At 43.4% G+C, this 1,069,448-nt stretch overlaps 3 protein-coding genes, 1 long non-coding RNA gene, 1 other non-coding gene and 1 pseudogene across 13 annotated transcripts; 5 read left to right on the forward strand and 1 right to left on the reverse strand.

The window, feature by feature from the left end:
• The first annotated feature begins 1,375 nt into the window (after positions 1-1,375).
• Positions 1,376-411,781, forward strand: BTBD9 (BTB domain containing 9). 4 transcript variants are annotated; one of them, XM_070361346.1, is made up of 13 exons: positions 1,376-1,528; positions 38,054-38,265; positions 42,698-43,061; positions 44,988-45,252; positions 52,099-52,318; positions 58,145-58,264; positions 99,161-99,294; positions 103,480-103,582; positions 263,931-264,040; positions 309,454-309,643; positions 338,807-338,914; positions 392,041-392,119; positions 410,885-411,781. In XM_070361346.1, exons 2-13 carry the CDS (start codon positions 38,081-38,083, stop codon positions 411,077-411,079), a joined length of 2,073 nt encoding a protein of 690 aa, XP_070217447.1. In that variant the 5' UTR covers positions 1,376-1,528; positions 38,054-38,080; the 3' UTR covers positions 411,080-411,781. The 4 variants fall into 4 exon arrangements, with proteins under 4 accessions (XP_070217447.1, XP_070217450.1, XP_070217448.1 ...); XM_070361347.1 differs by lacking the exon at positions 1,376-1,528 and adding an exon at positions 1,716-1,871; XM_070361348.1 differs by lacking the exon at positions 1,376-1,528 and adding an exon at positions 1,878-1,896.
• Positions 52,809-54,109, forward strand: LOC102284460 (SIN3-HDAC complex-associated factor pseudogene; annotated as a pseudogene).
• A 5,394-nt stretch (positions 411,782-417,175) lies between the features above and the next one.
• ZFAND3 (zinc finger AN1-type containing 3) lies at positions 417,176-745,321 on the reverse strand. 2 transcript variants are annotated; one of them, XM_070361350.1, is made up of 6 exons: positions 745,116-745,321; positions 639,237-639,277; positions 500,110-500,292; positions 470,293-470,358; positions 444,707-444,874; positions 417,176-419,363 (listed from the first exon to the last, which is right to left on the reverse strand). In XM_070361350.1, exons 1-6 carry the CDS (start codon positions 745,184-745,186, stop codon positions 419,209-419,211), a joined length of 684 nt encoding a protein of 227 aa, XP_070217451.1. In that variant the 5' UTR covers positions 745,187-745,321; the 3' UTR covers positions 417,176-419,208. The 2 variants fall into 2 exon arrangements, with proteins under 2 accessions (XP_070217451.1, XP_070217452.1); XM_070361351.1 differs by lacking the exon at positions 470,293-470,358.
• TRNAL-CAA (transfer RNA leucine (anticodon CAA)) lies at positions 714,110-714,191 on the forward strand. Its single transcript has one exon. It is a non-coding gene; the product is annotated as a tRNA-Leu (tRNA).
• Positions 745,322-745,665: 344 nt separating the features above from the next.
• Positions 745,666-749,486, forward strand: LOC138985082 (uncharacterized). Of its 4 annotated transcripts, none has more exons than XR_011462345.1 (4): positions 745,666-746,234; positions 746,324-747,235; positions 748,340-748,470; positions 748,551-749,486. It is a non-coding gene; the product is annotated as an uncharacterized lncRNA (long non-coding RNA). The 4 variants fall into 4 exon arrangements; XR_011462343.1 differs by having other exon boundaries at positions 745,666-746,079; positions 748,551-749,485; XR_011462344.1 differs by having other exon boundaries at positions 745,666-747,235; positions 748,335-748,470; positions 748,551-749,480.
• Positions 749,487-863,862: 114,376 nt separating this feature from the next.
• Positions 863,863-929,437, forward strand: MDGA1 (MAM domain containing glycosylphosphatidylinositol anchor 1). Of its 2 annotated transcripts, XM_005906778.2 has the most exons (17): positions 863,863-864,994; positions 898,424-898,563; positions 903,341-903,515; positions 904,885-905,081; positions 905,834-905,966; positions 906,173-906,442; positions 908,429-908,758; positions 911,707-912,003; positions 913,034-913,318; positions 914,899-915,050; positions 916,070-916,247; positions 916,500-916,523; positions 917,522-917,674; positions 921,231-921,365; positions 927,317-927,447; positions 927,618-927,726; positions 928,599-929,436. In XM_005906778.2, exons 1-17 carry the CDS (start codon positions 864,928-864,930, stop codon positions 928,688-928,690), a joined length of 2,868 nt encoding a protein of 955 aa, XP_005906840.2. In that variant the 5' UTR covers positions 863,863-864,927; the 3' UTR covers positions 928,691-929,436. The 2 variants fall into 2 exon arrangements, with proteins under 2 accessions (XP_005906840.2, XP_070217569.1); XM_070361468.1 differs by lacking the exon at positions 916,500-916,523 and having other exon boundaries at positions 928,599-929,437.
• The last annotated feature ends 140,011 nt before the right edge of the window (positions 929,438-1,069,448 follow it).

Raw genomic sequence — 1,069,448 nt, forward strand, 5'->3', positions numbered from 1 at the left:
CACTGCTCCAGCGAGGAGTGAGCTAAGGCAGGTGCAGTGACATCTGTTAATAAAATATGTAATATGTGTATGAGTGTAGAATGTTTCCCCAACAAACATGCTCATTTTTTAATACCATCATTGTGCGTGCGTGCATGCTAAGTCACTTCAGTCGTGTCGGACTCTTTGTGACCCTATACACTATAGCCTGCTAGGCTCCTGGAGAATCCCACAAAATACATCATCATATCCCACAAATCTGATCTTCCTACTGGCGGTGTCATCAGCATTATATGATTTCCTGGATTACAAACTGGTGGATGACCCAGACTCAGTTTTCTTCGCTTCCTGTTAAATGTTTCCACTACCTACCTCAGACATTCTAGAAACTTGGCCTAGTCATTTATCCCTCAGTCAGTGCTGTCAATGCTACCACCTTAACAGTGCTCACATCTGTCCCTTCCTTTACATTCCCTCTGCCAAAGCTTTGGTTAAGGCTCTGATCACTTCTTATCTGGGGTACAGCAATGGCCTCATAACTGATCTCCCTGCCTCAAGTCTACTTTCACTTCTATACCTTTACTCAGGAAGCTTCCTTTGGCTGGAATTATGTCCTTTCTAGTCACTCTCTCCAAAGCCCCACACCCCGGACCTCCAGTAAGCCCAAGGGTTAAGCAGAACTGACAGTCCAACATTCCTGATCAGACTTGACACTACGTTTCCCTGACTCCACAGTCTATGCTCTTAACTGCTCTTGCTTGACTGCCTTCCTTATAACAAAGATACTTTAAAGTCTAGTGACCTTTATACTTTAAAACGCACTTTTGCATACATTATTTTGTTTTAGCTGCACAATTCTACAACGTAGGTAAGACAGGTATTGTTATCCTCACTTATAAAACGAAGAAACAAGAGTCGGAGGAATTCAAGGCCGGGTCCATCGGACGTTGCTGTGGAGTTAACGAGTGTCACTAGGCATTCTTTCACATTAACCTGCACTCAGCCCCAAAGGTCCCGGTTCCTGGAAAAGCCTTCCTGCACTTCGCAGAAGGAGCCGATGGGATCCGCTCCAGACGGGACAGCAGTCTGGAGACCCTGCCGTCTCCCCTACAGGCGCCCGGGCGATCACGACTGGGACCTCCCCGTTTGTAGTGACGCGATCGGTGACGCCATACAGTGACGTAAAGTGACGTAACTCACCGGGAGCCAGGTGCCGGCAGGGCAGCCACACCCTGGAGCCCTTTGATCCGGAGGGCAGCGTGTCGGGCGGCTGCGAGAAAACCGCAAAAGCCGCGGGACGCGACCTCCCGGCCCTGAACCGGTGTAACCTGCCGGCCCGCCGCCGATCGGTTGCTACGTGACGCAAGCGCGCAGAGGCGCGTGCGCGGCCACGGCGGTGTGCGTGAAAGCGGACGCGCGCCGCGGTGGCGGCGGCGGCGAGGACGGCGGCGACGGCAGCGGCCGAGGGGGCGGTGGTTACGAGGAGGGTGCGGAGCGGGCGGAAGAGGCGCCCGTGCGGGCCGTGAGGTCGCAGAGGAGCATCGTGGGGGTGAGTAGCCGGGGCCTCGCGGGGGAGGTGGGGCCCGGCCGCACCTGCTGCGCGGGCCCGGGGCGCGGGGACGCGCGCCCCTCCGCGCTCCTCAGCCGCCTACTCCGGGGGGCGGGGAGGGAGCGCCGACGGGGGCTGACGAGGGTCAGTTCCTGGGCGCGGGCGCTCCGGAAACCGGCCGCCTGCGGCCGGCGGAGACTTCAGTTCTGGAAGCGTCTGGGGCGTCTGGAGTTCCTCAGGGCGGCCCTGCCAGGCTCCCGGGCCGAGGAATGTGAAGCCCGAGAAGTCCGGCTCCCTGAGCAGCCTCACATCCTGCCTGAGACGAGGCTGCGCGAAACCGAAGGCGAGGAGGAACCGGGAACGCAGTGGTTGGGGTTCGGATAAGTTGGGCCCTGCTGGGGCCCCTCAACGCCCCTGCCCTGGCCGGGCTCCGAGGAGGAGCCGGTTGTTATGGAGAGTGTTGTGTGAATCAGTGCCCGCGCGCCGCGTCAGACACACCCACGACCGGGGGCAGGAGATCTGTCACTGTGGAGAGGGGGCGGGCAACTTGTTGCCTGGTGTTTCCAACTTCAGGAGTTGTGTGCACGTGTTTGATGCACGCTGAAAGCCTTGTCGGCGCTTAGCATTTTATCACGCTGTTGCTACAGATTTTGAGGCCAAGGGGTGGATAGACATCCTTAGTTCTTCCTCCAAATACTCAAATCAGCTGTTTTATTTCCCTAACCCATGTTGTACTTCTGTCATTATTAGGGCCAAGTAACTGTGGAGGCGCTGCCTTTTATTTTCTTTAAAAGAAGTACAGGCTTGGTATTTACTAGGCAGAAAACACAGATTCTGTTCAGCGTGTGGGCTGGAAATGTTGATGGTCGGATAAGCCTGATAGGGTACAGCTTAACATAAGCCCAGTGTTTTCTTAGTGCCTTGGACTCTCTCGCCTAGTGACCATGCTCAGGAGAAAGTATTGGAGGTAGGAAGTCAGTCAGTCTTTTCTGATCGTTGATGAAGGCAGTGCCTAGAAACGGTGGAAAGGTAGGCTGTACTGAAATTTAATCATGATTTGTGCAAGAAAATTGACAATAACTTGTAACTTCTCATTCAGTTCGAAAAGTCTATGATTCAGTTTCACAACTGAGGATCTGTAATGTTTGTTACTTGAGGTTCTTATATCTTGGAGCCAGGGATAGATAACCTTGCTCTGTAGCACTTCAAGTACTGAGACTTCAATATTTCTTGTGCTCTGGACAGTAATAGCTTTTAGGACAGAATCACATTTGTTTCCTTCAGGGCCGTGTCTCCAGCACCTGCAAAAGTGCTTGCCACAGAGTAGACACAGTAGATACTTATTATATGTGACACTGTGGATAAGTCGTTTATCAGTGCTTAGCAAGCGTTTAGCTCAGTCCTTCAAGTAGTTAATACATATGCTGCCTGTGCCCAGTATTATGCTATATGTGGGAGGAGGATTGTGGGATTAACAAATGACATTGAAAGACCTGGCTTTTTCCCCTTAAGAGTGAAAACAGTATTGCTGGGAAAATAAAGCACATAGAAAATAATTATGAAACTAGATGAGGCAGTCTGTAAACAGGTGCTCTGTGAGGTACTATACTTTAAGTACAGTACAAACTTAGAAAAGATTGATTTCATCTTTGGAAAAAGTGGAAACTTTCTTTTAGAGATAAGTCATATGTTTGAGAAAATAGTGTGAATTTGGTCACTGGGGGAATATATTGCAGCGACTTACATGTCCCTTGATAGGGGATAATTGGAGAGAGAAGGTTTAGCAGGTTCAGGAGGGAAAGTGTTAAGACTCAGGCAGGCTTATCAGCATCCCACTGATAAACAGAGCCTGCTTCCTGGGAGGGATGGGAGTTGTGTTACTCAGAGTAGACTCTTAGACAAGAATAAGTGTTATCCTTATTTAAAATGCAAAGATATTATAGTTGAACCAAAAGCAGGTATACCTCTGATTTCAGTACTAATCTGAATAAATGCCTCACTACTGTGCGCTTATCTTATGTATTTAGTCAGCAGTGCATGCCCTCATTTCTAAAATCTGCCTGATGTGCTGGGGCCGTTGTATTGGAAATGTACTGAAATGATGTACCCAAAGCAATTATCCAGCTACTCTCCGTGATACAGTTTTCCTTGGGATTATCTCTTATAGCAGTCTGTGATGTTTGTAGTCCTGCTGATCCTGTAAAATATACAAATCATGTTAGCTGGGAAAGGAGTCTATTTGAAGGATACTCAAAAATATTGACAAAAAGATTTTGAGAAAATTGCAGATGCTGCTGCTAAATATTGAACCTTCACTCTTTATCTTTTGTTGTAATGTGAGCTTTCTTTTGAGTGTTGCATAAACCTGAACTTGAATTGCTAACCTGTGTAATGTTGCAACACCAAATGTTGCATTATTTAACAACTCAGCCAATATTTATTGGGTACTGGCTATGGCTGGGCACTGTGTTGGGTGCAGGGACAGTGAAAAAAGCACAGAATACCTGAGATATCAAGTGTTCATCAGAGGAGACAGACACTAACCATGACATGTTACGATAAGAGCTCACTATTTTTGGAATAAATAAAATGCTGAAGGAATAGATTACTTTGGCTGGGGAAATAAATCAATAGAGTCAGGGAAAACTTTAAAAATGATGGAACTTAGCCCCGAAGGTTAATTAGTATTTTGCCACACGGAAAAGGAAAAACAATCATTCCAGGCAGAGGGGAAAGTATAAGCAAAATTGCCAAAGATTAAAATTAAGTGGGAAAACTTTGAGTTCTTTTTTGTAGGCTTCTTGTATGGCAGAAGTGATGAGACAGGAAAGTTATGGTTGGAGCCAAATCATGAGGAAGTCTTTTATTCTAAAAAGCCTAGACCTGCCAGCACTACTCCTGTGTTGGCGATAAGAGAATGGTGGAAGGTAGAATAATCAGATCAGAAAGTTAAGTGGCAGTTCGTGTGCGGAGTTGCTTTAGAGTGGAGAGGCAGGGAAACCAATTAGGATGTAGGTGAGAGGTGCCCATATCTTGAAGAGGGACAGTGGGAATGGACAGCTTGTAAAGATATTTTAGATGTTAAAATCTCTGAATGTTATGGACAGCTAGAAGTGAGAGAGAGTGAGAAGTCAAAAGTGGCACTGATGATTATGAGGGCATTAGATTAGAAAACATAGGAGGAGGAACAGATTTACAATGGAGGGAAGAAATGATGGCATGTTAATTTTAAGGCCCCTGTGTGGAGTTTAGAGAGGTCCATTAGCTAACTGGAAGTTCTACTCCAGAGTTTATCAGACTTTAGAAGTAATTGTCATGTAACGGACTCCAAGGCTACTATGTAGTAGCATTCTAGGACTTAATATAGTTAGTCTTTGGAGTTAGGAAAACCCAAAGTCAAATCTCTTATGCCTCTGTTGGTTAGATTGAGTAACCTTAGACAATTTATTTAGCATCTCTAAACCTATGGGGTTTTTTTTCCCCTGAAAAGTGGGGTTAATAATACTTAAAAGAATTGTTGTGGCAATTAAGATAATATGTACACAACAGGACAGTGCTTGGACGATAAATGCTTAATAAATGACAGCTGTTGCTGTTAGTTGTTGTAATAGTTACAGCTGCAGAGATAGTGGAAGAAGATAATCCTACCCAGAAAAGTTGAGAATGAGAACTGGAAAGAACATGGAGTGGAACTTCTGGATGGTTTCTCAAACTTGAGCATTCATCAGAAATACCTGGAGGCTTTGGTAAAATACAGATTTCTTAGTGTCCCACCTCCACAGTTTCTGATTCAGTAAGTCTGGCAGGGGCTCTTGAATTTGCATTTTGAATAAGTTCTCATGTGTTGCTAATGTTGTTATTCCCAGGACTGCACTTTGAGAACCACTGACTCAGAGGATTGGTGAAGGACAAGAGGCCAGCTGAGAGGCTAACGAATAGATTGAGGTTGATGGAGAATTCAGAGAAAGTTTAGAGCAAAATAAGGAAGTAAGAGCCTGGAGAACCACCATTCTGCTTTCCAGTTCCATGAACTTCAACTCATTCTTATTTCTGTTTCATCCAGAATTTGGTATAATGCTTGGCACATAACATTGTTTGAACGAACCTTTGAAGCTTCTTAACAATGTCCTTATGGGTGATTGCAAGTACTAACGTTCCTTCATCCTCTTATATCTCTGCATGGTCACTGAGAAGATACTGTTTCTAATTTTATAGACACACATAAACACAATAACTGCAGAAAATTTCTTTCAGATAGCTGAGGCATAACTAGGTGCTTTTGACTCTGAATTAGATGCCCCCGCCCTCTTTTAAATGTCAGAGAGCCCAGTTAGCAAAATAATTGTCAATAACAAGTGCCAAGACTCTGCTCAATGTTACATGGCATCCTGGAGGGGAGGGGAGTTTGGGGGAGAATGGATACAAGATATGTACGGCTGAGCTCCCATCGCTGTTCACCTGAAACTGTCACAACATTGTTAATCAGCTATACCCCAATACAAAATAAAAATTTTATTTTAAAAAGTCTGAACATTCTGTCTTAAAAAAATGCCAAGATTACAATCTGTATCTTTTATTAGGTACTTTGAAGGTTTATAGAGTAAGAAAGTAATATACTTTGTGTACCTGGGATGTTTACAAGAGGATGGGAAAAATGGGCAAAACTCAAAGGAAAGAAACAGAATGAGATAAAATCACAGAAATGTGGATGGAGGGGAGCAGGAACATAAGGACTTCTTTCTTCTCTGCTGATGTACTTTGGGTCTTACATGTCTCATATACTCATATAGCACAAATGTTAGTGCTAATATCGTAGATGTTAGTCCTACATCTATGATAGGAAGTTATAAGGGAGTTCGTCTGTATTTGTTGTTGTCGTTCAGTTGCTCACTTGTGTCCAATTCTTTGGGACCCCATGAGCTATACTGTGCCAGGCTTCCCTGTCCTCCATCTCCCGGAGTTTGCTCAAACTCATGTCCATTGAGTTGGTGATGGTGTCTAGCCATCTCATCCTCTGTTGTCCCCTTCTCCTTCTGCCTGCAGTCTTTTCCAGCATCATGGTCTTTTCTAGTGACTCGGCTCTTCGCATCAGGTGGCCAAAGTATTGGAGCTTTAGCAGCAGTACTTCCAGTATTCAGGGTAGATTTCCTTTGATTGACTGGTTTGATCTCCTTGCTGTCCAAGGGACTCTCAAGAGTCTCCTCCAACACCACAATTCGAAAGCATCAATTCTTCAGTGCTTAGCCTTCTTTATGGTCCAACTCTCACATCCATACATGACTACTGGAAAAAATATAGCTTTGGCTATATGGAACTTTGTTGGCAAAATGATGTCTCTGCTTTTGAATATGTTGTCTAGGTTTGTTACAGCTTTTCTTCCAGGGTACAAGTGTCTTTTAATTTCATGGCTGCAGTCACCATTCATAGTGATTTTGGAGCCCAAGAAAATATAGTCTGTCACTGTTTCCACTGTTTCCCCATCTATTTGCCATGAAGTGATGGGACCGGATACCATGATCTTCATTTTTTTAATATTGAGTTCCAAGCCAGCTTTTTCACTCTCCTCTTTCACCTTCATCAAGAGGCTCTTTAGTTCCTCTTCACTTTCTGCCATTAGCATGGTGTCATCTGCATATCTGAGGTTATTGATATTTCTCCCGGCAATCTTGATTCCAGCTTGTGCTTCATCCAGCTTGGCATTTCGCATGATGTACTCTGCATATAAGTTAAATAAGCAGGGTGACAATATACAGCCTTGATGTACTCCTTTCCCAATTTTGAACCAGTTCATTGTCCCACGTCTGGTTCTAAATGTTGCTTGACCTGCATACAGGTTTCTCAGGAGGCAGGTAAGGTGGTCTGGTATTCCCATCTGCATTCCAAGATACGCAGATGATACCACCCTAATGGCAGAAAGTGAAGAAGAACTAGAGCCTCTTGATGAGATGGTTGAATGGCATCACCGACTCAATGGACATGAATTTGAGCAAACTCTGAGAGGTAGTGAAGGATAGGGAAGCCTGGCGTGCTGCAGTCCATGGGGTCACAAAGAGTCGGACATGACTGAGCGACTAAACAACAACAAATCTGCATGTCTGAAGTTGTTGATATTTCTCCTGACAATCTTGATTCCAACTTGTGATTCATCCAGCCCAGCATTTCGCCTGGTGTACTCTGCACAGAAGTTAAATATACAGGGTGACAGTATACAGCCTTGCTATACTACTTTCTTAATTTCGAACCAGTCACTTGTTCCATGTGTGGTTCTAACTGTTGCTTCTTGATCTGCATACAGGTTTCTCAGGAAGCAGGTAAGGCGGTCTGGTATTTCCATCTCTTTAATAATTTTCTAAAGTTTACTGTGATCCACACAGTCAAAGGCTTTAACATAGTCAATGAAGCAGAAGTAGATGTTTTTCTGGAATGCTCTTGATTCTTCTATGATCCAACAGATGTTGGCAATTTGATCTCTGGTTCCTCTATGTTTTCTAAATCTATCTATACATCTGGAAGTTCTCAGTTCACATACTATTGAACTCTAGCTTGAAGGATTTTGAGCATTACCTTGCTAGCATGTGAAATGAGTGCAATTGTATGGTAGTTTGAACGTTCTTTGACATTGCCCTTCTTTGGGATTGGAATGAAAACTGCTATATAAGGAAATCAGACAATAGTTGTGCAAAGATATAAACACATTGAAAAGAGATTTCAGGAGTTAAATTGTAGCTAGACCTGTTAGCTACTCAGCATGCTTCATTTGGCTCTTGTTCACTCAGTTTATTCTTTCTACTAACATTTGTTCATTAAGTATATACTATGTGCCAGAAACTGTGCAGAGTGCTGCTACTGCTGCTGCTAAGTCGCTTCGGTCGTGTCCGACTCTGTGCGACCCCATAGACAACAGCCCACCAGGCTCCCCCGTCCCTGGGATTCTCCAGGCAAGAACACTGGAGTGGGTTGCCACCTCCCTCTCCAATGCATGAAAGTGAAAAGTGAAAGTGAACTCCCTCAGTCATGTCTGACTCTTAGCAACCCCATGGACTGCAGTCCACCAGGCTCCTCCATCCATGAGATTTTCCAGGCAAGAGTACTGGAGTGGGGTGCCATTGCCTTCTACACATAGAGAAATGCTCATTGCTCTGGTTATCCAACACTGGCTTTAGTTAGGGATCTGGTGGCTCAACGGTAAAGAATCTGCCTGCAATGTGGGAGACTTGGGTTTGATCCCTTAGTTGGGAAGAACCCCTGGAGGAGGAAATGGCAACCCACTCCAGTATGCTTGCCTGGAGAATCCCATGGACAGAGGAGCCTGGCAGGCTACAGTCCACAGAGTCACAAAAAGTCCGACATGACTGAAGTGACTTGTCAGGGCATGATATACACCTTGTGAGAGGAAGATCTGATGCCTGAATTTTACAATCTTAAGACTATATTGTTATGAGTAGACATCAAGAATATTCATTGGAAGGACTGATGCTGAAGCAGAAACTCCAATACTTTTGCTGCTGCTGCTGCTAAGTCGCTTCAGTCGTGTCCGACTCTGTGCGACCCCATAGATGGCAGCCCACCAGGCTCCCCCGTCCCTGGGATTCTCCAGGCAAGAACACTAAGATTGAGGGCAAGAGGAGAAGGGGCTGACAGAGGATGAGATGGTTGGATGGCATCACTGGGTCAATGGACATGAGTCTGAGCAAACTCCAGGAGATAGTGAAGGACAGGGAAGCCTGGCGAGCTGCAGTCCATGGGATTGCAAAGAGTTGGACGTGACTGAGTGACTGAACAACAGCAAATATTAATATGAGTAGACATTGAGGACTTGAAGATAAATTTTTTCAGCCCTATGTATGTATACTAGAGCCATGAGAGAGTATAGAGATATACAGAACATTTTTTAAAATTTGATTTATTTTTACTTTGGCTGCACTGGGTTTCACTGCTTTGTGCGGGCTTTCTGTAGTTGCAGTGAATGGGGCTACTGCTGTAGTGTGCCGGCTTTTCTGCGGTGGCCTCTCCCGTTGTGGAGCATGGGCTCTGTGCACGGGCTTCAGTAGTTCCAGCACACGGGCTTAGTAGTTGCAGCGTGCAGGCTCTAGGGCATGCAGACGTCAGTGGTTTTGGCGCAAGGTCTCATTAGTTGTGGCTCTTGGGCTCTTGAGTGCTGGCTCAGTAGTGTGGTGCTCGGGATTGGTTGCTCTGCGCCATGTGGAATTTTCCCAGAGCAGGGATTGAACGTGCGTTCCCTGCCTTGGCAGGCAGATTCTTATCCACTGTGCCACCCAGGAAGTCCAGAAATTTTTTTTAAGCAATCAAAGAATATATAATTTGGTAGAGGAGAAAAACATATTTCTCTCGGTTCATGAACTGAGAACTTCCAGATGTTCAAGCTAGATTTAGAAAAGGCAGAAGAACCAGAGATCAAATTGCTAACGTCTGTTGGATCATTGAAAATGCAAGAGAATACCAGAAAAACATCTGCTTCATTGACTATGTTAAAGCCTTTGACTGTGTGGATTATAACAAACTGAAAAATTTGTAGAGATAGGACTACCAGACCACCGTACCTGCCTCCTGAGAAACCTGTATGCAGGTCAAGAAGGAACAGTTAGAACCAGACATGGAACAACAGACTGGTTCAAAATTGGGTAAGGAGTACGTCAAGGCTGTATATTGTCACCCTGCTTATTTAACTTATATGCAGAGTACATCATGCGAAATGCCAGGCTGGATGAAGCACAAGCTGGAATCAAGATTGCTGGGAGAAATATCAATAACCTCAGATATGCAGATGACACCATGCTAATGGCAGAAAGTGAAGAGGAACTAAAGAGATTCTTAATGAAAGTGAAAGAGGAGAGTGAAAAAGCTGGCTTGAAACTCAACATTCAAAAAATGACTAGTGGCATTCGGTCCCATCAAGTGAGTGAAAGTTGCTCAGTCGTGTCTGACTCTTTGCGACCACATGGACTATACAATCCATACAATTCTCTAGGTCAGAAAACTGGAGTGGGTAGCCTTTCCTTTCTCCAGGGGATCTTCCCAACCCAGGGATCGAACTCAGGTCTCCCACATTGCGAGCGGATTCTTTACCAGTTGAGCCACAAGGGAAGTTGTCGGTCCTATCACTTCATGGCAAATAGATGGGGAAACAGTGGAAACAGTGACAGACTTTATTTTCTTGGACTCCAAAATCACTGTAGATGGTGACTGTGGCCATGAAATTAAAAGGCATTCATTGGAAGAAAAACAATGACAAACCTAGACAGCATATTCAAAAGCAGAGACATTACTTTGTCAACAAAGGTCTGTCTAGTTTTTTCAGTTTTTCCAGTAGTCATGTATGGATGTGAGAGTTGGACCATAAAGAAGGCTGAGTGCCAAAGAATTGATGCTTTTGAACTGTGGTGTTGGAGAAGACTCTTAAGAGTCCCTTAGACTGCAAGGAGATCCAACCAGTCCACCCTAAAGAAGATCAGTCCTGGGTGTTCATTGGTAGGACTGATGTTGAAGCTGAAACTCCAATACTTTGTCCACCTGATGGGAAGAACTGACTCATTGGAAAAGACCCTGATGTTGGGCAAGCTTGAAGACAGGAGGAGAAGGGGACGACAGAGCACGAGATGGTTGGATGGCATCACAGACTCAATAGACATGAGTTTAAGCAAGCTCCCTGTACCTCCCTGGTGGCTCAGATGGTAAAGTGTCTGCCTACAATGTGGGAGACCTGGGTTCAATCCCTGGGTCGGGAAGATCTGGAGAAGGAAATGGTAATCCACTCCAGTATTCTTGCCTGGAAAATCCCATGGATGGAAGAGCCTGGTAGGCTACAGTCCATGGGGTTGCAAAGAGTCGGACACGACTAAGCGACTGAACAACAAAATAGAATATGATATGTTAAATAAATATCGGTCACAGTCTAGGTTCTCTAATATTTGAACACCTGAGTGTTCAGTTTCGATTTCAGCTTGTAAGCTTTTATAATATTCCAGAAATTATAGCGTGTCATAAATCCTCATTAATCTCCTGGGCTGCCTTTTGGGTCTTTATGTGATACAGGAAATATTCTGGCAGTCTGTGTCCTTGTTTTCTTGGTTTGGAAATATAGTTGCTGCTGCTGCTAAGTCACTTCAGTTGTGTCCGACTCTGTGCGACCCCATAGACAGCAGCCCACCAGGCTCCCCCGTTCCTGGGGTTCTCCAGGCAAGAACACTGGAGTGGGTTGCCATTTCCTTCTCCAATGCATGAAACTGAAAAGTGAAAGTGAAGTTGCTCAGTCGTGTCTGACTCTTAGTGACCCCATGGACTGCAGCCCACCAGGCTCCTCTGTCCATGGGATTTTCCAGGCAAGAGTACTGGAGTGGGGTGCCATTGCCTTCTCCGTTGGAAATATAATGCGTATAAGCAAAAGCAGTTAGCCACTGTTTATCAAGTGGCTGCATTATGCTAGGCCTTTTCTACTCATAATAAAACCTTGTAAATTGGATATTATCCTCATTTTATTAATTAGGCAGCTGAGTTTCAGAATGGGGAGAACAGTTTGCCTGTGTTTGTGACCAGTGAGGTGCGACAAGTCTGCTGCCCCATGCTTGGTCTCCACAGCCGTGCTCTTCAGCACCATCAGCGTGGGGCCCTAGCATGGAAATATCTAGATGAAGAAATCCAATCTTGTGTCTGCTGATTTGGGAGAAGTTGTTTGAGAAGTAAGACTTTTAATAACTGCCTGAATGATTGAAGCAATTTGATAATATTGTTAAAAATGGAGAAGAAAAGGAGGTAGACAATTAAAGACCCCCATGCAGATTTTCCTGTGAAGACATGCTATATTTGACCCAAAAGTTTTTGGTTGACTGACAGGTTATTTTACATAAACATTCAGATTTCCCATTCTCTATGCATAGGTTCAGTCTTCTGGAGGAAGAGTTGTACTTTTCCAAGCTAATGACATTTAAAGTAAATTCAGAACTCCTTTTTTATCACTTAGTGAAAAATGTCTTGGTGCTTCACCCCAAATTGAAATTTCTCAGCTAATCCTCTTTCTTTCCACACCACTTATTCCTTTCACCCACTCAAGTGTTTGTTTTTTAAATCTATTTACAAGTTAGATACTTGTGTATATATTCTACTTCTGGTTTGATGTTCTTACTCTGATACCTTTTGAGTCCAATTTTATACATTCCTGGGAATCGTGACTATAATTATCTTTGTAAAGCATAGTTGATTTCCACTAATTTCATAATAAACTTTTAAATAAAATTAAAATTATAAAAATGGACAAATATTAAACCCTGTATTTGTTATCTATTGTTATGTGACAAATTGGGGCTTCCCTGGTGGCTAAGCTGTAAAGAATCTGCCTGCAGTACAGGAGATGCAGGTTTGATCCCTGGGTCTGGAAGGCCCCGAGGAGGAGGAAATGGCAACACACGCCAGTATTTGTGCCTGAAAAATCCCAAGTATTCATGCCTGAAAAATTCCACGGAGAGAGGAGCCTGGGGTTGCAGAGTTGGACAGGACTGAAGCGACTAAACGTGGCATGACCTGTAACAAATTACCTCTAAATTTAGCAGCTTAAAAGGGCAAATATTTCTTATCTAACAGTACCTTTGGGTGAGAAATTTAGCTGGGTGGATTCTGACTCAATTGTAGACATTCTGTGACAGGTCATCTAAAGACCTGAATGGGGCTGGAGGATCTACCTCCATGATGGCTGCAGCCTCAGGTCTTTGTAGGGCTGCTTGATTATCCTCACAGCATGTCAGCTGACTTTACCCAGAGCAAGATGATACAAGAGGAAAGACATGCCTTATATACCCTATCTTGACGACACACTGCCACAAAATTCTCTTGAAGTGGGTCACTGAGTCCAACCCACATTCAAAGAAAGCCTTTTAGGCTCCACTGTTTTGGGGAGGATGTCAAAAAGTTTGTAGACATGTTTTGAAACAACCATGAATCTGTCATATGAAGTTTTCTCAGCTGAAATTGATTACCTTTGTTGAAGCACATGCTATAGTCTTTCTGACTTGTGTATTCACAGTATTTTCTGGAAGGATGCTTTGGAGAAAAGGTAGTAGTTTTTGAAATGTGAAGCAAGGTTTTATAAATTAAGTTTCGTTGGTGATTTTTCTTGTTTTTTTCCTCAGTTTCTTTTTTTTTAAGTTAATTTATTTATTTGACTGTGCTGCATCTTAGTTGTGGGCATGTGGAATCTAATTCCCTGACCAGGGGTTGAACCCAGGCCCCCTGCATTGGGAGCGTGGAGCCTTAGCACTGGACCACCAAGGAAGTCCCTACAGTAGCCATTTGACTTTCAGAAGCCCTTCCTGGCCTTTCAGCTTAGGAATTGCCCCACGTGAAGCTGGGGGCTGCTGCTTGGGCAGACCCAGGCCTCATGGGCATAAGGAGTAGGCAGCAAGGTGACCCATCTGTATCATCCAGAACTGAGCTGGCACCATTGTGCCCCAGACCAGGACACTGTCCCCTGCCCACTGTTGGATATTTTTAAAAATTTTGCATCTTATTAGCTTTATTTCTAACATAGCTGGAATCTCTTCCAATTAAGAGGTTATTAATGGCTTTGATAAGAATGGTTTTAGTGGAGCAGTGGGCTGCTAATGAGACTTCAGTGGATTCAGGAGTGAAATTCAGGTTAGGAAGAGGTGACCACGGGTAAAGATAATCTTATGAAAAGTTTGAGTAAATACTGGAAAAGGAATTAGAAACTATGTGTAAAGTACTGTATTGAAAAACTGACGTAAGATTTCCCTGGTGGTGCCGCAGATGGGAATCCACCTGGCGGTGCAGTAGACGTGGGTTTGATCCCTGGTCTGGGGAGATTCCACATGCTGCGGGCAGCTAAAACCTGTGCACCACCACTACTGAAGCCCAGTACCCAGAGCCTGTGCTCCGCCCCAAGAGAGTGAGCAGTCTGTGCACCATGACTAGAGAGCAGCCTCTGCTCACCGCAACTAGAGAAAGCCCGCGTGCAGCGACAAAGACCCAGCGCAACCAAAAAAACAAACAGTTTTCAAAAAACTGGCCTATATGCTGTCCACCTTGGCTAAGCTGATACGGGCTCAGTCCAACAAGTTGAAAGTATTTTAAACTGTTGAGGGGTATAGGCTTAACACCTGAGGCTTGGAGTCAGCTGCTTCCTGTAGCCTCCTAGTGAGTACTTCTGTTCCTGAATGAAATAGTTTGCTCTAATTTGTATATCAATGCAGTATACCTGTCAGAAGATCATCACCAAATGTATATCATCCTAAATGATGTTTTGGTTAAAAAAAATAAAAAATGTGATAGGGGAAATTGGTGGAGGAAACCCAGGGCAAGAAAATGATAGTCATGGTATCACGTGTCAAGCATATACTGTGTCCTTCATGTATTTTATTATTTCACTGCATTTTCGTAACCACCCTATCAGGGCTGTGGTTATCCCCATTTTCTGACTGAGGAGATTTAGAACCCATAGCCTTATCTCCCCTTACCTTATCCTAGTTTCTGCCACTGATCGCTGTAAGCTTGGACAGGTTTCTCCGTTTCCTCATTTGTAAAAAACCATGGTTATGATCCTTAAGTCCTTTCTAGCTCTAGGTTCCTGGGATTCTGTAAATAGTTACTAAATAGTGTTGCTATTGTGTATGAAAAAAGGCTATTCAGGGTATTTCCCCCCTCAGTGAATTAATAACTTAGTGGTAACACTGTCCGGTTGTCCAGACTAAATAATTTATTTTCCCATCACACAGTGTGTACCCATTATGTATGTGGCCTTAGAAGGCTACTGTAAAATAAATCAAGTAAATGGGCTCGGTGACAGGTTCTCCATCAGTTGTTACTAGCCCTGGGCACAGAGGCACAGAGCTACCTGCGAGACTGTGTGATGATTTTAAAGTGTGTTGTAGGTTAAGTACTAAGTATTTTTATTAATTTAGAAAGTACTTTGGCATGTGGCCTTTAAAAATTACATTATTATGTTATCATAAATCTTGATTAAGGCAACAAAATGTATTTACTATGGCCAGCTTCACAGCTGGGGTGAAATATTTTATAGTGTGTATAATGAGCCTCTAGATGATGGTGATTATCTGTTCACATGTAAAAAACGAGAGTTGGGAAATTAATTAGAAGCTTTAAAAGTCTATTTAAGTGTGAAAATTAATTTCGAGTAACAGTATCACGTGCCCAGTGAGTACTAAATAATTGAGGAGGAGGAGGGATAAAAGGAAATTATGAGGCTTTCAAACCTTCTTAAGTTCATTTTGGGAAAAGGTTAGAACAACGATATTATGCTATTGTGATTTTCAAAGACATCCTTTACAACATGATGTGTAAAGAAACAAAATTAGCAAGCAATAAGCATTTTAAGATTAAATATTCTAATTTTGAATCAATGTGTTCTAGATACAGTGTCCTGGCAAGCAGAGGCTACGGTTATGGACTCTCTTCTCAGAAGGCATTATGAAAATTTATAGGGACAGTTTGGTTTTCTAATTTGGTTGAAATGCATATTATTTTATTATAGATTATTTAAAAATCTCTCCCTTATAGCTAATGTATTTTTTATAAGTAGTAGGTTCTCAATCTATGAATTTTATTACAGAACAGTAGGCAATATAGCAAAATTTTTGTTATAAAAATTGGGTGTGGAGTCTGATAGGGTTGATGGCCACTGCATTCGTTTTCTGTTGATGTGCCACACACTTACAGCTTGAAACTGCAGCCCCTCATGATAATTTCTGTAGGTCAGAAGTCCAGGCATGGGATAGCTATGTTCTCTGCTCTGGGTCTTACCAGGCTGAATTTGAGGGGACTGCAGGGGCTGTGGTCTCATCTGAGATTTGGGGTCCTCCACCAGGCTCTTTGGTTGTTAGCAGAATGACTGAGGTCCTCATTTTCTTACTGGGGGTCCCTCTCAGCTCCTAGAGGCCACTTTCAGGTCTAACTTCAGGGCCCTCTCACAACCTGACAACTTCTTCAAAGCCAGCAGGAGAACTCTCCAGTTGACTGAGTGTCTCATATAAGGTTGCCTGATTACAGGATTGGCTATAACTATGCCAAAGCCCTCTGGCCTGAGGGAGCTTATCATGTGCCAAGGAACATTAGGGAAATGACTGTGGAGTCAGAAGGGAGCCAGACTCCACAAGCCTCGAAGGCCTAGTTAAGTGTTTTTCCTTCTCTTATGTTAAGAGACTTGGGAAGCCACTGAAGGTATTTAAGTGGGGATGAGAGTCATGGAGGGGTTGAGGTAAAGAGTTCATAATCAGTTTTAGAATGTGACATTCAGTCTGGTTGCTGTATGGGGACAGTTTGGAGTAAAAACAGAGAGATGGGTTAGAAAGATAGTCTGAGTGAGAGACAGGGGTGGTGTGGACTAGAATGAAAGTTGCCAAGAAGTAAATGAGTTTGAGAGCTCATTTAGGAGGTAAAATTAAAAGGCTTGCTGATAAATTAGGTATGGGAGGTAAGGTTGAAGTAGATATTCTGGTTTCCATAATTGGGTTCACAGAGCTGGGGAACATTGTAGGGCAGGTTTTTTAGTGGCAGAAAGATGTAGGGAGGACAAAGTGAATTTTGAAGTACTTTTGAGGTAACCAAGTAGAGAAACTAGGCAATGGGATGTTGAGATCTGGAATTCAGGGGAGAGAGCTGTTAATATCTATATGGCCTTTTTTGGTTAATTTTGAGGGCTTAAACATGCTAGAAACTGTATTAGCTACTGGGAATATAAAGAGGACTAAGACATTAATTCAGTATTTTTTGCATGAATTCACGTTATTACTCTCTGGAAGTTTGCTTACCAATAAGACAAATCACTAACAAGATCACTGTTAACAAGATGCTGTTGATTGGGCAGTGATGGAGGAAAACAAGCTGATTTCAAAGCACATAAAAGAGACACCTGACGAAGATGGGCAGTATCAGTGGAGGCTGTTGCTGAAGGGTGTGAGGTCTGTTTCTGAACCTCGAAAGAGCAGGCGAATTTAGCCAGATGAGGAGAATATAAGAATTTCCAGTAGTAAAAGCTTGGTTGTATGAGAGAAGACAATGAAATCTCAGGAGATCCCTGGTTTTCACTATAGGCTGGACAAGTGGTGGTAAGGCAGTGTCTGTGCTTAAGTTCTAAAGGAGATCAGCCCTGGGTGTTCTTTGGAAGGAATGATGCCAAAACTGAAACTCCAGTACTTTGGCCACCTCATGCGAAGAGTTGACTCATTGGAAAAGACTCTGATGCTGGGAGGGATTGGGGGCAGGAGGAGAAGGGGACGATAGAGGATGAGATGGCTGGATGGCATCACTGACTCGATGGACGTGAGTCTCAGTGAACTCCGGGAGTTGGTGATGGACAGGGAGGCCTGGCGTGCTGCGATTCATGGGGTTACAAAGAGTCGGACACAACTGAGTGACTAAACTGGACTTCTGATGTAGCTGGTTTTGCTTTGCAACCATTTTGAAAAGAGAGAAGAGTGTTCAATAGTTGAAACAGACTTCAGAGAACTTTAATCCTTTCTTCTCATTTACGAGTGAGGTTACCAACTTTGCTGATACCTTGTTAGCAGATCTGTCTCCCGGTGTCCAAGCTAAGCTTCTTCAAACTGCTGCAGTAGTGGCCATGCCCTCTTAACTGTGTGTTTCCATGTCCTCTGACATATTCATGTGGAAGAAAGCGTACTGGAAATACTCAGATGCTGCCTCTGAGTAGTGTGGGTCTCCATGGGTGCTGTGTCTTTGGAAGAGAAACGCGAAATTCTCTCTGGACTGTCTGTGTTTGTGCCCTCTTTCCATTTTTTTATCCACTTGTCTCTCCTTTTCCCCCTCATGTATTAGTGAATAATAATAATAGTATAGTGGAGTGATAATAGTGGTTAATACTGAACATTTATTATGTGTCAGGCACCATAGTAATTGTTTTACCTTACTTAATTCTACCAGCAGTCCTGTAAGATACAGTACTTTGGTACCACCACGTTTTATAGAAGAAAACATGGAGGCTTAGAAAAACAAGGCTTAGAAACCCACTGTGTCAAGGGTTATACAGTAATAAGTGGTGGTGCCAAGATTTGAATTCAGGCAGTGTGACTCTGGTTAGTTTTTACTGCCTTTTCTAATACAATTTATAAGGAGTTCTGCCAGGAGAAACATGATGGGAGCTACAGATGCAAGCTATGTTTGTAATTGAAACTTTTTAGTAGCCATGATGAAGGAAAGAAAAACAGGTCAAATTAATTTAGAGATATTTTTATTAAGCCCAGTATATCTAAAATATTGTCATTTCAACATCTCAGTGTGAAAAAATAAGGAAGATGTTTTCATAAGTCTTTGAAATACAGTGTTTATTTTATAGCATGTCTCAACTTGGACTCCATGAATTCAAGGAAGGGTTCAGTGATTAGCTACCATTTTGGCAAGTGTAACTCCAAGGGGGCAGGAGAGTGCATGAAAATTCTGTCATGCTGAGTGGAGCCAGAGAGAGAGAGAGCCTGCTGAAAAATCTGCAGATGAAACCAGTGAAGAAGGCAGAGTGGTAATTCCTGGGTCTTATCCAGCAAGCAGGGTCGAGTGGAGAAGAATTTTCTCTCCTATCGCCCTGAAGCTAAATGAGGTATCTTTTTTTTCTTCCCACATTGAGACTCAGCATTTTTGTATAGTGTTATGGGTAGTTTCCATAGTGGTCTGATCCTTAAGCACTTTTGGGAATAAAGATGCATTTGTGACTGGCCACAAGATATTGGAATGTTGTTTCTATGGGAAAGGTTTAAGAATTCTAAAACTTTTACATTACTTGTTTTTGGAATGTCATCTTCTGTTAATTGTGAAAGGGGTAAGATTGGAGAACAAACTGTGGTGATCACTGCTGTGTGATCGCTTTAAGTTACAGGTGTTACAGCACAGGAGAAAAGTAATTAGCTCTTCAAGTTTGTATTTATGGGTAATGCTCATCACCTGTTATTTTCTCGCCCATAGCTAGGCTATGACCAATTGCTTGTTGAGTTGAATATTAGCTGAGAAGCAAATATATCTGGAACTGAGCTATGTGAATCATTTCCTTTGTGAACTTTTCATTCTTAAACACTTGCTTTCCCTCAGTCCTTCCCCTTAGATCTAAATCAACACAGGCTTATCCCAACAAGCTAAATAATATTGGCATGTAGAAAGAACAGCCCTATCCTTCCTCTGGAGAAGGCAGTGGCAACCCACTCCAGTACTCTTGCCTGGAAAATCCCATGGGCGGAGGAGCCTGGTAGGCTGCAGTCCATGGGGTCGAGAAGAGTCGGACACGACTGAGCGACTTCACTTTCACTTTTCACTTTCGTGCATTGGAGAAGGAAATGGCAACCCACTCCAGTGTTCTTGCCTGGAGAATCCCAGGGATGGGGGAGCCTGGTGGGCTGCTGTCTACGGGATCGCACAAAGTCGGACACGACTGAAGCGACTTAGCAGCAGCAGCAGCATCCTTCCTCTGTTCTGAGAATGCAGACCTGTGCACTAAAAAGCACGTCAGCCAGTGTTTTATGTTTTTGTGGATGGAAAAATAAAATAGTGATATAGCAAAGATTTTTTACCAGAATGTTAACTCTCAAGACTATACTGTTTGTTAATGCTTGTTTACATTCTTGAAGTATCTATAGAGTTCACAACTGAAAAACCATAAATCACAAGACACTTAGGAAGAGAACACCAAAAAAGGTGCTGCATAATAATTGTTTTAAGTTTTAAAATACTTGAAAAATATGAGAAACATCATGCAAAGTGTGATACAGGAATATAGCCTTGATTAGCAAAGTGGAAATTTGTAAACCAAATACCTGCTAAATATTAGAGGGAGGCAGAACGTCTTAATGAAAAGATTTGGTTGTAAACTGTTGAGAGAGATTTTTAAGATGAGCACATGTATTTTTATAATCAGTTCCTGAGAGCGACATGGAGTCCCAAGTCTGTGTCTCCAACCTGTGCTTGGATCATTTCATTCCAGTGTGATATTTGTTTGTTGAATACTGTCCTTGTGGGATGCGACAAAGACCTAGTCACTGCCCTCCAGGATTTCGTTTTGGCTTATTTTAGCTATTAAAAATCTCTTATTTACTAAAAATCTGTTCCATCAATGTTTGCTCTTTTCTTCTCAAATTACCTCTTAGAAAAGTACAGCAGGTCAGAGATAATCTATATCAGTGTTTTCATCCTTTTGTTTGGTGGTGGAGGGTGGGGGGGAGGCTTCCTTTAGATAAACAGATATTTCATCACTTTTTAAAGGTTCCACTTCTTAAAACTTTTTGAAATATTTAAATAAAAGATAAATCGATTCTTATTTTAAAAGAAGGAAATACCACAACAATGTAAAGCTGTTGTACTCCAATAATAAAAAAAAGGCTACTCTCCAGAAGTGCATTGAGTTTAAACATAAACCTTCCCATTTATTCCCTTCCATCCCGTAACTCCTACCCCCTCCCGCGAGGTTACTTACTGCTGTTAATAGTTGGTGTGTGGCCTTGCAGTTCTTTTTTCCATGTGTATTTAATTCATTCAGTAGATATTTCAGTGCCTTCTTAAATGTATACATACACTTACATATGTTTATGTAGTTGAATCCTATTGAACTAAAGCCTGTCCTCTTTACTTACTGTGTTTTGGAGCTCTGGTCAGAGCTTTTGATCTCTTCCCTTCTTATTAATGGCTGTATTGTATGAATGCATTGCAATTTATCACCCTTCCCCTCACCTGTATGCTATTGCAAGCAATGCTGAATTAAATATTCTAGAAGCACAGTTGCTGGATTATAGGAAATACATATTTAAAAATTTGACAGATTGTGCTAAGCTAACCTCTAAAAAGCTGAACCAGTTTATACTTCCAACAGTCACATGAGGTCACTGATCCTCCATATATGATTTAGTTATATAGAGATTTAGAACTTGAAGGGACAACAGAACGTGGCCTAACTCCAGCCACGCCTTTTCTAAGATAGAAGATGAATCTCAGAGACTTGAAATGATTTGCCCAGATCTTACCCCGCAGAACCGTGTCCCAGTCTCCGATCTGTGTTCCCCTGAAGGCCTCCTAGTTTAGATAGATTTCATAGTGCGAGATCTACCGTACTGTTTGTGTGTTTCTGTTTCTTTTCTGTTGGTACTCAAAGCACACTTCATTTTCAGTGTCACATTTTCTGATAACACCCCGAGATTCTTGCCTTTGCCATCTTGTCTACATGGAACATCTTGTGTTTAATATCCTTAAAAAGCTGCCTTCTTCCATTATTTAAATCCCTCCTCCTCCACAGGGTGTATGGGTTACTTTAGATTTACCCATAGGCATAGCACAGCGCAGGAAGTATTTTACAAACGTTCCTTATCAGCAGCTGACGCCACCCTGTTAGCCAAGTAAAACATAAGCTTCTTTTATAAACTTGGAGGAGGAAATAGATTGCAGGCATTTGTGTACTGCAGGATTTCTGCTACATTTGATCATTTTATGTTTGTCAGATAATATGATGGCATTAAACTAAATGAACTGCATCTTAACATAAGTTTTATTAATTACTGTTTATTTTTTCTTTTAGAAATACCAATAAGAAAGTAGTCTATTTATATAAAGTATAACTGGCATCTCTTCCTCTTGTGTTAATATAGTTAGTTCTAATTACATTCCTAAACATGTCTGCATTGGAGGCTTGCTCTCTTGCAAAGGCATGGCCCTGGTAGCTTTTCTTGATGGGCTATGAAAATTTGTGTCAGTGACATCCCAAGTTGGTACTGTGGTTGAGCTGGTCACATACCAAGATTATGACTTTAGGTAAAGAATCAACTGATGGAATTCTAAGAAACAGAGAACAGCCTTGATGCATATTTTGATGACGATAAAAGAGGTAGAATTCAGTATTAAATGTGAATTAAATTTGGCCTGTGAATATTGTTCAGAACTGAGAATAGCAGTCTAATCATAAGCTCATCAATTATTCAGTAGCACCTTGGGGGTATTAGTGCACAGAATACAGAAAACCTATCCACTACCCTTTAGAGTTTTTGTTCTAAGACAGAAAGGGAGAAGCATGCGTTCTTTTTTAATGCACTTTATTCTTCCACAGTGCGGGTGAAGCTTATATGTGCACATACAGGCAGGCCCCATGGTTGTATATTCACGGGGGTTTGTGGAAGATCTGGGGTGGGATTAAGTTTGGATCATGAAAAGATGACAGTTTTACAGGAAAAGTCCATTTTTTCTCTAATTGTAAGAGATGTGGATTTCTTGAACTCTTTGCCTAAAATTTTTGTTCCTAAAATGAGTCATTTTCTTGATACATGCTATTCATCCCCTTATTCTGTGTATACACTATAAATTTGGCTTTGGCTGTAGAAGGGCTTCCCTGGTGGCCCAGCTGGTAAAGAATCCGCCTGCAATGTGGGAGACCTGGGTTCAATCCCTGGGTTGGGAAGGTCTGCTGGAGAAGGGAATGGCTACCTACTCCAGTATTCTGGCCAGGAGAATTCCATGGACTGTATGGTCCATGGGGTCACAAAGAGTTGGACAGGACTGAGTGACTTTCACTTTCACTTGGCCTAAGCCATAGATTTGGGTCAGTGGGTCTTATTTTGGACAGTAACTACTAGACTACATGAGGATATTTATCTCTGAGTTTTATTCTTTCTTTTCATTGCAGTAGAGAATGGTATGTTGGAGGAACAAAGACAATGCTCATAAAACCAAAGGGAAGGGATTATATGTAGTGGTGGGGGGGGGGCGGCAAAAGGAAGACTAGTATAATTTGTGAACATGTCCTTTAGATTATGTGCTAGAATGGCAACAAATAAATTTGTAAATCAAGATTTTTAGTGGACTAATTTCTCAGTTGATTTTTTTTTATTTCAGTTTTCTCAGAAGATAGCCAAGATAGCAGGGTTTAACAAACTGCATCAAAGTATGCACAGAAGAACATTTTTATAACATCTACAAATGAAAAGCCAATTTCCTTTACCCAGACAATAATCCAAATGTTCACAGTAGCTTCACTACAAGGAAATTAAATTGTTGCAATTGATGATTCCACTGCTTTAATGGGAGTTCATGCTATAATAACCTTTATTAATTAGGAAAATATCATATAATTTAAATCTGGGCCAGTATATTACAGACCCATAAGATGCCACTGAAGAAATTAAAGAGAAATGGCTGTCCTATATTTTCAAATATTATTACAACTAATAACCTCTGTACTCATCATGACTTTTTCATTGTTTTTTTTGGGCTCTTGGTGCATATATTTTTCTGTTCCTAGTGTACAGTTCATATAATTTTCAATAGACTTGAGATCAGTAAGGCTGATAACCCCCAAAAGGATAATTATATAAACTCTGAGATCTATAAATGATAGCCAGTTGCAGTCTGTGACTTGTCATTTCTATCTTACAGAGGGTTGTCTTACAGGGTGTTACACAGTGGCACAGACAAGAGCTGAGAGACTGAGGGTTAGGTTGGTGACTGAATAATGTAGGTCTTTGGGTAGTAGGTTAATGAAATCTGGTGGTGAGTTTCTGTACCTTTAATCCCTTTCTGAAGCATAAACTCAAGAAGGTACTCCGTAGGGAAGAAAGAAGAAACAAGCTTCAATATTTGGGGAAATATAATAATATTAATGGAATGAAACTCACTTGGGTCACTTGTTGTTTTGTTTTAGGATACCTGATATGAATGCTTTTGTTTGAAGGTATTTGGGAAAGATTGTTTTAATTAGAGACTGGATTTAGAGAACGGAAGTACTAAGTAGAAAATAAAAATAATACTGCAAATTACTGTGTATATTGGGCCATATTTGCTTTGGGAGTCTCAGATATTTTGTGATTGAATAAAAGAGTAGCTTCTCGCAGCCACCCCAGAATTAGATGTCATTGCCAAACTGAGCCAGGAGCATTGCCCAGTCAAGGAAAATGCTTCTTAAAATATGGCCCAAGGTTACTGGTAGGCCTTGATGAGAAAATACTGGCAAATGTCAGGAGATCTCATAGTCTTTCATGTATATATCCTTTGGCGCCTTGTTAGTGACCATACAAGGGAAGCATTAAGAATATGCACAATGTGGCATTCATAAATCCATGTTAGCATAATACAGGAGTTCATAAAAGATTCTGATTTGGTGTTCTACTAAGAAGTCTAACTTAAGCAGTCTGTAGCAGCATTATTCGGAGAAGGCAATGGCACCCCACTCCAGCACTCTTGCCTGGAAAATCCCATGGACAGAGGAGCCTGGTAGGCTGCAGTCCATGGGGTCGCGAAGAGTTGGACATGACTGAGCGACTTCCCTTTCACTTTTCACTTTCATGCATTGGAGAAGGAAATGGCAACCCACTCCAGTGTTCTTGCCTGGAGAATCCCAGGGGCGGCGGAGCCTGGTGGGCTGCCGTCTCTGGGGTTGCACAGAGTCGGACACGACTGAAGTGACTTAGCAGCAGCAGCAGCAGCATTATAGAACTCCTATTCCACATGTGAACATGCATAAGTTGGAATTATTTTATATTTTTGTAAACATACATATCACTGTTATGTTGAGTTGGTTGTGTTTTTCAAGTTGTTTCTGTTCTTCCTTTATAAATTACTGTTTAATCTTGTCATTATCAATTTAATTTGTTAAAAGTTGTTTAGCTAGTTACCTACAGTGTATATTGATGCATATTTGTGTTAATAATATTCTTGATCTGTAATTTTTCAGTAGAGTTTTAAAACATTGTAGGTAAAAAAGTTGGATTGAAAAATGACACTGCCTTTTTTTTTTTTTTTTAAACACCATGGCATATTTTACCTGGTCTGAATAGAGTGTATTTAAAAAAAAAAAATTCGAGAACTGCTGGTCTGAGGAGCTAATTAGCAGGTCTAGTAGTCAGTAGTCTGATTTCTTCAGTATTACTACAGCATAGCTCTAATAAGTTCAGAACTTTGACAGACTTTGGTTTAAAAATGCGATTTATTGTCTGTGTCCTTGGACTTGTTGTCTAATCTTGTTTGTCCTTCAATTTTTCCTGTCTGTTAAATAAAAGAACAGTATGTGCTTAATCCAGTTGTTTGAATACTGGGTAGGATGGTGTGTGTAAAATGCTAAGGACTCTGCCTAGCGTATACATAAGTCCTCAATAATAGTAACCATTATTATTTGTTATTGTGCTTGTTGTTCAGTCCTGTCCTACTTTTTTGTGACCACATTGACTGTAACCAGCCAGGCTCCTCTGTCCTTGGGATTTCCCCAGCAAGAATACTGGAGAGGTTGCCATTTCCTTTTCTAAGGGATCTTCCCCACCCAGGGATGGAACCTATATCTCCTGCATTGCAGGTAGATGTTTTTCTTTTTAACCACTGAGCTACCTGGTATAGATAACCATTATTATTAGGTAAGAAGTACTTTCTGTGTCCCTTGGAAGAAAAGTTATGACCAACCTAGATAGCATATTGAAAAGCAGAGACATTAGTTTGCCAACAGAGGTCCGTCTAGTCAAGGCTGTGGTTTTTCTAGTGGTCATGTATTGATGTGAGAGTTGGACTATGAAGAAAGCTGAGCGCCGAAGAATTGATGCTTTTGAACTGTGGTATTGGAGAAGACTCTTGAGAGTTCCTTGGACTGCAGGGAGATCCAACCAGTCCATTCTAAAGGAGATCAGCCCTGGGTGTTCTTTGGAAGGAATGATGCTAAAGCTGAAACTCCAGTACTTTGGCCACCTCATGCGAAGAGTTGACTCATTGGAAAAGACTCTGATGCTGGGAGGGATTGGGGGCAGGAGGAAAAGAGGACGACAGAGAATGAGATGGCTGGATGGCATCACCGACTCCATGGATGTGAGTTTGAGTGAACTCCAGGAGATGGTGATGGACAGGGAGGCCTGGCGTGCTGCGGTTCATGGGGTCGAAAAGAGTCGGACACGGCTGAGCGACTGAACTGAGCTGAGTGACTGAACTGAACTGAACTGATCTTGCTGTGTCCCTACTGCAAAATTGTTAATTTGTTACTATTTAATAGATTGTTACTTTGTTTTAAGTTTCTGCCTTTATAATATATACATATATCAGAGTATACTTGATTTACTATATGTTGTGTTAGTTTCAGGTGTACGCAAAGTGATTTAGCTGTATATTTACATATATTTATTATTTTTCAGATTCTTTACCCTATAGGTTATTACAGAATATGGAGTAGGGTTCCCTGTGCTATGCAATAGGTCCTTGTCGGTTATCTATTTTATGTATAGTAGTGTGTATATGTTAATCTCAAGTTCCTAATTTATCTCTTCTCCCTCACATTTCTGCTTTGATAACCATAAGTTTGTTTTCAAAATCTGTGAGTCTTTTTGTAAATAGGTTCATTTGTATCATTTTTAAAAATTGAATTCCACATGAGTGATATCAGATGATATTTGTCTTTCTCTGACTTACTTCACTTAGTATGATAATCTCTAGGTCCACCCATGTTGCTGCAAATGGCATTATTTTGTTCTTTTTTATGGCTGAATAATACTCCCTTGTATATATATGTACCACATCTTCTTTATACATTCCTCTGTCAGTGGACATTTGGTTGCTTCCAGGTCTTGACTATTGAAAATAGTGCTTCAGTGAACTTTGGGATGCATGTATCTTTTTGAAGTATGGTTTTCTCCAGATATATGCCCAGTAGTGGGATTGCTGGATCATTTGGTAGTTCTGTTTTTAGTTTTTCCTTTATTTTTAAGGAACCTCTGTACTGTTCTCCCAGGTGGTTGTACCAATTTGCATTGCCACCAACAGTGTAGGAGGGTTCTCTTTTCTCTACCCACTCTCTAGCATTTATTGTTTGTAGACTTTTTGATGATGGTCATTCTGACTGATGTGAGGTTATGCCTCACTGTAGTTTTCATTTGCATTTCTCTAAAAATTAATGATGTTGAACATCTGTTCATATACTTGGGCCATCTGTATGTCTTTGGAGAAATGCCTATTTAGATCTTCTGTCCTTTTTTTTAGATTGAGTTGTTTTTTGACAAAGAGCTGCATGAGCTGCTTATATAGTTTGGAGGTTAATCCCTTGTTGGTTGCTTCGTTTACAGATATGTTCTCCTAGTCTGTTGTCTTTTTTTTGTTTATGATTTCCTTTGCTCTGCAAAAGCTATAAAGTTTAATTAGGTCCCATTTGTTTATTTCTGTTTTCACTTTCATTACTCTGAAAGGTAAATCAAAAAAGATATTGCTACCATTTATGTCAAAGAGTGTTCTGCCTGTGTTTTCCTCTAAGAGTTGTGTAGTGTCCAGCCTTAACATTTAGGTCTTTGATCAATTTTGAGTATTTGATCAAATTTGAGTACTCAAAAATTGAGTATCAATTTTTGTGTATGATGTTAGAGAATTTGCTAATTTCATTCTTTTACGTGTAACTGTCCAGTTTTTCAAGCACTGCTTATCTTATTGAAGAGACCACCTTTTCTCCATTGTATATTCTTGCCTCTTTTGTCATAAATTAATTGACCTTAGGTGCATGGGTTTATTTCTGGGCTTTCTATGCTGTTTCATTGATCTATATTTCTGTTTTTACTCCAGTACTGTACTGTTTTGGTTACTGTAGCTTTGTAGTATAGTCTGAAGTCATTTTAATGCCTTTATTATGAAAATTTGTTGTTAATAATAGAATATATTGCAAATGATCTTGCCAATTTCAAAATTGAGGGTTACTTTTATTGAAATATATTTGACATCTAACTGTAAATTCAAGATGTACATGGTGATTTGCTACATTTATTTATTATAATATGATTGCCATGATACAATAATCAGGACCTCTATCATGTTACGTAATTATTTCTTTTTAGTGGTTAGAATAATTAAGCTTTCGTTTCTTAGCAAGTTTGACTATAATACAACGTTGCTGTCTATGTTCACTATGCTGTGTATTAGCTCTCTGGGACTTACTGGGGGACGAGTCACCTTATAAAATCTGATTACTAGGAGTAGAGTTGTCCTAATGGCTGTTTTCTTGTTGTCTGCTTGTGTTGGCAATGTTATATTATCTTCAGCCAGTGGTTTCCTTGTAGGAACCTTTTAAAATTCACTTGTCATTTTGTAAGCAATAACTTAAACTATATAATTTTTGGTAAATTCAAGTAGCAGGCCCAGGCAAACCTGGTATTTCCCTTGAACAAAGGAGGACAATTCCTTTTAGCTCATTTTTCTAGGTTAAAAATATATATCGTTAAAAGTGTTAAGAGGGGCTTCCCAGGTACCTTAGTGGATAAAGAATCCACCTGTAATGCAGGAGATGCAGGCAGATGTGAGTTCAGTCCCTGGGTCAGGAAGATCCCCTAGAAGAGGGTATGACACCCACTCTAGTATTCCTCCCTGGAGAATCCCGTGGACAGAGGAGCCTGGTGGACTACAGTCCATAGGGTTGCAAAGAGTGGGACATGACTCAAGTGACTGAGCACTCATGCAAGTGTTAAAATTTTTTCCCCCAAATTTCTATGATTTGTATTCTACTCTCCTAGGATGTGAATACCCCATTTTGAAAACAATTAGCTAATTATTTGAATATTAACTCTTATTCTGATACAAGAGTATAACAATTTTTTGTATATGTTTTGGTACAGTATCTATGGAAGACAACTGTCTTTGACTTTCTACAAATCATAAACTCATGGCTAGTTCTAGTGTTGACTTGACTTCTCATCTAGTCCTACTTTCCTCAGTGGACAGTGAGTTCTTCAAAGGTGCAACTTTCTTTTATTAATCTTTGTGTTTGTATCACCTAGGACTTGTAGCAGAGAAGGCAGTGGCACCCACTCCAGTACTCTTGCCTGAAAAGTCCCATGGACGGAGGAGCCTGGTGGGCTGCAGTCCATGGGGTCGCTAGAGTCGGACACAACTGAGCAACTTCACTTTCACTTTTCACTTTCCTGCATTGGAGAAGGAAATGGCAACCCACTCCAGTGTTCTTGCCTGGAGAATCCCAGGGACGGGGGAGCCTGGTGGGCTGATGTCTATGGGGTCGCACAGAGTCGGACACGACTGAAGCGACTTAGCAGCAGCAGCACTTGTAGTGAGAGATCAATAAATCTCTTGTGGAATGAATTATATATAGCTCCGGAAACTAGTTTGTCCTTTGACAAACAAGTGGTAAATACATGTGGTAATTGGTAAATGGAATTACATACACTCTCCATAAAATGATCTCATCAAATATTTTATGATACAGTTCCTTAGTGTTCCAAGCTGAGAATATCTATAAATATTTATTTACACGTATATAAAATCATAGAGTGACAAGAATTTGGAGCTGGACTGGATATTAAAAATCATTTAATTTTTCCCAAAGAAAGACATTTCAGGAATCCCAAGACAAGAAAATGCCCATGAACTCCAGTCATATTTCTCACTGTAGCACTTTACTGCCTGATGATGCTGCTCTTCTGCAAGGTTTTAAAATGGATCTGCAGAATATCAGAATCAAGGTTACACCTACCGTATTGTCAGTCTACACCTGTTTATTCAAACTGTTGTATGACAAGGGTAGAGTATATATCAAAAGAAGTGGGGCATCCTTCCCATGAGAAAGTAGAATGTGATTTTTTGTGAGTGTTTTAAGATGCAGCAGGACATCATTTATCTCCCCAAGCGATATTAATTTAAAGTTTAAGGATTACTACTTCAAATTATACACCACATGGGTACTAAGTGCAGAAAGAAATTGCTAAACCATATGCTTGTAAATACCATCTCTTTCCTCAAGAGAAAAATCATTTATATTTTGCAATTAAAGAACAGGTCTCTTTTCTCATAAAGTTCTTTCAGTCAAGAAATACATGGGGCACAGAGGGCTTCCCAGGGGAGATTTATACAGCGGTTCAAGGACTCTGGTGTCTCCACCTGGAACTTTGGTCTTTGTCTATTTCCTGATTAGACTCTGGAGAGTAAACTTCAAGTTCAAAAATTATAGTAAACCCTTGTGAAAGAAAAGTTTGTAAACAGTTCTGTTGTAAGTGACTTTAAGTAACGAAGTTGATATTTAGGTCAGTTTGGTTTTTTCACAATTATAACATTACAGCATTGTGAACTACATATGGTGCTCTTGCTTTATTGATGGATGTTGTTTCCTGTTTCAGTGAGAACAAATGCATGTGGGTTTTTTATTGCATAATAAATAGTCAATAACCCTGAGAATTTTAATGCTGCAGCTTTAGCAGTTTTTTAAAAAAATTCTGATGTGTTTGAATCCAGGAAAGTTTAACCAACCACACACACAAAATTGGATAGTTTCTATACCACCACCCCTGGTAAATGAATTCATATGAAGTCTCAGAACTCTCAACTAGTAACTGATTATGATATCACGAATGGTACCATTTCCTCTCTTAGAGTAAGTCTCTGTTCCCCTTGCCTGCCTACTCGTCTCTTTCCTCTTACCTTGAAGGAACAGCTTGAATGAATAGATTACCCTTGCTCTATTCCTGTGAACGTCAGCAAGTTTAGACTCTGGGACTGTCAACTGGAGCAAATTTCAGACCACTTTGTTTACATCCAAGAAAATATGCTGTAAATTGAGAAAAGTCATACTGAAAATCTCTTAAGGTGAAGATGTTTATAGTAGGCTATGCTACCCAGGTATCTGATATTCATTACTTTTTGCCTGTCTTAGTGTAAATGAACTTTTTGTCCTTGACTTCAAATTGTTAATTATTTTTTACTTGTAGTGTAATATATAATCCCTCTGTTTACCATTCTGTCTTAATCACTAAGTCAGGTACTACTGGATGTGGCAAATTAAAGCACTTGCTGTCTTATACAAAAACCAGTTTAATTTGTGATTTTAGTGGCCAAAGTTATTGAAATATTTGTGTATAGTTTTATTACAATAGAACATGCTTGTTATAAAAATTTTAAACATTACAGAAATAGATATTATGCTGTGTAAATTTTTTCCCATAGCCCAGTGGTTAATCCATTGGGTTAACCCTTGTTAACAATTTGGTGTGTGCTTTTTATGTGTTTAACAAAATAAGGTTATATTATTGTTTTGCAGCTTGCCTTTTTGCATGTAAACATATATTTAAGATTTTTCAATGTCAATAAGGTATTTAACTTTATTTTTTAAAATCATTGTACAATATTCCATTGTATAGGCTTATCATTGTTTATCCAGTTCCCATTAAATGGGCATTTAAGGTTTTTTTTTTTTTACTGTTACAGAAAGTGCTGAAGTTAACATTCTTATGTAATTAGTTTTGTGCTCTTGTGTGAATATCCAGCTTATTTTTTCAAAATGGCTAGCCAACATTTTTTATTGAAAAAATTTATATTTTCTCCCACTGAATTGAGTTACTGCATTTACACACACACACACGCACTCACGCACGCACGCACGCACACTATACTGTGTCTGTTGTTGTTACCGTTCACTTGCTAAGCGGTGTCTGACTCTGCAACCCCGCAGACTGTAGCGTGTCAGGCTCCTCTGTCTTCTGCTGTCTCCCTGAGTTTGCTCAAATTCATGGCCATTGAGTCGGTGATCCTGTCTAACCATCTCATCCTCTGCTTCCCCCTTCTCCTTTTGCCTTCAGTCTTTCCCAGCATACGGAATACCTGTGTATATTTGGGTTTATTTCTGGACTAATGTTTTAATGTTTAATTTTATGTTTAAATTTAATGTTTAATGTTTTAATGACGTTGCTTAATTGTTCTAATGAATGATTTGCTTTCTCATCCAGTACCCTGGCCTCCTTTCGTTGCTCTTCTTTTTTAGAGTATATGTGAAATCACATATTTATTCTTTCAGATAAACTTCTTTACCCAAATTTACTTTAAAAACTTAGTTGTGGTTCTGATCATTATTACTTTTAATTCCTGTATTAATTAGAACATTCTCTCAGCTTTAAAAATCTCTTGATAAATATAAAATTCTCATTTTTCCTTCTCAGTTTACTAATACGTATGCCCATTTGTCAAATTATTTTTAACTGTATCCCTACCAAGAACATTTTGGTGAATTTTGTTTTCTGCTGCTAAAGCTTTGTTTTTGTTAACAATATGAGGGACAATAAAATATCAAATATTCTTTTCTATAGGGTGATTTAGAGATGATTGGTATCTTTACAACATCTCCAAACACTGTATGTCTTTTCACTTATTTTTCTTAAATCCCTCAGAAGAGTTTTATAACTTCTTTACATGTTCTATGAGTTTATTCCTAGATATTGCAGTTATAGATTGCAGAGCTTTCCCTTCATATTTTCTATCTGGTTGTTTTGGACATGAAAGGGTACTGTATATTTTCATATACAGTCAACTACTGAACAATACAATGGTTGGGGTGCCTACCCTCCGCACAGTTGAAAATTCAAATGTAATTAGCCTTCCATGTGTGAGGTTCCTCTGTATCCTCTGCTCCTATCCATCTGAGGATCCACAGTTGTGGCTCATGTAGTACTGTGGCATTTGCTATTGAAAAAATCCAAGTATAGATGGACTCATGCAGTTTAAACCCATGTTTAGGGGTCAACTATAATAATTTATGTGATCACCTTAGTGAACCTTGCTTATTTTCTCATTTTTTTTTTCAGCTAATTCTCATGGATTTTTTTCATGTAGGCAATGAGATTATCAGCAAATAATGATTACTTTGCTTGTTTGTTTCCTAATTCATTTACCTTTAACTTTCTTAATTGCATTGTCTTTTGCCTCTGAAAAATGTTAATAATGGTGAATAGATATCCTTGTCTTATTTCCAAACTTTCTAGGGATGTTTTTAGTGTTTTTATTATTAATAGTTTCTTATATCTATTATCCCTGGAGAAGGCAATGGCTACCCACTCCAGTATTCTAACCTGGAGAGTCCCATGGACAGAGGAGCCTGGCGGGCTACAGTCCATGGGGTCACAAAGAGTCAGACATGACTGAATGACTAAACACACATATCTATTATAGTTAGGATGTGTGTGTATAAAGTTAAGAAAGTATTCATTTATCCCTATTCAATGAAAACTTTAAAAAATAAACTTCTTAATGATTGTTTAAAAAGGGATTTTAGCTTTTATTGAGCTAATACATGATTTTTTCCCCTTTAATCTTTTGATGACAGTTATTTTTGCTAATATTCGTATCTTTCTTGGAATTGGCCAACTTTGTCCTGGCTCCTTTTGCTTAATTCTGTTTTCCAATATTATACATAGGAATTTTTCATTTTTACTAATTTCTGAGTGTGTGATGTGATCACGTCTTCATGTCAGGGTTAAATTGGCTTCATAAGAAGAAGTAGAAAACTCATGTGCACAGGAATAGTTTAAATAACACTGTAATCATCTGATCCTTAAAGTTTTGAAGAAACCTGTCCATGAAACGGTTTGGATCTAGCGTATGGAGGTCAGGGCTTAGGGATTCATTTAGGCAGATGGGGTAGGTTATTTACTTAGTATCCCTCTCTCCTATCCAAATCTAAGGTTAAATCAGTATATCAGATAGGTTTTTAGGCTCCTTATTTTCAGTGCTTATCTATATCAACATCTCTCATTTAGCGCCCTGAGTACTGAGTCTCTAGGAAGCTTCTCGGTGGGCAATGTGCTGTCACAACTTCCTGGGGGAATTTAGCACATTCAGTATAACTCCATTGGGAGAGGGGCCTTGAAAGTTTGCGTCTAGTTTCTCCCAGACTTTGCCATATGTACTTTTTCAAAACCTTTGCTGATTTTGCTTTTTTTTTTTTGCTGTAATAAATCACAATCATGAGTCCATCCATATGCTGAGTCATGAGAGTCATTTCATATGACAGGACAAAACAGTGGTATTAAAATGTGGTGGCAGAGTTCTAAAATACAACTTTAAAAAAATGTACTATAACTTTGTCTTTACAGGTATGGAAATAATCTCATAGAAGTTAGAACACTTGTCAAAGACCACATATGTTGTTAGTAGCAGAATAAGTATTAGCATTAAAGTATAAGAAATATTTCAGTAAATAGTTTTACTCCATGAGCTTTAATTTTTTTTCTTTATTTATCAAATTTAAATTGATGTTTTAAAAATGCTAACTTTATTGATATGTGGCTTTTAAAACATGTTTTTTTTTAATGGTAAGTGGGTGGCCCCAAGCTGTCACTTCATGGATAAGCTAGGGCATTGGGTGAAAATATTTTCTGCATACAAGCTATAGCACTGGTAACTGGGTTAGCATCATTTGCTTCTTTGCAGTAAGATTAAAAATGGAATCATTTCCTAAATAAATTTTCTTAGCAGAAAATTTGTTTGCAATTTATGTACCTGAGAAGGGATGTTAACCTAGAACAGTAGAGTCTAAATAAATGACTTTTCTAGGCTGAGCATTAGAATCACTTCAGAATAGTGGCCAACTGCATCAGAATTTCTAGTGGGTGGAGCCCAAGCATCTTTGTGTTTTAAGCTCCTCAGTGATTCCTGTTGTGGCAAGCTTCATTGAGAATCACTGGTCTAATTAAAATTATTTCTGTATGCCAATGAAAATTATTATTTTGTTAAAATTTCTTTACTAAGTCTATTTCATATACACGACAATCTTTGCTTCATGCCTCCAGTTGGAACAGCATAATTAGAATGTAAATTTAGTAAAAGGAAATTTTGCGTATTAAGTACAAATCTGGAGAACTTACTAAAATAGATATTTATATATGTAGTATTAAAGTTTATTATGTATCAGTTGAGGAATTATAAATTGACCTTTGAGCTAGTTAACCAAGAATCTATCATTGTCCATCAGGAGTCATTAGTTAATCATTTGAGTCTCACGGATAACCTAGATAAAATTTTAAGATCATATACCAGAGAACATATTCATTGGGTATGTACATGGCATCCTTTCTGGTAGGGAAAACATCTATTTTGTTTGGAGTCATGTTAACTATGCCAACATGTTGACTGTTGGATCACAATAAACTGTGGAAAATTCTGAAAGAGATGGGAATACCAGACCACCTGATCTGCCTCTTGAGAAATGTATATGCAGGTCAGGAAGCAACAGTTAGAACTGGACATGGAACAACAGACTGGTTCCAAATAGGAAAAAGAGTTCGTCAAGGCTGTATATTGTCATCCAGTACTTTGGCCACCTGATGCGAAGAGTTGACTCATTGGAAGAGACTCATGCTGGGAGGGATTGGGGGCAGGAGGAGAAGGGGACGACAGAGGATGAGATGGCTGGATGGCATCACTGACTCGATGGACGTGAGTCTGAGTGAACTCCAGGAGTTGGTGATGGACAGGGAGGCCTGGTGTGCTGCGATTCATGGGGTCGCAAAGAGTCAGACACGACTGAGCAACTGATCTGATCTGATCATCATTGAACTATTGGATAGTGTTGTGACAGTTCTTGTTGAGGAGAATGGAATTTTGAAATCAGGTACCAGTGAGTTTTAGAATGTCATGACTGACATAGGAAATACTCGTGCTATTTATTTTGAACATTGTTTGGATAACCAAGCCAGAAATCAAAGCAAAGAACAAAAAGAATATGATCCTTTATGTAGAATATAGTCAGTCCTTGATCATTTCTTAGAGCAGGGATGGCAAACTATAATCTGAGGGTTAAATCCAGCCCTTCTCTGTAAATAATTTTATTGGAGCAAAGCCATGTTCATTCATTTACTTGCTGTCTATGGCTACTCATGATAGGGTTGAATGGTTGTGATAGAGGCTATATGGCGGGCAAAGCCTAAAGTACTCTCTGACCCTTTGCAAAAAGTTTGCCAACTTCTATGTTAGACTGTTGTATCACATATTAAGGGATTGAATTTCACATGTTCTGGGGACACTCCTAAATGGATCCTTTTAAGCCAAATTTGGTCCTAAAAACAGAGGTGACTGGAGATGATCCACTCTCTAGGGCTTTCAAATGCAGGTTGAGGTTGAGGGAGAGGGATTTGCCCTGAGAATGAGTATGCTGCTAGCCCTCTGATAGTTCTACCAGGGGCCAGGAGCTTCTTTTACTTCTCTGAAGGTGTTTCCTTGCCTAACTCAGCCTCCGTATTCCTCTACATCACATTCCTTGTTGCTGTCCCCTCGGTTGGGGGTGGGCATGGAGTAGCAGGTAACTGGGGAAACTGGACTGTGAGGGTATTCCACTACAGTCTCTGGAGATAAAGACAATTTTTTCACATAGCTTGTTTTATCTTTTAGTTTTAAAAATATTTTTATGTATTTTTGGCCGTGCTGGGTCTTCGATGCTGTGTGGGCTTTTTTCTAGCTGCAGTGAGTGGGGCTACTCTCCAGTTGTGCTCGGGCTTCTCATTGTAGTGGCTTCTCTTGGTGCAGGGCACAGGCTCTAGGGCACGTGTGCTTCAGGAGTTGTGGTGCTTGGGCTCTAGAGCACAGGCTCAGTAGTCGTGGGCACGGGCTCAAGTTGCCCTGTGGCAAGTGGGATCTTCCAGGACCAGGGATCGAATAAGCGTCTCCCACATTGGCAGGTGGATTCTTTACCTCTAAGCCACCAGGAAAGCATCACATACCGTGTTGACAATGAACCTCCATGTGGACGTGTGAAGGTTAGGAGTGGCTTAACCTTTAATCCTGGTGCAAGCAGAGAATTCAAGAAGGTGTGGAGAGGGTCTAGTGGAGACAGAATATCTGACTCAATTCTAGTTTCAGGTACAACACCTCTGAGCTGTCAACCACATCGTCACCTCAGACACCTGCACGCTAGTGAGGGCTTTCATCCACTTGCTGGGTTACTTACATCTGGGAAGTACTACCTGCAAGTACAGTAGATATTTAAGAATATAACCATTTTTAGCTTTCGAAGATAATTACTCCCCTTTCTAATATGTAAAGCTGTTAATCAAGTTTTAAGCTTTTGATTTTCAGTTGCATTTGTAGGAAAGAAAAGCAAGGAAGTGAGATTAAATGTAATGATGTTGTGATAAACACAGGCTACCTGCTTATCAGGGATAAAAGTTTGAACTGAAGTTACAGTCTTCAGAAAAGTACTGGAGTTTTTCTTTCTTAGAGGGAGATTAGGTGCTTACTACAAGCTTCCATTAATAGTTGTGACTTCAGAAGATTACAATCTTTTAATAAAATACTTAAGATGGTTTCAGATCAAAACTTCTGTAATTAATTGAAATTGGATTTAGTTTATTCTTTTTGTGATTTAGGTCTAGATCTATGCCTGAATGAGTTTTCCACTGGGTCTAGCTAGTTATACCACCTTAGTAAATAAAGCTATGCTAAAAGAGGAACTCTTCTGGTTGTTGATTTTCTTTTTCCTGAGATACTGAGAAATAAGGGACCTAAACACAGTTTGAACACAGTTTTCTAGATTGTGATGGATCCAAGTGCTGTTAATGTTTGAAGATCCTGAGTTCTAGTGTGATAAGGTGATGAGGATAGTGGAGTTAATGGAAATAGGCTGAACTACTTCCCAGAATAGATGGGTTAATAGAGATACCAATGATGATGATAAAATTGCTCTGTTTTGTGATTTTTTAGGAAATACATTTTTACCTGTCTGTGTTTATAGTATGTGGTTTTGAAGTATACTCCCCGCCTCTCACTAACTCTCATCCCTTCTTTATATAATAGATCAACGACTATCACCTATTCTACAAGATGAGTAACAGCCACCCTCTTCGCCCCTTTACTGCAGTGGGGGAGATTGACCATGTGCACATTTTGTCTGAACATATTGGTGCCTTGTTGATTGGGGAAGAATATGGCGACGTCACATTCGTTGTGGAAAAGAAACGTTTTCCTGCCCACAGGGTAATTTTAGCAGCAAGGTGCCAATATTTTCGGTAAGTGTATATTACTTTTTGAAGATACAAGTCACTTGTAGAAAACACTGGTATTTTCCACTCTATGAAAAATATGTAACAAAACATAACAAATTCTGGCAGTCATTCAGTTGAACATCTATAAGCGTTTCATCTTTGTTGACTTTTTGTTATATTTTTGAAAATACCTTTTCCTTTCAGGAGTCATCATCATAGGGTTGAAAGGCTTCTCAGGCTGCACTGTACCCCATCAACCATTTTCCAGGTTCTCAACAATATTTCTCAGGCTGAGTCTTTTTTTCCCTTACCCTCTCCTCACAGTTTATGACTAATGGAACTTAAACTGATTTATTGGCCAACAGGCCTCTTGTTGTATAGGCAGAATGACCTTTGGACTTGCCAATGAACATGTATACCTCTTAGTTTAAGATGACTGAGGTCCAGGACCTGTATGTAACCAAACAGATCTATCTCTGAGACATGTAATTTGACAACCGCCAAGTAAAGGAAACTTAAATATTTACTCAGACCAAGTTTCATAGTTATATTAGCGCTAAAACTGAACAAAATGTTAATTTATGTAGAAAGCATACTTGTACTTATATGTAGCTATTGTATGTTACTTAGACCCCTAATTTCCAGGGTTATAAATATTAAACAGGTCTAATTACTCTCTGTGTTACCTACTGTTAGTTAATAGGGAATCATTACTGAATTATTGACTAATAATATATCCTTGAAAAAATCTGTAGAGTCCATATCCGTGAAATCATGGATTTGCCTGTGAAACTTGATATCTAAAAATTGAGATGTGGAAGGCATGAAGAAAATTTCACTTACCTTCTAGTGAAAACTACAGTCTGATATTATTATGATTATAATTAATTGAGAAGCAAAACCTACACCTGGAGTCACACACATTGTAGTAGACTATGTTTCTTGGGAATATTTACTATTTAGATAGAACTCTTACTATAGTGCTTTATAAACATGTTTAGAACAGTCTATCTTGTACATATAAAATGCCAACATAGAGGCAGCCAGGAGCTTAGAGACAAGAGGAATTTGTTAAGAGTTCTACCTAACATCTCCTATTGAGGTGAGGCAGCTCGCCTTGGTCTGGTCATTATTTTTACCAGTCTGTCCTCTGTATACTTTTGTTTTCCCTTTTCTTTCTTCCATTTGTTACTGTTAAAGTGTCTTATGAGAGTCCAGTCTTTATTAAGTTAGAACTTTTCAGCCTTAGGTTTAGTATTTATTACTATTATATATCTTTCCTCTTTCAAAAGAATTTGAGACAACTGTATCTGGGTATCTTTTAGGTGATCAGTATATTCTTAAAAGAAATTCAAGTGTCCTTAGACATTTGAAGAGCATATTGAATGAATGGAATATACTCCCCTCACTTACTGACCTTGTTCTTGCTGTCTCTTTGTGGGTATTGGACCTTTATAATATCTGGTGGCTCACTAGGCTAAACTCAGTCATTACCAATGCCAGCTTAGACTGATTCTCATTGCTGATACTGTTCTTGTGCAAAGGAAGGTTAACTGTTAGCCGTCTGGAGAGGCCTTATGAGTGTGGTCATCAGATCAGATCAGATCAGTCGCTCAGTCGTGTCTGACTCTGCGACCCCATGAATCTCAGCATGCCAGGCCTCCCTGTCCATCACCAGCTCCCGGAGTTCACTCAGACTCACGTCCATCGAGTCAGTGATGCCATCTAGCCATCTCATCCTCTGTCGTCCCCTTCTCCTCTTGCCCCCAGTCCCTCCCAGCATCAGAGTCTTTTCTAATGAGTCAACTCTTCGCATCAGGTGGCCAGAGTACTGGAGTTTCAGCTTCAGCATCATGCCTTCCAAAGAAATCCCAGAGCTGATCTCCTTCAGAATGGACTGGTTGGATCTCCTTGCAGTCCAAGGGACTCTCAAGAGTCTTCTCCAACACCACAGTTCAAAAGCATCAATTCTTCGGCGCTCAGCTTTCTTCACAGTCCAACTCTACATCCATACATGACCACAGGAAAAACCATAGCCTTGACTAGCCGGACCTTTGTTGGCAAAGTAATGTCTCTGCTTTTGAATATGCTATCTAGGTTGGTCATAACTTTCCTTCCAAGGAGTAAGCATCTTTTAATTTCATGGCTGCAGTCACCATCTGCAGTGATTTTGGAGCCCAGAAAAATAAAGTCTGACATTGTTTCCACTGTTTCCCCATCTATTTGCCATGAAGTGATGGGACCGGATGCCATGATCTTAGTTTTCTGAATGTTGAGCTTTAAGCCAACTTTTTCACTCTCCACTTTCACTTTCATCAAGAGGCTTTTGAGTTCCTCTTCACTTTCTGCCATAAGGGTGGTGTCATCTGCATATCTGAGGTTATTGATATTTCTCCCGGCAATCTTGATTCCAGCTTGTGCTTCTTCCAGTCCAGTGTTTCTCATGATGGTACTCTGCATATAAGTTAAATATACAGGGTGACAATATACAGCCTTGACGTACTCCTTTTCCTATTTGGAACCAGTCTGTTGTTCCATGTCCAGTTCTAACTGTTGCTTCCTGACCTGCATACAAATTTCTCAAGAGGCAGATCATAGAGCCTATCAATTTCCAGATAAGGACAAGCTAACTGTACCAGAGGGAACCTTCCACAATTTGGGGGTTCATATTTAAGACTTCCCAGGAGTCCTTGTCAAAACCACTTTTAAAGCATTGAGAATTCAAGTAAGTACCATGGATCGATCACACTGGAGTGAGAATAGGTCTTGGCAAGATCTCCCCAGGAAGGTGTTCTTCATTCTGGTAATAGTAACTTTAAGGTCATTGATTGGATGTACTCTGGATTAATGGAAACCTTCACAAGTGTTTTTAGGCAGAGTATAACCCAGTGAAGAAGTATGCTCAAAATGTTCATGAATCTTTTGGTGGGTAGTTTCAGCTGTTTCTTTGAGGCAAACAAGAATGTCCTGTCCTGCTTGTCCGGGGGAGGGTGGGAGGAGTTCTAGGCAAGTGTGAGGGGACACTTTGAAATGCTAATCCTGCCCTGAGAATCACAGGAGTTGAGGGGGTCTCTCTTTGCTCCTTATTCTCTTGCTCTCTCTTTTTCACATTTTCTTTCTCACCCATTTCATTACTCTTCCTTTTCTGCACTCTTTCTTTGTTCTTTGCTGATGGACTGGAAGCTTTAATTGGTTCATATTATTTCCCCTAGAGTAATAGAGGTAGAAGTTCAAATTTATTACCTGACTGGATTGTCTGCTTTTTTATTATTTAGATGAACAGATAAACAATAATGTGGGGATTTTGTTTTAATCTGAAAAATACTGAAAGACAAAATAGAAAAGTCAGATCATCTATAATCCCATCATGAATTTCATTTTTAATTTATAAACTGACAAATGAAGACCCTTTCCTCCCAGACATCTTTTTCCATTCCCTAGAGACAATCACTGTTAACAGTTTAATATGTATTTCTTCTCAATATAAATAGATGTATCTATATATACCTTTGTGCATACAAATCTAAGTATGTGGTATACACTTTTTTCCTATGCTACACATAAGGATTGCAACCTGACTTACCGACTATATCTTTCCAAGACAGTATATATTATTCTCCCTTGATCTTTCTAATGGCTGCATAGAATGTATATATCATAGTTTTTTCCAACCATGTTCCACTTAATGGACATTTAAGATTTTTTCCATTGTTTCAAGATATCTTGTTATACATTTATCTTTATCTTGCTGTGTTATTGAATCCTAAAAGTGAGATTACTCAGCTAAAGGGTATGCACATTTTAGATTTGAATAGATATTACTTAAATTCTTTTCCAAAAAGGGGTGTTCATTTATACTCTTAAAATAGTGCACGAGAAAACCTCTTTCCCCCCTAGAGTAATAAAGGTAGAAATTCAAACTTATTACCTGACTGGATTGTCTGTTTTTTTTTATTATTTAGATGAACAGATAAGCAATAATGTGGGGATTTTGTTTTAATCTTAAAAATACTGAAAGTATTAACAGGTTTCTAATTTCTGCCAGTCTGACGGGAAGAATAGCGCCTGATTATATTTAATTGTTTTCATCTGATTATATCTTTTCCTATGGAGCTTTACTTTTTTAAACTACCTTCTTGACCTTTAATAGGTTTATATTGATTTCACTGTTCCTCTCAAAAGAGCACTTTCATTTTTCTAATTAATAAATGTTTATTTTATTTCTTGAGCTCTTAAGATTATTCATTAGTTGTGTATAGAATTAATTCAAAATAGTTTTAAAATTATTTCTCTTGCTTTAGAGCTCTATTTTAAGTGATTACTATGTATTTCTTCACCTGAATGTTTGTCACTAAACACATTTATGTTTTTTTATTATGTTGATAACCTTTATTTCATAATTTTGTAGCAAATCCTACTTGAAGTTTTCCTTATGCGTTTCTCCTCTGATGTGCAGAGCATTACTGTATGGTGGAATGCGAGAATCTCAGCCTGAAGCCGAAATCCCTCTTGAAGACACCACTGCAGAAGCATTCACAATGCTGCTTAAATACATCTACACTGGGCGGGCGACGCTGACAGATGAGAAGGAGGAGGTGCTGCTGGACTTTTTGAGCCTGGCTCATAAATACGGATTTCCGGAGCTGGAGGATTCCACCTCTGAGTACCTCTGCACCATACTTAACATTCAGAACGTCTGTATGACTTTTGATGTTGCCAGTCTCTACTCACTTCCCAAGTTAACTTGCATGTGCTGCATGTTTATGGACAGAAATGCTCAGGAGGTACTCTCAAGCGAAGGCTTCCTCTCCCTTTCTAAGGTGTGTCATTGTCTCCAAGTAATTTACAGGCAATATGCATTGTTTTATTTATATCTATAGAGAAGAAATATAGCAGTGAACTAAGAATAAAAAGAAAAGCTATTAGTGTGGAAGAGGTGGTGTGTCTAGCCATCTGCTTCTGACTGCTGAGACTCTAGATCACATAAGAGGGAGGCAGATCGCTGCTGCTTTCTTTTAAGGTTCTTCTGGTAAGTTCTGTGTGCAAGAGACTGCCGCTGGGTGGTGGTTCTCAGTGTAATGATGTCAAATTGACTATCTTTTGGTGTTGCATACTGTTTTTTGGTTTTGTATCAGTATTTCTCTGACAGAGAGTGCAACTGATGATTCCTTATTTATGAGGGGGGAAGTTCATAAAGGAGATAATGATGTATTGTTGTTCAGTTGCTGAGTCATGTCTGACTCTTTGTGACCCCATGGACTGCAGCATGCCAGGCTTACCTGTCCTTCACTGTCTCCTGCAATTTGCACAGACTCATGTCCATTGGGAGAAGGCAATGGCACCCCATTCCAGTACTCTTGCCTGGAAAATCCCATGGACGGAGGAGCCTGGTAGGCTGCAGTCCATGGGATCGCTAAGAGTCGGACACGACTGAGTGACTTCCCTTTCACTTTTCACTTTCGTGCATTGGAGAAGGAAATGGCAACCCACTCCAGTGTTCTTGCCTGGAGAATCCCAGGGATGGGGGAGGCTGGTGGGCTGCCGTCTATGGGGTCGCACGCAACCCACTCCAGTGTTCTTGCCTGGAGAATCCCAGGGATGGGGGAGGCTGGTGGGCTGCCGTCTATGGGGTCGCACAGAGTCGCACACGACTGAAGTGACTTAGCAGCATGTCCATTGACATGAGTGATGCCATCCAACCATATTGTTTCCTTTTCCTCCTTCCCTTAATCTTTCTCAGTATCAGGGTCTTTTCTAATGAGTTGGCTCTTGGCATCACGTGGCCGAAGTATTGGAGGTTCAGCATCAGGCCTTCCAATGAATATTCAGGGTTGGTTTCCTTTAGGATTGACTGGTTTGATCTTGCAGTCCAAGGGACTCTCAAGAATCTTCTCTAGCACCACAGTTCAAAAGCATCAATTCTTTAGTGCTCAGCCTTCTTATGGTCTTTAAGTCACTGTTTTTTGTTTGTTTGTTTGTTTTCCTCTTTTGGCCCAGAATTCACTATTGTGCAATGTTTTATTTATTTATTTTTTTAATTTTATTTTATTTTTAAACTTTACATAATTGTATTAGTTTTGCCAAATATCAAAATGAATCCGCCACAGGTATATATGTGCAATGTTTTATACCATATAATAGCTAGAGTAAAACTTTTTCCCCAGTCTTCCTTTGAACCCTGGTGGTTGTCTTTCCTTTCCCTTTCTGTGTCGCTCCTAGAACCTGAATATTTTGAATGGGAAAACCTATTTGGAAAGCTACGCGTCTTGTTCTGCATGTAACTATGATTTTTACTTAGTTTTTAGAGGCAAGGATCTTACAGAGTTACACCAGTGTTGCTGGAAGTCATTTTAGCAATATGAGAACCGAAAGTATGGTAGAGCAGTAATACTGTGGAACAAAAGATTTTGATTTAAATAGTTAGATGTATCTTACTGACTTAGAGAAGTAAATTCTGCTAAAGAACGTGTACAGAGCAACAGCTTCTCACATTGCCAATTTTCTTGTTATTTTATTAAAGATAGGTGCACATGTGTTGAGAAGACTAGGTACAAGATGCCTATAGCTGTTCACACAGCCATAATGGGCAAGAGTATATGGCACAAAGAATAAGGAAAGAAGATGGCCAAGAAGAGTTAATTGCTTAAATATAAGTGATACTTGCAGTTCAGTAAAGTTTTACTTATTGATCATACACATGGTTGAGCTCCATAATAACTGGAATTTTTCCTTTTTATCCTTTTCAGACAGCACTTTTAAACATCGTATTAAGAGATTCATTTGCAGCTCCTGAAAAAGATATTTTCCTAGCCTTGTTAAATTGGTGTAAGCATAATTCAAATGAGAATCATGCTGAAATCATGCAGGCTGTGCGTTTGCCTCTGATGAGCCTCACTGAACTTCTGAATGTCGTGAGGCCTTCGGGACTGTTGTCTCCTGATGCCATCCTGGATGCTATTAAAGTTCGATCAGAGAGCCGGGACATGGACCTCAATTATAGAGGCATGCTCAGTAAGTACCTGTTTATGCCAATCTCACCAAAAAGTTTTGTTTGTATCCTATGACAGTCTCAGCGACAAAACTCTAGCTACCAAATCGTAGTTCAGGTGTACATGTGTCAGTCTAAGAACATAGCGCTCTGCTTCCTGTGGATTGCCTTTCCTGTCCTTCTCCTGCTAACTCCTCCTAATACTGCTTAGCCTTTGTAGACCACAAAATATGTATTTCTTGCCGTTTCTGGACAAACTTCTCTAGCGCTCCCTAGAATGTCAAAAATTTTATACTTTTTGTGAGAAGTTTCTTCTCATGTTAAGATCTTTCCTTCTTTCCTCCATCAAATCAGTACCGAATACATGCTATATACTTATTATTTCAGGTACCACAAACATGGAGATTCTAAATATTAATAACAGTAATAATGGCTAACATTTATATAGCATTTCCAATACTTACATGGTGTTTTTCTTAAAAATAATAGCAGTGAACACAACATTTAAAACAAACATTTCTCAACATTCAACACACTTGAGTAGTCTGTAGCAGATGCTTGATAAATTAATGCAAGAAGAACTAACTAGAAGCAGTGGAAACATATTACTGCTGTATGGAAAGCAGTCAAAGCTGGTGATAAAAGAATTGAAACTTGGGCTAGAGTATAGAGAAAGAAGTGAAAATCTAAAGTCTGAGACTTGGAGAAGACCTTTGGCCAGGGGTCCAAAGGTAGAGAAGGAAGAATTAAAGGTAGGAAGAAAACTGGGGTAGAGTTACAGAACAGAGAGCGTTTCTAGGGAGAAGGATGGTCAGTGGTATCTGGTGGTGCTGGGAGGACAAGAATTGAAAGAAAATTTTTGGATATCAATTGTGTGGATATAAATTGGTAGTAGTCTGGACAGAAGCTTAACTGTACAGAGAATTTACTATATTGAAAATATAGTAAATACCATGTATGACGACCCGGTGTGTGTGTTGGAGTAAAGGGAGTAGAGAAATAGTGTGGTAGCTAGAGGGAACAGGCCAGGAAAGATCGCGTAAGAAATTAGAGGTGCTGGAGAATGGCACTGGTTAAGGGTCAGCCTTTGATAAAGGGTGGGAGGAGGGAGAGGGGAGAAGTAACAAGTGGAGTAATATAGTTTTAGCCTTTGTAAATCTTCATCGTTGGATCCTTTCTTACATAAGCTCCTTTTTCCCCCTTCTTGTCCTAGTTTTGACTGAGGTGTTGATAGGACCCCAGGCCCAGTTTCATTATTGCCACAGGTAGACTTGGGACATGGCTGCAGAAGTGAGGAGATGCTTTGGGCGTTTCATGTAGTTTCTGGAAGCCTGGAATTGACCAGCTGGTCAATATAGGTGTCAGACCTGGGTTACAACAGGCCCATGAAATTACCAAGAAAGGGGGTGATCAACCAGTTGAGGAGCGTTCAGTTTCAAAATGATATACTGCTTATAAATGTTAAATTCTTCATTTTGGAATAATTCAGTGGGAGCTCAAGGAGGAGATTATACAAAGGCTTAGGAATCTTCTAACTTATAAACTTGAAAAATGACTAAGTAGCAGACTCTTTTTCTGACTTTTTCATTATATGAATAGTAAAATTAATAATAGAAATACTGAGCATTTCACTTTCCTCTCAGACCCTAAAATATAGGATAGTTATTTTCTAAGTAAATATTATTCAAACATTCATATTATTTTTTAAAAATCCAGTTTCTTCACTGTTTGGTGAAAAGAGGTCTAAAAATTCAGATTTGTTCCTGAGCTGATGGTCTAGAAAGACAGTTCTGCTTGTTTTGAAATCATTGTTGAGATTTGTTTGTTTTTTTGTTCTTCCCTGGGTATAGGTTTGGAGTCTTCGGGGACTTCCCATGAAACATTGAGAGGTTCTATCCTGGGACTAGGGAATTAGTATCTACGGGCACAAATACTAACTCCTTTTTAGTTCATTAATATTGGTTACTGCATGGTTTAATGCTTACAGTTACATATCAAATTAAAGCAATTTCCACCCACCCCTTAAAAAAAAAGAGGATCCAAAGGATTTTTTTTTAACTTACCAGGGGTCTGTCTTTTTGAGAATGTGCTATAGATGTAGTTGTGTACATATATAATGATGAGCATCAGTCTATATATCTGCAGAAAGGAAATTAACTTTCTAATTAATTTTTTTCCTTAGAATATTTAAACTACTTGTGCTCAGACCATTCCTTAAGTTTTGTCCTAGCTGTGGAACTGTTTCTTCCTCGAAAGTTAGTGCTTTTTCTCTTCCGACTGAGTTATACTTTGTGTATCTCAGGTTTTAGGCTTTGGGAAACAGAACAGTAATTTCTTGTTTCTTCATGCTTATAACAGATAGCACATCACAACTTCTGTCCTTAAGATGTTTTTTATTGGCTAAAAGTCGATGTGCTTTCTTGGCCTGCTAATTTATAGTATAGGTTTATGTTTGGGTGTGTGTGTGTTTAAATCTGTGCTGTAGGTACGTGGTACCACACACCTATTCCCATAGTTTTGAATAACTAGACTGAGGGGGCTTGCCACTGTGAAACTATAATTGCTGCTTTTCTTACCTACATTCTTACTCAGAGTGAGCTTCTTGAGGACTGTAATTATATTTTTCCTCCTGTCTTTTCCCAGCACCTAGCACAGTGTCTGAATCTAGACTTTTCCAAATTAATGAATGACTGAATCCATCAGTTGTTTCTAAACTAGAATTTAAAATTTGTCTCATCTATCACATAAAGACAGTAATAACAATGAACCGTTAATATTTTGAAAATTCTTTGACTCTGTTAGTATTGCCTTCCCAATTGTAGTTTTCAGTATCTTCGTCTGTAAACTAGGGGTTCACGAGTCATCTACTGAGGTTCCTCCACAGATGCATTTCATGTCTGATATGCAGTCTTGTCTCCAATAGATGGTGTGCTGCTGGAGGGCTGTGGGGCTGAGTCCAGCACAGTGAATAGCACACAGAAAGCAGCTTAGAAATTTATTTTTCCTTTAAATTAATTGGACTATGATTCCTTTCAGTTCTTGAGTGTTTTCATTCTGTGATCTTTGTAAGTAACTTGCCTAGAGTTAGAGGGAAATCATGCCTGAGCTAGAACCAAAGTGCTCATCTGACTCATGAGGCCAGTACTCGTTGACAGGCTCCTGCCTGGGTTATTTTCTGTTTCTGTTTTGTGGTGTGTTTGAATACAAGTACTGTTAGATGTGGAGACAGGCCTGCAGGAAGTGCAGATAATGAGGAAGGTTAAGGTAAGGAATGATCAGGAAAGTCATCTGTAATGCTTCGCTTGCTGGCAGGGAGGGTCTATACATTCTTCCAGGAAGTCAAGTTGGGGAGTAGAGTATGATTTAGGGGACAGAACTGGGTAAAGAGATTGCAGGGGGAAGAGAAGTAAATGTGGATCCAAATGATCCATCAAGGGTTAACAGCCATCTCAGCCTAGATGCAACAGAGAGTTCAATAAAGGATAGTTAAGAACATGAAGCAGTTAAAGAAAAACACACAAGATAATTAACCCAGCACCATTCAGATTTTGGCACTGTGTAGCTAGGGGCTGGTCCTGCTCCATTTCTTCATAGTTTTTCTTTCTAATAATTGGCTTTTTTTCTGCCTAACTGTGGAACTTTAGAGTTTCATTTTCTTTCCTTAGTATTTGTAAAATGCATCAAAAATCAGAAATGTAAAGGTAACAATTATTGTTGTCTACTGTCTTATTTAATCTCTACCACCCTATTTTTTTGAGAGCTCTTTTATCTACTGATAGACAGATAATAGACAGTAAGAGTATTTGTGGCTTGAATTATTTTGTTATGACTTCAACTTTTTTTGGTGATCATTTTCCCTTTTAAATTCATCATTTAACCATGGATTCTGGGGAAAAAAATAATTGGAGTTGTATTTTTAATCCTGTGAGATACTTGGATTATAGTTACCATGAGAGAATTTCCATTTTTGTAAATGTTCCCAATTTTGAAGGGGAAGATACTCACAGGGAATCTATATCAAGAAAGTTAGATAAGTTCTCAAGTCCTCTTGAAATAAACTTCAAAAGAGAACTTAGAATTGTGGTCGAAATTTTATTTCCATTTTAGACATTCAGCTACGGTCACTCAAAACTCTTGTGCCTCATATGTTATTCTTTGCTTGATAAATTTTAGAAGTGAAAAAGCTTATGTTTAGAGAAAATCGAAGGATAGCAGCAGGCTCTACATCTGAAAGCTTGAGTGACCCTTCTTTGTCTTGGTCTTGACTAGTGGTGTCAGAGCTGGAGGATATGCTTCCAGTGGTCAGCCGCAGCAGACTTTGAACACCCACATTCTGTACCCAGCAGTAAGGGAACAAAAGTTTGTTTTTACCAAGTAATGACACATCACTGATAACCTGAAAATCACAAATTTGAAGCCTTTTTTTGCTTGCTTTATAAAATGCTTTGTCTCAAGATTGGAGGCCTCAACTTCTCTCTGTTTGGTTCACTGAGGGACCCCCAGTGCCTCAATGGTACAGAATGGGTCCTTAGTAAATGTTTTTTGACTAATTAAATGCTTATATTTATGTAGTACCTTAGTATATATTTGCAGTATAATTTTTAGCTCTGTGGGTGGGTTGGGTAAAATTACTATTGGTTTTAGATGAGAAAACAGATTCAGAGAGACTAAGAGACCTCATCAAGGATAATAAGTGGTAGAGCCTGAGTCTCAAACTTAGATTTTCTCATTTTAAGTCCAACTTAAAAACAACAACAACAACAAAGTTTTATCAGACTGTTCTTTCTTTTGGGACTTAAGTAACCTTAGAAGGAGGAGCTAGTAAGGGGGGAAAATATGGTCTTCCCATGAGAAACCCTTTACGATGGTAGTAGCAGGGCAGGGGCCCTGGTAACAGACCACCTGTGTTCTAATAACACCTCTGCTCCTTGCTAACTGTATAGCCTTGGGCAACAAAGTCCACCTAACCCTTCTCTGTCTCCACTTCCCCATCTGCGAAATGAATGTAATAGGAGTCCTACACTCAAAGGATTACTATGAGAACTAGGTCAAAGGAATTGATAACATTTGTTAGATAACAGAAAATAAATGTGAACACTATGTGTGATTTCCATGAGCTAATAGAACGTTTTTGTTGTTCAGTCATTAAGTTGTGTCCAACTCTTTGTGACCCCATGGATTGCAGCATACCAGGCTCCTCTGTCCTCCACTAATAGAATTTAGTAAGTTATAAACTGAAACTGTCTCTTGGACAGGGAGATCAAACCAGTCAATACTAAGGGAGCTCAACCCTGAATATTCACTGGAAAGACTGATGCTGAAGCTCCGGTATTTTGGTCATCTGATGCAAACAGATGACTCCTTGGAACAGTCCCTGATGCTGGGAAAGATTGAGGACAGAAGGAGAAGAGGGCATTAGAGGATGAGATGGTTGGATGGCAGCACCGATGCAATGAACATGAACTTGGGCAAACTCATGGTGAGGGACAGGGAGGCCTGGCATGCTGCAGTCCATGGGGTCACAGAGAGTCAGACACGACTGGGCGACTGAACAACAACAAACTGAAACTGAGCACATAAGCCTCTGGTGGTAAGAAGTTGATCATGACTAGGTTTTATTTTCATTTGGTTTGGTTTCTGAGTTGCCTTAGTCTTTTGCAGGTTAACTAAATTTAACCCAAACCCTATTTTTCAGCTGCATTTTTTATCAGCTGGAGCCACTCTCTTTACCTGTCTTCATTTGAAAAAAAAAGTTTTTAAATCTGCATTTTCCTAGAAATCTGCAATGATAAATTGCTCCTTTTCCCTGAGAGCCTAATTATAGCTCATACTTTTACCTAGTCAGATATGTATATTCTGTGAGAATTCAGCATTTATTTATACCATCTGTAAACTTGGCCAGTGCTCTTATTGTGTGCTTTTTTACACATGTTTTGTAAAAATAATGGCAGTTTTGTAAAAATATTGGCAGATTTTTAGAGTTTAGTCTGTGCTTTGCAAAGCTCTTTTCATTTAATTCTTAAACCAGAACACCTGTGGAATAGATGATGCCCTATTGAGAAACCGAAGTTCAGAGAATGTAACTTCCCCAAAGTGACACATGTGGTTAAAGGTGGCAGCATTATTTAAACCCTGACTTCAAAGCTCAAGATCTTAACATCTATTTTATGTTGCCTATTATGACTCCATGGAGAGAGTGTCAGTATTAGAATGTTAGTACCTGGAAGACAAGTTTCCAGATCTGTGAAGCAAAATTCGCATAGAGAACTTCAGAGTCTTAGGAACAATTGACTCTTAGTACATCTAGTGTTGGAGAGGGGAAGAGGAGGGTTAGTTATAATCATAATATTAATTTTGATGACAGACTGAATTTTTATTTTTACAAGTGTATCTTCTTTTAAACATATTCTTGTTTTTTAAATAATTGATTCAGCACGTCCTTGTATGACCAACAGCTCTGCTGTATTGGAAATTTTCTCTGTTTTGTCAGAAATTGGACCTATCTGCTTTTATATTTTGTGCTCAGCCCAGGTGGCAGGTATAGGTCATTTCACATGCTATTTTTGTCAAGTAGATATTAAAGCTTCTAATAGAATGAATTCAGCAGAGCTGATTTGTTTGTCCTAGAACATAATTTTTCCTAGTATTTACCACTTTTTCTTAGTCATAACTAGTCCCAGGCACTTAGTGGCTACAGTGGTGTCATTAAATTTCAACTGTGATGGTATCTTACACCTCACAGACATTCCATATCTCCTCTCTCTCATTAAATGCATATACTCGAATCATCTAGAATTTTAATCTTTCCCCCCCAAAAAGGAAAATTTAATAAGTAACTGTTAACCTTGCTTTTTCTATTTTTCACTTAGTACCAGAAGAAAACATTGCAACTATGAAGTATGGAGCCCAGGTTGTGAAAGGGGAGCTGAAGTCTGCCTTATTAGATGGTGACACTCAGAATTATGATTTGGATCATGGATTTTCTAGGCACCCAATTGATGATGACTGTCGTTCTGGCATTGAGATTAAGCTAGGTCAGCCGTCCATTATCAATCATATACGGATCCTCCTGTGGGACCGAGATAGCCGGTGAGTCATTAGCATGACTTGGAGAGATACTGACATGTTTGACTGAGATGGCCTAATTTTGTGGTCATCAGCTTTGGTTTTACAAATTTGATGTTTTATATCCTTGTCATCATTTTACTGTTTCTCTTGAAGTTTAGTTTTAGGGAAAGAATTAAGTACATTTCTTTAAAACAACATTTTTTGTTTCTTTTCTGCATATGAAAGTAATGAACACGTGTTTATTGTGGAAAACATAGAAAATACAGAAAAGCACAAAGAAGAAAATAAAAATTACTAGCAATCTCACTGCCTATTATTAATCTTTGTACTAGTCTAACTAGCATTTTTTTTATGCATAGTGATATAAACACACATAAGCACAGACAAAACAGAAACCTGTAAAACCACACATAGTTTTATAAAATAAAGATCAGATATACAAAAATTAACTTTGCTTTTTAATAAAAACATTGTGAATATTCTATGCTTTTAAAATGTTACTTAGATCTTTCTAGACAAGGCAGTTGAGGAGGAGGGAGCGATTGAAGGGAGGATTCACTTGGCGTGCACTGTGCCCCTCGGGAACGTTATTGCGCGTGGAACGGCTGCTTTTGTAAGGCTGTTGCCCAGAAGAAAAGATGTTTGGTCTTCACAAGCCAAAGATGTACCGAAGTATAGAGGGCTGCTGTATTTGCAGAGCTAAATCCTCCAGTTCTCGATTCACTGATAGTAAACACTATGAAAAGGATTTCCAGAGCTGTTTTGGGTTACATGAGACTCGTTCAGGAGATATCTGTAATGCCTGTGTCCTGCTTGTGAAAAGATGGAAGAAATTGCCAGCAGGATCAAAAAAAAACTGGAATCATGTGGTAGATGCAAGGGCAGGACCCAGTCTAAAGACTACACTGAAACCAAAGAAAGTGAAAACTCTATCTGGAAACAGGATAAAAAGTAACCAGATCAGTAAACTGCAGAAGGAATTTAAGCGCCACAATTCTGATGCTCACAGTACAACCTCAAGTGCCTCTCCAGCTCAGTCTCCCTGTTACAGTAACCAGTCAGATGATGGCTCAGATACAGAGATGGCTTCTGGCTCCAACAGAACGCCAGTGTTTTCCTTTCTAGATCTCACATACTGGAAAAGACAGAAAATATGCTGTGGCATTATCTATAAAGGCCGCTTTGGGGAAGTCCTCATCGACACACATCTATTCAAGCCTTGCTGCAGCAATAAGAAAGCAGCTGCTGAGAAGCCGGAGGAGCAGGGGCCAGAGCCTCTGCCTATCTCCACTCAGGAGTGGTGACTAAGCTTTATGTAGAAGGGGAGCAAAAATGATTTAAATTTTGGAAAACAAAGCAACAAAATGACCCTCCTATTTTTAATTTGGATACCTGCTATTCTGCCAAAAGATGGATTTGTAGAATAGTTTCGAATGGGTTATTTTTCCTCCAGTTCCACAAACTCTGAAGCCAGTGAAGCTTACTACGAGATAAAAAAGAAGTGTACATAATATTTAAGATGCTGAGTATTTCATAGGAAAGCTGAATGCTGCTGTAAAGTGCTCTTTAAGTCTTTTTTAAAAATCCCCTTCTAATGAATGAAATTAGGGGAATTTTCAGGGGACAGAGATGGGATTTGTTGTATGATAAACGTATGTAGTTTTAGTCTTTCTATTTTGAGAAGCAGTGGTTGGGGCATTTTTTAAGATGGCTGGCTACACTTGTTTTCCTTCATTATAATAAATTTGTCATAACTCAGTAAACATGGACTTGCCCCTAGAGGTGGTGGTTAATAACTGAAATATTAAGGTCTTGCCAAAGTTCTGGTGATTCAAACCTGTACTACTGAATATTAAGCAGGACAGACAGCTCTCTGGTGCGAGTATCTTGAAGGAGTAATTTCTAATATGCAGAGGTAACTTGACTGTGTATGTTGCATCCTGTGTCACCTCCCTCCATATTGGTATTTGATACAGATTTTAATTTATATGAAACTTAAAAAGCAGAATCAAAACTTAAAGCAGAATCAAAGTTCCTCTTGGGGAAATGTCAAGTCTTTAGGATAAGCAATCCTACATGAATAGTACCAAAGCATTACCACTTGGTAGAGAACATTCTCTACTAAAAATGTTATATTATCTGAAAAATAACAATGTGCAAGTCTTTGGATGGCACACGAGAAAAACAAAGGTTAATGCTTCTTGGGGCACGTTTCTTAGAGGGCTTGCAAGCGTGTAAATAATTTGTTTATGTTACGTGACTGGTGACTTCACTGAAAATCTGCACAATTCAGTTTTAGCTCTGGATTACTTCAGTTGACCTTTGTGAAGGTTTTATCTGTGTAGAATGGTTGTTTGACTTGTTTTAACCTGTTAGGGTTTTGGGATTTTGGGGTTTTTTTTTTCATTCTATATTAAAGTAAAATTCTACTAAAAGAAAAGAGGTGTGTGTGAATGCTGAGTGGGTTGGTTTTGGTTTGGCTTCTTTTAGTCAGGCTTTCTGAACATTGAGGTGTTAGATGATACATCCTAAATGTGGAGCTCTTCCATTCTGAAACCTTCATTAAAAGCCTTTTACTTGAACCCAAACCAAAGTACTATCTATTGCCTCTTTTCTAAAAGTACAGGAAAAATATATCACCTGTTTTCATAACGAGGAAGCATCGTTTGCCTCCCTGGTAAAACATGACTCAGTACTTATTTTTAAAACTGGATTTTAAAGATTGGATAGTATACATAACAAGAGAGTGAGCCACTTTTTATGGGCACCCTATAGTTTCATAGTTCTTAATCAAAACTTAAAGTTTTCTATTTCTTCCTTTGGGAAAAAACTACAAGCCACCATATGCACAGACTACACAGTGAGTTGGCTCAGTGCTCCCGCAGACTTTGAGGTATATTACAAGAACCCCAGCCATTATCATCTTCCTCCTGAGTTATTTTGAAATTTTGTTTTGTACATTTTGGCTGCAGTATTGGTGGTAGAATATACTATAATATGGATCATCTCTACTTCTGTATTTATTTATTTATTACTAGACCTCAACCACAGTCTTCTTTCCCCCTTCCACCTCTCTTTGCCTGTAGGATGTACTGTATGTAGTCATGCACTTTGTATTAATATATTAGAAATCTACAAATCTGTTTTGTACTTTTTATACTGTTGGATACTTATAATCAAAACTTTTACTAGGGTATTGAATAAATTTAGTCTTATTAGAAAAAAAAAAAATGTTACTTAAAAAAATTTTTTTTTAGGGACTTCCCTGGTTTTCCAGTGGCTAGGACTCTGAGCTCCCAATGCAGGGGACCTGGGTTCAATCTCTGGTCAGGGAACTAGATCCCACATGTTGCCACTATGAGTTGACATGCCACACTGAAGATCCTACATGCTGCAACAGAGATTGAAGACCCTGTTTGCTGCAGCTAAGATCCAGCGCAGCCAAAATAAATACAAAATTTTATTGAAGTATAGTTTATTTACAATATTGTTTTTAATTTCTGCTGTACAGCACAGTGATTCAGTTTTTTATATATATATATATATACACACACACACACACACACATGTTTTTTTATATTCTTTTCCATTATGGTTTATCATAGGATATTGAATATAATTCCCTGTGCTATACAGTAGGTCCTTGTTTATCCATGTAAAATGTTACTTTTAATGATTGTTTGGTATTTTCTACCATTTGGGTTACCACTATTTATTTACTTGATTGATTACTTTTAGATATTATAAAAACTTTAAAAATCTATTTTATACTATGGATAAAAAAAAATTGTCTTTTAGTGTGTATAAATATCATTATCAAAACAAAACTGTGAAAAAGATTTGGTGGGGTCCAGCCTAGAAACCCACCAGTTTCAAAAGTTGACCTTTCTTTCTAGCCACTCTAATTTTCACCCACTGTGGTGTCTGGGTTCAGCCATGATGGCAGAAATACCAGAGCAGTAGGGTGACTAAGAACTGAATGGTCTCCCTCATTACTGCTTACCTTTAACCTACACCCTACATACCTGGATACTGGTGTGCAGTCTCTGAGGCCCTGCTTGTGTTTTTTACGTCTAGGCAAGAAGGGCTTAATAGTAAGGATGATGAAACCCTGCAGATCTTGCTGGTTAATTCATTTTTCTTGTTAGCACCACTGACCACCACACTGGGCTTTCAGGCCATTTGAACCAAGTGTGAGGGAAGCTTTATGAAGGGAGAGCCAGCATTTCCCATGTGTGTGGATGTTGGAGGTTATCTCTTGGTTGTCTGTTCCCTTTATATTAAGAATATATTTCCTGATATGTATCTTATTGGATATAATATGTTTGTTTGGCAAAATGGAACACATTCATGTATTATTTCCATGAGTCTCTGATTAATAATAGTAGTAGGCAGTGTTCTAGAAGTTTTACATATATTCATTCATTTAACTAATGATGAAATTAGTATAAAAATAATAAAAGAAAAAGGTTAGCACATTTGAAAGTAGTTACCATCATTTCCAAGATGTTAAATATTTATAGGCGACTTTGTTTTACTATGTGCGTTACATTCACAGGGGACTTAACTTTACCATGTACCAGTTGTTATCTTACAGAAGTTGTTATCATTCTAAGCAAAGGTGAAAAATTCAGAATCTTAAGCCAAAAAGATTCTGACATGTGTTGTAAAATTATATCCTACATTGCTGATAACCCAGAGAGGTTCAATAAAAGGTTATAACCAGTTTGAGACTGAGCGATAAAATGAATGGGAGTGAGGGGACAGCAGAAAATGAGGGGATGACACAAAATAAGCTGACCTTTTCTGGTCACAACTGTTGGTTGCAGGCTGACATTTATGGTCACCTAAATCTTCTGAGATTGTTCCTGTTGATATTACAGTACAAGTAATAACTGCATCTCAAATTTAAATTTGGCTTATGACAGGGGAATATAGATTTGTTCAGGATGGGACCAGCATGTAATGGTCCAGGGTAGCTGACCAGGGGAGGATGATAGGCTGATTTCATTACTGGCAGATTATTAGCTGCCAAATTTTAAGTTGTATGGAAAAGAAACACGTAATATCTCTTCACCCATGTCATTTATTGTTCTTCAGGCTGCGTTTGTGTGTGGGAGGGATCAGGAGATAAGCTGGCCTCCGTGAGGAAATATTCAGAGTTGCCTTTCCTCCTGAGAGAGTAGGGCTGAGCACCCAGGCCGATGAAGGCAGAAGGAGAAAACACCCTTCTCTATTTTCTGTCCTCTCTCTGTCATGGCTTTAATAATCTGCTAATATGGTGTGTGCAGGGCATCCTGGTCCTGTTATGTCTTCTATACCTGATAACATGCCAAGCTCCATGCTAGACCCTGAATATATGCAGATAAATATGGCATGGTACATGTTCTTAAGCAACTTGAGACTTTCCCTGGTGGCTCAGCGATAGAGAATCTCCCTGCGATGCAGGAGACTCAGGTTCAGTCCCTTTGTCAGGAAGATCCTCTGAAGAGGAAAATGGCAACCCACTCCAGTATTCTTGCCTGGGAAATCCTATGGACAGAGGAGCCTGGTGAGCTACAGTCCATGAGTCACAAAAGAGTTGGGCATGACTTAGTGACTAAGCAACATGTTCTTAAGCAGCTTGAGACCTAATAAGGCAGACAGACATGCAAAGAGATAACTTCAATACATATTGTAAATGCTGTATTAGGGGGATCTATACAAATTTCATCATCAGGATTTGGTCGTCGTTCAGAAAACCTAATTCATGAGTAGTGTATTTTTTGTACCTTTTAACATTTTATTAAAATACCACTTGTTATTTTAATATCCTTTTTTTTCTGCCTTTTTCCTTTTGATTCATAGGTCTTATTCATACTTCATTGAAGTGTCAATGGATGAACTTGACTGGATCAGAGTGATTGATCATTCGCAGTATTTGTGTCGTTCCTGGCAAAAGTTATATTTTCCAGCCCGCGTCTGCAGGTAGTTCTCATGGCTTATAAATGATATTGACGTTTGTCTAAAGAGATACGAATGTTGAGAAACAGATTTCGTTTTCTGTCTCACAGAAGAAAAGTTTTTCAGGGTATCAGCTACCAAATGCATTCCAACTAAAACACTTAGGGAAACTGGAAAATTAAACATCTTAATATTTATAGTGTACTGTGAAACTGTTTTGTACCATGTTTATGTAGTAGACCTGTAAATGGATAAGAAGGGACACTGAGATGTGGAAATGCTTTTTAAATTCCGTTCTATACCTTGAAAGCAGAGCTATTGTTAGTGGGTGCATTCTTTCCACAAAAGCCAGGAGGGATATTTTTGGAGGCTTCCCTAGCAGTCCTCAGGGCCAGGAGATTTTTGGACACCATTGAGTATGTTCTGAATATCTTTGTTCTTTTTCTAGGTCAGTGAATATCAGTGGGATTTGACAGAGCAGGTGTTTCTAAGTGGGGTTGTGTTTGGGGCAAAGGAAGCTGAGCTGGTGGGGCTCTAGACTCACACCCTTCCTTCAACCAGAGCACCTTAAGTATTATTGTTGTTACATATTTTAGCTCCATGTAAGTTTGTTTTTTAAAAAGTATTGATAAACTATTCTAATGTTTCATATTCTTACTTTAGGTATAAGCCATCTTTAAAGCTTTCTTTCTGAAATTCTGTAAAACCAGGATGAATGATGAATTGAGGAGTTGGGAAAAGCGGTTAAAGACCCCTGAAATTCTGTTGTTGTTTTTTTCTGTTGTGCTTTTCCCCTTGGAAATCGCCCTTCATATATCACCCTAACTCAAGAGATCAAAGGCAGAAAGTGATTGGTTTGTTTGGTTAGGTGTGACAAGAGAAGGGAAAGGATATGGTGGGTATAAGCCAGGGAGCATGTGGAGCACGCCTCCTTACCCCCAACCCTAACTCCCCTCCACACCCTTACTCATGTTCCTGACTGACATCCAGTGTGGCTGAGTTGGGGCAGATGGGGCTGGCCCCACAGCATTTACTGTCTTGGTCAGAAGATACCCTTATACTTATTTAACGCATGATCTAACAGTATCAGGCTGAATTCTTATTCCCACCACAGGAACACCACCTTTCAGCCTCTGTTACTGTAACAAATGTTGCCTACATTTTTTTTGGGTATGACCAGACACATTATTGTTACCCAGGAATCCTCTTGTGTGGAAATGAAGAAAATCAATTTCATTTCCCCAAAGAGGAAGTAAAGTGTCTCAGGTCTGGCAGTTGCTCTTTTATCAGAGGGGTTTTGAATGTATTAAAATGAGAAGGACAAGAAATTGAGTGAAGATTCTGTGTCTCAGAACTGCCTAGGGATACTTTGAGAGTGACGGAGGTGCCCCGAAGTGGAGAACGGGATTGAGTCTGCATCAACTCACATTATTATGGTTGTATCAGGTTAAAAAATAAGCAGTGTAACAACCAGAATGTCTGATATGGTCCAAAGACTGTGTTTGTATTTAATTTGAAACCCTAGAAACATGACTTCCAGGACGAATTGTTGTGCCTGTGATACCAGCTATGACAAAGGCCACGTGCTTTACTCACCTGAAAACTCCTGCCTTGTGGAGGGAGACATGTGCCCTCAGTCATGATCTGCGGCTTTTAGAGAATGTAATTCTCTTGTTCACTAGTGGACATTATTTATACTCCCTTTTCCTTATTTTGTCTCTTCTGTGTGGCCTTGCCTTTGTTGTTGGTTTTGTGTGCTATAGAGCCTGGCCATATTCGTGATGCTAATTTTTGTCCTGTTACAGCCAGCTCCCAATGCTGATAGAGAAAACCTGAGCAAAGGTGGTGTTAGAGATAGTGATAACAAGAAAAGGAGGGAGTCCTGTATGCATTTTAGTGAGAAAAATATTTTAATATTTATAACCACTTTAACTTATCATATATTTTAAAATATTTATTTATTTATTCATTTGGCTGTGCCGAGTCTTGGTTGCGGCATGTGGGATCTTCAGTTGCAGCATGTGGGATCCAAGTCCCTGAGCAGGGATCAAACCTGGGCCCCCTGCATTGGGAATGCAGCGTCTTAGCCGGTGAGCTACCAGGGAAGTCCTCTTACTTATCATATTACTAGATTCGGTCATAAGCTCTGCCTTTTGTGATAGTTTGGAATTTTGGTAGTATTTTAAAATGAACTTAGTGAGCCCCTATTGATTATCCAAAGATGCCTTGTGCTTGGTGTTTCTTATCTTCACAATCATTTATTGACTACCTAAGCAATGTTCTAAATACACTTCTTGCAGAGACTTTACTGGGCACATATACATTCTTTATTTCTTTAGCAGGTAAGGGTTCAGTTTGCATTATGTTAGTTAATTTGCACATTTGTATGTCACCTTTGTTCTTCAGCGTCCTTTACATGTTTGTCTTATTTCTGATACCAAATTATAAGCTCTTGGGAGTAAGGAGTATGGATTCTAATCTTTTAGTATTCTTGTATGGTATTCAGGCTATGTAGATATGCAGTAGGTACTCTTGTATGCTGTAGGTACTCTGTAAATGCTAGCACGAGTTTAGGGTCAAGGCACTGACCAGGTAACGACAAGAGATTAATTCAGTATTAATATGTATATATTTTCATTGGTGTTTTTTACCCATGTCTTTGTTAAAGTGTATATCTGTGCTGGAAAACTATGGATTGATAAACGCTGTGACAGCAGTGTAAGAAAGTGGTCTGCTCTTTCTTTCTGGTCCCTTTTCAGGAATGCATGGTTGGGTTAAGTGGACTGCTCAATGTAGCCAAAAGCTTAGACTAAGCACAGCCCCCCTAGCCCCCAGCTGGAGATGAAGAAAAGTGACTTGTCAGTTCTCGTACAGTTTTCCATATAGTTCAGTTCAGTTCAGTCACTGAGTTGTGTCTGCCTCTTTGTGACCCCATGGACTGCAGCACTCCAGACCTCCCTGTCTGTCACCAACCCTCAGAGCTTGCTCAAACTCACGTCCATCGAGTCGGTGATGCCATCCAACCATCTCATCCTCTGTCATCCCCTTCTCCTTCTGCCTTTCAATCTTGCCCAGCATCAGGGTCTTTTCAAATGATTCAGGTCTTTGCATCAGGTGGCCAAAGTATTGGAATTTCAGCTTCAACATCAGTCCTTCCAATGAACACTCAGGACTGGTCTCCTTTAGGATGAACAGGTTGGATCTTCTTGCAGTCCAAGGGACTCTCAAGAGTCTTCTCCAACACCACAGTTCAAAAGCATTAATTCTTTGGCACTCAGCCTTCTTTATAGTCCAACTCTCACATCCATACATGACTACTGGAAAAACCATAGCCTTGACTAGACAGACCTTTGTTGGCAAAGTAATGTCTCTGGTTTTTAATATGCTGTCTAGGTTTGTCATAGCTTTTCTTCCTAGGAGCAAGTATATTTTAATTTCATGGCTGCAGTCACCATCTGCATTGATTTTGGAGCCCCAAAAAAGTCAGTCACTGTTTCCATTGTTTCCCCATCTATTTCCCATGAAGTGATGGGGCCAGATGCCATGATCTTAGTTTTCTGAATGTTGAATTTTAAGCCAACTTTTTCACTCTCCTCTTTCATTTTCATCAAGAGGCTCTTTAGTTCCTCTTCACTTTCTGCCATAAGGGTGGTGGTATCATCTGCCTGTCTGAGGTTATTGATAGTTTTCCCGGCAATCTTGATTCTATCTTGTGCTTCATCCAGCCCAGCATTTTGCATGATGTACTCTGCATATAAGTTAAAAAAGCAGGGTGACAATATACAGCCTTGACGTACTCCTTTACCAATTTGGAACCAGTCCATTGTTCCCTGTCCGGTTCTAACTGTTGCTTCTTCACCTGCATACAGATTTCTCAGGAGGCAGGTAAGGTGGTCTGATATTCCCATCTCTTTAAGAATTTTCCACAGTTTGTTGTGATCCACACGGTCAAAAGCTTTGGCATAGTCAATAAAGCAGAAGTAGATGTTTTTCTGGAATTCTCTTGCTTTTTCTATGATCCAGCAGATGTTGCCAATTTGGTGTCTGGCTCCTCTGCCTTTTCTAAATCCAGCTTGAACATCTGGAAGTTCTCGGTTCACGTACTATCATTACTTTGCTAGCATGTGAGATGAGTGCAATTGTGCGGTAGTTTGAGCATTCGTTGGCTCTGCCGTTCTTTGGGATTGAAATGAAAACTGACCTTTTGCAGTCCTGTGGCCACTGCTGAGTTTTCCAAATTTGCTGGCATATTGAGTGCAGCACTGTAACAGCATCATCTTTTAGGATTTGAACCAGCTCAGCTGGAATTCCATCACCTCCACTAGCTTTGTTCACAGTGATGCTTCCTAAGGCCCACTTGACCGCTCACTCCAGGATGTCTGGTTCTAGGTGAGTGATCACACCATCGTGGTTATCTGGGTCAGGAAGGTCTTTTTTATACAGTTCTTCTGTGTACTTTTGCCACCTCTTCTTAATATTTTCTGCTTCTGTTAGGTCCATACCGTTTCTGTCTTTTATTGTGCCCACCTTTGCATGCAATTTTACCTGATATCTCTAATTTTCTTGAAGAGATCTCTAGTCTTTTCCATTCTATTGTTTTCCTCTGTTTCTTTGCACTGATCGCTGAGGAAGGCTTTCTTATCTCTCCTTGCTATTCACTGGAACTCTCCATTCAGATGGATATATCTTTCTTTTTCTCCTTTGCCTTTTGCTTCTCTTCTTTTCTCAGCTATTTGTAAGGCCTCCTCAGACAACCATTTTGCCTTTTTGCATTTTTTTTTTCTTGGAGATGGTTATGATCACACCCTCCTGTACCGTGTTATGAACCTCCGTCCATAGTTCTTCAGGCACTGTGTCTTATCTGTTTTATATGGTACTCAGAACCATCTTCTATCTTATCAGCTTTGTCTTTTTCAGGAAAAGACAATTTCTGCCATACCCATAAATTTCCCTGCCTTCACATTGTCTTCTTGGCTTTCTAGGAAACTCTTCAAGCCCTTGCTTAGAGTTTTTAAATGGTGGAGCCTGGAACCGAACAAAAAACACTAGTAAAAAGTGGAAATACTGAGTGCCCTGGAGATGCTTTAAAATTTTTTTTCTGGCTATTTCTCAACATGGTGCTAGTATGTTGGCAGCTGTGTAATGTTGCTGAAATATGAGAAGACTTGAAAACATGGATGTGAATGTGTGTAGCGGTAGCCTGCATATGGCTGGTAGCTAGAATTACTAGAGCCATCTTGGTGTAAAACCTGAGAGTTGAAGGAGAAGAATAGTTGGCTTGAAAGCCAAGTTCTTAACAATTTACCTGTTGAGAGAGGACAGGAAAGAATGGGTGGCAGATAGGTTTCCTGCTGGAGCTGATAAGAGAAGTGAAAGGAGAATGCAGAGGAGCCAGAAAGGGTATCGAACAGGGTGCAACCTGACAGTTCAGAACATGACACAGGAGGGTTGAACTCAGTTAACACTAAACTGGGCTTCTTTCTTCCTTTCCTTTTGTTTTTAATTATCAAAATGGAAATGTCATTTTATGACATTTTAATTATTAAATTGTAATATAGTGTTAGTTGCTCAGTTGTGTCTGATTCTTTGCAACCCCATTGACTGTAGCCCACCAGGCTCCTCGACCATGGAATTCTTCAGGCAAGAATACTGGAGTGGGTAGCCGTTCCCTTCTCTTTGACCTTCCCGACCCAGGGATCGAACCTGCATCTCTTGCAGGTGGATTCTTTACTGTCTGAGCCACTGGAGAAGCCCAAATTATAGTATAGTATACATTTCAAATACTGATAAAGCCTGCCCTCTGGTAAGGCTGTACTCAGTTTCTACCAATAGCACATAGAAATGCCCCTTCTCTGAACCCTCACCAATGCAGGCATTGTCAACATTTGCCAATGTGATTTAAGATTTGTAAAAAAATTGCCTTATTTTAATTTGGATTACCTTTCTTATCAGTAAAGTAGGATATCTTATAGTACTTGACATTGATTATTTCTCATTTATAAGAAGCCTGTTTTTGTCTTCTGTATATTTTTCTTCCAGTGTGATTATCTTTTTGTTTTTGGCTTGTGAGAACTTTATGTTGATATATGCATCTTGATATATATGTATAATATAATGTATATGTGTGGTATATATATTTATACTTATTTGTATATGTATGTTTTATATGATTATACTTTGGCTATCATGTATGGCACCCCACTCCAGTACTCTTGCCTGGAGAGTCCCATGGATGGAGGAGCCTGGTGGGCTGCAGTCCATGGGGTCGCTAGAGTCGAACACGACTGAGCGACTTCGCTTTCACTTTTCACTTTCATGCATTGGAGAAGGAAATGGCAACCCACTCCAGTGTTCTTGCCTGGAGAATCTCAGGGATGGGGGAGCCTGGTGGCTGCCGTCTATGGGGTCACACAGAGTCGGACACGACTGAAGTGACTTAGCATAGCATCATGTATTGTATATTTTATTATTTTTTACTATTTTATTAGTACTTTTTATCACATGGAATTTTATGTTTAAAAAAAGTAATCAAATCTGTCCCATCTTTTTTATGGTTTCTGGTAATCTGATATTATGTTTAGAAGGGTGTTCCTCACTCCGGCATTAGAATGTTATATTTTTAGAAGTTTTTCTACTTGTTATTTTTATCCTTATATCTAAATATTTAGTCCAGCCAGAATATTTTTCATGTGTATTTTCAGATAGGGAAAGTCAGCTGACTAAGACCATTTATTCAATAATTGTTCTTACCTCACTGGTATGAACATCCATATTTGTCATGCGCTAAATTCTAACATATACTCTACTCTGTTCATTGATTTCTTTGACTGCTAATGAAAGTGTTTTAATCATTGTGGTTTTCCCTTCCTTCCTTTTTCTTCTTCTCTTAGAACTAGAGATAATAATGTGCCAAATGTGTCATGGAAAAAAGGGTGTTGCAGAGCATCTGCTGGCCTTGTCTCTTAGTCTCACTGGTCACAGTAGAGGTCACAAATGATGAAAAACATCTCACTAGAGTGGTTCTGCTTTCACATACAAGAAGACATTTAGGTGTGTTTCACCAGCTAAAAAAATAGATTTTTCTTTATTTATTCTTCTGTATATTCAACCATTACTTACTCATTTCACAAATAACCTCCTACTTTGGGCTATGCATTGTATTAGGAACTGAGGCCATAACACTGAAGAAGACTGCCAAGGTTTCTACTCTCATACAATTTGGGAGGAACAGATATATACTGTAAGAAAACATCTGGTAATTTTAAGTGTTGTTAAAATGGTACTGTGATGGTGACCAGGGTCGAGGAAGTGAGTGGTTATTTAAAATAGGAGATCGTTGAAAGCCCGAGAGGGGAGCTGGGTGTTTCAAGCAGAGATTTAAGAGGATGATATTCTCTGGTCTTTGTTGTAGATATTTGGGCTTTCTTTGGTGTACACTGAATGTTATTCAGGAGTAACCGGTCTACTGTAGGAGGCCTCATTAGATGAATACTAAAACTGTGCTGCTTCTTGGTTTAGGGCACTTTAATCTCTTTTATTGCTACCATACATTCCGAGTCCCCTCTCATCCCTGCCATCATTAGATGCAGCGTAATTTTTTCTACCCATTTTCATTAGATTATAGTACCTAACAGTGCTATAGATCTACAAGACATAAAACAAATTAGAAAATAAACATTGCTATTTATGGAAGCATCCTTTCCCTACCATACTAGCATTGTACAAAAGCATGTGCGTCTTCCATTTTTTCTCTTTTGTTCTCCCCCAACCTCATACCTGGCCACTGATGTATTTATTTACTTTTAAAGGCAGACACATTTACATTAATCAGTGGTTCTCATCAGGATGCTTTATAATCATACCTAGAATTATGCTGAGCCTTTATTTATATGATTCATGTCTTCAGAATTCAAGAAATGCCTTATCCAGATGTAAAGGAAGAAGGAACAGTTTTAGTTTTTACAAGTAATCGTTTTAGTTCATACTTTAATAATACTTTAGTTTGAATTGTACCTCCACCTACAACTTTGATATCATAGTTGGACTAACACAGAGTGACCTGTAAGCAGAGGAATGTTCTAAGAGCGCAAAGCAGAATGTAGCCACATGGTGTCACTAAATCATAACAGTTTTACTTGGGGCTGAAGAGAGATTAAAATTGCTTTTTAAAAAAACCATATTTAAATATAAATTGTTCTGAAGTCTGTGATTTGTGAAATAACATGTGAAGCTATTTGTACTGTTTAAGTCTTTCTACTCATGTGGAGCATTAATTATGCCTGAAGTCCGCAGAGGTACGTTCAGGTGCTAGCCAGCCCTTGACTTGTCATCTGCCAAGTATAGCAGATATGTGGGCTTCTGTAGTACAGCTATTCAGTTTCATACAAATAAGTTCTTTTTTTATCTTCCTTTCAAATTTTGAAATAAATAGAAGAATAACTCAAAGGAAATAGATCCATTAAATATTTATAAGGAATCAGGGAGCACAAGAAAGGAGGAGTGAAGAAAAGAGAGAGAGGGTTACAGGACCTCAGAGGAGAGACAGGAGGAGAACAGTCTAACATTTATTGTGTGTCTGTTGTGGGCCAGACACATACTGCTCCTTTATATGATTCTCGTGATAGCTCGAGGAGAGGAACACCACTAACTACCTTAATTATACAAATTTGGAAACTGAGCCTCAAAAGAAGGTGCAGGTCTGTTGGATTACTGTTAGCATCACAGTCCAACATTACCTCTGAACTGAGGTGAAGAAGTGGCCCTGCTTAAGGGTAGGGGGAGACATGGAGCCCTGGACAAGCTCCTGCTGCCTCTTTGGCAGGAGCAGTGTCCGGGAGTGCTGGAATAGAGGGCCTGGGGTGGCCACACTCTGCTCATGCCGGCCATAGTCCCCGTCGTGACAAGGGTACTGAGGAGGAGGAGGAGGCAGAACAATTTCCTCTTTTAAAATGCCCCAAAGGGAGTGTGGCAATCCTTTATGTGTGTTTTGTCAGTTTTTCAATAGACCTTTGAATTTTCCTGCCCCTTGGTTCTCCATGAGATGATTTTAGGCTTTATTATTATGGAGTGCAGCTGACGTTCTTAACTCTTGATTTGTTTTGCTTCAGCTGTGTTTAGAAACAAGTTTTGTATATTACAGAATTTCTCTTCACAAGATCTTTTTACATCTTGAATTGCTTCTTTTTTAGTTGATGAATTTTATGTTATTTTCACTTAGGATCCTCTTATTAGGCCAAAAATATTTTCCACTGTGTTTTGTATTCAGTAAGACCTTTGAGACATGGCTATTTGTGCTTAAGTTTTTCAATTGAATCTAGGCTTTTTGTTTTTGTTTTATTTAGTTTAAAGGATAATAACATGTTGAGCTGCTTTTGTGTATAGTGGAGGAGTTGAAACATGAGAAAATAGAACAGGAAAATACAAAATTTTCCTTTGAATTTTATCTTATAATTTTAGAGTATATATTAGCATCTTTTGATAAGTGTGAGATGATGTTAATAACACCAATGACCTGTCATTACTGCCGCAAACAGCCATTGTCTGTTTTTTATTCTGGAAGGGCAAGAACTATATTTGGTAGTAGTACAGTTGCTTCCCAAGCAATTTCAGGATTAAGTTCAGATAGTACCTCCCTAGTTGATCATTAAACATCTTTTTTTCCCCTTGTTTTCCCTCTGCTTGTTGTACTGTGCTTAGTCGCTCAGTTGTGTCTGACTCTCTGCGACCCCATGGACTATAACAGCCCGCCAGGCTCCTCTGTCCATGGGGATTCTCCAGGCAAGAGTACTCGAGTGGGTTGCCATGCCCTCTTCCAGGGGATCATCCCAACCCAGGGATTGAACTCAGGTCTTCCACATTGCAGGTGGATTCTTTACCATGTGAGCCATTCTCAAGGGAAGTCATTCTCTTTCCTTAATTATACTCTGTTACTTATAGGACTTACTCATCAGACATTCATCCAAGGAACAGATATTTATTGAATGCCTGTTGTATTGCAGGCACTTAGTTTAGGTTCCAGCATAAAAGGATGAACAGGACACAGTTGCTGCTCTCACAAACTTCATGATATAATAAGAATGACAACTTTCTAACGATGGATAAAGTAAAATGTCATTGGTACAATAATAGGTGTGTGTGTGTGTGTATATATATATGTTATTCTAGGACATAGTCATGGGAGGTCCTACAGAAGAGAGAATATGGACAAAGGGATCAAGAGATTGAGCAGGAAAAAGTATGGGAGAAAGGATGCTCTTTGTTCTTTTGCCAAAGGCAGAGTCTGCAGTGGACTTGGTCAAATCTAAACTCTTCACCCATAGCTCTGCATCACAGGGCCCTTCTGCTTCTCTTGCTGCTTTTTGGTTCTTAGTATAAATTCCGATTTTGGTCTCACCAGTCAAAATCATCTATTTAATGGGAGTTCCTTGGCAGTCCAGTGGTTTGGACTCTGAACTTTCACTGTTGAGGGCCTGGGCTCAGTCCTTGGTTGGGGAACTAAGATCCCACAAGTCATGCAGTAAGGCCAAAAAAAAAAATTATGAATGTGCCATCTCCTTATGTGAATGTGCCATCTGCTTCTGCCTTCTACCTGTGTCCCTAAGCTCAGAGACCATACATGACTGACACTTCTCTTCTCATGTGACCCTGTATAACTGTTTCAGGTATCTGGGACTTTCATTTAGTTTTGTTTTGTTTTTAATTTCTTTCAACAATACTAGAAGATTCCCTATGAAGAACCATAAACTAGATTAATTTTCACAAAGAATATTCAGAGAATAGTAAAAATTCCCAAGAAGTAAAGGAAAAAGAATCCTCTTTTGGAGCCAGGATTTGAGTCAGTGTGTCTTTTGCTTAGAAAAATAAGGCACTTTTGTAGGTACTTTGTGTTGGGTATATGCTGTCTATAAGGAAATTGACCGAGTATACCAGTTCTCCAATTCGAGATCTCCTTTTGGAATATACTGGCTTTGGCCAGAAAGTTCGTTTGTTTGTAAAAACCTGAACAAACCTTTTGGCCAGCCCAGTATTTTGGCACTGTACTTTCCCCGCACTTATTTATGGGACTTAGGAAATCCTGAATCAGGAACGCAGGTATTGAACTGTTGCGCATGGGACTGGGGTTCTGTCAAGGAGAAAACAAGGAAGGAATAGAAGACAAAGTCATCTGGGACTTTAAGTCTCCTTTATATGAGCCAGGTGCCTCCTGCATAGGAAACAGAGGCAAAGGGGAGCTATAGAAATGAGAGCTGCTGCTGCTGCTAAGTCGCTTCAGTCGTGTCCGACTCTGTGCAACCCCAGAGACGGCAGCCCACCAGGCTCCCCCATCCCTGGGATTCTCCAGGCAAGAACACTGGAGTGGGTTGCCATTTCCTTCTCCAATGCATGAAAGTGAAAAGTCAAAGTGAAGTCGCTCAGTCGTGTCCGACTCTTAGCGACCCCATGGACTGCAGCCTACCAGGCTTCTCTGTCGGGATTTTCCAGGCAAGAGTACTGGAGTGGGGTGCCATTGCCTTCTCCGAGAAATGAGAGCAGAACCCCAGTAATTAATGGAAATGGTGGGGAAAGTGGTTCTAGGACCTCCATCCCAGTGTCTGGAGTGAATGAGGAAATAATGAACTTTCACTCACCTTTCTTTTTGAAGTTCAAGAAGAAGGAAGGACTGCTAGGCCTTAGAGGTTAAAAACAAACAAACATGGACATGGGCTTATTTGTGAGTTACATAGTCGTTTTCCAATCCTATTTACTTTGGAAATGTTAATCTAAAGAAGATACTGGTTAAGTAGTTAATAATTCTCTCAGTGGAGAATTAGCCCTATATATATTTAAATTTTACTCCACATTGCCTAGCATTGATTGCTCTGACCTTTCATAACATTTATAGCTTGAGTCACCCAATTTTGCCATTAATTACATAGTAGATCTTATATGCCCCTCTAATTTTTTTTTTTATGGTTCCTGGACCTCACTGTATATTCCTTTGGTAGTGTTTCCTTATCAGATATCTTGTTGAATCTCTTTAGCCCTCTAACATCCCTGAATTTAGGTGGGTGGAAAATAGTCATTTTTTTTCTGGAGAAATCCTTTTAACATTTTTTCCCCAGTATTAGAAGGAGATACTAGGAAATGAAAATATTTTATTCTTTTTGCAGAAAATATGCTTAAAGAGAACTGTATGTACATGTCCCATGGTTAATAAAATCATCAGAGCTTTTTCAGTCGTCATCATAAATGGTACAGGTTCTCTGGATCAGGGTGCTTTCTGTGGATACAAGGTTAGCTCAAGGGACACTGGACCAGAAGTGAAACCAGATTGCTTGTCGGCTGCCAGAAATTCTGGGCAGAGTGCCAGACTTGGTTCACCTTTAAAAATTCATCTCCCAGTATGAAAATAGAGGGCTTGATCCCTGCAAGGAATAGTGGTAGCATGAATACTTGGACTTCCTTTGGCCCAAAGTACTTTCATTGATGCTAGGAAAGGTGGGGGGACTGATTGGTGTGGACCAGCAGCTTTGACCTCATTTAAGAGCTGCAATATTTTCTCTAGCAGCCTTACTTCATTATGTTTCAAATTATAATTTCATAAGTTAATAATTGTACTTCCAAATAATGTGGGTCATATATACACATTGAATGTGTTCTGCCTGATAGGAAGCTGTAGGTTTAACTTCTAATAGTCATAGAAATTCTATGCACATTATGAAGCTATTAGGATGTAACAGCTGTTTTAGTTCATTTCACCCTGCAAAAGAAATGTGATGCAGGCTAAAATGATCAGTAATTATGTATTTTGAAAGCTAAACCTCCAGTTACAGAAAGAGCTAATTTACACATTAGATACTGATAAAACTACAGTAAGCTATGAGTTTCAAAGTTAGTGTTATCTCCTGCCTAGGACTATGAAAGAGAATCTGTACCCAAAGACAGTTTTTTCCTCTTTGAAATGCTCTTTTACATTGCCTATTGTAATTTTGAAGTTGCAAATCAACTGTAATGAAGAACTGCTTGATATCTTTCTAAAGAAAAAAATTAGAGGAATGTTAGAGGGAGTAGGATTTAGAAGGATTTCATTTTATTTCTGTTGATCAGGGCCTACCATCTGCCTTCCATTTAATGTTGTAGAAGCATGCATGCGTTTCCCAGTTCTGAACAGATGATGTGCATGATTTGTTGAGATATATGTGTATTCTGGATGTGTGTGTGTATATATACCTACAGTGCTTAAAATCACACTTGAAGTGTAAAACAGATAATGAGTCTCCATTTTGGGCTAATTTGCATATTCATCTCTTATACACAAAACAAAAGTCTACAGTGATACTGATTTTCTTTTCTACTTTAGAATCAGCACTAACCAGCTGTCAACAAATATTTTGATTAAACAGTCTTCTTTATTGGGGAATTTTGGGGCACATTCTTTATATAAACACATTGTTTTCTTTGATATCAAGGGACTTATTTTCAGTATGATTCATAGATGCATCACACTGGTAAGCTGTCATGCACAAAAATATATTTTTCTCTGTAAACTTCCTTTTTACCATTGATTTCTCTAGGGCAAAAATATGGCTCAGAACAGAATATTCTACCTCAGGATATTTGCCTGTAATAAAGGTGGTAAATAAATGTATAGGCCTGCTTTAAGTAAACTGAAAAATTTAAAGTAAAAGCTTCACAAACTGGACTTTTCCAGGAGATTCCTAAAGATAACTTAATAGTTCCTGTTATACATCTAAGATGTGATTGGACTACAGAAATTTTGTTTGTATTTTGACATGTATTCTAGTCTTTCTTCTGTGTGTAACCATACATAAATGTTATTTATAAAAATGGTATCATGTAGCACATATTATTTTGAAACCTTGCACATATGTATATTCATTGTGGCTATTGTTCCATGTCCAGAGAAGGCAGTGGCACCCACTGCAGTATTCTTGCCTGGAAAATCCCATGGACGGAGGAGCCTGGTAGGCTGCAGTCCATGGGGTCGCTAAGAGTTGGACACGACTGAGCGACTTCACTTTGACTTTTCACTTCCATGCATTGGAGAAGGAAATGGCAACCCACTCCAGTGTTCTTGCCTGGAGAATCCCAAGGACGGGGGAGCCTGGTGGGCTGCCGTCTCTGGGGTCGTACAGAGTCGGACACGACTGAAGTGACTTAGCATAGCATAGTATTGTCCCATGTCAGGACATAAATATCTGCTTTATTCTTTTTAACAATAGCACAGTATTCTAAAAATACTATTGTTTACCTAAGTAGTACACTATTGAGGGACTGTAAAAATTTTTTTGGTTTTACTATTATAGAATAATATAGTCTCTGCATGCATATTTGATTATGTCTTCACATAAGCAGAGTCAGAAGATATTACCATCTTAAAATATGACACATACTGTTAAATGCCATACAAAGCATTATACAAGTTTATTTTGACCGGTAGTTTGATAATACCTATTTCCCTACATCTTTGTCAACAACGAGTATTATTATTTTAAAGTTTTTTTAATCAAACTGACAAGTAAATGATAGTCTCACATTTATTTTATGGTGCAGATTTTTGATGATTTATAAAATTAAACAACTGTGCATCTGTTTGACAAGTATACATATTTTCATAGAAAAGATGAGATTTGAGTTGATCTGAAAGTGAAGTCGCTCAGTCGTGTCTGACTCTTTGCGACTCCATGGACTGTCACCTACCAGGCTCCTCAGGCAACAGTCCCTGGAGTTTTTCAGGCATGAGTACTGGAATGGGTTGCCATTTTGTTCTCCAGGGGATCTTCCCGACCCAGGGATTGAACCTGGGTCTCCCGCATTGCAGGCAGACGCTTTACCATCTGAGCCACAGGGAAGCCTGAAAGGATGAGTTTTATTAATTTTTTTCCTCTGGCTGCAGTGAGCAGGGTCTACTGTTTTTTGTGATGCACGGGCTTCTCATTGTGGTGGCGTCTCTTGTTGCCGAGCACAGGCTCCAGGCATGCAGGCTCAGTAGTTGTGGAGCATGGGCTTACTTGCTCTGAGGCATGTGGAATCTTCCTGGACCAGGGATTGAGTCTATGTCCCTGCATTGGCAGGTGGATTCTTAAACACTCTGCCACCAAGAAAGTCCCATGAGTTGAGTTTTGATTGGGTACTTTTAGAGGATTTTTCTCATGACATCATCTGGGAAAGTGATTCTCAGTCAGGGGTGATTTTTGTTCCTCAGAGGAACAAAAATTTGGTGATGTCTGGAGACATTTTTCTGGAAGAAAAATGGAAATAGTGACAGAAACAGTTCTTGGGCTCCACAATCACTGCAGATGGTGAGGACAGTCATGAAATTAAAAAGACACTTGCTCCTTGGAAGAAAAGCTATGACCAACCTAGACAGCATATTAAATAAAAAGCAGAGACATCACTTTGCCAACAAAGATCTGTCTAGTCAAAGCTATGGTTTTTCCAGTGGTCATGTATGGTTGTGAGAGTTGGACCGTAAAGAAAGCTGAGCACTGAAGAACTGATGCTTTTGAACTGTGGTGTTGCAGAAGACTCTTGAGAGTCCCTTGGACTGCAAGGAGATCCATCCAGTCCATCTTAAAGAAAATCAGTCCTGAGTATTCATTGGTAGGACTGATGCTGAAGCTGAAGCTCCAATACTTTGGCCACCTGATGCAAAGAACTGACTCATTGGAAAAGACCCTGATGCTGGGCAAGATTGAAGGCAGGAGGAGAAGGGGACAACAGAGGATGAGATGGTTGGATGACGTCACTGACTCAATGGACATGAGTTGGGGCAAGCTCTGAGGGTTCATGATGGACAGGGAAGCCTGGCGGGCTACATGCAGTCCATGGGCTCACAAAGAGTTGGACACAACTGAGCGACTGAGCTGACTGACTGTCCAGTATTCTTGCCTGGAAAATCCTGTGGACAGAGGAACCTGGCAGACTCCAGTTCATAGGGTCTCAAAGAATTGGACGTTACTGAGCTGCTGCTGGCATTGATAGCCTGTCAGGGTCCTCTGTCCATGGTATTCTTCAGGCAAGAATACTGGAGTGTGTTGTCATTCCCCTCCCCAAGGGATCTTCCCAACCCAGGGATCAAACCTGGGTTTCCTGCATTGCAGGCAGATTCTTTACCATCTGAACCACCAGAGAAGCCCAGGATAAAGTCAAGGATGCTGCTAAACATCAGCCTCCTACAGCAAAGAGTTATCCAGCTGAAAATGTCAGTAGTGCCAAGGGTGAGAAACCCTGATTTAAGAGAAGGATGTAGTAATTTTATATGTGAAGAGGGCTTGAATTAGGTTGTTTTTGGTTAAAATGGAGAAAAAGAATCCCTGTGAAAGACACTTAAAAGGAAAAACAGTCAAATTGATGCCTGATTGGATACAGAGAGGGAAAATAAGAAATTGAGTCACAAAGTTTAGAAGCTAGATGGCTGGGATGTGGGATGGCATTAGTGGAGAGAAGTTGTGAGAGAGCCAGTTTGAACTAGTTACAGAATTGTTACTTAAGAAGTAAATGGTGACACTCTGCTATTTCATCTACTTTGCTTTCATATAGTGAGATTTTTATTTTACACTTGGTGCCAGGATTGTTTTGGATTTTTGAATTAAAAAATCACTAACTAGTACCAAACATTTCGTTGCAAACAATTTCTTCTTTCTGGAATGTGCTTCTTTCATCTGTCCTACTATTTTGTCCTTTTCTAAAGTGCTATTTCCTCCAGGAAATCTTCTTTGATCTCTCCAAATGAAATAAAAATACTTTTTCTTTATTTATTCAAAAAATACTTACCAAGTGCCTTCTATGTGCTAGGTAGGCAATGTGCTAGGTACTGGAACTGCAGTGGAAAGCTTTAAGCACATGTCCTCTTCCCTTATGGAGTTTAAAGCATAATAGGAGAGTCAGATATTAAAATAATTACAAGTAAAGGAAGAACCATAGGTTATAATATTAAAAAATGCAAAGAAGGAAAAATACAAGTGAGCATTAGTGCCAAAGCATAATAATACAGTTTCAACTGGATAGCCAGGGAAGATCTTTTAGGGAGGTGATGTTTAAGTAAAGACCAGAGCGATGACTAGGAATTAATCAGATAAAGGCTAGAGGGGGATGAGAGAAAAGTAATTGGAGCAGAGACAAATAGAAAACCATTGAGGAGAGAAATACCTTGGTCTGAATAAGGATATGAAAAGAAGTTCGTATGGCTGAAGAGCAGTGGTGAGATAGAGGGGAAGGTGGGTAATGACCAGATTGTTTAGGCCTGGAGGACCTTATTAAAGAGGTTGATCTCTGGGTTAAGGTGGATGGTACTAAAGGCAGGGAGATGAGTAGGAGGACTTTGTTATAGTTCAGGAGGTAAGGTGGTTACTTGTATAAGGATGGTGCCAGGAGAATTAGAGGAGTGGATGAATTTAAGATATGTTCTTCAGCTTGTGAGACTTCCAAGGAGTGATGTATAGATGCAGGCTTGGAACTAAAAAGGAGGTCTGGATTGGAAATAGAGACATGAGAGTTGTTTTAGAGGATGGTATTTGAAGTTGCGGGTGGAGTTGCTTACATTCAAATGAGATAGAATGTAGTTGTATGAAGAAGAAGAAAAGAGGACCTCGAACTGAGTTCAAGGTGCTCTTGAATTTGATCAAGTAGAAGTCAACAAAGTAAATGGGGAAGGAGCAGCCAGAAAGAGAAGGACAAGCAGGAAAGTGTGGCTTCAAGAAGGAGGGGACAGGTCAGTAATGCCAGATGTTGCTGCAAGACCAAGTGGATGAGGAATGGAAAGTATTGATTGGCCTTGGCAGCATGGAGTGCACTGTTTACCTTAGAGATAGCAGTTTTACTGACATAGTATGATGCAGTAGGGGCAGAAACCAGATTAGAATTGTAATTTATAGTAAAATTGAAAATGCATATATGCGTTCTAGCAGCAATCATCTTTTTGGTAAAATTTATTCAGAGGAAGGGTGTACATAAGGACACTTAGTGCAGAGTTGTCTGTAAATTTTAAAAGTTGTAAACTACTAAAATGTCCATCAAAAGGGGAGTTCAGTAAAATTAGAAATTAAAATCCTTCTATGAATTATCCTAGAAGGATTTCCATAAAAATTGTTAGATGAAAACGTGATTCAGATAATGCTTTTTTTTTTGTCAGTAAACTACCGTATATACATAGATATGTAAATATATAAATGTTTATATGAATTTGTATGAGTATAAAGAATGGTATGGAAGGATGCACATCAAACTTTAATATTGATTATTCAGGAAAATGAAGTTGGAGTAAGGAAAGTAGAAAGATACTATTCAATTTTTATTTATTTTTTGTTATACTTGCTGTAACGCCATTTTTTTAAAATTAAAAAGAGGATTGAGGATTGAACTTTAAAGAAGAACTCCAGGACATGAGGAAATGGAGAAAGAATATTGAGTAACTTAAGAAACTTTGCTGGGAAGGTATATAAAGATACAGGATGGTGTGTTTTTAAGAATGAGAGGTGCTAAAGCTTGTTTAAATGTTGAGTAAAAGGATCCAGGAGAGAGAAATTGAAGAGGCAGAGAAGAAGATGGTCTATGAAATGGGACACCTTAATTACGTGTGATGGGAGGAAAGAAAAAAGACTAATCTGGTTTCATACTGTGAGTGCTAGTGCGGTGGCTTCTGTTTTCTTTAGGATGAATGGAACAGAGTCTGAGAGTGAGAGGGAAGTTGGGAGTCTGAATAGAGTGGAGAAAAGTGGGAACTAGGTGTTTCAGCAGTGGTAGAGTAAGCTTTATAGGGAAATAGTGTGTCATGCGAGGTCTGCTTGACTGCTTATTTGAGATTGGGCAGCATGATTCCATCTGCCTTGTTGTGTGGTTTTCTCTGGTCCAGTTCAGTTTCTTAGGTTCAGAGAAGTAAGTAGTCGAGAAGTAGGTGGGAGTTTGGCTAGTCCAGTGCATTGGAAGATGGGAGGGGCGGCAGGAAAGTGGAGAGGATTTGCAAAGACCTAAAAGAATAGTCTACAGGTAATTACCCCTGGGACACTAGTTATAATTGCCCACATCCAGGTACCGTTTTCTGTTTTTGTCTTATGTTGACTGCACTGCCTTGACCACCACTGCCTGGTGGGCTGTAGTTTGTAGGGTCGAAGAGAGCCGGATGTGACTGAACATGTGAGTGGGCACATACCCATGCACGTGCATGCACGCGCGCACACACACTACCCCTCTTTTGCCGTGACGTTAACTGTGAACAAGATGTAGCTATTTTCTAGTTTTCTTATGTCTCTTGAAAACAGATCCTGGGGCTTATCTTTAAATATAAAACTTATGTAAACCTGTGTGTGTGCCCAGAATCTGGAAAGAAAGCAAACTAAGAAAAAGCAGTAGGTTTAATTGAAGCTGAGAATGTGACCCAGATGGTTCCTGTTGCCAATGCCCACATCATACCTAGAAAGATGGTGTGTTTTTTTTGCAAACTTTTCTATAGATTGGTCAATTGAGAGATTATTTTGAACCTTGTCATTGGACAGTACTCTTTATTTGACTGTTATCTCATTGGTTTTTATCAGTTTGTTATTTATGTTGTCATTTTAGAGAAGACATGATCAGTAGATGTGACATCTTAGGAACAGATCTCAGGAATGTGTTTTATGGCTATCATAACAAAAGAATCCCCTGCAGAATCTGAGTCTGAAGGACTCTGACTTACATATTGATCTTTGGAGGTTTGTAGTTTTTTTTTTCAAATACAAATTGTAGATGTCTTCTTTTTAAAATTACCTCATCTGAGAAGTGTTGGCGATCAGATGGCTGCCTTCTGAGTACTGAGTGCTTTTACATAAAATTTTTTATGTCCTTAAACAACTTAAAGAAAAAATTAAATTCTTAAAACATCTCTTGGAGATAGGTTTGATTATTCTCATTTTACAGAGCCTCAGAAAGGTTAAAACGTGCTTTTCCAAAGATCTCAAAACCAGAAAGGCCTAGAATTCTAGCTAGATATGTCTAGCTTTAAAAAGTTATATCATATCATATAATGTCACTGAGAAAGAACTCATTCATGTATCTAAATAACGTCTTCCCTCTTACTTTGTAAGGCTTAGCAAATATGTGCTTGGGGCTGGAACCTCACTGTTTCTGAGAAGCCTTATTTATCATACTGCCTTTATCAAGTGTTTCTGACAAAGTCCACATGATGATACCCTAACCTTGTCTTTGTAGACAGCTAGAGCCTCGTCAGAGACTTTTTGGAGGCTATATACTGTCATGCTGTCAAATGCCTGGAAAAAGAAGGGAAGTTATTGTTTATTAGCTTAGATATGGTTTACAGCACAGATAATACCCACAGTTTTCCACACACTTTTAAATATTTCATTTGGTCTTATTTGGAAGCTAAGCATTTATTGCCCAGCTATTGTATTTCACAAATGAGGAAAGTGAGACTTGGATAGCGTAATGAACTTATAATTACACAACATCTGGGATTGAAGTCCAAGTCTGTTTGACTCTAAAGTTTTGTGCTTTTTTTAAAACACACAGTGCTGTATTTTCCATCTCTGCTTATCATCTTGTGGCATTATCTTTATTTTTTTGTGAGGTTTCAAAGATATTTAAAAATTGTTTTATTCTGGACTTCAGGATTCTGAAGTAATAGCTCTTACTGAAGGGTGATAAAAATACATACACATACACTTTATAGGATAAGGAAAATATTCATATGTTACATATTTTTTAATCTTATAAAAACACTTAGTACCCTCAGTACATCTAGATTCTGGCAGCTGCCAGATATACATTTGGATGCTTAAATTGATAAGTCAAGATTTTAATTTTGCTGCTATGGTTAGTGAATGGTGTCAGATTAAACATATTTCCAGAGAGTGAGATGCATCCTGGTATCATTTTATACAGTCTGTTTATGCTGTGAATACAGGGTATGCAGACAGGCAATATTAAAATGTTAGGATGTGCTTCTAGTCCCCTGAGAAACGTTTCTAGTTCCTAAAGACATTTCTGTGATGGCCGTGGCCCTTCATATATGGGATGCCCTTGTTATCTGAATATTTTTTATTTCATGCTGTGTAGTCACAAAGATTGCATAGGGAAACAGAAGTTACCATAATGTAAAAATATTTGCTGATTAATTGTCCACATGTAAATTTAGTTCCCACTCAAACACTCATCCTGGATAAATACTATCCCTTGCCCATCCTGTTAGTTATAATGTGTCACCGATTGTTGAAAAGATGTAAAATTATTGTATTCAACTGCAAAGTCAATGGCAGATTTTGCAAAAATTCTGGAGATAAAAATTTAATGAAACCAAGAAAAGTGATGTCAAAGAACTATTGCCAAACTTGCAGGCAGAGCCGGTGGCAATGCAGTTCTGACAGCATTAGCCAGTGAACAACTGAGGTAGAGAAAATCCACCAGAATAATGACTTGTTATTTCAAAAGAAGGATCTGATTATTAAAATTAGAGGAAATTTGATGATGTCCAGGTATTTTTGGAAGAATATCTCTCACTGTAATTGTGCTAGTGCTAATTAGATAAATAGTGTATCTGGTGTCAGATCAGTATTACTCATCTGCTACTGCTGCTGCTTTAGTATTACAATAGTTGCATTTATTATTCAAATGTTATTAAATTGAAGATAAAATACACTAATATTTGATATTTCAATTTTTTACCTTAATGGAAACATTTTTCCCCCCACATTCACTATGAGACTTTGTTCGCTATTGTAAGTGAATAGATTAACAGTCCTTTTCAGATAATTGTTATCCTCACATAATGAGACCCTTCTGTGATGGTTATATACTTTATGTATTTGTATGTTGTTCCTTTTAGTTATGCTGTTAGTGAGCAGCAGTTACAAAAGCTGTTGTGGTGAGTTAGCTGTGGGATTGACTCATCCTGAGTAATATTGTCTTTTAACCAGTAATTCAAAGAAACAGAACTCAGGTGAGCAGTTGTCTCTTCTAGCAGAATGGCCAACAAGCAGGTTACATTTCTATCTTGGAGAAAGGATTTCAGGTCACTCATTGAATCGAAAAGCATTACATAAATAAAAACTTCCAGTTGGGAGTGGTTTAGGGGAATGCAGTAGTATTGTTTTTGAAGTCTTTTTTTTTTTTTCTGTTTAGTAACATTGCCCATAGCTTTAATGTTCCTCAGATTTGAAGATGAATACATTTTGCAGCTTCCTAATCCATTTGAAAAGGAAAATGTGCTTGTAATAACTTTACCAGCCTTAATTTGGCCCACTGGTAAACTTGGCAGGCTCAGCTGCAACAGCCAGAATGGAATCTAATGTCCTCTCTGGCTGCTTTCACCACAGCCAAGGTTCTAGATGCCCATTATTTCTGGAGATGATGTTCCTTTTAATCTTGGAGTCTGTGGAATACCCCAAGGTAGTGTCAGTGTCAGAGAATTAAGTATTTTCTGGGTTCTGAAACATGTAAACAACATGTATTAGTTTAAATTATAATGCATAGTTGGTTTTCTGGTAACCTCTAACAACATGCACACCCTTTTCTAAGCAGAATCAGGTTGGTTTTTTTTTTTTTTTTTTTTTTTTGAGACCTATAATGATACCTTACAGCCATTCTTCAAATAGAGCTCATTCATTATGACCCCCATTTACATTCCTGCTTCCCTTGAACTTAGGCCAGAATATTTATCTGTGCAATTTAAGTAGCAACATGTTAGTTAAGTGTTTGATTTAAAGTAGCTGGCATTTCAATTTATTTTTCCTTTATTGGGAAATTTCTTCCCTTTGAAGAGGGGTTGAATTAGTCTTTGTGTGGTTTAGATAAGTTACTTGATCTGGGGACAAAACGTTGCAGGATTTGTGGAGTTGTCTATGGTACCTGTGTGAGAGACACGTCATGAATCTCTTAATAGTTGTGAAATTGCTTTTCGTGAAATGTCTGACGTGTGACTGGCTCCTTCTCCTCCTTTTTATGGCAAATCATGTAGCTCATATATCATGCCACCCATAAATCTCAATTCATATTTGTCCAAGGATTTTACTCTGAGATTCACCTTCTTAGAGCTGAAAAGGTTCAATACCATATGGTTTCTTTTTATTAGTATGATTAAGAATGTATTTTCATCAAACTATACCATCTGTTACAAAGAGAAAACAGGTAGATACATTGATACATTCTCCTCATTTTTTTTCTTCTTAACCTCCATCCAATTAGCTTATAAGTATAAATCTCTTAGATCGAGTTATTTAGAAAATAAAAAAATTTATGTATTGAAAGGCTGGCTCCTTCAGAGCAGAATTTAGCCTTCTTTTCGTCCCACATATAGTTCGTATTCTATCACATATATAGTAATGTTTCAGAAAATGTGTTGAAGTTATCTGTAACTACAATGTTACATGTAATATAAAATTACAGAAATATATTATCTGGTTGAAATTACATTTAGCAGACTGAATAATTGATGGTTTCTCATTCAGGGTCCAGTGCCTGGCCCAGAGTTGGCATTCAGTGACTGTTTGTTGACTTAGCTCATTAATTAATTGATTGATTCTTGGGGTAATTTAGTCTGATGACTAAATGAGATTTATGAACAGTCATGTAACCTTTATTATGATAATGTATTTTAATAATCCTGCAAGAACAGAATTTGAAGCACGTTTCTTTTGTAGTAAGTTTACAGTATTTATAAGGGTATGAAATATTTTTAAACACAATTTAAAAAACTACTATTTGTTTATTCTTAAGTATTTATTTACTTATTTGGCTGCACTGGGTCTTAGTTGCAGCATGTGAACTTTTAGTTGTGGCATGTGGGAAGTATTCCCTGACCAGGGATCAAACCCAGGTGCTCTGCATTGGGAGCACAGAGTCTTAGCCACTGGACCATCAGGAAAGCCCCTAAAATTTGCTATTTAAACTTCTATTGAGTTTTGCTTTTTTTTTTTTTTCGTTCTTTCCAGTGAAGCTCATGGGTGATATTCTTCCTGCCTAGATCTCTTTGTTTTTAAGTGACCCTTCAAGTTTACGTATGTATAATCCAGGAGGTCTTTTGAAGTTCCTTCCGGTTCTTGCAGTTTAGGAAAGAGTGCTCAACCTGCACCACACCCCTACCCTCCCCGCCCCAGTTCTATGGTCTTGAAGAGTCCAAAACTTCTGTGCTATTTGGGAAATCTGAGTCCCAGGACTTAATTCTTTATAGCTCCTGTGCCTCTCATTTCTTTTCTTCTTATGTGCTAATTTTGTATTATATCATGGTGTTCCAGATATAAAACTCAAGACAGCTTCCAGTTCCTCCAGAAGAGTCCTTTCCAACAGGAGCTTTAGAGACTAATGTGGACTTCTGGGAGAGAGAACAAAGGGCTTAACATTATCCATCCCATTATCAATGCCTTAAAAAATCTGTATTGGACATTATTTTTCATTTATTCACTGACACATATGTAACAAGCCAGGCACTGGGTAGTCAGAGGTGAGTGAAAAATAGACAGGTTCTTGTTTTCATGGGCTGAAGATCCCCCAGAGAAGGAAGCGGCAACCCACTTGCCTGGAAAATTCCATGGACAGAGGAGCCTGGCAGGCTATAGTTCATGGGGTTGCAAAGAGTCGGACACAGCTGAGCAACAGAGTGCACGCATAGATCAGTAGGGGTGCCAGGTAATCAAGCAGGCATACAAATTGATGTAGAATTCTAACTGTGATAAGTGCTATGTAAAAGAGGTACACAGTCCTGGAGAACATTTAATGGAGAGCTTTGACCTCTGGGGGGATGGGGGTGGGTGAAGATTAGAAGGAATCATGTAGCCAAGTAGGGTGTAGGAGTGAGGAGTGAGAGGCACAGGTGAGTTTCTAGAGTCTCTTCTCCACAGGGCTGCCATCTATATTTCCTCTTGGTCACTTCTGTCTCTAGGAGCCCAGTCTGGTTGGCTGTCTTCTCCTCCAGGATTTTCCCTTAGAACTTCCAAGTTCTTCTCCCTCTCTTAGGCAGAGAACTTCTGTTAATCTTCAGATCCTATTAAAAACTGGAATAATTTTTATACATTAACACTCCATGTTCCTGCCAAGATTTCGCCTCTATCTAGATCAAGGGAACTATTCTTTTTTAAAAAATTTATTTTTTTTTAATTGAAGGATAATTGCTTTACAGAATTTTGTTGGTTTCTGCTAACCATCAACATGAATCAACCAATCAACATATGCAACCAATACATACATACTGTCCCTCTTGAACCTCCCTCCCATCTCCCTCCTCATCCCACCCCTCTAGGTTGTTATAGAGCCCCAGTTTGAGTTTAGATCGAGGGAACTGTTCTTAAACTATATGCTGGCAGCTTCATTATTCATTCATTTTTTCATTCATTCAGCAAATATTTACTGGACACCTGTCCTCTGAAAGCAAGAGAACTTTACCCCGCCTGACTGATGCTGGAGGATTGCCCTTCCCTTTGAAACTTTTCCAGACTAGTTTGAACAACCTGAGCATTGTAAGCATTGAGGATTCAGCAAAGTGCAGATTGCACAAAAATGTCTATCTTAATGGAGATTATGTTCTAATGGGGAGAGACAGACAATAAAATAAATAAAGCAGGGAAGAGGGACTAGGATATTTATGGGGTGGGATTTGCAAATTCAAACAGGCGAGGCCTCATTATACAGGTGACAGCTAAGTAATGACCTGAAGAAGATTAGGGAACGAACCAGTGTGGTTGGAGTGCTCCTGGCTGAAGGAATGATAACTGACCCCGACATGGGGACATGCCTGGTGTGCTCCACAGATGGGAAAGAGGCCCCTCGAACTGTAGCAGAATGGAAAGTAGTCTGTGGGATCTGATCCCACAGACTACTTGGAGTGAGCTTGGAGTGAGGTGGGGGAGCCATTGGAGGGTGGTGAGCTGAGCAGTCCTGTGATCTGATTGATCTAACTGCTGGGTGGAGTGTAGGCTGAAGAGGCATGAGCATAGAAAACAGAATGGAGGCAAAAGGTGGTGGCAGTCTCTTGGGTGAGAGTGGAAGTGGTGAAGTGAGGGGAAATGCTGGAGGTTCTGATATATTTGAAGGGAGAGCTAATGGCATTGGCTGGAAGATATGCATGGGATAAGAAAGGAGTCACAGGTGGCACCAAGGTTTTTGGCCTGAAGAACTAAAAGGATGGAATTGCAGTGACTGAGATAGGAGGACTGTGCAAGATAGGTTTTAGAGTAGCTCTAAAACATTTTAGATATGAGATGCCTATTAGATGTCTTGAGTGGAAATGCTGAAGAGGCAGTTGAATATGTGTCTGAAGTCTAAGGTAGAAATCCTGGCCAGATATATAAAATTAGGAGTTACCAGCATGAGATGTGTCTCAAAGCTGTGAGACTGGATGAAAGCCCAGTGTTGAGGTTAGGAGAAGGGTCTGGTACCCCAGACCAAGGAGGAGCTGCCAGTGATGGGGGAGCAAAGTCAGGGGAAGGTGGTGACTCGGAAGCCAAGGAATAGAGTGACCCATTGTGTGGTGCTGCCAAGGGTTCATGTTTGATCAGGCCTGATAATTGACAGTTTAGCAACATGGAGATCGTGAATGCCCTTGTGGAGCAGTTTTAGATGAGTGGTGGGGTGGAAACCTGATTGGATTAGGTCAAGAGAGAAGGAAGAATTGGAAACAGGATATATCAACATTTTTGAGAAGCTTAGCTGTGAAAGAAAGAAGTAGGGCAATGGTTGCCTACTTTCTGGAGGCTTCCCTACACAGTCACTTCTGGTATCTGTCTGGGGAAGTTACTTTTGCAGAAACCTACTTATTACCATTAAGGTTTTTTCCCTCCTGACAGCTGTCATTTTGAGTTGCTTTCCTTCTTTGCTCTGACAGTGCCTAAGTTAGGACGTACTAAAATCTTGCTTTCTTTCTGATCCTCAAATATGATGCAAAAATATTGAGCCAGCCTCTGTTTGAGAACACAGATACTGTCCTCCACAGCAGGTTAACAGGAGGGTGAGTTTGGAGACACAACATTTCCTAAGACTTGAGGCAGGCAATGCTGTGTGCACAAAGAAGGATAGCTCATATTTATTGAGTGCTTCCTCTGTGGCAGCACAGTCTGCGTGTTTTACATCATTATCCATTTAACTGTAATAGCTACTTGGGGTGATAGAGCTTCATAAAGAAAATCTTACAGGTAAATAACTGGGATTTGTGACAACCCTCTTAGTATTGTGTTTTATCTTACCACCTTTGATAGCTCATTGGAATATCCATGGATGTTTTATGAATGACTATGAACTGCCAGGCACATTTATGGAACCAGGCATTAAAAGGAGTCACATTGTAGGTTGCTTTTAAAAAAAATTATGAACTTCCGGTTGAGAAGATAGCTTTTTTTTTTTTTTTTCCTTAACTGAAAGGCTAGATTTTGGGAAAAACAGCCCAATCCAATGAAAATCCTCCAAAAGATCTTAAATCCTTAGAATTTACACATCCCTTTTACACATGGGTTCTGTTGTCCTTTTCTGCAGTTATTGATTTTTCCTGGTGCCTTTTCTATAACATCTGCCTGGCCATATCCATTCCTTATGGATTTATTGCTCATCTTTTTACCCTGCTCTCTTTAGAGGAATACTATGTCAAACTTTTATCCCTTCCATCAGATTACAACAATTTAAAGGTAGATTGTGCTCCTGGCCTAAACATGTTGACAATGACCCTTAACAGTATTTGAATTATGGTTTGGTTTTCAGGTAAGCATTTTAGTTGACTGTTTTCCTTTTATGTGTGGACCTTGCTTCTTTTCTCATCTACATATCTCTAGGGAAAGATAAATGCCTGAATTGGGCAAAAAAGAAATTTTGCTTTGAAATTGCTCTTTTTTAAGATGTCATCTAGGAATGCACTATTTAAAAAATTTTGAACTTTATAGGCACATTTTCAAAGAAGAAGGAAAATACTTTAAAAAAATGTGTTGGCAAAACCTGAAAAGAAAGCTGTTAAAAAAGGACTCCAGCCTGACAAGAGGAAAGGAAGAAATGATTACTGATGATTTCAATTTCCAGTAAATTACAAAGCATACATAATGGGCTTCGAAGAGAGATGATTCCTGTGGCATACTTCATGATGCCTTTACAGATAAGTGTGTAAATGAAAGGGAAATTAATTGTTTCAGCCTGGCAAATCTATACCATTTTGGTGGAGTGAAAATGAATGAAATTACTTCTGTCACTCTTTACTAAAAATAACACATGTTTTGATGTGTTTCTAAAGCAGTGTACTTATAGATTTGCTACAAGGAAACTTAATACTGAATCAGAGGTAACTAAATAATTATCAGAAAGTAAGAGGGATAATAGTATTTCATATAATTTATACTACAAAATTTGGAAATTACCTGTGGCTAGGAATGATTTTTTAAACTCCTTAGAACTCCCCCCCCATAATATTATTAATAAAACAAAAAGTCCTTGTCATTAGGAGCTTATATTCTGGAGAAGGAGATTGATAATAAACAGTTACATAGATAATTGTATCATTTAAGTTGTCACATGGTAAGGGCAGTGAAGGAAAAGATATCTTACCTGAGGAAATAATGTTTAATTTGACCCTTGAGGAATGACGGGGGGTCTTGCCTGGAAAATCACATGGATGAAGGAGCCTGGTGGGCTGCAGTCCATGGGGTCGCTAAGAGTCGGACACGACTGAGCGACTGCACTTTCACTCTTCACTTTCATGCACTGGAGAAGGAAATGGCAACCCACTCCAGTGTTCTTGCCTGGAGAATCCCAGGGACAGGAGAGCCTTGTGGGCTGCCGTCTATGGGGTCGCACAGAGTCAGACATGACTGAAGCGACTTAGCAGCAGCAGCAAGCCAAGTATAGGGGAAGGGAGAAGCTTTCACAGAACTGAGAGAAGCAGAGAGTTGGGTGGTGTGGATGGAGCAAGTGAACAGGAGTATAGAAGACAAAGTGAGGCTGGGTAGTGAGCTGAGGACAGGTCTCACAGGGCCTTGTAGGTCATGTTGTGGATTTTGAACTTCATTCGGAGAACAGGGAGACACCATTAAAGAATTTTTAGCAGGTTTGCATTTTCAGATCATCACCCTGGACAAAGGACTCGAATAGACGTCTTTCCAGACGTTATGTACAAATGGTCAGTAAGAGATGCTCAGCGTCGTTAGTCATTAGGGGAATCTGAGTGAAAATCACAGTGAGTTAACACTTCACATCCAAAAGGATGGCTGTTATAAAAAACAAATGAATGAAAAAGGAAAACAGCAATTCTTGACAAGAACATGGAGAGATTGGAACCCTTGTGCGTTGCTGGTGGGAATGTAAAATGGTGCAACTGCCACAGAAAACAGTCTGGCTGTTCCTCAAAAAGTGAAACATACTTAAACATATAAAGCTTTTTATTTGAAAAATTTGGTTTAAAAATATATATAAAAGTTAAACATAAAACCCCAAAAGTTAAACCATATGATCCTGCAGTTCTGCTGGATCGGTTCATTTGCTGGTGGACAGATAAACAAACTATGGTCTGTACATACAGTGGACTACTATTAAGCCTTAAAAAGGGATAAAATTCTGATACATGTTACAACATGGATGAACTTTAAAAACAATATGTTAAGTGAAATAAGCCAGATACAACAGGAAAATGTTATATTATTTCACTTATATGAATACCTGGAATAGGCAAATTCTTAGAGATAAAAGCAGCATAGAGGTTTGAAGGTCTCAGTTGGTGGAGTATGAGGAGTTATTGTTTAATGGTTCACTATGTTAAGAATGGGTTACTATTAGTTAAGAATGCGTTTTAGTGCAAATCATAGGAAACCCTGTGAACTACAGCTTAAATAATTGGGGTGCTTATTCTCCTTAAATAGTGAATATTGAGGTTGCCAGTCCTGTGTACAGTTCAGTAATGTCTTCTGGAGCCAGGCTGTTTCTTCCTTTCCATTCTGATATCCTTAGAATGTTGGCATCATCCTCATGCTCATCTCTGCCGGACACCAAGGCCCTTGTCTATATTCTAGGCAGGAAGGAGGAGGAGGATGAGCAGGAAGGAGTAGCATCTATATTACCTGTATTAGGAAAGTGCACTGGCTAGAGCCTTTGTGTCACCCTGCACTTCTTTTTCTTATATGCCACATCTAATCCATCACCAAATCCTTTTGGTCCTACCCTTAAAATGTATCCAGAATTGGAACCACTTTTTGCCATATCTGCTGCATGTACCATGATCCAGGCTATCACCAGCTCCTACATTGTTATACTGGTCAAATACCTCATCTCCCTGCCTCTGCTCTTGTAGTTCTATAATCTGTTCTCAGTCCCTGGAATGCCTTTTTTTTTTTAATGCATAATTCACATACCCCTAAATTTATCCTTTTACAGTATACAATTCAGTGATTTTTTAGTCCACAGCGTCATGTAAGCCCAAAGAAATATTTACTTTTGAAATATAAGTCAAAATCTTATGAAAACCTTCTAATAAATGATCATCTCGTTCAGGATAAAAGTCAAAAGTTCTTGAGCAGTCTACAAGGCCCTGCATGATCTGGGTCCCTGTGCTTATCAGATCTAATCCCCTACAGCTCACTCCCCTCGTCATTCTGCCTCACCCACATGGGCCTTCTTGCTCTTCCACACCAGACAAGCTCCTGCTTTGAGATGTGTGCGCTTGCTGTTCTCTCTGCCCGGAATGCTTCCTTTCTCACCTCTTTCTGCTCTTTCCTCAAATGTTACCCTTTCAGCAGGCCCTTTCCTGACTATTTTGTATAACATTGCAGCTCACCTCTCTGTACACACACAGACACACTCACATACTTATTGACACACGTTCACCACATTCCTTATGTCCCTTTCCCACTATTTTTCTTTAGTCTTCATCGCCTTCTAATATAATGTATAATTTACTGACATATTTGTTTATTTTCTGTCTTTCCCTACTTAATTATAAACTCCTTGAGGGCAGGATTTTTTCCACTGTTTGATCTCAGCACCTTGAATAATTATAGTATATGTTTGTTGAATGACTGAACCATGATATATGGCACCCCAAGCTACAAAAGAAGCTAGCCTTTAGATTAGTAGAGGGTTGGGGATGGGTGTTGACTGAGCCCATTTGAAGTTGCAAGAGCTGTTATAGTATTATTTATTTGACGTATATTTACTACTAATGCTAAGCAGTGTGGTTACAGTGGCAAATAAGACATTTGTGGTTCCTGTTGTGATGGCATTTACATTCTAGAAGGGTGATATATATATATATATTGATATATATATATAAGGTAAATGAACAAGATAATATTAGAAAAAGCAGTGGTTGCTGTGAAGGAAATAAGACTGCCTTATAGAAAATGAAGGTGTGTTATGGGGAGACACTGCTTTATATTCTGTCATCAGAGAAGACTTTTTTAGAAGGTGACATTGAGCTGAAACCTGAATGACAAGGAGGAGGCAGCCAGGTAGATATCTGTGAGAAGCCTCTTCCAAGCTTGGGAATAGGAAAGTGAAAGAGTGTACTATTGTACAGATGAAACCTGGTGAGTGAGGGGAGTGGCAGGAGATGAAATTGGACAGGTTAGACCATACAGGGCCTTTTAGGTAATGGTAAGCTTTTAGGTTTTTAAGTCAGTTGGAAGTCATTAGAAAGTTTAACCAGGCAAGAGATATGATCTGATTCACATTTTGAAAGGAAACATACTGGAATGGGTTCACATACTCATTTGCCTTCAGTGGGGTGGTATAAAAGTATATAGCAGACCCATATAAGCAATAATATTAAAGCTATGTTGATAAATGTCAATTTTCCTTTGGCCTCAGTGTTGGGAGACCGTGAAGAGGGGACCAGCAAAGAAACCAGGAGGCAGAGTTGTTTCTTTCCTGAGCCCACCTAATATAGACCAAGTGGAATTATGTACCTACCCAGTGTTGTTGCCAGATTTTTTAGTTTTCCAAGAGAAGCTAGGAATCCAAATTGTTTTGTTAAATATTTAAATTTATAAATGTTAACAGCTGATCCACATAGCTTATGAAAATACAGCAAGCCAAACAGAGCAGTCTTGCAGGTAGGGTAGGATTCTGTAGAGGACAGTTGGCAGTCTCTAGATTAGAATGATGACAGTGGAGATGCTGAAGAGCAGGAGAGATTGAGATGTTTCGAAGGTAGTATCATTAAACATGATGATAGAGCGGGTGTGGAAGATGCAGGAAAGAGGGAGGCCTCATGTTAGCACTGTATTTCTACATGAATAGCTGGGTGAGTGGTGGTCCATTTACCAAGGTAGGGAAATCTGAGGAAAGGCAGATTGTGCATGCAGTTAAGACCAAACATTCAGTATTGAGTCTTTTCAGGTTTGAGATGCCTGTGAGTCATGCAAATGGAGATTTCCAGAAAAAGCTGGATGCAGAGGACTGGCACATGGAACTCAGATTTGGATTGGAGATAAATTGGTAATTACTGACACATAGAAGCTATGGGAGCCAACGAGCTCTGCTAGGGTGAAGGACTGAGAGCAGAGCAGAGGGCATGTGTCCAGCCTTAGAACCATAACTATTCTCTTGTTAACCATCGCTGTGCTCCCTTTCTGTATACGCTATATATAAACTTATGGGTTAAACATGTAGTTAAATTTATATGTTTCCCACTTGAGAAAATAAATTCTGCTTTTATCTTTTTTAGTGACAGTGATCCTAGGAACCTCAGGAATTCTAATTTACAAGGAGGAATTACTCATATACAACTAGAAGAAATGTCTGGTTTTATATTAAACTTGCTAGAAACAGAAAGAAAGCAGAGCTTTGGCTAGTTTCAAGTAGAGGTTTCAGGGTTGGGGTCAATCCCAGATGAAAATTTTACAGTTGGCCTTTCTGTCTATGCTCCACTTACAAAATTCTCCTTCTTGAGTTCTTCTTTCCTGTTCTTCCTCCCATCTTCCTCAGATATTTGAGCACCTACTATATGCAAAGCATTGTACAAGCATAGGTAATATAATAGTAAAAGCAAACCAAAAAACTGTGAAACTATCTAATGTATGTTCAAGCATTCTATTATTCTGACATCCATTTTGTGACTTTTCCTGCTTTTTATATGGGAGGGGTAGTCTGGGAAGTCTGAAAATAAAAATCAGAATAAATATGAATAATTCACCACAGGCTACCAGAAACATTGTCATTAAGTTTCTCTTCACCATTTCACCTTTGCCCAACATTAAGACAGCTATTGTATCTTCTTGACTTGCCATCCTTCCGATCCAGCCGTGAATGTACGTGAAAGAGAAGGGCCTGCTCAGTAAAGACCAGGTGAGGGCGATGCTGTGTGCAGAGTGTTGCCGCTCCAGCATTCAGCATCATCGATCACAGCAGGAGACACGTCACAGCTTTGCTTTGGAGTTAAATTCAGAGTAGTGAGTTTTATTTTTTAAAAATTTGTGCTTTAATCCTTTAGGTATCTTAAAACTTGCTTCCAGTGAGGCACCACCAAAGATCTCTTGCTAGTTGGCCCAAGTCTTTGGTGTCCAGAGAGAGCAGTGTTTTCTTGAGATAGACTTTTTTATTTTATAAATCTTTATAAAGTTGGCCCTTTGGGTTGACCTTCAGGTATTAGACATATGGCTTTTGTTTAGTGCTTTAAAAAAGAACAAAAGCATATCTGAACAGAGCCTGGCTTTTCTTCTTCTTAGAATTTTGTATCTGCTTTTATATCATATGAACGCCTGGAGGCATCTTAAGATGGACATGGTTTTATAAATCTTAAATAAAAAATAAATGCTTTATAGGTTTGGGATTTGAAAGTGTGCAACACGCTGTAAGTCAGTGAATCTGTTGTAATACAATAAGGTTTATTGTAATACAAATCTATTTTTCAAAAATATGGCCCCTGGATTACTAGCATAATCCATAAAGTGGGCCCCACTGTGGAGCATTTCATGTTAATTTATTATGCCTCCACTGTGTGTCTTATTACTTAGCACTTATTAAATGCTAGAAATTTCTTAGGCATTGAACAAAATCAGAAGATGGAATTTGACCCAAGTCAAAAGGTTTCTAGACACACAGGCCCAGGAGAGAAGCAGTGGAGGGAAAAGTCCTTCTTTTCCGTGCACCTCCTGTTTTGGTGCTGACGCCCCTGCTATACTAGTGACTTCTGAGGGATTTCAGATCCATTTTGAAATTTGGAGCATGTCTAGCAATGCACATGGTCCATGTGTCCTGGTCATTGTAGGTATTAATAACTTTTAAGAGTAAAGCACTTGTTGGCATGTCTCGTTGCTGGTGATGTTAATTTGATCTCTTGTATTGTACGCTGTCTGCCATGTTTCTTGCATTGTAAAGTTATTATTTTTCCTTACTAATTGATAAATATCGTGTACTGAAATACTTAAAAAAATAGAGCAAAGCACTAATAGTATTAACATCCCTGTCCTTTAGTGTGTGAGAAACCTTTAAGACTGGTAGTCCAACCACCAAGGGGTTTCTAGAAATATTTATTTCCCTGAGCTTGTGAACTCTAATATAGCACAGATTTTCTCTTTAGCTCTATCTCTATAAGTCTAATTCCATACAGAGCCTAATACAGAATCGTGTTTTAAAATATCTTATTTTTAATATCTGTAGTCAAGTCTCATTTATCTCTTATAATTGGTCTGCTTTCCATTTTATTTGTGGTGCGTTTTTATACCCACATTGAATTGGTCCAACCACCCGTTATGCTCCTGTCATTTGGCTCATACCCAGGGAATGTAAGTCATTTTTCGTATTATCCTGAGAAAAAGATAATCAAATAAATCTCTTAAAAAAAATTAATAGATATTTCAAAGCCAACTAGAAGTGATTTGCAGAATGTTTTTGATCATCTGTGCTTCTGCCTTCAGTTAACATAAATAATCAGAGTTGGCTGTGGCACAATATAATTTTTGAATGGAACAGTCATGTGGTTGTAAATTCTTTGAAGACCAGCCATCTGTCCTAAAGGAATTTAGGCACCAGAGTCTCAGATTCTTTACTTAACTTCTACCCATCTTGGAAATTAGTGTTAACCCTGAGTTCATTTGGCTAGAGGAATAAATATATTTAAATAAGGATGATGTTGGTAATATTCAGTTAAGATACGAACAGTTAGAAGTACATTAGTTGTTGACATTAATAGTTGATATCTGTTAAATGTGATACAAGTGATTAGAGAGTTGGTAAACAAAAGGCCCTGAAGTTAGTAAATTTAGATTAAAAAGCGATGTAGCTAGTAATTATAGATATTAAAATTACTCCTGCTTATATATAAGAAATGTTAAAAAGAATGATGTAGATAATACTTGTCACTCCTAAAATGTACTTGGATTTCAGAGTTAAAATCAGAATGAATACTTTTATCATCTCTCCCACTCCTCCCACTCCCATTTGCTTTTTATATTAGCGTTGACAATACATGTGCTCCTCAGAAACCCCTTAATTTCCCCAAAGTATTTATAATTTTCTTGTCTTTTGAGTTTAATACTATGGACTCAATCATTGCTTTTTTTAATCTTAAGAAACCAATGAATTCCTCGGCATCAAATATGTAGGAATAGATACATACTGGGTGACATTCTCTGCTAAAGGTGTACCTAAGTGCTATGAATTTACATAGAGTGGTTATATGGTCTAATATGCAGTTCTGATGTTTAATTTTATCCATATCTCTATCAATAAGAATACAGATTAAGCTGTTTTGTCAGAGAGACCCAATGACTTTGATAAAATTTGTTTTGTCACTTAACAGTCCAGGCCTGATAGGCACTCTTCCTTATGACCTCGTGGGATGCAAGCTGGCAAAGTGGCTCTGCCAGCCTTTGCATGTGACTTCTGTGATTCCTCTGGTGAACTCCACGGTAGCAGAGGAGTGTACACCCAGTGCATAAAGACCAAAGCTTTGAAGTATAATTCATTGCTTTCATTCACATTCTGTTGGTGAGAACTTAGCTACTGATCATACCTACCGGCAAGGGAAGCTGGAAAATGTAGTCTCAGTTAGGTTGCTGTGTATCAGCTAAAATTTGCTGAAGGATGAAGAACAAGTTTTGAAGGTCTACTGCTTTATTTTTTAAATTTATTTAAAAATTATATTTATTGACTGATTTCTGGCTGTTCTGGGTATTCATTGCTGCACAGGCTTTTCTCTAGTTGTAGTGAGTTGGGGCTATTCTCTAGTTGAGATGCACGGCTTCTCATTGTGGTAGCTTCTCATTGTGGAGCACAGGCTCTAGGTGCACCCAGGCTCAGTAGTTGGGGTACATGGGCTTAATTGCTCTGCAGCATGTGGGTTCTTTCCTGGCTAGGGATCAAACCCATGTCTCCTGAATTGGCAGGTGGATTCCTAACTACTGGGCCAACAGGAAAGTCCTGCCACTTCATTTTATATCTAATGTTTTCTTTGTTTATAACATAAAATTCAGTGTCAGTTCAAAGTGAAGCACTTTCCCCTGTCTCTCCCCAATTCCAACCTCTCAAAAAGAATAAAGAGATCTGCTTGCCCTTTTGTTGAAATGGAAGATTAACTTGATACATTAGATCTGCAAAATCAGAAGATATTGATAGAATCACTTTTTGCCTTGCAGAAGTCTTTGATAATATTTATATATTTTTAAAAATATGTCTATCAGAAGGCCTGTTGACCACTTGTGGAAGGATAATAAAAAGAAATTTACTGAGGTGAGCATATCTAAGCCCTTTTAGGTGAGTGGTTGTTTCTAGTGCCGGTAGTAAGACTGGTACAGTTTGATGCTATTGTTCATTTGAATCCTGCCTCTCTGTTTTGGAGCACAGACTCATTAAACACCTTTTTGATTTCCAGGCAGTTCTCCATACATAGAGAAAATGCACCAGTCATGCAGTCCGTAGATATTTCTGATTGCTATAAAAATGATTTCTCATGATTAAAAAAAGTAGTTGGAAATCATAGTGATATATTCCCTCCTTCTTTAGGAAATTAGTTTCTGATTATGATTTTGACTTATATTGAAGTGGCTTATCTACAGGGATGGGATGTGCTTATTGTGCCAGCATATGTTATTTCACCCGTGTGACAAAATACTTTTATTGTAAATGAGTAAATCATTCTGGGCTTCCCTGGTGGCTCAGGCAGCCTACAATGCAGGAGATCCAGGTTCAGTTCCTGGGTTGGGAAGGTCCCCTGGAGAAGGGAATAGCAAGCCACTCCAGGGTTCTGGCCTGGAGAATCCCATGGACAGAGCGACTCAGAAAGAGTCGCTCAGAAAGGACTGAGCGACTAACACACAAAAATCATTCTGGTGACTACTTCAGTCTTAATTTCACTAAGGATGAGTTGATTTCTAAGGACTTGATTTCCCGGACAGTGACAAGATGCCAGATTTAGCTGGCTTGCTCTTGTTTGATACCTACTGCCACTCCATATAGAGACAGAAAAGGAGGGATGAAGAAGAGAATTAATTGTTCTGATCTCTGTTGATTCATGTCTTATTATGAGTCTTGAAAATTTTAGCTAGAGGGCAGAAACTACCTCTTTGTGGTTTATTTTATCGTATATCAAGCAAAAGTGGCTTTAAGAAATAGCTAAAAAATTTGCCCAAATACTATCAAAATGAATATCAGCTTTGCCAAAACTAAAACTAGTTTCCAAATGGGTGGAACTTCTGAAAATGTGTACATTTTTCAGAAGACTCATGACGTTGGACTTACTGGAATGTAGCTCTGCATAAAAATTATGTTCTGTAGAAGACAACTTAGATAATTTTGTGATCAAGGTAGCTCATGCATTTATTAAATAAACATTGATTTAAGCATTGTTATGTGCTCACTATTCTAATAAGAATCCGTTTCTCTACTTTCAGGCAAGACTATATAATTTTTCCTAGGCATTTTTTATTCTTGGAAATCCTAAAGATGAGAAGTTCTTCATCCTGTCTTATAGCATTTCATGATGTATAATCATTTAGAAGTTTTTTCCTGACATTCTATCTTTATGGTTTTGTTTTACCATAGGAAAATGAAAAAACCCCCAATAGCCAGTTTTAAAAAAAATAAACCTTCTATTCTTGGAAACAGTTTAAAGTTACTTCTCAGAATTTTAACATCTCGGCTAGATACTCTTATTTCTGTCCATTCTTGTATTTTTATTTAACAAATCTATAAGCTAATATTTATTGATAGTGATTAGTAACTGGAGAAACCTCGGTAGTGAAGGTTTACCTAAGTGATTAATCTAGCTGAAGGGAAAAGACTTAAATATGTCTTATCATTCTCCTCATAATTGAATAGATGTCTCAAAGTAGCTTATTAATAAATGAGCAGTACAGACAAAACTGCTAAAGAATTCCAGATAGGCAGCAGAACACAGACTTTGAAACCACGCAGCCTGGATGTAATTTGTGGGCCTGCCACTCACAAGCTGTAAGTCTAGACAATTGCCTAGTCTTCCTGTGCCCCGGTTTCCCCATATGTTAAATACAGATAATAATGGTATCCATCTTACAGCATTATTGTAAGATTTGGATTAATTAGTATATATAAAGTGTTTAGAACAGTGCCTGGTACATAGAAAGCATGATGTAATAATAATAGTGAAAAACACTGTATACCTAAATGCTGTTGGAAGATTGTGTGGTGGATTAAGCTAAGATTTGAGGCAGAGATGGAATTTGGATAATTTATAGGAGTGGAGGGGCTTGTGCAGGCAAGGTGGGAAAGTATGAGATGTGTAGCAGACACTGACCAGAATGGTTGTGAGCTCAGAGTCGTCTGAAACATAAGGATTTCAGTGCTGGGAAGAGAGGCAGTCTTAGGCCCGGCTCTCAGAGACTTTCAATGTTATTGTCAGGAATTTGGATTTAATCTTTGTAGGTGGTAGGTACATGAGTGGTAATAGGCATTTTTAAAATCTTTTTATGAAGTAGTTTGTTGGATTGGTGGAGGCAGATGGTGAGAGTGGTGGCAGGTGACACTGCAGCCAGTGCACAGGCCTGAAATGGGGTGGAAAAAGAAAAATGGTGAGAAAGAGATGTTTGTAAGAGACATCATTGTGGAAAATTGAAAGGTTTTGCCTGCCTTTATTTCTTGAGAAGTTTTCTCTTACCTAGGATGTATTCTCCCTTCATTTGTTATCTTTAACTACAGAGGGAAAATCAGATTAGGGAGTAGTGTATGGGTGAAATATCACATTTTCCGGGTGGCATGCTTAGATTGAAAGTCCAATTGGAAATGCATAACAGGCAGTTGAAAATGGACTGAAACTCAGGGGAGAAGTCAAAACTGGAGTTAGAAATACAACAGTCATCTCATTAGAGCTAGTGATTGAGCAATGGGGAGAGTCAAGATCTTTGAGACAGAGAATAGGAAGAGCTGGATCTCCTGCTTGAGGAACATCTGCTTTAAGGGAATTTGATGGAACCGCCAAAGAACTGTGAGAAAACCACGATGGTGTTAACAACTTGCATTAAAGAAGAGAAGAGAGTTTGCAAGCTGACTGCATAGTCAGCAGTGTTAGAAGTAGCAGAACAAACAGAAGGAGGCCTAAAACAGTTATTGCATATGGCAGTAAGAAGGCCATTAGGAATCTTGGTAAGTAAAGTTTCAGTGGAGTTTAAGAAATCAGATTTTAGGACTTTTCTTTGAGAACTATGGATGTTAAAGGAAGAAGAAATATATGGTGACTCTACCCAGTGGCTCAGCTGGTAAAGAATAAAGAACCTGCCTGCCAGTCCAGGAGACACAAGAGACGGGAATTCAGTCCCCAGGTTGGGAAGATCCCCTGGAGAAGGAAATGGCAACCCACTCCAATATTCTTGCCTGGAAAATTCCATGGACAGAATAGCCCATGGGGTTGCAAAGAGTCAGACCTGACTGAACGTGCACCACTACCACGAGTAGGTACTAATGAAGATTTTCAGGCAGAGCAAGAAACCAGTGGAGAGGTAAAGATTAAAGATTTGGGGGAAGAAGATGGAGTGAACTGGTGGGGAGGTCGAATGAGCTGGCGAGGAGCTGGAGCCAGTGGGAGAGATCAGGTGGAGCCTGTGGCTTAACTTCAGAAAAGAGGAGGCCCACATTCTTGGGCAGTGGTATCTTGTGCCTGGGGCAGTGCTGGACACTTAGAAGGTATTTGGAAATATATATAAAGGTATGACTGAAAGGAAGAAGGCAGGCTAGGTGTAAAAACACAGAGGCAGTGAAAACGGGTGAGTCTATAGTGCCTGATGAGTAAAATTCTGTTATTAAGGTAGGAAACAAGATCATCAGACAAGGTGTTGATGAGGATGATAACGATGGTTAACGTCTACCTGTGGTTCAAGCTCCATTTTAAGTGTTTTGCATGTGTTATCTCATTTATTTTCCAGATAAACCTGTATGTACTATTTCCCCACTTAGTAGATGGAGAAATTAAGACAAGAAAGATTAACTTGTCCAAAAACATACATTTTGTAAGGGCATTTGGGGATTAAACCAAGATCGCCTGACTTCATAGGTCATGATCTTAACTATTGGGCTCCTGCTTCCCAAGCCTTGAGGAATGAATAGAAGATTTCAGACATTCATGAGATTCAGAACATTTATGGTAGAAATGGTGCCTGGGAAGCAAGCCATAAGATATAGTTTAAAAAATCTTTTTTAATAGCAGTGAATTTTTAAAAAATTACTTCTTTGTTGATTGTTCTAAAAGTAACATATGCTAATTAAAACTTGGAAAATAAAGTATAATTTTGACATTAATAGTCCCAAACCCAGAGATAACCATTGTTGACGATTTTTAGTATTTTCTTGTAGCTTTTTTCTAAGATTATATTATGTATGTATGTATGTATTATATATGTATATTACTCTAACATATATATATAATTTTGTGGGATTTTCATTTAAAATTTTTATTGAGTGTTATTTCATATTATCAAATATACCATAACTTTCACCATTTCTCTTTTGTTGATGATCAAGTCATTTCTGTATTTTGTTCTGGTTCTTCCTGCATGTTTGTTTTCTGAACAGTTTTCCTCCATGCCCTGGGAGATATGACCACAGATACCTCCTGAGGTATAGCTCACAGCATTGCCAGCACTGGGACTTTGGTTTTTCTCCCCCAGAAAAATTTTCAAAGTTTTTCAAACAAAAGGCTTTGCTATGTAAGTATGTTATTACATTTGCTTTATCACATATCTGTTTGTTTATCAATCCTGCTATGCAGCTTTTAAAAATCCATTTCAAAGTAAATTGCAGACATTAGTAGACTTCCCCCTAAATGCTTCAGCATGCTTATTATTAACTAAGAATTCACCGTTTTAAAAAACATGTTTCCTTTTGATATAAAATCTACATTCAAAGAAATATACAAATCTTTAAGTTTACATTTGCTGACTTTTGATAAATCCATACACCTGGAATGCTCAACCTTTTATCACTTTTTATGATCTTAAGATTTAAAGAAATCCCAGGAAATTGCTCTGACTAGCCCACCTTGGGTTTGACACTCTGACCTCACAAAATGAGGGGAGCAACATTTTGAACATGTAAGAGAGTGCTGGGCAGATAGAACTAAAGACGCCTACTGGAGAGAGCTCCCTGGAAGCCGCAGTACACTAACGGAGCTTAGACAGCGTGCCTTTATCTGGGCAAAAAGCGTGCAGGTTGGTTTTGTTCCCTTTAGAATGTTGGCTCTAATGTCCCACAGTGATGATTTTTTGTTCTATGTACTTGTGCTTCATCATTTTTTTCTTTAATTGATGTATCACATGTTTTGCATGTCTTAAAAAAAACAGATCGTAAACTCTTGAGGGCAAAGACCACTTTTTTTTTTTCAAATCTCACTTCATTCCTTATATAGTGGCATTGATGGTAAATACTCAAATTCTCCAACCAGCTATGTTCTCTGTGCACCAGTGAAGGTGCTTTTAGCTGCAAGTAATAGTAACCTTCACTCAAAGAGGCTAAATAATCAGGAAGTATACTTTTGTATGTAAAACTAGATATTGGTCAGCTTCAGGGTTGGTTAATTTGTGGCTTAATGACATTGTCAAGAACCTAGAATTTTTCTGTCTGGGCTCTGCATCATTTCTGTGTCAGTTTTGTCTTTAGACTATATTCTTTCACAATCCTAGGGTGACTGTTACATGTCCATGTCCAGGCATTAAATCTAAATGCAATAATAATATTTCTTCCCTTCTGTCCCTCAAGAGTCAAGAAACCTTTCCCAAAAGCCGTCTAGTTGACCTCTGTATTTTACTGGCTAGAACTCATTGATGTTAACAAACTCAAATCAGTTACTTGTGAAGATAATGGAATCATGGTGACTTCTGATCAAAATTTACCCATTTATAGGTCATCTCTCCCCTTTCCACATGGGAGAGGAGTGGACACTGATGCAATCAGGACTCTTAGAAAGAAAGAAGGAAGGAAAAGAAAGAAGGTAGATTGATTGTGTAGGCAACAGGTAGCACCTATTACACAGCATTATTCAGTTCAGTTCAGTCGCTCAGTCGTGTCCGACTCTTTGTGACCCCATGAATCGCAGCATGCCAGGCCTCCCTGTCTGTCACCAACTCCCAGAGTTCACTCAGACTCACGTCCATCGAGTCAGTGGTGCCATCCAGCCATCTCATCCTCTGTCGTCCCCTTCTCCTCCTGCCCCCAATCCCTCCCAGCATCAGAGGCTTTTCCAATGAGTCAACTCTTCGCATGAGGTGGCCGAAGTACTGGAGTTTCAGCTTTAGCATCATTCCCTCCAAAGAAATCTCAGAGCTGATCTCCTTCAGAATGGACTGGTTGGATCTCCTTGCAGTCCAAGGGACTCTCAAGAGTCTTCTCCAACACCACAGTTCAAAAGCAGCAATTCTTTGGCACTCAGCCTTCTTCACAGTCCAGCTGTCACATCCATACATGACCACAGGAAACACAGCATTATTACTTAATGAAAATGCCTGATCTTGTCCTCTGAAGTTGGTGGTCATTGGACACATTGAAAAAAATACCTGTATTTGATTCTCGTTGCTGTCTAAATGCTTTCTCTGTTGGTGACATTTTATACTATTTATTGACCCCAGTCTTTTACATTTTAGGCACTTGAATTTTTTTTCCACTTCTTCCTGGGATTTATCTGTCTTTGTCTCTTACTGTATTTTGAAAACGTGCGTTTTAACTGTTGCATCTTAATTTCATCTGACATTAGTTTTTGTAAGACTAATATCTAAGCCTGGGTTCTTTGACATACAGACCCTGAGACAAGGATTAAAGTGCAGATCAAATCTGAAAGCTGCAGGTCAGATCTTTTGCAGGGCAAAAGGAAAAGAAACAAGGAATGATGCAAAGAAATTGATTTGATACAGAACTAGCTCTTGCTTCACAACAAGCTGTGAAAAGAAATAGCAGGTCTTTCAGCAGGTGTGTTCACTTGCCTACAGGATTTCTCTGAAAGGAAATGAAAATGGTTGCAGTGAGGAATTACATTTGAGTAGTCCTTGGCTTCCCTGGTGGCTCAGACAGTAAAGTGTCTGCCTGCAATGCAGGAGACCTGGGTTCGATTCCTGGGTCAGGAAGATCCCCTGGAGAAGGAAATGGTAATCCACTCCAGCACTCTTGCCTGGAAAATCGTGTGGACAGAGGAGCCTGATAGGCTACAGTCCATGGGGTTGCAAAGAGTCGGACATGACTGAGCGACTTCACTCACTCACTCACTCAGTCCTTGGAAAAGAGAAAGAAAAGGGTGGGGCAGGGGGGAGATTTATCTGCCTGGTTTCCTCCTGTCTCCTGTCCTAGCCGATCGAGATTTATCCCATGGGGAGCTAACTCCTCTGTACTCCCAAGCATCATCCAGACCCTTTGCAGCCACTCAGGATGCTAGATCCATGCCCTCAGTGTGTATTTCATCTAAGTCCAAAGTGACTTGGATGAGATACCAACAGAGAAAGAAAAAGACAGACACACATAGAGGTGGTTGCAGGTATCTGAGAAAGTATACAAGTTTGTGTCCCATTATACCTAAGACGGTTGAAATTTTTGTCATAACATTACTTTGGTGTTTAGTTATTTGGAAACATTAGTTTCAGAAAATAAGCCAGAGACTGCTTTTACTATTCAAGGGGCTATAAAGCTTAAGATCATCACCTTATGAAATGTTTTACTTTTCTCTGGTCTTGGAATCTCTTATAGGAAGTGTTGGCAATGTTTCAAAGCCAACCATTTGGCTTCGAACACATGGTATTGGTTGTTGTGGATCTAGGTCAACATTGACTTCTCTGTAGTCATCTCAAAATATGATATGGCTGAGTGGAATGGCTCTGGGCACTCTTGGATTGTCCAGTCTTTCCAAGTTTATAGAGACTGATGGGTTCTTTGGATCTCCAGACACTTGGACATCCTCCGAGTATTGGCTTTGAGTTCTAGGTGTTCTTACCAGGCCAGCTTCTTTTCAAAGAGAGCAATTTTTGCTTTTTGTTCAGAGTGCAGAGAAAAAAAATCCTGTTGAATTGGTGGTGGAAGAGGCACAATCTGATGGGATGAAGGAAAGAGTATCTTTCCTGTATCTTTGCTTTGGTCTTTGCATTCTTCGTGTGTTTCTTTTGTTTTCTTGGGTTAAGATCTCTTTGCTTTTTCCCATTAATATGCTTTACTTAAATCACTATGATTGCTTAATAGAGTAATGGTAGCTGTTTTGGTGTGGGAGCTTACAGGATGAGTTTGTCAGAGATGAATGTTAATTGGATGCATCTAATAAGCCTGAGGATAGTTCTGCTTCTGTGTCGTCATAGGAACTGAGGCAAGCATTTGGCCATTCCCGCCATGTGAATGGCGCTGAGTGCTGTTGACCCATTCTGAATTGCCTAAAGTGAGTGGCACTGGCATGAAACTGTGGCACAGCAGAGCCCATTGAACTGCACTGAAAGCATGAGGATGTTTCACCAGTCTTTGGTTTGTGCTGAGGGCTTCCCAGGTGGCACTAGTGGTAAAGAGCCTGCCTGCCAATGCAGGAGATGTAGTAGATGTGGGTTCAGTCCCTGGGTTGGGAAGACACCCTGGAGGAGGGCATGGCAATCCACTCCCGTATTCTTGCCTGGAGAACCCCATGGACAGAGGAGCCTGGCAGGTTCCACAGGATTGAAAAGAGTTGGACACGACTGAGCAACTAACACTTTCATTCAGCTTTTTTAAAGTGTTCTGAAAGGATCTGTGTTCTCTCATCAGACTTTAGTGTCTTGACTTAACCTAGGGACATAAGGTGACCTTAAAACACACAGCTCTACATATATCTAGTTAGTTGACCCTCTTCTTCCTGTTTTAAAAAATTAATGAAATGACTACCATGTGCTTTATTTAAGATAACCTGAAAATAAAAGCTCCGCACCCCTGCTCACCACCATTTTCTAGTCCAGAGAAGATGATGGTCTCTCTTCCATTCACCTCGGATACTTCTTACTTGCTGTGAGTTGTGAGGCTACTTGTAAGGCTGATGTAAGGTGGGATATTTTCTCCTTTTTGATGCTCTGCTTATGAGCTAGAGTCATAAAAATTCAAGAATTGTGCCAAATGTTCTTTTGTTGATGACTGTGATTTAGTCTGTTATGTAACTGTAATGTATAATTTACACATCCTGAAGATCATCAGTCTCTGTGCAGAACGACTATATTTAACCCTCACTTCTTTGGAAAAAGAGAACATTACCAATTATCTTTGAAACTATATTTGTGAGACAATGCACATTGATCCACCCTCTGTCTCCATTTTTAATTTTTGGTGTGTTAAGTAGTACTTTATGGTTTATTCTGTGCTTTAATGTATAAAGGCTCAGAGGAGAAAGAGAGAACTTAGTGCTAGTGACTGTATCTTGAGACTTCCATGGCTTCTATTGTCTAAGACAACAGACAATAATATCCCTGTCATCTCTATTAATATGCAGGTCCAGAAAGGACAAAAGGGTACATTTCTTTCCACTATTATCTCTTTGTTGTAGAAGGGGAGTGGAAAGAGAGTATTTTGAAATATTTAATAGTGAATAGTTAGTAGTAAGAAAATAACACTTCCTTTTCCAATAATGTGATGCTAGTAGTGCTTGTATCATTTGAAGAGTTTTTGAGGAAGAAAATGGTTAATTTTGGTTTTCTTTTATCTTAACCTTTGTAAGTTAAGTCCAGTTTTAAGCTCAAATCCCGTAACAGTGTCTTTTAAATAAATTCGCGTATTTACCACCGAACATTTTGCCTCATTGCCCTGCCTCAGGCTCTGTTTATATGAAGTTGTCGATGTGAAAGGAAATGTTGACTGTGTTCACACAGGACTGTGTTCCCTTAAGAAAGAAAGCCTTGAATGAGAAAATGATGTTCTCATTAAATCAGCTCTTTAAGAGTAGGTGGGAGGAATTGCTATCGATCTAATGGATTTAATAGTTCATATACAAAGTCTGTGGAATAGAAGTAATATTCTGCAGCTGAGTAACTGTAGATTAATCCATCTTTAGACAGAATTCTGGAAGCATCTGTAAAACTGGAGAATTACATTTCTCTTCCCTTTTTCAGGCACAACTGGACTAAATGTATTTCCCAAATACTTTAGAATCAAATTATATCCACATAAGTAGGTCTACAGAAAATTATATGAAAAATTGAAATAAAATCATAAGATATAAATGTTAGATTCTTCTTGGCTACATTTATTTTGGTGCCAGTTTGTTTGGAAGGGCTGCAGTGTTGAAGGGTAACCAGAGGTCACTTGTAGAAATTCTTTCTTCCTTGGGTGATTCTCTAATAACTGGTGGTGGTCTATTTTAGTTCAGTTGGATGAAGTAGCCCTTTTAAGAGGGGTGGTGAAGTCAGACATTTAAGCTTCTCTTCCCGCTCTCCCTTTGACCCTTTTAAAACCCCTTTCTTTTATTCTACTCACTGAAAACACATCACTGAGCCCTCCTCCTTTGTCAGAAAAGGCCAGTCCATCCTTTCCCCCTTCCTGCCCTAACCTTTAATGAGTAGTTTGTTCTGTGAAGATATGTGGGCTCCCAAGACATGTGAGAATTTTGATAGATATAAGTGACGTTCTATGGATGGAAATGAGGAAGACTTTGTTCATGTTTCATTCTCATATGAACTACATATTCCTTTTATGTTTTACACCTACAAGATATTCAGTTTAGGTAGCATATACTGTTTGAAGGTTCTCGAGGAAATAAAAAGTAAATTAATAACAATAATCATAATAGTAACAACTACATCTCTGCTTATTAGCAGTGAAACAAATGCAGAAGGAATTGGAACTTTTAGTAAATTTACAAGTAAAAGAAGAAGAGACTCATTATTAAGCATAACAGTAGTACCATGTGTTTCCGTAGAACATTGCCATTTACTCTTGACCTGAGTTTAGTATGACCTTATATGATAGCAGAGGAGTGGATTGCTTGGACTGCCATTGTTTCTTTAGCTTTAAGATCTCTGGGTCTAAGTCTTCACACCAGCAATTTTAATTAGCATTGTTGCTGTGCTGTATTATCAAACTGCTTGAGTAGTCAGATAGTCTATTAGTGGCAGCTGTTCTTCATGTTTAATCTTTTCCCTCTTCTGCTTCTTTCATCACTGTCAACTTTCCAGCTTGCAGACTAGAGCATATGTAGCCATCTTTATTTACTTTTGTTCCGTGCTAGCATTTGCCTTGCACTGAATGAGGTTGTCCTTTATGAGACAGCTGGTAATTTATTTCTACAGTCAAGGCTCATATACTGCATTTCAGAACTTGGGATATGTTAGTAAGGCTTCAAAAATGAAAATATCATCTGAATGAACATTGTACTGATGGTGAGCTACAGACAACACTCCCCCACCCCCGCTAAAAAAAAGCTAGTATCTGAATGTCTAGTACTTGTGTTTGTCTGTCCCATTAATAGTAGACTGTGAGAATGGCTATAAATAGGTGTATATGTGTGTGTCTTCATATTAATCTCTTTCTCCAAAGCAGAATCATTCCTTAGGGTCATTTTTATGAGCAGTACTCCTAATTTGATTTTACATCAGTCCAAGGAGCATTTTTTCTCTTCCATTTACATCAGAGTTGTTGAAAGCATCATTGAACTTTTAAACCAAGTTAGGAGCACTGCTTAAAACATGCTTTTATTAAATCAACCTGATAAGAGAAATTCTATAAGCCAGACAAACTCTAAGGTTCCCAGGGCTCTAATGGGGTCCACAGTTAGCTATTAGGTTAAGGGTGGGGTAGTATGACTTCCTCAGAATTTATACTTGGACTGTACAATTCAACCTAGTCAGAAACCACTGCAGTTAATAATGTAGCTTTTTGACTGGCTCTTTGTTATATTTTTGTAATTTGGGGGTTTTAGACTATGCACACTTTAAAATCTTATCTTTATATGTATTATAATGCTAAACTTCAGCATTAGGGTACATGGAAATACTTAAAGTCTCAACCACAAAATTCTATCAGTATAGTAGTTAATTAAATGTATTTGTATAAAGAATAGTTTACAATGTGGGTTCATTGTTAAAATCCACCCCTTCAGAATTAAAAATTTACTTCTTAAAGGTAATGAAGATGTTTCCTAACATTTATTGAATGGTGGATGATTGCCTCTAAAAGGGTTATGTTTGTTTCTGGCAAAGGGTCAGGTAACTCTCAACAGCACCTCTGATAGAGAATCTGGTGAAGATTTTGCAGAGCATATTACATGAAGCTGTTAAAGAAGGATTAATTTCAGTGTAGTAAGCAGACCTCCAGCTTTCGCTTTGCTCTGGAGGCAGTGGACAGGGAGCCTGCATCCCTCTTCTTCAACGGGCCACAGTGCTCTGGAAGAGTGAACTCCGTCTGCCCATCTCATTTGATGGCAGCTAACTGAGAGTCGCCATGTGGTGTTTGGTATGCACACATTCCGCAGACACTGCAATGAAAAGGGTGATGGGGTCCACATCATCCCTTGCCTTCTGTAAAACTTAGTGGTAGTTTTCCATTGCCCTGTGGATCAAGTGCCAAACGTCCACTCTGAGCTTTGAAAAGGACCTTAGACCATTTCCTTTACCTTTCCTCTTCATGCCCACGTTTAGGTTAATTTTTTTCCAGAATTGCACCTTATGCCCTTCCTGTTATCTATTCAGGTAAATCTTTACTCTTTACTCTTCCATGTGAAAATGTTCCAGATGTGAAAAGTGAATGGTTTCCCTTCATACTTTGAATTGTGCATAGTGAATATGTAATTAATCATCATCATTGAAATGGGATTCAAATACACTAAATGTATTTACAGAATAATATGGAAGAAGAACACAGGGAAGGAAATCCTTAATTCTGGGAAATTCACAGAATATTTTACAAAGAAGATAATGTGTATCTAGGTCTTCATGGATGAGTAGGAATTTTCCAGGTGTGTTTTGGACAGAGGGAGGAGAATACATGAAAAGTTATGACATCTTACATTTGCAGCAACACGGATGGACCCAGAGATGATCATACTAAGCAAAGTAAGAACGAAAAAGGTAACACCATATGGTACCACTTACATGTGACATCTAAAATACAACAGCAATGAACGTATTTATGAAACAGAAGCAGACTCACGGGCATGGAGAACAGCCTACGGTTGCCACAGGGTTGAGGAGGGAAGGATTGAGAGTTGGGGACTAGCCAACTGTCACACACATGGTGGATAAACAACAAGGTCCTAAGGTCCTACTCCATAGCAGAGGCAACCACATTCCATATCCTGTGATAAACCATAATGCAAAAGAATATGAAAAAGTCTATATGTATAACTGAGTCACTTTGCTGTACAGCAGAAATTAACATAACATTGTAAATCAACTACACTAAAATTTTTAAAAAAGAAAAAAAATTTATGGCCTCGTAAAGCAACATGGCATGTTTAGGACACATTGCTGGCCTCTACTGTATGCATGCTTGTTAGGTGCTGGTGCTGGGAGGCTGTATCTCTAATAGGATTTGTATGACAGGCTTTGAGCTGCAGAGGCCAAGCCCATATGGTTCTTTTAGAATGTGCTATACTAGCACATTACAAGCTGGTTTAGGCACTTGGTAAATATTTTTTCTAATGAAACATGAGGCTCAGAGTAGCTGGCTTTCTTTGATCAGGGGAAGAAGAAAATGTGAGTAATTCCTTTAAGGGCCATATTCATTCATCATTCATCAGGCATTCATTCAACAAATATATATTGAGGCTGCTCCACTCAGAGCAACAAGGGAGATATAAAGATGTTTCTACCCTGTTTGTGCAGTGCTTCTTCTCCAAATTCAGGATTTTATTAGATTTTTCTTTTAAGAAGTGTTAATTCTATGCCATTTTATTATGTTTTATGCATACTTGCTACTAAAGCACTGTGTAGTTATTGCTTTCTCTGGAAGGTTCAGCATTATTTTAACCTGCTCCACTGCTATATTTCAGGAGTTCTCACTCTGCATTTTGAGGAAAGTGCAGGTGCTCAAATGGCTGGCATTTGTCTACATTTTTGTGCCTTTCTAGCCAATATTTATAAGGTCAAGAAGGCAGATCATGTGGTGTTACAGATGTGAAAGCTGATTTGTACAGAACTTTTTAGGTCTAATGTATCTTAGCTGCCATTCTTTACAGTTGATGCAAAGAGGACATAGTTTAACTGTAGCGAAGTAAAACAGAATAAACCTGAAAGCAGAGTAGGAGCTTTACTCTTTCTTTTTCTTGGGCTGTATGGTTTGTGGGATCAAAGTTCCCTGACCAGATGTTAAACCTGGCCTACGGCAGTAAAAAGCACCAAGTCTTAACCACTAGACTGCAGGGAATTCCTGAGACTTTGTTTTTAAAGATTACACTCTTGGTTATGTCATGTTTACTAGTGTGGGGAAGGTTCTTGAGGATTATTTTAAATTCATTCAGTCCTTCTCTTCCTTCCACCCACTGCCCTGTTCCTTTCTCTGCTTCATCGCATATTTGAGTAATTTCTATGTGTCAGCAGTGTGCCGGGAATTACACACTAGTTTACAGCAGTATCCTGGGTACTGGTTTACAACAGTACACATTGTGTTCTGTTTCCTCAAGGAGAGCTATTGACAGCAGTCCTTCTCAACGCTGGCTGTACTTTAGCCGTACACGGAAGCCTTGAAGTATAGATGCTGGGGTCCCTGCCTTGGAGATTCTGATTCAGTGGTTCTCAATGAGTAGGTAGGATTGCAGACAGGTTAATACATACATATACATGCACACATACATACATATATGTATAGCATGTGTGCTCAGTCGTGTCCGACTCTATGACCCTATGTTCTAGAGCCTGCCAGGCTCCTCTGTCCATAGGATTCTCCAGGCAAGAATACTGGAGTGGGTTGCCATTTCCTCATCCATGGGATCTTCCTGACCCAGGAATCAAACCCATGTCTCCCATGTCTCCTGCATTGGAAAGTGAATTCTTTACTACTGAGCCACCTGAGAAGCCCCAGACAGATCAATAGAAAATTTCAATTCTCTGAAGTGGGGCTGTAGGATAGTTAGTACTAGGGAGCATCACCTAGTCTAGTCTAAGAAGATGAGGGTTGGTGGAGGAGTGAGGAGGTTGTGGATGCAGAGTGGAGGGTGAAAGCCTGTCTTAGGGTTTGGGGAATAACATGTATGAACTGCTGGAAGAGAAAGCATGGGAAATTGGTAGTTTACTGTGGTCCGAGCATAGAAGAGGAGGCATAGAGTATCCAGAAATGAGACTAGAGAGGCAAGCAGGGTCCAGATCATTCAGGGCTTTGTCAGCCAGGTTAAGAAATTTGAATTTTATCCTCAAGACAGTTGAAGCCATTGATATATTTTAAATAGTGGATATCATATTGAGTTTATTTTATACAGGCACTCCTGCTGCTCTCTGGAGAATGCCTTTGAGGGAGTTAAGAACAGAATTTGAAGACTTTTACAGCAGTCTGTGCAAGAAATGGCACGGCTTGAATCAAGGCTGTGGCAATGGAGATGCAGAGAAGTGGGCAATTTAAAGAAATGTTCAGTTGTTAGAATATTCTGAGCTTAGTTTAAAGTAGATGTGTTGAGGGAGTGAGGTGAGAGACATCAATGTGTAAAGACTCTGTTCTTGGCTTGAAGTCGTGGATACCATTCACTAAGATGGGAATTCAGGAGAATGGGCAGATAGAGCAGGGAAAGATCATCAGTTTAGTTTAAATATGCTGAGTTTGAGGTGCCAGTTGATATCTACTTGGGTATATCTAGGCATTTAGGCATAAATGGTCTGAAGCATGGGAGTAGGATCTGGGCTAAAGATACAGATTTGGAAGCCATTTGCATTTGTAAGAAGGTAACAAATCATATGAGTGCATGAGATGATTCAGTGTTTGTAGAGAGGGTGGGGTGTCTGGGTTAGAACTCTTATGGACAGCAACATTTTAGGAAAGGGGGGGAAAGGGACGCCTTAGAAGGATATTGAAAATGCATATATATGGTATCTAGAAAGACGGTAACGATAACCCTGTGTGCGAGACAGCAAAAAAGACACATGTATAGAACAGTCTTTTGGACTCTGTGGGAGAGGGCGAGGGTGGGATGATTGGGGAGAATGGCATTGAAACATGTATATTATCATATGTGAAATGAATTGCCAATCCAGGTTCGATGCATGATATGGGATGCTCAGGGCTAGTGCACTGGAACGACCCAGAGGGATGGGATGGGGAGGGAGGTGGGGGGTTAAGGATGGGGAACACATGTACACCCGTGGTGGATTCATGTCGATGCATGGCAAAACCAATACAATATTGTAAAGTAATTAGCCTCCAATTAAAATAAATAAATTTATATTTAAAAAGAAGAAGGATATTGAAAAGGAGTGGTAAAGGTAGAAGGAATAGCAAGAGGGTGAATTGTCATACAAGCCAAGAGAACTTTTTAAGAAGGAACGAGTGATCAACAAGGTTTAATGTCATAAGATCAATAAGAAATTTTTATTTGCTTTAACAGGATGTTCTGTCAGAAGGAAGAGCAGTCTCATGGCATGGAGAAAAGTGGGTTGAAGGGTGTGAGGTCAAAGAATCACGGGGAAAATAAAACCATGCTGCACACCTTAAACTAATACAGTGTTGTATGTCAGTTGTATCTCAATGAAACTAAAAAAAAAAAAAAAAATCATGAGTTGACAGCTGTTTTCAGAAGTTTGAGACAATAGAGATAGCGTGGACTGGTGGTAACCAGGGGCACAGGGGTTGAAGGAGAATTGTTGAGACAGGAGAAATTTAATTATCCTGTTGATTCCCTCCTAGAGTGATCATTTATTAAAGACCCTCTGTGAGCCGAACTCTGCTCTATGCTGAGAATAGCTCTTAATTCTAGCGGAATAGCTACTTAATAATTGAATAACAAATAATAATGGGAAGCACTATGAAGGAAATAAGCAGGATAGTGTGGCTGAAAGTAACAGTGAGACCTATTTAAGATAGTGTGGTCAGGAAAGGCCTCTTTGAGGAGGTGTCATTTTAAATTTAAATCTTGGGCCTTAGAGACAAGATGATGGAGAAGGACTTGAGCTCACCCCCTCATGAAATCACACAACTAGAATCACACAACTAACTGCTAAACAGCCATGGACAAAAAATTGAGATCTGAAGAATGAGGAGACTAGGGGTAAAGAGCCTAGGAAACAGTCTTTCATTCAGAGAGAGCATTATGTGTGTAGGTCCTAAGGTAGAAGCACCTTGGTGTGCTCTAGAAACCATCAGGGACAGAAGACTTGTGGCCACAGTGAGGTGAGCTGCAACAGTAGCATGAGTGTGTCCATGTATACGTGGTTCTAGTTTGTGTTTTATTCAAGAACAGTGGGTAGCCACTGGAAGATTTTAAGCAAAATAACACAATCTGATTTAAATTCTAAAAACTTCACAATGGTTGTTTTGTAGCTAATGGGTTACTAATGAGGGTGGGACAAGAACCGAAGCAGGGAAGTAACTTAGTGGCTACTTGGCTCAGGAGGGAGAGAGAACCCGGTAGCTAGTGAAATATAGTGTGAAGATAGAATCAACATGTTGTGGCTAATGATTGCTGAAAAGGTCGAGGGATGGTGAAGAGGGGCTACTTTGGTATCTGATTAATATCTGCATAAATGTAACACAGTTGACTCAGGTGGGAAAATGGAAAGGTCCCCAGATTTTCAGTGTGGGATGGAGCTGGGAGGACATGCAGAATCAACACCTCCTATTTTATAAGTGCTTAAATTTGTTTGTTTGCATAAGAGATTTTAACTGAGCAACTGAATTAGATTATGTGGAGGTTAGAGGAGAGGTTTGGTCTAACATTTAAAATTATTTGGTGTTTAGGTGTGTTTCAAGCCACGAGAGTGGACATATTCACCTGAGAGAGGATGTAGAGCCAAACTCTGAGCAATGACAGTATTTAGAAGTCAAAAAGAGGAAACAGAGCTTGCAAAGAGAATTGAGACAACAGCCAGTGAAGTAGGAACTTGGGAGAAGGTGGTATCATGGAGGCTAGGAAGGGTGTTTCAAGGAATGAAGGGAGTAAGCAACTCTGTTGAGTGGTTTGAATAAGGTCAGAAAAAGGGCTATGGCTTTGGCACCATCTAGATTAATGGTTATCACTGCAGGATCATGTTCAGTATTGTGGTAGGGTTAGAAGGTGAGTGAAAGCAAGTGAGGAAGTAGAACTATACTGATTGCACTGAATCTATTAGAATTTCTCTAATTCATTCTTTTAAGGGCTCTGTGATGGTCCATGGTATGTTCTATCATGATTTATTCAAGCTTTCACTATTGATGAGTATTTGCTTTGTTTTCTCTTTTGCCTTTGAAAATAGGCTATAATGAACATTCTATACTTCCCCAACCTACATGGTGTGTGTGTGTGTGTGTCCATCTTTTGTTGTTTAGTAGCTAAGTTGTATCTGACTCTTTGCCAACCCCATAGATGGTAGCCTACTGCCAGGCTCCTCTGTCCATGAGATTTCCCAGGCAAGAATATTGGAGTGGGTTGTCATTTCCTTTTCCTGGGAATCTTCCCCACTCAGGGATAGAACTCATGTCTCCTACACTGGCAGGCGAATTCTTTACCACTGAGCCACCAGGGAAGCCGTATCCATCTTTATACGTTGGTATTTTATGTAATTTTTGCTGGTATTGCTAATTTCTCAAAAGACTGTAAAAATTCACATTTCACCTGTTCTTTCTGAGAGACTCATAATGCAGGGAAAGGGAAGATGCACAGTCCTTGACTAGGGAGGAGGTGGTGGGGTCTAAAGTACACGTAGAAGGACTGGGCTTTGATAAGGAAAGGAATACTGTTTCCACTGTAACAGGGAGGAAGGAGAAGATTACTTAGTTGTCCATAATTTTGTAGTTTTGGTGGTAATAACATGAGATATTCTATAGTCTCAGTGAAATAGGATATAAAATCATCAGTTGAAAGGAGGAACTTGGAAAGCTCAAAGTGTGAAATCAATCCTAGAAAGTCAAAAAGGGTGTAGGATTGCTGGGCCATGTTGAATTTAAAATACAGTCACAATGTGTGGTTTTTCTCTAGCTGTATACTGTGATGTTGGTTTGTACTCAGATAAAGTTGATACTTTGCATCACTAGGGCTAGAGTTTGCTAATAAGCAAGAGTGACTGGGCAGAGGGCAAAGGAAGTAAGAGAACTCTGCAAGGGAATGATTGTATTATACATAGACTGCAAATAAAGCTGAACAAAGAGGGACAGAAAGAGGCTATAGGATTGTGACAGAATCAGTAGGTTAGAAGGTTCAGTGAGGAGGAAGAATTTTAGCAACAGAGATACTAAAACTAATGAACGGGAAGGATGGGGTGGGGTGTTGGAATGTGGGATGTGTGAATTTAGAATTTTGGCATGGGTAAGAGTTTCTGTTGACCAATTCAAGGAGCTGCCCATGGATTTGGATCACTGAGATACAGTGGAGAAGGGCTCATGAAAGAAGTTATCAAGGATCTGGGAGGCCAAGTTATGTTTGCATAGTGTACATTTTTGTTGACATATGATGACAGGAGTGGGAGTGGAAGGGAAGAGTCGGGAGTGCAGGTTTTCATTCGGGTGGAATGAGGGTGGAGACGATAGATGATGGTACAGCCAACAAGCAGGTGGGGCTTGAAAGCGGTCTGCAAGAACATGGAGATTTGGAGACGTGGGCAGAGTGCAAGAGGCCTGCTGGGAGGGTACTGGGGAGCAGACATAACTGCCTCCACTACTCCTGGCCTTGGAATTTGTGGGACAGGGGAATTGAGAGAAAAATAGTCACTTCTGGAGAGGGCTGCTGGGGAAGCATGTTTATATGCTGGTGTTAAGGGAGTGAGGGAGAGGTTGGGAAGGGAAAGACTGGCTAGCAGACCTTCCTGACAGGGGAGACGCGATCGGCTGTAGAGTCTTAGTGGAGGGTTACCCTTGGCTGCCTCGTAAAGGGAAGAAGGATGGCAGCCCAGCTAGAATTGGGTGGCCAGTCCTTCTCTCTCTCCTCTGCAGAAGGCAGCAAGAACAGCTGCTGAGGAGATGTAAGAGGAATGGAGAAGATTTCAAATAACAGCTGTGGAGAGAAGAAGTGACACAGAGAAGGGTCGTCAAGAGATGTTTGAGGGCTCAACTGGAGATGGAGATCGTTAGGCATAAACTTCTCCTTTCCTGCCTCTTCCATTGCATATGCAATATCTATTTTCTTTTATTCCCACCAGCCTGAATTCATTACTTTGTCATCTATGTTTCAGTAGTATTAAACACCTACTTTGATATCTCTTAATCACAGTGTGTTACATTGCTTTACTTGTTTTACCTTTTAGAGCGTAAGTTCGTAGACTGTATCCTAGGTTAAGTCTCATTTATCTCTTCTTCATGTCACGTGGAGTAGTCACTGGAATATAATAGGTGCTCAGTTAATGTCGTTGAATTGAATCAAATTACATAAGTATGGTTATTTTATTTTCTAAAAGTTCTTTTTCATTGATATGACACTGAATATTCTAAACAACTGGCTGGTTTTTGTGGGTACAGTGTGCTCACTAAGGGTAAACCGTCCTGTTTCCATTTCATGCAAGAGCAATACTTGTGCAGAAGATTATTGTATCCCACTCATCTCTACAGATTTGGCATGAACTTATTTGCCTTTGGAATTTCTGTCAGCAGAATCTTTGTTTGCCTCATTATTGACCTGACCACTTGGCTGGTAGGGTGTTCTTTGAGAATGTAGTGAATGGCCATATTCTTCTGAGTCAGTGGTGCTGTGCTAACATTCTTTCCCTTCGGAGTGAATGGTACTATGTTGTGTTACTTAAAAGCTGTGGCTTGACGTGGAGGAGAGAGCTTTTGTTATAAAAAGAACCCAATGAGCAAAATAAAAATGTCACCTTACTTTCAAAATATTGGAAATACTGTACTGACATGAAGACTATACAACCATAGAAGAAGTGAAGAAGTGAAGTCGCTCAGTTTTGTCCGACTCTTGGTGACCCCATGGACTGTAGCCTACAAAGCTCCTCTGTCCATGGAATTTTCCAGGTAAGAGTACTGGAGTGGGTTGCCATTTCCTTCTCCAGGGGATCTTCCCCACCCAGTGATCAAACCCGGGTCTCCTGCATTGCAGGCAGACCCTTTACTGTCTGAGCCACCAGGAAAAATATTAATTTGCCCATTAATGTGCTCATATTGTTTTGTGGGTAGGAAAATGAAGGTACATAAAGTATTATTCATATTCCATGTCAGTAGTCACATTTATGGAAGGAGGCTTCCTTAGGTTCCCTCTAAGATAGAATTATAGAATCTCATATTAGACGGTAACATGGAGAGCAGATGGTCCAGACACCCTGAACATTTGAATCCTCCTTCAATATCCTCAATGGTTAGATGTTGAGTGTCTGCTTGTATACCTGTAGGGATCAGCAGTTTTCCTGAGAGCAGAAACTAGGTTCTGCATTGACACCACAGCATTGCTATCTCTGTAACAGTAGTTCTCAAACTTTTCTTTCCAAGAGCCCTTTATACTCTTAAAAAGTATTAAGGATCTCAAAGAGCTTTTGCATGTGCATAGTATACATATCAGTGATTATTTACTATTTAAAACTTTAATATTGAATGCCTTACATGTCAATGTAAATGCCATTTTTATTGAAAAATAACTCTTTTCCAAAACAAAACAAATTTGATGAGGAAAGCGGCCTTGCAAATGTTCCTAATAGCTGCTACAGTAAATAAAAGACGGCTGGGGTTCTCATATATATCGTTCATTCAATCTGTTGTAATCTCACAGGTCATGTAGCCTCTGTACATACATGGGAGGCAAAAACTGCTTAGAATTAACAAGTTTTGACCTCACGGACCTCCTAAAAGGGCCTCAGGGACCACTACGAGTCTCCAGACCATACTTTGAGAACCAGTGCTGTCTCGTCCACCAAGAGATGGGACAGATCGATGAACTAAACTGCTAGAGACTGGAATGAAAGAAAAAAATACATACAAATGGGGCTAAGAAAATACCATCAAATGTTGAGTGCCTACCATGTGCCTGATTGTAAAACACTGAAAACTCTAACACTTCGATCAGTTGTTCCCTTTTCAATGTGAAGATACTCTTTGACTTTAAAAAATATTTCAGGATTGTAAATTAGCCATTTTACTTATAGAATCCATCCTTTGAGAAAATGACAAAAAGCTACTTTGAATTTAGTTACCATTTGTAAGTAAGAAATTCCTGTTTTCATCATCATGCCAGTGTCTGGACATTTGAAAGCCAGTACTGTGTCTGTGTTTCTATACAGTTGATCCTCAGGTCCATGAGGATTTAAAAAGCCCTTGCAGGTAACTCTGTGCGTGGCCTGTGTAGCTGCGCCCGCCACATATGATCCATGGGCTGGGAACCATGGTTCTGTGTGGTATTTTTCCCCCTGAGAAATCATTCATTAGTTCTTGTCACCAGTCTTAAAGACGTTGACTGATAGTTGTGTTGAAGCCACTAAGACTTGGTACTTCAGTTAAGATGACTGGGTGTCATTAAAAAAAACAAAAACAAAAAGCCAAGAGAAACAGATGTGTGTGCTTCTGGGGCCTGCGGTTCTCTTCACCTGTACTTCTCTTGCCAAGAGCAATAGATGGGCAGTGGCAGTCTGAGTCCATCTCCCCTGCCCTGTAAGATGGTGCTGGGAGCTAGTGGAAGAGAATTGTGTTGAGAGGGTTAATACTGAGTTAGAGAGAAGTGGAAGAGTGGTAATGGTGCAATGGGAGGAGTGAGAAATTAAATGGTATCTTTTTAGAAGTCTGCCTTATTGCAGTCTGCATTGCTCCTTGGGGATTTTTCTACTGAGTACAAGAAAATCAGCAAGCACTTCCTGAAAAACCCAGATGAAATTACTGCCATAAATTTTTTTTTTTGGCATAAAACCCTTAATTTAGATGGGGAGGGTTTATTGCCAGTGTTTTCTTGGCATGGCTAAGTTCAATTAATTTCAGATGACAAGCTTACCCCCACCCTTTGCCTTTTTTCTGCACCCCGCCCCCCTTCATATGTGGAAAGTACAATTTGTTATTGGTTTGCCTTTGGCTCTGGAGACCTCATTAAGGGCCCGAGAAAGGGATTTTATCTCTCTCTCTTTGACACCTTTCTGTTTTCTGCAGGATTCAGACTATTTGCATTGTCACATGGAAAGTATGTATGGTGTATGTGTGAAGGGGAGGTTAGCGGATAAAACTGGCAGTGTTTATACCTTTTAAATATTGCAAGTTACAAAATTTGTTACCACAGTGTTCAACTAAGATAGGGACCTCAGCCTTAGATGAGGTCTCTGAAAGGAATGTGGGCACATTTAGACAGGAAAACTTCCTTAGCTGTCCTGACAGTTCATATGTAACATACCTGGCTGTTTGAAAGCAGGAACAAGATGTCAACAGAATACTGTATTTACTCACACTGCCTGCTGCACCTTCTTGTTCCTATCAGAATACTGTGAGCATATCTTGCAAACAAGGGAAATAATCTATGGTGTTCTGTTTTGCTTTTCTCTGCATGGTAATATAGAATCTATTGTAGTGTGAATAAAAGGAGTCACAGGAGATTCATTACTGTTTGTGAAGTGTACTGTCTGTGTCTTTTGGTGTGTGATTCTTTATTTTACTTACAAAGCAGATATAAAAATTAGAATTGAGGTGATAGAGAATATATCCTGCATAAATAATCAATTCAAACAAAAGTTTTACCATTATAACATAAATACCCTGCTTCAGAGGTTGGAGATTAGAATCCTGTTACATTAAATGCTCGACAATTAATTAGCTATTGTCTATAAAGTTCCCAGGATGACAAGTTACTTAAATACTATTATTAGGGAGTAGCTGGATTAGTAATAATAATGTTCAAGTGCCATTGGTAACAATGAGGAGAATTTAAAAATAAAGATAAATGCGTGTGATCATAGTCAAAGTGATCTGTGTGCTGAATGCAGAGTAGGCAGTCCCTGTGCGCAGTGTTTTCTGAGACTGCAGCGTGGAATGTGCAACACTTGGCACAGTGTTCTGAGGAGGGTGAGACAAAAGTGCTTAATTTGTTAATATTTTTTCTCTGCTTTTTGTGTATTGCTTAACCCCTTGTCAAAATAGTGTTCACTTAGGAAAATGAAAGAGAAGAAAGCTGACAGAAAAGAGGCTCGGCAGAAGGCCAAGTGTAAAAGATGAACCCCGAGTCGTTGCTGACAGGCATTGTTTAGATTCCAGATATGCTGGGTTATTCATTAGTGTGTGTGTGTGTGTTTCAAAATATGGTGCGTAATTGGTATGAGAAAAACGTGTGGGGACTTCACTTGCTTGTACAGGTTTTTGTTCTGTGGAGCTTATATCCTTAGGGTCCCATCCGTTTTGGATGTAATTTTGTGAGAAAATCAACATGGAACCAAGAACTGGCCCAAGCTAGTAATGGGAGAAAATTACCAAAGGTAGTAGCGATAGGCACGAATCCTTATTATGGAGAGTGAAGCTTACAAGAAGGAAAGGTGTGGGGCCTCTTGAATTTTGGAATCAAAGATTTAGAAAATCAGGTGGCGTGCAGGAGCAGTGGTGCTCGTCGGCTGTTTCCTGTGTCCCCTCCTGGTACTGGCCTCTGCTGCTGGCTCTGAGCAGAAGGGATGCGTGGCCCTTCCTGGCCAGTGCACTTGGTCCAACCTTTTGTGGGCTGCTTCCTTCTTGCTCTGTTGTTGTTTTTTGGTGCTTGGGGGGCAGGTGCTAGATAACAGAGCAAAATAGAAAGCATTTAAAAATATATGTGTACTTCTAAATAGTGACGGAAATTCAGCTTATGTTCCACAGACCTGTTGAGCACGATCTGCTATTTAGAAGCATGTGTTGTATCCTCTTCTGCATGAATATGGAGTATGGATGACTGACTAGTTCTAGTGTTCTGACCAGTCCTTAATACCTCATATGAGTCCTGGGAAAACTTCACTGTGGGAGAAACTGGGATAGGTTGAATTTGGTTTTAGATATTATAGACAGGTGCCTTTGGCAGCCAGATTCATACAGATGACCAGATTTTGCTCTCTCATATTTAATACTTTGTTACTCCATTGTTGATCTTACTGAAGATTTTTATTAATTTGAAAGTAACTTTATAGTCGGTGTTTCTGTAAAGCCAACAAAATTTTGAGAAAAACAGTGTTAAGACTAAGGGACACCTCAGCCTTAAATCTGTTTGTTATCAGCATATCTGATGTGTGTTGTCCTCGCTGGCTGCCTCTTCCTGTAAACCTGGCTGTTGCCACCTCGCTTGGTTGCTTACAGTTTGACTCTAGTCAAGCTTGTTTAATTAAGACTTGAAAAAACACCTCCTGTCCTGCTCAGACTTGGAAGAATAGCCAAGTCTGAAGCTTTTTTTTGCTGTCATGGTTGCTCAGCTAGTTGGTTGGAGCAACAAGGTTTGGAGATCCTCTAGTACATGATGATTTTCATTGTAATAGGTCTGATTGTAAGCAGTAGTCATAGTATTGACGATAGTTCTGTCCTACTGAATATCTCATTGTTTCCACTCTCCCCTCCTCTCCCCATCCCTCTTTTTCTCTCCCTCCTCTTTTCTGAGAAACTTGAAGAAAGGAACCCCATGCTGTTGCCATGTGTGGCGCCCAGGAATCTGAATCATTTTGAAGAGCTAGCTAGTTCTAACACTATCCTTAGGAATTATCTTGCTGAATATAGCATCTTTTGTGATGGGTGAAATAATAAAAGAGGGAATGTAACTTGGGAAAAAAAAACATTTTGGGGGCCTCCATTAGAGAATATAAATCTCAAACCACTATAAAGTTCAGATAATATTTCATCCAGAAATTGTGACAGCAATGGAAGGTGGGAAAAGTTCCCTCCTTGTGTCCGTTTTGAGAAAAACAGTGTTTTTAATTTGGTACAGTTGCATATTCATTTCTAACAGACTGCATCTTAAAAGAATTGGACTTTTATAGATTCTATGAATATTCAGAGAGTCACCAAAACCAATTCTGTCCTTTACCTTCAGCATCCAGACCCATCTGTCATTTGCTTGTTAGAGAGTCCTAGCTCTGCATTGTGAGATTTCCCATTTGAGAAAAAGATATTTCCCACGTGAATGGGAAGAACACACTGGTACCTTTACTGCCGTGATTGAAAGTTTCCACCCACAGGGTAATTGTTGGAGTGTGTGTGTATCTGTATTGCCAGGCCCTGCCCACTCTGGGATCTGGCATCAACTCTCCTAAGCTTTTAGAAAGCATTGTTTAGGACATTGATGCGAAAGTGGAAGGCGTAATAGATGTTGCCACTAGTAAGTCATCAGGGTATTTGGCAAGCTGGCAAAAGCTAGAAGCCTTATCCATTTGCATTTTAATTGGCGTGACCAGTAGCCTAAAGCCTGAATTTAAAAAGTTGTCCCTTGGGCCCTTTCTCCCTTTCACCCTCTCATTTTCCTGAAGCTGATTTGCATCTTTAAAAAGAAAATCTCACCATTTAAAAACTCATGCCCTTTTTGATAAACTCAGAGCTCTTACACCTCTGTTACTGGTATTTTAAATATCCATTAAAAGGTAAGGATTTTAACAAAAGATCCAGGACAATGGCAGTCTTAGAAGGATGCCCCCCGCCTTTTTTTTTTACTGCAGTCATGTGAGATCAGTGTGAAAGTGGGGTCTGCTTGCTTGCCACAAGCATTTTTCCTATTCTTGCTAGTGACAGAGCACAGCACAGATCACTTTCACATCAGGCTTGTTCAACTGCTTTGTTTTCATGATCACAAAGGGCAAGAGAGCCTTCTTTGCAAATATAGTCTATTTTATTATAATTCTTTTTTTAATTATTATAATTGTGAAAGTGCATGATCAGACTACACATGGGCCCATCTTCCCTGGAAAAGATTTGGAATCACTCTCATACCATCTCCCACCACCTTACTGCTTTAAGTACTTAACTCTGAAGAGAGAAACAGATGAAAGTAATTAAGATGGGATAAGTAAGATATTCTTATTCATGAGCACATCCCCGTCTCTCAGCTACCAGCCCCGTGGGGGCTCTGTTATCGCTCCTCCTCTTTGCTGCCCTAACCACGCCCAGATCTGCCTGCATGGTCATCAGTGTGACTCCGCGTCTCCTAACCCTGGTTCTAGTCCTCCTGGACCTAAGGAAACGACCTAGGGAGAAAGGTCTTCCGTGTTCTTTCCGGGGTAGGAAGGGCATTCCTTGAGGATCTCTTAGAGTACTGGCACTGGGCTGACTATTCTACTTGCATCATGACACTGAATCCTCAGAAGGTCCCTGTGAGATGGAAACAACTATCCCCATTAGCAGATGAAGAAACTAAGGCACAGGGATGTTTGCCTGCACTGCTGCATGATGACGGAGTGAAAAATCCAGAACCCAAGGTCGGTTCTGTTTACATTGTACAGAGTTGCTTTCTTGGTTCCAATGAAATGAATGATCCTTTCAAAAAGATGTTCGAACTTTTCTGTTCTTTGGGTAGGCAGAAGAAGAAAAAAATTTAATTAGATAATCATTATAATTTTTTAAAATAACTGCCTTATTCCACCTAGTAACTATTAATATTTGCTATAGGATCTAAGGCAATGCTGTTGATAGAGGAGAAAACCAAGAAAATTATGATCATTTAACTCATATTTTCAGTTGTTATAAATATAATTAACCCATTTCATATGAGAGATCAATGTTTTCAAGAATAGAAGTATTATAGATTGGCCTAAGGAAGCCTTTTTTGATAACCCTTAGGTTATCTTTCCCCACTTTTTCAGAATAGTATTTGGAGCCCTTAATTTTGGATTCTAATAGGAGTTGTAGTGATTTAAAAAAATTAATTTATATATAGAGAATCTTTTATGCTGTTATTAAAAACAAAAGTGTTTACATGTAGAAAAAAAGAAATGTTAAAAGGCATTTCAAAATCGGCGAGTTCAAAGTTAAAATTTCCATATGTACTCATTGTATTGTGTAACAGGCAGAAAGAGAGTTCTATAATGTTTATAATGTCACTCCAGAGCTTAGATTATAACATAAAAATTAATACTACTCTAGTGCTGACATTTCTGCCATTATTCTAGACTTACAGGAAACCATTTCGTTCATCACTGCAGCCATTTCTGTCATGTAAGGTTTTGCTTTGTTTTCCTTTATTTATTTTTTTTTAACTCTACAGAATGTTTCGTAGGAACAAATTAGATTAAAAAAACACTTTAAATTAGGTGAGGAGAATTGTCAGTGGATAAATGGCTTGGTGTTGAAAATATGTTTAGATAAACAGTTGCGTTTAAAAGAAGAAGAAAGAACAAAGGTTATATTATCATTGTTCAAAATGAAAAGATTTGGTACTGAACTTTGGCCTTTGGAAATGGTATTTTGAACCCTTGACCACTAGAGGGCGCTGTGCAACTGCAAACCACTTAATTTAAACCCAAAGTCATCAAATCTCTTCATTTGTTCCTCTCACTAAAAAGATAAAGGATTTATATTCTTGTAATGCCAAGTCAGTTCATACTTAACATTCAGCCTTTAGCTGTAGAAACTTGTTTGAATGACAGTAATGGCTTCATTTCAAGTTATTTAAATGTTTAATGCTGTGTAATTTACTCAAATGTGTATAATCCTTTATTTAACTAGATGAAAATAATATACTGTTAACATTGTTTTAGCATTAATTAATGTGACTAATTGAAGTTAAAAACACTGAAACCGAGTTCCCTGTTTTGTTGCATGATCAGACTGTAGAGAGGCTTCCCTCTGGCCCAGGCTGATCTGGGTTCAGTGTTCTTCTCCCCTCAGCCCAACTCCTGGCCGCCCGCGTACTTCACCGTCTCCCTGCTGTTTCTGTAGTTCATCTGATGTTAGTATACTGACTGCTACAGTTGGTATAAAACTGATAGCAAAACTGATGAACTGTAGATTAGTTTCCCTCCAAAAACTTGTCATGCATTTTGATAGGAGCATTGTTTCCTTGTTCCAAAATGAATATAATAATGATTAAAATCACCAAATTTCTTAAAAGAAGGGGGAAAATGAAAGTACGTATTGTTAACATCACTAATCCTGGCATTAAGTGGGAAGTCATTTTTATCAGGAAATGGTGGAACCGCAGAATTCCTGCCTGAAGACCCCATCAGCATAGCTATTGTTGCCACTGACTCTCAATAATAACGAAAAACAAAACCAAGAGCCCCTGCTGTTTTCAAAGCTTTAGTCTGGTCTCTGAAATCAGATGAGTATGAGTCAAAACCAGGTAACACCTTTCTGGCAGCTTGCTTCTACTGCTGTGATGTGTTATATTAAAGCAGCCCATTACAGCTCTCTGTTTGTAGGCATAAATAATTCTTTCTCGTTAAACATTGCTCCTCCAGGGTGCCTGAGAAAGGAACAATTTCATCCATTGTAATTGTTGATACATGTCCTTTATTCAAAGTAATTGTTAGGTCACAGAATGCTTTGTTGTTATTTCTATACTCTGAAAGTTTTGTCTATAACCTGGGCAGTTTTTTAAGGGTTAAAAATGCAGAAGTATTTCATTCTTTTTAGATTAAATTTTAGATGAGAATTGTTGCCTTGGGGGGAAAAATGTCTTGGTTTTAAAAACACGTCTATAAAAGAATTGTCAGCTCCTTCTCATAGTATTTATATCATCATGTAATGCTTCATATGCAGTGGCACTATTTTATTTTGTATATAAAATCTTAAATTGAAAGCTTAAATTTAATTTCATGAACAAAATGCAGTCATATTTAATTTTATGAGCAAAGTGCACATTGGCTCTGGTTTATTTGTTTACTAACAATTTTTAAAAGAATTTATATGTTTCTGAGATACCATAATTTCCCTTATCATAGTTACATGTATGTAAATATCAATATATGTCTATATGTGTTTTAAGTATTGTGTGTGTGTTTGTATACACATGCATGATAGTTATCTTAGTTGGGCTAAACAAAATAATTGAAACAAAAATTATTCTTAAATATATGTTATATAGCAATTTTAGGAGATAAGCTTATGAAATCAATGAATAACAGTAATGTAAGTTTTTGAATTATTATTTTATTTGCATCAGTCTTTCCTTAAATCCATGAGTGACTAGAACGTTCGGTACCTTATAAAGAACTCTTTACTTGATCCTTACAAACATTGTATTAGGGAGTGGAGGTAAATATCAGCCCCACTTTACATTGAAGGAAGTGGAGCCATTGGAACATTAAAGTTCCTTTCCCAAGATCACTGCAGTGGCATGGCCTAAAGTTCGGGCCGAGCTCAGTTTCTTGCTCTTTCCCTCCTCTACCCTTCATCTGAAGGTCACTATGAACCCTGAACAAAGAGACCTGTGCAGGAAGGCTGGCCTTGTTTCCCTGAGTGTTCTAGACTGGCTTAAGGCTGTTTTTGTGTGTCTATTTTCTCATCTCCAAAATGGGATCTAATTAGTCTTTTTTCAGTCTTGTTCAAGACAGGTTAAAGACTAATGGAGTTTTAATTTACTGAGAATTTTGAACCTGGGGGTAAAATGCTATTTACAGTGTAGTTTTTACCTTTCTGTGTTTTTAGAAGGGCGAAATGGCCCTTTTCCTTTACGGGAAAGACAACAGACAAGCTTGAAGAGCAAAAGGAAACAGATGGTGAGGCATCCCCCATCATTGAAACACAAGGAAGTATCTCTTAAATTATTCCTTTTTAATTTCTTATTTACCGCCAAAAGCATCTATCCTGAGTGTTAACTTTTTTTATTTTTGGAGGCCTTGTTTGTTTGTTTTAAAGTGGTTTTAAGTTTACAACAAAATTGACAAGGAGGTACAGAAATTCTCCTTCCCTCACATGCACAGCTCTTGTCAAGAGTGTGCACCTTTTTTTTTTTTTTTTTTTAAACCAAGGATGAACTGCATGACATACCATAACCACCAAGGTCCCCGGTTCATCTTAGGGTTCACTTGAATGAAGTGAGTAGTGTTGCATGTTTGGTGGGTTTGGACAAAAGTATAATGACATGTATCTATAATTATAATGTCATTCAAAGTATCTTCACTGCTCATACAAACTTCTGTACTCTGTGTATTCATCTCCCCACAAACTCCTGGAAGTCGTTGATCTTTTTATTGTCTCCATAATTTTGCCTTTTCCAGAATGGTATATAGTTCGAATCTATTTTTATTTTTTTTCTTTCTCCTTTAAAAGAGAGGTTCAAAGCCTTTATAATACCACTCATAGCCCACCCACGTATGGACCGGACAGGCTCTAGGTTGCACGCCCCACCCCACAAATAAATACTGTAGCTTTTCTTAATTATTCCTGATAAACCTTGTTGGGCTGGGTTCAGGACTTGGAATTTGTTTTTCTTCTTCATTGCCTCCTAGCTTTGCCATTTCTTCTCTTCCCACTTGAGGATGAGACTCTTCTTTTTTTTTTTTTAATGTACTTACTGGTATATGATAATAGATAGGCTCATTTCTTTAAGAGATGCACTGTTATCAGTGTTTGACTGCTAAGATTAAATTAAACCATAAATTAGGACATAGCATTTCCTAAAAACATTTTATGTTTTAATCAGTACTAAGATGAGAAAGATAAATAACTACCAAAGTAGCAATAAAGTAAAGAAGATGAACCAGTGTTATTACTTAATATTATGCAAGAAAAAAATAATTATCTGTTAGGTACATGTAAGTAAATACTAGTTACCAAAAGAAGGTAAGGACTTCATTGTGTCTTGTATGACGGACTCAGGACTTAGTTGGCGGCATCCACAATACTTCTCCTGTTATTTAACCAATCCTCTTCCTTTCCTGCCAGCATCACAACATTTCAGGGCATGTATTGTTTTTCACAGTATTGCATTTGCAGGAACTTCACAGAAACAGGAGACAATACGTTGATATCCACTATAGCCCTGCCCATGGGCTTCCCAGGTGGCTCGGTGGTAAAGAATCTGTCTGTAGTGCAAGAGATGCAGGTTCGATCCCTGGATCGGGAAGAATCCCTGAGGTAGGAAGTGGCAGCCCACTCCAGTACTCTTGCCTGGGAAATCCCATGGACGGAGCAGCCTTGTGGGCTACAGTCCATGGGGTCACCAAGAGTTGAAGATGACTTAGCAACTAAACAACAACAGCCCTGCTCTCATTGCTTGAGTTTCACACTCTTGTTCCTTCTCCTTTCTGTGATCCCATTCATGCCTGGCCTTGAAGAGCTCTCCCAGCATGACCTTTGTAACACCTTCTCCTTCACCTCAAACTTTCACCACCACTTTTTCTCATCCAAGTCCCTTTTAGGGTTTTGTCTTCTGGCTTTTCTGCTCACACCCAACATTTACAGTCCCCAGCTACCTCAGAGGAAGCGACAGTGAGGTCACTTGGTGCCTCCTCTGGGAAAGATCTGTGCACTAGTGGTCAGCCCTGAATTTTCAGCTTTGGTTCCCTCTACCTTTGACCCTGCAGATCATGCTGAATTCCTGAAAGAATTTCTGTAACCGACAGGACATGCCAACTATTAATATCTTTCACTTTTTCACTCTCCTCATGGACAGGTCTCTCTGGGCTGTGGCTCCTAACTAGCCCTCTGCACTAATGTCATGTGTCAAATAAGCATGAACCTTAGAGCTGGTCTTCTGAAATTGTAGTGTCCTTTCATTTTGCGGGAGAGGTGTATGCTGCTCAGAGAGACTGTTTTGTCTAAGGACACAGCAGGTGTGGAGCAAACTCAGGCCTAGCATCCTGGCCTCCTGATTCTCAGTCCATCCTATAGTGTTTCCACTACATGTCCCTGCCTTTTGGCCGCCAAAAGGCAGAACCTCTGCTGGCTTACACTGGCTGCTTTTCAGAGACTAATGGATCACTAGCCAGCTCCAGGAGATCATCTCTTATATGACCCGGCTTTGGACTATCACTGATCTTTTTCAAAATCACAAGAAAAGCTGGGGGGTTTGTTAGATAGAAATGTTATATTTCTGAAATTAAAATGACAAAATTAAAAGGTAAATGGAAAAATTGAAAAAATACAAAATTTATATCAGGGAAAACGTTTAGAATCTTTGCTATTTGATTCTTAAAAGAATCAGATGAGCACCCCAGAAGAAAAGTGGGAATAGGATATATGACAGTGGGAATAGATGATTCACAAAAACTGGCAAAAAAAAAAAAAAAAATCCTGGTGGAAAAAAGGTCAATCTCATTGTGAAGCAAAGAGAAACTACTTGTGCTTATCAAATGGGAAGGTATTTTGAATCATGCTCATGGTCATGTTGATGAGGGTGAGGTTAAATATTCTCTCATACATGTTGGTTCTGAAAGGATTAATTAGTTACAGCAATACATACATACATATGTATAGTGGAATTGTACAATAATTAAAACTGTTTTAGGAGAATTTTATATGACACAAAAATGCTCACAAGTTGACTTGTAACAAGTTAAGTGGAAAAAAGGTACTCACTTCAGTTCAGTCGCTCAGTCATGTCCGACTCTTTGCGACCCCATGAATCGCAACACACCAGACCTCCCTGTCCATCGCCAACTCCCGGAGCTCACTCAGACTCACGTCCATCGAGTCGGTGATGCCATCCAGCCATCTCACCCTCTGTCGTCCCCTTCTCCTCCTGCCCCCAATCCCTCCCAGCATCAGAGTCCTTTCCAATGAGTCCACTCTTCGCATGAGGTGGCCAAAGTACTGGAGTTTCAGCTTTAGCATCATTCCTTCCAAAGAAATCCCAGGGCTGATCTCCTTCAGAATGGACTGGTTGGATCTCCTTGCAGTCCAAGGGACCCTCAAGAGTCTTCTCCAACACCACAGTTCAAAAGCATCAGTTCTTCGGCACTTAGCTTTCTTCACAGTCCAACTCTCACATCCATACATGACCACTGGAAAAACCATAGCCTTGACTAGACGGACCTTTGTTGGCAGAGTAATGTCTCTGCTTTTGAATATGCTATCTAGGTTGGTCATAACTTTTCTTCCAAGGAGTAAGCGTCTTTTAATTTCATGGCTGTAGTCACCATCTGCAGTGATTTTGGAGCCCCCAAAAATACTAAAATAAACTGTATTCTAATTTTTAAGTGACATATATGTATATGCATTTTTTAAAAAGCTGTAAGAAAATACACCAAATGTTAAAAGTATTTATCATCAAATGGTTGGATTATGAATGATTATTCTTCAAGTTTTTTGCATGTTCTGTAATTGTACTATTTTTGAAATTAAAAATTTTTTTAATTAAAAAGAAATTAAAAATTTTTTTAATTAAAAAGAAATTTAAAAAAAGAAACATTTTTTGTAAGAGGAATGGGGACCTCACCTTCAGATCACACATTCTTTGCAGATCTCCTGGTTCTCATCTGACCTTTTAAAAAGCTGTCTCCAGCTCCTTGCGTTGCAAAGAATGTGTCTAGAGTGAAGTAAAGGCCACGTGGCATGGAAAGAATAGACCCAGCCTCGGAACCAGGACAAACCACTGTGTTGTGTATGCACCGCAGGGCCTGAGGAAGCCACTGCCCCATCTCTTCCCCTGGGGGCTTCTTCTTTTACAGGGTGAAGATATTGGCTCCTGGTATCTGTAAGACCCCATGCTGCTGTAAAATGGGATCATTCTTTAGCACTCTCCTTTCCTTCTTGTTATTGTTGTTTGGTCACTAAGTCATGTCCAACTCTTTGCGACCCCATGGACTGTAGCCTGCCAGACTCTTCTGTCCATGGGGTTTCCCAGGCAAGAATACTGGAATGGGTTGCTGTCTCCTTCTGCAGTGGATCTTCCTTCTTAGTCCTCTTGTATCATTACATTGATCCTAGGCTGAGATGCCAGACCCACTTTATGATCTGACTCTGGGAAGTTTTATTATCTCTGGTAAAACAAACAAACAAGCAAACCCTCCAAAGATACTTTCTAAAACCTTTAGGTAGTTGGTTTTTCTTAGCAGATATTTTATTGTCTGTTACAGCTATTTCACACTTGTGCATCCATTTTTAGGCTCTGGACCAGTGGTCAGCAAGCATTTTGCTAAACGACCAGAGTACATATTTTAGGCTTTGTGGGCCACATAGTCTTTGTGACATGTTCTTCTTCTCCTTTTTTTTTCTTTTAAACAACCTTTTAAAAGATGTAAAATTCATTCTTTGCTTGCAGGCCATAATCTGCTGACCTCTGTTCATAATTGTAGAGGAACAAAAAATTATTTTGTCATACTTTTCATACAAACATACTTGTAAACTTATTTTTCTCTTTTGATATTTCTAAGACAGTTCCTCAGACTATAAATAAAGTAATCCTTCAGGATGACAAAAGTGAATTTATGTGATGGGTAACCAAAAGCACATTATTTTGTCTAGTTCATCAAATGTTGATGTAACCAAAAGCTCTAAGATGGAATCTGCATTATAGGGCTGTTTTAAATTGTTCTTTATATTATTCCTGAAAATATCTTCGCAATCCTCGATTTGGGTGAAGATTTTAAGAAAACCAATCCTCATGCTTTTAGCAGAGCTGCATCCAGTACTTTAAACTCTCCCTTCTTAACATGGTGGTCAGTAGCACAGATTTTATAATCAAACCTGTGTTTGTTTCCAAATTGGTCCTTTATCAACTCTGTGGCCTTTTCAAGTTAGTTAACTGTGCTCAGTCTCAGTGTGCTAATGGCTAGGAGGGCCGTAGTAGCCTGTTCCTCCTCACGGGTCTGCTCCAGTGTCAAAGGAGAGCACACTTACAGCAGAGTCTGCACACAGCTCTTGGCACACGGGAGGTACTCAACCAATACAAGATGATTATTACCCCTTTTTGTTTTAAAAGAATATTCAGTGTTCTTTGGGGGAACTCATTATAATCTTACATAGTAGTCAGTGTCAGGAAGTGTTTCCATAACCCATGTCTCATCTACTCTAGAACAGAAACCCAGTCTATGAACCTAAAGTTCATTTCTTTTATTTAATCTTCATCCTTTGGGTCGCAAAGAGTCGGACATGACTGAGCGACTAACACACACACACAGGCATTGGGAAAAGAAAATTTTCATTCTCCCTGGAGGATGAAAATAGAATGTTTCCTCATTAATTCTAGTTCTGTTAACCTTTTGCCATAAGTCTGATTTCCCTGTGCACTAGTAATTTTTATGTTTCAACTTTCCCCTTGCTGTGATTTTCTGTAGTTGAAGAGCTGGACACCATATCCTAACCAAGGACTGCCTCATCGTTTCACTCCTTCATTCAATAAATGTTTACAGAGTACCTGTCATGTGCTAAACACTGTGCCTGGAGCTAGACATGCAGCTTGAGGAAGACCAGGTCCTTGTCCTTGTCAAGCATAAGTTCTAGCAGGAGAGGTAAATAAATGAGATGTAAAGAAATAAATATGACACTTGCTGGTAGTATTTGAAGAAATTGGTAAGGAGTGGTGAGCTAGCAGGTGACTGAGTTGGTGAAGGGACATTTGGGTAGGAGGATCAGGGAAGGTCTCTCTGAGAAGGTCAGTTGAGCTGAGACTTGATGTAACAGAAATTGACCATGTGGAGAGCTACGAGAAGAGTCCGCTAGGCTAATGAACACCAATAGTAAATTCTATGAAGTGGGAGCTAGCTTGGCTGTTTGAGGAACAGAGGAAAAGGCAATATAAGTTTGAAATCTGGTGATGGGTAGTCTGAGAGTATTGGGAGAAGGTATGGCTATCCATGAGGGCAGAGAGGTAGATAGGAGCCAGAACCACAGACCCGGGTGATACAGAACTTATTCTAAGAATGATGGAAAGCCATTGAAGGGTTTAAGTCAGGGGGTGAAATAACCTGGATATATATATGTTCTGTGAGAATGGGCTATAGGGGGACAGGGATGAGGCAGGCAAGGAGAAGCAAACAAAGAAAACTGTGAAGGAGCTGCCAGTATAGCAGGAAGAAAACAAGGAGAGAGTTTCCATGGAAGCCTGAAGAAGACAGCCTCTCAGTACGGGCAGAGGGGAGATGAGATTGGGCAGTAGATGCTACGCAAGACAGATAAGAGCAGAAAAGTGACCAGTAGATCTGGCAAGATGGAGCTTACTGGTGACCTTACTGGGAGCCAGTTTGGTGGAGTAGTGGGAGGAGAGTATGGAGGGTGAGTTCATAGGGATGGCAGTAAATGTACAAGATGAGAAGTGTGTCACTGGGAAGGGAGGCAGAGAAATGGCAAAAAAGGCTAGAGGGGACTCAAGGTCAAGGGAGGATGATATTAAGGTATGTTTGCATGCACACTGGAATGACTCCACAGGAAAGGAGGATTTGATAATGCAGGAGAGTGGATCGTTACAGGACTGTGTTCCTGATGTGAGAGAGGGGCTGGGCCCGGGGCTCAAGTGGAAGGTTAGCTTTAAGTAGGAACGAGGTTACTTCTCTTCTTGCTGCAGAGTATGTAGACTGACTGAGACAAAATGGAAATATTACCTTCATGTTCACAGTCCTTGCATTTCATTTGATCTTTGTGGTATATTATGGCCCTCTAGTTCTTTTTGTGTTATTGTGCTGATTTATTTGTACAATATATTTTCTCTCTCTCTCCGGGCCATGTTTCTCACATACAGATCTGTTTACATGTCTGTCTCTTCCACTAAACTGGCATCTCTTCAACAAGGGTGGTTATCTTTGTATCTCCAGACACAGCTCAGTGTTTGGCAAGAACTGAGCTGAAGGAATGACAGCTACATCAGTACAAAGGACTTGTGTAACAGCTACACAAACATGCAGTAGAAAGGAAGGTAATTTGAGAGCATGAATAAAATTAGATGTTTGCATTACTTAGAAGAATTAAGATGGGTTCTCTTATTTAAGTTGAATAGTTACTGATTACCAGAACTAAGGAGTAGCTAAGGGTAAAAAAAAGACCACCTCACTACCACATGGAAGAAGGTAGGAATTTTAAAAAATTCTTTTTGGAATGTTTTTTAAAATTTTAAGTATAGTTGATTTACAATGTTGTGTTAATTTCTGCTGTACTGCAAAGTGAATCAGTTGTACATATGTATATGTATATACACACACACACACATTCTCTTTTGTATTTGTTTCCATTATGGTTTATTATGAGCTGTTGAGTTATAGTTCCCTGCGCTATAGTGTAGGACCTTTTGTTTATCCGTCCTATATATAATTGTTTGCATCTGCTAACCCCAGACTCCCAGCCCCTCCTCCCTCTACCCTTCCTCCCCCTGGCGACCCATTCTCTATGTCTGTCCTTCTGCTTCATACGTAAGTTCATTTGTGTCATACTTTAGATTCTCTATATAAATGGTTTCATATGATATTTGTCTTTCTGACTTCACTTAGTATGATAATCTCTGGGTCCATCCATGTTGCTGCAAATGGCATTATTTCATTCTTTTCTGTGGCTCAGTAGTGTTTCATTCCATTGTACTGCATCAGGAAGGTGGTGTTTTAACAGCCCCTTTGAGCAGGGATGATGTAGTATCTGGCATGCTGTGGTAGAAAGCACAGTTCTAGCTTCAAGAGAAAGTGATATTCAGTATCATTTATGTGAGAAAGGCAAATTCCAGAATGGTCAGCGTTCTTGTGGGATGCCAGTAGCAGGGGATGTTTTATGTTTAGAACAAGAGTAAATGTGCAAGAGGTGTGACCTAAGCAGATTTATGCTCAAATGAGTGGGAACAACCTTACAGAAAATTTCAGTTTAGCATGTGTACCTCTTTCCCAAATGCTTTCTACTTGGATTGGGGAAAAAGACACAACAAAACAAAATAGTTAACTTTCCCCTTCAGCATTATACAGCACATCCTAAATGAAACATGACTTTCTGAGTTACAAGCTGCCCCTGGCAAAGAGGCTGGTTGTAAGAGCATAATCTCAATGTGTGCCCTGAAATTAATGTTGTGTGGGCGCTCCAGATTTCTGTGACGTACTGTAAGTTATATCCAACCCAACTGTTCTTCTCACTGCCTGCATTAAGTATTAGCCTGAAAGGAACCATCTGAATAAAGAAGCTTTTATGCCTTCGTAACTCCTTACTGCGTGACCCCAGGTCCCCGCTGTTGGTATTAGGAGCTTTCTCTTCCACTTTTCACTCTCTTGTCTTTAATGGATGGACAGAATCCACATCAGGTGCTCTTGCTCACTCAGCTTCCAGGTGCTGCCATTTCCATTGTGCAGGGAGGAGGCAGGCACTGGCTTCTCCGTCATGTCTCTTCTCTTCCCAGGGTGTCAACTGGAGAAAGGTCACAGTCAGAGCTGCCCACCTCACAGAGTTCATTTTCTCCAGATTCATTAAAATGCTGCCTTCATCTTTCACCTGGATTTTTACTTTTCAAAATGCTTTTTGTGGCGCAGCCTCATTTTATTTTATGTTGAGCTGACAACCTAACATCTCGACAAGTATCAGCTGGGAATACAGTTCTGCCCTCACTGTGCTGTGCCATCTTGCCAAGTTCTGTCTTTGTTACTCAGCTTTCATTCAGAAAGGAATTCATTTGAATGATACGACACTATAGTTGTCTCCTTAAAGAAAGCTAGATTCTTGCACACCTTGGAAAAGTATTTATCTGTGAATGGTGCCATTCCTATTCTGTCTTCTTTCCCTTTCACATGTCATCATGGGGTCATCTCATGTTTAATTAAATTTTCCCAGTTTTGCCTCTCCCTACTCAATAGGATTTTACCCAAGGGGCCCTTGGCTTCTGTCTTTATTTCTTCTTACCTGAAAGAAGCTGATAGTTTTGAGTCTAAACATAAGGCTACTGATGTAAGAGAAGAGAATTTTTACACTGCAGAAGATGCTTAGATGCTGGTTTACTTCTCCAGCGGGATTTTGAACAAGCGTGGATTCGGAAATGAAAGTTCTTTTCTGGGCTGTGTTGATGGAGCAGTCATGGTGGCATCAGTGGCCCCACTACACCCATGTGGTTCAGAAAAGGTGTTTCCTTTTATAGCAGTGATTCAAGTCTCAACTTGATTTTTTAAATGGTGGAAAGCTGAAGAAATGGGATTTTTTTCTCTCAAAGATTTTAATAGCTTTGCCACTGGACTTTCAGCTTAATCATTGCCTCACATTTGTCACATAAACAATTTAAGTTTTTACAAATATGAAGGACAGTATTTGTTTTATGTTTTCTGCTTTCTGTCCTTTTGATTTTTTTCCCATTATGTTGTGAATTATCAGATAAGCTTAAATAGGAAAGTCAATGCTAGGCTAACCATAGTTTGAGTAACCCTGAGTGTGTGGCGGGCTGGGGGTGGGGTGAGGTAGGACTGAATGGGTTGTGTGTCTGAAATGTGATTTTGTTGATGTGTTGCACACTGGCCCCCTGTCAGCCTCTGCTTACTTTTCATTGCACATTTGGAAACTGTCTTATAGCCAGAACAAAGCCCAAGGAAATCTCCACTCCTACAGTTTTGGTCATGTTCTTGTAGTTTCCATCTGATAACATGGTTTAGAGAGAACTTTTTGAGCTTCTTGAGAACTCCTGAGACTCTTGTTTTGTCTTCCCCTGCAGCCAAGATACTTGAAGCATTGTCAGTCTATTTCAGGGGCACAACTTCAGGTGGAATGTGATACTATTTGGGATGTTCAGATAGACCAAAGGGAACACAACTTGTAACTCTTCTTGCAGTGATAATTCTAGTTCTGTGTATGATGAAAAAATGAAATGGAATTTCAGCCCATGAGACATATACCAAGGCAACTTAGTTGTCAACAGTAGCAGCATCTCATAATTTCCAAAGTTTTCTCTGATTTTTAGTGTGTTGATTGTTCATTCCCTTCTTCAGGGAAATCAGGAAATCAGCCTTTCCCTGCAGTGGCCAAATAGATTCACACAGAGTTTGAAGGTGAATAAGGTAGATCTGAGCCCATCCAGAAGATAAGAACCCACATTTCTTCCCTCCTTTATTCTTCTGCTTTGTCTGCTTGTCCACATTTCTTCTCTGAAGAGACACCAGAGGTGGTCCTCTATGCAGAGTTTGGGAATAAAGAGAGTCAGATTCAGTGATGCAGAAAGGGGAGAAAGTGGTTGTAAATCAAAGATGAGACTTGGCGCCATCCTCACTGCCAGCCATGTAATTTTCTTAAAAAAATGGGAGACAGGATAGAGAGCGTCAGATCATACTAATAGACTACTTATCAAGCATCCACATGCCCAGAGATGCCTAAAAGACCAGTAAATGGAGGTGTCAGATGATATATGTGGGTAAATTAATATGATATTCAAATCAATAAAGTAAACAGAAAATATTTTAGAGTGGTCAGCCTCACGAAAGCATAGCACTTACAGATACATAACCTTCCTCTGCACACAGCCCCTCTCTCACACATACACAGGCACAAGCAGAGGCTGGGCGTAAGTAAACTTTTTGAACTTCTGAGCTCTACTTAGCATTTGAGGGAACAGAGAGGAAACAGTATATTGAACACGTGGTACTTCCTGTTAGGCACTTGCATGCGCTTCTCATTTAATCCTCTGTAGTGTTCCTGTGCAACAAGGGTATTCTCGTTTTTAAAGATGAAGAAACTGAAGCTCAGAAAGATCACACCATTAAAAAAAAAAAAAAAAATTGTGGGACGAGGTTTCCAAACCAGGTCTGTGTGACTCCGAAGACCTTGAGTGAATGGATTCTCTTTCCGCTAAACCAGGCTGCCTCACTGGAAAATTACTGATGTCTTTACTCCATGCATTTATATCGTCTTTGCTGGGTTTGAGTCAGGTTAGTGATCCTGAAATGACTCTGGGATGAGGACCTCCTGTCGAGGCTTTACAAAAAACCAAATATCCCCAGTTAGTATTGCTTTCATCCTCACTTTCTTAACTATAATCAGCATTGATTCTTTCTTATTCCCTGATAGTATTAAGTTATGATAACATTAAGGGGACAGAAAATAAAATCAGCAAATACAGATACTGCTTAGTAGATCAGTAAAATGTGACAGTTGGCAACAGTTAAAGAAGGTCTTATCTAAAAAGTATGGACATAAATACAAAGCACAAAGGATTAAAGGCATTTCAGATAAAGACAACTTTGTTTGCTAAACAAGCTTTTTTAGGTGTAAGTGAAAATACAGTCTTGCTTCTGAGCATCTTATAAGCATGATTCTGCCCTTGGCATGACTATCCAATTTTATTTAGACCTTACATCTAGCACCTAGTTGGTACTAGGTAAAGGTTATGTTTTGGACTGAATGTTGTGTCTTCGTAAAATTCATATGTTGAAGCCATGCCCCCTAATGTGCTGGTATTTGGAAATGGGACCTTTGGAGGTGATTAGGTTTAGATGAGGTCCTGAGGGTGGAATCAGTGTCCTTAAAGAAAAAGAGAAGAGATCAGCACCCCCTGACTCCTTACCCTGCAACTTGAGGACACCGTGAGCCAGGAAGAGGGCTCCAGCCAGGAACCAAATTGAGTAGCACCTTGATCTTGGACTTCCCAGCCTCCAGAACTGTGAGAAATACATACTTGTTCAAGCCACCCAGTCTATAAATTGTTATGGCAGCTGAGCTAAGACAGGCTAGATGAAATGAGTCCGTCTCTGTCTCTAATAAAGAGACCTTTTGACGACTTCATTTTGCTTCTGTTCCTTTTTACCTCTGATTTGCTGTACTCTCCTCTAATTTTGACTGTCAACCCCAGTGATTAGAGGACAAAAGCACAGATGAAGATCTCTCTTTTTTCCCTTCCTCCAACTTCTGCCTCAGTGGAACTCATGCCATTTCGGGAACTCTTCCACTTTAGGAAAGACGTGTGTCTTTGTGTCTGTCCCTGGTCCTCAGCCCTTACTGCTCTGCTGAATCCCACCCGTCCCAGGGGTCCTCTCACCTAAGCCTGGAGGACGTTGGCAGCACCCTTCATAGTGGAATTCCTGCCCTTCCCTCCCTGGGCATATTTTAAAAACCAGTTAACAAAAGTTTCCATTTAAAAGCTCCAAGGGAAAATTAGGTAGAGTAATAACATTTTCATATGATTATTTGCCATATTGGCATTGAGGTAGAGAAATCTGTTAGAAAAACTGCTTGCTCTTTTCCCATGTGTCCATATTGAATAATATAGAGCTAGATATGCTCTCTCTATTCTGAAGCTGTCATGAGCTGTAATAACTGGTTTGACACTTATTATCTTTTTTAATGCAAAGAGGAAATTGTCAGAGTTTGCAACAGTAAAATAGATCCTTTGTTATTTGTATTATTTTCACTTGAAAGTATTTTTTACTCTGTCTTGATAAAACTGAAGTTTATGTGGTAAAAGACGCTGGTATGACATGAAACGCCAGAATTTGGACAGTATCAGAGCAGAGCAGGAGTCAAATGAATCACTAATTGGTATTTTTTAGAACCAGTGTTTATAAGCAAAGCTGTCAGCTTAAATCACAGCCTAACCTCATAGGATCTTAGTGCTTCATCAGAATAATTATTCATCAGTGCCTTTAATATTTCTTTCTGGAATGGTTAAAAGCATCCTCTCCATGCTGGTTCATGAGCACATATCACACAGCCTGGTTTCATTTAGGCCTGTGTTCATTCATTGTAGGAGGAAAGATGTACACTGAATTATGCTTTTAATTTTATATCCCTAGGAGGAATTAATGATCAGATTATTCTGGTCTTTGTGCTATGCTGCCTTGAAAACAATTCTGAAGTGCCTAATGGTTAAGCTTAAAAGCTACCTTCATTTCCTTTCAATGAACCTTTGATATTTAACAGTTATATTAAACAGAGTGAAAAACACAATGGCAGTCCCAAATTCATTTTCTCTAGCCAGTCAAATGAACATTCAGGAACTCAGATGGACATTTCCAAACTTGTTTGCCAGTTTACATTCTTTGAAGAGTTAAAGGGCTCTTGATGGTCACTGCCCTAGGATGGTCTGGGGAGATGGCCACTGAACGTGAGCCATTGTATTGCCAGGCCTGACTCTGCCACTGCCCCTGCCTCTCCCACAGACCTGCAGATAGTCTCTTGGTACTTTTAGAAGTCATTTTTATCTTTTATTAACTTTGGTGGTTGAGTTAGAGCTTACTGTAGGTCTCTTCTCTGCCCTAGACATCTGTGATTTACAGGAGAAAGTATGGTGGCAGCTTTTGGCCAAGAAGCAGCAGGGACTCAGGAGAACACGGCCATACTGGTCTTCTGAGAGCCAAGTAATGAGCCAAGTAATGTATAGAATAACTTCATTCTGAGCAATCAGCAAATATTAAATGCCTCTGTTGATGATGCTGCACTTGGTGCTGGGGGAAGGACAAGGAAATGAAATCATAGTCAATTTGACAGGTAAGTGAGAGCTAAAGGCACAGAAAATAAATTGATGAGTCAAGGCAGCATACGTCATGTCAGTTGAGTGCCTTGTGTGGTAAGTGTGGAGAGCAGGAGTGGAAGTAGTCAGGGAGGTGCTCACAGCCTCAGCTGCAGAGCATAAGTGTGCTGTGGGTAGACCGCACGTGAGGACTGGATGGCAGCAGGGAGCTAGGCTGAAGTGTCTTCCTTTAAGTGTAGCCATTACTAGGAGATTTTTCTGAGAATAAAAGTAGTATTATGGGCTGGTGCACTGGGACGACCCAGAGGGATGGTATGGGGAGGGAGGAGGGTTCAGGATGGGGAACACATGTATACCTGTGGCAGATTCATTTTGATATATGGCAAAACCAATACAATATTGTAAAGTTAAATAAAATTTTAAAAAAAATTACAAAAGTTTGGTAATCTTAAAAAAAAAAGTATTATTATTGTAGAGAATTTGGAAACTAGAAAAACATATTAAGATTACCCATAACCTCCCAATCCATAGATCACTACTTTGATCTTTGATCTATTTCTTTCCAGTCATGTGTGTTATTTCTTTTAAAAAATAAACTTCAGGTCATATTACACATGTTTTATATCCTGCTTTCTTTTCATGTTGTATTGCTTTCCCCCACATTATTAAGTATTCCTTGAAAACATTTTCAAGGCTGCATGTTATTTCATTACACAGATGTTCCATCATCCGAGGCACATGAGAATGTTTTGTTTTAATATTGTAAATAGTACTTTGATGAATACTTTTATATAAATTTTTGCTTGATCTTATGTATAAATTATCTGATTATTTGAGATTTCAAAAAGTTATATTTCAACTTTCATAGAATTTTCTGTGGCACTTGAGGAGTTTGAACTTTAGATAGTATCCAATTTTTTTTTTTATCATGATGTTGACTGAAAAATCTGACTCTAGAAAAGAAATGTAATTATATCCTAGAAAAAGACTGGAGGATGCCTCTGTCCTGGGACAGGTAGAAATACCATACAAGAAGACTATAAGAACTGGTGCTTATATCTGTTGATTGATTGATTCATTCATGTATACGAACAAGGAGCTTTGCCAGACTCCGGGAATGCGGACGGCTTGGACTAGTTTGAGTCACTGTTGGCTCTCTCTGGAACCACTGCGGTAGTTGCCTAACTAGTTTCCCCATTTACATTTTTGTTCCTCTTTATTTCCCCACCCAGAAGCTACAGGGTTCTTTGCAAGACCATAAATCAGGTTATGTACATAACCCTGTACAGCTCCGATTATACCCAAGATAAAGTCCAACATCTTAATATGGCAGTTGTACTGCCCATTTATTACCTCCAGCCTTACCGGCATTTTTTGCATTTTCTAAAATGTGCTGAGCTGTGTCCTATCCGAGGGTTTTGTCTTCCCTTGCCTACCTCAGACTTACATTTTAGTCTCACCTCAATTTTCACTGACTGAGACAACCACTCACCCTTATCTTAACTAAGTCATCCACAGAACCCAGGTCTTTTTCTTTAAAGCACTTGTCACAATTTGTAATGAGACCTTTATTTGTGTATTTATTTCATGTATGACTTCACTGAACTGTAAGCTCCATAAGGGCAGGGAGCACGACTTTCTTGCTCACTTTTCCCCAGTACCTGTCACTGTCCTCGTCTTGTGGTAGAGGTGAAAGAATGAAAAGACAGACAGACATAGAGCTTATAATCTTTCTAAGCTTCTGTATTAGCTCTGCAGCTAAGAGAAGAGGAGGACGCAGAAGTGATGCATGAGGACTTTGAATGGTCGGTAGGATAAAGATGTGATTAACAGAAATGGCTAGGCTAAGTCAAATTAGGAGAGAAATGATGAAGCCAGCATTGCTGCTGCTGCTGCTAAGTCACTTCAGTCATGTCCGACTCTGTGCGACCCCATAGATGGCAGCCCACCCGGCTCCGCCATCCCTGGGATTCTCCAGGCAAGAACACTGGAGTGGGTTGCCATTTCCTTCTCCAATGCATGAAAGTAAAAAGTGAAAAGTGAAAGTGAAGTCGCTTGGTCGTGTCCAACTCTTCATGACCCCATGGACTGCAGCCTACCAGGCTCCTCCGTCAATGGTATTTTCCAGGCAAGAGTACTGGAGTGGGTGGCCATTGCTTTCTCCGAAGCCAGTGTTAGGGATGTGTAATTTAAGGATGAAAGTGGAATGTGTGAGGTAATCCACTGGAAAAATCCAGCAGGTCAGCACCAGTCTCGTGTCTTAATAAAGTAACGCCCTATTCCATACCCACTGTTTATTTTTTATTTTGAGATATTATTTGTGAATCAGCTAACTCTTTTCTTTTTATAATTTATGCCTTTAAAAAAAATTCTTCTAAATTGCAGAGGAAGAAATAGGTTAAAGCCATAATTTTGTCTTATTTGTGCCATCCCTGTTACTGAAGCCCTGACACTTCACCTGTTCTGTTTAGAGGAGAAAAAGAAGTTGGAACTTTACTCTTTGTTCCTTACACCAGCCATTACTATCAACTTCCACCTCAGTTATTTTGGAAAAAAGAAATCTAAATTATAAATTTGGGGAGCTTCAATATTGTTCACGTACTTACTGGGATCCAGCCATAGTATCAGGCTTGTAATGTTAGGTTTTGAATATAGTGTTTAAAGTCTTGGTATTTTGCAGAATTGCAAGATAAATTTAAGTTGGAAGCTGCTTTTTCTTAAGAAATAATAGACATATTCTTAGCCCTGTGAAATGTGAGTAATGCAAGAATGGGTTTGATTATGACTTGAGCAGGATTATAGATCTTGGAAAGCCAAACCTAGATGTAATCTCATTTGTTCACATTACAGATCTAGCATATTTTTAGAAAATAAAAACACAAACCAGACCCCATCTCGTATAGGTGCCTTTTGGTCTTGTGTCTATAGAGGTTGTAAAACTTGTTCTTGGGCTTGATGGTTATTTTTTGTTTTCAAGGTTGAGGCTACCCTTGAGATAATAGTCAGGTACAATCTTGAGGTCATACATAATTTTTTAAAAGTTGTTTAAAAGACCATGCACTGTCTTGCTGCTTGGGTGCCTCTCTATGACGGTGCCCAGCTCTCCTTTTCAGTAACCGACTCAGTCTGACACAGTTGTACTGGCTGCTTAACGCTCTGTAAAATGTTATTTAAATATTTCTAACTTATTGTTTCATGCTGGGTTTTATGGAACATAAATTTCTATTTAGGCCACTAATTTACAGTAGAAGTTTGTTACTAATATCACTGCAGGCTCCATCCATCTAAAAATATTGCTCATAACCTACGCTAAAAATATGTTATATATTTGCACTGTATGTAAACAGTGTTGTGTTTTTATTAGTGTGCAGAGCTTTGTCTGTGGAAATGTTGATATTGCAGCATATATTTAGAAGGGATAGGAACTCAAGTGCAGTAGAAAGAGTATAGAAAAGTGAAATCCCTGCAGGATGGGATTTATGGAATTTTCAGGGCGCTTTGCAGAATATCTGCATACACTACCTATGTTTTGTTTTGTTTTTTATAAGGCACCACCATCCTATATAATTGACTTTTTTATTAAGATTATAAATTTAAACAAGTAATCTGAATGGTTTTACCTGGTGATATACAGTTCAGTCTGTACAAAAATACAGGGAACTGAGGGAGAAGGGCCCAGAAAGGAAGGGTTGGCAACTTGTTTTGGAGTCTCAGTGGTGCTGAAGGCAGAGAACTAGAGGGGTTGCAGAAAAGTGCCACCTTTTTAAAGTAAAAGCCTTTAAATTAAACAAAATCTATTGAGCTAAATGCACAGGACGGGGTTCTCAGAGGCTCAAACAATGCTAGTTTCATGAAGAATAACCAAAGGCTGAACCAGGACAGTGCAACTTAGAAGCACACACACAGACGCCACATCTGACCAGGAACTTCATGAAACATCTCCAGCCACGAGATCTACCTTTTCTACAAAGATAAAGTGAAATCTTGCAGAATGTTCTGGGAAGCTCTGTTTGTTTCATGTGTTCTCCATATTGCTAAGTGGTTTATAGAGGGTTGAAACTGCAAGTATATTCAGTTCCAGAGAGGCTTTAATGACCATGTTTTTACCTTCAAAAATATTTATTAAATGGATCAGAAATAATATAAGTTGGATCCTCTTTCTGGTAGTGGAGAAATGTAATTCCAAAGAATGACATTTTTGTTTTCTTAAGTGTCCTTGAGCTGGAGGAGATAATTTGGGGGATAAGTTCGGAAGAGTTCATTTGGATCATTTTGAGGAACCTTTAGTTCATACAAGTCCTGTAGAGTGGTTACCTGAAAGAATTCAGCCTGAGCTCTAATCCAGTTCTTCCCTAGAAATATTGAGGGAGAGAAGGTAGGTTCATTATGACTGAATCCCAGTTAAACAAGTTAGTTTCGTTCCTGATATCCTGATGGGTCTGATTCTCCTGGTGAGACAGCCTGTGCGCCGTCTTCATTCATCTTCCTCCTTTTGATAGCAGCAGAGCAACTGGGCATCATCTGGGGAACCCAGAGTTGGCACGTGGTGTCCAGTTGAAAAGATGGTTGTGTCTCAAAACTAGACTGATGTAAGTGCCCACTAAGCCACTAGAGCTGAAGTTTTTTTTAATCGTCTTTCAAGGGTATGTGAGATTTGATAACCAGGTTAATTATTGGGAAATATTACAACTTATTTAAAGTACATTTGCAGAAAACTAAGTCCATTGGTTTTGCCTCTAAAATAGTGTGGTGAGAAGTTTAGCATCGTGTACTTACATGGCTCCCCAGAGTGCCAAAAGCCATCATCTGTGATGGAGAATTTTTACAAACAACTCCCAAAGAGTTTTAATGTAGCAAATGAATCTTGGAAAACTGCTGTTTCTAATTTACTACCTTGTTCAGTGCATGTTAAAGAAGAAGCAGTGAATCATATAATTATATATGATTTTTAAGGCCTCTGAGGTGGCACTTACTAATTGATACTCACTGGCATTTTGCTTGGCCTGTTGGACTGAGGCAGGAGGTCTTCAAAAGCTCATCTCTTGTCTCTTATTAAGCAGAGGTGCTGTGTGAGCAGCCGGCTGCTCGCCATGCTTTCAGATGGCTCGGGTTGCCTTGCTGTCACCACTTGTCTCTACATGGACGCAGACTCCACCCATTCCCCTCCTGTTGATTGTGTTTTATTTAGAAACTTCAAAAATGTTCACATTAAAATGACAAAGCTTTTTTCAAAAGCTGACCACTAGGTTATTAAGAAAAAATGAGATAGAATCTGAGTAATAAAAGTTTTTCAGAAAGGACCCTTTTCCTGAGTTCACAATAAAATGAACACTCCCTAACCAACATTTATATCCATAGACAAGGCATTGCCTGCAACTCCCTGAGCTATAATGCACCCCATCTTCAACCTGTGCTTTCATTTTCAAGACCAAGACATCCTTGGGTACATGGATTCTGTGGCCAGGACCATGGCTGCCCTCCCATCTAAGCTTAGGCCTGCGCTCGGCAGGTTGATAAATGTGAAAATTGAACTGCATTTCATGGCCAGGTTCTTCACTTTGTCATTTTCTTTCCGCCCCTGGTTATTTCTTCTGTTCTTATAGAAAGGAAAGCAAAGCCCATTTAACAACTGTAAAGCACACAGTCCATAGAGACCTTAAAGATTACTGGCAACAAAACATATTTATGTCTTTAATAAGGAATTGAAATTTACCACTGACTAGATAAATTTTCCCTCTCTGTTCTTTCTCTCGAAATCATTGGTATTGGGTGAAACAGTTTGGTTTCAGGCTATTACATTAATGTTTTTTGATTTCTGAGGTAATACTGCAGTGTTTCCTGCCAATAATAAAATTTGAGGTAATTCTAAGTTCTGGTGTACATGGACAGTTTTGAGTTAAATATTAAATTATTTTGTATGATTTCCAAGTGTCTGAAGACTAAAAGACGATGTGACATATGTATTGAATGTAACTGGGTATGAGAGTTTATTGAAAGGGCAAAGATGTGGCTGTAGCGAACAGGTGATATAGTTGAAGGTAAAAACTGAGTGATTATTTGTCGATTCTAAATTAAAATCACTGATGAAATGATCATGTTGCCTGGGTGATGGTCTTCTGGCAAAGTCTTTCTTAAAAGATGAGGTAGTTGTGATGCCACAAATCAGACAGGATATTTAGAGTGGGCTTTGTGATACCTCCTGATCACCCTTTTCCATAATCCTCAGGATACATGGTCAAGCAGGTCTCAGACCCTTTATTTGGAGATGAGAGATCATGAAGCACTGTTGAAAGTTAGTGGCGCATGATGAGCTGCGCCATCCACTCCTTTGCCTTATACTTCCTGGCTACTCATCAAGCATTTCTGAATAAGCTTTTTTTTTTTTTTTTTTAATGCAACTTTGGTTTTCTAAAAGTATACAAGCAAGAATAGTAGTAAAAAATGATACTTTATTTTATCAAAAAGAATGATATTTTATTTCCTTATTAAGGGATGGGTTTTTTGGTTTTGTTTTGTTTTTTTGCTTTGATAATCTTCTGAGTCTCAAAATCATCCTTGGGATTTCTCCTGCAGAGTAAGACATAGTTAAATCTTTTGGATGGTTATAAGCTAGGAGATGAAGAATCTGCCTGAAATGCAGGAGACCTGGGTTCAGTCCCTGGGTCAGGAAGATCCCCTGGACAAGGGAATGGCAACCCACTCCAATATTCTTGCCTGGAGAGTTCCATGGATAGAGGAACCTGGTGGAATATAGTCCATAGGGTCACAAAGCACTGGACACTTTCACTTACTTACTCAAAGCAAGGAGAAGTTTTGCTTCTGAGAGACAGTCAAATAATCTTTGAAGAAGAATATAGAAACTACCTATAAACTCTTCTTACAAATGCTCTTTTATTAAAATTTTACATACAAAGGTGCTACTCATTCATTGGTCATTCTCCAAATGTTTGAGTACTTCTCTGGGTGTACAGTGGTATACTGCCTGTGGTACAGTATTCAATCTCTTTAAGACAAATTTAAAATACTATCCTAGGAAAACTGAGTTACAGAGGAGAATGAAACATGATTCCTGCCTTTAAGGGGCTTACAATTTGATAGGTACAAAATAACTCTAATAAAGGTAGTATGTGTTAAGTGAGAAACAAATATAGAATACTGTAGGAACCCAGTATTTGTAGGGATAATCAGAGAAGGCTTCCTAAAATATATTTATACTAGGTCTCTCTGTCTGAAAAGTCCTGGGTATCTTTAAAGGCCTAATATAAATATTAGGAAGCCTTCCCTTATTATCCCTGCACTTGCCCTTTTCTACCCATGTGAAACTCTCTAAATGGAAGATCATGGAGAGTGGATATATAGGAGTCAAAAATGATCAAGTTAAGCTTGGGAAATTTAGGAAAATTGTGAAGCCACACCAGAGAAGTCAAGAGAAGAGAGAATAAGGCTTTTCTGATGAGTTGCTGAATCTCTTGGATGTGCTGACGCTGAAGTACAAGCTATCAAAGTGGCTTTGTCCAGCAGGCAAGTGAGAGTGTGGAGTAGAATTTCATAGGGTAGATTAGGTTTTCAGTTGACCCTGCACAAGCTGTGGATGTGGATGGAAAAGATTGCCTGTCAAATTCCTCTGACCTTACAGTGTGTAAGTTAAACTGTCCCAAACATTCTTGACTAATGTCTGAGTTGGTGTTATGGCCTGATATTCTGTTGATAGGGTGGAGGTAATTTCTGTGATTTCTACCTTGGGTTTATAACTGGGGAGTTTGTATACAGAGATGCTAATTGGAGCTACATAAATTCAGAAACAGATAAATAGTTTTATGTTTGTTCTTGTGAAAAAGACAGGCATTTTCTTCCCTAGGTCTAGGGGGAGAAACTTTGAGATGTAAGAAGGGCCTGATGGTTTCTGGAAACCAAAGCTAAAACGGACAAAAATAAAATGAGATCCTTGTTTTCTGTAGCTTTCTTTCTTTGTGTGGTTTTGGGAAACTGTCTTAATAACTTTTTCTGACTCTGTAATCTTTCTTTTTTTCTTAATTCAAGACCACAAATAGGAAAACTGTTATTTGCATTTTGATTTAATTAGCCCTCTCATCAGCACATTCTAATGTAAGTGTTCCCTGATTTATTGACTGAAATTTACTGGATTCTGTATGTATGTTTGATTATGCATAGATTTGTTGCTGTTCTTGAATTTTGGTGTTTTTATTTATCAATAATACAGCTCATCTAGGTATTACGAGTGTTACAGATTTCAAGGATATTTTCATTTCTTTAAAATATGATTGACAGGAATTTCTTCCTATCTCTGTTCATTCAGTGTGACCTTTCTTTTCGGTCTTAGTACTACCCTACCACACACCTTTGCCTTTGGCTTTTGGAGAGTGATTTTTGTGGTTTTAAAATACTAAGCCATTTATGAAGGAAGTATATACCCTCAATTAAAATACTTTATCCATTTTCATAATTGAATTATATCTATAGAAAAATATTTTGAAGTTATAATTCAGGATCATAAGCAACAAAAAGTAAAAAACTACTTAGCCTTATTCAAGAATGAAAAGCAAGTGTGGACTCAGAGTTTTAATCAACTTGAAAGAGGTTGACATTGCTATAGATTCCACAGATGTTAGAAGAATAAAAGCAGGGTATTATTTACAGTTTTGTGCTAAAAATTAGGCAATTTAGTTGAAATGGACAAATTTGTTGAAAGACAGAATCTACCTATATCTCTCAGGAAGAAATAAATAATCAGAATAGCCATTATCTATTAAAATTTACAGCTAAAAATCCTTCTCACAAAGAAATGCTAGGCCCAAATGGCTTTACTGGTGAATTCTACCACATTTTTTAAGGAAGAAATGATACAGATTCTACATAAACTTTTCTAAAAAAACTGGAACAAAAAGGAATATTTCCCAATTCATTCTGTGAGGCCCAGTACCAAAATGGATGAAGATACTGCATAAACATAAGAAGAAAACTACAAACCAATATCTAGTTTTCCCATATAGAACACAGATAAAAAGTTCTTAACATTTTAGCAAATTCAGTCCAGCAATCCATTAGAAGAATAATATAACATAATCAAGTAAGGAATGCAAGCCTAGCGTAATATTCAAAAATCGATTAAATATAATTCACCATATTAACAAACTAAAATTGAAAAATCATCTGATCATTTCCATAGAGGCAGAAAAGATTTTGCAAAGTCTTAACATCCATTCCTAATACTACTGGGAATAGAAGAAAACTTTTTCAAACTGATAAAGGACTTCTATGGAAAGTCAAGAGCTAACATGATACTTAACGGTGAAAGATTGAATGCTTTCTCCTGACATCAGGAATAAGTCAGCGATATCCATTCTCATGATTCCCATTTAGCATTGTACTGGAAGTTCTACCTAGTACAATAAGGCAAAAAGAGAAACAAAAGGCATTCAGAATGGAAAGGAAGAAGTAAAACCATTTTTATTCTCAGACATCATCATCATCTATGTTGGCATCATCTGGTACCACCAACTCAATGGACATGAGTTTGAGCAAACTCCAGGAGATAGTGAGGGACAAGGAAGCCTGACTTGCTGCATTCCATGGAGTTGCAAAGAGTCAGACAAGACTTAGCGACTGAACAACAACATGTGGGAAAATCCAATGAAATCTACAAAAGAAGTCACTAAAACTGATAAATGAGTTTAGCAAGGGTATAAGATACAATATCATTGTACAAAAGTCAACTGTATTTCTATATAATATCTACAAATAGAAAACTCTGTTTCTATATAATATCTATTTCTATAATTGGCAATGACAAATTTAAAACAATACCATTTACAATAGCATCAAAAATTTCAAATACTTAGGGGGGAAATGACAAAAGATGTATAAGATACTGAAAACTACAAAATATTGCTGAGAGAAATTAAAGACCTAAATAAATGGAGAGATATACTGTGTTTACAGGTCAGAAGATTCAATATTGTTAGGATGTCAGTTTTCAAATTGATCAGTAGACTCAAACACAATCCCAGTTAAAACCCCAGCAGGACTTTTGAAGAAATTCTAAAATTCACATGGAAATGTGAAGCTATATTAATCAAAACAGCTTTGAAAAAGTGCAAAATTGGAGACCTAACACTACCTGATTTGAAGACTTACTGTAAATTGAGAGAGTGTGATATTGGTGTAAGAACTGACAGACTAAGTCTGTCAAAAGAGAAAGTCTGGAAGTAGACCCATGTAGTTATGGATAGCTTATTTTCAACAGAGCTGCAAAAGCAATTCAGTGGAGAAGGGAAGGTCCTTTCAACAAATGATGTTGAAACAAATGGATATCCATATGCAAAAAAAAAGCCCCAACACTTCATTTCATACCTTGTATAACAGATAAAAATTGACTCAAAGGATCATTGATCTAACTAGAAAACTTCTAGAAGAAATCATAACCATTGTGATCTTGGCTCAGGCAAAGGTTTTTATTAATGAATTAGACTTTATTAAATGTAAAAACTTTGGCTCCTCTAAAGACACTATTTAGACAATGAAAAGATGAGCCATAAACTCAAAGTTGCAAATCATATATCTGATTTGCATTCAGAGTATATAAAAAATGCTTGTAACTCAATAACTTGAGACAAACAAAAAACCTTAGAGGAAAAAGACAAAAGATTTCAATAGGTAGTTCACCAAGCAGGATTTGTGAATGGCAGATAAGCCCATGGAAAAAATGCTTACTATCATTAATCATTAGGAAAGTGCAAATTAAAACCAAAATGAGATTGAAAAGATTGATCATAATGAGTGCTGGTGAAAATGTGAAGGAACTGTAACTCTTACACTGTCCTACTCTGCTGGTAAGAGTATAAGTTGGTATAACTATAATGGAAAAGTTTGGCAATTCCTAAAGTGGCAGCTTTTAAAAGTGTTAACCATGCACCAACCATATGATTCAAACATTCCACAAATAGATATTTACCCAAGAAAAGTGAAAGCATATGTCCACACAAAGACTTACAAGCGAATTTTCATAGCGGCTTCATTTGTAATATCAAAGCCTGGAAACTACCCTAATGTTTATCAACAGATAAATGGAGAAATAAATTATAATGCATCTGTGCAGTGGGGTACTACTCAGTGATAAAAAAGAATGAACTGTTGTTACATGCAACAACATGGATGGACCTAAGAATAATTATGTTGCGTGTGTTAAAAGATAAACTGAGGTACATTAAAATTTGAAAAGTTATTTAAGCAAACATAGGGTGCAGTTGAGCAGTGTCAAACTGAAAGTGGTTAGGATTGCTCCACCAACAGGAGCTGGGCAAGGTTTTTCTAGAGGATTCATGGAAGCAAAGCAAGGAAATTATTTGATTGGCTCTAGCTTAAGTGGCTACATTGGAGAAGGAAATGGCAACCCATTCCAGTGTTCTTACCTGGAGAATCCCAGGAACGGGGGAGCCTGGTGGGCTGCTGTCTATGGGGTCGCACAGAGTTGGACACGACTGAAGCGACTTAGCAGCAGCAGCTCAAGTGTCTATATTTTCTGGGAAAGCCTAGTATGCTCTTTGTAATTGGTTGTTGTTCTTTGGGACATTAACAAGCAAAATAAGCCAAATAAAAGTACATATCGTATGATTCCACTTATATAAAATTTAGAAAATTCAAAATAATCGATGGTATCAAAAAGAAACATAGTTTGGGAACAGAACTATGAGGGGAGAAATGAACAGTAGGATTACAAAGGGGTCCAAGAAAACTTTGTGGGACAGTGTTCATTATCTTGATTATAGTGATGGTTTCATATGTCAAATTATCAATTTTACACTGCAGAAGTATGCAATTTGTTTCCATTAAACTTCAATCAAGCTGTTAAAAGTAAAACTATTTTCCTTTAAAAGGGGAATGGAATTATGAAGCTCAGAGTTTTTAACCAACCTGGAAGAGATTTTTAGGACTTGAGTGCGACTTCAGCTTGCCTGAGGTATTCCCAATGGAAACAATGAGATATGTGGCTATAAAACTTCCTGTGTTATTTCCTTCACTCCAGAAGGAGAACAGAGAGAGAGTGAAAGACCCAGTCAGGGTTAGGGAAGTGATTTCCGAAAGCACCAGATTTAATTACTTTTATAGTTAGGTGACAGAAATGAAAGGTTTCATTCATTACTGATATCCAGCTTTAAAAAAAAAAAAAAGCCCCAACTATGAAATAATTAGTAACTAATTCCAAGGATTGGCTCAGTGTCTATATGAGGAAGCAGTTCTTCTTGTTTATTATAAATTCACTAGCTATTAGTTTAAAGTGCCCCATTGTTTTTATATTACACTAGTAAATTCTTTTTCTTTTCTCTTGGAAGGAGAAATAAACACACAACTGCAGTGTGCATAATGATATTCAGACTAATGTTGTTACCAACCAAAAAACAAATAGCAATGTGTTGTCAGCTTCCAGGGTAGAAATGACATAAGGGGCAGACAGGTTTTATCATTTCTCAGATCCAACTGTTTGATGATTGCTGCGAGATTACTAAGTTGGAAAGGAAGAAAACACAAAACTTAAATATATGGGGTAATGCCTGTAGAAATAAGATCATTTTCATTTTCTTGCTGTATAAAATTTAGATGCAGACCCTTGGAAGTTGAGTGTTTTAATGAAGTCTCTTAACTATGTTTTAAAAGTGTAAGCAAACAGATCATCTCTCTGAAGATTATCTCTCTGACTATCTCTCTGAATCACGTTAGTATTCACTGTATTAAATAGGCTGTTTCAGTAGTTAGGACTTTTAGCCGATACCTATTATCATAAGCTAGCTTGAAATGATCTCCTAAAGATGATGAAACAAATGAGACCATGCAAAGCTATAACTCTGTCCATGGAGTGCTTCAAGCTGCAATATGCAAAGCAACTCAGGAGGAAACAATAGCAAATAAAGTGGCTCTTTTAAGTTCAAAGACAACATGCGAACCTCTACTTTTAAAGAATTCATCTTTGCAAGTAACTATACTTTCAAATTAAATATACATCTGAACAATGTGAAATGGATTCTGTGACCAAAATTAGCCACTGAACTTACCTCCTCCAGATTATCTATAATTTTAAATGTGATTTTCAACCATGAAGATATATTAATAAGGGTAGGCTAAGCTATGTGATAACAATAAAATCAGTCTCAGTAACAGTACATATGGGGAAGCCTGGCATGCTGCAGTCCAGACCTTTTTTCAGGTCACAAAGATTTGGACACGACTGAGGAACTGAACTGAACTGTGCATCACAAATATCTGGTTTTTGTTGATGTTACACATCCACCATAGGTCAGATATTCTGTCTCACATAGTGTCTCCCTTGGTGGCTCAGATGGTCAAGAACCTGCCCACAATGTGGGTGACGTGGGTTCAATCCCTGGATTGGGAAGATCCCCTGAAGAAGGGAACGGCTACCTGCTCCGGTATTCTAGCCTGAAAAATTCCATGGACAGAGGAGCTTGGCGGGCTACAGTCCATGGGGTCGCAAAGAGTCAGACATGACTGAGCGACTTTTCCCTTTCACTTTAGTGTCTCCAGTATTGAGACTGATGGAAGCCCCACTGTACCAGCTGGAACACGTGGCCTCCTTGGTCATTGCAGAGGGAAGGGAGAGCTGGAGAGCCACACACGCTGGCCTTTTTTCAGCATAAAAGTGACATGCTCTTTCACTCACAGTACATTGACCAGAGCAGGGGTATGGCTCCATTTAACTGCACAGTAGTTGGAGAATTGGTGGGGAGTCCATGGATATTCAGTCAAATGTCCTTGCCTCAGAAGGATGATCAAATTTTTACATAACATGAGTTCCACTTGGCCTGGCACCTTTGAAATAATACCCTAATAGAACATTTAATGTTAAATAATTAAAGTATCCATCTGATAAAGATGCTTATAAGAAGACCTTTTTATGTCACATAAATTTTTAATAGATTCTCATTTGTTAATAAGGAAGGGGGAGAGAGAATCAATACATTCTTTCGTTTACCATTATTCATATAAATAGTAAATTGCCAGTTTCCACTTTCTGAATAATCAAAATGACCTTACTTCGGACCATAAAGTGAGATTGGGAATATATGGCTACAGTAAAAACTTGGAATGTATTTTGAAAACAGACGACAGAGGATGAGATGTGAGTCTGGGTGAACTCCAGGAGTTGGTGATGGACAGGGAGGCCTGGTGTGCTGCGATTCATGGGGTCGCAAAGAGTCAGACACGACTGAGTGACTGAAATGAACTGAACTGAACTGAGAGTGATTTCAGGTATCTTTAGTTAGGAGTTTCTCCTGCTAGGGATCTCTCAGTCCCAGTTTTTGCTGAGTTGTAATGTGCCTTTGACTGTGTGGATCACAATAAACTGTGGAAAATTCTAAAAGAGATGGGAATACCAGACCACCTGACCTGCCTCTTGAGAAACCTGTATGCAGGTCAGGAAGCAACAGTTAGAACTGGACATGGAACAACAGACTGGTTCCAAGTAGGAAAAGGAGTACGTCAAGGCTGTGTATTGTCACCCTGCTTATTTAACTTATATGGAGAGTACATCATGAGAAATGCTGGGCTGGAAGAAGCACAAGCTGGAATCAAGATTGCCGGGAGAAATATCAATAACCTCAGATACGCAGATGACACCACCCTTATGGCAGAAAGTGAAGAGGAACTAAAGAGCCTCTTGATGAAAGTGAAAGAGGAGAGTGAAAAAGTTGGCTTAAAGCTCAACATTCAGAAAATGAAGATCATGGCATCTGGTCCCATCACTTCATGGGAAATAGATGGAGAAACAGTGGAAACAGTGTCAGACTATTTTTCTGGGTTCCAAAATCACTGCAGATGGTGACTGCAGCCATGAAATTAAAAGACGCTTACTCCTTGGAAGGAAAGTTATGACCAACCTAGACAGCATATTCAAAAGCAGAGACATTACTTTGTCAACAAAGGTCCATCTAGTCAAGGCTATGGTTTTTCCAGTGGTCATGTATGGATGTGAGAGTTGGACTGTGAAGAAAGCTGAGCACTGAAGAATTGATGCTTTTGAACTGTGGTATTGGACAAGACTCTTGAGAGTCCCTTGGACTGCAAGGAGATCCAACCAGTCCATTCTGAAGGAGATCAGCCCTGGGATTTCTTTGGAAGGACTGATGCTAAAGCTGAAACTCCAGTACTTTGGCCACCTCATGCGAAGAGTTGACTCATTGGAAAAGACTCTGATGCTGGGAGGGATTGAGGGCAGGAGGAGAAGGGGACAACAGAGGATGAGATGGCTGGATGGCATCACTGACTCGATGGACGTGAGTCTGAGTGAACTCCGGGAGTTGGTGATGGACAGGGAGGCCTGGCGTGCTGCGATTCATGGGTGCTACGATTCATGCAAAGAGTCGGACACGACTGAGCAACTGAACTGAACTGAATGTGCCTTTTACCTCCAATAAAGTTAAACCATTGAGGAAGATAATCTTTATCTTGATTAGAATTATCTTGAGCTTTTATTTGGGCTGTTCCCTGAGTCTTTTAAGGGGACAAATCAAATATGGGAGGAATCTAGGGTAGCAGCAACAGGTACTATTAGAGTCTCTTTGCATTCTTAGGAATGCCAAGAAGATTATTTATATTCAGGCCATCAAATCCAAAGATACTTAGTATCAGCCCAGTCATCTGACCTATTAACTTGTTAACTCAGAGGGAAAGAGCTCATTATTATTTTGCAGATAGAAAACCAAAAAAACAGTAGAAAAGAGAATCCTCACAAAAACTCCTATTAAAAATCAATATCTTTTACTTGAAAACAAGTATTTTAATCTGCTGTTCTGAAGAGCCTCTTTTTGCTTGAGATGCTGGTTGTCCATCATGTACACTGCAAAACCTGGTACTGGCAGCTTCCACTCTGGGACCACAGTCTTCTTGCTGCTTAGCTTCTTCAGTCATGTCTTTCCCTGTGTGACCCTCAGGACTGCAGCCGGCCAGGCTCTTCTGTCCATGGGATTCTCTAGGTAAGAGTACTAGAGTGGGTTGCCATGCCCTCCTCCAGGAGATCTTCCCAACCCAGGGATTAAACCCTGGTCTCCCACATTTGCAGGAGCCACGGGGGAATCTTCCACAATCTCCTTAGAGTTGCTCCTCTTGCCTACCCCAGTATACCTTAGACATCCTGATGTCATCTTCCCTCATATATTATGAGTTTCACAAACACTTGGTAAGCACTTGGTAAGTTTCAGGCAGCAGGATTTATTAAATATAGTTTTGAAGAAGACATGGCCTATGTACTTGAGGAACTTACAGACCAGTTAGGGGAGAGAGACAGGTAAACTGATATTTCAGTATGATGTGGGAGTACTTAAGGGCTTTATTCCAAATGTCCCTCTTTACCTACACTTTCCTTTCTCATATAAGTACATGCTCCTAACAAATTTATCACTGTGGTCTCTTTATTGTGCACCAGCTGTTGACTTGAAGTCTCTACATACATATCTTTTAGACATCTCAACTTGGTATGTCCCACATAGAACTTCTGATTTTCACTCCTGTAATCAGTGCATCTCTCCCAGTAAATGGCACTATTATCCATCTATCATCTTATCTTGGATCTTAAGCCTTGGAGTCATCTTTGATTTGTCCCCTATTCTTATTCTTCATATCTCAGCCCATTGGAGAATCCTGTTGGTTTCAACTCTGAAATACATCTTGAATCTTATCTACTGTGGTCATTCTGCACTGCCACCACCCTAGTTGATGCCAACATCATTTCTTACCTGGACTGTAGTGACCTCTAACTGGTTTCCTCGTTATCCCTCCAATTAATTCTTCATGCAGTAGCCAGACAAATCTTAAAATGGAGGAAGATTGAATTACCTTCTTTGCTTAAAACCTTTCAGTGGTATCTCACCATAAAACTTGTCTGAGGCCTGTAAGACTTCATATGGTTTGGTCCCTGCCTCTGCTTCTTCATCTTCGTCTTATGCTCCATTCTGCCTCCCTCAATGGGTTTTTAGCCATGATGGTCTACCTTCTTTTCCTTGAACTTGCCAAGCTCTTTCTCACCAAAGGATGTTGGCCTTGGTTTTCTCTCTGCCTGTCTGTTCTTTGCTTTGGCTTCTTATTTGGATCTCAGGTCAAATGTCACACATTCTCAGAAAGCCTTTCCTGATAACCCAGCTCTTTATCATATCACTTTATTTCCTTCAAAGTGATTATTATAATACCATGTCAGATAATTTAATGAAAGATTATGACAAACTGAATGAGGGGAATGATAAATTAAAAATCTGATATTGTTTTACACATCTGAGAAGATGTGTGGAAAAAAAACTGTACAGAGGGGAGAAAAAAATCTACAAGTCATGTATGTGGCACAGGACCTGTATCCAGAATATATAAAGAATTCTAAAAGCTCAACAATAAGAAAACAGACAACCCAATTAAAAAAAAAACACTAAAATTTAAATAAGCACTTCATCAGAGAAAATATCCTGATGACAAGCACATGAAAAGATGCTCAGCATCATTAGTCATTAAGAAAATGCAATTTAACAAAAACCAAAATAAGATACCACTACACACCTATTAAAATGATTTTTTTTAAAGCAACAAATGAAAAAACTGGACACTAGGAAGCCCTGGAAAGGATGGGGAGCATCTGGAATTCTCATTCATTACTAGTTGGAAAGCAAAATGGCATGATCATTTTGGGAAAAGAGTTTGGCAGTTCCTTATAAAGTTAAATATACACTTACATATGACCCTGCCATTCCACACAAAAATCTGAATAAGAATTTTTATGCCAACTTTATTTTAATTTACAAAGCCTGTATATAACCCACATATCCCTTCAGTTGGTGAATGAATAGGTAAATCAGGCTGCATCCATGTTACGGTCTACTATTTGGCAGTGAAAAAGGAACAGGTTAAAATAGACACAGCAGCCTGGATAAATCTCAGATGCATTTTGCTAAGTGAAAGAAACAAGATTCAGAAGGCTACTTACTGTGCGGTTGCATTCACATGTCATTCTATAGGCAGCAAAGCTAAACGGCAATGGAAAACAGATCAGTGGTTGCCAGGGTTAGAGGTTGGGGAAGGGTTTCACTGCAGAGAGTCAGCACAAGGGCATGTGTTGGGGGTGAGAGAACTATTCTGTGATTGCTGTGGTGGCAGTTATTTTATTTTTATCTCAATTTTATTTACTTATTTTACTTTACAATATTGTATTGGTTTTGCCATACATTGACATGAATCTGCCATGGGTGTGCATGTGTTTCCCCATCCTGAACCCCCGTCCCACCTCCCTCCCCATCCCATCCCTCTGGGTCATCCCAGTGCACCAGCCCCAGCACCCTGTATCATGCATCGAACCTGGACTGGCGATTCATTTCACATATGATAATTTACATGTTTCAATGCCATTCTCCCATATCATCCCACTCTCGCCCTCTCCCACAGAGTCCAAAAGACTGTTCTATACATCTGTGTCTCTTTTGCTGTCTCGCATACAGGGTTATCGTTACCATCTTTCTAAATTCCATATATATGCGTTGGTATACTGTATCGGTGTTTTTCTTTCTGGCTTACTTCACTAAATTCATAGAACAGCACACCAAAACCACTGAATTTTATTGTCTGTGAACTTCAAAATAAACTTAGAAAAGATCATGGACTTTACTCTGTAAGTACCGGGTAAACCCTGATTTTGGTTTTTTGTTTCATCATGCTGGTTCTTGTACTACCAGACCAACAATATTCAGTTTTATCTTTTTTTCCAGAAAAGAGGTATCTGGTTCCAGGAAGTGTTGGTTTCCCTCAGGCAGCCTGTTTGACAGTGACATTCTTTGAGCTGGTGGTGCTGTATTGATTTTTCTCATTTTCAGTTAGTTTTTGTTAAATGAATGCGGTTTTTATTTTCTTACCATGAATTTGCATTATTTCCAGGATTTAATTTTTAATTTTATAGAAATGATGCTTTTTAAAACTACTTGTGGAAAGATATTGTTTACACTTATATTTTTCTAAGAGTGGCATGGTTTTCAGTGCTTTATGGTAAACCCAGCATTCTGCATGTGAACTGTAAACTCTTTAACCTCAAAAATAGATTAAGAAGGTACATAATATAGTGTTTTCCCCAATTTTTAACACTCTGTGCTCATCTCTAATAAAACAGCTGTGTCCACCAGCGTATAAGAGCATTGAGTTAACGTTTATCAGACCGTGTTTTGTACGCTAACTTCATTATATTTTGTCACAATCCATTGTGTAAATGTTAGGTTAATTACTTGAAACCCAGACCTACTTGCTTGAAGAATTTCCATTTTGAAGTACATTGGAGTCATTAGTCACTGCACCTTTTGATCTCCTTTGAAAACTTCCCAGCATTTATTTTTCTATTATCTCCCTCAACAAAGGGAAACCACTTTTTGTCCTGCTGATGTGTGACGTAGTGTGTATAGCCCTGTTTCATGAGTCTGTAGAATACAGGGTTGAATTTGGAATGCATCCCCAACATTCCTGCACCATTTGAAACTTATTCCATTTTCTGATGTCTTCTCTTTTCCAAAAAGCAACTTGATTTATTTATGTAACAGTTACTGCAGTTGTAGCATTTTAATATCCTATCATCTTCTCTCTCCATTTGGGATGATATGCAATATGCAGGGGGACATTTGATGTTCCAGTGGATATCATAAGAGAATGTTGAAGAGCTAAGTAGTGAACATTCTTCATGTAGAACCTATTCATCTGACTGCCCTCAATCACAGGGTGGTACCGTAGCTACATCCTCATCTACATCATAGCATTTCTTTTAAAACTCGTCATTTAAAACCCATAAAACCAAATATTTAAAAGCACTCTGGATGTTTACTTTGCTGAGCCTTACTGTTGATTTTGTTGTTTTATGGAATGCTATAGAGGAGTCCATTGTTAATCACGTCCTAACCCTATAAAATATGTAACAAGCTGCTGAACAGAATGATGACAGCAGACAGAGAAGAGAGTTTCATTTTAATTCATGCAAATGTAGAGGTTTCCCAGAAAGCCATTTTTAAAGTATGAGCCACATTTTTAAAATAAAACAAAGAATAACGCCTTGGAGTAGAAATCTGTAATGAAACCCATAATAGCTGAAAGGGTACAATAAATTCTGCAGGGAGAGCCTTCCATTTTCTGTTCCTTTTCAAATTCTAATACTAAACTCTATTAGCAGTCAGTATAAAATAATGAGACATGAAGCCCTGCTAGTGTAAAACTATTACTAATCTGTTACTTTGCATAAATTTTCCCTCAAATGATTGTCTGTGGTCGTCTTATGAAGGACCTGCTATAGGCTTTCCAGCTAAACAGATGAGACCTATTAACCATCTCCTTTGAATGAATGGTGTAGGAATTTGCAGGGATTGCACTTTTTACAAGTTGGGAAAAGAAAGGGATTACAAGCAAGGAACACAAGGGTATTTACTCCAATCAGAGATCAGTGTTCTTATGTGAATATGTTAATTGAAGTCCTTTTCATTAGTTTTAGTGCCACATTAAGGAAAAGCAGAAAGACCTTTTTACTCTTATTTTAAAGATCTGTATATTGTAAAGTGTTCACCTTCCTCTATCTCAGTCACATCATTGTTTACTTCTAATAATTATGAAAAGAAATTTATCATTTCCTCTCCCACAAACTCTGATCTTTCTCTGGTTTTTCCTGTTTCAGTTCATGTTGTTTCTTGGTCGGACAGACTTACAATTTAAATGAGCTTTGATTCTTTTTCTCTTACTTCACATGTTTAAACAGAGGCCAAGTTCTTTTGATTCATCTTTCATAATTTCTCTCATATCTGTCTCTCTTTCATTCCCACTGCTGGCATCCTAGTGCAGGCCATTATGGACTCATGACTAAATTATTACATCTTTAATTGGTTTCCCAACCTCTAGTTAATTCCCTTCCAATTCATCCTGCATGTTACCAGTAGATTTATCTTACTGGAATGTGGCTTTTCTTACTCTTATTAATTTGGAAGTTTAGAAGTGATTGTAAAAATAATTGAAATAGTGTTATGAAGAGATGGCATAGTATAGGTATGCTGGCTTTGGAACCAAACAAACTTGGGTTGGAATCTCAAATTAATTCCTTAGCAGTGTATGACCTTAGAGATTTTTTTGGGTCTCAAGGTCTTCAACTAAAAATAGCGAAAATAGTATCATGGTTATTGATGTTATATGTGAAGTGCCTAGATTAGTGGGCTCACTTAGTGATAGTTATTCTTAGTAGTAGTATTGTTGTTATCTTTAGGACAAAATGGAGAAAGGGAACAGGGTTTGTAAGATGTGATGCTCCCGATTAGAAGGCATAAAGGGACAGGAGCCCTTTTACATTGGCAGATGCTTCTGAAAGTAAGAAAAATTAAAAATCTTTTATTTCTTAAAATGTTTACATTCTTAGATGTATTTAGATCTCCACTCCTTAAATAGACTACAGAATGTAAATTTTCAGATACATGAACTAAGACTTTACAAACCCAAGGATTGAAGGCCGTTGGTTTTCATGATTAAAAGCTTAATGCTCTCTTTCCAGATGGCAGCTTCATAGAGAGCAATCAGTGCCAAATGGGAACAAAAAAGAGAGATAGATGTGAGGAAAATTATCAAAGATGAATCAAGAGAACTTTACAGCCAATGTCAGGAGTAAACTGTGACAGAAAAATGGAGACAGAGGGTAGTAGACCTTTTATCTAGTAAGTTTAGGCTGAGAGGAAGGAATGAAATAGGACTCTGGCTGTAGTGTCCCTGGCAACAGGGATAAGGGACGGCTTTTCCACCACAAGCTGGTGACATGAAGTGTTAAGAAGATAGAAGGGTCAATCCCATTCTCCATTGCAACAAAAAGAATTAAATATCTAGGAATAAACTTACCTAAGGAGACAAAAGAACTGTACACAGAAAAGTATAAGACATTAATGAAAGAAATCAAAGATGACATAAACAGATGGAGAGATATTCCATGTTCCTGGGTGGGAAGAATTAGTGAAAATGACTATACTGCCAAACGCAGTCTACAGATTAAATGTGATCCCTATCAAATTACCAATGACATTTTTCACAGAATTAGAACAAAAAATTTCACAATTCATGTGGAAACACAAAAGACCCCAAATAGCACAAGCAGTCTTGAGAAAGAAGAATGGAGCTGGAGGAATCAAGCTTCCTGACTTCAGATTATACTACAAAGCTACAGTCATCAAGACAGTATGGTACTGGCACAAAAACAGAAATATAAACCAATGGAATGAACCAATAGACCCAGAAATAAACCCATGCACCTATGGGTACCTTACTTTTGACAGAGGAGACAAGAGTGTACAGTGGGGCAAAGACAGCCTCTTCAGTAAACAGTGCTGGGAAAACTGGACAGCAACATGGAAAAGTATGCAATTAGAACACTTCCTAATACCATACACAAAGATAAACTCAAAATGGATTAAAGACCTAAATGTAAGACCAGAAACTATAAAACTCTTAGAGGAAAATATAGGCAATACACTCAGTGACATAAATCAAAGCAAGATCCTCTATGACCCACCTCCTAGAGTAACAGAAATAAAAACAAAAGTAAACAAGTGGGACCTGATTAAGCTTAAAAGCTTTTGAACAGCAAAGGAAACTATAACCAAGGTGAAAAGACAACCCTCAGAATGGGAGAAAATAATAGCAAATGAAACAACTGACAAAGGATGAATTTTCAAAATATACAAGCAGCTCATACAACTCACTACTAGAAAAACAACCCAATCAAAAAGTGGAGAAAAGACCTGAACAGACAGTTCTTCAAAGACAACATACAGATGGCTAACAAACACATGAAAAGATGCTCAACATTGCTGACTATTAAAGAAATGCAGATCAAAACTACAATGAGATATCACCTCACACCAGTCAGAATGGCCATCATTAAAAAGTCTACAAACAGTAAATGCTGGAGAGGGTGTGGGGAAAAAGAACGCTCTTGCACTGTTGGTGGGAATGTAAATTGATACAGCCACTCTGGAAGATAGTAGGGACATTCCTTAAAAAACTAGGAATAAAACCACCATATGACCCTGCAATCCCACTCCTAGGCATATACCCTGAGGAAATCAACATTGGAAAAGACACATGTATCCCAGTGTTCATTGCAGCACTATTTACAAGAGCTACAATATGGAAGCAACCTAGATGTCCATCGACAGATGAATGGATAAAGAAGTTGTGGTACATATATACAATGGAATATCACTCAACCATAGAAAGGAATGCATTTGAGTCAGTTCTAATGAGGTGGATGAATCTAGAACCTATTATACAGAGTGAAGTAAGTCAGAAGAGAAAGATAAATATTGTGTCCTAAGGCGTGTATATGGAATCTAGAAAAATGGTACTGAAGAATTTATCTACAGGGCAGCAGTGGAGAAACAGACATGGAGAATAGACTTATGGACATAGGGAGAGGAGGGGAGGAGAGGAGAGGGTGAGATGTATCGAAGGAGTAACATGGAAACTTATATTACCATATGTAATGTATCAACCTAGAGGGATAGGATGGGGAGGGAGGTTCAGAAGGGACGGGATATATATATAGCTATGGCTGATTCATGTTGAGGTTTGATAGAAAACAACAAAATTCTGTAAAGCAATGATCCTTCAATAAAAAAGTAAATAAAAATAATGTCTCTATATATTCACCAAAAAAAAAAGAAGGGAACCAGTGTGGAGGATAAGTGTGGAAAAAGGACCTTCATGAGTTGGAAAGATTAATGAATACGTTGTTTTCTTGCATGACACTTGTGCTGCGTGGGGGCACTTCATGTGTGGTCATCACCCTTGTATCATGCAAATGGAGCTAGCTTCTTCCTTTGCCTCTCTTCTGCATCTCTTTATTGTTGTCATCTTTGAGGAATCTCACAGTGCTTGCCACTTTCAAACATTTGGGAAAACACATTTTAAGGCCAGTAGGAGTTAAAAGAAATGGTAGCAGTTGCTAAATGAGACAATTTTTTTGTAATAATCCCTTGTTACTTAAACAGAAAGAAAATGGCTGAGACTCATCAATTAGTTTACTTCAAGGTTTACCAGACCTTCTGGTCTGGTTAAGCACTGGGCTAGGAAGGACCATGATCTCCAGGAACGTGTGTCTGCCTTCACAGAGCTTACACTTAAGTAAACACAATATACCCACAATACAAGACATTCTATCAGCAGATGTTTGTTAAATTTATGGTTATAACACTGTGTGCCAACTTCTGTGCTAGGTAATGAGGATAAAAGAGGGAATGAGACAGAGGCTGTGTTTATAGTGTTTCAGTTCAGTTCAGTCACTCAGTCGTGTCCAGCTCTTTGCGACCCCATGAATTGCAGCATGCCAGGCCTCCCTGTCCATCACCAGCTCTTGGAGTTCACTGAGACTCACGTCCATCAAGTCAGTGATGCCATCCAGCCATCTCATCCTCTGTCGTCCCCTTCTCCTCCTGCCCTCAAACCCTCCCAGCATCAGAGTCTTTTCCAATGAGTTAACTCTTCGCATGAGGTGGCCGAAGTACTGGAGCTTCAGCTTTAGCATCATTCCTTCCAAAGAAATCCCAGGGCTGATCTATAGATCTATATTAACTCCAGTTTATAACAGGTTCCTTTGGTATAGTACAAAGCAGCCATATAGTTTAGAGTTATCAGGGATCACACGTGTGATTGGAAAATCAGAAAAGAAATAATTTATCATTTATTCAAGCTGGATCTTGAAAAGGTGGGTAGGCTTTTCAATAAAGTAAAAGAAGGAGTGAAACTTGAGTGAGATATTAACAAAAATAAATGATCAAAACAGGGAAACCATTTGCAGGCCCAAGTGTTATTAGAGAATAAGTGATGGATGAAGCTTCAGCAGTCACCTAGTTTAGTTCTCAGTCTTGAGTGCACCTCACAGTCATCTGGAGAACTTGGTAAAATGCAGATTCCCAGGCACTTTCCCCCTCTGAGTCATGAAACCAAAACAGTGGTCCTAGAGCATGCATTGTTTCCTGAAATCCTATTATTTTCTGGTTAATAATTATCTCAGGTGGTTCTAATTCTGTTTATACTTGAAATACACTCAGAGAAACACTGACTTGGTCCTGAACATTCAATCACTGCTTAAACTCCTCTCTAAGCATCTAAGTGTTATCTACTCTTTGCATGAATTGGGACTCTGTCTTCTCACACTGCCTGCTCTGTCTTTGAATAGCCCAGCTAAGAAAGCTCTTGCCTTTTTTTTTTTTTTAACCTTTTGATATTATTGAGCTGAAATTTCTTCATATGTTCTGTTGCTTTTAGCCCCTTCTGCATAAGGCCACAGAAAACAGTCATAGGCCTTTTACTAAATGAGAGCCCTTCAACCATTGGAAGACTCTCTTCTGTAGGCTGAACACATCCAGGTCCTCATTGGTTTGGTTTTGAGTCCTTTGTCTGTCCTGGATGCTTGCCTCTGAATGCATTCCAATTTCTCTGTGACCTTTGTAAAGTGTTGTGCCCAGAACTAAACATTATTACTGCATGGTCTCTGAGTTGTGAGTGAATAGTACCCAAATGAGCCATGTGGTTTTATCAATTATTTCCTCATATGGTCCTCATAAATATTGTAATGGAAACATGGAGACAAAGGGTTGATTGGAATAACCTTTATGAAGAGCTTATGTACCGCTGAGAAAAGGAAGGGACTGGAACTGCTGTGTGCTTGGTAGTTGATAGCTTCTAAATTAGAGGGCATAATAGAGTGAGGGAGAATACTGTTCTTGACCCTTTTATACTCCCGTGCTTAGTTTTACCCTCCACCTTGGCTTATAAAAATATGCATCTCTTATCTTCTTCTCTCTTATGTTTTTCTCTCTCCCCTTCTCTTTCCTTTTTTTTTTTCCTTTCCTTTCCTTGTGTGTTAAAAATTTTGCATATGTCAGGTTAGAGAGTTTATCTGAGCATTTATTCCCTCCGGGTTTTTTTGGGTAGGGCAAATGCAATACAGTCCTGGAGAATCTGGGCAGCAGAGGAGGGACTTTGGCTGAGGGGCAGAGTAAAGTCAGCCGTTTCCACCCCTTGTCTTCCTCTTGTGGGGCCCTTGACACTCCTCTGGTTGCTACAGAACATTCTTAGGCTTGGACTCTGGGGTTAAGTTAACCAGAGCTGAAGCTGAACAAGCTGAATTTAAATCATAAATCACCTTTTAGAGGGTTGTGTAAATGTAGGTCTCTGGGTCTCTCCTAAAGCTATTCAACAGGACTGAAGAGTGTTCATGTATCTTCCTGTGGGTTTCATTCTCCAGTGACTGCAGTTTTAACTTGATTTTTTTGAAAATCCACCAACTTCTTTGAGTTTACCCCCAGAAAAACTTAACTGTAATTTTTTTCAAGATAAGGCGTATTCCTAATATGACAAAGTATATCATATAGCCTTCTAATAAGGGGCTGGTGGGTGGGGCAAAGGGGAGGCGGAGATAGTGTTTTTGTCTTTTTCTGTAGGAAGTCTTGTAACAATTTTTCTTGTTTTGTAATCTTACTTATTCAGAAAAGACGTCTAGTCATTAGTTCCTTTGGGTCAAAGTTCAGTGTGTGACTGGGCAAGATCCATACATTGATGTCCTTAAACTTTTCCACTTTCTTGCCGTTTAACAACATGTGGAATTGTTGATGACCATTAGAGCACTTGTTTCTTCTCCTGCTGGTATTTTTCTTCTAGAATAAGGATGCCAGTGGGCTTTACATGAACCCATCCCACTTTCCAAATACTACGAGCGTTTTAGTTTCTTTTTGACTTTGCTGAATAATTTGCAACATCTTTTGTTTGTTGCTTGTTATACCAGATGATTGAAAAGTCCCCTGAGTCTCCTGTTTTTCTGATCCCAAAATTGACAGCTGAATCGTGACAAATGGCTATGTACACTGACCCAAATTCCTTGTCTCTAACTGATGGGTCATATATACTTCCACTAACAAAGCAGCAGGCCTTTTCGGAGTCTTTACTGCAGCATTTCCTCTTAGTGCTAATCGACTTTTATAGAGCTTGATATATTTTCATTTACTTAAAAAAAAAAAAAAAAAAACTGCAGTTCTCTTGGCAAAAATTCGAGCAATGACAGTTCTTTTAATGAGTTGTAAAATTGCCATTAATAAAGAAGAAAAATATGAATTACATGGGGAAGAGTTATTGTTTTCTTTTTTTAACAAGGATTTTTTTTTTTAAGGATAATTCAGGCTTTCTAATTGGCCTGGTGCTCAGGAATTTTTGCCGTCCCTATTTTAATTTGCGTAGATCGGTATGCAGGATTTGATCTACGACTTGTCAGAATGTGTTGGGGAGATTGATTCTACCCTGCCTAGCTATTTAGTATAGTGAACATTTGCTATGGCATCAAACAGATCTGGGTTCATATTCAGCTGTGTGACTTTGAGTACTACTCTGAGCCTCAGTTTCCTTGTCTAAAACAAAATGGCTAATACTAGGCCTGCCTCATAGAGTCCAGGATTAACTGAATTCATACATGGAAAGATGTGCTCTTTGCATGTATACAAGTGTACACTTGGCACTCAGTGAATGCAGGTGTCAGAGGTGAGCAAGAGTGGCCCATGAACAGAGTCCACTTCACCACTTGCTGAGAAGACAGCACATTCTTATAAGAGCAGTCATGAACTGCTGATTCCCTAAGCAGTGTGGGTGAAGAGTGGGGTGCATTTTTAAGGAGGATGTGTTTCTGTGGTCAGTCTCTGGTACAAGTTCACTGTGACTGAGCATGTTGTGTCTTCTGCTGGACAGACGATGCCCAGGTGCCTGATTCATGTGGGTGAGGGCCTCACCATTCAGGTGGCTTGCTTTTGTTTTGCTCTAATGTTTTACCCTTGGCTTCAGTGAGAACTTTGCTGGGAGGACCACTAAGTCCTCTGTCAGGTGGGAGAGGAATTTTATTACTGACATTTAAATATACTTTTTCAACTACTACCTAGATGTGTGCTTCTAGAAAAGTTTTATAATTTTTTTTCCTCTTCAGCAATACACATATATAAATGTGTGTGTATGTGTATATATATATATATATGTATACATATATATATGTATATATATACACATACATACTCAATAAATTTTATTAGCTGAAAGGCAGTGCATGGTCTTTTGTCCCTCCTGATATATCCATCTCACCAGATTATATAGTAACTATTTCAATACAAATGTCTTCTGGAATTATAAATTCCATGCGTTCATTTCAGGATCTGCTGATGATAGAATTTATTTCAATATGTAGTCATTCAGTGTGCTTTTTCTGTTCAAATGTGTATATTTAAAGAAAAAAAAAAAACATTGATGTGGATAACCCCAAAAGAAGATTTTTTTAAAATATCTATTTTAAGAAAGTTTTTTTTAATAGATAGACACATTCTCGCTCCTTCCACATAGATGCAAGACGAGCCTAGACTCAGCTAAAGTGTTTTATGTATTTGCTTTTCGGTTCATAGACGATATTTGTCTGTAATGTCAGGGTTTCAGTCTCTGTTGGTATTCCTCATGGAGACTTGAATCTATTTTTCTCTGATTAAGTCAGTATAGAAGTGTTGTCCAGTCTTGTTTGGGAAATTGTTTATGTCGCCCTCTGTGTCACAAGGTCCTATCACCACAATCCATTTGCCTGCTAAGTAAATATTTGCTTGACATACAAAGCAGAAATCAAGATGATTCTGTCTGGCTTGAGCTCCTTACAATGTTTTTTTTTTTTTTTTGAAAGCCTTGCTGCTTCTGTTTCCACATCTCAGGTGAGACTGTTCTGTTACTCACTCCACCTTTCCTTCCTCGTGGGAAAGGTGCGTCTGTTGCTGAGCAGAGCAGATAAGGTGAAAATTCTGACAGCATCATATTAGCATGGGTATCTTTTCTCTAGGAACTCAGTACTTTTGTTTTTCTTTTATACATACAGCAAGACTCTTACTGTATGAGTTCAGGTCTATTACAGACTAAATCCTGCCCCAACAGAAAAATAGAGTCTAAAAAAAAAGCCTGCTCTCCAACTGGCATTATCAAAGGGCCATGGTTTTGTAATAAGTATATCTGTACATTCTAATACAGAGAAGCCATTCTTTCTTGCCATGATTTCGCCTGGGCCCTTAAAATAGGAACTTTGGCCTTCTCTGAGGAATTTTGTAGATGAAGCTTCATGCTTAAGGGAGTGTCTGGTTTACCTCTTAGCTATAATTTTGGGCTGTGTGATTGTATGTCTTATTTTAGTTCATGCCCTATGTAAAATTGGACTGTTGATAACATCTACTTCCTAGGTTGTTGTCAGGAATAACAAGACACTACATGGAAATCACTCTGAATAGTATCTGGCATATAGTAAAAACTCAGTAAATGTTACCTATTGTTTTCTTCCCTGTATCCCCGAGGATGGACATGATAGGTTTTCCTCTCTGTAACTCTGTATAACATCTAAGATAGGATTCTCTGTTCAGAAGCCTCTTGGAACCACCTTTTCCCCTAAAAAAAATTGTGAGAATTGGTAAAGAAATGGGGAGAAGCTAGATACATCCAAAGGAACCATTAGCATCCAAGAAAAATGGAAACCAACCTCTAACCTGACTCCTTTAGAGCTGTGGGCGGTGCCACAGCACTTTGGGCCTAGGGTTGGATCACCAAGAGTAATGCTCCCCAAGAGGTTTCTCTCTTACTGTAGTGTTAGTTCTAAGTTCTGTAGAATAGTGGTTTTTAAGCCTCAGGGTTATAATTCTCTTTATTGCCTTCATAGGCAGTCACTAAGCTTCTCCACTTCTCCACAGGGTGTTTCTGGGGATCATACGATAAAAAGGATTATAGTTTTCTATAGGAAAAATATACGTGTAAATTACTTTGCTAACTTAGACCAGCATCAAAAAAATTCTAGATTTGGTCAAAGCTATTGATAAATTAAAAAAGCAAAGCACATCAAATAAAACATTTTTAGGCTCTTGAAATTGCTTAAAGTCATGATTTTGAGGTTGTAGAAGGACTTATAAATGATCTAGTCTAACCCACTCATTTTATATTTAATAAAGAAGTCCAGAGATACTCATGGTTTTCAGAATTTATACAGCTAGTTAAGGGAAGAACCAGGAGTGAAACCCAGATCTCCTGGCTCCCTGATCAGTGTTCTATTATATCACATTATCCTTTAAAAGTTTATAAAATATGCATAAATGTTTGATTAGTATGTGTGGTATGGAGACCCTGATGTACTATAAAGTAGACATTCTACACATTAAACATGTGTCTACTATGCCATAAATTTGACATAACCTAACAGTGATATGTTAGCTATAGTATTCAATAAACATATCATTAACACTAATGGTGCTTGTCTTTTTATAATTTAGAAGGGACTTGATGGGAGGAATTTAGATAGCTTGTTCAACAAAGTTTGTCACTTTACAGAAATATTAAGAAAGTTGTCCAGAAGTTTTCCTAGTCTCTTTTAAACTTCTTCCTCCTGTCATACTGCACCCCCAACCTGCCCTTGTCAAGATCACCGATTATGTCTACAGTGCCGAGCCCAGCGGTCTGTTCTGAGTCCTTGTCCGTGTCACCAGTTCCTCCTGTCTCCTTGACCTCTAAAATTGAAGTGCCCTGGACTCTGTCCATGACCCTCTGTTCTTCTCTGTTTTTCATACTCACACTCATCCATGCTTCAGGGCTGTAAACCATTTCTAGGCTCCTAAATTTATATATTGAGCCCAGACTTCTCTGTTGAACTCCAGACTCATAAATTCAACTGCTCACCTGACACCTTTACTTGACTGTCTAATAGACATCTGAAATGTAACATAAAGTCACACTCCTGGGCTGGCTGCTAGAATCCCCCTTCCGCAGTCTTTCGTGTTTCAGTAGACAGCAAGTCCATCCTTTGGCTCAGGCCAAAAACCTTGACATCATCTAGTCCATTAGTGAGTCCTGTTAGTTCTACATTCAGAGTAATTCCTGAACTGATCTTTGCTCACTATTTAAACAGCCCTCACTCTGTAAAGTAGCCTCCAAGGCCCCACAGATATGGTGCTCATTACCTCTTGGGCTTTGTTTTTGGTTTTTTTTTTTTGGGTGGGGTGCTTTGTTTTTTCCTACTCTTTTCCTTATTTTCTCTACTCCAGCCACACTGACCTCTCCTCTGTCCTTAAACACACAGGTGCTCTTTCCTCAGGACTTTTGAATTTGTTCTTCCCTCTGCTAGAAGCTTTTTCCTCCAGATATCTGCATGGCTCATTTCTTTACCCCAAGTCTTCACTCATATGCCATTTTTTCGGTTAGACCTTCTCTGACTACCCTATTTTGAAAATTGCCAAATGCCTATGTACTTTACTGTTTTGTTTTTTTCCATAGCGTTCATCCACATACTGTGTATATTTACTAGTTTATTTTGTCTTTTTCAAATTTGTTATGTTTCCCACTAAAATGAAGCTTCCCAAGGTCTAAAACTATACATGACACAGAGTAGGTGCTCAGTAAACACATTTGGACTATTCCTTTGTAGGTTTCAGAGGAAAGAATCTGTTTATCTAATTGAGGCTTAAATGACCCAAAGGCTTATTTCCTAGTAGTATTTCTACTTGAAAATATTGTCTTATTGGTGGTTTGTGGGAGATGTTTTGAGTAGTGCTTTTCACTTGCTCTGCTCTGAACTCGTGGTCTGTCATTCTCATAGCCCTGCTGAAGAATTGGAGTTATATACTTGCCCTCTTAGTTCTGAAAGGTTGTTAGCTGCCAGTGTGTACCTTACAGTGAGATGGTGGCCATCATCTCCCTACTTCAACCTTTTCTCTCTGAACACAGGTTTTATATGTACTAACTTGCTGTAGAGTGATGAGACAGTAGCACTCGTGTGTGTGTGGCCACGCTTGCAGAATCTTAGATCCCCCACCAGAGACTGAACCTAGGCCCTGGTGGTGAAAGCACCGAGTCCTTACACCGGACCTCCAGGGAATTCCCAGTGGTAGCATTCTTAAAGTCATGTCTTTCTACAGTTTTAGAACGTCGGAATCAATGCTGTGGACCTAGGTGAAAATATCCTCCCTTCTCTGTCCCCAGAGACCACTGGGCTTTGGAGCTGGTGGGTTTTGTTTATATTAGAATTCCAGCTCTAACACTCATCCAGCTGTGTGGCTTTGAAAAGATTTCTTAAAATCTGAGACTGGGTCTGACATATCACCCTTTAACATGGGTTGCTTCCCTTTGCCTTTTCTGCTTCCCTCTTTTCTTTGTATCCCTCTCCAGAGAAGAGACTTGATGGCTTGATTTTTCAAATCTTATATATAGAGATCCCTATTTGAAAACTGTCCCATGCTTTAAATTTGTATTCAGGGTTAATCTTGTACATTTCAGTATGATCTTTCTCCCTTAATTGTTATTAATGAAACCATCTTCTATATGTGAACTATGTACTGAACAAAAGCCTAGAATCTTCAGTTTACGAGCATTGCAAAGTAAGACAGATATGTCTTGGATATAAGATTAAAGATGACTGCATCAGAAAACATGTGGAAAGAGTAATACAGCTTTCATAGTCCTTCTCAGAATGTCTTTCTTTTTCAAAGAAATAACAGTAAACCCAGAAAAAGACAGATATTATTTTCACACTTCTTTTCAGTGACTAGTAGTAAAAATTAATAATAATGGGAAAAGAACATGAATCCAAATAAGATATTTGCATCTTTCTATATTTCTTCTTCCTCAAGCTGTTGGGAGCTGACAAATACTACAGTTGATTAACCTCAGAGTCTCGAAACCAGGGGCAAGATAACTGATTAGAACCCCCTTCCCTCTTGTAAGGAGTGACCAGTTGCTGTTACCCTCCCATGGCTACTCTAGGGCAGTGGGGCACATCCAGGGGCACCTTGTCATTAATGTCCTTGTTCTCCCTTTATCTTTGTGTCACCATGACCTTTCAGTCTTAAAACATACACAGCTTGTCATTATAGACTCTGCATTTATATACTCCTACTCCTTAGACCTCGGATTTATTGTAATTTGTTTTAACTGATACATTACTGTGGTATACATTATCAGCTGTATGATGTATTATCGTTTTTTAACATTTTAATTTATTTTGGGCTGTGCTGTGTCTTCGTTGCTGCTTGTACTTTTCTCTGTGGTGAGCATGGCTTACTCTTTGTTGAAGTGTGTAGGCTTCTCATTGTGGTGGCTTCTCTCGTTGCAGAGCACGGGCTCCAGGACACGTGGGTTTCAGAAGCTGCGGCACGTGGGCTCAGTAGTTGCAACTCCCCGGCTCTAGGGCACAGGCTTGATAGTTGTGGCACATGGACTTAGTTGCTTCATGGCATGTGGGAGCAAATCACTGATTAGGGATCGAACCCATGTCTCCCACATCAGCAGGTGAACTGTTTACCACTGAGCCACTAGGGCAGCTCGCATCAGCTGCTTTTGATACCATGTTTGATTCTGCATCTTTAGGAGGATAGAAGAAACTGCCATGCTTTAGGTATCATAGGAAGTTAAGAGAAAAGCTGAATGCTTGAGGAGGGTGCCACATGTGTATTCCTATGACTGCAGCTATCGTTGTAGACGTGTAATTCATAGCACTTCCTGTTTACAGATACAGCAAGGGGTTCACTCTGTGACCTGAATAATGCCAACAGCTGACTCTCACAGAGTCACAGAGAGGTTCTAGTTCTTGCTGAGGGAAGAGTACAGGGCTAGGGAGCAAGGCATACTAAACTGTCTTGCTCGCTTTTCTTAAGTGAAAACTCCATGAATGAAAATGTTGATGTTAAAATATATACAAATTAGAATTTGGATGGCTATTGCCTCATTAGTTTCATTTATAAGATTCTGTAGCCTTTCCTTGAAGTGTTGGACAGTAAAATATTAGGGGGGTGGGGGATGAGTGGGAGATTTGGATTTAAGGTGGAAAATTGGAGTTTGTCTTTTTGAATGTTCCTCACTCTGCTACTTCTGTTAGCTATAGCAGGAATCCTTAACTCTTAGCTTCATTTTTTTTAACCTTTTAATAAAATTGTGTCTCTTATTTATCTACTTTTTAATCTTATTTGTCAGTACTAGGGAGAGATTCTGTATAATTTTCAGGTTTAAGATATCTAAAAGATATATGGCATTAAATGATTTTGTTCCAAATTGTTAACTTTATAATTGGAATGTTAATATTGAAAGTTCTCTTAGATTTGTATTTTTAACAGAATACTCTTATGCCTCACTATATTATTAGAAAGATAGAGATCTATGGGGTGCTTCTGTTCTAAAGGTCAGTTGTTTTTGTTTGTTAGAGTGTTCAAGATCTTTTTCTTTCTGTAAGATAAAATTTAGCAATCTTCTGTGTCTCATTCCTGTTAAAGGCTTAGAGGAAAACTGTGAACAACCTGAGTGTTTGTCTGGGCTCATAGGGAGCCAAAGGAACATATCTCTTGGGTTGTGACAAAACAAGTCAGACCTGTGTTAAGCATTATATGTATTCCTAGAACCTATGGGACACAGAATTAAAGCATATTTCCTATTCTCTGAGAGTTTTCTATGTAGATGTATAGATATTGTTTCTATGTGTTAGTCGCTCAGTCATGTCCAACTCGTATGACGCCATGGACTGTAGCCCACCAGGCTCCTCTGTGGGATTCTCCAGACAAGAATACTGGAGTCGGTTGCCATTGCCTTCTCCAGAGGATCTTCTGACTCAATTATTGAACCCAGGTCTCCCACATTGCCTCTATATCCTTATCTTTTATCTATATATCTATCTGTATATACACACATATGCATATATACATCCATGAAACAACTGAAATGAAATTTGATGTGTAATCACACACTGACTCCATACAGACTATTACTAGAGAGAGTTCTTTGAATTTGGATGCACTCATTGAGCTTGAGTGCCAAGTACTCTCTATTCCAGTCACTGAGGATACACAGCAGTGAACCAACAGAGATGGTCCCCATTGTTGTGGAGCATATATTTTCTGGTGGAGGAAAGACAGACAATAGAAAAACAAGTAAATATGACAGTTTCATATATGAACACTGCAAAAAAATATTGGTAAAACATGGTAGAGAAGTGGGAAACTTTGAATTGGGTAGTCAGAGAAGATAAAATTTGAGCTGAGGCTTGAGTGACAGGAAGGAATCAATAAGTAAAAATCTCAGGGTGAGGCATTTCAGGCAGGAGTACCCTTGAAAAGTCACAGTGTTAGGATGAGCTTGGTGTGTTCAGAACCAGAAGGAAGGCCATGTGGCAAGAGGGAGGGTGGTAGTAGGTGAAGTTGGAGATATGGCAAGGTGCCCGCCCGATCATGAGGGTCCCGAGTGAGATGGGTTGCTATTAGAATATTTTAAAGACCCCTCCCCACCAAAGTTTTTTCTTTTGTTGTAGTGGACATAGAGACAGACAGGAGTAGAAGCAGAGAGACCATGGCCTGGAGGAGAAGTGATGGCAGTAGGGCCATGGGTGCCAGTCATGGAACTAGAATGCTATGACTGTCTGGTTCAGGATGTATTCAGAATCCGTTAATAGAGTAGATACAGAGAAGGGAGGAGAGAAGTTTTTGGTTTGAGCTTCTCTTTGGAGGAGAGAAGTTTGGTTTCATGTGGATGAATGATGGTGAGGAGGAGCAGGTTTGAAGAATGGAAATCAGGAGGTTTTGTTTTAGCCAAGTTAATTTTGAAATACGTGTTTCTGACACTTTCTAGTTGTGATGGCTATTGAACAAATGGTTTCAGTGTCCTCATCTGTAAAATGGTGATGGTAACCAAACCTATGCCATATGACTGATGTAAAATTTTAATTAATTAATATCCCTGAGGCACTTAAAATAGGATTCAGTTCAGTTCGGTCACTCAGTCATGTCTGACTCTTTCTGACCCCATGAACCACAGCACGCCAGTCCTCCCTGTCCATCACCAACTCCCAGAGTCCACTCAAACCCATGTCCATTGTGTCAGTGATGCCACCCAACCATCTCATCCTCTATCGTCCCCTTCTCCTCCTGCCCTCAATCCCTCCCAGCATCAGGGTCTTTTCAAATGAGTCAGCTCTTCGCATCAGGTGGCCAAAGTATTGGAGCTTCAGCTTCAACATCAGTCCCTCCAATGAACACCCAGGACTGATCTCCTTTAGGATGGAGTGGTTGGATCTCTTGCAGTCCAAGGGACTCTCAAGAGTCTTCTCCAACACCGCAGTTCAAAAGCATCAATTCTTCAGCACTCAGCTTTCTTTATAGTCCAAATCTCAAATCCATACATGACCTCTGGAAAAATCTTAGCCTTGATTAGACGGATCTTTGTTAACAAAGTAATGTTTCTGCTTTTGAATATGCTGTCTAGGTTGGTCATAGCTTGCCTTCCAAGGAGTAAGCGTCTTTTAATTTCATGGCTGCAGTCACCATCTGCAGTGATTTTGGAGCCCAGAAAAATAAAGTCTGACACTGTTTCCCCATCTATTTGCCATGAAGTGATGGGACCGGATGCCATGATCTTCATTTTCTGAATGTTGAGCTTTAAGCCAACTTTTTCACTCTCCACTTTCACTTTCATCAAGAGGCTCTTTAGTTCCTCTTCACTTTCTGCCATAAGGGTGGTGTTATCTGCCTATCTGAGGTTATTGATATTTCTCCCATCAATCTTGATTCCAGCTAGTGTTTCCTCCAGCCCAGCGTTTCTCATGATGTACTCTGCATAGAAGTTAAATAAGCAGGGTGACAATATACAGCCTTGACGTACTCCTTTTCCTACTTGGAACCAGTCTGTTGTTCCATGTCCAGTTCTAACTGTTGCTTCCTGACCTGCATACAGGTTTCTCAAGAGGCAGGTCAGGTGGTCTGGTATTCCCATCACTTTCAGGATTGGATACACATCAATTTCTCAGTCAATGTTAGTTAGCTATTGCTACTATTGCTGCTGCTGCTTAGTCACTTCAGCCATGTCCAACTCTGTGTGACCCCATGGACTGTAGGCCACCACGCTCCTCTGTCCATGGGATTCTCCAGCCAAGAATACTAGAATGGCCATTCCCTTCTCCAGGGATCTTCCCAACCGAGAAATCGAACCAGGATCTTGCAGGCAGATTCTTTACCACTGAGCCATCAGGGAAGCTGCTGTTAATATTATTATCAGTAATATTAGTAATAGTATATATCCAAGTGAGATGTTGAATAGGCAATGGGATATATAAGTCTGCAGCTTAGGATAGAAGCAAGGATTAGATATTAACTTTGGTAGTTACCAGCATATTGGTGGATATTTAAAACCATTGGACTAGATGGGGCTACTGATAGAGAGAGGGGAAAAGAAGGGTAGGAACTGAGGAATGGGCCCTCTGGTATTTAGAGGTCAAAAAGAGGCTGAGTCTGCAGAGAACAAAGAAGGAGCTGTTGAGACTGGAGAGAAACCTGAAGAGTGTGGCATCTTGGAAGCAAAGTATAGAAAACATTAAAAGAGAAACAGTTGACTATACCAAATGATGCTGAAAGTAAAATAGGAGTGAAAAGGAGGACAAACCTGACCATTGGATTGGATAAAGGTAAATTGATGGTAACCTTGACAAGCCATTTCAGTGGAAAGGTGGGAATGAAGTCCCAGTTGGAGTGGTTAGAAAGAATGGGGAGGGAAGAAATGGGGCAGTAACCAGAGAGGGACAGGGGGTGGGGGATGTCTTGGGAAGGTTATTTTAATATGGGAGTATTAAGACACATTTGTATGCTAATTGGAATGATTCAGTAGAGAGGGAGAATTTTATGATATAAGAGAGAAAGGGAATAATTATAAGAACAAAGTCCTTGAATATTCAAAAAAGGGTATGATCCAACAGAGACACTGAAAGAGAGCAGAGATACTTCTTCCTTTGTAAGTGGACGCAAGTCAGAGTATGGACACAAAAGTCAGATGGCAGATTTTGGGATGGGGTGATGGTAATTTTTAATTTGTATACTTTGTAAAACAAAGAATAAGGTGAAGTCATTAGAGAATAAGATATGCAGGAGGACTTGATGTATTTATTCATAGTGAGTTGAAAAGTGCAAGTGAAAGTAGCTCAGTCTTTGCGACCCCATGAAATATACAGTTCATGGACTTCTCCAGGCCAGAATACTGGAGTGGGTAGCTGTTCCCTTCTCCAGGGGATCTTCCCAACCCAGGGATCAAACCTAGGTGAGAGGATCTAAACAAATGCTATAGGCAACACAAATCGGTTTTAAAAAAATTCAGAACCACATTCTGAACCATAAGGAAGAGATAAGAGATAGTCAAAGAAGGTGTGACATAGCAGAGAAGGTATGACACTATTTGCTACTAGTGATAAAACAGAATTGTTAAACTTTTATCTTTAGTTTTATTTTAAACTCCTTCTTTGGTAAGGAGTTTGGCCTTTAAACAGGAAAGGGAAAAAAAACAAACATTTTTGAGAAGAAATTGAAGCTCAGGGTGGGTAAGAGAGTCAAAGGAAAAGCAAGGATGTATCTACTGCTTTAAAATAGTTGTACAGTCGGGCTCTTGCTAAACTACATCCCTGGGAACTCGGAGGACTTTCAGATCTGATTTTGGAATTTTCACTCACCACGATTGCTAGCTTGATGCCTAATACTACAGGTGATTTTTCTTTTTCCTCCCCAAAGGAGCAACTATATACAAATAGCAATAGGCCTGATTTTTATCCCTGGCAAAACTCTAGAACTAGCAATTAACCTGATGGTTTATGAGCATTTAGGGAAAAATGCATAGTTCAAATAACCAGTTTGAGTTGTCTAAAAATAAGTCATTACCAACTAAATGGATTTTCTTTTAGAGTTTTGTAAGAAAATCAGGGTAGGTTATAAAAAACAGTGTATCTGGAGTTCGGCAAAATTTTGGTGGTGTTTTTATGACATTTTTTAGATAAAACAAAGGATGAGCTAACATTTAAGACCGTATTTGTGCAAGGCACTTGATAAAAGGGTGCAATTACATTCAGAGTGCTGGCTCCTGACTCAGTGACCCCCCCACTGGTTTCTGGTGACAGAAATACCACAGGATTCTGCTCTAAGCTCTATCCTTAATAAAGGTCTTCAGAATCCTAGATGGAAACACAGTGGACTTGTGGAGAGAATTCATGCAGTAGATGATAGAGTCAAAGGACTCTATCATCTATGACTAGATATGTTTAGTCACTAAGTCATGTCCAACTCTTTGTGTCCCCATGGACTATAGCCCGCCAGGCTCCCCTGTCCATGGGGTTCTCCAGGCAAGAGTGCGTTGCCATTTCCTTCTCCAGGGGATCTTCCCAACCCAAGGGTCAAACCCAGGTCTCCTGCATTGCAGGCAGATTCTTTCCTGACTGAGCTACAAGGGATTTGTGTTATTTAAGTCATATAGTAAGCATTCGTAAATTCATTCATTTATTGGTAATTATTGAGATCTTTGTGTCAAATATTTCTCTTGGTGGTAGAAATACATAGGAAAGCAAAGAGAAATGAGTCATAGCTTTCAAAGAGCTTCAGTTCAGTTCAGTTGCTCAGTTCAGTGACTTGACTCTGCGACCCCATGGAATGTGCTTTAAATGTGTTAATAAAGCAGGTTTTAACACAGTGGAGCATACCGAGGTTTGGGGCCTAAGGGAGTGTCAATTCAACAAGGGGCTGTTCCAGGCTCTGTAGAAGAGCTGTCACTTCAAGTTCCTCCACCCCTTTTTAAAAGTCCTCTACAGAAGTACCTCTCGATAGTTAAATATCAGGAATATACCTCAGCAATTTTTGCAGCCCCATCTTTCCTTTTCTGCCCATCCTCACCCCCACTACCCTCAACAAAGCAACCCTTCCTAGAACCTCTAACCTTGAGAGTAACTGTGCTTTGTTCCTCATACCTTTGAAGGGACCTAGTTACCTCTTCTAATGTAAATATGGAAAAGTACCTTCACTTATGCAAATATTGAACATTAGCACTTCCTAGTGCCTAGAAGCAGCGTTCCCTCAAAGTTACATTCACTCTTCTGGAGTAACAAGCTATGAAGGTTAAGCGAACAGGAACAGTTTAATCTTGTAATAAAATAAAACTTACTCTAGTTAATGCAAAACACGCATTAGTCATAATAATAACATACCTTATCATTACTGTGTTGCATTGTAATTAGTCAAATAGAGAGTGGTTGACCTAAGAGAATGCAATTAGCATTTCTTTTATACATAAAAGTAGATCTTTGTGGGGTTTCTCTTCTTTTTGTTAGTCTTCTATTACCTACAATTATCTTTACTGTTGACAGTTTTTCTTGAGACCAATATAGTGTAATCTTTTTGTACACTCATAAACACGCACACAAATACTTTGACACAGAGGTTAGAAAAACAAAGTTTTGGTGCTGCTAGCAGTCTAGAATCCCTCTGCTCACTTCCAGAGAGTGTCCTTCTCTGCTTGGACAATCCGTGCATGTATGACTGTTCTTGCTTTCCTAGTGTGCACTTTTCCCAACTCTGACTGTACACTGGAATAATTTAGGGAGCTTTTACAAAATTCTGATGTCTAGGTCTTACCGCCTCCCACCTCACTGAGAGTCTGACTAAATTGGCAGGGTGGGGGGGGGCACCATCAGTATTTTTTTTTCACAGTTCGTCAGGTAATTTTAATATGCAGCTCGAGCTGAGCATCAGCTGTGCATAATGGTACAGTGTTCCAGGAGCGTCACTGTGAACTTCATGGGGCTCCTGTAGAGAGGTCATGCTAGCCTGGAGGGTGTAGGAGGCAAAGAGGAGAGAGACTTCACCGGGCAATCTGAGGACACCAGGAACTGTGACATTAAGGGACTGCTGCCTCGTTCAGGCATTGTACCACATCTGACCTTTTTCATTATTTACTGCTACACCTGGGAATAGGCTTGTAGCAGCTTCAGAAAACTCCTTCCAGAGGTCCATCCTGACCCTGCTTTTATAAAGGCACCATGAATAATAGTAGATACAGCTTCTGGTTTGGACTTGCCATTAAATACAATGTGACTGCAAGGAGCAGTCTGGAATTCCCTCTCCCATTCGCCAGCTTGGATGTACCTTTCAAGTAGAATCTCAGAGCTTATAAGAAGCTTGAAGGGATGATAAGTCATCCTCATTTTTAGATGAAAGAGTGAAACCTCTAGAAATTTAGTGTACTGCCTAGTGTCATACTAATGCTGCGTTAGAATGAAAATGAAAACCCACTTCTCTTGGCTCCAAGTTCATTGCTTTTTCTATACATCATGCTGTCTTCTAGTATATTCCTTTGAATATTTCCAGTAGAAATATCTCTATATCTTCAAGATGGATTAACCTTTTGTAACTCATTCTGATTCAAGCCCAGTAGGATGGGAAACCTATCTAATACTTGTGGTGCATAATTGACAGAAAATTTACAATAAGCTGGAACTTTGTCATTGAACCAATTGTTGGGCAATATTACATTTTTTTCCTGTATTGCAGAGAATTTCTCAACTGCTTCAGAGTTTCTTGCTTATAAACTGAACAGTATGACCTTGTGGGATAAATTTTGAATGGACTATGCCATCTGCTTGCTGATGCCTGAAGTTCCTTTAAAGGAGACAAAGATTTTCATTCCACAATTAGAAATAAAAGCCTTAAAATGCAAATGCCTTTGAGACATAATCCATTGAAATTCATTCACTCATTCACAAGTCAATCAGTGAGTATAAAAATAATACTAATGGCCCTCACTTATTTAGTTCCTCATAAGTGTCTAGCTCCTAGATGCTTTGCATACTCATCGTCAGTAATTTATACAAAAAGTTGTGTCAGTTTTCTTCTATAAGGAAACCAAGCTTCTGAAAGATCAAGTAACTTGTCCAAGGTCATGCAGCCAGTAAATGAAAGTGCTGAACATGGCATAGACTCTGTCATGAACAATTTAAAAATATAATCATTTACTCACCTTAGATGTATAAGCCAACAGGTCTGGATTAAATTTTTAAGATTCCAAAAACATTCTTTTAACCCCTTTATTATCAGATTTATTATTTCTTATTATATGATTAAATACAGAATCCAAATACTAATTTTTATCCTTTGATTTCATGTATTCCAAGTCTTGTTAACCAGGTTGGCTTTAATTGCCAAAATAAACATGGGGAGTTAGTGTATGATGACTTGTTTGGCATTAGTGTGTGTGTCCTTTGGTTGTCTTCTGATAATTGACAAAAGAAATTATGGATTTTGATAAAATTACTTAAACCCCTAAAGGATATCGAGGCATATTTATGCCTAGAAAACCCTGTGTAAAATAATTAGGTGGGCAAGTCATGATGTCTTAGAAAGGTTTGCATATGAGTATGATCATCTTAAATGTATTTTTTTTTTAACCGAAGCTCTAGTCCTAGAATATTGAATCCCTGTTCAACAAGGGAGAGTAGTGCCACATTCTTACTTCATATAGAACATTTGTTCTTAGCACTAAGAGGCACATTCACTTTTTGGAAGAAATATTTTGTAATGGCCCTTACCATCTTGAAATAAAATTTTTAGAAAACATAACCTACCCACATAAAAAAATTTTAACCCATATTAGTATAAACCCAACTGTTTTTTTAGTGGAACTTCATAGGTTGATTCTAAAGTTTATAAAGAAGTATGAAGGGTCAAAAATAATCAAGTCACCTATGAAGGAGATCAGGGTGGAAAAAGTTGCTTTACTAACAGTCATATCACGAAGGGGCATATGAGTGGTTTCTGGGATGCTGGATAGGGGTTGTTTTACAGCTGTCTTCTGGAAGATAAAAGTACTCCCGCCAGTTTCTAGAATGCCTCCTAGAGTGGTACCAACCCCTGCTGAAAACCTCTGATTTAGAAAATTAACTTGATGGGAGGTTTTACAGCTGTCTTTTATAGCACTGGTGTTTTCTTCAACCAATTGAGTTGTTTCTTAATTAGTTATCCTAAGTCCCTCAGACCGCATTCTGAGACCATTGCCGCCGATCCCTAATAGAAACTGAGAGCAACTGATCATTATTTTCAGAGGCAAACATGCATATTTTGGGCCAACCTTTTCTGTATCTTAATATTTGTACTTTATTTCTTCTGCTTTATGGACATAATGTGTACCTGCTATAATGAACTTAATCATTTATTCCATTGGGAATTTAGCTTTAGTCAGACCTTCTAGCATCTAGCTAGTGCCATACTGTTTGGTGTCATCTCTGAATTCAGTGGAGTCTACTTGTCATCTATTTACCCGGTCATGGGTGCACATGTTGAACATGTGAAGTTTTATAACTGACCATATTACTATGAACCACTTGAATCCTTTGCCTCCATCCTGAGGCCAACATACAGAAGCAGACATCTTTGAGATGGACTGTCCTATCTATAATGCTGCCTAGGTGATACATATATATATATATATATATATATATATATATGTCTGTCTGTCTGTGTGTGTGTGTGTATTGTTAAAGAGATAACAATAAAGTTTAAAAACAAGATATATGTTCAAAACTGAGTGAATAAAATAATCTTGCAATCTAAATAATCCTGCCTTCTGAAACTGTAAATGTTTTGTAAAACATTATTATTAAATATACTTTATGACATAATAAAAGGAAATAAGAATCTTAAAACTTTCATTTGATCTTATCACTGCTTTACCATATTCAACAGTTATAAGATCTTTTTAAAATTTTGTGCTTTTCTTGTGTAACATTTCCTTAAACCTTTTCCTGTAGTGGTCGCTGGTACCAGTTCTAATGGTTGCATGATACTCCATCTTTTTGATAAAACCCTACTGTTGACCTCTTGGTAATTTTGGATTTAACAAGTCAGAAGCATTCACAAAGGTCTGTGATCCAGGAATCTTTCTGAGACTGAGTTTGGGTCACCACTAGTGTTGCTTCACAGGTGACCAGGGAGCTTCCTAGCTGGTGAGTGAGCAGAGTCCTCTGCCCAGCATTGCATTGGAGTGCCACCCGTCGTTTTCTTCTGATCCTCTTGTGCAGGGTTGCTCTTATAAAGTGATTAAAGAAAAAAGCCCTCAGAGAGTCATATAAGTTTCTGGATATTGTCAGCGTAGTAATGGTGTGGAATCATGTTCATCTTAGTGGCAAAACTGGTTGTATTAGTCTTAAAATAGTTATCTTCTACTTGTAGAATAATTAAAAACTTAGAAAGATTAAATGTTTTTCCACATTTTGCCGGGGAAATGAGATGTTGTCAGTGGTTTTTCAGAATGTGTAAACTTATGAATATCTTGGGATGAAGCAGTTTTTACTATTTTGGTTCTAGTGTGATTTATTTATATTCCCTTATTGTTGGGTATTTAGTTTGTAGAGAAGGAAGATTGCTTTGAGCATCTTGAAAAGTATTAAAATGTTTTATCTTAATATTTTTTAAGCCAGTTTTTTGGAGTCTTCCAAAATGAGCATTTTCTCTTCTTTGCTGGACTAGATCATTCTCTTTATTATTTTAATCACCATTAATTTGAAATTTCAGACCAAGTAAAAGGGACTAATGGGGGGGGGCGCCTCATAAATGTGAAGCATTTCCCAATTATAAGCACTTCCGTTTTTGGTAACAGTTTTATTGAGATGTAATTCACATACCATACAACTCACCCATTTAAAGTGTACAATTCATTGATTTAAATAAATTCACAGAGTTGTGCAACCATCACCACAGTTAATTTTAGAACATTTTCATTGTCCCCCAAAGAACCATGTGCTCTTTAGCTGTCGTCTTCCCCATTTCTGCATCCCTTCCGGCTTTAGGCACCACTAATTTTTCTGTCTCTAAAGCTTTGCCTATCCTGAATGTTGTATGTAAATGGAATCATAAAATACGTGGTATTTTGCGATTGACTTCTTTCACTTAGCATAACGTTTTCAAGGTTCATCCATATTGTACATGATACATGTACGAATAGTACTTCATTCCTTTTTATGGTCAAAGAATATTCCATTATATAGTTAAATATATAGCCACATTTTGTCTACATATTCATCATTTGAAAGTGGAATTCTTCAAGAACTTGAAATCCCTAGAATTGACCAGTAATTACTTGGTAATAAGAATGGATATGGGAAGCTTTGTCCATAACAAGCCTCCAACAAGAGTAATCAATAAATGGAAAGGGTGTCCTGACCATTTTCTATAGCCCTTCTTGGAATAGAGATTGCAGGTAAAAATTAAATCTACTCAGAACCCCCACCAAACAGAATCCCTCTTGGTCTATCAGGATGGTGGGAGGGGGTGGAGAGAACATGGGGCTTTATCACGTTGGAACTCAACCAGGTATAATCTCAGTAGATCTTAAATAAAAGGCAGGGTCACCACCTAAAAATATTATGAAATACATATATTAAAAGGTAACGGTATTTTGTTGTTTAGTCACTATTTTGTGTCTGACTCTTTTGCAACCCTGTGGACTGTCTCGCCAGGCTCTTCTGTCCATGGGATTTTCCAGGCAAGAATACTGGAGTGGGTTGCCATTTCTTTCTCCAGGGGATCTTCCCGACCCGTGAATAGAACCCACGTGTCCTGCTTGGCAGGTGGATTCTTCTTTACCACTGAGCCACCAGGGAAGTCCTAACAGTGTTTTTAAATACATAAATGTCTATCTTCTTCCTCACTCCTTTCCCTACTCCTCTTTAGGGGTGGCAGTGGGAGGTGTTGGGAGTGATGGAGATGGAGAAAAGAAAAGGACCAAAATACACTTGGGAAGATAAGTCCAGACTGTCTGATTTATAAGTGGATAGTCTTATATACGATTAGGCCAATTTCTGCATCTGGGCCTTAACACATTTACATGGTAGTTGTGCAACCCTGAACATATTTCTCCCTATACTTAGAGTCAGAAAGAGTGATTTTGTGTAATTTATTTCCCTTGGAAGGCTCATCTCATACCAACACTTTTGTTTCATCAAGATCCTTTATATTTTTCCCTTAAATTTTCAGTGCAGTTAAATCTGACTCTTTATGGGCCATAAGCAAAGACATAAATGATAATAGAAAAAAACATCCTTCAATTATAGCAGGCAAGAGTTCTAGGGTACATTGTTCGGCTGCTTTCTCTTCCCATGGTAGAAAGCTGATAAATGACTTAAAAGGTTTTCCATTTTTTTCATCTTCCCCTGTGGGGGAAAACGTAAGCTGTGATGATCAGTTACCCAAAACAAATGTTACTCATATTGTGGGAAAATGAAAAAGTCAACTAAAACTAATATTTGCATACTTATTTATTCAACAGATGTTTGAATACCAGTTATTTGTCAATACCCTTCAGATGCTCAGGGACAAAGACAAAGTTTTACCCTCAAAGAGGTTCCATTCTCTGCAGAGGGTATAGATTAAAAACCAGTCTTTACATTTCAATGAGATACATGCAACAAGAGTGTCCCCGGCAGTGTGAGAGACCAGAGGGGATGCCTGACTCAGGGCGGTGAGGCTGACTCAGACACTGCCTTCGAGGAGCTGCCCTTATGTAGAGATGAGGTGCTTGATCAAAGGGCAGAACCTAGGTGTTACAGAGTGTCATAGCTTCTAAGTCTTGGGCAGACCAGTTATTTGATACCGTTTCTAGAAATAAATTGTTTAATGGTACTTTAGAAATGCTGAGGGGTATGGAGGAAAAGGGCTTAGCTCTCTAGTGACTAGGTCCCAGGTTGCAGAGCCCCACTCTCCGCCCTGCACCGCCCCCACTGCCCAGCAACGTACTAAGTCCTGTAGTTAAAGGCACAGACCTTTCTTAAATGGCAGTTCAACACCTACCCATGCCACCTGGGAATCTTGACTATTATTTCTCCCCAGTCTCCCCACATCCCAGGGTTTTCCTTCCAACCTCATGTATTACTTGGTACTTTGGAATTCTGTTCAGCGTAGTTTCCTCCGTCTCTTTACATTCCTAGCAATGTTTTGTTGTGGTTCAGTTGTAAGTCGTGCCCAACTCTTTGTGACCCCATGAACTCCAGCACACCACACTTTCCTGTCCTTCGCTATCTGCCGGAGTTTGCTCAAACTCTTGTCCATTGAGTCAGTGATGCCATCCAACCATTTTATCCTCTGTCACCCCTTCACCTCTTGCCTTCCATCTTTGTAGCAATGTTTAGCTTTCAGCAATGTTTCATATAGTCAATCTTGGGGCTTCCCAGGTGGCACAGTGGTAAAAAATCCACCTGCCGATGCAGGAGATGCAAGAGATGTGGGTTTGATCCCTGGATTGGGAAGATCCCCTAGAGGAGGAAATGGCAACCCACTCCAGTATTCTTGCCTGGAAAATTCCATGGACAGAGGAGCCTTGGGGGCTACAGTCCATGGGGTCTCAAAGACTTGGACACGTTTGAGCGATAGAACACAGCACACACACAGTCAATCTCTGTTCTGATAGTGTTTTAGAGGCTTTGCTAGGGGTGTTTGAACTTGTTCCTGAAGTCATTGAGGAGAAATTTGAAGAATATGATCAGGAGAGGTATGCTTTTTTTATTTTTATTTTTTGAGAACTCCACTGGTAGATAGCAAGTATCAATGGATAGGTATGAAGTTGATGAAGGTACCAAACTAAAAGCAGAAAAACCAGTGGACACTGTGATCATAGTCTAGATGAAATGGGATGAGTTTGTGGTAATGGGGATGAAAAAGATGAACGGAAAGTTGTTTAGGTGATAAATGCAGTAATACTTAGAGAATGATGGACTAAAAGTGGAGTGTAATTCTCCACCTCCTGCCATGGGTGCTGGATCAATTTCCTGTTGCTGCTATAGCAAGTTATCACAAATTTAGTGGCTCAAAAGCAGCACAGATTTATTGTCTTACAGTTTCAGAAGTTGGAAATCTGAAGTGGGTCTCACTGAGCTAAGTCACCACTACTGCATTCCTTCCTGGAGGCTCTACGGGAGAAAACCTTTGGGTTTTTTTTTTTTTATCTTTTTCCAGATTCTAGACTGCCCACATTCCTTGACTCATGGTCTCCTTCAAGTTCAATGCCAGCAATGGCTGGTGGATTCTTTCTTATATTATTAATCTATTCCTCTGACTCCAGATCTCTGCTTTCCTCTTCCACACTGTGATTACTCTCATATATAAAGTAGGTAATCAACAGACCTACTGTATAGAGCAAGGAACTCTATTAAATACTTTGTAATAACCTGTGTGGGAAAAGAATCCGAAAAAGAATAGATATATGTATAACTAAATCACTTTGCTGTACACCTGAAACTAACACATTGTAAATCAGTTATAACCCAATATAAAAAATGAAAAAAAAAAAAGTCTTGTAATTACATTGGTCCCACCCAGATAATCCAGAGTCATCGCCTCACCTCAAGGTCAGTGTTTTTTAGCACCCTTAATTCCCCTTTGCCAGCGACGTTGTCTGTTTTCGGGTTCTGGGGATTAGGACAGGGACATCTTTGGGGCGGGGGGCTCTGCTCTCCTTACCATAGAGTCTATGAAGATAGTGGTGCCATTGCCATGTTGAAAAAAGGAAAAATTTGGAATGGGAGCATTGAATTGATCATTTCTATCTTGGATGTTTGGATTTTAAAGTACCTATGGAACCTTCCAGGAGATATATCCGGTGGGCAGTTGGAAGTGTGGGTCTGAAACTTAGTAGTTACTTATTTCAATGTTGTTCATTTAAGGAAGCTAACTGAAGTAATGATTACAGATAAGATTGCCTGGGATAAGTACACAGAGTAAAAGCAAGAGAAGGCCAGGTGGGACTCTTTAGTAACACCTGTGTTTAAGGGACAAGATAAAGGAAAAGGATCATACAGAGAATGGAAAGGTACTTACAACAAAGTGGAGGAAGAAACAAGAAGAATAAAAGGAAAGCATGGTGTCACAGAAGAATGCACAGCAGTCAGCAGGACTAAAAAAAATATCTGAACAGATCTAGTGGCGTGGTGAGGGCAGCAGGCCATGGCAGCACACTGAGGAATAAATGGGGAGACGGGAAGTGGAGATTGATGTGAAGGGAAGGAAAGAGAAAGGGCAGTAGCCAGACAGAGGTTATACGCTTGAGAAAAGGTTTTTTTTAAAAAATAATAATAATAAATGGTTGGGGGAAAATGATGAGTTCAGATCAGCAGGGCCCTGTGACTTGTATCCTTTGTTATTCAAAGAATTAGTAAAATATATTGATAGCGCAACTATTACTTACTATTTTTGAGATGCCATGAAGCACAAAAGACAGCTGTAGGAAACTAGAGAATAGCTTCTGGATGACCCTGGTAATTACAGATGTCTTCCTATTCCAGATAGCAAGGAAGATATTACAACATATCATCAAACAATCCACTTAAAATGAGCAGCTAGACAAACACTAGGCCCTGAATAGCAATGACTCTGTTTTTTGCAAATGGTAAATTTTGTCAGTTGTTAAGTCTCCTTTAGTGATAGACAGGCCATGAATAAAAAGAGGAGATAATAAATGTAACAGCTAAAGCTTGATGAAACTTTGGGGGTATTCTTAGCAGCTACATTGACAATATTAGTTTCTTTGTCTGGTAAGTTTGTCTATGAGACAGGCATTGTGCAGAACACTAGGGATATCAGATTGTTCAATCTTCACAACAGCCCCATCAAGTAAATACTGAATCATTATTCCCATTTTATGAATGAGGAACTTCTAAAAGGTCACATAGTAAGTCAGTGGGACAGAAAGACTGAATCAGCCATCAAAGGAGCTGGCTTTTAATCTGAATTCTAATAAAAAATTCCAGTTCGAGAGCAAGTTCCAGAATAAGATGGTGTACTACTCTTTTTCTTTACTTTTTTTAAAAAAAGAATGAGACTCCAGAATGCTTATACAGGAAAATGACATGTAAAACTAAGATATCACACTATGCACCAATCACCATCACATTCTCAGAAAATTATGTCCCTTTGGATTGCTGTATTTTGACAAATGATGATCTAGAGAAGAACAAACCAGACCATTAGTTAGTTAAAAAAATAACCCCCACGGGGACTTCACTGGTGGTCCAGTGGTTCAAGGATCTGCCTTGTAGTGCTGGGGACACAGGGTTCGATCCCTGGTTGGGGAACAAAGTGCCGCAGAGCAACGAAGCTGTCACACTGTAACGAGAATCTGTGCAGTGCAATGAAAGATCCCTTACAATGCAGCAAAGATCCTGTGTGCTGCAACTAAGACCCAACGCAGCCAAATAAATATTTTTTTTCTCTTTTAAAAAGCAACCCTCCTGAAAAATCCAGAATAGTGCTTACAAACTACAGGTCGAAACAGTGGAATTTTTGCTTGCCTGTACAGTAGAAAGAAATCTTAATTGGATTTCAGCTCTCAGAAATTGGAGAATTTCACATAAAAGTACAAATCATCAGCTACTCTTGAGAAACAGGAAGCCTTATTGACACCAGCTCCACATTTGCCCTTGGTTTAGTGGGTATAAGCGCACGGTCTCCAGTATGCCTTTGTCCTCCACACATGCAACCCACGTGGAAATCTCAGTTTGCCATTCCTGCTTTAAGCCATGTGGCTGGAGAGGAGTCTATCTTTGAGGGGGAAAAAATGCTTTCTAAAAGAGGGATAATGATGTCCTCCTGGTGAGTTTAGTTAAAAAAAAAAGTAAGGGGAAGGTGAAGGGAAGGAGAGAGAGAGGATTGAGGAAGGAAGGAAGAAACTTAATTCAAATCAAAATAAGAGTTTGGTAGGAAGATATCATTTTGTTAGGGCTAGGATTAGCAGCAGGGCTATACATCAAACAGCTCTGATTTGTATAGCCCATGGGAAAGTTGCCGCTTGGGGTTGTACACACCCATCATATACAACTATATGCAGTGGGCTGGATTGGTGATTTCTAAGGCAACTCACAGAATTCCCAACTGAGAAATTTTTTATATAGCTGGTTTATATATATATGTATTTTTATATGACTCCTGAATCCATGATATACTGTCACATAGTAGGAAGTCCTCATGACTGCTGAATCCATGATATACTGTCACATAGTAGGAAGTCCTCATCCCCGCCATCAAATGACCCTTCAAATGCAGTACTTAACTGCAACACATGAGAGCCTGTTTCCCCACAACTGTGCCAGTTGAGTATGTTTTTCAAACTTTTGGAAATTTAGCTGATGAGAGATCTTTATTTTTCTTATTGTGGTGGAGGGGAAATTGAACATATTTTTCATGTTCTGGGGAGGCTTGGCAATTGTTTTTTTTTTTTGCAGACTCTGCTTAATTCTGTCTCCCAGTTTTCTACATGAGTTTTAGTCTTTATTTTTAGAACTTCTTTGAATATTAGGAATATTAACATCTGTGTGTAATAGGAGCTGTAGATATTTTTTCTCAGTTTGTTATTTGAACTTTTGGTTTGCTTATGGAATTTTTTTATTATGTAGAATTTTGTTTGCTTTTTATATAGTCAAATTTGCCAGTATTTTTCCTTTATACTTCTGGATTGTAGTTATATTTCTTCTCACCCAAATGTAGAGGCATTTATCTGTTTTTTCCCCCTGGTTCTTCCTATCTTTTCATTTTTTTTATATTTAAATCTGATTCATTAGGATTTGTACTTGCATATGTTGTGAAGAATGTTAACTCAATGCCACTTACTAAAAAGTGAGTCTTTTCCAATTCCTGATCTGTTAACTATACTGTATAATATACATATACTTTCATATACAAAATTTATTTTACATTTTGGATTTTCTACTCTGTTCCATTGAGCTATTTATTCATGTGCCCATATCATATTATTTTAGAGAGGCTTTATAATACATTTGAATATCTGCTCTTCTACTTTAAGATTTTCCTGGCTGTATTTTCTTGATTACCCTTCTAAATTCACCTAATAATCAACTTGTCTAACTTGAGGGGTGGGAAGAAGGTGAGAAGGGTTGAGATGTTGTTAAGAATTAGGAGTTTGCTTAGTTGCTCGGTTGTGTCAGACTTTTTACTACCCTCTGGACAGTAGCCCACCAGGCTCCTCTGTCCATGGGATTTTTCAGGCAAGAATACCGAATGGGTTGCCATTTCCTTCTCCAGGGGATCTTCTCCACCCAGGGGTTAAACCAGCATCTCTCCTGTGTCCCCTGCATTGCAGGTGGATTCCTTACCTGCTGAGCCATCGGGGAAGCCCAAGAATTCGGAGTAGTGATATCCTATAATTTTGAGTCTTCATCTCCAAAAATATAGTATGTCTTAACATTTGTTCAGGGGTTCCCAAGTGGCACTAGTGGTGAAGAACCTGCCTGCCATTGCAGGAGACAGGAGACGCTGGTTGAATCCCTGGGTGGGGAATATCCCCTGGAGAAGGAAATGGCAACCCATTCCAGTATTCTTGCCTGGAAAATTACATGGACAGAGGAGTATGGCAGGCTACAGTCCATAGGGTTGCAAAAGAGAGTCAGACACGACTAAAGCAACTTAGCACACGCACATTTGTCTACATTAAAGTCTACTTTAATTCCACGTTCTTTCTCACACATGTTGTTCCTCCATTTGGGCCAGGCTGAATTTGAAGAGCTTAGCTGGCCAACAGTTAGGATGTAGGCAGAGAGAGGTTAACTGAAGAGCTCTGCTGGGAACCATATTCATTAATCATATATGATTTCATGAAATGACCTTTTCATCATTGATTACTATTGGATCTTTAAGTTAGTCAATCAAAGACATTTTCTGAAGAACTTCCACTTTGCAAACATTTAATTCATAGTAGATATATGACCAGGTAACATTTTAATGTTTTCTTAGCAATGAAAAAATATTTTAGGACTATCTGTTTTTAAATCCTTTCTAGCACAACTTTTCATTTTCATGGAATACAGTGGTTCATTTTTGAGACTGTTTCACTGATTAAATTTTTATTTTTAATTCTAAGATAAGAATATAGTTGCTTTGGACTTTATCAAGAATACAAAAATATTAAAATAAAACCATTGTTTTTTTTTAACTCATCAGTTTCATAGAGCAAAGAAAGTAACAGTGTTTGTTAATAAAAACTCACTAATGTGCTATAGCCCAGAAAATATAATAGTTTAGCCTAAGAACTTAATAATTATGAAACTGGACTCGCTATAAGGAGATAAATAGATGAATTAACATGCTATGTCTTGCTTTGAGTTTTATTCTCAGGAAATCATGCATACATGTAACCACCTGTAATGTCATGTATTCTAGATATAGACTTTTCATGACATTCTTAATCAAAAAAAGTAAGCAGGATTTATGAGCATCTTTTTCTAAATTTAAGGGATGTTTTTTATATATATATTTAAAAAGCCTGCATACTGTCTTATGCATTGTCTTTTTTTCAAAATTAGTTAATTCATATAAAACCTTTATGGACAGTCTCAGGAAAGTGATGCCATAGTGTTCCACATTAAGCTTGCTTAAGGAATTAAGGTAATTCACTTTACACTATTTAGGCCACCAGCTCTTCTTCTATTGTATGGTTGTCTAGATATCTATTTTTCTTTAGTACCAGTACCTATAGTATTGAGAGTACCAGAAGGAATAGAATTTCATATCATTTTCCCTTTTTATACTGCTTTGGGCTCTGTGTGTGCTGAGAGTGAACTGCAGATAGTGGGTGGTGGTTCAGTGAGAGAGCGACAAAGACAAGTAATTTGGAAGTCCTATTGTCAGCAACACTTAGGAAATAAACCTGTTGCTTCGTTTCCACATATGTCTCTCTTTATGGATTCTACACAGAAGCTGTTTTCTTTGGAGTTTTTATAGCTTGTATGTTAAATGGTTTTTCAGAAATTTTTCTTGTTAACCCAATAGGAAGACATAATGGTCCTCCATGACTGTGTCTCTTAATACAGGGCAAAAATGTGAGTGCAGTTGTCTTAGAATTATTTCATCCAAGTGGAAGGAAAAAAAAAAAAAACTTTGGTGGGCTCATCTCCCTGTCTGTATTACAAAGCTTTGGATTCTTTAACCTTAAATGCCTTGAACCTTTGAGCATTAGAATAAGTGGGCAAAAGTAATAAGAGGATGTGAGAACATTAAAAAAAAGAAGTTTGAAAATGTATAGGATGTTGCATTGTCACTCAGATGACATCACTACCTTGACTAAACAGAATGCGTTAGAAGGAACAGCCTTCAGAGAGAGATGTTCCCTATTGGCAACAACATAGTTGACTCCTGTCTATGGGCTACCACAGGGAAGCACGTTCACTCACTATTGAGATGTCAGAATTTTAGATCATGGCCTTCAAGTGTGAATAAGTAAAAAAGGCTGACTTTTAGGTTATATATTAGCTTTTTTATTGGGACTCCTTTCCTGGGAGGGGAAAAATCTGTTGTCTCCAAAAAGAAAACAGAAAGCAGCTTTTCTTTGATTGTGTATCTGAGTGAGCCCATTCAGGTGTTTGAATGCAAGGATTCTTGAATCAATACAGATGAATAGGTAAGTATCATGGAATTTGTTAGTCTTATAATTGAATCTAGTTTTGATAATTATTTGCATCGTTTTTTTTAATTTATTTTTTATTGAAAGATAATTGCTTTACAGAATTTTGTTGTTTTCTCTCAAACCTCAACATGAATCAGCCATCAGTTCAGTTCAGTTCAGTCACTCAGTCGTGTCCGACTCTTTGCGACCCCATGAATCGCAGCACGCCAGGCCTCCCTGTCCATCACCAACTCCCGGAGTTCACTCAATCTAGTCGGTGATGCCAACCAGCCATCTCATCCTCTGTCCCCTTCTCCTCCTGCCCTGAATCCCTCCCAGCATCAGAGTCTTTTCCAGTGAGTCAACTCTTTGCATGAGATGGCCAAAGTACTGGAGTTTCAGCTTTAGCATCATTCCTTCCAAAGAACACCCAGAGCTGATCTCCTTTAGAATGGACTGGTTGGATCTCCTTGCAGTCCAAGGGACTCTCAAGAGTCTTCTCCAACACCACAGTTGAAAAGCATCAGTGCTTTGGCGATCAGCTTTCTTCACAGTCCAACTCTCACATCCATACATGAATCAGCCATAGGTATACATACATCCCCTCCCTTTTGAACCTCCCTCCCATCCCCCTCCCCATCCTACCCCTCTAGGTTGATACAGAGTACCTGTTTGAGTTTCCTGAGCCATAGATATGGCAAATTCTTGTTGGCTATCTGTTTTACATACGGTAATGTAAGTTTCCATGTTACTCTTGCCATACATCTCACCCTCTCCTCCCCTCCCCATGTCCGTAAGTCTATTCTCCATGTCTCTTTCTCCATTGCTGCCCTGTAAATAAATTCTTCAGTACCATTTTTCTAGATTCTGTATATATGCCTTAGAACACAATATTTATCTTTCTCTTCTGACTTACTTCACTCTGTATAATAGGTTCTAGGTTCATCCACCTCATCAGAACTGACTTAAATGCATTCCTTTTATGACTGAATAATATTCCATTGTGTATATGTACCACAATTTCTTTATCCATTCATCTGTTGATGTACATCTAGGTTGCTTCCATATTCTAGCTCGTATAAATAATGCTGCAGTGAACATTGGGATACATATGTCTTTTTTAATGTTGGTGGGATTGCTGGGTCATAGGGTGGTTTTATTCCTAGTTTTTTAGGGAATCTCCATACTATCTTCTATAGTGGCTGTATCAATTTACATTCCTATCAACAGTGCAAGAGCATTCCCTTTTCTCCACACTTTCTCCAGCATTTATTATTTGTAGACTTTTTGATGTGGCCATTCTGACTGGTGTGAAGTGATATCTCATTGCAGTTTTGATTTGCATTTCTCTAATACTGAACGATGTTGAACATTTTTCATGTGTTTGTTAGCCATTGGTATGTCTTCTTTGGAGAAATGTCTGTTTAGGTCTTTTCCCCATTTTTTGATTGGGTTGTTTGTTTTTCTGGCATTGAGTTGTATGAGCTGCTTGTATATTTTGGAAATTAATCCTTTGTCGATTGTTTCATTTGCTGTTATTTTCTCCCATTCTGAGGGTTGTCTTTTGACCTTGCTTATAGTTTCCTTTGCTGTACAAAAGCTTTTAAGCTTAATCAGGTCCCACTTGTTTACTTTTGTTTTTATTTCCATTACTCCAGGAGGTGGGTCATAGAGGATCTTGCTTTGATTTATGTCGTCAAGTGTTCTGCCTATATTTTCCTCTAAGAATTTTATAGTTTCTGGTCTTACATTTAGGCCTTTAATCCATTTTGAGTTTATCTTTGTGTGTGGTGTTAGGAAGTGTTCTAATTTCATACTTTTTCATACTTTTACATTCTTTCTTCCTTTTGGTTTCTGCCCTCCTAAGGTTGGTCCAATGGGTTGTGTAAGCTTCATATATGGTGAGATTTGTGCTGAGCTTTTGTTTGTTTGTTTGTTTTTCCTCTGATGGGCAAGGCTGAGTGAGGTGGTAATCCTGTCTGCTGATGATTGGGTTTGTAATTTTGGTTTGTTTGTTTGTTGTTTAGGCATCCTGTACAGGGTGCTCCTGGTGGTTGGTTGATGCTGGGTCTTGTATTCAAGTGGTTTCGTTTGTGTGAGTTCTCACTATTTGATACTCTCTAGCGTTAGTTCTCTGGTAGTCTAGGGTCTTGGGGTCAGTGCTCCCACTCCAAAGGCTCAGGGATTGATCTCTGGTCAGGAACAAAGGTTCCACAAGTGGTTTGTTGTGGCACTAAGTGAGATTAAAACAAATATCCAAAAAGGAGAAATTCAAAGATGAACTCCAGACAAATGGCAGTTACAAAATCAAGCAAAATAATAATTAAAATAATGGAATATACAGATATACATATACATCCATGAGCAAAGTCAAAACAGTGCATCAAAAGTAAAGTACAGTAGATTGACCCGATGAACAAAGGAAATGAAAAATTATCTTTACCAGTTAAGAACAAAACTAAAGCACAGGCTGGAAAACAAAACTAAAGCAAGGTGCCAACTGGGGACTAAAGCAATGAAAATAAAACTAACAAATATGTTGAGAGGAAATGAGAGAAAGAAAAGAAAGAAAGAATAGCTATGCAAAGTTAAATACAGGAAGATAAAGAAGATTATGCTAAAGATTAACTGCAAGGGGAAAAGAACAGTAGGAAAAGCAAACAAAAGAATAAATGTAGAAAAAATAATAATAGATTTAAAAAATAAAATTTAAAAAGAGAAAAAAAAAAAAAAAGGAAAACTCCACAGAACTGCAAAGGCCCAGCGCAGAGGCTGAGGTTTATAACAATAATAAAAAATGTGACTGAGGGGGAAAAAGAAAAGCTCAAAAGCTTAATTGGATTTCATAGTGCCAATAAAATCAACAATTACAACATAGGGGAAAAAAAGGAAAAAAAAATCCAGATGATTCTACAGAACAAATCAAAAAATAAGAATAATAAATGTTTTTCTTGAGTCATTGCTGTCAGAGTCCTTTCCCTTGATGGGAGTCACAGTCCACCTCACCTCCCTAGGATGCCCTCCAACACTGCTAATCTCTGGACCGGCTGTAGGGGCAGCTCAGATTCTAATCTGGTCCTACTCCTGTGTGTTCTTGCCTCCAGTGTCCACAGCTATCAAAACTGGTGCATTTTCTTTTGTGGGAACTCTCCATGACCTTTTATAAATTACATAGACAGAGTTCGTCTAGTTGATCGTGTGGATTTAATCTGCAGCTTGTACAGCTGGTGGGAGGTTTTGGGTCTTCTTCCTTAGCCACACTGCCCCTGGGTTTCAATTGTGGTTTTATTACCACCTCTGCGTGTGGGTCGTCCACTGGGGTTTACTCCTGAGGCTGCCCTGGAGGACTTGGGTTTGCCCCTGTGAGGGCCAGGTGTGGAGGTGGTGCAGCTGCTTGGGTCACAGGGGTTCTGGCGGCACCAGGTACTCAGGGGAGTTGGCGGCTAGGGCAGCAGGAAATATAGTGCTCTAGAAGGGTGTGGCAACCAGCATTGGCCAGTACGCTCCAGTGTTCTTGCCTGGAGAACCCCGCTCCCTGCCAGAGAAGCCTGGCAGGCCACAGTCTACAGGGTAACAAAGAGTCAGACAGGACTGAAGGGACCCTGTGCGCATAGATGCAGGACTTTTTTTGCCTGTGGCAGCTCTGCCCCAGTGAGAGTCGAGTGTGAAGGTGGCACAGTTCCTTGGCTTATGGGGACCCTGGTGGTGCCAAGTATGTAGGGCCATGGACTGCCTCCGCCTCAGGAGTTATGGCCCTATCAGAGTCTTTTCGAGCCTCTCGTAGCTGGTGATCAGAAGGCCTCTTTGGCCAGTCTTTCTCCATAGCTCTGCCTGTTCAGGCGCTTAGAGGGTTCCCTTGCCTGGGGTCCTTCACTGTTCTATTTACATAGTTTTTTTAAGGTTTCCTATTAATTATCTTTGTAACCATGAATATAGGAAAGCCTGTTTGTGCAGATATCCTGGGAAAATAAAACATTATTTTGCTTTTTGTTGAAAATACTCCTTTTACTGATTTCATCCTGCATATTTCCCCACACTTAGCCACCCAGCCAACCTCCCTATGTTTAAATTAGAACTGAAGTTGAGCACATTGAGAAAATGACTTTAAGTTCATGGCCAGAATTGTTCAAAACCTCCACCAGGTGACTCAAGGGACAGTGCAGATTGCACACAGAAAGAACTGAGGCTTGTCTGCTCCTTGTCCTGATTCATGCAGAGCCAGGCTGGTGCACTAGCATCAGAAAGGGTAAACATACCAGATAATTAATTGATCTTGAACACAAAATTTTGAAGAACTAGAATTCAGAATTGATCCCCCACCAAAAGGGCTTCCTCTCTTACTGCTCAGAAATTTTTTGGGCTCATTCTGAAAGCTGCCATTTGAATTGGACTGGGAACAAATGTGGAAATGTACTGAAAACAACTCATTGCCTAATCTCTAGCAATTTCATTTTATTATGTGATCAACAGATATGTTGCAAGTTAGATTCAAAATGAAAATAAAAGTTTAAACAGTTAAAGTGTGGTCAGTAAATTATTTTCCAGACCTGTAGGAAAATAAAGTTAAAATCTGAGAAATATTCAGGTGCAACGTAAATTTTTTTCACTTTATTCCAATCAAATGGGTTTTATTTTTAAATTAATTTTTATTGGAGTATAGTTGCTTTACAATGTTGTATTTTCTGCTGTACAGAAAAGTGGATCAGTGATATGTATATTTATATATATATGTATGTATATATATTTATCTCCTTTTTTAGTTTTTTTCCCATTTAGGTCACCACAGAGCACTGAGTAGAGTCCCTGTGCTATATAGTAGTTCTCATTATTAATAGTTATCTATTTTTTATACTAGTGCATATATGTCAATTCGAATATCTCAATTCATCCCAACCCTTTGTTCCCTCCTTGGTAACCATAAGTTTGTTCTCCACATCTGTTTCTCTGTTTCTGTTTTGCAAATAAGTTAATCTGTTTCATTTTTCTAAATTCCACATATAAGTGATATTATGCAATATTCGTTTTTCCTCTTTCTGGCTTACTTCGTTCTGTATGACAGTCTCTAGGTCTATCCACATCTCTGCAAGTGACAGCATTTTGTTCTGTTTATGGCCAAGTAATATTCCATTGTATGTATATGTGTGTGTATATATAGAGAGAGCACATCGTCTTTATCCCTTCCTCTGTTGATGGACATTTAGGTTGTTTCCATGTCCTGACTATTGTCAGTAGTGCTGCAGGGAACATTGGGGTGGATGTGTCTTTCTGAATTATGGTTTTATCTGGGCAATATAGGTTTTTATTCTGTTCTTTGTTCACTCTCATCTCTGTCCCCTCGGTTATCTTCTCATGGTTATTTACAAAAGTAGTCAGATAGCAGGAATAATACAGAGAATTTGGACTCTGAAGACTTCATTTCTGGATCTGGCTCTGCCACTTAACTAGTTGTGTGAATCTTTCTTAGATTGGTCCTTCAGCTTCCTTGGGCAAGGTGATAAAAGTACCTGTCCTGCCTCCCTGGCCAGGGCGATTATTATCTTCAGATGATACAATACATTTAGAAACTTTAACTTCCACCAGTGTCATTTCGTTTAATGAGATCACACATCCAGCATCAGCCCTTTAACCTTCTGACACTGTTTCTGAGGGTGAGTATATCAGAAAATTGTTTTCCCAGTCCTTCTTCTACCACTAAATTCTCTGGAATGGGTGTGCCAAGTCCTTACTGTAAGAAAACTTAATTCCCTGATCTAAGCAGCCTTTCCAAGTGCCAATTCTGACAAGAAATGGAATGGAATGGTAATGTATATATATTCCTGTACAGTGTGATGTAGGACTTGGTTACACTTGTTCGTAGCCAGTAGAGTTTGGAGATTATTTTAAAAATCAATTCTCAGACTGCAGATCAAAATTACAACTTGGCAAAGAATTTGCCTTTAGGCTGTGCCGATGCTCTTTACAGTTACTCTTTTCTGGGGCTCTAAAATGGTAGAGCTGTGTTGAAGCCAGTGATTTGTAAGAGGGTGCTACATCCCCCACCCACAGAGCTGCAAAGAATTTCTTTCCCTACCTTCCCAGCCCTTAACCTAAGGACCTGTGAACACACCCGATGCATGTAATTTCAGATTCTGGGTTAAGAAGCCTAAAATTTGGCCCACTTGACAGGTAGTTTACTAGTATTTCTGTGTGCTGGACCCATAACCCTGTGGCATTCTTGCCACTATTATTGAACTATGAAACACCCACACTGCATCCCACTCCCCAAAACCTTTGCCAAGCTCTTAACTCCCCACAAGAGGCTTTAAAATTTTTTAATTTATAACTGTTGCACATATGTGGCATGTAAAATTAGTCTAAATGTTGAATTGCTTAGCAGGTTAAAAATCACTAAAATATTTATGATTAAAATGGAAACACAAGTAGGCTTTATGGCTACTTTTCCTGATATTATTGGCTTCTATTTATATGAAGATATTCAGCTTTTAGAAATTATAGACAAATCTTGATAAAATAATTGAAGTTGTCAAAACAATGTCTCATTCACACTGGAAATACAACCTATCTGTGTTTTCTTTCTTTTTTTAACAACAGAATCAGTAACATAATTGATGTGTTTTTATAGTTTACTTCTCATTATAGCTTCAATATTGGATCAGAGGTTAAGCTTCTGGATTTGAATCTGGTTTTTCAGACTTCTGGCTTCTGGAAAGTTTTTATGTGCTGATGCAGGTTTGCTGTTTTTAGGTCATGGTGATTTGGCTTTTCTAGAAGCTATTCTTTTTCTAAGTGACTGACAGGAATCATTACTCTCTATGGCAAGAAACCAGAAGTTGGCAGGAGCCCTACACCGACTGTCCAATTGGATTTATTTTTTTAACTATTGTGCCAATTTCCAAATTATCTTCAGTTATAGGGCATCTGTTTTCTTAAAAAGGTTCAAAGTGGGTGATACACATCTAGTGACAGCCCTGCCCAGGTCAGTTGAGAGGGGCTAAGCCCTTCTTCTGACAAAGACCTTCTTCTCTTTAGCACTCTGGACAAAAGCCAGAGATCACAGTACATTCCTAGAACTGCACAAGCCAAAGCCTCAACTATCAGGCAGTTTTGTATTTGTTCCTGAAACTCTCACATTATGACTTTGATTCCTCTTGATTGTTTAGAGGTATGAATCTGACAAGGATCACTTGGTAACGATGGACAGTAAGCACTCAAAGCCTCAGTGGTTATAGCCATGTTTCCTGCCTGAGCTGCTTCCCAGTATGAATTTTAAAATACTGAAAAGAAAAGGGTCAGGGCTTTAATCTGAAGGGATTTCTGAATTTGCCTCTTTTCTGAGAGAATTGATTGAGGTAGAAAGTGTCTCAAGTGAGGGCCACTCTGAAGCTGAGCTCTACCTTTTCACCTCTGTGGGGGACTTTAAAACCATCCCCCATCTCTCCCCTGCTTTGCTGACCAGGGCCAATTTGATAATAGCTAGCCCAGAATGAAACACATCTGTTTATTTTCCCATATTGGCTGGTAACAACCAGAAATGCTTTTGCTTGTTTGAGCTTTGCCCTCCCCAGAATCTTGGTATTTGTTTTGAATTTGATTTTTGGTAGAATGAGATCCCATGCATGCCAGGCAGGCTCAGGAATGTGTGTTTAGTAGTGTAGGATTTTTTTTTTTGACTTGCTTTGGGCTAAAGCTTTCTGTTTTTAAATATCTGACTCTTCTTCCATTGTCCTAGCTGTGCTGTAAGTAATGAATGCATCCTCTGCTTTGGAACTCTGCCGGAGAAGATGCAAATATGTCTATCCCGTTTCTTTATCTAGTGAGTTTACCCAACTGGGCCTACTGCTGCTTTGAAATATTCAGTTCAGTTTAGTCACTCAGTCGTGTCCGACTCTTTGCGACCCCATGAATCGTAGCACGCCAGGCCTCCCTGTCCATCACCAGCTCCCAGAGTTCACCCAAACTCGTGTGCATCGAGTCGGTGATGCCATCCAGCCATCTCATCCCCTGTTGTCCCCCTTCTCCTCCTGCCCCCAATCCCTCCCAGCATCAAGGTCTTTTCCAGTGAGTCAACTCTGCATGAGATGGCCAAAGTACTGGAGTTTCAACTTCAGCATCAGTCCTTCCAATGAACACCCAGGACTGATCTCCTTTAGGATGGACTGTTTGGATCGTTTTACAGGCCAAGGGACTCTCAAGAGTCTTCTCCAACACCACAGTTCAAAGGCATCAATTCTTCGGCTCTCAGCTTTCTTCACAGTCCAACTGTCACATCCATACATGACCACTGGAAAAACCATAGCCTTGACTAGATGGACCTTTGTTGGCAAAGTAATGTCTCTGCTTTTAAATATGCTATCTAGGTTGGTCTTAACTTTCCTTCCAAGGAGTACGGAGAAGGCAATGGCACCCCACTCCAGTACTCTTGCCTGGAAAACCCCATGGATGAAGGACCCTGGTAGGCTGCAGTCCATGGGATCACTGAGGGTCGGACACAACTGAGCAACTTCACTTTCACTTTCATGCATTGGAGAAGGAAATGGCAACCCACTCCAGTGTTCTTGCCTGGAGAATCCCAGGGACGGGGGAGCCTGGTGGGCTGCCATCTATGGGGTCGCACAGAGTTGGACACGACTGAAGTGACTTAGTAGCCAAGGAGTAAGTGTCTTTTAATTTCATGGCTGCAGTCACCATCTGCAGCGATTTTGGTGCCCAAAATGGTCACAGAGTTAGCAAATATTAGAGCCAGGATTTACATCCAGGCAGCTTAGCCCTTAGAGTCTGTGCTTTGTGAGACTGTGCTACTTCTCACAAGGTGTAATACAAGGTAGCTTATGGCAAGAACCTCATTGATGAAAAGACCATGTAATTGCCTAAAGGATCCATACTTGGCTACAAACAACCCTGTCTAGAATTGGTTTCCTGTTGGAAGGATTTGGCTTGCTTGATGTTAGGGGGAGTCCATATTTGATGTTTATCAATGAAATGAAAATGAATCTTGTTGATGTTCATTTGGGCTTTGGCAAACTAACTTATTATTTCATTTAAGTGGGGTTCACTTTAGAAAATAAGCTGAATTCATCCTAAAGTCTTTAAAAAATAAAACACTTTGACTATTTCTTTTCACTCTTTCATTTAGTTAATTTCAGACAGGAAGCAAAGGTTTCTCAAGAGGCAAGTCAGGTGGTCTGGTATTCCCATCTTTTTCAGAATTTTCCACAGTTTATTGTGATCCACACAGTCAAAGGCTTTGGCATAGTCAATAAAGCAGAAATAGATGTTTTTCTGGAACTCTCTTGCTTTTTTGATGATCCAGTGGATGTTGTCAATTTGATCTCTGGTTCCTCTGCCTTTTCTAAAACCAGCTTGAACATTAGCTACCTTTTAAAAAAATATTTTGTTGTTGAGATATGATTCATGTACCATAAAGCTCATCATTTTCATAAGGTTGTGCAACCTTTACTACTGTCTAATGTGATGTTTTCATCACTCCCAAGACAAACCCCCCACCCATAAGCAGTCACTCCCTTTTACCCCTCCACCCAATCCCTGGCAACAACTAGACCACTTTAAATCTCTATGTATTTGTTTTTTCTAGACATTTCATACAAATGCAGTCATGTAATATATGGCTTTTGTGTCTGATTTCTTTGATTTAACGTAATGTGTTTGGGGTTTATCTGTGTTATATTATGTTTCAGTACTTTGTTCTTTTTTACATCTGAATAATGTTCCAATGTAAAGATATACAGTATTTTATTTGTCCATTCATCAATTTTTGGATATCTGGGTTCTTTTCATCATTTAACTATTATAAATAATGCTGCTATCAGTATTTATGTACAACTTTTTGTGTGGACATATGAATTGCACAGTCATATGCTGACTCTGTGTTTAACTTTTTCAGGACCTTCCAGACTATTTTTCACCGCTGTACCATTTTGCATTTCTACCTTTGGTGTGTATTGGTTCTGATTTCTCAGCATTCATGGTTTTAGAATTTTTGATTTTAGATATCCTTGTAGGTGTGAAGTGGTATATTGTAGTTTGATTTGCAGTTATGATGTTGAACATCTTTTCATATGCTTCTTGGGTACTTGTATATCTTCTTTGGAGAAGTATCTTATTTAGATCCTTTGCCAATTTTTTAATTGAGTTATTTGTTGTTTATCTGTCCATTGTTTAATTGGGTTATTTGTCTTTTATTATTTAATAAATAATTAAATGAGAGCTGTTTACATATTCTAGATACTAGGCCCTAATCTGAGAGATGATGTAGAAATATTTTCTTCCATTCTGTAGGTTGTCCCTTTTTTGATAATCTCCTTTGAAATACTAAAGTATATTTTGCTAAAGTCCAAATTATCAATTTTTTTTTTGGTTGCTTGTGCTTCAGATTTCATATATAAGAAACTATTGCCTAATCCAAGGCCACGAATATACATACCTTGGTTTTTTTCCAAGACTTTTATAGTTATAGCTCTTATGTTTAGGCTTTTGATCTACTTTGAGTTAATTTTTTTACGTGGTGTGAGGTAGGAATCTAAATTCATTTTCCTGCATGTGGATATTAGTTGTCCCAGCATCATGTGTTGAAAAGATTATTCTTTCCTCCACTGAATTGTCTTGGCGCCCATGTCAAAAATCAATTGACTGTAGATGGGTTTATTTTTGGATTGCATTCTACTACATTGGTATATCTGTCTATCCTTATGCCATAACCACACTATCTTGAGTACTGTGGTTTTATAGTAAGTTTTAAAATCAGGAAGTTGGAGTCCTCTACTCCACCCACCCCCTAAGATTCTTTTGGCTATTTTGGATCCTTTCCATATGAATTTTAGAATGAGATTGTTAGTTTCTACAAAGAAGCCAGCTAGGATTTTTTTTTTTTTTTTTTTATTGGTTTTGCCATACAGCTAGGATTTTGAAAGTTTTGCACTGAATCTGTAAATCTCTTTAGAGAATATTGTCATCAAAACAATATCAAATCATCTATTTCATGAACACAGGATATTTTTCCATTTATTTAGATCATCTTTAATTTCTTTAGATAATATCTTGTGGTTTTCAGTGTATAAATCTTAAGATCAGTTTCAGTGGAGCAAGGGAGGAAAAGGGTAGATTAGAGAAGCTAAGTCTGAAATGAAGTGGAAAGAGTGTGTATGAACTGTGAATTCAAGAAAAATAAGGAGAGAGGGGATGATTGCTTACAAAGTGAATAGGGTAACAAGAGATGTGTGGTTTCAGGATCTGATCTGAGAGGAAGTGGTTTGTGGAGAGAGAGCTGTTAAAGATTGCTGTTGTTGTTGTGCAGTCACTTGTGTCGGGCTCTTTGCAACCCCGTGGACTGCAGCACACGAGGCTTCTCTTTCCTTCACCATTTCCTGGAGCTTGCTCAAACTCACATCTGTTGAGTCGGTGATGCCATCTAACCATCTCATCCTCTATCTTCCCCTTCTTCTCCTGCCTTCAATCTTTCCAGCATCAGGGTCTTTACCAGTGGGTTGGCACTTTGCATAAGGTGACCAACATATTGAAGCTTCAGCATCAGTCCTTTCAATGAATATTCAAGATTAATTTCCTTTAGGATTGACTGGTTTTATCTCCTTGCAATCCAAGGGACTCTCGAGAGTCTTCTCCAACACCACATTCAAAAGCATCAATTCTTTGACACACAGCATTCTTTATGGTCCAACTTTCACATCCATACATGACTACTGGAAAAGCCATAGCTTTGATTAGACGGACTTTTGTTGTCTAAGTAATGTCTTTGCTTTTTAATACGCTGTCTAGGTTTATCATAGCTTTTCTTGCAAAGGAGCAAGTGTCTTTTAATTTCATGGCTACAGTCACCATCTTCAGTGATTTTGGAGCCCAGGAAAATAAAGTCTGTCACTGTTTCCATTGTTTCCCCATCTATTTGCCATGAAGTGATGGGACCATATGCCATGATCTAAAGATTCTAGAGAGAAGTAGTATCTGATAGGGCAGATGGAGAAAAGAATTGGTGAAGGAAGCAGGACAGTGTGGGAACAGGAACAGAAGTGGAAAGGTAGTCATTGAAAAGGAAAAGTGACAGGAATGGGGAAATACAGTGCAAAGGAGGAGAATTAGAAGACACACTGTCTGATGGCCCCCATGTTCCTCATAAAGTAGGAGGTAGAGTCACGTCTGAGAGTGAATCAGGCAAGGGTTGGGTAGAGTGCTTTAGGAGAGGGTTAAAGGGTTAGAGTGGTCCCTATAATGGAGAAAAACCTAGAGGGAAGAGGAACTGCTGAGTAACTCTAATGGCCTCAGTATAACTAAGAGGTATGGTAATATATTTTTTCTCACTTATATGCAATTAATCCACATGTGATATACTTTATAATTTATAGTGCTTTTACATATGCTGATTTATTCTGTCTTCCAGTAACTCTGTGAAACAGACAGATGCCTTAATGCATTGATTATCACACCTTCCTTTGTCTTTTCTTCTTTCTCCTTTTTCTTGCAGAGAAAGTTGTCAATCATTGTATGGGTATTTATTATCCACCATATGCCAGGCACTGTGGATTCAACAGTAGATGACACAGATGCAATGCTGCCCTCACCAAAATTAAAGTCTAGTTGGGGAAGCAGACAAGTAAAAAGCAATTACTGTACAAGTATGATAAGTATTAAAATGAGGGAAATGTAGGGTTTTATGAGATCGCATGGGAAGGGTACTGTATCAGCTAGAACTCAGTTGCATATAACAAAAAACCAAAAATGTTATGGGCTTAAGCACACCAGAGTCATGTCTGACTCTTGCGACCCCATGGACTGTAGCCCACCAGTCTTCTCTGTCCATGAGATCTTATAGGCACAAATGCTAGAATGGGTTACCATTTCCTTCTCCAGGGGATCTTCTCGATCCGGAGGATTGAACCTGTATCTCCTTTATTGGCGCATGAATTCTTTACCACTGAGCCACCAGGGAAGCCCACACAAGAGTAATATCCTCATGTAAAAACAGGTTGAATATAGGACTGGGACTATATCATAGTCCCTGGGACTGCTCTGGTAATTCCACGAAAATGTGAAAATTGGTTCCTTTTTTCTGTTCTGCCATCATTAATACTAGCTTCTGTTTTCAAGATTGCCTCCTTATCCAGGATGGCTGATGGGACTCCCAACTATCATGACAGAATTCCAGATAGCAGGAAGAAAGAAGGGAATGAGTGCAAAAGAGTGTATTTCTTAGCTGAATCAGCAACTTTTAAGAAACCTTCTTGGGTGTCTTGCACAATCCTCCTTCCTTACGTCTCTTTGGTCAGAACATATTCAAATGGCTACTTCTTGCTACCTGCAAGAGAGTTTGGAAATTGTGTTTGTTTCTTTGTTTTTTTCCCAGGTAGGCAGCTATGTGCAAAGCTTAAAAAGTAAAATGAAGGTTATTTTACTAAGAAAAGAAAAATAGACTCTGGGGTGGGCAATTCAGTTTTTGCTGTAGATAATCAAACCCATCCAGAGTGGTTGGTGAGCATATAATAGGGAATTAAAGTTATTTACTAGCTCACTGGTAACCTAACTTTACTAACAGGGGAACTGACACTCAGGAAGGTTAAGTATTAAGTTGGTGCAAAAGTAATTGCAGTTTCAGGTTTTGAATTTTAAAGCATTATAACTAGGCTCAAACGCATTTTTATCGATCAAAATAAGAACCATTACAATCAACACATTTTTGCCAACAAAAAATAAGTTTGTTTATTCCTGTAGCTTAAAAATCCATGCTTTGGGATTTGATGAACTCTTGGAAAGCATTTTCTGCATCGTGAGGGTTGTGGAGGTGTGTTCCTTGCAAATAGTTGTCGATGCTTGAAGAAGTGGTAGTCATTTGGCGAGAGGCCAGGTGAGCATGGCAGATGAGGCAAAACTTCGTAGCCAGACTCGTTTAACTTCTGAAACATTGATTGTGCGACGTGTAGTCCGGCGTTGTCATGGAGAAGAATAGGGCCTTTCTGTTATCCAGTGCCAGCTGCAGGCATTGCAGTTTTTGGTACATCCCATCTATTTGTTGAGTATACCTCTCAGATTTAATGGTTTTGCCAAGATTCAGAAAGCTGTAGTGCATCAGATGGGCAACCAGACCACCAAAAAGTGACCATGAGCTTTTTTTGGTGCAAATTAGGCTTTGGGAAGTGCTTTGGAGCTTCTTCTTGGTCCAGCCACTCAGCTGGTCATCGCTTATTGTTGTATAAAATACACTTTTCTTTGCATATCACAGTCCAACTGAGAAATAGTTTCTTGTTGTTTCATAGAATAAGAGAAAACAAAATTTGAAAATGATGTCTGTTTTTTTTTTTTGTTTTCGGTCAGCTCATGAGACACACACTTATGAAGCTTTTTCACCTTTCCAATTTGCTTCAAATGCTGAACAACTACAAAATGGTTAATGATGAGTTCTTGGGCAACTTCTTGTGTAGTTGTAAGATGATCAGCTTCTATGATTGTTCGCAGTTGGTTCTTGTCAACTTCTGATGGCCAGCCACTATTATGCTCTTCATCTTCAAGGCTCTCGTTTTCATTGCAAAACTTTTTGAACCACTGCTGCACTCTGTATTCATTAGCAGTTCCTGGGCCAAATGTGTTGTTGATGTTGTGAGTTGTCTCCATGTTTTAGGACCCATTTTGAACTCAAATAAGGAAATCACTTGAATTTGCTTTTTGTCTTACATCATTTCCACAGTCCAAAATACATATAAAATAAACAAGTAGTAAGTCATTAGCAAGAATACATAAAGCAAGAAATGTGTGTTAAAATGATGTATAACATGACCACATTTATTAAGAATGTATTCCAAAAAAAAAAAAAAAGAATGTATTCCAAAATCAAATGGCATATTTCAACAATACAAAAACTGCAATTACGTTTGCACCAACCTAATTGTACAGTCCACACAATGAGTTGGTAGCATAGCAAAACTAAAGTCTTCATAGTCTCATATCCAGCATTCTTTCTGTTGCACCACTGCTTTTCATTTTAATATATGCATATAGTATTTATAGTTCAACTAATAGGCGATTTTAAGATTTAGAGCTTTACTTCCAGATATTCTAAATATTCTGTATTTGGGTAGTATTACATTAAGTCCAGAAAGATTTAAGAAGTCAGTGGGATTTAGATATGGTCCATTGAAAAGTTTTTTATAATGGGTTTAATTTAGTTTTTATTCAGAAACTCATTTGGCTTTTGAAACATAGTCATTTCTCAGTGTTGCGCAAATGTTTACAAGTTTTTCCCACCTTAGGGCCTGCTATTGTATTATAAGGAACACTGGTGAAGGCTGTTGTTAGATACCGTTTATTTGAAAAGCAAACCTTTCCCTAGTGAAAACAAATGTTCTTCCATCTTAGCATTGTGAAATGTATTTCATCTTAGAAGATCTCAGTGGAATGAAAGTAATATGAGAACTAGGACTCTGAACTCAGAGGAGCAGGGAGTGTGTGACTCTGGGCAAGTCACTGTCCTAGCTGTAAAATAAAATACTTTTTAAAAAGTGGGTATGAGAATAAATTAGGAAAAAATGATAATTTCTTAGACTTGTATAGTTGAAATAAGCAGATTATTAAGCTGCCTTTCAACCATTAGATTGATTTTCTTCTCCTTCATTATCACAGCTAACTTGTTTTGTGGTTTCCTCCTTTTCCTGACATGTTTACCTATGAGGGAAGGATAGATGGGCAATGGAGTCATTAAGGGTTGAAGAGCAGTGCATGGAGGATGGTGAAAGGACCTGGAGGAGGCCTTTGCTGGATAATCAGCCTGTGACTTTCATTATCTCTTTTTAGTTTGAGTTGTTCAATGACAACAAGAGAGTATTCTTTTTCCTGGCATTTTGTCTGAATATGTGATATGCTGCTGCAAAATGAACAGTAATCGTTCCTTGGTATAGCCTCATATCCCTGGCATTCAGTCTTACCATGCTTATTATTTTCTGAGAGTGAGTGAATGAGAAAGGAGGATGGGGGAAGGAGAGGGAGGAGAAGACTTGTAAAACTGGCTCAACAACTTTAAACTTTTCTTACCTAATCTTTTACTATAGACTGTAGATCTTAAAGCCTAGAGAAGTCATCGAGTTCAGGGGTTTTCAGATTGTGCTCCATGGAACCCAGTGAAAATGTCAGGGCCAAGTGAATGAGGGCTCCTTTCAGTTAAGAGCATGTACCTTAAAGAATATTATAAAAATCAAATGTCATTCCCCTACCTAAGAATTTTCAGGACTCCTCTTTGCCCATGGAATAAAGTCCAAGGTCCTTAGCGTAAAACACAAAACTCTTCATGATCTGCCCACTCTATGCTCACGTGGTTGCTCCCATTCCGTTCCTCATCGTCTGTGTTCCAGGCTCCTGCTGTTTCCCTGAACTTGTCTGGCTGTTTCACAACTCGCTGCATTTGTACTTGGTATTTCTTCTCCACAGGATATACTTTCTCCGTCCTGCATTCTTCTTTGCTCCCATCTCAGTTACCCCCAGGCTTGAATAGTCCCCCAACCCTATCCCATCACTCACTGTCCTTTGATCCTGCTCTGTTATTGGTATAACACCAATCACAAGCTAGAACAATATTTTTAATGTATTTATTTGTGCTCTCTGTTTTTCTCACTCTGTGTACTCTCCCCTGGCAATCTCATGGGCTCAAGCGGCATCATTCGATAAAAGACTTCATCTCCTGCTTAGATCTTTCTCATGCACATCCCACAAGCACACTGGCCACTGCATAGCTTCCTCAGAGTAATATGTAGCAGCCCAGCTCACAACAAAATAAGTAAAGCTGATTAACTTTACATTCCACCATGGCGGTCTTCCTGCATTCCCATCTTAGGAAAAGACTTATCAGTTGCCCTATCCCAAAAGCTGGGCATCACCTTTCATTCCTCCCTCTTCCCCATCCAGCTGTTTCAATTATGGCAACTCTTCTTCATGAAATTCTTTTCTAAATCCATCCTCTTTTCTACATATCCATTGCAATAACTCACTGCTCTTTTCTTGACTAGATTATGTATTGTATTATTCTCGGTTCTCTAGAACAGTGCTATCCAATAGAAATATATTATTTTAAATTTTCTAGTAGCTACATTAAAAAAGGCAAAAAGAAACAAGTAAAATTAATTTTAGAAGTGTATTTTAGTTAAGCCATTATATTCAAAATATAATCAACTCAACATGTAATCAATATTTGAAACCATTTATTATATTTTAACACACATACAAAAACTCTACACATTTAATGTATACAACTTGATGAGTTTGGAAATAAATTTATATATGCCCATGAAGCCAAAAATCTATGCTATGAACCTATCCATCATTACAAAAGTTTTCTCCTGTACTCTTTATTTATTATTATTGTTGTTTTTAACTGTTATGATGGTGATAATGATCAGAACACTTAACATAACTCTCTCTAGCAAATATTTATGTATAGCAATACAGTATTGTTAACTGTAGGCACCGTACTATGAGTAGATCTCTAGGTTTTATTTATCTTGTATAAACTTTGTACCCCTTGACTAATACTGCCTCATTTCCCCTCCCCTGGCAACTACTGTTTTACCCTCTCTGTCTTTGTGAGTTTGACTGTTTTAGATTCTTCATATAATTGATATGATGTAGTATTTGTCCCGGAGAAGGCAATGGCACCCCACTCCAGTACTCTTGCCTGGAAAATCCCATGGATGGAGGAGCCTGGTAGGCTGCAGTCCATGGGGTCACTAAGAGTCGGGCACGACTGAGCGACTTCACTTTCACTTTTCACTTTCATGCATTGGAGAAGGAAATGGCAACCCACTCCAGTATTCTTGCCTGGAGAATTCCAGGGACAGAGGAGCCTAGTGGGCTGCCATCTATGGGGTCACACAGAGTTGGACACGACTGAAGCGACTCAGCAGCAGCAGCATTTGTCCTTCTTAGCATAGTGTCCTCTATGTTCATCTATGTTGTCACAAATAACAATATCAATTATTATCAAATAACAAGTTCAGAGATCAGTGTGAATTTTATACTTGCAGCATATCTCAATTTGGACTAGTCACATTTCTACCAGCTATGGCTACTGGCTACTATATTCAGCATCATAACTATAAAATACAGAATCTGAAGCAAGGATTAGAGTCCTGATATTGTCTTTGGTCGGTTCCAGCCCAGAATGGTGAGGGCAAAGGCCAGATAAGGGAAAATGATGATGTAGTGTATCATGCTGGCTGCTGTGTGCTGTGTGTGCTCAGTTGCTCAGTGGTGTCCGTCTTTTTGACTCCGTAGACTGTAGCCCACCAGATTTCTTTGTCCATGGGGATTCTCCAGGCAGGAATACTGGAGTGGGTTGTCATGCCCTCCTCCAGGGATCTTCCCTACCCAGGGATCGAACCTGAGGTTCCTGCATTGCAGGTGGATTCTTTACCATCAGAGCCACCAGAGAAGCCCAAGAATACTGGAGTGGGTAGCCTTATCTCTTCTTCAGGGGATCTTCCCAACCTAGGAATTGAACTGGGGTCTCCTTCATTGCAGGCAGATTCTTTACCAGCTGAGCTACCAGGGATGCCCACCATGCTGGCTCCCTCACCACCACTGTAGAGACACACGGCAGACTGTCCAGCAAACAGTTTCCTTCCCTCTTCTGTTCCCCATTAATCTGAGTTCACCCCATGGGGAGCTAGTTTCTCTGTGCTTCCTGTACCCCCTTGACAACTGTTCAGAAAGCAATATGATGTTTTATCCAAATCCCATGCGCAATGCAGCATGGGTTAATGAGAAAGTTGAAGGACGTTGAGAGAATCCTAGAATCAATTCAATAAAAAATAAATTAATTTGTAAAAACAGAATTGTAGTAAAACGATGACAAAAAATAAATAAATTTGCATCAACATATGACTGAGCATTTTGACTCTGGTTTTATCTTCTCTTCAGTCCATTTTCCATTCTATAGCCATGTGTTTTTGTGAAATGCAAACCTGTCATTTTCCTATTTCAAAACCTCCAGTGACTCCTCATTGTTTCCAAGAGAAAGTCCAACACCCATCTTGTTGAAAGTTTTCCTTGATCTGGCCCTGCCTACCTGTCTAGCTTCTGGTCTCAAGGTCCTCCCTCCTGTCTTAAATACTGTGTGTGTTACTTACCTGCTGGATAACAAATTACCCAAACGTTGTGACTTAACAATAAACATTTATCACCTTACAGTTTTAATGGGTTAGGAATTTGAGAGTAACTTAGCTGGATGATTCAAGCTTGAGTTCTGTTACAGGATTGTAGTCAAGATGTCAGCCATGGCTGTAGTCATCCAAAGGCTTAACTAGGCTTCAGTGATTCACTTTTAAAAGCGGCCATTTACATGGTCGGCATGTTGACACTGAGTCTTAGAGGTCTGAGTTTCTCTCCGTATTGGCTTCTCTAGAGGACTGCTGCAGTGGCCTCGTAGCATGGTGGCCGTCTTCCCCCACAGAAAGTGATCCAAGAGGGAGCAAAGCAGAAGCCACCATGTTTTCTTTTTTTTAACCTAGTCTCAGAAATATATATCATTGTTTTCATGATTCCTTATTGAAATGGGAGGGATCTACACAAAAACATGAATAGCAGAAGACAGCCATCAGAGGCCATGCTGGAGGCTGGGTACACACATATGTAGCATTTCCCTAAGTCATTCTAGCATGCCCTACTGCATCTGGGCATTCCTACGTATTATTCTGTATTACCCCAAAGAGTTCCCTCTTCTGTTTCTCTTTTCCTTGTTTGCCTTTATAACTCTGCTGTCACTTACTGTGAGAAGTCCTTTTTTTTTTAACTCATAGTATTCCGACCCTACCTGCCACCCATGGCTCCCTGCTATCAGACCACCTTGTCCTCCCACGAGCTGCGCATTTTCATCATAGTTGCCTGTTTCCTGGCTTGTTTCCTGCATTAGACTCTGAGTTCATGAGGACAGAGACCATGTCTTTCTGGTCCACTGATGTCCAGTGCCCAGCACAAGGCTTGGCAACACACTGTAGGTTCTCAGTAAATAGTTGTTGGTTGGGAAGATAAAGGAAGGGATGGGTGGATGATGGATGGACGATACAACAGACATCTTGTCTCTTCTACTAGACTCTGAACTCTTGCAGAGGAGTGCCCTGGTCTTTTCTTTTCTGAATCCCCAGGGCATGACAGAGCGCCCAGCAGATAATAGGCCCCTAATAAATGTCCTTTTCTCCTTCCTTCCTTTTTTCTCCTATTCTTTTTGATGGAATAAAGATTTTGAGAGGTTCAGCATCTCTACAGGTCTATTATTAGTGATAAATCTGATTATTTACAAAAATTTACCTCTTGATTACTTCCTATTTCAAATAGTGCCAATATTCCTCTTTATGTCAACAATGCAGCAGCATTTCAGATAATTGATTTTTGTGTTTAGTAACTATAATAGTGTTTATTAAGGCTGAGTGGGTGCCTTGAACATGGAAGGTGTTTTGTAAATGTTAAATAAATTCAATATATTGATAAGTGCTTTTTTACTGAGTAACTACGGTAAAGCTTCAGATTATATGAAAAGTGAATAGTTTTACTTAGATCTTGATTCTGTTAACAAAAGGAATTACTAACATGTAAGTGTAAGTAATGTGAGAGTTGGACTGTGAAGAAAGCTGAGCACCAAAGAATTGATGCTTTTGAACTGTGATGTTGGAGAAGACTCTTGAGAGTCCCTTGGACTGCAAGGAGATCCAACCAGTCCATCCTAAAGGAGATCAGCCCTGGGTGTTCTTTGGAAGGAATGATGCTAAAGCTGAAGCTCCAATACTTTGGCCACCTCATGCGAAGAGTTGACTCACTGGAAAAGACTCTGATGCTGGGAGGGATTGAGGGCAGGAGGAGAAGGGGATGACAGAGGATGAGATGGCTGGATGGCATCACCGACTCGATGTACGTGAGTCTGAGTGAACTCCAGGAGTTGGTGATGGACAGGGAGGCCTGGTGTGCTGCGATTCATGGGGTCGCAAAGAGTCGGACACGACTGAGCAACTGAACTGAAGTGTAAGTAAATTGATTCTGGGTTTGAAATTTAGGAGAAAATTGACCTTGATTGTGTTTAAGGCCTGTTCTCTTCAGCTACCCTGTTAGCTATATTGAAAGGCAGCAAATGAGAGGAAGCTTGCCAACAATGCTGACTCTGCTTCCTCCCCAAAGAATGTGAAGAACGGAGATTAGTTACCAAGAACCCACTGGGAGGAAGTACACAAACATGTGGTTACTTGTTCCTTTCACTCTTTTCATTTTCTTTAAAAAATATCGTATGTTTTTCTTTATTTTTATAATTTATAAGTTAATTCTGTTTTATAATTTTTATTTATTTTGGCTGTGCTGGCTCTTTCTCGCTGTGTGGGCTTTTCCTCTAGTTGTGGCAGACAGGGGCTACTCTCTCGTTGTGGTGCGCAGGCTTGTTGCCGTTGCTTCTCTTGGAGCACAGGCTCTAGGATACGCAGATGTCGGTAGGTAAGCTCCCAGGCTCTGGAGCAGAGGCTCAGTAGCTGTGGTGCACGTGCTAGGTTGTTCTGTGGCTGTGGGATCTTCCTGGACCAGGGATCGAATCCACGTGTCCCACATTGACAGGTGGATTCTTTACCACTGAGCCAACAGGGAAGCCCCATAAGTTAATTCTGTATTTACTTCTTTCATTTTCAAATTCCTTACTGGAGGTTCATTAAAAGGGCATGTACTTTGTGATTGAACAGAACTACATTCAGATTCTGACTGCCACTTATTACTGGCTGTGTGTCGTTGGACAAGTTACTTTATATTTCTGATTTTTTCTTTTTATTAGTGTGTGAAATGAGGATAGAAATGACTTTTTATAAGATTAGCATCCGGTTCAGTAAGATATCTTATGTAAAGTGCCAAGTGTGGAATTTGGCCTTCATGCTCAAATTCAAGTAATACCTCCCTCCCCTAGGCTGTTTTTCATAGATTGAAGCAGTGCTTAGCAGTATGTTATGTAATCTGTCACATGACCCCAGAAATAAGAGACTCATTGATTCTGGCAGAAAAGTAGTTTCCTAGACCATCTGACAAAACTGCCTACTTTCTTCCTTAAGTTTGCTTCCCAACCAACTGAAGTGGTACAGTATTAATGTATTGTGCTTTTCCTGTGTATGTTTTTTCCTCTTGTTTTTTTTCATTACCTTTCCCACCTTGTTTTCTTCTCCTTCCCTTTGGTGACAGTTGTTATTTTTAGATCCCTGCCTACTTCCACACTTACTGGTATCACTAAGACTAGTTCCTTCCCGTCTGCCTTTACCATGCTGTAGACTCTAGAGCCTCCCCCTGGGAGCCCTTTGCTCCTAAAACTCGTTGGTGGGATTAGTCACTCAAGGTTTTACTTGGTGCCCTGCCAGGTGGTGGGAGTTTGGATGATGTGCCCTTCTTTTTCTCCATGTGATCTCCAGAGAGGTCTGTATGGGGGTAGTGTGTCCACACAAACAAACAGTCTGGGGTGTCCAAATCTTGAGTTGAGTGGCCTGTTAAAACAGGTCTGTGTCAGGAGTGATAAATAGTTTTTGTGGATTTTGAGCAAGTTGCCGATCGATCAGCTACCGTTTAATGAGAGAGAGACACTATAAGAGGAGCAGAAGCCCAGCTGCCTGTTCGAGAGCCACCTGCCTTTTCTCTTTACTTCATTTTCTTGCTAATGAAGGAACCAATTGGTTTAGAGCGATCAATGCTGACCTATTTGGATCAGACATTGTTTTGGCATTGCCAAGGCAATTAAATTCAGCAGGGTGAGGATTAGAGCGAGAAAGGCTATAAAAAAGAAAAAAGAGAGAAACAAGAGACTTTTTATTCAGCAACAACCACTCTGGTGTTAGAGGTATAAAAAGGATTAGTTTAAAAAGAATTAATTATTAGAGCATTTTCTTTATTGGTAAAATAATCAGAAGGTTTGTTGACATTAGTTCTTAGATTTAGGAAGATAGGAAGCTCTGCTTTGCTGATCTCACTTAAGGTACAAACCTTTGTTATTGACCTCTTTCCTATTTAAAGCTGCGACTCATCCAGCAAGCCTTCTCTTAGAGACTGTCTACTGTAGTAGGTACTGTGACCTATATGTGGTAGATTTTCCAAAGCAGCTCTGATTTTAAATTGTCTGGCCCCTCACCATTCCATTTAGGTGATGTGATTCAGAAATTGTTCATCAGTCTGAACACTTGAAGACTTGATGGAGAGCATAATATATAAAACCCTTGAGAGTAGGGTACATGAGCTAATCATCTTGGCACACACACCTCTCATTCTTTCAGCCAAGCATGGTGCCTTCCACTCAGATGCTCAATAAATATTTGAGTAAACTGACAGAGTGACTAACTCACTGCATAGGAAGTAGAGTCTTAAAAAATACATAGGATCTGAAAACTTGGTGTTCTAGGGTTAGGGACACAGTAGGAATAAGCATATAAATGCAGCAATGAATAGAGTGAGTTAGGGAGTGGAAGGCATAAACTAAAGTGAGAATTTCCAGACTTTGGGTTTCACCCAACTTGTGCAATTTCCAAAAGTAATTTTGCTAAGTAAAATGTCGACTGTCACCTTTGTCCCATAATACCAAAATATAGAGTGGATATACTTTTGGCCAAAAAAGGGCAATTCTTTAAATTACTTATTTTTGCTGTATTTTTAAAATTCTATGTCATTCTTTTTGTTCTGTACTAGGGAAAGCCGTTTATACAGACACAGGCCATGGCCTCTAATGCTAATATGGTGCTCTCTCAGAGTTGTCACAAAGGTTGCCATTCATAGATAGCTGATGGTGTGCCAGGAAATGACTATAGCTTTGCTGCTACCACCTGTTCGTCAGGACATCAGCTTAAGCAGTGGCATCACTGGAGGTGATTCTCCATATGTTTCTCAGAGTTATATAACTACCTTGATTTGGAGGAGACATCTAAGTGTCGTCCACATCTGGTTGATCTTTGATTCCCCTACTGGTTTCTCATGCTTTTGGACTTGGTTTATATGTCATCCACAGGGAGCTAAATGTCTTGAATAAGAGCTCATGTTTTTACTTCAGAATGTGGTCTGGGGCTTTCATTAGATAACTGCCTCTGAAATTGCCAGGGGACTTTATACCCCTTGCCTTGCAACTTCTTGCTGATGCACACCGTTAGTTAAAAAACAAAAAAATTGCACATCAAAAAATGATCAATATCATTAGTCATCAAGGTAATGCTATTAATAAAACTACAGTGAGATACCACTTTATGCCCAATAGGATAGCTAGGATCAAAAAGTCTGATAACAACAAGTGTTGGCAAGGATTTAGAGAAATTAGAACCCTCATCAACTGATGGTGGCAGTGTAAAAATGGTACGGCCACTTTGGAAAAGAGTCTGACAGTTCCTCAAAAACTTAAATGTGGAGTTACGTTATACTCAGCAATTCCACTTTTAGGTGTGTACCCAAGAGGAATGAAAACATGTGCATGTGAAAAATTGAACATAAATATTCAGAGCATTATTCACAGTAGCCAAAAGGTTAAAAAAACCCAGATGTCCATCAGCTGATGAATGGCTAAACAAAATATGGTATAGCTATGCAATGGAATGTTATTCAGCCATTAAAAGGAATCAAATGCTGATGCATGTTACAACATAGATGAACCTTGAAAACATCATGCTAAGTGAAAGAAGCTAGTCACAAAAGATCACACATTATATGATTCCATTTATATGAAATGTCCAGAATAGGCAAAACTGTAAAGACAGAAAATAGTGACTGCTTAGGACTGAAGAGATGGGGAAGTAGGGAGTTTGATAGCTAAAATATATAAGCCTGCTCTCTCAGGTGATGAAAATGTTCTTATACTTTTTGTGATGATGATTGTACACCTCTGTGAATATACTATAAACCGTGGAATTGTATACCTTAAATGGGCAAATCATATCTTGCTAAAAAAGGATTTTTAAGTGGGCACTCTTGATATATGTATTTATAAATTTTATACATGTACTCCTCTAGTATTCTGTACACTGTGTGTGTGCGTGCTCAGTCACGTCAGTTATGTCCAACTCTTTGCTGTGTTGTGGACTGCCACCCACCAGACTCCTCCTCCAGACAAGAATATTGGAGTGGATTGCCATGCCCTCCTTCAGGGGATCTTCCCAACCCAGAGACTGAACCTGCATCTCTTACGTCTCCTGTGTTGGTAGGTGGGTTCTTCACTACTTGCACCACCTGGACAATTCAAAGTGAAAGTCTCTCAGTCTTTACGACCCCATGGACTGTAGAATCCTTGGAGTTCTCCAGGCCAGAATACTGGAGTGGGTAGCCTTTCTCTTCTCCAGGGGATCTTCCCAACCCAGGGATTGAAGCCAGGTCTCCTACATTGCAGGCAGATTTTTTACCAACTGAGCCACAGGGGAAGCCCAAATTGAGTATACAGTAAAGGTATTAGTAATTTAAGTTCTAGTTATTTTCTTTTCTAACTAGTGAATCACCATCTTACAAGCCCCTGGAATGAATGTAGCTCACTTTGAAAACCACTCTTTTTGACCACATAATAGAGATTAACATTCGTGAGGTAAGCCTGTGTAGGAAGGACGGATTTCTCAAATCCCGAGAGCCTGACACGATTGGACTGTGAAGGTATCTGGAGGTCTCTGCCTTTCAGGGAGAATGAAAGCCTTCTGTGTGCTTTTATCCCAGAATACTCAAATATGTGATGGCACCAGCAGAAAGGTATTTCTGATCAATTCACTGTCCCATCAGAAAGAACTTTGAGTGGCATGTGATGACAATCAGTAGTGGCCCTGTAACCTCATATTTTGTAATTACTCCTAAAATATATTCAATATGTATGTGGGACCCTACAGAGAGAGAATGGAAAATATTATATTCCCAACTGAGTGACATAAAGCTGTATTTTTATTAAGAGCTTTGACTGACATTATAAATCATAAATCACTAACGTGAAGCTTGAAGCACCAGAAGCCAGAGAGAAAATAGAACCTGTAAAATGTGCCATTCTTGTAGAGTTTAATATTCATAGTGGCAAGGGTTTTAAAGCTATCATATATACTAAATTAAGGCATCTAATTTTTTTATTTCAGTTTTCTTTTTTCAGGTGAGCTAGTCTTGACCTTTTGTGCCATTTCTTTATATATTAGCTGATAACAATCAATTTGGGTGTTTCTGTATTTGAGTGATTGGTTCTTGGGAAAGGTGGTGAATAATTACTGCATATTTTCATAAATCTTTGTATACTGTAAAGCATAGGCTGTTGTGAATGAATGTGGACACCCAACAACATCCAACATGGGGCTGTAAGTTTAGTGCAGGTGTTTAATACTTGTTTATTGGTGGTGATGTTAGAGAGTTGAAAAAGAGTATTTTGAAATTTCCTAGCTCTGTTTGAAGTGTACAGAGAACATGGTATTGCATTTGCTTGTTTTTTGGCACAGTAATGTATCATTAACAATTTATTGTGGTGTATCAAGCCATGGAACAGACCACGTCTTAAGCATATTTCTCTGGCAGGCAGAGGTGCAGATTTTATGTATTGAGCTAAAGGAAATGAAATTTTCTCAGCGAGGATAAGCAGAAAGAAATTTGGTTAGATATATGTCTTTAAATGTGGAGAAAATAAGTTTAAAAGATTATTAAACCCTCACCTCTATTAGTTAATCTCTATACTATAAATTATCACAGATTTCCTGCCAGTTAAAGACAGTGAAAAGACCAAATAGAGAATTTGGTACATTACATACTCCTAAAAAATTATTATTACACTGTTGTCTTTTCCCCCTTTGTTTAAAAATCTTTTTAGCTAGTATACAAACCTGCGGTCTAACATAGCTCAGATTCCCTTTTTGAGAAATGATAAGACAATGCATCATAAAACACAATTTATGTAACCCTTTTAAAAATGTAGCTTTTATGATGACATTTTAATATTTTAGAAGTCATGAAGGTTTAACGTTAAGTTTCAGTTTAAATGATTCTCAGGTTTTAGATATTAGTATTTATTAGAAACAGAGTCATTTCAAGGGTAAAGATTAGAAACAGAATAAGTGTTTTCATACATATACAAAAAACTACTGGCCAAAGGATTGATGGGGACTGCCGTTTTCAACACACTTCATTTGAAAAGGACCCTATCCAATCTCTAAACACACTAAATTCTGTTAGTATGTTACTTTTCAGTCAGTGTGAACTCTAGTAGTACTGTGAAGAGACAGGAAAAAGCTAATATATCATGTGCAGAAAATACACAAAACTCACTATTCCAAAGCTCTTTGTTCCCTTTTTCTTGATGACAAACATAAAGCTGTAAAAGACATCATTAAAAAGTATAAGTAGACTGCAGTCCTAACAGCTAATATAGGTTCTAAGTTATGCCATCTTCCTTTTTTCTTTTCTTAAGATGCAAAACAAAACAACCCCTAATGTTGGAGAGGTGATACTGCTATTGTACAAGTTGAATAGAAGAGAGGCCCTAGTTACCAACAACATGATTGGGCTCCAGCCAATTAAGCTGTGAAACTCAAAGCTGTTCTCCTAAAGAAGACTTGTTGTCAGGGCATTTTTATTGGAAGCATTTTCTTGGCACAAAGTGCACATCTGAACATTTAAATCCAAATATGCTAACAGATGTCTCTTGAGCAAGAACATCATAAAACCAGATTTCACTTGAGTGAGGAAAATACTTTTTCCATCATTTCATGTTTTTCGCTTGGAGGTTGCATTTCACTTTAGACGATGGCCCTGTGGACTCTGATTAGAAGGTAGAATTGGTACATCCTATCAGTGTGAGGTGAGCACGTGCATTTCAAATCAAAGTGGTGCTACCTAGTTCTGAGAGCATAGAATACTAATGAAACGAACCACTATTTTTCTCTCTTGGTTTTCAGGCCTCTTTACCACAAATGTCTGACACTCTGTGAATTCACTCTCTCTTTTATGGTTCTGCATAAATGTATTTGGCATCTAGGCAAGTCCTTTTCCCAAGTATTTAGTGGAGTAGCTTATCTATTTGGATTTCTCTTCTGGGCACAGATAAAACAAAATGAATGATATATTTTTAGGAGTTTTCTCCCAAATCCATATGTTGTATCTTGTGGCCTTAAATGTAATCAGTCACACTGACCAGATATCCACTACTGAATAATGTATGTTAGATATGTGATCCCATTATAAGCTTTTGTTTTATAATTCTAAGTTCAATAAAATCTCTCCCTACTACAAACAAATATGTAAAGATTTTCACCCCGAAACACTACAGTAGTTGAAAAAAAATGTGATTTGATTATTTAGTGTGAAGTTCCTAGTAAAGTGCATTCCAAGAGTAAATTCCTGAATGCCTCATTGTTCATTCCATTCTTTCTTATTACATGATATAGAATGTCACTTCAGAGGCACATCGGATATATAGTTTGACCAAATGGAAACTCAAGACCAAAATGATCAGCAACATAGTGTAGACTTTTAGCAAATGAGAATAACTCAGAAAATATATCCCAAATATATAATATTATACTTTTATTACATTTTAGTAGTCAGAATATTAAAATTTGACCTAATAATGTCAGAACCAGAATTCTCAGCAATGTCCCCTGTGAACACTGTATCTATCACATGATATAGTGCATAGCAGCACAAAAATGCTACTAGGAACACTTTCAACTCCAGTCTGAGTTGCAACAGCTCATTTTTCTCTAATTCTATATTCTTCCTTCCTTTGATATTTATTCCATTTAAATGGAAGATAATTTATCACAGATGTCATCATATGTTATTTTGGAGTCTTTCCTCTTATGAAATTTTGAGGTGGCAAAGTTGACATCTACCTTAAATTTGTCCTTACATGACATGAAAATTTCTCAAATAGAATTGTTTCTTGAAACTCATATGTGGAACAGAACTAAAATAGATGGTTTTTGCTTAAGGTTATGAATGATAGCTTATCAAATAATATTATAAAGGTTAGAATTATGATATTATTTAATCTCTTAATAGTTGGCCTGCTATTTAAAAAAATTTTATGGGATATTTAGATTGAAAGCTTATAATGTTTTTCCTAAAGATATCTAGAAAATCTGTTCCTTTAAAATGTTTACACAATTTTTAAAGCTTAATTTCTATTTATAGTTATTACAAAATGTTGGTTATATTCCCAGTGTCTTACAATATCTCTTTAAGCCTGTGTCACACCCAGCAGTTTCTGCCTCCCACTCCCTATTCTGTAGCGCCTGTCCCCCGCTCCCATAGCCACTAGTCTGTTCTCTGTATCTGTGAGTCTGCAGCTTACGTGTTATTGTCACTAGTTTATTGTATTTGTTTAAATTCCACATGTAAGTCATAGCATACAGAATTTCTCTTTCTCTTTCTGACTTATTTCACTTAGCATGATGCCCTTCAACTCCATCCATGTTGCTGTAAATAGCAAATTTTTGTTCTTTTCTTATGGCTGTTGTATTCTGTTGTGTGTGTATATATATACTGCAGTTTCTTCATCCGTCCATCTGTTGATGGACACTTAAGCTGTTTCCATGTCTTGGCAATTAATGCTGCTGTGAACATTGGGGTTGCATGAAAGTAAAGTTGCTCAGTCGTGTCCAACTCTTTGCGACCCCATGGACTGTAGCCTGTCAGGCTCCTCCATCCATGGGATTTTCCAGGCAAGAGTGCTGGAGTGGATTGCCATTTCCTTCTCCAGGGGATCTTCCTGACCCAGGACTCGAACCCGGGTCTCCCACATTGCAGGCAGACGTTTTACCCTCTGAGCAACCAGGGAAGCGTGTATCTTTTCAAATTATTGTTTTTGTTTTATCAGATGTATACCTAGGAGTAGAATTGCTGGGTCATATGATAGTTCTATTTTCAGGTTGTTGAGAAACTTCTATACTATTTCCCACAATAGCTGCACCAGTCTACATTCCCACCAAGAGTGTACGAGGGTTCCCTTTTCTCCATGTCCTCACCAGCATTTGTTATTTGTAAGACTTTTTGATGGCAGCCATTCTGACAGCTGTGTGGTGATCTCTCACTGTGGCTTTGGTTTGCCTTCCCTGATGTTAATGATGTTGAGCACATTTTCATGTGCTTGTTGGCCATCTGCATTTCCTCGTCGGAAAAATGTCTATTCAGTTCTTCTGCCTATTTTTTAATCAGGTTGCTTGTCTTTTTGATGTTGAGTTGAATGAGCTGTTTATGTATGTTAGATATTAATCCCTTTTTGGTAATGTAATTTGCAAATATTTTCTTCCATGAAAAGGTTGTCTTTTCATTTTGTTGATGGTTTCCTTTGCTGTACAAAAGCTTTTAAGTTTAATTAGGTCTCATTTATTTATATTTGCTTTTGTTTCCTTACTTTAGGAGAGGGATCCAAAAAACACCGTTTCTTAATATTTGCAGTATTAATCTACTTCCCATTTATTTGACCATTCTGGTTTTTAGTAATTCATTTTGTATATGAAATCAATAATAAAATAATCATTATTATTGTAGTTTTTTACTCTTAAGATTTCAATATCAAAACTATAGAAGGAACTTTTCAAACCAAATTATATCCATCCAGCATGCTTACCTCTATTTGAGAGCAAACAGTCAGATATGAGCTGTAAGTCCAAACGGCCTATCTTGTTCATATTACTTTGGTTGTTAGATTTTATAGGAATCTACATGACGTGTGATACTGATTGTGAATACATTCAGATGCCAAAAATGACACTGAAGCAGACCTTAGGCTTTTAACACCCTTCAAGCCTAAGGTTGAAGCCAAATAGCAGATAACTGAAGCCCTGAAGCTTCTAGGTTTTATATGGAACAAGTATATTTTTGTCAGTGTGTTTCATATAAGACCAAATTCCCCATGAAGCCTGGAAGCCTTCCTAGGAAGCCCTGGGAAACATCCTAGCATTGTTTTTCTATTGAATTGGCCACCACATTCAAGCATTATCTTCCTGTGACATTTGAAATCATTCAGGAGCTATTAAATGTACACAGTCAAACTGTTTCCCTGTCTTCTGGGGCTTGAAAACACTGATTTTCCTTATCACTTTATGTGACTCTTAGGAAATACTGGTTGCGAAGACCTGCTAATATGTATCTTTTGGAGATGGTTATTCCAGTTTGTAAATGCTAACTGGTCTAACTTCTGTGTGAGCTAAGCAGGCCTTTGCTGGTGAGATGCTTTTTGCAAATCCAAAAGAATATTTGCCAAAGACCTAGGCTCAGAGGAAAGATAAAAAGGAATTTATATCTGACAGCAATCTTTGTGTCTTTTAATACCATTTTATTGAATTCTTCATAAGGTGAAAACTACTCAGTGAGCCTAAAGATATACAAATTAGACCTGGAAAATCAAGCACATTTGATGTTATAGCACAGAAGCAGTAAAACTTTATATAATGCAATGTGCTTTATTTTTATATCACCTAATTCACAGTATCACAAGACACTTTACAGAAAGAGTCAATTGCAAGCTTAGAAGAAAAAGGAAAATTTTAAGGTGAGATTTAAGGACAGAATATACTCTAATTTTGCAACTGAGTCAGAGTCACTGTGACTTTTGTGCTGCCATTAAAATTATACTTGAGGTTTTTCCAGTGGGATATTATATGACCAAGGAGGGTGCTGGTCCCTGTGCTGCTCACCAGTCGTCCAGTACAAAAACATCGACTCTGCTACAGCTTAATCATTTACTCAAATTCCACGCTCCTATTTATCCTCCCAGTTATCAAGCCAGGCCTTCCACCAGACACCTGTTTATTTGTTTTTGCCTCTGTCTTCTGCTTTAGAGATTTTTATCATGTGATCTTCTAAGTAACCCTTGATTTTCTTCTTGCTATTAACAGTAAAAAACTAAAATCTGATTGAAGCTTTGAATATGTGTTTGAGTTTCACTGTAGGGCAGTGGTTCTTAACCATGGCTGAATGTAAGAATCTCCTAGGGAGCTTTTAAAAATCCCAGGGCACTCCTGGGTGCCCCTCCCTAAGGCGTTAAGTCAGACACTCTCAGTAGTGGAACACAGGCATCACTATTTTTTAAAGCTTCCAAGGTGATACCAATGAGCAGTCAATTTTGAGAACCATTGGTGAGTCATGTGTTATGGAATCCCAGATGCTAGTATTTTTAGATGTTTTTCCTCCCCTTAGTCTAGTCAGATTCTTTGGAAAAGAAATACTTGCCTAGAGAATAAAGGTCTAGCTGCCATTGTTCTAGTTGATGAACAGCAAAAGAGGATTGGGTACCTCAGTATTCCTTAGTAAATATGGTCCATTAATCCCTTGATTTCAGTAATATACCTATGTATTCAACTGCCTAGGTCAACTTCTAGTCCAAAGACTCTTTTGTCTTCTCTGAAAGGTAAACCAAGTTTTCTGTTGGGGTAGGAGATGGGATCCGGAGAAGGCAATGGCACCCCACTCCAGTACTCTTGCCTGGAAAATCCCATGGACAGAGGAGCCTGGTAGGCTGCAGTCCATGGGGTCACTAAGAGTCAGACATGACTGAGCGACTTCACTTTCACTTTTCACTTTCATGCATTTGAGGAGGAAATGGCAACCCACTCCAGTGTTTTTGCCTGGAGAATCCCAGGGATGGAGGAGCCTAGTGGGCTGCCATCTATGGGGTCACACAGAGTCAGACACGACTGAAGCGACTTAGCAGCAGCAGCAGCAGCAGCAGGAGATGGGATCATCCATTGGATTGAGTGATAAGAAAGGAGTCTAGATACTTAACTGGTTAACATTATTAGCTTTCACCCCATCCACACCTATCTTTCAGTTCTAGTTACAGAGGCATCAAGTCTCAGAGGTTTCTGAGACTTTTCAGGACTCTACAGCCTAACAGATTTATTCTTATCCTCCCCACTGCTAATCAGGAATCAGCTGAGAACTGATCTGTTAAGACAGTTTCCAGCCTTCAAATTTTTATTTATCTTTTCTTCCTGTCCTTTGGCTTTGACTTTTTTTTTTTTTTTAATCTTTTTATTGAGGTTTTAAGTGATTTCAGTGGGACTGAACTTTTGGTCAATTCTTATTTTCCACAAAGCTGTTATTCCACTATCTTCCATTGTTACTGTCTGAAGTCAGCTGTCAGTGTTGTGATCTAGCAAGCCTGTGCATGCAATATGTCTGTTTTTTCTCTGGCTACTTTCCAGATCTACGTTTTGATTTTGATGTTCTTCTGTTTCACTGCAATGTATTTAGGTATGGATTTCTCTTTGCCCTGTTTGGGAGTTCATTGGGATTTATCTGAAGATTAGTGTCTTTCAGTAGTTTGGAAAATGGTTATCTTATACCTAAGTGAATATTGCCCCTCTCTCTTTCTTTATATTTCTTCTTTCTAGAGTCTTGATTAGATGTGTTTGGCTTCTTCACTCTGATCTTCATATTTCCTAATCTTCTTTTCTTTTTGTCTCTATACAACTTTCTGTGTAATTTCTTTAGCTCTATCTTCCTTTTTTAAAATTAATTTTCTCCAACTGTCTTTGATCTTCTGGTTAACTTAAATTCTTTGGATTTTTTTTTTTTTTTTTACAGATTACATTTTTTTAAGTTTTTCTAAGAATTGTGAGTTTTCTTAAATATACTTTGTCAACTTTGATAGTCTTGTGTTTCCTTATCACATTTGCAGTCTCCTCTTTATTTAAACGTATTAAGCATGTTCATTTATATTGTCCACAGTATTAGGTTAGTAACATCAGACTGTTGTTTCTGCTGACTCTGACTCACTGATGCTTTTTCCTCATGTATTTAGTGATTCTTTTTATTAAGAGCTTGTATTCCTTGGAATTTTTTGTGGGAATTATTTCAGAACCGCATGTATGTTTCTCCATGGATGAGTTGGTTAGCTTTTCTCTGGTACTGAAGGACAGTCTACCAACCAAACATCATTTATTTATTTATTTTTATTTTTTTAATTTTATTTTATTTTTAAACTTTACAATGTTGTATTAGTTTTGCAAATATTGAAATGAATCCACCACAGGTATACCTGTGTTCCCCATCCTGAACCCTCCTCCTCCTCCTCCTCCCCATACCCTCCCTCTGGGTCGTCCCAGTGCACCAGCCCCAAGCATCCAGTATCGTGCATCGAACCTGGACTGGCGACTTGTTTCATACATGATATTATACATGTTTCCATGCCATTCTCCCAAATCTCCCCACCCTCTCCCTCTCCCACAGAGTCCATAAGACTGATCTATACATCAGTGTCTCTTTTGCTGTCTCGTACACAGGGTTATTGTTACCATCTTTCTAAATTCCATATATATGCGTTAGTATACTGCATTGGTGTTTTTCTTTCTGGCTTACTTCACTCTGTATAATAGGTTTCAGTTTCATCCATCTCATTAGAACTGATTCAAATGTATTCTTTTTAATGGCTGAGTAATACTCCATTGTGTATATGTACCACAGCTTTCTTATCCATTCATCTGCTGATGGGCATCTAGGTTGCTTCCATGTCCTGGCTATTATAAACAGTGCTGCGATGAACACTGGGGTACACGTGTCTTTCCCTTCTGGTTTCCTCAGTGTGTATGCCCAGCAGTGGGATTGCTGGATCATAAGGCAGTTCTATTTCCAGTTTTTTAAGGAATCTCCACACTGTTCTCCATAGTGGCTGTACTAGCCAAACATCATTTAAAAGTTAACTTTTATTTTCAGATTTTTCAGATTACCTTGATGGTATGAATTCTGGCCTGAAACCTGGATGAGAGTATACTTGTGCTTATGAATTTTTAAAGGCATTTTTTTCCTTTTTTATTTTCTTTTAATATGTATGTAAAGAAAAAGAGGAAAGAATAGTTTTTCTGTTCTACTAAGAATCAAGTTCCAATCAAGTTCCAGGTAAAAAAGACTTTCTCCTGTTGCAAGACAGTTCTTACTTCCTTTTTTCATTCTTTCTCTCTGTTCTTTCTTTTTTTTTTCCCTTTCCTCCCTTCCCTCCCTTTTCTTTTCTTTATTTTTTTAAGTTAACCACTGAAAGTGTCACCCTTTGTGAGCTTGGGCTTTTGTTCAGGAGTCCCTGACTCAACAGCTCACCCCATTCAGACCCTAGGCTTTGTCTTCTTTCCCCATGTACGTGTGTGGCCTGCTAAAATCCAAATTGCTCCCAGCGATCAGCAAGTAACCCCAGGGTAGGGTGATCATGTATCCAGGATACCTGGAAAAGTATGAGTTTGTTATAGCTTAATTATTTCTACTTGAAAAATGTCCTGGTTTGGGTAATAAATTATATGGTCACCATACCACAGGGCAAGTATCTGCACAACAACTTGCTCATCCCTGGAAAGGATTCTTTTTTAAAGATTCTTGCCTCCAGTTATTTTCTGTACTTTACTGCCAGCTTAACCATACTTCTGAAAGAATTAAAAATATGTTTTATTCATAATTTTAGATATTCATCATGAGGAGGGATTTCTCCACACATACAGTCAGCTGTGTTGCTGGAAAGAGAAGTCGTGCCTCTATCTTTTAAAAGATCTTCTCTAAGACAGAATCTGAAGATTTCTTTTTTAATAAGAACTTACTGCATACTTTCCTTTTATCACCCTATTGATTATATAACATTCATAGATTAGAAAAATTAGTAATTCTGTTAAAATGAAAAATGTACTGTGTAGTAAATTAATGTTTTAGATAATATGATTATGAGAAAAGAGAGGAATATCTTAACAACCTTCTCAAATATTGTAACTAGAAATTCCCAGGAGGGTCTAGAATTATTAAAGGGAGTGAGAGATAGTTCTGGGTAAATCTAATGAAAGTGTGTATGTATGTACATGTGCATGTTCTTAATTTGTATGAATCCAAAAATGAAATACAAAGTAAACTGAGAAACAAAAAACCAAAGTGGAGGTTAAATTTGTTCCTCATCTACAGATAATAGGTTGCTTTGGCCTCATCTATAACAGTGGCATACTATCACTGGTTTCTGATATTCTGAAGAGGTGCCATAACAAATAATGTCTGTCCCTTCATCCCTAAATAGACAGGATATTTTCATTCTGTTACGAATAATTGTTTCCAATGGGAACACTAGTACTAACCCCAGAGTAGCTTCCTTGCTGTGTCTGGCATGGTTTCTTCTGAAAAGAATGTATTAGGCAGCAGTATATAGTTACATACTAAAATGGGTCTTCCATAAAGGAATAAGAAATTGTTATGTAAAGTGTTTACATTACATTTATTTACATCAAAACAGAGTTGCACACGTTCAACCAAAAATGTATATACTTTCTAAACAGAATAAGGTGGTTATAAAAAAATATATATAGTAGAGTCAATAACTGAACCTGATGAAATATTAGAGACCTCATACATCAACCCAAGAAATTGGTTTAGATAAACCTAACTTCCCTCAAGAAACTTGTCCTCTGCCTTGGAGAGTGGCCTTTAGTAAGAGGCAGGGTTGGGGAGTGGGTGTCAATGAGGCAGGGTTGGGGAGTGGGTGTCAATGAGCAGAATAATGCACTTAAAATTATGACACACAGTATATTCAGATGGCAGTCATTGTAATTCTAATTATCCAGTGCATTCAGGGTACTGGATAGCTTTTTATGATTATAACCATTCCAGGAAGGACAAATATAAGGTAATAAGCATACAGAGCTATCAAGTACCCAGAGTGCATAGTCTGGATAAAATGAATGGTATCAGAATACATCAGCTTGTCTCCAGTTTTCTTTGTACACAATTGCAGTAAAATTTGATTTGCATTGAAGGGTGTTAGGTTTCTTAGTGGTTAATGACTTACATAATGATTTTCTTTTTATCAGAGAGTTAACACAGTTCTTGTTTCTGGATTTACAATGATTTTGTTACAGCCTTCTTTTCATTTAACTTAAATGTCTATCTGCATATATCCCTTTATCATTTAGATGTGTACATTTAAAAAATTAACCTCTGAATATAGTAGTTGTATTATTTAAACTGTGGGAAGATTCTGGCATTGAGTATAAAATTTCCTCCTCTCAGTTTAATTCGTATTTCTCAATTTCTTGTTTCCTACCATACTAACAGATATTGCCAAAGAAAAAGATTCTTCATCCTAGGAATACCCTTTAATATTAATTTGTAGAGAACAGATACCTATTTAGTCAGCCCCTGGCTAACTGCACGTGCTTAACTCTTGCAGTCTTTCTGCTTGAACTGTCCCTCTGAGCTTTTCTTCACATGCGTCATTGTTGTTTAGTTGCTCAGTCCTGTCTGACTCCTTTGTGACCCCATGGACTGTAGCTTGACAGGCTGCTCTGTCCCTGTGGTTTCCCAGGTAAAGAGTACTGGAGTGGGTTGCCATTTCCTTCTCCAGGGGATCTTTCCCACCCAGGGATCAAACCCACGTCTCCTGCATTGGCAGGTGAATTCTTGACCACTTAGCCATCAGTGTGTGTGCTCAGTCTTGTCCGACTCTTTTGCAACCCCACGGACTGTAGCCCACGAGGTTCCTCTGTCTATGGAATTTTCCAGGCAAGAATACTGCAGTGGGTTGCCACTTCCTTCTCCAGGGGATCTTCCCCACCCAGGGATTGAACCTGGGTCTCCAGTATTGCAGCAGATTCTTTACCACCTGAGTCACCAGGGACTCTACCTGCAGTGCAGGAGACTGCAGTTTGATCCCTGGGTTGGGGAGATCCCCTGGAGAAGGGAATGACTACCCACTCCAGTATTCTTGCCTGGAGATTCCATAGACAGAGAAGCCTGGAGGGCTGCAGTCCATGGGATCACAAGAGTTGGACATGACCGAGTGACTAACACTTCTTTACTTACTTCAGCCACCAGAGAAACCCATAAATTTTCTTCACTTAACATCTTACCTTTGTTTTTCAAAAAAAGGACTACTGCTTTGTGGATTCCCATGCTTGTTAAGCAGCAGAGGATAATTGGAGTTTGCCTTTTGCCCCCACATCCTGAGTCTGCTTTCTAGTTGTATTGAGCAAGACATATACGATTGCAGACTTGGTTTTAGTTTCCTTGCAGACTTTAGTTTTCTGTCATAGTTATTCCTACACAGTTTTTTGTTTGTTTGTTTTTTATTGGCTCAAGGTTAACTGTTTTGGGAAAGTAAGTCCACATTTACATTTTTAGTTGAGTAATAAACTGATGTTCAAAACAAAACTTACTACTTCTTTTTTAAAGGAACTGGAATTGCTCAGTGTGTGTGTGTGTGTCCATCCCTAGCAACTCAGGCATGCCTGAAATTTTCAGTTTGCCCTTTCCTACAGACCTTGTCTTCCTTGAAGAAGTCTGTTCGATAATTCAAATGGTTAAATTCCTCTGAGTAAGAAAAGGTCTGATATTGTGGCCAGAGTTCGATATCTGGTAACCCTTCATGTTATGGTTAGCAGTCTTAGACAACACTCTGGAAGACGTTGTTCTCAGCCTCAGCTCTCTGACTTAGGTGCTTGCCGACTTTCCATCCTCTGTTAACTTGATACAGTGATTAGCATGTGTTACTATTTGAGCTTGCCTAGAAGATTGTAAGCACTTTCAGGGCACACACTTTCTAACTTACACTGCTGCTGCTGCTGCTAAGTCGCTTCAGTCGTGTCTGACTCTGTGCGACCCCATAGACGGCAGTCCACCAGGCTTCCCCATCCCTGGGATTCTCCAGGCGAGAACACTGGAGTGGGTTGCCATTTCCTTCTCCAATGCATGAAAGTGAAAAGTGAAAGTGAAGTCGCTCAGTCGTGTCCGACTCTAGTGACTCTATAGACTGCAGCCTACCAGGCTCCTCCGTCCATGGGATCCTCCAGGCAAAAGTACTGGAGTGAGGTGCCATTGCCCTAAGACTTCTTAATGCCAGTCCTAGCACGATAGCATGCATCTTACATTTGCTCAGTAAATACTTGATGCTAATAAAAAGCAGGCTACAAGCAATTTAGTTGTCCAGATAAGCCTTTTCACAGTTCTGTTGAACATGATTTTAACCAAATTTATGTTTCATTATTATATCATCAGTGCTTTGCATTCTGAGAAAGAGCTCATGTGGACAACTCAACAGCATTTCTTCCATTGACTCTCCTGCTACTTATCTAGTCCTGGCACATCTCACCTCCTGACTACTCCTACAGTCCTGCTTTTGCCAAGAGACTTAGAATCCCATAGATAGAAAGAATATTGAGATGTGATTCAGTCCACAGCCTTATCTTAAAGACAAGAACATATAAAAGACAACTGTAAGCCTCTTTTCCCCCCTCAAATCTCCAGAGTGATGACTATCACATCTCAGCCACTCCTGGAGACGGCCTTGTGTTTTTTGCACATTGTGTTCCAAAGATCACTAAAATGTCACTGCTAACTCTGAATTCCTTTTCTTGTCACTATAGTCAGGGGAGAAAAGCCAATGACTCTTGTCTAAGACTCAGTAGGTATATCCATAGGTCTATCAGTGCTTTCAGGGCCACATAAAAGGTATTGATTTCATGCTGATTTCTGTGAAGGGTTCTTTTTGTAGGTTTGTGTGAATGTACATGTGTGTGTGTGTGTGTGTGTGTATTGGTGGTATTTGTGTGCATGCATGTATAATTAAAAAATAATTTGTTTAAAATTGAAACATTTCACTAATTACTTTATTCATTCTGGTGATTATACTAAAACGAGAAGCCTCAGTAAGACAGTTCTCTTAATAGGGTACAGTAAATTTAAATAATTTATTAGATTTTCAAATGCTATTTATAATATTCTATACGAGGCCTAGTGTGCTGCGATTCATGGGGTCGCAAAGAGTCGGACACGACTGAGCGACTGAACTGAACTGAACTGAATGCACTTCTGAATATCAATAAATCTAGCTCTGAAGTTTACAGAACTTAACTTTTCTGTGCTTTCTTCTCTTGTCCTTGTGTAGCTTGAATGTTGATAAAAAGCTTATTTTTCAGAAAGATGCTAAGCACCGAAGCATAGAAGACACAACTTCTACTTACTTTGATGTCTCTATATTTCTTTTCTAGTTTTGATTTTTAATATCAACTTTTTGGCCTGATTGTTAAACCAGTATTTAAAAGTTTGCTTGTACTGCTCAACACTAAATATAGTAGAATTCTTTCCTGGAGTGCATATTTTATGGTCTCATTAAAACAGAAACAATCACAATAAGTTTCCTTCAGCACAAATTGTGTTTTTAAGTAATGTACTAATAATGTGGCAAACACAATGATGACTTAATCGTGATTGCTCTATTAGGTGAACTTAAAACCTATTAATGTCCAAAGTTTAATCACACATTTTACTCTTAATCCCTTGTGGCTATTTAGCTTCTTGAGAAGAGTAGCCAGCAATGACCAAAGGACCATGGTCCTTGTCAAATGGTCTCCACACAGATAGCCAATGACCCTAAGGCTCCGAAGGCTTATTGAAGGACCTAATTCTACCCCTCCCCAAAGATAAAGAAATGCACACACATACACATGCATTGCAAACCGTACAGAGAAACTAGAGGAGGTGGTGGAGAAACAAGGAAACACAGGTAGAGAAGGAAGCCCAGCTTAGGGTTTTCATAGAATCTGACAGACCTTTGCTGTTGTTGTTTTATGATAGAGTAAGATGCTTTTGACTAGAGAACAAGGTGTTTGGATGTATCACAGATAGAAAGTGGTAGAAACCATGATAGGGTTGGGAAGATTATGGGAAGGAAGACTGGAAAGAGGCTCCTGTGGCCTGAGTGGAGGGTATGGAGAGAAAACCTGGGGTGGGGGGAGGGGAGTCTAAACAGCCCTTCTAGGACTTTCTGGCACCAGATGGTTATCCGTGGTCTCAACTCTGAGAGTGCCAAGAATGTATTCTCTTAAAAAAAAGGAAATAAACACAGAAAATGATAAATTTGTTTTTCTTGATAAAAAGGGGTTTTATCCTGTTCTGCTTCATACTTTAAAGTGTTTTTTCTTTCCTTGAAGGATCTGTAGATTAGTGGTGCGGGCTTTTCATCTAGTTGGTGTTGCCTATTTTGATTTGTAGAAAACGGGTTGTGTCAGTCCACACCAGTCCACTAAAACCCCAACTCTCCACTGCAGAAATAGCCTGAGGAAGTGACACATTATTGTAACTCATCATACAGTGATTAGGCTTAGTGTCTTTTAATAATGAGTGTGACTCACGTGGGAAGAGAATAGACTGGCAGTTTATACAAAGATATAATTTCCTAGGGATTTTGGTGATATTTAAATTTTAATCACTTTAGATTTGGGGCTGTGAGTGAGCTGAAGATATATGGCTAAAGATTCTGTCACTCAAGGCTCAGAGATGCTTGTCTCTTTGTTGACACAAGTGACTGGGTGGCCCAGGAGATGCTGAATTGTGTACATTGCATTTTCCTGTGGGATTCTCAGGGGAGAACATCTAATTGAACTTATTTCTTCCACACTGAGGTGTCGTGATTTGTTGTTGTTGTTGTTAAGTCTGTGGATAAAACTGTCTTCTTTTTTTTTCAGGTCGTCCAAAACAATATACAAATCTCCCCTTCAGTTTCATAAAAATTAAAAATAGACATTGAAGCCATCGAAGGCACAAGGATTTTTAAATTTTATTAATTTTCCCAATTGTAATCACAGGTTAGATACTGATAATGACAGTTTGGAGACATGAAAGAAGATAAGCCCACATCGTGTTTATTGGAGTCACTGTGGGTGCATGCCTTATTTTGTGAGCTAACCTCGTTTACATTACTTTCAATGTGCTGGCGTGTAGATTACAGAAAGATTGGGAAGCCGAGAGATTTATTATTTACAGAAGGTGGACAGTAGAGTCTATTGCTTTAGGAAAACACACAGCTCAGAGCAGCAGCCGGTCTGACATTAATGAATCATGGCAATGGCAGTGACCTTGAGAAGTCATCCATCTCATTCACCCTGTGTTTTTGCACAGGTCTGCATCTCTCAAACATCCCTGGGCAGAACTAACGTCTGCCACATGTTGGTCGAGATCCCTGGAAGGAGGATCTTCTCTGGTCCTCCTGGCCAGTGAAGATCTGGTGATCCTGCATGGTCTCAGCATCCCTCACAATCACACTGGGCTGGTTTTATTCATTGCTGACTGATGGAACACCCTTCAGAGCTTAAATTTTTCTGTCTTTTGGAGCGTAAGCCAAAGTTAAACTTTAGAAAATAAAAGATCTCATCTGTGCACAGTACACGAAATGGTAAATTGTCCCAGGCGGACTGGATCGCCTTTCAGTAAACTAATACTGCTGAGATCCATTAAAGCAGTAGGGGGCTGCCAAGTACTCACATCCTAGACTCATCAACTTGTTTTTCTGCTGACCAGTCAGTCAGTCAGCAAGAGCAATGTGATAAGTCCTAGATGATAAACATGGTTCTTTTTCAGAGACAGAATGGATCACAGCAGAGAAGAAAAAATGTTTCAGATGAAAAAAATAAATGCCAGAAGCAAGGTCCTTTTAGATGAGAGCAGGTCCTTTCAGATCCACGAGAGTCTCATATTCCATGTAGAAATTTGGGTGTGAGGGGATTTAAAAAACGCCCCACAGCAGGCCCTTAGTCTCAGACACCTGCATGTCTGCAGAACATCTCAGGAAAAACCCTTAACTCTGTGGCATGTTAAGGGCAAATTTCAGTACTTGTTTAATAGAGTAGAGACATTTGTTGCAATGAAATGTAGATCTGCTGTTAGTATGGATTTATTGTGCTGCTCTAGCATCTTTATTATTTCCTATAAAATACAATCTGATTTAAAAATAACTGGTCCTGTGACACTTACAAGGTTGAATCTGATGGAATGTCCATTGCAGATGAATAGCCCTGTAAATAATTTATGTCTTTTGTCTCTTATATGTGGATTCTCTTAGACCTACAGTAATTAGCAATAAGTTCTGGAGTAAACTAGTGAGTGAAAGTATCAGAAAGTCATGTAGGTTAGTGAGTTCTATTGATTCTTTAAAATAATTTTATAGTAATGACTATGGGAAAGAAGCCAGTGTTTTTCCAAGTCTGATTAATAGCTGATTTAATTCACAAGACTTAAAGCCCAAAGCAAAGATTCGTTTGTTTTCAATTCTGTTTTATGTTTTTTGGAGCATTGAAGCTTGCATAGTTTATTTAAATGAGGTATATTTATGATTTTTAATATGAGTGTCCTCCCATTTACACAGAAAGCAGTATATTATATTCAAAAAGGCAGGATGAGTGAGTAGTCCTGGCTTTGAAACAAACAAAGGCAACCTGGATTCCATACTGGATGTCAGTTCTCTCCTAACACTGACATAATCAAGTCCCTTAGATTGCAAATAATAGAAATCTACTCAGACTGGCTAAAACAGACTGGGAATTTGCAATCAGGATACAGGGGTAGCTGATGGAACAAAGGAAAGAAATGTGGTCAGGCCTCACTAGAGACCAAAACAGGGACTCGAAAGCGGTTGTGAGCTGGTGTTATTTTTGTTGTCCTTCCAGGGATGTACAGTCCCCTGTCTCCCCACTACTTCTGTCTAGAGACTTTCTCTTCTTCCATGACAATATACCACCAATCATGGTTGCCTTCATTTCAGATTTATATTATTTCTGATTTCAAGAAATACCAACCACCTAGCTGGAGCAGTAATTCCTAATTCCAAATTCCCAGAAACAGACTCAGTTTAGCTCACCTTCTCAGGTGGCCAAAGAGCTGTGGCCAAGGGGACAAGGTAGTTCAGCACTGAAAGGGCACTAGGGAGAAAGTTCCAATTTTGCCTAAGATATTTCTTGTCATCCCACTTCCCTTACCTGTCTCTCTACTTCTGTGAGTATTACAATACTCACATTTTTTAGAGCAGTTACTTCCAGAGTTGCAGAAGAGAAGATACTAAAGATGTTTCAGGCACAGGAAGCTGCAGGAAGGAGAAGCTGCACAGTGAGTTGAGGGAAATGCATCCAGTCGATCCTCATCGAGTATCAAGGAAATGGCACAGAGGAAACTTGAGGAGCCAGTGATTTGGAGACTCTGCTGGGACTCTAGGACTTTATCTTGATGGCCATCTGTGTGTTTTGTTTGTCTTTTATCCTTCCAGAGAGTTAGTTGGTCATCAAAAAGTTTAATCAGAAACTGACAGATTTTGTATTTTCATAAGCTTACTTGGGCTGAAGTTTGAAGAATGGATTGGATAGGGAAGGGCAAGAATAGAGTCAGAGACATCATTTGAGTGTCTCAGGTGAGAGATGAGAGTCTGAACTCAGGCAGAGTGGTGAAAGGGAAGGGGACATATTTGAGAAATCTTGAGGAGGTACAGTGGGCAAGACATGTTGTTGAATGGCTGTGAAGGGAGAAGAAAGGAATCAAAAATAGTGAATCTAGAAGCAGGCTTGAGTAGAAGATAGTGAATTCACAATTGGACAATTGAGTGTGAAGTGTCTGTGGGACATCTAAATAGATATTTCTAGCATCTGAGTCTGAAGTTTAATCAGGGCTCAAGGGATTAATTGGGATTCACAAATACTCAGATGTAGTTAGGAGGATGAGAATATATACAGTCATCCCAAGAGAGCATGCAGAGAAGGGGTGTTTAGGCAAGGACCCATTAACAGGCTGCAAAGGTTCTAATGAATGCTCTGATTGTGTATAAACTTTTATACAAATGTATTGGGAATGGGGATGAGGAAAGCGTCCACAGCTTTCGTCAGATTCTCGAAGAGGTCCATGAGTCATAAAGTGGTTAAGGAGCTTAACATGCATTCTGGAAGGGAGCAATACTTTCTCCCAAGGGAGTGAAAGCTGGTTTTTAGGGGCCAAAAAATCTTACTCTCTTTATGTATAAAATGTAGATATACATACACAACACAAGCATACACAGTATGCCTAGGTTATTAAAAATCATAGGGGCAATAAGAAAGAAAATGTCTTAAAAGACTCCTTAGGGAGGTGATAAAAAGGTGGGGATGAAAGGATGCCTAACAGTGGTGTGGCCTGAGAGGAGCAGTGGGTGTGGCCTGAGGGGAGCAGTGGGTGTGGCCTGAGAGGAGCTGTAGGTTTAAAGCCGAAGACAAAAAGAATCTGTAGTTTTTATCTCTGTACCACCTCTTCCTCCTTTCTAGTATCACATCACCATGACCACGCATATACCCAGTACATACTTTATGAAAAATTATATTACACTGAGCTACGTTTACTCGGAGAAGGAAACAGCAACCCACTCCAGTACTCTTGCTTGGAAAATCCCATGGACGGAGGAGCCTGGTAGGCTGCAGTCCACGAGGTTGCAAAGAGTTGCAAAGAGTCAGACACTGAGCGACTTCACTTTCACTTTCATGTTTACTAAGTGTACAGGGAATAAAGAGAAAACATGACATTTTTCAGAAAGAGGTCTTTTTTTTTTGCCATATCTGCTGCAACATTTCTTCAAGACAATGTACATAATAACTGTTATGAATATCTAGAATTAAAGGCACATTTTAAAAACCAGTCTTTTACATTAATAGATGTACCTACTTACTCTGTTGGCTGACTGAGAAAGAAAGTACCATCTGTGGTCTGAGGCTGCTAGAAGCTTCCAAGAATTATTCTCCCTTGGGCCTTTTCTCCACCTCTTCTATAGCTGATAACTTCCTCCCCTGAAGGTATCTGTTGAGCCCTCACTGTGTATATGACACCAGATCTAAGTGTTGAGTAGCTTTGCAGAATTCAAAGAGTATCCAGTACCCTCTTTGAGTAGCTTGTCTCCCTCCCCCCGCCGCCCCCCACGAAGGAAAAGCAGCAGTTCCTTTCAAAGGCAAGCCACTGCTGCAGTATAATGCCAGGAATCACTTTCTAAGTTCCTTTTCAAGGAAAGCTAGGTCGCTATAAAGTATCAAGAGACTGCCACTTTACTATGTAATGTATTATGTACATTTCTAGTCTTAATTCTTTTATGAATTGCTTATAAAAAAAGATGGTCAAATTAACCAGTTTTCACTAATCTTCCCATTCTTTTAATGTAAATTATTGGCCACCCTTGGGGCCAGAGCTGAGAGCAGCAACTTTTGGAAGGGGAAAGCAAGATCAGCAGGTTTCTGGCCACTGTGGTTCAAGTCAGAAATCGTTTATCTGCATTAACTCTTGTTCTAAAGTGTTCACATTTTAAAACACCTGTGGGTGAAGGTATTCATAGAGTAAATGTCTGCTTTGTACACCTCAAGAAAAACAACTTGACCCTGTGAACCTGTGTTCATCTGGAAGCCTTATTGCTGAAAATGGAGCTGTCATCAGGCCTCTACACTCAGGACATTGCAAGCATGCCACGTGTGCTTACCTAACCAAGGACCAAATGCAGCCAAGTTGCAATAGCAACAGCACAGGAATACTAGAAGAAACAGCATATATCACTGCAGGGAAAGATCATCCTTCTTTCCATTCCTGGTGAATGGTTTTAAAGCCGAAAGTCTGTTTTTTTTCCTTCTATTCTTTCAAAAAGGCCCATAAAATAGATCACCATTACATTTATCATCCTTTTCTACTTTTTAAAATTTTTTTTCATAAAATCAATCACAGATGTGTGCTTAAACTATTTAGGAACATTTTGATGTTTCAGATCAGATCAAATCAGATCAGTTGCTCAATCGTGTCTGACTCTTTGCGACCCCATGAATCACAGCACACCAGGCCTCCCTGTCCATCACAAACTCCCAGAGTTCACTCAGACTAACGTCCATCGAGTCAGTGATGCCATCCAGCCGTCTCATCCTCTGTCGTCCCCTTCTCCTCTTGCCCCCAATCCCTCCCAGCATCAGAGACTTTTCCAATGAGTCAACTCTTCGCATGAGGTAGCCAAAGTACTGGAGTTTCAGCATTAGCATCATTCCTTCCAAAGAAATCCCAGGGCTGATCTCCTTCAGAATGGACTGGTTGGATCTCCTTGCAGTCCAAGGGACTCTCAAGAGTCTTCTCCAACACCACAGTTCAAAAGCATCAATTCTTTGGCGCTCAACCTTCTTCACAGTCCAACTCTTACATCCATACATGACCACTGGAAAAACCATAGCCTTGACTAGACGAACCTTTGTTGGCAAAGTAATGTCTCTGCTTTTGAATATGCTATCTAGGTTGGTCATAACTTTCCTTCCAAGGAGTAAGCGTCTTTTAATTTCATGGCTGTAGTCACTATCTGCAGTGATTTTGGAACCCAGAAAAATAAAGTCTGACACTGTTTCCACTGTTTCCCCATCTATTTCTCATGAAGTGATGGGACCGGATGCCATGATCTTCGTTTTCTGAATGTTGAGCTTTAAGCCAACTTTTTCACTCTCCACTTTCACTTTCATCAAGAGGCTTCTTAGTTCCTCTTCACTTTCTGCCATAAGGGTGGTGTCATCTGCCTATCTGAGGTTATTGATATTTCTCCCAGCAATCTTGATTCCAGCTTGTGTTTCTTCCAGTCCAGCGTTTCTCATGATGTACTCTGCATATAAGTTAAATAAACAGGGTGACAATATACAGCCTTGACGAACTCCTTTTCCTATTTGGAACCAGTCTGTTGTTCCATGTCCAGTTCTAACTATTGCTTCCTGACCTGCATACAGATTTCTCAAGAGACAGGTCAGGTGGTCTGGTATTCCCATCTCTTTCAGAATTTTCCATAGTTTATTGTGATCCACACAGTCAAAGGCTTTGGCATAGTCAATAAAGCAGAAATAGATGTTTTTCTGGAACTCTCTTGCTTTTTCCATGATCCAGCGGATGTTGGCAATTTGACCTCTGGTTCCTCTGCCTTTTCTAAAACCAGTTTGAACATCAGGAAGTTCACGGTTCACATATTGCTGAAGCTTGGCTTGGAGAATTTTGAGCATTACTTTACTAGCGTGTGAGATGAGTGCAATTGTGCGGTAGTTTGAGCATTCTTTGGCATTGCCTTTGGGATTGGAATGAAAACGGACCTTTTCCAGTCCTGTGGCCACTGCTGAGTTTTCCAAATTTGCTGGCATATTGAGTGCAGCACCTTCACAGCATCATCTTTCAGGATTTGGAATAGCTCAACTGGAATTCCATCACCTCCACTAGCTTTGTTCATAGTGATGCTTTCTAAGGCCCACTTGACTTCACATTCCAGGATGTCTGGCTCTAGGTCCGTGATCACACCATCGTGATTATCTGGGTCCTGAAGATCTTTTTTGTACAGTTCTTCTGTGTATTCTTGCCATCTCTTCTTAACATCTTCTGCTTCTGTTAGGTCCATACCATTTCTGTCCTTTATCGAGCCCATCTTTGCATGAAATGTTCCTTTGGTATCTCTGATTTTCTTGAAGAGATCCCTAGTCTTTCCCATTCTGTTGTTTTCCTCTATTTCTTTGCATTGATTGCTGAAGAAGGCTTTCTTATCTCTTCTTGCTATTCTTTGGAACTCTAATACTCGATTTTAAATACGTATTTTGTTTTCAGTTCATAAACCAATAATTCAGAGGCCAGGCCTCTGCTTTACATATACTCTTCAGTTCTGCCATGTAATGAAGTGTACAGTATATACATGCTTTGTGTGATATGCTTCGGGGACAGCTTTTCTATTCAGACCTTGCTTTTTGTGTCAGCTGACTGGCACCCGCAGTGCTAGGGAAATGAAGTGGTTCCTTGGTGACTCCCAATAACTGTCAAAATTAATCTGTAGACAGGAAAACATTTTCCTTGAAAATAAGCTGGAGGAAACTGCCAAGCAATGGCTGCACATCATTCTAAGGAGACACTTATTGCCATGATGGAGGCAAGGAATGGGGACACTTATTTTGCAAATTTAAATTGTAAGCCTCTTCTCAACAAGTGAAAAATCAAATTGAGTGGGTTTTTAAAAAATATTTCACTTGCAGATTTTTTTACATTTTGGTAAGTCAAGTCTATCCACTTATGAAGCAGGTCCTACTCTTTCAGTTCTGAAGAACTGAAGCTGGCATTTTTCTCCACTAGAGACCCAGATGCCTTACAGCAGCAAAGATGAGACCCAGGGTTCCCCCTAACCGCTTTCTTTTGAGTGAGAGATATCCAGTTGACATTGAGATGAAAATCTCTCTTTCCTGTTGTTTCTTCTGAACCTTGTTTCTGGAAACTAGCAGTTTTCTAATTTATAAGCAGTCTTTTCTTCCATTTTTTTAAAGCAGAAAATTAAAAAAATACTCTATCTACAAATCGTTCATTAAGGAGCATTCAAAAATTTTACATATGGGTTGAATTGGCCTTCAGGGATTGGTTCTTCAGTTGTGTGTATGCGCGCTCAATCATGTCCGACTCTTTGTATCCCTGTGGACTGTAGCCCACTAGGCTCCTGTGTCTACGGAAGTTTCCAAACAAGAATACTGGAGTGAGTTGCCATTTCCCACTCCAGAAGAGCTTCCTTCCCCAGGCATGTCTCTTGCGTCTTTTGCACTGGCAGGCAGATTCTTTACCACTGGTACCACCTGGGGAGCCCTGTAATAGTAATGCCATGATTATAAATGAGTCAGATATTTGCTACTTGTTTTCCTTCAGTTCTCATAGCTATGCAGATTAGCCCCCAGGTCTATGGCCTGACTTATGGACAAATGCAAGTTTAAGTTAAAAAAAAAAAAGGAGGTGAGGGTAACCTGTGGTTCAACAAGCCATCCCTGTCCCAGGTTGGGCAAGCCAGTTATATGATATACCGAAACATAGCCTTCGTGACATACCTCTTTATTTCCCAGTTTGTGAGCTTGAGCAAGTTAGTTAAACACTATGAGTGTTCCTCAGTTTACTCATCTCTAAAATGGGGATAGTGGTAGTGCTTTACTTTATAAGTCATGAGGATTTGGTGAGTTAAAATGGGTTAAATGCTTAATACAGCGCCTGGCATATACTCAGTGTTCAATAAATGTTAACTACTTCCTTTTTTTCCTTGCTGTAATTATTATGTTAGTATCATTCAACATTAGCCTTGATGTTGTAAGTGTTAGACACAGTCCTGAAAACACCTTTGGAGTCTGGAAACTGCTCAGTCTTTCAATTTCTATTGTCAGAAGATTTCATTTTCTTAGGTCTTGATTCATTTACACCAAGCTGGTACCTTACTGAATGATTTTGAGGAATCTCTGGGAGAAGTCATAGAGCAGAGAGAATTCATCACCTCTCAAGATTCCCAGGGCCTTATCTTATTCATTAACCTATTTGGCTTACTTTTTCTCCAGTCTGTGGTACATCAGTATTTTCATTTTATCCTGTTAGGAGAACCGGGAAAAAAAATAAGGTTAAAGGATTTGGTCTAGGTTACCTGGGTTTGGTAACAGAACTAGTCACAAAAACCATTCTGACTGTTCTTCATGGATGTGGTTTATTACATAAAGTCCTTCCACAGCTAAGGTACCATATGTGCCATATCACATTAGCTACCAAGGTCAGCCAAGGAATATTGCAGTGTTTTTTATTTTTAATCTCATGAGTTGAATTCCTTAAATGTTAAATCTAAGTATTTTATCATAAATATTTAAAGCAAATAACCAATTTCCACTTAATAATAAAGCACAACTCTTGTTAGTCTGAAAGCATTTGCATGGAAAATTACACATCACGTTAATGTATTTTCTGTCTGCTTTTGTGTCCATATGAAAATAACAAGCCACAGATGCACAATGACATCATCATCACTGAACCAAAGAAGGAAGAAAAGGAAGTTACTTTGTGAGCTGCAGATGTAAACTGTTCCCTGTCAGGCTGTCAGTGCTTTGCTTAGTGTTTTTAGGAGGGAGTCCCTGTGTAGAGTCAGCCGCAAGATCAGGGACAGTTGACACTCACTCCTCCCGCAAAGTGAGTCCAGAATTTAAACACAGTGTCCTCCAAACGTCCCTTGGCATGAATGAATGTGATTTTTTTCCTTAATGCTACATTAAGTTCTCTAGTTCGTCCCACTCAGCTCCACTGCTTCTTCTCTAATGCTGTGTCCAATTTTAAATGATTTGAATGATGGGCCTTCCATCTTTTACCTGGCCAGTGTAACCCCAGAGTGCCTAAGATTCACATGGCCTTGTTACTCCCTGCGACAGTCATGCTGCAGCAGACCTGAGAAAGAAGTGGCAGAGCTCACATGATTTTAATTGCTGCCTAATAGGCTATAGCAACCTGAGCATTTTATTAAGAGGGCATTTAAAATTAGCATTATTATTCTAGAAGATGCTTTCACACCGCAGTAAAAATCATGCTGAGAGAATGTCTGATGTGCAACCCAATTTTGCCATTTTCTTAATTTCTTCCCATTACTCCTAGTAATGTACCTCTCGAGCCATTTTATCCTCTTTGTACTTCTCTGATTACATAAATAATTTTATCTTCTCCCTTTCTGTTTTTCCCGGAGTATTCAGGATAAGCGTAATCATAATAATAGAATTGGGGATTATTACATGTAGACTTTTCAGAGTTAGAGTAACTTTTAAAAAACTAGATGTTGATGAATCCCATAGAAGTAAGCAATATGCACCTTCTCATAGCAATAAACAGGAGAGTTGTGTGTGTGTGTGTGTATGTGTGTTTTTTAACCTTTATCTTCTCTTAAATCAATCAGTTCTGTCATTTCCGGGCCACTCTCTCCTGTTACTGACACTCCCATGAGTGAAAGCCAGATTTCAATATCATCATCTTTCTAGAGAGGAATTTTTATCTCTCCTCTGTGATGATATTTGAGCAACTGTGCCGTCATACCATGGTTATTTAATTCTATTGTATTTATAAGCAATTCTCCAACCTGCTGACAGTTGTCACTTAGAAACCTTACTAGTGTTTTTCCTTTCTTCTCTATACTCATCAAATCCTGCCACTGGACACTGTCTGTGCACTGTCCCACCAGCATTTGGCTACCTTATAAACAGAAGTTAGAAAATAATATGCACTGTTTAATTGAGGTTTTTATATACCAAGACATAAGCATCTAGTTTCATACTCTGTAAAACACCCATGAAATATTCTTAGTCCTTTGCTATTTGGGAGTAACTTATACTCCTCTAAGAAGTAATTGCACATAAATATTATTTGCTTTGATGAACTTTAATAGTTTTTAAATTCTTGTATTCTTAAGTACAGTTCTTACAATGATTACCATTTGTTTATCCACGTTGATTCATTCATTTAGCTAACATTTGAGGACACTGTTGCATTCTACTGGGCACTATGCTGGGTGGTTTGAAAAAGAAAATAAGCAAGAAAAGGTCTCTGTTTTCAGGAATATCAGAGTTCAATAGGGGAAGCCAAAAAGCAAACACTTAACTAGTGTTTACTTAAACACTTAATGTGTGTGTGTGTGCTCATCTGTGTCTGACATTTTGTGAACCTCATGGACTGTAGCCTGCCAGGCAAGAATACTGAAGTGGGTTGCCATTTCCTACTTCCAACCAGGGATCAAACCTGCATCTTTTGCATCTTCTGCGTTGGCAGGCAAATTCTTTACCAGTGCATCCCCTGGGAATCATACAATGTGAGACATGCTCTAATAGAAGTTAGGTGAACAATGGTGAGGGAGGAATTACTGCTTCTTAAGATAAGTCAGTACTAATGGGAGACTGCATGAAGCATGTGCCCTTTGAGTTGGGCTTTCCAGGAGAAGTTAAGAGAATAAGGGGAGAAAGGTATGCCCAGGAGCAGAAACCACACTAGCAGGGCATAGAGACCTGATGTACATTGAGAAATAAACCCTGAGTCCAACATAGGGCATCTGGTTGAAGTAGCTAGTGATGGAACCAGAAAAATGAGTGGCAGTACACTGAAGTGGAATGCAGTAATCTGCAGCAGTGTTAACCCCAAGGTAATTAACCCTTGCTCTTGAAACATGTGTTTTTATTTATGTATGACTATAGGTGTTTGTTATGATTTAGACTAATGGTTCCCACCCTTAGGTGTGTGTTAAAATCTCTGCCTCATTCTGATTAGACTCTTTAAGGGTGGCATCCATATATTTTTAAGTTCCCTGGGTGATTCTGATGGGCAGCCAGGGTTGAGAACCATCAATTCAAACCCCCTCAGTGTTTAAACAGGTACCAAGAAGACCTTGTCTCACTGAAACTGGTAAGTGATACCCTTAAGTCAGAAACCATTCAACCCGTAGGTTGGTAGGAAGAGCAGCCTTTACCCCTCTCCACAGAGTTCTTCCCCTGCTGCTGCTACTGCTGCTAAGTCGCTTCAGTTGTGTCCGACTTTATGCGACCCCATAGATGGCAGCCCACCAGGTTCCCCCGTACCTGGGATTCTCCAGGCAAAAACACTGGAGTGGGTTGCCATTTCCTTCTCCAGTGCATGAAAGTGAAAGTGAAGTCGCTCAGTCGTGTCCGACCCTCAGCGACCCCACGGACTGCAGCCCACCAGGCTCCTCCGTCCATGGGATTTTCCAGGCAAGAGTACCAGAGTGGGGTGCCACCCTACAACTTGTCTTTAAACATGCTCAGATACCTTCCACCTACTAATGGGTAAAACAGATCCTTGTAGCATCATCTTGTTTATTCTTCATAGCTAAGTCCCGTGCTTCCATTTTTAATTTCTGTTCTAGCCAAGTGCAGTCTAGACTCAGTTCCACTGCTTAGCCCACAGTCCTCCCAGACTTCCTGGGTGTTGCATTCCTGCATTTGCGCATGCTACTCTTCTCCCTGGATTTTTCTTCCATGCACATTTTTTCCTTGACATCCCCCACTCATATTTCAGCACTGAGCATCACATCTGAGGTCTCCTGCATTACAGGTGATTCTTTACTGACTGAGCCACCAGGGAAGCCCTCATGCCCAAGAAGCTTTCTTTGATCTTCCCAGTCTGGATTAGGTGGCCTTCCTTTGTGCTATTATGCTATTTTGTGTAGTACTTGTAAAATAGCATTTATTAATATATATTGTAATAACTTATCTGCATTAAAACAGTGGGCCTTTTAGGAATTGATTTATTCATATTTATTTCCATATCTAGTGGTTCACAGTATTCAGCATATAATAGTTCCTCAATTTAAAACATTGCTAAATTAGTGATGTCAGATATAGTCATAAAAGCGAGTAACTGCTATTCGCTAGCTTTTATGCCAATTACTGAGCACTTAGTATGTGCCTTGTCACGTACTGACCAAGCGCTTAATACATGTATCATTTAACTCCCAAAAGTTAGGTCATGTTACTTTGCCTTTTACGGATGAGGAAACTGAGGCTTTGAGAAGTTAACTTTGAAAACTGAATTGCTCTTTTTGGTGTCTTTCTCAAATTGGAATTTCACGTTTAACCTGAACTGAAGGACTTCTTTAATGTAGCCTGTAAAGTTTCTAAAATGTAATACATAATCATCCAATTATATTCATTTTGTAAATTGGCAGTATTACCAGTTGTCTCTGGTGTTTATCAAAGGACTTTTTTTTAAAGATGGGATCCTAAGTGGCTTAACTAGTATTTTTTTTTTCTTTTTGTCTAACGTTTATACTTTTGCTAGCTTTTTCAGTGAAAATAGAGGAGCAACCATTTGTTCTGTTTGGAAATTAAAAGAGACCAAATGATTAAAATCAATAGACTGTGCCACAGCCTCCAATTCCCCATCCTCTCTTCCTACCAAAGAATCTCTGGAGCCAATAGTTTGAACACCCTCCCTCAGAAACCTGCTCATAAATAGAAAAATCAGCTAGTTTGACTTTCCCCCTCTGCTCCTTTCTCCTCCTCCCTGCTAATGAGCAGTGAAATGGCCTAATGACTGGGACCAGAGGGAGGGGAGGGCAGAGAAGAAAGCCTGAGTAATCTGCACACTGAATTATCAGCCTCTGTGTAATTGAGTTTTCTTTGGCTTCCTTCATTTTGGAGTTTAGCATTTTAAAGACACTGAGGGATGCACTGTTTCTCCAGGCACTGAGATGAGCCGTGTTTTCAGTTTCTGCCATGATCATTTTGATCTACCTCTGTGGCTAGAAGACTTGTGCTTCTGATGGAGACTCCAGAAAGGAGGACTCTGAATGAATGACAAGGTTCTCTTTTCCACTGAGAGTCAAACACACAATGGCCTTTTCATGTCCTTGTCTGTTTGACTGTGTGTGATAGAGGCTGGAGAACATGTATGTGGCAGAAGCGGCCCTGGAAGATAAGGAGAATGCTGAGCAGAAAATGAATGCAGCCCAGGTTCACACAAGTCCTGGAAGGGGAAATAGCTGTTGGTGGTGGAGGGTGAACATCTGTCCTGGTTTGCCTGAGACTGAGCTGCTTCTTGGACTGTGAGACTTTCAGTAGTAAATCCAGCACAGTCCTGGCAAACAGGGATGGTTGGGCATCCTGTGTGCTTAACTTTCCTTATCTTCACAAAAGGTTCACAGTCAGTTGGAAATTATTTCCTATTACCTTTAAATCCTAACTCACTGAATGAAAACAAACCAAACTTGAGAATTTTCTTGAACTCCCTGGAATAAGCAGTAAATTGAATGGCGCCTTGTTGAAAGCTCTCCGCCTGTCACACCTGCGTCTTGTGCTCCAGTTGTCTGGTTTAGAACTCTTGGCTGCCCCACTCCCCACGCCTGTGAGGTATTGCTTTGTTCTTCCGCCCCTTCTTCTTTTGCTTCTGCTGCAATAACTGCAAGGATTAAAGAGGATATACAGTATGTACTTTCTCTTACTTTGGCACTTGCGTCCCACAGCTCTGCTTCGATTCAGCTGGCTGGGCTGGGACTTTAGGGAGCCTCCCGGCGACCCACAGCTGAATCTATCAGGTCCCCTGCAGCAGCTGTTATCTGAACCAACTGGATCCTGTGACAGCAGCAGAGGAAGGGTGCAGCACGAATGTGCAGGAAGAGCACCAGACAAGCCTGTCTCTGCTCCAGAGAGTCTTAATCACCCCATCTGCATGTGGAGCATGGTGATTGTTCTGGAGAGAGTGGGAAGGGAGGAGATGGTGTTTTTCCACAGTTATTAAGATAAACAGAGCAGCCAATACTGTCTGTGCAGCTGTTTCAGCGTGAGGATGAACGGAATTATTTTATTTTTACTCAGTGGGAATTAACACCCCCCTCTTTCTTTTTGAGAGAGGGAGACTATGGCTAACACAATAACTCACTGATTTGAATCTTTCTGCAGAATGGTGATAATTTATGTGACTGTCTGAACATATCCCTGTTTGGACATTTAATTAGTGAAAAACCAGTTCAGAAGATAAAATAGCTAAATAATCTGAGGCAACCATTTGAAGATGTGGTAGAAGGAATAGGACAAGGAAGGGGAGGGGATGGAGGAGCAGCTACAAGGTGACAATGTTATTTCAAGACAAGAAAGAATAAGAATAAAGAGTTGTAGCCCTCAGGCTGAAGACAGGGAAGGAGATGAGGAAGAATGGTTATTATCTCTTGTGTTATTGTCCTAAGTACCAGACCTATTTAAAGGTTTACCCTTGTGGCCATAGCAGGTTGGAAGACCCAAGGTCTCAGACTCAGTGAGTAAGTCCAGCAAAGATCCGTGATTGAAACCTCTATCCTTATAGGAATAATTACAGGCATGGACACACTTTGGTGAAAAATATTATACTTAAGCTTTCAGATAATGATGGCAGAATGAACACACATTGATTCTCACATCCTTCAGAACAAGATTCCACTAGAATGAGAGTAAAGAAAATTTTTAAAGTATTAATCTACAAGGATAAAAAAAATGGGACGAGGAGATTAAAAACATGGAAGAAGCTGTAAAGCAGATAAATGATTGGTTAATGATTTAACAGGCTCAAGAAAACTGAGTCCAGGGCTTCCCTGGTGGCTCAGTAAAGAGTCTGCCTACCGTGTAGGAGTCAGGGATTTTGATCTCCAGACTGGGAAGAGTCCATGTGCCGTGGAGCAGCTAAGCCTATGAGCCACAACTATTGAGCCTGTGCTCTGGAGCCAAGGAGCCACAACTGCTGAAGCCTCAGCATCCGGAGCCCATGGTCTGCAACAAGAGAAGCCACTGAAACGAGAAGCCCGTGCACCGCAACTGGCGAGTAGCCCCCACTCACCACAACTGGAGAAAACCCCGCACAGCCATAAATAAATAATGTAAATTAAAAAAGAAAACTGAATCCTAAACTACTAAAGCCTCAGAGGCTTAGAAATTAGGGGCACCAGGCACCTTTGAAGCTATGATGAAGGAGGTAGGTAGGAAGGGGCTAAAATGTGGAGAATTCGTTAACTGTGTGCTTATGGGACAATTAAGAGCTCTGGCTTCTCTTCCCCACTTCATTCAACTTTGACTGCTTCTCTCCCACTCTGATAGAAAACTGGAAGATTTATTTCTTCTCTTTTTTCCAATTCTGTTAAGATAAAACTGACATATAACATTGTGTAGGCTAAACGTGATGATACATAACATGCTGATTTAAAAAAAACTTTTTATTTTACATTGTAGTATAGGGCTACATTAGGGCTTCCCTGGTGATTTAGTGGTAAAGAATCCGCCTGCCAAACAAGAGACGCAGGTTCAATCCCTGGGTTGGAAAGATCCCCTTGAGAAGGAAATGGGCCACCCACTCCAGTATTCTTGCCCGGGGAATCCCATGGACAGGGGAGCCTGATGGGGCTACAGTCCATGGGGTTGCAAAGAGTTGGACATGACTTAGCGGCTAAACAACAACAACATAGTTGGCTAACAATGTTGTGTTTGTTTCAGGTACACAGCAAAGTGATTCAGTTATACACATACATGGAATCTATTCTTCTTCAAGTTCTTTTCCCATTTAGGTCATAACATGGTGATTTGACATAGATATGTTGTGAAAGGATTACCATATGTTTATTTAACATTTCCATCACCTCAGAGAAGTATCTTTTTTTTTTTTTTTTTAATGGTGAGAACACTTAAGATCTAGTCTATTAGCAACTTTCAAGTATATAATACAGTTGTTAGCTGTAGTCTCCATGCTGTATATTAGATCCCCAGAACTTATAACTGGAAATTTGTACCAGTTGACCAACATCTCCCCTTTTCTCTCATTTCCCACCCCCTGGCAACTATCATTCTAATCTATTTTTAAATAAGTTGAGATCATGTAGTATTGTCTTTCTCTTTCTGACTTTGGACATTTTTTCTCTGATGAAGATAAACAGAAGGTCTCTAAACTGGGAAACCGTACACAAGTGAGAAGGATCATACTGTCGGAGGCTGAGGTGCTCTGAGGCTTAGACTCCACCTCTCAGTGATACCTCCCCCGCCACACACACAGACAAGTATGTTTTCCTTTTTCATCACTCTGAAACTCTGGTAGTCAAGCCCATATCTTCCATGCATACGATTAGAAACATCTTTCTAGAATAACGATCAGTCCAAGAGAGAAGAACTAAAGAATCTGACAGTGAAAGTGAGGTTTTACTGACTGTTGACCCATTCAGGCAACTAACTATATCTTCAGAATTTCCTTTTATATGTCTGGGTTCCTTTCTGACAACCTCCTTGACAACCAGACATTCGAGGAAACTAATAAGAAACATGAAGACTAAAACAAATAGGAAAAGCACTATACAGGGAGATGAAAACGTTTAAAAAATTATTGCTATCTTCAGAGAGATTAGAGTAAATCTATCAATCTTAGACCAAGAAGAAGCCATAAAAAAGAAGCATTTGAAAAATATGAAATACATTTGGAAATTTAAAATATTAAAGCAGAAATGGAAAGCTTGGTAGAGTGCACAAATGATAAAGCTGAGGAACTCTCCCATAAAGTAGAACAAAATTACAAAAAAAAAAAAAATGATAAAGACAGCCACCATGTCCTGCTCACTTTCTGCCACACACAGCAGGGTGTTGCTCCAGGACCTTGCTTCAGACACCTCCTGCCCTACTTTAAATGATTTAAAACCCTCCTGTGGTCACCTCCTCATGCTTCACAGAGAGCAGAGCTAGTGCACGTGGTCAGTTCTAAGAAAGGCTGCATTCAACAAGAGCACCAAGGGAACCAGTTCTTAGTGACTCCACGTCTACTAAACTCAATGACTGCAGAACTCAGACTGTATAGAGAGCACCTGGGATACTGCTTGGCCTCCGATCCACCTGGAGACAATGACAATACAAATGACTCTAGGAGGATTTTTCAGAAAGGATGGGCGAAGAAGCCTCTTTGGGCAGGAAGATCTTTGGTTCCCCACCCATCATAGCACGTTGATAACTGCTGACCCCATCACTACCAGTGTTAACTGTGCCTGTTCTGAAATATTGACTGACTTCTTGATACAACCTGATTCTTACTATGTGAATTGCTATTCCTTTAATTTGACCTGGGGTGGCTCAGATGGTAAAGTGTCTGCCTGCAATATGGGAGACCTGGGTTCAATCCCTGGGTCAGGAAGATCCCCTGGAGAAGGAAATGGCAACCCACTCCAGTACTCTTGCCTGGAAAATTCCATGGACGGAGGAGCCTGGTAGGCTACAGTCATAGGGTCTCAAAGAATTGGACACGACTGAGCAATTTCCCTTTCACGTTTTACTAATTTGACCTGAATGTTTTTCAGACCAGTAAAAGCACCCTTTTTCAATACATTGCACTCCTTCCCCTGATTCCTGGGTTTTGGCACCAATAAGAAACCATAAACTAATATGTTACTTGGTGGGATAAGCAACTCAGTTGATTAATGCACTAAAGTCCTCTAAATTTCAGTTTTAACCATAAAATGGAGGTATTAATTCCTGCCCTCCAAGTTAGGAATTTATATATAGTTTGTGTATGAAGGGGAGTTATTGATATAGAATATGTTTTGAGTGTCCAAAAATTGATTCACAATTTTTAAAAGTTATATTCCAACTATAGTTATTATAAAACACTGGCTATATTCCCTGTGTTGTACAATATATCCTTGTAGCTTATTTATTTTATACATAGTTTGTACCACTTAATTCCCTACCTCTATCTTGCCCCTCACTCCCTCTCTCTTCCCGCTGGTAACTACTAGTTTGTTCTTGATACTGTGAGTCTCTTTCTGTTTCTTTAGATTGACTAGTTTATTGTTGCTTTTTAGATTCTACATGTAAGTGATATCATACAGTATTTGTCTTCCTCTGACTTCACTCAGCATAGTACCCTCCAACTCCATCCATGTTGTCACAAATAGGAAATTTACATTCTTTTTTGTGACTAAGTAGTATTCCATTTTATGATGTGTCTGTATATGTATCATGTTTTCGTTATTCACTCATCTGTTGATGGACACTTAGGTTGCTTCTGTGTCTTGGCAATTGTAAGTGATGGTTCTGTGAACATTGGGGTGCATGTATCTTTTCAAATTAGTGTTTTCACTTTTTTCAAATATATACCCAGGAATGAAAAGTTTACATTAGAACAAAAGGTAGACTTATATGGAGATTAAAAAATAATAAAAAAAAAGATAAACAGAGGAAGTATAAAAGTACAGGTAAAGATAAGGAGGTCCAATATTCAAAACTAGGAGTTTCATAAAGAGAGATTTTAAAAAATTCAGGGGAAAAAGTCAATAATTTAAGAATATTTACCGAAACTGAAGTACATGGATTTCCAGATTGTGAAGGCCTTCTGAGTACCCGACCCAGTTGAAGATGATAGACCCATACTAAGGCATCATGAAATTTCATCATGTTTAGGGAAGCAGAGAATATCTACAATTTTTTTATTTTGGCTGAACTATTTCAATCCTAAAAGATGATGCTGTGAAAGTGCTGCACTCAGTATGCCAGCAAATTTGGAAAACTCAGCAGTGGCCACAGGACTGGAAAAGGTCAGTTTTCATTCCAATCCCAAAGAAAGGCAATGCCAAAGAATGTTCAAACTACTGCACAATCGCACACATCTCACATGCTAGCAAAGTAATGCTCAAAATTCTCCAAGCCAGGCTTCAACAGTGTGTGAACTGTGAACTTCCAGATGTACAAGCTGAATTTAGAAAAGGCAGAGGAACCAGAGATCAACTTGGCAACATCCTCTGGATCTTTGAAAAAGCACGAGAGTTCCAGAAAAACATCTACTTCTGCTTTATTAGACTACACCAAAGCCTTTGACTGTGTGGATCACAACTAACTATGGAAAATTCTTAAAGGGATGGGAATACCAGGCCACCTGACCTGCCTCTTGAGAAATCTGTATGCAGGTCAGAAAACAACAGAACTGAACATGGAACAACAGACTGGTTCCAAATTGGGAAAGGAGTATGTCAAGGCTGTATAATGTTACCCTGCTTATTTAGCTTATATGCAGAATACATCATGAGAAACACTGGGCTGGAAGAAGCACAAGCTGGAATCAAGATTGCCAGGAGAAATATCAATAACCTCAGATATGCAGATGACACCATCCTTATGGCAGAAAGCAAAGAAGCACTAAAGAGCCTCTTGATGAAAGTGAAAGAGGAGAGTGAAAAAGTTGGCTTGAAGCTCAACATTCAGAAAACTAAGATCATGGCATCTGGTCCCATCACTTCATGCTTTATTCTGGGGGGGCTCCAAAATCACTGCAGATGGTGACTGCAGCCATGAAATTAAAAGACATTTGCTCTTTGGAAGAAAAGCTCTGACCAACCTAGACAGCATATTAAAAAGCAGAGACATTACTCTGCCAACAAAGGTCTGTCTAGTCAAAGCTATGGTTTTTCCAGTAGTCATGTATGGATGTGAGAGTTGGACTATAAAGAAAGCTGAGCGCAGAATTGATCCTTTTGAACTGTGGTGTTGGAGAAGACTCTTGGTGTTGGAGAAGTCCCTTGGACTGTAAGGAGATCCAACCCGTCCATCCTAAAGGAAATCAGTCCTGAATATTCATTGGAAGGACTGAAGCTGAAACTGCAATACTTTGGCCACCTGATGCGAAGAACTGAATCATTTGAAAAGACCCTGATGCTGGGAACGGTTGAAGGCAGGAGAAGAAGGAAACGACAGAGGATGAGATGGTTGGATGACATCACCAACTCAATGGACATGAGTTTGAGTAAGCTCTGGGAGTTGGTGATTGACAGGGAAGCTGGGCATGCTGTAGTCCATGGGATCGCAGAGTTGGACACAACTGAGTGACTGAACTGAACTGATGGGTAAAAATTTCTTTTAAAAATTGAAAAGAAACAGTTAAGCCAGTTTTGTTTTATTTTAATGAGAATTCCAAACACCACAGCAGTAGCAGTGACTTTAGTCATATAATAGAATCCTCTTGTCTGTTAAAAAATAAATCCTTTCTTACAAAGTGCACTTTTACCTTACGTGCATTTCACTCGTAAGTTTTTCTTTCCTTGAACTTCTGAGCCAAGTGTAAAGATTGACATTTTCTTTCTGATCATGGACTTAACACTAATGCTGTACCAGTAAATTCTAGGTCATGAATGGTTGAACTCTTAAGAAGCTTTGGGGAGGGAGAAAAAAAAATCCTTGCCAAACTACTCCGCTTCCCAACCTGCTTGCTAATCCAGTAGAAGTATGGTTTGGGACAGGCTTCAAAACTTCATCAGTGGATAGGACTCCTAACACAAAAGGCATGATGAGTACAGGAAAATGTCTTTTAAAATGACTGGGCAAATCATTAGCTTTGAAGGTGTCCCATGTCTGCCAGCCCATATGACAAGCTGCAGGCTCTGCAGTTCACCAGTAGCACCACTTGGAGCATCTTGCTCTTTTGTTTTCTGTTCTGCTTGCGTTAAAGTTCTAACACGTTGCAGATTTTAACAACAAAAATCTCTTAGTGCTGCCATTAGTATTCTTTCATGCTATTTGGAAGCTGGAGTGTACAGGCTGCTACAGTGTAATCAACCATACACTTCTGGCTTTAACAAACCCTGAGACAACATACCACACCAGTTTTGGTGCCCAGGACAAGGGTGCTTCTCTGTCTCCTATTATTCGCTTTTCCTGTGCTGTTGGTGTGAGTGGTCTTTTCAAGTTTTCTGTCATATTATTTTTGTTTACTTTGACTGCTCTGCTTCTGATTGTTAGCTTTGTATGTAGTTGTACTGATACCTGGATTATGTAAATCTGTGGATCTTTTTTTTTTTTCCTTTCCCTGATTGATTCTCTAGGTAAAGGTCCAGAATTTCCCAAAGGGCAAAGGAGGGTCCCTGAAATTTTCTGTGAGCATCGAAGCAGTGTGGGAATAGTAGGTGGCAAGTGTGTGGCTTTTCTGGGTTGAGCTTGTTTTCTCCAAATACATTTCAGTTAGTTCTCTGTTAATACCTGTTATTGCCTGAAACACAGGTTTCTTTGCATAGCTCATAAAGAATACAGAGGCTTTGATGCATGTGTGTTCTGTTGAGCTTTGAAACCTCCAGCCTGACTGTGTAAGTGTGTAGGGTATGAGTTTTCCGTGAATGGAAATAATGCATGCAAGGCCTAGCATATGGGATGAGTTCTGAAGCTGGCAACTTTTGCTCTAATTCCAGTGCTGGTTTCTCAGGGGTCTGGAGTGAAGATCTGTGCCTTCCTTACTCCCTGTGCTCTCTTTAATTATTCTCTTGACCTGGGGCTCAGTTTTTACTTCCATCATTCTGACCGTCTTAGGCAATTCCTGTCTTATTTCTTAGTATGTCAGATGTTTACATTCTTAGAAGGATTCTTAGATTTTTCCTCTGGGAAAAGTAAATTCTTTCTCTTTCTGTTTGCCTCTCGTCCTTCTGTATTTAATCTTCTACTCTAAAAGGAAAAAAAGGCTCCTCCAGCCCTTCAAATTATAAGTTACAGTAAGTGGCATATCCCCACCGTAGTCTTAGGTTTAAAAAAGAGAAACTTCCCTTACCCATCATGATCCTAAAGCAGGCTTGCTACAGGTCATAGCCACCAAATGAGTTCTTGCACATTCATAGGGAAACTAACAAATTTAATTTTCTTCTACTTTTTCTCTAGTGCACAATCCCATTAGACTCATTTGTCTACATTCATGGAAATGCACAGCCTACTGGATAAACTGAAAAAGATAATGCAGCCATTTTAAAGATAAAACTGGTGAAATTCTCTCTCCTGCTCCCAGCATCTTGGTCTAAGGGAAAAGTTAATGAAAAAATGCAAATATTGAACTTTTGGTAATTCGGTTCTATTTCTTAAAATATGCTTTGTATTGGTTTCAAATGTTTCATTGAGTAGTAAAATTGGTTAGCAGTATTCCCATATGAGAATTTGTTCACAGTGGCACATAGCAGAGACAGAGAAGGGGTTGGTTTATGCATATTCACGATCTTTCTCTCCCCTTGCCCTCCCTCCGCTTGCTCCTCCCTTCACCCTTCTTTTCTCTTTCTCCCTTCTTCTTCCCTCCATACCTCTCTCTCTCATCCACTTTTTGTTTTATATCTTTCACTTGCCATCTTGTCTTTCTGTAATCCCTTGAAAATTTGCAGATCTAATTCTCTGGGGGGAAAAAAAGCAATAAAAAGAAAACTAAGCCATGAAATAAGTAAGGCATTTCTTCCCATGGAATTCAAATCAGTTCCTCTTTCTAGTTCCTAAGAAATCTACTTAATTAGATGTTTGCCTATATCCTGCTAAATATGTACAATACACTCATTTACAGTATATCCATGTTCTCAGGCAGAGCTAGTCACACCTTCCCTTTTGACTCTTCTTTTATTCCTGGAGGGAAAGGTTTTTGTTAATATAACTGTTTATCCTTCCAGTTTAGCAAGTTTGTCTATGAAGTTGTATGCTCAATATCAATAGATCACTTACCAACCAGTGGCTAATTATTTGATTTTTTAAATTTGTTGTCTGTCTCCTGACCTGAAATGTAAATTCCATGGGGAATAGATTTTACCTGTAGTATCCAATCCCATATCCCAGCACCCAGCAGGAGTAGCTGACGCATGCTCGGTTAATATTGATATTTGTTGGCTAAGACAGTGGTTGTGTGTGTGGGTTGCGGGGAAGGGATTATTTCTCTTTTAGCTATGTTTGTTTTGTTTGCAGGGAGGACTTTTAGAGTTCATGCTGCTAAATTAGCTATTTTAAGATTAGGCTACCATGTGTGAATAGGTCAGCAGCTCTTATGTCTTTCTACTTACCATTGCTACCAATATGGAGCCTGAGACTGGGAGAAATTAAGGAACTTGCCTCCAATTTTCTTTCTAATGCATTGTGAAGCTAGTGACCTACTAGCAAGTAGGTCATTCTTTCGGCTTAATCCTGTCAAAAATCATACAGTTTGATGGGTCTTAGTCTTACCTTCTAAACTGCACTATGAACTTCTCCCGATGAAGGTTTATGTCCTGTCTTTCTGGTCCATTTCAAACAGTGTTTAGCAGAATTTCTTGTATCTAGTAAGTGTTTGTTAAATCTTGATCAATAGCAGATTTATCCAGTATACCTACAGGGGCTATTAACTGGTAAATGTGCAAGTAGAAACAAATTAAGCAAATTTACATATTATATCATTTTCATATGATTTATGTAAATAAATATTATAGTTCTTTTGTGATATTAATTTCAAGTATGTTTTCATAGATTGAAGGCATTATGGCAGGTTTTAGGTTCTACATATGCAGAGATGGGGAAAAAGCCTACTGTTCAAAGTGCACATTTCCCCCAAATGAAAAACAATGCTTAAATATTTATCTCTGATGTTGAAATGACTTTCTGTTTTGGGTTACACTGGGTTATGATGTGTTAGTAGTTATTTACCAGTCTTATCCGCTCTGCATGCTAGATTCTATAAAGCATCAATTTTCTCTGGAAACAAAATGACTTCTTGTTTTGTTTGCCCTTCAGGTTGAGTAGTGGAGTTGCTAGAACATAACTGCTCCCTCTGCAGGGCTAATGGTCAGACAGTTTCAGGGCTGTTCTCCAAGACAGTAGCCTCTGCTTAGGCTAACTCTGCAGAGTGCTTAACCTTTCAATAAGTCTTCCTCTCTCATATAAGCAAATGCTGCTGGGACCCTTTGCTGAAGTCAGTGGAGGAGAATCTATAGCTCCACAGATCAGCCATAGGGCAGGTTTTCTAACAGTAGCAAATCTGTTCTGTTGCAACATGCTTTTCCTAGAAGCTTTTTGTCATTCTGGCAGTAAACTGTTTTCCACTTGCTGCCTTAGCAACAAGACCTGAAGTCACTTTCCCCTCCAGTCTGGGTTTGATTAGAAGAGCGTTAACACTGTACCTAGAACTAGAAGAAAATATCATCCTGGGGAAACCCACAGATGTTACCAGCTTCTTGGGCTGGAGAATTATTTATATACATTCTTCATATCTCCTTGCAAGGAAAGGTCAAATGGGAAATTGTGGAAATGGTGAATTCCAAACCCACATGGTCCTGAGTCCCTAGAAAATGCTGTAGTTAAAGTTCTTGTCGTCTTTCTGGCCACAGCAAAGGACAGTCTTCTGCAGAATTCTCCATGGGGATCTCAGAGGAAGAGCCAAAATGTTAGGGGTTCCTTCTTGTGTTGTTAGGGATCCCAGCCTTAGGCTACCTCTAGTTTTCTCCAGAGTCTTTGTTTAACCCAAGAATATAAAGTTCAATTTGAGAAGAAAGTTTTGTTTACAAGAGAATAAAATTCTGATGGATTTTGGCTTTAGTTTATCCCTTGAGAGCTCATTTAAATATTTTTTGCTGAATTCAATCTTATCTTGTAGTAGAATCTGCTCAGTTCAGAAGTTAGGTGATCTTGTAACTAGAGGCAAAGGTTAAGGATTAACTGTAACCACAAGTAGGCTAAAGACTAAAGAAACAAAGACTCGAGGATTCCAATGGGTTTAAAGTGAGGGGTGCAAGTTGCTGCTTTGTGTATTCAGTTTGTTAAAGATGTGTTGTTTGTGGCTTAGAAATGAAATATTGTAGCGTCCTGACAAGAAATGATGGAAAGAAGATTCAGAATAGGAGTTTGTAGTACCTCCCCAGAACAGGCAGGGAATACAATGAAATCTCAAGGGAAAAATTTTCTAGGTCACAGTATTATGGTGTCTCTTTGTAAGAAGTGCTAGTTTTCTTGGTAAATTAAAACCCCAAACTTCCAGAGTTTGCACAAAAAAAGAAACTCTTCTGTAGGCACAGGTAGCTGGACCAAATATGGGCAAAAGATTCTTCCCTTGTTTCTTTATGCAGAGCTTACTTAGGTCAAGAACGTTTAAAAGAGACTTTTCTAAAGACTAGGGGCTTAAAGCAGGAAGTGACATAGAGGCAGGTAATCTGCATTTGGAATGCAGATTCTCGCCTTGGACCATAACACCTATACTGTGGGGCCCTAAAGGGACGACTAGTCCTGGCCTGTGCTCTTGAGGTCCATCTTTGGGCCTGGATGCACCACTTTAACACCTGTAGTTAGGAATGCACTCCCAGACACCCAACAGTCTCTAAGTCCAAAAGAAATTCTGCTTCCAAGGATCTACTCTTTGCATTTCTGTTTAATGATACTGTACTCTGCCACACCCTGCACTAGATACTTTAACTACTTATCTCATTTAAATATCATATAAGATTTGTTTATTGATCCATTTTATAGAGAAGGAAACTGTGATTCAAAAGGTTTAAAGCTTTTTTTCCCATAGCGACACAGCTAATTAAGTGATGGAGCTGGGCGACAAACCTGGTTCTGTTAGACAGTAAAGCTAGTACTTTAAAACTCTAGTGCTTCTCAGTTTTAGAGTGCTATCCATGGGGGGTTTAGGTTTAATTTTATCAAAGAAGAATCTCTTTTCACCCACAATATTATAGCTCCTAGAAACTTCTGCACTGAAACATCCTGTTTGGAACTGTTGAGGCCCCAGGCGTTGTGAGCAGGACTAGAAGACAGCTAACAGAGGGAAGAGAGGAGACCATTGGAAACAGACTGTTGCACCAGAGCTCGTGTGGACGGCATTCATCTCCATCAGAAAGGGCCAATCTGTTGCATATCTGCCTTCCTCGTCCCTGTTTAAGTTTTAATTATCTTCCAACTGTCTGAGCTGCTGTTGAGGACCTCAGAGAGAACAAAGGATAGCTGTCATATTTTTCAGCAGCTCTCCTTTCTGCACACTGATGAAGTCACTAGCTGCCACTGCCCTTATCATCAGGTTAGATCAGAGTCTGAGTATGCATTGGAGAGATGATGTTGAAAGAAGAAAATTAAGCTTAAGTTTTACCTTTTACTCAAAATCTTTTGTGACAAAGAAAATATAGGATCTACTTCTTCTTGTTAGGTGTCATGACCCAGAAGCAAGTTTTGTTTTTCCAAAAAAAAAAAGGTAGAGAGGACTCTATCTCTCCCATCCCCAGCCCTTGGGTTTTCAATAGCTTGGATAGTGGTTACTGCTGCCTGCAGGATGTTCCATTGTGAGCCTCTCTAAGAAAATCTGCTTGTGATCGAGGATGGTACCTTGATGGTACTTCCTCCTTCTCCCTCTGGACATTGCTCCTGGATCAGGGCACGCTTTCCCCTGAGCTGGACAGGGCCCCTGAGTTCTTAATGGAGAGCTCCAGGATGCCCTACCAGTCACTGAAGTTGGGGGATTAGTTAAGCCTGTTTTCTATTTCTAGTCGAGATCTTCAGTGAAGGACAGAGTCCTTGGCTAAACGATTCTTTGCTGGAGAAAAGGAGCATGGCTTCTTTGCTGTGACTTTGTTACCATTTTTTTAATGTGTATTTGAGTAAGGACTTTATGCCACTTTTGTAAATTAGGCTATAATTTTATGGAGACTTAGAGAGTATTGTAGAACTAGAATAATTAAACTTGTTAGGAGCATTATATATAACAGGCTAATCAAGAAGTGTGATGTACAGTGGTGAATTGCTAATTTGACCTCAGGATTATGCAGCAGAGATAACATTATCTTCATTTATACAGAACTTTTTTTTATCTGGAGGCATCTCTCAATGCTTTTGCAATCATATATATTATCTTATTAGTTATCACAAACACTATCATTAAGGCTGTAAAATATATTCCAGTACAGTTTTTTATTTTCAGTTTCCTATAATCAGGGGATGAGAGAGGGGAAAGTTCTTTAATTTCTCCCATTCCTGATATTTACACCAGGGTAAAATTTGGGAAATGACTGTTACCTAAACTTGGAGGCTGATTCCATATAATGTTTTAAAAAGAAAGAGAGGGAGGGAACATTAGTGCATCCCCTTAGGTCAGCCTGAACTGTTAACCTTAAGAACTGCCACTGGGGGAAGGCCCTATTAGTCCCTCCCTTGCTCCTCTATCTCCTCAGTATTAGGAAAGCTATCTCTCCTTTGAAAGATTTGACCTAGAGAACAGGAAAATGATCTGATCAAATTCCACCAAACCACATTCCCTCCAAGGTTGCAAAAAGCAGCACTCACTGTCACGACCATGTGCGGTTGAAAATGCTATGCTTGTTGAGTTCCTGTGGGTTTAAGGAAATGGATAAAATTAGATTCAGGCCAAGGTGCCAGGCTTAACACACCCCTTCCATTCCAGAAAGCCCAGAGAGATTGTTACTGCCAGCAGTAAAGAACAACACAATCTGTTCTACTCAGACCATTTAGGACTTATTTTAAGTGAACCCCATCCACCTACCCAAACCCAGTAAAGTCAAACACCTTCTGTCTGCCCTGAAGGCTGGAGAGAACAGATCATAGCCAACCTCCTGCTTACCCAGAGGGCGATGGTGAGCACAGCAGTTGCCCTGACTCTCCACACAGGAAGAATGGTGTCTCCCTGCAGCGGGGATGGGAACACAGAGCAGCCAGTCCAGGAGAGGGCATTACTATTGGTTATGAAGATGAGCGATCAGCTCATGTCAAGGAGCAGATGGCTAAATGAGGTGCACAGGGATTGCGGTGAGATTCAGGCTTGAAGAAACAGGAGAGAAAATAGCTCATGATACAGAATCCCCAAATATAGCCTCTATAATGTGAATTTTTTTTAAATTGCCATTTACATTATACAGTTAACTTGGAGGGATGAGAAATGTAAGGAAATTACCAAATTAGTGAACAGCGATTAACTCAGAAGTAAAATTACATCATCTAAATGGAAGGTTGTTTTACACAGCGGAGGGAAGATATTACTAAAACCTTGCCCAGTCTGTCATCTGCTAATTGAAATCTGTTCGTTTAATACGCTTAATACACTGCATCCTTCAGAGCACATAGTTCATAATTTGGGAGAGCGTTATCAGTTCATCTGTTATTTTTTGCCTTGCTCTTCTTTAGAATTCCAGGATGTGTGTAGCACAATACGTTCCCCGTGGAATTGAGTGACACTCAGAAGAGTCCGTTTGTCTGTTCATTAACCTGTGAACTGTCAGGTCCCTTTGGAGAATGAAAGGGGCAAGTTGCTCCAAGATTAATGCTTGTTTGTCAGAGGTGAAGCCTCCAGGGAGATCCAGAGGGTGAATAGGCTGAGATGCTCGAGATCTGCCCCATGAAACTCTGCACTGTGTGCAGATGCCAGCTCCCTGCGGCCAGGAGGGAGGCTGCAGAGCAGGCTGGCTCACCTCCGCACATCACTTCCTCTGGCCAGGAGAAGGCATCCTAGCAGTCAAGTTGGGGACTGGCGTAAGAATATAGGGTTCACATCCTAATGAGAATTTAGGAGCAACATTAAAATACAAGAAACTGTGAGTGGTTTTCAGTAGTGTCTATGGATTTTTTTTTTTTTTTTACTTTAAATGAGAAAGCAGTATTGATTTCATGCATTTCATCCAATGGGTGAAACCTTTCATTGAGTTGGAAAGTATTTGATTTTGTGTGTGTTTGTGCACCTGTGCACAGGCACGTTCCTAACCACGAGGTAAGGATAGAAGCTGTTATTCTCCAGTGTCAGTGTCTCATGGATGTATAATTGTGCTGACATTTGGGAGTTGAGCTGAACAGCCCCTGGTTTGATTTTCTAGGTAAACCATGTCTAAGTTCTACTTCATTCTCTGGAAAGTGGTACCTCCCTAATTCTGCTGTAATTTTTCTAGACTCAGTTGGAGCTAACCCCAAGGAGCAGGTGCAGGGTCTGAAGCCTGTTCAGAGTCTCTCTCAGTCCGTGCTCTGGTAGACTGTATGTTTACGTAGTATATCTTTTTCTCTTATCCTTGGATTTGTTATGATGGAAGCTCATTTTCTTCAACAGATTTTCTCCTCTTTTTACCCCCAGGTATATTCGAATAGTTGGGACTCACAACACAGTGAATAAGATTTTTCACATTGTGGCTTTTGAATGTATGTTTACAAACAAAACCTTCACTCTGGAGAAGGGGCTGATAGGTAAGTGTTACAATTACATTTTTATGTATCACATAGCTATGTTATCTTCAAATATTTTGTTATTCCATTAACTCATCTTAATTCACCTGTTAATCAGCTTTGACTAAGAGCTCTGGTTAACTTAAATGCCTTCTGGCTGAGTGACATAGAAAGGGCTTATATTTTTAGAAGTAGTCAAAATAATAATTCTAGTAAACTTAAAAGAGTGTAAATATTATACTAGTAGTTCAGAATTGGAAATGTTCTAGTGATTCATTCAGATTTGCTCCGTGGGGAATGGTTGTGATAGTCGGGCACAGCCTCCTGTACCAAGAGGCTTTTCTATATTTAATGGTGGGTAAGATCAGGGAGGAAGTCAGTATAATATTGATCCAGTGCTCCTACTTTCCAAGGCTGTGCAGGTATTTTGGCCTTTGATTTGATATGAACAGTGTGCTCAGCTATGAGAATATCTCCTTTTCATAGACACAGCAGTCCCTATTTGCCCTTCTTTGTCAAGTTCACCTCAAGAAAATGACTGCATGTAATTAAAATAAGACCAAAGTAACTAAATTACCGTAATGAAGATTATCTTGTGACCAGTTCAGCCTGGCTAATCTTTGGAAAGGACATTTTAAATTTCATTTAGTTGTTTGGTTGTTTTCTGTTGTGCTTTGTTTTTGCTTTTGTTTTAGGTCATGTTTAGTCTGGCTGTCTCAGCCCTTAACATTATGATACCATGAGTGGCTTTTTCTGTGTAGGCTGATTATTCTTCTTTAATCCATGCCTACAGGTTTTTGCTCATTTCCTACCAAGATCATGTTTTGTAACTAACTAGATCCTTGAATCTGCACCTTCACTGCAGCTTTCTTGGAAAAGGAGCTCTCTTATGTTCAAGTGAAGGGATAAGATACCCATGCCTTGGTATACCTAAAGTAGTTCTTTACCTTTACAAAGGGACTCATTTCTCATCTCCTACCCAAGTCCTGTTCATGCTGGGACACAGAACATATTGACAATGTCCTAAAAACATGGTGAAAACTAGAACGAGAAAGATGAGGGTAGCTTAGAAATGTTTACTAATTCTATGAATGGTCAAAAGTCTAAATTTTCATAACACTTTTTGTTTCCTAAACATAATCCTTTAGGGAAATTTGAGAGAGTAATACTAATAAAGTAGCAAGAGTAGAAATTATTCCAACGTATAGAAAAGTTTTAGAGCTCAACTAAAACAGTTTGGTTTTGACTTTGCAATGGGTGTAGTTTTTAGTATTAAATATAAATGTTGATAAGCCTTGTGACTTTTTTTTGGAATTTTTAAAAATTTTAATTGGAGGCTAATTACTTTACAATATTGTGGTGGTTTTTGCCATACATTCACATGAATCAGCCATGGGTATACATGTGTTCCCCATCCTGCCTCTTTGTGACTTTGAAACCATTTGAAAGTTAACAGTGGGCATTACCTGATATTATCAAGGCTTTTAATTCTGTGAGGGGGCATAGAATTGTGATGATGGAGTGTTTTGGAAAGGCTGTTCCTTTTTACTTGCTGCCCATGTTGTTTTCTAGACCAGACCTGACTGTGCATGTGATTGTATAGTTAAGAGCATCCTTACTGAGAAGGATCTTATTAGGAACCAAATCACCTTTGCAACCATAGGAGGTGTAGAGCATCTGGCTACTCATTTCAGCCTGGTAGACTGCATTTTGAGCATGTTGTATAGAAGGCCCCTTTCCCTTCTTAGTGGATGAAGGACAGGTTTGTAGGCACTGTAATTATCGAAGAAACAAATCTATCTGGCATGAAAGGCCACTGCAGGAATGAAACTCAGAATCAGTTGTAGTGAGGGATGCTGCTGTTGGTCTCTCTGTTTTGTCCAAACTGAGTTAGTCAGCATTATCAGAAGCCATAATAGTCTCAGACATGTCAAGGGATGAAAGAAGACTGTAGAGAGGCTACAAGTATTTCTGGTGTCTGGTCAGACACTTTTTTCAAGCCCTCTTCTAAGATGCTCACATTGACTGCCAAGAGCACTGCAGTCACTTGCCTGTCGTCCCTCCTCCAAGGGACGCTCCTCCAGGAGCAGCGGTGCAGGCAGGCAGGTTGGTGTGTGTGCTTGTCGGCAGATGGCCTGCAGTGGGGTCCCCGCTGGCTCTGCTTTTACTGTCTTCATGGCTCTAAGTTGCCCCCATGCTGGGCAGACAGGGAGCTGGTTTAAGTCATGAGAGCATGTAGGGTGATTTCATTATCCTTTTTCTGGCATGGCAGCTGTGCCAAATTTACAGGGGCATTTGAAACAGCAATGGCCAGCTTTCCATGTTGGTGATCAGGTGCGTTTTAGCTGCACACAGGCCTCAGCCACAGCCATTCTACAGGGACCTCCAAGAAAGAAGTGGTCCTTTAGTGAGGCCACAGTGTATGTAAGAATCACCTGGAATTATTTTTAAATTGTAGTTGCTTACTGCTCCTTCTATCCTATGAGATATGCTGTTCTCTCTTGAGAACCACTGATCCAATGCCAGGTTTTCATAGGGGAAAATATAAAACTACAATAATGTCATCATGAATAACTAGTGGTATCTAGGAGAAGGCAATGGCACCCCACTCTGGTACTCTTACCTGGAAAATCCCATGGACAAAGGAGCCTGGTGGGCTGCAGTCCATGGGGTTGCTAAGAGTGGGACATGACTGAGCGACTTCACTTTACTTTTCACTTTCATGCATTGGAGAAGGAAATGGCAACCCACTTCAGTGTTCTTGCCTGGAGAATCCCAGGGACGGGGGAGCCTGGTGGGCTGTTGTCTATGGGGTCGCACAGAGTCAGACACGACTGAAGTGACTTAGCAGTAGCAGCTGTACCCTTACATTTCGAGATTCAGAATTTCTATCGTATTTCCTGACCTTTGTTTCATAGCTCAGGCTACTCTCATTAGAGTGGTATTCTCCTGCTGCTGAGTGTGCTCAGTCGTGTCTGACTGTTTGTGACACCATGGACTGTAGCCCACCAGGCTCCTCTGTCCATGGACTTTTCCAGTAAAGAATACTGGAGTGGGTTGCCACTTCCTTCTCAAGGGGATTTTCCTGACCCAGGGATAGAACCCATGTCTCTTGTGTCTCCTGCACTGGCAGTCAGATTTCTTTACCAACTAGCACTACCTGGGAAGTCCAATATTCTCCTAAATTACTTTAAAAAATACTTGTGTCAGAGACATTGCTTTGTCAACAAAGGTCCGTCTAGTCAAGGCTATAGTTTTTCCAGTAGTCATGTATGGATGTGAGAGTTGGACCATAACGAAAGCTGAGCGCAGAAGAATTGATGCTTTTGAACTGTGGTGTTGGAGAAGACTCTTGAGAGTCCCTTGGACTGCAAGGAGATCCAACCAGTCCATTTAGGAGATCAGTCCTGGGCGTTCATTGGAAGGACTGATGTTGAAGCTGAAACTCCAACACTTTGGCCACCTTATGCAAAGAGCTGACTCATTTGAAAAGACCCTGATGCTGGGAAAGATTGAGGGCAGGAGGAGAAGGGGATGACAGAGGATGAGATGTTTGGATGGCATCACTGACTCAATGCACATGGGTTTAGGTGGACTCCAGGAGTTGGTGATGGACAGGGAGGCCTGGTGTATTGCGGTTCATGGGGTCGCAGAGTCGGACATGACTAAGCGACTGAACTGAACTGTGTCTTTTAAAATTAGATTTAATGTTATTATTTAAAATGTATAATGATGTTAGGAGAAACATGAATAAAAATAACCATACCAGCTTTGTAAGATTTTAGTCTTCCTTTTCTACCAAAGGGTTTTTTTTCACGTTTTTGTTGATAGCATGTCACTCTTCATACTGCTTCATTTGCACAGACTCTTGGGGAGGCTTTGGAGCCCTGTGGGTTCATGCATCCATGGGAATGGGCCCACCTTAAGTGCACCGACCAGACCTGGGCATCAGACTCACAGCTCTTCTCCCACCTTATCTGCTGCTGCCACCACAGCCCTTTCTTATTTGGTGGCTGCTTCTGGGTAGTGCTGGGATGTATTCTTGCCTGGGAGAGTCTTGCCTCTTTGTTAGGAGGCATTTGTAGGAAACTTAACCTCTTACTGCTGGTGCATAGAGGAAAGTTAGAATAGATATGACTGCTATAAATAGATATGAGTGCTATTTAAACATTAAACCTCCCAAAGAATGTATTTGCTTGCCTTGGCACTCCACTTTGTGATATGTCTGTGGCATATGCCAAATCCCTCTAGTTTTTCATAATACTTGCCAAAACTTCCTTTTCGTTTAATCTTGTATTTAAATTCACTTCTTTGAATACCGTCTTAGTTGTTCAAGTAGAGGGAATGATACACACCACTAAGGTTAAAGAATTACTGACGCATAGACAACCTGGTCTTATCTGTATGCTGCCTACTTCCTCCCCAGAAGATTATTTTGAAGCCAATTCCAGACACTCTATCATCTTATCCATAAATACTTCAGTATACATCTCTAAAAGTAAAGCCTTCCTTTTTGTGGCCATAATCACAATATCATTATAACACCCCGAAATTGAATCATTATTACTTCTGAGTATTAAATACCCAGTCAGTGTTCAGATGATCATAATTGAATCAAAGTCTGGAGTGAGATTATGTGTTTTTATAGGTTGTTTAAATCAGAATTCAATTAAGGTCCATACTGTCAACAGGTAGCTCTTTTGACTCATAAATCTCTTAAAATCTGTAGCTTTCCTTACACATGTCTATCCCTGTCTTTTTCTTTTAGTTTTCCTCTCTTTCTAATTATAATGTGTTTGTTGAAGAAACTAACTTTTTGTCCTGCAGAGTTTTAAACAGCCTGGATTTTGATGATTAGATCCCCATAGTAATAGATCCTCTGTTGTATTTCTTGTGTTTAATAGTTTGATAGAGGCTAAATCTGATTCAGGATTTTTTTTTGTTTTGTTTTCTGTTTGTTTGTTTATAAAATGCTCTATAGATGGTGGTATATGTCTATCAAGAAGCAGAGAGAAATCTTTGGTTGCCTCTCTCTCTTGGATAGTCACATCCACTCATGGTTATTAATATTTCCTAGATTCATTCTTTCATAATTTGGATGTATAAAATGATTCTATTCTAATCCTATCATTCCTCCTCTAGAAGAACTTTCCTGAACACTCATTTGATAATCCTAAAACGCAGTTTGCCCAGGAAAAGTAGGATAAATGTCATATTCTTTCTTCTTTTTTACCACTTTTCAAATTAAAAAGGTAGTTACCTAGTATCCTCCAAAGGTAACCAGTAAGATTTGTTTCTGGGGGTTTTGAGGGGGAGGAGGGAGGAAGGAGAATATCATTTTGAATTTATGAGATTAAACAAATTGGACATCTTTTAATCCCTTGGGTTATTTTTTATTGATATTCAGATTGTCCGTATCTTTAACTTCTTCATATTGGCTGTTGAGTCTTTCTAACATGATCTCAGTAGTCGGCAGTAGTTCCTTGATTTCTGTCATGACACAATGTACCAGCTTCATCTTGTACATTTATTGTCTCTGATCTGGAATCAGCCATTTCTGCAGGAAGCCCTGGTTCTGTGAAATGGGAAATGACATTTGGAAACCTCAGCCTAATCAATTCCTATTGGGTTGGTCACTATTCCTAGGCTTTCTCAGTAAACAGAAGTAGGAGATGAATACACATATGTTTATTTATTTATCATATATTCAACAGGTAAATAGTATTAAGAGTGCATGCTGATATTTCTAATTAAAATTCTATACACAAAGCAAGCTCTGGGAGTTGGTGATAAGCAGGGAAGCCTGGCATGCTGCAGTCCATGGGTCACAAAGAGTCGGACACAACTGAGCAACTGAACTGAACTTAACTGACACAAAGTTTTGTTTAACCTTTTGATCTTTCATCTCCTTTTTTCCATACTGATAATCTTGGCCACTAGTATAAAGCACAATATAATTTATTTGCTTTGTCTTCAGTACATACAAAATAATTGCAGAATTACATTATAATACTACCTTAAACCACATGATTTCTGAAAATAGTTCAAGATTTTTGCAGTAACCTTTTGGGCCCTTAAGGTATATCCCATGAGAGATGTACAGTAAAATTATTGTGTTTTAAAGACACTTAGGATAATTCGTTGGATGGTCATATAGCTATTTCAGTGTACATATAGATTCATTTGTTCCGTTTTGCTTTCAGTATTCAGTGATTGCCTTGAAATTTTTTTGTTTTATAATTGTGTGAAATACATGCATAGTTCTAAAATCAAATATACAAAGCTGTTGTGTGTATTTTAGAGAAATTCAGTTTCTATTTCTGTCCCCTCTACTCCTGTAGGTAATCTCCTTTTCCCCTTTTTCTGGGGTTATCCTTTTTGGGGAAAAAAAAGGAAAATAAGTAAATATATATGTAACTTGTATTTTGTATCCTCCCCCGCATTCTTAAATAATTGATAGCATACTATATTCTATATATACTTTATTTTTTTACCTTGCCTTTTTTGTACTTAATGCTTTTCTAGAGCTAGCTGTATAGAAAGATACTATTTATTTCTTTTTAATAGCAGCATGGTCAAAGGGTAAATGCATGTATTTCTTTGTTAGATATTGCCAAATTCACCTCCATAGGGTGTATAACATTTTAAAATTCTCATTGGCAATATATGATAATGTCTTTCCCTCACAGCCTGCCAGTGGAGCATATTGTCAGACTTCTGGACTTTTGCCAGTTCGATAGGTGAGAAATGGTATCCCAGTACAGTTTTAACTACATTTCTCTTGCAAGAGAAATTGAGCATCTTTTTATATTTTTAGGGCCATTTGCGTATTTTTCTTTTTAAATAGCTCTTCTCTTCTTATAAGTCTTACAGATGAATGGAGAATATGCTTTTTAGTAAAACTTGAGAGAATAGTAAGTACTTAACACTGATACTAGAGTGTGGTGTTTAGCAGTGCATGAGTCTGGTTTCCCTTCTTAAGGTCTCCTGGTTCTCCTGGAAAGCATAAGCTCTCTAAGTCCCTTTCCTTCGCGCTACCTGTGCTTAAGAGATGGCAACCAGAACATAGAGCTGTAGGCTCAAAATTCAAGTCTTTTTTTTTTTTTAACCCTTTCAGGGAGTAAGAAAAAGCTTCCGTTACCAACTTTAGGCCATTAAGTGGTATCTTTGTGTCTACCAGCATGGGTTCAAAAGACTGGTGGCTTTTTTATTCGACTTCTTGTTAGTAATTGAGGTGGGGCAACCAAACCAGGCAGCACAAGCGCAGGGTGTCTGTGTTGCTGGAGCTCTGGGAACGCTCACTGCTGCTGCCACCAGGAACTGTGCGGTCTGAACAGGAGCGCTGGAGCCCGTGTCCATCAGCCTCTGTGCTACCTACAGTACTACCAGGAGCATCCTCCCATCTTCCATTCTCACCAGCTGCTTCTACTGGTAGAGCTTCAGCAGAAACAAAGCTACAGGGAGAAACCCACACCAGGCTGGCAAGTTTGGGGAATGTAGTTTATGGAACTTCAGCCTCTGAGATACAGTGTAAAGCAAGGGAGCGAATGGAGCTGAAAGCAGATAGAGAGATGATGAGTGCAAAGGCAGAAAGTGTGAAAGGGGCTTCAGTCATCAGGAAACTTCCCATCTGACTCACAGTAGCTGGATAAGCCCACTGGCAGGGCATAGAGACGTGGAGCGGAGAATGCCAGACAAAGACACAAGCAGAGTATGGAGAAAGGTTCAAGGTTTAGGAGGCGTGTGAAGGAACCCAACATATTTTCTTGCCTAGTAAGATAAGGTTTTATGAAGAATAGTATTTTGAGCTGGGCCTGGAGGAATTTAGTAAATAAAGCAGAGCAATACATATGTGCTGATTTACACAGCAACAAAATGGCTGCTGCTTGTTCCCTGCTGGAGGCAGGAAATAGAAAGTAGGTGGTTTGTACTTGCTACTGTCATCTCAAAATACTCTGAAGCAGTGTGTTTAGAATTCTCTGAGGTCCTGGGAAAGTAAACACTTGGAAGTCTGCTGTAACTGGCTTTTGCATCCACTGAATTGGGGATCTGACTTCCGCCCTTAAAATGTGTCCTCTGGAGCAGAAACAGAGATTTGGGAGTGAGGGAGTTCACCAGGGGGTGGAGGTGTTAGAATGTGGCAAAGAAGCAAACTTGTTGGAATAGCAGAGGGGTCCTTAATTCAGAGAGTTTTCTAAAAATGGCGCTATATAGCGTCTGGATTAGTCTACACCAAGAGGCTTTGCTTTTCCCAGCCTGTTTCTCTAATCAGATACTAAGGCTGGTTCTAATTGTCAGTGAAGCTTAACTTCTTTATCTACTGTAAATTACTTGGCATTAAGCAGACATTTATTAAGAGGCTGCCAAGTGTATCTGAGGCACTGGGGAGGGAAAGATGCGCAGGTGCAGTTTCTGCCTTGGAGGAGCGTTTGAGCTAATGAAGGAGAAAGACACTTAGACGGTGACCACACAGTAAAATAAGTCATCTCTGGGAAGGATTCAGCAGATGCTATAGGAACACTGGAACAGGAGTACCTAACCTGAGTTTGGAGATGGTATCAAGACCTACCTATAGAGGTGATGAAGCTCCTTAAATCTTCTTAAGGAAGAAGACAGAGTCGGGGGAGAGTCACATAAAATGACCCCTGTGTACAAAGGCCTATTTATGTCTGACCCACTTCAAAGCCAGTGCCCTTTCCAGTGGACCACTGTGCATCTGGTAGTGGAATAAGAAGTAAGAGTTATTTGTAGTCTCTCACCCTTTCTGTGGAGAAGATAAGCATTATTTTCTCACAAAGTCTTAGAGTTTTAGAAGAATTCAAATAAAATAAACACCTCACAATAATGCATGAAGAATGTAATACAGTTTGTTTGCCTCCCACCCAGAGAGCCCGGGTTCTCAAACAAGAATGGGCTACCATTTTTTATCTGGGGGAAAGAGTCAGGGACGATTAGAAAATGACCCTCTCACAGTCACTTAGGATTCTCAATTTGGTATGTGGTCCTTCGTGTACAATTAAGTTTCATTGTCTTTTAATACCTGTTGTTTTGTTGGTTTTTTGTTTGTTTGAGAATAAAGATTGCCTGAAAAAGTCTTTATTGCTCTTACTTTATAGAATTTACATGTACCTTTTATAGGATTAAATTTTTTGGGTCCTACTTGTTATAGAAGGAATATAGTAGTGTGTGTGTGTGCGCAGGGAAATGTAAATATGCACAACTTGTGTTTAAATGGGACATCATGGAGCTTGTATCCAATATTATGCAGCAGTATCACTTTCTCACAAACCACAGTTCTGCCTCACTGGCATTTTGAATAGCCAGGTTGTAAATAGGCAGATCATTCTCTGTTACTGACTGTGAAAGCTGTTCAAGCAGCTAAGGGGATGTAAAATCTAATTTTGTTGGTCTAGTTGCTTCCCTGGTAGCTCAGACGGTAAAGCGTCTGCCTACAATGCTGGAGACCTGGGTTCAGATCCCCTGGAGAAGGAAATGGCAACCCACTCCAGTATTCATGACTGGAAAATCCCATGGACCAAGGAGCCTGGTGGGCAACAGTCCATGGGGTCGCAAAGAGTCGGACACGACTGAGCGACTTCACTACAGTTGCTACCTTAGTACCCTAGTCCTCCACCCCAGAACCAGCTAGGTAATTTTTTAACTTAACATTTTAAGTAGGTAATACAAATATGTATTCTTATTTCCCAGTTTTGTTAAAAACATAGCACATATTCATATATGTATTTTTTAAATTAGCAATGTTTTTGGAGATCTTTCCTTACCAATACAAAAAAACTTTCTCATGCTTTATATTTTTTACATTTGTGCAGCATTGGCTAGAGGTGCTATAATTTAATTTATTTAACCTGTCCCCTTTGATAGATATGTAGGTGTTTCCAGTCTTTTATTATCAAAAACAATTCTGTAATGACCCATTTTATAAATAGTGAGGTTTAATCAGAGATGGTTCCAATAAAGCCTAAAACAGACCAAAAAAATCCATCATTACTCCCAGGGCCAGCTATTTAATCTGCAGGGCACTATGCAGAATGAAAATATGGAGCCCGTTGCTCCAAGTGCAGGAAACAAGTGCATTTAAAAGTATTTTAACAAAAAAAAAATACTTTCCCTTTCTTTTGCAATCTTCTGACCTGGCATATTGTTTTTATTTGCTGATTAATGTTCTAAGAAAAATAACTTTTAAATTGTCAGGATGAATTTTATCTTTCATCTTTATATTGTGTAATGGTGGTTTTAAATGCAAATCTAAGGGCATTATCTGCTATGCCAAATGACCAAAGTTACACAATTCATGTTTGATAGCTCATACATGTGTATGTATTACTTCTTACCCAGTACAATGGAAATTCTGCATAAAACTATATTGTTTTTGTTTCACTTCTTAATTCACACACATTTTACCAAAACTTTCTATCTTTCACTTACTCAGTAAGCTTCCTTAATAAGGAAGAATGGAAACTAATACAATATTGTAAATCAACTATACTTCAATTAAAAAATAAAAGAAGAAAGTACTAAAGGGCGAAGAATATACGAGTTGCCCTATTTTTCAGCATGTCATAATCTTTAACATAAGCATCTGGCTAGTATAGGGAAATAACAAGAGTGAAAAAAGGATATGATAGAGTTCTTTGGTTGGTAGTGCTTATTAAAAAGTTGACTTTTTTCCTGCATTGAGGCAAGTTCTGATTGGAAGAGAAAGTGGCTTCTCTGGACCACTTTACTCAGGCACAGTAAATTTACTCAGGCCCAGGTTACTCAGGCACAGTCATGGCACCTTGACCTTGGCTTTGCTTTGAGTCTCGCTCAACCTCCACATGTTGTGAGTCCACTGGAATTACGTACTTCTGGGGCTTGATAAACCTATTCACAAATTGGGCAGTGGCAAACTGTGGACACATGTATGTTGCGTATCTCTTCTGTTCACAGGCTTGCTCCATTGTCCCCTTAGACTTTATTTTAAAAGTTCAAAGATAAGATTATGAGGGGGCCATGGAACATTAAACTAAATTTAGGTCCCTTCTGAGTGCAGGGCCTTTCTGAAAGAAAACGCTGCATGCCCATGAAGCTGCCCCTCATTACTATTTCTATTTAACATTGCTCTGTACTTTTGGGGGTGGGGAGAGGGGATAGAGGAGTAGGAGAAGAACAAGAAATATGTATGATAGACATTGGAGGAAAGGGACCAAATATCATTATTTATGATGTGATGTGATAACATACCCAAGGGAATGAACTGAAAAATTACTAAAACATAAGAACTCTAAGGAATGTAGTCAGATATAATAGTATATACAAAAATCAAGTTTTCTCAAATATCCACAGTAACCAATTAGTTTAATGGAAAATTTTTACTCATGATAGCCATAAAAACAATAAACACAGTAACAATTCAGGAGCCGTACTTTTCCTTTATACCTAGTCCATCCTTAGCCATGTTAACAGGGATCGTCCGTCCCTGAACCACCTGATGCCATTAGAGATGGGGTAAGGGTCAAGAACAAAGATGAGAGGCAGAAGATGATGTGAGCTCAGAAATGGGATGGGTGTGAGCTGAGCACGTTGGGGAAATCTGCTGGAAGTTGTTAACTTTTTTTCCCACAAACAATATATACCTAGCTAGGAATAAGTTCTCATGTAAAGAAACTATAAATCTTTAAGAAACACTGAATAATGGAAAGCTATATTCCAGGATGGGAAACTTTAATATAGTGAACACATTGGTTCTTCCCATCTTAATCTACTAATTTAAGGCAAGATTATTTAGAATCTGTTAGGCTTTAAAAAACAACAACTTTGATTATGCTCTTTAAAATTTTCCCAAGAGAATAAATAAATGGAATTCCCTTTCCCCCCAAAAAATGAAGGGATAAAGATGAAAAGAGAAGCCTACTACCACTAGATATTAAAATTTGTACTGTGTACTGAGGTAGTATGGTGTTAATGCAAGAATACACTGGTAGATTAAGCAATCATCCAAACTCTGGATTTGATCTCCGTATACATATGAATGTAGTGCAAGATTAAAGGTGACATTTCACATCCATGGAGAATGGAAAGGTAATGTGCAGATGGTGCTGAGACAGTTGACAATTGAAAACACATGAGATTTTCTTCATACTGTATACGAAACTAGTTTCCTGTTAAGATTCAGATTTTACATTACTCCAAGAGAACTGTTGAGAACTAATAGTAAGTATTTATCTGGTCTCAAGGTAAAGAACTACTTCTTCAGCATAAAAGCAAAGGCAGAAACTGTAAACAGAATTCAAAGGCGTTTGACAAACTAGAAAAAATAATTGCAACTTATATGACAATGAGTAATTGTCTTTAGTATATATGAAGAATTTCCCAACTAAGTAAGAAAAAATGTGAATCCCCAATAGGAAATGTGTAACAAACAGTAATTTATTTAAAAGAAAGAAAAACCTAATAGTCAATAAACCGGAGAAAGTTTGGCTTCATAATAATCAAAGAAATGGCAAACTGAATTATGATACCATTTTTGGATTTTTATTGGCAAATATTTCTAATTAAAATTTTTTTATTTACATGAATAGTACAACTAAAATATTTCTATGTTTTAAATTGCATTAAAGTTTTTACTAAATGGGTATCTTTATGTTTCTTGGCTATTTGGTGTTTTTTTTTTAAATTAATTAACGTCTTCATACTCTTTGTCACCATTTTTGTTGCTTTGTTGCTTATTATTAATTTGCAGATTATGTATATTCATGTTTGTCTTTTATATATATTTTGAAAATATCTTCTCCCAGACTGTTAGTTACTTTTAAACTTGTTTATGGTGTCTGTGTTGTACAAAAGCTTTTTAATTTTGATTTGGCCTTATCTGTCAGTCATTTCTTATCTATCATCTGGATTTTGTGACTTGCTTAGAATCTTCGTCCTCAGTCCAAATTATAAAAATATGCTCCCCTGTAGCTGTGGTTGGTCATCATTTTCTTATATTGTTGTGTGTGGGTTTTTAGCATTTAGCTCTTTAATTAATGTAAATTTTTATTCTGTGTATGGTCTGAGGTAGGAGTTTACCCGTAACAATATGTAAACAGTTGTTTTGAATTGAAATCCTTTATTGATTATTTCATTCTTTTCATCATTGTTTAATTTATGTATTTTAATTGGAGGATAATTACTTCACAGTCTTGTGATGGTTTTTGCCGTACGTCAACATGAATTTGCCACAGGTATACATGTGTCCCCCCCATGCTGAACCCCCCTCTCACCTCCCTCCTCACCCTGTCCCTCTGGGTTGTCCCAGGGCACCTACTTCGGGTATCCTGCTTCATGCATTGAACTTGCACTGGTCATCTATTTGATATATGGTGGTGGGTGCTTAGTCACTCTGTGTCCAACTCTTTTGACCCCATGGACTGTAGCCCACCAGGGTCCTCTGTCCAGGGAGATTCTCCAGGCTAGAATACTGGAGTGGGTTGCCATGCCCTTCTCTAGGGGATCTTCCCAACCCAGGGATTGAACTCAGATCTCCTGCATTGCAGATGGATTCTTTACCCTCTGAGCCACCAGGAAGCCCTTACATATGGTATTGTACATGTTTCTATGCTATTTTCTCAAATCACCCCACCCTTGCCTTCTCCCACTGAGTTCAAAAGTCTGTTCTTTACATCTGTTTCTCCTTTGCTGCCCTGCATATAGGGTTGTTGTTACCGTCTTTTTAAATTACACATATATGTGTTAATATACAGTATTTGTCTTTCTCTTTCTGAGTTACTTCACTCTGTATAATAGGCTCCAGGTTCATCCACCTCATTAGAACTGATTCAGATGCGTTCCTGTTTATAGCTGAGTAATATTTCATTTCATGTATGTACCACAACTTCCTTATCCATTCATCTGCTGGTGGACATCTAGGTTGCTTCCATGTCCTAGCTATTGTAAATAGTGCTTCAGTGAACATTGAGGTACATGTGTCCATGTGTCTCTTTCAATTCTGGTTTCCTCAGGGTGTATGGCCAGCAGTGGGATTGCTAGGTCGTATGGCAGTTCTGTTCCCAGTTTTTTAAGAAATCTCCACACTCTTCTCCACAGTGACTATACCAGTTTGCATTCCCACCAACAGTATAAGAGGGTTTCCTTGTCTCGACACCCTCTCCAATGTTTATTGTTTGTAGACTTTTTGATGATGGTCATTCTGACCAGTGTGAGATGATACCTCCTTGTGGTTTTGATTTACTTTTCTCTAAGAATGAATGATGTTGAGCATCTTTTCATGTGTTTGTTAGTCATCTGTATGTCTTCTTTGGAGAAATGTCTGTTTAGGTCTTCTGCACACTTTGGGAAAAATAGCATGTAGCATGGATCTGTAAATCTCTTCTAGATTGTGTGTCACATCATTTAAAATACTACTGTAAATTCACACTCATAGCTATTCTTTTTCTCAATTTTCTGGGCTATTTTTTCAAATTTTCTTTTCCAGTGAACTTGAAAATCAGCTTGTCAAGTTTCATTTTAAAATCCTGTTGGCAAGGATGTTTTAAAAGAGAATACTTAGTATGAGTGAGGTTATCACAAAATGGACAGTGTCATATACTGCTGAGATTTGTTGTATAAGTTTTCTAGAAGGCAATTTGATGATATGTATTAAGTGTCTTTGGAGAAGGCAATGGCACCCCACTCCAGTACTCTTGCCTGGAGATCCCATGGATGGAGGAGCCTGGTAGGCTGCAGTCCGTGAGGTCACTAAGAGTCGGACACGACTGAGCGACTTCACTTTCACTTTTCACTTTCATGCATTGGAGAAGGAAATGGCAACCCACTCCAGTGTTCTTGCCTGGAGAATCCCAGGGACAGAGGAGCCTGGTAGGAGGCCGTCTCAGGTCGCACGGAGTCGGACACGACTGAAGCGACTTAGCAGCAGTAGCAGCAGCATTAAGTGTCTTAAAAATATCCCTTGATCTACTACTTCCACCTTTAGTTTATCATAAGAAAAGCTTCAGGAAGAGCATTTTTTTTTTACATTAATGTTCAGCATGGTGTTACTTATGATAAGCAAAAAATGGGAAAGACTACAAATGTCCAACAATAGGAGCATGATTAAATAAATTCTAGCACATTAACATATCAAAATTCCTGTATAAGCATTCATAAAAAAGGAAATAGCCATAATATAAGGTAAAATAGAAATAGGATACCATGTTTATGGCCAGATAGATGCTAGTATTTTAAAATTAAAGATAATATCTGTATTTTTATATGTGCATATATTAATTTGCTAGGGCTGCCTTTAAAAAAAATGCTGCATACTGCGTCACTTAAACAACAGAAATTTATTTTGTCACAGTTCTACAACTTGGAAGTCTGAGATCAAAGTGTCAGCAAGTTTGGTTTCTCCTCAGACCTCTCTCCTCGGCTTGCAGATGGCCGTCTTCTCACTGAGCCCCACAGGGCTTTTTCTCCATGCACTCTCGTCCCTGATGTCTCTTCGTCTTGTAGTGACACCTGTCTTATTGGATCAGAGCCCCATCCTTATGACTTCCTTTAATTTTAATTACCTCTTTAAAGGCCCTGCCTCCAAATACAGTCGAATTCTAAGGTACTGGGGGTTAACATTTCAAAATATGAATTTGGGAGGGATATACTTCTGTCTATAACAATGCATTAAAAAAAGAACATAAGGAAGACTATCAAAATGTTAATAGAGGTTTTCTGGATGGTGGGATTCCAGGTAATTTTCATGTTTTTAATCGTATTTTTCTGTATTTACATGTTTTCATCAGTGAATGTGTGTTACTTTTGTAGTCAGAAGAAAATGTTTCTATTTCAAAGGAGACTATTTCCACACTGCATATGAAGAGACAAGGCGGAGTGGGTGGAGCCAGTACCTAAGCCTTCCACGCGCCCCAGGACTCACTTGCTCCCACTCGTAGCCACTAACTTCAGCAAAGTCCTGTTCCTGGGGTAGGTAGGGAGTGTAGTGATTCACCTGATGCTTCTATTGAGTAAACCAAGAGTCCTGGAGAATCTAGAGAAAAGATGCCAAACCAAAAAGTATATGTATATATATTATATAGTCCCACTTATAAACAATTCTACATCTCAAAAACTTGTGTATAATGACAGGAAGCAGATCCACAGTTCTCTGGGGCTGGGGAGGAATTACAGAGTGGCATGAGGAGACTTCTGGGATTGAGGGAAAGGTTTGTTCTCTTGACTGTGTTAACAGTTTCATGAATGTGTACAGACGTCTAACACATATTGTATATCTCAAATATTGCAGTTTATTGTGTGTCAATTATATCCCAAGAAAGATGTTTAAAAATGGAAAGAAAGATTTCAGTAGCCTTTTGGACATTATGGTATTACTTATTTGTTAAACTAGTGATGTGAAGGCTGTGGTTTTGTGAATCAAAGGAAATCTTTGATGTTTGGAGGCTGTTGAAGCAAACTACTGTATAAAATGTTTTGAGAGGGGGCCTCTAAACCCAATGGCCTATTCCTACCCCATAATTCAGTGTAACAGGGTATGGGTGTGTCACTAATTTGAGTAAAATTAAGAGATTGTATGATGTCAGGTGCCTGGTAGGTGAACCAGTCTGGTGCACAGTGATCTTCTTGAATTTATTGGTTCATTAATATTGTGAAGATATGGATATGTTTCTTTTATAGCTGCATTCGATACTTATCTTTTTAAGGACAGGAATCGGTTCAGTGCTACAAGAGAGAAATGTGCTTAAAAATCACAACATTACCTGTGGTAAAATTATCATAAAAACTCCCTGGTACTCCAGCAGGGGATTGCTTCAATTCTGCCCTCATAATGACAGGAAATGGTTGTGGGTAAAGTTGTTTTCCATGAAGCTGTGATGAAATCAACTAAAAGGGTAATAAAGTGGAGTGTAAAAGTGAGGGTCTCAAGTGAGATGTAAAAGTGCAGAAGGTGTTAGAATGTTCAAATTAGGATCTTCAGGAAATGATTCTGTGAAATATTAAATATGAATTGATTGAGTTCTCAGCTCTGAACTGTCAGCAGTCAGGCAGCTGGCTATGGGAGTGGCTATGGGAGTGGACTTGCCTGCGTACCGCACCCCACCCGCATCCTGGCTGGGTGGCTTCCATTTCACTAAGGACCAGAGAAGCCGGATAACAGAGAAACGGTCTTTGGTGGTGAATGGTAATTTAACAAAGGGTTTGGAGCCCCATTTTCCTTCCTTCTTGCTCAAAACCAAGGAACTTGTCACCCCAGGAGCATTATCGTATTTTTTCCAATGATCCTTTGATGAATTAATGTTCAGTAGGTGCCTGTTACAGACAATTGGAAGCACACTTCCGTAAAACCTCAGCGAGCTGTGGAAGCTCACTAAAATGTATATCATCAGAGATATTTTTTATATTATAGACATAACTTTATACTGAGACTATATTCCAAATGTCCCATCTGTTCCCTTCTTGCCACCACTGCTGCCACCACTCTCATGCACACCACCCCCCTCTCCTGCACTGCTGTCTGTCGCGCCTGCCTGCTTTGCAGCGTCCCTGCGTCTTCTCTAGTCCTTTCCGTTGCTCTCCACACGCCTCTCGGAACACTCCTTTGCTCACAGTCACTCACGGCCTCTCCGTTGCTCTTAGGATCTCCACCATGGCCCTCAAGGCCCTGTATAATCCGGTGCCTGTGTGTGCCTGTCATCTATGCCAGTCCCCCCTAGCCTTTTGTATTCACCATTCTCTCTGGAATGTCTCTTACCTTGTCCTCATTCTTACTCCCATCACACCCCACCCGCTCTGTCTCCTTAACCTCCTATTGATCCTTTAAATTTGTTTAAATGTCAGTTCTTAAGAAAAGTTTTGCCTGACCCTATACCCCAGTTTGGGTTAAAGTTCTTTGTATAATGCTAATAAATCAGGGTTTTTTTCTTCAGAGTTCTTAGCTTCATTTGTAATTCTTCACTTGTTCACATGGTTCCATAATAGAAGGGTCTGTTGTTCGCTGCTATATTCCCAGCATGTGAGATCTCAATATTCAATAAATATTTACTGAATAGATAGATAGACAGTCCGATGGAAGGAAGAAATGATGTGTTGCCTTCTGAAGACTAAACCAATGCAGATTCTGGTTCTCACTCTGCTGCTGATTCACTGTGCAATAAAGAAGTCACAGTCTCTCTGAACTTCCAATTTCTCACCTATAAAATGAAAAACTAACCTAATGATACGTTCTTTTGTTTTTAAAAAGGTATCCTTTTTGTGTAGATAACCATGTTATTATATAATTTAGGTCATAATACATCATCCTTAGTGATCCAAGCAAGGCCTTCTCTTTTATTTATGTTTCCTCACCTTTGTTGAATCCCACTCCTGCTCCCCTCTCCTTATGACCATGTCTAATATGTTTCATTATGTCCTTAATGTGTATGTATATTTGGAAAAATCTGTAATGTTGGGGGAGGGAGGAGTATATATGTGTTTTAATCATCAATAATGTTTCATGCCATAAGTCTTATTCTTTTTCATACTTTTCTCACCTAGTATTGTGAGTACTATGTATTCTATAGTATACTATAGTATTATGAGTACTATGTGTAAGTACTATGTATCACCTAGTATTATGAGTACTATGAGCTGTACATCATTGTTTCTTAATGTTACTTAGTATTTCATCATAATAACTATATATATTAGTAGTGAATTTATAAAGTTCTTACTGTTTGCCAGACACTGTTCTAAGCTCTTTACATATCATCGTCTAGCCTTCATGGCAGTCTTGTAAAGTAGGTGCTGTTACTATCTCACCCGTTCCGTTCATTGCCCTGGTGGTGGAGACCTAGGTCACCTTCAGCTTCTTGCTCTCAAAAACAGTGCTGCAGGGAGTTCCCTTGTGTCTGTCTCCTTTGAACCTTTTTTCTGAGGCCTGTATTCTGTGTATGATCCCTGAGTACTCAAGCACGCACATCTTCAGCTTTGATCCATCCTGCCATGCTGCCTTCCTGCAAGGCAGATGCCAGTTTACACTCCCACCACCAGGAGTGCACGTCACAGAGCCTTTTCCTCCCCAAGTCCACACCCACACTTAATACATGTGTTCTACTCTTTGCCTTTATGATGGCCACAAAGTAGTATCTTGCTGTTATTTTAATTTGCATTTCTCTAATTCCTAGTGATTTGGGGGGCCATTGCTGCTGCTACCACCCTGGTGCAAGGCACCACCCTCCTCCTCACCACTGTGCTAGTCTTTCTACTCATGGGTCTCCCCACATCCTCTCTTGTCTTCTATGCTCCAGCCAGAGTAATATTTTTAGAAATAATTTTATTTATTTATTTACGGCTGTTCTGGGTCTTCACTCCTGCAAGGGCTTCTCTCTCGCCAGTAGTGAACGGGGGCTCCTCTTCATTAAGCGCGTGGTCTTCTCTTATTTTGGAGCTCGGGGTCGAGGGCACGCAGCTTTCAGCAGTTTCAGTCCCCAGGTTCTAGGGCACAGGCTCAGTAGTTGCAGTCCCCAGGCTTAGCTACTTGGCAGCATGTGGGATCTTCCCAGACTAGGGATTGAATTTGTGTCTCCTGCATAGGCAGGCAGATTCTTTACCACTGAGCCACCAGGGAAGCCTCAGCCAGAGCTATTTACTGGACCACTCCTTTGCTCACAATCTCTCTTTAACCCACTGAAATGACAGATGTTCTGATGATGACCCATACTTGTATTTCTAGGATAATTGCTTCTTAGACATGATGTATTTTCTAAATAATTATTGGATTTGTTGGCTAATATTTATTTTAGGGGTTTTACACCTATTTTCATAGATAAAATGAGCCTATAAATTTCTTATCTTGTCTCTCAGTCATTTTATAACCAAAGTTATATTAAAATGACTTGAGAAGCTTTCTCTCTTTTTCTGTTTTCTGGATCAATATGTAATAAGATATAAATTACCTATGCTTTGAACTAAGTGGTCCTCAAGGTTCTTTGCTAACTATAAATTCGATGACTTGATGAGCTGTTGTAGCTGTGAGTTTTTACCAGTGCTTCACTGGTTGTATGGATTAGTCAAGTCAATTCATGCCTATTCAAGACCTCAGTGATGTCAGAAGGGCTTAACCTACTATGGGCGCAGAATGGTATGTTTTCCATCATGTGCCCACGGAAATGAGCTGAAACAGGAGTTCCATAGTCAGCCTGTATCTATTTTTATTCATTTGTTTTATGAAACTTTAGCCCTAAATATTTGGGTATATAAATTCTATCATGGATTTCAAGGAACTCTCCTGGCCTCCCTCCCACCCCAGCTGATTTTCTAGCCTTTCCTTTCCTTCCTCATAGAAACATCCTGCTTTATTCCACTTCTCCTTTCTTTCCAGCTGTACTCTTCTCCTTCCTGTCTGATTTTTATGACTCTAGAGGAGAATTGGATTCTTTGAGCCTAAAGACCAAGAGATTGCCAGAAAGGTTGGTTTTGGTAAGATGGGAATACTGGGTTGCAGAGAGAAAGGGGATTTGATCTCTGCAAATTCGGCAGGTGATGGAAAAGAAACTCCCATGCTAGTGTGTAGTTTCATGGCGGAGAGGTTCTGGGTAGACACAGGCTCCAGGTGTCAGCACCCAGCGGCTTCAGAGAGCTTGGATGATGCGGCTTCGTCAGTTTAAACTGCTTTGATAAGCTTTACGTCATGATTCTCTGAATCTTGTTCTCAGAGTTAGGATGAAATCAGAATACGTGACATGGCTGTGCAGACGTCTCCCATTCTTCTTAGTACATATTACTTGAAACTATAATAGTAATTGTCATATCATTTTATTTTTCTTTCTCATTTGGCTGAGGATGCAGCGCATGCAGAGACTGTCAGACAGCGACTACCTGGCATCCACAGTCTATATAATGGCAGTTAAGCTGAGACCCCGAGACTGACAAACAAGCTATTAAATCTAAAAGGCAGGGTTTCTTATGGTAGATCAGTTATAATAATTTTATATCTCAGTATTTTACATATGTGACATTTTGTATAGTAAACAATTAATTGCCTGCTTTTAACATTTGAAAGTTAATGTGAAGGGAGTTATAGAACAGACACTGTGAACATCACCTCCCAAAGTGGAGTGGTAAATGGCTATCGGCCTCTGGGAGGATACAACCTAATTATTCCTCACAGTGCACTCTGTACCTTTTTACCACCAGTTTGGGTTTCATTGTCTTTGATAAACAAGATAATTGATATAAATGAATGTGATCCTGTAAAATTGTTCCCCAATTGCAGGTTTTCATGCCGGAGGTATAATTTTCCTTATGGCACATTACTGTTAATCTTTAAATGGGTAGGTTGGTAATCTACCTTTCAGAAGCAGACACTAGATGAGTCTTTCCTTAACAGAGCTGATAAAAACATTGGGTGTATCAGGTCACAGGAAAAAATGACTAATGGTCACATTAATGAGCAAGGGCACATGGAATTTTGAGCGGGAGGTTTAGAGTTGGGAAAGTAAGGGAACTATCTTGGAGGTAAAAGGAGATGCGGTCCTCCTCAGGAAGAGGACAGAGGCAGTGAAACATGCGCTGGAAAGGAAGGTCTGAAAAGGAAGGTCCACGCTTGGTGTTCCCCTTCTTCCCCAGCCCCGGCTCTGATCATGTCAAATGCTGACTTGGCCACCCTGGCTGACCTACAGGCTGAAGATCTCAAAGAAGCCCCAATGTGCTTTTCCCTCTTACTTAGAGGAAAAGCACTGGGGCTTTGCTAAACCGCCATTTTGTTCCTTAAATGAATACTCTGCCTTCTCAATTCTCTGTTGGAAGTCTGTCTGTAGGAAATGTCAAGGGCCGATCAGGCAACAGAAGCATGCATGTATGCACTCAGCAGGGAAGTCTGGGGCAAGCTCATTGGCAGTCTGCTTTGAGGAACCCATTTCTCTTTCTGTATAAAGTACAGCAAGGAAGAGTGAATGAAGAAAGTTAGCAGACGCATAGGAGAGAGTATAAAATGGCATGGCCGTAACTAATTTTGGGGGAATGTACAACTTAGCACGCAGAGTCTTGGTGGTTTAAAAAAAGTTATAATTAATAATTATTGATTTGTCTAGGGCACCGAATATTTAGTTTTAAAAATGAATTTAAACTCACAGCAAGGGAAACCATGGTGAAATGAGTTTCTCCCCAGATAGTTCTCTTTGGCAGTATTATCACAGCTTTTCAAACATCCAGGCTTGCTAAGGGTAGCTTGCTGTCCAGTTCAATGTCGTCTCTTCTGAACTGGTGCACTGCCTCCCTCCCCCTCTCTCACTCTTGAAAGGTTAGCCTTTCTTCAGAATACTACAGGTTTTTCCAGCAACATTTGTCAACTTGGCAACGAGCACACCCTAAGGAAATTTTGGACATTTGAAGACCATCTAAATACTGTAGGGAACCTCTCTCTCCTCTCCCCCCGCTCCCCTCCTGCTTTCACCCAAGAAGAAGAGGGCACTCACAAGGCTTTTATCACTGTCCATATCACTGATAAACTATACACCTATTTGTGTCTGTCATTTTTTTTAATGCACTTTGATTTGTTCACTCAATTGTGATAACTCATCAAACCTCAAATTAGTGACTATCCTAGAAGGCAGGTTGTGGGCAGACCCTTTTGTTTAATGGAAAGAGACACCTAACCACTGTACTGTTAGCGCAAAGATCCTTCTTTGCTCTAATAGCTCCCATGATCTTGATCTGATTCAGGAGGTCAGAAATTGCTGTCCCCAGCAAATATCGACCAGAAGGAACTGCTTTCTTGGTTATTCTGAAACTGCCAGCTGCATATTACACTAGCAGGTGCTAATAGGTTTTTACTGGTCAGTAGAATTGTTACTGGTTCTCCCCTCCCCTGCCTCCTTTCCTTTTATGATTACAAGGTAGCTCATGAGAATGAAAGTCTCCCTTCTGTGAAATACCCAGATTTCTGAAATGCTTGTCCCACCTACCTGTACCATTTTGGGAAGAGCCTGACTCTTCATGACTAGTGAAGTACCAAGCCTGGATATTGTGATTCTTTGAAAATCTTGAGATGCTTTTATGAATATGATCTAATATATTTTTTCACTATTCATAAGAAGGCAGAGAGAAGATAGGATTCTTTTCTCTATGGGTAAAGAAATCAAATTACAGGGTGGTTAAACAGCCTCCTTGAGATTGCCTGGGAGACGGTTTACAGAACTGAGGTGAGCACTTCAGGTACCTGCTTTCCACTGGAGGTTCAAGCTGAAGGCAGGCAGGGTAGCACACATTTGCCCTCTCAGAATTAAAGTATGTAGGCATGATGCAAAGAGAGCTAGAATTCAGAAACAAGATACTTCCTAACTACCAGGTCCCAGAATATTCATAATAAAATTCCATTTAAAAATGCTCATACCCATTTTTCATTTTTGAAGCACCAAGTGTAAACCATTAAAAGAATAATTAATTGAGAGTAATAGCAGGAGGTGCTTTTTAAGCTTTCTTTTAGTGTATTTTCCCTTTTAATGTTATCTTCCCTGGTGGCTCAGACGGTAAAAGCATCTGCCTACAATGCAAGAGACTTGGGTTCGATCCCTGGGTTGGGAAGATCCCCTGGAGAAGGAAATGGCAACCCACTCCAGTGTCCTTGTCTGGAAAATCCCATGGACAGAGAAGCCCGGTAGGCTACAGTCCATGGGGTCACAAAGAGTCGGACATGACTGAGCAACTTCACTTTCTTTCTTTCTTTCTTAGTGTATTTTCATCAGACACTGTGAGCTTCCTGGAAAACACCGCATGATTCTTCAATCTAGATTAACTTTGGTCTCCTGAGGTAGTATAAATTGTCCTTTTTCCTGAGGTTTTTTTTTTTTTTCTTCCTCATAACTGCTTTATTTAGGAGTATGGGTAAAGTCATTCCAGGTCACTGGCAAGACTTTGATTGTCAGTCTTTGAAGCAAGGTAGACAGATTTCCCCAGGGACCCCCGGTTCACCTGTTGGGAAGCACAGCCTCAGTCTGACCCAGGGGATTGCTCAGCCCTGTGCTGGCCCCTCGGGCTAAGAGTAGGGGAGCCCAGGGAGCAAGTCTCCCTCAGGCATCCTGTAGGGTTTGATTACAGTCTCAGTTCTGAAAGCTCAGTATTCACAAGTTAAGATTCACCTTTACCCATATGTCTCTTCTAAATTCCAGTCTCGCTCCCTTGAGATTCTCAGAGATTCTTTCTTCTCACACAGCTCAATTCAGAATGGTTTATGGGAACTAAAACATGAGAATTTGGTATGGTCTCCCACATTTTTCTCTCTGCCTTCAAAATCTGTGGCGGGAAGTTTCTGCCAATGTGGAATTGTACTTGCCACAGATCTGATTGGGACATTTTCTGTAAAATGTACAGAGTTCCCCATAATGTTTAAATGCCTCACCGCTGATAACTATTGTTAGTAAAAATGCAAATTTTAATAGTTATTGATACATTTTAAAAGACCATCATTCAAGATGTTAAGACTAGTTATCCATTATTTTAGAATCATTCTGACTTAAAGTTTGAACCAGATACATCCTCCAGCTTAGAATAGAAAGACGTTAACTACTACTTTGTTAAAATGATAGTTGAAAAAAACAAACATTTTCTTGCAAATCACAACTTCTTTTGAGGACCTTAAAAAAAAAAATTTGCACATCCTATTTTCTGTGCTTAACATGAATGAGAAATATTCCTCCCAAACTGTGGTGACATCTCTGATCTTGAGTCACAAAACTGTTGTGGCATGATAAAACCTCAGCCAGTAGTGTGGAACAAAAATAACTGTTAATTTCAACATCTTTCAGGACATAAGAAAAAATAAATCCATGTAAAACTCTTATGATACTAGTCATAGAAAAAGATGCCCTTCACATTATAACTTTTAAATTGTTTTGAGAAAGAGTTTCCAAAACTTGCAAGACCAATTCCAATGACTCTTTGCATGTTAGGTATTTTTCCCCATGTCAGCATGAATAACTTGTCCTGATGTAGGGGACAGATGTAGAATCTTATTTCTCTGACAGATTATTTCCAGAGAAAAGGAAAAAATCACCCCATTGAGATATTGCCTATTAGTTCAAACACAGAGTTTGATGTTTGAAATCTATTTTTTCTGGCATCTGGAAATTCCTTTGTCCTAAATTTAAAGGCGTTGCCTACAGAATGAATCCCTCTCTGATATACTGCAGTGGTTACCTCTATTAAACATCCAATGCTTGATTCTTTTTTTTTAATTAAATAATTTATTTTAATTGGAGGATAATTACTTTACGATACTGTGGTGGCTTTTGCCATGCATCAACATGAATCAGCCACGGGTACACATGTGTTCCCCCATCCTGAACCCCTCCTCCTACTTCCCTCCCCACCCTATCGCTCTGAGTTGTCACAGAGCACCAGCTTTGAGTGCCCTGCTTCATGCGATGCTTGATCCTTTAAGGTCTTTTTGAATTGAAGATTTTCACAGCTAAAACCTCCAGCACGAATGCTGGAGTTTGAAAACTACACATAAGAGGGTAAACCTCTTAAGCAGTTAGATCCGGAACATGCTTTCCCTCAAAGGCTTCAGTGTAAGAAGTCACTGGTCCTGGTGAGCCTGCACACTTGGGAACCACTAGCCCACTGCATCTCACCTTTGCCCCTGGGAACAGCCACCTCTGATTTCTCACCTCCGTTTTCTGGAAAACTGCCATGTTCTCAGAAATGTTCAGAGCTATAGCTTTCTAAAGTTAGAAAATTTGCATATTTGGGGAGGAAGGAGAGCCTTAAGGTTTGGAAGAGTGTTAACCTTTTCCTATCACTGGCTAAATAGGACCCAGCATGATTGTCAGAGTCTTTATAATCTCAAGATACGGTGTTATTTGGGCAACTTTTGGTGATGTCACAATTGGAACTGTAACAGGAATGATGAGAACACTGAGATTATACTAACTGAAACAGACAAAAATGAACAAAGAAAAAAAGAAAAGAGGTTGTGAGTAATGGGGTCTCCAGCATTCAAAAGGCATGGTCTGTTTTCTTCCCATGCTCTCCCCCTGTAGACGTGACTGAATCCTTTGGAACTGTGTTAGGAAGCAACCTTCCCACAGAGCTGGGAACGTGGAGATAATTTGGGAAAAGAAAAGTTTAAAGGCTTTTCTTCAGCAATGTGATACAATATACTATGTGATTGAAAAATGATTTTTTGATTAAAATATAATTGATTTACTTCAAGCTGGTTTTAGAAAAGGCAGAGGAACCAGAGATCAAATTGCCAACATCTACTGGATCATTGAAAAAGCAAGAGAGTTCTAGGAAAACATCTATTTCTGCTTTATTAACTATGTCAAAGCCTTTGACTATGTGGATCACAATAAACTGGAAAATTATGAAAGAAACGGTAATACCAGACCACCTGACCTGCCTCTTGAGAAATCTGTATGCAGGTCAGGAAGCAACAGTTAGAACTGGGCATGAAACAACAGACAGGTTCCAAATAGGAAAAGGAGTACGTCACAGCTGTATATTGTCACCCTGCTTATTTAACTTATATGCTGAGTACATCATGAGAAACGCTGGGCTGGAAGAAGCATAAGCTGGAATCAAGATTGCTGGGAGAAATATCAATAACTTCAGATATGCAGATAACACCACTCTTATGGCAGAAAATGAAGAGGAACTAAAAAGCCTCTTGATGAAAGTGAAAGAGGAGAGTGCAAAAGTTGGCTTAAAGCTCAACATTCAGAAAACGAAGATCATGGCATCCAGTCCCATCACTTCATGGCAAATAGTCAGGGAAACAGTGGAAACAGTGTCAGACTTTATTTTTTGGGGCTCCAAAATCACTGCAGATGGTGATTGCAGCCATGAAATTAAAAGACGCTTACTCCTTGGAAGGCAAGCTATGACCAACCTAGATAGCATATTAAAAGCAGAGACATTACTTTGCCAACAAAGATCCGTCTAGTTGAGGCTATGATTTTTCCAGTAGTCGTGTATGGATGTGAGAGTTGGACTATAAAGAAAGTTGAGTGCCGAAGAATTGATGCTTTTGAACTGTAGTATTGGAGAAGACTCTTGAGAGTCCCTTGGACTGCAAGGAGATCCAACCAGTCCATCCTAAAGGAGATCAGTCCTGGGTGTTCATTGGAAGGACTGATGTTGAAGCTGAAACTGCAGTATTTTGGCCACCTATGCAAAGAGCTGACTCATTTGAAAAGACCGTGATGCTGGGAAAGATTGAGGGCAGGAGGAGAAGGGTACAACAGAGGATAAGATGGTTGGATGGCATCACTGACTCACTGGACATGGGTTTGGGTAGACTCCAGGAGTTAGTGATAGACAGGGAGGCCTGGCATGCTGCAGTTCATGGGGTTGCAAAGAGTCAGACACAACTGAGCGACTGAACTGAATTTCTGCTGTATAGCAAAATGATTTAGTTATACATACATACACACACACACACACACACACACACACACACACACACACACTTTAAAATATTCTTTTCCATTATGGTTATCACAAGATACTGAATATATTTCCCTGTGCTATATATTCAGTAGGACCTTGTTGTTTATCCATCTATATATAATAGCATACATATGCTAATGCAAACGCCTACTCCCTCCATCTCCCACCCTCCCGCCCACCTGGCAGCCACAAGTCTATTCTCTGTGTCTATGACTCTGTTTCTGTTGGATTCTACGTATAAGTGATATCATATGGTATTTGTCTTTCTCGTTCTGACTTACTTTACTTAGTATGATAATCTCTTGTTCCATCCGTGTTGCTGCATATATGGCATTATTTCCTTTCTTTTTATAATGAAGTAGTATTCCATTGTGTGTATGGTGCCACATCTTTATCTGTTCATCTGTTGGTGGATGTTTAGGTTGTTTCCATTCTTGGCTGTTGTGAATGGTGCTGCTGTGAACATAGGGTGCATGTATCTTTTTAAATTATATTTTTGTCCAGATATATGCCCAGGAATGGGACTGCTGGATCATATGACAGCTTTGTTTTTAGTTTTTTGAGAAACCTCCATACTGTTTTCCATAGTCAACTGCACTAAGAAAAGTGATTTTTTTTTCACCTTGATAGATAAAACCAGGAATGAATGTAACTTAGTACCAGTGGTGAATACATTTTGGTAGCTTTTTGATAGTTTCTAAGAAAGATGGGCTTGTGCTCTAATTAGCTATTGTTCTTTTACAGCTGTTCAGACATAACAGCTGTGAATATTTTTTCCTTTAAAGTAAGTTGACAGAAGGTTGGGGAAAAAAAAAAAAAGAAGGTTGGATTGCAGTTTGCTTGAAAGCTTGCTTGGTCAGCAACAGTTCCTATGTAGGCTTGGAGATAGGCCCCCTGTTGGGGGAGTCCCTGTAAAAAAATAAAACTGTACATCTGTAGTGGGGACTCTCTAGATGTGACCTTAAGTTGATAGTCCTAGTTGCTTTTTGAAGGAAATACTTTGTATCTCTGAAAGTCTTAGCAGCAGAGAAGAACCTAGCCTAAGACCATTAAGCCCTTGATGGCTGCATGAACCGCTGTGCTGTTAGAAAACAATTTATAATGAAAATAGCCAGGGAAACATTGAATGAAGCTCAACACAAGCACTATTTTTGAAGCTGACAATCCTCTGTAAGTGCCATTTCACTTTAAAAATCTGCTTCAAGTGGGTTTTTTTTCCCCCTATCTCTCAAAGGTGATCCCTGGAGATAGTTAAATAACATGTCAGTCTTATCTTTAAATATTGCTGGTACAGGTGGCCCTCAGGTCATGTCCTAGTGAAGTAATACTGCCTTTTAAAAAATTTATTACTCCTGAATTAAATTTACAGGCCGGCGGTTGGCCACCCCTGGTGCTGCGTAACAACAGAGAACAGTAAAATTGTTTTCAGATCAGTTTTTCCCCAAGCCTGAGTCATCCCAATATTCAGACACTTGCAGGATGTATACACTTTGTTAACATGCAATTTTTGCATTCAGAAGCAGCAAATTAAATTTGTCTGAACAGAATTGCTGTGTGCACAGAGGGGGAAAAGTAATTTCTGCCTAGGCACTTCCCTTTTGCCTTTGCTCCTAGCACAGGCTACTGTAAGAGGTACACAGCTGAAGGATAGCAAAGGAAAACCGGCAAGAGACAGGCGAGACGCTGGATTTTGGCAGTATGGTTTTGTAAACAAAGTGACACAAATTGGGGCAGAAATTCCAGTGGGACAAGGGAGGAAACTGGAAGACTGGAAATACAGCACAAAGCTGAATCCCATCCAGATGGTGTTTTTAATAAATTTATCAGACGCATGTGAAAGATGGTAATGAACACTCAGATGGGGAGTGGCCTGGCCCCTATGGGAGGGAAAACAGTATGGCACCTTCTGTGTGCAGTCAATTAGAATCACTCTTTAATTTTTCCCAGGAAAATAGATCATGGACCTTATTCAGATCATTGAGTGATTATTAGGCAGTCCAACTAGGCAGGCTGAGGTTTGTGTTTCTGGGAAGAAGAATAAATAACCAAATTATTTCCTGCTGAAATGAAAGAAGTGGCCCATATTAGTAAACCCAGCAGTGACATTTGGGATATCTCTTCTGTAGGAACTCCTGTAGTGTGACTAGAGCAGACAGCAGTACCATCAGGCATAGAAGAGCTTCTGTAATCTTTAAAAGTCATGTTATTATATACATTTTTCCTCTTCCCCCTGTTTTCCCCCAAACCGTTTCCTATCAGAAAATAATTTAGTCTACCATGAGTGACCAAACTTTCTATATGTGGGTTATACTTTCAGGGGAAGAGAAGTTGAAAGAGCTGAGGTATATATAGTGCTAATAAAGCAGCTCCTCTGCAGTGGGCATATTTGTTTTCTTTTTAATGTTAGGTCAAGACCCAGAGATTGATCATACTTTACTTTTCTAAGAAAACTTTCCCTGAGAAAGCATTTTTTCTGCTTTATTCAGGAACTTTTAGATTTTCTAGCTTTTGGTAAGGAGCTATGTTAAGCAAGGTTAAGTGCCATAACCTACATAGGCATCCTTTTCCAGCTCTGATTCATTCATTCAGCAGATATTTATTTAATACCTACTATATGCTAGGCCCTCTTTTTTGTCAGTTGGGAATACAGAAGTGAAAAGAAAGAAAAGTTACTGCCCTTGTTAGACTCAGATGCTGAATCTGTTAGATCAGATTGAAGTACTGATTTGGATATTAAGAATGGACATAGCACTGAAACTGTGGTCTCATCCTGGTTATTTACAGAAAGTCGTTATCCATGGGCTTTGTGCCCAAGTCCCTACTCTCTCTTCTTTCCACCTGTTGGCATCATTTTGTCATTATATTGTTAATTTGACTGATTATTTAAAAAATAGGAATAAGAATTAAGAAAAGTGGTGATCTTCAGATTTTCTACCTTGCGAAGTAAATATAGTTGCTCATCAAGTTGCTAGTAGAGTTCTCGCAAAAGCACTTTCTTGAAAGTAAATATGGGAGTTGGGATAGATTTCATAATACAGTTCATCTCAATGTATTATATGTTGCATACTCTGTGTTGGGCACCCTTTGTAGACTCAGACTTTGACTGGAAGTATTAATGAATAATTATGTCAAGATCAAAGTAGAGGGACATCCCTGGTGGTCCAGTAGTTAAGACTCTGAGCTTCCAATGCGAGGGGTGCAGATTTAATTCTTTCTTGGTCAGGGGACCAAAATCCCACATGTACTGCTATGGTCAAAAATAAGTAAACTGAGTTTAACATTTAAAAAATATATATATCAAAGTGGAAACCATAGAATACTCTTCTCCAGCACACAGATGTAAGATATTTTGTTAAGAAGGCAAAGTTCTTTAATGTAGCATATATTAGACAACCTTAAGATTCCAGAGGGTCAAAGGGGGTGGTATTACTAGGGCAGTTTTGTTTAGAGAAATATTGAAGACTGAAAGAATCTTCTTTAGTAAATATTTATAAATATGTCTTTAGAAAAGGAGTTCTGAGTGCTTTTCCCAGTTTTGTTTCCCAAAGAGCTAGAACCATGTCATTAATGATTTTATGATTATCTCTGATGCTGCTGTACTAATTGACTACTGGTTAAAATCAGATCATCTAGGGATAAAACTGTGAAGCAGTAAGATAGCTTAGGAGGAAATTGACAGACTCGGGGAGAATCAACAAGGACAGCTATTAAGACCTAGTAGATACTATAGAGCACATCAGTGTTCTAAAGCATTCTGAAAGGTTTACCCTTTCAAGCCCCCTGAATTGCTTTCCATTTTTCTGGTTTTCATAAAAAGTGTTAAAATATATGAAATTAAAGAAAAACACCAGTATTTCATGTTTGAGAAAGAACATAAAGAATATATCTGTAAAGTTTGGAGAGCAAGAACACTTGCATGCTCACCAGCTTGAGAAATAGAACATTACCAAATCTTTTTTTTTTTTTTTTTTAATGTGGACCATTTTTAAAGTCAGTATTGAATTCATTATAATACTGCTCTGTTTTATATTTTGGTTTTTTGGCCGATAGGCTTATGAGATCTTAGCTCCCCAAGCAGGAGTCGAACCCATGCTTACTGGGCCACAAGGGAAGTCCCAGCAGTGGCAAACTTTCAAAGTCCTTTGTGTGTTCCTCCCCACTTGCATCCCTGCTGTCTTCCTATCCAGAGGTCACCATCCATCTGAATTTGTGTTTACTACTCTCTAGCTCTCCTTTCTAATCTTACCACATAGGTGAGATTCACTAGATATCTATCACTAAACAACAGAAGTAGAATAAATACCCTTTGTGTTTTTCTGACTTGCTTTTCTTAACCAACTTTCTTTGTAAGATTGACCCTTTCTGATATGTAGGGCTACAGTTCACTTATTTTCAATACTGGGTAGTTTTTGTTTGATAGTAAAATTTTACCTGTCAGTGCACAGGTTGAATAGTAGATGGAACATACCTGGAGAAATGTAGTGAACACAAATAGTAATTTTAATAAATTTCCCAGAATGCTTCAAAAACAAGAGGGAAAAAATGAAAGGAAGGTTAAGAAACAGAATAGAATGGGAAGTCCCAACAGAGGTCTAATGGGAATTCTAGAAAAGGGAAAAATGGAAAATGAAGGAGAATCCGTACTCACAGAAACAATGGTTAAAAATGTTCCAGACTTAATAAAGCCATAAATGCTTATATTCAGTCCTGAGCAGGATAAATTTAGTCTACATATAGGTACAATGTGGGGCTTCCCAGGTGACTGAGAGGTAAAGAATCCTGCAGGAACCTCAGGAGACATGGGTTCAATCCCTGGATTGGGACTACCCCCTGGAGGAGGAAATGGCAACCCACTCTAGTATTCTTGCTAGGATAATCCCATGGACAGAGAAGTCTGGCAGGATACAATCCATGGGGTCGAAAAGAGTCAGATACAACTGAAGCGACAGAGCATGTATGCATGCATAACATAAATTGCAAAACACCAAGATCAAAAAGAAAACCTTAAAATTACCTGTAGAGAAAAAAAATCACAGCTGTTAGAGGGATAGCAGACTGTAACAGACATAACAGTAGAAGTGGAAGACTGTGCAAAAGTATCTTCAAAGTACTGAGGAAAAACAACTTTTTACTTAGGGTTCTATATCCAACTAAACTATTTCTCAAGAGTGGTGGCAAAATATACTTTCAAACAAAGACTTTGCTGATGGATGTGTTTTAGAAGGAAGTTGAGCCAGGAAGAAAGGAGGGTTAGGATTGAATAAATTGATGAATGTGAATAAGTAAGTTTTGACTATATAAGATCATAATGACTGATTTTGAGAGTATAAAACAAGGTAGAAGTGAAATGTTAGGTAAGAATAACAAGCTAAGAGGCAGATGATTTGTATGAAAATGTGTTAATATCTTTTATATTGTTCAGGAGAAGGGAACATGTGATTTTTAGTTTTAGTTATTTTTAAGTCTGGCATGCATATCTAAAATTTAGTAAAAGAACAGAGACAGAATGCAGCACTTGAACAGCACCATCTTATAGGATTTTTAAATAGCTCAGCTGGAATTGCATCCCTTCCACTAGCTTTGTTTGTAGTAATGCTTTCTGAGACCCACTTGACTTCACACTCCAGGGTGTCTGGCTCTATGTGAGTGACAGCACCATTGTGGTTACCTGGGTCATTAAGATCTTTTGTGTATAGTTGTTCTGTGTATTTTTGCCACGTCTTCTTAATCTTTTCTGCTTCTGTTAGGTCCTTACCGTTTCTTTCCTTTATCGTGCCCATCCTTGTATGAAATGTTCCCTTGATATTTCCAGTTTTCTTGAAGAGATCTCTTCTCTTTCCCATTCTCTTGTTTTGCATTGTTTATTGAAGAAGGCCTTATCTCTCCTTGTTGTTCTCTGGAATTCCACATTTAGTTGGATATATCTTTCCCTTTTCGTCCCTTGCTTTTCGCTTCTCTTCTTTTCTCAGCTGTTTGTAAAGCCTCTTCAGACAACCACTTTGCCTTCTCCCATTTCGTTTTCTTGGGGATGGTTTTGGTCACTGCCTCCTGTACAGTGTTAGGAAGCTCTGTCCATAGTTCTTCAGGCAATGTGTCTACCAGGTCTAAGCCCTTGAATATATATGTCACTTAGTGTCTTAAAAAAACCACATAGAAATAGAATAAAGGAATTTCAATCCATTAGAAAATAGGAACAGAGTGGACAGAGAGGTTGGGGAAGCAGCAAAGGAAAAGTCTTGTTAAGTAGAAGTAAAAGTGAATTAGTATACACCTTGGTAATAGCAATTAATATAAGTCGTATAAATCTGCCAGTTAAAAGACAAAGGACACTGAATTTTTCAAAAATCTAATTATATGTTATTCACAAGAGATCAGAAAGAGAGAATAGTGATGCTAAGGATATAGTAGCCAAAATGAAGGTGCTGTATTTATTTGACATCAGACAATGTGGATTTTAGGGCAGAGGCATTACTCGAAATAAAGATGACAGTGCACCATGATGAAAGGTTCAGTCTACCAACTGGATATAATTCTAAAATGATATATGTGAAGTGACGTGGCCTCAAAATATAGAAAGCAAAGATGGACAGAATTACAAGGAGAAATTGACAGATCGATAGTCATAGTGGAAAATTTAAATAAACCTCTCCCATTAATTAGTAAGCATATAAGTGATGTGAACAGCACAATAAGTTTGATATAGTAGATCTATATAGAACCATACATCTCCCAAATTAGAGAATTTGGAGCACATTCTCTTCAGGCACATGTGAAATATTAATAAGAATCATGTACTGGACCACAAAAAAGCACATTTCATCAAATTCTCCAATGACTCTGTATCATACAGAATATACTTTTTTTATCCATATTGCAATGTAATTAATTTGAAAAGTTAAAAAAAACCTTCTTATGAATAATTTATAAATCAAAGAAAACTCCTAATGGAAATTAGAAAATACATAGATGCAATCAGCTTTTAAAACACTTTGTATCAGAAAACACCCAAATGGAGGGACATTCTACACCATACCTGACTAATACTGTTCAAAACACTATATCAAAATTTAAAGATAAAGCAGGATTTAGAGGTAAAATATTAGCTTTAAATGCATTCATCAGAAAAAAAGAAAAAAATTAATTAGTTAAACATTTGCTTCAAATATTTGGAAAAAATAGAATAAATCCAAAGGAACTGAAGGAGGAAATAATAAAAAGAACTGATTTAGTGAAGTATGAAATAAAGAGTCAACAAAATAAAAAACTGATTTCTTGAAAACACTAATAACATGTATAGAACTGATCAAATAAGAAAGAAAAGGAACAAATAAAATACTTGGACATACTGTGAAAAGTTTTATGCTGCTATGTTTGAAAACTTAAACAAAGTGAAAAATTTTCCTGAAGGAACCAAGAGTAACTGAGGTTAATTTTGAAGGAAATAAGAAGGGGAATAAGAAGTATTCATTTTGTCAGATTTTATGATACTGTAAAATTTTAGTCATTAAAACAGCATGGTAAAGGCACAAGGCTAGGCAAATTAAGGAAACAGAGTACAGACCTTAAGAAGAGATTCGGATATTATGAAAACCTTATATATGACTAAAGTAACATAAATTAGTGGGGGAAAGGACGAACTGTTCATTAAATGGTGCTGGGGAAATCGGCTAACCTTATGAATAAAAGATGAAAGTAGATACGTATTTCATAGCATACCAAAAATAAATCCTAAATAGATTAAAGAACCAACATGAAAAACAAAATTTGAAAACTTTTAGGAGAAAATATAGGAAGATATCTTTATAAATTTGGGGTAGGAAAGAATTTATAAACGTGAAAGGGAAAGCACAAATCACGTAGAGGAAAAGATTAAATATTTCAACTCAATACATTAACCAAGAAAGGACTGACATCCTGCCAGTGAAGTGACTCAGAGCCACAAGCACAATTCTATTTGTGTGTGCGTGTAAATATATACATGTGTATGTCTTATGTATTCCTTGAAGAAACTCTTACCTATGTATACAAGAAGACACCTTTGTTTGTAATCACAAAGAAAACAATGGTAACAGTCTAAATGTTCCTTTGGTATATTTATACATTGAAATATTTTATATACTTTATACCGGTGAACTGGATTTATCTCTCTATTGAATGTTCCTGCATCCTGGTTTACTGTTTATGGTAGATGTCAATATTGTTGACCACACATTCCCTTTCTTCTCCTGCGCACATAGCAAGTTAGTTCTCTCCCACCTGCTCTGAAGTTAGGTAAGGCTCAGTGACTTGCCTTAGTCAACAAAATGATGTGTATTGCTTTGGGGGAGGAGTTTTAAGAACCACTGCCCAGTTCACTCTCTTCTCACTGCTGCTGTGATTGAAGAAGCACACAAAAAAAATCAGTGCAAAGCTTCTGTCACTAGGTTCCCTGTGTAATGCAATGCTGAGGGCCACCTTGCTGATCATCACTGAATGCATATTGTGGGTGAAAAGAAAATGTATGCTGTTTAAGCAACTGGGAGAATGGAGGCTGTCTTGTTACTGCAGCCTGAGCTACCCACAGTGTGATTTTATGTCTCAGCTCAGTTTACTATGCATCTTGTGGCACTTCTTTAGTTCTCTCTTCCAAACCACAGAATACTTCTCTTTCTCTGTGAGGTGGAGGTATCCTTACTAAGTCTCTAAATATAGTCCTTTATTTCTTCTCCTTTCAAAGTCAGATGGGGGCTTTTCTCTAAGCCCCTCTCTGCTAGGAAGCCATCCTCACAGATTATTTCACCAGTGTTTTTGTTTGTTGCTTTAGAGTTAAGCTTCATACTCAAGGGATTCATGGCCAGAAAACCCATCCTCTGTCACTCCCTTCTTCCCTTTCTCTCTTCCTTATCTGTGGATGGCTGTCCCTCTCTCACTCCCTTCTTCCCTTTCTCTCTTCCTTATCTGTGGATGGCTGTCCTCATCTGTAGAGAGTACAGCAAGCAGTGAAGGTGTATGAGATGAGGGCTTGAGAACAGGCGTGCCCAACTTTGGAAAGTGTATGCATTGCTTAGAAGGGACATGGAAGATGATTTACTCCCCATCATTATGCAGTTAGAAATGTTTTGGCATGATAGTACTACTATTTACCCTGTCTCTTTGCATAGAGTATAATATACTAAAAAGTACAGTGTATATCTAATAAGCAATTCTCTTGTTTTTCAATCTACTTTAAAATGACATAAAGTAAGCTACATAGCTTGAATGCAAGTAGCTAAGGTTAATTGTAGATTTTGGTTAAATACATTAAATATATGAAGAAAATTCCAGCACTAATAAATGCACAAAAAAGGTTCCAGTGGACTTAAAAGATCCTTCATCTTTCACCGTTCTCTTCCCAATGTTTACAGAATCTACATCATTTTTGAACAGCTATCATTTAGTGGAAACCCTAGACTTTTATAAATGAACAGGTTGATGTAGACCTGAAGCATATATAGAGACATGAAATCAAAACAGAACTGATGTTTCAAAATGCAGCAGTTCTTGAACAAAGAGATGAGCACATGTGTTGAAATGCTCAGGATAGTAAACAAACAAGGGAAACACATCATGGCTGAAGACAACTGTGTATTCTGAAAAGGGATTGGTTCCATGTTCTGGATTGTTTTCCTACTTTATGAATTCTAAAATACTGAAAGAAAAAAATATATATATAATGCTTCTTTAAACAAATGTGCTACGTTTAAGTGAAATAAGCATATACAGGTTCTAGGCCCCACTTCAGACTTCCCAACCTGGGGATCCGGCAAAGGGACTGGGAATCCCCAGGGAATCTGATGTTGAAGATTCCAATGGGATTTGATTACAGGACTTTTACAGAACTGGGGGAAACAGAGACTCTTGGACGGCACAGAGAAAACCTTGTGTGAACCAGGGCCCAGGGAAAGGAGCAGTGACCCCACAGGAGACTGAGCCACACCTGCCTGTGAATGTTTGAAAGTCTCCTATGGAGGTGTGGGTCGACAGTGGCCTGCTGTGGAGACAGGGCACTGGCAGCACAGTCCTGGGAGGTGCGTGCTGGCCTAAGTCCCCTTGGAGGCCACCATTAGCCCTGCCTCAGTGCCAGGACTGGGTTGTCTCAGGCCAAACAACTAACAAGGAGGGAGCACAGCCCCACTCATCAGCAGACAGTTGGATTAAAGGTTTACTGAGCATGGCTGAATGTGGTCCACTGGAGAAGGGAATGGCAAACCACTTCAGTATTCTTGCCTTGAGAACCCCATGAACAGTATGAAAAGGCAAAATGATAGGATTCTGAAAGAGGAACTCCCCAGGTCAGTAGGTGCCCAATATGCTACTGGAGATCAGTGGAGAAATAACTCAGGAAAGAATGAAGGGATGGAGCCAAAGCAAAAACAATACCCAGTTGTGGATGTGACTGGTAATAGAAGCAAGGTCCGATGCTGTAAAGAGTAATATTGCATAGGAACCTGGAATGACAGGTCCATGAATCAAGGCAAATTGGAAGTGGTCAAACAAGAGATGGCAAGAGTGAACGTCGACATTCTAGGAATCCGCGAACTAAAATGGACTAGAATGGATGAATTTAACTCAGATGACCATTATATCTACTACTGCGGGCGGGAATCCTTCAGAAGAAATAGAGTAGCCATCATGGTCAACAAGGGTCTGAAATACAGTACTTGGATGCAATCTCAAAAACGACAGAATGATCTCTGTTAGTTTCCAAGGCAAAGCATTCAATATTGCACTAATCCAAGTCTATGTCCCAACCAGTAACGTTGAAGAAGCTGAAGTTGAATGGTTCTATGAAGACCTACAAGACCTTTTAGAACTAACACCCAAAAAAGATGTCCTTTTCATTTTAGGGGACTGGAATGCAAAACTAGGAAGTCAAGAAACACCTGGAGTAACAGGCAAATTTGGCCTTGGAATACGGAATGAAGCAGGGCAAAGACTAATAGAGTTTTGCCAAGAAAATGCACTGGTCATAGCAAACACCCTCTTCCAACAACACAAGAGAAGACTCTACACATGGACATCACCAGATGGTCAACACTGAAATCAGATTGATTATATTCTTTGCAGCCAAAGATGGAGAAGCTCTATACAGTCAACAAAAACAAGACCAGGAGCTGACTGTGGCTCAGATCATGAACTCCTTATTACCAAATTCAGACTTAAATTGAAGAAAGTAGGGAAAACCACTAGACCATTCAGGTATGACCTAAATCAAATCCCTTATGATTATACAGTGGAAGTGAGAAATAGATTTAAGGGCCTAGATCTGATAGATAGAGTGCCTGATGAACCATGGACTGAGGTTCGTGACATTGTACAGGAGATAGGGATCAAGACCATCCCTGTGGAAAAGAAATGCAAAAAAGCAAAATGGCTATCTGGGGAGGGCTTACAAATAGCTGTGAAAAGAAGAGAAGAGAAAAGCAAAGGAGCAAAGGAAAGATAAGAGCATCTGAATGCAGAGTTCCAAAGAATAGCAAGAAGAGATAAGAAAGCCTTCCTCAGCGATCAATGCAAAGAAATAGAGGAAAACAACAGAATGGGAAAGACTAGGGATCTCTTCAAGAAAATTAGAGATACCAAGGGAACATTTCATGCAAAGATGGGCTCGATGAAGGACAGAAATGGTATGGACCTAACAGAAGCAGAAGATATTAAGAAGAGATGGCAAGAATACACAGAAGAACTGTACAAAAAAGATCTTCACAACCCAGATAATCATGATGGTGTGATCACGGACCTAGAGCCAGCCATCCTGGAATGTGAAGTCAAGTGGGCCTTAGAAAGCATCACTATGAACAAAGCTAGTGGAGGTGATGGAATTCCAGTTGAGCTCTTTCAAATCCTAAAAGATGATGCTGTGAAAGTGCTGCACTCAATATGCCAGCAAATTTGGACTGTGGCCACAGGACTGGAAAAGGTCAGTTTTCATTCCAATCCCAAAGAAAGGCAGTGCCAAAGAATGCTCAAACTACCACACAATTGCACTCATCTCACATTCTAGTAAAATAATGCTCAAAATTCTCCCAGCCAGGCTTCAGTAATATGTGAACCGTGAACTTCCTGATGTTCAAGCTGGTTTTAGAAAAGGCAGAGGAACCAGAGATCAAATTGCCAATATCCGCTGGATCATGGAAAAAGCAAGAGAGTTCCAGAAAAACATCTATTTCTGCTTTATTGACTATGCCAAAGCCTTTGACTGTGTGGATCACAATAAACTGTGGAAAAAATCTGAAAGAGATGGGAATACCAGACCACCTGACCTGCCTCTTGAGAAATCTGTATGCAGGTCAGGAAGCAACAGTTAGAACTGGACATGGAACAACAGACTGGTTCCAGATAGGAAAAGGAGTACGTCAAGGCTGTATATTGTCACCCTGCTTATTTAACCTATATGCAGAGTACATCATGAGAAACGTTGGACTGGAAGAAACACAAGCTGGAATCAAGATTGCCGGGAGAAATATCAATAACCTCAGATATGCAGATGACACTACCCTTATGGCAGAAATTGAAGAGGAACTAAGAAGCCTCTTGATGAAAGTGAAAGAGGAGAGTGAAAAAGTTGGCTTAAAGCTCAACATTCAGAAAACGAAGATCATGGCATCTGGTCCCATCACTTCATGGGAAATAGATGGGGAAACAGTGGAAACAGTGTCAGACTTTATTTTGGGGGGCTCCAAAATCACTGCAGATGGTGACTGCAGCCATGAAATTAGAAGACGCTTACTCCTTGGAAGGAAAGTTATGACCAACCTAGATAGCATATTCAAAAGCAGAGACATTACTTTGCCAACAAAGGTCCGTCTAGTCAAGGCTATGGTTTTTCCTGTGGTCATGTATGGATGTGAGAGTTGGACTATGAAGAAAGCTGAGCACCGAAGAATTGATGCTTTTGAACTGTGGTGTTAGAGAAGACTCCTGAGAGTCCCTTGGACTGCAAGGAGATCCAACCAGTCCATTCTGAAGGAGATCAGCCCTGGGTGTTCTTTGGAAGGAATGATGCTAAAGCTGAAACTCCAGTACTTTGACCACCTCATGCGAAGAGTTGACTCACTGGAAAAGTCTCTGATGCTGGGAGGGATTGGAGGCAGGAGGAGAAGGGGACGACAGAGGATGAGATGGCTGGATGGCATCACTGACTCGATGGACGTGAGTCTGAGTGAACTCCAGGAGTTGGTGATGGACAGGGAGGCCTGGCGTGCTGCGATTCATGGGGTCGCAAAGAGTCGGACGTGACTGAGTGACTGAACTGAACTGAACTGAGCATGTCTCTGCCAGCCAGAGTCAGACCCAGTATTCCCCACAGCCAGCCCCTCCCATCAGGAAGCTTGCATTAGCCTCTTATCCTCATCCATCAGAGGGCATATAGACAAAGTAAGAACTACAGTCCCATAACCTCCAGAACAAAAACCACAATCACAGAAAGCTAACCAAAATGATCACATGGATCATAGCCTTGTCGTAGTGAAGGGGCTTGTGTAACTCAATGAAGCTGTAAGCCATGCTGTGCAGGGCCACCCAACACGGATGGGTCATGGTGGAGAGTTGTAACAAAAATGTGGTCCATTGGAGAAGGGAATGGCAAACACTTCAGTATTCTTGCCTCAAGAATCCCATAAACAGCATGAAAAAACAAAAAGATACGACACTGGTAGATGAACCCCCTAAGTCGGAATGTGTCCAATATGCTACTGGGCAAAAGCAGAGAAATAGCTCCAGGAAGAGGGCTGGCCAAAACAGAAATGATGCCCAGTTGTGGATGTGTCTGGTGGTGAAAGTCTGGTGCTGTAAACAACAATATTGCACAGAAACCTGGAATGTTAGATCATGAATCAAATTAGATGTAGTCATGCAGGAGATGGCAAGATTGAATGTAGATTCTTGCTGCTGCTGCTGCTAAGTTGCTTCAGTCGTGTCCGACTCTGTGCGACCCCATAGACGGCAGCCCACCAGGCTCCCCCATCCCTGGGATTCTCCAGGCAAGAACACTGGAGTGGGTTGCCATTGCCTTCTCCAAGACATCTTAGGAATCGGTGAATTAAAATGGATGAGAATGGGTGAATTTAATTCAGATGATCTACTGTGGGCAAGAATCCCTTAGAAGAAATGGAGTAGCTCTCATAGTCAGCAAAGGAGTCCAAAGTACTTGGGTGCAACCTCAAAAACAGCAGAATGATCTTGGTTCATTTCCAAGGTAAGCCATTCAACATCAGAGTAATCCAAGACTGTGTCCCAATCACTGATGCTGAAGAAGCTGAAGTTGACTGGGTCTATGAAGCCCTAAAAGACTTTTCTAGAACTAACACCAAAAAACAGATGTTCTTTTTATCATAGGGGATTGGAATGCAAAAGTAAGAAGTCAAGACATACCTGGCATGTAACAGGCAAGTTTGGCCTTAGAGTACAAAATGAAGCAGGGCAAAGGCTAACAGAGTTTTGTCAAGACAACACACTGGTCATAGCAAACACCCTTTTTCAATAACACAAGAGACCGCTCTACACAAGGACATCACCAAATGTTCAATACCAAAATCAGATTGATTATAATCTTTGCAGCTGAAGATGGAGAAGCTCTATACAGTCAGCAAAAACAAGACCTGGAGCTGACTGTGGCTCAGACCAGGAGCTCCTTATTGCAAAATTCAGGCTTAAATTGAAGAAAGTAGGGAAAACCACTAGGCCATTCAGCTATGACCTAAATCAAATCCCTGCTGATTATACAGTGGAGGTGAGGAATGGATTCAAGGGATTACATCTGGTAGATAGGGTGCCTAAAGAACTATGGACAGAGGTTCCTAACAGGAGGCAGTGACCAAAACCATCCCCAAGTAAAAGAAATATGAGAAGGCCAAAGTGGTTGTCTGAGGAGGCTTTACAAAATAGCTGAGGAAAGAAGAGAAGTGAAAGGCAAAGGAGAAAGGGAAAGATGTACCCGACTGAATGCAGAGTGCCAGAGAACAAGAAGAGATAAGAAGTCCTTCTTCAGTGAACAATGCAAAGAAATAAAAGAAAATAATGGAATGGCAAAGGCTAGACATCTCTTCAAGAAAATTGGAGGTTATCAAGGGAACATTTCATGCAAGGATGGGCAAGATAAAGAACAGAAATGGTAAGGACCTGACAAAAGCAGAAAAGATTAAGAAGAGATGGCAAGAATACACAGAAGAGTTGTGCAAAAAATCCAGATAACCACAATGTTGTGGTCACTTACCTAGAGCCAGACATACTGGAGGGTAAAGTCAAGTGGACCTTAGAAAGCATTATTGTGAACAAAGCTAGTGGAAGTGATGGAATTCCAGCTGAGCTATTTAAAATCCTGAAAGATGGTGTTGTTAAAGTGCTGCATTCAACATGTCGGCAAATTTTTAAAAAACTCAGCAGTGGTCATAGGACTGGAAAAGGTCGGTTTTCGTTCCAGTCCCTAAGAAAGGCAATGACAAACAATGTTCAAACTACTGTACAACTGTGCTCATTTCACATCCTAGCAAGGTAATGCTAGGCTAAAAATCCTTCACGCTAGGCTTCAGGATTACTTGAATCAAGAACTTCCAGATGTACAAGCTGGGTTCAGAAAAGGCAGAGGAACCAGAGATCACAACATCTGTTGGATCATAGAGAAAGCAAGGGAATTCCAGAGAAACATCCACTTCTGCTTCATTGATTACGCTACAGCCTTTGACTGGGTAGATCACAATAAACTGTGGAAAATTCTTAAAAAAATGGGAATACCAAACCACCTCACCTGTCTTCTGAGAAACCTGTATGCAGGTCAAGAAGCAACAGTTAGAACTGAACATGGAACAACAAACTGGTTGGGAAAATTGGAAACAAAGTACATCAAGGCTGTATACTGTCATTCTGCTTATTTAACTAATATGCAGAGTACATCATGCAAAATGCCAGGCTGAATGAATCACAAATGAGAGTCAAGATTGCCAGGAGAAATATCAACAACGTCAGATATGCAGATGATACCACTCTAATAGCAGAAAGTGAAGAGGAACTAAAGAGCCTCTTGATAAGGGTGAAGGAGGAGAGTGAAGAAGCTGGCTTAAAATTCAGCATTCAAAAAACTAATGTCATGGCATCCAGTCCCAACACTTCATGGCAAATAGATGGGGGGAAAATGGAAACATTGACAGACTATTTTCTTGGGCTCCAGAATCACTGTAGATGGTGATTGCAGTCATGTAAGTAAAAGATGCTTCTCCCTTGAAAGAAAAGCTATGACAAACCTAGACAGCATATTAAAAAGCAGAGACATCACTTTGCCACAGAGGTCCATATCAGTTCGGTTCAGTTCAGTCGCTCAGTTGTGTCTAACTCTTTGCAACCCTGTGGACTGCAGCACGCCAGGCCTCCCTGTCCATCACCAACTCCTGGAGTTTACCCAAACTCATGTCCATTGAGTCGGTGATGCCATCCAACCACCTCATCCTCTGTCATCCCCTTCTTTTCCTGCCTTCAGTCTTTCCCAGCATCACGGTCTTTTCAAATGAGTCAGCTCTTCGCATAGGTGGCCAAAGTATTAGAGCTTCAGCTTCAACATCAGTCCTTCCAATGAACACCCAGGACTGATCTCCTTTAGGATGGACTGGTTGGATCTCCTTGCAGTCCAAGGGACCCTCAAGAGTCTTCTCCAACACCACAGTTCAAAAGTATCAATTCTTCAGCACTCAGCTTTCTTTATAGTCCAACTCTCACATCCATACATGACCACAGGAAAAACCATAGCCTTGACTAGACGGACCTTTGTTGGCAAAGTAATGTCTCTGCTTTTCAATATGCTATCTAGGTTGGCCATAACTTTCCTTCCAAGGAGTAAGAGTCTTTTAATTTCCTGCCTGTAGTCACCATTTGGTCCGTATAGTCAAAGCTATGTTTTTTCCAGTAGTTATATATGGATGCGAGAACTGGACCAAGCTGAGCAACACAAAATTGATGCTTTCAAATTGTGATGCAAGGAGATCATACCAGTCAATCCTAAAGGAAATCAACCCTGAATATTCATTGGAAGGACTGATGCTGAAGCTGAAGCTCCAATATTTTGGCCTCCTAATGCGAATAGCCAGCTCACTGGAAAAGACCCTGATTTGGGGAAAGACTGAAGGCAGAAGGAGAAGGAGATGACAGAGGATGCGATGGTTGGATGGCATCACCAATTCAATGGGCATGAGTTTGAGCAAACTCTGGGATATACTGAAGGACAGGGAAGCCTGGCGTGCTGCAGTCCATAGCGTCGCAAAGAGTTGGACATGACTTAGCGACTGAACAACAACAACAATAAATATGAGTAGTTTAGAGAATATTAATAAAACAAGTGCCCGTGTACCTATTGCCTCACTTGAGAATAGAATAAGACCAAAAGTTGAAGCCCTTCCAGGATTTCATCTTGGAAATGAAATCAATTAATGTTTAGACACATTGGTAGGGGTCCCTCAAAGATTTCATATTCCTCTTTCACATACAAGTGAGCATAAATTTTGTGTAATAATTCCCTGGATTTCCTTTTTATCTTACATTTGTATATGTACCCCTAAACAAGTTGTATTTTTAGTTTTGCCATTTTAAAAAACTTTGTGTAAATGAAATCCTACACTGTGTTTTTCTGTGCCTTGCTTTTTTTCACTCAGCATTGCTTTTTGATTCATCCATTTGGATATGGCTATGGTTTATTAATCTCAATCACTGTGTGGTTTCCCATTGTACTAATATTTTGTAGTGTTTGTATCCATTCTGTATTTTATAGGGTATCATGTTTCTTTATAATAAAATTCTTTAGTGTTAATTGTTGCATATGATTTGGTTTGTTTCAGCCTTAGGTTCAACTTTTTAAGAAACTGTTTGGTATGTGTTTTAAATGTGTTCATATCTTGAGGTAGTCAATATGCTGTAATTTTTGTTTTATCATTGATAGTAATTAATTAATTTTGTTTGTAGCAAACTATTGGGGTATATTTGGCTTCTTGATGCTGAATCTTGTTTTGGATTCACAGTTCCCATGGAGAACGTTGCAACAATCGCTGATTGTGCCAGTGTGATTGAAGGAGTCAGTCGGAGCCGAAATGCCTTGCTGAATGGGGACACTAAGAACTATGACTGGGATTCTGGTTATACGTGTCATCAGCTAGGAAGTGGTGCGATTGTGGTTCAGCTGGCACAGCCCTACATGATCGGGTCAATACGGTAAGAAGATTCCCTGTCATTTATTACTTTTAAAATGGAAGATACATGTGCAAATTGTGTTTTGGTACATTGGAGATCCCAGTAACTTCAGTGAAGATCCTCCTCTGTTCTTGCCTCTAAATGTTGAGAGGAGGGGGTGGAAAGAAAGGGAGGGACAAAGTTATACAAGGTGTTTGTTTGGATTTTCTGATGATGAGATGCACCAAAATGACTAGATGCAATTTGTGGAGGGAAAGGACCAGGTCTCTCCCTGGATATGGCTTAACCTTCAACTCATGTCTCAGTTTGTTCTGGTTAGGGACTTATAGGATAATGTCCAAAGAGGCTATATGGAATCAAAACTCATTTTCAACTCTAGTAGATGACTTTATATATGAACCAAACATATCTGAGTATGAAACCTGGTACTAAAAGACCTTATTAATAGTCTTCATGTCTGGACTTTTGGTTGTTGTTTTCATTTTGTTTTGGTTTGCCTTAAGAAGGGAACTTGAATCCAGTATTGCTTGATTTGTAGGATCATGTGATTTTAAAATATAAGACTGGTGACATCCCCCAGAGGATATACTTTATTTAGTTCAAGAGCCATCTGGATCTTGAATAGGCTTCCCGTTTTTTTTTTTTTTTTTTAGTTCTAAGAGGTCTCTGAAAGATTAATGTGTGTGTGTGTGTGTATGTATATGCACACACACAATATTAATATGCATATTAATATATATATAAAACATAAGAATATTTTACACTGTGTCTTAACCTTCCAGAGGTGGAGGTGTTGGTGAGCCGTGACTGCCTCCCCCACATTGTTCTCCACCACAGTTGCCTTATGGTTTCCTGTTCTCATTTTAAAGTTAAAATTTGTAATGAAAGAAATAGCACAAAAAATAAGGTATTGTTGTTGTTCAGTCGCCCAGTCGTATCTGACTCTCTGTGACCCCATGGACTGCAGCACGCCAAGGCTCCCTATCCCTCACATCTCTCAAAGTTTGCCCAAGCTCGTGTTCATTGCATCAGTGTTGCCATCCAGCCATCTCACCCTCTGACTCCCTCTTCTCCTTCTGTCCTCAATCTTTCCCAGCATCAGGGATTTTTCCAATGATTCAGCCATTCACATCAGATGACCTAAATACTAGAGCTTCAGCTTTACCATCAGTCCTTCCAGTGAGTATTCAGGGTTGATTTCCCTTAAGATTGACTGGTTTGATCTCCTTGCTGTCCAGGGGACTTTCAGGAGTCTTCTCCAACACCACAGTTCAAAGGGATTAATTCTTTGGCACTCTGCCTTCTTGACTGTCCAGTTCACACAACTGTACGTGGTCACTGGGAAGACCATAGCCTTGACTATACAGATCTTTGTCATCAGAGTAATGTCTCTGCTTTTCAACACACTGTCTAGGTTTGTCATAGCTTTCTTGCCATGAAGCAGTTGCCTTCTGATTTCGTGGCTGCAGTCACCATCTGCAGTGATTTCAGAGTCCAAGAAGAGGAAATCTGTCACTACTTCCACCTTTTCCCCTTCTATTTAGCATGAAGTAATGGGGCCAAATGCCCCCTTTAATATTTAGTTTTAAGCCAGCTCTTTCACTCTCTACCTTTACCTTCGTCAAGAGGCTCTTTAGTTCCTCTTTGCTTCCTGCCATTAGAGTTGTATCTGCATATCTGAGGTGTTTGATATTTCTCCTGCCCATCTTGATTCCAGCTTGTAACTCATCCAAGCCTGGCAGCAGACACCCCTGTTGTATTCCTTTTTCAACCTTGAACCAATCAGTTGTTCCATACAGGGTTCCAACTGTTGCTTCTTGACCCACATACAGGTTTGTCAGGAGACAAGTAAGATGTTCTGGTATTCCCATCTCTTTAAGAGCATTCCACAGTTTCTTATGTTCCACACGGTCAGAGGCTTTAGCCTAGTTAGTGAAACAGAGGAAGATGTTTTCCTGGAATTCCCTTGCTTTCTCTATGATCCAGCAAATGTTGGCAATTTGATCTCTGGTTCTACTTCCTTTTCTAAACCCAGCTTGGACATCTGGAAGTTCTTGATTTGCATAATACTGAAGCCAGGCATGCAAGATTTTAAGCATGACCTTACTAGCATGGGAAATGAGTGCAATTGTCCAATGGTTAGCACATTCTGTAGTACTACCCTTCTTGGGAATTGGGATGAGGATTGACCTTTCTCAGTCCTGTGTCCACTGCTGGGTCTTCCAGATTTGCTGACATAGTGAATGCAGCACGTTGATGGCATCATCCTTTAGGGTTTTGAATAGTTCTACTGGAATTCCATCATATCCACTAGCTTTATTAACAGCAGTGCTTCCTAAGGCCCACTTGACTTCACACTCCAGAATGTCTGGCTCTGGGTGACTGACCACAGCATCACAGTAATCTGTTTCATTAATATCCTTTTCGTACAGTTCTTCCATGTATTCTTTCCGTCTCTCCTTGACCTCTTCGGTGTCTACTAGGTCTCTACTGTTTCTGCCCCTTATTGTGCCCATCTTTGGGGGAAACGTTCCCAGGTGCCTTACTGTTTCCTGTTCTCATTTTAAAATTAGTATTTGTAAAGAAAGAAATAGCACAAAAAATAAGGTAGTAGGATTCTAATAGGCAAAGGTTTTGTGATGTTCAGGCTAATAGTACAGAAGTTAAGTCTGCTTATCAATTCCTGAGGTACACTGACAGTTGATGCTGAATTTCTTGGAGAATTCATTCTGTTAATTTCTTCATTTAAATTGTCAACCTCTTTACATAAAGGGTCACGTACAGGCTGAGTACTCTGGGCAACAAATCACAGATAGAGAAGCTGTGAATTTGTCCTGCAGGCCCGAGAGCTCACATTGTGCTTCAGAAGGGGAAGGAGACAAGCCACATTCAGTCTGGACAAAATAGAAGTACAAATAAACTTCTTTCAGCAAACAACACCCCCTCCTTCCTTTTTCTTAGCTGCATGCATTAACTAATCATGAGCCACCTATTTAATAAGTCATTCTAGAATCCTTGTCATAAACGGTGTGAAACTTATCTGCATATTTCCCATTACAATCTTTTACTCTGTACTTTAAAAATCTGGAAAACAGTTGTCCTTCTCTTGTTTTATAGTCTCCACAATTTCTTGAAGATTACCAATCGTGTCTCTGAGATTACAGCTGCAATTTCTTTCAGCAGGGTTGTTGTGTAACTCATCTGAGCAGGAGACTTGAAATCATTTAAATTGACTGGATACTCTCTTTCTTTCATTTCACTGTTTGGGGCTTCAATTTTCTCTTTATTATGTTTGTTCTGCCATTTCTAATTTGAAGACCCGTCTTCTTGCCAACGAAGATAGAAGCAAACTGGCTGCTTAGCAGCTCTGCCCATTCTCTTTTAACGTTTCCTGTATTCTGTCTGCTTACCTGGTACCACACATCTCCCTGCCACCTAACACTGGTCCATGTGCATCTGAAAGCAAATGTCAGAAATGGAGTCCCACCCTTCTCCTCTTTCCCTGTTCAGGTTGCCTCATACTGTGATTTTCTCATCTCATTTGGTATACCCCACCCAACCATCCATCCACTGAGTCAAAAACATCTTCCTGGATTCCTTCCTTTTCCTCACCTCCCCCACAGAACCGATCAGCTGTCAGTACCAGCTCCTATATATCTCACAGATCCTCCTGTCTTCCCACGTCCACTGCCATCACTGTAGCTGCACCTTTGTAAGTTCTCTTCTCTGTCTAGCTCTCCTTTCCCTACCTGCAACCACCTCCCACACCGTTAACACAAGTCTGATGTGGTCCTGCCCCTTCCTCAGAGGATTCATGGCTATTATTTGCCTTCAGGAGAAAGTTCAGACAAAGGCATTAAGAACTTGTGGCTCCCTTCTGTCTGTGCAGCCTGTCTCCTGCCTCTCCTCCCACCCCCACACGTACTATCTCAGCCTATCCAGCTACTTGCAGTTCTGCTCGTCACCCTCTCTTTCCCTTCAGTTCTTTGAACATGCTGTTCTCACTGCATGTGTATCTCACTGTCTTCTCATCAGTTCTTCTGACCTGGCTCTATGACCCCTTTAAGACTTCACTCCTTTGGGAATGCTTCCCTAACCTTCTGTCATCTCCTGGGCTGATTCAGACATCCCTAGTCAGTGTATTGTGTGTAATTTCTCCCAGGGCATTTGTCATGTTTGTATTATAATTGTTTACTTACTGCCTCCTCCCAGTCTCAACAGATATATAAAGCCTGTGGCAACTCAGAATAAGCATTCCTTGACAAATTGAATGTGCAGATGAGGTAGTCTATCAATAAAAAAAGGGGGAATATAGCAGAGATATAGTGGGAGATCTAGAATTTTAGATCCAGCAGGGACTTCATGAGGTTGTTGCCAAGGTGACGACTCAGAGAGAGACAAACAGGCTTTTTGTGTGGCAAGGCTACCTTGGCTTCTAGCTCTACTCAAAAGAATCACAGATGTTGAATCTAACTCCAGAAAAAGGTGTCACTGGAACTTAAGAGAGACATGAGAGAACAGTCCCATTTGGTTTTCTTTAAAAGTGAAATGAAAATGGTTCTCCCAAACAATTTTTCTTTTCCTGACTCAGAGAGGGTTGGTGAATGTGAGTACAACCGAAGGCAGAATTGTGTATCTCAGCACTGTGTGAAACCTCCATCATCCGTAAGCCCGGCTATTGCTTTTGCAGTGAGAAAATCCATGCAATTGAAGCCCCAAGTAACTGGCTGAACACTCAAAGAGACACGTCTCTAGGAAACTAACATTATGTTGTGAGGAACTGCATTTGCCTCTTCTGTGACATGCTCAAGAAGAGGAAAGGGCGAAGGATTTCTCCACTGCCAATGCCTGTGGGCAACGGTGGATATCTTGGCAGGCCATGGTTAGCAGCAGCTGATGTGTCCAGATAGCTGCTTATTGACAAATAACAGGTTGATCAGTCAGTGACCTTTAACCCCCAGCTTCTGCTGTTGGTGATGACTCAGTTGCTCTCCTAGTCACTGTGTCCACAGAAGCCCAGTGATTCTGAATCAGCACCTAAAGGGAGAGCATTCCAGAGCTGGGTGACCAGCATTTTCTCCAGCCAAGAGGGAGGAGTCTGGCAGTCCTGGAACCTCTTCCTCTGGAGGTCCAATCACATGGTACGCTAACTGTAAAATTTCAGGTTTCTTTGTCGATGGTGAACACGGAGGCAAAGGTCTCAAACATGGATTATCTTGATCATTGCATTCTTTATTCCTAAGAAAGGACAGAGTTACTGCGTGGGTAAGATTTCTTTTGCTCGTGTGTTTTCACCCATGCCGTTTCTTTCTTTCCTGAGAGTTTCCCCTGTAGCTGGGTAGACAAGCAGAGCTTCTTGGCAGACAATGACCAAGGCTAACAACCATCTGTGAGACCCTAATCCTGTTAGTGCGTCTGCTACAATAAGTACCCCTGTGGGTCCTGAAAAGGCAGACCTGGAAACATGATCTCTGATCATCTCCTCCTGCCTCCATTTTCTTTCATTCACTCAACAAACATTTATTGAGCCTTGTACTAAGTGCCAGGCACTGTTTAAGCCCTGGGGATTCAGCACTGAGTACAGAAAACAAACATCAGTGCTCTCGCAGAACTGACAGTCTTATTGGGAGGAGGCAGGCAGTGGTGGATATCCAGTAAACAGCACTATTTGTAACGTGTCAGATATTTCAGAGATGGAACCATCAGGAGGGAGGACCTGGATGCGGAGATACTGCAGTTTTAGATTGGGTGGTCGGGGAGGCCTCACCTTGCAGAACCAGAAGGCTGGAAAGGGCAAGCCGCTTGGGGACCTGGGGGATGAGCCTCACAGGCAAAATGCCAGGGCCCTGCAACAAGCATGTGAGCGCAGAATAGGCGAGGCAAGTTCAGAAGCGGCAGAGAGGCCAGGGTGACTGGAGCACAGTGACGGAGGGAGAGCGACAGGCGAGAGGCAGAAGGGGGTGTTCAGGGTGACAGCCCTGAGATGTCTTGTTACTGTTTCTGTTAATATGTTCAGTCACCAGCTCCCAGAACCATTCCACCCACCGCCGTATACCCATCGCGGTGTTTTGTTAGCACTGTTAGAGGAGAGGTTTCTTTACTGAGGAGGGGAGGGCAGAGCTGGGGAGCCCTCATGCCTTTGGAAGCTACCTTCTTTGTTCCTGACGGCCTTTGTCCAACCAGCTCCCGGGAAAGAAGCAGGAGGCTAGGACGCCTTGAGTTTATATGAAACTTTCTCCCCATCCTTGGCATTTATTTCTCATCCCCAGGAGCCAGAGCAGGCAGTTTAACTTGGAAATAAAGGCGTTTGTCTTTGTTGTTGCTAGGTTTACAGGCACAATGGAAGTTATTCATTTTGAGAGGAAATGAGAGAAATTGCCTGGAATGTGCCTTAAAAGTGGGTAACTGAGTAGTAATTATATCATTTTCATGCCATTTTAAAAACATTAAGATTTAAATAACAGGAAATCTTCAGAGGCCTGACCGCATAAAAAAAACTAAGGTAGAGTCATAGTAACTAACCTAATCTACCTGATGTCTTATAGTCCCTCTGTTGCCTAAGGTTAAAACTTACTATCTTTCTGCTTGCTAATCATGATGTCCTTTTAAGTGTTTTGAGGTTAGTATGAGAAATCACATATGCTGCACATTAAGCATGCCTATCGCCCAATCTTTTTCAGCTAATAAATGACAGCACTTTGTTTGAAACCCTAATTATAAGATAGTCAATTAAATTAACAATTCTTACATTAGCTTGAAAATGATGGTTTTGTAATTGATATGAGCAATACTGTAAGTAAAATACCCATAATGCTTTAACTAACCTAATTGTGAGTAAGTAGGCTGTTGAAAGATTGAAACAGCACAGATAGATGAAGCTAAATAAACCCACAGCCTTCCTGGGTGTTATGAGGATTAAGGAGTTAATGACACAAAAATATTTTGAGTTCCTCAAATAACATTTCCTCAGTTGGAAAATATTATATGCATATAGTATGTTAGAACAAAATGAATCTATCCCAAAGTATGTTCTTGGTGGATATTCATAGTCTCCATCAAGTTTGTGGGGGTGACTTAGTTTGTGGGGATGACTTTGCAATAGGGGAAAAAAAAAAAAACAATTCTGCCAATGAAAAAGTTAATCTGCCACAGAACTTCTGAACCACAAATTAGTTTATGCCTTGTGGTTATTAAGCATGGATAAAACAAAACAATAGCAAGTTGATCCTTGAAAAAAACACCTAGATATGCCACTGTGGTCCTTATTCATCCCAACATATTTTTCCTTCCTTTTGAGCTTTTAGGTCCGTGCTCAGTTCAACTGGCCTTTCACTGTTGTGTGACTGCAGTCGTTCCGGGTTATCTATTCAGGCTATAAATTAGAAATCCAATTTTTTACTGCAGTTTTTTCCTTCTTACCTCTGCTGACCACCCCACCAAACTATTGCTCATCCACTTCCCTCCCACAGGACAGGCACAGAAAAAAAGAAGAACCACAAACCATACCATTTTTGCCCCATTCAGTAGCTCCAAATGAACGCCTAGTCCAATAAGGATGGGGAGAGAAATTGAGCCAATGACTCAAGTGATGCTTTATAGTTATATGAGTATTTGCTACATGTGTGCTGTCCTCAAGTTCTCATAGTCCCACAGATAATCTCAAGTTGAAGATAGTGATTGTAGTATTGAGATGAACTTGGGTCTTCGCAGCAATTTCCAAGTGCCTGGTACAGTTCTCCATGCTGTGAGTACTCAATAAACACTCATTGACTGAGCTGACAACATAGTATGTTAATGCCACTAAAGGGAGTCCTATCTATCAACTAAATTGGACATCATATTTGCTCAGTGTGTCTGTTCTAAGTATATGTGAGGAAACTGCTAAAGATCTGGCATCTCCCACAAATGACTAAGATGAAGCTCTGGTGTTAGACACTGACATGAGCACAGGTAAGGACGGCTGCCTTGCATTTCACGCTGCTTCCATTTCGTTCTGTCTGAGTGCTATGCAGGCAAGCATACTTTTATTTACATTAGGAAAACCTTCTTTGTGACCTAGAGAGCTAAAAATTTCCTTTTTATAGTCTAAAGAATACAACAAACATCTAAAAATATGACTCTTCTGGCTTGGATTAAGATTGCCTATAATTCTAGTCAAAATTGGAAAGATATTTTACAAAATTTGCTCCATATCAGTCATGCTGAATGTCATCTGTCACAGCCCTGAACCAGAGAATTCTTCCTTGTCTTGCTGATCCATGATTTATTTACCAAGCGTAGTTTCTCTCACAGCCTATCTGCATTGCACTAAAGTCTTCTCTTAACACCCTCAGACCTCAGAACTCTGGTTCCCAGAACAATTGTTGAATAAAAAATTTTATCTGTGGTTCCCAGTAGATGCTAGAGTCTGAACCGTGTGAACACTAAGGGGACCAGAAATCCTGGAGCCTAGAAACGATAGCAGAGTTTGGGGGAACAGTAAATATGTCTCAGCTAGATTCATCCTAGAGGTATTTCAAGACCAGAAAATATTACTATGGCAACTCAGTTGCTTGTTAAAAATACAGGAAGGGGACTAGAATTCAGATATTCTTTGGAAAAACAGGAAAGGTTAAATCCTCCCCCCAAAAAAGTGTGTGTATGTGTGTTTGTTTGTTTATGTTTGATTTATCTCACATGTCAACCATTTATCTCCCTTGAGCGATTAGAGAACTTGACAACTAGTCATCATAAAATATAGCTGAATACATGAAAAGAAAAGTCCTTTCAGTTTTCAAAGATTAACCCATCAAGAAGACGTTTTTACAGAGGATATCAACCCCATTGGACCCAGTATTTTATGTGCAAATATATGTTTAGTAATTATTCAGAATTGTTATTTGAGACCCCTCTAAAACAAATACTTTACCAGTAGCGTTTTAAACAATCATTTTAATAAACTGGAACCATTCACCTTGGAAGATCAAAGGAAGGGAAAGCATCAACCTACTCCTGTGGTTTGAGTCTGGTGATGTTTTAAAGGCTGCTTCCTACAGGATTGGCCATGCTGTGTCACAGAAATGTGGCTGTTCTCATGAAGGCTAGCAGAAGTACAGGGCTTTCAGCAAACTGACCAAAGTTTCTACAAATTTAATACATCAAACTGCTCAAATCTATCTTTTGAGTATTAAGGAAATGAAGTTGTTTTGAAATCTGATGAAGGATCACCTTCATTTAAGAAATTACTCCTTGAATTAATACAACACAGTAATCTATCTTTTAAAACCTTCAGTCCTCAGGTACTCTCAAATCAGATTTCCCAGCCACCAGCAGGAGCACACATTTGTCACCTTGTGAAGATGCTTTGGGTGATCTCGGTAGCACCTGGTGTCTGTCTGTCTCTACGCCTCTCTCTCTCTCTCTCTCTCTCAGCTTTACGCTTTGTAACCTGGTAACCACAGAGGCACTGGACCATAACATCCTTGCATCTCTGGTGAAGAACAAGCAGAAGCACAGAGATGAAGAACAACTGTTCCACCTCCCCTTCTTCTCCATCCATCCACCTCCATTGTGCATCCTTCTCTTAGAAAGAGTGATTATGATGACAGGCTGGTTGGTGCCCTTACAGGACTACTTTGAGCAACTTGCCTGGACACTCAGGGCCTTAGGTGGGGCTAAGAAATCTTTTTTTTTTTTTCCTGTTGTGTTAAGGATTCATGGGGTGGCAAAGAGTCAGACAGGACTGAGACTGAACTGAACTGAACCACCTCTTTCAACAATGTATCAGATTCAGTATAAGGGCTATTGGTTACATAGATAAATGCAGAGTGTGCTTTTCCTTCTCCCTGGATTTTCTTTCCTGTGCCCTTAAGAGCAAGTAGTAAGGTTCCTTTTTCTTCCTTTTACCTTATGATGTCTGAAACTATGTCCCTCAATGATTATGACATTACCAGCCTTGCTGCATTATCCTTTTACTGTAACCAAATACCAGTCAAGACTGTTTCGATTTTCCATACAATTTAATGGTCCTTTTAGTTGTTGTGTCTTTCAGTAGCTCTGGAGGTTTAGCTGCTTCAGTGTCTCCATTTAAAATGTGGAGAGACTGCAGTATAACTTGAGATCCTTTTCTTTTCTCCACCGTGAACATGGCAATTCCAATTTTTTTTTTCACAATCCTACAGAGCCTCTTATGGCCTTAAAAAGAAGGTGAGAGAAGGCATTGTATCTTCTGGTTCAACCCACCCTCATTTCCTGAGGTAAATTATAGAAATTTTTTCATTAAATGTTGTGGCTCAGACTTGACAACATTTATTTTTATTCCTAGCCCTCATGTGCTCCAAAGAAGCTTGCATTTGGCTTCAAATAACAAAGAAACTGATTAAGAAAGACTATTTATTTATTTATGGCTGCACCATGCTGCTTGTGGGATCTTAGTTGTTCCCCGACCACAGATTGAACCTGGGCCCTTAGCAGTGGAAGTGTGGAGTACTAACCACTGGACCACCAGCGAATTCCCAAGAAAGACTTTTTAAAAATGTTTGCTTTTTAAAAATTATTTGGTTTTGTTTTGCTTTTGTTTATCTGTTTGGTTCTCACATAAAAAGTATATGGGTGGGTGGCTGCTAAGTATTGGTTCTGCAGTTCAGTGAGCTTTTTGATTATCTTGGTCTTTTCCCCTTGTATTTTTGCCTCAGAGAAACAAGACAGCTGCTACAGCTTTAACTACCACGTCTGCATTTAGGCAAGAAGGAAAAGAACAAAGGGAAACACAAACTTTTAAGTGTGGAGAACCCTGACAGTCACGTCTGTCTCTTTTTATTAGGAAAATCCAAAGCTTTATTTGAAGCCCTACCTAGCCAACTTCCACTTAGTTACTAGGTAGAACTGTCATGCCATCAGCCCTAGCATGGCTGGCAAAGAAGTTGAGGGTCATAGCAAGGAGTTGGCTCATCCAGTCAACAACTCTGCTGCAGACCCTACCTCCTGCTTGACTTTTCACATCTGCTTTGGGATTTTTATAAATCTCCATATTTCATATGCTCGGTTTATTTTTAAAAAACAGCTTTATTGAGATATTCATATAATGTATAATTTGCCCTTTTAAAGTATATAATTCAGTATTTTTTTTCCTATTTACTTTTTAAAATGCCCACAGCTTCTGGATGTATCTAAAATAGTAAATATGATAATTTTACTTTATATTATTCTCAGTTTCAGAAATGTTCTGTAAATAAAAAGCCTATATCTGCTTACTGGGTAATTCTTACCCAAAATGAGAAGCATTACTGCTTATCTATATTTGATTTCTTATTCATGAAATTTACCTCTTGGAAAAAACTAAGTTTCTGTTACAAACTATTACCAGCATTTAATTTACTGCAATTGGTCTTCATGTTTTACCAGCACAGTGAAAGTGGATGTACCTAATAAAATTTGGGAAGCAGGCAAGATCCTAAGTGCCCTCAAAAGGAAAATACATTTTATTTGGTGTGGTTTTATTCTAGCTAAGTGTATTTTAAACATTCCTGAATTTTTTTTCAAGTTGGCAGTCCATATGGAATCTGTTAACCAGACATATTTGATTAACCAAAATACCTGTTTACCTATAACTCAGGTTAGAGAGACTTGACTTTTTTTCTGTACATATAAAATTCTAATACCAGAACTTGACTGCATATCCATGTTATTTTGTAATGGTAGGTTAATTATGTCAAAAGTCCAGCTAGAGATAACATTTTCAGTTTTTAACATCTGGAGTTTAAACAGTCATGCCCATCAGCTCTAGAGTGAAAAGATACATTAAAAGACCTCTGACTTTCCAAGGGAATATTGGACAATAACTATCTTATCACATCCAGTCTTCTCCTAAGTTCTTAGAATGTGCTGTTTGTAAGATTACAGTGAATATTTCTGGTTTTTGGAACTTTTGAAATGAGAAGTACAGTAAGTAGAGAGTGGTTGTAGCAATACTACAATTCTGTCTTGGGATAAAAAATTAAAATACCCTCTTCTTTCCCTACCATGGTTTCTTGTGCCTTCCCCGTCCCCGTTTTACTTCTCCCCCAAATGGGGGTCTTGGTCAGAGCCTTCAGTCCTTTTCCAGGGGAGATACTGATCAGATGTGTGAGTCTGCAGGAGTGAGAGGGGCCACAGTTCAGTAAGCACTGCTTGTGTCTCTTGTCTTCCACTGGGTCCTAAGTGGCATGGCCGGGACTACTGCTAATTCTTCTCTCCTCTCTGTTCCTACCTCTTCCCCATCTCTCTCTCCTCTCCTCTATCTTCACAACAAGCAGACACAATCTTTCTTCTCCTTGGACTTTCTTATTTCCTTTTTTATCTTTTAGGGTGGACAGGGTAAGGTTACTACCTCAGCCCAGGATAGTTCAGGGCTAGGTAGGGGGGACCATGATCTGTGCTGTACCCACTCTGCCTCGGTGGTACTAGAAGGTGTATTAAGTTGATCCTTGCTCCATTTGGGAGTGGTAAGAAGCAAGTTTTGTGAGTGGAAGAAGGGACAGAACAGACCTCCTAACTTGCTTTGGGTGAAGCTATTTAAGCATAACCAACTTGAGTATGCCGTGCCGTGTCTTACGTCTCTTGCATTAGAGTTTGGGGACAAAATTCTACTAGCAATAAAGTGTCCCTTTGCTTCCCACTTTCTGAGACTTTCCTTGGTGGGTGCTTACCTCAAGAACCTTGTGGGAAGGGGTAGCTGTGGTCTAAGATAATAGATTTTGTTCCTAAGTCCCTTAGGCATATATCATTTAATTGTCCCCTGATGTCTAATGCAAGCCCTTGTCAACTTTTTTCTCAATATCTAACTTTCTGTAATCACTTCATCTGTGAGGATTAAAGTTGTGTTCCAGCTCTTTGCCATCCCATGGACTATAGCCCACCAGGCTCTTCTGTTCATGGAATTCTCCCAAGCCAGAATATTGGAGTGGGTAGCCATTCCTTTCTCCAGGGGATCTTCCTGACCCAAGGATCGAACTCAGGTTTGATCTGCATTTCAGGAAGCTTCTTTACCATCTGAGCCACCAGGGAAGCTGAATAATAAAGCATCTATAACCAAATAGTATACTTATTATGAAGTTCGTAATAGTCCTGTTAGAAATAGATAAACCATTATCTATAAAGAATTGTTTGAGAATTAGCAGTAACCCAGTGAATAATATCTTGTTGATAATAGCATTCTTGGTAGAAGGGTAAATTGCTTTGTCATGATTGTGTTTGCTGTAGTGGGATTTTAGCTGTGTATTTTAGTCTCAGAGAAAAAGGAAAGAATTTATGGATATTATTTGGAACTTTTGGGGAAGAACATTGAAATAGAGCCCATCCATTTAAAATTAGAGAGTCCCTTGGACTATAAGGAGATCCAACCAGTCCATCCTAAAGGAAATCAGTCCTGAATATTCATTGGAAGAACTGATGCTGAAGCTGAAACTCCAGTACTTTGGCCACCTGATGGGAAGAACTGACTCATTGGAAAAGACCCTGATGCTGGGAAAGATTGAAGGCAGGAGGAGAAGGGGATGACAGTGGATGAGATGGTTGGATGGCATCACCGATTCAATGGCATGTCTGAGTAAGCTCCGGGAGTTTGTGGTGAACAGGGAAGCCTGGTGTGCTGCAGTCCATGGAGTCGCAAACAGTCGGACACGACTGAGTGACTGAAGTGAACTGATTTAAAATTATTTTCATTAAAGATTCCAAATGAGTAGCTGTGTTAAAACACTAAGCACTATAAGGTTTTTATTGTTCTGTGATCATACTGCCCTGGTCAGGTATCTTGTAAGATGCTTTTTATAACCCCAGTAGACAGCACTGGAGAGAGAGCAAGGGGATAGAACCTTACAGATTCATTGTCTCCTGGTGACTGATAAACAACCCTGTCTGTCTAATTGGTGTGGTTTAGTCTGTGGTGTCATCTTCCTGAGATAATAGTGTTTTACTGCTGTCATACTAACTGCCTTATCGTTGACCATATAACTTTTGTGTGTTACCTATTGACTTTAATGCTCAAAATCCTCCAAGCCAGCCTTCAACAGTACATGAACCATGAACTTCCAGATGTTCAAGCTAAATTTAGAAAAGGCAGAGGAACCAGAGATCAAATTGTCAATATCTGTTGGATCATCAAGAAAGTATGAGAGTTCCAAAAAAACATCTACATCTGCTTTATTGACTACGCCAAAGCCTTTGACTGTGTGGATCACAACAAACTATGGAAAATTCTTCAAGAGATGGGAATACCAGACCACCTGACCTGCCTCCTGAGAAATGTGTATGCAGGTCAAGAAGCAACAGTTAGAACAGGACGTAGAACAACAAACTGGTTCCACATAAGGAAAGGAGTACGTCAAGGCTGTATATTGTCACCCTGCTTATTTAACTTATATGCAGAGTACATCATGTGAAATGCAGGGCTGGATGAAGCACAAACTGGAATCAAGATTGCCTGGAGAAATATCAATAACCTCATATATGCAGATTGACACCACCCTTATGGCAGAAAGTGAAGAAGAACTAAAGAGCCTCTTGATGAAAGTGAAGAGTAAAAGAGTTGGCTTAAAACTCAACATTCAGAAAACTAAGATCATGGCATCCAGTCCCATCACTTCATGGCAAATAGATGGGGAAACAATGGAAACAGTGAGAGGCTTTATTTTGGGGGGCTCCAAAATCACTGCAGATAGTGACTGCATCCATGAAATTAAAAGACACTTGCTCCTTGGAAGAAAAGCTCTGGCCAACCTAGACAGCATATTAAAAAGCAGAGACATTACTTTGCCAACAAAGTCTGTCTAGTCAAAGCTATGGTTTTTCCAGTAGTTGTGTATGGATGTTGAGAGTTGGGCTATAAAGAAAGCTGAGCGCCAAATAATTGATGCTTTTGAACTGTGGTGTTGGAGAAGACTCTTGAGAGTCCCTTGGACTGCAAGGAGATCCAACCAGTCCATCCTAAAGGAGATCAGTCCTGGGTGTTCTTTGGAAGGACTGATGCTGAAGCTGAAACTCCCAATACTTTGGCCACCTGATGTGAAGAACTGACTTCTTGGAAAAGACCCTGATGCTGGGAAAGATTGAAGGCGGACGGAGAAGGGGACGACAGAAGATGAGATGGTTGGATGGCATCACCGACTCAGTGGACATGAGTTTGAGTAAGCTCCAGGAGTTGGTGATGGACAGGGAGGCCTGGTGTGCTGCATGCAGTCCACGGGTTGCAAAGAGTCGGACACGACTAAGCGACTGAACTGAACTGAACTATTGACTTTAAATGTCTCTATAACTTCTTCACCCTACTCTGCTGCCTCCGTGCTCTTGCATAGAGATCTGGAGGGTCTTGGTCAAGTGTCTGTTGTGCTTGCATGTATCTTCAGTTTGAGAATGTAGCACCTAGGCCCTTCATCAGTTCAGGGAACAGATTTGGGAATGGTTTTCAGGTTTTCATTTTTAATTAGAATCTCCCTCCTTCCCTCCCTCTCTCCCTCCATTCCTTCTTTTCCTTCTTTCCTTCCTCTACTCTTAGCAGAAATACCAGAAATTTGGGGTGAAAAACAAGCCAACAATTGTCTGTACAGTTGTCACAGAAATAGTGGTGGGATTAGGACTAAGCAGAATCTAACAGCTCTGTGTAGAATTTGCTACATGAAAATCTACTGAAAACTTTCAACAGAAGAAAGGGATTTTAGATGTTTCTGGACTAAACTCAGCCTTAAGCTATACCTTTATTTCTTGCTTTGGTGCCATAGCTCTTTATTGCTACATATGAAGAGCTTTAGTTTTCTATTCCTGGCACTAGCAAACTTTTTTTCATAAAGCACCAGATAGTAATTTTAGACTTTGTATACTATAGTCTCTGTCACAGCTGCTCCACTCTGGTGAGAGGGCACACTGTGCTCCAATAAAACTTTATTTACAAAAAGAGGCAGCCGCAGGCCATAGTTTACCGGTGCTCTTATCTATTCAACTCCATTTCTCACTAACAGCTCTAGTCCATACAGGTAAAAGTGAAGAATTAGGGAAGCCATTTGCCCTTCATGGTTTCAAAAAGTGTGAATAATAAGTTATTAATATAAGGCTGTTATTTAAAGATATGAGCATTAATATCAGCATTTAGTTTGGGGTCACAGTATACACCATGACCCAGTGATTTTTCCTACTGTGTTTTACGGGGGCTGAGCCTTGGCGACTGCAGGAGGAAGTCTGTCAGATGAGGCCCCACCGCGGACCTTGGTAGAGTGGTTCTGCTTTTACCTGTTATGAATATTGAGGTTCTTCTTCAGTTCAGTTCAGTTCAGTCACTCAGTCGTGTCCGACTCTTTGTGACCCCATGAATCGCAGCACGCCAGGCCTCCCTGTCCATCACCAAATCCCGGAGTTCACTCAGACTCACGTCCATCGAGTCAGTGATGCCATCCAGCCATCTCATCCTCTGTCGTCCCCTTCTCCTCCTACTCCCAGCATCAGAGTCTTTTCCAATGAGTCAACTCTTCGCATGAGGTGGCCAAAGTACTGGAGTTTCAGCTTTAGCATCATTCCTTCCAAAGAAATCCCAGAACTGATCTCCTTCAGAATGGACTGGTTGGATCTCCTTGCAGTCCAAGGGACTCTCAAGAGTCTTCTCCAACACCACAGTTCAAAAGCATCAATTGTTCAGCGCTCAGCCTTCTTCACAGTCCAACTCTCACATCCATACATGACCACTGGAAAAACCATAGGTTCTTAGATGTTTGTAAGAGGGGTTCTGCTACTATAGCATATTTTAAAAAATATTGGTTTACATTTTATATACACCTTTTTGTTATGGATACTTTATAAGAAGTACTGAAGGATTTATCATTGTGTTACTTTAGGAACCACAGATCATCCAAATTAGACTCTGTCTCCCTCTCTTCCCCTACCCTACACCTCGTTTAACAGATTATAAATCTGAGAAGATAAGGTTTCAAGATAGCCGCAGAGTTTGGCCTCTGGGCCCGTCTGCTGTGCCACTGCTACATTTTGCCTCGGATCGTCCTTGTGTCCATCAGAGGCTGCAGGAGAGCTGGTGGAGCCCTTTGTGGTCCAAATAGGCTGAGGGACAACTTGATCCAGAGTGTCGCAGAAGCTACCATTTCCTTCCTCCTTACTCATATTCCTTCTCTCTTTGACCTGATAGGATCACCCAACCTCCTGGATACCCTAAACTATTAGAGTTTGAACTGTGCTTACAGCTAGAACAGTTCCAGTGCTAGCTCCTTCGAAATTACCCCCAGGAATGTCTCCCAGCCCCCGACACATAAACATTGTCAGAAGAGCATTAGTTGTAACAGTGTCCTGTGTGACTTGGACAGGCTGCCTCACCAGGTCCCCTCTGCCCTCAGCATGAACCGCAGTGTTGAGTCCTGGGGATTCAGTCCCAGAGTCCTGAGGAGGGTCCTGAGAAGCCTGGGATCTCATCATCGTGACAGTTCCTTCCTTCCCTGGTTTGTGAGGTTCTTAATCTTTTCTGCCTCTATCTTTCTGAATGTGTCAGGGCAGTGAGGCAGAGTGGGGTGTTGTGTGTGTGCGCAGGGGTATATACGCATGCCCGTATGGCTGCATTGGTGCCTGCGTGGTACCGTACCTGTGTTCTCAGGGTGCCTGGTACAGAAAGAAAGGAACAAGGGGTCCAATAGATAGGGCTTCGGGGCACAGGGGAGGTACATGTTTGTTTTTCTTAATGAGGAAAGATAAGCCAGATGAACAAAAGAAACAGTTTAATTCACATAGTATTCTAATGAAGCCTCATGCTGTGCTTGAGTCCAAGTGACAAGTCTAGCTGCCGAGGGCCTTAGACAGATGTGAGTGATTTATTCATCTCTGCCTCCTTCACTCAGATTTTCTCCTTTCAGCCATCCAATATCCATCACCGATTTCTGTACAGGAGTTTTACCCTGGTAGCTTGCCTGGAATACATTTTGAAGGATTAGCGTACATGGCGTGGAGGCTGGCCCCTGTACCCAGCATACTCTGGTGAATATTCATGTCAGCACCTGGGAGGGTTATTTCTAAAAAGGCAGCTCGTGCAGAATACATTCCAAAGAGGGAGTGTTTTTCTCTTGTCTGACGATCCTTCAACCAAATAAACATGGGAGGGAGGGGGAAGCCACACTGCAGTTCCAGTGAGTGTTTATGAGACAGAAGCTGCACCCTCACATCCCTCCCCATTGGAGCCTTCACCCGGGGCCCCCCACTCTGGGGAAACAGCAGAGGTGATTCCAGAAAAGAAAATGACAACTGCCCATTTAGCCTTTTGTCCCGACACCCACACTAGTTTAATATAATTATGGCTGTTTAGCAGTTAGAAAAGTTAGAGTTATTAATGTTCAGTTGAAAGCATTTGAATCAAAACTTAAGATCTCAGCTTTGAAGACCTGGATCAAGAAAACTGTACTGAGTGGCCAGTGATCAAAAGAATTCCATTGAAAAACATAATTATCCATTTTTTCCCTCTAGCCGTTATGAAAGATTACATAAAATCTCACCTTTCTTCTTGCCTTTCGCCATTCTTCAAAAGATTTCTCACACAGTTACTTATTAAACTAATTGATTATCTTTTGTTTGTAAGTACTTATCATTGTTAGGATTCTCACTCTTACATATTTGTGAAGAAGATGTCATTATTCTCATTAATGTTGTCTTTATTTTAATGATATGTCATGTACCCCAAAGAGGATTATGATTGTGAGATACCTCAAACTTCAAATAGAATAATCTGCTTACTCTAAGTGTTTAAATTTTATAGTAGTTGTAACTTATTATAGTTTTATTTTTTTGTTTTAGAAGGTCTTTTTCATGTGAAAGCCTTTGCAGAGGAATTTTGTGATGGAAGTTCATTAGAGATGAGACCTAAATGAAGGAAATTTAGATAGAGTAAATATGAGGGAGAGCACAGGCAAGCACTTCATTGTGTAGGTGTAAATATGACAATAAATAGGAAATTTGGGGACACGACAGAAGGAAAGCAGCCACTTAGCAGAGAGAGGATGTGAAGGTGGAGTGACCTATGCAGGTGCTTCTGCAGAAGGATTGGACACACAGTGTTTTAAAATCATTTTCAGCAAGAGCTCAGGACTTTGTAGATTGTGCCCTGTGGGAAAGAGAAGAGGACTCAAAGCTGGGGCAAAGATTGAAACCCAGATCTGATTTGGGTGAAAGGTCAGGCTGATAAGAAAGAGAGAGAGCGTGGGAAGACAGTGCTGGCAGTGTTCAGAGTGCCCAGAGAAGAGATTGGGGGAGAACAAATGTAGAGATTACATGACTGGATGGGAAGAGTTCTGCCTTGTAATTCACCCCTGCTGGAATACTCTCTTGCCTGTAATATTCAGAGTTGAGCCTTCCCACCTTGTTTTGCCCTTCCATTCTCTCCCTTTATCACCAGGTTGAGAGAATACAAAGATCTGCCTGTAGCTAAACTGTGAGTTCGCCACAGACAGGAATTCCTATGAACACCTGACCCAAGGGACTGAAAAGGAGCTATGGAGCTTATTATTTCTCTTTGGCTCTGCTTCTTGGGGCTTCATAGGCTGTGCGCATGTGGGCACATATTAACATGTGGTCAGAGGAGGGGCAGAAGAGAGAGCTCAAAAGATGAAATCATAGTCAGAGTTGATACATTTCATAAATGACCTCTCAACCGAGACTCTCCGAAATGGTGTGGGGGTGGAGGACTGGCTGGCATATGTGCAGATTGAAATGTAACTCAGGCTACAGATCCCTGAAAGATGTTGTGCTGGTAACTCATCCTGTGAGAAAAGAGGTTTATCTGTAGTTCCATCTCCTTTCCATCATCCTGTCCTGTCCCCGTGTCCTCCTTCAGTTTAACTCAGTGGAGCTGACGATGTGTAAGGCACTGTGCTGGGAACCATGCACCATGCGTGGTCCTGGCTCTAGAAGCACAGTCAGGGCAGTTCCTGCTGACTGGACTTGGTCCTGAAAGCCAAAGGGAGTGTGGGATGGGGATTGGGTGGTGGTACGTGGGGCACCTGGAACTCAGTGACTTTGCTTTCCCGCCATACTGGGGCCACTTGATTACACTGGAGTCAGAAGTGTAAAGATCCAAGAAGGAAAATCCCCTACAACTCAACTGGTAGATTAGTGAGCTTGGAGCTCTAATTTAAGATACCCTTCTCTTCTCACCCTCCTAGTAATTTCACAGAAGTGCGAGTAGGGAAAGAAAAGCTCACACAAGTGCATACTGCCTTCAGCTGTTAAGGGAAGAAACTGATTCTTCTCTTTTGAAATCCCAACAGCCCCTCATGGCAAATGGAGCTGGGCTCGATCCCTAGGGAGCTAAGCCTGTGGTCAGGACAGGACCTCTCCATTTCTGCCTCTCCCACGTCCTTTTTGGATCCTGCTGGTGAACCAGATTGGGCCAATCTCACTGACTGTGTCTACACGTCATGATGAGGATGCTGCTGAGATCAAGTCAGCTGGCCTTGCTGCAGAGAGGGGAATTGATGATGCCAAATTTAAACATAGGGAAAGATCTGTAAAGGCCGCTTATCTGCTTAGCATGTCACTGCTTGAAAAGGTCTGCAACATAATGAGACTTCACCTTTTAAAATATAACAAAACCATTTGAAATGGTTCCCAGTATTTTTGATGCCAGCATCTTGCTTAAGAAAGGGGGCTATATTGAATAGAGTCACCTTGGAAAATAGAAGAAAACAGCTTTTCTTCTCTAGGGCTGTTTGGCCTGGAAAAATTTTTCTCATATATCCACATTGAAAGCATACAATGAAAGAATTTTCATCAAATTGGACTGTGTAGGATGAAATCTAAGCCTTGGCTAAAACTTACTTATTAATAAAGGGTTTGCCAAGTGATTGAATAATCTGTAAAAGATTGCTTGGGCAGTATTTAGCCCATGTTAAAAAAAATTAACCAAGTAAGTTAGAAAAATAGATTTGCATTGAAAGCAGGAAGTGTGCTGATTATAAATTGTTTTTTTTTTCCCAAAATGTGATAATATATGCAAAAACATTTTGAAGCCGTTGAGATCTGTGTGAATGTGAGGTGAGATTATGATTAGCTGTTCCCCATTCGTTCCACACTCAGTATTTATTAAATGTTGCAGCTGCAGCCATACTGTTTGGTAGTTTGCTGTTATCTTTTATGTCATCACCTAAAACTTGAAATTAAAAACTTAATCCCTCCAAGGAGTGAAATGATGGTCTAAATTAGCTGTTAACAGTTGGTAGTTTTGCATTGTGTCAAAGTTGTGTCCCATCCAGCTTTCTGTCTAGCTGTATCCTGCAGGTGTATTCTGCATTTCAGATCACTTCCCTGGATTATACTGAAGAGGATATAGCGTTTATCCGCTTTTATTTCCCGCTTTCTCAGTGAACTAACTTACATGGTGGAGCCCGAGTATATATGTGTCTCCTCACCTTTCCTCACCCCAGAGCTTCAGTGACTAAACACAGAAGCTGCCATGCCAGACAGCCAAGGGCTTATGCTTACCTTTTCCCACACCAACTGTGAGATAAGATTATGAGCCAGTGTCATTATTTCTTCCTCTCTTAGAGAAGTCACCCTCTTAAGACGTATGAGAGATTAAACAATGTCAGAAGGTACGTGCACGCTCTGATGTCCTCTGACTAGGGTATTTCCCAAGTTCCCCTTCCATCTGGCAAGCAGTCTGCATTTTCTTCTTTTCATGCCCCCTTGGCCCTGCGAGGTTGTGGCCCACGTAGAGGCGGGGACCCATGGTGGTTCCTCCCTGGGAGTTTCCGTGACTGGATCTGCAGGACAGCTACCTGGTCTGCTCCACGTGCTTTGGTAGGGTGCTGGCTCTTGGCTCCAGGCTCCCGCTGGGAATCTCATCTTGGCCGGCAGCTCTTCTCAGCTTGACCTCGCTCCTCACCTGAGGAAGAAGCTGCACAATTGAACTTTCTGACAGCTGGCAATAGGAGCCCTCTCATCTTGGGGAAAAATCCGTTTCCCACCAGTAAAGTTGTTCCTCTGAAGCTGTACTCACTCCTTCTGGCAGCTGTGACAGGCCCTCTCCTGCCTCTCAGTAGCAGAGCTTAGAACAGAGCCTCTAACATGATGTTTATCTTTCCGCTCCTCATTCAGAAGAGTGACAGAAAGCACTGAATGAAATTGCCTCTTGTGACCAGAACTCCACCACACCTCTCTCCTTCACCCTTGTGTCCGTCACAAATTCTCTTCTGCCTCATGATCGAACCCGGGTCTCCTGCATTGCAGACGATTCTTTACTGTCTGAGCTACCAGGGAAGCCTGTCATGAGCTCCCATCCCCCTCCCTCTATTCTGGCAGGTGGTCAGCCCCCTCTGACTCCAGGTAACTCCTCAGCAGCCTCAAGTGGCAAACACTCGTACTGCACTTCACTGCCCTCATCCTGCACTGTCTCTGCCTTGTCACTGACACCCCTGCTTTCTCCCCTCCACCCTCTCAGTGCCACTGCTGGAGAGAGTTATAAACCACGCTGACTGTTCTGTCTTTGCAAGGCCGCTCCCTGCAGCGCGGCAGGCCTCATGGAAACTATTCTGAAGCCCGTTCTGCTTTTTCACCCACACTGCAGTCCTCCCCCTCTTGGCTTCAACAGAGGCTCTGCTTTCATGTTTCAGTGAAAAGGTTGCTGTCCAGAGTGAGCCTCCTCACCATCCTGGTTCTTCACCTTGTCATCTCTCTGGTCCCATAGCCATCACGTTGTCATTGTCATCCTCATCATCAGAACGTCTGTTCGTTTCTGCCTCGTGCACTCCGCTAGGAGCTTATCTTAGGCCCTTTTGTTTCCAAGCTACAGAAACCAGATGAAGATGGCTTAAGCCTTAAATGGTGAGTTTATTAAAGTGGTTGGGAAATTTCTCATGGAACACCAAGGCAGGAACTCCAGTGGCCCCCACTAGGGCACTGGGGACTAAAATCAGATGTTGGTCATCCTGCAAGGAGGCCAGACAACCCTTCCTGGGCCATACCACCTGTCTTGTTTACTTCTCACTGCAGATGACTTTCTTTACTACTTTGGGCTTCTGATGAAAGAGGGTCCCTCCAGAATGTCTGCATTTTTATCATCATTTTAAATGAATAGCACCAATTATGGTAAAATCTTACATAATTGTAAATTTTTTGTATGAAATCTGATCGGCTCAGCAAGGGTCATATGCCTTCCTGCAACACAGTTGTGTCTACAGAACTCAGGAACCCACTACATATACCTTAAGGTTGGGCCAGAATCCATACTCAAAGAGGGGAGTTACTGGGACTTCCCTGGCTGTCCATTGTTTAAGACTCCGCACTTCCATTACAAGGGGGACAGGTTCAGTCCTTGGTCAGGGAACTATGATCCTGCATCCCACAGGGCATGGCCAATAAATAAATACAATTTTTTAAAAAAGGAAGAGTTACTATGTAATGGATAGGTATGCCAAAAAAAAAAACAACCCAAAAACCAAAAACCCAAACCCTGTTCTGCATAGACTGTCGCAAAAAATTACAAAATGTTAGAACTGGAAGAGCCCTTAGAAACCATCAGGTGTAGACCTTTCATTTTACAAGGGATGAAACTGAAACACAAGTTAAGTGACTTGCCTAGTGTCACTTAGTCAATAGTCAGCAAATATTTGTTGAATTGTTAATGGAAGACAGTTATTTCTGAGGAACTTTATTTCTGAAGATTTTAACAAAGAATAGTCTGTACACATTTTTGAGGTCAGAAGTACCTTTCATTTTGTCTGAGAGATTGGAAATGGATCTGATGATAAATTATTGTTATATGGCTAATACCATGGCAGTTGATCTTTGCTTAGTTGTCTGTTTTCGTCCAAATGGGAAAACTCGGCAAGAACAACTGTCTTGACCCCTGGCCTTCCAGTGGAGTCTCCCACAAATGATGGACAGTTAGAAGGAGGCAAAACAGATTCTTGCTGCTGATCCAAAAGACCAGTTCAGTGGAGAAGCTGTTGATCTCCACCGTTAAACCTCAGCCATTGTTCACAATCTGGCACAGAATTAATCCCTTAAGAAAGGGATGAAAAAAGTGCCGCTCAGCACAACATAGTTTGTCATCGCATGCATAATGCAGACTTTCCAATTAGAATGCTATAATTTGGAAACTTTCTTCACAGACTGATGAGAGAGCAATTATTTTAAAGAAGGGAAAATTCAGTCCACTGGGTTTGCCTCAAGTCACTTCTGACTCAAGCCGCAAAGACAAGAGTTTTGAAAACATATTTGCTATTGAATTTCGTATCAAAACACTAGCAAGGAGAGCAATTAGTTGCTGTAAACTGACCCCCAGTAATCAATGGTATGCAGCCAGCCAGAGCGTTTATGGAAGATGTAAGCGAAATCACACCTGCTAATCAATTTTTTAAAAAAGCCTAGCACTTCACTGCTTTTCAGGGAAATTCCACAATGAGGATAAGGAAGATGGAGGAGACAACATTTAATATCACCAGGCATTTCATGCTGTGCTCATTAGGTAGAGGGGTTTGTGGCCACAGCTTAAACACAAACTCAATCTGCAGCGATAGATCTTGGCCAGCAGCTGCCTTTATGCAGCTCCTTTTGAGAACAGCTTCTGATGTGTGGGCGGGGGCGTGCAGATGTCAGGGGTATGTTTAAGGAGCTGCTCTCAATTAGAGTCAGAGGGAGTGTGTCTGTCCTGGGCCAGCTCACCTGGCAGACCTTTTCTGGCAGATTACAAGTCGGGAATACTGCTGTGTTGTCGCAGGTGCCGAGATACAGGAACAGACTTTGCTGGCAGGGAAAGAAGTGAAGGGAGTTGGTGGGCTTTACCGTTGTGCCTTATTAGAACTAAAATTTCTCTCCATGGGAAAAAAAAAAGAGATGGAGCCAATTTCTCATTTTGAGTCTTTAAGCTGTGCTTGCTTTTTTTTTTTTTTTTTCCTCCCTTAGTTGAATCAACAGAGGGGTTTTCGTTCCTGGCTAAGCCTACCTTCTAAGCAAATATGCATCTGGGCACATAAAATAAATACCTCTTATATAGAGAACAAACTGGTGGCTGCCAGTGGGAGAATGGGGAGAGGGAGGGACAATACAGGGGGAGAGGATTTTTAAAAGGGTTATTTTGGGATTATATGAAATTGTGTGTGTGAACTTTTTGAAAATTGTAGAGCACTATAGAATTCAAGGGGCTTTCCAGGTAGCTCAGTGGTAAAGAATCTGCCTGCCAATTCAGGAGACACGGATTTGATCCCTGGATTAGGAAATGGCAACCCACTCCAGTATTCTTGCCTGGAAAATTCCATGGACAGAGGCGCCTGGTGGGCTATACAGTCCATGGGTCACAAAGAGTTGGAGGCGACTTAGCAGATAGACCCATAGAATTTAAAGAATCTTTTCATTCAGTTAAAAAAAGAAGAATCTCTCTTTAAAACTCCTAAGTGTAGGTGAAGACAACCTAAGATCCATCACTGTTCCTTTTCCATTCAGGAGTCACCCTGACCCCACATTTTTAGCCTCCAGGGACTCTTAATAGAGGACTAGTGAGGAGATGTCTCAACCAGTATGTGCACTTGGCTGCTGTTCAGAAAAAAGAATTTAGGCCAGGAGAAATTATTGAGGTAAAGATCGATAGAGTGGGCTAATAAAAATTAATATCATCAGCATGCAAACTGTGATAGGCACTGGATTAATATCCTTTAAATATAAAGGGCATCTTGTAAGTCATTAACAAACGAATAAATATAAGTAGAAAATGGGTAAAAATGTTCAAGTTCAATGGTAAGTAAAAAGCTGCAAATTAAAGTAATGAAATATATTTCATCTATCAAATTGGCAGTATTTTAAAAGATAATATACAATACTGGTGATGATGTACAGAAGCAAAGCATTTTTATACACTGCTGGTAGTATGAGTATAAATTGGTACAGCCTGTCATTGGGGGCGAGAGGACAGGTATCCAGCTATTTTATAATACATGTCAAGGTGTAATAAACCCTGTTGCAGGAGTTTTACTTATAGCAACTTTCAAAGACAATAATCATAGATCTAGTTTAAGAATGTTCATCACAGAGGTTTCATAACAGTACAATATTGTCAACTACCTAAATGTCCAACAATAAGAGGACTATTTAGATAAATTCTGGGGCATCCACACAGTAAAATTCTATGAAATCAGTACAAAAGATGAGGGAAAATATTTGATGATGCCCAAAAAAAGTTAGTAAAAAAAATATTCATAATAGATCATTAAGCAAAGAAGCAATTTTTACCATGAGTGTGTTTACAAAATTACTGGAATTATGGGTGATCTTCATGTTACCTTGAGAGAAATTAGAAGACTTCCCTAGTGGCTCAGCTGGTAAAGGATCCGCCTGCAATGCAGGAGACCTGGGTTCGATCCCTGGGTTAGGAAGGTCCCCTGGAGAAGGGAAAGGTTACCCACTCCAGTATTCTTTGGCTTTCCCTGTGGCTCAGCTCGTAAAGAATCTGCCTGCAATGTGGGAAACCTGGGTTCAATCCCTGGGTTGGGAAGATCCCCTGGAGAAGGGAAAGGCTACCCACTCCACTATTCTGCCCTGGAGAATTCCATAGACTGTATTGTCCATGGGTCCACAAAGAGTCGGACATGAGTGAACAACTTTCACTTTCATAGAATAAGTTACTGTAAGACACGATATGCACAACTTTAAAATTCTTTTAATCTGCTGTTACTTTAAGAATCTCTACTACAGCATTTATGAAACTTACTCATAATTGGTTTTCCCTTTATCTTCTCTGTATTCTATATCCTTGGGTCAATCTTTTTCTGTGAAATATTTCAAGATCTGGTTAGAGTCTAACCCAAAAGGGACTGATTATTTTCATTTGGATATACTGGTAGAAACACTAACTCACGATTATCCAGAAGGATATGGATTATGTTAAGCCTAGCTCTCCATAAATAACCAAAATTCCATTGGGAAAACAGCCTCAACAGCATCTCTCAAAAAGCTTGTGACCAGGGCTGTTAAATAAAGCAAATGTTAATTATTTTGAAGGTTTTTTCCCCCCTGGTTTAATCTGCTCTGGCAGAGTTATGAAGGATTTCAGCCCAGAACATATATGGAACATATGCTATAAACAGATCCCACGTTTGGAGTAAAAGTTTTTTTAAAGAGAGAGATCAACCATCTTTCTAATAGGCTCGTATTCATCTTGAGAGCAGACAAACATAGAAGCAAAAAGTACATTTTTAAAAGTTACTCAATATAAATTATAATAACACAGACTAACTGCATGAAAGTACTGAGACACTAGAGTAATATTTGAGGAAATGACTAATGAGAGAAATGATTCACTTTCTTATCAAGCATGCTGGTTTAATCTACAAGTAGAATTATTGGACCCTAAAAACAATAGGGTAGATTCCAGTCTGATTGATTCAGAGTATTTTGAGAGATTAAATAACTCAGATGAGTTCAAGAGAATCGGTAGTATTTACAGTATTACACATCTATTTATGCTTTCCAAAATCTTTTAACAGTTTTCTCTACTTAAAAGATGGATTCTATCATGTTAAATAATATGGATTTCATCATTGATAGCAAACAAAATCACAACTGAAAGCAAGGAACAAAGGGTAAGAGGAAAGGGGAACACAGTGGCATTTCTGATCTGCAGTAACAGCTTTATAGGTGACACTACAGGTGACGCTGAACTTGTGCAAAGGGTTTTCATTGATGGTAATTGAGGGATTAAGAGGAAGCAATACAAACTGCTTTTGTAGAGCGATAGGTTATAAGTTGTCAATTATGCCCCCACACATAAACTGGGAGTAAAGAAAACATTTGACAGATTACAGAAGAGGGCTTTCATCCTGACACCAGGTTGGAACCATCACTGAGTTTAGACAAATTCCCGATCAGCTTTAAGCCTCACTTTCACCATATATCATTTGATGAGAACAATAATGCTTGCTAAGAGGATTTTTGCAAGGATGTAATGTTATGTAAAACATTTAATATAGGGCCTGGTACACAGTAAGCATTAAAGAAATGATAATGATCATTGTTGTAGTTGTTGCAAATAATGTATTTGCCTAGCAGATATTCATGGAGTGCAGGCACTGTGTGAGACGCTATGCCAGGTCCTGAGTGTGGAAAACTAGTAAGACATAGACGCTCTGTTTAGGGAGCTCACTCTGTTCTACCTAGTGGAGGAGACACGTGTGCATACCCAGCTGTAAAACAGTAAGATAGGTATCTTGTATGGGAAGGACTTCTGAGGCTGAAATGATAGAAAACAGTGATCTCTCACCATAGCAGCACTGTCGGAAGCAAAGTGTTGGACTGTACTCTAATGCCATATTATAATATTTAGATTCTTTTTTATTCTGTTGTTTTAAACTGAGGAATAACACACATATATTACACAAAACTTTTATAAATAGCTTGATGAATATGAATATTTGCATGTGTATATACCCATGTAGCTATCACTAGATCAAAACTACCCCATTTTCAGTATCCTAGAAGGCTCCTTCACCCTTTCACAGTCATTCCTTCCCCAAGAGGGAGCTACCATTCTGACTCTTGTCATTGCAGATATATCTTGTTTCTTTTGAGTTTCTGGTAAATGGAATCACATAGTCAATGCTTTTGGTTCTTATCTGAGCCAAGAAGGGGTATAGGAACAGGACCAACATAATCTTTAAGAAACAAAGATTTCCTGATGAACGTATGTTTGCCTGTATCTCCCAATCAGGTAATCTTACCAAAGCTATGCAGGAAGTCTGGAATGTGAAGGAATCTGAAACATAATTAAGGTCATTGGGACATGCTAGTAAGTACTGCTTAGAATACCCATTAGAAAGCACAGGTTTCCCCATAAACAGTGATTTCAAGAATGTTACCTTTGTTCAGCCAAGACAGCTAGAGGTGAGGGCTGAAAGAAGCACGAAGGAGGATTTGGGGACGTCTCCCTGATCAGCTCATGTGAAGATCTTTGCCTAATGGGGGACAGAGGCTGCCTGGTTGGGTGCCTTGTGAAATAAATCCCTAAAGAAACAAGCCTCTCCCTACAGACTGACTCTGCCTTTCATCATACTTTTGTTGGGGATTCACTTTCTTTCCTTGGTCCTGAAAGTGTGTGGGCAGAAGAGACCAATTAGAAGGACAGAGAAGACATGAATCCCCTCACGCCTCCAGCCTAAGCAAAGAGCCAGGCAGAGTGCTGACCACCTTCTGTGTCTTCCCTCTGCTCAGGTTATTGCTGTGGGACTGTGACGACCGGAGCTACAGCTACTATGTTGAGGTTTCCACCAACCAGCAGCAGTGGACCATGGTGGCCGACAGAACCAAAGTCTCCTGCAAGTAAGTGCCGCTCTTTCAGGAATATATGCTACTTTAAAAGACAGTCTTTCCACTAGACTCAGAAGTTCCAATGAAAAGTCAGATCTGGAATCATCAAATTATATTCTTGCTTGGAGGTAAAAGCATTCTAAAGATCCTTTACTTCAGTTTTGACTATTAAATACTTGTATGAAAATTTATACGACCAAAGAAGTGGTCCTTATTTTGTGGTTTGAACTTGAATTTTTTAAATGGCACGTATCTAAGCAGGGACGAGAAAGATACTTTCCGCATGCAATTCTCTCTCAGTTCCTCCCCCCACATCCCACACTAGCCCTTTGGGACTTTTTTCTTCCTTAGAGATTTTTGCTGATGCTGTATACAATTAAGTAGGATTCTGGGACTCTCACCTCTTCCCCACCCTCATATCTTTCTCAGGGTTACCTTTAAATATTTATCTCATCTCCATGTTAGTTACACTGTTACCTTAGGTCTCCGTGGGAAACAGACATTCATGCGTATGGCATCTGGGCTCTGTCTGACCTTACCTGGTTGTGGGGGATGCCAGGCAGAAGGGTTCTGAGTTCTGACCAGCCTAGAACCATGTAAATGTAACTACTACTCAGCTTGAGATTAGCATATTTGCAGCATCCTAGAAGGTTCCCTCATGCCTTTTCCCAGTCATTACCTGAAAAGAACGCAGTGCCTTTTTGTGTGGAGACCAGTGCTCTTGGAGGCAAGATAAAGCCAGCAGCTGATATTTTTTCTTTTTTATTTTAATTGCGATATGATTCACATACCATAGACTTCACCCTTTAAAATTGTGCAATTCAGTGGTTTTCCGAGTGTTCAGGGTTGTGCCATCATCACTATGACTATCTTATGTTCCAAAACACTTTCATCACCCCAAAAAAGAAACCTCCTACCCACTAGCAGTCACCCCATTTCCCTCCACCTCCCACAGCCCCAATACTTTTCTGTCACTATGGATCTGTATATTCTGGACATTTCATATAAATGGAGTCATATAGTGTGTGACCTTTTGTTCCAGGCTTCTCTCACTTAGTATAATGTTTTCAGGTTTCACTCATGTTATAGTATGTGTCAGTACTTCATTCCTTTTTATGACTGAATAGTATTCCATAACATGGGAATATATAAATAACACATTTTGTTTATCCATTTATCAATTGGTGAACATTTGAATTGTTTCTATTTTTTGGCTATTATGAATATTGCTGCTATGAACATTCCTGTACAAGTTTTTGTGTGGACATGTGTTTTCAGCTGTCTTATGAATATACCTACAAGTAGAATTGTTGGATCTTACACTCCAGTACTCTTGCCTGGAAAATCCCATGGGCAGAGGAGCCTGGTAGGCTGCAGTCCATGGGGTTGCAAAGAGTCGGACACGACTGAGCGACTTCACTTTCACTTTTCACTTTCATGCTTTGGAGAAGGAAATGGCAACCCACTCCAGTGTTCTTGCCTGGAGAATCCCAGGGACAGGGGAGCCTGGTGGGCTGCCGTCTTCTTGGGTCGCACAGAGTCACAGGACACGACTAAAGTGACTTAACAGTAACAGTAACATAGTAATTCTATGTTTAAGATTTTGAGGAACTGCCAAACTTTTCCACAACAGCTGCACCATTTTGCATTCCTACCAGCAGCGTATCAAGGTTTCAGTTTTTCCACAATCTTGCCAGTGCTTGATATTGTCTATTTTTTGTTCATAGCCATTCTGGGGTGGTATCTCCTTGAGGTTTTGATTTGCATTTTCCTAATGGCTGATGATGTTGAACATCTTTTCAAGATTTTATAATAGCATTAATGATGGCTTGTTTGCTGCAATGTCTGAGATCCTCACCATTATTGTATATTAATTATATAGAACACGTGTGCTGGTTAGAGTAACACTTGCTACTGTGACAAACAGTGTTTCAGTATGTCAGCAGCTTAACACAGCAGTGTACTTCTCAGTCAGGAGTGTTCCTGGCTGTCAAGTGACTCTTCACAGATGACTGAGGGACCCAGGTATCTTCCTTCTTGTGGTTCTGCCATCACCGAAGGCCTCATCAGCATCATCTGCTTCTGGCTGGCATGGGGAAAGAGCAGAGAGAAGGTAACCCTGGCTCTGAAAGCCTTGGCCTGGGTATGGTCCATTTCATCGGGGAGAGCTAGTCAGTTGCCACACTAGATGCTAGTGGGACTGGGGAAAGTAGTCAGCCCCTGGCTGAGCAGCCGCTTCTCAGAGGAGCACACATCTTGTGGCCATCTCTATGGTAGCATAAGAAAACTCACAGTTATTTAGCAACTAATATTTCTTCACTGCATGGATTTCACCTTATTTTGTCCTGAATATAAATCACCTTGTGTGGGATATTGTCCTGATTTTATAAAAGAGAAAAGGAAGATCTCTTTCACCTGGATCATGTTGCCTCCTTGAACCCAAAGCATTGCTAAACCAAGCTAGATGATGAAAACTGGGAACTGAAGTGATTCATTTATTTCCAAGCTCCAAGAACCCTTTTTGTACACCAGGAAGGCCTTCAAGGCCCATGAACCACCACCAATATATCTTTCCAGAGTCATTGCTGTTGGGTATACAGCTCACAGGCCAGGCCCTCTGCTTCCGCATCTTTTACACATCTTCCTGGTTACAGTCACCCATCTCTTCAGTCATTTTATGTGTTACAAATTGGATTCCTCATCTCTTTTATGTCCCCCTTTTGAAGATGTTATACAGTTGGGTTTTCAACAAGAACTGGTTGACTAACTACTGGCAAGGTACATATCATAATGATTTTGTATTTATTTAAATGGGTTTTCCTTGACTCACTCATTCGATTCTCTCCCAGTAGTCTTGCATTAAGTCATGAGCATCTATTTTTCCTCCTTTTAATTTTTTGTTTCCATTAGTTGGTGGAGTTCAATAATTTTAATGTTTTTTCCCTTGTATTTTAGCACTTAGATGCTATAGCAGTAAGTGTTTTAAAGACGAATAAATAAATAATATATTAGAAGAATAAGAGTAATAGCAGGAAGGCACGTGCCTGTTAACCCTCTAGGAATCAGTGGGGCCAAAGGCTGTGATCTCATGTTTAGAGACATAACCTGAGCCTGTTGTGCCTTCCATTTTTGAGTAAGGTCCTAAGAGATATAGTAGAAGATATGCAGATGATAAAAGAAGAAACCCTTTCCTTTTGAACTAATGTACTCTAGAGCAGTCCTCAAGAGAGGATCCTATTAGCTTCAAAAATTATAGCCTGGGTGGTTTTTCTTTTTCTTTTTTTTTCAGTGAAGTAAAGTATGTGAGTAACATAAATGAAATTCTGTAGGACCTTTAGATATCATAGCCCTGCCTCTTGATAGCATTCTGCCTAGTCAGGGAATCAGGGGACAGATTTTTGCTGTCCTCTGAAAAAGACTAGGGAATGAGATTCTCTGATGTCTCCTTGTAAGTTCCTGCTCCTGGGGTAGGATAGTTTCTTTCTTTCTTTCTTTTTTTTTTTTTTTGGTGTCCTTTCTGCTACAGTTGGAACTTTCACTATAAAGGCTTATTTTCTATCATAGATAGTCCTGGTGGGTTTTTTTGTTTTGTTTTTGTTTTGGCTGTTCCACATCTTTGTTGAGGCCTGTGGGATCTTTAGTTGTGGCATGCGGAATCTAGTTCCCTGACCAAGGATCGAAACCGGCCTCCCTGCACTGAGAGTGTGGAGTCTTAACTACTGGACCAGCAGGGAAATCCCAGTAATTCTGTTTTCATATTGACTGCTGTGGAGTTTTTCCCAGCTTTTTGAGATGTAATTGGTATATAACACTGTATAAGGTTAGGGTGTACAACACAATGATTTGGTATATGTATATGTTGTGAAACGGTTACCGCAATAAGATTACCATCCATCACCTCACCTAGTTACAATTTCATTTCTTATGGTGAGAATTGTTAAGATCTCTCATAGTGACTTTGAAATATACAATGCAGCAGTGTTCACTATAGTCACATGCTGTACGTTACACCCCCAGAATTTATCTTATAACTGGACATTTGTACTGTTCAACTATCTTCAGCCATTTCCCTCAGCACCCAGACACTGGCAACCATCAATCTGTTCTGTTTCTATGAATTTGTTTTTTTAGATTTCACATGTAAGTGAGGTCATAAAATATTTGTCTGTCCCTGTCTAAATTATTTCACTTAGCATAATACCCTCAAGGTTTATCCATGTTTTCACAAATGTATTGGCTGATTTTATAAAATTACTTTTTATTCTTTTTTCATATAACCTAATCCTGTACCTTTTAACCTTACTCCACTTTTTAATCATTGATTCCTTTTCTCTTTTGGCTTCTAAATTGCTGAACCCTAAATTTATGTCAGCATATTAAAAAGCAAATTAAAAAGCAGAGACATAACTTTGCCAAAAAAGGTTGGTCTAGTCAAGGCTATGGTTTTTCCAGTGGTCGTGTATGGATGTGAGAGTTGGACTATAAAGAAAGCTGAGCGCAGAAGAATCAATGCTTTTGAACTGTGGTGTTGGAGAAGACTCTTGAGAGTCCCTTGGACTGCAAGGGGATCCAACCAGTCTATCCTAAAGGAGATCAGTCCTGGGTGTTCACTGGAAGGACTGATGTTGAAGCTGAAACTCTGATACTTTGGCCACCTCATGCGAAGAGCTGACTCATTTGAAAAGACCCTGATGCTGGGAAAGATTGAGGGCAGGAGGAGAAGGGGACGATAGAGGATGAGATGGTTGGATGGCATCACTGACTCAATGGACATGGGTTTGGGTGGACTCCAGCAGTTGGTGATGGACAGGGAGGCCTGGCGTGCTGTGGCTCATGGAGTCGCAAAGAGTCGAACATGACTGAGCGACTGAACTGAACTGAACTGAAATTTGTGTCAGTACAGTAAAATACTAACATCAGGTTTTATTTTTCCATGTAAAACCTGTTTTCCATGTAAAACCTGCCCATGGAAAGTTACTTTCAACTATACAAAAAGATATAAGTGAAGAATAAATATTTACTCTCCCATCTTGTTTCATTTCTTAGGAGTAGCTACTTTTGACTATTATTTTTAGTCTTTATAACTTCTGAATTATAAGTAATACTTTTATATCTCTGCTTATTAGTTTAGCTACTTCACTGACTCCTTGGTATAAAAAAATGAATTTAGCTTACTTACCCACGCCTCATTTTTTGTTAGTTACGTTTTTCTTTTTTGTTCTCTTGTTGTTGTTCAGTCGCTAAGTCATGTCTGACTCTTTGAGACCCCATGGACTGCAGCACACCAGGCTTCCCTGTCCTTTGCTATCTCCCTGAGTTTGCTCAAACTCATGTCCATTGAGTCAGTGATGCCATCCAACCATCTGATCTCTGTCATCCCCTTGTCCTCTTGACCTCAGTCTTTCCCAGCATTAGGATCTTTTCCAATGAGTCGGCTCTTTGCATCAGGTGGCCAAAGTATTGGAGCTTCAGCTTCAGTGTCAGTCCTTCGGATGAATATTGGAAGTGAGAACCCCACTACTGTTACTTCTTTTAAAATTAGACAAAATGGTTAAACCTCTATTTTTGACCCATCCATTGTAGATAGTATTTCTTGACTCCCTACTATTTAGTGAAGAAATTACCATGACTATGTTTCCCTCTGTCTCTCCCCATCAATTAACTGTCCTAGCTCATTGAAACTGTGAGATTTATGGTATGATTTTCTGGTTTTTGACTTATTTAAATCTTCCATGTGTTGGCTATAAACTGATTCTGAAAAGGGAAAACCACTCAGAACTCACTGTAACATTATGATTATATAAACATTGTTCACTATAGACCTAGTAATTCATTGGCTCTGTAGTAAAAGAAATGCTGTTCCGTGTCACTAAACTTGTGTCGCTCTTGGAAGAGTTATACTATGTTCAAATCACAGATTCAGCTTTACTACAAGTGCCCAGAATTATTCCATAAATGATAAATAAGTAGCTTCATGATAGCCTGCTTTTTGTTTTCCTAGAGTTCCTAATTGCTTCTTTTACCTGTTACCGAAGCTTCTGAAGCATATTTTCTTCATTATTTCATTATTTTCCTGTTTTTAAATTGAAATATAGTTGATGTACAATATTACATAAGTTACAGGTGTATAGTATAGTGATTGCCAATTTTTAAAGGTTATACTCCATTTGCAATTATAAAATATTGGCTGTACTCCGAGCATTGTACAGTATATCCTTGTAGCTTATCTTGTACGGGATGGTTTGTACCTCTTAGTACCCTCCTCAGACACTTGTCATGACTAGTTCTCTGTATCTGTGAATCTGGTTTTTTCCCTTTTATTAGTTTGTTGTAGTTTTTAGATTCCACATGTAAGTGACACCATACAGTATTTGTCTTTCCCTGTCTGACTTATTTCATTTAGCATAATATCCTCAAGACTATCTGTGTTGTTGCAAATGGCAATATTTCTTTCTTTTATGACCCAGTATATTGTATGTGTATACACACACACATACACACACTACAGCTTCTTTATCTATTCGTATGTTGGTGGACACTTAGGCTGCTTCCGTATCTTCACAATAGTAAATAATGCTGCTATGAACATTGGGGTGCGTGTATCTTTTCACATTAGTGGTTTTGTTTTTTTATATATATACTCCCAGGAATGAAATTGCTGGGTCGCGTGGTAGTTCTGTTTTTAGGTTTTTGAGACACTGCTGTAATGTTTCCAACAGTGGCCACACCTATTTACATTCCCATCATTGGTTAATTTTTGAACAGACTGCTTCTGAGGCCTACTCTACAACTGTGATAATATGTTTTTCTTTTTGTAGAATTTAGGTAAAGGAGTAATAAGACCCTTTATCCTTTGTAGGAGATACTGTCCTTTGGCCCAGTTACCTTTCTAGATCCTCTTCCCCTGAAAACCTGAGAGGAGTGGAATGTTGGCTGTGTTATCAGGCAGCATTGCTTATGAATAAAATCACCATTGATTGGTAAATTGCCTCTAGCCTGGGAGAACTCCCAGCTATGGTTTTTCCAATAGTCATATATGGATGTGAGAGTTGGACTATTAAGAAAGCTGAGTGCCGAAGAATTGATGCTTTTGAACTGTAGTGTTGAAGACTCTTGAGTGTCCCTTGGACTGCAAGGAGATCCAACCAGTCCATCCTAAAGGAAATCAGTCCTGAATATTCATTGAAAGGACTGATGTTGAAGCTGAAATGCCAATACTTTGGCCACCTGATGCAAAGAACTGACTCATTGGAAAAGACCCTGATTCTGGGAAAGCTTGAAAGCAGGAGGAGAAGGAGACAACAGAGGATGAGATGGTTGGATGGCATCACTGACTCAATGAACATGAGTTTGAGCAAGCTCCGGGAGTTGTTGACAGACAGGGAGGCCTGGCGTGCTGCGATTCATGGGGTCAAAAAGAGTCGGACACGACTGAGCGACTGAACTAAACTGGGAGAACTTTAAAATATCTGATTGGAAGTCATAGCTTTGTGTTTCCTGACTGTGATGAGTTGTGATTAGACGTGTCCCTTGTGAAAGTTCTGGGATCTGTGTTTATGGAGCTATTTCAAGAGAGATTAATTTCATTTTGAAATATGAGGCTTCTAGACCAGAGTGGCTTCACTCTCGCTCAATATAAGTTCTCTGTGCTCATCTGAGCTGTCACCTGCGTGCCAGCAGGAACGGCTCTTGTACAGTTGTGTGGCCTGCTGCAAAGACCCCCTGAGGAGAAATGCCTGCTGCTACCCTGAGTAGGAAACTCCTGTTCTTACTCCTAGGTGAATTTGAAGCCAAATATGAATTGATTGGGTCTTTTTTAAGAAGATCCCTCATGAGCATTACACAGAGTAAATCTATAGGTACTTTTTTCAGAAACGATATGTGGAAAGCAAATTTTCAGAATGCTTGCATGCCTGAATCATAGTTTGACTGGGTGTAGAGTTCAATTCCTTCAGAATTTTGAAAGCTTGGATTTATTGCCATCTAGCATCTAATGTTACTGAAGAGAAAAATCTGATATAATCGTATTCTTATTCTTTGTAGTAATTTGTTTTTCCCCATAGATACCTTTAGGATCTTCTCTTTATCTTTGAAGGTCTTAAATTCCACAATGGTATGTATGGCCCAGTGTGAATCATTTTTCTTCCATCCTGCTCAGTTGGCTGCTCTATGGAAGTCTGCCTAATTCCCCTCAGATTTACGAATAATATTTCATCCACCTACCATTTTCTAGAAATTCAACAAAATCTTGATTTGCTAATAGCCTTTCTTTCAGTTTGCAATACTATTATGAATGTATTCCCTTTGTATTTCTTTGATGTCCCCTCATTGGTTTCCAGGAAGGAAGCAAGGTAAATGTGCCTATAATGTCAGCTGTATTGAACTTGAATTCCCAAAAGCTCTACCACATGGGCTGCTGATATTCCCCAGAGACCTCTTTCCTTTCCTTACCTTGCTCGTGCTTGGCTGCACTTCTCTCATCTAATGCAGCCGTCTTGCTTCCTGCAAAGCTTGAGCTCCTTTCATATTGACCTCATTTGTGTTCATTTTTTAACCATTTCTTCACTTTGTCATAGCCCCATTGACTAATAATTGTGTCTGCCAAAATATTAGTGATCTCTGCCATCATCTAAGACTATGCCTTTGGCAAACATTTTGGCAAATATAAAATATTAGATATAAAAAATTGAGTATTACTGAAAATTTTCCTTTTCTGCTTGAGAATTCTGTCATCCTAATCTGAAACTACCTAGCATCTCTAGAGTTTAGCCTCATTTTCTCATAAACTGTCTATGTGCCTGCCAGATATACTACCCATATTTCCTTTTGAATAAGTTTTCTTCCTCAGCTTAAGTGTTCATTAAAAATAATGTTGTGAAGAGTTTTTAGGGAATTCTCTGGTGGTCCAGTGGTTAGGACTCTGCACTCTCACTGTTGAGGGCCTGGGTTCGATCTCTAGTCAGGGAACCAAGATCCTGCATGGTGCAACCGAAAAGAAAAAAAAAAAAGAGTTTTTAATAACTTAAGAAACTACTCAGTCAAGATTTTTAAAACAGGACTGAAAATTATAGAAATATTATCACAAGTAGGAAAAAAACTATGAACTAAGAAGAAAACCACAAGGAGACATGCTAAAACATTAATAAGGTTGACTTGGTATATTAGGCTTAGAGAAATTATTTCTGGTTCCCTACGTTTTTGATCAATTTACATGTACATCTCTTAAAATAAAAAAGAAAACTTTATTTTACAAGTATTTTTTCTAGCTACAGCCATTAATGTTTTTAGAGATGTATCCTTGCCGTTATTTGAGTAGCATATGCTGGCAGAGTAGCGTGATTTATTCACTGTCGACAGTAAATTAAAAAACTAAACAAGCGCTGCACATAGCATACCCTACTGGCCTTTCAGAACCTTGAAGCCACTTACACTAGCACAAGTGTTTCCCTGAAAATGGCCCCTGAGCCCCCTCTTCCTTATGCTTCTCCCCTTGGTCCTCTCAGAGCCCCGCTCTCCAAGAGTACTTCTTCCTTTTGTCTTTCCTCGGTACTTTAGAAGTCCATGTCCACTTGAGTCTCCCCACTCAGGGGGGCCGGGCCTGCTTGGAGCACCACCTGGGATCAGGCAATTTCTGTAGCATCCTAACTTTGAAGCAGTTCCTTCCCTGAGGAGCACTGTGACTGTGCCACCTGCCGAGGCCTCTGTGGGGACAGCTGCTCTGCCCCCTGCATTTCAGCCTGACCGCATTCGTGTCTGACAAGCAGCCTGTCCCCATGCTGAATGTACTGTCATTTAGTGCTGGGGAGGGCCGACATTCTGTTCTGGGGTCTGTTCCTGTAACTGATGCTATTTGTTCACTAGGAATCTCAGGACCAAGAGTCATGTTTCTTCCTCTAAGTGCTGCAGTGGTTGAAGACAACGGGATAAATTAAAGGTGGAGAGTTACAGCCTCAGTAAACTCTGCCAAAGTGTAGCAAGATTGAAACACGGGACATTTAAACCTAGACTCTTTATTTATCTTGCCTGCATCTTCTTTGCCATTGTTAGTGATAAAGCTGAAAAAGCTTCCTTGCCGCCAGCTTTGTTTCTTAGGCTGACACTTCACAAAACGAAAATCTCAGGTTGATTCCAGGAGGGCACTGCTAACCATGTGACCTGGGGGCTGAGTGTGGAGGGCTTGGAGTCACTAATGTGATGCAATAGAAAGAAAGTAGGTTTTAACAGAGGAAATAACTTCACCATTGAGACTGCTGATGAGAAGTTCCTGGTTAGTATCAAGTTTTAGTTTCCAGGATGGGATTGCAGCTCTTGGCTGTCCCGTAGATCCTGTGTTGAAATGTTACCATTTCTCGGGAGTCTGCTGGGGTAATGGGCCTACTGCCCTCCTCAGAGCCCCTCCCTGCGAGCTTGGAAGGCTGTGCTTGCTGCTCCTTCTTGAAGTGTGAGCCAATTAATGGGCTCTGGTTGTGTAATTGTCACTTCTAAATGTTCGACGGAGATTTTATTTTTCTCTTTTTGTACTTAATTCCATTTTTCTACACAGCATTTGACAGCAATGAGAAAAGCTAGTCATGTTCTTTCCTGTGTTTTTTTTAAAAGAGCAAACATTGCTGTTACTTTTGTCAAGAGTTTTAGAACTTGAATGATAGAGAAACATGTACCTGTAAAAGGAATGGCAAAAAAATGAGAAAACAATGGAATTCAGATAAAACACAGAGGACAAGTCTGGTTCGAGGCAGACCCCCGTGTCACGATAAGATATCAGAGCCTACCCCTAGAAGGCATCTACCTGTCACACCAGACTTGGAGACACTTGTTCATCAACCTTTCGTTTGTGGGTTTATGAGTAGCAGGATTCGATGAGTATTTTGGAATGAAGAACATCAAAAGGGAGTCAGGCACTCCTCCCTGCACACCCAGAGAAGGGATTTACCTCTGTGTATTGCAGAAAGTTTTTAAGGAAAAATTTATTCCTTTGTTGGAAGCCATATGGAAAGTAGATTTCAATGCTCAGTATGTGAACTGAGTTATAAGTTTAGAGCTGTCTGCAGCTTCTGTGGACTGCTAGTGGAGAGGCTCCATCCCACCCAGACCATCTGACAGGTGATGGCTCTGGAAAGAAATGCAGTCTCCTCAGATAACCAGTAATCAGCCGGGAGAAACTGAGAGCTCTCTTCCCTCTCCCTTGCTTACCCAGAAGCCATGTTAGTCTGTGAGGATAATACTTTTTCCATGCCTTTTATTAAAAAAAAAAAAAATGTCAGTAAAACTTTATCAGTGAGCTGTGTGGACACACTTAAAATGCACATAATCAGAAAGATTTTTTGTTTTTTGGAAATTGCTTTCATATTAATATTAAATTTCTAATGACAAAGATCAGTCAAGACCACCTAGGCTAACTAGCATCCTCTCTCTCCTCTGTACTTTGCTCTGTTAACTGACCCACCCCCGCCGACAGTCTCTCTGTACCCTTTCTTAAGTTGACCTCACTCACTGTAACCACAGTGGCATTTTCCAAGCACAACTCTTGCCCTATATCTGCTTAGAACCCTTCACTGGCTTCCCATTGCTCTCTGGACGGAGTCCATAGTTTTTCACGTGACCTTGAGGCCTTCACACCCTGGCCCCCTCCTGCCTCTCCAGACTTAGTCTTCATTCCCCTCCTTGTGTTCCCTCTGTTTACATCATCCTCACTTCCTCTCATATTCCAGCTCGAGTCATGCTCTGTCCTCCCACAGGGCATTTGCAGGTGCCATGGCTTCTCTCTGGAACCCACTCCCCTGCTCTTTATCTGGTTAACCCTTATTATCCTTTTGTTCTCAGTTCAAGTCTGCTTTCTCAGAAACTGCCCTGACCACCTGTCACGACCATTGCTTTGCTCTTCCCTCTCATAGAACCCAGCTTTTTTCCTTCACAAGTGATAACTACAGTTTACACTGAAACTCTACTTAGCAAGCTTATTAAATTACTGTTGTTCTTTCCCCACTAGAGTGTAAGCTCCAGTAGAGCAGGGATTTGGTCAGTTTTACTTGCTCTAGCCATGGTCTCTTAACAAGGACCTAGCACTCGGACTGTAAACAGATGAATGGATGAGGGCCACCGCTCTGTCTCCAGTCATGCATACACATTGGTTTCTTTTGCTCTGCTTCTGTCCAGAGCTCTTGTCATCATAGGGCTCAGTCAGGACCTGTGTCCATCCCAGCTCAAATGCTGTCACATAGAACTAGGAGGAGTTTGTGGGAAAGAATAGAAGTTGCTTGTTGCCCTGGTACTATAATCCTTGTGGACTAGAAATGTGTCTTCCCAGCTTCCCTTTATTAACCCATTATTGATCTATCATCTTTGATTCATTTATAGTCTTATTCCAGAGATTCAGCCATTGCCAGAGGTTTAGTTTTCTCTGGTCTCCACCATCTATCCTTGCCCCTCAAGTTAGTCACTATATCCCCCTGTAACAGTTTATCACTTTAGATTGGTTACTGGCTGGACGTTTATTTTTAAATACTCTTAGAGTAAAGTTTTTCTTTATGGAGGGGTTGAGTGCTTTAAAAACCGTTTGCCAGCTGTGCCCTTTCACTTTGGAAATTGATTTGATTTAAAATCCCAAGTTTGTCAGGTTAATATGTTTCGGTTGTTTCTCTGGACTTTCAGAATAAAGGGTTAAAAAAGAAGGGGAAAAAAACCCAAAAAACTGGCATTATCTCTGGGGAGGAACTCGAAACCACTTGCCAGACCTTGTTTCTCCCAGCAGGGTAGAGTCTTCCACAGAACAGGTCTCGCTCTGGAATCCTGGTACTCTGGATCCCTCCCAGAGTTTTAGGATGGCTTGCAGAGGGTCCAGAGAGGTGCTTGGGATACACCCCTTACCATGAGCAACCCTAGATTATTAACCCCTTCTCTCAGGTGCTGCTGCTGCTGCTAAGTCGCTTCAGTTGTGTCCGACTCTGTGCGACCCCATAGACAGCAGCCCACCAGGCTCCCCCGTCCCTGGGATTCTCCAGGCAAGAACACTGGAGCGGGTTGCCATTTCCTTCTCCAGTGCATGAAAGTGAAAAGTGAAAGTGAAGTCGCTCAGTCGTGTCCAAGTCTCAGCAACCCCATGGACTGTAGCCCACCAGGCTCCTCCGTCCATGGGATTTTCCAGGCAAGAGTACTGGAGTGGGGTGCCATTGCCTTCTCCATTCTCTCAGATAGGCGTTGCCAATAAAGCAGTGCAGTCTGCCCTCCTACCCTGGGCCTCTAGTCAGAGTCACATAACCCTGAGTAGGCAAGCAAACTCTGTACCCAGAGACACCAGAATAACAGTTGCTGCAGAAATCCATTCGTTAAAATGAATGGTCAGCATGTGATCTGCTAAAAAGGAAAGCAGAGCCTATTTGTTGGTCAGTGAACAAAGGCAGCAGGAAGGAAAGTCAGTGTTGTTTTGACTATATCTTCTTAGAGTGACCTGCCTCAGTTTGTCCTGGGTCAGAATAAGAAGTGCTGTCATGATAATCATGCCCTGATTAACGCTAACTCAGCTTAGTCCCAGGGTGCTAAGAGGCTGATGTTTTCTTCCTCGGTTAAAGAAAGAAAAGAGAGAGAAAGTATTCCTGTTAATTCAGGGGTCCAGCATGCACATAGAATTAATTTATAGAACTAAAAGGGCACTCTTCCTTGACTATCTGATTTATTCTCTTGCCTCAGGGGTCTTTTCCATTCATATTTTCTATTAAATGTTGGCCCTTTCTAGAATGGCTTCTCTAACTCTGTTTGTCGAAAACTAGGTTCATCTTCATCTTCCCCATAAAGCAGCTCCTCTCTTGCTGTCCCTGCTCAAATTGGTGGTGATACAACTTCTCCTGGGCACCTCTTACCCCTCTGACTCTTTTCCTCTCCTTTGCCTTCCACAGCCAGTCAGGCACCGTGTCTTTTGTTTTATATAATTTCTTCTTTTATTTCTATTCCCTATGTTCCCTCCATCTTAATTCAGACTCTCATACCTCTCTCCCAGAATATTATATTGGCCTCCAGTGGCGTTCCCTCAGTCTATACTCTGTTTGCATCTATTGCTGTTCTGGTGTCTGGAATACTGTTGCTGGGTTATCCTGGCTGTGGTGTCTTATTTCCTCGTACAGGGACCTCCAGTGGTCAACTGAGAAACCCTCAGGTCCTTACTTGGGTCATCGTCTATCTCCACATGACCAGCTCTCCCCAAACTGCTTGTTTTCAACTATCTGTCCTACTTTTAGACCTCACATCCAGATTTCAAGTATATAAATACTACGTCTCTCTGACTCTCACCAAACTTTCTAATCTTTATCACTTTAATTCTCTCCTTACAGGTATCCTACTTTACTTTCAGTCTGGCCCAATTACTGTTGCCAAATGAGTCCATGTTTTAGATCAGCTAATTATCTGTATTTCTGCTGGCTAATCTTCAAGTCTCTGCCCGTCCTCTGTTCCCCTTAAGACCCAGCCAGAAATGCTGAGTTCTTCCTTGATCTTTATCCTCCCAAATACAAGTAATTTGCTCTATTAACTGAATATTCACTGTAATCTGTTTACATCTAAGTTAATAACATTCACTTTTTCTTGGATCCATTTCAGAGAAGGAAGGAAATAAGGGGCTAGGCTGGGAGGAAGTTTGCTTTCTACCAATCCAGTCATTTTTCAAGGTGCTATGCTCCCCCACTCCCATGCTGCCTTGGAAGGACAAGCCAGATTTTTTTCAGAGTAGCCTCTGCTTAATAGATCTACAATCAAATGCATAGCCCAACTGACTTTGATTGAGTCATACTTATTGAGTGACCCTAGTAGATAGAGGCAACATTGTGAAGGAAAATGCTGAGGAACCAGGAAGATGTTTCTCCTCTGAAGGAACTTACAGACTCTAAACAACTTCCAAACATTTAGGAACCATCATAACACACACACACACACACACACACACACACACACACAGTGTAAAATACAAAACAGGATCCTGGAGTTCTAAAATATTGTGACTCAGAGTACCTTGGAATTCATAGTCCAGACCTCTCAGTTTATTTATGCGGATCTGAGACAGAAGGCACAAGTACATTTCCAAGTCCTCATCTAATGAGAGAGTCCAGATTAGAACCTAGATCTTCTGATTCTGAATCCCCTTTTCCCCGGAATTTTGCATGGCCTATAAGACCACAGTAAAAAAAAAAAAAGAGAAGGGCTGTAAGCATATAGACATGATCAGAATGTGGCGTAGGATTAGGTAATTTTTCTGGAAAAAAGCATTTGAGCCTGGCCACCTACTATTGGCTGCATTGTAGCTGGGAAAACTGGTTATTTCCCAACCAAAGGGACCTGTGAGCTTCAGATTTTAAAATCAGACATACAGGTCAGAAATAGACTCTTTAAGAAGGTAGGATGAAGACTATAGATTACAAAGAAGTCCACTTATATTTCCACATAATTTCCTACCTTACTGTCACTATGACTTCCTCCACACAGTATTAATTTGACCAGCCTATTAGCTGTATCATAATTCATACTTTAAAACTTGGTTTTAAAATTACAGTCTCTAAACCAGATTACCTAGGGCTTCATTATCCAGGTTTAGAGTTATTAGCCTCTGTTTTTCTTCCCTTTCCTTCCTATTGCCTACTTAAAAAAATCATTACATTGTTCATTAGGCCATTTATTGGATTATTTCCTTCTACCAAAAGAGACTTGTATTTGTGTTTTTCCTCTGTTTTAAGCCAAGATCCATAAAGCATATTTTCCCCTCAGTTGACATTTTCTTTTCATGATCCCTTGAAATGGAATGTAAGTGAATTTCACCATGGTGGTTGTAAATTACATACTGAGTATCAGTAATAAACATTTCTTACAAAGTTTAAAGTGTAGTTTCAGAGTGGTGATCATCTGGAATTGCACACATTTACCAGATGTTTTGGAGGGAGTTAGTGAGTGCTTTTTGCTCATACACTTTTCACCTCTTGATCCAAATTTATGCAGTGGTTCACAGCCCACATTAAAACAAAAACCTAAAGTGAGCAAAAGAATGTTTGTGTTCTTGGTGATGTGGCTGCAGTTTTGAAGGGAAGGTGTGGTGAGTAGTCATCTTGTTCATCCTTCTACCTCCAGGCGGGGTTGCACAGTAAACGTGTCCCAGAATCCTGGTGATTTTCCTCTCTTGAAAAACACTGGATAACAGCCCTTGCTTCCTCGCCTCTGGTTCTCAAAGCCTTCAGTGTACATTTCATGCGTGGGGGATGCTCAGGCAAAGGAGGGCAGCGCATGTCCCTGCCGCCACTGTCAGATGAAAGTAACTTGTTTATATTGTTCCTGTTTCCTTCCTGGTTCTCTAGGGAGTTCCCAAATTCTCTGTAGGATTTGGCAGTGGATATATAGGCTTAAAAGAAACTCAGACTGCTGGAGCTTTGAAATGTACGGTCTTTCCTCTAGGGTGTGCTGGGGAAGGGGAAGGAGGGGCTTGTGGAAACTTGGTTATTTGTTTCACATTTCTGAATCTTTTCATTTTTCCTAAATTAAAATAAAAATCCAAACCTATACTAATCTAATGTTGAAACCCCAAGTTTAAACTCCCAAGAGGGTATGACCCCAAAGTTCATGTTCTCATGTTCTCAGAGCACCAGTGGGCCCCTGTGCCATAGCCTCTGCCTGTTCGTAGGGGCTTCTGAAGACCTCAGGTGCACAGCCACGTGGCTGGATTGCCCTGAGGGGACAGAGGGCCACAGTAAGAGTTAGTGACCAAGTTTTCAGTGAGGCGTGGCGTGTGCTGTGGTCCACAACTGCTGCTGCTGCCGCCAAGTCGCTTCAGTCGTGTCCGACTCTGTGACCCCATAGACGGCAGCCCACCAGGCTCCCCCGTCCCTGGGACTGTCCAGGCAAGAACACTGGAGTGGGCTGCCATTTCCTTCTCCAGTGCATGAAAGTGAAAAGTGAAAGGGAAGTCGCTCAGTCGTGTCCTCCACAATTGCAAATGCCTTCAATTTGGGATCTCTAGTCTGGCTTTGAAATGTATACCTTCACATTGCATTAATATCATAGTCATACATTAATATTAATTAACTTTATAAATTTCTGAGGAGATGAGAAGGGAGGCCAGGGCACAGTCTCCTAAGTAATTCTATTTGTGGATGGAACAACTGATAGTCTCAGGCACTATTTCCTTAAGTCACTTCCTTATCCAAAGTTATCCTTCAACTCGTATTGAATCATTGCCCTGCTAAACCATGCCCCCCAATGCATGGGGCATATGTCCGTGTTAACTCAAAAACATGGATTGATCCATCCATCACTTAGGAGACATATTTTTGCCACTGCTCTAGGTCAGGCGCTGTGCTGGGCGCTTCCCTTCCCTCATGGGCTTGTTAGCTCAGCTTTCCCAGTCGGCTCAGAACCAGTAGTAACTGAGGGGCCTGATCCAAATGTAAATAGAGGCATTTGTGGATTCTGACATACTTAGCTAGACCAACTCTTCTCTGAGTGAGTCAGTGGGGATGACATTTATGGGAGCAAGCAGTATGCTAAATCTGGAAACACGTACTACGTAGACGGGAGTGAGCTCGGCCTTGGTGGATAAGTAAAGATCACTCCTTCTGCCTTCAGCATGCCAGAGGGAACTTCGAGTTGCCCTTGAGCAGAGCAGGTCTTCCTGGGGCTGGCACGATCGCAGCCTGCGCACTCAGCCCGTCCACTCCTTTGTTACCTTTGTGCTGGGACAGCAGCCTCAGCCACAGGGAGCCTGACGCGTGGAGCGTGTGTTGCTGCAGGCTGTGCCAGGGCTCCGGCTGCCCTCTCTGATGGGAAGTGTGATGTTCAGTTTGTAATGAGCACTTGCAGCTTCTGTAAACTGTGTAATACCATATAATAAGCAGTAATTTTCCACTTATCCTTAATAACAGGAGTTTTCTGCTTGGCTTTTAGTGATAGCCAAAATGTGGGTGGTTTTTTTCCCCCTTCACCAGTATGATGAATTTCCAGGGTCATCTTTTTTTTTCACAAGATAGATTGACAAGTTGTTTTCCAAGTGTGTCCAAAATGTGTAATAGCTAATCTTGCCTTTAAAAAAGTCAAAGTCAAATAAAATGGTGCTGAAGTAGCCATTTATAATAAAATGGCTATATACATTCCTAAGCTCGTTTTAGCTGTCTTCTGACTGTGCTCTTCCTCAGGGGATTAGTAGCTTGAAGCTTAGCCCAATAGCTTGGATGATAAAACTGCCAAGTCTCAAGTTATTGTTTTAAATTTCCTGTAAGAGATTGTATCTTAAGTATAAAGTGAACTTGCCCTAGATAACTTTGGTGTCCTTCCTGGAGAGAGGGGGATGGCCATTATGCTGTGTACTCTTCTTCCCCGAGTCACACACTCAAGACTGGTGGGAGTTCTTGCTTTTTTTTTTTTTTTTTTTTAATCATTGGGAAATAATTCCAGAAAAGAAACAGACACAGCTTTACATTGTAAGCCTTCTTACCTCCATTTAAAATCATCCTTTGACTTTCCCTTGATGCTCGGAATGCCGTAAAATTCAGTGGGCTTTTTTTTTTTTTTTTTAATATATTAAGGTTGCTTTTTCATCAGACTGCCTTCTCCCTTTCTGAGATATAGCTGGCATTATCTATTCCTTCATTTATTTCTGTAGGCCTCTTGGTAACTGCTTACCCCTATCAGATGGCTTGAGCAAGACCAGCAGCTGTTGATTTTGTGATATCAGGGAAGTGTTATGAATCATGTTGATGGGAACCTTGATACTTCCATGATCACTGGGCACTGCCATTTATCTGTCACAGAGCTGGCCTTCCCGCAGATTTCTTACCTGAGACTTTGGTGTGTCTGACTGGCTAAAACTAAGATGTCAGTGAACGGTGGCAAGTAAGATGCAGAAGTTGCTTGAGCTGACCTCACCTTTAAAGGATGATTGTGCCTTTTTGGCACAAAAGGTTGAATTTGTTCATCAGAATGATAGATTGATCCTCTGTGTGCAGAACTCTGTGTGGAGTTATAAAGAAAAGAGAAGATGGACCACTTGCCTGAAGTCTAGTTCAGAAACAACATACACATCAAAAGACTCTCTTGTCAGCTGACTCCTACCAAGTGTTACCTAAAAAGCAAACTGAGGTTGAGTAACTGTTTGCTTCCCCATGTCTGCGTAAAACTTCATTTAAATCACAGAAGTAGTGTGCAATTTATGAAGAAAGTTTATTAGAACTTTCAGCAAGCAAGTCACACTTGTGCAAAGTTAGAATGAAGATCAGCGGGATTTTGGGTGATGTGTGCTCAGGCAGAGACCAGGCTTTCTGCAGATGCCAGCAAGTCCAGTGCTGCTCAGAAAAGTTGCTTCTTGCCCACTTGACACATCTGTACTCACAGCTCTTTGTTTCTCAGATGTGGGTCCAGATACGCCACCGCCGTTTCAGTGACTCTGGGGAACTATTGTTTTGCCTTCTTCCTCCCTCAGGGCCTTCCACTGAAAGGCTGTCCTGCAGGTAGAACTGAATTGACTCTGCACAAGAAGTGCCCTGACTCAGGTGGAAGCAGACTTTTAATCAAACACCAATAGAACAAACCATTTTCTAGTGAAATCTCTGGAGCCGTGGTATCACTGGTGCCCACATTCTCTAGTTGTTTACTGAGATTTGATATCTACCCCAGCAGGTTGTCTTTGGGGTTTACTTAAATCAGTGTAATTAAATTAGAATTTGTAGTCTTATGATACTTCTACTTAGGAATTTTACTTGGAGACCTGTCACTGCAGATCGAACATTGTGGGCTGGCAATCAGTCATGATCAGAATGAGGGTCTTGTCTTCAAATCAGAAGTGGTTTGCCCTACATTTGACTTGAATGTTATTGTTTAGCTTCTGTTAGGATGTTGAGTCTTTGGCTTTCAGGTTTGGGCATAGCTTCTCAAATTGTATGAAATGATGTCACAGACCAGTGTTCTCCTTTAGAAATGTGTACATCACATGATTTATGAATTTTAGTGCAATGAAAAGTAAAGTAATGGGGAAAAGCTATGGATTGAATTTTCAAGGAGGGAACCCAGCAATTGTACCAGTGTTGCCAATTCCTCATTTCTATGCTGTTTGGGCGGAGAAGGCAATGGCCTGGAGAATCCCAGGGGCAGGGGAGCCTGGTGGGCTGCCGTCTATGGGGTCGAATAGAGTCGGACACGACTGAAGCGACTTAACAGCAGCAGCAGCATGCTCTTTGGGAAGGGCACTGAGGGGGAAAAGCACATGACAGAGAGAGAATGGGGAAGAGGGTGTAGGGAAGGAATATAAAAGCTATCATCATAGTTATTACTTCTTAAATGAGGCGTTCCTTTCCTCTAAGAATATCTAACTTAAGTTCTTCTTGAGAGATGAGGAATCTGGCTACAAGGAGTCCGGAATCTGAGGTTCCAGGCTCTGAAGTCTTATCCTGTGCAGTACCATTATGCCAAGTGCCCAGGCGATTGCCCCTTCCCCCTCTAGCCAGGGGTTTTTCAGTGTCATTTTGCTTGAGGGTTCTGTGGGCAGCACTGTGTATCAGTATCATTGGTTTCCTTGTGTGGTTTATTTTAGCATTTGAAAATATTCTGAGAAAGGATTCGTAGTTCACCAGACTGCCAGAGAGATCCATGGTGCAAAAAGGAAAGGTCTAAGTGTGAAATGAATACTTACATATTCAGAACCTTCAGATGATGTGGAATTTCAAAAAACAGGAAGCATCTTTGTTACCGCATTTTTCTCTTACCTGATTTCTACTTGATCTCCTGTGACCTTGTCCATCTGGGGCACACTATTGGTCTGGGGCCATTTGCTGCCAAGATGAGCGCTCATCTTTTGTCACTGACCTTCTCATCTTATACCTTGAAGTGTGGTGACCTCAGTTGTTACGCTTCAGCCAGGGGTGCTGGGAGCCAAAGAAGCTCTCTGCAGTGGAACCCTAGCCCTCCTCCCCTGGCTCAGATTTCAGCAGCACTTCTCTCTCTGAAGTAGCATTTACACAGAAATCCTGAAGGTTTGTTCTAGGATATCAAGGCTGGGGAAAGGTTGCAGCCCCAGGCTTCCCTTCAGCCCTTGCTCTGACCCTCCAGGCCCACCTGCCTTCTTTCAGGACTCATAGGCTATCTACCTGCTGGAAGCCTGTGCAGACCTTTATGTTTCTGAAGTGCAGCTCACTTTATGAAGTGCAGTTGGCCCTCAAACAGCATGGAGGTTGTAACTTATGGTCAGCCTTCTGTACCCACAGTTCCTACACATCCATGGATTCAACCCACTCCAGACCTTGTAGCACAGTGATTTTACTATGGAAAATGTCCACATATAGGTGGACTCTTGTAGTTTAAACCCCACATTGTTCAAAGGTCAGTTGTATCTACTATGAGGTTGGTGTTGTGCTAGACAAAAATCTACCAGACCACAAAGTTCAGGAGCCTGTGGGCATGGACTGATGTTTGCAGTGTGGCTGCCCTTGGTGACTGCCCCACCCCAAGGAGAGTTGACCCTGATGGAGGGCAAAACACAGCCATGGATGTGAAAGTCTGTTTTGGAATTGTTTGTTTTAAATGTAAAATGGTTTCAAGCTCAGCCTTTATCTTAGTGATTATGTTCTTAAACTATTATCAGTATCTTGCCAGAAAGAACAGTGTGCAGTATGGCAACATTAACTGTACATGAATGAAGTAAAACAAGCAAAATAAAAACCCCTGGACTAGAAACCAGGAGACCTGGCTCTCAGCCTTGGTTCTGTCACCGAGGGCAGAGTGTCCTTCAGCAGGTCCTTCAGTTTCCCTGTATCTCTGCCTCCACAGCCGGGGAACACCATCCCTCAAACAGGGCTCAGTGCTGGATTCCCAGGGTGGCTTTTAATAAAATAGTACAGGTTATTGTTTTATTACCAGTAAAAGTGTGAAAGTTATGGAAAACATAAAATCTACCCTACTTTTCTAAAGCTCCTTCTGATATTTATGTTTGTGGTTCTAAAGTTCTCCTAGACATGGCTACTGGTTGGACAGGTATAGCGATACTGACATGCACGTGTGCTGTGCACACAAAACATGTGTGTGAGCTTCTGAGTCTTACTTATGAGGTAGAATCAACCCTGTAACTGCTTCTCTGCATTTCATTAGGCCTAGACTCTGGATTTATCACATACACCTGGGCCCAGGCAGCCGTAAGGACCCCCATCTCTAGAGAAAACCTTGCAACCTCATATAGTCTTATGGGGAAGTGGAAAAATAATATTAACAAGTTGAAATGTATTAAATACTTTTGAGCTTCCTGGAGATGGAGACTGTAATGTGTATAATTAAATTATATTTGAACTGTGGTCATGTGGAACAACAAACCAAGGTGCTGAAACCCAGGTCAGATGAGTTGGTGTTGAAAGAAGGGTCACCTTGTAGTCCTAAAATCACTGAGAACATATCTGCCTGGAAACCTTTTCCTAGTGAACTGTTAACATCCATTAAATGTTAGGTGTGCATTAAAAATGTCTTAATATTTGTATTTTTAGCATGGATACAGTGGTATCAGTTAAAATAATCAGCCCTTGCCGGTAATCTAAAAGTCTTATCTCTTTACTCTTACGTTTTTAGAAGGCAGATGTTTTAAAACTGATTTGAAAATCAAATTTGCCCTTCAGTGATTTCATTTGGAAGAAACATAGAAGTAAACATTATAAAGAAGGCTTTTCAGTACATTATGCATGCAAATGTGGCAGCCAAATTCAGGTTCACAAGTGAAGGTGGATGACTGTTCTGGTTGAGAAAGGTTGAGTTGTTTAAAAGAATACAAAGGTCATCGACCCTCAGATTGTGCTTTTTTGTCATTTAGTAGAAAGGCTATTGCCTCATGTTTAACTCCACCTGCCAAAAAGTAAGACTTGAAAGGCTGGGGCTGGCAGAGTGAGGCCCCATTGATTGTGCAGTGGCTGCTGAACCACTCATGGTGTGCCTGCTCTCTGCCTAGTGCTGTGCTGGATGCGACAGAATGGGGTTTAGGTGGGGTTGGGGTCTTCCCAGAATATACCTCATGACTGGTGTGGGAAATCTGGAGGCTGCAGTCATAGAAGTTAAATATATGCTGCAAGGACAATCTCTGATGTATTTATAGGTTTGTCTGAAACCCCTCAAGAGTCAGGGACTGTGTCTTTGAATCACCAAAACAGGGGAGAGCCTGATATGGAGCAGGAGCTTAGAAATGATCCATATATAAATGAATGAATGAGTTTACGAATGAATGAGTAGTTAAACTTTGGGAGTTATATTATTGCTTAATGGAATTGTAACAGATTGTTAAGACTTATAGTGAATTAAATAAAGGTTATCATCGTGGTAGAGCAGAAAAAAGAGATTTGGAATAATCCAAACCAAATTCTTGCTGTCTGTCCTGAAGATCAAAAACTTGACAGGCAGCATGGAGGTCTGCAGATCTGGAGAGAACAGGTCTCCCAGCTGTGGAAGTGTGACCACCCTGCTAAAAAATCTGCATTAAACCCCAGTTGGCCCAGCTCCACAGTGGGCAGGTTAAGGGAGAGGTTGGTTTCCCCACTGAGCAGAGCATCCCCTGGGAAGGGCTTGCTGGAGTGGGCAGGACTCAACCTGAGCTTTAGGAGGAAGCCATACCTTTTTACGGAATTCTAATCCAGGTTCCTGCAGAGAGACTTATTTTAAAAGGCCTCATTAAAGGAACCGCAGCCAGGAGAGTCCAGTGGCAGCCAGGACCCTTCTAGGAAGAGTTTTGTGCTGCACTACATCGGAGAAGGCAATGGCACCCTACTCCGGTGTTCTTGCCTGGAGAATCCCAGGGATGGTGGAGCCTGGCGGGCTGCCATCTATGGGGTCGCACAGGGTCGGACACAACTGAAGCGGCTTAGCAACAGCAGCAGCACATCTTTATTGTATCTTTTATCTCAGTTCTATTGAAGAATCTTTATTTATCTCGGGTTTCCTGGGGAATGGGCTGAAAACTTTTGGGGGCTGTTCTCTAGTTTCCCACCTCCTTCCCTGCTGGAAGCGTTCAGATTGGCAAGAGGCCGTGCTCTTCGTGGCCCCTTGCTGCTTGTCCCTTTAGCACTCTCCTCAGCCCGAGCAGGCAAGACTGTGGTTGCCTCTTGTTTTGAACTGCTGATGGCTCTCAGAATTTTTTCTAGGTGTATTCTGAATACATCTAGCTGAAGTTATTTATGTATCTATCTCTAATCATTAGAAAGTGTAAAAGGGCCTTCTTCCAACGAATACTTTGAATACCCACTGCAAGTGAGGCACAGAGTCGTTGTTACATTGCTACTCATTGTCCTGTTTCCAGGCTCAGGTTGAGAGCTCACTGAACTCTTTCCTGCATCCTGTAAAGTGGATTTCCTAGGTCATCGGCCTCCCTAGGAAGCCCGTGGGAGGCAAGACTCTCCACAGCCTCAACAGGCAAATGAGAAGATCAGCTTTCACAAAAACAGTAAGAGAGGTTCTCTGGCTTAAGCACTTTGTCATTGGGTGGATTTAAAGAAGGGTGTACATATACATAAAGGAATATTATTCAGCCATAAGAAAGGTTATTCTGTCAGTGGATAGATGTTGAGCACGTTATGCTGTGAGATAAGTTAGACAGAAAGACAAGCTCTGTGTGGTCCACCCAGATACGGAATCTAAAAAAGACAAACCTGTAAAACAGACAGACAAAAAACCAGACAGTAAAATGGTGGTTACCAGGGGATTGAGGGTGGAGGAGAAGATAAATGGTGCTTAAGGGTATAAACTTTTAATGAACAGTAAATAAGCCATAGAGATCCAGTGTGCAGTATAATGAATATAAACAATAATATTGTACTTAATTATGTAATGTGATAAGTATTGCCATAAAGGCAGTCATATTACAATAAATAAATGCATCAAAGTAACATACTTTAAACTTACACAATGTTACATGTCACATTTATTCAATTAAAAATATATTGTTAAAAGAAGAACTTTCATTCAGGAGAAAAAGGGAACGGGGTGGGAGATGTAGGGGTATGGAAGGCTAATACAGGAAGGACTGCGCCAGCCCCTCTGCTGTGCCTTTGTCTCTCACTGTTGCGGGCTACGGCTTCTTCTCTGAACACGGTCTGTGCTTTCTCATCTTTGTGACGTTTCCATATGGTGGGGCTGCTCCCTGGAATGCTAGTCTTTATTGTCCCTCCCCAACCCCTGCCCCTTCTCTGACTGGAGAAGAGTTCTAGGTCATTCTTTATGTCCAGCTCACTGTCATCTCTGAATGTTATCCTGAGCTCTCCAGACTAAACTCGGAAGAGGTAGAACTCAGGCTAAATGTGAGAAAGCCCCTCTGCCCTTCCTCAATCAGTGCTGAAACTGGACTCAACAGACGTGGCAAGGGAGGGGAGGATTCAGGCCTGGTGAGATGACAGAACCACTTAAGGGGATTTGAGAGAGACCATTTTAATTGCACACCTCTTCTTAGGGATGAGGGAGAAACTGAATCTCGTCTGTTCACTACTACATTCCTGCCACCTGGTTGAAGCTCAGTACATGGTAATGTGTTAACATGCATCTGGAAGGTCATCTGTTTCCTAATCTAGAACTTAAAAATCACGGTATTCAAGGGACTCATGGATAGCACAATCATAAGAAATTATAGGACCCAGAAACGCCACTCGCAGATATATCTACCCAAGAGAAATGAAAACATACGTCCACCTTGAAAACCTGTAAATGAGTGTTCACCTCTTTCTTATTCCTCAAGGCTCTCTCCTCACAGATCTGTGGCTGGACCAGGGTTTACTGCTTTAACACATTGTTAATTTACAAACAAATCCAGAGAGTTCGTTGTGGAGTTTTGAGGTGTGAGAAGAGCAAAGCCCAGACCAGAGGGCACTGCTATCAGACTGAAAGCACTGATCCCACCTTCCGCACGTGTAACTGGCCCATAGCAGCACCAGGGACATGGTGGGGAGCGGGGTAGGGTGGGAGGGGGAGCCAGTGCAGCTTCAGTGGCCCTTGATGGGCCTTCAGCCCCTTTTAGAGTTGGCTATATGTTTTGGCCACTAGGTCAACAGTAGAAGTCCCTACTGTAAATCAAATCTTACACCAGCATTGTAATAGGATTCTCAGTCAGTAAAATTCAGATATTGAAGTCAGAATGATCCTTGTCCCTAATGTTATACTGGAAAATATCTAATTATATATAAATGCAGGAGTTAGAGACATTTACATGAACTTGACCTGACTGAGCCACAACCCTGATGAATGGCTCTTTTGATAATGAAAGCAATCTAATCCTGTAACCACAAAGCTGCATATGAGATGTTGATTCTGTACCAACATCACAGAAGTCTCTCATAGTACATGGTTTTTGAATAGCATGTCTCTGTTATCCTACTTAATGCATTTTTACTACCAATTATTGTCTGACTTGACTCAGTGCTAGTAATTCAATTTGATTATTTGATGACATCATAACTATTAATTACAAAGTTGATTATAGTAACGGTGAAGGAATGGAACAAAGGACCATTTTATTATGGCAAGTGAGGTCATAGCAAATACATTTGGCCTCTCCTGATTCTATAACTCATACCATTTTTCATTCATCCAAAAAATAAATTGAGTACCTACTAAGTGTTAGGCACTGAACAAGGCAGACAAGATCTCTAGTTTCGTCAAGTTTACGCTCTAGTTGGGGGAAACCAGCAATAACAAGTAAGTTCTCCCTACTGATAAGTGCTGTGAAGAAAATGACACAAGGTAGGAGCTGGATAGTGATAAGTCTGTGATCTGCAAGAAGCAGCTACTTGAGCTCAGAACCGCCACTCTAAAAAAGTGACATCTGAGCTTAGTGATATAGAAGCCAGCTTTACAAAAGCCGGGGGGAAGAGAATTTAAGGTAGAGGTAAGGCTATAAGAATGGAATGGGCTTGGTGTGTGTACAGAACAGAAAGATGGCTGTGCTGCTGAAGCTTGGAGGAGGAATTGGAGATGGAGAGACTCATGAATCTCAGATTGTATATGATCTTTAGGTTTTGTTAAGGAGGCTGAATTTGATTCTAAGAGTAATGGGGAGCTGTTAGAGGGTTTTAAACAAGGGAATGATGTGAACTGATTTCTGCTTTTTCAAGATCACTCTGGTTGCTGTATGGAGAATGACTTGGAGGGAGGTAAATAACGGAGCGGGAAGACCAGTAAGGAGGCTGGTGCTGTAACCCTGCTAAGAGAACACAGGGTCTTGGACTGGGATGGTGATGCTGGAGATGGTAAAAGTGGCTGGCTTTGGAAAACACACTGCTGATGGACTGGACTGGAGACCAGGGTGGGGATGGGGGAGAGGAGAGAAAGAGGCCTTGATGCAGAACTTCTGGCTCTGTCCTTGGTCCTGGACATTTTAGCACTTTACTTTTCCTATCAGTGCCCTGAAAGAAGACAGAAGGCCTTCTTCCTGGGTTTCTAAAGCTAGGAGGGATGACAACTGTGATAGATGACAAACGTGAGATTCAAAATGATCTCTCTAGCCTCTAATGTGGGACCAAACCAAGAGGATGGGACTTAATGGGGATAAATGTGATGTCCTCCACTTAGGCTCAGAAAATCAATTGTGTAAGTACAGTATGGGGGCAGTCAAGCTTGAGAGAAGTTCATGTGAAAAAGTGCTGTGGTTTTAATTGGCCACAAACTCAGTATGAGGTAATGATTAGGATGAGGCTGCTGCAGACCTTAGGCAGTCTTAATGTACCCTAACTGCATAGCGTCCACATGCCCACACACCTTCCTATCATGTCCCATGCTGGTCGGGGTGTGTTAATGCTTAAAGGAGTACACTGAAGGGGGACCAGGTGATAAGAGTTCAGGAAGCTGTTTCATGGGGGGAATCAACTGAAGGAACAAGGGGTAAAGTAAGACCAGGTAAGACAAGACTGAGGGAGTTGTGAGGTCATGATAAGTGTCTTGAAATATGTGCAGAGCTTTTTTGTGGGAAAGAAACCCTGATTCTATTAACCCCTGGAGGCGGGCACTTAACTATTTTATTCTTACAACAGTAAGTAGAGTGGTTTGGTAGTAAGAGAGACTAAAGACAGGAAAGCCCGGGAGCAGTGGTGAGAGATGAGAGAGGCCATGGGCGTCTGAGCAGAGCCATTGCAGTGGGGACGTGAAGTCTTGCGGCTGAGAACCTGAAGTGGGGTGGCCCCCTTGAGGGAAGACAGAAAAAACCCTGTAGCTCTGTGCCATGGTGCCTGGGCAGCCAGTCAGCAGGGTGGACAGCCAACGGCCAGAGAGTGAGGCAGAGGGACTTCTTCTAGGAGAAGTCCCACACATCATTCCTGAAGCACCGGTGGCAAAAGAACTCGCTCTTCTCAAGTCTGTCCGCCCATCAGACTCAAGGTGCCTGGGTTCTCAGCATGGGGAGACTGCCAGCTCCAGGCCACCTGCCCCCTTACACTGTCACCCCCAGCTCCGTCAGCAGGAGGAACTGCAAGCATGAAGGAATCACGCCCTCGTTTTTCATGGACACGGAGCTGTGAGCGTCTGCAGACATGTCTGTGGCCTCTTCTGAAGCTCTCCTACCGCCTCCTCAACCAGTAACTCAGCCGCCCCTGGGGCCCGCCAGCCCCGCTGCCCTGGCTGCCTTGTGCCTTGGATCACTGTCCTTCACTCCTGCCCATCAGAGCAGAGGGAACAAGGACAGTGACTGGTGGGGAGCCGGGTGTCTGAGTGTTCGACCAGGCTTCATTGTGTGGCTCTCTATTCTTCATGTTTTTGAAAGGCTCATTGTTTAGGCCTCCAGGATCTTTGGATTCGACATCTGAAGGATATAACTGTGAACCACATAATAAATATGTGCTCTTGAAACAACATTAAGTGGCAGCACAAATGACTTCAGCCAGGACTTCAAAGCACAAGCCCCAGAAGTGGCTTCCTTTGGAGAGCAATCAGAATCCCAGAACTCTGGAAACTTGGAGAGAGGAAGCATCTGACCACCTCTCTAGACGCTGCTCTGCATCTCCTTGCACACAGCATTTGGTCTCCTTGGGAAGCAAGCCTGGGGCACCCCGCAGATGAGAAGGCCACTCTAGGACACCCTTGTTAAGTGGTGACACTCATACTGTCCGACCTCTGCTTGTTTCAGCCGTAAAATCCTGTGTCAGATTGTGGTTAGAGAGTCAATTGCTTGCAAAGCAACCTGCCGTCTCTTGGTCTTTGTTTTATTCGGGGCTGCTCTGTCAGCTGTGGGCTCGCCTTTGATGGGGCACAGCGGTGTTTTTCATGTCTAACTAGTGTTTTAATGTTTGTGAGAGACTGTGGTTAATTGGATCCCCATGGTACCACAAATGGCTTTAGAAGCCTCTTGTGTCTGGGGGGCTAATTCTGGGACTGTGTGTGCATGCGTGCATACCCATGTGCCCTCACACCTGAGCAGGCACCATGAGAGTTTTAAGTGTTCCTTGACCCACATCTCAGGTTTGAGAATTTTTAATACTTGTTTTTTCCAAATTCAAAAATCATGGCATCTCCCCTAGATTTGTAACCTTTCTCCTCTCACCCTTGTTTATTGCGTGTGTTGTTCTGGGGCCAGTTGAAGCAGCCCAGCCAGACTCATCTTGAGCATGTCTGATCCCCACGCGTGGGGATGTTACACATGTCCACTGTCTTGCGGGCCACTGTGTTCCTCCAGCCCCCGCTTGCTGACTTTCCTTTTGCAGGGTTGCAGCAGCAACAAGGTCCCCATGTGCTCCTTTCTGGTTTTCTGCTCAGTGGCTGTGAAAGCATCCAGGGGCCTGCCTGCTGCTCATCCAGAGAAGGGCAGCCACAGGCAGTTCCTTATGCACAGGCTGCCATTCTTTGGATCCTGCAGTCTGATCACCGAGGTGGGGATCAGCATCTTATCAGTTCTCCACAAGAGACAGGGTCTTGCACTCTCATGCCCTCTCCGACACCTGAGGTAAACCTCTTTCTCATAACCTGAACAAGCCTAACATTTATTTGCACAGAGCAGTGAGGGCACATTAAAGCAGATGCTTTTATAAGGGGAGCAGCGGGTACAGAAATAGTTCAGTATACCTCGGGGCAAGACAGTTCAGCTCAGTCACTCAGTCATGTCCGACCCTTTGCAACCCCATGGATTGCAGCACGCCAGGCTTCCCTGTCCTTCACCAATTCCCAAAGCTTGCTCACACTCATGTCCATCAAGTCGGTGACACCATCCAACCATCTCATCCTCTGTCGGGCAAGACAGGCTGTTAGGATCTGGGATGCCTAGGAAGTGGAGAAGTTAATCCATGTCTGACCTCTAGCCTCCTGCTCCTTCGTTGCCCATGGACTGTGCTCACTGATCGCATGTGCATGTATCTTGTTAGTCTTCTCTTGTTATCTGTGGGTCCTATCTGCCTCAGGTGGATTGGTGTCCTGGGAGGTGGTAAAACTCTAAACAAAGATAAGGTATCATTAGGAACTTCCCTGGTGGTCCAGTGGTTAAGATTCTGTGCTTCCACTACAGGGGGTGCAGGTTGGCCCTCTGGTCAGGAAACTAAGATCATGCACCTTAGATCTCTTCAACTAGAGCATAAACTTCTTGAAGCCAAGGTTGCATTCTCATAGAGTCCCTAACCTCTCTGCTCTTTGCCTGGCTGGTTAAATGACCATTTCCAGCCAAGCTCAAGTTGTTCTCTGCTATTCTCTCATAGCACTGTGTTCCATTCCTTCCTAACAAGCTGTCACAGCATATAATTCTATGTTATTTGTAATTAACTTTTTTATGTATCTTTTCCAGTAGACTTTAAGTTCTGTAACTGTAGGGGACCATGTCTGCTTTGTTCATATGTACATTAAGAGTTGGACACGACTGAGAGACTTCACTTTCACTTTTCACTTTCATGCATTGGAGGAGGAAATGGCAACCCACTCCAGTGTTCTTGCCTGGAGAATCCCGGGGACAGGGGAGCCTGGTGGGCTGCCATCTATGGGGTCGCACGGAGTCGGACACAACTGAAGCGACTTAGCAGCAGCAGCATCCATATGATGCCTGGTACATATTAATATTTTTTGAGTAACTAAAGGAATGGTTCCCCAAGAGGACATCAAGTTAAGGGCCAGAGAATGTCTCTGTTTTCGTAGATCTTACCAGCTGGGGCCGTCCTTGGCCTTCACCTTCATGTTCTGCTGGGCTAGCTTCCTAATGGACCCTGAGCATTCGGCCTCTCCCCATTACCTCTGAATGTGACTGCTAGTGACTTGACTCAGATGACTCTCAGAGACACTGGGGCCCAGCACTGGGCAAGAGATGGAAGCTACCTGAGCTATTTGTTCCTGTCCCATTTGTCTGTGGAAGGAGGGATGGATGACTTTAGGGCTCCAGATGCAGAGAAGAAGGTAAGTGGACTTCTGACCAAGTGTGTAAGGACAAATGCAGAGGCCCCCCGGGGGCACGCAGAGGAAGCACCTGCTTTCATATCTTCTGTCCCTGGTGGTGATGTGCCCGTCTCTTAGGAGAGCCCATTAAGACAGTCACCATGAACAGTGGAAATTCCATCAGAAGTTAGTTACCTTAAACTAAATGTGACTTTCCGACCCACATTTATGGATTTACACTAATTAGATTGTGGGATTGCAGCATCACATTTCATTATTACTTTGAAATTACAATTTCATTCTAAATGAACAAGCCTTGTAAGCAGTGTAAGCACCACCTGACACTTATTCTGAAACAAGCCCCGTGTTAAGCTGCAAGTGTTTAGTGGGCAATATTTGAAGAAATCTGATTGAATATATAAATCATGAAAATCAGAAATGGAAAAAACAATGTTAGTTTTTCTTTGAACCATCTACACACTGGTCTCTGGCTCAGTGGCGACCATTCTCTCTCCTGCACATCTTCGTCTTACACAAGCTCTTTCTGTTACGCTTCTGGCATCCCCTTACCCCTGTTCACATCTTCTGGTGCAGAGTTTCTCCATTGCTACTGTTTACATATCATGTGTACTTTGGCTGGTAGTCTCTAAAAACCTTTGTGTTTCATCCAACATTGATTTCGCCCCAAAGCTCCTCTTTCCCCAGGCAGTGGTGCTGGTTTTGACAGTCCTTTTTTCCCTCGTCTTTATGAGATGGCCCGCATCCAGAAGTGTGCTCATGGTCCTGTCCAAGATTAGGAATCCTTGGCCAGGGGCCTGCCAGCTGAGCCAGGCAGACAGATAAATTCCAGAAGAGGAATGACAACATAGAAAAGGAGGCTGTACAGCCATGAGACTCAAATAAATCTTATTACTGAATTATCCATACCTCAGAATTGCTAAGAAGTCTCATTGGAAGAAGTAAGACCAAGACAGGGATTTCCAGAGTAAGAAGAGAAATTGGGAAAATTTGGGGAAGATGTTGAAGCTGAGTGTAACACATTTTTTAAAAAAGGAAAAGAAAAAGAGGAAAAACAAAGGGAATAAAGCGAATGTTTGGCTGAAATGGGTAAAAATGAGCTGGAGGGGTGTGACAAGGTGAGGGCGGACCTGTGGTTGGTGAGGAATTGGGTAGGAAGAAAGAGGACTGAGCATCTAAATTCATCTAATTCCCATGTAGGCATATCTCCCCCTGCTTAGAAGAATGATGGCTTGGCGCTGTAGTGTGGTGGGGAAATTGTCGTGACAATCTACAAATCATCCTCCAAACTCAGGGTTAGAACCTCATTTCTTTTGGCTTGCCCACATGAGATCTATTTAAAAAAAATAAAAAATAGAGAATATGTAAATAAAGCAGTGGGAGAAAAACTAGAATGGGAAGCGAGAAAGAACACCTGTGGCCACATGACCTGCTCGTGATATGTGTATGTGTAACACGTCTAGCTCTAATGTCTGTTCACATTTGCTGGGTGGGCTTTTCCTGTGAGAGACAGAGATTCTTCAACCAGAGCCTTTTCAGCTCATGGTACCCCTACAGGATTACATACTTGATCTCATTCTGTCCACAATTAAAATTAGAGTTCTTTTTCTTTTGTTAAATAAATAAACTGAATGAATTGTCCGTGCTAATTTAGCCTTTTCTCCCTTCATCAGTGTGATATTTACTTTTATTAATACTAATAAGTGTTGTATTTGAGTGGCTACCAGCCCCGTTTTTCAGACAAATCTTACAGTTCAGTGTCAAATGTATCTGATTCATGGTAAGTGCTTAGGCTTTCTCAGGGCTTCATTTCTTCGGAACAATGAGTAATTATTCCAGCTCCTCCCTGCCCTGTGGGGATATTTGGACAGTAAATGAGATCACGTCTCTGACAGCTGCCTACTCTTAGAGGAGATCTGCACTGTTGTTAGGTGAACGCTGTTCTTTCCCAGAGTGCACCCCACCTAATACCTGCGGCGCCACCGTCTCTTGGGGCTTCCACCGGCGGGAAGATTGCAGTGGTGCTGCGCTCAGGTTCCTGTGGCATTCTGAGGGCAGGACTCTCTGGTGCTCCTGGCCTGTACGTCTGTGCACTGAGCTCCTGGGTGTCTGAGACTGAAGGGGAGAAGACGCCAGTGGCCTTCTGGGGGGAGGCTCTGGACTGGGGGCGGCTGGGTGATTACAGGAAGCCAGGTGCTGATTTACCTGTTTGCCAGTTTATTTTCTTTGGGGAGGCAGCGTTTCAATTTACTGCATTCCTTGGAGGTTTGACATATCAATTAGATGTTATCGACAGTAATAGAGGGGCAGTTGCTGTAAATGTGAAGTTTTTACTGGTAGGCCATGAAATGACACCCCAAGGGACTGTAACAGAGGGCGTGATAAATATCGTGTTACCTGCACACGGGCAGAGGGACTGATTAACAGGGGAGGGTGATTCTATCTCCTGCACTAAAATGTTATTTATTCATTTGCTGTCAATCAAACCTTCTGTTCTAATTGGCTGAAAGGTTAAATCATCAAGATCTGCTCATAAACCAAGTTAAGGTAGGAAGAAAAGCGGTGTTAAATCATAATCAGTAGCTTGTTTATTTATTGCATTATCACATCTGCGTGACCTTGCAGAGCCTTTCTCTCCCCTCTGGTTACAGTAGCAACCCTGAGCTGGGACTTGCGCCTGGGCGGAGGTTGCAGGGAAGGGGGAGATGGTTGCTTTGCCCAGTGGTATGCCTGGGATCTGAAGAAGGCCGCAGTGGTGCTCCATGCAACACAGTTTGGGCGTAATTAGACCATGGCTGTTCTTCCCACTGCACCCTAATGTATGGCTCTCGTATTGCACGACACTTGTAAAAGGAAGAATTATTTGTCGAAAAGACAAATATATTTCCACACGAACAGTTTTATAAAGATGTCAGTGAATAAGTATAGGCATCATTAAATCACATTTTAAAGGCAGGTTTCTCGTGATAAATCTGCATTATCAAGTCTCATTTCTGAAATGAATAATACATCGTAAAACTTTATGAGAGTTGAGTAAAGGATCCCTTGTTGGCCAGTTCAAGTGTATATTGTCAAACCGTGCAGAAGGATAGCTTCAGACCCCAGTGAGAACGCTGATGGGGTTCCACCCCTTTCTTAGAAGCAGTATTTGAAGTGCAAGCTACTTTGGGCTGGTAAGGAGCTTTTCTCACTGCCAAAGCAGCTTAAGCAAAGAAAGCCAAGAGTATACTCCCTTTCAGAGGATCTTTCTCCTCAGCTTGGCGCTCAACACAGCTCGCTCTTCAGCAGGGCTGAAAAGCCCAGTCTCCCAGAACCACCGGGCCAAGCAAGGTGGGTGCCGCCCACCCCTGGGTACTACACCCAGCAGCACATGTGGGCGTCCCACCTCCTCCACCTGCCCAGAGCCAGACACTGCGGCCTTCAACGCAGACTGCTTTTCCTTCATCTAGATGTTTAATAAATTCACAATCGTGGTTGTCAATTTCAGTATTTCCAGCACAAAGAGCCATGCTAACTTGTGAATCTGACATACCATATTACCGTATTAAATACCATTGACATGCCATATTAAAAATAAATTAGCCAAAGAGGGTCTAATTGTCTACTCTTTGGAGACATCTCTGAGATGACAGGGATAGCAGAATGCCTTCCTCAGTTTGGGTATTATTTGTATTTGTGAATGTATTTTAGGTTATCATGTTTGTGGAAAATATAACAAGTGTATAACAGTAGCTCTTATCTGCTTTCTCATCTTGTGTGACTGCTGAGTTAATTTTCCCCTTAGTAACACTCGCCCATCTCAGAACCACCTGGTCTTACTTATTCTCAGTGAATAACACGACTTTGTGGCTATGTTGTTCCGCAGTCAGTTGCGTGTGAGATGCATGACGGACTCCTAGATGGTCTGACAAAACTGAAACAGTTTCAAGGCAGAGAATTAATCAGAAAGACAGATGTTGAGAAGCTGGTCTTGGGTGGCTGATTTAGTAAGGAGGAAACATTTAGTCTAAGGAAGAGAAAGTAGTAAAAGAATGGCCTCCTTTTCCTTCTGAAGGAATAGACTCACCAGCACTTGGATGCGTGTTGCTTTTTACTAGACCTACACAAACAGCTGGTTATTCATCAGTAACTGTTGGTATTGCCAGACCTGGTCACAGTCTAGATGGGCACTCACAAACAAACAAACAAATAAAAACCGTGACAGAGAGGTTCTGTCTAGAAAGCCAGACCCAACAAGGGGACGGTTTTTTCCCAATCAGACAAAATGCCATAGAGAACTATAAGAGAAATTACATTTTGTATACATACAATGCATATGCATTGTGATTTGAGAATAAAAAATCAGGATGGTGTGAAGATGACAGCAAGGATTTCCTTTGTAAAGTTGCTTAGTCGTAGCTAAGACAGGTGGCTGTCTTTTCTGTGAGCTTCTGTCCATACTCACCCTCAGTCTCAGGCTAGAGCCCAGGCAGTTGCTGGCAGACATTCCAAACCAGGAGTTTTAGGACCTGAACATGGGCCCAGCCTACTTTGATGGAACAGACTATTTGGGAAGGTCTCTGTAACAGGACTGGGTGGAAATCGGCAGGTCCAGGGGCTTGTTCTAGACCAAAGGCAATCAGTACAGCTTAGGGAGTGTCCCAGGCAGGTGACAACAGGGACCCAGCCTTGGAAACTGGGATTCAGAAACAGACTGTGGCCCTAGGAGGGCTGGAAAGGTTATGGCGGGACCTTAGGGCTTTAGGGAGAGAAAGTTGTTGGGTATTAATAGGATAGGGGTTGGGGCCATATTCAGCACATAGCCTGTTTTTATATGGCCACTAAGCTAAGAATAGTTTTTACATTTTAAAAGGATTGTAAGAAATAAAGCCTATGTGACAAGGAGCTGTGTGGTCTAAAATATTGATATTTACTGTCTGACCTTTTACAGTAAAAGTTTGCTGACCCTGGAGGAGTTAGGCATAGACCAGAATGTAGAATAATTTCTGGAACCAGAGGTATGACATGCTTTTTGAATTACCAGGAATAAAGTTGAGGGCCAGATTCTAGTGCCCAGATACACAAGAGCAGGATCCAGAGCATGGCTTACCTAGCAGTTGAGTGATTTCCCGTGTTCCCCCTCACTGGGGTAAGATTGGGCTGGGGCCCAGGTAGAATCCACAGGTAAGAGAGGGTTGGGGGGCTGCTGCAGGAAATCGGTCATGGGCACAGCTGGTGGCAGCGGAAGGTACCTGACATTTCTAGTGATAGTTTACCAAGTGCTCTGCCAGCCTTTGCCTCGTTTAACTTTCCTGACTACCTGCAGGTTAGGTGTTCTCCAGGTGGGACAGCAAGGACTTCAGAGAGCAGGTGACTTGCCCAAGGCAGAACCCGAACCCAGACCCAAATACTGTGGCTCCTATATGGTGGGGTTCCTGCCTCACCCCAGCTCCTCTCCCTCGGTAACCCTTGGCCAGCAGACCCCTCCACCCAGCCAGGGTATCTGTGGAGCACTTTTGAAAGCTGTGTTTGGAACCTCCCTCTCACAATATCCCTGCCATTTCAACCCCCCATCCTCACTGACACTAAAATTACCTCCCAAGTCTTCCTGATTCCCTTATTCTAAAACCTTCCTAGATTTTTCCAGCTTGTGCTTCCTACCTAGTAGAACATAAGCTCATCCTCCTTGTTATAGAGCAGAATGGTGGGTCTTGAAGTGTGGTACCCAGGCGGTAAGCATCACCTGGGAACATGTTAGAAATACAAATTCTCAGGTCTCACCCCAGACCTCCTGAATCAGAAACTTGGGGAATCGGTGCTGGCTGGCTGTGCCAGCGTTCCCTCCAGGCGATGCTGGGGAGCTCAAGTTGGAGACCCAGGGAGAGTACATCACACCACACGGAAGAATCACCCTGGACACACAACTCTATGGACTGGAACATCGCCTCTGTTCTCTCCAGAAGGTAGTTGCTCTGTTTTTCACTGTGACGGTGCTAGTGACAGCGACAACACAGGTCATTGTGTTCTGGTTCTGTTACGCGGCCCAGAGAGAATTTCACTGCTGAGCACTCCCATACTGGGGGAAAATCATAAGAGTTTTGGAACATGTCACATAAACCTAATACTACCAGACTTGTGGGGGTCCCAACATCCAGGTCTTCAGAGGGAACCTGCATTTCCCAAATTCTGCATTTCTGTAGAATGCACACTAGTGTATCTAACCAGACTTATAATTTGCTATGAAAAGGGGTGCCAGCCAGGGGTTCTCAGAAACACTCTGCAGAGCCTGTACCAGTCTTCTGCGTCCCAGATCCACTGGCTAATGGCACATGATTCAAAACTGGGAGTCATGATCTTCCCAACAAACATTGTGAAACTGACAAGAAAATCATAAAAGCTAAGATGTATCTCCCAAAGGTACAGCCAGCACTCATCACGAGCACTGAGTCCACAGGTGGTACAGTGTCAGGTTCATGGTTAATTTAGTACAGGTCCCTCCCGTGATGTTTTGTCACATCCAGAAGAAATGGTTCCAAAAGGACATTTGTCATCTTCAGTTATAGATGAGTAACAGTCCTTCACGAGGAGCAAAGGGTGAAAATAAAGATACCCTGCCCAGAGCCTTGAAATCAATGCCCCTCAAGGGGTCTTCTTCCTGGAGCCGTCTCTAGGCAAGGGCTGGGATTGTTATTAGTGGTGGTGATACTGGAGTGGGGCGGGGGCGGGGGTGGTGGTGGTTGTGGTTCATCTCTAGTTTAAAGGCTTCTCAATACAGAGTTTCGGATCTAGAGTTCTGCTGACTTGATGGGGAGAAAAAAAAACCCAGCTGAATGACAGAACAGCTGAAATTTCATCCATTTCTGCATCTCACACACCACAGCCCTTCAGGACTGCCCAGCAGGACACCAGTGTGATCCTGATAGAGGCTGAGCCACAGCAAAGCGGGGAGATGAGTAAAAATCATCTAGCAACTTTAGGAAGATCTACTTTGGGCTTTCACACACTTGGTTGAACTTTTCAAAAATATTGAATAAACCACTTGCCAGCTGTGATTACCAACAGCTCTATTTGACAGTCCTTGACATAAAGCCAATGGGCATGTGCAACGTCATCCAGCTCTAACAGGGCCGTGGTTAGCAGCTGCTGGGGGCTGCGGGTGCTCCTGGGCCTGGCCCATGTTCCTGTCCCCGGGTGCTGTGCACTCGAGCGTTGCTAAACTGTTTGCCTAGCGAGCCCAGGGGCGGACATGAAGCCTGCCTGTACATCTCCATCACTCAGAGCGCTCTTTATGTTCCAATCTCCAGGAACACAAATAATATTCTTTCTAAGCCGCTCCAAAATACAAGTGATAGAAAATATCATGGAAAAGGTGAACTGCCAGACAGTAAGCCCTCATGACCAAGAGCTTATTCATAAAATGATGACAAATTTATTACATACACTCACGGCCGGCTTTCTGAGATTAATAGCTGATCTATCTGATTTTAAAGCCTGACAGTGGAATCAGAAAGAGTTACTGGTTAGTTTTCTCACCCATCTCCTTCACCCAGCAGCCTTCTTCCCCAAGAAATAATACAGAAAAATAAGCTGATTTAGCTTCAGCAACAGTTCTACAGTATTGTATGGCAGGAGATTTCCATGTGCCAAGGGTAACTTTTAACCTTGTTGGATGCATTTTGACTTCTTGGCATCTGCCTTCAACTCTGCAAAACCCTTAGGGCCGGGGACTAGCATGGTGGATAACTAGGGTAGATTGAAACACAACCTGAAAGGAAGCCGTATTTTTGTGTGTCTCACGGCTGCCTGTTTACTATGAAGTTGTAAAGAAGTCATTGTTTGATGTCTTAGCCTTGGGGGCATGAACGGAATTCAAAGCAGGTGTGAAGAAATACACTGCATCGAATCTTAGGCATGCAAACACACACACACAGAGCCTAGGTTCAGAAAACAGGCGGAAATCTCTGAGGTTGCTGGTTGAAGGGGAGTCAGGATTTGCCACAAACAGCAAGGTACCTTCCATGCAGTTTCTTTCTCCCTGAGCCTAATTGAAAGGATCTAACTATAACCCCTGGCCTGCTGTACAGCTAGCCTCTCTCCTTGCCGAGCTGAATCCTCCTACCTGGCTTCGCATCTGATTGTTGTGTCAGAAATTTTCTAAATTATTCAGTGTATGCACTTATCACATGCCCTGCTTGTCTCCTGTCCTGTCTCCATGTCTACCACACTGAATTTCCTGGAGCTCGCAGCTGCCTCTTCCTATGGCACCAGCATAATGATGCCCAGTGGCCTGGCTGAAGGTGCTGAGATGGGTGGAGCAAGGTCACGGGAAAGTTCATTCTTGCCTGGGTCTAGGCCACTGTACAACAGGAATTTGGGAAGGGGTCAGAGACCCCTTTCAGATCAGATCAGATCAGTCGCTCAGTCGTGTCCGACTCTTTGCGACTCCATGAATCGCAACACGCCAGGCCTCCCTGTCTATCACCAACTCCCAGAGTTCACTGAGACTCACGTCCATCAAGTCAGTGATGCCATCCAGCCATCTCATCCTCTGTCGTCCCCTTCTCCTCCTGCCCCCAATCCCTCCCAGCATCAGAGACTTTTCCAGTGAGTCAACTCTTCGCATGAGGTGGGCAAAGTACTGGAGTTTCAGCTTTAGCATTATTCCTTCCAAAGAAATCCCAGGGCTGATCTCCTTCAGAATGGACTGGTTGGATGTCCTTGCAGTCCCCTTTGGGAAGGACTCAAAACCAGCCCTGGAGAGCAGGGTGCCTGCAAGGGAACACTCGCCTCTTCTAAGTCTTAAGAGAGGTCTAGGCCAGCAAAGGCTGGGCCTGAAAAGTTACTAACACCAAGTTGAAGGTGGCAGTGATTTTTTATTTTTTAATCAATAAAGTGTTGGAAAAGAGGAAGAGATGATTTTTTTTTTTTAACTCAACTTTTTTACCCTCAGAAAATGTCCCTGAAGGAAGATTGTTATATGCACAAACTGCCTTACATTCATTCTGGTCATTCCCTGTCTTGCTTTAATTGTGTGGAATGTGGCAGCTTATGCAAGTTCCAGAAGAGACCTTTATGGGGCCAATCACGAATACTTGTCACCTTTTCATTATAGAACTCACATTCAGAGATTCCCAGTGATAAATGGCTCTAGGCTAATCTTGGGGGCAGCTCCATGCTAGGAGCTATAGTTTTCATCAAAAAGAAACTTTATATATAATACTCTGGAGATTTTTTAAGCTCCCTTCCAGTGCTCCCAATTTCTTATCTGTTCAGTTACAAATATCAAGCCCTTAATGGCTGGAGAGGGAGAGTCTATTTTTAAGTTTTTACTGAATAATCTCCCCTCACTCCCTCCCAGTGTGAGGTGCTGCACGAATTTGGCATGTCATAAGATCTGGAAGCCCTAAGGGGCTTAGTGTAATTTTTATGTATGAAATTGGTCAGGTTTGATTCAGAGACTGTCTGGCGGTCCTTCTGGTGGGCTGCTGGCTTGCTTTGCTCTGTGTACTGTTGTGGGTTTTTGAGGTCAGGGCCAGGTTTCGTTCTGCACACACAGGCTTTTGGCATGAATTTCCATAAAAGCAGACTTTTTATTAAACCTAAAATTCAGGGGGCATTTAGCCCTCGTTGTATTCTAAATCCCTTTGGTATTTAAAACACTAGGAAATGAAATTGCCAAATTCTTAACATTTGAAAATCGGCTCCTGCCCACGCCTGGTCCTCACGTTTCCAGCGCACACCTAGGGGCGGGTGCTGTGGTGGGACACGTGGAGGTGGCTGTGGTCAACCAGAGCCTGGAGGAGGCAGCACTGTCCTTGGAAGCAACAGGCCTCTTCAGAGTGATTCCAAGCTCCTTAGAGGCTGGAAGGAGCCACTGGCGTCATTAAATCAATACTTGTGCTGAGCATCGTGCTTGCCCGGGACAGGGAATCCTCTGGGGAACAGCGAGCTGGATCTGCCCTTCCCTCCAGCCCTCAGGGCTGCCTGCTGGCAGAAAGTGTGGTCAAGCCGCCAGCTCCTCCATCCTTTCAGGGGAGACCCAGACCCAGGTGGTGATTGTATTCCAGGCAAATTTCAGCAAAATTTCCAAACACCTGAGATGGGTACTGAGAGATCAAAAGTAGGAACATCCCTAATGAACAGCATGGAGCAAATCAAGGTACTGGAGCCAGTGCAGGGCCCCAAGGGAGGAGAGGCAAGTCCTCCCCACCCTACCACAGGCCCGGCCTAGCTTGGTCCAGTCCGTTCTGGAAAGGAGCAGCACAGCGTGTGGAACCCCTTGCTCCTCTGCTCTCCTCACCTCCAGGGCAGGGCCACACAGGTGTGTCTCTTTACCCCACCAAGGACAGGACCCCGCAGCCTCTCACCATGCCAACTGGCTTCTCATTTGCCTGTGGGCAGCTTGCTGACTTCCCTTCTGCCCATCAGCCACTCACAGTGGGCCTCAGCACCCCAGAGGTGCACTGGTGGACTCTGCCCAGGGACGGCAAAACCTTGGTCTCAACACTGCCTGGCTTCTGGAGTCTGCTCGAGTGTTTATTTCCAGGGACATCAGGGACACGTGGCCTCCCACTGTGGCAGCCAGAGTCCCCTTGTTAACTCAGAAACACAGCCCCATTCAGCCACCTCCTGCCAGTGCCCCCAGTGTAGGGACAATTTGCTGGCATTTATTCATCAGAGGGGGAAGAAAAAGATGTTTGTTTGTAATGTGGAATAATGAATTTTGTCTGAAGAAGATGAATAAGTGATCTTCAGTTAATGGCTAATTCTTCAATATCAGACAAACCTGAGCCACAGTGAATTTTTAATACAAAATTCTTATTACTGGAGCCTTCTAGAACTCCAGAGAAATGAATGGAACCTGGAGAATGTGTGGATGAGGACCTCCCAGTCTCCATACCGTGTCTTATGAATCGGTTTGTTGAACTTATTTCAGGCTCTAGATCTCTATATTCTGAGCAAGGTGATCTTGGGTAGTAAGCTATTTCTGAACCAATTTCTTATTCCCTATTTGTTCATAAATCTCCTTAGAGATGTGAACCTTGCAGCATAAAATCTTTGGACCTAAAAAGCTCAGCTCTATTGGTCAGCTTCCTCAGAAAAACTCATGAACTAAGGCTGCTGAGGAACACGTTTCGCCCTGAGAAGGGGGAGGGGAGGGGCGATTAGACCTGGACCCCGATGGCAGGTGACTCAGGCGTTCGGGAGGGTCGGTAGGGACTCCTGACTCTGCAGCCATCAGCTGAAGTTACACTCTCCCTTGGAGAAGCCCAGCTAGCTCTCTCTTCTCCTGACGGTCTCCTGGAGGAGGCAGACAACAGGCAGGGGTAAAGGTCTTTAATTATATGATCCAAGTGTGACAGAAACCCTATTAGAAAGAACACATCTCTTCTAAAGACTTCCCAGACATTTAGAAATTTCAACAGAGTTTAAATTTGCGAGGGAAAGCATTAAACCTTGTAAGAAGGAAATGCCAGACCAAGAGGGTGCTTTGTAGACAGTAATTTGATTGACGAGGCCTCCCCTGTTTCTACACCACACAAAAGCTCTTGCCCAGATGCAGATGTATGTGTGCGCACACGCATAGAAACAGACAGCAACTCCCACCACCAGTTGTGTACAAACATGGATAAAGAGGCAGGAGGAAACATGCATTTTCTTTTTTTCTGCATGAGACTCAAAACCACCGCGTCTCTGGCACAGCTGCTTTGCAAGAGAGAGAGAAAAGCACTTGGCCCCAGAGTCTGTTTATGTGTTTGAGCCGAGGAAGCGATTTTTGTTGCGAGGAGCTCTAAGTGAGACAGACAGAGTCAGAGAATAAGAGAGAGAGAGATAATTATCTAAATTATGTTCGTGCTATTATCGAAGACGAATATAGTTAAAATGTAATTAAATATGACGGGCTAGCAGGATGTAAGGCAAGCTTTGGAATGCTAATCATCAATTACTGCGTCCCCTTAGGGGAATCAAGGAGAGCTGCATAGCAGAGAGAGGGAGTGGGGAGCTTGGGGATGGGGGCTGAGCGAGATGTGCATGGAAACAGCCCCCCTCGTCTGTCTCCCCCACACTCTGGTTCAGACACTCCTCAGAGGTCCCAGGACACACACCTTTCTGTAGCTGCCACAGGGCTAGAAGCGTTGCGCTCAACTCTTAGGAGGAGCTGACAGGAAGATCTCGACCTTCTCTTTGAGAGGAAACTTCTCTTAAAGGGAAAATTAGGCTCTGAGCAGGGATAGTGAAGCCAAGACCTGCTCAGGTTAAAGCATTAAATGTGAGTGCATTCACCAGAGAGACCTAAGACCCACCTTGGCCAGGAAGTGTAAAATGCCCACCTACCCACCCTCCACCCTGCCACCACCCCCGCACCACTGCCCCCGCCCCTGCAGCGTACTCCTGGTCCAGAAGTCCCTGGGGCGGGAGGAAGCTAGGGGAAGGCTGCTCTGGACTGTAACTGGGACAGGTGACAGCCATCGTCCCAGCAAACTGCTCCCCACCAGACACCCCAGCCTGCGGAGGGGCTCCACCTCAGTTGAACACAGGCTCATGCAAGGCCCATCCCCGGAGAGTTTTAACTGGTCTCCGAAGCCCCATGGGTTACCCCAACATGTAGCCAGGATTGAGAACCCATTGGTCTCGCTGGAACCTGACTTCTGTTAATCTGGCCACAGAGGGCAGGCATCCAGCACTGGAGACCGTGTCAGCTGCAGGGTCTCTCCACGAACGCCACTCATACTGTGTTGAGGCCAAGAAGAGAACAGTGTAAGACGATAAATAGATTTTTTTTTTTTAACAGAAACATAATTTGTGTATCACTTCGTTAGATTCCCCAAGAATTTTGAGGTTTCTAGGATTCCTGTATAAGAGTTCGAAATTGAGTTCCCTCTATTTAACACTCCCTGAGCTGTATATAAGGCTGGGGTAGAATGCTGGCGACCCCCTGGGCCGGGGGCAGGGTTGGGAGTGAGCGAGGTGGACCTGGCCAGGGCAGAGCCCCCAGGCATGAGGGTGACACCCCAGGGGAGCAGCCGAGGCCATCACATCCACCTCGGCGCCAGCCAGTATTGTCTCCACACAACCCCAGGACGCCAGTTCATCTGGTTTTCAAGAGGAACCAGAAGTTTTATTTTTTAAAAGTATCTATTTATCTGACTGCCCACAGGGTCTTAGTTGAGGCATGTGGGATCTAGCTCCCTGACCAGAGATTGAACCTGGTACCCCCTGCATTGGGAGTGTGGAGTCCCAGCCACTGGGCCACTAGGGAAGTCTCCAGGAATTTGTATTTTTGTGTGACATCTTTTAATTTTTAAACGGCAACTAAAGTTTTAAAAACTACTCTGTAAACCAGCAAAGTGTGTCTGTGAGCCTCCCCTCTGTGACCTGACCAGCCTATGACCAAAGGGTCACAGGTCCCCAGGGGCTCCTGACAGGCTGTGTCCCTGCCCCCTCAGGGCTTCGGTTGGTTAGACAGCCTTGGCGCCGTTCTTCCTAAGCCTGGCACATAGAGGGCTGTGGATAAATAGGTGCTAAATGGAGGGACAGACAGAGTGAATGGCACAAGCCCAGAATCCCCTCTAGGTCGGGGCAGCAAGTCGGCCATAAAATCCAGTTAAACATCCTGCTAGACAAAAGCATGTACTCTCAGGTGCCAGATGGGTCACTGAGGCCTGCACCGCGGAGGGCTTCAGTGTGGCCTGGCGCCGGAGATCTGGGCAAGAGAGGGGGCGGCAGGCCGTGCCAGGCCGGGAGCCAGGGGGAATGCTCCAGGGCCCAGTCTCAAAGCGGTGACGATGCCAGGGTTCCCACCTCACCACGTCGTGGAAGACGCGCCCACCCTCACGTGCCCAGTCCATCTTCCTCACGGCGCGTGTTTAGATGTGGCTAAAGAAATGAGCATGGTCCTTGGCTCATGGCAGCCGGGCGGCAGACTAAGAACAGCACGCTCGGGGGGAAGAGGGTCGGCAGGTCAGCTCGAGAGGCGCACCCCACCCGGCAGAGGTCTTCAGGCCCCGTCCAGCACCCAGAGGCTCACCCACACCTTCAGCACCGCCCGGCCCTGTGCCCGCGGCTTGCGGGGGGTGTGCCACTGTGGATGCTCAGTTGACAGGGGGCAACTTCAGTATTTCCTTCCTTTTCGAGAATCTTTTCTGAAGGTTTACCTTTGCCTTCCAGCCCTGCTCGCGCAGGTTATAAAAAAATGCTCCCCACATACCCTTCCCACTCCTCACCACCACAGCCTTCTCTCCTGTTCTTGGCTTTGCTCTTTTTTTTTTTTCACTTTTGAACCTTTACATTTTTTATCAAAGATATACATGTTCAGTTTTCAAAGTCAAGTAGGCGCACAAGGCTTATAACAAAAGAGCAATAATCCCCTGCTTCACTCTTTTCCAGCCCAGACCCTGTTCATTTTGAAAAAACAATACGTTCAAAGAAAGTATATTTAATATGGTTTAAAAATATAAAACTATAAACAGTGAAATGTCTCGTTCCCACCCACCTCTTTGTCCAGAGGTGACAGTTTATGTGTAAACATATAAAAATGTGTGTTTTTCCCATTTTTTTAAATACAGTTTTTCTGCACCTTGGAGATCGCTTGAATTTCTCGATTCCCGTCTCTCCTGCTGCGCGGTCTCTGGTGGTAAGGGCAGAGACGCACCACAGTCTACCTAACCAGGCCTGAGTGATGCGCGTTTAAGCTGGTTCTGTTCTCCTGTGGGGCTAACAGTACTGCAGCGCCGGCTCTACGCCTGCCACACTCCTGTGCTGGGAGCACCCCTGAGTTAAAGCTTTTGAAAAATCTCATGTGGTTCTGGTTCCCACACCTTCCTCCCCTCCAGAAGCATTTAGATCTTCTGTTTCTCAGCAAGATGCTTTGCTTTCTCCTTCATTGTAGCGGCCACTCAGTGGCCTCTAACTTAGAAACATATGTCCTTCATATCTGGGAAAATTTCTTGTGCTATTCTTACATTTTATAACTTGTGTCTTTTCTGCTCTTTTTTTCTGAAACATTTGCTAATTGGATAGTGAACCTCTTGGTTTAATCATCTCATTCTCTTATCCTTTTTCTTCCATTTTCTCTTTGTCATTTTGATTGGTATTCTAGGAAATTTCCTCGACTTGAGTTTCTATTTTGTTGAATTACTTCTTTCAATTCATAATTTTAATTTGCAAGATCATTTTCTTATTTTCCAGGTATTTCTTTTTCACACTATTTTATTCTTATTTCAAGGGTGCGATAATGTTTTCTTTTCGCTTTCTAGGGGTAATATAAGTTTTTTTTCTGAAGTTTTACTCTGCTTTCTAAACTTTATATCCTCTGAGTTATCTTTCTTTTCCATTTGTGTTTGGTCTCTTATCGTTCATGTCAGAGTCTTTGGTGATCTTCGGTTGTTTGCAGTGAAGCGTTAGGCACTGAGAAAGCTGTCAAAAAGCTTTTTCTGTGCGGGGGTTTGCGGACTTGATTCAGGGTTATCAGACCTGGCTCAGGCGTTTCACTGAGAGACCCCTGTCCGCTCATTCTGATCTAGCCTTCTGGGCACCGCCTGTTCCTTCTCACGGAAATGCTCTTCAGGTCCATTGTGTGGGTCTCAACCCACTTGTGACTTCACCAGAGAACTTCTTTAAAGATATTATCTAAAGCCATGTGCTCCTCTCCGTTTACTTACACTGCTTTTTTTTTCCATAGCCCTTCTTTAACTCTTCTATTTCTTTATTTATTTTATTTGTCTCTCTCTCCCCCACTAGAAGCTAAGCTTCTTGAGGGCAGAGTTGAAAATAGGGCCTTCCTCATTAAGCTCTCAAGAAGTATTAACGGAAGCAAGCATAGAGGGACAGAGGGGAGCAAGGTAGGTGAGTATCTCTAGCTCTTTCCTCTTGGGCTGGTCAGAGTCTCAGAGGGGTCCTCCAGTCCCCTGCCTGTGGTTAAGCCTGAGTCACGGTGGCCTGAGAGCCACGAGGGGGGAGGGGGAGGGGGCTGGAAGTCGTGCCGTCTAAGGTGTTCACTCATGTGTATTCCTTGTGCTCAGTCCCTGAAGGGCCCACCCTCTGCTGTGCCTGGTGTCCCAGAATCTAGACCCGCTCTGTTAAAGGACTCTAGAGTGAAATCGCTGTCTCCTGCTGAGGTGGAAAAGGGCTCATCTCCGCTGTGCAGGAAGAAGAAAAGGGGGGTTGGGGAGCCCACCTGCTCCTTTTACCTGTTTTCAGCCAGCCTCCTGCCTGCCCCCACCTTCAGCAGTGGCTGGTGACTCAGGACATGAGCCGTTCCGGGGCCTGCAGTGTGAATCCACTTGTTTCCTGGGTGTTTCTCTCTGAGGTGTTGGCAAAGAAAGATGGTGACATCTTTCGTGCTTTCTTTGTGCTTGTTTTATGCTCGTGTGTGTATGTGTGTGTGTATTAGAACACATATATGCGATATGAAACACACATGGAATTTCCTAACTGCCCTTTGAGTGGAGGGAGCAAAGGTTAACCCACTTACTCAGTTTGCTGTGTTGAACTGCCATTCTGGCCCTGGCCAAACACTCCTGGCCCTCTCCCCGGTGTCCACCAGTTCTGCTATAGAAAAATTCTGACATTCTCTTTCTCCTTAGAGCACAAGTGGCAAAATCACGTAATTTTTCAGAGCTGAAAAGACCAGGCACCCTTGGCATAGAATCTGCAGGATCCCCAGAGAAGACAGGACAAGGCTGAGGATGCAAAGGCGGTCTCGGCCAAGCCCTTTGGGCCTGTGTGGTACCACCCCGCTCTCACCACTGACAACCACACCCTCCTCTCCCACCTGCCAGCTGCCTGTCCTCTGCTTGCTTTGGATAAAGACACAGCTATCCAGAGACCTGGCACACCCCCCGGAGGGACTGACTCCACTTTCCCCCTAATTTTTATATTTCCAGTTTAGTTAATTTCACCTCTGGCTAATTCTTTTCTCTCATTAAACACAGACACCATTTTAATCCCTTCTTTCCTTCCTTCCTTGCTTTCTTTTCATTTCAAGAACTATTTAAAATGCAGAAAAGAATAAAAACTATTATAGCATTCATTCACATACTCACCCCTGGAATTGACTGTAGTTAATGTTTTTCACATACACTTTGTCTTTTTATTTTCATCAAAGAAATGGAACATTGCAGTTGGTGTTGAAGTGTCCTTTGTTCCCCATCAGCAGAGCCCACTCCTCACCCTCTCCTGAGAGACAGCCGCTCTCATGAATTCAGCGTATCTCCTTCCCCAGAATACTCAGAGCACACTTTACAAGCATGTACGGTTTTCGTGAGTAACATGTGCACAGCGATCGTGAAGCCCCCTGTGGACCACACCGTGGTCTGCAGTCAGAAGAGCCTTTCAGGATGAGAGCTCTTGACCCGCTTTTTCACTCTCCTTGTTAACAGACCACCTACCATATTTCAGTGACAGCCCCAGGATTTCATATGTGTTGTAGTATTTAATCCTCATTCCTCAAGCAGCAGCTTTAAAGAGACTGTTTTAAATCACTTGTTTTTCTGGCTTGTTTAATTACTACTATGGCAACAACAACATTTTTTTCCTTCCTTTTTTAAACTTCATATACATAATATTTCAGCCTCATTATGGGTTAAAGTAAGTTTTATGGGTGGGTCTTAGAACTCAATCAAAATGTATGGCTTTATTTCTCTGAAAAAACTGCTTCCAAACTTTAAACAGCCAATTACCAGGGAGGTTTTGGAACACCACCAGGTTATGAGTTGGGACCATAGTACAGTTTGTATTGTCCTCTGATTATGGAAAGACCGCTGATCTCCCCAGAGAGATCGTAAACTTCATCAGGGCAGCACTCCGTCTTGCATGTTTCCCATAACACCTAGCAGGCACCAACCCCAAGAGTGCTTTCGCCAAATACTTGCTTAATTCCTTCAAAGCCCAGCTACCTTGTCTGCCTCCAAGTAATGGGTATAATGGGTGCTGATGGAGTGTGGTGGGAATCTCTGCAGTAGTCACTAAATCAACACCAGCAAACTTGGTGACTCACAGTGGGGTCCCTAGGAAACGGTGTGTCTTGTCCAGGTTTGTGTGGCTGGCAGGTAATTACAGTAGTAATAACAGTATCAGCTCTTTCTCTTAGAACCTAGCGTATGCCAGTACTGTTCTAGGTGTTTTACATTTGTTAATGTATTTAATCTTTACGCACACAAAAAGTTAGATAGTTATGTCTGTTATCCTCATTTTACAGAGAGGAGACTGAAGCCCAGAAGGGTTAAGTAGCTTGTCTGAGGTCACAGAGCTGGCTAAAAGTTCAAACCCAGGAGCCTGGCTCCACAGCCCACGCTGTCAGCCACTTTGCCATCCTCCCTGTGGGTCACGAAAGGCCACGATTAAAACCTGCTGTCTTGACTGTCACCCAGCGAGTCTCTCAACCGGAAATATTTTACATAATAATCCAGTACTGGCATTTTCTCTTGCTTCACATCACATGATCTGTGTTAAAGGCTTGGATAGCAGGCAAGCTAGAAACTTTTTTCTAATACACATTCTACCAAACTAAATAGTACAAAGAGTGCAGAAGTTTACAGCTAATGTCTCTTGAAGTTCTTCCACCCAAACAATATTTTGGCAAACATGCTTGTAGACCTCTCTCTTAGAATACATATGTGTATAGATATTTACAATTTAACATAATTGAGACCTCATTCTAGATGCATTTTTGTGATGGAGGGTGTGGTATTATTCCCATCAGCATTGGACAAATGAGGAAACTGCAGCTCAGTGAGGGCTTGTGATTTGTCTGCTGCAGAGCTGGCCAGTGCCAGGGTTGGGACGTCACTCCTGTGTGGGTTTTTCTGTTTGGGGTAAGTGCTCAGAGCAAAGGCTGTGCATATTTTTTGACACTGGTAGTTCCTGTTCAGACACGTCCTCCCAGCACCCCGCCTTGGCTCTGAACTGAGTAATGATGTTGCTCTGTTGTCTTCCTGGGAGTGTCACCTACTACAAAGGAGATGCAGAGTCCTGGACGAGTAGGGGTCTTCATACAGCTCTCTAGCTCAGTAAGAAAGGCGCTGAGCTTCTGCATAGACCAAGCGGCGGTGGCGGCACCTGGCTCTGTGATGTGTGAGCCTCCTCAGGGTGGCGCCGTGACTATGCATGTGGCTCCGACACAACCATGACTGTCCCCCTGCCGCCTCGTCATTCCTTGCTGGGCATGCGGAGAGCCGTTTCGAAGACATTTGGGGGAAATGGAAGCCGGTACTTGGGAGGAAGAGATGCTCCTTACCTCATCTTGACTGGCTTCCCTTCCTGTTCGTGCTTTGGTCTTAGGGCTGTCATCCAGTTTGCTGAAGATGAAATCATCTGTTCACCTCTTGGGCTGTGTTAGTGAAAATGAACTCTAATATGATTAGATATTAATGCAGTGCAATGGAGGATTGGTATTAAATTGAGGCCTTCTGATCTTGTTACTCCAGCAGTGCTCCCTCCTGCTCAGACTGCGGCCCTGCAGCTCCCCCCGCAGAGGGTGGGGGGCCAGGGCCTGAGCCCCCAGGAGGCGGGACGGGAGATGGAGCCGAGGGGGCGACAGCGGGACAATGAGTGGGGTTCAGGCCCAGCTCCCCCCAGGACACCCCACAATGAGCCCTCACTCCCTTCAGGGCCTCAGCCTCCACCCCACACGTAGGGCAGGGTGGGGGTGGGGTCGTCCAGGGGGCAGGAGCGCGATGCCAGGCCTGTCTGTGCTCTCAGAGCCCTGAGCGTGTTGTTGAGGGTTGTGAGCTCACGAGAGTCAGGTCTTACCTGCCTGTCCAGAAGCACTGGACAATTTTTTTGGATAAGCACAGGACTTAAAAGCTAAGAAGAGTCTTCTCTGTCTCCTCCACTCCCAGCCCCCTCTCCATCCAAATCCCTTTTGTGAAACTGGCTGAACCTAATATCAGAGCTATGGTTTTCCCAGTGGTCATGTATGGATGTGAGAGTTGGACCATAACGAAAGCTGAGCACCGAAGAATTGATGCTTTTCAACTGTGGTGTTGGAGAAGACTCTTGAGAGTCCCTTGGACTGCAAGGTGATCAAACCAGTCCATCCTAAAGGGAATCAGTCCTGAATATTCATTGGAAGGACTGATGCTGAAGCTCCAATACTTTGGCCACCTGATACGAAGAACTGACTCATTGGAAAAGACCATGATGCTGGGAAAGATTGAAGGCAGGAGGAGAAGGGAATGACAGAGGATGAGACAGTTGAATGGCATCACCGATTCCATGGACATGAGTTTGAGCAAGCTCCGGGAGTCAGTGATGGACAGGGAGGCCTGGCGTGCTACAGTCCGTGGGGTCGCAAAGAGTTGGACTCGCCTGGGCGACTGAAGTGAATGGTTGTCACTGGCTGAGTCACTTGCCCTAGCTCTGTTGCCCTGGCCTGGAGTAGGGCTCTGAGAAGTGCAGTGGACCAGCTCTGGTGTGTGCTGTCACTGCCGCTGGCAGTGAGATGGGGTTCTGATGCCTGTGCTTTGTGAACCCCTAGCGTCCCCTACCTGCTGGAGAAAGAACGCAAGTCTGTGCTCAGCCCCCATGCTTAGTGCAGAAATGACCCCCAGGCCTGTCGGAGCCCAGGTCCAGTGTTGAAGCCCCACGGGGCCTTCCTCTCAGGCCCACACTGGGCTTGGGCTTTCCAAGGGAGCTGTGTGGGTCTGGGAACAAAACACTGAGAAACTGGGCCAGGAATGCAGACCCTGGGGATGGTCAGATGGCATCACCTTCATGTATGAATAGCCTTTCTACAGACAGAGTGATTTTTCTTATGCTGTTTCCAGAAAACTGCTTCCAGAGGCACAGACTTTGCACATAGGATGGTAATGACTTTTTAATGACCTCAAGGGGCCTGGTGTCCAGGCAGCAGTGAATCAGTCTCCGTGGGCGGCTCATGGTGAAAGGGAAGATGGAACACCTGAAAGCAGAGGGGGAGAAATAAGCCACAAATACGTGTATTTTCTTTGGTAGCATTACTCGGTAATTAGACAATTACAGGAAACAGCGTCCCAGCAGCTGGCAGCTCCGCCATGTGTGCGGAGGAGGGCTGCGGCAGCCGCGAGCGCCTCATGCTGCTTCTGAAAGCATGAGCCGAGTTTGCAGCCGCGGGTGCCGAGCGCCTCATGCCTTCCGACGAGCCGGGAGCGGTAAATCGGGAGCAGACCACTTCCTCTCGGGAGAGACTGGGGGCCTGCTCCACTGGCCCAGCCCCTGCCGATCCATGAGGAGGGGCGTTTAAAATCCTGGGGCTGCTTTTGAGCCCACCCATCCAAAGACTAAACTGTTTGGGGGATGCGTTGGGAACCAGAAAAAGAGGGCTGAAGGGAGGCCAGTGGAGAAACTTGCCTTTTCTTCCCCAGGTGCCTCCACCACTTGCATGAGGTGGGTCAGACATGGGAGCCCAGGGCTCTCACGGCAGTGAATGCCCCCCTCCCAACCTGCAGTGCTGGGCCCAGCCGCCCTGCCCTTGGCCTGCCTGCCTGCTTCAGCTCCTCTTCCAGGACCCTCCCAGGAAGTCACTGTGCTCACCTGGGTGCAGCCATTAGGCCCACAGCCCTCTGAGGGCAGCACCATCGTGGCCCTGTTACTTCATGAGCCCCGCCCGCCTTGATCCCTCCCCCGTGTGGCCACACTCGTCTCTACGTGCACGGGTCTGCATCTCATGCTTGCCTGTGTCGAGCCTTCACAGAAGGGCAGCACCTCCTTTGCTGAGATTGTGGGGCACCATGTACTCCTGTCCCCACTCCACGCAGTGGGTGGAGACCCCCGCCCCCTCCACATCCTGGGCTCCGCTGGGCCGAGCCGTCAAAGGATCACAGGACGGTGTAACCAAGCAGTGCTTATGCTTCTCCTCACAGGTCCTGGCAGTCGGTAACTTTTGAAAGACGCCCAGCATCCTTCATCCGAATCGTTGGAACACACAACACAGCAAACGAGGTAAGGGCCCCCTTTGGTGAAAGACACAGCGGCACTTCCTGCTCTCTGGGCAATGCCTCGGCCCAAGTGAACTGCAGCTGTTGGTTCCACCCATCAGTGGCCTATTGTTCAGACAGCTTGCTTGGTACAGGAAGGAGGAGCCCTGCTCGCTCACAGGGGAACTGTTGTTACCGTTTCTGGGTGTCTGTTCACCACGAGCAGCAGGCAGGCCCTGCAGCTTCACTTTGTCCCCTGTGCAGAGACCTGAAGAGTCCTCTCCCCTCCCAGACGCCAGCCCTCTCAGGGTCCCTGGGCCCCTAAGTGTGGTGTGTGAGGAACCCCAGCTCCACGGGGCGGCCGGGATGCACAGTTGCAGGTTTTCTCTGTCCGTCTACCCAGTCCTGCGCCGGCCTGCACATAGTGTTCGTGGGCGAGCCTCTTCCTTCCTGGCCTGTTCCTCTCCTGGGCCTGGGCCTTGTTTCTGGGGAGCAGCTGTGATTTGGGGCCATACTGTCTGGGTGTCCCTCCACCTGTGGAATTCATGAGGGAAGAGTGGGTGAGTTATTCTCTCAAGTTTGGGCTCCCGAGGCCAGGATGGCCGGCAGGTGAGGTTCCTGGGCCTCAAACGTGCTGCCTTCTCTGGCTGGAAATGGCTCTGGAGGACACAGTGGGTTCCTTCAGATGAGAGAGGGGTGGGCAGTGCCTGCAATGCCTTGAGGGCCCGAGGGAGGGCACTGTGAGCGACAGCACAGGACCCGAGTGCAAACCAGGACCGTGCCAGACCCCTGGGACTGCCTCCCCCAACAGCCTGCATCCCTCTGGGCTCCAAGAGCCACCCGAGGCCCACTCATACCACTTAAAGTGAGAAGAACGTCTGTTTCCATTTTGAGTGCAAAATAATCCATCTGTAAGTTAATTGCTTAGCCTCTGTTCCTCAGGTGGGCATAGAGTAAGCTCTGGCGGTGAGGGGTTGGAGTTGGCAGGTGGCCATGCCACAGGTCCATCTGCTCATCATGCTCTTGCTTTTACACAGTCAGATGTGCTTAGCACACACCCTGAAGGCCTGACCACTGGTTAAAGACCACAGTCGTAAGAAACAGTAAGGTTGAAGCTCAAGAGGTAAATGAAAGGCATAAAAATAGTAACCATCCTGCAGTTTCACCCCTGCGTAAACTTCTCAGATCTGTACAGGACCAGTGTGCTGGGCGTGTGGCCAGGGCTGCTGCGTGGGGCTCCATACCCAGAAGGGGCTCTGTGCTTGGGGTTTAATGCTCTCCAGCATCCTCTTGAAATTCTTGGAAATCTTACCTTTGGATTTTCTTTTTAAGGGAAGAGCATCCACCAGGGGCTCCCTGCAGGCCAGCCTTCACCCCTTCTCCTTCCCTAGGACGGGTTCTCAGCCACCCACCCTGACCCCTGGTGCCTGGACCCATGCAGCCTCCTCAGCCTGCCCTGTGCCCACTGCCACTCCCAGTGGGACCCCCACACATTTGTGAGGAGAGCCAGGATCTGGTGTGGGTCCCCTGTGCTAATCACAGGATGGGGCCCTGGGTGCCCTGAGGATCTGCCCTGACCTGACGCTGTCCCCCGAGCTGGAGCGAGCATAGCATCAAAGAGCAGATGAAAACCCTGGGGCACATCAGGAGAGACCCTGGGAGAAAAGGAAAAGCTTTCTCTCTGCCTTTTGAAGGAGAGACGCTACATTTCCATTTTTCACTGAGCCCCACACGTTACACAGTGGGCCCTGGATCGCGCATTATTTGTCAGATGAGAGTTCTCCAGGGCACATCAAGGTGCTTCTGGTTCTTTGAAAAGCATTTTAAGCAGTGAAAATATTGTGATAACGTATATTCATTTTGCCTTTGTATTTATTTAGAATAAAAATGATACACACCCACAATATATTTCTTGCAGAGAAGAGCTTAGAAACAGAAGCCTGAAACTTTTGCTTACCTTTTTATTTCAAAACAAACCTGAAAATTATAAAATAAAGAAAGCCGTTGATAGTTTTTAAAACACAAAATTAAAGAATTCTAAACATCAGGTCATAAAAACACTTTTTTATTCTTTGAAGATGTAACAGAAGTATAAATTTGAATCTGTATTTTAATAGATATTTGAGCCCCAAACAAAACATCATAGTTTTAAAATTTTACCAATAAGTCTCAATTTTTCTAACCACTTAAATTACATGTATATTACTAAATTAGAAAACAGTTCGAACGTATCTTTACTTAATAGTATATGAAGCTAAAATTAAATATTTTTATTTGCAATCCCTTGTTTCTTATATAATGCATTTTTTTTTAAAGCCGTTTTATTTTCTTTAGTTCCTGAATGGGACTTTGTAATTGTCATTTAACAGTAGAAGGAATTCTTAAGTCAGAGAAGGCTGAGAAGCACTGGAGCAAGTCAGGTCAGGGTCTTCTTCCAGGTCTTGACCCCTAGGCCCTCACTTCAGTGACCAGAGGAATAATTTCCCCTTACAGAACTCAAAAGCTGGCATGCCAGATCTCTCCCCGATTAGTTTACAAAAATATCTGCAAGGAGCCCCAGCCACTTGGGACCCGCCAGTTTGGAGACTGGAGTCCCCAGTTTGAATGGGTTGACTTAGGTCACTAATAAACTGGTGACCCCGTCATATCTAGCTGATGAGCAACTTGCTCAGCTGCTTTATGAAGTGAATTATTGATCAGGAAGAAAAACCTCAGTGTGGTGTTGCCAACCTGGGAACATCTCAAATCATAAAATAAACAATGACCGGGATCACAAGGCAAGATCTATAAGCTGTGTCATTCTCAGAGCAAACAAGAAGGCACAAGAGTTGATTTCATGGAGTATCGGGGATGTAGCACAGCCTCAAAGAGAACGTTCTTTATTGCACCATACCAGTTCTGGGCGTCATATCCCCCTTCTTGGAGATGGGCAGGAATGTGTGCAGAGTCAGAGGAGTGAGGGAAGGAGGGTGCCTGGGGTGGGTCGGTCAGGACTCCTGGGGGGACTGTGATGGCACAGCCAGCAAGGAAAGCAGGCAGGGGTCCAGGACAAGCCTGGTCCCGAGTCCCATGTAGCCAGAACCACGCCATGAGAAGATGGGTCAGGACGCCTCTTCCTTACAGTGGAGGATGGGGTGGAAGGCAGGCCAGGATTCTTCAGTCTGTCCTGGCTTATCTGCCAAGGGGCATCAGTACCCTGCATTGACTCAGAGCCAGGACCTGTTTCCCTTTAGATAGTGAATGTTACCAGCCCACAGACTGTGCGAATTTCAAGAAGTGTAGATGGAGTTGGTTTCTGTCATGAGAGGTAAGATGGTGTGTGCAGATAGGGAAAGAAGCGTACCAGTTCTCCCAGGTAAGACTGTTTGCTGCAGGCGCTGCCCCATGCGGAGAGGGTGTCAGAGCAGAGCCAGGTGGGGAAGTGCGGCTTGGCACCCCTGTGAGTTGAAGAGCATTCAGCAGGAGGGCAGGCTGTCCGGGCAGAAGGTGGGAAGGTGGCGCGTGTACGTGGCTGTAACTGCTGGCAACTCTGGGGATGTGGCAACAGGAAGGGTCCAGAGCTAAAGTCCTTGGGGATTTCTTGCCCAATGTGGTCACGTGTCTGTGTTGCTCTAGTCAGCCCGGCCTCCTGCACCAGGCTCGACATCTGGCCTCAGGCTAATCCCACCCCCCCTCCCCCTCCCCCAACCCCTCCACCAGGGCCAGCTCTTGGGTGATGACCACCAGGCAGGCTGCGGGCATTCAGATTTCTTGGTCACCTGTCCGGGCACGCTTCTGATTTCCTCGGCATTTCATGCCTCTCCTTTGGGAAGCGCGTGTCTGCTGTTGGCATCTGTCTCTCATCTTCCTTTGTGAGCACCAGGCAATGAATTCATTTAATTTTTTAGCTACATTTACGACTTCTATCAATAAATTCCCTTAATGTTTACCTGTCGAAGACAGCGCCACTTGGCTCCAGTGACCTCCTGCTCCTTGTCTGCTCAGCATTTCCTTGTCGTCTATCTCAACTTCTCAGAACGTTTTTCCTTTCATTGCCCACCAGGGAGCCTGTCATCCTGCCCCTCCTCCTTGGCTCTGCCCCTGGACGCGCCCCTCCCTCTGCCACTCGGAGGGGAGGCGGCTTTCCCATCCTCCTCTCATGCTCAGCACTAGAGGGCAGGCACATGTCGGTTTGTCTGTCAGCGAGTCCCTCCCCCCAACCTGCTCTCCTTCAGTTATTTTCATTCATCTGATTTTCCCTGATGCCTAGAGCCGAAAAGGTCTCTCTGGCTTTTTCCTCCATCACTTTCTACTGGTCTAGTCACCAGTGCAGCCGTGAGGTCCTTCCAGCCCACCTGCCTTGACTGCTGCCTGACTCTGAGCTACTTGGGAGGCAGACGTGGCTCTCCTGCCTGCAGGAGGTTAGAAACGGCCTTGTGGACAGGACCACAAACATCCTGGCGGATCTGAAGTTTCCACTCATACTCACGCAGCAGCCGCGCTGGTTCTGATGCGGTGTCTCTCACAAACCTTTCATTCGCGTTCAGCTAGTCACCGCAAAAGAGCAGCAAAGGCACGCTGCTTCGTCCTTAAGGAGGTGTCAGTCTGTCAGCCTGTTTCTTAAGCCTGTTTCGCTTATGCCCGTTTCTTATTTTGGCTTTGATGAAGCCTGGTTGGAGAGCAGGTTGTGGAGTGATTTTTCAGGAGGTAGAGACCTCAGGGGCACAAGCAGTCCCACGGGCTAGAAAGGACTTACAGGAAAAGCTTCCTTTCCGCAATATGGAATGACCAAGTTCCTGCTCACAAGAACCCACAGGAAAGAAAGCCTTTGCCGAGTCAGTAACAGAGAGTGAGGATGGGGTGGACAGTCTGTAGGCAGCTCTCAGGGCTCCAGTTATGTGTTGAACTTATGTAGCTGAGGAAAGAGGCAGTGTGGTAATTTTTTGTCTTATGTCCTGGCCCTAACTTGGGCCCGGCACGTGTGCGCACAGAGTACCTGCTTCCTGAGTGAGCGGATGAATGATTCCGTCTGTCCGTCCATCGCTCCCTCTCCCCATCAGGTAGCCAAATAAAGGAAAAGGTTCAGTCAAACAACTTCTCATCCTCGCGGTCCTTGGGGATGAACATCACAGCGTGTCCAAAGATAGAAGCCAGCACAGAAGAATCCATGTAGTGGGGTTACATTCATACAAATGTCAGAAACTAAGCTATGACATCTAAGGATGTGCACACAGAAAAGAAGTGATTATTATTAAAGGCAGGCTGTGCTTTTAATAGTAGGGCGGGGGCTCAGATCAGGAAGGGACCATATGGTGCCGGCAATGTTTCTGGTTCTTGACCTGCATGCGGTGTACGTAGCTGGAGTTCACTATATAGTTATTCAACAAGTTGTACATTTGTATTTTATGCACCTTTTAGTGCATAGTTTTCACAATAAAAAAATGTTCTGTTTTAAGCAAAAGGGATAAACTGATGAGGAAACCAAAGCTGAGCAATGTTAAGTGATTTGTAAGAGTTTCAATTCAGGCAGTTTGGCTCTTAACATCCAGGGTGCTCTATCTCCCAAAAAGGCATAATGTTGGGTTGGCCAAAAAAGTTCATTCAGCTTCCCCATGACTCTAGTAGTGCCTATTTGTCTTTAACTTCATTCGAAACAGTTTGGTTAGATATTATTGTGACAGCTGTCATATCACTGTGCATTTTAAAAAGTTTATCAAAATTGTGTAACCATTTTTGTGTAAGCATTTTATTTTATTTATTTTTTAATTTTATTTTATTTTTAAACTTTATAATATTGTATTAGTTTTGCCAAATATCGAAATGAATCCGCCACAGGTATACATGTGTTCCCATCATGAACCCTCCTCCCTCCTCCCTCCCCATACCATCCCTCTGGGTCGTCCCAGTGCACTTTTTGTGTAAGCATTTTAATATTGAAGATGGAAGTAAAAAGCAACATTTTTGGCATGTTATGCTCTATTATTTCAAGAAAGGTGAAAAGACAACTGAGACATGAGAAAAGATTTGTGCAGAGTGTGGAGAAGGTGCTGTGACTGATCGAATGTGTCAGACGTGGTTTGTGAAGTTTCATGCTGGAGATTTCTTGCTGGATGGTGCTCCCTGGTCAAGTAGACCAGTTGAAGTTGATAGCAATTGAGACATTAACGGAGAACAATCAATGTTTTACCTCGAGAGATAGCTGGCATACTCAAAATATCCAAGTCAAGCGCTGAAAATCATCTGCACCAGTTTGGTTCTGTTCCTCGCTTTGATGTTTGGGTGCCACGCAAGTTAAGTGAAAAAACTGTCTTGACCTTATTTCCGCATGTGATTCTCTACTTTAATGTAATGAAAACATTTTGTTTTTAAAACAAATTGTGACAGGCAATGAAAAATGGATACTGTACAATAATGTGGAACAGAAGAGCTTGTGGGGCAAATGAAATGAACCACCACCAGCCAAAGGCCGGTCTTCATCCAAAGGTGGAGTTACGTATATGTTGGGATTGGAAGGGAGTCCTCTGTTATGAGCCCCTTCCGGAAAAGGAGCTCATAATTAAACAATTAATTCCAACAAATACTGCCCCAGTTAGACCAACTGAAACCAGCACTCGATGAAAGGCGTCCAGAATTAGTCAATAGGAAACACATTATCTTCCATCGGGACAATACAAACCGCAAGTTTCTTTAATGAACAGGCAAAAACTCACCATTGACTGGGGCGTCCTTGGCTGGGACATCCACTGTACATACCAGATTTCTATTTATTTTGGCCTTTATAAAATTCTCTTAATGGAAAAAGTTTTAGTTCCCTAGAAGACTGTAAAAGATACCTGGAACAGTTCTTTGCTCAAAAAGATTAAATGTTTTGGGAAGGTGGAATTATGAAGTTGCCTGAAAAATGGCAGAAGGCTGTGGAACAAAGCAGTGAATATGTTGTTCACTAAAGTTCTTGGTGAAAATGCAAAATGTCTTTTTTTTTAACATAAAAACCTGAAGGAACTTTCTGGCCAACCCAATAAATAGTAAAGCCACAGAAAAGAGCCCAGCTCTGCCCTGGCTGGGTCATCAGATCAGATGTTGGTGAGCAGGTGGTTCCTGAGGGCAGGCTTTGTGCACCAGCCTGGGCTCAAACCAGGAGAGAAACCCAGGCAAGGGCCCTTCCCGAGAAGGGCTGTAGCTTCAGCGCCTGACAGAAGTCAACCCACAGGAAGAGCACCTGAGCCTGGCTGGGGACGGGGGTGACGTGAAGCGCAGGAGCCCGAGCGAGGTTGCAGTGAGCGGAGGCAGTGGCGGCAGGTGGGCACGGCCCTGGATGGGCAGACAGCGCCCAGGCTGTGCAGTGGAGGCTTTGGGAGGGTGGAGGGTGCAGATTCCTCCCGGCTCCCGGGGACTGGCTGCAGGAGGGTCCGCACTGCCGACACCAGCAGGGTGGAGAGTCTGTAAGTGGCTGCTTGAGCTGCCCTCCAGGACCAGTCAGCGCCGAGCCTGGAGTGAGGCAGAATTTATTTACAGGCTCTGTCGGGCCCGTGAGTGGCTATGGGCTCCCAGTGCCATCCTCGTTCCCATAGCAACATGTGGCTCTAGTGAAGAAAAAAACAAAAAGAAGGAAACAGATTCTGGTTTTTTGTTTTTTTTTTTTTTTAAAAAAAGGTTCCCTCCTGGCCTGGTGACAATTCAGTTCAGTGGCTCAGTCGTGTCCAACTCTTTGTGACCCCATGGACTGCAGCATGCCAGGCTTCCCTGTCCATCATGAACTCCCGGAGCCTACTCAAACTCAAGTCCATCGAGTCAGTGATGCCGGTGACAATGGTGACAATTATTTCCCAGGGCCTGCCCCCTGGTTCTGGTCACTCCCTCGAGGATTCCCTCCCAGGCAGCATCCACCAAAGGATATCGTCTGAGAAACAGCCTCAACGCACAGGGCAGAGAGGTGGGGGATGAGCCCAGGAGGAGAGAGAAATAGGAAGGAAGGAACGGGGGGCCTTGTCCAGTGTGAACTAGGAGATCTCGGCCTTGGTGCCAGCCTTGCCCTCAACCAGCTTTATCCTCCCTGGCTCTCAGGACACCTCCCTGGCTCTCAGGACCCTTGTCTTTAAAATAGGGAGAGTGGACTAGATTTTAAAGGTTCCTTCCCAGTGAGACAGAAAAAAAAAATCAGAAAAATATTTAATTTATAGTACAATTAATACAAGACCTTTTATAGACATCTTTATATTTAAATGATTTTAGGAAAGATTTTATTGGGAAAACAAAGGGAAAGTGACACAACAGTGAGCACGTCATTGTTCCAAACGTTCCACGAGCCTTATGACTGTTGCAGTGGAGCAGTTCAGCTCCAAACGCCCAGCCTGGGAAGGTGCCCACAGCTTCTGAGCAGGTGGGGCCTGGGGGCCACTGGGCGGCAAGATGGACGAAGACCCCAGCTCGTGAGCGTGACGTCCAGCTGTGTCTTGCTGCGGAGCCAGTGGTGAGGAGTCAGGCCTGAGATCTCCATGGAGCCGGTGCTCTTCAAGACAAAGCAGACACATCTGGATGAAGTGAACAGCTGCCTTGGGCGGTGGGGCCACTAGAGCAGCCTCTAGGGGAGAGTAGAGGGCGCCAGTAAGGCCATGTCTACCAGTTCCCCCTGGGAACCAGAACATTTCTCCTTTTTTGCCTTAGTTTTCCAGATTAATTAAGAGAAAGAATCTCTTCTGGGAGCTCTGGAGTATGCACACAGGAAAACCAGAGGTCAGGGATTCCAGGGCTGCCAGAGGTGACATGTTTTGGAAAGGCTTTTCTCCAGAACCTTCCAGGCAGTAGAGTTTCAGATACTTGTGAGTGCCCAGGCTTATGGGAAGATGGCAAAGTGACATTGGAAAGTTTAAAAAAAGCCATTGCCATATAGAGACATTGCCATTGCAGTGTCATCAAGAAGCTTACTCTCATGCCTAGTAGGAATAAATACTTGTGCAAAACTACTGGGGTATCCTATCACCTCAAAGCAATGCTAAAAAGTTGTTGCTCACAACCTGGAAATATCTTGCTATGAAATGGGAGAAATATAGCAAGAAATATCTTGCTGCTGCTGCTAAGTCGCTTCAGTCGTGTCCGACTCTGTGTGACCCCACAGATGGCAGCCCACTAGGCTCCTCTGTCCCTGGGATTCTCCAGGCAAGAATACTGGAGTGGGTTGCCATTTCCTTCTCCAATGCATGAAAGTGAAAGTGAAGTTGCTCAGTCATGCCGGACTCTTAGCGACCCCATGGACTGCAGGCTACCAGGCTCCTCTATCCATGGGATTTTCCAGGCAAGAGTTATCTTGCTATAACTGGCCTAACTGAAAACCATCTTTTGGGCTGTTGAGATGTACATACATGATACTCTGATTTTAAAGTGCCATGTTTTATTGGAAATACTTGGTCTTCATTTTTAAGGGAACAAAGATAAAACATCTCTATACAGTCTAGACAGACTTGGAACTTCTGTTCCTGAGACAAGTGTAAGAAGACGTAATTGTCAGCATCACCAAGCTCAGTAGGGTTTGCTGAGCACTGAGTGTGTGCCATGCTGCCATACACACGTTGCGAAAGGAGAGAAGAAGTCTTCAGGGTGTGTAATTCAGAAGCCAAATCTCTGTGTCTGACTTACGGGCAGATATCATTGAGAGGTAGGTATCTATTTATAAAGATATGTCACCTCGTAAATGTAAGCTGAAAGCTTGGCTCAGAAATCCTATTTGTATTGGTTGGTATGAAAGAAATCTGTGAAAATTACTCACGAGAAGCCTGAAAAGCAAGGTAGAGTCATTGATCAACATTTATTAAATTTTCCTGATTTCTGCTACAGTTCACAGTGGGTTCTGCTACAGTTCACAAGTGGACTCATAGGCCAACTTGGGAAAATTAACAGAGGCCTCTCTCTTTGCTTTTAAAAACCTTGGGGACCTCTCCAGGGGAACAGTGGATAAGAATCCACCTGCAAGTTTAGGGGACAGAGGTTCAATCCCTGGTCCAGGAAGATTCCACCTGTTGCAGAGCATCTAAGCACGTGTGCCACAGCCACGAGCCCGCTCCCCACAGAAGAGAAGCCGCCAACTGCAGCCAGGAGCGCTGCTCGCCGCAACTATGCAAAGTCTGTGCACAGCTCCAAAGACTCAGCACAGCCAAATAAATAATAAAATTTTTTAAAATGTCAGGGGAAATGGCATTAAAATGTCTCAAAAAAAAAAAAACCACCTTGAAGACACGTTGAACAAAGAGTGCTTGGGGAATCACTCTAATGAAAGCAGCAAAGAGTGGCCAACAAAGGAATTCCCTGGTTCACCAAGGAGGGGCCGCACATACGTGTGCAGCCTCTCCAGGGCTCCCAGAGAAAAGAGGACCCCAGACTGTCTCCAGCAAGTCGAGCATTACAGCTCCCAGAGAGGAAAGGAAAGGGATAATAAACAGCAGCCACAAAAAAGGACACGCGGATGGTGACTCGGGCTGTGTCAGCCTCATACACACGACTACATTCCAGATTAACCAGCTTCTCCCGGGGGACGGATCCTCGAAGCTGGTTTAGCAAAGGTGCCCCTTCATGAGCAGCGGCCATCAAACTGCTAATGGGAGGCCTGACTGCTGAAGAGGGGAGGGAGGGTGACTCGGCGACGGGGGTAATGGTTCTGCATAAATCCGAGCACAGCTCTGAGCCTCATTCACTTTGTCACAACCTTTCCAAGGGCGGGGGTCGCAGTCTTGGGAAGATTTGGAGGAAAGAAATGGAATCACACAAGCTTCTGAGTGAAAAGAAACTCAGGACCTGGCTGTTCCTCCGAGAGGGAAGCCCCAGGTATGGCGGGACAGGCCCCTTGCGGCACTGACGACTCCTCCGGGCAACAGTGACCCTGCAGTGTCTGCGTGAGGAGAGCACGGCGTCCCCACGTCCCCACCAGCACACCTCTGCTGCTGGTGCCCGGCGGCCTGGGGTCCTGACAGAAGAGCCCCAGCCTTGAGCCAGACGGTGGCGGCGTCCAGGCCTGGCCTGGGTGTCGGCTTCCCACTGTTGCTGTGCGGGCTCAAGGCTGGTGGGTTGAATTATTGACTGAGACCGCTGAGCCGGCACATTGTACAGAGGGGGGCGGCGAGGCCCAGGCCTTCATGTGGACGTCCTCCCTGTGCCTTCTGCCCGGAGGCCACTCCCGCCCCGGCCACGAGGCTGGATTTCGAATACCTTCCTCCTGACCTTCAGGCAGGATCACACTCACAGGCTGTCTTCCTGCTCACTCGCTGTCCCTTCGTCTGAGTGAGGAGCTGTCCTGGCACCCAGAGGGCACAGGAGCGGGAGCGGCCCCACCCCGAGGTGCACCCCCTCCCGCTCCTGGGCTGTGTCCCTCTGCGTGGGGTCCTGACAGCGGGGCCTGCGTGGCCTGGCGCCTGGCCAGCGTTCATGCTCAGTGAGGTTGCTGAGGTTTGAAAAACAAGCCATGGAAGGAGGATCAGAGGCCGAGTCCAGGTCCAGTGCTCAGGAGCCTGGGGGCACCATGGTCCCCCAGCCTCTGTCCTCCCGGGGGTACCCCAGCCTCTGTCCTTCCAGGGGGGATCCCAGCCTCTGTCCTCCCAGCAGGGACCCCAGCCTCTGTCCTCCCAGGGGACCCCAGCCTCTGTCCTCCTGGGGGGACCCTAGCCTGTGTCCTCCCAGGGGTCCCCAGCTCTGTCTTCTCAAGGGGATTCTCTGTCAGTCTTAGCAAGCCTGTTATCAGGTGGTGTAGTTTATCCTTTTAAAATGCTTCTTTGCTGCTTGTCCCACATTGCTGTGTTCTACCTCAGAGGATTTCAAGCTTAAGGGTTTGCTGTCATCTGCTTGCTTTCTTCAGACCCTTGTATTACTTGTCACCACAAACATATTCCTTTTGTGATATTTTTAATTGAAGCAACACTTGTGTTTAAGCGTCTCCTCTGTCCAGAGGCCCTGGCTGCCCGCCCGGGCCCAGGTCAGGCCCCGACCAAGCCCTCTGAGGCACAGCCTCTTGCTCCACGGTCCCTGCAGCTCCCTTCCTGTGCCATCACATGGGGCTGGGGTGCCCACAGAGGACCCCTCTGACCAGACCTGCCTCATCCTTCCAGGCCCAGCTCTGGAGGCGTGCCCCGCCCCACACCCTCCAGGCTCCCTGCATGGTCAGAGCCTGTCCTCACTCAGCGTGTGGTGCACCCTCCCAGGGGCCAGGACTCACTGGAGGGGTACAGGAAGTGCCTCATGTTTTGGGTGACCGCGTGCGTGCACTCGGACCTCCTGAGCCCCGTGGATCCCTCTCCTGTTCGGGTCCCAACCACCCCCAGTGTCCAGCACCCCCCTGCCCCCCAGCCTGACACCTGGGGATGCCGATCCTGCCCCACTCCCCGCCCTGAGCACGCTCGCTCCGTCCCCGCTGCACCCTCTATCTCTGCACCCTTCTTTCTGTTTGTAAAACACCCTCCGCACTTGGACTCTTCCCCATGCAGCTTGTGACTGGATAGCTGTTTCTTGTGTGTTGCCTATGAGTCGGCAGAGCCCGCTGGGTGCTGGAGATGCTCAGGAACCCGCATCAGAGTTAGTCGGTCCCTTGGTGACACCCTTGGGACTCCAGGGTCACAGCCTGAAGCGCAGCTTTGACCGGTTCCTCACCGTCACTGTGGAGGCTCCACCCGGCAGGCTTCAGGGGCTCCCAGTTCCCCCACTTGGGGCAGAGCCTACGCTGAGCTCCGCAGGGTCAGGGAGACGAGTGGGCCTGATTCCCGGGGATCCGCCACCCGACGCTGAAACGGCCCCAATGGGTGTCTTGGGAATAACAACCATTTGCATTGCTCCCTCAAAACAGGTAGGTGGGTGGGCTAGAGCCAGTCGCGCAGTTACGGTTTAGTCTCGCAGGTAGAGAGAGGCTCTAGACAGTCCTCCAGGCTTCTCGCGCCCAGCGCGGGCAGAAACCCCCGCCCCCGGCCAGCGCCCCAACGGGCCCCTTCCTCTGGTGACGGCTAGTCAGTCAGCGGCCGCTGCCTGCCGTCTTCTTTACTTTTCACTTGAGTTTTTACTGATTTGTTTATTCCTGTGTGAGGCCCTGAGCGGGAGAAAGGAGAGCCACACCTGAGTCCTTGAGTCGGAGGGGAACTGACAGCTCAGGGCGCGGGCGGGAGGAGGCGGCCCAGGAGCCGAGAGACGGAGGGGAGGCCGCGAGGGCCGCGGAGCGGCGGCGACGGCGGGCAGCCTCGGGGTGCGTGAGGCAGACACAGCCGGCGGGGGAGCGGGCTGGGGCACGCGGGGCTCGCGTCAGAGCGGGGAAGGCTTCTAAAGCTGGTTCACTGATGGGGCGAGGGTGTTATGGAAGCAGAGGTGTGTTCTCGGGGGTCATCTCCATGGCTCCATCATGTCCTTGCTCATAAAGCAAGAGACTGTCAGTTACCCACCAGGAGATGGTTCTATCACTTCAGAAGCTTGAAGAATGTGGAGCTGATGGAGAGTAGATTAATAGTTGCTACTTAGAAGAGGATTTTCAGATTGACCCCAGGTAGCTCAGGTGAGAGCCAGTGGTCCTGTAGACAATTTTCAAATCCCCAGAAAAGGCCCTCCTATCAGGCTGCTGACAAGTAAGCACCTGCCAATGGGCCCAAGTGGGGAGATTTGCTCGGGAAAAAAAAGGGGGGAGAAAGAAAAAGAAAGGAAGGAGAGACCTGGGCGCTGATCCCGGGCAGCTAAGGCCGCGGGGGTTCACAAGAGGCAGCGCCAGCCTGAGCTTTAGAGAGAGGGCGGGGCTCACGGAGAGAAGAAGCAGGCTCTGCCGCACAGAGGGCCAGGCTCAGTCAGTCCCACGTTAGTCTGAAAGGCAGGATTTAAAACAGTGGTAGACAAGTGAAGTGGGGATATGGGAAATAGTGATGCAGGGAGGTAAGCATGGAGTTTATATTTTAAGTATGATTTCCCGGTTGATTTTACACTTGTCTTCTCCTCTGTGAACCTGATTCTGCAGAAGGAGGGTGCGTGTGCATGCGTGCATAGTGGATTATGCCTGTGTGCGTGGTGTGGGTGTGCGGGGTGCGAGTGTGCACAGTGCGTGTGCTTGAGCTGTGAGGTCATAGAGCTCCCAGGAGGAAGGGGCAGCCCCACCCCCAGCTCTCTGCACCCCTGAGCCCCCTGCAGTCTCCTCCGCCTGGTCCTTCCTCGGGAGGGCGGCCCATGGCCAGCCTGGCCTGCTTCCCGCCCACTCCCAGAACTCCAGTGCCTTCTCCTCCACAGTCCAGCCTTTATCCAGGACTCAGGAAACGGGCAGATCCAAGTTCAGTGGCTCCTCTCTAGCCAGTAGGCCCCTCAGAAGGAAAGGGTGCGCCCGACCCAAGCAGAGTGAGGCTTGAGCTCTCCTGGGAGCACGGGGTGGCCAGGGCTGGGAGGCTGTGCTATCTCTCACAGCTGTCCACACAGGCCCAGGCACGCGGCAGTCCTTTCCAAGCAATCCCTGCAGGCTGGTTACATGCTTCTATAAATCAGTGACAGCTTTACTACGACTCACATCGTCTTACTTATATCTAGGACCCTAGGAGAAGTCTGGAGACCCGAGGGAGGAAACCCGTGGGGTGCAGTAGCGCGGTGTGAGAACCAGGCCCTGCCAGGCGTTTGTCCAGGACGCTGTGGTTCTAGCAGCAGGTCTTCTGTCTCCTGATTCCCCAGCCATGGTGACCTCTGGCTCCCTCAGCCTCAGCTCCTGTCCTGTTATTGGCCCAGCGCACTGGTGTCTCCAAGGCTGTCTGGTGCCGTGAGGCCCCTCCGTAACTGGCACTCACCCCTAAATCCCACTCCATCTTTCTGCTCCAGAGCCTCACCCACCACCACTGACACCTCTCCTCACAGTTGGCCGCTTGGAACTTGTCAGACATCACTTGGCTGGCTGTCTCCTCCCCAGCGTCTTTACCCATGTTATTCCCCTTGCCCAGAACACGTCTAACCCTGTAATGTTCTTGCCTTCCCTCCAAGTCTGTTAACTTTATTTTGTTTTAATTTTATTGAGGTACAATTGATTTACAATGTTAATTTCTTATAAACAGCAGGATGACTCCAGTTATGTGTGTGTGTGTATATATATATATATATATTCATTTTCTCATATCCTTTTCCACTGTGGTTTGTCAGATGTTGAACACAGCTCTGCACTGTAGAGTAGCACCTTGCTGTGTGACCGCTCTGCAGTTTGTACCTGCTCACCCAGAACTCTCAGCCTTTCCCACCCCTGCCTCTCCTCTCCTCCCTAGGCAGCCACAGTCTGTTCTCTCTGAGTCTGGTTTTGTTTCATAGATATGTTGGTTTGTATATTTTGGATTCCACATATAAGGGATACCACATGGTATCTCTCTCTTCCTGGCTTACTTGACTTAGGATGTTAATCTCTAGATCCATGTTGCTGCAGATCTGCCTATAGATTGTGGTGGGGTGGGAGGGGGCAGCCACATGGCTTGCAGGATCTTAGTTCCTTGACCAGGGATCAAACTTGCACCCTCAGCAGTGAAAGTGTAGAGTCCTAACCACTGGACTGCCAGGGAATTCCTGCTTGTTAACTTTTAAAAGGACTCTCTTGAGGGCTTAGTCTCCTAAGTTCTATGAGCAGTGACCTTCAAACAAGTTGTTTTTATTGTTGTTGCTCCGTTGTGTCCACTCTTTGCAACCCCATGGGCTGCAGCATGTCAGGCTTCCCCATCCTTCACTATCTCCCAGAGTTTGCTCAAACTCTTGTCCATTGAGTTGATGATGCCATCCAACCATCTCATCCTTTGTTGCCCTCTTCTCCTCCTGCCCTCAGTCTTTCCCAGCATCATGGTCTTTTCCAGTGAGTCAGCTCTTCGTATCAAGTGGCCAAAGTGTTGGAGCATCAGCATCAGTCCTTCCAGTGAATGTTCAGGACTGATTTCCTTTTCAATTGACTGGTTTGATCTCCTTGCTGTCCAAGGGACCCTCAAGAGTCTTCTCCAGCACCACAGTTTGAACGCATTAATTCTTTGGTGCGCAGCCTTCTTTATGGCCCAACTCTCACATCCATCCATACATGACTACTGGAGAAACCATAATTTTGACTATATGGACCTTTATTGGCAAAGTGATATCTCTGCTTTTTAATACACTAAGTTTGTTATAGCTTTTCTCACAAGGAGCAAGCATCTTTTAATTCCACGGTGGCAATCACTGTCCACAGTGATTTTGGAGTCCAAGAAAATAAAGTCTCTCATTGTTTCCATTTTTTCCCCTTCTGTTTGCCACGAAGTGATGGGACCAGATGCCATGATCTTAGTTTTTAATGTTGAGTTTTAAGCCAGCTTTTTCACTTTCCTCTTTCACCTTCCATCAAGAAGCTCTTTAGTTCTTCACTTTCTGCCCTAAGGGTGGTGTCATTTGCATGTCTGAGGTTATTGATATTTCTCCCAGCAACCTGGATTCCAGCTTGTGATTCATCCAGCCCGGCATTTTGTAGGATGTATTCTGCATATAAGTTAAATAAGCAGGGTGACAATATACAGCCTTGATGTACTCCTTTCCCAATTTGGAATCAGTTCATTGTTCCACATCCAGTTCTGACTGTTGCTTCTTGATCGGCACACAGATTTCTCAGGAGGCAGGTAAGGTGGTCTGGTATTCCCATCTCTTGAAGAATTTCCCAGTTTATTGTGATCCACACAGTCAAAGGCTTTAGCATAGTCAGTAAAGCAGATGGTTTTCTGGAATTCCCTTGCTTTTTCCATGATCCAGCAGATGTTGGCAATTTGATCTCTGGCTCCTCTGCCTTTTCTCAGTCCAGCTTGTACATCTGGATGTTCTTGGTTCACGTATTGCTGAAGCCTGGCTTGAAGGATTTTGAGCATTACCTTGCTAGCTTGTGAAATGAGTGCAATTGTGCAGTACTTTGAACATTCTTTGGCATTGCCCTTCTTTCGGATTGGAATGAAAACTGACCTTTTCCAGTCGTGTGGCCACTGCTGAGTTTTCTGAATTTGCTGGCATATTGAGTGCAGGACTTTAACAGCATCATCTCTTTAAAATTTGAAATAGCTCAGCTGGAATTCCATCACCTCCACTAGCTTTGTTCCTAGTGATGCTTCCTAAGCCCTGCTTGACTTCACACTCCAGGATGTCTGGCCCTAGGTGAGTGACCACACCATCGTGGTTATTCCAGTCATTAAGACTTTCTTTGTACAGTTCTTCTGTCTGCATATCCCCTAAAAGGGCTTTGGGCAAAAAAGTATAATTTTTCGAACATTTTAAGTAAAACATTTGTTCGTAAGTTTAAATATAATTATTTGTGTTAATATGATATAGGAAAAAATAAACATTTTAAAAGATGGAAGCTGAGGACTAATTATTATGAATACATAATTGATGACATGATTTACTAAGATAGATTTTAACCAACTCGTTGAACTAAGGGACACCAAATCTGAAAATAATTGTGGAATCATTCATGGGTTTTAGCCAGTGTATTTTGAGAATGTCTTCATAATTCTGGAAAAATTCCAGTTACGTTTAGAAGAATTACGTGAGTCACATATACAGTTCAGTTCTGAATTCAGAACATCTCCCCCAGGCCACGCTTCCCCCACTTGGGGACCAGGAGCCGCCAGGGCCCTCACTCATGGGAGGGCGCATGCTCACCCTGGGCTTGGCGTGCCCCAGTGGCACCCAGCAGGGCAGCTCAGGGCTGTGCTTTCCTCTCGGGATGTGGGCGAGGGTGTCAGGATTCAGTCACTTCGCAGGCAGTTTTGGAAAATACAGAATTTGAGGATTTGGAAACTGATTCCCTGAAGACTGCCAGCGTGCTTCTTGGAAAGATGTGTGTTCCTCAGACTGCAGACCCCACTGTAGAGGGTGTGACTCTGCTCTGTGGAGAGCTCAGGACAGGGAGCAGGGACCCCAGGAGGATATGTCGTTACACACTGGAACAAGGACTTCCCGTGTGGGCCAGGGAGGGCTCCTCTGCAGACCCTGCTCTGACTGGGGCTGCCCCCACTGCCCCGGCTCACGCCCAGACGTCCCTCCTGCACTGGGCGTGAGGCTCCCGCCACCCCAGTCATGCTGCATTTGCTCAAGGTCGGGGCCAAGGCTCAGGCTTGCTCGCCGAGCTCTGTGCGGTACCCACCTGTCTGCTCAGTGGTGCTTCCTGAGTGAGTCACACGGGAGTCACCCAGCACCTCCTGGGGACTGTGGGAGGCCCGCTCCTCCACATGAGGGTGTCTGCTGCCGGTTGGCCCAAGTCCCGTCAGGTTGAAGTTCCCTCCCCAGAACTGCTGCCCAGAGGATGAATTCATACCAAGAACGTGTTCCTTCCTGAGGCCACGGCATGAGGTCAGCCGGCTCCTTGGTCCCTTGGAGATCCCCTGGGGTAGTGCCCTGCTGGCTTTTCTTTTTTTTAGAAAAGGACTTTATGGCAGTACAATTCCCACGCCATACAACTCACCTATTTAAAGCATACAATTCATTGGCTTCTAGTATTTTCAGAGTCTTGCAGCCATCGCCACCACCATCAACCCCACTAGCTTCTAACCCAACTGCCAGATGTAAGAATTAGTTAATTTAAAGAGAAAGAAAAGCTCGTGAAACCAAAGTAACCCAAATCAGAGAAGTTCGGTGGGAATGTTTTATAGGAATCCACACCACGCTGCCTGTAACTCTTAGACCATCAGCCCGCTTACTTTTACCCTGAAACATACCCAGCCTTCTAGTTGCTCCTGTTTGCGCCCGCAGCAGGGGGCAGAGGACTCTGACTCCCCTGGGGACCGTGACCCGACTCGTCACAGCCCGGGTTGGACGCCGGCCCGCACTCACCGCCTCTCCTCTCTCACAGGTGTTCCACTGCGTCCACTTTGAGTGTCCCGAGCAGCAGAGTGCCCAGAAGGACAGCAGCGACGAGCCTGGGACAGGGGGCGCCAGCGCAGCCGGGCAGCAGCTCGACCCCCACGCCCTGCAGGCCCTCAGCGGCAGCTCCCTGCCCTCCAGCCCTGGCTCCAACTCGCGCTCACCCAACCGGCAGCACCAATAAAGGAGGCGCACGTGTGGAGTGACTCGGGTGGCCAGGTGGCGCGGGAGCTGTGTCCCCCGCCCGAGCAGGGATCCCTGTGGACTCCCCCCACACCCTCCCCCTGGAGGAGCAGGCCTGGCTGCAGAAAGGGACACAGAACGGGTTTCCTCCCAAGGACACAAAGGGGCTGCTCTATTCTCCTCAATTTGTTCAAATCAGGCTGGTCTCCAGAGGGAGAGAGTGGGTCTTCAATCTTCATCAAGTCCTCCATTAACACCCTACCTCTCTAATCTAACCCGCAAGGGGCACAGAAGGAAGTAGTAGGCAGGCCCGGGTCCGCATGCAGAAACGGCACGCAGACACGGGCCTGACGCGGGTGTGTTGGGCCTTCCCCCAGAGGCGCCCTGAGAAAGGAGATTTCAGTGTGTTTACTTTTATGGACATTGCCCTGGCAACTAAATGGTCTTTTATTTCTTTTAGTTACTCTCCATTTGCTGAATCATAGGTATTCCAGATCTTTTTGAAAGGCTCAAACCACAAATCACTTGTTTCAATCCCTTTTGATGCTGTAATTTTCCTTCTTTAGTTTTGAACGGTGGAGTGTGGGGTAGAGCGGAAAAATAGCGTGCACGTCTCCTTAGGGAGGGATGGAGGCAGGGCTTCGTGGTCTGACAAGGAAAATCCTTTGAGGAAGTTCAACAAAATACACAATGAACAAATCAATCTGCGGACACTGGAGTTAATAATCACTCGAAGTGCCAGGTTATTAACCTGTCATTCCTGAAATGTATCCCACCTTTAAGCTTGGGAGGCTGACAAGGAAACAGTGACTATGCCACCAGCTAATTGAACGCTCAGAAGTGTGCACAGATAAACCCGCCCCAGCTAATGTAAGGCTCAGAAGTGTGCACAGATAAGCCTGCTCCAGCTTCTGGCTAGGCTGGGCCCGCCCTGTTTGCCACAGGTTAGTGGAGGTGTGTGGAGACGGCCATCCTGCTGGTCAGGGTCTGGAATACAAGAGGGGCCTCTCCCGCCCGCTGGTGATCAGTGGTTGCTGCTTTTCCCCCAGACCATAATACTCAGCCAGGGATTGGGGGGATGGGGGCGGGGGGAACAGTTCTAAGCAGCTTTCCTCTTAATCCTCACCGAGACCATCTAATCTGACAGTTGTCACTTGATCTGGCCTGCGTGTCTGAGTGATGTCCGCCCAGCGCTAACCGCCCTCTGAGAGCCCCTCCCCAGCTTCTCCCGGTGGCCGGCTGCGGCCGTCAGGCCCTCCGCGCACCCTGCCTAAGGCAGGGTGGGCACTTTCTTTCTGTCTTAAGCACACATTGGTCATAGGTGTGCAAAGAGCCAGTGGGTCGGCTCTTTCCTCCCAGTGTTACATAGATGTGAGTGGCTTATCGGTCCCGGGGTAGTGTCGCTTCAAGCTGCATGAATAAACCAGATGGTTGTCTTTCTGCGGGTCCCCCTCAGTGCCCTTCACTCTGATCTCTGTCTGTATCCCCCCGTGTGGGGTGAGTGGAACCCCTGGGTTGAGGGGCAGCTTTTCACCGTAGGAGGAGGGCTCTGGTAACAAACGGAGCCTCTTGCCTGCTCACCGTGGGTGGGTGACCACCTCCCTCAGCGTCCAGCCCCTGGTTGCCAATTAGAGCCTGGCATTCTTGTCCACTCAGCACCTCCTCAGGCGGCGCATTCACTGCTGACAGGGAAACAGGAGGAGCAGGGGACTCGGGCTCGGGCAAGGTTCAAATCCTTTGCAGGTAGCACCGGTTCACGGGCTTAATCACGGAGTCACCTGTCCAGAGAGGAGTCCCAGCCTGGAGGCCGGCACTGCTGACCTGGGGAAGGTCCAGAGCCTTCCAAGCCGTGGCCCTGCAGCATCCCTCTGCGTCCAAGCACTGGGGATGAACGCCACCTGGCTACTCAGCTGCCAACAAGGAGGCACGAACCGTGCCTGGCTGGCCAGCGGCTCAGCCCTTCTCTCGTCCCCGGTGAATTCTCTCCACCCTGAGGTCTGTCTGGAGAACAGAACTGTCTCCCTGCTTCTGCAGCACTTCACTCGCCCTTGTTATCACGTAAAGGGAAGGAAGGGACGGTGATGCCACCCCTCCCCGGCAGCTGCCTCCCGGGCCCGATGGTCTGGAATCCTGTTCTGAATGCTGACGAAGCCCAGCAGGGCCACTCCAGTCTGTCTCCTGCTACGAGGCAGGGGCTCCGCCTTCCCTGATGAGCCTTCTGGTTTGGGGAATGGGGGGCAGTCAAGTCCGTAGGGGACTGATATCTCCAGAGCCCTGGCCAGTCCTCCAGAGGACTCCCCCCACCCCCCACCCCGCCGGGAACCAAATGGACCAAAATGGCCCCCAAACTCGGAGAAACCAAAGGAGCTGAGAGGGAGTGCAGGGGCTGAGACCCGGCTCCAGGGAACCCCACCAGACCCCTCCGCCCAGCAGAGGGTAGAGGCCGAGTCCCTGGGGAGCTGTGGGCACCAGGCTGCGGGTTTGGCCAGGCTGGGAGGGGGGCAGCGGCAGAGGAGGGCCGGTGGCTCCCCACACCCCGTGAGGAGGCAGCTGCATGGAGGGGGTTGAGGAGGTTGGGGCAGAGGGACAGAGGGGTGCTTACACCACCTTTGTAACCAGGTCACGAGATAGAACAAGCGGAGCCTTTTGCCCTTCACTTTAGATAAAGCTCTGTGCAGAGTAAGAGGCAGACTTCTTTGGGGGAAAGCGTTCAGTCACCTCCTGGAGCTCCTTTGAGGGCTGGCTCTGAGCACGGCGGGCGGGGCACGTGCCACATGAGCCCCATTCAAGGCCAGCTCAGGTAAGGCCGGGTGCCAAGCACTCAGAACTTGAAACACACACACTTGTCTTCCCGTATTCTGTTTTTTCCGATGCTCTTCTGATTTTAGTTAGAGCCATGAGCCCGTGATGGATATGGGACTCTTCTCAATTGCTCTTTAAATTATCACTTTTTAAATCTTAGTAAATAAAGTGTGTTTATTCCTGACAGATACATTAAAAGTGTTTTATCCCTAGAAGAGTTAGGAAAAAGAGAATTATTTTCAGCGAGAGTGGGATGTGTTTGTTAGACGGCGTCCTTGGCCAAGAAGAAAGAGCTTCTGAATTGTGCAAAAACTGCTCAGGAGTTACGCTGTCACCCCAACTGTCAAACCACTGTGCAGACACTGCCGGCCCAGCCAGCTTCACTTTTATTTTTTAATTTAGAAGATAACAAAATTGTAATCACTTATCCTTTTAGAGCCACGGGGAAAGGAAGGTCTTATCTGTGATAAAAAGCAGAGCATCCTGTGTGCGGAGGCCAGCTGGTAATAAAGAAAGGGAGCATTCCCATTCCCCAGTGCAGCTTCAATTAAGAACCTCCCTTCGGACAGAGAAGAAAAGGTGTCAAAGGAGGGAAACAAAATTAAATGTGTCTCCTAGGAGTTTTTCCTCATTAGTGGTTTGCTTTTTGTGTTTTTTCCTGGTGCGATTTCACGCCCATTTTCCACGTGGGTGGCCAGCTCCTCTGGGTGCGGCGGCCGGGCAGGTGGCCGTGGGCAGCAGTACAGGCCACGATCCGTTTATTTCTGTGGCTGCAGCCATGGATTCTACGTTGTCTGTCCTCACAGTGGCTCCAGCAGGAGTCCAGTGCTCATTAGCAGCCTGAGGGATGTAAAATGCAGTCCGTGGTTTTTATTGTAGCAGAAGTTGTCCTGGGCCTGGTGTCCACTCAGGAGTCACTGGAGGAGCTGGGGAAGGATGGACAGGGCAGCCGGGACTCACCTGTTTCTCCCCCTGGAAGCTGACCTGGTCACACCTGGGTGACTGGGCAGGATCCTGAGGCCCTGGCGTTTTGCAGAAAATGAATGAATGGTGAGGGGGACTTGCTGGAGGGTAAGCCAGCTTCTGGTACACCCCAGCCCTGCCCTGCATAGGGGTGAAGAGAGAGGAGAGGACGTGCTGATTCTGCTCGTGTCTGTGAGACAGGCCACACCTCAGCAGAGCCGAGGGCCTGCGCGCCCACCACATAGCCCGGGGCCCTGCCGTCAGGATCTATTGAACGGGACGAACCGTACGTGTGCTGGGAGCTGCCCCCACTGCAGAGGTGAGCACAGGTGTGCACTGCTGAAAATCACTCTTTTTAAAGTACTTTTTATTTTAAAAAAATACTAAAGAATGCTCATGGAATAACCTAGCGGAGGGGTGGGGTGCCCTCCCTTTGGTCTGGCTCTGAGCTGGGCTGGTCACTCACGTCCTCTGCGACCAACTATCCAGACAGACCCAGCCTTGTGTCCCTGCCCTCTGCCAGCTGGAAGGCAGACTCTGGAAGGGACTCCCTGACCCCAGGTGACTTTCTGCATTTTTTAATTTAAAAAAAAAAAAAAAACTCACCCCCCAGAGGGCTCATGGCCTGAGGACTCCCTTCACCCCCCTCATCGAGACTGGGGCCTCGAGCGCTTACCATTTGCATCCTGCGTCTTTACAGCCCTGAGCCCAGGGGAGAGGATGAGGCTGCCGCCACCTGCCCCCACTACCGCCTCCCCTTGGCCTCCCTGCAGCTGGGACAGCTGAAGCTGCTGCCTGAGAGCCAGCTCCAGGAGGAGCCAAGGCCCGTCAGGTGAGAGAGGAACCCTGGGGCTTGGGTTCCCATGGACGCCCAGGAACACTGCTGACACGCTTACAGCCTGTCACCAGGTGAGCCTCCTCCTCGAGCAGCAATGGGGTGGACAGGACAGTTTCGGCCAGCCGGAGGTGGCCATGCTGCTCGTGGCAGGAGGTGGCCTCTGCTTTCTACCCCGTGTTCAGGTGGCAGGCTGTTCTTCCCGATGGCCGCTTCTAGCCCTGGCTACCTGGTTTACCCCCAGCAGCTACTGGAGTTTCCCAAGACCTGCCTGGGCCCTGACAGTAAAGAGGAGACGGTGTGGGCAGGGACCGCAGGGAGCTCTGAGCGCTGACCAGCTCGGGCCTCGGGCAGCTGCTCCCCAGGGCTCAGCGCCTGGCTTTCCCAGCTGCCTTCTGCGAAGGGCAGCGCCAGCTCCCAGAGGGACCTGGGAGGAAGTGCCAGGAATATGCCTTTGGCCTCTCCCATCTCTGAGGTCTTGAGCCTACACCCCCAACCCCCGCAGAGAAGCCGGCGGAGGGAGAGGTGAGGCACAGACTTGGCCTCTGGGCTGGGGTGTGGGCAGGGGGTTCAGCAGAGAACTCAGCCCTCCTTTGTCTTGGGTTTCTGGGTCTGTGAAGGTTGCTGAGGGCTTCTGGGGCCTCTGGGTGGGGAACTGCTTTTCTGAGTCATCTGTAAAGGAGGACTAGGTCCAGAAGCCCAGACGGTTCATTTGTGGGCAGAATGCAAGCTTCATTTTGCACAACAGCCTAGGTGAGCAAATATACAAGTGTGCATTCACAAGTCCTGATTTCACAGCTGTGAGACGTGACGTGGGCTCTCTTCAGAAACGATGCAGATTCCTGTGGGTTGTGGGCCCTCCCCCAGGGCTCCGTGCTGTCTTCGCCTCTGGGCAGACAGCATCTGGGCACGCCTGTCCCCTGTGAGCCAAGCGAGCCCACTGTGAGACTTCTCCAAGGACTGTGAGGAGGGGTGCAGGCCCCACCGCAGCTCTGAAGCGCCTTCCCAGAACGCCTCCAGGCTCCTGGGTGCTGCAGACATGGGTCACAGCCTCCACCCTGAGCCAGCCTAGTCCTGCTTAAGGCCTGTGAGGTGATCATCGATCCAGCACTTACAGATGATCAGATGCTGGTCGTCTCCAGGGCTGTCCCTACGGGAGGTTTGGGTCTCAGATGTGCCAGGACCCAGGCACACCCACCCCTACACCCCTGGGGGCCCTCGGGGCTGGCGCTCACTTCCTCCTGTCTCCCCCCAGGTATGTGCCCTTGGTGCCAGCAAAGGCCAGCTCAGCAGACGCACCTCCACCCCAGGGTCACCTGAGGCAGAGCCACCCGAGAGAACCCGGCGCAGCAGCTGCGGAGCCTGGACTCTGAGGGACGAGTGAGCACCCCACAGAGCCTCCACCTCGTTCACCCTCTGGCCCGGGGGGACCTTTTACTATTTTCCTGGTCATCCAGGTGGCACTTAGGAAAACCGGCGAAACAGAGAAATCCAGACTGTCATACGATTGGTTTAATTTTTTTTTTCAGCAGGAGAAAAAAGAATAAAGTTACAAGATTCTTTTAATATTTTCACAATGTTAAAACTAAAACTGGGCTCTAGGCTATGTGTGTAAGTAAATCTAGAACACAAAAGGGTTAAATAAGATTTTTCTCTTTTAAAGATACAAGAATTTAAGCTTTCCTTACATTTAACAAACTTCACAGAACAGATACTGCAGGGGAACAAGCCCTCCCCACCCCCCAGCTCTGCCATCAGGAAACGACCAGGGGCTGCGAGCCCTGTGCGCGGCCGGCTCTCCAGGGCCCGAGTCCCGGGGCCGCCAGCGGCGGCAGCAGCAGCGGGGCCGGGAGGGCGCCTGGTGGCCGTTTCGAGATCGGAGCTGGGCGGGGCGCCGAGGCGGGCCACATCACTGAGGACGGCCAGGTACTGGCCAGAGGGCCGTGGCTTGACAACAGTGGTAAACGTGGGCAGGCCTGGCCTCTCAGGCCTGGGCTGCCCAAGAGCAAGACCCTGGTCTCGGTCCTGAAGCAAGAATTAAGGCTGGAGATTTTGCAGCGGATTCCACTCTGGTTGGGAGGGGTGCCTTGGGGGCGGGGCGTTGGGGGGAAGAGCATGATTCCTTATTTCAGTTTTTGGACCAAAACATCTGTAGTTGCAGGTATTTACTGTTAGTTTGTGGACAGAGCTGAGTGACCATTTGTTGTGGTAAGAAAGGGTTAAGTTGCTGGGTTCAACTCTCCCAGAAGCCTGTGCATGGGCAGCTCCAAACGGCCTGGGTCCGAAGGGGCTCTGGGCGTCCAGGCCCCTGCTCAGGCTCTCAAGCGCCCCTCTTCCCTCCTACCCCCCCACCCACCTGACTGGTGAGCACTTCCTAACAGGCCAAACAGGCCCGTCCCCGCCTGGCCTCTACTCCACCCCTCTGCCCTCTGGAGAGGCGCAGGCTGAGCCACACGCCCTCCCTGCCCACCCACGAACCATGCTCTAGACAGACCCACCTCTGTCCCGGCGGCGGGCGCTGCCCCCCTCAAACAAGCCTCTGTGTGGCAGAGCAGGCTGGCGGCCCGTGGACCGCGGGGCCGCACGGACCTGAGGGGCGAGGCCGCTCCTGCTGCACAGGACGGAGCTGTGGGCAGCGTCCAGCACGGCCGTCGATTCCTGGTGGCTATGAAACATCTTTAAAAGAACCTAGCAGTAGAGGCCAGTCTGTCGGCCACAGCTGCTGTGCTGCAATTAGCCGTATTTGATCAGTGCCGGATCCCTGCACTCGGCGGATGGCAGGCCAGAGCTGTGGGGTCAGGACGCCCAGTCGCTTCTTGTGACCGGGGAGGGGCCTGTGTAGAAAAGGTGGTTCTTGTTCGTGGGCTAGTCTTGAGTGGAGCTAATTTTCAAAGTGAGGTTATTGTTTCTCGTCCCGTGTGATGAGTTTTTTCATATTAATTCAGGTAAAAAAATTTAAGAACCTGCCCCCACCCCCATTTCCTGCTCAGTGGGAGAGTGAGGCCACCCCCAGCCCAGCCACGGGCTGATCTCAGCAGCTGCCTGCGGCCCAGGCACGTCTGGCCGTCAGGGGTCCTGGCTACCGGGACTAAGGACAGTGGAGAGGTGAAGGCCGGACGCTAACCAGAGCTTCCGGCAAAGCCACGTGCGTCGTGGGGACTTGAACACCAGCTTCTCCTCTAGTGACTCAGAGTCTCCGTCTGGAACGCTTTCCACTTAAGGCTTTTTTAAGTTTGACTCCAGCAGTGACAGGTATGTGTGGTTTTAAATCCACTAGCCATGCTCAAAAAAAATATTCTTCATGTTTTAATTTTATACAATGGCTAGCAGGCACCTTAGAAACCAGCCAGAAATCAATTTCAACCACCATCAACCCCTAAACTACAGTACCAGGATGGCTGGCTAAGGAAAGGAAACAGACTGGCTGTAGTCTGACGCGTGCCCAGTACAAGGTGTCTGGCTGACTTTGTCCTAAATAAGGCTAACATTAGTGAACTAAGAACAGCGTCACGTGGCGGCCAAGCCGGCCTTCAGGAGCACCCCTCCCCGATGCGCTGGCAAGAGCGCCCCACTTTCCGGTCCAGTTTCACCATTTTCATGATGGCTTCCTCTCGGCCACGGCCCATGTGGTCAAACGTACAGTCATGCTGCTCAGGGAGGCGATGCAACATACAGAACACGTAACCTGCAGCAGTGGGAGAAGCAGAGAAGACAGGGTTAGGGTGGCCTGTGGGCCCAGCTCCCGCTCAGGTCTGGAGAGTGGACAGTGGTCACAGCGCGGGTTCCTGCTGTTATGACCCCCCAACAAGCGTGGCAGCACGTGCACGGGAGTCCAGGGGCTCCTGCTGCACTGAGGGTGGAACCCAAGGCGCCCGCGCAGTGCCTCCCTCAGACACGCGTGGCCGGCAGCCCCACGCAGGTGTCAGCGAGCACAGAGCTCGCTCCCGGCCGGAGCCAGCCTCAGTACCCAGCTCAGGACACCCACTGCTTCTAAAAGGTTGAGGGAAACCACACACACACGAGTGGGGCTCTCCAGGAAAAACGGGTCATTTCAAGGGCTGGAGAAGGTACCGTATTTAAAGGTAAAGAACAGAAATGTTGAGTCCAGTTGGTGTCTCAGTGGAGCCGGATACTTTCAACCCCACCTGGGGGGCAGGAGGTGAGGCCCCCCCCGCCACTGCCCCGGGCCTGCCTCCTCCTGGGAGTGGGCAGGCCGCGGGCCAGGCTCTCTGCAACCGAGATGCTGCAGAAGGAAGAGCTGAGGAGAGGGCACAAGGGCATGGGCTGCGTCGGGCGGTGGACAGTCATCTGAGTTTCCTGGGTCTGTCTGGCCCTTTCTTTCAGGGAAGGTGCAGGAGATCTGGGCTGGCTCCCCCATCACCTCATCCCATCAGCTTTTATCTGGTCACACCTCCAGGTCCCAGAGGCCTGAGCTGCAGAGAATAGGAATCCTTTCCTGAACCTCCTCCTGGGGCCTGTACACCAGTGTGCACCATACTGTTCCCCAGGCAAACAGCATCTCATCTCAGATCTCTCTCAAGCCCAGGCCCCCGCAGGCAGAACGAAGGACAGCGCCCCGGGGTCCACTGCCCTCCCCATCCTCCATTCCCTTCAGAGAAAACAGGGCCGAGGCAGTGATCTCAGGACAGTGGGAGCTGAAGCAAAGACTGGCTACGAAGGACAACAGCTGCTTTACCCAGAGACGATGCCTCAGGACACTCACAGTCCTGCTCTGATGTCCTGATCACACCCAGTGCAGACACATGCCCACGGCCTGAGCAAACAGGCCGAGCCCGAACAATCCATTGTATGAAAAAACACTATTAACTGCTTCCCAGGGAGAGCAGGGCAGTGTGTTTGAGTCTAAATCAGGACGAGGTTTGAGGGAAGGAACAGATGAAACTGCATCTCCCGAGAAGCTGAGCTCCCACTTGGCCCAAAAGCAAAGTGAAGATTAATGAGCCCGTGTGTTATATTTACTGATAAGTTCATTACTTGAAGATATTGGATACCAGTTGTCTTTCTCCTAAAGGATTTCGCAGCAGAAGCGTGGATGGCCTCAATATGCATCTTTCGTCTGACGAGCACAATCATCTTTTTGGAGCAAAGCCCACCCGGGCAGGGAGAAGCGACTGCCAGGTTGAGGCGGGGGTGGGGGCACTGGCCAGCCGCACAGCAGCCGGAAGTGAGTGGAGACATTTCTGTCGCCAAGGCTTAACGTGTTTCTACACCTTCAGCATCTCTAATAAGGGCGGGAGGCCCCCTGCTGCCCTTCCCTGCCTTCAAGATATTGGGGTGATGCAGAAGAGGGTCCCCAGGGCTCTCCTCTCCTCCTGATGGATGGTGCTGGCTGAATAAAAGTAGCAGGAAATGGATTAGCCCTGAAATTAACTCAGCCCTGGCTCAGTCTAACACCTCATTAGTCAAAGGCAGACTGGGAAGGAGGGGAGAAGCTCAGGTCTCACCACACCCCCTCACAGCTCCGCCGCAGCCCGCCTTCTGCCGACTCCAGGCGACCACCAACTCGATGGGTGGACCGGAGGGCCTGCGTTCTGTCTGGAAAAGGAAGCCGGGTACCACGACCACAATAACCCTGGATATTCTCCCCCCACCTGGGGATTCTCCTCAGCCAGGAACACCTTATTTCTCTGTGCAGGTTCTGTGTACCTCTCAGGCACACCTTGACACTTGGCTTTGATTTTTGAAATGTGGAAACTACTGAACAGGTAATTGTGGGAGTAGAGCTGGTTAAAAAAGAAAAAAAAAAATTAGATGGCATTCACTGGGGAGAAGTCTGGGGGCAATATTGGAAGGCTCACTTCCCAAGGTTATGCACTGAGGTTAGTAGATGATATAAATTAAGCTCAATTCCCTCTCCTGTCAGGATCGCCCACCAAGTGGAAGATACATGCTAGAACTTCTCCCAAATGCTGAGTAGGTTATCATCTACCAACAACAGCCAACGGGCTCGGAAGTGTCAGTGGGTGGGGTGGACTGCTGGATACAGGAAAGGGGGCAGGGGACTGGTGGGTGGGCTGAATCTTTATCCTCTTTTCTCGGTACCCACAGACCTGTTTCCACTCAAGTGACATGAATGTTCAATTACTCTCTGATGGAATTCCAGAGACCAAGCTGGGCACATGGAAAGATGCAAAATCAGGCTACTGGGGAACAAGATTATTCTTACTTCAGTGAGGAGCAGTTTCATAGCACAGGGTGTTTACAGCCTCTGTCTTGGGTTGGCCAGACTCAAGCTTCCTCACTCCATTCATCAAAAACCAAGTGGGGCCTTTGCAGAGAGGGTCGGCTAAGGAGCGTGCAGGGGGAGAGAAAGCAGAAAGGACACAGCTGATCAGCTGCGAAAGGGGCTTCGATACTACCTATCATTATCACTCTCACTCACATACATATATATTTTCATCTATAGGCTCCTTATGGCCCCACAGTTCAGCGTCAAGTAGTTTTAAAAACAACTTCAATACTCTACTCTTTTGCTTGTGATAGCTCTATATACAGTCCTTGGGAGGCATAAGCAGTAAAGAATATGATGATAAGAATGCCAACCCTCCAAAAGAGAGGAAAACAGCCAAGGTAGAAGTTTTTGAAAAACAAATGGTTCATAATGCTAAACATAGTTTAACCTCAACCGCTCCCCCCGGCGTACCATACACACAAGCTGCCTGGCTCCTGGGAGCCCTGATCACTGCTTCCCACGAAATACTGGCCTAGGAGGAGGCCAAAGAGCTCTGTTAGGGCTCTGTTGGCTCCTCTGTTACCAGAGCTGTTCTTAGTAAATCTGCACAAAACACTCAAGAACGAGGGTGAGCGTTTGTTTGCCAGCATTGAAGAGCACTCGGGACGAGCCCTTGATGAAAAGGGGAGGGTGCAGAAGCAGCTAAGCCCCGTGTCCCATGGCCCCCACTCCAGGCCCCTCTCTCGATGCTGCCTGGCTCGGGCAGGCCATCCTGGGTGAGGGGGGAGGCCAGACCCGCACAGGTGGGGTCAGTCAGCCCAGCCCCCACCTCCCACCCCACCCCAAGCTGCCCTGCAAGGGGTCCAGCAGCTACACCCTCAGGGCTTGACAAAGAAAAGGCCTGCCCAGGTCACCACGGCGGCTGACGGGCATGGGCTCCTCATAAGGGACTGTGGCTGTGCACAGCAAGAGACAGGGCAGAGCAGAAAGTACAACCCACACCCCAGCCAGACACCATCCTGGGTGAAGGACACACGGAGAGGCAGCTCGCGGGTGGAAACGGGTGCCGCATAAACGTGAAGGTGCCTCCAGCTGCAGAAAGTGGACCTGAGGTGCATTCTTCCAGGACTCACACAGGTCTGACATGCAGGTTTCTAAAAGCGCTCATCCGGTGGGAACCAAACTTCAGCTTTTAAAGCCAACATCCGAAAGTCATCCATTCCACTCAGACCCCTTCATCCACAGCTAAACCTCACCTCTGCTCCCAGAGAGACGGGTGTGGGTGTTGTGAGACCACCCACCAGGACTGAAACAGTTTTGACAGATGCCACCATTAAGCAAAGATGATACAAAACCAACACCTGACTGACTAGAAGTGCTATGAAAGTTGTAACAGTATTTCCTGTTTCACTCACTTGTTTACAAAAATCAGTGACAATAACTGCCCAAGAGAACACCCAAGGCAGAGGAGACAGGTCTCTCCCTCTGAGCACTGCTGGCAGCAGGGCCAGGGCCTGAGCCAGATTGCAGACCTGTCAGCCAGTCCTCCCCGCCCCTCCTCCCTGCCCGTCGGCCGGCCCTCCCCTCCTCCCCGCACCCCGCCCCGTTCCTGCTGTTGGGGGGACGGTGGGTGGAGGAGCTGGAGGACCAAGGGCCGAGCCAGCCTCCCACCTGCAGGCAGCACAGCCCCCACCCTTGACTGAGGCCGGGACCCCCAGCCTCTCTTCCCTCTGAACCTCAGGAACTGAGCAGGGGGTTGGAACTGTCTTTTTCTTCCATGGGATTTCCTAAAGCAGATAAAGCGATGCCAAAATTCACAAAGTCTGAGCTCCTGACATTTTTACTCAAACCCTGCCAGATAGAAATGTGGCTTATTGGCTTTATCTTGGAGTAAAAACCCCCACTTAGAGCTGGAGTCGGACTTCCCCAGCGGTCCAGGGGGTTAAGCCTCTGTGCGCCCAGCGCAGGCAGCGCAGGTTCGATCCCTGGTCGGGGAACCAGACGCCACACGCACAGCTAAGGCTGCGTGCCCCATGACGATCAAAGATCCCGCGCGCCACAACAGGAGGCCCGGCACAGCCAAGTAAATGCTAAAAAAGACAATAAAGCTGGCGAAACTGCGCAGGTCTGGATACTTACGGACTTTAATTAAACATCTGTTTTCTGACAAACTTCCCCACTTGGGGGCTCTCCCAAGACGGCCACGTTAGGGAGGCCTCAGACCAGGGTGGGCCTCGGCTCCAGTGCTTCCGTGTTTTCACCCCACTCACAAGAAATGTTGCACACTTTCTTGCTCATTTGGATTTCATATGTCAGAGGTTCCAGCAGACCCTACAAACACTGGCATGCCTGGGGGAGCGCGGCGCTGCGAGGGCGTCTCGGGCGCGGCCCTGGGTGGTGCTGCGTGAGCGTGCTGCACTGACACGCCCGTCCCTGCACGCTTCCCACCAGTGACGAGCCCCAGGCAGCTGTGTCCCGGCAGGAGGACAATCAGACACCTGTTATTCAGACAGCAAACCCGGCCCGCCCCAGACCTCCCAGAGCTCTCCGAGACACCTTGGTAACGGGCCCTCCAAATCTCAGCTCATCCGTAAGGACCATTTGCTCTCTGAATTGTCCATTTCAATGTAAACAACAATTATGCCTGACTCACATCTGAAATGACTGGGCAAGCTCGTTATAAAGAATCACACTTTTCCAACAACACAGAAGTTTCTTAAAATGCAGGACGGCTAACTGACCTCAGAGCTCATTTAAAAGCGCGCGCTGGGAACAGCAGGTAGCTATAGGAACGCTTGTTGGAAAACATTAGCCACTTACACTCTCACCAGCAGTGATCCCTGGATTACACCGCCTCCACTGACCCAGTGCCCAAGGCAGAATTTGTAGCACAAAAATGCATTACAGGAGTTTAATGCATTTTATCAGGCACGGTACAGGCAAAGCAGATGCAGGTGTTTCGGGAACGGAATGCACCTGTTTCACACTCTCCTCCATCACCGGTTTCACACAGTGGAGGGAAGAGCAATCACACTCCAAGAAACAGAGCTGGACCCCTGCTCCCTAAGTGGCTGACACAGAGCTCGGCGGGGCTGGGGAGAGAACGGGTGGATGCAGTCCAGGGGGCTGGAACCAAAGCCACTGTAAATCACCAAGTGGGCATCAGTCCGTCTGTTTTCCAAGGGCAAGGAGAACCTGCAGTTCACAAGAGCCCAATGTACTCACCAGGCTTCCCGGGTGGCGCTGCCAGTAAAGAACCTGCAGTTCACAAGAGCCCAATGTACTCACCAGGCTTCCCGGGTGGCACTGCCAGTAAAGAACCTGCACAAGAGCCCAATGTACTCACCAGGCTTCCCGGGTGGCGCTGCCAGTAAAGAACCTGCCTGCCAATGCAGGAGACGTAAGAAATGTGGATTCGACCCCTGGGTCGGGAAGATCCCCTGGAGGGCATGGCAACCCACTCCAGTACTCCTGCCTGGGGAATCCCATGGACAGAGGAGCCTGGCAGGCTACAAGTCTGCAGGGTCACAAAGAGTCGGACACGACTGAAGCGACTTGGCACACAAGCAGTGCACTCACCCGTTTAATGAAAACCAGTGAACACCACCAGGCAGCGCTAAAACAGACACAAGTGTTTGTTTTCCTCCAAATCAATTAAAATATCAAGTTAAACACAAGCTAAATGCTACAACACAAAGCACTGTGACAGAAGGCCGAGGCACACGAGCCCGCGCAGAGCCGGGGCGCGGGCCCCGAGAGGCGTGTGCATCACAGCCCAGCGTGATGGAGCTCCCGGCACGGTGTGCACAGCTACAGACAACCCACCACCCTGGTCTCCTTTATCATCGTCTCTTCAAACCTTCAAGCCTCATTCCTGCAAAAGCTCTGACCCCCTTCCTCCATGGGGAATGCCCATCTACTTCTAGGAACATCTTCCATCACCCGACACCCAGGGAACAGGTCTTCCACCTCTCATTTCTGCCTGTTTTTCAACGGTGTGTGTGTGGGAGAGAAAGTGGGCCAGACCTGGGGCTGGGTACCTGCCCCAGGAAGGAACCCTTGCCTTCAGCTTGGACCTGTGAGAGCCACCTCCCCCCACCCCGATTTCCCTCTGTGAGCTCTTTAACCCCCCGGAGCAGGAGGAGAAGGGGGCTGGCTGCAGGCTCACATCACAACCAGGCTGTGTTATCTAGAGAGGAGCATGTATTTAAAAACTAAGAAAATGGCTCAAGGCAGTTTATGCCACAGGAATAATGACTTGCTGTTTCAAATATCATTTTATTTCAGTAGCTGAAAACACATAGCATTACCCTCTTAGAACCCAGAGCAGTTTTCAAAATCCAAAAACCCTAGAAGATGCCAGCACTCCTGGACAGCTCCCCCGCCCCCCTCCAGCCCCCACCCTGGGGGGCCTCGGGGGAGTCGTGAGGAACTGCTTTCCAGAGGAGACCTCATCCTTCTCTCCCAGGCTCCTGACTGGTTGGCCTTCTCCTTCAACAGTCTCCTGTCTGTAGAGTTGACCTTCTCAAACAGAGGGCTCCTAGAAAACCAACTCCAAACCTGCAGCAGAGACAACAGAAGGGTTGAACCTGTCCTACCCAAGAGTGGCCGAGGGCAAAGTGGGCAATCCAGCTGCCAGGCCTCCCTGAAGGCTACGCTGGCAAGAGCCAGTCCATCAAGTCACAGGGCATCTGAGTGTCAGGGCCGTCGGGACATGAGACTGCAGATGCTGCGTGCCTCTCCAGAACAGCGCTGGAGCGAGAGAGGAACGCCCGCCCCTTTTTCTCTGCCGGCCTTCCAGTCCACAGGCTGGGGTCAAGGGGGAGGACAAATACAACAGACCCTCCGGTTAGTGCCCCCTTGCTATGGCAGGTCCCTTATGGGGAAACTCAAGTTCTCTTTCTGAAGAATCCAGTAAGGAGCCCAAATGCTGGATTCCGTTCCAGCTGCACGGCCCCGACAGCCATGTGGCTGCTGCTGAGCCATCTAGCCTTTCAGACCACAGGCGTGGCTCCAATAAATGGGGTTGTTACAGACATTAAGGGCCAGAGCAGCTGAAGCCTGACTCGAGGAAGACCCGCTCACCCGTCGGGCTTCAAGGCTGGGCCCCCCGCTCTGCCCCCACCTGCAAGGCTTGCTCATCCTGTCACCTCCTCTGCCGCTCAGTCTACACTCTGCTCCTGTCTCCTATGACAAAGGAGAGACAACAAGGAAATCTTCCTGTGAGTGTGCGATGCACACGTCTCCTCTGTCCCTCTGCACAAACCCCTCTGCATACCATAAATGCGCTGCCATAAGCTGACAAGCTCAATAAAGATTTCTGTTGAAGATATGCAAATTTTAGAAAAACCTGATTAAATATATGACGACTACACAGGGCAGCCTGGAAAGTAGTCAGTGGTTAGGGACCCCATGAAAGGGATGCGGAAACTCTCCAAGGACAGCAGGGAACAACTTCTTTGCTCCTGTGAAGGCTTCTCCCAGGAATGGCTGAGAAGTCTGCAAGCCTCTCTCTGAAGCAGAGGCAGACCATGTGTGTTTCCAAGTTTGGTCATGTACTGACTGCGTGCAGAAAAGCCCATGTCTACTTCCCGAGACTGCCAGGCTGGGAGCTGGTGAGAGAGGACGAGTGAGAAAGGAATGGGCTGGAGACGCTGCAGACACGATGCTTCACCTCTCCTGCGCCAGCGCCGCCACACCCGTCCTGTGTGCTTCCCGAAGGGAGTCTCGTGCTTGTTGTCGCCACACAACTCAAAAAGGTCATTCTGAGGGCCTCAAGGGTACAAGCATGCTTTTCTCTATTTTCACAAATTTGGGCTTTAAGGTCACAGGCCCCACAACATCTGCTGTGCGCATGTGTGTGGCAGGAGGGTGGGGTGGAGAGAAGAAGGCCAGAGAAGCGAGCTAAAGTTGGTTAAACACACCTCTCCTGGAGGGAAAGAGGCTTACTCTGCGGCAGAGAAATGTTTTAGCTGAAGAGATGAGCTCAAATTTGAAGTCCAACTATAAACTATACATACTTAGAAACTCCCACCGAATGGACAGCCCACTCCAGGATTTGGGAGACTTCCTGTCTAGATGTGAGGGAGGAGCTGACCTCATACCCAGCTCCTTCACCGAATAGTTCCAGTCTGGGTATTAAAGAACCCCATGAACAGAACCTGAACATTTCTCAATCCCAAGGGCCCTAGTTGGTTCTGACAGATCTGAACAGCCGACTCCCCATGGGCTCTGTGGTGCCCAGTTTTCCGTGTTGCCCTTCTCCTCTGGTAGCACCTCATCTTCTGTCCTTTAAATATTAGAAGTATTCAGTGCTGGATCCCTTGTTCTCTCCCAAGGTTTAAATTCTAACTGCACATGCTGCCCCCTCTGAACTGTCTCTCTGCCCAGACCACTCTTCGGAGCTCCATGCCGCCATATCCAATTAACTCCTTGCTATCTTGGCTACCTCAATTGTAAGATGTCCAAAATGGAACACACACCTCCTCCTTCAGTGTCCCCCAACCTAGGAGAACAGGGCCACCACGCAGACAATGGCTGTGACATGACCCTGGAGCCATCACGGCATCCTCCCCAACGTTCACATTCAGTTAGCAAGCGCTGTGGATCCTGCTTCTAAAAACCAAATCCACTCTCTTCTTCCCATCCACACAGCAGCCACCTGGTCAGAACCACCAGTACCTCACGCCCAGGCCGCTGCCCAGCCTCCTGCAGCAGGCAGAGTGAGCCCACACACCCCGACCTGTGCAGCACACTCTCATTTAGCCTTGGTCATTAGCCGCCTTAGCACTTCTGCTCCTGGCAGCCTCCCGCTCTTCGCACCACCCACCCCTGTACTCCATGTTCAAGACAAAGGGACCTCACTGCGTTCTTGATCCTGAAGGTCTTGGCTTCAACGGCTCTTCCTCAGGAAGATCTTCCTGGAGCCTCAGATTAGGCTAGGGACCTATTATATGCTTTCATCTCCTGGACTTTTCCTTCAATCACTAGTCACAGTTATAATTTTCGGGTCATTTGTGTAGGTTTTTTTTTTTTCCATTTAACTTGTTTTCCTGACGAGATTTCATGAAAGCAAAAAGGCTGCCTCTATAACTGACCACATGACATGCCTCCAATGGTTAGAACGGTGTGCGGCTCACTCAAAGGTTAGTTACAGACCATGGTTTCCACTGCTTTCAAAAGATTCATGCACCCCAATGGTCACAGCAGTACTATTTATAATAACCAAGACACTGAAACAACCTCCTGTGGCAGGAGTGAGCGCAGCACGCAGACGGAACAGCAAGCAGGCCCAGGCCCGGGGCGCGGGGAGCCAGGCCTCCGCCTCCGGCCACGGGGCCGCCGACCGCCCACGGCACGGCCCGCCACCTGTCTCCACGCCCTCCAAGCCTTCTCCCTCACTCTCAGACGGATTTTTTTTTTTTTTTAAGGCTAATTGAATTGACATGTACTTTTTCACACTAGTTAATTAATTCCTCTTCTAATAGGTCATATGTGAATATAACAGAAATTCAGTTTGTATAAAATGATATTCAGCAAAAAGTCAGTCTCCCATCCCATTCTCTCAGTTACCAACCCAGAGGCAAAGCAACCACCAGCTCTGACACACCTTGGAGAGTCTGAGCATACACGTATGTTTGTGTTCAGGTCCCAGAGGGCTGTTTTAAACTCATAAATCCCATCATGAAATTCACTGCGTAAACCCCTCAGTGCCTACCCACTACTTTTAGAATAAAATTCTGACACCTGCGAAGGCCTCCCGGCCCATCCAGCCCCCAACCCCTTCACACGTGCGCTCGGATTCTCAGATTCGGACGCCAAGCAGCTCCAGCCTCCAGGGCGGTTGGCTGCTCTTCCCCAGTGCTCTGGACGGCCGGCTCTCCCAGCTTCTGTGTCTCAGCCCCGCAGGCTCCACATCCGGTCCGTCTCGGCACGCACTCCTCTCAGAAGCTTCTCGTTCACCTGCTCCCTCACAGACTGCATCTTTCCCCCAGAGAAGAAAGCACCACGAGGGCAGGGCCAGTGACAGTTCTGTTCTCTGTTCCTCGGGAGCTCAATAAAGATTCGCAGAATGAATAAATAATCTGAGTCAACATTTTACACAAAGAAAAGGACCTTCAGCAGTAAAAAGAACATTTAACCCTGGTGCCTGTGCCCCGCGGCCCCTCTCCCAGAGAAGACCCTGAGCGCCGCGCGGCCTACCCCCGGCCCCTGGGGACCAGGAGGAGGCCCACGGGAGGCCGCGTGGCTGGCCCTTGGTGCCCTGGGGACCAGCTGGAGCAGGCACACTCTCAAGACGATCACTGCCTGGTCTCAGCTTCCGATGGATTCCTTGTTTTTCCCTCCAGTACCAAGTTTGCTTTCCTAATTATGCTTCTCTGTTGCCATTATTAATATGAGCCTATATTCACTGAGCTCACTCTGAGAGGCAACCCAGAAACGTCCAAGATGGCATTAGATGCTCTCCTGGAACTAACTCATGATCACAAACGAGCTGAGCACAGACAACGGAGAACCGGATATAACCATGTAGGTTTCCCCTGACATTTCTCATTTTACCCTAGTATTTTGGCCAATTACTCCAGATTCTGAGGAAAATTAATCCTGGGGTAGCATCCAGTTCAAGGGAAAAGCAATGTAATTGATGCAGGAGAATTAACACAAAGCTGGGCCTTATCTGTACGTCTGGAACTTTCCCCCTCTGAACCTGTAACACTGTAATACATGGCTCTAGAGAACACAAGTCATCAAACGTACTAATCACAAGAATGCACAAACTCCATCGTGTGCTGACTCGCACTCCCATCTTCCACTGCAGAGCAGAGGCTGGCCGCTGCAGGGTGGGGGTCCTCACGGGCCAGGGAGGAAGAGTCCCGCTCCCCTCCTTGAGGGACAAGCGGGCCGCCACTGGACGAAGCCTCCCAGACCCATAGGACAGCAGCCGCAGCCTCTGCCCGCCACCTCCCGCCCTTTGGCCTAACAACCCATTTCCGGCGTCACAAGGAGCATCTTCACGGATACTTTGCAGAAACTCTGGCCAGAAAAGAGCATGTGACACATGCACGAAAACGCCACCCCCGCCCCACCTCGCTCCTGGCAGCCCCAGAGAACTTGCTGGAATAAGGGGAGCGGGCCTGGCCATCTGCAATGGGAGGCAGCCCCAGGGGGAGGTGTCCACAGGCCAGGCACCCGTGCCCAGGCGTGCAGCAGGCACTGCACGCACGCGTTACCTGCACAGCAGTGGATGAGGCACCCAAAGCAAAGAGGGGCGTTTCTTGTCATCCAGCCATGTCCCAGGCACTGTTGTGGGGCAGAGAGTACACTGAACGGTTGGAGTAGCCCTAGCACAACTCCACAGGCGACAAGAGAGGAAGACCGCAGCCTCCAAGCCCCTGGAGGGAAGCGGAGGGCCTCCCCAGTGCACACCACCCCGGGAGCCCGTGCTGGGGCCCCCGCCCCTTCCATGCTGTTCTCTCCCCGCTTCTTTGTGCCTCGGTAACCACGGTTGCCTTAACTCCGGACCCATAGCACAGGGTGTTCTCTGGATGGCAGCTCGAGGGCAGGTCAAGTCTGGAGGACTGAGCCTCCACACCAGGAGGGCTCTGCATTGCTGCCCCCATCCCTCTCAGAGCGCAGAAGAGGCCTTCATTCCCTACTGGGTTCCGCCTCGCTCCCAGCAGGATGGGAATGACGTCTGGCCAACAAGGAGACATGGAGAGGTGGGAACTTCTAGAGAAGCCAGCTGATGCAGCTACTTAGGGCACTTCGATAATTTACAGGACAGACTCCTCTCCCCTTTCAGTCTGGGGCCTCTGAACTCTGCTCCCGGATCTCACGGTCAGTCCTGACCACCCACATGTGCAGTGTGACAGCGTGTCTCCCGCCAGCTCCCAGCACTTCCTCCTCGCCTCACCGGCACTTGAGTCTCTGGGTCTCAGGCCCTTTGTGGCTCTGTCCCCAGGACCCAGCTCCCTGGTGGCGTGACTTGGAGTCTCAAAGGCGGAAGCGTTTGGGTGACACCAGGCAATGAATGAGAGCCAGCGACCCACCATCACAGCACCTGGGGCTCCGGTTAGGGCAGCCTTCTCACATCAGTCTTCCAAAAACGCCTCACTCCCCGAATGCAAGTTCTCGTTCAGTGACGCTGCAGAGCCCGTGTTGCTGTCTGGTCACGGTCTTATCGGGCTCACTGCCGGCAATAGGCAGCCAAACTTGAAGCAAGCGGCAAGGCTCTGCCTGGAGCCTGCCTCTCCAGGGCCCGAGAGTCGAGGTGTAAGGACTCTCACGTGATCATATCAGAACCTTGGTCTGCTTAGGTAAAAGCACTTTCCAGAAGCAGAAACCAACTTCATTGATATTGATCTCTTCAGAGGAAAGGTGCTATAGAAATCTCATCTAATAAATAAAGGATTCAAACTCCAGTGTTGGGCTGTCAGTCCAGGAAGGGAAAGGAGCTATCAGGCTCAAGGAGTCAAGAGTATTTATTGGTCATCTGTGCACTGTTTACAGAGCTCTATTCTAGGGGCTGGGTGGAAGAGAAGAAGAAGAAAAAAGTCACTAGTTCCTGCCTTTAAAGACAGCTAAAGATGCACAGAGAGGAAAATGCTGAAGGACACAAGAAGCAAAGCAAGAAATCAACTGCAAATAAAATCAATATGCTCCAGCTCCGTGTAATAAATCGGGGGCACTGAGGAGAGGTCACTGGCTAAGGTGTCCTGGAGGAGGTATTTTCAAGGAAAACAAGGACATGAATTAGCACTCAGGAGAAAATGGAATGAACACGTCAGTAAGAATTAAGTGCCGCTGTGTCTCACATTACCCAGGCGCAGCGGGGGACACAGAGGTGGCAACGCCATGGCCTGTCCTCCAGAAGCGTCATATCCCAGTGAGTGATAAGGGGCACATGGGACAAGGGAACCCATTCAGAAGGCGACATAAACTGTCACCGGTCACTGGACTGCATCACTGAGGTGGGGAAGAGCTCAAGGAGCAGCCAAGACCCACACGGCTGCAAAGAGGGACAAGGCACCCTGCAGTCACACACTCGCTGTCTAGGGCACCCATGGCCCAGGGTGGGAACACGAGAAAGTGGTGGGAGCTCAACAGACCTGGGTTCTGTGCCAGCTGCTTCCTTAATATTTCTGAGTTGCTTGACTTCAAAGCTTGAGTTTTCCACCTCTGTAAAATGGACCATCTGTCCACCCATGCTAAGGGTCACACAATATAACATGGTTTCAGGCATCTAGTGCAAAGTAGGTGCTAAATAAAGCTGCTCTTCCTGCACCCAGAGGGTCACAGCTGCAGTGGTACAGGGCTCACCCATCCACTCACCGAGGCAGCACCACACACCAGGTGCTATGGCAGGGCCAAGAGCAGCCGAAGAACACAGCATCAGCCTGTCCTCCAGGGCTCACGGTGTGGAGAAGGGCAGACAGACGGCCCGAGTGTGCTCTGAGAACTCCAGCAACGGGGCTAACCGGGGGCCCCACAGACGGCTTCTGAGCGGCCCCACGAGGAGATCAGCAGGGGAAAGGTTTCATCACAGAGACATCCAGATTTTGTGAGGGCCCCTGATGGAGCAAACCGTGGAGACGAGCCCTGAGCCCAGCCTGGCCGTCCTGCCCCGCCTCGCCTCTGCACCCCCACACTGTTCTCCAGGCCCCATACATGGACTTGGGCCTGGAGGATCGGGGGTGCTGGGAAGCCAAAGCTACCGTGAGGAGATGGCTTGCAGGAGAGGAAGGTGATTTGTGACAGGTCTGTCCAGAGGGCAGAGAGCCGAGAAAGAAGGGCATGTTATACAGAGAGGGCAGTGTTTGTTAGTGCAGTGGAGGAAGCACCTAGTCAGTCTAAGCTGCCTGGCAATAAGACAGGCCTCACCCCTCCAGGCTGGACCTACACAGGGGCTGGACTACCTGCCAGGGCCCTGCTGATGCCATTTCTGCAGTGTTGGGTCAGGAAGCTGGACAGGCACCAGATGAGTAACTTCTAGGTCATTTCAGTGCCTGGACTCTGAGTAAAGAGAGTGATGGGGTTGATAGGCAGCAATGGGAGACTGGTGTGGTTACACACAGTAGGTCTGTGACCTGCCAGTCTCTGTGACCTCCAAAGAGCCCATCTTGTCCATCTGGAAATGAATCACAGGTTTTACTTAGGCAAATACACCCATCTGCAAAGTAGAGTATTTAACTAAGCCAAAAGCGTATCACATAATTTTAATTAGACCAAGCAAGCAATGCTCCTCTGACAGCATGTATGTCTTGACTGATTCTCCCCCTCTACCAATAAAAATTCAAGGCAGATAAAGGTATGTAAAAATAAATAATGCTAAGGTTTTCTATCTAAACCTTATTCTTTAAGCTAGTTATTCCCTTGGGGAAAGCTCGGGTTTTACATGTACGCTGGCATCAAGAGTCTCCATGGAGACCAGCCCCGACGTTCTCCTATGCACCTGCTCAGGCCTGCCTTCACACACAACCACAAAAGGACTTTTCCCCTAAAGAGAGCCCGGAGGTTCGCCAGAGCGCCACGCTTCTCTGACTTCTGACTTGTTCTTGCATGTTATCAGCCAATACTGGTGGGGTGCCCACCCAGGCCACATTAGCCAGGGCTGTGAGAGCCAGAGCAGCACGTGGCGCTGGCCTCTGGGGAGCTTAGGGTCTACAGGAGAGTGGAGAGCAGCGGAGGAGGGCGTGTGGCACACACGAAGACGACGCAAACCTCCAAGTGCGAGAGAAGGGAGTTGCCTAGATCTGATATAAAACCTCTGATGTGGATGACCTCACTGGAAATTTCTAGTAACTCTCTTTTGTCTTAAATTATCTTTGCATTCCTATAAAAACGAGCTATGAAGCATGTAGGTAGTGTGTGAAACCCTGGGGTCTGTTAGAACTGCCTGGGCAGCTGCACTTGTGCTTTCTGAAGAAGTGCCCTCAGCTACTCAGGCACTCCGCAGTGCTGGTCTCAGGCCCGCGCTTCTTAGGAAGTTCTACTCCGGAGGGAGTCAGAGAGATGAGGAGGAAGACGGAGGGTGTTTAGTAGCAGCAGCAGATTATCTATGTGCAATGTACCGAACACAATCTGTTATAACTACACACATAAAAGACATTAAAAAGGACATTTCTTCACCAATATTTTGTGAGCAATTTGTTATTATTTTGAAAGAAATAGTATTTCAATCCTATTATTTTGACTAAATACTATTTTTTACCACAACTACTCTAATTTGGTGACATTTTGCTGCAAATGATCCATATAAGAGTCCCAAGTCCTGAACCAGGTTCGGGAGTCTGAACGAAGAAGTTAAGAGAATAATGTGTATTAATTTGGGGGAAAGAAAGGCCAAGAAATCTTCTGGGTACTTCAGAGGAGATAAGAACAGAAGTCCAGCGGGGGACAGGCAAGGATACGAAATGAGAAGCTGCACTCAGTGGGGGCTGAAAGCCGTGCTGGGGGCAGGGAGTGGTGAGCAGCCTTTCGGTCAGAAACTCCTCAGCACTCCTTGAGTCTCAGATTAAAGCCCGCGTAAGCACACAGGTATGATATGAGGCTGTGGCCATCTCTCTGGCCTTAGTTTCCTCCTTTACCCAAGGGGGGGGAGGTTGGACTGATGAATGATTGCTAAGGCCCCCTCTAATCCTGGTGCTATGTGATCCTATTACCTATTACCCACAATCTGTGTGTGTGATTCTGTATTGTGGTAAAAGCATTTAATTCAAACAAAGCATTTCAAAGCACTGCTCAGTGTGCCTTGCTTTCATTACCTCAAGTGAGAATAACCCAGAACAGTATCTTGGGTGTCTGCTATGATTTTGGCCTTCAGAAAAGAGGAGTGACCTCAGGTCACAGGTTTCCCCACTACAGCTAGACAGACACGTTATGACCATGAACAAAGAGCATGTGTTTCAACCGTTAAGCACAGGACAGAAAAACTCTTTAAAACACACCTTTGTTAGGCCACATGGTAGCTCACCAGGACTAGAGCAACCATCTGGGGAAAATGTATTTGAACATTTCCTGTGGTTTCCTAAAACGTATTCCACAGGTAACAACTTAAACTCTGTCAGGCCACCTATGAAAAATCTACAGCCGAATCACACATGAACGGTAAAAACAAAACAAAACTGAATGTTTTCTACATGAGATCAAAGAAATGGCAAGGAGGTTCATTCTAGCCAGTACAGTAACACAAGAAAAGAAGTTACAGGCATACAGATTGGAAAGGGCTTCCCTGGTGGCTCAGATGGTAAAGAATCTGCCTCTTATACAGGAGACCCAGATTCAATCCCTGGGTTGGGGAAGATCCCCTGGAGGAAAAAATGGCAACCCACTCCAATATTCTTGCCTGGAGAATTCCATGGACATAGAAGCCTGGCGGGCTACAGTTCATGGGGTCACAAAGAACTGGAAACGACTGAGGGACTAACACTTCACTCTGGGTTTCCTGGTAGATCAGATGGTACAGAATCCGCCTGCAACTCAGGAGACCCTGGTTCGATTCCTGGGTTGGGAAGATCTGCTGGAGAAGGGGTAGGCTATCCACTACAGTATTCTTGGGCTTCCCTAGTGGCCTCAGCTGGTAAAGAATCCACCTGCAATGTGGGAGACCTGGGTTCGATCCCTGGACTGGGAAGATCCCCTGAAGAGGGGAACAGCTACCCACTCCAGTTTCTGGCCTGGTGAATTCTATGGACCGTATATAGTCCATGGGGTCGCTAAGAGTTGGACACAACTGAGCCACTTTCACTTTTAGAACTAATAAGTGAACTCAGTAAGGCTGCAAGATAAAAGATGATATACACAAGCTGGTTGCATTTCTGAGTGGCAGCAAAGAACAATCTAAAAATAAAAATATCTATTTATAACAGCATCAACAAACTAAAATACTTCATGGGTTAGACCACTGTTAAAATGGTAATTCTGTAAACCTTTCCAAATGGGCAAGATATCTGAAGTATAAACAGAGTCTTCAGAAAACAAGATATATGAGTAGCCAAAAGGCAGCTGAAAAGGATGCTTAACATCATGTCACTAGAGAAATGAAAATTAACATACAAGAGAGGGATAATACCACACAACCATTAGAGTAGCTAGAGTTAAAAAGAATGACAAGATTAAATGCTGGCAAATTATGGAGAACTGGAACCTTTAATACACTGTTGATGGGATTTTCTTTTAAAATGTTAATGACCTTTCAACCTGGCAATTCCACCTTCACGTATTTGCCCAAGAAACTAAAACATATGCCCACACAAAGCCTTCTGAGTGAATACTGACAGCAGCTCTAATAATATCCCCAAACTGGCAACAACCCATATGTATGTCAAATGGCAAATGGATAAACAAATACGGTACTACTGATACAATGAAATAATACTCAACATCAAAGAGGAATGACCTACTGATGTGTGACAACACCGATGAATCTCAGAAACAGCACACTACGTGGACACACAAGACTGCACATACGCAGCAAGAATCCACAGATGCTGAAATTCCAAAAAGGCAAAATTATACCAACAGAGGCAGATCAGTGGTTAACGCAACTGGGGTGGTATAGGGGCTGACTGAAAATGGGGCACATGGGAACTCCGGAGGGTAACGGAAGTATTCTAAATTCTGAACTTGGTGAGGGCTGTACAACTTAGTTACTAAAACTCACTGAACTTTAAAACAGGCGAATGTTATGATTTATAAATTATATGTCAAAAAATCTATAAAACACACACACCTTACTAACTGGCAAAGAACTAACTGAAATGATTTACTCGTAGAATTTTAAAAATTTACTTTAGTTTTGCAATAAAGCCATTTTTTCCCTCTCCATAAAGAAATATTATCAACAGGGTAATTTTATCAAATAGTTTTATAAAATTATTATTGTGTTGCTATTGCTACGACTGAACTATATAGAGATAGTTGCAAATTTGCTAACCAGATGGAAAATATTCACTTCAGGGGACAACAGTCCACTGGTACACCTGTCAGTAAGGCACGAGTGGGGAACCGACACAGGCTTCAGTAAATGTGAGCTGCGCATTCTGCATTTTAGAACCTGGTCTCTGATGCTCCTTTGTTGGGGAGGGGCTCTTCGTGTCTCCACTCTCTCTCGTCTTGTTAAAGGACATATGGTGCGCTGGGTCTCTGGGACGCAGCAAACTAACGGGCTAAATATATGGAGCTGGTGTTCAGTCAAGGTTTGATTTGTTTTGCTCTAACACCTCAACTTGCAATTTACAAGAGCAGCAGAGGGACTAATCTGTTTGGTTTTAGACCAGAACTCTTATACATTAAAGATTAAATGGGGAATATGGACAAGCACACTCCTGCTTAAGTAAAAGGATAGTGAGAGTAAAAGGAAGAGAGTAGCAAAGGGAGAAACTTTTATTAGAATCTGCCTCAAAGTGTCAGCTCCTTTTTGCTCTCGTGCCTACCGTAGGCTGCATCAACAGTTTTCTATCGTCATTACCGCTGCTTCTGCTTTGGGGAGGGTGGGCAGCACCTCCTTCCCTTGAACCATAAGGTAAACACACACCCAGCTGCTGCCCCAGAACCGCTGGGACAACTTCAGCCTTTCACCGCCAGACTGGGGATAAAAAACAGGAGCCCCTACAGGGCTGGGATCTTGGTCACCGCACTCTCTACGTGCCACACAGAGTGTGTACTCGACACTGGACGGCAGTAACAAAAACACCTAACCAGCCAAACCAACACCTATCCAGTTTCCCCGGATAGGCTTTCTGACAGACCCCATCTAGAACTCTGTCCATAGAATAAGGCCTTTTATAAGAACACACTGCCTTAGATTCTTTTGAGACACAGGACAGGATGCCAAACGTCCTGACAATTTTAAATCACACTTGAAAGAGAGTTAAAATAAAGGCCTAAGTGTGGGCTTATTTGTGGTGGTTTGTGATGCTGGTGACGCAGGTCACCTACAGGCTCCATAATCAATCACTGCAGCTTCTCGCCCCAGCCCAGACCCGAGGATGCCACCATCTGTTCAGCGTGCAGGCCGTCCCCGCCAGGATGGGGACAGCTGTGCTGCGAGCACATTCCTTTCCACTGTGTGCACCAGTTCACATCTTCCCTACATCAGTCCTCTAAAAGAACTCAATAGCCCCCTGGGCTTTTCTGTGTGCTTAACTGGAAAAAAAAAAAAAAAAAATTAGATAGTATTGCCCACATTCAAAACCGCTGATTTTCACTGCAAACCAATGTCCACACTCTCCAGACTGGAATCTGGAATCTCTTCCCTCTCTTTTGAGCAGTTTCTCCTCACTCAACCCCAAAGCTCCAGCAGGCCGCACAGAGGTCACCTGCAGACCACCGCCCAGCTTGGCCCACGCAGTCCCTCCTTCTGCGCTTCTGAGTCCCACCCTTCCTCTTATGCCCCGACTGTGGAATCCTGTCCAGAGTCTGCCAGTTGGAATTAACCTCTCCCTCCCCAGATCCCTGTAACATACGGCGTGCACCATGATTAAAGCTCGTGGCAGGCTGGCCTGGATGCCGGTTATTTCGTGCATGTGACTGCCTTCCACTTGGGACCAGCAAATTTCCCACTTTGAGTGTATATTTAAATCACCTTGAGGATCCTTGGAAAACTAGCTGATGCCGGGACGAGGCAAAGGTTAAGTACAAGATCACCCAGAACACACCAAGTTGTGCCAGCGAGCAGGAAACACTTTTCAAAGAAATGGAGGCGTGTCACAAAACATGGAATTCAGCTCAAAGGAATTTCACTGGCCAAACCTGAGACAATTTGAACAACAAAATAATTAAGTACAGCAGTGAATTATAAACCACTGAAAAAATATAAAACCCCATGAATTCATATCAACAAGAGATAAGTACGGGAGAAGGATGCAAATGCTGAATGCAGAGGACTGGAGTCAGAAGAGCATCCTTGCACAACCATCACAGTAGAGATGGGTTCAGGCAAGAAGCATCAGTGATGCTAAATCTAGGAGACAGTTTTGAGGAGGATTAGGACATTTATATAGTCAAAGGATTTCCCACAGATGCTTAACTAGTTAGAATGGCAAAAACACACTATTTTTAGAGACATCAGACAACACCCAGACAAGGTGAATGAATCAACATTAATGTATCAATAATGAGAGGCAGATAAATGTCCATGCCTCCCAATGTAGGGGCTTTGCTGGTGTCTCAGGTGGTAAAGAATCTGCCTGCAATGCAGGAGACCCGGGTTCAGTCCCTGGGCCAGGATGATCCCCTGGAGGAGGACATAGCTACCCACTCCAGTATTCCTGCCTGGAGAATTCCATGGACAGAGGAGCCTGGCGGGCTACAGTCCATGGGTTGCAAAGAGTCAGACACGACTGAGTGACTATTACATCTCTCAGTGTAGAACCCTGAGGGGAATATATCATCGTCCACATAGTATTCTGGCTAGCAATATGTAATCTGAATCTAATCATGAAGAAACATCAGATGAACCCCAAATGAGGAGTGCTCTATTTAAAAAAAAAAAAAGAGGGGGTGGGAAGGGTAAGGAGAAGGGGGTAGAGAAATGTACTCTTTAAAAATGCCAGTGATCACTAAAAACAAAGAAAGGCAATGAAAACAACTTAAGAGTCTTCAAGAGACGTGACAACTAAATGCAATACTTGACCATGGACTGGATTCCATACCAGAGGGCAGAAAATGCTGTTACAAAGTACATTACAGGATCAGCTAGCAAAGCTAGAATATGGACAATAGGTCTGACAGAAGCATCAGTGTCAGTTTGCTAAAGCTGGTAACCGTGCTACGGTTATATAGAATAATTATCCTGAGAAAACACTCACTGGAGTTTACAGGGATAAAGGGCTACAGTGTTTTCAACTCGCTCTCAAAGAGTCTAGGAAAGAGCTTTCAACTTTTGAAAAGTTAAAAAGCAATACCCGGTTACTCTTTCTGATTCGATGTTCAGTGTGAGGCCCAGCCAGTCTACATTTTAGAGGCTTCCCAGAGTGAGAAGTGCCCAGAGCAGGGACCCTCAGAGCAGCTGCACCAGCGTGACCGGGGGCCTGTCAGACGGGCACAGGCCCGCCAAGGCAGGAGCGCTGGCCCAGTGGGCTGTGCGACTCTGATGCCCACTCTGAAATCACTGGCCTAAGCTATGAGCTCCTACACTCTGTGTTCTGGCTTCTACAGCCATCACAAACCTAGGAAATGCTTGATACAAAATCATACCTCAATAAATACTTGCTGAATTTACCTGACAGTGAAAAGGCAGAAATGACCACTGAGGCACTTGAAGTCGATAAACTAAAGGTCCCAGCTAAAGCATCACTCTTTGAGTTTCTAAAGTGAAAATAAAATTTATTTTGAAAGCAGTAAAGGAAGTCAAGATTACTCAAGAGGTTAGTAAAAGCACTGCTGTCCCAAAAGGGGGGCTATCAGCTCACAGTTAAAGTCACTGTCAGTTGAAAATAAGCAACAACGTCCGCAAGCTCTTAGACTGGTATTTAAAAATGAATTCTGCAGCTTTGGGAGGCAATGCACAGCGATGTAAGCAGCATGTGGTGCGCGTCATGCAAGATCTGCTTAGAACACACAGCAGTCACGTGGCTGTGATGCAGCCCAGGTTTGAAGAGGATGGCCAGGTTTCAGAAGAACCCTCTCTAGGTGGCAATGGGAGAGACAAGGCCCCTGTAACGACAACGGGCTGATCAATCTGCCTACTGAGCTGAAAATGAAACAAATAAATCCATGTTTATGCAGTTGTTTTCCATCTTGAGAAGTTAAGGCGCTGAAGATACACTGGGATGCAGGGTATCGTTCCAGCCACACCACATGCCTTTTCTAATTGGCACCCAGAAAGATTTCACAGGAAGAGGGTGTTACTTTGGTATTGTTGACTTAAAGGTTATCTCGTCACAGCAAGGCAGAGGAGAATTCATCTTCAAAATTCACCTCTTCGTTGAAAGACCATGGAGTGTCTTGGCAATTAACAATTCCTATCACCTCTAGCTGTTCCCTATGTAAGAAGGCTCAGAACTCGCCTTACAAATTGCTCTTTTGAAGATCAAAGGGGAGCTGAATGTGTCTGTGTGCTCTCGATGAGACTGTGATTTAATGGAATTTTTAGAGGAGGCTTGCTGGCAGTGTTTGGATGACAGCCCCAGGCGGAGGATTCTGGGGAGCTCGGCCACTCTTCCCTTCGGAGCGTCCTCCCTGTCTTTAATTGGCACCTCATTAGAAATTAATGAAAATGACATCCTCTGTTCTTCCTGCTCTAGGCACCGAATGCTACAAAAAGGCCCATCACAATTCATAACACATTCAATTTATATAGCAATGGCTCTTAAGCATTATTTATGAGATGTGAATTTCTTGTCAGCAGTTAATAACCTGTACAGAGTGGAAGGGGAATGGAAAAAGATTGTGAATGTATATATATATATATATATATATAAAGGCTTTCTGCAGTGGAGAGGTGTTCTGTTTGAGTTTAAACTGCCTTCCCGAGTCTTCACTTTCAGGAGTAAATTACTGTTTCCCCTCCTCTAAAACCTTCCTGGGCAGTTCAATGTCTCTCCAGCACTCTGTGCAGCCTCAAGGAAGTAACTACACAACTCACCTTTCCCTGAGAGATCCAAGCAGACAGGAGGAGGAACACAAGCTACTCATCGGGGACAGTCCTAGAGGTGTGTGTTCCCATCGCTGTCCTTTGTCTTTTCAAGTGTGGCAGTTGACTCAGTCATCTCTCCGGGCACGTAAGTGTGATGCTCTCTGTGGGTCCAACTGAATGCTCAGCTCTCTCTAGGAAGGCTACATCTGGAGAGACTGCAGAAAGCTCAGGGCTTTGTCTCCAGCAGAAAAATCGAATCTCTATAAGCAGACCCTCAAAACGGGGCGCAAGCCAAGGGACACGTGTTACATCACCTGAAAAGAACGCATGTCTGTGGCAAACGGATCGGCACTTACTTAGAAGCCAGCCTCCTGCTGAGAGGTGGCGAGTGCGGCAGGGGAATCTGCGCTTACCAGACCGGCCAGCTGGCTTCACTCCAGGGACACATGAAGCCATCCAACATGCACTTCTAGATCCTTTCAGCTGGGTGCTTACGGCCTTGGGAAATGGGCGGTTTGCATCAAAGCTCAAGGACAAAGTGGGAGACTCGGCAACAACACCTCTGGGTCTCTCAGCGCTAATCTGTGAATTCTAACTGCTTACCTGAGGCGGAGAGGAGATATCAGCCACTGCCAGAGGCGAGGCGGTTCACGGGATGGACCAACTGCTTGACCCACTAGGGCAAATCCCGTGTAATACCCAGGATTCAGTTACTTTCAAGAAGGAAAGAAGAATGAAGGTACAGGAAAATCCCATGATTCTAATTTAGGAATCCCCAAAGGCCTGTGTTACAAAAGCAACAGGCAAACGGTCAGGGGAGCCTTACAACACTGGTAACAGACTGAACTGCTGAAGCCCGCGAAGGGCCACGTAAGACCAGAGCAAGAATGTGCAGACAACAAAAGGTCAGACAGACCACTGTGGGCAAAGCTGGTTAGCCAGCAGATCCCAGAGTTTCCTCAGCTAACCACAGCATTCCTTCAGCACCTCGTCAAGAATTTTACGTTACAGCATGGCTGATCAAGATACAACCTAAGAGTAAGGTTCTGGGCTCACCTGCGCCACATTGAGGGAAAACAGGCGAGGCCTGAAAATTCTGCCCATGGCCTCCACCGACGTCTCATCCCACCTCTCTCCCCACACTCTCACACAAATGCTGTATAGGACAAATCAATGTCAGGCCAAGGGCCGCACCTCTCTGGTGACGCCCAGACTCCACATGCCAGTCCCCGTTCTACAGCTGAGCATGTTTCTGATATTGCCGAGTACCACACACCACAGTATGCAACAGATTTCTAGTCATGACAGGAAAGGAGTTCCTACTTTGTCTCCATGAGATGTTGGAACGCCCTCCTGTCCTCCTCAATTCCAACAGGGCAGGTAATTGAGGGATAAGGAGCAGCCAAGACCATCTCTTTGCAAGATGAAGGGCTTTGAGTGACTGACTGCCGGGAGAGCCACCTAGTCCTGAGTACTGGCAGCAGTGCTTACAGGAGATCTACAGCCACCCAGGCACAAGCTCACTCCTGAGCTTTGGAAAGGATACAGGGTTCTTAGAGGCCAGAGCCAGCGTGCCTGATGAGAACTCTGTCCCAAACCATACTTTCACAATACAGAAACACTGCAGTCAGCCTAAACACAGCTACACAATTCGTGATGCATGTGGTCAGAGGGAGAAGAAACGTTCTAAGTTTTGCTCCACTGTGGGCAGGCATGAAGTTTTTAACAAGGACACCCCTTTGCAGCAACTCTAAGAGTTGGTATTACACTGAATAACACCAAAGGAAAGGTTACTTTAATGCTATCTCAAGAGGTTAAATGACAATGAATTATGGTTCAAGGAAAATAATTTTCTAGTCAAACTTTAATTTAAAAGGGATATGGGGGAGAAATCGTCCATTTATTATACATAGCAAGAAGCTCATTCAGAATTAATATATGAATTTTATGGTACATATCCCAGAGTTTCACTGGGTTTGGTTAACTTCCAAATAAGTCATCAATGAGAAGGAACCACGGGAATATGCAGTGGAGCCGAGGGCAGTGACAGCGCAACGCTAATGAGCTATGTGTAAGAGTGGCCGCGGAGGCTTTAGCCTGTTTTGTTATGTCTGAAGGAAACGCGGGGTGTTTAGAAATAATACTCCTCTACTCCCGATTTCCTGAGCTCCAAACCTACAGCCTGCAGGGAGGTACTCAGGGGGAGAAGCCAGGAGCTCAGCCTCTCAGAAGCTAACACCCCCCGCTGGATGCTTACCGCAGCGGCACGATCCCAGTTCCTGCTGCACCAGCTCCAGCTTGGTTTGGCACTGGAAGCACCGACGTCGACTTTTCTGTTTAGACCGGCTGGTGTCCTCGGATCGTTCAGTGTTCTCCAGTAGTCGTGGCCGTTTCACTGGTGAAGCCTCATTCTCAGACTGTGAATCTGCACAAAACAACATATTTGGGCGTCAGGGTTAGTGCCTGGCCTGGCGAGCCAGAGCGGGCTAATCTCCTGCCAGGCACGCTGCAGACCAGGCTACTGCCCTTATCCAAGCGCCGGACCTGTGTGAGCCAGAGCCAGTTCTGACTGTCACAAGCGTGCACCTTCAAAGATGACCTCTCATGAGCCAGGCCTGAGCGAGGAGGGTGGGGTGGCTCAGCAAACATCAGTTCTATGTCATTTTTTATAACAGCCATGCTGACGAGGAGACCATTCAAGCTGGAAACAGGACCCCTCTCTCTGTACCCCTCCTTTGGGTCCTCACTGTTCACTGCTTGTACTGGTTATCTCTTCTGGGATCTTTGTCCTCAAGTAAACTACAATTCACCAGAGACGGGACTATGTCTACTATTTCTTTATATCACCATACTTAGCACAATTCTGTACCTAAAATCAGTCTTTCATGGCAGATCCATAATCTTTTCTAGTAAAAATACATTTCTATTCCTATGCACAACTAAATGCACAAGAAATCAGGCTCTAATATTGAAGACTATTCCAGTTTACTGAGAGGGAAGAAGTGTCCTTGCCTGTTCTCAAGCAAGCTGTTCCATGGCCTCCTTCATGGGGTGGGCAGAGACAGCCTGGTACTACAACCCCAGGGCTGGAGTCAAATTAGTGGGTGGGAGATGGCAGAGGTGGTGGGGGCTGGTGGTGTAGGGTGCAACAACTGTTTTGTATAACTTTAAAAAGTAAAATGAAATGAAGTTTGAAGTTATGTCACAGGCAGGCTGTAAATACCTTGCCTTCAAAACAAAAAAAGGGCCAGCTCTTGTGGGGCTCTACGCTCCTGGAATTACTGTCACGGCATACTGACAATGCACCTCTCGCCAAGGCTCCAAAGTGACCTGTGCTGAATCGCCTCTGAAAGAGAGTCTCCTAAACGATCTCCTTCAAAACAAACCCAGATCCCACACGTTCTCACCCCACCACGACCACCACATTGCTCCAGGCCATCGCCATCTCTGCCAGCCTAGCAGAGTAGCTTCTTAACCCGTCTCCCTGCCCTCCCCTTGTCCCTACAGTCTATTCTCCATCAGGCAGCCAAGCAACCCTGCTAAAAATCTAGTTAGAATCACTTCACTCTCCTGATCAAAATCCTAACAGCTCCCTTTCTTGGAGGAGTTCTGATACTTCCTTCAGCACTCAGAAGGCCCGGCACGGCGGGCCCTCCTCTGGCCCTGTCCCCTGCTGCTCCTGCCCTCTGCTGCATCCACGCTGGCCTGCCGACTGTCTCCTACCCCAGAGCCTTTGCACCTTCTGTTCCCTTTGACTGGAATACTCTTTGCCCAGATCCACAGGGGATCTCACCCCTTAAGTCTTTTAAGCAATATTTTCAATGAGGTCTTCTTCCCTGAAAACCTTATGCAGACCACTCCTGCCCGCTCTTCCTGCCTTTTGTTCCTCCACAGCACTATCTTTTCACTTTATCCTCCAGGAGAACATAAGCTCCTGGAGGGCAGCAAGTTTCACCTGCTTTATTCACTAATGCGCCCTCTTTGCCTAAACTCATTATTTCTTTCACGAATGAATCTTCTCCTTAGGCAGTCCTGATTTTCTATATACTGTGGCTCCAGTGAGAACCAGAAGGCTGTCAGCTGCACTTCTTTTTTCTTTTGGCCGCACCATGAAGCATGCAGGATCTTAGCTCCCCAACCAGGGACTGAATCCGTGGCCCCTGCAGCGGAAGCACACTCAGAGTCTTACCCACCGGATCTGCAGGGAATTCTGGCGGTGTTTCAGTGAAGGCCACCTGGACCCCTCTCCCAGCCCTGCTCTGTGTGGAGTGGAGGCTGCATGTCGCCCTAGCACTTACTGGCCCCAATGGGGACAACTGTAATGGTTCCTCACGGCCGCCATCCCACCGCACCGCACACTGACTTTCAGAAGGCACGCACCATTCGCAGCAATTGTAAACTTCATTTCTCATTTCATTTAGTTCTTGCAGTCCTACATGACATTTTCCCCCAATACAAACCAACTAAACAAGGCCTTTGATGAAAACAATTGAAAGCCAAGTTCAGCCTATTTCCCAGCTCTGCTGAGCAAAGCTGTCCAAACCCAGCCGGTGTGAGCACTGAGGCAGCCAGACATACCAGACCCCTCCTCTTCCCCTACAAAAGCAACAAGCAACAATCTAAATGTAAATCATTACAAAGCAGCCTGCCAAAAGAAATATACCAGGCAGGGGCCACACTGCTCTCCAGGGGTCCTTTTTAAAAACAAACCAACCAACCAACCAAGGCATTATTTGTATTAATAACCCTATTTAGACTTTTTTCCATTGGGTGACAAAAACAGAAAATTCTAGAGTAAAAATCGAAACAGAAAAATGGAGTTTTTTTTGAGAGAAGGTCCTACATTTGGAGCATCTATGTAAGAAATTATCCCCCAATTCTGGGCGGGGGCGGGTGGTGAGGAGAGAGATTAGGGTCCACACAAGAAGGGGAAGTGGCTGCAGCCTTTGCATTATTAAGCTGCTAAAATCCAGAGGGCCATGACATGATGCTAGCACATCTTTAAGAAGGAAGGGACACTCGGATCTTCTTTCACTTGCACTGCGATCTGATACAACTGAGCTTGTGTCTGGAAATGCAATGTTCACATTCAAAGCTGTCTCCAAAGTGAGTCTGTTCCAAACTGTCAAATGTGATGTCTACCTATATAGCACCCATTTCCATTTCTAAAGCAAGCCTCTGCTACAAGAAAACAATTTACTTTCAATATGTCAATATGATCAATGGCTAACAATTTGCAAATAAGACAGTAATCTGTGAAGATAGTATTTTTTAATATATGATTTCTAAGATTGAGAAACAGAATTCGTATTTATATAATCATAATCATCATTGATCATCACCAAACAACCCAGTCGATGAAACCCCCAAATTAGGATACGCCTGTCCAAGCCTGATTTCTTTTTTTCTGATTCCCCATCTTGTCTGACCAGTGAACATTTAATAAAAAAAAAAACAACTAAGGAGTAAGTCTGCATGGCCCCGTCCTGAACTTCTCCTTTACCTGCTCCACTTTACACATGAGGGCCACACCGCTATTTGCTCTGGAAGGCAGGGTGCAGGGGATGTTCCTGAAACAACAGGTAGGCAGGCAGGTCTTCAATGCTGCCAACAGCCTCTGGTGGCACTGCACAGGCCCTCCTAAGGGAACAGCACTCAGCGCTAGTCAGTCCTCTGAGAGGCAACGCTTGCATCGGTGCAAGCCTGAGTCACAACAAGCGGTCCTCAGCGAGTCTAAACTAAGATGAAAGGTTCACCAGAATGTGTCATTTTTCAGAACCAAGGAATCACTCCTAGACATTAAAAGAGTCACAACCTCAGCATTCTGGAATATACCAACGTACCCTGCACTCAGTCAGTGGTCTATTAAGTGGAGTGGAATCCTTGTGCCCTCTGATGCCCCCTACCACAAGGGACTGTTCACCACCCTCCACAAGCTGCCATCCAGGAAGGTGACTGTGTTATATGTAACTTCCTGGAGAAGCAAACCATTCCTTGGCATTTCCTCACAAGTCAACTTAGTGTTTTAATTAGAAGCTGATGAAATAAATAGCAGTCTACAGGATCATCATCATGTCTGCATAAGAAATTTACATCTCCTCTGCTAATTACTTAATGAAACCTGTGCCATGGGGGGAGATGCCCAAATAAGAGAAACAGATGTCCAGGACAGGAATTCTAATTACATAATAATGAACTAAATAATTCAACTACTCAATTATACATTTCATGACAATTTAAAAAGGACCATCAGAAAGAAAAGATCCAATTATGGTCAACACTAAAGGAACCCTCATCTACTGTCTGTATCTGAATAAATTAAACTTTGATTATTTACTTCTTGCTCAGAAACATCACTCTTGTTACCCTGAAGCATTTTCAACTCCTCAACTATGATGGAAAACACCTACCAGTCCATTTGCATAATCTGAACGTGGGCAGTAAGGGTTAAATGCAGAGAGAAAGGCGAACAGAAATAACTCTCATACGCAGCTCTAACTGTCAGAAGAAACTCGTCCTTGCAAGGAGCATGCTCATTAGCAGCAGGAGGAGTGTGGCGGCAGGCTAGAAACTGTTCCCACCCCAGGAGTTGGGAGTGACTTCTAATTAAGGGCCTTCATAAAGGGCCAACAAAGCACATTTTCCCCAGTACGCTTTTCCTCGAGAACATAATCTAGTCTGTGTGTACCCACATGAGAGCTGCCCACACGCCCATGCCAGGCTCACAGTTCTTGACATTCAGCAGACCCCCTCTTCTGCTGTCTACATTTATCGCCTGAGGAAGATACCACATCAGATCTTCTAGTCAAAGCAAAGTTCGATCAAGAATCACGGTGTGATGAAATTAGAAAGGAAAATCTTAAAGTATTTTACTTTCCTAAAGGTAATCGTTGCTTTGTGACAGAGAAACAAGTACCATGATTTTTAAAACATACAATCCTCTGAAGAGAAGAAGTCTTCTAATTGTACTTTCCCAGCCAATAGAAAATAGCGGAGGAAAGACTTTCAATTCAGGAACACAGTTTAACTGGAAAACTTGACTGGAGACAACAAACAGACCTCCTCTTTTAAAATTCTGTTTCGTCTCTGACAGAAATTCACATTTGTTCCTTACTGTCACTGTTCTTGTCTTTATTACTCATGTTCTCTCCTGAAGATTTCCAAATAAATTGTGTCAGGCCTGTCAAGAGTTGAATCCCAGTCTCTCTGAATCTCCCGTCGCTGTGCAGCTGGCAGCCCGCACACACCGACAGAGCTAACCTTGACCACGTCCCTCTGACACCTCGGGGCAGGGCCGGGCGGGCGGGGGATCCTGACCAGACGTCTGCACTGAGAGTTGAGGAGAAGAGAGTGGGTGCAGCGAAGTGGCCACAGAGAAAAGGAAGCGTCTTCTATTCGCTTCACCCACACCCTCCCTTACTTCTAAGAAAGAGAGATGAATCTGTTTAATCTCAGGCTCTGTGACAGCTTTTGAGATGCTCAATCAGTTTTTTTAACCTATCACAGTCTCTTGACAGACTGACATTTATGATCCCAACAGCCTGTGCAAACATCGGTAAGAGCAATAATTAATGAACCCTCACACATCACTGCCATCTCTCCTTCGACCATTTAAAAGAAGGCTTAAGCTGCTAAAACCTCTGTCCATGAAAAACACCATATTCTCACTGGAAAAATGGATAAAAGACACTTCATAAAAATCTGTCTGAAAGGCACTTTCTCTGTTTCTTCTCATGCTGGCTTTCAGTGTGTGCAGGGATTAGCTTCCTCCTCTCCCAGCTTCTTAACTGTGTGTGTCATGAAAGACTTCAGGAGAGAAAACTCCCTCATTACCCATTAAAATTCTGTTTCCATTTTATCCGACTGGAATTGCCCCCTCCTTTCTTATCTTCCTCATGGTCCTAGAACTATTTCGGAATATCACATGTGTTAAAAAGCTGTTACACAGACAAAGAAGTTCGACTCTTTGGAAGAGGTCATTATAATTTTGTGGAGAATGCCTCCATTTTCATTTGAAATACAATACAAAGGTGAATTTAGCTTGATATACTCCTACGATGCCATGTCTTATACCACAAGCATTTTAAAAGTGTTCTCAAATTGCCAGACAGTGCTACTGGGAACCATGAATCCCTCTCCTTCCATCACCAGCCCCCTTCCTCCAGGTTATTCCCTCAAGATAACACTTGCTCCGTATCGTGAGGGTGGTGGTCTCCTCCATCACAGCCTCAAGACTGAAAGCAGACCTCCAACTCAACCCCAAGAAGCATGTAGTCAGCTTTCACCTTTTTATTTTGAACATTTTCAAAAATATAGAAAAATTCAAAGAATAGTACAATAAACACCTGTATACACTCCATTCAGATTCAACAAATAATCTGTCACACTGCTTTCTCTCTCTCCTCCATATGCTCACACAATACCCAACTATCTGAAAATAACCTGCAAACATCAAAATACCTCACATATACACATTTACTAATAAGGGCATTTCCTTACATGACCAAAATATCATAGCTAAGAAAATTAAGCATAATGCCCCCGTGTCCCCTAATATTTGGTCCATATCTGAATTGCCTCCACTGTTTTCAATGTTTATCTTCATTGTTTCAAAGGCACGTCCAATCAAGTTGCAGGCGTTACATTTGGATCTAGGTCTCTTTTAGTCTAGAACAGAACAGGCCCCTCAAACTGGTCGCCTGTTCATTTATTCAAATGACCTGGACTTCTGGACAGTCCTGGTTGGTCTTCCCGTGGAACATACCGTCATCCTGGATTGACTGACTGTTTCTCCATTTCATCTATCTCCCTATTTTAATGGCGTCATTTACTGGTAAGGAAGGAGATTTTTTTTTTTAACTGAACACTTCCTCTGTTTCATATTTGAGACCAGAAATTAAAACTTCTGACAAGTCCCTGCCAAACCCACATGGCTGGAGGGCTGGCACAAGTCAGGGCAGGTGAGGAAGGGCAGGCACTGGGTTGTCAGCCCAGTTCCCACTGCACCTTGGCTGTCGGAGGAGGGGGTGTTCTTCCTTGAACTTGCCCCACTGCACACCTGCCATATAGGACATCAGGCTAGAGTTCACCTGTGCCTTAGCAAGGAATGGTGTACTTAGGTGAGTGCTGGAAGATGAGTTAGCTGTCGGTGTCTTAGCCCGTGATTTCTTAAAGTCTGATGGCACTGCCTATGACTAAAGTTGGTCCCAGAAGGCCACAAGTCGCCTCTCCCATTATCTCCTTTCCGATAGCTTCCTGATGGTTTTTGATTGCCCCGCCCCTCCTGATGAACTCCACACTGTTGCTAGCTGTTCCTAAGACATCTCTTCATTGCTGATCATTCAACTCTCTAAACTGAAGGAAAACTTTCACCAGAATAAAAAACAAAGCAAAAGCCCAGGAAGGTTCACTTGTAATAATAATCATAATCTCATTAAGTAAAATAACATTCTCCGTTTATCTGATCTAACTTATGTGGTCTTCCAAAAGCCCAGACAACAGTACTTTATTAATTATTTATCACATGCCTAGCACTGGGCAGCAAATCAGAACCACACATGGCAATGATCTCTCCCTTCAAGGAAGCCACATTCCAGAAAAGACACAAGTAAACTTACAGTACATTAATGTAAAAACAGACTACGGACATAAAATGTGGACATGATAAATTCTGTTGAGGGGGGTGATTAAGAAGCAGAAGAGGGAAAGGTCAAGAAGGTACCTCTTGAACCTACGAACTGTATTATATATATGTAGAAGGACGATCTGCAGCTCTCATTTATCACTCTCACATTTTCTGTTAGCCCTGCTTTTCAAAATACCATTTGTACAAAACCTGTTGCTCATCTAACTTCTACCTCTTCTCTTTACCAAAAACCCTCTCAATCAGTAGACCCTTTCACAGTTTGAGGAGCAAAAGTACATGGAGAACACCTGATTGATATGTTTTCAGGGAGATAAAGCTGTTGTATCAGTATAGCTCCCCCTCTCTCTGACTCCAGCTGGTTTCATGGGGGGAGGGGGGTGGGGCTCGTGAACATCTCAGTAGCAATTGTCACCCTCTGCAGCTGTTACTGGCCTGGTAACAACGTTCCTTGTTTTAGTTTCTCCATCAGCAAGACCTGTCCGGCCTGCTCAACTAAACCATATTACTTTTCCCCATAGATTTTTCAGTTACTCATTGTAACTGACAAATTACCCTCAGTAGATAATCTTTCCTTTTTATAACCTGCTTGGGTATTTTAGAGTTCAACAACATTACAATGCATTGATTTTTTAAAATATTACATTTATAGCATCAGCAGAGTACAGGATTCAGTTCAGTTCAGTTGCGTCCGACTCTTTGCGACCCCATGAATTGCAGCACCCCAGGCCTCCCTGTTCATCACCAACTTCCGGAGTTTACTCAAACTCATGTCCATCGAGTCGGTGATGCCATCCAGCCATCCCATCCTCTGCGGTCCCCTTCTCCTCCTGCCCCCAATCCCTCCCAGCATCAGGGTCTTTTCCAATGAGTCAACTCTTCACATGAGGTGGCCAAAGTACTGGAGGTTCAGCTTCAGCTGTTTCAGCTTTATTAAGGTAAGACAGAGAGAGAAAGCAAGAATTAAGAAACCCAAGAGAAATACGTACTTCTCATAGGCCTCACGCCTTCCTGTTCTGTGACCACAAGGTTTCTAAGACTTTTTCAGGGCTCAGACTAAGTCTTGAACTTCTGTTCTACTATCTTTTCCAGTATTTCCAGAAAACTAAGATCAGCCACTGTTTATTTTCATTTATCCAAGGAAAAGGAAATTTGAGAGAATCCATAAAGTATCTACATACCCAGATTTTTATTTTCATATGTCTGGGTCTAAGGCAGGTAATATTATTTTCATTTAGTTTCTTAGAATATTCATTCTTCAAATATAAGTCACCAGTAGGGAGAAGTGACTACAGTCACACATACTGCCCAGCTGCTCAAAACAGTTGTGTAATTTTATAAGGCATAATATGAAAAATTTGTTTCATGTAACTACAGAATAAGTAGATTTATTCCCTGTTCTTTAGTGTCCCTATTGATGCCTTATATTTGAAGAAGCCACGTGGGAAGGGACAGGCTAGACATCTTCAAATAATGTTGCACCCTCATATCTTGGTCTCCAAAGCTGATGACTTGCCTGAGGGTTAATGTGACTTGACCCCAGGTCTTCTGCCAGGAACACTGAAAAATAGATGTTCTTTACAGAAAAACACTTCAGGGTAGGGTAAGGACATGGGTAAAGAAGAATGAGGTATTAATTCAATTTTTCCAGCTTTTTGTTAAAAACATACAGACAAAAAGTCAAATATTCCCATGCAAATCATCCGTACCCTCTAACGCTTACAACTGTTTTCCCTGCCCTGACTTATAATGCAAGCCACTAGGGGCAGATGTAGAATTGGCTGAATTTAGTACTCCACTGGTACTAACAAAACAATAATTAATAGTGGGGAAAAAAAATCTCTATTAACAGAGGTCAAATTCCTAACGACAGTAACCTCGGCAATGAGAGGCTGTCACCCTGTGGGCTCGCTGCTCCAGGTTCAATGTGCAGGGAAAATGTTTGAGCGCTTATATTTTGCTATTTAAAAAAAAAAACAGCCTGAATGCATAACTAAGTAGATGCTAAAATTAAATAGCTGATTTGTTTTTAAACTATTTTTGTTTCTAATTTAGCATCAACTTAATTCAGTTCCTCTCTCTACCTATCACTTAGTTTCTTCCACCCAAGATTTAGTCTTTTGACTCATTACTCCCGGGGTAAATCCTTAAACTTATAAATAAACACATCTGTGCCTCATTTTAACTCTTTCCAACGTGAGGCTAAATGAACCTAAAGTTAGAACCTGACATGATGATAAAGCATGCCCAGAGAAAGCCATGCCCCGGCCACTCCCACCGCCGACTGAGCAAACTCAGCATTCATCACTCAGGGTTGTATCAGGCTGATATAGGTACTACCAACACTGCAGGAGGCTGGAGAAAGCTGCCTTAAGAGAATAGCTTATGAAGGAAAGAGAACCCCCACTTGTAAAATGAGCTGCTGGAAAATCAGAGACAAGAAACTCTACATGGAATTTTTATGAAGATTATCTTTAGTTCATATTTGAAATACGAGAGGAACAAGTATCTAGCATTTTAACCCCCTCCCCTTCAACCAACTTTGCTCAATACTTCTCATTTTTAAAGAATTATTACTTATCAAGAAGATGTTCACACTATGAACAATCATACTAAAAAAATTATATATTTTATCAATGTTAACTTTCCAATTTTGAAAGTTGTACTGTGGCTATATAAGACAGTATCTTGATTTTAAGAATTACGCACTGAAGTTTTAGTACAACAAAGGTAACTACCGAAATGGTTATGGATGTAGATGTAACACACACACACACACACACACACACACAGGAACAGTAGAGAAGAGAACAGAGAACAAAGCCACTGAGGTAAAATGTTAATATTTGGGTGATCTGAGGCAGGGAGGTTCCTGAGAACTGTCTTCTTATAAATTTTCTGTAAGTCTGAATCTATGTTTATAAAAAACAAAAGCAATGACAACTATATCCCAGAGTAGCCATACCTGGAGATGACTGGCTGGAGTGTCTACTGAATCCCTCTTAGAAATGCTGATACTGCTCAGGACTGATGGAAAGCGCACGACCAAACAGTGGTAGCAGGTGATCAACAGTAAGGTCAAAGCTCGCCCTTCTCCAGGCTTGTACTTACTTATTTCTAAGTACACTCTAACGATTAGTCACAGACTAGTACATGTCATTCTTTTAGTCTATAGTTCCTCCAACCCCAATAAGGACCCAATTTTAATTGCCATCAAGTACTGCAGCGGCTGTTCCAGGAAGGATGATGACCCAAGACCTTAAGATGTGATTTTAATCCTTTAGAAATGGATTTACCAACAGGATGCCAAAGAAAAAAAGTAAATCTGAACCCTGGTGTTACAGGAACTATCAGTTAATGCCAAGCTGGAAAAGAGGTTCTGCTGCAGCTAACACCTCCCGTTCAGATTAGTACTACACAAACCCCCTCCCCCAGCCCAATTTTCTTTTAAAAGTTACCCTCCATATTTGAGCACATAATTCAAGCTATGACATAATATCATCTTTGGAGAAGAGTTGTTCAACTTTCTCTAGAAACAAAGAAGCAATGCCCAACATATTCCCCACCCCACCCCCAGGTAAATTTTGGCCTTTTTTCAAGATAAAAATCTTAAAGATTGTCTCATGTATTCTTCCTTTATCCCTTGCTGAAGTAACAGAAAAATCAACAATGTGAGTAAAGGACCCTGTTTCCTTGCTTATATATGTATACATTTTTTATAAGTTTTGAAAGGGTAGTTAGATGTGGGAAATGCATAGCTTGTAACTAATTCCCCTGTCCACTGAGCTAATAGAGATGTGGTTTATTTAAAATTCTGAGTTGTGGTTCTGCTATCTGGGAATGGCTTTCTGAAACTCTGTGGGTGGATGCTGGTAATGAAACAGAGAATTCAGAACGGCGGGGAGCATAAGGCCAAACAAGCTTTTATAGCAGAGTGTGTGTATGCACTAAAAATAATTATACACATGTAGTGGGAGGCTGGTTAACTGAGCCCACAGAGGCACTTGGCTAGTCAGATAACTAATCACAATATGAAGTCCCCCATGACAAGAATGCTTCCAAGGTTAAACTGTCTGATTTTTAATCATAAAGAAGTAAATTTATTGGCTCAAGTTCTCTCATGTTGGTTGGGATGCAACAGCTAGTCTTTTTATCAAGATTTTATAACCATGAGAAAAGTATCAACCCTCTGTGGCTCCTAAATGGTGATTTGCCTCAGAAAGAAGTTCTCAATTTTAAAAGTTCAGAAAAGAGCTCAGAAAATAAGAGTATTTATTGTTTCTTGTGGAAAGCAAACTTGTCAAATTTCTGTAGGAATTACTTTACACTAATACATATAGTAAAATTTTACTTTTAAAACAAAGCCTAGAAACAAAACAGAACAAAAAAGTCGGATTTCCCCATTCTGATACCCAATTTTCTTAAGAAAGGGTTTTCTCAGTGCCCTGTCATTCACAGCCCCCAACCTATTGAAACAAGGCCGCTAACTGCCCCTGACTCTGCTGACCTGCACTTGTCCCTTTCCAGGTCTTCACTCTCCAGTCTGACTTGGCCTCGGATTGTCACTTCCAGTTTCTGAGGCCACCTCTTTGCCCAACAGATGCTGTGAGTTATGTGAGTTCTTTCTCACTTTCCTCTACACTGCCTCAACTCCTCTTTACTCTGTCATCTGACCATCAGGTCCCTCTGTCCACATCTCTTTTACCTATCGAGCATTTACCAGGCACTACATACTTCAGATTATTTCATTTCCCTCATAACAACTCCACAGCTGGGTCTGTTATTTTACAGGAAAGAAAATCAAGGCTCACAGAGAGGCCCAGTCATTCTTCCAGTTCTATGGTTGGTAAAGGGGGGCACTGGAATGTGAACCCAGGAAGCCTGCCTACTTTATCAACCTCCAACACCTGTACCTCCCTCCTTTTCAGGATTAGGGGCTTTACCTTGGGTACAATCCTATCCCCTTGATTTCCAAAGAACCACAGTGTTCTACCGAGACTACCCTTTGCTTCCGTTCTTCCACCAGTAGTTAAATCAGAAAGCATAACCCTTAGCTTGTCCCAGGTAATCTTAGTTTAAGAGGATTAAACACATTTTCCTCTGATCCCTCCCCCCAGATCCAACTGAAACAAAAACACAAAGATAACAAGAATGAACCCACTGTCATAAATAGAACTCTGTGTGTTTTAACATAATCAGCAAGAGATTTTAAACAGACTTCTAGACATCTATGGGGTGGGAGTAGTTTAAGGCTGAAACCTCATCACTGCAGAGGTGGTAGCCACTGCGTGCAAAGGAAGTCTTAAGAGAAGCAAAACGAGAAGTAGGGTGGAAAGCAGGGGATGCACTGAAAGTGTACTTGTAACACAACTGTAGTGACTCTGGGAGCAGGCCAGATCACCTGGCAACAATCTGGACAGCTCTAATCTAGAGAACTGAACAGCCTGTCCAGACAAACCTGTTTTCCATGGTTCCTCACAATCCAGTCCTCCTCCTCTATGAGTCTCTCAGTTTCCTCACAACAAATCCTGCCTATTAACACCTCATCCCCACTCCATTCCACAGAGCCCCAGTAAAAATGCCCATTCAAGAAACAGGCATGGTAGAAACCCTTCCCACTCATCTAGGCCTTGTATCTTAAAAGCTGACAAAAAAATAGGCTTCGTCAGGCAAATGAGGAGAACCTGAAGCATGAAGTAAACGACTAAGACAGACAGGAAAACTGGTATCAAGGTGAGTATCAGACAGCTCCAGGAAGGACAACGTCAGTCTTTAGATCTTAGGGCCTAGCAGGTATCCAGCATCTTCAACGGGGGAAGGAAAAGGATGACCACTAGGTACTTACTATGAATTCTAGAACACCAAGGATGAAAAGATGATCCTAAAGAGTTCCAGAGGTGGAAAAATCCTACATATACTACTTAGTATCAGTGTCATCTGACTTCTCAGCAGTAACATGAAATGTTAGAAGTCAAGGGAGCAATAATTCTCATCCAAGAATTCTACACCTAGTCAAACTTCCCATCAAGATGGAAGCAAAAAGAGACCTTTTGAGATATGCAAGAATTTCAACACTCTCTTAGGAACTTACTTGGGGGGCTGTATTCCAAATTAAAGGGAAGAAAAGAGAGAAGAGTAAAGGGAAACCGAGGCTTAAAGAACAGCTAGTCTAGTTGAGGTAGAAAGATAGTGGACTCCAGGAGGGAGGTCTCGGGTGAAAGGTGTAAATACAGGTTGGAAAAAAGAGAAAGGAAAGTATAAGCACCAAGAAGAACAACCGTATCTAAAAAATTACAATCCAAATATAAAGCAAACTAAAATGTAGCATGACTTTTGAGCAACTGAGGGAACACAACCACCACCAGCACCGCCTGGTTTGGCTCTGATGTAAGATCAGTCTCCTTAAAGGTCCAGGCACTGTGACATTAGACTCACAGAAAACACAAATCTATTCCTAGCACATAACTTGGCCTCCTGGCAGGGAACAACATTTGCAGAGCCGTAGTAATGGAAATGTCGCTTACTGGCTTTCAATTTTTAGAAACACGCCATGGACATAACATGAAGACCTGCTGTGGTTACAGGCTGAAAGTAAACAGTTAAAGCTGTGACAATATAAGAGTCCATGTGTAGCCGACAGGAGGCATGATAGGAAGTACCTCTAGTCAGAGGCACTAATCTCCTCATTAAGAGATGACGCTAAAAACTAATGGATCAAGAAAGAAAAGGATGAAAACAAATAATACAAACCCCAAATGCTGGGAGGAAGAATCGTTGAGCTAAATCTTTGTGTTTCATACTACCTGACACCTCAGAAAGTAGGGATATAAACATTTTTTTCTTTCTTCTACAGTTAATAAAAAAAAAAAAAGACTGAAAGCACTAAAATAGAAACTGTCGAGAGAGAGATGCTGCTCTGTCCCTAGATTATCTTTCTCTTATAAATTATTCTGGGTTATGATGTGCTACCATGTGTTACTTTTGTAAAAATGAAAACATAATTAAAAAAAAAAAAAAAAATGAGAACCACTTAGGCTCTCTTTGCTCTTTTCTTCTGGGTTAATTATAACAGCCAGAGACAGTCTCATTTTGGTGGTGGTGGTAGTGTAGTCACTAAATCATGTCCGTCTCTTTGTGACCCCATGGACTGTAGCCTGCCAGGCTCCTCTGTCCATGAGATTTCCCAGGCAAGAATACTAGAGTGAGTTGCCATTTCCTCCTCCAGAGGATCTTCCCGAACCAGGTATTGAACCCTTGTCTCTGATGTCTCCTGCACTGGCATGTGGATTCTTTATTGCTGAGCCACCAGGAAAGCCCACTATAAATTTAAACTATTTAAGGACAGTTTGGATTAGCTACTACTTGGAAATATTATTCTCCCCCTCAGTCCACAGTTCTTTGCTGCTCCTGATAGCTGTATTATTTATTCAGAAAATGATGACCTTCAAGGATGAACTCCCTAGTTCATTTTGTCTCAGCTGTCTATATATTAAAAGAGAAAACTTATTTATCTAGATCTCTTTTCTTATCTCTAGGAGGGAACTAATGCTTCTGGGTTTCTGCCTCTAAAGAATCCCACTTGTGTTTCTTTTCTTGAAAGTGAAAGTCCTCAGTCATGTCCGACTCTTTGCGACCCCATGAACTGCAGCCCACCAGGCTCTTCTGTCCATGGGATTCTCCAGGCAAATATACTGGCTGCTGCTGCTAAGTCGCTTCAGTCGTGTCTGACTCTGTGCAACCCCACAGACGGCAGCCCACCAGGCTCCCCCATCCCTGGGATTCTCCAAGCAAGAACACTGGAGTGGGTTGCCATTTCCTTCTCCAATGCATGAAAGTGAAAAGTGAAAGTGAAGTCCCTCAGTCGTGTCCTACTCTTAGCGACCACACGGACTGCAGCCTACCAGGCTCCTCCGTCCCTGGGATTTTCCAGGCAAGAGTACTAGAGTGGAGTGCCATTACCTTCCCAACCCAGGGATCAAACCTGGGTCTCACACATCGCGGGCAGGTTCTTTACTGTCTGAGCTACCCCTCCTCTAATATTTTCCATTTCTTTCTCTTCCTCATATACTTTTCTTTTGTATCTTAACAAGAGCAAACTGTTTCCCTATCTTAACCGCCTCTGCACCAAGAAATGCTCAATCCCATGTCTCCCACCAACCACCATTATTTTATTGGTTCAACTATTTATTTTAATGGCTCAACTAACTCCTTAAATGAATGACTTGTCTGCTGCTTTTATTTCCGTGTTATCAAAAGTCTCTTTAATGACCTCCCCACCAGGCTCTGGTTTCCTACCATAAGACACTAACTTCTTTCAGGTTTTCCAATGATCTGCTGGCCACAGGCAACAGCTTTTCTTGGTCCTCATACACCCTGGCCCCTCTTCTTGGGCATCTTTCATGATGCTGCATCAAGTTTTCTCCCTTCTTTAGCTTTCCTAACTGCCTGGCTCCTCTTCTCTTTCCCAGCTCCCTAAGTACAACCCTCGGCCCCTCCCTGTTCTTCTGGACACCTTGCCTCACCCACTTGCACACCTTTCATCACTGCCTCAAGATCGATGAGTTCCACACTAGGTCTATATTTAATAACTTCCTACAAGGACTATCTACAATAACCTATATTTTAACTTATCAAGAACTGAAAATAGTTACAACCAGTTTTTCTCTCCCTACCATCGGTGACATTGTTCTTTCTTCAGTTCCCTGAGTATATAACTTTGCATGCTTTCTTCAGCCAACTCTAATCAACCACTGCATCCTGTTTTTGTTATTTTAAAACATTTTTCTCAGCGTTATCTTTATTCCTCCATTCTGCTGGCCACTACCCATACACACAGCACTCTGAATGAATGGTTCTTTGGTTAAGTCAAATATTAATTTGCAAAAGAAAAAAAAAAACTTATCCACACAACTCAGACATTTTGCATACTGAAGGAGACTCTGTAACACTGAGATGATCACATATCAGGCTTCTTTAAAATAACTTAAGGCATCAGAGAACTCCATAGAAAAACCACAATTTCTCTAACTGCAGGAAGCCTCCTGACAGGTCAGTTCTGAAGGTGCTGCATAAAGAGGCGTATCCACTTAGAGGCACAAGTGACAAGCACCTGGGCTCCAGATGCTCATAAGTCTTGGCGCAAACGGGCACAGCCTTCTCAGAGCATTCCTCTGTGCTCCGCGAAGATTTTTTCTATCTCAAAGGTCTAATCCCTGTGGTCGAGTGAAGTTGAGTGATCCAAGTTGAACAGAGTTATATCTCAATTATCCCAAGTATTAAGTGCTTATCCGCTACTCAAAAGCATTGCCAGGTCGTATTTGCAGTTTTCTGTTCACCAGAAAACACAGTTCCCATTGCTAGACTTTCTCTCCACATTCCAGTAGCCCTTTAATCACTCGTGTTGACTCTAAGGCACTAAATTCTAAGTATAAAAAAACACATTTGTATTATATTTGTTCTTAATGATTAGCATAATTTATCCTCCCTGTCCTCACTTTTAAAAATAAACATTAGTTACATTTCTTGCTCTCTAAAGCTGGAATAAGTTCTATTTATGTTTCTGTACTTATTCTGTCTCTTTATGGTATAAGCTCCCAGGGGCAAGATGAATGCTTATCACTTCTTTTGCATGTTTCTACAGCATCTACTACAGGACTGTCACAGCAGTCCTTTAATAAAGTATTAGACTGGCTGGCTGACTACAGGGTCTCTGCTTGTCCTATATCCCATGTAAGCAACCACTTCGGAAGGTGTGATCTATAACCACGACAGCAGGCAATACAATAAGATCACGGCTTTAATCGGCCATGATTATGAAATATTTCTGAAACTCCTCGCGATGGGGGTGTCTCAGAAGCAGACACAGGTATGAGGAATAAGTGCCAGCCCACCTGCTGGCAGCAGAGGCAATGGGACTGCCTCTTCAGATAGATGAGCAAGCAGGAAAACGGATAACACAACTTGTCTGGGAAGCAAGCAGCACGATGAGGCAGTAAAAACCCATCAGCATACATCATCCTATCAGGGCCTGGTGTCATTCTCAGCCTCTATTAGCCCTCGCTGCATCAGCGCAAGTCCCAGACACTTTATCCTGTTTATAATTGCTGATGAGCAGTAATAAGGGCTCCATGCCCCAGCTCTGTCCGTTCCACTTCGGCACCCACCTATTAGGTAATAACTTTTATTTACAGCCTTGCTTGATGCGCTGTTCTATTAGCACAGGCAGGAACTGAGGAGGGCAAAAAAAAAAAAGTCTCCTTAATGGGCAGCATCAGTGCGAGGCTCAGATGATTTATAGTGCAGTTTTGCGGTGGTTCTTGCCCGCTCCTGGGAAGATGCTTCAGGAAAGCTGCGTTCCCAACACACTGTCCTCTAGCAGGCACACACGTGCTATGGAGCAGAATCTACTCGGCTGAAAGTCCAGTTTCAGAGGAGGAGAGGGGTGTTAAATTTAAATTCCCTTGGTATCCTTTATAAATAGTGTTGGCTCAGGCATTTTGCCCCAGTGGAGCAATAGAACAGCTAATTAATGGAAGTTTAGGGCTTTTCTCCTTGGTAAGAGTGCAAGCTGTGATAAAATAAATGACCATAATGGCAAAAAAAAAACAAAAAAACAAAAAACAGCTGTAACTGCATTCATGGATCCAAGCAACCTGAATTCACACAAAGCATGTGGACCACAAGCAGCTCACACCAAAGCCTAGGACAGACACACACACACACAAAAAATAGCAATAAACCTCATCACATTTCCTTTTTCTCTTTATACTGGAATGCATTTTTATCCTTCAAGTGCAAAAATTCCTCTTGACAAGATTGGCACCCTGGCTTGATATTCACTTAAATCAGCCTTTTCTCAGAGGGGGAGCCAGTGCTTCTTGCAAGTAAAACCTAAACAAGGCCTCTGAAACAAGCCTCTGATTTCAAGTTCAGCAAACTTAAACACACTTGTCCAGCTGGTCTGTAACACAAACACAGCAACTGGCAGCAATGGAGCCTAACTCTCATTCAGGGTACAAGTGAAAACCAGTAAGCTTCCCTTAAACTTTTCTGAACTCTATACATTGTGTGAGGTGCTTTTAAACTCACCTGAGTTTATTTACATACTGAGTATCCAAACATCTCATTATAATGAGCCTTGCTACCTGAATTCTGTTCTTTAATATGTGCAACAAATCAAGCGAAATTTTACCCCCAACTCCCCCAAAAAATCCCCAGAAGAAAAAGCATTGAGCAGACATTTCCCTTTCCAGTTATCCACTCAATGGCCAAAACCACTGTCAGTAAACAGTCACGTGGATGCCATAATAACCTGTGGCTTTTTTCCTATGATAAAACATAGCAAGATGGTACCTTTCAGATTAGAGAAATTTTTGCAATCTTGCCAAATATTTGGTATTCGTTTTGTCCCCCACCCCAGGAGTCAAATGAATTCCTTCAGGACTCGAGATGATGCATGCACAAGGTAAAACATTTTTTTATACTTTTTCCCTTGCCATGACAGATTTACTGTTTTGATCTTTCTTCAATGGTTACATTAAATGCTAATAAAAAATGAAAGGTTTATATCTTCCCTAATATTCTCCTGATGGGAACTTGCATATTACATAAGTAGGTCAAATTTCTAATTTTCCATCTCAAATGCTGATACTGCAGACCGGAGGGGAAAAGCTATACCTGAAGGACCAAAAAAAGAAAGAAAGAATGCAAAAAGAACTGAACTACACAGTTGAACTCACACTCAAAAGCTACCTTCCCTCCTTTAAAGCTTCGAGAAGACCTTCCATGAAGAGTTACCTACAGTGTGTGACATTGACCAATACAGTTTGTAGTCACTGGCTCAGCTCTCTGGGATTAAATGCGCAGGCTGAACTGTTCCCATGAATACTGACTCTACTAGGAGATAAAGTGCACAACCATAGGTATTTCTAAGATTTATAGGGCTGCCTCTGATTTAACACTACGACCCTTTAGCTTCTGGACCAATCTGAAAGATCTCACATAAACCTCTTGGTAATGTAAGGACAATCAAACATTTCCCTTTAACTGGCATCTGAACACTGAAGTGGAAAGTGCTGAGCACATCAATCTTAACACCCAGGTGAAAAGGAGTTTCTACTCTTGTCTTTGTAAGAACAAAAAATAATATCACGAGCAGCATGCCTGAGAGAAGTGAGTCAGAAAAGGTTTTTGTGGAAAAAAGGAAACAATGAACAATACTATGCTATCTAGTTCACATCACTGTTCATCACACCGAAGGAGATGACCCAAAAGCATAAACATGCTTGAAAAGAAAGGAGAAGAAGAGAGAAGAGAAGAGATGAGATCAGGCGAGGGACAGACCATTAAGATGAATTAGCATGCCTCTTACAGAGTGGAAAGATGATACTTTCTGGAAACACTTCCCTTGATGTTTAACAGGACAGTTTCTAGTTCCATCTGCTTTCATCTCAGGCAATAATACAGCTCCCTTATGGTCCCACAAATGGTTATTTTACTTGCTATTCTACTAATTATAATCACATTTTTAATATACACACAGCATTTTAAAATTAAACCATCATTTTTTAAGTCTATCAGAAAGAATATTATTTACTCAGCATACTTGCTGGAAGAAGAGAAAAATGAATATAGATATAGTGGAGCAAAAGTCTGTTAACAGTACCACCCAGTCTGTAAACTTGTCTTTTAACTTTTTTCTAATTTTAACCTCAGACATAAAAAGAAATGAAATGAAAATGAAAAAAGTCACATAAGAGTGGTAAACTAGGGAAGGAGCCATTTCCCCTTTCTTATGTGCTACAAAGTCAACCCTGACAAACTCAATCGAGAGCCTAGAGGTAGAGCTGGTTAATGCCACACCTGGAAGGAGCAGAAGTTCTTGGGTGGGTCACAGGTATGGATCCTGCTGAGGAGAGACAAAATTCTCTCAGGTAATTTAAGACAAGGCATGGTTCCAGCTGCCTATTACAGCTTACACTTTAAGGTTAATCAACAGTGAGCACCGACAAATAAAATATAAAATAACATTTCTTTTGCTATAACTCTGCAAATTAAGTCTTAGTTAAAAAAAAAAAAAGTTACACGTCTTTAAACAAGAGATCGTAAGAAAAGGCAACAAACCTCCCTCCTTCCCCACATGTATGCATGCTCAGTGGCTCAGCTGTGTCTGACTCTCTGTGACTGCATGGACTGTAGCCTGCCAGGCTCCTCTGTCCATGGAATTTTCCCAGCAAGAATACTGGAGTGGGTCGCCATTTCCTCTTCCAGAGGATCTTCCCAACCCAGGGATAAAACCCATGTCTCCTGCGCTGGCAGTTGGATTCTTTACTACTGAGCCACCTGGGAAGCCCTCCTTCCGCACAAGACACTTTAAACATAAAAATATGACCTCATGAAGATACTCACCTAAATATCCAAATACAGTCCCCAAAAAGTTGACTCAAGGAGATGACTATAGCTCAGATCACAAGTTTTGGTTTAAGGTATAACTTGAGAGAAAAGATGAGGACAAAGGGACTCTTCAGGTTGTGTGTTGCTAAGAAAAGCACACTCTCCTTCACAATATACTTGTTCTTGGCAGGAATGGTGTGAGAATTAACAAGGGAACATGTGCAAAACATTCTGAGCTCTTAAAAGAAATGTTAGCTCTCTCTAGGAATCTGAAGGTGTGATCTACTTTAACTCTCACATTCTAACCAAAAGCAACCTGGACTTGGCAGTACTTTTCAACTTTGCTGACTGCAGACATCCCAGAGTGCTTACAAAGTCGCACACACCTTCATTAATTTTTCTCTCTTAAATACCAAAACCATCGTAGTGCCACTATTCTTTTCCACTTAAAGATTACTGAGTTGAACTGTCACTCTCGGTATGTGACTAAAAGCCAACATCTAAAGAAAACCCCTTCCCATCAAGTTCACAAACACGAACTGAACTTTCACTTGCTACAACTGCTGCCTTTTGCAATCTGCTTCTCAGGCTCACAGTTACCAGAGAACAATTTCTTCAAGGGTCCCCTAACCTCTCTCACTTGATGGCTATAAACCCACCACTCTGCACTGCCATCCACCCCTCTAAGTTGCAACACCCTCTGATCAAACAGTAGTCACCTGAGATACACTTATCAACCACTCACACTACATTCGGGCCTTGACTTATTAATGAGTGTAATGCTAATCTTTAGACTTAATTTTTGAAGTACGAAAAAGAAAATGATCTGTGTACTGAATAAGTCACAAACCTTTTTAAAGTGCACATTACCATCTAAGATAGGGGTTTCCCCAGTGACTCAGTGGTAAAGAATCCTCCTGCAATGCAGGAGACACAAGACATGAGGGTTTGATCCCTGGGTTGGGAAGATCCCCTGGAGAAGGCAATGGCAACCCACTCCAATGGGTTCTTGCCTGGAGAATCCCATGTTCAGAGGAGCCTGGTGGGCTGGTGGGCTACAGTCCATAAGGTTGCAAAGAGTCAGACACGACTGAAGTGACTGAGCACGCATGCACACCATCTAAGATACTTGGCCATGTATCTCTAATATATTTGTATGTGGGCTTCGCAGGTGGGACTAGTGGTAAAGAACCCCTCTGCCAACACAGGAGACATAAGAAACGTGGGTTCGATCCCTGTGTCGGGAAGATCCCCTGGAGGAGGGCATGGCAACCCACTCCAGCATTCAGAGCCTGGAGCATCCCATGGACAGAGGAGCCTGATGGGCTACAGTCCATGGGGTCACCAAGAGTCAGACACGACTGAAGCAACTTAGCACACACACTTGTATGCATATCTGTTGGTTTTAAACTGTATATATGGGCTAACATATAATTATGAAACTAATCTGCAAAACAGAAATTTTAAAAGGCTGAGATAAAGAGATTTTATGATTTTCTACCCACACCCCACATACTGTACCTTATTTGCCCTTCTTCAGAGACCACTGACTTAAAGAGCTTTATTCTAGGGGACTTCTCCAGTAATCCAGTAGTTAAGAATCCATGAATCCACCATGCAATGCAGGAGATGCAGGTTCCATCCCTGGTTGGGGAACTAAAATCCCAAATGCCACAGGGCAACTGAGCCTGCACACCTCAAAGAACTTACATATATAAGTTTTGTGTGTGTGTGTATATATATATATATATATATATACACACACACACACACACATATATATACATATATATTCAATATATATTCTATATATTCAATATATACATATATTTAATATATATATATATATTCAAAAGAACTTCATAGCCAAGGATCCTTTTTCTAGCATACATCATTATTAAGGAGGCTGCTTTAGGGCAAACTTATATGGATAGCCTGGCTAGGAGGGGATCAGTAACATCTAATTCAGAGGGTTTACTCTATGGCTCCTAAGAAATGACACCACAATAATTATTTACTATCATCTGTGCCTGAAGCCCTGTGCTCTGGGAGCTGCAGTCACTTGTGCTGGAAGCACCAGAGCAAGTGTTAGAGGCATGGGTCCTATTCTTGAAGAATCCAGCCATTAAGAATACAAGAACATTCCAGCAATGTAACAGTAACAAGTATTGTATTTATAAGAAAATGCTCAGAATCCCCACTATGGTCAACCCGCTGATTCCAGGATAGACAAAAAGATGGAAACAAAGACAACTGGCCTGTGGTTCTCAAAGCAAATCATTTAATTTACTTCTGAAAATCAGAAAGCCCTGTCCTCTAGAGTCAGAGCCATTATTTCAGGCTGAGACAGCAGGCCAGCTTGAGGAGCCTGAGGGGGCACAGACCAGCTACTTGAGAAGAACTACAGCAAGATGAACTTGATGACCGTTAATGTCTTCAGTCAGAAATCTCAACTTTCCCTCCGGCTTTTTAGGAGATGACCTGCACATTGCATTAATTTTCTTCCAAGCCAGAAATTCTCCATCTTTTTCTAGTTAACAGGGATGTGTTTACCTAAAGGAAGACTTTGGAAATGTGCGATTGAGGGCTCAGTGTCTCACTCTCCATTTCATGTAAGGAGATCTAAAAACATTACCTTCAGTTCTTACTGCAATACTGACAGGCAATAAGGAATTGATCAGTGTAAAATCAATTAATGATACTAGGTATGGCAATGCATTCTGGTATTGATACTTCTAACTCCTTTCTGCCTAAAACACCTATTGATTGCTATCAACACTATACACATAATCTTTAATGGTTAAGACTAAAATACAAGAGCAGCCACCATTACTGAAGATCTACTATGCGAGCTTTATGTGTATCATTTCTTTTCTTTCTTCAACTTACGAGACTTATCACCTCATTTTACAAATGATAAACAAATTTTGAGAGGTTACTGAAAATCGCATTTTGAGAGAGCCAGGCCAGGATTTGCAACAAGATCTGCTCTAGAATTCTGTTTTAAAAACTATGTCACTACATGTTATAAGTTCCAAATCTATGTTTATCTTTCTCCACATTTCATTCAATGATATGTTCTATACTGTCTAGTTAAGAGCATAATTACAATAAAATATGATAAGCAATAATATTTTTGTATTGAAAAGCAGGCTTCAGGATCTAAAGGATGTAGTCAAGTCCTAACTCTATTACTTACCAGCAATATTACCCCAGGAAATATATTTAAATTTCTGAGTGCCTGTCTTTGTTAACTGTAAAAGAGGAATAACTATCATGTAGAATTGTTATGAAGATTAAATATGCATGCATGTAAAGAATATTGAATGGTGCCTGGTAATGCATGCACTTAATGGTATTATTTTTAGATACACAAAATAGTACGACAACAGAAAGGATGAAACACATCTGCCAAGAAGATGAAGGACACGAGTCCATGACCTTCAGGAAGGGCTCCTAGTAGTTTCAGTTTCTACGCTGAGCGTGCAGTCCCTTTCCTAAACCCTCAGGAAGACCCAACAGGCTCGAGACTCATTCCTGGATGTGACCTGAACACCTTGGTAGTATGAACAGTAAGCCCTGGCCTGAGGACAAGACTGGAAGGAAAAAACAAGACCAGAGTAACTGTGTGAAACACTGGATCTAAAATCAAAGGGCTCTGTGTGTTTTTCAGGTTTCTGGCTGGGGTCAAGATGGTGCTCAACTGCCCACTGGCCAAAGCAGGACAGTTGCTCTCACCCCAGGGCAGTTCTATTCTGTCTCAATCAGGAACTACCCAGCGGAGCCTGGGGACTGGACACAGGAGGGATGGAGCAGGTCAGGACTATCTCACACAGCCCGGCTGCAAACTGGTCATTGGGAACAACAGAATAAAATTAAGTTCTTCAGCATGCAATGCCTAGGCTGAACGCCTCTGAAACCAAGCACAGACAGGCCTGCCTGAGGTTTTAACATCAAAACCATGAGCATTTAAAGGGGCTGGGGTTTCAGGGTAAGTCTGTACACAGAGATGGTTTGTGCTATTTCCACCAGGGAGTTAAAAGGATTTTTAAAGTTATGAAAAATACTCTGACTTCGACCTTTAGAAAAACATGATTATTTTGACTCTTTCAAATATAATCCTTAAGATACTTTAAATAGCAAGCAGCATTACTTAAAAAGGCAAATACTGCTGAAAATAAATTAAGCTACAGGGTAAGGGAGCAACAGGCCTTTTGAGCCCTCTTTGAGAGAGCTACAAGATTCATGACTTCATGCTTAATAAAAATGTCACAGATGCACAAAGATCTCTGGGATATTCCATGTATCTGAAAAGAATGATTTCAGTACACACCGTGGCTTTAACATGAATGAAAGGAAATAATTTTCTAAAACTAGTAGGATATTATACTAGTCAGTTAAGCTGATTACCTGTACTTCATTTACCCTTCAGTCACATTATTTTAGTGTTTTTTTTAGTGGGCCCACGACTTACACGAATTAGCCACAAGCTATATTAGGCATTGATTTGCATTTTCTGCATGCTTTAGACCTTAATAACATCCTTCAGACGTTAGGAAGTAGGTACATTTTGATGTCCACCTTCTTGGTTCTAGCTGCCAGCATTAACTCAGCCAATTTGACCTCCAAGAGCACTACTCTGACCTCGGCTCACACTCCACTCCCAAATCTAAGCACATAATACATCACTTCACAAATGATGGAAGAAATCAGACAGCACCCTGGCAAGGACACCACATTAAAACCAGCAGCTAATGCCTGTGAATAATTTCAGTAAGAATGAATCCAGGTAAGAATGATGTACGTACCTGTACCACAGGATCTTTTGGTTGGTGTGATTAACGAGACATGAGCTGTATCTGTGCATGGCCCACCTAGAAACAGAAAGGCAGGCACAAGAGTCAGTTCATATCCTCTGCATACCCAGAGGGGCTGTCCTGGATAAAGAGAAACCTAAAATGGAAGGGATCAGCCTGTAAGCATGCATAAAGAGGAGCAGTAGGAAAAGATGAAGATGGTGATGGTGGTGGTGGGTTAATTTTTAGTTCAGCAATTCAGTCTAACGGCCCATATTCTTTCTATATTATAACATCATTTTCATTAAAAAAAAAAAAACAACTGAATCTCACGTAACATTAAGATATTAAAGAACAAAATTTTAACTAGAATTTTCATCTGAGTAAGAGTAAATTACCCGTAAGTTTGGGGAGATGAATTTTCCACACAGCAATAAGCAGGAATCTCCTTCTTAGGTTTATCTCAGTGGTCACCCCACCTTTGAATTTACTGCAAAACTGGCCTTATTTAAAGTAGGCGGGGAACCTCCCTAAAGAACAAACTACTTATCAGAAAAAATAAGGATCATTTTAATATTTAAAGACAGCACTGCTAACCAAGAAAGAATATCTAGTTTAATTATAAAAATATGACACAAAGAGGGCCTTCATGGAATTTTCGTGGCCCAGGGAGCTGATGGATAGGTATAATTCAAGAGTATGAGAGACACAGTCAGTCAGTGGGTGAAGACTTGAAACGCAATCATTTCATTCTACAGAATCAGGACCACAAACAAATTCTTAAGCTGATATTGATATATACTCCAACATCCTACCTTCTGAAACAGGAAGTTACCTTATAAACTTGAAGACCAGAAGTTTTTGACATGCACTGGGTGGGCCAATAGTGATGATCATTAAAGAATGGGACACACAAGCAAATGTTACATAGATATTTTGAAAAGTCTCTCCAGGTGACTAGAATGAAGAAAACATGATTATTTAGCATAACTGTTTATCACTACGGGGCTTCCCTGCTGGCACAGTGGTAACGAATCCAACTGCCAATGCAGGAGATGTGGGTTCAATCCCTGGGTCAGGAAGATCTCCTGGAGAAGGAAATGGCAACCCATTGCAGTATTCTTGCCTGGAAAATTCCATGGACAGAGGAGCCTGGAAGGCTACAGTTCTTGGGGTTGCAAAGAATCGGACATGACTTAGCGACTAAACAACAACAATATGTCATCTATGACCAGACTTCCTATCACTGAAGTTACTCATCAAAATAGGAGGAAATGAAAGAGCTCAGAGTTTGTGCCACCAAGATCCATGGATTTAGGACCCTAGATATCCCACCAAAGAAGTTCATCATTGCTCTACTCTTTCCTATACCAAGGCCCAAAACAGCAGCAAACTGTAGTGGGTGTAAGGAGACACAGAGAGAAAACAGTAAAATGTGGGGAAATCAAGTAAGCATGTTGTTAAGGTCAAAGAGCACCTAGCGAGTATCTTGATGTGTCACCACAGGTTAGTCTCACGCTCGAGGGCTTATAATCTTATTAGAAAGACAAAATTTGTGCACTTATACAAAGAATAATACATGACAGCAATAAAGAGCTAGATGCAAAATGATCAAGTGCCAAAGAATATGGAACAAGTAATAAATGCTAAATGTAATCAGGAAGAAGGATTATTCATCATTGGCCAGCATTACCTGGAAATACTTCTCAAGGATTTGAAAATGAGGCAAGAATAAATTAAAAGTTACAAAGACCAAAAGAAGAGGGCAAGAAAAACTTAAACAAGTTTTCTACAAATGTCACATTCAGCAGAGAAAGCTTAACATACTAAAATCCCAGAGGTCCAAATGAGCACTGCTGCTGCTAAGTCACTTCAGTCGTGTCCAACTCTGTGCGACCCCATAGACGGCAGCCCACTAGGCTCCACCATCCCTGGGATTCTCCAGGCAAGAACACTGGAGTGGGTTGCCATTTCCTTCTCCAATGCATGAAAGTGAAAAGTGAAAGTGAAGTCGCTCAGTTGTCTCAGACTCTTGGCGACCGACCCCATGGACTACAGCCTACCAGGCTCCTCCATCCATCGGATTTTCCAGGCAAGAGTACTGGAGTGGGGTGCCACTAGTGATACGAAAATAAGCAACGTGGAGAGACACTGACTGCAAGGAAAACTAACACAGACCCCATATCCTCAAAACCCATCGGGCACTAGCTCTGTAGCTCCATAAAATGTTATAGCTTCTGTTCCCATGTGTGATTTTTTCCGCTTTTGCTTTTGTTCTTTTGTTAAATAATTCTTATTTCAGGGAAAAAAAGCAGTTAAGTCCTACAACTACTCTTTTTTTTTTTGGTCAGCTGTTTATTTTTTAAAATAAATTTAATTGGAGGCTAATTACTTTACAATATTATAGTGGTTTTGTCATACACTGACATGAATCCGCCATGGGTGTACACATGTTCCCCATCCTGAAGCGCCCCCCCCACCTCCCTCCCCATCCCAACCTCTGGGTCATCCCAGTGCACCAGCCCCGAGCACCCTGTCTCATGCATCGAACCTGGACTGGCAGTCCGTTTCACATATGATATTATACATGTTTCAACGCCATTCTCCCAAATCATCCCACCCTCGCCCTCTCCCACAGAGTCCAAAAAACTGTTCTATACATCTGTGTCTCTTTTGCTATCTCGCATATAGGATTATCATTACCATCTTTCTAAATTCCATATATATGTGTTAGTATACTGCATTGGTATTTTCCTTTCTGGCTTACTTCACTCTGTATAATAGGCTCCAGTTTCACCCACCTCATTAGAACTGATTCAAATGTATTCTTTTTAATGGCTGAGTAATACTCCATTGTGTATGTGTACCACAGCTTTCTATCCACTCGTCTGCTGATGGACACCTAGGTTGCTTCCACGTCCTGGCTATTATAAACAGTGCTGTGATGAACATTGGGGTACACGTGTATCTTTCAATTCTGGTTTCCTCAGTGTGTATTCCCAGCAATGGCAGTTCTATTTCCAGTTTTTCAAGGAATCTCCACACTGTTCTCCACAGTGGCTGTACTAGTTTGCATTTGCACCAAGAGTATAAGAGGGTTAGATTTTCTCCACACCCTCTCAAGCATTTATTGTTTGTGGACTTTTGGATAGCAGCCATTCTGACCGGCGTGAAGTGGTACCTCATTGTGGTTTTGATGTGCATTTCTCTGATAATGAGTGATGTTGAGCATCTTTTCATGTGTTTGTTAGCTATCTTTATGTCTTCTTTGGAGAAATGTCTGTTTAGCTCTTTAGCCCATTTTTTGATTGGGTCATTTATTTTTCTGGAATTGAATAGATTAAATGTCAGTTGCTTCGTTTGCCGTTATTTTCTCCCATTCTGAAGGCTGTCTTTTCACCTTGCTTATAGTTTCCTTCATTGTGCAAAAGCTTTAAAGTTTAATTAGGTCCTATTTATTTTTGCTTTTATTTCCATTACTTTGGGAGGTGGGTCATAGAGGATCCTGCTGTGATTTATGTCAGATTTATTTATGTTTAGCCTATGTTTTCCTCTAGGAGTTTTATAGTTTCTGGTCTTACATTTAGATCTTTAATCCATTTTGAGCTTATTTTTGTGTATGGTGTTAGAAAGTGTTCTAGTTTCATTCTTTTACAAGTGGTTGACCAGTTTTTCCAGCACCACTTGTTAATGAGATTGTCTTTTCTCCATTGTATACTCTTGCCTCCTTTGTCAAAGATAAGGTGTCCATAGGTGCGTGGATTTATCTCTGGGCTTTCTATTTTGTTCCATTGATCTATATTTCTGTCTTTGTGCCAGTACCATACTGTCTTGATGACTGTAGCTTTGTAGTGTAGCCTGAAGTCAGACAGGTTGATTCCTCCAGTTCCATTCTTCTTTCTCAAGATTGCTTTGGCTATTTGAGGGTTTTTGTATTTCCATACAAATTGTGTAATTACTTGTTCTAGTTCTGTGAAAAATACCATTGGTAGCTTGATAGGGATTGCACTGAATCTATAGATTGCTTTGGGTAGTATACTCATTTTCACTATATGGATTCTTCCAGTCCATGAACATAGTATATTTCTCCATCTATTTGTGTCCTCTTTGATTTCTTTTATCAGTGTTTTATAGTTTTCTATATATAGGTCTTTTGTTTCTTTAGGTAGATATATTCCTAAGTATTTTATTCTTTTTGTTGCAATGGTGAATGGAATTGTTTCCTTAATTTCTCTTTCTGTTTTCTCATTGTTAGTGTATAGGAATGAAAGGGATTTCTGTGTGTTGATTTTATATCCTGCAACTTTACTGTATTCATTGATTAGCTCTAGTAATTTTCTGGTGCAGTCTTTAGGGTTTTCTATGTAGAGGATAATGTCATCTGCAAACAGTGAGTGTTTTACTTCTTCTTTTCCAATCTGGATTCCTTTTATTTCTTTTTCTGCTCTGATTGCTGTGGCCAAAACTCTCAAAACTATGTTGAATAACAGTGGTGAGAGTGGGCACTCTTGTCTTCTTCCTGACTTTAGGGGAAATGCTTTCAATTTTTCACCATTGAGGATAATGTTTGCTGTGGGTTTGTCATATATAGCTTTTATTATGTTGAGGTATGTTCCTTCTATTTCTGCTTTCTGGAGGGTTTTTATCATAAATGGATTTTGAATTCTGTCAAAGGCTTCTCTGTATCTACTGAGATAATCATATGGTTTTATCTTTCAGTCTGTTAATGTGGTGTATTACATTGATTGATTTGCAGGTACTGAAGAATCCTTGCATCCCTGGGATAAAGCCTACTTGGTCATGATGTATGATCTTTTTAATATGTTGTTGGATTCTGTTTGCTAGAAGTTTGTTAAGGATTTTTGCATCTATGTTCATCAGTGATGTTGGCCTGTAGTTTTCTTTTTTTGTGGCATCTTTGTCTGGTTTTGGTATTAGGGTGATGGTGGCCTCACAGAATGAATTTGGAAGTTTACCTTCCTCTGTAGTTTTCTGGAAGAGTTTGAGTAGGATATGTGTTAACTATTCTCTAAATTTTTGGTAGAATTCAGCTGTGAAGCCGTCTGGTCCTGGGCTTTTGTTTGCTGGAAGATTTCTGATTACAGTTTCAATTTCCGTGCTTGTGATGAGTCTGTTAAGATTTTCTATTTCTTCCTGGTTCAGTTTTGGAAAGTTGTACTTTTCTAAGAATTTGTCCATTTTGTCCAAGTTGTCCATTTTATTGGCATGTAGTTGCTGATAGTAGTCTCTTATGATCCTTTGTATTTCTGTGTTGTCTGTTGTGATTTCTCCATTTTCATTTCTAATTTTGTTGATTTAATTCTTCTCCCTTTGTGTCTTGATGAGTCTGGCTTATGGTTTGTCAATTTTATTTATCTTCTCAAAGAACTAGCTTTTAGTTTTGTTGATTTTTGCTATGGTCTCTTTTGTTTCTTTTGCACTTATTTCTGCCCTAATTTTTAAGATTCCTTTCCTTCTACTAACCCTGGGGTTCTTCATTTCCTCCTTTTCTAGTTGCTTTAGGTGTAGAGTTAGGTTATTTATTTGACTTTTTTCTTGTTTCTTGAGCAAAGCCTATATTGCTATGAACCGTCCCCTTAGCACTGCTTTTATAGTGTCCCATAGGTTTTGGGCTGTCTACAACTAATCTTTACTTAGTAACCCCACATAAGTGATCCTTAGGGGTTTTTTTGACAAAAACATGGGGATAATAAAATTGCCTATAAACCATGAAGTCAATGAGATCATCTATATAAAAAAAGACTTCACAAACTATAAAGCTTTATGTTATATATCTTCACTGTCTCTGCCATGAGGTTTTATGAACCCAAGGGTCAAAACTCACTTTGTCATTTATTCTTGGGTCATGACTATATGGGAGAAGGCAGTGGCACCCCACTCCAGTACTGTTGCCCGGAAAATCCCATGGATGGAGGAGGCTGGTAGGCTGCAGTCCATGGGGTCACTAAGAGTCAGACACGACTGAGCGACTTCACTTTCACTTTCCACTTACATGCATTGGAGAAGGAAATGGCAACCTGCTCCAGTGTTCTTGCCTGGAGATCCCATGGACAGAGAAGCCTGGTAGGCTGCAGTCCATGCGGTCGCACAGAGTCGGACATGACTGAAGCAACTTAGCAGCAGCAGCATGACTATATCAGAGAAGGAAATAGTAACCCACTCCAGTATTCTTGCCTGGAGAATCCCATGGACAAAGGAGCCTGGTGGGCTACCATCCATGGGGCCGCAAAGAGTCAGACACGACTGAAGTGACTTAGCAGCATGACTGTATGGACAAAGGGCACTTAATAGTGTTCAGTAAGTGACCACTGCAAGCGACTTGATCAAATCAGGAGAGAAATATACATTTTTTAAAAACTTTTTTTAATTGAAGTTTAACATAAAGAGAATGAAATACTAGAATGAAGTGTACAAATCTTAAGTATATACCTTAAAGGGTTTTAAACATATATACTTGTGTAACAACCACCAAATAAAAATACAGAAACATTTCTGGAATCCAGAAAGTTCAAGGGCAAATTTTAAAAATACAGATTCCCAGATCTTGATTCTGGAAATTTCGATGCTCGATGTATGGCCAAGATCATTGAGTTCATACAATACTGTGAGCCATACAAAACACAAGGGTCAATAACAGCTTAACTAGCAGAATATTTGTTTAAAAGGACATAAAATAATTCATTTACTAAAATTGTTAAGAACAGAGAGAAATTAGTTTAATCAAATCCCCTGAAGAAATTTGGCTGGGACTCATGAATTAACTCTCCCATGTTTACAAATGCAATCTTTACCTCATCTGAAGGTTGAAGGTTTATCCTTTTGAAAATTCCTAGTGAATGAATTTCTGTAGGTTTTGGCAAATCCGCAAATAACTTTAAGGCTACCTAGCATATCTCAACATGTATCATCATGAAAGTGTTCTCTAGAGAGCTTGTTAAACTAACAACCCAATCCAATGTATTCACTACATTACAGTAAAGCACAAACAGAACCATAGTCGAGTCAAAACAAATTGACAGCAAAAGTAACCGGCAGTGATAATATATCCCAGCTTTGATAATTGGACAATATTATAAACACAGAGCTTGGAATTAAGTTTGGTCTGGCAGACTATAACCTATGAAAGTCTTTAAAATCCAGAACAGATGCATATGAGCAATGCACATATATTCTACACTAATTGTGCTGTCATATAAAATTCCTATACTTTCAAATAAAAGGAGTAACCACAGGAGGTTACGATATCCACTCTTACACAATTAACTGCAAGTCAGTTGTGTTACACTGAATTCAGGAAATTAAGGGACAGTCAAAGGGACCCTTTCCAGGTTTTGGTTCACAACAATAAAAATACAGCATTAGTCTCGTGTGGGTATGGCAAACCAAGTAATTTTGAGAGTTGATGGTAAGGGTCAAATTCAGGGCATCTGTTCCATAAGGGAGTGGAGCTGGCTAATATCTGTGAGGGGGGCTGGCATATGGTCTCATAAATCACTTATAAATTCTGCTCCTATTTTTGGCCTCTTCCTTCCAAGCAGCAGGATGGGCAAAGCTAATACTTGAAGAGCAAAATGAAGAAACCTTTTCAGGCCTGGGTTCTACAGGTAAATGTAGAGATGCTGTGTGTGTTGGGATCAAGAGTGGAAAGTTGGGAAAATTAATGCATTTCTAAGCACAGGACAATTCACACCATTACCCTCTATCCTATATTAATAGCAAGTGAGTTTGGAACAATGAGTTTGGGGTTGTTAAATATTAAAAATAAAATCACAGTTAAGGTTCCTTGCTTAATATGACACTCACTGGGAATTCCGAAACAGACAATATCAAGATTAACTCAGTTGAACTTTTTAGCCAATCACCATGAGTGTTTTCTGCTTTCTTTTGCTAAAGCAAAATTAAATATGTGAACTTTTTCAAGTTTCTTCATCATCTGAAGATACTTAATACTATCATTTTTCACTTGACATTATATTCAGAACTTTTTCCTAAGTTTCCACAATTCAGAGTCTGGAATTTGCATGTAAATAATGTCTGGTAGCTTGTGGCTTGTGACTTAAGTCTGAATACTCTATCTTGTCTTCTAGGGATGCTTCTATTCTTGTATCAAAGGTGTCATACATAATGCAGCACCATGGATCACATTTGCAATTCCACATGAGAGCTATGAAATGAAATTCTTCAACTGTATTCCCAACAAGCAGAAATCTTTATAGCCTATGCAATAGGGCAGTGGATTTTCTTCAGGAGACTGTACTGATTTCAACGGTGTAAAGTAAAAGATGGGTCAAATCTGCATATTAACTTCATTTGTAACCTGCAAAACCAGAAGGACTGCATAAAGGTATCCTGTCAACTATCAACTTTCACATTTCAAGTGGAAGTGGCAGGAATCTTAAATTTTCTTTTTCAGCCTCCTGTAAAGTTACTTAGCATGTCAAAATACACTGAGCTTCCGATGTAGCAGTCAATCCAACTGACTGAATGGAGACTATGACTCAGGAAAAAGCCCAGAACACAAGCTGCTTTTATGCTGGCCCATCATCTTAGGCACTCAAAAATCTAAGGCTGAGTAAATACAGAAAAACAGTACTCTCCTTAACCTTGAATAGAAATCAACAATTTTCAAGAAAGGTCTTATTAAAACAGCTGTGATGAGTGGTTATTTTTGGCTCCTGATTCCACTAGTCCTCACTGGCTGCAGTTATACCCCAGCTAAACCACATCAATTAGGAAAAATGGTCTGTCAAGGAGTCAGTCAGCTAAAAATTGCCAGAAGCTCGATAATCAAATATTCTACTATCAGCTCTTTCATGGTAACTGCAAAACATTAAAACACAAAAATAGCCATTCTTTTTGTAGATTTATAACACTTCAATATTCCTGCTTAATTAACATGACATTTACATAACAGTATCTAATTAATTTCTAACTAAAGGCACTGTGAGCTAATTAGAAATGCATCATCCTTTTTTAACCAGCTTGTCAATTCCACTCTGTCATAATCTGGACATTGTTTACCTTTGCAACATCTCACTTTCCCAGGCTTGCTGTTCAAAAGGTGATTTCGGACAACAGATTTCAAGAGCTATAATTCTCTCCTCACTCTAGAGAGTCATATCTTATGGAATGTTTTTTTGATGAGCCACTTAAAAAAAAAAATCTATGCAATGGAGATAGTGAAATAAACTCAACACTGTGTTCTGATGTGGCCATATTAAGAATGCAGAACTCTTTTAAAAAATATACAAAGAATGTATATTCCTTCAGCAATAAAACATTTCTTCTATAAAAGCCTTCAAAATACACTTAAAAGAGTAAATGGTAAAGCATGAATATTAGGGATAGATAAAGATGCACAAGAAAATAAACCATCTCTTCAGAAAAGAAGACCCTATCCCACTTTGGTCAACAAAAGAGTCCGAAATGCAGTACTTGGATGCAATCTCAAAAATGACAGAATGATCTCTGTTCGTTTCCAAGGCAAACCATTCAATATCACAGTAATCCAAGTCTATGCCCCAACCAGTACTGCTGAAGAAGCTGAAGTTGAACGGTTCTATGAAGACCTACAAGACCTTTTAGAACTAACATCCAAAAAAGATGTCCTTTTCATTATAGGGGACTGGAATGCAAAAGTAGGAAGTCAAAAAACACCTGGAGTAACAGGCAAATTTGGCCTTGGAATACGGAATGAAGCAGGGCAAAGACTAATAGAGTTTTGCCAAGAAAATGCACTGGTCATAACAAACACCCTCTTCCAACAACACAAGAGAAGACTCTACACATGGACATCACCAGATGGTGAACACTGAAATCAGACTGATTATATTCTTTGCAGCCAAAGATGGAGAAGCTCTATACAGTCAGCAAAAAAAAGACCAGGAGCTGACTGTGGCTCAGATCATGAACTCCTTATTGACAAATTCAGACTTAAATTGAAGAAAGTAGGGAAAACCACTAGACCATTCAGGTATGACCTAAATCAAATCCCTTATGATTATACAGTGGAAGTGAGAAATAGATTTAAGGGCCTAGATCTGATAGAGTGCCTGATGAAATATGGACTGAGGTTCGTGACACTGTATAGGAGACAGGGATCAAGACCATTCCCATAGAAAAGAAATGCAAAAAAGCAAAATGGCTGTCTGGGGAGGCCTTACAAATAGCTGTGAAAAGAAGAGAAACGAAAAGCAAAGGAGAAAAGGAAAGATATAAACATCTGAATGCAGAGTTCCAAAGAATAGCATGAAGAGATAAGAAAGCCTTCTTCAGCGATCAATGCAAAGAAATAGAAGAAAACAACAGAATGGGAAAGACTAGGTCTCTCGTCAAGAAAATCAGAGATACCAAAGGAACATTTCATGCAAAGATGAGCTCAATAAAGGACAGAAATGGTATGGACCTAACAGAAGCAGAAGATATTAGGAAGAGATGGCAAGAATACACAAAACTGTACAAAAAAGATCTTCACGACCCAGATAATCACGATGGTGTGATCACTGACCTAGAGCCAGACATCCTGGAATGTGAAGTCAAGTGGGCCTTAGAAAGCATCACTATGAACAAATCTAGTGGAGGTGATAGAATTTCAGCTGAGCTATTCCAAATCCTTAAAGATGATGCTGTGAAAGTGCTGCACTCAATATGCCAGCAAATTTGGAAAACTCAGCAGTGGCCACAGGACTGGAAAAGGTCTGTTTTCATTCCGATCCCAAAGAAAGGCAATGCTCAAACTCCGCTGGATCATCTCACACGCTAAAAGTAATGCTCAAAATTCTCCAAGAGGTTCCAGAAATGTGAACATCTGATTTCAAGCTGGTTTTTGAAAATGCAGAGGAACCAGAGATCAAATTGATCCGTGGGATCATCGAAAAAAGCATTCCAGAAAAAATCTATTTCTGCTTTATTGACTAAAATTTTGACTGTGTGGATGAAAAATTCTGAAAGATGGGAATACCAGACCACCTGATCTGCCTCTTGAGAAATTTGTATGCAGGTCAGGAAGCAACAGTTAGAACTGGACATGGAACAACAGACTGGTTCCAAATAGGAAAAGGAGTTCATCAAGGCTGTATATTGTCACCCTGTTTATTTAACTTATATGCAGAGTACATCATGAGAAACGCTGGACTGGAAGAAACACAAGCTGGAATCAAGATTGCCGGGAGAAATATCAATAACCTCAGATATGCAGATGACACCACCCTTATGGCAGAAAGTGAAAAGGAACTCAAAAGCCTCTTGATGAAAGTGAAAGAGGAGAGTGAAAAAGTTGGCTTAAAGCTCAACATTCAGAAAACGAAGATCATGGCATCTGGTCCCATCACTTCATGGGAAATAGATGGGGAAACAGTGGAAACAGTGTCAAATTTTATTTTTCTGGGCTCCAAAATCACTACAGATGGTGACTGCAGCCATGAAATTAAAAGACGCTTACTCCTTGGAAGGAAGGTTATGACCAACCTAGATAGCATATTCAAAAGCAGAGACATTACTTTGCCAACAAAGGTCCATCTAGTCAAGGCTATGGTTTTTCCTGTGGTCATGTATGGATGTGAGAGTTGGACTGTGAAGAAGGCTGAGCGCCGAAGAATTGATGCTTTTGAGCTGTGGTGTTGGAAAAGACTCTTGAGAGTCCCTTGGACTGCAAGGAGATCCAACCAGTCCATTCTGAAGGAGATCAGCCCTGGGATTTCTTTGGGAGGACTGATGCTAAAGCTGAAACTCCAGTACTTTGGCCACCTCATGCGAAGAGTTGACTCATTGGAAAAGACACTGATGCTGGGAGGGATTGGGGGCAGGAGGAGAAGGGGACGACAGAGGATGAGATGGCTGGATGGCATCACTGACTCGATGGACGTGAGTCTAAGTGAACTCCGGGAGTTGGTGATGGACAGGGAGGCCTGGCATGCTGCGATTCATGGGGTCGCAAAGAGTCGGACACGACTGAGCGACTGATCTGATCTGATCTGATCTGATCCCACTTTACTCTAAACCAGCAATTCTCGAACTGTTTTAATCAGAAAGGACACACCTAATCTGTCCACATAATTGAGTTTGAAAAGCACCATCGATTACAAACAAGGATACATAAAGATATAACAAGTGGGAATCTAAGTTTACAGAAAATCCTCAAGCCAGATGATAGCCCTCCCACTTCTCCAGATGAAATTTCCAAATTAAAACATTTACAAAACTTGTTATTCTAAGTGTTAATCTCTCAAAAGTTCTAACCCTAACTCACTGCATGATCTCTCATACCATTTGGATCTGAATTAGACATTCATGAGCACGGATTTCCAAAGTGGGTACAGAAGCTGCTATTGGTAGCTCCCTGTTCTGTTCATAAAAGGCCTCTCAACAAAATTTCATTATCATTCCACCCCCCACTCTCCTGAATAATTGTTGCTGGGCTGCTCTGCAAATATTGTGTGTATATGTGTGTGTGTAAGTGTGCTTGTTAGCCTATTTGCACAATAGAAATAAAATTTAAAATTCTCCCACATCACCTTCCCCAGGGAACACCACGACAAGCAAAATGAAATCAGGAATACTTTGCATTTGCACAGCATTCAAAAACACTCGTACAGGAGCACGCATGGACATCCCTACGGGGTCAGTGGGATATGTTCTGGAAGAATGCTCTCTTGACCCCAACAATGACCTTAATGGCATGAGCTTTTTTTTAGTGGCAAAGTTTTATGCATCTTGATACTCTAGCATATTAGCTGTTCAATATGTCTTTTACTACTGAATGCAAATGATTCAGGCCAAAATCAATTATCACACATACATAGCTATTCAGAAGGGAAATTGAACCATTAATAAACAGTTGACTTTCACCATATTTACATGCTTTAATCTAACATGTTAGTTCTCAAACATTTGCGTCTTAGGATCTTTTTACACTTAAAACATGAAAGACCTTTTGTATATGTATGAGGTGATGAAGTGAAGTCACTCAGTCGTGTCCGACTCTTTGCGACCCCATGGACTGTAACCTTCCAGGGTCCTCAGTACATGGGATTTTCCAGGCAAGAGTACTGGAGTGGGTTGCCATTTTCTTCTCCAGGGGATCTTCCCGACCCAGGGGTCGAACCTGGGCCTCTCGCACTGTAGGCAGACGCTTTACCGTCTGAGCTACCAAGGAAGCCCTTTGTTTATGTAGGTTATAGCTATTGATGCTTACCTTATTTGAAATTAAAACTGAAAAAAAATTGTAAATTTTCATTTAAAATTCACAAAATAATTACATGTCAATATAAAACATGTTTTTTATGAAAAATAACTACACATTTTTTAAAAAATGAAAGCAGCCTTGCTTAAAGGAAGAAACCTAGGTTTTCACATTTGCATTCAATCTGTTACAATGCATCATTCATCTGAAACATATGAAGAAACACCACACTCACACAGATATATACTTGGAAAGGGGAGGGCCTGGTGGACCTCATTAATGGGTCCTGGGTACCTCTACAGGTCTTTGGACCACACTTTGAGAACCACTGGTATAGAATAAAACCGGTTAATATAATTTCCAAGTTCTCCACACTTTGTTCACATGCCAACTGACTTCTCTAGTCTTGCAAAGACCAATCAGTGCACTAGTACAAATAACAGTCAAAGGTTTGCCTATTCTCAACAAAGCATTAATATTTAAATAACATTAAATACTTTGGTGCTATATTGTCAAGTTATAAAACCACCAGCCCTGGAGGCTACTCTAGGTCCTTTGCAGTTCTACAAAAATTTTAGCATCAGTTTGTCAATTTACCTACACACACACAGAGAGAGGAAGTAGACTGCTGGGTTTATACTGAATCTTTATTTTGAAACAACATCTTAACAATACTGAGTCTCCTGACCCATGAATCCATGAAGGCAAGGAATAGTGGAATAAACTCTACAATTATAACTTCAACCCAGAACATTCTATTTCTGCTACTTATGTAAGAAGAGTAAAACCATGTTTCATGTAACTCAAAGGATTCTGAGCAGTTAAATCTGTTTGATTTCAGTTTTCAAATGTGATCTCTTACCTAGAGCCCTTATAACCAAGGAAGAGCATCCCATGTACTCACACACACTGACCACCAATACTCCAAACTGTGATAATGTCCAACAGAAATGAACACTGAAATTCTTAAGACACCACCATCTCGAGGTTCAAAACTAGAAAGAATCCTTTTTTGAGAGGTCAAAATATCACCTGGTGAATGAAGTCAGTTCTATTTTTAGACACTTTTGTTTCTGTCTGTGACAAAACATACTTAATATGGATATGAAATCAGGAGCTGTCACTTCTCCAATTTAGACTTCAGTTCTGACTATTTACAGGCTTAAGTAAGGCCCAACTCAGATTTCTACATTTGCATTATACCATCAACATGAGCATGAATCTCATAACAACATTAATGAAGAAACCACTCAGCATTACAGGAGCTTTTATTTTTTTGACATAATTTAGCTACCAAGAGTGTTTTCATCAATCCTGTCCTGTGTCTACAAATCAAAGAATGCACTGCCATCCTCAGAAAAGTGACTTGTGCATGTTCTCCATAAGAGCGTCAGAAAAAATAGAAAAATACGTCTGTTTAGGCCACAGGTATCGTCCCATGGGCATGTAAAAAGAATCTTGAACATAGGTACCCCTCTTCCCTGACTCGTGCTGAGTCTCTCCTATAAGTAGCTGTACCACAGCCGGCAAATGTGACAATGATCAAAGTGACAATGATCAAAAGGAACTGTAGTCAAACTCTTTGTTTTGTAGAAATAAACACTAGCAGGGCCTACTAACAGGACCTTTCTTTGCAAACAATAGTTGAAAATGTCATAATTTGAATTATGTAAAGAAGTGTTTATACTGGTATTCTGGAATTTTAAAAATTCCTTACCAACACGGCATCCTATTGTTTATTAAATCTAAAGAATTACCCTTTTGACAGATCAAAAAGTGAAATGTTTTATGAAGTAACATATGAACACAAAATGTAAAGTTATATGTAGCCTTTTTTTGGCATGGGCAACTCTGAATTTTCAGAGAGTTCACAAACACCACCAAAATATATTCACGTAAATTTAAAATAACACACAGATAGATGCCCCTATAATAATACGGTATTTTTCCCTAGCCAAACATGCCTGTCATAATAAAACTTAGATTTAATTTAAAATCAGCACAGTGTCACGTATTACCAGTATCTACACAAAATAAAAACAGTATGACAGCTGCAAAGGGCTAAAGTTATGTGAAGTGTGGTTGTTCACGGTGACCTTTACTTTCACAGCCAAGTATAGAGCATTTCATTTAATAAGAACATTAAAAATTCTGCATTTGCAAAGAGGGGGCAGAGATGATGCTACTTCAAAACCTAGTATGAATATCAATAACTGTATAATCTCATTAAGTGCCTGAGGAAACCTTTATGGGAAACTAACCTTTCAGATTTGTGGGCTTCTTAAGGAATCCTTGAAAAACGGGTGCTTAAAGTGTGCCAGTCTCTCTCGCAAAGGGGAAGTTTGAAGGGGGAAATTCAGGTGATAAAAGAAATAGCTATCGGCAAAACTTGCTGTTTCACAACAAGCAGGTGGCTATTTGCACAGTTAAAATAACAAAAAAGACAAGTCTTGTTATTCTAAAAGCTCTGTTAAAAGAGATGACCTGTCACCACAACAAGACAACCAAATTTCAAAATTAGGGAGGAAAACTGCCTTTCTGAGTTAACTTCATCTTGAGGTTACTGAATGGCACAGAAAATAATAAAGAGTATTACATAGCTGCTCAAAATCCAGTTCAGGCAATGTGAAGCCCTTCTTCAGTGTATCAAAACACATGAGCACATGAATGTTCTCAAAAGTATAAAAAACTAATGAACTTTTCTAAATATCTAAATCATTTACTGAATATTGCCTAGCTGGCTATTATGGGGAAGAGCAAAGTAGAATAAAATCAAGTCTCTGCTAACTTTGAGTTTAGCCTCTAAACTGGTACAGAGATGACTTCTCATGTCAATGAGGGACCAACACAATACATCATTAACATGTTGCGGGAAGAAGTCAGGACTCCTGGGGGGAAGCAAGTGTGGATGAAAGGGTTCTGAGGGAGGCCTCCACAAGCACGAATAAAAACGGCAATATGTGCTGCCACGGTGTCTTTGGGGGACAACAAGAATCTGGTTTCAGTTCAGAGCTAAGTATCAGCACTGGGAAAGGCAGGGAGGTCAAATACAATGAGGTTCCAGATTACATGGGGGAAGGATTTCTGATAAAAGATTAAGAATCTGGATGATCAAATTTAGGCAGTGATGAGTCAGTGAAATAATGCCCTTTTTTATTTAACACAGTATCAATGGGAGATTCATCTGACAAGTTTATGGACTAGGACAAGATTAGAAGCAAGAACAGTCTAAAGATTATGGCTAGGATTTCCCTGGTGGCCCATGGTTAAGACTCTGTGCTCCCAAAGCAGGGGCCCTGTGTTCAATCCCTGGTCAGAAAACTAGATCCCACATGGCTGCAATTAAGACCTGGTGCAACCAAAGAAAAAAATAAATATTTTAAAAAATAAAGACTCTGGCTGTAATCCTATGAAAACACAATGGTGGAAATGACAATTTCCAAGATCTTTAATATTTCTCTACTGAGCTAACACTAAAGGATCACAAAGACACATTAGGAAATATAAACAGCATGAGTGCAATTACGAAAAAGATTTAAATTGTGAATACCTAAAGTTAAGAGCACCTTTAATAGAAGAAATTTTAAAAATAAAAACAATGTATATAACTTCCTTCCAATAAATTTTAAAATGTAAAGGAAATAGGTATTTTTATAATAATACTACCAAAACTGACTTTTAAATGAGGTCGGAAATATAAATAGTCCAATATCACATATCAAGCCAATCAGTTTTATGAATAAGTTCTTTAAGTTTTCAAAGAATAGACACATAGAGAGTAAGAATCTGGCCCGAATACCCTGAGCGCTATCTGAGCGAAATAATTTGGGCTAGCAAACCAGACTGTGGGATATCTACCATGCTGCCAGCCTTAAGACACACGCCAGCCAGCGTCTGGAACAAAGGACTGAACAGAGGTAGCGGCTGCAAACTTCCCCCTCCGCTGACAGGCAGCCAGAGCCGGAAGGGGGCAATAAATAGAGAGACATTATCTATAAAACTGGCTTCTTTGCTAACTAAAACTTATTGGGGTCTGGGCGGTCAACATCTGCCTGAGAAGGTGCGCGGTTTTACACCCAGATAACCAAGTGGCGGGAGGCGATAAGTCGCAGCATTGGCGCCGCCAAACACCTCATCACCTGAGCTGCACGGACCTGGGAAGAGCACAAAACGCAGCCCCAGCTGAGTCTGCGCCTCTGAGGACTACCTGAGTGCCTGAACCTGAGCGGCTTGGACCTGGGGGGTGCATGCAACCCAGGGCCGGCCTCGGATTGTTCCCGGCGGAACGGCCTAGAGCCTGAGCAGTGTGGGCAGGGAGGCTACACGCGCCGTGGGCGGGGCAGACCCAGTGTGGCTGAGGCACTGCGAACGCCAGTGTCATTTGTTAGCGGCATCCCTCCCTCCCTCCCCATAGCGACTGAACAAAGAGAGGAAATACAGCTCCACCCACCAGAGCACCGACACGGGCTTCCCTAACCAGGAAACCTTGACAAGCCACCTCTACATACCCACACACAGCGAGGAAACATACAGTAAAGAGAACTCCACAAACTGCCAGAATACAGAAAGGACTCCCAAACTCAGCAATTTAAACAAGATGAAGAGACAGAGGAATACCCAGCAGATAAAGGAACAGGATAAATGCCCACCAAACCAAACAAAAGAGGAAGAGATAGGGAATCTACCTGATAAAGAATTCCAAATAATGATAGTGAAATTGATCCAAAATCTTGAAATTAAAATGGAATCACAGATAAATAGCCTGGAGACAAGGATTGAAAGATGCAAGAAAGGTTTAACAAGGACCTAGAAGAAATAAAAAAGAGTCAATATATAATGAATAATGCAATAAATGAAATTAAAAACACTCTGGAGCCAACAAATAGAATAACAGAGGCAGAAGATAGGATTAGTGAATTAGAAGATAGAATGGTAGAAATAAATGAATCAGAGAGGATAAAAGAAAAAGCGAATTAAAAGAAATGAGGACAATCTCAGAGACCTCCAGGACAATATTAAACGCTACAACATTGAATCATAGGGGTTCCAGAAGAAGAAGACAAAAAGAAAGACCATGAGAAAATACTTGAGGAGATAATAGTTGAAAACTTCCCTAAAATGGGGAAGGAAATAATCACCCAAGTCCAAGAAACCCAGAGAGTCCCAAACAGGATAAACCCAAGGAGAAACACCCCAAGACACATATTAATCAAATTAACAAAGATCAAACACAAAGAACAAATATTAAAAAGCAGCAAGGGAAAAACAACAAATAACACACAAGGGAATTCCCATAAGGATAACAGCTGATCTTTCAATAGAAACTCTTCAAGCCAGGAGGGAATGGCAAGACATACTTAAAATGATGAAAGAAAATAACCTACAGCCCAGATTATTGTACCCAGCAAGGATCTCATTCAAGTATGAAGGAGAAATCAAAAGCTTTTCAGACAAGCAAAAGCTGAGAGAATTCTGCACCACCAAACCAGCTCTCCAACAAATACTAAAGGATATTCTCTAGACAGGAAACACAAAAATGGTGTATAAACTCAACCTAAAACAATAAAGTAAATGGCAACGGGATCATACTTATTAGTAATTACCTTAAACGTAAATGGGTTGAATGCCCCAACCAAAAGACAAAGACTGGCTGAATGGATACAAAAACAAGACCCCTACATATGTTGTCTACAAGAGACCCACCTCAAAACAGGGGACACATACAGACTGAAAGTGAAGGGCTGGAAAAAGATTTTCCATGCAAATTGGGACCAAAAGAAAGCAGGAGTCACAATACTCGTATCAGATAAATTAGACTTTAAAACAAAGGCTGTGAAAAGAGACAAAGAAGGTCACTACATAATGATCAAAGGATCAATCCAAGAAGAAGATATAATAATTATAAATATATATCCACCCAACATGGGAGCACCACAGTATGTAAGACAAATCTAACAAGTATGAAAGGAGAAATTAACAATAACACAATAATAGTGGGAGACTTTAATACCCCACTCACACTTATGGATAGATCAACTAAACAGAAAATTAACAAGGAAAAAAAAAAAAAAACATGTATCTATAAAGCTCACTAAAGCAAAGCACAGTAAAATGAGGTATGGCAATAAAAGGCATTAAATTTATCAAATAAAAAAAATAAATAAAGTGCTGAAAAATTAAAAAAAAAATAAATAAAATGATAGTTGTAATTATTCTGTTGGTATAGAAAGTTGTTTGCAATATCCATGAAAAACAATGCCAGGTCTTATATCTCCACTGTGATTTATATACCCATGTCTAGAAGAAAACTTGAAAAAATCAAAAGTCAAAGTATTAAAATAGAATTATATAAAAAAAAAAAAAAAAAAAAAAAAAATACGGTGGTGAAGGAAGAACTTGAATTTGATGTGTTAGTGCCTTTTCTCTCTGGGAGAGGCAAGGCTGTCACCTAAAGATGTTGACTTTTCTGCTGCTTCTCCTGGGACTGGGTATGGCCTTATCCCGGGGAAATTTGGGGTGAATATGCATGCTGAGGAGTAGAGGGTCAGCAGATGAGATGACCCTCTCATGAGGATCATAATAAAAAAAAAATAATAAATAAAATGCAAATAGTAACCTTTTGGTAAGAAAGTAATTTCAGTTTTGTCAGTTTTGGAGATCTGTCTGCATACTCTGCAAGTAAGATAAAATATGTTCTCAAATCTGAGTTTTTATGTAGGCTTATTTATTAACTTAGGTTTGCTAACTGAAATCTACTCTTTCAAGCTACTTTGTGTATTGTGGGGAGACTGAAGATGAGTAAATAAGAGATTTTGGCCGAGCTCAAGCTGCTCAATTTTTTTCTTTTCAACTTTTTACTTTGTATTGGCATATAGCCGATTAACGATATTGTGATAGTTTCAGGTGGATAGTGAAGGGACTCAGAAAAAAAAAAAAAAAAAAAGAATAGACACATAATGCCAGAACATAAGACAAAAAGCTTGTGTTAGGGCACAGGAAAAGATGAAAAACTTTCTGTGAGATTAATGCAACTAATACCTAGATAAGAATAGCATGCCCACCATATATAAGCACACGCATACACAAAATTAACTCACTTATTAAAAAGGTACAAAATCTAAAATAAAATTAGCATTTTGAATTCATCAGTACTGAAAGATCTGAGAGAGCTTATCCAAGGAATGCAAAGGTGGTTTAACACTGGAAGTTTATTAAACTGAGGGATTACATATTAAAGGAGAAATCTATATGATCATCTTAATAGATTTGGAAAAAGCATTTTATAAAATTCAATATTTCTGAGTTAAAAAACTTAGCACACTACAAATAAGTTTCTTAACCTGATAAATAATATCTACAAGAAACCTTGCACCACCTGGTTTATAAGAGTAAAATATCAGAAATAGTCTTAAAAAAAAGAGGAAATAATAATAATAATAATAGAGAATACTACATAGCAGTTTGAAAAGAATTGGGCTGACCTGGAAAGATTTCTTATTATATTGTTAAGTAAGAAAGCAAGTTACAAAACAATATGTATAGTATGTTCTCATTTGTATAAAGAAAACCTTGTATTTATGTACACATGTATACAACTGCATATAAAAATAATATATAATCCAAAATAAATACACAGTGTAAATAAATATACTCTTCAAAGAGTGGGAATTTGAGGCGGGGAGAAGGGGTGAAGGTATTAAATGAGTATTTTTACCTTCTATTCTACATAAACCTGTCTTTGCTTTACTTGTATATTAAAAAAATGAAATTAAAACTTAAGAAGACAACAAAGTGGCCGGCAAATAAGCAATTTAAAAGTTCTGGTTTTGCTTTAATTCTGACTCTATTTTTAGACTACAAAAACAGCCAGATGACACTAAAGTGCCTGAACAAGTTCTGATCCAATTAACATTGTGGGATAGAAATAATTTCCATTAAGAAAACACTGCTAAACTGCTCAAGTCTTTCTGCATTTTGACCAGGATTCACTTAATGACCCCATACATTGATTCCTAGTGAATTACAACCGTTCAATTCAATACAGCATATAACTGTACATTATCAGACTGTACTGCAAAGTATCAATCTTTTTAGAACACAGCCCTAATAAAAACAGCATGTTTTATAGAATCAGCTTCAAGATAAATAAATGCACTGGAAAAAAATACCTTTAAATTAAAATCAAAAGAGACATTTAAATTTTCGGCATTCTTCATTATGGGAAAGAATTTCCCACTTTGAGACTATTATATATCAGAAAAGCTCCATCTGTTGTATAATTATCTCTGATAAATGGCCTGATGCTCCAAGCTTCATTAGAGAAAAGGGAAGGGAAAGACACATACAGAGAGAACTGTAAATAAATCTCCTCACCATATTTCACTTAAAACCAGCCCAGCAGGAAGTCATAAAATATTTTTTAATAGGTAATATTTTCTAAATGTTCTACTAGAATAAGTCAGCTGGTTTTGCACACTATCCGGTCTTCAAGTAGGCATAGTCTGAAAAGAGAAAACTAGCTTTACTTAGCAATAATTAGAAATTTAATTGGTAAAAACAGACAAAAGTTCAGCCACTCAGTGGCAGTGATATTAATTTTCCAAGGGACTGCTTTGTCAGACAGGAATCAAGACTAGCAGCCAATGAAGCCCTATGCACGTTCAAAGACCCAAAGGCAGTTTAGCAAGGAAATCTGTTAAAACGCACCACCATTTCATTTTTTAAATGCCTGGGGAAGCTAGGCTATGACCAGGAACCAGTTTCCAAGGAAACAACAGAACTCTCTTTGTTTAACAAAATTAATTTAACCACAGATAAAGAATGCTCTCAAATTTCTATTTTGGGAATCACTGTTACATTAAAGGAAAATCTAGCCAGCACTCGGAAATGAGGCTTTATTCATTAGAAGTCTTCACTAACATTCCGGTTAGTACAGTTCTCACTTTTTCTGTATACTTTCTTTTGGTTACAACAAAATCATCTCTTGTGTTTATTAATATGTAGTAGAGAAAAACAGGGAAAAAATATTTCAGCACTATGGATAATTTAAAAAGGCCCAGCGCTGACTTCAGCCCTGTCATGTGACTCAAGGCAGGTCACCATTCAAACCTTTTCCTCGTCTGGAGAATAAGGAAGAGACGATGTGCCCTGCCTATGTTGCACTGTCAGGACAGTCCCAGAAAAATGTGTGTCAAAGGGCTCTGTGAAACAGGGGTTGACGGACTTTCTCTGCAAGGGACCACTGGGTCTCTGTAGTAACTACCCAATTCTGCTGTTAAAACGCAGAAGCAGCAACAGGCAATACATAAATGAATGAGCATGGCTGTGTTCCATTAAAAATGTATTTAAGAACATCGGAATTTGAATTTCATATAATTTTCACACGTTGTAAAATTACTGTTCTCTTGATCTTTTTCATTTAAAATCACTCGTAGCTCATGGAACATACAAAAACAGGGGATGGGCCAATTTGGCCTGTGGGTTATAGTTTGCCAACTTCTCTTATAAACTATCACTTTTTGCATGTATGGGTTGCTGTTTATTTCTTAGTATGAGCCTCTACAGAGTTCAGAAAGTGTTCTGTATGAGGAGGGCCCTCTCTGTTAGATTAGAACGTCAGAATATTTAAGAACAAGTCCATTTCTTGCCATTGCCCTTCCCTAGCAGCAGAGGTCAGTTCCCCTCCTCTCCTGCCTAGAAAGAAACAGACAAGCCAGCTCTCTACCAACACCTGAACTTCCATCCACTATGCAGTGGGACTGGCCAACCTCCCCTTCCCCCAAACAAAAACCCCCACAAACCCTAGCTAAATAGGTATGTACATCGTAAGGCCCCCCAACAGGTCACGAGTAGGGATGTCCAGGCCATTTAAGAGAATAACAACAGAAAACCTAATTTATAGGAGAAATAGAGAAAAATGTCTTCTAAAAAATCTTTTAAGTCCAATCTGTGAGACTCTCACTTGAGGTGACCAGTCAGCTGCCCATCTTGTTAAGGCTGTCAGGGCAGATGCACTGCAACTCAAGATAAGATAGTGAAAGTGATTGTCAAGTACAGTGAAGACCCAGGTGAGAGTAGACAGCCTGATCCATTAACACCTTCAACTGTGACCCACCTAGGAGAAGAACAGTGGAGGAAAAGGCAGCAGGGGCTTGCAGACATTAACAGAGAGCAGAACTCCCTACCATGCAACCACCCTGATGGCTTTAACAACTAGCTCCAATGTTCAACCCCACAACCTGACATCATCTTCTCTTTCTTCAAAAGTTGGCTCAAGAAACAAAGTACAAACCACAATTCAGCACCTCAATGGAAAACCTGGAAATTGGCAGAAAAATACTAAGGTAGTAGCAAAAGCATTAAGAAATATATGTGATTTTATTCAAGTGTGCAACACTGTCCTCTGCAGTCCTTTCTACTACAAATCATCACACAGACAGGCAGCTACTCGGTGGCAGCTGGCAAGCCAGGCTGCTCTGGGATCTTGGGCGAGAGATACAGAATCATCCAGGGCCTCCATTTCCACATTTGCAAAATAGGTACGGTCACAGTACCCATCTTACAGGGTATTATGATCAGGAGGCAGGTTAATACAAACAAGTATCTGGAACAGTGCCTAATACTTGTAAGTGCTCTGGTGATTCCTATTACCATTTTTATAGCGTTTAAATATTATGACAAGTCCTTTTGGTCACTGTTAGCATTTTGTTTACACTGTGTTTTGAAAATGTTCCTAGTGCCTAAAGGTCCGTGGAATCTTCTGCAGACACCATAAGATGGGAGAGGAAGAGACGCGTGTGCTCAGACAAAAATATCACTTGGAGGTGTTGGACACCTGTTTTGTTTGACCTTCAGTCAAGGAGTTTTAACAAATTCTTTTAACAAATTCAAAAATCTGCCCTGTTCTCTGCTTTATACACTCTTAACCAAGAGTTCTTATCTTATCTGCAGTCTTTTTAAAACCGTATTAACGCACCCAGACTCTTGCCACGTGTTATGTTCATTTAACAGTGAGAAGCAGAAAGTAGATGTAAGCAATACTCATGCTCTTGATTATCAGGAAAGAAGACACGGCACTTCTGGTCCTACACAGTAACAACAGATCCATAACTACTGTACAGCTTACAAATTAGGCTGTACTTGGATTTGGAATTCCAAACCCATTTTCCAACAACTCCCACACCTTACTTCTCCATAACTCTGTGGGGAAGCTAAGGGTCAACAGATGGAATTCTGATCTCTTAAGAATACTTAAAGATTAATATACGTAATCCCCTGATGCCTCTTCTTCCACCTAGGTACATCACAGTTGAAGAACTATGCAAAATGTCAATGGATCAGGCTATCTCCTCTCACCTGAGTCCTCACTGTACTTGACAATCATTTTAATTATCTCCTGTTGACTTAAAATGCATCTGCCCTGAGAGCTTTCTTTTCTTATCCCCATAACCCCCATCCACAAACCAGGAACACATCTCCTCACTCTAGCATAGTTTTCAACCTAGGTGAGATGGCAAGACCCACGTGTGAAAGCTTTTGCAAATGACATGCTTCTTAACCACTATTTCTGCTACTGCCTCCCTTTTACTCTAAAATTCTTATGCACCTGTCTAGGAGAACAAGTCAGAATCTCAAGAAGAGGCGTACATATTTGAAACAGTGACCTCCTGGTGGACAGAGACGTTAATCTTACTCATTTCAGTACCCAGCACTTAACCAAGTGTCATTTAGCAAAGACTGTTAAATGAAACCACTGAAAATAGTTTATTAAAGAGTTTATTAGATAACCAATCATACCATCACCAAACTGAGTATTTCTTGTCAATTTACAGCTTCCTGCAGCATTTTCAGGAGAAGGCAATGGCACCCCACTCCAGTACTGTTGCCCGGAGAGTCCCATGGATGGAGGAGCCTGGTAGGCTGCAGTCCATGGGGTTGCTAAGACTGGGACATGACTGAGTGACTTCACTTTCACTTTCCACTTTCATGCATTGGAGAGGGAAAGGGCAACCCACTCCAGTGTTCTTGCCTGGAGAATCCCATGGACAGAGAAGCCTGGTGGGCTGAAGTCCATGGGGTCGCACAGAGTCAGACACGACTGAAGCAACTTAGCAGCAGCAGCATTTTCACAATGTTGAGGCAATATGCTATGATTGTTGAAAGTGAGAGGGACAGAATAGGATAGTTACACAGGTAGCTGTAGGGGTCCCAGTAGGGGACTACAGCTAGAGAGGGAAACCTAGGGAGACCACTGTGAGTTAATGATCACTCAAGAAAGTTACCAGAAAGAACGTCATGGAACAAAGCAGGCTTGCTTAACTATAACGCTAAACATAAAAGCACGAGATATGCACCAGGTCACGAGGTAGAAGAAAAATGTTACAACTCCTATTGATCTGAGTAAGCATCATGATAATCCTAGTTTGACCTCACAGGGTCAGACATTCTCCTGCCCAATATGATGGAGGGGCAAGCAATATAAGACTGACTCTACTCAAAGAAGGCAGTCTTTTCCCCCTCCCTCACTTTCCCTTGACTATATTACTGTAGCCCACTTAACCTTCGAGGCAGAGCTCCCTCACCTGTCTGCCTGCATCTCTCTCACGAGCATCCTATATTAATAAATCTACTTCTTACGTATCACTTTGCCTCTTGCTGAATTCCTTCTGCACTGAGACACAAAGAACCTGAGCCTCAGTGAAGTCCAGACGCCAAGTGAGTGATTCTAATTAAAAGACCATGGGTTCAAATCCCAATCAGGGTTTTGGCTGGGTTCAAGTCCCAGCACATGTGTTCAAGTCCCAGTCTGAGGTGCACGGTTTCAAAGGCAGAGGCCTTGAAAGTTTCACAGGCTCTGGAGCCAAATCAGTGGGTTGGAGCATGAGCTACACCGGGAAGCAAGAGCTCTAAACTTCAGATAGAAGTTACTGAACCATTCTATGCAACTGCCTCATCTTTAAAAACAGGATTAATTAATAAAAGCACCTACCTTATAGGGTATTGTGAGAATTGTATGTAAAGAGCTCAGAAGATAGTCAAACACTTCATAAATACGAGTGAACATTTTCATTATTATTAACAAAGCCCATACCATACAATGAAATTTGTTCCTTGGCTTTTATGACCTTGAAAGTGAAAGTTAGTCGTGTCCGACTCTTTGCGACCCCATGGACTATACAGTCCATGGAATTCTCTAGGACAGAATACTGGAGTTGGTAGCTTGCCCACTATTATTCACCCCCTCTCTGACTTCTTCAGTTGCTTACTCTGTTCTGGTTTCTGTCAAAGTTCTAGCATCACTGCTTTTCTTTCTTCTCACTCTCGGCTATCTCACTGAACTCCTAAGGCTTCACCTGTCATCTGCGTGGGGATGAAGCCAACCTTGATTTCTCTCTCCTGAGCTCTAATTCAGACTGCCTAGTTGAACACTTAAGTCATCACTGTATCTCAGATTAGCAAATCTCCTTTCTCTAGGTCTTTGAAAGGCCAAGATTTATAATAATGAGCCCAACAAGAACTGGGAAATGAGATTAGCTTCTGAGAGTTTCACTTAAACAGTTAAAGCAGTGATGTCTCCAGAAAGAGAATGGATCTGAAACTCGTTTTGGGTTGGCCAAAAGGTTCATTCATGTTTTTGCATAATATCTGACAAAAAAAACTAAACGAACTTTTTGGCCAACCTGACAGAGCCACACATCCTTAATCAGACTTAAAGTATTTATGTATATCAAAAGAAAAAAACATGGCAGTCTACAGAAACCTAGAATGGCAAGTTATAGAAACACAGCAAGTGCTATGTCCCAGGGGCTCACAAGCTCAGGGCAGGTCCAAGCCCAGGGACAGGAGGGGGAAAAGGGTATGAAGATGGAATCTTGTGCTGAACACAAGACCTTCCCTGTACGTCCTTAGAGTCCCCTGACAATTAGGCTCACTCAATTAAAATTTCACTTCATTTAACCCCACTTGCTCTGAGTCCATACTTTGCTATTTGTTATGTAAATCCTTTTTATGGATCTGCTTCCCAAACAGATCTGACTCCAGAGAAAATGTTTTAGTCATATAGTCACATGGATATAGTATTTTTATTTCCAATCCCTGTTACAAGGATTTTTCATGGTGAATTAATCAAGTAACTTTTGGTTACCCCATTAAGTTTCCACATAACCTTAATTACAGAGAAAAGAGCTGATCTTACCAACATGTTGTTGTTTGATCACTAAGTCATGTCTGACTCTTTGCGACTTCATGAACTGCAGCACGCCAGGCTTGCCAACATGAATATTTCTATTCTCTATGGCAGTTACATTTCATATTATGAATAAACTAATTAAAAGCATGAGTTCTGAAGACAAATGCCTAACTTTGGATCCTGTTCTGGTTTCTACTAGTTTGTTTTGTGTGTGTGCTTAGTCACTCAATCATGCCCAACTCTTTGGGACCCTCTGGACTGTCGCCCTTCAGGCTCCTCCGTACATAGAACTTTTCAGACAAGAGTACTGGAGTGGGTCGCCATTTCCTCCTCCAGAGGTCTTCCCAACTCAAGGATCAAACCCATGTCTCCTGTGTCTCCTGCACTCCAGGCAGATTCTTTACCTGCTGAGACACTGGGACCCATGAGCAAATTACTTGATAATTTTGTGCTTGTTTCCTTATCTATAGAATGGGGATAATGAGTATTCACACCTCAATGAGCTGTCAGGAGGAATAAAAGAGAAAATACACGAAACATATAGAACAAAGTCTTGCACATAAAAAGTGCTCAATTAAAAAAAGCTGTTGTTATCTCAGAGCACTCGGGCTGCTCAAGTTGTTTTGATCCTGGCCTGATCCTGATGTGTGGATCCAATCAAATGCTGTTCCATAAAATGAGATCCTGATCAGCTCCAACCTTGCCTTAGACAAGGAGTCCTTAACCTAAAGGTCAGAGTGAGCTTTAGAAAAAGTTTTATTCAAAACTGAGTATAAATGGATGGTGTGTATTTTTCTGAGACAAGGGGTCACAGCTTCTCAATAACCCCAAACAGATTTTTAAATATAAAACAAAGCCTACTGTCTTAATATCATCACTACCACTTTCATCTATTCTTCTCTTCTTATATAATTTCTACACCTTCTCCTAGGCCTCTTTCAACAGTTTACAACAATTTAAAAATTCTCTCTATGCAATATTATCTAGTATAATCCTTCCCTTTTCCAATACTGCCAGGTTACTTCTCAGAATAACTATGGCAATATTCCTTCCTTTGCTCAAAAACATGACTACTGTCTCAACACCCAAGCATCTTCACTGAGCACTCAAGCTGCTACGGCACAGCTATACTCTGTCCAGCCTTGTCCTCCATAAATGGCCCTAAAGGAGTGAGCCACTTGACACTGCACACTCCATGCAACTTTCCTCCGTGTGTCTGTCTTCAAACAAGTAAACCAGTAAATCAACACCCTCCTTCAACAGTCCATGTCTTTAACACATGGAAAAGGACCATTAAAATGGGTGCACACAACTGTGTACCGGGGTTTCTCAACTTTGGCATTACTAACATGTCAGGTTGGATAATTCCTTGCTGTGGAGGGCACAGTGTCAGAGGTTTACAGCACTGGGGGGAGGGGGAGGAGCAAAATCACTCCTAGCTGAGAACTGCTAATTTATTATAAGAAATATATTTAATTTCCTCTGATAAACAATAAGTTCTTTGAGGACAGGGACTATGGCCTTTTTTAACTTTTATATTCTCAATTTTACCTAGTATGACAGTTTATGATAGGTTTAGATAAATGTTTGTTCTCTGCTGAAGTTAGAAGACAGAATATTCTAACCTACCATATTCCAAGGATTTCTAGATATTCTGAAAATTTGAAACACCAAATTTCAACCTGTTATTTAAAGCTTTTAAAAGGTAAAAATGGCTGTCATTAACATCACTATAATTTTCAACAAACTCTGTCAATTACAGTTGTGCTCTAAAGGAAATGGCTATAGCACTATAAAGCTTAAGTGGACAATGGACTTCCACATCATATATGTGATAATAGTATTCTATCACTAAGGACTTATAGAAGAGTAACGGAAATTACTTCCTCCTCCCTTCAAATATCCTATGTATACAGGATATAGTGTTATCTCAGTTAACTGCCTAGAAACATTCAAAGCCTATTTAGTGAGAAAGGCAAGGCTTCAATGGAAGGTTGCTAAATCAGGGTAGTTCCCTAGACCAGTGGTTCCTCAATTCTTGCTGCATATTAAGAAGTCTCTGAAGAATTAAAAAGAACATATCACTGAGCCTCCCTCAAAACCAATTAAATTAGATTCAGGGAATGGTACTGAAGATTAAAATTGTTCTAAAAATCCCCAGTGCATTCTAATTTACAACCAAGGCTGAGAACTGCCCTAGACTGGTTCAAAATCTCATGTACCCTGACAGTTAACATAAAAGGCACTCTTTTTAGAAAAGTTTAAGCTCAATGGAAGGCTGAAACTTATTCTCTACCTTGCTGACTTGGGCCTGTACGTTAACACTTAATCTTGAATTAAAAGAGCTGCTAGTCTTTTCCTGGGAGAGGCATTACAAAGAAACTCATGATATGATTCTTAGGCAGCCTTCTCTACCACTTCACAGGATCTGGGCACTTACACTCCTCTTTACTTGGTGCAGTTACATTCAGCTCTGTCGGAAGCGGCTGCTGGCTAGGACTAAGAGTTGGCGTGGTTAGCGAGGTATTCTTGTTGTCACTGGTGGTCTCTTCGGAAAACAGATCTGATTGGCTGTTACTTGTACTTGGAGTGGAATCATCGTCTGGTTGTTTCTTTTGAAAATCTGAAGAGAAAGAGTGAAAAGAACAAGTTTAAATAAGAAGTTCACAATTACCCTGGATATTAGAAAATAATGAAAGTGTAAAAATTAAAACTAATTTGAGTGATTAAAAAATGTAACTAACATACTGGTCAAAACCTTAGAAAATTGGTGGAGAGTCAATGAGTTAAAGATTCCCATGGTCCTTGTATTATTCAGGTAAGTGGTGGACATACTGATTTTAATGTAAGACTCAGAAAAGCCAAATGCATGTTAAAATTTTAGGGGTAAACAAGGATAAAAGGAATAAACAAAAACTGTTCAAACCAATACTGGACAGATTAGAAGGTGAAAAACAGCCAAGGAAAAAAGCAGGGTAAACAAAAAACAAATAATAACGTGGTAGGAGTAAGTTCAGATATACCACTAGTGGTAATAAATGTAAACAGGCTAAACTTAGTAGTTAAAATACAGAAAATTAAAACTAAATAAACAAAATCCTGTTTGGAAAATTATGGTGTTTCCAAGAGACATACTGAAAATATTAACGAGAGAAAAATTTTAAAGTATAGAAACAAAACACCAGTAAATACAACTGATTAAAAAGCTAATCATAGCTATAAGCACTGTATGGAAATGTAAACTTTGAAGCAAAAGCGTTATGAGAGGTAAAGAAGATCATTATGCAACAGCAAAAAACAAAATTACCAGAAATATAAAACAACTCTTATTTAATCTATATGCACCTAAAAACAAGGCCTCAAAATATGTAAAGCAAAAATAATTGGAAATCATTGGAATCTATGGGATTTGATGATTAGAATTTATGGGAAACCAACAATTAGATGATGAATTATTTTCAAACACATGTGGAATATTTATAAAAACTGCCTAAAACCTGGATAAATTCTGACCACACATTATGTTATAAAGCAAATATCTCAAGAGATAACAAAGAATTAGTAAGAAATAAGCATTATTAATTGACCAGAGAGCAATTAAGTTAAAAACTGGTAATAAAAATCTTATATATCTGCAAGTTTTTAAAATGCATTTTAAACTCAAGGGTCAAATGAGAAATTAGAAAATATGTATAATTAAATGATAATATAATTACTCCTTAGCAATATCCAGTGAAGACAAAGATGCACATACATTATCTATACCCTGTCATTCTATTAGTAGGTATATACCTCAGAGAAAATCAGCACAGAAGCACAAGGATGCTGATTATATACTGTTTGTAATACTAACAAGTCAGAAGCAACCTAAATGTCCATAAATCGTAATATATTTAAATAGTGGAATAATGTACACAGTGAAAATCAATGACTATTGCCACAACACATTAACATAAATAAACCTCAAAATTATGTTGAACAAAAGAAAGTCACTAAAATAATACAGTAAGATTGTACCACATAAACATTAAAAACATGCAAAACAAATCATATATTCTTTCAGAATATGTATCTCTAAGTCACTAAAAAATTAACACAGTTCAGGACAGCGGTTACCTCTGAGATTGGCAGTGAGCAGTGGGATGTGAAGTGAGAGCTATGCAGAAATATTCAAAATTATAGGTAATGTCCACTGGCAGAGAATAGATTAAAATGGCATATTCATTCATTTGATGAAATAATGTATGGTAGTTAAAATATTTATAAATGAACAGAGCTGTAAGTACAACAGAAAATCTCAAAACAATGTTGAGAGAGAAAAGCAAACTACAGAAAGATATATATGTCTAACGTGCTATGTGTGTTTTGCTTAGTCATTTACTCCGTGGAAGGAAACTTATGACCAACCTAGACAGTACATTAAAAAGTACAGACATTACTTTGCCAACAAAGGTCCATCTCGTCAAGGCTATGGTTTTTCCAGTACTCATGTATGGATGTGAGAGTTGAACTATAAGGAAAGCTGAGTGCCGAAGAATTGATGCTTTTGAACTGTGATGTTGGAGAGACTCTTGAGAGTCCCTTGGACTGTAGGGAGATCCAGCAGTCCATTCTAAAGGAGATCAGCCCTGGGTGTTCTTTGGAAGGGCTGATGCTAAAGCTGAAACTCTAATACTTTGGCCACCTAATGTGAAGAACTGACTCACTGGAAAAGACCTTGATGCTGGGAAAGATTGAGGGCAGGAGGAGAAGGGGACGGACAACAGAGGATGAAATGGTTGGATGGCGTCACCGACTCAATGCACATGAATTCCAATAAACTCCAGGAGTGGTGATGAACAGGGAGACCTGGCATGCTGCAGTCCATACAGTCGCAAAGAGTTGGACACAGCTAAGCGACTGAACTGAATGCTCAGTTGAGTCCAACTCTGTGGCTCCACAGACTGCAACCTACCAGGCTGCTCTGTCTATGGAAGTCTCCAGACAGGAATACTGGAGTGGGTTGCCATTTCCACCTCCAGGGGATCCTCCCAACTCAGGGACTGAAACTTGCACTGTGTTTTCCCAAAGCTTTTCTAATTTTCTGTTGTCACTGAAGTCTTTACAGGGCATCTGAAAGCTTAGATCTGAACTGAACAAGGGTCTTCAATTCTATCTGTAATTTTTTTTATATCTTAAAGCCAGTGGTATGTATGTGACTGCTTAAAGTATTATGTTTAGTCTCTGTATGCTTCGTTATTAAAAAATCTTATGCTGGACTATGAAGGGGGCTTCCCTGGTGGCTCAGACGGTCTACAGATAATACTTTTCTGTATCAATTCAGAGAAGGAACACAAGACCCTGTACACTCCACATCACCTTATCTTTTGAACCAAAGAAGCTGTTGTTACGCTCAATAATCTCATCAGTCACTATCCTGACATATTCTGAGCATAAGAACTGCTAGCATTTATGTTGCGTTTACCATGTACCAGGCACTGAACTAAATGTTTTATCTATTTAACTCATTTACTTTAATCCTCCAAACAACCCTACCAAGGGAGGTATACATTACCACCACTTCGTTGATGAACAAACTGAGGTTTGGAAATTTTAGGTTAATTTGTTCCAATAGCTAGTAAGCAGTAGAATCAGGATTTAAACATAGGTTTATCTGACATGAAAATTCATGGTCTTCAGTCTTAACCACAGGATGAAAAGACCTCCATGTCAAACCCCCACCCATTTATAGGACCAAAGGTGAATGCAATGGATTTAGCCAAAGAATCACTAATCTGCTGTGCCCATCAGTGATTTAAAGCCTCTACTATTTCTGTGTATTTATTTCTCCTAGCCACTTTCTTACTTTTCAGTGTTTTGACATTTTAAAATGGCTTATTATCCCAATGTTAGTTGTACAGCACTTTTAGAGAAAAGGGTACTACATAAGTGGAATAAAAATATTGCAGATAATGCTTTTTTTATATCATGTCATCTCATTAGCTCTATGTCAATAATCACTGTGTCCCTCCTATAGCCACTTCTTTAGCACTTAATTGGAAATAAGACCCTAGAAGAACTGAAATTGAGTCATCATTGTACCTTTTAACAGAATCCCCAACGCCTCAAGACAGACACACATAGAATCACTCACTGAGGCACGATAACTCTTTGAGGTTAAATCACATTGGTGTCCGAAGACAATTACCAGGTCCCACCTACACAATCTCCAGCCCGTGTTTACCGTTTCTTGATGTCGAGGTGCTCCTCTTTAAATAAGTTTTCTTTTGTGAATCTGCAGCTGACAGATTCTGACAGAATCTGCAGCTGTACCTTCTTTTACCCCATCTTCTCACTGGTGTCTTTTATGTACCACCACAGGACGATGGTGTGAAAAAAATCACAGGGCTAACAGTATTCTTCACAAACCAAATTGGCTGCAAACAAGAGGACTAGTAGAAGCTTTATACACTCTCCATTTCAATTCAATAAAGAAATCAGAAATAACAGAATTTTACAATCAGAATTAACTTTAAAGATCCAGCCCGATCCTCTAACTTTACAGATAAAGAAAGTAAGAGCCAAGAAAGTTAATGCAACTCACCAGATGAAATTCAGTTAATTATAAGAGTTTTCTAACTCCCAGGCAAAAGTTAGCAGCCTATATGATACAAAAGCTTTAAAGTCAGATCTGGAATCAAATTCGGACTTTGCATATGACTAAAAGCAAACTGTTTATTCTTTGGGGGTCTTGTCTGTAAAACAAAGGGAATGAGTTATTCTACCTCTCAGGATAGTGTGGATTAAACAAGATAATGTACATAAGCTATCCGCACATGTTCAGTTCAGTTCAGTGGCTCAGTCGTGTCCGACTCTTTGCAACCCCATGGACTGCAGCATGCCAGGCCTCCGTGTCCATCACCAACTCCTGGAGTTTACCCAAACTAATGTCTATCGAGTCAGTGATGCCAGCCAACCATCTCATCCTCTGTTGTCCCCTTCTCCTCCTGCCTTCAATCTTTCCCAGCATCATGATCTTTTCAAATGAGTCAGCTCTGTGCATCAGATGGCCAAAGTATTGGAGTTTCAGCTTTAGCATCAGTCCTTCCAATGAATATTCAGGAATGATCTCCTTTAGGATGGACTGGTTGGATATCCTTGCAGTCCAAGGGACTCTCAAGAGTCTTCTCAACACCACAGTTCAAAAGCACAAATTCTTTGGTGCTCAGCTTTCTTCATAGTCCAACTCTCACATCCATACATGACCACTGGAAAAACCATAGCTTGACAAAATGGACCTTTGTCAGCAAAGTACTGTCTCTGCTTTTGAATATGCTATCTAGGTTGCTCATAACTTTCCTTCCAAGGAGTAAGTGTTTTTTAATTCCATGGCTGCAGTCACCATCTGCAGTGATTTTGGAGCCCCAAAAAATAAAGTTTGCCACTATTTCCACTGTATCCCCATATATGTGCCATGAAGTGATGGGACGAGATGCCATGATCTTAGTTTCCTGAATGTTGAGCTTTAAGCCAACTTTTTCACTCTCTTCTTTCACTTTCATCAAGAGGCTCTTTAGTTCTTCACTGTCTGCCATAAGGGCAGTGTCATCTGCATATATAAGGTTATTGATATTTCTCCCAGCAATGTTGATTCCAGCTTCTGCTTCTTCCAGCCCAGAGTTTCTCATGATGTACTCTGCATATAAGTTAAATAAGCAGGGTGACAATATACAGCCTTGACGTACTCCTTTTCCTATTTGGAAGCAGTCTGTTGTTCCATGTCCAGTTCTAACTGCTGCTTCCTGACCTGCACACAGATTTCTCAAGAGGCAGGTCAGGTGGTCTGGTATTTCCATCTCTTTCAGAATTTTCCACAGTTTATTAAGACCCACACAGTCAAAGGCTTTGGCATAGTCAATAAAGCAGAAATAGATGTTCTTCTGGAACTCTCTTGCTTTTTTGATGATCCAGCGGATATTGGCAATTTAATCCCTGGTTCCTCTGCCTTTTCTAAAGCCAGCTTAAACATCTGGAAGTTCACGGTTCACGTATTACTGAAGCCTGGCTTGGAGAATTTTGAGCATTACTTTGCTAGCGTGTAAGATGAGTGCAATTGTGAGGTAGTTTGAGCATTCTTTGGCAATGTCTTTCTTTGGGATTGGAATGAAAACTGACCTTTTCCAGTCCTGTGGCCACTGCAGAGTTTTCCCAATTTGCTGACATATTGAGTGCAGCACTTTCACAGCATCATCTTTGAGGATCTGAAACAGCACAACTGGAATTCCACCACCTCTGCTAGCTTTGTCCATAGTGATGCTTCCTATGGTCCACTTGACTTCACATTCCAGTATGTCTGGCTCTAGGTGAGTGATCTGCACATGGGCACTCAACAAATGATAGTCATTAAAAAGAAAAAAGTCTAAAAAGAAAAGAAAATGATAGTCTTTAAATAAAGAACTATATCTTCCTTTTAGCCCTGATGTTTGCATTATAGTTCTTAACCTCTTGTTCCTTTCTTTCTGTATCATTCAGCATCCAATTTATGACTAGAAACAGAAGTAAAAAAAAAAAAAAAACCTCCAGAAGTCTATTCCAAGGACAGAGGGAGCAGATATATATCCCATGTAAAAAGTAAACAACAAAATAGGCAGACACTGCCTCCTGTTACTCTACTCCGGAAAGCAGTGCAAGAGAGGTCAGAAATAGTCACTCCATTTGATCCAGAAACAGAAAAGACTTGTTACTTGTTGGTTTACAGTTCTCATATAAATGGGAAAACTAGAGCTCTCCAAGCTTATCCATCTTTTTGAGGGGGGGGGGGAAAGGAATTATTATCTATTTTTGTAAATTGGTAGAGTTTATCCTATATACAAATGTATAAATTTGGCCTTGAATAAAGTTTCTCCAAAATAAAAACCTAAGTTTGGTTTGTTTTGTTTGGAAAACCTAAGTTTGGTTTGTTTTGTTTGGAAAACCTAAGTTAAAACTTTTGAACTTTAAAGGGATTGCTGCTGAAAAGGGAACAGAAGCCAAGATCTTGGTAGCTTATCTTATTATCAACTAAGGGGAAAAATAATTTCTCAACAAACGTACTCTTAGAACCTGAGGTATCCAGAAATGGGATGGTTCCACAAGCTAAAAAAACTAACCTAATGCTACCAGCTGAGCCAAAATGACCAGTGAAGAAGTCCCTGGGGCTGGTTACAAACATACTCACTAGACATATTTTTTTCCATGATTTTCCTCACAGGTCAATCTTCTTACTGCAAAGTGCACCTCAAAAGACTGGGAGCACCAAGAAAGCACATTGTCCTTCCTGCTGACAAGCTCATTCACCTGGGCCGTCTCACTGGGACTATACCTTATCTAGTCATTACTCAAAACCTATATATATATATATATATGTATATATGTGTGTGTGTGTGTATATATAAATTTATCTCTTAGATGAAACTACACAGATTTGGCAAGATGATTAGCTCACTTAAACTCCCACCCTGCTTCCAGATTATGATCATACCTATGTCTTTTTGAATGATTTGCCATTCTCTTCTCCAGAGGACCTCCGTGACTCAGGGATTGTACCCAGGCCTCCTGCATTGCAAGCAGATTCTTTACCATCTGAGCTACCAGGGAGGCCCTTTTTCAAGGCAGAGAATACATACAAGTGATTTGGAAAGGATTTTGCCAAACTTTTTCTTTAAAAATTAATTATTTTTTAAAAAACATTCCTTGGTTACCTACTTTTTCCTCTTCATAATATACCCTGATTAGTTTTCCTTTGTCACTTATAGATCTCTGTGATCACTGACAGGCACAAGGAATGCCCATTTATCATATAGAAACCAAGCCAATTCATTTTTGTTCAGTTCAGTTACTCAGTCATGTCCTACTTCTTTGCGACCCCATGGACTGCAGCACACAAGGCCTTCCTGTCCATCACCAACTCCCAGCGTTTACTCAAACTCATGACCATCAAGTCAGTGATGCCATCCAACCACCTCATCCTCTGTCGTCCCCTTCTCCTCCCACCTTCAATCTTTCCCAGCATCAATCTTTCCCAGCATCAGGGTCTTTTCAAATGAGCCAGTTCTTCGCATCAGGTGGCCAAGGTATTGGAGTTTCAGCTTCAGCATCAGTCCTTCTAATGAATATTCAGGACTGATTTCCTTTAGGACAGACTGGTTGGACCTCCTTGAAGTCCAAGGGACTCTCAAGAGTCTTCTCCAACACCACAGTTCAAAAGCATCAATTCTTTGGCACTCAGCTTTCTTTATAGTCCAACTCTCACATCCATACACGACTACTGGAAAAAGCTATGACTACCACAGCTTTGACGAGACGGACCTTCTTCGACAAAGTAATGTCATTTTAGTGTTATACATTTGCAATCACCAATTTTTCACATTATAAGCAAGATTTCATCAAACTTCCTCAGGTTATATTGCTAGAAACACATCAACGAGGTAAAAGAGGATGCATATTTTTAAAGCATTTGGCACACGCTGTCAGAGTTTCTTGGCACGATTCCCTGTGATTCCCCATAGCACAAGACTTACTATGGTGTGTAAGAATCATCTGTTCACTTTTCAGTCTCCCACATTACACAGGCCCGGGACAAAAACAGTGCTTCATAAATGTTAACTGGATGAGTAAGTGGCCAAATGTTTTTCAGCAGAAAGCCTATCACTGAATTACATTTCAAATTATTTTATCAATTGTTATTTTAAACCCTTCAAAAACTATTGTGTGTGCCTCTAAGGGCAGTCCTAAGCATCATCTGGTTTAGCAATTCTAAAAGATGAAGTGCTATGAATTTCTATTTTCATAATCAATAAGGAGAGGTGAGAAATTCAACTGCATTTGTTCTAACTCATTCATTAAATCTATCTGGCCACTAATAATGCTTCTATAGGATTGTTAGAGACCACTAAATCTGGATATGGCTTAAACTGGAGGTGAAAGAGGAACTAAGAATTAAGTGCCTACTGTGACTAAGACACTCCGCCAGAGATCTTACATTCATTTTCTCATTTAATTCTCAAAATAAACTGGGTGGCAGATGTCATCTCCACATTTCAGCAGAAGATGAGGAGCGTGGCAAGTCTAGGCAAACTTCTCCCTCCTAAATATGCTGGAGCTAGGGTGTGAGACCCAATTTCGGGTAACTCTGGCATGGAAATTGCCACTACAGAATGCATCATCAAAGCAACCTTGGCCCAGCCTGTAGGGTGACTTTTCCAGTCTCCACTTTCCATTCCCAGGCTCCAACCCCCCATATGACTCTATATCACAGATGACAACTCCATGTTGCCACTGGGAGCTTTAATTTGGTATTTCACACCATAAAATGCTTCATGTTTCAAGTACCCAATTAAAGCAAAATTGAAATGTTGAAAATAAAAATTCAGTTCTGATATTTCCAAAGTCTGATTCATGCAAGGCATTGTATAATATAAAAAGCCTCCTCTAATGAAACAGGGTCCTTTCTCCTCTTTTCTTCATCCCTTCTCCTAGTTTATCTCCACAACAGGCTACAGCTTCCTCACATAAACACATCTCTAGGTTTTTTAAAGCTTCACATTCCCACCCCAACCACAAACCTTAGATATCAAATTTTAAAAAGCTACAAAGCCATTAGCAATAGCCAACCAATTCACAAGTCTGCATTCCATTCCAGCCTTCTAATTAAAATATTAAACTCTAAAATATTAAATTTAAATGTTAATCTGGGTTAATAGCCTCAGCAAAAAACAAACCAGTTTAATCAAGAATGACCAAGAAGCAAAGGACAAACTAACTCCCATTAAAATCTTAAAATGCAGTCACCTTCAGTTCAGTTCAGTTCAGTCACTCAGTCGTGTCCGACTCTTTGCGACCCCATGAATCGCAGCACGCCAGGCCTCCCTGTCCATCACCAACTCCTGGAGTTCACTCAGACTCACGTCCATCGAGTCCGTGATCCCATCCAGCCATCTCATCCTCTGTCGTCCCCTTCTCCTCCTGCCCCCAATTCCTCCCAGCATCAGAGTCTTTTCCAATGAGTCAACTCTTCGCGTGAGGTGGCCAAAGTACTGGAGTTTCAGCTTTAGCATCATTCCTTCCAAAGAACACCCAGGACTGATCTCCTTTAGAATGGACTGGTTGGATCTCCTTGCAGTCCAAGGGGCTCTCAAGAGTCTTCTCCAACACCAGTTCAAAAGCATCGATTCTTCGGCGCTCAGCTTTCTTCACAGTCCAACTCTCACATCTGTACATGACCACTGGAAAAACCATAGCCTTGACTAGACAGACCTTTGTTAGCAAAGTAATGTCTCTGCTTTTGAATATGCTATCTAGGTTGGTCATAACTTTTCTTTTGATCCTAGCTTCTAGGGAAAACTGTAATCTGCTCAATGTGGATGGCAACCCACTCCAGTATTCTTGCCTGGAGAATCCCAGGGATGGTGGAGCCTGGTGGGCTGCCATATGTGGGGTCGTACAGAGTCGGACACGACTGATGCGACTTAGCAGCAACATGGCTTGGTTCATTGTAACTTTCTTTCATGAACCCTCTCCTAGCTTCTTTCTTTCAAAACCAAACCAAAACCTGTAGCCTACCAGATTCTCTCTCACGATGATTCCTTCTCTTTAAAATCTGTACGTCTTCATTGACTGATACTGTTTTGATACTGCCTGATACTTTCAGTCAAGTTTTGAAAACATACATAATTATTTATATAGATGTATATATGTACACACCGTATACTCTCTTGTTGAAGATAAATGACTATTGTCCTGTGTTCCCTATTTATGTCCACAAATCTGTCCACTTTGAGGTATTACCTCAGAAATTAAAGTGGACCTTGTCTTCTGTCCTTTTTCCCTTCTCAGGGGGATGTGACCAACATTCTCCTAGAGGCTGAAGTCAGAAGCCTGGGAATTATCTCAGACTCCATGTGCTCCCTCTCTTAATTCTACATCTCAAAAATCACCACATCTACTCTTTACTACTCCTAAGATTTCTAGAATCCACCCACTTCTCCATTACCACTCTAGCCTGAGTCGTCATCATCTGTCAGATTCCTTCACTAGCGTCTTGCTTTCTTTACATCCTATCCTCTCTTGTCCCACACTCTAATCCATTCTATACAAAGCAATCAGAGTGATATTTAAAAAAGTCATTTTCCTCCCTAAACCCTTGACTGACCTTCCACTGCCTTAATAATCAGCTCCACATTCCTAAGCTTGCCTTCCAAGTTAGACATCTCTCCATGAACTGGCTTCTGGCTATCTCTTCAGTCCCATCTTAAGCCACTGCTCCTCTCTCCCCTCCCCTGGCTTCAGCCATTCTGGACAGCTTGGGCTCTTTTAACTTTTCATTTTCTCAACCTGGAGTCTTTTGATCAAGGCATGTGAGAGACTCTTTTTCTTTATCTTGCTATTCACACCTTGGTATCTCCTACTCATTTTGAACCTTAACATAAGCACTCTTTCCTCAGGGAAGCCCTTAAGATTACCCATAGAAGACACTGAATAAATACTTTTTGGACGAATGAATGAATGTCTTATTCACTGTGTATGCCAGTTCCTAGCAAAATGCTCACCACATAATATAGATTTGTTGAATTTAACTTATTTAGTACTGGTGATAACAAACTAAGTTTAAAAACATTTGTTCTCTTCGACATTAACAGACTTCAAATTGCTATAAAATTTATTTCTAGGAAACAACAATGTGTCTACAAACAGCAGAAATATTAAGCATCCCTGTCAATAAGCAGATGTGTGTATTTTACAAACTATCCCTGCACATATAAAATATTTCCTCCTTACTACTCACTACAGGTAACTGGTTCTGACAGAATTCAAAAAGGTCTGCTTACCAAAAAGCTGCAAGCTTTTATTTAATAAATACTAGAAACAGCACTTGACTCGCTCCCAAAAGTATGTCTTCCAATGCTTCTTGCAAAAGTAGCCAATAGATACTACACGACGGCATCAAACTTATGAGCAAAACTCGTCAGTAATTAAGCTTATTTTATAATCTGGTTTATCACTCAAATTATACAGTCTCTAGATTCTTCACACCTATAGCGCCTACTGCTCAAGTGTGAACTAGCAAAAAAAAAAAAAAGTTATTTAGAAGAAGGCTTGTTTCTTATACAGCACTTATTCTGCAGACTATACAGTTTTCCCAGCAATAGTGTCTCATATTCATTTACAGGGCATAAATTAACATGTTAACACTACGGCAGATATCTAACAATCCATTAGTACTACATAACACAGTGCACAAGAGACACATTTACCTCATTTTGGTCTATCAAAGTGTCAATTTTTTTTAAAAAGCTGAAAGCACAAGAAGTTTTCTGAATATTGTGACATTAATCTGGTTTCAACAAAATGAACATTTGATGATGTGTGTGCTTATATATAACATCCTATACAGCTCAACCATCAAAATAAACAACATAGTAGGCACAGTGTGTAAATATTAGGCAAAGCTGACAAAATAAAACATGCCAATTAGAACCAAAACAACGAAACAAAAAACCCTGACCCGTTTACAAGTGATCCTTCGTACCATCTAAGGACCTCCCCTCAATCAGTAGTCCTTCCTGTCATTCACGAATCACTCTGATGGCACAGGTGTGACATGAACATTGCTAGAGAGGCTGGAGCCTGGAAGATTCCCACCCCCCCAGTTCAGATCCAAGGTTTCAAATGCCCCAGAAAGACTTTAATGACAACAGAACAGAAAATTAGAAAAGCTTTGGGAATACACAAGCAAAAGAAAACCCTCCTTTTTTAGATCCTTGATTGTTTTTACAATTATATTCACAGTTTTCATGCTACCAGCCCTTCATTTTACCATGTAGAAGTGATAGGAGAAAAAGACAAAGTCCCCCTGCTGGGCACCCCCTTTTGGGAAAGCGGAAGGAGAGCAGTGTTTGTGCTCCTACCCACTGTTCCCCTCTCAACTGTCTCTGCTCCCCTCCAGGTGTGACAGCAGCTAGTACCGTTAATCATATTTTTCACTCAGTTCTCAGTCTTCCCATCTCACAACAGGGTCACATACTACCAAGCTTCAGTCCTATCACCAAGCTGAATACTTCAAAGTTTCAGGAAATTCAACTCAGGGTGATAGCGTTAACTCTTGAGACACACTCTCCCTCAAGATAAAACTTGTAAATGTTCAGCACAAATTATTATTTTTCAAACAATGTAAAATGCTGTATTTTGAGAATGGCAGTCTTTCTCAAAAAGTTACAGACCACACGTTGGTTCAAAGTGCTAAGAGAAATTTTTTTAAAGGGTGAAGTGATAGGTTTGCTAACATTTTCTTATTACACCTATTAAAGCATACTAGGGGATTCTCAGTGAAGACTATGATTTTCACTAGATCCAAAGACCAGGGCCGACTAATGTTTATCCAATGAACTCAAGGTAGCAAAAGAATATAATGTCTGTATGATTCATAATCCCCAAAAGGCATCTGTCTCATCGTAGAAAGAGTATGAGTTCATAACTATGGATAGTTATGAAAAAGCTGCAGCATGAAAGAAGGCAAACTAGTTCTTCACATAAGGGTATCAAGTAATGACCTAAGAGATTTTTTTCACTCATGAGAAGAGCTGGTGCAGATACCTACAGACCTCCATCACAGTGTGAGGGCAAGCTATTCAATGTCTCCTGCTTCAGTTTTCCCCTTCTCTAAAATGGGAATAATCCTCATTATCTACTTCATAAGGTTATTAGGTGGATTATGTTAGATAATTAAACGTTAAAAGTTTTAGAACAATGCCCAGCTAGTAAATCTCAAATTAACTATGGACTTTTTATTACCTTCTGCCTTCTTGCACACAATTTAAAAATTTGCTAGTCTGAGACTGAAAAATAATTCATCTGGAGTCAAGGAATGACTAGAAGGGAATTATTCACCTACTTTGTCTTCATAACAATGTACATGAGATAAGTCAATCGGGGGTTATAAACTCAAGTTTACGGAGGCCGGGCAGATAAGTGTACAAAGTCAGCTGGCTAAAAATAGTAGCGAGTGATGGCTATTATTGCTAACTGGCAACTGTAAGCCTCACCTAAAGGTACCTGATTTCAAACTTAAAAACAAAAACCTCTGAAAACAACAAATCTATGACCTGAAAGCCTGTAGTTTATAAGACTCTTGGCTGCTACTGCTGCTAAGTTGCTTCAGTCGTGTCCGACTCTGTGCGACCCCACAGACGGAGGCCCACTAGGCTCCCCCATCCTGGGATTCTCCAGGCAAGAACACTGGAGTGGGTTGCCATTTCCTTCTCCAATGCATGAAAGCGAAAAGTGAAAGTGAAGTCGCTCAGTCGTGTCCGACTCTTGGCAACCCCATGGACTGCAGCCTACCAGGCTCCTCCATCCATGGGATTTTCCAGTCAAGAGTACTGGAGTGGGGTGCCATTGCCTTCTGTGATAAGACTCTTTATTTAAATAGAAACAGAGTATTTATGACATAGAAGGTTTGTACACTGCATTATTAATTCCACATATTGGTAAAGAAAGGATTCATCAGATATACATGGTTAGATATACAGAGCAAACAGGAAAATACAGAGATAAAATATATACAGAGAGAATCAGATCTGTGTTTAAATCCTGGCTAAGCTAGTCAGAAGCTGTATCACCTCAACAAAGTTACTGACCCTATTCATGATTGTTCTCATCTGCAAAAACATCTATCCAAAAAGATCTATCCTCTAAGACTGTTGTGAGAATGGGAGATAATGTGCGTGTCCCTCATGAAACAGAGGCACTGAATAAATTTCTGAAGGAGTAATAACAAATGAGTGTCATGTGGTCTGGAATAGATTCTTACCCTACGGTTCCTTGTATCAGTTTGGCCTAATGCAGCATGCATTAGATGTCTTAATGTGCATCAGACATGTTAAAAGATGTCTCATGGTCAAGTGTGATGATTTGGACAGGGAAATATAATCCTCTTACCAGAAGGGCCAGGAAATACCTGGGAACAGTAATACAACCTAGGGTTCATAACATAGGTGCACAGAAAATTTTGCATATAACTGTAGGTTAACCTTGCAAAATTATATGGGCCTGTGTATACACAGAGGCCTGTTTTTCTCTTCAGAAAATGGAACATAAATACTATAATTCTGAAAGATATTACAGATGGAAAGGGTCTAAAAGAAGTCAGATTGAGTTCGAAAGAAGACCTGTCTCAAATATATGGCCATTACTAGTGATTTTATAACACTAGATCAATACAATAGATCAATACAATAGACCTAATTCCGACCTTCCAAGTTGCTGATTACTGGACAGTGTGGGCTGAAGAAATGGTCTTAAGTTTCTACCAGGCTCTATTAAATTATATTATTGCCTTATGAAAAATCTGAATATTGCAGTAAACCTATATATGATGATACCAGTTTATTGAAAATAAAGCCTTACTTGAGAAAACTGTTTTTTCCAGACAACTGAAAACCCTGTTCTTTATAAAATACAAGACTGTTGTTGTTTAGTGGCTAAGCCGTGTCTGACTCTTTTGCAGCCCCATGGACTGTAGTCCACGGGGCTCCTCTGCCATGGGATTTGGGGCAATACTGGAGTGGGTTGTCATTTCCTTCTCCAGGAGATCTGCCTGATCCAGAGATCAAACTTGCAGTTCCTGCATTGGCAGGCAGATTCTTTACCACTGAGCCACCAGGGAAGCCCAAAATGCAAGATGCTCTGACACCAATTCAAAATTTGATTTGTTTTAAATTAATGAGGCCATGCTATGTTTACTTTATTTTGTTTCTCTTTTAATGACTGCAACTCAGGTTTGCTCCTGAGTCTCAGATGGATGGAGGCTACTAAGTTAATGTACTGAAATATTTATAGGTCCTTATCTAATGGGAAAAATAAGTTATTACAAAATTCTTAAGAACCAACTGCCTTATACTAACCAAATAATCCAATATGATTTTGTCTAAATTTCATTTAAGACAGGTGAAATTTGATATAACTCATTTTAAAATACTTTTTCCATTTGGGAATATGCTTTTATTTCACTTGCAAGTATGGGTAAGTGCATTTTGAATGGGATGAGGAAGAGGAAGTTACTAATATCCATTTTAAAATTATCTTTGAAATACTTAATGATGTGATATAGCCAAATTCTTCAAGTTGTAAGGTCATATTAATACTGAACAAATTAAGTGACAATGTTATGTGAAGACACAGCTCTGAGTGCCCCTACTTTTATTCTAGGTAGCCCAATAAGTGGTTATGTAATTCAAATCCTTTATAACTTCTAATTTAGGTTAATTAAATTTGGGCTTAGATCTTACATTAAAGAGAATTTTCTTACTGTTAATTCTGATCAGTAAGAAAAGAACATGAGATACATTTCAACTGTCACCACTAGGACTCAGCCTTCATAGATAATGTCCTTGGCTTCTAACAGGAATGCTGTAAGAAAGAACCATGTAAAACATACTTTTTAAAAACAAATTGAAGTATAGTTGATTTACAATATTGTGTTAGTTTCAGGTATACAGCCAAGTGATTCAGTATTTTTGAAGATAATATTCCATTATAGGTTATTACAAGAACATGGGTATAACTCCCTATACTATACAGTATACTCGTATTGCTTATCTATTCCATAATAGTAGTTTGTTAATCCTATATCCCTGATTTGTTCCTCCCCGCTTCCCTCTTCCCTTTGGTAACCACAAGTTTGTTTTTTGTATCTGTGAGTCTGAAACACACTACTCTTTGAAGGGCTGTAACTGAGACCATGGTTCACTACTCTTCTCACTGTCCACTTCAGAGTTCACAGGATGCTGACCTGTATGCATTTCTGTTTTTTCTCTGACTCCTAGGAAGCTCAGATCTCAATCTGCACTCTGTCTTGAATGTATATACAAGACATTTATGGCATGAATTTCTGTGTTCAAATTCATGTTACTAATAAATCTGAATTTTCCCTTTATCTTGTTTTCTTCTTTTAAAAAGAGTATATTGTACTCTGTATGTTATTTTTTAACTAAACTACCATTTGTTTAGAAAACAGTGACAAATAAAAATAAATACCATAATCTCATTTTACATGGGGATTTCATAAAGATAAATACTTGTAAATACTAAATATTTAAGCCTGTATCTATGCTGAAATGAAGGCTACTAATAAAACCAAAAGGTAAAAAATTATAGTAAGTCCCCTATGTACAAACCTTCAAGTTACAAAATTAAGATGTGAATGTGCATCTGGTTCCAGCAAGGAACCAGAACCTGTGCCATCAGCGTCAGGCATGACTGACATTGCAGCTTGCCCGCCGTCTCCCATGGCTGACAATCCTTCAGCTCTACCATCTCCCACCACCTCTCCTTCCTTCAGTCAGTAACTCTTCTTGCCTGTTCACTCGACACCAGTCCCTGGAAGCCAGCTGTTGTACTGTACTACTGTACTTTTCGAGGTACTGTACTGTGAAACTAAAAATGTTTCCTTTATTTTTTGTGTTTATTTCTTATGTATTATTTGTGTGAAAAAGTATTATAAACCTATTACAGTATGGTACTATATAGCTGATTTTGTTAGTTGAGTACCTAGGCTAACTATGTTGGACTTACAAGCAAATTGGACTAACTCACTCTTGGAACTGAACTTGTTTGTATGTAGGGGACTTACTTTACTAGAAAATGTATGAATATGTCAAATTAGGAATAAAATTATACATTAACTGCATTAGAACTTCTGTATGAGGCTGCTGCTGCTGCTGCTGCTAAGTCGTGTCAGTCGTGGACTCTGTGCGACCCCATGGACTGCAGCCTACCAGGCTCCTCCGTCCACGGGATTTTCCAGGCAAGAGTACTGGAGTGGGTCACCAGTGCCTTCTCCTTGTATGAGGAGACCTTTTCAAACTGTTCATGGGGTTCTCAAGGCAAGAATACTGAAGTGGTTTGCCATTCCCTTCTCCAGTTTTGTCAGACCACGTTTTGTCAGAGCTCTGCATCATGACCCGTCCATCTTCGTTGGCCCTACACGGCATGGTTCATAGTTTCATTGAGTTAGACAAGGCTGTGATTCACGTGATCAGTCTGGTTAGTTTTCTGTGATTGTGATTTTCACTCTGTCTACCCTCTGATGGATAAGGATAAGAGGCTTGTGGGAGCTCCCTGGTGGAAGGGACCGGCTGTGGGGAATTTGGGTCTTGCTCTGATATGCAGGGCCACACTCAGTAAATCTTTAATCCAATTTTCTGTTGGTGGGCAGGGCTGTGTTCCCCGCCTTTGGTTTGGCCTAAGGACAAACTATGGTAGGGGTAATGGTGATTAATAGCAAACTCTTTCAAAACAGTGTTGTATTCAGTGCCCCTTACTCCATAGCAACTGACAAAGGTCCGTCTAGTCAAAGCTATGGTTTTTCCAGTAGTCATCTATGGATGTGAGACCTGGACCATAAAGAAAGCTGTTCAGTTCAGTTGCTCAGTCGTGAGGCCGTCCATCACAAAGAAAGCTGAGCACTGAAGAATTGTTATGTTTTTGAACTGTAGTGTTTGAGAAGACTCTTGAGAGTCCCTTGGACTGCAAAGAAATCAAACCAGTCAATCCTAAAGAAAATCAGTCCTGACTATTCACTGGAAGGACTGAAGTTGAAACTCCAATACTTTGGCCACCTGATGCGAAGAACTGACTCAACTAGAAAAGACCCTGATGCTGGGAAAGATTGAAGGCGGGAGAAGAGGACGACAAAGAGGAAGAGATGGTTGGATGGCATCACCGACTTGATGGCCATGAGTTTAAGCAAGCTCTGGGTGGTGGTGATGGACAGGGAGGCCTGGCGTGCTGCAGTCCACGGGGTCGCAAAGAGTCAGACATGACTGAGGGACTGAACTGATGAGGAGACCACAGTTATGGCTGTCGGGTTTTGGTTTTGTTTTTTTCATTTTACCTTTCAGGGCCAAGAACACATGCAGAAAAAATATCAACTAAATATAACTGAACAAATTTTAAGGTAAGACGTGCCAAGTCTAAGTGATAGATTTAAAAATGTGAGGAGCTGAAAAGTAATGGACAAACAGAAATGAACAGAGGATGCTTAGGAGGCTAGGTATAACTTTGCCAAAGCAGTACAGTTTTCCCTTGCAACTCACACTTCAACTCTCTCAGCACTACTCATGCAAACCTAAAAGGGATCTGCTCCATCACTTTTGCATCTTCACCCGTACTTTTTCAACAGCAAAAACATCTCACCAATACAACCAACCCCAAAGCTCCCATTTCATGAAAGTGATGTACCATTCCACTCGACTCTCTGTGTGAGTAACACTGTAGTGCAAACTCAAGGGAAAAGGCCAGCATGTCAACAAAGGCTACACCACGTTCTGAGTTCCTCTTTTAATTTTGTGTTTATCAACCTGATTGATGTTAAGTTCCATTCATCTTTTTTTCTAAAAACTAAAACTGAGAATGACAAGGAAAATTACATTCTTTCCAGCCACGTTCTTGCTGAGATATTAGAGATGCTGGCATGCCCAGTCAGGAATGAATAGTGGCTCTAGAAAGATAGCTAAAGGATGAGCTTTTGTTTCAGTTTTATTCATTTCAGATAGGTAAACATTACATTACTACCTTACTTGCACAGATAACAATGCTTCCCCAGAAATCATTTAAAAAGAGCACTGACGAGCCTGTCAACCAAGTTAAAATCCAGCAATACTTTTTTTTAAAAAATCAATCATTTCCATTAACCATTTCATCATAGCCAGTAATAAATAACCCATAAGTAATATTTAATGTACTGCTATGGATAGATGGAAGGGAAGGAAGAAGGAAAGGGATGCAGGTTTAAAAGAAGAAAATTAGCAAAACTGACTTATACTAGGAGTAACTATAATTGTAGGGACATATTAAACACTATGGACTAGATTTTTATTGGACTGGTTTTTGCTGAATTGGCTACAAGTATCTATATAAGAGAAGTGATTCTTTGTGACTACTCTAGTGACAGACCTTGTCACAAAAATCTATATTATTTACCTTGTCATTTTAAAGTAATTTCAAAGAATATACTCACGTAATTTTGGAAACGAAAAGCTTTTAGAAATAATCTAGTACAAGGTTTTTTATCTAAAAATATCTTCAAAGGCATCACTAGCATTTTAAAGAAAGAGAATAGAAAAGGAAATATGAGAATGCACAGCAGATAGAAAGGTTACATTTTGTTTTATAAAACTTGTGAGTTTGTCATACATATGTATTAATCACATACCTATGTGTATATTGATTCACAATGCAAAATGTATTTACCATAGGACATAGTAAAAAGTTGTAATACCAATGATCAAATACACCTTCATTCTACAAATGAGGAAACTAAGACACAGGGAAGGAAAGAAGTAGACTTGTTCTGGTCATCTTAAATCACGGAACCAAGAGCTCAAATCACAAACACAAAAACGCCTGATTCTCCAAGTACCCTACTACAAACCCTAATCCATAACCTTCCCAAGATTTTTATACAGTACTGTTAACTGCTGATTCTTTAAAAAAAAGTCTGGTACAGCATTCAGACAGTTGTGAACTATCAATCCTGAACAATTCTAAAAGAAAGATAAACCCTTCCTGATCTACTTTTCTTAAAGACGTTTCTTTGTAGCTGAAGGGATTCCTTGGTAGCTTAGTTGGTAAAGAATCCGCCTGCAATGCAGGTGACCCCAGTTCAATTCCTGGGTCGGGAAGATCCGCGGGAAAGGGGATGATAGGCTACCCACTCCAGTATTCTTGGGCTTCCCTTGTGGCTTGGCTGGTAAAGAATTCGTCTGCAGTGCAGGAGACCTGGGTTCAATCCCTGGGTTAGGAAGATTCCCTGGAGAAGAGAAATGCTACCCACCCTGGTATTCTGGCCTGGAGAATTCCATGGACTCTACAGTCCATGGAGTTGCAAACAGTTGGGCACGACTTTCACTTTTCACTTTCTTTGTAGCTGAAAGCCAGGAATGACAAAAATGTTCTAATGCTTCTTAAAAAGCAACACAAAAAATACATATCAAAAGTTTAAATAAGCATACTTTTCCCTCCCCTCAAACCAACCACAAGGGTGAAATGTTCATGTTTTATAATCCAACATTTTCACTTTAAGAAAATTGTTTTAAGGACAACAAAGTAAGTACAAAAAGATGTGCGCACGCTCGTGTGCATGCGTTTTAATGGTGACATAGGAAAAGGACATAAAAATCGCTTGAAAGAATCCACAGTGGCCAAAGCTAAACATTTTGAGCATTAAAAATGAAAAGGACAGTAATGGATTATAATGTACTGAACAAAACAGGAACTCATGAGTTCACACCGATATAATTTAAAAATCAGAAGGGAAAGCTCTTTGTTACAGTAGAAAGCAAACTAGTAATTACAGAAGAAATATGGTTAATAAAAACCATCAATGGATGCTAAAACCAGTGGGTAAAATTTTGCTGAGGAACAGGGTATTTCTATAGTCTCAAAGCATCTCCTCACAAACTCCTTAATAATTAGAAAGGAAAGAGCAATTTTATAGTGGAGAAACCTGGGGATTTCACCTTAATCACATGTCTTCTGATACGACACAATGAGGATACAACATCGCTGTTGTAATATTCCCCCCAAAATGCGTAACTTGAATCTAATCATAAAGAAATTTCAGACAAACTCAACACTCTACAAAATAATTGACCCAAATTCCTCACTGACGTCAAGGTCAAGAAAAACAAACAAAAACAGGCCGAGGGACAATTTCAGACGAGATATGTCAATTTAATGTGATGGATTAAACTCTGATCCCAGGGGGTGAGAGAGACTAGTATAAAAGGGGTATTACGAGACAAATGATGGAATGTGAATACAGTCTGTGTATGCATGTAAGAGATTCGATAATAAAATGGTATCAGTATAGATTTCTTGACTTTGATCATTTTATTGTGGTGATTATGTAAAAGAATATCTTTGTTCTAAAGAAACTACACAGTGAAATATTAAGATTAAAAAGACACTGTGTCTCCAATTTATGCTCAAATGGTTAAGGCGATGATGTGCACGTGCACGTGTGTGTGTATCCACACGTACATATACAAAGAATGATAAAACAAATGGGGTAAAAAACTGCTGAATCTGCATAAAGGATATATGCAAGTTTCTTGTATTCTTTTTTGCAGCTTTTCAAGCTGAAATTGTATCACATTTTTTAAGTTTTTAAAAGGTGTGTACATGGAAGCAACCCAAGTATCTCTTGGTGGATGAATTAATAAAACACCGTTATGTGCATGAAATGGAATATTATTCAGCCTTAAAGAAGGCAATTTTGTCACAAGCAAAACATGGATGAACTCTGAAGACACTGTGTTAAATGAAATAAGCCAGTCACCAAAAGACAAGCAGTATATGGTTCCACTTACATGAGGTATCTAGAGTAGTTAAATTCACAGAGACCGAAAAGAATGGTGGTAACCAGAGGCTGGGGAAGAAGGGAGAGCTGCCGTTACACGGGTATGGAGTTTCAGTTTTACATGATGAAGAGAGTTCTTTCTGGAGGTTGTTTGCATAGGATGTGAATGTGCTTAACACTACAGAAATGTACACTTAAAAATGGTCAAAACGGTAAACGTTATGGTATGTGAATTTTATCACAATTTAGAAATATAAAAAATATGTAATAATTCTATAAAGAGATACATACAAAAATAGTCATCACAACCTTTTCTGTAACAGTGTTAACAACCAAAATGTCCTTTAAGAGGAGATGAGGCAGGACTCTATGTATAGACACAGTGGAAAGCGGTGGAAAATGGAGGCTTAAAAATACTGCATTATATATACACTATTTGTGCATAAAAATTAAATTGGGGTTTTTTGTTTTTTTCTCCCCCAAAAGTCTTAACAGTGATATACCGTAAGTTTAGGAATAGTAATATCCAGGTGGTAAAATTATGAAGGAAAATATTTTCTACACTTACGTCATAAGCGGCTGTTTCAGTCAGGATATGTGGGAGACCCGGGTTCAAGCCCTGGGTCAGGATGATCCCCTGGAGAAGGAAATGGCACCCCACTCCAGTACGTTTGCCTGGGAAATGCCATGGACAGAGGAACCTGGAGGGCTACAGTCCATGGGGTTTCAAGAGTCGGACACGACTCAGTGACTAAACCACCACCATGTATTTTTAAATACTGAAAACATAAAGAACATGACAGGTACCTGCATTCTCACCACCGAGGTTTAAGTAATTTTAATCTCTGAGTATGCACTACGTCTGTGTGTCACCAACATGTAAGAGGGCACGGCTTTCTAACAGAGCTACATCTACCCTCAGCTTCCTCAACGGAGCAACGGCAGAGGAAAAGACAGGATAAGATGCATCAAGACCAGAGCACTCAGGCCAGCTGAGGGATCCCTGAAGCTCTGCTTGGATGGGCTGCAGAACAGTCCTGGAACCCCCGGCTCTGTATGTGGGTGCCCCTGAAGGAGCGGAGAAGGCCCCCCTCACTCTGTTCTTACTCTGCTCCCTGTGTGTTCTCTGGCACTTAGCATTAATTGGCATGTATCCTTCCAAACAACCCCCTCAGGGATTATGCACATTAAGACCATGTGAAGGAGAAGTTAGCCCCTACAAGATGAAAGACGTGTAGTTTGCGTAATTAATCTTTGATTCACCCGATTTTGCGATGAACATTTAGTAATATGCTGGGTTTACCATCAGTCACTTACATTTGGTGAACAGGCAGTCACTTGGCTACTGTCCAGAAGAGCTCGGAGAGGACATGAGAGCACAACCTATACATCCCTCAAGAGAATGGCAAAGTTGAGTTTTTAAAGGGCCCAAAAAAGAGCCCGCATCCTAATTAGGGAGTCTTGGCAGTGATTGGGTACCTTTGTGTGGATCCTCCCCAATGGGAGGTGCCACCACAGCCCCTGCTCTGGGCAGAGATAAGCTGTTTCCTTTATCTACATTAAAACACATACACCTTTCACCTAGCAGCTAATGCCTTTCAATTAATTGTATTATCAACATCAACTAATGCATGGGCAGCCTGGATTGCGGGAAAATTTTTATTAAGACGTGGTTATCTAAGCACTTACCTCTAAAACGGTGATAGGTTGGTGGTTATAACGCTTGTTAAATAAGCACCATCACACTTTGAGAAACAAAAGTCTGAACTGTGACATAGTCTAAATTCTTCCTGGAGACGAGTGAATACTGGGTCAGCTTAAAGGAAAATGTAAGATGTTATACTGACTTAAGGATGAAAACTGTTGTTGTTGTTTAGTTGCTAAATCATGTCCGACTCTTTTGCAACTCCATAAACTACAGCCACCAGGCTCCTCTGCCTATGGGATTTCCTAAACAAGAATATTGGAGTCGGTTGCCAATTCCTTCTCCAGGGGATCTTCCTGACCCAGGGATCCAACCTGCGTCTCCTGCATTGGCAGACTAATTCTTCACCACTGAGCCACTAAGAAAGCCCCTAATGATGAAAATGTTTGACACAATGTATGCATGAAAGCAAAACTCAGAGGGAGAAAGATTTTCAAGTCTTCTTTATGATGTATTCCTGCACTATGAATGTGCCTATCTTATTTAATTAATTAGCTGGAGTACCCCACCATGCTTATCCTGATCAGAATGTTACACTTTATGAATTGAAAAATCTGAGATGAAGTATATGGCAAAAAAAACAGGGTTTACTGTTATCCCAGAAGGTGAACTGCACTCAACTGCCCTGGGCTTGAACTCCAGCTTGTATCAAACATCAGAAGACCACAACAGGAGGGCTACCCCAAGGGTTGGCTATCACTCATATAATACTAAAAATATCCTCTACTCATTTCCTGATATTTTATGTTGTGTGTGCCTACCTACAACACTTTACAACTCTGTAAGAGGTTCTAAACTAGAAACGGTCATGGGGTTCCTATTCTCTGTTCCCTAAGTGACTCAGGAGCTCAGAGAGGGAAAAAACAAAAACAAAAAACAGATTAGCAGACTAAGGTTGAGATTCTGCTCCTAAGGCAAAAACTACATTATGTTTTACACAAGCTCTGAAGCAACAAGCAGAATTAAATAGACAAGTGTTGTCTGTTCAAGTAAGAAAAGTATGTATTATATAGAAACTGAATTGTGATTTTATAAGTTTTTAGATACATCATTACATAGCTTAACTTTTAAAATATTGGGTTGGCCAAAATGTTCCTTTGGGTTTTTCTGTGACATCTTATGGAAAAACTCGAATATAAGGTTTTTTAGCCAACACTGGGCTTTTTTAACCAACTCACTATACTCAGATATTTAATATTATATGTTAAAATTTGTTTACAAAGCTCCTAAGTTTATATCTATTGGTCCACTGTTATAATTTCTGTTACCCTCTATTTGATGAATCATTGAAATCATACCTTCCTTGAAACATATTTATAATTACATAATTTTTAAATATTGGGTTGGCCAAAGATGTTATAAAAAAACTTAAATGAACTTTTTGGCCAACTCAATACATTATAATTTGAAATCTGTGCCTAAAGTCCAACATCTGGGCCCACTGAAAGCCGGTCCCTATTGCCTGCTTCTCACCCTCCCCGCCATGTATGGTCATACTTACCATTTTCTTTGCATGTCACTTTTTTTGTTGTTGACAATTGGACATTTTAGATAATATATTATACCAACTCTGTTCACTTACTCTTCCCCTGTTTGGTTAGTTAGTTGGTTATTTGTTTAGGGACTTGACTGTACTAATTCTGTGAAGTCTTTTTGACCCTGCAATGCGCAGCTCAAACTTTCCAAAGTCCCTCTTCAGAATTCTGCTTTGTTTTTATCTTTTAGCCAAGATTCCCATGGGTCACTGCTGGGTCCATATAAAGCACACGCTGATCAGAGGTTGTGCTTAAGTCTCCTTAGTCAGTTAGGTTTTCAACCTCTGAATGCATATGTGGCTTGGAGATTGCTTTCACTTTTCAAGGAATTTATGATTCTGTCCTGCATTAAGCCAGGGCTCTTTCTGGTCACTACTGAGCAGTACATCCTTGGGCATGCACACAGTCTTCCACTTGACTGGGGATCAATGTGTGGCATTCTGGGAATTCCCCTGGGGTCAGAAAAACTTACTGTTTAGTCAATACTTGTTCTTAGGTTGTGCTTAAGCATTTTGAACCGGTAAGATTTCCGCATTTTGCTCCTAGATCTGTGTTTGGCTTGAGGAATACTTGCAGGCCCACCCCACATCCAACTCAAATTGCTTCTGAGTGCCTACAGTCTAATGCACGCTCACAGCCTTCCACATCCCCCCAAATTAACGTGATCCCAGGAGGGTTTTAGTGTGAGTGGGTTTTTTTTCTTTTTTGTCTGTCGTTTCCCTTGGTTCTCTTAAATTTCTGGCTGGTTTACCTTTTTGCTTATTGCTACCAACATCACAGAGCATAGTCCCTCTCTTTCTTGCACCACCGTTTTCAACAACGACCTTAGGTGTGACTTCTTGTCAAGGCTTTGTTCCAAATAAAGTCAGTGTCTGCATATCCCCCATTCCCAACAATGCAGAAGCCTTACCAATACACAGACGCCGAGGGTGAGGACAGCAGTTCCCTTCTCACAGTGACACCCTAGCTCTTCCTGGCCTGCTCCTCCCTCTAAAGAATCCTTTGAGCAAGCTGAGGAAGGGCAATGAGGGGTTCGTGTCAGGGGTTAATGTTAGGGGTCAGGTACATCTGGGGCAGAGTCCTTGCCCACGGAGAAGAGAAGCTGGGTCAGGGAGGGCACCTGCAGCCTGTCGGTCATGCCTGTCCAGAACATCCTTCTGCAGTATAATACTGGAGGCAGATGAGGTGCTGGCTGCCTGCCTCTTCCAGGGTGAAACCATATCCCTGGACTTGGAGTGGGGAGGGAGAAACAGCTCGGTATTCTTGGCCACATCTTCTTGGAGCAGACCTTCTGTGACAGGGAGCAGGGAGAAGTAGTGGATGGGAGTAGGTTTTGACTCAAATGCCAAATGTTCTTGCCATTCCTACCAAGATTAAGTTTTTGTTGAATAAGTGTTTCTCTACCTGCTGTGTGCCACTGAGACAATTCCCAGAATTTTTAAAATTTCTTTAGAAATAATTTTCATAAAATGGTTGTTTCACTGAGGAGAGGGGGTCCATCAACCTTCTTACACAGCCATTGTAGAAATTTCCACTCGAAACTACTTCTAGAAAATTAAAACATGCATATGAGATAATAGAATCTGCACCTTTCCTAGATTACTGATACATGCTTGCTCTGTTATTGAATGACTCAACACTGCTTATACAATAGTGTATATTTTAGAAAAAGAAAATGCAAAAATTTTTAAGAATTACATTAATGAGAAATTCCCAAGTACTGATTAAGCAATGTAAGTTTACTGTTTGGTGACTAAATATAAATACTAATGAAAACTCAGAATGTGAGTACATTAGAAAATGTACCACTTTCTTCCTTTGCAAGGATTATTTTTAAGGGTTCCACAGGTAAAATACACCATTACTTAAATGCTGGACATAGATGCCCAGCCATGTATCATCTTGGTTGCTTAGAAACCATGAGGCATGGCCTGAATAAGCAAAATTAAAGCAGCAGAAGGAAGGAAACCTTTTGTTAAAAAGAGGTTCAGAGGAAAATGTCTTGGCTGTAATTATGTATTTTGAAAACGAAACTGCAAAGTAAACAAACATAATGGAAGGTTTAGGATGTCACATATAAAGATGTCTTCTTAAGCAAAAAAGCACTTTAATTCTTACTGCTCTTGAGTTACATACTTCAACTCAGTTGCAGTACAGTAAGAGAAAAGAACAATTTTAATACATGCACGAAATTTCCATAACCCCATGCATCAAAGTGTCAAAAATCCACCAAGAAAGAAAAGCTGACCTATATTTATGAACCCCAAAGGTCAGTGTGAAATCAACTATACACTAGGCTCAGGAGGTGTAAAAATGTAATTTCCACTCAATTCTGACCATTAATAGAATGAATCAGATGTAAGGCAACCAGCAACAACCTTGCACATTTAACAAGAAATGTTGAACCTGACTTTATTAAAAACAATAAAAGAAGATCTGTAAAGAATGCAATGCCTCTAATCACACAGAGGAAATGTTTACATAGCTTGATCCCAGTTTATATTCTCTAGGAAATAACCAGCACAATTTATAGTTGGTTATATCTAAGCAGAAAGTGATCAGTAATAATTAAATGAACTTAAATTCTAATTGTTGGTACTCGTTCTGGATCATTATTCTCTCAGAAGATGTATGTGTCTGTAAGTTACATACTCAACTTCTTTTGAAATAGAGCAAAATTTTAAAAATAATAAACTGCAAGAGCAAGTGGCTAAAGCAAGAATATCTCAAGCAAGAATAAGATGTTCTGCTTTTTTTTTTTTAGAAAGAGAAGAGTGGGATGATTTCTAAAGCTGACAATAGTTATAGTTCCTGTAGCAGACAGGAACATTACCTTAGCAACCAATAAGAAATAGCATATAAAATTCAAAAATCCTTGGGCACAGTCTCTCTCACAGGCTTTTATGGTTCATTTGTTTGTGGGCTACAAATCTTAGGAGACTTACACAATTTGCAAATGGTGTCCATCTTCCTGGCTGTACAGAGATCAAATAAAGGAAAGTACTCAGCACACACAAAGGGCCGTGGGCCCCTGTATGTTCCAAAGGTCAGCAGGGGACCCGTATGCTTCTTCATATTTCCTAACAGTATCGTCATCACACAACCTGATTTCCACTTAACATTTCTTGATCATTTCTTCAAACATGATGAACAATGTGAAACTCCTGAGAAAATGGACTATTTCCTATCCTCTTATATTCAACCTAATTCCAGGGCTAGAGAAGTTTTATTTAGTATCCAAACTGGCTTTCTGTTCAGTTAACACACACAAGGCACACAGGAAAGTACCTAGCATATAGAAAATCCAGTAAAGGGGAATTGCATCCTCAACCTCATCCTGCAGACAACCTCTCCAGCACAGAACTCACTGAGGGCTTTTACCTCATATCTAATGGCATTTATTTCCATTCTGCTTCAGCTAACCATTCTCAGACCTTTAGGACAATAACCTGACCCGTATTTTAAATTCCCTATCACATACTCTGACCGCAATCTACTGTACCTCCAGGGTCTGCACTCCTCTCCTTTATTCCTACTTTTCCTGCTTTTCTTTCCCAGTTCCTCTTAAGTGATCAGCGTCTTGTCACTCTTTCATTCTTATCTTGTTGTTCAGTCGCTCAGTCATGTCTGACTCTTTGCAGCCCCATGGACTGCAGCACGCCAGGCTTCCCTGTCCTTCACCATCTCCCAGAGTTTGCTCAAACTTATATCCATTGAGTTGGTGATGCCATCCAACCATCTCATCCTCTGTTGTCCCCTTCTCCTCCTGCCTTCAATCTTTCCCAGCATCAGGGTCTTTTTCAATGAGTCCTTATCTAGTCCAGTCCAATTCCTATGGTCCATTATTTGGCCTATTGTGACCAATGCCTAACTCCCTTGCAACCTTTGTCTTCTGTTCCATAGGCTCTAAAAGCAAACCTGCAAATCTGAATCAGTCCACCAGACCCACAGTTGTCTTCTAATCTAGACTACTGAACTCTGCTAGAAAGTTATGCAATGGGGCAGACTTAGGGCCACTTCAAAACAAATAGGCCATTCCAGCTCTCCCTATGGGCTAGTTCCTTACCATCAGCATATAAACTAGTCATTATATGGTCCTATGGGACATGCAAGGCTCTCTTTTGATCCTTGACCCCATAGCTAACCACTCTCTCTAATCTGTATCTTATTTAAGATCCTCAAGATAGAAAATCTAATGATTTTAGGTTTAATGGGGACCATAACACCAAAAGAACAACTCATAAAGAAAAGACTGATAAACTGGATTTCATTAGAATTAATCTCTGCTCTGCTAAAGACACTGTCAAAAAGATGAGAAGATAAGCCAAGGACCAGAAGAAAATATTCCCAAAAGACATAAAGGATTGTTAGCCAAAACAGACAAAGAACTCTCAAAATTCAAGAATACCAACACAATACAACTATAAAACAAGCCAAGACTTTGACAGATGCCTCACCAAAGATGAACAGATAAGCACGTGAGCATATGAAAAGATGTTCCACGTCACATGTCATCAGAGAAATGCAAATTAAAACAAGATACTATCACACACTGATTAGAATGGCCAAAATCCAAAACGCTGACAATACTAAATGCTGGTGAGGATGTGTAGCAACAGGAACTCTTTATCCATTGCTAGTGGGGATGCAAAATGGTGCAGCCACTGTGGAAAACAGTTTGGTGGTTTCTTACAAAATTAAACATATTCTCACCGTATGACCCAGCAATCAAGCTCACTGGTATTACCCAAAGGAACTGAAAACCTATGCCCACACAAAACCTTACAAACGTGTTTACAGAAGCTCTATCCGTAACTGCTAAAACATGAAAGCAACCAACATGTCCTTCAATAAGTGAATGTATGAATAAACTGTTGTACCTCCAGACAATGGATTATTATTCATGGCTAAAGAGAAATGAACAAAGAAACCATGAAAAGACATGGAGGAAACTGAAATGCATATTACTAAGTTAAAGATGCCAATTTGAAAAGGATAAATAATGTATGACTCCAACTATACAACATACTGGAAAAGGCAAAACTATGTAGACAGCAAAAAAGATCAGCAGTTGCCAAGGGTTACAAGGAGGGAAGGAAGAAATGGTAGAGCATAGAGGATTTCTACAGCAGAAAAACTACTCTGCATGATACTAAAACAGTGAGTATATATCATTATACATTTGTCTAAACCCATAGACTATACAATATCCTATGGACTTGGGGTGATAATGATGTATCAGCGTAGGTTTATCAATCCTAACAAACATACCACTCTGGTGGGGGATGTTGATATTGGGGGAGGCTGTGCATGGGGAAGAGGGGAGGGAATATATGGGAAATCTCTATACCGTCCACTCAATTTTGCTGTGGACTTAAAACTACCCTAAAAAAATAATAATAAAGTCTATATATATATATATTTTTTTAAGATTTTCAAGACATATATTCTGGCTTGATTTAGCCTTAAGAAGTGGGATGCATAGTCATAATACTGGGAGACGATACTGCCTACATAATAAGGATTAATAACTCAAATCAATGACTAACACTTGTTCACTGAGTAACTGATTACTGAGGGTCAAATACTGTAGCTAGTGACCTTACCCTACTTTAAGGAAATAGGGGCTTACAGAGATGAGGAAACTGAGGATCCAGAGAATAAATAATTTGTCTTACGTCACAGAGCTAGGCAAAAAAAAAAACAGAACACACCCCCAGAAAGCAAATATGCATTGAAAAAGTTAATATTAGGAAGTGGTTTCCTTAAAGCATTCATATGGTCCCAGGGGGATGAAGTTCCTCAATGTGAGGAATTGATTTGGCAATGCTGGTGAAAAGAGGTAAACCTTCTATCAATCATGCTTAAACTCTGAGATTTGATTTTAAATCAACCCAGAAAAAAAATATGAAACACTACTACTGCAGTTATTTTCTTTGAAGAAATCAGATTCGAAATTGTAATCTGCCTTGTTAATTTAATCTTTACACTATGATATAATTCCAAGATTAAATCTACATGTTGAATACAATTCATTATTGCCTAATTCTTTTTAAAAACTCTTTAGTGAGTAGAATTAAAATAATTGTATTTATCAAATTAAATGCTTGAACTGCAAAATACCATTCAATAAATAAAATCTTACTTCTCACTGGTTATTCAATTTAACTCTTTAAATAATGTCTAGGTCAACATTTTAAATGTCTGCTGAAGTCACTCTATTTTGAGAATCATTCTTTAAAACTGATGGTCTCAGTTTTAGACAGGCATACCTTGGAGATATTTGGTGTTTGGTTCCAGATCAACACAATAAAGCAAATCTGGTCGGAGCTGAGTGACTCATATGGATTTTCTGGTTTCCCACTGCATGTAAAAGTTACCTTCGCACTATCCTGTAGTCTAGTAAGTGTGCAATAGCATTAAAGTCTAAAAAACATACATACCTTAATTTAAAAATACTTTTTTGCTTTAAAAAACGCTAACCATCATCTGACAACACAAGATTGTCACAAACCTTCAATATGTTAAAAAAAAAAAACATACAGTATCCAGAAAGCACAGTAAGCAAAAAACAATAAAACGAACTACCTAAAGTCTCTATTTGGGGAGAAGACCCATCATCAGCTATCAATAGACAATCTTTTTTATTTTTTTCTACTGATTTTACTTAACTTCAGTTTTGTAAATGACACTGGAAATTGTATTTATTTTTACTTACTTTGGTCAAGGATCTTTAAAAAGATGCTGCATATTTTTCAAGACAACTCAGCAGATAAAAGATGTGCTCCCTCTGCTGGCTTTGCAGTAGTTCTTTACAGATGCTCCCTTACCACTTGTCTAGCCCCTTGAAGTTAGACAGCGTCACTGACTCAATGGACATGAATCTGAGCAAACTCTGGGAGACAGTGGCGGACAGAGGAGCCTGGCATGCTAGTCCATGAGGTCGTGAAGAGTCAGATATGACTTGGTGACTGAACACCACCACCAACCCCTGGAAGTAGAAATACAAACTTTTTTTCCCCCCTAATTAAGTAACTTGAGAAGGCTGGTGCATCCCATTATAATGTACTGGGTGGCTTTTGGGCAAAGAAGATTGATCAAGGGTCTGTTTACAAATAGCTAAGGAAAGAAGAGAAGTGTAAGAAAGGGTGAAACAGGAAGATATACCCAACTGAATGCAGAGTTTCAGAAAATAACAAGGAGGGATAAGGATGCCTTCTTCAATGAACAATGCAAAGAAGTAGAGGAAAACAACAGAATGGGAAAGACTAGAGAACTGGAGATATATCAAGGTAATATTTCGTGCAATGATGGGCATGATAAAGGACAGAAACAGTAAGGACCTAACAGAAGCAGAAGAGATTAAGAAGAGGTGGAAAGAATACAGAGAAGAACTATATGAAAAAGGTCTTAATGACCCAGATAACCATGATGGTATGGTCACTCACCCAGAGCCAGATGTCCTGAAGTGGGAAGTTAAGTGGGCCTTACGGTGCATTACTGCAAACAAAGCTAGTGGAGGTGATGGAATTCCAGCTGAGCTATTCAAAATCCTAAAAGATGAGGCTGTTAAAGTGTTGCGCTCAATATGTCAGCAAATTTGGAAAACTCAGCAGTGGTCACAGGACTGGAAAAGGTCAGTTTTCATTCCAATCCCAAAGAAGGGCAATGCCAAAGAATGTTGCAACTACTGGACAACTGCACTCATTTCACTTGCTAGCAAGGTAAGCTCAGAATCCTTCAAGCTAGGCTTCAGCAGTATGTGAACCAAGAACATCCAGAAGAACAAGGTGGATTTAGAAAAGACACAGGAATCAGAAATCAAATTGCCAACATTCGTTGGATCACACAGAAAGGGAATTACAGAAAAACACCTACTTCTGCCTCATTGACTACACAAAAGCTTTTGACTACATGGATCACAAAAGACTGTGGAAAATTTCTTAAAGAGATGAGAATACCAGACCACACTTTACCTGTCTCTTGAAAAACCTGTATGCAGGTCAAGAAGCAACAATGAGACCCTCACATGGAACAACTGACTGGTTCAAAATTCGGAAAGGCGTAAGACATGGCTGTATGCTGTTATCCTGCTTATTTAACTTTTATGCAGAATGCATGATGCAAGATGCTAGGCTGGTTGAATCTGCAGCTGGAATCAAGACAGAAGAAATATCAACAACCTCAGATACGCAGATGATACCACCTTAACGGCACACAGGGACAAGGAATTAGAGAGACTCCTGATGAAGGTGAAATGGGAGAATGAAAAAGCTGGTTTAAAACTCAACATTCAAAAAACTACAATGGTGGCATCCAGTCCCATCACTTCATGCCAAAGAAATGGGGGAATAAATGGAAACGGTTGATGATTTTATTCAGCTCCAAATCACTGCAGACAGTGACTGTAGCCGCAAAATTGAAAGACACTTGCTCCCTGGAAGAAAAGCTATGACAAACCTAGACAGTGTATTAAAAAGCAGAGATGTCACTTTGGCAGATGAAGGTCTGTATAGTCAAAGCTATGGTTTTTCCAGTAGTCATGTATGGACGTGAGAGTTGAACCATAAAGAAGGCTGAACAGTAAACAATTAATGCATTTGAATCGTGGTGCTGGAGAAGACTCCTGGGAGTCTGCAAGGAGATCAAACCAGTCAATCCTAAAGGAAATCAACCCTGAATATTCACTGAAAGGACTGATGCTGAAACTTGAATATTCTGGCCACCTGATGTGAAGAGCTGACTCACTGGAAAAGACCTTGATGCTGGGAAAGACTGAAGGCAAAAGGAGAAGAAGGCAAAAGAAGATGAAATGGTTAGACAGTATCACCAACTCAATGGACATGAATTTGAGCAAACTCTGGGAGACAGTGAAGGACAGGGAAGCCTGGTGTGCTGCAGTCCACGGGGTCGTAAAGAGTTGGACACGACTGAGCAACTGAACAACAGACTAGTATCAATGGACTTTCCCCTTTCTTCTGGATTATTGTGCTTTAAAATCTCCACTTTTCATATGGGCTGGAGTGGAGGGAGAAAAGGAAAAAGTCTTACACAGAAAGAAAGGGGAGGTACTGGTATCTTTCACTAAATAAAAACATTCAAGCATGTCATCTGGCACATCTGAATTCACGTGAAGGCTGAAACTGAACATAAAATATAACTGGTAAATTCTAATTTGTTTTCAAAAGCTGAGGACGCATCAGCTTCAGTAAAAAGACCAATTTTGGATTAACACCTTTTCAGATCCAGAGAGGATGGAGGGGGGTGGAAAATCAATGTAAATGCTAGAAAATATTCTTTCATTAGAAGTTAATTAATTTACAGAATTTTAATTGTTTGCAAAATAAAATTTATTTTGAAATAGTATATATCTAGAAGTATTTAAACAAAAGTTTTAATTTCACTTCCTTACACACCTAAAGCTATTAATTTTAATTGTTTTGCCAAGTACCATTAAATGAACATCATGAGAACTGTGAGATATCCTGTGAATGACTGACTGAACTATCCCTAAAAGGCTTCTTCTATGGAAAATGTGAAAATATGCCTTCTTCTAGACTATCAGTAAAAAAGATGAAAGGACTTGTGATCAAGGCACAGTTGTTAATTGTGTATGGTACATTACCACAGAAAACTAAGACATGGATTGGCATGTAAAATTTGGCACAAATAGAGAAATGTGAATAAATGGAAGGGTAAATAATCCTTCCAGACAGAGCTGAATTACTACTTTAAACTACTGACTGTCACACACATGCTGTTCTAATTACGTAGTTAAAGCAGACTGCACACCATTCCTGCGAGCCTCCTGTAATCAACAAGCTTGGTCTCACACTTAGGTAAGGAAGGGAACATTGCAATAAATACAAGTTCTATTAATTTAGATCAAACAAGCAGCTGGCTCAATGACATCAACTCTAGCTAGAAAAACATTTCAATTTGATTTACACTCAGAAAGGCAAATGTTCCACCTTAAAAAAAAAAAGACGACGACTAGCAAAGATATTTCAAACTAAGATCGCAGGAACCTATCTCTTGGATAGGGATTTACTTGCAGCCATCTTGGCTAACGTGTTTAAATTTCTCAGCTAGCAGGTCCCTATAATGTCTTTTCAGTAGGCTTCTAATTGAAAAGTCCAAGTGTTAAGTCTCTCATTTGTGTCTGACTCTTTGCGACCCCAAAGACTGTAGCCCACCAGGCTCCTTTCTGTCTATGGAATTCTCCAGGCAAGATACTGGAGTAGGTAGCTATTTCTTTCTCCAGGGGATCTTCTCCACCCAGGGATCGAACCTAGGTCTCTTGCATTGCAGGTAGATCTGAGCCACCAGGGAAGCCCAAGCTTCTCGTTAGCTTTATACAAAAAGGATATATATTTTTTTTGCTAAGTTATTATAACTTAGCAATCTTTGTATTAGCATTCTGGGCAGACAACCAAGGCTTAGGACTTAAACAGAGTAGCAACATGAGCTCTGTATAGTAAATTCACAGTTACAAAATCAGGTCTGATTGTTACTTTCTATTTCCTAGATTTGAATAGATGATAATAAATGAATTTAGAACAAACCTTTCAAGTAAACAAAAGCTGATCATAAACAAAAGAATCTGCACAACTCTGACTCACCCTTGAACAACACTAGAGGTTTGGAGTGCTAAGGTTTTCCTCTATACAGTGGAAAATCCATATATAACTTTACAGTTGGCTGTCAGTAACCTCAGTATCCAAGGTTTGTGCAGTACCATAGTATTTACTATTTTTAAAAAACTCATGTTTACTTACAAAACAGAAAAAGACTTAGAGAAAGAACTTATGGTTACAGGGGGCGGGGGGGAATGAGGGGAAAGGACAGTTAGGGAGTTTGGCATGGACATGTACACACTGCTATACTTAAAATGGATAACCAATAAGGTCCTAGTGTACAGCACAGGGAGCTCTGCTCAGTGTTGTGTGCAGCCTGGATGGGAGGGGAGAATGGATGTATGTATACATGTGTGGCCGAGTCCCTTCGCTGTTCACCTGAAACTAGCACAACATTGCTGACTGTACCCCAATACAAAATAAAAAGTTTTTAAAAATAAAAGCTTCATGTAACATTTTCCCAGTTTTTAAAGCAGACAGTAAAGAATCTGTCCACAATATGAGAGACCCAAGTTGATCCCTGGGTTAAGATCCCTTGGAGAAGGAAATGGCAACCCACTCCTGTAGTCTTGTCTGGAGAATCCTGTGGACAGAGGCGCCCAGCGGGCTACAGTCCATGGGGTCGCAAAGAGTCAGACAGTTTTTTTTTTTTAAAACAAACAAACAACAACAACAAAAACCCCATGTTTAAGTGGACCCACAAAGGTCAAATCCAAGTTGCTGGATGTTTAGCTGTAAGATAAGACATGGGCCAACGATGCAGGTCCACTTGAGCTGAACGAAGTTCAAGGGCCCCTTTGGGCTCTCCTGAGTACCAGCCTCTTGCAGGGATAAGCAACTTATCTCAGTTGCCCTTAATTATACCTTCTGAAAACAATCCAGACTTTCACCTTCTCCAGCAATTCTTCAGTACATTTTATAGAAAGTGGGTGCTTACAGTTTTGTTCTCTTTTGAACAATGAGGTCCACGTCTCCCTGTAACCTGCTCTCTCACTTCTGGCCCTTCCTGCCATACTTCCATGAGCACTGCACAGAGCTCCAGTGACACTCCTAATACAGTAACATAACTGTCTCAAAGACCTGACAAAGATATTCTGCACAGGGCTATTTTTCTACTGGTGAAACTTTCACACAGAAGACATGCTCAATGAAAAAACTGATTAAAGTATAGCATATCCATATAGCTTGGATTATTATACCACCATTAAGAACACTGCCAAAGATTATCATCTTTGCTACATGATGGAACAGTTATTATCTTTATATTGATTATACTGCAATATGTAACAGAATTATTAGCAGTATCATTAACATGGATAAACGTTCAAAATACAGCAAAAAATGGAAGATGCAAAACTAAGCAGGCTTCCAATTATGCAAAATATATATCTTTAAGATATATATTTAATACACATTAAAATATATTAAAATGTCTAGGCAGGAACCTTACTGGGCAGTTAAGCATTAGCTCCATCAACTAACAGGCTTTTGAGGTAGTTATAATTATCTTCACTTACAGCTGGAGAAACTGAGGCTCAGAGAGACTAGTAAATTTATTCAGAGACACAGAATTAGACAGTGGCAGAGTCAGGATACAAGGATTCAAGTTTATTGGACTCTGAAGTCTGAGCACCTTCCTCTATGCACCAAGGAAGGCCTTTAGAACTATGACAGGTTTGTATCTAGACCTTGAACTGAGGTCAGGACTGAGCAAGCAAGGGGTAGTCTTCTGTTTCCAGAGGGCAAGACAAGAAAAGGCAAGGTTCAGCACAGTGGGATAATTAGAGATAAATTCTTCTGAAGAGCAATAGTTAAATCGAAGATGAACCTGACACTGTGTTAAGTACTGAGGCAGATAGTCAGGAGGTGAAAGAAAGTTGTAGGAAAAAACCACCACAGGATTACAGGATACTATGTATGATTTTAAGGAAAAAAAACAAGGCACAAACACGAAGCAAATGCCTGACATAGTACCCAGAGTGGAAAAGAAACAAAAAACATGAGGCAGTGCAGAATGCAGCAACTTGCATATAGAAAGTCCTGAGTTCTTTCATGGCGACATGACCTTGAGCAAGACAGCTTTGTCCTTCAGTGGTATCCTTAATCTATCACATTCTTATTCAAATTATTGTTTTTAACCTTATTCCAGATACTAAGAACGTCAGCAGGTTTTTACTCCATTTATTGCCCTTCTTCCTTTTAGTTACTGTTGTCCATTTTGGTTCTACGTCTATTTTAAACTGCACAAGAACTGGATTTATTAGTTTTCACAGCCAACGTTCACTTAAATGACAAATTTATTTCATCCCCTGTTGTTCGTTTCTTCCAGCAGATTTTTCATCTGCCATCACACCCTTCCCTCCCTAAAGGTTTCCTTCCTTCTTTCCTTCTTTTTCTCTGTTTTTTATATATGTCTTAGAAAGCAGATCTGTGATTAACAGACCCCCTTGGTTTTTGTTTTCATGAAAGTGCCTTCTCATCTTTATTTTTGAAGGGTATTTTCACTGTGTTTAAATCATAATTTGAAAATTTTTTTCTTTCTGATTTTTTAAAGATGCCATCCTACTGACTTCCGGATTTCATTGTTTCTGTTGAACAGTCAGCTGATGGACTTAGTATTGCTTCTTTTAATGAAATGTGTCTTTTTCTCCAAATGCTTTTTACTTTAGTATCTTTACTACGACAGTTACTCAATTCTCTGTGCTGCCTGTCAGTTTTACTATGATAAGCACTGCTGTGGATTTCTCAGTATGCAGTGTTTTGATGAGCTCAACAGAAATTAGCCAAACTGGATCACAAGGGAAAAAATAGCATGAAAAATAAAGAACAGAGTGTCAAGGGCAGTCAAACAAAATCTTACACATGTGTAACTGTGATACTAGAAGAATGAGAGAAAACAGGGCAAATATAATGTTGAAGAAATCACACCTGAAATTTTACAAAATTAATGACACCAAATCCCAGGGATTTCAAGACACTCAGAAACCAGGGATCAATATAAACACCATGCACACATGCACGCGTGCACACATCTGCACACACACACACATTGCATCTTCCATTCAAAGTGTTAAAAAACTAGGATAAAAATCAAATCTTAAAGATAACTGAAGGAAAGGAAGATATGCTTAACAGCAAGATAAGAATTACAGCAGATCTTATACTCCAACAATGAAAGCCAGAAGAAAATGGAACAACACGTTCAAAACTGCTGAAAAGAGTCAACCCATAATTTTATACCCAGGGGAAATATATTTAGAAAAAATAATCATGAATAAAGACCTTCATCCCTGCACATACACAAAGGTGAAAGAATGTATTGCCAGCAGACCTGTCTAACAGGAAATGTTCAGTAAGTTCCTCGGGAAGAAGGAATCTGACATCAGACAGAAATCTGTATCTTCACAAAGAAATGAAGAACACTAAAAATAGAATAATTTAAGGTAAACATAAACAGTGCTTTCCTTAACTGGATTTGCTCCAGGAGATAGGTGACTGCTTAAAGCAAAAACAACAGTAATGCAATAAGTGTTTATATATAGCATATATAAAAGTAAACTATGACGAGGAACAAGACGGCAGAGGAGTAGGTGGACGTGGAGTACATCTTTCTCCATGGATACATCAGGAAGTGCAATGCAGAACACCAGCTGAGAACAGACAGGAGAACCTGACCAGCGGAAAAGAACACATAGAACCACATGAAACTTGGTAGGACGAAGGAACTAGGGGGAAACAGGAGTGCTTGTAGGACTGGACCTGCCCTCGGCGGGTAGGGGAACTGATCCCCACAGCAGGGCAATCGTCTGAGGCAGAGGAGAAACACTTAAGGCTGAGACTGCAACAGCTGAACTGTGGCAGCCTAAATGGAACGAGAATCAGACAGTCCTTGCTGCAGCCACACGTACCCCGGACAGGGATGTAGATCCCCTGGAAGGTGCAGCAGCTGGGAGCTGGAGTTTAGGGATTGTGGAGCAATCCCAGGGCGAGGGCTGCTGTTGACTGCAAAGAGACAGATCAAGGGGATGTGGGGGAGGAGACTGTGGTGGGAAATGCCTGTGGAGGAAAGCCAGGCAGCCATGGAAGCAAGATGATACTGCTGAGTCACGTGTTGGGGGTGAAGCCATCACCATAGCCTCCTGTCCCCTACACACCAGCACTGGCAGCTGAACAATAGAGAGGCTGGCCCATCAAATGCCTGACACACTGAACTACAGAGTAGGACCTCACCCAGGGTGCCCCTTTAAGTGCCTGATGGACCGATCTACAGAATAGGACCCCAGCCAGGGGGGCCCCTCTATGTGCCTGACACATGGAACAACAGAGAAGGACCCCAGGCAAGGGACCTTGCTAAGTGCCTGAAAGGGCAGAGCTACAGAGAAAGACTGGCCAAAGAGGCCTTCTGATCACCAGCTACAAGAGGCTCGAAAAAAGACTCTGATAGGCCCATAACTCCTGCAGCAGAGGCAGTCCATGTCCCTGCACACTTGGTGCTGCCAGGGTCCCCTCAAGCCAAGCAGCTGCGCCACCTTCACGCTCAACTCTCACTGGGGCAGAGCTGCCACAGGCAAAAAAAGTCTTGCATCTATGCACGCAGGGTTGCTTTGGTAGTGTCCAACTCTTTGTGACCCTGTAGACTGTAGCCTGGCAGGCTTCTCTGGCAGGGAGGGGGGTTCTCCAGGCAAGAACACTGGAGCATATTGGCCAATGGCTGGTTGCCACACCCTTCTACAGCACTATATTTCCTGCGGCCCTAGCCACCAACTCCCCTGAGTACCCGGAGCTGCCAGAACCCCTGTAACCCAAGCAGCTGCACCACCTCCACACCTGGCCCTCACAGGGACAAACCCAAGTCCTCCAGGGCAGCCTCAGGAGCAAACCCCAGTGGACAACCCACATGCAGAAGTGCAAAAAAAACCATAATTGAAACCCAGGGGCAGTATGGCTAAGGAAGAAGACCCAAAACCTCCCACCAGCTGTACAAGCTGCAGATTAAATCCACACAATCAAGTAGGCAGACTCTGTGTCTATGGAACATATAAAAAGACATTGAGAGCTCCTGCAAAAGAAAATGCACTGGTTCTGATAGCTGTGAACACTGGAGGCAAGAACACACAGGAGGACCAGATTGGAATCTGAGCTGCCCCCACAACAGGTCCACAGATCAGCACAGTGTTGGAGGGCATCCTACGGAGGTAAGGTGAATTCTGACTACCAGCAAGGGAAAGGACTCTGACAGCAATGACTCAAGAAAAACATTTATTATTATGCTTTCAATTGTTCTGTAGATTCTTTTTGATTTTTTTTTTCTTTTTTTCCTTCTTTCCCTCCTCTGTTGTAGTGGTCGATTTTATTGGCACTATGAAATCTAATTAAGCTTTTGAGCTTTTTAATTTTTTTCTCAGTCACATTTTTTATTGTTGTTATAAACCTCTGCCTCTATGCTGGGCTTTTACAGTTCTCTAGAGTTTTCTTTTTTTCTCTTTTTAATTTTAATTTTTAAAATCTATTATTTTTTCTACATTTATTCCTTTGTTTGCTTTTCCTACTGTTCTTTTCCCCTTGCAGTTAATCTTTAATGTATATAAATCTTCTTTATCTGCCTCTATTTAACTTTGCATATCTCTTCTTTCTTTTCTTTCTTTCTTTCCTTTCATCTCAACATATTTGTTAGATTTATTTGCATTGCTTTATCCCCCAACTGGCACCTTGCTTTAGTTTTCCAGTTTGTGCTTTAGTTAGTTTTGTTCTGATAGATAATAATTTTTGGTTTCCTTTGTTTACTGAGTCAATGTATTGTACTCTATTTTTCTTCGACTGTTTTGATCTTACTTATAGGTGTATGAGTATATGTGTATATGCAGTCACACTTTTTATTATTGTTCTAAACCTCTGCCTCTACATTGGGCTTTTGCAGTTCTGTTGAGTTTTCTTTTTTTCCTTTTTGCTTTCTTCTTCAGTTTTTATTTTCTCTTTTTATAATTTTAATTAATTTTTTAAAACCTATTGAATTCACCTGCAATGCGGGAGGCCTGGGTTTGGAAAGATCCCCTGGAGAAGGGAAAAGCTACCCACTCCAGTATTCTGGCTTGGAGAATCCCATGGGCTGTATAGTCAGCCCATGGAGTCACAAAGAGTCAAACACGACTGAATGACTTTCACTTCAAACCTATTATATTTTTTATACACTTATTCTTTTGTTTGCTTCTCTTACTGTTCTTTCCCCCTTACAATTAATCTTTAATGTATATAAATCTTCATCTACCTCTATTTAACTCTGCATATCTATTCTTTCTTTCTTTCCTTTCCTCTCAACATATTTGTTAGTTTTATTCTCATCGCTTTATTCCCCACTTGGCACCTTGCTTTAGTTTTGTTTTCCACTTTGTGCTTTAGTTAGTAACTGGTAAATATAATTTTTGATTTCCTTTGTTCACCAGGTCAATCTACTTTACTATACTTTTGTTGGACTGTTCTGACTTTGCTCATAGGTGTATATGTATATCTGTATATTCCATTATTTTAATTATTATTTTCTTGATTTTGTAACTGCCATTTGTCTGGGGTTCATCTTGGGTTTCTCGTTTTTGTTTTAATCTCACTTAATGCCATAACAAACCATTTGTGGAGACCAGAGATCAAACCCTGAGTCTTTGGAGTGGGAGTGCTGACTCCAAGACCCTAGACTACCAGAGAACTAACCCTAGGGAGTATCAAATAGTGCACACAAAGGAAACCACTTGAATACATTGGCATAACCCAACCACCAGTAGCACCCTGTGCAGGACACCTCATCTAAACAGCAAACAAAACAAAAATACAAACCCAAACATCAGCAGACAGAATTACCACCTCACTCAGCCTTGCCCATCAGAAGGAAAAAGACAAACAGAAACTCACCCAATACAAACCTTACACAGACCACTGGACCAACCTTAGGAGGAGGGCAGAAACCAAAAGGAAGAAAGTATTCAACCTTGACATCTGGGAAAACAAGACCTCAAACACAGTAAGTTAAAAAAATAATAATAATGAAAAAGCAGAGAAATACTACACAAATGAAGGAACAAACTAGAAACACAGAAGTCCAAATACATGAACAGAAAATAGGCAAACCACCTGGAGAAGAAGTCAGTAATGATAGTAAAGATGACCAAAAACCTTGAAAACAAAATGGAGAAAATGCAAGAATCAATTAACAAAGACCTAGAAGAATTAAAGGATAAATATACACAAACAACACAATTACTGAAATTAAAAATAACTCCAGAAGGAATCAATAGCAGAATACCTGAAGCAGAAGAACGAATCAGTAAGCTGAAAGATAGAATGGTGGAAATAACTTCTGAAGAGCAGAATAAAGTAAAAAGAATGAAAAGAATTGAGGATAGTCTCAGAGACCTCTGGGACAACACCGAACACACCAACATTTGAATTATAGGGGTCCCAGAAGAGGAAGAGAAAAAGAAAGGGTATGAGAAATTTTTTGAAGAGATTACAGTTGAAAATTTCCTCAACATGGAAAAGGAAATAGTCAATCAAGTTCAAGAGGCACAGGATAAACCCAAGGAGAAACATGCTAAGACACATACTAATCAAACTAACAAAGACTAAACACAAAGAAAGAATATTAAAAGCAGCAAGGGAGAAGCAACAAGTAACATACAAAGGAAACCCCATATGTTTAACAGCTGATCTTTCAGCAGAAACTGCAGGCCAGAAGGGAATGGCAGGATATATTTAAAGTACTAAAAGGGAAAACTCTACAATCAAGAGTATTGTACAACCAAGAGTACTATATTTGGCAAAGATACTCGTTCAGAATTGATAGAGAAATAAAAAGCATTTCAGACAAGCAAAAGTTAAGACAATTGATTACCACCAAACCAGCTTTACAACAAATATTAAAGGCACTTATATAGTCGAGAAATACAAGAAAAGAAAAAAGATCTACAAAATCCACCCCAAACAATTAAGAAAATGGCAATAGGAAGATATATATCAATAATTACTTTAAATGTAAATGGATTAAATGCCCCAACCAAAAGACACAGATTGGCCGAACGGATACAAAAACAAGACCCATATATACGCTGTCTAAAAGAAACCCACTTCATACCTAAAGACATATATAGACTGAAAGTGAGAGGATGGAAAAATATATGCCATGCAAATGGGAAGCAAAAGAAAACTGGAGTAGCAATCCTCATATCAGACAAAACAGACCTTAAAGAATATTACAAGAGATAAGGAAGGACACTGCTGCTACTGCTGCTAAGTCGCTTCAGTCGTGTCCGACTCTGTGCGACCCCACAGACGTCTGGCAGCCCACCAGGCTCCCCCGTCCCTGGGATTCTCCAGGCAAGAACACTGGAGTGGGTTGCCATTTCCTTCTCCAGTGCATGAAAGTGAAAAGTGAAAGTGAAGTCGCTCAGTCCTGTCCGACTCTCAGCGACCCCATGGACTGCAGCCTACCAGGCTCCTCCATCCATGGGATTTTCCAGGCAAGAGTACTGGAGTGGGGTGCCATTGCCTTCTCTCAAGGAAGGACACTACATAATGATTAAGGGATCATTCCAAGAGGAAGACATAACAATTGTAAATATTCACGCACCCAATATAGGAGCACCTCAATACATAAGACAAACACTAAGAGACCCTAAAAGGAGAAATTGACAGTAACACAATAATAACAGGAGACTTTAACACCCCACTCACACCAGTGGACAGATCAACAGAACAGAAAGTTAATAAGGAAACACAAGTCTTAATACATTAGATGAGATGGATCTCCTTGATATCTTCAGGACATTCCATCCAAATGCAGAAGAATATACCGCCTTCTCAAGTGCACATGGAACATTTCCCAGGATAGACCACATCTTGGGTCATAAATCAAGCCTCAGTAAATTAAAGAAAATTGAAATCATATCAAGCATGTTCTCCAACCACAACGCTATGAGACTAGATATCAATTACAAGAAAATAACTGTAAGAAACACAAACTCATGGAGATTAAACAACATGTTTCTAAATAACCAACAGGTTACTGAAGAAAGCAAAAGGGAAAGCAACAAATTTCTAGAAACAAATGACAATGAAAACACGACAACTCAAAACCTATGCAGCAAAAACCGTTTAAAGAGGGAAGTTTACAGCTATACAATCCTACTTCAAGAAACAAGAGAAACATTGAATAGACAACCTAACTTTACACCTAAACAACTGGAAAGAAAAGAACAAAAAACCCCCAGAATTAGTAGAAGGAAAGAAACCATAAGATCTGAGCAGAAATACATGAACAAGAAATGAAAGAAACAATAATATAGGTTAATGAAACTAAAAGCTGGTTCTTTAAGAAGATAAACAAAATTGACAAACCTTTAGCCAGACTCATCAAGAAAAAAAGAAGAATCAAACCAACAAAATTAGAAATGAAAAAGGAGAGGTTACAACAGACAATGCAGAAATACAAAAGATTATGAGAAACTATTATGAACAACTATATGGCAATAAAATGGATAACCTGGAAGTAAAGGACAGATTCTTAGAAAAGTACAATATTCCAAGACTGAACCAGGAAGAAATAGAAATTATGAACAACCCAGTTACAAGCACTGAAATTGAGGCTGTGATCAAAAATCTCCCAAAAAAACAAAGCCCAGGACCAGAAGGCCTCACAGGAGAATTCTATCAAACATTTAGAGTATAGCTAATGTCTATCCTTCTAAAACGGTTTCAAAAAATTTTCAGAGGAATTTTTTTCATGTTGTTTCTTCCAAACTCATTCTACAAGGCCATCACCCTGATCCCAAAACCAGACAAAGACAACACAAAAAAAGAAAACTACAGGATAACATCACTGATGAACACAGATGCAAAAATCCTCAACAAAATTTTAGCAAACAGAATTCAGCAACATATCAAAAAGCTCATACACCATGATCAAGTTGGGTTTATTCCAGGAATGCAAGGAGTCTTCAATATACACAAATCAATCAATGTAATACACCATTTTAACAAACCAAAAGATATAAACTATGTAAGAATCTCAATAGATGCAGAAAAAGCCTTTGACAAAATTCAGCACCCATTTATGATTAAAACTCTTCAAAAAATGGGGCACAGAAGGAATCTACCTCAACATAGTAAAGGCCATATATGGTAAGCCTACAGCAAACATTATTCTCAATGGTCAAAAACTGAAAGCATCCCCCTAAGTTCAGGAACAAGACAAGGGTGTCCACTTGCACCACTATTATTCAACATAGTTCTGGAAGTCCTAGCTACAGCAATCAGAGAAGAAAAAGAAATAAAAGGAATCCAGACTGGACAAGAAGTAAAGCTCTCACAGTCTGCAGATGACATGATAATGTACATAGAAAACCCTGAAGATAGTATCAGAAAATTACTAGAGCTAATCAGTGAATTTAGCAAAGTTGCAGGATACAAAATCAAAACACAGAAATCACACTTGCATTTCTATATACTAACAATGAAAAATCAGAAAGAGAAATTAAGGAATCAATCCCATTCACCACTGCAACAAAAAGAAATATCTAGGAATAAACCTAAGGAGACAAAAGAACTGTACACAGAAAATTATAAAACACTGATGAAAGAAATCAAAGATGACATAAATGGAGAGATAGTCCATGTTCCTGGGTAGGAAGAATCAGTATTGTGAAAATGACTGTACTACCAAAAGCAATCTACAGATTCAATGCGATAACCTATCAAATTACCAGACATTTTTCACAGAACTAGAACAAAAAATTTCACAATTCATACAGAAACACAAAAGACCCCAAACAGCCACAGCAGTCTTGAGAAAGAAGAATGGACCTTGAGGAATCAACCTTCCTGACTTCAGATTATACTATGAAGCTAGTTAATACGACAGTGTGGTACTGGCACAAAAAACAGAAATAGAGACCAATGGAACAAGATAGAAAGCCCAGAAATAAACCCATGCACCTACGGGCACCTTATTTTTGACAAAGGAGGAAAGAATACATAATGGGGCCAAAACAGTCTCTTCAAATAAATGGTGCTGGGAAAACTGGACAGCTACATGTAAAAGAATGAAATTACAACACTTCCTAACACCATACACAAAGATAAACTCAAAGTGGATTACAGACCTAAATTTAAGACCAGAAACTATAAAAACTCTTAGAGGAAAACAGAGGCAGAACACTCGATGACATAAATCAAAGCAAGATCCTCTATGACCCACCTCCTAGAGTGACGGAAATAAAAACAAAAGCAAACAAGTGGGACCTGATTACACTTAAAAGCTTTTGCACAGCAAAGGAAACTATAAGCAAGGTGAAAAGACAACCCTCAGAATGGGAGAAAAGAATAGCAAATGAAACAACTGACAAAGGATTAATTTCCAAAATATACAAGCAGCTCATACAACTCAATGCCAGAAAAACAAACAACCCAATCAAAAAGTGGGGAAAAGACCTGAACAGACATTTCTCCAAAGACGACATACCGATGGCTAACAAACACATGAAAAGATGCTCAACATTGCTCTTTATTAGAGAAGTACAAATCAAAACTACAATGAGATATCACCTCACACGGATCAGAATGGCCCTCATCAGAAAGTCTACAAATGATAAATGCTGGAGAGGGTGTGGAGAAAAGGGAACACTCTTCCACTGTTGGTGGGAATGTAAACTGATACAGCCACTGTGGAAGACAGTACGGAGATTCCTTTAAAAACTAGGAATAAAACCACCACAGGACCCGGAAATCCCACTCTGAGGCATATACCCTGAGGAAATCAACATTGAAAAAGCCATATGTATCCCATTGTTCACTGCAGCACTATTTACAATAGCTAGAATATGGAAGAAACCTAGATGTCCATCAACAGATGAATAAAGAAAGAAGTTGTGGTACATATACACAATGGAATATTACTCAGCCATAAAAAGGAATGCATTTGAGTCAGTTCTGATGAGGTGGATGAACCTAGAACCTATTATACAAAGTGAAGTGAGTCAGAAAGAAAAAGATAAATATCATATTCTAACTCATATATACGGAATCTAGAAGAATGGTACTGAAGAATTTATTTACAAGGCAACAATGGAGAAAGAGACATAGAGAATAGGCTTACGGACATGGGGAGAAGGGAGGAGAGGGTGAGATGTATGGAAAGAGTAACATGGAAACTTACATTATCATATGTAAAATAGATAGCCAATGGGAATTCACTGTATGGCTCAGGAAACTCAAACTCTGTATCAACCTAGAGGGGTGGGATGGGAAGGGAGATTGGAGGGAGGTTCAAAAGGGAGGGGATATAGGTATACCTATTCATGTTGAGGTTTGACAGAAAACAACAAAATTCTGTAAAGCAATTATCCTTCAATAAAAAGTAAAAAGAAGAAAAGGTAAAATGTATGACAATTTACCCTCCTACTGGAAATCCAAGAAAATTCCTATTCTTTACATCCTCACCAATACATCGTACTTTCTCTGTACTTCCCTAATGATTAAAAGTTCAAAGAATTCTTTTCATGTTTATTGCCTGTTGGAGATCCCCTTTTGTAAAGTGCCCGTTTTTTCTGCCTATTTATCTATAGAGTTTTTTTAAAGGGGGGTGGTCTTCTTTTTTAATTAATATATAGGTATTCCTTATGTATTCTGGATATGAGTTTTCACTTAAGTCACTGCCTGAGAGATGACAACCATTAAAACCACAAGTACTGTGTTGTTTCCGTATTATAGAGATCTGAATGAGAAAGGTAAAAAAGACTTAATTACACTCTTATGTAAAGCGTTTTGCTTGTTGATATTCAGTAACAGCAACAACAAAAACCCCAAATAAAGTAGAGGTAAAGGCAAATGGTAAAATCAGAACTGCTACCCTTCCTGAGATCAGGAGATTGAAAATTTGTATAGTTTATAGGATGACTGCTAGCCAGGGAAACCTTATATCAGCTATCAGAAAGAAGGCTATCCACCTGCAATAATTTGCCAGCGAGGGAAACCTTATATCAGCTATCAGAAAGAAGGCTATCCACCCGCAATAATTTGTAGATACATATTTCAAGAACTAGTTTTTATAACTATATTGATTAAGATGATTAAAGACGCCTGATAGAACATTAATGGCTTCTTCTATAAATCTTAATTTTTCAAGGTAAGAGTTCAGATAGAACTGAACTAGCTAGCAGGTCCAAGACTAAAGATTTGGGCCCTTACTAACTTGCCAGTCCTGCTCTATCTATTAAGTAAGGCTCAAATTAAGATGGTCAAGAGAAACAGCTATGTCCATGTTGAGCGTCAAGGTCAACCTCACTGAAAACACATCTAATTAAGGGTGATTAAAACAATTCCTTACAAGCAAACAACAGAGCTTCATTTAGAGTAGGCTGTTGTGCCTCATGCTTTCTTCCTAAAGACAGGCAAGTCATCTAGTTACACTCTACCATGGAATTGTAAATGGAATGTGTGAAATCTATCCATGATAAACAAGAAGCTAGGCCAAGATCTCACAGCCTCACATCGAGGCAATATGAAAGGCTGCAATTTGGAACTTACTCACTAGCACATTAACTTCTACCTTATTTTGCTGTCATACAGGACAGGTCAGTAAGTGACTTCCTTACTACCAAAGCACTTTAGGTCAGACAAGCTTTAGCTGCAATGGGACATCACCTTCTGAACCTAATCAAGCGGATCTGCAGTTTTCTGAGGAAACTAATGGGGGAAAAAAGACATCTTTACCAGACAATAAATACAAGTATAGAATATCAACAATTGTACATTCAGACTGCAGTTTGTGAAGGCTAACCAGAGATGAGTTTTCTTTAAAAAAAGAAAAATAAATAAGATAAAAAGACAGGAATATCTTTTCAAAAACTGTAACATAATATAGAAAATCTGGTGTAACATTTACCTAAAACTCTCTTAATTTACCACACAGACATTTAGGTCCTACAAACCCCACCCAAAATTTATAATGGAGGCTAGAGTCCTATGTTTTCTAATTTACATTGTTACCTTGTTTTGAAAAAAAGAAGTATGCCATCTAACTTTGCGCTCTTAACTCTAAATTTTATTTGGAGGTAAACAGAAGGAAAGGAAGAAACTTAGCCTGCTCCTGGGCGTGGTGGTATTTCTGGAATATTGGCTTAAGGGAGGCTTACAAGACTCTACATAACAAGGACTGAAGACATTTCTCAAACATTTTGTTAGCAAATGTGCTCTCCTAAACAGAATGACAACTTGGGGAGAACAACTCCTTGGGGAATGCTAGTTAACCGGTTAAACCTTGGTAAAAGCAACGTATTCCTGGTTCCTACAAGAAGTCTGCATGAATTAGAGAGAAAACAAAAGCCAGACTCCATAGCTGGGGTGGCTCAGAGGAGATGGCTGTGTGCCTACCTGAGACTGTGGCTGAGGGCTCTGTTCTGCTGAGTCAGTGTCTTCCACTCACCTCACCCACCTCCCACCCTTCTAAGATATCCAGATTGGTTTCAAAGCCTCTGCCGAGAGCATCAGCCTTTTGTACAAATATTAATATTTTATGCCTACCAAGGCAGCCAGCCGTGAAGAACAGTTTTTCTTCAAAATTTCGCTTTGATTCCTTGCTACTCTCTCAGAGCTACTGAAAGCCAGATAAGTTACACACACACTGCTGGGTTTTTCAAGCCTTAGTATATTCATTAATATTTTATAGATTTAATTCCAAGGCAGCTAAACAATATATTCTATTAAAAATGCTCTATTAAAAGAAGAGGTTCCTTTAGAAGGGCAGGTTGCAGCCTAAAATATACTCCCAAAAGGAAAAGTTAACCTTAAGAAGAAAGGTATCTCCACGTGCTACTCAAGGTTCCTCTGTTCTTTGAGAAGGACCTTAAAGAGTCCATGGGGTTTCTGATAAGGACTGAATGAGAATGGACTACTTGTAAACAATGGAGCATTTTTAAAGCTTGCTGAATTTACTGTTAAGAAGTAATATTTAAAAAACAAGAGGCAGAGGAACATGAAAGAAAATTACTCTGATCTACACTAAATATCCTTTATCTTAAGGGACTGACAGATGTTAATATCCAGGAACACGGTTTTGCTGCTGCTCATTATTCATTTTTCATCACTAGTGTCCTGTCCTTACAGCCCCATAGGTTCCTGAAAGTCTCTCTTCCTGGACTGGAGATTTGAGGAAATATTTATGAAATGGGGCAGTAGTCCAATTCGTTCCAAAAGAAAAACGCCAGTAAATCCATTCCTTATATTATAAACACTTATCAATTTAAAAACTGAGATCTGGAATTTCAGAAAGAAAACAAGCCATTGTGCAGGCAGGAACTAAAACTAAATTTGCTGCCCAAAGAGAAGACCCATACTTTGAGAGTGATGTCTAAGCTTTATACTGTCCACACAAACAGAATATAAAAAGATATGATACCTTTCACACATGTAGATGGGAGATATCCATCTTGGGTGCTGCATGCTAAGTCGCTTAGTCATGTTCGAATCTGTGCAACCCTATGGACCGCAGCCTGCCAGGGTACTCTGTCCGTGGGATTTCCCAGGCAAGAATACTGGAGTGGGTTGCTGTGCCCTCCTCAGCGCATCTTCCCAACCCAGGGATTGAACCCATGTCTCTTATGTCTCCTGCATTCGCAGGCAGGTTCTGTACCACCAGCACCACCTGGGAAGCCCCAAAGTTCATCTAAAGAGAGATCCTGAAATAATACAGAAACTACATGCTTGCATAACGTGATGCAGAACTTCAAAGCTGAGTAAGTGTACTTATATTGCTATAAGCATTCCTAATGTTATCTGTGGGTAAACAAAGGCCCTGATCACAGTGCTGAAACACAGTGCAAGAGAAGTTGTTCAAGGACCTGAGACTGGAGAAATAGGATTCATAAAGAAAAACTGTAACAATGAGTCAAGTATAAAATGATCCAGTACAAGCTGAACAGACTGAGCGTTTATAGCACAGAGAGATTGGGGGCGGGGCGGGGGGGGGGTCCTTTAAGAACTGGATTTTGACGTCAAGCTGGAAAAGGATGTCAATTTATACTTTAAATTTTTCAATAGCTTTACGAAGATGTAATTCACATACTACAATTGTATGTAATTCAACAGTTCGAAGTACATTCCCAGAATTGTGCAACCATCACCACAACCAATTTCAGAAATTTTCATCATCCCCCAAAAGAAACCCTTGCCCATTAGCAGTGACCTTCCCACCCCACACCACCCTCACCAGTTTTCTCCAAGCTCCCCTCCCAGGCCTAGGCAACCACCAATCTACTTTCTGTTCCTATAATTTGCCTATTCTGAACATTTCATATAAACAAAATCATACAATATATAGTCTATTATGACTGACTGCTTTCAGATTGCATTATTTTTTCAAAGTTTATCCCTTTTACAGTATGTATCAGTACCTTCCTTTCTATGGCTGAAGAGCATTCCCTGTATGGCTGTGACTGGCTAAAAGATGAGCAAACAAGTTCTTTGTTGGATTCATCTTCTCTTTAAAGGCTTATGTTTTTATAGTCGTAAATACCACTAATTCGGCAGTACTAAATATTTCACATGGATTAAACAGACAAAAAAGAATGATGAGTAAAGAATGATGAGTTCAAAAGAATTATGCAAGATTTTCATGTGTACTTTTTAAAATAATCTGACTGCAATATTAATTCCATTTCAAAAAACAAAAGGATTCAGAGAAATTTTCTTTCTCATTTGATATGCATAACATGCCACTTTTCTTCCTTGACTTGGATACTTTATCCACTTAAGGGGAAAAAAATAAATCAGCACTTCTAGTTAAGAAGTGAAAGCATTGTTAAGTGATCATGAAAAACATATTGATGCAACCAAAGCAAGACCTTCACCTTTCTTAAGTGATACCCATTCCTAGAAGTATGCGGCTTGTGAATTCTTAAAGAGGGGAAACAAATGTTTTTAAATGCTGCCATGCTTACAGCAATTTAATTAACACCCTTAAGTTAGAAAATAAAACATTTCTAAAGTAAAAGAAATAAACGGGCCCAATATTAAAACGTACTGACCTCAACACTGAAATCTGGAAAGAACATCTCTCAGATGAGTATGTGACATATGAACATCACCAGATACACGAGAGAGTCAAACCAAAGGAGAAATAGTGAATAATATATGTGTACTTTTTATTGAGGTAAAATTCACATAACATAGAATTAACCATTTTAAAATGAACACTTCAATGTGGCACATTTATAATGCTGTGTGACTACCTCCTCTATTCAGGTCCAAGCCATTCTCACCAGCCCATAAGGAAACTGTCATGTTAAGTGGCTGCTCCCCATTTCCCCCTCCCTGTTGCCCCTTAACCACCAATCTGAGTTCTGGATCTATAGATCTACCTAGACTGTGCAATTCATATAAATAGAATGATACAATATGTGACCTTTCATGTCTGGCTTCTTTCTGTTGTTCAGTCACTAAGCTGTGTCTGATTCTTTGTGACAACATGAACTGCTGTCATGAAGCACGTCAGGCTTCCCTGTCCTTCACTATCTCCTAGAATTTGCTCAAACCATCTCATTCTCTGTTGCCCCCTTCTCCTCCTGCCCTCAATCTTTCCCAGCATCAGGGGCTTTTCCAATGAGTTGCTCTTCACGTGGCTAAAGTACTGGAGCTTCAGCATCAGTTCTTCCAGTGAATATTCAGGGTTGATTTCCTTTAGGTTTGACTGGTTTGATCTCCTCGCAGTCGAAGGGATTCTCAAGCTACTTTCTCAAGAGCATTCTCGAGCACCACAGTTTGAAAGCATCAATCCTTCAGCGCTCAGCCTTATTAATGGCCCAACTCTCACATCTCTTTACTTACAATAAATGTTTTTAAAGTTAACCCATGTTTCCACATGGATCTGTACTTCATTCCTTTCTATGGCTGGATAATATTCCTCTGTACAGATGTACCACAATTTGTTTATCTATTAATCCAATGATAAGACATATGGGCAGTTTCTACATAGTGCTGCTGTAAATATGAATCTACGTGTACTTGTTTCAACACCTGTTTCAATTCTTTGGGCTATACATATCTAGTAAGAGAGTTGCTGGGTTGAGTAACAAATACATCCTTGAAGAAAGGAATATTGAATACAATTAGTGATTTCTACAACTGGCCTTTATACTAGCCTGATTTTCTTCCTAATAATGGAGAACTTTAAACACCAATATAAAGTATTTAAGACCAAACTGAGTAAGTAAATAGAAATACCAATTAAATTACCTGAAATCTTTTCAAAAGCTATTTTTTTAAACCTTTATTTTGTATTGGAGTACAGCCAATTAACAATGTGGTGATAGTTTCAGGTGGACAGCAAAGGGGTTTCAGACACATACATACATGTATCCATTCTCCCCCAAACTACAAAAGCTATTCCTGATTCATTCTCTCATTTTCCAAAAAGTAATGACACTTTTCTTGTGGGTGTATAAAACTGCTCTTACATTTGGATTTCTCTCTCTCTTGCCAAAATGAAATATTTCCTCCTTGCCTGTGCCAAAAAGATTATAGGCAGTTTAGAGGCAGTGCATTACGGATTTTTCTTTAGAAGAATTAGTTTTCTTTTAAAATACAAAAACTTCCATGTTGTGATTAAAACATCTAATTGTTAGCAATTATACCTCAATCAGACCAACTAACATTCAATGAAAAGGTGAGAACATTTACACATACACACACACACACACAACCAGCTCCTTGCCAGAAAGGTTTATCAAGTAAATCAGAAAGACTAAACCTTCCTCAATTCAGAGTGTTTGGCTAGCTTAACCTAGGAAAGCCTCTTCTACCACTATAGACTTGTTGAAAGGTAATTAACCACTTTTTCGCCTACTAAATTAGATGCTGAAAAATTTAAAAAAGGATGTAGATCTCAGCTGCAAATTTGATTTTACTTATTTGCAAAGAATATACAGATTCTTTAAACCACCACTACCCCCACACATATTCGTGGCTTCCAAGTTTATAAGGGAAAACAAAAGCAAAAAAACTTGATGGTAGCAGAACTGTACTAGAATCTTGATCTCTTGAATTCCAGTCTAAGGCTATTTGTACCAGGCTGTATTGTGTGCTATAAAAATCAAAAGAATGGTAATCCTCAAGTCAAATATTCTGAATTAGTAAAAATTATTCAACTGCCTGCTCTAAGGTAAAATTTGACCAAATGGCAGAGGAAAACCACACTGGGAAAGGGCCACAAAAATTTAGTTCTGGACCTCTTAATACTTAGGTGATTTGTGACCTAACCAAGTCACATTAGAATTCTCTGGGCCTATTTCTTGAGTGGGCAGGGAGGTTATAAGGATTAAATCAGAGAACTCTGTAAACTTAGTATAGTGCCTGAAACATAGCAAACTCTTAATAAGTGGTAGCTGTTGTTATTAAAAGAGATGCATAAAAAAAAAAAAAAAAGAACTGATCTGCTCCTGTTGCAGAGATTAGGTAGAAATAACCGCATGTATAAATAGCATCTCCAGGAAGATACAGAAACAGTACGAAACAGCATGGCATTGTAATGACACTAAAATCATGATCAGGCTTCCTGTTGGTGAAATAAAAGGCATTTTCTTCCTAAAACCTTTCTGACTACTTTGAACAAAAGGAAAAACATAAGCTGATGCTGAGTCTGGAAAAGCAGGCTAACTTTAATGGGCATTTTCTCAAACTTTGATGGGCATTCAAATGACTTGGAGATCTTGTTAAAATGCAGGTTTGGATTTGGGAGATTTGGGGTAGGGTCTAAGATTTTACTTTTGTAACAAGCTCTAAAGTGGTGAGGATGCTGTTGGTCTGAAGATCACACTGTGAACAGTACAGGTTCACAGGATACCATATTCAAACAACCATAAAAGCCTAACCGTGGTCTGAACACCATATACTGGATTTCCAAATCACAGGATCAGAATGGTGCTAATACCATCCCAAATCCACAAAGACCTATGTTTAAGTGCTGATGGTTTCTTAAATATTCACCTAAGCCAGTTTTTCTCTTCCAGAGCACACACTGCCTCAAAATGATGCTGATGTCATTCTCTCTGCCTCACAAAACAGAAGCACCTGTGGCTGAACAGGGAAGCAGGGGCTGCCCTAGGCAGCCTTTCTGAGTCAGGGATTCCAAGGTTTTAACAGCAGCCCAACTCAATTTTATCTTTAATGACTCATGCAATGGGTAAAGAGAAGAGGTATTATTTCTACCACCACTAATTTTTCACCCTTCACCTTTAGACATCCTCCCCAAGAGAAGAGATATGGTACCACAACTTATCCAGGAAAACGAGAAGAAGAAAACTACACCTATACCAATAGGAAGAAAGAAGTGAGAACTTTTACTATTATTTAAAGAACCCGGTTTTTTCCTAACCCCTCCTCCTTCTAGGTTCCACCCTACTTTTCCAGTCAATGCAAAGTTCTAGTCCTTGGGGGTAAAACCGAAATTTAAAACTTCCTTGGTATAATCAATGGAGAGTTAGGGAATCACTAATGTATATCAAGAAGATAAGCATTTAGCTATGAAAAGTATGGTTCACCCTTCTACCCTGCCACTGCTCTCACCTCCACCTTTTAAAAAAGGGCACAGTAGCAGACATAATGCTCACTGGCTTTCAAAGAAAAATCATTAATCTTCTCCACATTACTTATCACTGCAGCTAGGATAATGTTTGCTCTAATCTAACAGATTTTCATTTCAAAACCAATTGTAAAGCTCAGCAGGGTGCTATATACAACTTTAATGAGAGCTTCTTACCCAAGACTCCTCCAATATATGCTTGTTCAAAATTGTTGAATTTTTACTGGTGGGGGTTGTTGAATGAAGCAATGGCAAGGTTAACCAAGATACAGAGTTTAAAAAATGAAACTCACTTCCTTCTGTACCTTCTCTATGCATGTAAGTATAAACATCAGTAAACTGGACCCAGCTGATGACAAGGTTTATGTTTACCTACAGAAGCCAGCATTTATGTTTACCTTGAAGCCAGCTTTATCTGACTCCTTTATGGACCCTTTGCATTGCCTCCTGTGGCTGCCTACAATTAATGCAGACAAGGGAGCAGCCCTGTAAACCTGCTGACAGCTGTTTAATGGGAGAGGTGGAAAGTAGTGGACGTATCCTGGCAGTGCGCTTAATGGACACACAAACACCACAGTCATCAGCCTAAAGTGATTCTGGCAGAAAATTAACTCGGAGATACAAAACTCATTTGGTGAGAAGACCCACAGCAATCTGGACAACATCGGACTGTATAATGGAGAAAGGGGCAAAACAAGAAGATGTGTTTTCTAAACTCCTCTTTCTGGAAGAAGCATTAAAATTTTTTCTTTTTCACACACCACTGTGTAGCTTTCTCATTTTAACACACACACTTGCAACTGCCTTCTCTGTGGACATCAAATACTAGTATTTAACTGCTATTTAATCAAATAGTACTATTAAATAGCATTTCACTACTATTTAATTATGCAATGGACAGAGTATGTCAGAGATTTGTTACCACCAAAGTGTTGCTAAAGCACAGTATTTTATCAGATAACCCAGAAGATGTTTTTACATCATCTGAATCCTATCTTTTCAATCCCCTCCCCCCACTACCAACCCCTTCACTGTAACACTGGGGTCAGAGGAAGGAAGAAAACTAGTATGTACTGAATCATAAATTGTGACGCCCTCCCGTAAGAATATAACTAACATATATTATCTTCCACTTTTCATAACTATTCTGCCGGTAGATATAAGCATCCTTAATTTACATATGAGACAACAGAGACTTAAGACTCATTTACCTGCCCAGTTCACAAAGCAGTAAAGTAATGGAGCTATGATTTGACTATTAATCCGCCTGAATATACACTCTATGCTATACAGGCCATCCTACAACTAAATAACAAAGGCTATTATTATAATAAAACCAAAATTGCTATTTTGATATTTATGTCTGATATGTCTTCTGTTGACAAAAATATTCAAGCATAAAAAGCAAAACCAAAAAAGTAGTAAAATAAAACAGGGATCTTTCGTTTTAATTTCAGGGAAGGGACAGCCTTTCAATCTGACATAAAACTCAGAAGTCACAAAAGTAAAACCTGATAACTTTATATAAAAATAAAAGCTTTCTGGACTTCCCTGGTGGTTCAGTAGTTAAGACATGGCACTTTCACTGCAGGGGGTGCAGGTCAGATCCCTGGTCAGGGAACTAAGATCCCACATGCCTCATGGCCAAAAAAACTAAAAATAAAAACTTTCTGCCTTTCAACACATACCATAAATGGTTAAAATGGCAAATAACCGGGGGAAGTAACCAGCACACAGTACAGAAAAAGGCCTCATGTCCTTGATAAGGTTTCTCACAAATACAGAGGAGGAGGACAGAAAACCTAATAAAAAATGGACAAAGGACATAAACACAAATGCACAGAAATCTAAATCACTTTATATGCATGTGGAGAAATTTTCTACCTCAGGATATATGAATTGAAACAAAACTAAAATATTTTAAAATCTATCAGATTGGCCATGATCAAAAAGTGTGTCCTCTCCTGCCAAAAGAGGGGACTGAATGTACTCTCAAACACTGCTAATGCGAGTATGTCCTGCAACCTCTCTGGGGAGCAATTTGGCAATATCGATATTAAAAGTGCACATACCCTTTGACCTATTCTATTTCTTGTAGTTCACCTGAGAAATATAATAACTTATGCAAAGTGTCCAATGCACACAGGTAATAATGCGACATTGTTTTAGTAAAAAACAGGGGTATCTAAATATCCAGCAACAGAGAACTGGTTAAATTTATAGTATAACTATATGGCCATTTTAAAATAAGAAGAAGAATCAACTTTAACACTATTTCTACTGATAGGAAATGACCTCCGGAATATAACTAATGGAAACAACAACATACAATTGATAAGAAAACCAAAATGAGTACACATACAGGTAGGCAGACTGGGTGGATACGGGACAGCAAGAGATTTACTTTTTGTGATGGACTCTCTTGTACCTTAAAAATTTTTTGCAGAATTTGTGTGTATTTTCTGTGCAAAAGTAAATTGGCACTTATATTTTTTTAATTTAAACTATATTTTAAAAGATAGTGAAAAAAAGAAAAACATTATGAGATAAATTGTAACCATTTATGATGTGCTACAACATATCACTTCCAGTTTTATGCAGATAGAATTGATATACAACAATGTAAGTTCAAGCTGTACATCGTGTTGGCTTGGTACATTTATAAACTGCAAAATGAATACCCCCACAGCATTAGCTAACACCTCCCTCTTTGTCATATAATTACCACTGCTTTTGTGCATGTTTGATGAGATTTTTTAAGATCTTCTCTCTTGGCAACATTCAAGTATGTAACACAGTATTATTAGCTATAATCATCACAGTGTCCAGCAGGTCTCCAGAACTTACTAATCTTCTACCTGGAAGTCTGTACCCTTTGACCATATCTTCTCATTTTTCTCACTCCACAGCCCCTGGTAAGCGCCACTCTAACTCTCTGTCTCTCTTGGGTTTGGTATTTTTAGATTACACAGAGGTGATATCATACATTACTTGTCTTTCTCCATCTGACTCATTTCACTCAGCAAAATATAGTATTTTAATGTGCTTTGTATTTTATTTCAAAGTGCAAACAACTAAAATATTTTCTTCATTTAGTTATATGAGAAGATATTAAAAAAATATGTAATGTCAATAGATCCCTTTTATAACAACGATTAGAGATGACAAGGCTAAAACCACGTTATAGACTGTTACACTGTGTTTTAATTATTTAGGAGACAAGTTAAAAGTGACATTATCTAACCCACCTTATTTTGAAAGCCACATAAAAACATGCTAAATTCATAGTCTACTGGGATAACTGGCTCTCCAGCTGTGATAAATCCACCAAGGACTGTAAAAGAGAGCTGACCCTAAAAAGCCTGTGAAAGCTGGGGAAGTAAGAGAGGGGAAAAATAATTGTAATTATTTTTCAGGAAAACTAGGAATAGCACAGTTTTGAGAATAAAGGGAGACATGGGAGAACAGGCCAAAACCCAAACTCCAAGATCAAGAATGCGGACATGAATATTATTTTCTATTGTTTAAGAAAATACTCAGTTAACACCTATTTCCGTAAAAGAAACAGCACAGATTTAGGGGAGAGTCGGGGGGGGGGGGTGGTGGTGCACCGCAGGCGGGGAGTGAAACTGGAAAAAAAAAAATCAACCAAAGAAACTACTTAGAAGACAGAATGTACATCTAGAAATGTTTGGTTCTTTTTCTATAAAAGAGGGGGCATCCGTGTGTGTGTGTGTGTGTGTGTTAGTCGCTCAGTCATGTCCAACTCCTTGCAATACGGGTGTGTGTGTGTGTGTGTGTGTGTGTGTTAGTCGCTCAGTCATGTCCGACTCCTTGGAACTCCACAGATGGGGCATCCATGTGTGCGTGTGTGCATGTGTGTGTTAGTCGCTCAGTCATGTCCAACTCTTTGCAACTCCATAGAGGGGGCATCCGTGTGTGTGTGTGTGTGTGTGTGTGTGTGTGTGTGTGTGTTAGTCGCTCAGTCATGTCCAACTCTTTGCAACTCCATAGAGGGGGCATCCGTGTGTGTGTGTGTGTGTGTGTGTGTGTGTGTGTGTGTGTGTTAGTCGCTCAGTCATGTCCAACTCTTTGCAACTCCACAGACTGTAGCCTGCCAGGCTTCTCTGTCCATGGAATTCTCCAGGCAGGAATACCAGAGTGGACTGCCATTCCCTTCTCCAGAGGAGTTTCCCAACCCAGGGATGAAACCCTGGTCTCCTGCATCGCAGGCAGATTCTTTACCGTTTGAGCTACAGGGAAGTGTATTCATTTATCCGGCTGCATCAGGACTTAGTCGTGTCATGCGGGCTCTCCAGCTGTGGCATGTGGGCTCAGTAGCCCAGAGACATGTGATCTGAGTTCCCCCACCAGGGATTGAACCTGTGCTCCCTACACTTCAAGGTGGATTCTTAAACACTGGGACCACCAGGGAAGTCCCCTATACCTCTCTGATAAGACACAAACACCATATCTTTGCCCCACCCCAACACCAGCTTTTCAAGTATCAAACACAAAATTCTAAAATGCGTATTTACCATGACAGTATCGTGTACTTTGCAGTTTAGTATTCACAAAATGAAAAGACAGGCTCTGCTAAAGTGACTTCAGAAAAAAAATATGAACAGTGGTTGAGTGGAACTAAGCCGATCAGGCTTTCAGACTTTATTTTAAAAACACTGAGCTACCTCAGGAATGCATGGCTCACTGGGCACACTAATAACTAGCTTCCAATACCAGTTGAAGTCATTGTGGAATGCAAAGGCGGTCCTTCTAACTGAATGCCAAACAGTCCCTGCCCAGATATCCCACAGTGTCTCCTCCTCCTGTGCTATATCCCAAACCTTCCTGCCTCTCTGTGAATTGAGAGCTACCCTTGGGGTTGGTGTTTCTACAAGTGATCAATCATTGGGAAGAAGCTGGATGAGGAAGTTGATCCATTTTCCCAACATGGCTGGACTCATAAAACCATTCCCTCACTCCCCTTGGCTTTGGGCACCTGCCACACACTCTCAACTCTAAAATTTCTTATTATGCCTATAATCCTTTCACTAGGGAGTCATTTAAGACGATATCCTCTCAGATATGACAACACTCCCACCTACCTCTCAATTTGATGAGTTTGACAGGAAGGCAAGCAACCAGGCTAGGAAAATTCAAGACATTTTTTTAAAAAAGGATACTGTCACTTCTACACGGATCCTCTACCTAGGTTACAATGAGTCTGGTTTACAAGGTTAATAATGTAGAATAAAACGTTTCTAGAAGTCTCTAAAGTTAATTCTCAAAAGACAGATAAAACCATATATTAACATTCAGTTCAGTCACTCAGTCGCGTCCAACTCTTTGCGACGCCATGGACTGCAGCATACCACGCCTCCCTGTCCATCACCAATTCCCAGAGTTTAGTCAAACTCATGTCCATTGAGTCGGTGATGTCATCCAAACATCTCATCCTCTGTCGTCCCCTTCTCCTCCCATCTTCAATCTTTCCCAGCATCAGGGTCTTTTCCAGTTGAGTCAGTTCTTCCCATCAGGTGGCTGAAGTATTGGAGTTTCAGCTTCAGCACCAGTCCTTCCAATGAATGTTCAGGACTGATCTCCTTTAGGACGGACTGGTTGGATCTCCTTGCTGTCCAAGGGACTCTCAAGAGTCTTCTCCAACACCACAGTTCAACAGCTTCAATTCTTCAGCACTCAGCCTTCTATATGGTCCAACTCTCACATCCATACATGATTACTGGAAAAACCATAGTTTTGACTAGACAGACCTTTGTTGGCAAAATATATTAACATTAATCCTATACTAAAAAAAAAATCACCAAAAATATCATCTTCACACAAATTTTTTTCAGCCCATGAAACACCATTTCATCTGCTGTGCTTTTTAAATGCAGCCATATGTGTTTTTATTCATAACTCTCATTAGAGAAATCCATTAAGAATAGAGATTTCAGTTGCTGAAAAATTACAAGTAATTGACCTATTTTTAAGGGTTTTTCTTTTAAAAAGCAAGGCTACACAAGAGGAAAGCACAATAACAAAGTTAACGTCAACGATTGTTACAACTAAGTTTGTAGGCAGAACTCAGTGTAGAAATAAAACTTTAACATGGTCTCTAGGTTTGGGCATGGATTTTGTATTTTAGAAACTCTTAATTACACCTACCATACAGAAAACAAGCAATACTGTGTATGTAACACTTTGTCTCTACATCACTGTTAATCTCTACTAAAGAACTGCTCCTTGAAATCAGAATGATTTAATCTAGGGGGTTAAAGACAAAGTGCAGCAGTCATACATTGCGTGCTTACTATCTGTCACAAATCTTTTATTCTTTTTCAAATCTCACAACCTACCCCTTAGAAGGTAAGTTTGACTGCTACTTCTCATACGATCATACTGAAGCCCAAAGTCAAGACTGCTGAGTGCATAAAATGGGATTCTGACCCAGATATATTTGACTCCAAAACCTAAATTCTGAACCACTGCCTTCAAGTCTCGGGGTTATATGCAAAAAGGGGTCTGCCGTTCTATATCACTACTGATTACTGAATTTGTGGCACCTTATAAACACACTAATCTGAATGTAACTGATTATGCTTTACAAGTATGCAGAAAGTTATAGAGAATAACATGAACTGTTTTCTAGCTTTGCCCAATTTAACATTTCACTGTATTTGCTTCAGAGACTTTAACAAGAAAGAAAACATTGCAGGCTGAAGGTGCAGGTCTGATGTTGCTCCTTCTCCACTTTCATTCCCTTCTTTCTTTCCCAGAAGTAACCACTCTCCGAAATTTGGTTCAGAGCTTGCTTTTCTAAGGCATGTTTTTATACTATTTCTACAAACAAATATACATTAAAATGCATGATTTTTGCATGTTTTTAAACTTTGTGTAATGGTGACATATATATGTATGTATGTATGTATGTATGTATGTATGTATCACTCAGAAATTTCCTCTTCTACTCAGCTATGTTTTTGAGACCTATTTGACTGACAGCTGCATAGTGTTCCACAATGTGAACAAACCACAATTAGTGTATTCATCTGATGCTGGACAGTTAGCTTGTACCTAATTTTTCTGCTAATACAAACACTTGTTGTACCATCTCCTTTGTGCAAGCATTACAGTGTATCCCGGGTTATAGACACAGAAGTAGAATTGCCAGTCCAAAGAATATGTTGCCTTTACCAAATATCGTCAGACTGTTCATGAAAGGGATATAACCTCACATCCTTGCCAACACTTTATGTTGCTAGACTTTTAAATTTCTGCCAATAAGAAAGGTATGAAATTATCTCATTACCATTTTAATCTGACTAGTAATGAGATTGAGCATGTTTGCATAATTACTAGCCACAATTTTTTCTAAAAAAGAAACAGCAGCACAGTTAATTAAGCAGCAAGGGCAAAGATGCGATGTAAAGGGGGATATATCATAAAAGTAGATATTCAATATTGAATTCTAGATAACAAAGAGAAACAGTTTTACAAACACACACACAAAATGCACACACACACACACACACTCTCCCCTTTCCCTGAGGCTTTAAAAAATGTTTTCATCTGTCCATCTTGTACTTATAAAAAGCAGAAGGCTAAATTAAATGGTCAAAGGTATTTTCCAATTAAAAATGTAATCCAAAATACAGTCAAAGCCTTTTACAGGAAAATCATATACCTCCATGTGTGAATGAATGAATGAATCAACAACACAGTAACTAGCAAATTGGTTTGTGTTTAGAAAACCTAAATAATTATTTTCTGAATTTGAAGAACGGTACCTGTATCACCTTTAGGCACCCTTACAAGAAACAGTATTTTGTGCCAAAAGAGACAAAAAGAAGTGGGTTGATGCTTAACTAAATACCACCTTCTGGGGGGCACAGAGGTCTCCCTTTAGAAAAAGGGCTTCGGGAGGAAGAGAATTTCAGATAAATGACAATGTGAGTGAAGACATGACTGAAGCTAAGATGCATTCTACCATCTGTGCTTTTTAAATTAAAAACAAAAATCTCTCAATATTTTACCAATTAGAGATCAAAATTAACAGACTTTTTTTAACCAATTTTTTTTTTTAAGGTAACAAAATATTCTCTGATGCTTAAAGTGCTTCATTTGTTAACCAAATTTTTAAACTAAACTTTTAAATAGTTTTATAAACTTTTACAGAAAACATGTAAGACTAATACAAAAGCTCCTATACACCCTTTACAAGACTCAACAGTGGTTTACATTTTGCCCAATTTGCCTTATCATTCATTTTCCTCTGAATATTTTTGGAACAATATGAGAGTAAATTGAAAAAATACACAAAATACAAAAAGAAAACAAAATCCTCTTTTAGCAGTAAATATCTGGATATTAAGACCTATAAATACTTAAGCAGCCAAAACACCTTACACCTGACTCGGGAAAAGATTTTCCTGTAAGAAGCAATGGTTTAAATGGCATGAGTTTAACTTCACCTACCCATTATAGGTTAAAAAGGGCAGTGTTTCATAAATCCTGCTTAGTGGAGATCTTTACAAAATACTGATGCCTGCTCCCATCCCAAACACTTTTACTTATTAATTGGTATGGGGGAGTGACTTAGGCACTGGGATTGTTAAAACTCCCTGGAGATTTTAAATGTGCAACAAAGTTCTGAAATCAGTTTTACAGATTGGGCATCTACACACTATTTGAAATACTGGTTCCAGGAAAATACAGTACAGTTCCAAGAAACTGGTGAAATAAACAAGGAAAATATAATCAAATTTCAAAGGGAGGCAGGCAGATGGTTTTAGGCAAACACTTCTAATTGTGTGCTTCGTATGTGCTGTTCGGAGCTGCAGGATGCAAAAAGGCACGGCAAAGGAAACAGGCAACACACACGACAAAGACAGCAGAAGGCGGCAAGCACCACACTAACCGCACCTTAAGACTAACAGGAACACAGACCATATTTACTTCAAAAGTGCACAGGCCTGGTGACTGGTCCAGAAAGAAAGTGATATCTGAGATGGTCATTAAAGGATGAAGAGGAGTTTACTGAGAAGACTGAAGTAGAAGTGGAGTAACATTTTTGGAAACAGAATCAGCAAGAACTCTGTGCCACAGAAATGTTAGCAAATGATCAATGTTCCATTAAAACCCCAAAGGAGGTTGAGAATCCTGCACCTAGGAATCAAGGCATCTCAAATCTGTATTTTAAGGGTTAGGGATGATGTATTTAACAGTGCCTGGCACAAAGAAGTGATCGGTAAGGAGTTTTCTTGTCCCTGCACCTCCCTTTTTAGTTCTCTGGTTTGAAACACAAAAAGTTAACTGAATAAAATTCAGAATATACAGAAAGTATAATTATGAAAATAAAGCCATCCATAATCATACTACCCAGATCACCAATGTCATTTCAAGTAACTCCTTACTAAACTTGTTCATCGACCCAGATATTTTACTCTTCAATACAGAAAAGAATTCTACAAAAAACAGCGAGCCCCTCAGCCATCATCCTTTCTGGTGAACACTGAAAGAGGATCAGTTAAATTGCAGTATGGCCACAGCAGCCACTAGAGGGTGGCCAAGGCTGATGTATCCCTCACCCTCCCCTACTTTCTCAAAGGCCTTTAGTTGACATTCAGGTTAAGATTTCTGGACCCTATCGCCTCATTACATAAAGATTAAAAAGTCATTTCAAACAGAAAGAAGAGACTCCCTCAGGGCAATCAACAGTTCGGATATCAAATTTGGCTGCTCAGATATTTGACCAAATGCCTCCCCAACTTCGAACAAGATACAGTTTCTCCAGCAGGGATGAGAGTGCTGGCATCACCCAGCATGCAGCAGCGTTCCACCACTGCCTCTCCCAGCCCCACCCCGACTTAAAATGCATTATCAGGCTGAAAACCTTAATTCTGAACACTTTACAGAATTTCCCTCAAAGTCAAAACTCAGATGTTAAAACTGGGTATACCCATCTCTTTTTAAATTCTTGTATTACTGTTTTACCAAGAAAAAAAAAAATAGTATTTATGAAATACAGCTATGTATCCTTTAGTTACCTGAGCAAATGGCTAAAATCATTTTGAAGATTTACATACTGTTTTATTTCTCCAGAATCCTAATTGATAAGGTACACTCACAAGGAATTACAGTATTAGATCATATTTTAAAAATAACAGATTTCCAGACAACCAGAAAATTAATATAAAATAACTGTGCTGCTGATTGTGAAGAATTAATTTATATTCTGTGAACATAAAGATTACAAAGTAAAATGGTAAGAGAATCGGGACAAAATAAAAACACACAAAACGCCTTTCTGTTTGGTGCTTTAAACACAAGCACCACAAGGCACATATCTACCTCCTTTAAAAACAAACCTTGGGGAAATGCAAATTAAAACCAGACTGAGATACTACCACATACTCACTGGAATGGCTAAAATTTGAAATGATTGACAATACCAAGTGTTGACATGGATGTGGAGAAACTGGAACAGTCATACATTTTACTCATGGGAATATAAAGTGGTACAGCCACTTTGGAAGACAATTTACCACTTTCTTACACAGTTACCATACGCTTGCTATACTTCATCATACATACAGAATAAAAAGCAGAGACATCATTTTGCCAACAAAGGTCTGTCTAGTCAAAGCTATGGTTTTTCCAGTAGTCATGTATGGATGTGAGAGTTGAACCATAAGGAAAGCTGAGGGCCAAAGAACTGATGCTTTTGAACTGTGGTATTGGAGAAGACTCTTGAGAGTCCCTTGGACTGCAAGGAGATCCAACCAGTCCATCCTAAAGGAAATCAGTCCTGAATATTCATTGGAAGGACTGATGCTGAAGCTGAAACTCCAGTACTTTGGCCACCTGAAGTGAAGAGCTGACTCACTGGAAAAGACCCTGATGCTGGCAAAGATAGAGGGCAGGAGGAGAAGGGGATGGCAGAGGATGAGATGGTTGGATGGCATCACCAATTCGATAGACTTGAGTTTGAGCAGGCTCTGGGAGATGATGAAGGACAGGAAAGCCTGGCATGCTGCAGTCCATAGGGTTGCAAAGAGTCAGAGATGACTAAGCGACTGAACATACAAACAATCCACTCATTCCATCTCTTGGGCCAGCACAGCATGAGAAACACCAAAATGACCTGGCTCCTACATCCTTACCATGGTGCCTAAAACCTGCACTACTAGACTCACACTTTTTTTGAGTTACTAAAAGGTGTTCGAGAAGTCTGCAACCATTGTACAAAATATGCAGTTAAGGATCCATATTAAGTATGATCAAATCAATATAGATTACGGGTACTGAATTTCTTTTGAGGGAGATGAAAATATCCTAAAATTAGATTGTGGCGATGGCTGCACAACTCTCATGAAAATACTAAACATGACTGAACTGTAAACTCTAAATGGGTGAATTTTATGGCATGTGAATTATATCTCAATAGTTATTTTTTTTTAATCAACATAGTTTATCATGTTAGTTTAGAAATCCAACACTGGAAACAGAAAATTCTTAATGCAGCATGAAGGAATGGGTTGATGATGGGAAACAGACAGGTGTCAGAGGGGGAGCCTCAGCATCCCCTGGGAGAGGAACATGGATGGGCAGAGAGGAAAGCGCATGCAGCCGCTTGGCGCGGGGACAGTGAGCCTCAGGAAGGAAAGCGCAAAGACGCCTAAAGGCACTCAGGGCTGGCCCTGAACATCTGTCGCCCTTAATAGAAACTTGTTGTTTTTCTACAAACTTAACAGTAATGTTGGGTTTGTTGTGGGTTTTTTTTTTCCTCCTCTCCTTTCCAAATTCATGATTATCAAGCTTTTTTAAATCATCTACTGAAGTATTTTACCTAATTTACTTCTTCACCTTTACAACCACCCTAAAAAATTAGATGGATAATCACAGAATATTGAGACCTTTTAAGTTAAATAACACATTGCCTATTTTCCTATTTCTACATTAAGAGGAAATTTATGCACAGAAAAAGTGACTTACCCAAGGTTACCAAGCTAAAACTTAGAAAAAACAGACTTCTAATCCAATGCTGGTTTTATATACCAGCATGCCTCACCTAGGTTAGAAGTGCACAAAGAGTCAGGACTTCCCGAGTGGTCCAGTGGCTAAGACTCCCTGTTCTCAGTGCAAGAGGCCAAGGTTTGTTCCCTGGTCAGGGAACTAGATCCTACATGCTGCAACAAAGAGCCTGTGTGCCACAACTAAGACCCTGAGCAGCCAAATAAATAAACAAACATTTTTTTAAAAAAAGAAGCTCACAAAGGGTATAACTGTTTCTTAAAAATCATATAATCATGTTCCTATGTACAAAATTCCTTATGCATATGAAAAATGGTTTTCTAATTACCCCAGTAAAAGTCACTCAGTCATGTCTGACTCTTTGCAACCCATGGACTATACAGTCCATGGAATTCTCCAGGCCAGAATACTGAAGTAGGTAGCCTTTCCCTTCTCCAGGGGATCTTCCCAATCCAGGGATCAAACCCAGGTCTCCCACATTGCAGGCAGATTCTTTACCAGCTGAGCTACACAGGAAGCCCAAGAATACTGGAGTGGGTAGCCTATCCCTTCTCCAGAGGATCTTCCCGACCCAGGAATTGAACCGGGGTCTCCTGCATTGCTGGAGAAGGCAATGGCACCCCACTCTAGTACTCTTGCCTGGAAAATCCCATGAATGGAGGAGCCTGGTGGGTTGCAATCCATGGGGTCGCTAAGAGTCAGACACAACTGAGCGACTTCACTTTGACTTTTCACTTTCATGCACTGGAAAAGGAAATGGCAACCCACTCCAGTGTTCTTGCCTGGAGAATCCCACGGATGGGGGAGCCTGGTGGACTGCCATCTATGGGGTTGCAGAGTTGGACACGACTGAAGTGACTTAGCAGCAGCAGAAGCTCCTGCATTGCAGGTGGATTCTTTACCAACTGAGCTATCAAAGAACTATAAAAGAGCCAAGTACAATCATGTGGTGGTGGTTTAATTGCTAAGTCATGTCCAACTCTTGCGACCCCCATGAACTGTAGCCCACCAGGCTACTCTGTCCATGGGATTTTCCAGGCAAGAATATTAGAGTAGGTTGCCATTTCTTCTCCAGATTATCTTTCCAACCCAGGGACTGAACCTGAGTCTCCTGCAGGCAGATTCTTTACCAACTGAGCCACCAGGGAGGCCCTAAATATAATCAGGAGTACACCCAATACCGTGTCACACATACTCAATTCAACTGGTAAAGAAAGGCTCCGCTATCAAGTTGCAGATTTTAGCAGAATGCAGCAATGGAGTTGTTCGTGTTCTTTTCAGGGTCCTGAGACAATCACAAACTATTAGATATGTAAAGCATAGCCCTATGGGAGTATCTATCTTCAAATGTGACCTTGCAATTAAGCATTTACCAGTATCTTTCATACTCCGCATACAAAGTATTTAAAGAAAAGTTCAGCTAAATTAACAAACTAAAACAGAAAAGTTAGAGCTCTTGACAATCTGTCATTACTACATTCCCACTGAAGCTCTAACAAAGGCTTGAAAAGACTAACAGCTGTAGATGAAAGTCAAAGGCATACCACTGAACCTGAATTAATCTAATCAAATGATGCTATCATACATGAACTTTAAAATCCTATACTGAGGCTTCAGGCTCCAAGGCAGCCTGGATCTCTCTGATGAGTTATCTGACAGAAATTAAACAGAGTAAACATTTTTTCTCCACACATTCTTCTCAATATTCTCATTTCATCAGGCAGATAAAAATAAATGAGAAGATATAAACTTTCAATTTTAAAGAAGGTAATATTAACTGTAACCTATCGTTATTCTGGTGACTAATATCTGTTCCCAACTTAAAAGTCAGTGCTAACTACCAGTTGTAACATCTGCTCCCTTAAAATGTGTCCAGATCAAAGCAAAGAGAGGTCTCTAATAGGGATGTGAATACAGTTGGAAAGAGAAGACCTAGTCTGGCCCAGAAATTTCTTGGGGAATCCTCTCCAAAAGTAGCTAAACCAAATCTACTTCCAAAACAAAATCTGGATGGTGGTTACACATTATTGGTTATGGCAGGGTGTCATAAAGAGTTCAGAATACAGCCTTGGCAGGCTCCTGCAAACTCACGGATGTATGAGAGCAAACGAATGGCAGGCTCTTCCACTAACATGTGGAGATGCTTTTATCTCTTCTGATATAACCATTTTCTGATATTTACCATTTTCTGAAGATTGAAGGATGGGAGATAAACACTGACTTTTACAACCTGACTTTCAGCAGTGTTCTGGAAGTTACTTGCTGCTGAGGGAGAAAAACAAGAAACCCATCTCCAAATGTGTAGGGTATGAGTGGAAAGTGAGGCCAAAAGCATTTTATCCTTTGTCAAAACGCCACCTAAACCTCATACTTTCTCCCTTTCCACACAATATCGTCTGGCATCAGAATCACATACACAAGAATTTTTTATCTAAAATTTTACTTTTTTATTTGATTAGTAATATATATGTATATATTATTCTACTACGACTTCCCTGGTGGCTCAGATGATAAAACATCTGCCTACAATGCAGGAGACCCAGGTTCAATCCCTGGGTTGGGAAGATCTCCCGGAGAAGGAAATGGCAACCACTCCATTATTCTTGCCTAGAAAATCCCATGGATGGAGGAACCTGATAGGCTACAGTCCACGGGGTCGCAAAGAGTCGGACATGACTGAGCGACTTCACTTTCACTTTTTTTCAAGTATGTATAGGGTTCAATATTCAAAAGACACAAAGAGGTTTAATGACCCCTTTCTGCCCAGATATTTCAGTAATTCAGTTCCTCCAGAGAAGGCAATTCAGGTACTTACTATTTACTAATAACAGATATAAGTGAACCAATTCTAGTAAAGGAATAAGGGAACCAACCTTGGAACAACACTGCGGGGAGGATCCTAAAGGGAATTCTTAATTACAGGGACCTCTGAGCCTTGTACACAGCATTAAAAAAAAAAAAAAAATGATTATGGATTTAAATAGCTATTACTAGAAATTCCATTTTGATTCTCACAGATCATATCACACTCAACACTAAGCCTATGCCCTTCAGAAGAACAACTGAATTTATTTTTTTATTTATTATGTAAATACTAGACAAACTCCTCAAAAAGTTTAAGTACTGTCCTCAAGAATATTAAATTTAAGGTTAACAGTGAAATTATCTGTGGAATAGATAGGGAGAAAGAAAACAAAAGAAAGGGAGATGGAAAAACAAGGAGGTAGGCAGGATCTCCTGGTGGCTGGCTACACATGTCCACACAGAGTGGTATCCTCATATTCAAAATATTTACTATAAACAGAGCCCTGAAACTGGCTGGGCTAGAGGGGCACAAGGTGAAGTAGATGACTTCTAATCCTAGCTCTGGAACACTTGTTAATGAGATGAGGCAAAGGCTATGTGAAAACGACCTAATTTAAAAACTCTAGCTTGTAGAAAGATCCCCTAAATGAGTATCTAACCCTGCTATGCATGTGAATCATCTGCGGATATTATCAGAATGCAGATTCTGATTCAGCAGGTCTGGGGGGTGGGGGCTGAGAATTTGCATTTCCAGCACTTCTCCAGTGATGCTAACATAGATTGTCCCTGGATTATACTTGGAGTATCAAGTTCCTGAATCATTCCTTCAAGAATTCAAGGTATCTATTCCACAATCTTATGAGAATTTTATTTGTGAATAATTCAGTATGGCAATGTATACCACCCACCTCTGTGAGTACCTACTAAAATTGATTTGGGTTGCTTTCTCAGTTGTGTTCAAATGTTCTATAAGTCTCTCTAGTTGTTAAACGTAAAATTAATTAAAAATACTATTCTGTAGCAGTGCTTACCATTTGGCAAGAACTTAGAGCTGTTACAGGATAACATCATAATTTCAAATTTTAAACTGTTACACTATTGTTCAAGTTAATTATGACCACTTGATTAGTAGTAATTCCTAAATCCTGGGCCACAGACCTGGTGATGAAATTTTTCACAGCTGAATAAGTGTAAGGACACAGTTTTTCAAAAGCTGCATCATTACCTATTATGTTTGTTATACTTTATGCCAACTCTATGTTGGTGATTTCTTTTTAAATGTACAACTAAATAAAATAAAAGTTGGCAATCCTATGTTGGTCACTTCAGGTTGTGACTTTATTTACTAATGGAACGGTGCTGGCTCTCGCAGCTGAGTCTAAATTTGGGGTGGAGATGTGGACAGTGGGTTAAGATTTTATGCACACTAGGTGGGGCAATTCCTAAGGCCCTTGGAAGTTTGACAGCCTAAGATTTCATGGAATCTATACCTTTTGTTCCTTTCTCCTCTGTGCAACCCAGAGCTGACAAAACTATCAGTTTAAAAAAAAAAAAAAAAACAGCTCACCCTGTGCTCTGAAGGCTGAGCTTATGTCCGTGTCAGGCAGAAGTTTGTTTTCTCCTGAGGAGAAACATGTGGATGAATCTGGTACCCTGAGCTATTTGTAAAGAAGCTATGTTTTAGCTGGGTGCAAGGTTATTTTGCATTAAAATACATTGCAGACTTCCTGAAGAAAGCCAAATTTATATTTAATTTGGAAAAGACAGCCTCTTAACTAGGCAAATTTCACAAGTTCTGTATAAAAAAGAAACAATTAGAATTATTTAGTGTGAAATAAAAATTAGTGTGAAATTTCTCACCATCCCACATTCTATTACATTAAACGCAGAGACAGCTGGTCAATTTAACTTACATCTTCTGTTATTAAATATCACCTCAGGACCATTAAACTCACTCTCTCCCCAAGTCCTTCCCATACAAAAGGTTACATATAATTATATACTGTGTGTCAAACTGGGAAGACGACCACGACCTTCTCTGAGATATGATGCAAGCTAAACTGTCATCACAGGAAACTGATGCAAAAGTAACCTGTATTATCTATCTTCAATATGAGCCTCAGAACTATACTGTGCAGGGGGGAAGTGCTGAAGTAGCTGGCTCTGACTTCCAACTGTTCACTCAACACACGACGAGAAGACTATTCCGGGTCAATGATTTGATTACCTAATTAGTAACTTTTTAAAGGGATTTCAAAGAACCAGAATTATAGGCTTAATAAATCCACCAAACCTCCATACATGTGCCCATGTCCCCTGAATTGTACATTCAGTTTAGTAGTATAGACTGATAACACCCAAGTAGTCCACCGCATACATAACAAAGAACTATAAACCTACAGTAATACTCTGAATCCCATCCTGCTCTAGGAACCTGATCAAATTTAAGACTTTTCAGCTATAATATTCTCTTGGCAAGTTGCACATTATTAACTATGCAGAATGTAATAACTGTATAGTAATTAAAAAGATTTTCTAAAAATCCATCATAGTAGAAAAATGATTATTTGATTTAATGTGTTCAGATTCTTGTGTAACACTGTATAAATGGAAAGCTATTTGTCATAACTAGCAAAGGAAGCAAAATTACTGATTGTGATGGTGTTTTGAGAAAGTTTCTGTCAACACTATTTTCTACTTCTTACAATAAATAATTCTACTACATAAGCTGAAAATATACATGATCATGACTTACTAAGAATCAAGTTTAAAAACTCACAGTTCTTATTCCATTCTTTACATAACCGTTAAATGGTCCCAGCCTTAACAAACCTCCCTCATCAGAGGGAGGATCAGATTTAATCAAACTGGTGCTTGCCTGTTACAACCTAGAATCAGCAGTACCACCTTGTCCAGAGCTCCACTTTCCACAGTTCCAGTTACCTGTGGTCAACCCCAGTCTGCATAAACACTATATGCAAAATCCCAGAAATAAACAATTTCTAAGTTTTAAGCTACACACCATTCCAAGTAGCATGATGAAATCTCATGCTGCCCAGCATACCCCTACTTGGGTTGTTCTGTCCGTAAAGAATCCATCTGCAATGCAGGAGGCCTGGGTCCCATCTCTGGGTCAGGAGGATTCCCTGGAGAAGGAAATGGCAACCCACTCCAGTATTCCTGCCTGGGAAATCCCATGGACAGAGCCTGGCAGACTAGAGTCCATGGGGTCACAAAGAGTCGGACATGACTGAGTGACTAAATCACCAACCAACCACCAGTCCCTTAGTTTAGGAGAAAACATAGCATATGTATGGTTCAGTACTATCTGCAGTTTGAGGTATCTGCTGCGGATCTTGGAATATATTCCCTGCAGATAAGGGGAGACTACTGTATACTCTGACTTCAGTTCAGTCGCTCAGTCGTGTCCGACTCTTTGCGACCCCATGAACTGCAGCACGCCAGGCCTCCCTGTCCATCACCAACACCTGGAGTTCACCCAGACTCACGTCCAGTCAGTGATGCCATCCAGCCATCTCATCCTCTGGCATCCCCTTCTCCTGCCCCCAATCCCTCCCAGCATCAGAGTCTTTTCCAATGAGTCAACTCTTTGCATGAGGTAGCCAAAGTACTGGAGTTTCAGCTTCAGCATCATTCCTTCCAAAGAAATCCCAGGGCTAATCTCCTTTAGAATGGACTGGTTGGATCTCCTTGACTTCAGTTACTTAGTTATAATTATCCTTCCAGAAATCCATCTTAAATATTTTGATCTAAAAAGGAAATAAAGGTACAAAACCAGTTTTTAACCCTTCTTTCCTCCTTTTTCTCCTCCTTTCTATATATCTCCTGCCCTTCCTCCTTCCCGCCCTTCCTCCTTCCCTCCCTCCCTCCCTCTCTCCTCCTCTCTTTTAAAAGAAACACCATGAGAAGTATGTAACTAAATTTGAGTCTAAGGAGAAAAAACATAGTCACTAGGGTATGCAGTCCTGAATCTGCAACTTACTAGTTATGTGAGACAGTATATGAAAACTAGTTTCATAAATAATTTTTAATTATTGAAAAATGTCCCTGTTCAATCAGAAAATTCACTTGTGACAGTACTGTGGTCATGAATTCTTTAAATATCATTTTCAAAATGCTAATATATATCATCATTTTTTTCTCACAAGAATTCTATGATAAAGATGGAATAAGTAAGTAACATTATCATTGCAAAAAGTAAGTAAGCTGTCTCTGAGAGTGGTTAAATGATTTGCCCAAGAGCCCAAAACTGAAGGACAGAGACTTGTCAATCTTGTTTAAGAACGTCTTCTACTACACTGCATGATTCTGATCTAGAAAAGCTAGATGCTATTAAAAGTTTATTTTTGGCAATGAACATTAGTTCTTATCGGCAATGCAACAATACATACATACCTATACTCATTTTATATATTGGCACTAAAAAGAAATTAAGGTTTGATTGCAAGGAATTATCCTTAGAAACCATCTATCAATGTCTGTATCTTCCGGTAAAGATATTAAATCCTATCTTTGATACTTCAGTGCTCTTTTACAAAAAATGTGTAGACAGATCTGTCCAGTGAGAGTAGATATATGGAATATGTCCATAACAGAGCTCAAAATAAAAACTATCCTACATGGAGTTGCAGGGAGTTGAAACGGCACTAAAGAAATTTATCAGATTTTCTGCAAATGTGCTGAGCAGGCTCTCATTTTCAATCTCGCTCATAAAAAAACTTCAAAGCACTGCTCTTTCAGAAGCTGATTATCTCCTTGAAGATTGTCCATCTCTTCTTGTTACAGGTTGAGCATTTCACTACCCACATATACTTTCACCAATTTTGTGATGCCAAGAAAATCGCCCACTTTCAGTTAAAAGGGATCATAATGATTTTCCAGTTCAAGCCCTGCTGATTACTGAACGAACCCCCAAAGAACTGTCACTCTGTTTTTCACTTTGGTATTCCTTCACCACATGCTGTTGATCTCTATACATCTAGACATTTAATGAAAGGGATGAAAAATTTAAATGGCTAAAGTTTGCAAGTATCTCTGGGTCTCAGTTTTCCACACCATTCGTACTCTACGATAACATGTGTTGGGCTAAAAAATCAAGTTTGAAGGTTATACATTTATATGTTACACACTCAATTATCAAAAATTCAGAAGTTACAGAATCAAAGGCACAAAAGAAAAATTTGTTGCATTTAGTATTGGCCACTTCCAACTTAAAGAACAGATTTTGTTTCTGTCTTTACAAGAGTACACTCACTGCCTTTTTCAGGACACTGTTCCAAAGTGGAAGGAAAGAAGGACCGACGGGAGGAGGAATGGAGATGGGGAGGGAAGGAAACCCCACAGAAAAAGAACACTTGTCACATCTTCAAGGTGGACAGTACTGTAATGCTGAGAGCTGATGTCTTGAAAAGGATTCTTCCTTTGTCAAAATTCTACTAAATATGTACTATCAGAAATCAACTTCATAACAAAAGTTTTCTATAACCACAAGATTCCAAACTGAATATATCCAAGTTCTAGAACATTAATTTGAAGCCCCTACCATAGTCTCTCATCTTCTACACCCAACTCCATGCTAACAAAGTTTTAAAAATACAGTACTCAAAATTTCCTCCAAGGACCCACACTGTTCAACTAGAAAGCTGGCCCCAGGAAGCTGAATGACAAGCTTTGATCATCCTTCAGTCTGATATGAAATACAACAAAATTAAATAGGAAAGCTGACAGGAAGAAAGAGTGAGTTGACACTCAGTATTAGAGCCCTAAAGAAAAATAAATTATAGAGTTGTTTTCATTCAGAACACAGAAGATGATAGAGAACCACAGAATAAACAGTGACTGAGGGGTATCCAAAGGCAGAAGGTTTTTTAACATTACAAGTTCATTCACTTATATCTCATTAATTTCCATTTATAAGCAAATACTGTGTAATTTTTAATAATTATAAATTAAGTTGAAATACAGCAATCTAATTCAGAACTATACTCTAGGCTTCCTGTGGGTATCATCTTTGTACTCGTAATGTCTTCAGAGAGATTGTCAACTGTTTATTATTGAACCATACCTAATTTATGAATACAAAGGCTTTTATAACAGAGAGACAAGGTACTATATTTTGTTATTTTTTAAATCACATGTCCAAAAATTTTTTTCTAAATAAGAAAAATCACATCTTCTCCAAGTACCCTATAATTCAGATTCTATTATGATCAAAGATTTTGGACATAAAAGAGGAAAAGGGTAAATTTTACTGAACAACCACTATTTATCACCTGCTAGGCATTGGGTCAGCTATTCCAGCATCTCACCTTCAAGAATATAAATATCTAGTTAATCATAAAAATACAACTATCTCCTTTTGATCACTGAGCAATTTGATCTTGGAATTAGTCTTGTTTGCAGTTTAATATGACAATGATTTCAACAGATAAAGAGAAATAACAAAAGTTTAGTAGAATTTTAGCCACCTGAAACCAAATCTAAACCAGAGTCAAAACTGACAGATCTTGAGCCCTAAAATTTCAGTGACTGAGAGCTATTCTTGTCTCTACTTCAAATAATGGGAAAACTAAAGCATAAATCAAGCATAAAGGTATCACATGACTATTAACACTGCATTCACTTAATAGAGCAATATTTAGACTTAAAAAAAAGGAGATGAGAAGAACTCAAGCCAACACAACTCACTTTTTTTATGCAGAACTCATTTTTATCCCCAGCGACAAAGAAGTTATCTTTAGTTCTGCGTCCCTGAAATGCTCTACAGGCCATGCTGCGAGCTGAGAATGTACAAATACACGTTCTGAAAATGGTTTTCCAAAACTGGATACATTAGACATCTCAGTATACCAATTACATCACACAAATTTAATATATTTATCTGTGATCACAGGCCAAATTAACAGTTTTTAAAAAGAACAAATGCTAACATCAAGCTTGCAATTTTGTGGCATAAAAAGTAATGCTACATTCTCTAAAATCTGGAGCTCTGGACATCTGGCCAAAAGCCAATGAAAAGATTAGATTCTAATACAGTTTGTGCTGCTCTGTGGAAAGATCCCAGGAACACAAAATAAACTGAGCAGAAAGAGCAGCAGGATGGAGATCATTTATAACAGAACGCAGACTATCCCACAAGATACATCTGCATCAGGCTTTTAGTTCTCTGCAGTTTCAGGGGCACTCTGTACCCTCCAAAAAATCGAACACTAGTAGAAATGGATTTGTGAAAGAGGGGAACTGTGAACCAGTTTAAGAAATATCTTAATAAACACTGTTTCTAGGGAATTAAGGTTATTATACAACTTGGAAGTTGGTACCATCCACTACGGGTCAAGTCTGCTGCTGCTGCTAAGTCGCTTCAGTCATGTCCAACTTTGTGCGACCCCACAGACGGCAGCCCACCAGGCTCCCCCGTCCCTGGGATTCTCCAGGCAAGAACACTGGAGTGGGTTGCCATTTTCTTCTCCAACGGGTCAAGTTTAAGCACAATGAATAAAGATGAATCCAAGTGCTTTCCACAGGAGGGCTCAGAATTTACTTTGGGATTTAAAAATTCTCCTTTGCAAAAGGATACACAGCATTCTTGCATTTCTAAATTACCCTACATTCTTCAACATGGTCTCCTTCCTGTGTAATTAGAGCAAACCCTGAGCTTTATCAGTGCACCAGAGAGTCAGTATCTATACTTTTTTCATTTATGGAAACACTTCCACTGACATATAAAGATAAGAGAATTAGTAAGCAAAGTAGAAGGTAAGCACAAAACCAATAATCAGGATCTATGGGCTTTTCACTATTTCAAAATTTTGTTTGGAGGGATGGGAAAGCCAGTTTCTAGAGTTTATAATTAATTAATAGACACTGGGTCTTTGCAAGTGATAAACATGAGAATCAAGATAGTTCTCATGTTGGATCCTCTAGGTTTATCACAGGAAACCTTTTGGTTTGTTTATCTGAATTTGCTTTCATATTTTAAAAAATCTTAAACTCCATCAGAGGATAATTATTAGCAATTCTGTGTGCCACTCAGAAGCGTTTTCTTAATAGTAAGTTTTATTTTTAGGACAGTTTTAGATTTACAGAAAAGTTGCTAAGGTGGTATAAAGAGTTCCTATATACTTGGAACCCAATTTCCCCTAACATTAACAATCATATTGTATGTTTACAATGTTAATTGTATGTTTGTTACAATTAATGAAACAATATTGACACATTATTGTTTCTACTTTGTTATATTCATTTTAATTTTTAGGTTCCACATATAAGTAGTAACATACAGTATTTGACTCTATCTGACTTCTTTCACTAAGCATAATACCCTGCAGATTCATGCATGCTGTTGCAAAGGGCAAATTTTCATTCTTTGTTATGGCTGAGTGGTATTAAGCAACCAAACAGACAGACAGTAATCCATATATGTATCTTCTTTATCCATTTGTCCGTTGATGGACACTTATGCTGCTTCCCTATTTTGGCTATTATAAATAATGTTGCTATGGACCCTGGGGTACAGGTATCTTTTCAAATTAATGTTTTCATTTTCTTCAGATATATACCCAGGAGTGGAATTACTAGATCATATGGTAATTCTATTTTTAGTTTTTTATTGAGGACCCTCCAAACTGTTTTCCACAGTGGCTGCACCAATGTACATTCCCACCAACCGTATTTGAGGGTTCCCTTTATTCTACATCCTTGCCAACATCTGTTATTTCTGGTCTTTTTACTGAGAGACATTCTGCCAGGTGTGAGGCAACATCTCATTGCAGTTCTGATTTGTATTTTTCTGATGACTAGCAATGCTGAGCACCTTTTCATGTGCCTGTTAGCCATCCTTACATCTTCTTTGGAAAAATGTCCATGCCAGTTTTCTGCCCATTTTTCAATCAAGTTTTTAGATTTTTGATATTGAGTTGTATGAGCTATTTATACATGTTGAATCTCAACCCCTTAACAGTTGTGATATTTTCTCCCATTTAGTAGGCTGTCTTATTTTGTTGATGGTTTCCTTGCTGTGCAAATGTTTTTAACTTAAATCATGACCCATTTTTTATTTTTGCTTTGGTTTCCTTTGTCTTTGAGATCAAAAAAAAAAAATACTGCTACAATTCATGTCAAAGTTCTGCCTATGCTTTCTTCTAGGAGTTTCATGGTTTCCAGACTTACAGTTAGGTGTTTGATCCATTTTTTCCTTTATTTTTGTATATGATGTGAGAAAACGCTCGTTTCTTTTTATTTTTACATGTAGTTGTCCAGTTTTCCCATCACCACTTACTGAAGAAACTGCTGCTTCTCCACTGCACATTCTTGCCTCCGCTAGCATAGATTAACTGACCACAAGTGCATGGGTTTATTTCTGGGCTCTCTATTCTATTCTCTCTGCTGATCTGTGTGTCTGCTTTTTGTTCAAGTTCCATGTTGTTCTAATTACTGTGGCTGTGCAGTAAAGCCTGAAGTAAGGAAGCACAATATCTCCCATACTATCCTTCTTTCTCAAGATTATGCTGGCTATTTAAGGACTTTTGTGTTTCCATAAAATTTTTTAAGTATTATTCTAGTTCTGTGAAAAATGTCATTGGCATTTTGATTGGGACTGTGTTGAACTTGTAGATTACCACGGAGACCATGGTCATTTTAACAATATTAACCCTTCCAATCCATGAACACAGTGTATTGTTCCATCTGTTTATATCATTTCTCTAATTTCTTCCATCAGTGCCTTATGGTCCTTCAAGTACAGGTCTTTTACACTTCCTTAGTATTTTATCCTTTTTGATAAAACAATAAATCAAACTGTTTTCTTAATTCCTCTTGCTGATAGTTTGTTGTTAGTATGTAGAGATGGAACAGACTCCTGTATGTTAATTTTGTCTCCTGTAAGTTTATCAGATTCTTTGATGAGCTCTAATAACTTTTTAGATGGTATCTTCAGCATTTTCTATATATAGTACAATAATGATACATTAACTTTATTAAATTAAATGTGAAGTGTAAAACTCATTTATATTTCCTTTCAGTTCAGTAGCTCAGTCGTGTGCGACTCTGCAACCCCATGAATTGCAGCACGCCAGGCCTCCCTGTCCATCACCAACTACCGGAGTTCACTCAAACTCATGTCCATCGAATTGGTGATGCCATCTAGCCATCTCACCCTCTGTCGTCCCCTTTTCCTCCTGCCCCCAATCCCTCCCAGCATCAGAATCTTTTCCAATGAGTCAACTCTTCACATGAGGTGGCCAAAGTACTGGAGTTTCAGCTTTAGCATCATTCCTTCCAAAGAACACCCAGGACTGATCTTCTTTAGGATGGACTGGTTGGATCTCCTTGCAGTCCAAGGGACTCTCAAGAGTCTTCTCCAACACCACAGTTCAAAAGCATCAATCCTTCGGCGCTCAGCTTTCTTCACAGTCCAACTCTCACATCCATACATGACCACAGGAAAAACCATAGCCTTGACTAGACGAACCTTTGTTGGCAAAGTAATGTCTCTGCTTTTGAATATGCTGTCTAGGTTGGTCATAACTTTCCTTCCAAGGAGTAAGCGTCTTTTAATTTCATGGCTGCAGTCACCATCTGTAGTGATTTTGGAGCCCAGAAAAATAAAGTCTGACACTGTTTCCACTGTTTACCCATCTATTTCCCATGAAGTGATGGGACCAGATGCCATGATCTTCGTTTTCTGAATGTTGAGCTTTAAGCCAACTTTTTCACTCTCCACTTTCACTTTCATCAAGAGGCTTTTGTGTTCTTCTTCACTTCCTGCCATAAGGGTGGTGTCATCTGCATATCTGAGGTTATTGATATTTCTACCAGCAATCTTGATTCCAGCTTGTGCTTCTTCCAGTCCAGTGTTTCTCATGATGTACTCTGCATAGAAGTTAAATAAGCACAGTGACAATATACAGTCTTGACGTACTCCTTTTCCTGTTTGGAACCAGTCTGTTGTTCCATGTCCAGTTCTAACTGTTGCTTCCTGACCTGCATATAGGTTTCTCAAGAGGCTGGTCAGGTGGTCTGGTATTCCCATCTCTTTCAGAATTTTCCACAGTTTACTGTGATCCACACAGTCAAAGGCTTTGGCATAGTCAATAAAGCAGAAATAGATGTTTTTCTGGAACTCTTTTGCTTTTTCGAAGATCCAGCAGATGTGGGCAATTTGATCTCTGGTTCCTCTGCCTTTTCTAAAACCAGCTTAAACATCTGGAAGTTCACGGTTCATGTATTCCATTTTCTATTCCAGGATCCTATCCAGGACATCACACTACATTTAGTCATCATGTCACTTTAAGCTGCCTCTTAACTCTGACAGCTTCTCAGACTTTCCTTGTTTTTGATAACCTTAATAGTTATGAAGAGTACTCGCCAGGTATTTTGTAGAACATCCATTGATATGGGTTTGCCTGATGTTTTTCTCACAGCTAAGACCAGGTTTTAAGAGTTTGGAGGATGAAGACTGTACGGGTGAGTACCCTTCTCATCGCATCATACCAAGGGTATAATGCTATCAACATGGATTATCACTGTTGATGTTAATTTTGATCACCTGGCTGAGGTGGTGTTTGTCCGGTAAAGTTACTCTTCTCCCCCTTTCTATACTGCATTCTTTGGGGAAAAGTGACTGCTACAGCCCACATTTAAGGGGTGGAGACTTGGGCTCCCCCTTCTTGTGGGAGACAATCTGGAACTCTTTTTGCAGAGATTTTTGCACATTCCAAACAATCTGGAATTCTTTTTGGACAGCAAGTGGGTCTCACACTTTTATTTAATCAACCACTAATTATATCAGTATGGACTCATGAACATTTATCATATATGGTATAATCCACTTCTTTATTTATCTTATTGCTCCAACTGTTTCAATTCTGACTACTGGGAGCTGACAATGTAAACATTGGTTCCAACATTCCTTTGACATGCTCCCATCATTGTGGGGTTTTTTAAACACTTCCTTTGCTTTCTGACATTACAATATGATCCATGCTCATCTTGTACATTTTTGGCCCCAGTCTTAGAACTGGCTGTTTCTCCAAGAACTTGTTTCTGTTTGTTGAAGAATGGTATTAAAAACCAAGATTTGGGTGCTAGGTATGCTCATTGCTAATGGGATGTCATTGCTTTTAAGTCCTGTTAGCTGACAGAGCAAGGAAATATATATATATGTAAACTAACCAGTGTGTACACATATTTATAAATATTTCTGTAGGCAATCCATTTATATCTATAATAAGCTAAACATAAATTCTTGCTGATGTTCCCAACTCTAGTCTATTACCATACAGACCACTTCTTTCTATTACTGAATAATATTCCATTGAATGGATGTACCTCAGTTTGTTTATTCATTCATCTATTGAAGGACATCCTGGTTAATCCCAGGTTTTAAAGGTCATTATGAAGCTACTAAAAACACTCATTTTTGCAGGCTTTTGTGTGGTTTTAAGTTTTCTAAGGGGGCTTCCGTACAGAAGTTCACATCATCTCTTCTTCCCAATCTTCCAATTCTGTTAACCATCCACTGAAGTCATCAAAATCTCTTCCCACCAACGCTGTGCATCTGCCCAAGCACCCTCAAGTTATCTAGTACAATTTTCACCACATGTCTGCTAACCACTCTTTTCAAAACTCACTCATGAATTTAATTCAACTGAATGGCCTATTATGTGCCAGACACTGTACTGTACTAGGATTCAAAAGATGAATGAAACGGTAATGTTGGCCCTCAATAAATAAAGCACGCCACTTGACATGAAAAGCAGAGTGCTTCGCAGCACATGCAAGCTAGCCCCAACAGCTACTTCTCCCTACACAGGCTGTCTTCACCCAAAATAGGACCCAGCCTGGGGCTCCCCAAAGATATGACCCAGCTGTGCATTTTTATGTGAGTCTCTCTACTTCTGCCACTATGCATCTAAGCGGGCTAAATTCCTAGCTGTCTGGTACATGGGACATAAAACTATTGTCATCACAGACAAATAGGTGTTCCTGAGCCTTACTCTCACCAAGGCAACGCAACGCCTTTCTTCCCTTTATCCCTATCTCCTTTACAGGGCTTGGAATCACATACCAGTTACACTCCTGAAAATATAAAAACTAAAAGACCACACCAGAGAATACTAAAGCTGAAATGCTACAAGCTCTTCTAACTTAAAATTGCCTACATCTCTTTAATACTTACTTTTCCCAATGGAAATAAGAAAATGGTATAAATAACTCAATTTCTATTTTTTATATGAAAAATGACTGGATAACGCAAAATAACTTTATAAGGAAAACAACACATTTTATTCTGCAAATTTACTTCTCCCTACCTAATTAACATAATAAAGACAGTGCTAGGCAAAAACTAACATATGAGCTTCAAGAGTATTATTTTGACCCACTTCTGGGAATTTATCCTATAAAAATAATTCAATAGAACAGTACTATTCCATGTAGGAAAGTGTTCATTATTTCATTATATATAATGATGAAAAACTGAAAACAACAAGAATATTCCCAAGTAGAGAAATAGACAGCAAATGTGGATAAACTAAGTCAATGGCATAATACACAACAATTCAAAATGTTTTTATAACAGAAATAAATATCTGATATAACGACAAAGAAATAGTAGAATAAAAATGAGAAATACATTTACACATCGCAAAAATATGTGTATTTATGTAGAAATTGACTTAGAAAATAAAATTAATGTTTTTTTCTTAAAATTTTCTACAAAAGACGTTTGAAGAAAAAAAGTTACCTTTACTTTAGATTGAATTTTGCAAGTTCTTCCAAATCATATTGAAAAATCAGGTGGGGGGGGGGCGGGGGCGGTGGGCGGGGTATAGAATCTAGCTAGGAGGTGCAGGGGATGACAAGCCCAAGAAATAAAAGGAGTTAAAACATTGGACTTGCCTGATTTGAATCTAGATCTGCCAGCTAAACTCTGTAACTGTGGGACAGTTACTAATCTCCAAGAGTCCTCCATAAAATTTGCTCTTAAAGTCTTATAAATAAAAAACAATTCGTGTATAACATGTATATGATAAATGTAAGCAGTTATTACTCCATTGATAGACATGCTGATCAGATTACAGTGCTGAACAGAAATACTATGAAGACTGTCAATACAATCTTAAAGCAGCACGTATTTTGTGTTGACTATTTGGTGTTGGCAAGACTGCAGCTTTTGAAAATCTGCCTTAAAACTTTTCTTCTATAAAATAAGAGCCCACAAGTTTAAAATACTTTTAATTAGAATTATTTGATAGTATCCTGCAAAAACTTACCTACTGACTTTTTAATATTTCAAACACATTTGTTTTGTTAGTTTTGTTTTACTTTTTGTACTCATTAAAAGGCTTTTTAAAAAATAAAATCTCTTTTTTATTAAGAAAAATGAGCTCTGCTTCACTCATCTTACAATTTCTCCCAGCACAGTACCCAACATATATTGTCAACTTCAATAAATATTTATAAACTGAATTCTTTAAACATTTTTATTCCCACTGAAAAATTAAATTATGCAACATTCGGCTAAGGAATAGCCATATCACTGTGCATTCCTAATGCAATTTCCAAAAGGGAATTCCTTTCTCATGAACAGAAACCCAGGAACAATGTGCACAAGAAACAGGGTAGAGTCATTTTGAATTCAGCTGCATCCATACGTTCTTTGGGTTGCTAAAGGTAACTAAGGTTGAGAATTTAGTGCTTGCAGTAAGTTCTCCTAAAACCCTTGTCCTTAAAACTGTGGATGAGACTGACACCCAAGACAGAAATTTCCCTCACCTTAAGAAAGGTGAAGGAAATAAATTTCACCTAGGTAAATCACCTAAAAAGGAGAGGGAAAAAACTGGTTAAAAGGATCTGCTGCTACTGCTAAGTCACTTCAGTCGTGTCCAACTCTGTGTGACCCCATAGACAGCAACCCACCAGGCTCCCCCGTCCCTGGGACTCTCCAGGCAAGAACACTAGAGTGGGTTGCCATTTCCTTCTCCAATGCATGAAAGTGAAAAGTGAAAGTGAAGTCCCTCAGTCGTGTCTGACCCTCAGCGACCCCATGCACTGCAGCCTACCAGGCTCCTCCAACCATGGGATTTTCCAGGCAAGAGTACTGGAGTGGGATGCCATTGCCTTCTCTAAAAGGATCTGCCAGGAGTCAAAAGTTGCCTTTCTGTCCTTGACACAGCATACAGCATCAACAGAGCCAACATCCTCACACAGGTGCCTCCAGCATTATGTCACTTTTCCACTTCTACCCCTGTCTTTTACTCTCATTTATTCAAAGGAACTGTTCAACTGCCACCCCACTGCCAGCAACAAAGGCTGAATCAGCTAGAGACAACATTCTAGAATACTATCATTAGGATCACCCCTCCTCTCTGAGATAGGAAATTTTAGAGCTGACTGTTATTTATTGTACACCAGTCAGCCTGCACAATCTGCCTGAAGTGTAGCCACTAAAGGTGAACGCTAACCAAGCATTCAGAAGAGCACCAGCAAAAATCTGGCCCTACAGCTTGGTAAATCTTCACTGTTTCAAATTACCCTAGTGAGCCACAAGATGTAACAAACTGCTTAATCCAGCCTGATTTGTAACTAAGCAGCTGTGTTTTATTGATGGAAATTGGAACGTAAAAGTCACAAATCATATATTTAATATTACAACGACAACTACACTGTATTTGATAAATACAGACACCCTGAAGAAGTAAAGAAGTACCCTACACCCTGCCAAGCACACAATGTCAAAACAGTGAGAAATGCTAAGACTCCAGCTCATAATTAGTCATTCCACTGCTAGGGAGGTGATGGCAGGCAATTTCTGTGGGAAAAGTAATGTCTGAGCTTGGAATAAGCAGTCTTTCTCTACCGAAGAAGTGGACACTTAAGAACTGCTTCAGCCTGCTCATAAATATTCCTGTTCACTCAGAGCCAGACACCAGGTGGTCTACCTAATCTAACTGATTCCTAGTAGAAGAAAATGCAAGAAAAATAAAATCAAAGAAAGAATAAGTGTCTTCTCATTCCCCTGGTCCACCATGGGAAGTAAGCCACCTATCCTCTAAGACACTTTTAGGATTTTTTCTTCCAGGGACTTTAACCTCTTTGCTCCGTCTTTGGAATCATAACACAATATTCATTACATAACTATCATTTTTTCTAACAGAAGCCAACATACATACCATCAACTTGTTCTTTGAAATGTAAACACACAGTTCTAGTAAGTAAATGTAAAATGCCAAAAGTTAGAAATCAAATTCTCTCACTGATTTCTATGGCATACCCTGTTTAAGTGGTAGTTCAATAATGACTTGTCTTTACTGGTGACATTCATTCTTTAAAGGAGGATTTCCAAAGCTTTACCCCCCTAAAAAAAATAAAGAAAATATCACAAGCAGCCCCAAGAGAGTTCAGAATTACATGCTAGAGAGAAAGAAAGAAGAAAAGAGACAAAGCAGGGAGGAAGAGCGGAAAGAAAACGTCACTATATTGTGGTCTGCAATGTATGTATTGCTATTTTTAAACCAATCATTACTATGGGACAATCTGGATTTGGTTAGGCTGAGTTCAGAAAACATCTTTAAAAAAAACTTTAGGGTTGATTCTTGTGCTTTTAAAGAAAATGGATCATCTGTACCAGTACTTTATTGTTACTAATAATAGTAAACAGCCCATGTTGCCGATAATTTGAATAAAAATAAGTCTCTTTAAAAATAAAATGATTTCTTAAAGATTAACAAAAACGAGCAATGGCTGTATTTTTAGCTCTGTGGTTTCATTGTAAGGCTGAGGATGTTATAACAAAGACAAAAAGTGTGTCTTGGGATAATAAATACCCAGATTCTTTTTCCAGATTGATAAAACACTTCCTGAGCACATTAAATGTAATCCAAAAGTAAGCTTAGACCCCAGAGATTGTCATTACAGATGAAAAAATATACGTGTATCATGAAACAACCTAGCGGTCACCAACTTAAGCAAGTGATCCAACTGGGCTACTAAGTACCAGAAGCAACACAACCTGACTTTGTAGAACACCTAAAGACCTTTATATGTCAACTATAAAGCAATTCTTGCAGAACAATATTTAAGCTGAATTTAATCATGAGGGAAGAACCAGTAAGAGAAATCTGGAATGCTGAACAATGTATAAAATTTACAATCTGATCAAGACTTAGAATCTTAAAAAAAGCTTTTTTCAAGTCAGTCACTTTTTTTTTTTTTTTTTAAGGAAAAACAAAGAAACCAAAAAATGGCAGAGAAACCACTGTGAATTAAAATAAAATAGAGACATAATCAAATGCTTGAACCTTGACTGGATCCTAGATTGAAAACAAAAAAATTTTTTTAAAGCTGAAAAAAAAAAAAAAAAAGGGGGACAGTTAGAGAAATCTGAATAGAGACTCTTTTTTAAAATGTTATGAAATTGTGGATTTTTTTCTTAGGTAAGAAGTGGAAGTGCATGCTAAAGAATTCAGGGGTAAAGTGTCAGGATATCTACAAGCAGCAAGGTAGCAAACAAACCCAGGGGAAGAGAGGAAAAGCAAATATCATAAAATACTAATAACTGGTTGATCTAAATGAAGAATACACAAACACATAAATATTCATTGTTCTAGTCTTTTAACTATCCCATAGATTTGAATATTTTGGGGAAAAAGGAAGAACGGAAGCAGGGGGTTTTATCCAGGTGCTTTGCTTATATCCCCAAAGAACACCCAAATCATCATTTCTTTTCTCTCAGTAGCAAAAGATGATAAATTAAATGCTGATGTGTGATAAGCAGTACAGATATAAAATTCTTTCTTTTTCCAAGTACAGGAAATAATGCCTTAAAAAAAAATTCAGAAGAGACCTTCAAGGGTGAGTGAATTTTTAAAAGCCTAGTCAAAGGAACAACACAGTTCCCAAACCTTATTACATAAGTTAAAAGAAAAGCCCCAATCAATTTAAAGAAAGCCAGTCAGCAAGAGTAGTAAAATATTGTCAAAAAATGTAAATCATATTGCCCATTTATAAACTTAAAAAGCTTTATCAAACATGATTTATCACCATGGACAAGAAAATCTTAACATTTCATTTGTTTATCTTCAAATGAGTTAAGTGTGAAAAGAACGCTGAATATAAGAAGTTTAATAACCAGACATCTTTTTTCTAGTAGGATTTCATTATGTTGCTTTTAATATGTAAAAGCTAGATTAAGAACGATCTATGAAAAATATGAAATTCCAAAAGAGCGACTGTAAAGAATAAAAAAACTGAGCTGCACACAGTGGGAACTCAAATATTTGCTAAATACAGAAGACAAAAGTACAATCTATGCATTTAAAATGCACTACTGTGCCAACAATATAAAGGCATGTGAAAAAAAAAATCCTTAATTAAGACTGCAACATTGTAATTATCAGACATATATAGCATAGCCCAGCAAAATCCTAGCAAGAAAACTGGCACAGTGACTGTTTGAAGTAGTATATTTACTCTATCAAAAACTAATCACAATTCCTGAGGGGATTCTCCTTCACAAGAAAACCCTCCACAGACACACAGAAGGAAAACGCCTCTCCCACGAGCCAAGAGAAACCAATGATGAGAGATGCTTTAAGAATCGAGGCTATTCCTTATATCTCTGGAGGCTTCCAGAACCACTCTTCCAGTGAGAAATACTCAAGCCTGCAGAACTTACAGAGACCGTTCAGATGACACTGGGTTCTAATGCAGACAGATAGCCTTGGTGGAAACTGACTCCCAGGAATACACACTCTTGTCCCTGGTTCATCTCTTTAGAGACTAAAAAGTCTATACCCAGCTTAAGGACACTTCCCACGCCCAGAGTCATTCTTTCCACATCAACTGAAACAGTAAGCTTCACTTCCAAGTCTGTAACTAATTTAGACTAAGAATCAGTACTTGAAGGAAAACTAAATATAATGGAAGAGGCCAGGAAGACAGAGTGAAGAGTAACTGGCACTGTCTAAAACAGTTGTTCCCTGTCACATGGCACTGGGCACTTGGAATTTGTTCAGTCTCAACTGAGATGTGCTGTAAGTATAAAATACACACCAAATTTCAAATTATGAAGAAATAAATGTACAATAAATACCTTATTGATAATTTCATGATGATATTTTGAAATATTTCATATACACTGGATTAAAATAATAGAAGTTAATTTCACTTTATTTTATTTATGTTTTACATATGACTACTAGAAATGTTTACATTACATGCTGCTCATATCATATTCTTATTGGACAGCACTGACACTATAACCAAAAAGAGAGCTCGATGAAAGCAGGAGCAACTTTATTAGGGGGCAGCTGTGCTGTGCTAACTCACTTCAGTTATGTCCAACTGTCACCCTGTTTATTTAACTTCTATGCAGAGTACATCATGAGAAACGCTGGACTGGAAGAAACACAAGCTGGAATCAAGATTGCTGGGAGAAATATAACAATAACCTCAGATATGCAGATGACACCACCCTTATGGCAGAAAGTGAAGAGGAACTCAAAAGCCTCTTGATGAAAGTGAAAGTGGAGAGTGAAAAAGTTGGCTTAAAGCTCAACATTCAGAAAACAAAGATCATGGCATCTGGTCCCATCACTTCATGTGAAATAGATGGGGAAACAGTGGAAACAGTGTCAGACTTTATTTTTCTGGGCTCCAAAATCACTACAGATGGTGACTGCAGCCATGAAATTAAAAGACACTTACTCCTTGGAAGGAAAGTTATGACCAACCTAGATAGCATATTCAAAAGCAGAGACATTACTTTGCCAACAAAGGTTCGTCTAGTCAAGGCTGTGGTTTTTCCTGTGGTCATGTATGGATGTGAGAGTTGGACTGTGAAGAAGGCTGAGCGCCGAGGAATTGATGCTTTTGAACTGTGGTGTTGGAGAAGACTCTTGAGAGTCCCTTGGACTGCAAGGAGATCCAACCAGTCCATTCTGAAGGAGATCAGCCCTGGGATTTCTTTGGAAGGAATGATGCTAAAGCTGAAACTCCAGTACTTTGGCCACCTCATGCGAAGAGTTGACTCAATGGAAAAGACTCTGATGCTGGGAGGGATTGGGGGCAGGAGGAGAAGGGGACGACAGAGGATGAGATGGCTGGATGGCATCACTGACTCGATGGACGAGAGTCTGGGTGAACTCCGGGAGTTGGTGATGGACAGGGAGGCCTGGCGTGCTGCGATTCATGGGGTCGCAAAGAGTCGGACACGACTGAGCGACTGATCTGATCTGATCTTGTGACCCTATGAACTGTAGCAGCCAGGCTCCTCTGTCCATAGGATTCTCCAGACAAGAATACTGAAGTGGGTGGCCATGCCCGCCTCCAGGGGATCTTCCCAAGCCAGGGATCGAACTCAGATCTCTTACATCTCCTGCATTAGCAGGCAGGTTCTTTACCACTAACACCACCTGGGAAGCAGTTACCATGTTTCAAGTGGGTACTAACTACTTCAAATACAGTATCTTTTTTTAGCTCCCACAGCTTTAAGAAATACATACCCTGGTACAAGGAAATAAAAATCTGGCTTGAGGGGGAGGGAGAGGTTAGACAAGAAACAAACAAAACCCTACTCCATCTTTCACAGAGCTAGTAAATACCACAAGAGGGATTTGAACTCAAACCTTCTGGTTCCAGACCATAAGTCCACAACCCCTATGTCAAAATTTTGTCCTGGGACAAGAAGTATCACCTGAGAACTTGTTAGAAATGAAAATTCTCAGGCCACACACCAAACCTAGAGAATCAAACTCTGGAGGTGTCGCTCAGTAGTCTGTATTTTAACAAGCCCTCCAGATGATGCAGATTCAGTCCAAAAGCCTGAGAACTACTTCCCTGAGCAGGTAATAGCCAATCAAATCCTCCCAAAGGCTGCTAACTATGAGAATTATGAGAAAAGGCTAGTCCCTGTCATTGTGTCCTGTGCTGAAGCTCTTCTAGAGACTTGCTCTGTCTGGTAAGCACTGAGGCTCTGCACAGACATCCTGACTTCCCAGAGCATCCCTTCAACAAGCCCATCGTCCAGGACAGCATTTCACTGAACATCCAGATGGATTAGAGATTTAAATGCAAACAGAACAGCAGAAATACTACAAATATATATACATATATTTATAGTTGTTAATGTCATTAGACATATATATATATATATACACACACGTTTCTAGTGACATTAGGGTGAAAGCCTAAGTATGACCCAAACTCTGACACTATAAAAGACTGATTAACTGAATGATATCCCCCTCCCCCTCAAAAAAGACTCTGAACACCATGAGCAAGGTTTAAAAACAAAAACAACTGGGGCAGGGTGATTTCTGCAACAACTATCACAAAGAGCTAATTTCTTATTTATAAAAAGAATCCTAACAAATCAAAAGAAAAAGAACAACCCAAGAGACAATGCCTCTCCAAATTAGCTAATTAAAATAGATGAGTCACAATAAAATGCAAGTGCTCAGTTTCACTCAAAGTAAGAGAAATGAAAATTAAAATGGGAGTGACCACCACTTTTCAGATTGGCAACAATCAAAAGGTTTGAAGTCATGTCTAAAGGTAAGCTTCGAATACTCTTGCCTCACCCCCATGCCTTCAGTTATTCAGTTTGTGATCATTTCATTCAGGAATTACTTAGGCCAAAAGCTTAATATCATACTTGATTTGATCTCTGGTCTCTCTCTCTTTCCCTTTCTCTCCTCACCCACATCTGATAGGCCAGCAATCCTGCCAACTCCACCTTGAAAATAAGATTCCAAATTCAACTACCTTTCATCATCCTTACTGTCATCACTCTGATCCAAGCCACAGTGAACTCTCCCCTGGATTACTGCAGCGACCTCCTCACTGCTCGTGTTCCTGTCCCCCAGTCACGTCAAAACACAAAAGAATCACTCTAGCTGCTAAAATGCAGAGCAGATTACATTACCACTGTGCTCAAAACCCTTCAATGGATTTTCATCTCATTCCTTTAAAGTTAGTCTTCGTCATGATACACAAGCCCCTACATGACCTGAGCCCCTCACCCTTGACTTCATCTCCTACCACTCACCGTCTGCTCCCTCTGCTGCAGTCACACTGGCTCCCCACTGTTCTTAAACATCAAGAACACTGCTGCCTCTAGATCTCTGCACCTGTGTTCCCTCTGCCTAGGGTGCCCATCTCCTAGACAGCTACACAGCTACCTACCTCACATCCTCCAGATTTTTACTTAAATGGCATTCTCTGGTCACCCCATCTAAAACTTCACTCTTCACATACTCATACTTCATATATTGCTTTGAAGGTATCCTCTCACTGATTCATAAGCATCCAAAGATGCCAAGAAAGTCTGGCTATCTCATTCTTCTTAAGTAGGGAACCTGGTGTGAAATGTCTTTTGGCTGCATTTTTTTTTAATATGCTGAGTTAACAAAAGTTTATCTTGTATCAGGACTTAATTCATTTATCTTACTATCTGGTGTACTTATCTGGTTTGAAAACCTCAGTCTTTAACACTGGAAATTTTCTTTCATTATTACTTTGACCCTCCTCCCATTTTTCTCTGCTTTCTCATTTTGGAACTATTAGACAAAGTTTCTGAGGGAAAATAATTTTGAATTTAGACTCTTATACTCAGTCAAATGGCATTCATACCAAGAGCAAAACACTAACATGGCTCTCAAATTTACCACATGGATATTTCTGATAACAAAACCATAGCATACTCTTCAACAACAACAAAAAAAGTTTTCTCATCAGCAGGAAGACAGAGTTGCAAGCAAAAGGAAAAAAAAAAGTTAAACTTAAGGTTATATATATGGAGATCACTATTTTTGTTGTTTTTAACCAAGCAAACAGCTAATTCCAAAGAAACATGATTATCAAAAAACTTTTGGTGCCCTTATGCAATATAATAGTACCTTAAACTTAATCTGTCCAAAACTCAACTCATTTTCCCATCAAAAGTTCTTCTCTGGCAGTCTTCTTCATTTCAGTAAAAGGCATTTTTCCAGTTGCTTAAGCCAAATATCCTTGAGTCATCTTTAACTCTACCAAAAAAACCCTCTCAGATCTATCTTCAAAGTGTATCCAAAGCTACTAACAATTCCAACTCCACAGCCCTGATCCACACTATCATTATCTCAAAGCTGAATTACTGCAATAATCTCCTAAATAGTCTGCCTCCCCCTTTGCCCATATAGCAGCCCAAGTAATCCTTTAAAAACTAAGTCTGATCACATCACTGCTCTGATATGACCAAACAAACCCTACTCTACACTGACCTTCATCTCATCAAGAGTAAAAACCCTATTTCCGGCTCCAGCTTTTACTGGTCGCTTGCTCTTCACCAGCCAACACTGGCATCTCTGCTGGCCCTGGAACACATCTTGACCACCTTCCCTCCAGCCTCAGGGCCTTTGCACTTGCTGTCACCTTTGCCTGGATAACCATGCCCTATGTAACAGCATGACTAGGTCTCTACCTAATGACTTCCCCTACATAAAACAGGAAACCTACATATTCACACACCCTTTTCTGTAGCACCCCCTGTTTAGCACTCCCTGTTCCTCTTCCTCTTTTCTTCCATAGCACTCATCACCATCTGACGTACTACATATTCATACATTGATCTCTCCTCCCATAAGAATATAAGGTCCCTGAAGGGCAGACACTTCACCAGCTTCATTTTCTGCTGTATTTCCAGTGCCGGGGTAGTGCCTAGTATACATTAGGTGTTCAGAGTCCCTGACATAGAGTATGAGTACTCAGTAAATGTTGGAGAAAGGATGAGAAGGGAAGAGCTAACAACCTACATTCAGGCCACGCCTTTAAATGAGCAAGAACAAGAAGAGTTGTTACAAGAAATACGAAAACAAGTCAGTGTCAAATATTTATCTCAGAATAAGGGCTGGCTTCAAAGGAGACATGGAGCTAATAAGAAAAGCATTTAGCAAGCAGTTATTTTAATTTTGCAAAACAAAAATAAAGAAATCCAGTAAGCTTATAGTTAGAAACTAAATTGAGGGAACCTGAACAGCTTGAATTACATGGGGAGAAAATAATGCAAAATATGTCAGGAATGGAGAGACAAAAATGACAAAATAAATTTCAGAGCAGTGACATTTCTGGCAGGGGGTGGGGGGGACAGGAAAGAGTTTGCAACAGATGTAGCAAGATACCACAGCAAGGACAAATTTTGGCAGGAATAGAAAGTATAAAGGTCAAACTGGAGATACATATTGAGACCACATATTTACACAGCTTACTGGGAAAGCAGCACTAAAGTTCATACCCAGTGATACAGAAAGAATCCCATGTGCTTCTACAGTTATCAGGAAAAAGCATTAAACCACACCGTCCACTAGGGTAACAATACAGCTGTGTGAAGGCAAAGATAACGTTACTATGGGAATTTGGCTTCATCTTGCCACCTTTTTTTGCAAATTTGGTATTTTACTCCATATGTAGCATTTACAACTTTTACCAAAAAATCTAACTCACACAGTACTTCCTCTCAGCTCCAATAACCTTAACAGTTTTCAAAATATGTGCTATAAGAGCAAAGATATGCAAATAATTAGAACACTTTTAGATCTGCCTGAAAAACTCAGAATTTCTTCCAAGAAAATACTAACTCTTTGTGACCCCATGGACTATAGCTGGCCAGGCTCCATCTATAGAATTCTCCAGGCAAGAATACTGGAGTTGGTTGCCATTTCCTCCTCCAACAAAGCTATTAGAAACCAATATTTTAAAGAGGATGTTTCATTTTGAAGGTATAGCCAACATTAATAATACTCCCTTTTAGAGGAAGTACATTTGAAATCAAGCAAATCATGACCTAGGGTCATTAGATCCATGCCATTTAGAAGAGTCCCAGGGTCACCTAACCTATCTGGCTCTTACTGTTCTCCTCTCCTCTTAATCCTGATCCAACACATGTATGCAAATGGTCCTCAAAAGCTCTGCTCATCAGGACAGTGGTATCTACACAGGGAATAAGATTTAGATTCACTAAGTCTGAGGCAGGGCCAAAGTATTTAGAGCTTGCAAAAATCCTGCCGGTAACTCTGAACTACTGTTTAACAACAGACAATTACTGCATTGAGAACACTTGGGATGTTTTTAGGTTTTATAGGTTTAGATTTACAATCCCAGTGCCACATACTAGTACAGGTATCTTTCTTTTTCTCAGAAGAACGCACTCCAGGATCATATTTTAAACCTTTATAATGTGAATTCTGTTTTTCCTACTGACTTCCCATTTGAGCATTAACCTTTTGCCAATAAAGTTACCAATTAGAGGAATGCTAGATATTGTTACCGGGAAGACTTCCACAGCACATTCTCTGAATGACTGTTTCAAAACCTAGAAACTCCTCTGAACATCACCCCTGCAACCTCAGACTCCTCCTATATCACAGCACTGCATTCTTCTCATGCTCAGAGATCTTCTGGCTACTCACCTGAGTCCCCTCCTTTGTTCTGAGAGTTTACAGTATCTTCTAGATGGGAGTTAAATTTCAAACTTCGCCAGCAACTGCCATAATCCGATTCAAAGTAAAACTCTACTCCAATCTAAATACTTTTCATTTTTTCCAAGGCTATGAAGTCTCTGAGATTAATCATTGACTTACACTCAGAAGTAAGTTTTAAAACTGATAAATCATAGGCTATCTGAATGTTAATCATTTTTGTATTCCCCACAACTGGAACATTTAATAAGCTTTCTGAAATTTTTTTCACTGTTTGACTTAGGCTTCCTATAACATGCTGTGTATGAAACAAAGTTCCCTTTTAAACATATGATAAAGGAATAAATAACCAAAAAAAAAATCCTCCTTTCTGGTTACCTAAGAATGCTTAAATAGAACATTCCTTCTTTCTTCAGAGATTCATGTCTTGCTGTAATGATTAAACTTTCCTGGATAGAAAGATAAAAGTAAATGATTTGCCAAAATGCTTTTTTGCTTTTTTTTTTTAAACTAGGCAAAAGTAAATCTGGACAGAGGATTCAGGGGGTTTCACTAATTAAATCACTTATTATTATCCACTAAACTAAGGATAAAAACCTAGAACTGGGGGCTGGCCACTGTATGTCATTTAAGGAAATTGGTTATTTCTAACTTCCCTTCATGGATCACAACCTTATGGTGGCGAACGGGCTCATGTACCTCAATGAGGCTATGAGCCATACCGTGCAGAGCCACCCTAGACGGACAGGTCATAGTGAAGAGTTCTGACAAAACATGGTCTACTGGAAGAGGAAATGACAACCCACTCCAGTATTCTTGCCATGGACAGTATAAAAAGGCAAAAAGATATGACACCAGAAGATGAGCTCCCCAAGTCGAAAGGTGTCCAATATGCTACTGGGGAAGTGGAAGTGAAAGTTGCTCAGTTGTGTCCAATCCTTTGCAACCCCATGGAAAGAGCGGAGGGCAATCACTAATAGCTCCAGAAAGAATGAAGCGGCTGGGCCAAAGCAGAAATGATGGTCAGTTGTGGATGTGTCTGGTGGTGAAAGTAAAATCCAATGCTGTAAAGAACAATATCTCATATGAACCTGGAATGTTAGGTCCATGAATCAAGGTAAACTGAACATGGCCAAGCAGGAGATGGCGAGATTGAACACTGACATCATAGGAATCAGTGAACTAAAATGGACAGGAATGGGAGAATTTAATTCAGATGACCATTATATCTACTACTGTGGGAAAAAATCCCTTAGAAGAAATGGAGTAGCCCTCACAGTCAACAAAAGAGTCCGAAATGCAATACTTGGGTACAACCTCAGAAACGATAGAATGATCTCGGTTCATTTCCAAGGCTAACCATTCAACATCACAGTAATCCAAGTCTATGCCCTAACCACTGATGCCAAAGCAGCTGAAGTTGACTGGTTCCATGAAGATATAAAACATCTTCTAGAACCAACATGGCCCACCCCGCCCCCCTGCAAAAAAAAAGATGTCCTTTTCATCAAAGAGGACTGGAGTACAAAATGAAGCAGGGAAAAGGCTAACAGTTCTGTCAAGAGAACGTTCTGGTCATAGCAAACACCCTTTTCCAAGAGACAACTATACACATGGACATGACCACATAGTCAATACTGAAATCAGATTCATTATATTCTTTGCAGTTGAAAATGGAACAGCTCTATACAGTCAGCAAAAACAAGACCGGGAGCTGACTGTGGCTCAGGTCACAAGCTCCTTATTGCAACATTCAGGTTTAAATTGAAGGAAGCAGGGAAAACCACTAGGTCATTTAGGTATGACCTAAATCAAATCCTTTATGATTATACAGTGGAGGTGACAAATAGATTCAAGGGATTAGATCTGACAGACAGAATACCTGAAGAACCACAGAGAGAAGTTCATAACATTGTAGGGGACAGTGATCAAAACCATACCAAAGAAAAAGAAATGCAAGACAGCAAAGTGGTTGTCTGAGGAGGCTTTACAAATATCTGAGGAAAGAAGAGAAGTGAAAGGCAAGGGAGAAAGGGAAAGATATACCTAACTGAATGCAGAGTTCCAGAGAACAGCAAGGGGCGATAAGAAGGCCTTCTTAAATGAACAATGCAAAGAAATAGAGGAAATCAACTCTGAATATTCACTGGAAGGACTAATGCCGGAGCTCCAATACTCTGGCCACTTGATGCGGAGCTGACTCACTGGGAAAGACCCTGATGCTGGGAAAAACTGAAGGCAAAAGGAGAAGGTGGCAGCTGAGGATCAGATGGTTAGATAGCAACACCAACTAATGGACATGAATGTGAGCAAACTCCAGCAGAGAGTGGGGAGAGAAGAGCCTGGAGTGCTGCAGTCCATGGGGTCACAGAGAGTCAGACACGACATAGCAACTGAAGAACAACTTCTTCACTTCCCAAAGGAAATATTTATGTGTAGGTGGTACTGGTAGTAGCTTACAAAGCATAATTTTTGGTGCTTACTATGACATTCAACCACTGTCACCACCACTAAGTCTGCTTAAATCCTCTCTTAAGTAGTAGCTGATAAATGCCACCAGAGCTCAGTCACTTAAGGTCACATGTTAGAAACTCAAGTATTTTACCTGAAGTAATGCAAGTGAGTAAAGTAAGCTGAATTCTAAACTACAGGCAGTGCCAGTCTGTGGCAAACTCAAGAAGGCCTGCCAGTCTGAAAGGGCGACATCTAATCAACTCCAAGAAACTGGAGCTACACGGGAATTAAAAGAGCAAAGAAAAATACTACATTTTGTATAGAGAATCCAAACATTCAAAACTTTGTGAAATCACCCCTAGTTTAAAACACCGCAGGCCAAATCAAACACATGTGCAGACAATCTTGACTTTCCACTTCCTGTTAAAATATTAATACAAACGAAGAACTGGTTATCAATTTCAGTCTAAGGATATCTGCACAATGCCAAGCACAGTGGAGACTTGTCAGAAGACTAACAAGTCTTAGAGACTTTTTAGAAGGGCGGCTAGATCTAAGATTAAAAGGTAACTTAGCTGTTAAAACAAACCAGAAGAATAAAAGGCAAATTTCACACTGATTCATGGTTTCACAGAGATGTGCCTCTCCTGTTTGCCTCCCCTCCTAAATACTCTTTTACCTGTTCCCCTTTTTCCTTCCACAACTGCTATACTTTGCTCTGCTGGTTTTGTACTAACAGCTTAAATGGTAACATCAATCTCAACTTTAGTGAATTTTTTACTTTGAAAGTTAAAATGTTAGAAATTAGGTGTTTATAAAAAGGTATTAAATTCTAAGATCTTCTTTGAGCCAAAATTATTATAGTCATGCATCTTCCAACTACCACTTTCCTATTCCTTGCCCCACCTAAGATCTTAATATTTAACTATTTGTTGAACTGAAAGTCATCTTCCCTCAAAGCTCAGTTGGTAAAGAATCCACCTGCGATGCAGGAAACCCTGGTTCAGTTCCTGGATCAGGAAGATCCACTGGAGAAGGGCTAGGCTACCTACTCCAGTATTCTTGGGCTTTCCCTCATGGCTCAATTGGTAAAAAATCTGCCTGCAATATGGGAGACCTGGGTTCGATCCCTGGGATAGGAAGATCCCCTGGAGAAGAGAAAGGCTACCCACTCCAGTATTTCAGTCTGGAGAATTCCATGGACTATAAAGTAAATCCATGGGGTCACAAAGAGTCGGACACGACTGAGTGACCTTCACTAAACAGAATGTACTTACAAGGAAATTTTTAAATCTTTATTTTACAAAAGGACTCCCTTAAATATTCCACTCCTCCAGTGCCTCACAAATGCCTGGTGCTCAGTAAATACTCGTTATGGATCTTTATTTACCAAGCTAGGAGAAGCTGAGGGAACCGAAATACTTGAAGTCTTATACAATTGAACAATTACAAATGAAATATTCCTTTTAAATTTTTCCAGACAATTTCCACATTCAACTTGAGACTGTATTAAAAAGAAAAATACAACTGCTGCATCAGCTGCATGAATATATAACACATACAGCAATGTCCTCTCTGAAAATTAACAGACCAAGTCCTAGGCATTTCACATTCTCAAAAGGAAGATATGCTGACAGCATCTGTAACCGGCTCACTGTCTTGCACAGCTTAGCTGGACCTTGCCCTGACATCTGGAAGAGCAACTCACTCTCACAGTCATAGACTGGAGTGTGTAACACTGGATTCTGGGATGTGGAAGTCCATCCTGCTTCCAAAGAAGCTTTGAACAAATCATCCTTCCTTGAAGCCAAAGTTTATGCCAACTCACCATTAGCAGTGCTAGCAGGAGTAACACTGCTTTGTTCATATTAGGTAGTCAAATACAATTTAAAAGTTGCCAGAAAGTTAAATGTCTACACTCTACCATCAATTAAAGAGGAGCCTATAAGAAGTGACTGGTATTCAAATTTTTAGTTTGCTTTCTGACACCAACTGGGGGTACACAGCAGCTAAGATTACATATATCTGATCCACCATTCCAATCCATGGTTCTGCTACTTATAACCCACTTCCACCTCTCAAATGTACAATGGGGAGGCCCAGACAGCTTTACCTTAATAACCCTTAGTTCATCATACTCAATTGTAGTTTTCAGTTTCCTTTTCAGTAGTTCTAATTGTAAGGATTGGTATTTATTGACCTTTAATGTCACTGAAAGAAATCCTACACACTATCTTATAATTACCATATCAGTCCAGGAGATCCATTTTATAATTACATTATAGGAGCTTAGAGATCTTACTTCTCCTATATATTGAAACATTCTGCCATTTCATCATCCTGGAAAACTATGTTACTACTACTCGTCATTATTTATCAATTATATCAAACTATGCTTTAAAAGTGGAGAAAGCAATGGTAGCCCACTCCAGTATTCTTGCCTAGAAAATCCTGTGGACAGAGGAGCCTGGTGGGCTGCTGTCCATGTGGTCGCACAGAGTCAGATACGACTGAAGCGACTTAGCATGCATGCATGCATGCTTTAAAAGACTGTAATAATAAGAAAAAAGAAAAACGATGGAATTGTCTACACTGAAGGATGATGAGACAGAGAAGGAAATCGTATCCTCAGTTTCTCACCACATTGTGCAAGATACTCGTATCATCTTTCAAGAAGAAATAAAAGAAGACTAGAGACACCATCTTTATAAACTGAATGCAGTTGAGAATTCAGAACTTCTCATTTTCTGCCCATGATAGCAAAGACAAGACAATTAACAGACGATGGTTAAACAATTATTAAACAAATTAGATGAACAAAAAGAAACAGAAAGCAACACTCTTGACTCTAAGAATACATTTACAGAGATAAAAAGAAAATGACAGTCATCTATCACAAAGGACACTGGTCACACAGTATTTTGCAAAAAACAGACAGACTCCTATTCTGTTAAAAGTAAACGTGACAGCATTTTCACCTTTTATGAGGCCTGCATGCCAAAACTTATTTGATACAAAGAAGTTTACTACGTTTAAATTCTAACTAAAATTCCTAAGAGTTTTTCATCATCCCTTTATTCTTACTTCTGTACAGTATTCATAAAAATGACTTAAAATATAAAAATTATGAATACCCACCATACCTAGGTGGTAAATGGTTACAACCTACCAGAGATTCAGCATCAATTTTCCTCATTCCGTCATCTATATTCACTCTCTTGAACGTTGCTACACAGCTTACACCATTTATAAATACAAATATATATATATAATTGGTTCAATTTTTACTATACAATTCATGTTGACTTTCTACAAAGAAAAAGTTTTAATTATCTTTGTATATGTTTATACTGAATAAACATAGTTTACAATAGTGAAATACTATAACTATTCCTCAGCTTCTTTCAGTAAAAAAAAAAAATATTTTAAACTAAACTGAAATTTACCTTTTGGTTTAAATAATAATCCTACACTAACAACTGGCATTCCAGATTATCTACCTACCCATGCCCAAAATCCCCTGATATCTTATCTGCTCCCATATGGGTAAATGTTACCTTTAAAAAAATTCACAGAAAAGCATCATTCAGTCTTATTTTTGAAATAATGGTAACAGCTTCTGTTTATTCCTGAGTCCTGACTATGGCCCTATCCTGATTTATAAGTATCAACCTCAACGTGTGATTTTTTAAACTGCCCCTAAATTCTTGGAATAGAAGAAATATGTTATTCCTATGAACATAAGATAACAGGATTTAGTCAATCCAAATTCTTCTATCTATACATCTACATCACCAGCATTTCTATCAGCCTTTAGGCTGGAAGCATTCGCTGCGTGTGGCTCCCCCAGGCTCAGGACCCTGATTTTCTTAATTCTCTCTTTGGAAAGCCTCATGCAGTTTACATTTACCCACTTCCCTCACCATGTTATCCTTAGAAATATATTCCAATTGTACTTTTTGTGCACATGAACAAGTAGTAAGCACAGAAATAAATTCCTGGTATAATTTTTCCAGGAGAATTATACTTTACCAAGCAAAGTACTGCTTATCCTACAATTAATTTTAATATTGTAACATGGAAGGTTTTTTTCCTTTATGTTTTAATCTAGGGACAAGAACAAATCCAGTAATAGAACGTCAACATTAATTTGAGGGGAGATGAAAAATGACTTAATAACACTGCAGCAGGATTAATATTGTACGATAGATCATGGAGCCATAAAACTCTTGACAAATTCATTTTTGTATCACTGTATATTCTTGCTAATAGGGCAGGGCATATCTGAAAGGCTGTTAATACCTTACTGCACAAATGCCCATCAAACTGCACTGCAAGGGGATGTGTTTTGCAGCAGACGGGAGAAAACAGAACTGTCCTCTGCCGCCTGCGTTTAAATGCAACATGGAGAAGAATAAAGGCAGAATGATTTCAAGCAGGAAGCTAATGCTTGCCTGAAAGCAAGTGGTACAATTCAGAATATGAGTTGATGGTTGCCAGGAAATTGGCTTCCACTTCAACATCCTCTAGCCAAGGAATTAAGAGTAGAAAACAGACAAAATGACAAAAGAGAGATTTTACCCCCAACAGTTATCAAAATCAAGTGCCAAGCCAACAGGCCAGACAGAATACTCGTTTGACACAAAAGAAGTCAGCAGGTCCTCAAAGAAAACACAAACAGAAAGAAGCTGCCACATCTTTACACTAAAAATAACTTCTGCTTTCAGTCAAGATGGACATAATAACTTGAGAGAATAGTTTTCAAAGACTCTGGACAAGTGGTAAAAAAGGACAGTGGTGCCCGAGATACAGGAAACAAAGGAGGCAAGCCCTAAGGCCGTCTAGCTTACCTCCTTGAACAGAGTTTCCAGGCCACAGACGGGGAGTGAGGTGAAGCCCAGTGGCGGCACTGGCTTCAGGGGCCTGCACCTTGTGCGACCGCAGCTCACAAGGAGCCTGTGTTTGCCTTAATGCCCTACTGGTGCCATCTTGAAATCCTAAATACTGTTGGGCAAAGGCCCACTGTTCATTTTACAGTAGGACCTGCAAATTGTATATCAGTTTCTGCCCAGCAGATGCCCTGAGCTGAAGAAATGAGATGAATCTGGTAGTCTGATGCAGCTAGAGTTCACAGGACAGAATAATACAGATCATCACATGCTTACTTTAAAAAAAAACAAACAAACTAAAGGCTGAGGAAATAATCATCCGAAGGATTAGGTGGTACCTGTCTTACACACTAGGTTGGGAACATTGCCTATTTCGAAAGGTCAGATGGAGAAAACTCATAATTCAGGGACAATGAGTAAAAGCAAATGAGGATTTGGCCTCAGAAGTGAAGAATTAGCCCCAGGCAGAGCACCCACTCGGGATTCACCTTAAAAAAAAAATCATAAAAGCACAACTTCGAAAGACCAAATTGCTTCCAAGTAGGTAAAGCTCACATATGTGGCTTCTAAACAGAAATTATCAGGTACACAAGTTAGGAAAACACAACCCAAATTAAGAAGAATAATCAACCATTCCCAATCGCTAAAGTCTGAATGTGTGTATTCCCCTCAAATTCGTATATTGAAATCCTAACCCCAAAGGTGACAATATTAGTAGGAAGAGCCTTTGGGAGGCGATTAGGTCACGTGTGTAGAGCCCTCATGAATGGTATTAGTGTCCTTGTGAAAGAGATCCCACAGAGCTACACAGGCGCTTCCACCATCTGAGGATACAGTGAGAAGGCTGTGATACGGCAGAGTCCTCACTCAACCTCACCTGCACCCTCATCTTAGACTTCCAACCTTCGGAACAATGAAAAACAAATTCCTCTTGTTGATAATCTACCCAGTATTCTGTTACAGCAGTCTAAAGGAACTAAGGCAGCAACCCACCCAGAACTAACAAAGATGTACAAATCAGCATATAAGGACACTAAACAACATTACCAGCAGAATCTGCAGGCTGCTACTAAAGCAGTACTTAGGCGGAATGGTATAGCATTATCCATCTTTTATTAGAAAAGAAGATCTTAAAGCAATAAACTCAGCTTCCACATTAAGAAATTGGAAGCTGAAGAACAAATTAAATGTAAACAGAAGAAAGAAAATCTAAAAGATCAGAGTGAAAAAAAAAATTTTTTTAATAGAAAAACAAGAGAGAAAAGAAATGAAACCAAAAGCTAGTTCTCTGATACAACCAAAAAACTGATAAACTTCCAGACAGACTGAACAGGAGGAGGGAAGATAGATACAATTACCAATATCAGAAATGAGAGGGGTCATCCCTACAGTTTTACAGATATTAAAAACACAATGGAGTACTATGAACAAGTATGTCACAAATATGACAAGTCGCATGAAACAGACAAAATCACTGAAACACAAGCCACTAAGACTCACTCAAAAAGAAACAGATAACCCGAATAGCCTGTATCTTTAAAAGTAATTGTGTTTTTAAAAAAAAAAGACTTCCCCAGTGATCCAATGGCTAAGACTCCAGCTCCCAGTATTGGGGGCCCAGATTTGATCCCTGGTCAGGGAAGTGACGCCCACATGCCATGGCTAAAATCCAGCACAGCCAAATATGTAAGAATTTTTTTTTTAAGTAATCATGTTTACAGTTAAAACCCTCCCACAAAGAAAACTCCATGCACAGATAGCTTCATTGGTGAATTATACCAAACATTAAAGGAAGAAATAATGAAAATGCAAACCAAACTCTTATAGACTCCTGAAGTGGAGGGGATACTTACCAACTCATTCTGTGAGGTCAGAATTTACTCTGGTAACAAAATCAAATAAGGACATTACAAGAAAACTATAAACTAAATGATGAATACAGACACAAAGATTCTAAATAAAATTTTATCAAATTGAATCCATATTAACCATTAAAAGGATAATGCATCACAAAAGAAAGAAAGAAAGTGAACTCGCTCAGTCGTGTCCGACTCTTTGTGACCCCGTGGACTGTAGCCCGCCAGGCTCCTCTGTCCTTGGGATTCTCTAGGCAAGAATACTGGAGGGGGCTGCCATGCCCTTCTCCAAGGGATCTTCCCAACCCAGGGATCAAACCCGGGTCTCCTGCATTGCAGGCAGACGCTTTATCCTCTGAGCCACCAGGGAAGCCCCCAATGCATCATAAAGTGGGGCTTATTTCAAAACTGAAGGACTAGTTTAACATTTGAAAACTTATTGGTATCTCAATTTACTAGATTCACAAACTAAGAGAGAAAAGTTATATAACCATCTCAACTGACACAGAAAAAGCATTTTACAAAACCCAACATTCATTCTTGACAAAAACTCTGAGCAAATTAGGAATAAAAGAGAACTTCCTCATCCTATTAAAGAACATTTATTTTAAAACCCACAGCTAACCTCATAATGATGAAAGATGGAACACTTGTCCTCTTAGATAAGATGTCTGCTTTCACCACTTCTATTCAACATTGTACTTCAGGATCTGGCCAGTACAATCAGGCAAGAAAAAAGAAATGAAAGGCATCCAAACTTGAGAGAAAGAAGTAAATTCCCCTTATTCACAGAAAATATGATTGTAGAAAACCAAATGAAATCAACAATAAAGCTACTAGAACTAATATGTTAAGTCGTTTACCAAAGAGGATACAAAGTCAATACACAAATGACCAGAAATAGAAAATCTTTTAAATAATATTTATAATAAGAACAAAAATATTAAATGCTTAAGGATAAATCTGAAAAAGATGTGAAAGACCCATACAATAAAAACTATAACATACTGCCAAGAGAAATTAAAGACCTAAGCAAATGGAGAGAAAGATTCTGGATCATGGATCAAAGGACTTAAGATTGTTAAAACCTCAGTTCTCCCTGAGTTGATCTATATATTCACAGCAATCCCAATCACAAACTGATACCTTCTTCATAGAAATTGACAAACTAATTCTAAAACTCCTACTGCAACAAAAAAGAACCTGCAACAGCCAACACAACTCTTGAAAAAAAGGCTGAAGGGTTAACACCATCTGATCTAAAAAGTTATTATAAAGTTTCAGTAATCAGAAGTGTGGTACTGACATAAAGATAGACAAATAAATCAGTGCAAGTCCAGAAAAAAAAGAAAATCCACATGTAAACAGACAACTGATTTATGACAAAGGTCCAAAGGAAACACAGTGGTGAAAAACAGTAGCTTTTCCAACTACTGGTGTGGAAAAGTAAATAATTAACATGCATCCCTGCCTCAGACTTCATATAAAAATTAACATAAATCACAGATCTAAATATAAAGCCTAAAATAATAAAACTCCTTGAGAAAATGGGAACACCTTCAAAAGCACAATTTTTTACTTGAAAAAAAAAGAAAAAAAGTCTTCAAAAGCGTACCTATAGGAGAACAAATAAATGAACTGAACTTCATCAAAACTAAAACTTCTGCTCTTCAAAACTCACTGTTAAGGAGATGAAAGGCAAGGCACAGAGGAGGAAAAACAGTTACAAAGCACTATCTGAAAAAGACTTGTATCCACACTTAACAAAGAATTCTCAAAACTCAGTAATAATAAAATGAATAATCCAAACCGAACAAAAAATTGACAGTTCATGGAAGAAGATATAAGAACAATAAATAAGCCTACTGAGTACTGAGAAGATGCTCAATGTCATTAGAGACATACAAATGACAACCACAACAAGGTATCAGTACACATCTATCAGAAAATTAAGACTGATCGGACCAGTTGTTGGGGAAGCTATGGAGGGACCAGAATGCCCATACACAGCTGGTGGGAGTGTTAAACGGTGTGAGGTTGGTAATTTCTAAACAGTTAAACATACAACCTATCGTGATTTAGCTATTCCATTCCTAGAAATTTTCCCAAAAGAAAAGGAATATATGTCCATATAAAAGACTTGTACTTCTACTTGAATATTTCCTGCAGCCTTATTTGTCATTGCCAATACCTGGAAGCAACTGATACGTCCATCAACATATAAAGGGACAAACAGCTTGTAATGTATCTACACAATAGAATGTACATGTGCTCAGTCGCTAAGTCATGTCCAACTCTGTGACCCCATGGACTATAGCCCGCCAGGCTCCTCTGTCCATGGGACTTACCAGGAAAGAATGCTAGTCTGGGTTGCCATCACTTTCTCCAGGGGATCTTCCGACCCAGGGATCGAATCCACGTCTCCGGCGTGGCAAATTACCACTGAACCACGTGGGAAGCCTTCAACGCAATAGAATACTACTTAACTATTGAAAGGAATGAATTACTGATACAGCCAACAGTATGGATGAATCTCAAAATAACCAGGTTGAAAGAAGGCAGACACCTCTCCCTCAAACAGAGTATATACACCATGTGATTCTATTTATATAAAATCTACAAGTGCTAACTAATCTAAACTGACAGGAAACAGATCAGAGGGAACAGTAGGGAGAGATGTCTAAAGGAGCAAGAGAAAACTTTTGTGGATGACAAGTATGTTTACTACCTCAACGGTGGTGATGGTTTCACAGGCATAATACATATGCCAAATATATCTCAATAAATTTATCAAAACTAAAAATGTAAATGTTCAATAAAAATATTTCAAATACAAACCACATAAACTAATTCAGACCACTATCTTGCCTCCACTAATAATACTTTCTCCTTTCTTTTCTTCAGCATTTACAACACAACCAGTAAAAAGCACGTCTCAAACTGGAATACTGTCCTGCAAATTTTCCCTCAGATATTCTGCATTACAACTAAGGAATGCTTTTATACTTAATGAAATGTTTAAGTTCCTCCACCAAACTGATCTTCCTACAGCCTGTTTATCTCAACAGTGGATTATTCTGAATTATACATAAAGTATGATGTGAAGAGCTGACTCACTGGAAAAGACTCTGATCCTGAGAAAGATTGAGGGGAGGAGGAGACGGTGGCGACAGAGGATGAGATGGTTGGATGGCATCACCGACTCAATGGACATGAGTTTAAGGAAACTTGGGGAGATAGTGAAGGACAGGGAAACATGGCATGTTGCAGTTCATGGGGTCGCAAAGAGTCAGACACGACTGTGTGACTGAACAACAACATACACAGAGTTAGACTGCTCTGGGTGAGACCCTACTCGTAAAAAGGTCAAATCAGCCTTCACAGTGCCTCCTATGAATCATTATTTTTCATTCAGAAAATGAACTTGAGTGAAACAGCTATTTCTCATTATTTATATTAACTTCACAGAAATGGACTTCTTTCTGATACAGTACAAGGAAGGAAACTGAGGCAGCTTAGAATGAAACTTGTAAATGGAAATGCAAGGAGACAGCTCACCAGTTCATGGCTAACTGACCAGTGATACTAGGGCAGTGATGCATCACTTCATCCAGTATGTGATCAAAATTACTTTTTTGTACACTGAATTCTACTTTCCCATTGGTTAACATAATTTCACTTCCAACTGACTTTCAACTGATGAACTGAATAACTTAAGGCTAACGACAACCTTAAAGGAGCTAGTTAGAGAAAACTGTAAAGACTACTGTGAAGAGCAAGAATACCTTTGTGATATGAAAAATTACTCCCAAATGTACCTGTATATGAAATCTTGAAAGCAAAAAATACTTTAAGGAGGAAATTTTTTCAAAGGAAGTAAGTCATGATGATAAGAGTGACAGGAATGAGAGGTACCCAAAAGAATTATCTGCTGTCAAAAGGCAAAAAGCTGCCGTTTACATTTTTAAGCCCAACAGTTTTGACTAAAGCAACAATTATCTTCCTACAGAGAGTACTCAAAATCTCAGGTTACTAAAACCATCTCTCTGACATAGAGAATTAATGTAGCCTATAACACAATATACTAGCTACTCTATTGCTCACTTAAGATCATAGTAAATGTTTTACTAAGCAGATGAGAAAGAACATTTCAGAAGTTCCCCCAATGTAAAAATAGGGAATAGTAGAAAACAGTTCTTAATTTATTCTATGGAGAAGTCAGAAATAACAACTCCAGGCAGTATTCAGGTTCTCATTTTCAAAAAAAACCCCAGTGGAATCACTTTCTTTCAGAACATCCAACTCAGACATTCTCAATATAGTGCTCCAGAACTGCGCTAATACAAAGTACATCAAAACAGAGCTGTGCTGTCGCATGTGGCTATTTAAGTTAAATAACGTGGAAAAGTCAGTTCCTCAGTCACGCTCGGCACATTTCAAATGTTCAACAGCACATGTGACTAGTGGCTACTATACTGGACAGCACAGATGTAGACCAATCCCACCAGCATAGAAACTTGCACTGAAGAGCACGCATCCCCAGTGATCAAATATACAGTAAGATGGTGGCTCTCTTTCACAAATCCTTAGTCCTTTAGATAAATGAGATTTCATTTTAATGAAAATTACATTTGCATTAAAAGATAGTTTTTACCCAACCAAAAATGGGCATAAGATCTAAATAGATAGTTCTCCAAAAAAACCATACAGATAGCCAATAGGCACATCAACACTGCTAATTATTAAAGAAATGAAAATCAAAACTATAATGAGGTACCAACTTATACTGATTAAAATGGCTATCATTAAGTTCACAAATAACAAATGCTGGAGAGGGTGTGGAGAAAAAGGAACCTTCCTACACCGTTGGTGGGAGTGTAAACTGGTACAGTCACTATAGAAAACAGTTTGGAGGTTCCTTAAAAAAACTAAAAATAGGGTTGCCATATGATCCAGCAATCCCACTCCCGGCATATACCTGGAGAAAACTATTTCAAAAAGATACATGTTCAAAGCAGCAATACTTACAAGAGCCAAGACTGGAAGCAACCTAAATGTCCATCAAGAGACGGATGGATGAAGATGGGGTATAAACACACAAATGGAATGCTGCTCAGCCATAAAAAAGAACGGAATAATGCCACGTGCAGCAACACGGACTGACCAGGGATTATCGTACTAAAGCGAACTCAGAGAGAGACAATTACTACATGATATCGCTTATAATGTGGAATCTAAAATATGAAATCATTTATGCAACAGAAACAGACTCAGAGATGTAGAAAACAAACTTATGGTACCAAAGGGGGAAAGAGAGTGGGGAGGCATAAACTAGGACTTGGGATCAGCCGACACCAATCACTACATATAAAACAGATAAACAATAAGGTCCTTTTGTACAACATAGGGAACTATATACAATATTCTGAATAAACCATAATGGAAAAAAAAAACACAGTCCTATGAATCGATGCTTTTTAAAGTCCAAGTACTGAGGCCATTCACGGAATGAAATTCAAGCTTTAGACACCATCAACACAGAATGCAGTACAGATTTTTTTTTTAATCCTATAATGTTCCCTTTACCTTGAGTGTATTTAACTACTTTCCAAAGAGCCATCAATAATCTCTTGCACTAAGGCTGTTCTACCCATTTGGAACATTTGAAAGCTGACAGAGAAGACAATCATGACAGCTTTACCGAATCAGCAACTCAGGAACTGAGACAAAGCAGTATACAATTAAATTAAAAAAAAAAAAAAAAAAAGCCATGGATACAGTTACAGAAGATCTAATTAATGGCTTTGACAAATGAACTCAAGGGAGTGAAGTGCCAACAAAGCTCACCAAGTGCAAAGGTCGTTCAAAATAAACTATCACCTTATTAATGGATATAACTGCTGCTAAACTGCATGAATTCAGGTTCATTTTCATTTAGGTGGAATCTTCATTGAAACCATACATTACTGACTTCACAGCACCTGTCTTTCAGTTGACTGCCAAGAAAACCACTAAAATCCCAGTTTGCACCCAACAGTGTGCTGCTGCTGCTGCTGTTGCTAAGTCACTTCAGTCGTGTCCAACTCTGTGCGACCCCATAGACGACAGCCCACCAGGCTCCCCCGTCCCTGGGATTCTCCAGGCAAGAACACTGGAGTGGGTTGCCATTTCCTTCTCCAATGCATGAAAGTGAAAAGTGAAAGTGAAGTCGCTCGGTCGTGTCGATTCTTAGCGACCCCATGGACTGCAGTCTTCCAGGCTCCTCCGCCCATGGGATTTTCCAGGCAAGAGCACTGGAGTGGGTGCCACTGCCTTCTCCAAGCCAACAGTGTACGTGAGTGTTACCTATCACTCACCTAACTCTTTCCCTTAAATCTCTTCAGTCAAAATAAAACATTTTCACAATGTCATATATAATTTAATAAGGCCAAAAACCTCATGAAGGAAAAGGAAGAACATAAAGTATAGCACCTTGTCCCAACTATCAATCCACTAAGAGCATAATCCCACTCAAATAAAATAACAGCTACCGTGAAACTAACAGCTATCCTTCGATGATTTCAAAAATCATACTTTGGTTAAATCCTAACTCTTCACAGATCTTCAAAATGAGCACGTTCACAATACCATTTACCTGCAAAGGCCCCAAAAAGGCTAGGCAGCTACATCTGTTATTCTAACAACATATTTGATGCGCATCAGACATCTAGGGATGTATTTTCATCAACAGAAGAAACATCAATTATTTCTGAAGTCTTACAGAGGCAAGTATAGACTTTGAATGGCTGACAAAATGAAAAGACTTGTTTGATGAACTGATGCTACATGCTGAAACCAGTTTTATGTGACTCTTCTATGTGTAGCTCTAAGAGGTGCTGGTGCCTAAGTCAAACTTTAAAAAAAAAGAGCGGGGGGGTGCAGGTACTGCAATGAGTGAGATGTAACAGCTGGGTCCTTCCAAGCCTGATAAATTGCAAACAGGTTAAAAAACAGGAGAGACGTTGTTTAACTTCAAGGAAGGAAGCAGGAGAAAAACTCAATGCACACAACTAATTTTCATTTTTTTCTTCATTCCTATGTACCCAAAAAACAATCTGGGGAAACCACTATTTAGTAAGGACAAGAAATATCAAGTATAGGAATTCGATACAAACGCAATATGAAACCCTCGTTTCCGTTATTAAGCCAGAGGGGAAATAATGCAAATATGAAAAGCAAATGTTGTTGATGCTTAAGCAAACCTCAGAAATAAGTGTGAGACTGTGGACTAGAATGAATCAAGAATAGACTCAGTCATTTTAGAACTTAGCAACATGAAGAAGGGTGCCCCCAAAGTTTCTCAGTAACAAATTTAGAATGTGTTCATCCTGTTAGAGAAAAGGTAGTCAAATGAACAAGTATCAAAAGCAAAAATTTAATCTCAATTAGTGAGACAGTTGGCCAATCCAAAACCATTTCCTTCGCACAAAGAATAGCATCTCTTTCATTTACAAAACACACTTGAATGTACACAAGCACACAGCTGTGACTTTATTACAATTAAGCACCAGGAAACTAGATAGCTTAGAAAAAAGTCAACGTAACCTAAGGCCTAGACTATGAAATTCAACAATAACAAGAATTCCAAAAGTACTTTGCTCTGCGTCAAGAATTTGATAGTGAGAGGAGCTAAAAAGTATAGTCAAATGAAAGATAAGATATATTCCTGAGGCAGGCTGGATGACATCATTTAGATCTCTTAGGGGGAAAAAAAAAAAAAACACCTTTATCAAAACCACAAGCCACGTCACTGAATTTTTTTTTCAGATTGATAAAATAGGAAATTACTTTTAATTTTCTCTTTTCCTAATTCACTGTATCCATATTGCTCACTTAGCACACAGTATTTTATAATTAAAAATAAATTAATTTAACTATTTAATCATTACCATGACTTTAAAGACACAGTATTGATTTAGACATATTCTGTGACACAGTGCTTAGCTACTATATGCATGATAAACCTACTGCATTAATGAATAATTTCATGAATACTTGTGGATCATTACAGACTGAGGAAGAATGAATTAAGAGTCCTAGATCAAGGCATATTTAGGTTTTGTGTTTTGTTTTTTTTTTTAATGACTAGGAGAGCTTCTATTCCACCTAGTCTGCCTGCTATTTGAGTCAAGACCCTTAAACCTACTGGATCCTGGTCCTCAATGATAGGGTACTACGGTAATTCTTGCTAAATAAACAAATTCTGTCAATATTCAGTTACTGGAATGGGCTCTTCTGGCCTCTGAGTACACCAGAAAAAAACTGGCTGGAACCTTAGTATGTACAAATTTTTGTGACTTAATTTTTACAAAATTCCAAACTTTCAAAAACTGCAAGAACAGTACAAAGAACTCTCATTTACCTTTTAGCCAGGTCCATCAAGTTTTCACACTTCTTGGCATGAAAAATCTGGTAGGTTTTGTTGTTTTTTTTTTAAATCTATGATCTATTTTTTTTTCCCTTCTGGAAATGACTTTACATTATGACAAACCCTCTAATTTTTCTCACTTTAGTGATATTAAATCAAATAGGTAACCACAAGAGAACCTGACTGTTTCCTAGAGATAAACACGCAACAAGAATTTAGTAAGCAGGGTTCATTCCCATCAGAGAAATAGTTTCCCTAAGATATTCTGGAAGTAGGTAATTCCTAATTACTGAATTCAGGTAGGAGACGGACAGAAAAAAATTATGAATTGACTGCAACAAATTTCAGTAACTACTAAACCAATTTTCTCCAGTATCTTAAGTTTTTCTGAGTAACTCATTACTCTGACCACTATTGTAACTTAATTCACCAATATACATTTCTCTTATTAAGAAAAAAAACAAACCTCCAAATAGTCTACAGTTTTTTTTTGTTTTGTTGTTGTTTAGTTGCTAAGTCGTGTCTGACTCTTTGTGACCCTATGGACTGTAGCCCGCCAGGCTCCTTTGTCCATGGGATTTTTCCAGGCAAAGATACTGGAGTGCGTTACATTTCCTTAACTGTCCTGAATTACATCCTTAAGAACTTTGGGAGAGAATTTCATGATATCCCCAAATTACTGAATACATTCTGGGGTGTTTCAAAAACATAATAAATTTTCTTATCAGTTTGTTCTGATGAGCAAAGACAGAAAAGCAAGCATGCAGTCCTGGAAATAAGTACGCTCTAGGGCAGAGTGCCATCTTGCTCATTCACTGTCCCAGTTCTCACTGTTAAGAGACTGAAAACCTCCCTGTAACTGCCAGCCATCCTTCCTGCTTATTTTCCCTGCAGAATAGCACAGACCAAATGTCACCCTCCCCCTCCCCCTCCCCCACTATATGAGCACTTAGCCTCTCGCCTCCTACTGGTCCTCTGTCAGATGTCTGCTCCTGCACCCTTCCAAAGAGGAGCCTCTGCATCTAGTTTGCCCCAACCTAAGTCTCCATCCTGTTTGGCCTTTTGAATGCATAATATCCTGCCAATAGTTAGACTTACCCCAATTAGTGGCTACAGAGAAGATCCTTTCTTTCCATCCATTCTAAGCCTTCTTGCCCACCCAGGATCTACGGCATTCTACATCCTCTGCACAACAGTAAAACTTGTTTTTCTTTTTAATCTCTAATGAGACTTCTAGAGACAGTCCATTAAGCCCCATTTTTTGTCAAAGAAACAATTCTAGTTCTGTGATAATTTGCAGAATACAAATTAGTGACCCAGGCTGATCCTTGGAAGTTTTATTTTTCAGCTCTTTTTTCCCCAGCTTAAACATTTTAGTTGGTGCTCTCTTACAAATATGACAATTGTTTCTGAGAACTCTTAACATTGTAGTTTATATACGGCAGCAAAAACACCAGAATAAGAGGACTGAGATAACATATTACAGTCACTATGAAAATTCACATGAAAACCCAAGTTAGGAAAATGTGGCAATGTCTGGAATGGGGAGTCAGACACCAAGAAAGAAAAACAGAGCCTCCATGCAGGGGAGAAGTAGTGACAAGATAGAGACTGGTAACATGCAGGGAGACTGTAACTGTATTAATAGACTAAAGGACACTTAATAAGTATATTAAAGACGGTGGAAGCCAAGTTCCTCACTATGAAAGAATGGCATTACAAAAACAAGAAAGAAATTCTTGAAAGAAAACTAAAATGAATTCTGTGGTGTCAGATTGCAATTGGAGTTAATATGAATTCGTGATTTTCAATATACTTAGATAAAGTTAAGTGAAGTCACTCAGTCATGTCTGACTTTTTGCGACCCCATGGACTGTAGCCTGCCAGGCTCCTCCATCTGTGGGATTTTCCAGGCAAGAATACTGGAGTAGGTTGCCATTTTCTTCTCTAATAATTGGATAAAGATATAGATAAATATAGAGGTTAAATATATATGTATACACTGAGGGCCTGAAAGCAATACCACACCAATAGCAATAAGCACACTAATTACCCAGATCCTTGCTTCTGAACACTCTTTTCCTCTAAAAGGAACCAAAGTTCCTTGGAGAAATGAGTGCCTCCAGGACTGGGGCAGGGAAAGTACGAGGTGAGCCTAGAACATCATCTTGTGCTGGAAAACAAGAAAATGTTCAAGTATATTTTATCAATGGACATGTCAAAAAGACAGATATCAGCCTGAAAAGGGCTCTCACTGGGACAATCTGAACATCAAAATATATAATGGTATTAACAGATTATAAGTCACTGAATAAACAAGGAAATCATGAGTCCATACAGACACAAATAAATGGTGTCATGGAGGTGGAACTCTCTACTTTCAAGGATTTTTCCACATAACACTTACTACTTAATAACAGCAAAAAGAGTAGCATCACCTAATGAAGCCTATCAGACAATACCTCAACAAAGCAGTCAAAGCAGTCCTCATTAGCAAGGGGTCAAACTGAAACTTGACCCTTGTGTGATATTCCAATAGTACGTAACTTGAATCATGAAGAAATAACAGATAAAAATCAAGAGACAGTCTACAAAATAACTGTCTTGTAATCTTCAAAAGTGCCAAAGTCACAAAGTCAAGAAAAGACTGAGGAACTATTCCAGAGGGAAACAAACACATCACGGGGACATATGATATAAAAGGCATCATTGGGATGGCTAGCAAATGGGAATGTGGGACGGCTGGATGGCACCACCGACCCGCACATGAATGTGAAGTGAACTCCGGGAGTTGGTGATGGACAGGGGGAGGCCTGGCGTGCTGCAATTCATGGGGTCGCAAAGAGTCGGACACGATTGAGTGACTGAACTGAACTGAACTGAATAGCAATGTGCGTGCTAAGTTACTTCCATCATGTCTGACTATCTTCAACCCCATGAACTGTAGTCCGCCAGGCTCTTTGGGGATATCATATATCCCCATAATACAATTTCCTGATCTTAATCATTATACTTGTTACATAAGAAAATGTTTTTTGTTTATTTTAGAAAATACTAAAATATTTGGAAGTGATGAACCATCAGATCAGCAACTTACTCTCAAATCGTTCTACAAGTTATTTGTGATTTGTTTCTTAAGATGAAAAAAGAAAGAAAACCCATTTAGGAATGTGGCAAATCTAGTTTCAAAACCAGATTCAGGCACTTACAAAGTACAAGGCTTTAGAGAAGCTGCTTAATCTCTCTAAACCTTTTCTGCTCATTTAATAATGGGGATCAGTCTCATGATCTGGGGTGAGAATTAAGTGAGATGTGTTTATAAAACACCTTAGCACAATTCCTGGCACTTAGTTATGCTGGCAGTTATACCATCTTCTGAAGATAAAATTTGATAACACTTGGTTTCCCCTAAAATACTTGTAAGGGAGTACCCAATCCTGGCTGCATCTACCATCTTGCAGACTTCTGGTTGTCAACCACAGCTGCAATCTGCAATCCTATAACACAGATGCATGATCTGTCACTGCCTTTGTACAGAAGGAAAACATGAAATGAAACTGTCTATGGTTCTCCATTTGTCCACAGCCTGCAGTCTGGTTTGAGGTCATGCATTAAGAAATCTTTAAGTTAATTTTCTGGGCCACGCTGCCAGTGATGGCTTCACCTCAGCCCACAAGGCAGCATTACTCAGTATCCTACTCTCACTCAGCAGAACTAATTTGTCCAAGACAATGCATGCTTGTTGTGATTTCAGCAAGGAGGGTTTTCTCAACTGAAGAGCAACTAGGGAAGAACTGCATAGCTCAAAAGGGAAAAAAAAAAAAACAACTCCATTATCTGAAATGTGGAATAACAACCTTATAAACACATTAGGTCTCTGTTGCCAGCATGCACTCACATAATCCCCATCATGCTCTGTCCAGTGTGTGCAAGGTGATATGTGCTGCCAACAAAGACCTGAAACATTTGTCACACTCAACATTTGGCTTTCAAGGATTTAACACTTGAGGTTTTCAAGGCTCACTATATGTAATCATTTTGCTAGGCATGAATTTAAATTCTGTTGCAGGACAGCTGTGCAGGCATGAGTTAGTGAACTGATCTGTAAGCCTAAGCAGACCAGGTCATTGTGGTTCTACAGTTTTTGTTTCACACAGGATCTTAAGTAATTTTCAGAACAATTATGGGAGATATGGCATTTTCACCCACGTTTATACCTAAGAAAACTAAGAAAATGATATGCTTCACTGGTATCTTGAAGGTTTCAGAACATATCTCCCACAAATTTCAAGGGCATACTCTACTGCTACTTCAGTTGTCATCCCTAAACTACCCAATTCAACATCTCTGAGAGTAGGTTCTATATATATATTTGTCCCTACAGTGTTCAATGTAAGCAATAAACATAGCAGATATTCAAGAAAATTATCTTCTGAACAAATACAATTTCTTTCCACATAGTACTTCTTTTCAAGTTTCAGCAGTCCAGGTTACAAGTGTTTTCAGAAAGAAAGAAACAGTTTAAGTTTAAATCGGAAGCCTGAAGAACTTGCCTCCATTTGGTCTCAACTTAATTTTGGATCTGAAAGATAAAAGTTAACAAGAATAAGGTCTTCTAGTGAGGTCCAATTGAGTTCACATGAGATTCTCATATATTCAGTTATTTATATATTTGATGATTTACATGACATCATTACCACTTCTATCTACAATGTGCATCCATATTATTCAAACTGACATACTTTGAGTGGTGAAACGACGCAGATAAAACACCGCCACAGTCAACAGAAAATACATGGTTAACTGCTTAAAACTGTAATCATTTAAGTAAAAAGAAAAATCTGTTTTAACACTGTACATGATGTTAACAACAGTAGGCCAGATTTCAGATTTGAAGCCATTTTTATGAGTCCAATGCTAACATTTCTATCTTGATGAAGTCAGGCTAAAGGCATTTGCAGGAAACCATCACTACTGTGGAGAAACTACACTGGTAACACTGAAACAGCATTTGCTGCCGCTGTACATTACTGTCACAGAGCTAGACCGAAGCTTGATTTATCCATCTTATAACTGAAAATTGTGCCCTTTGCCCAATATCTCCCATTTCACCAATTCCTTAGCCCCTGGCAACCACCCTTCCACTCTCCGCCTGAGAGTCAGACTTTCAGATTCCAGGTATAACTGAGATGACACAGTTTGTTTCTTTGCTGGCTTATTTCACTTAGTATAATGTCCTCTAGGTTCATCCAGTTTGTTGCAAAAGGCAAATTTCCTTCTTTTTCATGGCTGAGTAACATTTCAGAGTGAGAGTGAGAGTGTGTGTGTGTGTGTGTGTGTGTGTGTGTGTGTGTGTGTGTCACAGTGAGTAACATTTCAGTGGGGGTGTGGGGTGTGTGACATTTTATCTGTTCACACACTGACGACACTATAGTGTGAGTAATGCTACAACAATGAAAATGGGAATGCAGGTATCTCTGAGATACTGATTTATTTCCTTTGGATATATACCCAGTAGCAGGACTGCTGGATCATATGGTAATTCTATTTTAATTTTTTGAAGAAGCTTACTATATTTTCCATAATGACTGTATGAATTTACATTTCCATCAACAGTATACAAAGGGTCTCTTTTCTCCATGCAGCTCACCAACACTTGTCATCTTTTGTCTTTTTGATAATAGACTTCCTCGTGTGAGGTAATACCTCACTGTGATTTTGATTTGTACTGACCTGTACTTTTTTTAGATTCCAGGTATAACTGAGATGACAGTGTTTGTGTCTCTGCCTGGCTCATTTCAGCTCTTTTTACTGTTCAGTCATGTGTATGCTTCTTTGGGGGAAAAAAGTCTACTCAGGTCCTTCACCCAGTTTTTAATCAGGTTACTTGGGAGGGGTTTGCTACTAAGTTGTATGAATTCCTTATATATTTTAGATATCAGACCCTCATCAAATACATGCCTTGCAAGTATTTTCTCCCCTTCCATATACTGCCTTTTCATTTTGTTGATGATTTCCTTTGCTGTGTGGAACTTTTTATTTAATGCAGTCATATTTATGCCAAGGTCAATAGCAAAGAGCTTTTTCTTTCCCTATGCTTTCTTCCAGAAGTTTTACAGTTTCAGGTCTTACAGTTAAGTGTTTCATCTGTTTTGAGTTCATTTTCATGAACATGACAGAAGGTGGCTGTTCAGTATTCTCAACACCATTTAATAAAAAGACTACTCTTTGTCCATTGTATATTCTCAGCAGCCTAGTCAAAGATTCAAAGTGAAAGTGAAAGTGAAGTCACTCAGTCGTGTCCGACTCTTTGCGACCCCGTGGACTGTAGCCTACCAGGCTTCTCCGTCCATGGGATTCTCCAGGAAGAATATTGGAGTGGGTTACCATTTCCTTCTCCAGGGGATCTTCCCAACCCAGGGATCAAACCCAGGTCTCCTGCATTGGAGGCAGACGCTTTAACCTCTGAGGCACCAGGGAAGCCCCAAGACCAGCTGACTGTATAAGCAGATATGCTTATATGTGGGCACTCGATGTCTCTCCAGGGGCCTGTGTCTGCTTTATGCCACTACCACAGTGTTTTGATTACTATGCCTTTGTAAACAGTTTGAAAGCAGTAACAACTAGCTTTAATTAACCAAGATCAACTTGGTTTTATTTGGAGTCTTTTGTGCTTCCATACAAAACTGAAGAAAATGTGAAAAATGCCATTAAGAATTTTATGCACTGAATCAATCTGGAAATTGCTTTAAGTAGTTGAATATTTTAACAATACTCTTCAAACTAATCAAAACAAGACACTTCTCCATTTATTTGTGTCTTTAATTTCTTTCATCAGTGTCTTTCAAGTTTTCAGTTTATTTTAAATCTATGCACAATTATTCCACACCAGCATCTAGATACAAGAGCCAAATTTTCTCCTTGAATAAAAACAAATCTAGATATTAGAACTGCTCATCAGTAAGGTTTTATTACACTGCTTCTAAAGAGAAACCACTTACCTGCATGTATTAATAATTATAAACATAAACAGGTTAAAAGTAAAGAAGGGGAAAAGATATACGATGCTAACATTAATCCAAAGAAAGCTTGAGTAGCTAAATTAATCCCCAAGTAAATTTTAAAACAAATATTACCTAGAATAAAAGTAAGTTATTTCATAATAATGGATCAATTCCTAAAGATATATGAAAATCCTAAACATTTTTGAACCTAATAATAGAGTTTCAAAATACATGAAGCAAAATTTGACAGAACTATAATGGAAAAAAATAGAAAAATACACATTTATAATCAGATATTTCAACACCTCTTTCCCAATAACTGATAAATACAAGGAGGCAAAAACAAAAAAACATATACACTTGAAAAAACACTATCAACCAACCGAACCTAGTTGGCATTTACAGAACACACCACTCAACGACAGCAGACCGTACCTTCTTCTCAAGCACACATGAAACATTTACCAAGACATGACATACCGGGCTATAAAGTAAGTCGCAATAAAGTATTAAAAGAACTGAATTCACACAAAATATATTTTCTGAATACAAGAGAATTAAAATAAAATAATATTAAAATATCTGGGAAATAAATACCCAGGAAAGGAAAACATAAAGGAAATATTATAGTATACTGAAATGCCCCATAGCTCATAATACTTATATACCCTTAATAATGTAAATACAGAAGAATTATTTAACTAAAAGTTGCACTGTAAACATATCTGGAGGGGAAGGGGATAGGGGAGCATGGTGTGAAAAAGCAAATATTTTATACATTGTAACAAAAAGCTTAAAATGCCTAAAAGTGATCAATCAAAATGTAGCAATATATGTACACTAATCATAAATACACGGAGTATAAATTTAGAAGAAAAAGAAGAACTGAAACTAGCTGCATCTGGAAAAGCTGGAGAGAGTAGGGCAGGGTGGGGCATTTTGCCACATGTAATATTTTGGCTATTTCAACTATGTGCATGTAGTACTTTGACAAAATACATACTTTCTAAAGAGATTTCATCTACCTCATGTCATTTGATTCCTAGTGAGGGAGGTATAATGACCTCCATATTCCAAATAGTCTGCCCAAAATCAAAGCCACTACACTTTCTTGATAAATTATATTTACACAATACTTAAACACAGACAATTAAAGGAGGGTAAAAAATAGTTTTCTGTTCTCATTTTCATTTCTGTAAATACTTTGTTTCCACTCTCACTACTGAAGATTACTAGTTTATTGGTTGCATAGAATAAAAAGGAATATTGACAATTAATTTCCTATTGATAATGGATTTTTAAAAGAAACTGGAACAAAGATTGATTCTTGGCAAATGTGGAGAGCAAAATTATACTTAAAATTCAAGACTAAACAGCTTCTTTAATTATTATTTTTAATTGTGGTAAAATATACATAACATCAAATTTACCATCTCAACCATTTTAAGCGACAGTTTAGTGGCATTCTGTACAATCGCCTCTAGAATCACCCTTCCCTCCCTCTGCACTGACAGCCACCATTCTACTTCCTGTCCTGTCAATCTGACCACTCCAGCTAGGTGCCTCCTGTAAGCGGAATCAGTTATGTCCTGTTCTGACTGGCTTATCTCACTCGGCACTGTGTCCTCAAGTTTCACCCACGCAAAACTTTTAAAAACTAGTTTCCAAAGCAGTAAAAAAAAAAAAAAAAAAATCAATTTCTTTGATAATGCTGTGAGAAATTAAATCACCAATGAATTGAAGAGATACTAGTTAACAAAAAGTAATGTTCCCTCTCCCTCAACCATGATTCTTTAGTGGGCACTAAAGAATAAGAAGAGTAAACCACCAAGAAAAGGTTTGTCGGTACTTTATAATGTGCATGAAGGAAGGGAAAATCCAGTTCTGCTTTTGAAAACTCAGGACAATTACTTTCCCTCTAAGGCTGTGCACCTGTGCGTTGTGCAGCAAAGGTCTGTAAGAAAGGGCTTCTGTAAACTCAGACTGAGTCTTTGTTTTCTCTCTTAAGGGTGAGGCCACACAAAGACAAGAGTGCTAACAATGTTAGGTGTTCACAAAATACCGAGTCATGGTACACATAAATCAGTAGCGAAATAGCCTCCATTCAGTCATACAGAGCACAAGTAGAAAATACATGAAATCTGACCTTTACAATATACTTTGAAAAGGTTCCCTTGGCTGCAGTGTTTTTTTAAAAAAAACAGGCTTGTTGTGTGCCTTTCCATTCCCTTCCATTCTCTTATTCAGAATCTCTACCCTGAATACCCTGCATTTATTTCCATCTAAAACCCACACAGAGGTCCCAGACAGCCTTTCAATGCAGCCGCTAAACAGACAAAGGACGCCAGCCCTTTGAGATATCAAAAACACTACTCTGATATTGGGGTGCGCCGGTTCTCTGAATTCTGATTTATGCTGGAACTAGAGTCACCCACAGAATTTTAACAAGGACTGATAACCAGCAGTGCCTCAAGTGTCCAGGGGTCTGACAAGCACTTAAGCAAGAGCTATGCTTTTCACAGGTTCAAAATATTAATATCAAAAAAGTAAAACATCCGCTTAAAACAAAGTCAGATATTTTATATGATAACCATACATTTTTTAAAAGTGTTTTAGGCAAGACATTCATTTTTGTCTTATAAAGATTATACCATCTGGCATATACAAAAATAAATGAATACCACTGCGAAGATTATGTCAATGATATATACAAAAATAAGTGATTACCACTGCTAACTAATCTAAGACTATGTCGATGATGTTCCAACACAAAATTCCCACTGTCCAAAATCACCTGCTTCATTGTTATTCACTAAGCAGTTGGCCACAAGCCCTCAAAAGACAAAGTGTTACATATACAACACCGTCATTACCTAAGTTCTTAAATGCTACAAAAGCTGTAAGTGACACCATCTCCATGTGACACCCACCGTATGTCAAAAACAACACACCTCACTCATCCCAAAAGAAAACTGCATTTATTGCTTTTGACTTTCCTTTCAGTGAAGACAAATTTTGGCCAGTAGGAAGCATACAAGGTTTTTTTCTCTTTTCTTTTTTAGGCTGCTTCTCCAGCAGTACTTTGAGAGTAGAATTTTGTCTGCTTTGTGATATCTCATAAAACCAGACCACCTGATAGAAGGACATCATAAAAAGGTCTATTCCCAGAGAGCACATATATCTTAGGACATGAAACACTTTATCTTAAGTTGGGGGCCAGGGGGAGGTGATGGGGTGGGGTATGTGTGTGTGTGTGTGTATTTATATATATATGTGTGTGTGTGTATATATATACATAAAGACTTGTGAAGTTTAGGGGCTTAAAGCACTAAGATACAAAAAACATTTTTAGGACATCTTAGTAATTCTTTAATTGCTATATGAGATAAATTTCATTTATAACACAAGTATGTTTAAGGAAAATTTTAAGATTAAAATAATTGTAATAAATATATCTTAAAAGATATAATGTGCATGTAAAAACAAAGTTGTCAACTGTACCTACTCTACTGAACAAGAATAAACTTAAGTAACAAACATCAGCAAATGAATTAACAAATGGTAGAACAACACATATAATCCCTTATAAATATTCACAAATAAAAATGTTGTTGCCACTTTGTTACAGATTTCTTTCTGGTTCCATCTTCAAGATTACTAACACAGCACAGTCACAATGAAAGGAGAAAAGAAACTGAAGTTGGAAGATACATAAAAGATGAAAAACAAGCCAGTTTTTATCCCCATTACTTCAGTCTATTTTGAAACTCATTAATTTAATAGACATTAGGAATAAACCAGTGTTTTAGGTAGGAAAGACTGTAAGATTTCTTGCAATCAAATATTCCATGATCACCATTTCTTAATAACTCTTAATTAATGGAGGTTTAACATTTCTAGACTTCCTAAAAACAATGTTATAAAACACTTATGACATATACTGAGTAACCGAATGGGCACAGAAGAAATGAACAATCTAGGTTTCTGTTGCCATTAGAAGTATAGAATCTGTGTTAAAAGTATTTTAAGAGAAATTTCTTCTCACACTAATCTGTGCTTCAAGCATGGGAATAAATTTAACAGCGACTGGATCTTAAACCATAGTAGCCAAAGAAAACACCATTGTCATCTTATGCAAAGCTAGCAAATTCAGTGATTTCTGAAGACACTGATAACATTTTTAAGTCATCTGTCTTGGCCTGTTAGTTCAGTCAACAGAACTATGTTAAGAAGGCAGGTAATTCTCTTTATTCAGAAAACTGTTCTACCTCTCAGACGGTAAAGCGTCTGTCTACGACGCGGGAGACCCGGGTTAGAGCCCTGGGCTGGGAAGATCCCCTGGAGGAGGAAATGGCAATCCACTCCAGTACTATTGCCTGGAAAATCCCATGGACAGAGGAGCCTGGTAGGCTACAGTCTATGGAGTCGCAAAGAGTCAGACACCACTGAGCGACTTCACTTTCACTTTTTACTTTCACTATCATTCTGAGTGTTAGTCTTCAAAAATTGAGTACAGTGCCTTTAATAATATTGTTATAATGACTTTCTTTTAAAACCATCAATAGGGCTTTCAAGACATTATGATTGTTAGAAAGGTGTAGTTTAGTCTAGCTCAGTCCTATTAAACTAGCTTCTTCCAGTTCAGAGCTCACTTTTCCAGAAACATTTTTCCCCCCAACAGGGTATACCTATATATTTTTTAATTATTTCATAGAAATGCATTCCTCTTGTTCTCTCTTGCGTGTATAGGTTAATAAACGTTAAAATCTTGTGTAAGCCCATTACCAGTCTTTATATGTGTAACTTTCCCCTTGGTATCTGTATTTCAAAGCTTTTGATAAAGTTCTGTTTTTTCCTTCAAAACAAGTCCAATGGAAAACATTTAAAAAAAAAACAAAAAGCAACTTCATTGCTTTCCTTATGCCAAGGTTAGATTCGAGAGCTTATCTGGTATATCAGCCAAAAACAGAACTCTATTATTTTTAAGTATAAATACAAATACAATATTTGAATCAACTTATGAGAGGTCTCCCTATGGAGTGAATTAGTAAACTGTCAGCCTATAAAGACCTATTCAAAGACATCTGTGTTTTAAATATTTGATGAAAGTGTTGCTAAAATTCCAAATAGTCTTAAGTCACTGATAGCTCAAAATTCTATTTATCATGTAAAAATAAAGTAACATGCTCACAACTAAGAAAAAATCTTACATTTTCCTCATAATTTTCAAGTATCTTTGAGGGGGACTCTATTGCATTAAAAACTTGGTTTGATATATCAGAAAAATAAAGAGGCTAACACAGTTATGTTTTATAGACCTTCACCTTCCTAAACATGAATAATGCAAAATTCAGAAACTGCAGCAGAATTAAAGTCTGCAGAAATTTTTAAAATGTTGCTATCACGTCTTGATCATGGGAAAAAACAAGCGGATTTGAAATGACAAACTTTAAAAGTTACTAAGTCCATAAGGAAACTTACAAAACTATATTTTATGGAGGTAGTAACTATTTACCTTTCTTTCCCCCCTTTAAAAGTGCTGATCTTTAGTAATGGCTCTTCTTTGTGAGCCAAAGAGTTAAAACCATCTCTTTTACTCCCAAATGAGCATCAGTCCCACTCAAGAGGTGCCATGTTTTATTTAAAACATACTCTTTCTCAGTAACCACTTTGTTCTAATTGGCAAGGCAAAGCCATGTCCCTGAAGCACACAGCTCATTACATTCAGTTTGGATTACAAAAACACACAATGAAACAAACTGCATCGAAATGTACAAATTAACAGTGCAGGAGTATGGGACAGAGAGGTGGAACTAGACTGTAATATGGAACAAAATCCACAGGGAGGCTGGGGAACAAATCACTAGTGTCTCAATAAACCATACAAGGTTTCCAAATGAGCAAATACATAAGGCTGAGGACAGGTTCTTCCATAATTCAACCAAATTGCTTAAATATGGATACGGCAAAACCAGACTTTTTCCCAATACTATTATGCATACATGTGTATGAGGGAATAGGAATACCAACAAGAAGGTTTAACAAGTGAAACCTGCAGGTTGCACTGTCTAAATATGAAACTCATCTTTGCCTTCACAGTGACAATGTGCAAAACAGCCCTGCAATTAAATCACACCTCATAATATTTTTGAAAAAAATCTTCTGAGAAGCAAAACACAGGAGACTAAATTAAAAATAGTGCATCACTATGCAGTACAGAGGGCAGGGTTAATGAGCTAAAAGTTATATGAACAAGAAGAAAGACATTAAGAAATGAAGATCTCACCACCAAAATAGAAAAAGGATTAGACGTAACACTCCCCCCACCACACATGCACATCTTTCCCCAAATCAGCTACTCTGTGAAGCTTCCAGCACTGTTTCTCCAGTTTTCCCTTGAGATTGAAAGACAAAATGCAACTGAACTAAAGGAAAAGAGAACAGGAAAAGTGTCTAACCTTAATCTAAAATGCAAAACAATCCAACAGCTACATTCCTGCAGAGTGTTCACAGTACAACCCTGTCTACACCAGCTGCCTTCACTGCTGACAACTCAAATAGTGCTGCAAGACAGGGACTGGTGTGTAAACACCTAAAATCAAATTTCAGTTCTCTGCTTTAAGATTTGTTTAATTTTTGGAACATTATTTAATCCATCAGAGCTGCCGTGTCTTTATCTGTAATATGGAGATACAAAATCGCCAAGGCTGTGAAGTTCAAATGGGATAATATTGTACAAGACGGCTGTGTAATATAAAAGGGCTGCAAAAATGTTAGCTATTACTACTGCAATTACTTCTTTTCGGGATTCTGCTGCCTTATTAAAAACAGACAAAGTTGTCCACGCACTGCCTCCATCTTATTTTACAAACAGTAATTCTTATTTCATTGCTATTATAAGTATCCTTTTTTGGCATTCTCTTAAGATTATGTACCCTTGTTGGTTTTCTCCAAACCAGAAGTCTTAGCTTAATGTATTTTTTTTTCTCCTCTATAGCCAATATTTAGTCTAACAGTAAATTAAGAAATTTAAAACTTTGGTAATAGTTAAGACTGCTTCCCAGGTGGCTCAGTGGTAAAGAATCCACCTGCAATGCAAGAGACACAGGTTCAATCCCTGAGTCAAGAAGATCCCCTGGAAAAAGAAATGGCAACCCACTCTAGTATTCTTGCCTGGAAAATCCCATGGACAGAGGAGCCTAGAGGGCTACAGTCCACTGGGTTGCAAGAGAGTCACACATGACTTGGCGACTAATATTTAAGACTATTAACATATAGTCAGTTCTACTTGATACACTAAGAACCAGTTTGAGCAGTTGGGGTATTTTTAATGCTATAAAATTTTGTATCGTTAAAGATCATATTTTAGTTATACATTAATGGTCTGAAACTAATGCTCTATCTTGTTTCCCACCATCCCTTCTACGGACTAAGAATTAAGTATAACCAAGAAAAGATCAAAAAGCAACCTTATGATTACCCTCTAATTCAAGCACAAAGGAAACAACCAGACTCAGAACTACTCCAAGTGCCTGCAGCACATGGGGTTAAGACGAGCGAAGCACAGAAGTGTCACGGTGCTTTCTGAGTCTACCTGAGAGTTACCCATGTGCCCACCAAATCTAAAAGAAGCCCATAAAACTGAGTGATCATTTTTATTTAGTCTGCATTTGTCTGAAACCATGAAGCATTAGCACTGAATTCATCACTTTTCATGTCATAGAGGGCCGACTTTATTACATGAAAAGGAGTCAACCAGACCTAAGCAAAGCAGATCTCGGAACTGGGGGGTCTCCAAGCCTCTTTCACAAAGGTGCCCATCAGTACAGAATTTAAGTATACACCTCTTATAGGTCTTTTTGTTTTAAAAATAGTTATATACTCCTACAGTGGATTAAATGGTATGTGTACTCAGTTGGCTCAATCATGTCCAACTCTTTGCAACCCCATGGATTGTAGCCTACCAGGCTCCTCTGTCCATGGAATTCCCCAGGCAAGAATACTAGAGCAGGTTGCCATTTCCTACTCCAGGGGATCTTCTTGACCCAGGGATCGAACCCACACCTCTGGCATCTCCTGCACTGCAGGCAGATTCTTTACCACTGAGCCACATGGGAAGCCCCAGTTAAATGGTGTGCCCCCTTCACAACCCCCCTCCCCCTCCCAAAAAAAAAAGGTCCACCTGGAACCAGTGAATGTAATCTTATTTGGAAATAGGATCTTTGCAAACATAATTAAGGATTTTTTATATAAGATCATCCCAAGTAAGGGTGGGGCCCTAAATCCAATGACACTCATCCTCAGACAAGACAGACACACACTGGTGAGAAAGCCATGTAAATAAAGGCAGACTGGAGTAAGGCATCTAACAAGCCAAGGAGGGTTGGCAGCAACCGGAAGCTAGAAGAGGCAAGAAAGAGGTTCTCTCTCAGAGGCTCCAGCCCTGTGGCTGACATCTTGATTTCAGACTTCTGGCCTCCAAAACTCTGAGAGAACAAACTTCTGTTGTTTTAAGCCACCAAATGTGTAGTAATTATAGCAACTTTAGGAAACTGATACCAGTAAGAGTGTATACATTATAAAAACCAGCAATTTTTAAAAAATGATAAAAACAAATCTTAGTAGAAATTCCAACTATCTTGTGCAATATCACCATTAGAGACCACAGCTTTAGACTGATAACGTGGGCAGAACCAAGTTCAAGAAACGGAGCCAAACTATCTCAAAACACTCGGTGACTATTAAATTTCTTCCTCTTTATCTAAAACAATGACACACGCTCACAATTTTTCTACATAGGCCTAAAATAAGTGCTACTTAAAGCACTGAGCATTTTGTTTCCCATTAGAAATGCAACAACTATTTTTGACATAATTTCCATAACAAGATCATCTTCAATTTATCTTGACTAGGTTAATAATTACCCCACTCCAGTACTCTTGCCTGGAAAATCCCATGGACGGAGGAGCCTGGTAGGCTGCAGTCCATGGGGTCGCTAAGAGTCGGACACGACTGAGCAACCTGACTTTCACTTTTCACTTTCCTGCACTGGAGAAGGAAATGGCAACCCCCTCCAGTGTTCTTGCCTGGAGAATCCCAGGGATGGGGGAGCCTGGTTGGCTGCTGTCTATGGGGTCGCACAGAGTCGGACACAACTGAAGCGACTTAGCAGCAGCAGCAGCAGCGTAATAATTAACCACACAATTTTAAAATGCTTATTAGTAAGACAGCAAACTGCTGTAGACTAAGAGGTGAGAAAAGGCTGCCAGGGTTTGGCCTTGCTAATCAGTTAAGGATCTGCTGCCTCTGCCTTGCTTTCAATTGAGAGCAAGGAAGCCACATCACAAAGATAGGGTTTCTAATATAGATACAGTGTTACATAGTCAAGCAAGTGTTAGAGAGAAAGGAGAACATGAGGTCATGACAACCGTGGTATAAAAACAGTAGTTGAAAATCAACTTTTCAAGCAAAGATGGGCTCAATAAAGGACAGAAATGGTATGGACCTAACAGAAGCAGAAGATGTTATAACAAGAGGTGGCAAGAATACAAAGAAGAACTATACAAAAAGATCTTCATGACCCAGATATCCACGATGGTGTGATCATCCTCCTAGAGCCAGACATCCTGGAATGTGAAGTCAAGTGGGCCTTGGAAGCATCACTACAAACAAAGCTAGTGGAGGTGATGGAATTCCAGTTGAGCTATTTCAAATCCTGAAAGATGATGCTGTGAAAGTGCTGTACTCAATATGCTAGCAAATTGGGACAGCTCGCAGTGGTCATAGGACTGGAAAAGGTCAGTTTTCATTCCAATCCCAAAGAAAGGCAATGCCACAGAATGCCCAAACTACCACACAATTGCACTCATCTCACAGACTAGCAAAGTAATGCTCAAAATTCTTCAAGCCAGGCTTTAACAGTACATGAACCGTGAACTTCCAGATGTTCAAGCTGGATTTAGAAAAGGCAGAGGAACCAGAGATCAAACTGCCAACATCCCTTGGATCACTGAAAAAGCAAGAGAGTTCCAGAAAAACATCTACTTCTGCTTTATTGACTACGCCAAAGCCTTTAACTGTGTGGATCACCACAAACTGTGGAAAATTCTTCAAGAGATGAGAATACCAGACCACTTGACCTGCCTCCTGAGAAATCTGTATGCAGGTCAAGAAGCAACAGTTAGAACTGGACATGGAACAACACACTGGTTCCAAACAGGAAAAGGAGTACGTCAAGGCTGTATACTGGCACCCTGCTTATTTAACTTACATGCAGAGTTCATCATCAGAAAAGCTGGACTGGATGAAGCATAAGCTGGAATCAGGTTTGCCAGGAGAAATATCAATAACCTCAGATATGCAGATGACACTACCCTTACAGCAGAAAGCAAAGAAGAACTAAAGAGCTTCTTGATGAAGGAGAAAGAGGAGAGTGAAAAAGTTGGCTTAAAGCTCAACATTTAGAAAACTAAGATCATGGTATCTGGTCCCATCACTTCATGGCAAATAGATGGGGAAACAGTGACAGACTTTATTTTGGGAGGCTCTAAAATTGTTGCTGTGAAGAAAGCTGAGTGCCAAAGAATTGATGCTTTTGAACTGTGGTGTTGGAGAAGACTCTTGAGAGTCCCTTGGACTGCAAGGAGATCCATCCAGTCCATTCTGAAGGAGATCAGCCCTGGGATTTCTTTGGAAGGAATGATGCTAAAGCTGAAACTCCAGTACTTTGGCCACCTCATGCGAAGAGTTGACTCATTGGAAAAGACACTGATGCTGGGAGGGATTGGGGGCAGGAGGAGAAGGGGACGACAGAGGATGAGATGGCTGGATGGCATCACTGACTCGATGGACATGAGTTTGAGTAAACTCTGGGAGCTGGTGATAGACAGGGAGGCCTGGAGTGCTGCAGTCCATGGGGTCAAATAGAGTCAGACACGACTGAGCAACTGAACTGAACTAACAAATACATGACAATGTGTGTGTTATACTTGAGTAATCTTTCTTGGATTTTTGGCTTTAAAGAAATCAAAGAATAACCAAGTTAACAGTAACCAAGTTAACAGAATTACAAAAACATAAATACCCTATTCAAATGCTTCATTTTAAGAGCAGCAGCTGCCTCTCTTCTGGGAAAAGGTGATTTGAAAAATCGACCTATGACAAGCATACAGATTCTACTATCCTCCTCAAATTCCACCATCCTATAAAATACTCAGAGTGGGTGTTTTCTTTATTCCATTTTACTGATGGATACAGGGTTCCCACAATTTCTAAAAGGGAACATGCACTACAAGAAGTGCTTAAAATGTTCAGATTCACTAAGTTCCTCTTACTGTACATCCTCAAAACTCAGCTGTAACCTACTGATACCATTCTTCCTTTCAAAAGTGACTAGAATCAGGCCACTTCTACTCTACACTTCTAACAGGAAATGGAAGCAGAAAAGAAATTAGAGTGTAACTCCAAAGCAGTAAGAGTCCCAGATTCATGAGGAAACTGTTTGCTTATTATTGCCCTGTTCTGAAAAGTTTCTTGAAATTCAAGTCACCTCAAGGAAAACTGCTTGCATTTGGCTTAACTACCACCCCCCATCTCATGCCCACCACTGCTGGATCATTTACCCTGGATGTCAACACTGAGATTCTCTCTGCTGCTGCTGCTGCTAAGTCGCTTCAGTCATGTCCGACTCTGTGCGACCCCATAGACCGCAGCCCACCAGGCTTCCCTGTCCCTGGGATTCTCCAGGCAAGAATACTGGAGTAGGTTGCCATTTCCTTCTCCAATGCATGAAAGTAGAAAGTGAAAGTGAAGTCACTCAGTCGTGTCCAACTCTTAGCGACCCCATGGACTGCAGCCAACCAGGCTCCTCCATCCGTGGATTCTCCAGGCAAGAGTACTGGAGTGGGGTGCCATTGCCTTCTCCGCCCTCTGCTGCTAGCTACAGCCAACTTTATTTTGCTCATTCCAGAAAGAAACTAACCACTTCTGGAGTCTGTCGGACATAAGTAGAATGCACTTAACTTTTAAAAATTTCTAATTTTTGCAATTACTTAATAATAAAAGTCTCAACAAAGTCGAAATTAATTAAAACTCCCGCAAATACTTACTTTGAGACTACCAAAATTAAATTTTTCACATAACCTCCACTCAGCTTTATCCCATGCAACTAAATACATATATTTTAAAACAGTATACAACACATACTTCAATCAGCATTTAAATAATGTCCCTATGTTATTTTTAAAAGGGAAAAAAAAAACACAAACAAGCTAATGGCATGGTAAATTATGAAACTCTAATCACTTTGCATTTATACAGAAGATTAGACAGCAATGAACAAGCTTGGTAATTTTCAGACTGGATACAACTTATGCAGCAGTGAGGAAAAAGGAACCTTACTTTAATACTAGCTATTTCAATCCCTTAAAGCCTCTTTCCAAAGTCCACTTTAAATTTAAAACAATAAGTAAAACAATATCAAGAAATAAAGTGAATAGGATATTACGATGCTAAGTTAATAATTTTCTCCCAGCTGACAAAGACTACTAACAAATATATTCATTGATAATCACATTTTTCTCCAATGTTAAATACCATAACGCAACATCTATGCTTATTCATGTGAATAGGGACCTGAAAACAGATTCCTTTGAAATCAAGTACAGTTATCTCTAGAGTCATAGTAGAACATGCTTCCTACATGACATGTATCATTTTCTTTCTTTATCACAATGTTCTTCACCACTAACAAGGCACAGACACAACTAATTACGAAGCAAAAGTATGCTTAACTATCTTTCCACTAAGAAATATATATCTGAAAATTACACTGAAACTAATTTTCAGAAAATTAAATTAACCATTACAAGTTGAGATGATTTATCTCCTTTAATCTTCAACTGACAAGACACGTGGAAACTGACGTAGTAATGCACTAAAAGTATTACTTTTTAAAGGAAATATTCTATAAAATGGGCTTCCCTAATGGCTCAGCAGTAAAGAATCTGCCTGTGATGCAGGAACAGGAGATATGATCGCTGGGTCAAGAAGACCCCCTGGAGGAGGGCATGGCAACCCAAGCAAGTATTCTTGCCTGGAGAATGCCACGGACAGAGGAGACTGGCCAGATACAGTCCATGCAGTTGCAAAGAGTCGGATACAACTGAAGCAACTTAGCATATACACTCACAATTCTTAAAGGGTTAGAAAACAACTTCCCACACTGTGATTAATCATCCCTCCCTTATTTTTCCAATTTTATGTGAATCACGGAATAGCAAGTTTCTTAAAAGTTAGGCTTAAATGGAACAATATGTTCAAAATCATGTCTGCAGTTTAAAAGAACCCGCTTACTTTGATTTTGCAATGAAGTACTTTTGTCAGTCAATAAATAGACATATTAGGGTCCTTTTTCTTTTTTAAGAAATTGCTAAAAATTATTAAAAACCACATATATGCAATCTAAAGGTCTTTAAGAATAAACTGGTTCTTTTTACACTCAGCACTTGTTAAGTTTGTCTTCTGATAAGCATCTGTCATCAAAGAATCTACTGAAACAATTTCCCACCCCTTGGAAACTATCTTCAGGCTCACTCCCTTGTAACGTATAACGGTCCATGGATCACAGCTACTCTCTGGTTACCAGACTCCTCCGTCCCCCACAGCAAGCATTTCCGAGGATGGTAGAGATGAGTTACTTCAGTCAGGTCATTAAAATCTCTGCCTTCCCCACTTGTGATCATCCTGTTTGATATTTCTGACATACATATTTTTTTCAGCAAACTCATTATGTGAAAAGCATTGCTTTAATGATAGCTGAGCTTCAATACAGTAGTATGGGAGGTCGTTGTGAATTTGATACTAAATGTCCCTAAAAGTCTAGATCAGTTGGTATCTAAAACTCAAAAATTCATAAAATGAGTTTGCACTCAAACAGAAAGTAACACCCCAGGCATTTCTATAGTTTTAAGAGGCAAGACCACCTTCTGTATACCCTAACACAGCTCAAGGAAATTGGGATCAGTTCATGCTTCCACATAGAAAATTACATAGTCCAAGTTAGTCAAGAGCTCAGAGCAAACCAAGATCATAAGAAATCAGCTGGTTAACACCTTGTCTAAAGATAGAAGGGAAATATGCCCTATTTTCCAAAGAGAATGAGATCTCCAGTAACTCAATGACTTTCCAATGAATTTCTGCAATTCAGTGGCTTTAAACTTTTTAAACCATACTCCATTGTAACATATATTTATATCACAACCCACTGCACATTATTTTCATTTATGTATGTATCTCAGAAATTTCACAAATAATATCTTACCCTTGATATTTGTGATGCACCCAGACTGTTTTCCATTGTACTCAAATTTTAAATGCTAAATTGATTTCTATACCCACTAATGATCCACAATACAGTTTGAAAAACTGCATTAAAAAGTAGTGTTTCAACCAATAAAATGTTTATATCATCCTAATATAACTATCAGTAGCATGTCAAGAAATTTTTTGCTTTCTATTATAAATATTTACTGATTTGTTAAGTAAGCCATACAAAAAGCCAATATGAAATGTTTAATGAAAAACAAGAGTATGGCAGGTAACATAAAGGGGGTATAAAAAGTTAAAACTAGACAAGACTTTAAACATGTTTTTACTCATTTTATTCAATTTAATGCAAATATGTTGTAACAAACTCACTTTCCCACCATAGCTTTGAAAATGAATCTTGAAAAATCTCTTTAACTAACCTAATGGTACACAACAGCTATTTTTAAAGCAACTTTTCCACCTTTTAAAGTATATATACACTTTAAGATACACTTTAAAAGACTACTTAAAATCACAGAGGCTTTTGGACAAAGTAATCTTCATGTTGTCTTGCACATTTCATGCCTTTGCTGCAATAATGCATTTCTATACTTTATCTTCATACACCAACAAAATCCACCACTTTATCTTTAAAGTTCAATGATCTTTTTTCTTCTGAATTTCAAAAAGAACACCAAATGCTGCTTCAGCAAGCAAGATGTTGTTTTATGAGTCATTCCTTTCAAATGAGGTTGGGGAGATCAGGAGCAGAGGGGTAGAGATAAAGAAAAAAAGAGAGAATATTTTCATTACACACTTGAAAATATTCTCAATATTTTTAAAAGCAAAAATAACAAAGCTGTACAAAGTGTAAATGGACACAGACCACCAGAGATTCAAAAAATAATGACAACCATAGAAAATAAAACTGTAACAAATCCAAAGAAACATGGCTGAACTATTTTCATTGATAATCTTTAAATTTTATATTTATTTAGGGGCATGAGACAGTTCTTTGTAGTGGACGTGAACCACCTGACTCAAGGTACCTGACTTTCCCCCCAGCTACCCTTCACTGAATCACATGGGGGAACTAGTTTTACATGGAGAAAGACACACAACATACATGTTCTCTCACTGCTACTCTATCTTTACTACAAATGAAAACGTGGAAGTGTTAGGTCTCTCAGTCATATCTCACTCTGTAACCCCATGGACTGCAGCTGGTCAGGCTCCTGTCCATGGAATTCCCCAGGCAAGAATACTGGAGTGGGTAGCCATTCCCTTCTGAAGGGGATCTTCCCAACCCAAGGACTGAACCTGGGTCTCCTGCATTGCACGCCGATTATTTACCATCTGAGCCATAAACTCTCACCAGTGAGAAAGCATTTCTTCATATCTGTTATTGCAGATAAGCAGAGCAAGAAAAGCAGAACACATTCACTTACCATGGCAGAGATTCCGTTAAAAGTTGAATAAAAGGTACCTTACCAGTACCTTTTCCTTTTAAAAACCTAAAGAATTTGACAAGTTCCAGACTTTTAACAGAAACAAACTGCCAACTTTCCAACCTTCCCAACTCCATCCAACCTATCCCCTAGTTTAGGCATAATGGTCTAAAGATCACACTATGATTATTTCTTTGTCCAACAGCACAGTGAATAGAAGATGAATACTGACAAAGATTCTCTCCTCAACCAAATTCCAGCCAGGGTCTGTCCTCTCCTCAACCATGCTTCAACCTTGGCCCATAAAAACTAGAGTATCAACACAAATGATTTCATATACTCATATCCCCCTATGCTAATAGATTTAAATAACCACTAATACAGTTTTTAACAGCTCAAGGACCCATCCCGAGGATGGTCCTAGTCCCTCTTATTTAAAGTGCCTCTCTGCGAAAGCTCAAAGCTGCCAAAACAATTTAAGATCTGTTCTAGCCAAAAGCTAACCATAGGCCCCTGACTACCCTATCCTACAGCATTTACTTAAAATGGCTTAAAATGTGAATGCTTCCTTCATCCCCCTTTGAGATGTATGTGCATCTACTAAAACTCAATCACTCAGTAGTGTCCTTCTCAAGGACATGAAAGCCATTTCTCTAACTGTACTCACTGGGAAGAATAGGGCTTCAATCTCTCACTTCCTCTCCGTAGGAGGATAAAATCCTCACTTCAATAACTGTCAACTAACACACACAGCCAGGCTAATCATCATTTATACTAACCAGCCCTTTGTGATTTTTCTACTCCCCTGATCATCCTGAGACAAGCTAGCAATCCCTCCCCTACTCCCTCATTCTCCCTTTAAAATGCCCAGTTCCCTCTAGACAAGTCCCCTCTTCCCTACTACAGCAGTGTGTTACTGATTAAAATCTGTCCTTAACCTAACTTGTGTGCTGGTTTGTCTTTGACAAAATAATAAAAGTAATTAAAAAGGTAATAATGAAAGGTAAACATATCCCAATTAATAAAGACTTACATAAGATCATTAGATGTGGAGTTCTTAAAAAACAAACAAACAATCTTAAAGTTTTAACTTCGTGAAAGTGAAAGTCACTCAGTCGTATCCGATTCTGTGTGACCCTAAGGACTGACTAGTCCATGGAATTCTCTAGGCCAGAATACTGAAGTGGGTAGCTATTCCCTTCTCCAGAGGACCTTCCCAACCCAGGGATCAAACCCAGGTCTCCCGCACTGCAGGTGGATTCTTTACCAGTTGAGTCACCAGTGAAGCCCAAGAACAGTGGAGTGGGTAGCCTATCCCTTCTCCAACGGATCTTCCCAAACCAGGGTCTCCTACATTGCAGACAGATTCTTTACCAACTGTGCTAAGAGGGAAGCCCACTAACTTCATGAAGGAGTCATTAATCAAGGAGTCAATCAATCAGCATTTAGGGGGTGGAAACGGCCCTTGGCAAACATCAAGCCTAAGCCCTTCATGTTACAAATGATTAATCTAATGCCCAAAAGGTTAAGTGACTTACCCAAGGTGATTTCAATGAGGGTCTGAATTTGAAAAGCCAATTCAGCATTATTCTGACTCCAACATGAAAATATTCTTTCTCTTGTATTCTCATTGGTAAAAGCAACCTTCACCATTAGTCATTCAAGTCAACATCAAAGATGAATATATACATACATACATATATATATATGTATATATAAAACCCTTCTATAACATGAGTGTTTACAATCCCACTATAGCCCAACAACCATAAACTGAGGAAAGTTTGTTTGAGACAAGTACACATAAGATTTCATTTCACTCAGGGAAGACTTTTTCAACAGTTCTAAACAAATATATAAAGCAACTTGGTGAAGAGAAACTACTTTCACACACAAGCAAAGAAAATAAAAACCCACGCATAAACCCAAAAGATAGACAGCCTTAAAATAATTTAGACCGTCTTGAAAACTGAAAGAAGAAAAATAAAAATAAATTGAAAACCCTTTTTCTGCACTTACCAGCAAAGCATTTGGAACAGAGGTTCATAGTCTTGCTGGACCTGGGGCAAAAAAAAAAAAGAAAGAAAAGAAAGAAGAGCTAAAACTTCAGTTATCACTCTAATCAAAACATAAAGATGTTTGAAACCTAAGCCAAGATCTTCCTGGCCAAGGAACTAAACTAATAAATTAATGAGAAATCCCTAGCCAGCCAGCCACCCCTACCCCATAACAAAACAAAAACAAGACAAAAATAAAATAACAATATAAAGCACACCTTTGTAATCTATGAGTTAGCCAATATGTTATCTTTTGTGACTAGCAGCTTATATGGTGGCAAGTTCAGGAATACTGTAAAAGGCCCATAACATAATAAAAGAATGAATTTATCCCACAATTGCCACATTCCCTCTGTTTATAATGGAACATGTATCACAAACTCATCAAAAAAGGGAAAACTTTATCTGTAAAGAGGTAAAACTTGCTCCTGATGTACACACTCGATTACCTCTATAATATTACTTTTGTCTTCTTTCCCCTCATTCTAGTCCAATTTCAGATCCTGGTCACATTATGACCTTGTCATTTAAAATTCTTTTTACAGATGTTCCCAATCAAATTATTTTTCATGTCCTTTCATCTGTTAATAATAACTACACTTCACTGAATACTAAATTGGGATGGGCACTTAACATACACGATCTTATTAATCCTCCCAGCATCCCAAGACTGAGTATTACCACACTGCTTTGTTTCTAAAATGCACTTTTTAAAAAAGTCCCATTAACATTTCTACAACCAGGAAACATCACAGAACTGGCTACAAGTGATAAATAATTTAAAGAGGAAATGTTTCCACCATGTCCTCCAAGGAGTTATTAAACTGAATGGTCTTAGAAATCAAAGCCATACAGTCTCATCCCCATTTAACAGGGGAGTAGCTTGCCCACGGTCACATCGCTGGGGAAATGACTGCAGAGGAAGCTTCTGACCTAGGGTCTGAGCTAACTCCAAAGGCCATACGAACTACAAAAATCTTCTAGAATACTCTTGGTTGAGTAAACTGACCTTCTACAGCCTCATTCCTCAGCAATTCCCCTTCCAATATCTGAGCCTTTATCCAGAGCCACTCATACACACGGAATATGGCAACCATCTTTTGCCCTCCTCAGTAAACTTTACAATTAATGAAAGCCTCCCTCAGGAAGTATTCCCTGATGATCATGACTGTCTTCTAATATACTGAGACCCAAGATCTGTCAGTAATTGTCACAGAGTGATAAAATGAGGAGACGGGGCGTGAAAGGAGGCAGGAAGAGGTCACTAGAGTTCTCTATCCCAGAAGAGATGCTATGTAGACAGCGGTTAGGCACTCAGGTGTGTCCGACTCTCTGCAACCCCATGGACTAATATAATCAGTTGCGTCTGACTCTCTGCAACCCCATGGACTAATATGAAGACACCAAAGGTGGTAAGAAAGTTTTCAGTATTGATAAAATGAATAAAAAATTTTTTTAAAATGGACAAAGAGATGTGTTAACAGTGACATCTAACATTTATTACATGTCTACCACATGGTTAAGCATAACACCAAATTCCTTTAACCTTATTTTTATCAAAGAGCAAACTGAGGCACCAAGAGGGTATATAACTTTCCTAGGTTTACAGCACTCTTAAGTAGATGAACTTGATCTAATTCCAAAGCCTGTGTTCTTTTCATCATGCTGAACTAGGGCCCCTGCCTCAGTACAGAAGCTAAGAGGAACATACTCTAGACGTTGGGGAGAATGGTCCTACACCTGAAGATTTAATCTATGGTAATCAAGGCAGCACACGGAAAAAGTAAAGCCCTTAACCTGGAGGAAGCACAACTTCTGCCCTCCTCTCCAAATACACATAAAATACACAGGAAAGCAACCCAAGGCTGCCAGTCATTTCTGTTCCAACCCAAGGAAGAACTGAGGATGAAGGAATTTCTTTGTTGACAGAACGATCCCCACGAGGAAGGTCTCCTCCTGATGTGATCACTGTCTCTCGCCCCTCCGGTGCCACAGAGAGACAGAGGTAACTGTTCATCCTCTGCTGCTCCCCAGGATCCAGCAGGAAGCACAGAGAGCCTGAGAGAAGAAGTGAGGGCACCAGGAATCAAGGGTGCCAGTTTTCACGTCTGTGTTTCACCAGCTGGTAAGAAAAAATGGCAATGCAGCACTTTTTTCCCTCTTGCCCTTATCTCTCTTCAGATACTTGATGCATTATATCCACTTCAGATGGCCGATGCATATATACCCACTATACCCATATATTATATCCATTCTACTTTCTAAGTAGGAACTTTTCAGCAACACAGTTATCAATCAGGCTATGAAAGAAATAACACAGATACTGATATTATTAATCAAAACAGAGATGTCTAAAATCTGAAAAAACCCAGATTTTGGCCACAGAATTAATACCTACTGGTAATGCCAACTTGGATCCCATATGTCAGCAACAGTGAACTTGAAAAAACTGGCAGAGGCTTCTGAGACTCTTGCTCCTTTTTCATGGTTGACACATCAAACTTGAAGCAAATCACACATATACAACTACCAAAAAACATAGTGTGATCATCCTGCACAGTCTTGGACAGACTACTATAAGTACTCTATGTGGCAGCAAGTATGAAAGAGAGATACTGGGCGGTGCAAGGGTAACTGCAGTTTTTGCATTGTTGAAATTTGCCATTTGATATTGGAGTACATTCTTAAACAAGTGCGGTTATGTCATAAATCATTTTAATGCACATTTCTCACTTGATTTTTTCTTTGCTAATAACAACAACACAAGAGAAGACTCTACACATGGACATCACCAGATGGTCAACACCGAAATCAGACTGATTATATTCTTTGCAGCCAAAGATGGAGAACCTCTATACAGTCAGCAAAAACAAGACCGGGAGCTGACTGTGACTCAGATCATGAACTCCTTATGGCCAAATTCAGACTTAAATTGAAGAAAGTAGGGAAAATCACTAGACCATTCAGGTATGACCTAAATCAAATCCCTTATGATTATACAGTGGAAGTGAGAAATAGATTTAAGGGCCTAGATCTGATAGACAGAGTGCCTGATGAACTATGGACTGAGGTTCATGACATTGTACAGGAGACAGGGATCAAGACCATTCCCGTGGAAAAGAAATGCAAAAAAGCAAAATGGCTGTCTGGGGAGGCCTTACAAATAGCTGTGAAAAGAAGAGAAGCAAAAAGCAAAGGGGAAAAGGAAAGATATAAGCATCTGAATGCAGAGTTCCAAAGAATAGCAAGGAGAGATAAGAAAGCTTTCCTCAGCAATCAATGCAAAGAAATAGAGGAAAACATCAGAATGGGAAAGACTAGGGATCTCTTCAAGAAAATCCGAGATACCAAAGGAACATTTCATGCAAAGATGGGCTCGAAAAAGGACAGAAATGGTATGGACCTAACAGAAGCAGAAGACATTAAGAAGAGATGGCAAGAATACACAGAAGAACTATACAAAATAGATCTTTACAACCCAGATAATCATGATGGTGTGATCACTCACCTAGAGCCAGACATCCTGGAATGTGAAGTCAAGTGGACCTTAGAAAGCATCACTACGATCAAAGCTAGTGGAGGTGATGGAATTCCAGTTGAGCTATTCCAAATCCTAAAAGATGATGCTGTGAAAGTGCTGCACTCAATATGGCAGCAAATTTGGAAAACTCAGCAGTGGCCACAGGACTGGAAAAGGTCAGTTTTCATTCCAATCCCAAAGAAAGGCAATGCCAAAGAATGCTCAAACTACCGCACAATTGCACTCATCTCACACGCTAGTAAAATAATGCTCAAAATTCTCCAAGCCAGGCTTCAGCAGTACATGAACCGTGAACTTCCAGATGTTCAAGCTGGTTTTAGAAAAGGCAGAGGAATCAGAGATCAAATTGCCAACATCTGCTGGATCATCGAAAAAGCAAGAGAATTCCAGAAAAACATCTACTTCCGCTTTATTGACTATGCCAAAGCCTTTGACTGTATGGATCACAAAAAACTGTGGAAAATTCTGAAAGAGATGGGAATACCAGACCACCTGACCTGCCTCTTGAGAAACCTATATGCAGGTCAGGAAGCAACAGTTAGAACTGGACATGGAACAGACAGGTTCCAAATAGGAAAAGGAGTACGTCAAGGCTGCATATTGTCACCCTGCTGATTCAACTTATATGCAGAGTACATCATGAGAAATGCTGGGCTGGAAGAAGCTCAAGCTGGAATCAAGATTGCTGGGAGAAATATCAATAACCTCAGATATGCAGATGACACCACCCTTATGGCAGAAAGTGAAGAGGAACTAAAAAGCCTCTTGATGAAAGTGAAAGAAGAGAGTGAAAAAGTTGGCTTACAGCTCAACGTTCAGAAAACCAAGATTATGGCATCTGGTCCCATCACTTCATGGGAAATAGATGTGGAAACAGTGTCAGACTTTATTTTGGGGAGCTCCAAAATCACTGCAGATGGTGACTGCAGCCATGAAATTTAAAAGACGCTTACTCCTTGGAAGGAAAGTTATGACCAACCTAGATGGCATATTCAAAAGCAGAGACATTACTTTGCCAACAAAAGTCCACCTAGTCAAGGCTATGGTTTTTCCAGTGGTCATGTATGGATGTGAGAGTTGGACTGTGAAGAAAGCTGAGCGCCGAAGATGCTTTTGAACTGTGGTGTTAGAAAAGACTCTTTAGAGTCCCTTGGACTGCAAGGAGATCCAACCAGTCCGTTCTAAAAGAGATCAGCCCTGGGATTTCTTTGGAAGGAATGATGCTGAAGCTGAAACTCCAGTACTTTGGCCACCTCATGCGAAGAGTTGACTCATTGGAAAAGACTCTGATGCTGGGAGGGATTGGGGGCAGGAGGAGAAGGGGATGACAGAGGATGAGATGGCTGGATGGCATCACTGACTCGATGGACGTGAGTCTGAGTGATCTCCGGGAGTTGGTGATGGACAGGGAGGCCTGGCGTGCTGCGATTCATGGGGTCGCAAAGAGTCAGACATGACTGAGCGACTGAACTGAACTGAATGACATTAGTTGTTTATATTTAGAGTTTAGAAATGATGTTAGACAAAAAGCAAATTCAAGCTATTTTCCTGAGTTCAAAATGGGTTGTAAAGCAGTGGATACAACCCGTAACATCAACAGCATATCTGGCCCAGGAACTGCTAATGAACGTACAGTGCAGTGGTGGTTCAAGAAGTTTTGCAAAGGAGATGAGAATCTTGAAGACGAAGAGTGTAGTGGCAGCCATCATAAGTTGACAAAGACCAACTGAGAGCCATCATCAAAGCTGATCCTCTTACAACTACATGAGAAGTTGTCAAGGAACTCAATGTTGACCATTCTATGGTCACTCAGCATTTGAAGCAAACTGGAAAGATGAAAAAGCTCGATAAGTGGGTGCCTCTTGAGCTGAACAAAAATTAAAAACATCATCGTTTTGAAGTGACCTCTTCTCTTTTTTATGCAACAATAACAAACCATTTCTTGGTTGGATTGTCATATGCAACGAAAAGTGGATTCTATATGACAACCAGCAATAACCTACTCAGTGGCTGAACCAAGAAGCTTCAAAGCACTTCCCAAAGCCAAACTTGCACCCCAAAAAAGGTCATGGTCATTGTTTGATGGTCTGCTGCCCATCTGATCCACTACAGCTTTCTGAATCTTGGTGAAACCATTACATCTGAGAAGTATGCTCAGCAAATTGATGAGATGCACCAAAAACTGCAACATCTGCAGCTGGCATTGATCAACAAAAAGGGCCCAGTTATGTTTGTACCAATCTGATTCTTAAGTCTCCACTGCTCCAAAGAAACTGCTCTTACTGAGATATCCAATGGCTATCATGTTTCTAAAACCAAATTTGAAGATGTCAAATCTTAATCCCTGAAATTTACAATCCATGGAATTCATTTTATTGGGGAAAGGTCTTTGCACAAAAATTAAGCTAAAGATTTTGAGTTTACTCTGTATTATCGCAGTGGGCCCTGAATGAATGGATTAGAAATGCTTTTGTGACAGGCAAGAAAGTTTGGAAAAACACAGTGAGGAGAAGGCAAAGTGAAGATGGAGGCAGAGCCTGGAGGAATGTGGTCACAAAGCTAGGGATGCTGGAGCAGCCACTGGAAGTAGAAAGAGACAAGGAATGGGTTTTTCCCTAAAGCCGCCCAGAAGGCAGGCAGTTCTGCCAGATTTGGGGCTTACTAGGCTCCAGAAACTTAGGAGAACATATTTCTATTGTTTCAAGCCATCAGATTTGTGGTTAATTTGTTAGAGCAGCCCCAGAAAACTGATACACAGGGTTATGACCCTGACATCATCTTACTCCCTTCTCTCTCAGCATCATTAACCAAATCCATCCTTCTCGAAACTCTACTTTTGTCTTCTTGTCACTCAGGTCCCAGATCTAATCTACCCACTACCCCCCACCCCATTTCCCTCCCACATAACAGCTACCTCTCAGCCACCTTCACTGGCTCCTCCACTGTCAAGGCCTTTGTGTGGAGGTCCCAGGACTCAGTCCTACTTCCAACTTAGTGATCTCACATAGTCCCATGGCTTTAAATGCTATACACTGAAGACTCACAAATGTATACATTTGTCCCAAACCTCTTCACCTTCTTCCAAAGTCATACATCCAATTGCTTATGTGACATCTTTACATGTAGCTCAGACACAACATTTCAAACTAGAACATTCAACGTTCCCCCTAAATTTGCCTGACCCTTTTTGTCCACCTTTATAAATGGCAACATCTTCTACCCAGTTGCTCAAGTCAAAAATCTAAACATCAACTTTGATTTCCCTCTTTTCTGCAGTCTCTCATACACAATACTGAGCAAGATCCACCAGCTCTATTTCCAAACAGACTTAAATTTGTCAACTTCTCTCCTTCACCAGTGCTTCCACCGTGACCACCACGCTCTCACCTAGTCACAGTAAATGACTTTCCAGTGGTCTCCCCAGGCCCATGCGTCACCCTTGACGATGATTTTCTACACAGCAGCCAAAGCAATCTTTTATTTAAAAGCTAAGTTGTGCTATTTTCTTTCTTAATTCCATCCAATAATTTCCTATTGCATTTAGTGTAAAATTCAAACTTCTTACGAAAGCCTTAGCCCCTCACGACCTGTCTCCGCCCACCTCTCCTCTTCCTTCCTTACATTTCGCTCGTCTCACCTACCACACTTCAGTTACACTCGCCTTTTTATCTGTTCCTAGAAATCAATGTAGAGCTCCTGCCCACGCTGTCCCCTCTACCCTTAATCACTGTAAGATTGCGTCTTTCTTCTTCCCTCGGGTCCTAGTTCGAACCTCCTCAGTAGGTTTCAACTGACCACCCAATTTACATTAGTCAGCTTCTTGTTTTCTTCACAACACACCCTTCTTTGATACCTCATCACCGGTCTGTTGTGCACTGACTCTCCTTCAACACCAGAATGTAAGTGTCGTAAGAGCAAAGACCCTCTTGGGCACTCTTGTTTGGTACTTAACAGGCATCCAATAAATACTTGGTAAGTGGGGAAAAAATGAATCCTCTCTTGAAGGTATGAACCATAAAAAAATCTAAGAAAAATTTTAAATATATTTTGTAAAAGTCATAGAAGACCTCCTAGAAGGTCTGTAAAACCTCCTAGAAGACAGGGCATCCACAATTCCTACAGCTGTCAGCCTGTGGTCTCTCAGGAGTTGTCACACTGTAATGCCTATAAATGGTAGCTAATGCCACCCTGTGTACCTGGCATGATCTGTCACTCATGAGGTTAACAGGTGGCAGACACTTTCAGAAGTTTTCTTCCCATGAGATAAAGTTGCAAAGAATCCAGCTTAAACTGTTTTCTTCTTTCAATAAATACTGTTTAGTGATATTTCTGGTTTTGAAAATACATATCTCTTGTACAAAATTTAGAAAGAGAACAGAAGCATTTAAGCAAAATGCCAAAGATCACTGATAATCCTTCCCCCAAACATAAGAGTAACATTCTGAAATCATTCCTTCTTATCTTTATGGACAGATATATGTAATAAGAACTTATATTTAACAGTATTGGTAAAGTTGTGTGGTATGCTCATATATGTTTTTATAACATATACACATTGCATATTTTATCTTGCATACATCAAATAATTCACAAAAAATATATAATAAAATAAGCAAATTTCATTTTTTATTTCCATTCTTCAAAAACATTCTTGCTGCTCTGTAACAGTTCATTATATACTAATAGTATAATTTAGTCACTTTCTTACTGTTGAATATTTAATCTTTTTTCTAGATTTCTATTATAAATGTTGCTATAATGAGCATTTTTAGACATAAATCTTCCATCACAAGTCTTTGACTGAATAACTTTCTTAAAACTGACTCTGAGAAGGACATTACTGAGATGAAAAAGTATGATTTGGTAAATACTGCCAAATTACTTCCCAGATAAGTTCTACCAATTTATACTTTCATCAAAAGCATCTGAAAGTACATTTTTTTCCCATGTACTCTTACCAACATTAAGTAATTAATTTCAAATCTTTGTTTGATGGGAGAAATGGTTATCTTGCTTTAATCATGTGTTTTCTTTTGAAATAAAAAAACCTAAATTTGAAAGATAGTAATTTTTTTTAATGAAAAATAAATGAACCTTCTAGCTAATTTGTCTCAAGGAATTAGAAGAACATTCCTAATAACTGAGAATTCTAAAAACATTTTATTTACAATACTATTTTCTTGACATTCATACAACACCCTCTCTCACCAAGCAGGAACACATACACACCAGGCCCCCCTGAAATACTGCAACACAAATGTGGAAATAAAAGCAACCCTGACGCTGTGTCAGTGAGGAAGAAACTGAGGCACAATAAAAACAGAGACGAGTCAAAAGGAAACACAAAAGTATCAGCACGTAAATATGCCAAGCTGTTCCAGCCTAACATCTCTGTATTTCTCTAGGTTAGACATGGATCATAACATTTGTAAAAACTCTAGATGACAAAGGGATTTCTTTCTTAATGAAGAAAACCAATCTGCAAAAACCAACTAGTCACGTTTCCTAATTCAATCTCCTTTAATAATCCAAAGGAAGGAGGAGAAGACAGGGAAAGGAGGAGAGTTGGGCAAGGATGTGTGTATACATGCAAAGACGGAAAAAACAAACCACAATGCCTTCTCCACTCTAAACATCATTCCAGTCGCCTCAGAAGTAAGATTAGATGATTGAAGACTAGTAACAATCTGCATGCCACCTCATACACTTACAGCCAGAAAAGTCGTAATTTCCTACAACAGCTAGAAAGCAGCGAACAGCTCTACTAAAGCTATACTCTTTGCTCACCCCCGGCAAACAAGAAAAAGGCCAGTTCAATCAGATGACATCCTAGCAGAATGACAAACCAGGCTTTCAACAGTGCATCCAGGCTGTCTGAATTGTTATACATCACTCTAAATATCATTCAGACAATGCATGCAAAGTTTTCAAGGGGGTATCACAAAGGAAAAAATTTAGTTGTTACTACGTGGGATTCGTTCCTAGAATGTAGCAATATCAGTCATGCTACCTGGAGAAGGAAATGGCAACCCACACTCCAGTATTCTTTCCTGGGAAATCCCATGGACAGAGGAGCCTGGTTACAGTCCATGGGGTCACACACAGTTGGACTGAACCGAGCAACTAAACAACAACAACTTTAAAAGCTAATTTCAATCTAATAATTTAGATTCCAGGTAGTATTGTAATGAACCGTGTCTTAATATTTTATACCCAGATTCAAGGACAAGAAGGACATATAGCATAGGTCTCTGTTTTCTGTGTTTGAACCCCTACACTAAAAAGATATACAGATGTAAAATAAGTAACATTATCATCTGTAACCCTGTACACATTACTAAAAGGTAAAACAAGATGAGGCATGCTTATCAATAAACTAGTAAGAAGAAGAATAAATATTAAAACATGTAAATAAATCCCTTGTGACTGCAGTCACAAAATTAAAAGCTGCTTACTCCTTGAAAGGAAGGCCATGACAAACTTAGACGGCGTATTTGAAAGCAGATACATCACCTTGCCGACAAAGGTCCATATAGTCAACGTTATGGTTTTTCCAGTAGTCATGTATGAATGTAAGAGCTGGACATAAGCTGAGTGCTGAAGAATTGATGGTTTTGAATTGTGGTTCTGGAGAAGACTCTGGAGAGTCCCTTAGACAGCAAGGAGATCAAACAAGTCAATTCTAAATGAAATCAACTCTAACTATTCATTGGAAGGACTGATGCTGAAGCTGAAGCTCCAATACTTTGGCCACCTGATGTGAAGAGTGGACTCACTGGAAAAGACCCTGATGCTGGGAAGATTGAGGGCAGGACGAGAAGAGGGCAACAGAGGATGAGACGGTTGGATGGCATCATCGACTCAACGAGTTTAAGCAAACTGCAGAACGTGATGAAAGACAGGGAAGCCTAGAGTGCTGTAGTCCATGGGGTCACAGAGTCAGACATGACTTAGCAACTGAACAACAACAAACCCATGTACACGAGGAGGAAAACGATACAATGAACTGAATACAAATGCCAAATAATTTTTCCACACAAGACACTATCAATTCTAACACTCACTGTATACAGTGGCTATAGCTGTCTTACCATATATGCCCATACAAACAGAAAGGTTTTCATTCCTAAAATTATCTTTCAAGAAACAGGAATTGCTTCAAAATTAAATCCTTACGTTTGAGGTTAGCACAAATAATTTTAAATTAAATACAAACAGGGTAGAAAGGGAAAAAAAGAAAAAGCTTCCCCAAAACCTGGAAGTGAAAACTCTAGGCATGCTAGTCATGCCCAGAGGAACGGCATTTGGGATTTCAAAACAGGAAGACCCTGCCAATGGAACCAAACTCCCAGCAGTATCCATCCAGTCAGAGTCTGTGAAAAGGGCAAGTCAGTGAAGTTCTCATCTCTGAGTATAAACACTGAAGTCTGGAAAAATGTCACACAACACTATGCTGGATGCTTTGTCAAAGTTACTGCACCAAATAAGTTTCCAAAGGAAGTAAAACATAGTTTTAAACACAGAGTAAATACTTATTTCTGGATTGTGAGGTCATGATTACAAGAGGTAATCATTCAGCTATCACTGAAAAAGGCCTCTGAAAATCATTTAGAAAGTAATGCAATAAAAAAACTTTGGAAAGTTAGGAAGATCACAAATAACACCAAAATGATGGCAATTCTCCTAATGTTATATGGATGAATTCTTGTGGCTTCAGATACAACTTCCAGAGAGCAACATTTACAGTTTTTTTAATGCTCAACCTCAAACAACTTGTAAGGAAGTAAATAAGTGGGAAACTGTGGCCAATTAACCTTAAATATGTTTTTAGTGAATAAATATTAAAGACATTCATAGCTGTGAAGATGTGGAGCATTCATGTTTCATGAGCGTGGGAAAGTAGTATTTTAAATGTGTATTAGGAATATATTCAAATACCTATAATTTGTTAGTATAGCCTATTCTTAAATATGCATGTACAGTTACTACTGGTATAAACTGAGAGAAGAATATATGAGATCGTTATTTTATTTTTTACAACTACATGTAAATCTAAATTTTCTGAAAATGAAAAAGTTAAAAGATTTTTAAATTATATATGTGAAATTAATTTTAATATTAATTATTTAATATTTTAATTATTTTATCTATGCTCCTAAAAATGCCAGTATTTATGGTGATCAAAGCTCCTATTGTTCTTATTAAGAAGATGGAGGAATGTCTTATATCTGGATCTCTTCATATGCAAATATATGTACTATTTTAGGAAATTCAAACTCTGTATTAGAATAAAACTAATGCTGTGCATCGGAGAAGGCAATGGCACCCCACTCCAGTACTCTTGCCTGGAAAACCCCATGGACGGAGGAGCCTGGTGGGCTGCAGTCCATGGGATCGCGAAGAGTTGGACATGACTGAGCAACTTCACTTTCACTCTTCACTTTCCTGCATTGGAGAAGGAAATGGCAGCCCACTCCAGTGTTCTTGCCTGGAGAATCCCAGGGACGGGGGAGCCTGGTGGGCTGCCATCCATGGGGTCACACAGAGTCGGACACGACTGCAGTGACTTAGCAGCAGCAGCAGCAGCAATGCCGTGCATAATTCACTTTTGCAGTAAAGAAAATAGTGGGGGGGTGGGAAACTAAGTTCACTGTTATCCACTTACCTAAAGAAATTGCATACGAGTTGATTATTAAACATTTCTCTTAAGTAATTTACACCCATTTAAGTTTTTTACAATTGTACATCAATGGAGCATACTTTCTGGAGTGATGCAAATGTTCTGTATCTTGATCTAGGTGGTGACTATGTAAGTGTATACACTGGTCGAAATCCATTAGATTATACACATAAGACTGAGTTTTACTACAAATAAATTATAGTTCAATAAAGTATTACTGGTTAAAAGACGATTTTTTAATTCTACACTACATTATTACTACTGCTGGTTTATTGGGGCTTTCAAGGTGGCTCAGTGGTATAGAATCTGCCTGCCAATGCAGGAGACACAGGTTCAATCCCCTGGGTCAAGAAGATCTCCTGGAGAAGGAAATGGCAACCCACTCCCGTATTCTTGCCTGGGAAATCCCATGGACAGAGGAGCCTGGCGGACTACAGTCCATGGGGTTGCAAAGAGTCGGATACAATTTAGCGATGAAACAACAACTGGTTCATTACATAAGGAATTCTTTGTGTTGCTTGGAAAACAATACAGGGATTTCCCAACCATTTGCTATAGAAAACAATGCCTGAGAATTACTGAAAACAGACAATTTAAGAGAGAGAACAATGAGGTATCCCTTGCCCTTACCTTTTCTCCTGGCTAGCCATGCTGCTGCTGCAAATAGTTGAGGATTATGAGACACTACACTTAGAGAAGTCAGTGTCTTCACCTGAACAGTGATTAAAACAATTAACTGGCTATCAAACTTCTGTAATGGGTTAGAAATTTACTAAAGAACTACTTCCTCTAGAAGAAAAAAAAAAAAAACTGACCCTTGCATTTTCTCTCATCTTTGCAATCACCATTATATAAAAACTATTAAAGAATTATTACCCAAGTAACAAACACTTCTGTTTCATCCTGGCTAAGTGTGCATTTATCTGCTCTTATTATTAAGATAATTTAGGCTTTTAACCAGAATATTCACTTATCCATATTTATGGAAAATCAGATCAAACGTAGGGTAATTTTACTAAAAGATGGAAAGTAAACCTAACACGTCATTATTAGATCTTTCTTTGTCAGAAAATGAGTCATAAACGTGGGAGATGACAGCTACCAGCCAAGCCTCAAGGTGAAACAAGCTGGCACCAGCAGCTCTATGGTTAAGAAACAAAAACCTAAGGTGCTTCTAACCCTGGAAAACATCCAGGTGAAATGACATCTACAAGATGAAACATTTTGGTTCATGTCATTCCTTTAAAACTCATGTACCAATAAGAGTATCTATTAAATCTGGAGGAAGGGAAAGTAATATCCAGCAAAACACAAACACAAAAAATTAATATCCAGTTAATGTCACTGACATTAAAAAATAAATGTCATTTGTACTTCATTTGTTCAAATTCTAAACATCTCATATATTACATCAGTCTGCCAAGATATTTTCGGGGTGGGGTGGGGAAGCGGGGTAGATGAAAAGGTTGGGATCCCACCAACCACGAATCTAGATGAGAAATGGATGAAAGGTGACAGCAAGAGAGAAACAGCTCTCATGCTGAGCCCACTGCTCATGGAAAAGGAATAAATTTCAAAGTTTAAATTTCCATTCTTGGCGATTTTAGTCATTCACTACAAAGACTGCCTAAATCCTGCAAAAGAAAATTCTCCATTTAATCACCCTGAGCAGTCATAATCTCCAGCAGAAAAAGAGAAAGAGCTAGAAGGAAACTCAAGAGTGTATCTTTTCTGCCTTGGCTTTAGTAAGACTTAAAGTATCCCTGTTCTATGACCACAAGAGATTTCATTTCTACTTTTTGTGTCATATTTCACTGCGGTCCAAACCTCAAAATCATTAATATCTAATGCCTTACTTCATAACTTTCCCACCATTGTAAATGCCTTAATAATCTTGTCATCAGGGTGAAAACACAGGCTGCCAAAGAGCTAAGTGCTAAGCGCAGTGACTGAGCGGAAAGGGCCTGTCTTGAATGCACGACCTCAGCTTTGTGTTTTCTCGTCCATTAAAACAAAACGGGCGTACTTTCCTGGTGGTCCAGTGGTTAAGAACCCAGCTTGCAATGCAAGGGACATGAGTTCCATCCCTGCTTTAGGGAACTAAGATACCACATGACTCGGAGCATGTGGAGCACGCCACAACTAGAAAGTCCCCGTGCCACACAGAAAGATCTGTATAAGGCAACAGACATTCCCTGTGCTTCAACTAAGACCCGACACAGCCAAAAAAAAAAAAAGTGAAACTGGTTACTGCCATTTTATGAATCTATGATCACACAATAATACAACCATATATAATCTAGTGGTGGTTCACTGGTAAAGATTCCGCCTGCAATTCAGGGGACTAGAATTTAACCCCTGGGTTGGGAAAATCCCCAGAGGAGAAAATGGCAACCCACTCCAGTGTTCTTGCCTGGAGAATCCCATGGACACGGGCCTGACAGGCTACAGTCCACGGAGTCAAAAAGAGTCAGACACAACTTAGCAACTAAACAACAGCAACAACAATATAATTTCATAAGAGAATTACTAAACTCTCCACTATTTCTAAGCTAAATACCTACTAAAACCTTCTGATAGGGACTATTTCCTAATTTTTCAGTTTTCTCACTCTGAAATATCTTCCCTAAGATCTTTCTTTAATGCACCATGACAGTCAAAGTGAAGAGGAACTAAAAAGCCTCTTGATGAAAGTGAAAGTGGAGAGTGAAAAAGTTGGCTTAAAGCTCAACATTCAGAAAACAAAGATCATGGCATCCGGTCCCATCACTTCATGGGAAATAGATGGGGAAACAGTGGAAACAGTGTCAGACTTTATTTTTCTGGGCTCCAAAATCACTACAGATGGTGACTGCAGCCATGAAATTAAAAGACGCTTACTCCTTGGAAGGAAAGTTATGACCAACCTAGATAGCATATTCAAAAGCAGAGACATTACTTTGCCAACAAAGGTCCGTCTAGTCAAGGCTATGGTTTTTCCTGTGGTCATGTATGGATGTGAGAGTTGGACTGTGAAGAAGGCTGAGCGCCGAAGAATTGATGCTTTTCAACTGTGGTGTTGGAGAAGACTCTTGAGAGTCCCTTGGACTGCAAGGAGATCCAACCAGTCCATTCTGAAGGAGATCAGCCCAGTTTGGAAGGACTGATGCTAAAGCTGAAACTCCAGTACTTTGGCCACCTCATGTGAAGAGTTGACTCATTGGAAAAGACTCTGATGCTGGAAGGGATTGGGGGCAGGAGGAGAAGGGGACGACAGAGGATGAGATGGCTGGATGGCATCACTGACTCGATCGACGCGAGTCTGAGTGAACTCCGGGAGTTGGTGTTCGACAGGGAGGCCTGGCGTGCTGCGATTCATGGGGTCGCAAAGAGTCGGACACGACTGAGAGACTGATCTGATCTGATCTAATCTGACAGTCAAATACTAAATATGGTGAAGGAAAGAACCTGTGATTTCTTTAAGCGCCATTCCAATTACATGACTTGTCATCAATGGTTTTAAATGCAAAGGCATCACTGACTCATATTTATTAACTGGTTTTCTTATCACCTTGGGACTGTTTTGTGCTACCACTGGTATAAACCCAATCCTATTTCCATACTGTATTTCCATAGCTGTTTACTTTCCTTAAGAAAATTATCTTGCCTTAATCCTCTTAAATGCCATATTATGCATATTCATCAACTTTTCAAAAATACCAGATATTCTGAATTTTAATCCAGTTGTCTACTGAACGACCTATCCCACCCAACTTAATGCCATTCATAAATTTAATGAGCATATTGTGCACCTCCATCTAAGACTCTGCTGGAAACATATGGAGCTCAAGATCCATCTGACAGAATTCAACTTAAGAGTACACAGCTTCCCTCCCAGTGCTGAGAACCTGTGCTGAGGCAGGGCTGAACTGTTCAAGAAGAACTTTGTAATCATGAGTCAGTCTATCTGCCTGGCCAGACAACTCTGCCACTTCTCACAAACAAAATGCTACCTAAACCACCACAAGAAAACCAAGATGAAAGGCTGTAACCTGGCAGAAAACAGGTAACAGAGGGCCTATAGTGGGTGCCCTACAACGGTGAGTCTGCAGCAGCACCATCTGCACTCAGTTGCGTGAAAGTCGCTCAGTCGTGTCCAACTCTTTGCGACCCCATGAACTGTAGTCTATGGAATTCTCCAGGCCAGAATACTGGAGTAGGTAGCCTTTCCCTTCTCCAGGGGATCTTCCCAACCCAGGGATTGAATCCAGGTCTCCCACACTGCAGGCAAATTCTTTACCAGCTGAGCCACTAGGGAAGCCCAAGAACACTGGTGGGTAGCCTATCCCTTCTCCAGTGGGTCTTCCCAACCCAGGAATCGAACCAGGATCTCCTGTATTGCAGGTGGATTCTTTACCAAATGAGCTATCAGGGAAGCCAAGACCATCCATAAGACAGACAAATATGCCCAATGTCAGTTGCCAAATGCTCTCTCAGCCAGTGGAGTTATTTTCCAATATAGAGGCTTATTTCCACTCCTATCATTTGAGCTGAATGTTAATGAAGAACCAGTTATTATTTCCCCAAATCTGTTTATGTCTTATGATTGATTACACCTTTTTGACCTGTTGCTGTGATCACATTATTTAGTTACTACCTAAATGAGTAAGTGCAACAAGAAATCATTATTTCTATAAATCTATGTTGAATACTTTAAATTGATTAAAAGGTTGCTATTTTAAAAAGAAAGAAAGAAGGATGCTGCCAGATTAGGCATTAGCAAGACAACTCAAAGACTAAGGAACAAATCATACAAATCTAAAAGGTACTTTTAAATTGCTTCACAAATGTCTTTAGATTTTCACCCCATTAATAACATTAAGACTGGATGTTAATTAACTAGCAAACATTTATTTAGGCATTCATGTGCCAGTCACCCACAAGATTAAATGACTTAACCATTTTATGCTAGCATATACTTTACAATTATTAACACACTGCTTTTATCGTTGGCATTTTTCACATGAGAAAACTGAGGTGCAGAGAAGTTGAGCAACCTGCTTAAGTGCACATGCTATAAAGACGCAGAGTGAGTGTTTCAGCCCAGGAGGCCAGTTCCAGAAGCAATAAGCCAAGCTATCGCAGACAGCACATTTATTATTTGTGTGGCAGACACAAGAAAACATGTATGGCTCTCAAATTAGTTGACTGATATGCAAAGAAAGTATCTAAAGCCTACCACCCAAACACACACATACACACATTTTAAATTGAATACATCTAAGCTTTTTTCCCAGAATTCTGTGCTTTAAAACATCTCCACTTACTCATCAATTTTATTAAAATAAGGGATTTCTGGTATACATTTTCCATGTTGTGGAGCCAGTCACAAAACACAATGACAGAGTAAATGGCTTCATATTAACTACTGATATTACCAACATATCACATTTTCTTTTCCCAGGAAAAGAAAAATATTCACAGGATTACATGTAACATTCTGAGATCTTACCCATGATTAATCAGTGCCATAACACAAGGAGTTTCAGGAATACAAAAGACAGAACTACAAAAATCTTAAAAAGAGAGAGAGAAGAGAAAGACATGAACTATAAATGAAATCTGAACATTCATAAATATTTAGATCTGTTTTCTGGATTTCATTAATTTCTCTACTATACCACTGAGTATTAAACTGCAATAAAATATCAAAACCAAAATTTTATGTTTATAAAATTCACCTCCATACCTTAGATACTAACACAGAAAATTGTTCTTTGAAACTGTAAGTATAAACAATATCACACGTCAAGCAGACATCTGGAATATGTTTATCCAAGAACAGAAATCTAAGGAAGGCAAAGCAAAATATTTTTCCATGATACAGCTAATGAAGGTATTTTTTTAAAGCATTCTATGCAATAGCCACCCCCCTCATCAATGTAATAACTACTTCAAGCAATGGGTGCTGAAGCCACTAGGTAAAAGGTTATTAAAAAACAAGTTGAACATTGTCTTGAAAGTTGAAGGACTCTGAACATGGTCTCAAAGTTTCATCCTACCAGTAACTCGCTAAATGTAAAAAGTCATGCCTTTAGAATCTCAACCGTCAATACCTTAACCAAGTGACCAAATTTAGCTACACAAATAAGGAGATAGCCTGACATTGTTTTTCTTGATGCAATGTACACTTTCATTTTCGATTATATTAGGTGTTTTTATGATTCTCTACTTCACCTCACTTTATTTAATCACTGGTATATAAAAAAGTACACAACCTCACCTATTAGGAATCCCTGCCAAAAATGTGTAACTTAAATCATGGAAAAGCAATGAGAGAAAGTTAAAAGGTGGGATAACTGGTCTATATTCTTCTAAATCTCACTGACATGAAAAGCAAAGAGAGAAAGAGGAACTATTCTAGACTAAGAGACTAAAAAAAAAAGAGAGAGAAACAACTATCAAAACATCTAGAAAATCATTTTTGGATCCTAGATTGGGGGAAAAAGAAAAAAGGAGGGGTTACATACGCTCTAAAGGACATTTCTGGAACAACTGGGAAAACTTTAACATGTATATAAAATAGCTGATATTACAAAATTCTTACTAATTTTTTTCAGTCTAAAAATGACACTGCGGTTAGAATGTGTGCCCTCATCCCGTAAGATCCATGTTGAAATATTTAAGAGGCGAACTGTCACAACATCTGCAAATGGTTTGAAAAGGTATATTTATAGAAAGAGGTAAAGATGATAGCGAATATTAAAAATTACTGAATCTAGGCAAAGAGTATATAGACATTCAGTATACCACTTATTTCAGCCTTTCTGTGGGGTTGGAATTTTTCAAAATAAAAAGTTGAAGAAGGATGTCTACACAAAGCCTTGTACATGAATCTTTGCTATCCGTGACAGCCAGAAACTAAACCAAGCCAAATGCCCAGCAATGAATGAACGGATGAACAAATGTGGTATTAACCACAGAACAGGCTACTATTCTACAAGAAGGAGGAACACACTATGGATACCTGCTACAGCATGGATGAACCTTGAAAACAGTCATCTCAGTGGAAAAAAAGCTAGTGTTCTATATATTATGATGCCATTTATGTGAAATATAAGAAAAGATACATCTACAGAAACACAAAACCGATCAGCTGCCTGGAAGCTGGCAAAGAAATTTACCACCAATAATCCTAAGGAAACTTTTCAGGGTGATGGAAATGTTCTAAAATTGTACTGTGGTAATAATGGTGGTAGAACACTGTAAATTTACTAAAAATCATCAAACTGTACAATGGGTGAATTTCATGGTAGGTAAATTATACCTGATTTTTATTATTTTATTACTATATTAACAAAAAAGTTGAGAAAGAAACAATCTATAATCAAAAAAAAAAAAAAAAAAAAAAAAAAACCAAGGTAAAACAATTAACAATGTGGAGATGAATAAATCCAGTTATCTGCTAGTGTAGACGGGAGGCAGGGAGCAAAACATCAAGCTAAGCTATATAATAAAACTAGTTATATTTCTATTAAAAATAAAACATTCAATAAAACGTTTAAAAGAACTCCAACCACTTATTGTTCCATTTCCAAATAAGGTCCCCAACCAAATGACAGTGTATAAATCAATTTTATAATCAAAAGACTCTGGCTTCAACAACAAAAAGACAAATAAACCAATTACAATACAGGCAAAGGAGGGAATTTCCTGGTGGTTCAGTGGTTGGGAGCCTGTACTTTCACTGCCGAAGGCCCAGGTTCAAACCCTGGTCAGGCAACTAGAATCCTACAATGCAGAGCACGGCCAAAAACAGAGGGGAGAGGAATAAAAAAAAGAGACATTTCTCCACAGAAGATAAAACGAATAACCAATAATCACACCGAAAAGATGCTTAATTTCACTTACTTGTTAGCAAAATGCAAACCAAAACCATGATACCAACAAATTTGACAACCTAAACAAATGCATAAATTCCAAGAAACATACAACCTATCAAGACTAAATCATGAGAAACAGAAGACATGAATACATTAATTACTAGGAATGAAGTTGACTCAATCATCAAAACCCTCCCAACAAACAAAAGTACAGGACTAAACAGCTTCACTAGTGAGTTCTACCAAATACCAATCCTCCTCAGACCCTTAACAAAAAAATATTAAGAAAAGGGAATGCTTCCAAACTCATTTTAGAAGGCCAGCATTACTCTACTACCAAAGCAAACAAGGACACACCACAATAAAACAGAACTACAGGCCAACTTCCCTTATGAACACAGATGCAAAAAGGCTCAACAAAATACTAGCAAACCAAATTCAACAATACATTAAAAGGATCATACACCATGACCAATTGGGATTTACTCTATAATGCAAGGATGGTTTAAGATCTGCAACTCAACATGATACACAGTTTTAACAACACGAAGTACAAACATCGTATGATCATTTCAGCAGAGGCAGAAAAAGCACTTAACAAAATTCAGCAGCCACCAATGATAAAAATTCTCAACCAAGTGGGCAAAGTGGATATATTAGAAAAGACTTGCATGTAAGTACTGAAACCTTAAAATTCCTAGAACAAAACATAGGTAGGAATATAGATCTTGGCAATGATTTTCTGCAATCTGACACCAAACGCAACAAAGGAAGAATAAACAAGTGGGTTATATAAACAGCTCATTCATATAACTCATTATTTCATTAAAAATCTGATTTTAAAACAGGCAAAAGATCTGAATAGACATTTATCCAAGGAACACATACAGATGGAAATGGGTACATGGAAAAAATACTCCACATCACTAAACATCAAGGAAATGCAAATTAAACCACAATGAGTCACTATTTTATACTTGCTAGAATGGCTATTATCACAGAGACAACAAATAAGTATTTGTGAGGATGTGGAGAAACAGGAACTTTGTACAGTGTGGGCAGAAATATAAATTGGTTGCAACCACTACAGGTAACAGTGTGGAGTTTCCTCATAAAATTAAAAAACTGACCTACCATAGGACCCAGCAATTTCATTTCTGAAGTATTTATCTGAAGAAAACAGAAAGGCTAATTCAAAAAGATAAATGCATTCCCATGTTCACTGCAGCTATTTACACAAGTCAACAACCTAAGCTTCCATCAATGGATGAATGAATAAAAAACGATGTGAGACACACACACACACACACACACACAAAATGGAATATATTACTCAGCCATAAAAAAGAATGAAACCATGCCATTTGCAACAATATGGATGGAAGGAACTTCGGGGTATGCTAAGTGAAATAAGTCAGAAAAAAAAAAAAAAAAGATAAATACCATATGATCTCACTTACACGTAGAATTTTTAAAAACCAAAAACTTGGGCTCATAGACACAGAGAACAGAATGGTGGTTGCCAGAGGTGAGGGACAAATAAGTGAAAGGGGCCAAAGGTAAAAACTTCCATTTAAGTCATGAGGATGTAATGAATCGCATGCCAACTATAGTTAACAATAATACATCACATATTTCAAAGGTGCCAACTGAGTAGATCTTAAAAGTTCTCACCACAAGAAAAAAAAAATTTTTTTTTTGCCAACTATGTAAAGTGACAGATGTTAACTAGACTTGTGATGATCATTTTGCAATGTATACAAATCAAGTCATTGTTGTGCACCTAAAATTAATTTTTTTAAAAGTCTAACAACAACAACAAAATCATAATGGGACACACTTAATATCTATTAGGATGGTCATAATTTCTAAAAAGTTTTGACCAGGGTGTGGAAAAACTGAAAGCCTCATCCTCAAGCACTGCTAGTAAGATGTAAGCTGGTACAGCCACTGTGGAAAACAGGCTGGTGGTTCCTTAATTAAGACACGGAATTACCATATGAACCAGGAATTCTATTCATTAGCAAGTACCAAAAAGAACTGTGAAAAAATGTTCAAACAAAACCTTGCACATGTATGTCTGTCTCAGCAGTAGTCACAACCACTAGAAGGTTCAGAACACAAATGTCCATCGGTTGATGAATGGATACACAAATGATGGTATATAACCACACAATAGACTATTATTCAGCTATAAAAAGAAATGAAGATGCATGCTAGAAGACAGATTACAAAGTGACTGTGGCGGATTCATGTTGATGTATGGCAAAACCAATACAATATTGTAAATTAATTAGCTTCCAATTAAAATAAATAAATTTAAATTTAAAAAATAATAAAAATAAAAACATACAAAGTGAAAGAAGTAGAGACAAAGTGCCACAAATTGTATGATTCCAAATTCATATGAAGTTATATAAAATAGGCAAATCCACAGAGGTAGAAAGCATATTAATGATGGCCAGTGGCTGGGAAGAGGGGGAAATAGAGAGTGACCCCTTAATGGGAGCAGGTTTCCTTTTGGGATGATGATGAAAATGTTCTAGAAATAAAAAGTAATGATGATTGTACAACACTGTGAATGTACTAAATACCACTATACACTTTTAAATGGTTAAAAAGATGAAGTTTGTGTTATATATATTTTACAATTATTTTACATTTTTTAATAACTGTGCTTATGGGTATACAGCATATTTTTGAATTTAGACTATCATAATTTTTCTACTTCTTTTGGCCTTTCTGTATACCACAGATCACATAGGGCTTCCCTGGTATCTCAGACAGTACAGAATCTGCCTCCAATGCAGGAGACACAGGTTCAATCTTTGGGTCAGGAAGATTCCCTGGAGAAGGAAATGGCAACCCACTTGTTATCTTGTCTGGGACATCCCATGGACAGAGGAGCCTGGCGGGCTACAGTCCACGGGGTTGCAAAGAGTTGGACATGACTGAGCGAGTTACACAGATAGGTCATATAACAGGTATGCCATAAAATCTAACATTTGTTGATCGCTTACTAAAGGCAAGACACATGCTAGTAGGTATTTTTTATATATTTTAATCCTAAAAAACCTATAAAGTAGATAAATATTATTACCCCCATTTTATATATAAGAAATGAAGGCTCAGAGAATGAGATAACAATGAATAACAGACAAAACTGGAATTCAAACTTTAACATTTATAAGGTTAACTCAAAGATAAAGGAAGGGAATAAAATGATCTCTAAAGCACAGAAGTAAGGTATTTCTGGTAATACATCTCTATGAATAATGCCACAGGAAAAAAAGAAAATCACATCCTTCCCCAAACTGTCCTGATGGTAGCTTTCTGGAAAAATATACAGACAGAAAGTCAACACTAATCCTAAACGATCTTCAATATGATACACGCTAGCATCTTTCCACCAGAATAGAACCAAGACTTTAATTACTGTGCTGGTTATTGTTTCCAGAGAACTCAAATGGTCCAAGAATTGTCATCACTCATTTTGAAGTTCAACATGAAGTGTTGTGGGAGGTCAGCTATATATAAGCATACAAGGAAAGGAAATTTCTTTATAATATATATTCCCAGTCTCTACCCAGACCCAGTGGATCAAAAATCTTTGAGCTAATACCTTAGCATCCTTATGTTTTTGTAAAAGCCTACCCCAGCAGAAAGCCAAATTTCAGAACTGCCACAAACAAATGGGGAAAAAAAATATTTTTAGTCAAACAGAACAAAGCAAACAGGCATGGTCCAATCAGCACTGACTTTAGAGCACAGGAGCACCTGACATTTGTAATCTAGCTATGATATCAGATCTCTTTACTGTACACTTACATGTCAGGCAACATAATTCTGTCCAAATACACTTGAATCTTTGCATTAATTCATGGTACTGAACATATCAAAGTGTACCCAGAAATGCCTTTAAGAAATCTTTTATGGATTAATTCTAGCTGCACATATATGTATATGCATTATGTCTATTATGTATTTGTATGTATACAAATGTACACATACATATATCATTAACCTTTATACCATTTAGCAAGGTGCCTGACGATCTAGCCTCAAGTAGCTTTCAAATAAACAAATACAAATAAATCTAATAAATATTTACTGACACCCACATTATAGGCCAAGTACTGTGCTTAGGTGCTTACAAATCTAGCCAAGAACAAGACAAATTCTTGTAACACTTATTATTAGCAGGGATATCAGTCATTAAGCAGGCTGCTATGGAAGTATCCATCCCTTTTCATCATTTTCCTTATTTTACTTTTAGATGTGAATATTCTGCTTCATCTTTCCCTGGGGCACTATAGGATTCTCACTTTGTCTTATCAATCCCTTTAAATTCCCATTTTCATTCTACATGGGGAAAATGTACATCCAAGCAGCCTCCGATATTATTTCAAAGCAATTGGAAAAATTCCAGAATCCACATTTCCATTGGGCTGAGACTTTCCAATATGCCAAATAATGATACTTTATGACCTAGAAGTTCCAATGAATTGGTAGTAAGAAAACATTGATCTGCTTCAGTGGCACTGTAATTGGAATGGTGATTAAATGCATCATGTTAAATTTACCCTGGGCCTTTTCCAGTGTGGCAAATATAAAATGAGCTATCAGCATGAGCAGAGCCTAAACCACTTTCTTTCTAAAATGGTACTTCTCCTGCATGTCAAAGGTGATATGTTTGAGCTTCTCCATTAATAATTAGACAGCATAAACGTAACAAACCACATACACCCACATACAGGTGTCCACAGGATGCACACTGCTCAGCATGGTTTACTGTACTGAGCACCTTGGGACAACCTTATGTATGTCAGAGCAGTGCATGCGCACCACTATAGTTAATGGTCTGTCAGCATTTCCATTATAAAGCAATTTTCAAAGGTTTATTGCTCTGCTGAAGAATTTGCTCTGAGCTGAAATTTGGCATTCCAGAAAAGCAAAAACCATAGCCCATAGTTGTTTATTCCCTTCCAAGTAGGCCAAGAGTTTGTTTTTGGTTTGTTTGGGCAGGGGGGATTTTTTTTTTTTTTCCTAGTTAACTTGGCCCTTTATTTCAGAATTTTCTCATAAAGCCCTCTGGGACTATCCACAGAACAAAAACCACATACCTCACAAAGGGATTACTGTTTGGTAATAGCAGCTAGAAGGTAAAGAGCACAAATTCCAACTTATATGGAAAACTATTTCTAAAAAGCAAGCATATTTCTGATGAACAAATTGTAAGTTTTAAAACTTTATCAGTTCTACCTAGTTATACTATTCATGCTACCAGAGTATGCTGCCATTTATATTAAAATCAATGGATAGTTTTTAAATCCTCATCAATTGTTAAACTGTCTTTTATCTTTCCCACTCAAGAACCATAGCTACTACTGACCTAACGTGATTTTACCTACTCTCAACTCCCTCTGACCCTGCAAATTAAAGGGGAAAATTCTGTAAGTAAGAGGTAGGCATCAATACCAAGAAATGTTACACTGTATAGTAGATAGAAGTCTGAAGGCAATTTAATTCACAAGATGATCAGTCCCTGAATCAGAGAGTTCGCAGAAAACAATTTTGGTAATCGAGAAGATTGGTACATTAGTGAGAAACTAACAATTTCATCCAATCTCTGGAAACTATTTTATTAGTCTGAAAGCCTGCCAGAATACTTCATGCTTCAAACAAGGAAAAAGACTGTTTTAGTATTTCAGTTGGTTTCTTGTTACTGAATCTAACTTGAAAGCTTAAATATTTACACTTTAAATTACAAGGTTTTTCAACTATATAGCTAATTATATTTCTGATACAACTCTATTCAATAAATATCAGACTTTTAAGAATGGTTTTCTAAAAAGTTCTCATTATGTACAAATAAAGACCCTCTAAAACTGGAGATCAGTGATCAAACCAACTTTTAAAAATGAACACTTTTTAGAGAAGCACTCATTCCAAATTACTACTGATACCGGTTAATATATTTTGCCAATTTTCCAACTTTACATTACTCTGAAGACAACTAGCTGTAATTAAAACCATCTATGATGAACAAATTGTAAGTTCATACTGTAACAACATGTTTAGTAAATGGGATCCAATTAATGATTATAGCTACTGGAAATACAAACACAAATGCATCAGACAAGGACATTAGAAGGGTCCAACAAATATTAAAAAACAAAATTTTGCTTTAGAATTTTTACTGATGTTGTTAAATTCTTTTAATAACATACCTCACATTCAGATTCCAAACTGATTCTACTTTTACCTTCAGCAGGGATTAACCTTACCTGCCAAATTTAGAAGTATAAATGCTAAAGTCAAAAAGTCAGATTTACCAAGGACAAAAAAACAAACTAATCAAGACAAACCTTCAACAGCATCAGTGTTACAAGTTAATTGGTTTGATGTATAGCATCACAGATTAAAGTCACTTTAATCTTCTGCAATTTTGTTAAAGGCCCTAGCTAGTAGGTCTGTCCAGTAACCAACCCAAGGACCTGTGAGTGCTTCAGATTTTTGTAAAAGACACCCAAGACAGCCCTGCAGACCTTCTCTGAGGCACATCGTATTTTACAATATAACCCATGTGCCCCAAACCTCAGGAGTCTCTAGTCTGCCTACATGTTTTATTCTTCTCTCTAGTACTAATCACAATGGGTTTATCAGTATATACTCATTATTTACTACTGTACGTTTAATTACTTTATTCTTCTCTCACCACCACTTGCAACAAAAATAAAAGTTCTATGTAGAACTGTGTTTACCGCTGTATTTCCAAAGCATGGAATACTGCATGGAATAAGTCTGCTCAATGAGTTAATAATCCTATTATCACAGACACTACTAACAAACAGATTATCCAGTCCCTACAAAACACAAATGGAAAAAAAAAAAAGCACAGGAATAGTATATATACTCTTCTTAGGGAGTTAAATCAATTTAAGAGTAAAACTGCAAACATTCAATACTGCCTATTATTTGAGATTATAAATTTTACATTGACTTTCTAGATAAAAGGATTTTACGTAAACTCTACTTGGAAGATTACTTTCCCCTGAGATTTTCCTGAAAACAGGTATCTTCTAAAAGCCTATCTAAGTGAGTAAAATTTTTAAATGGCAATTTGCATCTCAGAAGCACCAAAAAGGCAGTCGGCTATGCAATTTATTCAGAACAAAGTATAAATACATTTTAAGTATCAAGGATAAGCATGGGAAGAAATCTTCACACATTTTCAGTAAGAAATGAATTACAAGGTTTTCTGCAGCATTGTTTCAAGTAAATAAATGACTAAATAAAGTTAAAATAAGACTGGAGGGGCCTTGTTCACCGAAACTTGGTCTCCCCATGTTGTTCTTTCTCTCACCTTCTGGCTGAATTTCCATCTGGAGTGTGGAGGCTCGTCAAGCCTACTAATTATGTCTGGGCTTCTAAGATCTGACCAGGGAGGCCTTAGTGTCTCCTCTCCTTCGGGAGAACGGGAGGACGCCTGCGGCCTAGTAGGTGACGCAAATTCCTTATTTTGGAATTTTATTAGCTTTCCACGTAAACCAAGTTATTCAGCCTCTTTTCTTCACTGAATTTCCTCACTGAGCTATCCTTATTTGATCACTCTTTATATCTTTAATTAACATTTAAATAAGCTATTGTTTCCTGATCCCAATTTGAATTCCCTGGATCCACCGGGGCTGGACCCTGGCAAGTGGCACCCGGAACAGGCTAATTCGAAGGATTCTTCGGCAGAACATTCAGAAGCTCGCGACTGAGCTGCATCTGGCTGTTTTAAGAAATAAAAAAGGGGGAGATGCCGGGAGCCAGCATGAAGAACTCCGCCCATGGCAAAGGTCATGAGGAAGGAGGCTCGGCATACGCAGAGGCAGGATCGAGCCTCAGGAGTCCCCCTGGAAATTCTCGAGCATCTACCCTCAAAACCAGAGTCTGCCTACTTTACTGCTTTGTGCTCTCACCTATACCTCTGACTTTACGGGGGGTTGTCCCCCACCACCTCTCTCTGAAAAAGAGTTAACTTACAGCTCCAGTTAATAAAGTTCCTGGGCGTGCCAAGGGTGTTTCAACCTACAAACTCCTTTGGAAGTCCTCTAGCCTGCCTGAATAGGTTCTTCTGGCCACATGTGATTGTTCAGAGCCTCCCAACTGTGAGAGGCATGAGATGTTCTAAACTGTCTAAATACAGATCCCTTTGAGCAGTTAAAAGATTGATTAGAAATTGTATTGGTGAAGGGTTTTTCACTTGTTGGGCCATGTTTGCTGCTAAGTTTCCATATCCCTTACCTACTGTGTCCCTGAGAGTGTACTGATTAATATAATTGGTGTATAGGAATTAAGTAGTAGCTTTAATGTTTGTAACCTTGGACCCTTGAGTTAATTCTTTTCTTGTTACAGCCCACCACACCTTTGCCCTATAGGAATGCAACTTTATCTAATGCTTTCGGAGGGTGGCGCCTGACTTTAGAACAATCATCTTTAGAGAAAAATAAGTTTTCTGAAAAAGGGATCTTAAAATGTTGACAGGCCTCTGGGCCAGAAGATGATGTAAATCACCTAAACTTTTGCATATGATAAGTTTGCAGGAAGAAAGCCTGGCTTACTGCTGACTCTACCCCTTCCCCCATTATCCTCTATGCATAATTTAAGGTATAAAAACTACTTTGGAAAATAAAGTGCGGGCCTTGTTCACCGAAAAAATAGTAATAATAATAAAAATAAGACTGGGAAAAAACCTGAATATCTATGAAGAAACTAAAGTGTACTGTATTTCTTGAGACCAATGTGGAACTATCCAAAAGAATGACATAATTCTATCCAGTGACATGGAACAACCTATAAGATGCACCACAGGAAGCAGCACACACCCAAACACGTACTGTGTAAATGTGCCACTGTCAGGCTCTACACAATATGGAAGGATGCCCACCCACCATCCAAAAAGGCTGATAAGAAGCTGCCATAGGATAAAGGAACTGAACAAGGGTAAAATGATTTACTTCTCACCGTAAATCATTTGAAACTGTCTGAATTTTTATGACGTGAATATTAGTTTTCTTTTTTTCAAACGGAGGGGGAAACCGCAGAATAAAATTAGAAAGAAATTTTATTCAAAATATGCAAAGATAATAGGCATTTCTATGTCCATCAGGCATAATGGTTAAGATTAGATCAATCTCATTTGACTCGCTTATTTCAAGTATTAATTTACATACTTTAAATTATGTAAACCCAGATAGAGAGTCCACCTGCAATGTGGGAGACAGCTTCAATCCCTGGGTCAGGAAGATCCCCTGGAGAAGGGAATGGCAAATCATTTCAGTATGCTTGCCTTGAGAACCCCATGAACAGTATGAAAAGGCAAAAGATATGACACTGAAAGATGAACTCCACAGGTCAGTAGGTCCCCAATATGCTACTGGAGAAGAGTGGAGACAAAACTCCAGAAAGAATGAAGAGGCTCAGCCAAAGTGAAAACACTACCCAGCTGTGGATGTGACTGGTGACGGAAGTAAAGTCCGATGCTGTAAACAGCAATATTGCTTAGGAACCTGGAATAGAACAGTCCACAAATCAAGGTAAATTGGAAGTGGTCAAACAGGAGATGGCAAAAGTGAACACTGACATTTTAGGAATCAGTAAACTAAAATGGACTGCAATAGGCGAATTTAATTCAGATGACCACTACATTTCTACTATGGGCAAAAATAAATTAGGAGAAATGCAGTAGCCCTCACAATCAACAGAAGAGTCCAAAATGCAGTGCTTGGGTGGAATCTCAGAAACGACATGATGATCTCTGTTTCCAAGGCAAACCATTCAGTATCACAGTAACCCAAGTCTATGCCCCAACCATTAATGCCGAAGAAGCTGAAGTTGAATGGTTCTATGAAGACCTACAAGACCTTCTAGAACTAAGACCCCAAAAATGTCTTTCATCATAGGGGACTGGAATGTGAAGTAGGAAGTCAAGAGTTAACTGTAGTAACAGGCAAGTTTGGCCTTGGAGTACAAAAAATGAAACAGGGCAAAGACTAACAGAGTTTTGCCAAGAGAATGCCCTGGTCACAGCAAAAATCCTCTTCCAACAACACAAGAGACAACTCTACACATGGACATCACTAGATGTTCGATAACAAAATCAGACTGATTATATTCTTACCAGAAGCTCTACACAGTCAGCAAGAACAAGACCAGGAGCTGACTGTGGCTCAGATCATGAACTCCTTATTGCCAAATTCAGGCTTAAATTGAAGAAAGTGGAAAAGTCCTACTGGTCTAGTGGAAAACCACCAGACCATTCAGGGATGACCTAAATCAAATCCCTTACAACTATACAGTGGAAGTGACAAATAGATTCAAGAGATTAGATCTGATAGAGTGCCTGAAGAACTATGGATGGAGGTTCATGACATTGTACAGGAGGCAGTGTTCAAGACCATCCCCAAGAAACAGAAAGGCAAAAAGGTTGTCTGAGGAGGTCTAAAAATAGCTGAGAAAAGAAGACAAGCGAAAGGCAAAGGAGAATTCCAACAAATAACAAAATAGCCTTCCTAAGTGATCAATGCAAAGAAATAGAGGAAAACAACACAATGGGAAAGACTAGAACTCTCTTCAAGAAAATTAGAGATGCCAAGGGAACATTTCATGCAAAGATGGGCACAATAAAGGACAAAAATGGTATGGACCCAAGAGAAGCAGAAGATATTAAGAGGTGGCAAGAATACACAGAACTATACAAAAAAAGACCTTCATGACCCAGATAACCACGATGGAATTATCACTCACCTAGAGGAGATGTCCTAGAGTGTGAAATCAAGTGGGCCTTAGGAAGCATCACTACGAACAAAGCTAGTGGAGGTGATGGAATTCCAGTTGAGCTATTTCAAATCCTAGAAGATGATGCTGTTAAAATGCTGCACTCAATATGCCAATAAATTTGGAAAACGCAGCAGTGGCCACAGGACTGGAAAAGGTCAGTTTTCATTCCAATCCCAAAGAAAGGCAGTGCCAAAGAATGCACAAACTACCACACAATTGCACTCATCTCACACGCTAAAAGTAATGCTTAAAATTCTCCAACCCAGGCTTCAACAATACGTGAACTTCCAGATGTTCAAGCTGGATTTAGAAAAGGCAGAGGAACCATAGATCAAATTGCCAACACCCACTGGATCATCGAAAAAGCAAGAGAATTCCAGAAAAATGTCTACTTCTCTTTACTGACTACGCTAAAGCCTTTCACTGTATGGATCACAACAAACTGTGGAAAATTCTTCAAGAGATGGGAATACCAGACCACCTGACCTGCCTCCTAAGAAATCTGTATGCAGGTCAGGAAGCAACAGTTAGAACCAGACACAGAACAACAGACTGGTTCCAAATTGGAAAAGGAGTACATCAAAGCTGTATATGTCACCGCTTATTTAACTTATACACAGAGAACATAATGCAAAATGCTGGGTTGGACAAAGCACAAGCTGGAATCAAGATTGCCGGGAGAAATATCAATAACCTCAGATAAGCAGATGACACCACCCTTATGGCAGAAAGTGAAGAGGAACTAAAGAGCCTCTTCATGAAAGTGAAAGAGGAGAGTGAAAAAGCTGGCTTAAAACTCAACATTCAAAAAAATAAGATCATGGCATCCAGTCCCATCACTCATGGCAAATAGATGAGGAAACAATAGAAACAGTGACAGACTTTATTTTCTTGGGCTCCAAAATCACTGCAGATGGTGACTGCAGCCATGAAATTAAAAGAAACTTGCTCCTTGGAAGAAAAGCTATGACCAACCTAGACAGCATATTGAAAAGCAAAGACATTACTTTGCCAGCAAAGGTCCATCTAGTTAAAGCTATGGTTTTTCCAGTCGTCATGTATGGATATGAGAGTTAGACCATAAAGAAAGCTGGGTGCCAAAGAATTGAAGCTTTTGAACTGTGGTGTTGGAGAAGACTCTTGAGAGTCCCTTGGACTGCAAGGAGATCCAACCAGTCCTCCTAAAGGAAACAGTTCTGAATATTCATTGGAAGGACTGATGCTGAAGCTGAAACTCCAATCCTTTGGCCACCTGATGCGAAGAATGGACTCACTGGAAAAGACTGCTGGGAAAGACTGAAGACAGGAGGAGAAAGGGATGACAGAGGATGAGATCGTTGGATGGCATCACCAACTCAATGAACACTGAGTTTGAGCAAGCTCTGGGAGTTCGTGATGGACCAGGAAGCCTGGCGTGTTGCAGTCCATGGGGTCGCAAAAAGTCGGACTCAACTGAGTGACTGAACTGAAGAGATATACGTTAAATAAAACTGAATGCAAGTTGGTAACTGCTGGAGCTACATCATGGGTGTGTGCGTGTGCTGTCATGTCTGACTCTTTGCAACCCCACAGACTGTAGCCCACCAGGCTCCTCTGTCCATGGGATCCTCCAGGCAAGACTAATAGAGCAGGTTGCTATTTTCCTACTCCAGGAGATCTTCCTGATCCAAGAATCAAACCCACATCTCCCTCATCTCCTCTCTTGGTAGGCGGATTCTTAAACACTGTGCCACCTGGGAAACCCTACATCACAATTACAAAGGTGATTTATAATTCTATTCTTATTTTTTGCATTCTCCCATATTAAAATGCAAAAATATCAAAAAAAAAAAATGAGATGAGCCATAGGCTGAAAGAAAATGTTTGCAAAAGACATATTAATAAACCTGATATTTAAGATATGTATTTCTATATCTGATAAAGAACTATTATTCAAAATACACAAAGAACATTATATGTAATTAGGGAAATGCAATTACAGTGACAGTAAGACCCCATTACCATATCCACTACAACGGCTAAAATCCAAAACACTGACAACACCAAATGCTGACAAGCTGTGGAGCATCAGGGCTGGTGAGAATGTAACAAGGCACAGTCACTTTAGAAGACAGTGCGGCAGATTCTTGAAACGCCTACCTCACTTCATACATAGAAATTAAATTCAGGTGGACTACAACTCAACTATAAAAGGCAAAACAGCATGGCTCCTAAATGGTTAATCTAAGAAAAGTGTTTTCATGTGCTCTGAAGATTTCTCAGAATGCCCAAAGCACTAACCATACAGAATTACTCCACTGGTATACATCCAAGTTAAGAATATCTCATCACTGAAAGACCCAACCAAACAAAAAATTAAACTACAAATTAAGAAAACCTATCTGTAGCACACATAACTTAGTGCTAATATGCATAATGTATAAGAACTCCAACAAATCAATGAGAAAAAGACAAACCAAAAAAAAAGGGACAAGGGCCAAGAAAATATTTTTAAAATATGAAAATGCAGTAATCAAGGAATTTTAACTTAAAACTACAATAATATGAGAATATCAAGAGCATGGATAATTATTAAAAAGAACCACAATATAAAGTATTGGCAAGAATGTGAAACAATCAGAAACTCATTTGTACACTTCTGAAAAAGTCATCTATTAAAATAGACAAGTATAGAAATCTATGTCTTAAACATTCCAAGTTATATACCCAGGAGAAACACATGCTCAGGTACACTGTAGGATATGTACACAAATGTTCACTGTGAACAACCCAAAGGTCTATCAACAGCAGAATGGATGAATATATTGGCACACTCCTAGAATGGAATAAAATACAGTAATGAAAATGGATGAATTAAAACTACACCCAGCAATGTGCATACATCTGCCAATACTGACCGAAAGAAGTCAGACTTGAGGTACAAAGTGCCTCTAGGATGCAGAGGGATCCTATTTTGTGTTCTGGCCAGCGGGTACACAGGAATTCACTATGTGACAGTTCACTGAGATGTACCTGTCAGTGGTGTACAATTTTACACATGTATGCTATGTACATTTAATTTCACACACACAAAAAATGAAAGCTGAAGATAAACAAAACACAGTATATCCATAAAATGGAATACCTGGCCACAAAAATGCATGTCATTATACGGACAGACTCTGTGAACAGTGTATTAAGTGAAAGAAGCCAGTCACAAAAGCCCCTGCTTCATCTTATTTCATTTCTATGAACTATCCAGAAGAGGAAAATCTATAGAGGCAGAAAGCAGATTAGTGGTTGCTGAGGGCTGGGAGGGAAGGGGGAAGGCTGGGTTGCTAGGGAGGTGATAGCTAACGCACACGCAGTCTGCTTTGCAGAGATGAAAATGTCTGCTTGGTTACTGTACCCTCTCTGGCTGCTCTCCAGATGCTGACAAAGGAAGCTCTGACAAGTTTCTGCTTGCTTTTCAGTGCTTCTGCAGAGGGACAAGCATTCAAAGCTGCCTGCTTTGCCATTTGACTAAAGTCACTCCTAGGTTTACATTTAAGGTATTACGGTGGTTACTTTTAAGTTTCTATGGTGGGAGGAACTATCAAAATAGTTTAAACTGTTTCAAAGAAAAAACTGAATTTAGAATAACTTCTGCTATTCTGTATGGTGATGCTTATATTCTCGGATTATCAAGAACTCAAGAATACCATGACTATGCATATCTTAAACTGGTAAATGATACTGCTTTGCAAATTATCAAAAATTAATCTGATAGTGTTCCTTCGGCCATACTTCTGGTACTTTGGGTACCTTTTAACTATCTGATTACTCCATGAAACTCACTATTAATGATAATAATACATGTCAACTACATTTATGAAATCTTTCATTAGAGTATTCATAATCTAATCCATTCCACACAACAGGCGAATCAGAGAATGTAGCAGAATAGATGTTACAGAAAAGGCAACCATCTCTCAAATAGGGAAATGCCTTCTTCACATCATGTAAGTGGGCTTCCCCGGTGGCTCAGTGGTAAAGAATCCACCTGTACTGCAGGAGACCAGGAGACACGGGTTCAATCCCTGAGTCGGAAAAATCCCCTCAAGGAGGGCATGGCAATCCACTCCAGTATTCGTGCCTGCAGGATCACATGGACAGACGAGCCTGGCAGGTTACAGTCCACAGGATCAAAAAGTCGGACACAAATGAAGCGACAGAGGATGCACGTCATGTAAGTAGTCAACAACAGAGTCAGAAGGAGAACCAAGAGTTCCTGGCTCTTAGACTCACGGTCCTCAAAGGCAGAACATATTCATTAAACAGCTGTTAACTGGGAACATATGCATAACTCATATGCATAAATTTCTCACTCAAAATTATTAATTATTATGACTCTAGAAAAGCAAAGCTTGTATGTGTTTAGCTGGGATAAGAATACAGAAGGAACTAAAGCGATTCTTGCTATTATGAGCAGCTACAGCTAGCAGGTACATGTTATTTTTTTAAATTCCTGTTTCTGTCTTATCTAAAAATAAGAATGAGTGCTAAATGCAAGCAGTAACATAACAAATTACAAAGCCTGGTTGTTGACATGAAGTATCATGAGAGGTATCCTAAAGATGATGAATGGAACATGTATTAACATGCCAAACCTTTTCACTTTTCTAACACAACTCCACAAGTAATCAGAAAAAAAAAAAAATCATCAAAATAAATCACTGTTTAAAATATATACTGTGAAGCTTCTAAAAATGAAATATATACTTGAAAACAATAAAAATAATTATACAATAAAGGTTAGATCAACAAACAAAAATACATTTTCTATTATTTCAAGTCTCGTTGGTTACTGAATCATACTCAAATCAAACACACTCTAGGTAGTACGTAAGTATTTTACAGCAGCAATGCCCATAGCAAATTCCAGACTCACCAAGAGGGCCCCATAACCCAGTATCAAGGACACTGGGTCTCAGGGGCATTTATTACTTTCCTCTCACCTTCCTATGCCTTTGTTAACTATAACACAACAAGAAAGCTATTAAATTCAATGCCTGACTCTCAGGCTGACCTCTCTCTCCTCAGAATGGCAGATACTACTAGTAGCATACCCAATCATACCTCCTTCCTCCTAACTCACAAAATCTGCTTTTTTTTCCCTGTGGCCCCAGCCATAGCACCAGGGGAGAAATCAAGACTGGTTCAGGACTGTATGGCATCCATTGCTCCTCTCTGCCAACAACTGGTGTAGATGTGGCCATGTAACTCAGTTCTGGCAAATGAGACATAAAGGAAAGTTTCTGGAGGTGGGAGGTGGCAGAGAAGTTAACTTGGCAAAGCTTTATTCTCTAATTATATAAAAGACAGAGAAGAAGGAGAAATTCCTTCTCTTCCTCCTCCATTGCTTCTTCAAATGTCTCCATGTGAAGGGGGATCCTTGCGGCTACAGTAGGCATTTTATAACCATAGTGGTTAGGACAAGCACACTGCAGAGCTGCTGACTCTACCCTGGAACCACTGACTCCAGACTGCTTAAGTGAAATAACAAATGTCTGTGCGTTTAAGCCCACTACTCAAAAGATGGTCCACAGATTACCATCAGACTACAAAGTGTGTGTTACTAGCCCACAATGAGAAAAGTACAGAAGTTGAGAGCAAGCTTTCAGAAACTTTTTAGCAATTTTAATTCTCCCTATTTTATGAAATATAGCTCTGCAATAAATTGAAATTTTGAAGAAAAAAAAAAAACTGGCCCATCACATAGTAGAAAAACATTTAAGTCATTTCTTCGGGGTATTTGGGGTATTTAAGTCACTAGGGGCGAAAAACATTGGGGGACTTATCATTATCCAAGAGAAAGTAGTCTAGACAAGTCCTCTTATATTCTCACACATTTTAAAAGCAGTTCAGTTCAGTTCCTCAGTTGTGTCCAACTCTTTGCAACCCATGGACTGCAGCACAGCAGGGTTCCCTGTCCATCACCAACTCCCAGAGTTTACTCAAACTCATCTCCATTGAGTCGGTGATGCCATCCAACTATCTTCATCCTCTATCATCCCCTTCTTCTCCCGCCTTCAATTTTTCTCAGCATCAGGGTCTTTTCAAGTGAGTCAGTTCTTGCCATCAGGTGGCCAAAGTACTGGAGTTTCAACTTCAACATCAGTCCTTCCAATGAATATTCAGGACTGATCTCCTTTAGGATGGACTGGTTGGATCTCCTTGCAGTCCAAGGGACTCTCAAGAATCTTCTCCAGCACCACAGTTCAAAAGCATCAACTCTTCAGTGCTCAGCTTTCTTTATAGTCCAAATTTCACATCCATACATGACTACTGGAAAAAAACTTTGCTTTGACTAGATGGACCTTTGCTGTCAAAGTAATGTCTCTGCTTTTCAATATGCTGTCTAGGTTGGTCATAACTTTTCTTTCAAGGAGCAAGCATCTTTTAATTTCATGCCTGAAGTCACCATCTGCTGTGATTTTGGAGCCCAAAAAAATAAAGTCTGTCACTGTTTCCACTGTTTCGCCATCTATTTGCCATGAAGTGATGTGATGTGAAGTGATGCCATGAAGGAGTACGTCAAGGCTGTATATTATCACCTGCTTATTTAACTTACATGCAGAGTACATCATGAGAAATGCTGGACTGGATGAAGCACAAGCTGGAATCAAGATCGCCGGGAGAAATCTCAATAACCTCAGATATGCAGATGACACCACACTCATGGCAGAAAGTAAAGAACTAAAGAGCCTCTTGATAAAAGTGAAAGAGGAGAGTGAAAAAGTTGGCTTAAAATCCCAACATTCAGAAAACTAAGATCATGGCACCTGGTCCCATCATTTCATTTTAAAAGCAACCTTTCTGCAAATAAAACTTACCAAGTGAAATTAAACAAAAATAGAAATGAACATGATCTGGAGAATAGCACTTTGGTCTCTCATCTAATCATCATTTCTAAGAATCCTAGAGCACTGTGCAAAAGGGAAGTCATGTAAGAAAATTCAATGCACATACAATCCAAATGACATGAAAAAACTAATCTCTAAAAGAATAAAGCATAAATGATTGAATCATTATGCATTCCTGATGCTATAATTATGCAGCTGCATTTCAGATGTTAATTCTCTTTAGAATATAATATTATCTGACTTCATTAAACTAGTCCAGAGCTCAGCTGAGCTGATCAATTACAGGTTCAGAGACTGAGCTATGTGACATTCAAACTTGCCAGTCAGTCTTGTTTTAAAAAAAAGTTAATGCACAATGGAAAACTTTTTTTTACTCACCTATTACAACTTTTCCAAATCAAAATCTACAAAAATTTTTAATCATACTCTGAGATAAAAAAGCTGCACATATGAAAAATTTATAGCTGGAGACTTAGGAAACTACTTATACCAGGAAGATGTAACACCATTAATAAAAAAAACTTATGGTTCCACCCTACAGTCTTTTTCCATTAAATAAACCAGGAAAACGGGTTTCCCAGGTGGCACTAGTGATAAAGAATCCACCTGCCAATGCAGGAGACACAAGAGATAGTTCGATCGCTGGTTCTGGAAGATCCCCTGGAGTAGGAAATGGCACCTGACTCCAGTATTCTTGCCTGGAAAATTCCGTGGGCAGAGAAGCCTGGTGAGCTACATACAGTCCATGGGGTTGCAAAAGAGTTGGACGTGACTGGGTGAATGAGCACACAATGCACACATTAAAAAACACACAGGAAGAAGAGTCTGTGAATGCCTCTTAGGAAAGTCAAAAATGATAAGAGAACATAAAAGTAGAAATCTAAGCCCAAAGAAAAGCCCAACTGTACATGAGATGGTATGACTTTACGATGCTTTGTCAAGGCCATTTGTTTTTCAAAAGGCTATATGTTAATTTCTCAAAAAATATGCCAGATTCTGTAATCAATAGCTAATAGAGCTTGTCCTGAAATTATGTGTACATTAACAAACATCTTAACAGCCTTAGATTAACTCAATGATTAAATGCTTAATACTAAACAAGGCAACCATATTTTTGGCAAAAATTATGGAATCTGCACCCAGTACCAAACAGATAGCAATCTACACAGAAACAAAACTAAATAACAACTGTACATTCAAACTGCCTTGGACTTGAACTATCAACAAGATACTCTTTCCCACTCCAAGGGCGGGGGTGTAATCCACATCAGATCAGATCAGCTCAGTCGTGTCCAACTCTTTTCGACCCCATGAATCGCAGCACCTGCCAGGCCTCCCTGTCCATCACCAACTCCCGGAGTTCACCCAGACTCACGTCCATCGAGTCAGTGATGCCATCCAGCCATCTCATCCTCTGTCGTCCCCTTCTCCTCCTGCCCCCAATCCCTCCCAGCATCAGAGTCTTTTCCAATGAGTCAACTCTTCGCATGAGGGGGCCAAAGTACTGGAGTTTCAGCTTTAGCATCAGTCCTTCCAAAGAAATCCCAGGGCTGATCTCCTTCAGAATGGACTGGTTGGATCTCCTTACAGTCCAAGGGACTCTCAAGAGTCTTCTCCAACACCACAGTTCAAAAGCATCAATTCTTCGGCACTCAGCTTTCTTCACAGTCCAACTCTCACATCCATACATGACCACAGGAAAAACCATAGCCTTGACTAGACGGACCTTTGTTGGCAAAGTAATGTCTCTGCTTTTGAATATGCTATCTAGGTTGGTCATAACTTTCCTTCCAAGGAGTAAGCATCTTTTAATTTCATGGCTGCAGTCACCATCTGTAGTGATTTTGGAGCCCAGAAAAATAAAGTCTGACATTGTTTCCACTGTTTCCCCATCTATTTCCCATGAAGTGGTGGGACCGGATGCCATGATCTTTGTTTTCTGAATGTTGAGCTTTAAGCCAACTTTTTCACTCTCCACTTTCACTTTCATCAAGAGGCTTTGAGTTCCTCTTCACTTTCTGCCATAAGGGTGGTGTCATCTGCATATCTGAGGTTATTGATATTTCTCCCGGCAATCTTGATTCCAGCTTGTGTTTCTTCCAGTCCAGTGTTTCTCATGATGTACTCTGCATAGAAGTTAAATAAACAGGGTGACAATATACAGCCTTGACGAACTCCTTTTCCTATTTGGAACCAGTCTGTTGTTCCATGTCCAGTTCTAACTGTTGCTTCCTGACCTGCATACACATTTCTCTAGAGGCAGATCAGGTGGTCTGGTATTCCCATCTCTTTCAGAATTTTCCACAGTCTATTGTGATCCACACAGTCAAAGGCTTCGGCATAGTCAATAAAGCAGAAATAGATGTTTTTCTGGAACTCTCTTGCTTTTTCCATGATCCAGTGTATGTTGGCAATTTGATCTCTGCTTCCTCTGCCTTTTCTAAAACCAGCTTGAACATCTGGAAGTTCACAGTTCACATATTGCTGAAGCCTGGCTTGGAGAATTTTGAGCATTATTTTACTAGCATGTGAGATGAGTGCAATTGTGCGGTAGTTTGAGCATTCTTTGGCATAGCCTTTCTTTGGGATTGGAATGAAAACTGACCTTTTCTAGTCCTGTGGCCACTGTTGAGTTTTCCAAATTTGCTGGCATATTGAGTGCAGCACTTTCACAGCATCATCTTTTAGGATTTGGAATAGCTCAACTGGAATTCCATCACCTCCACTAGCTTTGTTCGTAGTGATGCTTTCTAAGGCCCACTTGACTTCACATTCCAGGATGTCTGTCACATTCCAGGAGGTCAGTGATCATACCATCGTGATTATCTGGGTCGTAAAGATCTTTTTTGTACAGTTCTTCTGTGTATTCTTGCCATCTCTTCTTAATATCTTCTGCTTCTGTTAGGTCCATACCATTTCTGTTCTTTATCGAGCCCATCTTTGCATGAAATGTTCCTTTGGTATCTCTGATTTTCTTGAAGAGAGCCCTAGTCTTTCCCATTCTGTTGTTTTCCTCTATTTCTTTGCACTGATCGCTGAAGAAGGCTTTCTTATCTCTTCTTGCTATTCTTTGGAATGCACATAGAAGTGAATGTTTATCTTGTAGAAAAAGGTTAGAATAAAGATCTCACACTCATCAGGCACATATGAAGCATATTACAGCAATGGCAGGAGCAGTGGGAAGATAAACACACACAGCTAGGAGCAACATATGAAGACTTTATAAAAGCAGAAACTGCAAAAATACTGTCAAAAGTCAGCTTTATACATGTTGTAATTGTGCATAAAACTGGCAAATGTAAGTTATTTACTAATATTTCAAAACACATAGAATAGCATGCACAGTTTTATTTAAGGCTTTTAATGTTATTAAATTGAGAGGGAGTCTAAACCACAGACAAGATTCTTTCATCAGAGAGTACAATTTAAGGGTTTTTTTTTTTTTTTTTTTACCACAAGTTCATTCCCAACACCATACATTCCAATTTGGTTATGACTTTCTCATAATATACACTGAGGTTAACTTGTTTAAAAGATAGATTATTTCTTTTAATAATCCTGATAGTCAGCAAATGCTTTAGTTGGTACAAAGTACTAATGATTTTTATTTTAAAGAAGAAAGTCATGATGATTACATATTTAATACAGATTAACACATGACAAGAACAATAAATGCTTTTCTTTTAAACTATGAAGTAGCTCTGATGTACATTTTTTTCAAGAGAATTACTCCCATTACTCTGCAGTTTCACTGCTTTCAAATCCAAGAACAAAATCTATACTAAGAATGAAGCCTAAAAGAAAAATAAAAGGGGTTCGTTTCACCAAATCACCACACTTTCTACTTCATTAAAACTTTCTTTATGCTTTATAATTTTCAATGTTAGAATAAATTACCAGATAAAAGAATAGAAGCATAATCTAAGGCCAATAGCTTCTTGATTATAACTGCTATAACAAGGAATTACTTGCAGCACATACATGGATATTCATACAAACAAATACCAAGCCAAGGTAAACTCTTTAACTGAGCAAACGTTTGCTGAAGAGATCAGTGTGGAATGGGGGGTCCTTTCCATGCTATGAGTTCCTGGTGGCTCAGACAGTAAAGAATCCACCTGCAATGCTGAGACAAGGTTCAACCCCTAAGTCGGGACAATCCCCTGGAGAAGGGAATGGCAATCCACTCCAGTATTCCTGCCTAGAAAGTTCCACAGACAGAGAACCCTGGCAGGCTACAGTCCACGGGGTCCCAAGGACTCGGACACGACTGGGCGACTGACACTTTCACTATCATTCCATGCTATGATAATGAAAAGTTTCCTCCAATTTCAGCAGTCACTAGTCCTGCCCAATATGAACTGTTTCAGGATTCAGCCTATCAAAGCAACTAGGCTTGTACTTAAACAGGTCAAGTCTAAATCTGACCCTAGACTTCCTTGTGGAAGGAAGGAAGAGAGGCCCAGAAATGCTTAAGGGACCTGTCTAATATCATATTACTCCTCAATTAAAACCCAGCATCAGTTTGTTATCTAGTTTGGTTGTGGTACTCAAGGTTGAATTTCAGCATATTCTTTAGACTTGTAAGAACATCTCAAACAATCCAATTTTGTTCAGAAATAAAAAGAAGTGAGTTATCATGCCATGAAAAGACAGGGAGAAACCTTAAAGGAGTACTATGAAGTGAAAGGGGCTTCCCTGGTGGCTCAATCCAACCTGAAAAGACTCTAATTTGTACGATTCCAACTATATGACATTCTAGAAAACTCAAAACGATGGGACAGCAAAAGGATGGGGAGTTCCCAGGGGCTGAGGTACAGAATGGGATAAAAATGCAGAGCACATACAATTTTAGGGCAATGAAAATACTCTGTAAATTACAGTGATGAACAGATGTTGTTACATTTGTCCAAACCCACAGACCTTACCACAGCAAGAGTGAACGCTAACATAAACTATGGGTTTGGGGTATATATGAGGTGTCAGCATAGGTTCATCAGCTGCAACAAAGGGATTCAGTTGGGTGATGCTGAATCACCCATTATTTTTTTGGGCTCCAAAATCACTGCAGATGGTGACTGCAGCCATGAAGTTAAAAGACGCTTACTCCTTGGAAGGAAAGTTATGACCAACCTAGATAGCATATTCAAAAGCAGAGATATTACTTTGCCAACAAAGATCCGTCTAGTCAAGGCTATTGTTTTCCAGTGGTCATGTATGGATGTGAGAGTTGGAATGTGAAGAAAGCTGAGTGCCGAAGAATTGATGCTTTTGAACTGTGGTGTTGGAGAAGACTCTTGAGAGTCCCTTGGACAGCAAGGAGATCCAACCAGTCCATCTTAAAGGAGACCAGTCGTGGGTGTTCACTGGAAGGACTGATGCTGAGGCTGAAACTCCAATACTTTGGCCACCTCATGCGAAGAGTTGACTCACTGGAAAAGACTCTGACACTGGGAGGGATTGGGGGCAGGAGGAGAAGGGGACAACAGAGGATGAGATGGGTGGATGGCATCACCAACTCGATGCACATGAGTTTGGGTGAACTCCGGGAACTGGTGATGGACAGGGAGGCCTGGCGTGCTGCAATTCATGGGGTCGCAAAGAGTCAGACATGACTGAGTGACTGAACTGAACTGAACCTTAACAAGTATTCCCTCCTTGGGCAAAGGGACAGGAATAGATTAAGAGGGCTGTATCAAGTATCTGATTTGATCACTGTCTCTCAGTGAACAGAATCTGAATAATCTATGGTTAAATGCTTAATTTGGCCATCCCATAACAACAGGAAACAAGAAACCACTGCCAGTACAAACAGCTTTTAACATTTTTAACTAATTCAGTGTTATTAACCTAAGTTCATGGTTGTTCCTTTCTATTGCAGAGGAAACACAAGGAGGAACACTTTTGTTAACACTGGCCCTACATCAAAATACCCACCTCCCAGCCGCATGTTCAGTGACCTAAACACACAACTGACTTACCGTTGAAAAGGACACTATCTTTGCACTAGCCATGCTTTAGAGAAGCTGGAAAATTAACACTGGGCACATTACTCCATCACCAGTGAAATTAAATTGGCTATTAGGAAGCAAAAAGAACAAAACTGTACTGACATACACCACTTGTACCCCAATGACCTGAAATGTTAATGTAATTTATCCAGGGACATTTTTTGAACTTATGTAACCATATACCAGCATCCAGAGGAATAATTTTTTAAACTACATCTGTTGAAATTCTAAATACAGTCTTCAACCCCACTCCTGTCTTAACCCCCAGCCCTAAAGTCCTTGCTCTCTCAACACAGAATCTCTTCTTTCAAACCCCAAGAAACTAGGAACAAAATCTCAATGAAAATTCAAAAGACTTAAAATTCTTATTTTTACCCCTTAGGGGTCATTGCTATGTTCAAAACCCTATATCGTGGGTACCTTTTGGCTAAGGAGACTGGACAACAGCAAAACCCCAGCAGCCCAGCTGTTTTCCTTTCATATTAGTGAACGGGGGAACCTGTGGAGGAGGAAAAGATCTAGCCTGCCCCAGAGCTAACAGCCTCCCTCCCGGTACCTGTTGCTGGCCTAAGCAGAAAGATACAACAAGCAACCAAATCTAGGTCTCTGGCATCACTTTACAGGACATTAATAATGACTCTGACGGTCTGGCCAGCCACCACCCAGCTCTGTAATAATTTAGCCCTCATAATCCCAGCCCACCCCTGCAGGCTACCTCTTATGACACACTAGCGCACAAAAGCAGGGGATCTAACAAGGAACTTTTAAAAGCATTTAAGATAAAACAGCAATTTATGATCTAAAACTATATACCTTTTTAAAAACACTTTCCATTAATGAATATATCTTTTATGAAAGATGTTTGCAGAGCTTAAAACATATCTGAAAAACTAAACTCTGAACAAATTATTTTCAGCAATTTTTTCTCAAAACTTGTAATACAGACGTTTTTAATTCCTTTAAAAATTTTAGTTCAGAGGAGTTATCTCATCCTGGAGGATTTTTCCAGCTTGATCTTCAGTTCCAAGTGGCTCATTCTAGCCAACTCTGGAACATCTCCAGTGAAAGATCCTCTCTGAACTCCCTCAGCAAGTTAGTCCATTGTCTGACTGACCTCTCTGTCAGGTAAAATTTTAGCAGCAGATTAGGACATTTTTCTTTTTCAGTTCCAGAACAAAGTTGTTTTTAGATCAAAAAGAACTGCTGCAGCATCCCTGCTGACACAATAGGATAAAGCAAAGAAGAAAAGCACTGGTTAATACCACTCAGCTACTGGAGAGTTTATATCCAAAGCTTGAATATAGTTTTGAAATACGAAGCTTAAAGTAACATGGACAGCCAGAGTGTGTGGTTTTGCTGCTACATTTTTTTAAATTAAATCCTTTAATAGCTATGTTGTCCATTCACCTTTCTGTTAATACCAAGAAAGGGGAGGAAAAAAACATTTCATGTTGGTAAATGCTTTATTGACCTAACTCTTACCCAACAAAAACGACCCATATCTCACAACCTCTAAAAGCTTCTGGGTTTTTTTTTAAGCCAAATATACAAAACATCACATGCAAAGGTTTGCTTTTAATCCTTATAATACAGTCAGGAGCTAGCACTAATGGTCTGTACCCATGCATGGCCGGTTACACAACACCCTCAAAAAATTCCAAATCAACATCTTTGAGGTATAGTTTAAAATTAGTTTAAAGAATTAAATCAAATATATCCGGTAACAAGTGTCATTTAGTTTTTCATACCCAAACTCAGATTCAAAAGGATCTATTACATACACAATATTGTCTACCAATAATGAATTTAGTACTATCCACATTTAGACAAAAAGCATGTTTATTCATCTACTTCATTCAGTCAGCTAAATGCTGTTAAAATACTTGCTAAATACAGGCAAAACAAAGTTCCAGACCCACATATTTAACTACCTTTGATTATGGAGTTAATCCATTTAGTTGAGTGTTCTGATACAGGGAGATACGTACATATTTGCTAATTACAGACAGAAAAAGCTGTCCTGAATATCTACAAGAAATAATTAACTCTAGTATGCAAATCCATGAGGGTATCAAATAAAGATGGTTCCATTCAATCCTCCCCACTTTCTAAATTTCCATCTCCCATACAACCCCTAAAAAAATCACTTTTGCATCCGGAAATGAAAATTAAGAGGTAGAGCAGAAACGTGTTCTTGCTGGACCAAAGATCTGTGAAGCATCCTACCTCAAATAAAGATAATCTGAGCAAGATGGTCCCAACCCATTCTCTCTGTCATTCTATCCAATCCCCGCTCCAAGGCGCAGTTTGCTAGGAATATAAGGCCAGCAATTACACACATCATGAGGTTGAATGAAGAACAGCATGTTTACTTAGGCTGATAGTCAACCACAAAAGGGTTGGATGTGAGGGGTTTCCCTTCCAAGTTCCTGACCCCAATTGTGACCAGCAAGGATGTCTGCTCCACTCACAATGTTAAATCAATACAATCAAACCTTGTTTGTAGGATTACTTCAATGGACTGAGAAACGGTTATTTGGAGCAGCTAGCTGTCCTGAAGCAAAAATGAAACAGTACCCTAGCTCTTTAAGAACCTTATCAGGAACAATGGGGACTGAGTACTACTTATGCAGTGAATGAAGAAAATTCCCCTTTTTACTTCTCATTCCACCTCTGATTATAAAGTGTCTCTCCCTTGCCACTCCAAGAAATATGACTAATCAGATCAGTACAAACACTTGTGAGAAACTCAACTAATTCTCCCAAACGTAACAGCTTGAAGTTGCTTCCTTTACTTCTCTCAGCTTCAAAAAAATATCTACACAACTAGAAACAAAGGAAATAATCAATTCCCGTGGCAATCTGGGACTCATATTAAATATTAAATAAGAACATTACACTAAAGAATTTTTACCTCCACAAGCATGGGAAAAGCATCAATGAAGCAATGCTTCCAAATGAGAAGTGATATGATTTGTCCATGCTCAGGATAAACAATAAAAATCATCACTGTATTTATTCCCACTGGAGAAAGGATGACATATTGTCAAGAATGTCGTTAAAATATATATACCATTGAACACCTATACAAAACTCTCCACCTTCCTTCCACATGCATGAAGTGCTTGTATAAATATACAACATTAAAACCCAAGATCCATGTGTCACTCAAGGATATGATTGCTGCAGGCACAGAATTAATTAGTACATTTCGAGAGTTCCCACAATGAAGCAGGAATTTCTTCAAAGAAAAGGAATTTAATAAATATGCATAAATAACTAAATATCCACAGTAACCTACTTCAATAAGCCAATTTATACGTGTGTGCATTTTAATCTCAGAAACAAGTTCAAAAGATCATGCAACAACCATTCCAGGCCAAAGGAGATGGCACTCTACCACAATAATATTTTTGCATGAATTTGTGCATAAGAGGCTCATTTCTCTTTCTACTACACTCCAAAATGCCCTTTGCCTCTATCTTAAACAGGCACACATCAGGCACACATTGTAACTAACCACTGTTTTTTACAGACCTTTAGAGGTTAATATGGGAGAAGGAAATGGCACCCTACTCCAGTACTCTTGCCTAGAAAATCCCATGGATGGAGGAGCCTGGTAGGCTGCAGTCCATGGGGTCGCTAAGGGTCAGACACGACTGAGCGACTTCACTTTCATGCATTGGAGAAGGAAATGGCAACCCACTCCAGTGTTCTTGCCTGGAGAATCCCAGGGACGGGGGAGCCTGGTGGGCTGCCATCTGTGGGGTCACACAGAGTTGGACACGACTGAAGCGACTTAGCAGCAGCAGCAAAGGTTAATATGAGAGACTGACCAAAGATAAAATTAACTATCTACTTACCACCTCAAAAGAACCACACTGTTTTAATGTGCATTAAACAAATATAAGAACTGTTACAATAAGAACATATTCTAAAAATACAGTCTTTGACATACAACAGGGATAAGACCCTTCCTTTTCTATATTTTCTTCCATAGCTTATCATAACAGAGAAGTGTCTATTTTAAAACCTTTCCAGGTAACAACCTAGAGGGGTGGGAAGTGGTGGGAGGTGGGAGGGAGGTTCAAGAGGAAGGGGACATATGTTTACCTATGACTGATTCATGTTGATGTATAGCAGAAACCAAAGCAATATTGGAAAGCAATTATCCTTCAATTAAACATAAACTTTAAAAAATAAATAAAACCTTTCTAGGGCTTCCTTGGTGGTCCAGTGGTTAAGAATCCTCCTGCCAATGCAGGAAACATGGGTTCCATCCCCAGTCTGGGAAGATCCCACATGCCTCAAGGAAACTACGCGTCTAGAGCTCATGTTCCACCACTACGAGAAGCCCACACATCCCAACAAAGAGTAGCCCCTGCTCGCTGCCACTGGAGAAAGCCCGCATGCAGCAACAAAGACCCAGAGCAGCCAAATAAATAAATCTTTTAAAAAATAAAAATAATTAAAAAAACCTTTCTAGAGCTACTTGTTCTGCCGTAATACTGACAGAGATGCCTTCTCATACCACTAAGACATAGACAAGAAGTCCTTCACCTACTCGGGAGTTACTAGCAACTCTACTTAATAGCTTATACCAAGAAATAATAAAGAATGGTATTCTACTAAAGTTAAAGGAAGAAACAAATCAGCACCCAGAGGATTCTAAAAGCTGTCAGGGAAATGAAAACAAAATCTGGATAACTGATAACCTGAACTGATTTCGTTTCTGCTGTGCCTTCCCCATCTTTGTATTAACGCAATTTAAAATAATCAATTTCCTTTATCTTCCATCTCACCTTTTCCCATTAGGTTATACATGCTAAGCCGGCAAATTTCCAAATATTCAAGAAATAAAAAACTTCTTCAAATGACATCTTACAAAGAACATGAATATAAAACTGAAAAAAAAAGTCTTCTATAAAGGTAAAGATATTTTCTAAATTCAACTGTAAAGCCTTCATATACTATAAAGTTAACTACTGTAACCAAAAAAAAAAAAACCCACAAACAATGAACATACACTGAAATCAAGGATTATAAGGATCATATACTGATATTAAAATACTATACAAACAAGACTATATAAACAGCAATCAAGAAAATACTGACCCAAACACTTAAATTGCTAATGATAACAGATCGGTTTTTATTTTAAACAGGTCACCTCAGAGCCCTGAAAGTGAAAGTCGCACAGTCATGTCCGACTCTTTGCGACCCCATGGACTATACAGTCCATGGAATTCTCCAGGCCAGAATACTGGAGTGGGGAGCCTTTCCCTTCTCCAGGGGATCTTCCCAACCCAGGGATCGAACCCAGGTCTCCTACACTGCAGGCGGATTCTTTACCAGCTGAGCCATAAGGGATGTGCTTTAAACACAGATGACAAGATCCACTCAAAAATGACAACATAAGTGCAACAATTAATGCATTCGTGGTAACTGACATATTAAAACTGAGTTTATGTTTAAAATAAAATTCTTATCAAATGTTTACAAAAGCCATTAAAAAGTACCTCCACAGAACACTAAGCAACTATTTCAAATGCTCTAAGCCACAGTCTACTACATAATAGCTCTGAACCACCTCACAGGAGCATCTCCAAAGGAGAAGCAGGGGACAGGGGCAGGGATGGGGGCAGGGACAGGATTTATTCCTTCTAAAATTAAAAATACTAAAATGATTATTTGACCCTGAACTCTAAATATGTGTAAGAAGATATAATCCCATACTCCAGTATATCCCTATAAACTGCTGTCCTTCACAGTCAAAGATGAAACTGATGACTGCTCCTCTAGTAGCCTGAGTTCACTAGATTAGCCATCTCACCCAAAGACAGGCTGGAAAATCCCACAGGTAAAACTCTGCCCCAAGCAGATAAGCCAAGGACCAACAGGGCAGCCAGTTGGCCAAGTTCAGCCCACCATTTATCTTTTGATGACCCACAACTAAGAATGATGTCATAAACTGAACTGTATCACCCCCCACCCCCAAGAAAAGACACACTGAAATCTTAACCTCCAATATCTCAGAATGTGATCTTATTTGGGTATAGGGCCTTCACAGAGGTAATGGAGTTAAAATGAGGTCATAAAGGTGGGCCCTAACACAGTGGACCTGGGAGGATGTGAAGTGGCACAGGGAGAGATAACCATCTACAAGCCAAGGAGACAGGCCAGAACAGATCCTCTCCTCACCCTGAAAACATCCCTAAACACCTAATTTGCCAACACCTCCAGCACCCTGAGACACCCAAGTTCTGTTGTCTAAGCCATCCAGTTTCTGGTGATTTGTTACAGCAGCCCTAGCAGACCAGTACAAATGGTTTGGTGTTTTTTTTGTTTGTTTGTTTGTTTCATTTCAAGCATTTGGGGAGGGAGGGAAATCTAAGAATGTTATTCTGCAACATATGAAAATTATACAATGTCACATTTCAGTGTTTCACTGGAACACAGTCACACTTCTTCACTTAAACACTGCCTACAACTGCTTTTGCACTGCAATGGCAGAGCTGAGTATCTGCAACAGAGAGTATATGGACTAAAATACTCTCCAGCCCTTTCTAGGAAGTTTCCCAATCTGAGATAACTTTTGTGGCACAAAGCATCACATGGTACAGTGTAGATGCACCCAGGAAGATCAAGATGTTATCATTTTCCATCTTTCTCTCAGCTGCCCTTCACTTTCCTGTTTTTCCAAAAACTAGTTACATCACACCCACTTTTCAAGGCTACTATGCATAGATTAAGTGATGGATAAGTGTATGTACTTCTTTAAGCTATAAAATAAACATATAAAGGTTATAAAATTTTACCACACACAAGTTGTAACAAACAATTTTAAGGGCAATAACTTACATATTCCTGTACCATGAACCTGAGAAATCCATCAATGTTAGCAGATTTATGTAACTAATAAAATTAGATAAATATGACTAAATAAAATAACCTCAATATGACTGTTAATAACAGACCCAAGAAGCATAACTACATAAATGATCCCACTAAAACTCAGTTAAGATTGAGCAAGCAAACAAGTGTTTTATATTAATTAAGGCTGTATCTGTCTTTTATTATCAAGCTACCAATTTATCGTTCAAATACTAGGGGGGCTAGCACATGGAAAGAATGATAAATTGTGTCTGCAGTTTAGTTTCAATTTCATAAAAGCTAAAACTTCCTAATATTCATTCATTCAAAAAAAATTAATTACGTACTACTGCTATAATCAACCGGAGAAGGCAATGGCAACCCACTCCAGTACTCTTGCCTGGAAAATCCCATGGACGGAGGAGCCTGGTGGGCTGCAGTCCATGGGGTCGCTAGGAGTCGGACACGACTGAGTGACTTCACTTTCACTTTTCACTTTCATGCATTGAAGAAGGAAATGGCAACCCACTCCACTGTTCTTGCCTGGAGAATCCCAGGGACGGGGGAGCCTGGCGGGCTGCCGTCTATGGGGTCGCACAGAGTCGGACACGACTGAAGCGACTTAGCAGCAGCAGCTATAATCAACTGTTTGGCAGCATAGGATGAGATGATTAGATAGCATCAATGACTCAGTGGACATGAAGCTGAGCAAATTCCGGGAGACAGTGAAGGACAGGGGGAGCCTGGGGTGTTGCAGTCCATGGGGTCACAGAGTCAGACAGAACTTAAGCAACTGAACAACAACCTACCATAGTTGAACAAAAAGGTCACATACCCTATGATCCGATAATTCAATTACTTGCTACCATCTGTATACACATGTATACCAAAAGACATGTAAAAGAATCTTCAAGCATCACTTTTTTGAAATAGGCCCAAAATGGAAATAATACAAATGCCCATTTTTTTTTATTTTAATTGGAGGCTAATTACTTTACAGTATTGTAGTGGTTTTTGCCATACATTGACATGAATCAGCCATGGGTGTACATGTGTTCCCCATCCTGAACTCCCCTCCCCCAAATGCCCATTAATAGTTGAAGGGATAAATGAATTATCATATTCACATAATGAAATACTTTGCAGCAGTGAGAATGAATTTACTCCTACACACAATATGGAATAAAATAACAAACATTATGACAAAAAGCAAGATATACAAATAACGACATTTTTTGCCTGTGCCACATAGCTTGCAAAATCTTAACTTCCCCAACAAGGGATCGAACCCAGGTTCCAGCAGTGAAAGTGCCAGTTCTAACTACTGAACAACCCAGGAATTCCCAGGAGTGGCTACTTAGGAGAGGCAGGTGGGAATGGTTGGGAAGAAAGGCAGGAAAGGGACTTCAAAGGTGATGGGAATGCTCTATTTCGCTCCATTAAGTCATGTCCGATTTGTAAAGGCATACTGGGCTATAGAGTTATGACTGGTACACTGTGTTGTATGATATATCATACCTCAAGAAAATGGTTAACCAAAAACTTAGGTTCCAATTGAGAAGCTGCTTCCTAAGATTGCTGGAAGTAAACATGCTCCCACTGGACTAACTCTCCCAAAGACAACTATAAACTCTGGACAAAACATAAAAAGTGCTTCCAGTGCCTTCACTGGAATGAAGAACCAGAGGACAGAGCTCAGAGTGACCCCACCAGGTAGAAACTGAGGGTGAAATCAAGGAAAGGAGAAAAGCCACATAGGGAGAGGTCTGGAGTCTACATATAAACCTGGTTATATATGTTTATTATATAAACATATAATCTCTGACTGAACCCTGAAATATGTATGTATGGAACAGACTACAAACATCCCAGATAAGACTAGAAACTGGTGGGCTGCAGTCCATGGGGGTCGCTAGGAGTCGGACACGACTGAGCAGTCAACCACAAGTGTGGATAATTTGTAGTTCAATGCCATTCTATTAAAGCAGAAGCAATATTCTTTGGAGGTACAAAAAGGATTCAGAATTTCTACAATGAATTGGTAATGTCCAGGATGCAATTCCAAATTACTACAATTCAAAGAGGGAAACACACTCCACAAAAGACAACCAATGGAGACCAACATCAACATAACATGGATACTATAATTAGTAAAGAAGAATTGTTTAAACTACCTTTACCAACGTTTATAGTGTTAACATCTTACATAACTGTTATACAGTTATGTGCTGTGCTGTGCTGAGTCGCTCAGTCACGTCCAACTCTTCATGATCCCATGGACTGTAGCCCGCCAGGCTCCTCTGACAATGGGGATTCTCCAGGCAAGAACACTGGGATGAGTTGCCATGCCCTCCTCCAGGGGATCTTCCCCACCCAGGGACCAAATGCAGGTCTCCCACACTGCAGGAGGATTCTTTACCATCTGAGCCATCAGGGAAGCCCTTATCCAACTATAGCAAGCAGTAAATTAATGTGTGTTAGTTGATTAGTCCTGTCCAACTCTCTGCAACCTTGTGGACTATAGCTCATCAGGCTCCTCTGTCCATGGAATTCTCCAAGAAAGAATACTGGAGTGGATTGCCATTTCTTTCTCCAGGGGATCTGCCCGACCCAGGGATCAAACCCGGCCCTCCTGCATTGCAGGCATATTCTTAACCATCTGAGCTACCACAAAACTATTCATTTACAAACCTTATGTGCATTCTGTCAATCAATCCACTAATGTTCTTTTTTGGACCTAGCATCTAACCCAAGAACCTACAGGGCCTTTAATTGTCATGCACCGTTAGTCTACTCCAATCTGAGGTCATTTCCTTTATAGACAAGAATTTATTTTAATTAATTTATTTAATTGGAGGACAATTTCTCTACAATATTATGGTAGTTCTGCCATACACTGACATGAATCAGTCCACAGGTGCACCTGTGTTTCCCAACCCATAGTCCAAAGGTCTGTTCTTTACATCTGTGTCTCTTTTGCTGTCTTGCATATAGGATCGTCATTACCATTCTTTTAAATTCCATATATACACATTAATATGCTGTATTGGTGTTTCTCTTTCTGACTTACTTCACTCTGTATAATAGGCTCCAGTTTCATCCACCTCATTAAAACTGACTCAAGTAAGTTCTTCTTTATAGCTGAGTAATATTCCATTGTATATATGTACCACAACCTCCTTATCCATGCATCTGCTGATGGAAATCTAGGCTGCTTCCATGCCCTAGCTATTGTAAACAGTGCTGTGATAAACACTGGGGTAATGGCAACCCACTCCAGTATTCCTGCCTGGAGAATCCCATGGACAGAGGAGCCTGGCGGGCTGCGGTCTATGGGATTGCAGAGTTGGATAAGACTGAGCGACTAACATAACACTACACATTAGACAAGAATTTTAAAAGCAGCTACTGTGACCATAAATAAGAATTAAAGAGGAAGATATGCTCACAACAAATAGGAAACCTAAGTAGAGGTAGAAACTATTTCAAAAAATGTAAATTTTAAAATGAAAAATAAAATATCTGAAACAAAAATATTCATTGGATACAGACTAAAGACAGAATAGTCAGCACACTTCAGAATCAATAGCAATTACCCAATCTGAATAGAGAGGAAAAATCAAAAAAGAAAAGTGAACAGTTATCTATGCCACAGGTATAACTAGACTTCTGTAATCAGAAGAGAGAAAGAATGGACCAAAAAAAGTATCTGAAAACATAATGGCTGAAAATTTCCCAAATGGAGTATAAGATGGAAATCTATAGATTCTGGGAGTTCAATGAACCACATGCAGAGAGAATACAAAGAAAATATGTAAACATATCTGTCAGTAAGCAAAAATAAAACATATTAAAATAGCCAAAGAAAAATGATAAATCACAAAAATATGAATTACTGCTGACCAAAAAAAAAAAAAAAAAAGTGGAGGCCAAAAGACAGTGGAAGGATCTTTTAAATGCTAAAAGGATAAAATATCTGACAACCCAGAATTCTATATTCAGCAGAAATATCCTTCAGAATGAAGATAAAATAAAAATATTAGGGAAAAACAAAGAGAATGCATCACCAGCATACCAAGAACAAATGCTAAAGGAAGTTAGTTCACTTAGCAGAAGGCAAATGATACAAGACAGAATCTCTAATCTTCAAAAAGAAATGAAAAACACAGGAAATGGTAACTCTGTGGGTAAATGTAAGATTATTTTCTCTTCATGTCCTTAATCATATGTGACTTGTTAAAATATTAAGTAGCATACAGCTAATAACTAATGGGTCAAAGAATTAATGAAGGAAATTTAGAATATTTTTGAAAACAATGAAAATGAAAACCTAACATATTAAAGCTTCTGGGATACAGCTAGAGCAAATCCATAAGGAAACTGGTATCTGTAACTAACTACAACTTTTTTTAAAAATGTCAATTCTATAATCTAATTTTCATCTTAAACTCTAGAAAAAGAAACAAAATGAGGCCCAAAGCAAGTGAAAGGGGAAAAAAAGTTAAGATCAGAGCAAAAACCAAAGAAGAAGAAAAACAGCAGGAGGAAAAAAAAATGAAATAAAGGTGATACCTTGAAAATATTTTTTAATGTCTTTTCCTAAACTGACCAAGAAGAGAGAAAAATCAAGTACTAAAATCAGGAATCAAAGGGAGACATCACTGCCCACCTTTCAGAAATAAAACCAATCATAAAGGAATAGTAACTTAGAAAAAACTATGCCAACAAGGTAGGTAATTTAGGTAAAATGAACAAATTCCTAGAAAGAAAGAAACTACCAAAACCATCTCAAGAAAAAACAGAAAATCTGAACAGATCTACAGGGAAAAGATTCAATTCTTTCCCAAAAAGAAAAGCCAGGTCCTGACTGCCTCACTGGTGAATTCTACAAAACATTTAAAGGAAAATTAAGACCAATTCTTCACAGACTTTTCTCCCAAAATGGAAGAGGGAACACAGCACAACTTACGCTGAGGCAGCACTACCCTGAGACAAAATCAGATAAAGACATCACATACACACACACACAAAAAAAACTACAGCGCAGTATTCCTATGACTACAAACACTGAAATCTTCAACAAAATGCAAACCAAATACACAAAAAAAGCATTCACACTCTGACAAACTGAGATTTATCCAAGGACAGCAAGTTTTAACACTTAAAATCAATGAATGTAATATACCATGTTAATACAATAAAAGACAAAAACCCATATGATCATCTCAATGAACAAAAAAAACACCACACACAAAACCCCCAAAAATTAATCACAGACCTAAATATGAATTAAAAATTTAATAATACTCTCAGAAGAAAACTTAGGTACAAATCCTATGACCATGGATTAAGCAATGGTTTCTTAAATACGACACCAAAAAGCACAAGCAAAAGATAAATTAGGCCCATCAAAACTTAAGACTTTTATGTTGCATACAATCAATATAGTGAAAAGACAACTCACATGATTAAAACAAAATTTTTGGAAATCATATATCTGCAAAGGTACTTTTATCCAGAACATACAAGAAAGTCTTACAACTCAGTAAGACAAATAATCCAATTTTAAAATGTGTAAAGAACAGACATTCCTCCAAAAAGATATACAAATGGCCAATAAACAAGTGAAAAGATGTTCAACATCATTAGCTATTAGAAAACAAAACACAATGAGATAGCTGCTATGATGGTTATAATCATAAAGGCAAATAATACCAAATGCTGATAACTATGCAGAAAAACTGGAACCATCACACACTGCTGCCTGAAATGAACAATGATATGGCCAGTTTAGAAAGGAATTTGGCAATTCCTCAAGAAGCCACACACATCCACACAAAACTTCTATTCAAACGTTCACAGAAGCATTACTTACTAACTGCCAAAAAAATAAACTGATCTATGATAAATAAAAAGTAGCATAAACCACATAATGGACAAAATTCTTCAACAAAAAGGAATGAGTACTAGTACATAGCATGGCTGAACCTTGCAAACATTCTGTTAAGGGAAAGCAGCCAGATGTAAAAGACCATATACTTTATAATTCCATTTATAGGAAAAGGTAGGAATGGCAAAATCTACAGACAGAATTAAGATTAGCAGTTGCTTAGAGTGAGGGCAAGGGGTGGGTGGAAATAGGGAGCGACTGTTAACAAGTATATCATTTCTCCCAGGGGTAGCAAAACTGTCTTAGAATTAAATTGTGGTAACAGCTGTACAAACCTGTGAATATACTAAAAAAACAGTGCACTAAATACTTGAAATTGGTGATGTGTATTGTATTGCTATGTGAATTATACCTCCAGAAAATAAAGACATAGCAAACATGCCAATAAACTAAAATTCTAAAAATGTTCAAGAAACAGGGAAAGATAAAGAAAGGAACAAAAGAGTTGGAAGGAACAAAAGAGTTAGAACAAACAAAACAAATATTAAAACAGTAGACCTAAATCCAATCATATCAGCAATTACATTAAATGTTAATGGAATAAGCACTCTAGTTCAAAGGCAGATATTGAACAAATGCATTTTTAAAAACAAGAACTAAATGCATGCTGTCTACAAGAGACATACTTTAAATACTAAGGATCAAAAAAGTTGAAAGTAAAAGGACGCTAAAGAATAAGCCAAGTAAGTAAAACACCACAAGGCTCAAGTGGCTACATTCCTTTCAGAGGAAAGTGAACTTTATTACCAGAGAAAAGAGGGACATTTCATAAAGATAAAAAGGTCAATTCATCAGGGAAAAAAGTGACAAGAATAAACATATATGGGCCTAATACTAAGATTTCAAAATATATAAAGTAAAAACCTGCAGAATTTTAATAATAGAAAGACAAATCCACATAGTTGGAGATTTTAATACTCCTCTCAGCAACTGATAAACAAAACCAATAATACAAAAGGTCCAAAAACACCACCAATACCCTTGAACTGACATTTACAGAATACTATACTCAACAACTACAAAATATATATTCACCCATCTCAACACACTTCTGAATAATCTATGGATTAAAAAAAAAACACAAATGAAATTAGAAAATACTCTGACCCAACTCAAAATAAAAATACAATATACCAAAATTTGTGGCATTTTGCTAAAGCAGTACTGTGAGAAAAAGTTATACTTTTAAACGCCCAAATTTAAAAAACACTCCTAAGAAAGTAAAAAACAGCAAAGAAAACCTAAAGAAATAAAGGAAGGAGCAAAAACCAGCATAGCTGAAAAACAAAGAAAATAAAAGAAGATTAGATTTTTTTCAAAAAGATTAGCAAAACTGATAAACATCTATTTACCAATATCAGAAATGAAAGAGGCAATATCACTGTAGACTTTACATATATTAACAGAATAATAAGTACAATGAACAACTTTATGCCAATAAATCAACTAAGATGAAAAGCACAAGTTCCGTGAGAAATACAACTTTTAAAAATGGACATAATGTAGACTAATATATTCTAAAGCCCTCATTCTATCAAAGAAACTGAATTCCTTATCAAATGAATTCTCCAAAAGAAACCACAGGCCCAGATGGTTTTACTGGCTAATTCTCTAATACTGAAGGAGTAAGGCCAATGAACACAAACTCTTCTCAGAAAACAGAAGTAACATTTACCAACTCATTTTAAGGTCAACAAAACCAGATAAAGAAAACTATGGATAAATACTCTTCACGAGCATATTTGCAAAAATTATTGCCAATATACTAACAAACAGAATTCATCAATATATTAAAAATATGACACATTACCAAATTAGGTTTATCCCAGAAATGTTTTTGTTTTTTTTTTAACATTAAACAAATAACTCATCATCATCCACAGTACTCAATGCAGAAGAGATCTCTTTATCACAAAAACCTAACAATGCCCCTCTAATTTTCTCAAAACTGTTTGGTGACTCCCCACACGCACATACAATACAGAAACTGTGACAGAATGGAAGCTTCGTAACACTGCCTCTGCACAGGAGCCTCATCTCCGGCTACCAACCTGAATAGGGATCTCACACTCCAGCTGCACTGGCCGCGCCCTCTTCGAGGATGTGGCACTCCCCTCTCCTTCCTTTCACTCTCAAATACCAAACCTCCGCCCTTAGCGGAGTTCCTCTGAAAGCCTTCCTGACTTCATCAGGTTGATTTCATTACTTCCCTCTCTACAATCCCACTGCATCCTTTGCAGTCCTCAATTGTCATAGATATTACCATTGTTTCTTTGTCTGTCTCTCTATCCAACTATCACCTACGGTTAAGTTGCTTCAGTTGTGTCTTGACTCTTTGCAACCCCATGGACTATAGCTCACCAGGCTCCTCTGTCCACGGGATTCTCCAAACTAGAATACTGGAGTAGGTTGCCATGCCCTCCTCCAGGGGACCTTCCCGACCCCGAGACTGAACCCATCTCTCTTAAGTCTCCTGCATTTAGTAGGCAGGATCTTACCACCAGCGCCACCTGGGAAAACCTCAGTCGTCAGAGCAGAAGCCAAATCTTTACACCACACTAACAGAATAAAGGAAAATCATATGATCATTTCAACAGATACAGAAAAATCATTTGACAAAAGTCAATACGCATGTGTGCAGAAAAAACTCGCAGAAAATCAACAATTAAAAAAAATGGCAATAAAAGCATCCAAGACAAACTCACATACTTAACTTCCAAGAAGTGCTAACCTCAGTAGCAATATTCAACATTTATATATGCTTATTTATCTTCAATGGTCCTCCAAAAACCCTACTTTAAAAAAAAAAAAAATTCTTTTTTAAGTAGGGAGCTATTATCCTCCCAACTGGTATTAACAGCAACTCCGGATCCGAAAAGTTAAATCATATACCCAAGTAAGAAAGCCAGTACTAGAATCCAGTCTTTGACTAAAAGTACTTTTCAACTATAGTATGCCATCTTGTCTAGGTGATTACAGCAAAGAGTAACCTATTCAAACAGCCATTATAGTTCATTAGTTGATAAAACAAGGTAAGTAACACTAACATGGAACGAAAAAATGTTAAGCTCACAATAAAAAGAACCTAAAATTCCCTTTTCTCAAATGGCTGTGCCACAAAAAGAAAAGTACCCAATGAACTGTCTCTAGTATTTTTCTTTAAAAGGTCTAAAATGCAACAGATAAACTGGTTAATTCAAAGCCTTATCTGAATTTATATTTTTAATCTGCTACTTGTCCATGCCTTAACAGCTGTCAGCTGGAAGCTGAGGCCCACAGTTCCATAATAAAGAATCCAAAGTGACATGGCTACTTCTGAGTTTCTGTTTCAAATGAATTTTTCATGCAGGAAAATATGAATGCTGTCTTAACATCTTTCCATCTGTGAAACACCCACAGCCAGCAAGTTCCACAGTGAGGTTGGATTTGCTTCTTTACTGCACAACATGCACTTCACTTCAAAGTACACAGGGAAACTCAAGTGTCTTCAAATAACCTGTCCACAAAACTACCAAAGCAAAGATAGAACTACCACCCCGCTGCCTACAGACCAGTCATTGCTATGTATCTTCTTGTATTTCCTAAAGGTGAACATCTGACTTCAAGTCATCTGTCTAGGAAAAACATTAAACAATTAAGATAAAATAAGCCTTCTCCACAAATTAGCCTTCTCCTTCTCCACAGGAGTCCTCTTCTGTGTGAACACCCCAGGGCCTTATAAAAGAGCCCAAGTGTTTCATGGTAACACAGTGCCCTTTATACACAAGTTCCTAAAAGGCGCAGGTGAATTTCTTATCTGATCTTACTACTGTTGACAGTCAGTGACCATGAGGTATCTCTCACTGAGTTTATTGTGACTGAAATAAAAATAAAGACCTCTCTTCTCCAAGTAACAGAAAATTCAAAGGTCACCAGAAATGCACTACGAAGTAGACTACACCAGCGTCTCAGATACGCCTGTACTCAAAATGTCTCCTTTAACAATCTTTGGGAGTGTCCTATAAAAACCAGTGGGTGACCTAAATTTTTAATCAAGAAATCAACAAAATAGCTTTGTCATGATTACTTTATGGATAAGCCAATAACTTCACACTTTAATTTCAACAAGAATTCAGAAATGCTCAAATACTGTCTTTAAAAATAAAAAGATCTTTTAAAATATAATTTTTTCTTATTAATTATCTAAGAAAAAAGAAAGGAGAAGTTATCAAATTAATTTCAAACTCCCTCAAGTACCACTTGAATATTCATTGGAAGGATTGATGTTGAAGCTGAAGTTCCAATACTTTGGCCATGTGATGCAAAGTGCCGACTAACTAATTGATAAAAGACCTTAAATACTGGAAAAGATTGAGAGCAGGAGGAGAAAGGGGCGAAAGAGGATTAATAGTTGGATGGCATCACCAACTCAACAGACATGAGTTTAAGCAAACTCTGGGAGACACTAAAGGACAGGGAAGCCAGACATGCCACAGTTCACAGGGCTGCAGAGGTGGACACAACTTAGCAACTGAACAACAAGTACAACATCATGTAACACCACTGAGCAAACTACAGGCTAATATTCCTATCTTCACAATATCACCCCCAAGTCTAATTTCAAGAAGAAATTTCAAATGTTCAAAGAATGATAACCCCAACCAATCACCTTCTAACAAACATTTTTTGTAAAGTTCACCTCTAGCTGAGTAATTCCAATCAACTGTCTCACTATCAGCATGGGGTTAGCAGAGCTGCTGCTGTCTCAAGGTGGAAGTTAAGAGCAGGTAGGAGCAGCCACTAGAGATTTTTGGCACTAAGGCACAGACCAGAAATCGAGTAAAGCAGTCAAAGATTCAGGAAGACTTAAGGATGAAAACCCAACTCCCAGTTTCATAGTCTGCACAGAGAAGACATTTTTGCACCCATTAAGTGAAGTCACTCGGTCGTGTCTGACTCTTTGCGACCCCATGGACTGTAGCCCACCAGGCTCCTCCATCCATGGAATTTTCCAGGCAAAAATACTGGAGTGGGTTGCCATTTCCTTCTCCAGGGAATCTTCCGGACCTAGGGATCAAACCTGGGTCTCCCGCATTGCAGGCAGATGCTTTACCATCTGAGCCACCCTCAAACACGATAAACCACATTATCTGTGAGCCATTCCTATTCAATCTTGCTTTCCATTCCCAATGGCAACTCCTGTCTCCTCAGAACCTTTAAATTCTGAACTGAATTATGAGGCCAATTTACTTTCTTCACTCAAACTGTTCAAACCACATCCCCAAGACATAAAGTTCCATTTCATTTAAAATCTGTAAAGATAAACCACTACAGGTATTTTAAAATTCATGTCAAACACATAAGTTTCTAAATTTTCATCAAAAAGGGAAATTCTTCAGTTAAAAAAAAAAACCCTAAGACAATCCTTATTTGCAATTACAGATATAGTTTTATTACCTGGGTTTAAAAAACATAATTTCAACAGAGAAAAAAATTATATATATATATGAAAATGCTGAGAAGTCTTATTGTACATATGTGTGTTTTTAATTTTCTTGAATTGGTCTTCACACCAAAAAGGCTGTTCCACCAGTGTGCATCGTTGGTGCTAATGTGAACTGGTGCAGCCACTGTGCAAACAGTATGGAGGTGACTCAAAAAATCAAAAATTGAACTACCATGTGAAATGGCAATTCCACTTCTGGGTATCCATCTGAAGGAAATAAAATAACTATCTTACAAAGGTATCTGCACCCCATTCACTGCAGCATTATTAATAATTACCAGGACATGGAAACAACCTAAATCTGTATAAATGGATGAACAGATATAGGAAGGGTTTTATAGATACAATGGAATATTATTCAGCCATGAGAAAGAAGGCACATCTGTTATTTGACACACCACGTATTGGCCTTAAGGGCATTATGCTAAGTGAAATATGTCAGAGAGAGAAAGATAAATACTTTTTGACATCACTTATATGTGGAAACTTAAAAAAAAAAAAAAACTCAGATAGGAAAAAGAGACTAGTGGTTGCCAGAGGAGGGGGTGGGCAGCAGATGAAATAGGTGGTGAAGGTGGTTAAAAGGTATAAACTTCCAGTTTAAGATAAGTCCTGGGGATGTAATGTACAGCATGCAGACTACAGATAACTATACTGTACTGTATACTTCAAAAGCTGCTAAGAGAATAGATCTTGAAGATCTCATCACAAGGGGAAAAAAATTATTGTAACTATGTTTGCTAATGGATGGGGAGTTTACTGCAGTGATCATTTCACAACATAAACATATATTAAATCATTATATCAATTATATCTCAGGTTTTTTTTTTAAAGGCTGTTCCACACAGATATAATACCCTTGACAATATGCTATATCCCTTCTCCTAACCATTCTTCATCACATCCCACAGGGAATAAGAATCCTGAAGGAAAATCTATAAACCTTCCCATGTAGAATCATGGTAACTATTTAACAGTTCTCATGTTTAATTAAGAAACTATCATATTGCTTCTCTTAGATCCCCAGATAAGTGTGCAATTATGGAGAAAGTTATCTGGTAAGAACATAGAGAAATTGCCTACATAAGTGAACGCAACCATTTGTATTCACTTTAGCAGCAGCAGCAGCATATAGGCAATTTCCCTTTATGTAGATAGAGTCAGGCCTCAAAGCAAAAGTCCCATTTAATTTTTTATTTAAATTCAAAAACAGCTTTAAAGTTGTCACTAATCTTAATTAATCATGGTATGCTTCATCAGCCATATAAACTTGATAAAACCTTTACCCTTAAATGACCTTTTGGGAAAGAATAAATGTCTCTAAGTCCTCAATGATACGAGAATGCCCCACACTCAAGCAGCTTAGTGTATGCTATCAACCCAATCCATCCACCCATTTTGGACAAAAACGATTTGACCTGATGGACGTCAACAAATGGTCCAAAGGCCACTTGTACGGAATTGTCTGGCTTGTCTTGCAAAATAGGTGGATGTCTAGCCTTAGAGTTAGGCAGTTTTTATAATCAAAGCCATAAGTAACCATTTGAAAATATGTTTGACAAATCAATTTGGTTAAACCAGATGGAAAAGCTGTGAAAACTAAAGCTTTTCAACAATTAACACCAAACAGATCACTGTTAAAAAGACAAAGTATAACTTAAAGAATAAAATTTAACTCACAAAATTTTATGTCATTCCCTTCTTGAGTGCATTTTTAAAAAACAATACTGAGACCAGATCCAGACTAAACAGGAAGCAGTGCCATGTTTCAATTTTCCCATTTCTACCAACCCCCTGGCGGGGAAAGACCATGTGTGCAGAGCAGAACACACGGAACATATTTTCTGTCCCTACTACCAACAGGTCAAAATTTTAGCAAGCACTAAAAACAGTGAAATTTTAAAATAAAGCTCGTTACCCATACTTAATGCCTACTAAGAAGTATTTGTAAGTAAATTCTGGAATGTGAAAATCACACATAATACCTAGGCTCCATGACCCTTTTCCAGCTCTCTCTTTAGTTATAGCCAGAGGAGCACAGGTTTTTATCTGCACCCAGACATATGCAGAATAAAAACCTAGCACTTTCATGACTTGTAAATGGAGATGTTAACAATAGTTTTAACCCCTGTAAGTCTTTCTTACTTCTTTCTGTGAAATACAGAATCATACTACATCAGAGGATTAACCTAAGGATTAAATCAACTGAAAGTGTAAAGATGCTGGGGTGGTGCCTTCCACTGTACCCCAAATAAATCACGCTAACATCCTACTCAAGCCTCTTGTCATGGAAGGTCTGTCCTTCACATCCCCGCTTCTGCTATCGGAACTATATCCATTCTTCAGAATCTTTTAAGTCATTCTGATGCCTGCCTTATCTTTAACACAACAACAGCCTTCCTAATCTTTAATATTCAAATGTATTTAATACCTAGTAGCATTCATCATTCTATTTAATGAGACACTGCTCCAGATTTTAATATTTCAAAAGCATACAGTATAGATCTCAAGCAGAGAAAAAGCTCCAAGCTTTCATGGAGTATCATCTCATCTTATGTTCACCTCAACGCCTACTGGGGCTTTAACAGATACTAAGCAATATTCAGTAAATAAATGCCATATAAATAAACAACCAATTAAAGGCACATAAACCACAAGTCGTTCTGGTCAGAAAAGGTAGCTGAGTTGGCTTTTGAGAACACAAAAAAGAAAATTTACGACACATGCTATAACTAACATCTAGTCTACCTTTTTAGAAGAAATGCTAAATGAGTATCCCCCTGAGCATTAACACTGGAACAAGTTACAAACAAGGAAAGACATAATGCAATCAATTCCTTACCCAAATGATACCTCTAACATTAGCCACTTCTACAAAGAGTATAAAATTTAACAGATATTCTCAGCTCAGAATTAGCATTCTGTTTTCCCCTAATTCATTGTATTTCTAAAGAGTCAGCCAGCAGGGGAAGAGGAAGCTCATTAACTAGTCAAATAATAAGGCTAACAAATTTTTAAACTGTGGAAAATCTAATTAAACTTCTGAATATTAATCACAAGAGTCACCAGTGCCCATGTATTTATAATATTTTATAATATTATTTTCACATCATATAAATGGAAATACTCCATCAAACTGTCACTACTCACCTCAACTTCTTTTGGGATATAGAGGTACATTCCAAACAAATAAAATGTAAACACACATCTTTTTGAAGCCAGAAAAATCAGTATTAATCAAAAGTCAAATGACAGTGGAGAAAAGTTGCTACTTTCTGAAACATGACCCAAACTGACTGAAGTACAAGGCCAGCCTCATAATCCCAGCAGTGAAAGTCGCTCAGTGGTGTCTGACTCTTTGCGACCCCGTGGACTGTACATAATCTCAGTGACCATTTATCAATTTAGTCTTCATCTGCTGTTCATCCCAAAGCTTCATCTTTTGGGACCCTCCCCAAAAGCAAACCTCATCTTTAGTCTGTGACCATAAGATTCATCAGAAAATAGCTAGGGCCCTAGATTATATATTTCTGAGATGCAGTTTAAGGAGCATCACAGTATCTGTTGACAATTAGACAAGCACAGTTACAAACGATATGGAGAAGAACTTACAACAAGAGGAAACACTGAAAGTTAAGTTCAAATTGCCAAACACAGACTACTCAGATAAAACCTGCTCTAGGCAAAAGTGAGTCATGATTGTCTTTATTAAAAAGGGCTGAGACAGGGCTTCCCTGGTGGCTCAGTGGTAAAGAATCCGTCTGCCAATGCAGGAGACATCCCTGATCGGGGAGGATCCCTCATGCCCCAGCGCAACTAAGCCCATGCACAACTACTGAGCCTGTGTTCAAGAGCCCAGGAGCTGAAACAACAGAGCCCACGCGCTCGAGGGTGCATGCTACACGACAAGAGAGCCCACCACAGTGAGAAGACCACACGCCGCAATGAGAGGAGTCTGTATAGCAACAAAGACCCCACACAGCCAAAAAAATTAACATAGAATATTTTTTTAATTTTTAAAAAAGGACTGAGACAGACAAAATGTAATACTGTAATGTAATACAATATTGTATTACAATACAATAATGTATACAAAATGTAATACCTAAATTTTCTTTGTTCTACTTAAAAAGTACTTCCATATATGTTATCATATTTGATCCCTAACACAACCTTTCTGAAATGCAGGAAACATGCTTACTTTACAATGAAAAAAATTAAGATGTAGAGAGAGTCTGTCTTACAAAGCTAACAAGTGGTGGGGAAAAGATGTAAACTTAGGACTTTCTCGTTCCAAAGGCGTAACTCTTTGCATCACAAAATGATGTCTTTCTAAAAGCAAGGGCTAGAACATGGTATTGGAAATGTGATTAACCTGCTTCCATAGACACAAAAATATTTTTTAGTAATAGATACATGAACAATTATATGCCAACACACTGGGCAACTAGAAAAAATAAATTCTTAGACACACACAACCTAACAAAATGAGTCATGAAGACAGAAAAGGCTGAACAAACCAATTACTGGTAAAAAAAAAAAAAAAAAAAAAAATTCAGTTGCTCAGTTGCATCCAACTCTTTGCAACCCCATGGACTGCAGCATCAGTAATCAAAATCTTTCCAACAAACAAAAGTCCAGGCACAGATGGCTTCACTTGTGAATTCTACCAAACATTTTCAAAAGAATTAATACCAATCCTTCTCAAACCCTTCCAAAAAAAAAAGAAGTGGAGCGAATACTTATAAATTCTTTTTATAAAGCCAGCATCACCTGATAACAAAACCAGGCAAGAAGAGTACAAGAGAACTATAAACCAGTATCCGTAATGACATAGATGCAAAAATTCTTTAAAAAAAAATTAGCAAATCAAATTCAACACTATTATTAAAAGGATCATACACCACAATTAAGTGGGATTTAGTCCAAGGATGCAAGGATGTTTCAATATCCACTCATCAATCAGTGTGACACAAACAACAAAATGAAAGATTAAAAACCGTATGATCATATCAATAGGTGCAGAAAACCAACTCAAGATGGATTAACAACTCCCAACACAGAACTTGAAACCATATAACTCCAAGAAGAAAACAGTAGATAAGCTCCACGACATGAGCTTTGACAACGATGTGTTGGATCTGACACCAAAAGCAAAACATTAAACAAGTAGAAAGTAAATTAAAAAAATCTGCACAGCCAAAGAAATCAATAGACTGAAAAGGCAACCTACAAATGGGAGAAAACGTTTACAAATCATGTATCTAATAAGGGTTAATATCTAAAACATATAAAGAACTCATAACAGCAAAAAAGCAAACAATCCAACTAAAAAATGAGGAGAGGAACTGAGTACATTTTTCCAAACAAGACATATAGACAACAGGTATAAGAAAAAGTTGATATCAGAGAGGATCACCAAAAACTTGGAAGAAAGAATAAGCATTCACATCACAATCAAGATCCTAAATGCCTCACCAAAGAACTATTGTATCTCTCTTGTGAACCTCAAACTTCTAACAGCTTGCCTTCTAAACTGCTCTTATTACTAAATTTATTGGTTTACCTTTTTTGGACCAAAACATATAGAACTGCAGAAGCTTCAGATCAGCACAAACCACCATAATTAATACAATTTTAAGCCAGCCCATTCTTCACAAGTGAAAAGGAGAAATAAGAAATAAAATTTTTTGAAATTTAATCTTAATCTATGAAGTCTCATTATTAATATTAGCAATACCTGTATTTTATACATGAGAACACAGACATTGCCCAAGATCAGTCAGGACTGTAACAGAAAAGTTGATTCCAGAATCCTCTATTAACTACTATATTAGGTTGGTACAAAAGTAACTGAGGTTTTGAATTGTTGAACTTTGCTGTTTGATACTGGAATACATTCTTAAATATGGTTATGTTATACATCATTTTAATGAGCATTTCTTGTTTTATTTTTTGTTACTGACTTATTACTTGCTGTTTATATTTATTTTAGTCTATGGAAATGATGTTAGACAAAAATCAAATTCCAGCAGTTTTTTTTTAATTCAAGTTCAAAATGGGTCATAAAGCAGCAGAGACAACTCGCTACAAAGACATGTTTGGCCCAGAAACTGCTAACGAAGGTACAGTACAGTGGTGGTTCAAGAAGTTCTGCCAAGGAGATGAGAGCCTTGAAGATGAGGAGTGTAGCGGCCGGCCATTAGAAGCTTGCAATGACTGATTGAGAGCAACTGTCGAAGCTGACCCTCTTAAAACTACACGAGAAGCTGCTGAAGAACTCAACGTAGACTATTCTACAGTCATTCGGCATTTGAAGCAAATTGGAAAGATGAAAAAGCTCAATACATGGATGCCTCATGCTACTGCTGCTGCTAAGTCACTTCAGTCGTGTCCGACTCTGTGTGACCCCACAGACAGAAGCCCACCAGGCTCCCCCGTCCCTGGGATTCTCCAGGCAAGAACACTGGAGTGGGTTGCCATTTCCTTCTCCAATGCAGGAAAGTAAAAAGTGAAAGTGAAGTCGCTCAGTTGTGCCCGACTCTTCGAGACTCCATGGACTGCAGCCCACCAGGCTCCTCCGCCCATGGGATTTTCCAGGCAAGAGTAATGGAGTGGGGTGCCATCGCCTTCTCTGGGGTGCCTCATGAGCTGACCAAAAAATCAAAAAAATCATCATTCTTAATTGTCATCTTCTCTAATTCTACACAACAATAATGAACCACTTCTTGACAGGATTGTGATGTATGATAAAAAGTTGACTTTATACAACTGGCAAAAACCAGCTCAGTGGTTGGACTGAGAAGCAGCTCCAAAGCACTTCCCAAAGCCAAACTTCCGCCAAAAAAAGGTCATGGTCACTGTTTAGTGGTGTGCTGCCTGTCTGATACACTACAGCTTTCTGAATCCTGACGCCACCATTACATCTGAGAAGTAGGCTCAGCAAATCGATGAAATGCACCAAAAACTGCAACACCTGCAGTCAGCAGTGGTCAACAGAACGGGCCCAAGTCTCCATGACAATGCTCGACTACACATCATACAACCAACACTTCCAAAGCTGAAAGGACGGGGCTACCAAGTTTTGCCTCATCCACCATATTCACATGACCAACAGACTACCACTTCTTTAAGCATTTCAACAACTTTTGTAGGTAAAACGCTTCCACAACCAGCAGGAGGCAGAAAATGCTTTCCAAGAGTTCGGTGAATCTCAAAGCGTGGATTTTTAGGCTACAGAATAAACAAACATTTCTCATTGGCAAAAAATGTGTTGATTGCAATGATTCCTATTTTGATGAATAAAGGTGTGTTTGAGCCTAGTCATAATGATTTAAAATTCACAGTCCAAAACCACAATTATGTTTGCACCAATCTAATATAATCATGCCCTAATATGTCCCTCCATTGTATTTTTAAATTATATCAATATATGCGCTGTTTACCTGAACTTATGTCTCCCCTAAAGATGGCACATTCAGAAAAATATTTTGCATGTTGATTTCTCCCTGTCTGGTGGACTTATAGTGGGGTTAGGCCACCATAAATGGCAAAGCAAGATAAAAGCCTTATTTTTGTGTGCTTGAATTTTCTATCCTGAACATATATTACTTTTGTAATCAAAAATACAATAGGCGTTATAATATTTGTTTTTCCCCTCAATAATTTATTTTGGCAGGAATTTTTACGCAATCTACTTACTTATCCAAGTTTCTAACAGTACAGTTTAGAGTCTTAGAGGTTTTAGTATTTTCTTCCTACTTCTTGTATATATGACACTGCTCACAAGCAAAAACTTGGAAACAGAACAGACTTATAAAATGTACTGTTTAAGCAAATTTTATATACCATAAGTTCCCTTCCGGAGTACAAAACTAATGTTTGGAACTCAGAACTCCTCACTTTCCCTTAAAAGCAAAGTTGTAAGTATGGTTAAAGCTCCTAGATTATCCCAGAAAGATTATTTAACCATATTATTACTGAATTCTAGTAATAGATTGGAGAAGGCAATGGCACCCCACTCCAGTACTCTTGCCTAGAAAATCTCATGGGCGGAGGAGCCTGGTAGGCTGCAGTCCATGGGGTCACTAAGAGTCAGACATGACTGAGCAACTTCACTTTCACGCATTGGAGAAGGAAATGGCAACCCACTCCAGTGTTCTTGCCTGGAGAATCCCAGGGACGGGGGAGCCTGGTGGGCTTCCCTCTATGGGGTCGCACAGAGTCGGACACAACTGAAGCGACTTAGCAGCAGCAGCAGAAGCAGCAGTGATAGGATTACTGACCTAGGTATCAAAATCCAGGGTCAAGCTATACAACAGCAAGAAACAGAAGTTTTAAAAAATCCAGCTTTTTTTGAAGCTCAGGAACACTCCTCGGCACATTTTTTAAACAGGCAGTTTGCCTTGTCATCTTCAGATGGCCCTTTAGTGTATGCCCCCTCCCCATCCCTGCTCTCATGTGACCCCTGTGCCCACCTGTTATGGAACTCCACCTCAAGCCTGGTCTCCCATGATGCAACCTTACCCAGTCCCCTCTTCACACCGATCTTACCAATGTAAGCCTCACTTTCAGGTGTTAAATTTAGAGTGATATGAATGAACCAACTCACACTAAATCCCTTAATTCTAAGCTGGAGCATTTCTGATCACATAAAATGAAGTGAAATATTCAGACCACACCAAAACAGACATTATGACCTAGAAGTGCACCAATCACAATCAACTTCTCACAACTCTTCTACGCTTTTTTTTTCTAAGCCCACCAAGGTTTGAAAAGAACCAAATCATCAAAGATATCTACAGTGGAGAAAAGATTAAAAGCAGAGAGAGGACACCCTCTGAGAAACTTAAAAGTTTAGAAATACAGTACACAAAGAACATGTGAAATTAAAGAACTATGACTTAGTTTAAATTAACACCAAATGTTAAGGGAATACAAAAATTATATCTTTAGAGACGGTATACCTGCAGCTGACCCTGGAACAATATGGGGTCAGGGGCACTAACTCTTCATGCCATCAAAAATCTATATATAACTTATAGTCAGTCATCTGCATCTGCAGATTCAATCAACCAGAGTTTATGTAATACTGTAGTATTTACTACTGAAAAAAAAAAATCCACATATAAACAGATCTGAGCAATTCAAACCCATGTTATTCATGGATCAACCTTATATGACTAGTAGGAGGCAGTAAGACATTCCAGGAAGAGAGAAAATGAGAAGGCAAGGAGTTTGGAAAGCAAGATAGGTCCGTGAGGTAATAAAGATACCACACTGGGTTAAAAAAGGAAAGGAGCGTGGTTTTGATCTGGAGGTATATGGGACCAATTTGAAAAGAAGATCTCAAGCAAACAGTACAGTACAGAACTGAACAGACTAAAACGGGACCACTTCCAGGCAATCCTTTGCTTTGCAGAGTGTCCTATATACTGTAGGATGTTTAGCAGTATTCTTGGCTTCTACCCACTTGATGTCATTAGCACCTCTTCTCCACTAAGTGATAACAACTAAAAATATCTCCAGACACTGTCACATGTCCTCCAGGGGACAAATTCAACCTCCCCACCACCCGTGAAGAACCACTTACCTAGTCTAAGCCCTTTTATGAGATAAGGAAACTGAGTCTCAGGGAAGTCACATAACTTGCTAAGATCACATAGCCTGATTCTGGTTTTGTCAAGAGCTAGAAGATAAGTCATGGAGAAGGCAATGGCATCCCACTCCAGCACTCTTGCCTGGAAAATCCCATGGACAGAGGAGCCTGGTGGGCCACAGTCCATGGGGTCGCTAAGAGTCAGACAAGACTCAGCGACTTCACTATCTCTTTTCACTTTCATACATTGGAGGAGGACATGGCAACCCACTCCAGTGTTCTTGCCTGGAGAATCCCAGGGAAGGGGGAGCCTGGTGGGCTGCCATCTATGGGGTCACACAGAGTCAGACACGACTGAAGCGACTTAGCAGCAGCAGAAGATAAGTTTAAGAACCATGTTAAATTGGGCTTGCAATCTTCTTAAGGAATGCTTAGAAATATTTCTAATGATTCTTTAGAAATTATCACAAAATTATTTTTGATGCCTAAACTGGACATTTTAGATGTAACACATACTATATATGCTATAATCTTTTTTCTTATTTCTGTACTGCTTTAAAGAATTCATGTTTAACCAACAAGTCCCAAACAAAGCAAAAAATATATTAAGCTACAAAAGGAACCAAAGCAGGAACCGGGCAACTACGGTAAAACATTAACTGGTCAGATCCCTGAGTACCTGAGGAGTCTAAGAAGCCAATTTTTCCTAACAGCTGAAAACCTATCCTTGTAAGTACCAAGTTGTGGTTCCCCATGTCCCCAGTTTTAACTGTCTTGGGCAGTTATCTTTATTTTATATACTGCCCTGCCCTCTTAAGCAAAAATATAAAAATACCACATAAAATTTAACTCTATTTTAAGATTCAGGGTTATTATGAAATCCATTTATAATTATACTACAACGCTTTGAGATCAGAGATTATTATAAGGAAGGAACAATTAGTTTTATGTGGCTTATGTAAAGTATGCTGCTGCTAAGTCGCTTCAGTCATGTCCGACTCTGTGCGACCCCATAGACAGCAGCCCACCAGACTCCCCTGTCCCTGGGATTCTCCAAGCAAGTACACTGGAGTGGGTTGCCATTTCCTTCTCCAAAGCATGAAAGTGAAAAGTGAAAATGAAGTCGCTCAGTCGTGTCTGACTCTTAGTGACCCCATGGACTGCAGCCTACCAGGCTCCTCTGTCCATGGGATTTTCCAGGCAAGAGTACTGGAGTGGGTGCCATTGCCTTCTCCTATGCAAAGTATATGTGGATAAAATTAGGTGGTTAGGTAAAACAGTATAGTCTGAAGTCAGACTACAGAGTTTCTGAATTTCATTTCAAAGAGTAAGCATTCATCCTGTTCTTTTGGTGCGTAAATGACATTAACAGGTCTGTTTTCCAAAGATCATAAATTAATGAAATGACAGAAAGCCCAGAACCCAGTAAGAAGTTCCATTTAAACACAACAGGCCAAACAGGAGGCAGAGGCTGCCTGACCTACTGTGGCAGTGATGGTAAAGAGGGAGAGAAAAATATAAGATATAGGCAGAAGATCAGTTTGGTGAATAATGGAGGAGGTATAGAGGTCAAAGATGACTCTGGCTTCTGGCTACATAGGTATAACTAAGACTGGGAAAACGGTAAAAGAACCTCATTTCCAAGGAAAAAGATAACAAGTAAGATTGGGGTTTTAAAGTCTAAACTCATTGAACTCAGTAACCTAGGTTTTATTTAAGCAAGTTAAATCTCTACTAAATTTCACCCTCAGTGAAAAGGGGAGAAATAAGACACATCCAATTTATTTGTGAAGACTGAATAACACGGTAATAGCACTTTGGAAAGAACCAGTCTAAGAAATGACTTTTTCTCTTTTTTTTAAATTCCTGGCAAAACTACCCCTAAGTACAATCTTCACTGGGTACCTTTATTTCCCTATCTAAAACCTTTCCAATCACCCTAAAATAATTCACATTCAGGCCACAAATGGCTTCTTCCTGGACGTTCTGGTCCATTGTGCTGGCTGTTTTATTTCAGCACTGTGTTTCACCTCTGCCGTGACAGTCTTTATAGCATGTGTTTTTTCAGGAAAATTACAAGGACATTAATTCTTAAAGTTTCTTTTCCATTAACACATTTTTCATCTCTTTGTGTTTCTTCTACTCTATCTTATCTACTTCCTACTACCCCAATCCTACTTCAGATCTGTACTACATACTTCAATAGCTTGAAAGTCTCCAACTTTTTCCAAAAAGTTTAAAAAAAATTCACCCCACTACCACCATTAGCCACCCCCCAAAATCCTCCTGGCTGTGAAGTTCTGACTCTTCTGGACAAAAAGGGAGAAGTTAACATGTGTTTCTCTTTGTGTTAAACCTCAAGAGAGAAAAGGGTAAAAGCTGGAACATCATACACTCTCCCTTTCAAAAGAACTTCCAAAACTGACTCAGACTCTGTAAAGAAAACCATAAGTTTAACAAAGACTAAGAACGGACAGGTAGGAAAAAGGAGAAGAACAGATGACTGTAACACACAACCTGCCAGTTGGTCCTGTATTTCACTGGACACGGTTCACAGCCTGTAACTGCCATCGTGTCCTTCAAGAGTAACTGCCCTCCAGAAAAATTCCTGTTTAGATGAAGGATGGATATCAGACACGGAATTAGACAACATTCATATGTTGTCAGAGGTGAATCAATTAGATAATCCCTCTAAGAACTTATTAAAGTTATCAAAGTGTGGTCCCCAGAGGAACATCAGCATGCACGTCACCAGGGAACTTGTCAGAAATGCAAATTCTTCGTCTGCATTTCAACAAGTCTTTCATGTGACTGATACAACCTACCATTAAGATCCTCAGCACCTCCTTGAATCTAGGTTTATTAGGTACACAATGGTGCTTGCTCTCTGATTAATGTTGAGATTTCCCTGTATTCTTGAATATCTAGAACAGTGCCTGACACAGACTATCTGACTCAATAAATGTTTACTGAATGAACTGAGTGGCCTTAAAATAAACTTCCCCCTTACTAAAATCGTGTTAATGGTTTAGTATTAACCAAAGTTATACAACCAACTCATATATATATAAGAACCAAAGTTCTTATAACCAAAGTAATCTTAATTAAGCAACGTGCACAGAGAGCTGTGATGGTCAAGTGGTTAAGGCCTTGGACTCAAGATCCCACGGGGTCTCCCCAAGCAGGTTCAAACCCTGTTCACAGCACTTCTCAGCGCTTTCCTGTTCAAGTCACAGAATGACTGGGCTCCCCTGGTAGCTCAGACGGCCAAGAATCTGCCTACAATGCAGGAAACCAGGGTCAGGAAGGGTCTGAGACCCCCAAGGATCTCCCTTGGGTCAGGAAGATCCCCTGGAGGAGGCCATGGCAACATTCTCCAGTATTCTTGCCTGGACAATCCCCACGGACAGAGAAGCCTGGAAGGCTACAGTCCATGAGGCTGCAAAGAGTCAGGCAGCACGACTGAGCGTCGAAGCGCAGCATAGCACCTGAATAATAAAACAGTATTCACTGATATGTTTTAAGATTTCTGTCAAACTTTGGAGTTGATTTTTTATTTAAAGATCTACTTCTACAGGAAAACATGACGTTGAAGAACCTCACTTGTCAAAATTAGATGTAAGTTAACAAAAGTTCCATACAAAATAGAAGTTTAAAGGAAGAATTCAATAGCTTTCTCCTCAATAGTCCTTATTAGCCCCGTCTATAACTGTCTTCAGCTTCATATAATTCAAAACCAATAGTATTAATTTAAGCAGGAAACATATCCCTCCCCTATTTTTTCAAATAAGTCTTCATTGGCACCCTCTCCAGTTTAAAAGTTCCACAGCAAGTTCAAGTTATGACAACTCAAGCAGTTCTATTTCTGCATTTCCTAATTAAAAACTTACCAGAAAAATGATTTCTAACCAAAGCCAGAAAGAAGTTAGCAGAGAGTAGTTCATGATTAGGCTACAGAAACAAAGGGAACTCCACAGAGGCAAACTACCCGGTTTCCCCATTCAGTGCTGCAACTTCAGAAATCTAACAATCCTTCATTTACTCAAAAAATGAAAATGATAGGAAAATTCCCTAGTGTTGACAGCAGGTGATTTTTAACTTCACTGCTGCCTGACAGGCACCTACAGGCTTTACCTGGCCTCAATCTGTCCAGTTTGGAACTGCCAATTAGTAGCTTCTCAAAAGCAAATCTCAATGAAAGCCATTAAAAAAAGGGCTTTTCAAAGTGTCAAATACAATGGATAAGTCAAACTCAGCACGTTAGAACAAAATAAAACCTGGGTGCCCAATCCAGGCTGTAATTGTCAGAGCCAAGGGACAAAGGATATCACTCCAGTGCAAAAAAAGGATCAAATTCTCAAAACAAATTCTCAAATACTCCTCCTCTTAAATACAAATACTCTTAAATACTGCAGCAGTCGAACAGGTGTCTTCATTCCTAAGCTCACCCTTTCTCAACTGAGGTTCCGCAAGACAGAATTAAGCACTAATGCCCTAAAGCACAGGCTGGCAAACCTTTTCTAAGTATTTTAGGTCTGTCAGACCACATGGTCTCTGTCACAACTACCCAATTCTGCCAGTGGAGCTTGAAAGCAGCTGTCAACAGTTAAGTAAATGAACGAGGGTGACTGTTCCAATGAAACTATTTATGGACACTGAAATCTGAATTTCATATAATATTCACAGAAATACTATTCTCTTTGCAATAAGCATAAAACATAAAATGATTCTTATAAAAGATTTTAGTTCTTTGGCTAGATGTAGCTGAGCAGCAGTTTGTCAACCTATTCCCTAAACCATCCTTTGTATATAAAAGATTAACATCTCTCTTATGCATGCAGAATGGTACTAATTACACACCATACTACAGAGAATTGAAAAAATGCCACTCAAATCATTTTTCATATGTCTACAGTGCTCTATGTAGTACAATAATACTCTGTCTAGTATGAAACTAACTGGTGAGATTTTGTTAGCAGTTGTTAACTTGGACAAATAACTTTAAGAAGAGTAACTTTTAAATTGTGCAAAGTCTCAAAATACAAGAAATATAAACAGCAACTTTCATATCCAGTATATGAAGTCACTCAGTCCTGTCCAACTCTTTACAACCACGCTCCTCCGTCCGTGGGATTCTCCAGGCCAAGAATACTGGAGTAGCCTGCCATTTCCTTCTCCAGGGGATCTTCCCGACCCAGGGATTGAAGCCGGGTCTATCTGCATTGCAGGCAGACGTTTTACCGTCTGAGCCACCAGGGAAGATCCATATTGCACTGGATAATATAAATCAAACTACTACAAATTAAATCTCTGGTTAGTAGGGACTTCCTTGGAGGTCCAGTGGTTAAGACTCCACGCTTCCACTGCAGGGGTCACAGGGTCAATCCCTAGTCAGGGGACTAAGATTCCACATTCTGCACAGCATAGCCAGAAAGAAAAAAAAAGAAATCGCTGGTTAATATACTGCCAGAAATAGGAAAGCCCAGAATTCAATGATCTTTCAATGTATTTTGTATCTTCAGATACTGTTTCTTCGGAAAGCAGAACCTACCTGATTTAAAATCACAAGCAAAAATTACAGGATTGCCTCAGACACTTACATAACTAGACTTGAGTTCTAGCTCCACCTCTTTCTAGAGGAGTGAGCCTGAGCAAGTTCCAGACTCCCTTTACTCAACTGTTAAGGAGAGGAAATATTTGCAACCCTCCTAGAGTCAAAAGTACATAACCACACTTAAGCGAAGAGTCTTGTGTACTACACAGTGCTACAGAAATATCAGTTGCCATTATTAGGTGCTCAATGGCTTTCTTCATATTCTCTCTTTCCACTTTTTTTTAAAACCACCCTCCAGTGCTAGTTTCTGCCAAGCCGCAGGTTTAGAGGAATACTGTGCATCTAGTTGTACTTCATTCAACACATTAAATTTAAGCAAGAGAGGCTCTGTGAGGGCAATAAAGATGACTGAGATGGTCTCGGCACTCAGTTTAGAATAAACTCAAACACGAAGACATGGTCAGTTAGTGCTCTAAGAGGAACAAATAAACCAACATGAATACTGTAAGATAAGAAAAAGTTTCACGGGTATATAATAAGGCCCCAGGTAGGTGATGGGAGAGAGACTGTACAGAGGGAACTGCAAAAGCACACGCAGAGGTAAGAGAACACTCCACACACTCAAGAAGGCAGGACAGTTCAAGTTCTAAAATTCCAAAAGGACAGTTTCATTTTTAAAATCTAATCGGAAGACAAAAATCCTCCCATTAAATCTCTGAAAAGCAAGTATCTTGAAGGATAAGCAAAGGGCTCATTTTAAGCTAAAGGGTTGGGAAAATTATAAACCATGCTAGCTAGCTTCAACCCACTTAATCATTTCCCAAAGCACTTTACAAACATGATCTAAGAGGATATGTGTATGGGGCACCAAGTTACAGGGAAGGGATGTCTCGTCTAGCAAATCTCTGAGGAGGTGGAGACTGGCATACCTGGCTCTCTTGATGACATGTGCATATTTGTGCTAAGTCACTTCAGTCGTGTCCAACTCTGCAACCCCATGGACTGTAGCCTGCCAGTCTCCTCCGTCCATCAGATTCTCCAGGCGCGAATACTGAAGTGGGCTGCCATTTCCTTCTCCAGGGGATCTTCCCAACCCAGGGATCAAACCTACATCGCTTACGTCTCCTGTATTCACAGGCAGGTTCTTTACTACTAGCACCACCTGGGAAGCCCCCTTGATGACACATTCAATGTATCAATCTGCTTCAAAGACCATCTCCTTAAATTCTGCAAGCTACCAGAGTTCTCAGTAAGAAAAAGCAGTAAGGCAAGTTAACTCTTAAGAGTTTTGTGTGCTTCCTTGAGAGCAGGGGGGAGTGGGAAACCTTGCCTGCTCCCTCTGGAGTTCATCTTCTTTCTTACATCATTAAAAACCTTGCCTATAAACTAATTTCATTGATGTTTTCTTCTCCTTTACCAAGAACAATAAAATAAATTTACCTTGACGCTATGCCTGAGCATGGTAAATTTTAACCCAGAAGGCTAGTGAGTGATGAAAACAATATTCTCTCATTGTCACCTCTCCCTCTCAAGACTGCCACTGCGTCAGTCACACCGCGAGTGGAAGATTAAAGACTGCCCAACTTTCTGCTAGGCCTCTGACGGAGAAGGCCATTCCCCACCCCACTCCCTTGAACCTGGGCAGGCTCTGTAAAACTGCTTTGACCATTACAGAGGTAACAGAAGTGATGCTATGCCCCTTTCCAAGCTGAGCCTGTCAACTCCTAGAAATAATCATAAACTGTTTTTTAAGGCCCTAAGTTTTAGAGTAATTTGCTAAGATAACTGGGGCTTTCACCACACTGCAACCAAAATACTGCTTCACTTATAAAAGGAAATAAAAGAGTTACAACTTATCGGACAGGTTTCTAAAAGAATATCCTGTCAACTCTCAGAGCATAAAAGAGACAACCAAAGTGCCCTAATTCCTCCTAAGAAACCAGAATGACCTAGTGTCAGTCAAGTTACTTGAAAAGGTTATAAAAATCAAACTCCATGAGTATACCCAAGTGATGCATTGACTCTTTACACCAAAAAGAACCCTCTGGTCTGGAAGGTTGAGATACCAAGAAGAAGTCATCTCCCGAAAGTAAGATTTAGAAAGGAGGTGGGTAAGAGACCATTTTCACTTTATGCTATATACAATTCTGAACTGCTTCAAATAAGCAGATAATACTTTTAAATATTTAAAAAGATATTTCCTTTGAAGAAACGAAACCACTGTAGCCCTAACAACTTTTAAATGCCTTTTTGTTGCACTAAGATGATGGCAAATACCATTCTTAGCTAGGCTTTCACAGAATGAAAGAATTGTGGCAGCCCCCAAATGGAAACCTATGCTTTCTCTGTATCTCTCTCTCATCCCACCAGCCACATGTCTCTGAACAGCGTGGCACTACCATTTAGCATGGGCTTCCCAGGTGGCGCAGTGGTAAAGAAAATAATTCCTCCCTTGAATATCTAAGTTTTCATAAACTGTCCACATCTCTCACCTATTCTCTTTAGACCAATTCCTTGCTTCTAAGAAACTCCATCAGGAAGCATATATAAGAAAGATGAAATTCAGAACATTTTGTTCTACTTCCAATTATTAATGTCATGTAAACAACCAAAGTGGGAAGGAAATCAACACAAGAAAAGCTACAAGCTTTCTAAATTATCACAGGGTTTTGCTAGGTTCTTCTCTGATGTTATCATTAAGTGTTTAAGACTCACTGTTGTCTAGAAGACTTTCCAAGGGCCTGTCCCAACCCTCAGTTTATGGCAGATTCCCTTAAAGAACAGAACCAAAGGTTTAGCAAGTTCCAGCTACCAACTTTTTCTTCCAAAACATTATTTATTAGAGTCCTATGATCTCAGATTCAAGTTATTCCACTTACTAAACCCTAATACTACAAGTCAGTTTCCATCCCTCAGAGGAAATCACAGAATACACAAATCAAGATATAACATGAACTGATAAATAAGAGTTCTATAAAAACTTGATTAACAAAGAAAAATGTAAGTACAAGTTTGGCAAATTTAGATATTAAAAAAATCTTAGTAAAAATGACCAAGGATCACCCATACTAAATACATTAATAATACAGAGCAAGTCGAAGAACAAGAGATGGAGAAGAATCATGGAGCACTATTTTTCAAGTAGTATAATATATGCAAAGTTAAGAAATGATCTTATATACCCAGCATTACTCATACATCTATTAACTTTTGAGATATGTTCCAATCCCTTTTTTTTTTCCCCTAAAAAACTACAAGGTTCCACATAGATGGTAGAAAAATTATTAGAGTTCTGAAAATGTTAAAGAACCATGAGATGTCTGATTCAGAAAAGAAAAGGAAAAGGGGTCTCATTTACCAAAGATTGTTGGATATAGTAAAGGTTTTTTAATGAGGGAAATGTCGAGTAACTGAAAAAACAGGCTCAAATGTCAAGTCATTAGGCAAACATGGTCTCTGAACAGAAATACAGTGGGCCACAAAATTCCCAAAACAAAACTCTCACATTAGCTCTCAGTGTTGCCTTTGGCTTCGGGGAGACAGGCAAGATTTTACAAAACTGGACCATAAATGAAAACAGGCACACTTTTGTTTAAAAAGTAAATCACCTTAATAGTCAGTACACAGTGGGCTAAAAGCATTAAGATTTAAAAAATCATCCCCAAGTAGAAATCAATACATAACACATGAGATGGTTTGCAACTGGGGTGCTCAAAGGGCTAAGGAATCTCACGTACCATATCTAAAATCAAATCAAAGAAACTAGAAAAACAAGGCTGAAATATAAAGCTATCTAAGAAAATCACAATCAATTCTTGTCCATTACCTGATGTTAGGTAAGAAGGCATGCTGATAAGCGACTTTTGTGTTATTGTTGTTAAAATTTAAAAAGCAAATTAGGGTATCTATAAACAGGAGAACAGAGGAACAAAACAGTGGTATACTCACACAATAGAAAATATTAAAAAGCACACAATAATAAAAGGAACAGACTGATGAATATCAAAACCACTATACTGAATCAGGGAAGCCTTACAAAAAGAATACATATCACCTAAATCCGTTTATATGATCTCCAAATCAGGCAAAACTGATCTACAGTAGGAAAAAAATTTTCCCAGGGACAGAAGAGGGGGAGGAGAATGACTATAAATTCAAGTACCTTGAATTCACAAAAGTAATGCTCTGAACTGAGGCAAACTTATAAAAGCATTATAGTCACAGATGTAGTATAACCTCAAAAGATTGTAGTCAACTGGTTCTGTTTTATTAATGTAATTAATCTTCCTCTTATCTCTGATTTTTCTAATCAACTGGCTTCATGAGTTTGGTTAGCATAATTATGGCCCCCAAAGTCTTAGGAAACCTTCAATATAAGAGTTTCATCCTTTGGAAGCAAAGGACCAGGCCACAGTTAGCAATATCTCAAAATTTTAACACCAGTCCTGTGAAGATAATCATGCCTGAAGCAGCCATCTGGTTTCTCAGCTGTAAAATTCAGGTTATTGTCCTGCCTACAACAGGCTTGTGAGGATAAATGAGGTAACATACATTAAAGTATTTTAAAAAGTTATTATGATTTCACAATGTCACTTACTGTTGGACAAATAAGGAAAGATTACTTCAACAGGAATAAGGTCACTTAAGAGAACTTTCCAGCACAAACACGTGACCCCCAGTAATTAGTGCTGACTCACAGATATCTGTATGAGTCAAGAACTACGAACTACTACCCCCCGTACGACAGGTCCTTTTGTATCACCCACGTTCAAGTACACAAAGTAACAGGGGAGACACACTGTCATAAAATGGCTCAGTGGCACTCTCTCAGTCAGCGCTACCTCTGGCAAACCCAAGGTTCACAACACTACTAAGCAATTTAAAAGCCCTAATTCAAGCAGTTATCACCAAATAAATTATCTTGACCATTGCAGACAGATTCCCCATGAAGACCAGCAGCAGCACCTAAGGATTTAATCAAGACCTCACTGTGATTTTGAAAATTTATCCTCAATCCCTACAGTTACTCAACAGATTCAGCAAAACTTTAAGATTATTCATTTCAGGCTATCATCAAAAAGTCTACAAATAATAAATGATGGAGAGGATGTGGAGAAAAGGGAACTCTCATACACTGCTGGTGGGAATGTAGATCGGTGCAGTCATGGTGGAAAACAGTTCAGAGGTGCCTTAAAAACTACAAAGCACAGCTACCACATGATCCAGCAATCTCACTCCCAGGTATATTTTGGGGGAAAAAGAAAAGTTCAATTTTAGAAGACACATGCACCCCAATGTTCACAGCAGTACCATCTACAGTTGCCAAGACATGGATGCACCCCAAGTGCCCATCAATAGAAGACTAGTTTAAGAAGATATAACATAGGGGCCTCTCTGGTGGTACAGTGGGTAAGAACTCATCTGCCAAAGCAGGGGACATGGGTTCAATCCCCGCTCTGGGAGGACTCCAGGCTGCACAGCAACAAAGCCTGTGCGCCATAACTCCTGAGCCGATGCGCTAGCGCCCATGGGCCGCTAGGCCCACATGCTTATACTAAGTCCACCAAGCCCACATGCCGCAACAACTGAAGCCCATGTGCCCGGACTGTGCTCTATCTACATCGAGAGGAACCACCACAACGAGGAGCCCCAGGTCACCACAACTAGAGAAAGCCCACGTGCACCAGCAAAGACCGAGTGCAACCAAAAACAAATACATAAATATATATATATATGCAGATGTGTGGTGGAATCTTACTTGGCCATAAAAAAAAAACCTGACATTTGCAGCAACATGGATGAACCTAGAGAATATAATGCTCAGTGAAATAAGTCAAATAAGTCAGACAGAAAAAGACAAATAAACGCTGTATATCACTTACATGTGGAATCTAAAAAAATAATACAAATCAATCAATATACAAAAGAGATTCACAAGACACAGAAAACAACAAACAGGGAGAGGGACGGGGAGAAGAACAAATTAGGGATATGGGACTAACAAGTATTTTATACTTGAAATAGATAAGCATTAAGGATTTACTGGACAGTACAGGGAATTATAACAATATCTTATACTGGGTTGGCCAAAAAGTTTGTTTGGGTTTGTTTTTCCATAACATCTTACAGAAAAACCCAAATGAACTTTTTAGCCAACCCAATAATAAACCATAATGAATGTAATCTGCAAAAAAACAAACAAAAAAGATTACTCATTCTAATGAGAAACAGTACCATACTTGAAGACAGGGTCATCTGCAGAAAACTGAGATATACTTAAAAGTATAATTTCTCTCTTTTTTTAAAATAGTGATTGAAGGGAAAAAACTAAGTTTCATTTAAAAGTAGTTTAAGCCTAAAATTCTAGGCTCAAAGTTTATAATCACCACATGCCCTGTAGACAAAAGAAACAAAAAGAAAAAGGGGCTGATTAAAGTTTATCCCAAGGCCTTCATCATTCGTTATTTACTGATTAGTTATAATGTGCTCAGCACCGTTATAAATTACAAAAGATACAAAAATGTATCCTTTATACAACCATGTAATAACAGAAATCTGGGAAGAAGTACGAAATGCATACTAAATCCTTGAGCCAACTTTTCAAAGGGTCAACAAAGGCTCTTCTTTGTCCCAGAAGCAATTCAACTGTACAGAAAAAAAAAAAAAATGAAAATATTTAAACATTTGCTCTCCAGCAAAGCAATGGCCCACCTAAAAGAAGACTTAAAACTGTGGACACAAGTTATCTTTCATACCAGAAGCAGCAGATAAGTAGTTTTAAAATATCATTTAAAGCTACTTTTTTGATTCAGCAGAGCTACCACAAAACAAATATTTAAAAGCCAAGTCCAGCCAAAGTCCTTGCAACATGTGGGAGGGGAAGTCTGAATTTCAAATGTTTAAATGAAAGAAAGGGTGAGAACTCCTGTGTGAATAGAAGATGAGAAGTACTAAATACAGTCCAGCTACTTGCTACTGCCTATGTATTATGAAAATATATCTAACCTTCTTTTTACAGGAATCATCACTATTTCCAAGCAGTTTAGAGTAGAAGTGTAGCATAATGAGAATACAAGCTCTGAAGAGAGTCAAGCCTCTGATTTGGTATGCAAAATCTTGGAAAACTAACCCAGCAATCCCACTACTGGGCATATACCCTAATAAAACCATAATTTCAAAATGACATGTACCACAGTGTTCACTGTAGTACTATTTACAATAGCCAGGACATGAAAGCAACCTAGAAAGCAACCTAGATGTCCATCGACAGATGAATAGATTAAGAACTTGTGGTACATATACACAATAAAATATTACTCAGCCATAAAAAGGAACGAAATCTGAGTCAGTTCCAATGAGGTGGATGAACCTAGAGCTTATGATATAGAATTAAATAAGTAAGGAAGAGAAAAAAAAAATATTGTATATTAACACATATATATGGAATCTAGAAAAATGGTACTGACAAACCGATCTGTAAGGCAGGAATAGAGAACAGACTTGGGAGAGGAGAGGGTGGGGCACACTCAGAGAGAGCATAAAACATGCATGTCACCATACAGCTAGTGGGAGGCTGCTGTGTCACACAGGGGGCTCAGCATGGTGCTCTGGGACAGCCTGGGGGGTGGGGGGCGGGGGAGGCTCAAGAGGGAGCGGACGTAGGTACACTTTTGGCAGATTCATGCTGCTTAACAGCAGAAACCAACGCAACATTGTAAAGCAATTATCCTCCAATTAAAAATAAATTTAAAAACAGAAAAAAAAAAAAAAAAACCCTCGGTTAACTGACTAAACTTCAGTTTCCTTGTCTATAAAACAAGAAACCACCAGTATTTCACCAACGACACAATTCCTATGAGGATTAGGGAAATAATACATATAGAGTGACACTTATCCTGTAAATGGCAGCAATTCTTAACTGCTTCCAGTATTAATGCATATTTGAGCTAATACCTAAAACAAAAAAAACTGAAATAAAAAGAAATTAGAAAATACTGAGATGAAAACAATATACAAAATTTATAGAATGCAGTTACGACAGTGCTAAGAGGGAAATTTATACCTGTCCATATCTGTATTAAAAGAGATCTCAAATCAAACTAACATTCCACTTTAAAACATGAGAAAAAGAGCAAACTAAATCTAAAGAAAGCAGAAAGTGAAAGTCGCATCCGACTCTGTGCAACCCCATGGACTACAAAGTCCATGAAATTCTCCAGGCCAGAATACTGGAATGGGTACCTTTTCCCTTCTCCAGGGGATCATCCCAACCCAGGAATCGAACCCAGGTCTCCCACACTGCAGGCAGATTCTTTACCAGATGAGCCACAAGGGAAGCCCAAAGAAAGCAGAAGAAAATAATAAAGATAACCAGAAAATAATGCTATTTAAAAAAGAGAAAACAACAGAGAAAATAAATGAAATCAAAAGTTGGTTCTTTGAAAAGATCGACAAAACTGACAAACTTTTAGCTGGACTGACCAAAAAAAAACAGAGAAAAACCAAATTATTGGGCTTCCTGAGGGGCTCAATGGTAAAGAATTCACCTGCCAATGCAGGAGACATGGATTCGATCCCTGGGCCAGGAAGATCCCCTGGAAAAGGAAATGGCAACCCACTCCAGTATTCTTGCCTGGGAAATCCCATGGACAGAGGAGCCTGGCAGGCTACAGTCCACCAGGCCACAAAGAGTTACGCATGACTCAAGGACTAAAACAACACCAACGACAAATTTTAAAACTTTCCACAAAGAAAAGCCCAAGCACAAACACATTCACTGATGAATTTACCAAATATTTAAAGAATGAACACAAATTCTTCACTCTTCCCAGAAAAATGGAAGAGGAGGGACCACATCCCAACTCTATCTATGAGCCCAGTATTATCCTGAGACCAGAACCAAAGATACCACAGCAAAAGAAAACTAGAGACCAAAACTCATATAGTCACAAAACCTTCAATAAAACTCTAGCAAACCAAATCCAGCAACAAATAAAAAGGATTATACACTAAGACCAAGTAGGATGAATTTTACAGTATGTGAATTATCTCAATATAAAAAAATTAAGCAAAAAAAAAATGATAAAGCAATTGAAACTTACTTTCTACATTTAATAATGTAATATTAAGGCCATATTCAAAAATTTTCAATCTCTTTCATAACCAGAAAATGCTAATCTCGAGGTTTTAGCTGAAACAAATAGCAGCAGCAGCACTTCATACATGCATCAAATTCTAAGCCAAGAGATCAAGCACCACCTTTCTAATCTTTCTGGGTTAAAACAGTGCGCAAGCCCACCTTGTCTGCAGATCCAGGCAATGACTGGACCTCCCTGTCAGTCTCCACGATGTAAAGCAGCAGGAAGTCAAAAGGGCTTCAGCCTGGTAATTCTAAAATGCAGCAACAAGTTGCCAATATACTTATGAGATTATTACACTATATCCACATAATTTTAAGGGCTTCCCTGGTAGCTCAGCTGGTTAAGAATCTGACTGCAATGCAGAAGACCCCGGTTCGATTCCTGGGTTGGGAAGATCTGAAGAAGGGAAAGGCTTCACACTCCAGTATTCTGGCCTGGAGAATTGCATGGACTACATAGTCCATGGGGTCACAAAGAGTCAGACATGACCGAGCAACTTTCACTCACTCACATAATTTTAAATAAATTTAAAGTGTATCTTTGTGTATTTACCATTGACACATATTTAACATCAACATATTTACTTTTAATTCTCTTCCAGTAAATAATTAACAGGGCAGTATGCAATTTTGTAAGAGCTCACCTAAAAATTCAATGACCCAACTGTCCTTGATCACAGAATTTAAGTGCTGAAATGCTTATAATTCCTCAAAATCATAATACAGCAGTCTTATAGCTAAATAAACAGAAGCCTTAATACCAAATAACATGCAGCAAAATCACATTTTCATAATACCTGAAAAATGCAACTCAACCTTAATTCTAAATCACACTATGTATGGACTAATACGTACTCTCTTCTGGGTCATACCAACCCATACAACCGTAACCATGAATAAAAGAGTATAAATCAGTATAAACCAAGAAGTACACCCCACACATTACTTCATATCTCACCTAATTTTTCCTAAATATATATACTGAACTTTATTTTTAAGAAACAAATTTTATCACCTCCCACACAGTTTCTTTCTACACCATCCAAAACATATGGGATCCAGTGTCTTCAACAACACAGATGTACTTCAAAAATACAACATATAATTGGAACAACTTCAGAAAACATATGAGTATTTAAAGGGATGAAAGTGAAGACTAAATAGACCTTCTAGAAAAACCAAAGTTGAGTAAGGAGGATTAAAATCTATAAAATTAAGTAAAATATCAAGACAGATGAAATGAGTGCCATCTTGTCCACCAGAACCTAGAGACTACAAGGACAAATCAAAGTACCTCTTAAAGTCTAAGACGTTAGAAGTTCAAGCTTTGTTTTTTTTAAATATAACCTAAAAACAAATTATTACTGGAAGAGAATTAAAAGAAACCAAAATTATAAACAGATGCAAGAAAAGTTTCTTAATTCAGGATTACAGGCTTCTTGGATCATTAACAGAAGCTGTTAATTTTGGGTACACGTGGAACGTAATTACAGCAATTTTCCACAAAAAGTACCTTAGTACCACGCTGGGCAAGAATACTGCTGAGATGAACGATGTGACTAAAAAGGCATTACTTAAATTCTTCTAGCACTCTTAAGCAGCAGAGAAGTCCCAATCATCCTCTTACTGGACACTCTCTGCAGCATGACTCTCCTGCCACTTCCTCATTGCACCATCCCGTCTCTTGGTTTCAGAGAACCTATACTGACCTGACTTCTCTGTCCATCCATCCCCCTTCCCAAGCTCCACCTATTCTACTTGTGTATCTCAGGGTTCCATCCTCAGCTGTCGTCTCATTCTATACAATTGGATCTCAAAAGGAAAATGATACACAGGGTAACAATTCAGTTGCTCAGTCGTGTCTGACTCTTTGCGACCCCATGTCTGCTAAACCCCAGGCCTCCCTGTCCATCACCATCTCCCAGAGTTTACATTGAGTCGGTGATGTCATCCAACCATCTCATCCTCTGTCGTCCCCTTCTCCATCTGCCTTCAATCTTTCCCAGCATCAGGGTCTTTTCAAATGAGTCAGTTCTTTGCATCAGGTGACCAAAGTATTGGGAGTTTCAGCTTCAGCATCAGTCCTTCCAATGAATATTCAGGACTGATTTCCTTTAGGATGGGGTAACAGTCAAGGGATAAGAAAAAAAGGCAAGAATGAATTGCACAAATCCCACCTTAGATCCACTAAACTGGAGCTGGGAGAAGCAGCAGTGATGTGATTTTTAGAAAAGACTCCCAGAACAATTCTGACAACCCCGTTTGTACTTGAAGAACCACTGGTCTAACAGCACTTCCTGTGTGATCCTAATTGCTCTACTGGCTTTAGCTATGATCTATGCACTCATGTCACCCTAAATGGCGCAGCCCTAAATTTTGAACACCTAAGGCATTTCCACATTGGGATGGTCCGTAAGTCCTAAAATTCAATATACCTGATACCATTTTTGTAGAGTGGCAGTAGGAGTAGTGGGAGAAGGCAATGGCACCCCACTCCAGTACTCTCGCCTGGAGAATCCCATGGACGGAGGAGCCTGGTGGGCTGACATCTATGGGGTCGCACAGAGTCAGACACGATTGAAGTGACTTAGCAGCAGCAGCAGTAGGAGTAGTAGTAACAGAAATAATAATAATACAAACCAAGAAGTGATTAGATAGCCTGGCTAAAAACAGACTCGATCCATCTACTGGAATACTCTGTTGCCATTTAAAGAAGCAATTTGAAATGCATATGCTGTTTTGGGGAGAACGCTAAGATATATTAAGTAAAAAAGGCAAGGTAAAGAATAGCATGCACTTCACTACTCTTATTAGTGTTAGTGGGAAAAAAGGGGGTAAATGTAGTGTATGCACAGGAAACTTCTGGAAGGATACTCAAGAAACTTAACCATGATTCTTGCCAGAAAGTGGGACTAAGAATATGGTGTAGGAAGGAGACAGCCCTTTCACTGCATATTCATCTCTGTTGTTCAAATTTTTTACTGTATGTACACATTCTTTTTCAAATTTAAAAAAAAGCAATTAAAAGATACTATAAAACTATAGATATCTTTACATGCTATCTGAAAAAGGGCTTGTATCCAGAATACATAAAGAACCTCTATAAATGAAGAAGAAAAAGTAGACAACACAATAAAAAAAAAAAAAAAACGAACAAAAGGTCTGAATGGACACTTCATAACAAGTTTTAGCCAAATGGCCAACAAAGAAAGATACTCAATTTCATCAGTCATGAGGAAAATGCAAGTTAAAATCACACTGCTGCAACCCTACACAACTAAGTAGAAAGAGACAGTATTGATGTCTCTTTACAATATCAAGTATTGATGAAGACTGTATCAAAACAAAGTATTGATGAAGATGTGAAATAACCAAAATTCTCATCAGGTGACAGTAGTGTAAACTGACACAATCACTTCAGAAAACTGGCAGTACCTACTAATTTAAACAAACATCTTGTAACCCAACAACTCTACTTCTGGGTGAAAAAGCCAAAGAAATGCGTGCCTATATCCACCAAAAGATATGTGCAAGAATGTTCACAGCAGCATTATCCAGAGTACCCCACACCCACCAAAAAACTCTAAAAAGTACAACAGGTAAGTTACGTGAGCATACAATCGAGCACCACAAAGCAGTGAAAAATCACTGCCTCTCTTACACAAATGTAGATGAATTTCAGAGTTACAATGCTGAGGGAAAGAAGCCAAACACAAAAAAGTAAATTCCATATGATTCCACTTACATAACATTCAAACACAGACAAAACTAATCAAAGTTGGAGTTATCAACTAGGGTAGGACACAAGGAGACTCCTGCTGGGGTGCCAGCATGTGAGCCTATGTCAGTCTGGGCAGGCAGCGGTTATACAATACCCAGGCATGAGACCCACACAGACACCTCACCAAAGAAGATTACAGATGAAAAGTAAGCATCTGAAAAGACGCTCAACATCATTTGTCACAAGGGAATTGCAAATTAGAACAAGATACCAAAATACACCTCTTAGAATGGCCAAAATCCAAAACAATGACATCAAATGCCAGGAAGGATATGTAGCAACAGAACCTCCTATTCACCCCTGATGGGAAAGCAAAATGGTACAACCACTTTGGAAAAACAGTTGGGCAGTTCCTTCCAAACTAAACATTCAAACTAAACATATTCTTATCAAACATTCCAGCAATCACACTCCTTGGCATTCACCAATTAGAAAATGTATGTCTACATAAAACCTTGCACACAAATGTTGATTAGCAGCTTTATTTATAAATGCCAAGACTTGGAAGCAATCAAGATGTCCTTCAGTGGATAAATTAAATGGATAAGTGGATAAAACTCATACATCAAACAATGGAATATCATTTTGCTAAAGAGAAATGAGCTTTCAAGCATATTCTTAAGTGAAAGAAGTCAATCTAAAAAGACTATTAACTGCATGATTCCAACTAGTACATGACATTTTGGAAAAAGTCAAACTATGGAGACAATAAAAAGACTAACAATTGCTAGAGGATAGAGAAATGAACAGGCATAACACGGAGGATTTTCTGGACAGTGAAACCGTCCTATACGCTACTATAAAGATGCATACATATCATCATACACCTGCCAAAACCCACAGAATGTAAAACCACCAGGAGAGAACCCTAACAGCAGCTGTGGACTTTGACAATGATTGTGTCAACGTACCTTCACTGACAGTGACCAGAAGACCACTAACGGGGATGCTGACAGTGAGAGAGGCCAAGCATGTGTGGGGACAAAGGAAATAGAGAAGCTCTCTGTATCTCCTGCTCAACTTTGCTTTGAATCTAAGCTGCTCTAAAAAATAACTTTTTTAATTCATCAAAGTGTACACTTAAAATGTGTGCCATAAACAAAGTTCGGCCTCAGTAAAACAAAAAAAAAAGTAGAAAAAGATTTAAGAAGAAAAAAATTAATCTATAGCTTTAGAAGTCAGGATAGTGATTATCCCTGAGGAGGGGCAGTGACTGGAAGGGCAGAAGAAAGGCTTCTTAGGGGCAGGAATGTTATTTCTTGATACAAGCCCTGGTTACATTCACTTTGTGAATATCTGTGAATATTCACTTTGTGAAAATTCATTTCACTAGACACTTAAGACTTATGCATTTTTCACTATGAATGTTATACTTCAATAAAATATTTACACTTAAAAAAGGTATAAAAAAAGGAAAACATAAATAAGTGGGACTATCAAACTAAAAAGCCTCTTCTACATAGCAAAGGAAATCAGTAACAAAATGAAAAGGCACTTTACAAATGGGAGAAAATATTTGTAAATCATATATCTGATAAGAAGTTAACACCCAAAATATATAAAGGACTCATGACTCAATACCAAAAACACAATCCAATTAAAAAGATGTGAACATTTTTCCAAAGACGACATACAGATAGCCAACAGGAACATGAAAAGACGCTCTACATCACTAATCATCAGGGAAAGGCAAATCAAAACCACAGTGTGGTAGCGCGTCACACCACTCAGAACCGCTACTGTCACCAAGACAAGAACTATCAAATGCTGGCAAGGACACGGAGGAAAGGGAACCCTTGTACACTGTTGTTGAGAATGTAAATTGGTGTAACTGTTACGGAAAACAGTACAGGGCTTCCTCAAGAAATTAAAAAATTGATCTACCATATGATCTAGCATTCCCACTTCTAGGTATTTATCTAAAGAGAATGAAAACAGTAATTCAAAAAGATATGCACTCCATGTTCACTGCAGTATTACTTACAATAGCCAAGCCACAGAAACAACCTAAGTTGTCATACACACACACACATTTTCTTTGTTCACTCATCCACTGACGAATAAATACATGCACACGCATACAAAGAATGAAATCTTGCCACTTACAACAACATGGATGGACCCTGAGGGCATCATACTAAATGAAAATAAGTCAGATAGAAAAATACAAATAAATACTGTATGCTCTTACTTATATGTGGAATCTTTAGGGGTAAAAAAGGTAACATGTACAGAACAGATTGGCAGTTGGTGGTAGCAGGAGGTGAGAGGTGGCGAAATGAGCGAGGGGGTCAAAAGGTACAAACTTCCAGTTATAAAATGAATGTCATGGGTGACTACAGTTAGTAATATTGTATTATGTATTTATTTGAAATTTGTGTATTTATTTGCCAAAAGGTAGACCTTAAAAGTTCTCATCACAAGAAAAATAATTTTGTAACTATGTATGGTGATGGGTGTTAACTAGAGCTACTGTGGGATCATTCTGCAGTATCTACAAAGAGCAAATATAATGTTGTACACCTGAACCTAATGTGATATATCAACTATACCTCAATTTTTAAAATGTGATAAAAATATACTGACATGCTAATTCATCAAAACGCATACTCAACATTTCTAAAGTTAATCATGCCTTTCCCACAACCTGTTCATCATCTTTCAGATGGAATCACTTCAACTTAAGAAATTCCAAAGTATAAACTTTCTTCTACCAAACCAGACTTCACACACAACTGAGAGCTACATTAGAGGCTGCTTCTACCATTTCACACTGGACTTACAAACAAATGGACTCACAAACGACCTTTCAAAAGCTAACGAGTGTGCAGGCAGAACTTCTATACCCACTGTATGTGACTGACCATCTTTTACCCAACTGCCCATGTCAGAAGTCTTGCTGCCTCTTTTCCTTTCCATGCCCCGCAACCAATCTGCCTCTGCTCTTACACTCAAGCCCTGCTCTTCAGTCCTCACTGCCCCAGTGCTATGGAGTGAAATGTTTGTGCCTCCCTAGCATTCACATGTTGAATCCTAATGTCCAGTGTGATGGTGTCTGGAGGTGAGGCCTTTGGGAAGCAACTGGATCATGAGGGCTCTGCTTAGATCATGGATCAATACCCTTTTAAAAGCAGCTGGAGAGAAGTCCCTCATCCCTTCCACCATGGAAGGTTATAATGAGAAGACAGCAATAATGAGGAAGCTGGCTCTCATCAGACACCAAATCCACCCATGCTGTGGTCTTGAACTCCCAGCTTCCAGGACTGCAAGAAATAAACTGTTGTTTACAAGCCACCCAGTCTATGGCATTTTGTTATCACAGCCCAAATACCCCGTTTTTGGCCCACATTCATTTGCAGCTCCGCTACTAGAGCATCCACTCAGAGTTACTTTATCTAGGGTTCACAGACTCTCTAGTCCACAGGTAGAAGTGCATTTAGATCTGACTGGTTTCCTTTGTGATCATCATGTTTTACTTTATGCTTTATCCCAAAAAGGGGTCTGCAGGCTCCACCAGATTGCCAAAGAGATCCACAGCCCAAAAAGGTTTAAGTGTTCTAACTAGATTCTGCTTCTATGCTTATACCCTCCAATTCTCCTCCACACTGTGGTCAGGGTAAATTTTTTGAAACATAAATATCATCTGCCATCCATACTTAAAATCTTTAAACATGGTACCAATGGCTTTCAGGATAGAATCTAAATCGAACAGCCCAACAATCAAGTAAGTTCCCGCGTGGCCCCTGCTCATCCCCTCAGCTTCATCTTGCCTTCCTCCATAGATGCAGCTAACATCCTGAACTGACTCAGCAATGCTCTGAGTTCAGTATGCTTTCTCACTCCTCCCTGTCTTTGCCTAAGCTGCTCCCCCTGCCTGGACAGCCCTTCCTCCCCTCTCCCTGTGGTTAACCCCTGCTCATCCTCCGCCGCCAGCTGAAGCACCACCTCCTCAGGGAAGCCCTCCTGGCCATGCCGCTCCCAGGCCTGGAAAGATGCCGTCAGTGTTCTCACGGCTCTGTGACCATCTCCACAGCACCTTCTGCAGGGTGTTTTGCTCATTTACCGTCTGCCACCCCTTCCACACTGTGAGCTTTCTTAGAGCGGAAGCCAGAACAGGGTATAACATGCCTAGCAGAGCTCAAGACACACAATAGAGTACTTAACAATGCTTGCTGAACAAGGCTCTGGAAAACGGCCAAACCAGCTTAAGCCCAGTCAGAAACCTCATCAACTAACGATGTGGAACTGGTCTGGAGATTACCATAAATGCAAACTGCCAGCTGAAGCAAGACAGTTCTGCATCTATTAATCTGCCACCAATGCTCCTTCATTCAAGGCTGAGAAGTTAGCCCTTAATAAATGTAACTACCCTGGTCGGGCACTGTGCCAAAGGGCTTGACAGGCATTAGTTCACTAAACATCAAAGCAACTCTGGGATATTCTTTTTTAAACAAAAAGAGGCAAAGAGGTAAACCACCCAAAATCAAGCAGAAAGTTATAAACTCAAATTTTCAAACCAGGTCTTTGATTTCAAAGCCATACCCAGCCACTGAGCTCAGATGTTTTCTGAAGATAAGAGATCAGCATGCCCTTCATCTTTGGAGGCATTTTGGAAGGGCCTAGGTTGGATGAAGGCTTCCCCAGTGGCTAAGTGGTAAAACATCGCCTGCCAATGCAGGAGACACTGGTTTGACCCCTGGCACAGGAACATCCCCTGGAGAAGGAAATGGCAATGCACTCCAGTACTCTTGCCTAGGAAATCCCATGGACTGAGGAGCCTGGCGGGCTACAGTCCATGGGATAGCAAAAGTCAGACACGACTTAGCGACAAAACAACAAACAGGCTGGATGAGAGAGGAGCCCTTCCTTGGCCTCTTAGCAAATAAAAAATGTGTTATCCCCCAACCAAAACTACAATTCTTTAACATTTAATGTAATTTCCCCCGTGTATATTCTTGAAAAATCTTTTCAAATAGAAGGGCTGTGATTTTCTTCCCCCAAGAACAGCAAATAAAGCAGGAGATGAGCAAAACATCGAACTCTCCTCATCAGGCTTGAGGTTGAAAAGGAAAAAGAAAAATACCTCCAAGGCATGAACTTGGTTGTGGCAACACCAATAATAAGAGAAAGCAGACTCTCGAAGGCCTGAGGCAGAGACACCACGAAGTACTCGCCTTTGAGAAGGTACTGTGAGGCTTCGCAGAAGATAGAGTTCTAACAGATGGAACACCAATCCTGCTGAAAGCGGCTGCCACTTCCACTAACTTTAGTTTGGAATTTGCACTACAGCTCTCATCCTATGATCTTTAGCACTTTCCTGTAAGACCCCTAGGGACTCACACCCTACACTTGAAGAAAAAACAGAATGTTTCCTTTAATCTCACCCACACCACCTGTTCACATTAGTTTCTCAACACCTTACAAATGTGGTCACCTCATATTTTGACTAGAAGTCGGTGACCACAAAGCATCTTCACTCCTGATTAACATATTCCCCAACCTCATCCCCTTGCAAGCCAGTCCCCCCGACCACTCTGTGTGTCCTTACTCTTCCAACCCACCTCCAAATCAGTGTCTGATACAGATCTGTCCAGTGAGTTTTCTGCATCCCAAAGTTAAACACAAAACCAGAACAATCCATTCTTTCTGTCCCTAACTCCAACCAAATACAATGTAAGTAATTTATCTACAATGAAAACTATTCGGGTAAACCTAGGGACCATTCAACTATGGAATCATAAATATCTAGTCACCAGACAGTTTAAAACCAAAGAGGAAAAAAAATACAGCCTTTAAGGACACACTTCCACAGAAAAAATTTTCTGTGGCTATCATTTTCTAAATTAATACATACTGATATTATTCAGATTGCAAACCCCCAAAGAGACTCTTAGAGTACACCATGTAACACTCCACACTTTTATAAGACTGTATCTTTATCACTTTAAGTTACAGCAACTGTTCCATTAGATCCTGTCCCACATCTGGCAAAAACAAAGATTAGCTTTACAAATAAAATGCACAGTTTAAACACATCTTGAAAGTGCTACAGTACTGCGGGGTGGGAGAAGGAGCGACATGGACAACAGGTAAAGCTAATTAACAGTGATCTATACAGATCCAGGGAATATAGGCCTCAGAGAGTACATGACTATGTCCCCCCAATCAACAAAGGAATAAACCAAAAGGTCCTCTAAGCAAGGATCTGTGTGGATCAACATGCAAAAAAACACCTTTATTTTTAGAGGTGAGTAGCAGTTTTGTGTTATACTAAAAGGGAAAGGCAAAATAGATAAAAATGTATAACATGCAAAGTTTTATATGCAAACATAATGACTTGAAAAACCTGGTTTTCTGGATTTCAATGACATCTGAAGAAAAGGAATACAGTCCATCCATTGCTAGGACAGACACCAAAAAAATCTTAAATCTAAAAACATACACTGAAATACACCACACTTTTTCCCACCTCCAGTTTATTATTTCTTGCAGGTTAATACACACCTGCACAGTTAAGAATGATTATATTATTCCATCTATTTTGCCTCATTCATTATGCTGAAAAAAATTCAGGAGAACTTTGCCAGCACATCTATCTATATAAGATATTCCAAAAAGGGTTGAAATTGAAAAACAATGACCTGAAATAGGCAGAGACTGTCAAAGTATGGAAAGTGAAAGTGAAGTCGCTCAGTCGTGTCTGACTCTTTGCAACCCCATGGACTGTAGCCTACCAGGCTCCTCTGTCCATGGGATTTTCCAGGCGAGAGTACTGGAGTGGGGTGCCATTTAACTGATATGCAAAGCCCCCACCCAATTCATAGTCTCCAAAGTCCTGCTCCATTCTTCCCGTTAGGTATCCATTAATCTAGAGGAAACTTCCCACACTGTGTTCAGGAATGTTACCAGCACAAACATGTAAGAAAACCACGTCTGGCCCAAGAACTTGACTGCAGGAAGAGTATATGCGATACTTTTGAATGGTTAAAATACTTCTTCCAGAAGTGTGGCTAAAAGAGTGTGATTATTTATATAAATGCACTTCAACTTACCGGTGTGTGTGAGTCCAGGAGACAGATAAGACATGAATAACTGTTACTTCACATCACTCCACTTAAGCAGCAAGAAATTAGAAAAGGTATTCCCCAAAAAGTCCCAAGTACACCACCACCAACCTCACTCTTTACCAGGACTTCAATGAGGCAGCAGTGAGGCTACACAGAGCCTGTCCACTGCCGAGGTTCTGCGGCGTGGTCTGCCCCTGCTTCCCTTCTCCCCACACCGGACTGGTCACAGTTGCGGTCCATGATCTTTCCCAGAACATTCTTCTGCCCTAGTAAAAAACTGCACCTGTCTTCTGATACAGGACACTTGGTACAGTAGAATGAACAGATGCAGTTAGCTAGTACTACATCTTCTTCCTACTGCATTCTCCCTTCCTCTGGTGAACAGCTGCAGCCATAATTTCAGATGTCCAGCTCTGCCCCGGGCCTCAAGGGATGACATGACATTTTCATTCATCTTGTGCCATTTCCTCAGTCCACTGTGTGGGTTTGCCCAATGCTGCTGGATAATCCAATACACATTCCACCTTCCTCTGAATATAGAGACTTGAATTTATCAGAAAATCGAATGCATTTATCTCTGATCACATATCAAAAGCTATCATATGAGATTCACATTTGTGAATCTACAAAAGTCACAGTCCAAAGTGCATACCTTCAAAAATTCTCATTAAAGAGAAAAAAAAAAGATTCTCTATTAGTCCAACATCTCCCTGCATAGGCCTCTGAGGTTGCCAGTTTAATAAAGGTAAGAAAGGGGCAAAGATGACTGACCCAAAAGCTAACATGAAAAAAAAGTTCAAATTATAGACTAACTTATACTGAAATTTTAATTCCCAAAAATGATCAAAGGAGCACTTCCTTTGTTAATCTGAATTAACAATAGCAGTGCTTCTCCCTTTAGAAATAAAATATGTTAGAGCTGGAAAAAGAAAAAGAGCTAAATTAAACAAGCCTCACATTCTTAGAATATGAGAGAAAACACGGATCTAAAGAACTCACGAGTAAATACACTTGAAAGTCAACTTTATCTTAATAAAGTTCTAGTTTTATCTTAATAAAACTAGAACAAAAGACAACAGGCTTGAAAATCCTGGCTGCCTCTCACGCCAACATTCTAGAAGAACATTATCCAACAGAACTTTTCAGGAGGATAAAGTGTTCCGTATTTGTGTTCCCCAATGGGGTAACCACCAGTTATTGAAAAATATTACTTAAAATACAGCTAGTATAACTGAAAATTGAATTTTTATTTAATTTTAATTAGTATGAATTTTAATAGCTATATGTAGCTAGTGGCTACCATCCTGGACACACAATTCTAGAATACAGTCTTAGATTCTGATTATTAAAAACTTCAAATGAAGCTCTTTAACTTCCCTTCTGCATTAAACACACAGAAAATTTCTTCCTTATTATCTCATTCAACAACATAATTTTGTTACCTAGGGACCCAGCCCAAAGCAGGATCAGCCTGTTTATCAAACCCCCTAGCAGAACAGAATGATATCAGTCATCCACCCAGGTGGAATGAAGGCTTTCTTTTGCAAACCACTCTGGCACAATGTCCCACAACAAGGCTGAATCTGAACAATTTAAGTGTCTCATTAAAATTATATTAATAAAAGTTTTGAGTTGTGACTGGCCAACTTCCTACATGTGGGTTTGTTGAGATACTGAACTTAACCTTTCTTCAAAAAGAAAAAGAACGTTTAACTTCAATCTTCATCATTAATTATTGTGGTAGCTCAAAACTTTGCATCAGTTTGCACAGACACGACCTCCTCATGACCTAATAAATTCAAATAATATTAGCTCTCACCCCCTTCATACTCTGCCCTCCATAAATATTTAATACACAGGGTTGTTTTTTTTTTTTAAAGAACTCTATATATTCAAAGAATTCTTAGCCCTCTGATTTTTCTAGTTTCTGGTTAATTTATGAAAGCTAATGTTAACTTTAATACCCAATTAAGGACTATGAAAGAGATTTTTAGTCAAAACTTTTCACCAGACAAAAAATTGGGTCTGCCTTTTTTTTGGGGGGGGGGGGACGGGCGAAGTGAGAGTAGTGAATGGGGAGGAGAAAAGGATTATACCAAAAAAAGCATTATGTCCTATATTGTTAACTGGATCTAACTCTAAAAAGCCATTGACTCAAAACAATGTAAACAAAGACCATGGTTTCATTAAAAAAAAAAAAAAAATTATCTCCCTGTGATCCATCTATCACATCAAAGGGCAAATTTTGTATTTTCTGGATACATTAAATGTATTCAGGAAAATGGGGCAAACAGATAGATAAACATACTGACAGTAAACGGGCTTCCGAAGTGGTGCAGTGGTAAAGAATTTGCTTGCCAATGTTGGAAACGCAAGAGACAAAGGTTCAATCCCTGGGTTGGGAAGATCTCCTAGAGGAGAAAATGGCAACCTACTTCAGTATTCAGGATTATTCAGGAAAATCCTATGAAGAGAGCCGCCTGGTGGACCACAGTCCACAGCATCACAAACAGTCAGACATAAATGAGCACGTGTGAGCGCGCACACACACACACACGATACTTCATTTAAATCATTTTCCATCTTCAGATGCACACAAAATTCAAAAGATGCAGAGTAAAACTGCGTGACTCCCTGACATTTACCCAAAGGAGCTGAAAACTGATGTCCACAAAAACCTGCACGCGGATACTGATAGCAGCTATATCTGTAATTGTCAACACTTAAAAGTAACCAAGATGTCCTTCAGTAGGTGAATGGATAAACTGATACCTCCAGACAATCGAACCTTTTAAGTGCTGTAAAAAAAAAAAAAAAAAAAAAGAGCTATCAAGCCACAAAAAGACATGAAGAACCTAAATACATATTTTAAGTGAAAGAAACCAACCTGAGAAGGCTACCTACTGCATGATTCCAACTATATGACATCTATAAAAGGCAAAACTACAGAGAGAGTAAAAAGATGAGTGGTTGACAGGGGATGGCAGGAGGGAGCAATGAACAGGTAGAGCACAGAGGATCCTTACAGTAGTGAAAACTACTCTATACACTATAATAGACACATGTCACTATACAGTCATCCAAACCCATAAACCGTACACCACCAAGAGTGAACTGTAGCATACACCATGGACTTTGGTGACAAAGACTTGTCGAAGTAGATTCATCACTGTTATAAGCACACCACTGTGGTGGAGACGCTGATAACAAGGGAGGCTGTGCATGGATGGAGCAAGGGGTATATGGGAAATCTCTGTACCTTACTCTCAGTTTTGCTCTGAACCTAGAACTGCTCTATAAACATAAAATCTTGTTTTAAGAAGTCTGTTGTTGTTTCTTAGTCGCTAAGTCATGTCTAACTCTTTTGTAATCCCACGGACCATAGCCCACCAGGTCTATGAGACTTCCCAGGCAAGAATACTGGAGTGGGTTGCCATTTCCTTCTCGAGGGGATCTTCCTGACCCACGGATCCAACCTGCATCTCCTGCAATGGCAGGCAGCTTCTCTACCACTGAGCCACCAGAGAAGCCCTAAAAAAATTTAAAATAAATAAAACTGCACAAATGAGCTGCTTTGTGTTTAAGAGAATGTTTAAAGAGGGGTTTTCTAATCAAATGGATAATTAGTGACATCACTGGAATGAACATTCTACTGATTAACTACTGAATCATGCTGTGTTCACATGGAATTTAAAAGCCCAGGTTAAGCTGGGTGAAGCGTGGCAACATGTTCCAAGTGGAAGACAAACTGAAAAATCAAAAATGAATGTGAGCGAGAGGGCCACACACTGCCAGGAGCAAGCATACTTGGCAGATAACTCACAGAGTGACAGAAGCAGAGTTCTATACCACCTCCCAAAGCCTGGTCTCAGAGACCATAAAAGAAATAATAAAAATAAATAACCTCTGTTTAATCTAACTAGTCAGTGTCTTGGCTGAATCAACTTTCTACTAGTAACCAATTCAGCAACAGAATTTATTTTTTAAGATTACTCTTGATCTCTGCTCTAACCCCATCTTTATTTAAAACTCATCATTATTTAGCAGATTTAGTTGGTAAGTAAAATGCCTCTCAACAGAATAGATCACAAACATGAAACGCTAATAAAATCTATTTCCCTAAAGAAAATGTACCCATGTAATTTATGACATGATTCATTAGAAAATAAATCATGAATGTCTTTTTATCAAAACAATGAGACTCTTACCAAATAAATCCCGTATCTAAAACACTCCATTATTCCCTAAATATCTGACTGATCATTTATATCTACCATACTTTAAATTTCCTTACAAAAAAAAAAAATCATACTTCTCAAAGCTGCCATTAAATAACACTGTGATTCAGACTGTCTCCAATTATAAAGGCAGAATATCAATAGTTTTAATTAGATATTTATACTTAATAAGTAGAATTAGGAAAAAAAAGTCCACCTTTCCCCATCCTAATTAATTATCCTTTCTATTAACCTATAATACACTCAGTATCTTCTTTTCTTCCTTTTTTTTTTATATAATATTCTAGGTCTACTCTTTGAACAACTTTTGAAAATATTTGTGAAGACTCTATATCCCTCAGTACACTGTTTCAACGAATACCACTTATATCTATATAATTTAAAAGTGCTTTTACATATATCTGTATTTCAACTGAAGAAAATGCACCAATTGACTATTTCATTTCAGATCTGACAATCATAAACTAGCCTGATTTCTGCATGATTACTGAATGCCTAAAATAAGCCAAGAAAATGCTCATGCTTGTATTTCACTAAAAATTTTCAGGGAAAAAATTGTTTATGGTCATTAACTCTGAAAACATTTATGAGCTACACAAACATCTTCCAAATTTTATAAAGAGGTAAACCTTCAACAGTTTGCAAGGTAGCAAAGCTTCCCACCAGTCTCTCTGTAACACAGTAACTTAATTACCTCCACACAATTTCACAATACAAAACTAGAAACAGTATGTGTTCCAAGCACTAACATATTTGCACTGCTGCTCCTCCTGGCATTCTCGTTCCTAACTGCATTACCACAAGACCCACCTGAAAGCTCTATTTCAACCAACCCCACCTGACTGGTGTCCTGAGTGGATAATGCTGGGCAGCAAATCCTACACCCTAAGTCACTGGAGAGAAGAGCCTAAAGAGTCCTAAAGGAACTGCCTTAGTCAGTTAATGCCAGAACATTCTGCTAAGAGGCTCCTCTGCAAAGGGCTGGGTGTGGGCCCTGGCTAGCTGACTTTATAGACCTGTGGCTTCCAAAGAGTGCAATGCTGACTAAAGTTTTTACAACACCCTCACCTTCATGTTCATGAAGGGAAAAGCCAAGAGACCTCCTCAGTGGCGTGTCTCCATTCTCCCTGGCTCAGAGACACACCTTCTCCCAAGTCTTCTGTACCTCTGGACTTGGCAACACGCCACAAACATACAGACACCGCATTCTCTCTCACACACACAATCATACCCACATACCCAGGCAACTCTCAAGATCATCCAATAATCTTTCACATTAAAGAAGTCACCTCACAACCCACTCAAAGTTCTTCGACAGCTCCCAGTGCACTCAGGACAAAAATCCAAAGTCTAAAGCATCACCTATGGAGCCCTGTGTCACTAACTGCTCTCATCACTTCAGCCACATTTCCAGCTGAGCTGTCTTCACAGTCTACCAATCCTCTACAATGAACTTTCAGCTCCTCAAATTTGTAGTGCCCTAACATTCAGTCCTTCACCCATGCTATCCCCTCTACCTAAAAGAAATCACTCTTCTATTTCCATTCTCTCTTAATCTTCCTACAGGTTTAGGCTGGGCAACACCCTCCAGGCTAGCTTCCTCTATCTCTTCTTCAACTGTAGTAGGTGCCCCTTCCAATACACCCTCAGTTCAGTTGCTCAGTCTTGTCTGACTCTGCAACCCCATGGACTGTAGCACGCCAGGCTTCCCTGTCCATCACCAACTCCCGAAGCTTGCTTAAACTCATGTCCATTGAGTCGGTGATGCCATCCAACCATCTCATCCTCTGTAGTCCCCTTCCCCTCCTGCCTTCAATCTTTCCCAGCATCAGGGTCTTTTCCAATGTGTCTAATGCACCCTACACCAAGCCGAATACACTCACTGTAACTAGTGTTTCACTGTTCTATGCCCCTTGCTCCCAGAGAACAGTGCCAGTGCTCCTCTTGTCTATTGTACCAGAGCCGCTCAAATATTTGCTAAATACATTCTAAGTTTATTTAACGAATGTAACTTAATATGAATGCAGCCCATAAATAAGGGAAACATGTCCAAAGTCAGTCATGATATAATGGAATCTAGGCAGCAATTTCCTTACACTTTCGTATAAAGTGCAAACTACAAATGCGTTTAGGAAAGGTTAAAACATTACACATTAAAAAGAACACCTTTCATCATAAATATATTAGTTTTTTTCCAACTCCTGTTAGTTCTTCCTTGGTGGTTCAGTAATAAAGAATCCATCTGCAAAGCAGGAAACTAGGGTTTGATTCCTGGGTCAGGAAGATCCCCTGGAAAAGGAAACAGCAACCCACTCCAGCATTCTTGCCTGGGAAATCCCATGGACAGAGGAGCCTGGCAGGCTACATACAGTCCATGGGGTTGCAAAAAAGTTGGACACAACTTAGTGACTTAACAACAAATAACAAATTCCTATTAGGCAAACTGTAGTTCATAAAAAGTATCATAATGAAAGTACCAAAAAAGCAGCTCTGGTTGCTTCTCGGACAAGTCTAGTATGAGTGTAACTAACTATTCCTCTCTACCACCAAACTCGCCTTCCATTACTCAGAACCTTGCTCAGTTTCTAAGTCCTGACATAGATCTTTTATTAAGGGTTCCACTTATAATAATGGTCCCAAGGACATAAACGTGTTGCCAGGAAATAGACCTGATACATCCTGGGCATTAGCTGCCACTGGCAGCTACTTTCTTTGAGCCACATGTCTTCTTATGAGTTACAATCTGAGGCTTGTGACACCAGATTTTTCCAGGGCAGCAGACTGATGTCATAAACGTGATGGTACTAAGCACTCTAAAGAGCTCACCAGCTCCACCCTGAAATCCCTGAATGCAAAAGGAAGCTTCCCATCTGTAAATAAAGCCTCAGTTTCCCCAGCTATATATAGAGAATGCTTCCCACTGAGATTTTTGTGGGAATTAGACAGCCTATGAAAGTACTTAGCAGGCAACACCATTATTATTTTCAAGTCAAAAAGACGGGGAGACTACAAAACCTAAGATATTTTCACATCTTCAGAACTTTTGATAATACCATAACTTATTTTTCGCTAATATCCTTTCAGCAGGAAATTTCTGTGAAACAAAAGGCAGAAAGATGAGGAAATGAGAATCGATTTTTTTTTTTGGTCATAACCTTTGATTACAAACTCCACAGTAATCTACATTAAGATCCACTTTCTAATTTATCTCTGCACTCCCAAAAATCATAGCCTTAATTTCTACTTCAATCATCCCTAGGATCTGAAAGACAGTAAAGATATATCTTCAATACATCTTTCCAAAATGCTCTCACAAGAAATAATCATTTCCTTACTGCCTCTACGCACCTTCGAATATACTGAATCTTTGGAAAATAAAAAAGCTAAATCACAAAAGTTGGCTTTCAAGGTCTCCAGTTTCTTTCCAATAGACCTAGAGTCATGAGTTATAATGGAAGCACCTGTCGGGTAAAACGGGTGGCAATCCTTAAAACTCCAAGTGTAACAAGAACTTAAACTGTAATTACAGGTGGTAAAGTTGACTTCCCACCTCATACATTTTCACTCTAACACAGGATGGCCAAATAATAATATAAGCTGGCCAAGGTGAACATTTGTATCATTAAAAAAAGAAATGGAAGAGAATTTGAGCCAATTAAGCATACAGGCTCTCACGTTCCTAAGTCAAGCTGACTTGAGGTTTGTTGTTTTTTGTTTTTTGTTTTTTGTTTTTGACAAGGAAATCTTACAGATCTTCTGAAACGTGTTTTGAATGAAGGTGAGAGACCTCAAGAGTCTTGTAACTTTACCCAAGCCTGGGTTCTGGGCTCAACTTTTTAAAATGGGTGACGTGTGAACAGCTTCCTAAAAGCAAATGGGACTAGGATATAATTTAGGAAGTGATGATGCAAGTCTCTGGGGGACAGGGAGGAGGGGAGGTGAAAAAGTCAGAGGAAATACCCTCCCGGTTCCTGGGGGCACCAACTCAAGACCAAGGAGGGAAGGAAGGACCGGCCTCCAAAAGCCGAGGAAAGGGGGCACCCCCAGCTCCAGCCGAAGGTGCCAATGCCGCCCCCTCACCCTTCCCGCGGCCCTGCCCCCCTCACCCGTGGCCCGGGAGGCCCCTTTCGGCCCGAGCCTCCGGCAGGCGAGTCCCCGAGGGTGGCAGCGCACCCCAGGCAGGGCCTTCTCGGCCCACCGCACCCCCCAGCTCTCCCGAACCTGGAGCCCCTCCCTGCAGGCCCGGCCTGGGCCCAGCCCGAGGGTTCCGGCCTCCCCGGGCCCCGAGGCCTGCCCTGGCAGCTCCGGCGCCCGCGCCCCGGCCCCCGCCCCCACCCGGCAGGGCACTCACCCCCAGAAGCCGCAGGGACAGCGAGGCGGCAGACTGGGCGCTTTGCTGCGCTCGCTCCCAGCGTCTCCCATGGTGCTCGGCGGCGGCGGCGGCGGCGGAGCTCGGCGGCGGCAGCGGTGGCAGCGGCTGGGCCTGGGCCCCGCTCGAAGGAGGCGGCGGCGGCGGCGTCGGGGGGCTCAGGGCGGGGGGAGGGGAAGGGAGCGGGCGGGCGCGAGTCCGGGGCTCCGAGCCGGGATTCCAGGCCGGTCAGCTGGAGGCGGGCCGCACCACTCGGCCAGCGGAGACAGGGGGTGGGGGTGGGGGGAGGCCTGGGAGGAGGCGCGGAGAGTAAGAGGGAGGGGAGCTGAGGAGGTGGGGCGTGCGGGTGAACCGAGGACCGCGGGGCGGGGAGGAGGGAAGACCCGGCGCCCTCGGCAGTTCCCACCGCCGCTCCCAGCCACAGCGATGTCCCGTGCGGCGGCGCTGGGAAGGACCTCAGGTCCCCCCCGCCGGCTCCGGCGTAGCAGCGGCCGCTGTGAAAGCCGCGGCCCCGCTCGCTCCGTAACACTCTCCCCTCCCCCGGAGGCTGCGCTGACCGGACAATGGCCGCTCCGCCCCCTCCCCGCCTTGAGCACCCCTCCCGAGGAGTCACACAATGGTCTCGCCCGGGGGGGTGAGGCGAGCCGCCGCCGGAGCCCGGCAGCTGATCAGCTGGGCGCCGGGCGTGCCACTTTGTTCAGCTCCTCAAAGGAAGAGGACGGGGCCGTGGGCAGAGCCGAGACCGCGGGGCTGTCACTCGACGACAGGCCTCGGTGGCTTTCGTATCCTTCGGGACTTTTAAGGTCTGAGGGAAACTTAACCTTCCCCCGCCCCGTGAAGAAGGGGAAAGCACGCTGCTGAGTACTCTGGGGCACGTTGCCTCCCCCGAAACGGGAGTGGTACGCCCCAAGCGAGGATGGGGGAGGAGCAGACTAGTTGTTTAAGGGTAAGTTGGGCCGGTCCCGGAGCGGCGGCCGAGCATCGCGCATGCGCCCGGAGACCCCGTAAGCCGGACCGGGGAGGGGCTCGGAGGAGCGTTTCCAAACCCGGAAGTGGGGCTCGGTCTTCTTGGGGCCGTCGGGGTCTTCAGCTAGCCGAGAGGTGCATGGACCCTGCTCTCCTGCCCCTGGGAGATGTCGGGGGGCATTTCTCAGTGAACTGCTAACCCCTGAAAAAATCTCTCTTCCTAGGTCTCCTACACCCAAGCTCACTCTTCCTGTTCCACCTGGAGAACTGGTCTCCCTTTGGCAGCGGTAAACTTTTGGGAATGTCCCTCCTCTCCTCCGCACCAGCAATGGAGAGGGGGCAAGAGGGTAGTGTCTGGGTCAGATTCCGTGCTCTTCTATGCCTATCGGTGTCCCCAGCCTTAGAGACACGAGTTCACTCCCTTTGCCGAAGCGAGGACAGCGTCTGTTCTTACTGGAGTGGACATTTTGGTTTTCGGAGGGGAACTATGGCCAAATCAGTGATGGAAATTTGGGAAGTGACCACAAAGTTTGAGCCACTAAAAAAACGAGTCCTTTAGCGCTCATTGTCTCTTAATCCTGAACCCATTCTAAGTTTCAGCCAGTCGTGAGCAGAAGGTAGTTATTGATGACTAATTTCAACAAGGAGCAAATTTCCACCAGATCTGGAGAAATGACCCAAAGCTGAGGCCCTTATGGGCGAACTTCTCAGTCCCTGGGAGGCTTCCTGTCTCTTTTTTTTTTTTTCCTTGTTTTCTTTTCTCACAGTTCAGCATGTTCACAGGCGGACTTGAAGACCATTCACAGGGGCCTTGAACCCCTTTTCCTGGCACAGAGAGGAGGAGGGCTTGCCAGTTAACAACCACAAACCCTATTGTAAACAGACGTTGCTTGCTGTCCCCTCCTGCCCCTCACCAATTAAAGTTTTCTAAATAGTCACAATTATTTTAAGTTCAATGCTGCTGCTGCTAAGTCGCTTCAGTCGTGTCTGACTCTGTTGCGAGCCCACCAGGCTCCCCCGTCCCTGGGATTCTCCAGGCAAGAACTGGAGTGGGTTGCCATTTCCTTCTCCAGTGCATGAAAGTGAAGTCGCTCAGTCGTGTCCGACAGCACTGAGCTCCCTCGCTCACAGCACTGGTATGAAATGCCCGTTTTGTTTGTGCATGCTCTGTGGACTTATTAAGGTTCTTGTTGCGTCTTCTGACTTCTAATAATCTGGGAGAGACATCAGTGAGCGGGCCTGAAGAGAGATCTTAGGGGCCCACCTACCTCCTATCTTGTAAATAGCAAGGATCCCACTTGGTTTAGCATTCCTCCTAAACAGGCTCTTACTGATAAAAACAGTTATTGCAAAAATCAAACCACTTAAAGCCAAAGTACTCCCCAAATGAAATGGTGATTTATTTTGCTTAATATTTAGTTTCGACTTTGTGGATTTTCACAAGACTTCAATAAATATTTCTGTCAAAAGCCTATAGAGTGGATGAAGTCATTTGGCACATCTAGCTATCAGTGAGCTTGTGTTTCCTTAAATCTTCACTTAAACTGACATAAAATTGCCACATTCATGAAAGATTTACAGCCTTTGAGTTTAACAAACTGAGATTAAGTGGGACTCTTGCTGTTAGCATCTTGACAACTTTCTATTGTATGTGGGGAAAAAAAAACCTAAAAGGAAATTTTTATGTAAAACATGATTGTCATCTTACAAACTGCTTGTCTACCTGTATGTTTGCCAGTTATTCAATTTAACAAGCATTTATTAAGTACCCAGTATGTACCAGGCATTTCCTAAGGCTCTGTCCCTCCTATTCCCCTCTGCCCCTTCCTCTGTTACCCAGCACACTTCTATTGCCCCTTCATTTATTTATTACCTCTATGTCTCCCGTACTCTGATCAGGCAGAATTGGTCCCTCCTTCTTCTGCCCAGATAGTCCCCATTATAGGCCTAGGAAATTTATATGTCTGTGTGTTCTCACAAAACCTAGCTCCAAAAGGACTAGCTCTTAGAAATTGCTGTTAATGTACCAACAACCAAGTGGGTATTACCTAGATTAATTTTATTACCAAATACTGTTGTTTTATTTCTATATATACCTTTCTGTTAGTGCATGCTCTGTAGACTTGTGGGCTCCACCAGTCTCGGTGGGACTGCAGCAAACTCAATCAGTGTTTGTTGAATGAAAGAGCTAATCTGATAAAAGTCACTCTTAGTCAAGGCTCTTTTGTCTGCCAGTACAGAAACCTACTGAAACTTCTTTGTGAAAGAAAAAAAAATTAAGGAAATAATCTTACAGAACCCAAAGGCACAGAGAGCAACAAGATCTCACGAAGGACTGGAACAATGATTTAACTTACCAGCATGAAGCCCAGTAGGTATTCCTTCATTATCTCTTTTTCTCCCTGGTCAAATGTTGTTCTCTCTACAGAGCTGCTGCTTTCTTCTTTGCAGACTTGCCTTCACTGCTTCTCTGGGAACATAGTAGAACGTGGCTGTCCACGTTTACATATCCTCGCTTCCAGAACATGGCTGTCCAAGCTTACGTATCTTCATTTCAAGAACGAACAGAGATTGGGACTTCCCCGGTGGTCCAGAGGCTAAGACTCTGTGTTCCGAATTCAGGGTCCCTGGGTTCAATCCCTAGGTCAGGAAACGAGATCCTGCATGCTGCAACTAAATAATCCGTATGCCTCAAAGATCACAGATCCTAAGTGCTGCAACTAAGACCCAATGCAGCCAAATATTTTTTAAAAAAGAAATTGGAAATAGCCAAGAATTTAGAACTTGCAGAGATTAATTAGTATCTATAAACCTCACTTCCCAGGAGAAAGAACTTTATTGATCTAAATCATGACAGATTGTCTATTCCTCGTACAGTCTCCTTTAGCCAATGGAGCGTAATGTAGTCAGGGCTCTTTACTTTGTAATGCAAACATGGCTGCTAGAGGCCCACCCTTGTAGCCTACAGTTCTCAAAGAAGATCAGTGATATTCTTGGCAAAGATTCCAAAAGGTGTCTACCACAGACCAAAACAGGAATAAATGGGCAGCCTGAAATTGAAAAGCGTATAGAACAATGGACAAGTTCAAGAATTTTCCAACAAAGGAACTGCTATTTAAACTATTTCAGGCCTAAATTTAAATGGCACTCCCTCAAATAAGCCTTCACTAATACCCTGCACCAATTAAAATTATGTTACTCCATTTTTATCTTCTGTGGCACTCTCTTCCTTTGCAGCACTGTTCACAGTTTATAATTAAATATTTATTTGTCTCCTCTCCAAAGATCATGTCTGTTTACTGCTATATACATAATGCCCTGGGCATATTTGGTTGGCATTCAATAAATATTTGTTGAATGAATACAAAAGCACAATAATTTGTTCTATCAATGTGAGACTCATATATGAATTGGCATCCTAATCAGGCTATCCTGGGGAAACGTCTCCATCACCACTCAAATCACCTGAAGGCACTGAAGCTCACAGTGAACTTTTTTGTTACACAGCAGTTGTAAGAAATAAGACCCAGTGTTCATCTGCTTCCTCCTATTATCTTCCTGCTGCTGCTAAGTTGCTTCAGTCGTGTCCAACTCTGTGCGACCCCATAGATGGCAGCCCACGAGGCTCCCCCGTCCCTGGGATTCTCCAGTCAAGAACACGAGTGGGTTGCCATTTCCTTCTCCAATGCATGAAAGTGAAAAGTGAAAGGGAAGTCGCTCAGTCGTGTCCGACTCTTCGCAACCCCATGGACTGCAGCCCACCAGGCTCCTCCGTCCATAGGATTTTCCAGGCAAGAGTACTGGAGTGGGTTGCCATTGCCTTCTCTGTATTATCTTCCTAGCTGGCTGCTAACTCTTCATTTTTAGTTCCCAAAGTTTCTTTGTGAAGAACCCTTGAACCATTTCCTATAAAGTGCCCACTCAATTGGCCGAAAGCTCAGAGAAAACCTAAAAGTTCAGGACATCATCAAATTAGGGGACCAAAGTGTGGGGGGTAATTGGCAGAAGTGCTTTCGTCATAACTGTCTTGACTTTTCTACTGTAGATTACATTCCAAATGAACCTATAGTGTGACTCTTTGGAGTAGTTTGCAATCACCATTGGCCCAAAAGGAGCCATCTACATGGCCCGCAGGGTTTAGGAAAGGATAATATTAATGCTTCAGCTGCTCCTGAAGTACCAACCGAGGTTGTATATGAAAGATGTGATTCAAGGGCAGAGGCTCAGAAGGGCTTGTTGTTCAGTCACTAAGTCACATCCAGCTCTTTTCGACCCCATGGACAGCAGCATACCATGCTTCCCTGTTCTTCAATATCAGAGGAGCTGCTTTCTTGGTAACACTGAGTCCGAAGACCTTGGCCCTGAAAGTCACAACCTAAAAGGAGGCACAAGTAGAGACCTGAGACAAAACAGATGGTCCTCCAACTCTGATTCTAATCATTACCCCATGACCCTTAACTCCCAGTTCATACCCTTTCATCATTATCATTCATTCTTATTAGTGCCGATGTTCAATCCAAATTCTAGCCTCAGTCTTTATCCTCATCCTAATATTATCTGTAAAATTTAATCCTAGATTGTAAACCTAATCTCAACCCTAATACTCAGAGCTTAACAAGGCTCCTTGCCTTCCCACTGTCTTATTTTCCCTCGCTCTTCTGCTTGTATCCCTTGGCCCTGACCCACTCCAAGAAACGGAGAACTCTTTAATATCCTGAGCCACTGGGGAGATTGGGAACCAGTTTCATTAATCCTAAAAAAAGATCCTTGGGCTTTCAGGAAAGAGAAAGTGGATGAGTCTCTCACCTGCACAGGACACAGAAATCCTCCACAGTCACAACATGGCCTGTTGCCCAATTCAGGAGCTGCTTGGCCTCTGAAAGCCCGGCGGAGGTGGGGGGTGGAGGGGGGGGTGGGAAACGCAATCCAAGTATAGACTCAGGAACCTGTGGTACAGCTGGCCAAGAGCAGGAGATCTGACACCTTTCTGCAAAATGATCAGGTTAGATTAGAAGGGGGGATGGCAAACCATGTTCTCAGAGCAAGAATTCTGGTTTCTGCTCTCCTGCCTCACTTGAGTTTGGTTTTCCAAAGGAAAAAAAAAAAAAAACTTTTTCTTTCTTTTTTTTTTTTTTTAAGTTGCTAAGCCAGCCCCTCCCTGAGCTTCCTTCTGGCCCTCAAGTTTTCTGATGTGCAGTTGATTCTTTCAGTCACTTACGGTCCAGTTGGCATGGATAAACTCTCAGAGCCAAGGGAAAAGAAGAGCAACCAAGCATACCGTCTCCAGCTCTTCTCAGGAAACTAAAAATAAATAAAATGAAGAGTGTGATGGGGAGGAGAGGGGAGGAATGGAGAAAATGCTGCCATTTCACGTCCTCTGTTCTCTTGCTCGTGAAGCAATTGCTGATTTCCCTGCTGCTCACACCCGTCTTGGTGTGAAATTTGATTTTTACTGACTTTGAAATTTCAAGAATGGGAATATTGTTTTTCCCAGAAATACTTGACCTTTGTGGAGAAAAAAATTCAAATGATGAAAAAGTAAAAGTTCTTCCTAATACCACCCGCCTCCTCAGAGATATGCTTTGTTAACAGTTTGGTATATAGCTCTCCAGGCTTTTCATTTATATGTGAGTATATGAATGGGGTAATTCAACACATAGCATATTCTAGCTGATTATTTTTAACTTAGAAATATGTCTTTAACGTCTTCTATAATCTACGCATATAGCTTTGCAGTATTGTCTTATAGCTAAATGTATTAGGGTTCTCCAGAGATATATGTGATATATATATATGTATATACATGTACATACATATATGAGTGTGTGCTCACTCAGTCGTGTCCGACTCTGCGGCCCCACGAAGTGTGTAGCCTGCTGGGGTCCTCTGTCCATGGAATTTTCCAGTCAAGAATACTGGAGCAGGTTGTCATTTCTACTCCGAGGGATCTTCCTGACCCACCTTCTATCTACTAATGGTTAATATAATATGAAATCATATATAAAAATATATATGTTAGCCATATACGTGAGATTTTATTTATTATATCTATGAAGTATAATCATATATATTGTTATTTATTCATTTATTTATATTTACCATGTATGTAAAAAGAGATTTGTTATAAGGCGTTGGCTCATGCAATTACAGAGGCTGAGAAATCCCAGGATCTGTAGTCAAAAGACCTGAGAACCTGGAGAGCCAATCGCTTAAGTTCCAGTCTGAACCTGAAGACAGAAAACTCATGTCTCAGTTCAGAGACCATCAGGCAGAGAGTAAATTCCCTCCTGCTCAAATTTTGATCTATTCAGGCCTTTAACAGGTTGGATGAAGCCTCCCACATTGGGGAGGGCAATCTGCCTTACTCACTCTACTGATTCAAATGTTAATCTCATCCAGAAACATCCTCACAGACACACCCAGAATGTTTAACCAGATATCTGAGCAGTCCATGGCCAGGTCAGGTTGAAACATAAAATTAAACATCACACTAAAATGACAGGCTCCAAAATCAAGTTGCCTAAGTTGGAATCAGCCTCCTACCAACTATAAGATGAGCCTCTAAGGGAATTCCTTAGCCTGTCTGTGCCTCAGTTTCCTCATTTATTACTGGAGAGCTTTTCACATGCCTAATTTCTCTTTGATGGCCCTACTTTTCCTGATCCCAGGCCTTCTCAGAGATGCACACACAAACTAGGCTTTGTTAGGAAGCCCTAACCTCTGGCCATAGAAATTCAGATTAGCTCATGGAGAACCAGGGCCATCCCTGGCCTGACTTGCAGTCTTTGCCTTCTGATAGAAAGTGTCCTTGGGCCCATGTAAGCCCAGAGCTTGATAGGGACCCTCCGCTTGGAACCAGGCCACCAAAAACCAAGACAAACAAAAAAAAATATCTTGAAAGACAGCTAGGTCCAGCTTTCTACTTTTATAAAAAATTTTACAAGGAATCTTCCCCTATAATCCTATTAATGTCTTGGATAAATTTTTTAGAAAAAGAATTGCAATACTGTTTAACATTTGTTTGTTTTCAGTAGCTAGGTCGTGTCTGACTCTTTGCAAAGCCATGGACTGTAGCCCTCCAGGCTCCTCTGTCCATGGGATTTCCCAGGCAAGGACACTGGAGTGGGTTGCCATTTTCTTCTCCAGGGGATCTTCCTAGACCAGGGATCAAACCCATGGCCCCTGCATTGATAAGCAGATTCTTTACCACTGAGCCATCAGGGAAGACCAATTTCCCTCCAGAAAGGCTGAACCAATTTATATTCCCTCCAACAGTGAGTAAGAAGACAGATTTCCCAGCACCTCAGTAGCACTGGGATATCATTACTCTTTCTAATCATTGCCAAGGTCAAAGGTAAAAAATGAAAACCCAATGGATGTTTTAATTTGCACTTTTGGGTTATTAATGAGGACCAGATTTTTTTAATATCATATTTTTATATCATATATGATATAAAAATAGTTGAATTTGAATCTGGATTTATTTTCATGTGCATCATATATTTATAGCCTTGGTCAATTTTTCTACAAGGATTTTTTTTCTTATTTAAAACATTTATGTTGGGACTCCCCTAGTGGATAAGAATCTGCCTGCCACTGCAGGAGATACAAGCTCTATCTCTGGTCAGGGAAGATCCCACATGCCATGGAGCAACTTAGTCCATGTGCCATAAATACTGAGCCAGTCCTCTAGGGCCCGTGAGCCACAACTACTTTGCCCCCACATTCTAGATAGAGCCCATGCTCCGCCACAAGAGAAGCCACTGCAAAAGAGTAGCCCCCACTCACTGCAACTAGAGAAAAGTCAGAGCAAAGCAACAAAGACCCACTGCATCCAAACACAAATTTTTTTAAAAAGACATTACTGTTGATATTGAGAATATTAACCTTTTATCATATGTACGACAAATTATTTCACTGCTATTTATTTCTTAACTGTATCTAGACTTTTGATTTTCAGGAGTCTAAAATTCAGAGGAACTCTGCAAATGAACTTTGGCTAATGTTTGAATTGCCAACACACAGACACTTCTTTCTTAAGGCCTCTAGTTTATAGGTTAAAAAGAAAAGGAATTAAAGGGAAAAATGAAAGGGAAAAATACAGGAAATTGGAGGAGATGGGGGCAAGCACTGAGGGAAACCCCATCCCCCCAGGCCCCCAAATCTAGCTCATCTCAGGCAGGCTCAGCTCTGCCTCCTTGGGTCAGCCTAGCTCCTCAGCGCTCAGGTGCCAGTCCTGAGCTCCCTGAGGTGACTCACCCAGGATCTGCCTCAGCCTTTCTGATTTCCTGTCTAGAGGTGGAAAAACAGCCAGAAGTAGTGGCAGCATAATTCTGTCAGTCCCTGGAGATTGGCCTGAAGTTCCCCATCAAGTCCCTCGCTCAAGTTCGCAGACAGTATCTAGGAGAGACGACCACTACATGCAACCAGGCTGGGCTCCACGACCCAGTGGGAAGAACCAAAGGTCTTTGAGGAAGGTGGAGTGGTTAGGGAAAAGGCTTAGAATTCATTGTTAGGTTGAAATTAGGGAGAAAGCCAGCATTGGAAGGACTAGGCTGGGGAGTCAGGAGAAGGAATTTAGAATAATACCAAGCAGAACTGGTGGCTTAGGTAAATGGTTATGATTGGGGAAGAGGCTTAGATGTTTGGGATGGGGTTGAAAGGCAAAGGTTGGTGTCTTAGACTGGATTCCTTTCCCCCTACAAAAGCTGGCCCTGAAACAAGGATTGGGAGATACAGAGAATACTAATAGGGGTGGTGAAGTGGCCAATAAAGGGTGTGTCATCAAGCAGCTATCACTGGGAGTGGCTAGAGTTCTCCCAGTGACTAGTGACTAGTCCTGCAAAAACTTGATAAAATCACACCTTGGTGGTATCCTATCACACCTTAATGGTATCCCATCACACCTTAATTGTATCCCATCATACCTTAATGGTATCCCATCTGAGGGAGGGGAGGCTGAGTATTTACATATAGCACTTCAGTCAGCCTTGTGCTGGCAGAGCACAAGAAACAGCTTTCAGAGAAAGCCTTCAGGCAAAGAGGTGCAGAGACTGGCCTGGCCTGCAGTAATGGGATCATTCTGAAATGGTCTGTCCCGAGGGATATAGATGGGACACCTGCAGTGTCTGCCATAGCTGGAACAGTGTGCGTGTGTGTGTGTGTGTGTGTGTGTGTGTGTAGTTGTGGGGGGGGGGGTTGATATTTGGTAAAATTATCCAGGGGTTTCTTCCTAAGGTTATGATTAATCCAGTAAAGCTAGTTACCTTCTGATTAGGAGTTAGGGAGCAGAGATAAGGTTACAATAGAATTAGAGAATTAGGGTTTGTTAAGGGCACTCAGAGGCTACTCATCACATCCATCCAAAGTTACCCAGCTAGCAGGTGATGAGCTGGAGCAGGATTGTGGCCTGGTCTGTGTTACTCCAAAGCCCATTAAGAGGACAGAGTGCAGGCCGGCCTAGGGAAGGGGGGAGGTGCCCGCTGGACCCATGCTGCCCAGGCTTCTCCCCTGCAGCCAGGGAACGGGGCGAGGAGGAGGCTGTGCAGCTGCCATCTGTTCTCTTGGCTCCACTGCCTGGCAACTGCCCACCCATGTCTGCTCCCTGCTCTGGAGGAGGACCATTCCTCCACAGCCCATCAGGCAGGATGAGGAACGGTGGCCCAGCCAAGGCCACACCGCATGATGGATTCAATGATTATGACTTTCTGATGTGGGGGCTGTTCAGTGGTGCAGCAGACCCAGTCCCATCTGCTGTATCTTTCTTTAGAGAGCTGCTGGAAAGAAAAATCTGCATACTGCTCATGCTAGAGTATGAGCAGGAGTGTGTTGTGTATATACACAGGCACAGGTGTGCACACAGGTGTGAACCTGGGTGTGTAGGGTGTGCATGTGCGCATGTGCACCCAGGTGTGGAGTTCAAAACCATCGCGGTTCTATTTCCTTCTCAGAGTTCATTTAGCAAATAAGTCATTGGTGAATAATAATGTGATCCTTTTTTTGGATAATTTCCACCTACAAGTAACTCTGGAAGGTGCTTTATGTACCTTGGTTATTGTGGTAAATATAAACCTTACAGCTACCATGCAAGAGAAATTTTATTTTCTTCATCCTGCAGATGAGGAGACTGAAGTATTGGGGGCTAAATTAGCTATCCAAAGACTTAATTTTTAAGTGGTAGAGTAAAGATTTGAGGGCTTCCCTCATAGCTCAGTTGGTAAAGAATCCACCTGCAATGCAGGAGACCCCAGTTCAATTCCTGGTCGGGAAGATGCAAGAGATAGGCTACCCACTCCAGTATTATTGGGCTTCCCTTGTGGCTCAGCTGGTAAAGAATCCACCTGCAATGTGGAAGACCTGGGTTCGATCTCTGGGTTGGGAAGACCCCCTGGAGAAGGGAAAGGCCACCCACTCCAGTATTCTGGCCTAGAGGATTCATGGACTATATAGTCCATGGGGGTCGCAAAGAGTAGGACAGGACTGAGCGACTTTCACTTTCAGGACTCGAGACCGTGACTCTGATTCCACAGTGCATGATAACTAATTTCCATCTCCTCCCAGATCTTCTCAGAATGAGAGTGAACAAATTACTGCTACACATGACAACAGGAACCATTCATATTAAATTAATGTTGAGCAAAAGGAGTCAGACGTAAAATACTTGATTCCAAAATGCATAATTCCATTAATGTAAAGCTCAAAATCAGACATAACTGATCTATGCTGTACAGGGTTAGGAGAATGGTTACCCTTGCAGAGGGCAGGTGATTATTGGAAGAAGGCACTAAAGGGACTTCTAGGGGCTAGGAATAGGTAATATAGCATATCTTGACTTGGGTATTGGTTACAAGGATGCATTCGGTTTATTCAGATTCGTTAATTACATATGTATGATTTATGTACTTTTCTGTGTGAATGTTTCACCTAAAAAAGAGCCCAAAATGAAAAAAAATATTTCCAGGGGTTTTGAGAGATTCAGAGAAAGAAAGCACCCCAAAACCTGCCTTTGTGATGGGGGCCTTAGGAAGCCCCTAGGCTATGGAATGGGAACGAGGGTTAAGGTTAGTGGACTCCAAGCTGAGTGCTCCAGGGGGCTGGCAAAAAGGCATGATAAGGATCTAGGAAAATTAATGATAGTTCTGAGTATATAGACCAGGACACAACAGAAAATTTCAAAGGTGGTTGTTATGTAGTGGCCAAGAGAAGATTGTGGCCTTTTGACTGTGGCTCAACAGACCTAGGTGGATGTCCTGGCTCTATCCTCTACTGCCCAGTGAACTAGATAGAGCCGTTCATCCTCTGGGAGTTGGTTACCTCCCCTGCGCAATGGGTCACTGAGACCACAGCCTGCTATGAGTATTAAATGATGCGATATAGTTAAAACACTGTCACGGAGCATGGTTCCTGGCAGGCATTCCGCAAAGGTGTGTTTCGAAGGTGGAGGAAAAGATGCTCTGGCATCTGAGAGCTCCCTTAAATATCAGGAGGTCTGGAAGGTGGAAGATGCCTCACATTCACTCTGGGTATCTGAAGCCAGAACAGAGTAATGGATCATCCATGAGTTAGGACCTGGTCTGTGATGGGAGGGAAGAAGTCAGATCTCAGAACAGAATGGATCATCCATGAGTTAGGACCTGGTCTGTGATGGGAGGGAAGAAGTCAGATCTCAGAACAGAGTAATGGATCATCCATGAGTTAGGACCTGGTCTGTGATGGGAGGGAAGAAGTCAGATCTCAGCCGTGGCAGCTAGGACAAACTGATCCACTCGGCAGCGAAAGTCCTGCTGCAGAGATTCTAGGAAAGAGAGCCAGGAAAAGGATCCTGGCTTAGGGCAGCAGGGAGAGGTTTCTAGATTGGGAGCCTAGCCAGAGAGGAAGTTTGGGGGAGAACTATCTGATATAATGGAGGCTTATGAAACTGTGTGCTATAAGCTCTTCCTCTAGGAAAGTGTTTGGAGTCTACCCCTCAAATTTTTTCCACAATATACAGAGATTGGTAAAATGTGTCCTAAAAACTGGTGAAAGAGGACTTCCCTGGTAGTGCAGTGGCTACGATTCCGCATTCCCAGTGCGGGGGGTCCGGGCTCAGTCCTTGGTCAGGGGACTAGATCCCACATTCTGAGACCCACTGCCACCAAATAAACGAAACAATAAGCTGATGAAGGAACCAAGTTTAGCCACACTGAGAGAGCAGGAACCCTCTGAAAACACAGCTGACAGATGAGGTATCTAAGAAAGAACTTTCTGACTCACCCCCTAACTCAACCACCAGCTACCCCAAAAGGCTTCCTGCCTGGTGCCCCACTTAGAAATCTGCACTTTCTCTTTCATACTCCTGAGGCATACTCCACACACTGCCTATGGGCCTATGGGCCATGCTACCTGGAGAAGGGAAACAGGCTTGTGTTATTTTTCTGCTTATAACGTAAAACCCAAATAATAGTCTTAGACATGACAGCAATTTATTTCACCTTCATTTAAGAGAAGTCCAGAAAAACTTGTGCTTTGAAAAGTACCATCAGTGACTTCCCTGGCAGTCCAATGGTTGAGGCTTCGCCTTCCAATGCAGTGGGTGTGGGTTCGACCTCCGGTCAGGGAGCTAAGATTCCACATGCCTTGTGGCCAAAAACCAAAACATAAAACAGAAGCAATACTGTTCACAATTTCAATAAAGACTTTTAAAATGGTCCATATCAAAAAACCCTTTAAAAAAATAGATACCATCAGAAACATGAAAAGACAAGCCATTGACTGGGAGAAAATATTTGCAAATCATATGTTTGATAAAGAGCTGGAATCTAGAATATATAAAGAATACTTGAAACTCAATAATAAAAAGACAAACAATCCAGTTTAAAAATGGACAAAGGATTTGAACAGACATTTCACCAGCGGAGATATACATCTTAGTCATTCAGTTCAGTTCAGTCGCTCAGTTGTGTCCAACTGTTTGTGACCCCATGAATCGCAGCACGCCAGGCCTCCCTGTCCATCACCAACTCCCGGAGTTCACTCAGGCTAACGTCCATAGAGTCAGTGATGCCATCCAGCCATCTCATCCTCTGTCGTCCCCTTCTCCTCCTGCCCCCAATCCCTCCCAACATCAGAGTCTTTTCCAATGAGTCAACTCTTCGCATGAGATGGCCAAAGTACTGGAGTTTCAGCTTTAGCATCATTCCTTCCAAAGAAATCCCAGGGCTGATCTCCTTCAGAATGGACTGGTTGGATATGGGGTAGCTGCCCGAACTAAATGCGCCGGTCGCAGCCACCCACGCTGAATCTCTTAGTCATTAGAAAAATGCAAATCTAAAAAAGACTGGATATGTGTTCATGTATAACTGATTCACTTTGCTGTATAGCAGAAACTAACACAACATTGTAACTCAACTATAGTGCAATAAAAAAATTCAAAAATTAAATAAGATGCAAAAATATATTGTACAGCACAAGGAATATAGCCAATATTTTATAATAATAATTTAGAAAAACACAATGACATACTACTCACAACCACTAGTATGCCTATAAGCAAAAAGCCAGACATTAACAGGTCCTGGAGCATATGCAGGAAAACTGGGACTCTCATACATTTCGGAAAGGAAGGTAGAAAGGCTCAGCCACTTTGGAAAAGAGTTTGGCAGTTTCTTAATAGGCTAAACATTTGTTTACTATAGAACGCAGCAATTCTACTACTAGGATCTACCCACCAAGAAAATAAAAATATATGTCTGCACAGACTTGTAGAAAAATATTCAAATAGCCAAATAGTAGCCAAAAAGTGGAAATAACCCAAATATTCATTAATTGGTTAATGATATATCTCTCTATTAGAATATGATTCAGCAGCAAAAGGAAAAAAGCACTGATACCTCCTACAATGTGAGTGAATGTCCAAAACATTACGGTCAGGGAAAAATGCAGAAGTCTACATATTCATGATTCCATTAATATGAAATGCCCAGAAAAGGCAAATCCATAGAGGAAGAAAGTAGATTTGTGGTTGCCAGAGACTGGGTAGGAATGAAAGCCAATGAGCAGAAAGGCTGTATTGAGGATTGCACAACTCTGTAACTTGTTAGTCTGGTGGTTCTCTAGTGTTTGTTCATTTTTATTGAGGTGTAATGTACATATAAAAAAGTACACAAACCCTAAATGACCAGTTTGATTGACATCCCCTCACACACATGTATACCCTGGCATAACCACCATCCAGATCAAGTGAACATCTCCGGTACCCCAGAAGGCCCATCCTAGCCAGTCCCCCACAAAACCTAACACCACCACTAACAAAACCTCCTAACCGCCATTCTGACTTGTCACCGTAGAGGAGTGTTGCCTGTTCCTAGAACAATACCACCTAGAGTGCACACTCCGTGGGTGTCACCCTCCATTTCTACTCTCATGTGGCCCTTAATGTTGACCCTGGGCTCCTCGGCCACTATCTTCTTATTGCAACACTCTGCTCCACACTGGACATCACCCGTCTTGTCTTTCTTCATCCCCTCGAAGTGCCACTAACACATCATGATGATGTTGATTTTTACTGAAGATTTGGAGTCAATTGGGAGAACTATAACACAGGATAGAAAACAACCTGAAGTTCCCTGGTAGGTGTCACGAGCCCTAGAAGTGCACTGGCCACCCTCTGTCATTGGGTGGGTTCTCCCAGGTCCCTTCATCATGTGATTGTCTGTCCCCTGCCCCATGTTGTTATGCAAAACAGTTTCGTTAGCCTACAGGCCAGGCCGAGCACCCACTCTTTCCTGCCAAAATCACCTATGGAAAAAAAAAAAAAAAATCACCTATGGAGACTCATCAAAGTGTTTTCCTGAATGAAAGAACCTCCTATTCAGGAAGTAGAAGAGACTGTATCGGCTTTCTCTTAAATAGCGCTTTGGTTTTTCCTGCTTTAGTCTCATTTTAAAGATGAAGAAATTGAGACCCGCAGAGGATAAATAACTTGCCCTGATCAAAAAGCTCTTAATGGAAATAAAACTGGAAATTGAGCCCTGACTCCAAGGTCCACAAGGTGACTTGTTCATCTCTGATCCCTAGAATTTAGCCAAGTGTCAGAGATCAATTAACGCTTGCTGTAGTTGAACTGAATTAAAGGATGGATTTGCGGGAGGAATGTACCCTAGGCCTTCGTAGGAGAGCTGGAGAGGAGAAAGGGCAAACTGTTTAAGGAGTTGGCTGATGGCAGAAAAGGGGGCGGGGACAGGGTCCTCTGGCTTCCAGGGAGGGAGCTGCCCCTCGCTGCTTGCTCCCATCTCCTGCCCAGCCTTCCAGGGGGGCCGTGCTCTGGGCAGAACCTGCTGCCATCATTCATCAAGTTCTGGCAGCCTGAGGAAGCTCAGGGCTTATCCTGTAGGACACTTTCAATCAACTTCAGTTCAGTGTATTCCCTCTAAATGACTCTGAAATGTAAATAAAATTAAATTAATGCTACTGTATTTGTCTCTGGTTAGGGTTGTAATGGGCTCCAGTAATGCCGCCCCTGAGATCAGCCGTGGGGAGAGAAGCCCAGACAACAGCAGTGCGACCAGCTTTGTGTCCCCCTTACCCAAGTCCCCCCTACCTCCTCCCTGTTCTGGAAGGCCCCTCATCACCCTCTCTAACTTTTGGATCTTTGGAATAGAGTGGAATGGCTTTTTCTTTGCCCATCAAGCTAAGAGCCACAAATGGCCTCCTCACCAGGACTTGATCCCCGGGTCTACTCACCCCTCCACAGCCTGGGCCCTGTTGCTCTAGACTGGGGTTTCTTAACCTCAGCACTGTTGACATTCTAAGACCGATCATTCATTTGTGGGGGTTTGTCCTGTGTCTACCCACCAGATGCCAGCAGCTGCCACTCTCCCAGCTGTGATAATCAAAAATGTCTCAAGGAGGGGAGTGGGGGGACTAGAGGAAGGGGGAAGTGTGAGGGAGAGGGGCTACACAATTCTGTGATGTCGGGACTTCCCTGGTGGTCCAGTGGCTAAGACCCTCTAGCTCCCGAATTTGGGGACCTGGGTTGGATCCCTGGTCAGGGAACTAGATCCCACTAAGAGTTCGAATGCTGCAATTAAAGATCCCAAGTGCTGCAAATAATAAGCCTAATAAGCAAAAAGAGCTTCATGACCCAGATAATCATGATGGCGTGATCACTCACCTAGAGCCAGACATCCTGGAATGTAAAGTCAAGTGGGCCTTAGGAAGCATCACTATGAACAAAGCTAGTGGAGGTGATGGAATTCCAGTTGAGCTATTTCAAATCCTGAAAGATGATGCTGTGAAACCGTTGAACTCAATATGCCAGCAAATTTGGAAAACTCAGCAGTGGCCACAGGACTGGAAAAGGTCAGTTTTCATTCCAATCCCAAAGAAAGGCAATGCCCAAGAATGCTCAAACTACTACACAATTGCACTCATCTCACACGCTGGAGAAGGAAATGGCAACCCACTCCAGTATTCTTGCCTGGAGAATCCCATGGACGGAGGAGCTTGGTGGGCTACAGTCCGTGGGTCACAAAGAGTTGGACACGACTGAGCGACTTCACTTTCACACGCTAGTAAAGTAATACTCAAAATTCTCCGAGCCAGACTTCAGCAATACGTGAACTTCCAGATGTTCAAGCTGGTTTTAGAAAAGGAAGAGGAACCAGAGATCAAATTGCCAACCGCTGGATCATCGAAAAAGCAAGAGAGTCCCAGAAGAACATCTATTTCTGCTTTATTGACTATACCAAAGCCTTTGACTGTGTGGATCACAATAAACTGCAGAAAATTCTTCAAGAGATGGGAATACCAGACCACCTGATCTGCCTCTTGAGAAACCTATATGCAGGTCAGGAAGCAACAGTTAGAACTGGACATGGAACAACAGACTGCTTCCAAATAGGAAAAGGAGTACGTCAAGGCTGTATATTGTCACCCTGTTTATTTAACTTCTATGCAGAGTACATCATGAGAAACGCTGGGCTGGAAGAAGCACAAGCTGGAATCAAGATTGCTGGGAGAAATATCAATAACCTCAGATATGCAGATGATACCACCCTTATGGCAGAAAGTGAAGAGGAACTAAAAACCCTCTTGATGAAGGTGAAAGAGGAGAGTGAAAAAGTTGGCTTAAAGCTTAACATTCAGAAAACGAAGATCATGACATCTGGTCCCATCACTTTATGGGAAATGGATGTGGAAACAGTGTCAGACTTTATTTTTTGGGGGCTCCAAAATCACTGCAGATGGTGACTGCAGCCATGAAATTAAAAGACACTTACTCCTTGGAAGGAAAGTTATGACCAACCTAGACAGCATATTAAAAAGCAGAGACATTACTTTGCCAACAAAGGTCCGTCTAGTCAAGGCTATGGTTTTTTCCTGTGGTCATGTATGGATGTGAGAGTTGGACTGTGAAGAAAGCTGAGTGCTGAAGAATTGATGCTTTTGAACTGTGGTGTTAGAGAAGACTCTTGAGAGTCCCTTGGACTGCAAGGAGATCCAACCAGTCTATCCTAAAGGAGATCAGTCCTGGGTGTTTTTTGGAAGGACTGATGCTAAAGCTGAAACTCCAGTACTTTGGCCACCTCATGCGAAGAGTTGACTCATTGGAAAAGACCCTGATGCTGGGAGGGATTGGGGGCAGGAGGAGAAGGGGACGACAGAGGATGAGACGGCTGGATGGCATCACTGACTCGATGAACGTGAGTTTGAGTGAACTCCGGGAGCTGGTGATGGACAGGGAGGCCTGGCGTGCTGCGATTCACGGGGTCTCAAAGAGTCGGACACGACTGAGTGACTGAACTGAACTGAACTGAATAAGCAAAGAAATAAGTAAAGTCATTTGCTCCTAAAAAAAAAAAAAAAGTCCTATGGAGTCTTTTCAGTCTCCACCGAGTTGATCTATCCTGCTTCCCCATTCAGTTTCTTAAAGCGTATTAACATTGTACTGGAAGTGGTAAATGACCTTCCAGCCTTTGGACTGAACACCAGGAACCCTGACCTCGTCCATCCAGAAGCCTCTCTCCATGGCCTCACACTCCAGTCCCCAGTTTACCTAGCCCAGCCTCAAGGACTACCCACCAAGAAACCAACAAAGGGGTTTTCCTTGAGTACCAATTTCTCTCCAAAATTTCTCCATTGGTGGAGATGCCCCAAGTGAAGGACTTCTCAATAAATTTGGGATTTCCCATGAAGGAAGCAATTTCTTACTGACAGGATTCCCAAACTCATAGAAACTCATAGAAATAAAGAACAAAATGTGGTTGCTAGAGGCTGGGGAGTGGGAGAAATGGGGAAATATTTATCAAAGGATATAAACTTCTACCTATAAAATGAACAAATTCTGGGAATCTAATGTGAAACATAGTGACAATAATTAATAATACTGTATTATATACTTGAAATTTGGTAAAAGAGTAGAACTTAAATTTTATCACCGTGAAAAATTCTCATTATTGAGGGGATAGAGGTGTTAACTAACACTATTGTGGAAACTTCCCTGGTGGCTCAGACAGGAAAGAATCTGCCTGCAATGCAGGGATCAGGTTCGATCCCTGGATCAGGAAGATCCCCTGGAGAAGGAAATGGAAACCCACTCCAGCATTCTTGCCTGGAGAATCCCATAGACAGAGGAGCCTGGTGGGCTACATAGTCCACGGAGTCACAAAGAGTCGGACCCGACTGAGTGACTAACACTTTCACTTTTCATTGTGGAAATCATTTCCCAATATTTTTACATTTCAAATCATCACATTGTACACTTTAAACTTGTATAGGTTATATGTCAATAATAGCACAATAAAGCTGGGAAAATGTGGGTGGGGGGAGGATATTGTACTTTATACCCCAATAACCTAAAAAAAAAAACCAAAACAGAAAGAAGTAGGCCCCCAACACTTTTTAAAGACTGGGCTGTTAGAATTCTTCAATTTCTTCCTAGTACTTAACTGCCCATGGGGTAAGGGGCCCAGGAGGGGGCAATTTGGGGGCTGGTGGAAAGCTCTCCCACCCCCACCAACACCCCCTCCCCCACACCCCCAAGTCATGCCATGCTCTGTGGGAGCTGGGAAGGGAGAGGAGCTTTAACCTCCAGGGTTCAGAAGTCCTAATAGCAAAGGCAATGGCAGTGAACATGCCTGGGGTGGGGAGCGGGCGGTTGGGGAGGAGGGACAAGTCCCCTCTACTCTGGTCCTGCCACCTCACTTAGCCAGCTGTGGGAAAACAATCTGGGATTTTTAACTCTATTTATAGATCTCTTAAAGCTTTCATGTGGTCCTAAAGAAGTCCTCCCAGAGCATTCCAGCTTACACAGAGGAAATCAAAGAAAATGAATTAGAATCACAGGACAAATCCTGAGCCCATAAGTCTAGAAGCCTGGAAGACTCCCCACTTCCTACTGTAGTTATTACCACAAAAAGAATTAAAATCCCATCCCCTACCCTTGGATTTCATCAAAATCTGATTTCTGCATACGTGTTTGCTACATTTCTACTTTGTGCCACAGTCTGTTCCTGTCAGAATTTCCAATCTTTGACAGTCAGTAAAAGGCACAGTTCAAAAGTACATTCCTTATCTGGAAGATGGCCACCAGCCAGCTTCATGTCTGTAGGATGTTTATTTCACCCATGGCTGCTGGACCCATTAATTTACCAAGGCCTGGGGATCTGGACCTGGTTGCACGTGTGCCAAGTCTTTGGGCTGATTTGAAGTTTTTCTCTAATTTGACCATGGTATGTGTGTGTTTGTGTGTGTGTGTGTGTGTGTGTGTGTACGTGCACACTAAGTCACTTCCGTCGGGTCCAACTCTTTGTGACTCCGTGGACTGTAGCCCACCAGGCTCCTCTGTCCATGGGATTCTCCAGGCAAGAATACTAGAGTGGGTTGCCATGCCCTCCTCCAGGGGATCTTCCCAACCCAGGGATCGAACTCGAGTCTCTTACATCTCCTGCATTGGGAGGCAGGTTCTTTACCACTAGCACCACCTGGGAAGCCCTTGACTATTCTAGGAGACCCTAATGCAGGGTGATAAAAAAAATCCACTGACAAGACAGAAGGGTGAGCAATCCACACACCTTCACATCAGTCCATCAGCACAGCAGTGACTTCCAAGTACGGCCTCGGCTCTTCCAGGCGTATAGAAGAGCTATTTCAGTCCCCCGTCATTGATAGACACACATGCCCGGCCCTTCAGAAGACGGATGGAAAGGAGTGGGTCTAAAGTGCAGTGGGAAGCAATGAAGCCGCCCGCCCTCAGTGACTCCTCCAGCTCCCCCGTGGAATCTCTCTCTGTATCAGACTCAGGACTCCTCCAGCCTCTGCCTGCCTGCTCCCTCCTGCTGCAGCCCTGCTGGGCTGTCCCCGCCTCCCAGCTCTCACCCTGAGAAGGCCTGGACCTGGAACTTGACGGACCCTGTGTCCCCCTGCCACAGTCAGGAAGACATCCAGAAACAGAGCTGGACTGTAAGGAATCCAGATCCAGATGGTTTTCCAGAACTTTCCTGGAGAGCTGAGGGTAAATCCACGTCTCTTTCACACCAAAGCCCATTCAGGGCCAACAGGGTGAAGGAAGATCCCCTCGGCCCACCTGGACCCTGCCCTCCTACCCTGACCCTTCCAGCCCCAGGCATCTCTGTGCTTCCGGCAGGGTGAGGCATCAGCACGTTATCGATGGCGCAGAGCTTGGTCACAGCGCCTGTTTCCCTTTTAGTTTTTGATGGATGATGAATGATTGGAGCAGGAAGAGTGTGTACGAACGAAACAGATGAGGGGAGGGCCGGCATACAGACACAGAAAGAAGCCAGGAACAGGAGGAAGAGGGAGAGGCCCAGACAGCAATCGTTGACTGAGGAAGGACAGAAAGAGATGAGTTGGGAGAGGGGGAGAGTCAAATGGGGCTCTAACAGAGACCAGAGCTGATCGGAGGAGCCAGAGGAGTTGAATATATTACCCACATGGATCTCAGTTTCCTCATCTGTAAAATGACAATAGCAGCTTACTTGATAGTGTTATGGAGCGGATCAAATGCATCAATATACCTACATGCTCAGAACAGAGTCTGGATGTTTCACTGAATATAAACAGGAGCTCTCTTACTTTCATCATCATCATTATCATCATCATCACGTCTAGTTTCCAGCCTTGGAGTGCAGGACATGTGGAGAGAAAGATAAGCCTCCTTTGTCTCCACCTCCCCATCTTTCTCATAGCCCACGTTCTTCTCACCAAGCCCACCCTCTGCCAACACTTCTCAGCACCACTCTCCATCTATGGGGACACTTTTCCTCCAAAAACTCCCAAAGTTCTCTCTCTTCTGCACTTCCTTGCTACACTGGACAAGTAGTTCTGTTTATTTGAACTATGTATGTTTTAAAAATGGACACATTGGTTGTATGCGGTAGGAGATAAGGCTGAACAGATGGTTTGGATTCAGTGCTTTGAATGCTAGTGTTTGGGTGTTGTTCTGCAATAAATGGAGAGCTGTGGATGATGTTAGAGCAAGAGAGTGTGGTCCAGTCTAAGCATCCATAGGGCTGGCTTTTAAGGACTGTTCGGTATAGGGTGGTGTTTTACGCTCTTCTCAGTCACTTATGTGTTTGTGAGAATGAGTTGCAAATGCTTTCACGGGAAGAGTTCTGATAGCAGAGAGAAGAGAAAGCACGAAGGTTTGGGAAAATTTGGCCTGGGGACACTTGGCCCCAGTATAAGGGGGATATAGACCACAAGCAGCCAGAGTGAGGCATTTTATTCCAGGCACTTTGTGGGATGGGAGCCAAATAGAGAATGGTACACACCTAAGTGGTGCCGTGTGTGCACACACATGTGGGGAAGGGGCTCAAACACACACTTTGTGACACACAGTAGAATCTTCTGTGTTATAGGGATGAGAAGGTACACCACCATGATTACAAAAGCATAATCTGACACCATACTGCCAGGATGCAAATCCTTGCTTATAAATGTGCAGGCTTAAAAAAAGCTCTCTGCACCTCAGTGTCCTCATCTGTATAATGGGTGTGATGCTATATTTAAAATGGATTACCAACAAGACCTTCTGTATAGTACAGAAAACTCTGCTCAATGTTATGTGGCAGCCTGGATGGGAGGGGAGTTTTGGGGAGAATGGATACATGTATGTGTATGGCTGAGTCCATTTGCTATCCACCTGGAACAACCACAACATTGTTAATCAGCTATACTCCAATATAAAATAAAAAGTCTTTAAAAAATGGGCATGATGATAGCACCTACTGTTTTGAAGAATGAATGAATTAATATACTTTAAATGCTTAGAATAGCACCCAGCAACAGAATAAGTCTTCAGTATATCCTGGTTCCTATCCTTATCATTATTATTCTACTATTAGCAGCATTATTATGCCACAGAGTATCATTATACCATTATTATTTGTTGTAAGACATTGAATTGAGAATGAGGACGCCTTGAGCTCATCTTAGTCTCTGAGATTCCTCCTTCTCATCTCAACCACTCCTGTGGGGCTGTCCCCTCCTCCCTCTTGTCACAGGCAAGGTCTCCAGGGGCCAAGTTAGTTGACTATGGCCCTGTCCACTGACCCTTCAGATTGGATCAGGGATGGTAGCTGCCCTGAGCTCTGACAATCAGAGGCTCTGTCTGGGCATTTGAAATGAAGAAAAGGAGAGCTCTAGGGAGCCTGAGTCAGAACCAACTTGAGGCTGGTGCTGTAATCTAAGCTCCTTTGGGGCAGAGACCTCATTACGCTGGGACCCAACTGTGATGGTAACAGTGGCTTCCACAAGACACGCCTCTGTCTCTATAATAATAAATCCCACCTTCCTTCCTTCAAGTAGTTTCTGTTGCTTATAACTAGAGTGCTAACAAACACAGTCTCCTATACACGTATAATCTTATTTTGCGTGTGTGTGTTTACAGATATCCTCCCACTTCCAGTTTCAGTCTCCTGTCATTAATCAAGGTCATGCAGGTACTCGAGCCCCTGGGGCCAAAAGATAGACGCTTACAGCAGTCAAGGCCTTCCTCTCTTGCAGCTGCTTCCTCCCACTCAGGCTCCAGTCCTAATGACTTCCCGAAGTTCCATAAATATGACTCATGCAGCCACGCCTCCACGCTTGTGCACACTTGGCATCCTCTCCCAGAAGACCTTCCTTTGGGCTGATGACTCCTCCAGTTTTGAGGTTCAGCTCTAGGATCACCTCCTCCAGAAAGCCTCCCCCACCGGCCCCACCCCTTCTCAGTCTGCTCTCCTCCTCCATCCAATGCTTCTCTTCTGCACCTCGGTGACAATTCTACCAGCTGAGCACAGGCCACACTGTCTGTTAATCCATCTGACTTCTCATGACCTGGGAGTCCCCTGAGGGGACTGCAGCTTTCATTTCTGAATCTCCAGTGCCCAGAGCAGTGTCGGATACACAGGGGATGCTCAGACTGTACTGAGTAAGTACAGACATCAGAGTGGAGGGTGTGGACGGACGTTTTAGTGTATTTTTACTATTATACTATGTATCCTACATATGCTATTTATACTGTATATTTTATTAAATTAGTATTTCTATGCTATACTAGGCTCTTTTTCTGTATTACCCTCCTTGATCTTCCTCAGAGTAATCTTCAAGGTAGAAACTGTTATCTTCATTTACAGCTCAGGAAACTGAAACTTAGCAGGTATGTTAGTTAGGACTAGGTTACATAACAAAGACCCCAAGAGAGAAGCTTTTTTTCCAGCTTATATGAAAGTCCATAGGTGAGCTGTCCAGGCTGGAATGGCAGCTCTTCTGCACACAGTCCTCAGGGTTTGCTTCTCCACCACTCCTAGTGTGGCCCTTGTTATCAGGGTACAAAATGGTGGCTAGAGCTCCAGCCATCACTTCTTTGTTCCAGCTAGAAGATGGACGAGGGAGAATGAAGAAGAGGGCAAACAAAGTTTGACTTTAAAGAAGGTTCCTCAAAGCTGTCACATGACACTTCTGTTTATTTCTCATTGGCCATAACTTAGTCATGTGGTCACCTACGTGCATACAAAGAAGGCTGAGAAGTGTCATCTGGATGGCCAGGTGCTGAACTAACAGTTGGAAGTTCTAGAGACGTCCCTGGTGGTCCAGTGGCTAAGACTCTGCATTCCCAATGCAGGGGGCCTGAGTTCAATCCCTGGTCAGGAAACTAGATCCCACATGCAGCAACTAAGAGTTTGCATGCCTCAACTAAAAAAAGATCCTGCGTGCCTGCCAAAACTAAGACCCAACCCTGTGCAGTCAAATAAATAAATATTTCAAAATAAAAAAATAAAAGCTGGAGATTTTGTGATTATGAATGAAGAGAGGTAACACCAGCAGTTTTGCAACACAAAGGTTAAGCAATCTACCCAGTGTCACACAGTGGAGAAGTTTCCAGGGCTGAAACTCAAGTCCATTTCTGTGAAACACCAGACGCAGGATTCCTTTTCGTGAACTGTGCTGCTTCTTACAATCAGAAGGACAGGGCAAGGTGTTCACCAAACTTTAAGGAGGGAGTAGAGCATGTGCCCGGAGAAATATCAATAACCTCGGATATGCAGATGACACCACCCTTATGGCAGAAAGTGAAGAGGAACTAAAAGCCTCTTGATGAAGGTGAAAGTGGAGAGTGAAAAAGTTGGCTTAAAACTCAACATTCAGAAAATGAAGATCATGATATCTGGTCCCATCACTTCATGGGAAATAGATGGGGAAACAATGGAAACAGTGACAGACTTTATTTTTGGGGGCTCCAAAATCACTGCAGATGGTGACTGCAGCCATGAAATTAGAAGATGCTTACTCCTTGGAAGAAAAGTTATGACCAACCTAGATAGCATATTCAAAAGCAGAGACATTACTTTGCCAACAAAGATCCGTCTAGTCAAGGCTATGGTTTTTCCAGTGGTCATGTATGGATGTGAGAGTTGGACTGTGAAGAAAGCTGAGCGCCGAAGAATTGATGCTTTTGAACTGTGGTGTTGGAGAAGACTCTTGAGAGTCCCTTGGACTGCAAGGAGATCCAACCAGTCCATTCTGAAGGAGATCAGCCCTGGGATTTCTTTGGAAGGAATGATGCTAAAGCTGAAACTCCAGTACTTTGGCCACCTCATGCAAAGAATTGACTCATTGAAAAAGACTCTGATGCTGGGAGGGATTGGGGGCAGGAGGAGAAGGGGACGACAGAGGATGAGATGGCTGGATGGCATCACTGACTCGATGGACGTGAGTCTGGGTGAACTCCGGGAGTTGGTGATGGACAGGGAGGCCTGGCGTGCTGCAATTCATGGGGTCGCAAAGAGTCAGACACGACTGAGCGACTGAACTGAGAGCATGTAAGGGATCAGAGATAAGGAGAATTCTGAGGTCAAGGTTAAAACAATATGTGCATTAAAATAAATTTCTAAGTCAGCCCCACAGGGACTTTCACAGGAGGGGCTTGCAAATATCAACAACAGTAGAGGCGGAGCATCCTCTCAGATGCTCCTCTGGGCTGAGGCTCCCAGAAGGACTGGGGTCGCTTCCTGAAGGGGCAGAGTTTGCAGCTCAAGCCCAGACAGGACCCCAGGGAGGATCTAGTAGGGGGCCGGTTTTCCTACTGACAGTCTGCAGCATTCCAGGTGGAGAGAGATTACTAACCTCTAATAGGAAATTGCTGGATTTTGCTCCTGGAATGAAGCCTCAATCACTTCACAAGTAGAGGGTTTAGTCTTAAAGCTGTTTTGGATGAGACACAGTTCTGTTCTCCCAGGCAGACCCTCCAGGGAAGGTGAGGCACTCAGGAGCCAGTGGGGATGAGAAGGAGGGGTGAGCGAAGATGCGGCCTCTGTCAGTGGAGGCGAAGTTCTTCCCTTCCTGAAGCCGGCTGCCACTTCACGGGGAGGATGGGAGGAGGATGGGAACCTGCTGGACAGCGCTGAACGGTGTTTAAGTTGGGTTCTGGCATGCTCGCATTCTCTTTCAAGCTCTCCAAACACACTCTCCCTTCAAAAACATATATAGTGCTCTTTGCAGCTACTTGACTTTGAGCAAGTCACTTTACATTGCTGAGCCTCAGTATCCCCATCTAGGTAATGGGAACAAAATACTATTTTGCAATCAGAATAGAGGTTACCCGTAGGGATTATTGACGGATGGGATGGAGGAGGCTTCTGGGGCACTGCGAATGCCTGGATCTAGGTCTGGGTGACGGTTCCACAGGTGTACATACAGCTAAAGATTTGTTGAGCTGTATGTGCAGTTAAGGTGAGGGCGCTTTACTGCAGGTTAAGTTACCGCTTTTACAAAAGTAAAGCATCAGAGAAGACACCCCTCGTTCTCAAGTCCAGCGTGAAGGGCGGTTATGAGGATTCACAGAGAGGCTGAAAGCAAAGCATTTCACACAGTCTGCCTGGCACTGTGTGTTCTCTTATTCCCAATTTGCACCCCTGATGGATTTGTAAGACATAATCTCAAGGAAAGCAGTTCCTCTAAGTCTTTCTGGGGAACAAAGCTAGGAGTGTGATTAACTACATCAATCAGCTGGGAAAACTTCCCTGACTTATCAAACTTGAGGCATAAACACAAAGGACAAATGAGACAATCCAGGTTTCAGGCAAGAGAGGTCCCACCACGCCCGTTCTGGAGTTTGCTCAGGCACAGAGGGAGAAAGGGGCTTGCCCACGATGGCCAGCCTGCAGGAGGCCCAGGGAGGTCCCGCACCCAGCCCCCACCCAGACTCCCATTCCAGTGCTCTTCCCGGCCCAGGAATGGCCCAGATGGTCTGAACGCCAGGGACTGGCTCTCCCTCGCCCCCCTGTGGCCAGCCTGGGAACACTCGCATTGCTAGGCTGCCAGCCCCGGCCGAGCACAGATGGACGAGGTGGCAGCTGCCCCTCCTCTCTGGAACCCTCGGACCTCATGACAAGTCAGCCACGAGTCATCCCAAAGGATAAATGAGTGGGAGAAGCAGCCCCACCTCCTTGAGGTGGAAGCAGGAATCCCAGTACAGCTTCCCTGCCTTGCTGCACATGCTTTGCAAAACTGGCTTGCCTGGCCCCTGCCTTTACAGGGTTGGGGTGGGGTGGCACAGAATGGCTGTGTTATCTCCCAGGAGCCTTGGCTGACCCCTTGACCAGCCAGCCAGCTCCGTGCGGAGCCCCCATATCTAACGTGGCCCCTGAGAGTCCCGTTCATTGCCTATGTGGTTTGCCTACTGTTCTTAAGCACCTGCTCCCAGTGTCTCTTTCTCTACCTTCCCTTCTACCTGCTCCCTGACACATAGTCTCTAACCCAACCTCATTCAGCCAAAAATCCTTCCTGGCTGAGGTGAGAGCTCGCCAGGGACACCTGTCCACCCTGCAGACCACCCAGCCACTTTCTCCATCCCAATAAATCCCAGTGGGTCGCCCCTCCAAAAAAAGGCTTCAAAGCAATTTGGGTGTGGATGACTGGGTTTATTTGTTCCCTCCTCCACTCCGTCATCCAGTAGGCATTCATTGAGTGCTCACTGTATGCGGGGTATTATGCCGGATACGGAGAATGCGGAGATGCAAATGATGGTCATAGTTCCTAATTTGGCACTCAAAAAATATTCCTTTTTACTCTTTCCCCTTTCCATTAAGAACTTTGGTTTTGATTTTTTTTCCTGTTTATTAGCTGTGTGACCTTGAGAAGAAAATAAACAAGAAAAAAAAATCATTATTATAGATGCCAAGTACTGTGTTAGGTGATTTACATCTGTTATTTAATTCTCCTGACAGCCCCATTCCCACCTTCCCCAAGCCAGGTGAGGAAATGAAGGCTCAGAGAACTTAAAATTGACTAAAACCAAACAGCTGGCAGAGCCACAGTTTGAACCCAAGTGGCTCAACTTCTCCAAACCTCTGGTTCCTCATCTGTGATGCGGTGTATGTATCATAAAGTCCATGCTCAACACAGTCAGGCATGTTTTAGAACCTGTTCTGTTTTTTCCTGCTTCGAGGTTCTGGGTACAGACCTTGGCCAGGGCCTCATCTAGTGGCATAAAGACCCAAGGCTGTAGTTAAAGGTTTCTGAGGTCTGTCCAGGGGGTCCTGAGGCTGCCTCTTCTCCTACTGACTCGTCCACTCTGCAGAGTTTGCAGCAATCTCATCCCAGCATGGCACAGCTCAGTGGGAGGAAGCGGAAAGTGTTATATTGTTGTTTATTTTAAAAGTCAAGTGTGTGTCTGAAAATAATGTTAATGGATTCATCAGAAGATGGTTCTGAGCAACTTCATTCATAATAGCCAACAACTGGAAACAACACAAATACCAACCAACAAGAAGTTAAGTAAATAGTGATTGTATATGTGTATATATATACATTATATGTATTTACACACAATATATAGAATAATGCTGCTAATAGTATACAGTGAAACTACTCGGTAATGAGAAAAAATTGCTATAACCACATGCAACACCATGCAGGAAGCTCACAGATGTAATGCGGAGTGAAGGAAGCCAGGCACCAGTGGGAATTTGCTGTATGATGCAGGGAGCTCAAACTGGTGTCTGTGACAACTGGTCTGAATGATGGGATAGGGTGGGAGGCAGGTTCAAGAGGGAAGGGACATATGTATACCTATGGTTGATTCACGTTGATGTATGGCTGCTGCTGCTGCTGCTGCTAAGTCGCTTCAGTCGTGTCCGACTCTGTGCAACCCCATAGACGGCGGCCCACCAGGCTCCCCCGTCCCTGGGATTCTCCAGGCAAGAACACTGGAGTGGGTTGCCATTTCCTTCTCCAATGCATGAAAGTGAAAAGTGAAAGTGAAGTCGCTCAGTCGTGTCTGACTCTTAGCGACCCCATGGACTGTAGCCTACCAGGCTCCTCCGTCCATGGGATTTTCCAGGCAAGAGTACTGGAGTGGGGTGCCATTGCCTTCTCCGTGATGTATGGCAGAAACCAACAAAATATTGTAAAGCAGTTATCCTCCTGGTGGCTTCCCTGGTGGCTCAGTCAGTAAAGACTCCACCTGGAATGCAAGAGACCCAGGTTCAATCCCTCGGTCAGGAAGATCTCCTGGAAAAGGAAGTGGCAACCCACTCCAGTATTTTTGCCTGGGAAATCCCACGAAGAGAGGAGCTTGGCGGGCTATAGTCCATGGAATCACAAAAAGTCAGACATGACTTAGCAACTAAACCACCAATTATCCTCAAATTAAAAATAGATAAATATAAAAAAAGAAAGTGAAAGTCACTCAGTCGTGTCCAACTCTTTGCGACCCCATGGACTCTACAGTCCATGGAATTCTCCAGGCCAGAATACTGGAGTGGGAAGCCTTTCCCTTCTCCAGGGGATCTTCCCAACCCAGGGATCAAACCCAGGTCACCCACATTGCAGGCAGATTCTTTACCAGCTGAGCCACAAGGGAAGCCGATAAAAAAGGAAGCCGGGCACCAAAAACATCTCATGCTGTATGATTCTATTAATATGAAGTTTGAGAAGGGCAGGATTAATTTAAGCCAGTAGAAACTGTAATAGTGACCCCCCCTTACAGGGGTGTTGGATGCGGGGAGGTCTGCACCTTCTGAGGTGCTGGGAATTAGACATGTTCTGCATCTTGATGGAGATGGTGGTTATATGAGTAAGTTATGACCAACCCAGACAGCATATTCAAAAGCAGAGACATTACTTTGCCAACAAAGTCTAGTCAAGGCTATGGTTTTTCCTGTGGTCATGTATGGATGTGAGAGTTGGACTGTGAAGAAAGCTGAGTGCCGAAGAACTGATGCTTTTGAACTGTGGTGTTAGAGAAGACTCTTGAGCGTCCCTTGGACTGCAAGGAGATCCAACCAGTCCATCCTCAAGGAGATCAGCCCTGGGATTTCTTTGGAAGGAATGATGCTAAAGCTGAAACTCCAGTACTTTGGCCACCTCATGCAAAGAGTTGATTCATTGGAAAAGACTCTGATGCTGGGAGGGATTGGGGGCAGGAGGAGAAGGGGACGACAGAGGATGAGATGGCTGGATGGCATCACTGACGCGATGGACGTGAGTTTGAGTGAACTCCAGGAGTTGGTGATAGACAGGGAGGCCTGGCGTGCTGCAATTCGTGGGGTCGCAAAGAGTCAGACACGACTGAGCGACTGAACTGAACTGAACGTGCTAAGTTGCTTCAATCACGTCGAACTCTTTTCAACCCTATGGACTGTAGCCCAGCAGACTCCTCTGTCCATGGGATTCTCTAGGCAAGAATACTGAAGTGGGTTGCCATGCCCTCCTCCAGGGGTTCTTCCCGACCCAGGGATCGAACCCACGTCTTTTATGTCTCCTGCATTGGCAGGCGAGTTCTTTACCGCTAGAGCCATCTGGGAAGCGCTACAAGAGTATATCCATATGTAAAAATTAATTGAACTGTACACTTAAGGTTCATGCACTTTATACATATTAGAACTCAAATAATGTCAGGACTTCCCTGGCGGTCCAGTGGTTAAGACTCTGCTTCCAATGCAGGGGGAGCAGGTTGGATCCCTGGTCGGAGAACTAAGATCCCACATGCCACACAGTACAGCCAAAGAAAAAACAAAACCCAAACCACTTAGTTCACAGAAAATAATAACGTATCCCAGGGGGTTACCCATACCCTGCCACTTCTCCAGATTCCCAAATGGATACATGAACACTTTGCCTAAGGGAGGGGCAGGAGTCTGGGCAGGTGAGGAGTTCTCTCAAGCGAGGAGACAGATGGGCACCCACTGTTGTCAGATGCCTGCCCATTGTTCTAGCAGCCTTTCCTTAATTGTCCCCTAAATCAACTTGAGGAGGTCTTGCCCTTGGTTTGTGGGGTTGCTCCCTGGGGTTCTCTCCTGACCCAATAAGCAAGTTAAAGGAACAGTGCCGATAACCTGTAAATCCCGGTAAAGACCTGCTTCTTAGGTAGAGACAGTGTTCTAAGCCCTTGCAGATACTTTACCTCATTCAAACCTCTGGAGTTTACTGGATTTTACTGCTGAGAAGTGGAGCCTGAGAACTGAAGGCCTTGTTGCGGTTGAGTCTCCTGGTGAGTTAGTAGCGGGGAGCTGGGTGGGAGCCCCGTCTCTTCTCTCCTCACTGAGGGCTCCCTTTGGTTGGAGAAGGATGGGGAGTTGGGGTGGGATCCTTGATCCTGGGGAGGGGGCGGTCTTTCAGAGAGAGGGCGGGGCTTGGTGAGAAAGCACAGGTCAGCCTGAGACCGGCCAATAGGAAGATGTGTGGAGACTGGGCTGGTTATGGGCGCGTCTGGGGTGCTTTGAAAGCTCAGTCTTGGGACTTCCCTGCTGGTCCAGTGGCTAAGACTTCACTCTCCCAATGCAGGAGGCCTGGGTTCGACCCTTGGTGAGGGAACTAGATCCCACAGCTGAAAACGAAGATCCCCCACATTGCAACAAAGCTCAAAGATCCCATGTGCCACAATTAAGACCCGGTGCAGCCAAATAAAAATAAATAAATAAATAAATTAGAAGGAAAAAAAAGTTCAGACTTTCCCTCCACCCTCACCCCCACCCCAGGGGAGAAGAGAGCTGAAGTCTCCCTGCTTTTCTGTGCTCAGGACACACCTTTCCTCCTGCTCTCCTGCTGGGCCTCTCCTACCTGGCTGGTGCCAAACCCTTTCAGGACAGTTCAGGGTGTGGCTTTTGCTTTAAGAGGATTTCCCGTGATGGAGGCTAAGGCCGGAGAGATGGGATGTGAAGCAGCTCTAGGCAGAGAGGAGGGGAGGGAGAGGGGCGGACTGCTCTCACCCTGATGCAGAACCATCCAGAATCAAGCCTGTTGATCCTGGTTCAAGGGAAAATACACCTGACTGGGAAAAAGATGAGTAGACACAAAGCCTGCCCTCCAGCCAGCCCCGAGGACTAAGGATGACAGAGAACTAGCTCAGCCCTTTCCTTCTGGGAAGTTCTCTCTGCTGTCTAACTCTCATCCCTCCTGTTAGAGTTCTTCCTGGCCCATTCTTTCTTCCATCTTCAGTGGAAATGCAGAGGCCAAAGAAGGTGAGTAGAGCAGGGAGGCAAAGAGACGCTCACTCCAGGCCTTACCTCCTTGCCTTCCCTCGAGCTCCTGGGCTCCTAAGAAATCTCTCCCAGACCCTCCTCATTCAGGGAAGACCCACCTGCTGGCCCTCTGCACCTTCCTTTCTGGATCCTTCTTTGGGTCTGGGGTGGTACCTGGCACAACCTGGGCACCCCCAGGGAACAACCCAGGGCACCCCCAGGGCACAACCAGGGAACAACCCAGGAAGAGTGGGTGGCAGCGGCAAGCTGCTCCAACCAACGCATGCATCCCACGCCCCAGGGCTTCTGGGACACCTATTTAAATACCTAATACTTCTTAGTTTTAATTATGATTTTTTTGTTTTTTACTGAATAGGTCCCAAATCCAAAAGCCGAGAACTCTGCACTTCTCTCCCCAGCCCCCATGTTCTTCTCAGGCGCAACCAACTTTGTCAGTTTCTTTGAGTTTCCTTCTGAAAATATTATGTACAGACCCATAAATACATGCATATTCTGTGTTCCTGTTTTATAGAAATACACAGTGTTCAGCATTTCACAGGGGATCTTAGAGGTGATTCTATATGAGCACGTATCAAGCTTTCCTCACTTTTATAAAGCTGCACTGCATTCCCCCGTATGGATGATACCATATATACAAAGCACCTGGTAAGTGCCAGGAACTGCATTAGGTAGTGGGGTTATAGAAACCCCAAAAGTGCCTGCCCTCATGGGGTTTACAGTCAAGGGGAGACAAAGATAAGAACCTTTTCTGTGTATTTAATAATGGGAGAAATGTTTTAAAATAGAAAGGCAAACAATTATCAGGAAAGGCTTAAGTGACATCTTATGACAGAGCAGGCATTAACCCGATGGGAATATGGGGAGGGGGATTTTAAGGGGAGGGAACATGTACAAGGAGTGGACACAAGACATACTGGGCACTTACTGATTCAATACAGCGTGGTGGGGGGCTGGGGGTGCAGCGGGGATGGGGAAGGAGGCTGGAGAGGTCAGATGGGCCCCGGCGGGCTTGCCTTGTCAGCCACAGAGCAAGGCAGGGCTCCAGGCTTGATCGGTTCAGTGGGGAACACGGAAGGGATTCAAGCGTGACTGACATGATCGGGCTGGTGTTTTGGAAAGATCCCGATGGCTGCTGTGTGGAGGAAGATGGATGGGAGGAGAGACCACCCGAGCAGCAGGGACCCTGGCTGGGCACTCCATCCACCAGCCTGGAGGCCTCACCACCGCTCTGGCTCAGCAGGGTCATCACAGCCTTTTCTGGACACATTTCCTCTCCTCCCAAATGTAGGAGGGGGCAGAGCAGTGGATTAAAAGAGCCTCCAGCTCTTGCCATGACTTCAGCCTCTTGCTGAGCAAACTGACTTCTGAGTTCCCCCCTAACTCCGCCCCGCTCCACCTCTCCTCCCAGCATCTCTTCCTACCTGGATGCTTTAATGCAGACTGTGTGCTCTCTCTGCCACCAGACTCTGCTGGCCCTCACCGCTTTTCAAGTATGTCTGCTCAGCACCTGGAATCACTCAATTAGCTCCTTTTCAAGCGGGTGAACGTGGTCAACAGTACGGTGATGATGTAACTAGACGTGTGGTGGAGAGCACTTTGCGGCACATACAGGTGTTGATTATAATGCTGTACACATGAAACTTACGTAATTAAAAGAAAAAGAGCTCCTTCTCTACTTCCCTCCTCCAAACTTGCAGGAGGGTTCCCATTCTCCAGGGAACTGTCACTCTCTCCTGGCTGAGTTTTCAACCATTTCTTGGGTTCCCACTTCTGTTTGGGTTTCCCTGGCTCCCCAACTGATGTCTCAGCCAAAGGATGCCCAACTTGGTTACCTCCCCACTAGACAGGAATGGGTGCTGCTCCCATTAGGCCAGAATTGGGTTTCCGAGTCTGGGGGTGCTCCCTTCCTCTCCCCTCTAGTCCCCCCAGCCTTGGTTGAATCCAGTTGCCCCTTTCTCAGGAAGCCCCTGCAAAAACCTCCCATCCCAAACTCCCTCCTCTCTCTCCTTCCATCTACTTGTGCTCTTCTCCACTTTGCTTTTATGACCTGGAAGACCGACCTCCAGATCTATATATTTTGGTCTGTTTGGCTCTTTGGCTTCTCGTTGGGCCTGGTTGATGGGAGGCACTAGCGATCGATCTGAGAGCAGCAGGAGAGAAAGGCCAGGGTATTTAGCACCTCTCTCCCTGCTGGGTTGCAGTTTGGGCCGGTTGTATTTCCCCACCAAGGCCATGGATTGCAGCACCTGCTGGGTGGGCTGCCAGCTCCAACAGCTACAGTCCCCTCCCTATTCCCCTTCAAGCCTGGGATAGTAACTAGCCCGGGTGCTTCCTCATCTCTTATTAGTTTACCTTAAAGCTGCCCATACCTCTGTAAATAGTCCATTTATGTGCCTTGGAAGCCCGCCTTCCCGCCAGTACTGCTGGATGCATACCTTCCCTCCCCCACCCCATCACTATCCCTCCACCCTCCTGCAGGGGTCTTCCATGTTGGACAAGTTGCTTAAGCTCTCAGTAGTTTTCAGGTGGGTAAGTGGAATGACTGTCAGACTTCATTCCGAGGGCGGTTGTAAGGATTCAGTGGGAATTCCCGAGTCCTGGGTCTAGCACAGAGCCAGGGTCGGTAAGTGTTTCGTGCTTTTCCCTTCAGGAAGTGGCTTGCTTTCCAGATCCGCCTTCAGCTGACCTGGGAAGGTAAGAGCATCTCCTGGTTGGGGGCGGGTGCGGGGGTGCTGTGCATTGAAAAGAGGGGGTAGTTAGGGGCTGGAGGGAGTGCTCCTGATGAAAAATCCTGTCCCCAAACCATATGTGTGACGGTTCTGCTAGAGAGTGCTGCTCAGGGCTTCATTTGCCTTTTAAATAGAGAGTGGGATGGGCCTGGGGGTGGGGGGAGCGGGTGGGCGGTCTGCTTGTTACCGGAGGACCAGACGAGGCCGCTCCCCTCCCCAGGCCCACGCCGCTCGCCATTAGCGCAGCCCGGCCGGGCGCTGCTCTCACTCCATTAACCTTCAGGAATAAAAAGAACGATTTCTTAAGTCAAGAATAATTAATTCAACCAGCTTTCCTCCTCAGCTTGCTGCTGCGCCGGCTGGACCGCTCGTGCGCTGGCTGACAAATTAATATCTATTATTTATATTGGGCTAGAGAGGAGCCACATGCCTAGGGACTAGGGGGCGGAAGCAGGGGGGCGCTGGGACGAGAGGTGGGAGGTAGAGAGACAGGGAAGTGGGGAGACAGCTCAGGGCCGGGGGCCGAGGAGGGGTAGGAAATGCAGAAACAGAAGAAAAGACAGCGGCTGGACGGAAAGCAGCAGAGGCGGCTGAAGGAGCTGAGGGAAGGCGGGCTGGGTGGGCTGCAGTCCGGGCCCCGGGGGCGGGGCCCTGGCTCGGCTCCCTGCACCTGCGGGGGTGGCCGGAGTCTGCCTGTCTAGGAATCTGCCAGCCAGCCGGCCTCCCGGCCCCATCTAGGACATGCACTGGCATATCACCCAGCACTCAGGGCGAAAGCTCTTTGAAGATGGGTCTTGAGACCCATCAGAATGCACAGAAACGTCTCCTCTCTCCCAGGCTCCTGCCAGCCCCAGGCCTGCTCCCTGGGTGGCTCAGAAGGTCTCCCTGAACTTCCTCTGCTGAGAGTCAGAACCACAGGAGGCTTGGAGGAAATGTGCCCTTCCCCACCTTCCCCTTTCTCCTTCCTGCCGTTTCCCCTCACTTTCTTCTCTTCCTACTTCTCATTCCCTCTTCCTCTCCCAGATGGAGTTGCGGGGGAGGGGCGGGCACTGGTCAGGCACCTTCCTCAGGGCGGGGGTCCGGGGGGAACATAGGATGAAGGCACTCCTCCGTCTATGCAAAGACTCAGGACTTCTTCCACATCCCACTCCCTGCAGGATGCAAAGCCAGAATTTACTTGGTTACTCCATTCTTGACCTGGCATCTTTTTAAATGTGTCTCAGTGGTAAAGAATCCAGTTGCTGATGCAGGAGACTCAGGAGCTGTGGGTTGGGAAGACCCCCCTGGAGGAGGAAATGGCAGCCCACTCCTGTATTCTTGCCTGGAAAATTCCATGGACAGAGGAGCCTGGCCGGGTACAGTCCATGGGTTCTCAGAGTTGGACGTGACTGAGTAGGCGTACACATTACACGTTGAATTATCTACTTATTTATCCATTTTCTTCCTTGTTTAAATGGAGGACAATTTCAAGGATGCAGCTCGATGAGTTTTTATATAGGCACACACATCCCCTTATAACCACCAATCACATGGATCAATCATTGTGGAGTGAAGGGGCTTCTGGGGTGCTGGAAAGATCGGAAACATTTCCAGCACCCCAGAAGCCCCTTCACTCCACAATCCCACTTCTGCTCTCTACCACTTTGAAGTAACTATTATTGTGACCTCTGTCACCACAGATTAGTTTTGCTTGTTAGTGAAGTTTATGTAAACAGAATGACCCGGTAGATACCCTTTTGTATCTGGCTTCTTTTGCTCCACATTACCTCCATGAGGTTCGTCATCTTTGTAGTAGTAGCTCATTATTTTTCGTTGGTGTGGAGCACTCCACTGTATGAATATATACCACGGTTCTCTCAACTGTTCCCTCTTGATGGATACCTGGATTGCTTTCAATTTGGGGCTATAAAAAATAAAACATTCTTGTATCTGTTGTGCTCTGCAGATTGAGAGCAGTGTAACCTTAGGCAATTGTGATGCTGTGATTTGTAAGAAATATGTATATTTTTTGCCTACAGTTCCTGGCTCACAGGTCTCAAAACCCTTGGAATTTCCTGAATGATGCGAGGCGTAAGAACATCTTTTGTTTTAGTATTTGCTCTTGTCCTCAGTTCCTTAAATCACTGCAGAGCCATTAAGGTGAAATGGGTGTCTTATTCATAACAAGCCCCTTTTCACCACACCTGTTGTTGCTGTTCAGTCACTAAGTCATGTCCAACTCTTTGTGTCCACATGAACTGCAGCATGCCAGGCTTCCCTGTCCTGCATTATCTCCCAGAGTTTGCTCAAACTCAAGTCCACTGAGTTGGTGATGTCATCCAACCATCTCATCCTCTGTTGCCCGCTTCTCCTCCCTCCTTCAATCTTTCTCAGCATCAGGGTCTTTTCCAGTGAGTTAGCTCTTCGCATCAGGTGGCCAAAGTATTGGAGCTTCAGTATCAGTCCTTCCAATGAGTATTCAGGGTTGATCAAGGTGAAATAGGTGCGTTATTCATAACAAGCCCTTTCCCACCACACCTGAATTTATGTTAATTCAGTGACTTTGGAAAGCCCCTGAGCACAGGGCTGGTTGCCAGAGGCGCCAACCGCGTGAATCAAGTGTTGGAACTCTGCAGAATGGGGAGGGGCTGGAAGTTGAGTCAATGGCCAGTTATTTAATCAATCATGCCTTGATAATGAATCCTCCATAAAACCCCCAGAAGAATGGGGTTCAGAGAACTTCCAGGTTGGGAAACAGAAAGCTTCTTGGTGCCATTGCACTGGGCCCCGAATTCCATGAGGACATGAGTTCTTTGGTTCCGGACCTCACCCTGTGTATCACTTCATCTGGCTGTTGGCTTGTATCCTTTAATATCCTCTGTAATAAGCCAGTAGTCTAGTGGATAAACGGGTTTCCTGAGTCCTGTGAGCTGCTAGAGCAGACTTGTCAGACCTCCAATCTGTGGCCTGTTGGTCATAAGCACAGTTAACAACCGGGGTTGGTGACTGGCATCTGAAGCTGGGGGCAGCTTTGTGGGACTGAGCCCTTAGCCCCCGGGATCTGATGCTGTTTCTCAGTAGGTGGTGTCAGAACTGAGTTGGATTGTAGGACGCCGGCTGGTGTCACAGAGAGCTACCTAGTGGGACGTGGGAAACCCCCTCTGCCCACCACTCTACCCACATATTGGAATTGAGGGTGCTGAATCTTTGAGCAAGTTACCTGACTTCGCTTAGCCCCAATTTCCTCATCTCTAAAATGAGAAGGAGGAAGGATTTTAACAATCCTATTAGAGATCATGAAGATTAAACAATATATGCAGAGTGTCCAATGCAGTGCCTGGCACACAGTAGGTGCTTAATAAATGCCATTTCCCCTATCTTGTAATCTGTTGGGATCTGGGAAGGGAGATTGCAGTGTATACTTCCCAGCCTGGGATCCTGAGGTCAGAAAGCTATCTCCATAGCAACCAGCATTACAGCAAATAATGACAACACCGATGACTATTTGCTGAGCACTCGTACAGCTGATGCTGTGCTGTCAGGACTTTTGCTGTCATTTCTACCATTATCTCTGGCTGCTCTGTGAGACCTAGTTCTCTGTGGCCTCTCAGTCTTCTCAAAGCACCAGGAATGATTCCCATTTTACAGACAGGGAAACTGAGTCTCAGAATAATTGAAAAGACTTGCTCCAAATCACTCATCCATCTGACCTGAGAGTAAAGACACGTCTCTTTCACTTTCTGTGCCTCTCGAAACTGGCAGAGGGTCTGGCTCAGGATGGGTGCTCCTGTTTGTGGAATAGACTGAGAAGGAAATCCCTCCTGTGCCCAACCCTTCCTCCCGGGCAGTCATTCTCTGGGGAATCATGATTGCCTCTCTGTGCATATGGTTCCTCCCCTAGAGAGAAACTTCTTGTGCCTTACACCACTATGCAATAGGACTTCGCCGGTGGTCCAGTGGTTAAAGAATCCACCTTGCAATGCAGGGGATGCGGGTTGGATAGCCTGTTTTGAAAGTGAACTGGGTCACCTCATTTACTCTTGCCCTGCATATGGAAGAACTCAGTGTTTGGGCTAAGAGACTCCCCGGGATCATCACATTTGGCCTCCAGCCCAGGGATCGGTCCTAAGGAGGTCAATGATCTGCCTGCTCTCCAAAGCCCTTAGAGAACGGGCTGCCTTTCCTGATGATGGGGAAGGAAGCAGAGGAGAGAGACCCGAGGCTGGGGACACAGTGCTGGGAGGCTGGACGCCTGCCTCCAGCCGGTCCAGCCCCACGGCCTGGCTGGCCTTGGGCAAGCCTCATTTCCTCTCTGGACCTTGCTTACCTAGTCTAGGACAGGTCAGGATGAATGCAAATCTTTCTCAGCTGCAATGCGTTTTCTGGAAGAGAGGGAGGGGCAGTGTCACTGGATTTCAGAGAATTCGATGAGTGGGGGGCGGGGGTGGGGTAGTGGAGGCTTCCGCAGTCCACTCAGGGCCTTGGGCCTTAGAGGTTCCATGGAGCTTTCTTCCCCTCCTGCAGCTAATCGGAGGAGGGGCTGCTAATTGCAAGGTGGAGGGCCGCTAATGAGCCCGCTAAGGACCTCGGAGGCGGCTCTGATGGTGCTAAAGGGCTTCCCTGTGTTTCCTTAAAAGCCCTGGTGGCAGTGAGGCCTCCATTAGCAGGAGGATTAATCACCAGGCAGGTCTCGGCCACCCCCTTCCAAGGTGCCCCCAGCTGCTCCCAGCCACCCCTGCGGTGCCCTGGGGCCTTAGAGATGCCCCCGCTCATGGCCTGTGCTAGCTGATCTCCGACAAGAGAGCAGGGCTGGGAGCCGGGAGTCTGAGGGGCTGGGCTTGGGGAACACGGGGGACACAGGGATGAGGGGAATGGAGACCCGAGAAACAGGGCCAGGGGCCTCTGGGAGCGATTGCAGGTTATGACAGACCCCTGGAGAATGCAAATGATATGCAAAATATGCAAACGATTAGTGATTAGTCGTGGGTCAACAGCTTGGGTCGTTTGAGGAAGAAGTTGACAGCTCTCTGCTCTGAGCCTCTGATTGGGCCCAGGGGAGGGTCAGGCAGAGTGGCCTTGGTGGGCCCACCAGACCAGGACCCCTGACGCCTCAGTTCGCCAGCCCTCCTGGGCACGCTCCTGTGCCACCCCCTGGGGCAGGGAGGGGTTCAGGCTGCCAGAGGCTCAGAAATCCCTGTTCACCCCGCAGACTGCCTACTCTCTCAGAGTCCAGGGCATCCCTTGCCATTCGCTTTCCAGGCCTGTGAGATGTGTGACGTGTGAACATCTCTTCTCCCCTGCCCCTCTGAGTTCGCGCTGCCCTTTCCCCTGCAGCCTCTGAGTCTCTGTCTGCCCCCTCTCTGTGCCAGGTCCCTGGAGAGCTCCACCTCCTGCTTTCCTGGCCCACCTGTTACTTATTCCCAGTGACCGTCCCTCTGTGCTCTTGAAGGACAATCTGCTATGATGCCCTTGTGCCTCAATCACTTAATTTGTCCCTGGTTCTCATTTGATGGGTTCAGAGGGCCCAGCCAGTCCTGGGGTGGGGGTGGAGGTGGGGTGGAGGGAGGACCTGCTCCATCATCTCAGCTCATCAAAAAGAAAAAACAAACCCCGCAGTTGCCAGTCAGGCCATCCTTGAGAGCCACCCAGGGGAACCCCGAGAGGGTGCCCTGTCCGCCCCCTGCTCCCCTGTGCTGGCCAGCCTGAGCAGGGAGCTCCACCTCTGGGTCTTTCTTTGGGAAAGTGAGAGGCCCTGAATCCAGTGGGGAGAGAGGCCAGGGGTATAGAGGGGGGGCAACCAGCCCGACCTTCACCCAGGGGTGGGGGCTACAGGGGCCTGAGATCAGTGACACTCGACCCCATAGTCTGACCCTTTTAAGCAGGGACCAGGCAGTTCTGAGCAGAGGGCAGGAGGGGCTGGACCAACCCCCCTGCCATCCCCATGGGGGTCTACCCCCACCCCCTGCCATCCCCACGGGGGTCTACCCCCATCCCCTGACATCTCCACGGGGCATCTCCCCCTCAACCTCCGCTGGCTCCTATGCCAGCTGCATTGAGTGCTGACTCCAGGAGGAGAGCTGGGGTTCACATCATCCTACATGGTAACGTTAGGGGAAGGACACTGACTGAAAACGCCCACCCTGGCCAGGAACCATAGTAACCATTTGCGTGATGTATTTTATGACAGAAGGTCGTGGTAAGGAGCACGGAACTAATAAGCCACCATCAACCAGAAGAGTTTGGGAAAGGTCAAAAGGAGATGTCACATGTCCTTCCGCCACCCGGAATCCTTCTTGCTGGCATCTGTCCTGGCTGAGCAATGTGTGTGCCACCAGGAAGGACCCTGAGTCTTAATGATGGGCTAGAGACAACCTGCAAACTAATCCTATCCCCATGAAATCCAAGACTGCAAGCCATGTGGCAGAGCAGTTCTCCTGGGTTCCCTTACCCTCCTGCTCTCCGCCCAGGAGCCCTCCCCAGTAAAGTCTCTTGCTTTGTCAGCATGTGTCTCCTCGGACAACTCATTTCTGGGTGTTAGACAAGAGCCCACTCTTGGGCCCTGGAAAGGGTTCCCGCATCCTGTAACAGTAACACCTGGAGCCAGATGTGTTGCTGTTGGGGGTGACAGTGATGGTATCTGTCCCTCATCTGGCCCAGGGACCCCTTCTCGTTCCCCGCTTCCTCCATCACTCTCCCTTCCTTTCCTGGAAGAGAGCTCAGGGAGGTGATGAGGGGGGACCTGGGAGATCTGGGGTCTGAGCCACGTTGGCAGCTAGGACTCCCTGCATGGAGCTCCCTCACCTGCTAAATGGGGATTGTCTGGCCTGCCTCCTGGGGTTGTGGTGAGAACCAGAAGAGAATGTTGAAGGGCTCTGGGGACTTGAAAAATCTATGCAAGGGTAAGGTCTCCAGTGCACAGTCTCCCATGAGGACTGCTCTGCAGGCTCACGTAGTTGTAGAAGTTAGTGTGTGCTTGTTAAACCTGCCCTTTGCCTTCTGCACCCTGGACTCCCAATTCTGAGAACTCTCTTACACACACGTGCCTCCACTGTTGGCCACTCCCCTGTCCGCCCCCATCTTTGGGACAAAGACCCCCTTTCCTCAGTCTTTTTCTCTCTTCCCAACCCATCCTTCTCCAGAAGTGTCCTCTGTGACATTGTTAGGAGGCTGAGAATCAGACCCCCACCTCCCAAGGGCCTCTCCAGACGTGAGCAGCATCAGCTTTCTAGCGTCCCCACTCCCGCAGTGACATAGACACCGCTGGCCGCCCCTGACCTTGAGGTGGCACCAAGATCCTCTTTCAGCTCTCCTGTCTGCTCCCCCCGCCATCAACCCCCTCCCCCCCAGCCTCAATCCTCCCTGCCTGCTGGCGGGCTGGAAGGCTATCTCGGCAGCCCCGAGCGGGGGATCAGGTGTGTGGTGGTTAGGGCCCACCTCCTCCCTGGGGCCCAGGAGGAATCAAAGGACTTCTCTTTCCTTCTTCGACTCAGCAACCTGAGCCCCCATCTCTTAAAACTGGAGCTGAGAAATGCATTGCTGGGAAAGGACTTGCAGAACTTGGCTGGATTCTGGGCCACCCGAGGCCCAGGTTGCTTGGCTGGGCTGGGCCTGAGGCTGGGAGGGGTGGGCAAGAAGGAAAAAAGAGTGTTGGATTAGGTTGCCTACCTCAGCTCAGGCATAAAATTTAAGGAGCACCCCCAAATAGTTTCACGCAATATATGAAAAAATCAGAATTAATGCAAAACAAAACATCATCGTGCTATGCAGAAGAACGTGCCCCACACTGCCCTCCCCTCCATGCCCCCACAGAGGTCTGTGTGCTAATTTTCAGAATCTGTAAATATGTCAAGTTATATGGCAAAGGGAAATTACATGGTTGCAAATAGAATTAAGATTGTTAATCAGCTGACCTCAAGATAGGGAGAGTATCCTGCATTGTCCAGGTGGGACCTATGTAGTTACACGAGTCCTTAAAAGTGGAAAAGAGGCAGAAGAGCCAGAATCAGGGAAGGAAACGTAGTGACAGATGCAGGGTCAGACTGATGTGACATGATGTACTGTGATGTACTGAGATGTGATGAGGATTCTGCTGGCTTTGAAGACAGAATGGGGCTATGAGCCATGGAGTGCAGGCAGCCTCTAACACCTGGAAAAGGCAAGAAAACAGATCCTCCCCTGGAGCCTCCAGAAAAGAATGAAGTCTTGCTGACACCTTGGTGTTAGCTCAGTGAGGCTACTGTCAGACTCCGTCCTACAGAAATATAAAATAATAAATTTGCTGTTTTAAGCCACTAAGTTTTGTGGCATTCTGATACAGCAGCAATAGGCAGTCTATCAGGCTCCTCCACCCATGGGATTTTCCAGGCAAGAGTACTGGAGTGGGATGCCATTGCCTTCTCCGAGGAAACTAATACCATCAGCCAAATATCAATGTTTTAAGTAAAAGCAGGATCAGGAGACTCAAGGCTCCTGTTAGGGAATATAAAGATATATATATATATGTTGAAATCTTGCATGTCTAAAAAATGTCTTTATTCTACCCTCTCGTTGGTTGATAGTTTTGCTGGGCATGCAATTCTTTATAGAAAACCATGTCCCTCAGAATTTAGAATGCATCAATTCATTGTCTTCCAGCTTCTACTGGTAGGGTTGAAAATCTGAGTCCATCCTGATTCCTTTTTCTTTGCAAGTGACCTATTTTTTCTCTCTGGAAGCTTTTAGGATTTCTTTTTTAAGCACTAATGTTTTGACATTTCACAATGGGGTGTTTTTTTAGGGGTTTTTCTGGTCATTGCTCTGGATGATTTCAAGCATGTATTTTAGTTCTAAGAAAGTTTCTTGCATTATATCTTGGTTTCTTTTCCCCACTCCATACATTGTTTTTCTTTTTCCAATACTCCTAAAAGTCATACATTGGATCTTCTAAGCTGATTGATGAATTTTCTTAAATTTTCTCTCCCATTTTCTCATTCTTTCTCTTTTTCTCTACTTTGTAGGAGATTTCCACAACTTCATTTAAAATTTTTATATTAAATTTAAGCAGTTATTCTTTAAAATTATTTTTTAATTTTTAAGACCACTTGTTTTCTGAATGATTCTTTTTATAGCATTTTATTTTTATTTCATGGATACAACATACTCTTATCTCTCTGCAATTGTTTTTATATATTTTTTAATTAAGTTTTCATCTGTTTCCTGGTTTCTGTTTCCTCAGATTTCTATTTCTCTGCTTTTCTGTTTGGTCTCTATCTTTTGGGTTAGAGACTTTTTGTACACATGTGCTGATCCCTGTGGTCTGTTCATATTTAATAGTGGGTTACTAGGAAATCATTTCGGAGAAGGCGATGGCACCCCACTCCAGTACTCTTGCCTAGAAAATCCCATGGACAGAGGAGCCTGGTAGGCTGCAGTCCATGGGGTCGCGAAGAGTCGGACACGACTGAGCGACTTCACTTTCACTTTTCACTTTCATGCATTGGAGAAGGAAATGGCAACCCACTCCAGTGTTCTTGCCTGGAGAATCCCAGGGACAGGGGAGCCTGGTAGGCTGCCGTCTATGGGGTCGCACAGAGTCGGACACGACTGAAGTGACACAGCAGCAGCAGCAGCAGCAGCAGCAGGAAATCATTTGACAGGTCCATGGGAAAGCTATCAACTACTGGGCCTCCTGGAAGGGTGATCAGGTGGGGACCCAGCTGCTTCATAGATAGAAGCCCAGTGTCAGTATATTCTCTTGAGCCGTGAATTTCTCTAGAAAAGATTTCCAATCTTCCCTCTGGAGGGAAAGATCCTGAGACCTGAATAGGGGAGCAAGAGTCCCCTTGTTCAGAATATAGACTTTCATTTATCATCTTTTCCAGCAAAATACCTGTAGTGAGTTATTTGATGGCTCCCCCAAAAGACGTCCGTGTTATAATTCCTGGAAACAGTTAATGTGAATATGTTTGGAAAGAAGGACTTCAGAGATGTAAGTAAGTTAAGAATCTTCAAATAAGGTCATCCTGGACTATTAAGGTGGGCTCTAAATCCAATGACAAGAGTCCTATAAGTGACATACAAAGGAGAGACACCCAGAAGCCCATGGAAGAGATTGGACTGATGCAGCCACAAGCCAAGGAACACCTGGAGCCTCTAGAAGCTCAAAGAGGCAAGAAGGATTCTCCCCTAGAGCTTTGGGAGGGAACATAGTCCTGCTAACATCTTGATTTCATACTTATGGCCTACAGAGCCATGAGAGAATAAATTTCTATTGTTTGAAGACACCAAGTACTGTTTCTATTGTTTCTGGGAATTCATTATGGCAGCCCTAGGAAACTTACCCAGCACCTTACTTCCAGCTGGCCTGTTATCCCCAAAACCAGAGGCCTTGTCTTTCAACCTTTCCTGGGAATATGCTGCCAGTCTTCTGCTGGGGTGGAATCAGTATTAACTAAGGTCTGAGAGGAGACTTGAAGATCTAATTGCTCCTACTAGAGACTTTTCAAACTACGCTTCCAGTTTTCAGCCTCACTCCTTACCCCTACCTTCAGTGGTATTTGGCATCTTTAATGCTCAAACCTTGCTTAGGTTCTGTGGTGTGAATCATCTAGTTTCTTTTTTTTTAATTGGGGTATAGTTGCTTTGAGGGGCTTCCCAGGTGGCTCAGTGGTAAATTATCTACCTGCCAATGCAGGAGATGTGGGTTCAATCCCTGGGTTGGGAAGATCCCCTAGAGAAGGAAATGGCAACCCACTGCAGTATTCTTGCCTGGGAAATCCCATGGACAGAGGAGCCTGGCGGGCTACAGTCCATGGGGTCCCAAAGAGCTGGACACGACTGAGCAACTACACAACAACAGAGTGGCTTTACATTGTTGTGTGAGTTTCTGTTGTACAACAAAGTGAATCAGTTATATGTATACATATATGCCTTCCCTCTGGGACCTCTCTCCCCCCCATCCCACCCATTAGGTCACCACTGAGAGACCAAACTGAGCTCCCTGTGCTATACAACAAGTTTCTGCTAATTATCTATTTTACAGCTCAATTAAAAAATGGGCAGAAGATCTAGATGGACATTTCTCCAAAGAAGACACACAGATGGCTAACCAGTCTCACTCACTTTCTTGCAACCAGTGAAGTTGCTCAGTCGTGTCCAACTCTTTGGGATCCCATGGACTGTAGCCTACCAGGCTCCTCCATCCATGGAATTTTCCAGGCAAGAGTACTGGAGTGGGTTGCCATTTCCTTCTCCAGGGGATCTTCCTGACCCAGGTCTCCCGCATTGCAGCCAGACACTTTACTGTCTGACCTACCAGGGAAGCCCAAAAACAGACAAGTGAAAGTCTCTCAGTTGTGTCCAACTCTTAGAGAGCCCATGGACTATACAGTACAGCACCTTATCGTTCCTCGCCCCTCCCCGTGAAAGTCGCTCAGTCATGTCCGACTCTTTGCAACCTCATGGACTATACAGTCCATGGAACTTTCCAGGACAGAATACTGGAGTGGGGAGCCTTCCCCTTCTCCAGGGGATCTTCCCAACTCAGGGATCAAACCCAGTTCTCCCACATTGCAGGCAGATTCTTTACCTGCTGAGCCACAAGGGAAGCCCAAGAATACTTGAATGGGTAGCCTATCCCTTTGCCAGTGGATCTTCCCGACCCAGGAATTGAACCAGGGTCTCCTGCATTGCAGGCAGATTCTTTACCAACTGAGCTATGAGGGAAGCCTTCACAGATGGCTAAGAGGCACATAAAAAGATGCTTAACATGACTAATTATTAGAGAAACGCAGATCAAAACTACAATAAGGTATCTCCTCTCACTGGTCATAAAGGCCATCATAAAAAAGTCTACAAACAATAAAATTTGGAAAGGGTGTGGAGAAAAGGCAACCTTTTTGCACTGTGGGTGGGAATCTAAATTGATATAGTCACTATGGAGAACAATATGGAGGTTCCTTAAAAAACTAAAAATAGAACTACCATATGACCCAGCAATCCCACTACTGGGCATATACCTTGAGAATCATCTAGCTTCTTATTGGCATGCTGCTGCTGCTAAGTCGCTTCAGTCATGTCCGACTCTGTGCAACCCCATAGACGGCAGCCCACCAGGCTCCTCCATCCATGGGATTCTCCAGGTAAGAGTACTGGAGTGGGGTGCCACCCCTTCCAATTTAGGGGCTTAAAATGCTGCTTTTACAGTAAAAGTCCATTACCACCCGTCTACCAGGCTTCCAACTTCCAAAATTTTAATGACATCTCTCATCTGCTATCAGTTCTTCTTCCTCCTTTTTCTTTGTATGGGTTTTGGCTTTAAAAATATCTTTAACTGTCATTTGGTGGTGTTTTAGGAAGAAACAGAGAAAAATGTGTTCCTTCAAGTACTTTGTTTAATCTAAAGGTTTATATAATTAACACGATCAGAAGATTCATATTCTTTAATTATTTTAGAGTTTGATTGCTATATGGAAATTCATGCACTCCAGTTTGCCACAGACCTCACCTCTCCCTGCAGTGCTACACTTAGTTTGATTGGTACGTTTATATTTCCCATCTGGCTTCTTCCTGTAGGCATTTACATCTGTTATCACTGATTTAGGTAACCTCCAGAGAGATCAGAACTCCAGAGGACCATGGTGAAGGGGGTGGTATTTGATGAGACAATCTCTGCTTAAGTTTCTCCACTTGAAAAACTCACTTAAAATCTCTACTTAAAAAACAGGACAGAGGGACTTCCCTGGTGGTCCAATGGTTAAGAATCTGCCTTCTAGTGTAGGGGACACAGGTTTGATCCCTGGTCTGGGAATTAAGACCCCACATGCCTTGGAGTAACTGAGCCTGCCCTCTGCAACTAGAGTCCATACACCACAAGGAAAGATCCCGCATAACACAACAAAAATCCTGCGTGCTGCAACTAACACAGTCAAAAAGAAAACTGGGCAGAAAAAGTAGAAAAAAAATCAGTTGGAAAATTGCAGCAGGAGGGACTTCCCTGATAGTCCAGTGATTAAGACCTGGAGCTTCCCACTGCAGGGGGCACAGGTCCAATCCCCGGGCAGGGAACTAAGATCCCATATGCTGCCTGGTGTGGCCAAAAAAATTTGAGGCAAGAGAGGAAGGACTTAAGGCTGGCTCACCTTGGTTTGGTTGAATTTCTGAATCCTTGGTTGAAAAATCCACTGACTCCTGCCTGGTGTTTATCCCTCTGCTTCAGTTTTTCAATTTGGCTAATAACCACATTCATCTGTGCCCAGTGGAATGAAGTTGGCATGGTGAGATAAGACATAAAAAACCTCAACAGCCAGAAAAAAAAGAACGAAATTCTACCATTTGCAGCAACATGGACAGACCTAGAGAATATTATCCTCAGTGAAATAAGTCAGAGAAAGACAAGTGCTGTAAGATATCACTTGTGGAATCTAAAAAATAATACAACCGAATGTATATGAAAAACAGAAGCAGAGTCACAGATCTGGAAAACAAACTAGAGGTTACCCAAGGGGAAAAAGAAGGGGGAGCAGCAAATTAGGGGTAAAGGATTAAGAAATACAAACCACTATGTATAAAATAGATAAGCAACAAGAATGTATTGCATAGCACAGGGAATCACAGCAATTATCTTGCAATAACTTTTAATAGAGTGTAATCTGTAAAAATACGGAATCACTATGCTGTGCACCTGAAACTAATATAACATTGTAAATCAACCATACTTCAATTTAAAAACAAAGACAAAAAAAACCTCAACAGAAGGAAAGCTGGGAGCTTTGCTATTTTCTTTTTATCTGCAGCTTTACAAGTTATCTTGATCAATATTGAATTGTATTGCACAGATACATCTGTTCCTCCTCATTGGAACTAACTGCCTGGACCCTACTGGCCTAGAACACTGTATTGAAAAGAGAAATCTTGATACTAAGAGCCAAAGGCCTAGGGGTCCTTGGCAGTCCATTGTTTAAGAATCCGAGCTTCCAATGCTAGGAGTAGGGGCGGGTTTGATCCCTGTTAAGAGAACTAAGACCCCACACGCCATGTGGCCACAAAATAAATACATAAATACAGTTTAAAAAGATTGGTGTTTCCCAGCTGGAAGACGTGAATACCGCACTCTGGGTTCCTTAGCAATTCCCATACCCCTCTGCCTCCAGTAATGGAGGGTATAGGGATCTTTCAGCTACAGGAGAGACAGAAAAGCTTTAGGAAGGAGTCTGAGAGGAGCTAGAGATGCAAAAGTGGTAGAGGCCAGGGTCTTCACTGATGACTGGGGGGCTGAAGGAGATGCTGAGCAGGTGCTGTGTGGAGACGGGTAGGAAAAGGAGAGAGGAAGGTGGAACTGATTACCATCCTCCAGTGAGAGCCACTGAGCATTGGTGAATATCAACCTCTCCTCCTTCTCCTCCTCCCTCGAGCCCCAGGGGCTCCAGCCAGATCTTCATACAGCCCGGAGTTCTGTTCAGTGGAGGTCGTTGGTTGCACTGAGTGTAATGTGTGCATCCTGCATGCTCTGTGCTCCCAGGAGACGGACCCAGGGAAAACGTGTCCAGTATTTCCCACCATAACTGTGCTCTCCAGATCAACCAGGAGCAGCCACCTCCTCACTACCCAGCAGAGCTGGTGTGCCCTGGTTCTGGTCCAGGCAAGGGGAACTGGAAAGCAAAATCTAGACAACCCCAGACCCCTCCAGCTCATCCTTTTCTTCCCCCTGCCCTGCCCTGCCCTCTGCCATCCCCTAGGAAGCAGCAGACACAATCAGCAACTTTTTTTTTTTTTTTTTTTTTAAATAAAAAGGCACTTTAGGGCTTTTATGGAGGAGGCTGAGGGCCATTAAGATACAAATTAAATCTTTGTGGGAATGGCCAGGAAGCAGATTCCCTGTGTGAGGACGGCCCCTCACTGGTCCAGCCTCCCTCAGCCCCAGGCTTCCACCTGGCCTTGGGCCCCATCTCCCTCCCTCCCACAGGCAGGATTCAAGTGCATTTTAGCAGTGGAAGGAAAATTAATCTGTCTTGGTGTTAAGTAGGTTACAGGGCAGGGCTGGAATGGGGTTGAGGGAGAGAGAAAGAAGCGGGCGGGGGAGGAGTGACGGGAGGGGGAGTGGAAGGGGAAGGGGACCCTGCCTGCCAGACTCTGCCTGTTCTATTTAACCCTCTCACCAAGCGGAGGAGGGAACTGCTACTGCCACCCCCCGTTTTACAGATGGGGAAAACTGAGGTTCCTGAGAAGTAATATGCCCAAGGTCAGGCTGCTAGTGTCAGCTGGGATTTGACTCTCCTTCTAGAAGGTTGGAGAGAAGGAGAAAGAGGTGCACATGCAGTGTACCCTGCCCTCCATCCCTTCCATCCGGCCCCCCAAAGCATTTAATCCAGGAGCCAGGAACTCCTCCAGCTGCACTTTCCTGCGACCGGTCATTCTTGAGGGTCCCGCAGAGGGTTGTGATTTATTTGGGCCAGGGCACCAGAGCATGTAAATCATCCCATGTACGGGTGTGTGTGTGTGTGTGCTTTGGAGGGGTGTGGCCAGGGAGGGCCCATTAGAGCCAGTCTACCCAGTTAACTGTTGGGAGCCACGCAAGGCGTTTGTTAGTTTGGATTTGGACCGAGGGGCAGAGGCGGGGACAGAAGACGTCTTGGGCCACGCATGCCCCACCCGGGGGGAGTTGGGAACCTGGTGGGGAGACGGTGGGGGAGGGGCTGCCCTCGCGGCGCCGGGCGCCACGTGCCTCCAGACGCTGGTGCTGGGGGGCTGACCTGTCACTCATTCACTCACTCGGCAAATGTTTATTCCGCACCCGCCGCGCCGCTGGTGGGGGGCTAAGTGCTTCCGTTAGAGAGCAATAAGAATGAGAATAATACGTATTTCATCTTCCTAAGAAGCACACTTTCCTCGCAGTTCTAACGTTTCTGAGACCAGGTTGCGTCTTACAAGCAGTGAAAGCTACAGTTATAGTCAGCAGTGTTTTAGTTTTCTCAGCAGTACATAAAGTCATGGTGTATTCAAACCATGGCAGCTCAGATTTGATGAGACTGGGTGACAGTCACGCTTGTACCTCCTCCCTGCCAGCCGCTCTTCTGACCCCTTTACACGTATTAACAGGTTAGTGCTTCCCAACCACCCTGAAGTAGGAATTATTTCTGTTGCCATTTTAGAGATAAGAAAACCGAAGCACAGGGAGGTGAATTTTCATCTCCACCCCCCACCCCATGGGCGGCCTTGTAAAGTCCAAGGCCAGGCTTGTAAGCACAGCAGAGCTGTGTGCAGGGTTAACAAAGGGACCTCAGAGCCCTCCCTGAAAACCTCCCACCCAGAGTGGGTGGGAGCCCTCCCCTCTCAGGGCCCCCAAACCTGCTCCCCTGTGTGTGGGGTACAGTGATCAACCACCGAAGCAGCTGCCATTCCTAACAACCCAACAGCTATGGGCTCAGTCCAGGCCTCTGGGTAAGTCTGGATAGAATGGCCATAGGAGGTGAGGGGCTAAGTGGGGCAGTGGGAAGCCACGGAGAAACTCAGAGCTGGAGGTACAGCACCTTATCATTCCTTGCCCCTCCCGGTGAAAGTCGTTCAGTCATGTCCGACTCTTTGCAACCTCATGGACTATACAGTCCATGTAATTTTCCAGGCTAGAATACTGGAGTGGGGAGCCTTTCCCTTTTCCAAGGGATCTTCCCAACCCAGGGATCGAACCTAGGTCTCCCACATTGCAGGCGGATTCTTTACCAGCTGAGCCACAAGGGAAGCCCAAGAATACTGGAGTGGGTAACCTATCCCTTCTCTATCCCTTCTCCCTGGGATCTTCCAGACCCAGGAATCAAACTGGGGTCTCCTGCATTGCAGGCAGATTCTTTACCAACTGAGCTATCAGGGAAGCCCCTCTCTGGAGTAGACATGGGCATGTCCTAGGATTTGCTTCTCTCTTTTTCCTGGTCTGTCTCAGGCTGGGACAGCACCTGCTGATGGGGAAGATTTAGAGTAAGAGGGAAGAAAGGGAGAGAATTTACTAGAAATCTGCCCCCTCCCCTTATCATCCACACTCCAAAGCAGGCCAAAAGCCACATTAGGAGACAGAGGGCCTGGGGTGCCACCTGCCCCCATCAAACCTGTGTCTCTCTAGGCTTCAGTTTCTCTAACTGGACAATGGGATTAATTCTCCTCAAGAGATCCTCCAGCGGTGGTGGTGCTAATAAATGCTGATCCCCGGGCTTTAACAAAGGCCGCTGTGTCCTCTCACTCCAGAGTATGCACCTGCACCCCAGTTCAGGCCTGTCCCTTCCCCAGCCTGCCCCTGCCAACTGGTGGAAATGAAGACCTCACCTGCCAGGAGGAGCCAGGAGGGGTGCTTGGAGCCCTGCCAGCAGCTCCGAGCTGGCGGCTGGCTGTGTTCTCTTCCCGGGGCTGGCAGTAATTAATCAATCAACTCATCCAGAGGCCCAAGGCTGCCCTTGGCAGCATCTCCCGGACACAACACGGTGAATGGAGACAGCAGCAACTCCAGCCTCAGCCACGTGGACCTGGTGTCCGGGTCTGAGAGGGGCCTAGAAGAAGCAGGGGGTCATCTTCTCCAGCCCGATGCGCCTCATACTTGTTCACTCATTCAACAAACGTTATTAAGCGCCTGCTGTGTGTCTTGGGTCAGACAGACTCTCTGAAAGCAGAGCCTGAGACAGGGATTCAGAGACATATGGTTCTTTTGAGGGTGCTTGTCAGGAACCCTGTGTAGAGGAGGGAGCCGTCAGTCTGCTCGAGCTGCTATAACAGTAAGACGGGGTGGCTTAAAAACAAGGCATTTATCTCTCATGCTTGTGCAAGCTGGGAATCCAAGATCAAAGTGCCAAGCGCCTCAGTTTTTTTGTTTGTTTGTTTTTGATGTGAACCACTTTAAAAGACTTTATGGAGTTTGTTACAATATTGGTTTTGTTTTATGTTTCGGTTTTTTGCCCCCAAGGCATGTGGGATCTTAGCTCCCAGACCAGGGATCAAACCCTTGCCCCCTGCATTGGAAGGTGAAGGGTTAGCCACTGGACTGCCAGGAAGTCCCTCGATTCAGTTTTGGTGAGGGCCATCCTCTTGGCTTGCAGACATCTGCCTTCTCACTGCGTGCTCTCACAGCCTTTCCTTGGTACATGCTCGTGGAGACAGAGAAGGATTTCTTATAAGGGCATCAACCCCATTATGAGGGTCCCACTTTCATGACCTAATCTATACCTAATTACCTCCCAAAGGCCCACCTTCAAATACTCTCACACTGGGGATTGGGTCTTCAACATATGAGTTTGAAGGGGGGACACAGCTATTCGGTCTGTAACAGGATTTAAAGACATGGTCTCAGCTTACGTCTCACCTTGGTCTGATCGGCAGGGAGCTCTTGAGTATAAATGGCACCGCAGAGTTACCTCTGGCTTTGAGAGGAGGGCCAGCCCTTTTCAGCCCCTTCTCAGACAGTCATTGGCGGTTAGCCACGGAGCTGGGTAACCTCCAGGACAAGGTGTTTCCTATCAGCCTAGGATGAGCCTCCAGTGAAGGGACAGCTGAGACGCATTAGCCACCAAAGTTGATAGTAGCTGAAGGATGGTGCACCTGCCCGGGTGCAGCAGGTTCTACTACACCAGAGGGGCTCGACGTGTGGTCTCTGGACCAGCCGGCGTCTCAGCATCATCTGGGAAATAAAACTTGTCAAGTCTGGTTCCAAGACCCCAAAATAGAAACTCTGGGGATGGGGCCCAGTAAGCTGTGTTGTCAACAGCCCTCCTGACGATCCTGATGCCTACTTACTTTGGAGAACACTTAACTGAGGATATACAAAGAGCAATACAGTCACCATCTCAGTGTCGAGAGACTTAGAGTCCAATGTGTCCAGACCGGCAGGCTGCACACGGGTCTGCTTGTGGGTTTGTGCCCCCAGATCTGTGCCTGAGAGCTCAGCTCATTTGACTAGAATTTCCTGACAGTGGTGACACTTGCCACCAACTCCTCACAGACCTCTGTAGCCTAGGACCCCCTCCCCTCATTCCATCTCTTCTCTCATCCCCTACAGCGGCACCACTATAAGGGGAGGGCATCCATATTCAACCAACACATACTGAGTCTCTTCTGGGCTCTCTCTCATAAGCTATTTTATTTGATCCCTCCCTACAGCATCCTGTGTTGTAGGTATTAGCATCTCTGTTTTATAGCTGAGGAAACTGTGGCTCAGAATAACTTGCCTTAAAGTGATACCATTAATAAGGGGATGAGAACTTGCCCTTTCAATTCCAAGCTCAGTGTGTATTCTTCTATAAACAATTTTGGCAGAAGTCAGAACAGTGGTTGCCTTGGGGTGGGGTTAGATATTAGATGGGATACACAGGGGCCTTCTGTGTTACTGGAAAGGCCGTATTTTTCATTTGGGCGGTGGTGATATCCACATGTGTCTAAGATAAAAGTCACTGACCTTTATGCTTGAGATTTATGCATTTTGTTGGATGTAAATTATACTTCATTTTAAAAAATACAAAAGTAAAAGTCCTGAACAGTCACAAAAAGATAAATATTATATGATTTCACTTATATGAGGTCAACGCTATATATTGTTGCCCTACTTATTTAACGTATATGCAGAGTACATCATGTGAAATGCCAGGCTGGATGAAGCACAAGCTGGAGTCAAGATTGCTGGGAGAAATATCAATATCCTCAGAATGCAGATGACACCGCCCTTATGGCAGAAAGCAAAGAGGAACTAAAGAGCCTCTTGATGAAGGTAAAAGAAGAGAGTGAAAAAGCTGACTTAAAATTCATTAAAAAAGCATTCATAAAACTAAGATCATGGCATCCGGTCCCATCACTTCATGACAAATAGACAGGGAAACAATGGAAACAGTGACAAACTTTATTTTCTTGGGCTCCAAAATCACTGCAGATGGTGACTGCAGCCATGAAATTAAAAGATGCTTGCTCCTTGGAAGAAAAGCTATGACAAACCTAGACAGCATATTAAAAAGCAGAGACATTACTTTGCTGACAAAGGTCTGTATAGTCAAAACTATGGTTTTTCCAGTGGTCATGTATGGATGTAAGTTGGACTACAAAGAAGGCTGACTGCCAAAGAATTCATGGTACTTTTGAACTGTGGTGTTGCAGAAGACTCTTGAAAGTCCCTTGGATGGCAAGGATATCCAACCAGTCAATCCTAAAGGAGATCAGTCCTGAGTATTCATTGGAAGGACTGATGCTGAAGCTGAAGCTCCAATACTTTGGCCACCTGATGCGAAGAGTCGACTCATTGGAAAAGACCCTGATGCTGGAAAAGATTGAAGATAGGAGGAGAAGGGGGCAACAGAAGATGAGATGGTTGGATGGCATCACTGAGTCAATGGACATGAGTTTGAACGAACTGTGGGAGATAGCGGAGGACAGGGAAGCCTGGCGTGCTGCAGTCCATGGGGTCATAAAGAGTTGGACACGGCTGCGCGACTGAGCAACAAGAAGACTAATTTAACTCATAGCAATGGAAAATAGGATGGTGGGTGCCAGGTGTTGAGGGGAGGGGACAGGGAAGATGTTGACGAATGGAGAAAAGAGTTTCAGTTTGGAAAGATGAAGAAATTCTGGAGATCAGTTGTACAATAACGTGAATATAGTTAACACTACTGAACTGTACACTTAAAAGTAGCTCAGATGGTAAGTTTTATATTATGTGTATTTTATCACCATTTCAAAAATATTAAAAATAAAGCTCTCAAAATTTGAGATGCTCTATGGGGTCAAGAGCCACTTGAGAATTAATGACGGGCCTTGAATAGTACCGGCCAGGGACTGGCCTCCAGAATAAATTGGCTCATACTTGGGAGTCTGGAAGTCAGAGAGGGCAAGACTTCCCATCTGATTCCTGAACTCCCTCCCACAGCGTCCCTGTAGATGGTTTCCAGCCTGTGCTTAAACAGCTTCTAGGCACAGGGTGTTGGTTCCACCTACACTTAAGACAAAAGTCATGCAAGCTAATGCTGGGTACAGAGAAGATGCAGACACAGAGAAGAATGTCTCTCCTCTTTTTGGAGCTCCGTTACAAAGTCTGTACATACATGTAAGAAGCCTGCCCTCTGCCCTGTGGTCCCTGTTTGAGGTCCTAGGGCCAGGGAAGTGACTGTCAGCTTCAAAGGACCGCCCTGCAGGGTTTTGTTTTGGTTCGTTTTTTGGCTCCATATCTTTCTCACTTGATTTCTTCTCCACTCTCCTAATACTTCCAGGGCCAGACATCCAGGACACACTCAGATGGACCCGGCCCCTTTGTTGTTGCCAAACGAGTCAACACAGTGGGTGGCAGGACTATTCATCCTTGCCCCAGAACAGCTACCAGTAAAGCAACTCACATGGGAGTGACTGTGAATCAAAGAACTTGTACACTAAGCCCGATCACAGTGGGTGCCTCACTTAGCTTCCGTGGCGCTGGGTCTCACAAATGCCCACAGTACCAGTCAACACAAGGGATACTGTGATAAAGAGTGAAGTCTTAGAGGGAAGAGACAAGGCTCCTAACTGATGGGAGCTAAAATCTCTATGTTTGCAAATTTTACAAAGCCATGCGACCATGTGAACGCTTGCGAACTCCCCTTGGAGGATCTTGGAAGGGCCTGTTTTTAATTTTATTTATTTACTTTTGGCTGTGCTGGGTCTTTACTGCTGTGTGCAGGCTTTCTTTAGCTGCAGTGAGTGAGGGCTACTCTCTAGCTGAGATGTGCAGGCTCCTCATTGCAGTCGTTTCTCTTGAAAAGACTCAGGCGCTTGAGGTTCAGGAGTTGTGGCTCACTGGCTTAGTTGCCCCACCACATGTGGGACCTTCCCGGACCAGGGATTGAACCTGTGTCCCCTGCATTGGCAGGCAAATTCTTAACCACTGGACAACCAGGGGAAGTCCTGAAAGGGCTTAAGTGAAGGGCCCTGAAGCAGAAACTAAATCAGCTCCATTGAGAATTCACCTGTGAGCTGTGAGTCCCTAGGGGGCTGGGCATCCCTGTAGGGGTTTGAGGACCCTGACCATCCTCACTCCTGACCCCCATTGTTGCACCCCCAGATTTCTCTCTTGCGAGTTCAGCATGGCCAGTGCTCTCTATGGTTCGTCACAGAAAGGTCTCTGGTTTCTGTCTGACCTGGTAGCAGTTTGCCCACATTAATTTAAAAGGATCGAGAACCTAGTGGCATACTGTTCATTCCCTCCGGTGGCCTGGGGGGCAGCGTGTCACAACCAGGCGCCGCCCCAGCCTTCATTCAAGGATTCATTTGGTGGCTCTTTTCTGAGCACTTTGTCTGAACCAGGCCCCAGGGTAGGGCCTGGGGATCTGGAGAGAAAGCAGGAGGGTCCCTGCCCTCGGGGAGTCCAACCCTTCCACTTACAGAGCTGCGGCTGTAAAGTTACGACTCCCACCCCACCCTGTACCCATGAAGTTAGTTTTTGGTCCCCATAGCAGGAGGGCCTACCCACAGATGCTTGACTCATTCTATCTTATTATGTCTCCTCCACTCAGCCATGCTGCCAAAATCATTTTGGATCTTGCTTCTGTTGTGCCCCCGTCTCCCTCCCGGCTCCGTGTCATCTGTGACTGTGATAAGCCTGCCTGTTATGTCTTCATCGCAGTCCCTGATAACAGTGCTGGGCCGCCGAGGACAAGGACAGAGCCTGGAGGCACTAGAAGTTTCCCTCCAGGTGGACACAGATTCCTTAATTAGCATCCTTTGGGGACAGCAGTTCAATCCACCCAACGACATGGTCACCCAGCCGTGTGTGTCCATCTTGTTCACAAGGACATCACAAGATGCCTTGTCACGCGCCTCAGCGACGTCCAGACACACCACGGCTGACACAGTTTCCTTTCTGTCAGGCTGCCAACCTTGTCGAGAAAAGAAGAGTGGAACTGTTCTCCAGTCACTGTTGCCACACTTAAAAAACTTTTTCCTGAAGCGTGTATTCAGAAAAGACCGCCAATCATAAGCGTACAGTTTGACACGTTTTCACAAGGGGCACATGATGTCATCAGCACCCAGATGAAGGAATGGGAGGATGCCAGAGGCCTGTAGCCCCCGGCCCCTGTTTCTGTTTCTAGTTACTTCCCCCTAGGCGACCCCTTCCGGTATTCCTGGGCCTCCCTGGTGACTCAGCTAGTAAAGAATCCCCCTGCAATGAGGGAGACCTGGGTTCGATCCCTGAGTTGGGAAGATACCCTGGAGAAGGGAACAGCTACCCACTCCAGTATTCTGGCCTGGAGAATTCCATGGACAGAGGAGCCTGGCAGGCTGCAGTCCATAGCATTGCAAAGAGTCAAACACGCCTGAGCGACTTTCATTTTTCCCCCCTACTAAGAGTAATTATCTTGTGACTTCTAACACCAGGATTAGCTTCTCCCATTTTTGAACTTTATATTAGTGGAATCATATAAGATCTTTTCATCTGTATCTGGTTTCCTTTGCTCAACATTATCTGTGAGATTCTTCATATTATTCCTTTTTTTTTTTCGGCCACCCCTGCCTCACAGCTTGTGGGATCTTAGTTCCCGGACCAGAGATCAAACTGGGGCCCCCAGCAGTGGGAGTGCAGGGTCCTAACCACTGGACCACCAGGGAATTTCCTGTATTAATTTTGTGCATGCTTAACAAAGGTCCGTCTAGTCAAGGCTATGGTTTTTCCAGTAGTCATGTATGGATGTGAGAGTTGGACTGTGAAGAAAGCTGAGTGCCAAAGAATTGATGCTTTTGAACTGTGGTGTTGGAGAAGACTCTTGAGAGTCCCTTGGACTGCAAGGAGATCCAACCAGTCCATTCTGAAGGAGACCAGTCCTAGTTGTTCTTTGGAAGGACTGATGCTGAAGCTGAAACTCCAATACTTTGGCCACCTCATGTGAAGAGTTGACTCACTGGAAAAGACTGATGCTGGGAGGGATTAGGGGCAGGAGGAGAAGGGGACGACAGAGGATGAGATGGCTGGATGGCATCACTGACTCGATGAACATGAGTTTGAGTGAACTCCGGGAGCTGGTGATGAACAGGGAGGCCTGGCGTGCTGTGATTCATGGGGTCGCAAAGAATCGGACACGACTGAGTGACTGAACTAAACTGAACTGAACACTCCATTATACGAACATAGCACTGTTGATTTATCCATCCTACTGTTGATGATCAGAGTTGCCTCTAGTGGAGGCTATTGTGAGTAGCACTGCCACGGACACTCCACTGTTTAAAATTTGGTGCACATAAGTACTCATATTTTAATCTACCCCAAGGGGTGCAACCTCTGAGTCATGATGTATGCATTTTGTAGATTTTGCCAAATAGTTTAGGAAAGTAGTTGTACCACTAGAAATACACATGACTGAGGGACTAGAAATGGATGAACCTCCTCACCAACATTTGATATTGTCAGTCTTTTAAATTTTATCCCTTCCCTGGGGATGAAGCGCTATCTCACTGAATTTGCATTTCCCTGATGACTAATGGTGTGGAGCACCTTTTCATGGGCTTATTGGCCACTTGGATGGCCTCTTGTGAAGTGCCTGTCTAAATCTTTTTTTTTTTTTTGTTTAAATCTTTTCCTCATTTTTCTATTGGATTGTCCACCTTTTTCTTATTGATCTTCTGTAGTTTCTTTTTTGTATTCTAGATGTGCACTGACTCTGCTCTTAACTTCAGCCAATTATTTTTGCAAATGAGTGCATTTGATCCCAAGGGGGAAGGAGTGTCTCTTTAGTGGGAAGCCACATCACAGAGGGGCTGGTGAGTCCACTTGTCATGTTCGTAATCAGGTTCCCTGTTGCTCTAGAAAAGTGGTCCAAGTGTCTGGGACCACCTGTTGAAGGAAACAGGGCAAAAGAGGGCAGGCCCAGTAGCCTGAGTAGGGGACTGTGAGTTTCCTTGTCAGAAATCCTGAACCTGGGCGCTGGCCTTACCACTTCTGAACGTGTGATGTTGGAGAAGTCACCAAGCCTTCCTAAGCATTTATTCTCTTCTCAAGGAAATAAAGATAATAATACCCATTTCACAGGGTTTCCTGAGGTTAAATAAGAAAACAGTTTATTGAATATAATATTCTATGCAAATGTTGTTTATGTCTTAGAGCTGGGAGGACCTCATGAATCTGGCTTAATAAAATAGCTGCCCAATAAATATGCATTACTGGGTGCCTGATGTATACAAGGTAGGCAGTCTAGCAGTGAAGAGGCTCTGATGTCAGATTACCTAGTTCACAAACCAGTCCCACCACTACTAGCAGTATGTCATTAGGCAAGTTGATTAGCACCTCTGTGGTTCAGTTTCCTTATCTGTAAATGGGGATGTGTGTGTGTGCTTAGTCATGCCCAACTCTTCACAACCCCATGGACTGTAGCCCGCCAGGCTCCTCTGTCCATGGAATTTTCCAAGCAAGAATACCAGAGTGGGTTGCCATTTCCTCCTCCAGGAGTTAATAGGGATAGGATAGTACTAACCACACAGCATCCATACATGAATTAAATTAGATCATTTATATAAACACCTATACCAGGCTCATAGAAAGCACATAAATGTTGACATGACGTTTGTAATCAGGACCTTACCTATGTCCTCTCACATTTTCATCCAATGAAGCAAAGTGTGTATTATCATTTCTATGTTACAGATGAGGAGAGGGTAAATGAAATGCCAAAGTCACTTGACTGGTAAGTACTTGAGGTGGGATTTGAACTCAGGACTCTGTGGATATGTCACAGCCCAGTGCATCTAACTGGGCTGCCCTCCAGCTCATATTTGTCTACCCTATTTTCAGGGACATCAGGAAAGCCTTGTCAAATGCTTCCCTGGATTTTTCACAGTGGGGTAGGGGATAAGAGAAGCCTGAGCCCCTGGATGCCCCCAAGGGGGTCTTGGGTGTGCTCAGACTGGTATGCTGAGAAGAGCTGAGAATGTGAAATTGGTGAGTCCAGGAGCCGAGCTGCAGAGCCACAGGAGACAGGATCACTGCATGGGGGCTCTCCCAAGCCCCAGGCCAGGCAACCTGGGGTGGCCCCGGAGCTTTCTGTAATAAGCCTGCCACATGGCTGGACAGAGACTGATGACTTCTGGTGGCTGGGCGGCTTCCTCCGGCTTGTCCTCTCTGCTTATTTATCACATTTGTCCCTCTGGAGAGGCAGGGCCATTGCTTACACTGTCCAGAACAGGGAATGCAATAAAACTAGCTCTACAGGAGGTCCTGAGCTTGTCCCCTTCATGGAGAGCAGAGGGGCACTCTAGGATGAGGTGGGGGTGGGGCAAGGCACCTGCACCAATGCCAGCCTGAACCCATTTTCCAGGAGAGCTCCATCTCCAGCATCATGGCCAGGACCGCAGTGTGGAACATCACTTCCCCTGCCACAGCTAAGGTGGCTTTAATAGCATCTCTAACAGCATCCCAACACCTACTCCCACCACCTCAGGCACTGCCACCACCAGTAAAACTAACACTGTTACTGGTGACATCACTGTCAGGCAGAGGCAGCCAACATCCCTACCACCATCACCATCACCACCATCACCATCATCATCACTATCACCACCATCATCACCATCATGACCATCATCACCACCATCACCATCACTACCATCACCATCATCACCACCATCACCATCACCACCATCACCATCACCACCATCACCATCACCACCATCACCACCATCACCATCATCACCACCATCACCATCATCACCACCATCACCATCACCACCATCATCACCATCACCATCACCACCATCACCACCATCACCATCATCACCACCATCACTACCACCACCATCACCACCATCACCGTCACCACCATCACCACCATCACTACCACCACCATCACCATCACCACCATCACCACCATCACCACCATCACCACCATCACCATCATCACCACCACCACCACCACCACCATCACCACCATCACCATCACCACCATCACCACCATCACCATCACCACCATCACCACCATCACCACCATCACCACCACCATCACCACCATCACCATCACCACCACCACCACCACCACCACCACCACCACCATCACACCACCCATCACCACCACCACCATCACCACCATCACCACCATCACCACCATCACCACCATCACACCATCACCACCACCACCACCACCATCACCACCATCACCACCATCACCACCACCACCACCACCACCACCATCACCACCACCACCACCACCACCACCACCATCACCACCACCACCACCACCACCATCACCACCACCACCATCACCACCATCACCATCACCACCATCACCACCATCACCACCACCACCATCACCACCATCACCACCATCACCATCACCACCACCACCATCACCATCACCACCATCACCACCATCACCATCACCACCATCACCATCACCACCATCACCATCACCACCATCACCACCACCATCACCACCATCACCATCACCACCATCACTATCACCACCATCACCACCATCACCATCACCATCACCATCACCACCATCACCATCACCACCACCACCACCACCACCACCACCACCACCACCACCATCACCATCACCACCACCATCACCATCATCACCATAACCACCACCACCACCGTCACCATCACCACCATCATCACCATCACCACCACCACCACCACCACCACCATCACCACCACCACCACCACCACCACCATCACCACCATCACCACCATCACCACCATCACCACCACCATCACCACCACCACCATCACCACCACCACCACCACCACCACCATCACCACCACCACCATCACCATCATCACCATCATCACCACCATCACCACCCATCACCACCATCACCATCACCACCATCACCACCATCACCATCATCACCACCATCACTACCACCACCATCACCACCATCACCATCACCACCATCACCGTCACCACCATCACCATCACCACCATCACCATCATCACCATCACCACCATCACCACCACCACCATCACCACCATCACCACCACCACCACCATCATCACCATCACCATCATCACCATCACCACCACCACCACCATCACCACCATCACTATCACCATTACCACCATCAACATCACCACCATCATCACCAACAGGAAGGTAATTACCAGCTTGGCTTTACTACCTGCTTCAACTTGGCTCTAAAAACAAGGTTGTTAGAAATTTCTTAGCTCTTTCTATTTCCACTTTTGACTTCTGCCCCCTCTGGGACCTCCCTGGCTCCTAGAAGTCATGTCCTTCTTGTGTGGCTTCTCTGGTTCTATGGTCACAGTGTAGATGTGAGGGGAACTTGTCTCTAGACAGACCTGAACTCATCTGTGGCACATGACCAAATGAGAGGTATAGAGTCAGCCACATGCTTCCCTGTTCCTCAGTAGCCTTGTTTGTATAGAGAGGAAAGTAAAATTCACCTCACTAGGTTATTGTAGGGCTAACAGTGAAATGTCTGGCACATATTAAATGCTCAATGGAGCTTCCTATGTGGTTCAGTGGTAAAGAATCCGCCTGTAAATGCAGGAGATGCAGAAGACGCAGGTTCGATCCCTGGGTCAGAAAGATCCCCTGGAGGAAGAAATGGCAACCCACTCCAGTATTCTTGCCTGAAAAAAAATCCCATGGACAGAGGAGCCTGGTGGGCTGCAGTCCATGAGGTTGCAAAGAGTTGGACATGACTGAGAGACTAAGCATGCATGCACAGTTGCTCAATATGTGACCTGTAAAATGATGATCACAGTTACATTATTCCTGGGACCTCGTGGTGGCCCAGTGGCTAAGACTCCACGCTCCCAATGCAGGGTTCCCGGGTTAGGGAACTAGATCCCGCATGCCACAACTAAGAGTTCGGATGCTGCAACTGAGGATTCTGATCAACTGAAGATCCCAAATGCTGCAACTAGGACCCAGTGTAGCCAGATAAATGAAAAGAAATATTTTTTAAAAATCACATTATTCCTGGGTGAAACTGCTCTCCTAGATATCAAATTCCTAAAATGACAGCCTCTGTGCATCTTCCCAGAGAATCTCTCGCACCTCCCCTTCCTGGTCAACAGGCCCAGGACAGTGGCTTCTCTCTCCATCTCTCTCCTGACCCAGATTCGATGAAAACCCAAGTGTCTCACTGAGCGGAGATGGCAGAGTCACATCTCCAGGTCTCATCGCCTATTAGGACAACATCAGTGTAAACATTAGTTATTCACAAACCCAATTACATTTTGATTGCTCTGACCTGAGTGAGATTGGGGTTACTCTCAATCCACATTTGTCTTTAGGCACAAGCTTCCTAAGGTGTGGGGAGAAGAAAACAGCCTCCTTCCTCCTCTATGGTACCCAAGCAAGAATCTTCTCCCGGGTTCCCAAATTTCTTCGTCTTCCTTTGCTCCAGAAGGCAACCGTACCTGGGCGCTCCACCCGGGAATGGGAAGCAGAAGTCCTGGGCTAGGGACAAAGCGAAGCCCAAACACCTTTGAAATTTCAGTTTGAGTAAAAGGAGCAGCTCCCCAGGGAAGGGGGTAGAAGAAGACAGGAGAGAAGCTGTCTGGATTTGGGGTGGGAGTGGCAAGCTGACCTCCCAACACCTGGGGCACCATGTGCTCACATTCTAGACAGTCATGTTCCTCTTTGAGTCTTGGATCTTCCCTCCCAAACCTGCTTCTCCTGATGTCTTCCCATCTCAGTAAATCCTTCCACTTGCTCAGGCCAAAAACCTTGGAATGGTCCACACTTCCATTCTTCCAGCATCCAGTCCATCAGCAAACCCTGTTGGCTGTACTTTAACATCCACATCTAGACTGTGGCTGTTTCTCACCACTCCAACTGCTCCCATCCTGCTCTAAGCCACCATGGCCTCTTGCCTTAATATCATTATTATGGGCTGTTGACCATTACAGCCCCCTGAGTGGTCGGTCTCGCATTCCATTATGGTCTATTTGCAGGACAGCCACTAGAGTGACCCTTTGAAACCATCTGTCCGATCAAGTCACTTCACAGCTCTGAATGCTGGAAAGGCCTCTGTTTTGCTCAGAGTAAAAGCTGAAGTCCTTAAAATGTTGACCAAACTGTAGCTGACCTGGACCCCTGCCTCCCCTCTGACTTGTCTCTACGGCTCTCCCCCTTGTTCACTCTGCCCCAGCCACGGAGATGCCAAGCACAGTCCTGTCTCTGGCTGTTGCACTTGCTGTTCTTGTGCCTGGAAAAGTCTCCTCCTAGATACCCACATGGCGTGTTCCCTCGTCTCCTTCAGACCTCTGCTCAAATGTCACTTTGTCACTGAAACCACCTTTGTCCATCAGGTCCCAGAAGAAAACAGATGGCACACGCAAATTCAGATCTTTTAAGGAGAGTTTACAAAGAGGTGGGCAGGGTGTTCAGAAACCATGAAGGATAGTGCCGGATCCCTAGGCTCTTAACAGTGAGGGGCTGTGACATCCCGAGGACAGACAACAGGTGGTGAGGTCTGGTTGGTGGGAGGCAGCTGTTACATTGATAAATTCTAGGATGTAAAAAGGATTGAGTGGAAAGGCAACCTGCTAGGGGCTGAGATCCTTGGTGGAGGGATGCAGCCAGCCTGGGTACTCTCCCCTTCCCTCTGATCTGTGGGGCTCCCCATCAGCCAGACTTAACAGAAGCTAGAGAGCAGGGGGTCCAGGGGATGCAGAACCCAGTGGAGAAGTGTGGTGACCGAGTCTGGAGAGGCAAAGGGAAGGTGATCAGGTCATCACTCATGACTACACTATCTAAATATCACTCCCAGGGACTTCCTGGATGGTCCAGTGGCTAAGACTCCATGCTCCCAGTACAGGGGGCCCGGGTTCCACCCCTGGTCAGGGAACTAGATCCCACATGGCGCAGCTAAGAGCTCGCATGGCAAAATGAAGAACGGAGATACTGTGCACTGCAAGTGGACCTGGTACAGCCAAACAGAATTTTAAAAGTATAAATACATATAGGCTTCCCCTGTGGTTCAGATGGTAAAGAATCTGCCGGCAATGCAGGAGACCTGGGTTCAATCCCTGGGTTGGGAGAAGGAAATGGCCACCCACTACAGTATTCTTGCCTGGACAATCCCATGGACAGAGGAGCCTGGTGGGCTACAGTCCATGGGGTCTCAAAGAGTTGGACACGACTTAGTGACTAATACTTTCATATATGATAAATATCCCTCCCAGCACTCCATACCTCACCCCTGCTTATTTTTCTACATGCCATTTGTCACCTTCTAAAATACAGATTGTAAGCTCCATGAGGACAGGAATTTTGTCTGTTTTTTGTCCCCTGATGCATCCCTGCCATGTCATAAATGCTCAATGAATATGTAATGAACTGTGGTGCTGGAGAAGACTCTTGAGAGTCCTTTGCACTACAAGGAGATCCAACCAGTCAATCCTAAAGGAGATCAGTCCTGAATATTCATTGCAAGAACTGATGCTGAAGTTGAAGCTCCAATACTTTGGCCACCTGATGTGAAGAACCGACTCATTGAAAAAGACCCTGATGCTGTGAAAGATTGAAGGCGGGAGGAGAAGGGGACGACAGAGGATGAGATGGTTGGATGGCATCACCGACTCAATGGATGAGTTTGAGCAAGCTCCGGGAGTTGGTGATGGACAGGGAGGCCTGGAGAGCTGCAGTCCATGGGGAAGCAAAGAGTCGGACATGACTGAGCGACTGAACTGAACTGAAATATGTAATGAAGGAGCAAATGGAAGATTAAAAGAGGGAAGCAGGGTGGGAAGGGCCAGGTCAGATCTAATGGGGCCTGAGCTCCCTAGATCTCACCCTGGGAATTGCCATCCGTAATGGAGAAAGAATGCATTCGTTGTTCGAGTAATTGGTAGTAACTGATGGTAATTTCGAGTAATTAAACACTAATTAATTCAATGAGTCAGTAATGTATTTATTTATGGTATCTGTGTTTGTTCCCTTATAAATATTGGTATTACTTTTGTCAGGCAATTAAAATTCTTTGAGGAAGTCACTGGGGTCCTCGGAGGTTACAGAAGGAGTGTGGGCCCCAAGCTGGGCAAAGGCTGAAGTTGGAGTGCATGGGTGTAGCAGTGGCTGGAGCAGGCATTGTGAGATGAGGGCTTCCCTGGATGTTTGGCTGATGTTGGTTTGGGGTTGGGAATTAAGAAACTCACTCACAAAACCCTTTCTGACTTTCTTACTTCCTCTTTCACGCTCCTCTCCCCCACATAACTATTCTTTCTAGACTGGGATATATGAGGTCCCTGCGGGGGGTGGTCACTACATATAGGAGGTTTTCCCCTCCCCTGATTTCTTTGCTAAGAGAACAGTAGTGTCCTGAGCTCCTGGACTTTGACCTGAGCCCTGATCTCCTAGGCACCAGCATAGCTAATTCTGGGCTGGATAGAAGGTGGAGGAGAGGAAAGGGGGACACCCCAGCCTATAGACCCTGAAGGACCCAGAGCAGGACCTGAAGGGCTGAGAGGAGTTGTATGGGTGGAGAATGCAGAGTCCGAGGCTCTGGGAGTGAGGAGGGCGGATGTCTCAGTGACTGTGGGTCAGGCAGGTGCAGTCCTGGTCTCATGGCTGGACTTGCATGGAGGGACAGAGTGATGACCCCCAGAGAGGACACCTTTCTAGACTCCCAATCCGCTACCCCCAACACCCTCAATCGAGGGGTCTCAAGCCTTTCCTCCCCTACCATGCTTTGATTTTTAGATCCTCCATGGCCAACTGGCAAATTAAAGTTATTGTAAGTTAGGGGAAAAAAGTACCAAATGGACACAGAGAAAGCAGAGAAAAAAGTCAGTTCAGGGCTGGGTGTCTCAGAGGTCATAGTATGTAAGAGATCTCCTCTCTCTTCATGAGCCTCCATAATGCCTGTCCCTTTCCCTGTGCTTCAAAGTGGCAGCAGGCCCTGGTGTCAGATGACACTTCTTTGACCTGTGATGTGTTGGGCAAGTTACTTAACATTGGTGAACCACAGTTTCCTCATCTGTGAAACAGGGATATTAACAGTACTTATCTTGTATGTGTTAATCTCTGTCATGTCCAACTCTTTAAGACTCCATGGACTATATATAGCCCACCAGGCTCCTCTGTCCATGGAATTCTCCAGGCAAGAATACTGGAGTGGGTTGCCATGCCCTCCTCCAGGGGATCTTTCCAACCCAGGGATCCAACCCAGGTCTCTTGCAATGTAGGCAGACTCTTTTCCATCTGAGCCACCAGGGAAGCCCAACTATCCCAGAGTTGTTATAATGTTTAAATGCACTTAGGTACATAAAGCCCATAGCCCGTGCACCCTGGCAGACAGGAAGTGCTTCTTCTGCCTGAGTTATTACAATAACTAACGCAGGTGACCAGCCACCTGTGACTTAGTTTCTGCATTCCAATTTGGCCTCATCCCTAATCACAAAGAATCTCAGATCCCCTGTGGTTCTGACCAGCCCGAGGAATTCTCCCTCCAAGTCTCAAATGAAAGAGCGCTGTCCTTCTAGATCTACATCATCTTTGTTTAGTTCAGTTCAGTTCGGTTCAGTCGCTCAGTTGTGTCTGACTCTTTGCAACCCATGGACTGAAGCACGCCAGGCTTCCCTGTCCATCACCGACTCCAGAAGCTGGCTCAAACTCATGTCCATTGAGTTGGTGATGCCATCCAACCATCTCATCCTCTATCGTCCCCTTCTCCTCCCACCTTCAATCTTTCCCAGCTTCAGAGTCTTTTCCAATGAGTCGGTTCTTCACATCAGGTGGCCAAAGTATTGGAGCTTCAACTTCAGCATCAGTCCTTCCAATGAATACTCAGGACTGATTTCCTTTAGGAGAGACTAGTTGGATCTCCTTGAAGTCCAAGGGACCCTCAAGAGTCTTCTCCGACACCACAGTTCAAAAGTATCAGTTCTTTGGTGCTCAGCTGAACATCATCTTCGTAGCAGCCCCCAACATCAGTCAAGGGGGACTTCCCTGGCGGTCCAGTGGTTAAGACTCAGTGCTTCCACAGCAGGGGGCACAGTTTCAATCCTTGGTTTGGGAACTAAGATCCCCCATATCACAACTTAAAAGATTCCACATGCTTCAACTAAGACCTGGCACAGCCAAATAAATAAGTACATTTTCTTATAAAAAAGAATTGTCTTTGCTCTGCTTCGGCATCTCCCCTGCAGCCCGGCTCTGTAGTGGCCCCAGCAGCTGAGTGACCTCCAGCTTCAGGTTCCTCTCTGTCTGTAATTCACCACCACTGCAGTCTGCCTTTATCTCCCTATCTCTGTCTCTGTTTCTGTCCTGCTGTCTCTGACCCCGTCCCTGTCTCTCATTTCTCCTCCTCCCTCCTCCTTTGTTCTCTATTTGTCTCCCTTAATTAGCCATATTTTGGAACCGAAGTGTTTTCATTATGTATTATTTATTGAATGGCCGAACATTTCCTGTTCTTAATTTAAAAGGCAGATCGATAAAATGCTTTATGTTCCTTGCTTAAAACAAAACAGAGCTAAGTTAAGTTGTTCTTGGTTCACGTGGCTCTTTCTTGCTTCTTTTTTCATTGGAAGGGAAAGTTCTTTATCCTCATTTGCTTAATTGACAAGAACACTTAATTCACTCACTGCCTCATTCATTCAATTAATTATTCAGAAAACAGCTATTGAGTCCCACTTGTGTACCAGTTGTGAGTCTCAGGGAACACAAAGATAATACAAAGCAGTGTTCCTGTCCTCAAGAGGTTCCTATCTATCTGGAGAAACTTATCTGGGCGCTGATATATGGCAGAAAATGTTAGAGGTACTGTGTCAGTGGCTGAAAGTGTGGGATGAGGCCCAGGGAGGGAATGGGAAAGGCTTCCTGGGTGGAGAGCAAGTTGGGCTGAGAATCCAAGGATAAGTAGATATCTTGATATGAGCTTGCCCAGAAGCAGACCCTAAGGCAAGGAAAAGAGTATGCATGCACGCTTGCATGCTAAGTCGCTTCAGTCATGTCTGACTCTGGGTGACCCTATGGACAGCAGCCCACCAGGCTCCTCTGTCCACAGGATTCTCTAGGCAAGAATACTGGAGTGGGTTGCTATTAGGAAAGGCGTGAAAGGAGTTAATTTGGAAGGATCCCAGGGTGCACTGGGCTTCCCTGGTGGCTCAGTGGTAAAGAATCTGCCTGCCAATTCAGGAGCCACAAGTTTGATCCCCAGTCCAGGAAGATCCTCTGGAGAAGGAAATGGAAACCCACTCTGGTATTCTTGCCTAGAGAATTCCACGGACAAAGGAGCCTAGCGGACTACAGTCCACAGGTTGCAAAGAGTTGGACATGACTTAGTGACTAAACAATAATAACCAGATACACTAGTATGGGAGTGGGGAAGAGAGACCTGGAAGGACAAGTCAATATAGGGGATATCAATGAGCAAGTTTTCGCTGTGGGCAACTGGGCTCAATTCCCATCAGCCATTGGTGAGAGCCACCCTGAGAGGCATTAATTCCTCAGCACTTCTGGCCTCCTGCCCAGTTGGCAAAGTGGACTCTGGTGACCAGAGACAGCCTTCAAGTGAAAAAAAAAATGCAGGTTCTAGGGACTTCCCTGGTGGTCCCATGGCTAAGACTGCAGAGGGCCCGGGTTCAATCCCTGGTCTGGGAACCAGATCCTACAGGCCACACTGAAAGATTTGTCATGCTACAAGGAAGATCAAAGATCCCAAGTGCTGTAATTAAGACCCAGCATAGCAAAAAAAAAGAATGCAGGTTTTGGCCATTGGTAGTCAAGTTGTTATGCACTGAAGTGGTGAGGTGCTGTGGGGCCTGACATCATCTGCTACAGTAGGCATTGAGGGAGGGGAGAAGGGCATGTCAGACAGCTGGAAATACGACCAGTGGCAAAGGGTGGGGGTGACCCCAGGAGCCCACATACAGTTTGGGATGGTTTCAAGATTCAAGTTGAGGAAGCCCGGCTTTGCATCCCCTGGGCCTCAGCTACAAAAAGGGGATGGAAATCCCTTCCCTACCCATCTGAGGCGATTTGCACAGAACACCCTCCCCCAACTTGGACCCTGTGGAGCAGAGCTCAGTTCAGCCCTTCCCCTGAATTTCCCCACCATGCCTCCTGCCAGCCTCCAAGGCCCTGGATATGCAAAGCTCTTTATGACGCCCTGTCGATATCTGTATTGGTGGAAGAGCGTGGCTGGGGACGGATGGAGCCAGGGGTCCTATCCATCAGTCACTTGGCTGCAATCTCTAAAGAGATTTTAATTGTGAGTTCAGATTTACGCCGGTCATCAGTAGCGCCCGCCCGCCTCTTTAACTGGCTGAGAGCAGGGCCTGGAGGCCTGCTGGGGTTTGCCAAGCGGACGTCTTGCAGCAATGCTGAGGAAATATTTGCTGCAATGAAACAACGAGCCTGGTAGAAAGCAATCGTCCTAAATCGTGTCCTGACAGCCCACCAGAGCTCTTCCCCGGGGGGAAAGGTAGGGGGCTCCCCGCTATTAAATGCGCAAGTTTCTTTCGAAAGCTGCACCCCTGCTACCTGTCTAGGGAACAAAGATGATGGCCTCAAACCTGAACTGGAGGGAAAATGAGGCTGGGAGCACCACCCTCTCTCTTCTGGGCCATATGGAAGAGAAGACAGTGCAGGAATAAGGTGGTGGCTGTGAAGGTGGCAGGGGGCAGGGAGCCCTGAGTTAGGAAGACGTGTACCAGGCCCACCCTGAACAAAGTGTACAGTAAATTTTAGCCCCATTTTCAGCTGAAGACCCATGCAGAGGCTAAGGGAAGTGGGAGGGTAGCCCAAGATCACTCAGCAAGTTATCTTTTTTTAATTAATTAATTAGGCTGCCCAGGGTCTTAGTTGTGGTGTGTGGTATCTAGTTCCCTACGTTGGGACCATGGAGTCTTAGCCACTGGACCACCAGGGGAGTCCCCCACACAGCAAGTTATGATGGAAGGGGCTGGAAACCTTGGGCTTTGGTATACTGGCTTTCTGCATAAGGTTTTATCTTTGGACTCCTCAGTATCCCTTCCTGAACTCCCTTTCCTGTATCTCAAGCCTTCTTCATTCCCTCTTTAGGGGACCATGGCCCCTTCACTTTCAGAATTTTCTCTGGGGAAATGACCTTGTTTCCAAGGGCTGGCACTTCTGAGTGAGTTTAAATGGTTTCCTCTCTGAGGTTCCTCTCTACCTATGGTGTAAAACTACTTATATCCTGATGAAAGGAGAACCTCGGGGAGAGGAGGAGGGGGTAAGGGGGGAGGAAAAGAAGAGATCCTTCCTATATTGGGAAGCCACCCAGTTAAGGCCTCTCATTCTGCCTTCAAGGCTCAGCACTCAGGAGCAGGTCTGGCCTCAGTTAGTTCAGTTCAGTCAGTTCAGTCGCTCAGTCGTGTTCAACTCTTTGCAGCTCCATGGACTGCAACACGCCAGGCCTCCCTGTCCATCACCAACTCCTGGAGTTTATCTGGGAGTTTACCCAAACTCATGTCCATCAAGTCGGTGATGCCATCCAGCCGTCTCATCCTCTGTTGTCCCCTTCTCCTCCTGCCCCCAATCCCTCCCAGCATCAGAGTCTTTTCCAATGAGTCAACTCTTCGTATGAGGTGGTCAAAGTATTGGAGTTTCAGCTTCAGCATCAGTCCTTCCAATGAACACCCAGGACTGGTCTCCTTTAGGATGGACTGGTTGGATTTCCTTGCAGTCCAAGGCACTCTCAAGAGTCTTCTCCAACACCACAGTTCAAAAGCATCAATTCTTCGGTGCTCAGCTTTCTTCACAGTCCAACTCTCACATCCATACATGACCACTGGAAAAACCATAGCCTTGACTAGATGGACCTTTGTTGGCAAAGTAATGTCTCTGCTTTTCAATATGCTATCTAGGTTGGTCATAACTTTCCTTCCAAGGAGTATCTTTTAACTTCATGGCTGCAATCACCATCTGCAGTGATTTTGCAGCCCCCAAAATAAAGTCTGACACTGTTTCCACTGTTTCCCCATCTATTTCCCATGAAGTGATGGGACCAGATGCCATGATCTTAGTTTTCTGAATGTTGAGCTTTAAGCCAACTTTTTCACTCAACACTTTCACTTTCATCAAGAGGCTTTTTAGTTCCTCTTCACTTCCTGCCATAAGGGTGGTGTCATCTGCATATCTGAGGTTATTGATATTTCTCCCGGCAATCTTGATTCCAGCTTGTGCTTCTTCCAGCCTAGCGTTCCTCATGATGTACTCTGCATATAAGTTAAATAAGCAGGGTGACAATATGCAGCCTTGATGTACTCCTTTTCTTATTTAGAACCACTCTGTTGTTCCATGTCCAGTTCTAACTCTTGCTTCCTGACCTGCATATAGGTTTCTCAAAAGGCAGGTCAGGTGGTCTGGTATTCCCATCTCTTTTAGAATTTTCCATAGTTTATTGTGATCCACACAGTCAAAGGCTTTGGCATAGTCAATAAAGCAGAAATAGATATTTTTCTGGAACTCTCTTGCTTTTTCAATGATCCAGCGGATGTTGGCAATTTGATCTCTGGTTCCTCTGCCTTTTCTAAAACCAGCTTGAACATCAGGAAGTTCACAGTTCACGTATTGCTGAAGTCTGGCTTGGAGTCTTTTGAGCATTATTTTACTAACGTGTGAGGTGAGTGCAATTGTGCGGTAGTTTGAGCATTCTTTGGCATTGCCTTTCTTTGGGATTGGAATGAAAACTGACCTTTTCCAGTCCTGTGGCCACTGCTAAATTTTCCAAGTTTGCTGGCATATTGAGTGCAACATTTTCACAGCATCATCTTTCAGGATTTGAAATAGCTCAATTGGAATTCCATCACCTCCACTAGCTTTGTTCATAGTGATGCGTCCCACTTGACTTCACATTCCAGGATGTCTGGCTCTAGGCGAATGATCACACCATTGTGATTATCTGGGTCATGAAGATCTTTTTTGTACAGTTCTGTGTATTCTTGCCACCTCTTCTTAATATCTTCTGCTTCTGTTAGGTCCATGCCATGTCTGTCCTTTATTGAGCCCATCTTTGCATGAAATGTTCCCTTGGTATCTCTAATTTTCTTGAAGAGATGTCTGCTGCTGCTGTTGCTAAGTCGCCTCAGTTGTGTCTGACTCTGTGCAACCGCATAGATGACAGCCCACCAGGCTCCCCTGTCCCTGGGATTCTCCAGGCAAGAATACTGCAGTGGGTTGCCATTTTCTTCTTCAATGCAGGAAAGTGAAAAGTGAAAATGAAGTCGCTCAGTCGTGTCCCACTCTTAGCAACCCCATGGACTGTAGCCCACCAGGCTCCTCCATCCACGGGATTTTCCAGGCAAGAGTACTGGAGTGGGGTGCCATTGCCTTCTCCGGAAGAGATCTCTAGTCTTTCCCATTCTGTTGTTTTCCTCTATTTCCTTGCATTGATCCTGAGGAAGACTTTCTTATCTCTCCTTGCTATTCCTTGGAACTCTGCATTCAGATAGTTATATCTTTCCTTTTCTCCTTTGCTTTTCACTTCTCTTCTTTTCACAGCTATTTGTAAGGCCTCCTCAGACAGCCATTTTGCTTTTTTGCATTTCTTTTCCATGGGGATGGCCTTGATCCCTGTCTCCTGTACAATGTCACAAACCTCCGTCCATAGTTCATCAGGCACTTTGTCTATCAGATCTAGTCCCTTAAATCTATTTCTCACTTCCACTGTATAATCATAAGGGATTTGATTTAGGTCATACCTGAATGGTCTAGTGGTTTTCCCTACTTTCTTCAATTTAAGTCTGAATTTGGCAATAAGGAGTTCATGATCTGAGCCATAGTCAGCTCCTGGTCTTGTTTTTGCTGACTGTATAGAGCTTCTCCATCTTTGGCTCAGTACACTTCCTCATTGGCTCAAGCCTATTTTTTAAATTTTTGAAGAATTTATCCAACAGAAACAAAACAAAATTGTAGCCCACAAGAATTTTATTCTTGATATCTACTGTGACATTGCTGATGATAGCAAAAAAAAAAAAAAAAACAAACAGGAACGCTGAATGTCTATTAATAGGAGAATCATTGGATGCATTATGGTCCAGTTTTGGAATATCACACAACTGACAACTGTTAAAAAGGAGGTTGACCTAATTGTTGACTTAGAAAGTTGCACATGAGGGACTTCCCTGGTGTTCCAGAGGTTAAGAATCTGCCTTGCAATACAGGGGATACAAGTTTGGTCCCTGGTTGGGGAACCAAGATCCTACATGCCAAGGAGTAACTAAGCCTGAGTGCCACAACTAGAGGGCCCATGTGCCACAGCTACTGAAGCCTGAACACTCTGGAGCCTGTGTGTGCCGCAACGGCTAAGCCTAGGAACCACAACTACAGAGTGTGTGTGCAGCAAGGAAAGATCCTCACAACTCAGTGACGATCTCCTGTGCTGAAACTAAGGCCCGATGCAGCCAAATGCAAAAATCAAAAAATAAGTTTTTTAAGTTGCTCAAGAGAAAATCAAGTTGCAGAGTGATATGTGCACTTCGGTACCATTTTTAAAAAATCTTCGTATGTTTATATTTTGGGGGGAGAAAAGGAAAAGCACATTGAGGGGTCAGACTAAGATTAGCTTCAGTGATGAGTGACAGAAAAAGAGACCACAAATCAACAGTGTGTTAAACAGGATAGCTTCCTTCTGCCTCACTTAAAGCCCGGAGGCAAGTGGTTCAGGGCTTGTGTGGTGGTTCTACTCCATGAGGTCATCTAGGTTCCTTCTATCCACCATAATTAGTGTCCATTCCCGAGGTTACCTCATGTCCCAAGATGGCTGCTTTAGCTTCAGCCATTATTTCAACGTCCTAACCAACAGGAAGGAGGAAGGCATCCAGAGTAGCATGCCCTCTTCCCTTAAAAGGTCATTTCCTCAAAGTCTCATTTAAATTTTGGTTACACCCCAGTTGCCAGAGTCTAGTTCCATAGCCACGCCTAGCTGCAAGGGGGGCTGGGAAATGTATTTTCTTCCCAGGTAGCCATGTGTCAGAAGACAATGGCACCGCACTCCAGTACTCTTGCCTGGAAAATCCCATGGACGGAGGAGCCTGGTAGGCTGCAGTCCATGGGGTCGCTGAGGGTCAGACATGACTGAGTGACTTCACTTTCACTTTCATGCATTGGAAGAAGGAAATGGCAACCCACTCCAGTGTTCTTGTCAGGAGAATCCCAGGGATGGGGGAGCCTTTGTGGGCTGCCGTCTATGGGGTCGCACAGAGTCGGACACGACTGATGCGACTTAGCAGGAGCAGCAGCAGCCATGTGTCCAGCTAGAAGTCTCTTAGGAAGAAGAGTATAGGTATGGGGACAACTAATTGACTCAGACGAGGGGAAGGAGACAAACTTTAAATTGATTACTTTAGAAAGGGAGTTTGGGAAGAGACATAGGCAGTAGTCAAATATTAATTTTTTACATCCTATGCTTACTACTTGATCTGTTTGAATTATTTTAAAATGAGTTAGGGAATTTCCTGGCAGTCCAGTGGTTAGGATGCCATACTTCCGCTGCAGGGGGTGTGAGTTCAATCTCTTGTCAGGAAATTAGATTGGACAAGCCATGAACTAAGATCCTGCAAGCCATTAAGTACAGACATACACAAAAAAAGTGACTTTGTTACTTTTGTAATAAAAAATCCCAATAACAAATTTCTTAAAAACCTCTCTGATGACTCTTGTAATTCTAGCATAAACTCTAAATCTTTTAGCATGGCATTCAGAGCCCTCTCACATCGCCTGGGCCACACTTAGCAGACTCCTTTCTCCTCCCTGCATGTTGCAACAGCCACACGGAACGTCCACTGCTCCCAAGCACTCCCCACATCTGTGACTTTGTGCATTCTGGTTCCTCTTCCTAAATGCCCTTCCTGCTCCTCGTTTCATCTCTACAGCTGCTACTCAAAAGTCATTTCCTAGAAACCTTCCCTCCTTGCCCTGGGTGGTCACCCCTCTCCCTGCACCCTTGCTGCCTCCAGGCCTCTTTTAGAGCAGGCGCTGTGCCTCTGGTGGTTTATCTCATCTGTATTCACTTTTCCCTTTAGACCAGGAGCTCCTCAGGGGCAGGACCGTCTCTCATTGGTTCGTGCCCTCCAGCACTCATGCTAACACCTGTTACATGGTAGGTATGTACATAGTAGGAATGTGCCAGATGCTCTCTATGAGCATTGTCTTATTTAATTCACATCAGCCTATCAACAGCCTCAGATATGCAAATGATACCACTCTAATGGCAGAAAGCGAAGAGGAACTAAAGAGTCTCTTGATGAGGGTGAAGGAGGAGAGTGAAAAAGCTGGCTTAAAACTCAACATTCAAAAAACTAAAATCATGACATCCAGTCCCCATTATAATGAACAGATGGGGGAAAAGCGGAAACAGTGACAGATATTATTTTCTTGGGCTCCAAAATCACTATGGATGGTGACTGCAGCCACAAAATTGAAAGACGCTTGCTTCTTAGAAGAAAAGCTATGACAAACCTAGACAGCATATTAAAAAGCGGAGATATCACTTTGTTGACAAAAGTCTGTATAGTCAAAGCTATGGTTTTTCCAGCAGTCATGTATGGATGTGAGAACTGAACCATAAAGAAGGCTGAGCAATGAAGAATTGACGCTTTCAAACTGTGGTGTTGGAGAAGATTCTTGAGAGTCCCTTGGACAGCAAGGAGATCAAACCAGTCAATGCTAAAGGAAATCAATACTGCATATTCACTGGAAAGGCTGATGCTGAAGCTGAAGTTTCAATACTCTGGCCAACTGATGGAAAGAGCTGACTCATTGGAAAAGACCTTGATGCTGGGAAAGAATGAAAGCAGGAGGAGAAGGGGACGACAGAGGATGAGATGGTTGGATGGCATCACTGACTCAATGGACATGAGTTTGAGCAAACTCTGAGAGATAGTGGAGGACAGGGAAGCCTGGCGTGCTGCAGTCCGTGGGGTCACAAAGAGTCAGATACAACTCAGTGACTGAACAACCCTGTCAGGTCAGTACCATCATTCCCCATTTTACAGGAGTGGGTGGAATGCTGTGTAGTGGTCATAGACCAGGAGCCTGCCTGGATGCAGGTAATAACACGGAAGCAAATTTCTTTTTTTCTTTTAAGAATGTATCTATTTGACTGTGCTGGGTCTCAGTTGCAGCACATGAGATTTTTGATCTTTGTTTCAGCACACAGGATCTTTAGTTGCAGCATGTGGGATCTAGTTCCCTGACCAGGGATTGAACCTGGGATCTCTGCCTTAGGAGTGCCATGTCTAAACCACTGAACCACCAGGAAACTCCTGCAAATTTCTCTCTAAAGCCTCAGTTCCACATTTGTAAATTGGAGTTCGTGAAACCACTGAACCACCAGGAAACTCCCACAAATTTCTCTCTAAAGCCTCAGTTCCACATTTGTAAATTGGAGTTCATGATACCTGGTGGCACTCAACAAATGGTGGTGATTATTGGCTGTCAGATGTCTGAGGCCACACTCTTTCTCTCCTCCCCTCTTCCTCTCTTTAGCCCTCCTCTAGTCGGGAGGAGTCATGCTGCTAACATCCTTTGCCCAGCCCTGCGACCAGGTCCAGGTCAGGTCAGGTCAGCCCCAGCCTAATCTCCCACAGCCCCGATGTGGAAGCTGGAGGAACAAGGGGAGAAGGAGGAGGACAGAAGTGTGGTGTCCTTCGAGTGGTCTCAGCCTCCTCCAGCTCTTCTCAGAACACACCTCTCTGAGCAGAGCATCTTTGCTGCTGCCTTTGGTTCTCTTCCACCTCCGGGACCTTGAGTCACCCTCCTGGGGATGGGATGAAGCACGGGGGCACCTGCAGTTCTCCCGACCCTGAAGAAAACAGATATCCAAGACTCTTACCCTATGACCCCCAGTGCCAGCCAATGCCCACCTTGGCAGCTAACCCCTACAGCCTCTGACCTGGCTGCCCTCACCCCCATCCTTGGGCACCCATTCCCTGCTCTGCCACCTCAGGAAGAGAAATCACCTGAACTCTAGGGAAGGACTTCCATGGCTGCTCAGATGGTAAAGTGTCTGCCTACAATACAGGAGACCTGGGTTTGATCCCTGGGTTGGGAAGATCCTCTGGAGAAGGAAATGGCAACCCATTCCAGTATTGTTGCCTGGAAAATCCCATGGACGGAGGAGACTGGTAGGCTACAATCCATGGGGTTGCAAAGAGTTGGACACGACTGAGCGACTTCACTTTCACTTTCTAGGGCAGGGACACACAGAGGCTTCCCATTGGTTGTTGTTCAGTTGCCAAGTCGTGTCTGACTCTTTGCAACCCCTTGGACTGCAGCACGCCAGGCCTCCCTGTCCCTCACCATCTCCTGGAGTTTGCCCAAGTTCATGTCCATTGAATCAGTGATGCCATCCAATCATCTCATCCTCTGTCACTTCCCATGCAGAGGAACAAGGTTCTAGTCTACTCCTGGGAACCCTGGGAATCCGGCCTGTAGATGACCCTAACTGAGCTTCACACACACACACACACACACACACACACACATTTCAGCAGTGATGTCCCTGGGGACCCTACAGCTCCTCCACAGTGTCCCGTGATCAGAGGGCATCAAGCCTCTCACCCCCTCCCCGTAACTAGAAGCCTTGAGGAGAAAATGTCTGCCCCTCCTTGTCCTCTGGCTTCTGCTGTGTCTAGAATCAGCGTCTCATTAGTGAGACCTTCTGGACTGAGTCAGGTGGCAGTTGGCAATCTGTTGAACCAGGCCCCAACTTTGGTCACCCCCCCACGCCCACACCCACACCCTAAACCTGAGCGGAAGTGTTTGGGAGGCAGGAGGTCAGGGAGTGAGCGCAAAGGGACTCTGGAAGGATTCTCCATGCATCTCCTCGGGTGCCTAGTGGGCTCTGAGGCTGAGTCCTGGGAGGGCAGGAGGGGGGTCCTTCTCCTCTCAGGGTTTTGGGAGGGGAGTCACTGGGCAGTGACCCTTTACCGGGCTGACCAGGACACTTCAGGGTTCTGTGTTCCAAAGCTCTTGCTGCCATGCGTCACCACCCCCCCTTTTTTTTTTTTTTTTTGCTGCTCATTTCCCTGCTTCTGAGACTGCCTGTTTTTTTTCTTTTTGGCCACACTGGGAGTCTTGTGGGATCTTAGTTCCCCGACCAGGAATTGAACCTGTGGCCCTTGCAGTGGAAGCACAAAGTCCTAACCAATGGACCTGCAGAGAAGTCTCCCTGAGACTGTGTGTTGGGGCCAGCTCCTGACTGTACTCTAGTCTCCTCCCTCAGACGGGCGGGGTGAGGTAGGTATAGAAACCTCAGCCTCTTTTACCAGAAAGGGGCCTCCTGAAGGCCAGAAGTGCATCCTCCAGCAGATGGGGAACTGGCAAAAGCTGGGAGAGGACCCGCCTCCTGCCACGCGGGGGAGGGGGGCTGGGGGAGGTTGAACCCCAGCCTCAGGGGCGCTCAGCTGGGGAGGGGTGGCTGGCCAGAGGAGGCCGGCGGAGCCCGGTGTCTCTGCCCTCTGCCCCCCTCCCCAAACTGCCTCCTTCACCTTTCCCAGGCTGTGTTTACCTTGGCCTCCTCCTCTGCCCTGTTCTCCCAGCCGATCTGATTGCTGTAATTAGTTAATCAGTAACTGGCATAATTTCCCCCTGATTAATGCAGGAATAATCACCCGCCAGGGCTGCCAGCAATTTGCTTATCAGAGTCACTTTGAAACAGCTTTGAAAATGAACGATTGGCACCTTCCTTGGGGTTAAAATTAGAGCCAGAGGAGGCAGCCCTCAGCCTTGGGCGTCTGGGATGTTGGGAGGGGCCAGCAGGGGAGCCCCCACCCCGCTCCCTGTGTCCGGGCCTCCGACCGCCTGTAGAGCAGACTTGGGGTCCCCCAGGTCTCCTGGCCTCCCCCGACCCTGAGCAGTCACCGCTGCTTCCCAGGCTCAGGATGGCATTGGGCTCCGCCGCGCCCCAGGCGGCCCGCGGCCTCCGGAGCCGGCTGCGGGTTCCCACGGCGTCTGGCTCCACAAATGTTTGCTGAATGGATGAAGGAGAGATGCGGTTCCAGTCTCCTATGTACCGGCTACTCGGGGCTCCCGGGGACACCCGGAGACAGGGCACACGTACTCACGTCATTTACAGCCAGGCGGTCGTTTCAAGGGCGACGGCAGTGCTGAGGAACTCTCTGGGATGGAGCTCGTGTGTGGAAGCCAGGACTGGAATCCTGTCCAGAAGTGGGAGGCTGTGGATCAGGGCGGCAGGAGGGGCCTGCTCTAGGTAATAGTAATAATAGTAGCAATAGCAAACCATAGCCAGCCTGCCCTTTTCTAGAGCACAGGAATTGTACTAGGCTCTTTACATCCATTATCTCACTTAATCCTATGGGATAATAACAAACACTTAACACCTTTAATAAACATGCACTACGTGCCCTTTCTGCTTCTTTATAATTTTACTTTTAATTATGGCAATTTCCAAACAAACATAAAGAGGAGTTGCAATAATAAACTTTTCTGTACACAGTATCCAGGTTCTACAACTTACTGTTTTTCTAAATTCGCTCTATCTATTCTACCCTCCCTTCTTGTACTTGTCTGAGGATCTTAGAAGCAATCCCAGACGTTGTATCATTTCACCTGCAAAATGAGATGCAGATTGTAAGAGAATAATCCTCACAGGGTTGTTGAAGGATTTAAGGACATCATGGTCTTAGGACACATATCACTCTAGAGATATTGGTAATTATTATTACAGAAGTGGGAGATTTATTATTACAAATCTTGTCTAAATCTGCAGGGTCTAGAGGAGAAACAAAAGGCAGAGCTAGGGGTGTGAGAGCCTTCGGGTGCTGAGAAGGGGTCTCTCAGACAGGTTTTGGGGGTGTGGGGCAGGGGAGGCTGGAGTGATCGTTAATAACATTTCCCATGAGGGACTTTCCTGGTGGTCCACGCTCCCAATGCATAGGACCCAGGTTCCATCCTTGGTCAGGGAACTTGGTCTCACATGCCACAACTAAAGATCCCACATGCTGCATGTAAGACCAGCATAGCCAAATAAATAAATTTAATTAATTAATATTAAAAACATTTCCCGTGAGTGTGAGTCCCCTATGGAGCTGTGACTGGGGACTGAGATCGTGAGGGATGCTGTGGCCTTATAGCTGAGCCAAGGTCCCTGCATGTTCCACTTGGCTCATCCGGTACACACTTCTCTCTCCAGCTCTCCTTTAGTGGCTGAAAGAGCTGAGGGAAAGAGGCAGGCAGGTAACCAGAGGCTCTGGAGGACCGGCTCTAACTGTCTCAGAGGTAAGCATCGTAGCATCCGGTCAGGGGAACTCCAAGGGGTCCCTTGAGGACCTCTGTGTGCTGGGGCTGTGGATGCTCTGTTTTGGATTTGCTCCCAGGTACACCACTGGGTAATGGGAAAGAGGTGGTGGACACCGCTGCCCCTGGCCACTAGGAGCCTGCAGGCTGGCTGGAGCACAGCGAGTTAAGCCATGATCTCTAACAAGACACACACTGCCACATGGTGGGGCATGATAGTCCAAATCGGTTCCCAGGCCTGGCCTCCTGGGGCCCTGACCCCGAGCACGGGGATGTCCCTGTGTGCACGCACTGGACTCACACTCCTGGCACGTAAACGCCCTGTCCCGCACACACATTGTCAAGGCACACCTGTCCCAGAAGCTTTTGTCAGTATGAGAAATAACATGTTCATTTAGAACATTTCTCTACCAAATAGGTGAGACTGTATGATAAGTTGCATTAGGAAAACAATTTAAACTCCACAAAAGAATTCAAAAACGGGTTTTCTTTTTAAAGAACCAAGCTGTTTTCCATGCTAGGGTGGCTGACTTCAGCCAGTCTGCAGAGAGTGCAGGAAATAAGCTTGATGGATTACACATGGCAGGGGGTGTTTGTATTTCTCAAGGTGAGACTGCTCCCCTCCCCTTCCCCCCATTCCACAATGTCACCGTGGGTAGGTCCCACTTTCTGCCATCAGGGCTTCCTACTCCCTTTGTACAACATTGATGCTTGGTGTCCATCTATTTCCTTCTTTGAACTCTCTCTCCATTTTGCTGACACTGAACTCATTCATTTCTCCTCCTACTTCTTAGGCGGCTACTCCTTCTCCTCCACTCATCCTCCCTCTGTCTTCCCCTTAAGCACAAGCTGCTGCTCTGAGATGTCATCGCCAGTGGAGATCGCTTCTGGCACCACAATCCCCCGATCCTGCTCTGATCTCGTCAATCCTCTTGTCTTCGACTCTTTTATTGCCACCAACCAGACTCCCCAGTATATCCCTACCCCTCGTCCTGATATTTCTCCAAGGACGCCTGGCCGGCAGTTCCTCTTGTGTCCTGGACACTTCCACTAGACGCTCATTCTGGAACCTCAAATTCAATTTGTCTGTATCAATTTGTCAGAATCTTCGTCTGCAAATTAATTTATCCTTTGCAAATCTCAAACCTTCAACCGGCACTACAGCCCTTTTCAGTCCCTTTATCCAGAAACTTGGGAGCCACACCCAGACCATAACCATGTGGATCCAGGGGGTTCCACCTTGAATATCTCTTCCTTTTACCTTCTCCTCATCATCCCCACTGACCGCTCCTTGGGCTGAGCCTCCTCCCTCTCACAAGGGTCTCTTATCTTGCTCTATCTCCCACCCACCCTCCGAACCCTAACCAGAGTATAAAGATGGCTCAGGAAGGCATACGTGAGCTCTCCATGGTTGTTCCCAACCAACTTCTTCCCCTTCACCTCCCTGTGCTCACACTTCCCTTCCCTGAATGTTTCGTGTAAACATCACCCTGGATGTGACAGCTTTCTCAGAAGATACCAGGCACTCACATATATTTGTCCCTCACCTAGTAAGGCCCTTCCCTGCCCATTTCCGATTTTTACTAATTCTATTCCTATTCACTTTTCTTGTAGGATCTTAATTCCGTTCCTAGGGATTGAACCTGTGTCCTTAGCAGTGAAAGCATTGAGTCCTAATCACTGGACGACCAGGGAATTCCCCTTACTTTATTGGTCAACATTGGGCTTAGCTTCAAATTACAGGTGTGTGTTCAGTCACTCCTGAAGTAATAATAGATTTAAACAAGATAAGTGTTATTTCTCTTTCCTGCAGAAGTTCAGGTGGAGCTCTGCTCCATAAAGTTCTCAGGGACCCAGACTCATTCCAGTTTTCTGATTTGTCAGAATCTTTGTCTGCAAGTTAGATTTTTGCTGTTTAGTTGCTCAGTCATGCCCAACTCTTTGTGATCCCATGGACTGCAGCACGCCAGGATTTCCTGTCCTCCACTATCTCCCAGAGTTTGCTCAAACTCATGTCCATTGAGTCGATGAAGCCACTCAACCATCTCATCCTCTGTCATCCCCTTCTCCTCCTGCCCTCAATCTTTCCCAGCATCAGGATCTTTTCCAATGAGTCGGTACTTCACATCAGGTGGCCAAAGTATTGGAGCTTCAACTACAGCATCGGTCCTTCCAATGAGTATTCAGGCTTTATTTCCTTTAGGATTTACTGGTTTGATCTCCTTGCTGTCCAGGGGACTCTCAAGAGTCTTCTCCAACACCACAGTTTGAAAGCATCAGTCCTTCGGCACTCAGACTTCTTTATGGTTGAACTCTTGCATCTGAACATGACTACTGGAAAAACCATAGCTTTGACTATATGAATCAGCAAAGGGATGTCTCTGCTTTATAATACACTGTCAAGGTTTGTCATAGCCTTTCTTCCAAAGAGCAAGCATCTTTTAATTTCATGGTGGCAATCAGCATATGCCATGATTTTGGAGCCCAGGAAAATCTGAAGATCCTAAACCTTCAACCTGCACTACAGCTCCTTCAATCACTTTATCCAGAAACTTGGGAGCCACTGCCAACCCAAGACTGTGATCCCCATCCTCATGATCTAAGATGACAGCTAGAGCTCCAGCCATCACCTCTGTGTTCTAGGCAGCAAAGAGAGCAAAAGATATGTGTGACTGCTTCTAAGGAAGGCTTCTAGAGTGCATCTCCACTCATCTCCCATTGGCCAGCTGCAAGGGAGGACAGGAAATTTAGTCTTTATTTTGAATCATGTGCCTGGCTAAAAATCTAGTCTCGAAGAAAAAGAGAGGATATTGGAGAATGGCTAGAAGTCTCTGATGCCATCAGACAGAGGCCCATTTAAATGCCTCTCCCTTTAAGTGCCCTCTCAGAGCCCCAGATGGAATTAACCACTTTTTCCCTGGGCCCCTGACTATAGTACTTACCAGAAATTCCCTCTGCCATCTCTTAGTTAGTTCTGGAGTTATCTTCCCTCCCAGACTGTGAGCCCCTGGGGGCAGGGGCAGAGTGTTCTACATCCTTGAGCCTCCTTATGGCCAGTTTCAAGTAGGACAGAGAAGGTGCTTGGTGAGTATGTTTCAACCAAATTAAGCCCTTGAGCATCTCGGGTTCTTTCTCCCTGGGGACTCAGGCCTTTGGCGGTGCCTAGTCACCGTTGGGATCGCTGTCTACAGCTGGTGCACTTGCGGAACTACCTTGTAGCTGTGATGGGTTTGAAGGAAAGTTATGACCAACCTAGATAGCATATTCAAAAGCAGAGACATTACTTTGCCAACAAAGGTTCATCTAGTCAAGGCTATGGTTTTTCCAGTGGTCATGTATGGTCATGTATGGATGTGAGAGTTGGACTGTGAAGAAGGCTGAGCACCGAAGAATTGATGCTTTTGAACTGTGGTGTTGGAGAAGACTCTTGAGAGTCCCTTGGACTGCAAGGAGATCCAACCAGTCCATTCTGAAGGAGAGCAGCCCTGGGATTTCTTTGGAAGGAATGATGCTAAAGCTGAAACTCCAGTACTTTGGCCACCTCATGCAAAGAGTTGACTCATTGGAAAAGACTCTGATGCTGGGAGGGACTGGGGGCAAGAGGAGAAGGGGACGACAGAGGATGAGATGGCTGGATGGAATTACTGACTCGATGGATGTGAGTCTGAGTGAACTCCGGGAGTTGGTGATGGACAGGGAGGCCTGGCGTGCTGCAATTCATGGGGTCGCAAAGAGTCGGACACGACTGAGTGACTGATCTGATCTGATCCGATCTGAACAGGGTTTTATTGAGGCCTATATATCCATATAGAGGTCTATATACCATTATTGAGGTATATATACCATAAGTGCCCTAATCTTAAGTCTCAGTCAATAACTTCGAGTCTTGATGTATCACCACTCAGAGCAAGAGAGAGAATGTTAGTACATCTCCCTTTACCTCCTGTAAAGGGACCTTGGCTTATCCTGTAGTGTGGATATCCTTATCCTCTAATAATAGAGTTTCCCAAACTTTCTTTTATTAAAATTTATTCATTTTTTAATTGAAGGATAATTGCTTTACAGAATTGTGTTGGTTTCTGTCAAATATTGACATGAATCCCAAACTTTCTTGACTCATGGTATCCTTAAGGTCTTAATTTTTTTTCACAATTCCCCTAAATGAAAAGAAATGTTAACAGTTCCATTTATTAAGCAGTTATATCCAAACAACTTAATAAGCATCCATGTCCTAACAACTTAGCAGCTGTTAGAAGAAATAACACACATCCATTAGAAAAAAGAAAGATTTCACTTTACTCTTAACCACAATTTCTTACTTGTGGGATGTGTATACCTGTTGGGCACCACACAACCTCCCAAACCTTGACATCAGATTGGACAACACCAGCCTCTTCCTCGGTTCCTGTTCCACACTGATTTTCACATGGAGGAAAACCTAGCTTCACAAAGATATGACATTGTAAAAAGAATTGCAGCACAATCTAGTGTTTAGTTGAATGAGAACTATTCAAACTAGTCGCTTGTATGTTACACAATAGATGTTGTGTTTTCTTTGAAATTTTTAAATATCCCACAGTGCTTCTGTGAATTCACCGAGGTATCCCAGGGCACCTTAACTCACAGTTTAGGAACCATGAGCCTGATACAGGGAAGGGACTCAACAAATAGTCATTAACTGAGTAACTGGCTACTTGGGTGAATGAATGAACCGTGACGGGATGGGAAGTCCAGGAAGACCCCAGGGAGCTCTGAATGGAAAGGCCCCTTTCTTCTCCCCCAGGTCAGTGGCTCCAGAAGGCTATCAGAGTCCAAACAGGAAAGCAGAAGCCACTTTCAAACAGTAGGAACTCAATACAGGGGATTGGTTTTACAAGTGGTGCAAGAATAGAGAAGCTGAGCAAAAGATGGTGAGGTGACTCAGAGGTTAGTGAGAGCAAGATCTGCTATTATCCCTGGTTTGTAAAGATGAAGGGAGGAAGTTATTCTCAGGCTTCAGGGGAAACACAGTTGCCCTGTTGAGCAGGACTTGCTGCCTGGAAAGAGATGTGAAAGCTGCTAAAGATGTCAACAGAGGCACAGAGAGAAGGGGCAAAAATTCCCTGGCGTTTCCCTTCTTCTTGCCTTCCAATCTCTCACCAATGTTTTCTATAAGTCCCAAAGAGCAGGAAACTCGTTGGCCTAGAGCCTGATAAATATAGCCTGCAGGGTCAGTCCCTGCTATAGAAAAGAGTTGGGGGAAGGATGGGTTGAAAAACAGACCCAGGATATGCTCAAGACAGGTCAAAAGAATTGCTTACCTATGAAACAGAGACTGGGCTGGAAGGAGCGTCACTTCACCCAGGCCCTTACCCTGACTTGGGAACAAGCCAGAATGTCTAGGACTGGGAAAGTGGACATCCTGTGTTCCCCCAGACACTGGGGAGACTCTTCCTTATCAAACTGGAACTGAGACCAAGCCCATAGAGCTTTGGAGACAGACTGACAGCGATTTCCATCAGGTCACTCAACCATTCTGAATTCTGGTCTCCTCACTGTAAAACAAGGGCTTGGGCAAGATGATCTATTGTTTTCCTCCTCTCGTCAGCATCTTTCAATGAATGAGTAAGCTGGACTTTGAAGGGGGAAGATGTCCCAAAGGGCAGCCTGAAGATGGAGGAGTGGGTGGGCAAGAAGGTGGAGACAGATTCTATTCATTTATCAAGTAAAGCAGGGGCTGGAGACAGGTCACCAGCAGATTGCCTGCATCTGAACCTACTGGCAGGATCTGGGGAGTTGTCTTCTCCCTGGAGGCACTGCCCAGGCCCAGGAGTTTTCTTCAGAGGGAGAAGAGACTCAGAACAGTCTACACCTTGGCCTCACCTCTTAAAGGGTGGAGAGAGCTTGGCATCTGGGAGAAGGGATCATCTAACTCTGGAGGCATCTGCAGTGATCCCGGGGAGGGAAACAGAGTTTGCGAGAAAGATTTAAGGGAACCTGAAAAGCTGGAAAAGGGATGGGGAGGAGAGAACTGGACCCGAAGTTGTCAAATGGCTCATAGACCTGGAGAAGTTCAGAATTAGAATATACTTGACACATTATCTACTGCAGTCCTGTCACTTTACCAGTGAGGAAACTGAGGCCTGGAGAGAGAAAGTCATTTGCCCAAGACCTCCTCATGTGTTCCAGCCAGTCTTCCAAATCTCAGCCTGGTTCTTTTCTGAGCTACAGCCTCGTCACCAAGAACAAAACTGACTGGATCTGCATCCCATTACCTAAGGGCTCTGCTCTGGGCTCTCTGTTGCTCCAGAAAGTGAACTGAGTGGTGAGTCTTTATTAAAACATGAGTCTAATATGTGGCCCTACTAGAATATCAGTACCCAAAGACAGAGATGTTATCTGCTTTGTTTCCCACTGCGTCCCCAGCACTTAGAACAGTGTCTGACAGTGAACACGTTTACACAATAGATGACTAATAAGAACCTTCTGTCTCACGCAGGGGACTCTACTCAACACTTAGTGATGGCCTATATGGGAAAAGGATCTAAAAGAGTGGATATATATACACATATATGTGATTCACTTTGTTAATCTTGAAACTAACACAATATTGTAAATCAACTATACTCCGAGAAAATTTTTAAAAAGAACAGTGTCTGGCATGTTATAGGAACTATTTTAACAATCCCACTCTGAAATTACAGTCTATTGGGGATGATATTCTAGGTACAAAGAGCCCCAAATGGTGGACTTTTCAGGCTTTGGTTGGGGGAGCTATATGAGATTTTTTTCCCCCCTGAACACCTGCCCCATTGGCCCCTGGGGAGACAGTTTTATCTTTCTTCAGTCCCCTCTCCCTCAATATTCCCATCTTAGGATTTCTCCCGTTGGATCTGCTCTATCACAGAGTCTCTCCCGTCTCTTTCACTTCCTTCTTCAAAACCTCTTGTGGAACTTCATGCAGGAGGTTAGGAGGACAGCACATAAGACCCTCCCTCCCTCTTGGCCCCAGCCTGGAAGACGTCAGTTCCAAGCTCCAAGCCCACATTCTCAAACTCTCACTAGGCCTCTCCTCCTGGATGGTTGTTGTAGGTGGAATTGTGTTTCCTAAAAAGATATACTGGGGATACCCATGAATGTGATCTTATTCAGAAATAAGGTCTCTGCAGATGTGATCAATGCTAGTCCCTAAATCCAATAACTGGTATCCTTATAGAGGGAAATTTGGATGCAGACACAGAGAGAACACCATATGGGGAACCAGTAGCTATGCCTGGCCACCTGCTTTGATGGCCGATGAGTCCACATTTGTAGGGGCAAAGGATGCTGAGAATTTCCCATAAGGCATCTGGGAGCCAACTGGGATTGGTCTGTAGTCTTTCCAGAGGAATGGACCAGCAGATGCCCAGAGACTGATGGCAGATGAAATGGCAGCTGGAGAGTGCCACATGCACATCAAGGAACAATGACAGGTGAGAAAGCCCAGCAGTGAGCTAGCAGGGGGGTGTCTTTAAAGAACCTATGAAGGTCCCCTTGTGAGGAGGAGGCAGCTGAGCCCTAGGAGACCTCCACTAGAGTATAAGACAGTACCAGGCAAGTAACACCTTTCCTGCTCCCCTCATCCCCAGACTTTGGTGGGGCAGAGTGGTCTGGTGTTTGGGGGAAGGAAGTGGGGCTCTCATGCGGAAAGAGACTAGAAGCAAGTGAAACATGTCCATCCCTTCTCACAGCAGGGGGCTGGCCACCTTGGGTGGCGCCTAGGAAGAGCCTTCCAGTTTGTATGAATGTGCCTCTCTGGAAAGAGGTAAACTGGACTTTAAAAAGACTTTATCATGGAAAAATTTAAACGCATCCTCAAGTGGAGAAAATTCTCTAATGGACTCCTATGGTCCATTGCTCAGCTTCAGCTGTTCTCAGCACATAGCCAGTTTTGTTTCATCTGCACTCCCGCCCCCTTTTTCCCCCCTTAATGGACTGGATGTTTTAATTACCAAATGAGACACTTTTTGTTTCATAAGCAAAATGAGAACTTTTCACTGCCTAAGAGTTGTTTCTGCAAGGAGATCAAACAGGTCAATCCACAGGAAATCAGTCCTGAATATTCATTGGAAGGATTGAGGCTGAAGCTGAAGCTCCAATACTTTGGCTACCTGATGCAAAGAACTGACTTATTGGAAAAGACCCTGATGCTGGGAAAGATTGAAGGCAGGAAGAGAAGGGAATGACAGAGGATGAGATGGTTGGATGGTATCAACGACTCGATGGACATGAGTTTGAGCAAGCTCCGGGAGATGGTGATGGACAGGGAAGCCTGGCATGCTGCAGTTCATGGGGTTACAAAGAGTTGGACATGACTGAGCGATTGAAATGAACTGAAGAATTGTTTTGGTACTGTTTAGGCTTGTGATTCAGAGAAGGCAATGGCAACCCACTCCAGTACTCTTGCCTGGGAAATCTCATGGACCGAGGAGCCTGGTAGGCTGCAGTCCATGGGTCGCGAAGAGTCGGACACGACTGATGCGATTTAGCAGCAGCAGCAGCAGGCTTGTAATTGACGTCTCCCCTGTCTGTGCTGTAATTATTGCAAGGTCATGATCCCTGTCCTTCTGACCTCATGTAAGATGCTGAACCATGGAGGACTTCTGGGAATGATCACTGGGTGGATGGGAGATAGTGATGATGGCAATGAGGATGAGCAGGATCGGAAAGTAAGTGGATGGTAGGACTTCCCTGGTGGCCCATGGCCAAGACTCCAAGCTCCCAATGCAGGGGACCTGGGTTCCATCCCTGGTCAGGGAACTAGATTCTACATGCCCCAACTAAAAGATTCCACACGTTGCAACTAAAAGAACATGAGTGCTGCAACTAAGACCCAGTACAGCCAAGTAAATAAAATAAACATTAAAGAAAAAAAAGAAAGTAGATGGCATGCATGTGGTTGCAGTATGGGTGACATGCAATTGGCATGTGGTGGCATGTGGTGGTATGTGGGTGGAATGTGTGACGTGTGTTAGGGTGTGGTTGGCCTGTGCGTGGTACCTAGGTGGGAAATTGGGTGATGTGTGGTTGGCACATAGCCGGGGAGTGAGGTGTGTTTGCTGGTTCACTCTAGGCTCAGAGCGTGTAATGATTTATCTGATTCGCCCTCCCTTGTGCCTCCCCTCCTGGCGGCTGACTGCATCTCATACATACCAAGGTTCTTATCACATCAAGAATTCATAATCATCCCAAAATATTCAATGGGGATATGAAATATTTACACACAAGGCACCAGACGATGAAATGAATTGAGCCCATCCCCAGACCCCAGCAGAAACCTGTCTCCTGCAGGGACAGCAAAGGGGCTGAGAAGTGGGGGTGTCTCCATGGGTCCCATCCCGCCTTCCAGAGCTCTGGGGTCCCCAGGGCACATACTATGAGTCCTTGTTTGATGGGGGAGGAGCAGATCTCCAGACTCTTCCTTGCTGTCTGTTTAGGCACCCCTCCCCGACTCTCCCTAGGAAGGTAAGGGCCTTGTCCTATATTCTAGAAGCCCAAATCTTGAAAATGGAAACAATCACAGAATTCACTCATTCTTCTCTCCACCAGATGCAGCAGGAAACCTTACTTATCTGTTTGCTTAACTCCACCAACAGGGAGCTCATTACCCTTATTTAATAACGTGTGGTTAGAAAGCTCTTGTATTGAAACGCCTGCCAGTTCCACTCACCAGCTCTCTTCAGCCTAATGACCCTTCAGCTCCCTCTGAAGGTCACCTCATTCATCCCCTTGCAGTCTGGATCCTCAGTGTCTTGAGGCCCCCAGCCCTGCCAGCCACCCGGGGATACCCTGGAGCACAGATGGGCTCCTGAGCAGCCATAATGGCCTTGTCTGTTTAATTAGCATGCGATTAGCCTAATGCATATTTTAACATCACATCAGAACTGCTCATCAATCACCAGCATCTGGGGACAGACAGACAGACAGTCAACCTGCAGAGCCAGGAGGAAGAAGGTCTTCTCAGTGAATTTTCAGGGACACAGCATCCCCAGAGGGTTACAGGGCAGCCTGGAGGGCTGTGTCATGTTAAAAGGCTCAAAGTCCTTCTCTCCAGCTTCCAGGGCAGGAAGATGATGCCCAGGCCTCAGTTTCCCCAGTTGCAGCTCTACCCCGACCTGGGCCAGCAGAATCGACTATGGCTTCCTGCTCATAATGTTGAGTCCTCAAGGACACTGTCTCCCCCATCAGGCTGGAAATCCTCTGAGGATGAGAATCCTTTCTTCTCCTTGCCTGTCTTCTCACTCCATCTGGAATTCCCAGACAAGAACTAGGATCTGGAACAGAAAGAGCCCAGGACTGGGACTCACTGAACGCACGTGTTGTGTTGCCCAAGTCGTGTCTTCTGTCACCATCTGTCTTCTGGCAGAGTCTGTTTTCATCCTGGTGGAGACGAGAGAACAGAGGCTTGCAAAGCAGATCAGTGTCACCTTTCAGCTCTGCCAGAGGCTAGCTGGGTGACCTCAGGAAAATGTCTTAAGCTCTCTGAGCCTCCGTTTCCTCAAATGCAAATGAACTGTAATAATACCTACCGTATGGTGTTGGTGGGAGAATTAAAAGAGTAAAAACAGAGCCGGCTAACACACAATGCCTTCTTCTCTCCCCCCTCCCTCTGTCCCTCTTCTCTTCCATCTCAGACTGAATTCACAGCTCCCTCTGTGGACTGATGACTTTGCCAGTGGCGGGGTGATACAGCAGATCCCTGGGGGACAAAAGAAGCTTTAATGTCAGTGCTGGGTGGAGCCCTGAGTGTGGAGAGCTGCAGTTTGTGCTGAGCGGAGTGTAGCCCTGGGTCTATGAGGCAGGGCATTCCTGATTGACACATCTTCCATGAGGATAAACCAGAATGTGTCACTGTTACTGTCAGACCCTGAGCAGCAGAACACGGAGGAGCCTAAATATTTCATGGTCAAATTCATCAATAATGGAGACAGAGACTAAATTACATAACTGTCACCTTTCTGTTAAATAATATTTTCTGCGGGGGCCTGGGAGGGGCAGTGGAGGCCTTTATTACAAGTCATGAATGATTTAGGCCAGGAAATAAAAGGGATCAGGAAGAGAGGAAGGGAGAGGGATTTTCTAGGATCACCCAACTCACCATCAGGGATGGCTGGAGGGAATTGAAAAGCGTGAGGGTTTTGGGGGAGAGGGTGCTGGATGTACCTATGGGAAGGCTTTGCGGGCTGAGGCATGACTTCCACAGCAGGACAGGGTGATTAGCATGCTAACCTCAGCCTCACTGTCAAATTGTTCCTCTTATATGGAGAAGGACAGACAGAAGCTCAGACAGCAGGAAATCAGAAATTTGAAGCTATGTGTCCCCATCAAATAGAGAGGTACCCAGCGTGCAGGAGCTTGTCTCTCCCATCAGACCAAGGGCTTCCTGAGTGCAGCAACTGTGTCTCCCCATGAAACTGGGGGCTCCCAAGGCCAGGGCCTATGCCTTCCTCATCAGAGAAGTCCCCAGGGCAAGCACACTCCCTGTGCAACGGTCAGCGCTGTGCGGCTCAAACAGGCCCCCCAATGGCATGGGCGTGATGCAACGTCTGCCCTGATGTCAGAGCAGCAGTTCCTGGGGGGGCGGGACAGGCCTCGGTGCCCCCCAATCGGAGTGGGTCCCTGTAGGCAGGAACTATGTCTCTTCCATCAGCCTGGAGTCTTCCTGAGGTCTTGGCCTCTGCCTTTTCCAGTGGACTTGGGAGCCCCTGAGGACGGAGGCTGTGTCTCTCCTCTCAGACTGGATGCTTCCTGAGGGGGGCGCCTGACTCCTTTTCCCACACCTTTCTTTGCTCGGTGGAGGAGGGAAGGGCTGAGTCCCAGCCGCCTTGGGGTGTCCTGGGGCCTCAGTAGCAGCAGGAGGGCCCTCCCCTCCCGGGGAGGGAGCCCCAGTGGGCACGTGTGCAAACTCACCCTGCACCGTCAGCCCCGCTGTGGGAAGGGCGAGGGCTGGGAGCGTGGTGCTGGCTAAGTGTATAATTACACACTACTTGGGGTAATTTTCCTCTTCCTCAAGAAGCGCACGTTGGCCCTGATTTTCCTATCTGCAGATTGTAAGCTCGTAATTAGCAGCAAATTACCCACACAAGTGACAAATTTTTGTGCTTTCAAGTAAACAGACAAAATACCCACGGTTCATAAATTGCCTCTCGGTGCAACAGGCACCTGGCTCCCGGGATGCCCAGCCTGCCCACACATGGTGGGGAAAGGGGGCCAAGAGCGGCACGGGGCGGGGGCTGCAGTCACGGGATTCAGGATGGACTGGCTCGCCTTCAGAGTCAATCCCCCCCGCTCCCCGGCTGGCCCCACCAGGTCGGAATCCTTGGTCTGGGTCAGGTTTGCGATGCCTGACACAGATGTGGACCACTAGGGTGGCGTTACTGGACAAGAACTAGGTCCTCAACCCTCACCTGTCACCCAGGTGCTCACTATAACCAGTCTCGTGTCTTTTCTCAGCCAGTATCCCCTCTTTGGGTACCACACGCCAGCAGGGCGCCACTTCTTACTTGCCTTTTTTCATTTTTCGGTTGCACCCTGTAGCATGTGGAATTCTTGTTCACCGATCAGGGATTGAACCTGTGTCCCCTGGATTGGAAGCCCGGAGTCCTAACCATTGGACCGCCAAAGAAGTCCCTCTTACTTACTTGCCTTTAAACAGGAGTTCTTAACCTTTTCTGGGCCATGGATCCTTAGGAGACAGGGCATTTAGGAGGTACTTAAGGTTGAATGAGGTCTGGGACTTCCCTGGTGGTCCAGTGGCTAAGACTCTGAGCTCCCAAAACAGGAGAGCCTGGGTTTGATCCCTGGTCAGGGAACTAGATCCCACTATGCCTCAACTAAATATCCTGCATGGAAACAGCTAAAAGATCCCACATGCTGCAATTAAGACCCAGTCAAATAAATAAACAGATACATTTTTTTAAAGATTACATGAGGTCATAAGGGTGGGGCCCTAATCTGATAGAACTGGTGTCCTAATAAGCAGGGGAAGAGACACCAGGTCTCTCTCTCTCTCTTTTTCCCTCTTTCCTCAAGTGCACAGAGGGAAGTCCGTGGGAGTCTACACTGTGAAGGCTGCTGTCTGCAAGCCAGGAAGAGAGGCCTCCTAACCAGAAACCAGCCCAGCTGATACCTTGATCCTAGACTTCAGCCTCCAGAATTGTGAGAAAATAAATTTTGGTGTTTTAACCACCCGGACTATGGAATTCTCCTAGGCAACCTGAGCAGATTAACACACCAGGCAGGTAACCCTCTGGGCCAATTTCCTCCTAGGTAAAATGGGGGTAACCATGGAGCCTCCCACATGGGATCAGGTATGAAATTCTTATCAGTGTCCCTTGCACATTGTAAGTGTTGGATGGCTGTGCGCCCTTCCTCTTCATGTTCATTCATGTCCTTTCCCATCACGTTTCCAGATTTGATGAATGCTCATTTAATAAGATTTGATTTCCCGTGCTCTCCAGTATTTTTTTTTTTAATTTGGCTGTGCCAGGTCTTAGCTGAAGCACACAAGATCTTCATTGTGGCATTCGGGATTTAGTTCCCTGACCAGGGATCAAACCTGGGCCCTCAGTAGTGAGAATGTGGAGTCTTAACCACTGGACCACCAGGGAAGTCTCTCCCAATACTCTTGAACTCCACACTGCCAACCCCAAACCGCAATGCCTCTGCTGCTGCTGCTGCTAAGTCACTTCAGTCGTGTCCGACTCTGTGCAACCCCATAGATGGCAGCCCACTAGGCTTCCCCGACCCTGGGATTCTCCAGGCAAGAACACTGGAGTGGGTTGCCATTTCCTTCTCCAATGCATGAAAGTGAAAAGTGAAAGTGAAGTCGCTCAGTTGTGTCCGACTCTAGCAACCCCATGGACTGCAGCCCACCAGGCTCCTCCGTTCATGGGATTTTCCAGGCAAAAGTACTGCAATGCCTCTACCCTCCTGCAGAGGAGATGCCTCACTGTGGAGGCAAATAGGATCTGAAGTTACATACTCATATCACCCTCTCTGATCTCAGGGTCTTCACCTTTAAAGTGGGGTTAATAACACTTACCTCATCAAATTGAAAAAAGGTAATATGTGTAAGATGCTTGGCCCGAGCGTCTGTTACCCATGGCCACAAGATAACAATAGCTGTCATCAGTATTATTGTCCCTTGTTATCTGTTACTGTGGTGGCTCCCAATGAAACACTCCTCCAGGAATCATGGCCCGTGTACTCCCCTCCCACATTTGATTCTGGGCTGGCCAGAGATGTGCTTTAATCAATAGAATACAGTAGAACTGATTTGGGTCAATTCCGGGCCTAAACCTTAAGAAGGCCTGATGGTCCTGATGTGCTGAAGCTGGCTCGTACCTGCTTGCAAGGGCTTATTGTTAAATTTTCAGGAATTTATGAACTGATTGACATCAAGTTGGTAGCCTGAAATTAATCTTGATGAAAATATTTGCCCTATAGAAATTGGCAAATCCTATATACAAATTAGGGGCCTTTCTTCTTTTCTTCTTTCCCCTCCCCTTCCTCCCTCCTTCCGCCTCCCCCTTCCCTCCCTCTCTCCATCCTTCTTGCCCCCTCCCCCCAACTTACTTGTCTCCTTTTTCTTTTTCCTCCTGCAGGGCCAGTTGCCAGCACCCAACTACTTGACAGCTTCCACTTTTGAACTTTCGTGAACCTAAACCACCACATACGAAGTTCAGCCAGTATATAAAGAATCCACCTGCAATGCAGGAGACACAGGAGATGCAGGTTCAATCTCTGGGTTGGGAAGATCCCCTGGAGGATGAAATGGCAACCCACTCCAGTATTCTTGCCTGAAAAATCCCTTGGACAGAGGAGCCTGGTGGGCTACAGTCCATAAGGGTCAAAAAGTGTCAAGCTCTGCTGAGTGACTAAGCACGCACACCTTTGAGGAAAGACTGTCCCTTGGAAAAGTCCCACGGGAGAGAGAGCCCCTGGGATTACATTGAGGAAAACCAAGGAACTCAGATAAATGACCTGGTAGAGCCACTTCAAGCACCCCGCAGCCTTCTGAGCCCTGCTTGACCCGTGAGTGAAGAGGCCATGGACAGTCCAGCCCCAGGAGACACCATCACATGGGTCGGAGATGAGCTGTCCTGATGTAACCTGTCTGAATTCCTGACCCACAGAGCTGTGAACATTTGAAAGATGCGCTGTGTTAAACCATTAAATCTCAGGACTTCAGGATGCATCAATAGATAGAAGCGCTGTCCACCCTGAGGCAAAGGGCCAGACACTCTCATCGTTGTATGTCTTTCATCCCCTTCTGCATTTCCTGGATCCCAGGAAGCTCAAAGGAGAGGTGCCCAGCTTGCCACACCGAATAGGGGAAGCCCTACTGGCCCCTGAAGCACCCTGATCTTCCAGGGATCCTAGGGGGGCATCCTGACTCACACCCCTCCCCCACCCCATATAAAAAGATGTCGGGGGAGGGACTCTGCTGGGCTTCTGATGTGGAGCTGAAATAGGAATGGGGCCCTCCCCTCCCCTGTTGACATTTAAAAAGGACAAAATCAGGAGGAAGGTAAATGTTACTTTTCTCTTCTCCTGGGGACCAGAGAAGAGACAGGCTGACCCAGGGTTCGCATCGTTTCAAGCTTAGTGAGGGCGCTGGAGTGCTGGGTGTGAGGTCACTGCAGGCTGAGGGGGTGGTCACTGCTGGTGGACTTGACATCCTGCCCTGGAGGTTACTCGGGACTGGTGTGGGGTTAAACTGCCCTCTCAGTCTTGCTCCAGAACCCCTGCAGCTGGGTAAACCCAGTGATCCCATCCAGGGGAGAGTCCACGGGTCTGCAGTATCCCCAAATTCCTGACAGCTACTAATTTGGTGGATTTGGAATTGGAATCCTGAGAATCCTTGGAAATTCCTGAAATCATGCTGTATTTTCTACTTCCTATAATACTATATTTGTGTGTTTTTTAAAAGTGAATGACCATAAATAATAAATGATGAATCATTTTTCTGTAATGGGGTTGTGTTAAAAGTTTCAGAGGTCTTTTATTAAAAACAGAAAAACAAAAAACAACGCTGGACTTCCCTGGTGGTCCAGTGGTTAAGACTCTACACTCCCCATACAGAGTGAAGTAAGTCAGGCAGAGAAGGAGAAATATCGTATGGTCCCTTATGTGTGGAGGCTAAAAAGAAATGACACAGGTGAACTCACAAAACAGAAAGAGACTCACAGACTTAGAAAGCGAAGTTATGGTTGCCAGAGGAAAGGGATAGTTAGGGAGTTTGGGATGGGATGTACACACTGCTATACTTAAAATGGATAACCAGCAAGGACCTACTGGAACTCTGTTCCATGTTATGTGAGGGAATCTAGGGGAGGATGGATACATGTATATGTACAGTTGAGTCCCCTGCTGTTCACCCGAAACTACCGCAACATTTTTAATCGGCTATATCCCAACACAAAATTAAAAGTAAAAAACAAAAGACTCCACACTCCCACTGCAGGGGGCTCAGGTTTGATCCCTGGTCCCGGAAGACCCTGCATGCCATGTGGCACAGCCAAAAACATAAAATAAACAGGTGGTTCACTGTTACTGTAACACTGTTACTGCACACCTTGTTTTATTGTGCTTTGCTTGGTTGGTTTGTCCTGTTCACAAATACTGATTTTTTTTTTTTACAAATTGAAGGAAGATCTGTGGCAAGCTTGTGTCGAGCAAGCCTATCAGTGATATTTTTACAACAGCATTTGTTCACTTCCTTTCTCTGTCACATTTTGGCAATTCTTGCAGTATTTCAAGCTTTTTCATCATTATTATACTTGTTATGGGGATCTGTGATCAGTGATCTTTTGATGATACTACTATGAATTGATGAAGGCTCAGAAGATGTTGGCATTTTTTAGCAATAAAGTATTTTAACTTAAGGTATATACATTGTTTTTAGACATTTAATATTTATTGCACATTTAATAGACTATGGCATAGTAAGAACATTACTTTCATATGCATTGGGGAAACCAAATAATTTGTGACTTGCTTTATTGCAATATTTGCTTAATTGTGGTGATTTGAAACCAAACCTGTAATATCTCCAAGGTATTCCCATACTCTGAATCAACATATTTTGACAAGACTATGTATTTCAATAACATGTAAATTTGCTGCCTCCTAATGTAGATATTTGAAAGAGAAAACATTAACATAAAGGAGCATTAACACAAAATTAATGTCTAAAGTCATTAAAAATGGAAAGATACAGGTATTTAATATTTTAAAAATTTTATTCTTAAAATTTTTTAGGGACTTCCCTGGCAGTCCAGGGGTTGAAACTTCACCCTCCAATGCAGGGGGTGCGGGTTGGATCCCTGGTGGGGGAGCTAAGATCCCACATGCGTTGTGGCCAAAAAACCTAAACATAAAACAGAAACAATACTGTAACAAATGTAATACTCTTTACAAATGAATAAATAAAAATAAAAAAATTTAAACCCACAAGGCACCACTTGACCTGATCTTCATTTTGTAACAAAAATTCCAGACACAGGAAAAATAGAAACTCTTGGGCTGACATTGTTGGAATTGTCAAGCAAATGTCCAAAATTGCCTTCAATTTGATGGTTAGGACTCACATTGCTTCATCTAAGCTCATTTTTTGTTTAACAACAAAAATGCTTTGTCTGCTTTCCCTGATTTTCTTTTTGCCGCCAAAATTGATATTGCCTTTGCTCATACAGATTTTAGATCAGCTTCTGATTTGGGGTCTGGGAATTCTGCAACATTCTTATTTTCTTCTCTTTGCATTTCTCCCACAGCGAATATTCAAGCACTGGAAAATGTCAGTGATCGTGACTGGGTAGTACTTGAAGAATGTAACATTCAGATGCCAGCAAAGTTAACAGGACAACACATACCAAATTGCCAATTTAAGGGCTTATTTTGCTTCCAAAGCTTATTTCTTGGAATATCACTCAGAGGATTTGTATAAGATATACTATACATATAAACTTATTAATATTTATTTTATCTGTAAGAATGACTCACCATTGGCAGCAGACAGGGCTCCCAACATACACTGACATAATAGCCACAGCTACAAGCAAGACTGACAGTTTAGACAGTAAAATTCCTACCTATGAGCTCTTGACCCAGTTCCCAGAGACACTGACCTTAACCTTCAACACCATGTATCAGGGTTTTCAGCTTTTGCTTTCAACTTGACATCTTCAGCTGATCCCTTCAAAGCAGTCACATCTCTATGTTGATTATGAAGCTTTAACTCTCACAACAGAATTACAATACTTTCTCCCATTTTTCAGTTTTCTTGACTGACTTTTCTTGAGACTTGGAATTTGAGAAAGAGAATTTCTAGAAATCCAGTGAAGACACTTGCACTGTAACACTAGGTCTACAGCATGGCTTGAGGGACGTGGGCTTTACCCAAGAAGCATGAACTCTTGACATGCCTGCCTTTGGATGGGATTTTGTTGCCCAAAAGTTCATTAAAGAGAGAACTGGACTCTCAGTAAAAAGAACTCCCCACCTCGCTGGCTCCCCTGCTGAACTGGGGCTCCCCAGTTCTCTGTCTCCCCTGCTGAACTGGGGCAAGTTCCTCATGTGTCCAGACTTCACTGCTTCATTTATTTATTTTGGCTGTTCTGGGTCTTCATTGCTTTGCCCCGGCTGTCTCTAGATATGGCGAGTGGGGACTGCTCTTCTTACGGGGCCGGGCTTCTCACTGCCGTGGCTTCTCTCGTTGTGGAGCATGGCCTCTAGAATGTGCAGGCTTCAGTAGTTGTGGCTCTGGGGCCCAAGAGTGCGTGAGCTGTGTAGTTGTGGGCACAGGCTTAGCTGACCCGTGGCATGTGGAATCTTCTCAGACCAGGGATCCAACCCATGTCCCCTGCATGGACAGGTGGATTCCTATCCACTGGACCATGAGAGAAGTCCCAGACTTCGCTACTTTAGAAGCAATAGGAGTATTTCTAGCAGGCGACAAAATGTTTCATTGAACTGGAAGGTGTGTTTTTCATCAGGCCCTTTTGGTTTCTCATGCTAAAAGGGGGATTATAGTGTTGACTGGGGTGCTTGACCTTAATAACCACTGGGGAAAAATGGGCAAGGAGGTATATGGGGTATCTCCTGGTAATTCTGGGTCAAGTCGTTAAAGTCAATGGAAGACCACAGTGACCCCAAACAGGCAACACCATCAAGAGCTCAGCCTTCTTCAGATGAAAAATTAAGACTGTTCCAGTACATAAATGACCCTGACCAACTGAGGTGTTTGTGAAGGGCAAAAGGGACATGGGATGGAGTGGTAAATACCAACTATGGTCATGTGATTAGATGCAGAAACAAGAACTATAGTTTTACCCATATTGCACCTCTTTGTGATGAATATATCGATTTATTTTAATAAAATTTCTTTTTTTAACTCCCATCCCCATTCCCTATTATATGTACACAGGGATTTTTTGATAGTTATATCTGCAATTTGTTCAATGGGTTATAGAATATCAACATGGGATAATGATGGAATTTGAAAGAGAATGGACATCCCAGATAGCCAGATATAATTACTGATATGAATTTGGACTGAACCCTGTTGGATAAAAGGGTAAGTTTTTGTTAGTGAGGAATAATGATACTGTTATCTAGAAGCAAGTTTTGGTGGTAGTCCTGGTTGTGGATGAGTTTAAGAAAGGAAGAAGAGTATATGTTGACCTCATGCAGCCAAGAGGTGGATTGTTGTAGACATTTGTTATTCTTCTGAGCTGCCTTTAAACTTTCTTTATTTGGGACTTCATATCTTATATGTCTGCCTTCTTCTTAGCTCATTTTCCCAGGATGCCTTGCATCCTGTATAGAGAATAGTTAACCATTTATTGAGAACTTGGGTTGTACCAGACCCTGTGCTAAACACTTTTCCTTCTATATTTCAGTTCCCACAACTACTTTACATGGTGGGTTAACTTCATATTGGAGCCAAGAAAGCTGAGAGTCAGAGAAGTTAAGTAACTTGTCCAAAATCACACAGCTAATAAATGGTGGAGCTGAAATTAATCAGTAAGTGGTGGGTCTGGGGCCATCTGACTGCAGGGACAACGCTAATTTTAACCATCTGCTCAAGGTGATATCTGTTTGTTGAACACACATATATAGTCATTATAATTTCAAGTATTAAAGGTATTACTTGAGGAGCGTGGAGGAGAACTTAGTGGAGATCCAGGAAGACTACAGGGAAGAGATGTTGCCTGAGTCACTAGGGATGTGGGGAACTCGTTAGACAAAGGAGGATGGGCAGGACACTCCAGACTGTGGTAACTGCAGGTGCAAAGGGCCAGAGGAATGAACTGGCATGAGCGGACGGGCCATGCTGCAGCATGTGGGGGGAGCAGAGGGTGGGAAGTCAGACCCTGGTCCCTCAGAGAGCTGTGAGCTAAGCTCAAGGAGTCTGCACTTGATCCTGGGGTCTGTGGTGAGTCACAGAGGGATTTTAAGTGGATTTGCAATTCGAAAATCTCCGGCAGAGCAGGATGATGGTTTGCAGGGTGCGTAGGCTGGAAGCAGGGAAGCCTTTGGCATAATCCAGGTGAGAAGCGAGCTGGCTCAAACTGCAGAAGCAGTGGTGATGGTGATGGGAGGAGGAAGTGGATGCAGGGGATGGATAGAGAGATGTGGAGGAGGCAGAAGTTGCAGGACTTGAATGTGGATTTAAAGAGGGAAGGAGGTGCGAAGGTTTGGTCCCAGGGGTCTGTCTGGGTGATGTGGAAATGGAGAGCCATTGGCTGAAAGAAGAAATGCAGGAGGAAGAATGAGGTTGTCAGAGTTAAGCAGAGAGGTGGGCAGTCTCAGGGAGCCTGAGGCTGAAGATGCAGCTAATAACAGCTAACGATTACTAATCGCATGTAGCACACTGGGCCCGGGGCTAACAGCCAACGCCACAGGGACATTCGGAGATTACGTGAGTTAACACATGGAAGAGGTTCAGAACAGTGCCTCTTGCAAAGTAAGCGTTCTGGAAGAAACTGCTATTATTATTACTATTACCAGCCTTGTTTTACAGACAGGGGGGTTGGGACTTGAAGTGGGTAAGGACAACCTTGCTTGTCCAAGGCCCACAGGCAAGAAGCTGCAGTCTGACTCCAGGGCAGCACCCCTGACGTCATATCACCCTGTCTGTGGAGGAGGGGCATAGATGAAGTCCCACAGCGGTCACACAAACGCGATAAAGACGGGGCGGGGTCGGGGGGGGGCAAGAGCCCAGGGAGCACTGACAAACCTGTCCCCAAAGTTCCCTTGCCAATTGCGTCCACTAGGGGCCCCTCTGGTGCCCATGCTTTAATGCTCAGACTGCTCACCCTGGGAATGTTTTTCAACAATGCATTCCCAACACATCCCTGCGTCTTACCCAAGAATCTCTGCCTCAGTGATTGTAGAGGAGTCAAGGGTCCTGGGCCGACCTTGAGAGGACCTAGAGCTCACTGTGAATCCCTTCAGCACAGGAACGATGCCGAGGGCCCCCCACTGAAAGATGTGGGTAAATGTGGAACCTCCTCAAGGACTGTGGTGAAAGATGAGATAAGGGAGTTCATGTGCTCCAGGAAGTTTAGTTATTATTATTATTGACCATTGTTATTGTTATTGGTGCTCATTTTCTAAAATAATCGTATTTATTTGTTTTTGGTCGTGCTGGGTCTTCATGCTGTGAGGGCTTTTCTCTATTGTGGCAGATGGGGACAACTCTCTAGTTGCCGCGCACAGGCTTCTCACTGGTGGCTTCTCTCATTGTGGAGCACGGGCTCTAGGCACGTGGGCTCAGTGGCTGTGGCTCCCGGGCTCTAGAGCACAGGCTCAATAGTTGCGGCACATGGGCCTAGATGCTCCTCAGCATGTGGGATCTTCCCTGATCAGGGATTGAACCTGTGTCTCCTGCACTGGCAGGCAGATTCTTTACCACTAAACCATGAGGGAAGCCCCTGGTACTCATTTTTCAGTCTCCATGGGTTAGCACAGCGTCTAGGACTCAGCGAGCGCCTGTGGGATGAACGCCTGAATCAGAACACCTCAGGTCTCTTTCTACCTTCTCTTTGATAAATCACTTGGAGCCTCAGTTTCCTCACCTGCAGACTGGAGACACTCATCCCCACCTCCCAGGGTTCCCGCGATGAAATGAGAGAACATGAATCTGTGTTTTGAGGACTGTGGAGTGTTCTACAAACGCAGTGCACAGTCAAGCTCTGCTTCCCCTCCCAGAACGCAGTTGGCAGCAGACCAGGGACGATGAGCGGGAGGCTGCCTCGGACTGGTGGGAAGTTCAGTTCCTTGTCAGACAAGTGGGGCGAGGTCAGCAGGGTGGCCAGGAATTTGTGGGCCAGGTGTGGGCCGCCAACGGCTCTCTGGGTCCAGGGGGCATTGTTAAGGCTAATGGACTGGAGCCTCCTCCATGCCTGTCTAATGGTTTGGCATCAACAAAGGAAGCATACACAGCACACAGTATATTCAGTGTCCTGAATGTATACTTACTTCTGCACGTATGTGTGTGTACATACCTGGGGGAGGCTCAGCTATCTCCCAGAGTAAGGAGGTGGCAAATGTCAAATCTTTGAGAAGCTTCCTCTTACGCACAATGCAGAGAGCTGGAGTACTGGGGACACTTGGCTTTGTTTGTGTATCCAGGCTGATGTCTATAAGCCAACCTTGTGCACGTGTGTCTGTCTGACGGGGCCAGTGGTAAAAGTGAGGCCAGCCGAGGGGTTATAGACCACGGCGAACACAGGTGGTAACATGGCGGTGGTGTTGAGGGTGGGCTGGTGGGGCCTCCTGGCTGCCGCTTCCACACACTGTACACATTTTTTCCTGTAGATCAGACCCTTCCTTAAGAAGGAATGGAGGGGGTAGGAGGAGGGGTGTCTTCATCCCTCAGTACCCAGTGTTCAACCAGCAGCCTCTCCCTGACAATTCAGTGCTTGCAATATCAATTTTCCCTTCCGGAAAGCAGTTCACTTTTGCTATGTGATTGGGAAGGTAATAGGTGGGAGCAACTCCCTGCCATGGCATTTTTATTTAAGTGGAGTGAACACATTCTGCCTGGCCCTTCCTCTGAACCTGTGCTCAGACTGCTCCCACCATTCTGAACACCTTCATTCGAGCTGACATCTCACCTATCCCCAAAGGCTCAGCTCAAAGGCACCTTCTTTATTATACCTTCTTACCTCTCCTCTCGTGTGATAGAAATTAATTCTCTGTTCTAGGTACTCCGGGTTGCAAAAACTACCGTGTAGGCGTCCGGTATGGCTCCGAGGCCAACAAATCTAAGGGGGCCCGTTACACTGGACGTTGGGTCAATGTCCTTCCCAGGTTTAGGCTGTACGGTCTTGGGGTTCAGCTCTGTGTGGCCCAAGATACTGAGGCCTGCTGCAGTGGTGGGTTAGTAAATGTTTAACAACCAGCTCTCTAGGAGAAAGACCCTGACTTGTACTACACGCCAATTTTCGTGATATAAATACTCCCACCGTGTCTGACAAAGCTATAGCAATGACACTAGGGAAGGAGCAGTTGAGAAGAGATGTGTACACTCAGCTGCGAGCTCGTGTGAGCTGGTTCCAGGACATGATTGCTGATTCATGACTATGCTCCAGAGATGTTGACATCAGCTAGTGTCTGGCACATAGTAGGCCCTCGGTGCATGTTTGAAAGAATGAATGAATCGATGAATACATAAATAAATAAATGGATGAAGAGTTGGATGAGTGGGTGGATGGGAATCAAGTTGCTCGGGCAGCAGTGACTCACAGTGGCTTTGGCAGGGGGAGGTGAGAAGAGAGAAGAGGTTGTTCTGTGCTGGGCAGGGCTGCTGGTGTCCAGCACCAGGCAAATCCAAAGTACCCCAGTTCCCCATCTGAAGGGACCTCCTGCCTTCCCCCTGCCCCGCCAGGCCTCCCCCAGTGCTGAAGCAGCTTTGCTTTCTCTCATAAATAACCCATAATGCCGTTGAACATGGTTTTCTTGTTGGGGCTTTTGTTTCTTCAGTCATGACAAAAGCCGCACTAATGAGTTATTGGAAAAACCAAGCCCTGCCAGAGAGGCTGGGTGAGCACAGAGGGGGAGGTGCGGATCCGGCCAGCCCAGGAGGCCGAGCAATTCCCTGAAGAGAGCTTGCCAGCTCCTGAGAGGGGCCTTAAAAAGTCCTGATGGTTCATCTGTGTCCAGGGCTTTACACAGACCAACCACCTCAACCACAAGGAATCCTCCTCTGTGAGCCACTGGGCAGGTGTCATTAACATCCCCATGCTCCCAGCTGTTTTCACCGAAGGGCTTTGGTACCCACTGTTCCCTCTGCCTGGAACACCCTTGCAGCTGGATATCCCCACTCTGTTCACTCAGGTCCTTGATCTGAATGTTACCTCCACAGAGGGGCCGTCCCTGACTACCCTGTCCAAAGAGACACCTCTCCTTGTTCTCCATCCCCTTGTCCCACTTGAATTTTGTTTTGCTAGCATCAATCATAATCTGATGTCTCGGACTGGATGGCAGAAGGCAGATCCCAAGATAAGGATCTGAGGGCAAGTAGTATTCAATGACTCCAGGAAACACCCATGGGAGGATGGGGAAATGACACAGGGGAGGGAAGACAGCCAATAAAAGCTGCAGTAATTATTAGCTGTGGGGACCTGTGCCCCAGCCCCGACGGAGAACTCTGGGAGCCAATGCAGGACACACACCTTGGAGACATTCTGCCCGAAAGGGGGAGGGAGTCGCAGTGTTTATGCAACAGCCCGGTGAGTCGCTGTCGTAGGGCTGCTCCCACGGAGCTGAGAGTTTCTGGCTCTTCTGGCTGCTGTGGAGGCAGGCACAAAGGCCTTGGGCAAAGGCAATCAGAAGTCAGCCTGAGGGCAGTGAAGTTAGCACAGTAGGATATGGGCTGAGCACCCATAGGCTCTTCTAGACCTGATATGACATAACACTGTTATGTTGTCTTCCCAGCTAAATGAAAGGGAGGGACTTTGTTATGTTCACAGGTACAACCTCTGTGCCTGGAACACTGTCTGGTAATCATGACAAAGTTGTCGAATAAATGGATGCCCATTTTACTGATAAAGATGATGAGGCTCAGAGGCATGAAGGACTGTGCCCACACTGGACCTGTCCACAACAGGAAGTATCTACTGAGCACCCACTTTGGGTCTAGCACTTTAAGTCTCTCTGACTCCAGTTTCTGGGCTTCCCCCTAGTCATGTCCTCTCCCAGCCTGGGTCCCAGTGAGGGGGAGGTGTGACTTCCTGGACTCCATTTCACATCCCTGGCACATGAATGCTCCTCTATTCTCAGTCTGACCTGGCAGGGACAGGTCAGCCAGGATCTACACTGAAATGTTATTTTGTTTTCCCATTTCGCTTGGAATAATGACTGACATTTCCACCTCCTTCATCCCAAGAAAGGAACCAAGGTCAGAGACTGAGTCCAGGCTTTTTTGCCTCAAGGAGCTTTGGGTTTTGTTATCAATGCAGCAGGGACACCCCCACCCAGTTAGGGTAGGAGGTGGAAGTCTCTTGAGGGGGAGCGAAGAGAGTGGACTAGATAAGGGATGAGGAAAAAGTGAGTGACCAGGAGGGAGAAGGGCCTCTCCAGCCCAGGAAGGAACAAAAATCTGGGGACTTTTGTTTGGGGCCTTGTGTCCCTCTGGCCTGCAGTGCCAGATGGGGATATTTGTGCAGGCTGGATGATAAGTGTGGAGGCCCTGAGGGTCTCCAGGGTCCTCTGTGGTCACTTAGAGGGCTGCTGTGGAGACCTCTCAGAGCACGTCTAGGGCAGCTGGCTGACTGAGGCCTGGCCTAGGGTTCAGGAGCCAAGGCAACAAGAGTCAATTACCATGGCAACCACAAGGCCTGAGGCCTCTTCCCTGGGTCCCGGATTCTTCTATGACCTTGGAGACTCCCCTCAAACATAACTAAAGCAGATTTTTCAACACTCTGGCAATTGGAGGCTTGGGAGCTGAATTTATTTGACTTGAAAAAATAAAACGATATGACATTTATTGCGTGTGGATGTTGCTGAGTAAATTCAAAGCCACTCCAGTGCAGAGGGACCTGTGGGCCTGTGGATGAAGGCGACTGAGCTGAGAGGCACACCACCAGCCTCCCGTCTGCTAGTGGATCTGGCCAGGCAAAGCCAACCCCTGGTCAGGCCTCCTGACTGCTTGGAGGGCACTGGAGACCATGGGGGAAACACTGGAGGAACTTAATTTTTTAAAAAGTATATGAAAATCACATTTGCTTATTTCTGATTATAAAAATAAACATACTGCTTGCAGAGATATAGGGATAATAGAAGCATACAAAGACAGAAATAAAAATCACTCATAATCCCATCACCTACAATAATCATTAAAATGAACTATCTGTTCTTCTCATCTTCAGTCTGTATAACAGCTTTTACATAATTGAGACCATATTAATGTTATTTATATAATTTATACTCTATCTATAGAATATAGATAGGTGGCAAAGGTCCCTGAGCTCTGAATGGAAAACAAATGAGAAACACAAACACACACTCACATGTCAACCTGCACAGACAGTGCAAAGTAGAGCAGGGGGCAGAATGCTGAAAAGTAGTAAGTCCCCAGTCTGCTACTAAACAGCATCATGACCCTGAAGAAGCCACCTTACCCTCTCGTGCCTCAGTTTCTTAATCTGTAAAATGGGGTTGATGAAACCTCATTTAACTACCTCCCAGTATTTTGGAGAGCATCATATGTGAAAGTCCTCCATCTACTGTAGTGGTGTCATTAGGCCATGATAAAAGAACCAGGAGCTCTAGCTTTCGGCATTAAATTTTCTGTGTGACTTTGAATCAATTCCTTCGTTTCTCTGGTTCTTAGTTACCTACTTAGTTAAATGAAGGACTGGACTAGGATTCCTAAAAATAAAACTAATAATTTTTAGAATGCTCACCATGTGTCAGGCACAGTATGGAGCACTTCATATGCATTTTCTCATTTAATCCCCCTAATTTAGCAGTCCTATGAACTTGGCACTATTCTTATCACCATTTTTTGGACACAGAGAGGTTAAGCAACTTCCTCACATTTACTCAGACAGTAAGCAGTAGATATGGGGTGAAATTGGACTCCTGAGCATTGCTGTCAACAAAACTCCTACCACGATAGAAGAGTTCTATATCTGCATTGGGCAGAAGGGTAGCCACTGGCTCTGTGTGACTGTTGAGCACTTGAAACTTGGCTAGTGTGACTGAGAAACTGAATCTGAAATTTGACTTTATTTAAACTCAAATACTAGTATACATTGGCTATGTATTTGGCCAGCATAGCTCTATTATGTCAGCTTTTGGTCCCTCTTCTCTGTAAGAGCGGAGAAGGCAGTGGCACCCAACTCCAGTACTCTTGCCTGGAAAATTCCACTGACGGAGGAGCCTGGTGGGCTGCAGTCCATGGAGTCGCTAAGAGTCGGACACGACTGAGCGACTTCACTTTCACTTTTCACTTTCATGCATTGGAGAAGGAAATGGCAACCCACTCCAGTGTTCTTGCCTGGAGAATCCCAGGGACGGGGGAGCCTGGTGGGCTGCCATCTATGGGGTCGCACAGAGTCAGACACACGGCTGAAGCGACTTAGCAGCAGTTTAGCAGCTCTGTAAGAGGGAGCGTCAAGTAGTGGAGAAGAGTATAGACTCTACAGTCTGTGGATCAAATTCTCTGATTGGAAAACCAGCTTTGCCACTTTTTAGCTGTGTGACCTTGGGGGAATGACTGAACCTCTCTGTTCCTCAAATCCCCCTAAAACTGGGCGGATGTGAGGGCAAATGGCATTTAGGCTGAGCATTTCATGGCTATGCTACTGTCTACATACTCCTTCAGAGAAGTCCTGGGTTAAAGGATGAACAGTGTGAGGTGGGGCTAGATTGACTTCAAAGGGCTGAGTGGGAGGGCCCCTTGGGGTCTTCTTTCCACGCTCGCTCAGGGGTCAGATGTGTCTCCTGAAGTCCCCCGGGACGGTGGGCGTGGGGGTTCTCCGAGGAGATCCAGAGTTAATCAAAGAGGCAGCGAGTCCCCAGGGCTTGTCGTGTATTTGGAACAAGGGGCATGTGGGACCAGTCCTGGGACTCCTCCCATCCCCTAGCGCATCGGAGTGGTGGGGGGCGGGGGGTGGTGGCTAAGCCTGGCGTGCTGGGGGTCAGAGGGGCTGGGGGCTGGGGTGGGATGGGAAGAGAAGGACGGGGAGCGGGGGACGGGGGGATGAAGTACAGAGTAGATGACATCAGCTTGTCCTGGGGTCGGGTCAGAGCAGATGGAGCTGCAAAGGGGCCACTACGTAGCACGCTGGGGGCGGGGGGCGGGGGTGGGCGCCGTTCCTGCCGTATTCTATGTGAATGGCGCCCCCTGGAGTTTATGCCACACAGCGGTCCTGTCTGTGTGGGTGCCTGCAATTGTTCCAGTCCAGATTTCCTGCTCCCCTCGCCCCCATCTCCCCCACCACTTTGCAGGGCTCAAAAAGAGGTGATGGTTAAAGGAGAAAGAATTTTGCTGGAGAACTTAAACTGCAAGGGACCTGGGAGAATCACGGGTCCAGTCCCCAGGCCCAGCCTTGGCCCCCTCTCCTCCCATAAGTTCCCTTCACCCCTCTCCTCCCTTTCCTCCTTTCCCCTCACATCCCAGCCTGTCTTTTCAAGCTTGAGAACATTTGATCCTGCTTCCGAGAAAGAGCTGTGCTGGAGAAGGTGAGAAAGAACCAGCTCAGTGAAATTTGACACGCCTTGCATTGGCGCCCTGGGGACAAAGGACGGAGAGCCACCCCCAGCCTGGCAGACCTCCCCACCCCCCTTTCAGGAAACTCACCTGACCCACACCTCCTCCCCTAGAGGGCATCCCGGAGTGAGGCAGCAGTGGAGGGTCACAGCACTTGTGTGCACAGTGATTTTCCCAGAATGCCCTGTCCCTCACTTGCCTACTTCCCTTCCCCAAGAATTCGCTTCCCTTCAGCCTCTCCATAACTCAAACATTTCTTCTTATATATTTGCTGTTTGTCTGGATCATTTGGGTCTCCCTTATCCTGGAGATTCAGGTCTTGTCCAGGGCTTACTTTTGTTCTGGGCAGTCAGGGTAACCAGAACTAGTTCATTGTGTTTATCTGGTTTTGGCTGCACTGAGCCTTCGTTGCTGTGTGTGGGCTTTTCTCTAGTTGCGGCGACCAGTGGCTACTCTCCAGTTGCGGTGCATGGACTTATTGTGGCTTCTCTTGTTGCGGAGCACAGGCTCTAGAGTGCGCCGGCTTCACACTGTGAAGCAGTAACTGGCATGCAGACTTAGTTGCCCCTCGGCATGTGGAATCTTCCAGGACCAGGAATCGAACCCATGTCCCCTGCATTGGCAAGTGGATTCTTAACCACTGCACCACCGGGTAAGTCCTCAGTTCATTTTAATGAGCAGACGAATGGCTGCCATCTGCTCAGTCCTGCACTGGGTGCTGTGAGTGATTCACACAGTATCAGGATACCCCATCCTGCCCTGGAGCTCACAGCACACGTGCCATTCTAAGCCTGGGGTGGGGGGTGACATCCATGAGACCGGAGTGCCAGATGGGGCCTTCCAGGGAGGAGCTGGTCTCCAGGTCCTCTGCAGCTGCCTGAGCCAGGTGTGTCTCCCTAGAGAGGCCAGCGGAGTCAGGTGGGGATGGGACCTGGTCCCCAGAGAGACTGGGTTTTCCTTCCAGGGGGCATTGACTTGTGCATGCCAGCTTCACAGTTTCATCTTCAAACATGCCTGGTTCCCAGGAGCCCAGAGAGACATTTCTGTTGGGAGAAACACCCAAATAAAGCACCAAGCTGCTTCCTTTGCTCTGGGTTTAAACTCGGAAAGCTGCAGGCAACCAGGCTTAGACGCGTGTAACAATCTTGCAGTAGAGCCAGGAAGTCAGAGTAACCACGCCCAAGCTGTCCTTGTTCCCCATCCCATTCACACTTACCCTGTGTGGGTTCTTTATTGCGGTCAACAGTTATCTGTTGCTGTTTCTATGTCCTGGCTTCTTTTTTATACCAGAATCTATGAACCTGTAGCAGCAGTCTCCGCACTGCCTGTGAGGGGCCTGAGGGCAGGGCTGTGTCTCCCCTCAGACTGGGGATCCCTGAGTCAGGGCTGGGTCTCCCCTCAGATGGGGCTCCCTGAGGCAGGGCTGTGTCTCCCCTCACACTGGGGCTCCCTGAGGGTCTTTTCTTGTTGGACATCTCCACCAGGATGCTCAGTATGATGTAGGCACAATGCCTGACTTAATAAATATTTATTGAATTAATGAATATTCAAGAGAACCTGGCTTTTCCACCCCATTCACCTGCTTCCCAGACCCAGCAGCCAGCTGGGGAAGCAGAGCTGGGTAAATCAGTGCTCCTTACACCTCCTCAGAGTGGGAAGACCATGTGTTTTCAAACCAAATTACTTTTGATCCACTGAACTGTCAGCTCAAAAAAGTTAAACAAAAATGTCCCCTCTTCTAACGTTAGTGTGGACATAAGGAGCTTGGGACGACCCAGGTGACCCTCACTTGGGAAATGGTAGCATCCAGGTCTCAGACACAGCTCACAAGGCTCTAGAGTCAGGGCACATCAGCTCATCATGGAAATGAGAGAGGGATCATCTCACAGTGGGGCAGGGTGCAGTCATGACACAGTGGCCAGAAAGAAGGGAAGAGACTCCTGTCTCTTTTGCACCTCCCCACCCCGTCATTCTAGGACTGGTATTTTAGTAACACACTGTTAAGCCAGTCAGTAAATGGCTCTTTGCCTCAGTTTTCACATCTGTAAAATGGAGGGGGCCACAAGTCGTAACTCACCTCACATTTTAAGGACCAAGAAGGAGAGTGGATGTAGAATTTCTTGGACAATTAAAATATGAGGGCACCCTTATTAAAATAAGTAATTTACAAGAGAATCTGAATAAATTAGCCTTTCAAAAGTGATCATGGTTCCTAGTCTCACAGTCTAGCCTCATCAATTTTCATTGACCGGTTCATATGATAAGCACTTATTGAGCACCCAACCCACTCTAATATTCTTGCCTGGAGAATCCCATGGACGGAGGAGCTTGGTGGGCTACAGTCCACGGGTCGCAAAGAGTTGGACACGACTGAGCGATTTCACTTCACTTTCACTTTAAGTGCCAGGCACAGTGCCAGGTGCTAGGGATGCTGTGGAACCCTCCCCACTTCAATCAATTCCTCACACAGAGCCAGAGCAAGCCTGATACACTACAATCAAATCCTGCCCCTCCTTTGTTAATAACCCTGCCATAGCTCCCATCTTGCTCAGACTAAAATCCAACATCCCGCAATGAATGCAAAACTAGAATGATCTGTCCCCTTAAACCTCTCTGATCTCGCTCCTGCTACTCTCCCTTCACATACTCAGCTCCAACCAAATCCTCCCTGTCACCACACGGCCTTTGCACGTCTTCCCCCACCCCTCCCTGCAATGCCCTTCTGTCAGACACTGGCACGGCTTGATCCCTCTCCCCTTTAAGGTCTTCAGATGTCAGTGGGGTCTTCTGCGGACACTCTACTAACATTTCAGCTCTCACATTTCCTACTCCTCTTCCTAGCTTTAGTATCTCCCTTACTATCTAAATACTATCGGGACTTTTCTGGCAGTCCAGTGGTTAAGACTTTGCCTTCCACTGGTGTGTGGGCTTGATCGCTGGTTGCGGAGAAAGCAAAACATAAAACAGAAGCAATGCTGTAACAAATTCAATGAAGACTTAAAAAATGGCCCACATCAAAAAAATCTTTAAAAATTAGAATAAATACTATTGACAGACTATATCATCTGTCTCTTCACCAGAATGTTACTTCCAGGAGAGCAGGGGTTCTTGCCTGTTTTGTTCACGTTGAATCTGTAGTGCCTGCCACATAGCAAAAACCATTAAATATATCTTACATGAATGAACATGTGGACAGTGGACAGGGTCCCTGCTCTGAATCCTGCACTCCAAGAGCAGAGAGCCTGCTGGGGGTCTGGGGGAGGGGAGTAGAGGGGTCTACAGGACCTGGTGGGTGACCAAAGTCTCTATGGTCCCTCCTTTCCAAGGATGTCATTGCAGGATTGCAATAGTACTAGTCTCGAGCAGCACGATTTATAACAGGAGTTAACTGCTTACTAATTAGCAGCTGGAACCATTAATTGGCTATTTGTTAGAGCGGGAATTAATAAACTGGTCTTTCAGCAGGGTCATAACTCTCCTCATTCCTCGCCCCTCCCAGCCAGCCCTCTCCTACCTGACCAGAAAGTGGCTTGCCCCTAAGATTGAATCAATACCTCCCATTGCATGATTTTCCAAGACGGTTTCCCTTGCAAGGTGATGACGCTCTCTCCCTGCAAAGACTCTTGCGCTGTCTCTCCTGCTTTTTTCTTCCAGGCTCTGACTTGCTAGAAGCCAATGATCGAATGATTGAGAGGCAGGGGGAGATGGGGGAACTTTCTAGTAACGCACTCTCACAACAAAAGCCCCAAGTTGCGCTGCTTGACAGAGGTCTGGGGCTCCTGGTTGTCCAGCCTCTCACGCACGCCCTCAGTCAGCAGCTACTTAGTCCTCCAGGAGCCCATAGGCTGGGCTTTCTCTAGGGCAAAATGATGGAGTTTTTCTTAGAATGTCATGAGTGGAACCCAAGGGCTGGCAGTGGGTGTTGACCACCAGGCCTCCAGGTGGCTTCAGTCTCAACTCGTGCCCAGTGGCCTCCTTCACTGTTTGCCTCGAGTCCAGTGGTCTAGCTTTCATGCCCCACCCTCAAGCGCCCGATCTGGGGCGCAGAAGGATTGTTCTCTATTCCAGAAGAGAATAGGAACACTTCTTGTGAAAATATTTACTAAATACCTAGGAAAGAGCAAGCCTGTAGAGTCCACTTCAGCCACTTAGCAGGTGCGTGAATCACTAGATCTCTCTGTGCCATTCTACGAGAATAACAGTCCTGTCTCACGTAGTTGTTGTGAGGATTAAACAGTTAATGCACATGAAGGGCTTAGAACGGTGCTTGGCATGTGGTGTCAGCCATTACTATTATTACTCGTTTCTCTCAACCACTCTGTGAAATGTGGATCCTACTCACTTTTCAGCTGGGGAAACTAAGGCCCAGAGAGGTTAGGACTGGAGCTCAGGACCCATGGCTCCCAAGCCAACTGTTCCTTTCCTTCTCCTATTTGCTTCTCATTGTCAGGCCCAGGACTTTGTCAGAGGCAGCAAAGACAGGCACACCTAGGGGAGGAGATGACTGAATTTATAGGCACAGACAAGCAGGCTGTCAAGGTATTTACACTGCACACAATTAGCTGCCGAGTATTCACAATGGATTAGCTACAGCAAATGTTCAATCCCAGCCGCGGTAGAATTTGGTCCTCTACTCTCCCCTCCTTTTTGTCCCTCCCCCGTCATGAGTCTTCTCTCTCCTCCAGGCCAGGGTAGGTGTTCAGAGACAGTAAACTCAAGAGATGGTTAGCTGAGTCAGTGGGGTTCCTTGTCCACCAATAATGCATCCCAAAGCCAAAAAGGAGCAATTAACTGCTATTTGGGGTTGGCTAACTGAAAAATAGTAAGGCAGTTTACCATGACATGGACAAGTGCCCATCCAACTTAAAATAGGCAAAGCCAAGGAGGGCAGGAATCACTGTGATCACTCATTGAGAGCTTCCTGGAGGAGATGACGATTTTCAAATAATGGGAAGAGGATGATAATAAAAGAAGGTACTTATCATCGCACCCTCAGTTGGTACCACTTCCTTTCAGACTGCGTGGGGAAGGTGGGTGGCAAGATACAGAACCTGATAACTCTGTATGTCTGTGGGGCAGAAAATGGATTTTTCTCTTTGGTTGGGGATAGAGGGGAATAGAAAAGATGGCGGCATTGAGGGTATCCTAGGTCGGTGGTCTGTGGTCTATGATGGGAATCATTCACTGGTTCATTTAACAGATCTTCAGCTGGCATCTGCTGGGTGCCCAGCACTAAGTGGGTCTGGCTTCCCTTATTCAGCCATAGACCCACAGGAAAGCAAGGAGAGGAAAAAAAGGAGAGGCCAAAGGAGGCTCAGTCAAGTGGAGGTGGGCTGCAGAATAAGATTCTTCCCATGAAAGATTATGAAAAAGAATATATGTGTAACTGAACCAGTTTGCTGTCCAGTAGAAATTAACACAACACTGTAAATCAACTGTATTTCAATAAAATAGCGGGGGGGGGATTCTTCCGGTGGTCTCAGACTTCCTGAGATGGACAGAAGGAAACGCGGAGGTGGGCACAGCCGCCCCTCCCTTCCTAGGCTGCCTGGAATTTCCCCAGAGGCCTGAGTCCTGCCGTCACACCCCTGAAGTCAGGGGCAGGTACTCCAGTGAGAGGCAGGAGAGGAGAGACCCAGCAGGAAATGGGTCTGGGAAAGAGGGTGACTTATCCTTTAATTATTTAAAAAAATTTTTTTAATTTACATGCTGAAAAATTAAGTCTTGTATATGTTCTTTCAGTTTTGACAAATGCGTCGAGTCATGGACCCCCATCACAGCCAAGATGTTAAACAGGTCCGGGGAGTCGGGGAAGAGAAAGGTTTGTAATCTCACCTCTTGCTAGTTGCGGTTTTCTGCGCTCCCACGGGTTGCCCTAACACAACCCTTGCGCACACGCCGAGATAAATAACGGCGACAGGTGGAGCAGGTGAGATTAGCCAGACTCGGGGAGGGGAAAGCGATCGGAGTGCGGGGGAGGCCGCCCGCTTCGCTTGCTCGCCTTTGCCTCTCCCTGCCCGCGTTTGGGAGGCGCGCTCTACCCACCCCTGCTCCCGGAGGGCGGGTTTGAGGTAGTGGAGTTCGGGAGTGCGGGGACCACGTAGCCGGAGCCGGCCCCTGGCTAGGCTGCCGGAAGAGAGGGCGCGCCTGGGGCGCTTGGGGGCGCCTGAGGTCCTGAGCGGAGGCAGGACGGGGAGAAGGACGAGCTGCGGAGAACGGGGGTAGCCTGGGGGAATTTCAGCTGCGGGGTCCTGCGGACAGACCTGTTGGCAACCTGTGGGCCGCGCGCGGCGAGGGCTGGAGCTCTGATCGCGCCCTGTTCGCCCCGGGGCTCAGCCAGCGGCTCCCGCGGCGGCCCCCGCGCCGGACGCGGGGAGAGGCAGCGGCTGCCTGGAAAGGGGCGGGGCTCGGCCGGGGGCGGAGGGACTCCAGGGCCACGCAGACAGCCCTGCAGACCCACACAGCGGGCGACCGGCTCGCGCGCCTGCAGGACCCTGAGAGCCGCGGGCGCCCTGGTTCTTCGCCTTCGATCCCCCGCTTCGGTCCCGCCCCCCAAAAGTGCAAAACATTTTACAAAGTGTGCAGTGCCCCGCGGGCTAGGTTAGAGTCCCCGGGGCGAACGGCCGTGCTTGTCCAGCGAGAGGGCTGGGATCCGTGCACCCGGCTCGGTCTGGGTGTGCGAGAGCTGGCGGAGAGCGAGTGCAAGCGCGCTGCAGAGCCCGCGCCGAAACCCACGTCCCTTCGCCACTGTCCTCGGGATAGATGGATCCATTTCTGCTTTCTGACATTTTCCTGCTGGGGGGATGGGGGGGCGGAGAGAGGGAGAGAAGGGGGGAAGGGCAGAAAGGGGTGGGGGGAGAGAGAGGGAGAGAGGCAGAAAGGCAGTCCGCTTCCCCCAGCCTTGTTTTGTTTTCTCTAATTGGTCCTGGGGGAGGCGAGGAAATTGGACAGAGGCTGGGCCCGGCTAGCTGGGCTGCCTTTAATTGGCTCCTTTTTTTAACTGGAGGGGAATCAAACAGGAGAGCGAGCGACAAAGGGTGGGAGAGCGAGAGACCGAACGAGGAGCCGCGAGGAGGAGGGAGGAGGGGAGGGGGGGGAAGGAGGAGGTGGGGGCAGACCGGGGGAGGCGGGGGGTGGGGGGGAGCGCGGAATGAAAAGCTCGGGGTGTGGGGGGAAGCAGTACAGCGAAGCCCAAGTTGCCGAGCTAGCCGAGAGCTCCCACGGCCCGGAGCCCCGCGGCCGCCGCGCCCGGGAGCCCGGCCCGGCCCGGCCCCGCCTGCTTTGGGCCCCCGCCGGCAGAGGCCGCCGGGCGGGGGCGGGGACGACCAACTTGGGGCGCGGCGCAGCCCCGCTCTCCCTAGAGCTCCGAGCCCGGGAGCGCCACCGCCGCGACCAGACGGCGGGAGCGGAGCGCGGCGAGCGGAGGCGGCGAGCGGCTCCAGCGCCGCAGCCCCGGCCTCGGCGAGAGCGCGAATATTTTTCAAACGACTCAAACTTTCCTTCTTTCCCCGCGTTCTGGGGCCTCTCTTGGATGGAATTGTTCTCTTCATTCCCGCGGGGTGCTGGGGCACGATTCCTCCCCGGGGTTCCTCCGCGGCTCGGCTAACTTCGCGGACCCGGGGACCCGTGGCTCTCGCCCCTCGGCTGAGCCCAGCCCGCGCGCTTCTCCCCGGCTCTGGAGGCCCAGAGTCCGGGCTTTTCGCCTCCGAGAGGACGCCTAGCCCGGCCCCCTTGGATCGGGCCATTGAGCCCCCAGCACCGGCCGCAGAACTGGAGATAGCGGATTAACCCGAGCCGAGCCCCGGCCTCCCCGCCCCCGCTCCACGGAGGGGCGTCCCCTGGGCGGGGAAACGACAAGTTTGTCAGTCGTCGGTGGCCTGTTGGATCCAAGCGCCTCCGCCTCCGCGGAGGGGTCCCTGGAACCCAGAACCCCGAGAGGACAGCCCTGGGGACCCGGAGAGGCTCGGCGGCCGGGCTCCTTGGGCCGGGGCGCTGGCTGCTGCGCCGGGCGCGCCGAGGCACCCGGGGCCAGGCCAGCGCCCCCTGCGTCCCCACGCGGGCAGCGGCCCCGCCGGAGGAGAAACCCGGATTGCTGCCGCCGCCGCCGCCGCCTCCTCAGTCTCCTGGTCTCCGCCGCCGCCCCCTCCGTCGCCTCTCGGGGAAGGGGAAGACGCAAGGGGCACCGAGGGGCCCCGGCGGATGCGCCCCCCACTGCCTCTCGGGCTGCGCCGCCTCGCGGGGATGAAGCACGGGCCGTGAAGATGGAGGTGACCTGCCTTCTACTTCTGGCGCTGATCCCCTTCCACTGCCGGGGACAAGGAGTCTACGGTAAGAGCCCGCGTCCGGCTGAAAGCCGGTTCAGCCCCGCGCGGAAACTTTGCAAGAGGCGCAAAGTGCGCGCTGCGCGGGTTTGGTGGGTACCCCGGATCGGACTCTGGAGTGGATGCCGGGTCCCCGCCCTTTTCCAGAGCGCGAGGAAATCGAGCTAGCTGCTTCAGCTCACGGAGGCAGGTCGTAGGGTCTGGCGTTAAGCCGGGGATGCCAGGGGGAGGTAGTATACACTTTTCCAAACCCTGCCTGGGGCGGGAATGAATCGGAAGCCTTAAGAGCATCCAGTTGGCCTCGGAGACCCTGACAGACCGCACACTGGGGACTGAGAAAGCGACTTGCACCGAAATCTTGTCCCACCCTAACTCGGCCTCTGGAGTGGAAGCCAAGCGCTGCACGATCTGGAGTTGCGCGCGGCTTGCGGGCGAGCCTGGTTGCCAGCTCCGCGGCCCGGCGGCGGGCTCGCCTTCCCAGCTCTCTCGCTGGGCTTCGCTTCTTGACAGCCCAAGCGGATGCAGGCATCCCCTAGATCCGGCTCCCAAGATGCCAAGATCCCTTCTCGGACCTCTTCTGAGCCGGTTAGTTCTTCCCGTCCCCGGTTCTCAGCTACAAAACCCCAGCTCCACCTTCCTTTTCCCTGCGCGCACACAGACATTCAGCCACGGTCCCCGGGAAAGCAAACACTGCACGCGCCCGTCAGGTGACGTGTCCAAACTCTGCCTCCTGCCCACGCAGCTTTGCTCCCGCGTCCGCACGCCCGGCTCTCAGGCGCCAAGGGAACTCTGGTTACCCGCTTCTCCCTTCTCTCTCATGGGTTTTCCGGGGGAAAGATCCTGCGAGCCGGCATCATCCATTCAGTGTCCCAAGGGCTCATCCCTCTCAGGAACCCTCCGTCTGAGTTCTAACAGCCGGTAATGCCCTGACCCGCAGCACAAAAAGTCTTTGGGGCCCGGTGGCCTTACCGTGCCTTCTCCTGACTGCAGGGTGGTCTGTGTGGGTCAGTTTTTTAATGCGGTGTAGCTGGGGTGGGGATGATTCTCTTTCTTTAGGGTGGATCAGGAGAGGGTTTGAGCTGTTCTGGGGAGGGGGTGGTAGCTGAGGTATTGTCCCCTCAGTTGCCATCCTCAAGTGCAGATGCTAAATGGCTCTTTCTTGGGATGCCTGGCAAGAGGGAGGGGTATCCTGGGGGGTGGGGCGGGTATCTGTGAGGTGACATCTTCCTGGCCCTACACAGCTAGCTAGCTTGGGTTTAATTCCCCAGGGAGGCTGGCTCAGGCATCTGGCCAAACTCTGCTTCTTAATTAGTTTGTGTGTTTCTTACTGCCTGGCCCTTTACATAGGCCAGAAAGGGAAAGAAGAGAGAAGAATGCAGCAGGGACTGAGAAAGGCTGGGCTGTGGAGAGGAGGCCACTGAGCGGGTTCCAGAGGCCTCGGCCTCCCTGGGGCAGGGGAAGATATCCGGGTGTACTGAGCGGGTCCTGTTTCTTTTTTTCTCCTCGAGATTTCCCTACAGCTTCACTGCCTCCTTAAGAGGTGACCTCAGGAGGCACCAGCCAAGGCCTCTGCCTTCTCACCACGCCCAGGAGCTCTGGAGAGTGATGGGGAGCCCTCCGCCTCTGCTGCTGTTCTCTGCGCTGCTCTTCCCTCTCCGTGCCCTTGGGCAGATCTGGCAGGCTCATCTCCTGGCCGTCCGTCTCCTCCATCCCCTCTAGCTTCTTCACCCTTCTCCAGGGCTGCATGAGACCCATCTTGAAGAGGCTCTCGTGAGCCTAGCCTGGAAACCCCAGCCATGAGGGCAAGGGGTGGGGCAGTGGTCTCTGTGGACCCTCACTCATAGGACTCTGGGGCCAGGATTTAGCTATTGCCTTATAAGTCCCCCTTTCACTGTATTTTCTCCACTCCCTCGTGTGCCTGGGTTCTAGCTGCTCTCAGAGCAAATCAAGGTGGGCTTGGTGCACTGGGGCAAACCTGGAGCTCTTGGGTGACATTCTTTCCACTTGCCCTTTGAAAGTTTACCTCCAAGGAAGTCTGGAGCCTCTGGGGAATTGCAGGGTGGAAAGCCTTAATCGGGGTGGATGGAGAGAATGGAAGATCTAGTGTGAGGAGAAGGATGGCAAGAGGCTATGATGCTGGAAATTTGGCCAGCTCTAGCAGAAGGGACAACTACTCTATCACTGGGTCTGGGTTAAGAAACAGTATGGAGAGCTAGTTCTTCTGCCCCCCCCCCACTCCAAAGCAGGTGAGAAAAGAGTAAGAGTGTGGGGGTGAGAGATGGTCACTCATGCCCATCCATCACTGTATGTAGGCACCCAGCGTTGTGCCTGGCACGGGCAAATATTTGTTGTGTGAATGAAGGGCCATTGTTGGGAGGAAGTTGAGGAAATGCTTCTTGAAATTCTTTCTCCCCTAGAAGTCTGTCCAGGATGGTTTTTAGCAGGGTAGTGGGGGCTCTTTGAGAGTCTCTGCTTAGGGTGAGTCATGGAGTCCTAGGCTGGCAGCCAGAGGGCACCTTAGCTGCCATGGCAGTGAGCGGGGAGGCAGAAGCTTTTACTCAAGGCACAAAAGATAAAAGTGTGCCTGGACAAGGGAGTCCCTGCATCTTCACAGCCTGTGTGGCTAAGGGAGTGGCAGATTAACATGGAAGCTGAACTGAGAAGAGGGAGGAAGAACAGGACATGGAAGGTAAAGCCATCAGGATCTTGCCTGGGCTGTGGCTCTCTGCTGAGGCTGGTAGGAAGAAGGTGCCTGGAGCTCTATGCCCAGCTTCCCTCAGAGTGTCCACTTGTTGGCTCTGAGGTCCACTGTCCACAATAGGGTTGGGGAGGTGCTCTCAGTCTGGTCAGGTGGCTTTGCTCTTGGGAGCACAGATGCTACGGCAGCTGAGTACTGGAGCAGATGGTGCATTTGGAGCTGGTCTCCTCTTCCCTCCCGCCTCCCAATCTCCTGGGCCAGTTTGTTGTGCTCCGGGGTGTATCTTGTAATCTGCTTTCTGGCATGCCAGGGGGAGGTGGGCTGGCCACAGAGACCTCGTTCTGGGGCAAAGACAGTAGCCAGGTGATGGGGGAGAAGTGTCCTGTGTGTGGTTAGCATCAGAGAACACCCTCTCATCCACTCTGGCTTCCTCTCTTCCTCCCATAGCTGCTGGACTTCTAGCCAGCAGCAGGTCAGTGGGACTCCTCTCCCTTTCAAAAACACAGCAAACCCCTGGATTATTTAATATGCAGGAGTGGGAATTGACATTATCCTTAAGACAGGTTGTTTGCAACTTACTGGTGGAAGTCAAAATATTTCACTAAAGGTGTCATCAGAAACTACTATCCTATGCTAATTTTTGTGGGAACATGAAGACAGATGTTGAATAATTTGACAAGAGCAACATAGCTTACAGAATTATCACCAAGTCAGGTTTTTCCCCTCCTCTGAGGGGTGTGGAAAGGGAATTTGAGGAGATGTGTCTCCCAGTGCCATCTTCTGGGTGTTGATCTGGGTGTGGGCACCCGTGGGAGTTTTCACTGACATTTCTACCCCATGCCTTGAAACTGCCTGCCCGCTGGCTGAAGGAAGTCATAGCATATGAAAACTCTGGCCTCCCAGGGCAAGCGGAAGGCTTGGGGTTTTCTAAGTATCCTTGAGAAGGTCCCTGCCTCTTGTCCCTTCTTCCTTCTCAATTGTGGAAACTACATGAGGGAGAAAGAGGACCTTGTGTTCACAAATCCAGGCTGTTTTGTTTGCTTCGTCAGCATTATCTGCACCCCCACCTCCCACCCTCCAAGTTTAAGTTGGCCCCTCAACTAGTCTGAGGGCTCCTAGGCCTCATTTCAGGCAAGAGAGTCCCCCCTTCAGGTCAAGATCCACACGACGTCCCACCCTATGCTGCAGGCTGCAAATCTGTGCTTCCTGCCTGGAAGGGGGCTCTGGGAAATGGGGGTGGTTAGAGAGGAGGAGTTTGTTTATTAGCTGGGAAAGCACCTCTTCGAGGGGCTGGCTGCGGACATGCTGAGGGCCTCCTTGTAATTGGCCAGACCTGACTGTGAGCTGCTGGGGCCAGGGTGGCAAAGCCTCATTTAGAGCCTGGTATTAGCTCTGCTTTGCTGAAACATGGAGGGACGGGGCGGGGGGCTCCACAGGGAGAATGGAGGGAGCTAATCACAGCCGCCAAGGCCGGCAAATGAATGATGCAGGAAATCAATACCTGGGGGCGGGAGTGGAAATCCGGGCAGTGGTAGCGGCCACTGCTTCTCCCCAGCTGCCCAGGAGGCACGGGCAGGACTGGGAGGAGTGAGACAGCCAGGAGTGTGAGGCCCTCCTCTCCCCATATCCTCCCCGACCCTGCTCCCTTTCATCTTCCTCTCCCCTACTCTTACCTGTTATCTCCTGGTGGCTGGGTTCACGGAGGTTGGGCCAGGAATGCCCCATCAGGCAAAAACATGGAAACTGGGAGATGGGACCTTGGGTCTCTCATTCCTGGATGAGCCCTCCCGGACTCTGACCTACCTCTGGACTCTGGGGCCTGAGAAGGGCCCAGGGGCCCGGGGACCCTGCCCTGTGCCACTGGCTCTGCCGCTCCAGATGTGGCCAGCAGGGGGAGGGCTTGGCCATCACATTGCTTCTTGCCTTTCCTGGGCTCCCTTGGCCTCAAGCCTCCCAGTAGGATGAGAGTTATTCTAATTACTTAGCCTCTGGCCCATGGGGGCTCCGTAGGGCCTTCTGAAGCTCCAGACTGCCCCCACTAGCTCTGGTGTTCCCACCCTAGCATCCAGGGCATTTGCCTTTGGTCAGAGCCACACTTCCGACACCCTGGGTTGGAGGAGAGCTTCCTGGTGGGGCTTGGCTGGGTTGGTTCCTGACCCTTGGGGCTGTGTGCAGAGCAGGGGCTTATGCTGTGGCAGAACTGCCTCTCTGAGAACCTGAGTATGGCCCCTCTTCTGCATCTTCCTCCCCACAGTCAGAAGACCCTGCTGGGCACTGGTACTGGGTGTTAAAGGGCCCCTGTTACATTTAGATGCTGATACGGAAGGCCAGAGCAATGCCTAACTCAAAGGAGTGAACCTTTTTTTCTTAATGCAATCTCCCTTTCCCCATGCCTATGAGTAACACGTGTTTTCTGCAAAAACAATCAGAGAAAACATAAAAGTATAAGGAAGAAAGTAAAACTCACTTGACATCTTGCACTGCATTCCATGATGATTCTTTCGGGCATCTTCTTGTGCAAAGAGGACTGCACTTTTTTTCCATTTAGCCTCATCAGGTCTTCGTCGTGGCACGTGGGATCTTCTGTTGTGGTGCGTGTGCTCAGTAGTTGCAGCGTTTGAGCTTAGTTGCTTCACGGCATGTGGGATCTTAGTTTCCTGGACAGGGATGGAACCTGTGTCCCCTGCATTGCAAGGCAGATTCTTAACCACTAGACTACCAGGGAAGTCCTAGGAATGAATATTTTAGGGAGAATTGTTGGTTATAACAACAACATCTTATAGGTGTGTAAGTGCCACGTGCATTAACAAGCATTTTCACACCTCTGCCTGCTTTGGTTCCATAACATTCTGAGAGGTCAGAACAGTGGGTCCTATGGTCCCCATTTAGTAGATGAGGGAACCAAGGTTGTAGGAATGTAAGGATTTGCTCAAGGTCATACAGCTAGTAGGAAGTGGCTTGGAGACTCAATCCCAGTGGGCCTTCTGATTTGGAAGTAGGAAAACATGGTGTCCATCTCCTGTGTGCTCAGTCGCTCAGTCGTGTCCAACTCTTTGTGACCCTGTGGACTGTAGCCTGCCAGGGTTCTCTGTCCATGGGGTTTCCGAGTAAGAACACTGGAGTGGGTTGCCATGCCCTCCTCCAGGGGATCTTCCCACCCAGGATCGAACCTGCATCTCTATCTCTCTCTCATCCATCAGCAGGTGGATTCTTAACCACTAGTGCCACCTGGAATGCCCGGTGTACCTCTCACTATCCATTAAATTACTGAGTACCTCCCTGATTAAGGCCCTGTTCTGAGCATCGACAGGGCTACTGAGATAAATAAGATGCAGGCTCTGCCCTCAAAGAGAAGGAGAGATGAATCACATACAAGATGGTGGTTCCTGGAAGATCTGGATAAATGCCATGTGGCAAGGGCAGATAAAGGGCTGTGGGAATTCCAAGGGAGAGGAAATTACTTCCAAAGCCTTTTAGAGGAGGGGGCATTTGAGGTGGCTTTGACAAATAGAAGTAAGGAGCCAGAAGGGCATCCCAGGTGGACGGCTTATTATGGCAGAGGCAAGGAGGATGTGTATGTGTTGGGGGCGGAGGGGAGTAGTGAGTCATTCATTTGGGCTGGAACGTAAGTTGAAAGGGAGTCAGGGCAGTGAAAGTTGGAGCAGTAAAGGAAAAGTAATAAAAATTGCTAACATTAACTTCCCAGGATGAGATCAGGAATATGTATTGTCTGCTTTAATCCTTATTACAATCCCTTAAGAGAGAGTAATTCATCAGCCCATTTTATCAAAGAGTAAACTGAGGGATCAGAAGGGTGGGTTTACTTGTCCAAGTGGCAGAGCTGGGCTTGAACCCAGATTTGCTGATTATAAGACCTGTGCCTAGAGGCAGTAGGCTGGACTCTTGGGTTTGGGAGATAGTATCGGGAGGGTCTTGAGCAGGTGAATGGGGTAATATGACCAGGGAGCTCATATTAGGCTGGGTAGCCCTGCAGCTGTGTGTTTTGAGGAGGCTAAGCTTAAGAGGAGGAAGACTGGTCAGGAGATCTGGCAGTTGTCTGGCGAGGTTGTAATGAGAGCTTGATCCAGGGTGGGGGCTGTGAGAATGGACAGGAAGGAGTCAGTATAAGAACTGCTGCCAGTTGACACACATTTGAGTTTGGCTCTTTGTGGAGCACCTGTGAATTTGGTGAAAGAAACACGCTCTTGTTGTCCTAGAGTTGAAGTTCAAGTTGAAGGGAGACAGGCAGTAAAGAAGTCAGTGAATAAGTATATAATGCATTCTCTGGTGATGAATTCTACACAAAAGGGCAAAGCAGCCAAGTTCAAGTTCATATACATTAATTAGGAGTAGGGGTGCTCCCGGAGTGGGTCTCCCCTCCCTGAGCAGAGACCTGAAAATGCCCGAAGGAGGAAGTCCCACAGACATCTGTAGGAAGTGTGATCCAGGCAGGAGAATAGCCAGTGCAAAGGCCCTGGGGTAGAAACATGCCTGGACTGTTTAGTGACAATGGGGAGTCCGGTATGGCTGCAGTGGAGTGAGCCATGGGGAGTAGGAGGTGGGATTAGAGAGTTAATGGGGCCAGACTGTTTGCAGCCATGCAGGCTATAGAAGGTCTTTGGGTTTTATTCTGAGAGAAGTGGGAGCCCTGGGAGGATTTTGAACAGAGGAGGGACATGAATTGACACCTTTTTAATAGAATCTCTCTGGCCACCATGTAGAGACTAGACTGTAGGGGGTTGGGGATGGGGGTGGGGGACGGATCCGGTAGAGACTGTTACAAAAGGCGAGAAGTGAGACTGCCCATCACTAGGTCCTGACAGTGTTTCAGAGCTCGGACAAGGGATAGGAGCTGTTTGGAGTTGGGAAGCTTGGTACACAATGGCAATGAGATAGAACAAAGACCACAGGAAGTCAGACAGGTTTGGCGCAGTGGAGTAAAGTAGTTCAACAACAGGACTTCTGGTAAGGAATCCGGGTTTGAACCAGCTGCAGGAGTCTGAGAAATTACATCTGCTTTCAAAGCTGTGGCTTTACTGCTTGTCAGATGGGTTTGTGATAAGCATGTGATGAGCCATACCTGGGAAGCCCCAACTGTGCTGGGCACTTAGCAAGTCCTCTGTGAATAGTTTTTTTTTTTTTTAAGTCTTCATTGAATTTGTTACAATATTGCTTCTGTTTTATGTTTTGGTGTTTTGGCCCCGAGGCATGTGGTATCTTAGCTTCCTTACCAGGGATGGAACCCGTACCCCCTGCACTGGAAGGTGGTCTTAACCACTGGATTTCCAGGGACATCCCCTCAGGGAACAGCTTTATTTGAATGACGGTGTCGGTACAGTTTTGAACTTCATGCGATTCTGGCACTGGGATGTCTGGGAGAGATGTTGATGGAGCAGGTGGACGTGGGTGGGGGGTGCTCGCTCAGGAGGGAGACAGCTGTTCTGAGAGATGGACTCGCATATCTGGATTTATGTCCACACAACAATGTGGGCTGAGACCACGAGGTGGGAGGAAATTGCCAAGGAAGCGTCCAGCAGAAACTAACACAACACTGTAAAGCAACTACACTCCAGTAAACATTTTCTAAAAAATGGCCAACGAAGACAGGATAGACTGAGAGAGGAGACTGGGCTAAGACCAGTGCCCTGGAGGGCCGGGGAGGAGAAGGTGGAGACAGACCAGGTGGCCCCAGGGAGGTAGGAGGAGACTCGAGAGAGGACGGGAATCAGAAAGCCAGGGAAGGGATGGAGTCCAGGGGAGAAAGGGCCATCTGAGATGGGAGAGGAGCTGGAGTAAGGGCCATCTGGGGACTGGGAGGTTGGTGGGGAGGCGGCTGAAGCATAGAGTGGGGTGTTCGAGGGCCAGTGGGAGCCCCCCGGGGATTTCTGATTCGGTGGGTCCGAGGCTGAGCAGAGATAATGCATTTCCAACAAACTCCTGGGGAATGCCGGTGCGGCTGGCTCACGGGTTGCTGTTTGAGCAGCACGAGTAGGCAGGAGAGAGGAGTGGACTCAGGTGGGACGACTTGGGTCGGCAGGTCAGGGGGCAGCTCACTGAGGGCCCCTGACCCAGGCGTCTTGCCTTTCTGAGCTCAGCTTCCTTATCTGGAAGGCTGGTTCAGGCACACCCACCTCTTGGGATTGCAGAGGAGCCGAGAGGGATAGCACTTTGTAAACTCTGAGGCGCACTATGAGGACTCTGTTTCACGAGAGCAGAGGGCTGGTGGGCAGATGGTAGGGAGCCCCGGGTGTGGGCGGCGTATGGAAGCAGGAGGTGCAGGCCACAGGCCAGGGAGGGCTGGAACCCCAGTTTCCCTCGCCAGGCTGGGCCTTCTGCCCATGAGAAGCTGGAGCTGCAGTGGAAGGGGGAGGTGACCTCTGTGGGGGAAAGGGTGACATGTGTGGGCCTGGAGTTGCTGCTGGGCTGGCCTCGGAGATTCCACCCCAGGCTCTTCTTGGTTCCTTTCCAGTCCCAGACACTCAGACGAGATTGACTTTGATGATCTGGAGGGTTGGAAGCTGTGCAGAGAAGTGGTTCTCAGCCCGGGCAGCCTGTCAGAACCACCTGGAGAGCTTTTTCAACAACAGATGCCTGGCTCCGCCCCCAGACCTGAATCAGAAACTCCGCAGGTGGCATCAAGGCAGCTGTGGTCAGAAGAGCCTTCCAGTTGATTCCTGGGCACAGCTGGTGTGGACAGCGCATCTGAATGCGTCAGGCCCAAGCAGATGCCTTCTCCCTTGAGTTTTCTGAGGGCATCTCTGCGTTTTCCAGGTCACCGTCCAAGCTTTGTTTTTACCATGATCATCTGGACACTCAGGTCTTAAAAAAAAAAAAAAAAAAACCTCACTATTTTTTAAATGATGAACCACGGGACTTTCTAGTTTTGTGGTTCTAACTGGAGCATCCAGGTCAGGAGCCTAGGAGACTGGACTCTCTTGCCCTTCTCTGACCAGGGATTTTCCAGTCTCCAACCTAGAGAGACCCTAAGAAACTGCTCCAGGAATGTCATTTTCAGTGATTTTCAATAGGCAAATTATGTTACCTTTTGGAAATGTGGCCTTTTTGTTCATTGTCTTCTCATTTTAGAGAAAATGAAAATTTCAGAGCTGGACCACATTGCAGCAGTTCAATGTAAAGCAAGCGGATATTGAATGAGTATCTGCTGAGTATCTGGAGGGGCGGTCGGCGCTGTGGCTGCAGGAGTGAAGGACACCTGCCCTCAGGAGCTCACAGTGCAGCAGGAGAATGGAGTCTTTCCCAGCGTCCTCACCTTACAGTTGGAAAAGCTGAGGCTTAGCTCAAGGGACTTGCCCAAGGCCCAGCAGTTAGCAGGTAGTGGAGTCAGGATTTGAACTCAAGGCTGCCCAATGCCAAGTCTCATGCTTGCCTGAGTGTGACCTTCCTGAGGGCAAGAACTGACCATTGTTTTGTTCCCCAGATTGTACTGTGGGTGATGGGGTGCTGATGAGGACCCTCTGTCCTATTGTTGTTGTTGTTGAGTCACTCATTTGTGTCTGACTCTTTGCAGCCCCGTGGACTGCAGCATACCAGCTCCCAGAGCTTGCTCAAACTCATGTCCATTGAGTCGGTGATGCCATCCAGCCATTTCATCCTCTGTCATCTCCATCTCCTCCTGCCCTCAATCTTTCCCAGCATCAGGGTCTTTTCCAATGAGTCAGCTCTTCTTATTCAGTGGCCAAAGTATTGGAGCTTCAGTTTCAGCAGCAGTCTTTCCAATGAATATTCAGGATTGATTTCTTTTAGGATTGACTAGTTTGATCTTCTTGCAGTCCAAGGGACTCTCAAGAGTCTTCTCTTGTCCTATACCAGTTAGGAATCACATTCTAAAGACTTCCCTGGCGGTCCAGTGGTTAAGACTCTGCCTTCCAGTACAGGAGGAGCGGGTTTGATACCTGGTTGGAGAACTAAGATCCCACATGCTGTGCTGTGAGGCCAAAAAAAAAAAAAAAAGGAGTCACATTTTGTTGCCAGAACCAAAGAACTGACTACAGAGTCTCAAACAAATTAAAGCGACTTTCTTAAGTCTAGAAGTAGGCTATGCACGGCTGTACTGGTGGCTCCTTGCTCACTAGAGATCCAGGTCCCTTTCATCCTGCTCTTCTGATCTCCTTACAGTGGTGCTTCTCAAACCTCCTGCATATTAGAATTACCTGGAAATGTTAAAAAAAAAAAAAAAAAAAAAAGCGTTTAGGTCATATATCAAATAAATCAGAATGTCTGGGAGTGAGAACCAGGGATCAGCATTTAAAAAAAAATCCCCAGGTGATTCTGATGTGCAGCAAAGTTCGGGAACCCTTGCCTTAGAGCACTTTGCCTCAAAGTCACCAAAGGGCTGCTAGGGCTCAGCCGTCATGACACATTCCAGACAGGAAGAAGGAAGGAACACTTACAAGGGCGAGTCATTTACCCAGTCAGAAAAGTTGAGTCAGCTTTTCCAGGAGCCCCCTCCCAATGATGTCTGCTTACATCTTACTGGCCCTTCTAGGGGGAGGGAGGCTGAGAAATACAGCCTTTTAGATGGATTCTCACCTAAGAGAATGTCAGGGTTTATTTAGATAGAAGGGGAGAATGAAAGCTGGGTACGTAATGAGCAGTCTTTACCACAAATCCCCACCTCGGGATCAGCTGGTGTTTCTTGAAATGAGCAGATTTAGATGGATGTGAACATCTGTTCCTCTCCCCACCTCCCTGGACCCTGCCAGCCTAGTTCAGGTGGGTGGGCGGGTGGGGGGCTCTTGCTGCTCTGAGGATGCCCAAAAGGAACCTTAGAGAAGATGAAGCCAGGGCAAGGAGGAGGCTTGCTAGCGCCCCCCACCCGACATTCCTATGAGGCCCAGCTGCCCATCTGCTAGTGCTTGTCTCCTCCTCCTCACCCCAACGCACTGTTCATTTATCCTTCTGTGAGGGTGTTCATTTCCCCTGGTTGGTACCTCTCTCCTCTAGCAGGTGGGTCCTCTCAGTCCCAGCTGCAGGAGAGCTCTGTGGACCCTTCTTATTCAAGGGGGCAAGAAACGGAGGGACTCTTCTAGAAGCTATGATCTACCGCATCTTTCTGCCTCTCAGTAGGCCCCACACCCACCTGAGCCAGGGCCACCCCACCACTGTTTGCTCAATGCCTGGTCCTTTGTAGGAAAGTTCTTCTGATTGTCTAACCTTCTTTCAACTTGCTGTAGTATAACATCTTATCAGAAAGTTTCAGGTGACTTCCTTTGGTGGTCCAGTCCCTTGGGATTCCATGCTTCTAAGGCAGGGGGCCTGGTTTCGATCCCTGGTTAGGGAAGTAGATCCCACATGCTGCAATTAAAGATCTAGCACAGTCAAATAAATAAATATGAAAGATTCAGGAGCTGAGGTCTTTGAACTGAACTTGAATATCTCCTTGGCTCTGAGACTTTCCCTCTGTAATTCTTAAGAAACTCTAAATGAAGGTACTTCTCCCACCTCTGAGAGGGACATCGGGAGGGTAGAGGTGAGGAGGGAGTTCAATTCTGGTGGCTTCCTCTACCTGGGTTTGGCTCTGGTGTTCCAGTAAAATGCGGGGAGCCCTTGATCCCCTGGAGAAGAGAATGGCAACCCACTCCAGTATTCTGGCCTGGAGAATTCCACGGACTGTATAGCCCATGGGGCCGCAAAGAGTTGGACACGACTGAGTGACTTTCACTTGGGGAGGCCAGTTTATCTCCAGCAAAAGACAGAAGCCATGGGGAACACATGTATACCTGTGGTGGATTCATTTTGATATTTGGCAAAACTAATACAATTATGTAAAGTTTAAAAATAAAATAAAATTAATTAAAAAAATTAAAAAAAAAAAAAAAAGGCAAGCTGAAGGTCTTTGCTGTTGCAAGACCTGGCTTTACTTGCCTTCCTGGAATAAGGGCACACAGTAGACACAGAGAAGGCCAGGAGATGGAGCTTGAGGGTGTGGCAAGAGCTCAGCTGCCAGCTAGTGGTCTTAAGTGACCCAGAGGCACTGGAATGTCAAAGATTCAGTGCAGGAAGAGACTGAGACCAGAGGAGGTGAGGTCAAGGTCACACAGCAACTAGGTGCCAAGACAGAAGGTAAAAGTCATGTCCAGGGACTTTCCAGCTGGGTCTTTCTTATTCTCTATTATTCTGTAGGCTCAGGAAAAGCCAGGACATGACTGCATGGCATTTATAAGCCCAGTTCATACCCACATCACTAATAAAGCTCCCCTCATCCCTGTAAACTACATGTCATTCCTGGGCCTCACTGCCTTGGGACTACAGGATCTGGGGCTCGCTCTGAGTCCAGGCCTCCTGTTTGGATGTTAGAGTCCTTTAATGAGGTGTCAGGGAGGCCCTAGGAGGCCCTGCTCCTTGTGGGTGGAGGAGGCAGTCATCTTGGTAGATGAGCTGGAGGTTGCTACCAATCTCCACCAGGCCCCACATCTCTGTCACATGGCCTAAGTTCTATCTTAAAGTCATTATTCATGTTAGCTGATGGAAACACAGTCACTGTTTCCAGAAGGTTGCCCTGAGAGTGCCAAGCATCTTTCAAGCCTTTTTCCAGTGATCCAGGTTGGTTGATCACATGAGTTAAATCTTGAAGCCTTGGGATTCAGGAAAGGAGGTTTCCAAGGAAGAGACAGGTGAGGTAAGGGAGCGTGGTAGGGTATTTGGTGTGTGTTCGTGTGTGTGTGTCTTAAGCAACATGAGAGCCTTAGGTACAGCCATGTGAGAGGTTTAATAGTGGACACCATGATGGTCATAATTGGTTTGGACTCATAGTCTTAGCTTCAGTTCCCCAAAAGCGATCTTGAGACAAGGAGCCAAGGGTGGTTTATTTGGAAGATGAGCCCAGGAATCTCTGATAGAGGAATGGGGATGAGAGACAGGGACATAAAGCAACCAATGGAAGGTGCGTTGTCAAGCCAGTCACCACCGTGTCCCTTTGGGGCCCTCTGGGACACTGTGTAAAACACACTTAAGAGTCATCCCACCGTGGGGATGTGGGAGCTGGGGCCTGAACACACTAATTTCCATCTGTCGTTGGGAGGGCTGCCCCAGGGGGTGTTAATTTCCTGGTACTCGGCCCACTGCGCATGCACACGCTGGCAGTGTGAGCTCTGAAGCTCACACTGAGAGGAGCAGGTGCTGGCCGTCGTGCGCTGCAATGGTCAGGGGAGGGAATACGGGAGAAGAGGGGATATGGGTGACAGAGGACGAGATGCTTGGATGGCATCACCGACTCAATGGACGTGAGTTTGAGCAAACTCTGGGAGATGGTGAAGGACAGGGAAGCCTGGTGTGCTGCAGTGCATGGGGTAGCAAAGTGTCAGACACAACTGAGAGACTGGACAACAACAGTTGGCAGGGGGCACCTACAGCCTGTACTGCCTCCTGGCTGAGCCATCAGTCTTGCTTTTTCAGATCCAGCCTGCTTTGCTGAACTCTTTGTTCTTAGAACTTGTCTTCTGTATGAATCATCTCCAAATGCAGTCTGAAAACACTCTCCTGTGGCCATGAGCTCCGTGAGCTGCTCATTTGCTTTCTAGGATCCTGGGAACAGAACCTCTAGCACGTCGATTTCCCCAAGACCTTCCTGATAGAATCCAGACTCTCCCTAAAGGATTGAGGGGACCTTATAGCGGGGGAGGGCAGGGTGGAGGGTCACTGGGCAGCAACTCAAGAGTCTTATAGGGCCTTTGGGCATGCTACCAGAGGCATGACCATTAGCTTCCCATCTGCTGAATTCAAGACTAAGAAAGAGATAGGAATGATCTCTGAGACTAGAAGACTGCCTCTTTTTTCTGCAGGCAGGATTCAGTGTGGGTAAGAAGGCTGATTGCATTCTGCCTACTCCCATCTCCAGGCATCACACCTCGTCCTGTGGGCCAGGCTCACCTGCTTCCCTGGATGTCCTGGGGCCTGTGGAGCAGGATCAGAACAACACCTTTGTCCTGTTGTGAATTTCCCTCTGTCTTTCACTGCCAGTGGGGACCTGCGATTAACTAATTAATTAATCAGATGTTTACTGAGCACCTCCTGTGTGCCAGACACTGTTCTAGGTGCTAAGCACACAACACAAAGAGATGATCTAGAATCACAGCCCTGTAGAATCAGAGCCAGGAGGAAACTTAGAACATATGTCATCGTTTGTCAGGAAAGAAACCTGAGGCTGAGAGAGGGCAAGAGAAGTTCTCAAATCACACAGCAAACAGGCAGCCCAGCTTGAGAAATCGTGGAAAGTCAGAGGTAATGAATGTAGAGATCACCTAGCTGAACTGGTCAGCTTTTAGAGACTGAAACCAGTGGTCAGAGGTGAAAGGTCACTCCAAGTTCTCCCTGCCAGTGAATGCAGCCTTTTCTCCCACTTCTATCTCCCAAGTCAGGTTTGGGCTCTAGGTTACTGAGAGGAGTATGTATGTGTGTATCATAGCTTCACATGCCAAGGGCAGCAGGCAGGAGACACAAGAGACTTTCCCCAGATCAAGCCTCCCCACCTCCTTCTGGGGCATTCAGAGGCTGAAGCAAGTCCTCCCCTCCGCCCCTGCCTTTCCCCAGCTTCCTGTACAGCCGTGGCCCCTGGAGTTGCCCACTGGCACAGTGGCCTTGGGCGGTGCTGGGAGAGCTCAGCACTGAGGGAAGCTCTAAAGTGCCGGAAGCACCGACACCCTGTCTGGCTCATTGCCTCCCTCATTTTCTCGGGAGCTGAGAGCAGGGGCTGTGGGGCTGTCCAGGCGAGGGTGGGCTGCACCCCCTAGTCTCTTTCCGCTCATTCATTGGAGCTGGGACCAGTGAAGGCAGTGGCTCCTTTGGGCTCCCCTTGCAGAATTGTAGAGCCAGGCTGAGGGGTGAGAGGAGTGATTGATGGAGAGCTGTGGTTGCTGGTAGGGATCAGTGTGTGTGTGTGTGTGTCTGTCTGTCTGTCCATCTGTGTATGGAAAACCATTGGCAGGAGGTAAACTGCTCTCACTGGAAACTTCAACAGGAGCTGGAATGCACTCCCCAAGTCCTCTCACCCCTGGGCATGTACACTTCATCAGTGTTTTTCATGCATATATAAATATACGTGGACATGCATGTGCTGAAGGTGTGCGTATGTGTGGCGATACACACAAGAACATGGGTTTATGTGCAGGGAGTCCTGTATGTATGTGTGTGGAGGGCACTGCAGACCTCTTTGGGGGATTCTCTGGATCCGCCTTTATCCCACTGTCCCCCCAGCAGCCCCTTGACTTGTCCCCCCTCGTCCTTGCCTTGACTCCTAGAGCCGTCAGCCCAGCACTCTGTCTGGCCTGCGTTATAACTGCCTGCCATCCCTTCTTAGGAGGCCTGGAGTGGGGGCAGGGACAGGCCGAGGCTGGCCCGAAGCTCCTGGCTAATTTTCCCGGCCTCCATCGATCCAGCAGCTTCTCCTGAGTCTATTAGCAGTCGGCGAGTGAAAATATCCCCCATCGCAAGCCCTGACCTGAGACAGGGAGGAATCCATAGCAATTTGTTCAAACAGAGGGAAGCATTTCCCTCTGATTTGTATTTCAATTTATTCCAAGCAGGAGGGGCGTCAGGGTGGGGGCGGGGCAAGCCTTGGCATGGTGGCCAGAGTTGGGCCCCTGGGCCATCCCCCTTGGCACCCCTGTGGCAGCTGGGGTGGCAGCTGGTACTCCCCATGGTGCCAGCAGGTGGGGGCTGCAGAGGGGAGGGTGGGGCCCAGCAAGGGGGACGGGAAGAGAGACCCGCCAGCCTTCCCAGCAGGCCCTGCTCGGCTGGAGAGCTCAGTTGTGGATTCGATTTTCACAAAATACAAAGCCGCCAGCTTGGAGCCTCTCTCCCAGGCACTGGGGCCTGTGCCAGGCGTGCGCTCACCCGCTGTGCCTGTGCCAGGGTGGGGGCTGGGCTGGGCGCATGGACCCAGTGGCCCCAGCTGGGTTGAATGGTGGAGGGTGGGGTGGGGTGGGGACTCTTATTCTCCTAAAGCCCTCCCCAGCCATCCTCCTAGGAACAGAACTGCTCAGGCTCAGAAGGGAGCTGGCACCTTGGAGAGTTCCCTGGCAGGGCGGAGAGCCCCTCACTGTGGGAGCCCTGAGCAGTGTTCACGTTTCATTCCTGGACTGAGTAGACTGGAGCTCACTGGTCTACTTCCCAACCTAGGAAGTCTCTTTTGCACCTGTGATAACAATAGCTCTGGCTGACATTTATTAAGTACCAACTACTTGCTGGGCACTGGCAAGCACCCAGTTTTTGCAGGGTCCCAGCTTCCTCCTGCCCCTCAGTCTCCTCAATCTTGCGGACTCTTCTGCCGCCTCCCTCACCCATCCCTGCTCAGCGTTTTCAGTTTCTCCTGGGAACGATGTCTCCTTTCCTCCTGAGGGTGGCCCTAATGACTGAGGGCCTCAGGACTGATGTCTCTGCAGCGCTCCCCCCACTGCCCCTGCCCAGCTTTTCCATGGGACTCCACAAACAGGCTAGCTTTCTTTCTTCTGGATCACTTTCTTTCACTGCACCTTGCCTTCTCATCCCCACCAGGGTCCAGGCCTCTGCAGAGGTGGCTCCATGGCAACCAGAGAGGAGGATTCTGGGAAGGGTCAGCCAAGTGGTCCTGCAGTTCCCCGCCTCCCCCGCAACCCCTACCCTCCACTGTCTCTTTCCCTCATTCCTCAGTGCCCCAGGGAGGAGAGTAAGTGGAGAAGTTCTTCACACCGAGGTGTCAGTGACTCGCTGCTCTGAGGTCAGCTGTCGCACATGACTCGCCAGGCTTCCTGACACCACCAAGGTCTAATTTCAGAAGCATGCAACTAAATATATCAAAGTTGATGAATAATCATCTCGCTCGCTCAGGTAGGAGTGTAGGGACGCAGTGTGGCATGAAGGCTTATAGCAGAGGGTTCTGCAGTAGAACTGGGTTCAAGTCCAGCCTCAACCACTCACTGGCTGTGTGGTCTTGGGCACAGCAGTTATACACAGCACCTCAGTTTCCCCCATGCACAAGCCAATGAGGATGACAGCATGCACCTCAGGGGGCTGCGGTGAAGAGGAAATGGGGAAAGGTGTGGAAAGCCACTCTGAGCCCAGTGCCTGGGCTGTTCAGAGGAGGCCCTGCAAAGTGAGTGACTGCAGCGTCCCAGCCTGCTCAGGCCTGCTTGGTGAGTCACGGATCTGCCACCAGGGAGGGGACACGTGCGGTTCTACATACAGGCATGTGACACAGCACTGAGGGAAAGAGGGAGCGAGACCCTGGCCCTAGAGAAAGAGTGGCAGGATTCCAGCCCTCCTCCCATCTCCCTCTCGGGGATGTTGACAGCAAGGATGTTCTCTCTGAGCTACTCTGTGCCTTGGGAGACAGCTGTGTTTTGTACCTTTACCGCCACCCACATGGCTGCCCATTCCAGACCTTGCTTTCCTCCTAAAAGGCAGCTTCCCCCTCCCCCTGTCCTTAGCCCCTGCTGCTGCTGCTGCTAAGTCGCTTCAGTTGTGTCCAACTCTGTGCAACCCCATAGACGGCAGCCCACCAAGCTCCACCGTCCCTGGGATCCTCCAGGCAAGAACACTGGAGTGGGTTGCCATTGCCTTCTCCAATGCATGAAAGTGAAAAGTGAAAGTGAAATCACTCAGTAGTGTCCGACTCTTTGCGACCCCATGGACTGCAACCTACCAGGCTCCTCCATCCATGGGATTTTCCAGGCAAGAGTACTGGAGTGGGTTGCCATTGCCTTCTCCGGTCCTTAGCCCCTAGGAGCCTCCTAATGGCAATGACTTTTCTGTTCCTGGCTGTGATTGAACTTTAGGCCAATTGGCCTCCCCCATCCACAGGTCCTTCACTTTCCCCCCACAACCAACTGGGTTTCAAGTCATTTACAAGTTGTTCAGAGGCTCAGCATTATAATCAGATCCTACGGTGCATGCCACTTATGTGGTTTCTAAAATTTTAGCCAAAAAAGGAGAGAAACCCTTCCGTGATGAAAGAAAAAAAAAAAAATCAGAATACTTAAGCATGGTGGGGGGAGGTATTATATTTCTTGATTTATAAATATACCTGATGTAAAGAAAATATGTTCCCAAACTTTATGCTTCTGGAATTGACTCCTGAAAAAAAAAAACAAGATTATTCATCCCATTGTTAAAGCAGGAATTTAACCTGCTTTCCCTCCCAGGGGTGTTGTCCTTTGAAAGGGACACAAGAGAATGAACAGTGACTAATCTGCCAGTGTTGACGGGTCATATGAAGAACCCACAAAGCAGGGAAGGGGACCGAAAGTGATGGCGGTGGGGGCAGGAATACTGTCTTAAAAAGGGTGGTCAGGGTAGACCTCACTCATAAAAGAGCTGAAGGAAGTGATGGGGTAGCTCTGGAAATCTAGGGAAGAGCAGTCCAGTAACAGCTGCAAGTGCAAAGGTCCTGAGGCACAAGTGGGCTTGGTCTGCTTGAAGAACAGCAAAGAGCAGTGTGACTGCAGTAGTGGGGAGTAAGATACAGGGGTGGGTGGGAGCAGACGTGGGGCATAGCAGGCTACTGAAAATGCTGTGGCTTTGACCTGAAGTGGAGTCCTGGTCGGGTTTGAGCAGAGGAGAGATGGGATCAGACTTAGTATAAAGAGATCTCTCTGGCTGCTTGTGGAGAACAGATGTACCAGGCAAGGAAGGAAGCAGAGTCAACCTCTCTGTTATAAAAATCCAGGCAGGGGATGGTGGTGGTGGCTCAGTCCAGGTTGGTATTTCAGGGGTTGGGTTCAGGATCAGTTCTGAAGACTGAGCTGGTGGCTTGGATGCAGGGTGTGGGAGGAGAGAAGTCAGGGATGACTCCCAGGTTTCTTCCTTTTTTTAAACTTTATTTATTTATTTTTTTAAATTTACCTATTTGGCTGTGCTGGGTCTTATTTGCAGCAGGCAGGACCTTCAGTCTTCACTGTGGCATGTGGGATCTTTAGTTGTGGCATGTGGGATCTAGCTCCTGACCAGGGATCAAACTGGGCCCCCTCCATTGGGAGCATAGAGTCTTGCCACCGGACCACCACAGTAGCCCTGAGTCTCAGGTTTCTGGCTGATGGTGTGTTTTCAAGATGGGGGTGAGGATTGGCTCCCAGGCCTTGGGGTTGCTGAGGGGCACTAAGTGCTGTCCCCTGATGTCATCGGATGTGGAGAGAGGCATAAAGTTGATCAGGCCCTTGCATCTCTGCTCCATGGTTTTTAAGCCTTTAGAGCTAATCCTCCTCCCTCCTCCTGAGCTGGGGTGAAGATCAAGCCCAGAGGAACTTTGCAAGGGCTGCATGAAGAGGTTTCAAGCTGTCAGGTTGTGACACCCATAATTTCACCCCAAAGCCGGGTAGGATGATGCCCAGGAACCCACAGTGGCCTGGGGTGGGTGGGTGGGGCTCAGAGTGCTACCCCCAGCAGAGTGGAGATGGTAAGCTGTCCAGAAACGCTGTCTTTCCCTCCCCTGCCCTCCTGTCCTGGGGTCTAACGCCCCACCTGCTCTCGAGCTGCAAGATTGATTTTGTGTTCAGAGTTGTTACTGTTATTATTATCCACTTAAACAACTTCATAGGAAAAGAAAAGGAATCAATGACTATCAAACATGAGCCATTCATTCTAAATTCCCTGCCCATTCCTGTCAATATATTTTTACATAGCAGTAAACAGCGGTCCACTCTGCACTCTTGGACGACTTTATCTCCTGCACACGTCTCCTGGTATTGACTGAGCCCTCAGACCTGTCAGCTTAATGGCCACAGGGCACCCCCTGCATCGATGTGCTGGAGTTTGGTCACTGTTTCTCCAGTGCTGGGCGTTTGGGCAGATGCCAATTCTTCTTCTTCTAAAGAGCTCTGCCGTGAATATCCTTATGTGAATTACTTTTTCCTTTTAAATTATTTCCTTGGGGCCTATTCCCCAAAGTGAGATTGTCTAATAGGTCATAAGATAGGAACAGTTTTATGATTCTCCTTTTGCACTGCCAGGCTGTGTTACAAAAAGTTTGAGCCGGGCTTGTGCAGAGGCCAGCCATAGTGGATTTTATCATTTTAATTTATTTTCACTGGTGTCATAGGTGCCTTATGGCCTGCTTCTTTGGGCCTTTTCAACACCTAATAATAATAAGACCTGATCTGCACAGAACTTTACAGTTTACCTGGCACTTTCTGATATGTCATCTCACTTAATAAGACGCGATGCATCTAATATCATTGGCTTCTGTTTTCTATGGTGAATTGGGGGGTTTAGTCACGCCAAGTGCTGGAGTGGAGCTTCCAGCCTGTTCTTGCAGGTTGTTTGGAAAGAACTTGTTTCCACTCGCCACCATCCCGTCCTTTCTGAGCTTCCAGGGCCTCAGATGCCAACTTCAGCCCCCGTCCACTGCCTCAAGCCCCCTTGTCTCCCTCGGCTTCCACAGCCAGGCCTGTGTCAGGCTGCAGGCCATGCCCTGTGCTTCAGACTTGGGTCTCAGCTCGCGGGGTGGGAGGAAGCCACTGGGCTTTTTGGGTCAGAGGGGGCTTTGGGGGTTCTTTGCTTTAGCAGAGCTGCCGCTCCCTCCATACCCTGACCCAGGGGCGGCCCAGGCTCTGCGTTCTGGTTTGGGAGCCTGGACCTGGCAGTGCGTCTCTGGTCCCACCCAGGATGTGCTGGTCCAGAATGTGTCCCTAGTACTGGTCACAGGTATGCTAGAGCCCTGGTGACTGAGCCTCAGGCTCCAATGAACAGGGTCACTCAGGGGCCTGTCAGGCTCCACGACTGAAGCTGCAGCTCTCAGACTAGGGGGAACCTTCTGATGGTGGACACACTCAGAGGTATGAGTTTGGTTTTATTCTGCTCCCTTCTCACTGTACATCTAGAGCATGTGCTGGCAACGTGCTGTGCTTGGTGGATTCCATTCTTATTGTATTTAATACTTCCAATAGGGAGGATTCTTATGCCCATTTTACAGGCAGGAAGCTGGGGCTGGAGACTACAGAGTTAAATGATTTGCCCCAAGTCACACAGCAATTATTGCAACAGCCTGAAGGAGAACCCCTGTGTCTACGCCAGCCTTGCCTCTCCCATGGAATCAGTTCAAGAGCTTTGTTTTGTCAGGTGGGAATGTGGTCATATCCAGAATTTGGCCCAGTGCCAGGACCCGAGGCCAAGTGAACTGCAGTGATGGGGTCTCCAGGACTGCAAACCTTGGTGGCGTTGAATAGTGAGACCCCTGAAGAAACACCATGTCCACTGGTCCCATGTCCCTGGGCTAGTCAAGCTCAGGTCCTGAGGCCTGAAACCATCCTCTACCCTGTTGGGTGGTAGCCTGTCTTTCTCGCCATCCTCCTGGGAAGAGCCTTCCTCCCAGTGATCACCTCTTTCAGTCCACGTTTTTAAAATATAATTTTATTCATTTTTGGCTGCACTTGATCTTCGTTGCTTTGCATGGGTCTTCTCTAGGTGCGACGACCGTGGGCTGCTCTTGGTTGTGGTACGTGGGCTTCTCATTCAGTGACTCCTCTTGTTGTGAAGCACAGGCTCTAGGCACACAGGCTCAGTAGCTGTGGTGTGCAGGCTTAGTTTCTCCTGGGCACGTAGAATCTTCCCAGACCAGGGATCGAACCCGTGTCCTCTGCAATGGCAGGCGGATTCTTATCCCCTGCACCACCAGGGAAGTCCTCAGTCCACATTGATATTCTGGTCTGTCAGGATTATGGCTCTTGGCATCCCCCCACTCTTCATTCAGTTTTACATTTTCCTCTTGCAGGCCCTTGGAACAGGGTCCCAGGCCCTATGATCAAATGGAAAGGGAACTGAAATTTATTGAGCAGTTACTAGATACCGGTGGTTATGCTCTGTATCCACATTGTCTTGTTTAATCCTCACAACCTAGAAGTTACTTCTGCCAGAGCTGAGATATAGTGTTATCCCCATATTTCAGATGAAGGGACTGAGGCTTCGAGAAGTTAAATAACTTGCCCAAGGCTGTGGGCAGCCCCTCAGACTTGCACTTACAGCCTTGGCTCAAGCAACGCCTGACTTGTAGTGTGGGCCTTTCTGCCCTCTCTTCCCCGAGTGTCCTGCCTACACTGGGTAGAATTGCCCTGTGTGCTGTGCCGTGTTCACTCTCTTCAGTCGTGTCCAGCTCTGTGTGACCCCATGGACTATAGCCTGCCAGGCTCTTCTGTCCATGGGACTTCCCAGGCAACAATACTGGAGTGTGTTGCCATGCCCTCCTCCAGGGGATCTTCCTGATCCAGGGATCGAACCTACATCTCTTACATCTCCTGCATTGGCAGGCGGGTTCTTTACACCTGGGAAGCCCAGAACTGCCCTAGGGCACCTTGTTGTTGAGAATTGATCTCCCTGCCCACAGAGAGAACGTCTTTTTATAGTTCCCCCAGGGGATCTCAGAGCCCTCACTTAGAGGGCTTTCCCAGTGGCCTGTCCTGACATCCAGAGTTCATTAGTTTTGTGCAGACTAGACTTCCATTGATACTCAGTGAAGACTCTGAGCAGAGCCCGACACTCTCAAAACCTGTGTGCCTTCTGATGGAGCCAGGATGTAGGTGCAGTGGTGCCAGACCTTCCAAGGGATGGGGGTGTGGCTGGACTGCCCACCACTTTCAGCAGAGGAGTGTTGTCAGGAGCGCCTGGCTCTGCCAGAAGCAGCAAGCTCTGCAGACAGCATCAGGTCTTGAAAATAGATCCAGGCCTTATGCATCATAGCGGACTCTGCAAGCCATACCAGGCCCTGCCTCTGACTGTGAGAGCAGCGCTTGTCTTCACGCTCCGTCGTAGTGATAGGCTGGCAGCCTGGGCCCTGATCTTTCAGCTGTGGCTGCCTTTCTTCACTCAGTGATGGTGCTCTTGGACCCGGAGGTCAGAGATACATACAGTCGGGTTTGGGAGGGATTTTTGTAGCCAAAGGGGAGGTCGGCTGAACGTGGATTTGGTTTTGATAAGCAAAAAAGCCCAGTTGCTGAGAGCAGACTTTAATAGAGTCTGTAGCAAGCGGGGGGCAGAGGTTCTTTGGGGAGGGGGCCATGCCTGATTGGCTCTACATCCCAGAGCTGAGGGCAGGACATTAGGTGCTCAGGAAATGTTACAGAAGGGATCCAGGAATCAGTGCAGATGAACAGGCGATGTGTGTGTGTTTGAAGGGTTGGGAGGTCAGGGAGCAAGAAGGAAGATGGAGAGGAAAGCATCCTGGACTGATGTCTAATGCCCTGGGGGAGTGACCAGCAGTGGATAGGGCCGGGGAGATGATGCTTCCCTTCAAGATGACAGGCACTGAGGTGAGGCCAGAGGAGATGGTACTGCTTCAAACTGGTTTTCCCAGCATGGAATTGGAGCCTCCCCTAGACCCCAGCACTCCTGAGAAACCAGCTGGCCTGGCCCCAGGCCTGTGGCCCAGAGGCCAGGCTTTGGCCAGCTCTGCATACAGGTCTGTGCAGAGAGCAGGGTGAACCCTCAATGTGGAGTGCACAGAAAGGTTAATTTCCCTGAGAGGTCCTTGTTCTATGGCCCGTGGTCCATGGGAGAGGTGCGTGGCATCACGTAGCATCACAAGGCCCAGGCGGAGCCAGCCAAGCGCCTACCCTGAGAGTCTCATTTCAGACCCCGGCCGCCATTCTCGGAGCAGCTAATTAAAAGGGAAAAGCCTGTTAATATTTCAGCACTGTTAACTCTGCTAAATTATTAAGTGTCCATTTGCATTATGTACAAAAAGGGATCAATAAACATGTGGGTACCAGGAGCTGGGAGGATGAAGGAGGAAGAGTTTCTAAGGATGCGCCCTGGGACAAGCCCACCCAGTGACATGGAGACTCTGTCCTCAGGTCTGTGTCAGGCACTTGGAAACTGGAGATGTGGAGGGCTTAGCACAAATGTCAGAGAGTCCGATGGACTCCAAACCAGCAGGGTGCCCTTGGGCAAGTTACTTACCCTTGCTAAGGCTCAGCTTCCTCATCTGATTAATGGGAACAATAATAGGCTTGTTATGAGCAGTAAACAATTAGATATAAAACACTCAGTACAGTGCTGGCCCAGAGTAACTTATTATGTGTATGTTATGATGTTATTGTTATTTGATGGTGATGGGGGGACACCTGAGACATAGCCCCAGCCCACAGCAGTCCTTCCCTCCATGCTTCCTGTCTGCCTCTCAGCAGGCCTTTATCGCAGCTCTTCTTGACTGTCCACTTCCCCAGTTCAGGATTTGGGTGTTGGAGCTCTCACCAGCACCCAGCTCAGCACCTCACACTTATGAGGGTTTGTTGAATGACGATCTGATAGAAGGCAGGACCAGAGCACAGATTCTGTTTCCATATCGCCTGGCCTGGAACACTCGGTGATGCATCTGAGAGGTGGTTAGGGTGGTGGTACTTGCCCTGCCAGCCAGTAACTGGGGCGGATGGAACCAGCTTCAGGTGGGGAAGTCTGTGGCTCCCACTTCTTTTCTCTCCTTGTCCTCCCCTCACTGTGCTCTGTTTGGAAGTTTCCTTCAGCCTGCAGACACACTCTCCATGAAAATCAGGAGTAGGGAATAGGACACCAGCTCCCACTCGGTCATGATTAACCTTTTAAAATTTAGGATGGGTAAGTTCATTTGTGTGTGTGTGTGTGTGTGTGTGTGTGTGTGTGTGTATGTATGTATATATATATACATATTTAGATTCCACATATAAGGGATGTCATATGATATTTTTCCTTCTCTGAGTTACTCCACTCAGTAGAAAATGAACTTCTGGTTGCTGGGGGAAAAGGGATAGTTAGGGACTTTGGGAAGATCATGTACACACTGCTATATTTAAAATGGGTAAATATTTTTTATTTACACAGAGACCTATTGTATAGCACATGGAACTCTGCTCAACGTTATGTGCCAGCCTGGATGGGAGAGGGGTTTGGGGGAGAATGGATACATGTGTACGTATGGCTGAGTCCCTTCACTGTTCACCTGAAACTGTTAACACAGCACTGTTAATCGGCTGTGCTGCTGCTGCTGCTGCTGCTAAGTCACTTCAGTCGTGTCCGACTCTGTGCGACCCCATGGACTGCAGCCCACCAGGCTCCCCCGTCCCTGGGATTCTCCAGGCAAGAACACTGGAGTGGGTTGCCATTTCCTTCTCCAATGCATGAAAGTGAAAAGTGAAAGTGAAGTCACTCAGTCGTGTCCGACTCTTCACGACCCCATGGACTGCAGCCCACCAGGCTCCTCCATCCATGGGATTTTCCAGGCAAGAGTACTGGAGTGGGTTGCCAGTGCCTTCTCCAGTTAATCAGCTATACCCCAATACAAAATAAACAGTTTAAAGTTTGGGAAGAATAAATAAATAAAACTTAGGATGGCGAGGAAAGCTGAAGGAAAGCGATGGATGGGGCTTTTAATCAAGGGGTTTCATTCCCACTGCTGTCTGTCAGGCTTGTTTGGCCCCCCATCCTGCTGTTGACTCCTCCTGCACTTGGCCAGCATCTGCCCACCGCCCCCCCCTACCCCCGACCCCCTTGGCTAACATCCAGGGAGAAAATTCTCCCATGGGGGATGGGGATCTTTGATGAAATTCCCCTTCCAGGTTGCAGTGAGAATTCTCTTCAGGAGCCCAGGGGGCAAGTTGGAATTTGCCGTGAAATGAGTCCTTGAGAATTGGTGGCTTCCTTGCTGGGCCTCCTGGTGCTGTCAGTCCCTACCGCACCTGTGACTTGGGGTGATGCTTTTGGAGGAAGGAAGGAGTGAGCTGGAAGCACCTGCCAGGGACTTGCCATTTCTGCTCAGCGGTCCTCCTTACCCCGTGGCCCCATTGGTGACAGCCCTCATGCTACTTGGCTCTTCTCAGCCAAGAGCCTGGGGAGGGGCATGTTCCTTGACTCCGTAGCCATTATACTCTGTGAAGAAAGGGCTTTATGGTCAAATGGAAAGCACTGGAATAAACCAAGTTATGTGGATGTGTTTGCATGTGTGCCTGTGTGCTCAGTCGCTTCAGTTGGGTCCGATTTGGCGACCCTGTGGACTGTAGCCCGCCAGCCTCCTCTGTCCATGGGATTCTCCAGGCAAGAATACTGGAATGGGTTGTTATGCCCTCCTCCGGGGGATCTTCCAGACCCAGGAATCGAACCCGCATCTCCTGCAGCTCCTGCGTTGCAGGCAGGTTCTTTATACCACTCAGCCACTGTGTTTACTGCAGGCCTTTTCAGAGCCTTTAAGAGTATGTGCTCTTTTGTGCTGCAACTCAGAGGGAGAGAGAAGGCACAGCATCCTTATCTGGTGATGGGCTCTGTGAGCCTCGTGTGACACCCAGGTTGGGAGACAAGGTATTTTCTTTTCCTGGGGGGATTTGCTGATAAAACTTAGAAGAGTGAAATATTGTAGCAAAAGTCTCCTAGACCAAAAGCAGGGAAATGGTTCCAAAATCCTGTCCTAGTTTCTATCTACCAAAGTGGCCTCAGAGAGAAAACAAATCCAGCAGTACCTCTGAAATTCCCAGGGAGTTTGTTACAAATATGGACTCTGAAGAGTCAGGCTGATGGTTCTGCACAGGGCCTGGGAATCTGCATTGCAAAGGGCTCCCCACCAGTCCCCCACAGGGTGATACAAGGGGGGAGCAGGGGAGTCCATGGAGGGCAGCAAACTGAGTTCCAGGCTAGCAGACAGAAAGCCTGAGTTCGAGCCCCAGCTCTGCTAGTGCCTGTGTCCATGAGTGGAAAGAGGGCTCCCTTCTCCAGGCCTCAGTCTCCTTCTCTACCAAAGGAGGCTAAATAGGACTTTAGAAATAATGCCCTTTCTGGCTCTTAGAAATAAGGCCAGGAGCCTGCAAATATACAATGGACCCCAGGAATGTATCAGGCCTCACTATCTGTGGTAGATAAGACAACGTCCTTTCATGCAAAGCCCTTGCAGGCCCTGGGGAGATGGCGTTTTGTGAGGAGTGCAGATCACATACAGAATAATAACACTGGCTGGCATGCTTGGGGGCTTCTGTGAACCAAACAGTTTTAAACACTTCACCTACATTTACTTCCTTATTCCTTTCCACAACAACCCCATTTTACAAATGAGAAAAACTAAGGCTTGGATAACTTGCTGAAAGTCTTTCTGAAAGTTGAGTGTATAAAAGGGCTCCATTCCTCCCCTCTGGTTTTCTGACCTCTCTAAAGTCCTTCACAGCCCTCAACATGAATTTGGAACAAATTTGTGAGACATCCCTAACGGTTTAGTGTCTGCTTCGAGTCCCTCCACCCCTGGGATGTAGCGTGGGCCACAGAAGGTGGTCTCCTGTCCCCATCTCTTGGTCATGTTTAATCATCTCAAGACCTGTCACTTCTTGACAGAACATATACTGTTTGGGATTTCCCTGGTGGTCCGGTGGCTAAGGCTGTGCACTCCCAGTGAAGGGGCCCCAGGTTTGATCCCTGGTCAGGGAACTAGAAGTCACATGCCACTACCAAGAGTTCACATGCTCCAACTAAAGATCCCGGATGCCACAGCGAGGATGGAAGATCCTGAGTGCTGCAACTAAGACCAGTTGCACTAAAAAAAAAAAAAGAAAGAAACACATACTGGTTGGTCAGGTATTTTACATACATTGTATTTAAGTCTCACACCAGCCCTGGGAGAAGGCATTATTGTTCCCATCTCTTGCTCCTGAGACTGAGGCTCAGAGAGGTGAAGTAACTTGCCCGGTGTCACCCAGCTAGAGGGTAGCAGAGCCAGAAATGAGCCCCAGATTGTCTGCTCTTTCCATGTCTCTCCAGCAGACCCCTCCTCCGCCCAGTTTCTCTTGTCACGACCCCCCCACCCCGCCCCCCGCTTCAGGGTCATCCTAGCAATAACCACACTCTGAAACCATCCTGTTCATTTCTGTTTCCTTCTTTGCCGTCCGTCTCCCCAAGAGTGCTCTTTCAGAGCTGGTCCTTGTTTGCTTTTCATGACAGTCTCTTGAGCACCCAGCGCAGCGGCTGGCTGGAAGCATTTGTCGTTCGATAGACTGAATGAAGGGATTATGTCACAGTGCCTCTTGACTCAGGCCCTGGCCTGGTTGCCTTTGGAATGAGAAGATGCTGTTTGCTGGCAGTGCCTTCTGGGGGTGTGTGGAGTGAGAGGCTGAGACTCAGTGGGACACAACCCCTTTTGGGGGGGACTATAACTTGGTGGGATCTCTGTTGGTTTAGGGTCAGAAACATAGTTCTAGCCATCCTGGGGGTAAGAGGAGTTGGGGAGGCTGACTCACGTTAATGAAACAGTGGGGGTGATGGGCAAATTGGAATGCCTAGGCCAAGGGGGCCTATGTGTGTGTGCATGTGCTAAGTCGCTTCAGCCGTGTCCTGTGCTTTGTGACCCCATAGACTACAGCCTGCCCGGTTCCTCTGCCCATGGGGTTCTCCAGGCAAGAATACTGGAGTGGGTTGTCATTTCCTCCTCCAGGGGATCTTCCTGACCCAGGGATGGAACCCGTGTCTCTGATGTCTCCTGCATTGGCATTTGGTTCTTTACCACTAGCGCCACCTGGGAAGCCCAAGGCTCCTGGGTGCCTTGCAACTAGCCAACACTTGCTCCAGAAGGAACATCTACACTGGGAAGAAGTCGGTCATGGGAAGCGGCTCATCAAGAAGGGCTTAGAATAAAGGGAGAGGGTGATTGAGGAAGCTGGATAACCTCAGTGGACAATGTCATCAAAGGGAGGTGGGTGGATGCTCTGTCTTTATCTAATAAAAGTGATACAGTAAAATCTTAAGCAAATACCTTGGTGCCTTTTTACATGTGCATCCACCCTTATAATAGCCACTCAGATTAGGACTATGGATATTTCCGTCTCATTCGATGGGATCCCATCTCCTCCCCAGAAGCTTCTCTTGTAACTTCTTAGTAAATAATCCCTCACCTCCACCCAAGGGCAACCATGGCTTAGACCTCTGTTACTCTAAGATTGTTTTTTTTTAGTTCTGAATTTCAAATAGATGAAACCATACACTGTTTCCTCTTTTATGTCTGAGTTCTTTTCACTCAAATTGTGCTGTGAGATTCAACAGCATTGTTGTGTCTACCCATAATTCTTTTTTCACTTCTGTGTAATATTCCATTGTATGAATATGTGAGAATTAATTTACCCTTGTTGCTCTTGATGGACATGGGGGTTGTTTCTTGTTTTTAGTTGTAATAAATAAAGCTGTTGTGAATATTCTTGGACCGATTTTTTGGTTGTCATAGGCACTAATTTCTATTGGGTACATACCCAGAAATGGGATTCCTGTGTCATGGGGTATATACTTGTTTAACCTGAGTTTTGTTTGTTCAGTTGCTCTGTTGTATCTGACTCATTGCAACACCATGAATGGCAGCACACCGGGCTTCCCTGTCCTTCACTATCTCCCAAAGCTGGCTCAGACTCATGTCACTGAGTTGGTGATGCCATCCAACCATCTCATCCTCTGTCACCCCCTTCTCCTCTCACCCTCAGTCTTTCCCAGCATGAGGGTCTTTTCCAATGAGTTGGCTCTTTGTATCAGGTGGCCAAAGTATTGGAGCTTCAGCTTCTGCAGCAGTCTTTAGCCTGTGTAGGCGCTGCCAAAATCTCTTCCAAAGAGGTTCTACCATTTGAGAGTTGGATAGTCTTAGTGGTTAATGTCATTAAAGGAAGTTGGGTAATCTTAATGATGTCATCATACATGATGCCAACTCATAGCCCCGTGGCCAATGAGGAAGCGAACCTGTCAGGTAGTCAGAAGCCTTGGGTCTGCGGGTCAGGCCCCATCTTTCCCAGCTTGTGCTGTCCAGGCCCTGAGAAAGTTCAGCTCTCTAACTCACTTTCAGAATTCCTTATCAGTCACCAAAGCATCTGTCATTACAACACTGCCTGGCTATGGGCAAGCCACGTTGTCCAAGATTACAGCTTATCTTCCACTGGAGCCTGTTAAATTGATGTCTTCCTTGTTGAGAGGCACCCCAAGCCGCTTGCAGACATTCAGGCAGCCTCTGGTCTTACCAGCAACTGGCACACACATCATACATTGGTGGGTTGTTTCCTGATGAGATTTCCTGAGGACCTTGGCCACAGATGGCTATCTCTTCTGATGCATTTCCATTTCAGGGGGTGACAGTTTCAGACTTGTTCCCCAGATTCCAGGGGGCACCTTACATAGGGACTACGTGCTATTGATAAAATTCATAGAAAGTGTGACTTGAAAAAAGATGTCAGAAGTTATCTAGTACACGCACCTCCTACAGGTGGGGAAACTGAGGTCCCTGAGGTCTGACTTGCCCCAGGTCACACAGCCTAGGTTCATTGCTCCGGGGCAGCCAGACTGGACACTCAGACCCTGGGTTGGTGGCAGCTGCCACTGTTTGCAGAACCTGCTGCTATTTGCAGAGACTCTCGTGGTTAAACCCAACCTACATCACTCCCAGTGGTTGCACCCCTCCCCCTGCCCCCACCCTCTGCTAGCTACTTGACCTGTGGCCAGGCTGCCTCTGTGGACCTATCTCTGTCATTAGTTCATGACTGTCCTGTCACTGTTGGTTGGAGAGACTCTGTTAATTAAGGTACTACTTGTGACAACAGTAAAAACACATCAGAGTTATACTAAGCACTTCTCATTTATCCTGTGTTATCATCACTCCTGAGGGCTTCCCAGGTGAAGCTGGTGGTAAAGAACTCACCTGCCAGTGCAGGAGATGTAAGAGATGTGGGTTTGATCCCTGGGTCAGGAAGACCCCCTGGAGGAGGGCATGGCAACCTGCTCCAGTATTCTTGCTTGGAGAATTCCATGGGCAGAAGAGCCTGAATGCAGTCCACAGGGTCGCAAAGAGTCGGACACAACTGAGGCAACTTAGCATGCACGTATCATCATTTCCACCCTTGTGAGTTGTCAGGGTTGGTAGCATTCTCTCATCTTAGAGATGAGAAAATGAAGGTCCAGAGGTCACTAGTGTTTTACCCTGGATAATATGGAATATTAGACTGCCCTGTCAACCTGCAGGAAGTCCCCCTATTCCTTGAGGACTGGTTCAAAAGCTACCTCTTCCACAGTCTTCTGTGATTCTTCCTCCAGCAGTGATATCTTTCTCCCCTGACCTCCTAGGGATTTCTTTACCTCTTTTACAATGCTTAGCACCTTCACCGTGGAATATTCCTATACATTCATTCATTCAGTGTTCACTGAGTACCTGCTGTATTCAAGGCTGGGGATACCAATGTAAGCTCACGGTGGGGCAGGCGGAAAGATGAGAATCCTGAGTTTGATAGTCACACAGATTGATGCTTTGTTGCTGTGCTGGAAAAGTGATGGATGCAGAAGCGGGGAGGATGTAGGTCAATCATGGAATGCTTGCTGGAGGACGTTACACATTGTATGAACAGGTTTTATCTCCCTGCGCCTCTTTGGGGCAAGGGCTCAAGTTTTCACCCTATTGTGTTCCTCAAACCCTGGATTAGCTCTCCTACCTCCACCTCGTCCACCCTCGTCTGTGAGCAGACATGTTTGAACTTGAGGTCTTGCCCTCTTTCCCAGAGCCCAAGTACTGGTGGGCTGGGGGCTGGTTTGCTTTCAGGACAGTGGGGTTGAGACACCAAAGGAGGACTGTGAACTTCTCCGGTCCCATCATTTTCCCTTTGGTCCCCCAACCATATTCTAGCTTTGGTCCCCCAGCCCTGGCCAGACCCCAGCCCCCAGGCATGGTGAGAGGGTCAAGGAGGACATGTAGTCTTAGGAGAACTTCCAGGTCCCCCAGTGAAGACTTCTATCCCTTGGAGAGGGGGCTGGCATAGGTTCCGCGAGCAATGAGGGAACGATAACAGGCCTTGGGTGAGGGGAGTGATGTGCAGTCTGTGGGGCTGGGGGATATCTTGGTCAGGTTCACTAAAACCTGACCTGAGCCTGGAGTGGTTGGTGGGAGTGAGTTCAGGCAAATGATTTTCTGAGAAAGTGCTCCCAGGACAAATTGAAAGAGGATGAGAGAAACAGCTGGGTGACAATGAGGTTTTGTTGACTTAGTCTCAGCCAGTCCCCAGGGGTGGGGGCAGAAGGGCTCTGGAGCATGAACGGAACCATAGTCACCCCACTTGAGGCAACACAGCTGGGCCTTTGCATCATGTCCATCAGGTCACTGGTGTGTATGTGTGTGTGTGTGTGGGGGGGGCGGTGCTGGGCAAGGGGTGACCTCCTAGGCATGTTTGGTCCAGGCAGTGCTCACTGTCTGAAGGCAATTCCTTGGGGCAGGTGAGCTCTGCGTGCCTCTCAGCGGACACCAAAGCTGGGAATGGAGGCACCTGCCAGATGTGGAGAGCAGCCTCCACGACTGGGGTCTAAGACATGATGCTCATTGAGTGATAACCAATTTGCACAGATTACCAAGCCTCCTCACAATCCTTGGCTCGTTGAAAAGCACCTCTCTCTCTCTTTTTTAAAATATTGTAATTTGTTGACTGCGCCGGGTCTTAGTTGCAGCACACAGGATCTTCCATCTTCATTGCAGCACGTGAACTCTTAGCTGCGGCATGGGGGATCAGTTTCCCGACCAGGGATCAAACCCCAGTCCCCTGCATTGGGATCATAGAGTCTTAGCCACTGGACCACCAGGGAAGCCCCAAAGAGCACAGATCTCTTGCAAGAGCAGTGGGATGGGGAGGAATTGCCCCTTTCCTGAGTCCTTGACCCTTCTGGTTCTGGCCTAGGGGCCCCAGGAGGAGCTCAACGGGATGAGGCCTCTGAGGGATATGGTGGGGAGTTCTGGGTGACACACTCAGGAGGGAGCCTTGGACCTCCTCTGGCCTCCGAGTCTCCTACCTAAACCTCCCCATCTCCCGCCAGCTCCAGCCCAGGCTCAGATCATGCACGCGGGCCAGGCGTGTGTGGTGAAAGAGGACAACATCAGCGAGCGCGTCTACACCATCCGGGAGGGGGACACCCTCGTGCTGCAGTGCCTCGTCACTGGGCATCCTCGGCCCCAGGTAAGCCCCCGCCCTGGCTTGTGGGTGTCCCTGCCCTCGCCTCCTCACTCCCTGCCCCACTCCAGGATCAGAAGAGACAGTGGGACCTGAGATTGGAGGCAGATGGTAGCAGGTCAGCAGAAGACAGGAGCCTGGGGAATGTCAGCTGTTCCATCCCACTCCATTCCCTGTACCTGCTGAGCAAATGCTCCTGCAGATAAACCTTCAGCCACTGTGTGAAGTCAGACCGTGTGCCAAGCACTGTGCTAGGTACTTTCTCCAGTGTTTCCTCCTTGAAACCTCACAGCCAGGCTGTGAGGAAGGCATTAGGGCCTCCATTTTAAGATAAGGAAATCAAGGATCAGAGAGGTTGGGTAAACTCCCAAGGTCACCCAGCACTTGTGAGGGCGGAAGCAGAATTTGAACCCAGAACCAGTGTTCTCTATGGCTTAGCACTCTTTCTCTTTCAATTGAGGGACCCAGGAGTTACCAACAACATATAACACAATTGCAAGCAAACAACAACAACAAGCAAACAAAAAACACATAATACAACCACTACTTCAGGAGGTTTCCAGTATGCAAACCCCACAGAAGATGGGTATCTGGAAAAGCCAGGTGTGAATTTTGTCCCAGACCCACTGTATGGTTCAGGCAGGAAGTGTTGGCTGGTTATCACTGAAAGCTGACGGAAGAGGTAGGAGGATGGGCTGAAGGGACGGTGGAATTTGCTAGTGAGCTGCTGTGACCTTTAAAAGCAGCAGAAAAGGTTTTGGTTGGCTCCTAGGAAGCACAGTGATTGCAAAGTTCTTTTTTGCGGGGGGGCGGGGGGCGGATAATATTGGGAACAGGGACAGCTTTAGTAGGTTTGACCTTAAGACAATCAGATGGACAAGAAATCCCCAAAGGTTTTAGTCTGAAACTATCATCATTGCTTGCTTCTTCTTAAGGATTTGTTTGGAAGTGAAAGCAATGCTGCCAGTCTTCAGGATGCTGCTCGTCTAGGTGTGACTTTAGGGGTGGTCCTCTCTAAAGCCTAACCCTAAGAGAGAGAAGGCAATGGCACCCCACTCCAGTTACTCTTGCCTGGAAAATCCCATGGAGGGAGGAGCCTGGTAGGCTGCAGCCCATGGGGTCACTAAGAGTCAGGCACAACTGAGCGACTTCACTTTCACTTTTCACTTTCATGCATTGGAGAAGGAAATGGCAACCCACTCCAGTGCTCTTGCCTGAAGGATCCCAGGGACGGGGGAGCCTGGTGGGCTGCCGTCTATGGGGTCAAACAGAGTTGGACATGACTGAAGCGACTTAGCAGCAGCAGCAGCAAGCTCTCCCTAAGGCTGCACCGACCACCTGTGGGTATCCCCCTTGTGCATCGCATGTAAGAGTCATTCATGGGTGTGACGGTGTGTCCATGCACCCGTTTTCTATTCCTGTTTATAGTTTCATTGTTCTTCCTGCTACCTAGGTTCAATCCCTTGGGCTCATATTTGACTCAGCCCCATATCAGTCTCCACCTGCAGCCAGGCTCTGAGGCCTATCTTTTTATGTCTCTTGAGTGGATCTCCTTCTATTCCTCATTACCCCTTGAGGTCAGACCTTCTGTGCTGTCCCTTGGACTATGGCGGTAGACTGACTGGCCTCCCATCCCCTCCCCCAACCCATTCCTGCACCCTGTTCCCAGAGTCACCACCCTCAGACCTGTTACCTCACATCACTCCCCTGCCCACATGGATCCACATCACCTACCAGACCCAGTTCAGGCTCCTGAGGGTGGAATGGAAGACCTCCCACAGTCCTGTCTGATCTCCCACCGCCATCCTCCTCACACCCTGTCTTCGGTGAACCTGTCCAGAAATACCCTGTTCGTTCTTGCTGTAGCCACTGCTCACCTTCTCTCTCTCTTTTTTTGAGTACCCCGTGTGGCATGTGGGATCTGAGTTCCCTGACCAGAGATGCAACCTGTGCCCCTGTACTGGAAGCATGGAGTCTTAACCACTAGGCTGCCAGGGAGGCCCCTAGCTGCTGCTCTTTACCTCTTCTGAAATGCCTTCCAGTGCCTTTTTTGCTCATTTCCTTGCAATAAATATTGAGCACCTGTTATGTGCCAGGAGAAGGCAATGGCAACCCACTCCAGTACTCTTGCTTGGAAAATCCCATGGGCGGAGGAGCCTGGTAGGCTGCAGTCCATGAGGTCGCTAAGAGTCGGACATGACTAAGCGACTTCACTTTCACTTTTCGCTTTCATGCTTTGGAGAAGGAAATGGCAACCCACTCCAGCATTCTTGCCTGGAGAATCCCAGGGACAGGGGAGCCTGGTGGGCTGCCATCTATGGGGTCGCACAGAGTTGGACACAATTGAAGTGACTTAGCAGCAGCAGCAGCAGCTATGTGCCAAGTACTATGATGGGTCCTGAGGATACAGCTGCAGTTCCCATTGCCATGGAGCATCCACAGTCTCAGGGTGGAGCAAGTACCATCTCATGACCTGCTTTGTGGTCACATGGGGGAATGAGTGCTCCTGGAATTCTCTACTGCCAACTAACAGCAAGAGAGAGGGAATGTCTATGGCCAAAAGGAAGAAGAACTCTACAGCAATGGCAGTGAGCAAAAGCTGAAGAACCTGGTCCTTGGAGGGACATACTCACTTCAGAGACAGTAGTATTAATACACACATGGGTGGTATGAGCTGAGGCCACAGGCTCATCTATAACTAGAGCTGGAGCTGGACCCTCTACCTAAAACTGGAAGCTTAATACGAGTGATACCACCTATGAATGGGGACCAGATCTCTGCCCCACAGCCCAGAGTCACAGCAGGGAGCAGACTTTTGCTTCAGGGTGTGGGTGCAAACAGAGTCACCTTTGAGGGAATAACCCTAATCCAGTCTGTATCTTGCACTATCCAAGTGGTAAGGTAATCTTAAGCTGAGAAACATATAAAAAATGGTTTGAACCTATAAATCCATGTATCTTGGGTGTAGGCAGCCATATAGTTACACCCCAGACAGGCATGTCAGGGCCCAAGTGGGACTTTTGAAGTAATTCCTCCTGAATACAATCCCATGGGGTGAAATTTTAAAACATCTTAAAATGCAGTGCTGGGAGAGCCAGTCCATAGACCCCAAATAATTGAACAACTCACATCTGAGAAAACAGAGATCATAGAGCAGTCTGGAGGGAATCCTTAAAATAAATATGTTTAAAATGTTTAAAGAGATAATGGAAGGAATAGAATCCACAAGACAGGAGATTATAAACTGGTCAGTTAAGGATATGGAAAAAAGCGAACAGAAATCCTAGAAGTAAAAAATGATACAGTCTTTAGAAAAATTTGACCTCAAAGCCATAGAAGTAGCTAAAGAAGAAACTGGTGAATTGGACAATAGATCCAAATCAGCTACAGTGCAGTCTGGAGAAGACAGGGATGCCAAGTGTAAAAAGGAAGTTGGGAGAATGAGAAGCTATAACATAAATCAAGGCATTCTAGAAGGACTAGATAAAACTTAGAGGCAGCAATCTTTAAAGAGATAAAGGCTGAGAATTTTGTAGAACTGAAGAATGCTATAAATTCTTTGATGGATAAACCAGGCCCTAAGCAGTTTGTAAACAAACCCCATCTAGGTAAATCATGGTAAAACTGCAAAATGTCAAGTACAAAAAGAAAAAAATCTTTTTCATGGTCTTGTTCTTTCTCCAAAACACCCTCTGATCAACGTCTGAATGGCCTGAAGCTGCTGTTCAGTTCAGTTGCTCAGTCGTGTCCGACTCTTTGTGACCCCATGAATCGCAGCACGCCAGGCCTCCCTGTGCATCACCAACTCCCAGAGTTCACTCAAACTCACGTCCATCGAGTCAGTGATGCCATCCAGCCATCTCATCCTCTGTCGTCCCCTTCTCCTCCTGCCCCCAATTCCTCCCAGCATCAGAGTCTTTTCCAATGAGTCAACTCTTCGCGTGAGGTGGCCAAAGTACTGGAGTTTCAGCTTCAGCATCATTCCTTCCAAAGAACACCCAGGGCTGATCTCCTTTAGAATGGACTGGTTAGATCTCCTTGCAGTCCAAGGGACTCTCAAGAGTCTTCTCCAACACCACAGTTCAAAAGCATCAATTCTTCGGCGCTCAGAAGCTGCTGTAGTCTTCCCCAAGTTTTGTAACCCCTGGGTCTATCAGGGTAGAGTAAGGGTGGTGAGATGAGAGTATCAGAGACACACCATCACCCCTGCCAAATTCTGTTGGTCACATGGACCATTCCTGGTACAAAATGGGAGAGAACTACAGAAAGGTGTGACTATCAGGAGGTGGAGACCACTGGGGGCCATCCAAGGTAGAGGCTGGCTACCACATAGACCTCTTTCATACATGAGAAGTCTGAAACTAGGAGATGAGTAAACTACCCATGCCACTAAGCTAAAAAAATGGGATAACAAAAATTTAATCAAGTCTTACTCTTCCAGGCACTAACTATATACTCGTTTAGTTTTCCCAATAAGCCCAGGAAAGGAGTAATATTTCCATTTTAGAGATGCAGAAAGGAAGGCAGGAGAGGTTGGGTAACTTGCCCACAAATCGATTCTCTTAACAATTGCACATTCTAACTTTATAAAAACCTCCTCCATCTGCTCCAAGATTGCCCAGGCTCTTCACTGAGAGGTCCCACCTCCAGTGTGCATTTCTTCGAGGCTGTTTGGGTTAGCTTCCCAGGCCTGTGTATAGCCTGCATACACTTGTGGAAAAGTATGGGAGTGGGCGGGGAGCCCCCGCGCCGGGTCCGATTGTGTCCTGCCTGGCTGGCCCAGGTGCGTTGGACTAAGACAGCTGGGAGCGCTTCGGACAAGTTCCAGGAGACGTCAGTGTTCAATGAGACGCTTCGCATCGAGCGCATTGCGCGCACGCAGGGTGGCCGCTACTACTGCAAGGCTGAGAACGGCGTGGGCGTACCAGCCATCAAGTCCATCCGGGTGGACGTGCAGTGTGAGTCGGGTCCCCTCTCAGCCAGGGGCCTGCTCCTGGGGGCTCAGGCTGGGAAGAAGGAGTGGGGAGGAGGGTGGAGACGTGGCACCTCCATGGAAAACAATGGTAGAGACTCTCTGCCCGGTTAGAGAAGGGCATTTTTGATGTTCCTTCGATTTGCACTACCCTGACCCATTCCCAGAGAAGGTAATGGCACCCCACTCCAGTAGTCTTGCCTGGAGAATCCCATGGACAGAGGAGCCTGGTGGGCTGCAGTCCATGGGGTCGCTAAGAGTTGGACACGACTGAGCGACTTCACTTTCACTTTTCACTTTCATGCTTTGGAGAAGGAAATGGCAACCCACTCCAGCATTCTTGCCTGGAGAATCTCAGGGACCGGGGATCCTGGTGTGCTGCCGTTTATGGGGTCGCACAGAGTCGGACACGACTGAAGTGACTTAGCAGTAGCAGCAGCAGCAGACCCATTCCCATCATAATCAAATATGAACCTTAGAGCATCCCTGTAAAGTGGTCAGGGAGGCCAGGACAGGTTGGATTATACCCATTCCACAGATGAAGAAACTGAGACCAAAGGCTTGTGACTTGCTCACTGCCTAGGTCTCTTGACTATGGCCCAGTGCCCTTCCCACCACACCTCATATCTCTGCTTTTGTCCCAGGGCAGCTCTAAAACTTCCCTAACCCAACATTTGCAGGACCAGGCACCCCTCAGTCCTCGCTGCTGGCTGAATGAGAAGCCTCCAATCCCAGCCTGCCCTCCATGGATTCCCTTTGACCCCAGGAGGCTATCTGCCTGCTTACCACCCACCTCTGTGCCCATTCAGGCTGACCTAGGTACCCAGAAGCTGTGGGGCCAGGCCCAACGATCTATCTGCCACCATCTTAGTACCTACAATCAACCTGCCTATTAAATACACCCCCTGCCCCCCAGATGGGACCTGATAGAGTGGTGAGCAATGAAACCCTAGGCCCTCTCTTTTATCCCCCATCAGCCACCCAGGAGTCTGCCAAGCCTTGGGGCCAAGGGTCATTTCTCAAGTTTTTGCAGCGGGAAGGAGCTGGCAGGCATGGCCTGATTTCCAGTCTCAGCTTATTCCTCTATCCCGTGATAGGAGGTGAAGACAGCCCCCCTGCCCCCACCGCCCCCCAGTGCAGGTCCCTGGGGAGGGATAGCTGAGACACCCACAAGTTCAGTCCCCTGTCTCTGACAGGTTGGTCAAACTTGCAGGGCTGGCAGAGCATGTAGTTCTCTGGAAGCATCCCATGAGGGTGGCTTAACTTTCCCTGAGGGCTGCCAGGGGCTCAAGGCAACCCCCCCCCCAACCTAGGGGTCATGCAGCTCTGACTCCACCGGGACTGTGCCCTTGCAGACCTGGATGAGCCCGTGCTGACGGTGCACCAGACAGTGAGCGATGTCAGAGGCAACTTCTACCAGGAGAAGACGGTGTTCCTGCGCTGTACGGTCAACTCCAACCCACCTGCCCGCTTCATCTGGAAGCGGGGCTCCGACACCCTGTCTCACAGCCAGGACAATGGGGTTGACATCTATGAGCCCCTCTACACCCAGGTCAGAATGGGCGGCAGCTGGCTTGCTCTCCTCATGGCTTACCCCACACTCTTCCTTCTGTACCTCCCAAAGGAGAGGTGCAGGGGGGCTGAGGCCTCACCACCTGGAGTTCCAGGGACTGCCCTGACTCCAACAATTTTCTTCTGACATCAGAAGCAAGCATTCTGATTGGGCTTCAGACAGCCTGGGGTAGACAGAACCAAGACAGAAAGGTCAGGGAGCAGTGATGACAGGAGAGCCCTTTAAGAACATCGCCAATTAGGAAAGCATCCCTGGGGGGCAGACAAGTCATCCCCACCTGTCGCTGGCTGGCAGGGTCTTGGGAACCCATGGCAGGCACAGGAGGGGTTGGGATAAAGATGACTCACTCCCCAAGGGTCTCCTGCCATCCCAGGAGATGGTGATGAAGCCATCCTTCAGGGGAGAGCTTTCAGAGGCAGCTTTCCTAGCTGTCAAGACTCCACATGTGGCCATGGCCTGCAGGGCCAGCCCTGTATTTGTATGGATTGTGAGACAGAGCGGGATTCCTGCCTTACCCTTCCATTTCCTCAAATGGGGAAACCAAGGCTGGGTCCTGGCCATTGTGTACCAGGACACCCTCAGACCCATGCAAGGCCAGGGTATGGGGAGTGTGGCATCCACTCCAGGCTCAGTCGTGAATAGGAATTTGCTTTAGCCTCTGGTGCTTGGTGAGTGTGTGTGAGAGCCCTGGAGACCCAAGCAGGCCCCTCACCCTAGTGGTCGCTGCCCAGGGGGAGACCAAGGTCCTGAAGCTGAAGAACCTGCGGCCCCAGGACTATGCCAGCTACAGCTGCCAGGTATCTGTACGCAACGTGTGCGGCATCCCGGACAAGGCTGTCAGCTTCCAGCTCACCAACACCACGGGTACAGACCCCTCCCTGCCCCGCCCCTTGCCCGCCTGTGCTGTGTCCTCAGCCAGGACTCCAGGCACTTGACCACGAGTCTGTGCCCTCTCCCTCCTGCCTGCTTCCTCCTCCCCCCACCCCGCCAAGAGGCCTTCTCTCCTTGCCTCTGCTCCCCCACGTCTAGCTCTGCCTCAGTCCCCTGAGACCCCATTCTTGTCCTCCCAGCACCACCAGCCCTGAAGCTGTCTGTGAACGAAACTCTGGTGGTGAACCCTGGGGAGAATGTGACGGTACAGTGTCTGCTGACTGGTGGTGATCCCCTCCCCCAACTGCAGTGGTCCCATGGGCCAGGCCCGCTGCCCCTGGGTGCCCTGGCCCAGGGTGGCACCCTCAGCATCCCTTCAGTGCAGGCCCGAGACTCTGGCTACTACAACTGCACAGCTACCAACAATGTGGGCAACCCTGCCAAGAAGACTGTCAACCTCCTGGTGCGATGTACGTGGCTTTGGGGGTGGGGGGACATGGGGGAGGGAACTTGGGAAGCAGACAGGGTTCCTGTTGCTCAGGAACTGGAAGGGGAAAGGGGCCTGTCTTCTTTTCCTTGGTAGGAGGGAGAGGCTGAGGAAGAAGGTTCCAGGCACTTTAGTTTCCCTGTAATTCAGGTGTCTGCCAGCAGATGGCAGGACTAAAATTTGTATAAAGTTTTTTTTTTTTTAACTTTTTATTGGGGTATAGCCAATTAACAATATGATATATAGAGTTTTATTTACAGCTTACAGTCTACATTTTCAAATATAACCTCAGCAAGCCAAGATGTGGGAAGGGCTGCTGTTGATCACTTTGAATTTTTTTAGATTGGGAAACTGAGGTTGCCTGAGGCTAAATTTGGACATTCTAGTCTCTAACAGAAATTTCCTGACTTCCTGCCTGTACAACGGTTTCTACAAGATTAATAGAATCAAAGTGAAAATAAAACACATTTGCACATGCTTCCTATGTAAATCTTTATTAGCAAAGCATTTCAGTAAGTATGAAGATGATTACTAAATGTAAAAATGATTAAAACTTGGAGCACAATCTAAAGAAGTACAGATACTTTCCTAACTAGATTTCAGCCTCAGTAATGATCATTAGCTGCTTGATAAGATCTTGATTTTACTGCTTTTCTTATAAGGAGAAACCTTTAAATTCTTCTGCTTGTACAGCTTTAGGTTACTGTTTTTAAATTTATTTTTAAAGATTTTTTTTTTTAAAGATCCAGGCTTGTTTCCAGCTTTTTAGCATTTGAAAGTAAAATACAGCTTTTGTCAAATTCAATTGAGAATCTTCTGATGAAATGAACACTCTTCTTTGTTCATCTCTCACTGACCAGTCTCTCCCTGATTCTCCTCACAAAAAAGAAGCTGGCACTCTATGACTTTTTACTTAATTCTGATTAAGTAGTGAGAAAGATAATAGTCAAACTGTGGTTATATAATGACTACTTTTCCCTTTGATGGTACTTCTCCCATCAGAAGATTGTTTTTCTCCACCTGATTCCATTTGACCTTTAAAATTAACCTGGCTTGATAAGATTGCGATTTACATCAAATACTTGTGGTCACCTCTTGGGGTGACATACAGCCTGTTTCACTCAGCCCAGTCGTGATTTATGGCTGTTATAGAGTCCTTGCCAATGAGCACCTAATATTAAGCATTCTATCTCTTGGCATACATAAAACAATATTCAGATTTCTAAAAGAGGCCACACCATTTTCTTTCTAAACTCTGTATTTTTATGTAATTGCAATAAGATGATTGTATTAGTCTTTTTTTTTTTTTTTAATGACACAAACTGTTGCAAAGAACTAAACAGCATAAAAGGGCAAGTTAGAAGTCTCCCCTCAGTCCCCTTCAGTCCCATTCTCTACATATAACCAGTAGTATATTCTAGTGCTTCCTTCCAAAATTTGAATTTTGTATATTCCAGGTTTAAAACAACAATAAATATAAAGCAGCATAGTAGCTAACAACATAGGCTCTGAGTGTGAATTCAGAGCACACTGAAGTGTGTGTAAATAAATTGGCTATTTACTTCTTTGAGCAAGTGGATTAAACTGTCTGAGCCTCAGTTCTCTCCTTTGTAAAGCAGGGACAATAAAATGCCTCCCTCACAGACTGTGGGGTGGGCTAAATGAAGAAACACATTTTAGGTGTTTAGAACAGGGTCTCTCATAGTGTATGGTCAACTGTGGCTGTATTGATTACTAAAACTGACTTTTCTACAGCCAGCTTTTTTTGAACTTTTGGAAACACATCTGAGCAAGCAGAACAATTTCCAAGCAGAAAACGTGATGGTTTCTCCTGGGAATGGGGTTGTAGACCCCGACCTCCAGGAAGGCCAGCTGGAGGCGAGGAGCCGCATCTGGATGGCGGTGGTGAGACAGGGAACCCTGGCTTTGGGCCAGCCCCAGCCACCCTTTCCTCTCCTTCCACCCATAGCCATGAAGAATGCCACATTCCAGATCACCCCAGATGTGATCAAAGAGAGCGAGAACATACAGCTGGGCCAGGATCTGAAGCTGTCATGCCACGTGGACGCAGTGCCCCAGGAGAAGGTGACCTACCAGTGGTTCAAGAATGGCAAGCCAGCACGCATGTCCAAGAGGCTGCTGGTGACTCGCAATGACCCCGAGTTGCCTGCCGTCACCAGCAGCCTAGAGCTCATTGACCTGCACTTCAGTGACTACGGCACCTACCTGTGCGTGGCTTCCTTCCCGGGGGCACCTGTGCCCGACCTGAGTGTCGAGGTCAACATCTCCTCTGAGACAGGTGGGCAGCTGGAGGTGGGGCAACAGGGAGGATGGGAAGGGGCTGGAGAGCCCCACAGAGGGGAGGGGGCAGCAGCTTGAGAAAGGGAGGCTGCAGTGAGGAGGACACCATTTGTTCATGCTGCATGCATTTATTAAACATGCATTATATGCCAGGCACTGTGCTAGGCACTGCAGTAAAGTGGTAGGCAAAACAGGTTCTGCCCTCATTGGACTTACTAGCAAATGTGTTTCAGATCATCCCACAAATAAAGATATCACTGCAAACTGTGATGCATAAGAGTCAGGAAAGAGTTTCCTAAGATAGCTTTGATCTAGATCTGAGGGAGGGGCAGGATTTTAGTAGGCACAAGAGAGCAAGAGGGTGGAAGAAAAAGGCAGGCCAAGGAATCAGCATGTGCAAAGACACTGAGGCAGGAAAGTCCATGAACCATTTGGAGCCCTGAAAGAAGGAGAGTGTGGCTGGGAGAATGGAGTCAGATGAGAGTGGAGAGGTTGGCAGGGGCCAGATTTTGCAGAGAATTTGGGTCTTTATACCAATAATAAAAAAAATAATAATGAAATAATAGCCAACATTTAGTGAGTGTTCACTGTATGTTCTGATGATTTTGTATTTATCTCATTCACGTTCAAGATTTACTATGTGGGGTAGATGGTTCATCTTCAGGTTTTAGAGATGAAGAAACTTAGGCTCAGAGAGTTTAACACATCAACTGGAGGAGTGTTGGTGGTGGAGCTGGGATTCAAACCCAGGCAGCCTGACTTCAGATCTTGCTCTCAGCCACCCCTGAAAGGTTTACACTTGGAAAAAGAGTTTGGAGGGACTGACTCTGGACAAAGTCTCTGGAATCCCATCTCCAGCCCCCACTACCTTGCATTGAGTTGCTGGCTGACTTTGGCTAAACCTCTTTGACTCTCTGGGCCTCAGTCTCTCCTCTATGAGACACTGGACCAGATGGCCTTGGAGGCCCTTCCCATCCTGATACTTGAACAGGGAGGAGCCAGAGGCTGGAGGCGTCAGGAAAGGCTTCCAGAAGGAGACAGACCTGAGCTGGGCTTAGGGAGTGAACTAGGCTCCACGGATTCCACAAATCCATTTCTTAAATCCTGAGCCATGTCCTGGGTGAGGAGCTGGGGAACCGAGCCATGAACCACAGCCTCATTCTCAGAGCTCACTGCCTAGCCAGAGAGATAGACCTGTTGTGGAGGGGTCAGGCAAGGTGCAGGAAAAGGAAGAACAAACCTTAGAGAAGACTCAGGAGCTAAACGTGGGGTCTGCAGAGCATCCTGGGGACATGAGATGAGGACCAGGCTGCCTGGGGTCGTCAGGGGAGACAACTTCTTAGAGGAGCCAAGTTCCATGTGAGCATTTGCTAGGTGTAGGCAACAAGCCCAGGAGAGGAGGGACAGGGAGCCCCCAAGGTATAGGAGACTTGCTGTATCCAGGAAGTATGTTCCTTACAAGTGGATCCCACAGCTGGGACTCAGGATGGGAAAGGGAAGATGAAGCTGAGGGTTGACAGAGGTAAGGGCCTTGTTTCAGAGCCAAGGGGTTTGAGTTTTAACCTGAGGGCAGTATGGCCTCAAAAAGGGGGGACAGCCCTTTAGCTTGTGGGACATAACAGGGTTGAGAGCTGGGATGTTTTAGAAACAGGGAAATCAATGAGGGTACAGGGCCATTTCCTTCATTTGGCTATAAGCTTGATGCCTAGGGCATGGAAGCTTTTAAAGAACCTATGGAAATGGAGTAGAATTGGAAAAATAAATTAATTGGCTCCAAAATGCAAAAAGAAAACTACAGAATTAAAGTCAATAGATGTATAAATGCTTACAGAGCATAAATTATGCCAACTAGATAACTGGACCTCAACTTGCCTTGTAGAGTTATTTACAATTTATATTTAATGAAGACATTTTAACTTTTTTGATGTGATATGAGATGGGACCCATGGAAGTCTTTTTTTTTTTTAATTGGAATATAATTGCTTTACAATGTTGTGTTAGTTTCTGCTGCACAGCAAAGTGAATACACAGTATATACACAGCTATATGTATACAAATATCCTCTCTCGGGAAGTCTTTAAAGACTCTTCATTTGGGCAACGTGTTGAGTTGGATTAGGTTTGGCTGTGAATGACAGAAAAAGCCTAAATAATAGTGGCTTTAAATGAGCTATATATGTATTTCTTCTTCTTCTTGTAAAAGTGAGCAGTCCAGGCTGGAATAGTAGTTCTGCTCCATCAAGTCCTCAGAGCCCCAGGCTCCATCTCATCTTGCTATTCTGTTCTCCTTAGCATGTGCCACTTTGTCCACAATGGCAGTGCCAGCTACAGCCATTAGTCTGCATTCCAGCCTGCAGGAAGGAGGAAGAGAGGCACAGCCTCTCCTCACCGCCTTGGCCAGAATTTAGTCACATGACCACAGCCAGCCATATGGCAGGCTGGGAAGTAGTCTTCATTCCGGCTGTGTGTCCTGCAAAAGCCCAGATAGTCTATCACTTTGGAAGGAAGGGTGAGGATGCTAGGGGACCGACTACGAATCTGTGATAACACTCCAGAAAGAGAAGATGGAAGCTTTCACTAGAGCAGGGCGGATGCGCTGGAGAGGGGATTAAGGGAGAAGCTATTCAGCAGAACTATTTAAAAAGTGGAACCCCTCCACCCCCCAAATAAATGAATAAAAAATGGAATCCCCCAAACTTAGTAATGTTGGGGTTAGGGGATAAAAGGAATTGGCCTGGACGACTTCAGTACTCTTTCTAGGTTGGGAGACCTTGAGAGGTAGAGGCCCAGGAAGTGGAGAGGGTTTGGGGGAGAGGAGTTCTACTTTGGAGAAACTGCAGGATCTGTGGGAGCTCTGGGATGGGAAAGGGAGGTTCGAACGTGGGGGGAGGGTAAGGGGTGGGATCGGGGGAAGCTCTAACCTGGCTATCTCTCCCCTGCTCCGCAGTGCCGCCCACCATCAGCGTGCCCAAGGGCAGGGCCGTGGTGACTGTGCGCGAGGGCTCGCCAGCTGAGCTGCAGTGTGAAGTGCGGGGCAAGCCTCGGCCGCCTGTGCTGTGGTCCCGCGTGGACAAGGAGGCCGCGTTGCTGCCATCGGGGCTGCCCCTGGAGGAAACCCCAGACGGGAAGCTGCGGCTGGAGCGCGTGAGCCGCGACATGAGTGGGACCTACCGCTGCCAGACCGCTCGCTATAATGGCTTCAACGTGCGCCAGCGCGAGGCCCAGGTGCAGCTGAACGTCCAGTGTGAGTCCCACCGCCCCACCCAGACTACCGCCGAGTTGTCCCTCCCGGTCTCCTTCACCCCTCCACCCCCACCCTCCATGTCCGACCAAACCCCTTCACTTACTGCTGGTACCCCAACCCCTCCTTGACTCCCGCGCTGTAGGACATGGAGGCCCATGACCCTTGCGGCACTTGTACCCCATCTTCATTCCCGGGGACACAGTGAGCAAAGAACTGATTTTGACAAGTGGAAATGAGAGTTTGAAGGAAGAAGGACCTTCAAGGGAACACACTGCCTCAGTGTGATGATGAGTTAACCTGTGCTGTGTGCTTAGTCGCTCAGTCGTGTCCGACTCTTTGCGACCCCATGGACTGTAGCCCGCCAGGCTCCTCTGTCCATAGGGATTCTCCAAGAAGGAATACTGGAGTGGGTTGCCACACCCTCCTCCAGGGGATCTTCCCAACCCAGGGATAGAACCCAGGTCTCCTGTATTGAAGGCGGATTCTTATTCTCCGAGCCACCAGGGAAGCCCGAGAGTTAACCTGCCATGTGTCAAGCACTGTTCTGAGTATCTTAATGCACTAACTCATCTAGTCTTTCACAGCTCTGTGTATAGATTCTATTATTCACCCATTTTTACAAATAGGGACACTGGGTCACACAGACATTAAGAAACTTTCCTAAGATCTCACAGCTATTTAGAGGCAGAGCTGGGCTTTGAACCTAAGCCATCTTGCTCCGGGGATCATGCTCTAAACCCTGACGTTGTGTTGCTTTTCATCACACGGGGTGAGGGGACCCTTTGAGGCACGAATAGAGGCCCCGTCTGGGAAGCTCGGCTGGAAGTTAAGGCGGGGAGGAGAAGGCATCTGCAGGTCGGGAGGTGTGGCTGTTGAGTACGCCGTGTGTGTCTGCCCTGAGACCCTTCCAGGCTGGGGGGGTTGGGGAGGGGTGCGGGCGTAGGGGTGAATGCGTCGCCTCCCCGTGGGGCAGCTCTTCAGATCCTACCCGGTGGGGAGAGGCCCCGCTGACCGCCGCCCCCGCCCCCAGTCCCGCCGGAGGTGGAGCCCGGCTCCCAGGACGTGCGCCAGGCGTTGGGCCGGCCGGTGCTCCTGCGCTGCTCGCTGCTTCGAGGCAGCCCCCAGCGCATCGCCTCGGCTGTGTGGCGCTTCAAGGGGCAGCTGCTGCCTCCGCCGCCCGCCGTCCCCGTCGCCGCCGAAGCCCCCGACCACTCCGAGCTACGCCTCGACGCCGTCACCCGCGAGAGCAGTGGCAGCTACGAGTGCAGCGTCTCCAACGATGTGGGCTCGGCCGCCTGCCTCTTCCAGGTCTCGGGTGAGCGTCCCAGCAGCCCCGCCCACCCGGGCCCAGACCCCGCCCACTTCCATCCCCGCCCACTCCCGGCCTGGAGCTCCGCCCCTTCCGCTCACGTGCACCCGGTGTGTGCACCGGGTTTAGGCCCCCTGCCTTGTCAGGGCCCGGCCATGCCAGGTGTAGCAGGCCTCTTGGATCTAACCGGGACCTCTTCTCGCAGCCCTCCCCACTCCCCACGTCCACTCTAGCCTTCCCGTTTCAAGGCCCATTCAGACCTGGCCTCTGACAGCCCCACTCCTGTTAAAGCCTTCACCAGGCCTAGGCTTTGCGCCTCCAGAGCCCTTGGGTACTAGCCCTTGCCGGTTCTCACCACGCTCACGCCCAGCCTGTATGAGGCATAGGCTTCGCCCCTTCCAGCTCTCTGCTTACACTTGTTCGGGTAGTAGGCAGCGCGATCTTTCCAGCTGGGTCATCAATTAGGTTTAGACTCACCCGCTCAAGCCCTGGGTACTGCCCCATCTCAGCCATCACTCTTCAAGCCCCTCTTCCTTTGTCCTTGGCCCCCGAAGCTGCATATAGGGAATCTGTTCCTGACTGCAGGCCTGGTGTGAGGGGCCTGAGCCGTAGCTTGAGGGGATGGGAGAAGACGCCCCCGCTCGACAGCTTCTCTGGAACATGGAGGGTGGTGCTAGGCCAGCCAGCACACAGTTCCTGAACTGTCACTCTAGAGGTTCCGGCCTCTTGGCGCCCCAAAATCCCTTTCAGTCCCATGTCTTCAAGTCATTCGAGAGGGCACTTTGAGGCTGCAGCTGGGCAGAAAGGGCTGGAGGTCATGGTGAGAGCAGAGGGTAAAGGAAAGGAGCTGATGGGATTGCCGAATCACCCCATCTCCACCTCCTATGGGGAAAGCCAGCTCCCTGTCAGAAGTAGCACCCCGAAGAGAGCCCAGATGTTCCTGTCCCCCATTTTACAGCACCCTGGCTCTCCCCACAGCCCCTGACTGGCCTGGTATCCCTTTAGCTCTTTTCTGGATCTCCTCACCCAACAGTGGGGGCTAGGACCACAGGTCACTGGCCATCTCCCCAGTCCTTCCCCACCCCACCCAGCCCTGCCAGCCAGAGGCCCCTGTGACATTTCCCACCTCCCCCCCTCTCTCCTGTTCTCCCACACTTTCCTTGTCTCCCCACCTCTTGGTCTCTATCTCTCTTCCCTTCCTTCTGCCTCAAAATCCTTGACCTTTCTTGGTGTCTTCTCCCCACTGCTCTTCCCCTGTGTCTTCTCTAACATCTCTTCTCTGTGTCTCTCCACATTTCTCTTTTCTGGCCTTTCCTTGGTCTTTCCACTCCATCCTCACCAATGCCACCTCTTGGATTCCCAATCTCCCTTTCCTCCTTTTTCCACCTTCCTCCCACCCCATTCTCCCCAATCTCCTCTTCTCCCACCGCCTCCTCTCCTCACAATATTCCTTGTTTTTGTCTCCCTCCATCCTGCTCTCTGTTCTGCCCATCCTCTTCTGTCTCCCTCTCCTATACCTCCTCTCTCTGTGTCTCTCCCCACCACCCACCCTTCATGGCCCCGTGCCCCGCTCCCCACCCTCTCAGCCAAAGCCTACAGCCCGGAGTTTTACTTCGACACCCCCAACCCCACCCGCAGCCACAAGCTGTCCAAGAACTACTCCTACGTGCTGCAGTGGACCCAGAGGGAGCCTGACGCTGTTGACCCCGTGCTCAACTACAGACTCAGTGTCCGCCAGGTGGGCCGAGGGGGACAGGGGCTCAGGTGCAGGCTGGCCCTGGGAGTGCTTGTCAAGCCAGGGGAAGGGGTTGAAGACACATTGACCCTCTTATAGAAGGCTCTTCTGAGCCAGAGCCACAGTATTCTGGACACAGCAGCAGGAGCTGGGAGGCTCTAGGGACTTATCCCCGCTGAACCAGTGCTCTGTGCATGGCCCTGGGAATTAGGCAGGAGTCTGCTGGGTTCATGTGGGGGAAGGGAGCAGAGCCATTTCTGCTCACAAAACACAGAGTCTCCTCTTACATCAGAAGCTTAAAGCAGGAGCTTAAGTCTCACCCACAGGATGTCTAGGATGCAGGGCCAGAGCCACCCTGTTGGTCTCATGTCCAGTCTCGTTCCATGCGGTTCCACCCAGCTAAGGGGTAGTTGGGTGGAGGGTAAGAGTGTGACCCCGGGGCAGACTGCCTAAGCTAAACATCAGTTCTGTATTAATTTGGGCAGGCTACATCTGTTTGGCCTCAGTTTCTTCATTTGTAAAATGGGGGTAGCTATAATATTCCACCTGATAGGGCGGTTATCTTGAGGATTAAACAAGTTAATAATCACATCGCATTTGGAGCAGTGCCTAGCATACATTAATTGTTCAATACTTGTTCATGTGTGTGTGCTCAGTCGTGTCTGACTCTTGCGACCCCATGTACTGTAGCGCACCAGGCTCCTCTGTCCATGGGATTCTCCAGGCAAGAATACTAGAGTGGGTTGCCATTTCTTCCTCCCAACCCAGGGATTGAATATCTCTTATATCTCATGCACTGGCAGGTGAATTCTTTACCATTGCCCCAAGACAGCCTGGGAGGAGGGGCATGGAAGGGGTGACTGCTCTGTCTTACAGATGAGGAAACTGAGGGCCCGGCTTCCTAGTTAGACCTTTGCTCTTTCTGCTCCTCAATGCTGCCCCCACAGTCACACCAGGGTCTGGGCAGGTGCTCAGGTGGAGGGCATGGCCTGTTGGGCATCTGGGACTCCCTGTATCTACAGTTGAATCAGCACAACGCCCTGGTGAAGGCCATCCCGGTGCGGCGTGTGGAGAAGGGGCAGCTGCTGGAGTACATCCTGACCGACCTCCGAGTGCCCCACAGCTACGAGGTCCGCCTCACGCCCTACACCACTTTTGGGGCTGGAGATATGGCCTCCCGCATCATCCACTACACGGAGCGTAGGTGGTGGTGGCAGCGGTGGTGGTGGGATAGGTGGGCCCATCTCATGCTCAGGGGACCCCTCATATTTCCCGCATGGTTCCTGAGCTTGGGGTTCCCCAATCTCCAGTGTCCTACTCTGTTACTGCAGGCCAGGTGCCTCTGGCCCCCAGTCCTGCTCTGGGGACCCTGTTTCCTGGTCCTAAGCCCAGGCACCCTCTACACAGCCCCACACCTTGGTTCTGACTTGATTTTCCTGCTTGCTTTCTCAGCCATCAGCTCTCCAAATTTGTCAGGTGAGATACCCCTGCCTACTTCTCCTTACCTTTAGGGTCACAAAGCTTCCCCTGGAAGGGGGAGGGACCCCCAAGAGATACCCAGAGAGAAAATAGCGTGGAGGCCCGCCATTGGCAGGAGAAGCAGGAGGGAGCAGGGCTGGGCTTGGAGATATTTGCATCTGGGATTTATTTTGGGGCTTAAAGGCTTGAAGGGAGGGTGGAGTCAAGAGGACATCTCTAACTCAGGGTCTTTTGTCCTCACTTAGCACCATTCACTGTCCCCAGAAGAAAAATGGAAAGATCAGGTTAATCCACCTTCTCTGTTCCCTGGGGCAGGGGTCCTTAATCTGAGATCCCTGGACTGACTGCCCCCCAAATGATCAGGGTGGGCCCATGAAACTGCAACCTGGAAGGGCCTTCAAGTACTTCTTTATTTTCCCTAACTTCTTTCAGAAATTTAACATCCCCTTCAATGATGCATGTAGGAATATGGTGTAATCATTACCTGATTGACTTTGTCACCAGTGGAAATCCAGTGTTTTTACATCGCTTAAAAGTTGTTACAGCTATCTGTAAACATCATTTCCATTCATTAGTATTTCAAAACTACAGTACTTAGACTTAACACTAGATCTTGTGATTTAGTTAGATAATAGAGAAGCCCACTTATTATTATATCATGCATTTGTTTTTTGATGACCGTATTTCAGCATAATATGATTTCCTTTGTAACCCTATGCTTTTCATTTTATGCACCTAAATAATCTGCAATGGGGTCCTTAACTTCATTAGACATCAGAAGGGTTTGTGGCACCAAAAAGGTTAAGAAGTCCTGTTCCGGGAACAGATGTGTCAGGGGCCCTGTTGCCTGGTTTCTGGAGCCTTGGGATCCTGGGCCCACTACTTGGATGTTTGGGAACTGCCTAGGGGTTACCAGGAAGTTAAATCTGGATGAGGGCACCTGAGCAGGCTGACCTTCTTTGTCTTACTCCCTCCCCACCCTGCCCTGACTGCAGACAACACCTGCCACTTTGAAGATGAGAAGATCTGTGGCTACACCCAGGACCTGACAGACAATTTTGACTGGACCCGGCAGAATGCTCTGACCCAGAACCCCAAGCGCTCCCCCAACACTGGTCCCCCCACTGACATAAGTGGTACTCCTGAGGGTGAGGAGATGGCCTGCTGCTCCGAATGGAGGGATGCTTCAGGGAGGGGTCTAGCGCCGGGGACCCCCAGTCTGAGGGGAGACACAGCCCTGCCTCAGGGAGCGCCAGTCTGAGGGGAGACACAGCCCTGCCTCAGGGAGCCCCAGTATGAGGGGAGCACAGCCCTGCATCAGGGAGTGCCAGTCTTAGGGGAGACACAGCCCCTACTCAGGGAGCCCCAGTCTTAGGGGAAACACAGCCCTGCCTCAGGGAGCCCCAATCTGAGGGGAGACACAGACCTGCCTCAGGGAGCACCAGTCTGAGGGGAGGCACAGCCCTGCCTCAGGGAGCACCAGTCTGAGGGGAGACTCAGCCCTGCCTCAGGGAGCCCCAGTCTGAGGGGAGACGCAGCCCTGCCTCAGGGAGCACCAGTCTGAGGGGAGGCACAGCCCTGCCTCAGGGAGCACCAGTCTGAGGGGAGACTCAGCCCTGCCTCAGGGAGCGCCAGTCTGAGGGGAGACGCCTCAGGGCCCCTGCCTCCTCAGGGAGCCCAGTCTGAGGGGAGACGCAGCCCCCACAAGGAGCGCAAGGGGCCCCAGTCTGAGGGGGAGCAGCAGTCTGAGCCCTGCCAGCTCCAGTCTGAGGGGAGACGCCAGTCTGAGGGGAGACACAGCCCCCAGTCTGGGGAGACCCCTGGCTCACGGAGCAGCAGTCTGAGGGGAGACACAGCCCATACTCAAGGAGCTCCAGTCTGAGGGAGACACAGCCTGCCTCAGGGAGCAGTCTGAGGGGAGACTTGCCTCCTCAGGGAGCCCCAGTCTGAGGGGAGACGAGCCCTGCACAGCCCTGCCTCAGGGAGCGCCAGTCAGGGAGCCCCAGTCTGAGGGGAGACACAGCCCCTCCTCAGGGAGCCCCAGTCTGAGGGAGACACAGCCCTGGCCTACGGAGCAGCAGTCTGAGGGGAGACACAGCCCATACTCAAGGAGCTCCAGTCTGAGGGGAGACACAGCCTTGCTCAGGGAGCCCAGTCTGAGGGGGAGACACAGCCTCCTCAGCCCCAGTCTGAGGGACGACAGGGAGCCCCTCCTCAGGGAGCCCCAGTCTGAGGGGAGACACAGCCCTGGCCTACGGAGCAGCAGTCTGAGGGGAGACACAGCCCATACTCAAGGAGCTCCAGTCTGAGGGGAGACACAGCCTTGCCTCAGGGAGCGCCAGTCTGAGGGGAGACACAGCCCCTCCTCAGGGAGCCCCAGTCTGAGGGGAGACGCAGCCCTGCCTCAGGGAGCGCCAGTCTGAGGGGAGACACAGCCCCTCCTCAGGGAGCCCCAGTCTGAGGGGAGACACAGCCCCTCCTCAGGGAGCCCCAGTCTGAGGGAGACACAGCCCTGGCCTACGGAGCAGCAGTCTGAGGGGAGACACAGCAGCAGTCTGAGGGGAGACACAGCCCATGCCAAGGGAGCCCAGTCTGAGGGGAGACACAGCCCCTCCTCAGGGAGCCCCAGTCTGAGGGGAGACACAGCCCTGCCTCAGGGAGCCCCAGTCTGAGGGGAAACACAGCCCTGACTCAGGGAGCCCCAGTCTGAGGGAGACACACAGCCCTGGCCTACGGAGCAGCAGTCTGAGGGGAGACACAGCCCATACTCAAGGAGCTCCAGTCTGAGGGGAGACTCCAGTCTGAGGGGAGTCTGAGAGGAGACACAGCCTGCCTCAGGGAGCCCCAGTCTGAGGGGAGACACAGCCCCTCCTCAGGGAGCCCCAGTCTGAGGGAGACACAGCCCTGGCCTACGGAGCAGCAGTCTGAGGGGAGACACAGCCCATACTCAAGGAGCTCCAGTCTGAGGGGAGACACAGCCCTGCCTCAGGGAGCGCCAGTCTGAGGGGAGACACAGCCCTGCCTCAGGGAGCCCCAGTCTGAGGGGAGATACGCCCTGCCCTGCCACAGGAGCAGCAGTCTGAGGGGAGACACAGCCCTGCCTCAGGAGCCCCAGTCTGAGGGGAGACAGCCCTGGCCTCACGGAGCAGCAGTCTGAGGGGAGACACAGCCCCTCCTCAGGGAGCTCCAGTCTGAGGGAGACACACTCAGCCTTGCCTCAGGGAGCAGAGTCCCTCCTCAGTCTGAGAGGGGAGACACAGCCCTGCCTCAGGGAGCCCCAGTCTGAGGAGAGATGCAGCCCCTCCTCAGGGAGCCCCAGTCTGAGGGAGACACAGCCCTGGCCTCATGGAGCCCCAGTCTGAGGGGAGACACAGCCCATACTCAAGGAGCTCCAGTCTGAGGGGAGACACAGTCCTGCCTCAGGGAGCGCCAGTCTGAGGGGAGACACAGCCCTGCCTCAGGGAGCCCCAGTCTGAGGGGAGACACAGCCCTGGCCTACGGAGCAGCAGTCTGAGGGGAGACACAGCCCATACTCAAGGAGCTCCAGTCTGAGGGGAGACACAGCCTTGCCTCAGGGAGCTCCAGTCTGAGGGGAGACACAGCCCCTCCTCAGGGAGCGCCAGTCTGAGGGAGACGAGCCCGCTACAGGAGCCCGATTCTGAGGGAGCCCCATTCTTAGGGGCCAGTCTGAGGGGAGACGCAGCCGCTACTCAGGGAGCCCCATTCTTAGGGGAGACAGAGCCCCTCCTCAGGAAGCCCCAGTCTGAGGGGAGACGCAGCCCTGCCTCAGGGAGCACCAGTCTTAGGGAAGATGCAGCCCCGCCTCAGGGAGCCCCACTCTGAGGGAAGACATAGCCCCTCCTCATGGAGCCCCAGTCTGAGGGGAGACGCAGCCCTGCCACAGGGAGCACCAGTCTGAGGGGAGACTCAGCCCTGCCTCAGGGAGCCCCAGTCTGAGGGGAGACAGCCCTGCCTCAGGGAGCGCCAGTCTTAGGGGAGACACAGCCCCTACTCAGGGACCCCCAGTCTTAGGGGAGACACAGCCCTGCCTCGGGGAGACACAGACCTGCCTCAGGGAGCCCCAGTCTGAGGGGAGACAGACCTGCCTCAGGGAGCACCAGTCTGAGGGGAGACACAGCCCTGCCTCAGGGAGCCCCACTCTGAGGGGAGACACAGCCCTGCCTCAGGGAGCGCCAGTGGAGGGGAGACACAGCCTTACCTCTGAGAGCCCCACTCTGAGGGGAGACACAGCCTTGCCCTCAGGGAACCCCAGGCTGAGGGGAGACACAGGCCCGCCTCAGGGAGCGCCAGTCTGAGGGGAGACACAGCCCTGCCCTCAGGGAGCCCCAGTCTGAGGGGACACACAACCCTGCCTCTGGGAGCCCCAGTCTGAGGGGAGACACAGCCCTGCCTCAGGGAGCACCAGTCTGAGGGGAGACACAGCCCTGCCCTCAGGGAGCCCCAGTCTGAGGGGAGACACGCTCCTAACCTACTAGACTGGGAAGAAGAGAAGCAGCCAGAAAGCTAAGAACTCACAAGTCCTGGCCCAGAGTCCTGTGCTGTGCTGAGGCAGGGAGGACAGATTGGGGTGGTGTGAGGCACCTGGGATTCAGATAGGTGATAGAAGGGCAGAAAGGAGTCAGGTGGAAAGGGGACTGGGAAGGCTGAGGAGGAGAGTGTTGGTACATCTCCCCTTCTCTGAAGGCTACTACATGTTCATTGAGACGTCAAGGCCCCGGGAGCTGGGGGACCGTGCGAGGTTGGTGAGTCCCCTGTACAACGCCAGCGCCAAGTTCTACTGTGTCTCCTTCTTCTATCACATGTATGGAAAGCACATCGGTGAGTTGAAGGACCAGGGAACCTGCCCGAGTGAGTGCTGCTGCTGGGAGGGGGCAGGGGTCCACCAGAAGCTGGGGACTGGTCTGCCTAAGGCCTGGGCTTCCCAACTCGGCCAGATCACAGGGAGTGTGATTGTAGAGAGTGTGAGCAGAATCTGGGCAAGAGGAAGGTCCAGAGAACCAGCTTGTCTGAGATAATCAAGATAAGACTTGAGATAATCAAGTCTTCCTGAGTCTGCAGAGAAAATGGCTTCAGCAGGATGAGGTGGAAATCTTAGAGGGGATGGAGAAGTCAGCTAAGAGGCTGCATATATTGAGTGCCTGCCAGGTGACTTTCTGGATGCTCTGCATCTGTGGTCTCATTAACACTCACAGCCACTGAGTGAGTGAGGTATTACCATATAAACCAGAGAGGTTAAGCATATGCCCAAGATCACACAGCAGCCCAGTTCTGCTGACTCTCCCAAGCCCTAAACACAGGGTTGGAAGGGAGCTGATTTGTGAGCAGTGAGGGGAAGTCCTACTTCCTATGCACAACCGTGAACCCAAGAAGTGTGCCCTTCGGGAAGAGACGGCTCTGGTAGGAGCGTCACATTAGTCAGTGAACTTGTCCGTTCAACCGTCACCTCCAGGCATCCTGCTCTGTGCCTGGCTTCGGGTACTTCAGAGAACAGGATGGACAGGTTCCTCATCCTCTTGGCACCTCCAGTCAAGTGGGAGAGACAGACATGAAATAACTCGTTGCGCCAGGTAGAATTTAGCGACCACTGTGATGTGTGTCTGCAACAGCAGGACGGGGGTCAATGCAGCTGATAACAGGGAGACTTGACTGACTCTAGGGACCTGATTATGGAAGACTGCTGAGGAAGTGACAATTTTAATTTTCTTTGTTTACATATTTACGGGAAAGGTAATGTCTTTTGCACAAGTCAAAAGGTACATAATGAGAGCCCCCTTCCCATCCCAGTCCTCCTGCCACCTAGAGTGCCTCTCCAGAGGCAATCAAGGTACTAGATTTGAGGGGGGGCGGCACACTTCCAGAAATGCTTTATGTGTATAGAAGCCAGTACACATGTATCCTTTTTCCCCACATTTTATATACTGCGTTCTGTGCCTCTTGACAATCATGCCCTAAGAGGTCACAGAAGTCTTCACTGTTCTTCTTGGCTTCACAGCAGGGGAAGTGACTTTAACCAAGTGTAGACCTAAAGGCTCATTGTGAAGTGTCCACAGCTGAAGCAATGGGTCAGGCTAAACTGATGAACCAGAATAAGGGGGATGGGACCTTCTGCAGCCGCTGGAGCCCTCCAGGCTCTCTGCACAAGCCAGTTCATTCGTGACTGAGTCTGGACTTTGTGAGAAGCTTCCTGTGAGATAGGTGGGGGTGGGGATGAGCGGGACCACATTGCCTACCTAGAGTAACCAGTTCAAACCAATCCTGGTTTGCCCCAGCCTTTCCTACCTTTAGCACTAGAAGTCCCACATCCCAGGCAAACCAAGACAGGTGGTCATTTTGTCCTCAGCTCAGGAGAAGCACGGGGAACCCAGCTGGCAAGAAGAGCATGTTGGATACAGGAAGGCCCTGGGAGATTAAGCTTTAAGAGCTGGGGTGCCTGGGAGCAGAGAAAGCCCTGAGGGAGCTGTCTGTGTTCCAGAGCTTGCTAGGTGTCCCCCAGTAGGTGGGACAAACACCAATCATTGAAAACTCCTGGGAGGCAGACCTGAATTCCACCTGAGGAAGATGCTATAAGCACCAGATCTGCCCAGCAAAGGAGTCCGCTATTCTGTCCCTGGGTAGGAGGAGCGTCTAGCAGGGGTGCTGTGGAGGGGACCCCTGTGCCAGGTAATGTTACTCCCCCGCTCAGCCCTCTTCCCTCACTGTCTTCTCCAGGCCTCCCACACCTGGCCCGCCCCTGCCTGCTTCTCTGATCTCATTTTCTGCTGCTCTCCCGTGACTCCACTCAGCTCAAGCACACTGATCTCCTTGCTTTTCTTTTATATTTGAGGCAGGTTCCTTCGTGCCTTAGAGGCCTTTACTTGTGATGTTTTCCCTGACCTGAAATGTTCTTCCCCCATCATTCAGGTCTGCTTGGAGAGGTCCCTGACAGCCCCACGTAAAACACTTTTCCATCCCTTTCCTGTATTATATTCTTTATTGTGGTTTCCACCCAACGAGCATAAGCTCCAGGAAGCAGGGTTCTTTGTCTTATTCATGGATGTGTCCCTGGTGTCCAGAACAGAGCCTGCTCAATTAGGTGAATGAGTGAATGAAAGGGAGGTAGTGGAGCCTGGATTTGATGACCCCTGAGGTAACTTCTAACTCTGAGATGCTATGAAAGTCCCTTTTCAGTCCTGATGACAGTCATAGAAAGTTCTTCATTGAGCATTCAAATACTGAGAGCAGGTAGCAGTTTGATGGGAGCTTTCCCTGTGGAATCAAATGAGAGAAGATGAGAATCCCAGTAACTACCACTCCACAGAGTGGGGAGTGCTCTGGGCAAGGGGAGCTACAGTTTAAGGCCTCAGAATTCACAAGTAGCACAGAGGGCTCCCACCTCCAACCTGGGAAGAATTCCTGGAAGAGGTGGTGTTTCAGAAAGACCTTGAAGCACAAAAAGATTTGGTCAGGGGAACATAGTAGGGGAGGGCATCTCAAGCAGTGGGAACAGACCCTGGCAAAACCCAGGGTCTGCAAAGCTGGACTATATCCAGGCTGCAGACTGTAGCTCAGTTCAGCTCCGGAGGTGACAAAGAAGAACATAGTGAGCAGGCGCCCTTAGGGCTCTGGCTGAGCCTGTGAAAGGCTGTCAGGAAGAGGGGAGATCTTGGAGCTGGTGGAATGACCAGGGAAGGGGGCAGAACTTCAGTTTTGGTTTGAGCAGTGAAAAGGTGGGGTTCTCCCATTTGAGTCCTTGGAACAGGGTGGTGAAAGAGGAAGGAAAAGTTTGAAGATTGAGGCTAGACCCTGGGGATTCGGGGATTGGGATAGGAGAAAAATCTCCAAGAAGGGGGAAGAGAGGGAGTTCCCCTTGGGGGCTGGTGAGAAACCCAAAAGGCACTGGGGCTTGGGCCCTGCCTATGCCAGTGTGGCTCCTCCCAGCCCTCTGGGTGCTGGCTGCAGCCCTCTGAGGGCCCCGTCTGCTGGCAAGGGTCCCCACAGGCCTGGGATCTTTGGGGTGTTCCTCCCCCAGGCCCAGACCTGCTGCTGGGGTGGGGTGGGCATTTCCTGCTGTCCTGGTCCCTCCTTTCCCCACCCCTCCCACCCCACCTGGCAGCTCCAGGCACCAGCTGTCCCCAGACCTTGTGTCTTGCTGACTCTCCTTGGTCCAAGCCAACTCCTTTGCTCTCAGGCAGGTAACATTTGGTGGCCCTCCCCCACCGGGGGTCTGTCTATCTGGTGTCACAGATGGTGTGGCATTGTCTGTGGTCAGTGCCATGGAAATGCCAGGCACCAGGTGCCACCTAAGATTGATTCCCCTTCCCTCCGAGCCAGGTCTTCATGTCACAGGGGGCTCGAGATAGGCTGGCAGCACCAGTGAAGGGGCACCCCCTTGTCTGGGTGCTCCTTGCCAAGGCTGGATCCACTCTTCCTTTTTCCAGTGCCTGTTAGCACCTCCACAATTCCAGGCCCCTGGGTCTGTGGGCAGAGGGGCTCAGCACCCCCTAGGTTAATACCTTCAAAATTTCACATTTTACCACAGCTATGTAGCACATACACTAATACTTTTCTTTAAGTCACCTCCTTTTTTCTTAGCTTTGTCCTAAGCATCAATATTAGAGAAGTTGTGGATTTGAAGCGCTCACTTTATTCACCTCTTAAAACATAAGTATTACATTTTTATTGAGGTATAATTGACATTATATTAGTTCCAGATGTACAACATTATGATTTGACATTTGTGTATATTGCAAAATAATTGCTACAATAAGTCTAGTTAATATCCATCACCAGAATATTTTTTCCTTACGATGAGAACTTTTAAGATCTACTCTCTTGGCAACTTTCAAATATGCAATACAGTATTAGTAACTGTAGTCACCATTACATTACATCCCCAGGACTTATTTTATAATTGGAAGTTCAACCCTTTTTAGTTTCTTCACCCATTTCACCCACCCGCCACCCTTCAAGTGTTAAATTTTTAAACTTGGTTCCTGTACCATCAGGGGATTCACTGGTGGTGCTAGTGGTAAAGAACCCACCTGCCAATCCAGGAGACATAAGAGACGTGGGTTCGATTGCTGTGTTGGGAAGATCCTCTGGAGAAGGTAATGGCAACCCATTCCAGTATTCTTGCCTGGAGAATCCCCACAGACAGAGGAGCCTGGCGGGCTACAGTCCATGGGGTTGCAGAGAGTCAGACATGACTGAAGCAACTCAGATCAGATCAGATCAGATCAGTCGCTCAGTCGTGTCCGACTCTTTGCGACCCTATGAATCGCAGCACACCAGGCCTCCCTATCCATCACCAACTCCCGGAGTTCACTCAGACTCATATCCATCGAGTCAGTGATGCCATCCAGCCATCTCATCCTCTGTCATCCCCTTCTCCTCCTGCCCCCAATCCCTCCCAGCATCAGAGTCTTTTCCAATGAGTCAACTCTTTGCATGAGGTGGCCAAAGTACTGGAGTTTCAGCTTTAGCATCATTCCTTCCAAAGAACACCCAGGGCTGATCTCCTTCAGAATGGACTGGTTGGATCTCCTTACAGTTCAAGGGACTCTCAAGAGTCTTCTCCAACACCACAGTTCAAAAGCATCAATTCTTCGGTGCTCAGCCTTCTTCACAGTCCAACTCTCACATCCATACATGACCACAGGAAAAACCATAGCCTTGACTAGATGAGCCTTTGTTGGCAAAGTAATGTCTCTGCTTTTGAATATGCTATCTAGGTTGGTCATAACTTTCCTTCCAAGGAGTAAGCGTCCTTTAATTTCATGGCTGCAGTCACCATCTGTAGTGATTTTGGAGCCCAGAAAAATAAAGTCTGACACTGTTTCCACTGTTTCCCCATCTATTTCCCATGAAGTGGTGGGACCGGATGCCATAATCTTCGTTTTCTGAATGTTGAGCTTTAAGCCAACTTTTTCACTCTCCACTTTCACTTTCATCAAGAGGCTTTTGAGTTCCTCTTCACTTTCTGCCATAAGGGTGGTGTCATCTGCATATCTGAGGTTATTGATATTTCTCCCGGCAATCTTGATTCCAGCTTGTGTTTCTTCCAGTCCAGCGTTTCTCATGATGTACTCTGCATAGAAGTTAAATAAACAGGGTGACAATATACAGCCTTGACGAACTCCTTTTCCTATTTGGAACCAGTCTGTTGTTCCATGTCCAGTTCTAACTGTTGCTTCCTGACCTGCATACAGATTTCTCAAGAGGCAGGTCAGGTGGTCTGGTATTCCCATCTCTTTCAGAATTTTCCCCAGTTCTCAGCATAGCATAATGACTGGTATCTACCATTATATGGACAGAGGAGTCCTTGGGGTTGCAAAGAATCAGACACAACTGAAGCAACTTAGCACACACTTACCTCCAGAAATCAATGCAGTAGCATCATATACCACCAAGTGTGTGCACTGTGTGCTTTGGGAATCTTGCTTTGTGTTCAGACTTGGGCCCCAGTGTCCTAGGACAACTCTCCTGCCTAGAGGAGGAAGGGTGTGTGTGGGTGTGTTCCAGGGTTGGGGGGGAATTACTGATTAGGAAGTAAGGGAAGTCATGAGAGAAACTTTGCCAATTGTCTTGATGAACGGAAGCCGTGCCGCTGTCCTCTCTCTGTCCCACGCTGAGGTCCCCTCTGGGATGACAGGATGCTCACCAGTCTGCAGTGGGGAGAAGGTCCCGTCCAGTGGGGGCAGTGCTGCAGGCCCTGGTAGGGAGTCGAGGGTGGTGAATGGGGAAAGCAGAGAGTGGCCACTCACTGCCACCTCTCCTCACGCCCGACACAGGCTCCCTCAACCTCCTGGTGCGGTCCCGGAGCAAAGGGGCCCTGGACACGCATGCTTGGTCCCTCAGCGGCAATAAGGGCAACGTGTGGCAGCAGGCGCATGTGCCCATCAACCCGAGCGGGCCCTTCCAGGTGAGTCACCTGGGCCTGCCTCTGCTTACAGCTCTCCCGGCCTGGGGCAGGCTCCCGGGAGCTGAGGAGGGAAGCATGCAGGGATGGGGGGACCTTCCTGGGAGACAGAGGGTAAAGGCTGGGAGCAGAACCTCCCTCACCATGCTCCCTGCTCTCTGATCCCACTCCAGATTATTTTTGAGGGTGTCCGAGGCTCAGGCTACCTGGGGGATATCGCCATAGATGACGTCACCCTGAAGAAGGGGGAGTGTCCCAGGAAGCAGATGGATCCCAATAAAGGTGCAGGGCAGAAAGTGGGTGGGGGGGCGCCTTTGTCAGGGGAGGTGTTGTTGGTGCCTGAATTGGGGTTCCAAGTGGCGGGGTGATGGGGTGCATGTGTTGGTAGCTGTGGAAACAGGTACTGGTGTGTTTGGTACCCACCTCGGGCCCCACCCTGGTTCAGGCTGTGGGCTGCGTGGACAGTGAGACGACCAGACCCTCCTGTGAACTAAGCTTACGGTAGCAGCATCTGTGTCTGGGAACGTCTCTCTGTATGTATATGTGTGTGTCCAAGTGTGAACCTGTACCCCTTCCCACACTGGGGCCCAAGTGTTTGCAATAATATCAGTTCGAGGTTACCAAGAAATTACTACATTCCAGGCGAGGTGCAGATACCTGTATATGTATGGTCTCATTCATTCCTCACCACAGTCCTCTGGAGTGGCTCTTCCACTCATTTTATTTTTATTTTATTTTTACTTTATTTATTTTTGTCATTCCCCATTTTCTTTTCTGTTTTTGGCCACACCACAAGGCATGTAGGATCCGTAGTTTCCCAACCAGGGATCGAACCCCTGCCTCCTGCGGTGGAAGCGTGGAGTCTGATCTGCTGGGTGACCGGGAAAGTTCCCTGTTAGACTCGTTTTATAGATGAGGAAGCTGAGGTCCCTGAGGTCGAATGAATTGCTCTGTGTCTTCCTTAGTGAGCCACAGGCCAGGATTTGGACCCAGCAGGCAGAGTTAACCCCACCTCACATCTTGCAAGTGTGTCTATGTGTACAGAGCGGGGCAGAGGAACGACCCTCGCATGGCTTGCCTGCCCGCCTGCTCCTCCCTGGCCCTGCCGAGCTGACCAGAGCCCCGGCCTGTGTCCCTTCTCTCTCCCATCACAGTGGTGGTGATGCCGGGCAGTGGAGCCCCCCGCCAGCCCCTCCCACAGCTCTGGGGGCCTGTGGCCACCTTCCTCTTGGCGTTGCAGAGATGATGAGAGCTGCGTGGCCCGCCCCCACCCCGCCCCCCCGGCACACCAAAGTGTCCGCATCGTACCAAAGACTGACCCCACGCCAGCCGGGGTGCCCAGGGGCAGGGCCGCCTGCCCAGGAGGGGGCCGGCATCGGCCGTGAGGAGGAGCAGAGAACAAGGACAAAGGCCCAACACTGAGGCCCCGGAGACGGTTGTTCGACACACGCACACACCCACACACCCACACACACACACAGAGATATATTAAAGCACAAGTTTCTATCCAACCTGCCAGCACCTTCTTTACTGCAGAGACAGGGGACTCTCCTGAATGACGCCCGCCCCCCAGGGACCTCAGCGCCACGTGGTCCTTGTCAGGGCTGCAGCCGCAGCGTGTTTCTGCCCTTCGTCTGGCCCCGACTCCAGGCTCAGCTCAGCCCAGTGGCTTCCCCAGCAGGAGCCAGAAGGGGAGTGGGCATAGGAGCTCTGACCTGGGCGGGACTCTGGGACTCCCTGGAATGGAGGAGGCCAGGGTCGGAGGGGCCCTGAGGAACTCTGTGAGCTGTGTGGATGACACGAAAGATGAGGCACTAGCTGCATGGAACCCTGTTCCCAGAGTGAAGGCCAGATGCTGGAGAGACCAGGTCACCCCCAGCGCCTGGCCCATTCACTCCTGGGGTGTCATATCCACGCCCTCCCCCACCACCACCACTGTGCCCCCTTTGAAAGGAGCCAGTGCAGGGTCTTGGGCCTGGGCAGTCTGAGGACTGACCCCTCCCCACCTTCCCCTCCCACTACACCCCCACCCCACAAGCAGCTGGCTTCCTGAGAGCACAGCCCCCACCCTGGTCATGGGCCTAACCTCAGCCTCCCCCCGCCAGCCCCCACTGCATCCCCAGGAGCCAGGGGAGGGGTGGTGGCCAAGCCATTTTCTGGGCTGAGGTTTGACTTTGAGAGGAGCAGGGAAGTCCCGCCTTTATGATTTCATGCCTGCATGTCGGGCGCTGATTTAGAGGTAGAGTGAATCTTCTCTGTTTCTTATATCCCTGCTGTGAACGGGTGCTCTGGGCAGGGTGTGTGGGGGGCTTCCCTGTCCTCCTCCACCGCAAAGCAGGGTCTGGCTGTCTCTTCCTTCTCTACCCAGGGTCAGTGAAGGAGCAGGGTTTGTCGATGGCCTGAGGGGACAGTTGCTGGTCACCATATTCCCTGGGAGTTGAGGCTCATGCCCCCAAACTGAAAAGAGGCTCCATGCCCTTGCTTGAGTTGGGGGGCTGAAATGGGCATGAGGGGACCTAGACCTCCCCCTCACCGTCACCCCTGAGCCCCCCTTCCAGCTGTCCATGGGACAGAAGAGGCCCAGCCCTTTTCAGGGTGGACTGTTACGCATGTGTGCGTGTGGCCGTGTGTGTGCGTGTGTGTGCACATGTGAGCACGTGTGGACCCATCTGTTGTCTGTGTATCACTGTGGTGGGTACATCTCTGGCAGGAGTGTGTGCAAATATACATCTGTGTGTGCAGTTATCTGTATGTGAGGTTGGGTCTCACCCCACTCCGTGAGTGCCTCCGGATGTCAGCACGTCCGTCATTATGAAGGAATGTTTCTGGAGCGTTGGCCAAGTATGCCACTTTAGCCCTATTGTGTAGTCTCGAGAGCCCTGCCGCCACCTGAAGTTGTACCTTTTATCCCCGACGGGAGACAAAACTTACAGATGACCCTGTGGAAATGAAGGCCACTTTGGTGGAGGAATCACGGGGCTCCTCCTGGAGCATTTGGTGGGAACAGCTGCAGATGAGAGGCAGCACTGCAATGCCAGGAGGCAGGCAGGAAACCAAAGCAAACGTGCCCATCTCTTCTCTGCCAGGCCTGAGTTATCATCATCACCAACAGCGGGTGGGTGGCCAGGCCAGAGCTGGAGTGGGGCCTCCTGATACCCGACCAGCAGGGCTGCCTTCCTGGCCCCACCAAGGCCTGTCCTAGATGAGTGTCTCCAGGTTTCCAGAGCATGCTTCCATCGCGTCTCTGGGTGTTGTTTAATGGTCCCATCTGTGCAGGGTCTGCTGCCCCAACTAGACTGTGAGCTCCTCCTCTGAGCCTTCCAGCCCTTCCCGACCCATCCCCACCTCATACCCAGCACAGGTAGGCCTGTTACAGAAATCTCTCAGATTTGCCCAGCGGGATGGATTGTAGAAATCGGTGGTTCCCGGCCTGGCTGCAGAATAGAGTCATCAGAGGGTCTTTTAGGAATCGCCAATGCTCAGGGCCCCCTCCAGAGTGCCAGTTTAATTGGACTGGAGTGCAGCCTGGCATCAGGAATGTTTAAAAGCTCCTCAGGAGAACCCGAGAGTGGGGACCACTGACCTATCCCCTGCCAGCTGCCTCCTCCGTGCCCTGGTGAGGTGGGTGCTGAACATTCAGAGCACTTGCTCCTTGGGGTTCCGTGGCGCCCCATGTCTGCTGCCCTCGGATGACCTTTGAATACATCTGTCCCCGGCTCTGATTGCTCCGTGATGGGGAGCTGGTCCCCCTCCCTCACCTCCACATCTGTAGAGCTGAATACAGAAAAGGGACTTGGTGTATGTCAGCTGAGCTGAACCTCCCACTCATGGCCCCTGAGTTCAGGTCTGTTTGGAGAGAGGGAACATCTGGGTCACACGGACAGAGAGTGCAGCGGGGGTAGAAATGGGGAACCGCCAGAGGGAGGTCGGGGTGGACCGTGGGAACCCTAACTGGAGGGTGGCTTGACCTGGGCTCACAGAGCGCCCGAGGGGGCCGCTGAGGTCCTTGGTCCTCACCTGTCTGCGTGTCCCAGCAGATCTGTAGGGGATGTGGGTGTTAGTGTGCGCTGATGTGAGCAGTGTGTGATGTGTGCACCTAGGGGTGTGGTAGCCTCTGTGCGTGTGCGTGTGTGTGCGTGTGTGTGTGTGCGTGTGTGTGTGTGCATGTGTATGAAGGGTCTGCAAGGAATAAGTATCAGCACGTGTCCCCGTGGAACTTGTGAGTCAGCACCTCTGTGCCAGCATCACCTGTGTCGTGTGTCTTTGTGTGCCAGTGAGTGTCAGCATCCGTGTGTTGGTAAGCGGCCCACGAGGACCCCCAGCCTGGGGGAGACCAGACTGGCTGGATCCAGTGCATCTCCCCAGTGGCAGTCTCGCCCTCTGGGTCAGGGTGGCTGAGGCATTTTGTGGCCTTAAAATGGGGGGTCCAGGATCTGTCCTCAGGGTGTTGGGGTCCTTCACCCCTGGCCCCTCCAGGTTGGTGTCTGGGGGATAGAGGGACTCCTGGGGCCAGGTGCGGTCTGGGTGGGAGAGAGGGAGTCTCAGCTTGGCTGGCCTGCCCTTGGGACCACAGACGGCCTCCCAGGGTGTGGAGCTAAGCCTGCTGACCAAGCCCTGTCCTGCTGGGACACGACATCCGCCTCTGCTCTCTCTGGGACGCCTGACTCCTCTTTCTCATTCACTTTCCCCTCTGTGCTCAGTGAAAGCCCCAGGCTCAGGCCATCAGTGCTGGGAAGGGCCTCAGGGGCCCAAACTCCTCACGGGACAAATGACAGTGAAGCCCAGGGCAGGTGGGGAGGACTTGGCCCAGCTCACATAGCCAGCTGAGGTGGAGCCAGCCTTAGAAGCCAGGCACCGCAGCCCTGGGGCTGTCACACCTGTGGCCGCTGCCCTGCCAGGCAGCCAGGAGGAACTTGGTCAGACAGCCCTGTCTCTGGGTGCTGCTGCAGATGTTACAGCTGTTACTGGGCCCTGCACTGGGAAAAGGACTGCCTCCCTGCCCTAATTCTGGCCTCACATCCCAGGCCACAGCCTCTCCTGCCCCAGGTCAGGCCTGGCTGCCACACAAAGGCTGCCACCACCCCTGCCCACACTGGCTATAGCTGCTGCCTGCCCCCCATCCCCCCCCCCGGCCCCGCCCAGGCTCCCGCATAAAGGGGCTCTGTCTCCCTTCTCTGTCCTCACGTGAACCTGGGCTGGGAATGAAGGTCCGTGTGCCCTGGTGTCCTCGTCCTGTTGACGTTCCCCCTAAGGATGGGGGAAGCCTGGGGGAGAAAGGATAATCCTTGTGTTTTCTTCTCTGGACAGCTCAAGGAGGAGAGGGGGGTACTTCCAGGGTCTGTCTTCAGGAATGGGATGGCCGAGTCTGCCCTGGAGAGTCACCACTTGAGTTTCTGGGCTCAGAAGCCCGCCTCAATTCCAAAGGCAGGCTCGTACCCCTCTCTGTTGTCTCAGTGCTGCTGTGTACCCCTACGAGAGGATGTATGTGTGTGTGAGAGAGAGAGGGGATGTAAGAGTGTATGTGTGAGGGTGTGTGTTGGGGCAGAAGGATCCCACTTTTCCTGGGGATCCCTTGACCCTTAGAGCTGGAAGGGACCTTAGGAGCCACTTAATCCAGTGCCCCCACTGAACAGGTGAGAAAGCTGAGGTCCAGAAAGATGGCCCTTGCCCCCCACCACCCCCTCTCCTCCTGTTTCCTGCCTTCATTTCCAAGGGGCCCCCCTGGGAATGCTGTGCCTCCTGGCACGCCCCCTACCCCCAGCCACCCACGTAATCATCATCTCAGTCCAACTCTGCTGGCCCGTCTGCCCTGGTGGCCTCTGAGCACCCTTCCTGCCCCAGGGCAGGCAGCTCACCAAGGCCTTTATCCCCAACCCAAGAGAAAGCCCAGGAGAAGGAGGGGACTGCCCCAGCCCTGAGGCCTCAAGGACTCGGGAGAAAGCCAGCCCCTCCATGCCCAGGCCCACCCCCACCACCACGGTAAAAGCACAACTGGAGACCCTCATTCACGGGTGGAACGGAGCGGGGTTGTTTCAGTCACACGACCCCGTCCTCACCCCTTTGCCTTGCTCTCTGTCTCCACCCCAGCCTCTGCCCCCATTTTGTTCCCTGTTCACCCCATGCCCCAGCCCCACCCCCAAATGTAACCTCTAGTTGCGGACGCGGTTGTTTCAATCAATAAAGCTGCAGTGTTCTAGCCTCTGGGGTCAGGCTGTGTGTGTTTGGCGGCAGGTGAGCCAGGCCTGGAGCAGGTGTGGGTGGGAGGCCAGGGATCCTGCTTAGGCCCCTTCTTCCCTTTGGCACCTGATTTCATGGATCCTGCTCTGTGGTCTGGACAGTGGGGGCCTGCTCCTTGGTCTCTAGTTAACCAGTTAACTTGGGTGCCCTTGTTTATTAATTCCTTCCACAAATGCTAGGCAAATGCTACCTTTATGGGAGCTCCTGTTTAGTGGGGGAGATGGACAATAAGCTCATTAAATATACTGGAAAATGTATCCTTATGAACACAATTAGTGCTGTGACGGGGAACTGGTGTTGTGAAAAAAAGGTAAGAGGCGGGTGTTATTTGGGTTAGAGCTTCAGAGAAGACTCCTCTGGAGAAGAGACACTTAGAAGACACCTAAAGAAGGATAGGAGTTTGCATCTGGGGACAGAGGGAATCTTCCAAGCAGGAAACAGAATATGCACAGACCAGGAGGGGTGAGAAAACTTAGAAGACTCAGAACTTGCCTGGTGGTCCAGGGTTGGGAGTCCTCCTGCCAGTTCAGGGGACACAGATTTGATCCCTGGTCTGGAAACTAAGATCCCACATGCTGCAGGGCAACTAAGCCTGCGAGCCACAATTACTGGAGCCTGTGTGCTCTGTAACAAGAGGAGACACCACAGTGAGAAGCCCGAGCATCGCGAGGAAGAGTGGCCTCCGCTCGCTGCAACCAGAGAAAGCCTGCGCTCAGCAACAGCAGTCCATGGGGTCGCTAGGAGTCGGACACGACTGACGACTTCACTTTCACTTTTCACTTTCATGTATTGGAGAAGGAAATGGCAACCCACTCCAGTATTCTTGCCTGGAGAATCCCAGGGACGGGGAGCCTGGTGGGATGACGTCTATGGGGTCACACAGAGTTGGACATGACTGAAGCAACTTAGCAGCAGCAGCAGCAACAAAGACCCAGCACAGCCAAAAAAAAAAAAAAAAAAACAAAACCCAAAACTTAGAAGGGTCAAGGAAAGGGAAAGAAGCCAAAGAAAGAGAAATAAAGTTGCCACACTACCTGTACCAATGCTGCCCTTTCCCTGCCTGGCACTCCTCCCCCACCCCCAATCTCTGTGTTCCTGTCCTGCCCCAACGCCCCACTCTGCACTCTATCTGGGACTGCCTCCCTTATTCACCTCCAGTTAACTGCCTCGTCCCTCAAATAATTTTGTGCCAACCTTTCCTTTTTTTCGGGCTTCCCTTGTGGCTCAGCTGGTAAAAAATCCGCCTGCAATGTGGGAGACCTGGGTCCGATTCCTGTGTTGGGAAGATCCCCTGGAGAAGGGAAAGGCTACCCACTCCAGTATTCTGGCCTGGAGAATTCCAAGGATGGTATAGTACATAGGGTTGCAGAGAGTCGGACCTGACCAAGCGACTTTCACTTCACTTCCTTTTTTCCAGACCTCTCAGAATTCTAAAAATCCTATGCTTTCCTTGAGAGAAACAGGCTTGCCAAGATCACGGGGGCAGGTAGGGACAAGGAGAATTCACTCTTCTGAGAAGGTTTGTGAAGTGACCCCAAATCAAGGGCACATGTGTCATGAGATGACATACTAGGAAATAAAGCAAATGACAGGAAGAGAGGTGATCATGCTACTCAGTAGTAACAGGCAGACAGAGCAGAGAGATTCATTTCCATGTTTCAGATGGGGAAACTGAGGCTCAGAAAAGTGACAAGATGGTGGGCTCCATGCCCCAGCCTTATCAGCTCACACCTGGGATTTCTCTTCCAGAGCTTGGAGGCTAGCACTGCTTGGGGTTGGCTCATTGGGTGCAAAGAAGAGAGACTTGCTGAAGCCCAATCACATTCAGGAGCGTTACTGTGAGGCTCTGTGTAGCCGAGAGGACAGACACACTCAGAAAGCTGAACACAAGAGCTGTTAGTGGGGTGGATTTCTTCAACCAGATGGGTATTCGGGATTCATGGTAGTTTTGGGAAATTATATACTCCTCACCTGGCACGGTAAGTGAAATTGAAAGCGACATTGTTAGACACTCAGTGTGCCTGACCCTTTGTGACCCCATGGACTGTAGCCTACCAGACTCCTCTGCCATGAGATCCTCCAGGTAAGAATACTGGAGTGGATCACCATTCCCTTCTCTAGGGGATCTTCCCAACCCAGGGATCAAACCTGGGTCTCCTGCATTGCAGGCAGATTCTTTACCATCAGAGCCACCAGGGAATGGCTGCAAATCCTTTGTTACCCTACCCACTGGGAAGGGGACCCCAGCTCCCTTCCCCTCAAATCTGGGTTGGCCTTAGTGACTTGAGTCGCCCGTAGAATGTGCCACCCTGAGTTGAAGATGCCTTGCAGCATCAGCTCAGGCCTCCTGGAATGTTCTCTCTGGGAGCCCTGGACTGCCTTGTAGGACACCCAACTCCCCCGAGACTGACACCCCGGAGGGACTGAGTGAGGGGCACCAGTCGACCATCTCAGACCAGTCGAGGCATCCAGCCATCTCCTGCAAAGCACTCGACATGAGAGTGAAGTTGCCTTGGACCCTCCAGACCAGCCCATCCACGAACTGAATACCTCTGTCGATGCCACAGGGAACAGAAGAACGTGGCCCAGCCCCAGCTTGCCCAAGTTCCTGACCCACGGAGTCATGGGGTAGAATAAAATAAAACAACTGTTGTTTTAAAACTCTGAGGTTAGGGGTGGTTTGTTAGAACAGAAATCGAAAACCACCCTGGCATGACTCTGCCACTTCCCAGCATCTGCATCTTTTTACCCACATGCCTCTGTCCTGACTTACAGTGTCGACTCCTTCATGACTACCGCTTTGCAGGTATCGCAACCTCTCCAGCTCTAAGTCTCCTTCACCACCTTCCAGGGACAGCTCCCAGCCTTCATGGACTCAGCTTCTCTACAGAAAGAGCCCACTGGACTGGCTCCTTATTTTGTGCCCATTTGTACTCATCTCACTGGACAACCTGCTAATTGGTTGCCCTTGGGTGAAGTACACCCCTGATCTAATCAGCTGGATTAGAGGAAGGGGCCATGAATATTAAAAAACGTGGCCGCTTGGGGGCTGTGGTGGACCCACTTCAGAGGGCAGGGAGCTGGCAGGCACCATGAGCATACTTTCATGGTTCTTCCCTCCTTCACTTCTCCTCTAAGGACAGCCTGTTCCCAGAGGCACACTTATGAAGCAAGAACACAGTTATGAAGCATGTGCAGCATGCAGTTGATCCCATCCAAGTGCAGATCTCAATGCAAATTATACAAGCCGGTCAGGTAACTGAGATAACAACAGATAACCCAGGAACAGAGTCTTATGTTACGCACTTCCAGTGACTCAGATATTTATCTTCTTACGTGTTTATTTACTTGGCTGCACCCACCAGGTCTTAGCTGCAGCATGAGGGATCTTAGTTTCCCGACCAGGGATCAAACCCGGACCCCCTGCATGGAAGCAAAAGTCACTGGACCACCAGGGAAGTCCCTCAGATATTTTCATTTTCCTGTTTACAGATGAGAAAACTGAGGCTCATAAAGGTGCTGTGGTTACCCAAACTCATATAGTTACAAAGGGGAAGAACCTGGAGAAGAATCTAGACTTTTTACTTGGGTGCCAATGGCAACCCACTCCAGTACTCTTGCCTGGAAAATCCCATGGACGGAGGAGCCTGGTGGGCTGCAGTCCATGGGGTCGCTAAGAGTCAGGCACAACTGAGCGACTTCACTTTCACTTTTCACTTTCATGCATTGGAGAAGGAAATGGCAACCCACTCCAGTGTTCTTGCCTGGAGAATCCCAGGGATGGGGGAGCCTGGTGGGCTGCCGTCTATGGGGTCGCTCAGAGTCGGACACGACTGAAGTGACTTAGCAGCAGCAGTGTTTGTTCATGTCAGCCAGATCCTCTCCTTCTCTTCCTCCCCTTTGGGATCACTCTGCTTTCTCTCAGCTCATCCCCAGGAGCTGGGAGAAGCATGGCCCTTTTCCTGTGTGGCCCTCCACTTCAGATGGAAATTGTCCCTGGGCCTGATTTTCTATTTCTAGCTGCCTGACCTTTTGCATATGTCCTTTGTGGAAAGCTACTATAACACCTTTTTAGAAAGAGGTTGTGTATAAATAAGTCCAAGAAAAAAGTCGAAACCCTTCTCCTTGAATTCACCGCAACCCATGCCTCCAGACTGCTTCTTGAACTGCCTGCTCCCAAATCCATCTTCCCTGAGTACATAGCCCCATCAGACCCAGAAGGGGTCCCTGCTCTGAGCTCAGTTTGGCAGGACCCTCCTCCCCCAGTGAAAAATCCTACAACTGGATCCATTACCCTGTCTCTCTAGTATTTTTGGTCTTTAAAAATTTTTTTTTTGCTTTTGGCTACTCTGTATGGCATATGGGATGCTAGTGCCCCAGCCAGGGATGGAACCCACTCTTCCTGCATTGGAAGTGTGGAGTCTTGAACAATGGACTGCCAGGGAAGTCCTTCTTTAAACATGTTTTGAGTTTCCCATTTCTCTCAGGCCTCATGAGGCCCAAGTTCAGCCGAATGGATTCAGCACTTTGCAGAGCCCTGTTCTGTCTACACATGCTGTGCTAAGTAGAGACCCACTCCCAGCAACTGCCCCCACCCAGGACACCCACCAATTCACTCTCAACTTTGAGACGGTGAGCAGTAGAGTAAACGATGAGTCAGAGAGGCTGAAAGTGCCAAATGTTCCCACAGCGGGAGTTGCTGCTGGCATTTAGAGAAGTCTATAATATATTGTTGAGAGAGAAAGGCAGACCAGAAAAGAGCACGCCTATTGCTCTGGCATTTTTTATTTAAAAATATATGTGTACTTGTGTGTGTGTGTGCATTTTTTTCAACTCCTGAAGAATATTCACTGGGTTATCTATTGTTATCTCAGTGGTGAAATTTCAGATGCTTCTGACTCTTATCTTTAGACTTTTCTGTTATTGTCTGAATACTTTTACATGAACATGTATTATTTTTAATAGCCAAGAAAAAAAATCTATTTTCTCGAGAAAAGAAAAGCCAGAAGTCATCAAGGACTATAGATTAGAAATAAAGGTCACTTTCTATTATTAGCATTATTTTTATAACTATACATCACAAAGATGGGGAAAGGGCTTTGAACCTAGGCCTTAAAAATCTTTTTCCTGCTGGTTTATTCAAATGAAAACACTCACACAGTTGGGAGGAAAGGGAGAAGAATTGGTCTGAGTTGATTTGGAGTGAAGAGGTGGGATGTTAAGCTGAGTTTTGACTAAGAGAAATCCCAAGGAGAAAGGATAACACTCCTTTCAGCAACAAACACTAACATTTGAGGTGTGCCCAAGCCCCGTGCATGTGTGCATAGGGCTGGCACATGGATGAGTGCATGTGCGTGTCCTGTTTCGGACGCTGCGGCATTGGCAGCCCCTGTTCAGCGCTGGCATCCCCCTCTCTCTCATGAATGCAGGGCCATGTGCTGAGCCCTCACTCTAGCCAAGGTGAGTGTGTGGGCAAACACACCCCACTGGGAGGGAAGTGGGAGGGCCAGCCTGTAGGCAACAGGCAAGAACTGCCTTTGGTTCCTTTGCAGACTCCTTTCTGACCCAAGCAGCATAAAGCTCCTTGGAAACTCTCAGACCCTTGACTGGAATCATCCAGGCCTCTGCTGACATCTGCGTCAAGACTAGGGTGGGAGAAGGGGTCCTGATTCCACGGGGGAGGGAGAGAGAGGGTCGGAGGAGAGGTGGAGAGAGACGGAGCCCAGGGAATGGAAAGAGCCCCAGGAGGAGGGACAGGGATGCTGGGCCCCAGTTCTGGGTTGTGACCTGCAATAAGGTAGCCCCATCTGGGCCTCCATTTCCCTGTAAATTGGGGGACAGAATGGGGAGGTTTGAGTTTGAACAGTCTTCCAGCTCTGGGATTGAAGGAAATGAGGGGGTTGTGGTATTCCTGAGCAATGCAGGGAAAGGAGTCTCCCCCATAGTGGTTATTGGGAACCACAGAGTCCTCTTTGGGCTGGGACTGAGCATCTGTCTGTCACTGTCCCCCTCCCCAACACTGGGGACCCCCTTAGCCAGGCCCACCCTCAGTCTCTGAACTGGGCCCCATCTCCCCAAGAGGCGGGCAGGAGTCCTTGCGGGCACTGAGCAGGCAGGTGGTGGGCTCCGTGCTCAGGGCTGGGCCACCTACTGAGTGCCAGTGGCATGGCTGAAGGTGAGCAGGACCCACCAGGTCTGGCCGAGTGGGCCCTGAAGCAGGGGGTCTTCTCAGGGTGGTGGATGTCAGGATCGCTGTAGGACTGAGCCAGAGACAGAAGAGGAAAGAGGAACGCCCCTCAGGGAGGACGGCTCCAGAGCAGGAGGGGGCTGCAGGTGGACCCTGGAGGGTTTCTAGGGTGGCAGGACTAAGATGGGGGAAGGAAATCCTCCTTCTGTGGCTCCCCAGAGATATCAGAAAAGCCCTCTTCAGCCCAACCTCTCTGCTGTAGTGGTAGAGGCAGCCTAGTGAATGCAGAAGTTCTCCAGGAGGTCATTGGCCAGCCCTGGACATCCTATCCTGGAATGAGGGTGCAAGTGGGTGGGAGGTAGGGCCTAACTGGGTCTCAGAGATGTTCCTTCACCTCTTCACCCTGGGTCCAGAGATGGGGACAAGATGGAGGAGGAGCAGGGTGGAGTGAAAATCACCAATTTCCTATCCCCCTAAGATGGGAATCTGAGGCCCTTTCCTTTGTCTACAGGGCTTCCCTCAGTGGCTCAGTGGTCAAGAATCTGCCTGCAGTGCAGGAGCTGCAGGAGACTCGGGTTCGATCCCTGGGTCAGGAAGATCCCCTGGAGGAGGGCATGGCCACCCACTCCAGTATTCTTTGCCTGGAGAATCCCGTGGACAGAGGAGCCTGGCGGACTACAGTCCACAGGGTCATACAGAGTCGGACACAACTGAAGCGACTTAGCGCGCACGCAGCATTTGTCTAAAACTTGAAAAACAGAGAAGGTTCCGGATGAGTCAGTCCCCCATCTCCCCCTCCACACATATGCACGAGCACGTGCGCCACACACACACACACACACACACACACACACACACACGCAGAGGCTGCTGGAGACTCTGGCAGGAGGTAGGCGCAGCATCCTGGTGACTTCTGGCCTGAGAAGTAGTGATGGTGGGGTTGGGGCAGGAGTCCTGGTCTCTGTCCCTGTGTCCAGATCCCCAGTCTCTGAGGAAGTGGAGCCCCCTCCTCTGTGGGCCTGAAGCGCACCCTGCCTTCAGGGCCTGCTCGGCACAGGGCCACACCTCTAGAGGCCTCCCTGCATTGCTCCTCTCGCCTCACTCTTACCTGCCAGTCACCATGGGAACAGCCTCCAGGGCAGGCAGAGGTGTCTGCTGCCTCCAGACCTGAGCAGGGCCTGGCCACTCTTGGCTGTGAGAACCGAGTCAGTGTGGGGATTTCAGCACTGCAGAGAATCTCAGGTCACCCCCACCATGGCTGGCCAGGGTCATCCCTCCAATATCCCTTCAGCCCTGCTCGAGCTGTTCTAGTGACCAGGAGCTCAGCACTTTGCAGGCAGGGCACTCCCTCTTGGCCAGCTATTGTCCCCTACCAGCCCTCGGCATCTTGTGCGATGATGAGGGGAGGCCATGGCAGGATGGAGGTGAGGGCTTGCTTCTCTGCGCCAACATTTCAGAGTGGGCTGGGGAAGCCCAGGCTGTCTGTCTTGAGTCGCTGATTGGAGGCTGTGGCTCTGCCTTGAAAAATGGTGTAATGCACTGGGAGGGGCTGAGCCTGGGGTCCTGGCGTCTGGGTTCTCTTCTGGGCTCTGCCTTGCACTTTCTTTAGTTCCTATCTCTGAGCCTCAACCTTCCCACCTGTAAAATGGAAGGAATTTGGATGAGTGATTTCCTTATTCTCCTAGATCTCTGACTTCCAGTGTTCATTTGCTATTAGGGTAAAGAATTGGAGAAGGCAAAGGCAACCCACTTCTCTTGCCTGGAAAATCCCTTGGGCAGAGGAGCCTGGTAGGCTGCAGTCCATGGGGTTGCTAAGAATCGGACATGACTGAGCGACTTCACTTTCACTTTTCACTTTCATGCATTGGAGAAGGAAATGGCAACCCACTCCAGTGTTCTTGCCTGGAGGATCCCAGGGATGGGGGAGCCTGGTGGGCTGCCGTCTATGGGGTTGCACAGAGTTGGACATGACTGAAGTGACTTAGCAGCAGCAGCAGGGTAAAGAATTGGGCTTTCCTGGTGGTTCAGCAGTGAAGAATCTGCCTGTAATGCAGGAAATGCAGGTTCAGTCCCTGGGTGGGGAAGATACTTTGGAGAAAGAAATGGCAACCAACTCTAGTACTCTTGCCTGGAAAATCCCATAGATGGAGGAGCCCGGTAGACTACAGTCCATGGGGTCACAAAGAGTTGGACACAACTTAGTGACTAAACAACAGCAAAGAATTGGATGTGCGAAGTCATCACTAATAGCCAAAATCAGTGATTCTTTGTATGTCTGGGTTGGCAGAGGATGGATTCCTCACATTTAATCTGAGGCCCACTGCCCACATCCCAGACCCAGTACTGTTATCTGTCCCCCAGGCTCTGTCCGGGTTCTTAGGTTTGACTGAGCCGTGCTCCCTTTTCCAGGAACTGAGTCATCTCCAGGCCAGGGTGTATTGCTCTTTCTGCCCTGTTGTCCCGTGGGTCATCTGCCCAGCTACCAGGTTTCCTGTCCACTCTGGGCTCATCCAGTCAATTCTGAGCCTACTTTTCTCTCCACCTGCTCTGCCTCCAGAAACTCTGACCTCCTTCTTGCCTCTAAGCCCCAGGAGAATTTCCATTCCTTTCTCTCCATTGTCTGCTTCTCCCTGCTTAGATTCTGACCCTGGAGGACATAGTAGCATTTTTTACTATACAGTATTTTTTCATTTATTCGTTCATTCACCTTCTCAGTCACTGGCAGATGGGAGGGGCAGACCTTGCTGGTTATTGATGCTGCGTGCATGTTAAGTCGCTTGGTTGTGTCCAACTCTTTACGACTCTATGGACTGTAGCCCACCAGGCTCCTCTGTCCATGGGGATTCTCCAGGCAAGAATATGGAGTGGGTTGCCATGCCTTCCTCCAGGGGATCTTCTTGACCCAGGGATTGAACCCGTGTCTCCTGTGTCTCTTGCATTGACAGGCGGATTCTTTACCACCGCACCATCTGGGAAGCCCCAGAGATGCCACAGTCTCTCCCTTTATTCTTTTGCCAACCTCCCATCATAGAGTTTGAAAAACCAAGGCACTCATTTCTCAGCCTCCCTCTCAGCTAGCTGGCCTATTGACACAAATATGACCAATAAGATAAAAGAGGAAGTCCACTGGGGGCTGTTGGGAAAGGGTTTCCTCCCTATTGAAAGAAGGAAATTTGGGAGAATCATCCTATCTTACCACCCTGGCCTTGCCCTGCTTCCTGCTCATGGGCATGATTGTGTGTGGTCATGATGCCCAGAACAGTGGCAGCCATATGGTGACCACAAGGCAACAGGTAGAAGGGTAAAACCCAACTCTTTGAAGACGGTGGAGTGGAAAGGTAGAATGAGCCTGGGGTCTTTAATTATTGTTTGAGCTGTGGAATTGTTCATGAAACTCCCCCTTCATACTTCTTGTTAAATAAACAAGTGTTATAACGGTTAAAGCTTTATCAATAAGATACCAGTATTATTATTATTTTGCTATCACCATGAAGTGAAGTGAAAGTCGCTCAGTCGTGTCTGACTCTTTGTGACCCCACGGACTGCATAATCTTGGAATTATCCAGCCTGGAATACTGGAGTGGGTAGCCTATCCCTTCTCCATCAGATCTTCCTGACCCAGGAATTGAACCAGGTCTCCTGCATCGCAGGTGGATTCTTTACCAACTGAGCTATGAGGGAAGCCTAACAACAACAATTTAGACATTCATTCAGTTGGTCATTTACTTACTCATGAATTCACTCATGCATGTATTCACCTTCTTGCTGAATTAATTAGGATAGTGGTTCAGATGTTCTAACAGAGACCCCACATTACAATGGCTACATTAAATAGGAATTTATTTCTCTCACACATAATAATCTGAGTGTAAGTAGTCAAGGGCTGGGGTGGCAGCTCTGAGAATTCATGGACCCAGGTTCCTTCTAGCTTGTTGCTTCACCAGCCATGGGGTGTTCTCTTGTCCACATGCTCCAAGATGTCCCCACCACATCACATCTCAGCTTGAGGGAAAGGAGAAAGGCAAGAGTCTCTGGTTCTTTTTTTTAAAGTTCTCTCTGGAAGTTAACATACCTCACATTTTTGTTCACATCTCTTTGGCCAGAACTAGCTACAAAGTTCTGGCCATTCCTAACCAGAAAGGAGACTGGGAAATGCATGCTGATCAGGAAGCAACAGTTAGAACCCTATATGGAACAACTGATTTGTTCAAGGTCAAAAAAGGAGTACGACAGGGCTGTCTGCTGTCGCTCTGTTTGTGTAACCTATACGCTGAGCACATCATGAGAAACACTGGGCTGGATGAGTTACAAGCTGGAATCAAGATAGATGGGAGAAACATCAGCAACCTCAGATATGCGGATGGTACCACTGTAATGGCAGAAAGCAAAGAGGAACTAAAGAGCCTCTTGATGAGGGTGAAGGAGGAGAGTGAAAGAGCCACCATAAGAGTAAATATTAAAAAAAAAACTAAGATTGTGGCATCCAGCCCCATTACTACATGACAAATAGAAGGGGAAAAGGTGGAAATAGTGACAGATTTCCTCTTCCTGGGCTCCAAAATCACTGCGGAAAGTGACTGCAGCCATGAAATCAGAAGATGATTGCTTCTTGGCAGGAAAGCGATGGCAAACCTAGACAGTGTGTCGAAAGGCAGAGACATTACTCTGCTGACAAAGGTCCATATAGTCAAGGCTATGGTCTTCCCAGTGGTCATATACAGTTGTGAGAGTTGGACTGTAAAGAAGACAGAATGCCAAAGAATTGATGCTTTCAAACTGTGGTGCTGAAGAAAACTCCTGAAAGTCCCTTGGACAGTAAAGAGATCAAACTAGTCAATCTTCAGGGAGATCAGCCCTGAATATTCACTGGAAGGACTGATGCGAAGTTGAAATTCCAGTATTCACATCCATCTGATGTGAACAGATGACTCATTGGAAAAGTCCCTGAAGCTGGGAAAGATTGAGGGCAGAAGAATAGGGGGTCACAGAATGAGATGGCTGGATAGCATCCCCAGTGCAATGAACATGAACTTGGGCAAACTCTGGAAGATGGTGAGGGACAGGGAGCCCTGGCATGCTGCCGTCCATGGGGTTGCAAATAGTCACGTGACTGGGCAACTGAACATCAGCAACAAGCTTCAAAGTTCTGGCCATTCCTAACCGCAAAGGAGACTGGGAAATGCATGCTGTATTCTAGGTTGCTGTGTGTCTAGCAATAAATTATAATTTTTGTTTTACTGTGAAAGAAAGTGAGAACAGATGTTGGTGGGCAACTGGCAGTCCTATTGATTTTTCCACTCATTCGTTCATTCGCTCATTCATTCATCAAACATGTATAAACACATACTTTGTAGAAAGCACTGTGCCATGTGCCAAGGCCCCAGATCTTAGTATCTAGTAGGAGAATTAGGCAAGTCTAGACATTCAACATCCAACAGACTTCTGTGTGCACCTGCCCTGCCCAGACATGCATCTGAACCAAAAGGCAAAGAGCACCAATGACATTACATTTGGGGGCCACGTGTTGGTCCACCTGCCCTCGTGTGTGCTACCCCTTCTGAGCCCAGGAATATGGAATGAAGGAAGGGAGGACAGTGACGATGGCAAATGAGAGCATGTCCCTTAGAACAAATCTGTGCTTAGAAAAATCCTCCTGAGATTCTAATGAGAATCCTGCCTGCTGAAACTTGTGCTCTCTCTTTGTTCTTGGGTGTGAGAGGCATCAGTACTGGCATCTCCCTGGGGTCCTCTCCTGATGCCTCTGAAGACAGACTGTCAGTCTCCCACCCTTGGGGCAGCGAGGTGACTCACTTCCTTTGGAAAGCAGAGACTGTGTGCATGGTCCACACTCTTGCTTGGCCCTCCTGGGTGCCACAGGACTTTGGTAAATGGATGAAGAGTCAGGGATGTGTGCTAGATTGTATTTTCCAAAATTGACTTCAGCGATACTTCTTCCAGAACCTGACCACACCTCATTAAAAGTGAATCTATTGTCTCTTGTCTTCAAATTGGGGAGACTATGACTGCCTCTGCCAAGAGAATGCGACACAGCTCTGCCTGGGTCTGTCTGTCCACCACTCTCATTCTGTCTGTCTCTTAATACTCTCCCTGGGAACTCATCTCCACGCTGGGAGAAAGCACAGTGCTGGCAGAGACCCCATATCAGTGTCCTGGACAGCAGCCCCAGGTAAGGTCCCAGCTGAGAGCTACTCAGTCACCCTGAGTGAGTGAGTGGGTTTCAGATCGCTTCACCACCATCCTTCAAGCCACCCTGCCTGAAGTGCTGGGTGCAGTGAGGTGATCTGTCCTCACGGTTCAGTTCAGTTGCTCAGTCGTGTCTGACTCTTTGCGACCCCATGAATTGCAGCACGCCAGGCCTCCCTGTCCATCACCAACTCCCAGAGTTCACTCAGACTCACATCCATTGAGTCAGTGATGCCATCCAGCCATCTCATCCTCTGTCGTCCGCTTCTCCTCCTGCCCCCAATCCCTCCCAGCATCAGAGTCTTTTCCAATGAGTCAACTCTTCACATGAGGTGGCCAAAGTACTGGAGTTTCAGCTTTAGCATCATTTCTTTCAAAGAAATCCCAGGGCTGATCTCCTTCAGATTGGACTGGTTGGATCTCCTTGCAGTCCAAGGGACTCTCAAGAGTCTTCTCCAACACCACAGTTCAAAGCATCAATTCTTCAGTGCTCAGCCTTCTTCACAGTCCAACTCTCACATCCACACATGACCACAGGAAAAACCATAGCCTTGACTAGACAGACCTTTGTTGGCAAAGTAATGTCTCTGCTTTTGAATATGCTATCTAGGTTAGTCATAACTTTTCTTCCAAGGAGTAAGCATCTTTTAATTTCATGGCTGCAGTCACCATCTGCAGTGATTTTGGAGCCCCCAAAAATAAATTTTGACACTGTTTCTACTATTTCCCCATCTATTTCCCATGAAGTGATGGGACCGGATGCCATGATCTTCGTTTTCTGAATGCTGAGCTTTAAGCCAACTTTTTCAACTCACCACTTTCACTTTCATCAAGAGGCTTTTAGTTCCTCTTCACTTTCTGCCATAAAGGTGGTGTCATCTGCATATCTGAGGTTATTGATATTTCTCCTGGCAATCTTGATTCCAGCTTGTGTTTCTTCCAAACCCTGCCCAAATCAAAGATTCATAAGCATCATTGTTTTAGGCCACAAAGTTTTGGAGAGGTTTGTTATGCAGCAATAGATAACCGTATTTTGCTGTTGCTGTTGTTTTGTCACTAAGTTTTGTCCAACTCTTTTGTGACCCCATGGACTGTAGCCCTCCAGGCTCTTCTGATTGTGGGATTTCCCAAGTAAGAATAGTGGAATAGTTTGCCATTTCCTTCTCCCCGGGATCATCCCAACCCAGGGATTGAACCCACATCTCCTGCTATGCAGGTGAATTCTTTACTGATGAGCCACCCACAAATTCTTTGCACCTCCTCTGATCAAGAGTTGGAGACTACTTCTCCTGCCCTTGAATCTGGGCTGGCTTTGCCCAGTAGAACACAGCAGAAGTCATGGGCAATGATCAAGCCTAGGCCTCAAGGGCCTTGCACATTCTCTTCTCACTTGTTGCTGCGCTAAAATGCCACGAGAAGTAGCTGAGCTAACCTGCTAGATGTTGGAGACAAGGCCCAGCTGATGGGCAGCACCAACTTCAAGACATGTGGAAGTGAGTTCACCTGAAAGCCTTCTGTCCCGTTCAGACCGCTGACTGCATGTGAGCGATCCCTGGCAAGAACCCAGCCCAGACTGCTCACCCCCAGATTGAGAGTAAATTTTCTTGTTTTAAGCCCTTGATTGTGTTACATACCCGTTCAGTTCAGTTCAGTTCAGTTGCTCAGTCGTGTCCAACTCTTTGTGACCCCATGAACCACACAGCACGCCAGGCCTCCCTGTCCATCACCAACTCCCAGAGTCCACCCAAACCCAAGTCCATTGAGTCGGTGATGCCATCCAACCCTCTCATCCTCTGTCATCCCCTCTCCTCCTGCCCTCAATCTTTCCCAGTGTCAGGGTCTTCTCAAATGAGTCAGCTCTTCGCATCAAGTGGCCAATGTATTGGAGTTTCAGCTTCAACATCAGTCCTTCCAATGAACACCCAGGACTGATCTCCTTTAGGATGGACTGGTTGGATCTCCTTGCAGTCCAAGGGACTCTCAAGAGTCTTCTCCAACACCACAGTTCAAAGCATCAATTCTTCGGTGCTCAGCTTTCTTTATATTCCAACTCTCACATCCATACATGACTACTGGAAAAACCATAGCCTTGACTAGATGGACCTTTGTTGGCAAAGTAATGTCTTTGCTTTTTAATATGCTGTCTAGGTTGGTCATAACTTTCCTTCCAAGGAGTAAGCGTCTTTTAATTCCATGGCTGCAATCACCATCTGCAGTGATTTTGGGGCCCCCCAAAACACAGTCAGACACTGTTTCCACTGTTTCCCCACCTATTTGCCATGAAGTGATGGGACAGGATGCCATGATCTTCGTTTTCTGAATGCTGAGCTTTAAGCCAACTTTTTCACTCTCCACTTTCACTTTCATCAAGAGGCTTTTTAGTTCCTCTTCATTTTCTGCCATAAGGGTGGTGTCTGTCATCTGCATATCTGAGGTTATTGATATTTCTCCTGGCAAACTTGATTCCAGCTTGTGCTTCATCCAGCCCAGTTTCTCATGATGTAGTCTGCATATAAGTTAAATAAGCAGGGTGACAATATACAGCCTTGTCATACTCCTTTTCCTATTTGGAACCAGTCTGTTGTTCCATGTTCAGTTCTAACTGTTGCTTCCTGACCTGCATACAGGTTTCTCAAGAGGCAGGTCAGGTGGTCTGATATCTACACCCCTGAAGATACCTGATAATATCACTTTCCTGTTTCTGAATCAACCTATGAACTGAGAGGTATTTTGAGAGCCCAGTGCTGTACCAGGTATGGAGGTGAAGTAGGTGAGATTGTTGGCCCCAGGAACTGATTGCCTGGTGGAATTGCAGGGAAGATGAAGTCTCACTGGAGTTAGATTGCTAGCTGACAACTCAAACCATTCTGCCCCAGTCATGGTGAGGGGATGGTAGCCCAGCAGCACATGGGCTGCTTAGCTGCCAATTGCTTTCAACCTCCCTTGCATCCATGAACCATGGGACTAAGCTCTCTCCATGGGACACGGGAGGAAGTGACTGAGGTCACCAGACTAAAAAGCCTATAGGACAGTTGGGCTGCTTTTCACCCTGAGGGGTTCGAAGGAGCCGGGGTCTCCACATCCCTTTTGGAGAAGAGCTTCTTACCACTCTGACACTCAAACTCCGCCAAGGAAGCTACGATTCTCCTATTTGCATTTTGGGTTCTCTCTTACAGGAGTTCAGTTTTAACCTCTTTTATTCAACCAGCCTCTCCTGCAAGGTGGCCTGCAGTGGCCCAGGTCTAAAGACTTGGAACTGGACGTTGGGAGAAAATGGGCAGTGTTTATTCTTAATAGAATGTAAGCTCCGTGAGGGCAGGGCCTTTATTCTTTTGGTTCAGACTTATTTCTCCAATCCAGTGCTGGAAAAGGAGCGTGACTCAAAGGTAGATGCTCAATAAGTATTTGTTGAACAGGTTAGTAATCCTGGAAAAAATAGCATTTCCACGTCCAAGGACGATGCTTATGTCTCCTCTTCAGATGGGGGCTCCTGGAGGGCATGAATGTGACTTCCCCTCAGACCGGGGCTTGCCAAGGACAGTTCTGTTTCTGCCTTCAGACTGGGGCTCCCTGAGGGCAGGACTGTGTCTCCCCCTAGATGGGGGCTCCTCAAGGACAGGTCCGTGTCTCCCCTCAGACTGAAGGAAAGTGAAAGTGTTAGTCTCTCAGTTGTGTCTGACGCTTTGCGACCCCAAGGACTATAGCCTGCCAGACTCCTCTGTCCATGAGGTTCTCCAGGGAAGAGTACTGGAGTGGGTTGCCATGCCCTCCTCCGGGGATCTTCCTGACCCAGGGGTTGAACACGGGCCTCCTACATTGCAGGCAGATTCTTTATCCTCTGAGTCACCAGGGCTGTGTCCCCACTCACACTGAGTCTTCTTGAAAGCGGGGCTAGGTCCCTCTTCAAACTGGTGCTCACTAGCTGGCTGTGTCTTCACTGATACTGGGGCTCCCCAAGGCAGGGCTGTGTCTGCCCTCAGACTGGGGCTCCCCAAGGACCTGAATGTGTGTGTCTGTTCTAACTGGGGCTCTTGAGAGCTGGTCTATGTCCGCCTGTCAGACTATGGGTCCCTGAGGGCTCACAGGGACTTGTTGGGCAGGGATGCTTTTCTCCGTCTGACTGGACTCCTTGCTGCAGACCTGGATCTCCTGTCAGATTGGGTCTCCCTGAAAGCAAGGCTGTGTTTCCCCTCAAACTGGGGCTACCTGAGTCAGGGCTGTGTCCCCAACCCTGTCTGAAACTCCCTGAGGGCAGGGTTTCATCTCCCCTTCATACTGGGGCTTTCTGAGGGTTGAGCTGTATCCCGCCAACTCTAGACTGGGTCTTTTCTGAGTCAAGTCTGTCTCCTCCTTCTGCTCAGCTCCATAAATCTGGAATCCCCTGAGGGCAAGTCTCCTGGTCCCTTGATTTTCTCAGGGCCAGAGCAGCGCCTGGCTTCTGGTACGAACACAGGCAGGAATATTTGGTGTTCCTCCCCTGCTCCCAGCCTCCTCTAATTTGGGCAGTGACTGTAGCAGGGGCTGCAGATGGCATCCAATGATGGCAGAGGGTGGTTAAGCACCCTTGGAATGAAGCTTAGCCTCATTACAGCTTGTTTGAGAGAAGAGCCAATTAGGAAGGCAATTTTCCTTAAGCAGTCTGGAGAATGGAGTGAAACGATACCAGACAGGAAAACAGCAGGCTCACCTAGGCTGGCTCCATGGAGGCCCCTGCCCACCCCCTCTCCTCCAAGGAGCCCCCCAGCCACTTGGATGTGGCCAGTGGGTAGAGAGGGACAGTGAAGCCCCACTTGAGGTCAAGGTTCCAGAATTCTACATGTCCAGCTCCTCCCCCAGGCTGCCCTTCACCAATTTAACATCTCATGGGAATAAATAAACACCCCCAGCTTCTGAGCTTCACGCTCATGGCATTGGGAAATTTTTATTGATCCCTAATCAGCCTTCTTTGGGGCTGCAGTTTCTTTCTGTTATATCCTTTGTGAGGAAGGAAAACAGGAAGCATTCTCAGGAGAGGCTCGGAGGCCCTCTCGCCTCCCCATCTTCATTCACAAAGTCCTGTCTCTTTTGTTCTCCGGCAGATTCGGCAGATTCGGGAGCAATGGTTTCCCGGGAGTTCTGTGTTGGCTGGGACCGCATGGGGAACAAACTACAGAAACCCAGCTTAAATGACCGAACTAAGCGGGGGGAAAAAGGAGGGGCTGGGGGACTTAGGGGAAGGATTCAGAATACCTTTCATAATCAAAGGAAGGGAGGGATGAGCAGGCAGGAGAGCCTTGGAAACAACTGGATGCCAGGACTCAAATGCTAACACCACATTCTCTCATTTTCTCTCTGGTTTCTACCCCTCTGCCTGAATTCTCTTAGATCCTCTACATGGTAGGCACTATGGCTTTCTCTCTTTTGTCTCATAGCATCTCCATCAGGGAGGAAGGGAACCTCTCCCGGCTTCAATTTGAAGAATTTCCGGGAGAATTCTGACTGGCCCAGCTTTGGCTCACTCCTCACCTGGTCATCTATGGCCAATGGTGGGGGATGGTGCATAATACACTCCCTCTACTAGGATCCCAGAGCTGGACAAGTGGAGTGTATCCCCTAGAAGATGGGGAAGGAATGCCAATCTCAGGAGAGGGGAGCAGGCTGGGAAGACCATAAAAGAGTACTCAATTATGGGGGCACAGCTATCTCCTTCCCTCACAGTGTGGCAACCTGTGAAATAGTTTATCTGTCTCCTTCATTGAAACCAGCATAAAATAAGTTCCTATTATTATCACTCATGGTATGCAGATGAGGAAACCAAGGCTCAGTTCAGTTCAGTTCAGTTGCTCAGTCATGTCCGACTCTTTGTGACCCCATGAATCGCAGTACACCAGGACACCCTGTCCATCACCAACTCCCGGAGTTCACTCAAACTCACGTCCATCGAGTCGGTGATGCCATCCAGCCATCTCATCCTCTGTCGTCCCCTTCTCCTGCCCCCAATCCCTCCCAGCATCAGAGTCTTTTCCAATGAGTCAACTCTTCGCATGAGGTGGCCAAAGTACTGGAGTTTCAGCTTTAGCATCATTCCTTCCAAAGAACACCCAGGACTGATCTCCTTTAGAATGGACTGGTTGGATCTCCTTGGAGTCCAAGGGACTCTCAAGAGTCTTGTCCAACACCACAGTTCAAAAGCATCAATTCTTCAGCGCTCAGCTCAGTAAAGCTAAATAACTTGTCCCAGCTCACACACGGCTGCTAAGTGAGAGAGCCATAACTTGAACCTCAAACTCTGGGTGGCACAGATCTGGGAGGAAGGCGAATTCAGTCTATATGATGAGCTGAAGTTGGACATGTGAAATAGAACTCCTAATATCAGGCAGATTGTGCCACGTGTCAGCAGGGTTTACATAGAGCTGAAGGAAGTGATGCCAGGGGGCAGAGTTGAGCAGGCTCCAGCAATCAGGACATGCTTCTCAATGCTGTGCTGTGCTCAGTCACTCAGTCATGTCTGACTCTCTTGCAACCCCATGGACTGTAGCCCTTCAGGCTCCTCTGTTCATGGGATTTTCCAGGCAAAAGTCCTGGGGTGCGTTGGGATTTTCCTCCTTCGGGGGACCTTCTGACCCAGGGATGGAACCTGCCCCAGGCTTCCCAGAGGAGGTGTCATTTGCGAGCTTAATGGGATGGTTTGGGCTGCTCCAGAGAGAGGGAACAGGCAAAGAACTGCAGGTGCTGGCAGCTGGGAGTCGAGTGGTGCCCATCCTGCGGCAGCGCAGGCATTAGACTTGGGAGCGAGCCCTTTAACTAGCTGAGCCACACTGGAGGCGCAGCGCCGAGCACAGTGACAGGCACACAGTAGGTGCTCAACAAGGGGTGGTAACTTACCCAGCTTAGGTGCTGACCACACTGCCAGGATTCCTCTGTCAGCCTGATGATCGATGGAGGCTGTGAGAGAGAACATTCTCAACTACTGAGCACCTACTGTGTGCTACGCACTTTACCACATTCTGCAGAAGGTAAATCCTGAGAGCAGGGATTTTGCATGTTTGTTCTGTATGCGTTTTGTATGTGTCCTGCGCATAGTAGGGGCTCACTGTATATCTGATGAATCTGCAAGGTAGGCCTCGTAACCCTCATTTTACAAATGGAGAAACTGAGGCTCAGAGAATTAAAGGGAACTTGTCCAAGGTCACGTGGCTAGAAAACGAAGGAAACGGGTTCTGTTAATTTTGCAAAGCTATTTTTTTTCAGTGAGCAACCCCAGCGCCTCCTTGGGAAGAGGTGGTTTCCAGGTAGAGAAGGTGGGGTTGGGGTCCTGCCTTCCCCATCAGACTCACTGATAAGAGGTGTGTTTCGCTCTCCCTCTGCCCTTGCTGGGCTCTGCTCAGAGTTTAAGCTCTTTAGACCTGGATGAGCGGCAGAGGAGAGAGGGGACTGGCAGAGGCTTGAATGGTCTGGCACCTGGGGGTGTACCAGCTGCTGCCTGGGGAGTCTGGGGGAGGCGGCCTTAGCAGCAGTGCCGCCTGCTAATTAGGCCATGGTTTTTATGACTCACTACTCCAAGATGTCATTTTCTAGGCTTGGGGTTGGGGGTGGGAGTGGAGAAGGCACACACGCAGTTGTTTTTAATTACATTTGGTTTGCTAATTTCTGATAGAAAATAAATATTTACCGGGAGCCATATTTCTTCATTTCACGCCGGCTGACTTCTGAGTTTATCGGGAGCCCAAACTGGCACCTCCAGCTCACCTCCTGCCCCCACCCACCGCCTCCCACTGGAGTCACACACTCAGGCTCCAGCTCCAGCTCCGAAGATAGCCGGGGAAGGGGGAGGGTTGGGAGGAGATGGAGAGATGGGAGGGGATGGAGTGATGGGAGGGGATGGAGGAGATGGAGCGATGGGAGGGGATGGAGCGATGGGAGGTGATGGAGAGATGGAGGAGATGGAGTGATGGAGGGGATGGAGAGGTGGGAGGAGACAGAGAGTTGGGAGGAGACAGAGAGGTGGGGGTGAGGGTGGGTTGTACGGGAGGCCCTACTTCTTCGTGTGGCAGATCCACTATTAGATGTGGACAGAGGGGAAGGGGTCCCGAGGACGGGTGCCCCTCACTCCTGTAGCACAGTGGCTGGAGCAGGGAGGGGCAGGGGGTCCAGAGGCAGCTGGCCCCAGCCAGGAACATGCCCTCTCTTTCTACCTGTCAGGATGACCTTTAAGGGCACTTCTGGCTCCCACATCCTAACAGGTGATGATGGATCTCTCCAAGGACTGGCCTTGGAGGGCTCTTTTGAGAGATGGGAATGGCAGAGAGCTTTGGGAGGTCATCTTGTCCACTCCTCAGCCTCCTGATGGGCCCTGGGCTTGGGAGTTTGGAGCAAGGGATCGAAGAAGAGGAAGGGGACAGAGGGAAAAGCTGTGGGAAGAGAGGAAGAAAGTCAGGGTGAATTCCCCTAGTGGGGAGATAAGTGGTGCCCACAAAGTAAAGACATCTGCCCTTCTCTCTGTTGAGGGTGAAGGTCTTAGAATTTACATAAAATTCTGACACATAAAAAGGAGGGGGCCTCCCTGACGCTGAATATGGGAGAGGAAACTAGAGGCCCCTTAGCTGAAGGCTGAGCTGAGGCAGGGTGGAGAGCTAGAGTAGGGCAGAGTTTCTCACCATCAGCACCATTAGCTTCTAGGGCTGAATAATCCCTTGCTGGGACGGGGGATGGGGTGGGGAGGGGACGGTCCTAAGCACTGTGTCCTTGGTCTCCACCTCCAGGTGCCAGTGGCCCTGCCCCACCACCCACTGTGACAGTCAAAAATGTCTCCAGACATTGGCAAATGTCCCTTGGGGAGTGTATGCGTGCAAAATTGCCCCGACTGAGAAGCACTGTCTAGGATGTCTGGGGCTGAGGGTGGGGAGAGAGAGAAGCTGCAGGAAGATAGAAAGGAGCTCGTGCGGACTCAGGGCTGAGAGGTGACAGGGTCCCCTGAGAGATGGGGAAGAGAGAAGGAGATTTGGGGACTAGAAAGTAGAGAGGCCCCTGCCCCCAGCCTGGTTTCTAAATCCATGTTAAGCCATGATTGTGTTGTTTTTTTCTTTTCCAATTACATTTCAATTTAGCTCAATTACTTTTCCATTATTGTTCAAGCGACTCGGTTTTAATTGAAGCTGCTGGTTCTTATCTCTCTCATTCTCCCACATAGAAGAGGGGGAGGAAGGGGGACAGCTGGGGTTAGAGGAAGCCCAAGTGGCAGTGTTCCGGGAGGCAGTGGGCATCTTTAGCTGAAGGACCAAGGCCTTGAGGGGTGGGACACATCCAGGAGCTCTCTGGGGTACCCCAAGTGCTGCAGGAGGAGAAAGGGAGAGCTGTGATAGTAACAATTATCAAGTACTGGACATTTTTGCAGCTAAAACCAATAAGATAACTACTACTATCAAACCCATTTTATAGGTGAGAAAATTAAGGCACAGGGACATTTAAAAATGCCCTGATTCACTTACCTGATAAGTAGCAGCGATGGAAGGCAGCCCAGCCCTTTGCCCCTGAGTTTCGGTGCTTAGCCTCAGGCTCTACTTCTCCCTTGTGGCTGTACCCACTGACTCCCTCTCAGCTCCTGCCCCGTCTCCCTGACCCTCCCTCCTGCCCAAGCTCTGAGGCTCGCTCTAACTCAGTTCCCTCAAGGGTGTTTAAGTTTTTGTTGTTGTTCAGTCACTAAGTTAACTCAGTCACTCCTACAGGAAATCAACTCTGAATATTCATTGGAACATTCATTGGAACATTCATTCAGCATCAGTCGATGTTGAAGCTGACGCTCCAATACTTTGGCCACCTGATGCAAAGAGCCAACTCCATTGGGAAAGACTTTGATGCTGGGAAAGACAGAGGGCAAGAGGAGAAGGGGCAAGAGAGGAAGAGATGATTGGATGGCACCACCAACCCAAAGGACCTGAGTTTGAGCAAACTCCGGGAGATAGTGAAGGACAAGGAAGCCTGGCATGCTGCAGTCCATGGGGTGGCAAAGAGTTGGACACGACTGAGTGACTGAACAACAACAGTCACTAAGTTGTGTCTGTTTCCATGTCTATAAACTAAGTATTAATAACACAGGGTGTAGGTGGGTTAAAGTAAAAGAGATGAAATGCGTGGAGTAAAAGGCTTAAGAAGGATAAGGAGTTTTCTCAGGCAACCTTACTGTCAATCCTGAGCCACAGGTAGAGCACGGATCAACCTCCCCGCTTCACAGAGCAAACAAATGAGCCCTAGAAATGCATTCAAATCCTGAAGGAGGTGGAGCAGAGACTGGGACTGGGATCCCCCTCTTAATTTTGACTTTAGCAACCCTGTGGCAATTGAGATGAAATTTGAGTATAAACAACTGTTAACTTCCTGAGCCTAGGATGGTGAGGAATTTGGTTTTTTACTCTCCCACCTTCCTGTTCTTCCTGAGAACCCAGTGAATTCACAAAGGGGCTGTCCCTGAAGCCCTGAGGGTGGGTAAGAAATGGAGCTGAGAGCAGGCAAGCCCCGCTGCCATTCAATTGCTTGTACTTGGCTTTCTCAGGTAAGAGAGATGACTTCCATTAGAAGGAATAGAATATTAGACTGAAAGTGACCTTAAATGGTTTTTCTCAAAGAGCAAAAACTCTGGAAGTGTGTGGTTCCAGGGATGGTCAATAACTGGGCTCTTCACAGATCCCTCTGCTCTACCACCTTCAATGTGTTCATAATATCCACCTGATGGTCACAAGACGGCTGCTAGAGCACCACATCACAGCTTTCCAAGACAGCATCCTGAGCTGCAGGAAAGGAGGGAGAAGAAGGAGACTCCCCTCTTTAACCTCTCTTTCATCGGTAAGAAAAGTCATTCCCAGAAGTTGTCCTACACATTTCCTCTGCGTCTTATTGGTTAGAGAACTGAGTCACACATACAGTTGTCTCAAACTGTGAGGGATTATGGGAAAGTCAGTCCCTAGCATCTTTCCCCAGGGTAAAGGGTACACCCTTTGGGGTGGAGCCCCAGCCTCCTGGAAGCTCCTCCTACCTGGGGCATGGCAGACCTTGACTTCTGAGCTCTTCATCTGGAGCCTCCCCTAAACCAAAGCCCAGTGAGTAGTGTCTACAAAGAACCTCAGGATAAGCAGTATTGGTGCCTACCTCTCTGGTTATGAGATTGCATCTCCAAATTAGCTTGGTATTTCCCACTGTCTTTTCATCTTTTTGGAAGCATTTAAGTTTGGTTCTTAAAATATATTTTCCCCAGTGCTTTTTGTTGTTTTTAAAAGGAAGGTTGATCTGAAAGACCTAGCAAGTCATTGCCTGGAACAGGAACTTCAGTGTCTCACAGAGAGGAGTGGGCTGTCACACTTGACTTAGACTAGTGACTCACCCTCAAGCCTGAGCACACTGCTGAGCCCCAAGAAAATTGGGGTCTTCTGAGAGAAGGACAAGGGGGAGTGGTTGGCATGTGGGTCATCCACAGCCCACACCACAGCAGTGATAATTATTGTTGAAATCCCAAGGGCAGGGCCCAGGAGACACAGACATGACTTGCCTGTGAAATACATCTTTTTCCCATACTTTGAGATTTATTGACATTTTCCTCCAACGAGTATTTTATTTTTTAATTTGACACAACCACAAACTTACAGAAGGGTTGGAAGTATGTTACAAAGAACTATTTGTTTTCTGAATCATTTGAGAATAAGTTGCAGACCTGCTGTCCAACCACTTCCAAATGCATTAGTATGGCCTATATACAACAGAGTTCTCTTGCATTGCCACAACACAGCCATCAAAATCAGGAAATTAAAATTGATACATTACTACTATCTGAGCCTGACACTCTGTTCAGGTTTTGACAACTGTCCCTCTAATATGTTTTATAGCAAAAAGATGCAGTCTTTTTGCTATAAAGAGTCATGTACTGTGTTCAGTTGTCATGTTTCTGTCATGTGAATTTTCCTTCACTCCAAAACACTTCTTTGAGTTTTCCTTGACTTCAACATGTTTAAAGATTACAGGCCAGTTATTTTCTACAATGTCCCTCAGGTTCCATGTGTTTCCTCATAATCAATTTCAAGTTACATATCTTTTGCAAAAAAAATCAAAGAAGTGATTACATGCTCTTCTTATTGCACCCTAACAGCCTTCAATATGTGTCATTTCTGATGACGCTCACTGCCAAGGAGCGGTTTTTGAACATATGTATATAAATCATGTTCTGGACTTCTGGGCATCCTGTAACTGCTGGTCTGAACTATCAGTGATAAAGCAAACCGAGGGCCAAGACTACCCCTGTGCCAAATTGCCTGTTTGGGGCAATTCCATGGTTAATTCAGGGAAGAAAGCAATCAGGGAGAGCTTCAAGGAAGAGATTACGTATGGCCTCCAAGAATGGGAAGGATTTGGCAGGGACTGAAGGGAAAGCACTCCAAGGTACATGCAAAGCCTCAGAGATAAGGAAAGTAAGGCATGTGTGCCAGAGACAATGTTATGTACTCAACTAGGCAGTGCCATTTCTCTCTTGGGTACTCAGAAACACTATATTTCCCAGACTCCCTTGCAGTACAGTTGGCCCATGTGACTGAGCTCTGGATAACAGAATACAGATGAAACCAATGAGCACTGTTTCTAGGCTTCCCATAAATTCTTCTGCTTGGTCCTTCACACTCTCTCCTCCTCTTGCATGATAACCACACAGACTGTGACTTGAGGATGGTGATGTTACCAGATGACAGAGCCTGGCTCCCTGAATGTGTGGGACAGAACTCTGCTCCTCTCCCATCAGATTGTGACATGAGTGGGAAGTAACCTTGCTTATGATAACCCACTGAGATTTGGGGGTTATTTATTACAGCAGCCGTCATACCCTGAGCAAGACGGTTATGTGATGGAGACCTCAAGTAAACCAGTAAGTACGATAAGCATGTGTGAAGACTATGAGACAAGATGAATCCAGTTACTAGTAGGACCTTGAATGTCAGGCTAATTAATTTGGAATTCTTTTCAATAGAGAATAGGAAGCCATTTAAAGTTTATGAGTTGGGGAAAGACTTGAGAAAAGTAGTATTTAAAGAAGAGGTGGTTTCTAGAATAGCTTAGGTTGCAATGAAAGAAGCGGGAATGGCATTTAAAGGTTCTTGTGGTCATCCAGGTAAGGGGGAGGATTCAATAGGATTTAGATCCAATTGACAGTAAACTCCAAGTATTAGTGACTAAGTCAAAGTGAATATTTATTTCTCTCGGACAAAAGATGTCTGAGTGTATCAGTCCAGGGCTGACCCCCAGGCCCTTTTTGTCTTGTTGCTTTGTCATCTTTAGCAGATGTATTAATTCTACTTACGTATTCACCATGTGACTTCCTGGTGGTTCAGATGGTAAAGCGTCTGCCTACGGTGTGGGAGACCCAGGTTCAATTCCTGGATGGGGAAGATCCCCCAGAGAAGGCAATGGCAACCCACTCCAGTACTGGGAAATCCCATGGACGGAGGAGCCTGGTGGGCTACAGTCCATGGGGTCACAAAGAGTCGGACACGACTGAGCGACTTCCCTTTCTTTCTTTCTTTCTGTGCCATGGAATGAGATGGCTGCTTGAATACCAGCAGTGAGTCATATCCACTTTCCAGTCAACAGGAAGAAGAAAGGGACAAGGAAGGGGGTGCCCCTTCCCTTTGAGGACACTCCATAAAGCTACATGTATCAATTCTATTTACGTATTCACCGTGTGTAGCTGCCAACGAGACTGGAAAATTTGGCCTTTATTCTACATGACCCCAGTGCCCAGCTAAAATTGGGAAGATGGGCAGAGTGGATTTGGAGGGATAATTAACAGTCTTTGCATGGGGGTGGTGGTACCTAAGCCCCAGGGATGGTGCTGAGATTGGGGAAGCAAAGGGAGGACCAAGAATACTGAACAACAGAAACAAATAGCCCTCAGTTCAAATCCTGGGTTCTCCATTTTACTTGTTAAGTGATTAAGTCAAGTATGTTTCTTAACCTACTTGTGCATGCTAAGTCACTTCAGTCCTGTATGACTCTTTGTGATGCTATGGACTGTAGACCACCAGTCTCCTCTATCCATGGGATTCTCCAGGCAAGAATACTGGAGTGGGTTGCCATTTCCTTCTCCAGGGGATCTTCCCAGCCCAGGGATCTAACCCATGTCTCTTACATCTTCTGCACTGGCAGGGAGATTTTTTTACCACTAGCACCAAAAAGATCTTAATGACCAAGATAACCACGATGATGTGATTACTCACCTTGAGCCAGACATCTTGGAGTGCAAAGTCAAGTGGACCTTAGGAAGCATCACTATTAAAAAACCTAGTGGAGGTGATGGAACTCCAGCTGAGCTATTTCAAATCCTAAAAGATGATGCTGTGAAAGTGCTGCACTCCATATACCAGCAAATTTGGAAAATGCAGCAGTGGCCACAAGACTGGAAAAGGTCAGTTTTCATTCCAATCCCAAAGAAAGGCAATGCCAAAGAATGCTCAAACTACCACACAATTGCACTCATTTCACATGTTAGCAAGGTAATGCTCAAAATTCTCCAAGCTAGGCTTCAATAGTATGTGAACTGAGAACTTACAGATGTTCAAACTGGACTTATAAAAGGCAGAGGAGCCAGAAATCAAATTGCCAACATCCACTGAATCAAAGAAAAAGCAAGAAAATTCCAGAAAAACATCTACTTCTGCTTCATTGATTATGCTAAAGCTTTTGACTGTGTGGATCACAAAAAACTGTGGAAAATTCTTCAAAAGATGGAAATACCAGATCATCTTTCCTGCCTCCTGAGAAACCTGTGTGCAGGTCAAGAAGCAACAGTTAAAACCAGACGTGGAACAATGGACTGGTTCAAAACTGGGAAAGGAGTACATCAAGGCTGTATATTGTCACCCTGCTTATTTAACTTCTATGCAAAGTACATCATGTGAAATGTCAGGCTGGATGAAGCACATGCTGGAATCAAAATTGCCAGGAGAAATATCAATAACCTCAGATATGCAAATGCTACCACCCTTATGGCAGAAAGCAAAGAGGAACTAAAGAGCCTCTTGATGAAGGTGAAAGAGGAAAGTGAAAAGACCAGCTTAAAACTCAACATTCAATAAACTAAGATCATGGCATCTAATCCCATCACTTCATGGCAAATAGATGGGGAAACAATGGAAACAGTGACAAACTTTATTTTCTTGGGCTCCAAAATCACTGCAGATGGTACCTGCAGCCATGAAATTAAAAGATGCTTGCTACTTGGAAGGAAAGCTATAACAAACCTAGACAGTGTATTAAAAAGCAGAGATATTACTTTGCTGACAAAGGTCTGTCTAGTCAAAACCAGTAGTCATGTATGGATGTGAGAGTTGGACCATAAAGAAGGCTGAGAACTGAAGAACTGATGCTTTTGAAATGTGGTGTTGGAGAAGACTCTTGAGAGTCCCTTGGACTGCAAGGAGACCAAACCAGTCAATCCTAAAGGAAATCAATCCTGAATATTCATTGGAAGGACTGATGCTGAAGCTCCAATACTTTGGCCACCCGATGTGAAGAGTCGACTCATTAGAAAAGATCCTGATGCTGGGAAAGATTGTATAGGAAGGAGGAGAAGGGGATGACAGAGGACCAGATGGTTGGATGGCATCACTGACTCAATGGATATGAGTTTGAGCAAGCTCCTGGAGATGGTGAAGGACAGGGAAGCCTGGCGTGCTGCAGTCCATGGGGTTGCAAAGAGCTGGACATGACTGAGTGACTGAACAGCAGCAACAAGCACCACCTGGAAAGCCCAAGTTTTTAGTTAAAAAGAATGATACCACCTCCCCCATTGTGAAATTAAATGAGATATTAAATGTAAAATGTATGGCACATTGAGGATGCCCAACAAATGGTAAACTAATTTAGCCCTTGAGAGGCAAGAAAGGGGACCGAGGGGAAAGATTGTAACATCATTCATTCATTCATGTACACAACCACTGATCATCTCTTTATTGACATGCTAGGCACAGTGCTGGACTGTGGAGATAAACGGAGAATAAGGCTCTGGCCCTTCTGAAGAAGTTCTCCAGCTGTAACGACAGACAAGTAAACAGGTGATTAAACCATGATGGAGTGGAAAGCCCTGCCTCACAGGCTCAGCCAGGTTTACAGCTTTGCCTTCCTCCTCCCCAGGAGAGTAGCGGGAGCTCTCCAAGGTCCTGGCTTGGGTCCACCACTCCTGCCATGTGGGCCCTGCCAGCCGTCAATCAGTGAGTCATTAGCAGGGGGAGAATTCTTCTCTTCTGTCTCAATGTGAGGCAAACTCGCACTTTGAGCACACAGGAAAAGGTTAGGAAGGGCCTGAGTGGGGACGAGGAGAGAGCTGGGTGCTTGCAGCAGATTGTGCCTTGGGTTGTCGTGGGATATAGGTTGGGTATAGGTAACATAGTCCTTAGAGGTAAACTGGCAAAATGATTGCTATTGTAATGGGCTTCTCTGATGGTGGAATTTCAGACATCAGCCAAAGGAGATGGGTTTTCCCTTTTATAAAAATAAGAATTTGGGTTCTAATTCTGAGGGGATGGAGTAAGCATGCCCCTATCTTGTCTCCCACTGCCTAAAACTATAAATCTTGGTCATGGAGCAGGTATCAGAGAATCCGAAAAAATAAATGGTGGTAAAAGAGTCAGACGTGACTGAGCGACTGAACTGAACTAAACTGAGGTGGATTAAGTAAGAATTAGAAGTTTTGCCTGTCTGATAATGCCCATCCTGGATTTAAAGCAGCCTGAAACTCAGAAGTGCTCATTGGGTGTGGACAGAAAGAGATCCCATTGAGAAACCTCTATTTCTGGGCCAGGGAGTGGGAAAGGGTACCCCATATGGGTTACCAAGAGCAGGAGACATCCTGTGATGCTTTTATGTCACCCCTTCTTTTTCTGGCCACAGCCCCCAGGCAACACTGTGGTGACCGTGGTGACGGTTACCCAGTGATGGAGATTTAGTCAGCAGAGCAGGTGTCCCTCTCTGAGCTTATCCCTCACCAGAGCATGTGATCCAAGAATAGGGCAGACCTGCTCCCCCCCACCCCAGATTTCTTTTCTGTCTGTAACTCTGGGAAGGGAGGCTGCAGGGATTTGAAAGTGTCAGGTGGATCATGGAGAAGTGGGAGCTCAAGAGAGGAATCCCATAACAGTATGTATGAATTCCAGGCCTCACTTCTGGGCTGTGTATGTTTGGATCTGATCCTAAACAGTTTATCCAGGCCTTGAGAACTGAGCTAACATTGTAGGTCACTGCCTAAACTTCAGACTGGCCACACATGGGACTGTCCCTCAAAACACTGCAAACATTTTAAGGACTAAACTGATATTGGAACCACAACATACAGGAGGCAGAACAGAACTGAACTTGCAGCCTAAACTTAACTTGGTTGATTACCTGCTAACAATAAAAGCCCCCAACACACTTCTTAGGATGTAAGTAAGACCCAGAATATCTAGGATAAAAAACAAAATTGCTTGGCATGTTAAGAACAAAGAAAATCTTAACTCACAAAGAAAGAGAAAAGCAACAAATGCCAATCCCAAGATGACACAGATGTTGGATTATCAGAAAAAGATTTTAAAGCAGCTCCAAGAAGTTAGTGTGAACACTCTTGAAATATAAAATTAGAAAGACTCAGCAAAGAAACAGAAGATATAAAAAAGAATAACCAAACAGAAATTTTAGAACTAAAAAAAAAAAACTGAATTAAAAATTCACTGAATGGGTCCAATACAGTGTGAAAACGACAGAGGAAAGAATGAATGAACTTGGGTGACTGACAGTTATGTAATTTGAACATCAGACAGAAAAAAGACTTGGAATAAAAGATGAACAGAATTTCAGGGATCTGTGGGACAATAACAAAAGCTGAACATTTGCATTAACAAATTTTTAGAAGTTGAATTCAAGCTATGTTTTTTGACCATAGTGAATTAAACTAAAAATCAATAACAGAAAGGTAACTGAAATATCTCCAAACCCTTTGAAATTAACATACTTCTAAGTAACTCATGAATCAGAGAGGAAATCTTAGAGAGAGAATATTTTGAACTGCATGAAAGTGAAAAATACCAAAATCTGTAGTATCAGTTGAAGAAATGCTTGGAGAAAAAGTTATTATTTTATGTATTTATTTTTATGTATTTATTAAATACTTATATTAATAAAGAAGAAAGGTCTCAAACCAATCATCTAAGCTTTTTTTCTTAAGAAACTGGGGTGGAGTGGGAAAGTACAAAATAAACTCAAAGTAAGCAGAAAGAGTAAATAATAAAGATCAGAACAGAAATCAATGAAATTGAAACCAGGAAGAAAATAGAAAAGAATCAATTAAACTAAAACCCAATACTTTTAAAAGATCACTAAAATTTATAAACCTATAGCTAGACTGAATTTGGCAATAAGGAGTTCATGGTCTGAGCCACAGTCAGCTCCTGGTCTTGTTTTTGCTGACTGTATAGAGCTTCTCCATCTTTGGCTGCAAAGAATATAATCAATCTGATTTCGGTGTTGACCATCTGGTGATGTCCATGTATAGAGTCTTCTCTTGTGTTGTTCGAAGAGGGTGTTTGTTATGACCAGTGCATTTTCTTTGCAAAACTCTATTAGTCTTTGCCCTGCTTCATTCTGTATTCCAAGGCCAAATTTGCCTGTTACTCCAGGTGTTTCTTGACTTCCTACTTTTGCATTCCAGTCCCCTATAATGAAAAGGACATCTTTTCTGGGTGTTAGTTCTAAAAGGTTTGTAGGTCTTCAGAGAACCGTTCAACTTCAGCATCTTCAGCGTTAGTGGTTGGGGCATAGACTTGGATTACCCTGATATTGAATGGTTTGCCTTGGAAACGAACAGAGATCATTCTGTCGTTTTTGAGATTGCATCCAAGTACTGCATTTCAGACTCTTTTGTTGACCAAGATGGCCACTCCATTTCTTCTGAGGGATTCCTGCCCACAGTAGTAGATATAATGGTCATCTGAGTTAAATTCACCCATTCCAGTCCATTTGAGTTCACTGATTCCTAGAATGTCGACATTCACTCTTGCCATCTCTTGTTTGACCACTTCCAATTTGTCTTGATTCATGGACCTGACATTCCAGGTTCCTATGCAATATTGCTCTTTACAGTATCTATTTTGCTTTATTGACTATGCCAAAGCCTTTGACTGTGTGGATCACAATAAACTGCGGAAAATTCTTCAAGAGATGGGAATACCAGACCACCTGATCTTCCTCCTGAGAAATTTGTATGCAGGTCAGGAAGCAACAGTTAGAACTGAACATGGAACAACAGACTGGTTCCAAATAGGAAAAGGAGTTCATCAAGGCTGTATATTGTCACCCTGTTTATTTAACTTCTATGCAGAGTACATCATGAGAAACGCTGGACTGGAAGAAACACAAGCTGGAATCAAGATTGCCGGGAGAAATATCAATAACCTCAGATATGCAGATGACACCACCCTTATGGCAGAAAGTGAAGAGGAACTCAAAAGCCTCTTGATGAAAGTGAAAGTGGAGAGTGAAAAAGTTGGCTTAAAGCTCAACATTCAGAAAACGAAGATCATGGCATCCGGCCCCACCACTTCATGGGAAATAGATGGGGAAACAGTGGAAACAGTGTCAGACTTTATTTTTCTGGGCTCCAAAATCACTGCAGATGGTGATTGCAGCCATGAAATTAAAAGACGCTTACTCCTTGGAAGGAAAGTTATGACCAACCTAGATAGCATATTCAAAAGCAGAGACATTACTTTGCCAACAAAGGTTCGTCTAGTCAAGGCTATGGTTTTTCCTGTGGTCATATACGGATGTGAGAGTTGGACTGTGAAGAAGGCTGAGCCCCGAAGAATTGATGCTTTTGAACTGTGGTGTTGGAGAGGACTCTTGAGAGTCCCTTGGACTGCAAGGAGATCCAACCAGTCCATTCTGAAGGAGATCAGCCCTGGGATTTCTTTGGAAGGAATGATGCTAAAGCTGAAACTCCAGTACTTTGGCCACCTCATGGGAAGAGTGGACTCATTGGAAAAGACTCTGATGCTGGGAGGGATTGGGGGCAGGAGGAGAAGGGGACGACAGAGGAGGAGATGGCTGGATGGCATCACTGACTCGATGGACGTGAGTCTGGGTGAACTCCGGGAGTTGGTGATGGACAGGGAGGCCTGGTATGCTGCGATTCATGGGGTCGCACAGAGTCGGACACGACTGATCGACTGATCTGATCTGATCTGGTAGCTAGACTGACAAAGAAAAAAGAGAAAAGACACAAGTTGCCAATATCAGAAATGAAATAAGGAACGTCACTACCCCCCTCACAGATATTAAAAAGAAAATACTGCAAACATCTCTATGTCCTTAAGTTTAACAACCTTAGTGAAAGGTCAGCAAATCAAAGCCCATGGATCAAATCTGTCTCACCATCTATTTTTGTAACTAAAGTTTTCTTGGAACATGGTTCTACTGCTCTGAATATTACCCCTCTCCCCATTCATGTCTACTTAGAAACTCAGACTGTGACCTTATTTGGAACTAGAGGTTTTACAAACGCAGTTAGTTAAGATGAGGATGAGGATGAGGATGGGCCCTAAAGCAAGCATGACTGATGTCTTCATCAGAAGAGGAGTGGAAAATCTGGATGCAGAGATACAGAGGACACAGAGGGAAGGAGGCCAGGTGAAGACTGAACTTAAGAGGGGAGTTATGCTGCCACAGTGATTCTTCTGGGGCTGCAGAAGCATGGGAGGATTCTTCCCTAGAGTCTTTAGAGGGAGCATAGCCCTGCTAACACTTTGGTTTTGGACTTCTAACCTCCCAAACTGCGAGAGAATAAACTTCTGTTGTTTTGAGCATCCCCAGGAAATGCTAAAATACAATTATATAGACTTAATCATCAACTCTGTCTGCAATGAAAAAGAGGTAGGTTCTATCCCTGGGTTGGGAAGATCCCTTGGGGAAGGAAATAGCAACCCACTCCAGTATTCTTGCCTAGAGAATTCCATGGACAGAGGAGCCTGATGAGTTACAGTCCATGGGGTCGCAAAGACTTGGATACAACTGAGTGACTACACTTTCACTTTCAGGAAACCAATACCACAGCCGTGCTCATTCATTTATATATTGTCTATAGGCTTCCCAGGTGGCACTAGTGGTAAAGAACTCACCTCCCAGTGCAGGAGACGTAAGAGACATGGGTTCGATCCCTGGGTCAGGAAGATCCCCTGGAGGAGGGCATGGCAACGCACTTCAGTATTCTTGCCTGGAGAATCCCATGGACAGAGGAGCCTTGGTGGGCTACAGTCCACAGGGTCACAAAGAATTGGACACGATTGAAGCGACTTAGCCAGCATGGTTGCTTTTACACTATAACAACAGAAATGAATGGTTGTGACAGAGAACATTTTCTATCTACCCCTTTACAGAAAAACTTTGATGACCCCATATGCAGATTAAAGAAATCAAGTCCTTAAAAGTCACAAACTATCAAAATGCACCCAAAAAAAATAACCAGAATAATCCCATTCCCATTAAAAAAATGGATTTGCAGTTTAAAAACCTCCAAAAAATCTCCTGGCCTGGATGATTTCTCTAGTGAATTCTAACAGACATTTAAAGAAAAAATAACACCAATTCTACACAATCCCTGCCAGAAAACAGAGAAGGGAAAATTCCCCAACTCATTTTACGAGGTAAGCATTATCCTGTGCACAAGCCAGATGAAGAAGAAAACTACAGACCAATATCCCTCATGAACATAGAAGCAAAAATCTTAAACAAGATACTAAAAATTTGAATACAACAATATATATATTAAGAAGAATACCCCATGACCCAGCAGAGTTTATTCCAGGAATGACAGACTGATTCTACATTCAAAAATTGTTCGATGTAATCCATCATATTAACAGACCAAAGTAGAAAATCCACATGATCATTTCCAACTGAGATAATAGATGTATGTGGTTTTAAGCTGCTAAGTTTTGTGATAATTTTATACTCAGAAATAGATTATTAATATTAGCAACACAGTTAATATTAGTATTAGCAGCTCATCTATTCCCCCTTTATTTCTTCCCCTACCCATCTCATTCCCCCAGAGAAAATATTTTCGTAACCTCTAGGGAACCACTAACCTGAGTGTGTTATCTGTCTCGGACTTTTAAAAATATCAGTACTTTTACTTAAATGTATACATGTCCAAACTATACATGGTATATTTTAATGTTTTCATATATAAATGGTATCACACTGTGTGCAATTCTTCTGTTAAGTATTCTTCTCTTAATATTGTACTGTGATATCCATCCATGTTCTGTGTGTAGATCTTGTTCATTCACCTTTTATACTTATAGTATTCTACTGCAGGATTATGCCACAGTTTATCTATTCTTCTGTTCATGGACATTTAATTTGTCCCCCCCCCCTTTTTTTTTTGCCTTTTCCAGTGTTGTTGGGAACCTCCTTGTATATGTCTCTCTGTGTGTATTTCTCTGGCGGGGGGGCGGGGCGGAAAGCTTGGTCTAATCCCTTGGTGTTAAGGCTTCTCCCGGAGTTCATAATGAAGTGGTCACAATCCCAGTGTGTGATGAGTGTGCGCGTTTGTGAGGGTCTGGGACAAAGAGTCACACTGTAACAATAAGTGACAATGGCTGGAAGTCATTGAGCCTCATCTCTGTACCTGAACCATGCACTCGAAGTAGTTAAAGAGGCATAAAATGTCTCTTTCAAGAGGATTTAGATGTTATTTACCAAGCTTCCTGAGAACCTCTGACTCTCTCTCGACTCCTGCCTTGCCTGCGTAGCTTCTTCATCCCTCACTTTCCCCATCCTGATCCTGCAACTTTTGTCAAGAGCTCAAGAGCAGGCGTTAGGGGCAGGTGCGGAAGGGAAAGAGAGCCGCATGCCCAATCTGTGCCATGATGAGGGGCTGGGAGCTGCCAGTGAGACAGACAGAATGAAGAAGGGGCACCAAGTGGGAGAGAAAAAGAAGAGGCAGAAACAGGGGGACGTGGTGTGGAGGTGAGGGGAAATGCCCTCTTCCTCCACAGAGCTCAGCTTCTGTCTGGACCAGCTTTGCCCAAAGTGTATGTGAGCATCATGGGTCCCCTGAGATGCCACAACACGTGCACACTCACAACATACACTCACCCAGATAAGCAAGCATACACACCATGCACATACAACAAGCACACACACCATGCACACAGATACGTATCAAAACCCATGTACAATACATACCCCCACGTACACAGCAAAACATATATGCATGTAGTGACACACAAAAACACCTACGAATGTCTCATGTGCGCGCACGCACACACACACACACTCTCTTTCTCTTGGTTAAATAATAGCAAAAAATGCTTTATCCCCTAACCCTCTCCCATAGATTCCCAGTGCACTTCAGAATATCAAGGGCTTCAGAAAGCTGGATGTGAGAGAATCCCACTCTCTCCTGTGTAGGAGCCTTCACTTGTTTCTTATCATTTACTTCCTAATTGTGACTTTCATATTGCCATTTGTTTTTCAACATAGAAATGGTTTATGTTTCTTTTTAATTAGGAAAATAATGCATGCCCAATTGCAAAAAAAATAAATAAAAATTGATAAATCATCAGAGCAAACACAAAGAAGAAAGCACAGAGGGGGAACTATAGTTTAGCATCTATCTTTCCAGTATTTTTCTCATAAATATGCACATGCTTTCCTCTTTTTCATACATTTTTATATCTTTTTTTATTTGATAATATACATTAAAATCTCTAAACGATTACATGGCATTCCACATTATCTGTTGTGGCAGATTGTATTTACCAAAGATGGCTGGAACACCATCTCTCATCTCAGAAGCTCACTTTGATAAATGGAGTCTGAGTTCTGTCCCCTGGAACCTGGGCCAACTTTTGTGACTGCCTTGAGCACTTCAACACTCTGAGGTTAGTCAAAAACATTTCCACCTTGTGCTCTTGGAATTCTGGCTTTCGGAACCAGACACAGTGCTATCAGGAAGTCCATGAAGAGGTTCCTGAGAGAAGCAGAGGCCCCAGGGCTACAGTCCCAGCTGAACTCTTGCTTGGCAGTCAGGACCAACTTGCCAGCCAGGTGAAGAAGTCACTTTGAAGTGATTTATCCAGCTTTAACCGAGTTGTCCCAGCTGGTGCCACATAGAACACACGGCTGCCTGGCTAAGCCCGGCCCAGATAGCAGATATGTGGGAGAAATAACTGATTATTGCTGTCTTAAGCCACTAACTTTTGGGGTGATTAATTACCCAGCAACAGATAACTGTAAGATGGGTTTATCGTACTTCATATATGCATCACACTATAGATGCATATTTAAGTTGTTATTGATGTCCAGCTTTCTTCTTCAGTCTGTCCTGCCTCCCGGTTGGCTGCAGCCCCTTCTTCTTCTTTTTTTTTTTTTTTTAGTATTCATTTATTTTCATTTATTTATTTGACTGTCCCAGGTCATAGCTGTGGGACGTGGGATCTTCCATCTTCATTGCAGCATGTGGGATCTAATTCCCCAACCAGGGATCAAACTGAGCCCCCTGCATTGGGAGTGTGGAGTCTGATGCGCAAAGTCCAAGAGTGTAAAGTCATGGACGCTGGACCACCGGGGAAGTCCCTGCAGCCCAAGTGGCCCAGTACCGGGTCGGATGCATGCACAGGGACTCGGTGTGCTCACTACAGGGGCTGGTGAGCGGAAATGGAGGATCTCATGGGGGTCTGGAAGGGAACCTGCCTTCCCAGTCCTCTGCTCCTGCAGCCTGCTGTCTGCTCCTGCTAGAGCTCCTCTCTCACTGCACTTAGCACGGGCCCCCACGGGTCCGTGGGAAGGACAGGCAAACATAACACAGGGGGACAAAGGTGGCCTGGAGGGGTGATAGAGAGCTGTGTTCCTCCAAGGCAGCAGAAACAAACCTGGGAGCCCACAGACTTCCTCTGGAGCCTGGTCTCCCGGAGCAAGCTGAGGGCTGAGTGGTGCAGAGCCAGGCTGGTGGCACAGAGAGAGGCTGCAGCTGTGGGCAAGAATGCCCGTGGACCTGCTGAGGGGTCTTCACTCCTCAAAGACAGTGACTCTCTCCTCGCAAACACACCCTGCTGTCACAGGAAGGTGGGAGCACTCTGAGCTGGCCTGGGGGGTGGGCAGAGCCTCTGGTTATGCTGGGTCTCCTGGCGGCCAGGCAAAAGGGCTCTCGGTCTGCACTGAGCTGCTGAAGCGGGAGCTGGGCCAGGAGTGGCTGGTGGAGAAGCTGCCCCCGGGAAAGGCAGAGTTTGAGTATCTGGGAGGGGCTGCAGGGTCCCCAAAACACAGCCACCCTGGGCGGACCACCTGCCTCTAGGATCTTGGGAGTCAGAGGAATCTCTCTGCCACTCCAAAACCATGCCCCATGCCTGGGTTCAGACCACTGATACTTCTCAGTTTAGGGCCTTTCCCCACCCCAAATAAGAGTTCTCTGAAGCCAGATGGAGAAGTCTGGGTGTTTTCTTCATTATAATCTCTAAAGCCAGCTCCCAGGGACTGCTATCAGCAGAGCTGGGAGGGACCTTGAGATTAGAGGGGGGCTTCCCTGGTGGCTCAGACGATAAAGAATTCACTTGCAATGCAGGAGACCCAGGTTCGATCCCTGGGTTGGGAAGATCTCCTGGAGGAGGGCACAGCAACCCACTCTAGTATTCTTGCCTGGAGAATTCCATGGAGATAGGAGCCTGGAGGGCTACAGTCCATGGTGTTACAAAGAGTCTTGCTGTGAAAATGAAAGTGACTAACACTTTCACTTCCCCCCACCCCCCCCCAAGACTAGAGAATCCAGGGCTTTGCCTGTTTGAATGTGTACAGGAATCACTTGGGACCCCATAAAATGCAGATGCTGACCTAGTTAGCCTAGGGTGAGGCGCATGGTTCTGTGTTTCTAACCAGCCCTGCACGATGCTGGTGCTGCCCTCGGTGAGCCTCGCTTTGAGGAGCAAGGCTTTAAGCCACTGCTTCAAGTTTAGGAACCCAGGAAGGCAAATGTATGGTCTCAAGTCCACACACAGAATTAGAACACGCACCCCACTGTACCGCCAACTCTGCACAGCCCAGGACAGGTACAACACTCCTTTTCAGCCAGCCCCTCCAAGGGAGAAGGCCTTGAGCCCCCACTGTTAGGGGGAACACACTGACTACAACCTCCGCCCTGATCAGGCACCGTAGTAACCATCTGTGTGAGTTATTTTACGACAGGAGATCCTAGTAAGAAACGCAGAACTAACAAGCCACCACCAACTGGAAGAATTTGGGAAAGGTCAAAGGGAGAGGTCACGTGTCCTTCCCCCTCCCAGAATTCTTGCTGGCATCCATTTTCCCTGAGCAACGTGTATGCCACCAGGAAGGACCCTGAGTTAGAGTGATTGGCCAGGGAAGACCCAGAAACTAATCCCATCACCGTAAAACCCTGGACTAGGAACAGAGCAGTTCTCCTAGGTCCCTTACCCTCCTGCTCTCTGCTCAGGCGCCCCCTTCCCAGTAAAGTCTCTTGCTCTGTCAGCACGTGTGTCTCCTCAGACAATTCATTTCTGAGGGTTAGACAAGAGCCCACTCTCTGGTCCTGGAAGGGGTCCCCCTGCCTGCAATACCAGTATGGCCAAGCTGGGAACGCAGGCACTTGCTGGTAGGGGTGGGGCAGGCCAACAGGGAGATCTGTTGGGGCTGAGAAGCCCTTTCTACCTCCAGAACAGGAGAGGCAATCTTTCTGCACCCAGAACACCGTGCCTGGGGCACCTGGTCTGAAGCAGAGAGGAGGTGAAAGAGCCTAGAGGCGCCCTCTCAGCCCCTGCAAGCCCTGTCCTCTCCCAGGGTCAGCCCACTGCTGTGCACACGTACACACGCTCATATAGTCACGTCACTCAGTAGCCCCCTTCTTGATGAGGGGTCATCTCCCATCATTCACTCTTGACCTAGCCGCCCCGTGCGTGCGTGCTAATTTGCTTCAGTCGTGTCTCACTCTTTTCAACCCCATGGACTATAGCCTGCCAGGCCCCTCTGTCCACAGGGTTCTCCAGGCAAGAATACTGAAGTGGGTTGCCATTTCCTTCTCCAGAGGATCTTCCTGATCCAGGGATCGAACCTGGGTCTCTGTGTCTCCTGCATTGGTAGGTGGGTTTTTTACCCAAAGAGCCACCTGAGAAGCCCCCCACTAAATGCCCCAGCACAATCTAAATGCTTACGTAGGAAGAAAATCCTGACCCGAGGGCTGAGAGAGTTTTCCGCTCCAAGTGCACACAGGGTCTACCCAGCCCTGGAGTTGGACTAAGGAGAGAATGTTGATGAGCCCTCAGTCTGAGTCTGAGGGTGGAGGCACAGCGCCTGCCCCTTAGGCAACTCCCAGTCTGAGGGAGGAGGCACAGCACCTGTCCTCAGGGAGCCCTCAGTCTGAGGGAGAGGAGCTCCCAGGCTGGCTGGTCATCACAGCACAAGGAAGAAACTGGAGACCCTGGGACAGGAAAGATCTCTGGTTCTAGACCTAAGGTCTAGATTATTGTAACATGTAAGAAGCCACAGATTTCTGCTTCTGCTGGGAATGTGCTGAAGCAGCAGGAGACCTGGAGGCAGATGGCAGGAAGGAGTTCCCACTCATAAGAAACGAAGGCGCCAAGACGGTGGGCTGGGGGCTTCCCAGGTGGTGCTAGTGGTGAAGAACCCGCCTGCCAGTGCAGGAGGCATAAGAGATGTGGGTTCCATCCCTGGGTCAGAAGATCCCCTGGAGGAGGAAATGGCAACCCACTCTAGTATTCTTGCCCGGAGAATCCCATGGACAGAAGAGCCTGGTGGGCCATAGTCCATGGCGTCGCAAAGAGTCAGACATGACTGAAGTGACTTAGCAGCAGCAGGGTGATGGGGCTTGGTGCAGAGGGGATCTCCTCAAGCTGCAGGCTCTCTCCCCTGATTGGATGCTTACCCTTGAGGCTCAGTTGCCATCCCACAGGGAGGAAGGGGGAGGGCCAGGTTGCTTTACAAAACTGCTTTTATCTGAGGAAACACTATCCTTGGAAATGAAGAGGATCTAGCAAGACCCCCTGGCCAGGTGTCCAGGAAAAGCAGAACTCCCCACCACTCCCCCGAGCACTGCTGCCCTCGTCAGTAGCCCCCTAACTCAGCATTTCCTCCATCACTAACAGCACAATGGCCAGAACTCTGGGCTACCACTAGGAGGCCTGGGTTCAAGTCCTAGCTCTGCTGGTTTGCTGTGTGACCCCAGGCAAATAGGCAAACTTCTCTGAGCCACATCCATCACAGAGGGAAGAGAGCCTAACACCAGGGATTGTTGTAGGGTTAAATGCAATGGTTTCAGTGAAAGCAGCTGGTAGGTTGTAAATCATTGCATAAGCATGATGGCCTATTACTACAGTTAATTGTTATCATATACCTTACTGGGGTGGCAGCATCTTGAATCCCCTGTCAAGGGTGATGTGACCCCTGCCTGCCCGCTGAGGTTGCAGAGTCCAAGGCAGGAATGTGGGCCTTCATGTATGGGATCCTCTTAAGAGCCAAGCCTCATCTTCAGAAGGAAGCCAGTTAGGACCCCCTGGGCCCTGTCCCCAAAGATTTCCGCAGCCTGGCCAGGAGGAGGTTGGGGCCTGTGGAAGCCACGTCTCTCTATTCAGCCCCATCCCCTAGGCCCCAGGAGCTGACAGCCCAGAACACTAAGCATTAGCTGGTCACAGTTCTTCTTTCTAAAAAAAAACACAACTCTATTAAAATAACAGTGTGATTTAGTTAATTATTCTCCACAGTAAGTAGGTAACTGTCGAAATACAATTCATCCAGCTCCCTGCTGCTTGATTGAGTTTCTTAAAATCCCTCTTTGCTCTTGTCACTGCGTCCCCTTCCCTAAGAGTTTTTAGAGGCTCCCAAGTTTGCACAGGATAAAGTTCCAAATCCTAGCTCTGAGATTTTGGGACCTCCACCATCTGGGCCCTCCCCCCAACCCTGCCTCACTACAGGACTCTACCTTCTGGAAAACTAGACCATCTATTCTTTATCTTTGTTTCTGTCTTCTTCAGCTGAGCTCCTTAAAGAGTCTGGTCAAATCCAGCTTCCTCTGCTAAGCCTTCTTTGACTGCTATAGCCCAGAGTTTCTCAAAGTGGGCTCACACCATTGGCCTCAGAATCGCATGAAATGTATAAAAGACAGTGGGTTTTAGATGCTGATTCATGGGCCCTGCTCTGGGTCTGTTGGACCAGACACTATGAGGGAGGGGCTGTCTGGGACTTCACTCACTTAATCACCCCTGCCTTACCCATCATGCACCACTGCCCCAGCTTTTGGTAGCCACCCGTCCTGCTTGAACCCCTGTAGCCCTTGTCCCGGACCTCTCACGTGATACATCACTTGCAGGAACATGACGGTCTAGACATACTGAAGGGCTTTCTGACTATAAAACACTCAAATCCTCTTTTTTAAAAAAAATTTATTTGACTGAGCCAGGTCTTAGCTGCAGCATGTGGGATCTTTATTTGTGGCATGTGGGAACTAGTTAGTTGAGCCATGTGGGATCTAGTTCCTTGACCAGGGACTCCAGGCCCCCTGCACTGGGAGGGTGGAGTCTTAGCCACCGGACCACCAGAGAAGTCTCAAAACACCCAAATCCTTAACAAATCATATATAATGATGTGGGGCTTGGGAGAAGTCGAGGAAATCTTCAAGACTGCCCCAAGGGAACATGCTGGCATTAGCCCCACAGGAGGGGTCGCTAAGAGTCGGACACGACTGTGTGCCTTCACTTTCACTTTTCACTTTCATGCATTGCAGGAGAAAATGGCAACCCACTCCAGTGTTCTTGCCTGGAGAATCCCAGGGACGGCGGGGCCTGGTGGGCTGCCGTCTATGGGGTCACACAGAGTTGGACACGACTGAATCGACTTAGCAGCAGCAGCAGCAGCAGGGATCACTAAAGGGAAGGCAAGGAAACTGACCAGGCACTCTTGCTTTAAGTGGAGAATTGACCTGCAAGGAAAAAAAAAGTAGAGACTCAGTACTCCAAGCCTGTGTCCCCTGGCTACCAGTAAAAGCTGCCACAAATCCCCTGTCAAGGAAAGTACACCAACTTAGTATCCCCAGGATTCCTATAGATCAGGATTAAGAAAAAAATCTCATGAACAAAGTTCACCAAACACTTATGAAAAGGAGCCACCATACCGAGAGCCAGCAGAAACAGTAAGCAACAGATATGAATTCCCACGAAGTTCAGATACAAGGGTAATTAGACACGAGTTACAAAATAATTATGCATAAAGTATTTTAAAATTATAAATAGAATTGCAAAGACGATCATGCAACAAATCTGAAAAATGGCAAGGCAGATTTCTCTTTTTTAATCTTTTGGTTGCACCACGTGGCATGTGAAATCTTATTACCCAACCAGGGATTGACTCTGTGCTCCCTGCTTTGGAACCTCAGAGCCTTAACCAGTGGACTTCCAAGGAACTCCGAGGCAGACTTTTTTAAAGGACTGGATTCACCTCATAATAAAACAAACTCAGTAGATGAGTCAAATAGGAGATTAGATATAGCTGAAGAAAAAATTCGTGAAGCAGGGACTAGAGCTGAAGACAGCATTTTGATTGCACTGAAGCAAGTCAAGGAAATGAAATATGGGAGAGGGGTTGAAAGGTGTGAAAGACTAGTTGGAGTCTCAGAAGAAGAGAGTAGATGGAGAAGAGATTGAAATGTTTAAAATGATAATGGCTAGAAATTTTCCCATTTTGATTAAAAATGTGGCTTCACAGACACAGGAAGTACAGTGAAAAGGAAGATAAAATTTTAAAGCCTCATCTAAACCACCAGGCCAGGCTGCTTGAACTTTTTGGGATGACTGTCCTCCTGAAGATGGCCCTTGGCTATTAAGAGAAAGTCATCAAAGGAATATCAAACAGAAAGAAAAAATTCTAAAAGCAGCCAGAGAGCAGACAGGCCTCATGTCATGCCACCTTATAATGTCAATTGCTTGCAAATGAGCATGTCCAATCTCTCCTGCTAGATCCAGGCCCCTTAAGGCCCACACCTGCATCATCTGTGAGCCCATAATAATCATTGAGTCTCAGGTTTTCCATTTGCAAAAGATGGAGGGAGTTGGCAGTTATGGCGGGAAAGAGTCCTGGCTTTGGAGCTGGGGGTGCCAGGGAGAAAACTCTGGCCCTGCTACTCACCACCTGTGGTCATTTTTGTTTTCCTGGGGCCAATGCTCACTCCTAAGTCTTTAAAAAAAAAATGAAGAATAAGATAGCAAAACACCCATGGAAAGTCTTATTTTTTGAAAGATTTACTTAAGTACCAGCTCTGTGCCCACATACATTCTCTCAGGAGGCCCTTGCAATATCCCGGTAAAGTAGTCATCACCTGGGGAGGGGACATCCTGGGCCAGAGCACAAGAAAATCACCCCTCAGCCCATGGCGTGCTTTTGTTGGTCTGCGCAAGGCCCCCCATCTTCACTGTCTTTCCTCTGTTTCATCCCTGACGCCCACTCTCGTTTTCTCCCTGACGCCAGCACACATTCTGGTGTCCTTGATTATTCATGCCTATTCTTGTTAAATATGTAGTGTTGGTTGCCTGAGAATGTGTTTCTAATTTCCACAAATGGTATTTTGCTGTGGACCTTAATTCTGTTTCTTTTTTCCCTCTCAACACCGGATGCTTAATATCTATCCCTGTATCTGTCTACACACCTTTGTTGTTCAGTCGCCAAGTCGTGTCTGACTCTTCACGACCCCATGGACTGTAGCACACTAGGCTCCTCTGTCCTCCACTCTCTCCCGGAGTTTGTTGAAATTCACATCCATTGAGTTGACGATGCTATCTAACCATCTCATCCTCTGACACCCCTTTTCCTCCTGCCTTCAGTCTTTCCCAGCCTCAGGGTCTTTTCTAATGAGTCAGCTCTTGGCATCGGGTGGCCAAAGTATTGGAACTTCAACTTCAGCAACAGTCCTTCCAGTGACTCTTCAGGGTTGGTTTTCTTTAGGATTGACTGGCTTTATCTCCTTGCAGTCCAACGGACTCTCAAGATGTTTCTCTAGTCTGTACATTGGGCATGTTGCTTTTTCATTACAGCTTAGCATTCCATGGTGTTCCCACTTCTGAGGTGAGTCCATCAAGGCTTAGACAGCCTAGATGACCTTGCCCCAGGGTCACACAGCCCATCAGGAACTGGACTTGACTCACAGATTCAGAGAGAGATGCTCACTGCCTCGTCTCACTGGGTCCGCTGACCTCTCTGCTCAGTGGAAGGGGAAGGTCCCTGGTCAGTCCTCCACTGGCATCTAAAATACCACTCATCCTGGTGCCCGGGTTCTGGGAGGCTCCATCCCTTCTTCTTCCGAACCTCTTCAGTGGCTTTCACTTACAGTATTTAATGGAACATATTTAATTAGGTAATATAATTTAACTGATTTAAGTAGGTAATATAAGTGCATGTTTCAATATTCAGAAGATATAAAATGGGATACAGTGAAATCTCAGTCTCTGCTGACCACAGCCACTAGGTTCCCCAAGCTGGAAAGACCCACTGCTCCCAGAGATATTTAATCCTTACACAAAAAGATGTTTACATGATGTTCCTATGCTCTCATTTTTATGCAAATGCTAGCATACTCATTTTTTCTTTTTTTGGCTGCACTATCAGCTATGGGATCTTAGTTCCCCGACCAGGGATTGAACCCAGGCCCTTGGCTATGAGAGAGTCCTAACCGCTGGACCATGTACTAGCATACTCTTCCCTAGCATCCTCTTTATACTGTTCTGTGAAGTGAAGTGAAAGGTGCTCAGTCGTGACCAACTCTTTGCGACCCCAAGGACTGTAAAGTCCATGAAATTCTCCAGGCCAGAATACTGGAGTGGGTAGCCAGCCTTTCCCTTCTCCAGGGGATCTTCCCAACCCAGGGATCGAACCCAGGTCTCCCGCATTGCAGGCAGATTCTTTACCAGCTGAGCCACAAGAGAAGCCCATAATCTGAGTAGAGCTCAACATAATTTCCAAGGACAGAACAAAAGCATATGGATGGGCCTGGAGTCGGGAACCGTCCTGGATGGAGCCCTTCCACCTGACCCAGGGTACAAGGCGCTCTTGTGCAGATAGTCACATAGGGTTTTCTAGCATCCCTGTGCAGCAGGTGGGACAGATCATCCAAGGCTTTGCTGCTGGGAGGAGGAGGGCCATGGGGGAGAGGACTGCTTGCGCTTAATGAGGCAGTTGACACAGCAAAAGCAGGGTCATACTGGTTTACCCTGGCTATGGGGATGATGAAATGTTCATTTTATCTGGGGACTGCAGGAAAGGGTGTTGCTGAAGGGGGATGTTGCATATTGTTGAAGGGGAAAACATGCACACAAGAGGGCGTGGGGAAGACAGTTAGCAGACCTCCCAGGGAGGTCCCAGCCCTTTTACGATGTCCCCCAAAGTGCTCCAGTCTGGCCCAGCCCTCCCTCTTCTCGCCTGACCTTCCCCTACCATTTAAACTCCAAAGGCCACTGGAGCTGTCAGATGCCTGAGTGAAAGTAGTGGAGACTCACATGAGGGCCTTGTGCAACCTTCTCCAAATGTCTCCAGTGTCTGCCCGATCTTCTGACTGTACAAAAATGAGCTCGTGCCCTAAGATCACCTTTCTAACTCTTTATAACAGCCCAGCTTGCCTCTGGAGCCTGACAGCTATATTTTGTTTTGTTTTGTTATTTTTTTAAAAAAGATTCTATTTTATTTATTTGGCTGCCACAGCTCTTAGTAGTGGCTGAGTTGGATCTAAGTTCCCTGACCAGGGATCGAACCTGGGCTGCACTGGGAGGGCAGAGTCTTAGCCACTGGGCCACCAAGGATAGAATAGCATGAGCCGATCCTCTATTTTGATATGAGCCCTCTGCCTGGATTGGTTTCCCATCTCCCTTCCTCTTCCACCAGGCAGATGTGTCCTCTCCATGCTCCACTCCTCACCCAGGCATCACCTCCCTTAAGAAGCCCTCCCCCAGGCTCCCACTGCCACAGACCCCAGTAACCAGCGCTCACACTCAAGTGTGACGGGTTGAACTGCGTCCCTTCGAATTTGCATATTGAAGTCCTAACCACCAGGACCTCAGAATGTGGCCTTTTTTTTTTTTTTAAATAGGCTCATCGCAGATTCAGTTAAGATGAGGTCATCCTGGAATAAGAGGGGCCCCCAATCCAATGTGACTGGTGTTCTTATAAAAAATGCCACATGCAGAGAAAGAGCCACACGCAGAGATGATGTGAACGTACCGTCTGTAAGGAGAGCCAAGGGTTGCCAGCAAACCACCCGAAGCTGGGAGAGAGGCCTGGAACAGACTCTCACAGTCCTCAGAAGTCACCAACATGCTGACACTTTGATCTCACAGCCTCCGGGCTGGGAGAGAATGGAGATGTGTTGTTGAAGCCACCCAGCCTGTGGCGCTTTGTAACTGCAGCCCTAGACACTAATGCCCTCACTGAGCTCTCAGCTGTGCAGACTGAGACTAAACTCCTGGTGAGGATGAGTGAGTGCGTTCCTGGACTGCTGCAAGGGGCTGCTGGCACCTTCATTTACACTGTGGGAAACTGAGGCTTAAAGCTGGTTAAGGGGGAGAGCCAAGAAATGGACTCAGACTCCGGAGCCTGTGTGTGTGTTTGTGTATGTGTGTGCTCAGTTGCTCAGTCGTGTCCGACTCTTTACAACCCCATGGACTGTAGCCCTCCAGGCTCCACTGTCCGTGAAATTCTCCAGGCAAGAATACTGGAGTGGGTTGCCATTTCTTACTCCAGGGGATCTTCCCAACCCAGGGATGAAACCCGCGTCTCCTGCATTGGCAGGCAGATTCTTTACTACCACGCCACCTGGGAAGCTCAAGCCTGTATTATTAATCACTAGCCTATATGCCTTAGAGTAGTAGCACTTAGTAGTAGTGAAATTGACGGAAGACCCACAGCACTACTCCAGGATCTGAACTCAGTGCTGAGGCCTCCCACAGCCCCATGAGGGAAAGAAAAGACGCCTTCCAGAGCCTCAGGGGGGCTTGCCCAGGCTCCCTGTCGGTGAGAGGCTGGGCCCGGATTTGATGCAGGGCCTTCCGTCTCCTAGAGACGGTCACGTGTCCCAGCCTGGGTGCACATCTGTCTACTGGCCTAGCTGCAGGAGCCCAGCAGGGTGCCGGGCACAAATGCGGTGGGAAGAGTGACCTACACGTGCCTCCAACACGGAGGCCTCCTTGGGTCTCATAACAACATTTCATATACTGCTCCAGGTATCGACAGAATTCTCATCTCAGCCTGCTAAATGCCTGCCTAATTTTCCACTCTATTGACAGACTCCATTTTACTTAACTGGCCCCTATTGTGTAGCAATTGGATGGCTTCTCATCCTCTCCTAAACTAGAGGGAGGCGCCAGGGACACCCGTGCTGTGTTGGCGGTGGCTTCTGAAGGAGCTGGCCTAGGAAGAGCGTTTCTGTGCCCACAGTAGCAACAGTGGCTTGCTGGGGAGAGGCTTGAGGACACACCTGGCCCAGGAGGTGTCGGCCCATCCCTGGTCACCCTTGAGTTTTGTCTTCAGTCCCTGCTCACTCCTGCTGACCCCCTCCAGGGAACAAAGGACAGAGCTCCCCCATGACCCCTCCCTGTCCTCTCTTATCCTTCTCCGACCCCTCACTCTCTTGTCTTGCCCACCCTTCTCTAAAGCAGAATCCTGGAATTCTTTCCAGAATGTTCACTGAGTACCCACCCGGTGTCCAGCCCTGATTTCAGTGCTGGGGATACAGCCATGAACACAAGAGACAACATCTCTGCTCTCGAAGCTGACACTCCAGAATGGACCAACGGACTCCAGGCAGAGAAATGTCAGGTAGGAACATGCATTATTGTAACAGTGGGAGAAAGGTGATCATTTAAGCAGGATGGTCCAGGAGGGCCTCTCTGAGAAGATAACCAGGCTCCTCTGTCCATGGGATGCTCCAGGCAAGAATACTGGAGTGGGGTGCCATGCCCTCCTCCAGGGGATCTTCCTGACCCAGGTATCGAACCGGCATCTCCTGCATTGGCAGGCAGACTCTATACGATTGTACCATCTGGGAAGACCTGAGATAAACAGAGATCAGAACAAAGAGAAGGAGCTGATCAAGCAGACACGTGGAGGAAGAACTTTTCAAGCCAAGAGAACAGCAAGTGCGAAAGTCCTGAGGTGGGTGAGTCTGGCGTGCTCCAGAAACAGTGAGGAGGTTGGTGTGGCTGCAGTGGGCAGGCCAGAGTGGCCACGTGCTCGGGGGTTTCTGGACCTCCCCCTCGGCTCTGGCTTTTGGGCTTGGGGAGACGAAAGGATTTACACAGACAAGGCTTGAACTGGCTTGTCTGAAAGGATCCCGAGAGGGGATGAGGTAGATGCAGAGGCAATAACCCAGGCCGGAGATGATGGTGGCCCCTACCAGGGTGGTAGCAAAGTGAGAAAAAAAAAAGTGAAAGTTGCACAGTCATGTCCGACTCTTTGCGACCATGGAATTCTCTTTGTGACTGACTCTATAAAGTCCATGGAATTCTCCAGACCAGAATACTGGAGTGGGGAGCCTTTCCCTTCTCCAGGGGATCTTCCCAACCCAGGGATTGAACCCAGGTCTCCCGCATTGCAGGCGGATTCTTTACCAGCTGAGCCATGTGGTAGCAAAGATGCACCCATAGACACAGACACACACACACAGAATCATTCTAGATCAGTTTTGAAATTAGGACTGACATCAGGTCTAGAAGGAACTTCAGAGATCATTTCTCAGCCCCATTTTAAAAGTGTACTTATTTGTTTGGCTGTGCTGGGTCTTAATTGCTGCACGTGGGATCTTGAGCTGTGGCATGTGGGATCTGGTTCCATGATCTGATCAGGGATCAAACCTGGCCCCCTGCACTGGGAGAGCAGAGTCTTAGCCACTGGACCACCAGGGAAGTCCCTCCCAGCTCCCTTTAATAGACTAGGTCAGAGAGGGAGGTGACCTCTCTGTGCCACACACAACCCCACACACACGATCATTCTAGATCTAGCTTGTAATTAGGACTGACATCAGATCTAGAAGGAACTTCAGAGATCATTGCCCAGTACCATTTTAATAGACTACAAAACTGAGGCCCAGAGAAGGGAAGGGACTTATCTGTGCCCCGCTCACCCCCACCAATGGGAACACAGATCTGGAATCTGGTCTCGCCACCTCTGCTCCCATGCTTGCGCTCCAACATCCCTCTCCGCCTCTCGAGTGTTTGTGTGTCTCCTCCCCGCTTTGTCTCTCTCTGCTCCCAGCCTCTGTCTCCCTATCTCTGCAGATGCCTCCGCATTTATTTCTCCTCCTGTCAGGCCCAATTTGGAACATTAATTAGTGATGAATTAGCAACGTAAATCCCAGCGGTTGCTGTCGCCTGGTGCCCACGGGCTCTTGGAAGGGACCTTGCAAATCTGATCTTGATACCTCTCGCCTCCTCTCCTAGGGCAATTACTTCTCACATCATTTGTCTGTGAAGGCTGTGGCCACCCACCCCCCTCCACCCTCCCAGCCCAGCTGAGGACAACAAGTTCATCTTTGTCAATTAATTATTGAACGGTTTATTTCGCACCGGGAGGTGATAAGAGAAGGGAAAGCCACATGTTGTGAAGTCATCACTGTAATTATACAGACGCTGCTGCAGGCCTAGCATCACAGCACTGCAGGGGCCAGTGGGGGCAGGGAGGATAAAGGGGAGAGGCCCACCAGTGGGCAGGAGGCCTGGCTGTGTGCCCTTGGGACAGCCCCTGGGCCTCTGTGGATCATGATCAACAGGCACTCCCACACTGGGCTTTCAGAGTCCCATTCCAAATGCGGAGGGGGAGCCAGGGAATTAAGCCGAGTTCTAACCATAGGTGCAGGTCCACGCTTCTTCATCTAGGGCGACCTGAGGGTGGGAAGGCTGAGATTATCCTTAGAGTCCTTTCCACCTGGGCTTAGGAGCCCCATAGCATGCTCAAAATATGTTTGCTTGGTGGAAGCACTGGAGGGGGTTTCTAGCAAAGGACTCTTACAATGGATTGCAAAGCCCGGAGCCTCTGTCTTACCCATGCTGCCCCATTACCTACACCTCATCTCTGACTCCTCTCCCCCTTGGCTCACTCCACTCCAGCCACACAGGTCCTCCTAGCTACTCCTTGCAAATGCCAGGCACATCTCCACCCCAGGGCGATTGCATGTGCTGCTCCTTCTGGATGCAGGACTCTATCCTCAGAATTTGTTTGGCTCGTTCTCACCTTCTGCAGGTTGTGAGCAAGCATCGCCCTACAGTAAGACTCTCCCTGAACACCTGATTTAAATATGCACCCACCCACCAACCATCCACCCAAACACAAACATTCTCTCATTTCTCTTCCTGCTTTTTTTTCCAGAACATTTCATCACATTTGACTCATGATGTGTTTTACTTATTTATTTGTGTATTCTCCATCTCTGTCTCTTTGCCAAGTACAAGCTCCACAAGGAGGGCCGGAGTTTTTGTCTGCTTCCTACCTGTTCCCGACCCCTACCCCCACCACACACACCCAATATCTTCTCTGTGTCTATGGCCCTAGAACTCTGCCCGGCACAAAATAATGATTAGCATTATCGATATTCCTTCAATAATGATTAACGAAGAGCTAATGCATGAATGAGTATCTCTGTGGGATGCAGTCTGGATGTGGAAAGATCAGGGGTCATTTCCTTTTCTGGGAATAGGCTGGCAAGGTCCCCCCGCGGCACCAGGAATTTAGGAAGATTCTTAGCAGAGATGGGGGGCCCTGGCCAGGGAGGAACGCTGCTGGAAAAGTCATTTTTAAAGCAAGAGTTCCATTGGATTTCATGTCTGCACACGCCTCGGGGCTGGCATGTTTGATGTTGCCCCTGCATTGGTCACACACAGATTGGTCCCCCGCCCTCCTTCCAGTTCTCCCAAGGGAGGGGACAGGAACAGGAGAAGCTGCAGACACTTTGATTAACTCCCCAGCAAGAGTCCCCACGCCTGTCTCCTTCTCTCCCCAAGGCTGGAATGGGGGTGGGGGACAATGTACTGAGGCTGAGACCTGGGGGGCACATCTCACAGTGTGGCAGAAGGGGGAGCTGAAGCCTTCAAGGGAGGGGGCACTGAGGAACATCTGGGGGACAAGGGATGGGCTCTGCCCATCAGGGAGAGATGGAGGGACAGTGTGAGGATACAGAGCAATAGGTAGGGAAGGAGGCCAGCTTCTCTTTGGGGCAGAAGGAGATGCAGAGAGAGCCAGGCACGGTAGGGGGCTTCAGGCACTGAAAGGGGTGGCAGTGGGCCCTTAGGGGGTCCCTGGCTCTTCTTCCAGGACCCTGTCACCCTCAAGCTCCTCTCCTCCCCATGGAGCTATGCTGCCCTCCCCTCCTGAAATGAAGATGGTGATTTTTTAAAGCCAGTTTTCCCCCAAATCTCTGGAGATGCCAGAGCTGCTGTTTCCATGGAAACCTTCCCCCACCAACCTCCCTGGGAAGGAGGAGCTGGGCAGCGGCCCCCGCCACCCCCGCCCCCACACCGCCCCTGCTCCAGCCTGCAGGGGAGCCCCAAGCTGAAAATAATCCCCCTCCCCCAGATTTTACCAGCAGGGGCTCCGCTTGTTCACTGAGAGGAAGGCAGGTGGTTCTGTCTCTTGGCTGACGACTAGATGGGGGGGACACTAAGACCGAGGCCAGAGAGAAATGGGGCTGCGGGGGGGGGATGATGCATGATGCTAGAGCAAGGTCTGCCTTCCTGAAATGACCGTCCAGGAAACCAGTCCCCAGGGGCCGCCCAGGAGCAAGATCTCTTGTCCCAGGAAATCCCCAAAGATCCCATTTCTCTCTGGCCCTGAGCTCTCTGCAGACTTTCCCTGCCCAGACCCCAGACCCACCTGAACTCATCAGGGATCACATTGCAAACTATAAAAAGCAAACAAACAAAAACCAGTCCAACTCAAGTGAGGAAGGGATTTACTGGGAGGACATATCCTAGCTTCTTGAATTGATGAGAAGGCTGGAGAGGCAGGCTCAGAAAACTGGTTAGAAGAAAGAAAGGCTGGTGAAGAAGATGTAACCAGAGTCACGCCCAGGGGCAGCCCACCTTGGGCAGGGGTCGCTGCTGCCTCTGGACACTGGCCACCTCTGGATGCCCATGTATTTGGACACTGGCACATTGTGAACAGTTTGTAACGGTCCCACTTCTCCTGATTCTGGGGGTGGTGGTGGTGGTCACAGGAGTCTATACCTGTGTTATAATTCATAGAACTGTACACCAAAAAGGTTAAATCAATTTCACTACATGTTAATGTAGAAAATGAAATCCTGGGCAAAAACACCCTCTGGCCCAGATGGCTTGTGTGCCCACAGCCCAGCTGCCGGGCTGGGTAGGGCCTGTCTGCTCCCCTTTGGCTTCCAAAATGGGTCGGAGCTCTGCCTCCCAAGACTCACACACGGGGAGAGTCCACCAAGAGGTGGAGAGTTTGGGTGCCGAGTGGCCGGCAGATGGGCCATATCCACTTTCCCAGAGAAACATTTGGGTCCTTGGGGGCTTCCTCAGAGGTCCCCACTTCAGTCAAGCCAGTCCCCTCCCAGAAGGAGGGGAGAGAGGAGGTTTCTGATGGAGTGACACACCCTGCAGTTAAACGCCAGAGAAGACACACACTCAGGCTCCAACACACGCTTCTAAAGCCCCCATGGCTAGTTTGATCAGCAGGAGTGTGTGTGTGTGTGTGTGTTAGTCACTCAGTCGTGTTCAACTCTTTGCGATTCCATGGACTGTAGCCTGCCAGGCTCTTCTGTTCATGGAGTTCTCCAAGCAAGAATACTGGAGTATTGAATACTGGGGATTGAATCTGGCTTTCCTGCATGGGAGGCAGATTCTTTACCATCTGAGCCACCAGGGAAGCCCATGATCAGCAGGAGACTTTGGTCCTAACTTTCTGCATGATCTTGGATGAGCCCCTTTCCTGTCTGTGCTAAGCCACCTCCTCTGTAGAGTGGGGGCTTCTCTGTGGGGCTGTCAACTCCAGCATGCTGAGCAAGGAGATGGAGAATGAATGTGACTGCACTTAAGAAGCCTGGGTTTCTAGTGTTAGTCTGTTCTGCTTCTGTCCTGGACTACAGAGTGGGGTGGGGAGAACGACCCCGTGTCAGGGAGAAACCCCCTGAGGATTCCCTTGAGAAAGAGCACTCTCATGTCAAAGGACGAGGCCCTGGGGACCAGGAGGGCCCTCTCACTCCAGCTAATAGGAAAGCAACGCCGGGCAGAGCCTGTCCTCAGAGCCGCTGCTCTGGAGCTTCTCTGGGAGCCTGGGTGGGGAGGAGCAAGGCGCAGAGCCTTCCCCAGGCCAGGCCCAAGAGAGGCTGTGTCCCCTGAGACCCAGCCCTCAAGGGTAGTGGAGGGGCTTTATTATGGGGAGGCGCTTTATTACGGAGCTTAGGACAACCCCACCTTGGGCTCCACACACTCCAGCTCTCAGTGTCTCAGGGACTTGGGGAGGGACGCCCCCCCAGTCCTCTCCCAGAGGTGCTCCACTGGCCCACAATGAAAGTGAAAGTCACTCAGTCGTGTCCGACTCTTTGCAACCCTTTGTCCATGGGATTTCCCAGGCAAGAATACTGGAGTGGATTGCCGTTTCCTTCTCCAGGGGATCTTCCCAACCCAGGGATCGAATCCGGATCTCCTGCATTGCAGGCAGATTCTTTACCTTCTGAGCCACCAAGGAAGCCCACGCTAACCTCCACCAATTCCACCTGTGTCTGGGGCTGGAGCCTGCTTTCCAATGGGGAGCATACCGAAGGCTTGTGGACAGTGTCCTCACTGGGGAAATGTAATTCCTGACTCTGTCACTGCAGGAACCTTGCCACCCACCTCCACCCTACTGGGCTCTAGGTGGAAGTGTCTGGGGAGGCTGTAGGCCAGGGGAACAGCCACAAAGTGACTTCCTGCACAAATCTGAGAGTCCGGACCAGATGGCTCAGCATCTGGATAGAGTAGGCTGGGGGTGGGGTGGGGTGTGTGGGTACATGTTGGGCGTGGGAGGCACATAATCCAAGTCAGGCCCTCTCTCTTCCCTTCATTGACCTCTCTCACCTCCCTGGCCTCCATCTGGAGCTCTGCTCCCTGGGCTAGGACCCCAGACGGGGAGGAGGGGAGGGGAGGCAGCAGGACTCTCTAAGGGGCCCCATCCTCTACGGCAGGAGGTGAGGGGGACATGCCATGGGTGGCACAGAGCCTCTGGGAGTGCATGCACTAAAAACAGAGTCTTTTCCACAGTTGTAAAAGTCACACATTGACTTGTCATGCTGTTGAGCCTGCATGAGAAAGTCAAGTGACGATGAGACACGATGAGTCAAGAGACACGAAGCTGACGGTCAAAGGGGGTACCTTTTTCTGGCCTGCTCCCCCAGCAACCACAGGGCACAGCCACCTGGCTCCACCAGCTTGGGGAGGGGTTGGGGGTCCAGGAATCGGAATCTGTAGGGTTCAGGGGAATGGACAGGGGACGAGGGTGAAAATGTCGCTGGGAACCATCATTTACTGAGGTCTCTGTGGCCTCTCTGGCAATAGAGATAAAGGTACCCCTCAATTCCCTGGCACGTTCTTGGCTTGTGGAAAAGCACTCAAAGAAGCAATTAGAATCCAATACGTGGCGACTTCCCTGGTGGTCCATAGGTGGAAAGTTCACCTGCCAATCCAGGGGACAAGGACCGCTTCAATGCCTGGTCCGGGAACTAAGACCCCGCACACTTCAAGCAACTAAGCCTGTGCATCACAACTACTGAATCCTGGGTGCCTAGAGTCTGTGCTCTACAACAAGAGAAATGACCGCAATGACATTTACAGCAACATGGACGGACCTAGAGGTGTCATACTGAGCAAAATAAGTCAGACAGAGAAGGAGAAATATTGTATGACACCCCTTATGTGTTGAATCTAAAAAGAAATTATACAAATGAACTTACAAAACAGAAAGAGATTCACAGACTTAGAGAATCCACTTATGGTTGCAAGACGCGGGGAAGGGAGTTTGGGATGGACATGTACCATTGCTATTTTTAAAATGGATAACCAACAAGGTCCTACTGTACAGCACATGGAACTCTGCTCAGTGTTATGTAGCAGCCTGGATGCAGAGGAGAGTTTGAGGGAGGATGGATGCATGCGTTTGTATGGCTGAGTCCCTGTGCTGTTCACCCGAAACTACCACAACGCTGTCTGGGAATCGGCTATACCCCAAGACAAAATAAAATGTTTAAACAAACAAGCAAACAAAAAACCTGCAATGAGAAGCTCAAGCCCTGCAACTAAAGAAAACCTGTGTGCTGCAACGCAGACACAGTGCAGTCAAGAATAAATTTAAAAAAAAGAGAATCTAGTAAATGCAGTTGGGAGGGTGACCTCAGGATATGGACGCACCCAGGAGGGATACCCCAGGAGGGCAGGAGACAGACCCCGAAAGTCAGGGGAGGCAGACGGGAAGGGAGAGCAAGCGGCACCTGGGGGGCTGGGAGCAGGAGGGCCTCAGGAGTAGACCAGCTCCGCAGGAAGCTGCTGCCGTGCCCTGTCAGTGCTTCCGCCTGCCTCGTATTAACTGACTCTTGGCACAAAGAATGATGGAAATGTTCTAGACGTGCCCCTCTCAGGCAAGTAGCTACCAGCCACACATGACTCCCAAGCACTGCAGATGTGGTTAACATAACTGAGGAGATGAGCTTTAAGTTCCATTTCATTTTTTAAATATTTATTTATTCGACTGTGATGAGTCTTAGTTGTGGCATGCAGACTCGGAGTTGCAACACGTGGGATCTAGTTTCCTGACCAGGGATTGAACCTGTGCCCCCTGCACTGGCAGCACGGAGTCTTAGCCATTGGACCACCAGAGAAGTCCTAAGTTCCCGTTCATTTTAATGTAATTTACAGGTAAAAGTAAACAGCCACCTGTGCCTCCTGGCTCCTGGATGGTACAGTGTGGAGACAGGGGGATACATCTGTGATTTTACGTCCAGTTGGAAAGACAGGCAATATACAAGTACCTACGCAGTCTAGGTTATGATCAATGCTATGGAGAAAAATCTAATTACAGAGGGATGTAGTGGGCTGCTAGTCTAGAAAGGTGGTCAGAGAAGGCCCCTGGAAGGAGGCAAATTGTGCAGAGACCTTAGAGAAAGGAAGGCGAGAGTTGGGTGTCATAGGGAAGGGCATGATGGCAGGGGTTGCAGCTCCAAAGGCTTGAGATGGGCGTTCTCAGGGGTCAGAGTTGCTGGAGCACCGTGGGTGGGTGAAGGGGTGGGGACAGGCAATGAGGTCCACGAAAAGCCCGGGGCCCAGAGCTCAGGCCTGGCAGGCCACTGAAGGAGCACGGGTTTGAGGCTGTGACGTGCAGCGCTTGTCGTGGCTACAATGACTTCAGTTCAGTTCAGTTGTTCAGTCGTGTCCGACTCTTTGCAACCCCATGAATTGCAGCACACCAGGCCTCCCTGTCCATCACCAACTCCCAGAGTACACTCAAACTCATGTCCATCTAGTCGGTGATGCCATCCAGCCATCTCATCCTCTGTCGTCCCCTTCTCCTCCTGCCCCCAATCCCTCCCAGCATCAGGGTCTTTTCCAATGAGTCAACTCTTTGCATGAGGTGGCCAAAGTATTGGAGTTTCAGCTTTAGCATCATTCCTTCCAAAGAACACCCTGGGCTGATCTCCTTCAGAATGGACTGGTTGGATCTCCTTGCAGTCCAAGGGACTCTCAAGAGTCTTCTCCAACACCACAGTTCAAAAGCATCAATTCTTCGGTGCTCAGCCTTCTTCACAGTCCAACTCTCACATCCATACATGACCACAGGAAAAACCATAGCCTTGACTAGACGAACCTTTGTTGGCAAAGTAATGTCTCTGCTTTTCAATATGCTATCTAGGTTGGACATAACTTTCCTTCCAAGGAGGAAGCGTCTTTTAATTTCATGGCTGCAGTCACCATCTGCAGTGATTTTGGAGCCCCCCAAAATAAAGTCTGACACTGTTTCCACTATTTCCCTATCTATTTCCCATGAAGTGATGGGACCAGATGCCATGATCTTCGTTTTCTGAATGTTGAGCTTTAAGCCAACTTCTTCACTCTCCTCTTTCACTTTCATCAAGAGGCTTCTTAGCTCCTCTTCACTTTCTGCCATAAGGGTGATGTCATCTGCATATCTGAGGTTACTGATATTTCTCCCGGCAATCTTGATTCCAGCTTGTGCTTCTTCCAGCCCAGCGTTTCTCATGATGTACTCTGCATAGAAGTTAAATAAGCAGGGGGACAATATACAGCCTTGACGTACTCCTTTTCCTATTTGGAACCAGTCCGTTGTTCCACGTCCAGTTCTAACTGTTGCTTCCTGACCTGCATATAGGTTTCTCAAGAGGCAGGTCAAGTGGTCTGGTATTCCTATCTCTTTCAGAATTTTCCACAGTTTACTGTGATCCACACAGTCAAAGGCTTTGGCATAGTCAATAAAGCAGAAGTAGATGTTTTTCTGGAACTCTCTTGCTTTTTGGAGTTAGTGAACCTGCTGTGCCCTTAATCTGCCTGCACGTCCCTATTTCTGTTCTGATAAAGGAAACACATGGGCTCAGTGCTTAGTCCTGCTGCTCCCTCCCCCAGCTCTGGCTCTCCGAGTCTCTACCCTCGCCTATTCCCCACTCCCTTGCTCCTTACCTCTGCCCACCTCTTGGGCTGGTGTCAGCCAGGTCTCCCCAGGACTTGGTCCCTCTGGCTGGCACACCCTCTGCTTCCCCTGGTGGCTCAGCAGAGACAAATGTGCCTTTGGGTGCTGTCATTCAGCTCCCATAGGACGGCATAGACAATGTCCTGCTGCAGGCACCAGACTGAGGTCCCGGAGGCGGGGAGCTTGGCCTTTGTTGCTGCTGTCCCTGCCCTCCAGAGTTTGTGCAGCATCACAGGATCTTGTGGGCTCGGGATTCATTCCTGGCTCTGCGTCTTCCTGGCAGTCATCTCGGGCAAGTCAGATTAACCTCTTTGTGCCTCAGTGTCTTCATCTGCAAAATGGGAATAATAGCAGTCCTGGCCTCCAAGGGGTTTTTTGGGTGAGTATTCAGTGTCTTAATCCACATAAAGTGAAAGTGAAGCCACTCAGTCATGTCTGACTCTTTGCAACCCCATGGACTGTAGCCCACCAGGCTCCTCCGTCCATGGGATTTTCCAGGCAAGAGGACTGGAGTGGATTGCCATTTCCTTCTCCAGGGGATCTTTCTGACCCAGGGATCGAACCCGGGTCTCCCGCATTGCAGGCAGACGCTTTACCGTCTGGGCCACCGGTAACCTCACCTGTCTGTTAATAGAGCGCTGTGATCAGAGTTCACAGCTCACAGTGAACACGGAAGCCGCCATCACTGTGGCTATAATTGGTATTACTGAGCCTCCAATGGGGCTATGGTAGGCATGTGGGAGCCTACGAAGAAGGAAGAAACACATCTTGTTCTCAAGGAATTTACCATCTTATTGGGAATACAGAGGCTTACAAAAATATAGAACTTTTTATTCTGGAAGGGCAGCTTCAAAAAATATTTCACAAATGTTTATGCTGTTAATGTTTCTTGTGAGCATCTGTGATGCATCTGTCCTTAGAGCAGCTGGTCACATTTTTCCAGTTCTCTGCCTTCTGGATATGCGGCTGAGTTTTACTCGGAGGCCTCAGTATGGGAAGGTGGGCAGGTGAAGTTTGGGGGCTGGTTCTAGCCAACGATTTGGGAGCAAGAGTGAAAGTCTCACTTCCAGGCCTGAGCATTTAATTATTCGTGCAAGACCCTCCTGAGTTTATTCTTTACCCCTGGCACAGCTTTTCTTTCAGCCCGATTACCCCAGTGGCTACAATGAGCAGAATCTCCTGGTGAACACAAAAAGCAAGTGAAAATTAAATTTGCTTGTTTTAAGCCCTTGCAATTTAGGAGTTACTTGTCATTTCAGCATAACCCAGGGCTTCCCTGATAGCTCAGTTGGAAAAGAATCTGCCTGCAATGCAGGAGACCCTGGTTTGATTCCTGGCTCGGGAAGATCCACCAGAGACGGGATAGGCTACCCACTCCAGTATTCCGGCCTGGAGAATTCCATGGACTGTATAGTCAATGAGGTCGCAAAGTGTCGGACTCAACTGAGCAACTTTCACTCACTCAGCATAACCCAGCCTCTCCTGACTGATTCAGCAACTGAACTGGTGGAGAGGGAAAAAACCCAGTCAGCACCATCACACTACCATTCATGAGTCTCCCCTCAGTCACGATCTCTGCACTGACATACAGCTTACACAGTTGTGATCTGTGAAGAGTATCCACTCTTCTGCCCTACTTTTCCACCAAATATTTTCTCCCTACATGTATACATCAGTGGGAATTCAGTTTGGCTACTAATAACAGAAAACGCAAACTAAGAATGACTTAAATACTGAAGGTTACTATAATCTCTCAAGTAAAACCTCTAGAGGGAGGCAGTGGGAGGGGGGCTATTATGGCGACCCCACGGTAATGAGGGATCCAGGCTCCGTCCGTGTTACTCTGCCATTCTCATCAGGTGGCTCCCTCCAGATGGCTTAAGATGGCTGCTGAGACTCCAGCAATCACATCTGCATCCCAGCCAGAGGGGAGGAGGAAGTTATGGGGTTGAGGGAGGCGAGACACTGTCTCTCTAATGACATGTCCCATATGACTGTTCTGATTATGTCCCAATGGCTATAATTTGGTCACAAGGCCACATCTAGTTGTAAAAGAGGTTGGGAAATGAAATTTCTTATTCTGGGCAGCCAGGCTAATCACCTAAATTAGCTAAATTACCCTGCTGATTTTTTTTTCTAAAGTAGAGAGAGGTGGTTCCAGGCAGGCCACTAGTGATCACTGGCCACAGTATAGGATGGTATTCTGGCACATATAAATTCCATGATTTGATAAGCGCTTCGGACCTTTTATAATTTTTTTCACATTCCAGATAACCATATTAGTGCGAATTGCTTTTCTCCCTTTGTGCTATTTCCTTGAGACTTATTTCCAAATGTGCAATAACCTGCTAGGCTGAGGGGTGTGACTTGTCCTCTCTGGCAATTGCTGCTGTTACTTCTTACTGGACTGGATGCCCAGACATCAGCTCAAACAACCCCAGAGCTGTGGGGGGTTGTGAGCCAACATTCCTGCTTCTTCCCTGCCCTCCCAACATCTGCTCATGCAATTTAAATTTATTTTTTACTGATTTAATAGGTGTGTTGTTTAAGGATATTTTTGTTCTCATGCCATTCATTAGCAGCCAGCTGAGATTTGGGCCTGGGCTGGTTTAACATCTATATTTTCTCAAATAACAACTATTCGTTGACAACTGGAAGGGACACTTAAAAGCCCATTTTAGAGTTAAGAAAACTGAGGCCCTGAGGCTGAAGTGTCTTAGTCAGTCAGTCATGCCCAACTCTTTGTGACCCATGGACGGTAGCCTGCCAGGCTCCTGTGTCAGTGGGATTCTCCAGGCAAGAATCCTGGAGTGGGTAGCCATTCCCCTCTCCAGGGGATCTTCCCAACCAGGTGTTAGACCTAGGTCTCCTGCCCTGTAAGGTGAGGGGCTAGTCTCACACTCAATTCTATAGCTGACGAAGCTGAGATGGGGGGTTATGACCCCACTTAGCATGGGGGAACTGAGCCTGGGCTCTCAAACCTGTCTGCTCTGCTGTTGGGCCCCAAGGGCTCCCCCAAACTCTGGCTCCGAGCCTGTGTGGACAGTAAACCTCATGCAAACACTTCAAGGAATGAGATGGGTGAGTGATTCCAGGAGAGCTAGGGGCAGGAATAGAGAGTTAAGGTTAGAAAGGTCAGAAGGAGAAAAAGAGAGAGAGAAAAAAAAAAAGCAAACCCTAGTCTGAAAGACACAGACTGAGCAAAAAAAATTTAATTAAGCATTGATTTTTCTCTACTTTTTCTATGGTTTTTCATACATATGTATGCATGTGTGTGTTTGTGTGTATGTAAATGTAGGGTAGTGTTAGTTGCTCAGTCTTGTCCAACTCTTTGCAACTCATTAGACTGTAGCCCTCCAGGTTCTTCTGTCCATGGAATTTTCCAGGCAAGAATACTGGAGTGGGTTGCCATTCTCTTCTCCAGGGGATCTTCCTGAACCAGGGACTGAACCCGGGTTTCTCACGTTGCATGCAGGTTCTTTACCATCTGAGCCACTAGGGAAGCCCATATATAAATATATATGTATGCATATATATGTATTTCCATACACACATATACATATAGTAGATATGTCAAATGACATTAGGGATTTAACTTTGAAAAAGAAAGGTCAGGAGGAGAAGGACAGGCTGACCAGCACATGACAAAATCCTGCCAACTACTTTATATAGACTGGATAAACAAGGTCCTACTCTATAGCACGGGGAATAGTGTATTCAGTATCCTGTAATAAACCACAATGGAAAAGAAAAAAAGTTTAAAATAAACAAATAAAAAATAAAGGGGGGCAGTTCTGACCTGAGTCCTAGAGGGAGGGGAGGGAGGCCCACAGACAATTAGCAATCCAGGGTCAGAGCTGCAAGGGGCCCAGTGGGTATCAATTCACTAGCCTCTTCCCTTAGCTTCTCCTCCTGCTCAGACCTCCTTCCTGAACTCAACTCAAACGTGTGTTTGCCTGCTATGCAACATCTCCACTAGTCTGTCTAATGGACATTGCAAACTCAGCACGTTTGAAACTGAGCCCCTGTTTTTTCCTCCACAAACCTTTTGCACCCCGCTCAGTAAATGGCAACAGTATCCTTTAGGTTCATTAGGAGCAACTGTGGAATCTTCCTTGACTCGACTCTTTTACAGTCCCCTCAGTCCATCAGCAAATCCGACAGGCCCTACCTGCCACATTGAGCCAGAACCCACCCACTTGGCATACCTCCACCGCTGCCCCCCACCCCTGGCCCAGTCCCCACCACCTCTGCCCTAAAGGACTCCAGAAGCCTCCTCACTGGTCTCCCTGCTTCTGCTCTTGACCGCCTATCATCCACTCTCAACACAGCAGCTAGGGCGATTCTTTAAAAACACAAGTTAGGTCACGTCCTTCCTGTGCTCAGAAGGGCTGCTCATTTCACACTGAGTAGAAGTACAAGCCCTCACAGTGGGCTACAAGATGTATACACTCTGGTCCCTCACCACCTCTCTGACTTCGCATCCTAGCATGCTTCCCTTTGTTCAGTCCACTCCAGCTTCCCTGACCTCGCTGGTGGTTGGTTCCTCAAGCATATGGGCACTCTCCTACCACAGGGCCTTTGCACTCACTGTTTCCCATGCCTAGAGAGCTTCCCCCAGATGTCTGCAGCACTCGCTCCCTTACCTCCTTCAGGTCTGCTCCATGTCACCCTCTATGACTCTATTTAAAATTTTGACTCCACCCCCGTTCAGAGTTGTTGGATATCCCTCTTGCTGTTCAGTCATAACCCCATGCAACTGCAGCATCCTAGGCTTCCCTGTCCTTCACTGTCTCCTGGAGTTTGCTCAAACTCCATTGAGTCGGTGATGCCATCCATCTGTCTCATCCTCTGTCGTCCCCTTCTCCTCCTGCCCTCAATCTTTCCCAGCATCAGAATCTTTTCCAACAAGTCGGCTCTTTGCATCAGGTGGCCAAAGTATTGGAGTTGCAGCTTTAGCAAAAATCCTTCCAATAAATATTCAGGGTTGATTTCCTTCAGGATTGACTAGTTTGATCTCCTTGCAGTCCAAGCAACTCTTAAGAGTATTTTCCAGCACCACAATTTGAAAGTATCAATTCTTCAGTGCTCAGTCTTCTTTATGGTCCAACTCTCACATCCCTATATGACCACTGGAAAAACATAGCTTTGACTATATTAACATTTGCCAGCAAAGTTATGTCTCTGCTTTTTAATATGCTGTCTAGGTTTGTCATAGCTTTCCTTCCAAAGAGCAAGCGTCTTTTAATTTCATGGCTGCAGTCACCTTCTGCAGTGATTTTGGAGCCCAAGAATATAAAATCTGTCACTGTCTCCATTTTTTCCTCATCTATTTGCCATGCAGTAATGGGACTAGATGCCATAATCTTAGTTTTTTTTTTTTTTATTTTTATAAAAATAAAATTTATTTTATTTTTAAACTTTACATAATTGTATTAGTTTTGCCAAATATCAAAATGAATCCGCCATAGGTATACATGTGTATGTTGAGTTTTAAGCCAGCTTTTTCACTTTTCTCTTTCACCTTCATCAAGAGGCTCTTTAGTTCTTCTTTGCTTTCTGCCATTAGAGTGGTATCATCTGCCTATCTGAGGTTGTTGATATTTCTCCCGGCAATCTTGATTCCAGCTTGTGCTTCACCCAGCCCGGCATTTCATATGATGTTCTCTGCATATAAGTTAAATAAGCAGGGTGAGAATGTACAGCCTTGTCATACTCTTTCCCAATTTTGAACCAGTTCTTTGTTGTATGTCTGGTTCTAACTGTTGCTTCTTGAACTTACCCGTCTTACCCTGTTTTCAATTTTTATTTTGTTTTTTATTTTTTGTCTGTGTTGAGTCTTCACGTGGGCTTCTCTAGCTGTGGCGCAGTCTCAGTAGTTGTGTGTGGGCCCAGTTGCCCTGCAGCATGGGGGATCTTAGTTTCCCGACCAGTGATGGAACCCACGTTCCCTGCGTTGCAAGGTGGGTTCTTAACCACTGGTGCTGTGCTTAGTCGCTCGGTCGTGTCCGACTCTTTGCGACCCCATGGACTGTAGCCCACTGGCATGTCTGTCCATGGGGATACTCCAGACAAGAATACTGGAGTAGGTTGCCACGCCTTCCTCCGGGGGATCTTCCCAGCTCAGGGATCAAACCCAGGTCTCCTGCATTGCAGGTAGATTCTTTACCATCTGAGCCACCAGGGAAGCCCCCTTACCCACTGGACCACCAGGAAAATCCCTACCCTGCTTTATCTTTTATTGCACTCATAGCCTTTAATGTAGGATGTAGCACAATCATTTCTTCTGTCCCTATCAGCTTTTCTCCACTATATCTGAGCTCCACGAGGGGAGGGATATTTGTTTCTTTTGTTCACTGATGTCCCCCCAGCCCCCATGGTGATATCTGGCACACAGTAGGCATGCAGGAGATATTAGCTGAATGAATGAATCTAGTCCAGCCCCTCATTTCACAGATGAGGAAACAAAGGCCCAGAGAAGTGGGCGGTATGGCTGAGACACACAAATAAAATCAGTGTCAGGACCCAGGAGCAGCCCAGGCGCCTGCGGACTCACAGCCCAGTGCTCCTCCTGCCCCTCCAGGCCGGGTAAAGCTGAGAGTGGCAGACACTGGTGGGACCCCCTCTGCAGTCACCCTGGATCCCTTTAACCGGTGTGTGTTCATTGCCAAGTTCAGTGCACTTTGCAGCTAATGTCAGACACGGTGACCTTTTCCAGAAATTTCCCTCAGGCTATTGGAGGCACCTCATCTGTAAGGAGAGCTGGAAGTGTCTGGGGCTTGCATTCCTTCTTCTCCACACACATCCAGCCTGTAGACAGTGACCGATGAGAGGAGAAAAAGACCAGGAATCTCACCTTGAAGCAGGACTAACCCTGAGTGTGAGTTACACATTGGAGTTCCCACAGGATCAGGCTGATTCACCTTCCTGCACACCTCCCTGTGCTTGGCTTTTTCCTCTTTCCTCCCCTGCTTCTCCCTCCCTCTTCCCAGATTCTCAAGTGAGCATTCTCATAATATATTACCTGTGTATGAATCCTCAGCACAGGGTCATTCTGGAAGAACCCAGCTTAAGACATGGGCTTCTGTGCTAACCTGGGATAGGCTTGTGAACAGTCAGGTGTAAGAGAAAGACCACAAGGTTTAGAGACCCTGTTTCAAATCCAAGCTCAGCCCTCGACCTAGTGCAAGATTTGGGGAAAACTCCTGGGCTCTCTGACCCCAGTTTCCCCAACTGGAGAAATGGCATGGATTATATCTTTCCACAGAGTTGCTGTGAGAATTAAATGAGTGACTATGAGAAGGACCCTGGGCCGTGGCCAGCAGATAGTAGTTGCACAATAAACATTTGTTGCTTCTCGGTCATCCATCTGAAGTCTGTTTGTGACCCCAGTTATCTGTTTGGTCCTCCGGATTCCTCCCCAGCAGCTGAGCAGATGTTGCATAGCTCTGAGTGTGATGAATTAGAAACTTGTTTAAATTTTTTCTTTTTTTTTTGGTTGCATTGGGTCTTAGTTGCAGCACATGGGTTCTTTGTTGTGGCATGCAGGCTTCTCTAGTTACCATCCATGGGCTCCAGAGCACACGGGCTCAACAGCTGTGGAGCACGGGCTTAGCTGCTCCGTGGCTTGTGAGGTCTTAGTTCCCCGACTAGGGATCAAACCGGGTCCCCTGCATTGGAAAGTGGATTCTCCCTGGATCACCACGGAAGTCCCAGAAACTTGTCACTTCAGGGAATACTGGGGACATAAAAGAAGGGTATCCTGAGGCCACTGAAGCATCTCCCAAAGGACGACAGAATGAGGTCCAGGCAGAATAGGACTGTTTGGGAAGAAGGGTGGCAACAACACACACACACACACCCGACAACTCCCCATGGGTTCCCACACTGCCAGCAGCTGACTGGTATCACCAAGCAAGGAAACATTGCCAACCCACTCCAGATCGTAAAAGCTGGTCCTCAGCTAGGTGGGCAGCCTGCCTTTGGGTGACATAATGGCGCCTGCTGTGGACAGAGGTGAGACCCGGGAGCCCTAGAAGCCTGATGGCTTGAGGTCAAGGAGGGCTGTGTGACCGCATGATCCTAGGAGGCTCCCCGGCGGCGTCCACTGCCTCCCACGTGCTAGCAGCTCCATCCTGCATGGCTCCCACGCTGCTCGGCACACTCTGCTCATCCCGCCCCCTCTCCCGCATTGTATCTGTAGCCCACAGCCCTGTCCCCACGACCCCCACTTCTGTCTCTTGTGACCAGGCTTTCTTAGAAGCCAAGGTCAAGTTTCTTTCTTTTGGAGGACAATCTATTGCATTAAAAAAAATTTTTTTTTTTGGCTGCTCTGGGTCTTTGTTGCTGCACCTGTTTTTGTTTTGTTTTGTTTCTAGCTTTAGAGAGCGAAGGCTACTCTCTACTTGCAGCGTGCAGCGCTGTGGCTCTCTTGTGGTGGAGCAGAGTCTCTAGGGCACACAGGCTTCAGTAGCTGTGGCGCGTGGGCTTAAGAGCGCAAGCTCGGCGGTTCTGGCGCGTGGGCTTAGTTGCACCTCGGCACGTGTGATCGTCCCGGATCAGGGACCGCACCTGCGTTTCCTGTAGGCCGATTCTTTACCACTGAGTCCGGGGAAGCCCAATAGATTGTGTTTTATAGCTAAAATTTTAATCCCTCATCAAATCCAACCTGCCCCTATGTTTTGTAGACACAGCAACGGAAGCACAGGGAGGATACACTGGCTTTCTCAGGGTCTCACAGTGAGCTGGGAGCAGAGCTAGGATAGAGTCCTGGATGCCATTCTGTTTTATTTTGCCACCACAGGGACCAGTGAGAGCAGGGCCAGAGACACACTCATCCTGTCGGGGCAAGGCCCCTGACACAGCCTTTCAAGAGGTCCCATCTGCTGAGATGGCCAGAAGTATGGACCACACAGAGAGCTGGCCTCCACCAGCTTACAGTTTTCATCTGGGGTGGAGAAAACCTCAAGGAAGACAAGAGATCCTTACAAAGCGCCCGCCAGGCATTGGGCACTGCACATACACCAAAATACTAAATCTGAGTTTTCAATGGAGTCACCCACATAATACTAGAAGTGAAATTCCAAAGTCAGATCTTAGTACAGAATTCACCGAGGAAATGTTCAAGGTTTCATAACTTGCAGCGCCCTCAGCCAAGTCAAGTGCATGTTAAAAGGACAGATAGTAGAAAAGAGAGAATTTGCTGATGAGATTACTTTGGAGAGGGCTCTTGCTATGTGTGGACCCCATGCCACACCCACTATGATGACTCTAATGAAAAAAACACAGGTAACAAGTGTTGCAGAGGATGTGGAGGAACTGAAACCCTCACGCACTGCTAGTGCCCATGTAAAATGGTCTACTTGCTTTGTAAAATAGTCTGGCAACCCCTCAGAAAGTTAGTTACCCTTTGACCCAGCAATTCTACTCCTACATATATTCCCAAGTGAAATGAAAATATGTCCATGCAAAAACCTGTACATGAATGTTCATTGCATCATTATTTATAATAGCCAAAAAGTGGAAACCACCCAAGTGTCAAGTGTCCAGTGATGAATGGACACAGAATGTGGTATATCCTTATGATGGAATATTATTCAGCCATAAAAAAGAATGAAATATTGATCTATGCTACATCGTGGGTGCACCTTGAAAACATTATGCTGTGTCAAAGAAGACAGCCACCAAAGTCGACATGCTTCTGTTTGTATGAAACGTCCAGAGCAGGCAAATCCATAAAGGTAAGAAGTAGATTAATATTAATAGTTGTCCAGGGCAGGAAAGGGGGAAATGGGAAATGACTGTTAATGGGGACAGGGTTTCTTTCTGGGGTGATGAAAATATTCCAAAATTGATTGTGGCGATGGTTGCACAACTCCGAATATACTAAAAATCATTGAATTGTATGCTCTAAAAGGGTGAATTTTATGATGTGTGAATTATATCTCAATAAAGCTGTCATTTAAAAAAAAAGTGACTGCGGAGCCATCACTTACCTAAGAGAGCAGAACAAATCATAGGCCTGCCAGTGTTTTTATTTGTGCCTGGGGAAGATAACCCCCACCGAATAAATCTGAAAGAGACTCTGGGACACATTTTTTAAAAGTTGCAGTATTTGTTCATCACCCCACTTATATATATGCTATCTTGTTTAAGGTGCTTATCCAACCTGCTCAGGACTGAGAGCTGCCGGAATCCAGTGTTGAAAAGACCTTGACAGGCTGAAATGTAAAGGAGGAAAAAGACTGGGGGAAAAGTGATCTGGTATTTAATATCTACATAAATTCAGAAGAGGGTGAGGGTGTTATATTCGATAGAAGTTTGTGTGAAAAAGACCTGGTTTTAGTCAACCAGAAGTTTAACAGCTGCTAACCATTTGGTGTAATAGCCACACAAGCTTGCTCTATTTTCAGTTCAGTTCAGTCGCTCAGTCATGTCCAACTCTTTGTGACTGCATGGACTGCAGCACACCAGGCTTCCCTGTCCATCACCAACTCCTGGAGCTTGCTCAAACTCATGTCCATCGAGTCAGTGATGCCATCCAGCCATCTCATCCTCTGTCGTCCCCTTCTCCTCCTGCCCCCAATCCCTCCCAGCCTCAGCGTCTTTTCCAATGAGTCAGTTCTTCACATCAGGTGGCCAAAGTATTGGAGCTTCAGCTTCAATCCTTCCAATGCTCTATTTTAGATTATGTAAAAAGAAATAAAACCACTAGATTAGAGGAGGTGATAGTCTCAATGTGGTGAGAACCCAGCTCACCTGTTGTGCTGTGTTCTGGGCATCATGTAAGAAGTACACTGGTAAACATTAACCAGTTCAGAAGAAAGTGATCAGAAATGTAAGTGCCTGGAAACTGTGTCAGATGAGAACAAAAATATTTGAGTGTATTTAACCAGAACACAGAAGATATTGCAGCAAGCCATGTAACTGTCACTTGAAAGACTGGGTGGACTGGCATTCTTTAGGAATGAGCAAGGATCGTGCTTGCAACTTACAGAAAGGTGGTTAATGTTCTGTCCAACTCTTTTGAGACCCCATGGACTGTAGCCCGCCAGGCTCCTTGGTCCATGGGATTTCCCAGGAAAGAGTACTGGAGTGGGTTGCCATTTCCTCCTCCAGGGGATCTTCCCGACCCAGGGATCGAACCTGTATCTTTTTATGTCTCCTGCATTGGCAGGCGGACTCTTTACCGCTAGCGCCACCTATAGAAAGGTAGGTTTGGGTTTAATGTAAGGAACCAAACTAGTAATCAAAATACACTGCCTCAAAACGAAATTAGGCTAGCTATAGTTTATTGCAAATAAGTGAAGGCGCTTTTTAAAAATATGTATTTATTTGGCTGCACCAGGTCTTAATTTTGGCACTCGGGATCTTCGATCTTCGTTGTAGCATGCAAGATTTCTTAGTGGCCTCATGTGGGATCTAGGTCCCTGACCAGTGATCAGACCCAGGCCCCCTGCATTGGGAGCAAAGTCTCAGCCACTGGACAACCAGCGAAGTCCCCAAAGGCACTTGTTTTTATTTGCTTGCTTTGAACTGGTAATACATTCATATGGCTCAAAAAGCAACCCAACACAGAAAGGTTTACAGTGAAAAGACTTACTCCTATCCCGAGTTATCCTATACTCGTGCATACAGCTTTTCATCTTTCCAAATCTCCTACAGATGAATAAAAACATATACTCTTATCCCAACACCATCAACAGAAGATCAGATAAAGAAACTGAGGGAATATTATTCAGCCATGCAAAGAAGGAAATCTTGCACTTGTGACAGGATAGATAGAACCTGGGGGCATTGTGCTGAATGAAGTGTCAGACAGAGAGAGGCAAATACTGTACGATATCACTTATATGTGGGATCTTAAAAAAAAACAAGTTCATGGAGGGACTTCTCTGGTGGTCCAGTGGTTAAGACTTCGCCTTCCAGCGCAGAGGGTTCAGGTTCAATCTCTGGTCAGGGAGCTGAATCCCACAGGCCTCACTGCAAAAAGACCAAAACAGAAAATAGAAACAATACTGTAACAAAGTATAACAAAGCTCTGCAGAGGAACTCCCTGAAGTTTTTCATGTTTAATCTTTTCTTCTGGTTTCTTGAACATATTAACCACAGCTGGTTTTAAGTCCTGGATATCCAGATCACTTGTGGGTCAGTTTCTATTTTTCTCGTAACTAAAGTGATCTGGTCCTGTCTCTTGGTATGCCGACTGATTTTTACTGAATGCCATACGTTGTGATTTTAAAACTTCATAGTGTATCTTAAATATCTGTTCATTCATATATTGATATATAGATAAACAGATAGATACAGATATATTAAAAAAATTCTTCATTCTCTAGATAGGCTTTTCATTAACAGTATCTCCAAACCATACTGCAATTCTGCAAGGCACGCATTTTGTGCCTATCATACCAATGATGAACACGGGGTGCAAAAAGAATACATGACTTGCCGAGAGAAATTCCCACAACTAAAACCAAGAAGGATGGGGTTTCATGTCCAAGTCTGTCTAGCTCCAAAGCGAGGGCCCCACCCACATCAGCTGTGAACAGCCATCACAGGCGGGACTTGAGGATCCCACAGGGTCAGCAGTTGTAGGGACAGTCCCAGCCAGGCTCTGCTGGTTGTGAGACCCATTCAAGTCAGCTCGGGAATAAAGGGTCACATCAGTTAAGAAGTCTTATGGCTATAAAAACCCTGTGTTAGTCGAGATGTCACTAGGAAGTAGGTAACTCACTCAAGTTAGGATAATTTGAGGAGGGCTTGGGATTTCTTTGGAAGGAATGATGCTAAAACTGAAACTCCAGTACTTTGGCCCCCTCATGCGAAGAGTTGACTCATTGGAAAAGACTCTGATGCTGGGAGGGATTGGGGGCAGGAGGAGAAGGGGACGACAGAGGATGAGATGGCTGGATGGCATCACTGACTCGATGGACATGAGTCTGAGTGAACTCCGGGAGTTGGTGATGGACAGGGAGGCCTGGCGTGCTGCAATTCATGGGGTCTCAAGAGTCGGACACAACTGAGTGATTGAACTGAACTGAACTGAACTATGTACAAAAGAATCAACTTTGTACATAATAATTAATTATGTACAAAAGTATGGGTGTGACTTAGAGAGCCCACAGGGGAAATCAAAGAAACCCAGGAGTGGCAGCAATGGAGCTCAAAGATCAAAGGGATGAGGGTTACTGGAACTCAGAGAAGAGAGAGTCGTGGAGAACAGGCCACCTTAAGAGGAGCAGTGATCTTCCTCCAGCCCAGGTTGACCTCACAGAGAGAGCCAGGGGAACAGACAACCTCAGGGTCACTATTCTCCCGCTTTCTGGTCTCTATTGGCCAGGGCTTCCCAGGTGGCTCCGTGGGAAAGAATCTGCCTGCCAATGCCGGGACCGCCGGAGACTCAGGTTCGATCCCTGGGTCAGAGGGGATCTAACGTCTCTTAATGTCTCCTGCATTGGCAGGCAGGTTCTTTACCACTAGCGCCACCTGGGAAGCCCTTGAAAGGGGCTAATTCAGTGCAAAACTGACATAAAACCCTCCTGACAGTTACCTTGGTGGTGCCCCATAGGCTGACAGCTTGGTACCAGTGTCTCTCTGTCCTCCCTTCTACACACCTCTGGGACAGACTCAAACCATGGTTACCTAGTGTCAAGGGGATTCTGGGGGAGGTAGTGGATGCTGTTGGTGCATCCAGATTGCCTTTATCAGGCTAGTACATCCAGCTCCAGCCGCTAAGGGCTCTCTCACAACTGCTCCTTTTTCAGAGAATGACTCTTGGTCAATAGATCCACCCTGGCTCCAGGCTGCCAATGACTGCCTGCTTGAGGAGGAGGTGATGCCCAGGGGTCAGCTCCCTGGTGCTGCTTGTGCCCCAGTCTCCTGCAGGTTGCCCCTCACCATGACCTGATTTTCTCTCCTAGCCTTGGCTGCCCCTGCTCTCCTGTTCCCACATTAAGCCACCCACAAAGAACTCCTATCTTAGGCTCCACTTGTGGGGAGACCTCAGAGAAGACATCCAAGGCCCATGCAGTGTGAGATTCAGGGGGCAGGAGTTCTACATTGCACAGATCTCCCCAGGGGTGAGAACGGCAAGCTCCTGCCTCCTCCATCTTCTTCCTCTTCTGGTCACTGCACAGAGATTCTTGGAGCTCCCTGTCTGTGCTGCATACACTGCTGAGCTCCGCAAGAAGAGGCACAAGAATGAGCTTCTTCTTTCAAAGGGTTTAAATTCTCATTAGCGAGGCAGGAAATGCCTGTAAAAAGGGAAACAGTCTTAGCACACAGCATACACCAAAGCCCAATGGTCAGCCTCCACAGACAAGAGTCCAGCAGGTATCCAGAGAACAGAGATGCGGCGGTAGTCAGGGAGGGCTCCCTGGAGGAGATGCCAGTCTGATGAAAACTTCCAGATGCAGGAAGGAGGTTGGAGGAATGAGCTAGGGGCCCAGGGGGGCCCAGGAGTTCCCAGGCATGAGTGAGCCATCTGGCAAAGTGGAACTCTGTGCAGCGAAACACGGAAGATAAGATGGGAGAGGTACGTTGCTGCCTGGGGGCAGTTGGAGGGATAGGATATGGGGTGTGAGCAAGGTTCAGAGCTGGAGGGGTTGGGAGGAGGAGCCTTAAAATAGAGGATCCACTTGTCTTGGTCATTGTCGTCCCACTTCTTCCCCCACAACACCTAGTGCTGGGCACAGGGCAAACAGGTTGTAAGTGTTCACTGACTCCTACACAAGGAGACCCCTCACCCTCTTCCTGGGACCCATGCTTCTCTGAGCAGGAGCGAGGGCTGTGGGGTGGGGGGGGGTGTGGATGATGGATGCAACCTTCTGGATCAGCAAAACCTGGTCCCCAGAGAATTGGGGAACGGGAAAGCCCGCCCCTTCCATCCCAGCAGGAATTTAATTAGGAGAGCCAATTAGTGGACTGGGAAGGAGACAGAGAGACACTGGTGCCTGTGTGCATGCAGGAGTGTTAGTGCTGGGGATAATTTCAGGCATGTCTTTGAGGGGATGAAGCCTGCAGGGACTGAGGCTGCTGTAGTTGGATAAGAGCCAGGGCTCCTGTGCTGGGCTGACTCCGGCCCCCTCTACTAGGGACGAGCCCCAGGGGTGTGTGCGTGCATGCCCACACCCACATCAGACACTGACACACCCATGCACATACAGTCACATACACCTTCATACATGTGCCCTCTCCCTGACATCTCCTGTGCACTCACGTACACATGTAAACACACACGGAGATGCACAGGGGCAGGAAGACAAGTTTTGACCTCCATGGCTCCACACCAGACTCTTAACTGTGCTAGAATGTCCTCAGCTGGGCCCCAGGGCCATTAGCAGAGCTGGCACCCTGCACCATACAGAAACCATCCCTTTGCCCTCACACCAGGCCCTCCACAAGCTCCTCTCCCTCTGCTTGGCTTTTTTGAAAGGAAAAGAAACTTCTCAAAGGAGATGTCAGTCTCCCTTGTTTCGAAGTCCTGTATGGTGGTCCAGTGTGAGGAAGTTCCTCCTCCCAGTTAGCATCAATCCTCTGCAAAATCAGGCAGGCCAGCTCCCGAGGACAGAGAATGTTCCCATCCAATGGCGTAGCTCAGGTCCCAGGAGGGCCTGAGCCACACTCCAGAGCCAGGTTACACCAAAGGGCTTTGGGTCTGGGCTCCGAGGGTTCTAACCCAGCTGTGAGTGACCTTGGGTGAGTTACTAGACCTCCCTGAGCATCAGTCTCTTTGACAGTGATGTCGTTTAGTCACTAAGTTGTGTCTGACTCTCCCGTAACCCTATGGACTGTAGCCCACCAGGCTCCTCTGTCCATGGAATTTCCCAGGCAAGAGTACTGGATCGGGTTGCCATGTCCTTCTCCAGCTCCTTGTCTGTAAGTGAGGACAACTATGGTTCCAGGGCATGTGAGGAGTGAGTGAAATTATACCTGTAACATGCTTAGCACAGAGCATAGCATGAGTATGTGCTCAACAAATTTAACAGTTATCATGGGAGCCCAACCCCAGCACTCTTGGCTTCCCACTCTCCCGCCAGAATCTACTCTTGCCCCCCGGGCCTGGCTCTTTCTTGCCTTCTTTCCCTGTCTCCGAATAAGAAGATAGGTTATTAGTACAAATTTGATCAAAATGACACGTGGATTAGCATGTACGCTGAAAAGTCTAATTCTGTTTACTGTTCTAGGAGAGCATGCAATTATGATGGGAGCTGGGACAGAGTGTTTTTAATAACATTTCTTGTTAAGATTTAATTACAGGAAATTGTATTTTCTTAATCACTGAAAACTCAACTGGCTAGGAAAAGAATCGTGATAATTTTGTTTGCAGTTTATTAAATCCTTAGGATATTCTTTCTCTTACATTTGCTTTTATTATGTGCTGCTGCTAAGTGCTTTTTAACCCTTGGAGCTATGAGGAGGGAGGCCCACACAAGGCCATCCCCTATGTCTCTCACCTCCAGGCCCTCCCACTCCTGGCAAATTTGGATGCAAATAACCTCATAAACTAAAGCAACGTAGGGAGTTGGGGTGTTTGGCTTCCAGTCAGGCAAAAGAGAACAGGTACATTCCCATCCTTGATTGAAGTTGGGAGGCTGAGGGCCTTCCCCTGCGGTCTAGTGGTTAAGACTCAGAGATTTCAATGTAGGAAACTCAAGTTGGATCCTTGGTCAGGGAATTAAGATCTCACATGCCATATGGAGTGGCCAAATAAAATAAAATGAAGTTGGTGGTCTGATAAACCATCCTCTGAATGTCTGGCCCTCCCACCAGCCTGCCCTGGAAACACGGGGTACTGCCCTACCAAGAACCCCCAAGGAAGACGATGAAAGTGAGAATATCACCCATTCTTCACTCGCGAGGTGACCCCGAGCACCTCAGGAGGTGCAGGGCCTGGGGAGATGCCATGAGAGCCAGATGCCTGCTGGAAAACTCTGGGAGAGGTCTCAGTCCTACAGCCGGCCTTGCCTGAGTTTCCTGCCAGGACTGAGCTAAGAACTGAAGCCACAGAAATGGATGAGACGGAGCTCCGCCCAGGGTGTCTACAGGGCCCTCCCACTTCCCTTCGCAGCTTCTGTGTGCCTGAGAGGGGCACAGAGAGGCAAGGCGTGCTGGAGGAAACAGGAGGTGTGAAAACCAGAGGTGCAGAGGAGCTGCAGTAACCAGTTCCTCCAGCTAACCATGCTCAGGGGAAAAGAAGCAGTATTACCCACAACATAAGGAGTGATGCTTATAAAACCAACGTGAGACGCTGGCCCGCAGGGATGTGTGCGGCTGTGATTAGGTAAGTATTCCTCAGCCAAAGGAAATCAGCCCCTCCTGCAAAATCCTGTGCCCCAGAAGTGTGTGCCACACGGAGGTGGAGGCGGAGGTGTATCTAGTCTAGGGCTCTCTTGGCCCCAGTCGCAGCTTCCTCTGCACCTGACCCCGTGACTAGCCACGTCTGGACCGTCTCCATTCTGCCTTTCCCCCAGAAAGCTCCTCCCTTTCAGCAGCAACGGCAACTGTGTCTATAGCCCAGGGCCCTCCTGCTGCAAACCAAACCCGTGCCGTGCACCCTCGATCCTTTGGGAGAAATAGGAGAGGGGGACAGTGAGACAATGAATGGACTTCCCAGCAGATCAGCCTCAGCTGGTGCAGCTCCACGTCTTTCCACTCTCCTCTAAACTTCGAGCCCCCCGGGCTCTCTTAACTGCTCCCCCCCCAGGATGGCCTCTCTGTTCCCTCCAGGTCCCTTTGTTCTCTGGGATTTGGGGGAAGCAGGTCTGACAACCTTAACCCTTGATGGCAGAACACACCACATCAAAGAGATGGCAAGAGAGGCGCTGGATAATAGATGGCTGGAAGCATGAATGATACATATGCAGATAAATGATGGATAATGGGCCCGCATGATGTATAGGCAGCCGCCCGAGTAATAGATGTGTAGATATGTATAGATTGATGGAGAGAGACAGTTTCGTAGACAACACAGGGCAGTTGGAAGGACTGATCCAGGAGCCATGATAGATGCCTTGACCCTAGATGGGCAGGGAAATGAGAGGCAGGGTCGGTGCCTAGTGAGACAAAGCAGAGGGATATCCTGAAGAAGGGCTTCCTGAAAAGAAGAGACTAGAATAAAGACAATGGGCTCAGGATGGACACCCAGATGCTGCTGTCGCCCAGGTAACCATGGTGGGTCACAGGATACAGGGAGCGAGCTGAAGGAACCTGCACACATGGACAAGTGATGGATGTGCCAGGAGATGACAGATGGGCAGGCCCAGAGGTCAGAACACTCATCTCTGTTCCCCTTGGCCTCGCTCAGCTGCTGGGCTGGGCTCCCAGACCCCTGGAGCAGACCCCCGCGGCGAGGTGCTGAGCCGCTGCTGGCGGCGCGGGGGCGCCCACGGCTGGGGTGCTCGCGGGAAGGGGCGGGGCGGGGCGGGGCGGGGCGGGGCTGCAGGCGGCTAAGGGTCCAGCACCCTGGAGTCTGTTTCCATGACGGCTGGACCCACGTGACCCGTTCTCAACTCCTCCCTCTCCTTGCCTTCATAAATAATGTCCCTGGTTGAAAACTGCTCCCCAAGGCAGGGCAAGAGAAAGGCTTCTTGCTGCGCTGATTTCCCCAGAATCGAAGCAAGTCTTTGAAGGCCAGAGGCTCTGCCTTCCGGAGCTGCCCGAGTCAGTTTGTGCCTTTCCCATCTCTCCCTCTGCCTTGCCCCTCTTCCCTGTTTTAAATCGTTTCCCTCCCCCTCCCCCTAGTGCTCAGGGTCTTTCCGACCCCAGCTTCTCTCTGGAACCAGCCGAGAGAGACAGCTATTGTTCTGGAAAGGCCAAGGCAAACTCCTCGGAGAACGGGGCGGGAGGCTTGGGGGTCGCTGGAGCAGATAAGACCCTCTATCAGCTAAAGTGGGGATGAAACCTAGCTGAGGTAGGGGCCTGTCGCAACCTGAGTCGGCCGCCCCTCCCTGGCCGCGCCCCCCGCGCCCCACCCCCAGATTCAGAATAAATGGATCTGGGATGGACACCCGTGGATGGCCCTTCCTCAGCCCCAGTTCAGATCTGCCTGCAGCTTTGATGGTAGAAAACTGCAGAGAAGGAGATAGAAGGAGCTGAGGCCCGTAGCAGTGGCCTCTGGGAGGGTTGGGTTCCTGGAGGTGAAGCTGTCGCCAATGCAACAAAAGATCTCTTGCCTACACCTCTGGCTCATTGTGTCCACTGGAAGCCGGAAGCACAGCCTCAAGCCCTCCAGAGGAGAGAAACTCCGCTGCTTCCAAGTCAAACCTTCACAGTTCTTTTCAGCAACTGCTTATTACCCAACCCCAGGGCCCCTGGAAACAGAGAGCCATGGAGAACCTTCTGCAGAGAGGCCAACTCCAGAGGCACAGAGAGGTTAAGTGAGGAGATCAGTGTGCTACAGCCTCGAAGCTGCAAAGCTTTAACCACCATCAAACCTGGGGAAATCTCAGTCCTGGAAAGTTACAGAAAGCATCAGGGAAGGAAGAGTGCAGAGAAAGCAGTCAAAATGTTGGTTATTTTTCATGTGCTGGTTCCCCGCCTCCGCCCCTGCCAACCAATGGCCAAGTGCCCATCTCTGCTTCATACACCCCCTCCAGTTCATTGCCACTGAGATTTTTTTTTAATCTGGCTACTTTGCCTCTACCAAAGGTGACACCAAAACCGTCTTTAACAAGCGGTGGTGGGGACTTCTCTGATGGTTCAGTGGTTAAGACTTCTGCCTTCCGATACAGGGGGTGTGGGTTCGATCCAGGGTCAGGGAGCTAAGACCCCATATATCTTGCAGCCAAAACCACAAAACAAAATAGAAGCAATATTATAATAAATTAAATAAAGACTTTAAAAACAAAAACAAGCAGTGGGGGTTGTCCAGGCTAGGCCAGAGTTGGCGGGGTGGAGGTGGGGAGAGAAGGAATTCCAGCCAGAAGAGGACAACATAGCAAAGGCAGAGAGGCATGGAGGGTGGGGGAAACAGCTCTGTATTCCTGGGGTGAAGTTTCAGCAGGAGCAGAGAGATTTCAGGAGAAAGAGGCAGGACTCAGATCACAGAGGTCTTGTTCTCTATCTAAGAAGCTCGCGGTAGGGAACCACTGAAAGGTTTTGAGCAAAAGGATGTAACAACTTTAGATTTGTAATACGGGATGGATTGGAGGCAGGGGGTATGGACAGAGACTGAGAGGCCAGTTAGGAGGCTACTGCAGTCCAGGGGAACAGTGGGGAGCCTCATCAGGGTAATAAGGACTGGGTTGGGGAAAAGGGAGGGTCAAAAATATTCCGGTGCTCAAAGCCATCAGGACCTAAGAGAATGAAAACAGAGCAAGCAAAATCGAAGTCAAGGCTGATTCCTGGGTGTCTGGCCTGGATGTTGAGGGTACAGTCTGGCCCCTCGCCAGAGGATCAGGTGGGAGGAAAAGCAGACTTAGGGGAAGAGGTCCAGTTTGGAGCAATTGAGTTGGAGGTACCTGAGAATGCCTGGACCGACTATCTGGGGGTAGTTGGATACTCTGGCCTGAGCCCCATGGATGAGGGCTGGAGCAGCAATGTTTTTGGTGGCTGAAATCCCGAGGGAGAGTAGAGGCAACTGTCCAGGAGAGACTGTCCAGCACGGGCCAAGGTCAGAAGGAGCCAAGAAGGAATTGTCAGAGTTGAGTGCTGTGCTGGGGAGGGAGGAGAGGGAAGGGAGGCGCCAAGTCGGGGGCAGCAGAGAGACCCAGTGAGAAAACCCTGAGGCTGGCTGTGGGAGTGGCACTCATTCATATTTAAAAAAATTTTTATTGAAGTATAATTGATTTACAATGGTGTATTAATTTCTGCCATACAGCAAAGTGATTCAGTTATATACATATGTTCTTCTTCATATCCTTTTCCATTACGGCTTATCACAGAATATTGAATAGAGTCCCTGTCTGCAGCAGGACCTTGTTGTTTCTCCAACCCATACATGATAGTTTGCGTCTGCTAACCGCCCCCAGCCCACTCTCAGCCCATCCCTCCCTCACTCCACCCCTTGGCAGCCACAAGTCTGCTCTCTTTGTCTGTGGGTCTGTTTCTGTTTCATAGATATGTTCATTTGTGTTGTATTTTAGATTCCACGTGTTAGCGATATCATACTGGTATTTGTCTTTCTCTTTCTGACTTGCTTTGCTTAGTATCATCATCTCCAGGTCTGTCTATGTTGTGGCAAATGGCATTATTTCATTCCTATTTGTGGCTGAGTAGTATTCCAGTGTGTGAGTGTGTGTATATATGTGTGAGTGTGTGTGTGTGCACGCATGTTGTTTCCATGTCTCAGCTATTGTGAACAGTGCTGCTATGAACCTAGGGGTGCATGTATCTTTTTGAATTATAGTTTTATCTGGATATATCGGCATCTTAGTAATAATCAAGGTCTAGCTGGAAATGGAGGGGACTGCCAAACTGAGGAACTCAGAGAGAGTTTTAAAAGGTGTGGGCAAGGTGCAAAGGTGTAGCTAGGGTCTAGGGGAGTTAGCAAGGGGTGGAGAAGCTCCAGGGCTGGCGATGGTGGGAGCCAGGCCTGAGGAGGGAGAGCCATGTGGAGGGGCAGCTGGACAGGAGCTACGGTCGGTGTGGAGGGATGCAGCCAGCCCTCCGTGTGGCTCACAGGGAGCAAGTCAGGAGGCTAAACTCCTCAGCTTCACTCTTAGCCCTCCCTCTGTCTCCTGTGCGGCTCCCCAGTGCTGGGGCCTACCCCAAGCCAGAGGGCTGGGAGTCTGGGCCAGGCAGTCCACAGAGCTCAGCCCTGGAGCCCACGCCCTAGCTGCCAGGCTATACCACCTTGGTGAGCAAGCTGATAAAACCCTCCCCCAGTGTGACTGTTAAGAGGCAGCAGCCCTGGATCTTGTTTCTTTGTTTCAGCTCCGCTTCCTTCTGCCCGGCTACCCCTTCCTCCAGAGCCAGGAGAGCCCCACTTAAGCCCTTCCTGTGTCCATCTCCCCACAGAGAGGAGGGGCTCCTTTCTGCTAGCTCCAGCAGACAAACCCCAGAGCAGTGGTCTTGGGTCCCCTGCCCATCGCAGAGCCTGGACTAGGGGAAGAGAAAAACCATGCCAAGCAGTAGCCATCCTGGAGCCTGCAGGCAGGAAGAAAGTGGCCGCTGCTAGGAAGAGGAGACGGATGAGAGCTGGAAATGTGATGAGGAGACAAGCTGGGACCAAAACGCGGCCCTTTGTGTTTCTAAATGAAACAGGAGGTGAGAAGACAGCAAGGGAAACTTTCCTTCTTTGCCCACGGCTGGGCATGGACCAAAAATACAGAGACTTGTACTTGCTCACACCCGTAAACACACACGCTTGCATATATATAAAGCTCCAAATATATGTAGGCACGTACACAACACTTAAACAAACATGCTTGCTCACTTTACACTCAAGTACAAATATATACACAGTCACCAACATATATATACAGTAGTAGTCATGGGAGGTAAGGCTACACTTCATAAACAGACAACTCCAAAATCTCAGTGGCTTCAAAAAGCAGAGACTTCTTTCCTGCCCATCACAGCCTCTGCTCCTGGTAGTCACTCTAGGACCCCGACTGACACCCGTGCTGGTCACTGTGTCAGCGAGAAAGAAGACTTCTGAAAGATCTCACACTGGCAATTAAGTCCTTCTGCCCAGGACTTCCCAAAGGTTAAGACTCCGCATTTTCACTTCAGGATGCGTGGGTTCAATCCCTGATTGGGGAACTAGGATCTTACACACTGAGGGCTGTGATCAAAAAATAGTTTGTTGTTTTTTTTAATTTAACAAAGTACTTAGGAAAAAATCCTTCTGCCCAGAAGTGGTGCATTCTTTTCTATTCATTGGCTACTACTACTACTACTACTACTACTACTAAGTCACTTCAGTCGTATCCGACTCTGTGTGACCCCATAGACGGCAGCCCACTAGGCTCTCCCGTCCCTGAGATTCTCCAGGCAAGAACACTGGAGTGGGTTGCCATTTCCTTCTCCAATGCATGAAAGTGAAAAATGAAAAGTGAAAGGGAAGTCACTCAGTCGTGTCCGACTCTTCAAGACCCCATGGACTGCAGCCTACCAGGCTCCTCCATCCATGGGATTTTCCAGGCAAGCGTACTGGAGTGGGGTGCCATCACCTTCTCCGATTCATTGGCTAGAACCAGTTAGGTGATGCCACTCAAGGAAGCCAGAAACCTAGAACTTGATAGCAAATAGCACTAATTACTACAACACAGCTCACACACACACACCTACACTCACTCACTGCTTTTCCCATGGTTTCTTATTTTATCCTTTTGTTATCTTAGACTCAAAACAACTCCCTGTTCCCAGCAATCAATGTCCACTGCCAGGAACCAGAGGTCATGGAAACTTCCATCCCCTTTAATTTTCAGTCTTGTCTGCTGCCCCCAACTCCCTCTCTCTCACCTGGGCCTTGTCATCTATCTCCTTCCATGCCCACTGTTCCTTGCCACACGCACACACACACACACACACACCACCGCCCTGCGCTTCTTCCTGCCAAGGAGAGATACAAGGGACAGCTGCGTGTTTATTCAGCGTGACTTCACACTGCCGGCCCACCACTTGCTTCCATTTCCCTGCTTCCTCCCTTTCTTCTTTTTGTGATTGCCTTGGGAGCTTACAAAGTGTGAGCTAGTGGCTCACAGAGAGACAGGCTGCTATGGAGCTAGAGGGATGGGGAGGTGAGGCCCAGAAGGCTCCGTAGTGAGGGGAGAGCCGGCAGGGGCAAACAGAGACTCCAAAATGAGAGAAACATACAAATGGACAGTGGCAGAAGAGAGATGTAAGATACGGCAGAGAGAAGCAGAGACACAGACAGTGATGGAGGCAGATGGAAAGAGACCCAGATTGACAGAGACAAAAACAGAGAGAGGGGACTGAAATAGGTGGAACCAGACACAGAGGGTGGGCCAGAGAGGTGAACACAGAAAAGAACAAAGAGGGACTTCCCTGGTGGTCCAGTGGTTAAGACTCTGAGCTCCAATGCAGGGAGCCTGGGTTCGATCCCTAGTCAGGGAACTAGATCCCACATGCTGCAATTAAGACTTGGAGCATGCTCAGTCACTTAGTCGTGTCTGACTCTTTTGCAACCCCACAGACTGTAGCCCGCCAGGCTCCTCTGTCCATGGGATTCTCTAGGCAAGAATACTGGAGTAAGGTTGCCATGCCCTTCTCCAGGGAATCTTCTCAACCCAGGGATCGAATCTGTCTCTTTTGAATCTCCTCATTGGCAGGCGGATTGTTTATGACTGGGCCACCTGGGAAGCCTGTGGAGCAGCCAAATTAAAAAGAGAGAGAGAAAGAAAAAAAAGAAAAGAGAAGATTGCTGAGCTGCAGGGTGGAAGTAGGGATGTGTCCAGGGTGCGTCTGTATATGTGTGTGTGTCTGAGTTTGAGTATTACCACACAGCCCTGGTGTTTAAGCCATGCTATGTTTCATCGAGGTGGATGCAGGAAAGTGAGCACTGAGATAGCTTTGAAGATAGGAGAAAATGTGTCCTTTTGCAAACAAGTGGCTGGGGCTTGAGGCCACGCTCAGGGCACTGGCAGGGTTTCCTTGGAGATTTCCTGTGCTGAGCGTTGGCTCTGTCGGTTAGAGGGTCCTGTGGGTCCTGATCTACGAGCACGCCCCAGCTGCCGCACCCGCTGTGTCCTGTGCTCCAGCTCTGACCCCGGGGGAGGAGAAGGGGGGCAATGCAGTCCCCGCTCTGGGCAGGGCTGGAGGGTCCAAGGCTGAAAAGGGTGATGAACTCCTGCCTTTGGGAGCCTGGGACTGAGGAGAGATTTAAACCTCCTTCATCCACTCACCAAATAGTCATGGAACCTGTGTCAGGCTTGGTACCAGGCCCTGGAGACGCGGTAGAAGACAAAAGCCACAATCTCCCAGCGTAGGTTGTAGTCTAGTGGAGCAGACAGACTCCAGACTAACCGCAGTTACATGATGACGTGCGTGCGTGCGTGCTGAGTCACTTCAGCCATGTCCGATTCTTGGTGATCCTATGGACTGTAGCCCAGCAGGCTCCTCTGTCCATAGGATTCTCCAGGCAAGAACACTGCAGTGGGTTGCCATGCCCTCCTCCAGGGGATCTTCCCGACCCAGGGATTGAACCCGCATCTTTTATGTCTCCTGCATTGGCAGGCGGATTCTTTACCACTAGCGCCACCTGGGAAGCCCTTACATAATGACAGACCGGGTTAAATGCTGCAAAGGAAAGGAGCTCATACAAGAGAGAATGTTAGCGATAGGATCCTCCTTCGGCTGTGTGTTCAGGAAATCTCTCAAGTAGGGGTATTGTGACCAAGACCTTCCTGTGAGGAGCCGACCAAGAGCAAGAGTGGGTGTGGTGGCGAGGGGGCAGTGGGGAAACAGGGCCCAGGAGGAGGGAGCGGCCCCAGCCCAGGCCACAAAGCAACACTGAGCTCGGGAGCTGTGCCAAGTCCTAAGGAGGGCCTAAACGGCGGGAACAGGGGCGCCTCCGGTGTGAGATGGGCCAAGCGGGCAGGAGCCTGCAGGGCACCCTCCAAAGAGCATGGATTTTATTCTAAGGACTACGCGAGAGTCGTGAGTGAGTGGTATCCATCCGCACGTGTCACGCACTTGAGTCAGGGGCTGGGACTCAGTGAAGATGTCAGCATAGAAGTAAGAGGGTTAGGACGTCCCTGGCAGTCCAGTGGCTAAGACTCCATGCTCCCAATGCAGGCGGCCCAGGTTCGATCCCTGGTCAGGGAACTAGATCCCACATGTGGCAGCTAAGAGCTCATATGCTGCTACTAAAGATCCCGAGCGCTGCAACCAAGGTCAAAGATCCTGCGTGCCTCAACTGAGACCTGGCGTGGCCAAATAAATAAATGAAAATAAAAGGCTCATTTACAAAAAAGAGAGAAGAAGTAAGAGGATTGTGGAGCAAAGAAAACCAACACATCTGATCCGGTTACTCCTGAACTCCCTTCAGTGGCCCCTCCCTCCACCCTCAGAAAAAGGTGCAGACCCCTTAGCAGGGCTGGCTCGGCCTTCCCACCCTGACCACCCCCCCCCCACTTCCTCCCCGTCCCCTCCCCTCAGGCTCCATGCTCAGCGCTGTGCCCTCCCCCTGGAACACCCTCCCTGCTGCGGTCTCCCGCCACCTGCCGGATCCTAGCCAGGCTTCAAGACTCAGCTCCGATCTCCTTCCCCTGCGTGAAGCTCTTGCTGAGCCTGGCTCTGTCCTCAATGAAACTGCACAGACTGCTCCCCGACACACTCCACCGTGGGCCTCAAGCACCATATGCCCAAGTACCCTCTGCTGCCCTCAGCTGTCCGTGTGCCCATCTCCTGGAAGGAGTCCTCGAGAGCAGGGCTGAGCAGGTCAAAATTCCCAGGTGAGTGACCCACCCGTGGTTATGGATATGATCAGTCGCCAAGCTCTTGGTCCAGAGGGGCTGGTCCAGCTCCTCCCGCACAACACCGTATCAGGGTTATCAGAGCTAAACCTCGGTTAGTAGAGAGAAGAGACTGGAAACCAGAGTCTAGGAGGTTAGTCTGAGAAATCTTTCCAGCCTTTTGCTTCATAAATGGAAACCCACTCCAGTATTCGTGCCTGGAAAAATCCCATGGACAGAAAAACCTGGCAGGCTACAGTTCATGGTGTAGCGAAGAGTCAGACACGACTGAGCGACTGAGCACATCCCTGTAAACAAGCTGGGTTGCCAGCAGCTTTACTGGAGAAAGTTGGGTTAGAGCTCTCACTCTTGCCACAGTTGCTCAAACTGGCACAATCTGATCTGGAAATACAGCTTCCACGTGTGCCAAGGTTTCTGACAGTGCACAAAGGATACAGGCATCATTAAGCTGGATGGAGCGATCCTCCTCGAATGGATCATGTGATGCTAACTCTTCATACATAAAATTTTTTAAATGTTAAAAACTTTTTTTTGGACTTCCTTGATGGTCCAGTGGTTGAGAGTCCGCCTGCCAGTGCAGACAACACCGGTTCAATCCCCTGATCTGGGAAGATTCCGCATGCCACGGGGCACCTAAGTCCATGGGCCACTGAGCCCAGGAGCCCTAGAGCCTGTGCTCTGCAACAAGAGAAGGCCCCGAAATGAGAAGCCCCTGCACCGCAGCTAGAGAGTAGCCCCTGCTCGCCGCAACTAAAGAAAGCTCTCACTCAGCAACAAAGACCCAGCACAGCCAAAAATAAACACATAAATACAAAAAAGCCACACTTTTTTTTTTCTCAGAAAATGAATACAGATCAGAAATCATAAGAAAGGGCAGGTCATAGTTTGGCAAATAGGGGTCCAGGGCTCCCAGCTGGGAGGGGGTAGCCAAGGGGTAGAGGCGTGCTGAGGGCTCTGGGTAACTGAGGCAGGAGCCTGGCGAGAAGGCCAAGGAGGGAAGACACTGCCCGCTAGCCGTCAGGTACGGGTAACTCAGGGCAGCCTCCGGGGTGGGCTAGCGTGAAAGTCTGCCTAATCCTAGGAAAGTGAGTCTGCCACAGGCAGATTTTTATCCAATTTGCCACCGTCTCCTGCAGGGACTGCATGTGTTGCCAGGGTAAAGGCCAGGAGAAAGCCTGTCCCCCAGGAAGTGACCTTTCCGAGACTCTTACTGTGCTTCTGTTTCAAGGAGGACATGGGCATCGGCGCCAGAGAATCCCCGTGGGAGAACCTTGGGGGTGGGCAGTGGGGAACAGAGACGAAAAGTTAGGCAGAGGTGGGGAGAGGTCAGGAGAAGCAAGGCAGGGGCCAGGTGAGTCTGGGAAGAAGGAAGTATCACAGGAAATGGTGAAGATTCACGAGGGCCCCCCAGCCCACAATCACTGGGAGGGAGCAGGAAGAACCCATGGAGGGTCTGCCCCTGGAAGATGAAAAGCTGGGAGGGAGAGGATTTGGGGGCCAAGTCTAATCGCCCCCATGGCTGTTGGCTCCCCTCTCCCTGAGTAACAGGAGGGAAAATGGGGGTTTCTGAAGTCCAGCGTGGTTTGGGTGTCCATAAACCAGTTCCCAGAGGACCACACAGCCAAGCAAGAGCCCTAGATGGCCAGACCATCCTATCAGCATCCACTGAGGCTAGGACCACACTTTGTACCTGAAGAGAAGGTCCCACTCTGCCCTGAGCCTGACAGTCAAGACACCTGCCCTCAGCCCCACATTGAGCAGCAGGATAAGCAGGCCTGAAGTGGGCAGAAAGAGGGTTAGAGGGCCTGCATGGAGCTAGCTGGCCTAGGGGAGTGTGGCAGCCTCACTTTTAGGCAGAAGGACGAACAGGAATAGAGAGAAGGGCCAGGAGGAAATAGAACAGAGAAAATAAGAGGAGGCAATGGAAGCTGCTGTAACAGGCAGATCCACACAGCTCAGTGGCCTGACCTATAAAGTTCACTTCTCCCCAGCTGCAGTCTCATGCAAGCGTTGCTCTTGGGGTGGCCTGCGGTGTGACCACGAGGGCCCGGCCCCCTCCCTCCTGTGGCTCTGCCCTCCTTTAAGCTCTCTGACTCCTCCCTGTTCAGCCAGCAGACAGGACAGACGCTTAGGAAGGTGCTCCCCACTCTGGACCTCTCTGCCTGGAAGGTGCCCTGCACACATTCTGCTGGTGAGAGCTGGGAAGTGTGGCCCCACCAGATGGAAAGGGGATCTGAAAAGTGGGGTCACTGGCTGAGCAGATGCGCCTCAGACAAAAACTCCACACCATGGAAAGGGGGTCCTGGACTGCTGTGGATTGGGCCAAACCTGCCGCAGTCACTAGCACTGCTTGGACCAGTATTCTGGGCCAGGTGTTTTACAAAGTGTGATTTATTCTATTCTTTACAATAACCCTTGAAAAGTAAAGAGCATTAGACCTGTTTTATACGAGGAGAGGGCTTCCCAGGTGGCGCTGGTGGTAAAGAACCATTGATGCTTTTGAACTGTGGTGTTGGAGAAGACTCTTGAGAGTCCCTTGGACTGCAAGGAGATCCAACCAGTCCATTCTGAAGGAGATCAGCCCTGGGTGTTCTTTGGAAGGAATGATGCTAAAGCTGAAACTCCAGTACTTTGGCCACCTCATGCGAAGAGTTGACTCATTGGAAAAGACTCTGATGCTGGGAGGGATTGGGGGCAGGAGGAGAAGGGGACGACAGAGGATGAGATGGCTGGATGGCATCACTGACTCGATGGACATGAGTCTGAGTGAACTCCGGGAGTTGGTGATGGACAGGGAGGCATGGCGTGCTGCGATTCATGGGGTCGCAAAGAGTCGGACATGACTGAGCGACTGAACTGAACTGAAGAGACTCAGGTTTGATCCCTGGATTGGAAAGATCCCCTGGAGGAGAGCATGGCGACCCACTCCAGTAATCTTGCCTGGAGAATCCCACGAACGGAGGAGCCTGGTGGGCTATAGTCCGTAGGGTCACAAAGAGTCAGACACGACTGAAGTGACTTAGCACAACACGCGCATACCAGGAGAAGTGGAAGCTCAAGAGAGGCTGAGAGGCTTAGCCCAAGGGGGTGAGGTCTGGATTTGAACCCAGGTACTTACTGAACCCAGGTATTAGGGCCCATGACATCTCCTCTTCCCAGCTTATCCGGCCAGTTCTGTAGAAAACCACAGAGATGGAGACAAAGAGGCAGGGTTGGGGCTAGGGGAGCATGGTGGCGAGAGCTAAAGGAGAGGGACCAGGGAGAGACAACAAGCAAGAGGGAGGGACAAGCACAAAGGTTCACCTAAAGTTCCCACTAAGGGAGGAAGCAGTGAAGCTGAAGAAGAGGACGCGCCGGACAGAGACCCAGGAGGGCCAGGCCTCCCCCCTCTTCACACCTCGTCTGGTTTCCAAGGGGGGCTCAAGACTGCCTGTTCCGTGGGCTTTCTCTGCCTGGCCTCACCTTTCGGGGGAAGGGTCTGCTGTCTCCCTCAGGCCTGCGTTTGAATCCTGCGTGTTCTAGCACCAGATCCTGAATGGTTGAGCGCTCCCTGAAGACACAGTGGGTAAAGATGCTTTGTCAACAGTGACAGAAATGGTTCCAGGGTGTTTGCCAGAAAGGGCCACAAGATGGGGAGTGGCCTGGGCCCTGGGCAGTGGCACAAAGCCCAGCTGGAAGGAGAGGAGGGTGGAAACAAAGCCTCGGAAGGCAGCAGTGTCTCCTAGCTGCTCTATCAGGAGCAGCTCTTCCTGATGGGAGGGTGACTCATGAAATGAAAAGCGCACGGGCCGCTAAAAGGCTTTACTTCCCGATGGCATCCCTGCGTTTGGCATGGGGCTCCAATGAGGGAGAGTGCATCACTTGACCCTCTGGCTCCGGCAGCTGATAGAGGGTGGCTGCCCCCCGCCGCCTTGCGGTCTCCAGAACAACTTCCACAGCCTGGCTTGTAAATTGTTATGGCCCATTGAAGAGCTTGCCCTTAAATGTCCCTTACCTGGGAATTAAGATGAAGACAGGCAAAGGGACCTGCCTTTGGCATAGCCCGAGGTGTGGGCTGACAGGTGGGGGTCAGCCTTTTTGGGAAGCGCAGTTGGACAGTAGATCTGGAGTTAATTTTTTGTTAAATGCCCTTGTCCCCCAGGGGATCGTTATGTCCAACAATTATTCCAGCTCCTGGGGCAGGAGGCAGGGACAGGCTTGGAAAGGTTTGAGTGGACTAAGAGCATAGACCTGCACCTCTATCTGGGGGTCCCCTCCACACCCACCTCCTCTCTCACTCTCCCACCTTTTCCCCATCCCTCCTTCTCCCCAACCTCTTGCTCCCAATTTTCTCTCTCACCCCAGGTGTCTGCACAATTCCTGGGTTTCTCTTTGCCACACTGGACCCTGAGGGCTGAATCGAGGAGGATTTTAATGAATCTGACCCAGGCCAGGAGGCCATGGTCGGGGACATCACTTGAGAAGGACGAACCAGCTTCCCTTTCCAGCTTCACTTTGGGGACAAGGAGAGGTCAGCTTCCTGCGACTCCCTGGAGGCCCTTCTCTGCAAGAAGGTAGACCATGAGACTGGAGACCATGGTCCCTCCCAACAACGACCCTTCATGCCTCCTCTCTCTCCTGTGATCTTTTTTTCGTTATGAAACAAATCTCACATTCAGAAAAGGGCATGAGACAAATGTTCCATTTAAGAAATTATTTTAAAGCAAACTCAGAGTGGTCACCCCCTCAGCCAAGGACCAGGATGCGGCCAGCACCCTCCGACCCCACGGGCCCTTTCCTCCCCATCTTCTTGCTTCTTGCTTCTTGCTTCTCATTATAGTGCGTGAGCTCCCTCCACAGTAGGGTATGGTTTTTCTGTCTCTGAACTTTACATAAATAGAACCGTGTGTTACGGATTCCTTCATGTCTGGCTTCTCCCTGGCAACCTGACGGTGTGTGTGTGTCTCACCTGTGTGGTTGGCGTGGTCACAATCCATTCTTATTGTCTGGGAGAGGTTGTCACTGCCCATGTGCCCCAACTCCACCACCCGTCTCCCCAGCCCAGGTCTCCCCAGCTGCAGCCCCTTATTGCTTTGTTTCTTTAACTTTTTATTTGTATTAGGGTATAGCCGATTAACAAGGTTGTGATGGTTTTGGGTGAACAGTGAAGGGACTCAGCCATATACATACATGTATCCATTCTCTCTCAAACCCCCTCCTATCCAGGCTGCCACATAACATTGAGCAGGTTCCCTGCGCTATACAGTAGGACCTTATTTTTTATCCATTTTAAGTACAGCAGTGTGTACTCCCAAACTCCCTAACTGTCCCTTCCACCTGGCAATCACACATTCCTTCTCTAAGTCTGTGAGTCTCTTTCTGTTCCCCTACTGCTCTGGGGAGAAGACACCGACAATCCTCACAGCAGATCTAGGGTCCTCTGCAGACAGATCACACAGGGAGGAGTACCAGGGTTGGACTGAACCCCAGCCTTTGGGCCATGGGGCCAAGCCTCACACCCTGCTCGGGGTGCTGGATATTAGCAGGGAGTGTAGGGAGAGTCTGGTATCCACAGAGAGAGGTTCTAATGGCATCCCAGGCATTGGCATCAGAAGCTGGGGAGAGAACTTGAAATAGCTTGTGGTGCCTAATTGTTGCCTGGTAGATGTTTGCCGAGTGAGTGAATGACTACCCTCCTGGGAGCCCTCAAATCAGGCTGCTGGGTGGCCAGCACTTCTCGCCTTCCTCCCAGCTGCCGCGCAACCAGTCCTTGGCACTTGCGTCTCTTTCTGAGGCTCTGCAGGCCAGCAGACCCCTCCCAGACTCGTAACCCGGCTCCTGCCTTCCCTCTGGGTGAGGTTAACTGCTCCACGCTCGCTCATCGCCTGCTTCCGGGCCCAGGACGGAAGTCTGTGGATGCCACCTGTCACCTGTTACTGCCCCCACCCCCTCCTCTTAGGTCTGATCTCCAGCCCCTATCTGACTTCGCTGCTTTGCTGGCTCTGATGAACTTCAGGGAGAGGCGAGGTGCGGCAAAAATAACACATCAGTTGAGTTTGCAAGGCAGTTCTTAAGGTAGAAAGCACTTCCTAATACACTAATTGAGTGTGGATAGTTATTATCTTCCTGTTATAAGTATTTTACATTTTTAACTCATTTAACCCTCAGAACCACCCCTGCAGTAGGTACTATTATTATCCCTGCATTATAGAGAAAGGAACTGAGAAGTTAAGGAGCTTGTCCAAGGTAGAGACGCCAGAGAAAATACAGAATGAGCAGTGAAATTTGAATTTCAGATAAACAAGGAATGTATAAAAGTATAAATATGTTCCGAAAGTTGCATATTAAATTCAAATAGGCACCTTGTATTTTGGATTCATTAAATCTAGTGACCCTAGTCCAAGGTCACTGAGCTGGCAGTGGGCAAGTCAGGTTCGAACCCCCGCTTGCCATGCTCCAATGGAATCTGCACTATGACCCCGAGAGCTGGCAAGAGAGGCAGATGGATTTGAGACTGTTTAGTAAATCAAGCCAGCAAGGCTAGGAAACATTCGATATGGAGGCTTAAAAAAGCCCAATTTCTGGCTCCTGTAGAGTCAGAGAGGAGGCTTCTTGTTGAGGATCTCTCCCGTAACAGGAGGCAGAGCCTCCAGAGGCCAGAGCCAGGGTTTCTGGAGGGTCCAGATCACCTGGGAAACGAATGGCCACACCCTCTAATCCTGTTCTCCACTCTGTCACCAAGGGGGACGGCCCAGCCCTGCCTGGCTCAAATCCAGGCACTTCAGTCCTTCCAGCTCTCCTGCAGCCCCCGTTGTTGTTTTTCAGTCCCTAAGTTGTGTCCAGCTCTGTGTGACTCCAGGCTCCCCTGTCCTCCACTACTCCCGGAGTTTGCTCAGACTCATGTCCGTTGAGCTGGTGATGCCATCCAGCCATCTCATCCTTCTCCTCCTGCCCTCAGTCTTTCCCAGCATCAGAGTCTTTTCCAATGAGTCAGCTCTTTGTGACCCCCATTTCCAGCCTTAAAACCCACAAACAAACCATCTCATCTAACTGCCAGGATGTCGCCAGGGCCTGCCCTTTGCCTTCCATCCTGCCTCCCACTCCCCCAGGGCTAATCGCCTCACTTAGATGTGATGTAGCCCCAAGACTTCCCAACTGTAAAAATTGCAAAAATGAATGTGACAGTGTCTGAGGCTGCAGATGCAGATATATGCTGTTATTTTGCACTAAATAACGCATTTAATTACTTCTTGGTGGGGAAGCCTGTTTGGCAGATAGTGAAGGCAATGCTAATAATAGCACTTTGCACCGAGGGCCTCCAACACAGAGGAAGAACCATGAAAGGGCCCCACTTCTGTTCCAGACAACTTGAAAGCTCCGCGAGCGCTCATGCCTCCTTCCTCAAGAGCAGAGGGAATTGTGAAGAAAATGCTGTGGGTTTTTGCTTTTAACTCACTGTTTTGATCCTTTCCAGCCATCAGAAAGTAGGACCCCTGGAGAGACTGGGGCAGGGGCCGTTGTCTGGTGGAAAGAGAGTGTGGAGGTGGGGGTGTACCCCTCTTCTCCGTCTTTCTACCCCATCTCAAAAGGCAGGGTCGGAGGGAGTCCCCCCAAGACAGTGCCTACCATGGCTAGGACACAATTTTGTGCCAAGAGCATAGAACAGTGAATCAGGAGAAACTGTTTTGCCAGTTTGGGCAAATTGCACTCCACATCCAGGTTCAGTCCTGCTGTGAGATGTTGGGCCTCACGTTCCTCACCTATAAAATGGGGCTTATGATGTCTATAGTACAGGGATGCTCTGAAGGTTAGCTCTAGGGTCTCTTCTACAATTAAAAATCTCCATGATTGGGACTTCTCTGGTGGTCCAGTGGTTAAAATCTGCCTGCCAATGCAGGGCACACAGGTTCAATTCCTGCTCCGGGAAGTTTCCACATGCCACGGGGCAACTAAGCCCACGCACCACAATTACTGAGCCCGCACTTACAGAGCCAGGGAGCGGCATCTCCTGAGCCCACATACCCTAGAGCCTGGGCTCTGCAACAAGAGAAGTTACAGCAATGAGAAGCCAGAGCATTGCAACTGGAGAGTAGCTCTCACTCGCCACAACTAGAGAAAGCCCACGCATGGCCATGAAGACCCAATGCAGCCAAAAATAAATAAATAAGAAGATACTAAAAAATCTCCATGATTTAGGTGGCAGAATGCTCCCCAGAGCACCTGGGGCACCACTTCCGCAGACCGTGTTCCTGGTGTACCCAGCGTCTCATCTTCTCTGGGCTGTTCCACAGGCAGGCTGCAGTCGGCCCTGGCCTGTCTGCGGGGTGCGGGCAGCTGTGCCTGCATGCCTCGCTATAGCACACAGCCAACAGCCCCAAGTGGGGTTGCCTCCCTCCCTGGCAAGGGGGTCAGCTGGAGTTTGAGGTGCTGGTCCCCAGGAAGATGTCTTTCAGCCTCCTGGATAGCTGCCCACATCTGCTACCTCCTGCCCGGACTGGATGCTGGGGACCTGGGGCCTGTGTTTCCAGCCCAATTCTACAAGTATTTGCCTAGCTGGTGGGGGAAGTGGCTGAGCAGGGGGGCAAAAGCATCCCCAGATTCAGGGCAAAAACTTACTAGGCATCCCCTGGGAGAATCACCACATATACATACAATCTCTATGATTTATCCAGCCTCTACCATCCAAACATAGAACTAGAAGTTACCTTAGAGCCCATCAGGTCCAACTAAATCCCTAACCCATTTTATAGACGAGAAAACTGAGACCCAAAGAAGGGGAGTTCCTTATTAGCTGTATCAGTGCTGGGAACCAAAGCAGGCTGGCTGTCACCCACGCAGGGTGCTTTCTCACACGTATCCTGGCTTGCTGCTGTGTGTTCTTGGGGAAGTCGCTGGACCTCTCCAGGCTCCATTCGTCCTTCCCTGTAGAAGGAAAGTCTTGGATTAGATGCCAAAATACTGATGGGGATTGAGACTGCAGGGCCTGGACATGAATCCTGGCTGTGTGACCTGGGAGAGTCATGTCAGCTTCCGGGGCCTCAAGTCCTGCCACCTTCACCAACACTATCACCGCACTAAGCCCCCACAGGGCTTGCTGTGTGGAGACCTTATGTATTCTAAGTTGCTTTTCTTGAACAAACTCATTTGTTCCTGACAACAGTCTTGGGAAGTGAGTCCTATTGTTGTCATTGTTCAGTCTCTAAGTCATGTTCGACTCTTTGTGATCCCAGGCTCCTCTATCCTCCACTACCTCCCGGAGTTTGCTCAAATTCATGTCCATTGAGTCGGGGATGCTAGCTAACCCTTTCTCCTCTTGCCTTCAATCTTTCCCGGTATCAGGGTCTTTTCCAACGAGTCCACTCTTCAAATCAGTGGCCAAAGTATTGGAGCTTCAGCATCAGTTCTTCCAATGAATATTCAGGGTTGATTTCCTTTCGGGGTGACTGTTTTGATCTCCTTGCTGTTCAAGGGATTCTCAAGAGTCTTATCCAGCACCACAATTTGAAAGCATTAATTCTTCAGTGCTCAGCTTTCTTTATGGTCCAATTCTCACATCCATACATGACTGCTGAAAAAACCATAGCTTAGACTATGCAGACGTTGTTGGCAAAGTGATGTCTCTGCTTTTTAATATGCTGTCTAGGTTTGTCATAGCTTTCCTTCCAAGGAGCAAGCATCTTTTAGTTTCATGACTGCAGTCACTGTCCTCAGTGATTCTGAAGCCCAAGAAAATAAAATCTGTTACTGTTTCCCCTTTTCCCCATCTATTTGCCATGAAGTGATGGGACTGGATGCCATGATCTTAGTTTTTTTAAATACTGAGTTTCAAGCCAGCATTCTCACTCTCCTCTTTTACCCTCATTAAGAGACTCTGTAATTCCTTTCCACTTTCTGCCATTAGACTGGTATCATCTGCATATCTGAGGTTGTTGATATTTCTCCTGGCAATCTTAATTCCAGCTTGTGCTTCATCCAGCCTGGCATTTCACATGATGTACTCTGCATATAATTTAAATAAGGAGGGTGACAATATACAGACTTGTCATATTTCTTTCCCAATTTTGAACCAGTCAGTTGTTCCATCTCTGGTTCTAACTGTTGCTTCTTGACCCTCATACAAATTTCTCAGGAGATAGGTAAGGTGGTGTGGTATTCCTATCTCTTAAAGAATTTTCCAATTTGTTGTCATCCATACAGTCAAAGACTTTAGCATTGAAGCTAATAGTCTTTGAAGCAGAAATAGATGCTTTTCTGGAATTTCCTTGCTTTCTCTGTGATCCAGTGAATGTTGGCAATTTGATCTCTGTCTTTTCTAAACCCAGCTTGTTAATCTCAATTCATGTATTGCAGAAGCCTAGCTTAAAGGATTTTGAGCATAACCTTGCTAACATGTGAAATGAGCTCAACAGCCAGTTTTCATTTCAATCCCAAAGAAAGGCAATGCCAAAGAATGCTCAAACTACCGCACAATTGCACTCATCTCACACACTCATAAAATAATGCTCAAAATTCTCCAAGCCAGGCCTCAGCAATACATGAACCATGAACTTCCAGATGTTCAAGCTGGTTTTAGAAAAGGCAGAGGAACCAGAAATCAAATTGCCAACATCCGCTAGATCATTGAAAAAGCAAGAGAGTTCCAGAAAAACATCTATTTCTGCTTTATTGACTATGCCAAAACCTTTGACTGTGTGGATCACAAGAAACTGTGGAAAATTCTGAAAGAGATGGGAATACAGACCACCTGACCTGCCTCTTGAGAAACCTATATGCAGGTCAGGAAGCAACAGTTAGAACTGGACATGGAACAACAGACTGGTTCCAAATAGGAAAAGGAGTACATCAAGGCTGTATATTGTCCCCCTGCTTATTTAACTTCTACGCAGAGTACATCATGAGAAACGCTGTGCTGGAAGAAGCACAAGCTGTGCTGGAAGAAGCACAAGCCGGGAGAAATGTCAATAACCTCAGATATGCAGATGACACCACCCTTATGGCAGAAAGTGAAGAGGAACTAAAGAGCCTCTTGATGAAAGTGAAAGAGGAGAGTGAAGAAGTTGGCTTAAAGCTCAACATTCAGAAAACGAAGATCATGGCATCTGGTCCCATCACTTCATGGGAAATGGATGGGGAAACAGTGGAAACAGTGTCAGACTTTATTTTTGGGGCCTCCAAAATCACTGGAGATGGTGATTGCAGCCATGAAATTAAAAGACGCTTACTCCTTGGAAGGGAAGTTATGACCAACCTAGATATTAAAAAGCAAAGACATGGGGAGGGAGGTGGGAAGGGGGTTCAGGATGGGGAACACGTGTACGCCCGTGGCAGATTCATGTTGATGTCTGGCAGAACCAATACAATATTGTAAAGTAATTAGCCTCCAATTAAAGTAAATAAATTTAAATTAAAAAAAAAAAAAGCAGAGACATTACTTTGCCAACAAAGGTCCATCTAGTCAAGGCTATGGTTTTTCCAGTGGTCATGTATGGATGTGAGAGTTGGACTGTGAAAAAAGCTGAGTGCTGAAGAATTGATGCTTTTGAACTGTGGTGCTGGAGAAGACTCTTGAGAGTCCCTTGGACTGCAAGGAGATCCAACCAGTCCATTCTAAAGGAGATCAGTCCTGGGTGTTCATTAGAAGGACTGATGTTGAAGTTGAAACTCCAATACTTTGGCCACCTCACGTGAAGAGTTGACTCATTGGAAAAGACTCTGACGCTGGGAGGGATTGGGGGCAGGAGGAGAAGGGGACAACAGAGGATGAGATGGCTGGATGGCGTCACCGACTCAATGGACGTGAGTTTGAGTGAACTCCGGGAGTTGGTGATGGACAGGGAGGCCTGGTGTGCTGCGATTCATGGGGTCGCAAAGAGTCGGACACAACTGAGCGACTAAACTGAACTGAACTGTATAGTAGTTTGAACATTTTTTGGCATTGCCCTTCTTTGGGATTGGAATGAAAACTGACCTTTTCCAGTCCTGTGGCCATTGCTGAACTTTCCAAATTTGCTGACATATTGAGTGCAGCACTTTAACAGCATCACCTTTTAGGATTTTAAATAGCTCAGCTGGAATTCCATCACCTCCACTAGCTTTGTTCGTAGTAATGCTTCCTAAGACTCACTTGACTTCACACTCCAGGATATCCGGCTCCAGGTAAGTGACCACACCATCGTGGTTATCTGGGTCATTAAGATCTTTTTTGTGAATTTCTTCTGTGTATTCTTGCCACTTCTTAATCTCTTCTGCTTCTGTTAGGCTTTACTGTTTCTGTGCCTTATTGTGCCCGTCCTTGCATGAAATGTTCCCTTGATATCTCCACTTTTCTTGAAGAGATCTAGTCTTTCCCATTCTGTTGTTTTCCTCTATTTCTTTCCATTGTTCATTTTAGAAGGCTTCCTTATCTCTCCTCACTATTCTCTGGAACTCTGTATTCAACTGAGTATATCTTTCCCTTTCTCCCTTTGCCTTTCACTTTTCTTTTTTCCTCAGCTATTTGTAAAGCCTCTTGAGACAGCCACTTTGCCTTCTTGCATTTCTCTTTCTTTGGGATGGTTTTGGTCACTGCCTCCTGTTCTGTCCATAGTTCTTCATGCTTTCTGTCTACCAGATCTAATCCCTTGAATCTATTCATCACCTCCACCGTATAATCATAATAGATTTGATTCAGGTCATACCTGAATGGCCTAGTGGTATTCCCTCTTTCTTAATTTAAGTCTGAATTTTGCAATAAGGAGCTCATAATCTGAGCCAGAGTCAGCTCCAGGTCTTGTTTTTACTGACTGTACAGAGCTTTTCCATCTTCAGTTAAAAAGAACATAATCAATCTGATTTTGCTATTAACCATCTGGTGATGTCCATGTGCAAAGTTATCTCTTGGGTTGTTGGAAAAGGGTATTTGAGTGTTTTCTTGACAAAACTTTGTTAGCCTTTGACCTGTTTCATTTTGCACTCCAAGGCCAAACTTGCCTGTTATTCTAAGTATCTATTGACTTCCTACTTTTGCATTCCAATCTCCTTTGATGAAAAGGACATCTTTTTTTGGTATTTGTTCCAGAAGATGTTGGGCTTCCCAAGTGGCACTAGTTGTAAAGAAGCCACCTGCCAATGCAAAAGAATAAGAGATTTGGGAAGTGAGTTCAATTCCTGGGTTGGGTAGATCCCCTGGAGAAGGAAATGGCAACCTACTCCAGTATTCTTGCCTGGAGAATCTCATGGACAGAGGAGCCTGGTGGGCTATAGTCCATAGGGTTGCAAGGAGTCAGACATGACTGAAGTGACTCAGCAGCAGCTAGAAGGTGTTGCAGGTCTTCATAGAGTCCTATTATTATCCCCAATTTATAGGTGAGATAACTGAGGCCCATGGGGATCAAGCAACTTGCCCAAGGTCATGCACCTCTTAGGGATGTCACTCGGAAGGATTCGATGACCACTGTGTATCCCAGTGGCCAGCACATAGTGGGCCAGGCACATGATAAGTGTCAGTGCCCAACTCCCACCTCCAGTCTAGTTGGTACTTCCAGTTCTTCATCACAGTCAAGACTCACAGGGGTCAGGAGACCTTGTACACACCATATGGCAATAGATCAATAAAGTGTTGTAACCAAAGATTGGAAAAGAGATTAGGGGACTCAGCTCCTGGAGCAGAACTATTAAAAAAGAAAGAAGCTCTCAGCTCTGCAGTGGAGGAGTGGGAATGGGACCCATGCCTCCTCTTACATGCTGGGCAAATATCAGGCAAGGGAGCATCCCTAACCAGCTCAATGTGACTGCTGTCGGCCATAAAGATGCAGCTTATTGGCGCTATGGTGACGGGAGAACAGAGGAGTAACAAAAGGACCTCTTTGCAGGCAGATAAGGAGGTGGGTTTATTACCCTCAGCAAAGAGAGATGCTTGGGGCTGGAACTCCCACCCTGATGACAGAAGACAGCCCACCTCACCAGGCCTCAGGGCTGTGACTCTCCACCAAACTTGGTCCCAGGTGGGAAGATGAGTCAGATTCAGCAGGGCCTTTGCTCCTCGTCCTGGTCTTTCGGGGGACATGTCTACCCCTCATCACAATCACAGAGACCAGAATGAGCTTCCTGACCTTTGCTGTCCTCCATCCTCACTTATCTAGGCAGAACTGTTCCACCTTCCTCTGTCCTTCCTTATGCAAAAGTTGACTGCCTGGGTTCAAATCCCAGTTCTGCCTCTTGCTGGCTGTGTGAGCTTGGGCAAGTTACCTCTCTGGGCTTCAGTGTCTTCATCTGTGAAATGGGTGTAATGACAGAAACCACCTCATGGGAATGGTGTGGGGATTAAACAAGGCTTGTAAAGTGTTTACTTAGCCCAGGCTGTGACACTCAGTAAGACCTCACTAAATGCTGCTATTATTATTAAGACCAATTTGGCTCTTTAAAAAAAATGTTAGTGTTAGTCGCTCAGTCCTGTACAACTCTGCACCCCGTGGACCTGTAACCCGTCAGGCTCCTATGTACATGGAATTTTCCAGACAAGAACATTGGAGTGGGTAGCCATTCCCTTCTCCAGGGGATCTTTCCAACCCAGGGATCAAACTCAGGTCTCCCACATTGTAAGAGGATTCTTTACCATCTAGGCCTCCAGTTTGGCTCTTACCATATTATAATCTGATCATGAGTCTGTCTCTTCAACTAGACCTTGGGCTCTTGACCTTTCATATCCTCCTAACAACCTCATAACATAGTTATTATTGTCCCCATTGTAAAGGTGATGACCCTGAAGCTCAGAGCTATTAGCCAGCCACACAGTCAGCGGACAGATCTCAAAGTGGACTTTATGGCCCTTACACTTCTCTCCCAGGCACTCAGCCTAGGTGACCTCCAGAGGCTCTCAGTTCTGCTGCCTCAGCCTGTGGCTCTGTGCTGGCCTGTTAGGCAGTTAATAATTGAAGATGCTGCCCTGGACTTCAGGCAAGAAATAGTTAAAGAACAGCAGTCTCAGCTCCAGAGGGCACAGAGGCCAGAAGCTGGGTCTTCAGGCCCCTGGGGAGTGAGGTGCTGGGAAACTGAGCTGATCTGAACTCTGAAGGGCAGCTGCCACCATTCAGACAGAAAACACAAGCCCAAGGCCTTTCATAACCAGAAAGATGCTGCTTCTGAGAGTGTGTGTACACATGTATCCAGAAACATACGCAGACACACACACACAGAGTGATACACACACAGACATGTGGGAGCACGCACACACTCTCACACATGTCCACTGATTCCCCTAAAGCCTTGTCAGAGGGAACCATTTAATTTGCTTCTACGGAGAGAGACTCAACGTTGCAATGGAGATACCTGAGGCTCCTTGTCATACAGGAGGACTTGGGTGATTATGGGAAGCATAACTCAAAGACTGGCACTGCAGTGAGGGGAGGCAGGGTCACTAGAGATGTCCTCAGCAAGATTTCAGTGTGAAAGTGGGAGAGGCCAGAGAATCACAGGGTTAGCAGATCTGATCTGCTGTGACTGAGATCCATCCAAACAATTTACATGCCCAGCCTTCCCCTCTCCCTGCAGAGGTGTCGGATTTTAGCGGATATCAGATCCACCTGGAGAGTTACACGTTCAGATTCCTAGGCCACCCAACCGGAGACTTTCACCCCCACTTAGCAAGTGTGGCAACTGAGGCCCAGCAAAGCTAGATAACATGTCCAGGACCACGCAGCAGTGCCGAAATGGTTGAGGATCCACGCTCTGAACCACCATGCTGAGTTCTGTCTCAGGCATCTGGATACTCAGGCGTGGGCATCATTTAATCCCTGCAGTGGATCCTCTGGGGGAGCAGGAAAGGGAGCAAGGGGCCCAAGGGGGTGAAAAGGGTCAGGACCCCAGGCTCAGAGGCCAGAGTTCCAGGTAGGGCTCTGTTTCCCCTGGGGGCTGGAGACCAGAGAAGAAACTGAGGCTCAGGCGCAGCTGTGTGGGCTGGCCGCAAGATACATACTTAGTGGTCAAGGACCCTGGCTCTGCAGTTTGCAGAGGCTGTGTGACATTGGGCGTGCAACTCAGCCTCTCTGAACCTATAGAGAAACAGCGATCCCCACTACACAGGGCTGATTTGAGGACTGAATGAGCTAAGGCACACATCCCAGCCCCAGGGAGGGCCTGCTGCTACTGCTAAGTCGCTTCAGTCGTGTCCGACTCTGTGCAACCCCATAGACGGCAGCCCACCAGGCTCCCCCGTCCCTGGGATTCTCCAGGCAAGAACACTGGAGTGGGTTGCCATTTCCTTCTCCAATGCAGGAAAGTGAAAAGTGAAAGTGAAGTCGCTCAGTCGTATCCGAATCTTAGCGACCCGATGGACTGCAGCCTACCAGGCTCCTCCGTCCATGGGATTTTCCAGACAAGAGTACTGGAGTGGGGTGCCATCGCCTTTTCCGTGGGAGGGCCTGAGTCAGTGGCAATTTAAACTCCTACAGACTTAACCATGGGTGATTCCTCTGGCAAGGGCAGCGTACACAGCCTAGAGGCTGCCCGATGCACTCCCCCTGGCCCAACCTGGACCACCTGGAAGCCCACCCTTGACTCACCTTCCTCTCCAGCAGGAGAGCAGAGAGGAAGCCGACCCTGGCCCCAGATACAGCCAATCCGGATCTCCTTATAGAGTTTCTTGCCCCCACCCTGGGCTGCCATCTGTGCAGGGCTGGGTGGACCTGCCAGTCTCGGAGGGCGGTTAATTTATGACCCTCCCCGCTCCTCATCTACACCAGGCCAGCAGGGCCTCAAGCCCCAAACCTCAGCCTCTCAGAGGGAGGAGGGGAAACAGAATCTGAATTAGTTCCAGCTTAAAATCAATCCTTCCCAGCAACAGACAGCCAAAGGGGCACAGAGAAGAGGCCTGCTTCCTTTTAATTTATCTTTTTTTTTTTTTTATTTTTTTCAACACCAAAAACATTGTGTATTGGGGTATAGCCAATTAACAATGGTGTGGTAGTCTCAAGTGAATAGCCAAGGGCCTCAGCCATACATACACATGTATTTATTCTCTCCCAAACCCTGCTCCCATCCAGGTTGGTGGGTAACACTGAGGAGAGTTCCATGTGCTACACAATAGGCCCTTGTTGGCTATCCATTTCAAATACAACGATGTGTACATGACCTTCCCAAACTCCCTAACTATCCCTTCCCCCCACAACCCCCCAGCAACGATAAATTCGTTTTCTAAGTGTGTGAGTCTCTTTCTGTTTTGTAGGTTCATGGTTGTTTTTATTTTTTAGATTCCACATAAAAGGGATGCCATATTTCTCTTTCTCTGCCTGACTTCATTCAATACGACACTCTCTAGGTCCATCCACGCAGCTACAAATGGAGGCCTGCTTCCTTCAACTCCATCTACCAAAGCTGTTGTCTCACATCTACCCCTCGTTAATCCACATGCTTTACCAGGAGGCACAAGGCTGAGCCAGCAAGAGCAGAGACTGCCAGGGTCCAACCTTGAGTGCTTACAGGCTCGCAACCTTGGACAAATGGCTTACCCTCTCTGTGCATCTGCTTCCTCATCTATAAACCAGAGATAATAGCAGAAACCATCTTTTAATGCTGTTGTGAGCATTACATAATAATAGAGACTGATTTCAAACAATCCCAGGCATATGGTAAATGTCAGTTGTCACTACGAGCTGCTGGTCCTTCTGGTGTCATTGTGGGCCCTGGTGGGGTGGGCGGTGTAGATATCAAAAATGAGGCAGAAGAACTACATGGCGGTGAAGGGGAGGGGCAGAGGGTGTCTGGAAGGAGCCGCAGCAGAAGTCTTGGGGGTTGGGGAGCTTTCTGGAAGAGGAAGTCTGGGCTGAGGCTGCCCAGCTCGGCTCCCACCTTCGTTTGTGCTCGGTCGCTCAGTCATGTCCAATTCTTTGTGACTCCATGAACTGTAGCCCGCCAGGCTCCTCTGTCCATGGGGATTCTCCAGGCAAGAATCCTGGAGTGGGTTGCCATTTCCTCCTTCAGGGAATCTTCCCACCCAGGGATCAAACCCGTGTCTCCTAAGGCTCCTGTACAGGCAGGCAGATTCTTTACCTCTGAGTCACCTGGGAATCCCGGCTCCCACATTATCCTCCTTCATTCTTCACCTGTTTCCCATTCTGCTGCCCTCCTGAGAGAGAAACAGACACAGAGAAGTCACCTGCTGCTGGGCATCTTTCCCTCATGAGGCTGGCCTCAGGCCACCACTGTTCCTTTAGGGTCTCTGCCTTCTGGATGGGTTGGCCTAGGCCTTTATCAGGACGGGGTGGTCACTTCTGCTGGGGACAGTGGAGTGTTGAGTGGAAACCAGAAGTCTCTGTTCACTTCAGGAGTATCCCAGCAGGGCTCCTGATCAGAGAGCATCTGGTCCTAACCATACATGGGGGTGAGTCTCACTCCTTATGGTTATTTCCCCACTCAGACTTCCAGCTCTGAAGAAATGGTGAGTCTTCTCTCCCCTCAGACTGGCGCTCCCTAAGGGCGGGGTTGTGTCTCCCCTCAGACTGGGGCTCCCTGAGGACAGGACTGTGGTTCCCTTCAGTCTGGGGCTCCCTGAGGGCAGGGCTGTGTCTCCCCCTAGACTGGGGCTCCCTGAGGACAGAACTGTGTTTCCCCTCAGACTGGGGCTCCCTGAGGCAGAGCTGTGTCTCCTCTCAGTCTGGGGCTTCCTGAGGCAGGGCTGTGTCTCCCCTCAGACTGGGGCTCCCTGAAGACAGGACTGTGTCTCCCCTCAGACTGGGGCTCCCTGAGGACAGGACTGTGTCTCCCCCCAGACTGGGGCTCCCTGAGGCAGGGCTGTGTCTCCCCTCTCAGTCTCCTTCCTGGGTGGCACCTCACTTCTCTCCTGGAACAAGACTTAGGCTTCGTGTCTGCTCTAGGGAGGGAATGCTGGCTGTTACACTTCAAAATTTCCCTTCATCCTGTCTGGGTGGGTGGACAGCAAGATAGAGAATTAAAGTCCTGGCAAGCAGTGGAAAGACCTGTTGAGATCCAGAGTTGGGGTTTGGGCAGTGGAGCCTGAAGGAGGTTCTGTCCAGGCCACAGCCTCTTTCCAGGTCTGGCCTTAGGCTCAGGCAGCAGCTTTCACAGGCCTGTCTCCGGCTTCAAGAGCACGGAGGAGCGTGGATGGCTCCCCACTGCCCAGCCTTATCCCAAACCCCAGAGGGAAGCTCCCAAGCTGTGAGAGCCGGCAGGTCCATCTCTGCATATGAACTACACTGACTGCTTGAAATTGAGTTTCAACTAGTGCTTATTGAATGAATAATCGCCAACACTCTGGCCAGTTATTCCCCAGCCTAGAAGGCTCACATCTACCAGCTTCCATCTTTCCAAACTCTCCACATCCCCAACCAGCTCAGCTGCAAATTCTCTCAACCTGCTCTGACCCACTGTGGCACTCAAGTGCGCCCATGGATCTGGTCCACTAGTAGACTCACTAGTGAGTTTTCTAAAACACTAATGCTTTGGCTCCACCACCAAGGAATTCTGATTTAATTGGCTGTGGGTGGGGCGGCAGGGTATTGATTCCATTTAACTCCCCAGGTGGTGCTGACATGCTGCTGTGGTTGAGAACCAAGGGAGCAGGCTGTGGTCTCCTCCATAGAGAAGATGAACTGGGCACTACATCCTGGTGCCCAGTGCTGGGCCTGGCACACAGCAGGGGCTCCATGTTGTTGTTCGGTCACTAAGTCATGTCTGACTCTTTGCGACCTCATGGACTGCAACACACCAGGCTTCCCTGTCCTTCACCATCTCCCAGAGTTTGCTCAAACTCGTGTCCATTGAGTCGGTGATGCCATCCAACCATCTCATCCTCTGTCGTCCTCTTCTCCTCCTGCCTTCAATCTTTCCCAGCATCAGGGTCTTTTCCACTGAGTTGGCTCTTCACATGAGGTGGCCAAAGTATTGGAGCTTCAACTTCAGCATCAGTCCTTCCAATGGATATTCGGCGTTGATTTCCTTTAGGATGGACTGGTTTGATGTTGTTGCAGTCCAGGGGACTCTCAAGAGTCTTCTCCAGCACCATAGTTCAAAAGCATCATTTCTTTGGTGCTTGGTGCTCAGGTGCTCCATAAATGTTTGTAAATAAAAGATTTAATGACAGGTGGGCCAGTCCCCTTTCTGGAGGTGCCCAAAGGTACACAGGACTGGCATCAGTCTTCCTCTACAGCAGGTGAGGTGATGATTAAGAGTTTATCTCTGTTGATGGGTAGTCTGGATTCAAATTCTGCCAGCTTTTTGGCCTTGAGCAAGTTGAATCACAGTTTCCTCATCTGTAAATGGAACTAATCACAGCCTCTACCTCACAGAGCTGTTCTGGGAGGATGGAGTGTCTGTCTGTAAAGGCTTAATTCAGGTGATTTGTGTTCATCTGGGTCTTGGCAGGAAACAGATGGTTTATTCAAACCACTGAGGAGAGTTTACCAAAGGGGGTGTTTGCAGAGAGGTGGGTAGAGTTAAGGAAGGCATCAAGGAGGGAGTGTAGAGAACCCCAGGGCTAGAAACACTGGGGCGCTGTTAGCACCCATCGACCTAGAGGGGCACAGAGAAGAAGCAAGAGCCCAGAGGTAGAACTCTGCAATAGGAGAGGGGCTGAGACACGTGCCACGGGTACTGAGGAGGCAGCCGCTGCACCCCGAGATACCTACCTCAACCCCCTCCCTTGGGCAATGCCAACCAGGGTTCACTTCACAAGGAGCCCTGTGATGCAGTCCGCAGAGGGAGGCACCAGGGCACAGGGCAGAGGGTGGATTGGGAGGAGAGGATAGAAGATCTCCAGCCCCCTGACATTCGGCAAACGCTGATGAAATATTATTACTACTGTTACTGTTTGTGTGACTTGTGTGGACTGTCTGTGACCTCGTACCTCGCTATTAAACAGTATTGTTGGCACCTGTCCGGTCTCCTGAGCATAGCAGATGGCCCAGGACCCCAGCCCAGCTCCTCAGCCACCCCATCCCGGGTGCCTCAGACACACTGGAGGGAAGAAGGGCTGAAGGAAGGAGCACAGCTCCATGTTCAGCCAAGGGCTTCAGCTTGTTTGACAAACCATCAAAACGGCTTTGCGGGAGCAAGCTTCATTAAAATGGAAGCACAGCGCTCTAGTATGCAGATGGGGCCACTTTATTACTTTTTAATTTGTTTACAGAAAGCCCATATTTGGTGTACACCATCTTTGCAAATAGTAACAAATGGGCATGTTTGCTGCCTCCAAAGCCGTGTTTCCCTGGATAAATAGACTGAAACTGTGTTTGAACGCTGCACTGGGTTACTCTTAATAGAATCTGACATGCTCCTCGGATTGTGTGGGAGGCTGGAGGGAGGACCTGAAGTGTGGGGGGGCTGTGTGCAGCGTGTGAGGTGTATGTGTCGTAATCTCTCCAGACGCGCTTTCTTGGTCTACATGATAAGTGACCTGGGCCAGATGGTCTCCGCAGCCTTTGAAGCTTTCCTACGCCACAGCTTCATGATTTCTCTGCCACTCTAGAAACTACAAACCTCTCTGAACCACCAGCCTTCCAATTAATTCCCAAGAGAAGCCCTCTTCACTAAAATGAAATAAAACCTACAAATTACCAAATGCATTTCGAAAATGGGTCAAATTGAATGAAGAATACTTAATGGAGTGTAACTATTCCAGTGACAGTTCAAATGCTTATACTGTAGCCCCCCCAAGAACAACAATATTCATAAATCCATTAGGACTCTCAAATGCTGGTTTCACTCATTCTTAGTTGTGTGATGTTGGGAAAGTTACTTAACCTCTCTGTGCCTCAGTTTCCTCATCCGTAAAGACAGGATGGCAATACCTTCCTCATGGGGCTGTTGGAGGGATTAGATGATTCTTGCAGCCCATTCAGAAGAGGTGTGGCACCAGCAAGAGCTCAGCCATTGTTAACTACCATCATTCATATGTATGGTAGTGTGTTTCTATTAAAGAGAAAGAATTTAGGACAATCTCTGTTATGTAAGTTGCCCATTCAGAATCTGCCCTGACCTGAAGAAGTGACCTAGCCCCCAGGTAACTCCCCATCACATCTGCATGACTTACCTACCTCACAGCACTCTTCACAACCTAAACTCCTCCTTCTTATATCTCTCTGTGTATTATCAGTCTCTCCTCATCTGGGTGTTTGGTCCACAAGGGCACAGACCTTGTCAGTCTTATTCATGGCTATCTCCCCAGCACCTAGAACATCATTGATTGGTTCTCCATAAATTCTTGTCCAATGAATGAACAACTACATTAGTAAAGCATGTGATGTTGGCCAGACATAAGGATGAACCCTGGAAACCTTGGTCAAGGTTGGGCCTGGAGGGAATGCCACATACATGCATTTCATGTTTTAACACATACATCCAGCCTGTAAAGTCTCTGTTCACGAGATTGTTCATTAACTGGATTTTTATTTTTACTTAGGAAAAGCAAGATTGGGCTTCCCCAGTGGCTTGGTGATAAAGAACTCGCCTGCAAGGTAGGAGGCACAGGAGACGCAGGTTTGATCCCTGGGTTGGGAAGATCCCTTGGAGGAGGGAATGGCAACCCACTCCAGTACTCTTGTCTGGAGAATCCCATGGACAGAGAAGCCTGGTGGGCTGCAGTCCATAGGGCCGCAAAGAGACACGGCTGAAGGGACTGAGCACAAAGCAAGATCAGAAAAGAACACAAAAAAGGAGCAAAACAACATCCTGTTTCTTGGCGTGAAGTCCCCGGCCCAGCACCCTTAGGCCATCTCCTGGGCCTCCACTAGAGAAGCCTTGGATGGGGTGACTTCTTGTCTCAGAAATGGGTTCCCAGGGAGCAGAGTCAGCCTGGAGAAAATGAGACATACTTTTGCATACCCAGAGCTTTAGAGTTTACAAAGTTCTCTTGGAACCCCATCCCACTTGATATCTCCTTGTGAGAAGGGAAAGCCCAGGCTCCCTCCAGGCCTCATTCCCTGCCCCCCAGTTTTACAGATGCGGAAACCAGGGGTGGAGGCAGAACAGACTTGCCAGCCTTCCCCCAGCCTAGCCAGGACTCTTACCAACAATACCTCGAGGCCTCCACAGAACGGGTTATTAATTACCCTGCTGGCTAAAGCAAGGAAAGAGGTCTGTGCATTTCAGATAAATTTTTCAACTACAAAGGGAATGAAACTAAAAGGAACAGCTCCTATCAGTTAACCAGGATATTCTGTTAACCAGGAACACACCCCCCACCGCCCAACACTCTCGCTGGAAGCATACCTTAAAAATCAGTTCTTCTCAGGATTTTAGAAGTTGTGTTTCTAACTGATCACTACAGCAAAGATTCAGAACCCAGCATGATGAAAACAAAGAGCACACCTTTCCTGAGAAATGTTTAAAGGCACTCTGCATTGCAATTATAATCCCCATATTTATTGAATATGCCTTTATTATGCTCCAGACACTGTTCTAAGCCCTTCAGATCACAAACTTATGATATATCATGTTCTCCTCCTTATAGATGAGGAAACTGAAGCACAGAGTGGTTAGGATCATGCTGAAAGTCACATAGCTGGTAAGTGACAGAGCCAAGGTTCATAGTCAAGTAAGAGGTCAGTATCCTGAGCTACACTCATCACCCTTACATCTGGCTGTATCTCCAAGAGGGGGAAAAAAAATCTTAGTAAATGTTAAAGTAAAAAGATATAACAATATTGCTAGGAATCAAATTTTATTGACAAGGTTTTAAATCACAAAGATAGCTGTTAGTAGTGAAAAATCATGACTGTCCCATTGGATGTAAAATTCTCCTTTTACAGGATCAGTGTGAAGCTTCAGCAGACAGCACTTTGGCTGGTGGGCCCAGCAGAAAGTATGTTTGAGTCACAGTGTGATCCACCGTGATTACTTCTGCATCCCAGGAATGCCATGCTCATCTCACCAATGTTCTTCTTTTATATATGAAAAAAGAGAAGCCCAGAGAGGTCAGGTGACTCATCAGCGGTCACACAGCAAATTAGCAGGCGAACCTAACCTGCTCAGTGCCATGAACATAACATCTGCCACATGACTCAGTCCTGTCCTTTGCACCACAAGCCAGAGAGGAAGGCAGAGCCCAGATCACGGTGGGCCAACTGGTTAGCCAGCTGAGGGCCAGGACCAGCTCCCTCCATCATCCCAGCCACAGTTGGGGTCTATTTTCTGCCTAAGTGAAGCTGCCACTGCGGGGTAGTCACTTATGAGTTTTAGCCCTTGGTTCTACTTGGGAGAGGAAAAGGAAAGGCCAGACGCCTACTGATCCTTTTATGTGGGGGCCAATGAATCCCTTTTACTTCTCAGAAACTTCCAAATAACCCTCTCCCTTCCAGTAATTCTAGGAGAATGAAAATTGACTACCACCTGCTTGTCCTACCACCATTCAAGCTAATCGCTCAGGGAGAGGCCAGGGACCGTTTTCTTTGTGTGCCCGTGGCCTCGCCTCCTTCTCCCCACAGGCCCCGGGGATATTGATAATCCCCATCAGTGATGTCGTGGGACTGGGTTGGGGGGAGGTTGCTGTCCTGCAGGGGGAACCTGAAGACCGAGGTCTCCAGACAGGTGGCGGGGAAGTGAAGGGAACAGAGGAAGGGGGCCAGGGGCCCCTCTGAGGGTCTGCGGTGACGGCTTTCGAGTGAGGCGGCAGCGGCTTATTACAGCTAATTTCCTTCCCCTTGCTAGAACCACAAATCCACAGGGTTTTCACAGCATATTTGTGTATCTGGCGCTCTCAGCTCGCCTCCCCTCGGGGACCATAAGAGATGCCAAGGAAGGAAACAACATGCTCCCCCATAATTTCAAAGTCAGTTCCAGAGTTAATAATAAATTAAGAGCTGCAGGCGGGTGGAGGAGGAGTCCACACGGAGGGCCCACTCTGTGCTGGGGCAGACCGGCCCCTCCAGGAACATCTTCTAGGAATCAGGAAAAATAGTGGAACACTGGCATCTCAGATGCTGAGGAGGTTTCTCCAAGGTCCCAGGCCCACTGACCCCAAATCTTTGTGGCACCAAAGCCAGTGGGGTCCCCACCCCACCATGATGGCTGTATGAGGGAGGGGAGAATTGAAGAGCATTCTCTCCCCCAGTTCCTTTATCCCTCCCAGGGGACAGTGGGAGCACTTGGAGAAAGGCAGAACAGTTTTTCAGGGGGAATTGGAAAATTCTTCTCCCTGGCCAATGACTAAACCCATTCACCGCTGAGGAAATTTCTAGACCAACAGCCACACCAGTTGGAAATCCAACAGTCTCAAATTATCTATGCAAATTTGTTATTCATTGTTGGGGTTGTAAGAAGACTATCTCCCAGACTGGAAGCTCCCTGAAGACCAGGGGCTCTGCCACCAGGCTGGAAGTGTCATCAAATCTAGTCAGAGCTAAGATTGTGAAGGGACTTGGAAGTGGCAGTGTGAGGAGGCCAGGCAGGTTTAACCCTGAGAATACAGGGTGTGGTATGGACAAGATAGCCGCCCTGAACTATTAGAGGGGCTGTCCTATGAATCCTGTAGAATCCACTCCTTCTGTGCTATTCCCAAGAAGAAGAGCTAGAATTAAAGGGAGGTGACTCAGGGGACTGGACTTTGGTTCCAGAAAAGGATGACCTTTCTAAGAGTGAATCAGTGAGAAATAGTGAGCCTCCTAAGAGGAGAAGTGAAACTTCTGAGGAGGGTCCGGAAGCACCTGGTGGCTGCTGGGCCAGGGGGCCTTTAAGATTCTTTCCAAGCCCAAGAGGCAGTCAGTGATGGTGGAGGTTCTACTCTCACCACCCCCAACCCTGCAGCAGGGCTCCTCCTGATAACCTCAGGGAGGGGCCAGAGGAGATGAGCAGGAGGACACAGGGAAGTGAAGGGAAGTCGCTCAGTCGTGTCCGATTCTTTTTAACTCCTGGTGGACTGTAGCCCACCAGGCTCCTTCGTCCATGGGATTTTTCCAAGCAAGAGTACTGGAATGGGTTGCCATTTCCTTCTCCAGGCGATCTTCCCAACCCAGGGATCGAACCCAGGTCTCCTGCATTGCAGGCAGACGCTTTACAGTCTGAGCCACCAGGGAAGCTGGAGGACACAGGGACCAGCTCTAACCAAAGAAGCCACTCAATACATTAATCAGGCAATCAAATGCATCAGAGAAGGATGAACACAGTGGTGGCTGTTGTAGGCTTGCAAGACTGCCGGGAACAGACCGGCTGAACAGATAAATAAGTAGAAAAATAAGTCTTCCTTGCCAACCAGGGTAGTGTTCTATCCTCACCTGCAGGGGGCACCGAGGCCTCGACTCACCCAGCGCTCCCTGGGACCCACTCACTCTTCACCAGGGAACCAGCGTCAGGGCAGGGAGTGACTTGCCCACAGTCACAAAACCACACAGGGGCAGGGCTGCGGCAAAGCCCTAGAGCTCGAAAGCCAGTGCCCTTTCTCCTGCTCTCAGCTGCCCCCACAGCTCCACCTGTTCCTGCAGTAGCTGGGATTCCTTTTAAAAATATGTTCCTCTCAGGTCCCAAAGTGGACAGAGACAGTATGTATTACATGTTCTCTGCCGGCCTGGGAAGAGCAGACAGAATGATCTCCTGACATTTCTGGAATCTACTCCAGTCTTCACATTTCCTCTCATAGCCATGTTCTCTCCCAAGCAACTGTGGAGTATGGGCACCAGTCACCCTTCACCTTCCCCAGCCCGCAGGCTTCCTCCCAGGAGCCCTTCCACATCCAGTTCCTCCAGCTGCTCCTGAAGGGCCGGTGAACTCCTCCACTGGAAGGCAGTGGAGATTCAAAGTATATTCACCCACCCAGGAGAATTTGCATTTTAAGTCAGTCTCTGTAAGAGGGAGAGGTTTAACCTGGAGTCTAAAGCATGGACATTAAGGACTTTCTGGATGCTGGGGAGAGATGTGGGGGTCAGAGACGCCTTCCCAGGGCTTCCTGATGGGAAAGAAAGGCCAGGGTGGAAGTGGGGGTCACCATCCAGGAGGGGAAGCAGATAACAAGGACCCCAGGCACTCTTCGCAGGGCAGGGGGCAGCTCCCCACCCTCCACCACTTATGTCCTAAACTGGGCATGTTCTACAGGGAACAATGACCTCTCCTAAATTCTAGAGAGCAGGAACTAGGATGTTAGCACTGATCCACAACTGGACAGATCAACCACCAGGACTCACAGCAGACTATCCTCCTTCAGCCCACAGAGCAGACACCTCCAGTTAACCAACTCTGGTCCCCTCCTCGGGTTCATTAACCACACACTGGGTGCCAGAGACCGGATGCACTGACCTCTGGAGGTTCCCACGGAAGACTTCCGGCTCCATCAATCCCAAGGAGCTGGAAAGGCAGCGCAGATTCTCTGTAGGGGACTTGCACAGATACCAACCAACCGGAGCTTGTTCACAGGCTCCAGAGCAGGGCTGTGAGCAGGGCTCCCGGCTCCTGTCTTTTCCCCGCCAACAAGCACACCCCCGACCCAGGGCAATTTCCCCAGAAGAGCGCTCACGCTGCGCCCTGCCAGCCTCGGCGCCAATTGACTGGATTTCAGTCAGAAATCCATCTCCCTTAAGGACCGCTTTGGATACAAGCAGAAGAAACCTGCAATCTAGATGCTGATGCCTAGCCATAATGGGGGGAGCCGGAAGGAGGCCGCCTGCCCAACCCGGTCCCTACCCGGGCCAACCCCGGCGTTCAGCGAGGATGAAAACCGGCCTGGGCTGCAGCCGACTCAGCTTCCAGGGACCTAGGAAGGGGCGAAGCCTGCTGTCCCTGCGTCCCCGACACTGGCGGGCACAGCCGTATCGCTGAGTCTGGCCGAGGAGGGTTAATCCGGCCGCTGCAGTTAGCCAGCCTCGGGGAGCCAGCTGCGCGTTCTGGGCGAGCCCTCGGCGGGGGTTCCCTGGACGCTCCGGAGAAGGGCTCTCCTAGGACGGCTAAGAGGGACCAAAGGTTTCTTTCTTTCGGAGCACGAGAAGCCGCAGGCTCGGCACTTCTCCCCACCCACCCACCCCCAACCTCATCGCCAGCTGCCACTGGTCCCTCTCCTGGCCTGTACTGCGGTCAGGAAAGGGTCACGCGGAGCCAGGGTGGCTGCTCCACTCCGCTCCCACCCCAGACCCCGCACCGGGCGAGCGGGGGCGGGGCTGCGGGGACGGGAAAGACCCCGCGGAGCGCTGGCGGCTCTGGTGCACGGCGCGGGCAGCCTCCTGGTAAATAATGCACGCCTCCCAGCGCCGGCTGCAGCAGGTAGTGTATCAAAGTAATATCGCGCCGCGAATTGCAGTGTAATCGCCGTAATTTAGGGCCCCGTGGGTGAGCCCGTTTCGGCAAGGCTGCGCGCCCGGACGGCCAAGGTGACTGGAGCGTCTGCTCCGGCTTTGACCTCTGGATTTCCTCCAAGCTAAGTGAGGCCATAAAAAATTCAGAAGCCCAGGCTGTCTCCTAGCAAATGGGGTGTGGGCAGAGAGATTGTATTATCTATCTAGACCCAGCGAGACGGATGCACCCGCCAGGAATAAAGCGATGTCGCCGATCGCGCTTAGGAGGGCCTCCCGGGTGGTCGAGCAAGGCCCAGGCAGTGTGTTGGGGGTGTCCAGCCCAGAACAAGGAGATGGTTTTTCACTAGACTCGGGGTGCCCCTGCCGCGAGCCATCGGATCCGTCCCTCCCGCGGGCTGCGCAGCAACCAGACCCTCCCAGGACCGCCGCGGCGCTAGGGAGTCGTTCCGGCATTAATATTCCTGCCCAGGTCTTCCCAGGGGCCTGCCGCCCGCCTGCCCTCCCCCAGCCCCGTAAGGGGAAGTCTTTCTGGGCTAGAGAGATGATAACAGGAAATGCATTTGCAGGCTCCCTTCTAACTTCTTGATGGGAGCCAGTTGGAAGCGCTCGGAGCTGTGCTGTCCCTCTGAGCTCGGCTCCCGGTGACCTGGAAGGTGATAATCATGAGCTTCTCTCAGGAAAGACAAAGAAATGGAAAAACTTATTGGGCCCTGCAGCTCTGTCACATTGCGTTAGCCGAGAGCCTTGTGTCTGTGGCCCCAACTCGGTGTTGGAGGGGCTGTTTTCCGTTTTCAGGAGCTCTCCACCCCACCCCTTACTCTCGGCGCCCAGGAGTTCTGTCTACTCCTCACCCCTCTCGGAATCATTTTCATCTCCCAGTGAAGAGATGTGACAGATGGCAAGCTTTCTGGAACTGACACTCTGCTGATCGTCCCCAACCCCATCCCGCCCCCCTGGTTGTTTCTCTTGCCTGGGCTGTGAACTTGGGAGCCAGGAGGGCCCTAGAAACCAGCGGTTCTGATTAAACAAGCCCTGGGGCATTCTGACAGCAGAAGGTTCCACAGCCCAGCAAGAAAGAAGGAGATTTGTGTGTGAGGAAAGATGTCCAGGATATATTGTTCAATAGAAAAAGCAAGTTGCAGCATAGCATATAGCGAAATATCTCATTTGTGTTACATTTTAAATAAAGGCTATATATACTCACAGGCTTGCCTATGCGGAGAAAATGTCTGAGAAGGAAAAAAGACTGTTAATGGCTGTCCCATGGGATAAGGAGGAGAGAGGGACTTTAACCTCTCACTTTGAAATTTTTGTTTTGTTCGATTTTTTTCAAAAATGATTGCATTTACTTTCACAATTTCAATATAAATCTTTTTCCAAAAAAAAAAAAGAAAGAAAAGAAAAATAAAAAGAGACCTCCAGTCTAACTTCTTCATTTGAAACAGAGCCCAGGGAGGGAAAGGCACTTTTCCAGGTTGCACTGTGCTCACAGCTTGGCCTCAGGCCCTATCCTCCGTGTCCCTTTACCAGGCTCCTTCCCAGGCACGCAGCCTGGCCAGCCAGGCTCAACAGGCCCAGAAGAGAATCGGGGGCCCCCTTTCCAGAGCAGGAAGGGCCCCTAATTGGAGTGTGACCTGATTTGAGGGAGCAGTCTTTGATTCCAAAGACAAGAGTTGGAAGCGGGTTTGGACACCTGGCTGGGTGGCTGGCACTTGTGCATGACCCTGCCCTTCTCCAGGCCCCACAGGCCCAGTCTTACCAGGGGTGGGAATAGAAGGGCTATGCCTGGGCTGACCAACCATTGTGATCTGTCTGGAACTGAGGTGGTTCCCAGGATTTGATCCATGGAGTTCTCCAGGTAAGAATACTGGAGTGAGTAGCCATTCCTTTCTCCAGAGGATCTTCCCAGCCCAGGGATCGAACACAGGTCTCCTGCATTGCAGGCAGATTATTTGCTGTCTGAGCCACCAGGGATGCCCCAAATTAGAACAGTCCTAGGCAAATTGGGAAATAGTAACCCTTCTTGTGCCAGTTGTGTCTATGGCAGCCCACTGACAGTTTGGCAACTCAAGGTTGAAGATTCTAGAAGGCTGTCTCCAGGCAAGGACGGCTCATCCTTGTTCTGACTTCTCTGAAAAGTGTGAAGCTGTAAGGGTTAATTTACTTGTTGGTTATGATTTCCTCTCAGTCCAAGCATGCATAGAAGCGTGTGCACACGCGTGCACACACACACCCGCCCCACCATGCTTCCTTACCTCTCTTAGTCTGTCTAAAGGCACATCAGCCAGGGCCCAGCAATACCCGCCTCTGTCTCTTTGAGCAACATAATCCTCAAGAAATTCTGGAGCCTTTAATTACACACGGGGCTCATCGCAATTTCTCATCTCTCCCTCCCCACCTCAGGAGACAAAAAAGAAATTTCACACCCTAGTGAGCCCAGCTCATCTTTTCCTCTTTGATGCCAGCCTGGGGTTAAAAAGCAGGGACAAGCGACACACGCCTCCTCTGGGTTCTGATTCCTTTACTGATTTTGAGATTCCAAGCATGCATCCTAAAGATCTAATCTGATTTTGCCATGCCCGCCTTACCAGCCGATGAATGGCCCCCCTGGCTTCCGCACTGCAGCACCCAGTATTCTGCAGAAGGCCAACTTCCACCACCCCTCTCACCTGCCGCTGGCCCCACCTGACAGCCCAGAGGAGAAAGGGCTAAGGTTAAGAAGGTGGTGGTTGGCAGAGGCCGGGGGGGTGGGGGGGGGCATGGGGGGGGGTGGGTTCAAGTTTCTGTTCTGGTCACATCTAGCTGTGTGACTTTGGACAAATGGCTTCTCCCCTCTGGTTTTCTCATTCCTAAAATGGAAGGGGTTGACCTAAGTGGTCTCTAAGGTCCCTTTAAATGCTGTATGTGCATAGTTGTTTAGTTGTGTCTGACTCTGCAACCCCATGGACTGCAGCCCACCAGGCTCCTCTGTCCATGGGGATTCTCCAGGCAAGAGTACTGGAGTGTGTTGCCATGCCCTCTTCCTGGGGATCTTCCCAACCCAGGGATCGAATCCAGGTCTCCCGCATTGCAAGCAGATTCTTTACCGTCTTAGCCACCAAGGGAGCCGAAGGTCCCTTTAGACCTAATAAGCCAGACTTCTTCAGTTTAAATCTTGGCTCCCCCTTCTAGCTGGGGGAACTTGAGCAAGTTACTTAACCTTTCTGTGCCTTGGTGTTTTCATCGACTTCACTGAATTGTTGTTGTTGTTCCGTAGCTAAGTTGTGTCTGACTCTTTGCGACCCCCATGGACTGCAGCACACCAGGCTTCACTGGATTGCAATAAGAATTAAATGAGTTCATATTTGAAGAGTGCTTAAAACAGTGCCAAGCACATGTGAAACCCCTTGTGACAGAGAGACTGGTGCCCCTGCCACATGCCCTCAACACTCTCTAATCCCATGTGTAGCACTTGGACTTGCTCCAGCTCCAAGCACCTGTGTCTCTGTGCCTGACAGCTTTCTCCACCCACTCACCCCCTCCCAGTCTGCTTGCCCTGAGCTCCAGGCAGGCTAGAAGTGCAAGCAGTTTAAGTGCCCAGAGAAACCTTTAACCAGTGATCTTAAGGCATTTGCGTATACATACCCAGGCAAGCTTGGCCCTTGTTGAGATAACCAAGGCTTATTCTACACAGTCTCCCAGACTGGGTGGTAACTACTCTTCAATGCAACCTTTGTTGGATTTCCACCTTCCCTGTCTCCCTTGTCCAGTGCTTCTCAAGATCACCCACCAAATAAACGACTCCACTCAGATCCTGGCCTCAGTTGTTACTCTGTGCTAGTGCAAAGACAGGACCTTCGCTCATTGCAACAAGCTTGTGAAGTGAGTGTGGTCATTCCATGTCACAGATATGGAAACTGAGGCCCACGGAGGCTCCGTGCCCTGCCCAAGATCACACAGTAGGCATGTGGCCCAGCTGGAAATTGAACCCCTTGGCTTATACATCTCCACCTTCCTCCCTCCTCTCCTTCTGAGGGGCTGAATCCTGTTTCACAGTGGACACCTCATTCCTTCAGAGCCAGGGCGGCGGCAGCTCCTTCACTCCAGGAAGGGAAAAGGGGTGCAGAACCAGGCTGTCTGTGAAACTGCCTCCCTGGCAGACTTGAGAGGCCACCCAAGGACTCTTTTCCAATCACACAGATGCCCACAGAGCCCTGGGGTCTGCAGTCCTGGGCAGAGCAATCAGGCTCTTGGTACCACTGCCTCAGTTTAAGTGCAAACATGTAGGGACCCTTGGAGGACAGTGGCCTCCCAAGGTGCCAGGGTGGTACTCAAACATTGCCAGTCCTGAGAGGGCCCTCTGGGCCTGTCCTTCTGGGCCTCCAACCAAGCCCCTGTCTTGGCCTCTGGAAGTGTGCACTGTCAGCAAGAGCAATGGGCCATATGCCTGAGACAGAGGGAGCCATGCCTCACAGTCACCCCTGGCAGAGGGCCTCACTTCAGACTTGGGCTTGTTACGGTTCCTGCTGTGCTGAGTCAGGCTTTCTACTTACCAATGGCTTTTATAGGCACACAGCTCCACATTCACAAAAGCCTTCCTTCCTTCTCTGCACCCTTCTTTCCCTCCCTGGAGACAACAGCCGCTGCTGCTGATTTACTGTGGCTCCTTCCAGAGATGTTCTATGTATGGATAGACAGGCACACATATGTAGGCGTTACAGCACATTGTTCTTTTTCCCTCCAAAACAATTTGTCTTGGAGATTCTTCTACAGGGGTATGTGAAGACCTTCCTCATTCCCTTTTACAGTTGTCTAGTATTCCATAAGCATTTACGTCTCATAACCAATTTAACCAGTCCCCACTGGATGGTTATTTTGAGTTATCCTTGATCACTTGCTAATACAAACCTTGTACCTGTGTTTAGTTGCACACTTGGAAGTGTATCTATAGGAAAAATAGCTAGATGTGGGATTGCTGGGATGAGAGGTACATATATATACTTGTAATTTCGAAAGATGTTGCCCAACTGACCTCCAGTCACTTAAACTCCCACCAGTTGTGTGCCCTGCAGAGGGCTAACTGTGCCAAGTGTGTACGGACATTGTTGACTTTGCCCTCATGACAGCTGGGGAGGGTGGCATGATTATCCGTGTCTGATGAGAAAATTGAGAGAGATTCAGTTTTGCCCAAGATCACCTCCCCCAAAAAAAACACAAAACTTTGAGCAGTATTACCTGCCAGGCTCTAGGCTAAGTGCTTTACATTTGTTATCTTATTTAACCCTCCCAGTAACAGTATGAGGTGGTTACTCTTAGAACCACCATTCATTCAGTTGAACCAAGTGTTGGAGCTCAAAGAGACTGAGAAGCTTTCCCAGTTCCATACAGCCAGTAAGTGGCAGAGTCAGATTCGAAATTTCTCAGTGTGCCTCCAAAGTCTGGGCTTTAGCTGCTCCCAGGAGGCTCTTAGAGACTCCCTGTTTAGTGCCTATCATGTGACACCAACTTTTCTAGGCACTGTGGTGCTCAGTCGTGTCCAGCTCTTTGCAACCCCATGGACTGTAGCCCACCAGGCTCCTCTGTCCATAAGATTTCCCAGGAAAGAGTACAGGAGTGGGTTACCATTTCCTTCTCCAGGAGAATCTTCCTGACCCAGGGATCAAATCCACATCTCTTGCATCTCCTGTTTTAGCAGACGGATTCTTTACCACTAACGCCGCCACGTAGGAGGCTGAGGCACTGTGGGGGCGGGGCAACAGCCAAGTCCCCGAGAGGTGTGAGACATGTTCTTCAGTAGCCAGAGAAAAGATCAGAGGCAGAAAGGATTACAAAACTGTTTTTCAGGGACTTCCCTGGCAGTCCAATGGTTAAGATTCTATGCTTCCACTGCAGGGAGGCACGGGATCCCTGCTAAGAACCCACATGCTGCAAGGTGTGAAAAATAAATTTAAAAAAAAAAAAGGCCAGGACTAGAAATTGCTCTGCTGACCCCCAAACTGGGGCTCCTCACTCTGAACGCTGCACGGTGCTGCCTCCTGCACACACTTAAACCAAGAGGAGCTGACCAAGCAACTTAGTGTGGCAGTGAGGAGGAGAGGGGGGCTCATTTATTAAGCACCTGCTGCATACGCATAACCATAGGTTCCACAATAACCCTTTCATCTTACAGTCCCCAGCTGAAGCGGGGTGCTAGGAGTCAAAAAGCTTGAGGGTAAGTGGAAGCAGATTTGCAAGAAGCATGAAACCCAAGCAGAGGGCTTTACATGCACTATGGCATGAACTGCTGTGAGTGAATAGGGCTGATTATAGGTTATGAACCAGGACATGATTTCTATCAAATTTATGTTTGAGGACACTGAGCCTGGTGGCAATGCTTGGCACGTGCTGTTCCTCTGGCTGGAATGCCTTTCCTGGGCTTGAAAGGTCTCTGTGACGCATTCCCTGATCCCCGCGGAGTTTGACCAGGTGCATCCACACCCCCTTTGCTAGGTGAGAAATGCCCCAAGGCAGTGGCTGGCTCTGGTCCAGTGTCAGGCACATAGTGGGAGCTCCACAAATGCTTATGGAATGAATGAATGAATGGAGCGATGAAGGCCTGCCTGAGACAATGGTAGCAGGGAGATAGAGGAAATGTGAAGCCAAGTTGAAGGAAGATGGACAGGGCCTCGTGAGTGGTTAGATCTAAGAATAGCTTGCACTTACATGGTAATTACTGTATCATGGGCCCCATAAGGGAGGCACTATTTTTTACCCCCATTTGACAGATGGGGAAACTAAGGCTAAGTGGGATTATGCAGCCAGTAAGTGCTTGAGGTCACAGCTAGTGGGTAGGAGAGTTGAGCTTTAAACTCAGTCTGGCTGAGGGTGCAAGCTCTATTTTATAGCTCTCTCACTATTGTATACAACTTACAAGAATTAAAGCGCCGATACTTTGGGCACCTGATGCGAAGAGCCAACTCACTGGAAAAGACCCTGATGCTGGGAAAGATTGAAGGCAGGAGGAGCAGGGGACGACAGAGGATGAGATGGTTGGATGAAATGGTCACTGACTCAATGGACATGAGTTTGAGCAAACTCCGGGAAATAGGGGAAGACCAGGAAGCCTGGCATGCTGCAGTCAATGGGGTCGCAAAAAGTCAGATACGACTAAGCGACCGAACAGCAAGGGCTGAAAGAGGTGAGTAAAATCGAAATCATCCATCCTAGTAAACTGGGATGATAATGCTCAGAGACCCCAGGTATTCTGACCTGTAATTAGTTGCTTTATCCCTGCCTGCTCACCTCCTTCTCATTTATTACCTTGAACATTCCGACAGGATCCAAGCTTCCATCCCTACAGATTGAACAGCTTGGACAGAAAGGGCAGAGTCTTCTCCTTTTTGAGACCCAGAGTGCAGAAGTGGGGGCTGGGGGGCCTGGCAGAGTGCCAGCAGGAGTCTGCGCCCCGCCCAGCGGCTCCTTGCCTGCCCCAGTGGGCTCTGGGCGGACAGCCAGTCCAGCCCCTGGTGCCATCTCTCTGCTGCGCCTCCTCTCTCACCAAAGTCACACTCCGCATGCTCAGGTTCCTTTGTGGTGGGTGTTTTGATTAATTTTATTCTAATTAATTCAGTAATCTCAAGCTGTTTGCAAAATCTGCACCGAACGCAGCTCCGTGATGGATCTGCAGAAGGGGCTGCAAACACACGATTCATTTCTCCGTTGGAGCTATATATATCTTACGGCTGGGAGAGGGTGGGCTGGGGAAAGAAGCAAGACCGTTCCCTGCCTGCTGGCTCTCAATGTCATTTCCCAAATGCCCTCTCTTCCCTGGGCTGGGCTTGCTGGCTGTGGTCCCGCTTATGCCTCTTCTTTTTGGTGGGGCCTGGGGTGGTTTGCTTAACCTCATCGACTTTAGCACCCTCATCTCAAAATGGAGATGAAACACCTGCCCTGGCTACCTCATAGGCCCTCAGAACCAGCTAGAGTATGGGGACAGGCTTGAGAAGCTGTAGAGAAACCTGAAGGGCTGCTGACGTCTTTAATGGAGAGACAGGAGAGTGTGATGGCTGAGATGCAAACTGGATTTCCTTGATCGACCTCTTATTAGCTGGGTACCTTGGAGAGATGACATCACCTTTCTGTACCTCAGTTTCTACATCTGTAAAATGGGAGGGAGTGAAAATAGCATCCTCCTCATAGGGTTCTTGTAAACAGTAGTGAATATGGGTTTTTAGAACAGTACTTGGCATGGAGTCAAGCGTTAAACAGAATATTATCACGGTTATCTTAGTCGTCTTCATCCCTTTAAAATCTTCTGCATGCAACCCAAATATTCAGTTATGCAAGAAGCCTTCTCTGACTAGCTATATCGAAACTTGTACCCCAGTCCCAAAGAATGCATCCTTCCCTCATTTCTCTGAATGTGCTGAAGTTTTCACCCATAGTCTCTGTATCTTCTTTGGGTGGCTCACTTTTCTTTTAGCTCAATGGAACACCTCAAGTTACAGGGGTCATCTTAGTCCGTAACTCTTACCATGGTGGGATTAAAAGGGCTTGGCCCATGGCTGTTTCAGAAACCCCATCTAAAGGGATTTAGAGGCAGCAAGATAATTATAAGGGAACTGGCCTTGAAGCTGGGTTTGCTAAGTACACACAGTGATTTTAATGTAAATCTAAATAAATATAGAAAGTTTTTGAAATGGAGGCAATATCAATTGTCTATATAAAGAATGATCCTCTTTTATATGGAGGAAAATTTGGAAATGATAGAGACAAATCCTTCCCCATACATCTTTGAAATCTGTTCTAGTGCTATAAAGAGAAAAACCAACCAATAAAACAACCAAACAACAAGGTAAAGGAATGAGGAGGGAGGAGTGGTCAGGGAAGGCCTCTCTGAGAAGGTGTCATCTGAGCCAAGCTTGAGAAATGAGAGAAAGCCCATTGTGTGACCTTCTGGGCACCAGCACTTCAGGTTGAGGGCACAGCCTTAAAAAGTCTTTGAGACAGGAATGAGCTTGGGGTATGCGATAGTGGCTGAGGGGGATGGCAGGATAAATCAGAGAGGCAAGGCCACAGGTCCAGACCAATAGGCCTTGTGGGCCAGGGAAAGAAGTTAGATTTCATCCTAAATGCACTGGCAGCCCCTGGAAGACTTTAAGCAAGAAAGTGACACAAACTTATATATATACATATATATATATATGTATATGTATATATATGTGTATATATATATATATTTTTTTTTTTTTTCCTGGCTGCAGCATGTGAAATCTTAGTTCCCCAACCAGGGACCAAACCCATGGGCCCTACAGTGGAAGTGCAGAATCTTAACTGCTGGACCACCAGGGAAGTCCCCACAACCTTATTTAGATTTTAAAAGGTCACGGTAGCTGCCTTTCCGGAATTCATCCATCCATCCTTCCATCAATTCATTGACAACATTTACTGCACACCTACTGTGCGCCAGGCACTGGTGGTTCAGAGTTAAGCAGGACATTACCCTCCCCTCATGGAGTTCAGCCGGAGACAAAATGAGCACAGACATGCTTTAAAGGCAGGGTGGCAAGTGGCATGGTAGAGCTGCATACAGGATTGTCCCTAGAGGTATGGACTAGGGGTCTGGGATTGGGAACAGGAAAAGCTACTGGTTAGAGCAGTGGTTCTCCAAATTGAGTGGCATCAGAAACCACTGAGCCCTTGTTTAAAACAGATTGCTACTGCACGCAGCCTCCCGCCACTGATTCTGATGCATTCACTCTGGAGTGGGGCCTGGGAATGTGCACTGCTAGCTACTTTCCAGGGGTACTGATGCTGCTGGTCTGGGGACTGCACTTTGAGAACCCACTGGGATAGGAGGCTGTCAGCTCCTGTGACCAAAAAAATGCTAGTTCCAGGAATCCATTTCAGAACTGGAGACTGGACAGCTCCCAGCATCGCCCTTCAGTGCTTACCTTCCGCCCACGCCCGAGACAGGAGAACCCACTGAGGACAGCCGTTTACCCACCATCTCCTTCCATCCACTGCCCCCTGGATTCCACTCACAGCCCCTCTTTCCCCTCTCCCTCCTTGGGAGGCATGTCTTCAAACTTTGTCCTGAAACTGAAGGAGCAATTTCACTCTCAGTTGCCTCCACTGATTCCTTTCAGGCTGCAGAAGACCTGTTACCACTCATCCCAGCTCCCAGCCAGCCAACCAACAGCCCTCATCTCCCTCCTTCTCAGCTCAGTGCCTTGGGCTGGGGAATTCCAAGTCCCTCAGCCTTCATCTGCTTGTTGCAGCCTTATTCACCTCACACCCTAGTAATTCTGCCCCCTGCCTTTCTCTGTTCCCTGAACGTCCCCTCCTCTCCCTCACCAGCCCCCACCTCCCTCACCCCTCTGCCCATCCCATCTGTGCTAAATTTGGCAAGCTCTCCCATGGAAACCTAAACTGCCAGGTTCCTGGTAACTTCAGCCCTTAGTCCCTCAAATCAATAAGACTAAGGCTTCTAACATCAATCAGAGCCCCAAATTTCAAAATTTGCAAAAAATTCCTCAGTTGGGGGTTTTCCCAACTATCCTTCAAGACCAGGGTTCTCCTTGGATTTCCAGTAGTCAGCTGACCCTGCTCCCCACTCCCCCCACTCCCCCCACCCCCACCAGATGGTAAACGCCCCATGAACAAGGAGCTTGGGTTGGCCACTCAACCCTGAGATAATGTGCTCAGCACAGTACTGAGTAAATGCTCAGTAAACAGCCCCGTTATCATTACCATCGCCATGAGTGTGTTGTTGCTGTTTCTTTCGCCTCCTCCCCTTGTGCCTTGCCGAATGCCTGGCACCATAGGGTCTCAAAGTCTTCCAGCTAAACACGTAGCAGAATGCAGAGTTGTCATTCTCACCTCCCTGGTCTCACCTCCTACTGCCTCATTCATCTGTAACAGCTTCTCCCTCATTTGCCTTTTTTTTTTTCTCACTGCCTCTGTGTTCTAAGCTGGAGCCTTTGAATGAGTTTTGTGCAATAACTCCCCACCCCCAACAGCCAGATCTTGGAGGCCTGGGAGATAAGTGTCAGGAGATTTTGGTGGGTAATGTGTTCTGGGAAGTAGAAAACGGCCCCCCTTACAGAGATGCAATTATACAGGTTACACGTCCTTAGCTTCAGACACAGCCACAGAACCCAGGAAACCTGGAGTCAGCTCAGATGGTGCATGGGACCACATTATACAGAATATTCTCCACTTGCTGTAAAGCTGTTGACAAATATATAAGAAACGAGATGGTTTTCTTTTTCTTCTTTTTTTTCCCCTCTTTTAGCCAAACACTGAAGGCCCTCGTGAGTCACAAAAGTTTTGAGAAATTACTCAGGAATGTAGGAGGAAAACTCCATATTTTCCCCTGTCAAAGGTTTGGTTTTCTTATTTATTTACTAGTGTGCCACTGGGTAAATTGAACTCTGAACAACATTAAAAGGAAATAAACATATCTCTCAGCTGCTCACGGACTTGGTGCTCGCCAGGGAGTTGGGTTATCAACAAGCCTCCCCAGCCAGGGATAAACTTGCAGCCTGGAGGTGGGGTGGGGGCCTGGGAGCATACAAAGCGGGGGACCTTCCACTGCCCACTGCAGGCATGATGGAGCTCCTTTTCCATCCACCGGCTTGCAAGACCCACAACAAACATCTGCATTCAGTGCCCACAGTAGCTTGGGCGGACAGAATGATTCCCTTTTATCCCTACCTTTCTAGATCTTGTGCTTCTCACCAACCCACTACACCACACACACACACACAGGCACCAGCAATGACAAACGAGAACCACAGGAGGAATGTCATCTCAGAGTCACATCTGCATGGTTGAAATCAGAGGGTGGGATGCCTGCGAGCATTCTTACGACCTGTTTACAATCACCGAGAATCGATACTTACTTTTGGGAAAGAAAAAAAAAAAAAAAATATATATATATATACATACACACACATATATATTTGTGGTGGATGGATGGATCCCTCTCACTCTGAAAACCATGACAGATGAGTTTTGTTCACCTCTCTATGCATTTTAAAGGTGCCTTTAAACTCATGAAATTAGAATCTGGGTTGCTGGTGGCACCCATCCAGCCCTGACCTGGCCTCCGCTCTTTCTCAGAGGGGTGGGGGCAGCCAACCAGGGCCTCATTCAGAATTCTATCTCGCCTGACTAGTGTGACAGCTTCTCTCTCTCTCTCTGCTCAGTTTCCGTGATAAGAAAAGCTGGGTCCTTTCCCCAGGGGTGCAAGCGAGGCTCGGTGGGTTTACAGGGGTGAAGGCAGCATCCCCACTGTCCTGTGGTCTTCCCAGGCCCCGGTCCCACCACAGCTGTGACTCACGGCTGCTTGGGGTCAGGGCAAGCAGCCCTGCAGGCTCCAGGACTACAGAATATATTCTAATACTCATTCTCCTGCCCAAGAACATGCAGTGGCTCCCATTCACCCACAGCAACTAAGTAGGCAGTGACTGCCTGAAGCTTTGGGTTGAAAAGGACTCTAAGGCCGCTGTCAGTTTCAGCAGGGAGAGTGCAGTGATTGACTAGTAAATATCTGCTGTGAATGGAGGCAGGTTAGAGGCACTCGTGCTGAAGAGCTATCTTCCCTGGCTTACAGAATAAAGTTCAAATACCTCTACTGCTCGTCCACGTCTCTCCATTGTCAGGCTTCTCCAGCACCATTGCTTACTCCCGTCCAATAAGCCTAGTTAAGCCCGGCTTCACAGCACACCTGGCATGTGGGAGCTCGGTCCAGTCTCTGTGGCTCAAGCTGGTGGCCTTGCCCTCCTGCCCCTTCTCCATCTCTTGTGTGTATGAGTTTAATTTTTACTACTTCTTGAGGTTCAGCTCAAATCCTCCTCTCCCATTAAGCCCTCCCTCACAGGGACCACAACCCCGTTCTCCCCCTCCACCCACATTGATCACAGCTGTTCTTCCCCACCCTCCCCCGTGTGGCCACCACGAATGGTGATTACAAAAATTACGGGAAAATATCTGTGACACAGTTCAGTGCAGAAAGCAGGACACAGCACAGCATGAGCAGGAAGAGCAGCATCGTGTAAGAAACGCTGAGCGACCACATCCAGTAGAGGCTGAGGGGACAGGCTCTGAAGCCAGACTCCCTGGGTTTAAACCTCAGCTCTGTCTCTTCTACTGTATGACCTCTACAAGTCATGTAACCTTTCCATGCCTCAGCTTCCCCACCTGTAAAATAGAGATGACTAATAGAGTACCCTTTCAAGCGAGTTAATCTTAAGAAAGCATTAAACACAATGCTTCATACCACCACAGACGCCACTGGGATGCAAGCTCAGAAAGGTACAGACGTTTGTGCCTTTTATTCACTGCTTTAGCCTGGCACCTAGGATAACACCCAGCACACAGGAGGCATCAACAAGAGTGTGTGAATGAGTGAAGGGGGGATGGGGGAACAACACATGCACCAATCAGAGGCTGCCACACATCCACTCTGATGGAAGAGGCAAACACACACTGGGACTGTCTACACAAGTCTATCCACAAGCACTGAGTGCTCACTGGCAGGGGCACAACACAGGGATGAAGGAGGCCAGGGCCCTGTGGCAGAGGTTGCTAGTTATCGTCCTTCCGTCCTTCCCTTCCTCCCTACTCCTGGAACTTTTGGCTGGTCACATAGTCGAACAGAATAAAGACTACATTTCCCAGACTCCCTTGCAGCTAGAAAGCCCGGTGACTAAATTCTGAGGTATACAGTGTAAAGGGAGATGTCAAATGATGGCTTCCAGAATTCTCCTTAAGAGATAGCTGATATTCACTCTTGCTCCAGTCAACTGGAAAGTGATGTAATCGCTGGAATAGGAGCAGCCATGTTAGACTGTGAGGAGAACTTGGTCATGAGAGCCCATCATGGAGCCACAGGACAGTGGAAGCCTGAGTCCCAGAGGACCATATGGAGCAGAGCTTTCCTATGAGCCTTGAACTCCAAAAACTCCTAATGCATAGGCCAATATTTGGGAGTTTGCTATCACCTGCAGACCATCTCAGTCCTAACTGATACTGACTCCATCACTGGAAACTCAGTCAGCTGGGTGTAGCACAGAAGGAAATAGACCTACTCTGCCAAGTGTGGTGATGATGGCTCTGCACAATATACTGTAGGAAAAGCCTCAGAGGAGGGAGGACCAGGCCCAACTGGGAGGGGGATGTCAGGGAAGGGGATCCAAGAAGGCTTCCTGGAGGGAGTGACACCTACACTGAGATCCATGGAATGGGGAGGAGTTTTCAAGATGGTGGGATGTGGCGGGGGAGGGGTGAATGTGGCGAGAAGGACTTGGACAAGCCAAGGCTGGGAGGAAGGGCGTTCCTGGCTGAGGCACAGCAAGTGCAAAGTCAAAGAGGCCGTGACTGAACAGGGCTGATCTGGTGCAGTCTGAGCACAGCGTGCACAGGAATGGGATAGGAACCATGAAGGAAGGAAGATGAGTTACGGATGTTTTCATCCTTGTGTGGATGAAGGCTTGGAAGCTGGGCACAGATGCCTAGTGTGTAACGTGTATGCATGCGGGCACAGTTGCTTCAGTTGTGTCTGACTCTTTGTGACCACATGGACTGTGGTCACCCCAGGCTCCTGTGCTCACCCCAGGCTCCTCTGTCTATGGAACTTTCCAGGCAAGAATACTGGAGTGGGCTGCCATGCCTTCCTCCAGGGGATCTTCCCAATCCAGGGATCGAACCTGCATCTGTTATGGCTTCTTCATTGGCAGGCGGGTTCTTTACAACTAGTGCCACCCGGGTGGCTTAACCTCACACAACTTGTGTGAGACAAGTACTCTCATAATCTCTTTTCGCAGATGCAGAACCCAGGCACAGGGAGATTAAACCTCTGGCCCCAGGCTTCACAGCAGGGAACGATGGGGCTTGGATTGGAGGCTGAGCAGTGGACTTCTCAGCCTGGTGCCCTCCTGAGCCCCTCTGCACTCTCACAGGAACATGGCTTTGCAGAAGATACTCTCAGCCCTTTCCATCTACCTACCCTGACCCCTTTCCCCCCATTTGGTATCGTCTGTGGGCAATATTAGTGCCTGGCTGGCTTACAGCAATACTGTTGCAGTGGGCTCTTGTCTAACACTCAGAAATGAATTGTCCAAAGAGACATAAGTGCTGACAAAGCAAGAAACTTTACTGGGAAGGAGCACCCAGGCGGAGGGCAGGAGGGTAAGGGAGCCCAGGAGAACTGCTCTGCCACACGGTTCACAGTCTCGGGTTTTCTGGTGATGGAGTGAGTTTCCAGGTTGTCTCTGGCCAATCATTCCGATCCAGGTCTTCCCAAGTGGTGTGCCCATCACTTAACCAAGATGGATCCCAGTAACGAAGGACTCTGGGAGGTTGGTAGGACATATGGACTGATGGCTCCTATCTCCTTTCGACTTTCCTCGAATTCTTCCAGTTGGTGGTAGCTTGTTAGTGTTGCATTCCTTAACTGATGCAGGGGGTTACTGTGGTGCCTGGACAGGGCGGGCTGTTTTGGATAGTGGTTCCCCTAACAATACCAGGAGATTTTGATCTTGGTCCTTAGGGAAAGAGAATTGAAGGGGCTCCAGGGAGCAGAGAGAAAGCCCAGAGCAGCCAAAGAAAAGGGCACATCTGAAAAGGGGACCCCAGATTCATTCAGGCAGGGTCCTCCTTTCATTTTAGAGGAAAGATTTCCGTCAGGAAGCTTCACATCTCTAATCCTGTGTCTATAATAAGGAGATAACCATCATCCATATATTAGTGTGTTTCTCATGTTATCTTGGGGTTTCCCCAGTGGCTCACACAGTAAAGAATCCATCAGCAATGCAGGAGACCCAGGTTCAGTCCCTGGGTTGGGAAGATCCCCTGGAGAAGAGAATGGCAACCCATGCCAGTATTCTTGCCTGGAGAACTCCATGTACTGAGAAGTCTGGAGGGCTACAGTCCATGGGGTCGCAAAGAGCCGGACACGACTGAGCGACTAAGCACCCATGCACGTATGTTATCTTATTTTTACCCTCCCATCAATCCCATGAGGTTGACACACTTACCATCATTTTACAGATGAGACAAGGCACAGAAATGCTAAGTAACTTGCCTGGCTTTGCTCAGCTCATAAATGACAGCACCGAGAACCGCCCCTGGTCCGCATGACGCCCAAGCCCACACCCACAGTGGCCTGACTCTTCCAAGTCCTCAGTCAGAGATCTTTCTCTCCATGACAGAATTCTGTTCAGACGCAGCTGCCTCTTCCCTCAGAAGCTCCCCTCCCCCTCCCATCCTGCTCCCACAATCTGTAGTCAACATATGCCTTGAAAAGGCGACAAAGCCACAGACGTCCTCAGAGGTTTTTTAAAATGTATTATTATGCAAGAGCTGAGCGAATTGTTGCTAGAAACACCCCTTGCCTTACTCAGTCCGGGCACGTTCAGAAAACCCTTCCTAAAACATGAATCTGAGCGCCTTCGGGCACCAAAGACCTTGGACTGGTTCTCCTGCATCCCCTGCCTCTGGGAAGGAGGTCTCTTAAATACTGCTCAGCTGGAGGAGGGCCTTTTCCGAGATGGAGATGTGGGCTTCCTTCCCTTTGGCCACGATTCTGTAATAACCTCTCCACAGGCAGAGGCCATGATGCACAACCCCATGGGGCGCCATCCCCATCGAGCACAGCATGCTTCCGTCCCTGTGGTCAGCCCAGCTCTTCAGCAACTGGCCTCAGCCTTCCAGCACCCCACTGCCCATCCCCTCAACGCTTCCAGGACGTTGTGCTGGCCTGAGGCCCACCGGCTCCAGGCCCTGCGACATCTTAAAGTCCAAACTCAAGTCTGACTGATGGCTGGATGCTGGGTAGCCCGCATGTCTGGATTTCTTCCCAGGAGAAGCCCCAAGTACAGCCCAGTAAATCAATAAACAAATTAATAAGCATATACTGCTGTCTGCTGAGCCGGACTGGGACTCCTGGGCGAACAGATTTCAAATCAACAACAGACAGCCACAGGGGATGCCGGGAACCGGGGCACCATTTCTTGGTGGAATTTTCAAAGCCCCCCATGGGTCCCAGGACTAGAAGCAAGGTTAGGGGGCAGGGGCCAGCAGGGAGCTGTAGGCTGTTGTCACCGAAAACGCCTTTCCATCCTCAGCATCATCTTTCATCCTCACTTGCTCCAGTTCGCTCTTTCCTGCCGAGAGCAGGGCTCGGTGCACCGCTGGCAGGAGCTTTGATCTGGGTACCAGGAATGATGATGTGGGTGACAAAGGAGCCCCGAATCACACGAGGCACCAATTAGGGGAGTTGGCCCTTTATCGCTGACTCGCAGCTACACGGCAGTAGCAACCTCGTAGCTGCTTCTGTGCACTTCTGAGTGGGTCTGGCGGGTCGAGGGAGGCCAGTAGGGAACTGATCTCTGTGGATGCCACCCCCATCATCCCCTCAGCTCTGGGCAGCCAGCATCTGATCCTCCAGGCAGGGAGACCCTGGCAGAAACCTCCCTGCCAGCCCCCTCCACCTCTCCACACCCTCCGGCATGCAGAGGCCCAGGGGCCAGGGTCAGATGCAAACAGAAGTGCCTGGTGGCTGAAAATAGACCCAACCGGACCTCAGGAGAATCTCCAGCCAGGAGGCCTGCGGCGCCTTTTCTGAAAGGGCCTCCTGAATGCCTGCGTCCTCTCTTTTGTGCTCACAAATGCCACCCAATCGCAGCGAGGCCGCTGAAGCTGAATAAGAAGAGAGAGAGAGTGTCTGCCTGGGGCGCTGGCCTCTGGGCTGTCTGCCAGGGCTGTCAGGCTGCCCAGACTTCAATACCAACAGAGTTAAGGGACAAGGAAACAGCTCCGGTAAAGGCTTGGAAGTCGGGGAGGGAAATGACCTCTCTTGTGAGGCAATAGAGTTCAGTTACCCAGGGCTTTCTGGCACGAGGCTGTCGCGAGGCCCCACACAGGCAGGATCCTCTGGCGGGTGGGCGCAGATGGTGCCCCCAGTCAGTGGAGCCGGCCCTCGGCCCTGCCCCGTCTGGCTGCCCAAGGCTCTCACAGCAAAGGAGCCTGGGCCCACCATTTCCTTTCTGGCCATCGGGAAGGGGGTCCTGTCAAGCTGCCACAGCTCTCAGCAAGCACATTTCAGAAACAGGGGACAGTGCCTCCCCTCCCCAAACAGCCCGGGACACCTGGAGAATTCTGATCATGAAATGCACGTGCCGAAAAACCTCTGATGACCTGCTGATGGCCCACAGAACAACATCAGGACTCACAAACATCCCTCCATTCCTTTGCTGCTTCAAACAATCCCCGGGTGCCTCTCTGTGCCAAGCCCCTTTGAGGAAGGTGTCCAGCTGGTGACAGTGAGCAGGACAGATGTGGTTCCTACCCTCTCTGAGCTGGCAGTGGAAAGGGAAGCCTGGCTCTCAAATTCAAAAGGTGGGCTCATGTGGGCAGGGCGGGGAGATAGATACTCCCTAGAGCAATGGTCCACTGACTCTGGGATCTAGTGCCTGATGATCTGAGGTGGAGCTGATATAATAACCATAGAAATAAAGTGCACAATAAATCATCCCCAAACCATCACACATACACAAACAACCAGTTTTCCATGGGAAAATTGTCTTTCACAAAACTGGTCCCTGGTGCTAAAAAGGTTGGGGACTGCTGTTCTAGAGGGAGGGTAGATTTCAACTGGGCCTGGAAGGCCAGCTAGGCTGGGGGCCAGAGTGCATTGCAGAGGGTGGGGAGGGGATATTGGCTGGGGGCATAGGTCGGGAGGCAGCCAGGGACGGAGAAGTGGAGGCCCGCTGACTGGAGGGCGAGGCTGGGGCAGACACGCACCACTCCCTCTTGCAGGCTGGGTGGACGTGCAGAGGGCCCTGCCCCAGGCCCCGACTCCGGCTTCTCAGGCCACTTGCTGTCAAGTGTCACCCCACCGCCAAGCCTCCCACATGACCACCGTCAGCACGTGAGAGGAAGAGAGAAGGGAGTTGGAGACAGTGAGAGAGAGAAAGAGACCAGCTCCAGGGGCACAGGCCGGGTCCACTTCCTTCCCGGCCCCAGGGAATACCTAAGAGAAGCCCCACAGCCTGGCGCCAGAGCTCAGACCCTGGGGCCACACCCCGATTCTGCCCCTTCCTAGCCGTGTGGCCTGCGGTGAATCTCTTCCACTTTTCATCCTCCTTGTGTCACTTCTCCGTTTGGAAAAAGAAGGTAAAAATAGCATCAGTGTTCTGAGGGTTGTTGTGGGGATTAAAGGAGTTAATGCATATTAAGTGGCTGGAGCAGCTCCCAGTTCCCAGCGAGAGCCCTGTAAGCGCGACTCTATTATTACCCGAGAGAACAAGGTGTCGGCCTTTGCCAGAGGGAGGTGCCCGGGCCAGGCCACTTCAGCAGCGTGGGGAACCGGGGACACGAGTGAGAGGAGAAGAAAACCCTGGAACAACAGGCCACTCTGGACTCCTGAGCAAACTGGAGAAAACTGGGGGCCCACTGGGCCCAGATGTATGTGTGCGTGGGTGTGTGTGTGTGACTTACATGCAGGCAAAGGCACTTGTCTCTAAGTGTCCAGCTTGATCAGTTTTTACACATTTCCATCACCCCAGAATGTTCCTTCAGGGACACTGGTCCTCCACACAGGCTGCATCACAGCAGGGAGCCTACACTCCATGGGGGCATGAAATAATCTTTTGGGGCTCTACTTCTATCTCTTGCATCTTATTCTTTTCAATTTGCCCTCTTGTATGTACTCTATAATATACATTAGCTCAGTTGTGTGTGTTTAGAATTTATTAATAAATAAACTTACATTTGCTGGGGTTATGAACTTACTATTTCCTGCTTGTCCCCTCAGCCCACCTTCACCCGGTCCTGAGAATCCCTGCCCTAGGGTGTCAGGGAGGATTTGGCTAATGGGAGACTTAATGGGAAGAAGAAAGTGCAGTCAGGGACTTTATTCCCACGGCTCCCTCCCTGCAGGGCCACCCCAGGTGGCTGTGTCCCTCCACGTCTGGGTGCTCCACTCTCTCCCCTCCCCTGTGGACTGAGGAGCAGTCACAGCTCTGCACCACCCCTTGTAGCTTCTCTACACCCACAGCTTTATAAAGAGGTTCTGGGGCTTCGCAGGTGCCACTAGCGGTAAAGAACCTGCCTGCCAGTGCAGGACACAGAAGAGACTTAGGTTCGATCCCTGGCTTGGGAAGATCCCCTGGAGGAGGGCACGGCAACCCACTCCAGGATTCTTGCCTGGAGAATCCCATGGACAGAGGAGCCTGGCAGGCTACAGTCCATGGGGTCACAAAGAGTCAGACACGACTGAAGCGACTTAGCACACACGCAGGTAAATAAACTTGCTTGAATTACCCTAAATTAAACAGGACATCTGTTTCCTGCTGGGACCCTGACTGATATACAGACACATCCTCAAAAATGTTTTACCCACAGGGGTGTGTGATCAAGATATTTGGAGATCACTGTTTGCTGCACAGCATGGTGCCTATTTGTGGATCTGGTCCCATGGAAGCCGTCTTCTCCAGGCTTGGAAGCAGCAGGCATTCAGATAATCTGCTGCGCAGGTGGAGTCGACTGGACTACCACTCACAGCTCACTGGGGGTCCCACCCTCTCGGAGACTGATGGTCGGGGGTGATGGCAGCGCCCTTCTGCTCAACTAGCCTTCTCTCTCAGTTCCCGCCATTTCCTGCTGGGGATTCAGCTGTTTCTCAAGTGGCTGCTACTTGATTAGTTCAGTGTCTTCAGAACAATGAAATGACTGCCTCACCCCGAATGACATGAGGAGAGTTTAATAAAGAGCTTGTTTGCAAAGGTGTGTAGGCAAGACTTAGGGAAGCTGATAAGGGGTGCTTCAGTACCCAGGGCCGGCGAGTGTGGGGAGCCCCGGAGAGAGCTGCAGTGGAGGGAAGGCTGGTGGGGAACCGTGGGCAGAGGGACGTGGCCAGCCCGTGACCTTGCGGGGAGGAAGCTGGGGTAATAGATTCCCCATCCTCACTGCCTCCATTCCTGAAGCCTAGCTGGAAGCCAGTGGGCAAAGGAGCCCTCGCAGGCGTCCAGAGAAGCAGCAGTCACCCGGGCCAGGGAGCCGGGCGCTGTAAACTCACATCCCCGCAGGCAGATCCGGGCAGGCAGCTAGCTAAGCCATGATGTGGCTCACCCCAGGCTCCAGCCTCATCACCGCCAAAGGGAATCCAGGCAGGTGGTGGAAGGAGGGGTGCTCCTGCTCTCTGATTCCTTACAACCTCAAAGAGAGGAGGCGAGGGAGACAGGAGGCCGTAGATAAAAACACAGTTGCCTCCAGCAAAGCCATTTAGGAAGAGCTCCCGAGCCTTTGTTCACCGCAAAACACACAGACCAGGTTCTCGCTTCCTCCGGAGCAGCAGGGGGGCAGTGCGGGGCTGAGTGAAAGAGGAGGGGTTCTCTCCCTCACCCCTGGGAAAACTCAGAATCCTCAGACCCGGCTCTGCCCGCGTCTAACTGTAGCTCCAGGCAGGATCCCGTATTTCTCTGGATCGCAGTGTCCTCCTCTGGAAAGTGGCAATAACAGCACCCACTTCCTGGGGTTTTTGGAGAAGTGAGTGTGACAACACTTGGGGAAGCGTATGTTCCTCACCAGAAGAGACGGGGGATGGCAGGCACGTGCCGTTTTATGGAATACCCAAAAGGAGTACTCGTCTTTAAATGCATCTAGTTGAAATGACAGGACCTTTCCCTCGTCCCCTAAGGGTTTACTGAACATCTTAACTGGCGCACTGCCTTGTGGGCTCCTGGAGAGAAGGAGGGGGTGGGAAATCAAACACTGACGTGAAACAACGGGAGAACTCTGGGCTAGGGTCAGGCAGAGTTTCAAGGTAGTACACGGAATTCTGAAAGAAATATTGTCCCCCAGTCATGTCCGACTCTTTGTGACCCCATGGACTGTAGCCTCTCAGGTGGCCCTAGTGTTAAAGAACTTGCCGAAGAGACTCAGGTTTGATCCCTGGGTCAGGAAGATCCCCTGGAGGAGGCAATGGCAACCCACTCCAGTCTTCTTGCCTGGAGAATCCCAAGGACAGAGGAGCCTGGTGGCTACAGTCCATACTGTCACTTCAGTCGTGTCCGACTCTTTGTGACCCTTGCACTGTAGCCCGCCAGGCTCCTCTGTCCTTGGGATTCTCCAGGCAAGAAGACTGGAGTGGGTTGCCATTGCCTTCTCCAGGGGATCTTCCTGACCCAGGGACTGAACCCAGGTCTCTCGCGTTGCAGACATGTTCTTTACCATCTGAGCCACCAAGGAATTCTGAGCAGGGGGAAATTGGGCTTGGGAAGGCACCTCTGGAAAAGTCAGAATTCCAGGTGAGAGGAGTCACCTGGTAGAAGCAGGAGCCTGGAACACTAACAACAGCCAAGAGGGAGGCAGGGCATGGGGTGCTCCCTGTGCTCCTCCTGTTTTTCCATCCTGCCATCCTCAATTATGTCTCCTCATGACACGAGGTGCCTGCAGCAGTTCCAAGCCTCGGATACATTCTCAACAGCTTCCCAAGTAGAACTGAAGGGGTCAGATGGAGAAAAATGTGGGTGGACTTCCCTGGTGGCTCAGATGGTAAAGTATCTGCTTGCAATGTGGGAGACCCGAGTTCAATCCCTGGATTGGAGAGATCTCCTGGAGAAGGAAATGGCAACCCACTCCAGTATTCTTGCCTGGAAAATCCCATGGACGGAGGAGCCCGGTGGGCTGCAGTCCATGGGGTCTCAAAGAGTCGGACATGACTGAGCAACTTCACTTTCACTTTTCAGTGTAAGAAGAGAGGATGACTTTCTTCTCACATAGGTCTCTTACAGAGGAAGAGAATTTCCTAGAAGTCCCTGCATATTACTTCTCATGTCTCATTGCCTTAATGAGGCCACATGCCTACCCCTAAGCCAATTACTAGAAGAGGGAGATGGATGGTCGTCATGGATTTGCACCAATCATGATTCACCTGGTGGCTAAGCACATTGACTCCTGATAGAGCTCTCCCCCACTCCAGTACTCTTGCCTGGAAAATCCCATGGACAGAGGAGCCTGGTAGGCTGCAGTCCAGGAGGTCACTAAGAGTCGGGCACGACTGAGCGACTTCACTTTCACTTTTCATTTTCATGCATTGGAGAAGGAAATGGCAACCCGCTCCAGTATTCT

Source organism: Bos mutus, chromosome 23, assembly GCF_027580195.1.
Source record: "Bos mutus isolate GX-2022 chromosome 23, NWIPB_WYAK_1.1, whole genome shotgun sequence".
Classification (NCBI taxonomy): Eukaryota; Metazoa; Chordata; class Mammalia; order Artiodactyla; family Bovidae; genus Bos; species Bos mutus.

What these genes read in the sequence shown, in the direction of transcription:
- ZFAND3 (XM_070361350.1), bottom strand. Translation starts at nt 745,186, where the DNA reads ATGGGAGACGCTGGGAGCGAGCGCAGCAAAGCGCCCAGTCTGCCGCCT. An exon ending in CTGTTCCAAATGCTTTGCTG is followed by an intron (nt 500,293 to 639,236) that starts GTAAGTGCAGAA and finishes CTTTCTCTTCAG; the next exon opens with ATTTTCAAAAGAAACAACCA. An exon ending in CAAAAGATCCTGTGGTACAG is followed by an intron (nt 444,875 to 470,292) that starts GTACGTACATCA and finishes TGTTTTGTGCAG; the next exon opens with ATTCACAGTCTGAGAATGAG.
- BTBD9 (XM_070361346.1), top strand. Translation starts at nt 38,081, where the DNA reads ATGAGTAACAGCCACCCTCTTCGCCCCTTTACTGCAGTGGGGGAGATT. An exon ending in GCAAGGTGCCAATATTTTCG is followed by an intron (nt 38,266 to 42,697) that starts GTAAGTGTATAT and finishes TCTGATGTGCAG; the next exon opens with AGCATTACTGTATGGTGGAA. An exon ending in TTTCCAGCCCGCGTCTGCAG is followed by an intron (nt 58,265 to 99,160) that starts GTAGTTCTCATG and finishes TTTTCTGAACAG; the next exon opens with TTTTCCTCCATGCCCTGGGA.
- MDGA1 (XM_005906778.2), top strand. Translation starts at nt 864,928, where the DNA reads ATGGAGGTGACCTGCCTTCTACTTCTGGCGCTGATCCCCTTCCACTGC. An exon ending in CTGCCTCTTCCAGGTCTCGG is followed by an intron (nt 913,319 to 914,898) that starts GTGAGCGTCCCA and finishes CCACCCTCTCAG; the next exon opens with CCAAAGCCTACAGCCCGGAG. An exon ending in CATCATCCACTACACGGAGC is followed by an intron (nt 916,248 to 916,499) that starts GTAGGTGGTGGT and finishes TTGCTTTCTCAG; the next exon opens with CCATCAGCTCTCCAAATTTG.